The 926,710-nt window shown below is 49.6% G+C and overlaps 24 protein-coding genes, 7 long non-coding RNA genes, 5 other non-coding genes and 10 pseudogenes across 141 annotated transcripts, besides 181 other annotated features; 26 read left to right on the top strand and 20 right to left on the bottom strand.

Moving 5' to 3' along the window:
- Positions 1-10,053: 10,053 nt before the first annotated feature.
- On the bottom strand, positions 10,054-22,044 carry SMIM45 (small integral membrane protein 45). Of its 14 annotated transcripts, none has more exons than NM_001395952.1 (4): positions 21,035-21,303; positions 16,572-16,708; positions 15,615-15,754; positions 10,054-11,321 (listed from the first exon to the last, which is right to left on the bottom strand). In NM_001395952.1, the coding sequence occupies exon 4, from the start codon at positions 11,305-11,307 to the stop codon at positions 11,101-11,103; it is 207 nt and encodes a 68-aa protein (NP_001382881.1). In that variant the 5' UTR covers positions 11,308-11,321; positions 15,615-15,754; positions 16,572-16,708; positions 21,035-21,303; the 3' UTR covers positions 10,054-11,100. The 14 variants fall into 14 exon arrangements, 13 of the variants coding, with proteins under 13 accessions (NP_001382881.1, NP_001382873.1, NP_001382877.1 ...); NM_001395944.1 differs by lacking the exon at positions 21,035-21,303 and adding an exon at positions 12,841-12,888 and having other exon boundaries at positions 16,572-16,843; NM_001395948.1 differs by lacking the exons at positions 15,615-15,754; positions 21,035-21,303 and adding an exon at positions 21,687-22,044.
- Positions 10,909-11,138: a silencer, noted in NCBI's record as "silent region_13815". NCBI's record gives its function as "represses an Ori minimal core promoter by ATAC-STARR-seq in GM12878 lymphoblastoid cells {active_cell/tissue: GM12878}" and the evidence as "EXISTENCE:reporter gene assay evidence [ECO:0000049][PMID:35858748]".
- Positions 13,277-13,788: an enhancer, noted in NCBI's record as "NANOG hESC enhancer chr22:42351209-42351720 (GRCh37/hg19 assembly coordinates)". NCBI's record gives its function as "activates a minimal SCP1, AML or CMV promoter by ChIP-STARR-seq in naive H9 embryonic stem cells {active_cell/tissue: H9 hESC(naive)}" and the evidence as "EXISTENCE:reporter gene assay evidence [ECO:0000049][PMID:30033119]".
- Positions 17,387-18,014: an enhancer, noted in NCBI's record as "H3K4me1 hESC enhancer chr22:42346983-42347610 (GRCh37/hg19 assembly coordinates)". NCBI's record gives its function as "activates a minimal SCP1, AML or CMV promoter by ChIP-STARR-seq in primed H9 embryonic stem cells {active_cell/tissue: H9 hESC(primed)}" and the evidence as "EXISTENCE:reporter gene assay evidence [ECO:0000049][PMID:30033119]".
- Positions 17,859-17,918: a silencer, noted in NCBI's record as "silent region_13814". NCBI's record gives its function as "represses an Ori minimal core promoter by ATAC-STARR-seq in GM12878 lymphoblastoid cells {active_cell/tissue: GM12878}" and the evidence as "EXISTENCE:reporter gene assay evidence [ECO:0000049][PMID:35858748]".
- Positions 21,828-22,037: an enhancer, noted in NCBI's record as "active region_19151". NCBI's record gives its function as "activates an Ori minimal core promoter by ATAC-STARR-seq in GM12878 lymphoblastoid cells {active_cell/tissue: GM12878}" and the evidence as "EXISTENCE:reporter gene assay evidence [ECO:0000049][PMID:35858748]".
- On the top strand, positions 21,841-41,797 carry CENPM (centromere protein M). 8 transcript variants are annotated; one of them, XM_011530368.3, is made up of 7 exons: positions 21,841-21,973; positions 22,497-22,576; positions 22,988-23,080; positions 23,689-23,768; positions 25,292-25,383; positions 40,059-40,189; positions 41,011-41,797. In XM_011530368.3, exons 1-7 carry the CDS (start codon positions 21,917-21,919, stop codon positions 41,186-41,188), a joined length of 711 nt encoding a protein of 236 aa, XP_011528670.1. In that variant the 5' UTR covers positions 21,841-21,916; the 3' UTR covers positions 41,189-41,797. The 8 variants fall into 8 exon arrangements, with proteins under 8 accessions (XP_011528670.1, NP_076958.1, NP_001002876.1 ...); NM_024053.5 differs by lacking the exons at positions 40,059-40,189; positions 41,011-41,797 and adding an exon at positions 29,797-30,256; NM_001002876.3 differs by lacking the exons at positions 25,292-25,383; positions 40,059-40,189; positions 41,011-41,797 and adding an exon at positions 29,797-30,256.
- Positions 27,618-27,817: an enhancer, noted in NCBI's record as "active region_19150". NCBI's record gives its function as "activates an Ori minimal core promoter by ATAC-STARR-seq in GM12878 lymphoblastoid cells {active_cell/tissue: GM12878}" and the evidence as "EXISTENCE:reporter gene assay evidence [ECO:0000049][PMID:35858748]".
- Positions 28,418-29,385: an enhancer, noted in NCBI's record as "H3K27ac-H3K4me1 hESC enhancer chr22:42335612-42336579 (GRCh37/hg19 assembly coordinates)". NCBI's record gives its function as "activates a minimal SCP1, AML or CMV promoter by ChIP-STARR-seq in naive H9 embryonic stem cells {active_cell/tissue: H9 hESC(naive)}" and the evidence as "EXISTENCE:reporter gene assay evidence [ECO:0000049][PMID:30033119]".
- Positions 28,568-28,927: an enhancer, noted in NCBI's record as "active region_19149". NCBI's record gives its function as "activates an Ori minimal core promoter by ATAC-STARR-seq in GM12878 lymphoblastoid cells {active_cell/tissue: GM12878}" and the evidence as "EXISTENCE:reporter gene assay evidence [ECO:0000049][PMID:35858748]".
- Positions 32,103-33,175: an enhancer, noted in NCBI's record as "amplified fragment containing the chr22:42331822-42332894 (GRCh37) CAGE-defined region". NCBI's record gives its function as "transcribed enhancer in B cells {active_cell/tissue: B cell}" and the evidence as "EXISTENCE:reporter gene assay evidence [ECO:0000049][PMID:24670763]".
- Positions 32,202-32,261: an enhancer, noted in NCBI's record as "active region_19148". NCBI's record gives its function as "activates an Ori minimal core promoter by ATAC-STARR-seq in GM12878 lymphoblastoid cells {active_cell/tissue: GM12878}" and the evidence as "EXISTENCE:reporter gene assay evidence [ECO:0000049][PMID:35858748]".
- Positions 32,302-32,441: an enhancer, noted in NCBI's record as "active region_19147". NCBI's record gives its function as "activates an Ori minimal core promoter by ATAC-STARR-seq in GM12878 lymphoblastoid cells {active_cell/tissue: GM12878}" and the evidence as "EXISTENCE:reporter gene assay evidence [ECO:0000049][PMID:35858748]".
- Positions 32,482-32,741: an enhancer, noted in NCBI's record as "active region_19146". NCBI's record gives its function as "activates an Ori minimal core promoter by ATAC-STARR-seq in GM12878 lymphoblastoid cells {active_cell/tissue: GM12878}" and the evidence as "EXISTENCE:reporter gene assay evidence [ECO:0000049][PMID:35858748]".
- Positions 32,792-32,871: an enhancer, noted in NCBI's record as "active region_19145". NCBI's record gives its function as "activates an Ori minimal core promoter by ATAC-STARR-seq in GM12878 lymphoblastoid cells {active_cell/tissue: GM12878}" and the evidence as "EXISTENCE:reporter gene assay evidence [ECO:0000049][PMID:35858748]".
- Positions 33,192-33,301: an enhancer, noted in NCBI's record as "active region_19144". NCBI's record gives its function as "activates an Ori minimal core promoter by ATAC-STARR-seq in GM12878 lymphoblastoid cells {active_cell/tissue: GM12878}" and the evidence as "EXISTENCE:reporter gene assay evidence [ECO:0000049][PMID:35858748]".
- Positions 35,917-36,424: an enhancer, noted in NCBI's record as "H3K4me1 hESC enhancer chr22:42328573-42329080 (GRCh37/hg19 assembly coordinates)". NCBI's record gives its function as "activates a minimal SCP1, AML or CMV promoter by ChIP-STARR-seq in naive H9 embryonic stem cells {active_cell/tissue: H9 hESC(naive)}" and the evidence as "EXISTENCE:reporter gene assay evidence [ECO:0000049][PMID:30033119]".
- Positions 38,968-39,577: an enhancer, noted in NCBI's record as "H3K4me1 hESC enhancer chr22:42325420-42326029 (GRCh37/hg19 assembly coordinates)". NCBI's record gives its function as "activates a minimal SCP1, AML or CMV promoter by ChIP-STARR-seq in primed H9 embryonic stem cells {active_cell/tissue: H9 hESC(primed)}" and the evidence as "EXISTENCE:reporter gene assay evidence [ECO:0000049][PMID:30033119]".
- Positions 39,578-40,188: an enhancer, noted in NCBI's record as "H3K4me1 hESC enhancer chr22:42324809-42325419 (GRCh37/hg19 assembly coordinates)". NCBI's record gives its function as "activates a minimal SCP1, AML or CMV promoter by ChIP-STARR-seq in primed H9 embryonic stem cells {active_cell/tissue: H9 hESC(primed)}" and the evidence as "EXISTENCE:reporter gene assay evidence [ECO:0000049][PMID:30033119]".
- Positions 40,332-40,401: an enhancer, noted in NCBI's record as "active region_19143". NCBI's record gives its function as "activates an Ori minimal core promoter by ATAC-STARR-seq in GM12878 lymphoblastoid cells {active_cell/tissue: GM12878}" and the evidence as "EXISTENCE:reporter gene assay evidence [ECO:0000049][PMID:35858748]".
- Positions 42,127-42,866: a silencer, noted in NCBI's record as "silent region_13813". NCBI's record gives its function as "represses an Ori minimal core promoter by ATAC-STARR-seq in GM12878 lymphoblastoid cells {active_cell/tissue: GM12878}" and the evidence as "EXISTENCE:reporter gene assay evidence [ECO:0000049][PMID:35858748]".
- TNFRSF13C (TNF receptor superfamily member 13C) lies at positions 42,187-46,961 on the top strand. The gene is made up of 3 exons (NM_052945.4): positions 42,187-42,355; positions 42,662-42,892; positions 43,439-46,961. Exons 1-3 carry the CDS (start codon positions 42,220-42,222, stop codon positions 43,624-43,626), a joined length of 555 nt encoding a protein of 184 aa, NP_443177.1. The 5' UTR covers positions 42,187-42,219; the 3' UTR covers positions 43,627-46,961.
- Positions 42,959-43,458: an enhancer, noted in NCBI's record as "H3K4me1 hESC enhancer chr22:42321539-42322038 (GRCh37/hg19 assembly coordinates)". NCBI's record gives its function as "activates a minimal SCP1, AML or CMV promoter by ChIP-STARR-seq in naive H9 embryonic stem cells {active_cell/tissue: H9 hESC(naive)}" and the evidence as "EXISTENCE:reporter gene assay evidence [ECO:0000049][PMID:30033119]".
- Positions 43,459-43,960: an enhancer, noted in NCBI's record as "H3K4me1 hESC enhancer chr22:42321037-42321538 (GRCh37/hg19 assembly coordinates)". NCBI's record gives its function as "activates a minimal SCP1, AML or CMV promoter by ChIP-STARR-seq in naive H9 embryonic stem cells {active_cell/tissue: H9 hESC(naive)}" and the evidence as "EXISTENCE:reporter gene assay evidence [ECO:0000049][PMID:30033119]".
- On the top strand, positions 45,696-45,771 carry MIR378I (microRNA 378i). Its single transcript, NR_039760.1, has one exon. It is a non-coding gene; the product is annotated as a microRNA 378i (primary transcript).
- Positions 46,674-46,723: an enhancer, noted in NCBI's record as "active region_19142". NCBI's record gives its function as "activates an Ori minimal core promoter by ATAC-STARR-seq in GM12878 lymphoblastoid cells {active_cell/tissue: GM12878}" and the evidence as "EXISTENCE:reporter gene assay evidence [ECO:0000049][PMID:35858748]".
- Positions 47,194-47,243: a silencer, noted in NCBI's record as "silent region_13812". NCBI's record gives its function as "represses an Ori minimal core promoter by ATAC-STARR-seq in GM12878 lymphoblastoid cells {active_cell/tissue: GM12878}" and the evidence as "EXISTENCE:reporter gene assay evidence [ECO:0000049][PMID:35858748]".
- Positions 48,254-48,323: an enhancer, noted in NCBI's record as "active region_19141". NCBI's record gives its function as "activates an Ori minimal core promoter by ATAC-STARR-seq in GM12878 lymphoblastoid cells {active_cell/tissue: GM12878}" and the evidence as "EXISTENCE:reporter gene assay evidence [ECO:0000049][PMID:35858748]".
- Positions 48,404-48,483: an enhancer, noted in NCBI's record as "active region_19140". NCBI's record gives its function as "activates an Ori minimal core promoter by ATAC-STARR-seq in GM12878 lymphoblastoid cells {active_cell/tissue: GM12878}" and the evidence as "EXISTENCE:reporter gene assay evidence [ECO:0000049][PMID:35858748]".
- Positions 48,924-49,393: a silencer, noted in NCBI's record as "silent region_13811". NCBI's record gives its function as "represses an Ori minimal core promoter by ATAC-STARR-seq in GM12878 lymphoblastoid cells {active_cell/tissue: GM12878}" and the evidence as "EXISTENCE:reporter gene assay evidence [ECO:0000049][PMID:35858748]".
- Positions 49,436-49,939: an enhancer, noted in NCBI's record as "H3K4me1 hESC enhancer chr22:42315058-42315561 (GRCh37/hg19 assembly coordinates)". NCBI's record gives its function as "activates a minimal SCP1, AML or CMV promoter by ChIP-STARR-seq in primed H9 embryonic stem cells {active_cell/tissue: H9 hESC(primed)}" and the evidence as "EXISTENCE:reporter gene assay evidence [ECO:0000049][PMID:30033119]".
- LOC124905125 (uncharacterized) lies at positions 50,331-52,482 on the top strand. Its single transcript, XR_007068113.1, has 2 exons — positions 50,331-51,543; positions 51,957-52,482. It is a non-coding gene; the product is annotated as an uncharacterized LOC124905125 (long non-coding RNA).
- Positions 51,054-51,143: an enhancer, noted in NCBI's record as "active region_19139". NCBI's record gives its function as "activates an Ori minimal core promoter by ATAC-STARR-seq in GM12878 lymphoblastoid cells {active_cell/tissue: GM12878}" and the evidence as "EXISTENCE:reporter gene assay evidence [ECO:0000049][PMID:35858748]".
- Positions 51,154-51,313: an enhancer, noted in NCBI's record as "active region_19138". NCBI's record gives its function as "activates an Ori minimal core promoter by ATAC-STARR-seq in GM12878 lymphoblastoid cells {active_cell/tissue: GM12878}" and the evidence as "EXISTENCE:reporter gene assay evidence [ECO:0000049][PMID:35858748]".
- Positions 51,544-51,603: a silencer, noted in NCBI's record as "silent region_13810". NCBI's record gives its function as "represses an Ori minimal core promoter by ATAC-STARR-seq in GM12878 lymphoblastoid cells {active_cell/tissue: GM12878}" and the evidence as "EXISTENCE:reporter gene assay evidence [ECO:0000049][PMID:35858748]".
- Positions 53,693-54,618: an enhancer, noted in NCBI's record as "H3K27ac-H3K4me1 hESC enhancer chr22:42310379-42311304 (GRCh37/hg19 assembly coordinates)". NCBI's record gives its function as "activates a minimal SCP1, AML or CMV promoter by ChIP-STARR-seq in primed H9 embryonic stem cells {active_cell/tissue: H9 hESC(primed)}" and the evidence as "EXISTENCE:reporter gene assay evidence [ECO:0000049][PMID:30033119]".
- Positions 53,801-53,960: a silencer, noted in NCBI's record as "silent region_13809". NCBI's record gives its function as "represses an Ori minimal core promoter by ATAC-STARR-seq in GM12878 lymphoblastoid cells {active_cell/tissue: GM12878}" and the evidence as "EXISTENCE:reporter gene assay evidence [ECO:0000049][PMID:35858748]".
- On the top strand, positions 53,919-59,450 carry SHISA8 (shisa family member 8). 4 transcript variants are annotated; one of them, NM_001207020.3, is made up of 4 exons: positions 53,919-54,855; positions 57,644-57,777; positions 58,439-58,585; positions 58,846-59,450. In NM_001207020.3, exons 1-4 carry the CDS (start codon positions 54,326-54,328, stop codon positions 59,226-59,228), a joined length of 1,194 nt encoding a protein of 397 aa, NP_001193949.1. In that variant the 5' UTR covers positions 53,919-54,325; the 3' UTR covers positions 59,229-59,450. The 4 variants fall into 4 exon arrangements, with proteins under 4 accessions (NP_001193949.1, XP_006724319.1, NP_001340368.1 ...); XM_006724256.5 differs by having other exon boundaries at positions 58,274-58,585; NM_001353439.2 differs by having other exon boundaries at positions 58,262-58,585.
- Positions 53,981-54,060: a silencer, noted in NCBI's record as "silent region_13808". NCBI's record gives its function as "represses an Ori minimal core promoter by ATAC-STARR-seq in GM12878 lymphoblastoid cells {active_cell/tissue: GM12878}" and the evidence as "EXISTENCE:reporter gene assay evidence [ECO:0000049][PMID:35858748]".
- Positions 54,131-54,200: a silencer, noted in NCBI's record as "silent region_13807". NCBI's record gives its function as "represses an Ori minimal core promoter by ATAC-STARR-seq in GM12878 lymphoblastoid cells {active_cell/tissue: GM12878}" and the evidence as "EXISTENCE:reporter gene assay evidence [ECO:0000049][PMID:35858748]".
- Positions 54,241-54,320: a silencer, noted in NCBI's record as "silent region_13806". NCBI's record gives its function as "represses an Ori minimal core promoter by ATAC-STARR-seq in GM12878 lymphoblastoid cells {active_cell/tissue: GM12878}" and the evidence as "EXISTENCE:reporter gene assay evidence [ECO:0000049][PMID:35858748]".
- Positions 54,461-54,540: a silencer, noted in NCBI's record as "silent region_13805". NCBI's record gives its function as "represses an Ori minimal core promoter by ATAC-STARR-seq in GM12878 lymphoblastoid cells {active_cell/tissue: GM12878}" and the evidence as "EXISTENCE:reporter gene assay evidence [ECO:0000049][PMID:35858748]".
- Positions 54,611-54,720: a silencer, noted in NCBI's record as "silent region_13804". NCBI's record gives its function as "represses an Ori minimal core promoter by ATAC-STARR-seq in GM12878 lymphoblastoid cells {active_cell/tissue: GM12878}" and the evidence as "EXISTENCE:reporter gene assay evidence [ECO:0000049][PMID:35858748]".
- Positions 57,721-57,810: a silencer, noted in NCBI's record as "silent region_13803". NCBI's record gives its function as "represses an Ori minimal core promoter by ATAC-STARR-seq in GM12878 lymphoblastoid cells {active_cell/tissue: GM12878}" and the evidence as "EXISTENCE:reporter gene assay evidence [ECO:0000049][PMID:35858748]".
- Positions 58,841-58,890: a silencer, noted in NCBI's record as "silent region_13802". NCBI's record gives its function as "represses an Ori minimal core promoter by ATAC-STARR-seq in GM12878 lymphoblastoid cells {active_cell/tissue: GM12878}" and the evidence as "EXISTENCE:reporter gene assay evidence [ECO:0000049][PMID:35858748]".
- Positions 60,703-61,370: an enhancer, noted in NCBI's record as "H3K4me1 hESC enhancer chr22:42303627-42304294 (GRCh37/hg19 assembly coordinates)". NCBI's record gives its function as "activates a minimal SCP1, AML or CMV promoter by ChIP-STARR-seq in naive H9 embryonic stem cells {active_cell/tissue: H9 hESC(naive)}" and the evidence as "EXISTENCE:reporter gene assay evidence [ECO:0000049][PMID:30033119]".
- Positions 61,688-135,888, bottom strand: SREBF2 (sterol regulatory element binding transcription factor 2). 7 transcript variants are annotated; one of them, NR_103834.2, is made up of 22 exons: positions 135,635-135,888; positions 101,713-102,162; positions 100,201-100,382; positions 97,958-98,104; positions 94,974-95,195; positions 93,542-93,656; positions 93,269-93,450; positions 91,572-91,764; positions 90,870-91,051; positions 90,235-90,334; positions 88,001-88,277; positions 83,982-84,151; positions 75,708-75,876; positions 74,056-74,173; positions 71,832-71,941; positions 70,212-70,344; positions 69,440-69,756; positions 68,871-68,973; positions 68,495-68,663; positions 65,838-66,023; positions 64,019-64,130; positions 61,688-63,553 (listed from the first exon to the last, which is right to left on the bottom strand). NR_103834.2 is itself a non-coding variant. In NM_004599.4 (19 exons), exons 1-19 carry the CDS (start codon positions 135,720-135,722, stop codon positions 63,333-63,335), a joined length of 3,426 nt encoding a protein of 1,141 aa, NP_004590.2. In that variant the 5' UTR covers positions 135,723-135,888; the 3' UTR covers positions 61,688-63,332. The 7 variants fall into 7 exon arrangements, 4 of the variants coding, with proteins under 4 accessions (NP_004590.2, XP_011528649.1, XP_016884410.1 ...); NM_004599.4 differs by lacking the exons at positions 68,871-68,973; positions 69,440-69,756; positions 90,235-90,334; XM_011530347.3 differs by lacking the exons at positions 68,871-68,973; positions 69,440-69,756; positions 90,235-90,334; positions 90,870-91,051; positions 91,572-91,764.
- On the bottom strand, positions 67,981-68,049 carry MIR33A (microRNA 33a). The gene has a single exon (NR_029507.1). It is a non-coding gene; the product is annotated as a microRNA 33a (primary transcript).
- Positions 96,950-97,029: a silencer, noted in NCBI's record as "silent region_13801". NCBI's record gives its function as "represses an Ori minimal core promoter by ATAC-STARR-seq in GM12878 lymphoblastoid cells {active_cell/tissue: GM12878}" and the evidence as "EXISTENCE:reporter gene assay evidence [ECO:0000049][PMID:35858748]".
- Positions 105,842-106,342: an enhancer, noted in NCBI's record as "H3K27ac hESC enhancer chr22:42258655-42259155 (GRCh37/hg19 assembly coordinates)". NCBI's record gives its function as "activates a minimal SCP1, AML or CMV promoter by ChIP-STARR-seq in primed H9 embryonic stem cells {active_cell/tissue: H9 hESC(primed)}" and the evidence as "EXISTENCE:reporter gene assay evidence [ECO:0000049][PMID:30033119]".
- Positions 121,729-122,529: an enhancer, noted in NCBI's record as "H3K4me1 hESC enhancer chr22:42242468-42243268 (GRCh37/hg19 assembly coordinates)". NCBI's record gives its function as "activates a minimal SCP1, AML or CMV promoter by ChIP-STARR-seq in primed H9 embryonic stem cells {active_cell/tissue: H9 hESC(primed)}" and the evidence as "EXISTENCE:reporter gene assay evidence [ECO:0000049][PMID:30033119]".
- Positions 132,971-133,470: an enhancer, noted in NCBI's record as "H3K4me1 hESC enhancer chr22:42231527-42232026 (GRCh37/hg19 assembly coordinates)". NCBI's record gives its function as "activates a minimal SCP1, AML or CMV promoter by ChIP-STARR-seq in primed H9 embryonic stem cells {active_cell/tissue: H9 hESC(primed)}" and the evidence as "EXISTENCE:reporter gene assay evidence [ECO:0000049][PMID:30033119]".
- Positions 133,471-133,972: an enhancer, noted in NCBI's record as "H3K4me1 hESC enhancer chr22:42231025-42231526 (GRCh37/hg19 assembly coordinates)". NCBI's record gives its function as "activates a minimal SCP1, AML or CMV promoter by ChIP-STARR-seq in primed H9 embryonic stem cells {active_cell/tissue: H9 hESC(primed)}" and the evidence as "EXISTENCE:reporter gene assay evidence [ECO:0000049][PMID:30033119]".
- SREBF2-AS1 (SREBF2 antisense RNA 1) lies at positions 134,328-141,512 on the top strand. Its single transcript, NR_157279.2, has 2 exons — positions 134,328-134,550; positions 135,013-141,512. It is a non-coding gene; the product is annotated as an SREBF2 antisense RNA 1 (long non-coding RNA).
- Positions 135,195-135,584: a silencer, noted in NCBI's record as "silent region_13800". NCBI's record gives its function as "represses an Ori minimal core promoter by ATAC-STARR-seq in GM12878 lymphoblastoid cells {active_cell/tissue: GM12878}" and the evidence as "EXISTENCE:reporter gene assay evidence [ECO:0000049][PMID:35858748]".
- Positions 135,645-135,984: a silencer, noted in NCBI's record as "silent region_13799". NCBI's record gives its function as "represses an Ori minimal core promoter by ATAC-STARR-seq in GM12878 lymphoblastoid cells {active_cell/tissue: GM12878}" and the evidence as "EXISTENCE:reporter gene assay evidence [ECO:0000049][PMID:35858748]".
- Positions 135,645-136,534: a biological region, named in NCBI's record as "NANOG-H3K27ac-H3K4me1 hESC enhancer GRCh37_chr22:42228578-42229234".
- Positions 135,763-136,419: an enhancer, noted in NCBI's record as "NANOG-H3K27ac-H3K4me1 hESC enhancer chr22:42228578-42229234 (GRCh37/hg19 assembly coordinates)". NCBI's record gives its function as "activates a minimal SCP1, AML or CMV promoter by ChIP-STARR-seq in naive H9 embryonic stem cells {active_cell/tissue: H9 hESC(naive)}" and the evidence as "EXISTENCE:reporter gene assay evidence [ECO:0000049][PMID:30033119]".
- Positions 136,025-136,534: an enhancer, noted in NCBI's record as "active region_19137". NCBI's record gives its function as "activates an Ori minimal core promoter by ATAC-STARR-seq in GM12878 lymphoblastoid cells {active_cell/tissue: GM12878}" and the evidence as "EXISTENCE:reporter gene assay evidence [ECO:0000049][PMID:35858748]".
- Positions 136,829-168,314, bottom strand: CCDC134 (coiled-coil domain containing 134). 3 transcript variants are annotated; one of them, NM_001382346.1, is made up of 8 exons: positions 168,227-168,314; positions 167,917-167,994; positions 160,000-160,118; positions 158,993-159,114; positions 158,702-158,786; positions 155,548-155,729; positions 155,171-155,242; positions 136,829-143,295 (listed from the first exon to the last, which is right to left on the bottom strand). In NM_001382346.1, exons 3-8 carry the CDS (start codon positions 160,100-160,102, stop codon positions 143,170-143,172), a joined length of 690 nt encoding a protein of 229 aa, NP_001369275.1. In that variant the 5' UTR covers positions 160,103-160,118; positions 167,917-167,994; positions 168,227-168,314; the 3' UTR covers positions 136,829-143,169. The 3 variants fall into 3 exon arrangements, with proteins under 3 accessions (NP_001369275.1, NP_079097.1, NP_001291726.1); NM_024821.5 differs by lacking the exon at positions 167,917-167,994; NM_001304797.2 differs by lacking the exons at positions 155,171-155,242; positions 155,548-155,729; positions 158,702-158,786; positions 167,917-167,994.
- Positions 137,361-137,900: an enhancer, noted in NCBI's record as "H3K27ac-H3K4me1 hESC enhancer chr22:42227097-42227636 (GRCh37/hg19 assembly coordinates)". NCBI's record gives its function as "activates a minimal SCP1, AML or CMV promoter by ChIP-STARR-seq in primed H9 embryonic stem cells {active_cell/tissue: H9 hESC(primed)}" and the evidence as "EXISTENCE:reporter gene assay evidence [ECO:0000049][PMID:30033119]".
- Positions 137,901-138,441: an enhancer, noted in NCBI's record as "H3K27ac-H3K4me1 hESC enhancer chr22:42226556-42227096 (GRCh37/hg19 assembly coordinates)". NCBI's record gives its function as "activates a minimal SCP1, AML or CMV promoter by ChIP-STARR-seq in primed H9 embryonic stem cells {active_cell/tissue: H9 hESC(primed)}" and the evidence as "EXISTENCE:reporter gene assay evidence [ECO:0000049][PMID:30033119]".
- Positions 142,358-142,864: an enhancer, noted in NCBI's record as "H3K27ac-H3K4me1 hESC enhancer chr22:42222133-42222639 (GRCh37/hg19 assembly coordinates)". NCBI's record gives its function as "activates a minimal SCP1, AML or CMV promoter by ChIP-STARR-seq in primed H9 embryonic stem cells {active_cell/tissue: H9 hESC(primed)}" and the evidence as "EXISTENCE:reporter gene assay evidence [ECO:0000049][PMID:30033119]".
- Positions 144,710-145,211: an enhancer, noted in NCBI's record as "NANOG hESC enhancer chr22:42219786-42220287 (GRCh37/hg19 assembly coordinates)". NCBI's record gives its function as "activates a minimal SCP1, AML or CMV promoter by ChIP-STARR-seq in naive and primed H9 embryonic stem cells {active_cell/tissue: H9 hESC(naive and primed)}" and the evidence as "EXISTENCE:reporter gene assay evidence [ECO:0000049][PMID:30033119]".
- Positions 145,923-145,992: an enhancer, noted in NCBI's record as "active region_19136". NCBI's record gives its function as "activates an Ori minimal core promoter by ATAC-STARR-seq in GM12878 lymphoblastoid cells {active_cell/tissue: GM12878}" and the evidence as "EXISTENCE:reporter gene assay evidence [ECO:0000049][PMID:35858748]".
- Positions 168,292-168,351: a silencer, noted in NCBI's record as "silent region_13798". NCBI's record gives its function as "represses an Ori minimal core promoter by ATAC-STARR-seq in GM12878 lymphoblastoid cells {active_cell/tissue: GM12878}" and the evidence as "EXISTENCE:reporter gene assay evidence [ECO:0000049][PMID:35858748]".
- Positions 168,502-168,581: an enhancer, noted in NCBI's record as "active region_19135". NCBI's record gives its function as "activates an Ori minimal core promoter by ATAC-STARR-seq in GM12878 lymphoblastoid cells {active_cell/tissue: GM12878}" and the evidence as "EXISTENCE:reporter gene assay evidence [ECO:0000049][PMID:35858748]".
- Positions 168,502-169,493: a biological region, named in NCBI's record as "H3K27ac-H3K4me1 hESC enhancer GRCh37_chr22:42195504-42196490".
- Positions 168,507-169,493: an enhancer, noted in NCBI's record as "H3K27ac-H3K4me1 hESC enhancer chr22:42195504-42196490 (GRCh37/hg19 assembly coordinates)". NCBI's record gives its function as "activates a minimal SCP1, AML or CMV promoter by ChIP-STARR-seq in naive H9 embryonic stem cells {active_cell/tissue: H9 hESC(naive)}" and the evidence as "EXISTENCE:reporter gene assay evidence [ECO:0000049][PMID:30033119]".
- Positions 168,652-168,731: an enhancer, noted in NCBI's record as "active region_19134". NCBI's record gives its function as "activates an Ori minimal core promoter by ATAC-STARR-seq in GM12878 lymphoblastoid cells {active_cell/tissue: GM12878}" and the evidence as "EXISTENCE:reporter gene assay evidence [ECO:0000049][PMID:35858748]".
- Positions 168,942-169,031: a silencer, noted in NCBI's record as "silent region_13797". NCBI's record gives its function as "represses an Ori minimal core promoter by ATAC-STARR-seq in GM12878 lymphoblastoid cells {active_cell/tissue: GM12878}" and the evidence as "EXISTENCE:reporter gene assay evidence [ECO:0000049][PMID:35858748]".
- Positions 169,539-269,490, bottom strand: MEI1 (meiotic double-stranded break formation protein 1). Of its 30 annotated transcripts, XM_011529935.3 has the most exons (32): positions 269,281-269,490; positions 265,539-265,662; positions 263,439-263,489; positions 254,918-254,991; positions 252,847-252,952; positions 250,719-250,922; positions 244,920-245,050; positions 239,214-239,328; positions 238,356-238,472; positions 236,649-236,748; positions 236,390-236,524; positions 225,799-225,913; positions 223,929-224,020; positions 222,967-223,108; positions 220,775-220,886; positions 216,342-216,402; positions 214,947-214,979; positions 213,607-213,635; positions 210,460-210,628; positions 205,672-205,819; positions 198,032-198,307; positions 192,726-192,891; positions 190,181-190,285; positions 187,599-187,709; positions 187,148-187,308; positions 184,573-184,699; positions 184,210-184,385; positions 175,083-175,164; positions 174,516-174,622; positions 173,451-173,582; positions 173,146-173,258; positions 169,539-169,739 (listed from the first exon to the last, which is right to left on the bottom strand). In XM_011529935.3, the coding sequence occupies exons 1-32, from the start codon at positions 269,452-269,454 to the stop codon at positions 169,694-169,696; spliced, it is 3,834 nt and encodes a 1,277-aa protein (XP_011528237.1). In that variant the 5' UTR covers positions 269,455-269,490; the 3' UTR covers positions 169,539-169,693. The 30 variants fall into 30 exon arrangements, 27 of the variants coding, with proteins under 27 accessions (XP_011528237.1, XP_011528247.1, XP_011528238.1 ...); XM_011529945.4 differs by lacking the exon at positions 213,607-213,635 and having other exon boundaries at positions 214,947-215,044; XM_011529936.3 differs by lacking the exon at positions 213,607-213,635 and having other exon boundaries at positions 184,210-184,325; positions 214,947-215,044.
- Positions 187,318-187,367: an enhancer, noted in NCBI's record as "active region_19133". NCBI's record gives its function as "activates an Ori minimal core promoter by ATAC-STARR-seq in GM12878 lymphoblastoid cells {active_cell/tissue: GM12878}" and the evidence as "EXISTENCE:reporter gene assay evidence [ECO:0000049][PMID:35858748]".
- Positions 187,518-187,617: an enhancer, noted in NCBI's record as "active region_19132". NCBI's record gives its function as "activates an Ori minimal core promoter by ATAC-STARR-seq in GM12878 lymphoblastoid cells {active_cell/tissue: GM12878}" and the evidence as "EXISTENCE:reporter gene assay evidence [ECO:0000049][PMID:35858748]".
- Positions 187,628-187,677: an enhancer, noted in NCBI's record as "active region_19131". NCBI's record gives its function as "activates an Ori minimal core promoter by ATAC-STARR-seq in GM12878 lymphoblastoid cells {active_cell/tissue: GM12878}" and the evidence as "EXISTENCE:reporter gene assay evidence [ECO:0000049][PMID:35858748]".
- Positions 216,170-216,379: an enhancer, noted in NCBI's record as "active region_19130". NCBI's record gives its function as "activates an Ori minimal core promoter by ATAC-STARR-seq in GM12878 lymphoblastoid cells {active_cell/tissue: GM12878}" and the evidence as "EXISTENCE:reporter gene assay evidence [ECO:0000049][PMID:35858748]".
- Positions 221,708-221,757: an enhancer, noted in NCBI's record as "active region_19129". NCBI's record gives its function as "activates an Ori minimal core promoter by ATAC-STARR-seq in GM12878 lymphoblastoid cells {active_cell/tissue: GM12878}" and the evidence as "EXISTENCE:reporter gene assay evidence [ECO:0000049][PMID:35858748]".
- RNU6ATAC22P (RNA, U6atac small nuclear 22, pseudogene) lies at positions 246,862-246,950 on the top strand (annotated as a pseudogene).
- Positions 259,408-259,968, top strand: HMGN2P10 (high mobility group nucleosomal binding domain 2 pseudogene 10; annotated as a pseudogene).
- Positions 269,418-269,517: a silencer, noted in NCBI's record as "silent region_13796". NCBI's record gives its function as "represses an Ori minimal core promoter by ATAC-STARR-seq in GM12878 lymphoblastoid cells {active_cell/tissue: GM12878}" and the evidence as "EXISTENCE:reporter gene assay evidence [ECO:0000049][PMID:35858748]".
- On the bottom strand, positions 270,857-280,056 carry C22orf46P (chromosome 22 open reading frame 46, pseudogene; annotated as a pseudogene). The gene is made up of 4 exons (NR_160905.1): positions 279,689-280,056; positions 278,150-278,209; positions 275,142-275,530; positions 270,857-275,055 (listed from the first exon to the last, which is right to left on the bottom strand). The product of NR_160905.1 is annotated as a chromosome 22 open reading frame 46, pseudogene (transcript).
- Positions 271,731-272,110: an enhancer, noted in NCBI's record as "active region_19128". NCBI's record gives its function as "activates an Ori minimal core promoter by ATAC-STARR-seq in GM12878 lymphoblastoid cells {active_cell/tissue: GM12878}" and the evidence as "EXISTENCE:reporter gene assay evidence [ECO:0000049][PMID:35858748]".
- Positions 272,121-272,200: an enhancer, noted in NCBI's record as "active region_19127". NCBI's record gives its function as "activates an Ori minimal core promoter by ATAC-STARR-seq in GM12878 lymphoblastoid cells {active_cell/tissue: GM12878}" and the evidence as "EXISTENCE:reporter gene assay evidence [ECO:0000049][PMID:35858748]".
- On the top strand, positions 278,513-295,060 carry SNU13 (small nuclear ribonucleoprotein 13). Of its 3 annotated transcripts, NM_005008.4 has the most exons (4): positions 280,126-280,199; positions 286,406-286,637; positions 288,629-288,749; positions 293,798-295,060. In NM_005008.4, the coding sequence occupies exons 2-4, from the start codon at positions 286,635-286,637 to the stop codon at positions 294,058-294,060; spliced, it is 387 nt and encodes a 128-aa protein (NP_004999.1). In that variant the 5' UTR covers positions 280,126-280,199; positions 286,406-286,634; the 3' UTR covers positions 294,061-295,060. The 3 variants fall into 3 exon arrangements, with proteins under 3 accessions (XP_016884300.1, NP_004999.1, NP_001003796.1); XM_017028811.2 differs by lacking the exons at positions 286,406-286,637; positions 288,629-288,749; positions 293,798-295,060 and adding exons at positions 278,513-278,558; positions 280,666-281,275 and having other exon boundaries at positions 280,012-280,199; NM_001003796.2 differs by lacking the exon at positions 286,406-286,637.
- Positions 280,027-280,206: an enhancer, noted in NCBI's record as "active region_19126". NCBI's record gives its function as "activates an Ori minimal core promoter by ATAC-STARR-seq in GM12878 lymphoblastoid cells {active_cell/tissue: GM12878}" and the evidence as "EXISTENCE:reporter gene assay evidence [ECO:0000049][PMID:35858748]".
- Positions 280,446-280,645: a silencer, noted in NCBI's record as "fragment chr22:42084352-42084551 (GRCh37/hg19 assembly coordinates)". NCBI's record gives its function as "represses an EF-1alpha promoter that drives an FKBP-Casp9 reporter gene in an ReSE screen in K562 erythroleukemia cells {active_cell/tissue: K562}" and the evidence as "EXISTENCE:reporter gene assay evidence [ECO:0000049][PMID:32094911]".
- Positions 280,757-280,926: an enhancer, noted in NCBI's record as "active region_19125". NCBI's record gives its function as "activates an Ori minimal core promoter by ATAC-STARR-seq in GM12878 lymphoblastoid cells {active_cell/tissue: GM12878}" and the evidence as "EXISTENCE:reporter gene assay evidence [ECO:0000049][PMID:35858748]".
- On the bottom strand, positions 289,176-289,282 carry RNU6-476P (RNA, U6 small nuclear 476, pseudogene; annotated as a pseudogene).
- On the top strand, positions 291,833-293,791 carry LOC107985567 (protein LLP homolog). Its single transcript, XM_047441692.1, has one exon. The coding sequence runs from the start codon at positions 291,868-291,870 to the stop codon at positions 292,249-292,251; it is 384 nt and encodes a 127-aa protein (XP_047297648.1). The 5' UTR covers positions 291,833-291,867; the 3' UTR covers positions 292,252-293,791.
- XRCC6 (X-ray repair cross complementing 6) lies at positions 304,952-347,698 on the bottom strand. Of its 5 annotated transcripts, none has more exons than NM_001288976.2 (13): positions 347,583-347,698; positions 346,907-347,003; positions 340,763-340,875; positions 332,742-332,880; positions 332,223-332,477; positions 331,202-331,385; positions 321,911-322,097; positions 318,102-318,270; positions 315,303-315,464; positions 311,961-312,090; positions 310,641-310,741; positions 307,549-307,662; positions 304,952-305,371 (listed from the first exon to the last, which is right to left on the bottom strand). In NM_001288976.2, the coding sequence occupies exons 2-13, from the start codon at positions 346,986-346,988 to the stop codon at positions 305,178-305,180; spliced, it is 1,830 nt and encodes a 609-aa protein (NP_001275905.1). In that variant the 5' UTR covers positions 346,989-347,003; positions 347,583-347,698; the 3' UTR covers positions 304,952-305,177. The 5 variants fall into 5 exon arrangements, with proteins under 5 accessions (NP_001275905.1, NP_001460.1, NP_001275906.1 ...); NM_001469.5 differs by having other exon boundaries at positions 347,648-347,698; NM_001288977.2 differs by having other exon boundaries at positions 332,742-332,757; positions 347,648-347,698.
- Positions 337,935-338,588: an enhancer, noted in NCBI's record as "NANOG-H3K27ac-H3K4me1 hESC enhancer chr22:42026409-42027062 (GRCh37/hg19 assembly coordinates)". NCBI's record gives its function as "activates a minimal SCP1, AML or CMV promoter by ChIP-STARR-seq in primed H9 embryonic stem cells {active_cell/tissue: H9 hESC(primed)}" and the evidence as "EXISTENCE:reporter gene assay evidence [ECO:0000049][PMID:30033119]".
- Positions 347,930-348,199: a silencer, noted in NCBI's record as "silent region_13795". NCBI's record gives its function as "represses an Ori minimal core promoter by ATAC-STARR-seq in GM12878 lymphoblastoid cells {active_cell/tissue: GM12878}" and the evidence as "EXISTENCE:reporter gene assay evidence [ECO:0000049][PMID:35858748]".
- Positions 347,930-348,532: a biological region, named in NCBI's record as "NANOG-H3K27ac-H3K4me1 hESC enhancer GRCh37_chr22:42016465-42017066".
- Positions 347,931-348,532: an enhancer, noted in NCBI's record as "NANOG-H3K27ac-H3K4me1 hESC enhancer chr22:42016465-42017066 (GRCh37/hg19 assembly coordinates)". NCBI's record gives its function as "activates a minimal SCP1, AML or CMV promoter by ChIP-STARR-seq in naive H9 embryonic stem cells {active_cell/tissue: H9 hESC(naive)}" and the evidence as "EXISTENCE:reporter gene assay evidence [ECO:0000049][PMID:30033119]".
- On the top strand, positions 347,950-370,965 carry DESI1 (desumoylating isopeptidase 1). Of its 2 annotated transcripts, XM_047441335.1 has the most exons (7): positions 347,950-348,241; positions 361,132-361,153; positions 361,364-361,505; positions 361,662-361,731; positions 364,840-364,949; positions 365,612-365,734; positions 367,803-370,965. In XM_047441335.1, the coding sequence occupies exons 3-7, from the start codon at positions 361,468-361,470 to the stop codon at positions 367,894-367,896; spliced, it is 435 nt and encodes a 144-aa protein (XP_047297291.1). In that variant the 5' UTR covers positions 347,950-348,241; positions 361,132-361,153; positions 361,364-361,467; the 3' UTR covers positions 367,897-370,965. The 2 variants fall into 2 exon arrangements, with proteins under 2 accessions (XP_047297291.1, NP_056519.1); NM_015704.3 differs by lacking the exon at positions 361,364-361,505.
- Positions 349,805-349,864: an enhancer, noted in NCBI's record as "active region_19124". NCBI's record gives its function as "activates an Ori minimal core promoter by ATAC-STARR-seq in GM12878 lymphoblastoid cells {active_cell/tissue: GM12878}" and the evidence as "EXISTENCE:reporter gene assay evidence [ECO:0000049][PMID:35858748]".
- Positions 349,875-349,944: an enhancer, noted in NCBI's record as "active region_19123". NCBI's record gives its function as "activates an Ori minimal core promoter by ATAC-STARR-seq in GM12878 lymphoblastoid cells {active_cell/tissue: GM12878}" and the evidence as "EXISTENCE:reporter gene assay evidence [ECO:0000049][PMID:35858748]".
- Positions 371,575-371,624: an enhancer, noted in NCBI's record as "active region_19122". NCBI's record gives its function as "activates an Ori minimal core promoter by ATAC-STARR-seq in GM12878 lymphoblastoid cells {active_cell/tissue: GM12878}" and the evidence as "EXISTENCE:reporter gene assay evidence [ECO:0000049][PMID:35858748]".
- Positions 378,805-378,954: a silencer, noted in NCBI's record as "silent region_13794". NCBI's record gives its function as "represses an Ori minimal core promoter by ATAC-STARR-seq in GM12878 lymphoblastoid cells {active_cell/tissue: GM12878}" and the evidence as "EXISTENCE:reporter gene assay evidence [ECO:0000049][PMID:35858748]".
- PMM1 (phosphomannomutase 1) lies at positions 379,153-392,093 on the top strand. Of its 7 annotated transcripts, none has more exons than XM_011530230.3 (9): positions 379,153-379,274; positions 380,226-380,334; positions 382,800-382,917; positions 384,390-384,466; positions 384,621-384,712; positions 384,935-385,034; positions 390,112-390,187; positions 391,070-391,185; positions 391,553-392,093. In XM_011530230.3, the coding sequence occupies exons 2-9, from the start codon at positions 380,233-380,235 to the stop codon at positions 391,673-391,675; spliced, it is 804 nt and encodes a 267-aa protein (XP_011528532.1). In that variant the 5' UTR covers positions 379,153-379,274; positions 380,226-380,232; the 3' UTR covers positions 391,676-392,093. The 7 variants fall into 7 exon arrangements, with proteins under 7 accessions (XP_011528532.1, XP_011528531.1, NP_002667.2 ...); XM_011530229.3 differs by lacking the exon at positions 384,621-384,712 and adding an exon at positions 379,830-379,941; NM_002676.3 differs by lacking the exon at positions 380,226-380,334.
- Positions 379,349-380,028: an enhancer, noted in NCBI's record as "H3K27ac-H3K4me1 hESC enhancer chr22:41984969-41985648 (GRCh37/hg19 assembly coordinates)". NCBI's record gives its function as "activates a minimal SCP1, AML or CMV promoter by ChIP-STARR-seq in naive H9 embryonic stem cells {active_cell/tissue: H9 hESC(naive)}" and the evidence as "EXISTENCE:reporter gene assay evidence [ECO:0000049][PMID:30033119]".
- A 233-nt stretch (positions 392,094-392,326) lies between the features above and the next one.
- On the bottom strand, positions 392,327-407,983 carry CSDC2 (cold shock domain containing C2). The gene is made up of 4 exons (NM_014460.4): positions 407,810-407,983; positions 396,852-397,150; positions 395,216-395,338; positions 392,327-394,260 (listed from the first exon to the last, which is right to left on the bottom strand). Exons 2-4 carry the CDS (start codon positions 397,025-397,027, stop codon positions 394,098-394,100), a joined length of 462 nt encoding a protein of 153 aa, NP_055275.1. The 5' UTR covers positions 397,028-397,150; positions 407,810-407,983; the 3' UTR covers positions 392,327-394,097.
- Positions 402,502-403,324: an enhancer, noted in NCBI's record as "H3K27ac-H3K4me1 hESC enhancer chr22:41961673-41962495 (GRCh37/hg19 assembly coordinates)". NCBI's record gives its function as "activates a minimal SCP1, AML or CMV promoter by ChIP-STARR-seq in naive H9 embryonic stem cells {active_cell/tissue: H9 hESC(naive)}" and the evidence as "EXISTENCE:reporter gene assay evidence [ECO:0000049][PMID:30033119]".
- Positions 402,502-403,368: a biological region, named in NCBI's record as "Sharpr-MPRA regulatory region 3167".
- Positions 403,074-403,368: an enhancer, noted in NCBI's record as "tiled region #3167; K562 Activating DNase unmatched - State 5:Enh". NCBI's record gives its function as "activates a minimal TATA promoter and a strong SV40 promoter by Sharpr-MPRA in K562 cells {active_cell/tissue: K562}" and the evidence as "EXISTENCE:reporter gene assay evidence [ECO:0000049][PMID:27701403]".
- A 126-nt stretch (positions 407,984-408,109) lies between the features above and the next one.
- LOC105373044 (uncharacterized) lies at positions 408,110-417,284 on the top strand. Its single transcript, NR_134631.1, has 2 exons — positions 408,110-408,273; positions 417,105-417,284. It is a non-coding gene; the product is annotated as an uncharacterized LOC105373044 (long non-coding RNA).
- Positions 412,121-412,368: a silencer, noted in NCBI's record as "fragment chr22:41952629-41952876 (GRCh37/hg19 assembly coordinates)". NCBI's record gives its function as "represses an EF-1alpha promoter that drives an FKBP-Casp9 reporter gene in an ReSE screen in phorbol 12-myristate 13-acetate-treated (for megakaryocytic differentiation) K562 erythroleukemia cells {active_cell/tissue: K562(+PMA)}" and the evidence as "EXISTENCE:reporter gene assay evidence [ECO:0000049][PMID:32094911]".
- Positions 412,899-413,398: an enhancer, noted in NCBI's record as "H3K4me1 hESC enhancer chr22:41951599-41952098 (GRCh37/hg19 assembly coordinates)". NCBI's record gives its function as "activates a minimal SCP1, AML or CMV promoter by ChIP-STARR-seq in primed H9 embryonic stem cells {active_cell/tissue: H9 hESC(primed)}" and the evidence as "EXISTENCE:reporter gene assay evidence [ECO:0000049][PMID:30033119]".
- Positions 424,325-425,162: an enhancer, noted in NCBI's record as "H3K27ac-H3K4me1 hESC enhancer chr22:41939835-41940672 (GRCh37/hg19 assembly coordinates)". NCBI's record gives its function as "activates a minimal SCP1, AML or CMV promoter by ChIP-STARR-seq in primed H9 embryonic stem cells {active_cell/tissue: H9 hESC(primed)}" and the evidence as "EXISTENCE:reporter gene assay evidence [ECO:0000049][PMID:30033119]".
- Positions 424,333-424,432: a silencer, noted in NCBI's record as "silent region_13793". NCBI's record gives its function as "represses an Ori minimal core promoter by ATAC-STARR-seq in GM12878 lymphoblastoid cells {active_cell/tissue: GM12878}" and the evidence as "EXISTENCE:reporter gene assay evidence [ECO:0000049][PMID:35858748]".
- POLR3H (RNA polymerase III subunit H) lies at positions 424,387-443,194 on the top strand. Of its 9 annotated transcripts, none has more exons than NM_001282884.2 (7): positions 424,387-424,482; positions 424,872-425,002; positions 428,198-428,294; positions 436,248-436,334; positions 436,836-436,899; positions 438,105-438,306; positions 439,657-443,194. In NM_001282884.2, the coding sequence occupies exons 2-7, from the start codon at positions 424,892-424,894 to the stop codon at positions 439,708-439,710; spliced, it is 615 nt and encodes a 204-aa protein (NP_001269813.1). In that variant the 5' UTR covers positions 424,387-424,482; positions 424,872-424,891; the 3' UTR covers positions 439,711-443,194. The 9 variants fall into 9 exon arrangements, with proteins under 9 accessions (NP_001269813.1, NP_001269814.1, NP_612211.1 ...); NM_001282885.2 differs by lacking the exon at positions 424,387-424,482 and adding an exon at positions 424,523-424,558; NM_138338.5 differs by lacking the exon at positions 424,387-424,482 and adding an exon at positions 424,523-424,565.
- Positions 424,623-424,752: a silencer, noted in NCBI's record as "silent region_13792". NCBI's record gives its function as "represses an Ori minimal core promoter by ATAC-STARR-seq in GM12878 lymphoblastoid cells {active_cell/tissue: GM12878}" and the evidence as "EXISTENCE:reporter gene assay evidence [ECO:0000049][PMID:35858748]".
- Positions 424,803-424,892: an enhancer, noted in NCBI's record as "active region_19121". NCBI's record gives its function as "activates an Ori minimal core promoter by ATAC-STARR-seq in GM12878 lymphoblastoid cells {active_cell/tissue: GM12878}" and the evidence as "EXISTENCE:reporter gene assay evidence [ECO:0000049][PMID:35858748]".
- Positions 424,903-425,002: an enhancer, noted in NCBI's record as "active region_19120". NCBI's record gives its function as "activates an Ori minimal core promoter by ATAC-STARR-seq in GM12878 lymphoblastoid cells {active_cell/tissue: GM12878}" and the evidence as "EXISTENCE:reporter gene assay evidence [ECO:0000049][PMID:35858748]".
- Positions 434,294-434,588: a silencer, noted in NCBI's record as "tiled region #5669; K562 Repressive DNase matched - State 14:Gen5'". NCBI's record gives its function as "represses a minimal TATA promoter and a strong SV40 promoter by Sharpr-MPRA in K562 cells {active_cell/tissue: K562}" and the evidence as "EXISTENCE:reporter gene assay evidence [ECO:0000049][PMID:27701403]".
- Positions 435,475-436,283: an enhancer, noted in NCBI's record as "H3K27ac-H3K4me1 hESC enhancer chr22:41928714-41929522 (GRCh37/hg19 assembly coordinates)". NCBI's record gives its function as "activates a minimal SCP1, AML or CMV promoter by ChIP-STARR-seq in naive H9 embryonic stem cells {active_cell/tissue: H9 hESC(naive)}" and the evidence as "EXISTENCE:reporter gene assay evidence [ECO:0000049][PMID:30033119]".
- Positions 435,633-435,682: an enhancer, noted in NCBI's record as "active region_19119". NCBI's record gives its function as "activates an Ori minimal core promoter by ATAC-STARR-seq in GM12878 lymphoblastoid cells {active_cell/tissue: GM12878}" and the evidence as "EXISTENCE:reporter gene assay evidence [ECO:0000049][PMID:35858748]".
- Positions 436,284-437,092: an enhancer, noted in NCBI's record as "H3K27ac-H3K4me1 hESC enhancer chr22:41927905-41928713 (GRCh37/hg19 assembly coordinates)". NCBI's record gives its function as "activates a minimal SCP1, AML or CMV promoter by ChIP-STARR-seq in naive H9 embryonic stem cells {active_cell/tissue: H9 hESC(naive)}" and the evidence as "EXISTENCE:reporter gene assay evidence [ECO:0000049][PMID:30033119]".
- Positions 440,019-499,876, bottom strand: ACO2 (aconitase 2). Its single transcript, NM_001098.3, has 18 exons — positions 499,811-499,876; positions 469,131-469,267; positions 460,944-461,202; positions 457,025-457,117; positions 453,458-453,616; positions 453,076-453,226; positions 451,362-451,466; positions 450,421-450,512; positions 448,717-448,822; positions 446,006-446,163; positions 445,715-445,788; positions 445,052-445,163; positions 444,025-444,147; positions 443,645-443,800; positions 442,540-442,731; positions 441,573-441,705; positions 440,971-441,092; positions 440,019-440,514 (listed from the first exon to the last, which is right to left on the bottom strand). The coding sequence occupies exons 1-18, from the start codon at positions 499,844-499,846 to the stop codon at positions 440,380-440,382; spliced, it is 2,343 nt and encodes a 780-aa protein (NP_001089.1). The 5' UTR covers positions 499,847-499,876; the 3' UTR covers positions 440,019-440,379.
- Positions 442,492-442,706: a silencer, noted in NCBI's record as "fragment chr22:41922291-41922505 (GRCh37/hg19 assembly coordinates)". NCBI's record gives its function as "represses an EF-1alpha promoter that drives an FKBP-Casp9 reporter gene in an ReSE screen in HepG2 liver carcinoma cells {active_cell/tissue: HepG2}" and the evidence as "EXISTENCE:reporter gene assay evidence [ECO:0000049][PMID:32094911]".
- Positions 443,679-443,848: an enhancer, noted in NCBI's record as "active region_19118". NCBI's record gives its function as "activates an Ori minimal core promoter by ATAC-STARR-seq in GM12878 lymphoblastoid cells {active_cell/tissue: GM12878}" and the evidence as "EXISTENCE:reporter gene assay evidence [ECO:0000049][PMID:35858748]".
- Positions 443,859-443,908: an enhancer, noted in NCBI's record as "active region_19117". NCBI's record gives its function as "activates an Ori minimal core promoter by ATAC-STARR-seq in GM12878 lymphoblastoid cells {active_cell/tissue: GM12878}" and the evidence as "EXISTENCE:reporter gene assay evidence [ECO:0000049][PMID:35858748]".
- Positions 453,788-454,394: an enhancer, noted in NCBI's record as "H3K4me1 hESC enhancer chr22:41910603-41911209 (GRCh37/hg19 assembly coordinates)". NCBI's record gives its function as "activates a minimal SCP1, AML or CMV promoter by ChIP-STARR-seq in naive H9 embryonic stem cells {active_cell/tissue: H9 hESC(naive)}" and the evidence as "EXISTENCE:reporter gene assay evidence [ECO:0000049][PMID:30033119]".
- Positions 454,395-455,001: an enhancer, noted in NCBI's record as "H3K27ac-H3K4me1 hESC enhancer chr22:41909996-41910602 (GRCh37/hg19 assembly coordinates)". NCBI's record gives its function as "activates a minimal SCP1, AML or CMV promoter by ChIP-STARR-seq in naive H9 embryonic stem cells {active_cell/tissue: H9 hESC(naive)}" and the evidence as "EXISTENCE:reporter gene assay evidence [ECO:0000049][PMID:30033119]".
- Positions 455,609-456,216: an enhancer, noted in NCBI's record as "NANOG-H3K27ac-H3K4me1 hESC enhancer chr22:41908781-41909388 (GRCh37/hg19 assembly coordinates)". NCBI's record gives its function as "activates a minimal SCP1, AML or CMV promoter by ChIP-STARR-seq in primed H9 embryonic stem cells {active_cell/tissue: H9 hESC(primed)}" and the evidence as "EXISTENCE:reporter gene assay evidence [ECO:0000049][PMID:30033119]".
- Positions 455,854-456,148: an enhancer, noted in NCBI's record as "tiled region #731; HepG2 Activating DNase unmatched - State 14:Gen5', and K562 Activating DNase unmatched - State 5:Enh". NCBI's record gives its function as "activates a minimal TATA promoter and a strong SV40 promoter by Sharpr-MPRA in HepG2 and K562 cells {active_cell/tissue: HepG2 | K562}" and the evidence as "EXISTENCE:reporter gene assay evidence [ECO:0000049][PMID:27701403]".
- Positions 458,107-458,269: a silencer, noted in NCBI's record as "fragment chr22:41906728-41906890 (GRCh37/hg19 assembly coordinates)". NCBI's record gives its function as "represses an EF-1alpha promoter that drives an FKBP-Casp9 reporter gene in an ReSE screen in HepG2 liver carcinoma cells {active_cell/tissue: HepG2}" and the evidence as "EXISTENCE:reporter gene assay evidence [ECO:0000049][PMID:32094911]".
- Positions 492,602-492,711: a silencer, noted in NCBI's record as "silent region_13791". NCBI's record gives its function as "represses an Ori minimal core promoter by ATAC-STARR-seq in GM12878 lymphoblastoid cells {active_cell/tissue: GM12878}" and the evidence as "EXISTENCE:reporter gene assay evidence [ECO:0000049][PMID:35858748]".
- Positions 499,209-499,770: an enhancer, noted in NCBI's record as "H3K27ac hESC enhancer chr22:41865227-41865788 (GRCh37/hg19 assembly coordinates)". NCBI's record gives its function as "activates a minimal SCP1, AML or CMV promoter by ChIP-STARR-seq in naive H9 embryonic stem cells {active_cell/tissue: H9 hESC(naive)}" and the evidence as "EXISTENCE:reporter gene assay evidence [ECO:0000049][PMID:30033119]".
- Positions 499,771-500,332: an enhancer, noted in NCBI's record as "NANOG-H3K27ac-H3K4me1 hESC enhancer chr22:41864665-41865226 (GRCh37/hg19 assembly coordinates)". NCBI's record gives its function as "activates a minimal SCP1, AML or CMV promoter by ChIP-STARR-seq in primed H9 embryonic stem cells {active_cell/tissue: H9 hESC(primed)}" and the evidence as "EXISTENCE:reporter gene assay evidence [ECO:0000049][PMID:30033119]".
- Positions 499,771-500,571: a biological region, named in NCBI's record as "NANOG-H3K27ac-H3K4me1 hESC enhancer GRCh37_chr22:41864665-41865226".
- Positions 499,902-500,571: an enhancer, noted in NCBI's record as "active region_19116". NCBI's record gives its function as "activates an Ori minimal core promoter by ATAC-STARR-seq in GM12878 lymphoblastoid cells {active_cell/tissue: GM12878}" and the evidence as "EXISTENCE:reporter gene assay evidence [ECO:0000049][PMID:35858748]".
- On the top strand, positions 500,301-509,276 carry PHF5A (PHD finger protein 5A). The gene is made up of 4 exons (NM_032758.4): positions 500,301-500,391; positions 500,846-500,869; positions 501,379-501,545; positions 508,506-509,276. The coding sequence occupies exons 1-4, from the start codon at positions 500,340-500,342 to the stop codon at positions 508,593-508,595; spliced, it is 333 nt and encodes a 110-aa protein (NP_116147.1). The 5' UTR covers positions 500,301-500,339; the 3' UTR covers positions 508,596-509,276.
- Positions 509,277-520,099: 10,823 nt separating this feature from the next.
- Positions 520,100-522,048, bottom strand: LOC105373043 (uncharacterized). Its single transcript, XR_938274.2, has 2 exons — positions 520,961-522,048; positions 520,100-520,874 (listed from the first exon to the last, which is right to left on the bottom strand). It is a non-coding gene; the product is annotated as an uncharacterized LOC105373043 (long non-coding RNA).
- Positions 521,031-521,726: an enhancer, noted in NCBI's record as "NANOG-H3K27ac-H3K4me1 hESC enhancer chr22:41843271-41843966 (GRCh37/hg19 assembly coordinates)". NCBI's record gives its function as "activates a minimal SCP1, AML or CMV promoter by ChIP-STARR-seq in primed H9 embryonic stem cells {active_cell/tissue: H9 hESC(primed)}" and the evidence as "EXISTENCE:reporter gene assay evidence [ECO:0000049][PMID:30033119]".
- Positions 521,061-521,160: a silencer, noted in NCBI's record as "silent region_13790". NCBI's record gives its function as "represses an Ori minimal core promoter by ATAC-STARR-seq in GM12878 lymphoblastoid cells {active_cell/tissue: GM12878}" and the evidence as "EXISTENCE:reporter gene assay evidence [ECO:0000049][PMID:35858748]".
- Positions 521,727-522,422: an enhancer, noted in NCBI's record as "H3K27ac hESC enhancer chr22:41842575-41843270 (GRCh37/hg19 assembly coordinates)". NCBI's record gives its function as "activates a minimal SCP1, AML or CMV promoter by ChIP-STARR-seq in primed H9 embryonic stem cells {active_cell/tissue: H9 hESC(primed)}" and the evidence as "EXISTENCE:reporter gene assay evidence [ECO:0000049][PMID:30033119]".
- Positions 521,731-521,980: an enhancer, noted in NCBI's record as "active region_19115". NCBI's record gives its function as "activates an Ori minimal core promoter by ATAC-STARR-seq in GM12878 lymphoblastoid cells {active_cell/tissue: GM12878}" and the evidence as "EXISTENCE:reporter gene assay evidence [ECO:0000049][PMID:35858748]".
- Positions 522,192-535,499, top strand: TOB2 (transducer of ERBB2, 2). Of its 4 annotated transcripts, none has more exons than NM_016272.4 (2): positions 522,192-522,614; positions 531,586-535,499. In NM_016272.4, exon 2 carries the CDS (start codon positions 531,648-531,650, stop codon positions 532,680-532,682), a length of 1,035 nt encoding a protein of 344 aa, NP_057356.1. In that variant the 5' UTR covers positions 522,192-522,614; positions 531,586-531,647; the 3' UTR covers positions 532,683-535,499. The 4 variants fall into 4 exon arrangements, with proteins under 4 accessions (NP_057356.1, XP_005261372.1, XP_016884028.1 ...); XM_005261315.3 differs by having other exon boundaries at positions 522,192-522,618; XM_017028539.2 differs by having other exon boundaries at positions 522,192-523,700.
- Positions 524,528-524,647: an enhancer, noted in NCBI's record as "active region_19114". NCBI's record gives its function as "activates an Ori minimal core promoter by ATAC-STARR-seq in GM12878 lymphoblastoid cells {active_cell/tissue: GM12878}" and the evidence as "EXISTENCE:reporter gene assay evidence [ECO:0000049][PMID:35858748]".
- Positions 531,594-532,097: an enhancer, noted in NCBI's record as "H3K4me1 hESC enhancer chr22:41832900-41833403 (GRCh37/hg19 assembly coordinates)". NCBI's record gives its function as "activates a minimal SCP1, AML or CMV promoter by ChIP-STARR-seq in naive H9 embryonic stem cells {active_cell/tissue: H9 hESC(naive)}" and the evidence as "EXISTENCE:reporter gene assay evidence [ECO:0000049][PMID:30033119]".
- Positions 553,848-554,561: an enhancer, noted in NCBI's record as "H3K4me1 hESC enhancer chr22:41810436-41811149 (GRCh37/hg19 assembly coordinates)". NCBI's record gives its function as "activates a minimal SCP1, AML or CMV promoter by ChIP-STARR-seq in primed H9 embryonic stem cells {active_cell/tissue: H9 hESC(primed)}" and the evidence as "EXISTENCE:reporter gene assay evidence [ECO:0000049][PMID:30033119]".
- Positions 554,562-555,276: an enhancer, noted in NCBI's record as "NANOG-H3K27ac-H3K4me1 hESC enhancer chr22:41809721-41810435 (GRCh37/hg19 assembly coordinates)". NCBI's record gives its function as "activates a minimal SCP1, AML or CMV promoter by ChIP-STARR-seq in naive H9 embryonic stem cells {active_cell/tissue: H9 hESC(naive)}" and the evidence as "EXISTENCE:reporter gene assay evidence [ECO:0000049][PMID:30033119]".
- Positions 554,562-555,347: a biological region, named in NCBI's record as "NANOG-H3K27ac-H3K4me1 hESC enhancer GRCh37_chr22:41809721-41810435".
- Positions 554,898-555,347: a silencer, noted in NCBI's record as "silent region_13789". NCBI's record gives its function as "represses an Ori minimal core promoter by ATAC-STARR-seq in GM12878 lymphoblastoid cells {active_cell/tissue: GM12878}" and the evidence as "EXISTENCE:reporter gene assay evidence [ECO:0000049][PMID:35858748]".
- Positions 555,277-555,991: an enhancer, noted in NCBI's record as "NANOG-H3K27ac-H3K4me1 hESC enhancer chr22:41809006-41809720 (GRCh37/hg19 assembly coordinates)". NCBI's record gives its function as "activates a minimal SCP1, AML or CMV promoter by ChIP-STARR-seq in naive H9 embryonic stem cells {active_cell/tissue: H9 hESC(naive)}" and the evidence as "EXISTENCE:reporter gene assay evidence [ECO:0000049][PMID:30033119]".
- Positions 560,592-560,641: a silencer, noted in NCBI's record as "silent region_13788". NCBI's record gives its function as "represses an Ori minimal core promoter by ATAC-STARR-seq in GM12878 lymphoblastoid cells {active_cell/tissue: GM12878}" and the evidence as "EXISTENCE:reporter gene assay evidence [ECO:0000049][PMID:35858748]".
- Positions 566,381-566,525: an enhancer, noted in NCBI's record as "145 bp enhancer 178 fragment used in the MPRA reporter construct; PK_construct_2035". NCBI's record gives its function as "activates an SV40 promoter by MPRA in HepG2 cells {active_cell/tissue: HepG2}" and the evidence as "EXISTENCE:reporter gene assay evidence [ECO:0000049][PMID:23512712]".
- Positions 566,446-566,459: a transcriptional cis regulatory region, noted in NCBI's record as "HNF4 motif; enhancer activity is reduced when this motif is scrambled". NCBI's record gives its function as "necessary for full MPRA enhancer 178 activity {active_cell/tissue: HepG2}" and the evidence as "EXISTENCE:site-directed mutagenesis evidence [ECO:0005528][PMID:23512712]".
- Positions 569,667-601,538, bottom strand: TEF (TEF transcription factor, PAR bZIP family member). 2 transcript variants are annotated; one of them, NM_001145398.3, is made up of 4 exons: positions 601,394-601,538; positions 581,325-581,642; positions 574,677-574,897; positions 569,667-573,248 (listed from the first exon to the last, which is right to left on the bottom strand). In NM_001145398.3, exons 1-4 carry the CDS (start codon positions 601,458-601,460, stop codon positions 573,033-573,035), a joined length of 822 nt encoding a protein of 273 aa, NP_001138870.1. In that variant the 5' UTR covers positions 601,461-601,538; the 3' UTR covers positions 569,667-573,032. The 2 variants fall into 2 exon arrangements, with proteins under 2 accessions (NP_001138870.1, NP_003207.1); NM_003216.4 differs by lacking the exon at positions 601,394-601,538 and adding an exon at positions 586,792-587,051.
- Positions 586,213-586,292: an enhancer, noted in NCBI's record as "active region_19113". NCBI's record gives its function as "activates an Ori minimal core promoter by ATAC-STARR-seq in GM12878 lymphoblastoid cells {active_cell/tissue: GM12878}" and the evidence as "EXISTENCE:reporter gene assay evidence [ECO:0000049][PMID:35858748]".
- Positions 586,503-587,202: a silencer, noted in NCBI's record as "silent region_13787". NCBI's record gives its function as "represses an Ori minimal core promoter by ATAC-STARR-seq in GM12878 lymphoblastoid cells {active_cell/tissue: GM12878}" and the evidence as "EXISTENCE:reporter gene assay evidence [ECO:0000049][PMID:35858748]".
- Positions 586,503-587,832: a biological region, named in NCBI's record as "Sharpr-MPRA regulatory region 9842".
- Positions 587,074-587,368: an enhancer, noted in NCBI's record as "tiled region #9842; HepG2 Activating DNase matched - State 1:Tss, and K562 Activating DNase unmatched - State 1:Tss". NCBI's record gives its function as "activates a minimal TATA promoter and a strong SV40 promoter by Sharpr-MPRA in HepG2 and K562 cells {active_cell/tissue: HepG2 | K562}" and the evidence as "EXISTENCE:reporter gene assay evidence [ECO:0000049][PMID:27701403]".
- On the top strand, positions 587,082-598,345 carry LOC105373042 (uncharacterized). 3 transcript variants are annotated; one of them, XR_938271.3, is made up of 3 exons: positions 587,082-587,253; positions 593,819-593,959; positions 596,260-598,345. It is a non-coding gene; the product is annotated as an uncharacterized LOC105373042 (long non-coding RNA). The 3 variants fall into 3 exon arrangements; XR_938272.3 differs by lacking the exon at positions 587,082-587,253 and adding an exon at positions 588,624-588,657; XR_007068112.1 differs by lacking the exon at positions 587,082-587,253 and having other exon boundaries at positions 593,472-593,959; positions 596,260-596,683; positions 596,969-598,345.
- Positions 587,233-587,832: a silencer, noted in NCBI's record as "silent region_13786". NCBI's record gives its function as "represses an Ori minimal core promoter by ATAC-STARR-seq in GM12878 lymphoblastoid cells {active_cell/tissue: GM12878}" and the evidence as "EXISTENCE:reporter gene assay evidence [ECO:0000049][PMID:35858748]".
- RNU6-495P (RNA, U6 small nuclear 495, pseudogene) lies at positions 591,710-591,816 on the top strand (annotated as a pseudogene).
- Positions 598,597-599,911, bottom strand: LOC100996598 (uncharacterized). Its single transcript, XM_017029163.1, has 2 exons — positions 599,768-599,911; positions 598,597-599,079 (listed from the first exon to the last, which is right to left on the bottom strand). The coding sequence occupies exons 1-2, from the start codon at positions 599,909-599,911 to the stop codon at positions 598,597-598,599; spliced, it is 627 nt and encodes a 208-aa protein (XP_016884652.1).
- Positions 601,550-601,609: a silencer, noted in NCBI's record as "silent region_13785". NCBI's record gives its function as "represses an Ori minimal core promoter by ATAC-STARR-seq in GM12878 lymphoblastoid cells {active_cell/tissue: GM12878}" and the evidence as "EXISTENCE:reporter gene assay evidence [ECO:0000049][PMID:35858748]".
- Positions 604,428-604,988: an enhancer, noted in NCBI's record as "H3K27ac-H3K4me1 hESC enhancer chr22:41760009-41760569 (GRCh37/hg19 assembly coordinates)". NCBI's record gives its function as "activates a minimal SCP1, AML or CMV promoter by ChIP-STARR-seq in naive H9 embryonic stem cells {active_cell/tissue: H9 hESC(naive)}" and the evidence as "EXISTENCE:reporter gene assay evidence [ECO:0000049][PMID:30033119]".
- Positions 607,952-608,474: an enhancer, noted in NCBI's record as "H3K27ac-H3K4me1 hESC enhancer chr22:41756523-41757045 (GRCh37/hg19 assembly coordinates)". NCBI's record gives its function as "activates a minimal SCP1, AML or CMV promoter by ChIP-STARR-seq in naive H9 embryonic stem cells {active_cell/tissue: H9 hESC(naive)}" and the evidence as "EXISTENCE:reporter gene assay evidence [ECO:0000049][PMID:30033119]".
- Positions 608,475-608,997: an enhancer, noted in NCBI's record as "H3K27ac-H3K4me1 hESC enhancer chr22:41756000-41756522 (GRCh37/hg19 assembly coordinates)". NCBI's record gives its function as "activates a minimal SCP1, AML or CMV promoter by ChIP-STARR-seq in naive H9 embryonic stem cells {active_cell/tissue: H9 hESC(naive)}" and the evidence as "EXISTENCE:reporter gene assay evidence [ECO:0000049][PMID:30033119]".
- ZC3H7B (zinc finger CCCH-type containing 7B) lies at positions 608,846-667,468 on the bottom strand. 2 transcript variants are annotated; one of them, NM_017590.6, is made up of 23 exons: positions 667,221-667,468; positions 648,280-648,338; positions 643,396-643,429; positions 643,075-643,272; positions 641,629-641,787; positions 638,890-638,970; positions 636,766-636,822; positions 630,638-630,680; positions 629,802-629,992; positions 628,856-629,177; positions 627,847-627,905; positions 626,365-626,464; positions 625,417-625,578; positions 622,785-622,990; positions 620,826-620,926; positions 619,692-619,873; positions 617,347-617,432; positions 613,391-613,524; positions 613,131-613,236; positions 612,931-613,039; positions 612,517-612,650; positions 612,185-612,348; positions 608,846-611,816 (listed from the first exon to the last, which is right to left on the bottom strand). In NM_017590.6, the coding sequence occupies exons 2-23, from the start codon at positions 648,330-648,332 to the stop codon at positions 611,564-611,566; spliced, it is 2,934 nt and encodes a 977-aa protein (NP_060060.3). In that variant the 5' UTR covers positions 648,333-648,338; positions 667,221-667,468; the 3' UTR covers positions 608,846-611,563. The 2 variants fall into 2 exon arrangements, 1 of the variants encoding a protein (NP_060060.3); XR_007067960.1 differs by lacking the exons at positions 608,846-611,816; positions 612,185-612,348; positions 612,517-612,650; ... (3 more) ...; positions 617,347-617,432; positions 619,692-619,873 and having other exon boundaries at positions 620,838-620,926; positions 622,785-622,931.
- Positions 644,347-644,847: an enhancer, noted in NCBI's record as "H3K27ac hESC enhancer chr22:41720150-41720650 (GRCh37/hg19 assembly coordinates)". NCBI's record gives its function as "activates a minimal SCP1, AML or CMV promoter by ChIP-STARR-seq in naive H9 embryonic stem cells {active_cell/tissue: H9 hESC(naive)}" and the evidence as "EXISTENCE:reporter gene assay evidence [ECO:0000049][PMID:30033119]".
- Positions 659,635-660,134: an enhancer, noted in NCBI's record as "H3K4me1 hESC enhancer chr22:41704863-41705362 (GRCh37/hg19 assembly coordinates)". NCBI's record gives its function as "activates a minimal SCP1, AML or CMV promoter by ChIP-STARR-seq in primed H9 embryonic stem cells {active_cell/tissue: H9 hESC(primed)}" and the evidence as "EXISTENCE:reporter gene assay evidence [ECO:0000049][PMID:30033119]".
- Positions 660,135-660,636: an enhancer, noted in NCBI's record as "H3K4me1 hESC enhancer chr22:41704361-41704862 (GRCh37/hg19 assembly coordinates)". NCBI's record gives its function as "activates a minimal SCP1, AML or CMV promoter by ChIP-STARR-seq in naive and primed H9 embryonic stem cells {active_cell/tissue: H9 hESC(naive and primed)}" and the evidence as "EXISTENCE:reporter gene assay evidence [ECO:0000049][PMID:30033119]".
- RANGAP1 (Ran GTPase activating protein 1) lies at positions 666,624-724,214 on the top strand. 12 transcript variants are annotated; one of them, XM_017028893.3, is made up of 17 exons: positions 682,806-683,007; positions 683,840-684,092; positions 687,911-688,060; positions 694,266-694,393; positions 700,837-700,896; positions 704,150-704,329; positions 707,413-707,547; positions 710,887-711,045; positions 712,169-712,282; positions 712,703-712,802; positions 712,888-712,972; positions 714,499-714,685; positions 716,002-716,121; positions 717,884-717,986; positions 719,176-719,264; positions 719,542-719,663; positions 722,321-724,214. In XM_017028893.3, exons 3-17 carry the CDS (start codon positions 687,949-687,951, stop codon positions 722,388-722,390), a joined length of 1,764 nt encoding a protein of 587 aa, XP_016884382.1. In that variant the 5' UTR covers positions 682,806-683,007; positions 683,840-684,092; positions 687,911-687,948; the 3' UTR covers positions 722,391-724,214. The 12 variants fall into 12 exon arrangements, with proteins under 12 accessions (NP_001304859.1, XP_016884382.1, NP_001265580.1 ...); NM_001278651.2 differs by having other exon boundaries at positions 682,806-683,449; NM_001317930.2 differs by lacking the exons at positions 682,806-683,007; positions 683,840-684,092 and adding an exon at positions 666,624-666,960.
- Positions 666,859-667,360: an enhancer, noted in NCBI's record as "H3K27ac hESC enhancer chr22:41697637-41698138 (GRCh37/hg19 assembly coordinates)". NCBI's record gives its function as "activates a minimal SCP1, AML or CMV promoter by ChIP-STARR-seq in naive H9 embryonic stem cells {active_cell/tissue: H9 hESC(naive)}" and the evidence as "EXISTENCE:reporter gene assay evidence [ECO:0000049][PMID:30033119]".
- Positions 667,092-667,161: a silencer, noted in NCBI's record as "silent region_13784". NCBI's record gives its function as "represses an Ori minimal core promoter by ATAC-STARR-seq in GM12878 lymphoblastoid cells {active_cell/tissue: GM12878}" and the evidence as "EXISTENCE:reporter gene assay evidence [ECO:0000049][PMID:35858748]".
- Positions 667,442-667,781: a silencer, noted in NCBI's record as "silent region_13783". NCBI's record gives its function as "represses an Ori minimal core promoter by ATAC-STARR-seq in GM12878 lymphoblastoid cells {active_cell/tissue: GM12878}" and the evidence as "EXISTENCE:reporter gene assay evidence [ECO:0000049][PMID:35858748]".
- Positions 671,894-672,188: a silencer, noted in NCBI's record as "tiled region #10804; K562 Repressive non-DNase unmatched - State 23:Low". NCBI's record gives its function as "represses a minimal TATA promoter and a strong SV40 promoter by Sharpr-MPRA in K562 cells {active_cell/tissue: K562}" and the evidence as "EXISTENCE:reporter gene assay evidence [ECO:0000049][PMID:27701403]".
- Positions 677,606-678,204: an enhancer, noted in NCBI's record as "H3K27ac hESC enhancer chr22:41686793-41687391 (GRCh37/hg19 assembly coordinates)". NCBI's record gives its function as "activates a minimal SCP1, AML or CMV promoter by ChIP-STARR-seq in naive and primed H9 embryonic stem cells {active_cell/tissue: H9 hESC(naive and primed)}" and the evidence as "EXISTENCE:reporter gene assay evidence [ECO:0000049][PMID:30033119]".
- Positions 677,606-678,348: a biological region, named in NCBI's record as "Sharpr-MPRA regulatory region 14092".
- Positions 678,054-678,348: an enhancer, noted in NCBI's record as "tiled region #14092; HepG2 Activating non-DNase unmatched - State 6:EnhF". NCBI's record gives its function as "activates a minimal TATA promoter and a strong SV40 promoter by Sharpr-MPRA in HepG2 cells {active_cell/tissue: HepG2}" and the evidence as "EXISTENCE:reporter gene assay evidence [ECO:0000049][PMID:27701403]".
- Positions 678,804-679,403: an enhancer, noted in NCBI's record as "H3K27ac hESC enhancer chr22:41685594-41686193 (GRCh37/hg19 assembly coordinates)". NCBI's record gives its function as "activates a minimal SCP1, AML or CMV promoter by ChIP-STARR-seq in primed H9 embryonic stem cells {active_cell/tissue: H9 hESC(primed)}" and the evidence as "EXISTENCE:reporter gene assay evidence [ECO:0000049][PMID:30033119]".
- Positions 681,914-681,963: an enhancer, noted in NCBI's record as "active region_19112". NCBI's record gives its function as "activates an Ori minimal core promoter by ATAC-STARR-seq in GM12878 lymphoblastoid cells {active_cell/tissue: GM12878}" and the evidence as "EXISTENCE:reporter gene assay evidence [ECO:0000049][PMID:35858748]".
- Positions 682,284-682,353: an enhancer, noted in NCBI's record as "active region_19111". NCBI's record gives its function as "activates an Ori minimal core promoter by ATAC-STARR-seq in GM12878 lymphoblastoid cells {active_cell/tissue: GM12878}" and the evidence as "EXISTENCE:reporter gene assay evidence [ECO:0000049][PMID:35858748]".
- Positions 682,384-682,603: an enhancer, noted in NCBI's record as "active region_19110". NCBI's record gives its function as "activates an Ori minimal core promoter by ATAC-STARR-seq in GM12878 lymphoblastoid cells {active_cell/tissue: GM12878}" and the evidence as "EXISTENCE:reporter gene assay evidence [ECO:0000049][PMID:35858748]".
- Positions 683,034-683,103: an enhancer, noted in NCBI's record as "active region_19109". NCBI's record gives its function as "activates an Ori minimal core promoter by ATAC-STARR-seq in GM12878 lymphoblastoid cells {active_cell/tissue: GM12878}" and the evidence as "EXISTENCE:reporter gene assay evidence [ECO:0000049][PMID:35858748]".
- Positions 696,506-697,006: an enhancer, noted in NCBI's record as "H3K4me1 hESC enhancer chr22:41667991-41668491 (GRCh37/hg19 assembly coordinates)". NCBI's record gives its function as "activates a minimal SCP1, AML or CMV promoter by ChIP-STARR-seq in naive H9 embryonic stem cells {active_cell/tissue: H9 hESC(naive)}" and the evidence as "EXISTENCE:reporter gene assay evidence [ECO:0000049][PMID:30033119]".
- Positions 703,998-704,873: an enhancer, noted in NCBI's record as "H3K27ac-H3K4me1 hESC enhancer chr22:41660124-41660999 (GRCh37/hg19 assembly coordinates)". NCBI's record gives its function as "activates a minimal SCP1, AML or CMV promoter by ChIP-STARR-seq in primed H9 embryonic stem cells {active_cell/tissue: H9 hESC(primed)}" and the evidence as "EXISTENCE:reporter gene assay evidence [ECO:0000049][PMID:30033119]".
- Positions 710,442-710,984: an enhancer, noted in NCBI's record as "H3K4me1 hESC enhancer chr22:41654013-41654555 (GRCh37/hg19 assembly coordinates)". NCBI's record gives its function as "activates a minimal SCP1, AML or CMV promoter by ChIP-STARR-seq in naive H9 embryonic stem cells {active_cell/tissue: H9 hESC(naive)}" and the evidence as "EXISTENCE:reporter gene assay evidence [ECO:0000049][PMID:30033119]".
- Positions 711,529-712,072: an enhancer, noted in NCBI's record as "H3K4me1 hESC enhancer chr22:41652925-41653468 (GRCh37/hg19 assembly coordinates)". NCBI's record gives its function as "activates a minimal SCP1, AML or CMV promoter by ChIP-STARR-seq in naive H9 embryonic stem cells {active_cell/tissue: H9 hESC(naive)}" and the evidence as "EXISTENCE:reporter gene assay evidence [ECO:0000049][PMID:30033119]".
- Positions 712,073-712,616: an enhancer, noted in NCBI's record as "H3K4me1 hESC enhancer chr22:41652381-41652924 (GRCh37/hg19 assembly coordinates)". NCBI's record gives its function as "activates a minimal SCP1, AML or CMV promoter by ChIP-STARR-seq in naive H9 embryonic stem cells {active_cell/tissue: H9 hESC(naive)}" and the evidence as "EXISTENCE:reporter gene assay evidence [ECO:0000049][PMID:30033119]".
- On the top strand, positions 715,943-716,001 carry MIR6889 (microRNA 6889). The gene has a single exon (NR_106949.1). It is a non-coding gene; the product is annotated as a microRNA 6889 (primary transcript).
- Positions 727,458-727,958: an enhancer, noted in NCBI's record as "H3K4me1 hESC enhancer chr22:41637039-41637539 (GRCh37/hg19 assembly coordinates)". NCBI's record gives its function as "activates a minimal SCP1, AML or CMV promoter by ChIP-STARR-seq in naive H9 embryonic stem cells {active_cell/tissue: H9 hESC(naive)}" and the evidence as "EXISTENCE:reporter gene assay evidence [ECO:0000049][PMID:30033119]".
- Positions 727,959-728,459: an enhancer, noted in NCBI's record as "H3K4me1 hESC enhancer chr22:41636538-41637038 (GRCh37/hg19 assembly coordinates)". NCBI's record gives its function as "activates a minimal SCP1, AML or CMV promoter by ChIP-STARR-seq in naive H9 embryonic stem cells {active_cell/tissue: H9 hESC(naive)}" and the evidence as "EXISTENCE:reporter gene assay evidence [ECO:0000049][PMID:30033119]".
- On the top strand, positions 728,062-739,480 carry CHADL (chondroadherin like). The gene is made up of 6 exons (NM_138481.2): positions 728,062-728,119; positions 729,373-729,550; positions 730,108-731,817; positions 732,343-732,509; positions 733,650-733,848; positions 739,263-739,480. Exons 1-6 carry the CDS (start codon positions 728,112-728,114, stop codon positions 739,287-739,289), a joined length of 2,289 nt encoding a protein of 762 aa, NP_612490.1. The 5' UTR covers positions 728,062-728,111; the 3' UTR covers positions 739,290-739,480.
- Positions 729,909-730,496: an enhancer, noted in NCBI's record as "H3K27ac-H3K4me1 hESC enhancer chr22:41634501-41635088 (GRCh37/hg19 assembly coordinates)". NCBI's record gives its function as "activates a minimal SCP1, AML or CMV promoter by ChIP-STARR-seq in naive H9 embryonic stem cells {active_cell/tissue: H9 hESC(naive)}" and the evidence as "EXISTENCE:reporter gene assay evidence [ECO:0000049][PMID:30033119]".
- Positions 730,497-731,085: an enhancer, noted in NCBI's record as "H3K27ac-H3K4me1 hESC enhancer chr22:41633912-41634500 (GRCh37/hg19 assembly coordinates)". NCBI's record gives its function as "activates a minimal SCP1, AML or CMV promoter by ChIP-STARR-seq in naive H9 embryonic stem cells {active_cell/tissue: H9 hESC(naive)}" and the evidence as "EXISTENCE:reporter gene assay evidence [ECO:0000049][PMID:30033119]".
- Positions 730,497-731,151: a biological region, named in NCBI's record as "H3K27ac-H3K4me1 hESC enhancer GRCh37_chr22:41633912-41634500".
- Positions 730,772-731,151: a silencer, noted in NCBI's record as "silent region_13782". NCBI's record gives its function as "represses an Ori minimal core promoter by ATAC-STARR-seq in GM12878 lymphoblastoid cells {active_cell/tissue: GM12878}" and the evidence as "EXISTENCE:reporter gene assay evidence [ECO:0000049][PMID:35858748]".
- Positions 731,086-731,674: an enhancer, noted in NCBI's record as "H3K27ac-H3K4me1 hESC enhancer chr22:41633323-41633911 (GRCh37/hg19 assembly coordinates)". NCBI's record gives its function as "activates a minimal SCP1, AML or CMV promoter by ChIP-STARR-seq in naive H9 embryonic stem cells {active_cell/tissue: H9 hESC(naive)}" and the evidence as "EXISTENCE:reporter gene assay evidence [ECO:0000049][PMID:30033119]".
- Positions 731,212-731,311: a silencer, noted in NCBI's record as "silent region_13781". NCBI's record gives its function as "represses an Ori minimal core promoter by ATAC-STARR-seq in GM12878 lymphoblastoid cells {active_cell/tissue: GM12878}" and the evidence as "EXISTENCE:reporter gene assay evidence [ECO:0000049][PMID:35858748]".
- Positions 731,675-732,263: an enhancer, noted in NCBI's record as "H3K27ac-H3K4me1 hESC enhancer chr22:41632734-41633322 (GRCh37/hg19 assembly coordinates)". NCBI's record gives its function as "activates a minimal SCP1, AML or CMV promoter by ChIP-STARR-seq in naive H9 embryonic stem cells {active_cell/tissue: H9 hESC(naive)}" and the evidence as "EXISTENCE:reporter gene assay evidence [ECO:0000049][PMID:30033119]".
- Positions 737,722-763,681, bottom strand: L3MBTL2 (L3MBTL histone methyl-lysine binding protein 2). 5 transcript variants are annotated; one of them, NM_031488.5, is made up of 17 exons: positions 763,607-763,681; positions 759,060-759,297; positions 754,967-755,100; positions 752,731-752,854; positions 751,791-751,870; positions 749,457-749,574; positions 748,125-748,259; positions 747,706-747,794; positions 744,742-744,973; positions 744,192-744,268; positions 743,922-744,026; positions 743,052-743,199; positions 742,249-742,331; positions 741,670-741,904; positions 741,124-741,189; positions 739,337-739,453; positions 737,722-738,854 (listed from the first exon to the last, which is right to left on the bottom strand). In NM_031488.5, the coding sequence occupies exons 1-17, from the start codon at positions 763,628-763,630 to the stop codon at positions 738,742-738,744; spliced, it is 2,118 nt and encodes a 705-aa protein (NP_113676.2). In that variant the 5' UTR covers positions 763,631-763,681; the 3' UTR covers positions 737,722-738,741. The 5 variants fall into 5 exon arrangements, with proteins under 5 accessions (NP_113676.2, XP_016884465.1, XP_047297493.1 ...); XM_047441536.1 differs by lacking the exons at positions 737,722-738,854; positions 739,337-739,453 and adding an exon at positions 741,419-741,474 and having other exon boundaries at positions 741,150-741,189; XM_017028976.2 differs by lacking the exons at positions 749,457-749,574; positions 754,967-755,100.
- Positions 749,798-750,494: an enhancer, noted in NCBI's record as "H3K27ac hESC enhancer chr22:41614503-41615199 (GRCh37/hg19 assembly coordinates)". NCBI's record gives its function as "activates a minimal SCP1, AML or CMV promoter by ChIP-STARR-seq in primed H9 embryonic stem cells {active_cell/tissue: H9 hESC(primed)}" and the evidence as "EXISTENCE:reporter gene assay evidence [ECO:0000049][PMID:30033119]".
- Positions 750,495-751,192: an enhancer, noted in NCBI's record as "H3K27ac-H3K4me1 hESC enhancer chr22:41613805-41614502 (GRCh37/hg19 assembly coordinates)". NCBI's record gives its function as "activates a minimal SCP1, AML or CMV promoter by ChIP-STARR-seq in naive H9 embryonic stem cells {active_cell/tissue: H9 hESC(naive)}" and the evidence as "EXISTENCE:reporter gene assay evidence [ECO:0000049][PMID:30033119]".
- L3MBTL2-AS1 (L3MBTL2 antisense RNA 1) lies at positions 751,366-759,871 on the top strand. Its single transcript, NR_148200.1, has 3 exons — positions 751,366-751,961; positions 754,290-755,363; positions 759,042-759,871. It is a non-coding gene; the product is annotated as a L3MBTL2 antisense RNA 1 (long non-coding RNA).
- Positions 762,337-762,837: an enhancer, noted in NCBI's record as "H3K4me1 hESC enhancer chr22:41602160-41602660 (GRCh37/hg19 assembly coordinates)". NCBI's record gives its function as "activates a minimal SCP1, AML or CMV promoter by ChIP-STARR-seq in primed H9 embryonic stem cells {active_cell/tissue: H9 hESC(primed)}" and the evidence as "EXISTENCE:reporter gene assay evidence [ECO:0000049][PMID:30033119]".
- Positions 770,969-771,038: an enhancer, noted in NCBI's record as "active region_19108". NCBI's record gives its function as "activates an Ori minimal core promoter by ATAC-STARR-seq in GM12878 lymphoblastoid cells {active_cell/tissue: GM12878}" and the evidence as "EXISTENCE:reporter gene assay evidence [ECO:0000049][PMID:35858748]".
- Positions 771,049-771,178: an enhancer, noted in NCBI's record as "active region_19107". NCBI's record gives its function as "activates an Ori minimal core promoter by ATAC-STARR-seq in GM12878 lymphoblastoid cells {active_cell/tissue: GM12878}" and the evidence as "EXISTENCE:reporter gene assay evidence [ECO:0000049][PMID:35858748]".
- Positions 771,333-771,832: an enhancer, noted in NCBI's record as "H3K4me1 hESC enhancer chr22:41593165-41593664 (GRCh37/hg19 assembly coordinates)". NCBI's record gives its function as "activates a minimal SCP1, AML or CMV promoter by ChIP-STARR-seq in primed H9 embryonic stem cells {active_cell/tissue: H9 hESC(primed)}" and the evidence as "EXISTENCE:reporter gene assay evidence [ECO:0000049][PMID:30033119]".
- Positions 771,369-771,638: a silencer, noted in NCBI's record as "silent region_13780". NCBI's record gives its function as "represses an Ori minimal core promoter by ATAC-STARR-seq in GM12878 lymphoblastoid cells {active_cell/tissue: GM12878}" and the evidence as "EXISTENCE:reporter gene assay evidence [ECO:0000049][PMID:35858748]".
- Positions 771,492-783,779, top strand: EP300-AS1 (EP300 antisense RNA 1). Its single transcript, NR_110514.1, has 3 exons — positions 771,492-771,719; positions 773,472-773,511; positions 782,670-783,779. It is a non-coding gene; the product is annotated as an EP300 antisense RNA 1 (long non-coding RNA).
- LOC646927 (uncharacterized) lies at positions 778,787-779,242 on the bottom strand (annotated as a pseudogene).
- On the top strand, positions 778,805-779,266 carry LRRC37A14P (leucine rich repeat containing 37 member A14, pseudogene; annotated as a pseudogene).
- Positions 783,695-784,494: an enhancer, noted in NCBI's record as "OCT4-NANOG-H3K27ac-H3K4me1 hESC enhancer chr22:41580503-41581302 (GRCh37/hg19 assembly coordinates)". NCBI's record gives its function as "activates a minimal SCP1, AML or CMV promoter by ChIP-STARR-seq in naive H9 embryonic stem cells {active_cell/tissue: H9 hESC(naive)}" and the evidence as "EXISTENCE:reporter gene assay evidence [ECO:0000049][PMID:30033119]".
- Positions 788,916-876,401, bottom strand: EP300 (EP300 lysine acetyltransferase). Of its 2 annotated transcripts, NM_001429.4 has the most exons (31): positions 875,895-876,401; positions 851,172-851,806; positions 842,953-843,129; positions 841,245-841,506; positions 838,990-839,103; positions 837,360-837,605; positions 833,087-833,180; positions 831,203-831,340; positions 828,736-828,853; positions 827,771-827,945; positions 822,177-822,254; positions 821,047-821,156; positions 819,818-819,955; positions 818,795-819,232; positions 816,981-817,160; positions 816,643-816,787; positions 813,880-813,998; positions 811,585-811,824; positions 810,493-810,581; positions 808,271-808,351; positions 806,214-806,270; positions 804,863-804,940; positions 802,327-802,394; positions 800,394-800,544; positions 800,126-800,272; positions 799,377-799,490; positions 798,422-798,587; positions 796,330-796,494; positions 795,209-795,370; positions 792,465-792,746; positions 788,916-792,220 (listed from the first exon to the last, which is right to left on the bottom strand). In NM_001429.4, exons 1-31 carry the CDS (start codon positions 875,986-875,988, stop codon positions 790,037-790,039), a joined length of 7,245 nt encoding a protein of 2,414 aa, NP_001420.2. In that variant the 5' UTR covers positions 875,989-876,401; the 3' UTR covers positions 788,916-790,036. The 2 variants fall into 2 exon arrangements, with proteins under 2 accessions (NP_001420.2, NP_001349772.1); NM_001362843.2 differs by lacking the exon at positions 822,177-822,254.
- On the bottom strand, positions 800,677-800,776 carry RNU6-375P (RNA, U6 small nuclear 375, pseudogene; annotated as a pseudogene).
- Positions 816,415-817,614: an enhancer, noted in NCBI's record as "BRD4-independent group 4 enhancer chr22:41547383-41548582 (GRCh37/hg19 assembly coordinates)". NCBI's record gives its function as "activates an origin of replication core promoter dependent on BRD2, P300/CBP, MED14 and CDK7 cofactors, and independent of BRD4, by STARR-seq in HCT116 cells {active_cell/tissue: HCT116}" and the evidence as "EXISTENCE:reporter gene assay evidence [ECO:0000049][PMID:35650434]".
- Positions 861,579-862,569: an enhancer, noted in NCBI's record as "H3K27ac-H3K4me1 hESC enhancer chr22:41502428-41503418 (GRCh37/hg19 assembly coordinates)". NCBI's record gives its function as "activates a minimal SCP1, AML or CMV promoter by ChIP-STARR-seq in naive H9 embryonic stem cells {active_cell/tissue: H9 hESC(naive)}" and the evidence as "EXISTENCE:reporter gene assay evidence [ECO:0000049][PMID:30033119]".
- Positions 863,289-863,933: an enhancer, noted in NCBI's record as "H3K4me1 hESC enhancer chr22:41501064-41501708 (GRCh37/hg19 assembly coordinates)". NCBI's record gives its function as "activates a minimal SCP1, AML or CMV promoter by ChIP-STARR-seq in primed H9 embryonic stem cells {active_cell/tissue: H9 hESC(primed)}" and the evidence as "EXISTENCE:reporter gene assay evidence [ECO:0000049][PMID:30033119]".
- Positions 875,711-875,950: an enhancer, noted in NCBI's record as "active region_19106". NCBI's record gives its function as "activates an Ori minimal core promoter by ATAC-STARR-seq in GM12878 lymphoblastoid cells {active_cell/tissue: GM12878}" and the evidence as "EXISTENCE:reporter gene assay evidence [ECO:0000049][PMID:35858748]".
- Positions 876,061-876,160: a silencer, noted in NCBI's record as "silent region_13779". NCBI's record gives its function as "represses an Ori minimal core promoter by ATAC-STARR-seq in GM12878 lymphoblastoid cells {active_cell/tissue: GM12878}" and the evidence as "EXISTENCE:reporter gene assay evidence [ECO:0000049][PMID:35858748]".
- Positions 876,341-877,110: a silencer, noted in NCBI's record as "silent region_13778". NCBI's record gives its function as "represses an Ori minimal core promoter by ATAC-STARR-seq in GM12878 lymphoblastoid cells {active_cell/tissue: GM12878}" and the evidence as "EXISTENCE:reporter gene assay evidence [ECO:0000049][PMID:35858748]".
- MIR1281 (microRNA 1281) lies at positions 876,427-876,480 on the bottom strand. Its single transcript, NR_031694.1, has one exon. It is a non-coding gene; the product is annotated as a microRNA 1281 (primary transcript).
- Positions 877,211-877,500: a silencer, noted in NCBI's record as "silent region_13777". NCBI's record gives its function as "represses an Ori minimal core promoter by ATAC-STARR-seq in GM12878 lymphoblastoid cells {active_cell/tissue: GM12878}" and the evidence as "EXISTENCE:reporter gene assay evidence [ECO:0000049][PMID:35858748]".
- Positions 894,021-894,522: an enhancer, noted in NCBI's record as "H3K4me1 hESC enhancer chr22:41470475-41470976 (GRCh37/hg19 assembly coordinates)". NCBI's record gives its function as "activates a minimal SCP1, AML or CMV promoter by ChIP-STARR-seq in naive H9 embryonic stem cells {active_cell/tissue: H9 hESC(naive)}" and the evidence as "EXISTENCE:reporter gene assay evidence [ECO:0000049][PMID:30033119]".
- On the top strand, positions 894,198-894,828 carry ACTBP15 (ACTB pseudogene 15; annotated as a pseudogene).
- On the top strand, positions 895,272-895,391 carry SNORD140 (small nucleolar RNA, C/D box 140). The gene has a single exon (NR_132979.2). It is a non-coding gene; the product is annotated as a small nucleolar RNA, C/D box 140 (small nucleolar RNA).
- Positions 899,554-899,843: an enhancer, noted in NCBI's record as "active region_19105". NCBI's record gives its function as "activates an Ori minimal core promoter by ATAC-STARR-seq in GM12878 lymphoblastoid cells {active_cell/tissue: GM12878}" and the evidence as "EXISTENCE:reporter gene assay evidence [ECO:0000049][PMID:35858748]".
- Positions 900,034-900,143: an enhancer, noted in NCBI's record as "active region_19104". NCBI's record gives its function as "activates an Ori minimal core promoter by ATAC-STARR-seq in GM12878 lymphoblastoid cells {active_cell/tissue: GM12878}" and the evidence as "EXISTENCE:reporter gene assay evidence [ECO:0000049][PMID:35858748]".
- Positions 904,146-904,646: an enhancer, noted in NCBI's record as "H3K4me1 hESC enhancer chr22:41460351-41460851 (GRCh37/hg19 assembly coordinates)". NCBI's record gives its function as "activates a minimal SCP1, AML or CMV promoter by ChIP-STARR-seq in naive H9 embryonic stem cells {active_cell/tissue: H9 hESC(naive)}" and the evidence as "EXISTENCE:reporter gene assay evidence [ECO:0000049][PMID:30033119]".
- Positions 904,285-904,997, bottom strand: RPS9P2 (ribosomal protein S9 pseudogene 2; annotated as a pseudogene).
- Positions 918,842-919,650: an enhancer, noted in NCBI's record as "H3K27ac-H3K4me1 hESC enhancer chr22:41445347-41446155 (GRCh37/hg19 assembly coordinates)". NCBI's record gives its function as "activates a minimal SCP1, AML or CMV promoter by ChIP-STARR-seq in naive H9 embryonic stem cells {active_cell/tissue: H9 hESC(naive)}" and the evidence as "EXISTENCE:reporter gene assay evidence [ECO:0000049][PMID:30033119]".
- Positions 919,651-920,461: an enhancer, noted in NCBI's record as "H3K27ac-H3K4me1 hESC enhancer chr22:41444536-41445346 (GRCh37/hg19 assembly coordinates)". NCBI's record gives its function as "activates a minimal SCP1, AML or CMV promoter by ChIP-STARR-seq in naive H9 embryonic stem cells {active_cell/tissue: H9 hESC(naive)}" and the evidence as "EXISTENCE:reporter gene assay evidence [ECO:0000049][PMID:30033119]".

The raw sequence follows: 926,710 nt of genomic DNA, 5'->3' as shown, positions 1-926,710 counted from the left end.
CCCTAGGCCTGCCCCTGAGGGGACCACAAAGCCACCCAGCCTGGCTCTGGCAATGCCGACTCTCAGCAGCCCCTGGCCCTGGGGCTGGGATGGGAGCCCTCTTCTGTGTTCCCACAGCCCTCGGCTGCCTCTGTCATAGCAGTGGTGATAATAACAATGGTGCTGATAACAGCTACTATTTCCTGAGCACTTGCTCTGTGCCCGGCACCATGCCAGGGCTGGGCGGAGCTCACAGTCTGCTAGGAAGATAGGTATGTAAACAGATCCTATAGTACTGTCCTGTACGGTGATGGCAGATGTCCTCCGAGCACTCACCCTGAGTCAGGAACTAGGCTAAGCATTCTCCTGGCATCTCCTTTAATCTCCGCCTCATCACCTGCTTTTTACCGAGGAGGACATTGCAGCCCACACAACACTGTGTTGTCTGGTCTGCTCTCCTGTGTGTCTCTCTCTTTAGCGAGTGAGCTTCTGGAGCTGCGCTGGGCAATACAACTTTCAGTGATAATGGAAATGTTCTATGTCTGTGCTGTCCAGTACAGTAGCCACTAGCCACAGATGGCTACCGATCACTTAAAATGTGTCTACAGTGACCAAGGAACTGGATTTTTTAGTTTATTTTAATCTGTGGCTACCATATTAGCTCAGCTCTGTTTCGTTTGTTGTTGCTGTTGTTGTTATTAGTTTTTTTGAACAGGGTTTCACTCTGTCGCCCAGGCTGGAAGACAGTGGCGCCATCATGGCTCACTGCAGCCTCTTGGGCACAAGTGATCCTCCCACTTCTGCCTCCAGAGTAGCTGGGACCACAGGCATGCACCACCACGCCCAGCTAAGTTTTTATTTTTTGTAGAGACGGGGGTCTCCCTATGTAGCTCAGGCTGGTCTCGAACTTCTGAGCTCAAGCAATACTCCTACCTCCACCTCCCAAAGTGCTGGGATTACGGTCGTGAGCCACCATGCCTGGGTGGAAAGCTCAGTTATGAAGGTCCTGGATCTTCTTCTCTGGGCCCCAGGGTCTGGCAAAAATTGGCTTCAGTAAGTTTCTTTTTCTTGAGAGTCTCACTCTGTCACCCAGGCTGGACTGCAGTGGCGGGATCTCAGCTCACTGCAACTCCGCCTCCCGGGTTCAAGCCTCAGGATTCTCCTGCCTCAGCCTCCCAAGTAGCTGGGATTACAGGTGTGTGCCACCACGCCTGGCTAATTTTTGTATTTTTAGTAGAGACGGGGTTTCACCATGTTGGCCAGGCTGGTCTCAAACTTCTGACCTCAAGTAATGCATCTGCCTCAGCCTCCCAAAGTGCTGAGATTACATGCATGAGCCACCGTGCCCAACCGGTAAATTTCTTTAGAAAGAAATAATGAATGAATGAATGATTGAATGGTGATTGTGTGGGCCTAGCACCCATCCCTCTTCTTTTTTTTTTTTTTTTTTTGAGACAGAGTCTCGCTCTGTCACCCAGGCTGGAGTGCAGTGACGCCATCTCGACTCACTGCAAGCTCCGCCTCTCGGGTTCACACCATCACACCATTCTCCTGCCTCAGCCTCCCGAGTAGCTGGGACTACAAGCACCCGCCACCACGCCCACCTAAATTTTTTGTATTTTTAGTAGAGATGGGGTTTCGCAGTGTTAGCCAGGATGGTCTTGATCTCCTGTCCTTGTGATCCGCCTGCCTCGGCCTCCCAAAGTGCTGGGATTACAGGCATGAGCCACCGTGCCCAGCCCCTATCCCTCTTCTTATCCTTTCTCTCCCCTTACAGCTTTAGGTTCTCAAACTTGGCTGGGCTCTGGTTACCAGGGCAACGTGCTGGGATCCCAGTGGATGGGGGAGGGCAGCTATCTGGCGCTTCCATGCTTTGAGGCCCTGAGAACTGGCCTGACTTAAGGAAGAACAGAGGGTGCTGGGAAGGAGAGGCACAGCTCTGCCTGGACGGATTGGAGCAAGGGAGACTTTCCTGGGCCCAGCCCCATTGGATTACATGATCTCTGTGAGATAAGCAGCCTTGGGCTGAAATCAGTGGCCCTGGGTTCTCTCCCCACTTTGGCCAACGATTCACCAGGCAACGTCTATCAGATTAACTTGTGCTTCTGGGACTCAGTTGCCTTTTAAAATAGGGATCAGATGCCCTCATGTGGTCGGTCTCTTCTACTTCAAGATCTACAATTCCTCCATCTCGCTCCCTGCCAGGCTGTTAGGGCCTTGAGAGCAAGGCCTGAGTCATGTTCATCTCCGCATCCTCCTGCCCATCTGCCCTGCTTAGAGGCTTAGAGGACACTTCCTGCCCAGTAATTACAGGCCAAGTTTCAGCTGCCCTCTAGGGGCCCAAAGTGACAATGGCCCTCTCCTATCTATACATATGGTGCTTTCCCATCAAAGGAAAGATCCATAGGCCTGGAAGTGGCCTCAGAGAACAGAGGCCTCCACTCAACCACAAAACCATTGTGGTGGCCTCCCAGACAAGTGTCATAGGCTCTGGAGTCCTTCAAGCCTGGGTTTGTTACAACTATGTGATTTTCAAACAAGTCAATCCCCCTGAGCTCCCCTCTCATCTGTAAAATGGAGATTATATCAGTCAGAATGAGTTAAATTATGCTGCAGTAACAACCATTCCCAAATCCCAGTGGCTGATAACAACATGCTGATTTTTTTTTTTTTTTTTTTTTTTGAGACAGGGTCTCACTCTGTTGCCCAAGCTGGAGCGCAGTGGCACTATCACAGCTCACTGTAGCCTCGACCTACCCAGGCTCAGGTGATCCTCCCACCTCAGCCTCCTGAGTAGCTGGGACTACAGGCATGTGCCACCACGCCCAGCTAATATTTCTTCTTTTTTTTTTTCTTGAGATGGAGTTTTGCTCTTATTGCCCAGGATGGAGTGCAATGGCATGATCTCAGCTCACTGCAAACTCTGCCTCCCAGTTTCAAGCAATTCTCCTGCCTTAGCGTCCTAAGTAGCTGGGATTACAGGTGTGTGCCACCACACCCAACTAATTTTGTATTTTTAGTAGAGGCAGGGTTTCACCATGTTGATTAGGCTGGTCTCAAACTTCTGACCTCAAGTGATCCACCCTTCTCAGCCTCCCAAAGTGCTGGGATTACAGGCGTGAGCTGCGTCCAGCCTAATTTTTCTAATTTTTGTAGAGACAGGGTTTTGCCATGTTGCCCAGGCTGGTCTAAAACCCCTGGCCTCAAGCGATCCTCCTACTTCAGCCTCCCAAAGTACTGGGATTATAGGCCTGAGCCACCACACCTGGCCGCAATGATACATTGATTTCTCATCCATGTCTCATGTCCACAGTAATTTGGGTCCACTAAGGCTCTGCTCTGTGCCCTCTTCCCTCTGGGACCCAGGCTGCCTTCTAGTGCATTGCTAGTCATGTGGCAGAGGGAAGGAGGGAGTGACAAATTGTGGACTAGCCATTAGTCCATCAGCCATTCGGCCTGTACTCACTTCTAATTACAACTAATTGGCCAGAACTAGTCTTATGGCCCCACCCATCACAAGGAGGCAGGGAAGTTTAATCCTACCGTGTGCTGATAGCTGGAGAGTCAGAAACCTTTGGTGAACAGCAGTGAGGACCCACTTGCATGGTTGCCATAAGAATGCAATGGGGGGCCGGGCGCGGTGGCTCAAGCCTATAATCCCAGCACTTTGGGAGGCCTAGGCGGACGGATCACGAGGTCAGGAGTTCAAGACAAGCCTGGCCAACATGGTGAAACCCTGTCTCTACTAAAAATACAAAAAACTTAGCTGGGTGTGGTGGCGCGTGCCTGTAATCCCAGCTACTTTGGGAGGCTGAGGCAGGAGAATCGTTCAAACCCGGGAGGCAAAGGTTGCAGTGAGCCGAGATCACACCATTGCACTCCAGCTGGGCAACAAGAGCGAAACTCTGTCTCACAAAAAAAAAAAAAAAAAAAAAGCAATGGGGGCCAGGCGCGGTGGCTCACACCTGTAATCCCAGGACTTTGGGAGGCTGAGGCAGGCAGATCACCTGAGGTCAGGAGTTCAAGACCAGCCTAGCCAACATGGCAAAACCCCATCTCAACTAAAAATACAAAAATTAGCTGGGCCTGGTGGCGGGCGCCTATGATCGCAGCTACTTGGGAGGCTGAGGCAGGAGAATCACTTGAACCCAAGGAGCAGAGGTTGCAATGAGCCGAGATCACACCACTTCACTCCAGTCCAGGCGAAAGAGCAAAACTCTGCCTCAAAACAAACAAACAAACAAATGCAATGGGCAATTGCTAGTCCATGAGCTCAGTCCATGTTAGCCATTCAAATTGTTGCCTTGGCACTCTGATTTCCTTTTTTATGTATCTTCCATGATTTCCTCTGACTTTCTCATCAGTTCCAGCTGTTTACAGCTGCAGAAATAGAGGGAAATGGACCTGCCAAGGTTCACACAGTGAATCAGTAGCTGGACACCTAGGTCTCCAGGCTCCAAATACTGAGCCCGTCATACCTTATGAGGGAGGGAGAAAAAAGCTCTGCCTGCCAGGGGTTCTCTGTAAGGGTGGTTGACTGAGACTGTGATAGTCTTTTGAGGGAGCCTGCAGTCTTTGCCCTTCTCCCAAAGCTGGTCTCTCAGCCTTCCCGAGCCCTTCCTTCTCAGCCAGTGTGAAGAACTGAGGGGGCGGAACAATGAGGAGCCTGTGCCACCCTCCAGGGCTGGAATCCGAACATTGCAGCCATTCTTACTCAGGGACCCTGTACATTCCCGCCTCCTGTCCTCCTGTTCTGGGCCGAACCCTGACACACCTGCCCTTCCCCATCCTGACAGCTCTCAGATGTTGGGAAAGCTCCCAGGACTCTGCAAAACCTCTCAAAGCATTTTAAAAATCTGCACACAGCTTGATGCCCAGGAAACCTCCAAGCCTTTCTGAAATCTTGGTTTCTAAGCAAACAGGCAACTCCTGGCAGGACTTCCAAAGAAACTAGCCCCATTCTTGCAACAAGCAAGCTTTTAAGGAGGCCCTGACCAGTGCCAGTAAGGCTGCAAGCCAAGATGAGAAGATGTGGTCACTGCTCCCCACTGACGTGAACAAAATCGCAACACAAGATTAGCATTGTAATGGGGAAAGCTGCTGGGGGGGCCAGGGAAGGCTTCCTCGAGTAGGTGGTAATAGGAAGGTCATCGGGTTCTCAGTCTGGGTCTAAGCCTTCCTTGAAAAGCCACTTTCTGGTTGCTTAATCCGCCTGCCCTCCTGCCACTGGCTCACTTGCATTCTGTCTTTTGGCCACACCACTCACAGTCCTCAAAAAGGACTAGGTTCTCTCCAGAGTCCATGGCTTAACACTTGCAGCCTTCTTTCCCTTTGCAGGGAAAACTCTTATTCCACCTCCAGAACCCAGATTAATAGTCATGTCCTCCGGGAAGCCTTCCTTGACAACCCCCTTCCCCAAAAACTAGGCACTTCTTCGGTTCCGTTTCCAGTTCTGCACACATACTTCTCTTGCTGCAGGTACAGTTTTATAATTTGTCTGTTGGCCAGGCACAATGTAATCCCACTACTTTGGGAGGCCAAGGTGGGCGGATCACTTGAGGTCAGGAGTTCGAGACCAGCCTGACCAACATGACAAAACCCAGTCTCTACTAAAAATACAAAAATTACCCTGGCATGGTGACGCGCACCTGTAGTCCCAGACACGGGAGGCTGAGGCAGGAGGATCGCTTGAACCTGGGAGGCGGAGGTTGCAGTAAGCTGAGATCACACCACTGCACTCCAGCCTGGGCAACAGAGTAACACTCCCTCTCAAAAAATACTACTACTAATAATAATAGTTTGTCTGTTTATACTTCTGTAACCCCAGTTTGTGAGCTCTTCTGATGCAGGGACATCCTCTTTTCCATTACATTCTTGGTGCCAGGCCTAGGTATGTGACATGCCTCTGTAGAGTTCAAGAGGATAGCTGTGGGCCGGGCGCAGTGGCTCATGCCTGTAATCCCAGCACGTTGGGAGGCCGAGGCGGGCAGATCACGAGGTCAAGGGTTCAAGACCAGCCTGGCCAACATGGTGAAACCCCCATCTCCACTAAAAATACAAAATTAGCTGGGCATGGTGGCGCATGCCCATAATCCCAGCTATTTGGGAGGCTGAGGCAGGAGAATCGCTTGAACCCAGGAGGCAGAGGTTGCAGTGAGCCAAGACTGTGCCACTGCACTCCAGCCTGGTGACAGAGCAAGACTCCATCTCAAAAAAAAAAAAAAAAGAGGATAGCTATGTGATACATGGCGTTTATACAGTGCTTTCTTCCCCACTATCTCTGACATTTGCCATCACCCGGTGAGGGAGGTAGGGCAGGAGTGATATGAAAATGAACAGGGCTTGGATGGGCACAGTGGCTCATGCCTGTAATCCCAGCACTTTAGGAAGCCGAGGTGGGCAGATCACGAGGTCAAGAGATCGAGACCATCCTGGCCAACATGGTGAAACCCTCTCTCTACTAAAAATGCAAAAATTAGCTGGGTGTGGTGGTGCGTAGTCCCAGCTACTCGGGAGGCTGAGGCAGGAAAATTGCTCCAACCTGGGAGGCGGAGGTTGCAGTGAGCCAAGATCGCACCACTGCACTCCAGCCTGGCGACAGAGCGAGACTCTGTCTCAAAAAAAAAAAAAAAAAAAAAAGGAAAAGAAAAAAGAAAAAAAAAAAAAAGAAATGAACAGGGCTATACGGAGAACCTGACAGGAGCTGAGCACAATGCCAGACACTGGCAGGGGACATTTTTTTGAGCTTTAATCATCTGTGATTCTCAGTGCCTGACACAAAAATGTTTGGTTGTGTTTCTGAGAGCTCAGGAAACTTGCCCAAGGATGTGCAATTTAAATCAATGGTTTTATAGGATTAACTATTATCAGGTCTTGACCTCGAATCGCTCCTAGTCCAGTCCTCTGGCATCCCCTCGCAGATGGAAAAAACATCCTGCCTCCACGGGCAATGGCCTGTTTCTGTAGGCTCTGCCATCTGGGTCAAACCTTCCCTCCCCTCCACTGTGTTGCTTTTACTATACCATCTGAGGCATTTCTTTTTCATATTTAGAACCAGAAAAAGGTCAGGTGCCATGGCTCACTCCTGGAATCCCAGCAGTTTGGGAAGCCAAGGCGGGCGGACCACTTGAGGTCACGAATTCAAGACCAGCCTGACTAACATGGCGAAACACCATCTCTACTAAAAATACAAAATTAGCTGAGCATGGTGGCGCATGCCTGTAATCCCAGCTACTGGCAGGAGAATCACTTGAACCTGGGAGGCGGAGGTTGCAGTGAGCCAAGCCTGGGCAACAAGAGCGAAACTCTGTCTCAAAAAAAAAAAAAAAAACAAAAAACAGAAAAAAAATTGTCTTTCATGAAGAGTGAATCTCTCCCTTCTATCACATAACAATAAAAAGATGGGCCAGGTGTGGTGGCTCACGCCTGTAATCCCAACACTTTGGGAGGTGGGAGGATTGCTTGAGCCCAGGAGTTCAAGACCAGCCTGGGCAACATAGCAAGACCCCATTTCTAAAAAAGAAAAAAAAAAAAAAGCCGGGCGCAGTGGCTCACGCCTGTAATCCCAGCACTTTGGGAGCCTGAGGCTGGTGGATTGCCTGAGGTCAGGCGTTCGAGACCAGCCCGACCAACATAGAGAAACCCTGTCTCTACTAAAAATACAAAATTAGCTGGGCGTGGTGGTGCATGCCTGTAATCCCAGCTACTTGGGAGGCTGAGGCAGGAGAATTGCTTGAACCCGGGAGGCGGAGGTTGCAGTGAGCACCATTGCATTCCAGCCTGGGCAACAAGAGCAAAAACTCTGTCTCAAAAATAAATAAATAAATAAATAAATAAATAAATAAATAAAATAAAGCCCTCTTTGTGTTTCTCCTTTCCCTCTGGCTGCCAGGAGGCTTAGAGACAAGTAATAATAACAGCATTACAGTAGCAGTCAGAATTAAAATATTTCCTCCTTACACCCATGTTATGTGGCTCCTTCAACTGAAACCTTCTTGAATCTTTTAGGGGAAGAACAGGTGTAAATAAACATTTATGCAATGAGCCCAGGGGAGAAGTCTGGGAAAGGATCCAGGTTGAAGAGCAGAGGGCTTGGATGAATCTCTCAGCCTTCCTTTGATGGCAGCCTAGGATGAGAAATCTTGCTACAGCCGTTGAATGGAGGCAGCCCTCCTGAGAGGAGGACTGGCCACCTTAAGGCCTCCGGCAGGGTCACAGTCAGCACCCTCCCTGCCCAGGCTGTGAAGCTCGTGACCATGAACACATTTACACTTCAGACTCTATGTGGCTAGAATTTTTATTTTTAAGGAGGAGTCAGAAAAAGATTCTAGTGTGAAATCTCCTGACTGGTGAATGTTGGCAACTAATTTGCATTTTTTCAAAACACTATGTGGGACAAATCAAACTTGGCTGCAGGCCAGATCATGCCTGGAGGCCCTCCCTCGCTCAGCCAGTCAAGCCTAATCTACCTCCAAAAGAGTCTGTTGTGGTCGAGGTGGGGATGGGGGAGTTTACATCATTTTTCCTGAAACCTGCCTTTTCCTCTCCCTACATCCCAAGGGATCTGCCTTGTTCTGAGATGACCCACGCTGAACCACCCACAGGACACTGCCCCAGCCTTGGGTGACTGGCTTAACATGGACACTTGACCTAAAATGAGGCAACGAATCCCACCCCAGAGATATTTGCACTGGGGGCAGAGCAAGGACTGGTAGCTCCAGGGGCTGGAGCTGTGAGATACAGAAATTGCCAGCAGCTGACTGCTGTGTTTTCCATGCTGAGGGTGTGAGAGTGGCGACTAACAAGAAAAAGAATCCTAAGGGGGTCTGCATGCCTGGCTCTAGTTGTCCTAAGCCCACTACTTTCCTGTCCTAAAGGGACAGAATACCGCAGTGTCCTCATGGTATCTGGCCGTCTTGGCCAAGCTAGGACAGTCAAGTTTCTGTCCCTTGCAATGATCACTCCTAACTGGATTGGCCTGGGCCCTTTTCAGTCCTGCCTCTGACCATGGCTGGGAAAGAGTTTTCTGGATGAACAGGGGCTGCACTGAGCTTCTAATCCCAGCCTCACACCCCTAACTCTCTGAGAAACTAAGGCAGTTTGGCTGGGCGCAGTGGCTCTTATCTATAATCCCAGCACTTTGGGAGGCTGAAGTGGGTGGATCACTTGAGGTCAGGAGTTCGAGACCAGCCTGGCCAATATATTGAAACCCTGTCTCTACTAAAAATACAAAAATTAGCTGGGCGTGGTGACGGCCGCCTGTAATCCCAGCTACTCAGGAAGCTGAGGCAGGAGAATCGCTTGAACCTGGGAGGCAGAGGTTGCAGTGGGCTGAGATCGTGCCACTGTGCTCCAGCCGAAAAGAGTTGGACTCTTTTTGTTGACAGTGTAAGGCTCTGTTGTTTTGCATCTTGGTTGTGTCTGAATTTGTATCCTAACTGGTAATCTACCCCAGGAGTTCCAGTTAACATTTTTGGGGTGTTTTGTTTTGTTTTGTTTTGTTTGAGACAGAGTTTCACTCTTTTTGCCCAGGCTGGAGTACAATGGCAGGATCTTGGCTCACTGCCACCTCCACCTCCCAGATTCAAGCAATTCTCCCACTTTGGCCTCCGCAGTAGCTGGGATTACAGGCATGTGCCACCACACCTGGCTAATTTTTGTATTTTTAGTAGAGACGAGGTTTCACCATGTTGGCCAGGCTGGTCTCAAACTCCTGACCTCAGGTGATCCGCCCACCTCAGCCTCCCAAAGTGCTGGGATTACAGGCATGAGCCACTGAGCCCAGCCCAGTTAACATTTTTGATTGTCCTAACAGGAGAGGGGGCAATTGCAACTGGCATCTACTGGGGAGAAACCAGGGTTGCTAAACATCCTACAATGGGCAGGACAACCCCCTACAACCAAGAGTGATCGAGTCCAAAATGTCAGTACTGCAGCTCTTGGGAAGCCCTGGCCTACCTTCCCTGAGATTTAGTGTTCCCATCCCTAAAATGGGGACTATGGAGCTGTCATATTTTTCATGAGGACCCAGTGAGTTGACAGACATGATCCTCATTTCAGGAAAAGACAGGGTCCTGCAGAGATCATCATGAAGTCTTTATTATTGAGAATAAATTAAGATGGAAGCCCCAGCGAAGGGGGGCGGGGTGAGGCAGGTTGCCAATCTGTGTCCAAAGTGGGGCAACAGAGTCTCCACACAGGAGGAGGGTTCTAGGGTGGGCTTGGAGTCTGGCAGGGCCTGGCTCAAGGGGGCTGGGTTTGGCCCCAGAAGTGTGGCACAGGACAGGGAGGGAGGGCAGGGGCTCCTGCCTGCTGCCACAGTCTTGGGGAGGGGGAAGGGCTAGGAAACTCCAGCAGAGGGAGGGGGTTGGGACCCACTATGGACAGTCCTCACACAGCCCACGGAGTTCACCCCGTTTCCACCACCTCCTGCCCTGCCTGGGGCCCCCACACTCTCTCTCACATATACACATCTCATCTCCCCATGCTTGCCCGCTCCCCCCAGACTCTCTCTCTCTCTCTCTCTCTCTCCTCACCAACCCTCTCCTCTACCACGGTCTTATCCCTCTGCATACCCCCACCACACACCCTCACCAGTTCCAAGCCTGAGCCCCGCGGGGTGCGGCTGGTCTGGCCCAAGCTGACATCCCTCCAAACGAGGTTCTTAGGTTCTTTCCTTGGGTTGGCTTCGACCTGCCTAAAGTTGCAGGGCCGGTGCCATTGAGTGGAGGCAGGGGAGCTGGGGACTTCACGAAGAAATGAGGGCTCCGGAGCCTCAGGACAGGCAGCCATAGACATGCCTGAGTCCAGTGGAGGGCAGAGTGCTGCGCAGCGCAAAGGCACTGGGGCCCAGCGGAGGATGCCCCTGAGCTTGGGAGGGTGGGCTCTGGGTGAGTCGGCTTGACACGGAGAGCAAGCCCTGGGCCAGCCAGGCACCTAAGTGCCCCACCTCCACTGCCAGCGCACCTGGGGCCTCTGTCGGGAGGGCCCAGGCTGCAGAGGGATAGCGTGGAGGGCCAACAGGCCGGCCTCCCTCTGCCTTGGGGGTCTCCGGGCTGGGCGGGCGGGGCGGGCTGGGGGAGGGCGCCCGGTGCCGCCCGCCTATCCCCTTTGCAAGTCGGCTCAGACCTCCGGGCCGCCGAAGGCCAGGTTGTCGCGCACCATTAGCGTCTTGCGGAGGTCGCGGTCCACCAGGGGGCGCTGCATGCGCCACTTGTGCGCCTCCTGCAGGCCCGGCTCGAAGTAGTAGATGCAGGCGCCGAAGCCCACCAGAATGAGGACCGAGATGACCAAGTAGACCGGCACGAACCAGTCCAGGAAGTGCGGCATCGCGGCGGCCTTGGCTGCGGAGACACAGCGTGGTGAGGGCCAGCAGAGGTGCTCCCTGTCCCGCCCACCCAGAGGGAGACCTTCAGGCTTCACAGAGCCCGAGGCCCAAGCATCACTTTACAAATGGGGAGACTGAGGTCCAGGAGAGCAAGGGCGGGGAAGCGGCTGATCAAGACCACGTGGTAGGCCGGGCGCGGTGGCTCACGCCTGTAATCCCAGCACTTTGGAGGCCGAAGTGGGCGGATCACGAGGTCAGGAGATCAAGACCATCCTGGCTAACATGGTGAAACCCCGTCTCCATTAAAAATACAAAAAAAAAAAAAAATTAGCCGGGCGTGGTGGCGCATGCCTGTAGTCCCAGCTACTCCGGAGGCTGACGCAGGAGAATGTCGTGAACCTGGGAAGCAGAGCTTGCAGTGGGCCAAGATCGTGCCACTGCACTCCAGCCTGGGTGACAGAGCGATACTCCGTCTCAGGAAAAAAAAAAAAAAAAAAAAAAAAAAAGACCACGTGGTGACTCAGCCGCCCAGGCCTCGTGGGCAAGCACAGAGCTATCCCCACGCCATGGGGACACCCAGCTCCTATTCACCCTTTAAGGAGTCTTAGGCTGGGCACAGTGGCTCACACCTGTAATCCCAGCACTTTGGGAGGCCGAGGTGGGCAGATCACCTGAGGTCAGGAGTTCAAGACCAGCCTGGCCAATATGGTGAAACCCCATCTCTACTAAAAATACAAAAATTAGCCGGGCATGATGGCACGCACCTGTAATCCTAGCTACTTGAGACAGGAGAATCGTTTGAACCTGGGAGGTGGAGGTTGCAGTGAGCCAAGATCGCGCCACTGTGCTCCAGCCTGGGCAACAGAGCGACTTAACCATGAGCAGTTCTGGTTCAGTCTCTTGCCAGGATGTGTGCCCTTGGGCAAGTTGCCTAACCTCGCAGGGCCTCAGCTTCCTCCCCTATGGAAGGGGAAAGGGGCAACACCTCTACACTGGTCCTAGTGAGGATTCAGTGGGGTGACTGATCCCTGGATGGGGCCTGTGCAGGGCACTCGGTAAAGGACAGGTTGGGCGATGCCTCCTCTGGTCTCCTTGTGCCCCTGAGCCCCGGGGCCCAGCCCTGACTGCAGCTGCCATGGCTGCCAGTTGCCAGCACCTGCCCCTGAGATGAGTAGGTCTCCCAGCCACCTGCACGCCCTAGCCAAGTGTGGCCTGGTGAAAGTGTAGTGAACAAACACCCATTGAAGGAGACCTGGTTGATATCAATGGAGTCTACACAAGCCCAGTTTCATAGTTGTAAGGACAAGGCCCCTAGCACCAAAACACTTGGGCAAGATATTCAGACCTTTGGTTTCTACATCTATAAAATGGGAATGGGGCTGGACGTGGTGGCTCATGCCTGTAATCCAAGCATTTTGGGAGGCCAAAGCGGGTGGATTGCTTGAGCCCAGGACTTCGAGACCAGCCTGGGCAACATGGCAAAACCCCGTCTCTACTAAAAACTCAAAAAATTAGCTGGGCATGGTGGCACATACCTGTAATCCCAGTTACCCGGGAGGCTGAGGTGGAAGGATCACCTAAGTCTGGGAGATGGAGGCTGCAGTGAGCTGTGATCCCGCCACTGCACTCCAGCCTGGAGCAAGATCCAGTCTCAAAAAAAAAAAAAAGGGAATGGTAACAAGTACCCAGGTGATAGAGCTTTTGTGTCTGCTGAATGAGTTAATTTATGTAAAATATTCAGAACCAGTGCCTGGCACATAACAAGTGCTACATAGTAAGTTTGTTCTTATTCTCTGAGCCTCAGTTTCCTTATCTGTAAAATGGGGATAGAAATAGCACCCACGTCCTAAGGGTACTTTGAATTTTTTTTTTTTTTTTTTTTGAGACGGAGTCTTGCTCTGTCACCCAGGCTGGAATGCAGTGGCGCCATCTCGGCTCACTGCAAGCTCCGCCTCCCAGGTTCACACCATTCTCCTGCCTCAGCCTCCTGAGTAGCTGGGACTGCAGGTGACCGCCACTGCACCCAGCTAATTTTTTGTATTTTTAGTAGAGACGGGGTTTCACCGTGTTAGCCAGGATGGTCTTGATCTCCTGACCTCGTGATCCGCCCACCTCGGCCTCCCAAAGTGCTGGGATTACAGGCGTGAGCCACCGCATGCAGCCTGGGTACTTTGCAGTTTTAACAAGACAATGCCTAAAGAGCATTTTGCAACCAGGCCAATGGCTCATGCCTATGATCCCAGCACTTTGGGAGGCCAAGGAGGATGGGTCACCTGAGGTCAGGAATTCAAGACCAGCCTGACCAACATGGTGAAACCCTGTCTCTACTAAAAGTACAAAATTAGCCAGGTGTGGTGGCACATGCTTGTAATCCCAACTACTCGGCAGGCTGAGGCAGGAGAGTTGCTTGAACCCAGGAGGTGGAGTTCCAGTGAGCCACGACTGTGCCACTGCACTCCAGCCTGGGCAACAAGAGTGAAACTCTGTCTCAAAAAAAAAAAAATTAAAATAAAAAAGCATTTTGCACCATTCTGCCTGGCACAGAATCAGCACTTGGTCAATATCAGCTATTGTTATTTCCACTGAGCGAGAGGCGGAGAAGGCAGGAAAGTGGAAGGTAGCAGGTGTAAGGTGCGTCACAAACCTTATATACACCCAGACTCTTTTTTATTGTTTTTGTTTTTGAGACAGAGTCTCATTCTGTTGCCCAGGCTGGAGTGCAATGGCATGATCTCGGCTCACCGCAAGCTCCACCTTCAAGCGATTCTCCTGCCTCAGCCTCCCTTGTGAGTAGCTGGGATTACAGGCATCTGCCACCATGCCCAGGTAGTTTTTGTATTTTTTAGTAGAGACGGGGTTTTGCCATGTTGGCCAGGCTGGTCTCAAACTCCTGACCTCAAGTGATCCTAACCTCGGACTCCCAAAGTGCTGGGATTACAGGCATGAGCCACCGTGCTCGGCCCACCCAGACTCTTTAGAATGGCCCAAAGGTGCCCATCTGCTCCCTGCCAACCTCCCCCTCCTCACATGGCACACTATGTGCGGTCACATGGAACTGCCTGTCCGTCACCTACATGCGCCTGCACATTATGCAGTCCTCATCTTTGCATATGCTTTCATTTTGCATATGCATTCTTGTTCACTTGGCAAATTCCTACTCATACTTCAAAAGCCAGATCACTGTCTGGCTGTGGTGGGTCACGCCTGTAATTCCAGCATTTTGGGAGGCCAAGGCAGTGGATCACTTGAGGCCAGGAGTTCAAGACCAGCCTGGCCAACATGGAGAAACCCCGTCTCTTCTAAAAGTACAAAAATTAGCCAGGGGTGGTGGCAGGCACCTGTAATCCCAGCTACTCAACAGGCTGAGGCAGGAAAATCGCTTGAGCCTGGGAGGCGGAGTTTGCAGTGAGCCGAGATGGTGCCACTGCACTCCAGCCTGGGTGACAGAGCAAGACTCCATCTCAAAAAAAAAAAAAAAAAAAAAATTCAAAGTACCCTTAGGACGTGGGTGCTATTCCTATCCCCATTTTACAGATAAGGAAACTGAGGCTCAGAGAATAAGAACAAACTTACTATGTAGCACTTGTTATGTGCCAGGCACTGGTTCTGAATATTTTACATAAATTAACTCATTCAGCAGACACAAAAGCTCTATCACCTGGGTACTTGTTACCATTCTCTATTTTTTTTTTTTTTTGAGACTTGATCAGGAGATCAAGACCATCCTGGCTAACACGGTGAAACCCCGTCTCTATTAAAAATACAAAAAATTAGCCAGGCGTGGTGGCAGGTGCCTGTAGTCCCAGCTACTTGGGAGGCTGAGGCAGGAGAATGGCGTGAACCCCGGAGGCAGAGCTTGCAGTGAGCCGAGACGGCGCCACTGCACTCCAGCCTGGGCAACAGAGCGAGACTCCATCTCAAAAAAAAAAAAAAAAAAAAAAAAAAAACAGATCACAGATCACAGATCATCTCCTCCAGGGACAGGATGATGCAGGGCCTATTGAACCCACCCCCAACCTTCCCTAGTTATAAGAAAGGGGTGACGTGAGGAGCCCACCTCTGCCTGCCCGGCAGGTAGAGCACTGTTTTGACTTCCTCCACAAACTTCACAACAGGCCTATGGGGCAAGTGTCACTATCCACATTTTACAGATGAAGAAACTGAGGCCCAGACAGGCTCACTAACTTGCCTTGGCTTACCCAACTGGAAAGTGGCAGAGCTAGACGCCAAACCCCAGCGATGCCCTGAGGCTTGCGTCCTCCAGGGGAGGGAAAGGCACCTGAGCAGGATGAAATGAGCAGATGCCCACCTTGCTTCTGGGGAGGAAAGCAGGGGGATGGATGGAAAGAACTCCAGGTAGGTCGGAGAGAAGCCCTCACTCTTCTGACCTCCGTCTCCAAACTCCAGCTCCTCTTGTCTCTCTACTCCCAGGTGGGCCTGTGAGGGAAGCTGTGGCCCCAGGGGAGGGAAAGATGCTGTTTCCTGGTCCTGCATCCATCCGGAGCCCCTCTCCTACCCCAAAGGTCCTCACTGGCTGTTCTGAGGCACCGACATTGTATTAAAGTGCCCTATTTGTGAAGGAATAAAATGAAGAGTGCACTGATTATCCAAAGTGACTAGTGCAGCCAGGGCAGGGGAGCGTGTAGGACCCAGCACCTTTTAACCAGCTGCCTTTCTGGGGAGCTGGAGAGAGTGCAGGATTGTCTGGTGCTGCCAGGGTTGGTGAAGGTAGGGAAGGAGCACCTCAGGCAGGGAGGCTGCTCCCTGTGTGACTTAACTGTGTCCAAGGTGACTCATGCCCCCTATCCAGGCCCAGCCAGGCCCCCAGTTTCCTTCCAGCTTAAACATGCGAATGGAGGGCTGGGGCAGAACAGAAGCCATTTCAGCTGCAATGCTGGGGGATGTGGAATAGAGATCAAGGTCCCCCAACCTCTCCAGCCCTGTGCACAAAATCCCAGGCATTCTGAGGCTGACTGAGGACCCCGTGGTCTCTTCCTGATTTCTCAGGGAACTGACCTAGGTGGAAAAGCAACACACTCACTGGCCTCCTGTGTTATCTTGGCCCCTTCTTCACCCTCTCTGGGCCTCACGGTCCCCTGTGCACGGTGACAGGGTGGGGATGGGGTTACCAGATGATCTATATGGAATTTTCCAGCCTCATTTCAGCCAATGTGCTGCCTGAGACAGTGTGAGTTTGCAGAGCCCCTCTCCCTACCTCCCAAGCCATTGGCACCACTCGGTGCCCTCCGTGTGCCCAAAGACCCACCTCACGCCCTGCAGATGCCAGTTCCGGGGGCTCTGTGCTGAGCACACCGCCTCAGCCTGAGCAGCTCAGCATTGGCCCGTGGACTCATTCGCAGCTGCTGTCCCCAGAGACACTGCCATCTGCGGCCGCCCTGGGTGCTGGAGGCAGAGATAGGGCAGAGCCAATGCAACCCACGGGAGACGAGCTTCTCACACCCAGGGGCTCTGAGTGGGCCAGGAGGGGGCAGTCCTGGACTGGCTCAGCACCCTGGTATCTCTCCCTGCCCATCAGAGACCCTTCCCCCTAGCCCCCACTCTCAGGATGGCAGGAGGTGGGACCTGTCTCAGCCAATCAGCAGCCTGGCAGAGCAAGGGCTTTATCTTCCGTTGCCCTGGCAACCAGCCTTCTCTTCTGGATCCCTGGTACTGTGCACGTGGTACAGCAGATGACAGAGCGGCAGGATTGGGGGAGTGCGGGGAGGGGGAATCACCCAGCAGGCTGCAGGACCCCAAGCCTGGTGGGCCTAGAGAGGAGAGGACCGTGGCTGATAACTCTAAGGTTTGATGGTCTGCCATTTGGGGAGCAGGGAGATGCTGGGGTAAATGGCAAGCGGGTGGGGACAGAGAATCAGTGACCAGTAGAGCTCAAGGGGGTCATATGTTATACAAGGAAAAACCAAGACTGAGTCTGAGAGTTCAGACACATTGGCTCAATGTAACATTTCCTATGCACCAGACACTGTTTTCAACGCTTTGATTATATTAACTCAATTAATTCTTATTCATGGTCACACAGCAAGAAAGTAGCAATGCCAGGGTCAGAGCCCTAGCCTGGCTTTCAGGACCCTTGCAAATGGCTCCCCCTCCCCATTCTGCCTCATCTACCCCACAGCACCCCTGGCTGGTGTACAGCCAGCACAGGCATTGAGCACTCCCATCTTCCAGCTGGCCCCAACATCACTTCCTGCAGTCCTCCCAGCTGGATTGGTGTTGAGACCCCATTTTGGGATGAGGCAGAGAGGTGATGCTGCTGGCCTTCTCCTTCTCCCAGAGCCCTCAGCTTCTCAGTGACTGAGCTGGAATTCAAAGCCAAGAGCTGACGTTGGGGGTGGGGTCCACCTTCCCAAGCATGGATCCTCCCCCTCCCCCTATGCCATAGACAAGGTATCTGCCACGTGTTGAGGGCTATTCTCAGGAGGGAGAGAGCAGCCCCCTAGGGCCCACGGGGCGTGGCTGGGAAAAGGCTTCCAGGAACCACCTCCCTAGGGAATCCGTTCCCAGAAACCTGGGGATGGGCAGGGGGAAAGCCTCTGGGTGAGGTGGCTTCAGGACCTAGGTCCCCCACCACAGACACCTCTGCGCCATCTAGGGGCTCTTCAGGTATGACAGGTCCTTTCCAGCATATGTGGGACTGGGGGGTGACTGTGAGTTCACAGAGGGTTTGTTTTTTTTGAGACGGAGTCTCGCTGTGTTCGCCAGGCTGGAGTGCAGTGGCGCAATCTCGGCTCACTGCAACCTCTACCTCCCGGGTTCAAGCGATTCCCCTGCCTCAGCCTTCCGAGGAGCTGGGACTACAGGTGGGCACCACCATGCCCGGCTAATTTTTTGTATTTTAGTAGAGGCGGGTTTACGATATTGGCCAGGATGGTCTCGATCTACTGACCTCATGATCTGCCCACCTCGGCCTCCCAAAGTGCTGGGATTACAGGCGTGAGCCACTGCGCCTGGCCTTTTGCTTTGTTTTTTAAGACAAGGTCTTGCTCTTTCACTCAGGCTGGAGCACAGTGGTGTGATCATGGCTCACTGCAACCTCTGCCTCCTGGGCTCAGGTGATCCTCCCACCTCAGCCTCCCGAGTAGCTTGGACCACAAATGCATGCCACTATGCCCAGCTGATTTTTGTACTTTTTGTAGAGACAAGATTTTGCCATATTGCCCAAGCCGGTCTTGAACTTCTGGCCTCAAGCTATCCTCCTGCCTCAGCCTCCCAAAGTACTGGGATTACAGGCGTGAGCCACCACCTGGCCAAAGTGCTTTTTAACATTTTGGGGTGGGAGAGCAGAGGAGTTGGGGGAAGAATCACAAAGGGGCAGGAGTAAACTTTTTGGGGTGAAGGTATGTTCAGGCTCTTAATGGTGATGGTGGCTTCTTAAGTATATACATATGTCAAACTTATCAAATTGTACCCTTGAAATAAGTGTAGTTGATTATACGTGTCCCTTATGCCTCAATAAATCTGTAAAGTATGTGATCCATGGCCTGTCGGCATTGTTTTAGCCACTGATTCCTTATTCATACAAAAGCTTATGGGAAGCTCAATACATAACAGAGATAAAGTGGAGGTTGCTTCGGTTCAATGGTTGGGTGGGGGTGGGGGTTCTGGACCCCACCCACTCGGAATCCCCCGTCTCTCACAGGACCCCAAGTCATCTCCCCAGGGCTCCACAGAAGCCGATTTGAAAAATGCTGGCCCAGAGGACTCTGATGACCCTGCCAGCTTGGGTGTTCAGGATGTAAGAACCTCCAGGCCTCTATCTGGCCTCCTCCCCATCCCTACCCTTCATCATGTATGGATCTTAAACACAACTACTTTCTGTTCAGCCAATGATCACCGCCCCGGTGAAGTGGAGTGCAGGCTCCCCAGGGACACAGAGCAGCTTCCCCTGGGTTCCTGCTGCTCCTGGCTGCTCCCCGATGGCCTCCCCAACTGCAGTGCCTTGTCTCTTGTTACAAGTGGTAACTCCCTGAAGCAGTTTGGCCCCTCTGGGACCAGGGTCCCCAGGGCAGGCACTCAGCACATGCTGACCCAATGGGTCTCAGCCCGGCCCCTCCTGGAAAGTCCCCACCAGAGTCCAAAGTCTTTTCCCAGCCCACCACTCTCTAAGGGCCTCAGTCTCTGGGAGCTCAATCACCTCCGTGGCCTCACCTCCTCCCCTGTTCTTCTTACTCCATCTGCCACAGCCACTGGCCTCCTTGCTACGCCTCGGAAGTGCCAGGAGTGCTTCCCACTCAGGGGCTTTCCACTTGCACTGCCTTCTGCCTGAGGCCTCTTCTTCATCATACTTAAGGGGCCCCTCTCTCACTGAATTCAAGCATCTGCTCAAATGTCACCTTAGGGAGGCCTCCCTGCTCTAAAGTAGCCTCCTCCCATCCATCTCTTCTGCCAGACAGCTTTAGTTTATCTTTCATTTTTTTTTTTTTGAGATGGAGTCTCACATGTCACCCAGGCTGGAGTGCAGTGGTGCGATCTCAGCTCACTGCAACCTCCGCCTCCCAGGTTCAAGTGATTCTCCTGCCTCAGCCTCCCGAGTAGGTGGTATTACAGGCGCCCGCCACCGCCACCATACCTGGCTAATTTGTTTGTTTGTTTTTTGTTTTTGTGATGGAGTTTCGCTCTTGTTGCCCAGGCCAGAGTACACTGGCATAATCTCAGCTCACTGCAACCTCTGCCTCCCAAGTTCAAGCGATTCTCCTACCACAGCCTCCCAAGTAGCTGGGATTACAGGCATGCACCACCACGCCCAGCTAATTTTGTATTTTTAGTAGTACAGACAGGGTTTCTCCATGCTGGTCAGGCTGGTCTCAAACTCCTGATGTCAGGTGATCCGCCCGCCTCGGCCTCCCAAAATGCTGGGATTACATGCGTGAACCACCATGCCCACCCTGCTCAGCTAATTTAAAAATTTTTTTGTAGAGATGAGGTCTCACTATATTGCCTAGGCTGGCCTCAAACTCCCGGCCTCAAGTGATTCACCCGCCTCGGTCTCCCAAAGTGCTGGGTTATAGGCATGAGCCACGGCGTTCAGCTTACTTTATTTTCTTGTCATAGTGCCTACTACTGCTTGACTTTCAGGAAGTCCTCTCCACACCCCATGCCATGAGGAATGAAAGCCGTATCTGTGCTGAGGGCAGTGGCTCTATGGGGCCATTTACGTCCTGATCTTTCTGAGCAAGACACAGTTAGTTTAGTCTGCAGTAAGAAGGATTTAGGCTAGACAGTGTCTCTGCTCTCCCAGTTATTACAACAATGAACACACTGTTATCATTGTCTATCCCACCCCCATCAAACTAAGTTAATCAATAATGTCTGATTCAACTGACTTCCTAGGGTAGGGCATTGGGTCTGGGCATAGGAAATGATGAATGAATGACTGCTGAGAATGAATGGATGAATGTAATCCATCCATTCACTCAACAAATATTTATTAACTACGATGTACCAGGGACTTTTAGAGTGCTGGACATACAAAGTGACAAAGTCTCTAACCTCTTGTTTCTTACATTTTAGATGTAGAGACAGTGAACAAGTTATTATATAACTGTTGGCAGAACCAGTTTGCTATGGGCCCTGAGCGTCCCTGCATGTTCTTGCTGGGTATGTCAAGAAAGCAAGACCCTGACAGCTCTGTACTCAGGCTGTGTTTGCAGCAAGGAACCTTGAAAGATGAGGTAAAGTCTCCCATTGGACAAAGAACAGCATGCTTACCACTCACTGTAAAAGCAGTCAATTGGCAGGGCCTGCTGGTGTGCAGCGGTAGTCCCAGCTACTCAGGAGGCTGAAGCAGGAGGGCTGCTTGAGGCCAGGAGTTTACGACCCACCTGGGCAACATGGCCAGATCCCCATGGTGGCACTTGCCTGTAGTTCCAGCTACTCAGGAGGCTAAGCCAGGAAGATGACTTGAGCCCAGGAGTTTGAAGCTGTAGTGAGCTATGATCGTGTCACTATAGTCCAGCCTGGGCAACAAAGTGACGCTCCAAAAAAAAAAAAAAAAAAAGGGCCAGGCACGGTGGCTCACGTCTGTAATCTCAGCACTCACTTTGGGAGGCCGAGGCGGGATCACTTGAGGCCAGGAGTTTGAGACCGGCCTGGGCAACTTGGAGAAACCCCGTCTCTACTAAAAATAAAAAAATAAGTCGGGCGTGGTGACGCGCGCCCGTAGTCCCAGCTCCTTGGGAGGCTGAGGCAGGAGAATCGCTTAAACTCGGGAGGCAGAAGTTGCAGTGAGCCGAGATTGCGCGCATTGCACTCCAGCCTGGGCCACAAAGCGAGACTCTGTCTCAAAAAAAAAAAAAAAAAGTACTGTGTATGAGCATGAATGAATGAAAGTGAACAAAGGAATCACTAAAAACCTGCTTACTGTGGAGCGTGGAACCAAAGGCCTGTCCACCACGTGTTCCACGGGTAGCGCTGGAACGCCCCTCAGAAAAGGAGATAAAGGTTCGGTTCCTTTAAGAGGCCCCGTCCCGTCCCGCGAAGCCCCGCCTATAAGGAGGCACGTGCCCCCAGGCCGCGCTCTAGGGGCTGGACTCAGGGCGGTTTGAAAGATCGGCGCGCACCGCAGGAGCAACGGTTGGTCCTGCGGCTGTGATGTCGGTGTTGAGGCCCCTGGACAAGCTGCCCGGCCTGAACACGGCCACCATCTTGGTAGGTGCAGGCGGCCCTGCTTCCCCCGCCGGTTTTTCCTCCTGGGCGGTGCTTCAGCCACTAGGTCAACTGAGCTCTCTGAGGCGCCAAGCCAGCGCGCGCTACCGTGGCGGGGGCGGGGAATAGGCGGAGAGCCATGCTCTGAACCAATTGGAGTAGCCGCTCTCTGAGGTTGAGGGACGCACCCACCAATAGGTGCTCGGCGGACCCTTTCCCAGCTTCTGATTGGCGAGTTCCCGCGCCTGGAATTGGTTTTCCCGCGTCTGGGGGTCTGGCCTCCTGGAGAGGCCGGCGGTGGGAGCGAGGGTCGGGTAGTAGAGAGTGCGGTGCCCACAGGCCTGCAGCGGGTCCAAACCTCAGGCCCCCAGCCCGTGCCGCTTCGCGGGGTCCACTTCTCGGGAAATGTCCTCCGAGCCGCCTGCTGGCGGTGTCCCGATCCCCCCGGGAGTGGGTCGAAGGGCCAGGCCCTCCCCAGGGGGTGCTGTGCCTAGGGCTCGACTGTCCGCTCTCTCTCCCTGCGCAGCTGGTGGGCACGGAGGATGCTCTTCTGCAGCAGCTGGCGGACTCGATGCTCAAAGAGGACTGCGCCTCCGAGCTGAAGGTGTAAGTAGCCGCGGCTGTGGCCTGGGCCCACGTGTCTCTCACTCCAGAGGGATTCGGTCCTAGCTGCTAAACTCCGAAGCCCAGCGCCCCCTCCTCTGAGGCTGGTCCTTCTCCCAGCATGCAGCGTAGCTGGCTAGTCCCATGCCGTCTTATATCCCAACCTCCCCTTGCCGAGGTGGTGACTAAACAGAGCCCGTTTCTGGCAGAGGGAATCAGACAGGAGTAATCTGAATAGGACCGGACCTGTCCTGCCTCTGTGCTGGCCCAAGGAGTCGTGGCCACAAGAGCCTCGGGTGGCTAGGATGAGGTGGGGAGCCCTTGACGGCCTCTTTCCACATGAAGGGCAGCATTTAAACGGTCGCTATGAGGGGGGTACGGATATCTTGAGTCCTGCAATTTCCTGTTTTTCAGCCACTTGGCAAAGTCCCTCCCTTTGCCCTCCAGTGTGAATCGGCCCCGAATTGACCTGATCGTGTTTGTGGTTAATCTTCACAGCAAATACAGGTGAGAGCCAGAGGAAGGGGCAGTCAGGGCTCAGGCAGGCCTGGCTCAGGACTGTGCTGAGACGGTGACCTAACTTGTGATGGGAAGTGGTGAGGATGGGAGAGGCTGGCTGAGGTCAATCTGTAAGGTGAGGAGAGAGGAGCCAGTGGTCAGTGCACAATGTTTAAAATACACAACGGCCGGGCACAATGGCTCACACCTGTAATCCCAGCACTTTGGGAGGCCAAGGTGGGCAGATTGCCCGAGACCAGCCTGGGCAACATGGTGAAACCCCGTCTCTACTAAAATACAAAAATTAGCCAGGCGTGGTGGCATGTACCTGTAGTCCCAGCTACTCGGGAGGCTGAGGCAGGAGAATCATTTGAACCCAGGAGGCAGAGGTTGCAGTGAGCCAAGATCGCGCTACTGCACTCCAGCCTGGGCAACAAAGTGAAACTCCATCTAAAAAAAAAAAAAAAAAAAAAATTAAAGGACAAATATTTCTCCAGAGAAAGTCACCCTCTTGTCATTCTCTGGCCTCTAGGATCAGAGAAGCAAGGACTTCTGCTTTCTCCGTTGTAAAGTTTTGTTCTCTGGTTTGTTTTCTCACCCTGGCCTGGCCACCCCAGTCTCCAGAACACAGAGGAGTCCCTGCGCCATGTGGATGCCAGCTTCTTCTTGGGGAAGGTGTGTTTCCTCGCCACAGGTGGTAAGTACGTTCCTCGCCTGTTACTGCCCACCCCCAGCCAAGGGAAAGCTGGGGCGGCCGTAGGCTTCTTGCTGAGGCACCCTGGGTGATGGAAAGAGCATGTATTTTACACACACTGGGGCCTATCGGAGGGTGGAGGGCAGGAAGAAGGAGAAGATCTGGAAAAATAACTAATGGGTACTAGGCTTAATACCTGGGTGACAATGATCTGTACAACAAACCCCATGACACAAGTTTTAACTACATAACAAATCTGCACATGTACCCCTGAACTTAAAATAAAAGTTAAATTTAAAAACCGAAAGAACACATATACACATACTTTGGAATCTGACCTGTTGTCAGCCTTTCTAAGAGTGAATATGAGCAGATAACTCTGCCATTACTTGGAGTTGCCTAGTGGTTGCCTGTGGCTTTCGGTAAAATCCAAACTCTAAAGACATAAAACACTTTGCAGTTTGGCCTCTGCCTTCTGAGCTAGTCTCATCTCCGGTGACTCTCCTTCTCTGGGTCAGCTTATCGTTCTCTGAAAAAGTCCTGCTGTTCCTGAGACTTTGTAATATTAACAGTGAAAATAATAATGGCTGACATCTTTTGAGCTGTCACTGTGAGGCAGACACGGTAATTGCTTTGTTTTCATATTCCTATTGGAGGTAGGTGTTATTACCTCTGTTTTACAGTCATGAGGTTAAGTTGCCCCAGGCCCCTAGATGAAAAGTGGTAGAGCCAAGGTTTACACCTAGGTAAGTCCTGTTACAGGGCCCGTCCCTTTTTTTTTTTTTTTTTTTTGAGACGGAGTCTCGCTCAGCCGCCCAGGCTGGAGTGCTATGGCGTGATCTCAGCTCACCGCAACCACCGTCTCCCTGGTTCAAGCAATTCTCCCATCTCAGCCTCCCGAGTAGCTGGGATTACAGGCACCCGCCATCATGCCCAGCTAATTTTTGTATTTTAGTAGAGATGGGGTTTCACCATGTTGGCCAGGCTGGTCTTGAACTCCTGACCTCAGGTATCCGCCTGCCTCAGATAGTGCTGGGATTACAGGCCTGAGCCACCGCACCCGGCCGTCCTCTTTTTGTTTACTCTAGGCTTCTGTCAAATACATTTCCTCTTCTTTGTCTTGCTAACCCCTACAAATACCTCAAAACTCAGCCCCAGTGTCACTCCGGCATGCATGAGGTGTCTGACCTGTCTGCCTTCCCAGCTGAACTGTTAGCTCCTTGAGCAGAGTGCCTGGCACAGATAATTCTCAAGAAGCATTGGTGAGCAAATGCAGGCCAAGTAATTTCTAGATGTCAACTCACTGACTCTAGAGTGACTCAGTGGGGTAGGAGCTATTATTATCTTCATTGTCTAATTTGATATTCTTGACTACCTAGAAAAGAAAGTAGAATAGGACTGTCACCCTCGCGACTAGAAAGAAACTGAGCCCCAGAGTGGGGAAGTGAGTGACTCTGCCCAGCACTTCCTGAATTCCAGCCAGGAAGGTAGAGATTGCAGCTATAGCACTCATGGCTTCTTTCCAGCTGGGCGGGAGAGCCACTGCAGCATTCACCGGCACACCGTGGTGAAGCTGGCCCACACCTATCAAAGCCCCCTGCTCTACTGTGACCTGGAGGTGAGCATGCTGATCACAGAGACCAACACTATACTCGGGTGCGGGGAAAGGGTGGTCAGCACACAGTGGGCACATTGGGAATGCTTATCGAAGGACTTAGTATCCGAGCGAGGCAGCTCCTGAAGGGGAGGGAGACACAGGATCCTGGTTTGAGTGGCTTTTCTACTCACTGGCTATGACCTGGGCAGGTCACCCTGAGCCTTGGGGTACACAGGTGTGAAGTGAGGATGATGTGCTTTCATCTGGAGTGCATCTTATATGCCAGGCTCTAGCACGTGCTGCCCTGCTTTTGCTTTTGCTGAGTTTCTGCATACTCAGTTATAACTAAGTCTTATGTGTATGTATTTGTGAGTCCACTCTCCTGCTGGGGTGTAAGTGATTGTGAGGCCAAGCGTATGTCCGTCTCTTTAACTGGTGCATCCTTGTGTCCTCTGGGAGTCAGAATGCCTGATTTCCCCTTAACTCTCTGATTTCAGATCTTGTCTCGTCCCACCCCAAGCTAGGGTACCCAGCAGGCAATAGGGATGTTTGTTGGGTAGGTGGGTAGATGGTTGGATGCATATGTAGGGAATTCTGCCCCAACTGGATCCTGTTGGTGTTTCTCACAAGGTGAAACTAACCACGAGGGGTAGGAAAGTAGCCTTTTTGTTGTTGTTGTTGTTGTCGTTATTGTTTTAGATAAGGTCTTGCTCTGTTGCCCAGGCTGGATTGCAGTGGTGTACTCATGGCTCACTGCAGACTTGAGCTCCTGGGCTCAAGTGAACCTCCCACCTCAGCCTACTGAGTAACTAGGACTACAAGCATGCACCACCGCACCTAGCTAAGTATTTATTTATTTATTTACTTTTTTTTTTTTTTTGAGATGGAGTCTTGCTCTGTTGTCCAGGCTGGAATGCAGTGGCGCGATCTCGGCTCACTGCAAGCTCTGCCTCCCGAGTTCACGCCATTCTCCTGCCTCAGCCTCCCAAGTAGCTGGGACTACCGGCACCCACCACCACGCCCAGCTAATTTTTTGTATTTTTTAGTAGAGACGGGGTTTCACCGTGTTAGCCAGGATGGTCTCAATCTCCTGACCTCGTGATCCGCCCGCCTCGGCTTCCCAAAGTGCTGGGATTACAGGCATGAGCCACTGCACCCGGCCACTGTTTATTTACTTTTTAATATAGCGATGAGGTCTTGCTGTGTTCCCCACACTGGTTTTGAACTCCTGGCCTCAAGCGATCCTCCCACTTTAGCCTCCCAAAGTGCTGGGATTACAGGAGCGAGCCACGGAGCCTGGCCTTTAGCCGCTTTTTATGCAGGATAAATCCTGATGACTTTTTGCTAAAGAGGCCTCAGCAGGAGTTGATGTGCTCCCCGCGATGGGTCTACTGAGGGGTCCCAGGGCCCGCACTGCCACACCCATGTGCCAGGCCTGCTCCATTCCTTTGGAAACCTGTTTATTGGTTTTGAGATACATTTCGAAGAGTTGTGTTTCTGCTCTGTTCTGGGTCTTGTGCCTGTTACCGAAAGCAAAGTGATGAAATGCAGGGAGAACCGAGTCAGCACATGATCTGTGACCACCAATCCATCACCACTGTCTAGACCAGGGTCCCTTATCCTGGTGTCAGGGCACTCCTCTGGTCTAAGGGCAGAATTCAGAGGATAGCAGTCTGTGGCTGTCGCCAGTAGAAATGGGGATGTTTTCATATCACATTAGGATTGGGCAGGTCTCATCACTGTCTCATGTGGCAGCAGCCATTAGGCCTGCCCCTTGCTCGATGCATCGATCATGATACACACTTGACTCTATCACGCATTTGATTTCCTAGTTGATGACTACTTTTTGAGCCCCTGACCAGATCAGCACTCTGATCTCACAGATGGGACCCTGAGGCCTGGGCACACCTGAAGTGCCTGCCCCGCCAGGCTTTCCTCCCAGAGAGAACAGGCGACTTGCTCAGGGTCAGACAGCTCGTGAGTGAGGGGTAGAGCCAGCTGTTCTGCTGTCCTAGCCTGCTGACCGTGTGACTTTGAATAGGTCACTTTGTCTGCCACGAAGCATCTCTAAAGGGGAGTCACGATCTTTGCTCCATAGTTCAGGTGCTGGTGGGGGACAGTGGTGCCTACTCACCCTGTGACAAGTGGTGTAATTCTGTCTGTGGCCATGAGGTGGCAGGCCAGGCCAGGTCCTGGGTTCTCTCTTGGCCTGGGCAGGAAGCAGGAGGTCCCAGCCTGGTTCCCGCCGCAGCAGGAGCTGCAGAAATGCCTGCTCAGGACATAGGCCTGCATCCCTCAGATGGAGCACCCAGGGTTTGAACTGGCCTCCTTCTTCATGCTGGTGTTGTCCTCTTCAGAACACTCTTCTGCATAATTGAGTTTAAGCCCCACCATATATCTTGAGGCCTTTGCGTGGCAGGAATTACCGGCCCCGTTCCATTGATGAGGAAACACAGGAAGGTATGTGATTGGCCCAGTGAAATAATTGCCTAGGTCTGCTGGTAGGGCTCTGTGCTGGGCCCTGGGAACACAAATGAGTCAGATATTGGCCCTGCCCTCTCAGAATCTCATGAAATAAGCAGACATGTAACATAAGCAACAGCAGAAGGATTTGCTGAGCTCTGGGAGCCTGGTGGTAGAATTAGGTCATTTCTTCTTGGATGTCATGAGCAAAGTCATGATTGTGGTCAGACCTGGGCATTTGGGTCACGTCTCTGGAGTGATGTGGATTGGAGGAAGCCTGGCCAGAGGCAGGAGGCTGGGTCGAGGCTGCTGCAGGAGGCAGGTTGTGGAACCCAAGCCTCAGCAGCCTAGAGATAGATTTCAGGAACAAAGGCCACCAAACTTAGAGGACTTATTAAAAAAATACTTCCTGAGTTTCTGTGGTACCGACCACTGTTCTAGGCTCCAGGGACACAGCACAGAACAAAAGAGTCAAAAACCCCAGCTTCCTGCTGGGCACGGTAGCTCACACCTGTAATCCTAGGGAGGCCGAGGTGGAAGGATCACCTGAGGTCAGGAGTTTGAGACCAGCCTGGCCAACATGGTGAAACCCAGTCTTTACTAAAAATACAGAAATTAGCTGGGCATGGTGGCACACACCTGTAATCCCAGCTACTCAGGGGGCTGAAGCACAAGAATCGCTTGAACCTGGGAGGCAGAGATTGCAGTGAGCCAAGATGGTGCCACTGCACTCCAGCCTGGGTGACAAAGCGAGACTCTGTCTCAAAACAAAACAAAAAAAGCCCCAGCTTTGTTCTAGTCAAGGAAACAAATGGGGTAAATGACGTGCTGGAAAGTGGAGGCGTGGCGTGTCAGGTGGTGGTAAACAGGCAAGAGTTAGGCAGGGTAACCAGGGAACGCCCCTGCAAACAGGACTTCTAAATAAATAAAGACCTGAAGGAAGTAGGCAGGCAGGCCACGGAGATACCTCGTGGAAGGAGGAACAGCAAGTGCATGGGCCGAGTGTGGGACTTGCCTGGTGTGCTCAAGGTCTGGCAGGCAGGCCTGGGTGGCTGCAGCACAATAGCAAAGGGCGGGTTGGGGTGGAGAAATCAGGAATGGTGGGGCTGGATCAGTGGAGCCTGGTGGGGAGCTGCTGGAGGGCTTGGGGCCAGGGAGGGATGTGGCCTGACTTGGGTTTTAAATGGACCCCTCTGGCTGCCGGGAGGAGAGTGGACTGAAGGGAAACTAGGGCAGAAATAGAGAGACAGGTCTGGAGGCTCTTTCTTTCTTTCTTTCTTTCTTTCTTTTTCTTTCTTTCTTTCTTTCTTTCTTTCTTTCTTTCTTTTTCTTTCTTTCTTTCTTTCTTTTTCTTTCTTTTTCTTTCTTTTTCTTTCTTTTTCTTTCTTTTTTGAGACAGACACTGGGCAGCATCGTGTTCTTCCAGCGGACGTGTCTAGAACATCTGTGCCCGGGCCTAGAGCAGTCTTGTCCCTCTCTGGCCCCACAGCTCCCCTGGGCCCATTCCTTTTTGATGGCACCTTCTTATCTGTGGTGAGGGCCACCCGCTGCCCCTCCCTCCTTCCTATCCCTGTATCTTCTGCTCCCTGGTCTTGAGCATCTGGGGCCCGAGCTGCCTGGGCATTGGTTGGAAGTAGCCCTGATTCAGAGCTCAGCTCTGGAGTCACTAGCTGGGTGACCCTAGACAGTTTGTTCGACCTAGCCAGCCTTGTTAAGCCTTCATTTCCTCTTGAGCAGGAGGTCAGGCTCTGGATGTCTCCGGAGGTTGTTTGAAGGATTGGGCAAGCTGAGGCAGTTGGAAGCTACTCTGAGGTGTGGCATGAATGAGGGCGTGGCTGTGGTGGGCAGTGGTGACCTGAGCTACCCCCAAGTATCCGCCCCCAGCCCTGCTCTGGCAGCCCCTGCAGCTGCTCTGGGTAAGGGAGCAGGGCCAGCATTCTATCTCACTGCTGTTCTCTGCTCTCCCCGCAGGTGGAAGGCTTTAGGGCCACCATGGCGCAGCGCCTGGTGCGCGTGCTGCAGATCTGTGCTGGCCACGTGCCCGGTGTCTCAGCTCTGAACCTGCTGTCCCTGCTGAGAAGCTCTGAGGGCCCCTCCCTGGAGGACCTGTGAGGGTGGCTGGCCCCTGGGCTGCCCCTTCTCATGGCTTCGTGCTGACTCCATAAACATTCTCTGTTGAGGATGTCCAGTCAGGGCTTGACAGGCCCAGGCTCAGCCCGCCGTGGCTGGGAAGGTTCCCTGCAGTGCCAGTGCTGCAGCAGGGAGAGCTGGGCAGAAGCAGCGAGGGGGCCCAGCTGGCGAGACTGTAGCCCCCTCCCACTCCCACACTCACTCTTGCAGAGCCTGTGTCTTTAAGCAGCTGGCGTGTTACATCTCCATTTAAGGTTTCCTTTGAACAAAAGGTCTGTGGCTAAAAAAAGTTTAAAAATCACTGGTCTCATTCACCACTTTGACTTTGTAGATGAGGAAACTGACTCAGAACAATTAAGAGTAGGGCAGGGTGGGCCAGGTGCAGAGGCTCACGCCTGTAATCCCAGCACTTTGGGAGGCCGAGGTGGGTGGATCACTTGAAGTCAGGAATTCGAGACCATCCTGGCCAACATGGTGTATCCCTGTCTCTACAAAAATACAAAAATTAGCCAGATGTGGTGGTGGGCGCCTGTAGTCCCAGCTACTCAGGAGGCTGAGGCAGGAGAATCACTTGAACCCGGGAGGCGGAGGTTGCAGTGAGCTGAGACTGTGCCACTGCACTCCAGCCTGGGCAACACAGTGAGACTCCACCTCAAAAAAAAAAAAAAAAAAAAGCGAGACCAGCCTGGCCAACATAGTGAAACCCTGTCTCTACTAAAAATACAAAAATTAGCCAGGCATGGTGATGCAGGCCTGTAGTCTCAACTACTCGGGAGGCTGAAGCAGGAGAATCACTTGAACCTGGGAGGCGGAGGTGGTGTTGAACCGAGATTACACCACTGCACTCCAGCCTGGGCAACAGAGCGAGACTCCGTCTCAAAAAAAAAAAAAAAAAATGCTGGGCGCGGTGGTTCCCACCTATAATTCCAGCACTTTGGGAGGCCGAGGCGGGCAGATCACAAGGTCAGGAGATCGAGACCATCCTGGCTAACAGTGAAACTCTGCCTCTACTAAAAATACAAACAAATTAGCCAGGCATGGTGGCGGGCATCTGTAGTCCTAGCTACTTGGGAGGCTGAGGCAGAAGACCGGCATGAACCTGGGAGGCGGAGCTTGCAGTAAGCTGAGATCGCGCCACTGCACTCCAGCCTGGGCGACAGAGCGAGACTCTGTCTCAAAGAAAAAAAAAGGAGTGGGGCGGGGTAAGGGGAGCTTGGACTCGTTATGCCAGTCAGACTCCACATCCTGGCCCTGCTATTATAGAACCTGGTTGTTGCCTCTTGGAGCTTGTTTTCTCAGATGTGAATGGAGATGAGGTTCTGCTCACCTTGTCACGTTGGGAGGATTGAATGAGACGATGGACATGCCTGGGACTGTGTGACCCCCCATGCCTGCGAGTAGGTTGCTGTGTTCATAACATGTGTTAATGCCTTGCACCTTGCTAGGTAGGCACTCAGTGAACAGTAACTATTTGAAATCACATGGAAAGCCGAGGCGGGCGGATTGCCTGAGCTCAGGAGTTTGTGGCTGGCCTGGCAACACGGTGAAACCCCGTCTCCACTAAAATACAGAAAATTAGCCGGGCATGGCAGTCTGTGCCTATAGTCCCAGCTACTTGGGAGGCTGAGGCAGGAAAATTGCTTGAACCCAGGAGGCGGAGGTTGCAGTGAGCTGAGATCGTACCACTGCACTTCAGCCCAGGCAGCGGAGCGAGACTCTATCTCCAAAAAAGAAATCACACAGCGGAGTTCAAAAACTGGTGCAAATTAGGAATTACACCACTGTCAGAAGTTTGCAAGAAGTGAGAAAAGCTGGCTGGAGGTCTCATTTTGGGGTTGATGGCGAGAGATTGTACAGTGCCAGTTGCTTTCCTTCTCCCTTGGGTCTAATTGGAGATTGTAGAGGCATCAGAAGTGGACTCTAGAAATCCCATAGAGAGCCAGGTCCTGACTCCCTTGGAACATGACAGTGCCCTCCCCACATTCACCCTGCATGTGCCAGGGCATGCCCACCAGCCTCAGGCCTCAGGATGGACCCCAGTTGAAGCCCTGGGCAGCACTGCACCAGCACCTCGGGGCCTGTCTGCTTTTTTCTTTTTTTTTGGTTGGTGGGGTGTGGAGTCTTGCTCTGTCGCCCAGGCTGGAGTGCAGTGGCGTGATCTCAACTCACTGCAGCCTCTGCTCCCTGGTTCAAGTGATTCTCCTGCCTCAGCCTCCCGAGCAGCTGAGATTACAGGTGCACGCCACCATGCCCAGCTAATTTTTGTATTTTTAGTAGACACAGGTTTCGCCATGTTGGCCAGGCTGGTCTCAAACTCCTGACCTCACGTGATCTGCCACCCTTGGCCTCCCAAAGTGCTGGGATTACAGGTGTGAGAGTCACCGCGGCCGGCCTAAGGCCTCTCTGCTTTGATGTCACCATCGCAGCTGGGCCCATGCCCTTCACTGAGGGGTGGGCCGCCTTCTAACTCCTTGTAGGTGTCGGGGATGCGGCCCTATCTGCCCCTTTCTGTAGGTTCCTTCTGGAACTTAGCTCAGGCCCCACCCCTAGTGCTCAGTAAGGGTTTGTAGACACCTGGCTGACTTCCTGGCAGTCCCTTGGGCTCCGCTGAGGACTTCAGCCACGTAGATTCCGGTCGAGGCCCCACATGTCACCCGACATTTGCAGGCACGTCATGCTTCACAGAGCTCTTCTCACACAGCAGACCTGTGAGGTAGATGATGTTTCCCCAATTCACAGTTCATGAAACAGACCGTTGTCATGGGAGGTGTGTCACAGTCACACAGCTAACTGGCAGCAGAGCCAGCCCCACTCTGCTTCTCTCCAGTTTTTCTGTGTGCCTGCCTAATCCTTGAAGAAAGGTTTGGAGGCCAGGCGCAGTGGCTCACGCCTGTAATCCCAACACTTTGGGAGGCCACGGTGGGCAGATCACTTGAGGTCAGGAGTTCGAGACCAGCCTGAGTAACACGGTGAAACCCCGCCTTTACTAAAAATACAAAATTAGCCGAGCATGGTGCCATGCGCCTGTAATCCCAGCTACTTGGGAGGCTGAGGCAGGAGAATCACTTGAAACCAGGAGGCAGAGGTTGCAGTGAGCTGAGATTGCACCACTGCACTCCAGCCTGGGTGACAGAGAGACTCCATCTCAAAAAAAAAAAAAAAAGATTTGGGCATCTCCACTGGCCAGGCCCTGAGCTGGAATACAGAAGGTGGAGACAGCCCGTGTGCTCCAGAAAGCAGCAGTCTGCAAGCCATGGTTCCTGCCTCAGGATGGGACCACTAGAACACAGCATCGCGAGAGGGCAGGGGGTGGCAGGATAGGCCCGAGGGCAGAGGCCCTTAGCGTGGGAGCAGAGTGGTGCAGGCTCTGGGCCTGAGCAGGCCTTCGCCCGCAGCAAAAAGCCCCTCGGGCACTTGGTCGGGGAAGCCAGCCTCTGCTTGAGGAGGGGAGGCTCCAGGGCAGAAGGAAGAGGCTGGAGGTGAACCTTCACTTTGGTCCCTGAAGGGATGGGCAGTAGCAGCAGAGCCCGGAAGGCCAGCCTTCCCAGAGAGTGACCTTGTCTTTGGCCCTTCTGTCCTTGGCCAGAATGCGTGTCTTTGCAGGGTAACTGGAGGGTAGAGTAGGTCTTTGGCGGGGCTGATGGAATGGGTGTCCAAGCAGGGGAGGAAGGCGGTGTGGATGCAGCCTGCCTGATCTGGGATGTCACTTTTTGCTGGCGACCAGGAGGAGAGGCCTTCCCCCACACCCCCTCCCCCCCATGCCCGCATGGGGCACCTCTCTCAGGTCCCTGTGCCACATTTTCCTTGCCACCTGGTACCATTTAACAAGAGAAGTGGCATCGCATTCTCCAGCCAAGAGTCTGGGAACCTTCCAAGCACTGGGGAACACAGTGCTGTCACTGCCGCCAGCTCCCAGCTGAGCTTGGCAGGGGCCCTGGAACCAGGAGGCCTCCCCTCTAGAGTTGGGGGCTGGCCTGCCCCTGCCTCACAGCAGAGCTGAGCCACACTTAAATGGCAGGCAGGTGCCCTCAGACCTGCTGTCCCTGGAAGGCGGGGGATGGGTGGCCAGAGAGTGGGGTTGCTTCACGCCATCTGGAGACCCAGTGACATTGTCCAGGAGACAGTTTGGCTGAGGGAAGTAATGGAAGATCAGTGTGTGCCGGAATTGGGGCTTGGTACTGAGGTAAGGTGGAGGGAGATGGGAGAGGCTGGGCTTGGCTGCTTGCTTGGTGGCGTGACCTCAGGCAGGTCACTCACCCTCGGCAAGCCTCAGTTCCTCAGCTGTAGCGTGGCGCCAGGCTAACCGATGCCTTTCTTCCTAGCTAGTTGAGGACTGGCAATGAAGAAGCCACTATTTTATGTATTTATTTAGAGATGGGGTCTTGCTATGCTGCCCAGGCTGGTCTCAAATTGCTGGCCTCAAGCCCATTATTTTGAACATAAAGCTTTAAACAAATGTCAGATGCCTCAGGGTGGCCATGGTCATGACGTGGTCATTGCAGGATGTTGAAGGCGGGCAAGAACCCCCTAGGCCTACAGGCTGGGAATGGGGGGGCGAAGGCTACTGGAAGCGGCGCCTCTTCAGCTGGGCCTGGAAGCTGCCCCGTCCGTGCTCTTATAAGCTGGAAGGAAGGTGGTGTTTGGGCCCCACTCTTAGAGGAGTAGAGCTTACTCGGAGTCACACACTCATTTGTCCCCCTCATTCCACCTGGCTGTGAGCAGTCCTTGGGACCCCAGGGAGTTCACGTTCTCCATGGCCAGTGGTCCAGGCCCGAGTGTCCTGGCCTCAATCTGATGGTGTTTCCCATCCCTACCAAGGAGGCAGGACCTTCCTAGCAAGGAGGGGCTCTGCAGCCTGGGCCCCGTGTCTCCTGCACCCCCGGTGAGCAGAGGCAGGAGCAGCCCAGCTGCAGAGGGGAAGTGGTGCAGTGGGAACAGGAGCAGCCTCCGAGTCCCACCGACTTGGGGTCTGTGGCTGATCTGCAGTGTGACTTGGGGCAGCCCACTTCCCTCTCCAAGCCCCACTGCCTGCCCCCCTTTTCAGGTCTTGTGAGGCTTGGAGAGAAACTGAAGAGCCTGACTCCATGCCAGCCCTTCCACCCTCTACAGACAGTGGCTCGGTACGGGCTGGCAGGCTGGTGGGCGAGGAGAGCCGTGGGGTTCTTGAGACAAGGCCCTGTTACAGTTGCCCCCAACCCACACGCATCAGGGGTGCTGGGCCAGGCCTGCTGGCAGGGCTCGAGCACAAAGGGACGTTTTCTGGAAGGTTCTGTTGGCTTAGCCCCTCCCCTCCAGTGTACCCTGGGGTCAGAAGGACACAGGCAGAGAGTCTCTGTGAAAGAATGTCTCACACTTGGGGGCTGAGGGAGACAGTGGGGTGGGCTGCCAGGCTGTGTACCCTAAGTCTGCGGGTCCCACCTGAGTATGGGATGCTGTGGACTGGGGGCTGCTGAGGGCAGCTCCCTGGGGAGAGTGGGTAGGTACTTCCCAGAGCCCCGGACCTGCACAGGAGGCAGCCTTCCCTGGACCGCCCTCTTCCATCAAAGGGTATGCCAGCCGAACTTGGGGCCCCTGCGAGCTGGCCAGGCCCAAGGGGTCCCCCAGCCCTCCTCCTCCAATATGCTTGGCCAGCCTCCCTGTGAGGACACAGACCCCTGGGCCTCACCCCCACCCCCACCCCCTCTCCCTGCCGCTGTCCGCACACGGGAAGAGGACCCCACTGATGTGTGTAGTGTGGCAGGCTCAGGGGCTGCCTGGCGGGCCCCTTTACTCTAGCCTGCTTTCCCTCTTTGTAAAGTGGGACCAGTCGTGCTAGCCCCACACAGGGCTGAGGGAGGAGACGGCCGGGTAGGGAGATGCTTTGCGCACAGCCCTTTTCCTGGTCACTGGGCCTTCTCTGCTTCCCCCAGACATCCTTGGGGATCGCTCCACCCTGTCCTCTGTTCCGAGGTCACCATCCACCAGGCCTTCTCTGACTCCCCTGTTTGAAATTGCACCCATAACCCTCGAGCACCCTGCCCTTCTGACTTTTTCTCCCCAGCACTCCTTACCTCCCCACCCACTACGTTGTGTCCCATTTGGGTTTCCTCTCTGCTTCCCTGCTATTTCCCCAGAACCCAAAACAGCTCCTGGTGCCTGGTAGGTGCTAAGTGAGTGAGTGGCGAGTGACGGGGAGGCATCCGCGCAGGGGTCGGCCTCTGCGTTCACAAGGGCCTTCCTGCGTGGTACCCTGAATAAGGCCTGGGAGGTTGGCCCTGGGGGCCCCCGTTCCTCTCCCCCTTGCCTACCCTGGCCTTACAGCCTCCCTCTACTTCACACACCTGGCCCCCAAGAGGTGGGGGCTTTGCTCCCTGTGGCTAAAGGGCTGTGGTCTGCCCTCTAGTCTCACATGGAGGGCCCATGTCCTCTATCCCGGGGCCATGCTGAGAGTGGCTGGGGTGCCCTGGCCAGACCCTGTGGAGTGCAGGAGCGCGCGTGTGTGCGCACGTGTGCATGGAGTGGCGGGCTGGATGACAGGCAGCTCCAGCCCATGAAGACCCAGGCAAGGATTTGTGACTGCTTCATGGAAGGGCGTGACCTGCCCTCCCCTGGTGTGGGTTCGGGGAGGAACGGGATCTGGGGACTCCCAGGCCTCTGCCTCTGGGTCACACTGCTCTGGACTCGCCAGGACTTTGTGCTGATTCCGTGGCCACTCTGCCCTCTCCCAATGAACCGAGGCCCACGGCACTGCATCCTTTCCCCTGGCCCCAGCAAGAGGTACTCTGTAGCATTGTACTTGTTTGTGGGGGCTTTTAAATACAGGAGAAGGGAAAGGAAATAACCACAAGGGGTGGTCCTGGCGCTGTCATGAGACAAAATGGAGCCAAGAGAGCTGACTCGAAGCCCTGCAGGCCCAACCCAGCCAGCAGAGCCATCTCCACTGCTGACCCCATTCCTGGAACACGGGAAAAGCTGTTTGTGTGTACACCTACACGAGGGGGCAAAGGCACAGAACCAGGCAGTGAAGAAAGGCTCCCAAGGGAAAACAGAGACTCCCTCTGGGGACCGTGGGGAAACGCCCTTTGTCACTCATAGACTTCTGTATTGTTTGCAGGTTTTTCCTGAGCACGTGTTCAGGTACTACTGCATAATTACAACGAAAACTGATTTTGAAGTACAGAGTGCATCCCAGGCCCCAGAGCAGTTTCACATCCAGATCTGGGGGACTGGGCCTCTCTGTCCCCAAGGACTGCTCCCCATGACACTGTGCTTGTCCCATCCCCAGAGTGCTCTCACTTTCCCCAACCCCGTCCCTGAAGCATGTAGGGCCCAGGCCACGCTTCACAGTCAGGTGGACACAGACCCCCTGCAGGCCCCTCCCATCTGCTGGCTCATCTTGAGAGGGCCCTTGCCCCTTAAAGCCTCTGTTTTCTCATCTGGAAAATGTCCTAATAGTACCTGCATCAGATCCTTGTGAGGGTGTCTTCAGGAGAATTGGGGCACAAAAATCGACAGAAACCCCCTTCTCTCTGAAGACCCCAAACTATCTTGTTATTTTATTATTATTTTTTTTTTTTCTGAGATGGGGTCTCGCTCTGTCAGCCAGGCTGGAGTGCAGTGGCACGACCTCAGCTCACTGTAACCTCTGGCTTCCGGGTTCAAACAATTCTTCCTGCCTCAGCCTCCCAAGTAGCTGGGATTACAGGCGCCAGCTACGACACCCGGCTAATTTTTTTTTTTTTTTAAATTTCTTATAGAGAGAGGGTTTCACCATGTTGGCCAGGCTGGTCTCAAACTCCTGACTTCTGGTGATCCACCCGCCTCGGTCTCCCAAAGTGTTGGGATTACAGGCATGAGCCACCACACCAGGCCCAAATTATCTTTTTAAAAAGAGTATTCAGTGAATTAAAAGTAGAGCATGGTGGCCGGGTGCAGTGGCTCACGCCTGTAATCCCAGCACTTTGGGAGGCCGAGGCGCGCAGGTCGCTTGAGACCAGGAGTTCGAGACCAGCCTGGCCAACATGGTGAAGCCCCGTCTCTACTAAAATGCAAAAGTTAGCTGGGCATGGTGGCACGTGCCTGTTATCCGAGCTACTGGGGTGGCTGAGGCACGAGAATCGCTTGAACCCAGGAGGTGGAGGTTGCAGTGAGCCAAGATCGTGCCATTGCATTCCAGCCTGGGCAACAGAGCGAGACTCCATCTCAAAAAAAAAAAAAAAAGACTTGAATAAAGAAATTAGGCCAGGAGTGGTGGCTCATGCCTGTAATCCCAGCACTTTGGGAGGCCAAAGTGGGCAGATCACCTGAGGTCAGGAGTTTGAGACTAGCCTCCCCAACATGGCGAAACCCCACCTCTCCTAAAAATACAAAAAATTAGCCGGGCCTGGTGGCAGGTGCCTGTAATCCCACGTACTCAGGAGGCTGAGGCAGGAGAATCGCTTGAACCTGGGAGTTGGGTGTTGCAGTGAGCTGAGTTGGGTGTTGCTTATCGCACTGCTGTATTCCAGCCTGGGCGATAAGAGTGAAACTCCATCTCAAAAAAAAAGAAAAGAAATTAGGCCAGGCGTGTTGGCCAAGGTGGGTGGATCACTTGAGGTCAGGAGTTCAAGACCAGCCTGGCTAGCATGGTGAAACCCCATTTCTACTAAAAATACAAAAAAATTTAGCCAGGCATGGTGGCCCGTGCCTGTAGTCCCAGCTACGTGGGAGGCTGAGGCAGGAGAATGGCTTGAACCCAGGAGGCAGAGGCTGCAGTGAGCCGAGATCACGCCACTGCACTCCAGCCTGGGTGACAGAGCCAGACTCCGTCTCAAAAAAAAAAGGGACGCGGTGGCTCACGTCTGTAATCCCATCACTTTGGGAGGGCGAGGCGGGCAGATCTCGAGGTGAGGAGATCAAGACCATCCTGGCTAACGGTGAAACCCCGTCTCTACTAAAAATACAAAAAATTTGCCGGGCATGGTGGCGGGCGCCTGTAGTCCCAGCTACTCGGGAGGCTGAGGCAGGAGAATGGCGTGAACCTGGGAGGCGGAGCTTGCAGTGAGCGGAGATTGCGCCACTGCACTCCAGCCTGGGCGACAGAGAGAGACTCCGTCTCAAAAAAAAAAAAAAAAAAAAAAAAAAGCCACGGGGAAATAAGAATACATTGAGGAGTAAACTAACATTCCCCACATTGGTCTGATTGTGAATTCTTCTTAACTGTTTTGTCATCCAAGTAGCGACACAGGGCCTGCTGCAGCCCCCCACCCCCACCCCATTTAGGAGGCCCAAGTGGAAAGGTTCATGTGAGGCCAGGCACCTGCACACAACACAGACACGAATCCCGCAGGCCTTTTGTCCCGGCACCTGGCCCAGCACATAGGGAGCGCCCAGCAAACATTTGTGTCACATGAGTGGGTGTCTCATTTGTGTCTGCTGCTCTTAGCAGCTGGCCTCCCTCTCTGGCCAAGGTAAGGGACCCTGGAACTCTGACAGTGGGCTCCAGCCCTCCCACTCTCTCTGGCCTTGAGAGCAGTCTCCTCGAGTCTCTGCTGGGGGTCAGAGCAGCCAGTGCTTCTGCTGTGAAACGCAGACCTGGGGCAGGCGGACCCCCTCCTCCTAACTCCTGTAAATTCTCCCGACTCTGGCCTCACTGGGCCACCCTCTCCAGGGACAGGTTCCCCGTTCCTGGGTTCCCACAAGCCTCAGTCTGCCCACATGGCTGGCACAAGGGCTAAATGAGCTGCCTGGTACTCAGTCAGGCCTCTGCAGCCCTCACTAATGGGTAATACCAGCACCAACATGGATGGACGTGTATGTGGGTGGCAGGGTTATGGCTCAGTCTTCTGGCTTTGTCCCCACCTCTCTGCCTCACAGAGAGGCCTTCCCTGCCCTGGCTCCCCTCCAGGGTCCTGTCCCCCATCCCTGTACCGTACACCCACGCTCACCCACACCTGCCCCCACCCCCACATCACCATACACCCACGCTCACCCACACCTGCCCCCAGCCCCACTTCTCCTTTGCAGCTCCCCTCCGCCCACACCTTCCTGCCTGGGAGCTGCTGGCCCATGTACAGGGGATGGAGAGGGTGGGCCAGCGCCCACCAGTCAGGGCTGGCTGACTGGGGTTCTTTGTGAACCTTCAGGGTCTCCCAAGCTGGAAACCTGGGGGTCGGCCTTGCTCCCCTCACTCCATGGCCAGCCGCTGCATCATCCCCTGCCCTGGGCCACCTGCCCTGGACGTGGGCCACAGTGCCAGAGAGAGGGACCCTTGCAGGTACAGCTCAGAATCTCCCTCCTACCCAGACACCCCCAGGTTCTGTACTGCCCCGGGACTGGTGCCCTGCCCATCCGCAGCCCGGATGCTCCCTCCTCCCTCCCAGCATCCCCTGTGGCAGTGGCCATGCCTGCCCCCAGAGCAGCTCAGGCTCCCCTTTCATCTCTCCAAGCCTTAGCCCCTGCAGCCCTCCGCCTGGAGTGTTTGCCTCCCCCTCGCTGCTGCTCAGGGTCTCCCTCTGCCCCCAGGCTCCCTCCCCAGCCCCTGAGTTTCTCCTCTCACTGTGCTTCCCCAGCCCTGAGTGCTTAGGGGTCTGGGTGGCATGTGTGGCATTTAACCCCATGCTCTCTGCTGAGCCCTGAGCTCCCAGAGTTCCCTCCAGCCCTGGCCCTGGGGAGGGGGTAGCATGTGACCAGGAGGGCGGAGGGGCTTGTGTGTGTTTCTGAGACGCAGTCTGAGAGAGACACGGGTGACAGACAGTTGGGGACCCCAAACACTGGGGAGCAGAGATAGACAGGAGGGGCCCGCAGTGAGACACAGAGGTGAGCAGGAGAGGACACATAGCCCTGGAGAAAAGGAGCAGGTGTGGGCGGGCTTCCCTCCACTGCAGTCACAGTTCCCTCACTCATAGGCAGATCTTCCTGGGTCCTCCCTGCACAAAGCCCCAGTGGCTCCCTCGTGTCCCCCAGCCACAGTCCAAGCTCCCTAATGTGCTAGATAAGGCCCCAGTCCAGCCTTTCGGTCCCAGCACTCCCTGGACTTCCTGTTTGGGCCTCCAAGCCTTTGCTCCCCTTTGGCCTTCACCCCCATCTGCTCCCTAGACCTCAGTCCATCTGGCAAACACTTCACCATCGCCCTCTCCATGAAGCCTTCCGGCCCACCTTCCAGGATGACGTGAGCTGGTGCCCTTGCTGCGAGGCTGTCTTCCCCCATCAGCACAAGTGTGAGATTCCCTCAGGGCAGACCCACATGCTACTTGGGCCTGGTACAAGTGTCTGATGTCAGGCTGGGCACTGTGGCTTCACACCTATAATCCCAGCACTTTGGGAGGCCGAGGAGGGCGGATCACCTGAGGTCAGGAGTTCGAGACCAGCCTGGCCAAATGGTGAAACCCCACCTCTACTAAAAATACAAAAATTAGCCGGGCATGGTGGTGCATGCCTGTAATCCCAGTTACTCGGGAGGCTGAGGCAGGAGAATCGCTTGAATCTGGGAGGCAGAGGTTGCAGTGAGCCGAGATTGCACCACTGCACAGAGCCAGACTCTTTTTCAAAAAAAAAAAAAAAAAAAGCAGGTGTCTGATATCCCCAACCAGCTCTGTCCAGGAAGGGCAGGAAGAGAGGAGGAGACAGGTGGGTTGGGGGAGATGGCAGGGGAGCACTCGGGGTCATGGAGAGGCTTTGGCTAGACGGAGCAGAGGAACCACTCAGGGTCTGTGTCCTGGCTGCGGGGTCCATCCCCCTCCCTACCCAAGAGGAGGCTCTGGTCTGCCCCCAGACACCTCCCAGCACCCAGCAGAGGGCCCACCCAGGCGGTGCTGGTTGAGGGGCTGAATTGGGGAACCACAGGTAGAAAGAGAGGCCAGGCCGGGTGCGGTGGCTCACGCCTGTAATCCTAGCACTTTGGGAGGCCGAGGCAGGTGGATCACGAGGTCAGGAGTTCAAAACCAGTCTGACCAAGATGGTGAAACCCCGTCTCTACTAAAAATACAAAAATTAGCCGGGCGTGGCAGTGGGCGCCTACAATCTCAGCTACTCGGGAGGCTGAGGCAGAGAATTGTTTGAACCCGGGAGGCAGAGCTTGCAGTGAGCCGAGATAGCGCCATTGCACTCCAGCCTGGGCGACAGAGCGAGACTCCGTCTCAAAAAAAAAAAAAGAAAAGAAAGGGGGGCCCCAGGCGAGCTCGGTCCCACCCAGCAGGCGGGGGCGGGGCAGGGCAGAGTGCTCCCCCCGCCCCCCGCTTCCTCCCCGAGGGCCCCGGAGCCCAGCTCAGCCTCAGTCCCCGCAGCTTGTGCGGCGGCGTCGGCACCATGAGGCGAGGGCCCCGGAGCCTGCGGGGCAGGGACGCGCCAGCCCCCACGCCCTGCGTCCCGGCCGAGTGCTTCGACCTGCTGGTCCGCCACTGCGTGGCCTGCGGGCTCCTGCGCACGCCGCGGCCGAAACCGGGTAAGGGGGACCCACGGGGCGCGCGGCGCCGGCAGCTGCGGGGAGAACGGGGCCCCGATCGCCAGGGCGCAGGCAGAGCCCCGACCCCCGGGGGCGCCGAGGGCTGAAAGGACCCTGTGGGCAGGGCCTGGAGGGGCCCGCGATCACCGCGTGGCCCTCACCGCCGCCTCTCTCCCTCCCCTTGTCCACCGCCCCCCGGCTGTCCCTCCCCTCCCCGGCCAGCCTCGCCCCCCTCCGCCCCTCCCCGTCCCCGCTCCTCCCTCCCCTCGGCCCCCTGGCCTCCCTCCCTGTCCCCTCCCGAAGCAGCCGGGGCCAGCAGCCCTGCGCCCAGGACGGCGCTGCAGCCGCAGGAGTCGGTGGGCGCGGGGGCCGGCGAGGCGGCGCTGCCCCTGCCCGGGCTGCTCTTTGGCGCCCCCGCGCTGCTGGGCCTGGCACTGGTCCTGGCGCTGGTCCTGGTGGGTCTGGTGAGCTGGAGGCGGCGACAGCGGCGGCTTCGCGGCGCGTCCTCCGCAGAGGCCCCCGACGGAGACAAGGACGGTGAGTTCCGTGTGTAGGGGAACCAGTCTGAGCGGGGCGCAGGGGCTGGGGTGTCGGGACGGTCTAGGGGGAGATGCATGGCCCCTGAGGGGGAGAGAAGGGCTTTAAGGGGAAACGGAGACAGAGTGGAAAAGAGTTTGCGCTGAGGAGCTCAGGCTGGGGAGGGAGACATAGTCCTGCCCCTGAGACCCTGGTCGGAGCCAGGAACAGCTCTGCCCTGACAGACCCCAGTGTGAGGAAGAGACAGGTTGCAGGAAGGGGGCCCCGTCTGAGGGAGGAGTCTGTCCTGCCCTTTGGGAGTCTAACGGAGCTTGGTTCCCCCATAAATCCCTGAAGAGTTTGCCAGACTGAGCCCCAGCTCCCCAACTCCCTGCCCTGCCAGCTCCCCACTGGCCAGGCCTCTGGACTCAGGGTCAGCCAGGTGCCACCCCTCCCCACCCTGCATTGGGCTTCATTTGACGGAGGACTGCCCCTCCAGAGGAGTCTTCTAGGGGAGGGAGGGAAGGCTGTGACTGAGTACGGAGCCTCTACCCCCTCTGCCTGCAGCCCCAGAGCCCCTGGACAAGGTCATCATTCTGTCTCCGGGAATCTCTGATGCCACAGCTCCTGCCTGGCCTCCTCCTGGGGAAGACCCAGGAACCACCCCACCTGGCCACAGTGTCCCTGTGCCAGCCACAGAGCTGGGCTCCACTGAACTGGTGACCACCAAGACGGCCGGCCCTGAGCAACAATAGCAGGGAGCCGGCAGGAGGTGGCCCCTGCCCTCCCTCTGGACCCCCAGCCAGGGGCTTGGAAATCAAATTCAGCTCTTCACTCCAGCATGCACATGCCCTCTTTCTGGGACCAGGCTAACTCTGCAGAAGCACAGACACTACAGACCACAGCATTCAGCCCCCATGGAGTTTGGTGTGCTTGCCTTTGGCTTCAGACCTCACCATCTTTGACAGCCCTTGAAGGTGGTAGCCCAGCTCCTGTTCCTGTGCCTTCAAAAGGCTGGGGCACTATGAGTAAAAGACCGCTTTTAAAATGGGGAAGGCACCATTAAGCCAAAATGAATCTGAAAAAAGACCAAGTGGGAGGATGCCTAATTTGTAGTTGGGTGGTTTTTTGTGTTTGTTTGATTTTTTTTTTTTTTTTTTTTTTTTTTTTTTGAGACGAGTCTTGCTCTGTCGCCAGGCTGGAGTACAGTGGCGCGATCTCGCCTCACTGTAACCTCCGACTCCTTGGTTCAAGTGATTCTCCTGCCTCAGCCTCCCGAATAGCTGGGATTACAGGCACGCACCACCACAGCCAGCTAATTTTTGTATTTTTAGTAGAGACGGGATTTCACCATGTTGGCCAGGATGGTCTCGATCTCCTGACCTCGTGATCCGCCCTGCTCGGCCTCCCAAAGTGCTGGGATTACAGGCATGAGCCACCATGCCCGGCCTTGTTTTGTGTTTTGGTTTTTTTTGAGACAGGGTCTTGCTGTATCACGCAGGCTGGAGTGCAACGATGGGTCCCCAGCTAATTGCAGCCTGGGCTCAAGCAATCTTTCTGCTTCAGCCTCCTGAGTAGGTGGGACTACAGGTGCTCCACCTTGCCCAGCTAATTTTTTTTTTTTTTTTTTTTTTGAGACAGAGTCTCGCTCTGTCGCCTAGGCTGGAGTGCAGTGACGCAATTTCGGCTCACTTCAAGCTCCGCCTCCTGGGTTCACACCATTCTCCTGCCTGAGCCTCCTGAGTAGCTGGGACTATAGGCGCCCGCCATCACGCCCGGCTAATTTTTTTTGTATTTTTAGTAGAGACGGGGTGTCACCGTATTAGCCAGGATGGTCTCGATCTCCTGACCTCGTGATCCGCCCGCCTCAGCCTCCCAAAGTGCTAGGATTACAGGCGTGAGCCACCGTGGCTGGCCTTTTTTTTTTTTTAAAGACAGGGTCTCGGTATGTTGCCCAGGCCAGTCTCAAACTCCTGGCCTCAGGCAGTCCTCCCCGAAGGGCTGGGATTATAGGCAGGAGGCGCCGGGCCTGGCCTCTATTTCTTTAATACCTGCCCTCAGAGCCGTCCTGCTTTTAAACTGATGCAAATGGCAGCAGTGAATAATCAATTCATGGGTTCGCTTGCTTTGGGATTTAGTACAAGATTATTTTAAGAAATAACAAAGGAGAAAAGATTGAGCTGGATTTTGCTGATTCTCAGGTATCTGTACCCCAGGGTCAACCCTGAGATTGGCCCAATCTGCCAGAACCTAAGATGCCATTTTGACCCCAGTGGCAGCTTCCAGAGCCACAAGCCTGCATTTGGGAGGAGGTGCGCAGCCTCCAGGGCTGGACTCCAAACTCGAGCTGAAGGAACATGCTGGCAGGTAGCTCTCTCAGGGTCCACCTGGGGTTCCAGCTGCTCCAAGACACAGCACATTTAGCCATAAACATGGAAGGGCTGGGACCTACAGGAGGCTCCTTTGTGTAGAGGCCAGGGCAGGCGTGTGACCTTGAACCAGGTGGACATGAGGTCCCTTGAACTCCCTTCTCTCTCTGGCTTGTTCCCCTGAAGCACTGGCCCCCCAGTGCTGGGCTTATTTGGCCATCCTGTGCCAGCCCCCTGGTCACCCACCGTCACAGTGGAAGCTGCTCCCTCCTCTTACAATGGTGTTCCTTGCTCTGGGGTCTGGGGACAAGACCATCTCTTTCCACTCCTGGACGACACTGTGCACTCAGTCAGCCGCCTCCTACCTGCCCTCCTGCACAGGGTCAGAACCTCCTGACCTGGACTTCGCCCTGGGCAGCTTCCTTGGAACTTGTTGCAGCTTAGCATCTTTGGAAGGGAGCACTGGACTAGGAGTCAGAAGGTGGAGTTCTGGGTGCTGTTTTCCCACTCTTGGGCCCTGGGCATGTTCTGTTCTGTGCATCAGATGTTTTCTGCCTGCCTCCCCCTGAGCTGCCACCAGAGCCACCTGTAGACCCCTGCTTCTCCTGCCCCTCCTGTCCCTTGCCAGGCCTCTGGACTCAGTGCTTCCTGTCCCAAGGACCTGTTGTGTGCCCAGCTTGGAAGACAGTGGCCACTCACATCCAGGTCTCTGCCTGGCTATTTGCTCCATGAACCCATCTCAGATGCCCCTGCCCCCAGGGAGCCAGGTGACAGGGTGAGGTCAAGTGACAAGCAGTAGGTGTGGGAGAGGTTTGGTGGGGTCAGGCCCACATGGGCCCAGCCATCCACTCCCCTTCCATCTGGAGTTGGGGGAGTCTGAGCTGCTCCTGGCCACCCCATCTGCCCCACCCCATCTTTTCCTGGCCACCCCAGCTCCCACCCCATCTTCTCCTGGCCACCCCATCTCCCACCCCATCTTCTCTTGACACCCCATCTCCCACCCCATCTTCTCCTGGCCACCCCATCTCCCACCCCATCTTCTCCTGGCCACCCCATCTTCTCCTGGCCACCCCATCTCCCCCACCCCATCTTCTCCTGGACACCCCCATCTCCCACCCCATCTTTTGCTACAGCCAGGGTTAGCTCAGCAGGTGAAAACCCCGAGGGTGGGTGAAACCCCTCTGGGGCTCAGACATGCAAACCTTGGGCATCTCTCTGTCCCAGCTGGCCCCGCCAGCCGGTAGGAAGTTTCCCCTGAGTTCTCAGTTTTTTCTTCTGAAAAATGAGGGGTTGTATGCAAGGTTCTCCTCCTGGCCTGTGGTCCCCAGAGAAGGGCAGGAAGGAACCTTAGATAATTCTCATATGCATTTAACAGACGAGGAAACTGAGACCCAGAGCCGTCACATCAATACCTCATTTGATCTTCATAAGAGCACCTGGAGGAGGGGGGTGGGGTGTTTGTGTTTGTTTAAATTTTTTTTTGTGAAAAAAATGAAGATAGGCATTTTGTAGACAATCTGGAAGTTCTGGACCGGAATCCATGATGTAGTCAGGGAAGAAATGACCCGTGTCCAGTAACCCCAGGCCTCGAGTGTGTGGTGTATTTTTCTACATAATTGTAATCATTCTATACATACAAATTCATGTCTTGACCATCATATTAATATTTGGTAAGTTTCTCTCTCTTTAGAGACTCCACAATAAAGTTTTCAACATGGTAAGGTTTTCCACCTGGGCATTTGGATACTTTGGTTTTTGCTGTTGTGGCCAAGACGGCACAGGCCACATGCGCCTGTGCAGGAGTCTCTGTTTCCCAGCACAGTTGTTGCGCCAAAGGCCTTGACTTTTTTTTTTTTTTTTTGAGATGGAGTTTCACTCTTGTTGCCCAGGCTGGAGTGCAATGGTGCAATCTCGGCTCACCGTAGGCTCCTCCTCCCAGGTTCAAGCGATTCTCCTGCCTCAGCCTCCCGAGTAGCTGGGATTACAGGCATGCACTACCACACTCAGCTAATTTTGTACTTTTAGTAGAGATGAGGTTTCTCCATGTTGGCCAGGCTGGTCTCAAACTCCCGACCTCAGGTGATCTGCCCGCCTTGGCCTCCCAAAGTGCTGGGATTACAGGCATGAGCCACCGCGCCCAGCCAGCCTTGACCTTTTTGTTTTGTTTTTTTTTTTGAGACGGAGTCTCGCTCTGTCGCCCAGGTTGGGGTGCAGTGGTGCAATCTCGGCTCACTGCAAACTCTGCCTCCCGGGTTCACGCCATTCTCCTGCCTCAGCCTCCTGAGTAGCTGGGACTACAGGCGCCCGCCACCACGCCTGGCTAATTTTTTTGTATTTTTAGTAGAGACAGGGTTTCACCATATTAGCCAGGATGGTCTCGATCTCCTGACCTCATGATCCGTCCACCTCGGCCTCCCAAAGTGCTGGGATTACAGGCGTGAGCCATCGTGCCCGGCCCAGCCTTGACCTTTTTAAAGGTCCCTGTTGGTCCAAATTTTCTCCTGAAAATCTAGACCATTTCACATCCATGAGGAGGGATTATATGGTCCAGTTTGCAGATAGGAAAAGAGAGGCCCTGTGAGGTAATGGGATCCGGCCCAAGATACAACAGGTGGGTGGTGGAGCTGGGCGAACCCTGGGCTCCTGCGCTTGGCGGCCATGCCTGCCCAGCAGAATGTCATTGGCCCGGACCCCCTCCTTGGGAGCGGAGAACTCGGGGACTGATGCCAGGCCCCACTCCCTGGTTTCATCACTACTCAGATTTTCTCCCCAACTGTTCTCTCATTTTGATAAGAGGGATCCCAGACAGACTCTGGAAGCGCCGTTTTGCGGGTGGGAACTGAAGGGAAAAGGCCTCTCTCTGAGCCTGTGTTTCGGGCCAGCTTTTCCTGAAGGAGGGTCTGATTCCCACCAGGTCCCCAGGGCCCTGGCCGGTGGGGGCAGGCCTGGCTGAAGTCTCGCTTCCTCCTGGGGCTTCCTGCAGGCCCCTTTCACTTCCTGCCTGGTAGCCAGAGGCTGGGGGCTCCAGGAGGGGTTGTGGAGGCCCAGCTGGTGAGGCCAGGGAGGAAGGCCTGACCCCCCACTTTCGTTTCAGCAGGGATGGCTCAACACAGCACTATCCCTGCAAGCTGGTAGCATCTCACTGGGCCTCAACTCTCTGGGCCCCTCTTCCCATCTGCAAAATGGGGCTCTTGAGGCCCACCTAGCTGTCCTTGGAGATTGAAGAGGTCCTGTGGCATGTAGGGACAGAGGGACCCCTGCTAGAGCCAGGGAACGCCCCCAGCAGGGAGGTGTGAGCAGGCCTGGTCCTGCCCTCATGACCCGAGGGTGGGGAGAGAATGGGGGTGCGGTAGAAACGACTGCCCCAAATAGCGGAATAGCGGGGCAGAGTCGGGGAGCAACCGGGAGGAGAGAGATGCCAGAGTTCCCCGCCCCTACGCTTTCCTCCCGGGACTCCGAAGGGCGCTCAGTGGTTGGCGTGGGGGACGGGGGGAGGGACGCTACTGGGGTCCCGGGACCCAGAGGAACCTTGGGCATCTCTCCACTCCCCTAGGCTGCGGATAATCTGGGATCCAGGCCCGAATCCAGCGACTTCGGGGCAAGCGAGTCTCTGCGCGGCTTCCGCCGTCAGCCCCGGCCACCACCGGCCCCGGGAGATTTGGACGTGGGGCGGGGGTAGGGGGTGCTGCCAAGGGGCGGGGTCAAGAAGAGAGGCGGGGCTGAGGGACCCCCAAGCCTCAAGGTGGCCGGAAAGGGGCGGGGCCAGCGGCATGCCTAAGGGGTGGAGTCAAGGCCAAGGGGCGAGGAAAAAGCTTGGGACCGGATAAGGGGCGGGACCAAGGCCAAGGGCGCCTGCTTCGGGCTCCCGACCTCTGCGCCCTCGGGAGTCCGGGTCCTCACGCGCATCCCGAGCCCTGGGGGCCTGGATGCGGCCCACGGCCCCGACTCAAGGGCGAGGCTCAGGGGGGAGGGCGCAAGACGCCTCCGCACAGAACTGTGACCGAGGAGCAGGGGGGCTGCCGGGGAGGGCGCACCTGTCCCCGTGCACGCGCTGTGGCCTCCGTGGAGCTCTGTCCTCTCTTGGTTCCCGCGCTAAGGTCTCGGTGTCCGCTCCGGATTCGCACGTACACTGAGGGCTTTGGAGCCTCCCAGTCCCGCCGCTCCCTGGCGACCTCAGGAGCCCGGGCGCCCCCTCCCTCCCACGGGCAGCTGGAGCCTGAGTCAGAGTTGCCTCGCGGGAGACAAAGACAGCCGTGGGCCCTCCCTCCAGAACCCCTCCTGGTATCGGCATTTGCACCAGCAGGGAGCCCAGAGTCCCCAAGAGCCTCTGCTTCTTGGGTAACTGCATCATTGAGGAAATGGAAGTGAAATTAGCTTAGGAATGAGGCCTTGGAGGCTTGTGGGTGGCATCCGCGGTCACGGTCTTCTCAGCCTGGCTTCAGTGTCTCTGGGGCCCACTGCTTCTCCCTGTAACCCTGCCGAAATGCTGGTAGCCCATCTTGCAGATGACAAAACTGAGGCCTAGAAAGGTTGAATGGCCCTGAAGAGCAGGAATTCCAACCCGGTCAGCCTGGCTCCAAAATAAAGGATAAAGGCTGGGCGCAGTGGCTCGCACCTGTAATCCCAGCACTTTGGGAAGCCAAAGCGGGCCGATAACTTGAAGTCAGGAGTTCGAGACCAGCCCTGCCAACATGGTGAAACCCCCGTCTCTACTAAAAATACAAAAATTAGGCCGGGCCCCGTGGCTCACGCCTGTAATCCCAGAATTTTGGGAGGCCGAGGCGGGCGGATCACCTGAGGTCAGGAGTTCGCGACCCGCCTGATCAATACGGTGAAACCCTGTCTCTACTAAAAATTACAAAAATTAGCCAGGCGTGGTGGCGTGCACCTGTAATCTCAGCAACTCCGGAGGCTGAGGCAGGAGAATCGCTTGAACCTGGGAGGCGGAGGTTGGAGTGAGCCAAGATCGCGCCACTGGACTCCAGCTGGGCGACAGTGTGAGACTCCGTCTCAAAACAAAACAAAACAAAAATTAGCCAGGCATGGTGGCGGGTCCTTATAAATCCCAGCTACTCGGGAGGCTGAGGCAGGAGAATTGGTTGAATCCAGGAGGCAGAGGTTGCAGTGAGCCGAGATCACACCACTGCACTCCAGCCTGGGCAACACAGAGAGACTCCGTTTCATAAATAAATAAATAAAACCTAGAAACTCTGGGCATGTGGGGCTGGAAAGGGGTTCCAGGAAGAGAGGGCAGCCTGCGTGACCAGACAGGGGGCAAATGAGCCTGGGTCAGGTGTTGGCAAGGGCCCTGTCGTGGGGTAGGAGTGCCTCCCGGGTGTGCTGAACTGGCCAGAATGTGGATTCGGGACTCATAGTGCAGGTTCCAGGCCAGACCCTGCCCTTCCTGGCTGTGTGCCAGTCACAGCAAGTCACTTCCTCTCTCTGAGTCTTGAGTTTCTCTCTAGGAAATCCCAAACCTTTCCCAGGGCTCAGCAGAGCTGGCAGACTGGTCACCCACCACCTAAAATGGGGACACTGAGGCCCAGCACAGGCTGTTTGTCATGTCCACACCTCTCAGGGCCCCCAGCCTTCCCCAGCCAGAACTGAGCACCAGGTGAGGGCTGGACATGGAGGAAGGCCGTTCGTGCACAGGAGCATGTATGCTGACAAACACGTGTGCACACACATGCCCACCGTGCAGGGAAGGCCCTCATAGTCATGCTAGCCCCAGACATGCACACTCTTGCTGTCACCCAAACACGCGCAGACACCCGCACACTCGAGCTGCCAGCATTGGGAGCTGGGGGCGGGGCGGGTGCCCTTCAGGAGCAGGGACTCGGCTCCTCTGCCCGCCCCGCGGGGCTTGCTGCAGATGCCAGGGGTTATTTTAAGCCTGGATCAATGGATGAGTTTTGGTGACACAGGCTTAGTGGTAGTGGAGGGGGGCAGGCAGAAGAGATAAGGGGTGGCTGCCCTGGAGCCTTGATGGGGTGAGAGACCCCGGGGTCCAGGGCAAAGGGGTCACTCCTCGGCCGGGCTGCTCTATCTCCAGATCCCCTCACCCGGCACATGGCCAGGCACCTGGGGCAGTGTCAGCTGAATGGGCGATCAGATCCCAGGACTCAGCCAGTCAGGGTCAGCTGGGCTCTGTGTTCACAGCTGCCCTCTCCTGCTCCACTCACTCCCCGCGGCCAGGTGTTCCCATGGAGAGAAGAGGGTATCCAGTGCCTGGCACAGACCCAGTAGTTATGGTTACCTATGGCTGCTGGCTGACCACTGAATCAGATTGAGACGGGGAGGAAGGTGTGTGTGTGGTGGGGGGTGGGGGGTGGTGTTGGGGGTTGGACATCAGTCCCTGGGAGGGGCTGGAATCCACTTCCTTCATTGGACAAATGGCTGTCACTATGTATATGTATGTGAAGGCCTGATGGGGTCAACATGAGGAAAGCACCCAGTGCCAGGACGGTGGGGGCAGGAGGGTGTCCAGGAAGGGGGAGCACTGGGAGACTTGCTCTGACCCCTCACTCTAACTTGGAAGAGGCCCCAGTTCCAAGGGGGCAGAGACAAGCCTCTTTCAACCCAGTGCCCGGCAACGGGTGGGAAAGGTGGGAGAAGAGGCCCCCCTCAGAGCTCCTGCAGCCTCCAGGGCAGTGGGCAGAGGGCGGTGGGGACTTCAATACCAGTGATACGGGTTGTGCCACGGATTCCATTTCTAGGAATGGCCCTAAGGAAAGGAAGCAGGAAAGGACGCTCCAGAAAGTAGAGCTCAGAAGCTCTGAGAAGAATCACAAATGAGAAGGTTTTTTTTTGTTTTTTTTTTTTTGTTTGTTTGTTTGTTTTTTTAAGACGGAGTCTCAATCTGTTTCCCAGGCTGGAGGGCAATGGTGTGATCTCAGCTCACTGCAAACTCTGCCTCCCAGGTTCAAGCGATTCTCTGGCCTCAGCCTTCCGAGTAGCTGGGATTACAGGCATATGCCACCATGCCCAGCTAATTTTTGTATTTTTAGTAGAGGTGGGGTTTCACCATGTTGGTCAGCCTAGTCTCCAACTCCTGACCTTGTGATCCACCTGCCTCAGCCTCCCAAAGTGTTGGGATTACAGGCGTGAGCCACTGCCCCCAGCCAAACGAAAAGTTTAAGGATGGCAAAAAGTAAACCACAAACTAGTTACAATCCAGCATGTAAATGTGGCATATTTTAGTGTGGTTGTCTCTGGACATGGGATTAAAGCAATTTCATTTAATTCCTTTGTTCATCTGTGTTTTTTCTTCTAAACTGGTAATAAGGGGTCCTTTAATGAGGGTGGGTTTTCGGGGCTGGATGGGAAGTGTGTGTACATGTGTGTGCACATGTGTGTGTGTAGGTGGAGGGAGCAGGCTGTCTTTGGCCAGGGCACAAGGAGAAGCTCTGAGTGGGGAGGTCACCTCCTCTTCCTGTCTGAACCCATTAATACCTGAAATTAGTCTGTCAGCCCCTCATGTCAGGCAACAGACTTGATCCTCCTTAAAATGTAAATCCTTCCTCTTCTTCTCCCCCACCTTCTCCACTTTCATAAGCTGGTCCCAGTTGCTGAGAGAAGGACGGATGGAAAGGGGACCAGGAGGGACCCTAGGGAGCCCCAAATGTTTCATCTCACAGAAACTAGGCGCTGGAGTCCTTTCATTCATTTATTCATTCAGCAAATGCCGACAGAGGCCTGAGCTGCACACTGGGTGAATTGCACGCCCAGTCCTTGCCCTCCTGCTGTTTCCGTCTGGACAGAGGGAGGTTCCATATCGACCCCTATCTCCTGGAAGGGGCAGATTATGAGTCTGCCCTCCAGGAAGAGTCTTTGATGTTAAGATGAGATACTGAGGCAGGGAGAAGCCAAGCACCAGGACCTTCTCCAGTTCAACTCAACCCCGAAAACACCACTGGGCCGTGCTGGGACCGGGTCCGGGCTCCTTAGGGCCCCCACACCCTACCCCTCGGTTTGTGAAAGGACCTGCGGGTGGGCGCAGGGCGGAGGTCTTCCTTTTCCAGGCTTTCCTTTTCCAGGGCAGGGGCGAGCCCAGTCCCCCTCTCCTCACACCTGGGGAGGGAGCAGATCGCGGAAGTGCGTCAGCCAAGCCGTGCCCATCGACGCAGGGATGGGGACATCCCTGGACCCCAGCCCAGCGTTCGAGGGGTTCTGGAACTGGGCTCGCGCCGTGGGGTAAATCCTTGGCCCTCTGAAGCGGCGCTGCCAGGGGAAGTCCTTCCCATTTGACAGGTGGGAAAATCGAGGCGCCGAGAGGGGAAGGGGCCCTCCTTATGTTATGATCAGAACGGACAGAGGGGACGGGAAGGAGGTGAGAGGGTGGCCCTGCCCGTCCCGGGGCAATTCCGGGCTGCTTTGACCTCCGCGCCTGTAAGGTACAGGTCCCCGCACCTGTAAGACAGGGACGCTCTAGTCGCGGGCCCTAGAACTGATCCCCTTCGAGCGCCCAGTTCCGATGAATGTTTCGGGGCAGTCTTTGTGGAGGGGGGTTCCCTGTGGGGCCTCCCGGCTCCGCGGGGCCTGCTGCCTCCTCTCGCCCCTCGCGGCAGCCGCGCTCCTCCCCCGGCTCTGCCTCCCTTCCGCCCTCCCTCCTCTCTCCCTCCCCCGCCCGCCCGAGCCCGCGCCGAGCCCGAGCGGGAGCCGGAGCCGGAGCCGGAGCCAGAGCGCGGGCTGTACTGAGAGCGCGGCGGGAAGGTAGCGCAGTCGGGCGGCCCGCGGCCCCGGCGCGGCCTCCGCTAGGGCCAAGACCCGCACACCTGCCGGGCCGGGGAGAAGCCGGGGGCCGCGCGCAGGCGAGGACCCGCCGCCCGGCCCGGGGAAGATCTCAGGACGCGGACCGGGCAGCTCGGGTCCGAGGTGAGCCCGGGCGGAGGACGCGCCCACCGGAGGTGCGGCCTCGGAGCTCCAGACCCAGCCCACTCGGGGCTGGGGTCCCCAGAGGAGGCCGACGGCCGAGGCGGCGTGCGCCGGGAGCCAGCGCGATCCCTGCGGGAGCGGAGGAGCCGAGCCGGAGGGAGCCGCGGCGCCCGGCCATGCACCGGGCGCAGTAGCGGGAGGCGCGGGCCCGATGGCGCGGGCCGGGGCGCGGGGACTGCTCGGCGGCCGCCGTCCTCCCGGCCTCCGGCTCGCGCTCGCGCTTCGGCTCGCGTTGCTGCTGGCGCGGCCGCCGTCGGGCCGCGCGGGAGCCCCCGAGGCGCAGGGTCCCGCGGCGCCCGGCACGACAGCCCCGGAGGGGGGCGACCGCTGCCGCGGCTACTACGACGTGATGGGCCAGTGGGACCCGCCCTTCAACTGCAGCTCCGGAGCCTACAGCTTCTGCTGCGGCACGTGCGGCTACCGCTTCTGCTGCCACGACGGGCCGCGGCGCCTCGACCAGAGCCGCTGTTCCAACTACGACACGCCGGCCTGGGTCCAGACAGGCCGGCCGCCCGCCCGCGCCCGCGACACCGCAGCGCCCCGGGACCCCGGCCGCGAGCGCAGCCATACGGCCGTCTACGCTGTGTGCGGCGTCGCAGCGCTGCTGGTGCTGGCCGGCATCGGGGCGCGCCTGGGACTGGAGAGGGCGCACAGCCCGCGCGCGCGGCGCACAGTGACCAGGTGAGCACGCGCCGCCCAGGGACCCCCGCCTGCTCCTCGGACTGCTCTCCCTGCCCGCTGATCCTTCCCGCCGCTCTCGAAGCGCTGGTTCTCCCAGCAGGCCCCTTCTCTGGGTTTTCCTGTCTCCTTCTCCCCCCGCCGCCCCCCCAACACTTCATCAGGGAGACACCTGACACCGCCCTGACTCCCTTTGACCTTCTGCCCGTGCTGGGCGCCGCACCGCCTTTCCCTGCTCGAGTCTCCTCTGGAGGGCAGGGGGGTGGGGGCGGGCTGGGAGGGGGACAGGTAGCCTTGCACAGAGGGCACCGGGTCACTGTCCAGGGTAAGGGGCGCCGCTGGCCAGGGAGGTGACCGGGCGTCTTGGGCACGGGAAAGGAAGGGGCGCTTGGTTCTCTGGGTGCCCATCTCCTGCTTCTCCCCACTCCTCCCTCCCCTCTTCCACCTCCTGCCTCTCCCCTGCCCCCACAGCTGTGACTCAAGGCTGCCCTTCCCTCCTTGGGTTTCAAAGGCCTCCCCCCACTCACCCCATGCCACAGCTCCCAGGTGAAGGTCAGGGCTCCCTCTGCGTAGAAAGGGGACTCTGGAACACAGTCGTGTGTTGCTGAGGCCAGGACAGGTGCTTGTTGCATTCTGAGCTTGGTGTGAAGTGGGCACTACAGGGTCCAGGTCCCCTTCCTCGGTTGGAACGAGGACTCTAGGACTCTATGTGTCCTGACCCTGGAACTCCCACCCACATGCCACACGTGGCACTCACATGCCCCCAGCAACCCCCATGCCCTGGGGCCTGTGCCCTCCTCATCCACCCGGTCCCAGCACCCTTTGGGCCTGTGGGCTGCTGACACCGAATGTGACAGGCTGGTATTTAAAAGTGACCATAGAGAAGCCTTCATACCCTGGCAGGCCAGATGTGGACACTTCCCCCTCCTGGGCCTCAGAGGCAGGGGGTGAGGGCTTCCTTGGCACTTCAGCACCCCTCGCTCCCGAAACCACGTAGCCCACTTTCTCCCAGGGAGCTCTAAGGGAAGCCCGGGCTGGCACCCTGGCCTCCACCCTCAGCTTCTGCACTGCCTTCAGGAGGTGGAGCCTCCTGGCCTGGCTTCTGGATGCTGCAGGGGTAGGGGCTGGGCTGCCCAAATTTGGGGGTCCCCCATGATGGGTGAGGGTAGCTTGGAAGAGGCCTGGATATGTCTTTGACAGGGGCGGGGAAAAAGGAACTTAGGGCTGCGATGGTGAGGGGTGGCTGCAGCAGCCCAGCTGACATGTTCATCCTGAACTCCCTGCACCTGCTGGGGATGGGGCAGCAGGTTTGGTGATGCCGCAGGAAAGCCATGCCCACCCTTGCTGTGCTGTGTGGTGTAGGCCAGTCCCTTCTCCTTTCTGGGCTTCAGGCTCCCATGGCCCCAACTCCCTTTTCTCTGCTGGGGAGACCTGGAATGGGACGTAGGCTTGTGTGTGGGTGTGTCCTGAGTCCCTGTCCTCCCCTCGAGTCTCACCCTTCATTCTGCTGTGTTGGGGTTGAAGGCCAGGGAAGGCTTCTCAGAGGGCTTGGGCGGGGCATCTGGAAAGAGTTTGTGCAAAGGCCCAGAGGCGTGGTGGTTACTCAGCTGTCAGGGAGACAGGAGCTTGAGGTGCTTGCCCAGAGATGAGGCCACAGAGGTGAGCCTCTGGGGAGAGGGCAGGGCAGGAAGGTCAGCCCAGGCAGGTACTAGGATGGTTTCAGACCCTGCCACCAAACCTGAAGCCAAACCTCGGCCATCCCTGGTGTCCTGCCTCCTGAATGACCTTCACGAATCAGCCATTTGAGGCTCTAGCCCCGGAAGGAGGGTCAGGCTGAGTGGGAGAAAATCATGGGTTCCGGGTTCTGAAGGCAGCTGGGCTGCAGACACTGTCACATCACAGCTGGGTGGGGGCTGGGTGTTGGGTCCAAGGAGGTGGCTGTCCAAGGTCACACAGCCTGTGGGTCCTGGGCTGCCACCAGGGGGTCTCCCAACATCCCCATTCCGTCACCCATCTGTCCTTCATGCCCGTGATGGCAGCTTTATCCCAGGTCCCAGCAGAAGCCGCGGCTGCAGGGGCAGTTAGGCAGGCAGGTAAATAAGGCATCCTGGGCCGGGCGCGGTGGCTCACACCTGTCATCTCAGCACTTTGGGAGGCCGAGACCGGCGGAGTTGGAGACCAGCCTGGCCAACATGGTGAAACCCCGTCTCTACTAAAAATACAAAAATTAGCTAGGTGTGGTGGCAGGCACCTTATAATCCCAGCTACTAGGGAAGCTGAGGCTGGAGAATCACTTGAACCGGGGAGGTGGAGGTTGCAGTGAGCCAAGATTGCGCCATTGCACTCCAGCCTGGACAACAGAGCGAGACTCTGCTTCAAAAGATAAAAAAATTAAAAAAAAGGATTCCTGGAGGAGGCCGCTGATGGGGTCTGAAGAATGAGTAGCAGTTTTTTGGGAGAAGAGGCAGGAAAGCAGAGAAAGCTCGCATTGGGAGGGGAGGCTCACCTGGGGAAGGTCCCTGAGAGTGGGCTCCAGGGAGGGGAGGGGAGGGAAGGGGAGCCTCATTAGAGTTTCCTGACCTGCTCTGGGAAGCAGCTGTCTTGGGGCCACAGGTGAGGCTGGCAGATACTGCCTGGGAGGGGAAACTCGTGCGTGATTTCGAGCACCGGAGAGGACGGCCTGGAGAGGCCGAAAGAACTGCCCAGGGCCACACGGTGAGACGGTGGTGGCCGGGGCTGGCTTTTGATGAGGTGGGAGACAGAGGGCCACCCCTGACTGCTGTCCCCGCAGGGCGCTGACAGAGCTTCTGAAGCAGCCGGGCCCCCAGGAGCCACTGCCTCCCACCCTGGGCCCACCCCTGGGTGGCTGTGTCCAGGTGCAGATGGGGGACGGCCTCCCCCGGGGCTCCCCCCACAACAGCGCAGGTGAGTCGGTGGCGGGCGGGGCTGAGCGGCGGCGGAGCACGCGGAGGGGCGTGAGAGGCCGAGAGGCGGTCCCTCGGCTGGGGCATAGAGGCTTCCCCGGTGGAAATGAGCCGCGGCCTCTGCGGGTGAGGGGCCCGACCGGCCAGCCAGCTCGCCAGGGTGGAAAGGGACCCCCCACGGGTCCTGCGGCCTCGAGTCTGGGGGGCTGTGATGTGTGAGGAAGGTTCCAGATGCAGGATTTGCTGGCCGGGGCTGTGATCTGAGGCTCGGGCTCCAGAGCCTCCCCCTGGGTCTCTCGAGAGGCAGGCAGGCTTGGCAGCCCCCACGCCCCGTCTGGGTTCTGTTCCTCAGACATCCCCCGTCTCGGCGGGAGCAGGTCCCAGGACTCCGCGCCTGGCTCGAGCGTCGCCTCCGGGCGAGCCGTTCATGAGGGTGGCACCCCCCGGGCTGGCTGCCGCCGCCGCTGCGCGTGACTCGGAGCCAGGCCCTGTTCCAGGCGCTGGAGGCTGCGGCGAAGACAGGCTTGGCTCGCAGCCTCGCCCGGAGAACGGTCCCCCAGGTTCTCACCGAACGGCCTCGGGGAGAGGACTACGGAGAGGTGACAGCGAGGGCGGAGTGAACCGGGGCATCGGACCGAGCCGCGTCTCACTCCTCGCTCCAGACAAGAAGCGCCTCAACAACGCGCCCCGGGGGTCGGCCGCCCCGGGGCCCCCGCGCGGCCCGCGGCTGCAGGGCGGCGGCAGCCTGACGCTGCAGCCAGACTACGCCAAGTACGCCACGTTCAAGGCCGCCGCGCTCAAGGCCGCAGGTGAGTGGCGGGTGCGGGCAGCGTCAGGGCACCTGGGCGCACGAGCTCCCGGACTGCGAAGCGCGGGGCCGCAGCTCCAAGCGCCAAATTCCCAGTTCCGCGCGCCCGCCGCTCGGCCAATCGGCTCCCTCGCCCCAGCGGGCCCCGCCCCCGGCCCGCCCCGGCCCGGTCCCCGTCCCAGTCCCCGGCCGGGACCCCTTGTCCAGTCCTGAGCTTGGGTGCTCGGCGCGGCGTCACTCTTCCCTGCCCTGTCCCCGCAGAGGCCGCCCCGCGGGACTTCTGTCAGCGTTTCCCCGCCCTCGAGCCGTCCCCGCGGCAACCCCCGGCGCGGGCTCCGCGACCATCCCCGGACTTGCCTGCGCCGCTGGACGCCTGCCCCTGGGCCCCGCCGGTCTACGCGCCCCCTGCCGCGCCGGGCCCCTATGCCGCCTGGACCTCCAGTCGCCCGGCCCGGCCCGCCCCGCTCAGCCACCCGACGGCTCGGGCCTTCCAGGTACCCCGGCGACCCGGGCACGCGGCCCGGCGCCAGTTCAGTGTGAAGATGCCTGAGACCTTCAACCCGCAGCTCCCCGGCCTTTACGGCAGCGCGGGCCGCGGGTCCCGGTACCTAAGGACCAATAGCAAGACCGAGGTCACCGTGTGAAGCGGGGCCGCGGTGCCCTCGAGGCATGGGCTGGGGTCCTGTCTGCCCGTCGGAGCCTCAGGCCACAGGGAGAGGAGCGCCTGCCGTAAGGCCAGCTCTTCTGTCTGCCTCAACGGCAGTGGTGTCTTGGAGCCTGCAGGCCGCGGGTTCGTCTTGTAAATAAGCCCTTTTATGTGGTTCCTGCCCCTGAGAATAAAGAAGCCCCAGCGTGGCTGCGAGGCACCATTGGTCACTGACTGTACAGATGGCAGTGCAGGCAGAGGGCACGGCGAGTGCAAGGTTGGAGGACTGCTCCAGTGCACCGGCCAGAGCCAGGGGGAAGTGGCTGGAGAGGGGGGCCAGGGTTGAATGTCAGGGTTAATGCCCACCCCCGTGGGAGCCCTGGGAGAGAGGGAACAGTTAGACTTCAGCCATAGAAAGGCCCGGGCACAGGAGAGAGGGCTGTTGGGTCCAAGGCCCAGTGGGGGGTCCATGCCCTGTACTGAAGGTGAGCCCCCTCCAGCCGCCACTCTGCAGCTTGAGTTGGCTGAACCTGGCTGATGCTCACTGACCACTGGCTGTGGGCCAGCCCCTGGCCTGCAGGTCGCTTGGCCAGATTGGCCCCGGGCTACCCCCCTTAATGGGTGTGGGCCGTGTGGACATCTGGTGCTCCGGATGGGGGCGCCTCCTCCCAGGAGCTTCTCTGAAGGAAATGGGGGAAAAGCTGGAGCAGGGTCCCTGGCAGTGTCCCTCCGGGAGGGCTTCCTGCACCTGGCTGTGGTCCAGAGCACTGCTAGCAGTCTGCGTGCATCTTCCACAGAGTTCCTCTCCGCCAGGTAACACTGGGGAGGCTAGGGGTCAGGGCTGTGGCTGGTTGAGGTGTGTGATGTGGGGAGGCTAGGGGCCAGGGCTGTGGCTGGTTGAGGTGTGTGATGTGGGGAGGCTAGGGGCCAGGGCTGTGGCTGGTTGAGGTGTGTGACCTCAGCAAAGCCACCCAGGTGGGTCTGTTTCCCTCCTGAGTACCTGAAGTGTGGTGTACTGTTTTAAGAACAATGGCCACCATTTGTTGGCCTTTCTCAGGAAATCCACAAGCGCCTCAAGTGGGTGTGTCTTTACAGAGGAGGAAATTTGGGTTTTGAAACCTAAGTAGCTTGCCCAAGGTCACCCAGCAGACTCCCAGGTTAGGACTCTCCCGAATTGCTGTGAATCGGCTGGAATGGCAAGCAACAGGCAGTTTGGCTGGGAGGGAGGGTTCTGAGGGTTGGTAGGGAGGGGTCCCTGTTCCCAGGGTATATATAAACAGTCTGGAGCTTTCCTTCTGCTGGTTGGGCTGCCCTGAGGCCCCAGAACCCACCAGGCCCGGTCTCCGCTCCTGCCACAAAGGGTCCACCTCCCTGTCCCTTTAGGCTGTTAAGGAAACCAAGGCCTAGAAGCACCAGGACAGAGCTCTGGGCCCACGGTCCTGCCCCTGTCCCACAGCTGTGCAGAGCTGGAGGAGGGTGGGGGCTGAGGCATGGAGCCTACACAGACTCACAAAGGAATCTGGTTGCTTCTCACCCCACCTCCCACCCCCTGCTGGGCTGTGCCAAGAGTGGGCAATTCCCCCTGCTCATTCTCAGTTCCAAGGGCCCTGGATCTCCATCCCAGTGGAGCCAGGCTGAGGCTGTGGGCAGTGGCCATCCCTGAAAATGATGGAGCTGTGCACGGGACCAGCTGCAATTGGGCCTCACCGGGCTGCTCTGGTCTCAGGGTAGCCTGCTGTGACTACCCTTCAGAGAAGGATGTGGCTCATAGCTGAGGGATTCAGCCACATGCTCAGTCACATCCTGACTCCTCTTGCGACGAGGCCCAGCACTCCCATCCCAGTCTGTGGTCCTGTCCCCTGGTGTGTCTTACGCCAAGCCTGGCCTCACCAGCCACACAAGGCACTCGCTGTAAACTTGCATCCCATCACTCAGTCCTGGCAGACAAGCCTTTGGAGCTGCAGTTCATGGCTGAGCTTAGCTTCCCAATTCTGCACACGTGGAAGTGGAGACTGAGGCCAGGTCCCACCCCAGGTGACCCAGCTGGGAAGCACAGGACCTGGACTTGGATCTGACTTGTGGGCCAGTGAGCCTCCTGGCTCAGAGGATCACTGACTTCAGGGAGGGAGAAACTAAGGAGCAGTTTACCCAGTGGGGGAGAGGGTCAGCACCCCAAATCTGTCAGCCAGCCTGCATTACATCCAGGGAACAAGCTGGAACCTGGATACAGTGACCTCTGACCCCCAAAGTGCCACCCACAGCCCTTTTATCCCAGGCTGGAGGGTGCGCCAGGCACCGGAAGGAAGGTGGACAAGGGAGGCCCATTAGACTGAAGCCAGGGGCCCTCTCAGCAGTTGGGGGGCTGCCCTCAGTCCCTGGCCCATTGCCTGCCAAGTCACGCAGCCCCTTGGCTGGGCACCACAGCAGTCGCACTACAGACCCTCACACACCTCGTGCTGGGTGGTACCAATCTGTGTTTATTGAATATGTCTGGGACACAGTGACTGATTGATTGAACATCAAGAAAGCTATAGGTGTACCCCCCTTTTCAGTGAAAAACCACCCCCTCCCACACCCAAACAATAGTGAGAAAAGGCACAGGACATACACACAACACGCAGGCGGGCAGGGTCCATAAATTACAGTGAGAGTAGGGGAGGGGCAGGAGAGAAAGAAAGCAGGTGGGGTCCAAGCACACCCCAGGGATAACATTCCAGCCTGCATCAAGGTGGCCCTGCTGTGAGCACCCCCCAGTCTGTGCTGGGGCTCCTGCCCACCCTCTGCTCCAACCAGCCTGAGGATGAGGCACAGGGAGGCAGGGCCCATCACTCAGGAGGCCATGGGAGAAACAGTCTCCGGGAGGTGCTGCACCTGGGGACCCAGAAAAGTAGGACTTTTTCTCCTAGGACCCGCATCGAGGCAGGGGACCTCATTCCTAGTGCCCACCATAGGCAACCCTCTGCCCACTCTGAAAAGAGGGGCTTGCCGCTGGGGAGGGATTAGGGGTTGGTCCCTGCCATCCTGGTTTATTTATTTTCAGCTCAAGAATTAATTAGGTTTAAATATATACAGATATGCCTCAACTTACCATGGGGTTACTTCCTGATAAACCCATCATAAATGAAAATATCCTAAGTCACAAATTCATTTAATACCCCAACAGACCAATTGTAAAGTTGAAACATGGTTTAAGTTGAACCACTGTTAAGTTGGGGACAGTCTGTACTGTGGAGGTAGGAGATGGGGTAGGGGGAGGAGGGAACCTAGAAGCCATGCTGAAGGCCCCTGGTCCCCAGTCCCCATGGGTGGCTTCATTTCTCCCAGCCCCCTGGGCCTACCCTGAGCTTGGGCTAACATCCTAGGAGGCGGGGAGTGGGAAGGAACAGGACAATTAAATAAGATACCATTTATTTTTTAAAAAATTAAAAAATAATGCCAACATTATTTCATGCATCCGCAGGCCTGCCCCCTGCCTCCCACCAGCCTCCCAGGGCTGGGCCCCCCTCCTCCCCTGGCTGTCCTGTGTAATAAAGGGAAAAACAATGAGCAGGCTCAGTCAGGCCCAGGGGAGGGAACGCAGACCCAGGGAGAGAATCAAGACGCTACAGCAACTCAGCCTCGCATCATGGCAAACCCAAGCACACTGGTAGAAAACATTCGTATAAAAAGGGGAGGGCATGCTGGGCACAGGCCTGAGGGCAACTGCTCCCTGGTGCTCAGAGACTGCTGTCCCCCAGAGAAAGCCTGATAAAAACTGAGGAAGCAAAAAGGAGAGAGTAGGGTTCAGGAGAGAGAAACTCAGGAAGGCTGGAGGCAGGGGCTTGGCAGCTTGGGAGCTCCCCCTGCTGCTATCAAGTCAGGGCTGCCCAGTTTCTGCCCTGCCACCTATCCTCTCACGCCCACCAGGCCCTGGACCATGGGCATCTAGTGACAGCAGCTTTAAGGGGCTCTGCCCAGGGGTGCACTGGCCTGAGTGGCCCAGAAGCCTCGGCAGGTGACAGCTAAGAAGACAAGGCTCTTCCCCACCACTCTCAGCGGGAAGATGCTGAGGGGGAGAGAGAGAAATCGAGAGAGAGGTGGAGGGGTGGGCTGAGCCTGGTGGTCAGGAGGCGGCAATGGCAGTGCCACCACCCAGCTTAACAATCATCTGCTGGCAGTCGTTGCAGGAGCGCCGGTCGCCCACCTTCTCCAGGGTGCGGGCAGCTTCGGCCAGCAGCACTGCCCGCTGGCCCGGGGAGGAGAGGAAGGAGAGGGGCAGGTGGCGGCAGGCCAGCAGGATGGCGGTGGCCCGCTCTCGCTGGCCGGGCCAGGCATCCACCTCTCCTGTGGGAAGGAGATGTGTGTCACAACCGAGAATCTACCATGAAGTTGGTGCAGTTCCTTGGCGTTACCTGGACTCATTCACTGAACGCTCACATCCATCCTGGGAGGTGGGGTCTGCTGCCCCACCCAATCCACGGAAAAGAAGTGAACTTGTCCAGCCTCTCACGGCCAGCCCGTGGTGGGGCTGAGATGGGCCCACATGACCTGGCTCGAGCTTCTGCTTCTATGCCTGCACCTGTGCTGGGACGCCACCCCAACCCTCCTTCCCTGATCACAGCATGACCCATGACCACCCCAACCCCTGCAACCCACCAAGGGCGGCCTCGGGCTTCTTTCATTCTCAGAGAGGCGAGAGGTGTGCTGGGCACCAATGCCAGATGTGGGAGCTGGGCTGGCCCCTCTTCTCCTCTCTTCCTAGGGCGCAGGGCCTGGCCCAGCCTGTGAGCTGGGGAGGGGTGGACTCACCGTGCTTGGTGCTCTGCGTGGTGCGCCGCCGCAGGCTGTGTTCCAGCAGCTGGTGGGTGCGGGTGGGGCTGGCTCCTGCCATCAGGCGCACGGTGGCTTCATGCAGGAACACCTGGGGAGGTGCCGGGGTGACATCCATCACACCCCTGGTCCCCACCCATCTATGCCCAGGGTAGCTCTCCCTGAGCCATCTCGCCTGCCACCTCATGACATCCCTTCCCACACCACCCTGCCTTGCTCACCCCTGAAAAGCAACCTCTGTTGTCCCGTACTCTGACCCTGAGCCAGGCAGGAAACCTGGCTGAACAGCAGGAGCAGGATGAGAGGAGAGAGAGGCAAAAGGCCTGCTTTTCCCAACTGGTGACAAGAAAGCCCTGGACGCACCTCGTGGGGCTGGTAGACAAGTGCCCTGGGTGAAGCCCCAAGGCCCTGGAGGCTGCCTGCAGTTTGACAAAAGGACAGGTGTGACAGGGACAGAGGGGTGAGGAGGGACAGTTGGGCTGGTACCAGAGAGGTTTGGTATCCTCTTTCCGTATCTTTAGAAAGGAAGAGAGTCTAGAGGTGTGCGGGTAAAGTCTGCAGCGCTTAGGTATGAGCCACTGGTGGGTGAAGGGCAAGGCTGAGGTCTGTCATTTCTTAAAATCTCAAGCTCTTTTTGATGCCTTTATATCTCAGTCTTCAGGGAGGGTCTTCAGTGCTGCCAAGTGGATTCTGGTCCTGGTAGGCAATGGGGAGCCGCTGATGGGCTCTCAGCAGGGAGCAGCAGAATGGAAATGGTATTTAAGAGGAGGCCTTTGGACCAGGCGAGGTGGCTCACACCTGTAATCCCAGCACTTTGGGAGGCCGAGGCAGGAGGACAGCTTGAGGCTAGGGGTTTGAGACCAGCCTGGGCCACATAGCAAGACCCCATCTATTATGAAAAAAAGGCCACTGATGCCAGCCATGCTGTGAGCAGACCAGAGAGCTGACCAGAGTGGGCTCCAGGAGGCAGGGGTGCCGCTCCAGGCCTGGGGTACATGCCCTCTTCTCCACAGTAAGGAATGGCTCTCCGATGATACTGTCTGTTGTGTCTGTCTTGGCTTGCTGCACACAGTGGCCACAGTGCAACCCTGGGTGGGCCCCGCAGCACCTCAGGGTGATGGGTGTGGGGGCTGAATCCCAAGCTCCACGGCAGCAGCCTCGCTCTGAGGCCTTCTTCCAGCCCAGCCCGTGCCCCCTCAATGACACTTGAGTCATCTCACTCAAATTTTTAGAAAAAAATACAGGTACAAATATGTTGAATACATTATATAGCAATACAAATAAACAAAAAAGGAAATAGCTGGAGCCTGGCAAGCCCAGTCATAGAACTTTCCTCCGTGACTTAGTTCAGATCACGTGGCCACTGCCAAGGGGATGTTACCCAGCAGCAGAACCGAAGCCTCTAGCTACTGTGAAAAAGAATGAAAGTCAACGTGGAGCTCGGGACCAGGCCAGGAGCCCTGACTTGCCACCATTGCCCTCAGAGCCCTCCCACCCAGCATGTGCCTGGGGAGGCACAGCTCCCTGCTGGCCCCTGTCTGTGGCAGCAAAGTGTGGCCTGCTCCCTGCTGAGCTCCAGGGCCAGGCATACAGCAGGCACTCAACCAATGTGTGCTGAACACAGGGACACATGGCGCCTAGCCCAGTGTTGGGCACGAGCCAAGCAGGTGCTCGACAGGTCACCAGGCTGACCTCAGAGGGCCAACTCCACAACCACATGCTGGTGCCCATGCTGGGTTCTGGGCTCAGGCCCCACAGGCTCCAATCTGCCCTGCCCCACCAGCCAGCTGGGCCTCACCTTGCGGTATGCTGGGCGGAAGCTGTGTGCCAGCCTGCGCAGGCTGCCCAGGTCCCGTTGGAAGCCCGCCAGTTCAGCGCCTGACGCGTGGTAGGTCTCCCCCACAGCCTGGCTGGCACTGGCCTGTTTTTGCCAGAGCGCTGTCCGTAGCGACAGTAGCAGGTCACAGGTGAGCAGCTGGACCACCTGTGGGGTCAGCCACGAGAGAGGGGAGACAGGTGACTGGCCCATCCCTGAGGCAAGGATCCTAGCACCTACCAGGCCTCTCCCCAGACCAACACTCAGCAGCTCTGGGAGGAAGTGGAGAGCCCCAGAGTCTGGTGAACTCCGCAGGACGTGAGGGAACAGCTCAGGGGAGAACCAGTTCCTTCCATGGCCCCAGGAGGTGGGAGACAAGCCCTCCCCATTCTGCAGGTGAGAAAGCAAGGCTCTGACAGGGACAGCAGCTTGTATAGGGAATACAGCACAGGCAGGTGGCAGGGGCAGAAATAAAACCCTTGTGGGTTGAAGGCGCAGGTTCTTCCACCCCATGGGAGTCCCACCATGGCTGGCTAGGAGGCTGAGATACCCACAAGGTACCAAGGAAAAGCCTGAAGTGGCAGCAGAGCCTGTCGATGGGGCTGGGGGAAGGAGGAGGAGGAGTGGGAGAGGGAGACAGGTGTCTCAGAAGACAGAACCACAGAGTGCCTTAGTGCTTGGGGACTAGGCCTACTGACCCGGCTTTGCCACTTACTAGCTACATGACCCTGGCATAGGACTTAGTCTCTCTGAGCCTCAGTTTCTTCATTCAAAAAAATGTAAATGGCACCATCACAGGGCTGTTGTATCATATGAGAAGGTACTGCATGTGGGCCATGCATACTCTCTGCCTACGACCTATGGGGCTGGGCTGCCCACCCGGCTCGCAGTGGCACACCTGCACGACACCGAGCAGTGAGGAGTCCTTGTTGAGATGGGCCGCAAGCAGCCCTCCGGTCCTGATGAACTCCCTCAGGCTGAGCCTCATCTCACCCAGCCCTGGCTTTCCTCCTTCCCAGGACACTGGGCCTGAGGAAGACCCTGCCCTGTCCCTGCACAAGGCCTTGATCCTTGCCTACACTGTTTTCTGGCTGTTGTGTGCTTCAAGGGGATGTGGAAAAGGATCCCTCTCCTCAAAACCTGGCACTTCTAAGCTGTGCATGCTGCAGAAGCACCTGTGGGCATGGAGGCAGCAGGCCTATGTCTGGATTCTGCCCTCCGAGGGCCATCAGGCTGCATGGCGTTGTCTTCTAGGCTCACTTTCCTACCACAGAGCTGCTACCAAGGAACCCCAGTCCAAAGGGTGGCTGCAAGCCTCTCATTCCCCAAACTGAGCCTGTACTGTTTGGTTCTCTCATGAAGACAAATACGGAAGAGACTAATGGAAAGCCCAAAAGAGAAGGTGAAATGTGGCTCACCATCTGCCTTTGGTCTTGGCAGCCCAGGGCATTTGGGCACCCCCACCAGCTTTTTTTTAAAGATGGAGTCTCGCTCTGTTGCCCAGGCTGGAGTGCAGTGGTGCAATCTCGACTCACTGCAACCTCTACCTCCTGGGTTCAAGTGATTCTTCTGCCTCAGCCTCCTGAGTAGCTGGGATTACAGATACATGCCACCACACCTGGCTTATTTTTGTATTTTTAGTACAAACGGGGTTTCACCATGTTGGTCAGGCTGGTCTCGAACTCCTGACCTCAGGTGATCTGCCCACCTCAGCTTCCCAAAGTGCTGGGATTACAGGTGTGAGCCACCGCGTCCAGCCAGTTTGGGCCTTTTCTGCACATTGCCTGTCCCTGTAGGGGCTGCCACGCTGTCCTGGGTTCATCCCAGTGCCCAGGTCCACTGACAATATCTAGCTTGAAGTACTAGCCTAGCCAGCTAAGACCAAGCCCCAGGGAGTGGCTGAGAATCTGAATCTCCAGGACTCTCCCGGTCCCTCCCACTCTGGAGCTAAGGACATGTTCCCCGTAGACCAGGTGATGCTCCACTTTCAGCTGGGTGCCCTCCTGTTTCCTGGGATGGCTGTGACTTGGGCCCCAACAGTGGCAGCAGTGCCCTCTATCAGGATCCCCTCCCCCACCTGATAGGGCCTTCAGTCAGGGCAGTCTCTCGAGGGCCAGGCAGGCCTCTGTGATGCACTGTGGAAACATTGCATGGGTACCACCAGAACATGCAATGCAACTACAATGCACCACAGCTGCCCGCCAGGAGGTATGCGGCCAGCCAAGGAGGTGCCCAGGGTGGTCTTCAGCTCTGTTTGTGTGCCCGAGGGGGCAGGAACCCACTCCAAGGCTGCCTGCAGAGGCCTGGGAAGTCACGCAAACCGCTGGAGCAAATGCAGGTGAACCCCTGGCCAGCTGGGGTGCACCTGGGCTTACAGAGGCTATGGGCCAGCAGGACCTGGGACTCTGGGAGCCTAAGAAAGGTGCAGGTAGAAACACACTTGCCTCAGAGGCTGAAAAGGGATGAAAAAGGAGTCCACCTAGGCCAATAAGCCGTAACTTTTTTGAAAGGGGGCTGCTGTCCTGGTTTCTCTGTCTTTCGGATGGCCCCACCCGCAGGGTCAGCATGAGGTGAGTGGGAGTGTTCTCGTAAACCAGTGCAGAGCACCTCCCCCAGGGGCCAACTCAGCTCCCACTCACGTGGTTGAGGGCAGGGTCAGAGGTGGCCCCACTGACGTTGAGGCTGCTCCATAGGTGGCCACTGGCCCTCTCGCAATGGCAGAAGGAACTCTGCTGCCCATCTGCTTTCCCAGGGAGTGAGGCATGCATGGCTCTGCAGGCATGGAAGATGGCCTTCACCAGGGGGCTCCTGCAGCAGTGACAGGGAGTCGAGAGGCAGGTCACTATGTGTCACCTGCGTGACAGGCAGAGGGGCCCAAGCCAGTGACTGCCACGCCCCACACTGATATGACATGTGCATCTGTTGACTCCAATGCTGCCACTATGGCACCATGCCACCAGCTCCAGATCTGAAATGCCAGCCCTGAGCTAGGGTTAGCGCCCCACCCTTTAGCACCTTCATTCAATGCTGGAAGTCAGAGACACAGGCTTCACCATCACGTCTGCTGCTAAGAAGCCACCCAAGATAGTCATTCCAACGTGTGCCTCAGTTTCCTTACCTATAAAGTGGCCACAATAAGGTGTTGTACCCGTTCTTTAAGGGACCACCCCCCCAGAGATGTGGTATTAAACTCTCTGGAGATACTTAGTTAGCTTCTTTCTGTAGAGGAGACTGGGAGTGGAAGGGGAGGCTAGGGATGGGGGAGGGTTCTCATAGCATCCTAGTCCCTGAAAAGCAGAGGGACCCAGGGGTAAGTGAATCCAGCAGGCAGCAGTGCCTGCAGGGGTGTCTTGGCTGTCCATGGAAGCTCTGCTGCTCTGGAGCGAGGTGACTTTGGACAACTTACCTGCTGAGTCTCAGTGTCCTCAGGCACATCGACTGGGGGAGACACACATACAGGTGGAATGCTATACCGGGCTGGGTGCTTACCTAGTCAGAGTGCTTACAAATGGGGCTACTTCAATGAAATTAGGGTGTCACATCTACTTCAGGGAACAAAGGACTTCAAGCCTGTGTATACTCACTCTTCTCAGCTCCTTCCTGTGCGCCGGTTAAGGGTCTGCTTGATAGGAAATGCTACAGCCTTGGCTCTAAGGATAGGACCTCGTGGGGCCTTTCTGTCTTGGAGCATTTTACAGTTTCTCTTAGAATACTCAGATCCAATTAGAAACAGCCGGGGAGTCAGCAGGCAGGGCTGCCCATCACTAGTGCCGAATGCCCCCAAGACGCAGACATGAATCTCCAAAGAGGAATGTCAAAAGCTCTCCGGTTATGCCATGTGCTAAAGGCTATTTTAGTTACAGGACAAAGTTGCCAGGGTTGATGGTGGGGGTGGAGGTGGCTGGAAGGAAAGTGGATAAAATGCTAGCACACAGGGGCAAGATGCTCCAGTGCACATGAGTTTTGGGGGCAACAGTGGCCTCTCTGCACTGATTGTGAACCACCAGTGCCTGCCTCCACCACAAAGCTTCTGAAGATGCTGGGGGCCACACTGCTCTCGTCTCTTCTTTTCAGCCTGTGGCGCCATGAAGGCTGCAGGGAGGAGGACCCGGACACAGTGCTGACAGCTGCTGGGACAACTGTCGTGTTGTGCAGAGCAGGACACTTGCACAGAGGACCTGCTGGCCCAACTTGAGTTCTCCATGGTGCCCTCACCCCCGACTTTTCTAGCCGCCCACCTGTCATGCAGTCCTGACCCTTCACCCCAACACGCCCACCCAGTCCAGTTTGCTCCTGCTAACTCAAACAAGATTCCCCTGGAGAGAAGCAAGTGAGTGGCCAAGGAGGGTTACGCACTCTGTCACTTCCAGGGCCTTGGGGATGCGTTCCACTTTGGTAAAATGAGAGCGCACAGCTGCATCGTCTCCCTGGAGCCAGCTGATGGCCACAGTGATTGCAGACGTCCACCACCGACAGATGATGTCTGGACCTAGAGGAGAACAGCACCAAACGCACTCCAGCACCCACAGAAACGAGACCTGTGGCGCTCAGAGGCTGCTACACTTCCTTCCTAGGAGATGGGTAACATCTTTGCCTGCTGGGAACGGGCCAGCAGCCTCTGGGCTCCCACACCCAGGATTCTGGGGGAGGGGAATAGACCAGCACAATCTTGGAAAGTGTTTGGCAATATATATCAAGAGCCTTAAAAATGTTCATTCCTGGTTGGCCGCGGTGGCTCACGCCTGTAATCCCAGCATTTTGGGAGGCTGAGGCAGGTGGATCACCTGAGGTCAGGAGTTTGAGACCAGCCTGGCCAACATGGTGAAACCCCCTCTCTACTAAAAATACACAAAAAAATTAGCTGGGCATGGTGGCGGGTGACTGTAATCCCAGCTACTAGGGAGGCTGAGGCAAGAGAATCGCTTGAACCTCGGTGCGGGCGGAGGTTGCAGTGAGCCGAGATCGTGCCATTGCACTCCAGCCTGGGCAACAAGAGTAAGACTCCGTCTCAAAAAAAATAAAAAAGTTCACTCCCGTTAAGCTAGTAATCCCATTTTTGGCAGTCTGTCATAATGAAACTGGCTTAGAGAGAAAAAAGTTTAACACATATTTGACTGCAGTGTTGTTTTTAAATAAAAAGATGGATACAACCTAAGCTTTCAATAGCCATAAAGAATGGTATCTTCAAAGTATCTGGAACAGGCTCCTGTTAGAATATTTTAAGTCTTCTCCTCTCTCAGCCTTAGTTTTCTCAACTGCAAAATGATGACAGTAGTGATCCCACAAAACCAGCGGGGATGGTCATGCTTCCCTAAACTTGAAAACAGAGGCCACAGGTCAGGGATCATGATAGGGTGGCTGATTTTCTGGGATCCCTCCCTCCCTAGGGAGAGTGACCAGCGGTAGCTTGGTACCCCCATCTTCCAGGGTGGCCACAGAAGCCCAAGAGTTGGCAGCTGATGTGCTATCATCCTGATGGCAGTTTAGGGACAGAAGCAAAGAAATGTCATGATGTCAATCCAGTCAGTGGGCTGTGCTGTGACACTGATGTGATGAGGGGCTGAGGAGTGGTAGAGAGGCCCAGATGAAAAGTCTCTTCAGCAAAGAGCATAAGGCCCAAGAGCTGCCTCAGGGGCCACTGTGCATCTGAAAGGTGACTCCCCACCATCCCTGGTGCCTGGGCCACTCATTGCTTGTTCTTCTGGGCATTAAGAAGGGTCCTCACCTGGGTCACACAGCTAGGGCTTGAGGAAGACATTCAATTACTCATTGCCCTACTTCTCTGAAAACCATAGTTTCCTGCCTCTGAGTGCTGTTTGGGAGGGGGTGACTGTGAACTGGAGCCACAGGTATGAACCTGGGATCCAGAGAAGATGCTGGCATCTACACTCCTAACGCCCTGGACCCCTGGGGCAAAAGCACTGTGAAGACCTGAACTGAGCACCCTGAGACTGTGGGCCACCCGCAGGTGCTTACCCAGGGCGGACTTGAGCACGGAGCTCCTGGAGAGTGGGGGGCTCATAACCCCCACAGAGTCCACAAAAGAATGAAGTAATTTCAAGTACTCCAGAGCACTGGAGAATTCACTAGGAAGAAAAGAAAGGGTCCCATGTACATCAAAACATATACACAAGGCCCACCTCATGGCCTAGCTGTTCAGCTCTCCAGCTCTAAGACCCAATGGCCATTTCTGTCCCTTTCCTGTCATCCCAGGCACACGCAAGCGCTGTCTATGTGTACCCTTTGTATTCCTCAGGCATCCTTCCTCCGTGTCTCTGGGCTGTCACTGACACTCTTCCCTCTACTGGGGGCCTTTCCCTAGCATCCCCCACAGCCTACCCTCACTCCTCTCCTTAAGCCCCAAGTCCAGTGTCATCTCCTCCCAAAAGTTTTCTTATCTCCCAGGCAGAACTGCCCCCTCCCCCTCTCCTCAGGTGCACCCTAATCAGGATCTGGGCCTTGTAGGAAAGTGACTTTGGGGCCGGGCACGGTGGCTCACGCCTGTAATCCCAGCACTTTGGGAGGCCAAGGCAGGCAGATCACTTGAGGTCAGGAGTTCCAGACCAGCCTGACCAATGGTGAAACTCTGCCTCTACCAAGAAATACAAAAATGAGTCGGGCATGGTGGCGCGTGCCTGTAATTCCAGCTACTTGGGAGGCTGAGGCAGGAGAACCGCTTGAACCCAGGAGGCAGAGGTTGCAGTGAGCCAAGACTGTACCACTACATTCCAGCCTGGGTGACAGAGTGAGACACTGTCTCAAAAAACCCCCCAAAAAACAAACAAAAATAACAAAAAACAAAAGTGACTTTGGCACCTATCTGCCTCTCAGGTCTTACTCTGTGAAAGAAGGACTGTGCTCAGTAAGTATGTCAGAGAGAAAAATTGCCCGGCACATTCCATGAGGGGCTGGGTCCCCAAGATGTCCAGGCCAGATGTGTCTGCCTTCTGCTGAGCTCGTCACATTTCATTCCCATCCCCTTTCTTTTTTTTTTTTTGAGACAGAGTCTAGCTCTGTCACCCAGGCTGGAGTGCAGTGGCGCAATCTTGGCTCACTGCAAGCTCCGCCTCCCGGATTCATGCCATTCTCCTGCCTCAGCCTCCGGAATAGCTGGGACCACAGGCGCCCGCCACCACGCCTGGCTAATTTTTTGTATTTTTAGTAGACGGGGTTTCACCGTGTTAGCCAGGATGGTCTCGATCTCCTGACCTCGTGATCTGCCCACCTTGGCCTCCCACCCAAAGTGCTGGGATTACAGACGTGAGCCACTGCACCCAGCCCCCATCCCCTTTCAACAGGCCCCTGCTCCCTACCCCAAAAAGCAGAGCAAGCTAATGAAATCCCTGACTTGGTCCAAGTACTGACTCCGCTTGGTAAAGGGATACATAAAAATGGGTGCACCTGCCAGGCGTGGTGGCTCATGCCTGTAATCCCAGCACTTTGGGAGGCCGAGGCAGGCGGATTGCCCGAGATCAGGAGTTCAAGACCAGCCTGAATGACATGGTGAAACCTCATCTCTACTAAAAGTACAAAAATTAGCCAGGCATGGTGGTGGGCGCCTGTAATCCCAGCTACTTGGGAGGCTAAGGCAGAAGAATCACTTGAACCCGGGAGGCAGAGGTTGCAGTGAGCTGAGACTGGTCCATTGCACTCCAGCCTGGGCAACAAGAGCGAAACTCCATCTCAAAAAAAAAAAAAAAAAAAAAGGCCTGGGCATGGTGGCTCACGCCTGTAATCCCAGCACTTTGGGAGGCTGAGGCAGGCGGATCACGAGGTCGAGACCATCCTGGCTAACATGGTGAAACCTCGTCTCTACTAAAAATACAAAAAATTAGCCGGGCATGGTGGCAGGCGCCTGTAGTCCCAGCTACTCAGGAGGCTGACACAGAAGAATGGCGTGAACCCAGGAGGCAGAGCTTGCAGTGTGCCAAGATTGCGCCACTGCACTCCAACCTGAGTGACAGAGCGAGACTCCGTCTCCAAAAAAAAAAAAAAAACGCACTTGGTCTAGGAGGAAAGGCCAGGTCAGAGTTAACATAGGGCTCTCATTTTTGAGAAATTAAATACAAAGGAACCATTTGATTGCCCTGCCAACCCGATGCCAGGCTTGTTTCCCTCCAGGAGTGCAGGCCTTCAGGCTGTCCTGGAGTTGCCTGCGTGGACAGGTCCTAAGGCAGGGGGACTGGTCTGGGGACTTTACCAGCTCTCTTCTTCCTGGTCTCCAGCCTTCTTCTTGGCCTGAGGTTTCACCAAGGACTCTATAGCTCGCTCCAGCAGGTTCTTGCAGAAGGCCTGGTGGACCTGCGCAATGGGGTCAGCTGGAAAAGAGACAGGCAAGGGGGGTTAAATGGAGCTCATTTATGAGCCCACTTTGTCTTTACGGAGAGAAACTCCAAACACAGCCATGCCTTGTGAATGGGGATCAGATGCCCCTTCTCCACCAAAGCCCAGAACTACTGTGCTAAACAGTTGGAGGATGGGGGAGAGTGTTCACTCCCAGCCTGAAGAGCTCAAGACTAGTTCTGGATGAGCTCCGGTGGGGAGGGGGTGTGGGGGAGGGTGCTGTGTCTCCTGGCACAGTGCTCAGTACTCTAAGGTTGGGAGCTGTCAGGTGGAGTTGGATCAGAAAACAGAAAATGGAATGTCTCAGAGGATTTCTCTTCTCCATGTGGCTAAGGAGAACCACCAGGCAAGGAAAAAAAGGTGGTAGCTGCTGCCACGCTCATGACAACGAAGAACATGCTCCGGTTTTTCCAGAGCCTTGTCATGGAACGTGCCATCAGCAGTGACCTGTCTGAACTGGCTAGACACGGGGCCTTGCAATGCTTGGATAGCTGACTGTCACCAGCAAGTTTCTTTACTGGCAGGCCTCAAATCACCAGCCCCTTCTCTCTCCTCACATGTGGCAGATATGTGGGCCTCGATCTAATGACCAGGAGGAGGGACACTTATGAACACATTCCAAGTAACAAGGCCTGGAGCCAGAGACTGCCAGAGATGACAAAGCCACTGAGAAGTCCATGTTTAGCCAGCAGGGGTGGGGTAGAAAGATTTAGGATTGCTTTTGCTTTCATCCTTTATATTTTGGTGTTGCACACAATTCTCACGTTGAGCAATACAGTTATTATTTAAAAAAGAAAAGGACAGTGAACTCCCCCAATGTGTGACACACACCCCTATACCTGTAGAACCTTACTCTCCCCACAGACTCCAATTCTGAGAGGGGAGGAAAAGTACAGCAGAAAGCAGACAGCCACTGAGCACTCAAGGTCTAAGTCAATCCTGACCAGCCTCTACTGCTCCAAGGCCGGGCGAGTCAACTCCAATCACTATCAAATGCCAGGGACAGAAAGCCAGCACCTCCTTCCAATGCCTGAAGCCTCGTCCCTGTCACCACTCTGAGCAGTTGATGACTGCCTGCCACCTATTGTTCCCAAACTCTCCATTTATGTCTGTCTGCTCTCCCAATGGGAGAGACCTGGAGGCCAGGGAAAGCAAGCCTCACACATCCTTTGTGTCTCCAAAGTGCCCAAAACAAGGGCTAAGAGTACCCTTGGAGCTTAATCACAATTTATTGCTGTGTGATGTAAGGACCATGGGCTCTGAATGTTAGAGAGAGCAGAGCTGCACACCCAGCTTAGCCACTGACAATTTCTGATCAGGCTTGTGACCTTAAGCAAGTTACTCAACCTCCCTGAGCTTTGGTTCAAACAAACAAACAAACAAACAAACAAACGGACTCAACAAGATTAAGAGACAACCCGTGTCTCCGCGTGTCTGGTGCAGTGACTCTGTAGTACCGGCGGTTTGCATGGCTTTCTCCAATTCTGAATGGCTCCAAGGTATTCTCACCTGGGTTCCTCTGGGCACAGTATAGACTCTCCTTGGCAGCTGACTTCACAGACCAGCTCCGCTCCATGAAAAACTTCTGGCCCAGGGGGTGGCAGAGCCAGCGCAGGGAGTCAGGAACAGCACTGTGCTCGGGGCCACACAGGCTCTGGGCTCGGCTGAGGAAGTAGCTCTGTGGAAGGACAAGGACCAGGGGTAACACCAAGGTGGCAGAATGCTGGCTGCAGCCACTGTGGGGTGCAGAAAGCACCATGGTGGAGGTGGGCTTTGGGGGAGACTGGGAAAGATCAGCACAGGGATAGGACTCCCACAGGTACCTGAAAGTAAAGCCCACCATGGAAACTAGGGCAAGCCCACCAGTAGAGTGTGCTGGACTTGCTGACTAGGTCCACATCCCAGCAGGAGGGCAGGGAGCAGCCACAAGGCACGCGTGGGGCCCCTGCTGCATCCTGTCCTGCTGGGGCTGCCTGATCCTACTGGCATTCAACCTGCAGGGTAAACTAGGAAGGCGGTTTCCCAAGGAGGGGTCTCAGGGGCCCCCTGGCTGCTGTACTTTCCCCTCGGCCCCGAGAGTGCCAAGCCAGGCAGCCCCTTCTATCCTGGGACTTTTTATCATGTCATTTTTTTTTTTTTTTTTTTTTGAGACGGAGTTTCGCTCTGTCGCCCAGGCTGGAGTGCAGTGGCGCGATCTCGACTCACTGCAAGCTCTGCCTCCCGGGTTCACGCCATTCTCCTGCCTCAGCCTCCCGTGTAGCTGGGACTACAGGCGCGCGCCACCATGCCCGGCTAATTTTTGTATTTTTAGTAGAGACGGGGTTTCACCGTGTTAGCCAGGATGGTCTCGATCTCTTGACCTCGTGATCCGCCCGTCTCGGCCTCCCAAAGTGCTGGGATTACAGGCGTGAGCCACCGTGCCTGGCCCATCATGTCATTTTAATTACATATCTTTTAGACTATTTTAGGCAAAATTATTCTGCTTTGACTAATTTTTCTTTTACTTTTACTTTGCGTGTAAAGTTTAGAACAGTGCTCGGCACATGGCCAGCCGTCAGGGTCACATCAGATGGCACTGGAGTGAAGGGGCAGCTGGGAGGACAGCCCAGGCCCTGTACAGGCAAGTATCTGTGTGCAGGTGGTTGAGAGACTCCCCCCACAAAGCTGGCCCTGCAAGGGCGGCCCCCTACAGAAACCCCATGGCACCCCTGCATGAGCCCCTGATGTGAACACCAGCCTGCGAGAAAGAACAGAGGGGGAACCTGGAAAGCCTCTTTGTGGGACAATTCAAAGAGCCAGGGCCCCGGTCACTGGGCCCCTCCTCCACTTGCCGGGATAACATCATTCCAGGACCCCACTGACAAGAACTGCAGGGACAATACCATCTACCACGTTTTCAGTTCTGTCACTTTTTGAGTGAGGGTATTTTCACACTAACACCCATGACTTCCAACCCATAACCACTCCCCGAAACAGGCCAGGGTGAGTGAGGAACTGAGGACAGAAGACAGGAGGGAGGGAGAAGCATAAGATAGAAAGCCCAGGGAGCCCAGGGGCGGGGCTGCCAGGCCGAGGCCCGCAGACATCGCTTCCACACCCCAGCCCTCGCCCCCACAGGAGCAGCGCTGTTTCATGGTCTGGTTCAGTCTGATGGTTCTGACCTTTACTGGGCTCTAAGTAGCCATCAGCGAATGTAACGGCTTCAGAAGACTTGAATGCCAGGGTCAGAAATAGCACTGTCAGAGTGCCACTCGAGGACACAGACAGAGAAGACTATCTCTCTCCAGGGGGAACCTGGAGACACTGCCTGAGTCTGAGAGAAAACAACCTGTTCTATAGACACATACTCATAATCTCAAAGCAGCTTATGAGATGAGGTGGGGTGTTTCACTTACATTTCTAATCACTGGGACCAGGGGCACCAATAGTCCGTCCTTCCTCTTTGGTAACCAGTGTTGATACTGGATACTGGAGAACAAATGTAGAGGACCCTCGCGACCCTCTGCCAACCTTCCACAAAGCACTCACTGAATCTGAGCTGATAACTGCAATGGTGGGAGAATAGCAGTTGAGGAGCTGAGCAGGGAGGGAGATTGGGGGGTGGTGGCGTGATTCCTGGGCTTCGGAGGTCCCAGAACATTTGAACGGTTGACTCCAACTCTCTTTCCAAGAACAGCCAATTCCACATGTCCAATCAGCAAGGGAGCCTGGTGGCTGCTCCAGGAGAAACTGAGGACCAACTGGTCCCTCACGAGGGCCCAAATGTTACAAGTAGAAGCAAAGCCTAGTCCAGGTCATACGGCAAGAGGAACCAGAAAGGCAAATGTGGAAATCACTAAGTAAAAATGTATTTTAAGCTTAATTCTTTTCTTTTCTTTTTTTTTTTAAAGACAGAGTCTTGCTCTGTCACCCAGGCTGGAGTGCAGTGGTGTGATCTTGGCTCACTGCAACCTCCGCCTCCTGGGTTCTAGCAATTCTCCTGCCTCAGCCTCCCAAGTAGCTGGGATTATAGGCACCCGCCACCGCACCCAGCTAATTTTTATATTTTTAGTAGAGACAGGGTTTCACCATCTTGGCCACGCTGGTGGCTTGGCTTGTAATCCCAAGCCAAAAAAAAAAAAATTTTTTTTTAAGTTTTCCTAAATTTTATAGACACCAGAATCTTCCCCAACTGGGGCCTAGGAGCCTCCCCCTGTAACTCATCTGCTAATTGCCTGATGTGAAAGAGGCTGTGGCAAGAACCCCACAACTGTTTAGATCCTGAGAGCCACTCAGTATCCCTGGGCCAGTCCCAACCCCAGGTTGTGTCCCCTAACATCGGTCTAACCCCATGGCTCTCAAATCGTGTGCCAAGGCAGTCTGAGGTGCCACAGCAAGTGATCAAGGGAGCCACTGGCTATTTTAAACTTTCGAGGAAAACAGTGATGCTCAACATCAGCTGGGCACTGTAAGTGACTAGATGGGGAGAGCATGCAGCCTCAGCATTGAGACCACACTAGCTTCCTTTGGAGATGTGATATCTGTCATAGTACTGTGTGAAAATCAATGTGGAAAAGAGAGAGAGTGATGGTTGCTAGTCTGATTCCAAAGCTTGAGGTGTGCAGTGCTTGACAGGTTCATGTATTGGTAAGAAACAGTGACACCATGCTTGTGAAGAGCCATTCCACTCCAGCCTGGGCAACAGAGTGAGGCTGTATCTCAAAAAATAAATAAATAAATAAAAGAATATTTTGGATTCTTAATAACCATGATTTCTAAGAAATTATTAAGAATCCAAAATATTCTCTCTCTTTCTTTCTTTTGAGACAGAGTCTTGCTCTGTCACCCAGAGTGCAGTGGCACAATCTCGGCTCACGGCAACCTCTGACTCCTGGGTTCAAGTGATTCTGTCTCAGCCTTCCGAGTAGCTGGGATTACAGGTGCGTGCTACGATCCCTGGCTAATTTTTGTATTTTTAGTAGACACGGAGTTTCATCATGTTGGCCAGGCTGGTCTCAAACTCCTGACCTTAGGTGATCCACCCGCCTCAGCCTCCTTAAGTGCTGGGATTACAGGTATGAGCCACCGTGCCCAACCTCTTTTTTTTTTTTTTTAATAGAGACATGGTCTCACTATGTTGTCCAGGCTGGAGTGGAGTGGCTCTATTCACAGGTGTGACCATAGCTAACTGCAGCCTCAAACTCGTGGTTTCAGGAGATTCTCCTACCTCAGTCTCCTGAGGAGCTGGGACCACAGGTGTGTGCTACCACTCCTAGCAAAAAATATTATTTCTTCTTTCAACTTGACATATGATTTTTTCAAATGACCACTAAGCTGTTAAGACAATTTAAATACCTATTAGGATGTTCAAACTTAACTACTTAACAGAGGCCAGGCGCGGTGGTGCATGCCTATAATCCCAGCACTTTGAGAGGCTGAGGTGGGCAGATCGCTTAAGCCCAGGAGTTCGAGACCAGCCTGAGCAACATAGCAAAACCCTGACTTTACAAAAAATACAAAAATAAGCTCGGTGTGGTGGTGTATACCTGCAGTCCCAGCTACTCGGGAGGGTGAGGTGGGATGATCACTTGAGCCCAGAGAGGTTGAGGCTAGAGTGTGCCGTGATTGCACCACTGCACTCCAGCCTGGGCAACAGAGCAAGACACTGTTTCAAAAAACGAAAACCAGAACCGTTAGGTATTTCTTTTGGCTAAGGGATGCCATGAAAAATTTACTGAGACATAGTGAGTAGAGAATGTTTGGGAATCTTGAGTCATGAGTTGAGCAAGTTTGGGAACCTCTAGTCTAAACCATTTTCACAGAGGCCAGCCCTCCACTTGCCCCCAACAACTGGCTCATTTGTAGCTAAATATATCTCACCAAATTCAAAGCTTCTTCCTTTATAAGAAAGTACTGTCTGAGTCTCTTTATCCTCTCTCAAGAGAAGTAAACAGAGAAGAGCAGTTACTTTAAAGATGACAGTTCTCCTTTTTCCATCTTACTGAATATGCAAATTTGGTAATACTATTAAGTTTCAAATATTTATATCCTTTGACACAGCATCACCATCTCTACAGATTTGGTCTGAGGAAACTCTTATGGAGGTGCATGAAGACAATGGACAAAAATGTTCCCTAAAGCACTGTTTATAACGGCAAATACTGGAAACAACCCAAATGTCCATCAGCAGCATCAAGTACCTCTGTAGAATGAAGAGGCTACAAAGAAACACCCAAGATTCATCGTTAGTCACTAAATCTGGAAGACCAACACTTCCAGACATCAAGACGTAAGAGAAAACTCAGCCGTTAGGGTTGGGTGGTGATGGTGCAGTGGAACAGACTAGATCTGGAGGCAGACCCACGGTACACGGATCCTTGATTTATGAAAAAAAGGTGCCACTTGGTGCAGCAGGGGAAGGATAGTTTTTAAAATAACAGGTTCTGCGTCAGGTAGATATCCTTATGGAGAAAAACAGATCTTGCACTCCTACCTCCAACTCTTATAAAAATTAATTCCAGGTGGATTAGGTACATATGTGTAAAGAGTAAAAAATAAAGCGTCTAGCAGACAACATAGGAGAATATCTTCATGACTTTGAGGTAGGACAAAGATTTATTGAACAGGACTTAAAATGTCTAACTGTAAAGGAAAAGACTAATAATCTGGATTTCACTGAAATTAAGAGCTTGTGCTCTCACTAGACACCATTAAGACAGAACAGGCAAGCCCCAGAGTGGGAGAAGGTATCTGAAAAGCATATATCCAATAAAGGGGTAATCTCCAGAATAAAGAATTCCTCTAATCAATGAGACGACAGATAGTCCAAATGAAAAAGAGGTAAGACTTGAATTGAATGTAACGAAACAGACTATCCAAATTGCCAATAAATGTAAGAAGAGGTGCTCAATCTCATTAATCACCTGGGAAGTACAAATGAAAACTACAATGAGATACACTAGAAGGGCTTAAAAAAATTGACATTATATGTGTTCGGTAAGGATGTAGAACTAGAAGTCTTGTTCACTGCTGATGGAGTGGAGAATGGCCAACAATTTGGAAATACGCACAACCTCTGACCCAGCGATGCCATTCCTAAAAATGCAGTCACGTTTCCTGAAAGATGTGTGTACAAGGAGGTTCACAGCAGCACCCTTCATAATAACCAAAGCCAGAAAACAACTAAAAAGTTCATCTGCAATAATCTAGTCATACAATGGAACACTATAAATATGAGAACGAACAATCTATAATTCTACATAACAACATAATGATTCTTACACATGATATTGAGCAAAATAAGTCAGACACAAAACAGTGTATACTGCAAGACTCTCCTTATATTAATATAGTTTAAACAGAGGCAAAGCATCTGAGGTGACTAGGATGGTGGTTACCCTTGGAAGGCTGGAAGGCTTGGGGGAAGGGGCAGGTTAGTGATTGCAAAGGGCCCAAGAGAAGTTTCTGGGGTCTTGGTTCTGTACTTTGATCTGTCTGCTGGCTATAAGGGTGTGTTTACTCTGTGGAGTCACTGAACTGTGTATTTATGATTTGTATACTTTTTGACATGCATATTGTAATCTTTTTTTTTTTTCTTGAGACGGAGTCTCACTCACTCTGTCACCCAGGCTGGAGTGCAGTGGTGCAATCTTGGCTCATTACAACCTCCACTTCCCAGGTTCAGGCGATTCTCCTGCCTCAGCCTCCCAAGTAGCTGGGATTACAGGTGTGCACCACCACATCCAGCTAATTTTTGTTTGTATGTACGTATGTATTTATTTTGAGATGGAGTCTTGCTCTGTTGCCCAGGCTGGAGTGCAATGGCGTGATCTCCGCTCAATGCACCCTCCACCTCCTGGGTTCAAGTGATTCTCCTGTCTCAGCCTCCCAAGTAGCTGAGATTATAGGCACATGCCACCACGCCTGGCTAATTTTTGTATTTTTAGTAGAGACAGGGTTTCATCATATTGGTCAGGCTGGTCTTGAACTCCTGACCTCAGGTGATCTGCTCGCCTTGGCCTCCCAAAGTGCCGGGATTACAGGGGTAAGCCACCGTGCCCGGCCCTCCCAGCCAGACTTCTAAGCATGTACTTTGATAAGTTTACTGAAATGATGAACAATAGACAGATTAAACTCCAGTGACAGAATTCAGAAGAGTGGTTACCTTGGTTGGGGCAGGAAGAGCAGGGAGGGCCTCAAGAAGGCTTCTGGGGGTGCTGGGAATGTTCTACTTCTTGATGTGGGTGGGTGTTGCATGGGTAACTTCACTTCAAGCCGTAAGTTAAAATGTGGGCATTTTTCTGCATGTATGTTGTATTTTGATAAAATGAATGTCTTCAAAACATTTTTGGGGGGCATGGAAGTTACAAATGTAATGACATCAGCCCAGAGCACTTCAATAAACTGAAAAGGAGAGAGATCTCATCAATGCCTCCTGCTGTCAGCCTAGATTCACCTTCCCCAGAAAGCCCACCCTGACTTCCCCCAAGACCAGCTCAGGAGCTCACCCTAGCTCACACTGTCCTGAAGACCTGGTCCCAGGAAGATCTGTCGAGGGAAGGTTGAAATGAATAGGAAGAATGATGTGTCTTCAGTGTCTGTGGACTCCCAGGTCGTCTAGCCCACAAGTGAGGATGGGGTTCTTTCCCCACCTGGAGCCCAGTCCTCCTCATGAGAAGATCAATGTCAAGCTCAAGAAGGGCTGCTGTCTAGATTCCTTGCCAACTATGCTCCCTGAGGACAAGGCAAATGTCCTGCTTAGAGACGGTGCTCAGTCATATTTGCTGAATGAGTGAATCAAGGGATGAGTCTCTTATCTGTAGTCACCAGAAACAGAGGTAAGACATAAAAAGTATCACTTCTCAGCCTTCTGGCTAAGATCAAGTGTAGACATAAAGAGTACACTGGGCTTCCCTGCGCCCTTTGTCCCCTAGACTATCGTGATGTACCTCAGGAAATATATCAATGTCACTACAGGGCACGTTCTGATTCATTCTCAGCTCATCTCTGCTGTTACTGAGATACGGAAACAAATAGAGATGTGGTAATGCTTGAACATACCTGATGTATTCAGCAGTCTATCCATAGTGGGACACAAAGTAAAACATACCTGTTTCTGCTAGAGTAAGAGAAAGCCTGAGGTCAGCATGTTGTGAGCTAGCTGATAACAAGGACCGGGAATTACCCATTTGAGAGTTCCCAAGCCTGGCTCCTAGCTAGGCATATGGGAGGTGCTTGATAGCCACAATCCCTGCCCTCGTCTGACCTGAGCTCCTTGTAGACAGGCACAGGTTTTCTTTTACTTTTATTCATTTCATTTTTCTTTTCTTTAACTCTGTAGCTTGGCAAAGGCACTGGCTTTTATTTCTGGATTCACAGTGCTGTGATCAATACAAGATGCCCAATAAATACCTTCTGAGTAAATGAAAGAACCATGAGACATAACCAGGGGATTCTAAGAATTTTTATGACCACTTGAAGAACAGAAAAGTTGCATATTAACCCCCAAGTACAGTAGCTCTGCTATTGCTGAACCAATCTTCATATTACCTCATATTACCTCAGGGGACCAAAATGTCCTGCCTACAAGGCTTATGGTATTAAGGCCACAAGGGGAGGAATTTTGGTCTGTTTTATCGGTTGCTGGGAGTCCTGGTGAAATGAGCGACTGAATGAATGCCTGCCTACCCCTCCAGGTGGGCAGCACCTGATGGGGAAGGGGGTTCATAACTGCTTCTGCATCTTAACTCCTGGCTAGGTAAGTGCTCAGGGGAGGTTTACAGAAGGGAACCGAAGGGTACTCACGGCCAGGAAGCCCAGCTTGCCTCCACACCGGGTCTTGAGCCCCATGGCAGCAGTCAGATGGATCTCAACCAGTGTGCTCGGTGGGATCTTCTCCTCTGCACATTCAGCCAGGTTCACGGCACACAACGCCATGTGTACATCGGAACAGGCGGATCCTGCAGGAAGCTTCCCTAGGGTGGGCAGAAACAGACACTATTGTTGATGGAGCCCCAAAACCAAACTTTTTCCTGCTCTCTCCAGCACGATCAAAGTAAGAGAGGAACCAGGGGAGAAGCGAGGTGAACTTTGTGATCAGACAGGCCTGATCACAGGATGGGATGCCAGGCTCTGTGATATACTGGCTGTGTGTTCCTGTCTACCTCACAGGGTAGCTGGGAACATGGCACCCATTTCTGTCACACCCAGAGCTGTCACAATTGCAGGTTGTTGTATAGGACTCAGAGGCGCACAGTGCAACATAACAATGTCAGCAGCACAGCCACACTGTGTGTTTCCAAACATTCAACAGAGGTAATGAAATTTTTTTTAGATGAACTGATTTGAATTTATTTTCATTAAAAAACCTTCACAATGTGGCTGGGTGCCAGTGGCTCACACCTGTAATCCCAGCACTTTGGGAGGCCAAGGCCGGCGGATCACTTAAGATCAGGAGTTCGAGACCAGCCTGGCAAACACAGTGAAACCCCATCTCTACTAAAAATAGAAAAAATTAGCTGGACGTGGTGGCACACGCCTGTAATTGCAGCTACTTGGAAGGCTGAGGCAGAAGAATTGCTTGAGCCTGCGATGCGGAGGTTGCAGTGAGCTGAGATCGCACCACTGCACTCCAGCCTGGGCAACAGAGCGAGACTCTGTCCCCCAAAAAAGCCAAAAAAAAACCCGCCTTCACAATACACAAACACATACCCGTTTGAGGGGGAAGTGACGTAAACTGAGCAAGGACAGCTGAACACATGTTGGGTTAGTGGGTGGGAGGCCAGGAAGGCTTACCACACCCTCCCCTATGAGAGGTGCACAGTGGCCCATCTGGGGCTGATCCCCTAATCAGGGAACAAAGTATCCTTGCACAGGCACAAGGGCCCATCACAGCTCTCGTGAGGCTTTCATACTGTTGCTGGCTTTGGTCCTCACTACAAGGGCAAGCAGTCTCCTTGCCTCAGGGGAGGAAGTGCCCATGTCAAGGTGCAGACAGTGGCAAAGCCAGGCTTCCCGTGCTCATCCAGCCCTGTGTTCCCCCTCCTGGGCTGCCTTGCCTCCCTGTCTTTTTATCAGCCTAGGGAGATCTCAGCCTCCACACTCCATTCTGTACTGGCCTCAGGTGTTCCTCCTGCAGGAGACACAGGAAGGGAGGTGAGAGGGCAGTGTGGCAACCATACTGTAGTTACCTCTGTCCCCTCAGTGCCTCACACAGGGAATGCCAGTGAGTATGGAAGGAATGAGTGACGTAAAGCTTCTCAGCTGGAATTCTCCAGAATTTGGCAGCAAGGAGGACACAGCCTGATCAGAGACCTGAGTATGGGCTTATTCTGTCCCAAGGGCACACTGAGGAACAGACAAGATAACAGCGGGGCAAATTTGCAGATAGGGACCTTCTGCTAAAATTCTACCATGAGCCCACATATTAAAGCTGCACAATGGCCCCACTGTCTCATCTCCTGGTCACTCCTACATCACTTGCCTGGCTCTGTTCCACTTTTGGCTGAAGCTCCTTACTGCCATCAAGGTATCTAACACCTTCCAGTTACCACATCCTACTGTTATTCCTGGCCCTCATCTTACTGGGTGTCCCAGCAACAATCTCCCCTCCTCAACTCTCTGACCTTGCTCCTCCAACACTTAGCATCTCAGTGTCTCCTCAGACCTCTCCAACTGCTCCTCTCAGGCAGCCTCTGCCCCTGACTCCCCATCCTCTATCTGTTCATCTCTGCATGCATGTGCAGTGGCACAATCACAGCTCGCTGCAGCCTCGATCTACCTCCCAGGCTCAAGTGATCCTCCCACCTTGGCCTCTCAAGTAGCTGGAACCACAGACACACACCACAAAAACCAGCTAATTTTTTGAATTTTTTTTGGAGAGATGGAGTCTCCCCGTGTTTCCCAGGCTGATGGGAAACTCCTGGGCTCAAGCGACCTTCCTTCCTTGACCTCCCAAAGTTCTGAGATTACAGATGTGAACTGCTGTGCCAGCCTTTATCCTTTCTTTTTGAGATGGAGTTTTGCTCTTGTTGCCCAGGCTGGAATGCAGTGGTGCCATCTTGGCTCACTGCAACCTCCACCTCCTGGGTTCAAGTGATTCTCCTGCCTTAGCCTCTCGAGTAACTGGGATTATAGGCACGTGCCACCACACCCGGCTAATTTTTGTATTTTTAGTAGAGACAGGGTTTTGCCATGTTGGCCAGGCAGGTCTCGAACTCCTGACCTCAGGTGATCCACCTGCCTTGGCCTCCCAAAGTGCTGGGATTACAGGTGTGAGCCACCGCGATGGCCTATCTGTTCTTTAGATGAGGGTGTTCTTCTGAATGGCCCTGAGGGTCTCCTTTTCACCTATCCACTCTCATAGGCTCCCTTGCTTTTCACTCTCACCTGTAGTCTTCTTTGGGCTGTAGATCCTGCATGTCCAGCTCACCTCCACATCTCACAGGCAAGTGTCCAAAAGGGAACTCACCACCCTTTTCCTGGAAAGTTGCTCTTCCTTCTATTTTCTTTACCTTTGTTGGTGGCACCATCGCTCACCCAAACTCCCAAGGAAGAACCAGGGAACCGTCTTAGCTGACTACTGTCCCCATCCATCAGTCCAATGAGTCCCCAGTCCAGTCAATTCCACCTTCTAATTTCCTCTCATCTGTCCTTTCAGCAACTCTCATCTTTAATCTGCATCAGCTTCTATTTGGCCTCTCTAGCTCTAGCCTTGATCCTCTGGGATCCACTCCTTATCTGCCATCAGAGTGAATCTTCTAAACTTTTTTTTTTGGAGTGCTATGGTGCAATCTTGGCTCACTGGAGCCTTGATCTCCCAGGCTCCAGTGATTCTCCCACATCAGCCTCCTGGGTAGCTGGGATTACAGGTGTGCATCACCAAGCCTGGCTAATTTTTGTATTTTTTGTAGAAATGGGGTTTTGCCACGTTGTCCAGGCTGGTCTCGAACTCCTGAGTGCAAGTGATCCTCCTGCCTCAGTCTCCCAAAGTGCTGGGACTACAGGTGTGAGCCAGCTACCATGCCCAGCCTGACTCTTCTAAACTTGAGAAGCACAAACCTGATCATATCACTATTTTCCTAATGCTCTTCACTGAATCCTACTGATACACTACAAGATCCTCAGCCTGGCATCCAAATCCTTCATGGTCTGAGTACTGCCTTTGTGCCCTGGCTCCCTCTAGGACCACTGAAGGCTTATTCTCAAGAGCCACCCCAGGTGGGGCTCCTCCTTGGGAACATCCCTCTGCCCAGAGGCTCATCTCCTGCAGAGCTGGTGACCTCTATGCATCCTTCCATGCAAAGCCAAGACTCTACTTCCCCAGAAAACCTTTCTTGAAACCCTCCAAACGGGTACCCACTCCCTCCCAACGAAAACATGTTCCTTCTGCTAAGTCTAACATACTCACGCTGAACTGTCATTCATTTGTTGACCTCTCTGCCTATTATAGCAGGAGCTTACTGAATGAAACAGATGATCATATTTCATTGACTCTAAGATGTCAGCAATTTTAAGTCTCACCATTAATTTAAGTATCACTAAAGAAAAACACTGCCAACTTATCTACAATGTGCCACTGTTTATAGGACACATCCTGAGTATAGTGATGTTATTGTGAAAACATGTGCATCTGAGAACTGATGAGCTAAAGCAAAGAGCCAACCTTACAGCTGTGAAAACAGGTAGAAGCTTGGTCTAGCCACTCTAAAAGAGTAGCGTTAAAGGGACTTCAGCTAGGGTGCAGAACTGGCAAATCAAGCTAAGGAGGAGAGGTAGCATGAGATGCCTTGCAGCAAGCCAGGCAGCAGCAGCTGCCCCCTCACCTGTGATGTGCAGCTGGTGCAGCCGGTGATAGGCCAGAGCCGCATCCCGGGCGCTGGTCTTAGCTTCGTCTTCAAAGCCTGCCTCAGTGGCTGGCGTGGCCCGCCGGCACTGGAAGACTTTCTTGAGCAGCCAGCGCACCAGGCGTAGCTTCTGCAGGCTGTAGCGGATCACGTTCCAGGAGAGGCTGCAGGCCAGGTCCAGGCGGGAGGTGGGCAGTGCCCGGCCCAAAACTGCCAGGCAGGTTTGTAGGTTGCCGGCAGCAGCTGCAAAATCTCCCTACAAAGTATCAAAAGGTGTTAATGGTCACTGGCCTTGCTCCGGCTTTTTGTTTTGATATAGACTTCTACTCCCCCTGCCCCCAATTATCAGAGGAATTAGTGCACACTCATAAAAACGAGGGAAACTTCAGAAAGCTACAAGAAAGTAAAACAAAACCACCTATAATCTCATCCCCCAGGAAGAATCCCTGCTGACATTCTGAGGTATTTCCTTACAGACTTTTTACTCGATTGAGATTGTACTGCGTGCGTTTGTTCTATGAGCAAATGCTGGTCAGAGTTCCCTCAGAGTAGCACTTTTTTTTTTTTTTTTTTTGTATTTTTAGTAGAGACAGGGTTTCACCATGTTGGTCAGGCTGGTCTCGAACTCCTGACCTCAAGTGATCTACCTGCCTCGGCCTTCCAAAGTGTTGGGATTACAGGCGTGAGCCACCATGCCCGGCCAGCAGTAGCTTTTAGACATAAGGTGGTGACACAGATTTAGATGAACTGCATGATCCTTTAGGCTTTCAGGGTCTCAAAGTGTGGCCCCCAGAGGCCAGTAGCATCAGCTCTTAGGAGCTTGTTAGAAATGCAAGCACTTGGACCTTACCCCAGGGCTACTGAATCAGAATCTCTGGTATTGCAGCCCTCTAGGTGATTCTCATGCCATGTCTGCTAAAGCGTTTCTTTTCATTTTTAGAGATGGGGGTTTTGCTATGTTGCCCAGGCTGGTCTTGAACTCCTGGGCTCAAGCAATCCCCCCACCTCAGTGTGAGCCACAGCACCCGGCTTCATGCCTGCTGAAGTTTGAGAACCATGGTTTTAGGCAAACTCACAGCTAAACTACCCTACTCTAGGATTCAGATGAACTAATCTTTGTCAACCTGAGAGGGTCTAATGGAGAGTCTACGGCACTGTACTGGAGACCGCTCGCTTTCTCTCTCTCACTGCTGGAAACTAGAGGACAGGCTATATAGTCTTGGGAAATGAAAGTAAATTCTCCTATTTTCCTCTATTGGGCAGCTGGTACACTATCTGTGCTTTGTTTCCCACATCATTACAGGACTGGACAAGGGAAAAGAAAAGATGTCCTCACAGCAACAGTCTCTAAGGTGCCTCTATCTTTCCAGCCAGAAGGACCTGCATTTGCAGATTCCAAAGGAGGCAGGTGTTCCCTGGCTCCTCCCCTGCCTTTCCCTCAAAGATGGGCTATTCCCAAGTCCCAGTCTTTGGCTCTTACCCCTCCTGACTCCCCAGTCCAATTCTCCCTAAGAACCCTCTGCTGACAGACATGCTTCCCAAACACTCTGGCCCCGCCCCTGCTCAGTCCCCATGGCCTGCCTCTCAATCACTGCTCACTCTACAGGGGCCTCTTCCAGCTTTTCCAGGCAACATGGCCTAGATGGAGTCCACTCCATCTTGGAGCCTCTCTTATCCTTGAGTCAACGTCACTAATCACTTCCCTTCCAAATATTACATTTCAAATACTTATTCAGTTCAAACCTTTCCTTTTAATTCCAGGTCCTTGCCATCATCTCTTACTCAGTCTATTTCATAGAGCCCCCTGACTCAGCCAGGCGTGGTGGCTCATGCCTGTAATCCTAACACTTTGGGACGTCAAGGTGAGAGGATCACTTGAGCCTAGGAGTTCAGGACCAGCCAGGCAACACAGTGAGACCTTGTCTTTACTTAAAAAAGAGCACCCTAACTTGTTGCCATGTTCCATGCATTTCACATCTCCCTCCTACCTATCCTTCACAGCCACCATAATGATGCTTGTAAAACACACACCTGAACCTGCCTCTAGGATATACATCTTGGGATGTTATACTCAAGGAACAGGCCTCTCAAAATCACATCTATATTCTGAGACCCATAGCCCCAGCAAGGCTGACAGATCCAGGATGGCCAATCAGATTCTCACTAATGGCCCTGCAGCTTGCAGAGGTGGGGAGGGCAGGCCCATGGCTCACTGCTGCTGAGGAGTGTTCTGGTTCTTGTTCCTCTTGAAATGTGGATGTTTAACTCTTCCTCAATGCTGTGAGTTGCCCCAGATTTTTTTCCGTAAACTCCCTGTTGATTTCAAATGAAAACTTTCAGCTAGTTTTCCTGCTCAAAAACCTTTCCTGGTTCTATAGAGAATTGGGAATAAAGCCCCAAATCAGTTCCTAGTGAAAGCCCTCTCCAATTTGGGCCTAGACACACTACCAGCCTTTGCCTTCAACTCTCTCTGACATAACCTACACTCAACACACCCTGGAACCTGCCAGTCTCCAAACAGCCTGTCCATTCATGTGTTCGGGTTGGAAGGTCCTTCTGCCACCTCTGCCCTTCCTTCCTACTCTTGGCAGCCCCGCTCAAGCCCTAGAACCCCTCCCTCAGAACTCAACTTCATTATTCCTGTCATACCGGAGACATAGATCATCTCATGTCCCTGGAATTAATTATCTATGCAGAGGCGCCCACTCCACTGCCCTGTGACTATTCAGCAGCAGGGTCCCTTTTTCCTCTCACCACAAGCATCTATCATAGGACTTTCTTTGACACGAGTTGCTGAATTATTTGTCAAGTCTGGGGGAGGATGGGGAAGGGCGGACACAGAACTCACTCTGGCGAGATCCAGATCTGCCTGTTTCCGGTGCCTCCAGAAGGTGACCGAGGAGCGCGAGTGTGGCCGGATCACTGGCTCCCCATGAACCAGCAGCTTCACAAAGACGCTCAGGACAATCACACCATTTACCAGCCATAAGAGAAGAGTAGGCATCATCCAGTCAAACCAGCCCCCAGAACCTAAGAAGGAGCGTCTCAGCAGAGTCTGCTAGGAAAGGCCTTGCGGAGCAGCCAGGCACCTGACAGACCCCAGCACTATCACAGGAAAGAGTCTTCTACCTCATTTTCAGAAGAAAGGGCAAATAATTCTATAATCTAAACAGGGCTAATGACTGTAGCCCTTCTCATTATGGAGCTGAGTGCCATAAAAATCTTTGTTTTGAAAGGGTTGAGGCATTGGTTTTGCAACCTCAGATAAAAAACACGATATCCTCCTTCAAATAGGTACCACCCCTCCACCCCAGGGTATTTAGAGTAGTGTGGGTCCCTGATTTGTTTTGCTCATTCTGACTGAACTTGGGCTTGCCTTGTTACTTCTAAAATGGAACTTATGCCAGTCCCTATCAGAAGCAAGCAGGTGGGGGCCCACTATAAAAGCCCTTTGGGACCTGGTAGCCAAGCCAAGAAGTTTGTACACAGGGTCCTTCTCCTGCCATAGTGGTCCAGCCATGCCCAGGTGGGGCAAGGGGCCTCCACCTACCTGACTCGAATGACAGGACACTGCGGCCAGAGCCTGAGTGTGGGTGCTGGTCAGAGTCGTGGGCCCCTCCCCACTGCAGCAGGGAAGTCAGGGGGTTAAAGGAGAGGCACAGGAAGGTGAGGACACACAGAAGAATCCGTGAGCGGTCTACCATGCCCAGCGCCACAGGAGGAGAGTCTGGCTCATCTTTGACCTTCAAAACAAGGCCTCGAGGTTGGAATAAATACTGCATAGGTTTTTACAGCACTTTATAAATACATATATATATATTGAGAAATGGTTATGAGGTTTAAATTCAAGTCGATTAACTCAGGACTAAGGCCAGATGGGAACTGAGAAGCCTATAATTCACTAACTGCTGCTCAAACATTGGCACATTCACCTGCTTGCTAACTGAGAAAAGTACATGTTCCAAAGAACAAAGGTAGAAGAGATTTTCTTTTAAAATAGAAATCTACCACAAAAGAGAACACACTGTATGATTCTGTTTCTGTATAATTCCAGAACAGGCAAAATGAATCTAAAGTAACAGGAAACCAATGAATCAGTCATTGTCTGAGGCTGGAGAGGGGTGTGGGAAACTACCTGCAAAGGTGTACAAAAGAGCTTTTTGGGGTGATGGAAATGTTCTATATCTTGATTACAGTGACAGTTACATAGCACTGTACATTATGTTAAAACTCTTGGTACTGTACTTTTAAAGTAGGTATATTTTATTGCATTTAAATTACACCTCAATGAAGTTGATCAAAGACCGTATTTAGTGTGAATCTATCTAAAGGATTTTACCTGTTCTAAAACTGTATCATTGTCTACACCCACCCCACTCTCCATTTTACAGCAGGAGGGCTGAAGCCAGATCTCCCCTGCGCCCCAATGTGTATATAGCATGTCATTTCTTTTCAATATTTTAAAACCATTTAAGATTTTCTTCTGATGACTCAGAAGCCCAGCTAATTCAATTTATATGTCAAACAGCCTGTTGTTGCCAAACAGAACCACATTTATAAGAATATTTCAAAAATGGAGCTTCCTTAGTAAAATTAAGTATATGATACAATAAACAGCTTAGTCAAAAACAAACACTAGGAGGGAACTTTGTGCTTTCAGAGTCAGAAACTGCCGAAGTCAAAATACAGTACAAAACCCAGTGGTCTCTACAGGTTCCCAGGAAGATCATTAGGCTCAGAGCGTCTCTTAAGTAATTCCATTAAACTACCATTGCCAGGGGCTTTGACGATTAAAGGCCCATAGGTAAAATGTTATCTGTTAGACTGCAAATTGTAATCATTTCTGAAAAGAGGACCCAGAGGCAGCCTCATCCTAAACCAACTGATCAGCCTCCCAAAGTGGTCTTGCCAGGCCCATTAAAGGCAGAGTGAAGCAATGAGGTGCCTCCAGCAGCTCCCAACGCCCCCACAACAGCTACTCTGCATTCTCGTTCTGGATCTGGCACTCATTCCTCTCTGACGGGGCCTATCGGCAAGGACCAGTTAAACCTGAGGGACTGTTTCCCCCCGGAGTCAGTTTTTTCTTTCTTTATTCTCCAGGACCTGGCTAATTTCACAGAATTCCTGTTTTTCTCCAGGCTAGGCCCTCTTAACATGCGGCCTGGCCTCATAACTGTGACCTCCCAGCTATCTTCTTAGGGGAAATGGGAAAGATTCCAGGGATCAGGAGATTTCAAAAGTCTGTACCTTTGCATCATCCAATAGAGGGCTTCCTGGCTCAGAGTCAATGGAGTAGGGAGAGAAGCCAGCCTGGGACCCTGAGTCAGAGGCTGGGGGGGACATCAGAAGGACATTCTGATTAAAGTCCTCGATCTTCAGGTCCACCTCATTGTCCACCAGACTGCCTAGGTCGATGCCCTTTAGAAGCTCTGCAAAGAAAACCCCACCTGGTGAAAATGATCTGCTTTTACAAAGCCCCACCTGGGCCAGGGCTGACAAGCCTTTTCTCAGCACACTTACTGTTCTTTTGATTTGCCAGCTTCAGCACCATGTTCTCCTGGCGCAGTTTATGATTGACCTGCTGCAAGTATTTGATGTAATCAATGGCCTTCCTCAGAACGCCAGACTTGTGCATCTGGGTAGGAAGATGAGTGAAAACACAGTGAGACCAGTGCAGGCTACAGTGTGAAAAGAGCAGAGCCCTAGCACTTGGGATGACAGCATGGCTCTGTGAGAGGAGAAACCAAGTTCAGATGCTGGTCCTCCCAATGATTAGCTGTGCCACTCGGGAGAAGTTATTCCATACCTCAGAACCTCACTTTCCTCCTCATTAGCACAGAGATAATGAAAGCGCGTGAATCACAGGCTTGCAGCAGGGCTAAATGAGATAATGAGTGTAAAGGGCTTAGCCCTGAGCCTGGCAAATAGTTGACACTCAATAAATATTAGCTATTGTTCCCACTTCTTATAATAATCCTAGCACCATAACAAACTTTAACGAAAACAAATGAAAAAAACAACCACAGCATTGTTGGACAGTTATCTTTTTTTTTTTCTTTTTTCCAAGACAGAGTTTCACTCTTGTTGCCCAGGATGGAGTGCAATGGCGCGATCTCAGATCACTGCAACCTCTGCCTCCCAGGTTCAAACAATTCTCCTGCCTCAGCCTTCCAAGTAGCTGGGATTACAGGCACCTGCCAGCACGCCCGGCTAATTTTTTGTATTTTTAGTAGAGACGGGGTTTCACCATGTTGGCCAGGCTGGTCTTGAACTCCTGGCCTCGTGATCCACCCGCCTCAGCCTCCCAAAGTGCTGGGATTACAGGCGTAAGCCACAGTGCCTAGCCTGGACAGTTATCTTAAGGCATAGATTTTTACTTAGGATGTACAGCTTTCAGATTTGTAGGCAAGGAAAATGAAATTTTCTTTCAAAATAGGGTTTAAACATAGATAGGTTTTAAAAATAAAATCTCCTACTTTCTAGAAGACACATACACTGAAACACCAGAAACATTTGGAACATCAGTTTCCTCTATGTGTTGCTGGTCAAAGACTCAACCTCTTTTTTCTTTCTTTTCCTTAAAAGGTAACCCCTAAACACAGCTAAAACTATGCCATCAGCTGACTCCAAGGTACACACAGTCCTGTATCTGGAACTACTGAGTGGCAGGCATCTTTCTCTGCCTCTGACAGTGGAGTCCCCATCACTGCAGAGCATAGCCAAAGGAGTCAAAGGTCTCAGCGGGTCACTGCCTTATCAACCCTCACCAGTCCCTTATGTTTTTTAATATTTTATAATCTTGACATGACACCAAGATGCTTTAATAAAAAAGCACCTCTAACTCGGTCTTGTATTCACTTACCTTGAGCCTGGGACTTCTCTAGGCTCCTGAGGCAAAAACAGGTAGAGGGGAGATGGTGGAACATAAAACACAATTTTGCTTGGCACCCACCTTGGCGTCTGTCCCCATGACCAGGTCTTTCAATTCGATGATTTTGTCATTGATGGAGGAGCGATATCGTTTCTCAATGATATTATGGGTTGTCCGCCTTTCTCCTTCTTTGGGGGGCTCAAGCTGCTTGACTCCCCCAGGTACCTGCTTAATGGGCACTTTCTCTTGCCCCATCATTACAGGCATTGTGGTCAGAATGGTCCCACTGCTGCCCACCAGGGTCTAGAATAGGGACAGGTACACAGCAGAATGATCCCTTTGTTAGTCTGCATAAAGCAACCTCAACACAGACCTGCCCGCTTTGGCCAAGTGCTGCCAGACCTGGCAGTACTTCATGAGGTCTGAGACTCTTCCTGGGTTAATCAAATCAGGCCCCAAGAAGTCTCAGGAGCCACGGAACCTTGGTTACTACCTCCCTTCAAGAATCACTGCTGATAAACTACACCACAAGAGGATTAACATGGCTAAATATGTTTTAAGTTTTGATCTACGTATGCCAGAAACAAGTCATATGATTTCTGCTTTGCTGTCAAACTGTTAACCACTTCTAAAGTTGTACACGGTGAACCACGAGTTGGCACCAGAGAAAACTTTCTCCTAGTGTATGACACATTTTTTCCTCTCAAATGACAATTAAGCAAATTACTGCATTTCTTTATACAATTTTGCCATCAAAAAGCTCAAGGGCAGAAGTGACACTCTCAATAAGAGCCATTTGATTAAGTAAATAGGCCAACCATGGAGGTCTCCCCTTTTTATTCTTCATCTCTGTTTTCTCCTCTTATTTTTTCTAACTTTATTTTATTTTATTTTATTTTTTTTGAGACGGAGTTTCGCTCTTGTTGCCCAGGCTGGAATGCAATGGTGTGATCTCGGCTCACCACAAACTCTGCCTCCCAGCTTCAAGTGATTCTGCTGCCTCAGCCTCCCGAGTAGCTTGGATTACAGGCATGCGCCACCATGCCTGGCTAATTTTGTATTTTTAGTAGAGACGGGGTTTCTCCATGTTGGTCAGGCTGGTCTCAAACTGCTGACCTCAGGTGATCCACCCGCCTTGGCCTCCCAAAGTGCTGGGATTACAGGCGTGAGCCACCACGTCCTGTTTTTTTGTTTTTGTTTTTTTTTTTGAGACAAAGTCTCACTCTGTTGCCCAAAAGCTGGAGTGCAGTGGCGTGATCACAGCTTACTACAACCTGCACCCCCCTGGTTCAAGTGATTCTCCTGCCTCAGCCTCCTGAGTAGCTGGGAATACAGGCACCCACCACCACACCTGGCTCATTTTTGTATTTTTAGTAGAGATGGGATTTCATCATGTTGGCCAGGCTGATCTCAAACTACTGACCTCAGGTGATCTGCCCACCTCAGCCTCCCAAAATGCTGGGAATACAGGCGTGAGCCACTGGGCCTGGACCAATTTTAGTTTAATTTCTTAAATAATGGCCTCAATATCTAATCAGCCAATAAATAAATAAAAAGGTGCCCAATTTCATTAGTTGCCAATAAGTACGTCATGCACAATAAAAACCACAAATCTTAAGTTTATAGCTTGATGAATTTTACATATGTACACAATGTATATAACCACCCAGACCAAGATATAGCCCATTTCTACCAGCTCAGAAAGTCCCCGCATGCCCCTCCCCTCCTTGTCACCACCGCTCTGAATTCCAGCACCATAGCTTCATTTTGCCTCTTTTTAAACTTCATATAAATGGACTCATTAGCATGAACTCCTTTGGCTTGACACACTATTTCTTTTTTTTTTTTTTTGAGACGGAGATTTGCTCTGTCGCCCGGGCTGGAGTGCAGTGGCGCAATCTTGGCTCACTGCAAGCTCCACCTCCCAGGTTCACGACATTCTCCTACCTCGGCCTCCCGAGTAGCTAGGACTACAGGTGCCCGCCACCATGCCCGGCTAATTTTTTGTATTTTTAGCAGAGACGGGGTTTCACCATGGTAGCCAGGATGGTCTCGATCTCCTGACCTCATGATCTACCCACCTCGGCCTCCCAAAGTGCTGGGATTACAGGTGTGAGCCACTGCGCCCGGTGGCTTGACACACTATTTCTGAGGGACAGCCCCATGTTGTTTCATGCATCAGTAGCTTTTTTTTTTTTTTTTGAGAGTCAGTCTCGTTCTGTCATCCAGGCTGGAGTGCAGTGGTGCGATCTCGGCTCACTGCAGCTTCCACCTCTCAGGTTCAAGCAATTCTCCTGCCTCAGCCTCCTGAGTAGCTGGGATTACAGGCATGCACCATGCACCACCATACCCAGCTAATTTTTGTATTTTTAGTAGAAATGGGGTTTCACCGTGTTGGCCAGGCTGGTCTCAAACTCCTGACCTCAGGTGATCCACCCCTCTTGGCCTCCCAAAGTGCTGAGATTACAGGCGTGAGCCACCGTGCCTGTCAGCAGTTCTGTTTTTTAATTGCTAGGCATAATTTCATTGTATGAATATATCACAATGTGCTTATTTTCCTGTGGATGGACATTTGAGTTGCTTCCAGTTCTTGGATTTTATGAATAAAGCTAGTGCTTCTAAATTTTAATCACCATTTACTCTATCAGATTCTCATGCTATAGGATGCTGAAAGTGGCTAAGAACCTACAACTGAAGGATGGGGTACCTTCCATGTTCTTCACCTTGGAGCCCTTCCCTGCCTGGTGGCCCTAGGGTCCTTCAGAAGTCATCAGCAGGATCTAAGAGGTGAATGGTCTTGTGTGGAGCTATTAGCCAAGAATAGAGGGTCCTTCTGCTATTCTTTTCTACCTCCTTGTAGACTCCAGTACTCCCACATCGAACACACATTGCTAATACTTTTTCGAGCGAAAAACAACTAAGAGGGGTGACATTTACAATTTGACTGATTTGTGCTATAGACCCTCCCATACCTACTCAGCATATAGAGATTTAACATCTCTGAAGACTAACACCTCCAGGAATAAAGGGGGAGGGAGGAGGGTGGGGGAGAAGGCAGCTCTTACTGGTACTTGAAGGGCAGCCGTCTGGATAGGGGTGGTGAGGGCGGTGAGGGCCGGGTTCTGGACCGCAGCCATAACAGGGCTGCCATCTGTCTTCAGTGTGGTCAAAACAAGGGAATCTGTCTTGATGATCTGAGGCTGGACCAGGACCTGGATGAAGAAGGAAGAAAAGTAAAAGGATGATAGCATTATCCTTCTGTTATGCATTCCTTTCTTACTGCATAGACCTTCCAAGAAAGAATGAGAAATGATATAATTTTTATGAAATTGAGAATAAAAAAATGAACAGGAAATTTCATAGAGGCCATTTCAAAAGCCGGCTATTTTGTACAGCCTGAATACCGGGTTCAGGTGGAGAAAGAGGGGCTAGCTAATGAGGGTCCTGGCTTTTTTTTTTTTTTTTTTTTTTTGCTGAGACAGGGTTGCTCTCTGTTGCCCAGGCTGGAGTGCAGTGGTGCAATCTCAGCTCACTGCAGCCTTGACCTCCCGGGCTCAAGTGATCCTGCTGCCTCAGCCTCCTGAGTAGCTGGGACTACAGGTGTGTGCCACCATGCCTGGCTAATTGTTTGTATTTTTTTGTAGAGACAGGGTTTCACCATGTTGCCCAGGCTGGTCCTGAACTTTTGGGTTCAAGAAATCCACCTGCCTCAGCCTCCCAAAGTGCTGAGATTACAGGCGTGAGCCATGGTGCTCAGCCAGGTCATGGGTTTTTAGGTTGAAAGACTTTCAAGAGGGTGGTGCCAGTGGCCCAGCAGGAGCAGAGCAGAGATGGGTAGGGTGGATGGCAGAGAGGAGAGAAAAGACTCAGGAAAGCCAGACACATGGCTGAGAAGCAAAAATAATAAACCTGATTTTTTTAAGATAAATTGTTAGTAAGAAAATATAGGCCAGATGTGGTGGCTCATGCTTGTAATCCCAGCACTTTGGGAGACCAAGGCAGGTGGATCATGAGGTCAGGAGTTTGAGACCAGCCTAACCAACATGGTGAAACCCTGTCTCTACTAAAAATACAAAAATTAGCTGGGCGTGATGGCGCGTGCCTGGAATCCCAGCTACTCGGGAGGCCGAGGCAGGAGAATTGCTTGAACCCAGGAGGCTGAGGTTGCACAGTGAGCCGAGATCGTGCCACTGCACTCCAGCCTGGGCGACAGAGCAAGACTCTCAAAAAAAAAAAAAGAAAAAAGAGGATATAGTCCACGATGATATATAACATAAAGACGTTTTTTGTGATTATAAAAATAATACACGTCCCCCAGCTGGGCACAGTGGCTCCCACCTGTAGTCTCAGCACTTTGGGAGGCCGAGATCGATGCACTGTTTGAGGCCAGGAGTTCAAAACCAGCCTGGCCAACCTGGAGAAACCCCATCTCTACTAAAAATACAAAAAACTAGCCAGGTGCAGTGGCAGGTGCTTGTAATCCCAGCTACTTGGGAGGCTGAGGCAGGAGAATCGCTTGAACCTGGTAGGCGGGGGTTGCAGGGAGCCAAGATCACGCCACTGCACTCCAACCTGGGCAACAAGAGCAAAACTGTCTCCAAAAAAAAAAAATTAAAAAAAAGATTAATAATACATGCCCCCCCTCCCCCCAACCCAATATATGTTCAGGATCCACAGCAGAAAATATGGAGAACAGAAAACTATGAAAGCCAAGGGCAGTGGCTCACGTCTGTAATCCCAGCACTTTGGGAGGCCGAGGCGGGTGGATCACAAGGTCAGAAGTTCAAGCCAGCCTGGCCAACATCCCGTCTCTACTAAAAATATAAAAATTAGCCGGGTGTGGTGGCACATGCCTGTAGTCCCAGCTACTCGGGAGGCTGAAGCAGCAGAACTGCTTGAACCCGGGAGGCGGAGGTTATAGTGAGCTGAGACCACACCACTCCACTCCAGCTTGGGCAACAGAATGAGACTCCGTCTCAAAACAACAACAACAACAAAAAAACACAACACAAAACTATGAAAAAGAAAATTATCTGGGAAATACCAATTTAGCACATTTCTTTCCAGTTTTATGCCCATTACATGTGTACGTAAGTGACTGCACCAGCCTTTCCTGAGTGCCAGTGTCTATCTACAGATATGGACTCAGCCAGGTCACTATACGCTGCTCACAGGTGCATCCTGGCGCCCTACAAGCTGCTTTGTGTACACTCTGGTTGGTCCTTCTTAGTATGTAGACCACATCTTCAACCAAGGACCAGTTAACAGCCCCAACCAGTGCCTCCCTGAATCCTTTCCAGCCACTTACCGGGACCTGCTGCACCTGTGGCGCAGCAACTGTCTGCACCGTAGCCGGGGCAAGGGTCTGCAGCGTGCCATTGGCCGTTTGTGTCAGCACCCGCTGGGCCTGTACTGTCTGCACCTGCTGCTGAATGGTGACCGGCTGTACCTGGGAGGATGTCACCAGGCTTTGGACTTGAGGCTGAAGGACTTGGGAGAAGAGGAGAAAGAAGGCACAGAGATGAGGAATGCATTCTGTCACTGCAGCTGCAGCAGAAACCTGAGGATGGAGTATCTCATAATGATTCCAACTCCCCACCTACTGCTGAAGATGATGTGCACAGCCATTTACAAGGTGGCTTAGACAACAAGAACATCCCATAAGGGCTGCATCAATTTCTGAGGGAACGAGTACAAATTGTTTTATTACTCTGGGTGCCAGGGTGGGGGAAAGGGAAGCTAATCAGCAAATGACTGCACCCAGCAAGGGAGTTAACAGATGTTGAGAATCAACAACTCCCTGGGGCTTCATTTTCTTCCATCCTTTCTGGACGGCAAGTGCACTTTGGGAGGACTGTCTCAGCTTTTTGCCTTTACATTCCCCCACCTGTCCCAATTCTTGAACTCCATTGAAGAACTATAAGATTCTTTGAAATTCAAAGCAATACTAATCTTACCCTGGGCTCCCCACAGAGTCAGAGGGAAATATGATGAAAAGGCACTGGGATGCAGCACATCACAGAAAGAACAGGCCCCTTTCAGTCATCCATTCCCTCAACACATACTAAGGGCCCAGCATGAGGCTTGCTACTTGAAGCTGCTGCACCTATATTAAAAGTCATATTCATCACCATAGTGGATGCTCAGATGTTTGCTGAATGAATAGTTCTCAACTGTGGCAGCTGAGATCTGGCTGCCGCCTAGCCAATTTCAAGCCTTATTCAAGTCTCCACCACTAGTTATCAGAATGGCCCTGTGTCTACTATGCTTGCTGGATTTTTTTTTTTCTTTTTAAGATGGGAGTCTCGCTCTGTTGCCTAGGCTGGAGTGCAGTGGCACGATCTCTGCTCACTGCAAGCTCTGCCTCCCGGGTTCACGCCATTCTCCTGCCTCAGCCTCCCGAGTAGCTGGGACTACAGGCGCCCGCCACCATGCCCGGCTAATTTTTTCTATTTTTTAGTAGAGATGGGGTTTCACTGAGTTAGCCAGGATGGTCTCAATCTCCTGACCTCGTGATCCGCCCGCCTTGGCCTCCCAAAGTGCTGGGATTACAGGCGTGAGCCACCGCGCCCGGCCGCTTGCTGGATTTTTTAACCAAGTATTTTTGAATTAGGCGCAATAGATATTAAGGTATTTGAAGCTGCAGAATGTGACATGCTCCTGTACCAGTTCTTATTGCCAGTTACCAGAACCTCATTCAGACAGGACCATATTGATATACCTGCCATTCCTGAAGACGACAGAAATATTTACAGTGTCTGCAAACTGGCACATAAACATTGGAACCAACCAACCACTACCATTCTAACTTCTGAATCACCTTGAAAGCTAGTAGCTGCATTCTGGTATATCAAAGGCTGCTGGATGATCCTCGTCTGCGGAGTGGTGCTGAATGTTGGCGTGATCATTACCGTCTGTTGTTGCAGCTGAGTTTGAGGTTGAGGCTGGGGCTGGGGGCGGGGCTGAAGAATAGGAGTTGCCCTGGGTGTGGTGGGAACTGAGGTGGGAGAAACCTTGACTTGCAGAGTTGGAGCCTGTGGGGAGGCCGCCGAGGGAGAGAAGGAAGGTAATGTGACCTGGGTGAATGACCGTTGCACTGAAGGGTCCACAGCTCCGCTGCTGCTGCCCCTGCCATTGCTGCTGCTGCTGCTGCTGCCACTGCTGCCGCTGCTGCTACCACTACCACCACTGCCAGGAAAGGAGCTACACAGCTGTTCTGAAAACAAGTCAGGGAACTCTCCCACTTGATTACTGACAAATTGCAGCATCTCTGTGAACAAAAGAAAAGGAGTAATTTTATTGCTATCCAAAAAGTGAACTTTCAAACTTGCTTAAGAAACTAAGGCATGAAAACTCAATGACTTTCCTAAGACCATGGCAGAAATGGGTCAGGAAACCCTTACCTCTTTCTTGTGGGGATCATCTGGGCCAAGATGGCTGCCCAAGGTCCCAGGACAACAGGACAGGACTTTATCTGTTTGATGTTCTTTTCCCTCCTCACACTCACCTCCAGGCCCTTTCTCTCATTTTCTTTCTTTTTTCTTTTTGAGACGGAGTCTTCCTCTATCGCCCACGCTGGATGGAGTGCAGTGGCGCGAACTTGTCTTACTTCAACCTCTGCCTCCTGGGTTCAAGCGATTCTCCCGCCTCAGCCTCCTGAGTAGCTGGGACTATAGGTGCACGGCACCATGCCCGGCTAATTTTTGTAATTTTAGTAGAGACAGGGTTTCACCATATTGATAGGTGGGTCTCGAACTCCTGACCTTAGGTGATCCACCCACCTCAGCCTCCCAAAGTGCTGGGATTACAGGTGTGAGCCACCGCACCCAGCCTCTCTCTTTTTCCTGATTGTTTTGATCATAAAAGGAACTACCTTTGTACTAGATGGGTGCTGTTCTGTCGAAGGTACCAAGGGTCCTTTTTTACAGCTGGAAACACTGAGGCAGCGAGTAGGGAGTCACTGTCCTAAGGCTGTGAGTATAGCGGTTTTGGCTTGTGAGGCCACCTCTAATCCTAGCACTGCAGACCCAAACTTGCTCTAACCTCTTTCCTCCTCACCACAGGGAGGCTCTAGGCCTCCTCTCCAAGCTGAGTAAAACCCTGGGCACTGTTGGTATTCTTGGAAACACTCAGGGACAACCAAGTTGATGGCCCCTAAGTCATGGAGCTTCAGGGATGCAAAGAATGGAAAAACCATATATGAAGTCCAGGAGAGGAAAGTAACTTGGCCAAGGTCACACAGCTTGTCAGGGTACAGCTAGGATTAGAACCAGTTCTCTGCCTCCCAGCTTTGTGTTCTTCTACCACAACACAGTGCAGGTATGTTGCCAGGCCAGGACACAGCAAGCCTGCCCCACCCTGAACTCCGTGCTTCCCAGGGCCCATGCTAGCCCTTGTCTGGTTGTGCCCCTTTTCTCTGGGCAAGGAGTCTTGGGTCCAAAGGGATTTGTCCACCTGGAGACCTCGCTTCCCTTTCTAGATCATGTTCCAAGTAGCTGGGACCCTTAAATTCCCAGCCCAAAGGGTCTCAAGCCTACTTCCAGGGCCTCTTCCCTGGTCAATCTTCCCAAAGGCTTTCCAAAACCCAACTTAACCCACAACTACCCCATCATCTCTCACGACTCCCTTCTTTTTCATATGACTGGTCCCTATAGAAGTCAGGAGCCTCAGCTTTGTCCCAGATAGTTTCAGACCTACAATTCTCTACATTGTCCATATTCTTTTCTCTTTTCTCTCTCCAATACGTTCCCAAGAAGCTACTGCTTGTTCTTGAACTATGGCCCCTCCTTTCCAAACCTTCAAGGCCATGTGATGCTCTGATTTAGACACCAAAACAACAAAAACCACCACACCACCACTATAAAAAAATAAAAGGAACCATCTCCATTCCCCCAAACCTCCACCAAGATGTCCTTCTCAGGTCTCTGATGCTGTGTGTGTGTGTGTGTGTGTGTTTTTTGGGGGATGTGGGGGCCTGGAGCCTGGGGTATATTTGTATATCTGACAAACAGAAAGCTGCTGAGACCGGTTGTGGTGGCTCATGCCTGTAATCCCAGTGCATTGTGAGGCCAAGGTGGGAGGGTCACTTGAGGTCAGGAGTTTGAGAACAGCCTGGGCAACACAGCGAGACTCTGTCTCTCTTTTTTTTGAGATAGGGTATTGCTCTGTCACCCAGGTTGGAGTGCAGTGTTGCAATTTCAGCTCACTGCAGCCTCCACCTCCCAGGCTCAAGCGATCCTTCCACATCAGCCTCCTGAGTAGCTGGGACCACAGGTGTGCGCCAACCATGCCCGGCTAATTTTTGTATTTTCTGTAGAGACGAGATTTCACCATGTTGCCCAGGCTGGTCTCAAACTCCTGAAAAGCAACCTCTCGGTTTGGCCTCCCAAAGTGCTGGGACTACAGGCATGAGCCAGGGCACCTAGCCAGATCCCTTCTCTGAACACAAAACAAACAAACAAAAAAACACAAAGATTTTTTGGGCCGGGCGCGGTGACTCACGCCTATAATCCCAGCACTTTGGGAGGCCAAGGCGTGCGGATCACAAGGTCAGGAGATCGAGACCATCCTGGCTAACACGGTGAAACCCCGTCTCTACTAAAAATACAAAAAATTAGCTGGGCGTGGTGGTGGGCGCCTGTAGTCCAAGCTACTCGGGAGGCTGAGTCAGGAGAATGGAGTGAACCCGGGAGGCAGAGCTTGCAGTGAGCAGAGATCGTGCCACTGCACTCCAGCCTGGGCAACAGAGCGAGACTCAGTCTCAAAAAAAAAAAAAAATATATATATATATACATATATATATATATTTTGATATTTTGTGTGTGTGTGTGTGTGTGTGTATATATATATATATATATATATATATATATATATATATGCTTGCAGAAGGATAGGAAAAATAAATCATAATTAAATGTAAATAGGCCAGGGGTGGTGGCTTATGCTTGTAATCCCAGCACTTTGGGAGGCCAAGGCAGGTGGATCACCTGAAGTCAGGAGTTCGAGACCAGCCTGACAAACATGGTGAAAACCCCTGTCTACTACAAAAATTAGCCAGGCATGGTGGTGGGTGCCTGTAATCCCAGCTACTCGGGAGGCTGAGGCAGGAGAATCGCTTGAACCCAGGAGGCAGAGGTTGCAGTAAGCCGAGATGACTGCGTCACTGTACTCCAGCCTAGGGAACAGAGCAAGACTCCGTCCCAAAAAATAAATAAATAAATAGATAGATAAATAAATAAATGTAAATAAATAAAGCTGCTGGGGCTTTCTAGTGTAGTCTCCATATGGGATAACTGGAGCTTTGCATTTCAATCTGGGCACCTTAAGTATTCAGTCAGTTAAACCTGCTGGGAAAAACAGCATCTCACCAGACTACATTCCTACATAGTGGTATTATTTACCAACATCTTGACACTAAGCTCTGTCCTCACTCAGCCTTGTGCGAGGGAGAAATGGGCAGATTGCTACAGATATTGCAGCTTGTACTAACCAATTCCAATTCCGTGACATGATTAAACTGAGAAATGTCCTCAAATTCAGTACATTTAAACAAAACATAATTTAGTGCTGACACACTCCAAGTACAAGATTATAAAATGCTTTAAGAAAATGACTAAGAGAAATCTAAGAATTTGTTGAACCTTTTAGAATTCCCCCAAAATCCCAACTCTGTAAGAAATCAATACAGAGGGCTGTAACACAGAGCCAGAAGAATATCACACACTGGCCGACAGTTTCCATCCATGGAAAGCTAAGGAGGGCAGAAGGCCAGGGTGGCCTCATAGATGCGCACAGGCTTTGGTGGTAGTCAGGCCTAGGTGTGAGTCTCTGGAGGCCCACCTAATCAGTGGTGTGAGCGTGGGCAAGATACTTCTCTTTAAGCCTTGGTTTCCTCACTACAAAAGGCTGCTTTGAAAATACACACTTGGCCTCTTTGCCCTGAGGATTAATAAGATAATTTATCCGAAGTGCTTGGTGAAGGGTAGACCCTTATGCAGGTCAATGTTGGCGGTACTTCCAGAGCACCCACTACACAGGCATGTGGGTGCACTGATCTCATTTTGTCAAGTACTCTTGAAACCCTTTTGTGGGAAAGATATGGGCTGGTGTGGTGAAGTAACCTACACAGGTCAGAAAGCTTAGTTCACGAAGCGTAAGAGTGTGTAGGCAGATGGAATGAGACTACTTAAATTAAAATAAAAAAGTCCCTTTCAACCCACACACAAAAAGCTCCAGTGGAGCCATCTCCAGTCAGCCGGGCAGCCGGGTACTGGGCTGAGTGGCACAGAGGGGCTGTTAAGATGAACATCTGCAGAAAGGAGTGATGGGAAGCTCCAGAAGGGCACGCAGAGCCTCTCCAGGACCCCATCTGGTCTGCGGTGCCAGGAAAGAGGAGGCCTGGAGAACCAGGGTGTAGTTGTGCTTTGTAACTGTGAGCTACACCCATGGGAATGTCCTAATGGCTCCTCACTGTTCCCTGCTCTGATCATTCACATTCTGTGATTACACAGGCTGTCATTTCCACAGAGAGCCATGAAACTCAGAAAAGGGAGGCCCGGGAGAAGGCGAGTTTTATGGAGCTTTGAAAATGAAGCTCCAGTTCCTACGGCAGGCCACAAAGCTCAGGGCCAGAGACAGGCCTCCCACGAGCTAGGCTGGCACGCTCAAGCTCATCTCACTCCCCTGCTCCTGTTTTTAGCTGCTTTGTAAACTTATAGCTAAGTTGCTTAACAAAGTAGGTGAGGCCCCAGGAAACTGTATCTGGGTTCTGGTCTCTAAAAGCAAATAACCAAAATTAGAGGTTCCTGTTATCATCCGTGCATTGCAAGCAGCCCCATGACTCACAAAGAGACCCTGAGTTCACATGAACTTTATGGAGCTTGTGGCTTGGAGGTAACATAAATATCACTTTGCTCAGCTCAGCCTTCAGCATCTACCTGAGAATGAGGTAACCTGAAATCTGGTTAAATTAATTCTGGTCAAGAATAAAGAATGTGAAGCCTCCAAATAGGGTTACAGTTTCTCCAAATTACAGATTCAGTCAATAATCCTTTAACAGGTATTTGTTACCCAGCCCTATTAGGGGCTGGGAAACCTAGTTTACAAAGGTCATTTATTCTTATATTTTGTATTTATTATGCACCTTGTGTTAGACAATGTTTTTAATAATTTTTTTTTTTTTTGAGACAAAGTCTCGCTCTGTTGCCCAGGCGTGCAGTGGTGCAATCTCGGCTCACTGCAACCTCCACCTCCTGGGTTCAAGTGATTCTTCTGCCTCAGCCTCCCAAGTAGCTGGGGCTACAGGCACACACCACCACGCCCTGCTAATTTTTGTATTTTTAGTAGAGACAGGGTTTCACCATGTTGGCCAGGCTGGTCTCGAACTCCTGACCTCAGATGATCCGCCTACCTCGGCCTCTCAAAGTGCTAGGATTACAGGTGTGAGCCACTGCGCCTGGCCCTGTTTTTAATAATTTGTTAAAATCATAAAAGTAATATATTCACTAAAGAAAAATTTAGAAAGCATATAAATGAAAAGAACAAAAATAAAAATCATCCAGCAGTTCCACTATTCTTGAGTCATCCATTGTCAATTTTTTTTTTTTTAAATGGAGTCTTACTCAGTTGCCCAGGCTAGAGTGCAGTGGCATGATCTTGGCTCACCACAACCTCCACATCCCAGGTTCAAGCAATTCTCCTGCCTCAGCCTCCCGGTGTAATCCCACTGAGTAGGTGGGATTACAGGTGCGTGCCACCATGCCCAGCTAATTTTTGTATTTTTAGTAGAGAGGGGGTTTCACCACAATGGACAGGCTCGTCTCGAACTGCTGACCTTGTGATCCACCTGCCTCGGCCTCCCAAAGTGCTGGGATTACAGGCGTGAGCCACAGCGCCCGGCCCATTGTCAATGTTTTAATGTGTGCCCTTCCAGATTTCTTCCTCTACAAGGCTTGCTTGCACACTTAAGCATGCACATGCATGCAAATTGTTTTACAAAAATGAGATCACACTGAACATGCTACTTTGCACCCTGTTCCCTTTGGTTAATAAATATGAAGAACATTCAGTGTCAACCATTACAGACGTAACATCATCCTTTTCAGAGTCCCACGGTATCATTCTGTGTGCCATTGTACTGTACCAGTGTATTAAAATTTGTTTAACTTAATGATGAAAAATTGCTTTAAATTTTTCAGCCTTATCTTTTTTTTTTATTTTTTTGAGACAGGGTCTTGCTCTCTTGCCCAGGCTGGAAGGCAGTGGTGGGGCTCAATGCAGCCTCTACCTCCTGTGCTTAAGCAATCCTCCCACCTCAGACTCCTGAGTAGCTGGGACTACAAGCATGCATCACCAAACCTGGCTAACTTTAAAGAAATCTTTTTTTTGTGGAGACAGAGTCTCCCTATGTTGTCTAAGCTGGTCTCAAACTCCTGGGCTCAAGCGATCCTCTTGACTTGGCCTCCCAAAGTGCTGGGATTACAGGCGTGTGCCACCACACCCAGCAAGTTATTCGGCATTATTAACAACTCTTTTGTTCCCCCACTTCTCTATTTTCTTAGGATAAATTCCTAGAAGTTAGATGGCTGGGTCAAAGGACCACTATACATGCTTTGGAAAGGTTTCAAAAATCTATGCTCCTGCTAGTGTTTCCTCACAGCCATTTCTGTCAATCTGATAGTGGAAAAAACCAACATGGAATTGTTTTGTCTTGCATGACTGAGTACTAACTGAGGCTGAAAGTCTTTTTTTTTTCTAAAGTCCCAATTTTATTGAGCATTTGCATTTCTTCCTTTGTAAACCGCCTGCTCTTGACCTTCGTCCATTTTTGCTATCAGGCTATTTTGTCTTTTTTTTTTTTTCACTGATTTAAAAAACTTCCAGATATTATAGATACTTATTCTTCTTAAATGTCTGCAAGTACTTCCCCCACTTTGTTATTTCTCTTTTAATATGTTCAGAAAAAAAGAATGACATAGCAATTAAGAATCACCATGTCGGCCTGGCGCGGTGGCTCACACCTGTAATCCCAGCACTTTGGGAGGCCGAGGCGGGCGGATCATGAGGTCAGGAGATCGAGACCATCCTGGCTAACACGGTGAAACCCCGTCTCTACTAAAAATATAAAAAATTAGCTGGGCGTGGTGGCGGGCGCCTGTAGTCCCAGCTACTTGGGCGGTTGAGGCAGGAGAATGGCGAGAACCTGGGAGGCGGAGCTTGCACCGAGATTGCGCCACTGCACTCCAGCCTGGGTGACAGAGCGAGACTCCGTCTCAAAAAAAAAAAAAAAAAAAAAAAAAAAAAGAATCACCATATCCTAGCCTTGGAACCTGGGGCAAGTTTTACCTCTTTCAGCTGCAGTTTTTCTCAACTGTACATTGTGGCTAACAATTACAGCTAACTCACGGATTGATGAGATAACTCATGTGGAATCTATGGCACCATGCCTGGCACTTAGTATTAGCTAGTACACATTATTCATAGTGGGTTTTTTTTTTTTGACACTTTTGCTTTAACTCTTACTTTGAAAATGTGAATTTGTTCAAATGCATCAGATACATCCAGAAACAATCTGAGCATAATATAAATTTTGCATTTGCTTATGCATGAGAAAAACACTAGGAAGTGCAGAAAACCATATTCGGCTGAAATGAGCCATGCAGGAATGCACAAAATGTGCACACACATACACAGGCACCTTAAACATCTACCAGCTTCATCAGGTCACTGCATGTGTTATGAATCACATTCATCACATTGATGTCAGAACTTTCCATTGGACTTCAGACAGCCCTCCTTCCACCACTTCCTGATAACTCCCAAGCTGTAACCTAATGACACTTACTTCCCACAAGCAAACCTCAGGTGTTTTTCAAGCCAAAGTGCCTTTTCATTGTGGTATTTATATATTTCTTAGTTTTTCTGGTCTATAAAACTGTGTGACTGTTTTATTAGGTCCCCCCACTTTTTTTTTTTTTTTTGAGACGGAGTCTTGCTCTGTCGCCCAGGCTGGAGTGCAGTGGCGGGATCTCGGCTCACTGCAACCTCCACCTCCTGGGTTCAAGCACTTCTCCTGCCTCAGCCTCCTGAGTAGCTGGGATTACAGGCGCCCGCCACCACGCCCAGTAGAGACGGGGTTTCACCATGTTGGTCAGGCTGGTCTCGAACCCCTGACCTCGTGATCCACCCGCCTCAGCCTTCCAAAGTGCTGGGATTACAGGTGTGAGCCACTGTGCCCGGCAGGTCCCTATCTTTTTTAAAAAATAAATCTTTTCCTTTTTTTGGTCACCTATGAGATTTTTTATTGTTGTGATCCTTAACCCTCCATTTCACAGTAAGTTCTGGGTTTCTGTTTTAGAGACAGGGTCTTACTCTGTCACCCAGGCTGGAGTGCAGTGATGTGATCATAGCTCACTGTGGCCTCTACCTCCTGGGCTTAAGGGATCCTCCACTGCAGCCTCTTGGGTAGCTGGGAGTACAGGCACACACCACCATGTCCAGATAATTTTTATTTTTTATTTGTAAGAGAGACTGGGTCTTGCTTTGTTGCCCAGGCTGGTCTTGAACTCCCTGCCTCATGCGATCCTCCCACCTTAGCCTCCTGATTACAAGCATGAGCCAACATGCCCACTCCGTGTTTTTTACTGCATGATTTCGCATGGCATGATTTTTAGAAATGCACATGATGAACTATAGCAGAACTGACTATACACCATTTTTACATTGTATAGTGAAATTACATGGCTTCTGTGTAACGCTTAAGAAAAACCCTCATCCTCAAGATCAGAGGAATAGTCACCTAAACTTTCTTCATTTGTACTTTTCGTTCATTTTATCTTTCATATTAGAGCTGCCCAACAAGTACAAGAACATGGAAATAATAATGGTGTGTGATGTGTGTAGGCCACTGAAAATGAGATGGACCACACCAGTGAGGGAGGTAAATGCAAAATCTAATTCCCAACAAGTATCCTGATTGAATGTACAGAACTGTTTCATCATAATGATCCTATCTCCCCACCCACAATGTTTTTTTCTAATAATTATTTAAAAAACCAAATGTAGACTAGTAACAAACCTGAAGATCAATATGAGATAACCATTTCTCCATTCTACTATTTGTGATCATCACTGCTTTCTCCAGGACCTAAAACATCAGTTACCCACACTCTAGTCACCCAGAGGAGCAGCTGAGGAACTGGGCTCTTTCAACCACATCCTTCAACTGAGAAGCCCTAAAATGCAAGCAATAATATAGGGAACAAAGGGAAGGTTTTAACAGGCAAACCGCTATCTAAAAATCACTCCACTCAAACACCAGGGGGCACATCAGAGCACAGGGACGGTATCATGTCCTTCAAGGGGTTTCTGGGTCACCTTCCTGCGAAGAGTCTGGAGGAGGTGTTGAATGACACAGGATGGCAAGCTGGTGACTCAAGCATCCTATATTTTAAGCAACAGATGAGTGAACTCTTTTACTGGCAAAGAAACCACAAAGAAAAATTGGGTGGAGAGGTGCGGATTCTCAAATGCTTGTTTTGTAATACACACAAAGGTGTCATATATTCCTTTGCATATACCGAATATTACATAATAAAATAAAACAATTCAGAATGAGAAGAAAAAGGAATCATGAAGGAAACCCAAAGGAATTCTCAAATGGTCTTCTGGTCTTCTCTGTCTAGTGCTCTCTCTCCCCGCCTCTCATGGCAGCCCTGGAGGGACTCAGCTCTGCAGGAAAAAGCAGTGGAAGTCCAGGCTTTTCTGGCCCACTATAGCAGGGGACCTGAGCCAGCTCTCATAGTTTGAACAGGAGAGGGATCTGCAGCTCCACTTTCCATTGCTCTTTCTTTTTCCTCCTGCCTTAAGTTCACTCAAGTCTCCTTCCTTAGCATCATGGATTTACCTCTTCACTCCCGTCCACACTCTGCCTTAATTTCAACCATAGCCTCCTACCCAGTGACGAACATCTTCTTTGAGTATCTTGTTCATCCAACAGCCTTTTAAATCAAATCAAATTCTTTTTTTTTTTTTTTTGAGACAGAGTCTTGCTCTGTTGCCCAGGCTGGAGTGCAGTGGCATGATCTCAGCTCACTGCAACTTCTGTCTCCCAGGTTCAAGCAACTCTCCTGTCTCAGCCTCCCATGTAGCCGGGATTACAGCCGCCTGCCACCACGCCCAGCTAATTTTTGTATTTTTAGTAGAGACTTCGTGTTGGCCAGGCTGGTCTTGAACTCCTGACCTTAGGTGATCCACCTGCCTCAGCCTCCCAAAGTGCTGGGATTATAGGCATAAGCCACCGTGCCCGGCCCTTAATCAAATCAAATTCTTTAACACAAGCTTCCAAGCTTCCTATGAACTGCTCCCTTCTGTTCCAAAGGTTTTCACTTCCCACCCACTTTAGTTCATCATCCACCCTGGAAAAGTACTCACTCCCTCTTCTGCACATGCCTTTGAGGGGTGGGGTAGGGCAATCTTTCTTTGAATGTAAGTGCCATGTCTTCTCTTTTCTACTTGTGACCACCCTCTTCCTTTCTCCAAACTCTGAATTTCACAATTCTACTTCAAAACTATTTAAAATTACTTTTACCAGGGACTCTTTTCCACCTCAGATGATCTAGTCATCTTTTAGTTCTTGAACTCAATTGTGATTTATTTTGTTAAAGAAAATTATTGGCCAGGTGTGGTGGCACATGCCTGTAATCCCAGCACTTTGAGAGGCTGAGGTGGCCAGATCGCTCAAGTTCAGGAGTTTGAGACCAGCTTGGGCAACATAGCGAGACTCCATCTCTACAAAAAATACAAACTTTAGCAGGGGGCATGGTGGCACGCACCTGTAGGCCCAGCTACTCGGCAGGCTGAGGTGGGAGGATTGCTTAAGCCTGGGAGGTGAAGGTTGCAGTGAGCAGAGTTTGTGCCACTGTACTCCAACCTGGGTGACAGACCAAGACCATGTCTCAAGAAAACAGGAAAGAAAAATTAACTAAAACTTGGAAATAAGACCAAAAAAAAACGTTATATGCCTCTTTAAAGTTATACTAAAATTCCAGTTACTCAGGAGGCTAAGGCAGGAGGATCACTTAAGGCCAGGAGTTTGAGGCTGCAGTGAGGCATGATCATGCTACTGCATTCCAGCCTGGACAAAATAGTGAGACCCCATCTCTCTAAAAAATAAAAAAACTTGGTCAGGCCTCGTGGCACATGCCTGTAGTCCCAGCTACTTGGGAGGCTGAGGTGGGAGGATCACTTGAGGCCAGAGTTCAAGGCTGCAGTGAGCCACGACTGTACCACTGTACTCAAGCCTGGAACAACAGAGCAAGACCCCTGACTCAAAAAAAAAAAAAAAAAGTTATACTACAGCACTGTCTAAGCTGCCTGCCTAAAAGTTATCTGATGCTCTATGGAACCATCACCTTGTTTGACTTTCTATTTACTACCGATTAAGGCTCCCATTCTGTAAAGTTAGATGTTAGCCTGCAGAAAATTGTTAAGTTAAAATCATTTCTGTCTGGTAGAAAAGAAAACCTTTAAGCTTTTGTTTTCATTGCACTGTAGGACATTAACTAGTTTTGCGTTTTTTTTGAGCCAGAGTCTCGCTCTGTCACCCAGGCTGGAGTGCAGTGGCACAATCTTGGCTCACTGCAACCTCCACTTCCCAGTTTCAATTCTCCCGCCTCAGTCTCCCAAGTAGCTGGGACTACAGGTGCCCGCCACCACACCCAGCTAATTTTTGTATTTTTAGTAGACGAAGTTTAATTTAACCATGTTGGCTAGGCTGGTCTTCAGCTCCTGACCTCAAGTGATCCACTCGCCTCAGTCTCCCAAAGTCCTGAGATTACAGGCATGAACCACGGAATCTGGCCCTAGTTTTGTATTTAAATTTGCAATCTTATTCCTGCATTCTTTTTTCTATGTAAATATCAGTTTCTTGCAGTCTCCTTTGATCCATTTGTCATCCTGTTATCTTCATTAACAATGTTAATAAATTTCTGACATGTGCTCATGATGTTTTAGTTCAAGGCTATGTTTTTAACTTTTAAAAAACTTTGCTATATTACACATAGTAAGTTTTTTTTTTTTTTTTAATGCTGCACATGCCTGTTGGTCCAGCTACACGGGAGGCTAAGATGGGAGGATCGCTTGAACCTAGGAATTCAAGGTCGGCCTAGGCAACAAAGTGAGACAAGGTCACTAAATAAATAAATTTTATTTTATTATTTTTTGAGACAGAGTCTCACTCTGTCGCCCAGGCTGGAGTGCAGTGGTGTGATCTCAGCTCACTGCAGCCTCTGGCTCCACCTCCGCCTCCCACGTTCAAGCAATTCTCAAGCCTCAGGCTCCTGAGTAGCTGGCATTACAGGCACGTACCACCAAACCCGGCTAATTTTTGTATTTTCAGTTGAGACCGGGTTTCACCATGTTGGCCAGGCTGGTCTTGAACTCCTGGCCTCAAGTGATCTGCCCGCCTCAGCCTCCCAAAGTGCTGGGATTATAGGAATGAGCCACCACCCCCGGATTCTAAATAAATAAATCTTAAAGATGTTTTTCTTATGTCTTGTGTTCTATGAGTGCATGGAGAAAATGTTCCTTTCCCTGTACCGCTTCAAGCACCAAGCATACTGGTATTAAAAAACAAAAGCCAGGCCGGGCATGGTGGTTCACCCCTGCAATCTCAGCACTTTGGGAGGCCGAGGCGGGTGGATCACCTGAGGTCAGGAGTTCGAGACTAGCCTGGCCAACATGGTGAAACCCCATCTCTACTAAAAATATAAAAATTATCTGAGTGTGGGGGTGGGTGCCTGTAATCCCAGCTACTCGGAAGGCTGAGGCAGTTATCACTTGAACCTGGGAGGCAGGGGTTGCAGTGAGTCGAGATCGCGCCACTGCACTCCAGCCTGGGTGGCAAGAGTGAAACGCCATCTCAAAACAAAAACAAAAACAAAAAAACACAAAACACAAAACAACAACAACAAAAAAACTGGCACTGACTCACTGAAATGCTCTCAATAGCAACTTTCATGCAACTTATAAAAATGGTGATCATGCTTTCTTCTTTTTTTTTTTTTTTTGAGATGGAGTCTCGCTCTGTCGCCCAGGATGGAGTGCAGTGGCGTGATCTCAGCTCACTGCAAGCTCCGCCTCCCGGGTTCACGCCATTCTCCTGCCTCAGCCTCCCGAGTAGCTGGGACTACAGGCGCCCGCCACCACGCCCAGCTAATTTTTTGTATTTTTAGTAGAGACGGGGTTTCACCGTGTTAGCCAGGATGGTCTTGATCTCCTGACCTTGTGATCCACCTGCCGCGGCCTCCCAAAGTGCTGGGATTACAGGCGTGAGCCACTGCACCTGACCGATCATGCTTTCTGAACCAGAAACTAGAAGGGATGTTTCACCTCATAATGGAATAAGATATTTTTAAAAGTTAGACTAGCCTGGAAAATCTGGACAGATCTATGTAATTTCTGCAAAGCTTTCACTTTTAGGGAGGTAAGTATGTAAATACAGAAGGATTTCAACGGGTTAAGCATCCACTGTGTACCAGGCACAGAGATAATAAATTAGTCCTTGACCTCAAAGAGTTAGTGAAAGGATCACAATATGGTTTGTGAAGATTGTCACAGCAGAGATGTGCATCTGCAAGACACCAAAGAGACACAGGGAACATGACAAAATCACAGAATCCAGCAAGTCAATAGTTCCCTGAAGGAGTTGGATTGAAGGCTGATCAGGATGCAAAGTACAGTCTAGGCCAGGGAACCTCAAGAGCCAAGGCAGGGAGACATGGAGCTGCATGATAGGTTGTTGAAGACAATGGGTGATGGGCAGGGCACCATACTGGGCAAGTTGTTAGGGGCCAAAGCACAAAGGGCCCTACAACTCATGGTGGTGAAATGAAAAAATGAAGGAGAACTCATAGCAAGTTGTCCCACAATGCTCTAAGAAGGAGAGCTCCTCCAGCCCAGCAGTTGCTCATTCTGGTTTACATGGGGTTGAGGAGGCAGAGGCTGCTGTCCTGCCTAGAACTCCAAAATATCATGAACTAATTAAGAATCACTGGCCGGGCACAGTGGCTCATGCCTGTAATCCCAGCACTTTGGGACGCCAAGGCGGGTGGATCACTTGAGGTCAGGAGTTCGAGACAAGCCTGGCCAACATGGTGAAACCCCGTCTCTACTAAAAATAAAAAAATTAGCTGGGCATGGTGGCACATGCCTGCAGCTACTTGGGAGGCTGAGGCAGAAGAATCACCTGAACCCAGGAGGTGGAGGGTGCAGTGAGCTGAGACTGTGCCACTGCACTCCAGCCTAGGCAAAAAGAGCAAAAAGAGCAAAACTCCATCTACCACAAAAAAAAAAAAAAAAAAAAAAAAAAAAAAATCATTCTGAGAGTATGAGAATGGCTGGAATAAAAAGTCAGTCAGATAACTTCATCAATTGATGAAGAAGCTGAGAATTTTCTGAAAACTGGTTAAATAAGAGTTTTGGTTATAAATATGGCCCAAAAAGTGACCAAAACTGGGAAACAGGTCATCTCCCATGGCCTGTAGGGTTCAGGGTTTCAGATGAAAGTCAGGAGAGGAAAAAACAAAAAAATAAAAAAAGAGTGACAAGGGATCAGATTTAAGGAGAAAGGCAAGATGTCAAAAAGCTAAACCAAGGCCCGTTTTGCAAGGCCAAACTGAATGGAGATGTCACGATTAAATTCAAAGAGAAGTGGCTGTGACTCCAATAATGTAATCACTGTGCTATCTTTGAAAAATTAATTAATTTCCTTGAGACTCAGTTACTTAATTGTAAATATGGGAATAATCCAAACTGATGGATATATATCAATACACAGAAAAATACATCAAGCACATAATAAAATGTATTTAATTTTTTCACTTTTTTTTTCTGGTTTTTTCCTTCCTCCCTCCCTGCCTCCCTCCCTCCTTCACTCCCAGGCCAGGTCCCCATAGGTTTGCCTTTTGTTTGTTTGTTTGTTTGAGATGGAGTCTCTCTCTATCGCCCAGGCTGGAGTGCAGTGGCACAATCTCTGCTCACTGCAAGCTCCACCTCCCGGGTTCACACCATTCTCCTGCCTCAGCCTCCCAAGTAGCTGAGACTACAGGCATCCGCTACCATGCCCGGCTAATTTTTCGTATTTTTTAGTAGAGACGGGGTTTCACCGTGTTAGCCAGGATGGTCTTGATCTCCTGACCTTGTGATCCACCCCCCTTGGCCCCACAAAGTGCTGGGATTACAGGCGTGAGCCACCGCGCCCGGCCGCTTTGTTTTTTTTTTAAAGTGTCTTTAGAAGCAAGGCCTTATTGGCTGGGTGCGGTGGCTCATGCCTGTAATACCAGCACTTTGGGAGGCCGAGGCGGGTGGATCACCTGCAGTCAGGAGTTCAAGATCAGCCTGGCCAACAGGGTGAAACCCTCTCTCTACTTAAAATACAAAAAATCAGCTGGGCGTGGTGGTACGCACCTGTAATCCCAGCTACTTGGAAGGCTGAGGCAGGAGAATCGCTTGAACCCGGGAGGTGGAGGTTGCAGTGAGGCGAGATCGCGCCATTGCACTCCAGACTGGGGGACAAGAGCAAGACTTCATCTCAAAAAAACAAACAAACAAACAAAAAGACTAAAAGAAGCAGGGCCTTACTATGTTGCCCAGGAGAGTCTCAAATTCCTGGACTCAAGTGATCCTCCTGCCTCAGGCTCCCAAGCAGCCCAGACCATGCCGACTTTCCATAGTTTTTTTTTTTAAACATAAATTTAAAAAGGGGAAAATCCCCAGGTTAGATTCCAATTAAACCTTTGAATAAAAGCCAGTGGTTGCACTATTGATATTTAAGAACAAAACCAATGAAGTGACAAAGCTAATAAACTTATTTTCTGGGTAGAAAGCATATTTATATTTTATTTACAGAATAAATATTACCAGTACAGAAGGTAATATTACTGAAATTAAATTCATTCATGTCCTCCATGAGGACAACATAAAAGTAGCTACCACTGATACCCACTTAGTACGTTATATCAACCCTGAGACCAATATTATTATGTTTTAAAAGTGAGGAAACTGGCCGGGCTTGGTGGCTCACGCCTGTAATCCCAGCACTTTGGGAGGCCGAGGTGGGCGGATCACTTGAGGTCAGGAGTTCAAGACCAGCCTGGCCAACATGGTGAAACCCCATCTCTACCAAAAATACAAAAATTAGCTGGGCGTGGTGGTGGGCACCTGTAATCCGAGCTACTCGGGAGGCTGAGGCAGGAGAATCACTTGAACCCTGGAGGCAGAGGTTGCAGTGAGCCAAGATCTCTCCACTGTACTCCAGCCCAGGGGACAGAGGCTATCTCAAAAAAAACAAAAAGAAAGAAAAAAGTGAGGAATCTAAGATTCAAAGAAATTAGATAATTTGCCAAAGCCCCCTACATAAGCTACAAAGTGGCTGAACTGAGATTTGAATTTATATCTATATTTAGGTTTGTCTGAGTCTCTCCTCTACCCACACTTTTTTCCCCTTACAAAATAAACATTTCTTGGATTTTACATTTATGCTCATCACAACTTGGGGAAAAGCTGTAAGACAGACTCGGAGTGACAACAAAGGAGATTTGGGGCTGTGTGGAGGGGCACTTAGGTAATCATGTCATTACTTTTTTTTTTTTTTTGAGATGGAGTCTCGCTCTGTTGCCAGGCTGGAGTGCAGTGGCACCATCTCGGCTCACTGCAGCCTCCGCCTCCCTGGTTCTGAAGTGATTCTCCTGCCTCACCCTCCTGAGTAGCTGGGACTACAGGTGCCCGCCACCACACCTGGCTAATTTTTGGTATTTTTAGTAGAGACAGGGTTTCACCATGTTAGCCAGGATGGTCTTGATCTCCTGCCCTTGTGATCCACCTGCCTCGGCCTCCCAAAGTGCTGGGATTACAGGCGTAAGCCACGGCGCCCAGCCCCATCTCATTACTTTCTTTTTTTCTTTTGAGACGGAGTCTCACTCTGTCACCCAGGCTAGAGTGCAGTGGGGTAATCTCGGCTCACTGCAAACTCCGCCTCCCAGGTTAAAGCGATTCTCTCGCCTCAGCCTCCCGAGTAGCTGGGACTACAGGTGTGTGCCACTACGCCCGGCTAATTTTTTGTATTTTTTTAACAGAGATGGGGTTTCACCATGTTAGTCAGGATGGTCTCGATCTCCTGACCTCGTGATCCACCCACCTCCGCCTCCCAAAGTGCTGGGATTACAGGCGTGAGTCACCAAGCCCGGCCCATCTTATTACTTTCAATGTTCATTTCAATGCTGATGGAAGATCAATCTCAGGGTGAACATGTATGTAATGGACGCATCAAGGGGAATGGGGAAAAGGTATTTTTGACTGGCTGTATTTTACAAGTATACCTTCCTATCCAAATTATTAAATTATTCTTCAAATGAGACCATATGCCTTGACAAGATGCTGTTTTCTAGAACAATCTCTCTCTTTTTAAGTATACATTTTAATAAAAGATACATCCCTTAAGACACGCATTCAAGAAACATTAACTGAGATCCTACTATGTGCCAGATACAAAAATAAATGCCTTCAAGAGGCACATGTTATGGTAGAAAACCTCTGTAAAAACATCTGTTGGGGCGGGTGCGGTGGCTCACACCTGTAATCCCAGCACTTTGGGAGGCTAAGGCGGGAGGATCACCTGAAGTCAGGAGTTCAAGACCAGCCTGGCCTGGTAACATGGTGAAACCCCATTTCTCTAAAAATACAAAAGTTAGCCGGGCGTGGCGGCAAGCACCTGTAATCCCAGCTACTTGGGAGGCTGAGGCAGGAGAATCGCTTGAATCTGGAAGGCAGAGTTTGCAGTAGCTGAGATCGCGCCATTGCACTCCAGCCTGGGCAACACAGTGAGACCCCATCTCCAAAAAATAAATAAATAAATAAATAAATAATAAATCTGCCAGGACTGCATGCAAAGTGTTAGGATAAAAAGGGATACATGGTACAAGAGGAACCTGCTGGAATGTTGCTTAAAAAGCTGTTGTTGCTGTTTTCAGTACTATTTACTTCAGTGTATATATACGTATGTATATATTCATATACAAAGTTTAAACATGATTTTTTTTACTGGAAAATAACTTCATTAACACTGTGGCTCCCTTATTTTTCCTTTTAACACTTCTACTTTCACACACTGTGTTATATAATCTTCAAAATCACCCTGTGAGGTAGCCATTTCAAGCACTGTTTTAAGTGAGTTAATATATGTAAATCACCTGGGATAGTGAGTGCCTGGCAGTAAGTGCTTGAAAAGCGGTCTTGGTGGTGGTTTTTACACAGGAAGAAAAGTCCAAGTCCAAAGAGGGGGTGACCTGCACACCATCTCAGGCAGGTGGGGAGCGAGTAGCAGACAGAGATAGGAGCCTTACTCCTTCCTCTAAGCCCTGTGCTCTTTTCTCAAGCACCCTGCTCCACAAGTTGCCCCAACCACCACAGGGAGGTGCTTCCTCCTAGGAGTTTCTCGCTGGGGTTGCCCCACCTCCCAGCAGTTAGGCTCTACGATGCTGCAATCAACCAGAGTCCCGACCCATGCAAGAGCCCCACCCTTGCTGCAGCCAGGGACTCCAATCCTTGCCTAATGCTAAAACACAGACATCAGATTCTTGTCATCCCATGTTTGAAAGGCTGTCTCTCTTATCCCACTTATTATTTTTAAATGACTGCTCTATTAAAAACAGACTTTGAAGGCCAGGCGCGGTGGCTCACGCCTGTAATCCCAGCACTTTGGGAGGCCACGGTGGGCGGATCATGAGGTCAGGAGATTGAGATCATCCTGGCTAACACGGTGAAACTCCGTCTCTACTAAAAAAATACAGGGGGAGGAGGGAGGGATAGCATTGGGAGATATACCTAATGCTAGATGACGAGTTAGTGGGTACAGCGCACCAGCACTGCACATGTATACATATGTAACTAACCTGCACATTGTGCACATGTACCCTAAAACTCAAAGTATAATAATAATAAATAAATAAAAATACAAAAAAAAATTAGCTGGGCGTGGTGGCGGGCGCCTGTAGTCCCAGCTACTCGGGAAGCTGAGGCAGGAGAATGCCATGAACCCGGGAGGCGGAGCTTGCACTGAGCCGAGTTTGCGCCACTGCACTCCAGCCTGGGCGACAGAGCGAGACTCCGTCTCAAAAAAAAAAAAATAATAATAATAATGAAAATAAATAAAAGAAACAGACTTTGAGAACAACAATCAAGAAGAAAAACTGAGCAAATTAGTAGTAATAATTTTTAAAAAGTACAGGAATTAACATTTGCTGAGCTCTTACTATGTATCAGCAATTAAACACTTTACACAAATTTCGTTTAATCTCAATGACACTTTGAGGTAGATGCCATTATCATCTCCACTTTACAGGTAAGGAAAATGAGGCACTCAGAGGCTAAGTAACTTGTCTAATGTCACCCAGTCAGCAGGTGGTGGAGCTGGGATTTAAAGTCAAGCTCTTAGCTACCACATAATGCAGATGCTTTGGTTCTATCATCATACGGATATCACCAAAGACAGCCTGACACTGGACAGGTGCTCAGTAAGTGCTTCATTCACGAATGAGTAGAGTGAATGCCCCAAGCTCAGACAGAGAAGGATGTGTCATCCCAGGTCTTTCCTGTATCTCCCAGCTCTTCACCTGCTGCTGCCCTGGCATCATACTGTTCCCTCTTTCACTCTCTTTTAGCAGGAGACTACAAAATTGAGTGAGATGCAGAGTGAGACTCCAAGGAACTGATCCTGCATGACCCTGTTCTGCAAAAGGAGGCCCTCACATTTCACATTTCAGGTGACCCACTGCCAACAAAATCAGGCACAAGCCACTTCACCTGAACTGTCCTCCTCCTGGGGGCAGAGTCTACAAAGCAAGAGATCTCAACCTTTTTCAGCCCTTAAACCATTCAGGCAAAAATGAAAGACCCCAACATCCCACCATCTTACCCTTCCATCCATTACCATGCCCCCAAATCTCCCTAAAACTAAAGAGAAAAAGAATACTTGCAAAGCAGGTTATCAAATCACGCTACAAATACAAACATCCACTCAAATTTGCATACACTATGTACTCTGGGCTGGGAGCTGGAGGATCCTATGTGCCTTGTGTGGAACTCCGCACAGGGCAAAGACTGAAAAGTATTCGTTTTCTTCCCATCTCCCATGCTCACAGAGAAGAAAGAGAAACCTAACCAACTCCATAAACTGCGACAAGGGCAAGAACAGACAAGTGCCTCACAAAGAAAGGGCTGTCAGAGAGCAGAGAAAGGACTGATCCATCCTGGCAGGCAGTGAAAACCGAGCTTAACGGATGAAAAGGGTTTATAAATTAGAGAGAGGGAAGGGTATTCCAGGCAAAGGAAATAGTTTGAGCAAAACCACAGTATCAGGAAATGTCCTGCCAGCTGCTGAAGTAGAGACAGCACGGTGCAAAATGGAGAGATGGAGCTGCCTGTGAAAGGCCTGACTTAATGCTACCATGTATATTTGGCGGCAGAAACTGCTTTTATTTCAGAGGCAAGGAAAGGCACAGAATACATGGTGGGCATTTGCCACTTTTGTTCCATTTGTCCATCATCAGACCCGACCCTCCCATTAGCACCCTGATCTTCCTTTGGAGAATCCCCATTGGGCAGTCCTCATGTGAGGGAAGGTTTCCTGCCAGTCAGCTCTGATTAATGCATCCTCCCACCAGGAGTGCGACCCTTGAGGGAATGACCCAGGAAAGCAGAGACAATATACAGATCATGAAGGCGGAGGAGTACTAAGCAGGAGCCTCCTTGGTTCTGGCCCATTTTCCAAATTGGCTCTCCAGCTTTTCTAGTCACTCCAAGAACCACCCTTCTAACAAATCCTTTTCTGTTCAAGCTAGATAGAAGCGGTTTCTGCTGCTTATCACCAAGAATCCTGACTGATAAAGAACACACTGAAGCAAGGAGGCACCTGACCAAAACCCTGTTTGTGGAAGATAACGAACAGCACAGTTATCAAGAGTGTGGTCTACACAAAACCCAGACACTCGAGCACCAGCACTGGTCAAGCCCTTCAAAATGGCTGTTCACTCAGCCTGGAACACAGCTGCTCTCTCCTTCCACCCCTTTAAGACCTCAGCTTATCCCTGAGAAGGCTCCTCTGATCCTGCCCCCTCCACTAGTTAGGTGTTCCTGTTGGACAACATCCCAGACCTTCCACATTCAGATCTTTGGGGGTATACCCTGGGAGTTCATAGACACATTCAAGTTTGAGAACCTCTGTCCTATGCAGTACTCTGACACACATATTCCTAGAGCATGCCAAATTATTCCCAACTTTGTCTAAATCTATCTAAATAAACACCATGCCTGCTCCTTTACCTTCTAAAATCCTATTTACTCACCCTTCACAATTCAGCCCAAATGCCAAAGTCCTTGTGAAGATTTTTCTAATTCCCTTCCTCAGTCCTCCAAAGATTTAGAGTTGTTCCTCTGTTATAGCCTCTGTTGTATTTTCCCATGTATTATGACTGGATGTTTACATGTTAGCTCCCTGAAAGCAGAGGCCATTTCATTCAACTCTAACAGCTTCTAGCACTGTGCTATGAATACAGTGGATACTCATTCACGTTGAAATGCAGCAAGGATTTTTTAAAAACAACTTTTGACCAGAGAAGGGGCTCCTAGACAGACAGGCTTCCTGAATCAAGGCATCTCCCACCTCATTTTCATAGGACAGCGAAGAATATGGAATCCCACATCAGAAAATCCAAGTTCATTCCCCGTCATCAGCATAGGAAGCATTGGCAAATCATCTAATTTCTCTGTCTCAGTGCCTTCATCTATGTCCATGGAAAATGGGCATAAAAATCAAGCCATGGGCAGGCGCAGTGGCTCACACCTGTAATCGCAGCACTTTGGGAGGCCAAGGCAGGTGGATCACGAGGTAAGGAGTTCAAGACCAGCATGGCCAACATGTTGAAACCTCATCTTTACTAAAAATACAAAAATTAGCCTGGCATAGTGGCACACACCTGTAATCCCAGCTACTCGGGATTACAGGAGACAGGAGAATTGCTTGAACCCAGGAGGCAGAGGTCGCAGTGAGCAGAGATCGTGCCACTGCACCCTAGCCTGGGCGACAGAGCAGGACTCTTGTGGGGGTGGGGGGTGGGGGTGGAAATCAAGCCTCAATTTTATAGCACTTATTAGGAAGACAAATGTATCAGGAGGACTTGGGTAAAGTGTAAGGCCTCACAGGAATGTTAGCACTTGGGAAGAAGCATGATTTCCTTTCACAGCTGTGGGATGGAGGGGGCTTAAGCTGGGCAGACACCAGGTTAGCAAAGCAGTTCCATATCTGGTTCAGCAGCTCGAAATTTCATCACTGTTCCAAACTAGATCCTGAACCCAACAGACCTGTTCCACAGGGCCACGTGGAGGAGCAAGCTTGTAAGGGACATTTAGATACATATCCATTAGCAATTCTCAAGGCCTGAGATATGCAGAAATTTTCTAGTTTGCAAGCCCTTCGATAGTTTAGGATTCATTTCTAAACAAAGTTCCCCAGGGAGCCTTACCTTAAGGCACAGGCTCTGGGATTCTGCTACTCTAAAAAATTCCATCATGTCAACAAAGTTTAACCCTTAATTTTGTGGTCACTTGCACCACACTCTGTGACTGCTCCTCTGTGTCCCACTACCACACCTACAAAAGCCATTTCAAAAGGAAAAAATAAACATTTCCAAACATATTCTAAAAACAGGTCCCCTAGTCCTACATCAATGTGCAAACTGAAGTTCATTCAGTTCCTCATTCATTTTTAAATAGAGCCAAAAGAGGTTAGGTCCTGTCCTCTTCCTTTTTTGTACCTTAGCTACATCATAGGTGCTGCAAGAACTAAGTGAGCTAAGGTACCCAACCCCCACCTTACAGAGGAAATTAAGGCTCAGAAAGTACCCTAGGACCCAGGGGAAGTCACTTTAAGTGTCCAGCATAGAGCAGACATTTTTTCTTAATTTAAAAAATATATATACATATACGTGTGTGTGTGTGTGTGTGTGTGTGTGTGTGTATGTATTTTTTTTTTTTTGAGACAGGGTCTCGCTCTGTTGACGAGGCTGAAGTGCAGTGGTGTGATCTTGACTCACTGTATCTTCAGCCTCTTAGGCTCAAGTGATCCTCCCACCTCAGCCTCCCAAGTAGTTGGGACTACAGGCTGGTGCCACCAAGCCTGGCTAATTTTTGTATTTTTTTTTTTTTTACAGAAATGGGGTCTCACTATGTTGTCCAGGTATGTTGCCCAGGCTAGTCTCAAACTCCTGGGCTCAAGGGATCCTCTCATCTTGGCCTCCCAAAGTGCTAGGATTACAGGTATGAGCTACTGCGCCTGGACAGACACTTCTTGATAAACACATGTTGAATAAATAGCTTCAAAGCACACCACACCACCTGGTATTTGCAACTTAGAAGCCTGCTTACATCAGACAGGGCATGGGACAGAGGAAAAATACATGGGTTCTAAAGTTGCACATGTTGGATTTAGGCCACTGTTCCATCACTTACAAGCTACGTGATCTATGCCTCAGTTTCTTCACCTGCAGCATACCACAGAATTGAAGAAAAGATTGCATGCAAAAACGTATTATGAGACGAATGTAGGTTAAGGCATGGAACGGTGCCTGGCACCCAAGGCCATACACATTCTGTGAGAACAAGGAACTTGTTTATTTGCCAGCACTGAACCTGGAGCCCAGTACAAAACAGGCCTACATAAAGTTTTGAACTGCATAGTGGGTGCTGCCTACACAGTGATTTCAAAACCTGGTGAACGATCAAAAAGTAGAGGTGACTACGGAAACAGTCAATAACTAATAAAGAACAGGATGAGTCACGTTCACTTAGAGAACATCAATGCATCTCAATGTATCTATCTGGGATCAAGATGAAATGGTCTTGTATTCATTATCAAATAAAGTCATGTGTCACTTGACAACAGGATTCATTCTGAGAAATGTGTCATTAGGCAACTGCTTCATTGTGCAAACATCACAGAGTATACTTACACACACCTAGATGGTATGGCAATAGCTCCATTATAATCTTTTTTTTTTTTTTGAGACGGACGTCTCGCTCTGGTGTCCCAGCTAGAATACAGTGGTGCGATTTCAGCTCACTGCAACCTCCACCTCCTGGATTCAAGCGATTCTCCTGCCTCAGCCTCCCACGTAGCTGGGATTACAGGCTCATGCCACCACGCCCGGCTAATTTTTTGTATTTTTTAGTCGAGACAGGGTTTCACCATGTTAGCCAGGATGGTCTTGATCTCCTGACCCCATGATTCACCCGGCTCGGCCTCCCCAAGTGCTGGGATTATAGGCATGAGCCACTGTGACCAGCCCCTCTTATGTTTTACCTAACTGGATTCTTGCGACAACTATGTCGGAGACAGCACCACCCTGGCTTTGATCCAACAATCCCACTTCTGGTAACCGCTCCTGCCTCTAGACTTGCACATGTGTGAAAGGAAGAATTTACAAAGCTATTCGCAGCATTGTTTTTAATAGCAGAAGACTGAAAATACCTTCAGATGTCCATCAAAAAAGGACTGGATGAATAAATTACAGGGCATCATCAAATGGAAAACCATGCAGCAGTGAAAAAGTCTGGGATGATCTATAAGATACATTGGTAAGCAGAAAGGAAAAGGCAAGGCACAGAAGAACAGGGCTTATAGCATGCTAACTTTTTCAGTCAAAAAGGAAAGCAAAGCAAAAACTAAAATCAATATTTGTTATTAGCTTCTTTTGTAATAACAAATACATTTTGAAGCAGGTAAAAGAAACTAAAAATTTAATTACTTGTGAGGGAGCGGTGGGACTACGCAGATAGTGGGTAGGGCCGGGAGCAAGACTTTTCATAGTACCTTTTTATGTATTTTATTTTGATTCATATGAATGTACTATCTTTTAAAAAAATAAAAATATTTCCAAGTTGTAATTCCCAATCACCATAGTAATTTGCAGCACTGGAAATGTTTTTAAAATGAAAGGGCTACAGCTGATAGTGTGTTACCCAGCTGAACTTGAAGACTCCTCTTTGGAAGATACACGCCCATGAACAAACTCCCAAGTGACTTGTTCACAAGTATTCAGAACAGTGCTTATGTTAAGAAAAAACTGCAAATGATGAAAATGTTCAACAGGTACACAGGTGTGCAAGGGTTTGCCTATTCAGATGGATCACATTAGATTATATGGCTATTACACCTCAACTACTTCAACATACAGCAATCCCTATGTGAAAACACTGTGATATGTACGCAGATAAGCAATGTTCAGACGAGAATCCAGAAGGATACGGACAATTTGATATTTGCAAAGTTCTAATTGAATAAAACTGCTTGAGAATTTCCTTTTTTTAATTACAAATTTGAGGAGTGAAATGATCTAGTTGAGAAAGAAGCAAAAATATATATTTTTTAAAATGCCAAAATATGAACTGAATATGAGAGCTACATAAAAGCCTATTCAATGAGAGGCAAGCAGCATTCAAGAACATTAGGCCAAAGGCCTGGGTGTGAATGTGGGGAATGTTTGTCAAGGGCGAGGCCAAATAGACAGAGGAGGGAGGAGAAACCCAAAGGGACTCTAGTGCCGTGATCTGAGCAACCTCCAAAAACATATCCCAGGAAATGTAACTGGATGAGACCAGGAGACAAAAATGGGTGGAAAATAAATAAGCTGTGGACAACAGCAGCTCTTTCAACCCAAACGTTAGCAACCCTCATATATACTCCAGTGTCAAAACATACCTTATGTCTTTAAAAAGGTACAAAAGGGATGAAAAGCAGATCTGTGCTTCATCTCACTGAGCAGTTTTTCCAAAGCATCCCTCCCTGGAGAAATGTGAAGTCAGTTTCCACTCTTCTCCCACCTCCACCTCCTAGGGGTGTGCTGACCACAACCATCCCCAACACTCACTCCTAGCTCAGCCAGTTGGCCACTCCAACTTTCCCAATGGTGTGAACACCCAGACTGAACTTGAGGTGCTTTCCTTCCCTCATTAGACACACCTTTACAGAGTGCCTATTCAGTGCCAGGTACTGCATGCAGGATACTCTGCCAAAGATGAAACTGGGTGTCTGCAGAGAGAAGCAAGCAGAGGCCCAAATCAGTGCCATGGAAAGGCTCAGGTACTGGAAGTTCCTCTGCAGGCTCAGGTGACAAGGAGGCTGATGGCAGGGGGACTGCATGAATTCAGGTATCAGACACAGCTCTCCAGAGCCCCAACAAGTTGGGACAGTGACTGTCGGCCCAGTCACATCAAGGCACGTTGTCATGGAATTCAGAACATAAAGACAGGATCCCAAAAGCTTCCAGAGAAGAAAACAGGTCACACAAAGGATCAAGAATGGAAATGGCATCAGATTTCTCTACTAGAAGCAAGAAGATAATCAGACAATGCCTTCAAAATTCTGACATAAAACTCTGTCCAACCTAAAATTCTAAACTCAGCCAAACTACCAAAGTGGAATGAGGTTGGTAGAAAGATGTTTTTAGACAGGCAAGGCCTCGAAGAGTTACCTAAATGTACTCTTTCTCAGGAAGCCACTGGAGGATGTGCTCCACTAAAATAAGTGAGTAAAAATCAAGAACTGGGAAAGAAGAGCTTCAACATTGCCCCCAAGGGTGATGGTTAGGGGTTGTCCCAAGATAAGTGAAGGGAGAGCAGACCTAAACCATAGCCATCAGATGGGACAGGAAAGAAAGGAACTGACCACCACATTGCAAGTTTCTGTCACAAGATTTAGGGCAAATTAGTTACAGGAACATAGAAACTAAGCATGTGGGCCGGGCGCGGTGGCTCACGTCTGTAATCCCAGCACTTTGGGAGACCGAGTCGGGTGGATCACAAGGACAGGAGTTCAAGACCAGCCTGGCCAAGATGGTGAAACCCCGTCTCTACTAAAAATACAAAAAATTAGCTGGGTGTGGAGGTGGGTGCCTATAATCCCAGCTACTTGGGAGGCTGAGGCAGAGAACTGCCTGAACCCAGGAGGCAGAGGCTGCAGTGAGCTGAGACCGCGCCACTGCACTTCAGCCTGGGCGACAGAGTGAGACTCCGTCTCAAAAAAAAAAAAAAAAAAAAAGAAACTAAGCATGTGAATAAATGGGACTATTTATTATAAGCTCTTGGAAAACATAAACAACAAAAAATGTAGAAGATCTACCCAAGAGAAATGAACATATATGTCCACACAGCAACTTGTACACAAGTTTGTAGCAGCTTCATTCATAATGTAGCCAGAGTGGAAACGGCCCAAATGTCCACCAACTGAAGAGTAGATAAAACAGAATGCGGTGTGTCCATGCAATGGAACACTACACTGCAACATGATGAACCTAAGCAATATTATGCTACCTGTCTGATTCCATTTATGAGTTGTCCAGAACAGGCAAACTCATCAAGACAGAAAGTAGATCAGCTCATTGAAAAAATTATTCTACTTTCTCCAAAGAGAACTACTTGCTTCCACCTGCCCATCTCCCACTCACCCCTGCTTCCTTTCTGCCTTGGATTCCCTCATCTGACTGTTCTGGCAAGGTTTGGCCTCCTAATACCAAGTCCCACGACTCCTTGCATGGCCTTGTCATCCTTGTTGTTCTCTGTGGCATTGTCTCCACCATCTACAGACTACTCCTTGAAAAGCTAACACTTTCCTAACCTCTAATCTCCCAGTTCTCTCCTCTTGACTCAGCAGTGACTCTCTTCAATCTCCATCCCAGTTTTACCTTCTCCTAAGTATCTACATCTCATTTCCTAATGGATGACCCCCAGGCACCCCAATTTCAGCACAATTAAGATAAATTTTCATCATTTCCCCTAACCAGCTCTTTCTGCTGACTCCTAACTCCCCCAGTGCTCCAGGCTCAAAGTCTTAATGGGATCTTAGAATTCTCCCTCTGCTCTGCCTTCAGGGACAAGCCTTCAGTGAGGACATGTCCTGTCACATCCCCAACACTCACTCCTTGCTCACCCAGTTGGCCACTCCAACCTTCCCAATGGTGTGAACACTCAGACTGAACTTGAGGTGCTTTCCTTTCCTCATCAGACACACCTTTACAGAACACCTAGTCAGTGCCAGGTACTGCAGGGTACTCTGTCAAACTGGGTTTCTGCAGGGAGAAGCAAGCAGAGGCCCAAGTCAGTGCCATGGAAAGGTATTTGAATGAGGGCCACTTCCCATCCAAATTTGTCACCCTTCATCACCTCACACCTGGATGGCTACAGTTTCCTAATTGGCCTCCCTGCCTCCAATCTTCCTTGCCTATCACCACCGTTCAATTTTCTTTTCTTTCTCTTTTATTTTTTTGAGACAAGGTCTTGCTCTGTCACCTAGGCTGGAGTACAGTGGCACAATCTGGGTTCACTGCAACCTCCGCCTCCCAGGTTCAAGCGATTCTCCTGCCTCAGCTTCCCAGGTAGCTGGGGTTACAGGTGCCCACCATCATGCCCGGCTAATTTTTGCATCTTTAGTAGAAATGGGGTTTCACCATGTTGGCCAAGCTGGTCTCGAACTCCTGACCTCGGGTGATCCACCCTCCTCGGCCTACCAAAATGCTAGGATTACAGGCATGAGCCACTGAGCCCAGCCCACAATTCAATTTTCTTAAAAACCCATGATTAATATGTCACCCCCTACTTGAAAATCTTCAACAATTCCCTATCTTCCATAAAACACCTTGCATCTACAGTACAATTTAGCTCCACCTCACCTCTCAGACCTCATCTTCTACTGTTTCCTCACACACACTATATTCCAAGAAATCTCTAGTAAACTTTCATTTCCAAAGGCAGCTTGTTCTAACTCCTCCCACATACTTGTCAGGCTGCTCCTGCCACCCATCTATTTGGACCCAGCAAAAAGGTCACCTCCATGACTGTTTCTTTCCTGATCCCAGTGGAAGAGGATCCCACCTTGCTGCCCTTCCAGAAGACCTGGTGTGTAATGGCACATGAGGCCCTTTCTCAAAATAGAGATATATAACACAAAATGAAATGGTAGACTTACTCTATTATGGGAAACCTGGGGGCCTGGGACAACAGGACGTTCTGCAGTAGTACAAGACCCCAGAGATCAACTAGCACACATGCTTTATTGGGTGCCTATAGTACTTTTTTTTTAAATGAGCCAACATATAAAAATCTGGGTATTTCTTTCTTTCTTTCTTTTTTTTTTTTTTTTTGAGACAGAGTCTTGCTCTTGTTGCCCAGGCTGGAGTGCAATGGCGCGATCTCGGCTCACTGCAACCTCTGCCTCCCGGGTTCAAGCAATTCTCCTGCCTTAGCCTCCTGAGTAGCTGGGATTACAGGCATGTGCCACGACGCCCGGCTAATTTTGTATTTTTAGTAGAGACGGGGTTTCTCCATGTTGGTCAGGCTGGTCTCAAACTCCCAACCTCAGGTGATCCACCCGCCTCGGCCTCCCAAAGTGCTGGGATTATAGGTGTGAGCCACCGTGTCCAGCATTTTTTTTTTTTTTTTTTTTAGACAGAGTCTCATTCTGTTGCCTAGGCTGGAGTGCAGTGGCATGATCTCAGCTTACTGCAACCTCTGCCTCCCAGGTTCAAGTGATTCTCCTGTCTCTGCCTCCTGGGTTGCTGGGACTATAGGCGTGTACCACCATGCCCGGCTAATTTTTGTATTTTTAGTAGAGATGGGGTTTCACCATATTGGCTAGGCTGGTCTTGAACTCCTGACCTCAGGTGATCCGCCCACCTCGGCCTCCCAAAGTGCTGGGATTACAGGCATGAGCCACTGTGCCCGGCCAAAAATCTGGGTATTTCAAATAAAAATCCAGACTTCGGCATCTCTTGAAAAACAGACACTGATACCTCTCTTCCAAGAAGCCTCCCTGGACTTCCGAATCTAAGTAGGCTAGCCCAGTCACACTCTATAATATGGCCCAATTTTATTTTGCTCACAGTGCCCTGCCTAAACTGTTCATTTATTTTACTCAACTTGTATTTCCTCCATCAAGAATGTAAGCTTCGTGAGAGAGAAGACACATGATCTGTCGCGCTCAAGTTATCCTTTGTCCATCATGAATACTTAGAAGCCATTCAATGAGTAAATGAATGTGGCCTCCCTGAGCCCATATCCTTGAAGGGTACCAATGGACTGGAACACAGCAGACATTGTGGAATGAATGGATCCTTGCCTGCCTGCACCTCCTGGAGGCTCTCTAGGTTGCATCCACCCCTTATCCCCACCATACACATACAAAGGAAGTAAATGTACTCACCCTGCCTGCCTCTCCCCTTCCTCACCTGACCGGCTCCTAGAAGCATCCAGGCTGGCTATTTCCTTGATCTAATCCAACTCCAAACCATGTCCAAGACAATTAGTATCCTGCCCAGCCCAAGATCACTGGATCACTCAGGCATTCCACAAATATTTAATGGGCACTCTCACTGTGCCAGGCACTGTTCTAGGTTCAAAGAATTTAGTGGGAATGAAACGAAGGTCTCTGCCTCAAGGAGCTAACATTCAGTAATGGGAACACAGGGGTGAGAATCAAGGGATAATTTTATCTTCAGACCACTGACCTTCAGCATGCCCAACTCTTTTTGTCCTCCAAGGCCCAGGTCAAGAGCCACCTCTTTGGTGTGGTCTTCCTGCTAAGCCAGCCTTTACCAAGCTACCCTCACTGCTGACTTTTACTTGTTGTGCTGTGCAATTTTAAGCTGTTCCATACTGGCACTAGAGTTTCTCATCTCAAGCTCCATGAAGCCATAAAATTCTATGCTATCTTTCACGATTCCTTACAGCTCAGAAACCACAGCCAGCACTTGAATACTTGTTGATCAACTGAAGACATGGAACCACTTTTCCCAAACCTGGCCCCTAGGTCTCCTGTGACACAACAGCCACACCTCTTCCTTGTGCGGTATATAACTATTTTGAGAAAAAGCCTTATGCACTGTTATAAACCAGGTCTTCTGGAAGGACAGAGAAATGGAATCTTCTTCCACTGGGATCAAACCTAATGGACCTATGAAGCCACTGAACCACTGTGGTAGTTTCCAGAGGGTGGTAGTTTCCATTTTATTCAGAAATCTGTGGGGATAAAGACAGTATTAACCACTAGGTAATTTAAACTCATTACAAATTAAGACAGGGTCGGGTACAGTGGCTCATGCCAGTAATCCCAGCACTTTGGGAGGCCAAGACAGGAGGACTGCATGTGCCTGGAAGTTGAAGACTAGCCTGGGCAACACAGTGAGACTGGCTCTACCATATATATATAAATTAGCTAGGTGTGGTGGCACATGCCTTAGTCCTAACTACTCGGGAAGCTGAGCTGGGAGGATTGCTTAAGCCCAAGAGTTCAAGGCTGCAGTGAGCTATGATTGTGCCACTGCACTCCAGCCTGGGCAACAGCCAGACACTGTCTCTAAAAAAAATTAGGTGGCTCGGCCAGGCACGGTGGCTCGGCCAGGTACAGTGGCTCATGCCTGTAATCTCAGCACTTTAGGAGGCCAAGGTGGGCGGATCACCTGAGGTTGGGAGTTGGAGACCAGCCCGACCAACATGGAGAAACCCTGTCTCTACTAAAAATACAAAATTAGCCGGGCGTGGTGGCGCATGCCTGTAATCCCAGCTACTCGGGAGGCTGAGACAGGAGAATCGCCTGAACTCGGGAGGTGGAGGTTGCGGTGAGCCGAGATCGCGCCATTGCACTCCAGCCTGGGCAACAATAGCGAAACTCCATCTCAAAAAAAAAAAAAAAAAATTTAGGTGGCTCACACCTGTAATCCTAGCACTTTGGGAGGCCAAGGCAGGAGGATCATTTGAGCCTAAGAGTTTGTGCTATGATTGTGCCACTGCATTCCAGCCTGGGTGACAGAATGAGACCCTGTCTCAAAAAATAACTAAATAAATAAAAATTTAAATTTAAAAATCAGATAAACAAAATAAGACAAATAGGAATTGATCATGGAATAGGAATGCAAAATGCACATGAATTTCTTTCTGTGCCCTTGCAGGTAGGCAGCTATAGACATACAGTACTTTCTACTGGCTGTGTAATCTTCAGTAAATTAATGAACCACCCTGGGCCTCACTTTCAGGATCAGTGAGAGGGAGATGACAAGTATAACAGTTCTCTCTACCTGACAGGGTTGTTAGGAAGATTGAGAACATTAACGTGTATAACTGTTTAACACCGTCTGGCACAGAAGTTCTCAAAACATGTTAGCTGCCCTTGCTATGTTCCCAACCCCCACCTACCCCATCCCCCATTTGTTAACCCATTTCTGTATTTAGAAGCACTTAGCAAAGAGTCTGTGGTTAGAACTGGGGCTTCAATTAAGGGTCTTATCACACTGCCCACATGACCAAAATGGAAATCAAGGACAAACCAAGGGGAGAAATATTACAAAAGCAAAATGGGAAAATGGCAAACAGATCCTTTTCAATTAGCTGCTGCATTTATCTCTTCCCCCAAAAGAGAATCTTCTGCTGCTTCTGCTTCTTCATCTGCACAACGGGGATGTAGCCATCATACATGCCTGCAAGGCTGTAGTGAGATCCTGGACATGAAAGCATTCTGAAAACTGAAAAGTACAATGCACCTGTGTTTCTGCCTAAGCTCTCTAAGGTGAGTGGCCTTAGATAAGTCAACATCTCCTGGCCTCGGCTTCTTTAATTACCGTATTAAAATAGAGGTAATAAGAGTATCTCACAGGATTGTTGTGAGGAAGAAGTGAAATAATACAAAGCATTTTGGGGCCTAAACATAAGAGTGCAACTATCCAGTTAATAAGATTACTAGCCTAGTCAACTGGACTCTTTCTTGAAAGGAGGGGTATAAAAAAACCAATACTGGCCAAGGAACTGCAAGAACTAGGCTCTAACCAGCTGGGTGACCTTGAGCAAGCCGCTGACCCTCTCCAAATCGTTGTTCCCGTGGTCGCAAAATTAGTATTTTAAGAGTGGATCCCTGGGCTCCTACCAGCTCTTCCACTCCGCTGTTAAGGCGCTGGAACAAAGGCCACCCGCTCCCCAGCCCGTACCCGAGGGGCCACAACTCAAAATTTCTTCTGCTCAATTCCCCTTGCAGCGTGACAGCAGGAGCGCCCGGGTCTCCATCCCGGAGAGATGTGTCCACACTCCGCCGCCACTGCTCTCTTCATCAGCAACTTGCTTCTGCAGTCGCTGCCCAAAGTTTCGCGGAGCACCCGGCGACCTGGCCGTCGGTCAATCCTGAGAAGCCCAGGGATTCGGGGCGCGGAGACTGGGGGCTGGGCCCCGGGAATCCCAAAGACGTCCCCGCGGCCAGGAAGGGAGTGACAGGTGCGACGCGCGGTCGCGGGCGGCGGGAGAGCGGACCACGGAAACCGCGTGTGGGCGCGCGAGGGAGGCGGCGGCCACGCGCTCTCCTTAGGCCGCTCCCTGAGACGCCCCCGCGACGTCCCTAGCCCCGCGCTCTGGAACCCGCGACCCTCGCGCCGCTTTCGGCCCCGCGGCGCCCCAGATCCCACGGCCTCCCGGAGCGGCGCAGCTGGGTCGGGCTCACGCTCGCAGCGCCGGAAGGGTTGAGGACCGCCGGGGGCACCGTGCGCACGGGGTTCTTCCCGCGCGAACCGGGGCTGTCGGGGGGTGGGCGCACGCGCACCCGGGCGCGCCGCCGTAACCCCTTCCTCCCCGCGCGGCCCCCGCACTCCCACCCACCCACCACTCACCGTCGATGTCTCCCAGGGTCAGCTCGTCGCCCAGCTCCGTGAGGGTCTCCATGGTCTCCAGACCACCCAGCTCGCCGCTGTCGTCCATCGCCCGGCTCAGCGCAGAAGCCCCCCCTGCCGTCCCGCTCAGGGAGACGCGGGGGCGGTGCCGTCGCCACCGCCCATGACACCCGACAACCCCCGCCCGGCACCGCCTCACCGACGGGTGCCACCCGCCGCCATGTTTGCGTTGCGCCCGGGCGCCGCACAGAAAGGGCGGGGCGGGATTCCCCCGCCCCAGCCCGCGCCCCCTGCGGCCCCGCCTCCAGGCCGCGCGCCCCCCTGTTTGTTGTCAATGGGACCAGGCTCATCTCAGCCAATGGGCGAGCGAAGCGGTGCGTGGGGTGATGGCGCGTCATCGATCAGCAGCTCAGATTTGCATAGTGAGGTCCCTCCCCCCGCGGCCTCGGAGCGAATGCCTGGAGTAGCCGTCCGGTCATCATCTTAACCTTCTCCGCCTTGTTTAAAGGAGCCGCTGCCTTCTCCGTTGGATCTGCGCCACACGCAAGTCCGTCCACTGGCCTGGGAGTGAAGGGTTAACAGGCCACCCTCCACCTGCGACCGCTGGCCGCCTCCAGGCCTGGCTGGGAGCACATTACGTCATCTTCCCAGCTGCCTACCCCCGCCCTGCCCGCCTGAGAAAGCCAGCGGAGTCAAACCTGGACCCCAGCGCTCGGGACGGGAGTCCGGGTCATCCAAGTCCCGCTTCTCCCAGCCTCCTTACAAAGGCGGGCACGGAGGCTTGACAAGGTTGCAGATTGTCCCAGGGCGGTCAGGATTTTACGTCTTCTGCTTTGCACCCGCCGTGACCTCGCGCTTACTCCAGTGGTCCTCAATCTCTGGCACCTCGGAACCACTGAGGACCTGAAAACCACGCCAGTGCCCAGGCCCACCGACGGCCTCCTGAGAGGGGGGCCCCGGGCACGAGTTTTTTGAAAAAGTTCCACCGGGATTCTGAAGTGCAGCCCACCCACTCCTTCAAGCACCTCACTGCCCCATCTTGCAGCTGGTCGTGTTGTAAACTTCTAGGAATTTATCCAAAGGAATAAAAATTACAAGTGCTTAAAGAAGTGCTGTAACTAGGAAGAAGTGAGAATAAGGAAATGAATATGTAAATTACATCCACACGATGGAATACCATGGGATCATTAAAAATTACGCACACAAATGTATATTTATTAGCAAGAAAAGGCGTTCACAATATATTGATAAAAGGGAAAAGTTGAAGTTTCCTGCCAGTTTGTGAGAGGCAGCTGTTGCTTAGTGATCAATAATTAAGAACACACAGGCTGTGTGGAGGCAGACACATGGATCCACTAATTCACTGTGACCTTGGGTTAATTGTTCTAAGCCTCAGTTTAGTCATCTCTAAAATGGGGATAAAATAGCATCCCTCATAGCTGTGGTTAAGTGAGATTATTTGCACATTCAATTGACAATATTTATTGAACATCTCTGTGGCAGGGAAACAAATGGTTCCTGCCCTCTGAGAGCTTCCAGTCTAGCAAAAAAAAAAATCAGAAATCCCACACCCGTATTAAACATAAAAATAAATTACAGATGATGGTACAAGTGATCAAGGAAAGGTAATGGATGTGATGAAACTAACAAGGGCCCTGACTTGTGCTGTCAAGAAGCCTCTGAAGAAGTGACATTTAAGATGAAACCTAAAATTATGAGAGAACTGCAGCTGTTACAGCCAAAGGGGAAATGATGACATGGACAAAGGCCTCGAGGCAGGAGGAGCTGCTGGCAGCCAGCTCTCGGCATAAGCTTTGGCATACAGTAAGTGCCTTGCATACTGCTGTATTGCAATTGAAAAAATAAGGATCTGGCCAGGCGCGGTGGCTCACACCGGTAATTCCAGCACTTTAGGAGGCCGAGGTGTGCAGATCATTTGAGGTCAGGAGTTGGAGACCAGCCTGACCAACATGGTGAAACCCCGTCTCTACTAAAAATACAAAAATTAGCCGGGTGTGGTGGCGCATGCCTGTAATCCCAGCTAACCGGTAGGAGAACTGCCGGAACCTGGGAGATAGAGGCTGCAGTGAGCTGAGATCATGTCGCTGCACTCCAGCCTGGGAGACAGAGCAAGACTCTGTCTCAAAAAAAAGAAAGAAAAAATACAAAGAGAGTCCGGGCAAGGTGGCTCACGCCTGTAATCCCAGCACTTTGGGAGGCTGAGGTGGGCGGATTGCCTGAGGTCGGGAGTTCGAGACCAGCTTGGCCAGCTTGGTGAAACCCCGTCTCTACTAAAAATACAAAAATTAGCCAGGCGTGATGGTGCATGCCTGTAATCCCAGCTACTCAGGAAGCTGAGGCAGGAGACTTGCTTGAACCCGGGAGGCAGAAGTTACGGTGAGCAGAGATCGCGCCATTGCACTCCAGCCTGGGCAACAGGAGACTGCGTCTCAAAAAAAAAAAAAAAAAAAAAAGAAAAGAAAAGAAAAAATAAGGATCTGTGTGCTCACCTGAAGGTTAAAAACGATGGAAGACCCAACAGCTGGCTGTCAGACATAGTTACAGGAGTAGTGAGATTTGGGGTGAATTTTACTTTTGGAGTGAATTTTACTTTCTTTTTGGCATTTCAGTATTGCTTAAATTACGTTTTATAATGAACGTGTATAACTAATGAGAAATAGATAGTGTCTTATTTTTTGGGAAAGCAAGACAACATTGTTCTCGTCATTGTTCACACACAGGGAGGCTGGTATAGAATACACCAGTCTCACCCTGAAAGACACAGAAAACTAAACCCTGCTCTGGACACAGCACTGAGCAGGAAGGTGCCACCTTCAACTGTGCTGCCCAGTGGCTCTTGCAAGGCCCCTCACACTGGTGTGTGACTGGTACTCTGGGGGGATTCAGCAACAACTCCCATACAACTCACTCTGGCCCAGGGCACCCCCCACAACCCAGAACCTCAGTGACCCCCTCCAGAGGTGGCACACAGCACCTGCTCCCATAGTTCCCCACTGAGCCTGCCCAGAGGGCGTGATGCCTCGCCAAGTGGACTGAAGGGGTACAACTGAAGGCTCAGTAGAAATGGTGGAAGAAGGGTGGCTGGACCCGAACCTCAGGAAGCACTGATATTTTCCCTCTGGCCCTGGATCCCATGTAACTGAACATCTCTTCCAGGTGGTACCTTGCTCTGGCTAGCAGGAGGACAAGGGCTGGCTCTGAGAGGTAGAACAGCTTTTGACAAGTCACTCCTCAGAACCTGAGCTCTTCATCTGAAAAGAGATGGACAGCCGGGCACGGTTGCTTACGCCTGTAATCCCAGCACTTTAGGAGGCCGAGGCAGGCAGATCACGAAGTCAAGAGATCGAGACCATCCTGGCCAATATGGTGAAACCCATCTCTACTGAAAATACAAAAATTAGCTGGTCATGGTGGCAAGCACCTGTAGTCCTAGCTACTCAGGAGGCTGAGGCAGAAGAATCACTTGAACCCGGGAGGCGGGGGTTGCAGTGAGCCGAGATCGCACCACTGCACTCCAGGCAGGCAACAAAGTGAGACTTGTCTCAAAAAAAAAGAAAAAAAAGAAAGAAAGAAAGAAAAGGGATGGATTAGACTGGGTAACCACTATGTTTCGATATCTACCATGGATTGGGCATGTGCTACGGGTCACAGAAGATAATTTTGTATATGGTTTTTCATTTACTTCCTCTGACACTTTCCCCTTTTTCCCACAGCACCTGTCCTTTTCTTCCTCTTCCCCTAATCTTTCAGGATTCAGTTCAGATATTACTTCCTCTAGGAAGCCTTCCAATTGGATTAACCAAAAGCATGTACTCCACTGTTTGACACAGAGATGGGGTTAGAGAGGGAAATAACCAGTTTGGTTTTGGAAACATAAGCGATGAGAATTATCAGGTAGTAACCGGGCGAGTATTCAGCTTTTAGGTCTTAGAGAGTATGGCTGCCCAAAAAGAAAATAGAAACAGCTCCATAAAAAACTTCATGCAAACGGGGGCAGGTGAGGAAAGAAGAATCCGGAAGAGAGAGTCAGCTCAGACTTGACAGCAGAGAACTACAACAACAAGCCTGAGAGAATCACCTCAAGGAGCTGTCAACAGCATCTCTCTGAGGACAGTGATGGGGAAGGGGAGGAAGATGTGGGACTGGAATAAGGAGAAGGGCTGTGGACCAGAGAGGTTTTCCCTCCCAGTGGACATCTGGCAATGTCTGGACACATTTTTGGTTGTCGTAACTGGGGGACTGCTACAGGCACCTGGCAGGGAGAGGCCGGGATGCTGCTAAAATAGCCTACAACACACAGGACAGCCCTCTTCACACTCACACACCCAACGATTACCTAGCCCCAAACGTTAATAGTGCCGCTGCTGGAAAACGCTGTCTTAAAGGATATCAGGGAGCTCACAGACTAGCAGCTGAGTAGACAGGAGCAATGTCCAAGATCACACTGAAAACACCACTGTTGCCACCACTGGGCACCCTGGCACTGGTCACTGGACTTGGCATTAGAGCCACCCCTTCACTGCTGCCCCTGGTACCTGTGACCACTACCGCCACCAGCACGACTCCCACAGTGGTATATGCAGTTGGTAGCGCTATAGTGACCTAACAATCCCAGCTGCAAGAGGCAGCTGGACAAACATGTGCCCTAGGGCCTTTACAGCTCAGGGGGTGGGCTCTGTCTGCAGTAAGACTCAGCAAGTGGACTTCCTGGAGCAAGTGACTATAACAATCAATAGTGGCAGTAAAGGGAGGGAGAGAGGGAGCGAGTGGAGTAGTTCTATTTGTTTCTTTGAAGGTGCCCATTTGAGGGCAGAAAGGACAGGATTAACCAGGTTGGAGAGAGGATGACGGTATTAGAGGAAAGAGCCCAGGAGGAAGGAGGTGCCAGAAGGGGCAGATGAGGAGATAGTTCAAGACCAGGCCCCACTCTTTGGCTCTGCATATATAGCAGGCAGTCAGTAAATACATGGGATGAACAAGGAACCGTCAGAGAAGGGCACACATCACTGAGAAGTCACTTAAATTCCAGGTTTCATCCTTTCAACCACTGGGCATTCTGAGATGGGGGGCCCAAGGATCTGAGTGTGAAGAGCCTGGTTCTGATAACAACAGCTGGCAAGAGACAGCCCAGGCTGGTCCCAAGTTGCCCAGGTCTTGCCACCACACTGGGCTGGCTTCCCCATTGCTCTGCAGTTGCCCAGCTCTGCTTCAAATTATACAAATCCTGCTAATGACAGAGCCCGTAGAAGTTATTCAGTAGAAAGAACCTCCAGCCGAAGCTGGACCCACCACTGACTGTCCTGAGGTATGCTTTAGCCTCCCTGCCACCCCAAGAAAGCTAGGTCTGCTGCCAACCAGGCCTGGTTCTTAGAAAGTTTTTTCTCCAGTTAAGGGGAAAGCCAAGCACCTTCTCTGCTAAGTCAGCAACCACAACCACTCTCTAGCATGAAAAGGACAGCGACTGGCCTGGTCCTTCCGGCAGGGAAGAGCTTGCGGGCTGGTCCTGACACCCAGCTCCAGCTGCTGGCACCAGGACAGGTTAAACAGCTGAGCCAGTGAATCTGACCCTTTCCCGTTGATGCAGGAAAATAGGGTCTGGAGGCAGGGAACATAAGGCCAATTCACGCTTCAGCTATAACAGGGAATATCCTCCCCATAGGGTATATGCTGTAAATGAATTTGTAAATTTACTTCATCCTTTCCATTTACATAGGGTGTACCTCAAGTAACCAATGGAATCCTCTAGTGGGTATTTACTCCCAAAAATTCTGTAACGGGCCCCTTGAGTCCCTATGCTCAGGCCCTCTCCCATGCTGTGGAGTATACTTTCATTCTCAGTAAAACCCTTCATTCCTTCCTTGCTTTGTGCATTTTGCCCAATTCTTTGTTCAAGACATCAAGAACCTGGACACCCTCCACTGTTAATGCCATGGACCAGCCCTTTAGTTCACAGACTCGGGTGTCCATGTGGCTGGGGTCACACAACCTGAGAAGGGCAGGGTGGAGATGAAACTATGTCTGTTGAGTCAGTCCCACCACACTGCCCTGCCTCCACTGCCCAGTGAGGGGCCTTCTGATGGGGAAATTTCTCCAGCACTCCTCCCAGCCCCCACACCCAGCTCTCTTCCAGCTGCTTCTTGTCCCCTTACTTCCGAGTAACTGATGGGTGCAGGATGTTCTGGGCCCTTCCATGAGGCTTCTCTAAGGCTTGGCTTCCCTTTGCTGCTGCAGCCCCGTAGGGAGGCCAGCCTCAGAGAAACAGGTTAGGGCTGGGCAGGGGATACAGATACCATCAAATTCATTTTGCCAATGAAGCTGCAGCACAGGGAGGGGTGGGCCAAGGCCAGTCAGCAAATCTGAAGGGCTAACACTCAGATCTCACTTGTGCTCTGTCAGTGGTAGGGGGCTGGGTGTCGAGGGGATCTGGGATGGTTTTCTCTGCTCCTTTAAGAGGCAGATCCTGACTTGGCAAGGTCAAAGAGGCAGAGCTAGAATTCTCACTAAAGCCCTTCCCTCCTCTGCTTGGGAGGGGCATGAGTGAAGGGCAGCTGCCCTACCCAGGGCCACATGCCCTCTGCAGCTTCCCTGCCCTGTGGCCTCCCGAGACGGGAAGCTGTCTGACCCATGCAGCTTAGGGCAGCCATTGCGGAGCACGGCCTCCTGCAGGGCTGCGGCCTGTCCCCCTGCAGCCCCCCACCCACAGGTTGACTGTCTTCCAGCGCTGCCAGAGAGAACAAGCTGACTTCCCTGTGCTTGCTCAATGACTGTCCCCAGACATCTGAGGACAGGGATCATGTTGCTCCAAGGTCTTCTTGAGCTAAATGTTTCCCAGGTCCCAGGGCACTTCCAGGTCCTTTCCCAACACCAATCATTTGTCAAGGGCAGTGATGGCGTAGGACCAGGAGGCCCAAGCCAAGCCCCTTCCTTCTCTGCCCTGCCAGGGCCTGGGGCCCCTCCTGGTGGGGCAGAGGCATCCTCCAAGCTGTTTCTACATCCCTGAGGGGCCCTGGTCCCCTCACAGTGTCCCCACCAGCCTTGGTCGGTCCAAAGGGTCTGCTGGCTTTTATTGTGTCTCTGCAGAGGGGCTGGGACCTGTGCCAGGCAGCTCTGTGACACAGTGGGGCCAGCAGCAGGGTGGCACCCTGACCCGTGGCTCAGAACCTAGTTCTGCTGCTTCCCCACCAAGGGCGGAAGCCAGCTGGCCAGAGGTCTTCAGCCACCAACAGGGTCCAGGCAGGCATCCTCCTGCCTCCCCCAGCAGTCTGCACAGGGTCATATTTCCAGCATAAAATCCTCTGAAGGCCCCTTCAGCAGGAGGCCCCTGAGAGAAAATCCAGCCATCTGAGGCTCAGTCCCTTCAGCTGGGGCTCAGACCCAGCTCCAGGGGGCCGGGCAAATGTGGCCTCCCCTTCTGGAAGGGGCTAGCTGGTGCTCTCCACCACAACCACACCTCCACCTCTTCTTCCTCCCGACCTGCCTCCTTGTGGCCCCCTGAGCCCTGAGCTGCTCCAGGGCTATAACTCAGACTGGGATCTGGAGATCCTTGGGCCTTTTCGGATCTCCTTCCGCTTCTCCTCTTTCTTTCGGCGTTTCTCTTCTTCTCTCAGGGCCTTCTGGAAAGGGTCAGTGCTGGGAATGAACTGAAGGGAAGAGAAGAGCAGTCTGATTTAGTCTGTGGCAGCAAAGAGCCTGCTCTGAGCTAGGCCACCAGCGGGGTGTGGGAATAGGAAGGTTCCCTGGACACAGGCCCTGCCCCAGACACGGAGACAGGAAATGGGTTTGGGAGAACTGCTGAGTGGGTGTTGGAAGATAAGCAGGAGTTTGCCAAACCAACGGCATGAGGAAAGGGAAGGGTATTCTAGGTGGAGGGACGGATGCTGAGGTGGGAACCTACATGGGGCATCTGAGAAACAACACACAGACTCCTCCAGGGTGAGGGAGTAGAGTGGCTGAGACCACCACAGACCCGGGAGCCCCACACCTGCTGCACCCTTCAGGAGGAGAGGAGGGAGGTCAGCCAGAGTCACAGATGACAAGGCAAGTGGGGGGGTGGAGGATGAGGACTTCATTGGCGGTAGGGGGTGGCGTGGGGGCATTCTTCAACTGCAACCCAGGCCCTTGGCTGTCCTCCCTCCTCTCTCTCCAGATTGTCTCGTCTAACTCATAGCTTCTGTTGGCCTGTGTGGTTAGTTACCCCTCAAACTTGCATCTCCATTTCCAAATGCCTGTCTGAGACCTCCTTTAGGATGTCCCAAATGCACCCTAGACTCAGTATGGTTCCCTCTCCCCAGAGTCCCTGTTCTGATGAGCAGCAGGGCAGAAACCGAGGAGCCCCACCTGCACCCGGCATTCCCTCTCCCTCCTCGGGTCCATCACCAAGGCCTGGCTACTTTCAAGCCCTAAATCTCTCTCAAACCCATCCACTTCTCTGTCTCTACTATTGCTGCCCCCATCACCACCCCCATCTCTCTGCTGGATGACTCTAGGGGCCTCCCAAGGGCTTTCCACATCCCCTTTGGTCCCTCTCAAGTCATTCTCCTCACTGCAGTTGGATCTTTTCTTTTCTTTTCTTCTTTTTAGACAGAGGTCTTGCTCTGTCGCTCAGGCTGGAGTGCAGTGGTGAAATCTTGGCTCACTGCCACCTCCACCTCCCGGGTTCAACCGATTCTCCTGCCTCAGCCTCCCAAGTAGCTGGGATTACAAGCGCCCACCACCACACCTGGCTAATTTTTGTATTTTTAGTAGAGCCAGGGTTGCGCTATGTTGGCCAGGCTAGTCTCAAACCTTGACTTCACGTGATCCATCCGCCTCAGCCTCCCAAAGTGTTGGGATTACAGGCATGAGCCACTGCGCCGGATGGATCTTTTCAAAATGTAAATCTGTGCATGTCACATTCCAGCTTCCATGGCTCTCCATGACTCTCAAGACAAAGTTCCACATGGTGTATCTGCAGGTCCACCCCGCCCGCCTCTCTGTTCCTACCCTCATATCCCCCACCTTTATGTTCTTGGATTCCCTGTACCCTCTCACTTCCAGGCCTTTGCATGTGCTGTGGCTGAGGCCCAGAACGCTCTTTCCAACACCCACCCCTCTGCCACATTAGCTCGGGCTCAGCTGACTCACTGCCCTCTAGACCTGCCCTGACTCCCTGAGGGGCTGCTCCTGGTGGTGTGCTCCCTTCAACTTTGTGCTGATTCCTTCTTTCTTGTGCCCATCGCCCTCCCAGACAGCACATTCCATGAGGGTAGGAGGATAGTGTCCTCTGCCACAAGGCCTTAGCACAGAGTCTTCCTGGCTTTTCAAGAGCATTCAATATGTGTTTTTTCAATGAATGAGCAAGCCACGTTAGAATAGGAAATACAATAGCACAGCAGGTCCTCGAATAAAGTGGTTTAGTTCAAGGTCGTGTCATTATAATGTGGATGAGAAAAAAAACAATCGATTCCTGGCCAGGGCCACTGTCTGTGTGGAGTCCACACATTCTCCCCGTGTTCTGGTGGGTTTTCTCTGGGTACTCCAATTTCTTCCCACATCCCAAAGATGTGCATGTTGGGTTCACTGGTATGTCTACACTGTCTCAGTCTGACTGTGGAGGCATGTGTGAGTGTGCCCTGTGATGGGAGGGCGTCCTGTCCAGGGTTGGTTCCTCCCTTATGCTCTGAGTTGCTGGGAGAGGCTGGACCCTGAACGGGACTAAATGGATAAATAATTATTTTACTTGTTTTGATGAATCTTTCTTAAATGTATGTATAGTTCACATTTATTTCAATGTTTCATATTAAGAGTGTTTTGGTTTTTATTTTGAAGACTGGAGTTGGGCGCCGTGGCTCATGCCTATAATCCCAGCATTTTGGGAAACTGAGGTGGGCAGATCACTTGAGGTCAGGAGTTCAAGACCAGCCTGGTCAACATAGCGAAACCTTGTCTCTACTGAAAAATACAAAAATTAGTCAGGTGTGGTGATGGGCGCCTGTATTCCCGGCTACTTTGGAGGCTGAGACAGGAGAATCACCTGAACCCAGGAGGCGGGGGTTGCAGTGAGCTGAGATTGTACCACTGCACTCCAGTCTGGGCAACAGAGCGAGACTTTGTCTCAAAAAAAAAAAAAAAAAAAAAATTCTGGTAATGGTTTTTTGACCAGAAATATGCTGTAGTAACTTAACTCTTATTTATATCTATTACCCTATGGTAAATTGGTTTGTAATACATAGATTCACTTAAAGTCACAGTTTCCAAGAACCTATGGATGATGTTAGGTGAAGATTTACTATGCCTACAACTCAGGTAGCTGTGCTGTAAAACACACCCTTTTATTTGTTCCTAGGGCAATTGTGACAAATGTTTGATCTGATCAAAGTAGATACTAAAAACAAACAAATGGCTCCACCTTGTGGAATAATCTGCCTACCAGGTTAGATTGAGTCATGACTTTGGAAGATGGGGGGATTCACAGAAGTGTAGCCCAGAGAAGGTAAGTGAGTCACATAGCATGTGGTAGGCCCAACTAGGACTAGCCTTGCAGGCTGCACACTTCCCTGCCTAGTACTTCCCTACCACACTCTGCTCCTGTCTCTGTGAGTGAATCCTGATCCACTTAAGACGGGGAGCTGGGAGACCCCTTAGGCCACAGAGACCCCATTCCTCTCTGACTCTGGCTGGGCAAGGGCAAGTCAAGAGATCTTAGCCCCTTCAGCCTCAGCAGGCTCAGCCTAACCTAGCCGGGTCAGAAGAGAAACACACCCATCCTTTCCCTGTTCCCTTCCCCACCTAGGCCTGGCAGTGCCTAGTCATCTTTTGAATCTATCTTTAGATGTCTCCCCAGGAATCTTCCCTGGCCACCCCTGATTGTACCTGACCAGCCTGGGTCAGGTCAGCAGGCTGATGGCCAACACAGCACTGTGGTTAAGAGCATGGTTCAAGAGGCAGACCACATGTATTTGAACCTTCACTCCATCACTTACTGGCTGTGAGACCTCAGGTTGATTACTGTACCTCCCTGTGCCTCCGCTGTCTTCACTGTTAGGTTAGTCATCAATTTATTTCCTCTCTATTCCAAATTCACTCTTCATTGCCTGCTCTGCAAAAATGCATCTGGCTCCAGGATAGAGCCCCAAACTCCTAAGCTTGTTGTTCAAAGGCCCGGACCCCATGCTACGTCTCCAGCCTTATCTCCTCCTGTCTTCAAGCTACCCTGCTCTGCCTGTCCCTGACAACAACCACATCCTCCATAGCCTCAAGCATGCCACTCTGGCCACCGCCTTCTACCTTCTCTAACTCCTTAGCCCTACAATAACCACGAGCAGGCCCTCCGTGCTGCCGGCAATCCAGCCTCATTCCCTGGTCCGCTCATCCTCCTGCTCTCCTGCACATACCTTCTCCTCAAGCCTCCGTGCTCCCCTCACTCCCAGACCATGACCTTGCTTTCTATCTCACAGAGAGGATGAAAGTAGCAGGAGACAACCCCCACAGCTCGACCACCACACCCACCAACCCATTTGCTTCTGTGCCCACATGCTCTGCCCGCCCTCCTGTTCAAGGTTAAGGACCTGCTCTTCTGTACAAGGCCAAGCCTTCCCCCAGCACTACAACTCACCCCTCCTCACCTCCTCCAGATGAGGCTCCAGCAACCTAGCCCCTGGCCTCATCACGTCCTCCCTCTCTAATGGATCAGTCCCATCCACATAGTGCAAGCCTGCTGTGGTCTCTCCCAAGGGACTAACATTGGAAACCACATTGTCCTCCAGCTATTCTCCCATTAAGGACAAAAAACCAAACACCGCATGTTCTCACTCATAGATGGGAATTGAACAATGAGAACACATGGACACAGGAAGGGGAACATCACACTCTGGGGACTGGTGGGGGGAGGGGGGAGGGATAGCATTAGGAGATATGCCTAATGCTAAATGACAAGTTAATGGGTGCAGCACACCAGCATGGCACATGTATACATATGTAACTAACCTGCACATTGTGCACATGTACCCTAAAACTTAAAGTATAATAATAATAAAAAAAAAAAGAAAGGAAAACTTTTCGAAAGGGCTGTCTATACTTGCCACATCCACTTCCTTTCCTCTCATTCTCTGGAAATCCAATCTTTTGTTCCCAGGACCCCCTCAAAGCAGCTTTTATCAAGACCACCAGCGGCCTCAACATTACTCAGTCCAGCAGTCGATTCTCAGTCCTCGCCTTCCTTACCTCCCAGCAGCGTCTGACACACCGATCGCTCCCTCCCTACTTCTAACGCTTTCCTCATGTGGCCTCTGGGAAACTCTTGGGTCGGCCACCATCATGCTGACTGCTCCTTCTGCGGGTTCTCGCTGCTTCCTCCTCAGTCCTTCAACCTCTATCTCCAGCCCCATCCCAGGCCTCAGTCCTCAGACTGCTTCTCTACCTGCCCGATGCCCCAGATGACTGTGTCCTGTCTCACGGCTTTTGGTGCCTTCTACATAGGCATGGCTCTCACATTTATAAGTCCAGCTTCTCCTTCCTCCCTGAAGTCTCGAGTCAAATATCCAGCTACCTCCTTGACATCTTTACTCCGATGTTCACCAGGTGCAGAAAAAAACTCTTACTACCCTCCCTCTCCAAGCATTTGAAAAAATGAGTCCCATTCTTCCAGACACTCAGGCCAAAAGTCTTCTAGTCATGCTTAACGCTCCTCTCTCTCTCACCACATATGCTTCCTCAGCAAATCCCACTGGCTCTACTTCCAAAAGAGAAGCAGAACCTGACCATTTCTCAGCAGCTCCACTGTCATCGTCTGGTTCAAGCCACTATCAACTGCCACACAGATGAGCACAGCAGCCTCCACACCTGTGTCCCTGCTTCTGGTCCCCGACCATGCTCCACACAGCAGCCAGATGACCTCTTTAAAGTGGTAAGTCTGCGCCTGTAATCCTAGCTACTCAGGAGGCTGAGGCAGGAGAATCGCTTGAATCTGGGAGGCGGAGGTTGTGGTGAGCCAAGATCGCACCATTGCACTCCAGCCTGGGCAACAAGAGCAAAAATCTGTCTTAAAAATATATATATAAATAACGGCTGGGAGCGGTGGCTCACACCTGTAATCCCAGCACTTTGGGAGGCCGAGGTGGGCGGATCACGAGGTCAGAAGATCGAGACGATCCTGGCTAATATGGTGAAACCCCGTCTATATTAAAAATACAAAAAAATTAGCCGGGCGTGGTGGTGGGTGCCTGTAGTCCCAGCTACTGAGGAGGCTGAGGCAGGAGAATGGCGTGAACCTGGGAGGCAGAGCTTGCAGTGAGCCAAGATCGCGCCACTGCACTCCAGCCTGCGTGGACAGAGTGAGACTCCGTCTCAAAAAAAAAAAATTATATATATATATATATATATATATATATATATATAAAGTGGTAAGTCACAGCCTGCTCTCCAGGTCCCTCAGGGTAGGTGCCAAAGCCCTTGTGAAGACCTCTGAGGGTCTCAGGATCAGGCCTACAACTCTGACCCCATCTCCTGACACTCCCCAGCCCCAAAATATGCTTCCAACTCACAGCCTTTGCACTTGCTGCTCCTTCAGCCTGGAATGTTCTTCCTTGGGATACACAGATGACTCCTCATCTCCTTCAGATAATTCAGTAAGACAGTACCCAGGCCATGTGAAATAGCAACTGCACCCCCACCTTACCCCGGGCATTCCTTAACCACATTCCCCTGCCTTTTTTCTCCACAGCCCTTGTCACCACCTACCACATTATATATTTTTAAGTTGACTGCCTGTCTTCCCCAACTAGAATGCCACTCCCAGGAGAACAGGGCTAGCCTGCTTCCCCAAGGGGCAGGATGCAATAGATACTCACTTGATGCTGAATGAATGAATGTGGGATGCATCTGAGCCTTTGCATAAGTTCGTCCCTCTGCCCTGAAGGCCCTGCCTCAGCTGGTCCACCCAGCAAATAACTCATCCCACCTCCCTGCCAAGGCTGGGTCAGGCTCGCCTCAGAGAATTATGCTTCTTACCAGTATAACAGTTACACCGGATTAGAACTATTTCCCTGCTGCCTTCCCCATCAGACTGTGAGCATCTGAGGAGCTGCGACAGGGCCAGCCCCCTGGACAGGGACAGTGGCTGGCACACAGCCTGATACGAGTTGACTCTAGTGATGGGTACATAAGAAGCAGGAGAACTCAGAACTCTCACCAGCATGGAGGGAGTATGTGAGGGGAGCCAAGCAAATCTGGGGCTCCTGCGAGAGACAAGTCCACGCAGGATATCAAAAAGTGAGGAAAATCTCAGAACTGTCCCCATCCAGCATGTAAGGAAAGTATGTTGCTGCTGTGGTTATGTCCAAGTAGAATACGTTATGATAAAGCTGGACTCAACTTATCCTGGCACCCATTCTCTCTGTGGCCTATGCTGTCACCCTCCTCCTGCGTTTAAGTGAGGCATCTATGACCTGCATAGCAAGAAGAACTGGCATCACAGCAATAAAGCATCTCCATGGGTAACCCCTTGCTGGGAAAGGCAATCTGCCATGGCCTTGAGTGTCCACACATGTTTTCTTGCTGCATAAACCAAGAACGGAAGGCCGTGGCTGTTCTTGATCTGGGCCATTTATCAGGGTAATGATTGCAGCATGCAACCTTGGGGTATGCGTCATTTCAGCTGGGCATGCAGGGGTGGCAGCTACCCCACTGAGGAAACAGCATCCCCGACTCTGCCACATAAAGCAAAGCCACTGGCTCAACAGGACCCTCGATTCACAGGTTCCCCCAAGTACTCAGGCCTAGCCCACTGTAATTCAGCTAATATAAAAGCTAATAGTGTTGTACAGAAAAGAGTCAACACAGCTGGCCTGACTCCTAACCTTTGAAAGGCCTGCTTCCAAGGTTAGCCCTTAGCAGACATCTGGGAACTTGCATTTCAGGAGGGTCCCCACCACCTTAACTGCTAACTGTGGTTCGCTGTGCCTAAACTGTTTGTGCAAACAATATGGTTTCTGCTGAATACATACTTTGCTCCGGGGAGTTTGCCATTTTGATATGTTAGGCAAAAAGTACCCACATGACTAGCTCCCAGTAAAAACCCAGGCACTAGGTCCCTCATTAAGTTTCCTGGTAGAAAACATTTTAAACACGTTGTTACAACTAATTGCGGGAGGAATGAAGCACATCCTGTTTGACTCTACTTGGAGGGGACTCTGGAAGCTGAGCCTATTTCCCCTGGACTTTGCCTGATGCACCTTTTCCCTTTGCTGATTTTGCTTTGTATCTTTTCTCTGTAGTAAATCGTGGCCATGAATATGACCATATGCTGAGTCCTGTGAATCCTCCTATTGAACCATCAAGCCTGGGAGTGGTTCTGGGAACCTGACACAGGTGTCCATGGGCAGCAACAGTCAGCCAGCCCCAGTAACAATGCTGGCTGATTAACTGCCATAAAGGCCAGTCAGACAATGGCCTGAATTAAAAGGTATCACCCTTGCTTGGATGACACTCCTTCCTAACAGCCATGCATGTTATATTCTTACTGACTATTGTCAGTGTCCTGGTCATCTGGAGATTACAAACTGGCAGATCAAAGATACCTACCCCTCTCTTTTTATTTATTTATTTATTTATTTATTTATTTATTTATTTAAGACAGAGTCTTGCTCTGTTGCCCAGGCTGGAGTGCAGTGGTGCAATCTCACCTCACTGCAACCTCTGCCTCCCGGGTTCAAGCGATTCTCCTGCCTCAGCCTCCCGAGTAGCTGGGACTACAGGCATGCGTCACCTCGCCCGGCTAATTTTTGTATTTTTAGTAGAGACAGGGTTTCACCATGTTGGCCAGGATGGTCTCAAATTTCTGACCTCAGGCAATCCGCCTGCCTCGGTCCCTAAGTGCTGGGATTACAGGTGTGAGCCACCATGCCTGGCGATACCTACCCCTCACCCCTCTTTAGGGCCACAGACTATGGAAACAAATTGTGGTGACAAACTAGACAGCCTGGCTCACTCGTTTAGATGCCCATCATAAAGCTCAATCTCTGAAAAGACCAAATGGAGTCAAACTGCTGATCAAGCCTACTTCATCCAGATCACTGCCACTGCCACCTAAACATATCATTCTACTTGGCATGGTAACATACCCACTACCAAGGAGTGGCACAAAACAGAGGACTGTATATTTCTGGTTCAACTACCTGAGTCTCTGGTTGGAATGGTACAGCCTGAGATTGTTAGGATTGTGACCACTTGGCTGAGTATCCTGCTTGCTGATTTCCCTGCAGTGGCCCATGTGGGTAAAGAGAAGAGATATAACAGGTCTCTATACATCTGTAAAAATGCCCTGGTCCCATTCATACCTGACATTTCTGAATGAAAGATCTAAGTGATAGTAGGCAACAACTGGAGAAAAAGTGAAACTATAGATGCTGGCATAGGACATATGCTTTTTGTTTTGTTTTGTTTTTGTGAGACAGTCTCACTCAGTCGCCAGGCTGGAGTGCAGTGGTGCGATCTTGGCTCACTGCAGTCTCCGCCTCCTGGGTTCAAGCAATTCTCCTGCCTCAGCCTCCTGAGTAGCCAGGACTCCAGGCATGCGCCACCACACCCGGATAATTTTTGTATTTTTAGTAGAGACGGGGTTTCACCATGTTGGCCAGGATAGTCTTGATTTTCCTGACCTCATGATCCGCCCACCTCGGTCTCCCAAGGACACATGGATTTTATAGCAATAATCCTGCCACCTGGGGAGGATATACCTTAGATCCCAGAAAGTGCAGGGAACAATTAATGTTCTCTTTATCCCTTAGATCCATCACTGCCACCTGGCAAAACAATCCTAGGGTCTGCCCAAGCCCAGTGGCAGCTGCAGCTGTCAATATGGCCAACTGTTGGGTGTCTCATTTCCATCCACATGATAGGAAAACTCACATGGACACGTCAGTACTGAGCTATTCTGCTGTGTCTAATGCCATCAAAGGTAGTTCTCAACAGTGACCTTGTGCAGACACACCAGCCAGCACAATTTTGTTTCAACCTGACAGATACAAATTCATCTGCTTTTCCTGATGTCTGAGTAGCCTTGGATTATACCATGTAGGCAACTGAGGCTGAAGCTCCACAGTGACACTGCCCTCAGGCTCAACTAAACATTGTTCTGGTGACTCAAATCAAGCGTAACATGTGGGAGAGAATGGGTCATGGAATGTCTCCTTATGGGGGCATGAGGGTTGCTTGGGTCCATCTATTGCCCCCTGTACTTATTGGCAGTAACATCAAAGATTGGCAGGTCAATCTAAACTCTCTTATGTGGGTGGTCGTGGATAACAGATTGGTCTTAGACAATATCCTGATTATCCAAAATGAGACTTACTGGTCCTCCAGGACCTTCACAGCTGGTTGAGTCCAGGACCCTGTTCAATATTGCAGGTTAGGGGCCAGACACAGTGACTCACACCTATAATCCCAACACTTTGGGAGGCTGAGACAGGAAGATGGCTTGAGCCCAGGAGTTTGAGATCACCCTAGGCAGCACAGCAAGAACCTGTCTCTGAAAAAAATAATAAATTAATTAGCCAGGAATGGTGTCGCACAGGCCTGTCGTCCCAGCTACTCAGGAGGCTGAGGTGGGAGGTCTGTTTGAGCCCAGGAGTTCAAGGTTACAGTAAGCTAGGTGGGTGACAGAGCTTGGGTGACAGAGCAAGACCCTGTCTATAAAAAAAATAATAATAATGTAGGTTGGCCTTACCCTGCTATTCAGAATATAGTTGATAGTAATCTTAATTAAATGAAGTATGAGACTAATTGACAGATTTGGTCCTAGCCTCTATCAGTCAGATCAATCAGACTGAATAGCACATTCGTGTGAAAATTTGAGTTAGGCCGGGTGCGGTGGCTCACGCTTGTAATCCAAGCACTTTGGGAGGCCGAGGCGGGTGGATCACGCGGTCAGGAGATCAAGACCATCCTGGCTAACATGGTGAAACCCCGTCTCTACTAAAAATACAAAAAATTAGCCAGGTGTGGTGGCGGGCGCCTGTAGTCCCAGCTACTGGGGAGGCTGAGGCAGGAGAATGGCGTGAACCCAGGAGGCAGAACTTGCAGTGAGCCGAGATCGCGCCACTGTACTCCAGCCTGGGCGACAGAACGAGACTACATCTCAAAAAAAAAAAAAAAAAAAGAAAAGAAAAGAAAATTTGAGTTAAACCAAGCCATGGAGGGCTTGGGCTTGGGGCAGACTGTTGGGGTGGCAATCCATCATGGCCCTGAGCATCCCTGCATATTCTTGCAGGGCACACCAAAGATACAAAGCCCTAACCACTCTTTACCTGGGCCATGTCTTAGGATTGTGTTTGCAGAGAGCAACCTCGAACGGTGTGGTGATGTCTCTTCCCAAAGAGCACATTTGCTGCGGTTCACTATAAAAATCATGAATTTCTCCAGCTTGGCAGTTCTCAGCTATGATGCACACCCCCTGCATGCACAGCGCCCACCTGGCCCCTCTGTGTCACCTCCGTGGGAGTTAGGGAACAAGATGAACCAACACAACCAGGCCAACAGTCTAGCTAGTGCCTTTGCTGTAATACAGTCCAATGTCTCTGACCTATCAGTGTCCATGAAACAGTAGCAGGCTAGCTTGTTGGCCTGGAGGCAGAATTAAATCCTAGACCCTTGAGACACCCAACACCCCTCCCGACACCAGGGTTTGACAAGTCCAGTCCTCCAGCCACCACAGCCCTTCCTTCCTGCCCCTCCTAGCCCTGTCACTTCCAATCCCTTCCTCCATCTATCGTATCTGTCCCCCCTTTTTTTTTTTTGATACGGAGTTTCACTCATGTTGCCCAGGCTGGAGTGCAATGGCACGATCTCAGCTCACTGCAACCTCCACTTTCCGGGTTCAAGCGATTCTCCTGCCTCAGTCTCCTGAATAGCTAGGATTACAGGCATGCACCACCACGCCTGGCCAGTTTTTTGTATTTTTAGTAAAGACAGAGTTTCACCATATTGGCCAGGCTAGTCTCGAACTCCTGACCTCAGGTGATCCACCCGCCTCGGCCTCCCAAAGTGCTGGAATTACAGATGTGAGCCACCGTGCCCGGCCTGTCCTCATCTTTTATCCCAAACTTGGTCTCCAGCTCTCAAAGCCCACCTCAGCCCCCTGGAACCCCTGGAATGAGAGCATGTACAGGAGTGCGGGATGGAAGCCCAGTTGGTGCTCAGAGGTTCAAAGGCAGGGAAGAGCATGGCCTGATCTCCCTAGCTACCCTGATATCCACCTGAAGTGGGATGCCTATTTTGTGCTGGGATGGGTTTGTTCATAGCCTCCTAACTACCCCCCATAACTGGAGTTCACATGCTGTGAACAGACAGGGAGCCTGAGGCTAAGAGGGGAGCAATGACTTGCCCACAGGCTCCAATGAGTCAGTGATATCTTCTGGACCCAGGCCCAGGCTGCCTGGCTCCAAGTCCAAAGCCACCCAAGGTCCCCAGCCCCTGCAGGCCTCGGTGTCCTATGGCCCAGCAGAGGCAAAGCAGACACAGGCATAGGCCCTGGCAGCTCACCTCTGTGCGGTCGATTTTAAATGGGTTCTGGAAGTTGGAGTCTTTCTCACTGATCCCCAGCTCCTGGGCCATCTGCAGATGAAGAAACACTAGTCATCATCTGCCTTCTCCTGAGTCCTGCTCACCAGAGAGTCATTCCTTCCATGCTGGGACCCAGACTCCTGACTTGGGCAGATGTGGGCCACATGATGATCCCATGGGAACTGGGTCAGCACAGAATCCCTTGAAATGGGGCCTCTGTGGCCCAAGATACCCTGAAGCTCCACAAAGAAAATGTAACCAAGCACTGACGTTCAGGCCCAACTGAAGGCAGATGTGAGGATCCTAGTCCACTACCCGACAGAGGGCTCCCGGGCCACCTCCACCCCAGTCCTTACCAGGCTGAGGATGGGCGAGTGGGGCCCCTGGTTGAAGACGCCTGTCTGGTTGCAGAAACTGATACCCCAGCGGATGAGGAGGTTCCAGTTGGAGTTGTGGTCAAAGTAATAGTGCACAATCCTCGGGAAGCGCAGCACCACATCGCCGAAGAAGGCCGTGTTCTCCACCACGTGGGAGAAAGCTGGCGAGAGGACCCTGATGAGTGGCCAGGGCAGATGCTCTCCTGGCTGCCTCACTGGCCCCTGGCATCCTCTAGAGAACAGAGACATCCACCAAACCCACCAAGCAAGGAAGGAACAGTGCCTACTGACCACAGGCTGCCAATCACATGTACAGTGCGAACTAGGGCCTTACATCCACCAGCTCACTGAGTCCTCATAACCACTTTTAGAGGGAGATGTGGCTGCTGTTCCCATTTTACAGATGGGAAACTGAGGCTCAGCAGCTAGTGAGTAGCAAATCTGGGCTGCAAACCCAGGTCCGTCAGCCCAAAGGCACATCTTGCTGCTTAGAAGACACATTTGCTGTGGGGACCAGAGAAGTGAGTGTTGTTCTGCACACAGATGCTGATGTATCACATGAGACTTTACTGGGCTTGACCCCCCCACCGACATGTTATCCAAATGTCCAGTGCTGGCCCTGGTGTTAACACAACTAGAGTGTCTGTGAGACCTCAGGTATCTTAGGATGGCCACACAACAGGCCAGCATTTTTCTTTTTTAATATTCTTTCCATTTTATTTCATTTTAAGTGCTTAAGTTCTTATTTTGAATGAATGAATGAATATATTTAATTAATTAATTAATTACTTTAGAGGTGAGGTCTCACTTTGTTGCCCAGGCTGATCTCAAACTCCTGGCCTCAAGTGATCCTCCTACCTCGGCCTTCTAAAGCTCTGGGATTATAGGCATGAGCCACTGCACTCGGCCTGAAATTATCTTGGACTTAACATAACATAACATAAAATTCATTCACTTGGCTTCCTCTAATGTTACCATCCTTTTTTTTTTTTTTTTTTTTTTGGAGACGGAGTCTCGCTTTCTTGTCCAGGCTGGAGTGCAGTGGCATGATTTTGGCTCACTGCAACCTCCGCCTCGCGGGTTCAAGTGATTCTCCTGCCTCAGCCTCCCGAGTAGCTGGGATTACAGGTGCATGCCACCACACCCGGCTACTTTTTTATATTTTTGGTAGAGATGGGGTTTCACCGTGTTTGGCCAGGCTGGTCTCAAACTCGAACTCAAGTAATCCGCCTGCCTCGGCTTCCCAAAGTGCTGGGATTACAGGAGTAAGCCACCTGCTTGGCCTAGTGTTGTCATCTTATATAACCAACATACAACTATCTAAACCAGGAAATTAACAGCAATACAATACTACCAACTAACCTAACAGACTTAATTTGAATTTTCTGTTTTCCTACTAATGTGCTTCTACTGGTCAACAGGTCAATTTAGACTGAGCTTTGTTAGTGTGCTGTAGGAAAACAGCCTGCTGCAAGACAAGCGTGGCACCATCTTGAAGCCATAATGGCTGAGGTTTGACCCGTGCACACCAAGGTATTCTGCAGCAAGGTCTTTAAACAATGCCGGTAGCATAGATAACCCCTCAAAAAGATGATTATTTAACTTCCCCAGTGGTCACAAGTTTCACACGAAAGCCTGAGATGTCACCAGCTGCATGTTTTAACCTAAAAGCTTGCTGTATAAACAATACTTTTGGCCGGGTGTGGTAACTCACCCCTGTAATCCCAGCACTTTGGGAGTCCACATGGCGGGTAGATCACTTGACATCAAAAGTTCGAGACCAGCCCGGCCAACATGGCAAAACCCCATCTCTACTAAAAATACAAAAATTAGCCGGGCCTGGGGGCGCATGTCTCTAATTCCAGCTACTCGGGAGGCTGAGGCACAAGAATCACTTGAACCTGGGAGGCAGAGGTTGCAGTGAACTGAGATTGTGTCACTGCACTCCAGCCTGGGTGATGGAGTAAGACTGTCTCAAAAGAAAAAAAAGAAAAGAATAGTTTCTGTACAAGCATTGTCGTCTGCAAAACAACAAGTAAAGAATACTTTCTGGAGGTTGGGTGTAGAGACCACCATCTCATTTCTGCCTGAGACATGGTTCTGTTCAGAAGTCCCTAATAAATGTTTCTTTCTGAGAAACTGGCGCTCTCAGCTCCCTTGGCCTTGGAGGGTAGGTTTGCACAGACCTGCTCACCAAGGAACATGTGTCCATCATGGTAGCAAGTCCCCCAGATCCAGGTTAGCCAAAAGTGTAACTGTGTAAACAGGTCTAAGCAGTCCCTATTGGAGCCAGCCTGTCAGAAAGGGCCCAGGCAGCCCTCACCAGCACTAAGAGGCCACGCAGAAAGATAAGTAGACTCCAAAGATATGCCAGGGTGGGTCTGAGACATGTCAGGCAGGGACCCCGGGGCTTCAGAATAATCTTGAACCTCAAAGAACTCAGGAAGTCAGCCTGATTCAGAGGGAAGAGCCAAGGCAAATCACTTGTCCTCTTTCATATAGAAAGTAGAGAGAACAGTGTCTTCCCCCAGAGTTATGGTGGAGATTTGAGTTCATGGTTGTAAAGTATCTACTATTTAATATATAAGAGCTGTCCGCATCCTCTCAGTGTAATCTAAGAAATGCTATTGTGGCCGGGTGCAGTGGCTCTCGCCTGTAATCCCAGCGCTTTGGGAGGCCGAGGTGGGCGGATCATGAGGTCAAGAGATCGAGACCATCCTGGCCAACATGGTGAAACCTCGTCTCTATTAAGAATACAAAAACTAGCTGGGTGTGGCGGCATGTGCCTGTAGTCCCAGCTACTTGGGAGGCTGAGGCAGGAGAATCACTTGTACGCGGGAAGTGGAGGTTGCAGTGAGCCGAGATCACACCACTGTACTCCAGCCTGGCGACAGAGTGAGACTCTGTCTCAAAAAAAAAAAAAAAAAAAAAAAAAGAAATGCTATTGCTAAAAAGTAGCCAGTTAATTAGGGAGGCCACTCACGAAACGCCCATCTGCCCAAGGGGACCACTTAGAAGGTGCCACAAGAGGGCACTTCCGGGGAGAAAAAAAGAGTGACAAGAACAGGAGAGAAGGAGCAGCTAGAGAAGATCGGGTGGTGCGGAGGACAGGGCGGGGCAGGGCAGACCATACCATCCTTCAGCTTCTCGTCCTGGGGGAAGGGCCCATCTGGGAGCACATCAGCAGCGGTGAGCACTGTCCGGGAGTCCTCCAGCACCTGAGGGAATCCCGCCAGGGCTGAGTGGCTTCGCAGTGCCCATCACAGACTGCTCCCATCCCCATTTATTTAAACCCCACTTCAAGTCTTACGTGTGCGCAGTTCCCCTGTCCCTGAACACCAACCCGTTAGGGAACTCCTGTTTACCCATCAGTGCCTAGATCAAAGACTGGACCTGCCATGAGCTGCCCCCTGCCTGCACACACCTTAAAGAGCCCCTTGAGCATGACATCAAGGATCTTGTACTGCTGGTGGATGTCGTTCAGCTGTGCCAGGTTCTTCAGTGCCAACAGCTGCTCCCGCCGCTTCACCTCAAACATCTTCTTGTCTGGGCAGAATTAAGTTAAGGGGCTGGCATCAATAGCCCTGCCTGGACAATCCAGCAGTCTTGCCTCAGAAGGCTCATTCCTGACCAGCAAGTATCTGCAAGGGCCATGGACACCCAGGGCTAGAAGCCTCCAGGAAATGAACAAACTGACAAGTGCATGGACCTGCAACGCACTATTCATCCAGTTCCCATGGCGCTCCACACCCAGAAGCCTGAAACCAAGCCTCCAGACCTGGCTCCTGCCTTCCCTTTGCTGTGGTCTTCCTGCCGTCTCCACAAGCATTCTACTGTTCCAGAGCCTCCACCTCTCTGCTCGCGCTGCACCCTCTCTGCCCAGGATGCCCCTCACCCTCCTCTAGGAGTTTCTTTCCTTTCAAGGCCTGGCTCAAAAACCATCACACAGTGTTTCTCCCTGACCCCTCCTGTGCCCATCAGAGCACTGGTCACAGAGTAACATGATCATTTGTTTGGATACTTTCTCCCCCTGGGCTTATGGACACCTCAAAGCCAGGGGACTTGTTGTAATTCATCTTCGTGTCCTTGAGGCCTGGCCTGGAGCAGGTGGCCCAGTTCACCAGGGTCCAGATGGGCCAGTAATCCAGAATTCCTGAGTCTCCACCCAGGATCTTGCCCACAAGGTGCCAGGCCATGCACAGTCCTCACTGAGCCTTTGCAGTCTAGAGATGGGCCTTGTCATCTCCATTTACCATACGCGGAAGCTGAAGCTCCGGAGAGACCTGACTTGCTCAAGGTCTGGCTAGAGCACCTCACCTTTTCTCCCTGTTCCCGCCAGCTGGGCCTGCTTATCCCTGGAATCCCTGAGTAGAAGAACCTCATTTATAGACCTCTCAAAGACAGCTCATTAACTACAACCCCAAAGGATACAGATCTCCAGGCTTGGGTCCAGGGAGGTCCTCAAGGTGCCTGTGGCTCCCATCCCAGACAAAAGCAGGACAAAGAGGAAGGCCAGGAATTGAAGAAGGTCCATATCCAAACCTCTTGAGCTGGAAGAATAACCCAAAGAAAGAGAGTGAGACTCAGAGATCGGTGTTACATAAAATAGAGTGCACAGGTGAACAGCAGCTTCCCCCGACATAGTGCAGCCTCTGTATACCAAGAACCCAGCTTTGGGGAGCCCTGAAGCTGCAGCTCTTATCCCAGGGCCAGCAGGCACACAATACAGAGCCGTGGGATGCTAGGAGGTGGGGAGAAAGATAAGTGTGTGTAACACAGGAACACTTAGAGCACAGGGTCAGTGGCTAGAGCTCTAGGCTGGAGCCCTGCCCCCGCCCGTCTCTGGGACCTCGAGCAGCTTGCCCAGCCTTTCTGAGCCTCAGCCTTCTCAGCTGTAGAACAGGGATAAGGAGGTCACCTCCCTGCTGCAGGGAGGGAGGTCTGGGTGAGGCACTGTGCCTGGGGAGGAGGGGCTCGTCAACAGTATTCCTTCCACATCCCCTATCCTGGTCTCCCAGGAAAGCATCTGGTCAAGGAAGCCCAGGCAGAGAAGATATGAAACTTCTGGAGTTTTCCTCCTTCCTTGACTTTTGTCATCAGAAAGTAAGAAGGGACAAAGGGCAGGGAGGAAGGCAGGGCAGTCTCGGGGTAAGGGGGCTTGCTACTCACTCACTTTGGAACCATAGGTACTACATAGAATACCTGTTCATATTCAGGCAACATGCAACAATTATTTATTTATTTTAATTTAATTTTTTTTTTTTAAGATGGAGTTTCACTCTTGTTGCTCAGGCTGGAGTGGAATGGCGCAATCTCGGCTCACTGCAACCTCCACCTCCCGGGTTCAAGCGATTCTCCTGCCTCGGCCTCCTGAGTAGCTGGGATTACACGCATGCGCCACCATGCCCAGCTAATTCTGTATTTTCAGTAGAGACGGGGTTTCTCCATATTGGCCAGGCTGGTCTCGAACTCCCAACCTCAGGTGATCCGCCTGCCTTGTCCTCCCAAAGTGCTGGGATTCAGATGTGAGCCACCGCGCCCGGCCCTTTTTATTTATTTTTTCCTTAGTAGAGATGAGGTCTTGCTATATTGCCCAGGCTGGTCTCCAACTCCTGAGCTCAAGAGATCCTCTCGCCCCAGCCTCCCAAATACTGGGATTACAGGCGTGAGCCACTATGCCCAGCCAACACAATTATTTATTGAGCACTGTGAAGTTCACTTTCCTGGTGATTCCCAGGACATACATTGCTGCCTTCCACCCTTCCTCTTTCTCCCCTTGAAAGGATGCATCTTTTCACTTGGCTGGGGTGGTAATTCTCTTAAATGTTTTTTGTTAGTTCCTGTAATTTTTTTTTTTTTTTTTGAGACAGGGTCCTGCTCTGCTGCCCAGGCTGGAGTGCAGTGGCACAGTCATGGCTCATTGCAGCCTCCACTTCCCAGGCTCAAGCCATCCTCCCACCTCAGCCTCCTGAATAGCTGGCACTACAGGTGCATGCCGCCATGCACGGCTATTTTTTGTATTTTTCTTAGACGTGGGTTTTGCTACATTGCCCAGGCTAGTCTTGAACTCCTGGGCTCAAGTGATCCACCCATCTTGGCCTCCCAAAGTACTGGGATACAGGTGTGAGTCACTGCACCCGGCTACTATAGCTTTTTTCTCTGGTTCTAACTCTGCTGTTACGGCCTGACACTCAAATATTCTGTCTTGAGGGCCTAGAAAAACAATGTTTTCCTCTAGTATAACTTGATTCTGTACTTCGGGCTTTTCTTGATGTGTCTGAATTGTTCCATTTAACCAGGAAATTTCTCATGCTTTTAACTAAGAGCCAGGTATTCCCCAGTTGAAGGCACTAGTTTTTGTTTTGTTTTGTTTTTTTGAGACGGAGTCTTGCTCTGTTGCCCAGTCTGGAGAGCAATGGCACGATCTCGGCTCACTGCAACCTCCGCTTCCTGGGTTCAAGCGATTCTCCCTGCCTCAGCCTCCCGAGTAGCTGGGATTACAGTTGCCTGCCACCACACACAGCTAATTTTTGTATTTTTAGTAGCAACGGGGTTTTGCCATGTTGGCCAGGCTGGTCTTGAACTACTGACCTTAGGTGATCCACCGCCTCAGCCTCCCAAAGTGCTGGGATTACAGTCGTGAGCCACCGTGCCTGGCTGGTACTAGTTTTCTTGTTTACATTCCACTATAATATGATGGAAACTCATAACCTTGGACACACTCTGCCTGTGTCTGATGAAATTCACAACTTTTTCATAAAACCTGAGCTATGAAAGGGTTAAGATTTTTTTGTTTTTACACCCTGGTAACCTTCTGTATTGCTTGCGACACATAAATAACAAATTGACAAATTTCCTTGTCCACTGCTGATTATAATGAACTTCCATTAGATTTTTAACCATGGGGACAGGCATGGTGGCTCATGCCTGTAATCCCAGCACTTTGGGAGGCCGAGGTGGGCGGATCACAAGGTCAGGAGATCAAGACCATCCTGGCTAACACAGTGAAACCCCGTCTCTACTAAAAATACAAAAAAAATTAGCCGGGCGTGGAGGCATGTGCCTGTAATCTCAGCTACTTGGGAGGCTGAGGCAGGAGAATCGCTTGTACCCAGGAGGCAGAGGTTGCAGTGAGCCGAGATCGCACCACTGCACTCCAGCCTGGGCAACAGAGCGAGACTGCGAATCAAAAAAAAAAAAAAAAAAAAAATTAGTCGCCTAAAAAAAAAAGATTTTCAACCATGGTTGTTCCAAGTCTTTGTCATCTGTGGTTCTGATTCTTCTCTAAGAGCATTTGCAATCAGATTCATAAGAAGACTCTAACAAGTAATCTTAAATACAAGTTTCTAAAAACTTAAAAACTTTAAGATCTATGGACTAAATAAAGAATTTTCAGAACTCTAATGAAGAAACTGATGAATTCCTGAAATCTCTAATCAAAATCAAACAGAACTCAATTAAAAACTGATGAAGATAATTTTCTTTTCTTTTCTGTATTTATTTATTTATTTTTGAGACAGGGTCTCACTCTGTCATCCAGGCTCACTGCAGCCTCAACCTCTTGGGCTTAAACAAGCCTCCTACCTCAACATCCTGTGTAGCTGAGACTACCAGCACATGTCACCATGCCCAGCTATTATAATTTTTAAAATCTTTTTGTAGAGGTAGGATCTTGCTATATTGCCTAGGCTGGTCTCAAACTCCTGAGCTCAAGCAATCCTCCTGCCTTGGCCTCCCAAAGTGCTGAGATTACAGGCATGAGCCACCCTGCCAGAGTAATGTGTTTATGACATATATTTGGAATATTATTGGTTCTTTACTTGTTTTGTTTTCTAAATTTAAGGAAACTTTTTCTCTTAAGCTATCTATAGTTTACAGCAATTCCATAAGAAATACTTTTGTAAAGAGAGGTGGAAACATTTACTTTTTCTCCCTATTTAACCCATCTAAAATTTGAAAACTATTCAAGAAAAGTATTCTTTTTTTTATTTTATTTTTTATTTTTTAGACAGGGTCTCCCTCTGGAGTACAGTGGTATAATCATGGCTCACTGTAGCCTTGACCTCCCAGGCTCAATCAATTCTCCTTCCTCAGTCTCCCAAGGGCCTGGGAGTACAGGCATGCACCACCACACCCAGCTAATTTTTGTATTTTTTAGTAGAGATGGGGTTTGGGCATGTTTCCCAGGTTGATCTTGAACTCCTGGGTTCAAGTGATCAGGCTGCCATGGCCTCCCACAGTGAAAGGATTACAGGCGTGAGCCACCATGCTGGTCTATTCATGAGTATTCTTACGGCAATGTGGTTATTTGCAAAAGTCCAGTAAGACTTTGCTCTCTCTCTTTTTTTTTTATTTTGAGACAGAGTCTCACTCTGTTGCTCAGGCTGGAGTGCAGTGGCACGATCTCAGATCTTGCAACCTCCACCTCCCAGGTTCAAGTGATTCTTGCGCCTCAGCCTCCCCAGTAACTGGGATCACAGGCGAGCACTACCATGTCTGACTAATTTTTGTATTTTTAGTAGAGACAGCGTTTCACCATGTTGGCCAGGCTGGTCTCGAACTCCTGGCCTTAAGCGATCTGCCCACTTTGGGCTCCCAATGTACTGAGATTACAGGCGTGAGCCACTGTGCCCAGCCTGTTCTCTCTTATAACAGAATACAACAAATATTGCTTATATTACCAGGGCTTTAACTAGAATATCATACTTGAGAATGTACATAGAAAGCCTGCCTTCAAAGATTCCCAGCCTTACAGTGAATGAGTAAAATCTGTCACTTCCTGGCAGGCCCAGGAACCTTAAGACTGTTAAGTAAAATCTAAAGTCTGCCTTGGTTTTGCTTCCTAGCCTTAAATGGTTTTTAAATCTGTTATTCCTATGTGATCACTGTAAAGAGAAAATTTTGTTTCTAAAAAAAGCTATAGTACATCTGTTATTAGACTGCAGCCCTGTGCATTGTTTTTGAGTTCTCATTATCTACTTGTATACTGGACTAGCTCCTGAATTCTAGATTCCTCCAATCTAACTTTCTTTCATGAAATTATTAAAAATTGGCACTGCTCTGTTCCTGAAGCCCTGTAAGTTGAAACTAGATGAACTTTAAGGTACAAGCCTTGTGCCTAATGTATGGGTCACACAGGAAGTTCACCAAACATCCCAATGCCATAACCAGAGACATTCAAACTGCAAACCAGGATAAGAAGTTGATGGTTTCATACTGTAGATAGCTTTTCCGAAGACACTGGAACAAGATTCCATATCATTTTGAGACTCTTACTCGTTTCTTTTTTTTTGAGTAGGAGTCTGGCTCTGTCGTCCAGGCTGGAGTGCAGTGGTGCAATCTCGGCTCAATGAAAGCTCCACCTTCCAGGTTCACGCCATTTTCCTGCCTCAGCCTCCCGAGTAACTAGGACTACAGGTGCCCGCCACCACGCCCGGGTAATTTTTTTTGTATTTTTTGTAGAGACGGGGTTTCACCATGTTAGCCAGGATGGTCTCCATCTCCTGCCCTCGTGATCCGCCCGTCTCAGCCTCCCAAAGTGCTGGGATTACAGGCGTGAGCCACCACGGTGGGCCTCTCAGAACTATTATGCAAACTGAGATTATCACATTGCTATTACTTCCTATTTTCCTATTTATTTATTTTACATTATTTTTGGAGACAGAGTCTCACTCTGTAGCCCGAGCTGGAGTGCAGTGGCACCATCTTGGCTCACTGTAACCTCTGCCTCCCGGGTTCAAGTGATTCTCCTGCCTCAGCCTCCCGAGTAGCTGGGATTACAGGTGTGCATCACCATGCCTGGCTAATTTTTGTATTTTTTGTAGAGACGAGGTTTCATGATCTTGGCCAGGCTGGTCTCGAACTCCTGGGTTCAAGCAATCTGGCCATCTTGGCCTCCCAAAGTGCCAGGATTACAGGGGTGAGCTATCGTGCCCAGCCCTATTTTCTTTTTAAACTTTATACCTATTACTTTTTAAATTTTTGTTGAAGTATCACTCCTGACAGAATAATGCTGGCCCAGAAGTTTGCAATGACAGCAAATGCCTATGGAACAGCCAAAATTGAACTTAACAATGAACTCCAGGTAGACATACCTTGAGAGCCACTCCTTCCAAACCTCCCTTGCTGCTCAAATGTGGCTAAAAGGTATTTGGGGTTTTTTGAGGCAGGGTCTCGCTCTGTCACCCACGCTGGAGTGCAGCGGTACAATCATAGCTCCCTATAACCTGAAACTCCTGGGCTTAAGTGATCCTCTACCCAACTGACTCCCGCACACTCCCCAACCAATGCCCAGATAACTTTTTTTTTTTGAGACGGAGTTTCGCTCTTGTTGCCCAGGCTGGAGTGCAATGGTGCGATCTCGGCTCACCGCAACCTCCACTTCCCAGGTTCAAGCGATTCTCCTGCCTCAGCCTCCCTAGTAGCTGGGATTACAGGCATGTGCCACCACGCCCGGCTAATTTTTGTATTTTATTTTATTTATTTTTTATTTTTTTATTTTTTATTTTTTTGAGACAGAGTCTTGCTCTGTCGCCCAGGCTGGAGTGCAGTGGTGCGATCTCGGTTCACTGCAAGCTCTGCCTCCTGGGTTCACGCCATTCTCCTGCCTCAGCCTCCCAAGTAGCTGGGACTACAGGCACCTGCCACCACGCCCGGCTAATTTTTTGTATTTTTAGTTGAGATGGGGTTTCACCGTGTTAGCCAGGATGGTCTCGATCTCCTCACCTCATGATCCGCCTGCCTCGGCCTCCCAAAGCGCTGGGATTACAGGTGTGAGCCACCGCGCCCGGATGTTATTTATATATATTTTTGTATTTTAGTAGAGACGGGTTTCTTCATGTTGGTCAGGCTGGTCTCGAACTCTCAACCTCAGGTGATCCGCCCGCCTTGGCGGTTGCCCAGGCTGGTCTTGAACTTCTGGACTCAAGTGATACTCCCTCCTTGACCTCCCAAAGTACTGGGATTACAGACGTGAGCCCCTGCTCCCAACCACTACAAGGGTTTTGACACTGACTCCTAGTCACCAGTCTCCAACTGGAGACTCCTAGTCTCCAACATGGCAAGAGACCAACAACCCAAGATAGGTCCGTCCCAGCACTGAGGGACCTAACTACAGGATGACTGATCAGTAAAGTTTTTGGAGAAAGATCTTGACCAAAAGGGGGAAATATGAAAGTTGTTAGAATCAAAACAGAGTCGTTTGTGTTAAAAACTCTGACAAATTTAAAGCATGATTCTCCAATGGGAAAAAACAAGAACAACAACTCTGACAAATAAAACCGAGGAAGGTTGTGAAAAGAGGGTTCTTATGCACAAATGACTGATAACAAGATCACAAAAAATGCAAAAACCACAACCCTGCACAAAGGCCACTGCAAACTTACACAGAAAAATCTTTCTGTGAGGACATCTGCCCTGCAACTGCCTGTCCAACCTCAGACTAGCACCACTCTTGCTATTCATCCTTGTAGCCAAGGATAACTATCTCAAAATAATCATGTAATCCTCATTTTTCCTTTTCAAAACCTTTGTCTTCCTTTACCTCCCCAAATACGTACACAGGTTACTATGGCACACATATTGTCACTACAATGTCTATTCCCAAGTAAACATCATTTTTTTAGAGTCTCTCACTCTGCTATTTAGGTTGACAGTACCTACCACACTCTAGGCACTGTTCTAGAGGCGGGAATACAGCAATAAATAAGCAAAAATCTCTGCACTCATGGTACTTGTCTCTAGTAGGGATAAGAGTTGATCAATAAACTTGTAAAATAAGCACAGAGGGATGAGAGGGTGTCGGTCAGGTACAAGATTACATAAAGTGGTCAGGAGAGGTCTCACACTCAGATTACAACTCCCCAATGTTACCAATGTGAAATCAAGGCACAGAAAAATGAGGTGACTGCCCAAAGTCACACAGCTATTCCCAGGCTGAACCAAGTGTCTGTTTGGCTCTAAGTCCAGTGCTCTGTCTTCTGACTCTTTGTAAATGAGCACAGGCTACCTGAGATCAGAGCTGGCTACTGAACTACCAGGACACCTGCCCCAGGGGAGAGATGCTCAGTTACAGACAGTGAGGGGCTGCAGAGATCATCCGGAGAACCCCCTACCCCCAAGCAGACGAGATAAGTGAAACCTAGAGAAGGAATAGTCCAAGTTCACCCAGGACCCTCCACATTCCACCTCCTGCTCCAAACTCAAGGGAACCAGAACCAGGCTAGGGCAAAACTTTAGGGGCCAAGGAGAATACCAGACAGCTGGCAATGACTGAAGCAGGTAGTGGGAAAGAAAAGCCAGAACAGCAGCCTGCGGGACAGGTCCTGCTTTCTCTACTGTTAAACTCACTTTTTCAGCCTCTCAATCCCGATCCTGCCGTATGCGTCACCCGGAGCTCCTCCTGGCTCAGCATGAGGCTCTGAACTCCTGCAGAGGTACCAGGTAGTGGCGGGCCTTGAGCCAGCTACCGGGGTCGGGGGCCCAGGTGGTTGACCCCGAGCCTTCGGAGCTCCCGGAGGAGGGAGCGAGCCTTCTCAAGGAACAGAGGCGTCCAGGTCCACGAAACTCCCTCCCCACCACCTGCAGCCGGTTCGAGGCCCTCGGTTCTCTCATTATCCTTCCCGGGAACCTGCAGCCCGCGGCCCCTACAGCCACCTACCTGGCCAGTCGGTGCAGGAAGGGCAGGTGGCCGAGTCCTGTGCGAGCAGCTAGGCTCGAAGGTCCAACAGGCTAACAGCAAAGCAACTGAAAGCGGGAGCAAACGGCTAGCAACCGAGCGCAGACCGCCGAGCTCCGTCCCGCCCACCGCGCTGCTCCCGGCCAATGAGCGCGAGCCGCCACTGCGGGGCTCCGCTAGCCTCACTTCCGGCCCCGCTCCACCGCCCCTGCCTGCCCCTCCAGGCTCTGGCGTGCCTCCAGCGCGCTGTGGGCACCATCCTCGTCCTGTCCCTCCTGCGGGCCCTGGGTACGTGGCCCTGGATTTAGCTTGTGTTGGAGGAAGTTAAATCTGTGGGTGGGGTCTGTGCCCAATTTAAGGCGTGAATCAGCAAACTGGGGTCCCAGCTCCTGTCGGCCGGGCGACCTTCTGCGCGCCCTCCCTGAAACTGTGTCGTCGTCTGTGGCCGAGTTTTTAAACTTTAGATCGCAACGTGAGTTTAGTGGGCGGTGACTAGCACTTTTGTTCTTCTTTAAGGACCTCAGAGACTCAGTGCAGGATTCGGGCATCCCCTCCTTGCCCCTCCGGTCCACCAACTAATAAGCCAAGTGCGGCGGGGGCTTCCTCGTCCGTTCGTTAGGCCGAGTGCAGCCCCACTTTTGCGCAGGATCAGGACAGTCAGACCCGAGAAGGCAGCGTGGCGTGGCCATCTCCGGGCCCGGGGCCCCTGCCGGGCGGGAAGGGAGCTGGAGGCCCGGTCTGGGCTGAGCTCCCCAGAACAGGCGCAGGGCAGGCACTGTCGAGCGCAGACCTCATGCCGGGGACCAAGCTGGACATGCATTCCCAGGATCTACCCACGAGGGTGCATAAACACCAGTTCTGATGACGGCTGTACGGGAAGGGACAGAGGTGACCTACTTTAGCCAGACAAGGGCTGAGGCTGGGACAGTTTCGTTCTGATAGGAAAGCTGAGAATTTGACCCTCCTTGCCTGGAAAGTTTACCTCTATCCACCTCCACGTGAGGCGAGGGAGCAGGTCAAGTGCCTCTGGGAGCTGTTGAATCGCAGCAGCCCCAACCCCTAGGCCTTTCTCTGCCCTGCCAGCCCCAGGATGGCCTGACTGGTGTTCTCTGAGTACAGCTGAGGCACCCAGCTGACTCCTTGAATGCTGTTACAAGAACAAATCCTGTCCCGTCCCTCCTTCCCTGAGGAGGCCATCAGTCTCCTTGCTGAAACAATCCCTTATCCAACTGGCTGAGAAACCAGCTCCTGGTAGACAAGGTAGTACAGTGTTTTTGGAGAGCTCGCGCAGGTATGTGAGTGTATCATTTTATTTCCTTATTCTATTTCAACAATAGAGTATATGGCTCCATATGAATAGCTTCAGCTGTCATCCATTTCCCCAACAATTATGCCCTTTGTCTCCAGGTCTCATTCTCTCTCCACTTCTGGGCCTTCAAGTCCTGAGGATCAGTTTCTGATGTGGGACAGGGATACAGCCACCCCTCCCAGGCAGCTGGCAGCAAAACATGAGAGGAAAACAGCAGAGAAGTGGGGCCAACCATGGGGGCATCACACTTCCAGAGCCCAAAACAGTCAAGAATGGTCAGGCAAGAACAGAAGTGCTCCTGAGAATAGTGGGATGGATTCTGAAATTGGGTCCTGAACACCTGGGCTAGGTAGTTGCTATTCAACAGGGAACTATTGCACGGAAGGGGCAAGGAAGAGAGCCAGGGAGGCAGCCAGAGGGGTGCAGAGGAAGCAAACTACCCTCACACACACCTCTGGACTGCAGTATCTCTGGACTGCAGTGTCTCTGGGTGCAACCAGCCACCTACCAGAGGGTCTCTGACCACTGCCACAGCCCCAAGCTTGCTTTTTTTTTTTTTTTTTGAGACATAGTCTCACTCTGCCACCCAGGCTGGAGTGTGCAGTGGCACAATCTCGGCTCTCTGGTCACTGCAATCTCCACCTCCCAGGTTCAAGTGATTGTCCTGCCTCATCCTCCCAAGTAGCTTGGATTACAGGCATGCACCACCATGCCCGGCTAATTTTTGTATTTTTAGTAGAGATGGGGTTTTACCATGTAGGCCAGGCTCGTCTCAGAACTCCTGACCTCAAGTGATCCACTCACCTTGGCTGGGATTACAGTGTGAGCCACTGCGCCCGGCCCCCAAGCTTTCTTTTTTTTTGAGACGGAGTCTTGGTCTGTTGCCCAGGCTGGAGTACAGTGGCGCGATCTTGGCTCACTGCAGCCTCTGCCTCCCAGGTTCCAGTGATTCTCCTGCCTCAGCCTCCTGGGTAGCTGGGATTACAGGCTCATGCTACCACGCCCAGCTAATTTTTGTATTTTTTAGTAGAGATGGGGTTTCACCATGTTGGCCAGGCTGGTCTCAAACTCCTGAGCTCAGGTGATCTGCCCACCTTGGCCTCCCAAAGTGCTGGGATTACAGGCGTGAGCCACTGCACCCGGCCATCCAAGCTTTCTTAAGAACATGGAAGTCACACAGACACACACACATTGTGTGTGTGTGTGTGTGTGTGCACCTGGCCATCCAAGCTTTCTTAAGAACATGGCAGTCACAGAGACACACACTATGTGTGTGTGTGTGTGTGTGTGTGTGTGTGTGTGTGTGTGTGTGTGTGTGTGTGTTGGGCTGAGGATCACTTGAACCAACTGCGCTTGGACAACTGTCTCCAAAGCTCATGGGGGAAGGACTAGCTCCTTTCTGAGTTCGGTGATGTAGCTTTGGAGACAGGCAAATCTGAGGTCAAATCCTGATTGTATCACTAGCTCTGTGATTCTGGGCACGACTGAATGTCTCTGGCCTCAGTTTCGTTATTTGGAAAGGGAGTAGGAATAATAACAGACACCAATATAACATTCACACCAAGCCAGGAGCTGTTTTTGGTGCTTTACATATATTAACTCATTTAAGTCCTTGCTACAACCCTAGGAGGTAGGTACAGGTTGAGTATCCCTTATCCAAAATTCTTGGGACCAGAAGTGTTTTGTATTTCAGATTTTTTTTCGAATTTTGTAATATTTGCCTATAATAATGAGATATGTTGGGGATGGGACCCAAGTCTAAACACAAAATTCATTTGTTTTATATACACCTTGTACACATAGCCAGAAGGTAATTTTTTATTTTTTTGAGACGGAGTCTTGCTCTGTCGCCCTGGCTGGAGTGCAGTGGTGCAATCTTAGCTGACTGCAACCTCTGCCGCCCAAGTTCAAGCAGTTCTCCTGTCTCAACCTCCTAAGTAGCTGGGATCACAGACGTGTGCCACCACAGCCGACTAATTTTTGTATTTTTAGTAGAGACAGGGTTTCACCATGTTGGCCAGGCTGGTCTTGAACTCCTGACCTCAGATGATCCACCCACCTTGGCCTCCCAAAGTGCTAGGATTACAGGCGTGAGCCACGCGTCTGGCCACCTGAAGGTAATTTTATGCAGTTTTAAATAATTTTGTTCATGGGCCAGGCACAGTGGCTCATGCCTGTAATCCCAGCACTTGGGAGGCCAAGGCAGGCAGATCACCTGAGCTCAGGAGTTTGAGACAAGCCTGGGCAACATGGTGAAACCCTGTATCTACAAAAATTAGCCAGGCATGCTGGTGTGCACCTGTAGTCTCAGCTACTCGGAGGGCTGAGGCGGGAGGATCCCTTGGGCCCAGGAGGTGAAGGCTACAGTGAGCTATGTTCACACCAGTGCACTCCAGCCTGGGTGACAAAGCAAGACACTGTCTTAAAAAAAATAAATAAAAAGAATGTAAAAAATATAATTTTATTCATGAAACAAAATTTTTTGTTTTTTTTCTGGGACAGAGTCATGTTTTGTCGCCCAGGGTGCAGTACAGTGGTGTGATCTTGGCTCACTGCCCTCCGCATCCCCGATTCAAGCGATTCTTGTGCCTCAGCCTCCCGAGTAGCTAGGACTACAGGCACATGCCACCACACCCAGCTAATTTTGGTATTTTTCATAGAGATGAGGTTTCACCATGTTGGCCAGACTGGTCTCAAACTCCTGGCCTCAGGCGTGAGCCACCGCACTTGGCCTATTCATGAAACAAAGTTTTGGCTACATTTTGACTGCAACTCATCATGTGAAGTCAGGTATGGAATTTTCCACCTGTAGCATCACATCAGCACTCAAAAAGTTTCAGATTTTGGAGCACTTTGGATTTCTAATTTTTGTATTAGGGATGCTCAACCTGTACTACAAGTACCTTAACACTCCTAGCTGATGTGAGGATTAAATATAATGCATGTAGCCGGGCATGGTGGCTCATGCCTGTAATCCCAGCACTTTGGGAGGCCGAGGGGGGCAGATCGCAAGGTCAGGAGTTCGAGACCAGCCTGTCCAATATGGTGAAACCCTGTCTCTACTAAAAATAGAAAAAAAAAAAAAAAACCTGGGCGTGGTGGCAGGCACCTGTAGTCCCAGCTACTCGGGAGGCTGAGGCAGGAGAATCGCTTGAGCCTGGGAGGCGGAGGTTACAGTGAGCCAAGATCGTGCCACTGCACTCCAGCCTGGGCGACGGAGCAAGACTCCATCTCAAAAATGAATAAATAAATATATATATATGTAAAATGCATGTAATGTGCCTGCTTTCTGTAGGAACTTAATATTAACAGGACACGGCATTGTTGTTGTCAACACTGTTAATTGACCCCTGCTTACTTTAGAAGACTAGTGCACCTAGGTCCTGAAGCATGATGCCACAGCTTCTTATGGCCTGGGAGAGCTTGCCCAGGCCAAGACAGGTCAGCCAAAGCCACACCTTGCAGAACATCACCCACCTCTTCATGAGAGAGGACACTGCTACTCCGGTACCGCATAAACTGGCCCAGGAAGAGAAGCCCCAAACACCCAGTGATTTGGCATCTCCTTCATCATAGATGCAAGAAAGGATACAGCATGTCCTGCAGGGGTGGCTGGCCTGAGGAGGTGCTAGGGGGAAGGCCCTCCAAGGAGGCCTGCAGGGTCTGGGCCATGCTGTGGTCAGCCAGGTGTCCCATGCTCTGGAGCTGCAGGGAGAAGAGGGCAGGGAAGACAGGCCTCCTCAGTGCCCATTCCACACAGGCCCTAACTGCCTCCATCCTCTGTACTTCCCTCCTCCCATTCCTTGGTTGCTGTGGCCAGAGCTCCCACCCTCCAAGAGAAGATGGTGTTGAGGGTCTAGCTTTACAGTGGCTGCATGGCCTCCCCTTCCCACCCACCTGCTGGAAGAAGCCATGCAGGGCCTGGAGTGTGGTGTTCGAGAGGGTAGACAGGTCAGCCAAAGCCACACCTTGCAGAACATCACCCACCTCTTCATGAGAGAGGACACTGCTACTCCGGTACCGCATAAACTGGCCCAGGAAGAGAAACCCCCAAACACCCAGTGATTTGGCATCTCCTTCATCATAGACAACTGCTGTGCCCCAACTTTAGGAGACACTGTCCTGAAGCCCACAGAACCTGCCTGCCTTCAAGGAGCTCAGAGTTAGTGGGCAGAGGTGGGACTGTGTCATGGGGAAGTGGGGTAAGTAAGGCAACCTGTGAGATCCTGAGAGAGCTGGCCCTCCTGACCCCTTTGGCCTTGGCTCCCTCCTACCCAACCTTGCACTGAACACTCATGGCCAAAATGAACTACGTGTGGCTCCCCTGACATACCACCATGTGCTCTTGTACCTGTTGTTTGTACTTCACTACCTGGAATACCTTTCCTCCTCTCTGCCTATTAATCTCTCAAGCCACAGCTAAAATGTTACCTTCACTGCTGAGAAGCAATTACTCTTTCCTCTTTGTTCCTACACCAACCACTGATGTACTTGTTGATGATCCACTTCGCTGTCATTCTTAGGCCTGCTGCTTTGTTATTTATTCAAGGGGCACTTACTGTGTGCCCCACAGTTAGCATCTCCTCTACTCTACCACTTGTAGCATCATATTTACATTACTAGTTTACTTGTCTGTCGTCCTCTTTAGACTGAGGGACCCTAAAGGCAGAGTATCTGGTTCATTGATATCCTTAGTATCTAGCAGACCTGGCATGTGGTAGACAGGCCCTGGTCAACATGTCATGAGAGAAATAGGGGAAAGGGTGTCGGAGTCCCCTGGAGTGAGGAGATATGGGCATTCAGAGGAATTCTTTCAGCAAGTCTCTTGTAGGGTGAAGGCCTGCCGAGCCCTTCCACCTTCTTTAAGGATTAGGGTTACCTAAAGTAAGGAGACCCTGGCCTCTTCAGCACCACCCAGCTCATGACACTCCTCAGACCACAAGATATCCTTTCTGCACTTACCAGGGTCATGAGCCTCAAAATCTCAGGTCTGAGGAAGGAATTCTCTCCAGCATCCAAGAGGGTAAACAGCAAAAACCGATTCCAAGGCTGGGAGGCCACGTGGAGAGCTTCAAGAAACACTGGGTTGTTAATGCTTCCAAGACCTTGCCTTGGGACATTGCTCAAGAGGACCTTCTCCTATTGGCTTAAAAAGGGGCTACCCAGTTAGAGACAGGGCACTGAACAAGCTGACCCAAGGAGGGTTCTTTCTTCCCTGGGCTTCTAATCCACTTATGTTGACTGGCTCGGTGAAACTATATACGCCATGATTGTGGAAGGCAGGCAGTAAGAAGGGCTCTGCCACTTAAGAGCATTGTGACCTTGGTTGGGCACATCATTTGACCTATCTGAACCTTATTGATCCCATCTGTATAATGGGCATGACTGCCCTTGCAGTGCTGCTAAAAGAATTAAACAAAACAAGTATGAGTCACACAAGGGAATGGAAGGCTGGAGCAGGAGGGTGGAAGGGTGTTGCTCCCTCTAATCTCTCTCATGGGAACATCAGATAATGTGGAGAGTTTCTACCAATGTCTGGGCTCCGGGCATCCAGGTAGTCAAGCAAGGCCTCCAGGCAGCCAACACAGGCCTGGGACAATAGAGGGTCCTTCTGCAGAAAAAAAAAAAAAAAATCAGGTCAGGTTTTGCTACCAATGGCTTTTGGTGCCAACCAAGAAAAAACATTTGGTTTTCAGAGTTACTTGGATTTCAGAATTTCAGATTTGGGATTATAGCCCTGTAGATAATCAAGAAATGTTTATTGGCTTCATCTCTCACCCTCATACAGAGCACAGTGCTTATACTGTGTGATTTACCTACATTCAGGAGAGTGCTTTGGGCTAGGCACAGTGGCTCACGCCTGTAATCCCAGCACTTTGGGAGGCCAAAGCGTCTGGATCACCTGAGGTCGGGAGTTTGAGACCAGCCTGGTCAACATGGTGAAACCCCATCTCTACTAAATATACAAAAATTAGCTAGGTGTGTTGGTGCACACCTGTAGTCCCAGCTACTGAGGAGGTTGAGGCAGGAGAATCGATTGAACCCGGGAGGCGGAGGTTGCGGTGAGCTGAGATTGCACCACTTGCACTCCAGCCTGAGCGACAGAGCGAAACTCCATCGTGGTGGCTCACACCTGTAATCCCAGCACTTTGGGAGGCTGAGCGGGTGGATCACGAGGTCAGGAGTTCAGCCTGGCCAAGATGATGAAACCCCATCTCTACTAAAAATACAAAAAATTAGCTGGGCGTGGTGGTGGGCGCCTGTAATCCCAGCTACTTGGGCGGCTGAGGCAGATAATTGCTTGAACCCGGGAGCAGAATGAGCCACGATCATGCCACTGCACTCCAGCCTGGGCAACAGAGCAAGACTCTATCTGAAAAAAAAAAAAAAAAAAAAAAAAAAAAAAAGAATGCTTTGTTTCAGAAAAGAAGATGGACCCTGGGCCACACTAAAAGATTTATAGATTACAGAGCCTCACAGTTTACTTAAGCCAGTGGGTTTCAACCTTTTTTTTTTTTTTTAAAGCAACAGGATCTTTCATCAAAATTGTATGCTCTAATAAGCACATGAAAATATTTATCATTAGTCATTAGGGAAATGCAAATTAAAACTACTAGGTACCCCTGTACATCTACCAATAGCTAAAGTTAAAAAGACTGACAACACCAAGTGTTGAGGAGAATGTGGAGAAGCTGGCACTCATACATTGCTGGTGGGAAGATAAAATGGTGCAGCCACTTTGGGAAACAATTTGATGGCTTCTTATAAAGTTAAACATACACTTATCACCCCCATAACCACCCTTATCACTCCAGTGCCCACAGCCCTTCTTCACAGCCCTCTGCTGCCACTGACCTGCCCCTTCACCCCATGTGACCCAGGATGGTGGACCCTGGACACTCTCTCTACTCTTATTTCAACTAACACTTTCCTCCACCGTGCTCCATTCCTGGGGGAATAGAGGCTGTTCTCATGTCAGCCTTTTATTTTGCAGATGGAGAACATAAAGATTAGTAAAAAGTGACTTGCTAAACATTTTCAAGTCAGAGGCTGGGCAGGGGCTTTGACACAGATTCCTGTGACTCTAGATACTGTACCTTCCACTGCACTGCACTGGGCCACCCAACTGCTGAAGATTCTGCATAGCTGATCAGCACTCAGTTTGTAGTGCTGGTGCCACCAGGCTGCTTTGGCCCAGAGGTGTCAAGGAGGACCAGCACCCAGAGCCCTAGCTTAGGCTTCACTGTCATTTTTCTCCCTTGACACCAGTTTTTAAAAGTATAGTTTTATCGAGATATAATTCACAAACCATAATACTCATCCTTTAAAGGATATAATTCAGTAGTTTTTTAAAATTATATCCATAGAGTTGCACAGCAATGTAATTCAAGAATATTTTCATCACCCCTAAAAAGAAACCCCATACTCAGCAGTCACTCTTCATTCCCCCATCTCTCCACTCAGCCCTAGGCAACTACTAATCTACTTTCTGTCTCCATGAATTTGCCTTTTCCAGACATTTCTCATAAGCAGAATCATAATATGTGCTCTTTTGTATCTGACTTCTTTCACTTAATGTTCTCAAGGTTCATCCATGTTGTAGCATGTGTCAGTACTTCATTCCTTTGTATGGTCAAATAGTATTTCATTGTATGGATATACAATTTGTCCATTCATCAGTTGATGGACATTGGGGTTGTTTCCACTTTTTCATCATTATGAATAGTGCTGCTATGGACATTCAGATACAAGGTTTTGTGTGGACATTCTCCACCTCCTGTCAACACTTGCTATTATCTGTGTTCTTATTTTAGCCACCCTCATGGGTATGAGGATGGCCTAGCTGTCATCTGCATGTACAGCCTCTTGTTCACCAGTTGCCTTACCTCCAGGCACTCTCCTTGCCCCCATCTTTCCCACTGTGGCTGAGAGGGAACTTGCTTTTTTTCTTTTGAGACAGGTCTCACTCTGTCACCCAGGCTGCAGCTCAGTGGCATCATGACAGCTCACTTTGGCTTCAACCTCCTGGGCTTAGGTGATCCTCCCATCTCAGCCTCCTGAGTAGATGGAACTACAGGCATGTGCCACCACGTCCAGCTAATTTTTTGTATTTTTTATAGAGATAGGGTTGTGCTGTGTTGCCCAGGCTGGTCTGGAACTCGTAGACTCAAGCAATCCACCCACCTTGGCCTCCCTGAGTGCTAGGATTACAAGCATGAGCCATAGTACCCAGCCCGAGAGAGAGCTTTCAAACACACAGTCTGATAGATGTCCTTCCACAGTTCGCACAGTGATTCTTAGCCTAATGTATGAGGCATGGCTCAGTTTGGCTCTGCCCAGCTTTTTGTCTCATTTTCTGCTTCATCACACCCCACACCCCAGCATGCACTTTCAGAATATGTGATTTTATACATGCTGTTGTCCTGCCGGAATGCCCTTCCCTCTATACCTCTGCCTAGACACCCTTCAAGGCTGAGTTCAAATGTCACCTTCTCTGTGAAGCCTCCTCTGACTTCCCACACGGGGCATTTTTGCCTAAAAGAAGTTTTCAGACCAGGTGTGGTGGCTCACGCCTGTAATCCCAGCACTTCGGGGCTGAGGTGGGCGGATCACAAGGTCAGGAGTTCGAGACCAACCTGGCCAATATGGTGAAACCTTGTCTCTACTAAAAATACAAAATTAGCCAGACATGGTGGCGGGAGCCTGTAGTCCCAGCTGCTCAGGAGGGTGAGGCAGGAGAATCACTTGAACCCAGGAGGCAGAGGTTGTAAGTGAGCCGAGATCGCGCCATTGCACTCCAGCCTGGGTGACAGAGTGAGACTCTGTCTCAGAAAAAAAAAAGAAAAAAAGAAGTTCAGTGGAAGAAGATAATGTAAACCACTATCATATAATAAAATATGATAATGTGATACTCAATTCACAGCTGAATGAACCATTCTGGGAGCTCAAGGGAGAGGGATTTCCTCTATTGCTGGGTTACTGTGGAATAAATATTTGCTGAATGTATGAATCATTGAACAAATGAATGAAGAAATGAATAAAAAGCGAGTTTTAAGACCGGGTGCGGTGGCTCACACCTGTAATCCCAGAACTTTGGGATGCCAAGGCAGGCAGATCACTTGAGGCCAGGAGTTTTGAGACCAACCTGGCCAACATGGCGAAACCCTGTCTCTACTAAACATACAAAAAATTAGCCAGGTATGGTGGCAAGTGCCTGTAATCCCAGCTACTTGGTAGGCTGAGGCACGAGAATCTCTTGCAACTGGAAGGCAGAGGTTGCAGTGAGCCAAGATCACGCCACTGCACTCCAGCCTGGACAACAGAATGAGAGTCTGTCTCAAAAAACAAAACAAAAAAACAAACAAACTAGTTTTAAACAACAAACTGGTTGAAGGGAATGAAGGAGGCTTAGCTATAGCCATGAGGTCCTGGGCAGTGACAGAGGGGACATTGTGGCTGAACAAAGAAGGCCAGGAAATTTCTCGAGAGTGTGACAGTGAGAGAAAAGAGGAAAAGCCTACTTGGTCCTGTTCACTAGGCAATTATAGGGCAGTCACTGTGAGGCTAAGACAGGCTCCTCAGCAATACCCTCCCATAAGCAGGGTAGGCCCAGCACCTTCTACAGGGGGAGTCATGAGCTTCTCAGGTTGGGTTCCCCTTCCCAGGGACTGTTGAGGACAGACAGTCAAAAACTACCAGAGAGACAAATACAGGATTCCACTTACATGAGGTCCCTACAGTAGTCAAATTCATAGAGATAGCAAGTAAAATGGTAGATGCCAGGGGCTGGGGGAGGGGACTGGGGAATTGTTTAATGGGTACAGAGTTTCAGTTTGGGAAGATGAAAAGATCTAGAGATGGATGATGGTGAAAGTTGCACAACAATGTGAATGTACTTAATGCCACTGACCCATATACTTAAAATGATTAAAATACTAAATTGTATGTTATATATAGTTTACTACAATTAAAACAAGGCCAGGTGCAGTGACTCACACCTGTAATCCTAGCACTTTGTGAGGCCAAAGCCAGAGGATTGCTTGAGCCCAGGAGGTCAAGACCAGCCTGGACAACATAGTGAGATATCATCTCTACGAAAGTATTTTATTTTTTATTTATTTATTTTTTGAGATGGAGTCTTGCTCTGTCACCCAGGCTGGAGTGCACTGGCATGATCTTGGCTCACTGCAACCTCCACCTCCCGGGTTCAAGTGATTCTCCTGCCTTGGCCTCCCAAGTAGCTGGGATTACAGGTGCGCGCCACCACGCCCGGCTAATTTTTTTGTATTTTTAGTAGAGATGAGGTTTCACCCTGTTGGCCAGGCTGGCCTCAAATTCCTGACAAGTGATCCGCCCGTCTTGGCTCCCAAAGTGCTGAGATTACAGGCATGAGCCACTGCGCCTGGCCTTACTACCAATACAAAAGTATTTTAAAATTAGCTGGGCATGGTGGTGTATACCCGTAGTCCCAGCTATTCAGGAGGTTGAGATGGGAGGATCACTTAAGCTCAGCAGGTTAAGGTGGCAGTGAGCCATGATCATGCCACTGTACTCTAGCTTGGGCGACAGCAAGACCCTATCTCAAAAATAAAAATAAACAGTTGCCAGAGGCAGAGTTGAATGTCACAGGCCAGGGAGACACCTAGGCTCTTGGGCATGAGAGGCGAATGGTGAAAGTGCTATACAATACTTCACTGGTGGCTGGGCACGTTGGCTCACACCTGTAATCCCAGCACTTTGGGAGGCCGAGGTGGGCAGATCACCTAAGGTTGGGAGTTTGAGACCAGCCTGGCCAACATGGTGAAACCCTGTCTCTACTAAAAATACAAAAATTAGCCAGGCATGGTGGCACACACCTGTAATCCCAACTACTCAGGAAGCTGAGGCAGAAGAATCGCTTAAACCCAGGAGGTGGAGGTTGCAGTGAGCTGGGATCATACCACTGCACTGCAGCCTGGGTGACAGAGCAAGACTATGTCTCAAAAAAAACAAAACAAAACCCACAAACCTCACTGGCACCCCACCCTAGTGTTTAGGCTATTGGTTTGAAGAAGGCTTTTTCATCACTCAAGGCCCAGTTCAAATGCTACCTCTCCTGTGCAGCCTTCCAATACAGGTTGAGGCTGGGCACGCCTGTAATCCCAGCACTTTGGGATGCCGAGGCAGGTGGATCACTTGAGGTCACGAGTTCGAGACCAGCCTGGCCAACATGGTGAAACCTCATGTCTACTAAAAATACAAAATTAGCCAGGCATTGTGGTGCGTACCTGTAGTCCCAGGTACTTGGGAGGCTGAGGCAGGAGAATCACTTAACTCAGGAGGCAGAGGTTGCAGTGAGCTGGGATTGCACCACTGCACTCCAGCCTGGGTGACAGAGCGAGACTCCATCTCAAAAACAAACAAAAAAACAAATACTGGTTGAGTATCTGTAATTAAAAATTTGAAATCTGAAATATCCCCATATCCAAAACTTTTGAGCACCAACATGATGCTCAAAGCAGATGCTCATTGGGCATTTCGGATTTTGGACTTTTGTATTAGGAATGCTCAACTGCTAATAGGTCATTTTGGTATTAGATGTAGTTATTTGTGTTTCCTATAATCTGTGAGTGCCTAAATGGCTGGGATCATGTAATGTTAATTTCTGTGGTTTTCATCCATTCAACAAACATTCCCAGATGCCAACTTTGTGCCAAGCTCTGTGCTGGGTATTGGGAAATCATTCCCCCCACACCTCCTGTTCTGAATCTTAAAACAGGAACATCAGCGCTTTTAGAAACATTAGGGAGAAAGCATTTCCCTAACTGGCCCTCCTCACCCAAGGAAGGTTTTATCTAGCAGGCAAGATACTAGCTTAAGATCTACTGTGCCATCAGGGCAGGATTAAGGTATTAAAGATTATGCTCCCATGAACTTAAACTCTTAAGATCCTGGCCAGCTGGCTAAGTGTCCATAATGCAAACACAGTTTTTCCCGCCTGTGGACCCCTGGTCTGGCAAGAAGGAGGGTGTTTTAAAAAGCTCATTTTGGACAGATATGATTAAGCAAGTATAATAAAATGTTATTAGTAGAATCTAGGTGTTGGGTGTATGAATGTTCACTGTAAAACTCTCTCATTGCTGTATGTTTGAAAAACTGCAGGAAAAAAAAAGCCCATTCTGTTCCAGAGTCCCAGCCAATATTCTACTATGATGTTTACCAGCAATAAAGCTTATGTTTTGGTTCTCATCTGATTCCTGCATTCTAAATTAGCTTTAAACCCACAAGGGGAAGGACACACAAAGATTAACCAGACCCAGACTCTGCCCTTGAGTATATCACAGCCTGGTTGGGGGAATAGTGATATGAAAATGGAAACTTGAAACAGAGAGCTAAGTGCTATAATAGGATAGATGTTTGATCCCTAAAGAGCACAGAGCCTTGTGCAAGGATGTGCCACAGGACAAGACTCAACAACCGCTAACTCAGCATAGGGCCCACTCCTGGGACATCTTCCTGGGGCCCCCAGTATCCTTCATAGGCCATGACATTGGGTCAGGGCTCGGGATATGATGGCTACATAAACACTGATCTACAAGTGTCTCCTAAGCCATAAAACACAAACCCCTTGGAGGTAGACATGCTTTTGCTTGCTCTGGATCCCCTCCTTCTTCTGGTAGCAGTTTTCCCATGGGGAACCATCCCTCTCTTAGGACCAGTCCACCTGGGCTATGGAGAGTTGACCACATGCTCTGGCCTCCAGGAGAGGGCACTGACCCAAGCCAGGCCAATCAGGGCATCCCATGCCCCAGCCATGGTGACTGGCATATTACCCAAGCCAGCCTAATGAGACTCAATTCTGGGAACTATGAGGAAAGAGAAATCTTTTTTCCATAGAGGATATAAGCTAGGAGCTACTGCTGGTCATCCTACTATCTCATAAAAATAAAGCTGACAGTGAGGAATGCAAAGCCAATAGATGGAAAGAGTCTGATGACCTTCTCTGAGCTTCTGGGATCCAGCTGTGCCTGAAGCCAGTATTGACCCCAGGACTTCTCAGTTATAAGCCAAATTGAGTTTTGTTTCTGTCACTGTAGCTTTAAAAGTCTCACCCAGGCAGGGAATAGTGGCTTATGCCTGTAATCCTAGCACTTCTGGAGGCCAAGGTAAGAGGATCACTTGAGGCCAGGAGTTCGAGACCAGCCTGGAAATATAGCAAGACCCCATCTGTATTTAAAAAATAAAAATAGGGGCCGGGCGCGGTGGCTCACGCCTGTAATCCCAGCACTTTGGGAGGCCGAGGCGGGCGGATCACGAGGTCAGGAGATCGAGACCATCCTGGCTAACACGGTGAAACCCCGTCTCTACTAAAAATACAAAAAATTAGCCGGGCGTGGTAGCGGGCGCCTGTAGTCCCAGCTACTCGGGAGGCTGAGGCAGGAGAATGGCGTGAACCCGGGAGGCGGAGCTTGCAGTGAGCCGAGATCGCGCCACTGCACTCCAGCCTGGGCGACAGAGCGAGACTCCGTCTCAAAAAAAAAAAAATAAAATAAAAAATAAAAAAATAAAAAAATAAAAAAATAAAAAAATAAAAATAGGCCGGGTGTGGTGGCTCATTCCTGTAATCCCAGCACTTTGAGAGGCTGAAGCGGGTGGATCACCTGAGGTCAGGAGTTCGAGACCAGCCTGACCAATATGCGGAAACCCCGTCTCTACTAAAAATACAAAAATTAGCCGGGCATGGTGGCATGCACCTGTAATCCCAGCTACTCGGGAGGCTGAGACAGGAGAATCACTTGAACCTGGGAGGCGGAGGTTGCAGTGAGCCAAGATTGCACCATTGCACTCCAGCCTGGGCAACAAGAGCCAAACTCTGTCTCAAAAACAAATAAATAAATAGGCCAGGTGCAGTGGCTCACACCTGTAATCCCAGCACTTTGGGAGGCCGAGGCGGGAGGATCATGAAATCAGGAGATCAAGACCATCCTGGCTAACACAGTGAAAACCTTTCTCTACTAAAAATACAAAAAATTAGCCGGGCGTGGTGGTGGCTGCCTGTAGTCCCAGCTACTCGGGAGGCTGAGGCAGGAGAATGGCGTGAACCCGGGAGGCAGAGCTTGCAGTGAGTCGAGATCACGCCACCACACACCAGCCTGGGCGACAGAGCTAGACTCCGTCTAAAAAAATAATAAAAATAAATAAATAAATAAATAAATAAAATAAAAATGCCAGGCGCGGTGGCTCACGTCTGTAATCCCAGCACTTTGGGAGGCGGAGGCAGGCGGATCACGAGGTCAAGAGATTCAGACCATCCTGGCCAACATGGTGAAACCCCGTCTCTACTAAAAATACAAAAATTAGCCAGGTGTGGTGGCAGGCACCTGTAGTCCCAGCTACCCGGGAGGCTAAGGCAGGAGAATTGCTTGAACCCGGGAGGCGGAGGTTGCAGTGAGCCAAGATTGCGCCACTGCACTCCAGCCTGGGCAACAAGAGCGAAACTCTGTCTCTAAATAAATAAATAAATAAATAAATAAAATAAAAATAATAGAAATAATTTTTTTAAAAAAGTCTTAATCCACCCTCCAAGCCCTGGTAGGAGTATCAGGCTCTCGACAGGCAGCCACCCCTTCCTGCTGTTGTCCTGGGAGAAGCAAGCCCCACTCAGCAAGGGCCTTACCTGCACCAGGAGGTTCTGCAGCCCAATGACCAGGGACCGGACTTGCGACATTCGCAGTGGAGCTAGGACAGTGTCCTTGGTGGCTGGCAGTGGCTGGGCCCCTGAGGGCACCAGGGCTACCAGGGCAGAGGAAAAGCTTTGTCGCAGGGCTGTCCGCAGGAAGCATAAGATGGCAGCTGGAAGCAGGAGATTCCTTACACCCAATTCCTGTCTCCTTCCCACCTCCCACCCAGCTCTGTCACAGGATGGGAGACAATGAAGATGAGACAATTATGGAGTGACCATTGGCTGGTCAGGGTGCTGGTCTTATCTGAAAACCTAGGGAAAAAGCTTTTCTTCTGCTGGAGACTTGTGGACCCATACCTGAGAGTAGTGCAGCCTTTTTCTTTGGAAAGCTGAGAGCCTTCAATACTTGGTCCATTTCCACAGAGAGTGTCTGGTGAACCTGGCAGGGCACAGGGTAAAGGGCTAACCCCCATGTTCTGGAAGCCTGGGCAGAAAATAACCTGCCTGAAAATCTCTTCTATCACCTCCCCCCACATATCCACTGCATCAAAAGGGGACGGAGGAGGCCACACAGAGTCCTCCAAGCTGCACCAGCCCTGGCTTCAGGAGCATGCGGAGAATCAAGTCCGAACCTGGAGAACTCTTTTTCTTCCAAATCTCCCCCATCCTCACTGGCCTCCTCCATCAGACAGCCTTCTCTGGCCTCATCTGTGGTTCAGTCTCTGGCTCTGTTCACTATACACCTAACTCAGAAGATCTGGAGTCAGACAGGCCAAATCAAAATCCTGGCTCTCAAGTCAGGTACAGTGGCTTACACCTGTAATCCCAGCACTTTGGGTGGCTGAGGTGAGAGGATTCGTTGAGCCCAGGAGTTCAAGACCAGCCTGGACAACATGGCGAAGACCCATCTCTACAAGAAAATACAAAAACATTATCTGGGCATGGTAGCATGTGTCTGTAGTTCTTGCTACTCAGGAGGCTGAGGTGAGATAATCACTTGAGCTGGGAGGCCAAGGCTGCAGTGAGCTGGGATACTGCCACTGCACTCCAGCCTGGACGACAGATTCCATTTCTTTAAAAAATAAAATAAAATCCTGGCTTTGCTACCTGTCAGCTGTATGGCCTTGGGCAAGTTACTGCACCTCTCTCAGCATGCCTGACTTTCTTCATCTATGAAATTAAGACAAGCCGGGCACAGTGGCTCACGCCTATAATCCCAGCACTTCGGGATGCTGAGGTGGGTGGATCACCTGAGGTGAGGAGTTCAAGACCAGCCTGACCAACTTGGAGAAACCCCGTCTCTACTAAAAATACAAAATTAGCTGGGTGTGGTGGCAGATGCCTGTAATCCCAGCTACTAGGGAGGCTGAGGCAAGAGAATCGCTTGAACCCAGGAGGCAGAGGTTGCGGTGAGCCGAGATCACACCATTGCACTCCAGCCTGGGCAACTAGAGCAAAACTTTGTCTGAAAAAATAAAATAACAGGGAACTCTGTGTATGTGTGTCGGGGGTGAGGGGGGGTGTTATATGGGAACTCTCTGTACTACCTGCACCATTTTTCTATAAATCTAAAACTGTCCTAAAAATGAAGTCTATTAATAATAAACAAAACAGACAAAAAAAAGGTATGGCAATGTGAAGGAGCATAGCTGACTGGGAGAAGCACAAATGCCTGGCCAGAGGACAGGGAAGGTGGGTGGGAATGGCAGAAAGTAAGGCTGCAGAGGGCCAGGCCTAGAGGAGGACAAAAAGGCTGCTGAAGGAGCTTGGGCAGAAGGGGTGTGAGGACAGACTGTGGCTGCAATGATAGGACATGCAGAGGAGGGAAGAGGCGGGTGGCCAGGAGACTGTAACTAGGTCACATTAGTGGGGAGGACGAATGATCAGGCCTGAGTTAGGGCACTGGAGGTAGCTAGGAGCAGGTAATTGCCTAGGTGTGAGCTGAGGGCCAGGGCAGAGCCAAGGACAAAATGCAAGTTTTCTCCTAGGCAGGTGACTGCAGACAGCTGGATGAGCCCAGCAGCCTCACACGGAAAATTAGGAAAGGTTTCTGTCCTAAACCAACCACAGGCAACAACCTGCAGGATTTGCCAGAGCATAGATTTGCCACAGCTTGTTGCCCCTCTAGAGGCCAAAGTTTAAAACTCATGTCACTTCTGTGTGCCCATCACTAGATTGGCACAGTATTGGGCGCAGTGTGAGGATACCACAGAGGCTAGCAGATGGTTTCCATGAGAAGTAGCCCACAGAGGAGCTCACGCAGGGCACTGTGATGACAAGGCCCTACAAGAGGGAGGGGCTGAGGGGAAGGAGGTGCTCTGTGGATAAGTCCACTGCTCTCCTCTTCCCTGCATCACCTTCTCGAACAGTAATAATGACAGTTAACCATGTGTGGCATTCCACGGCTTGCCATGCTGCACTTTAAGGTCGCAGGCTGGCTTCTGCCTCCCCGTCTGGTCTTTTCTGCTCCATTCATTCCCCACCTTCTCATCACACAGAGCACCTCACCACTCCCCAAATATACAGAGCATGTCCTGAATTTGTGCAGCTTCATGCCTTTGCTCATATTGTTCTCTCTACTTGGAATGCCTTCTCCCACTATCTTTGCTGAGTACAATCTTATCCTTAAAGACTACAAGTTCCCTAAGGGTAGGACACATGCTATATTCATTTTTTATTCCTCTGTGCCAAGAATAGAGCCTGGAGTGTAGGTAAACCTTATGTGTTAAGTGGATTAATATGAAACAACCTCACAACAATCCTGAGATGTTTTCCCCATTTTGTAGGAAAGGAAACTGAGCTCAGAAAGGGTAAATACCTTGCCAAGGTCACACAGCTAATAAGCCCCCAGAGCTGGGACCAGAACTCAGGATCTTCAACACTCCTTTGAGTGCCACCCCATGCCTCAAAGCCACAGGAGTTAAAGACTAACCTGCAAACTGCCCTTGTGCTGCTGGGCAGAGAAGGAGGCAGTGAGCAGCCAGGCAGAGCAGAGGAGTGCAGTCCTGGGAGAATCTGCCTTTGCCAAGGTGAGGGCCAGCATCTTCTCCAGAAGCTCCATCAGGCCTGTGCTGCTCAGGAGCACTGCAGCAGCTGTCGGGGGTGGGCAAGGCAGGGCCCACAGGAGTTACAGAGGAGCTTCAGCTAAGTGCCACTATGGTGCTTAGCACCTGATTGGGGCTTCACAAACAAACAGAGGATCATCCTGAGGCTCTAAGGGTCCCAGCTTCATAACAGAAGCTCAGGTTATTAGAGCCAGAAAGGACCTTATGACCACCAGCCACACACACAACCCTATTTGTTTTTTTAAGATGAAAAAGTTGAGATACAGAGGACCACAGACTGCCCAGCACTCTTCACTGTCCCAGCCCGGGCCCCTGCACCTCTTTTCTGACTGCTGGGTGTGGTCTGATGAAGGCTCCAATACAGGAAGTTGAAGGAGGGCTGCAGGATGTCCACGTCAGTGGGGCTGCACTTCCCACACAGCTTGCTTACTGCAAGAGATGAAAGTCCCCAGTCGGCCTGTCGCAAAACACTCACACTTGTCATAGGTGGTAGCCTGCGACTGGCTATTTCAGATGTCAGTCTTGGGGAGCAAGCACAAACTAAGTATCCCTGATATTACAACCAATGGAAAGAAACACAGTGACAAACCTTAAGGCACATTCACACCCTCCATCTAGACAAACATCAGGCAAGCAGCCTACAGCTGCACATCACAGAAAGACTTTAGGATTTCAAAGGGATCCATCCTGTGAACATCGTCACCACCTTCCCAAGGGAACTTTAACAGTCGAATGAAGTGCAGTTCCCTGCACTTGCCACATCCCCTCTCTCACATCACTTCATTTAGCTAACTCCTCTTGTCCCCGTCAGCAATCAAGATTCAGCTCAGGCCTCCGCAGTGGCTTACGCCTGTAATCCCAACACTTTGGGAGGCAGAGGCAGGCAGATTGCTTGAGCCCAGGAGTTCAAGACCAACCTGGGCAATGTGGTGAGACCCCGTCTCTCCACAAAAAAATACAAAAAATTAGCTGGGCATGGTGGCACACACTGGTAGTCCCAGCTACTCGAGAGGCTGAGGTGGAAGGATCGCCTGAGCCCGAGAGGTAGAGGCTGCAGTGAGCAGTTATCATGCTATTATACTTCAACCTGGGTGACAGAGTGAGACCCTGTCTCAAAAAAAAAAAAAAAAAGAAAAGAAAAAAATTCAGCTCAAAGTTCATCTCCCCCTTGAAGCCTTCCTTAACCTCTCAAGGCAAGATTAGATGTGCTTCTGCATTCTCCCAGGCCTCATCAGTGCAACATTACACTGTAGATATCTATAGAACATATCCCTTTACTCTTGGGAACTCCCACTTCCCATCTCCCTATCCCCATCCTAATATGAAACCTACCTACAGCTCCATTCACTTTTTGGCAGCCACATCACACCCTGACTTCGGTGCTCACCCAGACAAGCAGGTCTCAGCTCCCTCCCACACCAGTACCTCCACCCCGAACCACAGTCCTCTACTCTCTGCTGTCATATAGAAGTGCTCAAGGATTATATGTAAATGTCCTATTACATTTCATGTGTGGGTTTCAGCCTGTTACTCCCTGTCAGAGGCTCTTCTGAAGGCTGAGTTTGTCACACACAGATCCCCCTCCTAGCTTAGTGTCAGCCTTGATCTCACAGACAGGCTGGTGATGACTGGCACCAGGCTGAGGCCATCTGCAATGCGTCCCCAGTGGCCTTTTTTTGAATCTGACACTGATGTTCTCATGAGGTGGACTGGGCTCCAGGCAGGGAAGATGCCCCATCTTCACCTGTGGCTACAGGAGCTGGGGGGTCCACAAACACTGAAGACATGTCATTTTTCCTATTCATTTCAACCTTCCCTCAGCAAATCTTCCTGCAGGTGCTGCCTGTGAAGTGATGGCAGCATCATGAGTTGAGAAACCGAGGAGGTTTGGGGTGTGGGTAAGAAAAAAGCCTGGAGAACTGTGAACTGGATCATCAGATCTGAGTCAATTGTAGGATGAGCTGGAGAGCTGACCTTGTGCCAGGAAAAAAGGAATCTGCATGAATAGGATCTGTTGAAGGTCTACTGTGTGTCAAGCACTGTGTGACATTCTCTATCTAACTAGATAAGTATTCCTTATCTTAACAACTAGATAAGTATTCCGTATCTTAACCCTAGTTTAGGAAAGTACTACTACTTTACCTATGAGGAACCTAAGACTCACAGAGACTAGATGATTGCTAGTGACTAAGCTGAGATTCAAACCCAGGCCTTCCTGACTCTAGAGCTTGTGCCTGTCATACAGATTTGTTTGTTTTAGGGACGAGGTCTCACTCCATTGCCCAGGCTGGGTGCAGTGGTGAGATCATAGCTCACTGCAGCCTTGACGTCCTGGGCTCAAGCAATCCTCCCGCCTCGGCCTTCCCAAGTTGCTGGGACTATATATAGGTCTGCATCACGACACACAGCTAATTATTTGTATTTTTTTTGTAGAGACAGGGTTTCACCATGTTGCCAAGGCTGGTCTTGAACTCCTGAGCTCAAACGACATGCTGCCTCAGCCTCCCAAAGTGCTAGGATTATAGGCGTGAGCCACTAGGCCTGGCAGTTTGTAGAGGCAGGATCTTGCTATGTTGCCCAGGCTGGTCTTGAACTCCTGGCTTCAAACAATCCTCCGGCCTCAAACACCCAAAGTGCTGGGATTACAGGCATGAGCACCCCCCTGGCCTCATAATGCTGATTTTTTGCAGAGGTAGGGTGTCTCCCAAACATTCCCAGAGAACAAGCAGAGAAAGCCCTGAGAGGTCCTTTAGCAAGAAAACCCTAGGGACAGACTGACCTACTAGCTTCTTCCAAAGGGATGAAAGAGTAGAAGAAAGAAGAACACCAGCCTACTTAGTGAGCACCCACTGCACGTCCAGCCCTGGGCCCTTGGGCGCTATCCCAAGCAGCCAGGGCACCTTGGTGAAGGAGCTTCATGGCCACGCTGTCCAGTTCTTGCTCTGACACATTCCTGAGCTGCATCAGGGAGAGGAGGCTCAGCAGCAATGGTAGGTTCCCCGAGGCTGTGAAGAACAAGGAGGACTGGGCAAGAAGCCTGATGCTCAGATCACCTGAAGGTCAGACACCCTGCCCTGCTTCAATGGCCCTTAATAACAGGTTCAAAGTTTTTTGTTTCCTAAGGGGTGAGGTGTTTTGTTGGGATTTACTCCTATTTCTTTCTTCATTTAGAACAGGCGTAACTGATATACTAAGTGCCAGACATAGGTTGGTACCAGGAATTCATTATTTCATTTAATCCCACTAAACAAAATGTGAAGCATGGATTGTTATTCCTATTTTGCACTTACAAAATTGAGGCTCAGAGAGGCTGAGTGACTTCTCCAAGGTCCCACAGCCAGAAAGTGGCAGGATGCTGTGGTCTGAATGTTTGTGTTCCTCCAAAATTCATGTTGAAATCTTAACCCCCAATGTAATAGTATTAGGAAGTGAGGCCTTTGGTAGATGACTGAATCATGAGGGTAGAATCTTCATGAATGGGATGAGTGGCCTTTTGAAAGAAACTGCGAGGAGCTCCCTCCCTCACCCCTTCTGTCATGTGAGGACACAGTAAGAAGACAAGTCATCATGCTGGCACATGCCTATAACCCCAGCTACTCAGGAGTCTGAGGTTGGGGGATTGCTTGAGCCTAGGAGGTCAAGGCTGTGGGGGGCAGGGGAGAAGGAGGAGGAAGAAAGGAGGAGAAGGAAGAAAGGAGGAGAAGGAAGGAAGGAGGAGGAGGGAGGGGAGAAGGAGGGGAAAGAGGAGGAAAAGAGGAAGAAGAACAAGAGGAGAAGAAGAAAAGAAGAAGAAGAAAGAAGAAGATGAAGGAGAAAGAAGGATGGATGGAAGGAAGGAACGAAGGAAGGAAGGAAGGAAGCAGGGAAGGAATGAAGGAAGGAAGGAGGGAAGGAAGGAAAGAAGACAGCCATTTATGAACCAGGAAGTAGGCCTTCACCAGACACTGAATCTTTCAGTACCTTGATTTTGGATTTCCCAGCCCCCAAAACTGGGAGAAATAAATTCCTGTTGTTTATAAGTCACCCAGTCTATGGCCCAAATAGACCCAAATCTGAATCCAATGCCCATGGCCTTCCCACTATGTTTCCACTACATCTTAAGGTTCTTAACCAGTATTATCAGCTAAACATGGCTTGTCCTTCCCTGAAAAGAAATAACTCATCTCCTCTTGACACCTTTAAATCTACTTCCAAACCCTCAGTCCTCTGTCAGGTAGCCACAGATTGCCTTTCGCTTTGCTTAGAAATATAATTTTAGGCCGAGTGTGGTAGCTCACACCTGTAATCCAAGCACTTTGGGAGGCTGAGGCGGGCGGATCACTTGAGGTCAGGAGTTCGAGACCAGCCTGGCCAATATAGTGAAACCCACCTCTAATAAAAATACAAAAAATTAGCCAGGTGCAGTGGCGCATGCCTGTAATTCCAGCTACTATGGAGGCTGAGGCAGAAGAATCACTTGAACCCAGGACGTGAAGGTTGCAGTGAGCCGAGATCACGCCACTGCACACCAGCCTGAACGACAGAGTGAGACCCTCTCTCAAAAAAAAAAAAAAATTATTTTTAAAATTCAGCTTCTCTAAAAATAGAAAAAAACTAAGCTGGGCGCAGTGGCTCACCCCTGTAATCCAACCACTTTGGGAGGCTGAGGTGGGCGGATCACTTGAGCTCAGGGGTTTGAGACCACCCTGGGCAACATGGTGAAACCCCGTCTCTCCTGAAAATACAAAAAAATTAGCTGGGTGTCGTGGCACACACCTGTAAGTCCCAGCTACTTGGGAGGCTGAGGCACAAGAATTGCTTGAACCTGGAAAGTAGAGGTTGCAGTGAGCAGAGATCTTGCCACTGCACTCCAGCGTGGGTGACAGAGTGAGACTGTCTCAAAAATAAAATAATAATAAAATAAATACATAAAATATAAAATAAATAAATACAATAAAATAAACCAATCCAAATTTTCAGTGTCTCCATACTGTACCAAACATCAAGCTTCCTTGACTCCAGTGAGTACCATTCCAGATTTGGAAACTAATCCCCCGGATCTCACTAGGAGCTTCCAACACATCACAGATCCACCTCCCTCCCCAGCCCCTGCGGACTGCTGCTGCCTCCATCCTCCTCCAGATTTCTCACTTTCTTCTTCCCACAGGGGGCTGCCATGCTTGTGACAAACAACACTGAGCACATGCTGCACAGGGTGGGGATATGCATGCACACATCAAACACATCCACTCATGTTAAACACACACACAGCAAACCAAGCATGTTGTACGCCCACTCTGCAGTGAGAGAAAGGAGGTGAAGTTTAGCTTGATGCCACAATGGCCTGGCTTTCTTTTTCAGATAAAACCCTGATTCTCTCTCCTGGAGCAGACCTAACAAGGGTAGAGATGCCCATTCTCGACTGGCTTTCAGGTCAAAGTGTGCCCACAGCACCTGCAGACTGACCTCCTGATGGGGATGCCCCATGCTCCACTAGCAGACGCTGCAGGATCAGCAGGAAGTGGCCTCGGATAAGACCGCCCACTTGGATATCCTCATTCCTCCTCAGGAAGGTCCTCAGGCTAATCAGTACCTTGTGAGCTGTGTCCACTGGGCTGGAATAGATGAGGTCCTGAGCAGGAGAGAAGAAAGCCAGAGATCAGAGGGTACTGCAGTTGGGGAAAAGTGACAATGAGGAATAGAGGGGCAGGAAAAGGGCCCATAATTATGATGTCACAAAAACTGGGTAATCTGTCACTTACTCAGCACCTATTATGTACCAAAGGCTCTTCTAGGTGCACTGACGCCTCAAAACCATCCCTTAGAATAGGTCCATCCTAGGCCGTGCATGGTGGCTCACGCATGTAATCCCAGCACTTTGGGAGGCCAAGGCGGGTGGATCACGAGGTCAGGAGATTGAGACCATCCTGGCTAACACGGTGAAACCCCGTCTTTACTAAAAATACAAAAAAATTAGCTGGGCGTGGTGGCAAGTGCCTGTAGTCCCAGCTACTCCGGAGGCTGAGACAGGAGGATGGCATGAACCCGGGAGGCGGGGCTTGCAGTGAGCCGAGATCGCACTACTGCACTCTAGACTGGGTGACAGAGCAAAACTCTGTCTCAAAAAAAAAAAAAAAAAGAATAGGTCCATCCTATTAAATCCATCCTAAACAGGAGAAAACAGGCTCAGAGAGATTACATGACTTGCTAAAGGTCATATAAGCCAGTGGCACAGACAGAATTTGAATGCAAGTCTCCTAACTCCAAGCCCAAAGCTCTATTTTCCAGGATGCCTCCCTCCTGCAAATGGTAGGATTAGGGTCAAGAGGTTGTTTTCAAGACAGGGAACCTGAGTGTGCCTTAAAGAAGAGAAGAAGGAAAGAGAAATGATGTCACTGGGCAGGCAGAGGATAAATTAGGACAGATTCAGTGCACAGAAAGGCAAGTGAGGACCAGGTCAGGCCCGTTCTCTACCAAGGCATCTGGTTATCTCTGCCCCAAGCTATAAAGGTCTTAGGCTCGGAAGATGGGAAGATGCTTTTTATTTTGCTTTCAGAGTTATTTTAGTGAGTATATGTTAAAGACAAAGCCAGTCAGAAAGCTGCACCAGAGGCTACCCTACTGATAGCTCCTGGCACCTGCTAGCTCAAAGAAGCCAATTCCTTTGGACAGGCTAATGCGCTGGGCCAGTTAGGACTGAGGGTTATGAATCCAAGGTCACACAGACTCCCTCTCCAGGGAGGACAGCTACTGACACACAGAGAGATATGGCTACAATGCATCTGGCCAGACAAACCCAGGTGTGCTGATCACTGGGCAGAAGGAGAGGGATGGGGTCACAGGGATGTCTAAGTTTGGCTCTCAGAAACCTCCGCAGTTGCTGGAAAAACAACTATATATCAATAACAACCACTCAGGGCCTAATAATGTCAGGTACTATGTTGTGTTTATACAGTAGCTGTATATTTGTTTATACATTATTTATACCTCTACAATAACTCTTCCATATAGGTGTCACCCCAATTTTTCAAATGAGAAAACTGGGGCAGGTTAATCAGTTTGCATATCAAGAAAGTAATAAAGTTGTAAATTAAACTGCACTGTGAGTTAATGAAGGGAAGGGATGAGGTCTACTTCATCTTTGTCACCTTGTAGAGACTCAGAAAACATCTCTGAAAAGAAAAAGGTCACAGAATGGGAGGGCTAGAGAGAATCTAGATAATTTTTTCCAATACCTTTACTTTACAGAGTATGAGGCTGAAGCCCGACGGGAAGGGAGGGGCATGATTTGCCCAAGGTCATAGATCCCAGAGTCAAACCAGTTTCCTGGTCTTGTGCCTTCACCAACACATCACTGCCCCACTGCCACAGAGGTGGTCCCTCAGAAGTCTGAGTTAATGAATGTTAAAGGTATAAAAGGAAGGGGCTACTCAGCTTTGTGTGGCTATGGTGAATGCTGGAGGAAGAGGAACGTGAGGACCCCACCATATGGATCAGTGGGAAGGCTCTGGGCAAAACTATGACCCAATCTGTAGTCTCTGCTGTCCAGAACTCTCTGGGTCTTGACAGACCAGCGTAACTTGGCCAAAGAGGAAACAAACAGAGTTTCTGTGATGTCATTGTCCCTTCACATCTAAAAAACCTACATGAAAGACCACCCATTGATAAGAGTGGCAATTAACAGCTTTGTTTTCAGCTGTTAATTACCCATATAAAAAACAGAAATTGGTATCAACACAAAATTTTTAGACTCTTTTTCCTTCCTCTGGCTAGAAGCTGGGGAGAAATGGTAAGAATTATATATATGAACAGACAATAAAGTTGTTCCTTGCTGTTCTTTTGTTTTGTTTTGTGTTTTTGAGACGAAGTCTAGCTCTGTCGCCCAGGCTGGAGTGCAGTGGCTCGATCTTGGCTCACTGCAACCTCCGCCTCCTGGGTTCAAGCGATTCTTCTGTCTCAGCCTCCTGAGTGGCTGGGACTACAGGCACGTGCCACCATGCCCGGCTAATTTTTTGTATTTTTAGTAGAGACAGGGTTTCACCATGTTGACCAGGCTGGTCTCGAACTCCTGACCTTGTGACCCACCCGCCTCAGCCTCCCAAAGCGCTGGGATTACAGGCGTGAGCCACCGCGCCCGGCCTCCTTGCTGTTCTTTTTTTTTTTTTTTTTTTTTACCATTGATGTCTCTAGGATCTAAGTTAGTGAAAAACTTACTCACTTTGGGCTCTAGTCATAGCCATGACCCTTATTAACTATATGACCTTGGGCAATTCAATTAGCTTCTCTGAGATGAACTTTATCTGGTTCAGAGGCAGTCAATGATTAGTGAATGACAGCCCACTATGTGAAGCAAACCAAGAGTGTTCCTACATACTATCTCATCTACCCTCATGTTTTCTCCATTTTCTGTGGGAGAAAACTGAAGTTCAGATTAGCCTCTATCTTCCTAGTCCTCTATGCAACAACTCATCTTGAAGGCAGCTCCTTTCTGTTAAGCTCTATGCCAAGTGAAACACAAGACTCCTCTCTGCCCTGACCTCCACCACCTCCAGAAAGGAGAGGTGATAAGGATGGTGCACATTCAAGGACAAGGACTGGGTCACCAGGATAAATGGTGGGGCATCCACTCCAGCTTCCCTGGGATGTAGACTCTAAGTATTTGGTCTCCTGAGATTCAATTTCTGTTTGGTTTGCTTCTTTTAATATTTACATCCTGTGAAGTTAGTGGCCTAGCACAGCCTTCAGTTAGTGAGGGACCTCTCCATTCTAGGAAGACCCAGGCTGAGAAAGGGAATTTGGGAGAGGAGATAATGAGCTCCATTTTAGGCAGAAATGTCAAATAGATGGTTGACTTCATGGGTATGAGCTCAGGAGAGAGGTCAGGGGTGGTGCAGGGATTTGAGTCATCACCATACAGCCAGGAGGCAAACAAAGCCATGGGTGTGAATGAGATAACCCAGGAAGAATAAACAGACTGAGTAAAAAGAGAGCCTCAGACAGAACAACTGATAGATAGGGAGTCAAATCTGGGTTTTAATATTTTGATTTCCAACTCTTGTGACCATGGGCAAATCTCTCTAAGCCTATGTTTCATGTATTTAAAAAGAAAAAATGGCAGGTACAGTCGTTTATGCCTATAATCCCAACACTTTGGGAGGCCATGGTGGGAGGATCGCTGGAGCCCAGGAATTTGAGACCAGCTTGGGCAACATGATAAAACACTGTCTCTACAAAAAATATAAAAATTAGCCAGACACAGTAGCACATGCTTGTAGTTCCAGCTACTTGGTCTTGAACTCCTGACCTCAGGTGATTCACCTGGCTCGGCCTCCCAAAGTACTGGGATTATAGGCATGAGCTGCCACGCCCAGCCAATTCTAGTTACTTGGGAGGCTAAGGCAGGAGGATCACTTGAGCCCAGAAGATTGACGCTGCAGTGAGCCATGATCCTGCCACTGCACTCTAGCCTGGGCAACAGAGCAAGAAAAAAGAAAAAAAATAAAAATAAATAAGATATAGTCATGCTGTATCTTTTCTATGTTTAGATATACAAATGTCACTGTGTTACATTTGTCTACAATATTCAGTACAGTAACATGCTGTACAGGTTTGTAGCCTAGGAGTAACAGGTCATCCCATATACCTAGGTGTGTAGTAGGCTAGACCATCTAGATGTCTGTAAGTATACTCCATGATGTTGGTATGACAAAATCACCTAACACTGTGTTTCTAAAAATGTATCCCCATCATTAAGCAATGCATGACTGTATTGTCACTACTATCCCTGGACAGACTTAGATTGGTCTAGACCCATAATTCAATGGGTCATAATTTATAAGTACCTACTATGTGTGAAGAACTGACCCCGAATATTTCATCTGGTGAAGAAAACCTAGTATCTTAGTTCTGTCCCCTGCTACTCTCCTTGGTATCTAATTTGTTGTTCAATTTGCCTTCTTGAGTGGAAGGAAAAAAAGTGGAGTTAAAGCCAGCCACTAGGCAGTTTACCTTATCTAATCTAATTAGCCCATCTAATTCCTGATGGGAATTTCAGTAACGTACTTCACCAAAAAGTATTGACAGCCTGGGCAACCTGGTGAAACCCCATCTCTTAAAAAAAAAAGTAAAAAATTAGTTGGGTGTGGTGGCGTGCACCTGTAGTCCCAGCTACTCGGGAGGCTGAGGCAGGAGAATTGCGTGAACCCGGGAGGTGGAGGTTGCAGTGAGCCCAGATCATGCCACGGCACTGCACCCTGGGCAACAGTGTGAGACTGTGTCTCCAGAAAAAAAAGTACTGGGGCATCTGACAATTCTAGGTATGCCTGAGCAAGTAATGTACATATAATATTATCATGTAAGTCATGGCAAAAAAGAGGAGGAGTCCCTCTGCCATCAGAAATGTCCATCTACATGCCCCATGGGCTTCCTTTAACATTAAACCTGTGTCAGCAGAATCTGCTTGAGAGATGACAGGGAGGTGAGAGGGGATGGTGACTAAGATCTGCATTTCATAGTGTCATCCCCTGGGGGGAAGAGAGGCACACATCTCTCAGTTGGTAGACTTCCATTAGACTTAGGAAAGAGTATGGATTTACAGAAACTAGGCACCTACAAGTAGAAGAGACCACCACCCCTCCAACTCACATGCAGACAGTGATAAGTCTGGAGGTGGGCTGAAGCAGATGTGGGTGCCTCCTGACCTCAGTAAACCGGCTCTCAGAGAGAGAAGGCCCACGATTTCTGAATGTAGAAATGAATGAGTGGTTGCCTACCAGCAAGATGAGCAGGATGCTGGGGATGCTTCTGAGCAACTGGAACAGGACTACTAAGCTGGCAGGAAGGGCGGGCTGCCCAGCAGAGGTGACATCATCCAGTTCCTCATAGCTGCTCTCTTCCCAGAAGAACCAAAGTTCCAGGACACGGTGCCCATACCTACTCATGAGCTCTGGATACAACAGAAAGAACCTGAGCAGGAGCGGATGGTGAGTATAGACTAGCTGCAGGTCTGGGATGCCTTCTAGGAATTTTCTGATTGCACTGACCATAGTCTGGAGGCAAAACAAAGAAAGGAGGTAAATACACCTTGCAGAGGACCCAAGAGACCCCAACATGGCCAAGAGATGACTAGGAAAAATGTACTGTCATCTCAGTATTCCAGGACACCTTGGCTAGCTCATCCCAAGGCACTTTAGTGAGAAAATACCACTGTACTTACCTTATAACAGAAGTTATCAACTAGGGGTGATTTTGTCCCCATGGGACATTTGGTAAAGTCTGGAGACATTTTTTACTATCTTGATTGGGGGAATGCTATTGGGATCTAGTAGGGAGAGAGTGGGGATGCTGCTAAATATCCTACAAAGCTTATCACACAAGAATGATCTGGTGCAAAATATTAATAGTGCCGAGGTCAAGAAACCCAGCTTGATGATGGTACCACAGTGGGTTGTAATTGTCAGTGTGCATGTCTACTTCCCACACTAGACTGAAAGCTGCTTGAGGGTAGGGACTGTGGCAGATTAATCTGTGCACTTAGCATAGGGCCTGGCACAGAAGGGGTGAAGGGGAGATATGTTGAATAATTTCTTTTTTTTTTTCTGAGACAGAGTTTCGCTCCTGTTGCCCAGGCTGGAGTGCAATGGCATGATCTCGGCTCACCGCAACCTCTGCCTCCCGGGTTCAAGTGATTCTCCTGCCTCAGCCTCCTGAGTAGCTGGGATTACAGGCATGTGCCACCATGCCCGGCTAATTTTGTATTTTTAGTAGAGACGGAGTTCCTCCATGTTGGTCAGGCTGGTTTCAAACCCCTGACCTCAGGTGATCTGCCCGCCTTGGCCTCCTAAAGTGCTGGGATTACAGGTGTGAGCCACCGTGCCCGGCCTTGTTGAATAATTTCTTACTCCTCACAAACCTACCTCTTCCCATTGCATTCCCATAACAATGTTCAAATTTCTTAGTATGAGGCTGGGCGTGGGGGCTCATGCCTGTAATCCCAGCACTTTGGGAGGCTGAGGTGGGCGGATCACCTGAGGTCGGGAGTTTGAGACCAGCCTGGCCAACATGGAGAAACTCCGTCTCTACTAAAAATAAAAAATTTGCCGGGCATAATGGCACATGCCTGTAATCCCAGCTACTTGGGAGGCTGAGGCAGGAGACTCACTTGAACCCGGGAGGCAGAGGTTGTGGTGAGCCAAGATCACGCCATTGCACTCTAGCCTGGGTAACAAGAGTGAAACTCCATCTCAAAAAAAAAAAAATTCCTTAATATGCTATTATATGGGTTTTACAGTTTTGGCTCATTTAGGTCTTTCACTCATTGTGAGTTCATTTTTGTGTATGATATGAGTTAAGAGTCCAACTTCATTCTTTTGCATGTGTATATCTAGTTGTTCCTGAAAATTTTCTGAAAAGACAAATCTTCCCCCATTGAATTATCTTGGCATCCTCATCAAAAATTGACCATAAATGTATGGGTTTACTTCTGGACTCTCAATTCTATTTCATTGATCTATATGTCTACTCCTATGTCAGTACCACACTATCCTGATTACTATAGTTTTTTGCTAAGTTCCAAAATAAAAAAGGTATGAGTCTTCCAACTTTGTTCTTTTTTTTCAAGATTGTTTTGACTATTTTGCATTTCCATATGAATTTTAGGTTCAGCTTATTCATTTTTGCAAAAAAGTACAATTGGGATTTTGATACAGATTGCATTGAATCTACCGATCAATTTGGAGAGCACTGCCATCTTAAACTATTAAGTCTTCCAATTCATGAATGCAGTCTGTTAATTTAGATTTTTAATTAAGAAAAAAACTAGAGAAAAACAGTAATGTTTTGAAATTTTCACTATATAAGTTGATATGATTTGGATTTGTGTCCCCGCCCAAATCTCATGTCCAAATTATAATCCTCAGTGTTGGAGGAGGAGCCTGGTGGGAGGTGACTGGATCATGGGGGTGGACCTCCCCGTTGCTGTTCTTGTGATACTGAGTGAATTCTCATGAGCTCTGGTTGTTTTAAAGTTTGTAGCACCTCCCTTTTCACTCTCTTCCTCCTTCTCCAGCCATATAAGATATGCCAGCTTCCCCTTTGCTTTCTGCCATGACTGTAAGATTCCTGAGACCTCCTCAGCCATGCTTCCTGTATAGCCTGTGAAACTGTGAGTCACATAAATCTCTTGTCTTTATAAATTACTCAGTCTCTGGTAGTTCTTTATAAGAATGCGAGAACTGACTAACACAAAGTCCTTATACTTTGTTAAGTTATATTCCCAAGTATTTAATTTCTTGATGCTATTGTAAATGGAATTGTTCCCTTAATTTCATTTTTTTTTTTTTTTTGGGAGACAGGGTCTCACTATGTCACCCAGACTGGAATGCAGTGGCGCAATCTCAGCTCACAGCTCACTGCAACCTCCGCCTCCAGGATTCAAGCAATTCTCCTGCCTCAGCCTCCCGAGTAGCTGGGACTACAGGCGCATGCCGCCACGCCCAGCTAATTTTTTGTATTTTAGTAGAGACAGGGTTTCACCATGTTGCCCAGGCTGCTCTCAAACTCCTGAGCTCAGTCAATCCGCCCGCCTCGGCCTCCCAAAGTGCTAGGATTACAGGCGTGAGCAACTGCGCCCGGCCTAATTTCATTTTCAAGCATGTTAATAAAGACTTAAGTCTACCTTTTCAGCTCCTCTCTATTCTACCTCCCATATGACTTAGCTAAGGCACATTAAGCTAGGCTTCCTTCCTTGAATGGATAGATTGGGCATCTTCCCACTTCTGTACATTAAATCATACTCTGCTCTCAGCTTCAAAGTTCTCCCTTCACCTCCTCCATCTCCTCCACAAAGCCTCTCCTGATGCTATATAATGCTTTGCTGGTTCTTGACCAGTCCCCCAGCTCCAGGAGAGCACTCATTACTGTAGCTGCCTGACCCATAGGAGATCTTTTTGTCTCTCCTGACAAACTTGTGTTCTCTGAGGGCAAGGAACTTGTTTGATTCATTTCAGACCTGACAGGGCCCCACATGGTACCTAGCTCATGTCAAGTGGTCAATCCACATTGGTTGAGTAGCTGAAATGTTGAGAAGCAAATAAAAAATCATCGGCATAGAGTTGTGTTCAACAGCTTAGGAAATGCTGATCAAACTGCAATGAAGTTGCTGAAAAGGAAGAGTTTCCAGGCATAAGTAAGGCCTGACACTCTGAAATATCCATCCCCACAGAGACACCCACACTCTGGCTATTGGGGATCCTCAGACACATACCTTAACACACATCAGTGTGTATCTCCTCCACTGCTTCCACAAAGGCTCAAAGACCATGAGAATCAGAAAGGATCTCAGAGATAACTCTGCCCAAGGCCCAGAAAGGGAAGGAGATCTCGCCAGGAAGGCCCAGAACATTAGCAACAGAACGAGAATGTGGACCCAGGAGTCCTGCCTTTCTGCACAATGCATGTATACAAGGTTACCCTGCTTCTACATAAAGGGCATTCACAGGTAAATGGTACCAAGGAAGCCTTTTCATAAAGATACCACATAAAGAAGGTGACATCAGAGACAGAAGCCAAGGAAAGGCCTGGGAGCTAGCAGGCAAATTTTATGGGGAAGACGTCCACGAGCCTCCTGAAGGTGCCCCTTGCAGCACTACCTCATCTAGGCAGTCCCATTGCTCACCAAGGACCTCAGTGACCATGGAGGGTGCTCCTCTACCCACACCTCTTTAGCCCAACCAGCTGCCCAGAACAAAGAGCTTCCCTGCCTCCAGTAGCTTGATGGTCCCTGTTCTGCCTTCTAAACTCTTTCACCTCCCTTCTAACCTTTCTTTTCACTCTAATCAGAACAACTTCCTGATAAACTAGGGCAACGTGAATCTACACGAGTAATTCTCAAAAATAATACTGGAGACAGGAGCAGTGGCTCACACCTGTAATCCTAGCACTTTGGGAGGCTAAGGCAGGGGGATTGCCTGAGCCCAGGAGTTTGAGACCAGTCCGTCTCTACAGGAAATAAAAATAATTAGCCAGGCATATGCAGTGGTGCATGCCTGTGGTACCAGCTACTCAGGAAGCTGAGGTGGGAATATTGCTTGAGCTCAGGAGGTCAAGCCTGCAGGGAGTTGTGATCACACCACTGCACTCCAGTCTGGGTGACAGAGCAAGACCCTGTCTCGAAAAATAATAATAATATTGAGTAAAATGAATAATAAAAAGAAAGAAAACGTCCATACAGTAGAATTCCAACTAAAAAATATAGAAGGAATTGTAAGCCAGGCACGGTGGCTCACACCTGTAATCCCAGCACTTTGGAAGGCTGAGGCGGGTGGATCAGAAGGTCAGGAGTTCGAGACCAGCCTGGCCAACATGGTGAAACCCTGTCTCTACTAAGAACACAAAAATTAGCCAGGCATGGTGGCACGCACCTGTAATCCCAGCTACTTGGGGCACTGAGGCAGGATAATTGCTTGAACCCGAGGCAGAGGTTGCAGTGAGCAGAGATCGCGCCACTGCACTCCAGCTTGGGCGACAGAGCAAAACTCTGTCTCAAAAAACAAAAACCGTATGGCCGGCACGGTGGCTCATGCCTGTAATCCCAGCACTTTGGGAGGCCGAGGCGGGCAGATCAAGACCATCCTGGCTAATACGGTGAAACCCCGTCTCTACTAAGAAATACAAAAAATTAGTCAGGCATGGTGGCGGGTGCCTGTAATCCCAGCTACTCAGGAGGCTGAGGCAGGAGAATGGTATGAACCCGGGAGGCGGAGGTTGCAGTGAGCCGAGATCACGCCACTGCACTCTCTAGCCTGGCGACAGAGCAAGACTCCGTCTAAAAAAAAAAAAAAAAAAAAAAAAAGAACATTTTGGTATAGTGAAATTTGACTATTGATGACTAAGGATTACACAATATTATATACAATGTTAAATTTCTTGATTTTGATCACTGTACACTGATTATGTAACAGAGAAAGTCCTAATTCTTAGGAAATACAAATTGAAGTATTTATGAATAAAATGACTCTCTGAAAATTATTTTCAAGTGGTTCAGAAAAAAAGAATAAGGGGGTGGGGATGGGAAGAGAGAGAATGCAAATGAGATAAAAATAAAAATTGGTGAATCTGGCTAATCGGTGTCTTTGAACTGTTCTTGAAATTTTTTTGTAAGATGAAATAATATCAAAATAAAATTGAGTAGAAAAATCAAGTTGTGATTGTATGTTGCCCTTTATATATTTATACTAAATTTTATCTTATTTTTTGAGACAACGTCTTACTCTGTCACCCAGGCTGGAGTGCGGTGGCATGAACATGGCTCACTGCAGCCTCGACCTCTTGCGCTCAAGTAATCCTCCCACCTCAGCCTTCCCAGTAGCTGGGACCACAGGTGCGCACCACCATACCTGGCCAATTTTTAAAAATTTTCTGGCTGGGCACGGTGGCTCATGCCTGTAATCCCAGCACTTTGAAAGGCTGAGGTGGGTGGATCGCCTGAGGTCAGGAGTTAGAGACCAGCCTGACCAACATGTTGAAAACCCGTCTCTACTAAAAATACAATAATTAGCTGGGCGTGGTGGCACATGCCTATAATCCCACTGTAATCCCAGCTACTCGGGAGGCTGAGGCAGGAGAATTGCTTGAACCTGGGAAGCGGAGGTTACAGTGAGCCAAGATGGCGCCATTGCACTCCAGCCTGGGAAACAAGAGCAAGACTCTTGGTTGTTCAATTATTAGAACTTTTCATTTTGAAGCAAAGGCTTCTCAGGTCATGAACATTATTAGTATTCTGAAAAAAAAAATCAAGACTGAAGTTCAAGTAACTTTCTCTAGGTCACACAGTTAACTGATGCGGGAGTCGGACTCCAGCTCAGACTTGACTGACTCCTAAGGCTCATTCCTTAGTACCACCTCTGGTTGGTACAGGAGCAAAGAGCTCTAAGGTATTGGTATCTTCTTCTGGTAACAGTTTATTAAAGAAAGTGGATTGCTGGGACTCAGATCATTGTTAATTAGGCTATTGGATCACTTTCGTGGTGGTTGTGTGTGGACAAGTTTTCTCTCTCCAGCTTCCTTATAAACTCCTGGAATCAAGGACCACGTCTGATTCATCACTGAACCTCTCACCTATTTCATAGAATATTGCTTCTGTTCCTTAGTGTGGACCCTTCAGTCTAAAGCTAAAGGCACTCTTCCTCCATTGACTATTAATTTTGCCTCTTTTTGATTACTGTTGAGGCAAATGTGATGAGAGTAGACCTGGTTTAATTTGAGTGGAAACAGAAAGGCATAGTGGAAGTGAATGGGTTTTCAAGTAAGACACACCTGGGCACACAATGTCCTGTTGTCTCTCTCTTTGTGCTAGTAGCAGCCACTGGTGATCATTGCCTAGATCCACTAATTAATTAGGGATTACAAAACAATAATATTCTAGTTCTGTCATTATCTGTTTATTAACTTAAATACTTGTATAAAAGGAAACTTCCAGCCGGGCACGGTGGCTCACGCCTGTAATCCCAGCACTTTGGGAGGCCGAGGCGGGCAGATCACGAGGTCAGGAGATTGAGACCATCCTGGCTAACAGGATGAAACCCCGTCTCTACTAAAAATACAAAAAATTAGCCGGGTGTGGTGGCGGGCGCCAGTAGTCCCAGCTATTCAGGAGGCTGAGGCAGGAGAATGGCGTGAACCCAGGAGGTGGAGGTTGTGGTCAGCAGCGATCCTGCCACAGCGATCCTGCCACTGCACTCCAGCCTGGGTGACAGAGCGAGACTCCGTCTCAAAAAAAAAAAAAAAAAAAAAGGAAACTTCCCCTCATTAACTATTCAGTTACTCTGAAGGGTTAGATTAGATTACATAGGAAACATAGGTTAAGTGCTTGATTCTTTTCCTGTGGTTACCAGTTTTCAAAAACATGAGTTTGTTGCATAGCATCCTCCAAAGGTGACCAAAGAGTTGTTGTTTTTTTTTAATTTTTAATATTTTGTAGAGACAAGGTCTTACTATGTTGCCCAGGCTGGTCTTGAACTCCTGGCTGAGGCAGGAGAATCGCTTGAACCCAGAAGGTGGAGGTTGCAGTGAGCCGAAATCACACCATTGCACTCCCGAACTCAAGTGATCCGCCCACCTCAGCCTCCCAAAGTGCTGGGATTATAGACGTGAGCCACCGTGCCCAGCCTCAGTCCCGATTTTCTTATCTGTAGAATGCAAATAATCTCTTCCTCCCAGGAAGGCTGAGATAATTAGGTAAATTATACAGGCTCTGTATGAGTCTGCATCCTACTCCTCTCCACACTCCTAACACCTCCGCTTTGTCTCTCTCTACCACCCGCTTGTCTATACACTATCATCATCATGGTCTCCCAGGGAACACTAATGTAAAGAGGTACAGAAGGACAAGGAGCCCAGGCATTGTGGTCCATACCTCACGTAGTGTATTGTCTTTGTCCTGGCAGATTGCAAGCAGATAGATGGAGGCTTTGAAGACCACCAGTGGGGGGCGCTCGCCCTGGTCCTGCAGCGACAGGAGGAAGCTTTGCACAGCCTCAAATAACTCTGCCTCTGAGACAAACCTGTCAACCAAGAAAAGCCTGAGTGAGAAAGGCAGAGTTGGCAGGCCACTGGGCTCTTCTATTCTGCCTGGCCGCATCCTTCCTCAGCCCACTGTCCTGCCCCAATATGCCCACAGCCTAATGACATCTTAGACAAACAGTGTGCTATACATACTTACAAAGCACTGCCATATATATACATCACATTGTTCTGTGCCTTGTGCAAGGCTCAGTTAGGGGCCAAATACTCCTCATTCACACTTGGGAGGTGAGCTATCTGCCAGCTGGACCAGCAGTGTTAAAGAGAAGGGTGCTACTGCTGGGGTTCAGAAGGCCCTGCTCTGGCAGCTGCTCCACCCCTCTCTTCTTGTATTTATCATTAAACAGTGGTGTATTTAACAGATATAACACCAAAAGCATAAATGACAAAAGAAAAAAATGGATAAATTAGAGGTCATCAAAATTAAAAACATTTGTGCTTAAAAGATACCACTAAGAAAGTGAAAACGGCCAGGTGTGATGGCTCATGCCTAGAGTCCCAGCACTCTGGGAGGCTGTGGTGGGAGAACTGCTTGAGGCCAGGAGTTCGAGACCAGCCTAGGCAACATAGTCAGACCTCTTCTCTACAAAAAAAAAAAAAAAAATCAGTTAAATTAGCTGGTTGTGTAGACGCATGCCTATAGTCCCAGCTACATGGGAGGCTGAGATGGGAGGATCGCTGGAGCCCAGGAGGTTGAGGCTGCAGCGAGCCATGATTGTGCTACTGCAATTCAGCCTGGGTAAGAGAGCAAGATACAAAAGGAAAGGAGAGGAAGGGGGAAGGGGAAGGTAAGGAAAAAGGGAGGGTAGAGTAGGGGAGGGGAAGTAAGAGGAAGGGAGGTGAAGGGAGGGGAGGGAAAAGAGGAAAGGACAGGATAGGACAGGACAGGAATGGAAAGGAAAGGAAGAAAGAAAGAAAAGAAAGCGAAAAGACAGCAAACAGGAGGCCAGGTGCAGTGGCTCACGCCTGTAATGGTAGCATTTGAGGAGGCCAAGGTGAGAGGATTGAGAATATACCCAAAAAGAATTAAAAACACTACTCAAACAAATACATGTACACACATGTTTACAACAGCACTATTCACAATAGCCAAAAGGTGGATAGGCCCAAATGTCCACCAATAGGTGAATAAAAGCAAATTATGGTGTATACATACAAAGGTATATTAATCAGCCATAAAAGGAATGAAGTACTGATACACGGTACAAACATTATGCTCACTGGATGGACTTCTAAAATGATATGCTAAGTGGAAGAAGCCAGACACAAAAAGTCACACACTGTATGATTCCATCTATGTGAAATATTCAGAATAGGTAACTCCAAAGAGACAGAACAGATTGTTGATTGCCAGGAGCTGGGGAGGAGGAACGGAAGTGACAGCTTTGCAGTGATGGAAATGTTCTAGAACTAGATGAAGGTGGTGGTTGTGCATTTTAAAGGTACTATTAAATACCACTGAATTGTTCACTTTAAAATGGTCAAGCTTATGTTGTGTAAATTTTACCTTAATAATTTTTTTTTTCTTTTAAGACTGAGTCGGCCGGGCGCAGTGGCTCACGCCTGTAATCCCAGCACTTTGGGAGGCCGAGGCGGGCAGATCACGAGGTCAGGAGATCCAGACCATCCTGGCTAACACAGTGAAACTCCGTCTATACTAAAAATACAAAAAATTAGCCGGGCGTGGTAGCGGGCACCTGAATTTCCAGCTACTCAGGAGGCTGAGGCAGGAGAATGGCGTGAACCCGGGAGGCAGAGCTTGCAGTGAGCCGAGATTGGGCCACTGCACTCCAGCCTGGGCGACAGAGTGAGTCTCCGTCTCAAAAAAAAAAAAACAAAAAAAAAACACTGAGTCTCACTCTGTCGCCCAAGCTGGAGTGCAATGGCACAATATCAGCTCATTGCAACCTCTGCCTTCCAAGTTCAAGTGATTCTCCTGCCTCAGCCTCCCCAGTAGCTGGGATTACAGACGCTCGCCACCACACTCAGCTAATTTTGTATTTTTAGTAGAGACTGGGTTTCACCATGTTGGTCATGTTGGTCTTGAACTCCTGAACTCAGGTGATCCACCTACCTCAGCCTTCCAAAGTGCTGAGATTACAGGTGTAAGCCACCGCACCCGTGAGGGAAGAGACAGACCCTCTCATATTGTTTTATATTGTTTTCTACTCAGTACCTGTTTTAAGAAAAAAAACAAAGAAGTGAAATCAAAGCCAGGCAGCCCGGCGCCAGGCCCAAAACCAGGCCTGGGCCTGCCTGGCTTAAACCTAGCGGTTAAAAATCAACTCATGACTTAGAACCCGATGTTACACATATATTTCAGGCATTGTATGGAAGAACACTGTGAAACTCCCTGCTCTGTTCTGTTTCACTCTGACCGCCGGTGCATGCAGCCCCTGCCACGTACCCCTTGCTTGCTCAAATCAATCACGACCCTTTCATGTGAAATCTTTAGTGCTGTGAGCCCTTGAAAGGGACAGAAATTGTGCACTTGGAGAGCTCAGATTTTAAGGCAGTAGCTTGCCAATGCTCCCAGCTGAATAAAGCCCTTCCTTCTACAATTCGGTGTCTGAGAGGTTCTGTCTACGGCTCGTCCTACTACACCCAGCCAATAAATTATTATTATTAATTAATTATTTATTTTTTGAGACAGAGTATCACTCCGTCACCGAGGCTGGAGTGCAGTGGCACGATCTCAGCTCACTGCAACCTCCGCCTCCCGGGTTCAAGCAATTCTCCTGTCTAAGCCTCCCCAGTAGCTGGGACTACAGGCGCCTGCCACCACGCCCGGATGATTTTTGTATTTTCATTTTTATTTTTTTTATTCTTTTTTTTATTTTTTTTTGAGACAGAGTCTCTCTCTGTCGCCCAGGCTGGAGTGCAGTGGCGCGATCTCAGCTCACTGCAAGCTCTGCCTCCCAGGTTCACGCCATTCTCCTGCCTCAGCCTCCCGAGTAGCTGGGACTACAGGCACCCACCACCACGCCCGGCTAATTTTTTTGTATTTTTAGTAGAGACGGGGTTTCACCGTGTTAGCCATGATGGTCTCGATCTCCTGACCTCGTAATCCACCCATCTCGGCCTCCCAAAGAGCTGGGATTACAGGAGTGAGCCACTGCACCCGGCCTGATTTTTGTATTTTTAGTAGAGATGGGGTTTCACCTTGTTGGTCAGGCTGGTCTCAAACTCCTGACCTCAGGTGATCCACCCGCCTCGGCCTCCCAAAGTGCTGGGATTACAGATGTGAGCCACCGTACCCGGCCCAATAAATTATTTCTTACGGCTTAAGAAAGAACAGTCCTTTTATTTTTATATCCTTTTTGAGATGGAGTCTCACTCACTCTGACACCCAGGCTGGAGTGCAGTGGCATGAGCTTGGCTCACTCCAACCTCCACCTCCTGGGTTCAAGCAATTCTCCTGTCTCAGCCTCCCGAGTAGCTGGGACTACAGGCGCCTGCCACCATGCCCGGCTGATTTTTGTATTTTTATTTTTATTTATTTATTTATTTATTTATTTATTTTTTGAGACGGAGTCTCGCTCTGTCGCCCAGGCTGGAGTGCAGTGGCACGATCTCGGCTCACTGAGAGCTCTGCCTCCCGGGTTCACACCATTCTCCTGCCTCAGCCTCCCGAGTAGCTGGGACTACAGGCACCCACCACCATGCCCAGCTAATTTTTTTGTATTTTTAGTAGAGACGGGGTTTTACCTTGTTAGCCATGATGGTCTCGATCTCCTGACCTCGTGATCTGCCCATCTCGGCCTCCCAAAGAGCTGGGATTACAGGAGTAAGCCACCGCGCCCGGCCTGATTTTTGTATTTTTAGTAGAGACAGGGTTTCACCTTGTTGGTCAGGCTGGTCTCAAACTCCTGACCTCAGGTGATCCACCCGCCTCGGCCTCCCAAAGTGCTGGGATTACAGGTGTGAGCCACTGCACCCGGCCCAACAAATTATTTCTTACAGCTTAAGAAAGAACAGCCCTTTTATTTTTATTTTTATATCCTTTTTGAAATGGAGTCTCACTCACTCTGTCACCCAGGCTGGAGTGCAGTGGCACAATCTTGGCTCACTGCAACCTCTGTCTCCTGGGTTCAAGCAATTCTCCTGTCTCAGCCTCCAGAGTAGCTGGGATTACAGGTGTGCAACACCATGCCCGGCTAATTTTTGTATGTTTTGTGGAGACAGGGTTTCGCCATGTTGGCCAGGCTGGTCTCGAACTCCTGACCTCAACTGATCAGCCCACCTTGGCCTCCCAAAGCATTGGGATTACAGGCGTGAGCCACCATGCCCAGCCATGATTTTAAAAATGTAATAAATTGAACAGTAATGATTAAAACCAAAGTAACCTACTGAAGTTTTTTTCTGTGGACAAACAACACCCTCAAGGATAGCAAGGAATACTCACTGGCTTTCTAGGCCTCTGTCTCTCAGCACAGTGTCTACCCACCTGTTCTAACCCACTTCTAAGATATGAGCCTCTCAGGGACACAACCCATTTCTTACTTATCCCCGTGTCCCCAGTGCCCAGCATCAGGCTTGGAGAGATGCCCTTATTTATTGAACTGAACTGCTGATGAAGGTCCCAAGACCCACCACCAGCCACCCACCTCTGTGCACTGACCTGTCTTCATGGATGTAGGCCAAGTAGAAGAGGAGCAGGATGCAGTACTGTCTCTGGCGAGCAGCTCCCTCCATGTACTGGCGATCAGACAGGAAGGCAAGGCTTTCAGGGCTCCTGCTGCTTATCTGGGGCAGCCCATGCTGCAGGAGCTCAGACACTGCAGAGAGTTCTAGGGAGGGAATAAGTAGAGGAAAGCCACACAGAGAACATAGAAGAACAGGTAATCAGCACATTAGTACCTACTACATGCAGAGTACTGCACAGGGCAGCAAGGGTAAATGCAGTATAGTGGGAAATAAGGAAATCAGAGGCTCCTCTTCCTTTGAGCAAGGTTCAACCTACCGGGAAAGACTAAACTTCACAAGCAGAAGGACATGGATATGTCTCAAAAATTAACGTTCATTCCTTTTTTGTTTTGTTTTTCTTTTGACAGAGTCTCGCTCTGTTGCCCATGCTGGAGTGCAATGGCATGATCTCGGCTCACTGCAACCTCCCCGTTCTGGGTTCAAGCAATTCTCCTGCCTCAGCCTCCCAAGTAGCTGTGATTACAGGCACCCACCACCACGCCCAGCTAATTTTTTGTATTTTTAGTAGAGGCAGGGTTTTGCCATGTTGGCCAGGCTGGTCTCAAACTCCTGACCTCAGGTGATTCACCCACCTTGGCCTCCCAAAAACATTCATTCTTTCATTCATTTGACATATGTTCATTGAGTGGCTACTACTCAGGACAGGCTGTGAGACCCAGGCCCTACCTCCAGGAACTGGCAGCTGATGGGAAGAGACACATAATGAGACAGGCAATTGCAGGACATGTGATCAGCGCTATATTGAGGAGGGAGTGACTCAGGCTGCCTGGCATGGGGAAGGAAAGGTCAAAGAGGAAGAAACTGTGGGCCAGGCTGTAATCCCAGCACTTTGGGAGGCTGAGGAGGGTATATCACCTGAGGTCAGGAGTTCAAGACCAGCTTGGCCAACATAGTGAAACCCCGTCCCTACAAAAATACAAAAATTAGCCGGCTATGATGGCGGGCGCCTGTAATCCCAGCTACTTGGGAGGCTGAGGTGGGAGAATCGCTTGAACCTGGGAGGCAGAGGTTGCAGTGAGCTGAGATGGCACCATTGCACTCCAGCCTGAATGACAAGCGCGAAACTCCATCTCAGAAAAAAGAAAGCAAGCTTTGGGAGGCCGAGGCTGGCGGATCACGAGGTCACGAGATCAAGACCATCCTGGCTAACACGGTGAAAACCCGTCTCTACTAAAAATACAAAAAAATAGCCAGGCGAGGTGGCGGGCCCCTGTAGTCCCAGCTACTTGGGAGGCTGAGGCAGGAGAATGGCGTGAACCCAGAAGGCGGAGCCTGCAGTGAGCCGAGATCATGTCACTGCACTCCAGCATGGGCGACAGAGCGAGACTCCGTCTCAAAAAAAGAAAGAAAGAAAGAAACAAACTGTGGAGGGTGAGGAGAAAAGAGGCAGCGACAGGAGAAAAGAGAAAAGGAAGCAAGGTGTTCAGAGGCCTGAAGGCATGAGAAGACATGCCATGTTTCCATTCAGTGTCACTGGATAGTCAGTGAATAGATGTGGGGTGTCAGAAGCTGGGGAACTATGTGATGTAATCTGCAGTTGGACTGTGAAAGACCTTTAAGCAAATGCCACTTAAGGAATTGGGACTTCATCCTGAGGGCAGAGACTTCTAGATTTCTTACGAAAACGGTTTCATAAAAGAAAGAATATTTTAATACCAAAAGAACAGGAAAGAAGGATAGGCGTGGTGGCTCAAGCCGGTAATGCCAGCACTTTGGGAAACCAAGGCAGGTGGATCACCTGAGGTCAGGAGTTCGAGACCAGCCTGGCCAACATGGCAAAACCCTGTCTCTATTAAAAATACAAAAATTAGACAAGCGTGGTGGCAAGTGCCTGTAGTCCTAGCTACTCAGGAAGCTGACGCAGGAGAATTGCTTGAACCCGGGAGGTGGAGGTTGCAATGAGCCGAGATCACGCCACTGCACTCCAGCCTGGGCAACAGAACAAGACGCTGTCCCAAAACAAAAAAAAAGGAAAGAAAAAGACTGACTTCAGAGTTTAAAATTTGAATAAAGGCCAGGTGCGGTGGCTCACACCTGTAATCCTAGCACTTTGGAGTCCAAGGCAGGTAGATTGTTTGAGGCCAGGAGTTCAAGACCAGCCTGGCCAACATGGCAAAACCCCATCTCTACTAAAAATACAAAAAAATCACCTGGGCATGGTGACATATGCTTGTAGTCCCAGCTATTCGTGAGGCTGAGACACAAGAATCACTTGAATCTGGGAGGTGGAGGTTGCAGTGAGCTGACATCACTCAACTCCAGCCTGGGCAACAGACTGAGACTCTGCCTCAAAAAACAAAACAAACAAAAAAACCTAAATAAAGTCAACTTTATCCTTATGTTCCACATTTCACCATGGACCAGAGAAAACTTCATCACTATTTGACACTACTCCACAGACTGATGTGTGGAGACCACAGCTGAAAGCCAGGGGAGTTAAGATGTTAAGACTTTGTTTTCAGATAATCCTTCCAGCAGTGAGTGGATGAGAGATTGAAAGACAGGACCTCAGTTGAAGGTCAACCGAAAGAATCCATCCTGCCAGGGCCAAGTCCTGGGCAAGCAGAGGGTGAGGATAGCGCATGTCCCACAGCAATTTGGTAGCAGAGCCAGGTCAGCTCTCCTAATTCCAAGTTCAGTGCTTGTCCACCAAAGCATGCTCTCATCAATATAATAATAATGAAACAAATATCCTTCAGCCACACACATCCACCTGCCTTTCTCCTGATATATAAAAGAAAGCAGTCTGAATGTTATGAGAGATGTGCTGCATTTCCTGGCACAATGAGATTTAAGAAGCCCCAGTGTTTAAGGCAGGAGATGTGTGGGGCTCCCCTTGGTTTGACAAGCAAGGGAACTGCCAGAAGCAGTGGAGCAGGCACTTATGAGCATGAGAGGTGATGGTGATGTGACTGCCAATAGTCTTAGGCTACATGGCAGAAATCATGCTATTCTCTCTGCAGGCCAGATCATGCCTTAACAGGGAGATTGCAGAAAGGAGTAGCCAGCATAGTGAGAGAACCAGTAGCCAAGCTATGTTGGAAGCAATAAAAATGCTCACCTGGGCTTTGCTCCCTCTCAGCATGATGTCTGGGAAAGATAAAAGAGAGCAGCAGGTGTAGAGAGTGGGGGAGAGGACACAGAATCTTCACAAATATAATAAGGGGGAAAAGAGCCAGAACTAGGTCTTACCCACAGAGGTATATTTGTTGAATGAATGATGAAACAATTATTAAACTGTTTTCTATTATATCAGGAGACAGGTCTAAGATAGAGGAACCCCTCAGGGCAAATAACATACTGTTATAATCGCTCTATCCACAGCAGTACCTAGGCCTCCCCTGGCAGGTAGCAGAAGCTCAATGAATGTTCAACAAGAGGAAAAACTTCCAGCTCTCAGCCCTGCAGCTGCTGTTCCTCCTGCCTAGATTCTGCATGGCTTTCCTTTACTTGACTCAGACCTCTGCTCACATACCACTTCCACATGGAGGCCTTCCCTGACCACCCTATCTAACATGTCTCTCTCCTCCTTCTATCACTCTCTATCCTTTTGCCCAGTTTTATTTTCTTCATAGTGCCTATGGATCTCTGACATAGTATGCATTTGCTTATTGCCTGCCTGTTTCAATTTATGACAGCAGGGCTTTGTATCCCTGGCTCTTTCACCAGCACCTGGAATGGAGTCTGACACACAACAGGTGCTCAAGAAACACCTCTTGGCTGGGCACGGTAGCTCACATCTGTAATCTCAGCACTTTGGGAGGCCGAGGCAGATTACCTGAGGTCAGGAGTTTGAAACCAGCATGGCCAACATGGTGAAGGCCCGTCTCTACTAAAAATGCAAAAATTAGCCAGGCGTGGTGGCAGGAGCCTGTAATCCCAGCTACTTGGGAGGCTGAGGCAGGAGACTCACTTGAACCTGGAAGGCAGAGGTTGCAGTGAGCTGAGATCATGCCACTGCACTCCAGCCTGGGCAACAGAGCGAGACTGTCTTAAAATAAAAGAAAAACAAAAAGAAAAAGAAAAAGAAAAAAGAAACACTACTTGAATGAATGAAGAAATAGAACACACTATTAATGCTATAGTGAACACTGGACTCCTGAGGCCTATGGTATGGGGATGTTGCAGAGGAGACTGTCAGGAAGAAGGAACTGGACTTGATGAACATTAGGATCCTTCTCAACTCTAAGGTGCCAGGAGCCTTGGGTTCCATCATTTTCCAGTTCTATTACTTCATATCCCTAGGAATCAACCTATAATTGCATCACTCCGATTCCTCTGGGCAGCCTCAGGCAAAGAAATCTCGTGGCTGTACTAACTCACTATCTAGTCAATCAGCAAGGCACCCAGACTCTAAAGACCAGCACAGGCCACATGAGTGGTCAAATTGTAGCATCTTACCTTCTTTGGAAGGTGGTCCTGTCTTCTCTGGAGCTGAGAGAAGGTTGAGGCACATATAGTAGAGGAAATTGGAACACACCTGGTTTAGGGCTGAGTGACTTAGAGGGAGAAGAAGAAAGAATAGAAGAGATGACATTGCTACTTTGGCTGGGAGAGCATTATCCCTGCCATATGCCTGGGCACCACTGCTTTGTGCCAGAGGCTAGTGAAATTCTAGCCATGGCCGTGGCAGAGGAGGTCTTAAGGTGGCTATGAAAAGTAAATATGGGGCTGGGCACAGTGGCTTATGCCTGTAATTCTAGCACTTTGGGAGGCTGAGGCTGGTGGATCACCTGAGGTCAGGAGTTCTAGACCAGCCTGACCAACATGGTGAAACCCTGTCTCTACTAAAAATACAAAATTAGCCTGGCGTGGTGGCACACACCTGTAATCCTAGCTACTCAGGAAGCTGAGGCAGGAGAATCACTTGAACTCAGAAGGCGGAGGAAACCCGGCCAGTTTCCTCATTTAAATAAGAGGTTAAACAAATGATCTCTGAAAGCGTTTTTTGGGGCTTTTTGTGTTTTTTTAGAAACAAGGTCTCACTCTGTCGTCCAGGCTAGAGTGGGATGCGATCATAGCTCACTGCTGCTTTGACCTCATAAGCTCAAGGATCCTCTCGCCTCAGCCTCCTGAGTATCTGGGACTAAAGGTGTGTTACCACCAGGTCTGGCTAATTAAAAAAAAAACAACACAAAACTTTTGTGGCCAGCCACGGTGGCTCACGCCTGTAATCCCAGCACTCTGGGAGGCCAAGGCGGGCGGATCACCTCAAGTCAGGAGTTTGAGACCAGTCTGGCCATCTCTACTAAAAACACAAAAATTAGCCAGGAATGGTGGCAAGCACCTGTAATCCCAGCTATTCAGGTGCTGAGGCAGGAGAATTGCTTGAACCCAGGAGGCGGTTGTTGCAGTGAGCCAAGATTGTACCACTGCACTCCAGCCTGGGTGACAGAGCAAGACTCCATCTCAAAAAAAAAAAAAAAATTGTAGAGACCAGGGTCTTGCTATGCTGCCCAAGTTGATCTTGAACTGCTGGCTTCAAGCAATCCTCCCATCTTGGCCTCCCAAAGTGCTGGGATTACAGCCATGAGCCACTGCACCAGGCCTCTCCCAGTTTTGATGTGACAGGTACCCATCCAAGTATCACCAGGAATAAGATCCTTACCACGTTAGATTCAATACAACCTACAGAAGCATGACCAGCTTATTGCACCAGATGCTGAGCAATGCTGACACTATGTCAACACCACCATGAGCCCATGACTAAAACACACCAGCCAACAATTCCCACTTGTCCCATCAAGAGGGACATTGGCCCCTTGGCCACTCAATCTTGCCTGGGACCACACATACCTCAGACCACTGCAAAACCTGGCCTTCAGCTCCAGGGTCAGTCGTATGAAGGATGAGGAAGCTTCAGAGAAGTGGGAATAAAGCAGAGAGCAGTTTAAACCAGACTTGTCACAGAGAGTCCCAAGCCTGGGTGGTATCAAAAAGCTCTGGTTTCAGAGTTACACAGACTTGGTTCAAAATGTACTCCACCACTGTCTAGTAGTTTCACTCCGGAAAAGTTTTTTAACTTCTCTGAGACTCAGTTTTGATATTTGTACCTCACAGGGTGTTGTAAAGCTAAGTAAGATAAATGTATGGAGAACATCTAACAAATACTTGGCTCAAAGTAAGTGCTGCAATAAGTGTTCATTTTCTTCCATTCTGAATGATCCTCCACTACAATTTGGTACATTTGACAAGGACCTAGGAAGGGCACATCTGCTCCTTCTATCCCTTCTTTCAGTTTTATAGAAAACAATCCAGTTTCAGATGCAGAAAGAACAGTAGTTACTATTTTATTCTCATCTCTGAATTGTCTGTTGAAAGCAATTGATTCTCAGAACAGAGGTCCAATAACAGTTTCTTTTCTTTTTTTTTTTTTCCTGAGACGGAGCCTCACTCTGTCGCCAGGCTGGAGTGCAGTGGCATGATCTCAGCTCACTGCAACCTCCACCTCCCGGGTTCAAGTGATTCTCCTGCCTCAGCCTCCTGAGTAACTGGGACTACAGGTACGCACCACCATACCCAGCTAATTTTTGTATTTTTAGTAGAGATGGGGTTTCACCATGTTGGCCAGGATGGTCTTGATCTCTTGACCTCATGATCCACCCACCTCGGCCTCCCAAAGTGCTGGGATTACAGGTGTGACCCACTGCGCCTGGCCTTTTTTTTTTTTTTTTTAAGATGGAGTTTCACGCTTGTTGCCCAGACTAGAGTGCAATGGCACGATCTTGGCTCACTGTAACCTCCGCCTCGCAGGTTCAAGCGAGTCTCCTGCCTCAGCCTCCTGAGTAGCTGGGATTACAGCCACGCGCCACCACGCCCAGCTAATTTTGTATTTTTAGTAGAGACAGGGTTTCTATATGTTGGTCAGGCTGGTATCGGACCTCAGGTGATCCGCCCACCTTGGCCTCCCAAAGTGCTGGGATTACAGGCGTGAGCCACTGCACCCAGCCAGCAGTTTCTGCCTTAGCTGTTGACCCTGGCCCAGGCCTTTGTGCTGCTGGCTCCTCCCAGTCTCCCCAGTAAGGCTTTCAGTCAATACTAACCTCTGTTCTGCCTTCCCTGGGCCACTGTAAAAGCAGAATCCTAGATAAAGACGACATCAGAAGCTCCCACTTCACCAGCCCCTGGGTTGGGAATAATCTGTATTTTATCCTGGGGCTAAAGCAGCTGACAGGGAATCCCTCAGGGTTTCACAGCAACTCTCTGGGGCAACAATTTAACCCATGACTTTCCCAGGAAGGGGCACCAAGCTTCCCTTCCAGATGGGCTCCTCTTGGCCCAATCTCTCAGGGATCCAGAGTTTCTCCACCCTCCTACTCCAAGTCTCCATACCATTCCTGGCTGGCAGTGCCTGCTTCCCTCCTCCCTCTTGCAGGTTGAGCCTCTGATCCTGTGCTACCTGGCTTCATGCTACACAGATCTCCCTACAGATCTCACAGCCTTTTTCTACATCCCCTATTCCCCACCACTGCCCCCAAGAGATCTACACTTGCCTCCCATCCAGCGCCCCAAGACTAGATCCTCTTGGGTCCGGAAGTATGGCAGGCAGGAAGAATGTTAGAAGGAAGGAAAGAAGTGTGTATCAGTTATCACAATGGCTGAGGGATGCAGTCTTCAGGAAATCTATATGCATCATCTTGTTTAATTCTCACTATTATCACCATGTTCTAGCTAAGGACACTGGAGATAAGAAAATTAATTTGTACAATCTCAATAAACAAGTAAGAGAGGTGAGAAGAATTCCAACTCACATGGGCTAACAACCAGTCTCTCTACTGCTCCTTCCTATCAGCAGCTAATCAGGTAAGTGTTTCCAATCTTAGGGGGTAGAAAAAATCCTTCCTGATTCCATGTTCCCCTCTACTCACACCCCCATTTCTCACCTTCCCCACACACCAAACTTGTTAAAATAGTTGTGTATCCTGTCTCTACTGCCTCATCTTGCACTCATTCCTTAACTCACTCTGGTCTGGCTTCCATTCCAACCACTCCCACAGAAGCTGCTCCGGCCAATGTGGCCAAAAGCTGCCATGAAGCCAAGTCCAATGGACATTTTTCAATCTTCATCTTACTTGACTTCTGGGATGCCTTTCACACTCCTGACTACTCCCCAATCCACAAAACTCTCTTCATTTGGCTTCCTTAATATCGTACCCTTCTGGTTTCCTTCCTACCTCTCCAAATGCTCGTACCTCTCCTCCTCCTGACCATTAAATGCTCAATTTTGTCTTGGCTTCTTTCATCATTTCATTTTACACCCTCAACTTTGAAGAATCTCACCTGATCCCCACTGAGGAGTCAGCCTCACAAGGACAGGGGTCTGTTTTGTTCACTGCTAGATCTCCAGCCCTAGCCTATATCTTGCATGCAGTAGGTGCCCAATATTTGTTGAATGAATGAAAGGCTGGATGCTGAAGATTTCTATACCTATATCTAAATCCCAGATCTCTCCCTTGTCTTCAGACACAGTCAATTACCCACCTAACATCTTCACTGGAACATCTCACTTTCACCCTGACCCAAACTGACCATACCCTCTACTGACCCCCCCAAACCAGATCCTCCCCCAGTGAGCCTTCTCTCAGTTAAACACACCACCATCCACATAGAAGCCAGCCAGAAGCCAGGCATTACCTTGAACTGTTCCCTCTCTTTCAAGCCCTACATCCAGCTATTCCATGCCCCAACACTACCTTAGTTCCTACCACCAACCTGAGTTAATGCAAGAGGCTGAGATACATGCCTCCAATCTGCCTCCCTCTAACTCATAGTCCACACTGCTCCAAGAAAGATCTTTCTGAAACAGAAATCTGAACATGTTACTCCACTTCTTTAAAACTCAACAAAACTCCTAGGATAAAATCCAAATTCCAGGCCAGGCGTGGTGGCTCACGTCTGTAACCCCAGCACTTTGGGAGGTCAAGGTGGCCAGATCACCTGAAGTGGGGAGTTTGAGACCAGCCTGGCCAACATGGAGAAACCCCATCTCTACTAAAAATACAAAATTAGCCGGGCATGGTGGCACATGCCTGTAATCTCAGCTACTTGGAAGGCTGACTCAGGAGAATCACTTGAACCCGGGAGGCGGAGGTTGCGGTGAGCCGAGATCGTGCCATTGCACTCTAGCCCGGGCAACAAGAGCTAAACTCTGTCTCAAAAAAAAAAAAAGAAAAAAATCCAAATTCCTCACATGGCCAACAAGGGCCTACATGGCTGAGCCCTGGCTGCCTCTCCACAGTAGACTTGTTGCACAACATTTGTTGCATGCCATGTGACAAGAATAAAAGAAAAAACATTAAATTATAATGATAAGAGCCAAATATAGCACAGAGATTAAGAAAGCATGTTCTGGGCGGTCGCTCACGCCTGTAATCCCAGCACTTTGGGAGGCCGAGGCGGGCAGATCACGAGGTCAGGAGATCGAGACCATCCTGGCTAACACGGTGAAACCCCGTCTCTACTAAAAAATACAAAAAAATTAGCCGGGCGTGGTGGCGGGCGCCTGTAGTCCCAGCTAATCAGGACGCTGAAACAGGAGAATGGCATGACCTGGGAGGCGAAGCTGGCAGTGAGCCAAGTTCGTACCACTGCACTCCAGCCTGGGCAACAGGGCGAGACTCAATCTCAGACAAAAAAAAAAAAGCATGTTCTACAGTCAGATTCCCTGGATTTGAATCCTGGGCATACCACTTATAGTGTGACCTTAGGCAAGTTACTTAACCTCTCTGAGATTCAGTTTGCTCATCAGTGGAATGAGTACAATCATAATAGACAATTCCTAGGGTTTTTCTGAGGACTAAATGAGTCCATACATGCAAAGCACTTAAAACAGTCTCACACACTGTAAGAACTTAAATGTTAGTTATTATTAATAATTAGTCGCTAATGTTACTGAAAACTCTCAGCTAATTTTTCTTTAATCTTTTTTTAGAGATGGGGTCTCACTGTATTGTCCAAGCTGGTCTCAAACTCCTAGCCTCAGGTGATCCTCCCATCTTGGTCTCCCAAAGCACTAGGATTACAGGCATGAGCTACCACGCCCAGCCCCTTTAATGACTTTTGATTGCTGCCTGACACTTCCTTTCACTCATCACTGGACAAAGAATAGATACAGATTCTGAATGAATTAGTAAATGTGCACCCACAACTTATCCTCTCTTTGAATACTCTCTGAGCATTGCCTAAGGTGCTTGCCTCCCTCCCAACCTCCACATTTGCCTGCTGCCTACCAAGCTTCTTGGAAAACTTCTCCTTCATGTGGGGAACGATGACAAAGAGGTTATGTAGAATTGAGAGGAAAACTTCCATCAAAGCTGGGTGGGTGGTCTGCTCCAAGTGTCTCTGCAAAGAACCAGGAGAGAGAACACAGCCCACGGGGACTGAGCCTCTGAAGAAAAGGCATCAGAGAAAACTCACATCAAATCTAGCAACTCCTTTCACTTGAAAGACACAACAAAAGCTAGGGAACTTAAAGTCCAAACCTACATCTAAGGCTTGGATCACCTGATAGATTGTACTAGATACTTTATCTCTTTGGGCTTCTGTTCCCAAGACTAAAGTGGGAATAACAAGATATCCCTTCCAGAAACAAATGTGGTCTGGTGTGTAAAAACTGCTTTCTAAACCATAATGCAGAGTGACTCTCATGTTTCTATTACGATAGTAATAATAATAATATAGTTTATAAACTGCCTTCATATTTGTTTTTTTTGGGGGGGTGGGGGTGGGGTTTTTTTTATTCTTTGAGACGGAGTCTTGCTCTGTCACCCAGGCTGGCGATCAGTGGTGCGATCTCGGCTCATTGAAACCTCTGCCTCTCGGGTTCAAGCGATACTCCTGCCTCATCCTCCCAGGTAGCTGGGATTACAGTCATGCGCCATCACGCCCGGCTAATTTTTGTATTTTTAGTAGAGACGGGGTTTCGCCATGTTGGCCAGGCTGGTCTTAAACTCCTGATCTCAAGTGATCCACCTGCCTCAGCCTCCCAAAGTGCTGGAATTACAGGTGTGAGCCACCGCACCCGGCCCGTTATTATTAAGGCTGGTCAAGTAAAGCAGGGGGAATGGAGAAGAAACAAATAAATCTGTAACTGGTTGTGATCAATTAGTTGTAAATACCATTGCACTCAGACCAGCCTTCAGGTAATTCTTCAAGAGTCATGAGGCAGTCTTATGTGGTAAACACAGCTCTGAATTAAAAAAAAAAAAAAAGAAACAGGGTTCTAGTTCAGGCTCTGTACATAGCCACCACAGTGTGCCCTTGGGTAGTCACCTTCTCCCTTCCCTGAGTCTCAGTTCCCTTTCTGTAAACAGCTGGGTCCTCAGAGGCACTGTTCTTGTTGACACCTTTCCTTTCATTTTTAGAGCAAGTTTGGTTGTTTTATTATTATTATTATTATAAAAGTAATATATGCTCATTAAAGAAAATGTGTAAAATACAGAAAAGTAGAAAGAAGGACTAATACAATAATTCTATGATCTACTTCTAGATTTAGCTCTAACACTTCAAAAATCTAGGAGGAAGGCAGGGCAGGTGAGTAAACTGCGATGAGTTGCCCAAGTCTTACTGTTAGTGGGTTAAGTCAGGGCCACAGTCCAGGGTTCCTGACCACTACCTCCTGCAGACTCCAGCTCAATGGCTTCTTCAAGGAAGAGAGCCTCGCTGGTGCAGAGCCAGAGGTGCCTCCCTGCTGCCACCTACTGTTCCCAGTAAATGGTTAGGAGTTGCCCTTTCCCGACTAACAGGGACTCCTCACAGGCTCATAGGATGCCCAAACCTCAAGCAGGAGGTTACTCATCCAAGGTTACCCAGAGTCAGCAGCTCTTGGCCCTGCTCTTCCCACCATCTCAACCTCAAGTCAGCTCAAAATGAAGCTCTTCAGGATCAAGGATCAAGTCTCTCTTCAGAGTGGCCATCTCTCATTTTACAGAACACACATACATGTTCCTTGTTAACACCTGGATCACAGACATTCACTGCTGCTCATTATTAAAGACACAAGAAAAGCTAGGGGACCTGAAGTCATAGGTTCAATCTCAGCACGTTATGGGCTTGCTTTATAACTACAGAAATATGACAAACTTATCTGTAAATTAGGGCAAATTATAGCATCCATCTCCCAGGGTCATTGGGAGAACTAAATCAGATAGTGAATATTAGGCACTTTCCACTCCATAAACTTACCCACTTATTATTTTATTATTACTGCTTTCTATTTTTTCTTAAGATGAACCTGTTAGTTTCATAATCAAACACTACATTTTATTTTTAGAACAAAGGAAAGGTAGCAGCAAGAATTGCACTGCTGAGGCCCCCAGAGAGTTCCTTTGAGCAGTCACTGCCTTATGCCTCTGAGCCTGGCTCGCCTGCACATTCTTCTCTTCCCCAAGCTTCATGTTGCCCGTGGCTCAGGAGAACCCACCATCACCATGGGGATACACAGCGAGTCACAGGCACTGAGAAGAAATTCTGAGAAGGCCTCCAAGGTGTCTTCCTTCTTGGCGCTGGGAGCTGTGAATGGATTCTCCTGGGCTGAAGGCTCACTCTGGAATTCTATAGCCAACCTAAGAAATCAATGTGTGAGTATATCCACTACCACCTATGCAACCTAAAGGTTACAAACAGCTTCCTGGGGGGTGGCGGGGAGTGCCTGTGCTCAGGGTCCAGGGAAAGTATCTCTATTATCAGACTGGGAGAAAATTCAATAGACCACAATGAGGAGAGGACTTGATCCCTGGCTATCTCTCCAGATTCTTGCTCCCTACCCCCTCCCCCAACTATGTGTACTTCTACCCCATTGTGTGTATTTCCCCGAATATGCCATGCTATTTGCTATTTCCCATTCATTTGCCTTTAAATATGCTGCTCTCTCTATCTGGAATACCTTCCCCGGATTCTTGAAAACCCAACAAATCCCACATATATACCAAAAAGCATCTCTTCCCCAAGAGACTGTGAGCTCCTTGAGGGCAGGAGCCATTCTGACTTTTCTTTCTAGCCTCACTGTCTAGCATCAGGCATGGCACACAGTAGATACAACAAACATTTGTTAATGTAAACTGAATTAATTTAGCAACCATTCAGTGAATACCTGTAGTGCTAGGCTAGTTGGGGGGTGGTGGGGAACGAAGGTGAATAAGACACAACCTCATGGCACAGTAGCAAAAACTCCATGAGGAAGGAATCTTTAGAAAGGTCCTACCCCTAGCTGCCTGTCCTCAAGCCTCCTCCACACACCCCCAACCCCTACCCCAGCCAAAGTCCTCTTTGCCATACAGCAGAGTATCAGAAATCAAGTGTTGCCTCTAGAACTTCACCCATTGTCTGAATCCCTTCCACCCCTACCTTCCATGCTATTACTTCATACCTCAGAGGGCCCCTCACCTGCAGGCACTTCTAAATCCCTCCAGAGTGCTGAGGAGGAACTTTCCCCTTTGAAGAATGGCCTTCTCTGAATCTCTACTGGAGGCATGGCCCTGAGGTGGGAAGGAGAGACAGGAACCTAGTGATCAAGTATATGCTGTGTCTCAGTCTATGCTTGGATGACTGTAGACCTCTTCTTCTCACACTGCAGTCTGACATTCCCATACACCTAACTTTCCAAGAGATCTTGGCTATATCCTTGCAAATAGCTCCTTTAAAAAAATCATAGGCCGGGCGCGGTGGCTCACGCCTGTAATCCCAGCACTTTGGGAGGCCGAGGCGGGCGGATCACGAGGTCAAGAGATCGAGACCATCCCGGCTAAAACGGTGAAACCCCGTCTCTACTAAAAATACAAAAAAATTAGCCGGGCGTAGAGGCGGGCGCCTGTAGTCCCAGCTACTTGGGAGGCTGAGGCAGGAGAATGGCGTGAACCCGGGAGGCGGAGCTTGCAGTGAGCCGAGATCCCGCCACTGCACTCCAGCCTGGGCGACAGAGCGAGACTCCGTCTCAAAAAAAAAAAAAAAAAAAAAAAAAAAAAAAAAAATCATAGCAAAGCTGGGCATGGTGGCTCACGCTTGTAATCCCAGCACTTTGGGAGGCCAAGGCAGGCAGATCACAAGGTCAGGAGATCGTAGCCATCCTGGCTAACATAGTGAAACCCCGTCTCTACTAAAAATACAAAAAAAATTAGCCAGGCATGGTGGCGGGCACCTGTAGTCCCAGCTACTAGGGAGGCTGAGGCAGGAGAATTGCTTGAACCCCGGAGGCGAAGGTTGCAGTGAGCCAAAATCGCACCACTGCACTCCAGCCTGGGCAACAGAGCAAGACTCCGTCTCAGAATAAAAAAAAATGGTAGCAGGGGCCCAGCGCAGTGGATCATGCCTGTAATCCCAGAACTTTAGGAGGCCGAGGTGGAGGTCAGGAGTTCGAGACCAGCCTGGCCAACACAGTGAAACCCTGTCTCTACTAAAATTACAAAAATTAGCCAGGTGTGGTGGTGCATGCCTGTAATCCCAGCTACTCGGGAGGCTGAGGCAGGAGAATCACTGGAACCCGGGAGGCGGAGGTTGCAGTGAGTCGAGATCGTGCCACTGCACTCCAGACTGGGGCCACAGAGTAAGACTCCATCTCGGGAAAAAAAAAAATGGTAGCAGTGTTGGAGGGACCCTAACCTACAGTCTCTCTGAACCACAGGAATGACTATTGGTCTATTATATGCAGAAAGCTGTCACAGGCTAGTGGGCATTAGCTTGACTATAATGGCCCTATTAGTTGCTCTAAAACACAAGAAAATCCCCACTCCATCAGGTGTAAAGAGCTTAGTTTCCAAAGTTAATCCTGAAAGACATAATCAACATTCACACTGACAGTGTCTTTCCTGATATCTTAAGTCTACAGGCTATTAAAAGCCAGCAGCTACAACACATGGCACATTGGTCAGATTCTAAGATTCTAGTGAATTCAGACTTAAATAATTTTGTGAGCATGTTTACCCTATCTGCTTATATGATATAAACAGAGAATGTGTGTAATAGACTGGGGTAAAAACACCCTGGAATTTACTGTTCTAGGCTTAGGTACTTTATAGTTTTGGACCTTAGAGAAAAATTATTTAACCCTCGTGGCTTTAGTTTCCCCATCTGTAAAAATGACAATAGTAATCCTTAAGCTTCATAGTTCTGCTATTAGGGAAAAAGCATCTCATTGTAGCCATGTGTGCATGAGAAAAAGTCATGAAATAGCATACAAAAGTAAGGGAATATACTAATTATCTTTCTAAAAACACACTGCAGCATGATCTTCGGAAGCAGCAGGCTGCAGTACACTGACCAGGGGCCTCCTGCTCAGCAAGGTCTGGGAAAACTCCGCACATCGGTTTAGCATGGCTTCTAGCAAAGCCTGCAGTTCCCCATACTGCACAGGTGGAGTGCTCTGATGGTCCTTCCTGCATCCAGAGAGACAAAAGCAGGTTCACGGTAAGGCAACGGTATTCCCAAGATAACCCCAGGTTCTCAGGCAATGAGAGGCAGTGCAGTTGGATCAGAACATGGAATCTAATCTGATAAAAATCCTTACTCCAGGCCAGGAATGGTGGCTCACGCCTGTTAATTCCAGCACTTTGGGAGACTGAGATGAGTAGATGTCTTGAGTCCAGGAGATGGAGACCAGCCTGGGCAACATGGTGAAACCCAGTCTCCACAAAAATTAGCCAAGTGTGGTGGCATACACCTGTGATTTCAGTTACTCAAGAGGCAGAGGTGGGAGGATCACCTGAGCCCAAGAAGGTAGAAGCTGCAGTGAGCCGTGATCATACTACTGCAATCCAGCCTGGGTGACAGAACAAGACTTTGTCTCAAAAAAATCCTTACTTCAATGCTTATCTAACTGCACAACTTCTTGTACATTCCTTGCCCTCTCTAACCATCAATTTCCTCATCTATTAAATGAGGCTAATAGTACTCTCCTCATAGACTTATTATGGGGATCAAATTCGATAATGTATGCCAAACACTTAGCATGATGCTTAATACGTAATAAGTCCTTATAAATGTCAGCTGTGTCTATTATTACTATTAAGGATACAAGGTTTTCTCGCAGAGGAGAGCCTGCTGGTAAAAGAAGCACTACCTAGAATTGAACGTGCATCAAGAGAGTGACAGCTACTGTTTTCCAATAAGTAATAAGCTCTTCTGGGGAAGAGGGATCAAACTTTGTTAACTCAACGAGGAAAACCAGGATCAACAGGTAAATGTTACTAAGATCCAGAGATGGAGTCTCACTCTGTCACCCAGGCTGGAGTGCAGTGGTGTGATCTTGGCTCCCTGCAACCTCCATCTCCCAGATCCAAGCAATTCTCCTGCCTCAGCCACCTGAGTAACTGGGACTACAGGCGCACACCACTACACCCAGCTAAGTTTTGTACTTTTAGTAGAGATGAGATTTCACCATGTTGGCCAGGCTGGTTTCAAACTCCTGACCTCAAGTTATCCACCCACCACAGCTTCCCAAAGTGTGGGATTACAGGCATGAGCCACTGCACCCAGCCTGAGAACTTTCTTTTCTCTTTTTTTTTTTTTTTTTTGAGATGGAGTCTCGCTCTGTCACCAGGCTGGGGTACAGTGGCGCAATCTAAGCTCACTGCAACCTCTGCCTCCCGGGTTTAAGTGATTCTCCTGCCTCAGCCTCCCAAGTAGCTGGGACTACAGGCGCACGCCACCACACCCAGTTAATTTTTGTATTTTTAGTAGAGACGGGGTTTCTTGACCTCATGATCTGCCGCCTCAGCCTCTCAAAGTGCTGGAATTACAAGCGTGAGCCACCACGCCCAGCATCAGCCTGAGAATTTTCTGAGTCAAAGTCTATAGAAGTATTGGGGACCATCTCTAGGGAGAAGTGATTCCCCATTCTATGAGACTATACGCAGAGACTGGAAAAGTACTTTTGGAGATTCAATCATTATGAGTGTGGGGTAAATGTAGACAGGTAACACCTAAGGCCCATTTGAACCCTCAGATTCTATAGACTCAGAAGAGCCAACAGTCATTGACTAGTTTAATTGTGAGTTTCCAAGAGGAAAGGGACCAGTTCCATCTTTTCACTTTACCTAAACAGAGACAGATGCATTGTAAGTTGATGATTAATAGAACAGATGTCAAATGAATGAATGACTATTTCACAGGGTATTGGTTTCTTAGGGCTGCTATAATAAATTACCACAAACTGTGTGGCTTAAAACAACAGAAGTTTATCCTCTCACAGTTCTGGAGGCTAGAAATCTGAAATTGAGGTGTCGTCAGGGCCATGTCCCCTCTAAAGCAAGCTTGTCCCACCCACAGCCCACAGGCCGCATGCAGCCCAGGACAACTTTGAATGCAGCCTGACACAAATTTGTAAACTTTCTTAAAACATTATGATATGAAACCCTGTCTCTACTAAAAATACAAAATTTAGCTGGGCATGGTGGCGCGTGCCTGTAATCCCAGCTACTCGGCAGGCTGAGGCAGGAGAATCGCTTGAACCAGGGAGTTGGAGGTTGCAGCGAGCCAAGATCACATCACAGCACTCCAGCCTGGTGACAGAGCAAGACCCTCATCCCTGAGCCTTTGTTGAGCACTGAGAGCCATCTGTTGGGCCTTCTAACAGGTTCTCAGTCAACTGCATATGGTTACGGCTTGATTTCCCCTTTCCTTCTTCATCTCTGGAAGCTCCAAGTTTGACGATCCTACACGATCATCAAGCCCTAGTTCCACCACCTTTAAATTCTTGGGTTTGTTTTTGTTTTTGTTTTTGTTTTTGAGACAGGGTCTCGCTCTGCTGCCCAGGCTGGAGTGCAGTGGCACAAACACAACTCACAGCAGCCTCAATCTCCTGGGCTCAAGCAATCTTCCTGCCTCAGCCTCTTGAGTAGCCGGGACTACAGGCATACACCAAGCTTGGATAATTTTTGTAGAGATAGCGTTTCCTCAGGTTATCCAGGCTAGTCTCAAATTCCTGAGCTGAAGCGATCCTCCAGCCTCAGCCTCCCAAAGTGCTGGGATTACAGGTGTGAGCCACTATACCCGGCCTCTTTAAATTCTTTTTAGCAGCTCTCACTCTTCATTCTTCCTTCTAGTTGTGCTTTCCAAAGACACTCTGAACCACCCCACCTCAGAGGGACCACGTCAGTAAACATTCTGGGAAGTTAAAGTCAAAAGTAAAATCATCTTTGGCCGGGCGCGGTGGATCACGCCTATAATCCCAGCACTTTGGGAGGCTGAGGCAGGCAGATCACAAGGTCAGGAATTCGATACCAGCCTGGCCAATATGGTGAAAACGCATCTCTACTAAAAATACAAGAAGTATCCAGGCGTGGTGGCGGGCACCTGTAGTCCCAGCTACTCGCGAGGCTAAGGCAGGAGAATCGTTTGAACCTGGGAGGTGGAGGTTGTGGTGAACCGAGATCGAGCCACTGAACTCCAGCCTGAGCAACAGAGCGAGACTCCACCCCCCCCACCAAAAAAAAAGTAAAATAATCCAAGGCTTAATAACCTGCCCCCTATCCATCTCTCTCCACAATTCTGACCCAACAGCTTTCCTGCTTCTCCAGGCAACACCCGCTTCATGTAACCTGCTGGTCAACTGGCTACTGCACCCTGAGCAATCTCTATACTCTCGAACCCAAATGTTTTGCTAATCCAGGTCCTTCCACAAATCTAACTCTCACCCTTCATAGTACAACTGAAATACCACTTCCTGCCCAAAAGGCACTACTGGTCCCCTCTAGCAGTGTCCTGCTGGAAGACTTCCAGCTCAGCATAGATGCCTCTGATTGACATTGCTCTTACTTATGCTTTTGTTACCTTGTTGGTTTACTCATCCCTCCCACTCTAGAATTCATGTCCTAGATTTAGAGATTCAAATTCAGGGAAGGACAAAGGAGGAAAGAAGACAGACTGAAGTCACTGTCACGTAAATGCTATTTTTTGTTTCAATTTTTAGAACCAACCTAGAGTCAAATCACAAAGACTTAAATATAGTTACAGAAGAGACTATAAATATTAACAACTTTCACAATGTAAAATTAAAGGTATAGCTGACTGGCCTTGAGAAGTAGAAGTAGGGAAGAGAGGGGAAAAGAAGAGTTGGGGTGCTGCTAACCACGTAGGAACTCAGGAGACACTGCTTCAAGTTGAGGGAACAAGAAATACCAGTTTTAGGTACATTATTTAAAGGTTAAAAACAAAATATTAAATAGCAAAAATGCCAAGGACATGTAGAGAAGACAAAAAATGTGAGCTAATTAAATATTGATCTTTCTAACTGGCAAGTCAATGAATAATGTCTTAAATTTAAGACGGGAATTACAGGCACTCGCCACCACGCCCAGCTAATTTTTTTTTTTTTTGTATTTTTAGTAGAGACAGGGTTTTGCCATGTTGGCCAGGCTGGTCTTGAACTCCTGACCTCAGGTGATGCACCTGCCTCGGCCTCCCAAAGTGCTGGAATTACAGGCGTGAGCCACCATGCCCAGCCTATTCCTTTTCATGATAAATCCTCTATAATTTATTTATTTATTTTCAAGAGAGGATCTCACTCTGTCACCCAGGCTGGAGTGCAGCGGTGTGATCATAGCTCACTGTAACCTCAAACTCCCAGGCTCAAGTGATCCTCCCGCCTTACCTCCCAAGTAGTTGGGACCATAGGTGCATGCCACCACACCCAGCTAATTTTATTTATTTATTTTATTACTTATTTATTTATTTATTTTTTTTTTTGAGACAGAGTCTTGCTCTGTCACCAAGCTGTAGTGCAGTGGCGTGATCTTGGCTTACTGCAACCTCCAACTCCCTGGTTCAAGTGACTCTCCTGCCTCAGCCTCGCAAGTAACTGGGATTACAGGTATGTGCCACCACGCCCAGCTAATTTTTGTATTTTGGTGTTTTGTTTTGTTTTGTTTTTGAGACAGAGTCTCGCTCTGTTGCCCAGGCTGAAGTGCAGTGGCATGATCTCGGCTCACTGCAACCTCCGCCTCCCAGGTTCAAGCGATTCTCCTGCCTCAGCCTCCTGTGTAGCTGGAATTACAGGCACCCGCCACTGTGCTCAGCTAATTTTTATATTTTTAGTAGAAACGGGGATGAACCACGTTGGTCAGGCTGTTCTCGAACTCCTGACCTCGTGATCCGCCCGCCTCGGCCTCCCAAAGTGCTGGGATTACAGGCATGAGCCACCACACCCAGCCTAATTTTTGTATTTTTAGTAAAGATGGGGTTTCACCATGTTGGCCAGGATGGTCTCAATCTCCTGACATTGTGATCCACCCACCTCGGACTCCCAAAGTGCTGGGATTACAGGCATGAGCCACTGTGCCTGGCCTATTTTATTTTATATTGTTTTGTAGGGATGGGGTGGCGCTATGTTGTCCAGGCTAGTCTCAAACGCTTAGCCTCAAGCGATCCTCCTACCTTGACTTCCCAAAGTGCTGGGATTACAGGCGTGAGCCACCGTGCCCAGCCAATATTTTGTTTTGTATTATTTGAATACATTACTGTGTTAGAAAATTAAAAGAGAAAATATGGTAACAAAATAAAAGTTACTCTATAAATATGGGTTTCCTCGGTTATTATTATTATTTTTTAAGATTTCAAGCACCTTGCTAAGGAATAATTTCCCATTGTGGTGCTAGGATCCCTTAGTCTCACTGTCCATTTTAACATCCTACATTCGCATATTGACTACCTATGAGGAGCCAGAGACAGAGCAGTGAAAAAACTGACAAGGTCCTTTAGCTCCTGGAGCTTATATTTTAGTGGGGGGAGGCGGGGTACAAAACAAATGAATAGGCCAGGTTCAGTGGCTCACGCCTGTAATTCCAGCTATTTGGGAGGCTGAGGCAGAAAAATTGCTTGAACCCAGAAGGCAGAGGTTTCAGTTAGCTAAGATCGCATGACTGCACTCCAGCCTGGGTGACGGAGTGAGACTCTGACCCCTCACCCCCCAGAAAAAAAGAGGCCGGGCGCGGTGGCTCACGCCTGTAATCCCAGCACTTTGGAAGGCCGAGGCAGGCAGATCATGAGGTCAGGAGATCGAGATCATCCTGGCTAACACACTGAAACCCCTTCTCTACTAAAAATATTTTTAAAAATTAGCTGGGCGTGGTGGTGGGCGCCTGTAGTCCCAGCTACTCAGGAGACTGAGGCAGGAGAATGGCGTGAATCCAGGAGGCGGAGCTTGCAGTGAGCCGAGATCGCGCCACTGCACTCCAGCCTGGGCGACAGAGCAAGACTCCGTCTCAAAAAAAAAAAAGAATAAACAATAACTTTCAAATGTTTGATAGGTGCTATAGCAGTCTGATAAGGTCAATTAGGAAAGGAAATTCTGAATGAGACTTGAATGATAAGAAAAACGCAGTCACACAATGATTTAAGGGAATATTATTTTGGGCAGAGTTGGAATAATTAGTGGCAGGAATAAGTTTGATGTGTTCAAGAAACAGAAAGCAGATCAGAGGAATGAACAAGAAGTGACTGAGTACTGTTTGTGGAGCCAGGGACCCAAATCTAATTCTTTAGATCCCAAATTGGGTGTTTTTCTCTATATGCTAGTAGCATGGACAAATTGAGATTGAAGGTTCTGGAATAAAGCACCAGGCAGTTGGAAATGTGGTCTGGAGTTCAGGAAAACACTATAGTGGGCTGAATGGTGGTACCCAAAGATGTCAGGTCCTAATCCCAGGAACCTATGTTATTTTCTACAGTAAAGTTTTCACAGAGAATCCTGAGATAAAGCCATTATCCTGGATTATTCAGGTGGTCCCCTACATCCCATCATAAGTAGCCTTATGAGAGAGAGGCAGCCAGGCATAATGACTCATGCCTGTAATCCCAGTACTTTGAGAGGTCAAAGTGGGAGGATCACTTGAAGCCTGAAGCTCAAGACCAGCCTGGGGAATATAGCAAGATCCCTATCTCTACAAAAAATAAAAAAAAATTTTTTGGCCAGGCGCGGTAGCTCACGCCTGTAATCCCAGCCCTTTGAGAGGCAGAGGCACGCAGATCACAAGGTCAGGAGATCGAGACCATCCTGGCTAACACGGTGAAACCCTGTCTCTACTAAAAATACAAAAACAAAATTAGCCAGGGATGGTGGCAGGCACCTGTAGTCCCAGCCACTCGGGAGGCTGAGGCGGGAGAATGGCGTGAACCCGGGAGGCACAACTTGCAGTGAGCTGAGATCACGCCACTGCACTCCAGCGTGGGAGACAAAGCAAGACTCCGTTTCAAAAAAAAAAAAAGAAAAAGAAAAAAGAAAAAAATTTAAGAAAAGAAAGAGAAAAGGCAGAGGGAGATTATACACATAGAGAAGAGAAGACAATGTAGTCACAGAGGCAGTGATTACAGTGATATGACCTTAAGTCATGGAATGCCCGGAGCCACCAGAAGCTGGAAGAGGCAGGGAAGTGTTCCGTATTAGAAGCTCCAAAGGGAGTGTGGCCCTGCTGACACCTTGATTTCATTTCAGTGATACTGATTTTGGACTTCTGGCCCCCTAGAACCATGAGAAGGTAAATACCTGTTGTTTTCAAGTTTGTGGTAATCTGGTCCTGTAGCAATAGGAAACTAACACAGGCATTTTAGGCAAGAACTATAGATTTGAGCATTATCAACATATAGCTAGTAGCTGAAGCTCTGTGAGTGGCTGAGAGCATTCAAAGAGGAACTACAGTAAGAGAACCAGGGCTAGAGGCTGGAGTTCATAGGTGTTAAAGAGCTGCCAGCTTCTGATTAAAGGTGATGGAGTCAACAGATACAGTTACCTCTGCTACTCCTTACCAAAATGAAAGAGAATTTTCTTTCAAGATATAAATTCAAAACAACAGAGAAAATACAAAAGACATGATAACATAACACTTTGGAAGTATAATTTGGCCCTCTGTATTGTGGATTCTACATCTATGGATTCAATCAACTGTGGACCAAAAATATTTTTTAAAATCTATAAAAAAAATAACAATATGGCTGGGCACGGTGGCTCACGCCTGTAATCCCAGCACTTTGGAAGGCCAAGGTGGGGGATCACCTGAGGTCGGCAGTTCGAGACCAGCCCGCCCAACATGGAGAAACCCCGTCTCTACTAAAAATACAAAATTAGCCGGGTGTAGTGGTGCATGCCTGTAATCCCAGCTACTCGGGAGGCTGTGGCAGGAGGAGAATCACTTGAACCCGGGAGGCAGAGGTTGTGGTGAGCCGAGATCATGCCTTTGCACTCCAGCCTGGGCAACAAGAGCAAAACTCCATCTCAAAAAAAAAAAAAAAAAAAAACACTTTGGGAGGCCGAAGCGGGCGGATCACGAGGTCAGGAGATCGAGACCATCCTGGCTAACACAGTGAAACCCCGTCTCTACTAAAAATACAAAAAAATTAGCCAGGTGTGGTGGCGCGCGCCTGTAGTCCCAGCTACTAGAAAGGCTGAGGCAGGAGAATGGCGTGAACCTGGGAGGCGGAGGTTGCAGTGAGCCAAGATCACGCCACTGCACCCCAGCCTGGGTGAAAGAGGGAGACTCCATCTCAAAAAAAAGAAAAAAATACAATAAAAAAATATATAAAATGTAGGCCAGGTGCAAGTGGCTCATACCTGTAATCCTAACACTTTGGGAAGCCGACACAGGTGGATCACCTGAGGTCAGGAGTTCGAGACCACCCTGGCCAACGTGGCGAAACCCCATCTCTACTAAAAATACAAAATTAGCTGGGCATGGTGGCACGCACCTGTAGTCCCAGCTACTCGGGAGGCTGAGGCAGGAGAATTGCTTGAGCCTGGGAGGCAGCAGTTGCAATGAGCCAAGATCACACCATTGCACTCCAGCCTGGGCGACAGAGCGAAACTTCATCTCAAAAAAAATTTTAAATACAGCATGACAACTATTTACATTCCATTGTTTGTTTGTTTGTTTTTGAGATGGAGTCTCACTCTGTGGCCTCAGTCTGGAGTACAGTGGCAAGATCTCAGATCACTGCAACCTCCGCCTCCCAGGCTCAGATAATTCTCCTTCCTCAGCCTCCTGAGTAACTGGGATTACAGGCAAGCGCCATCATGCCCAACTAATTTTTGTATTTTTAGTAGAGACAGGGTTTCACCATCTTGGCCAGGCTGGTCTTGAACTCCTGACTTCAGGTAATTGGCCCGCCTCAGCCTCCCAAAGTGCTGGGATTATAGGCGTGAGCCACCGCGCCCCGTCTACATTGCATTGACATTGCATAGTCGTCCCTCAGTATCTGTGGGGAATTGGTTCCAGGACCCCTGAAGATACCAAAACCAGGATGCTCAAGCTCCTTACATAAAATGGTATAGTATTTGCATATAACCTATGCACATCCTCCAGCATACTTTATTTATTTTATTTTATTTTATTTTATTTTTTGAGACAGAATTTCACTCTGTTACCCAGGCTGGAGTATAATGGTGTGATCTCCACTCACTGCAACCTCCGCCTCCCAGGTTCAAGCAATTGTCCTATCTCAGCCTCCTGAGTAGCTGGGATTACAGGTGTGTGACACCACATCCGGCTAATTTTTTATATTTTTAGTAAAGACAGGGTTTCTACATGTTGGCCAGGCTGGTCTCAAACTCCCGACTTCAGGTGGTCCGCCGACCTTGGCCTCCCAAAGTGCTGGGATTATAGGCATGAGCCACCGCACGTGGTCCTCCAGTATACTTTAAATCATCTCTAGATTACATATAATACCTAATACAATGCAAATGCTATATAAATAGTTATTATACTGTTTGGGTGTTTTGTTTTGTTTTGTTTTTGAGACAGAGCCTTGCTCTGTCACCCAGGCTGGAGTGCAGTGGCGCAATCTTGGCTTACTACAACCTCTGCAGCAATTCTCGTGCCTCAGCCTCCTGAGTAGCTGGGACTACAGGCATGCGCCATCATGCCCAGTTAAGTTTTTGTAGAGATGGGATTTTACTACATTGGCCAGGCTGGTCTCGAACTCCTGACTCAAGTGATCCACCTGCCTTGGTCTCCCAAAGTGCTGGGTTTACAGGGATAAGCCACTGTGCCTGGCCTGGTTTCTTTTTTTCTTTTTTCTTTTGAGACAAGGTCTCACTCTGTCACCCAGGCTGGAGTGCAGTGGTGTGATCTCAGCTCACCGCAACCTCTGCTTCCCAGGTTCAAGCAATCCTCCCACCTCAGCCTTCAAGCAGCCGGAACTATAGGTGTGCACCAACATGCCTGGCTAATTTTTGGATTTTTAGTAGAGACAGGTTCTGTTGTGTTGCCCAGGCTGGTCTTGAACTCCTGGGCTCAGGTGATCCAACCCACCTTGGCCTCCCAAAGTGCTGGGATTACAGGTGTGAGCCACCATGTCCAACGTATACTGTATTGTTTAGGGAATAATAACAAGAAAAAAAGTCTGTACGTGTTCAATACAGACACAACCATCCATTCTTTAAAATTTTCAGCTGGATGCGGTGGCTCACGCCTGTAATCCCAGCACTTTGGGAGGTTGAGACAGGTGAATCACCTGAGGTCAGGCGTTCGAGACCAGCCTGGCCAACATGGTGAAACCTCGCCTCTAATAATAATACAAAAATTAGCTGGGCATGGTGGTACACACCTGTAATCCCAGCTACTTGGGAGGCTGAGGCAGGAGAATCACTTGAACCCAGGAGGCAGAGATTGTAGTGAGCTGAGATCACACCATTGCACTCCAGCCTAGGCAACAAGAACAAAACTCCATCTCCAAAAAAAAAAAAAAAAAAAATTTTTCAATCCATGGTTGGTTGAATCCATGGATGTGGAATCCACAATTATGAAGGGCCAACTATATTAGGTATTATAAGTAATCTAGGGATACTTAAATATCCGCTACCCTGGCCTCAACAGGCCCTTAGGTATATGCAGGGATGGAAAGTTCAGCCTGCCTGGGTCTCTCACCTCAGAAAAGCAGAAGTGGCCTTCAAGGCCTCAGCAGCCACCTCCAGCACAGGGCTGCTAACTGCTTCTTGGAGGGCACGGCCAGCATCTCTGCACATGGCTGAGCTTGTGAACAGCTTGATCTCCTCTGGCTGCCTGAGAAATGGAAGATGAGAAACGAGTAGGTGAACTCTTCTCACTGACCCCACCAGGAGTGAAAGCCCACTTTTCCTTCTGCAGTCTGGCCCCTACAAGCCTCATGTTCCACCACTTTGCTCACCGGGTCAGGATTTCAGCGAAAAGCAGCAGGCCCTGCTTGTGCAGCTCTATGTTGTTCATCTTCAGGCTTCCCTGCAGGCTCCTCACCACTGCCTCGATCCCTACCACAGGATGACATGACAGAGGCCAGGGATCAGTGCTCTCTTGTTCCTTCACTGCCCACCCAGAAGAGGTGACAGGCTCTGGACAGCATGTATGAGTTGGAGGCCACTCGTGGAGGGACCCTGACAAGATTGAGCTAATGGGACCAGACTGTGAGATCTTTGAGGCCGGGCCCTCATCTGATTCATCTCCCCAACACCCAGTACAAGCCATAGCACAGTCCCTGGCACTTGAGGTTTTCAGTGAACACCTACTGACCAAGCCATATTTTCTCCACTTGGCATACTCCTGTTCCTCCTTGGAGAATCAGGTCAAAACCCCACTCCTCCAAAAAGCCTTCCCTGATCCATTCAGAGCTGTGAACCTCCCCTGAGCCCCCACAGCTCCTGTGCTTCCCTCTAGCAGAGCTCTAATCAGCTCATAATGAAATTTCCCTTTGCATCTCTCTCCCTTTTCTGAGGGCAAGAACCAATGTTATTTGTTATCTCTAAATCTCCAGGTCCCAGCCTGGTGCCTGGCATAAACTAGGAATATAAAATGAATGACTGAATGTGCCTACTCTAAAAATCTAGATGTGGTATAATAAGTCCCAGACAGTGCACTCACGCCTGTAATCCCAGCACTTTGGGAGGCCGAGGCAGGCAGATCACCTGAGGTCAGGAGTTCAAGACCAGCCTGGCCAACATGGAGAGACCCCCGTCTCTACTAAAAATACAAAAAAATTAGCCAGGTGTGCTGGCAGTCGCCTCTAATCCCAGCTACCTGGGAGGCTGAGGCAAGAGAAGTGCTTGAACCTGGGAGGCAGAGGCAGAGGTTGCCGTGATCCAAGATTGTGCCATTGCACTCCAGCCTGGGTGACAGAGCAGGACTCCGTCTCAAAAAAAGAAAAAGTCGCCTGGCGTGGTGGCTCATGCCTGTAATCCAGCACTTTGGGAGGCCAAGGTGGGTGGATCACAAGGTCAGGAGTTTGAGACCAGCTTGGACAACATGGTAAAACCCCATCTCTACTAAAGATACAAAAAATTAGCTGGGCGTGGTGGCACATGCCTGTAATCCCAGTTACTCGGGAGGCTGAGGCAGGAGAATTGCTTGAACCTGGGAGGCAGAGGTGGCAGTGAGCCGAGATCACGCCATTGTACTCCAGCCTGGGTGACAGGGTGAGATTCCATCTCAAAAAAAAAAAAAAAAAAAAGTCCCAGACAAGGAAGGACAGTTTCAAGAAACTTTGAAAGAATAAATTAGCAAAACTTAGAGACTACCTGGATGGTTAGATATCTGCGGCATGGGAAAGAACTAAATCTAAGGTTGAGTAACACTGTTTAGAGTTGTTGTTAACATGCAACAGGAATTCATTTAGTGGCTAAAAGAAGTGTCCTTCCCTTGCTGAAGCGTCTAAACATATATACTTCCGATAATCAGCGAACAGCAGAACATTTGGATATCAATACTTGCATATGAAATCTGGTAATGAGTTTGGGCTGATGAAATGTCTAGACTCAGTGCTCCCCTCCAAGGTGGAGGCTAGCCCCCCATCACTGCGGCTGCTACCCAAGTGCAAACTGCCGTCCACCCAACCCAAAGCTAGTACAGGACCCTTACTACCAACCATACACCGTGTGGCACTTGGAAAAAAAGAGTGGCTCTTCTACCAGGAGTGTCAAGCAGTTACAGCTGGACCAGACGAGCACTTCACTGGAAGAAGAAAGATGCTCAAAGAGGAACTCTAACAAGGGAGAGGATGAGAAAACAATAAATGACAGCCATGTGATCACGATCCCTTAACTGATGCTAAGGCCTTGGATTTATTCAGCACCTTACTCTTGCTACTTCATCTGTTCACATATCCTCTCCATGAGTCATGATCATCAATCCACTAATAAACCTGGAAAGTGCCCTTGGTTATGGTTTAACCTCTTCTTTTTAACAGGTGGGGAAACTGAGTCCCAGAGAAGAGGCACTATTAGTGGCGGAAGTAGAGTTGGAACTTAAGTCTCCTAATTCTCAGAATGGGCAGTGGCGTGGATGAAGGAAAAAGAGTTTTTAGAGTCAGAGAGACTTGACTTTTTATCCCATCTCTGCCAATGACTAGGCCTGCCAATTATTTCATTCTCTGAGCCTCAATTTCCTTATCTATAAAATAGTGAAGATGAAGACCTAAATGTGGTAACATTTGCAATGCATCTCATAACAGTCCCTGCTCATAATAGTCCCTTGAAAAATATTGTTTCCTGTTGCCTACCTGGTCCACAGGTCTTTTCACCACCCCACATTAGGTTTTTATTCATAGATGACCAAATAAATGACAAAAATCGGTAACAAATTGCTCAAGGTCATACAAGAAATCTGTAGCAATAGGATTCAGATGTTATGAGACATAGTTCATAGGGTCTGTCATACACAATTGAACCTGTCACCACCCCATCCTTCTAGTATAGGGAGGAGAAGGTTAGAAGTGTTCCCCTACCTGGGATGTCAGCGTGGATGAAGGCTGACGCATGCTTTGCTGGGGAGTGGACAAGCACCGCAGTTATACAGTGAGCACTGGCCACCTGCAGGGTTTCATCTCTAGAGAGGAGAAGCTGGAGAAACAGGCAGCAAAAAGTACCCCAGTCACACCACGAATAGGACCAGAAAAACTGGCCTAGGTGCCTCAGGGCAATAGCCTAATTCATTTTCGATCCTTCCTGTCCCACATGGCACCAGGCACAAGGATGGTGGTCAGGAGAGCAGTTATGGATTATGGGAAGGGGTCTCCGTGAACAGCAGCAGGTGAGAAAAATAAGGAAAGAACACAATGTAAAACTCACCAGGGGCACTCAAAGAACACTGTAACTGTTATCACCAATAAGTGCTCAAGCCTTCATTAACAAAAGTACTTTCAAAGTCATCTGGTTTATTTATTTATGAAACAGGTCTCACTCTGTTGCCCAGGCTGGAGTGCAGTGGCATGATCATGGCTCATGGCTCACTGCAACCTCTGCCTCCAGGTATCCAGCGATCTTCTCATTTCAGCCTCCTGAGTAGCGGGGACTACAGGCACATGCTACCATGCCTGGTACCTTTTTTTTTTTTTTTTTTTGAGACGGAGTCTCACTCTGTCGCCCAGGCTGGAGTACAGTGGCATGATCTTGGCTCACTGCAACCTCCGCCTCCCTGGGTTCAAGCGATTCTTCTGCCTCAGCCTCCTGAGTAGCTGGGACTACAGGCGTGCACCACCACGCTCAGCTAATTTTTGTATTTTTAGTAGAAACAGGGTTTCACCATATTGGCCAGGCTGGTCTCGAACTCCTGACCTCGTGATCCACTTGCCTTGGCCTCCCAAAGTGCTGGGAATATAGGCATGAGCCACTACGCCTTGCCTTATTACTATTTTGTTTTTTTTTGACACAGGGTCTCACTTTATCACCCAGGCTGTAGTGCAGCCGTGTGAACATGACTCACTGCAGCCTCAACTTCTCCAACGTAAGCAATCCTCCTGCCTCAGCCCCTCAAGTAGCTGGGACTACAGGCATGCACCACCACCCTGGCTAATTTTTATTTTTATAGAGACAGGGTTTCACCATGTTGCCCAGACTGGTCTCAAATTCCTGAGCTTAAGCCATCCACCTGCCTTGGCCTCCCCAAATGCTGGGATTACAGCATGAGCCACCATGCTCAGCCCCAGCTCATTTTAAAATTTTTTATAGAGACAAGGTCTCAGTATATGGCCCATTCTGGGCTCAAGTGATCCTCCCACCTTGGCCTCCCTAAATGCTGGGATTACAGGCATGAGCCACTGTGCCCAGCTGGCCCTCATCTGGCTTTGATGTTTGCAACAATTCTGTGACATAACAAGGGAAGGTTCTACTATAAACCTCAATTTATTGAGTGCACAGAAAAGATTTAACACAGTAGGCCTGAGGCTATTATACTTAGAAAACCCTCTCTGCAAGGCTGGCTCTTGGCTGGGTTTGGGAACTTGGATTTCAGGAGGGTTCCTAACGGAACTGAGAGAGTGGCTCACTGTGACTAAACTATGTGTACAATGAACAGTTGACCCTTGAACAACACAGGCTTGAACTGTGTGGTTCTACTTATATGTGGCCTTTTTTCAACTGAACGCTGATGGAAAATGCAGTATTCACTAGATGTGAAACTGGCATATGAACAGGGCCAACTTACTGGAGTTTGCCAGGGCTGACTGTAGGACTTGAGTATATGTGGGTCTGGGTATATGCCGGCGGTCCTGGAACCAATCTCCCGTGTATACAAGGGACAACTGTAGTTTATGCTGAATACCTGTTTTCCTTCTGGGAGTCTGGAATTTTGGTACATGCTCAGCAGAGGATACCTACGTGAACGGCCAGTCCCCCATAAAAACCTGGGGTACTGACACTCCGATGAGCTTCCTCAGTAGGTAAGGTTTCACATGTCACAGTTCATTCCTGGGGAAATTAAGAAGTGCATCCCATGTGACTCCACTGAGACAGGACTCTGGAAGCTTGTGTTGGTTCCACCAGACTTCGCCCCATGCACCTTTCCTTTTGCTGATACTGCTTTCCTTACACTGCCGTAAATCGTAGCTATGAGTATGACTATACGTTGAGTCCTATGAGTCCTCCTAGCAAATCATCAAACCTAGGGGTAGTCTTTGGGAACCTTTAGCAAGGTTAGGTTACTTACTCTAGGCTACACAGCTGATAAGTGGCAAAGCTAAGGCACAAACTCAGGTCAGCCAAGTCCAAATCTAGGAGTCTACCCACAACTGTGATGCCTCCCCCATCAGAATTTTTAGATCAGGCATATTTGCTACTCCAAACATCTCAGTGAATTTCCATTGCACTCTGAATAATATCCAAACTCCTACTCGTCACCATAGCTATTAGGGATGCCTCTAACACTTTCAGAAATCAAGAAAAGCGTTAACTGCAACCACAGATTTTAAGTATCATAGAAGCTGATTTTGGGGGAGAAAAATGCCAAACAGAATATACATCACCAGAAGAATGGAGGGCATACCTGGTTTTACAGCTTTTAAGAAAAAGGACCAAGTAGACATGAGACTACTAATGTCTGGTAAAGATACATCTGAGGACTGCAAGCTTAACCCCATCTCAGCCATATTGGACTTACAAGTGGACACATAAACAGCCTTCCTACTTGTCAGACTTATCAGGAAAAGAAAAAAAAAAGCCAGATTTTCTGATAGTATATAAAGGAGTTTAGAAATTAGGGAGGCTGAGGCGGGTGGATCACGAGGTCAGGAGATCGAGACCATGCTGGCTAACACGGTGAAACTCCATCTCTACTAAAAATACAAAAAATTAGCTGGGTGTGGTGGCGGGCGCCTGTAGTCCCAGCTACTCGGGAGGCTGAGGCAGGGGAATGGCATGAATCCGGGAGGTGGAGCTTGCAGTGAGCCAAGATATCGCCACTGCACTCCAGCCTGGGCGACAGAGCGAGACTCCATCTCAAAAAAAAAAAAAGAAATTAATCTTTATCTTGTTCTCTTTTATAAAAGAAATGACATATTGTATCTTAAGATGCTATTGATGTAACGCAAGCCATTATTTTATGTACCACTAAGAAAGAAAAAGTGCTCCCAATTAAACTATGATGCACCATTGATGGTAAAATGTCTCCCAATTTCAGAGCTGTTAAAATGTGAAAAAATGTATCTCAGAATCAAAGAAATATGATATGTATCCATTAAAACAATGATTCTTGGTTTAAAATAAATATTCTTTTTTGAAGTTTAATTGGTTAAATTTCATTACACTTCAGTTTTGTGATTTGATAACACATTTTTAGTTTCCCTGTTGTTGTTTAAGTACATATGTTTGAAAATGGCAACAGTAACTGCTTTTAAGTTACTGCTTTTAAGTTAAGTTTTAAGCTTAAAACTACACTAAAACTTATGGAATACGTGTATGATTCCTAAGTCAGAAACCTGATCCTAGCTCATTACACTTGATGACCGACATTTAAACTCTGAAATGGACTAAACTATTTTCTTTAGAAGTCAGTTCTTTTCTTTTCTTGCTGTAGTCTCAGGACAAACTTTTCTTGCTATATTCTCCTGCCTCAGCCTCCCAAATAGCTGGGATTACAGGTGTGTGCCACCACGCCTGGCTAATTTTTGTATTTTTAGTAGAGATAGAGTTTCACCATGTTGACCAGGCTGGTCTCGAACTCCTGACCTCGTGATCCACCCGTCCCGGTCTCCCAAAGTGCTGGGATTACAGGCATGAGCCACTGCACCCGGCCTCCCTTCTCACTTCTAACCAGAGCTCCTCCTCCTCTTCCTTGCTGCAGAAAGAGCCCCAGAGTTTGGGCAATCAACCCCTGCTATCACATCAGGGTTTGCAGCTCTGCCAGCCCCCGTGCCGAGCACTGGGGAAAGATGCCAGACTCAGGTTTTGCCCTGAAAGAGCTCCCAGCCAGTCAACCACAATATGGTATGAGGTAAGCACGGTGACAGTGGGTCACATTCCGCCTAAAGGAGCCAGGGTGACAGGGGAGCCCTATAGGCTTGAAGGCTGACTCATATCAGCAGATAAAGAGAGGAGAAATGCCCTATAGGCAGAGGAAGAGCAACTGCACAGGCAGTGAGACAGGATGACCTAGCATATGCAGGACCAGGGAAAGACTGCATGTGGCTGGAGCACTGGGTTGTGGGGTGGAAGAGACAGGAAAGTGAGGCTGAAGGATATCCAGATAAAGAAGGTTCTCAGTACCAAGCTCAGAATCTGATCCCTAAAGCAACTGAGGTGACTTTGTTTCTATTGCTGTAAGTATTCTCCATTTTCAGGCAGCCCAAATGTGAAGGGGAAGTGCAGAGGTAAGAATTTACGGCTGGGCCTGGGGGCTCATGCCTGTAATCCCAGCATTTTGGGAGGCCGAGGCAGGCGGATCACAAGGTCAGCAGTTTGAGACCAGCCTGGCCAGCATGGTGAAGCCCCGTCTCTTCTAAAAATGCAAAAAATTAGCCGGGCATGGTGGCTTGGCGCCTGTAATCCCAACTACTCAGGAGGCTGAGGCAGGAGAATTGCTTGAGCCTGGGGGGCGGAGGTTGTAGTGAGCCAAGATCACGCCACTGCACACCAGCCTGGGCAACAGCGAGACTACATCTCAAAAAAAAAATAATAATAATTTACAACTGAGGCTAGGTGCAGTGGCTCACACCTGTAATCCCAGCACTTTGGAGGCCAAGGTGGGAGAATCACTTGAGCCCAGGAGTTGAGACCAGCCCAAGCAACATAGAAAGATCCCTGTCTCTACGAAAAGTTAAAAATTAGCCATGCCTCATGGTGAACACCTGTAGTCTCAGCTACTCAGGAAGCTGAGACAAGAGGATCGCTTGAGCCCAGGAGGTTGAGGCTGCAGTGAGCCGTGATTGTGCCACTACATTCCAGCCTGAGTGGAGAGAGCAAGACCTCGGCACTTAAAAAAAAAAAAAAAGAATTTACAAATGAAAGGAAATCTACTTTCTATCACCCAGGCTGGAGTGTAGTGGCATGATCATGGCTCAATGCAACCTCCGCCTCCTGGGTTCGAGCAATCCTCCCACCTCAGCCTCCTGAGTAGCTGGGATTACAGGTGCATACCACCACGCCCACGCCCAGCTAATTTTTTTTTTTTTTTTTTTGAGACAGAGTCTCGTTCTGTCACCAGGCTGGAGTGCAGTGGCGCGGTCTTGGCTCACTGCAACCTCCGCCTCCCAGATTCAAGGCATTCTCCTGCCTCAGCATCCCGAGTAGCTGGGACTACAGGTGTGTGCCACCACGCCCAGCTAATGTTTGTATTTTTAGTAGAGATGGGGTTTCACTGTGCTGGCCAGGATGGTCTCAATCTCTTGACCTCATGATCCGCCAGCCTTGGCCTCCCAAAACGCTGGGATTACAGGCGTGAGCCACCACGCCCAACTTTTTTGTATTTTTTATAGAGACAGGGTTTTGCCATATTGCCCAAGCTGGTCTTGCACTCCTGGGCTCAAGCAATCCACCAACCTAGGCCTCCGAAAGTGCTGGGACTACAGACATGAGCCACCGCCCCCAGCCAGTATATTATTTTGCCCAGTAAGAAAACACTTGGAAATCTGAGATAGGAGTGGTAGATGAAGACAAGGCCCAAGAAGCACTTGGGTCCCCTTGTTATTGAACCTAGAGACCAGGAATCACAAGACAACTACCTTTTTGAGCACCAAAGGCAGTGAGGTATTTCCTGATGACCCTTCGATATTCTTAGCACTTTCTCCCAGTCCATCCTGGTTCATGATCATGGACACAAAGAGATCATACTTCAACAGCTGCCTCAGCAAACCTAGGAAACAAAGGGATTGGGAAGTAAGGCAAGAGGAACACAGGCACCAGAGTACTCCCAAGATAGCCCCTCAGACATCCCCAGAGAAACTTCTTCATCCCTCTACAAATATGAAGAATGGTTAGAATCCTTAAGCACCAATTTGCTTTTTGCACCCGACTCTCTTCCACACAGATCTAGTGAGAGCCCACTAAGTGCTAGGCCTAAGGGTCTAGGGATTCAAGAGTAAGCAAGATAAACATAGCCCGACTGCCTCACTCAACTATAAGTTTCATGAGGGCAGGAATAATGTGAGTTTTTTCAACATAACATCATCCATCACCTGGCACAGTTCCTGACACATAGCAGGAACTCAAAAAATATTTTTTGACTAACAAAGGGAGCATACACTCCTGTAGGAGAAACAAACACAAAAACAAGTAAGACAAGACCAGGCGTGGTGGCTCACACCTGTAATCCCAGCACTTTGGGAGGCCAAGGTGGGTGTATCACTTGAGGTCAGGAGTTCAAGACCAGCCTGGCCAACATGGTGAAACCCCCTCTCTAGTAAAAAAATACAAAAAGTAGCCTGGCATGGAGGCATGTGCCTGTAGTCCCAACTACTCAGGAGGTTGAGGCAGGAGAATCGCTTGAACCCAGCAGACACAGGTTGCAGTGAACTGAGATGGCGTCACTGTACTCCACCCTGGGTGACAGAGTGAAACTCCATCTCAAAAAAAAAAAACCAAGTCAGACAAATGACCCTTATAATTGTGATAAATGATGTAAATGAGAAATACCCAAATACATGAAAATGTATATGAGGATTTAACCCAGTGTGGGGGATCAGTAAAGCCTTCCATCAGCAAGTACCATTTAAGCTGAATCTGAAAAATAAGTACGTAAAAGTAGGTGAAGTGGGGAGAAGTATTCCAGATACAGAGAACAACATTCTAGAAAGTGAAAGAAAGCCAGAATGGCTGGGGGAAAAAAAAGTCCAGAAATTACATTTGAGAAGTAGTCACAAAAGACCACATAAGCTATGTTAAGGATTCTGGTACTTATGCTGGGATTCATGGTAAGTCACCAAAGTGTTCCAAATAATACATACTTTAACAAACAAGTAAAGAAATGCATGTCAGAATATTAAATATTAAAATTAAATAATGTGGAAAAAAGCCCAGAGGACCGCAGGAAATCAAATGAATCATCTAATCTAGCCTGGGGGCCCAGGGAAGGCTTCTATAAGAAGATATTTGAACCAAATCTTGAAGGATGAGAAGTTGGATGTGAGCCAACTTCTGGGCAGAGGAATATATAAAGGCAGGAGAGTATGGTGTGTTCCTGGAGATGGATTTGGTTCAGTAAGGCTGAGTTAGGGTGGGGACAGATAGAGAAGTGAGAGATGAGGCTTGAGAGGTTAATAAGGATTAGACCATAAACAGCTTATGAGCATAGTGGGACCCCATCTCTACAAAAAAAAAAAAAAAAAAAAATTAAAATGCTGGCAAGGTGGCGTGCACCTGTAATACCAGCTACTTGGGAGATCAAGGTGAGAGGATCACTTGAGGCCAGGAGTTCGAGGCTGCAGTGAGCTATGAACATGCTACTGTACTTCAGCCTGGGCAATAGAACAGGTCCCATCTTTAAAAATAAGTAAATTAAATAAAATAAGAACTTATGAGGATCTTGGGTTGTAAAGTAAGTGAATAAGATGACATAAGACAGAATATAAGACCCTTGGTGCTTCAAGGGTCCAAAGGATGTGACTACATCCCTGGCTGAGGGGAGAGGGTGGGAAGGAAAGGCTCCAGAGAAGAGGTGACCTTTAAGTGTTGTCTGAAAGAAGGTTAGCACTCCCGTTGACCAGGATAAAAGAGGCCCTCGGGTCTGACAAACATGCATAGGGTTAATTTTTTTTATTATTTAAAAAAAAAAAAAAAGAGGCTGGCCGCGGTGGCTCACGCCTGTAATCCCAACACTTTGGGAGGCCGAGGCAGGCAGATCACGAGGTCAAGAGATTGACACCATCCTGGCCAACACGGTGAAACCCCGTCTCTACTAAAAATACAAAAATTAGTCGGGCATGGTAGCACGCGCCTGTAGTCCCAGCTACTCGGGAGGCTGTGGCAGGAGAATCACTTGAACCCGGGAGGCAGAGGTTGCAGTGAGCTGAGATCGTGCGACTGCACTCCAGCATGGTGAAAGAGCGAGACTCCATCTCAAAAAAAAAAAAAAAAAAAAGGGGTAGCATTTAAAAACGGGAATTCTGGCTGGGTGTGGTGGTTCATGCCTGTAATCCCAGCACTTCGGAAGTCCAAGGCACGTGGATCTCTTGAGCCCAGCAGTTCAAGACCAGCCTGGGCAATATAATGAGACCCAGACTCTACAAAAAAAAATTTTTTAATTAGCCAGGCACGGGCTGGGCACGGTGACTCATACCTGTAATCCCAGCACTTTGGGAGGCCAAGGCAGGCGAATCACGAGGTCAGGAGATGGAGACTGTCCTGGCTAACACGGTGAAACCCCGTCTCTACTAAAAATACAAAAAAATAGCCAGATGTGGTGGCATGCGCCTGTAGTCCCAGCTACTCAGGAGGCTGAGGCAAGAGAATTGCTTGAACCTGGGAGGCGGAGGTTGCAGCGAGCCGAGATTGTGCCATTGCACTCCAGCCTGGGTGACAGAGCGAGACTCCGTCTCAAAAAAAAAAAAAAAAAAAAAAAAAGAACGGGCGTGGTGGCTAACACCTGTAATCCCAGCACTTTGGGAGGCCGAGGCGGACATATCCTGGGGAGGCCGAGATGGGCGGATCATGAAGTCAAGAGATCGAGACCATCCTGGCTAACATGGTGAAACCCCATCTCTACTAAAAATACAAAAAAAAGGCTGGGCGCAGTGGCTTAAGCCTGTAATCCCAGCACTTTGGGAGGCCGAGGTGGGTGGATCACGAGGTCAGGAGATCGAGACCATCCTGGCTAACATGGTGAAACCCCGTCTCTACTTAAAAAAAAAAAATTCAAAAAATTAGCCGGGCGTGGTGGCAAGCACCTGTAGTCCCAGCTATTCGGGAGGCTGAGGCAGGAGAATGGCGTGAACCTGGGAGGCGGAGCTTGCAGTGAGCAGAGATCACGCCACTCCACTCCAGCCTGGCCAGCAGAGCGAGACTCTGTCTCAAAAAAAATAAAAAATAAAAAATAAATTAGCCGGGCATGGTGGCAGGCGCCTGTAATCTCAGCTACTCGGGAGACTGAGGCAGGAGAATGGCGTGAACCCGGGAGGTGGAGCTTGCAGTGAGCTGAGATCACGCCCACTGCACTCCAGCCTGGGCAACTGTGCCAGACTCCGTCAAAAAAAAAAAAAAAAAATTGAGCCAGGCATAGTAGTGCAGGCTGTGGTCCCAGCTACTCGGTAGGCTGAGGTGGGAAGATCATTTAAGCCCTGGAGGTCAAGGATGCAGTGAGCTGTGATCCTACCACTGCACTCCAGCCTGGGTGACAGAACAAGACCCTGTCTCAAAATAAATAAGTAAATAAAAATTTTAAAAAATAAAAGTGGGAATTCCCAGTATAACCAGTTGAGATTTCCCTCTGCTGTGGTTAGGTGAGCTGTAGGACTGCCAAGGGCCTCACCCTAGGGCCTGTATTTGCACCCTTTTGTTCTATATGCACTAACTCCAACACTGCCCTGCTGCAAGTTACCGCAGATACAGGCTGCTTCATACCTCGTGCTCTGGCCCGTGTTTCTGCCTTCCTCCTCTCCCCCCCAATTTAGGACTCAGTCCAGGCATCCTTTCCTTTAGGAAGCTTCTCCTGTCCCCTGCTCCTACCCTCTGCTGTGCACCTCCAAGATGGCACTCATCACACTAGACTCTAGTTGTCCATGTGTGTCTTCTACACTGGCCTGTGAGCTCCCCTAAGATAAAGCTTGGATTTGATCATCTCTGTGACCTCAGAGCCCAGCACAGGGCCAGCTATAGAACGAATGCTCACTATGTATGGCTAGGTCATTCATAACAGAGCTCCTGATCCAAATTTTGAAAAGAAGCTGCTGTCACCAATAGACTATGCTTTTCTCTACAGCTTCTACCTGAGAACAGGCCCTCAACCAGGCACCAATTACAGTGCCCATCTGTTCTGCCCAAAATAAGAAATCTCCCTGCTTAGAACAGTTGATAGACCTTATGTATTTATGTAAAAAAATAGCAGGAGAGGACGTTAAAAGGGTATGTTGGGGCTTCTAAAGAGCCTCAAGTAACAAGCAGAGAAACCTAGTGCCATGGTTTGAATGTGTTCCCCAAAGTTCATGTGTTGGAAACTGAATCCCCAATGCAGCGGTATCAGGAGCTGGGACCTACGGGTGGTGTTTGGGTCATGAGTTTGGGGTTTGGGTTTGGACCCTCATGAATGAATTAATGCCATCACCATGGGAGTGGGTTTGTTATCATGAGAGTAGGCTCCTCATAAAAGGACAAGTTCAGGCCAGGCACAGTGGCTTGCGCCTTTAATCCCAGCACTTGGGGAGGGCAAGGTGGGCAGATCACCTGAAATCAGGAGTTCGAGACCAGCCTGGGCAACATGGTGAAACCCCGTTTCCACTAAAAATATAAAACTTGGCCGGATGTGATGGTGGGTGCCTGTAATGCCAGCTACTCAGGAGGCTGAGGCATAAGAATCACTTGAACCGGCCGGGCGCGGTGGCTCACGCCTGTAATCCCAGCACTTTGGGAGCCAAGGCGGGTGGATCACGAGGTCAGGAGATCGAGACCATCCTGTCTAACACGGTGAAACCCCGTCTCTCCTAAAAATACAAAAAATTAGCTGGGCATGGTGGCAGGCGCCTGTAGTCCCAGCTACTCGGGAGGCTGAGGCAGGAGAATGGTGTGAACCCGGGAGGCGGAGCTTGCAGTGAGCCAAGATTGCGCCACTGCAGTCCGGCCTGGGCAACAGTGTGAGACTCTGTCTCAAAAAAAAAAAAAAAAAAAAAGAATCACTTGAACCGGGGAGGTAGAGGTTGCAGTGAGCTGAGAAAGCACCACTGGACTCAAGCTGGGCAACAGAGCAAGGCTCTGTCTCAAAAAAAAAGAAAAAAGAAAAAAAAGGACAAGTTCAGTCCCCTCTAGCTTTTTCTCTTGCCCTCTCTTTGCCCTTCCACCATGGGATGACAGAGCAAGAGGGGTTTCACCAACTGCCAGCCTCTTGATCTTGGACTTCCTAGGCTCCAGAACTACAAACCAATAAATTTCTGAACCAATAAGTTTTTCATTATAAATCACCTAGTCTGTGGTATCCTGTTATAGCAGCATAAAATGCACTAAGACACCTAGGCTTTACCCTGGAGGCCAGAGGGAACCATGGAAGAATTTCTGACTTAAGAAAGTGACAGGACGTGAGCTATACAATGTAAAGATTAACTTGCCAGCAAATACAGGATGCACCAGGGCAGGCAGTAAAGGCAGAAAAAATTGCTGTCCCACTTTCCTTCCTATTTTCCTCCAAAGGCAACATTCTTAAGATGTCATACCAACTCTAGGCATCTTTCACACAGTGTGTCTCTTATCTCTCAAGCCTTGTGGCTTCTACCTTTTGCAAAACAGCAAACTTCCCCACTACTAGAGAACCCAATATCTCAAGTCTTCTAGCAAAATGTCAAAAACTTATTCTCCCTTTTTTCTCCAGCCTCATGTCTTACCCAAGCAGTTAATCTGCAGCTCCTTTGTCTGGGCACCATCCAGGATGGAAAGGAAGAGGGGAAAAAGCTTCTCACGGAAGTGTCCTGAAAGCATCTCAGCTGCCACTGGTGAGGAGTATAGCTTCCCATAAAGGTAACAGACAGAAGCTTGTATGCCCTCACTGGGGTATACTAAGCCTCTCAACAGATGCTCCATCAGGTTGCCTGTCCAGAAAACAACCAAGGAGCCAAGGGAAATTTCACAATGTCAACTGCTATATGAAACTCCAATCTATTATTCCTAACGGGGTAGTAATGGTAAGTCCCTATAATCCCCCACAAAAAATGCTTTCTGCATGCTTAATCTAAAGGCAAAACCAAACTGGGCACAGTAACTCACACCTGTAATCCCAGCACTTGGGAAGGCCAAGGCAGAAGGATCACCTAAGGTCAGGAGTTCGAGACCAGCCTGGCCAACAAGACGAGACCCAGCATCTACTAAAAATACAAAAATTAGCCGGGCATGCTGGCACACGCCTGTAATCCCAGCTACTTGAGAAGCTGAGGCAGGAGAATCGCTGAAACCCACGAGGCAGAGGTTGCAGTGAGCCGAGATCATGCCACCACACTCCAGCCTAGGCAACAGAGCGAGACTCCAACTCAAAAAAAAAAAAAAAGAAAAGAAAAAAGAAAAAGAAAGCCAGGTGCAGTGGCTCATTCCTGAAATCTCAGCACTTTGGGAGGCCAAGGTGGGAGGATCACTTGAGACCAGCAGGTTGAGACCAACCTGCTCTACATAGTGAGATCTGGTCTCTAAAAAATAATAATAATTAGGCTGGGCATGGTGCCTCATGGCTGTAATCCCACCACTTTGGGAGGCCGAGGTGGGCAGATCACTTGAAGTCAGGAGTTCAAGACCAGTCTGGCCAACATGGCGAAACCCCACCTCTACTAAAAATACAAAAATTAGCCTGGTGTTGTGGCGGACGCCTATAATCCCAGCTACTCAGGAGGCTGAAGCAGGAAAATCACTTGAACCTGGGAGGCAGAGATTTCAGTAAGCCAAGATCATGCCACTGCGCTGTAGCCCGGTTCTGTCTCAAAAAATTATTATTATTATTATTAATTTTTTTAAAAAGGGGAAACCAACTTAAAGAAGTTATTTACCCTTTGGTAAATCCTCTGGGAGATATTTATTTGCATTTCACTGACAGAAAAAAGTGCTTCTATATTCCAGAATTCCTCCTTCCATCCAAAAGGAAGGTTCATAGTAGGTACTTAATTAATTTGTGTTAAAGAATGAATGGAGCCGGGCGTGGTGGCTCACACCTGTAATCCCAGCACTTTGGGAGACTGAGGCGGGTCCAACAGCAGGTCAGGAGATCGAGACCATCCTGGCTAACATGGTGAAACTCCGTCTCTACTAAAAATACAAAAAATTAGCCAGGCATGGTGGCAGGCGCCTGTAGTCCAAGCTACTCGGGAGGCTGAGGCAGTAGAATGGCGTGAACCCGGGAGGCAGAGCTTGCAGTGAGCCGAGATCGCGCCACTGCACTCCAGCCTGGGCAACAGAGCAAGACTCGTCTCAGGGAAAAAAAAAAAAAAAAAAGAATGAATGGAAGGCCAGCGTGGTGGCTCACGCCTGTAATCCCAGCACTTTGGGAGGCTGAGGCAGGCGGATCACCTGAGGTTGGGAGGTCAAGACCAGCCTGACCAACATGGAGAAACCCCGTCTCTACCAAAAATACAAAATTAGTCCAGCGTGGTGGCACATGCCTGTAATCCCAGCTACTCGGGAGGCTGAGGTAGGAGAATCGCTTGAACCCGGGAGGTGGAGGTTGCAGTGAGTCGAGATTGCGCCATTGCACTCCAGCCTGGGCAACAAGAGCAAGACTCCGTCTCAAAAAAAAAAAAAAAAAAAAAAAAAAAAAAAAAAAAAAGAATGAATGGAAATAGTCCAAGAATAGAGTCAAAAAACTGACCTTTTTCAAATTGACCGACATACAGTACATTTTGCAGACGGGGAAACTGAAGGCTAAAGCAGGAAAGTAATGACTTCCCAGGTGTACAGAGTGAATGGGACACCCAAATGGCAGTATGATAAAAGCAGGTAAAAGGGTAGTGGCAGCTCCTCCCACAGGTCACTCACCATGCTCCATTACAAGCTCGTCTGCCAGAGCAGGGATGGCATCCACCAACTTGCCAAGAAGGGTCAGGGTGGCCAGGCTGCCTCGCATGGAGGGCATGTTACACAGCTACAGAAAGTGAATATGCTCCATTCTGTCAATTAGGATCAGGACAGATCTTCCACCAAAACTGATCTTTCCCTACCCACACCAATGCCTGTATTGCATGTGTCTCTCACCACAGTCAGCAATCAGCTTTTTTAGCTTAGTGTCCAGCTCCCCCACTGGACTGGGAACTCCCAGAGGAAAGGGACTGAGTCCTCTCAGAGTCCTCAGTACCTAGCTCAGTGCATGTTTGTTAAACTGAATTAAAATCTACATATTTTGCCTCCATAGAACCAGAAGTTGGGGGACAAAAGTTTGAAATGTCATAAAGACAGAACACTGACTCGATGCAAAAAAAAAAAATTATTGTTGGCCAGGCGTGGTGGCTCACGCTGTAATCCCAGCATTTTGGGAGGCCGAGGCGGGCGGATCACGAGGTCAGGAGATCGAGACCATCCTGGCTAACACAGTGAAACCCCGTCTCTACTAAAAGTACAAAAAATTAGCCGGGTGTGGTGGGAGGCGCCTGTAGTCCCAGCTACTCGGGAGGCTGAGGCAGGAGAATGGCGTGAACCCGGGAGGCGGAGCTTGCAGTGAGCCAAGATTGCGCCACTGCACTCCAGCCTGGGAAACAGTGAAAGACTCCGTCTCAAAAAAAAAAAAAAAATTATTGTTATCATAGTTATTATAGCTCCTATTACTGAACATTCTCTGTATACCAGGCACTATGCTTCATGCTTTACAGGGAGAGTCAATAGTCCATATTTTACCTTTTCTATTGACTAGCTAGTCATACCACTTTTGGCAAGATTCTTAACTCTGGTGGGAAATAATAATAGTAACAGCTTTATAGGGTTGTTGATAGGGCTGAATGAGATATTACATATAAACCACCTCATACAATCCCTAGCCCATAGAAAGTGCTCAATAAATGTTAAGTGGCATCATCTCATCATAATCATAAGCACTGATATATATAATTATAAATTCAATCTGACATATTAATCATATGTAAAATAACTATGATATAATTGAAATATAATTTATAATGAAATGTTCTTGATGGTTTTAACAAGATAAACATTTGTTTTCCTTCTGCAAATTAAATAAAAAGTTATTCTGATATTATTCCTCAGTCTTAAATACAACACAAAAGCTGCTCTTTAACTGATATTTTTTTTTTTTAGATGGAGTCTTGCTTTGTCACCCAGGCTGGGGTGCAGTGGTGCGATCTCAGCTCACTGCAAACTCCACCTCCTGGGTTCATGCAATTCCCCTGCCTCAGCCTCCCCAGTAGCTGGGATTACTTGCATGCACCACCACGCCCAGCTAATTTTTTTTTTTTTTTGTATTTTTAGTAGAGACGGGGTTTCACCATAATGGCCAGGCTGATCTCGAACTCCTGACCTCAAGTGATCCACCCACCTCAGCCTCCCAAAGTGCTGGGATTACAGGTGTGAGCCATTGTGCCTGGCTAACTAATTTCTTTGACTACACTGAAGAAAGCAGATTAAACATACCATATCCACTCAATGCTTACCTCAGATAGAAGCAAACGCCTTCAGTACAAAGTAAGCTGATAGAACCAAACACCTTCAGTACTAAGTAATGTATACAATTCAAAATTAAATAAAACCACCAAAACAAGACATAGAGAACATATTTCCTTGACAACTTCATCAAGGAAATCTGTATTATAATTAGGAAGTCACGGAAAATGAACCATGGGATGATTATGCCAGAAAGATGGCACTTCATTGCATGGAGGTAACATTTGGGAGATTGAAAGGGGAAAGAAGAAAGCTGTAAAGAACACTGGAGCATGATCAGTGGACCCAGGCCTTAGCTCTGACTCTGCCACCAACTCAGTGACCTCAGGAAAGCTCCTTTTCCTCCCTGGACTTCAATCTCTCATTTGTTCAAAGGGTTGACCCAGCTCTGACATCTGAGGATTCTGAGAGACTCAAGAACCCATAGCTATTTTCTGACCTCTTTGTGGCACTCATCCAGCAGGCAACGGATAGTCTGCTCCAGCTTCAGCTGCGTTGTGATCTGAATAAGGACTGAACAGACACAACAGTATTACTAACCAGGAGGCACCCCCAACCCAGAGTCCACCTTCCATGGCCCTTCTACTCAATCAGTGCAGGATAGTGATTTGCCTGGGCTAATTGGTATTATACTTTTCTATTTCTTCCATTTAACTATGTGTGCACAGGCCAGGCACAGTGGCTCACATCTGTAATCCCAGCACTTTGGGAGGCCGAGGCAGGCGGATCACCTGAGGTGAGGAATTTGAGACCAGCCTGACCAACATGGAGAAACCTCGTCTCTATTAGAAAAACAAAATTAGCCGGACATGGAGGTGCAGGCCTGTAATCCCAGCTACTCGGGAGGTTGAGGCAGGAGAATTGCTTGAACCCGGCAGGCGGAGGTTGTAGTGAGCCAAGATCGTGCCATTGCACTCCAGCATGGGCAACGAGAGCAAAAACTCTGTCTCAAAAACAAAACAAAACAAAACAAAAAAACAACTATGTGTGCACATCTAAACTAAAGGAGTTCTGGCTTCTTTTTTTTTTTTCTTTTGATTTTGCTTTTGCTTTGTTTAGAGACAGGGTCATCCAGGCTAAAGTGCAGTGGTGTGATCATAGCTCACTGCAGCCTTGAACTCCTGGGCTCAAGCAATCCTCCCACTCAGGCTCTCAAGCAGCTGGGACTACAGGTACATGCCACTATGCCTGGCTAATTTTTTAATTTTTTTGTAGGGACAGGGTCTGTACTGCCCAGGGTAATCTCAAATGCCTGGGCTTCAGCAGTCCTCCTGCCTGTCTCCCAAAGTGCTGGGATAATAGGTGTGAGTCACCATGCCTGGCCTTCTTTGATTTATTATCAGTGGTTCTCAACTCAGGCTGCACATTAGACTCACCTAGGAAGCTTTAAAAAAATTCTAATGCCCAGCCGGGCGCGGTGGCTCACGCATGTAATCCCAGCGCTTTGGGAGGCCGAGATGGGCGGATCACGAGGTCAGGAGATGGAGACCATCCTGGCTAACACGGTGAAACCCCGTCTCTGCTAAAAATACAAAAAAATTAGCCAGGTATGGTGGCAGGCATCTGTGGTCCCAGCTACTCAGGAGGCTGAGGCAGGAGAATGGCATGAATCTGGGAGGTGGAGTTTGTAGTGAGCCGAGATCACGCCACTGCACTCCAGCCTGGGCAACAGAGCGAGACTCCATCTCTAAAAAAAAAAAAAAAACAAACAAACAAAACTAATACCCAAGTCCCACCCCAGACCAATTGAATGTCTAAGGGAAAAGCCCAATATATTGTTTTGTTTAATGTGAATATATATATATATTGCTCCACACACACACACACACACACACACACACATCTATTTCTATTTAAATATACTTAAATATATTTAAATGTTTTATACTTTAAAATATTTTTCTAAATATAAAATTCTAGTGTATTTCTAAAGTTCTCCAGGTAAGTCTATTGTGAAGCCAGGTTTGAAAACTGCTTTTGAGCCGGGCGCAGTGGCTCACGCCTGTAATCCCAGCACTTTGGGAGGCCAAGGCGGGTGGATCACGAGGTCAGGAGATCAAGACCATCCTGGCTAACACGGTGAAACCCCATCTCTACTAAAAATACAAAAAAATTAGCCGGGCGTGGTGGTGGGCGCCTGTAGTCCCAGCTACTCGGGAGACCGAGGCAGGAGAATGGCGTGAACCCAGGAGGTGGAGCTTGCAGTGAGCCAAGATCGCGCCACTGCACTCCAGCCTGGGCAACAGAGCGAGACTCCGTATCAAAGAAACAAACAAACAAACAAAAAAAACACAATGCTTTTTTTTTTTTGAGCCGGAGTTTTACTCTTGTTGCCCAGGCTGGAGTGCACTGGCATGATCTCGCCTCACTGCAACTTCTGCCTCCTGGGTTCAAGTGATTCTCCTGCCTCAGCCTCCCGAGTAGTTGGGATTACAGGCACCCGCCCCCCACGCCTGGCTAATTTTTTATACTTTTAGTAGAGATGGGGCTTCTACATGTTGGCCAGGCTGGTCTCGAACTCCTAACCTCAGGTGATCCGCCCGCCTTGGCCTCCCAGGGACTATAGGTGTGAGCCACTGTGCCTGGCCAAAAACTGCTATTTTATATTATCTCTACTATTTCTTTCCTCAGTTTGCTCCTTTATATATACTAAAAAAAAAGAATTATAGGCAAGTTCCTATAGCCAATTATTACAACATTATCTCTTAGCTCCAAACCCACCCTTCTCTACAATCATTTGTGGTACTTCTGCTGGTGGCTTTGAGGAGAGATTTGGTAAGGTTGGAAAAGCTGCAAACTAAATTCAGCAGCTGCTGTGGGAAGGTTCTGTCACTGGAGGTTCAAGAAGCATTCTAGGCGAACACGCACAGAAACAAGAAGCAGGAAGAAAGCAAACAGGAACCATGAGGAAGGAGCAAGTCCTTCACCCCTCACCCTTAGTCTTCCTCTAGTGCTTTCCACCTAGGTGAAGTTCCTGAGGTCTGATGGTTCTGCAAGCCATGCTGATACCAACCAGAAGTGGATGGCTGCAGGATTGTAGCCCCACTCAAGGGTGGCCTAGAAGGAAAATGATGAAGGAAAATCCCCCGGGGGGTCAGAACGGATCATGAGGTCAAGAAATCGAGACCATCCTGGCTAACACGGTGAAATCGTCTCTACTAAAAATACAAAAAAATTAGCCGGGCGCAATGGCGGGCGCCTATAGTCCCAGCTACTCGGGAGGCTGAGGCAGGAGAATGGCGTGAACCCAGGAGGCAGAGCTTGCAGTGAGCCGAGATCGCGCCACTGCACTCCAGCCTGGGCAACAGAGTGAGATTGTCTCAAAAAAAAAGAAAAAAAAAGAAATACTGGTGACAATGAGGCCTGGAGAAGAAGATGGACCTTTCAGAGGGAGCATAAAGTGGGAAGACACTTGTCTCTTGTGTGAATGCTCCCTAAAGAACATCTATTAAAGAAGAGATTCTCAGTAACCAGGTAGTCAAAATGGCACATTTTGTGAATGCTAATCCACCTGTTTCCCTCACCATCAAGTGCTTATTCAATGGATCCATGTACAAGTTGGCTATGGTGGCAGAGCTGGAGGCTATGCGCTGGGCTCAACAACACGGACTTTCCCTTGTCAAGGCTAAATTGATTACTGCTATGACTGAGTGCCTAACCTGCCAACAGCAAATGGAGAGGCAGAGATTTGTCCTCACTGGAATAAACATGTATTCTGAATACAGACTTGCCTTCCCAAACCATGATACTTCTGCCAAAAACACATTTGTAAGCTTACAGAATGGCTTATTCAATATCATGGTATTCTGCACAACATCACTTGGATTAAGGAACTCATTTCACAAAAGAAGTGAGGCAATGGGATCACACCCATAAAATTCACTGCCCTTATCCCATACTCTATCAGCTGGAACCACCTGACCTAAAAGAATGTGGAATGGCCTCTGAAGACTCAGTTATTCCACCATCTGAAAGACACCACTCTGAAAGGATAGGGTTCTATCTTCCATGTGGTATATATTTTGATGCGGTGATCAACATTCGGTGCTGTCTTACCCACAGTAGAATACATGGGTCAGAGAATCAAGGGGTAAAGTGGGAGTCATTTCCCTATTACACTTACTAACCCACTTGCAGAATTTTTGTATCCTATAATAGCTCACTAGGGCTTCCATAATAAAATACCACAGACTGGATGGCTTAAACAACAGAAATTTTCTCACAGTTCTTGAGGTTGAAAGCCCAAGATCAAAGTGTCAGCAGATTTGGTTTCTTCTGAGGCCTCTCTTCCTGGCTTGCAGACGGCTACCTTCTCACTTGCCCTCACATGGTCTTTGCTTGGTGCACACACACCCCTGGTGTCTCTGTGTGTGTGTTCAAATTTGCTCTTCTTATAAGGATACTAGTCAGATTGGATTAGGGTCCATCCTAATTGCCTCATTTTAGCTTAATCAACTTTTTAAAGGCCCTATCCCCAAAGACACTCACATTCAGAGGTTCTGAGAGTTAGGGCTTCCACATATAAATTTGCCGGGGGTGGGGGGTACATATAAATTTAGCCCACAACATATCCTATCCTGCAACTTTGGGCTCTGCTAAAGATCTTAGTTCCTAAGGAAAGAATGCTTCCATGAGAGGTCACACAATGGTTTCATTGAATTAGAAGTTGTGACTATCATCTGGCCATTTTGAGGCCTCATGTCATTCAACCAATAGGCAAATAAGGGATTATTCTACTACCTGGAATGACTGATCCCAATATCCAGGGGAAACTCAGTTGCCACTAACAATAATGGCAAGGAGGACTATGTCTGGAACCAGGTATTCTCTGGGGCTCTTCTTACTAGTCTCATATTCAATAGTAAAAGTTAATGAAAAACATCAGCAACCAAAAAAAAAGGAAGAGCCACTGAAGATTCAGACCTTTCAGAAGAAGAGGCGAGAACAACCCCTGGACCGACCAAAGCCCGTGTGCCGCTGCATCCCGCGCACAGCACCTACATCCCGCTGCCGTCGCTGCTGCCACCATGCCCAAGACAAAGGCTGAAGGTGATGCTAAAGGAGATAAAGCCAAGGTGAAGGACGAACCACAGAGAAGATCCACAAGGTTGTCTGCAAAATCTGCTCCTCCAAAGCCAGAGCCCAAGCCTAAAAAGGCCCCTGCAAAGAAGAGAAGGTACCCAAAGGGAAAAAGGGAAAAGTGGATGCTGGCAAGGAAGGGAATAACCCTGCAGAAAATGGAGATGCCAAGACAGACCAGGCACAGAAAGCTGAAGGTGCTGGAGATGCCAAGTGAAGTGTGTACATTTTTGGTAACTGTGTACTTCTGGTGACTGTACAGTTTGAAATACTATTTTTTATCAAGTTTTATAAAAATGCAGAATTTTTTTAAGCTATGTTGTTAGCACACAGAACACTTCACTGTTATATTTTGGGGAAGGGGCATATGTCACTAATAGAATGTCTTCACAGCTGGACTGATGTGGGGAAACATCTTTCCCTTCTAGTTGTGAGAGACTTCCTCTTGGCTCCCAGGAGGAGGGATTCCCTGACTTTGACACACGTGGCCACTTTGGCACAAAAGCCTTGTGGTATGGAAAAACAAATTCGTTTTTATGTCCTCTTCTCCCTCTCTACCTTTCAGCATAGACTTAACTCCCTTAAGACCCAGACATCTGTTGGGACCTGACCCCTAATCATTGGTTACCAGTGTGTCAGGCAATCTAGACTTTCCAGTGATGCCACTGAGATGGCATCTGTCGAAAGAACAGTGCCTCCATTTTTAGATTGTGGATCTTCAGATAAATTCTGCCATTTTCATTTCACTTCCTGAAAGTCAGGGTCGGCTTGTTTAAAGTTGTTAAACAACATGCTAAATGTGAAATGTCAACCCTCACTCTAAACTTTTCCTGTTCAGAGCATCAGATGAAGACTTCATTGGGTTTTATAGTGGCTTTCCGATTTTTGGTATCCACTGAAGACGGGAGTTTGAAAGTTGTTGTATACTGTTAACGACTGTCTGCCCATGTCCTGCCTGAAATACCATGACTGTTTATGGAAAGTATCTTTAATAAAGCTGGATACAGTTTGGCTTGGAAAAAAAAAAAAAAGATTCAGACCTTTCAGGAATGAAGGTGTGAGTCACCCTACCATGTAAAAACCCTGACCAGTTGAGACCCTCGTTGAAGGCAAAGGATACATAGAACAAACACCATTAAGAAGGAAATTATAAATATTAACTATATCGTTTTGACCAGTTATGAAAATGAAGATTGTAATATATTTCTGTAACTGTTTTCTTCTCTCTCCTTTTTTCCTTATTGTTTGTACAAGTTTTGGTGGAGGTTAGCTTTAAAATTTAGTCTTTCGGTAACAGAATATTCATATAGGACTGTGATTGAATTTAAAAATAAATTATTAACCTCCTTATGTTGGGGACAAATTGACAATGGCTTAGTCTGTATGAAGTATATGAATGAAGGATAGTTACATCTTGTTAGGTAAACAAAAAGTTGTTTTTGTTCTATGGGAGTTCAAATATGTGGAGAAGGGTGTTTGGACACCAAGTAGCCAAAGGAATGGATCAAACCAGTTATTACACTATTGTCTTTGAGCTCCAGAACCCACCCTGTAATCTGCCTTGGAAGACTAAGACTGGACTCTGCAAATCACATTTTTGCTTTGCTAGCTGAACCTCATTAAGCTCTGCCAATAATGAGCACTAGAAAGAGATGGCAAGGCTATAGGAAGAAGGGATTTGCTCCTTCCTTTTTGTTTCCTATGGGTTTCCTGTCTGCTTCCCATTCATGTAAGTCTTCCCATTCATATAAGTCTTCCCATTCATGTAAGTATCCCCTTAACACTTTTTTTTTAAGAGACAGTCTTGCTATGTTGCCCATGTTGGACTTGAACTCCTGAGCTCAAGTGATCCTCTCACCTCAATCTCCTGAGTAGCTAGGACCACAGACCCACACAATTAAGATGCCTGGCACCTTAGCACTTCTTTATCCTGGCAGTGGCAGTGCCATTCTATGACAGCAGCCGAATCCAGCCTGCAGTTTTTCCAGAACCACCTTCATTGCATCTCTCCTCCTCCAGAGACAACGGTATTATCTAGTCAGTGCCACTCAGAGGTCTGAGTTTCATAACTAGGCCCTTCCTCCAAACTTCTAAGTTTTAACAATTCCAGCCTCTTTCCTTTGTTCCCCCAGCCCCAGTGAGGGAGTTGTTTTCTATAATTGCTATCTCCATGAAAATTTGGTTGTTCTCTTTTTCTTCAGTTACCTACTTAACCAACATTATTTTTTTAATTGAGACAGGGTCTCACTGTATCACCCAAGTTGAAGTGCAGTGGCGCGATCTCAGCTCACTGCAACCTCCACCTCCCGGGTTCAAGTGATTCTCCTGCCTCTGCCTCCCAAGTAGCTGGGATTACAGGTGCCCGCCACCGCGCCCGGCTAATTTTTTTTTTTTTTTTTTTTTTTTTGGTAGAGATGGGGTTTCACCATGTTGGCCAGGCTGGTCTCGAACTCATGACTTCAAGTGATCCACAGGCCTAAGCCTCCCAAAGTGCTGGGATTACAGGCGTGAGCCACTGCGCCCGGCCTACTTAACCATTCTTTAAAGTTTTTTTCTATTCAAATAATTGGTGTGGTTTCTATTTCCTGACTGGATCCTAACTAGTACAATTCTCACTCTCTCTGCAAGAATCGTCACATACCAGGGCTCTTACCTTCTTTCTCTACAAACCCTTTATAGGTAAACCCATGCGCTTCGACAATTTTTGTTTTTTTTTTTTAAGAGAAAGGGGTCTCACTTTGTCATCCACGCTAGAGTGCAGTGGGATGATCATAGCTCACTGTCACCTCAAACTCCTGGACTCAAGGGATCCTCCCACCTCAGCCTCCCGAGTAGCTAGGACTACAGGCATGTTGTACCATGCTCAGTCCACTTCAACAGTTTTAACCACCATCTGTGTGCAGACAACTTTCAATGAACCAATACGAGATGTACTAAAAAAGAGTTTTGTATGTGCCTTTGTAACAGCACTCATCAAATCTAGTTATTTGCCTGTCAGTCAATCTCTTCTCCAGATTGTAAGCTCCTAGAGGACAGGGACCATGTCTTATCTATCTATGTATCCGTAGTGCCTGATCCAGTATCTAGCACAGAGTAAATACCCAAGGAAAAAATGTAAGGCCAGGAATGGTGACTCACGCCTATAATCCCAGCACTTTGGGAAGCCAAGCAGGAGGATTGCTTGAGAATAGCCGTTTGAGACCAGCCTAGTCAATATGGTAAGTCCCTGTCTCAACGAAAAGAAATTTTTTTAGCCAGTCATGGTAGTGCACACCTGTAGTCCCAGATACTCGGGAGGCTGAGGCGGGAAGATTGCTTGAACCCAGGAGTTCAAGGCTGCAGTGAGCTATGATTGTACCACTGCACTCCAGCCTGGGTGACAGAATGAGCCCATGTCTCAACAAAAAGAAGAGAGAGAGAAAAAGAAAGACTGGGTGCAGTGGCTCATGCCTGTAATCCCAGCACTTTGGGAGGCTGAGGCAGGCAGATCGCCTGAGGTCAGGAGCTCGAGACCAGCTTAGCCAGCATGATGAAACCCTGTCTCTACTCAAAATACAAAAATTAGCTGGGTGTGGTGGCAGATGCCTGTAATCCCAGCTACTCGGGAAGCTGAGGCAGGAGAATCGCTTGAACCCGCGAGGCAGAGGTTGCAGTGAGCTGAGATTGCACCACCGCACTCCAGCCTGGGCAACAGAGCAAGATTCCGTCTCAAAAAAAAAAAAAAAAAGTAAAAAACAAATGTTGAATTAGTGATTGAAAACTAATGGGGTTCCTCTTATCTGTGTCTAAACAGACAATTTCGCCAAGGTCTCAAGTAACCAGAGCTGCAATTCAGACTAATACTTTCATCTTCAAGTGCTAGATACAAGGTTTCAACTTACCTTCAATACAGAGGTCTGTCACACTCCCATCTTCCATGCTGCATAATAGTCCTTGGAGCAGAGGGAGGTAAGAAAGGGGTGGTTAGGCAGGGCGCGGTGGCACACATCTGTACCCCAGCAATTTGGGAGGCCGAGGTGGCAGATTACCTGAGGTCAGGAATTCAAGAAAAGCCTGACCAATATGGCGAAACCCTCTCTCTACTAAAAACACAAAAATTAGCCGGGAGTAGTGGCCTGTGCCTGTAGTCCCAGCTACTCAGGAGGCTGAGGCAGGAGAATCACTTGAACCCAGGAGGCAGAGATTACAAGGAGCTGAGACTGCACCACTGCACTCCAGCCTGGGCAACACAGACTGTCTCAAGAAAAAAAAAAAAAAAAGGAGTGGTTAAGAGTTCTCTTCAAAGAGAAATAGACCCACACAGGCACATTGTAAATTCTAAGTCTAAAAGCAGCTATAAACAATGTTCCAGCTAAATTCTACTCTCAGCACCAAATACTTTGACTTTCGATGACCTGCCCAGGCTTTAAAAAGATAACAATTGGCCGGGCGCGGTGGCTCACGCCTGTAATTCCAGCACTTTGGGAGGCTGAGGCAGGTGGATCACGAGGTCAGGAGATCGAGACCATCCTGGCTAACACAGTGAAATCCCACCTCTACTAAAAATTCAAAAAATTAGCCAGGCGTGGTGACGGGCACCTGTAGTCCCAGCTACTCGGGAAGCTGAGTCAGGAGAATGGCGTGAACCTGGGAGGCGGAGCTTGAAGTGAGCCAAGATCATGCCACCGCACTCCAGTCTGGGTGACAGAGCAAGACTCCATCTCAAAAAAAGATAAGAATTGTGGCAGGGTGCAGTGGCTCATGCCTGTAATCCTAGCATTTTGGGAGGCCAAGGCAGGCAGATCACCTGAGGTTGGGAGTTCGAGACCAGCCTGGCCAACATGGCAAAACCCCATCTCTACTAAAAATGCAAAAATTGGCCGGGCATGGTGGCACATGCCTGTAATCCCAGCTACTCGGGAGGCTGAGACAGGAGAATTGCTTGAACTCAGGAGGTGGAGGTTGCAGTGAGCTGAGATCACGCCACTGGACTCCGGCCTGGGCGAAAGAGCGAGACACCATCTCAAAAAAAAAAAAAAAAAGGGTAAGAATTGTCAATGCGGTACAGCAAAAAAAAACCCCATGTGCTCTGGTGTCTATGACAGACCTGGGATAAAATTCTAGTTCTGTCACTTGTTAGCATAAATTCCCTGAAGCTTGGAGATCATCCTAGCTCCCTTAAAAATTGTCTTGGCAGTTAAAAGCCTGAAAAGTCTCTGGCACAGAAAAGCAGTAAATACAAGTTAGCTGCCTTCCTCCCTGAAAGGGCTCATTCCACTGGACATTACCGTCACATTAAAAGAAAGAACATCAGATAAAATTTAATCTATCATACTTCACACATGAAGATATTAAGGCACAGGAGAGGGAAAGTAAGTTGAGCAGGGTCATACCTAGGTCAGCAGACTCCATTCTGGTCCTGTACAAAGACCGTGTATACTGGACTCTTTGAAGAATTTTTATTTTTGTTGAGACGGGACTCTTGCTCTGTCACCCAGGCTGGAGTGTGGTGGCACGAACTGGTCTCACTGCAACCTCCACCTCCAGGGTTCAAGCAATTCTCATGCCTCGGCCTCCCAAGTAGCTGGGACTACAGGCACGCGCCACCACACTGAGCTAATTTTTGTTATTTTTAGTAGAGATGGGGGTTTTACCATGTTGACCAGGCTAGTCTCTAACTCTTGACCTCAAGTGATCTACCCACTTCAGCCTCCCAAAGTGCTGGGACTACAGGCATGAGCCACCACGCCCGGCCAACATTTCCCATTTTCATCTTCTTACTTTTACTAACTTCTTGGCTCTAGTAAAGTCAGTTACTGTAAAATGCATCTTGGATCTTAGAAAAAGGGCCATTTCTACATCATTATGACAAAACAATTTGCTGATAAAGTATTACAATACAAAAAACCTAAATCATCTAAGATCATTTTTCCAAGAGCCCCAAAAGCAGATATACATACTATACATTCAAAACTCATGTCAAATTTCCCTCTTAATCTTACCAAAAAGCACACTTATGAAGTGGATGCAGACTCTCTGATCCTGAGACACCAGTTGCGTGACCAGGGAGGTATGCCTCACAAGGGCATCTTGGAAGCAGGACAACATGTGCTTCTTGCGCACTAACTTGAAGCAAATGAAGAAAAACATTCAATAGCAACCAAATTTTGGCTATTCTGAATCCAACAACCGTAATTTCCAAATACAATTACAAGATGATACAAGGGATCATTTAAACTACGGTGAGATCCATACTCCTTCAAGGGAGGTTGGAAAAGGATATCATTTACGCAGAGGAATCCATGTATTCATACAGAAGATTATACATGAGCTAAGGTTCCTAATGCCCTATATTTACATAGCAATTTATTTTTCACAAATCATTTTTGTCCACCAGCTCATTTAAGCCTAACAAGTTGGTGAGGAAAGCAAAAACAGAGGCCGGGCCCGGTGATTCACACCTGTAATTCCAGCACTTTGGGAGGCCAAGGCGGGCGTATCACGAGCTCAAGAGTTCCAGACCAGCATGGCCAACATGGTGCAACTCTATCTCAACTAAAAATAAAAAAATTACTCGGGCATGGTGGCAGGTGCCTGTAAACCCAGGGAGGCGGAGGTTGCAGTGAGCCGAGATAGCGCCACTGCATTCCAGCCTGGGGGACAAGAGCAAGATTTTGTCTCAAAAAAAAAAGAAAAGAAAAGTGTGTTCAGAGGCCGGGCATGGTGGCTCACGCCTGTAATCCCAACATTTTGGGAGGCCGAAGCAGGCAGATCACCTGAGGTTGGGAGTTCGAGACTGGCCTGACCAACATGGAGAAACCCGGTTTCTACTAAGAATACAAAATTAGCTAGGCGTGGTGGCGCATGCCTATATCCCCAGCTAATTGGGAGGCTGAGGCAGGAGAATCACTTGAATCTGGGAGGGGAGGTTGCGGTGAGCCAAGATCGCGCCATTGCACTACAGCCTGGACAAGAGGAAAACTGTCTCAAAAAAAAAAAAAGAAAAAAAGTGTGTTCAAGCCGGGTGCAGTGGCTCACACCTGTAATCCCAACTTTGGGAGGCCAATGTGGGTGGCTCACCTGAGGTCAGGCATTCGAGACCAGCCTGGCCAACATGGTGAAACCTCTTCTCTACTAAAAATACAAAAATTAGCCGTGCATGGTGGCAGGCGCCTGTAATCCCAGCTACTCAGAAGGCTGAGGCAGAAGAATCGCTTGAACCTGGGAGGCAGAGGTTGCAGTGAGCCAAGATTGCGCCATTGCACTCCAGCCTGGGCAACGAGAGCGAAACCATCTCAAAAGAAAAGTGTGCTCAATAAAAGGTAGAAGTTGCATCTCTTATTGCTTCTCATCTGTGCTACTGTAAGGCTCCTGTTTTTCCTTCACCAATTCATCCTACGTAATAGATTAAGGTAGTGATCTATATGAGCTACTCAAAAAATCCTAGTAACTCTCCTTCATCTGACAGATTATGTTCAAGCTCCTTAGCTGGGTTTCAAACTCTTCAAGTAACTGTCCTCAACCTGTCTCTCCAATCTCATCTCTTTCACTTTCCCTTCAAACACTCTGATTATCCCCAAAACCCATCCTTATAATACCTACCTCCTGGGATAATCAGCCTCCCACTTCCTCTGGTCCAAATCTCACCCATCTTCTTAAACCTAATTTGAATGCTTCCTCCTCTAAGAAACCTTTCCTAATTCCTCTCCTTACCCTGAACAGCACTTGACTACAAACATGTTCATTCTTCTAAGTTCTAACATGTTCTCTTATTTCTCCCCGCTGCACTGTCTTATTCATCTCTGATTTACTGTCCAAGAAAAGCAGCCTCAGAATTTCCATCCTTAATGAAAATTCAGAGGTTATTAGCTAGTTTACGAGTTCCCAGAGCACAGTGTGGGAATTCCTAAGGGTGCCTAAAACACTTCCCAGAGGTCCACAAGAACAAAAATATTTTCATATAATATTAAAATGTTCTTAGTCTTCCTCATTTTTTTTTAAATTTTTTCCATGTTGGCCAGGCTGGTCTTGAACTTCTGGCCTCGTGATCCAACCACCTCGGCCTCCCAAAGTGCTGGGATTACAGGTGTGAGCCACCGGACCCGGCCCAGTCTTTCTCATTCTTATTCTCCCACAAGTGTACAGTGGAGTTTTTGAGACTATATGACATGATAGCACAACAGACTGAATGCAGAAATAGATAAAAATCCAGCTGTTTGGCCGGGTGTGGTGGCTCACGTCTTTAATCCCAACACTTTGGGAGGCTGAGGCAGGCAGATCACCTGAGGTTGGGAGTTCAACACCAACCTGACCAACATGGAGAAACCCCGTCTATACTAAAAATACAAAATTAGCTGGGCGTAGTGACGCATGCATGTAATCCCAGCTACTCGGAAGGCTGAGGCAGGAGAATCGCTTGAACCCGGGAGGCGGAGGTTGCGGTGAGCTGAGATTGCGCCATTGCACTCCAGCCTGGGCAACAAGAGTGAAACTCCATCTCAAAAAAAAAAAAAAAAAGAAAGAAAGAAATCAAAATATTTGAGAACGCAGCCAGGCACGGTGGCTCACAGATGCAATCCCAACACTTTGGACTTTGGGAGGTCAAGGCAGGAGAATTGCTTGAGACTAGGAGTTCAAGACCAGCCTGGGCAACACAGGGAGACCCCCGGGACCGTTTCTACAAAAAAAAAAAAAAAAAAAAAAAAAATTGAGAACTGCTGATCTAGCCAATCCACCCACTCACGAATTCCCCTCCCATGAATTGGAGAGAAACTTGACCTCCCAAAGTCTTCTTGGATGCCTCCATGGACAAGAAAACTCACTGCAGGTCGGGCACCGTGGCTCACGCCTATAATCCCAGCACTATGGGAAGCCGAGGCGGGTGGATCACCTGAGGTCAAGAGTTCGAGACCAGCCTGGCCAACATGATGAAACTCCGTCTCTACTAAAAATAGAGAAATTAGCCGAGCGTGGTGGCGGGAGCCTGTAATCCCAGCTACTGGGTAGGTTGAGGCAGGAGAATCGCTTGAACCCAGGAAACAGAGGTTGCAGTGAGCGGAGATGGCGCCATTGCACTCCGGCCTGGGTGTCAGAGCGAGACTCCGTCTCGAAACAAACAAAACCACTTCATTGCAAACGCGGTAGGCAATGAGGACCCAGGCAGCCCGCTTTGGCCAGCTCTGCCCAAGGAACAGTCTTCCCGTTCACCCCCACTTCTGCCCGGCTGTAACCTGTCACTCCTGTCCCCTCGGAGCCCAGACTGCCCCTCCTCCGATTCACACCCCGACAGCTGAAGGGAATGAGGAGCGGCCGCCGCATGCGCCCCTGGCCCGCAGGTGAGTGGAGGCTGAAATGGCGGGAGGCTGAAATGGCGGGAGCCTGAGCTAAGGCCGAATCCCCGGGAAATGGAGGCAGGGGCAGCAAAGGGAAGGAGCCAGAAGGCGGAAGGCGGGAAGGTGTGTCCCTGAGACTGGGTGAGGTCCCGGGGGATCCGGATTTCCGTCCTTTCAGGCGCAGAGCCAGTGGACCGGGCTCCACGGAGGCCCGCAGGCCGGCCTGGGGCTGAGGGGCCCGAGAGGCCGCTGCGGCCGGGTCCGGGACGGGCTGACAGGGAGGAGAGTGAACACAGCGCGGGGGCCCGGTTTCGCGTCGGGTTCACCGGAGCGGGTCTGGCAAGGGCCTGGCCGCGTTTGCTGAGGGAAATGGCCAAACCCAGGTCTTCTGAAGAAAAGGTTCCGCCCGCACCGACACGCCGGGGTCCGGCAGCAGCTCCAGCGCGCAGGCCAGGCACAGGCGGGGGGTCACGGGCAGCAGCCAGCGCGGGTCGTGCCGGTAATGGGCCCTCTCGAATAGAAGCGCCGCCTCTTCCTCTCTCCTGGGCCCGGGAGTGCCCGCCGTCGCCGCCTGCCTCACAGCCATCTCCTCGCTTGCCCTCAGCTGAGGCGGCACTCTTTCCCGCGCAGACTGCACGCATGCGCACTTGGAGGACGGACCTGCGTCGGTGTGGAATGCGCCTGCGCGGACCCAGGGCGCTGCAGTCTCAGACGAGCAGCAGCCACTGAGGGCAAGTGGTGGACGCAAGTGCTCTGGATCGTGTCTAGCTAAGCCAAAAGCGGTTTGTGCTTAGAACCCTGCAGGAATGTCTTTACCACATCCAAAGTTGAAAAGCAATTATAAAGTAGGGGGCATTTGCCTTGAAAAAGGAAGGAAAGGAAGCTATTTCTACTGTTTTTTAAAAATGAAGGCCGGGCATGGTGGCTCACGCCTGTAATCCCAGCACTTTGGGAAGCCGAGGTGGGCGGATCACGAGATCTGGAGATCAAGACCATCTTACCCAACATGGTGAAACCCCGTCTCTACTAAAATACAAAAAATTAGCTGGGTGTGGTGGCAAGTGCCTGTAATCCCAGCTACTTGGGAGGCTTGAGGCAGGGGAATCACTTGAACCTGGGAGGCGGAGGTTGCAGTGAGCTGAGATTGTGCCACTGCACTCCAGCCTGGCGACAGAGCAAGACTCTATCTCAAAAAAAAAAAAAAAAAGGAAAATAAGCGATCCCAAGGATTCGCATCTAAAAGCAATTAGAGGCTGGGTGAGTTGGCTCATGCCTGTAATCACAGCACTTTGGGAGGGAGGCTGAGGCAGGAGAATCACTTGAACCTGGGAGGTGGAGGTTGCAGTGAGCCAAGATCGCACCACTGCACTCCAGCCTGGGTGACAGAGGAAGACTCCATCTTAAAAATAAATAAATAAATCAGAAGCTTAAGACCAAAAAATAAAAGTAAAAAAACAAAACAAAACACCAAAGACAGAGAGAAAGAAGTTCAAGACCAGCCTGAGCAACAGGGCGAAACCCCTCCTCTACTAAAAATACAAAAATTAGCTGGGTGTGGTGGCTCATGACTGTAATCCCAGCTACTCGGGAGGCTGAGGCAGCAGAATCGCTTGAACCCAGGAGGCGGAGGTTACAGTGAGCGGAGATCAAGCCACTGAACTCCAGCTTGGGCCACAGACCTACACTCCATCTCAAAAAAAAAAAAAAAAGCGTCCCATGCAGAGGACCACCCCTCCCCATAAGCAGCTGAGGCTTTTGGAGTGTCCTGCCTCAATCAGGATTAGCTTGGAGACAGAGCAGGATAGAACCTCAGTGGACTCCACTGTGAGGAGCTGGGGGGCAGGTGTTTCGGAGAGGACACTGGGTTGACCCACATTCCCTAAACCACAACCACAGAGTGGAAGGGGCTTCTACCCCACCCACAAAGTATCCCAAACCCCGAAAGGGGGCACTTGGAAAATGTGCCAGAGAAATCAGAACACCACAGGGCCCAAATGACCAATTTATTAGAGGCTTTGCAGGGATCAGGACACTCTCAAAGCTTTTCTGATATGTCCTGAGGACTCTGGGCCTGAGTCTACTTTTTAAAGCCATTCTGGAAGAGAAAAAAATTCAGATGCTTCATAATACTAAACTTTTTGGAGGCTCGTGTATTCTGTGGAGCCCCATTTGGGTTCCCAGGTGCCTCCTGGCCCTGGGGACTCTCTGTCTTAGGAAGGGTGGCCCCAGTACAGCAGTGACCTTGCAGCTGAAGATCCCTCTGTGAAGCAGTGTGATCTCCGATGCTGTCCTCCCCTGCACGAGGATCACCCACTTTGGGAGGCAGAGTAGAATCAGGTTCCCTCAGGCTCAGGTTAGGGGCCAAGTGCTTGCGCTTGGCGAGCTGTGGGGACCAGGACATCTTGGCCAGAAGGGTCAGGCCCAGCTTTGCCACCGCAGAGTGGAGCCTCCCTTTGAAGCTGACAGGTTCTGCAGAATGGCAGGAAGGCTGCTGCCCAGCCCCTCTGCACCCTGTAGATTCCAGGCTTCCTCTTCTCCAGTATGTGAGCTGCTGGCATTTGAGTCTGGGGAGCTTAGAGGCCTCCCAGGATGTACATTCCTTCCTCCAGTGGGCGTGGTCTGCCCTAGAGAATGAAGTCCTCACTCTGCTGGGAGCCCTCTCTGCCAGCTGGGAGACCCTTGACCTGATCATTTTCCTGCCCCTACTGTTCTCACTGGGAGGCTCTCCGACCCTTTGTGGGCCACACCAGCTCCTGGACTCCGCTGCCGGCCTGGGGGTCCTGGGAGCTGGGAGCTTGGTCCTAGCAAGCGCTTCCTGGATCTCCTGTGGTTCTCTGGCGCCCCCTGGTGGCCTGACTCTCCTGGCCTTTTCAGGCTGGATGGAAATGCTTAATGGGCTCTGACATGTGCGGTCTGTTCCTCTCCAGAGCTCTGGCTTGTATAGGAAGTTTCGAGCTTTTTCTGTCTGGGCGCTGAACCCTCTGGAACCTCTCTGGGGACTTAAGGCCTGGTGGGGAGCCTTGGGCCTCACAATACCTTTCCTGCTGGGCTTGGAGCTCCTGGCCTGTGTTCAGTCCAGAGAGCCTCGCCCCAGCAAGGGTCAATGAGCAAGATCCTAAGAAGTTAAACAGGAAATAGGACTCCAGGATCCGCCGGGGAAGACCCCACTTCAGGTGTGCAATCCTCCTCCGCATGAGGGACTCCAGGAGCAGTCGTTTGCTCTTCTTGAGGCCTGTCCCCTTGGGCAGGACAGTGAGGGCGGTGGGAGGACCCGCTAGAATGATGGCAGCTTCCGGGGCTGGGCCACACGGGAGACAGGAGCAGGCAGAGGGCATGCCCAAGGGAGCTGTCAGAGACGGAGGGTTTTGGGACTGCCGAGTCAGGCTGGGGGCCTTCTCTGGATCCACCCCTTTGTCCCTTTGTCGTCTTCTCCAGGATTCAGGTTGGGCCTGCTGGGAGGCTGGACTGATCCCCACTCTATGATCCCTGGCAGGGGTTGTGCCCTGGCTGGCCAGATGCTCTCCCTCCCCACCCACCAGCAGGAAGACTTCACCCCAGTGGGGGACAGGATTCATCTCAGGACAGGGGGCAGAGATGAAACCATTCACAGCCACTGCCTGTTCCTGTTCCCGGGTCCCACATCCATAGCCAGTGAAGGCTGGAGGCCATGGTAGGCTGTGCTTCCTGCCTGTGGGCCTCTCACTCCCAGAACAGTCGACTTGGAGACTGTCCCTCACAGCATCCTCTCCTCTGACCAGATCCTTGTTTCCTCCCCTTGGTGCTCGAGGCTCTCCAACATCCTCATCTGTGCACTTTCTCTGGCTTCCTATATCCTGGAGTTCTGCAACATCCTCAACTCCACCGTCATTCTTATTTCCTTGCCCTTGTACCTGGATCTCTTCAGCAATTTCAACTCTTAACTGTCCCTGGTCATCTCCTGCAGGAGCCTGGGTCTCTGTACCATCATCAGCTGTGGTCCCTCTCAGGTTTCTCTTCCCCTGTATTTGAATTTCTTCATCATTCCCACCTCCACCCTGTTCCTGGTTCTTCCACTCTGATAAACGGGTCTTTCCATTATCTTTACTTTTTAACAGTCTGTTTCTTCGCTCTAAGCCTCCAGTTTTTTCCCCTAAGCCTCCAGATCATTCTACCGTCCTCGTTTCCAACCTCTCTCTGGTTTCTCTTCTCTGATGCCTGATTTTCTGCAACATCCTTTCCAATCAGCTCCCAGTTCCTCCTCCCTGGTGAATGGCTCCCTCCAATTTCACTATCTAACTGGTCCTCGTTCTCTCTCTTAGGTCTCTGAGTCTTTACACCGTCCTCACCTCCAGGTTCTCTCTGGTTTCTCTCCACTGGAGCCTGAATTTCTGTTCCATTCTCACTTCCCATCTGCTTCTGGCTCTTCCACTCTGATAAAAGGATCTTTCTACCAAGATCACTTCTAAACTGACTCTGGGTTTCTTTCCCAGGTGCCCAGGTCTTTACACCGTCCTCACCTCCAACTTCTCTCAGGTTTCTCTTCCCTTGTATCTGAATTTCTGCCCCATTCTCACCTCCAATCTGCTGATCTTTCTTCCATTCTGCTGAATGCATTTCTCCATCAATTTGACTTGTTAATTTGCCCCAGTTCCCTGACTCAGATATCTGGGTATGTGCACCATCTTCGCCTCTAATATGTTCCTGATTCTTCCCCTTTGGTATGTGAATCTTTCCACTAAATTCATTTCCTAACTGACCCTGATTTTTCCTCCCAAGTTCCTGGGTGTCTTTATCATCCTCACCTTTAACCTCTCTCCTCCCTAGTGACTGAATGTCTGTACCATCCTCTTCTCTAAGTGGCTCATTGCTCTGAGTCTCCACATCAGTTTCACCTTTTAATTGTTCCTGGATCTCAGCCTCGGGTGCCAGGATATTTGTGCCATCCTCACATCCATCCTTTCTTTGGTCTCTCTTCTCTGATGCCTGAATTTCTGCTCTATGTTCACCTCCAATCCAGTTCTGATTCTCCCAACATAGTATCTCAAATTCTCTATAAATTTCACTTGCTACTTGTCTCCGGTTTCCCCACCATAGTGCCTGGATCACCACCCAATCCTTCTCTTATCTCCCTGAGCTTCTTCTTGGTAGCTATCTGGGTTTCCTTAGCATCTTCATCTCTTCTCAGGCCCTTATTTCCCCACCCCACTTGAATTTCATGACTTAATTGTTTCTGGTTCTCTCCCCCAGATGCTTGGGTCTTCTTAGCTTTCTTACTTCCACCTTGATCATGCTTCTCCCACCTTGGTGTCTGGATCTCTGTAACATTCCCATTTCCAACACATTCCTGTTTTCCCCAATCCAAGGCCTGGGTCTCTACACTATTCTCTTTTTTTACTTCTCCCACGTTCTCCCTCCCACATGATTGGGTTTGTGCAGCATCCTGACCTCCAACCTGATCCTTGTTTCTCCCCTCTTCCATCTGAATTTCCACATCCGCATCACCTTTCATCTGATCTTGTTTCTCCCACTGTGGTGTCTGGGTCTCCTCACCATTCTCATCTCCAGTCTGGCCTTGCTTCCCCAATCCTTGAGCCTGGATCTCTTCCCCATCCTCCTCTCCAGCCTCTTTCTTGTCCTTCTTCTCAAATGTCTGGGTCTCCACAGCATCCTCACTTCCATTCTTATCCTGGTTCTCCCACTCAGGTGTTTGGGTCTCTGCATCAATTTTACATCTTAACTGTTCTTGGTTCTCTCCCATATGTGCCTGGGTTTCAGGGAGATTCTCACCTCCAGCCTCCCTCTGGTTTCTATTCCCTAGTTCCTGAATGTTGGTTCTACTCTCAACTCCCATCCGGTCCTGGGTGTCCCACCCTGGTGTCAAGATCTCGCCATCAGTTTCACTTATTACTAGTCTCTGGTTTGCACACTCCAACACGTTAGTCTCTGCATCACCCTCCATTCCAAAGTCTACTGGGAACTACTCCCCAGATGCCTGGATTTCTGAAGCATCCTCCCGTCTGCTCCCTGTCTGGTTCACCCACCTTGGAGCCTGGGTCTCTCTACTATCCTCTCTGCCTGCTTTCTGGTTTTTACCCCCTGGTTCCCAGGCCTCTGGTCGACAGTGCCAAGACTTCCAAGTGCACATTCTCAGTGTTTGGTGGGAAGGATCAGGCAGGAGCTCTCTGGGGGCAGAACTGCAGCCTCTCAGCTGAAAGTAAGTTTGGAAGAGAGGTGGTTAAGGTCATGGAGGTGGGGCGAGACCTCACACTGATGACAGGCTCCAGTGACACCAACCTTTCCTGTGAGTGAAGCAGCAGCTGCTCCATCTCTTGACACATGTCCAAGGCAGGGCGAGTCTGACCATCATGGAGACACCAAGGCACCTGCCATGCTTTCCAGGAACTGTTCTGAGGCAGTAAACAGGTGTTTGAAATGGAGGTGGTACAAAAGATGGGCTCAGAGTGGGTGTGGACACCCGAAGGTGGGCCTGGACATGGGTGCTGTGGAGAGAGCAGGTTCTGGGCCCATGATTCCTGGAGGCTCCTCCGGTATCCCCATCTCTGCCTTTGTGCGCATTGTTGAGAATCTAGGCCCCTGGACTTTCCAGGACTGAAGAATTCAGGAGTCAGCTTGAAGACAGTTTCGCACCTCATGGAGGGCACTGCCCGCTTCTGCAGTGGCACCTGTAGATGAGAACAGAGAAGCAAAATCCTTGCACACATAATAACTTGCATAATCCGCACAGACAGAATAGTCAGGAAAGGCTTCTTGGAGGAAGTGACATTTGACTGGAGCCTGAATGAAGTAAGGGGCAAACCAAGTGACATCTGAGGAAAGAGCGTTGTAGGCAGAAGAGACATTAAGTACAAAGGCTTGAGGATGGAACAAAATTACATGTACAGGAACAGCAAAGAAGACTGTGTGGCCAGAATGGAACCAGTAATGAGGAGAGCACTGGGAGATAAGATCGGAGACAAACATGGGACAGATTATGCTGGTCCTTAGAGTCGTGATTAGGAGCGAGAATTTTATTCTGAGTTTGCCAGATAATGTAAGTATAGGAGCCATTGCAGGGTTTTGAGCAGCTAAGTGCTATGTTCTGTTTCTAAAAGTTTGTTCTGATGGCAGGGCATGGTGGCTCATGTCTGTAATCCCAGCACTTTGGGAGGCCAAGATGGGTGGATCACTTGAGGTCAGGAGTTCCAGACCAGCCTGGCCAACATGGCAAAACCCCTTCTCTACTAAAAATACAAAAATTAGCCAGCCATCATGGCGCATGCCTGTAATCCCAGCTACTCAGGAGGCTGAGGCACAAGAATTGCTTGAACCCAGGAGGCGGAGGTTGCAGTGAGCCAAGATCACGCCACTGCAGTCCAGCCTGGGTGACAGAGCGTGACTCCATCTGAAAAAAAAAAAAAAAGAAGAGGCTGGGTGCACTGGCTCACGCCTGTAATCCCAGCACTTTGGGAGGTCGAGGTGGGCGGATCACAAGGTCAGGAGATTGAGACCATCCTGGCTAACACGATGAAACCCCGTCTCTACTAAAAATACAAAAAAAAAAAAAAAATTGGCCAGGCATGGTGGCGGGCACCTGTAGTCCCAGCTACTCAGGAGGCTTAGGCAGGAGAATGGCATGAACCCGGGAGGTGGAGCTTTCAGTGGGCCGAGATCGCGCCACTGCACTCCAGTCTGGGTGACAGAGCAAGACTCCGTCTCAAAGAAAGAAAGAAAGAAAGAAAGAAATCCAGAGTCGACCAGGCGTGGTGGCTCACACCTGTAATCCCAACGCTTTGGGAGGCCAAGGTGGGTGGATCACTTGAGGTCAGGAGTTCGAGACCAGCCAGACCAACATGGTGAAACCCTGTGTCTACTAAAAATACAAAAATTAGCTGTGCGTGGTGGCACATGCCTGTAATCCCAGCTACTAGGGAGGCAGAGTCAAGAGAATCACTTGAACCTGGGAGGCAGAGGTTGCTGTGAGCCGAGATCGCACCACTGGACTTTAGCCTGGGCCACACAGCAAGACTCCATCTCAAAAAAAAAAAAAAAAGAAAAGAAAAAAAAGAAAAACAAGAAAGAAATCTGCAGAGTTGGCTAGGAGTGGTGGCTCATTCCTGTAATCCCAGCACTTTGGGAGGCCAAGGCAGGCGGATCACATAAGGACGGGAGTTCGAGACCAGCATGACTAACACGGAGAAACCTCGCCTCTACTAAAAATACAAAATTAACGGGTGTGGTAGTGCATGCCCATAATCCCAGCTACTCAGGAGGCTGAGGCAGGAGAATTGCTTGAACTTGGGAGGCAGAGGTTGAGGTAAGCCGAGATCACACCATTGCACTCCAGCCTGGGCAACAAGAGCAAAACTGCATCTCAAAAAAAAAAAAAGGAAAAGAAAAGGAAATCCGCAGAGTTGTGACTAAAACTTCTGGGCTGCTGGTAATCATTTGTTTCTTAATCTGCATGCTACAAACTGATGTATTCAATTATGAAAATTTACTGATCTACACACTTGTAATTGTGTGTGTGTATTATCCTTGGACCAATTTTTTTTTTTAAAAGAGAGAAAAAAGAGGCCAGGCACAGTGGCTCACACCTGTAATCCCAGCACTTTGGGAGGCCGAGGCAGGCAGATCACAAGGTCAGGAGCTCGAGACCAGCCTGGCCAACAAAGTGAAACCCCATCTCTACTAAAAGTACAAAAAAAAAAAAAAATTTGCCAGGCGTGGTGGCGGGCGCCTGTAATCCTAGCTACTCGGGAGGCTGAGGCAGGAGAATCGCTTGAACCAGGGAGGCGGAGGTTGCAGCAAACCAAGATCACACCACTGCACACCAGCCCAGGCAACAGTGTGAGACTCTGTCTCAGAAAAAAAAAGAGAGAGAGAGAGAGAGAGAGAGAGAGAAAGAAGAAGGCCATTCTGGTGACTGTATGGAGGATAGGCTGTGGTTGGATAAGAGAAGCAGCAAGAACCAGGCAGAAGGCTGTTGCTATGGTCCAGTTGAGACATGATGGTGTCTCTGCCCAGGAGGGTGTGGTGTGGTTAGAAGTGATCAGATTTGAGATACAATTTGCAAGTATAGCCCCTGGGACCTGCAGATGGATTGAATGTGTGGAGTGAGGGAAAGAGAGGAGCTCAGGGTGACTCCTGGGTTTGGGGCTTGGCCGATGCTCTCCCTGAGCAGCCTGAGTTTCCCTCTGATTCATTTCTGGTACACCAGGCATAAAACAAGGTCCTTGTAACAAGTGACAGAGACAATCATGGTGCTGAGGGAAGAAGGGTGAAGGTGTATGGGGCCCACTCACCTTGATGACATTCCTTGTGCTGAAGCGGGTCCTGGTGACCTGGTGCCAACAGTGCCGGACCTGCCAGACCAGAAAGAGGCAGAGGACAAGCAGGTTGCCACAGCACTGAGGGTCCCTGCAGCTGTGATTCTGGGAGAGCAGGCCCTGCACTGGCTCCCACTCAGGGCCATGGAATGGCCCCACCACAGCACAGGCACCCAGCAGTGACAACAACATGGCAAAGCTTAGATCAGGCAGATGGTGTTGGGAGCTAGAGGGCAGGCCTGGCACATCTGATGCAGCCAGCTGCAGTAGGATAGCCGCCACCTCATAGCACCCCTGTCACTGAGGCCACCTCACAAAGGGGGCTGATGCCCCAGCCTCAACTCTGACCCTGGTGCCAGGCCTGGTTAGCATGCTCTTGGTGCAGGTAAGGACAGTATTGGGGAATTGTTCAAAAGTAATTAGGAGGAAGAACTTGTTTTAAACAAACCCATCCTCTGGAATGAAAAGATTAAGTTCCCTGAATGTGTGATGGGGTGATATAACCTGCGGTCTGCTTGATTTCTTTCTTCCTATGAAATACTTGGATCTGCCTGTCCTTCTATTATCAAACATTTAATGAACACTGTATTGAATACATGTATTCTTGTTTAACCACTCAACATGCCTTTCTCGTTGCTTGCAGTATCCTGATTTCCTGTGGGGGAATTACTTTTCCCATCTTAGGATCAGTGTTGGTGGGAAAATAAATGTTACCCTGAAGACTCTTTTACCCAAAAGTTCTATTCAAAATATTAAATATCTGAGCAGGCAGGGACGTCAGCCAATTATAATGAGCCAGGCCTTAACTGTTTAGTGGCTGGAATTTTTTTTTTTTTTTTTGAGACCGAGTTTCCACTCTTGTTGCCCAGGCTGGAGTGCAATGGCGCGATCTCGGCTCACTGCAACTTCCACCTCCCAAGTTCAAGCGATTCTCCTGCCTCAACCTCCCGAGTAGCTGGGATTACAGGCATGCGCCACCACGCCCGGCTAATTTTGTATTTTTAGTAGAGACGGGGGTTTCTCCATATTGGTCAGGCTGGTATCGAACTCCCAACCTCAGGTGATCCGCCCGCCTCAGCTTCCCAAAGTGCTGGGATTACAGGCGTGAGCCACCGCACCCGGCCCTCTTTTTTTTCTTCTTTTTTTTGAGACGGAGTCTCACTCTGTTGCCCAGGCTGGAGTGCAGTGTGCAGTGGTGCGATCTCGGCTCACTGCAAGCTCCGCCTCCGGGGTTCACGGCATTCTCCTGCCTCGGCCTCCCGAGTAGCTGGGACTACAGGCGCCCGCCACCATGCCCGGCTAATTTTTTGTATTTTTAGTAGAGACGGTTCACTGTGTTAGCCAGGATGGTCTCGATCTCCTGACCTAGTGATCCGCCTGCCTCAGCCTCCCAAAGTGCTGCGATTACAGGCGGGAGCCACCGCACCCGGCCGGCCTTTTTTTTTTTTTTTTTGAGAGTCTCGCTCTGTCGCCTCAGCTGGAGTGCTAGAGTGCAGTGGCATGATCTCAACTTACTGTAGCCTCCACCTCCGGGGTTCAAGCGATTCTCCTGCTTCAGCCTCCTAAGTAGCTGGGGTTACAGGCGCCCGCCACCACGCCTGGCTAATTTTTGTATTTTTTAGTAGGGACGAGGTTTCGCCATGTTGGCCAGGCTGGTCTCGAACTCCTGTCCTCAGGTGATGCGCCCGCCTCGGCCTCCCAAAGTGCCGGGATTACAGCCATAAGCCGCTGCGGCCGGCCGGTGGGTTACTTTTTGAATGTTTAATTCATTGTTTCTGCCAATAATTTGTACTAGGCAGCTCATAAGAACGCCAAAGTACGTTCCTTCTTCGACACAGGGCCAGTTTCCGCGCCAGTGCCCCCGTAGAGGGCGGGGCCCACTCGCTCGCGTAGCGTCACCTTCGCTTCCTGCCGCGCGGGGCCATTTCCGCTGCTGCTTCTGTGAGTTTTTCCGGTGCACGCGAGTGCTTCTGAAACGTCAGCTGCGCTCCCCTAGGAGTGCTGAGCCCGCGGAACCGCAGCCATGGTGAGTGCGTGCGCCGGCCGAGGGACCGGGAAGCGGGAGACTCAGGGTTGCGTTCACTCCCTAGCCTGTTAGATGGAGGCTTAGAGCCTGCGCCGTCTCATCCGCCGGCGTTGGGTCTTAACCGCCGGGCCCTTAGTTAGAACCCCAGCAGCGGCGGGGTCCCAGCAGCCTGGCCCGAGGTTAGAACTCAGGAAACCTTAGGATCCCCGCAGCTGTGTTGCTTTGCCGCACGGTCTGTTTGCTTGGCAAAAGGCCTGCAGCGAGCGGAGGGGGCATGGCCCAGCCTGGGAGAAAGAGACCAACCCACGTGGGAGAGGGCAAAAAGTTGGGTGAAGAAAACTTGGCTCCAACTTTTTTTTTTCCTTGTTTCTTTTCATACGAAATCTACGATGGCGTGGGACCCTGGGATTCGGATCAACCTCTCCTACCCACCCTACCTCACCCCACCCCCGTTGCTGGGGTTCAGGAGGAGATCTCCCATGGGTCTGCGCTTAGTGCCCGCCGCGAGTCACACGCGCCAGGGACCTAGAGGAGCCTTTGGCATTTGGGGGCTGTGGGGAACATGAAGTGAGCGCGACTCACGGCCTGGAGTGCAGGAAAGGCTTCTCCTGCAAGGCGGTGGCTTCAAAAACCAGAAGTCTGGTAGCACCACGTGCGGCGTCTCTAAACTCTTGGTCGTCTCTGACTTTTAAACATCTAGGGAAAGTTCTAAAACGTGTGTCCTGGCGTAGTAGTTTTGGTTGGCACTTGGTGAGGAGGGAAGAATTTGTAAAGCACTGTAACTTCTATAGTTAATCCTTCCAGTGGAGCTTGGATCCCGGCGGTAGCACTCCCCACAAACCTCCTCCCATGCATTTTGAAGCTTAGTACGTGGCTGAGCCTAGAACTTGAAGCTTCCAAACTCAGTGCTCGCTTTAACGCAGCTCCCTGAAACGTTTTGGAATCGGATGGTCTCAGGTTGAACTTTGCAGTTTTCCTCAACTGTAAAATGGGGATGACAGTGCATGAGGGTGTTGTGAGGATCAAATGAAATAAAGCATGGTAAACATCTAGTCCTGATGCTTGGTACAGAGTAAGCACGCAGTATTTGTTGTTCAATCAAAACCTTGCAAGTTTTGGCTGTCTGGTGTACAGCGAAACCAAACTGATCATGCTAGGTAGGGATTTAGGTTGGCTGGTGGTATGATATCATTCGTTAATTTATTTAACCCCTGAAGAAATTGAAAGGCAAATAAATACACCCTAAGCAAGTTTCAATTAGTGTTTATAAGCTAGTTTGGTTTTAAAATTGAGTTTAACTTTTTTGTTGACTAATAGTGAAACATTTAGGTATTTAATGATTGTTCAGATTCCTGAAGTCTTCCTCTTTTATGAATTTGATGTTTATTGAGATTTGAGAATCCTGATTTCCAGAGAATGGGTTGTTGGAAACAATGGCAATTTTTAAAGTTTTTTTAAATTGACATATCATAGTTGTACATACTTTGGGGGTTCCATGTAATATTTCTAAGTATATCTATTTTAAAACATGCAACAGGGCCAGGCGCGGTGGCTCATGCTTGTAATCCCAGCACTTTGGGAGGCTGAGGCGGGTGGATCATGGGGTCCGGAGTTTGAGACCAGCCTGGCCAACATAGTGAAACCCTGTTTCTACTAAAAATTCAAAAAAATTAGCCAGGCGTGGTGGTGGGCACCTGTAATCCCAGCTACTTGGGAGGCTGAGGCAAGGAGAATCGCTTGAACCTGGGAGGCGGGGGTTGCAGTGAGCCAAGATCACACCACTGCACTCCAGCCCGTGTGACAGTTTGAGACTCCGTCTCAAAAAAATAAATAAATAAAACTTGTGATAAATTATTAACCAAAATTTCCAGCTGGGCACGGTGGCTCACGCCTGTAATCCCAGCACTTTGGGAGGCTGAGGCGGGTGGATCATGAGGTCAGGAGTTCAAGACCAGCCTGACCAACATGGTGAAACCCCATCTCTACTAAAAATACAAAAATTAGCCAGGCGTGGTGGTGCGTGCCTGTAATCCCAGCTACTTAGGAGGCTGAGGCAGGAGAATCACTATAACCGGGGAGGCGGTGTTTGCAGTGAGCCGAGATCATGCCACTGCACTACAGCCTGGGTGACAAAGCAAGACTGTGTCAAAGAAAAAAAAAATCCCTACTGTAGTATCAAATAAAACATTTGTATGGCCGGACGTGGTAGCTCACACCTGTAATCCCAGCACTTTGGGAGGCCGAGGCGGGTGGATCACCTTAGGTCAGGAGTTCAACCTGGCCAACATGGTGAAACCCCCATCTCTACTAAAAATACAAAAATTAGCTGGGCGTGGTGGTGCATGCCTGTAGTCCCAGTTACTCGGGAGGCTGAGGCAGGAGAATTCCTTGAATATGGAAGGCAGAGGTTTCGGTGAGCCGAGATTGCGCCACTGCACTCCAGCCTGGGCGACAGAGGGAGATGCCGTCTCTTAAAAAAAAAAAAAAAAGATAAAAGAATAAACTCCAAATCAGTAGAGGGGAAAATAGTGCAAATGCAATGATAAATCCAGAGAAAGGAAAGAAAGAAAAAGAAACAGAACAAGTGGAACAAATAGAAGGCACAAAAGAAGGAAAATTTGAAACCATTATACCAATACTTAAATATGTAAAGGGACTGAGTGCTCCAGTTAAAAGACGGGATGTGGCCAAGCACTGTGGCTCAAGCCTGCAATCCCAGAAATTGGGAGGCTGAGGCGAGAGAATCTCTTTAGCCCAGGAATTGGAGACCACCCAGGGCAAAATAGTGAGATCCTGTCTCTACAAATTTTTTTTTTTTTTTTTTTGAGACAGAGTCTCGCTCTGTCACCCAGGCTGGGTGTGCAGTGGCACGATCTTGACTCACTGAAACCTCTGTCTCCTTGGTTCAAGCGATTCTCCTGTTTCAGCCTCCCGAGTAGCTGGGATTACAAGCATGTGCCACCATGCCCGGCTATTTTTTGTATTTTTTTAGTAGAGACGGGGTTTTGCCGTGTTGGTCAGGCTGGTCTCCAACTCCTGACCTCAAGTGATCTGCCTGCCTCAGCCTCCCAAAGAGGTGGGATTACAGGCGTGAGCCACCACACCCAGCCTAAACAATTTTTTTTTTAATTAGCCAGGAGTTGGCCGGGTGCAGTGGCTCATGCCTGTAAACCCAGCGCTTTGGGAGGCTGAGGTGGGCGGATCACAAGGTCAGGAGTTCAAGACCAGCCTGGCCAACATGGTGAAACCCCGTCTTTACTAATAATACAAAAATTAGCCGGGCATGGTGGCGCATGCCTGTAATCCCAGCTACTCAGGACGCTGAGGCAGGAGAATTGCTTGAACCTCGGAGGCAGAAGTTGCGGTGAGCCGAGATTGTGCCACTGCACTCCAGCCTGGGCAACAAGAGCAAAACTCCGTCTCAAAAAATAAAAAATAAAATAAAATAAAATTAGCCAGGAGTGGTGGCCCACACTTGTAGTTCCAGTTACTGAGGAGGCTGAGGCAGGAGGATCGCTTGAGCCCTGGAGGTCGAGGCTGCAGTGAGCTATTGTCATGCCACTGCACTCTGGTCTCAGTGATAGAGTGAGACCCTGTCTCAACAACAAAAAGGGTGTAATTCTTTTTTTTTTTTTTTTTGAGATGGAGTTTCACTCTTTCGCCCAGGCTGGAGTGAAGTGGCATCATCTCAACCTACTGCAATCTCCGCTTCCCGGGTTCAAGCCATTCTCCTGCCTCAACCTCCAAGTAGCTGGGATTACAGGTGCCTGCCACCACACCCAGATAATTTTTGTATTCTTAGTAGAGACGGGGGTTTCACCATGTCATCCAGGCTGGTCTTGAACTCCTGACCTCAAGAGAGCCACCCACCTTGGCCTCCCAAAGTGCTGGGATTATAGGTGTGAGCCACTGTGCCTGGACTGCCCCAGCTAAGTTTTTAAATATTTTTAGAGATGGGGGTCTCACTGTGTGGCCCAGGCTGGTCTCAAACTTCAGGCCTCAATCAGTCCCCAGCCTCAGTTTCCCAAGTTGGTGGGATTATAGGCCTGAGCCACTGCAGCCAGTTCAGAATACACTCTTCAAACATGGAACGTTTTTGAAAATTGGCCATAAAGCAAGCCCTGCAAATTTTAACATTGGTAATATTACATACCATTTTTGCCTAACCCAAAAGGAAATAAGTTAAAAATTAGTAACAAAGTAGTTTGAAATGAAAAATATAAACTATCAGAGAGATTTAAAAATTGTAGTAGGAATTCAAAAATAGAACAGAACAATAATGAAAATACCACATACCAGAGCATAAGTGACAAGGGCAGAGGGGGGAAGAAACAAATGAAAGGATATAATGAAAGTATTACTTGGAGCCTAAGATGCTAATGCTAGGGAGAAACGGGATAAAAAGGTAGAAAAAAACACTAGCACAAAATAACCCCAAAGAAAGTAGAAGGAAAGAAAAAAAACAAAAGGAGAAATTGCTGAAATAGAAAGTAGAGCATACTGCTGGGTCTTTTCCTTTCCGAAGCCCCTCTTTCTCACCAGAGAGAGCTGTTCTTTCTCTTTCTTTTGCCTATTAAACCTCTGCTCCCGGCCAGGCGCAGTGGCTCACACCTGTAATCCCAGCACTTTGGGAGGTCGAGGCAGGTAGATCACCTGAGGTCAGGAGTTCGAGACCAGCCTGGCCAACATGGCAAAACCCAGTCTCTACTAAAAAATACAAAAATTAGCCCGGTGTGGTGACGCGCACCTGTAATCCCAGCTACTGGTGGGGGCTGAGGTAGGAGAATTGCTTGAACCCAGGAGGCAGAGGTTGCAGTAAGCCAAGATCGCACTACTACACTCCAGCCTGGGCAACAGAGCAAAACTCCATCTCAAAAAAAACAACAAAAAAAAACCCTGCTCCTAAACTCCTGTGTGTCCATGTCCTAAATTTTCTTGGCATGAGACAACAAACCCTGGATATTTACCCCAGGCAACGAAGCTAGTTCAGTTTGACACTGTTGTCAAAGTTTTGGGGAATTAGTCACTGTCATGCATTGCTGGTGGGTGTGCAAGTTGTTAAACCCTATATAGGGTCAATTTAGAATAGATATAAAAGTTACAAATGCATATTATATCTTTTGACTCGTTAATCCCACTTCTAGGAGTTTATCTTACAGATATACTGAATGAAACATAATATAGATTAGGTATAGATGAGATTAGACATTATAGCATTTACATAATAGTGAAAGATTAAAAAATATATAAATGGGCTGGGCACAGTGGCTCACACCTGTAATCCCAGTACTTTGGGATGCCCAGGCAGGAAGATTGCTTGAGGCCAGGAGTTCACGACCAGCCTGGACAACATAATAAGACAGTGCCTCTAAAATTAAAAAATTAGCCAGACGTGGTGGTGCATGCATGTAGTCCCAGCTACTTGGGAGTCTGAGGCAGGAGGACCACTTGAGCCCAGGAAAGTCCCCCTCAGAAAGATTAATCGAAAAAATAAGGCCAGGCACGGTGGCTCACGCCTGTAATCCCAACACTTTGGGAGGCTAAGGCAAGCGGATCACTTGAGGTCAGCAATTGGGAGACCAGACTGGCCAACATGGTGAAAGACCTTCTCTACTAAAAATACAGAAAAATTAGCCGGGCGTGGTTGTGCATGCCTGTAGTACCAGCTGCTCTGGAGGCTGAGGCTGGAGAATCGCTTGAACCCCGGAGGAGGTTGCAGTGAGCCAAGATGCCACCACTACACTCCAGCCTGGGTGACAGAGCGAGACCCTGTCTCAAAAAAGAAAATGTTTAAGTAGGTAACATGTGAAGGAGACATACTCTATAGACATTAAAAAGAAAGGATGGCCAGGTGCGGTGGCTCATGCCTGTAATCCCAGCACTTTGGGAGGCTGAGGCAGGCAGATGACCTGAGATCAGGAGTTCGAGACCAGCCTGGCCAAAGTGGTGAAACCCCGTCTCTACTAAAAATACAAAAATCAGCCGGCCGTGATGGCGGTCACCTGTAATCCTAGGTACTCAGGAGGCTGAGGCTGCAGTGAGCCGAGATCGCGCCACTGCACTCCAACCTAGGCGACAGAGGGAGACTCCGTCTCTAAATAAATAAATGTATGAGGAAGAGAAAAATAATATGGAGGTCTTCCCTTGACCTCCCCCAACCCCCTTCCTTTAGAGAACTCCTCCATCCTTCACCTAATTCTTCCTAGTTGTCCTGGGACCAAGACAAATTCGCCTAAGATAAGGAGTTACGTAGAAGACAGGGCGTCCTGGTGTACGGGCTGGCCCTGGACGTCACTTCCGCTGGCGGCAGTGGCGTCACTTCCTGCTCTTGGGGGCGGGGCATCCGTGTCCTTGCGGTGCTGGGCAGCAGACCGTCCAAACCGACACGCGTGGTATCCTCGCGGTGTCCGGCAAGAGACTACCAAGACAGACGCTATGGTGAGTGTTCCTACTGGGCCATTATCTCCGGGTCACCTCCCGAGAGCTGTGGTGCCGCGAGCGTGGTCCCGCTGTGTCAGAAAAGCTGTAAAAAAACGGAAGGAGGAAAAGGCAGGTGCGCGGTGTCGGGCAGGAGACCACCGAGGCAGGCGCTATAGATGAGTGGTCCCACCAGGCCATCTCCGTCTCCAGCGACTGCCGTCCACCCTATGTCCAGCCTCCAAGGCCGAGGTTAGGTGGTAGCCGCAGTGAATCACTCGCGATTCGCACGTTACACACGATGGCGACATGTGGGGCCGCACCTGGGTTATAATATGAATATATCCTTGTATATAAATATGTGTTTGTAAAAACAAAAAAAAAAAGAGAAAAATTAATGAAAATGATTTACTGGAGCAGTGGGAATGAGATGGAAGGAGCGGAATAGGCAGGCCACTCACCCAATATGCTCCCTACATGGGTGTGTATTTATTTATTTATTGAGACGGAGTCTCGCTCTGTCGCCCACGCTGGAGTGCAGTGGCGCCATCTCCGCTCATTGCATCCTCCGCCTCCTGGGTTCAAGCTATTCTGCGTCAGCCTCTCGAGTAGCTAGGACTACAGGCGTGAGACACCGCGCTCGTCCCCTACATGGGTTATTTTGACACAGATCTGAATGACATCATTTTATCCATAAGTATTACAGTATATATCTATAAAGTAAGAATTTTTAACATAACTGCAAATGCCATTAATTAGTTAATAAGGGTTGCAAGTTGGTGATATTTAACTGTACCATTCCCTCTTTATTTATTAGGCGGAAGAGTGATACAAGAGGTACTTCTCATCTTCTACCTGGTTACCGCCTAATACAGCATTTAGGAAAGGCACAGAAGATGATTGTTTCCCTTTCCCAGTTTTCAAAATATTGAGTTGCTATCACTTGCATAGTTTTGACTTTTAAACCATGAAGATATTTTACATATTTGAAAAATAAAATTTAAAGCAAGCTGACTACAAAATAAATCTACTTGTATACCAAATTGCTAACCACAAGGAAAATTTTAATTTGAATAACTTTTGAACAAAGTCCTGCCACTGGATGGCTTTGATAGGATATATCCTAAGAACAAAAATAAATTTTGACTTTGGTGAGTTTGTTGGTAGAGGTGGTATATTGGTGTAGCAATTTTGGAACCATTTTGTGTGTATTGTAGAGGAGGTGAGGAAATACTTTAATGTGTTGGAAACCATGGGTTTGAACAGAAGATACGCATATGGAGTGGGGAATGGAAAGAAAACTTTGTGCTACATTTACTGTAAATTATATCTTATTGATTCAGTAAATTCAGGTGGAATACGGAAGTTCAAATTTAAAGATTACCCATGGACTCCTGACCTCAGGTGATCCACCCGCCTCGGCCGCCCAAAGTGCTGTGATTACAGGCGTGAGCCAGGAGTTTGAGACCAGCCTGGCCAACACGGTGAAACCCTGTCTCCACAAAAAATACAAAATTAGCCTGGCATGGTGGTGCACGCTTATAGTCCCAGCTACTTGGGAGGCTGAGGCACAAGAATCATTTGAACTCGGGAGGCAGAGATTGCAGTAAGCTGAAATCGCACCACTGCACTCCAGCGTGGGCAACAGAGCAAGACTCCATCTAAAAAATAAAAACAGAAATGGATTAGCCATGGACTCAAATGGATGCGGAGCCATGGGAACCCGTTTGTAATCCATTTGCTGTAATATTATCAAACATTCGGCTGAAGAAAGACAAAAGTACATGAGCTTTAGTATACTTTACTGAACTGTGTAATTCCTAATAGTGTATTTCCTTTTTTTCGAAGGTAGGAGTGGAAAGTCCATTGTTAACTACCTGGTGTTTTGTGTGTTTGAGGGTTAGGGAGCAGGGCAGCTGCCCCCTGTGTCTCAATTGTTGATTAGTATTTTGTGACTCAGGTAGGAAAACTTCTGGCTCAATTTGTCTGATATTTTTATGTCCCCCCCATAGACTGAGGCTGATGTGAATCCAAAGGCCTATCCCCTTGCCGATGCCCACCTCACCAAGAAGCTACTGGACCTCGTTCAGCAGTCATGTAACTATAAGCAGCTTCGGAAAGGAGCCAATGAGGGTAAGGCAGCCACAGGATGCTCTGGGGGAATGTTAAAGGCACCTGTTTCCATCTGGGGCCTCTGATCTGATTTCCAGTTTGGGAGGAGGGCTAGCTGCTCTCGACTACAACCAGTGGGAGGACTTTGGCATTAGATGCTAAAGCTGATGGGCTAAGAATTTTTTTTAGACCCACCAATTGTTAACATTTTGCCACATTTACCTTCTTTTTCACTCTATAAGTGAATTTTATTTTTGCTGAGCCATTTGAAAGCAGTTGTGGAGACTGTATAGTGGCTGTATGACCTCACCAGAGCCATCAGAAGGAAAGGGATATTAATGCTTTTTAGCATCCCTTATACGGTGGATACTTAACATTCATGAATTTCATTTGGTTCCCAGAAACATTCCCTACCCCTCTCCCTTTTTTTTTTGGATGCAATTATTCAAAAACATGGAACGTTTCACGAATTTGCATGTCATCCTTGTGCAGGGGTCATGCTAATCTTCTCTGTATTGTTCCAATTTTAGTATATGTACTGCTGAAGCGAGCACTACCTCCCTTTGTAAAAAAGGAAAAAAAAAAAGCTGTTTTTCAGTAGAATAATTATGTATGCATGATGCTTCTGCCCAGAGGTGATATAGGATACTCTCACTTTATTCATTATTATTTTTTTAATTTTATTTTATTTATTTATTTATTTTTTTATTTGGAGAGTTTTGCTCTTGTTGCCCAAGCTGGAGTGCCATGGCAGGATCTCAGCTTACTGCAACCTCCGCTTCCCGGGTTCAAATGATTCTCCTGCCTCAACCTCCCAAGTAGCTGGGATTACAGGCATGCACCACCACGTCCAGCTAATTTTGTATTTTTAGTAAAGATGGGGTTTCACTATGTTGGTCAGTCTGGTCTCGAACTCCTGATCTCAGGTGATCTACCTGCCTTGGCCTCCCAAAGTGCTGCTGGGATTACAGGCGTGAGACACTGTGCCCAGCCTTATTTTTATTTTTATTTTTTTTCAAGTAGAGACGAGGTTTCACCATGTTGGCCAGGCTGGTCTCGAACTCCTGACCTGAAGTGATCCGCCTGCCTTGGCCTCCCAAAATTCTGGGATTACAGGCGTGAGCCACTGTGCCCGGCTGCCCAGCCTTATTTTTATTTTATTTTATTTTTTTGGAGACAGAATCTCGCTCTGTCGCCCAGGCTGGTCTTAAACTCCTGAGCTCAGGCAATCTGCCTGCCTTGGCCTCCCAAAGTGTTAGGATAACAGCAGGCGTGAGCTACCATGCCCAGCCAGAATACTCTCATTTTAATAGATGCTGGGTAGTTTGATGTGGTAGAGCTCTTTTGTCGTTGAAGATTTTTAATGGAAACATCAGAGATTTTGTCAACTGTGTTTGAGATTTAGGAGAACTATTACAATCGCTTTTACCTGTGTTGCTGAAGGAAGATAAAGTAGACTCTGTGGGTCTCGTCGTAGTGCTCTTTCCTCCCTGCTCGTCACACTGCAGTAACTGCAGTGCCTGGTATAGCAGTGGCCAGTGGGGCATTGTAGGGTGACCCACCAGCTCTCCTGGGAGGTCTCTCTTCTCACTTGATGCACTCAGGTCAGCTTGGCTGGGCAGGGATGTGACTTCTTACACTTCAGGTAGATGAGGACTCATGGACACAGAGCAACCTTATTTCCTCTTGCCATACTTTGCACGGTGATAAGCACACAGGTCCTTGAATGGAGATGCTCAGTCTCAGCGACTTAATTCAGAATATGCTTACTGGGAGTTCAGGGAGGGAGATGCAACAATTTTCCGTACTTCTGCCTCAGTGTCAGGTATTCTTTCTTGCCATATTTATTGATTGCCTGCTATGTGCCAGGCGCATGTATATATGCTGATGATGCACTGGTGAACAAAATGAAGTCTCTGCCTTCTTGGAGTATACATTCCAGTGGAGAAAGACATAGGTTTTATGCCTGGTGGTAAAGAATGCTGTAAGAGGCCGGGCGCGGTGGCTCACACCTGTAATCCCAGCACTTTGGGAGGCCGAGGTGGGCAGATCATGAGGTCAGGAGATCGAGACCATCCTGGCTAACACGGTGAAACCTCATCTCTACCAAAAATACAAAAAATTAGCCGGGCGTGGTGGCGGGCGCCTATAGTCCCAGCTGCTCAGGAGGCTGAGGCAGGAAAATGGTGTGAACCCGGGAGGCGGAGCTTGCAGTGAGCCGAGATCTCACCACTGCACTCTAGCCTGGGCGACAGAGTGAGACTCCGTCTCAAAAAAAAAAAAAAGAATGCTGTAAAACAGAATAAAGTAGAGAAGGGGGATAGGAATGGCAGTGGTGGGTCTTTTTAGATGGAGTATTCAGAGAAGGTCTGTCTGAGGAGTTTGAGCAGAGAACTGAATAGATGAGGGTGTTGGAAAGAAACGTTTTTGGGCATGGTGTAAAGGCATGCTTGAGGGATTCTAAGGAGGCTGGTGTGTGGCTGGAACTAAGTGTGGGGATGAGAGGTACTAGGAGATCACATGAGACCATGTAGGCCACTGTTAGCAGTGAGTACAATGGTAAATGAGTAGAAGGATTTTGAACAGCAAGATTGCTATGATCTTACTTAACACTTATAAAAGAGTCACTCCTATGACTTTTGTAGGGTGAGTAAGCTATAGTAATATCAATAGAAATGAACATGCTTTGCATTTGCCATGTGTCAGGTATTATTATTATTATTTATTTTACTTTTTTTTGAGATAGGGTCTTACTCTGCAGCCCAGGCTGGAGTGCATTGGCATTGATCATGGCTCACTGCAGCCACGACCTCCTGGGCTTAGGTGATCCTCCCACCTCAGCGTCCCAGGTAGCTGGAACTACAGGTGTACGCCACCACACCTGGCTAATTTTTTATATTTTTAGTAGAGATGGGGTTTTGCCATGTTGCCCAGGCTGGTCTCAAACTCTGAGTTCAAACAATCTACCTGCCTCAGCCTCCCAGTGGGCTGGGATTACAGGTGTGAGCCACCATGCCCAGCCTCATCATTCTTATTAACTGGTTTAATCCTTTCAATAATCCTATTAAGTAGAATTATTAGGTAATTAGAATTAGGTTAAAAAGAGCTGAGGTGTGGGTGTTCGTTTCTCAGGTGAAACATGGCTAAAAGCTTACGGAGTAAGTGGAAAAGAAAGATGCGTGCTGAAAAGAGAAAAAAGAATGCCCCAAAGGAGGCCAGCAGGCTTAAAAGTATTCTCAAACTAGACGGTGATGTTTTAATGAAAGATGTTCAAGAGATAGCAACTGTGGTGGTACCCAAACATTGCCAAGAGAAAATGCAATGTGAGGTAAAAGATGAAAAAGATGACATGAAAAGGGAGACTGATACTAAGAGAAACAAAAAGACTCTTCTAGACCAGCATGGACAGTACCCAATATGGATGAACCAAAGGCAAAGAAAAAGGCTGACGGCAAAGCGAGAGAAAAGAAAGGGGAAAAGCAAAGCAAAAGCAGTGAAAGTGGCAAAGGGTTTGGCGTGGTAGACTCTTAAAACCTTGGAAAATGCCACATGGGATAGATGATGGATTAGAATGTATATACATGTATACTTTGATTTCAGCTGCCACCAAATGAAAACCATTTGTTTTCCTATTTTAACTTGGCCTTTTTTCTTCAATTCAAACCCAGCATAACTCCTGAAGTTTGTTTTGGGAACTTGAATAAAATATTTTCTTTGATACAAAAAAAAAAAAGAATTAGGTTAAAAAGAATTAGGTAATTCTTTTTTTATTAGGTAGAATCCTGTTAGGTAGAATTATTTTATAGATGATAAAAGTAAGGGAAGTTAAACACCTTGCTCAAGGTCATTTGTGTAACAAGAATGAGTGCCAGCATTTGCACTCAGACAGTGTAGCTCTAGAGTGTGTGCCCTTCTCAAGTACTCCAGCATGAATGCAGAGTATTCGCACTGAGCCACAGAGGCAAGCAGTCAGGAGAGTACGCATCTGAAACGGTGCTGTGGGGTGTTGAACTTGCATGGTGAGTCGCATGTGGGATCAGCTTTCTAGAAGTATTGATTATGGCAGATTGAGATGGTAAAACTCTGACTCTCAGTCACAGATACCTTGAGAAATACTATATTATTAATATACTACTACTTGCTGGTGGGGGTTTGTGGAAGCTGTTGCAGTTGACAAGGTAAGAGATGATGGTGACTTGGACGAGTATAGCAGAGGAGTAGAAAGAAGTGGTCAGGGCCAGGCGTGGTGGCTCATGCCTGTAATCACAGCACTTTGGGAGGCCAAGGTGGGTGGATCACAAGGTTAGGAGTTTGAGACCAGCCTGGCCAACATAGTGAAACAAAAAATTAGCTGGGCATGGTGGCAGGCACCTGTAATCCCAGCTACTTGGGAGGCTGAGGCAGGAGAATCACTTGAACCTGGGAGGCAGAGGTTGCAATGAGCCAAGATTGCGCCATTGCACTCCAGCCCGGGCGACAGTGTGAGACTCCATCTCAAAAAAAGAAAAAAAAAAAAAAAAGAAAGAAAAAAGTTGTCAGATTAGGACAGGCACAGTGGCTCATACCTGTAATTTCAGCACTTTGGGAGGCCGAGGTGGGTGGATCACTTGAGGTCAGGAGTTTGAGACCAGCCTGGACAACATGGTGAAGCCCTCTCTCTACTAAAAATACAAAAATTAGCTAAACACAGTGGCACGTGCCTGTAATCCCAGCTGCTTGGGAGACTGAGGCAGGAGAATCACTTAAACCCGGGAAGCGGAGGTTGAAGTGAGCCAAGATCGCACCACTGCACTCCAGCTGTGTGACAGAGCAAGACTCCATCTCAAAAAAAAAAAAGAAGAAGAAGAAGTGGTCAGATTCAGGACGTGTTTTGAGGATAAGTGGTGGATTTAATGTAGGGCTTGAGAAAATGCCATTGTGTATGACTGACTGGTGTTTGAATCCTTTATCATATCCCAGGGCCGGTCTAGGACACATAATTGTGTGTGCCTAGGCATTCTTCCCAGTTTGTTGTGGCTGCCCTGCCCAAGCCCACATCACCTATTAGCTTCACGTCCTTCTCTCCGCAGCCACCAAAACCCTCAACAGGGGCATCTCTGAGTTCATCGTGATGGCTGCAGACGCCGAGCCACTGGAGATCATTCTGCACCTGCCGCTGCTGTGTGAAGACAAGAATGTGCCCTACGTGTTTGTGCGCTCCAAGCAGGCCCTGGGGAGAGCCTGTGGGGTCTCCAGGCCTGTCATCGCCTGTTCTGTCACCATCAAAGAAGGCTCGCAGCTGAAACAGCAGATCCAATCCATTCAGCAGTCCATTGAAAGGCTCTTAGTCTAAACCTGTGGCCTCTGCCACGTGCTCCCTGCCAGCTTCCCCCCTGAGGTTGTGTATCATATTATCTGTGTTAGCATGTAGTATTTTCAGCTACTCTCTATTGTTATAAAATGTAGTACTAAATCTGGTTTCTGGATTTTTGTGTTGTTTTTGTTCTGTTTTACAGGGTTGCTATCCCCCTTCCTTTCCTCCCTCCCTCTGCCATCCTTCATCCTTTTATCCTCCCTTTTTGGAACAAGTGTTCAGAGCAGACAGAAGCAGGGTGGTGGCACCGTTGAAAGGCAGAAAGAGCCAGGAGAAAGCTGATGGAGCCAGGACAGAGATCTGGTTCCAGCTTTCAGCCACTAGCTTCCTGTTGTGTGCGGGGTGTGGTGGAATTAAACAGCATTCATTGTGTGTCCCTGTGCCTGGCACACAGAATCATTCATACGTGTTCAAGTGATCAAGGGGTTTCATTTGCTCTTGGGGGATTAGGTATCATTTGGGGAGGAAGCATGTGTTCTGTGAGGTTGTTCGGCTATGTCCAAGTGTCGTTTACTAATGTACCCCTGCTGTTTGCTTTTGGTAATGTGATGTTGATGTTCTCCCCCTACCCACAACCATGCCCTTGAGGGTAGCAGGGCAGCAGCATACCAAAGAGATGTGCTGCAGGACTCCGGAGGCAGCCTGGGTGGGTGAGCCATGGGGCAGTTGACCTGGGTCTTGAAAGAGTCGGGAGTGACAAGCTCAGAGAGCATGAACTGATGCTGGCATGAAGGATTCCAGGAAGATCATGGAGACCTGGCTGGTAGCTGTAACAGAGATGGTGGAGTCCAAGGAAACAGCCTGTCTCTGGTGAATGGGACTTTCTTTGGTGGACACTTGGCACCAGCTCTGAGAGCCCTTCCCCTGTGTCCTGCCACCATGTGGGTCAGATGTACTCTCTGTCACATGAGGAGAGTGCTAGTTCATGTGTTCTCCATTCTTGTGAGCATCCTAATAAATCTGTTCCATTTTGATGACAGAATGGCAGTGCCTGATTCTTAGTAAGTATCCGGCTAAAATTGGAATGAAGACATACTTAGCTTTACTAGAGTGGTGATAGCTGCTTAAGACTTTTTTTTTCTTCTTTGTGAAAGAGTTTCACTCTTGTTGCCTAGGCTGGAGTGCAATGGCACGATCTCGGCTCACTGCAGCCTCTGCCTCCTGGGTTCAAGTGATGCTCCTGCCTCAGCCCCCAAAGTAGCTGGGATTACAGGCGTGCGTCACCACGCCCAGCTAATTTTGTATTTTTAGTAGAGACAGGGTTTCACCATGTTGGCCAGGCTGGTCTTGAACTCCTGACCTCAGGTAATCTGCCTGTCTCAGCCTCGCAAAGCGCTGGGATTACAGGTGTGAGCCACCACGCCTGGCCACTTGCTTAGACTTTTTTTTACCAGAAGGCTATGGAAGAGCTGTCTCCTCCTACCAGGTAGTTTCTACCTTGGCAGTTCAAAATGTCGTCTTATACACACTCAACTGGAGCATTGCTATCACTGGAACTGGCTTTCTCAACCTCCGTGCTGTTGACATTTGGGGCTGGTTAATTTGTTGTGAGGACTGCCCTGTGTGTTGTATGTTTAGTAGCATCACTGGCTTCTACCCGCTAGGTGGCAATAGCAGCACCCCCCCACAACCAAAAAATGTTTCCGGACATTGTTAAATGCCCCCGGCAGTAAAATCACCCCCAATTGAGAATCACTGTTGGAGAATCAGGGTTTCTAGTAACCCTTGGCACATGCAGGATTGGTATTGGTGACTAAAGCCACTGCCCCCTCACTTGCCTCTTCTACTTATTATCTTAAGGATAAGTTCCTTGAGAGCCTAATAACTCAGCTTGAGAAATCTTCCAAGGTGCAAGTAACTGGGTACCATAGTGATCCCCTCTTTGCCAGCTTGGGCCAATATACCCCTGCTCTAGCAAGAAGCACACCTGGGGGAACCTGGCAGCCACCTTAGCCAGTCGGACCTGTTCTGTGCATCCTGGGCTGGTCATTTCTCCCAGCTTACTCCAGTGTTCTCATCACCACCCCTGAAGCAGTTTTATATTTTTGGATGGTGGAATTTTACACAGTGCTTACTTTTTCACAGTCATGCATTCAGTGTTTTTGGTCAATGACAGACCACATATATGACAGTGGTCCCCTAAGATTGTAATACTGTGTTTTTACTGTACCTTTCCTACGTTAAGATGCACAAATGCCATTGTGTTACAATTGCCTACGGTATTCAGTAACATGCAGTACAGGTTTGTAGCCTAGGTGTATGTATAGTAGGCTGTTCCATCTAGGGTTTTGTTTGTTTGTTTGAGACAGTCTCACTCTGTCGCCCAGGCTGGAGTGCAGTGGTATAATCTCAGCTCACTGCAACCTCCGCCTCCTGGGTTCAAGCGATTCTTTTGCCTCAGCCTCCTGAGTAGCTGGGATTACAGGAGCACGCCACCACACCCGGCTAATTTTTGTATTTTTAGTAGAGACAGGGTTTCCCCATGTTGGTCAGGCTGGTCTTGAACTCCTGATCTCTTGATCTGCCCACCTCGGCCTCCCAAAGTGCTGGGATTACAAGCGTGAGCCACCGCACCCAGCCGGTTTTTGTAAGTATACTCTATGGTGTTTACACAGTGACGAAATTGCCTAACAATGCATTTTTCAGAACTTACCTCTGTCATTAAATGACACATTACTTTTTTTTTTTTTTGAGACAGTCTCGCTCTGTCACCAAGGTTGGAGTGCAGTGGAGCAATCTCAGCTCACTGCAACCTCCGCCTCCTGGGTTTAAGCGATGCTCCTTCCTCAGCCTCCTGAATAGCTGGGATTACAGACACACGCCACCACGCCCAGCTAACTTTTGTGTTTTTAGTAGAGACGGGGTTTTACCATGTTGGCCAGGCTGGTCGGGAACTCCTAACCTCAAGTGATCCAACCTGCCTCAGCCTCCCAAAGTGCTGGGATTACAGGCGTGAGCCATCCCGCCCAGCCAACGTAATGACTTTTTTCTTTCTTTTTTTTTTTTCTGAGACAGAGTCTGGCTCTTGTAGCCCAGGCTGGAGTGCAATAGCGCGATCTCAGCTCACTGCAACCTCCGCTTTCCAGGTTCAAGTGATTGTCCTGCCTCAGCCTTCCAAGTAGCTGGGATGACAGGTGCCCACCACCATGCCTGGCTAATTTTTTGTATTTTAGTAGAGACGGGGTTTCACCACGTTGGCCAGGCTAGTCTCAAACTCCTGACCTCATGGCCCACACCCCGCCTCCCCCCGCCACCTTGGTCTCTCAAAGTGTTGGGATTACAGGCGTGAGCCACCGTTCCCGGCTCCAAACATCCTTTCTTTAGGGCCTTTCCTAGCTACCCCACCTCATAATTTCCTTTTCCCCCAGCTCTGTAACATTCTACTTTTTTTTTTTAACTTAAACATAACTAATGTCTGAGATTGCTTTCTTTTTTTTTTTTTTTTTTTTTTTTTTTTGAGACATAGTCTCTGTTGCCCAGGCTGGAGTGCAGTGGCATGATCTCAGCTCACTGCAACCTCCACCTCCCCGGTTCGAGCAATTTCTCTGCCTCAGCCTCCCAAGTAGGTAGGATTACAGAAGTGTGCCACCACGCCCAGCTAATTTTTGTATTTTTTAGTAGAGATGGGGTTTCACCACGTTGGCCAGACTGGTCTCAAACTTCTGACCTCAAGTGATCCGCCTGCTTTTGCCTCCCACAGTGCTGGGATTACAGGCGTGAGCCACTGGGCCCAGCCTGAGATTGCCTTCTGATTTTTGTTTCTAAACATTTTATTTTTGAGAGAGAATCCGTTGCTTTCATCAGGTCTCAAAGGTTCCCCTGACCCCAAACACAACTGGTTAGGAATTTCAGATTTTCAGTGTTTCCTGAAACTCTTTCCCAAGAGAACCTGCAATTAAATAGTTTTACATTTACAGTATTGACCTAAAGAGATTATTTATTTGTTGTATTTGAACGTTTTCATTATCTTTGATCTCAAACTGATGGATGGAAAGGCAGCTTGTTCTTGGAAATGAGTGTCCCCCATTCCCCTGGCATCAGGTTACTTTTTTTTTTTTTTTTTTTTTTTGAGACAGTCTTACTCTGTCACCCAGGCTGGAGTGCATTGGTGCAGACTCGGCTCACTGCAACCTCTGCCTCCCGGGTTCAAGAGATTCTCCTGCCTCAGCCTCCCGAGTAGCTAGGATTACAGGTGCATACCACCATGCCCGGCTAATTTTTGCATTTTTAGTACAGATGAGATTTCACCATGTTGTCAAGGCTGGTCTCAAACTCCTGGCCTCAGGTGATCTGCCCGCCTTGGTCCCCCAGAGTGCTGGGATTACAGGCATGAGCCACCATGTCTAGCCCAGGTTACATTTGGAAAAATCAAGTATGGCCTCTGGCTTGAGCTGATGTATCTACTTGGGGGTAGGGTCATGGGGATGGAAGATAACTATACTCTTGTGAAGGAAGGAAATAATTTAAAGTAGCAAGTCAATATTCACAATGACCTGTGGCAGCCAGCCTCCAAGATGGCTCCAGTGCTCCTCACCTGCGATTCACGCCCTCGTATAGTCTACCACACCAACTCAGAGTCTGGCAGAATCGATGTGACATTGCAGTTTCTGCCTTCATTTCTTCAGATAACTGGCTATAAGGGAAGTCAGCTGCCATGGACTTAAGGACATGGAGGTCCTAAGGCCTCTAGCCAACAGCTGGCATCACCTTTGCCAGCCATGGGAATGAGCCTCTGTTTCATTTGTACCTGTGGAATTTTTTTTTTTTTTTTTTTTGAGACGGAGTCTCGCTCTGTCACCCAGGCTGGAGTGCAGTGGCGCAATCTTGGCTCACTGCAAGCCCCGCCTCCCAGGTTCACGCCATTCTCCTGCCTCAGCCTCCCAAGTAGCTGGGACTACAGGCACCTGCCACCACGCCCGGCTAATTTTTTGTATTTTTTTTGTAGAGACGGGGTTTCACCATGTTAGCCAGAATGGTCTCGAACTCCTGACCTCGTGATCCGCCCGCCTCAGCCTCCCAAAGTGCTGAGATTACAGGCGTGAGCCATCGCGCCCGGCCTCCTGTGGGATTTTAATTAACAGATTGAGTGATGACACTAAGTCAATGCCATTGAAAGAATGTACGTTTCCTACGAGAAGGGGCATTCCACACAGCACAGGGCCATGGGAGAAACATCGCGCTTTGTTTACGAGTCAGAATTAGAGCAAGGGGAATCATAGGCCACATCCTTTATCAGAGTTTCCTCAGGAAAGGCAGGACAGAATAAACGGTTTAGGATTGATTGGCTAGTTTGAATCGTTCCAGTGGGCTTTGGGCTATGGGGTGGTCTCTAGTTGCCTGGCATCTGGTCCTGGGATGAGTTAGTACAGGAGGAATAATGCTTTGGTATGTGAAAGATAAAGGAGGTGACTGGCATGCATGAGAGGCATTCTCACAAATATGTGGTAACTGTCTCTATGAGTAAGCTAGCCCTGAGAGGAGCAGTTTATTCCTGGGTCTGGAAGGCCCCCCAAGATGTCAAAACATAAGACAGAGATAATTGGAAACATGCTCATTACGGCCTCCCAGCAAATAGATCCTCCAGCCTCACTCTAGCTTTCAGGTAGGAGAGGAATGCTTATTGTTTTAAGCCAATAGTTCCTGGGTGTAATTTGTTACACAGCAATAGATAACTAAGGTGGGAGGAGGGTGCGGGGTAGTGATGAAGGGATGGGGACGCCTTGTCAAACCACAGCAATAAAAATGGTCATGTTGGCTGGGCGCGGTGGCTCACACCTATAATCTGAGCACTTTGGGAGACCGAGGCAGGTGGATCACTTGAGGTTGGAGTTCGAGACCACCCTGACCAACATGGTGAAACCCTGTCTCTACTAAAAAAATACAAAATTAGCTAGGCATGGTGGCACACACCTGTAATTGCAGCTACTCGGGAGGCTGAGGCAGGAGAATTGCTTGAACCCAGGAGGCGGAGGTTGCAGTGAGCTGAGATCACGCCATTATTGCACTCCAGCCTGCGCAACAAGAGTGAAACTCCGTCTCAAAAACAAAAAAAAAAAAAAAAAAAGGTCATGTTTCCACCAGACGCGGTGGCTAATGCCTGTAATCCCACCCAGCACTTTGGGAAGCCAAGGCAGGTGGATCACCTGAGGTTAGGAGTTTGAGACCAGCCTGGCCAACATGGTGAAACCCCATCTCTACTAAATACAAAATTACTACTACTACTACTAAATACAAAATCTCTACTAAAATACAAAAATTAGCCGGGCGTGGTGGCTCACGCCTGTAATCCCAGTACTTTGGGAGGCCAAGGCGGGTGGATCACGAGGTCAGGAGTTCGAGACCAGCCTGGCCAACAAAGGGAAACTCCGTCTTTACTAAAAATACAAAAATTAGGCATGGTGGGGGGCACCTGTAATCCCAGCTACTTGGGAGGCTGAGGCGGGAGAATCACTTGAACCCAGGAGGCAGAGGTTGCAGTGAGTCGAGATCATGCCACTGCACTCCAGCCTGGGCAAGAGAGCAAGACTCAGTCTCAAAAAACAAAAACAAAAATTAGCTGGGCGTGGTGATGCCTGTAACCCAGCTACTCGGGAGGCTGAGGCAGGAGAATTGCTTGAACCCGGGAGACAGAGTTTGCAGTGAGCCAAGATTGTGCCACTGCACTCCAGCCTGGGCGACAGAGCGAGACTGAGTCTCAAAAAAAATAAAAATAAATAAAAATAAAAGGACCAGGTGCGGTGGCTCACGCCTTTGATCCCAGCACTTTGGGAGGCCAAGGCAGGCAGATCATGAGGTCCAGAGTTGGAGATCAGCCTGGCCAACATGGTGAAACCCCTTCTCTACTAGGAATACAAAAATTGGCTGGGCATGGTGGCACATGCCTGTAATCCCAGCTACGTAGGAGACTGAGGCAGGAGAATCACTTGAACCCGGGAGGTGGAGGTTGCAGTGAGCTGAGATGGTGCCACTGCACTCCAGCCTGGGCGACAGAGCAAGACTCCATCTCAGAAAAAAAAAAAAAAAGAAAGAAATGGTCATGTTTGTCTTCTGGATCTTTGTAGTCATAAATAAATAAATAAACAAACAAACAAATAAATAAATAAATGGTCATGCTAAAATTGCAGGGTAGCGAGGAACACTAGAAGTGCTGGCATGGCCCACGAGCCGCCTGAGTCCTCAGAAGATAGAAGTCCACGTAGGATTTGCTTCCATACATGATGCAGAGAAGGTTGCATCAGGGTCCTTACAGTCAGGGGCAGTGTGGCTTAAACAAGAAAGGCTGAATACATAGCTCCCGTTCCAGTAAAACCTGGGTGTGTTTCCTCTCCTAATACGGATGCTAATGAGGATGGAATTTCTGGATAGTCGGCAGGGAGAGGAAGTGGATGACTAATCTCCCTCAGAGCTCGTGGTCCTGCCCTGCCTTTCTTCTGTTTTTTTTGTTTACTTTTTTGTTTTGTTTTGTTTTGAGGTTGGAGTGCATTGGCGCGATCTCTGCTCACTGCAACTTCCGCCGCCCGGGTTCAAGCGATTTTCCTGCCTCACCCTCCCGAGTAGCTGGTATGATAGGCGCCTGCCACCACGCCCGGCTAATTTTTGTATTTTTGGTAGAGACGGGGTTTCACCGTGTTAGCCAGGATGGTCTCGAACTCCTGACCTCAGGTGATCACCCCCACCTCAGCTTCCCAAACTGCTAAGATTACAGGCGTGAGCCACCGCGCCCGGCCTCTTCTGGTTTTCAACAAGACATTAAAACAAGACATTACAGAAGGGGAAAGGCTGAGAGGTAAAAGGCTCATCTTCCCAAGTAACCGCAGTTTTCGTTGAGTGTCATTCCAGACGTTCCCTCTGCACCTGGCCTAGAAGTAAACAGACATATGTGCATCCGTGTGTTTGTTTCAGTTTTGGCCAAACGGATTCGTGTTCTCGAGCTGCTGCGGCGGCCACAAGGAACCCGGATGCCGCTGAGCTTAGCCCGCCAGACTCTCCGGCTTATGGCTCCCAGGCCCAGGCACCCGGCCTGCCTCGTCCGTGGCGCGCATGCGCAGGCCCAGATCGGCGCTCCGCGCCGGCTGTGTCGCCACCTGGCGGATGGAAGCGCGATGGCCGCGGTAGAAGTCAAGCGCCAGAGGGCACTCCATGCGGATACCCAAATCTGAGGTTGCCCAAGTCCCTGATGTAACATGGCGCAGTATTTGCATATGAACTACGCACGGCCTCCCGGATACTTTAAATTATACTCTAGATAATTTACGATACCTAATAAAATGTAAATGCTATGTCAATAATTGTCATACTGTATTATTTATGGAATAATGACAATTTTGTTGTTGTTGAGACAGAGTCTCGCTCTGTCGCCCAGGCTGAAGTGCAGTGGCGTGATCTCGGCTCACTGCAACCTCCTTCTTCCGGGTTCAAGTGATTCTCCTGCCTCAGCCTCTCGAGTAGCTGGGATTACAGGTTCCCACCACCACACCCGGCTAATTTTTTTATTTTTAGTAGTAGAGATGGGGTTTCACCACGTTGGCCAGGCTGCTCTCGAACTCCTGACCTCAGGTGATCCGCCCTCCTCGGCCTCCCAAAGTGCTGGAATTACAGGCGTGAGCCACCGCGCCCGGCGGGCTAATGACAAAATTTAAAGTCTGGCCCGGCGCGGTGGCTCACACCTGTAATCCCAGCATTGTGGGAGGCCTGGCCGGGTGGATCACCTAAGGTCAGGAGTTTGAGAGCAGCCTGGCCAACATGGTGAAACCTCGTCTCTACTAAAAGTAAAAAATTAGCCAGGTGCGGTGTTGTGCGCCTGTAATCCCAGCTACTCGGGAGGCTGAGGCAGGAGAATCGCATGAACCCAGGAGGCAGATGTTGCAGGGAGCCAAGATCGCGCCACTGCACTCCAGCCTGGGCGACAAGAGCAAGAGTACAGACGCAGCCATCGATTTTTTCCCCAAGTTTTATTTATTTATTTATTTATTTATTTTGAGGCAGAGTCTCGCTCTGTTGCCCAGGCTGGAGTGCAGTGGCGCGATCTCGGCTCACTACAACCTCTGCTTCCCAGATTCAAGCGAGTCTCCTGCCTCAGCCTTCCGAGTAGCTGGGATTACAGGTGCACGCCATCATGCCCGGCTAATTTTTTGTATTTTTAGTAGAGATGGGGTTTCACCATGCTGGCCAGGCTGGTCTCGAACTCCTGACCTCGTTATCCGCCTGCCTGGGCCTCCTAGTGTTAGGATTTCAGGCGTGAGCCAGCACGCCTGGCCCCCAAATATTTTTGATCCATGTAGGTTGAATCCATCGATGTGGAGCCTGCGGATGCAGAGGGCCAACTGTATCTATTGAGTGCCATGTTCTTTTACGTATTTTCTCATTTTCACCATGTGACGTTATTATAAGAATGTGGAAGCTAAGGCTCAAAATGCCTCATAAACTGCCCAAGGTCACTTGTATATATGATGGCACTAAGATGTAAATTTGCTAAATCAGCCTCGTGAGCTTCCAAAGGCCTAACCAATTCCACTGGAACATGGTATTTCTTCTCTCCTGGGTGGGGGACTCAGCAGGCAGAGAAGGCATCATTGATTTACAGAGAAATATCACTCTGTTGCTGTTTATCACAGACCTCGGGTGATTTGTCTAACATTCACATACCTGCCTGGCTCTGGTAGGTGTTTGACCTCTGAACTCTCATTCTCTCCATTTTGGAAGTAGGAGGCAAAGGAGCGTAGGCTTGGGCATAGTGTGCACAGCAAAGCCAGCCTGGAGCTCACCCCAGGGCTGCTCTTCACTAGCTCCAGCATCCAGGGTCGGATACCAAGGGCTCAGTGGGGCTACTCCTTGCCCTCCTATTGCAGGTGACTGGCTGTGACTAGTGTAATTTCAATCTACCTTGGTAGATTAACCCCCTATAGAATCCAGTTTCCAAACTTGCTCCATTTAAGGGGAATGGTCCAATTTCTCAACAATTTCTAAGCATCTAATGGGAGAATTATCTTCCCCTCTTGCCCAGACACGTAAGGAAATACAAAAAAATACAGTATCTCCTTTCAAACAGAAACAAAAGCAATAACAGGTTAAAAAAAAAACCTATAAAGCTTAGAGCCAAGAATCCAAAGCTGAAAGGAGTAATTTGGCCCCTCCTACACTCTTCCTCATGAGGTGCTGCTCATTCTAGTCCTGAAGGACACAGGACCTGCAAACCCTTACTCACATCCTCAGAGGAGACCAACAATTCCAGATGCTCTCCTTCCTTCCCTCAGGCTAATTCTTCAAAAGCAGTGGCAGTAGAATGAGCAGGAAAGGGACAGGGAGGACAGAGCAGGGATGTAGAAGAAGAAAAGGTAAAAGACACTCCTGTCCTCTTCCCCTTCTTTAAATACTAGGACATTTTCTCATCTTGAATTTCCTACAGCTCCCCTGAAACACAAGAGGAGTAACTCTTCATTTCACTTATTCTGGAACCCAAATTCTCAGGGCAACAGAAAATGGGTATATTTTTGCATGACTTAATGTTGCATTAAGAGGAATGCAATGAGAAGGAGTTGCTGTTTACTCACGAAGCAAATGGCCCCAGAACTAAGTGTTACCTTCTTACTGCTTCAGAAATCTGATTTTTATACCTTAACATGACACATTTAAAGGAAAACAGGCTAGAGGACAGAGGATAAGGATAATATAATCCTGCTAGGGCTTCTTACTCCCAAAATGCCTTCGCCTGCCCTGACCCGTCACACTCTCACCCGCCCCTCTGATACTTGTTTTGTTTCCATTGTGGTGATGAGTGTTCCCAATGAAAGAGAAAATTAAGCTAAGTGATGGCTAGCAAGTTTTGGATGCAAGGCATACACACCTTTCTCCTTCACACAAAAGAACAGTATATAGTACAAACTTAGGGCTCTTTATTCAGGCAGTAAAGTAAGGAACAGCAAAGTGGGAGGGCTACACCATCACCATGGCAACAGAAAGCCTCAAAAACATAAAGTCCCTCGACTTATGTCGGGTAGACTCTTCCTAGCTCAGGAGAAACACATTTTAACTGGCTGAGGACAAGGCCAGGCAGCCTGGCCACACTGCGGAAGGGCAGCTGGACGCGCGGCCTCTGGTCAGTCCTGGAAGTGCTTGGTGAGGGCTTCCAGCAGCTCCTGCTTCTTCAGCCCACTCTTCAGCCCGTAAGCCCGGCAGGCCTCTTTCAGCATGGGCACAGTGAACTTGCCCAGCGTACCCTTGCTGATGTGGGTCTTCAGCTCCTCTTCTGAATACTCCACCTTGGGCCTTTTGCTTCCAGAACCTTCATTATCTGGGGGGAAAGGTCAGGAGAGAGTGACTGGAAATGCTACATACAAGTGGCATCCCAGCTACATGGCATGGGGGACCTCGTATAATCTGGGCTGCAATTAACCATAAAGCTGTGATGCCAGCCTAGGACACCATGGGGAAGACTTATCTCGATAAGGTAGCTTCATTTAAAGTGCAAAATAAAACACAGATCACACCTAGGAGGAAATTACAAGTAGTGTGAATGCCATCAGTTTACCCAAAACTGTTGCTCACTCTGGGTAAGTCATTCCTTCCTTCCTTTGAAAATCTTTTACAGGTTCATGACCAGCCTTGGTAATACAGTGAGACCCTGGCTCTAAAGTAATAAAATCAACCGGCCATGGTGGTGTGCACCTGCAGTCTCAGCTACTCAGCAGGCTGAGGCTGCAGGATCACTCGAGCCCAGGAGGTTGAGGCTACAGTGAGCCAGTGAACTGTGATTGAGCCACTGGACTCCAGCCTGGGTGACAGAGCAAGACTGTCTAAAAACAAAAAAAGGATATAACTTCTGTATCATTTTTGAGATGGAGTCTCACTCTATCACCGAGGCTGGAGTGCAATGGTGTGGTCTCGGCTCACTGCAACCTCTGCCTCCCGGGTTCAAGGGATTCTCCTACCTCAGTCTCCCAGGTAGTTGGGACTACAGGCGCCCACTACCACATCTGGCTAATTTTTGTATTTTTAGTACAGACGAGGTTTCACTGTGTTGGCCAGGCTGGTCTTGAACTCCTGACCTCATGATCCGCCCACCTCAGGCTCCCAAAGTGCTGGGATTACAGGTGTGAGCCACCGCACCTGGCCAACTTCTGTATCATTTTAAATAGAAATTAAAAAAATTAAGTCCTGGAAGGGTGAGAGTGCAGGAAAACATTCACTCCTTCTTGGATAGAGGGTAAATCACTGTTTTGGAAGCAATTCACTGCAAGAATGCATCCTGTGGATCTATTCACACAAGAACACGATGGAAATGCATGTTCACTGCAGCATATCCACCTGTCAATACAGGTCTGGTTAAATAACCTGGTATATCTATCCAATGAACTACTCTGCAGCCTCATTTTTTAAAAAATGAGATAGGTAAGTGTGGATATAAATAACTGTCCAACATATATAGCTGAGTAACAAAAATAGCAAACTAGAAAACAATGTATTATTCCATTTGTGCTGAAATATGTATGTTGGTATGTGTAAATATGTATGGTTGTATAGACAGTTCTTTTCTAAAATTTTTTCATTTTTAATTTTTGTGGGTACATACTAGGTATATATATTTGTGGGGTACCTGAGGTATTTTGATACAGGCATGCAATGTGAAATAATCACATCAGCATAAATGGGGTATCCATCCCCTCAAGCATTTATCTTTTGTGTTACAAACATTCCAATTGTATTCCTTTAGTTATTTTTAAATGTACAATTAAATTAGACTATAGTCACTCTGTTGTATTATCGAATAGATCTTAATCATTCTATTTTTTTTTTGTACCCATTAACCATCCCCACCAACCCCACAATGCCTCACTACCCTTCTCAGCCTCTGGTAACCATCCTTCTATGCTCTCTCTCCATGAGTTCAATTGTTTTGATTTTTAGATTCCACAAATAAGTGAGAACATGTAAATGTCTGTCTTTCTGAGCCTGGCTTACTTCACTTAACATATTATTGCAAATGACAGGATCTCATTCTTTTTTATGGCCGAATAGTACTCCATTGTGTACGTGTACCACATTTTCTTTACCAGGCATCTGTTGATGGACACAAGTTGCTTCCAGATCTTGGCTATTGTGAATGGTGCTGCAATAAACATGGGAGTGCACATATCTCTTTGATATATTGATCTCCTTTCTTTTGGGTATATACTGACTGGATCATATGGTATGCTGGATCATATGGTAGCTCTAGTTTTCACTTTTTGAGGAAACTCCCAACTATTCTCCATAATAGTGGCTGTACTAATTTACATTCCCACCAACAGTGTATGAGGGTTCCCTTTTCTCCACATCTTTGCCAGCATTTGTTATTGTCTGTTTTTTGGATAAAAGCCATTTTAACTAGACTGTGAATAGATATTTCTGAAAGGATATTGCCCACTGTGATAAGACTATCATAAAAGCAATTTTTAAAAATAGCCCACATGTCCACATTCAGCTTCTCACCGTGTTTTCTCTTGGTAACTTTCCCTTCAGGATTGTAATCTGGTGGGTAAACAAGCTCCTTAAACTCATCCACCAAGGAGCCCAGTCTTTTATTCATTGCTTCAACCTTGGGCACTAGAAAATCAAAACACAGAAGAGTGGCCTGGTGAGTCACGAGCCCCAGCTTGCTGTCCACTTCCAGAACTCTCTGAGAACCAGAAGAGAGAGCACCTAACTGCTAAGGTGGGAGGGGTCTAGGGAAATGTCTTTCCAGCATTTACCAAGTACCTTCCAACACCTGCATTTACTGTAATTACACATACTACCGCCAGGCACTGTTGTAAATGCTTTAAACTTACTCTATTTACTCCTTCTAACAACCTATAGGATAGGTAAATTTGTCCCCAGTTTTTTTTTTTTTAGATTTTTTTTTGAGATGGAGTCTTGCTCTGTTGCCAGGCTGGAGTGCAGTGGCGCGATCTTGGCTCACTGCAACCTCCGACTCCCTGGTTCAAGCGATTCTCCTGCCTCAGCCTCTTGATTTGTCCCCAGTTTTACAGAGGAGAAAAGGAGAGAGATTACATGACTTTCCCAAAGGGCAGTGGTACAGTGGAGATACTAAGCTAGATTCTGGGAATTCAAACAAGTGCTCATGCCTGCGGTGAGCTTACAGCCCAGTGAGAGAGAGGAGGTGGATAAAAACGATGCAGTGGAGTTGGGCAACACCATGCAAGAAGCGACTGTACAGGCACACTGGAACACAGGAGGGGTGGTGAAAGATAAGAAGCAGAAGGCACTGGGAGAGAAATAGCAGGTGACATATAGCTGGAAGGTAGGGTGTTAAGGAGGACAGGGCCAGCAGAGAGGTGAGAAAGATGGGTATGATGAGGTCATGGAAGCTGGGATGCCTGCCAAGGAATTAGGCCTTATCCAAAGAATCCCCTGATAGCTGCATGGAGGGTGAACTGAAAGAGGGTAAGATAAGACAGGTGAAGTGGGGTGTGGGTGGGAGGACCCATAAACATGAGAAGTGACAGAACTGGCAGGACTTACTGATAGAATAGGATTTATTATTTAACTGAAATCACAGAGCTGGAAACCAGAATGTAAGAAGAATAGGAGTGGGATGGGGAGATGACTGGCTGAAACAGGGGGAGCAAGTATGACAGGAAAAGGCAACTTTGGAGGAAAGATCATACTTTTGTTTCCTTTTTTGTTAGCTTACAACTATATTGTTAAATCAAGCTTCTGACATGAGCTGTGTCACATCAAGGGCAAGGGTGATGAGATGGGCAGCTCACATGCCCGTATTTGCCAAGCATGGAGGGGAGCTCTTGCTGGTGTACCTAGATGGCACAATGCTGGAGCCAAACTGTGCTCCTGCTGCATCAGAAGTCCCCTGGTCCACATCATGGGAACCTCTGCAAGAGCACTGGCTCCCAATCTGGGAATCATCTGTAGAGTTTTAAAAGTACAGAGAAGCTGGGTGCAGTGGCTCTTGCCTGTAATCCCAGCACTTTGGGAGGCCGAGGCGGGTGGATCACCTAAGGTCAGGAGTTCAAGATGAGCCTGGCCAATATGGTGAACCCCCATCTCTACCAAAAAATACAAAAATCAGCCAGGCATGGTGGCGGGTGCCTGTAATCCCAGCTACTCGGAAGGCTGAGGCAGGAGAACTGCTTGAGCCTGGGAGCCAAAGGTTTCAGTGAGCCGAGATCCCACCACTGCACTTCAGTCTGGGTGACAAGAGTGAGAACCTGTCTCAAATGAATGAATGAATGTACTGAGGTCCAGCCTATGCTCAGTACTAAAAATAAAAATAAAAGTAGTGAGCATGGTGGCTTATGCCTATAATCCCAGAACTTTGGGAGGCCGAGACAGGTGGATCACTTGAGGTCAGGAATTTGACACCAGCCTGGCCAACATGGTGAAACCCAATCACTAATAAAAACACAAAATAGGCCGTGCGCAGCGCCTCCTGCTTGTAATCCCAGCACTTTGGGAGGCCAAGGCGGGCGGATCACAAGGTCAGGAGATCGAGACCATCCTAACCCAGTGAAACCCCGTCTCTACTAAAAATACAAAAAAATTAACCGGGCTTGGTGGCAGGCACCTGTGTCCTAAACTACCTTGCTAGGCACTAGGCCACCGACTTCTGAATTTGCCTAAGGCCTGAAAGGAGGAGATGGGCTGTTTAGCTCAAAACGTTTCTCTTTCGCCAGACACAGCTAAGCAGGCACCACAGTAACAATGGTCCAATAACTCTTCTGCTTTTAACACTGGGGCTATTTTGTCTAAAATAGATCATTCTGAGACCAGCCGGGCCATCATGGCGAAATCCCGTCTCTACTAAAAATACAAAAATTAGCCGGGCGGGGACCAACTGCTCGGGAGTCTGAGACACGAGAATAGCTTGAACCTAGGAGGCAGACGTAAGCCACTACGCCCGGCTGCGAGTCGCTGGATTCTAAACCCAAATCCACCACTTATTTCCTCTTAAATTATTTATTGATTTTTTGTTTTTGTTTTGTTTTTTGAGACAGCGTCTCGCTCTGTCACCAGGCTGGAGTGCAGTGGTGCAATCTCGGCTCATTGCAGCCTCTGCCTCCTGAGTTCAACCGATCTTCCTGCCTCAGCCTCCCGAGTAGCTGGGACTACAGGCACACGCCACCACACCCAGCTAATTTTTTGTATTTTTAGTAGAGACAGAGTTTAGTAGAGACAGAGTAGAGACATGTTGGCCAGGATGGTCTCAATCTCTTGACCTCGTGATCCACCCGCCTCGGCCTCCCAAAGTGCTGGGATTACAGGCATGAGCCACCGTGCCCAGCCTCTTATATTATTTTTTAAATTTCACCAGCATGTAGTCACAGGGCGGCCTAGTGCAGAGGCAGGTCTCAGAAGCCTGACACTCTCCTCCTCTCACTATGGAACCAGCCAAATCTGTTCCCTGGCTGTTTAAGCTGGTCTGGAAAAGCTTCCAAACAGAGGGGGTCTGGGGAATGAGGTTAAGTGTTTAGAGAGGACTGGGAAATGCACCCAAATTACTGGTGCAGAGTGGAACCAGTAAGAAAGCCTCCCATGAAAAGAACTACTCTATTCAACCTCCTTACATGTCAGGTCCACTGCTTGTTCCGGCTCCATCAAATCCAAGGCCAAGGCCTCCAGGTTCCTGAAGTGCTGCTGCAGCACGGGGTTCTCAAAGCTGTCACTTCTGTTAAAACAATAATGTAACTCAACTGAAACATGACAATTTAAACATTGAAAAAATTAGAATAAAACCACCTGAGATACTACAGGTCCGGGGTGAGCTGAGAAAAACACCCCAAGTAAAACAGTTGAGGTCAGGTGCAGTAGCCCATGCCTGTAATCCCAGCACTTTGGTAGGCCAAGGTAGGCGGAATGCTTGAGTCTAGCAGTTCAAGACCAGCTTGGACAACATGGTGAGACCCTGTCTCTACAAAAAATTTAAAAATCAGCCAGGCATGTTGGTGCACGCCTGTGGTCCCAGCTACTCAGGAGGCATAGGCAGGAAGACTGCTTGAGTCCAGGAGATCGAGGCTGCAGTGAGCCATGATCGTGCCACGGTACTCCAGCCTGGATGGCAGAGCAAGACTTTGTCTCAAGTCAACTTAGAAAGCAAACCAGCCTGGGCACCCTGGCTCATGCCTGTAATCCAGCACTTTGAGAAGCTGAGGCAGGCGGATGGCTTGAGCTCAGGAGTTCCAGACCAGCCTGGGCAACATGGTGAAACTCCGTCCCTACAAAAAATACAAAAATTAGCCAGGTGTGGTGGTGCAAGGGTATGGTCCCAGCTACTCAGGAGTCTGAGGTGGGAGAATCACCTGAGCCCAGGGAGGTCAAGGCTGCAGTGAACTACAGTAACACCACTGCAATCAAACCTGGGTGACAAGAGACCCTGTCTCAAAATAATAATAATAATAATAATAATAATAATAATAATAATAATAATAAATTTTTAAAAATGACATGTGAAAAAAATTACGTTTAGTGTCCCATTATGCAGGCTCTGAGAGTTGGTCTATTATATATGTGAGAGGGAATGACTTGAATTACTTAATCATTCTTTTAAGCCTTTAACAATTTACACTAGATTTATTTACTTTTGCTCATTGTGGAATAACAAACACAATCAAGGAGAAGGGCGAATAAGAATCCTGCTATTTTTTCAAATTTGTTCAACCAACTAATCTGGCTAAGTACAGCACAACAGAGAAACCACAAAATCCCAGAGTCTCCAACATAATAAAAGGTTCCATTCTCTATATGGCTTTCAAAAAACTATTAATAACAAGTAGTAATCTGTCAGTTTGCTGAAAAGAGTAGTGCCATTCTCTTGGCCTATGCCCAAGCTGTTTCTAATAAGATTTTCAACTCAGGAGGCAGTTCCAGAAAGCCTGAGATTGACTCACCTGTATGTGAAGCGAAGCTTCTCAACGATAGCCTTCATCTTGCCCACCTGCTCTGGAGTTGCCATGATTTTTTCAGTAAAGGGCATCTTCCTTTTATCATCAGCAAAGGGTAAAAAGACCAGCTGGAAGCCTGAAGAAAGGAGATAAATTTTCTTTGATTTGACTTCAAGTGTTGCAGTCACTTGTTTCTCAGCTCCAAATTCTTCCTTTTATGTCCTGTGGTGCTGGGGCTGGGGCCCCGTAGGCCCCATTTCTTGAACTCCACCAGCTGGTTTTTGTTATCATCTGCCTAACAGACTCCCTCTGCAGTTTCCAGAAGACTGCAAGGGAGGAGGGGTGCCCCTTCCTGTATACAGTAGATCCCTTATCCCTGGGGAATATGTTTGAAGAACCCGGGAGGATACCTGAAACCTCGGACAGCACCAAACCTGACTGCCGTCAATTGAAACATGTTTGTCCATGTCATACGTTCATAAATTTAATATTTAATGTTTTTTTCCATCTTTTTTTTTTTTTGAGATGGAGTTTCACTCTTGTCGCCCAGGCTGGAGTACAGTGGGCAATCTCGGCTCGCTGCAACCTCCGCCTCCCAGGTTCAAGCGGTTCTCCTGCCTCAGCCTCCTGAATAGCTGGGATTACAGGCGCCACCACGCCCGGCTAATTTTTGTACTTTCGGTAAAGATGGGGTTTCGCCATGTTGGCCAGGCTGGTCTCAAACTCCTGACCTCAGGGGATCTGCCCACCTCGGCTTCCCAAAGTGCTGGGATTACAGACGTGAGGTACCGCGCCCAGCCTTCATCTTTTTTTTTTTTTTTTTGAGACAGGATCTTGCTATCACCCAGGCTGGAATGCAGTGGTGTGATCACAGCTTACTGTAGCCTCTACCTCTCCGGCTCAAGTAGCCTATCAAGTAGCTGGGACTACAAGTGAATGCCACCACACTTGGCTACTTTTTTTTATTTTTTTGCAGAGACAGAGTTTCACCATGTTGCTCAGGCTGGTCTCAAAACTCCTGGGCTCAGGCGATCCACCTGCCACAGCCTCCCAAAGTGCTAAGATTACAGGCATTAGCCACAGTGCCTGGCCTCCTTTTCTATTTTAACTAAGCACTTCTCATGTACTGTGGCAGTAACTTTTACAGTTTGAGGTGCAACAGGAAAACTAGCTTGGGCCGGACATGGTGGCTCACGTCGGTAAGCACAGCACTTTGGGAGGCTGAAGCAGGAGGATCACTTGAGCTCAGGAGTTCGAGACCAGCCTGGGCAACATAGTGAGACCTTGTCTCAATTTATGTAAAAAAAGAAGGGGGGGAAAAAACTATTTTTTTTTTTTTTGAGACAGAGTCTCGCTCTGTCACCCAGGCTGGAGTGCAGTGGCGCAATCTCAGCTCACTAACTCCACCTCCCGGGTTCACACCATTCTCCTGCCTCAGCCTCCCAAGTAGCTGGGACTACAGGAGCCTGCCACCACACCTGGCTAATTTTGTATTTTTAGTAGAGACGGTTTCACCGTGTTAGCCAGGATGGTCTCAATCTCCTGACATCGTGATCCGCCACCTTGGCATCCCAAAGTGCTGGGATTACAGGCGTGAGCCACCACGCCTGGCCACTAAGATGAATTTCTTTTTCCTTCTTAACAATTTTGTGGATAGAAGATTCCTTCTTACCATGTATCTTAGCAACCTCAGCATAAAAAAAAAAAAAAACTAAAATGAATTTTTTCCCTTAACAATTTTGTGGTTCGAAGATTCCTTCTTACCATATATCTTAGCAACCTTAGCATATATTTTTTTCCTCCTTAAAGTCAAGAACTCTCACCTTTTCATTTAAAGGAAGCACTTTATGACTTTCTCTTTAGTATATCCAAACTGCCAGCACCACTACACTTGTGCTTTGGGGCCGTTATTAAATAAGGGTGACCTGAACACAAGCACCGCAATACTGATTACCTTGACAGTCAATCTGATAACCAAGACAGCTACTAAGTGACTAACTGGTGGGTAGCATTTACAGTGTGGAGATGCTGAACAAACAGATGATTCCTGCCCCAGGTGGGATTGTGCTTTTAAGTTATTTCTAGAATTTTCCACTTAAAATTTTTGGACCATGGTTGACTATGGGTAACTGAAACTGCAGAAAGCAAAACTGTGGTTGCGGCCCTCCTGTATTTACTGTTCCTACCTGTATTGCCCCAGCAAAGACCCTTTACCTGGCGGCAGTTGGTTCCAGTCTCCAGCTTTTTTGATACATCCAGAGCTAGCCGGACAGTGCCTCCTCCCTGGAGGGCTAAGTCCCAGCTCCATGGGGGCCTTCTCTGAGCTTCACCCTCGCCCCTTTTTTCCTTACCCTCTACCACGTGATAAATAAAAGGAAACAGGTAAGAGTTATCAGGCTGATTTTAGTTCAGTTACTGGCTGGTTCTGGAAGGACTAAAAAATCTACGCCCTGTAACTAACTGCTGCTACCAGGTGAAAGCCTTTGCTGACAATGCTGACCACACTGAGCAAACAGGAAGAAGCAAATCCCTCACCTCTCCTCTGCCCTTTGGTCTCCCTCTAGCACCCACTATAGACACAGCCTGAGAGCCAGCTGTGAAAGATGAAATTAGGTTTGGATCATTTCAGCCTCAGTAGTGCAGAGCATAAAAGGGTGAATTTGGAGCTGAGATACAATAGCTTAGTAACTGAGCACTCCTGAGCATGCTGAGGATCAAAGTTAAAACTACAGTAACTCATCTCAAATGTAAAACCACCCCGAGGGAAAGGTGCTCCAGAACGCCCATCTTTGTAGCTAAGGAATATTAAACAGAAAGGTTAAATTACTTGCCCACGTTGACCAGCTAACAAGCAGCAGAGATGGGCCCAAAACAAAAGCAAGCAAGCTTCCAGACACATAAGCACAAGATAAAGTCAAATCTGACTTTAAAATCCATGGTCTTTCCGCTATACCTCACTATCTTGGCAAACCCCATGGTTGGTTTGTATAGGAACTAAACCAAACATTAGACATTACAAGGGTGCCAAACAATGGCTTTGGAAAGAAAGGTGTCGGCAGTGAGGTCCCAAGAACTTGTGTCAGTAATCTGCAAACAGTCCCCTAGGCAGACATTTCTCTATCCTAGCTGCAGATCAGCCTTGTACGGCTGCGCATGCTGTGCACCCCATCACCATATTTAGTGGCCTTACCTGGCTGTGCACTAAATTCACCCAAGAAAGCTTAAAAATAGACATTTTTAAGCCCCATTCCCAGAGACTATGATTCAGTAGGTCTGCATTAGGAGTCCATGGATGATTCCAAAGTATGGGCAAGGTTCAGAAGCCCTGGAAATATCTCTGCCACATACCTGGAGGAGTCACCTGAATTTTCTGGTCATCCAACTCTTCTTCCTGTGGCACCAAAGCCACAAAATAAGGAGGGATGTTCCTGCGGGGTGTGTATCTGCACAATGCTGCAACCTCCTTCTCCAGACACTTGATGAGCAGAGCACTGAACAGGGTTGAGCTCCCTAGAAAACAAAAAGCCCAGTGACTAGCCTCCTAAAAAGGTTTCCTCCTTTCTTCTCTTTTAGCCCTAAAGTTTCTCTTCCATTTTCTTTAAAGGGCTTATTTTAATTTTATTATTTATTTATTTGAGACGGGGTCTCGCTCTGTCACCCAGGATAGAGTGCAGTGCTGCAATCAGAACTCACTGCAGCCTTGACCTCCCAAGCTCAAGCAATCTTCCCACTTCTGCTTCCTGAATAGCTGGGACTACAGTCACACACCACCACACCCAGCTAGTTTTAAGATTTTTTGTAGAGACAAAGTATCTCTAAGTCACCCACGCTGGTCTCCAACTCCTAGGCTCAAGTGATCCTCCAGCCTCAGCCTCCCAAAGTGTTGGGATTACAGGCATGAGCCACCACACCAAGCCTTTAAAGGGCTTATAATATCTCAACAGGTAAGGGTTGGAGGACCCCACAGCTGAGGGGAAAATGGGGACAGCAGAGACACAGAAAGGAAAATTTAAAAAGGAATAAGAGGTTTAGAAGCCCCAAACATTCCACTTAAGAAAGTGAATTATGGCCGGGCATGGTGGCTCACGCCTGTAATCCCAGCACTTTGGGAGGCACAGGCGGGTGGATCACAAGGTCAGGAGTTCGAGACCAACCTGGCCAGTATGGTAAAACCCCATCTCTACTAAAAATACAAAAATTAGCTGGGCATGGTAGTGCACGCCTGTAGTCCCAGCTACTTGGGAGGCTGAGGCAGAAGAATCGCTTGAATTCAGGAGGCGGAGCTTGCAGAGAGCAGAGACATTGCCACTGCATTCCAGCCTGGGCGACAGAGTGAGACTGTTTCAAAACAAACAAACAGAAAGTGAATTATTGGCCAGGTGAGGTGGCTCACGCTTACAGTCCTAGCACTCTGGGAGGCCAAGACAGGTAGATTGCTTAAGCCCAGGAGTTTGAGACCAGCCTGCCCAACATAGCAAAACCCTGTCTCTACTAACATTACAAAAGATTAGCTGGACGTGGTGGTGTGGACCTGTAGTCCCAGTTGCTCGAGAGGGTGAGGTGGGAAATCACCTGAGCCTGGGAGCTTGAGACTGCAGTGAGCCAAGATGGTGCCACTGGACTCTAGCCTGGGTGACAGAGTGAGACACTGTCTCCAGAAAAAAAAAAAAAAAGCAAATTATTAATGTCAGTTCACTTTTACTGACACTAGGTTAATGACATGACCCCAGTTACTAATGAAAACCAATCGAGTCAAATCTGGGGTGTTCATGAGCCATAGCACAAAAGAAGATAGGGTCTAGACTGCACAAATAAACACAACGGCAAGGTTCACATCCTCTTTAATTTCCAACACTGGAGAAAAAGCTGTGGACTTATTTTGGTTTTGTTTGCTTTTTGCTATCTGATGCTTCAAAGAATTACATGGGAAATTGTTTTTAAAAAGCTAAATTCCAGGCTGGACGTGGTGGCTCACGCCTGTAATCTCAGCACTTTGGGAGGCCGAGGCGGGTGAATCACCTAAGGTCAGGAGTTCGAGACAAGCCTGGCCAACATGGTGAAACCCCATCTCTACTAAAAATACAGAATTTAGCCGGGCGTGGTGGCGTGCACCTGTAATCCCAGCTACTTGGGAGGCTCAGGCAGGAGACTCGCTTGAACCCAGGGGACGGAGATTGCAGTGAGCCGAGATTGCGCCACTTCACTCCAGCCTAGGCGACAACAACAAAAAAATGAATAAAAATATAAATATAAATAAGGCCAGGTGCAGTGGCTCACGAGGTCAGGAGTTCGAGACCAGACTGGCCAAAATGGTGAAACCTCGTCTCTACTAAAAATACAAAAATTAGCTAGACGTGGTAGCAGGTGCCTGTAATCCCAGCTACTCCAGAGGCTGAGGAAGGAGAATCGTTTGAACCAGGGAGGTGGAGGTTGCAGTGAGCCGAGATTGCACCATTACACTCCAGCCTGGGTGACAGGGTGAGACACTGTCTCAAAAAAAAAATTAAATTAAAAAAATATATATATATAAAGCTAAATTCCACAGTCCTCACCCGGGAGGCAGATGTTGCAGTGAGCTGAAACTGCACCACTGCACTCCAGCCTGGGTGACAAGAGTAAAACTCCATCTCCAAAAAAAAAAAAAAAAAAAAAAAAAAAAAAAAAAAAAAAAAAAAAATCTGTTTAACTTTCTTCATTCCCACATTTCCAAAATTTGAGCTTGAAACACTTTTGGTTTTTTTGAGACAGAGTCTCACTCTATGGCCCAGGCTGGAGTGCAGTGGTGTGATCTCAGCTCACTGCAACCTCTGTCTCCCAGGTTCAAGCGATTTTCATGCGTCAGCCTCCCAGGTAGCTGGGATCACAGGCGCAAGCCACCAGGCCTGGCTAAATTTTGTATTTTTAGTAGAGACGAGGTTTCACCATGTTGGCCAGGCTCGTCCTGACCTCAGGTGACCCATCCGCCTCAGCCTCCCAAAGTGCTAGGATTACAGGTGTGAGCCACTGCACCAGGCAGAGCTTGAAACACTTTCAACATACTCCATTAACATTTCCTGTACAGTGTCCAAGCAGTGCCCATTTACAAAGCGCTGCTCCGTAAACTGCACTGTGTGTTAGAGTCACTCATCCATGGTCCACGCTACTTACCAATCACCAGCGACTCCTCTGGGTACACGAACAGGGAGGGCCTCAGGTAATGGTGTTTCTTCAGCAGTACCAACGGCTTGAAACCCATGAGCATCAAACCTGGATCATCAAACCGTTTTAGCTCTTCTGTTTCCTCTTTCTCCAGTATAATCTGACGACTCCCATAGATCTGAAGGAGAAGAACGACAAGGATCAAATGGGAAGGCTACGAGGAGATGCAAAATAACTCGAAGATGATGACACTAGCAAGTTAAAATCAGCTCTCTTCTAAGGAGCAGGAAGATGGCTCACCTGGGGCATCCTCCTTCTCCAACAGGGAATTAACATTTATTGAGTGACTGCAGGTACTTTACACCAACTACTTTATCTTCTGTAACAATCCCAAGAGGTAGATGTTCAAACTGTTTTAGAGTGGGACTGTGCTTATGAATAGCCACTGCACTCCAACCTGGGCAACACAGTGAGATCCTCTTTGCAAAAACAATAAAATAGGCTAGGTGCAGTGCCTCATGCCTGTAATCCCAGCACTTTGAGAGCTGAGGCAAGACTGCTTGAGCCCAGGAGTTCAAGACCAGCCTGGACAACATGGCAAGACCCTATCTGTATAAAAAAATTAAAAATTAGCTCGGTATAGTGGTACACACCTGTGGTCCCAGCTACTTGGGAGGCTGAGACTGGAGGATCGCTTGAGCCCAGGAGTTCGAGGATGCAGTGTGCCAAGATGGCGCCACTGCACTGCAACCTGGGTACCAGAGCAACTCTATCCCCCCAACACAAAAAAAGAAAAAAAAAAATGTACTGACCTGTCAGCACCATCCCTGACACACAAAGCATGCTTAAACCATATCTATTTATTATTATTTATTATTTGAGATGCAGTCTGTCACACTGTCACTGGCGTGCAGTGGCGCAATCTCGACTCACGGCAACCTCCCAGGTTCAAGTGATTCTCCTGCATCAGCCTCCTGACTAGCTGGGATTACAGGTGTGAGCCACTGTGCCCAGCCCAAACCATATCTATTTATTTATTTATTTATTATTATTTTTTTTTTTGAGACAGTCTCGCTGTCACCCAGGCAGCGATCTCGGCTCACTGCAGGCTCCACCCACCGGGGTTCACGCCATTCTCCTGCCTCAGCCCCACGAGTAGCTGGGACTATAGGTGCCCGCCACCACACCTGGCTAATTTTTTTGTATTTTTAGTAGAGATGGGGTTTCACTGTGTTAGCCGGGATGGTCTCGATCTCCTGACCTCGTGATCCGCCCGCCTCAGCCTCCCAAAGTGCTGGGATTACAGGCGTGAGCCACCGCACCCGGCCACCACATCTATTTATTAAATGAGAGGACCTATGTCAGGTACTGTGCTAGGTCTCAATGTGGAAGGCAGAGACACACACATATAAGTACTACTTCCAAGGCAGGGCACGTTGACTCATGCCTGTAATCCCAATACTTTGTGAGGCCAAGGCAGCTGGATCGTTTGAGCCCAGGAATTCGAGACCAGCCTGGGTAACATAGTGAGATCCTGTCTCTATGAAAAAAAAAAAAATACAAAAAATTAGCCAGGCGTGGTGGCATGAGCCTGTAGTCCCAGCTACCCAGGTGGCTGAGGTGGGAGGATCAACTGAACCCAAGAGGTTGAAGCTACAGTCAACCATGATGGCGCTACTGCAAAGATTATTTGTATTGTTTGGAGAGAGATATATATATACACACACACATACATACATATATATATATATATATATATATTTTTTTTTTTTTTGTACTCTCTTCCCCAGGCTGTGCACCACCACGCCTGGCTAATTTTTAGTTTTTTAGTAGAGACAGGGTCTCGCTATGATGCCCAGGCTGATCTCAAACTCCTGGGTTCAAGTGATCCTCCTTCAGCCTCCAAAAGTGCATGAGCCACCATACCCAATGATGTTTGTATTTTATCCTGGATATGTGACTAATAACAGCTTAGTAGCAGATTCAAATTTGGGTTTTATGAACAAAAGAACTCTCAAGGTTTTTTCAAACATACTGGACCAAGAAAGAAACTCAGTGACCAGAGAGCTTACTGCCTATGAATAAATCAATATAAAAAATTAGTTACTTCCAAAATGGAAAAGAAAATTCCTTATCTTTTTCTCCTTCAAAGAGTAGGGCAAAACTCTCTGGCTTGAATCAAAATAATATTTTAGTCATCCTTATAGGCCCTAAACTTATGTAAAATCTCAGATTCTTCCACATTTTGCATACAGGAAGCATGACTCATTCAATTTTAATTTTTGATGTTAAATCCCTCTATAGACTGAGCAAAGGTAAGAGGATGAGAAAAGACAATGTTCTGCGTCCTGCATCTGTCTTTCAGATGCAGAAAGGGAGATGTATGTCATCCCAAGGCACAGGAAAAATATCACTAGCAAAAATAAATTCTCTCCCTAAAAAAAATGAGTTCACTTCACACTTCATACTTTTCCTAACTCCTTATCTCCCTAATTAACTATAAAGTATTTTCTGCTATTGTACCTGAGCAAGACTGTTAGACTGACAGCAGCATGTACTGAGTGATGAAGGGGTGAGGTTTTCACTGACATCTCTTTCAGACACTGGCCCAGTTTAACTTTCTAGCTATCAAAATATCACTGATCCAGATACCACAGTCCCAAAGAGTTAAGTCTTTGTGGTTTAACAGGTTAGCAAGAAAGGTGCACATGGCTCGTCCAAGTGCGGTGGTGTTTACAACTAATTGATCACAACCAGTTACAGATTTCTTTGTTCCTTTTCCATTCCCACTGCTTCACTTGACTAGCGGAAAGAAAAGAAACAGAAGAGAGGAGGGGAGAGGAGGGGAGGGGAGGGGAGGGGAGGGGAGGGGAGGGGAGGGAGTCGGAGAGAGAAAAAAGAAAAGGAAAGGGAAGGAGAAGGAAAGGAAAGATGCACATATGAAAGTTATTTAACTGGTCAGCCTGATCAATGTCTCTCCTCCTAGTTAACTCTTCAGTTGGAGAAAATTCAGTAAGAAAGCATCTTGGGTTAGGTGTGGTGGTTCACACCTATAATCCCAGCACTTTAGGAGGCTGAAGCAGGAGTACTGCTTGAGCCTAGGAGTTCGAGGCCAGCCTGAGCAACATAGTGAGACCTCATCTCTATTAAACAAAACAAAACAAAACGAAACAAAAAAACGCTGGGCACAGTGGCCAATGTCTGTAATCCCAGCACCCCAGCACTTCGGGAAGCCAAAGCAGGAGGATTACTTAAGACCAGGAGTTTGACACCAGCCCAGGCAACATAGCGAGACACCGTCTCTTTTTTTTTTTTTTTTGAGACGGAGTTACGCTTTTGTTGCCCAGGCTGGAGCGCAATGGCGTGATCTCGGCTCACCGCAACCTCTGCCTCCCGGGTTCAAGTGATTCTCCTGCCTCAGCCTCCTGAGTAGCTGGGATTACAGGCATGCACCACCATGCCCAGCTCATTTTGTATTTTTAGTAGAGATGGGGTTTCTCCATGTTGGTCAGGCTGGTCTTGAACTCCTGACCTCGGTAATCCACCTGCCTCGGCCTCCCAAAGTGCTGGGATTACAGGCATGAGCCACTGTGCCCAGTCGATCCAGTCTCTTAAAAAATAAATAAATAAATAAATTAGCTGGGTGTGATGTCACATGCCTGTGATCCCAGCTACTTGGGAGGCTGAGACAGAAGGATCGCTTGAGTCCAGGAGGTCAAGGCTGTAGCGAGTCATGTTCGCCCCACTGCACTCCAGCCTGGGCGACACAATGAGACCCTGTCTCAAAAACAACAACAACAAAAGGCATCTCTACCTACCTGAGACCTCTTGGTATCGCTAGGCAGAAGCAAACCGCCTGTACTTGTATTAAAGGTCCGGGTCTTGGTTTTCACTGGTTCATTTGTTTCCCGATAGAGCTTTATTGGAGGAGGCTTGAGAGCCTTCTGGACCAGATTATAAATGCCCACAGAGATCACTATATCTTTGTTGAGCTTCAGCTTTAACCTGAGGGAGTAAAAAATGAAAGAGCATGAACTGAAAAACTGCACTTTTCTATCTAAAATTCCCTCATAACACCAAAGCTTCACTGTTTTATTCTCTCCAATAATCCTAAGCAAGCTCTCAAAATATAAATATGCTTTTTAATAATACAATCGAATTTGCTATACCACCTCAGAATCTGTACCACAATATATTAACTACTTAAAACAATGATAAAGAACGTACTACAGGTTGCGTATCCCTTTGCAAAATGCTTGCTTAGGACCAGAAATGTTTCAGATTTCAGATTTTTTTTGGAATATTTGCATTTTATAGTACTTACTGGTTGAATATTCCCAACCCAAAAATCTAACAACCCATAATGCTCCAATAAGCACTTCCTTTGAACATTAGGTCGGTGCTCAAAAAAGTTTCAGACTGTAGAGCATTTCTAATTTTGGATTTTCAGATTAGAAACACTCAACCCGTATAATAAAATGATAGTTTGTATTAAGCACAGCACTATATCAATCACCTCACAGCTATTCTCTCATTTAATCATCATAATAACCCTGTAAGTACTGTACTAGTTGTCTTGTCTCTGCTTTTTTTTTTTCGAGACAGAGTCTCACACTATTGGTTGGGCTGGAGTGCAGTCGCGTGATCTCGGCTCACTGCAACCTCCACCTCCCGGGTTCAAGCGATTCTCCTGCCTCAGCTTCCCAAGTGGCTGGGATTACAGGCACCTGCCACGACACCCAGCTAATTTCTTTTTATTTTAGTAGAGACGGTGTTTCACCATGTTGGCCAGGCTGGTCTTGAACTCCTGACCTCGTGATTCACCCGCACTGGCCTCCCAAAGTGCTGGGATTACAGGTGTGAGCTACCATGTTTGGCCTTGTCTCTGTTTTTCTAGGATCCCTTCCTCCTGCTTTGAAGAATAAAGACCCATCATGCCGGGTGCGGTGGCTTAGGCCTGTAATCCTAGGTCAGGAGCTCGAGACCAGCTTGGCCAACATGGTGAAACCCCATCCCTACTAAAAATACAAAAATTAGCCAGGCATGGTGGCGCACGCACAGTCTATAATCCCAGCTACTCGGGAGGCTGAGGCAGGAGAATCGCTTGAACCAGGGAGTTGGAGGTTGCAGTGAGCCAAGATCGTGCCACCGCACTCCAGCCTAGCGACAGAGCGAGACTCTATCTCAAAAAAAAAAAAAAAAGAAGAAAGAATAAAGCCCCATCAAAATAAGGGTTACTTAACAAAACAAAACAAAAAAACACCCCAATTTTTCTTTGGGAATTACCCTTCCCCGACTACAGTTTTGGGAGAATGTTAGTCAAACTCAAGTTGCTGTGCCTTCTTCTGGCCAAGTGGTGGGCATATCTGACCCTGGAGAAGGCCATAGGACGTTCTCATCTGAGAGTCGGGGTCTCTGAGCAGTGGCCATGAAAGGATGTGATTCCAGAGGATACTTTCTTCTCATAATGGCACCCTAAAGACACTGTCATTAGTTCCTGCTACGTAGATTCCTAGAACTAATTATTTGACTCATACGCTGAAATTAGTCAAGGTCAGCCTTTTTTGTTTGTTTTTTTTTGTTTTTTGTTTTTTTTTTTTAAAGATGGAGTTTCGCTCTTGTTGCCCAGGCTGGAGTGCAATGGCACGATCTCCACACTGCAACCTCCACCTCCCGGGTTCAAGTGATTCTCCTGCCTCAGCCTCCCGAGTAGCTGGGATTACAGGCACCCACCACCACACCAGGCTAATTTTGTATTTTTTAGTAGAGACAGGCTTTCTCCATATTGGTCAGGCTGGTCTCAAACTCCTGACCTCAGGTGATCCGCCCGCCTCGGCCTCCCAAAGTGCTGGGATTACAGGTGTGAGCCACAGCCCCCAGCTCAAGGTCAGTTTTTATTGCTTGCCACTCAAGAACCTTATTATTGACCTTCTATAAGTGAGGGCTCAGAGAAGTTACATGACTTGCCCAAGGACACACAATAAAAATCCATATTCAAACTCAAGTATCCCTGTTTCAAAGCTCATGTACTTTTCCATCATGACATATTACTCCAGAGCACTTATACCAACAGCTTAAGCAGCAACAGGACCTCTTGAAAATGTGTTCTGCAGGCCGGGTGCAGTGGCTCATGCCTGTAATCCTAGCACTTTGGGAGGCTGAGGCGGGCGGATTGCCTGAGCTCAGGAGTTTGAGACCAGCCTGGGCAACACGGTGAAACCCCATCTCTACTAAAATACAAAAAAATATTAGCCAGGCGTGGCGGTGTGCATCTGCAGTCCCAGTTACTATGGAGGCTGAGGCAGGAGAATTGCTTGAACCCAGGAGGCAGAGGTTGCAGTGAGGCAAGATCGTGCCACTGCACTCCAGCCTGGGACGACAGACCAAGACTCCATCTCCAAAAAAAGAAAATGTGTTCTGCAATAATAACAATGTACACATATATTTACAATATGCAAAAAATTCTTATATTATGGGGGAAAAAAAGAACGTAAAATAACCCATGATACACATTCTTCTCAAGCACATAGAACATTCTCTAGGAGAGATCATATGTTGGGCCACAAAACAAGTCTCAGTACATGGAAAAAGGTTGAAATCCCATAAAGTATGTTCCTTAACCACAATGGAGCTAAGTTAGAGGTCCACAACAGAAAGAAATGTGGGAAAACCTGAAATTTTTGAAAATTAAACAATACACTTATAAAAAACCCAAGAAGAAATCACGAGGAAAACATTTTTCTTTTTTTTTTTGGAGACAGGGTCTTGCTCTGTCACCCAGGCTGGAGTGCAGTGGCGCCATCTCGGCTCACTGCAACCTCCGCCTCCCGGGTTCAAGAGATTCTCCTGCCTCAGCCTCCCAAGTAGCTGGGACTACAAGCACATGCCACTGCGCCCAGCTAATTTTTTTTTTTTTGAGATGGAGTCTCACTCTGTCGCCTAGGGTGGAGTGCAGTGGCGCAATCTCAGCTCACTGCAACCTCCGCCTCCCGGGTTCAAGAGATTCTCCTGCCTCAGCCTCCCAAGTAGCTGGGACTACAAGCACATGCCACTGCGCCCAGCTAATTTTTTTTTTTTTTTGAGATGGAGTCTCACTCTGTCGCCTAGGGTGGAGTGCAGTGGCGCAATCTCAGCTCACTGCAACCTCCGCCTCCCGAGTTCAAGTGATTCTCCTGCCTCAGCCTCCTGAGTAGCTGGGATTACAGGTGCCCACCACCACGCCCAGCTAATTTTTGTATTTTTAGTAGAGACGGTGCTTCGCCATGTTGGCCAGGCTGGTCTGGCACTACTGACCTCAGGTGATCCACCCGTCTCGGCCTCCCAAAGTGCTGGGATTACAGGCATGAGCCAGCGCGCCCGGCCAGAAAATTTAAAATTATTTTGAACTGCATGAAAGTAAAAACACAATATATCAAAATGTATACGATGCAGCTAAAGCCATGCTCAGAGACAAATTTACAGCTTTAACACTTTTTTGTTTTCTTTTGTTTTTGAGATGGAGTCTCGCTCTGTCGCCTAAGCTGGAGTGCAGTGGTGTGATCTCGGCTCACTGCAACCTCCGCCAACCGGGTTCAAGTGATTCTCCTGCCTCAGTCACCTGAGTAGCTGGGACTACAGGCGCCCACCACCAAGCCTGGCTAATTTTTGTATTTTTAGTAGAGACGGGGTTTCACCATGTTGGTGTGGCTGGTCTCGAACTCCTGACCTCATGATCCGCCCCCTTGGCCTCCCAAAGTGCTGGGATTACAGGCGTGAGCCACCGCACCCGGCCAGCTATAACACTTTTATCAGAAAAGAACAGTCTCCAATAACCAAATCTTCACTGTTGTGGAACACCTAGCAGTATTTAAAGAAAAGAACATGTTTAGACAAGTGTCTGTATAGTTCGAAGATATACAGGTTCACACCGTGGAGACAACACTGGTTTTGAGCAGAGCCACAAATAGAAATTTTGGTTCCTGGGGCAAGCACCTAATATACCTTCAGATCAACTTGGAAATGCATGATGTGACTCACAGATGAGTGTTGGTAACAGATGCATTACTAACAACATCAACCATTTGGTGGCTTCTTAGATGTGAAAATCAGTGTCTAAAGGCTGCTTGAAGGAGAGTTGACGATAAATGCAACCAATTACAAAACTGCACAATCTTCAAAAGTAACTATTTTTTTTTGTAGACAGGGTCTCACTCTATAGATTGCTACAGTAAGTTTAAATATTGTTAAAATGCCCAGACTACCCAAAGCAATCTACAGATTCAATGTAATCCCTATCAAAATACCAATGACATTCTTCACAGAAATAGACAAAACAATCCTAAAATGTATGTGGAACCACAAAATCATACCGGGAAATTCTCCAGCACATTGAGCTTGGCAAAGATTTCTTAAGTAATACTCCAGAAGCATAGGCAACCAAAGCAAAAACGGACAAATAGGATCACATCAAGTTAAAAAGCTTCTGCACAACAAAGGAAATGATCGACAAAGAGAAGAGAAAATATCTGGAAACTATCCATCTGACAAGGGATTAAGAACCAGAATATATAAGGAACCCAAACAACTCTACAGGAAAAAACTCTAACATAATCTGAGATATCATCTCACCTCAGTTAAAATGGTTGGAGGTTCCTGAAAATACTAAAAAGAAAACTACTGTATGATCCAGCAATCCCACTGCTAGGTATACACCCCAAAGAAAGGAAATCTGTATATCAGAGATATCTGCACTCCCATGTTTATTGCAGCCCTATTCACAACAGCCAAGATTTGGAAGCGACCTAAGTGTCCATCAAAAGAAGAATGGATAAAGAAAGTGTAGTACAATGGAGTACTATTCAGCCATAAAAAATGAGATCCTGAGGCAGGTGGATCACCTGAGGTCCAGAGTTCGAGACTAGCCTGGTCAACATGGTGAAACTGTGTCGCTACTAAAAATACAAAATTAGTCGGGCGTGGTGGTGCATGCCTGTAATCCTAGCTACTTGGGAGGCTGCAGGAGAACTGCTTGAATCCAGAAGGCAGAGGTTGCAGTGAGCCGAGATCGCGCCATTGCAGTCTAACCTGGGCAACAAGAGCAAGACTCAGGCTCAAAAAAAAAGGAGATCCTGTCATTGGTAACAACATAAATGTTGTTGCATTCACTATGCAATGTTGTTTCACTATGTTAAGTGAAATAAGCCAGGCACAGAAAGACAAACTTTGAATGTTCTTATTTCTGGGAGATAAAAAGTAAAGCAATTGAACTCATGGACACAGAAAAGGATGGTTACCAGAGGCTGTGAAGGGTAAGGGGGTAGTGATGGGGCAGTGGGGATGGTTAATGAGTACAAAAAATAGAAAGAATGAATAAGATCTAATACTTTAGAGCAGATCAGGGTGACTATAGTCAATAATAACAGTACATTTTAAAATAACTAAAGGAGTATAATCAGATTGCTTATAATACAAAGGATTAGTGCTTAAGGTGATAGATAACCCATCTATGCTGATGTAATTATTACGCATTGCATGCCTATACCAAAATATCTCATGGATCCTATAAGTATATACACCTACCATGTACCCACAAAAATTAAAAATTTTTTAAAAAGCGTAAGTTTAATATTTTTCTAGGCCTTAGCCCTAAGGCATTGTTAGTTCTCAATATCTCCAATTTATTATTATTTATATCAAGTATCCATCCTACAATGACTGTTCCACAAAATAAGAACAGCTAACATTTATAAATAATTACCACGGGCCAAGCACTATGCCTAGGTTATCTCATTTAATGCTCACGGCAATCCTATGTGAAAGTACAGTTTTTTAATTTTTTTAATAAAGAGAGACAGGGTCTCCCTGGGTTGCCCAGGCTGGTCTTGCTTCTGGACTCAAGCAATCCTCCTGCCTCGGCCTACTAACATGCTGGGATTACAGACGTGAGCCACTGCACCTACCCAAGGAGGTACCATTTTTTGCTCCCATTTTACTAAGGCTCAGAGAAGTCAGGTCGCATAGCAAAGGGACCAGGACTAGAATCCAAACAATCTGACAACAAGGCCTACATTTACCCACTATTCTATCCTCCCCATCCATCTCCACCAAAATGTGTAGTAGACTTCCAAACTGTAGTATAAACAACATCGCATCATTTCAAGACAGGTGAAGAGGTGACAAGATACTTGTCTGAGGAAAGAAAAATAGTTTCCAAGAGGAAAAGGAGAACAATGACAAAACTACAACTGTGGCAATGAGTGATTCAAGGTCTCCTCAAAAAAATTTCTTGGGTTTTCTGGTAGAATTGTCAGTAAACTCTTAAAAACTGCTTAAAAGTTACCAAAGGTCATGGACCCCTATACTGAGGAAACCACTCCAGAATGAAAGCTTGAGGAGGAACGTTTGAGGCCAGGAGTCTCAGACCAGCCTGGTTAACATACCAAGAGCCCCAAGTCTACAAAAAAAGCTACTTGGGGCAGGGTGTGGTGGCTCACGCCCTTAATCCCAGCACTTTGGGAGGCTGAGGCGGGTGGATCACAAGGTCAGGAGATCAAGACCATCCTAGCTAACACGGTGAAACCCCGTCTCTACTAAAAATACAAAAAAATCAGCTCGGCGTGGTGGCGGGTGCCTGTAGTCCCAGCTACTCGGGAGGCTGAGGCAGGAGAATGGCATGAACCCGGGAGGCGGAGCTTGTAGTGAGCTGAGATCACGCCACTGCACTCCAGCCTGGGCGACAGAGCAAGACTCTGTCTCAAAAAAAAGCTACTTGGGAGGCTGAGACAGGAAGACCACAGAAGACTGCCTGAGCCCAGGAGTTGTAGGCTGTGGTGCCATTGTACTCCAGCCTGGGCAAGAGTGAGACACCGTCTCTTAATAAATAAAAGGCTGTAGGTCTTTAGGAAGAAACAATGAGTAACCTTTAGGATTCTAATATCAAGGCTCTCTAAAAAAAACAGAATCTAGGCCGGACGCAGAGGCTCAAGCCTGTAATCCCAGCACTTTGGGAGGCCGAGGCGGGCGGATCACGAGGTCAGGAGATCGAGACCATCCTGGCTAACACGGTGAAACCGTCTCTACTAAAAATACAAAATTAGCCGGGTGTGGTGGCAGGCGCCTGTAGTCCCAGCTACTCAGGAGGCTGAGGCAGGAGAATGGCATGAACCCGGGAGGCGGAGCTTGCAGTGACCTGAGACCGCACCACTGCACTCCAGCCCGGCCAAAAGAGCAAGACTCCATCTCAAAAAAAAAAAAAGAGAGAGAATCTAGGCTACACATGGACACATGGTAGCTCACGCCTGTAATCCCAGCACATTGGGAGGCCTAAATGGGAGGATTTCTTGAGCCCAGGAGTTTGCAACCAGCCTGTGCAAAGCAGTGAGACCCCATCTCACAAAAAATAAAAATAAAAATAAAAAATAATCAGCAGAGCATGGTGGCACACGCCTGTGGTCCCAGTTACTCAGAACACTGATATGGGGCGATCACTGGAGCTCAGGAGGTCGAGGCTAAGGTGAGCTGTGATCATACTGCACTCTGGCCTGGGCAACAGGGTGAGACTTTGTCTCAAAAAAAAAAAAAAAAAAAAAAAAAGAAAAAGAATCTAGCAATCTGGTTCCCATTGGTCTCAGGTTTATAAGAAATCAGAATGACACAATTTTAACAATGATCATAACTAACATTTATGAGTTTTTGCTCCCTAACAGGCTCTGTTTTGTGCTCTTCACTAACTCTTCACAGTAACCTAATGAGGCAGGTATTGTTGTCACCAATTTACAGAGAAGAATAAAGCAAATAATGCACACTCATGCACCACTAACATTTTGGTCAACAATAGGGCGCACATACAATGATGGTCTGTTAAGATGATAATGAAGCTCAAAATTTCCTGTCACCTACTGACATCATAGCTGTCGTAAGTTTGTCGCACAAGGCATCACTCATGCATCTGTAGTGATGCTGTGTAAACAAACCTACTGTGCTGCCAGTTATATAAAAGTATGCAGTCATGTCCTAGGCCTTCACTTTCACTCACTACTCACTCAGAGCCACTTCTAGTCTTGTAAGTTCCATTCGTGGTAAGTGCCCTATGCAGGTATACCATTTATCTTTATACCATATTTCTTTTTTTTTTTTTTTTTTTTTTGAGGCGGAGTCTCACTTTGTCACCAGGCTGGAGTGCAGTGGCATGATCTTGGCTCACTGCCACCTCTGACTCCTGGGTTCAAGCGATTCTCAGCCTCCTGAGTAGCTGGGACTACAGGCGCGCGCCATCACGTCCAGCTAATTTTTGTATCTTTAGTAGAGAACAAGGTTTCACCATGTAGGCCAGGATGGTCTCAATCTCTTGAACTTGTGATCCACCCGCCTCGGCATCCCAAAGTGGTGGGATTACAAGGCGTGAGCCACCGTGTCTGGCCTATATCATATTTTTATTGTACCTTTTCTATACCTTTAGATACATTTAGATACACAAATACTTACCATTGCCTACAGTAAACAGTATGGTAATATGCTATACAGGTTTGTAGCCTAAGAGCAACAGGCTAACCACACAGCCCAGGTGTGTAGTCAAGCTGTACTCTCTGGGTGTGTGAAGTACCCTCTATGTTTGCACAATGACAAAATCGCCTAATGACGCAATTCTAAGAAGGTATCCCTATCATTAATTAACACATGACTGTACTAGTGAGTACAGCTAAGGATACTCTTAGACCATAACTGTCTACCCCCACGAAATGGAGGGCTGTGTTACTTTAGAGAAATATCATGCCAGCTCTTGCCAGAGATAAAGCAGCAAATAGCTTCTGCTATCCTGAAATAAACTATTTTAGAGGAAGACAGTGAGGCAGTGGCATAGTCGAGTTAAGTAGCCAGTCAGGTCAGAGCAATGTATTGCTTCTGGTTTGTTAAGCAATGTGTAGCAGTGCATTGCTTCTGATTTTTTTTTTTTTTTTTTTAGGTAGAGAGAGGGTCTTGCCATGTTGCCCAAGCTGGTCTCAACTCCTAGGCTCAAGCAATCCGCCTGCCTTGGCCTCCCAAACTGTTGGGATTACAGGTGTGAGCCACCGCGCCCAGCCTGCTTCTGATTTAAGGGCAGTGTAGGCAGCTGACCCGGGCTGAGTGCACACCTGCTGAGTGCTCGCTTCCTGGTCTCCTTGGCGCGAACCTTCCGCAACAGGTCTTCTAGCTTGCTGGATTCCTCAAAGTGAACCCTGAGGTCCTCATCCTCTGCTATGCTGATGATATCTCTGTAGAACAAGGATATGTCAAAGCCCCCAGGTTTCTTCAGGTGCATCAAGTCAAGGAAGATGCCTGTTGCAAGGGTAAACAAAAGTGAGGGAGGAAAAAACAATTTTCAGCAAGTGAGAAGTTCTTTCAGTTAAAACTGAAACATGCTTTTAAAAGCTCCCTGAAAACTAGACTATTAACATTTTCAGGACTTAGAAAAAGTGACTAAGGAAACCAACTGCTATAATGACTTCAGACAACTTTTCAAATAATCACCATTCGTGGTAATATTAAAGTCAAGACAACTGGCCAGGCACAGTGGCTCACATCTGTCATCCCCAGCACTTTGGGAGGGCGAGGTGGTGGATCATCTGAGGTCCAGAGTTCGAGACCAGCCTGGTCAACGTGGTGAAACCCCCATCTCTACTAAAAATACAAAAATTAGCTAGGCACAGTGGTTCATGCCTGTAATTCCAGCTATTTGGGAGGCTGAGGCAGGTGAATCGCTTGAATCTGGAAGGCGGAGGTTGCAGTGAGCCAAGATTGTGCCACTGCACTCTAGCCTGGGGGACAGAGTGAGACTCCGTCTCAAAAAAAAAAAAAAAAAAAAAAATCAAGACAATCTTGTTCTGACAGAGTCCTTTAGACAGCTAATGGCATGGCCATCTGCAGTGTTAATGTTACACAGGCATCTTCTGGCTTCACTTTATTTTTTTATTTTATTCTAAATGGTAAAAAGCACATGCCTGAAGTCAGGTACACAGAAAGCAATAAAACTGCACTGGGCACAACAGCACATGCTTATAGTCCCAGCTACTTGGGAGGCTGAGGCTGAGCCAAGACTCCTGAACTCCTAAAAAAATAAAAAATAAAAAAACAATAATTAAGTGCCAATTTAAGAGAACGGGGAAATATGCCCACCTGTATCTCGGAGATCACCGGCTTTGGTCCTGGCCCGGCTGGCTTTGGCACTGTCATTGCCATGGGGGTTGTCTTCATTGGTGAACAGCATGATCCTCTTATGACTCATCTTGAATTGGACATCACTAAAGAGGTTGGCACAGACCCACAGCACTTCACTGAGTGAGTAGTCAGATCCGTGGCCCATCATGTCTTGGAAACGTTTTTGTCCCTGCTGCCCCTTAAACTGGTCAAGCTCTAGAATTCGTTTTGCACCTGATCAGAGGCAGGGAGTCAAATGGAAAGAAAAATCAGAAGAATGTCAGTGGCTGCCTTTACCACAAGACTAACAGAAGGACCCTTTTTCACCCCAGAGCTGTTTAACCCATTTAACAAAGTCCACATCGAGCAAGGTCCCCTTATGGAGGAAAGCATACTCCTAGACAAGATGTAACTTGCTTCCTTCTCCACAGTCCTCTTTGATCAGAGTACTGATATTCTCATATATAAGGGAAAAGCTGATCTTAAAATATTACTGACCTGGATTATCCAGCTCCTGTAAGACGTAAATATTTTTAAAATTCACTGAATTTTTGTCTTTCTCGGTACCATAGAACACCACAGCCAAGAGATCTCGATCACTGCTTATGATCTTACTGATGTACACACTTTGGATACACTGAAAAAAAAAATTCAATTAATATTTACTTACCACTAAATGGAAGCTCCATAAGTGCTCAGTACCTATTAGTTGCTCAAAATATGTGCACTGAATTTGTATATGGCACTAAAATAAGGCAAGATCCCTACCTTCAGGGGTAATGAATCAGTGAAAGTAATGGGCATAAATATCAAATTTTAACAAAAACCAGAATGCAGTAAGTATACATTAGAAGTATAAGCAGTCCCTGCCATTGAAATCAGAGAATTAACAATACGTATATTCAGGCCAGGCACAGTGGCTCACATCTGTAGCAATCCCAGCACTTTGGGAGGCTGAGGTGGGAGAATCACTTGACCCTAGGAGATCGAGACCAGCCTGGGCAACATAGTGAGACTCCATCTCTACCAAACAAAAAAAAACAAAAAAATTAGCTGGGCATGGCAGCACAGGGTCCCAGTTACTTGGGAAGCAGAGGTGAAAGATCGCTTGACCCCAGGAGGTGAAGGCTGCAGTGAGCAGAGACTGCACCACTACAGTCCAGCCTGGGCAACAGAGTGAGACCTTATCTCAAGAAAAAAGGAAAAGAAGTATCAGAGGGAGGAAATTGTGCTATGGGAGTTGGGGCGAAGCAAAGCATTGGAATCAGAAAACCTGGAGTTGAGTCCTACTGATGTCACTTACTTAACTGGCTGAATTTGGACAGGTCATGTGATCTTTCAAGTACCTTGGTATCAGGAAACAGAGTTTATATACACAGTTGGCCCTCCATATCTGCTGGTTCTGCATCTATGTATTCAACCAACCTCAAATCTCAAATATTCAGGAAAAACAAAGAAATTCCCGTTTCAAAAAGCAAAACCTGAATTTGCCATGTGCCAAGTACTACATTGAAGCCATGTGAATGAAGTGATGCATAGGCATTGTATTAGGTACTATGAGTAACCTATAGATGACTTAAAGTATAGGGGAGGATGTGTGTAGGTTATATGCAAATACTATGCCATTTTATTTAAGGGACTTGGGCATCCTCGGATTTTGGAATCCACGGGGAGTCCTGCAACCAATTCCCTCAATAACAAGGGATGACTATATAAAATAATTACAATGCTTAAGTACATGTGACCTGAAAATAAGTCAATAACTACCAGTAAGCGCATCCTTGAAATAAAACTGTTTAACTACCCAGTTAAAGACATCAGTATTCCAGTAACAGGAAAGGTCTACCCCTCTATATAAACTAATGTCAGCATCTGGTACATCAGGTCTTGTAAGAGCTCATCAGTTCACCCAGGCGCGGTGGCTCATGCCTATAATCCCAGCACTTTGGGAGGCCAAGGCGAGCAGATGACGAGGTCAGGAGTTCGAGACCATTCTGACCAACATGGTGAAACCCCAACTCTACTAAAAATACAAAAATTAGTTGGATGTGGTAGCACGTGCCTGTAATCCTAGCTACTCAGGAGGTTGAGGCAGGAGAATCGCTTGAACCCAAGAGGTGGAGGTTGCAGTGGGCTGAGATTGCGCCACTGCACTCCAGCCTGGGCAACAGAGCGAGACTCCATCTCAAAAAAAAAAAAAAAAGAGAGTTCATCAGTTCTAGGGGCCTACCTAATTCTGGAGCACTAACAAAATTAAGTCTTCGGGCCAGGTACAGTGGCTCATGCCTATAATCCCAGCACTTTGGGAGGCCAACACAGGAGGATTGCTACAGAAGTTTGAAACTAGCCTGGGCAACATGGCAAAACAATGTCTCTACAAAAAACAAAAAAATTAGCTGGGCATGCACATGCTTGTAGTCCCCACTACTCAGCTACTCAGGGGTGCTGAGGCAGGAGGATCACCTGAGCACAGGAGGTCAAGGCTGCAGTGGGCAGAGATCATGCCACTGCACTCCAGCCTAGATGACAGAGCGAGACCCTGTCTCAAAAAAAAAAAAAAAAATTAAGTTTTGGAACCTGCAAAGCTGAGGAATAAACCAACCATGGTGATCCCCTCCATGTCCTGCCTGAGCTCTAGCTGGCCTTCGTCCACAGCTATTCTCTCCTTAAATGCAGAACATGTACTATAGCTAGTCACTGACAACAATCCACATGGCAAGTAGTCATTTCCATAAATATTTTAATCTACTCTGAGGAGTCTACAAACTTTTAAAAGAATCTGGTAAGGGCTCCTTTTAGGTTCTAAAAATTAAAAACAAAAACTAAAACAGAATTTTAGAAAATGTTTTCTATTGCTTATCAACTACTGAATACTTATTATCGGTTATCAAATTGTGCTCATCTATGAATGTCTCATTTCCTTCCTACCTAACACTACATTTTCTTCTGAGGTCTTTAGGCATCAAGGGTTCCATTAACTCTCTGAAATTACAGGTAGAATTGTGAGTACTATCTTTTTTGAGGGGAAGGTATGTAGCTGTCATCATATCCTCAAAGAGGTCCACGGTTGGCCAGGTGCGGTGGCTCATGCCTGTAATCCCAGCACTTTGGGAGGCCGAAGTGGGCAGATCACGAGGTCAGGAGATGGAGACCATCCTGGCTAACATGGTGAAACCCCATCTCTACTAAAAAACAAGAACAAAAAATTAGCCGGGTGTGGTGGTGGGTGCCTGTAGTCCCAGCTACTCAGGAGGCTGAGGCAGGAGAATGGTGTGAACCCAGGAGGCAGAGCTTGCAGTGAGCCAAGAGCCAGGGCAGCAAAGCGAGACTCCGTCTCAAAAAAAAAAAAAAATAGGTCCACGGTCTAAAAAAGGTTAAAGCACTGCTCTTCAAAGTAATGGTCTCCAAATCAGTAACATCAGCATCACCTGACAATTTACTAGAAATGCAAATTCTTGGTCCCCATTCTAGACATAGAGAATCAGAAATTTTGATTGTGGGGCAAGGTTCTGTAGTCTGTGTTTTAATGTCCTGCAAGTAATTCTGTTTGAGAACCACTTTAAATTAACGATTGTTTTTATTCATAGTTCTATTATTTTATTTTACATACACTTTTTTTTTTTGAGACAGAGTCTGGCTCTATTGCCCAGGCTGGACTGCAATAGTGCCATCTCGGCTCACTGCAACCTCTGCCTCCCAGGTGCAAGCGATTCTCCTGCCTCAGCCTCTGGAGTAGCTGAGACTACAGGCGCACGCCACCACACCCAGCTAATTTTTGTATTTTTAGTAGAGACGAGGTTTCACCATTTTGGCCAGGATGGTTTTGATCTCTTGACCTCGTGATCCGCCCACCTCGGCCTCCCAAAGTGCTGGGATTACAGGCATGAGCCACCGCGCCCAGCCTTTTCTTTTTTTTTTTTTTTCCAAGAGACAGGGTCTTACTCTGTTGCCCAGGCTAGAGTTCACTGGCACAATCATAGCTCAGTGCAGCCTCAAACTCCTGGGCTCAAGCAATCCTCTCACCCCGGCCTCCTGAGTAGCTGGGACTACAAGTGCACACCACCACACCCAGCTTATTCTTTTTTTTTGGTGCAAGATATTCTGGTGTGCCAACTACAAGAACTATTTCTTGTTTTCTTGAGATGGAGTCTCTCTCTGTCACCCAGGATGGAGTGCAGTGGCGTGATCCTGGCTCACTGCAACGTCCACCTCCCCAGTTCAAGCAATTCTCCTGCCTCAGCCTCCTGAATAGCTGCAACTACAGGCCTGCACTACCATGCCCGGCTAATTTTTGTATTTTGAGTAGAGACAGAATTTCACCATGTTGGCCAGGCTGGTCTCGAACTCCTGACCTCAAGTGATTCACTCACCTCAGCCTCCCAAAGTGCTGGGATTACAGGCGTGAGCCACCACACCCTGCCTACCAAGAACTATTTGTACACAAATTAGAACATGAAAAGTTTCTGTTCAGTTCCAAATTCTAAAATTATGAGACATGAGATATATAATAAATCTGTGAAAATTCTTCTCTACGAAGTACACAAAAGAAACAGTAATCCCTCTCCCTCTCCCTCTCCCTATCCCTCTCCCCACGGTCTCCCTCTCCCCACGGTCTCCCTCTCCCTCTCTTTCCACGGTCTCCCTCTGATGCCGAGCCGAAGCTGGACTGTACTGCTGCCATCTCGGCTCACTGCAACCTCCCTGCCTGATTCTCCTGCCTCAGCCTGCCGAGCACCTGCGATTGCAGGCGCGTGCCGCCACGCCTGACTGGTTTTCGTATTTTTTTGGTGGAGACGGGGTTTCGCTGTGTTGGCCAGGCTGGTCTCCAGCTCCTAACCGCGAGTGATCCGCCAGCCTCGGCCTCCGGAGGTGCCGGGATTGCAGACGGTGTCTGGTTCACTCAGTGCTCAATGGTGCCCAGGCTGGAGTACAGTGGTGTGATCTCGGCTTGCTACAACCTCCACCTCCCAGCCGCCTGCCTTGGCCTCCCAAAGTGCCCAGAGTGCAGCCTCTGCCCGGCCGCCACCCCGTCTGGGAAGTGAGGAGTGTCTCTGCCTGGCCGCCCATCGTCTGGGATGTGAGGAGCCCCTCTGCCTGGCTGCCCAGTCTGGAAAGTGAGGAGCGTCTCTGCCCAGCCGCCATCCCATCTAGGAAGTGAGGAGCGTCTCTGCCCGGCCGCCCATCGTCTGAGATGTGGGGAGCGCCTTTGCCCCGCCGCCCCGTCTGGGATGTGAGGAGCGCCTCTGCCCAGCCGTGACCCCGTCTGGGAGGTGAGGAGCGTCTCTGCCCAGCCGCCCCATCTGAGAAGGGAGGAGACCCTCCACCCGGCAACCGCCCCGTCGGAGAAGTGAGGAGCCCCTCTGTCCGGGAGCCGCCCCGTCTGAGAAGTGAGGAGCCCCTCCGCCCGGCAGCCACCCCATCTGGGAAGTGAGGAGCCTCTCCGCCCAGCAGCCGACCCGTCCGGGAGGGAGGTGGGGGGTCAGCCCCAGCCAGGCCAGCCGCCCCATCCGGGAGGTGAGGGGCGCCTCTGCCCAGCCGCCCCTACTGGGAAGTGAGGAGCCCCTCTGCCTGGCCAGCCGCCCCGTCCGGGAGGGAGGTGGGGGGGTCAGCCCCCCGCCCTGCCAGCCGCCCCGTCCAGGAGGGAGGTGGGGGGGTCATCCCCCCACCCGGCCAGCAGCCCTGTCCGGGAGGTGAGGGGCGCCTCTGCCCGGCCGCCCCTACTGGGAAGTGAGGAGCCCCTCTGCCCAGCCACCACCCCGTCTGGGAGGTGTGCCCAACAGCTCATTGAGAACGGGCCATGATGACAATGGTGGTTTTGTGGAATAGAAAGCGGGGAAAGGTGGGGAAAAGATTGAGAAATCGGATGGTTGCCGTGTCTGTGTGGAAAAAAGTAGACATGGGAGACTTTTCATTTTGTTCTGTACTAAGAAAAATTCTTCTGCCTTGGGATCCTGTTGATCTGTGACCTTACCCCACAACCCTGTGCTCTCTGAAACATGTGCTGTGTCCACTCAGGGTTAAATGGATTGAAGGCAGCATGCTCGTTAAGAGTCATCACCACTCCCTAATCTCAAGTACCCAGGGACACAAACACTGCGGAAGGCCTCAGGGTCCTCTGCCTAGGAAAACCAGAGACCTTTGTTCACTTGTTTATCTGCTGACCTTCCCTCCACTATTGTCCTATGACCCTGCCAAATCCCCCTCTGTGAGAAACACCCAAGAATGATCAATAAAAAAAATAAATTAAAAAAAAAAAAAAAGAAACACTAATCTTTTTAATTAAGCTGAAATTTAGATTTTCTAAGTGAACAATTAAGAGGTATTTAATACATTCACAATGTGCCAGGCATAGTGGCACATGCCTTAACCCCAGCCACACAGGAGGCTGAGGTGGGTGGATTGCTTGAGCCCAGGAGTTCCAAACCAGCCTGAGCAATAGTGAGACACCATCTCAAAAAAAAAAAGCAAGGCCGGGTGCCATGGCTCACGCCTGCAATCCCAGCACTTTGGAAGGCCGAGGCGAGCAGATCACGAGGTCAGGGGTCCAAGACCATCCTGGCCAATATGGTGAAACCCCATCTCTACTAAAAATACAAAAATTAGCTGGGCATGGTGACACGTGCCTGTAATCTCACCTACTCGGGAGGCTGAGGCAGGAGAATCGCTTGAACCAGGGAGTCAGAGGTTGTAGTGAGCCAAGATTGTGCCACTGCACTCCAGCCTGGTGACAGAGCGAGACTCCAACTCAAAAAAAAAAAAAAAAAAAGCATAAATGCACACACAAGGCTGGGCGCAGTGGCTCACACCTGTAATCCCAGCACTTTGGGAGGCCGAGGCAGGCGGATCACTTCAGGAGATTGAGACCATCCTGGCTAACACGGTGAAACCCCGTCTCTACTAAAAACACAAAAAATTAGCCAGGCATGGTGGCAGGTGCCTGTAGTCCCAGCTACTCTGGAGGCTAAGGTAGGAGAATGGCATGAACCCGGGAGGCGGAGCTTGCAGTGAGCCAAGATCACGCCACTGCACTACAGCCCGGGTGACAGAGCGAGACTCCGTCTCAAAAATAATAATAAAAATAAATAAATAAATAAATACACACACAAACATTCACAATGTTGTGCAACTACCAACTCTAGTTCCAAAAAATTTTCATCACCCCAAAAGCAAACCCCATACCCATTGAGCAGTTGCTCCCTGTTCCTCTCTTCCCTGTGCCTCAGGTAACCAACCACCCCTCTGCGTTAAGAACTTACCTATTCTGGATATTTCATGTAAATGAAATCATACAATATTTGACTTTTTGTATCTGGCTTCTTTCACTTAGCATAATACTTTCAAGATTCATCTACTTTGTAGTATGTATCAATTATTCATTCCTTTTCATGGAATGTATATCTATATGCCACTGTTTAGCCATTCAAAATGTTTTGGAATAAGATAGAGGTGGTGGCTGCATAACATTGTGAATGTGTTAAGTGTCACTGAATTGTATACTTTCAAATAGTTAATTTTATGTTACATGAAACACAACCTCAATTTAAAGAAACAAGAACAGGTCAGGTACAGTCAATCACGCCAATTTCTCCACAGCCTTGCCAACACTTATTTTCTGCTGGTGTTTTTTAAATTTTAGTTTGTTTATATAGTGGGTGTGAGTGGTAGCTCATTATGGTTTTCATTTGCCTTTCTCTAATGACTAAACATGCTGAGTATCTTTTCCTGTGCTTGTTGGACATCTGCATATCTTTGGAGAATTGTTTTTTTTTTTTTTTTTTTTTTTTGAGACAGAGTCTCACTCTGTTGCCCAAGCTGGAGTGCAGTGGCACAATCTCGGCTCACTGTAACCTCCGCCTCCTGGGTTTAAGAGATTCTCCTGACTCAGCCTCCCGAGTACCTGGGACTACAGAAGCGCACCACCATGCCTGGCTAATTATTTTTGCATTGTTAGTAGAGACAGGGTTTCACCATGTTGGCCAAGCTGGTCTCCTGACCTCATGATCCGCCTGCCTCAGCCTCCCAAAGTGCTGGGATTATAGACATGAGCCACCACGCCCAGCTGGAGAAATGTCTTTTCAAGTCCTGTGCCTGTTTTAAAATTGAAGTTGCCTTTTTATTGTAGCCATCTTCCCCAACCACAGGCAGTAGTCAACTCCCAAGTATCACTCACTCTTTTCCACACTATAACTGTGGGAACTTCCCTTCTTCCTTTATACTTCCATCTCTGCAAGAGGAGGAGCCTACTTCTTTTTTCTGTTTGACCTCCTGGGCTCAAGCAAGCCTCTCGCCTCGGCCTCCTGAGTAGCTAGGACTACAGGTTTGCACCACCACACCTGGATGATTTGTGTATTTTTTGTAGAGACGGGGTTTCTCCATGTTACCAGGTTGGTCTCAAACTCCTAGGCTCAAGTGATCTGCCCGTCTCGGCCTCCCAATGTCCTGAGATTACAGGCATGAGCCGCCACCATGCCCAGCCAATACTGTTTTTAAATTTGTCTTAAATTAAAAGGTAGTCTTACCTGGATGCTCATGTCAAAAGGTGTCAACTCATCTTCACTCTGAGATTCAAACATAGCCTTGGAGGCATCAACCAAAAAAATCAAACTATCTCTTCCTGAATATTTATAGTCTCCTATGGGGAAAAAAATGGAAGAAAATGTTTGTCCTTGTTTTCGTATTTGTTTACCATATAAGATAAATAAAGGCCATAAAGGAAAGTATAACCTAATAAATTATTATAAGGTGAACAACCATAAAATCTCCACCTATGTCAGGAAATTGAGTCTTGCCAGACACCCCAGAAATCCCTCTTACATTCCCTCCCAATTACAACACCCACCTCCCCAAAAAAGTCAATATCCTGACTTTTTTTTCTGAGATAGGGTCACACTCCCATCACCCAGGCTGGAGTGCAGTGACGCGATGATAGCTCACTGCAACCTCGAACTCCTGGGCTCAAGCCATCATCCTGACTCAGCCTCCTGAGCAACTGGGACTACAGGTGTGTGCCACCATGACCAGCTAATTTTTTAAGTTTACTGTAGAGATGGTATTGTGCTACACTGCCCAGGCTGATCTAAAACTTCTGAGCTCAGGCAATCCTCCCCACCAGGCCTCTATTTTTTTTTTTTTTTTTTTTTGAGACGGAGTCTCGCTCTGTTGCCAGGGTGGAGTACAGTGGCACAATCTCGGCTTACTACGACCTCCGTCTCCCAGGTTCAAGCGATTCTCCTGCCTCAGCCTCCCAACTAGCTGGGATTATAGACGCCCGCCACCACTCCCAGCTAATTTTGTATTTTTAGTAGAGACGCAGTTTTACCATGTTGGCCCAGGTTGGTCTTGAACTCCCGGCCTCAGGTGATCCACCCACCTCAGACTCCCAAAGTGCTAGGATTATAGACGTGAGCCACCGCACCCCACCCCGCCCTGGCCTAAGAGCTGGGATTATAGGCATGATCTACCACACACCCACCCCTTACGTTTCTTTATAATTTTATCACCCAAACCTACATTTCTAAACATTAGCTTTGACTTAATTTTCTAAAGCCTCTTCATCTACAGATACCCTCTCTTTTTTCCCTTGTAATTTATCTTCTGAAGAGCCAAGATGCTTTGTGTTATACACTTTTCCACATTCTGAATTTTGCTGATTGCCTTTTTAAAAAAATTAATTAGGCGGGGCACAGTGGCTCATGCCTGTAATCCCAACACTTTGGGAGACCAAGGCGGGAGGATCACTTGAGATCAGGAGTTCGAGACCAGCCTAGCCAACATGGTTAAACCCTGTGTCTACTGAAAATACAAACATTAGGCTGGGCGCAGTGGCTCACACCTGTAATCCCAGCACTTTGGGAGGCCGAGGCGCGCGGATCACGAGGTCAGGAGGTCGAGACCATCCTAGCTAATACGGTGAAACCCTGTCTCTGCTAAAAATACAAAAAAAAATTAGCTGGGCGTGGTGGTGGACACCTGCAGTCCCAGCTACTCGGGAGGCTGAGGCAGGGGAATGGCATGAACCCGGGAGGGGGAGCTTCCAGTGAGCCGAGATCACGCCACTGCACTCCAGCCTAGGTGACAGAGTGAGACTCGGTCTCAAAAAAAAAAAACAAAAAAAAAAACAAACAAACATTAGCCAGGTGTGGTGGTGCCCACCTGTAATCCCAGCTAATCAGGAGGCTGAGGCAGGAGAATCACTTGAACCTGGGAGGCAGAGGTTGCAGGGAGCAGAGATCACACCACTACTCTCCAGCCTGGGCCACAGAGCAAGACTCTGTCTCAAAAAAATAAATAAAAAATAAAAAATTATTTTGGCTGGGCACAGTGGCTCACGCCTGTAATCCCAGCACTTTGGGAGGCCGAGGCATGTGGATCACGAGGACAAGAGATTGAGACCATCCTGGACAACATGGTGAAACCCCATCTCTACTAAAAATACAAAAATTAGCTGCGTGTAGTGGCGCATGCCTGTAATCCCAGCTACTATGGAGGCTGAGGTGGGAGAATCGCTTGAATCTGGGACGCAGAGGCTGCAGTGAGCCAAGATCGCGCCACTGCACTCCAGCCTGCGTGACAGAGCGAGAACCCGTCTCAAAAAAAATAAAAATAAATAAATGGCCAAGCACGGTGGCTCATGCCTGTAATCCCAGCACCTTCAGAGGCCGAGACATGTGGATCACAAGGTCAAGAGATTGAGACCATCCTGGACAACATGGTGAAACGCCATCTCTACTAAAAATACAAAAAATTAGCTGTGTGTGGTGGCGCATGCCTATAATTCCAGCTACTAGGGAGGCTGAGGCAGGAGAATCACTTGAACTTGGGAGGCAGAGATTGCAGCGAGCCGAGATTAGTCACTGCACTCCAGCCTGGCGACAGAGATTCCATCTCAAATAAAAAAATAAAATTATTGAATTAATTATTTTAGAAACAGTCTTGTTCTCTCACACAGGCTGGAATGCAGTGGCGCAATCATAGCTCACTGCAGCCTTGAACTTCTGGGCTTGAGCGATCCTCTGCCGTGGCCTCCCAAAGTATTGGGATTACAGGCATGAGCCACCTTGCCTGGCCTGCCGATTGACCTCTTTTGGTGTAGATTAACAGAGTCCTCTGTCCTTCCTACTAAGGACCTAGAGAGGCTTAATCTGATTCAGGTTTTCTTTCTTCAGCATGACTTTATCATAAGTAACATATTTTTTCCTAAAAAGGTATATAATGTCTGGTCATCTCCAAGTAGCTGGGATTACGGGCATGTGCCACTATGCCCAGCAAATTTTCTGTATTTAGTAGACATGGGGTTTCATCATGTTGGTCAGGCTGGTCTCAAACTCCCGACCTCAGGTGATAGCCTGCCTCAGCCTCCTACTCCCAAAGTGCTGAGATTACAGCCGTGAGCCACTGTGCATGGCCTGCTGCTTCTTAATAAGTTTAATTAGCTGTCTCCTGGAGAACAAAATGGCAATGTGTGTCAAGAACCTTAAACATGCGATGACGCGATCTTGGCTCACCGCAACCTCCACCTCCCGTGTTCAAGCGATTCTCCCGCCTCAGCCTCCTGAGTAGCAGGATTACAGGCATGCGCTACCACGCCTGGCTTATTTTGTATTTTTAGTAGAGACAGGATCTCACCATGTTGGCCAGGCTGGTCTTGAACTCCTGACCTCAGGTGATCTGCCCACCTTGGCCTCCAAAAATGCTGGGATTACAGGCATGAGCCACCGTGCCTGACCTATTTTATTTTATTTTATTTTATTTTTGAGACGGAGTCTCGCTCTGTCGCCCAGGCTGGAGAGCAGTGGCGCAATCTCGGCTCACTACAAGCTCCGCCTCCCGGGTTCACGCCATTCTCCTGCCTCAGCCTCCCGAGTAGCTGGGACTACAAGCGCCTGCCACCACGCCTGGCTATTTTTTTGTATTTTTAGTAGACACAGGGTTTCACCGTGTTTGCCAGGATGGTCTCGATGTCCTGACCTCGTGAGCCACCCGCCTCGGCCTCTCAAAGTGCTGGGATTACAGGTGTGAGCCACCGCGCCCGGCCTTATTTTTTATTTTATTATTATTTTTTTGAGACAGAGTCTCACTCTGTCGCCCAGGCTGGAGTGCAGTGATGCAATCTCAGCTCACTGCAAGCTCTGCCTCCCGGGTTCACGCCATTCTCCTGCCTCAGCCTCCAGAGTAGCTGGGACTACAGGCGCCTGCCACCACGCCTGGCTAATTTTTTGTATTTTTTTAGTAGAGACGGGGTTTCACCATGTTAGTCAGGATGGTCTCTATCTCCCGACCTTGTGATCCACCTGCCTCGGCCTCCCAAAGTACTGGGATTATAGAGGTGAGCCACCGCGCCCGGCCCCTATTTTATTTTTTTTGAGATAGAGTTTCACTCTGTTGCCCAGACTGGAGTGCAGTGTTGCAATCTCAGCTCACTGTAGCCTCTGCCTCCCCGGTTCAAGCAATTCTCGTGCCTCAGCCTCCCAAGCAGCTGAGACTACAAGTGCATGCCACCACAGACTCAGCTAACTTTTGTATTTTTTAGTAGAGATGGGGTTTTGCCATGTTGGCCAGGGTGGTCTCGAACTCCTGACCTCAAGTGATCTGCCCGCCTCAGCCTCCCAAAGTGTTGGGATTACAGGCGTGAGCCACCACACCCAGACAAATTACAGTATATTTATTGAGATTACAAGTGTGAGCCACCACACCCGGCCAAATTATGGTATATTTAAAATGAGCTATAGGCCACGCACAGTGGCTCACACCTGTAATTCCAGCACTTTGGGAGGCCGAGGTGGGTGAATCACCTAAGGCCAGGAGTTCAAGACCAGCCTGGCCAACATGGTGAAACACTGCCTCTACTAAAAATACAAAAATTAGCCGAGTGTGGTGGCGCACACGCCTGTCATCCCAGCTGCTTGGGAGGCTGAGATGGGAGAATAGCCTGAACTGGGGTGGCGGAGGTTGCAGTGAACCGAGATTGAGTCAGTGCACTCCAGCCTGGGCGACAGAGCAAGACTCTGTCTCAATAAATAAATAAATGTATATGCACTATCGTTACAATACAAGAAATCAGATAGGCCAGGCGCAGTGGCTCACACTTGTAATCCCAGCACTTTGGGATGCTGAGTAGGGCGGATCACAAGGTCAGGAGATCAAGACCATCCTGGCTAACACAGTGAAACCCCGTCTCTACTAAAAATACAAAAAACTGGCCGGGCGTGGTGGTGGGCGCCTATGGTCCCAGCTACTCGGGAGGCTGAGGCAGGAGAATGGCATGAACCCGGGAGGCGGAGCTTGCAGTGAGCCAAGATCGCGCCACTGCACTCCAGCCTGGGCGACAGAGCAAGACTGTCTCCAAAAAAAAAGAAAAAGAAATCAGATACAGTCTGGGCATGGAGGCTCATGACTATAAACCTAGAACTTTGGGAGGCCAAGGCTTGGGGGTATCGCTTGAGGCCAAGAGTTTGAGACCAGCCTGATCAACATAGCAAGATCCTGTCTCTACAAAAAATTAAGAAATTATTGGGAGTTGGCGGCACTTGTAGTCCCAGCTACTGAGGTAGCTGAAGCAGGAGGATCACTTGAGCCCGGGAGTTTGAGGTTACAGTGAGCTACGATGATCTCACCACTGCACTCCAGCCTGTCTCTATTAAAAAATTAAAAAATATATATATTTCATTAGGAAATAAATATTGAAAGATACTTGAAAGAAAAATACAAAAATGTCAAAATGCTGGTAGTGGTTGTGTTAGAGTGGTAGATTATAGCAAATTTTTTTCTTTTTTGTATTTCCTATGTTTCTCACTTTTTTTTTTTTCCTGAGAGAGTCTCATTCTGTCACCCAGGCTGGAATGCAGTGGCGCCATCTCGGCTCACTGCAAGCTCCACCTCCCAGGTTCGCACCATTCTCCTGCCTCAGCCTCCCGAGCAGCTGGGACTACAGGCGACCGCCACCACGCCCGGCTAATTTTTTGTATTTTTTTTTTAGTACAGACGGGGTTTCACCGTGTTAACCAGGATGGTCTTGATCTCCTGACATCGTGATCCGCCCGCCTCGGCCTCCCAAAGTGCTGGGATTACAGGCTTGAGACACCGCGCCTGGCCGTTTCTCATTTTTAATAAAAATATTCAAAATTTTTCTGCTCAGGAGTTAAATTAACCAGTATGAAGATTACATGTACCCCTATTTCTCTTCCTTTGTTTTATGTGTTACTGTGTTGCCTGCACATACACTCCCAAACGTGGAGGCTATAGTGAGGGAATCAATCACTTTCCTGTAACTGTGTTGCTTGCGTTTATTCTTTGGTTGGTGTAGTTATTGCAGGGTGGGGGCATTTTTACACTGAGGTCCTGGAATGGTAACACTACTTTCCTGGATGAGAAGGGTCTCACCTGAACCACTTAAGATGACAAAAAATACCTATGGTCATGGCCATTTATCAGGGACCAAAAGATGTCAAACTACCAGTGTCCAAAAAAAACTTAGGGCACACTAGAGTAAGATCTGCATATAAGAGCCTAGGGTAGCTCTGCGAAGTTCAAAGGAAGAAAAGAATTTCAGAATTATCTGGGAGGAGAAGGGCAGGCCATCAAACAGCAAAGTCCATCCAGCAGAGATAGGCAGGGAAGGTCTTTCTTCCACACACCGAATGGCACTACATGCTGAAGTCACTTACCACTTGCTTCAAGGTTCTCTTCTTGTTCTTCCTCTGCTTCTTCATCGCCCTCGGTTTTGTAATATGACTCCCACCCTGACATGTTGGCTACTGCTCACTAGGCGAAAGACGTTAACGTCAGTAACAGGCAAATTTAAATCGAAAAAATACCGACCTCTAGGTTCTTGTGAGATCTGTTCTAAAAGCTTGGTTAGTAGTGAGGAATGTGGACGGTAAATCCTGCTGCCTCGAAAGCTCGGCAGTCGGACTGCATGTAAATGCGCATGGGGGCCATCCCAGTAGCTGCCTCATCTCAGCTATCCCTCACGTTTCAGGGCCGGCGGCGGCCCGCGGAAGCCAGATCCCGGAGGTCCCGCCCCCGACGCCATTTAGACGGTGAGGGATTCCCGCTCCAGGATTCTATGCTGACTAACGGACCCCCTCGTCCTCAATACCGCCCAAAAACCTCCCCAAATTCCTCAATCACGCCCAATGAGATCTCAAACGCAGACAGGCCTCAAGCGCAGGCGGGCCGCAAGCGCAGGCGGGCCTCAAACGCAGGCGGGCCTCAAACGCGAGGTGCCGCCTCCTTCCCGAGGAAGGAGCGTGGTCTCGAGTCTGTCGCTGCTCCTCGGATTCGCACACTTAAGGCTAACGCTAACCCTCTAGCAAGGCTATGGGGGCGCGCGAGACCGACCGAGCGAAGCGGGACGAGGCCAGGCCTAGCTGGCGAACAACACAAATGGATAACGGCCCGCTTACCTTTGGCGCAGGGAAGCGACCAACTTGGACAGAAGACGACAATCCACGCATGCGCGGGCCCTGTACTCGGTCCCAATCAACGCCCTCTACGTCATCACGCATGTGCGCACTATATCGCGTCAGGCTGGCACGCACACTCCCCAACCAGCTTCTACCTATGTCCCTGACGAAAGCCAACCCATCAGCGAGAGCCCCGCCCCCTTCGGCAAAGCCCCGCCCCTTCCTACGTCAGGACTGTAAGCACATGCGCAAAAGTGCATCCCTGCCCCCGCCCCCTCTTCCGTGTGGGCCCTCCCTGTCCCCTCTCTGTCACCTCACAGTAGTCGTTGCCGGTAGCGGGTGTGGGGGCGCGAGCAGCGCAGGGCGGCCTCTCCCCCACCCCTCAGCCCGGGCCCGGGCTCGGTCCCCCCCTCTCCCTCCGCTTCGCACTCCCGTCGGGTACGGGAAGGTCCAAGCCGCTGCCGGGTGCCCGAGGGCCGTCGTGGCCGCCGTCGCCACGGGTCCCAATGGAGCCGCCGAATCTCTATCCGGTGAAGCTCTACGTGTACGACCTGTCCAAAGGCCTGGCCCGGCGGCTCAGCCCCATCATGCTGGGTGAGGGGGAAGGGGCCAGGTGGGCAGGAGGGCGGGAGCCAGGCCAGAGGGTGGCGGCTGGCCGAGGTGGGGAGACTTGGGCCACGACTCACGGGGAGACACATGGCCAGGAGGATGGAAGAAAAGCCGAGTGGAGAAGAGAGTGGTCTGAAGTTTGGGCCATCTGAGCCCCGCTTTAGCCTCGCAGATACCATCCTCACGTTTGAATTCAAGGGGAAGGGATGGAGGAGTCATGCCTCCACCTTGCAGGGGGCTTGGGCAGAAACCGAGCCCTCGAGAGCCCCTTCGACGAGGGTGTGGGGTAAACCAGCGCTGGATCCCGGCGGGTTCTCTGCCTCGCTCGGGTAGCCCAGTGCACTCCTGCCTCCTTGGCGCGGTGTAGGAAAGGTGAGGATGCCTGCCGCGCGGTGCCCCTCGTGGTGACAGAGACACTGCGGAGGTCGGGTGGCTCTCGGAGAACCTTGTCTCAGTGCCAAAAGGAAGCTCCCTTTGCAGTCCCAGGGATAGGTGGGATGGGGGAGATAGAGCTGCCTAGGGACCCAGCCATCGCCCCCAGGTAGGTCAAGTCAGGATAAGAGGAGCCCCGAACTCCAGAATTCACCAAGCAGTCTTCTCCCCACAGTTTCTAAGTTAATTGCTTTTGCTCAAATGGCAAGAAAGCAGTTTTGGGGGAAGTTTGGATGAGGCTGTGTGAATAAGGATTAGTAAAGAAAGTATTTCGGTTGTGCTCCATTAAACTACTTAACTGGCAGGAGAAAAACCAGCCCTCATTCAGTGACGATCACACCTTATTTCAACTTAAATACAGGAATGTCTTGTGTAACACAGGAATTGTCAGGTTTGTAATTTCGGGTAACAATGAGCAGGAAAGAATTCCAATTATTGAAAATTGAAGCTTTGACAGCATCCATTTGAATGGCTAGTTTTTCCTGGCTTCTGTGGAGACACTGGCGAATGATTTAGTTCATCTCTGTGAGACGAGGGGGCAGAGATCAAGTAAGGGAGGCTACTTTTGAGGGCATCCTTCAATGTCCTTGAGTTTCTAATATGTCGTAGTGAATTGAACTTAATCTCACAACCGTGGGTCCATGAGTTGTTTCTATATTTGGCTTCACATCAAAATCATCTAGGGTGCTTGTTAAAAATGCAGATACCCTCATTTCCAACATATATTGTAAATGAGATTAGAAAAAACAAGGTTAGAATAGCTCTTTAAATATGCAAATCAAAGGATATATATGTGCTTGCTTAGGCAAATAATTATCCGTAAGGATACACAAGAAATTGATAACAGCAGTAGCTTATGGAAAGGGGAACTTGATGCCAGGGGAACAGGGGTAGAAGAGAAACTTTGCTGTAAACTGTTTCTTACCTCTGGACCTGTGTATTACATACACATAATATCTATTTAAAATGAGAAAATTTTAATTATATGGATTCTAAGGCTTCACAAATACTAAATCAGAATCTCCTGGAGTTTTGGTCCAAAAATCTGTATTTTTAATGAGCTTATCAGCTAATTCTTATGTAGCCAACCCATTATTTGACAGGGATTTGGGCCTAGATAACCAGTTGTTAAAATGATTGAGGCACATCTGAAAGCAAAACTTACAAAGTCACTGAGGAAGCTGTTACTCATTAATAGATTACATCAGTCAAGTGTTTTTTTTTTGTTGGTTTTTTTTTTTGAGACGGAGTCTCGCTCTGTCACCCATGCTGGAGTGCAGTGGCACGATCTAGGCTCACTGCAAGCTCCGCCTCCCGGGTTCACGCCATTCTCCTGCCTCAGCCTCCCGAGTAGCTGGGACTACAGGCGCCCGCCACCACAGCCGGCTAATTTTTTGTATTTTTAGTATAGACGGGGTTTCACTGTGTTAGCCAGGATGGTCTCGATCTCCTCACCTTGTGATCCGCCTGCCTTGGCCTCCCAACGTGCTGGGATTACAGGCGTCAGCCACCATGCCCAGCCCACATCAGTCAAGTTTTAACTAAACTTCTTGGAATGGAGCCATTTAGTTGTTTGTTTTTTTATCATAGTGAGGAATCAGATATTTCCTATACCCCACGTAAAACCTCCCCCTTTACACTGGGTATTTTTTATCCTATTACCTAATAATTATTGGGCAGCTGAAAGGAGCCTTAGGAGTCATTATTTCATTCATTCAGCAGATGTTTATTGAGCGTCTGCTCTATGCTAGTCAACGTGTTAAGGTAAATGAGGTTGATATAATGAACAAAGATGTTCTTTGCCATCATGGAGCTATCTAATGGGGGAGACATTAAAAATAAATACATAAATAATTAGTTACAAATTGCATAAGTGCCTTCTGCACAGGAAGCACACTGGGTGCTGTGATAGAAAATAACAAGAGAGACCTTTTTTTTTTTTTTAGACGAGTCTTGCTCTGTTGCCCAGGCTGGAGTGCAGTGGGGTGATCTCAGCTCACTGCAACCTCTGCCTCCCAGGTTCAAGTGATTCTCCTGCCTCAGCCTCCAGAGTAGCTGGGATTACAGGCGCATGCCACCACACCTGGCTGATTTTTATATTTTTAGTAGAGACAGGGTTTCACCATGTTTGCCAGGCTGGTCTTGAACTCCTGACCTCAAGTGATCCGCCCGCCTCAGCCTCCCAAAGTGCTAGGATTACAGGCATGAGCCACTGCACCCAGTGAAGAGACCTATTTTAAATAAGGGTATCAAGGGTAGTGACTTTGAAAGTGGGAATTTAGGATGAGGAAGAAGTAGCCACAGGAGGGTAGTAAGGGAGTAACAGTGTTCCAGGTAGGAGAAAGATCAACCTGCCAAAGCCCTGAGACAGGAAAGAGTCTGGCCTGATACTGGAACTGAAAGAAGGCTTTTGTGGAGTGTAGTGGGTGAAGGGGAAAGTGCTGTAACTGAAGATGGAGTAATAGACCTGCCCCCTTCCCACTCCCCGCCCTTTTATATAGATGTAAAGTCCTGGAATGCCTCAGCCAAACATGGGAACATCACCCATTCATTGGGCACATCAGATTCTGATCTGAGGAAATCACCTTGTGTGCTAATCTACTTCTGTCTTCTCTACCTCTTTTTTCCATATTGCTTTTATACCTTTTGCAAAATTAATGAAGAAAGAATTAGCAAAGCTAGTAGTCATTACTTTCTAGAGTTGAACACTTAAGGAAAATAGGCATGGTCTTACTGATTCATCCCATTCAGACAACACAAATCTTGAAGTTGGGTATGTCCCAGTGCTATAAGTAGCCATATATTGATTTCCCATTCCTAAATACATTTGAACCTTTAAAAAATCAATTTGTTTCCTGATTTTTATGATGAATTCTAGAAGTATATTAATAGCCACTATTTATTGAGAGCTTACCATGTGTCAGACCCTTTTTTTCTGAGTACTTTGCGTGCATTATAATCCTCACCACAACTTTGTGAGATAAGTCCTGTTATTGCCTCCATTTTCTTGATTGAAGAACCTGAGAAGTAGAGTGTTAAGGAATTTGCCCCAGGTCCCAGAGCTACTAGGTGGTAGAGCTGGGTTATGAACACAGGCAGTCTGACTTCCAGAGCTCGCGTTCTCTGTCATTTTGAGATACCACCTCTGTGTAATACGTTCCTTTAAAATTGAAGTAAAGTAGATGCCTTCCTGAAGTTTGTAAAGGCATCCTTTGCCAAATGTTTCAAGTTTGGATGAGAAAAAAAGCTGGGTTCAATGTGTATGTGCCACTTACAATCTAGATTTATGATCATGCCTCTTAGTCTCCATTTTCCCAAATTAAATCCATGTGATCTCATCTGCAGTACCCTCTCAGGCTTCAGTTATGTCAGTTCTCCAATGGGAGACCTCATCTAGCTCTGTCGCAGTTCAGGATTAGACTAGATAAAGCCCAAGGTAATTCCCCTTTCCTGAAGCAATGTAAATTCCGTAGTTTTAGCCTGTCCTGTTTTCAGCCTCCTGGAATTGCCTCAAGTGAAGGCATTACTGTTCTATAGCTTTTCATTCACTATGAAAAATGGTCCCAAAATTATCTTCAGCATTCTAATTGAGCAGATAGCCTCATTGCACCTTTTTTCATAGTCACCAATTGCCTAAAATAATTAGCTATTATAAGTGTCCTTCAGTTCCTCCTCTTAATAATTTTGGCTGCTCTTTAAGTTTCTTGACCTCTTTTTGTGCCACAGTACATGCAGAAGTGTGTGTGTGTGTGTGTGTGTGTGTGTGTGTGTGTGTGTGTTTTAATTGTGGTAAGAAGTACTTCATATTTGTTTATTATTTTCTGATCAGAAGTTTCGTGTACATGCATCACGTTTATTTTTCTTTACAAGCCCATTTCAAAACTGTTTTCAGACTTAAAGATTTGGAGACATAGAATATATAAATTGCTTGGCAGAATGAATTCTAATGAATATTAGAGATTTTACACTATACTCAATTCTTTACTTCATTTTGTAGTACAAATAGTAATGAAATAAAAGATATGACGTGAACTCTGTCCTCCAGGAATTTTTCTTTTTTTGAGGCAGAGTTTCACTCTTGTTGCCCAGGCTGGAGTGTAATGACACGATCTCGGCTCACTGCAACCTCCGCCTCCTGGGTTCAGGCAGTTCTCCTGCCTCAGCCTCCCAAGGAGCTGGGATTACAGACATGTGCCACCATGTCCAGCTAATTTTTCTATTTTTAATAGAGACTGGGTTCCACCATGTTGGTCAGGCTGGTCTCAAACTCCTGATCTCAGGCGATCCACCCACCTTAGCTTCCCAAAATGCTGAACAAACCCCCCTCCCAAAGTAAGGCATGAGTCACCATGCCCAGCCCAGGAGTTTTTCTTAAAATATTATTTTCCTTTAAATAATGAATGTACACATATAACATTTGATAACAATATAAAACAGATTATGATTAGGTGCCAAAGTGAGTGAGTGGTGCATGAACTATGTTAGGCTTTGAAATAAGAGAGGCCATGGTGAGCTGAGCATGTCAGAGAGGCTTTGGCAAGAGCCTGGAGCTCCTGGAGGGCAAGGACTCTGTCCCCTTCCTATATGTCCCCAGTGGCCTGTTGGAGCAGGTGTTCAGTAAGTATTGATTATAGAAATGATTGAGACTTGAACTTAAGCTTGAAGATTAAGTAAAATTTATTCAAATCTGAGAGAGGTTTTTTCTGTTTTAATGCCATCTATTGTGCTTTGTTTTTGATTTTTGTTCACTGTGTGAACTGTTTTATACTCATCTAATGAATTAATTTAATAATCATTCAATTTCTTTAAGGCAAAATGGAAAGGAATATGGCTTACAAGGCCCTGCGTGATTCTGCTTTTTTAAATTTTCTTTTTTTTTTTGAGACAGAGTCTTGTTGTGTGCCCAGGCTGGAGTGCAGTGGCGCGTGCCTCCCAGGTTCATGCCATTCTCCTGCCTCAGCCTGCTGAGTAGCTGGGATTACAGGCGCCCGCCACCGTGCCTGGCTAATTTTTTTTTTTTTTTTTTTTTTTTAATTTTTAGTAGAGACGGGGTTTCACCGTGTTAGCCGGGATGGTCTCGATCTCCTGACCTCGTGATCCTCCCGCCTCGGCCTCCCGAAGTGCTGGGATTACAGGCTTGAGCCACCGCGCCCGGCCTGTATTTTTTTTTAGAAGAGACGGGGTTTCACCATGTTAGCCAGGATGGACTTGATCTCCTGACCTCGTGATCCGCCCGCCTCAGCCTCCAAAAGTGCTGGGATTACAGGCGTGAGCCACTGCATGTGGCCTGACCAGTGGTTTTCAAATGCTCTTTAGCTGTGAAACTCTTCCTTGAAATGAAATCTTCTGCAGATATGCATGTGGAAAACAGGTGAAAAGGAACTTTTTTGTTAAAAAAAAAAAAAAGAAGAAGAAAACAAGGTGGGGTGAGGTGGCTTATGCCTGTAATCCCAGCACTCTGGGAGGCCAAGGCGGGTGGATCACCTGAGGTCAGGAGTTTAAGACCAGCCTGGCCAAGATAGTGAAACCCCATCTCTACTAAAAATACAAAAATTAACTGGGCACGGTGGCGCATGCCTGTAATCCCAGCTACTCGGGAAGCTGAGGCAGGAGAATCGCTTGAACTCGGAGGGCAGAGGTTGCAGTGAGCCGAGATCATGCCACTGCACTTCAGCCTGGGTGATAGAGTGAGACTCCATCTCAAAAAAAAAAAAGGATGTAGGCCGGGCACAGTAGCTCACACCTATAATCCCAGCTACTTGGGAGGCTGAGGCAGAAGAATCACTTGAACCCCGGAGACGGAGGTTGCAGTGAGCCGAGATCACGCCACTGCACTCCAGCCTGGGAAACAAAGTGAGACTCTGTCTCAAAAGGAAAAAAGAAAGGATGTAAATTCACTCAATTCATTTTTAATGTTATTGTTGGCTCCAAGTGTTTGGTGGATGAATGAATAAGTGAAAGAATGAACAGGCTGGGTGCAGTGGTTAACCCCTGTAATCCCTGCACTTTGGGAGACCGAGGCGGGTAGATCACAAGGTCAGGAGTTTGAGACCAGCCTGGCCAGCATGGAGAAACCCCGTCTCTACTAAAAATACAAAAAATTAGCCGGGCATGGTGGCGAGCTCCTGTAATCCCAGCTACTCGGGAGGCTGAGGCAGGAGAATTGCTTGAACCCGGGAGGCGGGGGTTGTAGTGAGCCATGATTGCACCGCTGCACCCCAGCCTGGACAACAGAGCGAGACTCCGTCTTAAAAAAAAAAAGAAAGAATGAATAAATAAGGGGATCTTTTTTCTATAGTCCCTATCTCCACTCTATGAATGGATGAGATCCTAAGTGTACCTTGATGCAGTTGAATAGGAAGTGTGGCGTGTAGCTTACAGGCAAATTCAGTGATGATACAAAGGATATAAAGGAGAATAAAGTAGGGTTTGTATCCTGCAACTTTTGAGTTGTTTTTCAGGTGTGAAATAACTGAGGCCCCTCTTCAAAAATCTGTTTAGTAGGAATGGGTTTGAGCTGATGATACATCCATACCTGCCAGCTGTACTCCTGAGTCAGTGAGCATGCGCATCTGAGAAGACAGCAGTAGACTGGGAGTGCAGTATGCCAGGGTGGCAGAGTCATTGCAATAACAAGCCAGGCAGCCCAGATTGGGGTTAGGAACTTTGTCCTCAATAGCACTGTGTGTCAACCAACAAAGCTAACTAAACAGAACAGCTCATCTCAACAGATGTTCATGTCACATCTCAGGACCAGGTCCTTTGCTAGGTGCTGGAGTTATAAAGATACATAAGAAACTGTCCTGGTTACTGAGGCAACTGTAGTCTAACTGGGGAGAAGGACACGTGAATAGTTTCAATACCAGGGTACTATGAGAACAACTATAAAACTTTCAAATTATAAACCCTAGAAGAAATGAGTTAGCCTTTATTGGGCATGTATTATGTCCCAGACCCTGTGCTACGCATGTGTCATGTATCGTCTCTTTTAATCCTGGAAATGTTATGAGGCAGGCAGTGTTATTATGCTTTTTTTTACAGAATAGGAAACTATAGTTTAAACAGTGCGTCCAATAGAACTTTCTGCAGTGATGGAAATGTTCTAGATCTGCACTGTCCAGTAAGTAAACACTAGTCACATGTGGCTATTGAATACCTAAAATGTGGTTAGTGGAACTGAGGGACTGAATTTGTGCATTTATTTAACTTAAATAGCCACATGTGGTCAGTGGTCACCATATTGGACAGCTCAGGCTTAGTGTTCTCAGCCTCTGCAGTGTTCTCTGTGATCTGGTCCTCCATTACCTCTGGTCATCTTCTACTTCCCCTCCTCACCCATTCTAACTTCACTGGCCTCCTTACAGGCCTTCAGATAAACCTGGCATGTCATTGCCCCTGCATCCCTCTTTCCCTTGCCTCCTTTAAATCTTGGCTCAAAGCTGGGCCTGGTGGCTCACGCCTGGAGGTGGGAGGATCACTTGAGCCCAGTAGTTCAAGTCCAGGCTTGACAACATAGGGAGACGCCGTCTCAAAAAAAAAAAAAAAAAAGTAGGCCTGGGTGGTACACATATAGTCTCAGCAACTGGGAAGCTGAAGTGGGAGGATCACTTGAGCCTGGGAGGTCAAGGCTGCAGTGAGCTTTGATCGCGTTACTGCACTCCACCCTGAGTAGCAGAGCAAGACCCTGTCTCAAAAAAAAAAAAAAAATCTTCACTCAAATATCACATTCTCAAAGAGGCCCACCCTGATCATCCCTGAAACTCCCTTAACCTACTCTTTTTTTTTTTTTTCTTTTTTTGAGACAAGAGTTTTGTTCTTGTCGCCCAGGCTGGAGTGCAGTGGTGCAATCGCAGCTCACTGCAACACCTCCCGGGTTCAAGTGATTCTTCTGTCTCAGCCTCCCGAGTAGCTAGAATTACAGGTGTGTGCCACCATGCCTGGCTAATTTTTGTACTTTTAGTAGAGATGGGGTTTCACCATGTTGGCCAGGCTGGTCTCGAACTCCTGACCTCAGGTGATCCGCCCGCCTCTGCCTCCCAAAGCGCTCGGATTACAGGCGTGAGCCACTACGCCCAGACCCCCTTAACCTACTCTTGTTCGTTCTATACCATTCACTATTGCTAACATGTTATGACTTATTATCATCATTATTATTATTGACTGTCCCCTCCCCCCACCTAGTAAGTGTCATGAAGGAGGTTTTTGTTTACTGATGTATCCTTAGTGCCAAGGATAGTGCCTGGAAGGTAGTAGTCACTCAATAAACCATTAGTTCACCGTTTAAGCCAGTAGGATTCACACCCAACCTGTCTACACCAGAACCTGTGTTCTTATTCACTATATTGTACTTCCTCCTTGTAAGCGTAGCATTCCTCACAAAGTAAATGAGAAAAGCTTCATTTGAAAGGAACAGGGGCCAGGCGCGGTAGCTCACGCCTGTAATCCCAGCACTTTGGGAGGCCGAGGCGGGCGGATCACGAGGTCAGGAGTTTAAGACCAGCCTGGCCAACATGGTGAAACCCCATATCTACTAAAAATAGAAAAATTAGCCAGGCGTGGTGGTGAGCGCCTGTAGTCCCAGCTACTTAGGAGGCTGAGGCAGGAGAATCACTTGAACCTGGGAGGCGGAGGTTACAGTCAGCCAAGATCACACCATCGTACTCCAGCCTGGGCAACAGAGTGAGACTGTCTCAAAAAAAAAAAAAAAAAAAAAGAAGGAACAGGTAAGAGAAAGCAGGTATCCTTAATTTCTCCAGTTTCACTGAACTATTAAATGTCTTCACGTAAATAAACAAATTGCAGCCATTTAAACAGCTGATTTATAAATGACAGTTCAGAAGGGCACATCAGCTCTATTTAAAATGCAGTGTTAGGCCACATAGAGTGGCTCACACCTGTAATCCCAGTACTTTGGGAGGCTGAGGAGGGCAGATCTCCTGAGGTCAGGAGTTCGAGACCAGCCTGGGCAACATGGTGAAACCCAATCTCTACTAAAAATACAGAAATTAGCTGGGCATGGTGGCGCACACCTGTAATCCCAGCCTGTACTTGGGAGTCTGAGGCACCAGAATTGCTTGAGCCCAGGAGGCGGAGGTTGCAGTGAGCCAAGATCGTGCCACTGCACTCCAACCTAGGCAATAGAGTGAGACTCTGTCTCAAAAAAAGGAATGTTAGTCTCCCCATTTTACATATAGTAAACAGGAAAGAGGAGATTTAGTATCTTATAGCCCAGTGGAACCCAGGGTTTGAAGATGCTCGTCCTAAATGGATTACCACTCCCCTTTGGCATCCAGTCTGGTTCTCATCAACCACTGTGAAATTTCACCTCAGTTTGGATAAGGTCAGAACCTGCCTCACATTCTTTAGGGTGCTATCCCCAGAAACCCCTGGCTAGGATCCCTCTATCCACTTGTGGTCTTTTTTTTTTTTTTGAGACAGAGTTTCGCTCTTTTCACCCAGGCTGGAGTACAATGGCGCCATCTCAGCTCGTCGCAACCTCCGCCTCCTGGGTTCAAGTGATTCTTCTGCCTCAGCCTCCCAAGTAGCTGGGATTACAGGCGCCTGCCACCACGCCCAGCTAATTTTTGTATTTTTAGTAGAGACGGGGTTTCATCATGTTGGCCAGGCTGATCTCAAACTCCTGACCTCAGGTGATCCACCACGCCCGGCCCACTTGTGGTCTTCCGGGCCAGAGCAGCAGATCTCTTGGTGAAAAGCAGACTGATCTCTGGAATTGGAACAGAGGCAGAAGTACTCCGCTACATTTCATTTTCTTGTTATTCCATTTAGCCTGGGAACACTAACAGCAAAGAATGGAATTTTACATGTAAAATAGATATAGCATTTCATATTAATTTGCTGGATGTTGAAATCTGTTCTTAGATTTTACTTACCAATACTGAAGTAGAATTTTTTTTTTTTTTGAGACAGAGTCTCACCCTGTTGCCCAGGCTGGAGTACAGTAGTGGCACGATCTCGGCTCACTGCAACCTCCACCTCCCAGGTTCAAACGATTTTCCTGCCTCAGCTTCCCGAGTAGCTGGGATTACAGGTGCCTGCCACCATGCCCAGCTAATTTTTGTATTTTTAGTAGAGACAGGGTTTCACCATGTTGGTCAGGCTAATCTTGAACTCCTGACCTGTGATCCGCCTGCCTCGGCCTCCCAAAGTGCTGGGATTACAGGCGTGAGCCACCGTACCTTGTCTTTTTTTTTTTTTTTTTTTAAGATAGAGTTTTGCTCTTGTTGCCCAGGCTGGAGTGCAATGGCGCAATCTCGGCTCACTGCAACCTCTGCCTCCTGGGTTCAGGCGATTCTCCTGCCTCAGCCTCCCGAGTAGCTGGGACTATAGGCATGCACTACCATGCCCGGCTAATTTTGTGTTTTTAGTAGAAACGGGGTTGTTGACCAGGCTGGTCTCGAACTCCTGACCTCATGTGATCTGCCCGCCTCGGCCTCCCAAAGTGCTGGGATTACAGGTGTGAGCCACCACACCTGGCCTATTTTTTGTTTTATTTGAGACAGGGTCTCACTCTGTTGCCCAGGCTAGAGTACAGTGGCGCAATCTCGGCTCACTGCCTCCCAAGTTCAAGCAATTCTCGTGCCTCAGCCTCCTGAGTAGCTGGGACTACAGGTGCATGCCACCACACCCAGAGAGTTTTTTTATTTTTATTTTTAGTAAAGACTGGGTTTCTCTGTTGGCCAGGCTGGTCTTGAACTCCTGGCTTCAAGTAATCTGCCTGCCTCGGCCTCCCAAAGTGCTGGGATTACAGGGGTGGGCCACTGTGACATGTCTGAAGTAGAATTTATTTTTATCTTCTGGAAGTCTTTACCCTTTTCCCCAAGGAGGTCATTGTACCTAATAAGAGCCTCCATTTATCAGACATCTGTATATCACATACTGTGAAGCTTTCTATACATTAACATTACCAGTCACAGCAACTCTGAACTGGAGAAACAGACTTAAACAGGCTGGGTAAACTTGCCCAAGATCCACCACTAGGAAGTGGAAAATCCAGGATCTGAACCCATATGGTCCCCTTAACTATCTCTGAGGATGCTATGCCAAGTGTGTGGTGGCTCATGCCTGTAATCCTAGCACTTTGGGAGGCTGAGGCAGGTGGATCACTTGAGGCGAGGAGTTCGAGACCAGCCTGGCCGACATGGCAAAATCCTGTCTCTACTAAAAATACAAAAATCAGCCGGGCTTGGTGGTGCATGCCTGTAATCCCAGCTACTTGGGAGGCTGAGGCATGAGAATCACTTGAACCCGGGGGGCAGAGGTTGCAATGAGCCGAGATCACGTCACTTCACTCCAGCCTGGGCAACAGAGAGACTCTGCCTCTAAAAAAAAGAAAGGCACAGGGCAAACAGCGAAGGTAGCAGTTAGCAATCAGTAATCTGCCATGTCGCCGTGTGAAGTGATAAGCAGGAGTGAGTGGGTGATGTTTGCTGACACTCCACGTCTTTCAATGCCCTTCCTCTGCCTCCTGAGCACTGCTGTAGAGTATCTCTCATGGACTCTTGTGATGGTCTGCTTGGTCTGCTCTCTTCCCTCCAATTCATCTGCTATCCCACAACTACAGTTATCTTTTCCGAACATGGATCTGATCAAGGCACTCTCCAGCCTCACAGCCTCTTTGAGTCCAGGCCTGCCCGCTTTGCTGGCCATCCTGTTGGCCGCTCCTCCCCTTGGCACCATCACTGCCCCCTTCACTCTGCCCTGCAGGCTTTAGACTTCACAGCCATGCATGTGCACATCTTGTTCTCTCCCACAGAAATGTCCATCCCTGCCCTTACTTGTCATTGGTAATGGAAGCTCACAAAAGTAGTTTATTATATTTAGTACCTTATTTTTACCACTATGATACAGCATATTAACATTGTGTTTTAGTTAATTATTTGTGTGTCTCAGTCCATTTGACTTTGAGCTTCTCAAGGGCAGGAAAGTGATACGTTCCTGTTTGCATTTCCACACCTAACATTGTTTCTGGCACATAGAGGTAGAATAACGTGCTTTAACTATTTAAATGGATAGCATTTGCAAAGTTTTATCCTATCAGTTTCTGAAGGATTTCACCTCAATGAAGAAATGAGTAATAACATTCATTGTATTACTATAGTCTTACTGTACGTGAGACAGAGAAGTTAAAAAGGCATAGCTGAATTGACCCCAAAGAGGAAAGAATAGCAGACATAAAACTGGGGTACCTTTATACTAGTGTTTTTAATCTTGCATTCTGATAAAAGACTCTCATTACTTTTCAACTTACTTACACTCTGTCACAACCTAAAGACCTTACTGGAGGGGACTTGCATTCCTAGAAAGTCCCTCAAGAGGTTTATGACAGGTTACCCTGGGTTTGAGTGATGTCATGAATTTACCAAGGCTGAGGGGCCACTTATTCTAGTCCCAAGTGGCTAAATCTCTTCTTCTCTCCACAGGGAAACAACTGGAAGGCATCTGGTAAGTTGGGTGGGTCTCCTTACTTTGACTAGTTTTGAAACAAGGCAGCACTCTATGCATTTCAGGTTCTAGTCTGTGGCTTCCAGCATGAAACCTAGCTCTCCATGCTATAAATCTTCAAGCCCTAAAGCAGTGCTTCTCATCAGTTCTTTTGCTCTCTCACCCTGGGACATTTGGCCATGTCCAGAGATATTTTTGGTTGTCATACAGGGAGGAGGATGCTACTGGCATCTTGTGGATAGAGGCAGGGACGCTGCTCAACAGACTAGAATGCACAGGACAGCCCCACACAACAAAGAAGTATCCAGCCTCAAATGTCAATAGTGCCAAGATTGAGAAGCCCTGATCTGTGGTATTTATCATATTCATACCTTTGGTTTGTTGGTTTTATAAGACTGGTCCCCACAGTCCTATCCTTGGGCAGAAATTACTCTCATTGCATTATGGTGTTTGCTTTTTCTCAAAAGTTTAAGTTTTCTGGCTTACTGTGTCTCTCTCTGTGTGACAGGCACACATCCATAGTTGTGCACAAGGATGAGTTCTTCTTCGGCAGTGGTGGTATCTCCAGCTGCCCCCCGGTGAGTGTCTTCCCCTACACTCTGTCCTGCAGTCTCAGGTTCCTGGGGGCTCCTGTAGACCAGGAGCTTTGCTTCTACTATGGACTTCTGGCATTGTTCCTCAAAGCCACCTGAAGACTTGGCTCAATAAAACCTTTCCCAGACACCCCAGCCAGTTCCTCTCCTCTCTGTTCCCATGGCACGTGTGGGTCCTTCTGTCTCACAGAGAGCATGTTATGGTGAAATGAGCTGTTTCTGGTTCTCCACAGGGAACTGTGTAAGCTCCTTGCGAGCTGAGACCTTCCATCTCCATCCCCTGCACAGTGTCCGGCTCATCCTAGGAACGCAACTGATGTTAAGCTGAATGATGAGGGCTCTGAGAAGCATCAAGACTTGCCCAAACTTAAACAGCCAATAAGGGACACCAGTCCTAGAACCCAGGATTATCACACTAAAGCCCACACCCTTTTCCGAAAATTTCTTTTTTTTTTTTTTTTTTTTTTTTTTTTGAGATGGAGTCTCGCTCCGTCGCCCAGACTGAAGTGCAGTGGTGCGATCTCGGCTCACTGCAAGCTCCGCCTCCCGGGTTCGCGCCATTCTCCTGCCTCAGCCTCCCGAGTAGCTGGGATTACAGGTGCCTGCCACTACACCCAGCTAATTTTTTGTATATTTTAGTAGATACGGTGTTTCAGCATGTTGGCCAGGCTGATCTCAAACTTCTGACCTCGTGATTAGCCCACCTCGGCCTCCCAAAGTGCTGGGATTACAGGCGTGAGCCACAGCGCCCAGCCTTTTCCAAAAATTTCTATCAGCTATCCAAGTGTTGTCACAGTAGGTGCTCAAGCAATGGCCAAGCAGCCATTCATTTTGGTTGTGTGTTTGTTTGTTTTTGCTACATCCTACAGGAAGGATTTTTTTTTTTTTTTTGAGACGGGGTCTTGCTCTGTCACCCAGGCCAGAAATGCAGTGGCACAGTCTTGCTTACTGCAGCCTCCACCTCCCAGGCTCAATGAATCCTCCCACTTGAGCCACCTGAGTGGCTAGGACTCAGCACCACCACGCCCTGCTATTTTTTTCTATTTTTTTAGAGATAGGATCTCCCTATGTTGCCCAGACTGATCTCAAACTCCTGGGCTCAAGCAATCTACTGCATAAGCCAGAATTCTCCCATTGCTTTTGGAATAAAAGCCAGAAAACTCAGCATGGCCTCCCAGGACCTACCTGATCTGGTCTCTGACTCTGACTCTGGCCAGCCTCTTTTAGGTTGTTCCCTCCCAACCCTCACTCTCTTCTCATTCTTTGAACACACCGTAGACATTGAAACCTGCACTCTGACATCAGTACACCTTCTTGATCCTTCACCTGGTTACGCCTCTCCATCCTTCAGATTTGAGTTGTGTCACTTTCTCAGGCAAGTCTTCCCTGATCCCTCAGACCGGGAAGGTCTCCTGTCATACGTACTGTTGGCATTCTGTACTTTTCCAGCCTCCCCTTAATTGCAGCTCATAATTATATACTGGTTAAGGGGATTTTTCAGTTTCCCTTCCCTGCTACACTAAGCTTCTTAACGGCAAGAATCTCATCTATTTTGTCCACACCACAGCCCCAGTGCCTAGCATAAGGCCTGACACATAATAAGTTCTCAATCCATAGTTGTTATATGAGTGAATAAGAGGGGTCAAAGAGTGACCTTTTAGTTTCTTACAACTCTGAGATAATTGTTCTCTGCCTACCATGGTTATCTTGCTCACCATGCTTTCCTCAGTGCCCAGAACAATGTCAGCTATGTAGGAGGTGCTCAGTGGCTATGAATGAATGATCTTTTCAGGGAGCTCTGTTCTGGAGTGTTATCCCTTCCCAGATTTGTTCTCCTGCTGATCCCGTTGCTTCCCCAGTGGCTGGTTTCCCCACTCAACCTCAGTCTCTCCTTCAGTTTTCTCTGGCAGTCTGTTAACCACATGGCTGAGGGTTTTCTGTAGGCCTTTCGGGAGCCATTAACTCCCTTGCCCTATGATGGTGATAGGGCAAGGATTAGGCTCACAGATCCAAAAAGAACTGAATTATGGAAATATCTGCCAGCCTGCCAGATTTCTCACCGTCCTCGTTTTTCCATTATTACACGGGATATCAAGTATATCATAAGAAAAACTGGCTGCATACTTTATGCAAATAGGCATGGAGAGATGGCCTGTGAAGTGTGAGCCATTTCTGTTGTCCTGTTCTGTCCTCATGATGAGACATACTGGGGACAAAAGTAGACTTCAGATTCTGGGTTTCTCTTTCTCAGCTGAGTAAGTGGACAGCATCAGGAGTCAGAGCTGCAAGAGAATCAGCTTCCCAGGGCCCCCCCTCCCCTCTAGAAACAAGAAGTCCGACTCCTAACTATGCTGCCAGCACATGGCAATGAAAAGTGACCAGAAAGCTCTAAGCCAAGCTTGTCCAACCTGCAGCCTGTGGGCCATACGCAGCCCAGGACAGCTTTGAAAGTGGCCTGACGTGAATTTGTAAAGTTTCTTAAAACATGAGATTTTTTTATCTTTTTTTTTTTTTAAGCTCATCAGCTATCATTAGTGTTAGTGTATTTTGTGTGTGGCCCAAGACCATTCTTCTTCCAGTGTGCCTCAGGGAAGCCAAAGGATTGGACACCAATGCTTCTAAGCTATTGCATCCTTGATACAAATAGCAAATCACATTCTTCATCTGCCCAGGGTGCTCTGCAAGTTAAATATGAAGTCAGGCTGGGCGCAGTAGCTCACACCTGTGATCTCAGCACTTTGGAAGGCCGAGGTGGGTGGATCACTTAAGGTCAGGAGTTTGAGACCAGCCTGACCAACATGGTGAAACCCTGTATCTACTAAAAATACAAAAAATTATCTGGGCATGGTGGCAGGCACCTGTAATCTCAGCTACTTGGGAGGCTGAGGCAGGAGGATCACTTGAACCCGGGAGGCGGAGGTTGCAGTGAGCTGAGATTATACTCCAGCCTGGGTGACGAGAGAAACTCCGTCTAAAAAAAAAAAAAAAAAAAAAAAGTCAGAACAGAGTGTTTGTGGTCTACTGTGGGAAGCCACATTAAAACATTCAGTGGAGATGGTAACTTAATGACTTCCTTTGGGTTGGCTCTTTTAGGGAGGGACATTGCTTGGGCCTCCAGACTCTGTGGTTGATGTGGGGAGTACAGAAGTCACAGAAGAAATCTTTCTGGAGTACCTCTCCTCCCTGGGGGAGTCCCTGTTCCGGTGAGTGGAGACAGGGGTGGTGGTTAGTTGTGTCTGTCTCCCCAGCTAGATAATAACCCCTGGAGGCAGCTGCCATGTCATATCATCCTTATCACTCAGCACAAGGCCTGGCCCAGTTTTTTGCTGAATTAACATGAAGAAAAGGCAGTTATGCTACAAAAAGCTCTAAGTTGTTCTGATACAGATATTCCTTCAAACATACTTTCTGCCGAAATTTTTAGAGGAAATAAGGGCTTTTCATTCCTTCTGATTAAAATCGGCAAGCGCTGTTCTCAACCTGTATTGGCCAAGTTTGCAGAAGGAAAAACAGGGTTTGCAGAAGGGTTGGGATGAAATACAAACTTGAGCAGATTTTCTCTGAAAGAGGCTTTAGTCAGTTTCAGTAAGGGGGTAAACTCTTAACACCAGAGTTCTGCTTTCGTGAATGTAAAGATTCTCCTGAAACTGTGTAGGAGCCATGTCTTTTCAGTTTCTCCTTCCCTTAAAAATCAGTTATTAATGGCCAGAATGGCAAATAAGCAGTGCTTTTCTGGTGTATGAGACGGGGGAAATCGCAATCCTCACATTGAGCTGTGCTCACCATTCCACTGCCTAGCTTGAGTTATTCCACATAGACGCTTGCTGGTTTCTCATATATGTTCTGCAAACCTTTCAATGTACAGAGGTGAGGCCTACAACCTCTTTGAACACAATTGTAACACCTTCAGCAACGAAGTGGCACAGTTCCTGACTGGGCGGAAGATTCCTTCTTACATCACAGACCTGCCCTCTGAAGTTCTCTCCACGTAAGTGTGGCCTCTGTCCCTGCCCCTGCCTTGGCCAACCTTGAAAATCCCCATTCACGGTCAGTGCCCTTCCTCTGGCCCCCATCTGCCCTCCCAACCAGGTGGGCCTGCCCTGATGGCAGATTCTAACACAGAAGGCTGCCATTCTCTCCACCCACTGATGCGCACCTGTATTACCTCCACCTTCAGAGCTAGACCAGCTCTGCCCTGGCCTAAGTGCAACCACAGAACTTAGACACCCACTTGACACTGGCTTCAGTACTTGCACAAAATTCTGGCGTCTGTCCTTCCCATTGTGCTCGAAGCATGCCACTCCCCAGAAGCACCCAGTTAAAATGCAATGTTAGACAAGCAGAGAGGGGGTCAGAAAAATAGTAGGGGGGCTTGTTTTGTAGCTGTTGATTTGCCTTACACTGCACCATGAACTCTTTGACTCCCTCAACGACTATGTTCTACTTGCCCTCATGTATTACAGCACAGTCTTCAACAGATGTTTTCTTCAAGAACACTCTGCAGCCCGTTCTGTCCTGATGTGCCCCAAGCCTTGGAAGAGCCTTGCAGGCCATCATCCAGGCAGTATACCCCGAAAGGACACAACACCCCCAAAGCCATCTCACCTCCTCCCTCTTGTCGTTGATTGCATTCAGGCAGCCTCTGCTCATTCCAGGACCATGTCTATTTGCTTATTCTGACTCAGTTTCTCCTGAACTATGGCCTTATTTAACAGAGATCCTGGCAGGTTTCGCAGGCCCAGCAAGGTGGGCTGTTTTTTATATCTGAGGAAGCACCTCCCAGGAAGAGCTTGCATAGGAAACAAGACTGCTGTGGCAGGCTGGTGAGGAGCCCCAGTCCGCCAGCCCTGGCCCTGCCTTCCTATCATTCGATGAGTTTGCAGTCCCACAGCTCTGCTGAGGGATCTAGGTTATGGGGCCCTGAGCAAACTGGAGTAGCCAGAATGTGCTTGCTGTTATTATTTTATGGGTGGAGTTCCTGGAATTGTCTGAATTAGGTTTGATATTTCTAGGTTTCATCTGTCTATACTTTGGAGTACTTCATTCCTTTAAACTTGGAGATGATTTTCAAAAATGGCAGTATCCACTGAAGAAAAAGCCAGTGACTTAAAAGTTTCTGGGCAACCTTATTTATGGTTGTCGTAATCATGGAAAATCTCCAAACTCCAGTATTTGTAGTTTTTTTTCCATCTGTTACTATGAGAGCAACCTAGGAGCCCTTTAGAAAGGCATTAATGGCTGGGCCCAGTGGCTTATGCCTGTAATCCCAGCACTTTGGGAGGCCGAGGCAGGCAAATCACTAGGTCAGGAGTTCGAGACCAGCCTGGCCAACATGGTGAAACCCCATCTCTACTGAAAATAAAAAATTAGCCAGGCGCAGTGGCACACGCCTGTAATCCCAGCTACTTGGGAGGCTGAGGCAGGAGAATTGCTTGAACCTGGGAGGCAGAGGTTGCAGTGAGCCGAGATCACGCCATTGCACTCCAGCTCTAGGCTAGAGGTAGACTCTGTCTCGGGGTGAAAGAAAGGCATTAATACTGGCAACCTAGCATTTGTCATTTTTCCAGAATATTCCCTGTACTCCCTGGCAGACCTCTGTTCCTGAAAAAAATCCAGTTGTTTGCTGTCCTCACCCCTTTGTCTTCTTTTTCATATCCTTCTTCTTTTGCCTCAGTTTCCCTGCTTAAATTTGATCTTTTCCTTGCTCACAAGAATTAAAGACACAAGCACATAGAGCACAGAAAGTTCTAGTTCTCTGTATGTAGCCAGCCTACTCAAACCACAGCTAACCAGGCTCTAGAGGTGAGGCCCTGAGGAGGGAACCCCAGGAATAAAAATACAGAGCAGGCTATTTCGGAGATGCCCTCCAAGAACACTGGTGTGTGAGGCAGGTGGGAAACTTAAGTGAGGTGACGAGGTGCTCTTTCCTTCTCTGCTGGTGCTGCTTCTGCTGCCACCAGCGCCCACTCCTCCTCCCTACCCGTGGGCAGCACAGGGTGTGTGACAGCAGGCCACATCCCAGAGCCCACCCCTCTCATGTCTCTGTTTCCTTGCAGGCCCTTTGGACAGGCACTTCGGCCCCTCCTGGACTCCATTCAGATCCAGCCTCCAGGAGGGAGCTCCGTGGGCAGACCCAACGGCCAGAGCTAACAGGACTGCCTGGGACCGCCCTGCCTCACCAGGGCTTTTCCTTTTTAAACAAAACAAACCCTACCAGATTTCTATTTTATAATTTTACATCAGAGCTAACAACCAGGGGACGGCTTTTTAAATTTCCCAGGGAAGGAGACCGTCAGGCCGCATGTAGACAATGCTGCTAAGAAACAGAACAAAATGCCACCCCTTCTAATAGTATTATACTAATTTATTAAGGCTGTCTTGTCTGTGCGTTCACTTCGGATGCTGTTTCCTAAGCGTCCTCCACACTGGAGAAAGGGAGGGGCTTTGTTTAAACAGAAAGCGAGTCACAGTTTGCGGGAGCCCCAACCTAGAACTCTTTCCAGAGAACACTCACGCTCTACCCAAGTTGCCAACACCTGTGGGACCCAGGTGAGTTTTAGAACATCCGTGACCCAGAAAGTTACTCTAGTGTTAAATGAACCAAAGGATTTGGTGTACATGGGACCGGTTTCAGGATGACTAACCTAACCTAAGTGAACTCTTTAGCCACAACCCTCACCTTCCCTCCCTTACCCCAAGCAAGGCCAGTGCTGGAGCAGCCATTGCCTCCGGATCAAGGGAGTAACAGCAAGTATCAGGCCGGAGAAAACAGGATAAAGCCATTCCTCCTTCCACCTAGATGGATTGCCAATCTTCTGCCATCAATTTTGGGAAACCTGCCTTTGTGCCCCCGAGGCTGCCTTTCCTCAGCATAGCTGACTTGTCATAGTGGATGAGGTCTGGGCTGGAGCAGTAGAAGCCAAGGCCTTTTTTCTGCAAGTAATGATGTAGGTTATTTGCAGTCTCTGTAACCACCATCCAGGCCAGTACGCAGTATTTAGCTGGGGACCAAGGGATGGGATTCCCTACTCTAAGAAAATACCTTTATTTTAATTATTATTATTTTTTGAGACGGAGTCTCGCTCTACCACCCAGGCTGGTGTGCAGTGGCATGATCTCGGCTCACAGAAACCTCTGCCTCCCGGGTTCAAGTGGTTCTCCTGCCTCAGCCTCCTGAGTAGCTGGGATTACAGGTGCGTGCCACCACGCCAGGCTAATTTTTGTATTTTCAGTAGAGACAGGGTTTTGCCATGTTGGCCAGGCTGGTCTGGAACTCCTGACCTCGGGTGATCCACCTCCCTTGGCCTCCCAAAGTGCTGGGATTACAGGCGTGAGCCACCGCTGCCTGGCCAGAAAATACCTTTGATATGGAAAGAATAATGATGTGAGGCCTGGCGCGGTGGCTCACGCCTGTAATCCCAGCACTTTGGGAGGCCGAGGCAGGCAGATCACTTGAGGTCAGGACTTCAAGACCAGCCTGGCCAACATGGTGAAACCCCGTCTCTACTAAAAATACAAAATTAGCCGGGCATGGTGGCGCATGCCTGTAGTCCCAGCTACTCGGGAGGCTGAGGCAGGAGAATCGCTTGAACCCGGGAGGCAGAGATTGCGATGAGCCGAGATCGTACCAGTGCACTCCAGCCTGGGCGACAGAGTGAGACTCCATCTCAAAAAAATAAAATAATGAAGTGGAATCAAGGTGGCAAGAAAATTTAGAATCGTTTCTGATAGGGACTTTCCCTTATCCTAAATGTGTTTTGAAGGCACACGTTATTTCCATTGTCATTCTGACTTTAGAAAGGCAGGTTGGGGCATGAGTGGGCATTTTCCTAATGACTTGCTGCTAGGAGGTTATAGGCAGGGAACAGTCTGGGAGTCTCTAATCCAGAGAGACTTTCAGATTCCCTCTCTTCACATGAACCTCCATTAGTTAGATTTTGGGAAAGTGAGCATGAAGAAGGGACTCAGAGCTGCCAGGTACCCGAGTCTCAGGTCTGACATCCTTGGGCCCCTTCTGCCACAACTTCTTGCCACTTCACGGACTTGAATTATGTTGCTTCTTCCTGGAAGTCTGGCCTGCAGCACAGGCCTTTCCTCTCCAAAAAGCTGCTGCTCATTTCTGGCCCCATCTGCTGCTATCTTTGCCATCAGCCATCACAGTTTGGCATCATCAGAGTCTCAGCTAGAGGAGCTGTCATTCTGCCTTAGTGTTTGCCTGCGACCTGACCAGGGGCATGACCAGCTGGGATGTCAAGTGACATTTGGGAACTTGTAGAGGCCAAATGATTGAAAGTTTAATTCTTCTCAAGACCCACTGATTTGCCAGTGTGCATGGAAATAATAGATTAGAGCAGAAACTAGCAGGGACTGTTGTATAATCGTGATCTACTAGCAGAATTGGGCCCAAAGAGAAAGAATTTCTGAGGCTGGGTTTCTTCTGGGAGGGTAGCAGGTTGGTCTTGGCCAGTGCTCTGTTTCCCACCAGTGTTGTTCCCTTTTCCAGCTTGCCTGGCCCGGCTCTGTCTTCCAGGGTCCTGCTCCAGACCCCTCTGCCTGGGGTCTCCCCTCCATCCAGGGGGTTCTGGGCATCACAGCTCCTTTTTTTCCTTTCTCCTCTTCCAGATCCAGTTTCAGCTGGTTTGCTTCTTCCAGCAGGCACCCTTAGGCCCAGGAGCAGCTCCCCTGAGAGAATTTGAGTCACTCATTTCCTTGAACAGCACCCCCCTTTATACTAGCAGCCATTTGTGCCATTGCCTGTGCCCTAGGGTTTGTGGGGAGAGAGCGAGGGATCACTGAGCAGTTTTCCCAGAGCTCCATGGGAAGGCAAGCTCTCCCTCCCAATGGGAGCCCCACTGTCACTAACTGTAAACTCAGGCTCAGGCTTCAACTGCCTACCCCCATCCTCATATTTCTGTCTGTCCCAGCACCTCAGGAGCATTCTCATTGTGGCCGGCTAACTCCGCCTGGATGTGAACAGGCAAGCACAGTGGGAAATGAGTCACGTACTTGTATTGCACAGTGGACACCTCTAGAGGTCCATTGGTTTAAAGGGATAGGGAAGGAGGAGGGATGAGACCATCACCCCCTCCCAGAAGTAAATCTAGTATCTGAGTTTTCTTTATGCCCTTGAGTCAAACTAATAACTGTCTAGTACGGAGGTGTTTGCTGGTTTTCTTCGGTGTTTTTTCTAATGCAATAAACTCATTTCTGCCTGCTGCATTTGTGTGGTGCCTGAATCAGGTCTGCACATGCATCCAACATGAAGCGACCCCAGGCTTTTGGGTCCCTTGGAGCTTAAGTCTGCGGGGTCTGGATGTGTCTCCTTTGCATGGTTGTGAGCCTGTAGATAAGAAGTGATAACAGGGAAGGATGTCTGAATTTCACCACTGGTTTATAAAGATGGGGGAAGGGCCCAGAGAGAATATCACTTGCCCAAGGTCACCTTGCAGCTGGTGCAGCTCAATGCTTTGTCTGATAACTTCAAATTCTGTAGTCTTCCTCTAGCTATCAGGAGTGTCTGACCTCACCGAAAAGTGTTCACTTCTACTTTCAACTTGGCTCTAGGTTGGGTCTGTGGCTCCTCATGCCCAGACAGGCTGTAGCTGAGAGGGCACGCAAGGAGCCTAGTGGGGGCCTGGCACACCACTGAATGTGAGCCCTTGACCACAGGGCCTGGCTGCTCTTGAAAGAGGCAGAGTGTGTCTGGGACGAGGCTGCCCCACTGGTTCCCAGGTTGGAGAGCCAGGCAAGGTCACGCTGCAGTGAGAGTGATGGATACCAGGTGGCGCTGTGGCCCTGCACACCAGGCCCAGCCTACTGCCCAACGCCCAATGCCAGGCTGGTCTTGGGTACCCTCGGCCACCTCAGTAAGCTCGTCCAGCTCCCCTCAGCCCGTGTGGACCCCTACGAGCCCATGGGGTAAGAGCCAAGCTCCTTGTCCTCATTTATCAAGGCCCTTCTCAATCTTGTCCTTGAACACCCTGGTCCTACCCCACACCCTGCTGCAAGTGCCAGTCCCAGTCCCTGTCACTTCTGGTGGTTTCACACCTCCAAGCCTCGGTTCACCCTTTGCTCCACCTGGATCCCCTTTCCCCACCCCTTGTTCAGTGCTAAAGGCCCAGTTCCAGCATGTCCTCTGACCTGTCCCCACCCAGAGCTGACTCCTTGCTCCCATGGGTACCTCCAACGCACTCCCACCAGCCCAGTACCTCCCAGGGCAGGGCCTGGCATGGGGTGAGCCCCAGATTTTGAGACCATGACAAAGGCCTTGGATCCTTTCTAAGTCCCTCCCAGTATGACTCCGCTCCCCACCCCTGGCTTGCAAGGTCAGGAGAGAGACTTGCCCAAGTTCTCACAGTTCTGGGCTGAGCTCTGACCTGCAGAGCCCACTGACCCCAGCTGTCAGGCTGCCGCTCCTGTTCCACACCCCCAGGTGGAACAGTGTTGTGGCCTGGGCCATATCTGTCCCCATTGACTTTGTCTGAGAGAGCCCCAGAGGGCCTGAGCCAACCCAGCAACAGCCTCCACCTCCTCCTACAAAGCCATCTGAGCATGCGCCCTTCAGCTTGTTTAGACTCAATGGACTTGCTTATTATGAAGACAATGTAAGCACTGCAGGCATTTTGAAAGTTAAAAAACAAAACAAAACAAAAAAACAGGCTAGGCGAGGTGGCTCACGCCTGTAATCCCAGCACTTTGGGAGGCCGAGGCAGGTGGATCACCTGAGGTCAAGAGTTCAAGACCAGCCTGGCCAACATGGTGAAACCCCATCTCTACTAAAAATACAAAAATCAGCTGGGTGTGGTGGTATGCACCTGTAATCCCAGCTACTTGGGAGGCTGAGGCAGGAGAATCACTTGAACCCACGAGGGAGAGGTTGGATTGAGCCAAGATTGTGAGATGGTGCCACTGCACTCCAGCCTGGGCAACAGATCTAAAAAAAAAAAAGAATTCCACAGTCTCCCCCAACCTCAGCACACAGCACACCTCCCCTGCTGCCCCTAGGCTTCTTAACTACACAGCCTTTAGGAGGGTGTTGACCCCATTTGTAAATGAACAACCACCTCACAGAGTGGGACGGACCTGCCCAAAGTCACTAGTGGGAGGAGAACTCCAGGAATTGTCAGCCTGCCTGTAAACCCCACTACACAGAGGCTGCCCCTTGGGCCTGGACCACCCATACACAACAAGTCACATACCAGGTACAGAAAAAGAGCATTGACAGCCCCGGTACTTGGACATACTGACACATGGCCTCCTACCAATAGCCAGGAGCCAGGGAAAAGCCTGGGTTTTGGCAAGACGGGATTGAGGAGGAATCTCGACTGTGCTGTGTGACCCTAGAAAAGCCGTTGCACCTCTCTGATGTCAGTACCTACCTCTGGAAATTGAGTATAAGGGTACTGTCTTCAGAGATGTGTTGGGAAAAATAAGTGAAATACCCAAACCAAACATGAAAGTCACTAACCTCCAAACTTCAGCCACACGTCTGGCCCAGAAGAGCCCAGGGTCTTCCCTTCATAGCAGAATCCTGCCAGGCTCAGGTCTCAGGCCCTCCACTTTCAGTCCTGGCTGCTTCTGGGTCCCTCCAAGTCACCTTTCTGTCCAGTCTTCCCTCCCACCAGTCCTGCTCTTTTCTCCCCAAGGCCTCCCCTGGTCCCCATCTGAGCACCAGTTGCCAGGGATAAGCCTTCCTCTTAAAGGGACATAGTGGTGGCCACAGGTACCCCCCTACCTGGTCCTCCTGGGTCTGTACCTCAGGGCAAATAACTCTCCCTCTCTGGGTTTCAGTGGCCTCATCATGTGGAAAGGGTTGTTATGAGAATTTACGGAGAGACTGTAGGAAAGGGATTTGTAAGCAGCAGCCCATTTGTTAAGGGGCCAAGGGTGCTTATCTCTGTTTTTAGAAAAGTAGATCCAGTCCATAGGAGACAAACACCCCTCCTGCCCAGTGGGCCACCTTCCAGATGTTCTGGATCCAAGCACTACGGGTAGGGCCCAGGAATTCGCACTTCATCTGTTTCTAGGAATTCTTCAGTCATGGAACAGGAAAATGAAGATACCTGGTCAAGTGTCCTGTGTGGTGGTCAGCCCATAGTAAAGGAATAAGCATCAGTTTGGTTTTTTTGTTTTGTTTTGTTTTGGTTTTTTTGACACAGAGTCTTGCTCTGTCACCCAGGCTGGAGGGCCGTGGTGCGATCTCGGCTCACTGCAACCTCTGGGTTCATGCGATGCTCCTGCCTCAGTCACCTGAGTAGCTGGGATTACAGGCATGCGCCACCACGCCCGGCTCATTTTTGTATTTTTAGTAGAGACGGGGTTTCACCATGTTGGTCAGGCTGGTCTCGGACTCCTGACCTCGTGATCCACCGCCTCGGCCTCCCAAAGTGCTGGGATTACAGGCGTGAGCCACCGCGCCGGCCGTGTTACAGTTCTTAAAGGTGGCGTGTCCGGAGTTTGTTCCTTCTGACGTTCGGATGTGTTCGGAGTTTCTTCCTTCCGGTGGCTTCGTGGTCGCGCTGGATCAGGAGTGAAGCTGCAGACCTTCGCGGTGAGTGTTACAGCTCTTAAGGCTGCCAGTCTGGAGTTATTCGTTCCTGCTGGTTGTGTTCGTGGTCTCACTGGCTTCAGGAGTGAAGCTGCAGACCTTCGCAGTGAGTGTTGCAGTTTATAAAGGCAGTGTGGACCCAAAGAGCGAAAGAACAAACCTTCCACGTTGCGGAAGGGGACCCCAGAGGGTTGCTACTGCTGGCTCCTGGCAGCCTGCTTTTATTCTCTTATCTGGCCCCCCACCCCCACCCCCGCCACCCCCCGCCCCCACCGCCCCCCCCACCCCCGCCACCACCCCCGCCCCCACCCCCACCCCCCCACCGCCTCCCCCACCCCCCCACCGCCTCCCCCACCCCCCCACCCACATCCTGCTGATTGGTCCATTTTACAGAGAGCCAATTGGTCTGTTTTACAGAGAGCTGATTGGTCCGTTTTGACAGGGTGCTGATTGGTGCCTTTACAATCCCTGAGCTAGACACAAAAGTTCTCCACGTCCCAACTAGATTAGCTAGTTACAGAGTGTGGACACAAAGGTTCTCCAAGTCCCCACCAGAGTAGCTAGACACAGAGTGTCGACTGGTGCATTCACAAACCCTGAGCTAGACAGGCTGCTGATTGGTGTGTTTACAAACCTTGAGCTAGATACAGAGTGCCGATTGGTGTATTTACAATCCCTTAGCTAGACATAAAGGTTCTCCAAGTCCCCACCAGACTCAGGAGCCCAGTTGGCTTCACCCAGTGCATCTTGTACCGGGGCTGCAGGTGGAGCTGCCTGCCAGTCCCGCGCCGTGCGCCCGTACTCCTCAACCCTTGGGTGGTCGATGGGACTGGGCGCCATGGAGCAGGGGGCGGCGCTCGCCGGGGAGGCTCTGTCTGCGCAGGAGCCCACGGCAGAGGGTAGGCTCAGGCATGGCGGGCTGCAGGTCCGATCCCTGCCCAGCGGGGAGGCAGCTAAGGCCCTGTGAGAAATCGAGCGCAGCGCCGGTGGGCCGGCACTGCTGGGGGACCCGGCGCACCCTCCACAGCTGCTGGCCCGGCTGCTAAGCCCTTCACTGCTCGGGCCGGCACGGCCTGCCGCTCTGAGTGCGGGGCCCGCCAAGCCCACGCCCACCCAGAACTCTAGCTGGCCCGCAAGCGCCGCTTGCAGCCCCGGTTCCCGCCCGTGCCTCTCCCTCCACACCTCCCCGCAAGCCGAGGGAGCCGGCGCCGGCCTCGGCCAGCCCAGAGAAGGGCTCCCACAGTGCAGCGGCGGGCTGAAGGGCTCCTCAAGCACGGCCAGAATGGGCGCCGAGGCTGAGGAGGCACCAAGAGTGAGCGAGGGCTGCTAGTACGCTGTCACCTCTCATCACCTTTCATAGTTCTATCACGTGGGGTTTATATCCTCATTACATATAAAGAAACTGAAGCCCAGTGAGGAAAGGTGACCTGTCCAAGTCCTTGTAGTTAGCCAGGACCAAACTGCAGTTCTCCTGATTCCAACTCCAATGATCTCTCCAGGACACCATAGCTACCCAGTCAGAAAAACAAGAATTGTGCCTGGGGATCTGGTGCGGTGGGTCAGGCCTGTAATCCCAACACTTTGGTCACGCCTGTAATCCCAACACTTTGGGAGGCTGAGTCGTGAGGACCATTTGAGGCCAGGAGTTTGAGAGCAGCCTGGACAAAATAGTGAGACCCTATTCTACACACACACGTGCACACGCACACAAACACAATGCAGATTTTCATGGCTTCGTAGCATTTCATCTTCTAGATGGGTCTTAGTTCATTTAAACAATTCCATATATTTTTCCTTTTTTCTATTTTCTTTTCTTTCTTTTTTTTTTGAGACGGAGTCTGCTCTGTTGCCCAGGCTGGAGTGCAGTGGCGTGATCTCGGTTCACTGCAAGCTCCGCCTCCCAGGTTCACACCATTCTCCTGCCTCAGCCTCCCAAGTAACTGGGACTATAGGCACCCGCCACCACGCCCAGCTAATTTTTTGTATTGTTAGTAGAGATGGGGTTTCACCGTGTTAGCCAGGATGGTCTCGATCTCCTGACCTCGTGATCCGCCCACCTCAGCCTTCCAAAGTGCTGGATTACAGGTGTGAACCACCGCGCTTGGCCTTTTTTTTTTTTTTTCCGAGTCAGAGTCTCGCTCTATGGCCCAGGCTGGAGTGCAGTGGTGTGATCTCGGCTCACTGCAAGCTCCGCCTCCCGGGTTCAAGGGATTCTCCTGCCTCAGCCTCCCGAGTCGCTGGGACTACAGGTGCCGCCACTACGCCTGGCTAATTTTTTGTATTTTTAGTAGAGACGGGGTTTCACCACGTTAGCCAGGATGGTCTCGATCTCTTGACCTTGTGGTCTGCCTGCCTTGGCCTCCCAAAGTGCTGGGATTACAGGCGTGAGCTACCGCGCTCAGCCTCTTTTCCTATTTTCTAAAAGTTGAATTGCTGACTCATATGATCTGCATCTTTTTTTTTTTTTTTCTTGAGACAGGGTCTCACTACTGTTACCCAGGCTGGAGTGCAGTGGGAAGATCTGGTTCGTTGCAGCCTCAGCTTCCTGGTGATTCTCCTACTTTAGCCTCCTGAGGGACCACAGGTGCCTGCCACCATGCCTGGCTAATGTTTTGTATTTTTAGTAGAGACAGCATTTTGCCATGTTGCCCAGGCTGATCTTGACCTCCTGGGTTCAAACAATCCACCCACCTTGGCCTCCCAAAGTGCTGGAATTACAGGTGTGAGCCACCGCATCCAGCTCTACAGTTATTTTTTATTTATTTAGTTAGTTAGTTAGTTAGTTAGTTTGTTTGTTTGAGGTGTAGTCTCCCTCTGTCTCCCAGGCTGGAGCGCAGTGGCATCATCTCGGCTCACTGCAACCACCGCCTTCCAGGTTCAAGTGATTCTTCCGCCTCAGCCTCCCAAGTAGCTGGGATTACAGGCTCCTGCCACCATGCCCGGCTAATTTTTGTATTTTTAGTAGAGACGGACTTTCCCCATGTTGGCCAGGCTGGTCTCAAACTCATGACCTCAGGTGATCTGCCCATCCCGGCCTCCCAAAGTGTTGGGATTACAGGCGTGAGCCACCGCGCCCAGCCTGTTACTTATTTTCATGTGAAAAGCAAACCTACAAAGCAGGTGGTGTTCATCCCATTTTATAGGTGAAGACACAAAGCCTCTGAGAGGTGAAGTGACTTGTCCAAGGTCCCATAGTGGTGGAGCTGGGAAGGCAACCTGGAAGTGACTCCAAAGTCAACGCAATGGTTAAATAATTGTGAATCGAATCTGGGAAGGTTGGCTGGGAACGGTGGCTCATGCCTGTATTCCCAGCACTTTGGGAGGCTGAGGCAGGCAGATCACCTGAGGCCAGGAGTTCGAGACCAGCCTGGCTAACATGGTGAAAATACAAAATTACTACTAAAAATAAAAAATTAGCCGAGCGTGGTAGTGGGTACAAAATAATCCCAGCTACTCGGGAGGCAGAGGTTGTGGTGAGCTGAAATCGTGCCATTGCACTCCAGCCTGGGCAACAAGAGCAAAACTCCGTCTCAGAAAAAAAAAAAAAATTAGCCGGGCGTGGTGGCGCACTTCTGTAGTTTCAGCTACTCAGGAGGCTGAGGCAGGAGAATCACTTGAACCTGGGAGGCGGAGGTTGCAGTGAGCCGAGATCATGCCACTGCACTCCAACCTGAGTAACAGAGTGAGACCCAGTCTCAAAAAATAAATAAATAAATAAATAAATCGCCCTGTGTCAAAAATAAAATAAAATAAACATAAAAGTAAGTAAAAATACAAAAATTAGGTGGGCATGGTGGCACACGCCTGCAGTCCCAGCTACTCGGGAGGCTGAGGCATGAGAACCGCTTGAACCTGGGAGGTGGAGGTTGCAGTGGGCAGAGATCCCGCCACTGCACTCCAGCCTGGGCAGAGCGAGACTCTGTCTCAAAAAAAAAAAAAAAAAAGAAGAATCTGGGAAGGTCTCCAAGCAGGTAGACCCTGAGAGCTGGGTCTTATGTGTGGACAGAAGGAATAAGGCTCGGGGAAGGCAATTTGGCAAAGTCCAAAGCCTGAACAAAGGCCTTCAGGAGATTTCTTTTCTTTTCTTTTCTTTCCTTTTTTTTTTTTTTTTTTTTTTTTGAGGCTGGAGTGCAATGGCGCGATCTCGGCTCACCGCAACCTCTGGCTTCTTTGGAATCAAGCGATTCTCCTGCCTCAGCCTCCTGAGTAGCTGAGATTACAGGCATGCGCCACCACGCCTGGCTAATTTTGTATTTTTAGTAGAGACGAGGTTTCTCCATGTTGGTCAGGCTGGTCTCGAACTCCCGACCTCCGGTGATCCGCCCGCCTCGACGTCCCAAACTGCTGGGATTACAGGCGTGAACCACCGCGCCCGGCTCAGGAGATTTCCTACAGCTCAAAATTTGTAAGGCAAAGAGATGGCCACAAACCTTGTGAGAGTGGATGGGGAGCGACCTCGGCTCTCTTAGTCCCGCCTGGCCCACTAGACACTGCACTGCATGGTAGAGGCCCCGCCCGACCCAGCCCCTTAATCGGCCTGTTGCAATCACTATCAACCCGCCAATTCTGGCCCCGCCCCTGTCTTCCGGGTTCACCCTCTCACTTCCTGCGGGTCCCAGGCTCAGGCCCCTCCTCCGCCTTGTTTGGAGCAATCCAATCGAACCTGGAGGGCTCCGCTCCGCCCTATGCCGCGCTCCCCTCCTCCACGAGCAATGAGAATCAGCTCAGGCCCCGCCCCCGCTTCCGCCCGCCTAGACCACGCCCCTTCTTCATTTGGCCAATCAGGCAGTCCACTGGCCCCCGCCCCCTAATGCCCCGCCCCGTCAGCACTTATCCCTGAGCTGCTTCTGCCGTTGCATCTTCGGGACTCCGCCCCGCGCGCGGACCTGCAGCCATGGCAGTCACCGCCCAGGCAGCCCGCAGGAAGGAGCGCGTCCTCTGCCTGTTTGACGTGGACGGGACCCTCACGCCGGCTCGCCAGGTAGGACCCTGAAGATTGGAAGCTCCCACCGGGAGTGTCACGCGGACACCCCCGAGGCTGAGTGTGGGGTCTGCAGCAGCGTGACCGTGGACACCCGGGGACCGAGTGTGGGATGCGGCGGTACCCGGCCCCCTGACATCCGGGGCCACCCACCGGGAGTGAGGGGACCTGGCCCTCACGTCACTGACCCCGCAGCGTCCTTGCCTGTGTTCTGCTTGGGAGTGCTGGGGTTGGATCCAGTACTGGAGGGAGGAGGCTGCGAGCAGGGGCCTAGCTCCCTCCCTCCCCGGAGGCTGTCACACGCCGCTAAGGCCTGGCTCACGGACGCCCCCGCCTCCTGAGCTGGGGATCCCACCCTAGTTCAGCCCTACGACACACCAGTGGTCGGAGCTGGCTTCTGAACCGGGGTTCCAGGCACACAAGCACACAGCCAAGCGTCAGTCATCATCTGGTGGGAGACAGGGCGTCTCGGAGTCTTCCCACCCCGACCTTTGCAGGCCTGGGACTGGGTCTAGTTTCTGAAGCCCCATCACCCACTTTACCTTCCACCCCCAGTCGTGGAGCAGAGAGGGCTTCTTTTCAAATTCGTTTATGAGCTCTACCCACCCGGATGTGAGAGGCTCCAGGCCTAGCCTGTTTGCTGTGAGGACACTGAGGAATAGTGAGGGTAAGAGTCTAGTTTTCTTCTAAAGACTCTCGCTGTGTTGAGCCTCTTACCTCTGCTCAGTTTTTCTCCCATTGGGTCTCATTGTGAGTGAGTCCCCAAAAGCCCCCTCACCAGCTGGATGCATCAGTAAGCAGGCTTCATTCATGCCCTCCCTGTGGGTAACCCACCCTCCAGTCTGGGGGCCTCAAGGACCAACCAACAGGTCTCCTAGCGTGGGGGAGCAGTGGGATGGGCTTTACTGGGCAGTGGCTGATGGGAACCCAGGTCTTAGCCTCCTCTCTTAGGTCCCGAATGCCCCTCCCCATCCTCTGTGGTGAAGTTGCCCTGGCTTGGGCCCTGGAGGCCTTCCTGCAGGGGTGGATCCGGGAGGAAGATAGCAGGACTGGAGCAAAGGTGGGCCATTTGCTTGTGGGTCACGCCTGTAATCCCAGCACTTTGGGAGGCCATGGTGGGCAGATCACCTGAGGTCAGGAATTCTAGATCAGTCTGGCTAACATGGTGAAACCCCGTCTCTACTAAAAATACAAAAATTAGGCTGGGTTCAGTGGCTCACGCCTGTAATCCCAGCACTTTGGGAGGCCGAGGCAGACAGATCACGATGTCAGGAGTTTAAGACCAGCCTGACCAATATCGTGAAACCCTATCTCTACTAAAAATACAAAAAATTAGCCAGGCGTGGTGGCATGCACCTGTAATCCTAGCTAGTCGGGAGGCTGAGGCAGGAGAATCACTTGAACCCGAGAGGCAGAAGTTGCAGTGAGCCGAGAATGTGCCATTGCACTACAGCCTGGGCGACAGAGGGAGACTCAGTCTCAAAACAAAACAAAACAAAAAGTAGATGGGCGTGGTGTCGTGTGCCTGTAGTCCCAGCTACTGGGGAGGCAGAGGCAGGAGAATCGATTGAACCCAGGAGGTGGAGGTTGCAGTGAGCCAAGATTGTGCCATTGCACTCCAGCCTGGGCAACAAGAGTGAAACTCCGTCTCAAACAAACAAATAAATGAATAAAAGAACTGGAACAAAAGTGGCAGGGCCTAGGCACAGTTCTGACTCCTCCCTCTGACCTTTTGCTCCACAAACATAACAACCTGAATAAGAACAGCCTATTAATTTGTCTACGGGCCAGCCTCTGTGCTTAGTGCCTTTTGAAAGTTAATTTTTAATCGTACACATTTTCATGAGCACACTCTCCTGGTAAAGAATGGAAACGTAACAGAGAAGGGTAAAGTCCACTCTGACCGCACTTGGGGAGCCTGGCCGGCTCCCCAAGTTAATGTGGTTACTGTGGTGTGGCTTCCCTCCAGGCCTTTATCTGGATCTATTTGCCCAGAGCAAATATTAAGCATTGTTTTGTGAGGCTATTTTTGTTATTGTTCTTTGGCTCCTCAAAAATCAACTTGATTGTGATGCTATTTTGTTGTTGTTGTTGTTAGAGACCGGGGTCTCACTCTGTCACTCAGTCTGGAGTGCAGTGGCGCTATCACAGCTCACTGCAGCCTCGAACTCCTGGGCTCAAGTGATTCTCCCGCCTCAGCTTCTGGAGTAGCTGGTAGCTGGGACTACAGGCAAGTGCCACCATGCCTGGCTAATATCTTTTTTTTTTTTTTTTTTTGGAGATGAAATCTCATTCTTGTCCCCCAGGCTGGAGTGCGATGGCATGATCTCGGTTCACTGCAACCTCCACCTCCCGGGTTCAAGGGATTCTCCTGCCTCAGCCTCCTGAGTAGCTGGGATTACAGGCGCTTGCCACCACGCCCAGCTAATTTTTTTTTCTTTTTTTTTTTGAGACGGAGTCTCGCTCTGTCGCCCAGGCTGGAGTGCAGTGGCGTGATCTCAGCTCACTGCAAGCTCTGCCTCCCAAGTTCACGCCATTCTCCTGCCTCAGCCCTCCCGAGTAGCTGGGACTACAGGCGCGTGCCACCACGCCCGGCTAATTTTTTTGTATTTTTTAGTAGAGACAGGGTTTCACCATGTTAGCCAGGATGGTCTCAATCCCCTGACCTTGTGATCCACCCGCCTCGGCCTCCCAAAGTGCTGGGATTACAGGCGTGAGCCACCGCGCATGGCCAATTTTTTTTTTTTTTTTTTTTTAATTTTTAGTAGAAACAGAGTTTCACCATGTTGGCCAGGCTGGTCTCGAACTCCTGACATCAAGTGATCCACCCTCCTGGGCCTCCCAAAGTGCTGGGATTACTGGTGTGAACCACCGTGCCAGCCCATGCCTGGCTAATTTTTAAAAACTTTCGGCCAGGCACGGTGGCTCACGCCTATAATCCCAGCACTTTGGGAGGCCCAGGCGGATGGATCACCTGAAGTCAGGAGTTCAAGACCAGCCTGGCCAACATGGCGAAACCCTGTCTCTACTAAAAATTTAAAACTTAGCTGGGCATGGTGGCAGGCGCCTGTAATCCCAGCTACTCGGGAGGCTGAGGCAGAAGAATCGCTTGAACCCGGGAGGCAGAGGTTGCAGTGAGCTGAGATCACGCCATCGCACTCCAGCCTGGGCAGAGGTTTCAGTGAGCCAGAATCACACCACTGCACTCCAGCCTGGATGACAGAACAAAAATTCGTCTCCAAAAAAATTTTTTTTTTCATAGAGACAATGTCTTCCTTTGCTGCCTAGGCTCTAGTCTCAAACTCCTGGGTCAAGTGATCTTTCTGCCTTGGCCTCGCAAAGTGTTGGGATTGCAGACCTGAGCCACAGTGTCCAACCTGTCTAATTTTTGGTGTCTAAGCTTTGTACTGCTTCAGATCCAGGTAGAATGTGGGCTTCCTGGGTTCTCAGCACTAAGTGAGGGCTAAGTGGAGGTCCCAGACATGTTGAAAGCCAGAATGCTATGCTTCCCCTCTCCCCCCATAGAAAATTGACCCTGAGGTGGCCGCCTTCCTGCAGAAGCTACGAAGTAGAGTGCAGATCGGTGTGGTGGGCGGCTCTGACTACTGTAAGATCGCTGAGCAGCTGGGTGACGGGGATGAAGGTAGGAGTGAGGCTGGGGGTAGAGGGAGTGGGGAGTTTGAGAGATTCCTGGGCGTCTTCAAAGATCCAGTCCTGCTTCTGTGGGGCAGAAGAAATAGAGAGAGAGCAGCCAGATAGTTCCCTTACTGATTTGACAAACACTTGAGCACTTCCTATTGCCAGGGATTGTGCCAGGCCCTTGAGAAATGGCTGGGGCAAAGCAAGCAGAACCTGCCCTTATGCAGTTTACATTCTCATTTCTCCCTGCTGAGTCTTGATTTCCTCATCTTTAAAATGGGCTGAACCAGCCGGCACAGTGGCTTACGCCTGTAATCCCAGCACTTTGGGAGGCCGAGGCGGATGGATCACTTGAGATGAGGAGTTCAAGACCAGCCTGGCCAACATGGTGAAACCCCGTCTCTACTAAAAATACAAAAAATTAGCTGGGTGTGTTGGCACGTGCCTGTAATCCCAGCTACTCGGGAGGCTGAGGCAGGAGAATCGCTTGAACCTGGGAGGCGGAGGTTGCAGTGAGCCAAGATCAGGCCACTGCACTCCAGCCTGGGTGACAGAGTGAGGCTACACATCCAAAAATAAATAAATAAATAAATAAATAAATAAATAAATAAATAAAAGGGCAGAACCAATGATGGCTACCATTTGTCAAAAATGATCATGTGTTAATGTCATTGCATTTGATCCCCACAATCACACTTTAGAGTAGGCGTGATCATCCCATTTAACAGAGGATGACTCTGAAGTTATCCAGGAAATCGACTGGACCTCAGAGCCCCTGGTCTCAGCCCAGTCAAAGTGGGTGCCTCCAGTTCCTCAAGCCAGAAACTTCCTCGAATTTTTCCTTTTCCCCACCTCTTGTTTATTCCATCAGCAAACCCCAAAATATCTCCCTGTCCCCTCTGTCTCCATCTCCACCACGCCATCATAGTCCAGGTAACCACGTGCCACCCAGACCCCGCAACAGCCTCTGGGCTGTGCTCCCTGTGCCTCCCACCTCCCACCCACTCCAACTGCTTCGCCTGGCAGTCAGAGCTGAAACCTCCAACTCTCCCATGCAGCCAGCCTTGAGAACCCAGTGCGATGGCAGCTATAGAACAGAAGGGAGCCCCTCTGCAGAGGGGCAGGGGAGCACAGAGTGGAAATGATGCCCTCTGCCAGAGAGTACTGCATGGCTTCCAGAGGAGGAAGCTGAATCTTGGAGGATGAGTGGCAGGGAAGCCAGGGAAGGGCGGTTCTGACAGAAGGACCTGCATGGATGCCTGTGTGCAGAGGCCCACAGGTGTGACTGGCTTCTTTGGAAGAAAACCAAGCTGCAGAGGGAGAAAGGCTGGAGAAGCAGGTTGTAGCCTCAGATTGAACAAATGGCCTTTGAATGTGAAACCAAGGGTGTAGGCTTCCTCTCTCTTTACTTGCCCGTGGGGTCACAGACGTGGTCTCACACTCTTTCTTCCTCCTGTCCTCTATGTGACCCTGAAGTCATTGAGAAGTTTGATTATGTGTTTGCCGAGAACGGGACGGTGCAGTATAAGCACGGACGACTGCTCTCCAAGCAGGTCAGTGTCCCCCAGGGCTTAGCCAGGGGCACCCCACTTTTCCATAGTGGAGCAGTCCAAGGGGGCTTCTGTCCTGGGCTGGGGGAGAGACACTGTGCCTGTCTCAGGGTCAGGCAGCCCAGGCCACGCTCAGAGCCCTGTGTTCCTTGGCCAGACCATCCAGAACCACCTGGGGGAGGAGCTGCTGCAGGACTTGATCAACTTCTGCCTCAGCTACATGGCCCTGCTCAGGCTGCCCAAGAAGCGGTGAGGTCCCACCAGCCTGGTCTCCAGAACCTGGGGCCTGAGGGAGGAGAAGTGTGGGTCCCTCAGAGGGAACCTGGAGATACTTGGGCCCCTGATTTTTTGCGGGGAGTGTGGATTCTTGTCCCCTTTGAAGTCCTAGGAGGCTGGGGTCCCAGGTGGGGCTAGATTTGAATTCAGGGCCGTTCTGGTTCTCTCTGGCTCCCCGCCCTCCCTCACCACCAGTGGAACCTTCATCGAGTTCCGGAATGGCATGCTGAACATCTCGCCCATCGGCCGGAGCTGCACCCTGGAGGAGAGGATCGAGTTCTCCGAACTGGACAAGGTACCACTAGCTATGCAATCTTAGGCCTGTAGGGCCTCAGTCACTCAATTTATCTGAGCCTTTATTTTCTCATCAGTAAAATAGACTGGGGGATGTGTTCTGATTTAACTGATACCCTTTCAGGCACCTACTGTGTGCCATTGTTGTAGACACACCTGCATCTTTACAATGCTGCTGGTCCCCCTTCCTAGGTGACCAGCACCAGGCAGCCACCCACTGAGCCAGGCCAACACCTGGGAACATCATTTCCACCTTCCCACCCACATCGGGTCCAACAACTCTTATTTCATCAGCCTCTCGAGTCAGTGTCAAATCTGTTCATCTGCAGAACTGAGACCCCACTTTCTAGATTACCCCTTTCCCCAGCCCCAGGCTGCCCCAACTTTCCTCTCTGTCCCTCCCTACCCCTTGCATAGCCCTGCCAGCCTGCTCTCCAGCAATGCCACTGAGAACCTTTCTTTCTTTTTCTTTTTGGAGATAGAGTCTCCAAAAAAATAGATAGAGGCTGGAGTGCAGTGGCATGATCTCAGCTCACTGCAACTCCCACCTCCCGTGTTCAAGCGATTCTCCTGCCTCAGCCTCCCAAGTAGCTGGAATTACAGGCATGCACCACTACACCCAGCTAATTTTTGTACTTTTTTAGTAGAGGCAGGGTTTCACCACGTTGGCCAGGCTGGTCTCGAACTCCTGACCTAAGGTGATCCGCCTGCCTCGGCCTCCCAAAGTTCTGGGATTACAGGCATGAGCCACCACGCACAGCCCATTAGAACCTTTCAAACATGTCAGCCGCATTCACCCCCCAGCCCCACCCCCTCATTTACAATCCTTCCTTGGCTCCTCGTTGCCAACTGGATGATGTCCTAGCCCCCTGCTATGGTGCCTCAAGCCCTGAGGGCTCTGTCTGGCTCTGGCTCTCCGCGTCTCCTTTCTATGCCCTTCAAGTTCCACTTTCTATTCCTGGAACACACCAAGGTCCTCTCACCTCTGCCTGTACTGCCCCTGCTAAACCTTGATGTGCATTTTGCTTTTCTCCCCACCGCCTCCCTCCCTCTCGGGGATGGAGCAATCCACCCATCCAGACCTTTCCATGCTGGCCCGTCCACGTCATTCTGTCATTCTCTCTGACCTGTTCGGTGGCTCTCCCTGCCCTCTGCTCCAGCTATGGCCTCTTGGCTGATTCTAGAGTGCTGTGCCTCTGTCAGAGCACACTTCTCTCAGGCCCAGCTCGTCCCTCCCCTCCTTCAAATCCCCTTTCACATCCTTTTCCCAGTGGGGCCTCCGAGAGTATCACATCCACTGCTGCACTTCCTCCTCCTTCCCCTACCTTATTTCTCCCCAAGTAGCCTTGGACAACTTTCATCATCTACTTTTAAAATCCGAATTACTGTCTGTCCCTGTCCCAGAACTGTAAGCTCCATGAGGGATTTCTGCGGCTTGTTCTCCTCTGGATCCCCTATGCTTGGCACATGGCATACTTTTTGTTGTTATTGTTTTTGAGACAGGGTCTTACTCTGTTGCCCAGTCTGGAGTGCAGTGCAGTGATCCAGTCCTAGCTCACTGCAGCCTCGATCTCTCAGGCTCAAGCGATCCTCACACCTCAGCCTCCTGAGTAGCTGGGACCACAGGTGCATTACACCATGCCAGGCTAATTTTTAAAATATTTTGTAGGGATGGGATCTCGCTGTGTCTCCCAGGCCAGTTTTGAACTCCTAGCCTCAAGTGGGCCTTCTCCCTCAGCCTTCCAAAGCACCAAGACTGTAGGTGTGAGCCACCGCACCTCGCAAAGAAATACCCTTTTTTGTTTTTTTTTTTTTGGAGACTGAGTTTCGCTCTGTCACCCAGGCTGGAGTGCTGTGGCACAATCTCGGCTCACTGCAACCTCCACCTCCCGGGTTCAAACAATTCTTCTGCCCCAGCCTCCCAAGTATCTGGGACTACAGGCACATGCTGCCACGCCCGGCTAATTTTTTTTTTTTAGACAGAGTCTTGCTCTGTCACCAGGCTGGAGTGCAGTGGCACAATCTCGGCTCACTGGAACCCCTGACTCGCTGGTTCAAGCGATTCTTCTGCCTCAGCCTTCCCAAGTAGCTAGGATTACATGCACCACAATGCCCAGCTAATTTTTTGTATTTTTAGTAGAGACGGGGTTTCACCATGTTGGCCAGGATGGTCTCGATCTTCTGACCTCGTGATCCGCCTGCCTCAGCCTGCCAAAGTGCTGGGATTACAGGCGTGGCCACTGTGCCCGGCCTAATATTTTGTATTTTAGTAGAGATGGGGTTTCACCGTGTTGCCCAGGCTGGTCTCGAACTCCTGAGCTCAGGCAATCCACCCACCTCAACCTTCCAAAGTGATTATAGGTGTGAGCCACTGTGCCCGGCAAGAAATACCTTTTGAATGAATGAAATGAGCTGTATTATCTCCATTTTATAAATGAGGAAACCAAGGCTCGATGAGAAGGGCCCTGCCCGAGGTCACATAGGGAGTTGGTTGCAGAGCAAAGATTTGATTTTGCCATTGGCCCTCTGGTGCCTCCCTGAGGGTGCCTCTCAGCTCAGTGACTCCTGACTCCCACCTGTGCCCTGAGGCTTAGGGGAGGCAGTGCCCACAGGCACAGGGACTTTTTTTTTTTTTCTTGATAGAGTCTTGCTCTGTCACCCAGGCTGGAGTGCAGTAGCATGATCTCAGCTCACTGCAACCTTCGCTGCCTAGGCTCAAGCAATTCTCCTGCCTCAGCCTCCTGAGTAGCTGGGATTACAGGCCCATGCCACCACACCTGGCTAAGTTTTTTGGTTTTGGTTTTGGTTTTGGTTTGGTTTTGGGTTTTTTTTTTTTTTTTTTTTTTGAGATGGAGTCTCACTCTGTCGCCAGGCTGGAGTGCAGTGGTGAGATCTCGGCTCGCTGCAACCTCTGCCTCCCGGGTTCAAGCGATTCTCCTGCCTCAGCCTCCCAAGTAGCTGGGACTACAAGCGCCTGCCACCACGCCCAGCTAATTTTTGTATTTTTAGTAGAGACAGGGTTTCACCATGCTGGCTAGGATGGTCTCGATCTCTTAACCTTGTGATCCGCCCTCCTTGGCCTTCCAAAGTGCTGGAATTACGGGCATGAGCCACCGCGCCCGGCCTAATTTTTGTATTTTTTAGTAGGGACAGGGTTTTGCCATGTTCAGGCTGGTCTCAAATCCCTGGCCTCAAGTGATCTGCCTACCTTGGCCTCCCAAAGTGCTGGGATTATAGATGTGAGCCGCTGCGCCCGGCCACGGGGACTTTTTTTTTGGGGTAGTTAGGATTGGTCTTAGGCAAAGAACCCTTCCCCCCCAATACACGTGCTGAGAAGTTATCCCTTCCTGTCCACCCAGGTTCCCAGTCCCAGCTCTACCCATTTGCCTTGTAACCTGGAAAAGCATCTTTACTAACGTGTGCCTCAGTTTCCTTATGTGTAAGGTGGGGGTAATAGCAGTTCCCATCCCATGGGCTGTCATGAGCACTGGATGAGGTGGCACATGGACCCCACCTGGCATGGAGTTGGGGAGCCACACCCTAACTCCCCACCCCAGAGCCTTCTCAAGTATTTTTGGCTCTTGTTTGCTCCCTTCTGGCACTGGAGGAGCATGAACCTTCCTGATCTGTGCGCCCTGCCCTGGCCCAGAGCTGGTGTAAATAAATGCTTAACCCAGCTCATCTTCCAGAACCCTGAAGCGGGGATGAGTACTTCCCTTCCTTAGATGAGGACACTGAGGCCAGAGGGTGAGTAACCAGCTCGAGGTCACAGTGCCGGTCCCTGCTGAGGCTGGCCTTGCACATGGGGCTGTCTAGTGACCAGCCTTGTTCTCCAGAGAAGGGAGGTGCAGCCAGCCTCGGCCATGTGGAAACATTTCTTCAGAGCCTGGGGCAGTCTTAGTGGTAGCCCTGGGCCTACAGAGTGGACGCTGGTGGGGACTCTGGCCTCCCTGGGGCCCACCTACCTGCTGGAAAGCCAGGCCAAGGCTGGCAGGGGGCTCACATCCCTTATCTCTGCTTTTCCATGAGAGGGAAGCAGGCAGGGGTCATTCATTACTTCTCTGTCCTTTAGTCCAGGAAATAGGCTCAGAGAGGTCAGGTGACTTGCCCATGGTCACACAGCTGAGGAGTACAGTAGCCAAGCCTGGCTACTTGCCTTCAGATCTCAGGCTAGGGGGTGTCTGGCTTTATATCTGACATCCTCCCTGGGCCACTTCTCCAAGCTCCATGCTGCTGACCACTGCCTGCCTTTCCGCCCCAGTCCTACCCGGCTCTGACTACAGGGCCATACCAGCCACCCCACTCCTGTGCTCCAGAATCCTCAGCGCCTCTTGGTCCCCCAGGATGTGGTCAGACTTCCCAGCCCGGTCTCGAGACCCTCTGTCAGCTGAATGTCCTGCTGGCTGGTTTAGATGTTCAGCTGCCCCTCAGACTGGGCATAGCTGCTCCCCTTTGTGGCCCTCTGAGATGGAGATCCTGGGGGCTGGCGGGGAGAATGTCCCCCTGCTCCACGTTTGCGGAGCTGCTGCCAGAGTTCCTGCTCAGAGGGACGGGGCCGGCCTGGGCACTACCTAGTCCCCAGCCCAGCCGCGTCTTTGCATGCTGGGTGCTCTGCCATGCCTGGCATCCTGCTGCCCTCTGTGAATGCCCACAGCCACCTCCTCACAGGTCTCCTGCTCTCAGCTCCCATGCTCATTTCTGAGTATTTGCTTTGTTGAGCTGGTTACAGATAACAGGATCGAGCCCTGCCCTGAGGTGGACACTGATGTGGGATCCAGATTGCCCCGTCTCCTCGCCCTTCCTACTCGTGTCTCTCCTCTGAGGTCTCCTTCAGAAGACCCAGCCCACAGCCCCATTGGCAGCCCCATCCCTTCTGGATTTAGGCCCTGGCTCTGCCACCAGGGCTAGGTGACCTTGACCAAGGCACAACCCCTCTCTGAGCCTTAGTTTGCGCATCTGCACAGTTGGGGGTCCTACCCACCTAGAATGCTCAGCACGCTCACGTGGACTGTGTGCCCAGCCAGGGCCTGGCACACAGCAGGTCCTCTGAGCTGCCATCCGCTCCCTCCCCTCTGCAGAAAGAGAAGATCCGGGAGAAGTTCGTGGAAGCCCTGAAAACAGAGTTTGCTGGCAAAGGGCTGAGGTTCTCTCGAGGTACGTCCACCCTGCAGAGGACCTGGGAGGCCTGGTACAGGGCCCCTCCTCAAACCATCTGCCCCTGCCAAGACCAGGCTGTGGCCCCCAGTAGCTTTAGTAGCCCCTCCCCGGCTCAGGGCAGAGAGGGTGGCTGAGCCCGATGCAGAAAGGGGTTCAGTGTTTACTGGCCCCCAGTTTTCCCCACCTCATACCTCAGAGGTAAACGCCCCATGCCCACCCAGTTTCTCAGGCCAAAAAACCAGAGCCTCTCCCTTGAATGCTCTCCCCCACCCCTTCCCAAGTCCAAACTCCTAGAAGTCACAGGGCCCCCTGTCTGGAATCCCACCGGTGCTCACACTTCCACTGCCAGCAGCTTGTCCCAGGCTCCAACTGACCCTGACACAACTGGGCTCCCCTCTGCCACCTCACCCATTCCCCAGTGGCCAGAGAGGCTGGAGCTGGAGTCATGACATGCCTCTGCCCAAAGTCCTCCCCAGGCTCTTCCTCCCTCTCCATGTGATGCCCAGGGCCTGCCCGTCCTCCCCCTACCTCTCCTGGCCTCCTCCGTTGCTGGGACGCTCGTTCTCTTCCCTGCCTCAGGGGCTGTACTTTGCGCCCCAGCCATCCCCACTCGGCTCAGGTCCCAGCTCATTGCCACCTCCTCAGAGGTCTCCCCTGATCACCCTGGCCGGATGAGCTTCCCCCACCCACTTCATGGTCTTGTTCATTCTCCAACCTGTGTCATAACTTCCTTGAGGATCCTAAGTCTGTCCCGTGTCCTATTCCTGGCCCTCAGTAGGCACTCAAGGGTTGTTGAATGAATGAATGAACAAGCAGCCCTTCTGTTAGCCTTGTCTGCCCCTCCCAGCAGGGAATAACAGTCCCCACCCCTGCCCACAGGAGGCATGATCAGCTTTGACGTCTTCCCCGAGGGCTGGGACAAGCGCTACTGCCTGGATAGCCTGGACCAGGACAGCTTCGACACCATCCACTTCTTTGGGAACGAGACTAGCCCTGTGAGTGTGGCCCACCCCAGGTTTCCCCTAACGCAGTGGACAGTGAGAAGCCAGGTCTGGTGGCTTCTCCAATGCAAATCACCTGAGGTCAAGGCCAGAACATGGGGCAACACAACAGACCTCTTAGGGGGCTCCTGGAGAACAACCATTGCTCACCAGCCCCGTTACACAGATTGGAAAGCTGGGGCCCCAAGAGGCTGGGCACTTGTTCTACATCACACAGCAAGTCAGGGCAGGTCTGACAAGGGGTGAGAAGGTGGGCTTCCTGGCAGTTCTGAAGGGGCAGGAGGAGGGGCAGGTCCGTAGCAGCCAATGTGGAGAGGGACTCCACCTAAATATCCCTCCTCTGCCCATCCTCTGTGTGCAGGGTGGGAACGACTTTGAGATCTTTGCCGACCCCCGGACTGTTGGCCACAGCGTGGTGTCTCCTCAGGACACGGTGCAGCGATGCCGGGAGATTTTCTTCCCAGAGACAGCTCATGAGGCGTGACCGGGGCCCACATCTGTGTGTCGTGACTTCTGAAGAGTTTGGCCTAGGCCTAAAGAGAGGTCCTGGTGTTGGATAGATGCCAGGGCCCCTCCTCTGGCCCAGGACGCCTGCTGCAAGCCCACCCAGATGGGGCCAGAGTCTGTGTGGACAACCGTCCCCAGCCAGTCTGCTCCTAGTGGCACTGGCTTCGTCCTCCCAGGGCCCAGAGTGTTCCCCATGCTCCACCTGGTGGCCCAGGCCACAGCTGCTGCTTGTATTTCGGTACAGAAGAGGTTTCTTTCTGCACCAGGAGGAGGCGTGCTCAAGTATCGGTACGAGATCTAGCCTGCCCTGCCTGCCTGCCCTGGGCGATGAGGTACGGTGGGGAAGGTGCCTATTTTAGAGAACTTTGTCACAGTATTAAAGTTCCCAGAACAAAGTAGGTGTCAGCTGTGTCTGAATGGATAATTGGCCCCAGTCACATGCTGTCACAGCCACTACTTTGCCGACAAGTAAACAGCACAGAGAGGGCAGGGACTTGGCCCAGGTCACAAAGGAAGTCTGATGCAGTCGAGGAGGGGGCCATTGAATCCCCAAAGAAGAGCTGGTTTGGTGTGTCCACCCCCAGCCCCTTCCTTGGGGACCCTGACACAGAGGCAGCTTCAGGCCACGGTGGGTCACAGTTGAGGGTTTATTGCCAGTGTTAGGAAGAATGGGGGGTCTGGGTGGCCAGGGGTCTTGGGAGGAATTCCAAATGAGCACTGCAGGGCCTGTGAGTGGGGAGGAGAGCTGCTGCCCCCCTGCCACCCAGGAGGCCCCAGGGCTGATGCCACCATATCCTGACTGCTAGTGGTGCCTTAAAAGGTGGCCTCCCCACAGGAGGGGAGCCTTGGGGGCCCCCAGGAGTCAGCCCTCACCAACAAGCCCTCTCTCAAGGGGGCCAGGGGCCTTTATTCCTCATGGGACAGGCTGGGCCGTGCCCATTTTAGGGGAGCTGACCACACCTCAGCAGCTCTGGGCTCCCAGATTTTATGTGGTGGGCCCTGGGGCCGGGGGTGGGATGCAGGCATCCCGGCTGATTTCTACCCTGCGGTCTTGGGGCACCTACAAGGCAAGGGATCCTCCTAGACAGTCACTGATCCCCTCATCCTGGGCATTTGAGCCCCCAGTTTTACTCACAGACTGAGTCTCATAAGGGTCCCACCCCTGGCCAGCCCTCCCTCGAACCACGGCCCCACTTCTCCCCGGTCAGGCGATGTGCTCTCTAGAAGGGAGGGTGGTAGGCAGGGGGTGCACCCAGAGGTGGAGGCAGACAGGGCCCTCCTTCCTGGCCTCCTGGGCCAGGCCACCCTCACCCCTGCCTGGGAGTGAATGGCCACGACCCCGGGTGCACACACATCTTGGCCCCAAAAGGACTCCAGGTGACAGCAACAGCCACACATCTTCAGGGATGGATGCAATAAGAGCCACACCTCGGCCACTGGTCTGTTAGGGCTTTGGGAAGAGAGTTTGACGTGGAGGCCGCAGGGCCAGTCTCCCAGGCTGGGGGCCCTCCTCGTGGGTGCCCCGGACGTGTGTCCGTCCCTCGCGGCATCCACAGCAGCCGTCAGCCGGGCATGGCCCAGAGCATCAGTGGGGCTTGTGAGTCAGGGTAAAGGAGGTCTGCAGCCAAGCTGGAGAGATGGACCCCCACCCTCTGCAAACCCCTGGGCTCGGCTCAGTACAGCCCAGGGGAAGGAGCCCAGCGCCACTGCCAGGCTGAGGAGGAGGGACTGGCCGGCGAAATGGGAGCCCCAAACCCCTTCCGCCCTCAGGCCCCTCTTCCTGCCTCTCCATGGCACTGAGAGAGCAGAGCAGGAAGGAAGGCTGGCCTCGGCAGTGAGAGGCCTGTGTGCCTCCGTGTCAGTCCTCCTCCCCTGCCAGAGGCTGAGAGGCTCCCCAAAAGCACCCATCGGCCAGGCTTCTGAGGGAAGGGTCCAGGCTGTGGCGGGGGACCTCAGCCAAGGGAGGGAGATGTAAGTAGCACAGAGAGCCTGGCTCCGGGCCAGGGACTGACACGGGACAGCTCAGGGGCGGAGGCCAGGGAGTGAGCCCAGCGCAGGCTCTCGCAGCTCAGTCACCGTGGGGACGGGTAAGCAGGAGGGCGAGCGGGTCCTGCGTGTCTGCGGCAGGGAGGGGAGGAGAGAGGCAGTGGACAGCGCGAAGCCAGGTCTGGTGGCCTTGCCCTCCACCTACCTCCTGGCCAGCTTGCACAGTAGTCACGGGTCGTGGGGTGGGTGGAGGCACACGCTCATAGCCACAAGCACAGACGGACAGACAGACGTGCACACTGAGGCCACCGAAGGACTCATCAGCCAGGGCAGTGGGGCATGGAGCCGGCTGCTGCCCGTTCACCCTGTGTGGCTCCCCAACCCCCGGCCAGCTGGCCTGTGAACCACTCAGCCTAGGAGCCCACGACCTGGCCAGACCACGTCTCGTGGGGAGTGTGGGGGGCCAGCTGAGTGAGCACCACCTCCACGGCCTGGAACTTCTGGTTCTTGGGAGGGATAGGGCACATCTTGTAGGTCACCTCGTCGCCCTCCACTGGCACGTACTCCCCCTCGATGCTGGCGGGCAGGAAGAGGGGTATTAGCCCAGCAGCAGGCCCTGTGCCCCAGACAATCCTGTGGCCTGGCCTTGGGGGCAGCCTGGCCCTAAGCCTCCCTAGGCCAGGAGGCCTGGCCAGGCCTTGCTTCTCAGAACCTCAGCTCTCGAATCTGTAAAACGGGACTCATGGCTGGGCACAGTGGCTCACGCCTGTAATCCCAGCACTTTGGGAGTCTGAGGCGGGCGGATCACCTGAGTCAGGAGTTTGACACCAACCTGGCCAACATGGCGAAACCCTGGCTCTACTAAAAGTACAAAAATTAGCCAGGCATGGTGGCTGGCACCTGTAATTCCAGCTACTTGGGAGGCTGAGGTGGGAGAATCGCTTGAACCCAGGAAGTGGAGGTTGCACTGAGCCGAGATTGTGCCATTGCACTCCAGCCTGGGCGACAGAGCGAGACTCCCTCTCAAAAAATAAATAAAATAAAATAAAATGGGACTCATAAACTGTACCTCCCTTTCTGGGTCCCTTGGGGACCGAGATGTGAAAGGGCACGGGGAGGTCCCTAAAGCTCTGAGAAGCTCAGTGACCTCCCCCGGTCCTCCTGGCATTAGAAGTGGGTGGGGCCAGGCCTAGACATGATATCCATCTCTACCTCCTGGCCCACCCACATGAAGGCCCTTTCCAGGCCAAGAGGCTCAGGAGCTGGCCTAGCCCTCTCAGACCTCCACGATGCTGTAACAGGATCCAGGGCCCAGCCGCTGGCTCCCAGGCTTCTGGGGTCTGCGTGCCCACTCCCTCCCTGGCCCCAGCCCTCCTCTCCCAACGCACCCTCAGCCCCTACTCAGAGGACAGAAAAGGCACCATGAATACAGACCTCAGCCAGTGAGAGGAGAGGCCTGGAGAGCCATTTTTGAGGCACCATTGGGGACACTAGGGCAGGGGCCAAGAACAGGGAGGTGGAGGGGACTCACTCAGACACATGTACGAAGATGTCCTCGGACCCGTTCTCGGGGGTGATGAAGCCATGGCCCTGTGAGCGTGAGAACTGCTTACAGACGCCCTTGAACACGGGGCCAGCTGAGGCCCGGGCTGTCCTGGAGATAGGGTAGTGGGATTGGAGCTGTGGCCTGAGGAACTCCTCCCCGGATCCCTACAGCCATTCTGGGCCCTTTCTGCTGAGCGTGCCTCAGGGCTGTGAGAAACTTGACCCAGGCCAGAAACCACACAGTCATCCCCATTCAACGATAATGAGGCCAGGCACGGTGGCTCACACCTGTAATCCCAGCACTTTGGGAGGCTGAGGCGGGAGGATCACTTGGGCCTAGGAGTTTGAGACCAGCCTGGACAACATAGGGAGACTCCCATCTCTACAAAAAAAATTTTTTTTTTTTTTTGAGACAGGGTCTTTCTCTGTCACCCAGGCTGGAGTGCAGGGGTGCAATCTCAGCTCACTGCAACCTACACCTCCCAGGTTCAAGCAATTCTCATGCCTCAGCCTCCTGAGTAGCTGGGATTACAGGCACCCACCACCACACCCAGCTAAGTTTTGGCATTTTTAGTAGAGACAGGGTTTTGCAGTGTTTGGCCATGTTGGCCATACTGGCTTGATCTCCTGTCCTTAACTGATCCACCTGTCTCGACCTCCCAAAGTGCTGGGATTACAGGCATGAGCCACCATGTCTGGCCCAAACATTTTTTTAAAAAAATGAGCTGGGGGTGGTGGCACGCACCAGTCGTCCCAGCTACTCAGGAGGCTGAGGTGGGAGGATTGCTGAAGGCCAGGAAGTTGAGGCTGCAGTGAGCCATGACTGCACCACTGCACTCCAGCCTGGGCAACAGAGCGAGACCCTGTCCTTCCCAAAAGATCCTTTGGCCTCCCCCATATGGACCCGTATTACTCCCCTATGCCACCTCATCGGTGACCTACCCCAAAGGCCCAGGCCTAGTCTTTGTCCCGCCTACCTACCCCTCTCCAAAGGTTAACTCCGTGTCTTGGGTTTTGCCCATGCTGTACCATCTGCCCAGAATCGCCAGCTCCCTTCTTCACCTGATACATCTTCCATACCCAACCAGGACATCATCTCCTCTGGTACCCCATGCTGGGTCCTCACCCCTAACCCTGCTGGGTGGTAATGGATGGTGAACAAGTTCCCTCTGGATTGTAAGCAGCTTATGGATCCTGACTGGTCAGGAGCTCAGTAAATCTTTGTGGAATAGATGGATAGATGAATGGATGGGTGGATGGATGGACGGACAGACGGATGGATGGACGGATGGATGGGTGGGTGGATGGATGGATGGATGGATGGACAGGTGGATGGATGGATGGATGGATGGATGGATGGATGGATGGATGGATGGGTGGGTGGGTGGGTGGGTGGGTGGGTGGGTGGGTGGGTGGGTGGATGGATGGATGGATGGATGGATGGATGGGTGGATGGGTGGATGGATGAATGGATGTATGGGACAAACATCCATCCAGTTACTGGAAGGTCCACACACAGTTCCCCTGTCCCAGGTGAGGACAACAGGAGTTGGAAGAGGATGGGGATGGTCAGCCCCTGTCCTGACAAGGGTCAGGGGCCTGGGCAAGGGGCAGGTACTCACGCTGAATAGGTCCTGGTCCGCTTGGTGGGCAGAGGGCTGGGTAGGTCCCGAGGTGGGACACCACCCCGCTCCCAGACCCTGCTGCCCTCCCTGTGGAAGGGGAAGGTGGGCCAGACTGGGGACTTGGGGGAGTGGAGCGGGGGCACAACTGGGGGTGACGTCGACTCTGAAGTCATGGTGGGGCCAGCAGGAGAGCCTGGTGGGCTCTGGGGCCCAGGGGCCGGTGAGGGGTTTGGTCGTCCTTGCGGGCAGGGCCCGGCCTGGCCCTGCTCTGCGGCCTCACCAGCCACGGGCTCCGTCTGGAAGAGGAAGAAAGAGGCACAGGTGAGCCTAGTCCAGGGGAGCAGCTCCTGAACCCTGGCCACAGTGAGGAGGGCTGGTCCCACCTGCTATCCTCACGGCGTTACTTCAAGTCACAAACGACCCCATCGTGGTTCAGAGTCCTCACCAGAAAAACAAAACTAGGGGTCATATGACCCCTAAGTCCTTCCAGTTTGCAGTTCAATTCTCTTAACTCCAGGGGCCTGGGAGGTGGCTGGGTAGGGTGGCCAGTGATGGTCTAGAATATGGTTCGGCATAAGGGTCAGTTGTTTCAGAGTCACACATCTGGGTTCAAACCTTAGCTTTGTCACCTACAACTTGGTGACTTCAAGCAAGCCAAGCCACACATCAGCTCCAACATGGCAGGTGGGAGTATGGGCTCCACACCCAGGCCTGGGTTTGAATCCTGCATCCTCCACCTTCTGGCTACATAGCCTTGGCTCTGGTCAAATTTTTTTTTTTGTTTTAGACAGAGTCTCACTCTTGTTGCCCAGGCTGGAGTGCATTGGCACGATCTCGGCTCACTGCAGCCTCTGCCTCCTGGGTATAAGCGATTCTCCTGCCTCAGCCTCCTGAGTAGCTGGGATTACAGGCGCCTGCCACCACACCTGGCTGATTTTTTGTATTTTTAGTAGAGATGGGGTCTCACCATGTTGGCCAGGCAGGTCTCGAACTCCTGACCTCAGGTGATCTGCCCACCTTGGTCTCCCAAAGTGCTGGGATTACAGGCATGAGCCAACTCGTCCAGCGCATTGGTCAACACTCTTAACTTCTGACTCTTATTTTCTGTTCTGTAAAATGGGGCTAGCATTGATCCTTTGTTTTTTTTTTTTTTTTTGAGACATGGTCTCATCCAGTCTGGGGAACACTGACATGGTCATGACTCACTGCAGCCTCCATCTCCTGGGCTGAAGCGATCCTCCCACCTCAGCCTCCCAAGTAGCTGGAATTTACAAGCATGCACCCTCACACCTAGCTAATTTTTTTTTTTTTTTTTTTGAGACAGAGTCTCACTCTGTCACCCAGGCTGGAGTACAGTGGTGTGATCTCGGCTCACTGTCACTTCTGCCTCCCAGGTTCAAGTGATTCTCCTGCCTCAACCTCCCAAGTAGCTGGGATTACAGGTGCCTGCCAACACGCCTGGCTAATTTGTGTATTTTTAGTAGAGACGGGGTTTCACCATGTTGGCCAGGCTGATCTCGAACTCCTGACCTCAGTTGATCTACCTCCCTCGGCCTCCCAAAATGCTGGGGTTACAGGCCTGTGGCCTCCAATTTATACCCCTCCCACCCCAGAGCTTGGAGTTCCCAGGGAAGGAAAATCACCCACAAGGTTCCTGTAAGGTTCCTTGGAGTCCAGAGCTCAGAAAGCCTGAACACCCTGCATGGCAGGCCTGGATGAGTCCAGGAGTCCACTGGAGCAGGTCTTCTGGCCTCTGCTCAAGATTATACAGCAAGTGGAATTTTTCTGAACCAAGATGCTGAGCTGGCTCTGCCATGCCTAGGGGTGGAGGTGGAGTAGTATCCTCCCTCCTCCCAAAACCCTCCCCCTCCAGTCAGGAAGGCACTGGAGCCCCGGGCTTGGCTTGCCTCACAGACCCTCAACCCTGAAAAGGCTGAAGTGGGGCTTTTCTGTCTAAGCTCATGCCAGGTTGGCAGGGCAAACCAGGTTTGGCCTTTTCACCCATTATCCTCATTTTAGAGAGAAGAATACGGAAGCTTCAAGAAGCAACCACACAAACAGCCGGGTGTGGTGGCGCACACCTGTAATCCCAGCACTTTGGGAGGCCAAGGTGGGCAGATCACTTGAGGTCAGGAGTTCGAGACCAGCCTGGCCAACATGGTGAAACCCCGTCTCTCCTAAAAATACAAAAATTAATCGGGTGTGATGGCATCCACCTGTAGTCCCAGCTACTCAGAAGGCTGAGGCATGAGAATTGCTTCAACCCGGGAGGCAGAGGTTGCAGCAAGCCAAGACCACACCATTGCACTCCAGGGTGGGTGACTGACCCAGACTCTGTCAAAAAAAAAAAAAAAAAAAAAAGCAACCACACAAACACTTGGACATAAATGTTCATGAATGGTCACACCAGTGCTCATTCACAACAGCCAACAAGTGAAAACAGCCCGAGCCCATCAGCAGATGAATGGATAATAAATTATGGTCTAGACACATGGTAGACTAGCACTTGGCCATAAGAAAAAGAAAAGAAGAAATACTGATTCACGCTACACCCTAGATGAACCCTGCACACATTATGCGAGAATGTTTGCAAGGTCACAGAGAAGAAGCCAGTCCCAAAAACACAGAGGGCATGATTCCATCTCTGAGGCAAATCCTCATAGACAGGGAGTCCACTGGTGGTCACCAGGGCTGGGAAGGAGGGAGAGGGGAGGGCTGCCAATGGGTAGAACGTTTCTTTTTGGGGAATGGAAATGTTCTATAATTGGCTGTGGTGATGGCTGCACAACTCTGTGAATGTACTAAAAACAACTGAACTGAACGCCTTAAGCAGGTGAATTTTATGGTATATGAACGATATCTCAGTAAAGCTGTTACCAAAAAAAAGAAGACGGGGCAGCAAAGTTACCCAAGATGACACAGCTGGGAAGCACCAGACGCCCTGCAGTGCACTCCTTGAGTGCCACCTGCCCCACCTGGGTGAGGGTTGGCAGGCGATGGGGACAGAGGCCCTGCCTCCCTCTCTCTAGGGAGCAGGGCGGTCCTGGCCTCCCAACTGCAGTTTTCCCAGGCCTGGTATTGTGCTTGGCAGTGACAGCCAGTGCTGGGAGGCCATGGAGGGGCAGGGAGGGAAGAGGAGGATGGAGAGGGGGAGATGCAGCTCATGGTGGTTACCAGGGAGACGCGGCTGAGCTGGGGCCTGCTCTGGCCAGCCAGACCTCCCACCCAAGTGACTGTGCGGCTCCAGGGCCTCATGCTAAGTGGGCTGCAGGGATGGGGGAAGAACCCACTGATGATTCTGGGCCAGGGTCGAGGGCAGCCTCCCCATGATGGGCTCTCAGGTGGCAGAGAGACCAGAGAGCAGAAGGGAGGCAGAAGAGCCACAGCAAAGACAGGACCAAGAGGAGGCAGCGAGTTGGCCTCAGGGCAAGAGCTCAGGCAGGGGCAGGAGACAGGCAGCTTCCACAAGGCAGAGAGAACAGGCTTCTCCCCTGTCGCCCATTGCAGCCTCAGTTTCCTTATCTGGGAAATGGGGATCACAAGAATTCCTCCTCCAACAGGCAAGGTGGCTTACGCCAATAATCCCAGCACTTTGGGAGGCCAAGGCAGGAGGATCTTTTAAGCCCAGGAGCTTAAGACCAGCTGGGGCAACATGGTGAAAGCTTGTGTCTATAAAAATTACAAAAATTAGCTAGGCATGGCGGTGGCGCACCTGTAGTCCCAGCTACTTGGGCATCTGAGGCAGCAGGATTGCTTGAACCCAGGAGGTCGAGGCTGCAGAGAGCGGAGATCACGCCTCTGCAGTGCAGCCTGGGGGACAAAGTTAGACACTGTCTTAAAAAAAAAATTAGCTGGGTGTAGTGGTGCATGCCTGTGGTCCCAGCTACTCAGGAGGCTAAGGTGGGAGGACTGCTTGAGCCCAGGAGGTCAAGGCTGCAGTGAGTGGTAATCAAGCTACTGCACTACAGCCTGGGCGACAGAGCAAGACCCAGTCTCAAAAAAAAGAGAGGGAGAGAGAAAAAAAAGACTCTCTCCTCCAAGGGCTCTTTTGAGGATGAAATGAGAATTGAGGTGGGATGTGGGAAGCACTGAGTAGGCGCTGGGCGCTGGGCGAGAGCCTGCCCCTCCTAGACAAGGCTGTGGAATTGGGTGTTGAGGGAAGAGGGAGTGGGGGAAGGAGAGACCCAGCCGAGCTGGGCCAAGCCCACCATTCACTTTCATCCTCTCTTCTTCCCTAAGGATCGCCCACCCCTCAAAGCTCCACAGTCTCTTGTTTTATTTAATTCCTGCAACTGCTCTTCAAGGCTGGTGCTATTATTACCCCACTTTGTAGACAAGAAAATCGAGGCTCAAAGAGGTTAAATCACTCACTCAAGGACACACACCAATCAAAGTCTGAGCCAGAATTTGAATCAGTATGATCTGGAGCCTTCCAGTGGGAAGGCAGGAGTCCTGTGTCCAGGCTCTGTATTGCTATTGACCTACTGTGTGAGCTGGTACAGGGCCTTTCCCTCTCTGGGCCCTGCCAGGGCGTGGGCTTGGAGGAGCTGTACAATGCCCAGCAGCCCGAGAGACCAGAGAGAAGGGAAGATGGAGATACGGAGCAACCCTCCAGTTCAGACCCCCTCTCCAGAGCATTGCTGCCAAAGAGGGCAAGTGAAAATGAGGCTTTCATTGGCTGAATGCCATGTACTGTGCAAAAGTCTTTACAGAAATTATTTTCTACGTTTCAACCTCCCAGTTACCCTATAGAGTTGAAATTACAATTTTTCCATTTTACAGATGAGATAGCTGAGGCTCAGAGAGGTTGAGTGACTTGCCCAAAGTCACACAGCAGGTGACAGAGTCCCAGATCTGTCTAACAGTAAACCAGTGCTCTTCCTGTGAATATAAATTCTGTTCCTGGTTCAGCCAAGATGAGGCTGGAGTTTTTCCAAAAGAACTTTCCCTGAGAAACTAAATGGGAAAATAAACTCCCCCAAGAGCAGAGAAACTGATATGTTTCTAGAACATTTGTTTCCACTCAAACAGAGCTAAAGGCCAGCTCCAGGGGGATTTCGTGTGTCCTTCTGGGGCCATCTCCTGCCAGGAATAATGCCCTTCAGAACGAGCAGTCAGGTAAGAGGGCAGCCTGAGACCCAGACTGCCTGAGTTTAAATCCTTGTTCCACTGCAACCCAGTTTTGTGACCCTCCCTTTTTTTTTTTTTTTTTGAGACGGAGGATCGCTCTGTCGCCCAGGCTGGAGTGCAGTGGCGCGATCTTGGCTCACTGCAAGCTCCGCCTCCCGGGTTCACGCCTTTCTCCTGCCTCAGCCTCCCGAGTAGCTGGGATTACAGGCGCCTGCCACCACGCACGGCTAATTTTTTGTATTTTTAGTAGAGACGGGGTTTCACTGTGGTCTCGATCTCCTGACCTCGTGATCTGCCCGCCTCGGCCTCCCAAAGTGCTGGGATTACAGGCGTGAGCCACTGAGTCCGGTGACCCTCCCCCTTTTTTTTTTTTTTTTTGAGACAGAGTCTCACTCTGTCCCTCAGGCTGGAGTGCAGTGGCGTGATCTCGGCTCACTGCAACCTCTGCCTCCCAGGTTCAAGTGATTCTCCTGCCTCAAACTCCCAAGTAGCTGGCTGGGATTACAGACGCCCACCACCACACCCAGCTAATTTTTGTGTGTTTTTTTTTTTTTTTTTTTTTTTTTTAGATGGAGTCTTGCTCTGTGAACAGGCTGGAGTGCAGTGGCGTGATCTTGGCTCACTGCAACCTCTGCCTGTGGGGTTCAAGCGATTCTTCTGCCTCAGCCTCCTGAGTAGCTGGGACTACAGGCGTGTGCCACCACGCCCAGCTAATTTTTTGTATTTTAGTACAGACAAGGTTTCACCATGTTGGCCAGGATGGTCTTGATCTCCCAACCTCATGATCCGCCCACCTCAGCTTCCCAAAGTGCTGGGATTACAGGCGTGAGCCACTGCGCCCAGCCTTTTTTTTTTTTTTTTTTTTAATCAGAGATGGGGTTTCACCATGTTGGCCAGGCTGGTCTCGAACTCCTGACTGCAGGTGATCCACCCGCCTTGGCCTCCCAAAGTGCTGGGATTTCAGGCATGAGCCACTGCGCCCGGCCAACTCTCCCTTTTTGTGCCTCAGATCCCTCATCTGTCAAATGGGGCTGATCATAACATCCTACCCAGGTTGTCGGGAGGAGCCACAGAGCTGTGTCAAAGGCCCCCCGGCGAGTGTGCATCCCCCTGTCCCCCGGCCCTGAGTTTGGGCTCTGAGCCAAGCTCATCTTCATTTCCCTGCAGAAGGCCAGACCCCAAATGACTGACTCTGCAGACAAAGGGGCCTAGAAGTAAACACAAATGTCAGGCTGTTTGGAGATAACCTGAGGCTGGATGCAGTGTCATGGGGCACTCTGGGTGGTGACTCAGCCTTCTTGGCAGATGAACCACAGCCCATGCTGGGACTCTGCTCCAATTCTCAGCTCCCCTAAAAGGATGCAGAATGGGGCAGGAAATGGTTGTCATGGTTCTCTCTTACTTTTTAATTTTTTGAGACAGGGTATCACTTTGTCACCCAGGCCGGAGTGCAGTGGCACCATCATGGCTCACTGCAGCCTCAGTCTCCCTAAGTGCTAGGATTACAGTGTGAGTCACTGTGCCTGGCCATAGTCCTCTTTTTTTTTTTTTTTTTTTTTGAGATGGAATCTTACTCCGTCACCCAGGCTGGAGTGCAGTGGCATGATCTCGGCTCACTGCAACATCTGCCTCCCGGGTTCAAGCAATTCTCCTTCCTTAGCCTCCTGAGTAGCTGGGATTACAGGCGTGCACCACCACACCCGATTAATTTTTGTATTTTTAGTAGAGATGGGGTTTCACCATGTTGGCCAGGCTGGTCTCAAACTCCTGATCTTGTGATCCACCTGCCTCAGCCTCCCAAAGTGCTGGGATTAAAGGCGTAAACCACCGCACCCATCCTTTTTTTTTTGAGTCTCACTCTGTCTCCCAGGCTGGAGTCCAGTGGCGCGATCTCGGCTCACTGAAACCTCTGCCTCCCGGGTTCAAGTGATTCTCCTGCCTCAGCCTCTCGAGTAGCTGGGATCACAGACGCTCACCACCATGCCCAGCTAATTTTTGTATTTTTAGTAGAGACAGAGTTTCACCATGTTGGCCAGCTGATCTTGAACTCCTGACATCAGGTGATCAACCCCCTTGGCCTCCCAAAGTGCTGGGATTACAAGTGTGAGCCACCGCGCCTGACTGTATGGTCTTCTCTTGACCATGAGTCCTCTCAGTCTGAGCGGATTAGGGAAAGGCAGCCTGGTCAGCCACCCAGTGCTGTGTGACCTGGGGCAGGCACCTGCTCCTCTCTGGACCTCACCTTTCTCTTCAGCTACGTGAATCATCGTTGGTCCAGATGACTAATGAAGGTCAGGCCAATTCTCCTCCGAGGTTTTCAAAAACACATATGTAAATGAAATCAAACTGAGTGCAGGCACCAGAACAACAAACGTGGGGCAACAGCTGTCCTTAGAGCACCCCAGTCCAGCGGGGGGAACAGAAACAGATTATTAAAATGCAGCTTGGGGGCCAAGAGTGGTGGCTCACACCTGTAATCCCAGCACTTTGGGAGGCTAAGGCGGGTGGATCACGAGGTCAGGAGATTGAGACCATCCTGGCTAACACGGTGAAACCCCGTCTCTGCTAAAAATACAAAAAATTAACTGGGCGTGGTGGCAGGCACCTGTAGTCCCAGTCACTGGGGAGGCCTGAGGCCGGAGGATGGTGTGAACCCGGGAGACGGAGCTTGCAGTGAGCCGAGATCGCGCCACTGCACTCCAGCCTGGGCGACACAGCAAGACTCTGTCTCAAAAACAATAATAATTTTAAAAAAGCAGCATTGGAAGTCCTGATGTGAGCCTCAGCCACCATCTAGTGATCTATTGATACTGACCATGTGCCAAGCCCTTTGCCCCATTTTTTCATTTCGTACTCATAAGAACCCGATGCAGTAACTACCATTAGTACACCCATTCTTCTTCTTCTTTTTTTTTTTTTTTAATTGAGATGGAGTCTTGCTGTGTCGCCCAGGCTGGAGTGCAGTGGTGCGATCTCGGCTCACTGCAAGCTCCGCCTCCCAGGTTCCCGCCATTCTCCTGGCTCAGCCTCCCGAGTAGCTGGGAATACAGGTGCCCGCCACCACGCTCGGTTAATTTTTCTTTTTTTTTTTTTGTATTTTTAGTAGAGACGGGGTTTCACCGTGTTAGCCAGGATGGTCTCGATCTCCCGACCTCGTGATCCGCCCGCCTCAGCCTCCCAAAGTGCTGGGATTACAGGCATGAGCCACTGCGCCTGGCTTAGTACACCCATCTTCTAAAGAGTAAACTGAGGCTCAGAGAGGTGAAGAGCCTCGCTGAGCTCTCACAGCAGGTCAGGTGCAGCATATCTGCCCTCTGGAGATGTCTGGGGAGGTGAAGACCAGCCATTCCTTGAGGGTGGCGCCCACCCTCCCCTGGAGAAGGAGGAGTCGGGTGTGGAATTCCTGGGGAGCCAGGACTGGGGCTTTTATTTCTGGCTTTGCGCTGACTCAGACCATGACCTTGGGTGAGTCACTCACCAACTCTGCTAAGCTTAAAAACAACTCCCCCAATAAAAATGTCCCAGCCCCAAGCCCCCATCACAGGGGAGCAGATGGGAGGAATGGGTACGGTGGTTTAAAAATAGAAAGGACGGGGAACACAAGGATGACGCTGGAAGGGCTTCCCGAACATCGGGAGCTTGTGCATGGTGGGCCCTGGGAGAGTGAGAAAACAAACTCAGGACCCCCGGGCAGGAGCTGACACTTCCCTGGCTCCTCCCCCTCCCCCAGCCTCCCAGATGCTCCTTAAAATACATCAGTGCCTGAACTGCTCTTGCAGCCTGAGGTGACCTGATTAAACCTGGTCCTTCCCCCACACAGCCTGTGTGCCTGCGTCTGTGCATGAGGGCTGCCCCAGCCAATACTTGAGCTTAATTATTTAAGAGACCCTGTAGTCCTCCTTGTCACATGCCCAGGCTGCCCTGGGGAACTGCTGTGGTTAAGGCCTTTGGGCTTCTGTGGCTTGGGTGGTGGTGGGGAAACCAGGACGGCACTGGGAGAGCCAAATACGCACCCCAGTCCCACCTGTGCTTGGCTGTGCGACCCTAGGCAAGTCACTTTCCCATTTTGAGACCCCCTAGAGAGAGGAATAGACTGGTCAAAGTCATACATACATACAGCATCTGAACTTGAACTCCAATCAGTGTGACCCCACAGCTTTCTGGTGTGCCATGCCAGCCCCCCAGCCCAGGAGTGTCATTTTGCTGGCTGTGGGGCAGAAGAGCTCCCTACTACTTTTAGCCTCCCATTTTGCTGCTCAGCATGGACAAAGGTCTGAACTGCCCCAAGCCCCATTCCTACAAGGCTCTGGGTCCTGGCTGCCCCAGTTGTGACCGTGGACATGACTGGCTCAGCCAGGTCCTGAGCGCCCTCTACCCCCTAGGGGGCTCTACTCCAGACTGGCTGGCAGGTGTCCCCTCCCCACCAGCCATCTGAGAGTGTCCCCAAGTCCCCCTCAGGGAATCCCCCTGCGCATCCGTGAACATTGCCTAGCCATGTCTCTCCAAGCCTGGGAGAGCCATCTGTGGCCAAAACTGTCCTCTGGCCTTTCCCAGGACACGGGCAGGCAGTTCCTGTCTATACCTGTCTTTTTTTTTTTTTTTGAAGGGGGTGAGGATGGGTCAAGATGGGCAGACACAGAAAACAGACATTTTTGGAGAAGACTTCAAGGAAATGGGGGGCGGCAGGGCAAAGCTGGGAGGAGGAAACATTCAGAATTTGGAGGGTCCAGAGGACTCTGGGATGGAGTCAGGTTTGGGAAACCAGTTCCCCATCCCCCAGAAAGCTGGAGACCCCCTTTCCCAGGGAGAGGCCCCTGCCGGATCACAGCCAGGCAGCATGATGCCAGGCTCTCAGAGAGGTTGCCCACCCCCCACTGGGCATACTTCCTCCTCTCCTACCCCAGCCCCAGTGGATGCAGCAGTTCACACTCTGTATTTATTATTGTTCTCGCTCTGTGTCCCCCTCCCCTCTCCCTGGGAAGAGCCTGCAGGCTGGCAGCTTGGCAGGAACCTGCTGTCTCCTTGTGGGTGCCAGCGTCGCCCCTTATCTCCGCCTGGACTCCTTGTGCCAGGGTCAGGCCATTCATGGGCTTGGCACCAGCCAAGGCCACCCTAAGTCCCTGTATCCCAAGATAGAGGCCTGGCAGGCCCTGACTTATCACCCCTGCCCTCCGGGGGCTGTGCCCTGGCAAGGGTGGAGGTCAGAGCAGACCAGCAGGCAGGCAAGAAGCAAGGGCTCGGGGTGGGGTGGTACCTGGGGGAAGAGAATAACCACACGGAGCCACCTCTCTAAGCCAACTAACACAATTATCCCCATCACACTGGGGAAAAAATAGAGTCAGGATAAGACAGCTGCTCCAGGTCCAACTGTCTGCCTTTCCCAGCCGGTCCCTTCCCAGCCCAACATTCCAGGGGAAGGACCAGCAAGGGTCCCTGCTGCACTCTGCTTTCAGCAACTGGAAGCGGCACTGGGGTTTCTCTGGTCAAGGCGGTCCTCTCTCCCGCTGCTTCCCAGACAGGAGGCTGCGGCTTGGCAGGTATCTGCTGCTCTCTGCCTCCTGAGCCAGACGCAGGTCCCAGACACAGACACAGACACAGACACAGACATGCTCCCACGGGAGCCACACGGCCTCACCTCATTTGGGGGTCACGGGGAGAGAATGAGGGAGGGAGAGACAGGTGGTATCCTCTATACCCCCAACACCCTATCTGTAAGCTGAACTGGGCTGATCCAGCCCCCACCTTCACGTTGTACCTCTCTCCTTCGGCCTGGCCAAAGCCACAGTTTCTGGCACAGTGTCCTCAGGCCCCATCTAGCCCCTCACCTCTCCTGGGCAGCTGGGGTCCAGGCACTGCCTCCTGCGGCGTCCGCGCTCTGTCTCTCTCTGGCTCGTGGAGCTGGCAGGCAGGGGATGGGTCTGGAAGATGTGTGTGTGTGTGTGTGTGTGTGTGTGTGTGTGTGTCTGTGTGTGCTCGCGCGGGCGGTACCTCAGCCCCTCACTCACTCACACGCCTTCCAGCTGACGTCAGGGAGAGCAGGAGGGAGGGATGAGAATTTGTACTCCCTGCTTAAAGGGACACCAGGCTCTGTGGCTCATGGCCCAGACATCACCTCCTGAGTCAGGCACTGCCAGGTGAGAGGCTCAGCTGCGTCTCTCGGGGGCCTTAAAGCTTCTTTTTTTGGAAAGTGGCTTTTATGGTCGGGCCACGGTATAATTTGCCCTGCCCAGTGAGGGCAGCTGCTGAGGAATGCAGGGGAGGAAGAACCTGAGACAGCGCCACGTTCCTGGTAATTAGAGAGCAAGTGGGGTGGTGAGTTTGAGTGTGAGTGTGTGAGTGCACACTGGGGGGCCCCTCGGGGTGGGTGGGCATGAGTGGGGGTGAGTCTGGGAGAATGGAGGTCAGAGCCAAGAGGAGCCCCCCAGAGGGGTCGAGACAAGCCAGGTTCCCAGGGACACCCAGACACTCGTCTCCCCTCCGGACGCTCAGTGGTCCTGCCCTCTGCTAGTACAGACACTGACACGGCTCATCTCTGTCTACCCCTTGTAATATTTCCATGGAATTGAATTGACGAGGACCCCAAGGAAGTGATCGGCTTGAAGGTGCACAGGTGAACACCCCACAGCCTGGGAGGCTCTGAGTAGAGAAGTAGAGAGGGCTGATTGAATTCAGGCACCCAGCCTGTTCTACACCACACGCCCTGGCTTCGAAGTGCTCCGCACTGTCAAGCTGTGTGACCTTGGGCCAGCCCCTGAGGGCCTTTGGAGGTTGAGTGTGTGATGTTCCTAAACCCAGGGCCAGCTGGAGGAGGCCTCCACAAAGGTGCTTCTCTTCGTTCTTCCCATTCCTTCTCAGCCTCAGCTTGGAAAGAAGGAAGCCTTTCCCTGGTGTCTCCTGGTACTACTGAGGCAGGCTGGCATTTTCAAAAGGAGTCTTTTTAAAATAAAAAGGAGGTGGGAGTTAAAAGGGAAACCGCAGAGAAAAATACAAGTAACTAATACAAATAGCTAAGACGCCACAAGAGCTTGCTCTGTTTCAGGCAGCAAGCTTTGCCCTCATTGAAACCTCACAACAATTTAATAATTTATTTTTATCATCCCTACTTTACCGGTGAGGAATTAGAGGCTCAGGGAGGAGGAAGGACTTGACTTGCCTATATTCTTCCAACTGGCTAGAGAGGTACTGGAACCCAGGAGCACCCAGTGTCACCACACGCCCCTGCCCTTCCAGAACCTCTCAGGACAATCAGGCTCAGACAGTCTGGGTTTCTGGTTCTGCAGGAGAGACTGTTGAGAAATGCTGCCTGTGGTTACCTGGGGATGTTCTGAATTATTATTATTTTTTTTAGAGAGTATTGCTGTGTCGCCCAGGCTGGAGGGCAGTGGCTTGATCTCAGCTCGCTGCAACCTCCGCTTCCCGGGTTCAAGCGATTCTCCTGCCTCAGCCTCCTGAGTAGCTGGGACTACAGACACACACCACCACACCCAGCTAATTTTTTTGTATTTTTAGTAGAGACAGGGTTTCACTATGTTGGCCAGAATGGTCTCGATCTCCCGACCTCGTGATCCACCCACCTCAGCCTCCCAAAGTGCTGGGATTACAGACGTGAGCCACCGCGCCCAGCCAGGGTTCTGATTTTATTTCACAGCCCCACCTGAGAACTCTACCCAGAGGAGCCTCCCTTCCCCTTTAAATTCTCCTCTCTCTTTCCTCCTTTTTATTTATTTATTTTTTCTTTTTTGAAACAGGGTCTTGCTTTGTTACCCAGGCTAGAATGCAGTGGCTCAATCACAGTTCACTGCAGCTTCCAACTCCTGGGCTCAAATGATCCTCCCGCCTCAGCCTCATGAGTAGCTGGGACTACAGGGGTGCACCACCATGCCTGGCTAAGTTTTCAAAAAATTTTTATAGAGATGGGGTCTCATTATGTTGCCCAGGCTAGTCTCAAACTCCTGGCCTCAAGCGATCCTCCTACCTTGGCCTCCCAAAGTGCTGGGATAACATCGTCTCTTCTTTCTTCTTTGCCTTCCTCTCCTCCAGCAATAATATCTTTCTTTTTTTTTTTTTTTTTTGAGACGGAGTCTCACTCTGTCGCCCAGGCTGGAGTGCAGTGGTGTGATCTCAGCTTACTGCAACCTCTGCCTCCCGGGTTCAAGCAATTCCCGTGCCTCAGCCTGCTGAGTAGCTGAGACTACAGGCATGTGCCACCACATCTGGCTAATTTTTGTATTTTTAGTAGAGATGAGGTTTCGCCATGTTGGCCAGGCTGGTCTTGTACTCCTGACCTCAGGTGATCCACCTGCCTCGGCCTCTCAAAGTGCTGGAATTACAGGCATGAGCCACTGCGCCTAGCCCCTTGCCTGCTTCTTCTGACAGCTCTATCGGGTTCGGTGGGATGAGGAAACAGCTCAGAGAGCTCGTGGGGCTCCACTGAGTCACGCGGCTCCGAAGTGGAGGAGTGCTGGAGCAGAGGCCCCAAGCCTGATCTCTGGACCTATGTTTTTTTTTTCTTTTTTTTCTTTTTTTTAGACGGAGTCTTGCTCTGTTGCCCAGGCTGGAGTGTAGTGGTGCGATCTTGGCTCACTGCAACCTCCACACCCCTGGTTCAAGCAATTCCCCTGCTTCAGCCTCCTGAATAGCTGGGATTACAGGAGGACGCCACCACGTCCGGCTACTTTTTTTGTATTTTTAGTAGAGACAGGGTTTCACCATGTTGGCCAGACTGATCTCGAACTCCTGACCTCAGGCAATCCGCCCACCTTGGCCTCCCACAGTGCTGGGATTACAGGCATGAGCCACTGCGCCCGGTGGACCTATGTTTTTCAAACACACCAACCTGCCCTCCCAGCAGAAGCGCTGGAGCCATGGTGGACGCTGGCAGTTTTCCCTGGCCACCCTTACTATCCTGTTTGCTGGGAACTGCCTTGATGTTGTCACCTGGGGAATCACCTCTCCCCTCTCTTGGTCTGTAGGACCTCTGGCCCAGGCTTGGCCAACCAGAACTGGCATCAGGACTTGAGCTGGAATGTGGATGCCCAGGCTGGCCCTTCTCCCGGGGGCCCCCATGTTGTTTGAGTGATGGGTTATAAGCTGATTGGCCAGCAGAGGGGGAGTGGCTGGGCGGACATTTCTGCACTCCAGGTGACCTCGGGACCCAGCTTGTCAGGACCTAGAGAGAAGACATCGAGAGGGAAGAAGCTCGGGAGGTTGGAAGGCCCTTGGCTGTATATGAGCTTGGGGTGGCGGAGGAACAGAAAGGAGGCAGTGTCAGGGTACAGGGTGAGGGAAGGGAATGCGGAACATGAGGCAGGGTCCCGGAGGCCAGCTCTCAGGAGGCTGAGGCCCGGCTGCTGTGGCCAAGGCCCTGACCCCTCCCTTCACGTCCAGTCTCCTTTCTCTTGGCCCCTCCCATGGGCTGTTGAACATGTGCCCAGAGCTGCCAGGCAGCCAGAGAGCAGTGAATGAAGGAGGCTGGGCCGAGCATTGAAGCAGTGTTATGATTATTCCTGAGCCGGCGATGAGAGGGCACAGCTGTTCATTCAGGAAGAGAGCAGCCGCAGCCCCACCCACCCACCCACCAGCAGCTGAGTAACAAAGAAATCGTCTGGCTGAAACCAGGGGCTCCGGCGTGGAGGCTATTTTTGTGAAAAGCTGAGAATTCAAAAGCTCATCTCCTCGAAAGCCTCCCTTGCCTTGGAGAAGCCGAAGAGGTGGGTTAGAGCCAAATAGCCCCTGCGACTACTGATTCCACCTGAATTACAATTCTCACTCCTGTTATCGACGGTCAGCCCACCTGTGGTGGCCAGGCCTGGACCTATGTGGCATTGAATCCACATCCCTTTGAGATACATACACCTCTAAGGTGTTGGTGCCGTGTGACAAGATGATGAGGATGCTCAGGCACAGAGCATCACAGCTGGTGATGGAGCTGGTATTAAAACACAGAGGTTCAGCCAGGCGCGGTGGCTCATGCCTGTAATCTCAGCACTTTGAGAGGCTGAGGCGGGAGGATCACGAGGTCAAGAGATCGAGACCATCCTGGACAACATGGTGAAACCCTGTCTCTATTAAAAGTACAAAACTAGCTGGGCATTGTGACAAGTGCCTATAGTCTTAGCTATTCGGGAGGCTGAGGCAGGAGAATCGCTTGAACCCGGGAGGCGGAGGTTGCAGCGAGCCAAGATCGCGGCACTGCACTCTTAGCCTGGCGACAGAGCAAGAGTCCGTTTCAAACACACACACACACACACACACACAGAGATTCTGGCTTCATTACATTCCTATTCTTCCTGCCATGCCACACTGTCTTTGAAATGTCTTTTCAATCCCCTAGATGCCCATCTCCCCTACAGTGGGACTCACCTCCAACCTGGACTCAGTAAATCAGAGTGGTCCTTCCTTCCTCTCTCCTTGTCTCCCACTTGTCTCCTCCAATCCGACTACCACCCTTCTGCCAGGGAAGATCTTTTCCTGCAGATCTGACCACATCATTTGTGCATTCATTCATACGTTCAGCAAATATTTATTGCCTGCCTACCATGTACCAGATGGCCAAGGCTCCAGGAAGACAGCGGCAGACAACGCAGGTGAGCTCCTTGAGTTCATGGAGCTCGCATCTCATCTACAAATGATACAGATGATACAAAATCCACAGACAAATGTAGAATCACAAGTTACAAAAATAAAAAATAAGGGGGTTGGGTGTGGTGGCTCACACCTGTAATCCCAGCACTTTGGAAGGCCGAGGTGGGTGGATCACAAGGTCAAGAGATCAAGACCATCCTGGCGAACATGGTGAAACCTCGTCTCTACTAAAAGTACAAAAATTAGCTGGGTGTGGTGGCGTGTCCCTGTAGTATCAGCTACTCGGGAAGCTGAGGCAGGAGAATCGCTTGAACCCGGGAGGCAGAGGTTGCGGTGAGCCAAGATCACCCCACTGTACTCCCGCCTGGCAACAGAGCGAGACTCCCTCTCAAAAAAAAAAAAAAAAAAGGCAGGGAAGGGAACACCCAGAGGGGAGAAACAACTCTGCACATTCAAGCAACTTACGATTGCAGATGTGGCTGGAACAGCATGTAGGAGAAGGGCAGCAGCCACATCGTATGGGATTTGGGGGACCTGATGAGAGGTCTGCTCCTCATCTGAAATGAGAGGGGAAAGAATGACATGCTTCTGCCAACAAACAGCATAGCTGGCAACCTGGCAGAGCCTCTTTGTGGCCAGCAGGCTTCAGAGCTTGGCACCCTTGTCTGGGGTAGCAATCACTGCAGGCAGAAGAATGGGGGAGGTGAGGGGGTTCCCCCAGCTGAGGTCCCTGGGCCGTGGGGCAGGGTCTCCTTCTGCAGCTGCTGCTCAGACTCCTTCCAGAATTCCTCCCAGGTCCGTGGGAGTAGCTCTCTGTGATGGGTAGCGGGCTCTGGCCCAGTCAACCTCCCCCGCACCCTGCCCTGAGATCCTGAGGCTGGGGTAGCAGTCTGTCTCCTGGCTGCTCCAGGGCTGGTCTGGGCTGTGAGCCAAGTCTCCCTCAGCCATCCATCCATTCACACACACTCCTGGGCCCTCTGGGCCATAGGCCTCCAGCCTTCTCAATGCTGAGGGTTCCCCTTCGTCCTCACCTTCTGAACAAAGCTATAGCTGGTGCCCTGGTGAGGGCAGTGGTCTCTAGTTATGCCCCATCATGTTATCCATGTGACCCTCTCAATGGCACCACCTGGAATGATCTCCCTACGTGTCTATTTCCATTTCCTGTCAGTCCCCCCAGAGCACAGGACCCTATAGGAGGGCCTCTGAGGCCCTCACCAAATACCTGGTGACTCTCTGCATTTCACTTTTGGCCCAAGCCAAACCAGGGAGCAGCATCCTGGGTGACATCTGGATGTCTAGTGGTTTTTATTTTTATTTTTATTTTTTGAGATGGAGTTGCTGCGACACCCAGGCTGGAGTACAACGGTGCAATCCCAGCTCACTGCAACCTCCACCTCCTGGGTTCAAGCGATTCTCCTGCCTCAGCCTCCTGAGCAGCTGGGATTACAGGCACCTGCCACCACACCTGGCTAATTTTTGTATTTTTAGCAGAGATGGAGTTTCACCATATTGGCCAGCCTGGTTTGAACTCCTGACCTCAAGTCATTTGCCAGCCTCGGCCTCCCAAAGTGCTGGGATTACAGGTGTGAGCCACCGCACCTGGCCCAGGATGTCTAGTGTTTAGGCCTTTTCTAGAATCTCCTTTCCCAGTGGCACTTCTGCCTGTGCCTTGGCCTCCATGCAGGGACTTTTGTTGTTGTTGTTGTTGTTGTTTTGAGATGGAGTCTCGCTCTGTCACCCAGGCTGGAGTAGTGCAGTGGCGCAATATCGGTTCACTACAAGCTCCGCCTCCCGGGTTCAGGCAATTCTCCTGTCTCAGCCTCCCGAGTAGCTGGGACTACAGGCGCCCACCACCATGCCCGGCTAATTTTTTGTATTTTTTAGTAGAGACGGGGTTTCACCGTGTTAGCCAGGATGGTCTCGATCTCCTGACCTTGTGATCCGCCCACCTCGGCCTCCCAAAGCGCTGGGATTATAGGTGTGTGAGAGAGGTTTTAAAAGTACCCAAATAAATAAGGCCAGGCACGGTGGCTCACGCCTGTAATCCCAGCACTTTGGGAGGCTGAGGCGAGTGGATCACCCGAGGTCAGGAGTTCAAGACCAGGCTGGCCAACATGGCAAAACCCTGTCTCTACTAAAAATACAAAAATTAGCCAGGAGTGGTGGCACGTGCCTGTAATCCCAGCTACTCAGGAGGCTGAGGCAGGAGAATGGCGTGAATCCAGGAGGCGGAGCTTGCAGTAAGCAGAGATCGTGCCACTGCACTCCAGCCTTGGTGACAGAGCGAGACTCCATCTCAAAAAGAAAAAAAAAAAGTTGGACATGGTGACAAGTGCCTATAGTTCCATCTACTGGAGAGGTTGAGACAGGAGGATTCCTTGAGCCCAGGAATTCACTGCACTCTGCTGGGCAACAGAGCAAGACCTGTCGAAAAAAGAAAAAAAAGCCTAACAAACAAAAATAGCTTAATAAATAAATAATGTCATGTTGGAAGACTAGGAATGCTAGCCTAGGCAATGCCAGGGAAAATTAAACAGGGAAGTGTGGGGATGGTGGTGAGTGGTTAAACCAGGGGGTCAAGGCTGGGCTTGGTAGCTCACACCTGTAATCCTGGCACTTTGGGAGGCTGAGGCAAGAGGATCGCTTGAGCTCAGGAGTTTAAGACCAGCCTGGGCAACATAATGAGACTTTGTCTCTACAAAATAAATAAACAAAAATAAAACAGGGGGCCAGGGCAAGCCTCACCAAGGTGACGTTACAGCAAGGAGCTGGAGGAGGTGACTGGAAGGGTGTTCAGCGAGAGGAAACGGCACAGGTGGAGGACCTGAGTGGGGGTGGGTCTGGGGTGTCTGAAAAACAGCCGCCAGGCGGAGGAGTGGGGCATGAGGTTGGAGGAGTCCTGGGGCAGGGGGACCCCAAGGGCTGTGAAGGCCATCCTGAGGCCTGGGCTTTTTCCTCTAGGGAGATGGGGTGTTGCACAGTCTGCAGGGGAAGAGAGAAAATTCCTGACTGACACTGAAACAGCAATTCTCTGGCTTCTGTGTTGCCTGTAGGCGGCAGGGCGTGAGGACAGGAACCTGGAAACCTGTACTGGGGCTGCTGCGATGGCCCGGGGAGGATTGAGGGTGGCTGGGACCCAAAAATGGCAGTGGAGTTGATGGAGAAAGGTTGGATTCTGGATGCATTTTGGAGACAGCAACAACAGGATTTGCTCAGGGATTCACAAAGAGTGTGAGAGACAAAGAGTGGAGAATGATTCTGAAGCCTGGACCTGAGCAACGAAGAGTGGAGAAGTCATTTTCTAAGACAGGGAAGAGGCTGGGCGCAGTGGGTCACGCCTATAATCCCAACACTTTGGGAGGCTGAGGCAGGAGGATTGCTTGAGCTCAGTTCAAGACCAGCTTGGGCAACACGGCAAGACCTCATCTCTAAAAAAAATACAAAAATGAGGCTGGGCGCAGTGGCTGATGCCTGTAATCCCTGCACTCTGGGGGGCCAAGGCGGGCGGATCACCTGAGGTCAGGGATTCGAGACCAGCCTGACCAACATGGTGAAACCCTGTCTCTACTAAAAAAATTCAAAAAATTAGCCAGGCGTGGTGGCACATGCCTGTAATCCCAGCTACTTGGGATGCTGAGCCAGGAGAATCACTTGAACCCTGGAGGCGGAAGTTGCAGTGAGCCGAGATCACACTATTATACTCCAGCCTGGGCAACAAGAGTGAAACTCTGTCTCAAAAATAAATAAATAAATAAATAATAAATAAATATAAAAAATACAAAAATTAGCTGAGTATGGTGGTGCACGCCTGTAGTCTCAGCTACTGGAGAGGCTGAAGTGGGAGGATCTCAATACTACATTCCAGCCTTGGCGACAGACCTTGTCTCAAAAAAAAAAAAAAAAAAAAAGAGACAGGGAAGATGAATAAGAGCAGGTTTGTTGGGAGGGCCAGCCAGGAGTCCCACTGTGACGCATGTTAAACTCGAGTGACCAGATGGAGCTGTGGAGTCCGTGCTCAGGGAGAGAGGCTAGGCTGGCAGGAAGGGGTGGAGACATGAGCGGCAGGTGCTGTGTGGAGGCATGGTACCCGCAGGAGTGTACCCAGAACCGAAAGTGAGCCCAAGGCCCACCATTGTTGTGAGGCCGAGAGAGGAGTCTGTGAGGTGGGTGGAGAACATGGCTGGGCCACAGGGGAAAGGGTGTCTGACCTTCTGGGACAAAAACTGCCACTGAGGACAGAATTACCACTGATTTGGCAACACGGAGTCCATTAATGACCCTCAGGAAGCATATTCCCTGGAGCAGCAGGGGCAGAACCCTGGCTGAAGCAGGTCGGAGAGAGAAGAGAGGTTTGGAAGGGACCCAACAAGTACAGACGACTGTTTCAAGCAGTTTTGCTAGTAAAGGGAGCAGAAAAATGGAGCATTCACTGGAGGAAAAGGGAGCCAGGAAAGGGGGCCAAGAGAAGCTTTTTTTTTAAGATGTGAAAAAAAATCTTAATTGCTTTTTAAATTTTGTTTTATTCATTTTGAACAGGTAATATAGTCCCATGATCCCACACAAAGAAGATTCCTGGCCGGGCACAATGGCTCACACCTCTAATGCCAGCACTTTGGGAGGCCGAGGAGGGAAGATCACTTGAGCTCAAGAGTTCGAGACCAGCGTGGGCAACATAGTGAGACACCATTCCTACAAAAATAAAAAATAAAAAAATTAGCCGGGTGGAGTGGTACGTGCCTATAGTACACAGCTACAGCCATGCAGGAGGCTAAGACTGGGGGATTGCTTGAGCCCAGGAGTTTGAGGCTGCAGTGAGCTATGATCACACTGCTGCACTCCAACCTGGATGACAGAGTGAGACCTTGTCTCTCTCTCTCTCTGTTTTTTGTTTGTTTGTTTGTTTGTTTGTTTGTTTTTTAGACAGAGTTTCGCTCTTGTTGCCCAGGCTGGAGTGCAATGGCATGACCTCGGCTTGCTGCAACTTTTGCCTCCTGGGTTCAAGTGATTCTCCTGCCTCAGCCTCCCGAGTAGCTGGAATTAGAGGCGCCCGCCACCATGCCCGGCTTATTTTTTGTAATTTTAGTAGAGATGGGGTATGTTGGCCAGGCTGGTCTCGAAATCCTGACATCAGATGATCTAGCCGCCTCGGCCTCCCAAAGTGCTGGGATTACAAGTGTGAGCCACTGCGCCGGGCCAAGACCTTGTCTCTTTAAAAAAAAAAAAAAAAAAAAAAAAAGATTCCAAAGTGCATTTAGGAAAAAATTCTCTCCCCTCCCACTGCCCCTCACCCCGCTTCAGCTGTTCATTCCTTACTCCGGAGACAACCAGTGTAATCCACTTCTTATGAACCCTTCAGAGCTATTTTCTGCATAAAATAATATTAGATAATTATTTTTCTCCCTTTTTTACACAAATGGTAACATCCCATTACACCATTACACAGTGCTCTGCACCTTGTATTTTTGGATTTAACAATATATCCTAAATATCATTCTATATCAATACACAAAGGACATTCTCATTCTTTTTCATGGCTTCACATTTTTCTGGTATGTGATGTACCATGTTTTTTTTTTCAGCCAGCACTCTGCTGATGGACAGTCATTTGAGATGGGATCTATTGCTGCTTCCCTTTTACAGAGAGGCCGTGGGGCACTGAGAGGGTCATGGGCATCCCTGCAGGTGCTCAACTCGTGTGCTGTGGCATGGAAATGCTATGCTCCTAGTCATCCTGAGTGACTCTCTTTCTCCTGCCTTGGTGAGTTTCCAGCCCTATTTCTCCCTCACTCCTATACTTTCAGCAATTCTTTTTTTTTTTTTTTTTTAGACAGAGTCTCACTCTGTCGCCCAGGCTGGAGTGCAGTGGCATGATCTCAGCTCACTGCAACCTCTGCCCTCCAAGTTCAAGCGATTCTCCTGCCTCAGCCTCCTGAGTAGCTGGGATTATAGGCACATGCCACCGTGCCTGGCTAATTTTTTGTATTTTTAGTAGAGATGGGGTTTCACCATCTTGGCCAGGATGTTCTTGAACTCCTGGCCTTGTGATCCACCTGCCTTGGCCTCCCAAAGTGCTGGGATTACAGGCGTGAGCCACTGCGCCCGGCCAATTCTTTTATTATTATTTTGTTCATTCAAATAACATGTATCAGACACTGGGTTAGGCCAGAGCACATGCAGGGACGCAATAGGTAGAGAAGCTCTGTGGTCACGGAGCTTGAAAATGAAGCCACTTGTGGTGGTTTTTTTTTTGTTGGTTTTTTTTTTTTTTGAGACGGAGTCTCGCTCTGTCACCCAGGCTGGAGTGTGGTGGCACGATCTCGGCTCACTGCAAGCTCTGCCTCCCGGGTTCACGCCATTCTCCTGCCTCAGCCTCCTGAGTAGCTGGGACTACAGGCTCCCGCCACCACGCCCGGCTAATTTTTTGTATTTTTGGTAGAGACGGGGTTTTACCATGTTAGCCAGGATGGTCTTGATCTCCTGACCTTGTGATCTACCTGTTTTGGCCTCCCAAAGTGCTGGGATTAGAGGCGTGAGCCACTGCGCCCGGCCCGCTTGTGTGTTTTTGTACCTCAAACCTTCCATGGAGCAACATGGAGAATTCATAAAGAGGCCTGATCTCTGGTTTTACCAATGAGTAAACCAAACGTGCCAACACATCACTGTTGCAATCCTGTGAGCGGAATACTGTAACAGTAGCCTGGTAACCCACACACTGACCGCTTCAGCTCTGGCCCCTTGCCCCCAGCCTGGCCCCGCTGCAGTTTCCCATCTCAGAGGTGAAGGCTAAAGCCCACAGGCGTCGGCTCCTCCCACTTCTGTCCTCCAGGTCATCCCACCCATTCCACCCCCTGAAGACCTCTGGACTCTGACCAGCGTTACTCTCCATGGCTACCAGCCTTGCTCTGACCATCTCTTGCTGCGGCCACACAATAACCTCCTTCCTGGTCCTGCCTCCGCTCCAGCCCCTTCCCATTTGCTGTCTACCCAGGTGATATGTCCCTGTGTTATTTTCCTATCCTAGCCTTCTTTTTTTTTTTTTCTTTTGAGACAGTGCTTCACTCTTGTCACCCAGGCTGGAGTGCAATGGCGCAATCTCGGCTCACTGCAACCTCTGCCTCCCAGGCTCAAGTGATTCTGCCTCAGCCTCCTGAGTAGCTGGAATTACAGGCATGCGCCACCATGCCCAGTTAATTTTGTATTTTTAGTAGAGACAGGGTTTCACCAGGTTGGCCAGGCTGGTCTCGAACTCCTGACTTCTAACGTCATGGCGGGGCACAGCCTGGTGGTCGTGATTAGGGACTCTGGGGCCTGGGTCCCAGGTTTGCCACTTACTGGCTGTATGACCTTGAATGACCTACTTAACCTCTGTTTACCTTAGATGAGGCAAAATGAGACAATTGGGCAAGTGAGATAACGATGATAGCTCCTACTGTATACAGCTGTTCTGAGGATCAAACTTAATGCATATAAAGCACCTAAGTAGTACTTGACATATAGTAAGTGCTCATGAATGTTAGCTGTTAATATAATCATAAGGCCCTCTGATCTGGATGCTGCTTAGGTCTCTAACCTCTTAGCTTACCAGTTGTCATCTCCCATGTAAATCAGCCCGAATATTATTATTTATTTCAGAGACAGAGTCTTGCTCTGTCACCCAGGCTGGAGGGCAGTGGCATGATCAAAGCTCACTGAAGCCTCAAATTCCTGGGCTCAAGCAATCCTCCCAACTAAGCCTCCCAAGTAGCTAGGACTACAGGCAAGTGCCATCACACCCAGCTAATTATTTTATTTTTTTAGTAGAGACAGTATCTCACTTTGTTACCCAGGCTGGTCTCAAACTGACCTTAAGCAATCCTCCTGCCTCGGCCTCCCAAAATGTTGGGATTATAGGCATGAGCCACTGTGCCTGGCTCCAAATACTTTTAATTACCTGAGAGTACAAACTCGCTCTTTCTCTCAGTGCCCACCCTGCTGCCCCCCAACTCCAGCACCAAGTGCTCTGAGTTGAAGCTCGGTTTGAGGCCCAGTTTTTCTTCTGCATTGCATCTCCAACAACTGTACACAACAGTATGTTGAATGAATGCACGAATGAATGAGAACAGCATCACATGTGGGTTCTGTTTTGGGCTGTTCTCACGTTGCTATAAAGAAATACCTGGGCCTGGCGTGGTGGCTCACGCCTGTAATCCCAGCACTTTGGGAGGCCGAGGCAGGCAGATCACCTGAGGTCATGAGTTTGAGACAAGCCTGGTCAACATGGTGAAACCCCGTGTCTACTAAAACTACAAAAATTAGCCAGTCGTGGTGGCATGTGCCTATACTCTCAGCCACTCAGGAGGCTGAGGCAGGAGAATCGCTTGAACTCAGGAGGCGGAGGTTGCGGTGAGCTGAGATGGCACCTCTGCACTCCAACCTGGGTGACACGCACAAAAAAAAAAAGAAAGAAAAAAGAAATACCTGGCTGGTAGTGGTGGCTCATGCCTGTAATCCCAGCACTTTGGGAGGCCGAAGCTGAGGATCACTTGAGGTCAAGAGTTTCAGACCAGCCTGGCCAACATGGCAAAACCTTGTCTCTACTGAAAGTACCAAAATTATCCAGGTGTGGTGGTGCACGCCTGTAATCCCAGCTAGTCTGGAGGCTGAGGCAGAAGAATCGCTTGAAATGGGGAGGTGGAGGTTGCAGTGAGCCCTGATAGCGCCACTGCACTCCAGCCTGGGCAACAGAGCTGGTTAATTTATAAAGAAAATAGGCTGGCTGGGCACGGTGGCTCACGCCTGTAATCCCAGCACTTTGGGAGCCCAAGGCGGGTGGATCATGAGGTGAGGAGATCGAGGCCATCCTGACTAACACGGTGAAACCTCATCTCTACTAAAAATACAAAAAACTAGCTGGGCGTGGTAGCGGGTGCCTGTAGTCCTAGCTACTTGGGAGGCTGAGGCAGGAGAATGGCATGAACCCGGGAGGTGGAGCTTGCAGTGAGCCGAGATCATGCCACTGCACTCCAGCCTGGGCGACAGAGCAAGAATCCGTCTCAAAAAAAAAAAAATAGGTTTAGTTGGCTCATGGTTCCACAGGCTTTACAGCAAGCATGGTACTGGCATAGGCTCAGCTTCCAGGGATGCCTCGGGAAGCTTCCCATGATATCGGAAATCAAAGGAGGAGCAGGCACATCACATGGGGAAAAGAGGAGCAAGAGAGAGAGTGGGAGGAGGGAGGTGCTACACACTTTTTTTTTCAAGATGGAGTTTTGCTCTTGTTGCCGAAGCTGGAGTACAATAGCGCGATCTCTGCTCACCAGAACCGCCACCTCCTGGGTTCAAGCGATTCTTCTGCCTCAGCCTTCCTGAGTAGCTGGGATTACAGGCATGCGCCACCACGCCCGGCTAATTTTGTATTTAGTAGAGACGGGGTTTCTCCATGTTGGTCAGGCTGGTCTTGAACTCCTGACCTCAGGTGATCCGCCCACCTTGGCCTCCCAAAGTGCTGGGATTACAGGCATGAGCCACACGCCTGGCCACCACACACTTTTTTTTTTTGAGACGGAGTCTCACTTTGTCGCCAGGCTGGAGTGCAGTGGTGTGATCTCAGCTCACTGCAACCTCTGCCTCCCGGGTTCAAGTGATTCTTCTGCCTCAGCCTCCCAAGTAGCTGGGACCACAGGCGCGTGCCACCACGCCCGGCTACTTTTTTTTTTTTTTTTTTTTTTTTGTATTTTTAGTAGAGACAGAGTTTCACCGTGTTAGCCAGGATAGTCTCAATCTCCTGACCTTGTGATCCACCCACCTCGGCCTCCCAAAGTGATGGGATTACAGGTGTGAACCACCACGCCTGGCCCCGCCACATACTTTTAAATGACCAGATATTGGCTAGTCACGGTGGCTCATGCCTGTAATCTCAGCACTTTGAGAGGCCAAGATGGGGGGGATCACCTGAGGTCAGGAGTTCGAAACCAGCCTGGCCAACATGGTGAAATCTTATCTAAAAATACAAAAGTTAGCTAAGTGTGGTGGTGGGCACCTGTAATTCCAGCTATTTGGGAAGCTGAGGCAGGAGAATCGCTTGAACCCAGGAGGTGGAGGTTGCATTGAGCTGAGATCATGCCACTGCACTCCAGTCTGGGCGACAGAGCAAGATTCCGTCTCAAAAGAAAAAAAAAAGAAAAGGCCTGAACCGAAGCAATAGCAGTGGGAGTGGAATGAAGAGGAAACATTTGAGAGGAAGAATTAATGGTAATCCCTAAACACCTTTACTCAATGCTTCCTAGGAATGTGTTAGGGGATTGTGGGAATAAAGAGCTGAAGTAGCATTTGCTGCTGTCCTCAAGTACCTCAAATCCTATAGAAGCACACCTAAAAATAAAATCATAGATGCAGGGAAGGCCACATTTAGCATCACTGCAGCCAGTGTCACTGAGAGATCACTATGCTTGTGAAATCAGCAAATTAAGGCACCATACATTTCCAAGTGCCTCTGTCATTTACCCCAAGTATCTTTTGTAAGTACCTAAATTGTTATTTTGGTTAAAACACACTACAAGCCCGGGCGCGGTGGCTCACACCTGTAATCCCAGCACTTTGGAAGGCTGAGGTGGGCAGATCATGAGGTCAGGAGATCGAGACCATCCTGGCTAACACGGTGAAACCTCGTCTCTACTAAAAAAAAATACGAAAAATTAGCCAGGCGTGATGGTGGGCGCCTGTAGTCTCAGCTACTCGGGAGGCTAAGGCAGGAGAATGGCGTGAACCCGAGAGGCGGAGCTTGCAGTGAGCCAAGATCGCGCCACTGCACTCCAGCCTGGGCGACAGAGCGATCCTCCGTCTCAAACAAACAAACAAACAAAAAAACCCACTACAGTATACATCTACACCCCACCAATTTTTAGAGGCAGGGTAGTGAGGTTCAGACTGGGCCCACCTCTACCACTTGTCAACACGTGATCTTGGGTAAGCTACCAAATTCTCTTAGCCCATGCTATCACGTGAAGATGAATGAGACTGGAATGTCAGCGAGACAGAGCATGATGGGGCTATAGGAGGGGGGTATGGTCAGATCTTGCAGGGCCGTGTGAACTACCATAAAGGTTTTGGACTTTTCTTCTTTCTTTCTTCTTTTCTTTCTTCTTTCCCTTTTCTTTCTTCTTTCTTCTTCTTCTTCTCCTTCTTCTTTCTTCTTCTTCCGCCTCTCCTTCTTCTTCTTTTTCGTTTAGACATGAGGTGTCACTGTCACCCATGCTAGAGTGCAGCATGCAACCTCAAACTGCAACCTCAAACTCCTGGACTCAAGCGATGCTGCTGTCTCAGGCTTCTGAGTAGGTGGGACTACGGGTGTACACCACCACGCCCGGCTTGGATCTAGTATTCTAAGTTCAATGGGTTGTGTTTTTTGTTCCAATTTATTATAACTTTTCAATTGGAACATAATGTCTACAAATAAATGCAAAAATCTTGCCGAGTTCAATTAGTTTGGACAATTATATACGTCAATGTTATACCACCGAAAACAAAATACAGAACATTTCCATCATCTCAGAACAGTCCCAAGTGCCCCTTTCCTGCTAATTCTCCTTGTCTCCGGAACACTTAAGGGTGCTAAGCATGTTATGTTTGCGGTGGGTTTTTTTTTTAACTTAGATGTGGTAATATATGTTTGCGTTTCCAAAGGATCACTCTGGCTGCCGAGCAGAGGACAGCAATGCGGGTAAAGCACAGGCCAGGCGAGGGATAATCAGGCGGGATTGCACGGAGGTCGCCTAGCAACAGAAAGCGCTGTCGGGGGCGGGGGAACCGCTCTGCTCCTGTGAAAGGAGGAGGCCCCGCCCTCTCCTCGCCCTCTCTCTGCCCCACGCTGTGCGCGAGCACACAGGCAGCCCCGCCCCGCCTCGGCGGGGTGGGGGTGGACAGAGGTTTCTTATTGGTGAGTTTTCCGGAAGCGATGGATTCGGAATCTCGCCCGCAGTCGCGCAAGCGCGAGCGGCTGTGCGCGGTGCGTGGTGCGTGGTGCGTGATACGAGCGGCGGCACGTGGCGCGGGTGCGGGGCGTGGAGTGGCGTGGCGTGGAGTGGCGTGGCGTGGCGGGGTCTCGCGGCGCGGGCGCGCACCCGGAGCTGTGGACGGAGAGTGCCTCCCTCTGGCCTCAGTTTCCTCATGTTGTAGTAGCGGAGCATGGCCCGGACCGGGCCCCCGAGACCGCCCCGTGCAACCTCACCGCCAGCCTGGGGGCCTCAGCGACTGGGACGGGACCAAGGGGCTCGGGGATTCTCCCTGCCCCCGGCCCTGGTGCGTGACTGACCCTCCTGTTCCCAGAGCCCCCAGCGCAGGCCGGGATGTTCGTCCTGGTGGAAATGGTGGACACCGTCCGGATCCCCCCTTGGCAGTTTGAGAGGAAGCTCAACGACTCCATTGCCGAGGAGCTGAACAAGAAGTTGGCCAACAAGGTACTGGGCCCACGGCTCGCGGGCAGGCCTTGGCGTGGGAGAGCGAGCGCCGCCCACTGGCCGCAGGCCCGGCCTCGGTCATGCCAAGCCCTGGCCGTGGGCAAGCAGCTTAATGTCTCAGAACTTTTCTTCACCGTGAAAGGAGATATTGAAGGGGATCAAAAGAAAATGGGCTTGAAAAAGGGAGTTGTAACTGGAAGTGTTAGATTCCACAATTCTAAATTACTTTGCAATTGCAGGCAAGTTACTGACCCCTTCTGGGCCTCAGTTTCCATTTTTAAAATGGGGATAAAATATTGCTGTCCTTCCAGCCATGCATTGTTTTTGTTGTTGTTGTTGTTTGTTTTGTTTTGTTTTGTTTTTTGTTTTTGAGACGGAGTCTTGCTCTTTCGTCCAGGCTGGAGTGCAGTGGCGCGATCTCGGCTCACTGCAACCTCCGCCTCCCGGGTTCAAGCGATTCTCCTGCCCCAGCCTCCCGAGTAGCTGGGACAACTACAGGCGCGCGCCACCACCCCCAGCTAATTTTTGTATTTTTCGTAGAGACGGGGTTTCACCATTTTGGCCAGGATGGTCTCGATCTCTTGATCCCCCCGCCTCGGCCTCCCAAAGTGCTGGGATTACAGGTGTGCGCCATCGCCTCGGGTCAATGCATTGTTTTCGTGAAGATGGAGAGTTCTAGTAGTACAGAATTAACTGTCAGGAGGTTCATCCCTTCATTCCAGCAGCCAATATTTGTGCGCCTTCTCTGTGCTGTGCCTGTGTGCCTTAGTACCAGCTGAGAGGTCTTCCCACTGCCGTTTCTTTGACAGTCCTCCCTTTCCAGGTATTCTGTGTCACATCACTCTCTTTCCTTCTTAGACTTTTTCCTTTCCCTCTCCTTGAGAGCAGGGACCTTATCTGCCTTCTTCCCTGAAGTATCCCCTCATTTAGCCAAAGCCTGGCGGGAGTAGATGTCCCATAATTTTCTGTTTTGTGTTTGTGTGTGTGAGACAAGAGTGCCGCTCTTGTCGCCCAGGCTGGGGTGCAATGAAGCGATCTTGGCTCACTGCAACCTCCACCTCCCAGGTTCAAGCTATTCTTCTGCTTCAGCCTCCTGAGTAGCTGGGATTACAGGCACCTGCCACCACACCTGGCTAATTTTTGTACTTTTAGTAGAGACGGGGTTTCACCATGTTGGCCAGGCTGGTCTCAAACTTCTGACCTCAGGTGATCTGCCTGCCTCAGCCTCCCAAAGTGCTGGAATTACAGGTGTGAGCCACCGTGCCCGGCCATTTGTTGACTGAATGAATGAAACAGAGACAAGGCTCTGTGCTATAGTGTGGTGGGAAAGCAGATATGAATGAGAAGGGTCCACAGTTGAGTGTTTGGTGACAAATTGAGGTAAATGTTATGAGGGACAGGTGTTCACACACCTGTGGAACAAAGGAACGTCCCCTGGAATGAGGGGACCTGCAGCTTTGTTGAGGAGGTGGGGTTGAAGGTGAGATCTGATGGTGAAGTGGAGCCAACCAGAGGATTCCTTTCTAGGGTGGGAGGGGGCTGGGTGGAGAGAAGAGCCCTGAAGGCAGGAACTGGCATGTGCAAAGGCCCTGTGAAGAAGGAATACAGGCCGGGCGTGGGGGCTCACACCTGTAATCCCACCACTTTGGGAGGCTGAGGCGGGTGGATCACCCAAGGTCAGGAGTTTGAGACCAGCCTGTCCAACATGGTGAAGCCCCATGTCTACTAAAAATACAAAAAATAGCTGGGCATGGTGGCAGGCACCTGTAATCCCGGCTACTTGGGAGGCAGAGGGAGAAGAATCACTTGAACCCAGGAGGCAGAGGTTGCAGTGAGCTGAAATCGCACCACTGCCTTCCAGCCTGGGTGACAAGAGTGAAACTTCGCTTCAAAAAAAAAAGAAGAAGGGGTAAAATACCCACCATGGTGTGGAAGAGGCTGGTGTGGCTTGGGCAGAGGGGAGGGTGGGCTGGACAGGTGGGTGGGGGCCAGGCCACACAGCCCTGTAGGATGTCGGAGTTGAGGTATTGGTCTTTATCCGTGGAGCATCAGAAGGTGATGGGCTGAGAAGGAGCCAGAAAGAGGATGCTTAGCTGGCTTTACGCATGAGACAGGTCCCTTCAGAAGAGGTGAGGTTGATTTGGGGGTTGCTAGATAGTGAAGGGAACTCATGGAGTCTTTAAGTGGATGGCTTCTGGTTACTTTGTGAGGTTGAAGATGAGGGTCTGTTGGGGGATGGAGGTGTGGACCTTGAGAGAGAAGGTGTGGAAAGTCCAAGAAGGGAATATAGTCCCTTTGGGGTAGAGGTCCTGTTGGGACAAGTCTTCTAGTATTTGATTAGATGAATCGTTTGAGAGGGGGCCCACACAGAAATCCATGGTCTGACAAAGGGCACAGATCTTGTGGCATTATCTTGGTGAGGTCTGGCCACGACTCTGAGTTCTCTGAGCTTCTTGCTAATTCTTGGACAGTTCTTGCAAGGGTTCTAAGTGGGGGTGATGACACGGTGGCAGATAAGGAGACACTGAGTAGCCAGTCGTTTGAACCACAGTGGTGTGGGGTGAGGGCATGGGATTTCTGCACATTCTTGGGGCCTAGGTCTTGTGTCCCTCTGCCAGCTGCAGTCCCTGTGGCTGCGTCTGTGTGTCTGAGATGTTGTGAGCACAGTGGGGTTTAGCTGTGGCTGTGACGCTCACTAAACTGTGAGCTCTGGCATTGGCTTTGGGATGTCGGAGAGTGCACGTTTAGGCAGCATTCCTGTCACTGGTCCTCACTAGTAATAACAAAGATCCTTGATGATGATGGTTTCCAATACACGAGCCAGGTACAAGGCTAGGGGCTTCACATCTGTTATCTCTCTTTATTTTATAACTCTGCAGCCTGGTATTTCACATTTGCAGATGGGGAGACCGAGGCTCAGAGAGGTGAAGTGACCCTCTTGGCAGTCACACAGTGGGTGGTGGAGCTGGCCTTGGAACCTGGACCTGTTTTGTCACCCGAGGCCCTGCTCCTTCCAGAGCTCTGCATCCTTCTGAGGTTCCTTACCCTGGTCCCCTCCACAAACTCATTTTCACCTAAAAAAGGAGATAATCATGGCTTGCTTGTGGTTGTGAGGGGCTCAGATTGCCTGGGAGCTGGGCCTGTGGTCACTCTGTATCCATGTGTACTTGTGTGTCTGTGTTTGTATGCATGCAGGTCGTGTACAACGTGGGACTCTGCATTTGTCTGTTTGATATCACCAAACTGGAGGATGCCTATGTATTCCCTGGGGATGGCGCATCACACACCAAAGGTGGGTATCTTCTGTCCCTGGGGCATTGGGCTTCTTGGGGCTCAGTTTTCTGTAGCCAAAGGTCAAGCCAAATCCAGGTTCAGTGGTGCGTGCCTGTAAGGCTGAGGGCGGAAGGATCTCTTGAGCCACAGAGTTCAAGGCCAGCCTGGGCAACATAGCAAGACCCTGTCTTTAAATACATAAATAAAATATGAAAAAATTTTAAAAGGCTAAAGTCAAAGAGATGGCCAGAGGGTGGTGGGAGTCCTGGAGGCTGGGAGACGTGGGGCCTCATCCTGAATCGGCCAGGAATTGACCCGGTGACAGCGGCAGACTTCTCTTCTCTGGGCCTCTGTTCCCTCATCTGTGAGGCCTGGGATGTGGACTAGTTGGTTTTCAAGGCCTCTTCAGCTCTGACTTCATAGCTCTGTGTCTGTGCCCTTTTGGTCTCATTGCTACTGAGCCCTGCACCTTGTCCATTCCTCGGGCTTCCCGCTGCCTGTGGAGAGCAGACGGAAGGGGGATCAGCAGGCTGGCTGGGGGTGGGGGACTTGGATAGTAGGACACAGTAGGTAAGAGTGTGGCCTCAAGATTAAAAGCTGAGCTCTGCTTCTTACTAGCTGTGTGTCCTGGCTGAATATGTCATTGCTCTGTGCCTCTGCTTCCTTATCTGTCAGTTGCAGTTCAGGATGTCAACTGCAGTTTAGGATAGATTTTATATTCTAAGACCATTGTGAGGATTAAGGAGTTAATACATGAAAGCTCTTAGGACAGAGCCTTGGCACCTAACGAGCACTCAGTGACTTATCAGCGTGGATTGTTTCTCCCTATTCTGTCGGTCAGTTGGGTGGTTTTCCTCTCATCTGGCTGGCCTGGGGCTGGACAATCTAGGACGGTCTCACATTCTGAAGGTTGGCAGACTGGTTGGTTACTGGGGGCCTGGGCTGGGCTGGCCCATCTCTGCCCCACATGGTCTCATCTTTCAGTAGGCCAGGCTGGGCTTGGCGGTTTTAAGGTTCCAAAGTTCAGTGCGTAAGTACTTCTCAAGCCTCTGCTTCCATCCCGTTGGCTAGGGTGAGGGGATGGAGAAATAGACTTCACCTCTGGGTGGGAGAAACTGCAGTCACATTGCAAAAGGGTGTGCATCCAGGAATGGAAGGTGATCACCAGATCCTGGAAGGAGGGAGGAGTAGAGAGAGGACCACCCTGAGAGGAGCCAGGACCACCAGTCAAGGGAGGTGATGAGCCCCAGGAGAGGGGCATTCTTCATTCTCATGTCTGGACCAAACCAGTGTATAGGAGATGGTGAGAGGCCCATTGAGACGGTTCAGGCTCCCAGAGCGCAGGCGCCAAGCCTGCCATCCCTTGGGCACTCAGAGCGCAATTCTCAGCCTGCCCCAGGCCTCCCTCCGCCTGAGTCAGAATCTTGGGGGATGGGTCCAAATACTTTTTTTTTTTTTTAAGACAGAGTCTTGCTCTGTTGCCCAGGTTGGAGTGCAGAAGTGTGATCTTGGCTCACTGCAACCTCCACCTCCCAGCATCAAGCAATTCTCCTGCCTCAGCCTCCCGAGTAGCTGGGATTATAGGCACGTGCCACCACGCCTGGCTAATTTTTGTATTTTTAGTAGAGGGGGTTTCACCATGTTGGTCAGAATGGTCTCGAACGCCTGACCTCGTGATCCGCCCACCTCGGCCTCCCAAAGTGCTGGGATTACAGGCGTGAGCCACTGCCCCCAGCCCCAAAGACTGTTTTAACAAGGTACCAGGTGGTTGTCACACGAGCTCATGTTGGATAAGCCCTGCTGTAGTCCATACTGGTCAGCCTCTCAGCACAGAGATGCCAGAACATTCCAGAGTATGCTGTGAGACTGCCTAGTGTCTGTGTCCAGCCATTCAGGGAATTAATTAGTTCGCATGGATGTTACCATGGTACGCCGAGAGGCCGAAGAAACAGGCTGTCTTTGTACAGACTAGGAGCATTTTCATTAGCAGAGAAATAAGATTGCAGTGTGAAAACAACCACGAGGGCCTCTGTTTACAGAGAAGGATGCCGAGCTGAGCCCAGTCTCCGCATTTGGACAGGGGCCTTGGTTGTCCAGGAGACAAGTGGTAATAGGTACTAGAACTTCCAGAAAAACTTGGAGAAAAAAGTCAAGTTGCGGCCGGGTGTGGTGGCTCACGCTTGTAATCCCAGAACTTTGGGAGGTAAAGGCGGGTGCATCACCTGAGGTCAGGAGTTCTAGACCAGCCTGGCCAACATGGCAAAACCTCATCTCTACTAAAACTACAAAAAAAGCCAGGCACGATGGCTCACTTCTGTAATCCCAGCACTTTGGGAGGCCGAGGCGGGCAGATCATGAGGTCAGGAGATCTCCTGGCTAACACGGTGAAACCCTGTCTCTACTAAAAATACAAAACATTAGCCAGGTGTGGCGGCAGGCACCTGTAGTCCCAGCTACTCAGGAGGCTGAGGCAGGAGAATGGAGTGAACCCAGGAGGCGGAGCTTGCAGTGAACCGAGATCGCACCACTGCACTCCAGCCTGGGCAACAGAGTGAAACTCCGTCTCAAAAAAAAAAAAAAAAAAATTATTTGGGTGTGGTGGCACATGTCTGTAATCCCAGCTACTCCGGAGGCTGAGGCAGGAGAATCGCTTGAACCCAGGAGGCAGAGGTTGCAGTGAGCTGAGATTGTGCCACTGCACTCCACCCTAGGCGACAGGGTGAGACTGTATCTCAAAAAAAAAAAAAAAAAATTAGCCAGGTCTGGTGGTGTACACACCTGTAATCTCAGCTCCCTGGGAGGTGGAGGTGGAGGCAGGAGAATCGCTTGAACCCAGGAGGCCAAGAACACGCCGCTGCACTCCAGCTGGGTGACAGAGAGAGACCCCGTCTCAAAAAAAAAAAGTTGGAGGAAATTCTGTCTATTCAATTGGAAGATTTCTACTGCTGGCTTTTATTAGCCCCCACCCTCATCTGTCCTGAGTCTCTGTTTTCTTGGGAACCAGGTGGGAGGCATGGAGTGATCACAAGGACCTAGATTTGAATTAATTCTGGCTCTGGTCTCCTGGATGGGGACCTTGGGCGGGTACCTCTGCTTCTCTCGGCCTTGGTTTCCTCCTCTGTACAATGGGGTTAACCCTGCAGCTATAAAAGTCCTGTTGAGCACCATGCAGGGTGAACTGTGATTTTGTGGTGGGAACCAATTGCCATGCTTTGAGGCTGATGCCTGACCCCAGGCCCTGTTCCCACTGCTCCCTCTCCTGCAACCCCACAGCCTCACTCAGGGCTGTCACTGAGCCAGTGCTGAAGGGCTCAGCACCAGGTCATGCTGTGCCTTCACCTTTGCTCAGAGGAATATTTATTTGCCTGGGCCTTGGGAGCAGTTGCTTGACCTCTCTGAAACTCGGTTTCCCTATCTGTGCACACAGTATAATAACAGTAATAGAGCCTTCCTCCTTCATCAAATATCTGTGAGGAGTCAACGAGCAAGTCTGAGTGAAGCTGTGGTCTAGCGCCCCGCACGTGGGGAGTGCTCACAGATGATGGCCTTTGTGGCATGGGACCCTGACCCCCACTGGCCAAGTTTATCCCTCGACATTTGGTGCCAGCCCGTGTTCCCCACATCCTCCAAGCCTGGGACCTGCTGTACCCTGCCCCCGCCTGCCCCATACTGATCGGGGGCCCTGCTCTCAGTCTAGAGCAGCGCTCCTTTGTGACCACCTTTAGTTATTTATTTTTTAACATTTTTAAATGTTATATTGATTTGCAAATCGGGCAGCCTCCTCAGCTAGAGTTGGTGCAGAGACACCCCCCACCTTTTTTTTTTTAAAGCCTTTTTTTTTTTTTTTTTTTGAGACAGAGTCTTCTCTGTCACCCAGGCTGGAGTGCAGTGGCACCATCTTGGCTCACTGCAACCTCTCTGCCTCCCGGGTTGAAGCCATTCTCCTGTCTCAGCTTCCCGAGTAGCTGAGATTACAGGTGCCCACCACCACGCCTGGCTAATTTTTGTATTTTTAGTAGAAATGGGGTTTTGCCATGTTGGCCAGAATAGTCTTGAACTCCTGACCTCAGGCGATCCGCCCGCCTTGGCCTCCCAAAGTGCTGGGATTATAGGCATGAGCCACTGCGCCTGGCCTTTTTTTTTTTTTTAAACCTTTTTTGACATGTTTATCATTTATTTCATTTTTTTCTATTGTGGTAAAATATACATAACATGAAATTTACCAATTTAAACATTTTAAGTGTGTAAGTCAGTGGCATTAGGCACATTCATATTCTTATGCAACCTTCACCGCCATCCACCTCCAGAACTTTCATTTTTTTTAAGATGGAGTCTCGCTCTGTCGCCCAGGCTGGAGTGCAGTGGCGTGATCTCGGCTCACTGCAAGCTCCGCCGCCCGGGTTCACGCCATTCTCCTGCCTCAGCCTCCCGAGTAGCTGGGACTACAGGTGCCCGCCACCACGCCCGGCTAATTTTTTTTTGTATCTTTAGTTGAGACGGGGTTTCATCATGTTAGCCAGGATGGTCTCGATCTCCTGACCTCGTGATCCGCCCGCCTTGGGCTCCCAAAGTGCTGGGATTACAGGCGTGAGCCACCGCGCCCGGCCCACCTCCAGAACTTTTTCACGGGGCAGATATGGTGGCTCATGCCTGTAGTCCCAGCACTTTGGGAGTCTGAGGCGGGCGGATCACGAGGTCAGGAGTTCGAGACCAGCCTGGGCAACATGCTAAAACCCTGTCTCTAAAAAATGCAAGAGTTTTACTCTGTCGCCCACGCTGCAGTGCAGTGGTGCAGTCTCGGCTCACTGCAACCTCTGCCTCCCGGGTTCAAGCAATTCTGCCTCAGCCTCCCGAGTAGCTGGGATTACAGGCATGCACCACCATGCTCGGCTAATTTTGTATTTTTAGTAGAGATGGGGTTTCTCCATGTTGATCAGGCTTGTCCTGAACTCCCGACCTCAGGGGATCATCCTGCCTTGGCCTCCCAAAGTGCTGGGATTACAGGCGTGAGCCACAGCGCCCGGCCTGCTCAGCTAATAATTTTTGTATTTTTAGTAGAGACTGGGTTTTGCCATGTTGGCCAGGCTGGTCTCAAACTCCTGGCTTCAAGTGATCCGCCCGCCTCGGCCTCCCAAAGTTCTGGGATTACAGGCGTGAGCCACTGCGCCCAGCTTCCTTCCTCTTCTTGATGGTCCTTTAGACTCATCCTTTCTGACTTTCCAGGCATCCCCTCTGCAGGCTACACATCCCTAGACCTCCAGGTGGGGCTCTTGTGAGATGAACTGCAGATCCAGCACTCTCCTGGCTGACCAGCCTGTTGCTCTGTGTCCTTCTGTTTTTTCACTGAGATATAATTCACATACCACAAAATTCACCCTTTCAAAGCATACAATTTAGTGGCTTTGTATATTAAGAGTTGTGCAACCATCACCACTATCTTTTTTTTTTAATTACATTATCACCATTTTGCAACTCCTTATGAAGACAGATCTCATCAATGATCATTAACTTTTTAGCTTCCCCCAAAGAGAGACAAACAAGCATTATATAGTTCCTGGTGGAAGAACTCAACACCGATTATGAGGCAGTTCTGTTGCTAAACGCTAGGAGTTGAATCTGTTAAAAATTCTAGATGCAAGTTCCAGTTTGGAGGAACTATAGGAATGGAGGAATACAGTGACTGGCACCACAGGCCTCCAGGGGTTATGGTAAGTAGGCAGATATGAGCAGGGCAGGAGAGGGCCCCCTCCCACCAGGAACAACACCCTCATCAGCTAAGCCATCACCACTATCTAATTCCACAATTTTTTTTTTTTTTTTTTTTTGACAGAGTTTCACTCTTGTTGCCCAGGCTGGAGTGCAATGGCGCAGTCTCAGCTCACTGTAACCTCTGCCTCCTGGTTTCAAGCAATTCTCATGCCTCAGCCTCCCAAGTAGCTGGGATTATAGGCACCCAATACCACGCCTGGCTAATTTTTGTATTTTTTTAGTAGAGACGGGGTTTCACTATGTCGGCCAGGATGGTCTTGAACTGCTGACCTCAGGTGATCCGCCCGCCTCGACCTCCCAAAGTGCTGGGATTACAGACTTGAGCCACCGTGCGCGGGGCCATTCCACAGCGTTTTTATCACCCTACAAAGAAACCCCGCCCAGTAGCAGTCACTGCTAATCCTGTCCTTCACCCAGCCTCTGGCAGCCACTTAACTGCTTTCTGTCTCTATGGATGTGGTTCTGGACACTGTACATGAATGGAGTCGCACACTGTGTGGCTTTTGTGTCTGGCTGCTTTCACTTGGCCCCATGTGAAGGTTCAGCCCGAGGTTGAGCCACACTGTAGTGCATGTCAGAATTCCTTCCTTTGTAAGGCTGCATAATATTCCATTGTGTGTCTCCAGCATGTTTTGTTTACTCATCCATCCATGGGGGACTCCGGGTGCCCAGCATTTGCTTTTGGATGTGGTTGTTCCAGCCTGGGGCTCCCTGGGCGCAGGATCATGTGCTGTCCCACCCCCGTGAGCCCAGTGCCCAGACTGGGCCTGGCACAAACCTGGTGCAGGCTCTGTGAAGTTTTTTTTTTTTTTGAGACGGAGTCTTGCTCTGTTGCCCAGGCTGGAGCGCAGTGGCATGATCTTGGCGTACTGCAACCTCCACCTCCTGGTTCAAGTGATTCTCCTGCCTCAGCCTCCTGAGTGGCTGGGATCATAGGCACCTGGTACCACACCCGGCTAATTTTTGTATTTTGGTAGAGACGGTGTTTTATCATGTTGGCCAGGCTGGTCTCAAACTCCTGACCTCAGGTGATCTGCCCACCTCGGCCTCCCAAAGTGCCGAGATTACAGACTTGAGCCACCCCGCCCGGCCTCTGTGAGGATTTATTAAACCAAACTGAATGTTGGGCCATGTGGGGGACAGGGTTTTTCCATCTGTGCGTAAGTGGCCCTTGGCCGCCCTCATCTGCTCTCTGGGAGGTCAGCACAAGGCCCAGTCATCTTCATGGTGGCTGTGATGGCTCACGTTTGTGTCTTCCCAGGGTGAGAGGTCCATCGGCTGCCTCTCCTCATGCCCTGCTGATGCCAGGGTCCCTGCCGTCCTGGGGGGCATGTTGGCCGACTAAATGGTTGACGGCATCGTGGAAGCCTGTGTTTGGGATTAAACCTGTCTGAGGAAGGCAAGATTCGACCCGGTGGCCCTGTCTGGTGGGTACAGAAAGACCAGGTGTCTCCCCATGGCTATGTGGCTGTGAGTGGGTCACCCTGGCTCTGAGCCACTGCCTTATCCTCACGGTGGGAACTCTGTTGGTAACCAGCAGGGGGCAGCCGCGTGCTGATTCTCAGGTCAGCGTTGGACTCCTACTTTGGGGCTTCGAGCAAGGGCCTGAGTGACAAGGTGACATACAGCTAATGCCAGGGCCTGGGGTCAGAGTGTGCGATGTGGGCACAGACCCCACCTGGTGTTTTCCTTGCAGTCAGGTGAGTGGGGACCACCTGCAGCATGGCCTGAGAACCCACAGAGGCATTTTTGCTGGGCTGCTGGCCTGCGCCTCACAACACCAGGGCATTTTTAGCCTCCTCTCCAGGTCAGAGCTGTGCCTGGGGCCGACTTTGCTGCTCAGCAGGAGGTGGGAGTTTCCAAACCCTGCGTTCTTTACCAGTTGCTTCTGCCCTTTTTAGGAGCTGAAGGAGAGCCTGGAGGGAGGTTGAAATTGACTTTGGAGCCACTGATGGCTCAGAATCTGGGCTCAGGTGTGAGTAACCTGGCAGTTTTGGGAGTGCCCAGTTACAGGACAGCTGCTGCTGCCCCCCTGTGGGGGCCATGCTGTGAACTTGCAGGAGACAAAGGGAGGGTCTAGGCTTGCAGGGGGATGTGGCATGGAGCAGCCACACAGGCCCCCAGGTGTGCTGGCACCTGAGGGTGACATGGGAGCGCACTGGGGCCCCGGTCAGCATCACTGATGGGCTGTCTTCATTTCCAGTCCATTTTCGCTGCGTGGTGTTTCATCCATTCCTAGATGAGATTCTCATTGGGAAGATCAAAGGCTGCAGCCCAGAAGGAGTGCACGGTAACAGTGGCCCTGACGCCTCAGACAAGACTTGGGAACACTGTGGGGGCAGGAGGTCTGTGTCCACCCACATGGTCAGGGGAGGGCTCAGGTGTCGAGGCCGAACCTTCCCCGTGGTGTCAGAGAAGCTTGCCCACCCTCCCTTTTATGTGTTGTGTGAGGACCTCCATCAGCAGTGCGGTTTCACTGTGAGGCCGTCACTCAGGACTTCAGGGTGGGCACTGAAGCTGGCGGAAGTGACTGGGAGTCTTTAGCGCCCACTGGCCCCTGTTGTGTGCAGAGGTTTTGGGGACTAGGTGCTCCGGGCTTTGCCCAGGGCTGCTCCGCTATGTGGGTGGTGTACGCAGAGGCATTAGGTGGGGAAGGGGCCTAGGTTTCCACAGCGACATCCGCCTCGTGGGCAGCCCCAGGCAGGGCTTGCCTGTCAAGCATAAGACCCCGCAGTGTTTGGCGTCCACTGGGACCCCCATCTCAGGCCGTCACCTGCTTCCTTCCTTCCAGTCTCTCTAGGCTTCTTCGATGACATTCTCATCCCCCCAGAGTCACTGCAGCAGCCAGCCAAGTTGTATCCTCCAAGGGTTAAAGTGGTTTGTCACAGGGAGCTCAGGCCTCTCCAAAGGAAGGTCCCCACTCCTTAGGGTGGCCTTTGGGGCCTGTAACCTGATGTCACTGGCCTCTGTGCCTGCCCCTCGCCTGTGCTTTTGCTCCAGAGGCACCAGCCTGTCTGTGCCTCCCATGCAGGGAGTCATGTGATGCCCACATGCCTGTCTTTGTCGGGGCCATCAGGCTTGGCTGTCTGGGTTGTACACTGCACACCATTAGAGCTGTGGTGTCCTGGGGGACACCATTCACTTCCGGTTCACTTCACTTAGGTTGTCCCTGCAGGAATCATCTTAAAGATCACTTGCCCTGGAGGCATGCACTGGTCCCTGGGACGTGAGGCCTTGCCTGTGTGCCGGGTCGTGGGCTAAGATGTGTTCCTCCTGGGCCTCCGTTGTCCCTGTCCCACCCCTCACCTTGCTGTACTGGGGTTGTCTGTTTCTGTGGGGCTATCCACAAATCTGAGGCTCCTCACTGGGAAGGACTCTGACATGTCACAGCTGTACCCACGGTGCACAGCACGGGACCTGGCACAGAGGCAGGACCCAACAGTGGGACTGCCACCAGAGAACCCATGGCTCCCCTGTGTGGGCTCTGCCAGGGACGATGGAGAGCCAAGGGGGACTGCCCTGGCTGGGTGGCAGCACGGCTCTGGGTCTGCATGTGACTCCAGGATGTGTTAGAAAACCTGGCGCAGCCCGGCTGGTTCTCTCACCACCTGTCATCCAAGTGGGCAGGTGACCTCCCATCCCACTATGTCCTCTTGAAAACGGCAAGTCCTTGGGTGCCCATCAGCCTGTCACAAGGCTTTGATGAAAAGGGTGTGTGGGGCTCCGTGGCAGGAGGCCCAGGTTGCTCTTGTCTTGAGAGGTGGGACTCGGACCCTGTCTCGTCCCCTCCTGCTCTGGTGCTCTGAGATCCATGTGCGTCTGGCCGTGGTGCCTGGCTGGGGACCCCATGTTCCCCTTCCTGGGTCCTGGCCTCCAAGAGCGCTTGTTCCTCTCTGTTTGGCCCAGGCCTTGTGCATGGGGCTGGGACCTGCTTTTCCTGTGACTTCCCAGCCACAGTGATCTCACCCTGAGATTGGTTTTTCCTGCGGGGTCGGGGAGTGGGTGCTGAGGGAAGCCCCTCCCACTATCTGGTTGCTGCCTTGACCCTGGACCCCCTCAGCGACGAAGCGGAGCAGGTGTGGGTGTGGGAGTACGAGACGGAGGAAGGAGCACACGACCTCTACATGGACACCGGCGAGGAGATCCGCTTCCGGGTGGTGGACGAGAGCTTTGTTGACACGTCCCCCACAGGGCCCAGCTCAGCAGATGCCACCACTTCCAGTGAGGAGCTGCCAAAGAAGGAGGCTCCGTACACGCTTGTGGTGAGTGGCTCTGATGGTGCTGAAGCCCCCATGAGGCGGGAGAGCCGGAGTGCAGGGCTGGAAGCTGTGTCCTGGGGCTTCTGCTCTGGGATCTCCCCCAGCAGGTCAGGGATCCTGTTTGGGGGGTCTTGGCTGGTCACTTCTCCCTGGAGAGCCTGAGTTTCTGTAGGCCAGGGCTGTGAGGCAGTAAAGGTACATGGCTGCTGGTGGGGTGGGCGAGTCAGCTTGCAAAGGGGACAGAGCTCACGGTGGACAAGACCACTGATAAAGCGGCTTTGAGGCCAAGTGCAGTGGCTCACATCTATAATCCCAGCACTTTGGGAGGCCAAAGTGGGAGGATCGTGTGAGGCCAGGAGTTTGAGACCAGCCTGGCTAAAAAAGTGAGAAGTTGTCTCTATAAAAAACAATTAGCAGGGCATGGTGGCGTGCCCTGTGGTCCCAGCTACTTGGGAGGCTGAGATGGGAGTATCCCTTAAGCCCAGGAGTTCAAGGTTGTGCCACTGCATTACAGCTTGGGCAACACAATGAAATGCTATCTTTAAAAAATTGGGGGGTAGGGAGGGGTTTGAGGGAGAAAGAAATCAAGGAAGGGGCTTGGGAGAGATCAAAGCCCTGAGATTAAGGGTAGGGCTGCTGGGGCACAGTGGCTCACGCCTGTAATCCCAGCACTTTGGGAGGCCAAGGTGGGCGGATCACGAGGTCAGGAGATTGAGACCATCCTGGCTAACACGGTGAAACCCCATCTCTACTAAAAATACAAAAAATTAGCCGGGTGTGGTGGCGGGCGCCTGTAGTCCCAGCTACTTGGGAGGCTGAGGCAGGAGAATGGTGTGAACCCGGGAGGTGGAGGTTGCAGTGAGCCAAGATCGTGCCACTCCACTCCAGCCCGGGTGACAGTGCGAGACTGTCTCAAAAAAAAAAAACAACAAAAAAAAGGTAGGGCTCCCTGTAGGAGCAGCATTGCAGCAGTGAAATAAAAGGGAGGGCTCCGGGGAAGAGTGGCTTTCAAGGCTGCTCCCTGTTGGATGCGTCTGGAGCATGGGCCTTGTGTTTGCTCAGCCTTCCTGCCACGATTAGAACCTAGGTGGCCCTGGAGGGCAGGCCTAAGGGTGAGGAAGGGTCCCTGACCCTATCAGGGCCTGGAGTCCCTGGAGAAGGGTCTGCGCCCTGCGTGCTGCGTGCCCGTTGGGAGCACTGCTGTGGCTCCCACATCTCTCCAGAGCCTCTTGGCTGCCGTGTGCCCCGCCTCTTCTTTGCCTGTGCTGGGCCTGCTGGGCTCCCTTCACCTCCTGTCCAGGTTGGTTCAAGCCAGCATGTCAGTGAAATGTGCGTGTTCTTTATCCCTGGCAGGGATCCATCAGTGAGCCAGGCCTGGGCCTTCTCTCCTGGTGGACCAGCAACTAGCCCTGGGGCTGGACAGTGGACCCTACCAGCCTGCGGGAAGGTGGTATGGCCGGCTGTGAAGACAACAGCAGCTGAGGCCGATGCTAAGGAGATAGTGTCTCGAGCTGGACAGTGAGGCAAGGCCAGGAGTGCCCACCAGCTTGCCCCGCTCCTCCACCATCTAGGCCCTGCTCCTCCTTCACTGCAGTGATGGATCCATCTGTGGCTGTGGCTGTTGGGCCTCCACTGACCTTGACTGAAAAGACCCTTCCTGGACCCTGGACTTGACAACAAACGGCACAGACACCAATCACTCACAGAACAGTCACTGGTTTTGGATTCTTGTTTTCCTTGCAAGAACAAAAGGTTCTCTAGAATCCTTCAGCCACCAATGAAATGATCAGGCAGGAGAAAAACTTTAGATGGGAGTCTTGTCATCAAAAATAAATACAGTTGCATGGAGCTGCTTAAGATCTGAACCAAACTCAAAATAGGAAGACGGGGGCTAAAAAGTTATTTTAAGAACCCCCCCACCACAACCACAGTCACTCCGTGGGCTAAGCGGGGAGCAGGAAGCATGTCTGGTCACACCATCTTGGAATAGGAAGCCATGGCTGGACGGATCGGATCCACTGATGGCACACGTGGAGCTGAACTTGACGCCAGCGGCGGGGCGGGGAGGCACTGCCCTCACTGTTGCAGTTCCTTCATTCTGTTGAGGGCACTGCCAGCGCGGAACCACTCAATCTGCGTCTCGTTGAAGGTGTGGTTCAGGAGGATGGTCTCCTGGGTCCCGTTGGGGTGCTTGATGATGCACTTCAGGGGCTGCAAGGAGAAGGTGGGTGTGGGTGGAAGTGGTGGGTACTGTGTGCCCTTGGCCCCGCAGGGGGGTCAGGGAGACAGGGCACTGCCTGGGGACCTAAGAGGTCAGCAGGCAAACCAAATCCTAGGCCAGTCTGTGCCTGATGGCCCAGGTCAGACCCAGGTGGCACCTACAGGGGATTCCTGGGGCCCAGAGGGTCCTGCAGTGGGTGGGCTGTCCCCTGAGTGCCAGGTCCTGGTGAGTAAAGGGAGGTTGGGGAGGTGTGAGGGCCCCGGGTTGACTCCAACCCCCAACTCTGAGAAGCCACTTTGCTTTCTCTGTGGGGCCACCTGGAGAACTGGGGGCCTTTCCAGCTGGAATGAAGCCTCCTGGGAGAAGCTACCCTGGGGCCAGTGCAGGAGGGGAAACAAGGTGGCTGCCCCTCACCCCACCACCTCAGGGGGACCCGGGCCCCTAACCTTGCCAGGGGTGAAGTCCTTCAGGCCCTGAATGGTCAGCTTGTCCACAGGGTGAATCTTGTTGTAGTCAGCCGGGTCAGCGAAGGTCAGAGGCAGCAGGCCCTGTTTCTTCAGGTTGGTCTCTGGAAAGCAGGCGGCATTCGGTCATCGGGGGCCTGACTAGCCTGGAGAGCTTCATTTTCTGAACCCATCTGGGGCTCTGGGAGATGCCCCTAATCCTGCTGCCTGGGACAATGCCCGGGCAGTGACTATGGGGCCCTGGTCTGCTCCCTTTCACTAGGGGTGCCCCTAGCAAGTGTGCGCTGGTGCTGAGGTCTGCGAGGCCTTCCTGCTGCACATTCATGATCAGAAAGAACCCCCTGGCACATGTCCTAGATCTCAGCGGCTCAGATCTACAAGCCTGGAAGCAGGGCCTGCGGGAAGCCGGGAAGCTGAGCGTCGGATGTGCACTGTGTGAGCCTAAGAAGGGGCAAGAGGCTGACGGGCCTGTGGGCTGCAGTGGACACAGCCTAGAACCAGGCCCAACTCAGCCACGGGCAGGGAGAGTGACCTTGATCACTAGGGATGGGATGAGGATGGCCTGGGTACAGACTCCAGCTCACCGTGGATCCTGGCAAAGCTCTTGGTGATGATGGCCCGGCCCCCAAGGTGGCGAGGCTCCAGAGCTGCATGCTCCCGGCTCGAGCCCTCGCCGTAGTTCTCGTCTCCGATCACCACCCACCTGATGCCATGTTTCTGTCAGGCAAGCGGGGGTAAGGTTATAAGGCAGAGGAGGGCACCGTCCTCACCTGTCTGGCCCTACCTGCCTGGCCTCACCCACCTGGCGCCTGGGCATCCTGAGGCTCCCGGTAAAGGGGCTGGAGGGGCCCTTCCTCGCCTGCTGCCTAAGGGCAAGTGAAGCCTGCGTGAATGAGACCCAAACGAGGCCCCGAGGGGACAGAGGCACGTGGTTGTTTGCAGTGGCAAAGAAGACAGAAGCCACCCATTGGTGCTTGGCAGAGGCAGGTGTGTGTGGAGGGAGGTTGGGTGAGACAGGGACGGCCTCCGGGCCCCACACAAGATGCATCTGTGAAGCTCAAGGCGCCCCCTTCCTGGGAGCACCCTCTGCCCCACCCAGCCACCAGGGGGTGCCAGAGTCCTTTCACCCGGCTGGGCCAGGACTTGGGTTCAGCCCTGGTTCTGTTTGTTTCTCAAAGCAGAAAAAGTCCAATCACCTCAGACCCTCTCTGCCTGCTCACTGTGAGGCCCCGTGTAGCCCCCTCTCTGAGCTTTTGGCCTCTGACTTCCTGAGTCGGCCCCCTTCCTTGTCTTTGTCTAGGGCCAGATATCCTAAGATATCTCTCACTAACTCCTCCTGGTGCAGGGACCCGGCTGTACCACCGGACCTGGGCCTCATGCCTTCTCAGCCACAGGGAGGGGCTGCAGGCCTCTCCTCCCTTCCACAGCAGTCCCCTTTGGGCTTGGTCGGCCTCCTTCCCAGTTTCCACTCCCCTAATGTCCTCCCTGCACCTGCCTTGCAGGCCCCTTCAGGAGTGACCACTGGCATTGCCCCTATCAACTCTGACCCACCTTGTAGTAGCGGGCAGTGTCAGGGACGGGGCCAAACTCCTGAGTGACGGCATTGCGCACGGAGTTGGCCTTGCCGTTTTCAATGTTGATGGCACCAATGAGCAGGTTGTTGGAGATGTTATCCAAGTGCCCACGGAACTTGAGCCAGGGGCCAGCAGCTGAGATGTGGTCAGTGGTACACTTCCCTTTGACCTTGGGTGGTAAGTAGAGAGGACAGAGGTCAGGGCATGGCCCTGGAGGGGTGGATGACAAGCCCTCCAGAGGCAGGCAGCAGGCCCCGGGGCCCAGGAGGGGTGACAGAGGGGTGAGAGGCAGGCAAGTCTTCAGACACGTGTTCTGTGGTCCTGGTGCTTCCACCCTAAGGCCACATGGGCTCAGGCCAGGCCTTCATCCCCTCAAAGGCCTCTGGCTGCTCAGTCTCCCTTATGGGGCAGAGGCCGCCCAAAGTTGGGACAGGTCAATGTTCGCTCACCCTTCAGGCCTCAGCTGCAAGATCAGCCACAGACCTCATGCTGGACACAGGAGCCCAGGACATGCCTGGGTCCTGGCTGATGACTGATTAGTCTCTTCTGTCACAGGGGTGCCTGGAGACCCCTTAATAAGCAGCATAAATAAATATCTGACACAGATTGGAGGCCTCTGGCCACACCAAAAAGGCTTGTTTTTGGTCGGTGCCAAACACAAGCCATCCCATATCCACGGGTGCCCAACTGTGGGGGCAGGAGTTGTCCATGGCTTCCAGAGCCTGTGTGGACGTGCCAGGTGTGGAGCCTGCTGTGCAATCACACACACTGTCCCAGCCCAGCCTGAGCTGTACTCACCTGCCCACACCCACTGGAGGTGGCTCTGATCAGCTGCTGCTGGATGGCTGAGGGCCCCAGACGGAGGCTGGCCAGATCTAGCTCTGCCCAGTTCGGGGCCACAGAGAAGGGGGACGCTGGACTGCGTTGCGATACCCTCTCTGCTCTGCAGCCAAACCTCCCTTCCATCTCCCACCTGCGTCTTGACTGTGCTCACTTCCTCCAGGTTCATGGCCCTTCCCGATGCTCAGGGGACGGGGGGCCCTGGCAGGGTGGGGCTGTCCTGCCGTCCCCATGCTGCTGACCTTGATGAGGATCTGCAGGTCCTCCAGGTCCTTGCCATCCCACTTGTCAAAAGGCTCCAGGAGCTGCAGGCGCTGGCTGGTGGGGCTCACGTCCACATGCTGCCCGCTGCTGTCCTTGGGTGGGTGCTGGTAGGTGTCCTGCCCTGGGTCAAACTCCTGCAGCAGGGAATGGGGATGCGTGGGGTGCTGAGTCCTCAGTTCCCACAAGGACAGACTCTCAGAAGGCAAGTTTCCTCGGGCCCCACCTCCCCTCCCAGGGAACAGAGCTGCTTCCTTCTCACTAGCAGCGCCCTCCCTGCCTGCACAGGAGGTGCTGTGAGGTTGAGAAGGAAGTGACGTGGCCACACAGCAACCAGCAAGCAGGGGGCGTGGGCGCTCACCCCTTTGGGAAGCTCATCTGCATCCGGAGCCTCCAGCCTGAACTTCTTGCCATCCGTGCCCGTCAGGTAGTCGGTCTCTGGGTTGAACTTGAGGGTTCCCGCAATGGCCAGGGCTGTGACAATCTGAAATGGAGGTGGCCAGTTTGTTGGTCAGCACCAATTGCCACTCCTGTCTCCTGCACCTACCAAAAGCCTAGGCCAAAACTGAGAAAGGAACCCAGGAAATTTCCATGTTCTTCCCAGACCCCTGTGTTCCTCAGAGGCCAGAGCTGCAGGACGATCTTTGGGACCACGGGGCCTTGGGCCTGCAGAGGACTCAGGAAGCCAAGGGCAGTGCGGCCTCTCCCATCCCTGCAGGGCCGGGCCGGCAGTGCTGTTCTCTCTCCTCACAGCTATCCTGGAGGGAGTGGGGGCCCTGGCGCAGAAATGCTGGTATGATGCAAACCTGCTCAGTGCGCAGGACACTAAAAACATGGAAGGAGCCATTCCTTCACCCATTTAGCAAGACATATTTGTAGAACACGCAGATAAACAACCAAGTCAAGAGAGCCTGGCCATGTGCCAGTCACGGCCAGGGCTGAATACCGCCAAGGGCAAGGCTCACTCTGGCCACGGGAACAATGGCAAAGGCCTCGCTTTTGTGGAACTCCTACCTGGGGTTGGAAACTGCATGTGTCCCACGCACTTTCCCAGGTAATCCCGAGGATTACGGGGACACAGAGAAGGTAAGTGACTTGGCCACACTCATACAGCGAGTTAGAGGCAGGGCTGGGATGTGTCCTAGGCAGTGAGTGAGATTCCAAATTCCATGCTCATAAGCACAAACCACTGTATAAATATCTCATAATCCCATGACCCAGGGAGCCCCAGGCAGGAAGCACCAAGCATGCGCCTGAGGCTGGGAAGGCCTGTAGCTCCTGGCTACCACTTGGATGACCCCAGTCCCCATCTCCTTCTGCCTCCTCCTCTGACCCGCCAGGGACCCCCAGAGGCCATCCCAGGCTTGTGCGCAGCTGGGCAGTCTCACCTCTGGGGACGTGACAAAGGCATGGGTCTCGGGGTTTGCGTCGTTGCGGCCCGTGAAGTTCCTGTTGTAGGAGGTGACGATTGTGTTCTTCTCCCCCTTCTTGATGTCCTTCCTGCCAGGTCAGAGGGATCAGGGTTAGGGATATCTGGCCTTGTCACCTGGCCTGTCCCGAGGACAGATAAGCTGGGTTCCTGTGGCGCAGCCCAGCCTAGCTCCTACCGAGGGAAAATGAAGAGGCCCTGCCAGGGTTGCCTCCTCCTGGGGCCACGCGCAGAGCAGAAGGGAACCTCAGGATCACTGGGCCCAGCCTGCAACCACACGTAAGCCAGAGGCAAGGCCTTGGTCAAGGCCTGAGTTTCCTGACCTGGGGCACTGCCTCCTCCCAAACGGCTCCTGCTGTGTCCGTCAGGGTGAGGCCGCGCTGGCTTCCTCCTGCCAGCCCAGGCTTCAGCCAAGTTGCCCCCCAGTGCCTCTGCAGGGCCCTTCCTCACCCAGCCCCTCTTCCCAGGCATGTCTGCCAGAGGCTTCTAATGGGCAAGAGTCCCTGGAGCTAGAGACCTTGGCTGGAGTCTCTTCTCTCCACCCCAATAATTCCCCCTCCAACTTCTGGGGCTCTGTACCCTGTGCACAAGGGGCTGTCTTGTCAAAAGATACGCCTCTTACCTGTCCCACTGGCCAATGCAGGGGCCACAAGCATTGGCCAGGACAATGCCACCCAGATCCCTCAAGATCTGTGCCTGCCAGGGAGAGAGGAAGACAGAATGTCAAGGGTGGGTGAGAGTCTGATGGGAAGGGGTGATGTGGTGGCTGCAGGACGAAGTGCTGTACTGGAACCCCAGGGCAGCCACTGGGACCTGCCCCAGCCCCGGCCCAACAGGCCTCTGGGCTTGTGCCGCCTGGAGGCATTACTCAGCATGGGGTGGGGGAGATGGGCAGGGGGATATGGGCACTCACATAGCCGTCCCGCTCAATGGTGGCGCGGATCTGCTCGGAACCTGGAGTGATGGTGAACTGGGACTTGCACTTGAGGCCATGGGCCAGTGCCTGCTTGGCCACAGCTGCTGAGCGCCCCATATCTTCATAGCTTGAATTGGTGCAGCTACCAATTAGACCTGGTGCATTGTGGGTGGTGGGGTTAAGGGTCAGGAGGAGACAGTGAGCAGAGGTCTCCACCTGACTTCAAATTATCCAGACTTGGCCAAAAGAGTTCACCATCTGGGCTGGGCCAGAGACTTTTTTAACAGAGACCAGTTGCAAGCAACCGAAATATCCAACAATAAAGGACAGGCTAACTCATGACGTGGCGTCATTTGAAGAAAGATGCTGTAGCCATTGGCCATGATGCTGAACACATTAGGACTATGACCCCTTTTACAGCAATATCATGTACACGTGTAGGCACGTCAGAGGGCTCATACGAACAGCCATCCTTGATGGGCTGGGGCTGACAGGAGATGCTAATTTTCTTCTTTTATACTTTCTAGTATTTTCTGGGTTTTAAAGATTGTTTTATAATCAGGGCAATAAGAGTTCTTTTTAAAAAGTCTATAAAACCTGAATAACATCGCACTTTCTGTCTAGACAGTCTCTTTTTGTTGTTGTTGAGATGGGGTCTTGCTCTGTCGCCCAGGCTGGAGTGCAAGGGCACAGTCGAGGCTTGCTCACTGCAGTCTCTAACTCCTGGGGCTCAAGCAACTCCTCCTGCCTCAACTTCCTGAGTAGCTGGGACCCACAGGTGAGTACCACCACACCTGGCTAATTCAATAAATTGTTTTTGTAGAGACAAAGTCTCACCATGTTGCCCAGGCTGCTCTTGAACTCCTGGGATCAAATGATCCTCCTGCCTCAGCCTCTCAAAGTGTTGGGACTGGCCAGGCGCGGTGGCTCACACCTGTAATCCCACAACTTTGAGAGGCCGAGGCAGGCAGATCACTTGAGGTCAGGAGTTCCAGACTAGCCTGGCTAACACAGTGAAACCCCCATCTCTACTAAAAATACAAAAATTAGCCAGGCATGGTGGCGGGCGCCTGTAGTCCCAGCTACTCGGGAGGCTGAGGCAGAACTGCTTGAACCTGGGAGGCGGAGGCTGCAGTGAGCCGAGATTGTGCCACTGCACTCCAGCCTGGGTGACAGAGCAAGACTCTGTCTCAAAAAAAAAAAAAAGGGTTGGGATTACTGGCAAAAGCCCATATAACCAGCCAAGATAGTTTCTTTTATTAATTTAGTAATTTACTTTCTAATTATTAAACCACCAAATATTTTTTTTCTTAAAATTACTTCAATGAATAAGGGCGAACACATTATATTGCCCTTATTTTCGGCCAGACGGTATAGAAATCTCTTTTCACATATTGTCACTTCTCCAGACAACTTTATTTTTTATTTATTTTTCTCATTGGTGATAGCAGCAGTAGGCCCAACACCACCTTCAAAGGTGTCAGTACGATCATGACTCCTGTTTTACAGATGGGGAACCCACACATAGACAGTGAAGTAGTTTGCTCAGGGTCACTCAGCTGTTAGTGGCTGTTAGGTGGCAGAGCCAGGATTCAAGCCCAGGCCATCTGGCTCCAGGCTCCATGCTCTTCACAGCCACACTGTACCCAGCAGCAGCAGATGCCAGTGACTGGCATGCCAGGGCGTCTGCATGTGTAAAGCATGAAAAGTCACATAAAGCAGCATGGGTGATATAAAATGTAAAACGGGAAAATCTATGCACACAATACACAGAAACACAGCACACCTCTCCAAGAGCTCTAAGAGCTTGCTCCTGGCTGGGGGTTGAGATTAGGAGTTTTAAAAATTCTTCTTGATTGTGAATATTCTCTACAATAAACATATTTTTCTTTTCTGCCAAGAAAAAGTAATTTTTCTTTTCTTTCTTTTTTTTTTTTTTTTTTTTTTTTGGAGGCAGGCTCTGTTGCTTGAGTCTGCAGTTTTGAGTCTGCCTTTGTTGCCCAGGCTGGAATGCAGTGGTACCATCTCGGCTCACTGTAGCCTTGACCTCCAGGACTCAAGTGATCCTCCCACCTTAGCCTCCTGAGTAGCTAGGACTATAGGCATGCGCCTCCACACCTGGCCAATTTTTTTTTTTTTTTCTGAGACGGAGCCTCGCTCTGTCACCCAGGCTGGAGTGCAGTGACACAATCTCGGTTCATTGCAACCTCCGCCTCCTGGGTTCAAGCGATTCTCCTGCCTCAGCCTCCCAAGTAGCTGGGGCTACAGGTGCCTGCCACCACCCCTGGCTAATTTTTTGTATTTTTAGTAGAGATGGGGTTTCACCGTGTTAGCCAGGATGGTCTCGATCTCCTGACCTCATGATCCACCCATCTCGGCCTCCCAAAGTGCTGGGATTACAGGTGTGAGCCACTGCCCCTGGCCAATTTTTGCATTTTCTTTTAAGAGACGGGGTTTTTCCATGTTGCCCAGGCTGGTCTTGAACCCCTAGACTCAAGTAATCCACCTGCATTGGCCTCCTGAAATGCTGGGATTTCAAGCATGAGCCACCACTTCTGGCCGAAAAAGTAATTTTTCAATAATAAACCCATTTCAGAAACTGCCCACCTTAGAAAGTGCCACACAGTAGGCATAGGTGATTGTCTACAGCCCTGGGCAGAGCCACTGGCCCTGAGACCTGCTAAACAGATGGGGTGGAAGGTGCTCACCCACTCGGATGTCCAGAGGCCATCCTTCCTTCTCTGCCACCTTGCCCACTTCTGCCACAGGGTGAGCCAGGTCAGGGGTGAAGGGCCCATTGATGTGTGGCTTCAGCTGAAGAAACAAACATGCAAGGAGAAGAAAGAGAGGAGGGAAGAAACCTTGAAGCGGGGACAGCCTCTTTCACTGCCTCACCACGTCCCCACAGAGAGGCCAACGACTTTCTCTTGACTGAAACCTCATCACAGGGAAGAACTGAGCAGTTGGCTCTGCACACACCCGCTCCCGGGCTCCCTCCAGCCCTGCAAGGCTGGGCTCAGCTCTGCAGATGAAGGAACTGAAGCTCAGAAGTGACATGCTGTGCTTGAAGTCACATAGCTAGGAGACAGCAGAGGCATGGAATGGATCAAGGCTGTCAGCTTCCTAAGTTCATTATCTCCCATTCGATGTTGCTTTTGGAATCTTTTTTTTTTTTTTGAGATGGAGTCTCGCTCTGCTGCCCAGGCTGGAGTGCAGTGGCACGATCTTGGCTCACGGCAGCCTCCGCCTCTCGGGTTCACACCATTCTTCTGCCTCAGCCTCCCGAGTAGCTGGGACTACAGGCGCCCGCCACCACGTCTGGCTAATTTTTTTGTATTTTTTTAGTAGAGACGGGGTTTCATCACATTAGCCAGGATGGTCTCAATCTCCTGACCTCATGATCTGCCCGCCTCGGCCTCCCAAAGTGCTGGGATTACAGGTGTCAGCCACCATGCCCGGCCGCTTTTGGAATCATGACAAAAATGGACTTAAGGCCAGACGCTTTACATATCATAATCATCAGTAAATGCGAGGCACTCAGCTATGTGCGCAGCATGCAGTAAACCTCCGTCAGTGTTAGTTACATGAATTCATTCAATCCTCACGACTGCTGTAGGTTCCACACGTGATGGAGCAAGGGGCCTACAGAGGCTAAGTGCGTGACCAAGGCCACACAACTTAAGTGGCAGAGCCGAGGTGTGAACTCCTGCAGACGGGATCCTCTAGCCTGCCCTTCCTCTGGCTCTGCAAACACCTGCTCTGATCTGTGCGTCTCAGGGTGCCTAACCCTGCTGGGATTTGCCCTCTGAACTCAGATAACAAAAACCCTTCAGGGTGAAACCTTGGCTTCTCCTAAAGCTGAGCTGGTGGCAAACTGACATCCACTTCTGGTTCAGCAGCCAGAGCTACCTCTGCTCTCCCCGTGGCTGTGTCTCCCCCCTCCCCACCCACTGCTCCAGGCTGCTTCAGGAAGCAGTTTGCAGGAACACTGGGGACCCAGGGGCCCACGAGTCACCCTGAGGTTTTTCTTGTTTTGTTTTTGAGACAGTGTCGCTCTGTCGCCCAGGCTGGAGTGCAGTGGTGCGATCTCGGCTGACTGCAACCTCTGCGTCCCGGGTTCAAGCGATTATCTTGCCTCAGCCTCCTGAATAGCTGGGATTATAGGCACATGGCACTATGCCGAGCTAATTTTTGTATTTTTTTTTTTTTTTTTAGTAGAGACGGGGTTTCACTATGTTGGACAGGCTGGTCTTGAACTGCTGACCTCAACTGACCCACCTGCCTTGGCCTCCCAAAGTGCTGGGATTACAGCTGTGAGCCACCACCCGGCCCTCAGTGAGTATTTAGGCAGGACCCGCCCTGCTCCCCACTACTCTCAGAAACTTCTTGAACCCAGTTAATTGTCTCCTCACCTCACTGAGGTTAATTTCAATTAGTTGGTCATAATGGCAGCCAGGGTCAGGCACCAAGTGATCCTTGAATTCATCAGCTAGATTGGCAATGTCTGAAATCAACAAGGGACGGGGATGGAGCACGTGAAACATAAACTGTTCTTGAGAGTTCACTCACCACCCACCTGAGCACCTGCCAAACACCAGGCCCACCCTGGGCACTGACTAGGCCAATGAAGAAACCAAGGCTGCTGTCTCTGCCCTTACAGAGCTCACACCCTAGTGCAGGAGCTGTCAGGGACACGGAGACACAGAGGAGGAGCGCCAGCTAAGGTTCAGAGCCGGGGAGGGTGTCCTGGAAGTGAAGAGCTGGGTTTTGAAGAAGCAGTCACTCAATAAGGAAAGGGAGGAGCCTTCCAAGGATTCCACGTGCTTACGGCTCTCCCCATGGCCCCTGGTCTCTGGCTCCTCGTTCACTCCCACAACGCACCACCCTTCACAGGTGCCAATGCCCTCTGAGCTCCAAAGAAGCCAGGCTAGAGCCTCAGGGAAGTTGTCAGGGGAGGCTGGGAAAGTGGTTCTCCTTCCAAATGTTCCCCTGCTAGGTCAGGAATTATCAACAGAAGCGATCCATGTCATTTCCGGAGTTTCCTGTAGGGGGCAGCAGGGACCAGGCCGAGAAGGGCGGGCATTCAGCCACCTTCCAGGGAAAATGAAATGCCCATCCTGAGGTGGGGCTATCTTGAACTCAGATGCCAGGCCCTTTGAGAAGCTGGAGAGAGCTCCAGACAATCTACTCAGAAACATATTGCACCTCTTCAGGGCTTTCTCAGAGCCTCGGACGCCTGTCTGGAGACAATGGGTTAAGAACCCCTGCCCTACAGGGAAAGGCATAGCTCTGTCTTGGGGAGGAGCGGGCATGTGACTGTTCCACCCACACGGGCCTGCCCCTGCCAGCTCACCTTCCCGGCCGGTCTTGCTCAGGTACTTCTTCATCCTGTGGTTGTAAGGGAACACGGAAGTGGTGGCCCCAATTTCTGCACCCATGTTGCAGATTGTCGCCATGCCTGTGGAGCAACAGAGCCCCGGGCATTGGCTGGTGGCCGGGCCAGGGTCCCACACACCTGCTACGCGGCCACCTGCATCTTCACACCAGGGAGCTGCATTGCTTCTCCTCCCACTCAGAGAGATGTGGTGACAGCGGGCCGACTCATCCCTTGAGGCCCTGGGTAAAAACCTGGGCCGGTGAGGGGAGGCCATGGGGATCAGAGCTCAGGGCCCCAGCTCAGGGTGGCTGCTGGGTAGAATGAAGAGGACTCAGGTGAAGATTCAGCCCCCACACACTGAGCTGCGAGCTTGGGGCCTGACTGTCGCCCAAGAGATTGAACAGGCACCACGTACTGTAGGCTGACCTGACCAGACACTGCCCAGTTGCTATTCTTTTTGGCAGGGGAGGAACTGGCTCAGAGAGATTCAAGGTCATGCCATAAAGCACATAAAGGTAGATGCTGACATTCGGATCTTGGTCTGTCTGCCTGGTGGCCTGCCCTCCTTCAGCCATACCATGGTGGAGACACTTTTCTGTGTCTCAAGTTTTCCAGTGATGGAGGCCGAGGTGGGTGGATCACCTGAGGTCAGGAGTTTGAGACCAGCCTGGCCAACATGGTGAAAACCCATCTCTACTAAAAAAAAATACAAAAAAAATTAGCCAGGCATCATGGTGCACACCTGTAATCCCAGCTACTCAGGAGGCTGAGACCGGAGAATTGCTTGAACCCAGGAGGCGGAGGTTGTAGTGAGCCGAGATTGCACCACTGCATTCCAGCCTGGGCGACAGAGTTAGACTCTGTCTCAAAAAACAAGAACAAAAACAAAAACTGAAATGATACACACTGTCTGGACCACAAAGCGTCACAGAACTGGTGGGGCTCACAGGTACTGCAGCTGCTACCAGGCCACCTGCCTCAGGAGCCACTAGGACGGAGGTATGGGCCTGTTACCAACGTCCTGACTGAGCAGTCCCGTGGCAGGAGTGAGCCCCCATCACTGCAGGGGAACCAGAGTTCTGCAGGGCTGCCAGGGAGCCCAGGCAGGCACCTGGGAAGTCTAGACTGTTACAAATCTCCCTGGATTTCTGAGGACCAGGCATCCAGGCCAGGTCACCAGGAGTGACAGGCAGGGAGCAGCTGGCTCCTACCTGGTCTTGGAGGCGGACAGGCACCGATCTCTAATCCAAGGGAAGTGAGTGAGGCTCGAACTTCAGCGAAGGGAGGATGTGGGCCTGCAGCTGCTTCATGAATGAAGCCCTGGCTCTGCCCATTCCCACCACTGCCTCTGTCCTCTCTGGATTCGTCTAGATCACCCAAGGTGGCCTAGTGCTATGGCCTGGGCCCAGCAGCAGAAGCTGACTTGGCTCCTAACCGTGTGTGGCCACACAGTTAGGAAGTCACCGGCAGCCTCGACAGGTATCTCAATCTCTTCATCTGTTTAATGAGGATGTGGACTAGACAATCTCTAATGCTGTCTCCAATTTTCCTTCTACCTCTGTCTATCCCAAGTCCCCAAATGGAACAGACAGATTCTCAAGTGAAGGCCATTCACCGCTTCTACTCCCAACTGGAGACCCATCAGGCCCAGCACAGGGTAGGGGCCACGTCGCCTGGCCGCCTTCCTCACCAGTGCAGGAGATGGAGTCTACACCAGGCCCGTGGTATTCCACGATTGCACCTGTGCCACCTTTCACCGTGAGGATGCCTGCCACCTTCAGGATCACATCTTTGGGTGAGGACCAACCGGAGAGAGAGCCCGTCAGCTTCACGCCAATCACCTGGACAGGAGGGGGCGAGGCGGCTGTGAGAGGCCGTGTGTGCCTGTGCCAGCCACGAAGTCAGGATGGCCCTGCTGCCATTCACATTGCTGCTTATTGGTCTCTACCTCCCTCCCAGAAGATTCGAGTCTAACTTGTTCCCTTTTCCCTCCTGGGTCCCACCGTCTCCCGTTCATCCCCACCAACCACCACCCCACAGCCAGCCCAGAATGAGTCCCTCCCCACCCTCACCTTGGGGCACTTCAGCTCCCAGGGGATCCCAGCCATGACATCCACAGCATCGGCACCCCCAACTCCAATGCAGATGCCCCCAAGGCCGCCACCATTGGGGGTGTGGGAGTCAGTGCCAATCAGAAGAACACCAGGGTACGCATAGTTTTCCAGAATAATCTGAAAAATAATCCAAGATGTTATATTTAGAAGCCCTCAGCCGAGAATACCAAAAAATGGCCCCACTGACCCGGGGCCTCCCAACCACGTCCAGCCACTCTCCCAGGATGGAACTGGTAGGAGCAGCCCCATTTAATCCAGGCCGTCTCCAGGGTGGCCAAGAAGAGCCAGAGCCTTGGGAGACAGGTGGCCTGGGCTCTTGAATAGCTCTGATATTTCCTGCTATATGTCTTGGGCCTTTGAATGCTGCCCCATGCCTCAGTTTCCTCATTTGTAGCACAGTAACCAAACACCCATACCACCATGACCCCAGGATGTGACAAGAACCAGAGAAACTGTCCTGTGATGGGCCCAGGCCCGGCCTCATCCTGGGTGTGGAGCATCCCCACCTGGCTTCTCATCGGGGTTGGTGGTTCTTCCAGGAGCTGGCTCCAGCCCCACAAGGCCCCTGAGGAAGAAGTCCTGGGAGGCCCCAGTGGGTACACAAAGCTATGAACTTTTCCTCAACTGCAAAGAATAGGTGATGCCTCGTCCACTTCAGCATCTGGAGGTGGCTCTGAGAACCCATGTGACTTGCTCAAGGCGCGATGCCACCCTGCCTCATCACCTGTCCCATTTCACAGTACTCCCTTCACTGAGGCGCTCCTCCCAGCCGTGGGGAGCACTTCCCCCAAAACATTTGGTAAGAAAGGCAGCAACACCTCAACACCCAAGTGCTCAACACCTTGGGTGCTGTATAGGCTCAACACCCAAGTGTGGCCCAGGCACCAGGCACCTCTGAGGCACTGGCCCCCTGAAGCTGCAGGACACTGCTTGGCAAGCCCTGAGCCAGGCGTCCTGTATCGGGGGGTCTGAGGTCTGGCCCCACCATCTACTAGTTGTTGTGGGACCATGGACAAGTCACTTCTCTCGGAGCTCAGTTTCCCTATCAAGAAATAGCTAACAATCGTGCTCACATCATTGGTTCACTGATGACTGGATGAGATCCTGTCCATGAGGCACAGAATAGTGCCTGCGGGAAGCAACATTTTTATTTATTGTTTTGCAGCAAGAGCCTTCACCTGAGGTTCTGCCGCTCATCAGTCAGATGGAGTTAGTGCCCCACCCGGGGATGTGGGGAAGAACACATGAGAGGTGTGACAGGCTCTGTGAACTCTCAGGACCCACCAGTGCTCCCAGAAATCTTACAGAAACCCCAGGGCCTCTGCCTCAGGACAAGCATCTGCCTAGCAGACTCTAAGGTCCAAAGGTCTCATCTCTTGGGGATGCAGAGGGAAGACCTGGCTGCGAAGAACTGGCCAATGCTGCCACGTACAAGGATTTAAGACTAGTGCATCCCTAAAGAGCCTCAAGCTTGTAAAAGTTGGATCCACGAAGGCTGGGCACACAGAATTCGGGGTGGTCTACACGGTGTAGACACTTGTGGTCCACACGGTGTAGACACTTGTGGTCCACATCCAGGGGGAGAGGTCAGGCAGACATGAGGACTGCAGAAGATGTCACGATGACGCTGGCCGTGACAGTGAGCTCCCCGGTCTGTGGGTGTGGCTGGACAGATGGGGGTGAGGGCTGGGAAGAAGGACTAATGCCTAGAACTACACCTGGAAATTCAGCCATCCATCCACACAACACACACATACATTAAGGACCTGCTCTGTACTGACCTGGTCCCAAACCCAGAGCTAGAGAGGAATAAATAAGCCACAGTCCCTGTCCCCACAGAGCACATGATCCAGTGCAGAAAGCACTTGGCAGATGCTGGAACATAATGTGAAGAGATCCCACAGAGGATCCACTGGAAGCCACTGTGCCAGGCACGGGGAGGGCCGGGGAGGCTCCACAGAGGAACCAGAAAGCTGTGATGTGGAGGAAGGTCTGCGGGCCAAGTGGGGCCAGGGCACTTCCCAGAGGGAAAGGGGTTCAGGTTTGGGTTGGACCTAATGGACTGAGGCTGCTGAAGACGTGACATCAAGGCGGGAAGAAAGTAAAGCTGCAAAGTACTCCCATGGCCCCTGGGCATTTTCTTTTTAAAGAAACAAACACACGAGCTGCTGTATGCTTAGCAGCTAGCCGGTGGCAGATGTGAGCTGCCATCACTCACGGCTCCAAACTTTGGCCCAGGAGCTGCCATAAAGGCCTGGGCATTTGTACTGAGGTAGAAAGGGAGACACCTGCATTGCAGTGCCCTTTGTAACAGAAGGCCAAGACTGGGTCCACCTGACTCCCTAACCCTGCTGCAGAGAGGGGCTTTCTAGTCCCCACAGGCCGCTGCAAACGGCCATTCCACGCAGCCCCTTCCTGGCAAGAGTGATGGTTGGGCAGGGCAGAGGAGTGATCCCCTGCTGGCTCTGGTTTCAGAGCGGGGCGGTGCTGGGAGCCCATGCGGCGTCAGATTACAGCCTGACTCAGCACATCCTGAGGAGGCCAGGACAGTGAGGTCTGGGATGGAGGTGGGGGGAAGGGCCACCTTGCAAAGGTGCGAAGAGGCAGGTTTCATACATACAGGGTGGATGTAAATGGACACAAACTAGGTCAGTGGTCCCTAACAGTGCCCTTGGAAGAAAGGGAAGCACCCACCTCCCCAGGATATACACGTTCACACTTGCACTTCCAGAGACAAAACTGTCCAACTGTCCACCAAAAGAAGATCCATCCTTGGGACACCTCAGAGGAGCCCCCGGCTGACATGGCCACATGACCTATGGTACCTTCACCCTACAGAACACCATGAAGGAGCCAAAAAGAAATCCGAGGAGCGCCACGTGCAGAAGCAGAAAGAGCTCTGGGGGCGAGGGAGGCGGCAGAGCAGCACGGTGGCATGGGGCACTCGCTCCAGACCAGCCCTCCTGCCCACAGGCCTGGCTCCACAGTAAGCCAGCTAGGTGTCCCTGGGCAAGAAGGTTAACATCTCTGTGCCTCAGCTGCCTCCTCTGTAGGGTGTGGATAGTAAAAGCACCTACCTCACAGGGCATGGCAAATATCTTTCAAGTGCTCAGCCTAGTACCTGAGACACAGTATGGGCTCATCAAATGTCAGTGATGCATGCCACAAGGGGTGACACTTGTGAAAAAAAACAAAATAATACCATGTTCTGTATGAGAGTTTATGGGAATAGAGATGCTTGAGTACACACCCAGAAGACAATGTGGAAAGAAACATGTCGCACTTAAAATGCTGGTTACCTGGGTGGTTAGGAGGTATTATTTTAACTTCTCACCCAGAAAATGAGCACGTATAATGACATAATGAAAATCAGTTTCAAAACAAAGGAGGAAGAGCATAAGAGCTGATGGATATGTCATCCAGTTCCCCTCAGCCCCCCTGGGCCTCAAACCCCCTCCCCCCATAGGCCTGGAACATACTTCTCTGGCTTGGGCCCTTGGGACGGCAGACTGAGCCCAGCTTTACCTGGTGAATGATTCCAGATCCAGGCTTCCAGAAGCCCACGCCATATTTGGCACCTGCAGTTGCCAGGAAATTATAAACTTCCTGGTTGATGTCCTATTGAGACAAATCAATAATTGGGCGTTAGCAACATGGTTTGTGTCCAGGTGACCCTCACCAAGCCCTCCCCACCCCATCAGCCTCCCTTCTGACTCTGAAATACTGGCACTGGAGACAGGCCCTCTCTTAGAGACCTTCTAAAAATAATTCCAAAGAGCTTGGATGTTGGCCCAGTCTCCACTAGCAGTGTCAGAGAGAAGGACAGGGGAGCAGAGATGGAGCCCCAGTTCTGTGACACCTGGCCAGGGTGGTGGGTCTGGAACAAGTCCCTGCCCTGGTCTGGGTCTCAGTTTCCTTATCTGGAGAAGGGACTGGTCTAAATAATTGCCAAGAGTGCCTGTGGCACTCAAGTCCCCAGATGAGGCCAGCAGTGCAGAGGCAGGCCCTGGCCTAGGCGCAGTGGCTGGGTGCAGTGGCTCACGCCTGTAATCCCAACACTTTGGGAGGCTGAGGCAGGCAGATCACTTGAGGTCAGGAGTTCAAGACCAGCCTGGCCAACATGGCGAAACCCTGTCTCTACTAAAAATACAAAAATTAGCCAGGCATGGTAGTGCACACCTGTAATTCCAGTTACTCGGGAGGCTGAGGCACAAGAATTGGTTGAACCTGGGAGACAAGGATGCAATGAGCCGAGATCGTGCCACTGCACTCCAGCCTACAAGACAGAGCGAGACTGTCTCAAAAAATAAAAATAAGAATAAAATAAATAAAAATTAGCTGTGCACCTGCGGTCCCAGCTACTTGCAGGCCGAGGCAGGAAGATCACTTGAGCCCAGGAGTTCAAGGCTGCAATGAGCCGAGATCGCACCACTACACTCCAGCCTGAGTGACAGGGCAAGACCCTGCCTCAAAACAAAACAAAAACCCCAGAGGCTTTTTTTGAAATAACTTGCTGGAGATCCCAGGCTTAGACGACACCTGAGAGAGCCCCCTGGACTGGTGTCTGACTGTCGGAAGTGCTGAATTCTTGGTAATGTGTTTGATGGGCCCAAATGGAAGGCTGTCGAAGGGACCACTGTTCTGAAAAGGAGGTTTCAGCCAAACGAAATGATGACACGGGCTGTAGCCATCCTGCCTATAATCTGAAGGAAGCTTCCTTGAGGGACAGGGAAGGGCCCACTGCACAGCAGATGTGAGGCCAGGGTTTATCTGGAAGACATGGGAGGTCCCTGTGTGGGGTCAGTGAGACTGACCCCAGTAACAAAACGGTGGGATTCTAGTGGACTCTACTGAGTCTCAAAGGAGGAACTAGGAAATGGGACCTGCCAGCCTCCGGCATGGGAGAGCGATGCTTCAGAGAAGGGACCTCAGCCAGTGCCCTCGGACCCTTGATGAGATACACTCAAACCACACACCCCTTCACTGAAACTCCAGACCAGTGTGTGCCCTCTGAAGGCCCACTGGGTTCCCCCAGGTAAGAGAATGGCAAAGAACGTGGGTTTCCAGAGCAGTCTCTTTCCAATTAATAATTAATACATCAGCTTTTTCATTTACAAATCGGTCACTTATGAAATTGGTATCCAGGACAGGAGGCTGTGGTCGTGTCTGGGCGCATGTGACTACACGTCTGTGTTAAGTGTGAGGAAGGGGTGTGGGAGGACCCCAGACTGGTGCCAGAGTCTCGGCCTGGACTCAGCCTGGATCCATCTCTGGTTCTGTGACCCTAGACAGGTCACTGCCTCTGAGCCCTAGCCAGAGGGACACTTTACAAATACACGTAATAATGACCACATTCTAGGCCGGGCGTGGTGGCTCACACCTATAATCCCAGCACTTTGGGAGGCCGAGGTGGGTGGATCACCTGAGGTCAGGAGTTTGAAACCAGCCTGGCCAACGTGGTGAAACCCTGTCTCTAGTAAAAATACAAAAATTAGCCAGGTATGGTGGTGGGTGCCTGTAATCCCAGCTACTCGGGAGGCTGAGGCATGAGAATCGCTTGAACCCAGGAGGCGGAGGTTGCAGTGAGCCGAGATTGCAGTGAGCCGAGATTGTGTGTCACTGCACTCCAGCCTGGGGGATAGAGCAAGACTCTGTCTCAAAAAAAAAAAAAAAAAAAAGACCATATTCTTTCTCCGCTTAAACTGTTCTAGGACTCTGAGGATGGTGACCATAGCGTTCCCACAGCCCTCGCGTTCCTGGCTGCCCCTGCCCACCTCATACCACCCGCTCTTCCAAACACAGAGAACTCCAGCAGTACAGGCCCCCTCTCACTTCCACAAAAGCATCAAGTTTCTTCCTGGCTCAGGGTCTTTGCAAATGCTGTTCTTTCTAGCATGTTCTTCCTCCAGTCAATGCAACTCATATGTTCAGTCCTCAGGTTATCTGTCACATCCTCAAAGAAGCTCTCTCTTTCCCCCAGCATCTAAATTAGACCTCTTTTTTATACTGACCAAGTCCCGCACTTTCCCTTCCTAACACATACCCAGATCTGCAGTTACCTACCTCGGCCATTGTTTAGTGTCCACACCCACAAGCAGATCCCTGAAGGCAGGGCCCCTGCCTGACTTGTTCACACTGAACCTCAGTACCTAGCCCAGTGCCTGGCACATAAAGAATGTTCAATTTGTTGAACGCATGAGGGAATGAGCTCTGAATGCTATGAGTGTGCATCTCATCTCCAGAAGATTCACTCTGAGCCCATAAAGCAAGCAGAAAGCCAGCCCCAGAAGGTAGCAGCCCTGTTGTGGGCAGCTGTCCCCAGGGCTGCAGAGGACCCACGTTCCCGGCCATGTGCAGTTCCCGGCACTGTGGGAGCTCCTGTAACATTATTACCCCCACCAGTGTTGTTGCTAATGTGGAAACCGCCGGCCGGCAGGCAGGACTGTCCTTTCAGCTGAGGGGAAAGAGCCACTGTGGAGCCAGGATACCACCAGGGGGCCAGGGTGGAAGAGAGGGTCTGAGTGAGAGCGCCGCCCCGAGTGTTTCCCATGGGGCTGGGAGGCTTTGAGCCATGCTGACCCTGGGAGCTGGAGCACTTTCAATCACATGCCCACAGGCCGCAGCCCTGCCAGCATTCAGCTCCTGCCAACGCCCCTCCCCGTGAGGGGGACCCACTCCCACTGCAGGGGCTGGAGAGTGGGGAGGCCCAGAGCTGGGAGAGAGAGGCCCGCTGTTGCCAAGAGCAGGCTGACACAAAGGTCCCACAAGCCGAGCCTGGGAGAAGGAGCAGGAACTCGATTTCATAGAAGGGTGGGGGAAAAGCCTTCAGCATGGCATACAGCCACCCCCATGTAGTTAAGCAAAACTCACAGAAGAATGGCCCCCAAAGGAGGCTCCTCAGTGACAGAGCACCAGAGTGGGAGCCAGGATCAGCATTGAGCCCTAATCGTGCCCTCATGTAGTTACAGAACTCAAGTATGATGCCACTGCCGCCTCAAATTTACAAATAGTGACCCTAGCACGCCTACCTCCCGGAGAGGGTCCTTGGAGGGTCAGAGGAGAGCGGGAGTGGGTGCAAATGGGATGCTGGCAAACTATGCTAAGATGCACCCCTCACTGCTCAGGCAGACAGGGAGGCCTGCATGGCCCCTTCCAGAGCACCTGGCAGGATCCACATCATCCTCCAACAGGACAGAAAAAGGACCTGCAGTGTGGTAAGGTCAAGGATGATTTTTTCTTTCTTTAGGCTTCCTCTGTATTTTTTAACATAATGAGCAAGTGCTATTTTTAGAAAGAGAAACAAGTAAAATCAAGTTTTAAAAGCAGACCAATCCAAAGAGGTGTGAGAATTTGGAGGCAATGCCCTGGTTTGCTCCAGTGTGAGGGTGAGGCCTCTCGCCCAGTCTTGCCCACTTGCCCACCCCCAAAGCCACCTTCTGCTCACCTTGGCCCGGCGCAGGTCTTTCTCGCCCCCAACCTGGGCTTCAATCAGATGGTCACAGTGGATGGTGGATGGCACAGCCACCTTGGACAGCCCGCTGCTGATGAACTGGAGCATGGCCATCTGGGCCGTCGCATCCTGCATGGCCACACGGTCCGGCCGCAGCCGCAGGTACGACTTGCCTCGCTCAATTTCCTGGCTGGCGGGGTCATCCAGGTGTCCATACACAATCTTCTCCGAGAGTGTCAGCGGCCGGTTCAGTCTGTGGGGAGAAGAGCAGAAGGGTGGCCTGGTGCTAGCTGCACGGCCTCCTCCCGCCCTGCCTCTCCCTCTCAGTCCATGTGGCAACCTCAACAGTGGCCAGGGACAGGGAGTCTGAACTCAGGACCTCAACGTTCCACTTGGGTGGGGACTGCTGGGTCCTGTTCACTGCACCACCTCCTCACCTCCTGCAGCACCTGGCACTTGTTAGGTGCTCCACAATTACTTGATGAGTAAGTGAATGACAACATCACAAGAGGGCAGCGCTGGTTCTTTTCAAAGGATCCTGGCTTTCCCAGCATCGTAATTCCTACTAAGTCCCCGCAACATGCATATCTCATCATTCCTGCCATTTAACAACAACAACAACCAAGAAAGCCATTTAACAACAACCAAGAAACAGGCTCAGGAGAGTGACCAAGTTCACAGCTAGATTTCGCTACTTCCCTCTGTGCCCTCAGCCCCACTAAGGCACAGGGAATCAGGACCAGCATCCCCTTCACCTGTCCACCCTGTCCGCCATCTACAACCCTCCACACCTCAGGCCTGGGATGCCTGGCTACCCAACTATGACACTAAGACTTTGCCCATTAGCTCCAGACATAGACAGGAGTATCTGTCAGTTTTCAAGAACAGAGACCGGGTCACTGCCACTGGCCTCTCACAGCTCCTCCTCCTCCTAGACCCCATTTCCCCGGAGGCCCCACCCCTCCCTTCCTCATCAGAGCCAAAATGGCAGTCCAAACCTGCCCTGGGGTCCGGCCCTGTCAGGACTCAACCGTCTTCTCCCCACAAGCCTCCCAGCCATCTAGACTGAGCTCTGCGCGGGTCCACTCTCCCTGCCAGGCTCAACGTTCCGGCTGACTCCCGGCTGCACCCACACAACAGAGCAAAGGGGCTGTTGTGGCCGCCCTGCCTGCCACAACAGCCCCTTTCAGACCTCACGCTCTGCCCCCCAGAATTCTCAAAGCTTAGGCCAAGCTTGAGACTTCCTTCCTAAGGAGGAGCAGAGTTCAACCCACACCTGACAGGCTCTGTCCTATTGTTTGAGGCCAAGAAAAAAGTTTCAGACTGGGAGTCAGAAGCTCTGAGTTTAACCCTGACCTGGGGGCCTGGTGTGGTGGCTCACGCCTGTAATCCTAGCATTTTGGGAGACCAAAGCAGGAGGATCGCTTGAGGCCAGTTCAAGATCAGCCTGGACAACAGAGTGAGACCTTGTCTCTATAAAAAACAGAATGAGGCCGGGTGCGGTGGCTCATGCCTGTAATCTCAGCACTTTGGGAGGCCGAGACAGGCGGATCATGAGGTCAGGAGATGGAGACCATCCTGGCTAACATGGTGAAACACTGTCTCTACTAAAAATACAAAAAAATTAGCCAGGCGTGGTGGCGGGCGCCTGTAGTCCCAGCTACTCGGGAGGCTGAGGCAGGAGAATGGCGTGAACCCGGGAGGCGGAGCTTGCAGTGAGCTGAGATAGCGCCACTGCACTCCAGCCTGGGCAATAGAGCAAGACTCTATCTCAAAAAAAAAAAAAGAATGAGCCAGACAGGGTGATGCGTGCCTGTAGTCCCAACTACGCAGGAGGCTGAGGCGGGAGGATCACTTAAGCCCAGGAGATCAAGGCTGCAGTGAGCCCTGATCACATCACTGCACTCCAGCTTGAGCAACAGAGTGACATGCTGTCTCTAATAAAAACAAACAAACAAAAAAAAAACAAAAAAGCCCAAACCTGACCTATTACTGAAACCACTATTTAACAAGATAAGCAACTGCTCTCCTCAGCTCAGCCAGCCCATCTCTAAATACCAGGGCTTGCACTGGGATGAGATAACAGCTTCCACTTCTATAGCCTTTCATTTTTAAACAGCTTTAAACAGAGGTATAATTGGCATACAATAAACTGCATATTTAAGGTACACAATTTGCTAAGTTTTGACACTGTATACACCTGTGAAACCAGCACCACAATCAAGATACTGACCATCTCTCCTTCAAGTTTCCCCACCCCTTGGTTAACTCCCTCCCGCCCCTTTGCCACTACTGATTGGCTTTCTGTCACTAGAGACCAGCGTTATCGTAGCATTTACTTTCAGCTCAGCATTATCTTAAGTATTTTCATGTATAAAACTCATTTTATCCTCACAGCACAGATGAGGAAGCTGCAGCACAGAGGGACAGAGTAGCTTTGCTCCAGACCACGAAGCCAGTGAGGGGTACAGCTGGACCACGAAGAGGCAGCAGTGTGGCCCTACGGCTGTGCTCCTGACGCTAATCTACCCGGTCTCTCCACACCTGGAATCTGGAATAGGGCCAGCACATGGTGAATGTTCCATTTTCATTATTATTATTATTATTATTATTATTGTTATTATTTTGAGACAGGGTCTTGCTCTGTCACCCAGGCTGGAGTGTAGTGGCACAATTGTAGCTCACTGCAGCCTCAACCTTTCAGGCTCAAGCGATCCTCCCACCTCAGCCTCTGAGTAACTGGGATTATAGGCACGCACCACCACATTGGCTAATTTTATTTATTTATTTATTTTATTTTTGTAGAAATGGGTTTTCACTGTATTGACCAGGCTGGTCTTGAACTCCTAGGCTCACATGATCTTCCCGAAGAGCTGGGATTACAGGTGTGAGCCACCTCATCCTTTCTCAGTTATCATTACTGTTATCATCAATATGCATAGTGAGATGGCAGAGAAACTTCCTTCTGCAAGCTGGGTTCCAGTCCCTCACCCCCAAGTTTACCCAACCTCTTCAAAGTAAGAGTTCCCAGCTGGGTGTGGTGGCTCACGATTGTCATCCTAGCACTTTAGGAGGCCGAGGCAGACAGATCACTTGAGTCCAGGCGTTTTGAGACTAGCCTGGGCAACTCCACCTGTACAAAAAACATAAAAAGAAGCCAGGCATGGTGGCATGTGCCTATAGTCCCAGATACTGGGAAGGCTGAGGTGGGAGGATGGATTGACCCCAGAAGGTCAAGGCTGCAGTAAGCCATGATCGAACCACTGCACTCCAGCCTGGGTAACAGAGCAAGACCCTACCTCAAAAAAAAAAAAAAAAAAAAAAAAAAAAAAGTCCCTAAGGTGCTGGATCTGCTGGCAACAGCAGACCAACTGGCAACTCTGAGCATCTCTATGAATAAAAACAGCACTAGCCTGAGGTACAGCCTGCGCCGATTGCGGCAGCACCGCCAAGGCTGGTGTACGGGCAATGACTCACAGCCCCTCCTTCTGGGCCCCGAGGGAGACAAAAAATAGCACATGGGCTTAAAAACCCAAGACCTTGGAAGCAAATGATTGAAGCTATATAAAAAAGCTCAGCAATGCTGAAGCTTTAGGATGGGTTCATCATTGAATGTCCCTGAGGATTAACTGAGGATGACAAAATGGGTCTTCATATCCATCTGTCCCTCTGCTCTCCAGATGACACAGATCCAGTTCTCAAGAACAGACTTAGACCCCTTCTGTTGGAGACACAAGGTGGAAGAGAAGTCGCCCAGCAAGTCCCCTGGCCTTCTAAAAAATTCTTAGAATAGAACGCTTTATTTTTATTTTTTGAGCCAGAGTCTCTTCCTCTGTCACCAGAGACACCACTCTGGCTGGAGTGCTGTGGTGTGGTCTCAGCTCACTGCAACATCCACCTCCTGGGTTCAAGCGGCTCTCCTGCCTCAGCCTCCCGAGTGGCCGGGATTACAGGCGCTCGCCACCATGCCTGACTAATTTTTTTGTATTTTTAGTAGACACAGTGTTTCACCATGTTGGCCAGGCTGGTCTCAAACTCCTGGCCTTAAGTGATCCGCCTGCCTCGGCCTCCCAAAGTGCCGGGATTACAGGCGTGGGCTACCATACCCGGCTAGAATATAATTCTTTTTAGCATAACCTCACCTCTGCCCTCTTTCTCCGTGTCAGGGTTTCTCAGCCAGGGCACTATGAACCTATTTGGGCCGCAGAATTCTTTTGTTGTGGGGCTGCCCTGTGCGCTGTAGGATGCTTGGTAGTATTCCTGGTTACCCATTGGGTAACAGTAAGCCCCAACCCCAGCCAAGTTATGACAACCAAAAATATCTCTAGACATCACCAAATGGGCCCTAGGGACAAAACTGACCACCCCCCACCTTGTTGAGACCTGCTCTGTGGCAACAATGAAAACAGAGAACAGACCAGGTGTGGTGGCTCACACCTGTCACCTCAGCACTTTGGGAGACTGAGGCGGGTGGATCACAAGGTCAGGAGATTGAGACCATCCCGGCTAACATGGTGAAACCCCTTCTCTACTAAAAATACAAAAATTAGCTGGGCGTGGTGGCAGGCGCCTGTAATCCCAGCTACTCGGGAGGCTGAGGCAGGAGAATCACTTGAACTTGGGAGGCAGAGGTTGCAGTGAGCCGAGATCGTTCCACTGTACTCCAGCCAGCCTGGGCGACAGAGCGAGACTCCGTTTCAAAAAAAAAGAAAACAGAGAACAATCCCCTCGTCTGTACTAATCTGGAAAATGTTCAAAGTTATTGGACTTTAAAAAAAAAAAGAAAAAAATTTATTGGACTTTTCTGGTTGCAAAGCAAGGTTGGAATAAAAGTAAGCAAGGAAAAATATTGTTGTAGTTGTCAATTTTAATGATAAAATTAAAACTAAAAAACTCCCAGTGCCTTAAAGGGTATTTTGTTGTTGTTATTAATTGTTTAATGCAAAAACTAAATAGTGAATAATACTCTGTTGTCAAGTTATCTCAAAGCGAACCTCTTGCTGGGCACAGTGGCTCAGGCCTGTAATCCCAACACTTTGGGAGGCCAAAGGCAGGGGGATCACTTGAGCCTAGGAGTTCAAGACCAGCTTGGGCAGCCCATCTTTAAAATTTTTTTATTAATTAAAAAAAAAAAGGCCAGGCGCAGTGGCTCACACCTGTAATCCCAGCACTTTGGGAGGCTGAGACAGGTGGATCACTTGAGGTCAGGAGTTCGAGACCAGCCTGGCCAACATGGTGAAACCCCCATCTTTACTAAAAATACAAAAATTACCTGGGCATGGTGATGCACGCCTGTAATCCCAGCTACTCAGGAGGCTGAGGCAGGACAATCGCTTGAGCCTGGGAGGTGGAGGTTGCAGTGAGCCGAGATTGCACAACTGCACTCCAGCCTGGGTGACAGAGTGAGGCTCAGTCTAAAACAGAAACAAACACAAACAACAACAAAACAAATCTCTATGACAGCTCTCCTTCATACCTGATGAAAGCAAGGTGGAAGTGTTTTACAGAGTAAAGAAAAATCTATCACTTTTCCACTGAGCAGCGGTGTGAGAGCTCCAAGAATAAATACAACGTCCTATATTGACAGGGACAGTGGTTCTTCGTCCTGACTGCACTATGGGACCTGCTGGGGAACGGGCCAGTGCTTCTCACATTTTGACAGGCACGTAAGTCCCTTGGGGATCCTGTTAAATGGCCGGTTCTGACTCAGTGGGTCTGGAGTGGGGTCTAAGATGCTGGAATTCTAACAAGCTCCTAGGTGATGCCAATGCTGCTGGCCCATGGACCACATTTTGAATAGCAATGCCTAGATCACTTGAATCAGAATTGCTGGGAGTGGGGCCCAGGTGTCCGTCATTTTTAAAGCTTCCCAGGTGATTCTAACATGGAGCCCAGAAGAAACCCACAAGAACAAGCCCTGGAGTCACAGAGACCCAGGCTTGAGTGTGGGGTCAGTCACTCAATACATGTATGGCCTTAGGGTATTTCCCCAACCTGACTTTCAATTTTGTTACCTGCAGAATGGTGGGGGGCAGAGATGGAAAGCAACAACCTACAGGGGTTGTTGAGAACAGAAATAATGTGTGTCAAGTACCCAGGCCAGACTGGACAACAAGGTGGGTACTCCTGTCACAGCCGTCCTTGACAAACAATAGGTCCTTTACTATAATTAGATGATGCTGTGCTGGAGGCTGGAGATCCAGATTAAGGAAGTCCCTACCCTTAAAACCGAAGTGGGGATACCAGTAGATAGAAAGCAAAGTGGCATGAGAAAGGGAGTATGGGGTAGTGGTTAGAGTACTAGAGGGTACAAAGACGAGACACCACCACTCATGCACTGCATGGTTGTGGGCAGGTTCCTTCTCCAGCTGAGCCTCAGCTACCCAGCGGGTAGACTCAGATTTGTTCTCTCCCAGGATCACCACTGTCAGTATCAAAGAAGCCACCAGGCAGGCAAGGGCACAGCCCCATCTGCAGTTGTTCAGGTTCCAATCAATCAAAGCAAACTTCTATGACAGCTCTCCTTCATGCCTGATGAAGAGCAAGGTGGAAGTGTGGCAGTGCAGGCTGGTGTGCATTGCCAGCCCCGACTCCTCATCCTCTGTGGTACCTTATTCATCCTTTTGGTGGCAGCATCTAACCCAGGACCTGGCACACAGGACAGCAGGGCAGAGCTGACTGCCATTTTACCAAGTGAGGAAAATGAGGTCCAGAAAAAAGACATGCTCAAGATCCCACCTTAGGCCAGGCACCATGGCTCGCGCCTGTAATCCCAGCACTTTGGGAGACCACGGTGGGAGAACAGTTTTGAGCCCAGGAGTTCGAGATCAGTGGCAATGTGGCGATACCCCATCTCTACAAAAAATAAAAAAAGTAGGTGAGCATGGTGGCTCACGCCTGTGGTCCCAGGTACTCAGGAGGCTGAGGTGGGAGGATCACTCAAACCCAAGAGATTGAGGTTGCAGTGAGCTGTGATCGTGCCACTACACTCCAGTGTGGGCAAGAGAGTGAGACCCTGTCTCAAAAAAAAAAATAGTCCCAGCTGGGCACAGTGGCTCACACTTGTAATCCCAGCACTTTGGGAAGCTGAGGCAGGTGGATCACCTGAGGTCAGGAGTTTGAGGCCAGCCTGGCCAACATGATGAAACCCCATCTCCACAAAAATACAAAAAATTAGCCAGGCATCGTGGTGCGTCCCTGTAGTCCCAGCTACTCGGGAGGCTGAGGCATGAGAATTGCTGGAACCTGGGGGGCGGAGGTTGCAGTGAGCCGAGACTGCACCACTGTACTCCAGCCTGGACCAGAGTGAGACTGTCTCAAAAAATAAAATAACATAACATAAAATCATAAAATAAAATAGGCCAGGCGCAGTGGCTTACGTCTATAATCCCAGGACTTTGGGAAGCCGAGGCAAGCTGATTGCTTGAGCTCAGGAATTCGAGACCAGCCTGGGCAACATGGCAAAACCCCATCTCTACTAAAACTACAAAAATCAGCCGGGTGTGGTGGCAGGTGCCTGTAATTGCAGCTACTCAGGAAGCTGAGGCACAAGAATCGTTCCAACTGGGGAGACAGAGGTTGCAGTGAGCCAAGATTGCACCACTGCAATCCAGTCTGGGCAACAGGGCGAGACTATGCCTCAAATATATATATATTTATATATATTTTTATTTTATATATATAAATATATATATACTCTGCCTCAAATATATATAAATAAAATAAAATAAAATAAAATAAAATTAAATTAAAAAGGTCCCATCTTAGTTTATCTTCTGGGTCTCAGACCTGAGCTCTCCTCTGTGCCTGTGCACTGAAGAGGAAATAGAAGATGATTCTCCAGGCACTGGGCCTGGTGGCTTCCAGAGGGCAGGCCGAGGGTCAGCAGCCTGCCCTGAAAAGGTTGGGAGGTTCAGGTTATAGTGCCAAAGTGTCTCAGAGACCTGGCTGTGGTTCACATCTAGAGGCTTCTTGATAACACAGATTCTCCCTTGGCAGAGAGGACAGAAGTTACACCACTGATCTGGAATGCCTTTCCTCAGCAGAAACCTTTGTACCTTGAATACCTTGACCCTGCCACTATCACCAAGCATCCTTCACAAAACACCTCCTTCTCTGCCTGACGGGCAGGCAGCAGACGCAATGCCCTTGACAGTCACAGCCTCCCATCTGCAGCCTTACCGTTTGCGAACAATGTTAATGTTCTTCTCTAGCAGGTCATAATGGATGTACTCGTTGGGCTCAAAGTGGCTCATCGCCACCTTGGCCCGTTGGCACAGGACTGAGGCCACATGGTACTGCCGCACACCCAGAGCTTTCTGCAAGAAGAAACATGACAGCCACTGTCAATGGAGCACTTAGGAGAGTCCATCCCCGAGGGCAGCTCAGTATGGTGAAAAAAATCCAGGAATTAAAGTGTCAAGAGCTGTTCAGTAACTGCAGCCTCAGCTTCCTCATCTGCAGGACAGGGATGACAAAGCAGCCACAAGGAACACAGCCTGGGGTAGGAAAAAAGTGCAAGGGATTTATAGACAAAAATCGCTGGGATCAAAGTCAAGTTCTATCATGTAAGGTGTATCAATGTAAGAAAAGCCCTCATTGACTAAAACCCAGAGGAGATAGAAAATAGGGATATAACCAGCTCTGGTGATCACACGGGGTACTGGGAAGGTTAAATAAGACCATAAGTGAAAGTGCTCATTAAGCTGTAAAACACTATCCAAACCATAGCTATTAGTCTACCTGCACTATAAGCTTCTTGAGGGTTGAGATCAAGCCTTATTTATCTTACTCATCTCTATGTCTGGACTACCTGGCACATACTGGAGATTCAACAAATATCCATGGGTCAGAGGGAAGAATGAATGAGGAAAACCCTGTGCGTGAGCTTTGGATGTTTCCTCATCCCTTCAAAAGGTGGTGCCTAATTCCCTTCCTTTTTTTTTTTTTTTTGAGACGGAGTCTTGCCGCCCAGGTGGGAGTGCAGTGGTGGGATCTCGGCTCACTGATACCGCCGCCTCCTGGGTTCAAGCTTCAATTTCTCCTGCCTCAGCTTCCCAGTAGCTGGGATTACAGGCACGCACCACCATGCCTGTCTAATTTTTGTATTTTTAGTAGAGACGGGGTTTCACCACGTTGGCCAGGCTGGTCTCAAACTCCTGACCTCAAGTGATCCATCTGCCTCGGCCTCCCAAAGTGCTGGGATTACAGGCATGAGCCACCGTGCCCAGCCATTACCCTCCCTTTGAATGTGTGGCGGACTTACTTCTACTTTATAGAATGTGACAAGGGATGCTATTGGACTTTGAGACTAGGTCATAAGAAGAACAGCTTCTGCCTGGCTTGCTCTCTCTCTTGGATTGCTCTGGGGGAAGACAGTCCCCATATTGTTAAGCAATCCTGGGAGAGGCCCACCTAGACAGGAACAGGGGCCTCTTGCCAATAACCAGCACCACCTTGCCAGGTGTGAGTGAGCCATCTTGCAAGCGAATGCTCCAGCCCCGGTTCAACCCGTCAGATGGCTAGCCCCGGCTGACATCTTCACTGCAACTTCTGGAGAGGCCCCAAGCCAGAACCACCCAGCCAAGCCACTCCCAAATTCCTGGCCCACAAAAATATGAGATAAATGCTTGTTGTTGTTTTAAGCCTTTAAGTTTGGGGGCAATTTGTTACACAGCAATAAATAAATGATTGTTATGGTGGGATCTGTATTAGTTAATTTTTTTTTTTTAAGAGATAGTGTCTTGTTCTGTTGTCCAGGCTGGAGTGCAGGGGCAAGATCATACTTCCCTGCAGTCTGAAACTCCTGACTTCAAATGATCCTCCCATCTTAGCCTCCTCGGTAGCTGGGACTACAGGCGCACACTACTACACCCAATTATTTGTTTATTTACTTATTTTTGAGATGGATTCTTGCTCTGTCGCCAGGCTAGAATGCAGTGGAGCGATCTCAGCTCACTGCAACCTCCGCCTCCCGGGTTCAAGCACTTCTCCTGCCTCAGCCTCCCGCGTAGCTGGGACTACAGGCACCCACCACCATGCCCAGCTAATTTTTGTATTTTTAATAGAGACAGGGTTTCACCATGTTGGCCAGGATGTTCTCGATCTCTTGAACTCGTGATCCGCCTGCCTCGGCCTCCCAATATTTTTTTTATTTTTTTTTAAAGGGAGTCTTGCTCTGTTGCCCAGGTTGAAGTGCAGTGGCATGATCTTGGCTCACTGCAACCTCCACCTCACGGGTTCAAGTAACTCTCCTGTCTCAGCCTCCCAAGTAGCTGGGACTACAGGCACACGCCGCCACACTTTGCTAATTTTTGTATTTTTAGTAGAGATGCAGTTTCTACATATTGGTCAGGCTAGTCTTGAACTCCTGACCTCAGGTGATCCACCTGCCTCGGCCTCCCAAAGTGCTAGGATTACAGGCGTGAGCCACTGCGCCCACCCTAATTCTTTTAGGTTTATTTTTTGTAGTGATAGGGTCTCACTACATTGCCCAGGCTGATTTCAAACTCCTGGCCTCAAGCAATCCTCCCGCCTCAGCCTCCCAAAGCAGAGATTACAGGCATGAGCCGCTGTACCGGGCCTGTATTAGTTAATCTTAAACTATGAATAACAACCTTCAAGGGTACCTTGTTACCAGAGAAGAATAAATGAATCCAAAGAAATGACAGCAAGAGGCCGGGTGCAGTGGTTCACACCTGTAATCCCAGCACTTTGGGAGGCTGAGGCAGGTGGATCGCCTGAGGTCAGCAATTTGAAACCAGCCTGGCCAACGTGGTGAAACCCTGTCTCTACTAAAAACACAAAAATTAGCTGGGCATGGTGGCGGGCACCTATAATCCCAGCTACTCAGGAGGCTGAGGCAGGAGAATTGCTTGAACCCAGGGGGCAGAGGTTGCAGTGAGCCAAGATCACCCCACTTCACTCCAGCCTGGGTGACAGAGCGAAACTCCGTCTCGAAAAAAAAAAGAAAAAAGAAATGACAGCAAGAAGGGAAGAGCTGCTTCCCTTCTAGGTGGTTGGTGTTCCTCGTCATACCTTGGGTAAGGGAAGAGGCAAAGCTGAAGCCACTGCCCCAGGCTCCCTTCTGTATGTCACCTGGATATATAATCCAAACGCTGTCAATCTCAGCACCTGAACCCAGTATGTACCCAGAGCAGCCATTCCCTGTTCGAGTCACCCAGCAGTAAGAACAGGCCACATTCTGAAACAGCACCCCTGACCATCACCCATTCTAACCTATGGCAGGGGCAACATCCCCAGTCCAGACTTCACATCCATTTGCCCTCAAGCTCAAACCTGACTGATGGCTCCTCACTGCCTGCCTCACTGGGTAGGTGCAAAGAACCCACCAATGACATGACATCAAAGGACCTTCCACAGTGCGTGTGCATAGGAAGAAGGTAGTGTATTTCTGCTGCAGTGATAAACGCTATCCCTGTGACGGGTGGAGGAGCCCAGTGCATGGGGTAGATGGAGTAGCAGAGCCCTGGGTTTAAGGATGGCCCCACAACTTACTGATCCTGGACAATTTAACCTCTCCAAGCAATCATTTCTTCACAGAGCTATTGTGAGGATCTGGAGGGATTATATAAAGTACTGAGTACGTTTCCATGATTATTACCCTGTGCGTTCCTAAGTGTACACACAGCTACCCCCACCATGTTCTACACACAAATGAGAAACCATACAAGTTGTTCTGCAACTCTTCTTCTTTTACTTTTTTTTTGAGACAGGGTCTTGCTCTCATCGCCCAGGCTGGAGTGTAGTGGCACGATCTCAGCTCACGGCAACTTCTGCCTCCCAGGTTCAAGCAATTCTCCTGCCTCAGTCCCCCAAGTAGCTGGGCACTACAGGCGTGCACTACCACACCTGGTTAATTTTTGTACTTTCTTGGTGGAGATGGGGTTTCACCACGTTGCCCAGGCTGGTCTCAAACTCCTGACCTCAAGTGATCCACCCACCTTGGCCTCCCAGAGTGCTGGGATTACAGGTGTGAGCCACCACACCTGGCCTGCAACTCATCTTTTTCACTTACTAACAAATCTCAGACAGCTTTCCAATGTGAAATTACCAACCTGTTTCTTTATTTTTACAAATTAATTGCCCTAAGTTTCAGTTTCCTTAGAAATAAAAACAACTGTGGCTGAGCGCGGTGGCTCACGCCTGTAATCCCAGCACTTTGGGAGGCCGAGGTGGGTGGATCACGAGGTCAGGAGATGGAGACAGTCCTGGCTAACACGGTGAAACCCCGTCTCTACTACGGCGTGGTGGCGGGCGCCTGTAGCCCCAGCTACTCGGGAGGCTGAGGCAGGAGAACGGCATGAACCCAGGAGGTGGAGCTTGCAGTGAGCCGAGATCACATCACTGCACTCCAGCCTGGACGACAGAGCAAGACTCAGTCTCAAAAAAAAAAAAGAAATAAAAATAACTGTAACAATACCTATTGCCTGGTCAGTAGGCAAGACAATACATTGTAATCTTATCTATAGTACCGGGAAAAGGCAAAGCCCCAATTCCCAACAGCCAGGGCACGGTTAAGCAAACTACAGACTACTTATCAATACGTAGATGGGCTTAAGAAATAATGCTGGGCCAGGAGCGGTGGCTCATGCCTGTAATCCTAGCACTTTCGGACACAGGAAGATTGCTTGAGACCGGGAATTCAAGACCAACCCGGCCAACATAGCAAGACCTGTCAAGGACAAAACAGGCCAGGCACAGTGGCTCACACCTGTAATCCCAACACTTTGGGAGGCTGAGGCAGGAGGATCAATTGAGCCCAGGAGTTCAAGACCAGCCTGGGCAAGACAGCAAGGCCTTGTTTCTACAAAATAAAATAAAACATAAATTAGCTGAGCATGGTGGCATACACCTATAGTCCCAGCTGCTCAAGAGGCTGAGGCAGGAGGGTCACTTGAGCCCATGAGTTCCAGACTGCAGTGAGCTATGAACTCACCACTGCACTCCAGCCTGGGCAACAGAGCAAGACCTTGCCTCAAAACAAAACAGGCTGGGCGTGGAGACTCACGCCTATAATTCCAGCACTTTGAGAGGCTGAGGCGAGTGGATCACCTGAGGTCAGGAGTTCGAGACCAGCCTGGCCAACATGGTAAAACCCCATCTCTATTAAAAATACAAAAATTAGCAGGGTGTGGTGGCAGACGCCTGTAATCCCAGCTACTCGGGAGGCTGAGGCAGGAGAATTGCTTGAACCCAGGAGGCAGAGGTTGCAGTGAGCCGAGATCCCGCCATTGCACTCCAGCCTGGGTGACAGAGTGAGACTCTGTCTCAAAAAACAAAAAGGACAAAATCATATGTTGATACAGAATACAGCCTGGCGCAGTGGCTCACGCCTGTAATCCCAGTACTTTGGGAGGCCGAGGTAGGCGGATCACTTGAGGTCAGGAGTTCAAGACCAGCCTGACCAACGTGGTGAAACCCCATCTCCACTAAATATACAATATTAGCCGGACATGGTGGCGTACGACTGTAATCCCAGCTACTCAGGAGGCTGAGGCAGGAGAATCGCTTGAACCCGGGAAGTGGAGGTTGCAGTGAGCCGACATCACGCCATTGCACTCCAGCCTAGGCAACAAGAGCGAAACTCTGACTCAAAAAAAAAAAAAAAAAGATACAGAATACAACTTATGGGTAAAGAAAGACTATGATGTCTCTAATATGAGACAAGCACAGTGTGACGCACCTGGAATATATTACATGGCCTAATCTTCACAGCCACCCAGTGAAGCGGCTCCTATGATTATCTCAGGCGGGATCCAAATCCAGCCTGAGTGACCCACGTGCCTGCTGTTGCCCCAGACAAGTCATTTAACTCCTTAAACCTCCGTGCTTAATGGAGATACACTTCACAGTGTTAAACACAAATGAAATCAGCTACACATTTCACCCTTAATCACTGTGCCGTTCTGCTTTCCAACTATGTGAAAGTGTCTGTTCCCAACATCCAGTGCTGTCCAAGAGGACTTCCTGTCCTGATGAACATGTTCTAGATCTGTGCTGTCTGGTGTGATCTCAGCTCACTGCAACCTCTGTCTCCAGGGTTCAAGCAATTCTCCTGTCTCCACCTCCCAAGTAGCTGGGATTACAGGCATGTGCCACCACACCTGGCTAATTTTTGTACTTTTAGTAGAGAGGAGGTTTTGCCATATTGGTCAGACTGGTCTCGAACTCCTGACCTCAGATGATCTGCCTGCCTCAGCCTCCCAAAGTGCTGGGATTACAGGTGTGAGCCACCGCGCCTGGCCTTTTTATTTTTTACAACATGTTGCCCAGGATGGTCTCGAACTCCTGGACTCAAGAGATCCTCACATCTCGGCCTCCCAAAGTGCTAGGATTACAGGGATGAGCCACCGCACCCAGCCAAGGAATGGAATTTCTTATGTCACTGAATTTTAAATTGCCAGATTGAACAGCTTAGGTTTATAAATTAGTAAGGATGAAACACTCATTCTCACTAGTCTATCTGCTCATTGCAACAAAAAAGTAAAAGACAGCTAGACTTTCAGTCTTTGCCAGTTCACCTATCTTCTCCAGTCCTCAGGGGAAATCTCAGCTTGACTCCTGGCTTCAGAGCAGTGAGAGGCTGTAGTGCATGAAATGTCACATGGAAACTGTTAAAAGAGGGGGCCATATCAACATGCTTACCCTGTATTTTTTTTTTTTAATTTCATTCTCTACACATGGGCAAGAAATATGCTTACCCTGTAGACTAACTTCAAGGGCAAGGCCACCATGTGTTGTGGTTTGAATGTGTCCCCCAAAGTTTATGTGTTGGCAACTCAATGCCCAATGTCAGTGTTGAGAGGTGGGGCCTTTAAGAGGCGATTAGGTCAGAAGGGCGCTACCCTCATGACCGGATTAATGCTGTTATTACAGAAGTGGGTTAGTTGTCATGCGAGTCGGTTCCTGATAAAGGGATAAATCCGGCCCCCTTCCTCCCCTCTCTCTTGCCCTTACGCCTTCTGCTAAGTGATGACACAGCATGATGGCCCTCACCAGATGCAGCCCCTCAATCTCGGACTTCCCATCCTCCAGAACTGTAAGAAATAAATTCCTTTTCTTTTCTTTTCTTTTTTTGAGACGGAGTTTCACATTTGTTGCCCAGGTTGGAGTACAGTGGCGCTATCTCGTCTCACTGCAACCTCCGCCTCCCAGGTTCAAGATATTCTTCCGCCTCAGCCTCCTGAGTAGCTGGGATTACAGGCGCCTGCCATGACGCCTGGCTAATTTTCTTTTTTTATTTTTTTTGAGATGGAGTTTAGCTCTTGTTGCCCAGGCTGGAGTGCAATGGCGTGATCTCGGCTCACGGTAACCTCTGCCTCCCAGGTTCAAGCGAGTCTCCTGCCTCAGCCTCCCGAGTAACTGGGATTACAGGCATGCACCAGCACACCCAGCTAATTTTGTATTTTTAGTAAAGACGGGGTTTCACCATGTTGGTCAGGCTGGTCTTTAACTCCCAAACTCAGGTGATCTGCCTGCCTCTGCCTCTCAAAGTATTCGGATTATATGCATAAGCCACTGCGCCTGGCCTAATTTTTTGTATTTTTAGTAGAGACGGGGTTTCATCATGTTGGCCAGGCTGGTCTCAAACTCCTGACCTCAGGTGATCCGCCTGCCTCGGCCTCCCAAAGTGCAGGGATTACAGGCATGAGCCACTACGCCCGGCCTAAATTCCTTTATAAATTACCCAGTATGTGATATTCTGTTATAGCAACACAAAATGGACTAAGACACCACATATCATTCATTCATGGACCACATATCTCTCATATGTTAAATAAATAAATAAAAGACTAGCTTTGGGTATTTACCCTGCTTTTAGAATAAAAATTAAAAATTACTAATTAAGCATCTGTTCCATGCCAAGCACTTTCTGTGCCTATTTTGAATTCCCAATATAACAGTGCAAGTAACTTATTCCCATCTCACAGATGTGGAAACTGGAGATCAGGGAGGTAAGTCAGAATTCGATAGCTGGTATGCAGTTGACTCCAGGATGCAAGCTCAGGTCTCTCCTTCTGTGATGGATCACTTCTTCTAGATCCTGCTACCTCTAGAATCTCGGCCAGTCCCTCTCACCTCATATGGCCCCTCCTTTCCCAGAACAGTGTGGTAGTTCGGATTGAAGAACTATAGTCAGATTGCCCAACCCAGCTCCACCACTTAACTGCTGTGACCCTGGGGAAGTTATTTAAGCTCCCCACATCTTAGTTTTGCCATAAATAAAATGAAGATAAACTTCACAGCATTGATAAAAATGAAATCATCTACATAAAGTGCTTGGCATATGGCCTATTCATAATAAAAGCACTCCACATGTGTTATACTATATTGTTTCCTCCATAAAGGAGATGAACGTAAAACTAGAAGTGGTGACATTGTGTTCGTTCTCTGGATGTTGCCAGAAACAGCATGCCTCTTCTTATTTTTCTTACTGCAGACAGTTTTAAAGGCCCTTGTGGCTGATTAGCATTTTCCAGAAGCCTTAGCTCATCAGGTCCTTTGGCATTCCTGACCCCCTTCTGATGTATTCCAGCTGCTCTGCACTGTTCCTCCTTGGTTACCTGACCCCCTTCCAACTTTGGACAAGTCATTCTAAAACTCTAAACTGATTTATTTAGGTGCCTCTCTTTCTCCTCTCCAGATTATTTGTAATTTGTTAGAATTTGCCTTGGAAAGTCTCCCATCCCTCTCAAACCCCTTCTGCTCATGGGCCCCTGGCAGTGGGATCTCATCTATCTGGTATCTGGGAAATTCAGAACCCGCCTTCCTCAAGGGCACTGAACATGATGAACCTCCTTGGCCAGAACACATTCTAAAGGGACCTGCCACAGGTCTTTACAGATGCAGTTTTTCTTCTGCTTGGAATGTTTGCTGTCCACCTCCATTCCCAGTCTGCCCTTTGCCTAGGGAACATCCAGTTGATCCATCAAACTCCAAATACATTTCACTTTCTCAGGGAATCCTTCTCCGAATCCCCAGCCCTATGAGAGCCTCCTATTATATATGCCCTTTACCTCTCCTTGACTTCATTCATGAGATGATGTCTGTCTCCAAATATTTTAGTCTGTAAGCTCCACTAGGGAGAGATTGTCTCTGTTTATTCATAACTAAAATCCCCCGGCCTGAAAAGCAAGCCCGATACACAGGAGGTGTTACATAAATACCAATTAGTTAAAAAAAGGGATGTTGCTTCTACTTTCCCAACCAGCTCTTCCTTACTAAGCAGGATTAAAATACAGAGCAGGTTGAGTTAGTCTTGTGAGAGCCAACAGTTATCAAGGCAAATCAATACTTTATCAGTCTTAGATGCTTTTAGTTAGACTGTAAAGAGGTTCAACATTTTGAAAGACAATTAGGTAATACATATTAAAATGTAAAGTGTTTGCACTCTTTGACTAGCTTTCCCTCTTCCAGGAAACTATCTAATTAAAATATATAAAAGAGCAGAGAGACAGGCAAAGGTACTGTCCGCGGCGCTGTTTTTAAGAGAACAACCCAATTGTCCATACACAGGGCACTGATTGAATAAATTCTGGCTCATGCACCATGGAATGCCACTCTACAGCTGTTTACAAAGAAGATAATGGTGATGGTTGCACAACATTATGAACATAATTAGTACTAATGAATTGAACACTGAAAGTGGTTAAAATGTCAAATTTTCTGTTAGATTTGACCACAATTTTTTTTTTTGACACAGAGTCTTGCTCTGTCGCCCAGGCTGGAGTGCAGTGGCGCAGTCTCGGCTGGCTGCAACCTCCGCCTCCCGGGTTTAAGCGATTCTCCTGCCTTAGCCCCCCACTGAGTAGCTGGGACTACAGGCACGTGCTACCACGCCCAGCTAATTTTTGTATTTTTAGTAAAGACAGGGTTTCACCATGTTTGCCAGGCTGGTCTTGAACTCCTGACCTCAGGTGATCCATCCGCCTGGGCCTCCCAAAGTGCTAGGATTACAGGTGTAAGACACCGTGCCCGGCCTGTAACTTTTAAATGTTGCATGATATATACATTTCTTTTGTAATCAGAAAAAGAAAAAATAAACCAGGCAAATAGTGAAGAAAAGCATACTCCTTAAAATATAGAATAGCAGAATTGTTTAGCGGCAATTTGACAATAATCAAAAGCGTTTTGGTTTTTTGAAATGTGCAAACCCTTTGTTTCAGCAAGTTTACTTACAGGAAGTTATCACTATGAAGGAAAAGGAAAAAAAAAATGTACCTTTACAATAGCAGGATCTGATTACCACCATTTTAACCCAGAGATCAAACACGGCACCACCGACAGCAGGACCACCCGACACCGGTGCCTCCTGGTGACACGGCCTCACCTATAAAGAAGTCTTGCCCAGAATGTTTAACCTGCATCTAAGCAAGCTTTGGAACCTTACCTCCAGAGTAAGGGAAATGCAGGAGGAAAAAAGAACAATGAAACCCAGAAGGTGGACATTCTACAGGAAAACTGGCCTGGTCTCTTCAAAGAGTCAATGTCATGGGGAAGAAAGTGCTGGGGCAGGGAGCGGGGGTGCTGCTGTAGATTAAGACAGGCAGAAATGGAAAAACAAATGCAATGTATGTTTTTTATTAGATCTCGATTTGGAAACAGATAGCTATCAAAGACATTTTGGAAGAAATTAAGAATGTGGTCTGGGTATTACTATTAAGAGTATTATTATTTGGCCAGTGCAGGGCTCACAACACCTGTAATCCCAGCACTTTGGGAGGCCAAGGCAGAAGGATGGTTTGAGCCCAGGAGTTTGAGACCAGCCTGGACAACACAGTGAGACCCTGTCTCCACAAAGGATAAACAAAATTAGCCGAGCAAGGTGGCACACGCCTGTAGTCCCAGCTCCCTGAGATGCTGAGATGGAAGGACAGCTTTAGTCCAGAAGGTCAAGGCTGCAGTGGGCTGTGATCATGTGTGCCACTGCACTCCAGCCTGGACCACAGAGCAAGATCTTATCTCAAAAAAAAAAGGGGAGGAGGAGGAACTGGATTATTCCAGCTGTATCAAAATCACCTGGAAGGTTTTGTAAAAACTCAGCTTCTAAGCCCTATCACTCCCAGAGCTCTGAACCAGATCACCTGCAGTAGGGCCTAAGCATCAGTAAAAGATTACCAGGTTACTCTGAGATAGCCACATCTGGTAACCACTGAACCTGATGTTCTCCAAAGTTCCTTCCAGCTCACAGTCTATAAATATTCCTCCCCAGCAAGCAGGCTCTCCAGTAAACCCCCTTAATCCCCAAAGGCCTGGAGGAAAGCACAGCAATGTCAGAATGGATTTATCTGTATCAAGGAAGAAACCCCCAGAACCCAGGCCCTTCTGGCTTAGCCACAGCCTTCACCTTCATGTACATGCAGGTAAGGAAGCAACGAGCTACATGTGTGCACATGTGAAATGCAACCCAGTGTGTTGCCCCAGAACGCACATGAGACTCAGAACAGCACTCGATTATGATCAGGCCACTGGCTGGTCACACAGCTTACTCTTTCTTCTATAAAACAGGGAGAATGATCCCTGTAGTCTACCTCACTTAACAAAGAATTCATTTAACAATGAATACCTTCCTAGGTGCCAAATGCTGTTACCATGAGGCTTCCAAGCTTTTCCAAGTTAAGGCACATTAACAAAATAATACATTTGGACACCACAGAGCAGTAAGCAGACTAAACTGCTGCCAGGAGGCAACCGGCAGGCTCAGCATGTCACCCTGCTAGGGTAGGGTAAAGCCAGGGCTCACTATCTTGACATGCCCACGTCCCATCTGCTATAGCGCACCTGAGGGATGCCTAGTTGTACCACATTGGACACTGGGAACACCACCATGGGGCCCCTACCGTCAGGATTACCATCTGGTAGAATAAGGAAGACACCAAAACAGAAAGTGCTGTAGTATTATAGTTGCTATTGTGCACATTAGGTGCAAGATTCAGTGAGGCCACAGAAATATGAGCAATCAAGCGCAAAAGTAGGCAAGATTTTATCAGGCTCAAACCAGATCATGTTTGAGTTCAAGTTCAAAAAAACTGGCTAGAGATGCATATATTTTGAAGGTAATAATAGTAGGATTTGCTGAAAAGTTGGCCAAGGGGTGTGAGAGAAGGAATCAAGAATATAACTTAGGTTTTGGACCTAAGTAACTGGGAAAATGGGTTGCTATAAACGAAATGGGGAAGGCAACGGGAAGAGCAGGCATGCACGGTGAGATCAGGAGTTTGGTTCTGGACATTGGACTATCTGATACCCAAGTGGAGAGGCCAAGCAGGCAGGTGGATTCTCATCCTAGATAAGCAGCCCTCTAGAGCTGTGTTAATTTGATGATTCATCTAGAAGTATAGATTATCACAACTCAAGATGACCCCAGATCACCAAGAATTTTTTCTTTGTTTGACAGATGAGGATATGAATGCCAAGGTCACATACCTAGTTAACAGAAGTTAGGGGCAGAATTCAAGCCCTCCAATTATCAAGTCAATGCTTTCCCTCCCATACTACCTCCCCAATTTAAACTAACGTCTTCCTGATTCATTAAATGTTTCTCCAGTCCCAGACTATGTGTTGTGGTGCCTGAATTTTAGGTGAGAAAACATGTCAAGTCATCACTCAAGGGACTGTGTAAGTGACTATGTGAGAGAAGTGCTGTGATAAAAAGTTAAGCTGCTGTAACAGCATAAAGCTGGACAGCTTAATCCAGAATGGGGGAAGGGCTTCTCCAAGAAAGTGATGTTTGATCTGAGGCTAAACAAATGGGCTTTAGGGGAAGGAGTCCAGGGAATTTGGCACAGAGAGAACAGCATGTGCAAGAAAGCACTTGCAACTGAAAGAAAAGAAAAGCAGCCAAGCACGGTGGCTCATGCCTGTCATCTCAGCACTCTGGGAGGCTGAGGTGGGTGAATCACCTGAGGACAGGAGTTCGAGACCAGCCTGGTCAACATGGTGAAACCCTGTCTCTATCAAAAATACAAAAATTAGCCGGACGTAGTGGTGGGCGCCTGTAATCCCAGCTACTCGGGAGGCTGAGGCAGGAGAATCACTGGAACCTGGGAGGCGGAAGCTACAGTGAGCCGAGATGGCGCCACTGCACTCCAGCCTGGGCGACAGAGACAGACTGTCTCAAAAAAAAGAAAACAAAAGAAAAGCAGCTTGGTTGTGGCAAAGTGAAGAAGAAATGGCAGAAAATAAGACTGAGGAGACAAAAAGGAACCAGGTATCACGAGGGACCTTGAAGGTGTAGAAATGCTACACAATGGGCCGGGAGCAATGGCTCACGCCTGTAATCCCAGCACTTTGGGAGGCCGAGGCGAGCGGATCACAACGTCAGGAGATCGAGACCATCCTGGCTAACATGGTGAAACCCCGTCTCTACTAAAAATACAAAAAATTGGCCGGGCACGGTGGCGGGTGCCTGTACTCCCAGCTACTTGGGAGGCTGAGGTAGGAGAATGGCATGAACCTGGGAGGTGGAGCTTGCAGTGAGCAGAGATCGCGCCACTGCACTCCAGCCTGGGCGACAGAGTAAGACTCCGTCTCAAAAAAAAAAAAAAAAAAATACAAAAAGTTAGCCGGGCGTGGTGGCACACACCTGTAGTCCCAGCTACTTGGGAGGCTGAGGCAGGAGAATCGCTTGAACCTGGGAGGCAGAGGTTGCAGTGAGCCAAGATTACACCACTGCACTCCAGCCTGGGTGACAGAGCGAGACTCCGTCTCAAAAAAAAAAGAAGAGGTTGACAGTAGCTTATCGTGTACCCTCTTTCCTAGCAGCACATTTGCACTCTATTATGTGCCAAGCAATAGGACTCAGATACCAAGAAGAGTGAGACAGTCACTAGACTAATATGCCTCAGTCTAGCCAAGATCAGGAAGTAAATGCAAAACCTCACTGTAACCTTTGAAAGAAGGACACACACACACACAAGGGGCAGGAGTGGAGCACAGAGAATGAGAAGCTCTGCCTGGGATGTTTCCACAAGGCTTCACAGAGAGAGCAGCGCCTGAGCAGGGTCGCAGAGGGCAACCAGGCATTTGCAGGGCAGGTGAAGAGAACACACAGCATGCACACAGAGACTCACCAAGTGAAGCATGCAGAAGCTGCCAATCACTCAAAATGCTGGGGTGTAAAAGACAAAGCAGGAGGCCAGGCACGGTGGCTCGAGCCTGTAATCCCAGCACTTTGGGAGGCCAAGAAAGGCGGATCACCTGAGGTCGGGAGTTTGAGACCAGCCTGACCAACATGGAGAAACCCGGTCTGTACTAATAATACAAAAATTAGCCGGGCGGGCCGAGCGCCGTGGCTCACACCTGTAATCCCAGCACTTTGGGAGGCCAAGGCGGGTGGATCACAAGGTCAGGAGATCGAGACCATCCTGGCTAACACAGTGAAACCCCATCTCTACTAAAAATACAAAAAAAAATTTGCCGGGCGTGGTGGTGGGCGCCTGTAGTCCCAGCTACTCGAGAGGCTGAGGCAGGAGAATGGCGTGAACCTGAGAGGTGGAGCCTGCAGTGAGCCGAGATCGTGCCACTGCACTCCAGACTGGGCGACAGAGCGAGACTCCGTCTCAAAAAAAAAAAAAAAAAAAAAAAATTAGCCGGGCATGGTAGCGCATGCTGTAATCCCAGCTACTCGGGAGGCAGAGGTTGTGGTGAGCTAAGATTGTGCCATTGCACTCCAGCCTGGGCAACAAGAGTGAAACTCCATCTCGAAAAAAAAGACAAAGCAGGAAATAGTGGAAGATCAGGGTGGAAACCCAGCCAGGCAGGGGAGGGTGTGGCTCGCTGTCCTAAAAACCTGAACTATAACCTGCTGTTTACAAGGGGCAATGTGGCACAGTGAAGATAACTTAACCTGACCAGGAGCAGTGGCTCACGGATCCCAGCACTTTGGGAGGCTGAGGTGGGTGGATTACCTGAGGTTGGCAGTTTGAGACTAGCCTGACCAACATGGAGAAACCTCGTCTCTAATAAAAATACAAAAAAATTAGCAGAGTGTGGTCGCACACGCCTATAATCCCAGCTACTCAGGAGGCTGAGGCAGGAGAATCACTTGAACCCGGGAAGTGGAGGTTGCAGTGAGCTGAGACTGCACCATTGCACTCCAGCCTGGGCAACAAGAGTGAAACTCCATCTCAAAAAAAAAAAAAAAAAAAAGAGCTGACTCCAAAGCCCAGCTCTGTCACTTACTACCTACATGACAAGCACATTTCACCCCAATTTCCTCACTTGGAAAAAAAGAATAATATCTGCAGTATTATGTGAGGAATGAAATGATATGAATGTTATTCTGAGTTACTGTGAGGCATGAAATAATATGAATGGGTTCCCAAAGAATAGCAAGTATGTAATTATGTAATATGTAAAATACTAAAAGTAATTCCAGCACTTTGAGAGGCTGAGGCAGGAGGATCACTTGAGCTCAGGAGTTCAAGACCAGCCTGGGCAACATAGTGAGACCTAGTCTCTATTTAAAAAAAAAATTACCAGAATTTTTCCTCCGTTATAAAAAGCAAGATATATTTCATGGAGAAAATATAGAAAAATCATAAAACACACAATTTTACAGACTCCCTGAAGCCCATCCAGGGACATCTATCATCATTACCCATCCACCAGCTCCCTGGCCTGGTACAGGATATCTTGTGGGTCTCTAATACTCAATGACTCCAAGCAAGGCACCAAGCACTAGTCCATGCTGCATCTCTCCCTCCCCACAATCCCTGGTACCATGGAATCCATTGTACCCACACTGAACAGGTGTCAGGGCTGAAGTTTCTGAGCAAATACAACCCTGATAATACTAATCTTTATTAGTAGTATTTGATACTTTTGTTTTTAATGTAATTTTCTATTTTGATCAGAGTAACATCTTTACGCATTATTAAAATTTAAAAACTATCATTATAAAGGAAACCAGGACTCAAGTCCCAACCCCCCATTTCCCTGCCCCAAAGACAACAAACTTCAACACTTGGTGTACTTATCACAAATTCATTCTCAAACTCTCCATCGGCTACGACACTCGATATTATGAATGCGTCAGGAGATCCACCAGCCTCGTCATCTCCTGGAGCCTCTGTCTCCTTCCCCATAAGGTCTAATACCTCTCTGGAACTCACATCCATTAGTATCCTTAGAATATCCTGTCCTCCTCTTGAGTTGGATTCTTGTTTCCTGGATTCAATGGATTTTTCTTAGATTACTGTCGTTTTGAGAGAACACATCCTCAAGTATCTGCCATCCTCCCACTGCAGCCTCCTAAAGTGCTGGGATTAAAGGTGTAAGCCACCATGCCCAGCCCAGTATTATTTAAGGAAGGATGATGATGATGCCTTGGGCATATTTTTAATTTTCTTTTTTTTTTTTTTTAAGACGGAGTCTCACTCTGTCGCCCATGCTGGAATACGGTGGCGCAACCTTGGCTCACTACAACCTCTGCCTCCTGGGTTCAAGCGATTCTCCTGCCTCAGCCTGCTGAGTAGCTGGGATTACAGGCATGCACCACCACGCCCAGCTAATTTTTGTATTTTTAGTAAAGACAGGGTTTTGCCATGTTGGCTAGGCTGGTCTCGAACTCCTGACCTCAAGTGATCCGCCCGCCTTGGCCTCCCAAAGTGCTGGGATTACAGGCATAAGCCACTGCACCCAGCCATATTTTTTAAAAATAACTTTACAGAGTTCTGTTTTTATTTCCTGATTCCAAAAGTAAAACACACTCAATGCTCAGTTCAACCTCAGGCCACAGAGACATTCCTGAGGTCACCCATAAGGCCATCCAACACAGTTTTCCCAAAACTGGGAAACGGGAAAATTTTTTCCCATACTTGGAGCCTACGTCTCAGGCCTTGTAAAATCCTCACTGGTAAATCCCAGGCCCTCATCTAGAAGAAATACTTTCACTGCGCCCTCGCCCTCCACTTTCCCCCACTTTCTGGGGAACAAAGGGGCTGAGGGCAGGACTGAGGTGGCCTCGAGGCAGAAAATCTCCCCTCATCAACTCCCATAAGCCCCCTGGTTCAACATGACTAGGTCTGGAAGCTCACTCTCTTCCCAAAAGCCTATTCTACTACTGGTCAGTTCTAAGATTTTAAACTAATGCTTCTTAAATCAAATGAAAATGTGCCCCCATTACATCATTCCAGCTTTGGAGATCTGGGCTCAAATCCCAGCTCTGCCCCTTACAAGCTGTATAACCTTCTGTGGTTTTATTTAATCCCTCTAAACATCAATTTTTCCCATCTGTAAATGGGGATAATGCTTCACAGGCTGCAGTGAGGATGAAAGGAGAGAACCTAGACCAGTGCCTGGCACATGACAGGCCTAACTTCCTAGTCCTATCCTTTGGAACCAGATCAAATGAGGCTAGTCAGTCTTCCACAACCAGCCCTTCAAATCACTGAAAACCACAATTATGTCTTCTCCATCCTAAGCATCGTTATAGCACTTCCTCAGCCACAAAACAACTTCCTAATTTTACACCTAAGTGGGAGTCTCCCATCAGGGTGACCAGTAGCCAGATGCCCACAGATCTGTTTTGGAGTAACTATCACCTCCCACACATCTCTGTGTGACTCTTGTGAACCTTGCTGTGCATAGCTCAGCCTCCCTAACTGCCTGAAGCTGCAGAGGCTCAGAGACAGGAAGGGGCCTGCCTAAGGTCAAACAGCTGGGAACTTGCAGAGGCCGAGACTTTCTCCCTGTGCTACCGACAGTGTCTCCCAACCTCTGCTTCAGGCCCAGCGGCCAGGTGGGCTGAGTCCTCCAGGGGGTTGTTGGTCCCAACTGCTGACCCTAAGTGCCTTTGCTGAGTCTAGCTGGATGAGCCACAAATCTCCAGGGCTTCCAGGGAGTAAGGGAGGCTCTGCTGATCCTGCATCTACCAACACAGAACAGTGGGCAAACGCTGAGGGAAGGGGCATCCCCACAGCAGACCCCCACCGGGGAGCCAGGCACCACACGGCTAGGCAAGACAAGGGAAGAAAGGATGCTGCTGGCGAGATGACAACAGCTCTCTTACCCTAACAATTGTGCCAAGTGGGATTACTACAGGTCATTCTGTCCCTTGTTTACATGAGAAGACAGAGACTTGGACCAGATGGGAAAGTAAAGTCCACTAAAATATAAGCTCCATGGGGACAAAAAATGGTCTATTCTGGTCACAATATATTCAGAACCTAGGACAATGTCCAACACATAGAAGAAGTTCAAGAAAGACTTACTGATGAAACAGATGAAGGCAGAGCCGTGACACGACCACCGGCCTTCTGGATTGTGCTTTCAAACTCAAGTTAAGTGCCTCTGGCAGAAGCCGTGATGAGCAACAGCACGGGTTCAGAGCTGTGGCAGATGGGAAAAGGGCCCACCCCACGGCACATCACATGTACACCCACTCAGAACTCCCCACAACCCCACTCGGCCAAAGTCAGACATGCTGCCCTCTCTTCCCAAAGGACGGAGGTCGGAGGTCTTCCCTTGGGACCAGTTGTATTCAGAGAATACTACAATCGAAACGGACTGACCTATTCTCGGGCAGGCTTCTGCCCACCTTGTCCAGCATGGTGCATACAGCACTGCTTGTTGGGGAGCCATGTACCAGTGAGCCCCAGCATACAGAGCAAGCTACAGAGCTGAGGGTGCCGAGCCACCCAAACAGGCCAGGGTCCGGGAGAGGCCAGGTCTCTTGAGACAGTTGCTTTAACAACTGACAGAGAAGTCACCAAGCACTTGTCAGAGTGCCATCATGGAAACACTCCAAGACAAGTGCCGAGTCACAGAAATGGCATCCACTCTAGGGCTGGAGGGATCTGGCTTGGAATCTCAGCTTCCCTAGCTGTGGGACCTCAGGTAAGATTCTTTACCTCTCTGAGCCTTAATTTCCTCTTCTGTAACATGGGGGTAAAAGAGCAGAGATTTTGGCCGAGGGTAATGGCTCATGCCTGTAATCCCAGCACTTTAGGAAGCCGAGACAGGTGGATCACCACCACTCCTGAGCCCAGAGTTCAAGACCAGCTTAGGCAACAAAGCGAGACCCCCATCTCTACAAAAAAATACAAAAATTAGCCTGTGTCTATAGTCTGAGCTACTCAGGAGACTGAGGTGGGAGAATTGCTTGAGCCCAGGAGTTTGAGGCTGCTGTGAGCCAAGATCGAGCCACTGTACTGCAGCCTGGGTGACAGAGCAAGACTCCATCTCGGAAGAACAACAACAACAACAAAAATGGCAGAGATTTTGTGAGGATTAGAAAGACTTGTAAATACAGAGGAAAAGTCTAGAATGATAAACACAAAATTGCCCTGGGGACTGGGACGGGGAGAAGAGAGCTTTTATGAATATACTGCATTCTATTACAAAAAATATATACGAAAGGCATAGAGCTTGGTAGCTGGGCTTCTGGCAGGCATTCAATAAACGTAAGCTGCTATTACTCAGTTCGCCTGGGAGAATGAGATGCTGCTACTAAAACGTGGCCTGCCTGTGTACTGGGGAGAGGATTACGGGCAGATGTTTTTCCACTATGCCGCCTACTTCTCCCTCCCCAGCCACCAAAGACCAGAGCCCCAGAGCAGGTCCCAAGCACCAGGACAGCACATCTTGGAATTGAAATGGAACTGAAAAGGCCTCATCTATCCACTCCTTCTGTATTTGAATGCCTAACACACTCACCCAACCTAGCCAAGCTGTCTCCAGCAGTGGGGAACTCATACATTACACGGCAGCCCATTTCACAGAAGGATGACTTCGGGCTCACATCTCTTAGCAACTAACTGCCTAGCCCTTCCTGGCAGAGAAGTCTCAGGTGGACTCTGTCTAAGTGGGCAACACAGGAATGCACATCAGTCCACACCCTCCTAAGGAGAAGCATCTTCCCACACCTCCATTGCAGGGCTTCTAACAATTTTCTCCCCCTCCTGGTAGGCGATGCCTGGCTCCTCTCCTAAGAAATCAAAGCTAAACAATTCCCTCCTGCCAGCAGGCAGTCAGCTAGCTTGGTTGCTATGCAACTGGCAGGAACAAAAGTGATGCAGTCCTTTTCAGAGGCTTGGAAAGGGAGCAAGGAGCCATGTCTCTCCAAGTCAAAGCCTCTAAATGGGTACCAAAGGCAGCAGGGGGTTCCTTTAAGGAATAGGCTGATGACAGATTCGCTCATCTGACTAATTCTCTTTTGCTGCCTACATCAGTCGTACACTATGAACTGCATACAAATCCCAAGCCCTGCTCTGGCCCCACAGGCAGCAGCTCTGCACCTACACACTTGAGACGGGCATTCTCTGCAAGCTCAACAGGCAGCCTGTGAGGCTGAGCTGAAGCTCAGTCAAGGAATAAAGCTGCCTCTGTGCAACCCACCCCTCTAGCCTCTCCCCCACCAGCCTCACTGGTGTTTAGGGCAGGAGACAATCACAGTCTCAAAGACATAACCCAAACAGGCACAGAGCCGACTGAACTGTATCCCCTATATCCAGCCCACTCCACAGAGATCAGTTTCTACTCCCTCTGGGGAAACGGTTTGGCTGACTGGTAAAAAGCCTGGGTTCTGCAGTCAAATCTGCATCCATGTGCTAGCTGTGACCTCAGAGGAGCTATTTAACCTCTCTGGGACTCAGTTTCATCACTGTGAAACAGGCTACTCATATGTACTTCTTAGGGTTGTTGTGAAGGACAAATGAGGCAATATTTGTAAAACAAGACCTAGTTCTGTGACTGGCACAGAGGGCCTGATTGCTCAACAGATGGTGGGTAATGCGTTTCTCCGCTCCTCCAGGCCTGGATGGGCATCTGTCATTGTCTGTGGGCGGACCAAACACACCACCACTACATCCATGTTCCAGGACGGGTGGCTGAGGCTGTACTTAGTCCCACCCAGCAAATTCCCCCACCTACTCCTTGCTTCAGTACCGTGTATTATAGCTATTTAGATGACTTCTCCCTCACCACCCTAAAAGCTCTTCCACAGACAGGGCCCTTGTCTTAGAGCTCTGTGAACACACTCATGACACAGTGAGTGCTTATAAATACCACAACCACAGATGCCCTGCAGAAGGTCAAGGAGCCCGGCTACAAGGAACTAAAGAAGTGTGGCATACAAGAAAATTAACCAGGTGTGGTGGCGCATGCCTCTGGTCCCAGCTACTTGGGAGGCTGAGGCAGGAGAATTGCTTGAGCCCCAGAGGCAAAGGTTGCAGTGAGCAGAGATCGTGTCACTCACTGCACTCCAGCTTGGGCTACAGAGTGAGACTCCTTCTCAAAAAAAAAAAAAAAAAAAAGAAGATATGTGGCAGGGACAGGGCGGGGGTTTTAAAGGAACTCTAGATACCTCTTTGGTAAGTCCCACAAATGCCCACAGAATTAAAGCTCCCAATCAGAAACCATCTCAATCTCTCCAGGGGGAAAGCAGAAATACTCACCAGGCCTCAATTCACCAAGGGCCTAGACTTGAATATTTCATGATAAAAATAAATACTGCAAATATAACTCTAAAGCTCACTTCCCCAATGTTGTCCTTAGAGAATTAAAAAACTAAACCAAAAGATTCATTTCTACCTCTTCCCCCAACTCTTTTAAAACAGTATTGAAAGGGTTTTCTTGGCCAGGCGCAGTGGCTCACGCCTGTAATCTCAATATTTTGGGAAGCTGGGGCAGCTGGACCACTTGAGGTCAGGAGTTGGAGACCAGCTTTGCCAACAGGGTGAGACCCTGTCTCTACTAAAACAAAAAATACAAAAATTAGCTGGGCATGGTGGTGCGTGCCTGTGATCCCAGCTACTTGGGAGGCTGGGGCAAAAGAACTGCTTGAACCCAGGAGGTGGAGGTTGCAGTGAGATCATGCCACTGCATCCAGACTGAGCAACAGAGCGAGACTCTATCTTGAAAAAAAGGTTTCCTTGAACAACTACCACTTACCTGCTATCTGGGGAGATGATGGGAGGAACAAGCAATTTTCACAACTGGTTTGGTTTTTTTTTTGAGACAGAGTCTCGCTCTGTTGCCCAGGCTGGAGTGCAGCAGCGTGATCTCGGCTCACTGCATCCTCTGCTTCCTGAGTTCAAGCGATTCTTCTGCCTCAGCCTCCCAAGTAGCTGGGACTACAGGCGCACACCACCATGCCCGGCTCATATCTGTATTTTTAGTAGAGACGGGGTTTCACTACATTGGCCACACTGTTCTCAAACTCCTGACCTCGTGATCCACCCATCTCGGCCTCCCAAAGTGCTGGGATTACAGGCGTGAGCCACTGTGCCCGGCCACAACTGGTCTTTTTTAAACGTATGAGCTAAGGATAAAGGCTGGGGTGATGGATGCCGCGGGCCATCTGCAGGGGCTGGAGACAGAAATGAATATTCACCAAGTGCCTCTACCCTGCACTGGATTTGCCCCAAGTACTTTATCCACACAATCCCACGACTACCCTGTGAGGCAGAAGGCATTGTGCCCATTTAATGGATGAGGAAACTGAAGCTCTGGAATGCTAACTGTTTTGCCCAGGGTCACGCAGCAAGGTGGAATTCCAGGCCTGGCTCCAAAGCTGGTGCCCCTTCCTCTGGCCCAGGTGCTGCAGAATAAAACTAAAGAGGTCGGGTGCGGTGGCTCACGCCTGTAATCCCAGCACTTTGGGAGGCCGAGGCAGGTGGATCACAAGGTCAGGAGATTGAGACCATCCTGGCTAACACCGTGAAACCCCATCTCTACTAAAAAAAAAAATACAAAAAATTAGCTGGGCGTGGTGGCGGGTGCCTGTAGTCCCAGCTACGCAGGAGGCTGAGGCAGGAGAATGGCGTGAACCCGGGAGGCGGAGCTTGAACTGAGTGGAGATCGCGCCACTGCACTCCAGCCTGGGAGACAGAGCCAGACTCCGTCTCAAAAAAATAAATAAATAAATAAATAAATAAATAAATAAATAATATGGAAACCATTCTCCCTACCTTTAATTTACTTGGGAGGCTGAGGCAGGAGACTCGCTTGAACCTGATTCTCCTGCCTCAGTCTCCCAAGTAAATGGGATTACAGGTACACGCCACCATGCCCAGTTAATTTTTTGTATTTTAGTAGAGACAGAGTTTCACCATGTTGGCCAGGCTGGTCTTGAACTCCTGACCCCAAGTGATCCACCCACCTCGGCCTCCCAAAGTCCTGGGATTACAGCCGTGAGCTACCATGCCTGGCCCATTCTCCCTACCTTTCAAGACTTCCAAAATGAAGATATTCTACAAGGGGAAAATCTGTCCCTACTCTCAATCTTAGAAATGGCCTATTCCTAAAATAATATCAGAAACTATTTGCAGTGTGTGTGTTTTTTTGTTTTTTTGTTTTGTTTTGTTTTTGAGACAGAGTCTCGCTCTGTTGCCCAAGCTGGAGTACAGTGGCGCAATCTCGGCTCATTGCAAGCTCTGCCTCCCAGGTTCAAGCGATTCTCGTACCTCAGCCTCCCGAGTAGCTGGGTCTACAGGCGACCACCCACACACCCAGCTAATTTTTTTCTATTTTTAGTAGAGATGGAGTTTCACCATGTTGGTCAGGCTGGTCTCAAACTCCTGACCTCAGGTGATCTGCCTGCCTTGGCCTCCCAAAATGCTGGGATTACAGGTGTGAGCCACTGCGTCTGGCCTTTTTTTTTTTTTTTTTTAAGACAGAGTTTCATTCTTGTTGCCCAGGCTGGAGTGCAATGGCACAATCTTAACTCAGTACAACCTCCGCCTCCCAGGTTCAAACGATTCTCCTGTCTTAGCCCACAAAGTAACTGAGATTACAGGCATGCGCCACCACACCTGACTAATTTTGTATTTTAAGTACAGACGGGGTTTCACCATGTTGGTCAGGCTGGTCTTGAGCTCCTGACCTCAGGTGATCCACCTGCCTTGGGCTCCCAAAGTGCTGGGATTACAGGCATGAGGCACCACACCCGGCTCACAATGCTTTATAACACATCAAACAGAGTCAAAACAACTTTTCAAATATTAGGCCTTCAGAACCCTTCTTAACTGAAGGGTAGTTATTAATTACACTGTTTTGCAGATGTGTAACTAACTGCAGGACCACAGAGAGTTGAGACTTTGCCCGAAGCTACCCAGTAAGCCAGTGGCAGAAGTCTCCTAAGGCTCCTGAGGGTCCATCTGCTGCTTTTTTTTTTTTTTTTGAGACAGAGTTTCACCCTGTTGCCCAGGCTGGAGTGCAGTGGCGCGATCTCGGCTCACTGCAACCTCCACCTCCTGGGTTCAGCTGATTCTCCTGCCTCAGCCTCCTGAGTAGCTGGGATCACAGGCATGCGCCACCACGACTGGCTAATTTTTTTTTTGTATTTTTAGTAAAGATGGGGTTTCACCATATTGGCCAGGCTGGTCTCGAACTCCTGAGCTTGTGATCCACCCACCTCAGCCTCCCAAAGTGCTGGGATTACAGGCGTGAGCCACCACGTCCGGCCCATTTGCTGCTTTTTAAAGGCTACAAGAAGTCTCTCTACAATACCTTCCTTCCTTCATGCTGAGAGGCCCAGAGCCCACCACTGCCTTCCAAACCAGGTGCTGGGAAAACGAGGCAAGTCAAAGAAAGCTGGAGCCAAGGAAGACTCAACACTCTCTTCCCACTAGCCAGGCACAGTGGCTCGCGCCTATAATCCCAGCACTTTGGGAGCTCAGGAGTTCAAGACCAGCTTGGGTGACATGGCAAGATCCCCATCTCCACAAAAAATAAAAAATTAGTTGGGCATGGTGCCACATGCCTCTAGTCCCAGCTACTAGGGAGGCTGGGGTGGGAGGACTGCTTGAGCCCAGGAGGTCAAGGCTGCAGTGAGCTATAATTACACCACTGCACTCCAGCCTGGCTGACAGAATGAGGCCCTATCTCAAAAAAAAAAAAAAAAAAAAAGGAAAAAACAATTTTTTTTTTTTTATAAAAAAGGTAAGCATTTACAAGATGGCCCTCTTGGACACACACCAGGTTTCACAATAAGACCAGATAGGACAGAGTCCACATGAGACAATATGCTCATACTCGACTCAAGTGAGGGCCCCTGGGTAAGACACTTGACGTCATCTGGCTTTCTCACCTGTGAAATAAAGTACTTGAGAACTGATGAAAGAATCAAAAATTTATCAATGAGATTCTGCCCTTAGCTAATTTTTATAAGTACTGTGCAGGCCGGGTGCAGTGGCTCACGCCTGTAATCCCAGCACTTTGGGAGGCCGAGGCAGGCAGATCATGAGGTCAGGAGATCGAGACCATCCCGGCTAATAGTGAAACCCTGTCTCTACTAAAAATACAAAAAAAAATTAGCCAGGCATGGTAGCGGGCGCCTGTAGTTCCAGCTACTCAGGAGGCTGAGGCAGGAGAATGGCGTGAACCTGGGAGGCGGAGCTTGCAGTGAGCCAAGATCGCGCCACTGCACTCCAGCCTGGGTGACAGAGTGAGACTCCGTCTCAAAAAAAAAAAAAAAAAAAAAAAAGGCTAGGCGCAGTGGCTCACGCCTGTAATCCCAGCACTTTGGGAGGCAGAGGCGGGCGGATCATGAGGTCAGGAGATTGAGACCATCCTGGCTAACACGTGAAACCCGTCTCTACTAAAAACACACAAAAAATTAGCCAGACGTGGTGGCAGGCGCCTGTAGTCCCAGCAACTCGGGAGGCTGAGGCAGGAGAATGGCATGAACCCAGGAAGCAGAGCTTGCAGTGAGCCGAGATCGCGCCACTGCACCCCAGCCTGGGTGACAGAGCGAGACCCTGTCTCAAAAAAAAAAAAAAAAAAAAAATGACTGCAAACACACGACCACTGAATTCAATCAAGCTCACCCATCCCTCAGTTACTAAGACCCCAAACCCAGGAGTCACCCTTATTCTCTATCCCTCCCATGCGCCAACCCATCTGCCTCCAAATATATCCCAATTTTGAATACATCTCATTATCTCCACCCCCCAGATCCCTAGTCCCAGACTCCTCTGCCATTCCTGGGATGACTCCAACAGTCCCCCACTGGTCTCCCTGCCTCCTCCTTTTGACCCTCTATGGTCCATCATGCACGCAGCAGCCCAGATGATCAGATCACATCACTCCCTGGCTTAAAATCTCCCAGTTTTCACTACACTTGGATTTCCTTACCGAAGCCTGCCTGACCCTAGCCCCAGCCTCTTGTTCAGACCTTTCGCTCCTCAGGACACTGTAGCAACACTGGCCTTAGCTCTTATCCTCAACACACTCAGCTCATACCTAGGTGGGTGCTCTGCACATGCTCCTTCTATTTGAAGTCTCCTCCAAAAATGGTAAACAGCTGCGTTCGTATCATTTAAGTCCCAGTTCAGATGTCACCTCTTCTACGAGGTCTTCCCCAAACACCCCAGTTAAAAATGCCATGTTCCCACCCCTATTCTCTCTACCTTATCTTCCCCACAACACTCAGTAATACAATATTCTTATTTTTCTACGTAATTTCCCCAGGACAACAATTTAAGCCCCACTATTCTTGTTCACTACTGCACCCCCAGTGTCTAGAACAATGCTAGGCAGTGCTAGACATTAAGCTTTTTCTTTCTTTTTCTTGAGACAGAGTTTCACTCTTGTTGCCCAGGCTGGAGTGTAATGGCGTGATCTCGGTTCACTGCAACCTCCACCTCCTGGGTTCAAGTGATTCTCCTGCCTCAGCCTCCCGAGTGGCTGGGATTACAGGCATGTGCCACCACACCCGGCTTATTTTGTGTTTTTATTAGCTATTGGGTTTCACCATGTTGGCCAGGCTGGTCTTGAATTTCTGATCTCAGGTGATGCATCTGCCTTGGCCTCCCAATGTGCTGGAATTACAGGCGTGAGCCACCGAGCCCAGCCAAAGCTTTCAAAGAACACTGTGAAGCAGTTGGTTTGAAAGGTAATGCTGTGCTCCCTTAATCCTCAGGATGGTGTGTCTGTTCCCTCTGTCCACATCTAAGATGGAAGCTTATTTACCAATTCATTCACTCAATTCTAATAACAACTGATATCTGCGAAGGTTATCACAGTGACCATACAACCAGAATCATCTGTTTCACAATTCAAACCAAGATTTTATTTTAACATGGCACAGAGTTTCTGCCAAATATTTTTGTAGTTAACTGCCATCACAAATTTATATGCAAGAGGTTACATGACTTCCCCCAAGGTCACATGAAACCTCAGCACCCCAGTTATCTCAAGGCAAAACCAAACACCTAATAAACATACTTGCAACTGCTCAGCCCCTCTTGTGTACTACTCAGTCATATGCACAAAAATAAATGCTAAAAACCAGAGAATAAATGTGGTTTTTCAAAAATCTCACCTCCTTAGCTGGTTGCAGTGGCTCACGCTTGTAATCTCAGCACTTTGGGAAGCCAAGCCAGGATTGCTTGAGCCCAGGAATTTGAGACTAGCCTGGGCAACATAGCGAGACCCCCATTTCTTTAAAAAAACAAAACAAAATAAAACAAAACCCACGTTCTATTTTCTTATTTCTAATCTTACTACCTGGTAGCAGGTACTGTCAAACGAGAGTACACATTCAACTTGGCACTGTTCTGAGGTTATGGTGCCCTGATCCACAGGCTGAGCTCGATGCCAAAGGGAAGCAGCATAGTGCCAGTTGCTAAGCCCTCAGGCTTCGGAATCAGACATGTCCAGATTCAAACCATACCTACTAACAACTACTGATAAAGCCCCAGGCAATTTTTTTTTTTTTTTTTTGAGACGGAGTCTCACTCTGTCACCCAGGCTGTAGTGCAGTGGCGCGATCTCGGCTTACTGCAACTTCCGCCTCCTGGGTTCAAGGGATTCTTCTGCCTCAGCCTCCCGAGTAGCTGGGACTACAGGCGCCTGCCACCACACCCAGCTAATTTTTGTGTTTTTAGTAGAGATGGGGTTTCACCATATTGGCCAGGCTGGTCTCGAACTCCTGACCTTGTGATCCACCTGCCTTGGCCTCCCAAAGTGCTGGGATTACAGGCGTGAGACACTGCACCCTGCCACAAATTTATTTAGCAATTATATAGCCCTTATTAAGTACCAGGCAGGGTTCTAAATACTTTACAACTATTACATGATTGAAACAGACATACTATTATTATTGTATCTAAAGGCAAGGAAACAGGTGCAGAGAGGTTGAGTAACTTACCCAAAACACAGCTACATGAGTGTTAGAGTCATTACGGTATTCAAATCTAGGCTGCCTGATGCCAGAGTCCATGCTCTCAACCATAACACTATGTTTGCTCTCTAATCCTGTTTCTTCATCTATAAATCAGGCTAATAGGCCTGCCTCATCTCACAGAGTCATGTGAAATTAGTCATACACAGTAAGATAAATGTTAGGTACTCTTAGTGCTGGGAGTAACACCCATCATTCTATTATCTACCTTCACCTTTGGTCCAGCCAAGGAAAGAAAAATACTATATTTGGCTGAGAAAGATCTCCAAGGCCCTCTGCAGTCAGGTACATTAGAATACAGTGGAAGCTCCACGAGAACAGGGACTGTCTTTGCTTACCACGGTATCCAGAACAAGCATTGGGCGCTCAGTAAATATATGGTGAATGAGGTAGGAATGAATTGACTACAGGCATAGGGTTTTGCATACATGACTATTAAGGTAGTAACCATCACTTCTCAAATGTATCTAAGCACAAAAGGGGTAAATATACAAGCTTCTCAGAGAAACCGTGTTAGTTGGTTATTTGAGACAGCCTGGTTATTGGGAGGCAGTGTGCAAACTGCATAATATTGTTCATTCATCTTAGCTGAAGGAACAAACAAGGAGACCAGGATTTTAATCCTGACTCTGCTACTGGAAGTCACCCAGGCTCTCAAGGTCTTAGATTTTTCCACCTGTATAAGAGGTTAGTCTACGTGATGGTTGTAAACTCATTCTACTTGCTCATCACTTTCTAACATCCACTTGCTGAATATACATTTGTTCAATGAAGATCATCTCCAATGGACAATGGATTCAGGAAGTAACTTACTCAAGGTCACAGGATCAGGAAAGAGAGCCCAGATCTCCTTCTACACCAGTCTAATACTCATACTTTCCAAGATCCTTTTCGGTTCAAAATGGTGTGATACTATTCTTCTCTTCCAAGTTCAAGAACTCTATAATCATTTATCTTATCAAATAATCTTGCCTGACTCCCTTAAATCATGAGACAGGAAGAAACAACTATTTCCACATCATTAACCTAGAGAATCAAAAGACGTGAAGAGGCCAGGTGTGGTGGCTCACACCTGTAATCCCAGGACTTTGGGAGGCCAAGGCAGGCCGATTACTTGAGGTCAGGAGTTTGTGACCAGCCTGGTCAACAGGGTGAAACCCCGTCTCTACTAAAAATACAAAAATTAGCCAAGCATGGTGGTGCACACCTGTAATCCCAGCTACTCGGGAAGCTGAGGGCAGGAGAGTCACTTGAACCCAGGAGGCAGAGTTGCAGTCAGCCAAGATTGCGCCATTGCACTCCAGCCTGGGTGACAGAGCAAGACTGTCTCAAAAAAAAAAAAAAAAAAAAAAAAAAAAAAAAAAGATGTAAAGAGATAATTAGGTGCAAATCCTTTCCCTTAGCCCGGAATTGAGATCAGAAATATTTTCTTTCAGATAAATGATGATTTTACTTTAAACCATATGGTTTCAATTTAAGCAATGTGATGAAAAATAAGTTCAAGTTTAAATTTAAGCAATGTGATGAAAAATAAGTTCAAGTACCACAAGCTTCCTGAGAGTACAACGCATAACAACTCGTAAAATTCTATTATCAAAGTTGCGCCACTTGATCCAAAAGGAATTCACAAAGTTAAATGTGAAAGGTTGACAGAGAATGTCTACAGATGCTTGCTTGATTTTTATTAACAAAGTACACATTTGACATTGAACCTCTGAGTATAACACCTTCCCAGGGCTGTCAAGTTAGAAGTGAAAAAATCATCTGGCAGTCAGTCAGCTTTCTAGATAGCTCCTAACAGGGGAGTCAAGGTCAAACTGGAGTCTCCTTATCCTCCCATATTTGACAAGCAACTTATTGTGAGGCTCAAAATATTCGTACTGCATTCTGACAAACAGAAATAATTGCACCGTGGTTCATAAAGTTCTGTGAGGGCAGGCTGACATAAACAAGAACTGAGTGGTGGTAGGGCCCATGCTTCTGCCACAGCACTTCGGTGACACTCTTGAGAATCAGAACTTTCACCTACTTTCTACCAGCTTTATCATCTATCAAATGAGAAAAACCACCTCATTCCTACGATTACAGGAATCAAATAATATTATGAAGAATTAAAACAGGCCTCAAATCTTGTGCAAAGGTGAGAGACTATTATTATATTATTTACTACGTATGGGCCCAGAAGACCGCCCCCCTCCCCGACATTCCACGTTCCGCAGGGTCCTCAAAAGGTGGTACAGGGTCCTAGTTTCTTCTCCAGACTCCAGGCCTGGCAACCGTAGATGCTGTCATGCCTCTGTTGCTAAGAGATGGGAAGTGAGGCCTCAGGAACTGGGCCTAGAAGACTCAACAACGACCGCGCCCCCTAGTCACCTTGTCCTCACCTTGAGGAATGGAAACACACCCCACGGGAGCAGGCAATGCTGTCCTCAAAAAGAAGAAAGAGGTGCCTCCGCTCTTCACCCGGCCGCCGCTGCTTGGGCCCACGCTTCTTGCGAGGCAGGGACAGGGCCAGGAAAGCTGACTGTGCCGGGGACGCCTTGACCTAGGGCACCAGAGAAGCGGGCACGGGTGCCGGGCCCACAACCGGGACAGGTACACGAGAAGTTGGCCCCAGGTTGGGCCCGCCTCGCCCTGCCTCGCCCACAGCCGCCGGCACAGTAGGAGGCACCCCGCCCCCGTGAACCCAGAGGTCCCTGAGCTCGCTCACCTGCAGCCGAGTCACCAGTAGGCTGTAGGGCGCCATTTTGTGCACTGACAAAGATGAGGTCGCATTAAAGTGACGTCCCACACGGCGCCTTTAAAGCCTTTGGGCAGGGGCGTGCCCGGAAGAGTGGGGCGTCACGGTGAAGGCGAGGCCTCCCTAGAGGCGCCAGAACCCTGTGAACGCAATGGGCGGAGCTCACGTGCAACGAACAGACACGCAAGAGGAAATCGGACTGCCCAAAGACACTTGCAGAAATAGATACCAAGCACAAAGATGTTTTACCCAAGAACAAATTTTAGTTATCTCCGCCATCCAAATCTGGGAGAGTTTTTAAGAGTTTCATGCACCTGCCAGGACCTGGCCGCCCAGCAGCGACAAAAACTCGCGCGAGAGCAAGACGGGCCTGGTGCAAGGATTGTAAACTGACGGAAGCTTAGAGAACCAATCACAGCGACGTGGAGGCAGGAACAATGGGGGTTAAAGGTCGGACGGAAGTTCCCGAAGCTTCCGGTGGCCGGCTTAGTTAGGAGCTATGGCTAAACATCATCCTGATTTGATCTTTTGCCGCAAGCAGGCTGGTGTTGGTGAGACTGCGCCCTACCCCTGGCTGTCTGGGCAGGGGTGGTATTAGGAGCTGGGGGGTCGGGGGTTCCCGTCTCTTCCTTAGGGGCTTGCCTCGCAGGCGCCACGTTTCCCGCCTCTCAGGCGCGGGGTGTTGTAGGAGCGCGCAGGTTTGTGGCCTCTGATGAGAAGAGGGCGGGGGTGCGCGTGCTGGGAGCCCCAGGCAGGTATCGGGGGGTGGGGTCTGAACCAGGTCCAGAGAAACTCTGAGCTTGCCCAGGGCGTTGGAGGAGATTCAGGAGGGTGCTTGGATGTAGGTTTGGTTCATATGGAAATTTGTAATGATAAAATGGCTATCCGCAGGTCTCACTCACTGCAGTCCTTACTCATGTCCCTACCCCCAGCTCGAGGATGTACTTCTCCTCTTTCTCAAAACCTTTATTCTAATTGTACTTTTTACCATCTTTCATCTTGCAGCCATCGGAAGACTGTGTGAAAAATGTGAGTGGAACACACCGTCCCAACAACCCACCCTTCCCACTCCCAGTTTTCTGTGGAACCAGCAAAAGTGCCACAAAGAGGGCTTTGAGTAGATGTGCCTGGAAGTATGTGAACACTGAATGCTGCACTTTAGCCAAAGGCCCCTCTAACTCCCCACTGCCGCTTGCACATTTAACGCTGTATCTCTCTAGTTTTCAACGGGAAGAATCGCCAGAGTAGCATGACCCCTCCCCAACACACAGCACTTTGCCAGCAATTATACAGGCTTATCATCTCCGAGGTGCTTTTCTAAGCTCTTCACATATGTTAATTGGTAAACTTTTGTATGTGTTGAGGGGCTTGAGATGGACACTGGGGAAACCAAGTTTTGTGATGCCAAGAGGAGGGCCCTAAAGTCACTGTCAAAAGGAGACTAGTGTATTTCCCAGGAGACTAGTATATTTCCCCATGGCAGGAGATAGCAGAGGACTGAAGAACTTGTGAGCATGACTCCATTCTCTTCCTTACAGGTGATGGCAAGTGTGTGATTTGTGACTCCTATGTGCGTCCCTGCACTCTGGTGCGCATATGTGATGAGTGTAACTATGGATCTTACCAGGGGCGCTGTGTGATCTGTGGAGGACCTGGGGTCTCTGATGCCTATTATTGTAAGGAGTGCACCATCCAGGAGAAGGACGTAAGTGTACAGCTTTCCATCTGACCTTTCCTCCTTTTGTTTAGTAACACTTTGCCATCCACTGCAATCTCCTATGGTCTATGGAGATTACTGTGTTCATCTAGTCATCTAGGTTATAATTTCTTCAAGTTCTGTGAGTCAAACTGGGTGTAGTCCAATAAAAGGCAGTTATTTTGCATCAAGGGGAAGAATGCAAGGGAAGCAAATCTTTGTCAAGACCAGCAATTTGGAGAGCCCTCTCATTCATGTCTCTGTGGTTATTCTTATTCAGAAATGACATCCGGCTGGGCGTGGTGGCCCACACCTGTAATCTCAGCACTTTGGGAGTCCAAGTTAGGAGGATCACTTTAGTCCAGGAGTTAAAGACCAGCCTGGGCCACAGAGCAAGATCCCATCTCAAAAAAAAAAAAAGTGTTTTGTTTTTTGTTTTTTGCTTCTTGTTTTTTGTTTTTTTGAGATGGGGTCTCTTGCTCTGTGGCCCAGGCTGGGGTGCAGTGGCATGATCATGTGCAAGGCTCACTGCAGCCTTGACCCCCTGGGCTCAAACGATCCTCCCATCTCATCCTCCCAAGTAGCTGGGACTACAGGCATGCGCCACCATACCTGGCTAAATTTTTTTTGTAGAGACAGGGTCTTGTTTTGTTACCTAGGTTGGTCTCGAACTCCTGGGCTCAAGTGATCCTCCTGCCTTAGCCTCACCAAGTGCTGGGATTACAGGCATGAACCATCACGCCTGGCCAAAAAAACATATTTTTCATTAGTCAGGTGTGCTGGTGTGTACCTGTGGTCGCAGCTACTTGGGAAACTGAGGCGGATGGATCACTTGGGACCAAGAGGTCAAGGCTGCAGTGAGCCATTTTCACGCCACTGCACTCCAGCCTGGGTGACAGAGACCCTGTCTGTTTATAAGTCCTGTACAGCCCATGTTGTGTCATAGCCACTTAAATCTATCATTAAGCACTATTTGGGTGTATATCGTGACAAAGTTGAATTTGGGACAATTCAAGTTGACTTCAGCTTTAAGCAGGTAACAGATGCCTTTGGTTTAATATTGCAGAAATGATTGTGGACCTGCATCGTGATTTTTTTTGTCCCTTGACACTGTGTAGTGGCAGTGGCTACTTTCTATTCAACTCTGAGCCAAATGCCAGGAGAGAGAGCTTATAGACTAGTGCTACAGGCAAGATTTACCCCATTTTTTTCGGTTAGTATTGGCAGCAGGGTTCTTTGTGGGAGAAAACTATGAATCAGCTTGTTTTCTTCAAAAAACAAAAGGAAGTATGATACAGTCTCACTAGGTTAATGATGGTACCTAGTTATCTAATTTAATTCTAATTCAGAATAAGGCAAAAGATGCGTAATTCTTCATATTCCCATGAGCGAAGAATAGGTCTTTTATAGATGTTATCACACCTTGTTCCTCACAATAAGTTTGTGAAATAGGGATTATTATTATGATGCCCATTTTGTAGTTCCTCTGACAAGCCCAGGCTGTTCAACTAAACCTTGTAGTGTCCTTATTTCACTATGTTGTCCTTTTATTTATTTATTTATTTATTTATTTTTTGAGATGGAGTTTCACTCTTGTTGTCCAGGCTGGAGTGCAGTGGCGCCATCTCGGCTCACCACAGCCTCCGCCTCCTGGGTTCAAGCGATTCTCCTGCCTCAGCCTCCCGAGTAGCTGGGACTACAGGTGCATGCCACTATGCCCAGCTAGTTTTTGTATTTTTAGTAGAGATGGGGTTTCACTATGCTGGCCAGGTTGGACTCAAACTCCTGACCTTGCGATCCACCCATCTGGGCCTCCCGAAGTGCTGGGATTACAGGCGTGAGCCATCACGCCTGGCCTTATGTTGTCCTTTTACAAGTGTTTCTGGGATGTGCCCATGGTGAAGGCAGTAACGCCAGTACCTCATTTCACGCACTTGGATCCTGCCTACCCCCAGTAAGTGGGAGAGATTGGGCCAGATAAGACCACACCATTGGGCCAGGCACAGTGGCTCATGCCTGCAATCCCAGCACTTTGGGAGGTTGAGGCAGGTGGATCACCTGAGGTCAGGAGTTTGAGAGCAGCCTGGCCAACATGGTGAAACCCCGTCTCTACTAAAAATACGTGGTGGCACACATCTGTAATCCCAGCTACTTGGGAGGCTGAGGCAGGAGAATCGCTTGAACCCAGGAGGCAGAGGTTGCAGTCAGCTGAGCCGAGATCACACCATTGCACTCCAATCTGGGCAACAAGAGCGAAATTCCTTCTCAAAAAAAAAAAGTGAGTACACCATTGAATCTTCTGTTGTTTAGGGAGATGAGAAAGGTCCTGAAGTACCAAAAACATAATGATTTGGACCTTTCTCTTGTCCTCAACTCTGATTTGCATTTACCTTCAACTATCAAGTCACATTCTGCTGTCCGAAAATCCAAATCTAGTCTACTAGCTAGATTACACTTCATTAGAGGCAGGACTTTGGTTTGTCTATTTGCCTCTCCTTTTCTTTAGGTCATGATACAGTGCCTGACATGCGGTGCAAGCATGGTACTTGTATTTTGGTGCTGTCCCTGTAAGTCATCCAGAGGTATCCCCTGTAGGGTGTCTAGCACATAGTAGGTGTTTGTTAATTACTTCTGGTCTATAAGCAGTGAAAGCATGATAAGGTAACAGCAGTGAAGAAAAGTAACAAACAGTTCCTAAACTAGATACAGGATATCTGTTTAAGCCATTTAAGACAGCATTTTCTTGAATTTTTGCATGGGTCTAGCTAGAGTTCTTATGTAGCGTAAGCTTGCAACCAGAGAATGCTTAATAAATGTTAATTGCTGTCTGACTCCTCTGAATGTGGTGTGTGAACTGATACCTTTGGATCCTCATGCCTCATTCTGTCCCTGAGACTTATTCTAGATGTCACTTCCCCTACTTCACATTATACACGAATGTTCTGAGGACATTTGAGATGGAATCTAGCTCACATTTTCAGCACTAGTTTCCAAGGAACACAAAGAAGTCCAGTGACATGATCCAGGCTCTCAGCCTTACAGATCATCATGTAGATTAAGTGGCCGAGGCTCTTTCCTATGCAGAAACCTTCCTACAACCAAGGTACCCCTTGTTATTATTGTCTTCCTGCAACTTTCATAATTGATAAGGGAATTAGACAGGTAAGCTAAGCTAGGTATTCTCATTTATAATTTTTCAAAGCCACAAGAATAACCAGGAGACAGGGATGATGTCTATGGACATTGCTACCAGAGGACTGATTTGTAGGTTCTTATGGTGCCACATCATGTAATCCCCTTAATCTTGATTCCTTTATTCCTTTTGTTTACCATTTTCCTCAGTTCGCCCAACCAGAAAATAAGAAAAATAGCACTAACATTTATGAAGCTCTTAATATATGCAAGGTACTTAGCTGAACATTGTTTTCCAAAAGTTCTGTGTGATACAGATGAGGATGCTAAGGCTTAGAGATGTTAAGCAACTTGGTTAGCCCAAGGTCACGTGGCTAATAAGTGACAGACCCAGGACTAGGGCCTAGGTGGTCTGACTCTTTTTTTTTTTGAGACGCAGTTTCTTTCTTGTCACTCAGACTGGAGTGCAATGGCACGATCTCGGCTCATTACAATCTCCGCCTCCCAGGTTCAAGCGATTCTCCTGCCTAAGCTTCCCAAGTAGCTGGGATTACAGGCACATGCCACCATGCCTGGCTTTTTTTTTTTTTTTTTTTTTTTGAGACAGAGTCTTACTGTGTCTCCCAGGATGGAGTGCAGTGGTGTGATCTTGGCTCACTGCAACCTATGCCTCCTGGGTTCAAGCAATTCTTCCGTCTCAGCCCCCTGAGTAGCTGGGATTACAGGCGTGCACCACCACGCCTGGCTAATTTTTTGTTTTTAGTAGAGACAGAGTTTCACCATGTTGGCTAGGCTGATCTTGAACTCCTGACCTTGTGATCCACCCACCTTGGCCTCCCAAAGTTGCTGGGATTACAGTCATGGACCACCGTGTCCAGCCTAATTTTTGTATCTTCAGTAGAAATGGGGTTTCACCATATTGGTCAGCCTGGTCTCAAGCTCCTGGCCTCAGGTGATCTGCCTGCCTCGGCTTTCCAAAGTGCTGGGATTACAGGCGTGAGCCACCACGCCCGTCGTGACTCAGTGTTTCTTAACCTTTTATTTTTTTTTTCTCATCATTGCACCCCTAAGGAGAAAGGTTAAAAGTTAATGTAAATTAATTAAATTTTGGGGCTGGGCAGGAGCCTACCATCTTAAAGCTAAGCTGTAAGTAGGCCAGGGGCAGTGGCTCACGCCTGTAATCCCAGCGCTTTGGGAGGCCCAGGTAGGCGAATCATGAGGTCAGGAGTTCGAGACCAGACTGACCAACATGGTGAAACCCCATCTCTACTAAAAATACGAAAACCAGCTGGGTGCGGTGGTGGGTGCCTGTAATCCCAGCTACTCAGGAGTCTGAGGCAGGAGAATTGCTTGAACCCAGGAGGCAGAGGTTGCAGTGAGCCCAGATAGCGCCACTGCACTCCAGCCTGAGCGACAGATGAGACTTCACCTCAGAAAAAAAAAAAAAAAGCTAACCCGTAAGTAAAGAACAGAGCTGTGCAGATTGGAGGATTGGGTCATACCATTACTTGGTACCTTCCAGGAATATTTGGGTATCTATAAGGATAGTTTGTAAACCTTGACCTGATCCAGTCTTCTTCTTTTGCAGCTGAGGAGTAATATAAGTCCCAAGAGAAGCAACTTGCCCACATTTGCACAAGTCAGTAAGGCACAGTTTAAGCTATCATCATATCATGAGTTTCATAGCCTCTCTAAAGAGTTGAGAGTCCTGTTATTATGTCTAATATCAGGCCTTTGTCCAGGAGAGGCAGCTAGTGCCTCATTTTTACGAGGACATGAAATATAGATTACGTTGCTTACTTGGGTTCACCTAGCAAGCTATTGGTAGGCGGCTTCCTTGGTACACCAGGCTTCAGAGATGGAAGTGCTCAATGTAATGACTCGATACTTCTTTTCTAGGAGATCCTAAAATGTTAGTGTTAGTTGCAGAGATTTTTGTAGTTGTTGATGTCTGCCCCCAAAGAAGGATATTAGTTGAGTTAGAAATGAGATGGCTAAGGACTTGATTAATTCATACTATCACCTAATATCACAGGACTCAAACTCTGACATGGGTGTTTAATAAAATCAACAGACCTGTAAGGGTTTTCCAGTTACAGCTTCCCCGGTTTTTCTCCCATCATCCCTAATCAACTGATGGAGTCATCATTTCTATATAACACAGCTTCCCAGGGGCTTCACTGAAAGCACTCAAGCTCATCAAATGGCCAGGGCAGCCTGTCATGACAAATTAGTGCATGGTCTGTCAACAGCCATCTATCTCTAGCCAGTAGTGCTCTGTACCCCCAAGACCATGTGTCAAATTAAGTGAATTAATGAAGACACATAAAACCCATTAGTCTCCTATGGTATTTAAAATGTAAGGGCCAGGCACGGTGGCTCACGCCTGAAATCCCATCACTTTAGGAGGCCGAGGTGAGTGGATCAGGAGGTCAAGAGATCAAGACCATCCTGGCCAACATGGTGAAACCCCATCTTTACTAAAAATACAAAAATTAGCTGGGCATGGTCGCGGGTGCATGTACTCCCCACTACTCGGGAGGCTGAGGCAGGAGAATTGCTTGAACCCGGAAGGCGGAGGTTGCAGTGAGCCGAGATCATGTCACTGCTCTCCAGCTTGGCAACAGAGCAAGACTCCGTCTCAAAAAAAAATAAAATATAAGGTATGGCCGAGCACTGTGACTCACGCCTGTAATCCTAGCACTTTGGGAGGCTGAGGCAGGCGGGTTGCCTGAGCTCAGGAGTTTGAGACCAGCCTGAGCAGCATGGTGAAACCCTGTCTCTACTAAAATACAAAAGAAATTAGCCGGGCATGGCGGCGTGTACCTGTAGTCCCAGCTACTCGGGTGGCGGAGGTTGCAGTGAGCCGAGATCGCGCCACTGCACTCCAGCCTGGCGACAGAGCGAGATTCCTTCTCAAAAAAAAAAAAAGAGTTTCATAGTCTACCTCAACTGTGTCATAGCAGCAGACATGGCTGAGAATCCAGCATTCTACATGAATTGCAAGTCATTGGATAGAGGGTAGGCAGGCCCTGAGCACATTCTTAGGTGTTTAGTAAATTATTGATGATAGATCAAATAGGATAATTGGTAAGATAAATGGCTAAACCATTAATCCAAAGGTTATAAAATGGTCTTTTTTTCTTTTTTTGAGATGGAGTTTCTCTCTTGTTACCCAGGCTGGAGTGCTGTGGCGTGATCTCAGCTCACTGCTACCTCCGCCTCCTGGGTTCAAACGATTCTCCTGCCTCAGCCTCCTGAGTAGCTGGGACTACAGGCACGCACCACCACGTCTGGCTAATTTTTGTATTTTTAGTAGAGACGGGGTTTTACCATGTTGGCCAGGCTGGTCTCGAACTTCTGACCTCAGGTGATCCACCTGCCTCGGCCTCCCAAAGTGCTGGGATTACAGGCATGAGCCACCGTGCCCGGCCTATAAATGATCTTTCATAAGTGCTAAGAGATAGGGAAGAAACAGTGCTGATCTGGGCCTCCCAATTAAGGAGATAACTGGTGTTTGGACACATTTACAAACCCATTTATTGAGTTCTTCAAATACTAAGATGAGAATTTGAACTCTGTGACCAATTTTTTTTTTTTCAAGAGATGGGGGTCTCGCTATGTTGCCTACAGTGGGGTACAGTAGCTGGCTATTCACAGGCATCATCATAGCCCACTAGTCTCGAACTCCTGGGCTTCAGCAATCCTCCTGCCTCGGCCTTCGAGTAGTAGCTGGGACTAAAGGCACATGCTACCACACTGGGCTTAAATTTTTTATCTTAAGTCACTCTTGGTTCAGGCTCAAAGACTTAACAACTTCTCTGTTCTGTTTTCCAGAGAGATGGCTGCCCAAAGATTGTCAATCTGGGGAGCTCTAAGACAGACCTCTTCTATGAACGCAAAAAATACGGCTTCAAGAAGAGGTGATTGGTGGGTGGCCCCTTCCTCCCCCCAACATCAGTCTGCTGCAGCTGCCAGAAAACATGCCTACTACTACCAGCAGAAAGGGAGCAGAGCCCAGAGCATCACCAGGAGTGCCTGCTAGTGTACTGGCAGCTTGCCACCCCCTCCTCTCCCTTCACCCAGACACGTGGTAGGGATGGAAAAGGATTCTTCACAGAGCACTCTGGCACACCATATCGGAGAAAACTTGATAGATTAGTTAATGGTTTTTCTTGAATTCGAGAAGCAAAGATCTGTTCTCCATATTGGTATGTTCTCCCTCAACCAAGATCTTCTAAAAAGAAATAATATTTTAGTCTTCTGCTTGAGGAACTGACTGTGAAGCGACGCCCAGTGAAAAACATGTTCTTGCAGCAGCTCTGGTGGCAGCTGTCCTTGAGGAACCTTTGGTGTGTGGTGGGAAGCTATCAGAACAAGAAATGTAGGCATTTCCCGTTTTTTTTGGGGGGGGGGTGGGGGGGCAGGGCTCTGCCCTCTTGAAAGGCATTTACTTGTTTAACACTTGTCCAGCTACAGTGGGGTACAGTAGCTGGCTATTCACAGGCATCATCATAGCCCACTAGTCTCATATTATTTTCCTTTTGAGAAATTGGAAACTCTTTCTGTTGCTATTATATTAATAAAGTTGGTGTTTATTTTCTGGTAGTCACCTTCCCCATTTAACTTTAACTCTAGGAATTTATTTTAGTCACCCAGGAATTTGTGATTCAAAACAGAGGTAGTGGGATTGGTTAAGTACTTTGTCCTCTTATTACCACTGGAAGGAATTCAAAACCACCCATACCTTTCATTATAGATAGATCAAAGTCATCTTTAGAAACGTACTATTTTTTCCTTCCTGTCCAACTTTAATTTTGAACTGAAGAGATAGCTTCCAGTTATGGTGGAGGCTGGGCACAGTAGCCCATGCCTGTAATCCCAGCACTTTGGGAGGCTCAGGCAGGCGGATCTTGAGCCCAGGAGTTCAAGACCGGCCTGGGCAACATGGCAAAAACCCATCTCTATGAAAAATATGAAAACTAGTCAGGTATAGTGGCATGCACCTGTAGTTTAGTCCCAGCTACTCAGAAGGCTGAGATGGGAGGATCCCTTGAGCCTTGGAGATTGAGGCTGCAGTGAACAGTGATCCCGCCACTGCACACCAGCCTGGGTGACAGAGCAAGACTGCCTCAAAAAAAAAAAAAAAAGATGGGCTGGGCGCGGTGGCTCACACCTGTAATCCTAGCACTTTGGGAGGCCAAGGCAGGCGGATCACTTGAGCCCAGGAGTTCGAGATCAGGCTGGCCAACATGGCAAAACTCCGTCACTGCTAAAAATACAAAAATTAACCAGGCATGGTGGCACTGTGCGCCTGTAGTCCCAGCTACTCGGGACGCTGAGACAGGAGAATTGCTTGAACCTAGGAGGCAGAGGTTGCAGTGAGCCGAGATCGTGCCATTGCACTCCAGCCTGGGCAGCAAGAGTGAAACTCCATCTCACACACACACAAAAAAAGGTTCCAGTATAACCCAGAGGATGCACAAAGGAAGGGTTCTAGGCCTAGCTTGGAGGTACCACAGGAAGGCAGGGGAAGGCCATGGCCATAGGACTACAGCACTTTCCGGGCGCTTTTGGCCACCCCTTTCTCTGCACTGCAGCCATAGGCTCCTTTTCAGTTCCACAACTGCTGCTTTCCTTTTGGCTTCTGCTTTGGGTTTATTTTTAACATGTTGATCCCTCTAGAATGCTTGTGCCCCCCTCCCTTTTACTCAGCTAACCCCTACTCCCTTCTGACCTTAGCCAAATATTTCCTCAAAGATGCCTCTCCGGACCCTTAATCTAAGTTCCCCTTGTACTCCCACTTAGCATCCTATGTGGTTTTTTGGTTTGGTTGGTTGGTTTTGAGACGGCATCTCTGTCACCCAGGCTGGAGTGCAGTGGCACGATCTCAGCTCACTGCAACCTCTACTTCCCAGACTCAGCAATCCTCCCACCTCAGGCTCTGGAATAGCTGGGACTACAGGCATGCACCACCCTGCCCAGCTAGTTTTTTGTTTTTGTTTTCGAGATGGAATTTTGCACTGTTGCCCTGGCTGGAGTGCAGTGGCGCAATCTCCGCTCACTGCAACCTCCACCTCCCAGATTCAAGTGATTCTCCTGCCTCAGCCTCCCTAGTAGCTGGGATTACAGATGCACGCCACCACACCCAGCTAATTTTTTGTATTTTTAGTAGAGATGGGGTTTCACTGTGTTGGCCAGGCTGGTCTTGAACTGACCTCGTGATCCGCCCACCTTGGCCTCCCAAAGTACTGGGATTACAGGCGTGAGCCACCAAGCCTGGCCTGTTTTTTGTATTTTTTATAGAGACAAGGTCTCGCTGTGTTGCCCAGACTGGTCTCAAGCTCCTGGATTCAAGTTACCCTCCTGCCTCAGCCTCCCAAAGTGCTGTGAATACAGGTGTGAGCCACCACACCCAACCCTATGTGTTTTCTTAAAGCATTTGGTGATTAGTGAAAGTAACCTACGACCGTGTCTACAAGAGCAGGAAGCAAGTTTGTTTTGCCCAGTAGGTAGCAGGTAGGTGTTCAGTATTGAATGAATGCTTGAAGTCAAGGAAACTGGATAATAAACTGGACTTTGATATGTCAGAACCTACAGGCAAAGGGTGCAGTAGGCAAATAAGGGCATTTGTTGGGGGGGGCATCAACTTGAGCAAAGACAGTCGTGAACAGGGTGATATGTATTGATTCGGATATGGTCTCACTTTGTCCCCCAACCTGGAGTGCAGTGTCATGAACACGGCTCATTGCAGCCTCGACCCCCTGGGCTCAAACAATCCTCCCAACTCAGCCTCCTGAGTAGCTGGGAGGTGTGAACCAGCATGCCCAGCTTTTTTTTTTTTTTTTTTTTTTTTTTTTTTTTTTTTTTTGTAGAGACAGGGTTTCACCATATTGGCCAGACTGGTCTTGAACTCCTGAGGTCAAGCGATCTGCCTGCCTTGGCTTCCAAAGTTAGGATAATAGGCATGAGCCACCACCCCCAGCCTAGGGCGATGTGTGTAGGGAGCTCTGAGCAATTCTAATGCATCAGTGAGGTGATTGCTATGGTTTGAATGTTTGTCCCCTCTAAAACTCATGTTGAAACTTGATTCCCAATGTGGCAGTATTCAGAAGTGGGACCTTCAAGAAATGATTGGGTCATGAAGGCTCTGCCCGCATGAGGGGATTCATCCTTTCACTTTTTTTTTTTTTTTTTTTTTTTTGAGCCGGCGTCTCTGTCACCCATGCTGGAGTGCAGTGGCATGATCTCAGCTCACTGCAACCTCCACCTCCCAGGTTCAAGCAATTCCCCTGCCTCAGCCTCTTGAGTAGCTGGAACTACAGGCACGTGCCACCATGCCCAGCTAATTTTTGTGTTCACCACCATGCCTGGTTAATTTTTGTAATTTTATTAGTGACAGGGTTTCACCATATTAGCCAGGCTGGTCTTGAACTCCTGACCTCAAACGATCCACTCACTTCGGCCTCCCAAAGAGCTGGGATTGCAGGCATGAGCCAACGCACCCAGCCCATCCTTTCACTGTTAATGGATTAATGGGTTATCATATAAATGGGACCGATAGCCCAAAAATAGCTGTTTGGTGGTGGTGGTGGTTGTTTTTGAGACAGACTCTCACTCCATCGCCCAGGCTGGAGTGCAGTGGCGCGAACTCAGCTCACTGCAAGCTCCACCTCCCGGGTTCACGCCATTCTCCTGCCTCAGCCTCCTGAGTAGCTGGGACTACAGGCGCTCGCCATCACGCCCGGCTAAATTTTTGTGTATTTTTTTAGTAGAGATGGGGTTGCACCGTGTTAGCCAGGATGGTCTCAATCTCCTGACCTCATGATCCACCCGCCTCGGCCTCCCAAAGTGCTGGGATTACAGGCGTGAGCCCCCGCGCCCGGCCGGGACCGATAGCTTTGTAAGAGGAGAGACTGAGCCAGCACTCTCAGCCCCTTTGCCATGTGATGCCCTGTGCCACCTCCCAGCAAGAATGCTCTCACTAAATGTACCCCCTCAACCTGGGACTTCCCAGCCTCCAGAATTATAAGAAATAAATTTCTCTTTTTATAAATAACATAGTTTTAGGTATTACAAGCAAAAGAAAACTGACTAAGGTGTGGTAGCTCAAAAGAGGTAGAGAGACCAGATCATTTTCAGACTGTAATTAGAATGTGCAAAAAAGCAAAAAAGCCCTAGTTAAGAATAAAAAATAGTCCGGGCTCATGCTTGTAATCCCAGCACTTTAGGAGGCCGAGGCAGACAGATCACCTGAGGTCGGGAGTTGAAGACGAGCCTGACCAACATGGAGAAACCCTGTCTCTACTAAAAATACAAAAATTAGCCGGGCATGGTGGCGCATGCCTGTTAATTCCAGTACTTTGGGAGGCCAGGAGTTTATGACTAGCCTTGGCAACATAGTGAGGCCCCTGTCCCTACAAAAAAAAAAAAATTTTTTTTTTTGAGATGGAGTCTCACTCTGTCACCCAGGCTGGAGTGCAATGGCATGGTCTCAGCTCACTGCAACCCCTGCCTCCCGGGTTCAAGTGGTTCTCCCACCTCAGCCTCGCGAGTAGCTGGGACTACAGGCATGTGCCACCACACCCGGCTAATTTTTGTTGTTTTTTTTTTGAGACGAAGTCTTGCTCTTGTCGCCCAGTCTGGAGTACAATGGCGCAATCTTGGCTCACTGCAACCTCTGCCTCCCGGGTTCAAGCGATTCTCCTTCCTCAGCCTCCCGAGTAGCTGGGATTACAGGCGCCTGCCACCACACCCAGCTAACTTTTGTATTTTTAGTAGAGACCGGGTTTCACCATGTTGGTCAGGCTGGTCTCGAAGTCCTGACCTCAGGCAATCCACCCGCCTCAGCCTCCCAAAGTGCTGGGATTACAGGCGTGAGCCACTGTCCCCAGCCTAATTTTTGTATTTTTAGTAGAGACAGGGTTTCACTATGTTGGCCAGGCTGACCTCGTGATCCGCCTGCCTCAGCCTCCCAAAGTGCTGGGATTACAAGCGTGAGCCACCGCGCCCGGCCTAAAAAAATTTTTTTTTAATTAGCCAGGTGTGGTGGCACGTGCATATAGCCCTAGCTACTTGGGAAGCTGAGGTGGATCACTTGAGTCCAGGAGATCGAGGTTACGGTGAGCTACAATGGCACCACTACACTCTAGCCTGAGTGACAAAATGAAACCCTGTCTCTTAAAAAATGAAACCTTGTCTATAACAACAACAACAAAAAAAAATTAACAAAAATTTTTGGCCAGGCGCTGTGGCTCACGCCTGTAATCCCAGCACTTTGGGAGGCCGAGGTTGGTGGATCACCTGAGGTCAGGAGACATTCCAGACCAGCCTGACCAACATGGTGAAACCCCATTTCTATTAAAAATACAAAAATTAGCCAGGTGTAGTGGCGAATGAATGCCTGTAATCCCAGCCACTCCGGAGGCTGAGGCAGGCGAATCACTTGAACCCAACCGAGAGGCTGAGGTTGTGGTGAGCCAAGATCGTGCCACTGCACTCCAGCCTGGGCAACAGAGCAAGACTCCGTCTCAAAATAAATAAATAAATAAAAATTAGCCATGTGTGGTGGTGAAAGCCTGTAATCCCAGCTATTCCGGAGGCTGAGGCAGGAGGATCACTTGAACACGGGAGGCAGAGGTTGCAGTGAGCAGAGATCATGCCACTACACTCCAGCCTAGGCAACAAGAGCGACTCCGTAAAAAAAAAAATTTAAGTTACTTATTAACTGCTTTGGTCCACATGACATCTTGTAACTACAGATGTTTCAAAAACTATTCCTTAGTTTCATCAAAACATCACCTTAACTGCACTCCATCAGCCTCTGTATGTATAAGATTAATGCCCTGTAGCATCTCAAATCAGCAGTTCAACCTCAGTCAAGTGAATTCCACTGAAACCTGCTCCTCTGTCAATTTCATAATCCCATTCTTGGCTTTTTTTTTTTTTTTTTTTTTTTGGAGATGAAGTCTTGCTCCGTCACCCAGGCTGGACTGCAGTGGTGCAATCTCAGCTCACTGCAATTTCTGCCTCCCAGATTCAACCGATTTTCCTGTTTTGGCCTCCCGAGTAGCTGGGACTACAGGCATGGGCCACCACGCCCGGCCAATTTTTCATATTTTAGTGGAGACAGGGTTTCACCATGTTGCCCAGGCTGGTCTCAAACTCCTGAGCCATGGCCTCCCAAAGTGCTAGGATCACAGGCTTTTTTGTTTTTGTTTTTTTTTGAGACGGAGTTTTGCTCTGTCACCCAGGCTAGAGTGCAGTAACAGGATCCGGGCTCACTGCAACCTCCACGTCCTGAATTCAAGCGATTCACCTGCCTCAGCCTCCCAAGTAGCTGGAATTACAGGCGCGTGCCACCATGCCCAGCCAATTTTTGTGTTTTTAGTAGAGACAGCAGTCAGCCTCCCAAAGTGCTGGGATTGCAGGCGTGAGCCACCTCGCCCAGCTTTTTTTTTTTTTTTTTTACAGAATCTTGCTCTGTCACCCAGGCTGGAATGCAGTGGCTCAATCTCGGCTCACTGCAACCTCCATCTCCTGAGTTGAAGCAATTCTCCTGCCTCAGCCTCCCGAGTAGCTGGAATTACAGGCATGTGCCACCACGCCCAGCTAATTTTTGTATTTTTAGTGGAGATGGGGTTTCCCCATGTTGGCAAGGCTGGTCTCAAACCCCTGACCTCAGGTGATCCCCCGGCCTTGGCCTCCCAAAGTGCTGGGATTACAGGCATGAGCCACCACGCCCGGCCTCCTTACTTGACTTCTATCTGTGCTCCTCACTCCATCAGGCAGTTGAAGGGACATCCCTTGAATACTCGCTGCCTTTTCCATGGCTGTCTGTTTCCTTTGTTTGAAATACCCTTCTACCTTCCTATCTACTGGCCAAATGGATACCTCTTCCTTTCAAGCCCCTGACATCTCATGAAAGCTTCCAGAAGCACCATACCCCACAACAATTTCTATCATTTGCATTATTTTCATGTCTAGTACCTACATACAACCGAAACAAAAGTTTCATGAAACAATATTACTGTGCATGCTATAATCTGATATTTTCATTTTCTTCTTTTTTTTTTTGAGACAGAGTCTCACTCTGTCACCCAGGCTGGAGTGCAGTGGTGTGATCTCAGCTTACTGCAAACTCCACTTCCCGGGTTCAAGCGATTCTCCTGCCTCAGCCTCCTGTGTAGCTGGGACTACAGGCGCCCGCCACCATGCTCGGCTAATTTTTGTATGTTTAGTAGAGACAGGGTTTTACCATATTGGCCAGGCTGGTCTCGAACTCCTGACCTTATGATCCGCCTGCCTCGGCTTCCCAAAGTGCTGAAATTATAGGCATGAGCCACTATGCCTGGCCTGATATTTTCATTTTCTTTCATTCTATTCTAAAATTCCTGACTGAAATCCATTCAACTGGATTTTGTTTCTTTGTTTTTTGAGATGGAGTTTCGTTCTTTTGCCCAGGCTGGAGTGCAGTGCCGTGATCTTGGCTCACTGGAACCTTTGCCTTCAGGTTTCAAGCGATTCTCCTGCTTCAGCCTCCTGAGTAGCTGGAATTACAGGTGCCTGCCACCACGCCCTGCTAATTTTTGTATTTTTAGTAGAGATGGTGTTTCACCACGTTGGCCAGGCTGGTCTCCAACTCCTGACCTCGTGATCTGCCCGCCTTGGCCTCTCAAACTGCTGAGATTACAGGCATGAGCCACGGTGCCCGGCCTAAACTGGGTAATTTTATGACCCCCACTAATGGACGACAACCTCAAGTTTTAAAACAATTAACTAGAAGAGGGGCTGCTTGGGGATGGAGTTGGCGGGACAGGGGATAAAAATAAAATCAACTAGGCCAGGCACAGTGGCTTACACCTGTAATCCTAGCAATTTGGGAGGTTGGAGGATTGCTTGAGGCCAAGAGTTCAAGACCAACCTGGCCAACAAACCTAGCAAGACCCTGTGTCTATTAAAAAACAACAACACTCACAACTAACTAGATCATAAATAAGATCCTTGAGTTCCCTTTGCCTCTCCTTCCACGCAGGGCATACAATAGGCAACCACTCCAACAATTATTTGCTAAATTAAACTGAAAAAGGGGTCACAAACTCAGGAGTCTGGGTGAGTAATATCATTGATTGAAAAGGGAGGGGTAAAAGAAGAATAGCCCAAGTGTGATGATAAATGGTATGTGACCCTCAGCCTCGTTGTGTGGGACACAATAGGGGAGTAGTGGGGACCTTAGGCAACCAGAGAACACAAGCCCTGTCTAAAGGAGACAGCTGCTATTCAACTCCAGACAATTCCTGCCAGTTTGAATGCCCAGTGTTGCCAGATATTTTGAATTTAGGACAAGTGGCAACTTAGGATATTTTTGTACAATATCCCAAATTTTCAACATTGGCAACTCACTTTTAAAACTGTAATATGTCAGTATATGCCAAGAAAATAAATCTGCCAGATGTGGACCTTGGCCTGCCAATTAGCAGCTTCTAAATTAAAATTAACTTCCCAGGGAATGAAACTGAACTGACTAAATTTCAGAGAGACTATGTGTCACTCTATTCTGACCTGTAGTTTTTTTTGTGTGTTTTTTTTTTTTTTTTTTTTTTTTTGAGATGGAGTCTTGCTCTGTCACCAGGCTGGAGTGCAGTGGCACAATCTCCGCTCACTGCAACCTCCACCTCCCGGGTTCAAGCAATTCCCCTGCCTCAGCCTCCCTAGTAGCTGGGACTACAGGCGCGTGCCACCATGCCCGGCTAATTGTTTGTATTTTAGTAGAGACAGGGTTTCTTTTTCTTTTTTTTTTTTTTTTGAGACAAGAGTCCCACTCTGTCGCCCAGGCTGGAGTGCAATGGCGCAGTCTCAGCTCACTGCAACCTCCGACTCCTGGGTTCAAGTAATTATCTTCCCTCAGCCTCCTGAGTAGCTGGGATTACAGGCAACCACCACCAAGCCCGGCTAGTTTTTTTTTTTATTTTATTTTTTTTATTTTTAATAGAGACAGTGTTTCACCATTTTGGCCAGGCTGGTCTCAAACTCCTGACTTCAGGTGATCCGCCCGCCTTGGCCTCCCAAAGTGCTGGGATTACAGGTGTGAGCCACCACGCCCAGCCCTGACCTGTAGCATTTTTTTTTGTTTTGTGGGGTTTTTTTAAAATATTTTTTTTGAGATGGAGTTTCACTCTTGTTGCTCAGGCTGGAGTGCAATGGTGCAATCTCGGCTCACTGCAACCTCTGCCTCCCAGGTTCAAGCAATTCTCCTGCCTCAGCCTCCCTAGTAGCTGGGATTACAAGCATGTGCCACCACGCCCGGCTAATTTTGTATTTTTAGTAGAGATGGGCTTTCTCCATGTTGGTCAGGCTGGTCTCAAACTCCCGACCTCAGGTGATCTGCCCGCCTTGGCCTCCCAAAGTACTGGGATTACAGGCGTGAGCCACCGTGCCCAGCCAGACCTGGAGCTTTTTTATTGTAGTTTGAAGCAAGGACATAGAAGGAAAAGATTCTTTGCCTTGCTTGGAATTTTCCTGTCTTAAAAGACTCTGATTATTTCCATCTGTTCCCAGTCACTCAATTCCTTATCAGCTCTGTCCCGAGTGGCCTGTTGACACCACCAAAGCTAAAATGTTACTTTCTTTGAACACTGCATTTTAGCATCTTAGCAAGACAGGTTTGTTTACTTACCTTGTTTACTAGACTTCACAGTATTGGTGAATATATAAAAAATCATTTGTCGGCTGGGCATGGTGGCTTATGCCTGTAATCCCAGCACTTCGGGAGGCCAAGGCAGGTGGATCACGAGGTCAGGAGATGGAGACCAGCCTGGCTAACACGGTAAAACCCTGTCTCTACTAAAAATACAAAAAAATTAGCCGGGCGCGGTGGCTCACGCCTGTAATCCCAGCACTTTGGGAGGCCGAGACGGGCGGATCACGAGGTCAGGAGATCGAGACCATCCTGGCTAACACGGTGAAACCCCGTCTCTACTAAAAATACAAAAATTAGCAGGGCGTGGTGGCGGGCGCCTGTAGTCCCAGCTACCCGGGAGACTGAGGCAGGAGAATGGCGTGAACCCCGGGAGACGGAGCTTGCAGTGAGCTGAGATCGTGCCACTGCACTCCAGCCTGGGCAACAGAGCGAGACTCCGTCTCAAAAAAAAAAAATTAGCCGGGCGTGGTAGCGGGCGCCTGTAGTCCCAGCTACTCCGGAGGCTGAGGCAGGAGAATGGTGTGAATCCGGGAGGCGGAGCTGGCAGTGAGCCGACATCGCACCACTGCACTCCAGCCTGGGCGACAGAGCGAGACTCCGTCTCAAAACACACACACACACACACACACACACACAAATTAGCCGGGTGTGGTGGTACATACCTCTAATCCCAGCTACTCGGGAGGCTGAGGCAGGGCAATCACTTGAAACCAGGATGTGGAGGTTGCAGTGAGCCGAGATCATGCCACTGCACTCCAGCCTGGGCAACAGAGCAAGACTCCGTCTCAAAATAAATAATAAATAAAAATTTTTTAAAAATAATTTTTCTTAAGTAGGCAACCACGCTTCCCCAAAGCCAGTTTCTTCCTTTGCACCTGCTGAAGAGATCAAATTGAGGAAGTATTTTCTTGGATAACTTCAAAGAAACAATACAAAATTTCTTGCCCTGGAGTGTGTATGAAAGGGTGACGCATCTATGCGAGTTAACTGGGGCCAATTATGACCAGCCTGACTTGTCATGGCGTCACATCTTGCTTACTCTCAGACAGGTGATGTGCCCCCACCTTCTCCCTGCCTCACTTGCTTGCTCATGGAGCTCACTATTTTGCAAGCACGGTGCATGCCGTTCAACATATGATTATTCAAAATGGGAGGGGAATCTGGAATGCCTGAGTAGGCATTCAGCTCACAATTAAGCCCTGGCAAGATGTAATCACACACTGGGAAGGAAAAAAAAACTTCATCACCACATGATAAATGGAGACATCAGCAGTTGAGAAGGGCGGTTACGTTTTTTCCCCTCGATTTTATCTTTTCCTACTTATATGCTAACCTTTTACCCAGAGCTCCCACCAAGGAGGCTGGATTTCTCATTTCATTCTAATGATGCTACTCAGGGCTGATGTCTTTCCAGCGTTGCAGAAGAGATTCTATTAAACGCACAAACATGCAGAAACTCATGGCCTTCCTTCCAAGGATTCAGTCCGCCCTCCCTCAACCTGTCCGGAATGGTAGAAGACGTCTACCCTCTAACTGCTTATATGTACTCCAGCTGTTCCTCCTAAGATGCCGTAGGACAACTCGCTTCAGCTCACCTTCACCTTTACCATTGTCAGAAGTTTCACATTGGAGAGTGGACACCATACTCAGCCCAGGATATGCAGGATGTGCAGAGGCAATTTGGCCCAAACACTAATCTTTAAATTAAGAATAGCAACGATTTGAGCCAGGCTTTACATACAGCATCATATTTAATCCCCGACACGAGCTCCATTTTATAGATGGGGAAACTGAGGTTTGGTGATGTCAAGCGTTTTGCTGCATTAAATCAAGATCACACAGTCGGTAGCCGAACTGGGATGTAAACCCACCTATTTACATGGCTGCCTTAATCAATGACTACAAATACCAGCATCCCTTGCCGTGCCCGCTGGCGCAAACGCACACTCCCAAGGGCCCAGTCTTAGCGGCTGGATCCTAAACCCAATCAGACACCGCTTCTCCCTTTCCCCCGACCAATGGGAAGGCTGTTGCTAACACACCGGCTATATTTTTAGCTTTCAGTGCTCTGGGAGCGTGTGGGTCGGCTGAGCCTCTCTGCCTGGTGGGAAGAGCTAGGGGAAAAGAGAGAAGGGAAGGGGAGGGGGAAAGGGAGGGTGCAGCGGGCATGTGCGGGAGGGGGCGTGTGTGTGACGCTGTCACTCGCTGACGCACAAGGCAAGTAGTCCCTGGAGGTGCCCCCGGGGTTGCGACGCTCAGAGTGTGGGGGATGGGGGGGCGCTCAGGCTATCTCCCGCCTCCCTGTCCCGGTGGAGTTTGCCCTCCAGCCCGGCATTTCTCTGTTGCATTCAGGGAAAGTGCATTTAAACCCCCCACGCTACTGGTGCTCTCCGCCCTTGCCAAAAAAAGCGATCAAGGAAAAAAAAAAAGCAAACTGTTCGTAGCTGGAAACTTTCGGATCTCGCCACCCAACGTGGGGATGGCGGCTGCTGCTGGGCCGGAACCGTCTGGAATGACAAAAAAGGTGTGGGCGGGAGGGGAGAACTGGGAAATGGGAGATCTAAGGAGGGACCGGGGAGAAGACCTCACTCACAGTCCCCCGGGGGCTCCAGACTGCATCTTCCGGCACTCCTGTCTGCCTGTGACCGCAGAACACGGCCCTCCCTCCCCCTGGCTCTGTGTCCCGCACACTCACAGAGGCAGAGCAGCCCGCGTGGCCAGAGCCGGGGGAGGGGGCCTCAGCGCGCGGGCCTGGCGCGCCCAGTCCCGGGTTCGCGGAGCCTCGCTCCGCCGCCCGAGGGGCCGTAGTGGGTGCGAGCCTTGCGCCCGTTGCACGGTCAGGGGCCACCCCACGCCGGCGGGACTGCGACTAGAAGAAATGTGGGGCTCTCCCGCGTGCCCCACACTGGGGTCGCTGGCCAGAAAGAGCAAACAAGAGTTGGGAGAGGGGCTGCGCCCGCGCGCCTGCGCAGAGCCAGAGCCGGCCCTCCAGGCTGCAAGGAAAGGAGCGCCAGAGGCGGTGAGGGGAAGGTCCTTTGTGGCACTCGGCTAGTTTCACGGCCGTCAGCCTCGTCCTCGGCTCCTCTTACTCCCGCACAGCGTGGCCCAGGCCCCAGAGTCTCCCTCGCCTTTCTTTCGACGTTGAGCCCCCCGAGGAATCACAAGGCGCTCGGAAGACTCATGCCTGCCCGAAACGGGTCCGAAATGTTTCCAGAGCCCGCGTCGTCCCCTCAGTTCCCCCTCCCGCAGAGGCCGTAACGGGGCGATGCTATCGCCGCGGACACGGCCAGACGCTCGGAGCTGGAGGGAAGGCCCCGGGAAACGGCTCGGGCAAACGTCCGAACCATGGGCTCCGAGGCAGGTGCAGGGCGGACGACTCAGCGGGGGGTTTCCGGCGGGCATGGTGACTCCCTCCCCTCCCCCGCGATACTCGTCCCCCAAACACAACTAAAGGGAGAGTGCACTGTGCCCGGCTCGTGAGCAACCCGGCCCCAGGTGGTCCCCGGCCCTCACGGAGCGCCCCTGGGAGAACACCTCACACGACGCGCACAAGTTCAGAGTGGTATGGGAATGAAGGAAAGGAGTGCGGCGCGGCGCTGTGACAGGGAGGGGAAGACGGGGAGCCGGACGCACGACCGGCGAGCACAGAAGGGCACAGGAGCTGCTCCGCGAGATACCAGCGAGCTGAGGCGCGGGGCTGGCTGGGAAGTAGTCCCGGCCGGGCCCTGGCCCCGCCCCTGCAGGGCGGAGGGACGCATCACGCAGGGGTGGGGAAGCCGGATCCGTGCGCAGGGTTGCTAAGGGTGAAACTTTTCATTGACTTTGCTCACTTCGGGCCGGGGCGCGGGAAGGTGCGGGTTGTTGGCTGAGGCAAGCCGTGGCTCGGGCGACGCGGGGCCAGGAGGGCAGGACCGTCTGCCGGCGACAGCCCATACCGTCTGCCGTTGCGCGACACGAACCACCCTCCGATCCGCCATCCCCGCGTCGTCGCCGCTAGTCCGCCCGCCCGCCCTCGGGCCCCCCGCTGCCGAGCCCGACCTCCTAAGAGCTGAAAGAAATTATTGAGAGTCATAGTCCATAGCCCCCTGCTTCGTCCCCCAACCCTCAACGACGAAAAGGACTTCGGTCCCCTGGCCCGGCGACGCCCGGGAAGGAAAGGAGAGCGACCTCCGCCCCGCGCTCAGGCCACCCTGGAGGGAGAAGCCGCCCCGCGGCCGGTAGAGCGCCCCGCCGCCGCGGAGACCCGAGTGAGTGAGTTGGGGGGCGTGCGGGCGGGGGGCCCGCCCCGAGACCCAGCCGGCCGGACTACCTCTTCCACCCCGCCCCACTCCCGCTTTGCTGGACTCTCCACGTTGCTGCCGCTCCCTCCCCGCCTGGCCAGCATTTTCTTTCCCCATCCAGCTTCCCTCCAGACCCCACTTTCCCCAGCTCCTCTTCTCACGCCATCTGTGCTCCTGGGGTGCCCAAGAGCTCCTTTTTCTCCCAGTTCCAAGAGTGGCCCTCTCCTGGGTGGGGTGCATTTCCTCCCTTCCCCGCCTCCCCCGGTTCTTTATATCCTAGCTACTCGCTAGATCTTCCTTGTTCTCCAAAGAAACATAACTCCCCCCACCGTTAAATAAATCCGAGGAAGGAAGGGGATCCAGGCCTTGTTTTTCTGCTTCTTTTCCCGTGTGCAGGGAAGGGGGGTGGTAATTGTTAATAGACTCTATTTCTGGCTCTGTGGAGCCTGAAGGGTGGAGGGTGGACACCCCCTTTGGCGACGGGACAGGTCAGTGGAGATTGTCCTTGGGCCACTGAGCCAGAGTTCACCGTTTCGGCTGAGCTCTTTATACTCTTAAGTGTTTTAATGGAAAATTGGGCAGAAAAAAGTACCCTTAGAGCAGTGCCAGTGAGTGGATTCTGCTTATCTTGGTAAGGTGCCTGCGAGGTGGGGCCCTACCCCCAAACTCCTTCCCCTCCTGTCCGGAGGATGAACTGTGCCCTTGACCACCAGAAATCTGGGAGGGGAAGGAGGGTGCAGAGAGGAGGCACAGCCGGCAGGCCCTCTCCCTCCCCCAGGAGAAACCAGAACCCCGCACAGCAAGCTTCAGCTTGGGGACGGGTGGAGGCCAGTCTCTGGTGCTACTCCGTATCTAAACGGTCTTTTTCTCCTTCTTACCCACCGTACCCTGGGAATGGGTCCTTCATCTCTGATTTTCCGGCAGAAAAACAATCCTATTGCTTTCTTGGGCTTCTACCCCCATCCCTCCGTGAAGCATAGGGGGAAAGAAGCTTGTGTGGGAGGAAGGATTAAGGAGGTTTAACACCCAGCGGGGGAGCTTGCCGAGGATCTGGTAAGTCTGGTCGTAAAGCAGACCTTGCAATGGGAGGAGACACACAGAATTTTAGTATGAGAAGATGCTCAGGTGTCAGGTGTACAGTTTTTTTCTTCTCTGCCTGGGAACCTTTTCCTATTTCCCTCTCCCGGATCTGGTTACTCAGTCTTCGATTAGAAATGGGGTGAGGCTTGGGCCCTGCTGGCCTTGGCCTGGCGCCTCCCCACAGCTTGACTGGAAATTTCTTTGGCCGAGAGGACGGGAGAACTGGGTTTGATTCCTGCCTTTCCTTTCCTGGCTGTTTGGGGTGCTGGAGCCGAGTCCGCTAGGCATTAAGTGAAAAAGATCCGTTTCCCTTTGAATCCACCGTCCATCCAGCAACCCCACACGGACCGCCCAGGCCCTGGAATTCAGATTGGGTGGGGGGAAGGGGGTCGTGACCTTATCTAAGCCAGCCCACCCCCTTCACCCAGAAAAAACTCATTAGAAGCAGATCCTAGTTTCATCAGTAATGGGAGGCGATGAAGGGAAAGGTGGGAAAGTTAGGCTCTCGTAAAGCCTAGAGGATGTGGTGGGGCCATACAATACGGGGAGTAGGCCTTTTGGGTAGAATCTACATGAAATGTATTAGGCGATGGGAGGGGGGCGCCGACCCGCCTCAGCGCGCATGTGCATCGGAAACTTTTCCTGGGCTCTTCGACCCTCGGTCGGCTCCCCTTACCGGGCATGCGTATTGCGGCCAGTTGGGCCTTCGCAAAGTGCTCAGGGAAGTGTAGTGTGCAGGGAAAGTAGGTCACTCCTGCTATCGCCTGGTCCGGAGGTGTTTGAGGACTACAATTCCCAGAGTGCAGAGCGGGCCCTCACCGCCCGCCTCTCCGCCTACGTTTGGGTTGAGTCGAGTTTTCCTAGCTCCTGAGGAACATGGAGTGCCCTAGAAAGGGTCTTCATAGCCGAAAGGGGCCTTGTTGTCAGACCTAAGGTTGACCGGTCTGTGTCTAGGGGGAGATGATGAGAGACTGGGCGCGGTGTTGCAGTCAGTCAGCACCAGTCCTGGAAGCCTTTCAATACACACCCGCCTGTCTGGGCCGCTGCCTCTGGGACCAGCGAGTTGGGGCGGATCCCGTGTCTCACCAAGGAGAGGAGCTGCCTGCGTTTGGCTCTCACTCCCCGGACAGCGGCAGGGCACTCGCATCCACCCGGTCTGTGACACCTGCTGGCCCCTCCACACTTAGTTGAGTCCTGTAGTCCGTCATTGTAGGACAGTTTGCACATTTAAGGCTTAGAGGTGTCTGAGTATCTTTTTGGGTTTGGGGCTCAGTGGATTCCATCACCATTATCCCTCCTTTTCCTCTTTGAAACAGAATTTTCTTTCTGAAAAACCTTCCGGCCGGGTGCGGTGGCTCACGCCTGTAATCCCAGCACTTTGGGAGGCTGAGGCGGGCAGCGGATAACCTGAGGTCGGGAGTTCGAGACTAGCCTGACCAACTTGGAGAAACCCCGTCTCTGCTAAAAATACAAAATTAGCCGGGCGTGGTGGCGCATTCCTGTAATCCCAGTTACTCGGGAGGCTGAGGCAGGAGAATCGCTTGAACCTGGGAGGCGGAGGTTGCGGTGAGCCGAGATCGCGCCATTGCACTCCAGCCTGGGCAACAAAACCGAAACTCCATCTCAAAAAAAAAAAAAAAAAAATCTTCTGGCTAGGCAGTGACTCACGCCTGTAATCCCAACACTTTGGGAGGCGGAGGCGAGCGGATCACGAGGTCAAGATTTCGAGACCAGCCTGGCCAACATGGTGAAGCCCCGTCTCTACTAAAAATACAAAAATTAGCCGGGCGTGGTCCCGCGTGCCTATAATCCCAGCTACTCGGGAGGCTGAGGCGGGAGAATTGGTTGAACCCAGGAGGCGGAGGTTGCAGTGAGCCAAGATGGCGCCATTGCACTCCAGCTCTGGGCTACAGAGCAAGACTGTCTCGAGGGGGGGAAAAAAATCTTCCTTCGCTTCTGACATTAGAGCAGGCAGACACATGCGCGCGCGTGTGACACACACACACACCTTCCTCACATTTTTATCAGAAGTTCTCTCTGGAATCTGCACTGACTGAGGCTTCTTTTGAGCTTCACGCCCCACTTCTTCCCCCGTCGTCTTTCTCCTAGGCACCTGCTCTTTAAAACACAAGTCAGCACAAGGGATCAGAATCCAGGTTTAACTTTGCTGCTGGAAGTAAACAAGTGAGGATAAAATTCTTAGTGAAATTGGACAGAATTTTGCTCTCATATTTGCCCTTTTTAATAGGTTGACAAAAGGGAGATTTTGCTATTGTTAAACACCTCACCATTTTTATTCTTCTTGCTCCCTTTTTCGCCGTTTGTGCCTACACTGGGGTTAGAAAAGATCTTAGTGTCCTCTGCAGCCACTTAAGCGAATCCCTTTACTTGTTCCCTTTATTGACAGGTAGTTATTTCTAAGCTTTCTAATCTTACCATACTTCCATAAATATTTTATATATAAGCTCTAGAATTTGTTCATAGCTTTTTAAAAAATGAACAAACTCCTCTGAATGGCCACTCCTATCTTTAGCTAAAGACAAGCCAGCACCAGTGCTTTAATCCTCTGCTCCATAAGCTTCTTGCAGTCAAAATTAGAGCCTGAGCTGATAGAGCAGAAAATCTCATTCTGGTTGTCCATCATTTTTGTAAGGTTCCACCCCACAGCCATCTGGTCCAGCCTGTTCTCTAATTAAAGAGGCAAAGGTGGCATTATATGCTTCCTTATTTGTGCGGCAACATCACTGAGGTATAAATTGGTGTGCAGCTTTAGTTGCTTATGCTGCAGAAAATGGTTAGCTAGGCAGGGCTGATGACAGTGGTTCTATTGTATTTTGGGGTGGGAGGCTTATTTCCCAATGACTTTGGCCTGCATTTAAAATGCTCTCATTTTGAGGCCGAACTGTTCAGGAGTAGTTAACTTGGAAGGCAATTATGCAGCCAGGTTTGAGGAGGCTTAGAAAGGTGTAGAAACCCTTTGCTCTCAGTGGAAATACCAAGAGGTGCATTTTAAGAGGCCATGCAGTACCTTGGGAGAAGTATCATATGTTGACTTCAGTCTGTTTTAGATTTCAAAAATACTTTGGAAACACTGTCTTTAACAACAGGTTCCATTCTAGGGAACCAGTATCAACTTTCCTCACAACTTTTTTTTCTTTTTTTTTTTTTTTTGAGGCAGAATTTCTCTCACTTTGTCATTCAGACTGGAGTCCAGTGGCATGATCTCGGCTTACTGCAAACTCTGCCTCCCAGGTTCAAGCGATTCTCTTGCCTCAGCCTACGGAGTAGTGGGATTATAGGCACCCGCAATCATGCTGGGCTAATTTTTATGGGGTTTTTTCTTTTCTTTTTTTTTTTTTTGAGAAAAATCACTCTTGCCCAGGCTGGAGTGCAGTGGCGCAATCTTGGCTCACTGCAACCTCCGCCTCCTGGGTTCAAGCAATTCTCCTGCCTCAGCCTCCTGAGTAGCTGAGGTTACAGGCGTGTGCCACCACACCCGGCTAATTTTTTATTTTTAGTAGAGACGGGGTTTCACCATGTTGGTCAGGCTGGTCTCGGACTCCTGACCTTGTGATCCACCCGCCTCAGCCTCGCAAAGTGCTGGGATTACAGGCATGAGCCACAATGCCCGGCTAATTTTTGTGTTTTTAGTAGAGATGGGGTTTCGCCACGTTGGCCAGGCTGGTCTTGAATTCCTGGCCTCAAGTGATCCACCTGCCTTGGCCTCCCGAAGTGCTGGGATTACAGGTGTGAGCCACCACACCTGGCTCTTCACAACTTTTTAGTCTGCTCCTTGTTGGACACCTCTATGGACTATGTGGCCCTTCAGACCTCTGTTCCTGAGAGAAGGCTCATGGTTCTGGTGGGTAGTTTTGTATCTGCTGATGAGCCTGATCCTCATAAACAGAAAGCCCTTTATTCTTTCTACTATTCTTACTTTTTTTTTTTTTTGAGGTAGAGTCTTGCTCTGTCACCCAGGCTAGAGTGCAATGGCACGATCTCAGCTCATTGCAACCTCCGCCTCCTGGGTTCAAGCGATTCTCCTGCCTCAGCCTCCCGAGTAGCTGGGACTACAGCTGCGTGCCACCACGCCTGGATAATTTTTGTATTTTTATAGAGATGGGGTTTCACCGTGTTAGCCAGGATGGTCTCAATCTCCTGACCTTGTGATCCACTCGCCACGGCCTCCCAAAGTGCTGGGATTACAGGCGTGAGTCACCGTGCCCGGCCTCTACTATCCTTACTTTTTATACCCAAAAAAGCCCTGAAATTGGTCTGTATTGATCATTAATAGACATTTGAGGCTGAGGCACGTGGATCACTTGAGCGTAGGAGTTCAAGAACAGCCTGGGTGACATGGCAAAACCCCATCTCTACATAAAAATACAAAAAAAAATGAGGCTGGACATGGTGGCTCAGGCCTGTAAACCTACCACTTTGGGAGGTTGAAGCAGGTGGATCACTTGAGGCCAGGAGTTCAAGAGCAGCCTGGCCAACGTGATGAAACCCCGTGTGTACTAAAAATACAAAAATTAGCCAGGTGTGGTGGTGCATGCCTGTAATTCCAGCTACTCAGTAGGCTGAGGTGGGAGAATTGTTTGAACGTAGGAGGCAGAGGTTGCAGTGAGTCGAGATCACGCCACTGCATTCCAGCCTGGGTGACAGAGACTTCATGTCAAAAAAAAAAAAAAAAAGCCAGGTGTGGTGGTACATGCCTGTAGTCCCAGCTACTTGGAGGCTGAAGTGGGAGGATCACCTGAGCCCAGGGAGGTGGAGGCTGCAGTGAGCTGTGATCCTGCACCCTAGCTTGGGTGACAGAGTGAGACCCTGTCTCAAAAAAAGAAAAAGAGGCCAGGCGCGGTGGCTCATGCCTGTAATCCCAGCACTTTGGGAGGCTGAGGTGGGTGGATCACGAAGTCAGCAGTTCGAGACCATCCTGGCCAACATGGGGAAACCCCGTCTCTACTGAAAAAAAAAAAAATTAGCCAGGAGTGGTGGTGCACGCCTGTAATCCCAGCTACTTGGGAGACTGAGGCAGGAGAATCGCTTGAACCGGGGAGGCAGAGGTTGCAGTGAGCCGAGACCGTGCCATTGCACTCCAGCCTGGGCGACAGAGCAAGACTCCGTCTCAAAAAAAAAAAAAAAAAGAAAGAAAAAGAAAAAAATAGACATTTGAAGAAACTTAGAGATGAAGTCTGTGTTGGAGGCTGGGAAAAGAGGGAAACCAGGGTATTCTGAGTCCTGAGTGTTCTTGTGGAGGGTTTGGGAGAGGCATAGTTGTGGTACCTCTGCTGACTCCCATGTGACCTTCTCTGTTCCTCAGAACTGAAATGAGGGTTAACTAGATTCAGCCACTGTCATGCTGCTCCAGATTGACCCAGTGAGTCTTCTCTGATACATTCACCCCAGAAATCTTTTTCTGAGGATTTAGTCCCAAAAATGCCCCTTAAGGCCGTGTGTGTTGGCTCATGCCTGTAATCCCAGCACTTTGGGAGACCAAGGCAGGCGGAACACTTTAGGTTAGGAGTTTGAGACCAGCCTGGCCAACATGGTGAAACCCCATCTCCACTAAAAATACAAAAACTAGCCAGGCGTGGTGACGGGCACCTATAGTCCCAGCCATTCAGGAGGCCAAGGCACGAGAATCACTTGAACCTGGGAGGTGGAGGTTGCAGTGAGCCAAGATCACGCCACTGCAGTCCAGCCTGGGCGATAGAACGAGACTCAGTCTCCACATACATACATACATACATACATACATACATACATACATACATACATACGTAAAATTAAATTAAATTAAATGCCCCTTAAGAGCCATGGGCCCAGGCCTGAGAATTACAGGGAAATGTGTTGGGGCAGGTGTTTAGAAAACTCAAAATCCCCAAGCCTGAAATTAGCACCTGGATACTTCAAGCTGGATCCAGAAAGGATTTGAATCAAAATCCAGCCCCAAGTCTTTCATAGGACAGAAGATGCCCTTGACAGTTCATGGAGCAGTCATGTCTCTTTGCTTAGCTCAGCAGCACAGCCTTGCCCAGAGGTCTGGCTAGGAACATGTTCTGGCTCTGCCTCCTCTCAGAGATGGCTCTTTCAGTTCAGTTTCTCCCCCAGCATGAGCCCCGGAGCTGCCCTTTTGGAGAAAATGAGATTAGGATCACTGGCTCTCAGGACCTCACAGATCATCTTCCTGAGACATGAGGCTGGCCCAGGCCAAGGGAATAAACCTTTTTGACCTCAGTGGGATCTGGCTGTGAGAGAATCCCAAAATAACAATCTGGTGTTTATCTTGGGCTGCCTTCTCTCCGGGGATCTCAAAACACTTGATAAATCTGATCTGCTGCCGAGGACAGGTGGTCAGACAGTCCCTGGGAGACTGAGTGATGATGGGTCCCTACCGGAGGCTGCAGGGTGATGGAAAATTTCTTTCCTCTGCCACCCTCATCACTTACATTCTCACCAGAAACTACAGAGATTCCCCCTCCTTTTCTCTGCTTCCCTGTGGCAGCCCCGAGTCAGCAGTTCCCTTGTTGGTCCACATCTCTGATTGTGACAGGTCTTGCCTTTTTCCTGGGGCTCATGCTCTTGTCTTATGTCTTATTCCTTTTTTTTTTTTTTTTTTTTTTTTTTTTTTTGAGACAGAGTTTCGCTCTTGTTGCCCAGGCTGGAGTACAATGGTGCGATCTCGGCTCACCACAACCTCCGCCTCCTGGGTTCAAGCGATTCTCCTACCTCAACCTCCCGGGTAGCTGGGATTACAGGCATGCACCACCATGCTCGGCTAATTTTTTGTATTTTTAGTAGAGACAGGGTTTCTCCATGTTGGTCAGGCTGGTCTCGAACTCCCGACCTCAGGTGATCCACCCGCCTCAGCCTCCCAAAGTGCTGGGATTACAGGCATGAGCCACTGCACCTGGCCGGAGTTCTTAAATCAGTTCTGCAAACCTGGACTGAACCAGACAGCATACACACCCATGGGGCCCATGATGACAGATGGATGTGACTGGAGTCCAGGCCCCCAGTGAAGAATTGGCAGTGCTCTTTCCTGTTCAGTGACCTGTATCCCTTTTCATTTAAGGAGGACAACCAAATATTTTAAACTTACATCTTAGTCTGTGACAGTTTGGGGGCACGACTTCACCAAGATATTGCAGAGACAGCAAGAGACTTCTTCTTCACCTGATTTAGGGACTTGATTTTTTTAGTGTCATTCATACAGTGACCTGAATTCTCAAGATGGTGGAAAACACAGCTTCCCTATTTCTTTAGAATTACTTTAAAATAGTAGCTTTTTTTTTTTTTTTTTTTTTTTTTTTTGAGATGGAGTCTCACTCTGTCGCCAGGCTGGAGTACAGTGGCATGATCTCGGCTCACTGCAACCTCTGCCTCCTGGGTTGAAGCAATTCTCCTGCCTCAGCCTCCCAAGTAGCTGAGACTACAGGCATGCGCCACTATGCCCAGCTAATTTTTGTATTTTTAGTAGAGATGGGGCTTCATCATGTTGGCCAGGATGGTCTTGATTTCTTGACCTCGTGATCTACCTGCCTCAGCCTCCCAAAGTGCTGGGCTTACAGGCATCAGCCACCGCGCCCGGCCAATAGTAGCTAACTTTATCAATTACCTTTTAATTGCCAGGTACACTGTGAGGCAGTTTATATCCTTGAACTACCTTAACTTCATGATGGCCTCATGTTACTAATGAGGAAACTGGGGCCCACAGTCAGACATGAGCCACTGGTGGGGCAGAAATAGGCTCCTGGTTCTGTGTGATCCAAAGTTGGTGCTTTTCTGTCTATCCCTAGCTGTTGGTCACCACCAGCTTTCTGCATATTTTCTCACGGTGCCTCTCATTTCCCAGAGCCGCCTGGAGCCCAAGGCTGTACACGTGCCCTGTGCTGATTCTCTGCCTAGGAAAGGACCATGCAGCTAGAGATCAAAGTGGCCCTGAACTTCATCATCTCCTACTTGTACAACAAGCTGCCCCGGCGCCGGGCAGACCTGTTTGGGGAGGAGCTAGAGCGGCTTTTGAAAAAGAAATATGAAGGCCACTGGTACCCTGAGAAGCCACTGAAAGGCTCTGGCTTCCGCTGTGTTCACATTGGGGAGATGGTGGACCCCGTGGTGGAGCTGGCCGCCAAGCGGAGTGGCCTGGCGGTGGAAGATGTGCGGGCCAATGTGCCTGAGGAGCTGAGTGTCTGGATTGATCCCTTTGAGGTGTCCTACCAGATTGGTGAGAAGGGAGCTGTGAAAGTGCTGTACCTGGATGACAGTGAGGGTTGCGGTGCCCCAGAGCTGGACAAGGAGATCAAGAGCAGCTTCAACCCTGACGCCCAGGTGTTCGTGCCCATTGGCAGCCAGGACAGCTCCCTGTCCAACTCCCCATCGCCATCCTTTGGCCAGTCACCCAGCCCTACCTTCATTCCCCGCTCCGCTCAGCCCATCACCTTCACCACCGCCTCCTTCGCTGCCACCAAATTTGGCTCCACTAAGATGAAGAAGGGGGGCGGGGCAGCAAGTGGTGGGGGTGTAGCCAGCAGTGGGGCGGGTGGCCAGCAGCCACCACAGCAGCCTCGCATGGCCCGCTCACCCACCAACAGCCTGCTGAAGCACAAGAGCCTCTCTCTGTCTATGCATTCACTGAACTTCATCACGGCCAACCCGGCCCCTCAGTCCCAGCTCTCACCCAATGCCAAGGAGTTCGTGTACAACGGTGGTGGCTCACCCAGCCTCTTCTTTGATGCGGCCGATGGCCAGGGCAGCGGCACCCCAGGCCCGTTTGGAGGCAGTGGGGCTGGCACCTGCAACAGCAGCAGCTTTGACATGGCCCAGGTATTTGGAGGTGGTGCCAACAGCCTCTTCCTGGAGAAGACACCCTTTGTGGAAGGCCTCAGCTACAACCTGAACACCATGCAGTATCCCAGCCAGCAGTTCCAGCCCGTGGTGCTGGCCAACTGACCATCTACCTGCCCGTGGGGCCAGGAGCACCCAAGACCACAGAAAAGAGAAAGGAAAGGCCAAAAAAAAGAGGAAAAGAAAAATGTACAAAAAGATTTTCGATCTTCTCACTCTTACTTCTAGAAAAAAGATCCAGCCCAGGCACGGAATGGGAGGGCCCTGCAAAGCACCCAAGTGTGTTTCACTCACCCCTTACCGCTCGCCCACCGGCCTGTGATTTATTTGGTTGGTTTGGGTTTTATATTTCTTTTTCTTTTTTTTTTTTCTTACATGTAGTTTTCTATATAACATCTTTAATGAGTGGCTTCCTGTGCTAAGAATGGTCCAGATGTGAACTGCTGCTCCCTGCTCCTCCCTTCCTCCTTCACACTCCTAGTTTAGGATTGATGTGTCCAAGCTCATAGGGAAGAAAGAGCTGCAGCTGGAGCCTGACCCTCCCTGGAACAGGGAGAGGCTGGCCCGTGTCACTGCCTCTGTCACCCAGCTATCCTCGCACTCAAAGCCATCCAACCTCAGCAGGCCTTCTCGGGCCCTGCCACCTGAATAGGTCTGACCCCAGTCCCCACTCCCTTTCAGGCTGGGCCACAGGGAGTTGCTGGCTGGCCACTTGACACCCTCCCCCTGGAGCTGATGTCTGTGACTACAGGGAGATTAGCACTTCGTCTAGTGAAACTCCTTTCATCTCTGTCCTATGGCCCCACCCCACCATTCCCTCTAGGCCCAGACCATCATCATGGCCCTGGCCATTGATGTGTATGGGCTTTCTTTCCCTCATGCAGCCCCTTCTTCCCCAGGCTGGATGTTGTGGGTAGGGAGGGGTGTGTGTGTGTGTATTTGGTTTGCTGTCCTTTTTTAAAGGATTCCAAGCCATGTGAAACTTCCCTTCTGGATGTGATTCTGGGTCGCAAGTCCTTATTTATATGTGAGGCTGGGGAATGGGCTGGGGGTATTGGCAGTCCTTTTGCAGGGCAGTGTGTGTGGTGGGGTGACACCGCTGTGGCTTAGCCCAAGACACTCCCAGAGGAAAACACTGCAGAAGGAACTGGTTTGCAGACTGTGGAAGGATCTGCAGTTTTGTTTTTGACCAAAAAAATAATAATAAGTTAGCTCTGAAGGGCAGAGGGAATACCCAAGCCCCTGATGCCTATGAGAAGTCCCTGGACTTCAACCCTCCTGTTGTTTGGCCTTAGCCCAGAGGGAGCTGCTCACCTGAGCACCCTTGGGGGTGGGCAGAGAGGCAGGGTGGGATTTTAGAGTTAGTGTCTGTGCGGGGGCAGCCCTGAGCCTGGAGTTGAGACTTTGGGGTCTCTTAGTTTGGAGGTGTTGAGTGCATTTGTGCCCCTGCCTGGTTGAGAGCTTCTTGGTACCTCTTGCCACCCCTTCTCACTGCCCTGACCCAACCCCACTGGACCTTGATGCTGCGAGGAGTGGTGTCCTGACGGACTCAGCACTCCCGCCTGATGTATTGGATCATAGGAGAGCACTTGCTCTCCTGCCTCTGCCAGGAGAGGGCTTGTTCCTCCAACTCTAGGAGGCCAGGCAAGCATGGACAGGAGCCAAGGGAGCAGGGTCATTAACTTTTTCTTCTTTGCAAAGTGGGCACTTGGCATCAGGGTCCCAATCACCAGAAAGCACCAAAGCCCCTGGCACCCCACCCACTCCATCCTACCCAGGGACCCCAAGTAGGCAACTGTTATGGCAGTGGGTCCAGCCCAGGCCAGCACTGCCAGCCTCCTCTCCCTGCAGTAGGCACCAGCTCTACCTCCCCCGGCAGGCAATGTCCTGGCTTCTCAGCCCAGCACCATCTGTTCCCCTAGACTTCTCAGGGGCCAGCCCAGTCTGGGCCACCCTTTGTTTCCCTCATCCTCGGCTCCCACACAGGTGACAGACCCAGCAGATAGCTTCTCTCTGGGAAAGGTTGGATGCTGCCTTACATCCCCTTCTAGCCCTCCTCCCATCCACACACACAGGCACCCACCCACACCAGGTCGGCTTGTTTCTCACATGTAGGGAGAGAGGGGAGACCAACCCCTTTGTGTCTTTTGAAATACGAAGAAAAATGTGTGTTCAGGAGCATGACTCCAGTGCTGCGCTCTTGGGCCCAGTTCAGTCTGTCTTGTCTCAAATCTAGGCATTTTTGCTTCAATTTTATTTTTTTTAAGAATACAAAAACAGAAATCTGCACTAATTTACCTGGTTTCGTAGGAAAACTTTTTTTTATTTTTTACATTTTTTGGTGTCCGTTTGTATTGAATAATTTGCTACATTTGTAAAATGTAAGAGGTATATAATATATGTATATTTCTAACGTAAAAAACATAATTTTTTTCTTTTCAAGATTTTTTCTTAAAAAGATGAGAGAAACATATTTTTTCAGGAAAAACAAACTTTAAAAAAAAAAGAGGAGAAATAAAACCTTTTCTCCCCTTTCCCCATCCTCTATCTATCCCTCTTTCCCAGGAACAAATCAAAAGGTGGATTATCTTCTGAAGAATGGAAACTGTTAGTCCAGAATGATGTGTTTTTCTCAATGCAGTGAGTTATAGATTCTCTAGTTTTCTCCCTAGGGATGGGAAGGGGGCATTGAGGCAAGCCTGGAGAGGAGCCCGGGGAGCAGGGTCATGAACTTTTTTCTTTAGTGAAGGAGGAATACAATCAAGGGTTTTGTATTCAGAATGTTGTGCAATATTTTGGAATGGGACATTGGTGTGTTTAGAGATTTTAGTTTAAAAACAAAACAAAAAGATTGATCAAATCTGTACAGTTTCTATTGTTCCAGATTTTTTTAAGTTTGTATTAAAAGCATGATACATAATAGCCTTCTGCCTGCTCCTGGCTTGCTTGGTTTCTGGGGTCCCTTTTGGGATGGAGAGAATGGGAGTGGCCCAGCCCTTACAGACTCCAAGAAACGATTGGTCCTCCTTACAGTGACAGCCTCGGATGGACATAACTGTCCTGGTGCCCCTTCTTGACCACCTATCCATCCCATCAACACAGGATACATCATTGTGCTTGCTACCGCAGATGCTTTTCTACACTGGAAACAGGTTCCACAAAGTTAGAAACCGCTCCAGTTCCCTTAGCCAGTTGGTGGTGGCAGCAGAGCCTGGAGAACGGGGTACTTCATGGCTCTTTAGGAATTGTCTATTCCTGGGGGGAGGAGAGCGGGGACAGCCTCCAGCCTACTCTAGATCTAGTACTTGATCCTTAGTACTAGATCCTTAGATGTGGGCAAGGATGAGAACAGCTTGCCTAAGCCAGGTTCCATCCAAAAGCCCGGTGCTTGGATTCTCAACCCTTTTCTTGGGCTGGACAATTTCGGAGCTGCCTTAAGAGTGAGACAGCCCAGCCCAGAGAAAGCCACCCTTCTGCCAGTGGCCGATTTCCTTAGGAGCTCTGCTATCTCCCAGTGGCCCGGGCCATATTTTCCCCTTCCCAGGGCCTGTGCCTATCAATGCTGCCCATCTAGGAGAGAAACCTCCCACCTTGGCCTCCCTCTCAAAGTGCTGGGATTATGGACGTGAGCCACCATTCCTCATCCTGTTGAATTTTCACAGGGATTGTTCATCCTCACAGGGATTGTCTCCATTTTGCAGTTAAGAAATAGGCTGGGTGCAGTGGTTCACATCTGTAATCCCAGCACTTTGGGAGGCCGAGGCAGACGGATCACTCGAGGTCAGGAGTTTGAGAACAGCCTGGCCAACATGATGAAACCCCGTCTCTACTAAAAAAAAAAAAAAAACAAAACAAAAAACACAAAAATTATCTGGGTGTGGTGGCGAGCGCCTATAATACCAGCTACTTGGGAGGCTGAGGCACTAGAATCTCTTGAACCCGGGAGGCGGAGGTTGCAGTGAGCTGAGATCGCGCCATTGCACGCCACTTGCTCTGGGTGACAGAGCAAGACTCCGTCTCAAAGAAACAAACAAAAAAGAAATAGGCTCCAACTTAGATTACCCTAGACTCATAAAACTAGTAAATGGTAAAGATTCTGACTCGTGTCTGATTTTTTCATTTATTGATCCAAGTGATACTGGGCAGCGTCAGTTCTTGTCCACTGGAGAATAAATCAGACAGTGTCTGCCTTCCCAGAGTTGACATCTCACATGCATTTGATACAATTATAACTGCTATAGAAGAGTGATACAGGTTAAGGGTGGCAGGGGATGACCTTGCCACCTCTACTGCCACCACTGGGCTGGGGTAGGGGGCAAACAGTTCTGGGGCATCAGTGGGGTAAGGGGCCTCCTCAGGCCCCTCATTCCCCAAACAGGCAACGCTGAGCACTCCCCAACCAAGTTTGCGAACTGGAAGGCCCCAGGGCAAACATCCAACTTCTGGACAGGTTGCAGGAGGCCTGATGTCCAGCCCCTCCATGGGCCACTTCCCCTCTGCAGGGCCTGTTGAGCGGAGGGAGGCCCCCATCCAGGATAACGAGGCCCTGGCCTGCCAGACACAGGGCCATTTGCAGGGGTTTCACTTTCTTCCGTCCTGCCAGGGAGAAGCCCACCTTGTCCCTGCATCCCTGTGTGTGGGCTGACCACCCAACCTTGGGCACCACAGCAGGGGCAGGATGGCCTTCACCTGCTCATTCCTATTTCATGTAGACAAAGGTCCTGACACGGCAGGTGCCTGCTCCCACTCCCTGTCATGCTGTCAGCGGAGGGTCCTGGGCGAGACCCAGCTCAGAAGCTGAGACTCACCTTCCTGGCCTGGCCCATCCCTCTGAAGGTATAGACACTACAGATTTGAAAAAAAAAAAAAAAATTCTCCATGGCATAGACAGAAATCACTCATTCAGACATTCATGCCTCTATTTATTCAGCAAACGCTCACTGGTTCTGAAGAGGTGGACGGGAGACTTAGAGGGGTAAAGGGATGCTGGGGCCCCAGCCCTGCAGCAGGGGAAGAAAGAATATTTTAGTAGACAGTTCCTCCAAAAAAGGCTAATTTATTCCTTTGACAAACCATCCATGGGCATCCACTCTCTGCCCTGGGAACACAGGTGGGAAAGCAGTTTCAGGACAGGTATGCACGGGCGACCTGAGAGCCAGAGACTGAGGAAGGCTTCCCAGAGGAGGTGAAGACAGAGTACGGGCCGGGTGCGGTAGTTCATGCCTGTAATCCCAACATGCTGGGAGGCCAAGGCAAGAGGATCGCTTGAGCCCAGGAGTCCAACATTAGCCCTAGGCAATAGAAGAAGACCCCATCTCTACAAAAAATTAAAAAATTCGCCGAGTGTGGTGGCGCATACCTGTGTCCCAGCTACTCTGGAGGCTGAGGTAGGAGGATCGCTAAATGAATAAATAAATACATACATAATAAAAAGAGTACCAGTCAGTCAAGAAGAAGCAAAGCAAGGCCCCTCCACTCCCCAGGGAGCCCCATCAGGAGGGCACCCGTCAGGGTCAGGGAAGAGGCTGGACTCTGCTCCCTTAGAAGTGCAGGTTCTACCATCCTGGTTAACACAGTGAAACCCCCTCTCTACTAAAAATACAAAAAATTAGCCAGGCGTGGTGGCAGGCGCCTGTAGTCCCACCTACTCGGGAGGCTGGAGCAGGAGAATGGCCTGAACCCGGGAGGTGGAGTTTGCAGTGAGCCGATATGGCGCCACTGCACTCCACCCTGGGCGACAGAGCGAGACTCCATCTCAAAAAAAGAAAAGAAGTGCAGGTTCTAATTCCAACCCTGCCACTCTCTTGCTAGGTGACCTCGGACAAATCACTCCACCTACCCTGGCACCTCAGTTCCCTCACCTTGAAAATGGAGATTAAAAACAAAACATAAAAGAGAAAAGAAGCCAGGCGTGGTGGCTCATGCCTGCAATCCCAACACTTTGGTAGACTGAGGTGGGTGGATCACCTGAGGTGAGCAATTCGAGACCAGCCTGGCCAATATGGAGAAACCCCATCTCTACTAAAAATACAAAAATTAGCTGGGTGTGGTGGTGCACACCTGTAATCTCAGCTACTTGGGAGGCTGAGGCAGGACAATTGCTTGAACCTGGGAGGTGGAGGTAGCAGTGAGCCGATATCACGCCACTGCACTCCAGCCTGGGTGACAGAGCAAGGGTACATCTCAAAAAAAACCAAACCAAAACAAAACAAAAAAAACAAAGACACAAAAAAATTAGCCAGGCACGGTGCCGCACACCTGTAATCCCAGCTACTTGGAAGGCTGAAGCCAGAAGGCAGAGGCTGCAGCGAGCTGAGCCGAGATCGCGCCACTGCACTCCAGCCTAGGTGGCAAGTGAAATTCCATCTCCAAAAAAAAAAAAAAAAAGGAAAAAAAATAAGAAGACCAAAAAAAGAGGAAGAAAATAGGGATGATAATTGTACCTACTTGTGAAAATTAAAAGAAATGATGGGTGGAAAATACGGAGCACGGTGGCTGGCCTGCAGTAAACAACTTGGTGAACGGCGAGTATCATTTTAATCATCATGGCCATTATTGTCCATCCTTAAATGCCACCAGACAATCCAGGCCAGTATGCTCCTTGCATCAGCATACAGACTGAAACCCAAGCTGCTGGCAGGACCAGGCTGGGGAAGAAAAGAAAACTGTCCTTTGAGCAGAGCCTGGGCTGCCCCAGCCCTGCCCTCTGCCAAGGTGGGAGGCTGCTTGTCTCCTAGCAAGACAGTGTCGCGCGAAGCACACTGAATCCCACTCCTTCTCTCCAGGGGCCTAGCCTTCTGTCTGGGGATGAAACGTGACCCTCAATGTCCGTCCCAAAACCCGGGAATTTCTCCCTGGAGAGGCAGACAGGTGGGTGGTGGGAGGGTGAGTCATGGCAGCAGGAGAACCCCTCATCATTGCCTGACTCAGTGCCCCTAGGCCAAGGGGATGCCATTTTCTGGTCCTCACCACCGCCACCTCCCCATGAGTGAGTCGGGGTAGAGGGGCATGCCTTTCTCCTTTCTCTAGGCCTGGCCAGCTTGCCCAAGTTTTGCCTGGACAGGGCCTATGGTCAGAATGGAACCAGTCAGAGGTCTCCAAGCCTCTAGGCAAATAAGCCAGCTCATGTTCTGATTTTTTTTTTTTTTTTTTTTTTGATGGAGTCTCGCTCTGTCATCCAGGCTGGAGTGCAGTGGCACGATCTCAGCTCACTGCAGCCTCCGCCTCCTGGACTCAAGCAATTCTCCTGCCTCACCCTCTCAAGTAGCTGGGATTACAGGTGTGTGCCACCACACCAGGCTAATTTTTGTACTTTTTTTTTTTTTGAGACGGAGTCTTGCACTGTTGCCCGGGCTGGAGTGCAGTGGCGCGATCTTGGCTCACTGCAACCTCTGCCTCCCGAGTTCAAGTGATTCTCTTGCCTCAGCCTCCCGAGTAGCTGGGATTACAGGTGCGTGCCATCACACCCAACTAATGTTTTGTGTTTTTAGTAGAGACAGGGGTTCACTGTGTTAGCCAAGATGGTCTCGACCTCCTGACGGCGTGATTCACCCGCCTCAGCCTCCCAAAGTGCTGGGGTTACAAGCATGAGCCACCATGCCTGGCCAATTTTTGTACTTTTAGTAGAGACAGAGTTTCGCCATGTTGGCCAGGCTGGTCTCAAACTCCTGACCTCAGGTGATCCGCCCACCTCAGCCTCCCAAAGAGCTGGGATTACAAGTGTGAGATACCGCGCCCGGCCAATTCTCTGAATTTTTAATTTGGGGAATTTCACTATCAGAGAGAAGTAGGTTCTAGGTCCTTGAAGCTGCCAATTCACTGTGTAACTTTGAACCCCTCTTGACATCTGTCCCATTTGTACAACAGGGGACAGTCAGGCTAGGCCCCTGTCCAGCTAGGCCATTCAAGATGGTCCCTGTGCCTGCACCTCTTCTTGCCCCACTGGCTCCTGAGCCCTGTGGAGGGCCCTAGGAGGACCCTGTATGGTGGCACTTTTCCCAAAGATGTGAGGAAATAATGATAGGTTGAGCCCTGGGCAGAACCATATGCCATCAGGTGGGACCCCCCCAACCCAAGACACAAAAACCTAGTCAAACTATTGCCGCGCTGTGGCAGGGCTGGGAAGTCCAGACAGGAGAAGAGTCTTGGCCCAGAGGCCCAGACACCTGGGTTGTTTTTCTAGCTCTGCCCTGATTCACTATATTATTATTATTATTATTATTTTTTGAGACAGGTTCTTCCTTCCTCTGTCACTCAGGCTGGAGTGCAGTGACATGATCATGGCTCACTGCAGTTGTGACCTCCCAGGCTCAAGCAATCCTCCTGCCTCAGTCTCCCGAGTAGCTAGGATTACAGGTTCAAGCCATGACACCCAGTTAATTTTTTACTTTTAATTTTTTGTAGAGTCAGGGTCTTACTATGTTGCCCAGGCTCGTCTCAAATTCCTGGGCTCAAGTGATCCTCATGCCTCCTAAAGTGCTGGGATTACAGGTATAAGCCACCTCACCCAGCCTGATTCACTATACTATTTTTATTTTTATATGAGATGGAGTCTCGCTCTGTCACCCAGGCTAGAGTGCAGTGGTGTGATCTTGGCTCACTGCAACCTCTGCCTCCCAGGTTCAAGCGATTCTCCTGCCTCCGCCTCCCGAGTAGCTGGGATTATAGGTGCATGCCACCATGTCCGGCTAATTTTTATATTTTCAGTAGAGAAGGATTTTCACCATATTGGCCAGGCCAGTCTAGAACTCCTGACCACAAATGATCCGCCTGCCTCAGTCTCCCAAAGTATTGAGATTACAGTCATGAGCCACCGCGCCCGGCCTGATTCATTATATTAAACATTCAATATTCAGCTGAGGCAATGGCTCATGCTTGTAATCCTAGAACTTTGAGAGGCAAAGGCAGAAAGATTGCTTGAGCCCAGGAGTTCGAGACCATCCTGGGGAACATGGTGAGACTCCCATGTCTCTACAAAAAATAAAAAAATTAGCCAGCCATGGTGGCATATGCCTGCAGTCCCAGCTACTCAGGAGGCTGAGGTGGGAGGATCACTTGAGCCCAAGAGGTCAAGGAAGAAGTGAGATGTGGTCATGCCACTGCACTCCAGCCTGGGCAACAGAGTGAAACCCTGTCTCAAAAAAAAAACAAAATTCCACATTCAATATGGGGCCCCCATAAACACTGGACACTGTGCTAGGCATGAGGAAATAAGGGGCAACTGCAGACAAATTCCTTGCTCTCCTGAAGCAATGTTCTATTAACTGAAAACAAACAAATAAATGAGAAAATGGCAGATGGTAAGATAATCACGACCAGTGACAGTGGCTAGTGACCAAGTAGACACTTATATTGGGTGGACAAGACAAGGCAGGTCTTCCCGAGAAGGGGGCTTTCAACCTGTGACCTGAAGCATACGATTCCTTGTCACATGCTTAACAGGGAGAAGAGCAGCAGGACCAGACACTTCCAAGGGCGAGAGGCAGGAACAGGACGGTGGGTTCAGGGAAGAAAAGACCAGCAGCAAGCAAGAGGCAAGTGGAGCAGATGAGGTCAAAGGGGGCTCCAGGCCATAGCATGGGCCCTGCCTGAAGCCTGGATAGGAAGCTGGGATTTTCTCTTCAATACGCAGTAAGTTTCTTGCCCCGTGGTTGCCTTATCTGTAGCTAGGGGCAAAGACAATAAGAGAGCTTTCTCGGCCGGGTGCAGTGGCTCATGCCTGTAATCCCAGCACTTTGGGAGGCTCAGGTGCATGGATCACCTGAGGTCAGGAGTTCAAGACCAGCCTGTCCAACATGATGAAACCTCGTCTCTACTAAAAATACAAAAAATTAGCTGGGTATGGTGGCATGCCCCTGTAGTCTCAGCTACTTGGGAGGCTGAGGCAGAAGAATCACTTGAACCCGGGAGGTGGAGGTTGCAGTGAGCCGAGATCACACCATTGCACTCTAGCCTGGTGACAGAGTGAGACTCCGTCTCAAAAAAAAAAAAAAAAAAAGAGACAGAGAGCTTTCTCTCACATATTCAACTGCAAACCCTCCTGGAGCCCTCCTTTATGCCAGGTCCAGAGCAAGGACCACTGCAGGAGCAGACCCAGGCCTTGCCCTTGGAGGGGACTTCTACTGGTGGAAGAGCTGGGAGAAGACAAACCCAGGTCTCATACTTCAACACCACATCAGATCCACAGCAGGAGGCGGCCGAGGAGCTATATGCACCCAGACGAGGCTCCCACGTGGCCCTGGAAGGCTTTTCAGAGGGTTGACAACCTAGTAGGTGAAGAATTTGAAGGGGAACAGCACTTATGCCAAGTGCTTCAGGGTGAGTTGCAGGGTAACATGACACCTGGATTTGTTACCCCTGGATTTGAGGGGGCCTTAGGGAGTCTGTGGAGAGGGGAAAGAGGAGTGAGACTAAGGGGCACAGGAGTGAAGGGTGAAGCCAAGGGCACAGCAAGTGTAAGTGACTCTTTCAACAAACCACAGAGGTTTCCAGAAGGCAGAAACGTAAAACCCCTCGCAAAGTGCTGAGATTACAGGCTTGAGCCACCGCACCCCGCCTAAAACCACAATGAACATACCTATTAAAACAGCTAAAATGAAAGAGACTGTACACACCAAATGCTGGTGAAGATGTGCAGGAATTAGTAACTTTATATACTGCTGATGAGAATGTAAAATGGTACAACCATTTTGGAAAATAATGTGGAAGGGAAGTTTCTTCTTTTTTTTTTTTCTTCACAGAGTCTCGCTCTGTTGCCCAGGCTGGAGTGTAGTAGCTCGATATCGGCTCACTGCAACCTCTGCCTCTCGGGTTCAAGCAATTCTCCCTGTCTCAGCCTCCCAGGTAGCTGGGATTACAGGCGCCTGCCACCACATCACTTAATTTTTTTGTATTTTTAGTAGAGACGGGGTTTCGCCATGTTGGCTAGGCTAGTCTTGAACTCCTGACCTCAGGGGATCCACCTGCCTCGGCCTCCCAAAATGTTGGGGTTACAGGCGTGAGCCACCGCGCCCGGCCAGAAGGGAAGTTTCTTCTTTTTTTTTTGTTTTTGTTTTCTTTTTGAGATGGAGTCTTGCTCTGTTGCCCAGGTTGGAGTGCAGTGGCGCAATCTCGGCTCACTGCAAGCTCCGCCTCCCGGGTTCACGCCATTCTCCTGCCTCAGTGTCCCGAATAGCTGGGACTACAGGCACCCGCCACCACGCCCAGCTAATTTTTTATATTTTTAGTAGAGATGGGGTTTCACCGTTTAGCCAGGAAAGTCTCGATCTCCTGACCTTGTGATCCGCCCGCCTCGGCCTCACAAAGTGCTCGGATTACAGGCGTGAGCGACTGCGCCTGGCCGGGAAGTTTCTTAAAAAGTTAAACATACAGCCAGACATGGTGGCTCATGCCGGTGATCCCCGTACTTTGGGAGGCCAAGGTGGGAGGATTGTTTGAGCCCAAGGAGTTCAAGACCAGCCTGTGCAACACAGTGAGAAGACCTTGTCTCTACAAAAAATGGTCAAGCGTGGTGGCTTACACCTGTAATCCTACCACTTTGAGAGGCTGAGGTGGGAGGATCACTTAAGCCCAGGAGTTCAAGACCAGCCTGGGCAACATGGCAAGACCCCATCTCTACAAAAACTTAAAAAATTAGTGGGCTGGGCGTGGTGGCTCATGCCTGTAATCCCAGCACTTTGGGAGGCCAAGGCAGGCAGATCACTAGGTCAGGAGTTTGAGACCAGCCTGGCCAAAATGGTGAAACTTCATCTCTACTAAAAATACAAAAATTAGCCAAGCATGGTGGTGTGTGCCTGTAGTCCCAGCTACTTGGGAGGCTGAGGCAGGAGAATCGCTTGAGCCTGGGAGGCAGAGGTTGAAGTGAGCTGAGATTCCCCCATAGCACTACAGCCCAGGCAACATAACAAGACTCTGTCTCAAAAAAAAAAAAAAAAAAATTAGTGAGGTGTTATGGCTGGCACCTGTGGTCCCAGCTACTCAGGAGGCTGAGGTGAGAGGATTGCTTGAGACTGGGATGTTAAGGCTGCAGTGGGCCACTGAACTCCAGCCTGAATGACAGAGTGAGACCTGGGCTCAAAAAGAAGTTATACATTTACCATGTGATACAGCCATTCTATTCCTATCTCCTCACAAGAAAAGGAAATAGGCTGGGCACAGTGTCTCACGACTGTAATCCCAGTACTTTGGGAGGCTGAGGTGTGTGGATCATGAGGTCAAGAGATCGAGACCATCCTGGCCAACACGGTGAAACCCTATCTCCACTAAAAATACAAAAATTAGCTGGGCGTGATGGTACGCACCTGTAGTCCCAGCTACTCGGGAGGCTGAGGCAGGAGAATCACTTGAACCCCGGTGGCGGAGGTTACAGTGAGCCGCTATCGTGCCACTGCACTCCAGCCTGGCGACAGAGTGAGACTCCATCTCAAAAAAAAAAAAAAAATTAGCCGGACGTAGGAGTACACGCCTGGAGTCCCAGCCACTCAGGAGGCTGAGGCAGGAGAATTGCTTGAACCAAGGAGGTGGAGGTTGCAGTGAGCAGAGAACTTGCTACTGTATTACCGCCTGAGCGACAGAGCGAGATGCAAGACTCCGTCTCAAAAAACAAAAAAAGGAAAAAGAAATAAGGCCTAGTGAGGTGGCTCACGCCTATAATCTCAACACTTTGGGAGGCCAAGGTGGGCCAATCACCTGAGGTCAGGAGTTCAAGACCAGCCTGGCCAACATGGTGAAATCCCATCTCTACTAAAAATACAAAAATTAGCCGGGCGTGGTGGCTGGCGCCTGTAATCCCAGCTACTTGGGAGGCTGAGGCAGGAGAATCACTTGAACCCAGGAGGCAGAGATTGCAGTGAGCCGAGATAGCACCACTGCACTCTAGCCTGAGCAATGAGAGCGAGACTCCGTCTCAAAAAAAAAAAAAAAGGGGGAAGGAAATAAACGTTATGTCCTTATAAAGACTTGCATGCAAGGCCAAGTGCATGCAAGTCTTTGTGAGGTGCAGTGGCTCATGCCTATAATCCCAAGTATTTGGCAGGCCAAGGTGGGAGGATCACTTGGGTCCAGGAGTTTGAGACCAGCCTGGGCAACATAGCAAGATCCTATCTCTACAGAATTTTCTTTTTTTTTGAGATGTAATTTTGCTCTGTCGCCCAGGCTGGAGTGCAATGGTGCCATCTTGGCTTACTGCAATCTCTGTCGCCCAGGTTCAAGTGATTCTCTTGCCTCAGCCTCCCAAATAGCTGAGATTACAGGCACACACCACCAAGCCCAGCTAAACCACAAAAACCTTTTTAAAAATTAAGCCAGGTATGGTGCCTACCTGTAGTCCCAGATACTTCAGAGGCTGAGCGGGGAGGATCACCTGAGCCCAGAAGATCGAGGGTGCAGTGAACCATGATCGTACCGCTGCACTCCACCCTGGGGAATCGAGTGAGTCCCTGTCTCAAAGAAAAATAAAATACTTATATGCAAATGTTCATACCAGCGTTATTTGTTATGGCCCCAAACTGGAAACACCCAAATGTCCTTCAATGGGTGAATGGTTGAACCAATGGTGGCACATTTATACTATGGACTACTATTCGTGATGAAAATAAATGAACTACTGACACACACAACATGGCTGAATCTCAAAATAATAATGCTGAGTAAAAGCCACACCAATAAAAAATTTGTTTTTTAAGACGGAGTCTCACTCTGTTACCCAGGCTGGAATGCAGTGGCGTAATCTCAGCTCACTCACTGCAACCTCCACCTCCCAGGTTCAAGTGACTCTCCTGCCTCAGCTTCCTGAGTAGCTGTGACTACAGGCACACAACACCATGCATGGCTAATTTTTGTATTTTTAGTACAGATGGGGTTTCAACATGTTGGCCAGGCTGGTCTCGAACTCCTGACCTCAGGTGAACTGCCTGCCTTGGCCTCCCAAAGTGCTGGAATTACAGGTGTGTGTTACCATGCTCTGCCAAAAAAAAAATTTTTTTTTTGAGACGGTGTCTTGTTCTTGTTGCCCAGGCTGGAGTGCAATGGCTCAATCTCAGCTCACTGCAACCTCCGCCTCCCAGGTACAAGTGATTCTCCTGCCTCAACCTCCCAAGTAGCTCAGATTACAGGCATGTGCCACCATGCCTGGCTAATTTTTTTGTATTTAGTAGAGACTGGGTTTCACCATGTTAGTCAGGCTGGTTGTGAACTCCTGACTTCAGGTGATCCACCTGCCTCATCCTCCCAAAGTGCTGGGATTACAGGTGTGTGCCACCGCGCCTGGCCCAAAAAAAAAATTTTTTTTTTTTTTGAGATGGAGTCTCTCTCTGTCATCCAGGCTGGAGTGCAGTGGCGCTATCTTGGCTCACTGGAAGCTCTGCCTCCCGGGTTCATGCCATTCTCCTGCCTCAGCCTCCTGATTAGCTGGGACTACAGGCGCCCGCCACCATGCCCGGCTTATTTTTTGTATTTTTTAGTAGAGACGGAGTTTTACCGTGTTAGCCAGGATGGTCTTGATCTCCTGACCTCGTGATCCACCCTCCTCAGCCTCCTAAAGTGTTGGGATCACAGGTGTGAGCTACCATGCCTGGCTGAAAGCCACACCTTAAAAGAAAAATAAGTAGGTACTATCTGATTCCATTTATAGAAAATGCAAATTCACCTGTAGCGAAGGAAAGCAGATTAGTGGTTGCCTGGGGACACAAGGATGGCGGGGTCAAGCAGGAGGAATTTAAAAAGGGGAATATGTAATCCTAGCACTTTAGGAAGCCAAAGTGCTCAGGAGTTCAAGACCAGCCTGGGCAAGACAGTAAAACACCATTTCTACAAAAAATATAAAAATTAGGTGGGCGTGGTGGCACGTGCCTGTAGTCCCAGCTACTTGGGGGCTGAGGTGAAAGGATCACTTGCACCCGGGAGGTAAAGGCTGCAGTGAACTGAGATCAAGCCACTGCACTTCAGCCTGGGCAACAGAGTGAGACCCTGTCTCAAAAAATAATAATAAAATTTTTTTAAAATGGCAGGGAATAACGAAACTTGGAGGTGAGAGATATAGTCATTACCTTGATCGTAGTGATGCTTTCATGGGTATACAAAATTTATCAAATTATAATTTTATTTATTTTATTTTTGAGACTTTCACTCTTGTTGTCCAGGCTGGAGTGCAATGGTGTGATCTCGGCTCACTGCAACCTCCGCCTCCCAAGTTCAAGCAATTCTACTGCCTTAACCTCCCAAGCACCTGGGATTACAGACATGTGCCACCACACCCAACTAATTTTGTATTTTTAGAAGATTTTCAGGGTTTCACCATGTTGGTCAGGCTAGTCTTTTAACTCCTGACCTCAGTTGATCCGCCCATCTTAGTCTCCCAAAGTGCTGGCATTACAGCATGAGCCACCGCGCCCAGCCAATTTTATTTATTTTAAAATATTTAAGGCCGGGCGTGGTGGCTCACACCTGTAACCCCAGCCCTTTGGGAGGCTGAGGTGGGAGGATCACGAAGTCAGGAGATCGAGACCATCCTGGCTAACACGGTGAAACCCCGTGTCTACTAAAAATACAAAAAATTAGCTGGAAGCGATGGCGGGCGCCTGTAGTCACAGCTACTCGGGAGGCCGAGGCAGGAGAATGGCGTGAACCTGGGAGGCGGAGCTTGCAGTGAGCCAAGATAGCGCCACTGCACTCCAGCCTGGGCAAAAGAGCGAGACTCTGTCTCAAAAAAAAAAAAAAAATTAAAATATTTTAAAATATTTAAAATGTACATATATATAATATATATATATTTTTTTTGAGACAGAGTCTCACACTGTTGCCCAGGCTGGAGTGCAGTGGCGCGATCTTGGCTCACTGCAAGCTTCGCCCACCACCACGCCCAGCTAGTTTTTGAATTTTTAGTAGAGACAGGGTTTCACTATGTTAGCCAGGATGCTCTTGATCTCCTGACCTTGTGATCCACCCGCCTTGGCCTCCCAAAGTGCTGGGATTACAGGTGTGAGCCACCACGCCCAGCCTATACCTATATATTTTAATTTAAGATGGGGGTCTTGCTCTATCACCCAGGCTGGAGTGCAGTGGCATAATTATACCTCACTGCAGCCTGGAACTCCCAGGCTCAGGAGATCCTCTCACCTCAGCCTCCCAAGTAACTGGCACTACATACAGGTCAGGTGTGCACCACAGCGCCTGGCTCAAATCATAATTTTTTTTTTTGAGACAGACTTTTGCTCTTGTTGCCCAGGCTGGAGTGCAATGATGCCATCTCGGCTCACTGCAACCTCTGCCTCCTGGGTTCAAGCGATTCTCCAGCGTTAGCCTCCCTAGTAGCTGGGATTACAGGCATGTGCCATCAGTCCTGGCTAATTTTTTTGTATTTTTAGTAGAGACAGGGTTTCACCATGTTGGTCAGGCTGGTCTCGAACTCCTGACCTCAGATGATCTGTCTACCTTGGCCTCCCAAAGTGCTGGGATTACAGGCGTGAGCCACTGCACGCAGCCCCGAATTACAATTTTTGAGTATGTATAGTATATTGTATGTCAATCATTCCTCAAGCTATTAAAAAAGAAAAACAAAGCAGCCGCTCAGACTTACTGGAACGACGGAAACGCCCAACCAACATTCATGGTTCACTCAATTAATATTTACTGAGCCCCTACTATGTGCTAGAGTCTGTTCTCAGCACTGGAGTCGCAGCAGAATCAAAAGTCCCTGCCCTTGCCAGCCTTACTAATTCTGGTGGGCAAGATAAACAATAAATATAAGGAAACGAGAAATCCATGTGGAGATTTGTCCTCAGGGAAACAAACCAGCTGTCCTCTACAAGGGTGGAGGTCAGGGAGGCTGTTTCTGAGTAGGCAGTAAACTGAGACCTGGAACATACAAAGGAACCCTTTTTTTCTTTTTTTTTCTTTTTTTTTGAGACGGAGTCTCACTCTGTCGCCCAGGCTCCCGAGTAGTTGGGACTACAGGTGCCCACCACCATGCCCAACTAATTTTTTATATTTTTTAGTAAAGACAGGGTTTCACTGTGTTAGCCAGGATGGTCTTGATCTCCTGACCTCATGATCCACCCGCCTTGGCCTCCCAAAGTGCTGGGGTTACAGGCGTGAGCCAACGCGCCTGGCCTTTTTTTTCTTTTTTTTTTTTTGAGATGGAATTTCATTCTTGTTGCCCAGGCTGGAGTGCAATGGCGTGATCTCGGCTCACCGCAAGCTCTGCCTCCTGGGTTCAAGCGATTCTCCTGCCTCAGCCTCCTGAGTAGCTGGGATTAGAGGCATGCACCACCATGCCCGGCTAATTTTATATTTTTTAGTAGACATTTGGTTTCTCCACATTGGTTGGGCTGGTCTCAAACTGCCGACCTCAGGTGATCCACCCACCTCGACCTCCCAAAGTACTGGGATTACAGGTGTGAGCCACCGCGCCCGGCCGAGGCGCTCTTTATTTATTTATACAGAGATAGGATCTGGCTCTGTTGCCCAGGCTGGAGTGCAGTGGCGGGATGATGGCTCACTGCAACCTCAACTTCCCAGGCTCAGGTGATCCTTCCACCTCAGCCCTCTGAGTAGCTGGGATTACAGGTATGTGCCACCACGCCACCCTAATTTTTGTAGAGATGAGGTTTCACCATGGTGCCCAGGCTGGTCTCAAACTCCTGGGTTCAAGGGATCTTGCCACCTTGGTCTCCCAAAGTACTGGGATCACAGGCATGAACCACCACCCCTTTCCCTGAGACTGTTCCCCCACCCTTACTTTTCTCCGCTCCTCAGCCCCTTCCCGCAGAGTCTCAGCTCATGGCTGTGTGGTTTTGTGTGAATCCCACTCTCTCTATGCAGTTCAGTTTTCTTATCCATAAAGATGGGAGACAAGGCTGTGTCCAGCTCACCTGGGCACTGGGCTCCCACACAGCTGACTCTCTGTGTAAGGGGGCCTCTCCCCTTGGCTCAGCTGGCATTTTGGGACACGCAGAGCAAACATGCCAAGGGCAGAAAAACAGGCATCTCAGGAGCCCAGCTGGCTTGTCCTGAGGAGCATCCTGGGGAGTCTGTCCCCTGGGACTAGTGGTATCTCTGCAGAGACAGCAGGGCTTGGAGTGGGGCACCCCTCCTAACTAGGGATCAAAGTAAGGCGGGAGGAGCTGAGGCACTGCCCTCAGAGCTGCTTCCGTGAGGGCAGCTCTGTCCCGCTCATACCAGGGCTGGGGATAGGCCAAGTTGGCCCGAGGCCCAGAGGGACAGGGAGGGAGGTCAGCGCCACAGTTGGGGATGGGCCTGCTTGGCCCTCTCTCTGGACACAATGTCCTGGACTGCTCCACAGCTTGGCTGGCCAACAGGGAACAGTGGCTGGCAGAGGGCACGGGCAGCCAGCCGACTGGAGGCAGGCGGCCCAGCCTGAGCAAAGGGCTTGTTCTTACAACCTGTCCTGCCACCTTGGGCAAGGAGAGGGCCAGCTTTCTGGAGGCAGGGAACCTCAGCAGTCACTCGCTTCCTCTTGCCTCAGTTTCCCCAGATCATGAACAACTGCCATCATTTGAGCTAAGTTCTACAAGAATGCCGAATCTTACAAATGCTGGCTTAGCACCTTGCTGGCTGTGTGACCTTGGCCAGGACACCATTCTGAAACCCAGATCTTCACTGGGCGTGAATGCATGCGCAGCATTTAGGACAGTAACCCTCACACAGAAAGTGCTTAATGGGTAAAGTATGCTAGTACTGCCACATTAATAAGCAATAATAACATTTATTTATTAAGAGCATCCTGTGTGCCAAGAATTTCATCTGTATTGTCCCAAATACTGGCGGCAACCTGGTAGACATGTCTTAATACCCTCGCTTTATTTTTTATTTATTTATTTTATTATTGACTTGAGACAGGGTCTTTCTCTGTCACCCAGGCTAGAGTGCAGTGGCACAATCATGACTCACTGCAGCCTTGACTTCCTGAGTTCAAGCGATCCTCCTACCTCAGCCTCCCAAGTAGCTGGGACCACAGGTCTGCACTACCACGCCTGGCTGATTTTTTTATTTTTGATAGAGAAGGGGTTTCCCTATGTTGTCCAGGATGGTCTCAAAACTCCTGAGCTCAAGCCATCTGCCTGCCTCGGTCTCCCAGAGTGCTGGGATTACAGGCGTGAGCTACCGTGCCCGGCCAACACTGTGATTTTTTATTTTTATTATTTATTTATTTATTATTTTACTTCATTTTATTTATTTATTTTGAGACGAAGTCTAGCTCTGTCACCCAGGGTGGAGTGCAATGGCGTCATCTCGGCTCACTGCAACCTCCGCCTCCCAACTTCAAGTGATTCTCCTGCTTCAGCCTCCTGAGTAGCTGGGACTACAGGCAAACACCACCACACCTGGCTAATTTTTGTATTTTTAGTAGAGATGGGGTTTCACCATGTTGGCCAGGATGGTCTCAATCCCTTGATCTCGTGATCCACCCACCTCAGCCTTCCAAAGTGCTGGGATTACAGGCGTGAGGCGCTGTGCCCGACTATTTTATTTTTTCGAGATGGAGTCTCACTCTGTCACCCAGGCTGGAGGGCAATGGCATGATCTCCGCTCACTGCAAACTCTACCTCCCGGGTTCAAGCGATTCTCGTGCCTCAGCCTCCTGAATTACAGGCATGCATCACCATGCCCGGCTAATTTTTGTATTTTTATTTATTTATTTTTGAGACGGAGTTTCGCTCTTGTTGCCCAGGCTGGAGTGCAATGGCCCAGTCTCGGCTCACCGCAACCTCTGCCTCCCGGGTTCAAGCAATTCTCCTGCCTCAGCCTCCCAAGTAGCTGGGATTACAGGTACCCGCCACCACCCCCGGCTATTTTTGTATTTTTAGTAGAGACAGGGTTTCTCCATGTTGGTCAGGGTGGTCTTGAACTTCTGACCTCAGGTGATCCGCCCGCCTCGGCCTCCCAAAGGGCTGAGATTACAGGCATGAGCCACTGTGCCCGGCCTAATTTTTGCATTTTTAGTAAAGATAGGGTTTCACCATGTTGGCCAGGCTGGTCTCGAACTCCTGACCTTGGGTGATCCACCCACCTTGACCTCCTAAAGTGCTGGGATTACAGGTGTGAGCCACTGCGCCCAACCAACACTGTGATTTTTTTTTTTTTTTTTGGAGACAGAATCGCTCTGTCACCCAGGCTGGACTGCAATGGTGCAATCTCGGCTCACTGCAAGCTCCGCCTCCCGGGTTCACGCCATTCTCCTGCCTCAGCCTCCTGAGTAGCTGGGACTACAGGTGCCCGCCACCACTCCCGGCTAATTTTTTGCATTTTTAGTAGAGACGAGGTTTCACCGTGTTAGCCAGGATGGTCTCAATCTCCTGACCTCATGATCTGCCCGCCTCGGCCTCCCAAAGTGCTGGGATTACAGGTGTCAGCCACCGCGCCCAGCCCCCAGTACTGTGATTTTATAGGTGAGGAAACTGAGCTCCAAGAAGCAAAGTGACAAGTCTGAAGCCAAACCGCTAATACTACGGGGCTGAGTGGCTCACCAGGTGGGAACCCAGCCTCCTCCCTAGGCACACGGTACAAGCCTGTTGGGTGGACCCTGGGGGGTTCCTGAAGGCTGAGGCTGAACCAAGCAGGGGCCAAGGGGTTTCTTGGAACTCAGCAGCGGAACCAGCCATCTGGCCTCCCACAGGATGCTGCTGGCACAGTCTAGACTCAGACCAAGGCACATGAGCCAAGGTGCCCAAGGAGGACTGAGAAGGGCAGTGAGAGGGAAGGATTCATTCATTCATTTGCATTTATTAATTCAGCAAACAAAAAATTGAAGGCAATAGTTTGGTGCCACACACAGGCTCGGCAACCAGACTTTGAACATAAGACACTGTCACTTGCCAGGTGTGTATCCTGGAGATAGGGTAACTCCCAGTTTTCCCAGTAAAGCCTGAGTCCCCTCAGTTTCCAGCAAACCAGGATGACTGGTTACCCTGCCTGGAAGAGCGACTCCCCCTCTTGGTTTCCTCAATTGTCAAAGGCGAGGCTGGTGCCGTGTGGCCTGGACACTAATTCTCCTCTCATATGTTTGCTCAAAGGTAAAATGAGGCCGGGTATGGTGGCTCACGCCTGTAATCCCACCACTTTGGGAGGCTGAGGCGGGTGGATCACTTGAGGTCAAGAGTTAAAGACCAGCCTGGCCAACATGGCAAAACCCCATGTCTACTAAAAATACAAAAATTAGCCGGGTGTGGTGGTACATACCTATAGTCCCAGCTACTAGAGAGGCCGAGGCAGGAGAATCGCTTGAACCCGGGAGGTGGCGGTTGCAGTGAACCGAGGTCGCACCACTGCACTCCAGCCTGGGTGACAGAGCAAGACTCTGTCCTCAAAAAAAAAAAAAAAAAAAAAAAAAAAGGTAAAATGAGCATAAAGCCCTGGGCTTATGTCCAAGCCAATTTGTGGGAGTAGGGAAAGTGACATTTCATCTCATGCTGGCAGGGGCCAAGCAGGAGGGAAGGGAAGGAGGTATGATATCTATGCCCAAGGAAGAGATGAAGAGACTGAGGTTCCCAGTGTCTGAGGAGCTCAGAGAAGGCCTGGGCAGATACCTTCCTCATCTCACAGCTTGCTCTTCCTAGATGCTCAAAACAGGTTCTGGGTGAGCTACCTTAGTAAGACCATGAATGGGACCGCAAGGGACCCTCAGGTGCTCCCAGGGTCTTGTAAGGAAGGTGACAGGGAAGCACCCACTCCCCACCATCACCAGGCCACAGAACACCAGCCATTCTGCAGCTGCTGAGCCACAGGGCAGGCCTGCACCGCATGCTCCCAGGGCAAAGGCCAAGGTCCACAGGGAGCTGACTGGCCCAGCTGGGCACCACCTAACCAGGCCCAGGTCTGGCGCTGTGGCAGGCCCCTGGCAGGGAGGGTTAGATAAGGAGAGTTCACAGCTACCTGGCTAAGTACTCACCGGGTGTCGACATGCTGCTGTTCTTCCCCACCACACTAGAAGGAAGGGGCCATTTTAGACAGGTGGGGACACTGAGGTTCGGAGAGGCAAAATCTGCCTAAGGTCACCCAGAGGAAGGTGGAGAAACCAACCCCTACTGAGCGTCACTGCCCGACTTTATAATTTAAGGCACATGGTGGCCCAGGCACAAATGTGGGTGGAGCGGCCACAGAAGACTCCAGAGCCCCCAGAGTCCAGGCCAGGAAGGAAGAACGCGGTAGACAGGAGGAAGCCGAGTCCCCCAGGCGGAGCTGGGGCTCCCTTCGCAGTCTGGGCTCCCCTAGGGACCCAAGAATCCTAACGAGGACGGTCACAGCCACTCCCGCGGGCACTACCCGCCGTGCTCTGCTGGAGAAGGGCCTCAGTTTCCCTTTGGGCGCAAAGCGGAACGCGGAGGCGCTGCGGCAGGCGAGGCGGCGCTGGAGGAGGAGGCCGGGCCCGCGAGGAAAGGCGGGGAGGGGGGTTACGTAACGGGCTGCGCGGCGACGTCAGCGCGGGTCGCGGAGGGCAGCGGGGGGCGCCCCCTCCCTGAATAGCTGGGCTGTTCACTCCTGGTGACACCAGCGCGGCCCCCTCCGCGCCCGCCGTGCCGGCCGCCGCGCCAACCGGGACCGGGGGAGGGTAGGACACCTGCCGGGAGCGAGTCCCGGGCTGACTCCCCAAGGCCGCGCGGGGTGTGGAGAGGAGCCGGGGTGGGGCCTCTCGCCTCCGGCGTCCGCCGGGTGGGCGGCCCCGACCGCTCTGCTGTCCCTTACGGCCCGCACGCCCTTTGCCCTCCCCGGGGACCTGGCATCTTCACATCTCCTGCCCCGCCTGGGCCGCAGCTTCGAGACCGCTGAGCCCTCCTCCTCCTTTTTCTCCTCCTCCTCTTCCTCCTCCTCGGACTTCACCTCCACCAGGGACTTCCGCCCTGGGGCCCGGCCGCGCGCTCTTCCCCACTGAGTGCGTCTTCCGCCCCCGAGGCCCCGCGGCTGCCCCCGCCGATTCTCGCGCCGACCTCACGCGGCGAGGCTGAGTGTTATTTTTATTGTTTTTATTTTTGCGATGGAGTTTCGCTTTTGTTGCCCAGGCTGGAGGGAAGTGGCGCGATCTCGGCTCACTGCAACCTCTCCCTCCCGAGTTCAAGCGATTCTCTTGCCTCAGCCTGCCGAGTAGCTGGGAATTACAGGCATGCGCCACCACGCCCGGCTAATTTTGTATTTTTAGTAGAAACGGGGTTTCTCCATATTGGTCAGGCTGGTCTCGAACTCCTCACCTCAGGTGATCTGCCCACCTCGGCCTCCCAAAGTGCTGGGATTACAGGCGTGAGCCACCGTGCCTGGCCGAGGCTGGGTGTTATTTATGTCCCCGTCTGTGTCTCCGCAGACAGAGCTCGGCCTAGAGGAGGCCGCGGCCCAGCGGCACACAGCCGGCGCGCAAGTGCGAGGCCAAGGCAGGAAGCCGCCGGCCCAGCCGCCTGCTTCCCAGGACCGAGGAGGCCCCTGGTCGAGGCTGGCTCACCTCACCCTTGGGAAAGCAACAGAGGACAGGAGGCAGCTGCCACCTAAGGTCATGGCCACCCACATCCCACCACACCGCGTTTGCTCTCCCTGTTTCCCCAGGTTAGGACATCATCGGGCGCTTCCATGTCGCCCCGGGAGGCTCCCCTAAAGCAAGGGCATGGCCACGGGGAGGCTGCTGAGCAAAGCTAATTCCGGAGTTCCACACCAGGCCTCTTGAGAGTGGGGCCTGGGCCTCTGCATTTGAAATGTGCTCTACCTTCAAGGCTTTGAGATGATTTGAGAACAGGGAGGGTTTTAGGGAAGAGAGCTAGCTGACAGCAGGCGATGGCAGGTGCAGGTGGGGACTGCGGCAGACTGGATTTGATGGGGCAGGCTGGAAAGACAGGGCAGACGAGGATGGACTGGGAGCCTTGGTCAGAGAATGGCCGGATCATGACCTTGGAGCACCATGCCCACCCGTACAGGTATCCCTTACTGCCTGCTAAGGGATACATTGGACCCTGTCCTCCAGCAACCCTGCAAAATGGGCCTTATTGTCCCTATTTTAAAGGCTCAGAGAGTGAGGCCGGGCGCAGTGGCTCACACCTGTAATCCCAGCACTCTGGAGGCCGAGGCAGGCAGATTGTTTTGAGTCCAGGAGCTCAAGACCAGCCTGGCCAACATAACAAAACCCCGCCTCTACTAAAAATACAAAAAATTAGCCGGGCATGGTGGCACGTGCCTGTAGTCCCAGCTACTCGGGAGGCTGAGGCAGGAGAATCACCTGAACCCAGGAGGTGGAGGCTGCAGTAAGCCGAGATTGCACCACTGCACTCCAGCCTGGACAACCAGAGTGAGACCCTGCCTCAAAATAATAATAATAAATAAATAAAAATCAAGGCTCAGAGAGGGGATGTGACTTGGACAAAGTCCCTGGTGAGGAGGGTACAGAAGAATCAGGACTCAGTTTAATTCCTCCATCCAGGCCCTAGCTAGACACTAGGCATGGAAAGATGAATAAAGTACACTTCCTGCCCTAAAAGAGTTGTTGGTACAGGAAGAGGGGCAGGCAGCAAACATATCACAATCGCAATCACAATCCTCATGGAGGTCTGATGGAGCAGTGAGGGCTCAGAGCTGAATTTTGAAGGATGAAGAGGAGTTACCCCGGAAGATTCGGGAGGGGCATCCCCGGCAGAGGGAACAGCTTGTTCCGCTGCTCAGAGGCCTGAAATAGCAATCGCTTGTAGGGATCTGTGAGCTCTTTGGTGAGACTGAGCTTAGAGTGTGTTGGTTTGGTGGGAGATGAGGCTTGATGTGCCCAGAGAGCGTTGGCCAGGCAAGGAGGCTGGATTTTGTCCACAGTGCAGTAAGAGTGTGAGCCCTGTGGAGGAGGGGTGAGCAGTAGGAGGGACCTGAAGGAGAAGAGCAGAGGCACAGGGCTCCCTCCTGCCCCTTCCCTGTATCTCCATGGCAACCCCTCTTTCCCCCACCCTGACTCTACCTTAGCTGTGGACCTGGCTCTCTATCAGCAGCTAAACTGGGGACTGTCAGGAGAGACCAGACCCCATTCTAGCTGGGCATGATGTGCTTGCTGTGTGGCCTGCAGCAGGCCACTTTGTCCCCTTGGGTCTTGGTTTTCTCTTCTGTAAAATGGGAGCAGCACTAATCCCTGCCCAGTCCCTCTGCGGGGTGAGTGAGGCGCAGAGGTGATGGCCAGGTGGGAGGGGCTTGTCTGCTGCACAGCCCCTGTCAGCACCTTGCTAGGCATTGGCTCAATTGGTGCATCCCCCAACCCCCATCCGGTCAAGCCTTCTCCCCAGTGATCCTCCCGACCATGCCCACCAGACTTTAGGAGAGGCTGGCACTTCTGGCTGGAGTCCTGAAGCTGCCATTTCTCTCAAAGCGGAGCCTCAGGCAAGTCCCTCTCTGGGCCTCAGTTTTCACAGATGCAATATAAATGATCCCAAGTGTCTAGTGGGGAGGAGGCCCTGGCAGCCTCTCTGCCCCAGGACAACCCAGGCCTGGTCCCTCTAAACACAAAGGAGGCCAGGCGTGGTGGCTCACACCTGTAATCCCAGCCCTTTCGGAGGCCAAGGCTTGCAGATCAGTTGAGGCCAGGAGTTCGAGATCAGCCTGGCCAACACAGTGAAACCCCATTTCTACTAAAAATACAAAAATTTAGCCGGGCGTGGTGGCACGCACCTGTAATCCCAGCTACTCGAAGGCTGAGGCATGAGAATGGCTTGAATCCAGGAGGCAGAGGTTGCAGTGAGCCAAGTTTGTGTCACCGCACTCCAGCCTGGACAACAGGGCAAGGCTCTGTCTCAAACACAGACACGCGCGCACACACACACACACACACACACACACAGCTCCCAGAGACAGAACAGGCAGATCAGGACCCTCTCTGCCCTACCCCCTGCCATGTCCCCTCTGCCACTCCCAGCCCCTGCCAGGGACATCCTGTGCTCCAATGATGTCACCAGGCCAACAGGATTTATTTTTATACTCCCAGGCCTTGGCCAGCTCCCTACCCCTCACGCATCCTACCCCATCTCACCCTACCTGCCCTGCTTCCCACATCCCGGCTGAGCCCCAGGCCGGTCCTTCAAAGCCTCTCCACACACACTCTGTTGCCCAACCTGCAGCACTCAGGCTTCTGAGAGGTTGTGGGGAGCCAGGTCACTGGCCAAGTGATCTTGGCCATTGGATTTGGACCTGCAGAAGTAAACAGATGGGCCCCTGGAGGTGGACCCCAGCTTCCCTGTGCCCCCAAGTGGGAGTCTGAAGCCCAGATGGCAGGAGGGCAAGGATCATCAGATGGGCTGTGTGAACACTTGGAGCCCCTGTCTGGGCCTTAGAGTTGTCACGAAAGCTTGCTTTGAATTCATTTTTTAAAAGCAGCTTTTTGTCTGGAAGCTTCAAGTCTTTCTTCATATCAATGCAACACAGACAACTTCAGAGATAGACTGGGTGCTGGGGTAGCTCAGCATCCTGGCCTTCACCCACACCCTGGGCAGGGTGTGTGTCCATCACAGATGTTACACACTTACCCTCTGGAGTGACTTTAGACTAATGATCTGTCCCCATCTTCAGCTTAGAAATTTATGCTGATGAAACACCCATTTTATGTGTTTCATATGTTGGCCTTCTGGATAAGATTATGGGTGAAAATGATGTTCTACTTCAAAAAACCATTTGAAAATGGCAACCTTGGCTCTTCTATCCTCATAGCTGCCCTGGAAAGCTGGGCAAGGACGAGAGGACCAGAATCCTCTTTTCTTTTTTTTTTTCTTTTTTTTTTTTTGCTCTTGTTGCCCAGGCTGGAGTGCAATGGCACGATCTCAGCTCACTGCAACCTCCACCTCCCGGTTCAAGTGATTCTCCTGCCTCAGCCTCCCAAATAGCTGGGATTAGCCACTATGCCCAGCTAATTTTTGTATTTTTAATAGAGATGGGGTTTCACCATGTTGGCCAGGCTGGTCTCGAACTCCTGACCTCAGGTGATCCGCCCAACTCGGCCTCCAACAGTGCTGGGATTACAGGCATGAGCCACCACTTCCAGCCCTGAATCCTTTTTTTTTTTTTTTTTTTTTTTTTTTTCAGATGGAGTCTTGCTCTGTCGCCCAAGCTGGAGTGCAGTGGTGCAATCTTGGCTCACTGCAAGCTCCACTTCCCGAGTTCACACCATTCTCCTGCCTCAGCCTCCCAAGTAGCTGGGACTACAGGCTCCTGACACCACGCCCGGCTTATTTTTTGTATTTTTCGTAGAGATGGGGTTTCACCGTGTTAGCCAGGATGGTCTCGATCTCCTGACCTCATGATCCGCCCACCTCGGCCTCCCAAAGTGCTGGGGTTACAGGCGTGAGCCACCGTGCCTGGCCCTGCACTGCACTCCAGCCTGAGCGACAGAGTGAGACTCCATCTCAAAAACAAAACAAAACAAAAAATGGGAAACTAAGGCTCAAAGGGGAGGAGTGACCCAGAGAGTGGCCGTGGCTAGAATGCGGGGTGTGTCTATCCTCCAGCCCCACGAGAGGTGAGATTGACTTACCTTGCCCAGCCCAGCCCAGCCCAGCCCAGCCAGCCAGAGTTGGCAGTCCTTTTTCTTTTTTCTTTTTTGAGACGGAGTCTCGCTCTGCTGCCCAGGCTGCCCAGGTTGGAGTGCAGTGACACGATCTCAGCTGAGCTCACTGCAACATCCACCTCTCAGGCCCAAGCAATTCTCGTGCCGCAGCATCCTGAGTAGCTGGGACTACAGGTACCCACCACCACACCTGGCTAAGTTTTTGTGTTTTAGCAGAGAAGAGATTTCACTATGTTGTCCAGCATGATCTTGAACTCCTGAGCTCAGGCAATTCACATGCCTCAGCCTCCCAAAGTGCTAGGATTATAAGCGTGAGCCACTGTGCCCGGCTAGAATTTCCATTTCTTGATAGTTCAGTTCAGTGCAACACAGAGAATAAAAGCACAGACTCTGGACCCAGATAGATCTCAGTTTGAGTCTGCCTGTAACATTTCTTAGCTATGTGATCTTGGGCTACTCACTTCACCTCTCTGTGCCCTAGTTTTCTTTTCTTTTTTTTTTTTTTTTTTTTTTGAGACAGGGTCTCGCTCTGTCGCCCAGGCTGGAGTGCAGTGGCACCATCTCGTCACTGCAAGCTCCGCCTCCTGGGTTCACGCCATTCTCCTGCCTCAGCCTCCCGAGTAGCTGGGACTACAGACACCTGCCACCACGCCCGGCTAATTTTTTTGTATTTTTAGTAGACATGGGGTTTTACTGTGTTAGACAGGATGGTCTCGATCTCCTGACCTCGTGATCAACGCGCCTCGGCCTCCCAAAGTGCTGGGATTACAGGTGTGAGCCACCGCACCTGGCCGCTGTGCCCTAGTTTTCTCACCTGTGAAATGCGATTTATAATAAGATGTAACTCACAAAGGGTTGTGGGAAAGACAGTTTGAGAAAATGCTTGAAAAGCACTTAGCAGACTGGGCGTGGTGGCTCACGCCTGTAATCCCAGCGCTTTGGGAGGCTGAGGCAGGTGGATCACAAGGTCAGGAGTTCGAGACCAGCCTGGCGAACGTGGTGAAACCCCACCTCTACTAAAAATACAAAAATAGTCTGCTACCACCACCACCACTACCGCTCCTCTTATCTCCCCAGGGGACATAGTGACCCTTGAGTCAAAAGAGCAAGAGCCAGGTTTGTTACTCAAGGGCAGGAGCCAAGAAAGAAAGTGCCTAGGCCCCCTTACTAAGCCCACACTCCAGCCGTGTCAACAGAAAGTTCACCAGAGCTGGGTTCAAATCCTACTTACTGGGTGGTCTCAACCAAGTCACTTAATTGTTCTGAACCTGTTTTCCTATCTATAAAATGGATGTAAAGATACCGTAAAGGGCTGTTGTGAGGTTGAAATGAATGGGCATAGAAAGCATCTGCTGTCCTGGCACGGTATAGTTCATGCCTGTAATTCCAGCACTTTGGGAGGCTGAGGTGGGAGGATCACTTGAGCCCAGGAGTTTGAGACCAGCCTGGGCAACACAGGGAGACCCTCATCTCAATTAAAAAAAAAAATCTGGCCGGGTGTGGTGGCTCACGCCTATAATCCCAGCACTTTGGGAGGCGGAGGAAGGTGGATAGCTTTAGATCAGGAGTTCAAGACCAGCCCGACCAACATGATGAAACCCCGTCTCTATTAAAAATACAAAACTTGGTCAGGGGTGATGTCGGGCACCTGTAATCCCAGCTATCCAGGAGGCTGAGGGAGGAGAATCACTTGAACTCGGGAGGCGGAGATTGCAGTGAGCTGAGAGCTGAGATTGTGCCACTGCACTCCAGCCTGGACAACAGAGCAAGACTCTGTCTCAAAAAAACAAAAACTGACACAGTAAGTGCTCAATAATTACATGACCAGGCACGGTGGCTCACACCTGTTATCCCAGCACTTTGGGAGGCTGAGGCGGGCAGATCACTTGAGGTCAGGAGTTCGAGACCAGCCTGGCCGACATGGTGAAACCCCATCTCCACTAAAAATACAAAAAGTAGCTGTGTGTGGTGGCATGCGCCTGTAATCCCAGGTACTTGAGAGGCTAAGGCAGGAGAATCACTTGAACCCAGGAGGCAGAGGTTGCAGTGAGCCAAGATCACACCACTGCACTCCAGCCTGGGTGACAGAGTGAAACAGTCTCAAAAAATAAATTAATTAATTAAATAATCACATATCTTGAGCAGGAAAAGAGCCAGGCTGACTCTGTATGGGGAAGAGGGGAGGTGTTGGGCCCCTCCAGCTTAATCCCTGGACTCCCTTATGCTAAGGAAGTCCACAGCCTCCTTGACTACTCTGGCAGGAGTGAGAATAATGCTGTATGCCTCAGGGAAGCAGGGATCTAAATTCAAATGTATGTAAATATCATGCAAATCAGGAAGCACTGGGTCCTTCCAGGGGAGAGATGGAGAGAGAAGATCCAGTTACTAGGGACTGGGGATGGGGGTAGGGGGCTGGAACAGAAGCAGGGTACCCCAGAGCCTTCACAGGGCACTGCCCCAGCTGCCAATTGAGCAGCTGCCCCAGGCCCTGTGGGCCCCTCCTGGCATGGATATGAAACCTCCTGGGCCGGGTGCAATGGCTCACGCCTGTACTCCCAGCACTTTGTGAGGCCGAGGCGGGCGGATCACGAGGTCAGGAGATCGACACCATCCTGGCTAACATGGTGAAATCCCGTCTCTACCAAAAATACAAAAAAAAAAAAAAAAAAATTAGCCAGGTGTGGTGGTGGGTGCCTGTAGTCCCAGCTACTCGGGAGGCTGAGGCAGGAGAATGGCATGAACCCGGAAGGCAGAGCTTGCAGTGAGCCGAGATAGCACCACTGCACTCCAGCCTGGGCGACAGAGCAAGACTCCATCTCAAAAAAAAAAAAGAAAGAAAGAAACCTCCTGGTGCCCTGGGATCCGCGGACTCCTCGGTCAAGGTGAGAGAGTCCCTGGTGAGGACACACACAGACCCATTTGTGTACACATATGCTAACCCTGCCAGACGCAGTTGGACGCACACACATATACCCAGGAACAGTCACAGACACACATAGACACAATTGTACACACACTGAGACACAGGCACTCGGGCAACTCAGGCTCTGGGCCTCAGGGCAGGGGAGGCCCCAGAGATCTTGCCCCACTTGAAAAGGCAGTGCTGAGGCCCCAGGGGCCCCTGGTTTCCTGTCCACCCACCTTTTCCCCAACCCACACACACGGTACCTGCACACACCACCCCCACTCGAGGAGGCCCCTGAAAAAGCTCCCTCCTTGGCCTCATCCTGATATGGCAGGCCTGCTCCGTGCACCCCATGGGGTTCCAGTTCTTGCCCACATTTATTCTTTTTTTTTTTTTTTTGAGACGGCGTCTCGCTCTGTCGCCCAGTCTGGAGTGTAGTGGTGCAATCTCGGCTCACTGCAAGCTCTGCCTCCCAGGTTCACGCCATTCTCCTGCCTCAGCCTCCCGAGTAGCTGGGACTACAGGTGCCCGCCACCACGCCCAGCTAATTTTTTGTATTTTTTAGTAGAGATGGGGTTTCACCGTGTTAGCCAGGATGGTCTCGATCTCCTGACCTCATGATCCGCCCGCCTCAGCCTCCCAAAGTGCTGGGATTACAGGTATGAGCCACTGCACCCGGCCCATTTATTCTTTATTTATTTTAAAAAAAAATTTAACATTTATTTATTTATTTAGACAGTCTCGCTCTCGCCCAGGCTGGAGTGCAGTGGCACAATCTCGGATCACTGCAAGCTCTGCCTCCTGGGTTCACACCATTCTCCTGCCTCAGCATCCCGAGTAGTTGGGACTACAAGTGCTAATTTTTTGTTTTGTATTTTTAGTAGAAACGGGGTTTCACCGTGTTAGCCAGGATGGTCTCGATCTCCTGACCTTGTGATCTGCCCGCCTCAGCCTCCCAAAGTGCTGGGATTACAGGCACGAGCCACCGTGCCCGGCCCACTTTTTTTTATTTTTGAGCCAGAGTCTCTCTCTGTTGCCCAGGCTGGAGTGCAGTGGTGCAATCTCAGCTCACTGCAGCCTCTGACTCCCAGGTTCAGGTGATTCTGCTGCCTCAGCCTCCCGAGTAGCTGGGACTACAGGTGCCTGCCACCACACCTGGCTAATTTTTTTGTTATTGTTTTTGTTTTTGAGATGGAGTCTCACTCTTTGTCGCCCAGGCTGGAGTGCAGTGGTGCGATCTTGGCTCACTGAAACCTCTGCCTCACAGGTTTAAGCAATTCTCTGCTTCCCGAGTAGATGGAATTACAGGTGCGCACCACCACGCCCGGCTAATTTTTGCATTTTTAGTAGAGATGGGGTTTCACCATCTTGGCCAGGCTGGTCTTGAACTCCTAACCTCGTGATCCACCTGCCTCAGCCTCCCAAAGTGCTGGGATTACAGGCATGAGCCACCAGGCCTGGCCCCAATTTTTTTGTATTTTTAGTAGAGATGGGGTTTCACCATATTGGCCAGGATGGTCTTGAATTCCTGAGCTCAAGTGATCCGCTCATCTTGGCCTCTGAAAGTGCCACTGTGCCCAGTCTATTCTCTCTTTTTGACAGATGGGGAAACTGAGGCTCAGAGCCAGGCTTGTCAAAGGCATATGGAGGACTGGGGGTGGTGGGATACAAATTCAGGCAGCAGATAGACTCCAAGTCCGACGCCTCTGCAGAACCCCTCATCCCAGATGCCTGGCTGAGCTACCATCCCCACCCAACTCCCTCCACGTCCCCTCCCTCCCCAGAAAGAGCCTAGAAGCACAGGCCTTGGGCGGCAGCCAGCCCTCCCTTCCTCCCAGGCTTCTGTGCAAGCCCTTGGACCACGTATGCCAGTAGCCATTGGAGGGCAGGAGGGGCGGCGGCTGAGTCAGCTGGTGCCCACAGCACTGCCTGGCACGGAGGGCCCTGGAGGCTTTGCTGAGAGGACAGATCTGGAGGCTGGACCCGAGGTCACCGCCCAGGACGTGTCTACAGCTCCACCTGGTGGTGATACAACACCGCTGTCACACCCAGCTCTGGTGTTATCCTCCCCACAGCCAGGTCAGCAGATATTTGGGGAGCAGCTACTGCTGCTGCGCATGGGCAGGCCAGGCACTGAGAACAGAGCGAGGCTGAGGAGATGTGGGGGCACGCACTCCAGGCAGAAGGAACAGCAAGTGCAATGGCTCTGAAACAGGAAGGAGTTGGGAAGACCCAGGAGGAGCAAATGGGTTAAAGAACTAGACTTGGGTGCCAAGGATGGAGAGGAAGAAAGGCAAGGCTCGGTGGTTCACATCTGTAATCTCAGCACTTTGGGAGGCCAAGGTGAAAGGATCACTTGAGGCCAAGAGTTTGAGGCCAGCCTGGGCAATACAGTTAAGACCCTGTCTCTACAGGAAATTTTTTTTTTTTTTGAGACAGAGTTTCGCTCGTCACCCAGGCTGGAGTGCAATGGCATGATCTTGGCTCACTGCAACTTCCGCCTCCTGGGATCAAGCAATTCTTCAGCCTCAGCCTCCTGTGTAGCTGGGATTACAGGTGCCCGCCACCATGCCCAGCTAATTTTTGTATTTTTGTAGAGACAGGGTTTCACCATGTTGGCAAGGCTGGTCTCGAACTCCTTAACTCAGATGATCTGCCTGCCTTGGCCTCCCAAAGTGCTGGGATTACAGGCATGAGCCACTGCATCCAGCCCCATTTTGTGCTGGTATGAATAGAGATTTATTTCTGACAGCTCGGGAAGCCGGGAAGCCCAAGATCGAGGGCTGCATCTGGTGAGGGCCCTCTTGCTGTGTCATAACGTGGCAGAAGGCATCCCATGGTGAGAGGGAGCAAGAGCTCCAACGTGCAGCTTCAAGCTCTTTGTTTTTAAGATGGAGTTTCGCTCTTCTTGGCCAGGCTGAAGTGCAATGGCCCGATCTCGGCTCACCACAACCTCTGCCTCTCGGGTTTAAGCAATTCTCCTGCCTCAGCCTCCCAAGCAGCTGGGATTACAGGCGTGCGCCACCACGCTCAGCTAATTTTTGTCTTTTTAGTAGAGACGGGCTTTCTCCATGTTGGTCAGGCTGGTCTTGAACTCCCAACCTCAGGTGATCTGCCCGCCTTAGCCTCCCAAAGTGCTGGGATGACAGGCATGAGCCACCGCACCCAGCCACCTCAAGCTCTTTTATATCCATTCGTGAGGGTGGAGGCCTTACGATGTAAACACCTTCCATTAAGACCCACCTCCCAACACTATTGCATTAGGGATTAAGTTTCCAACCCATATATTCTGGGGAGACATTCAAACCATAGCACCGTCCTGCGTGCTGTACGCTGGGAAGACATAAGAACAGTGAGGAATGGTGCACCGGGCCTTGTGCCTTAAGAGGGAGGGCCAGCTGGAGGCAACACACTGAGGCCCTTGTCCTGTCCCCTCTACCTCTGATCCTTGACCTTTGCCCCGTCCCCTCTACCTCCCTGTAGTCTGGACTTCCTGGAGTCAGCCTGAAATCCAGACCTGAGTGGACGCCCACTACTCTGTTTGGAGAAACCTATGGGACAGCTAGGCAGTGGCTTGCTGTGTGCCTAGCTCCTGATGACAGAGCTGCAGCTTAAAATAAAAGCCTCCTGCTCAGCACTTACTTAATCCTGAGGGGACCGGGCATCAGGACGCATGGTTGCGAGGATTTGCTTAAGTGAGAGGCTGATGAAAGCTCCCTGAGGGCTGGCTGGGGGGTTGGGGCACCCATCTTAAAACCTGTTTCTGATTTCCTTTGCTGCTCACCCCTATCTCTGGCTGGCAGCTTTCCCGGATTAGCTGCTGACGTCAGGAGCTGCCAGCTGGGCCAGCCTGGCACAGCCACGGGGCAGTGTGTGAAGGGCTGTCTGGTAATAGGGTGCAGTAAAGGAAGGGGGCATGTGTCCAGCTTCGGAATTTGTCCTTGAAGGAGCTGGGGTGGAGGGGAAGGAGAAGGGTCGAGATGTGCTGTCAGGCACGCACATGTGACCTGTGTAGCGCATCCTTGTTGGACAGAGAGAGAAACAGCTCAGGGAAATGGATAAGTTGTCCAAGACCACACAGCTGGTCTGACCCTGGCTGCATCCCACACCAGCTGGTAGACAACCCGCGATGGGCAGCAGCTGCTGGGACTGGAGGTGATGGTCTCCATGTAGGTCCGTACCTTCCTCTCTGTCACCATAATGGCAGCTGCTGAGTGGTGTTTGCCCTGCTCCAGGTGTCTTCGTGGGACAACTGTCTTATGAAGCTGGTGTTCGTTTTTGCTTTTGTTTTTTTTTTTTTGAGATGGAGTTTCGCCTTGTTGCCCAAGCTGGAGTGCAATGGCACTATCTCGGCTCACCGCAACCTCTGCCTCCTGGGTTCAAGTGATTCTCCTGCCTCAGCCTCCTGAGTAGCTGGGATTACAGGCATGTGCCACCATGCCTGGCTAATTTTGTATTTTTAGTAGACAGGGTTTCTCCATGTTGGTCAGGCTGGTCTCGAACTCCTGACTTCATGATCCACCTGCCTCGGCCTCCCAAAGTGCTGGGATTACAGGCGTAAGCCACCGCCCGGCCGCTGGTGTTCCATTCTACAGGTGAGAAACTGGAAGCCCAGAGAAGGGAAGTGACTTGCCCACGATCATACCCCAAATTGGTGATGGAGGCAGGGTTTGATCCTAGGACCGTCGGAGTCCAAAGCCAGTGCTCTGCCATACATACAGAGATTTCACAGCTTTGACATGTTTCAAGCCCATGCCCCTGTGCTTGCCGTGGCTGCACAGATCTCCGCTTTGAGAGAGCGCATTTGCATGCAGAGTAGAAAATACAGAGGGGGCCAGGCGCGGTGGCTCACACCTGTAATCCCAGCACTTTGGGAGGCCAAGGTGGGTGGATCACTTGAGGTCAGGAGTTCAAGACCAGCCTGGCCAGGCTGGGCACGCTGGCTCACGCCTGTAATCCCAGCACTTTGGGAGGCCGAGGTGGGACGATCACAAGGTCAGGAGATTGAGATCATCCTGGATGATACGGTGAAACCCCGTCTCTACTAAAAAATCAAAAAAAAAAAAAGTTAACTGGGCTTGGTGGCAGGCACCTGTAGTCCCAGCTACTTGGGGGAGGCTGAGGCAGGAGAATGGCGTGAACCCGGGAGGTGGAGCTTGCAGTGAGCCGAGATCACACCACTGCACTCCAGCCTGGGTGACTGAGCGATAGTCTCAAAAATAAATAAATAAAAATAAAAATATATATATAAAAGAAATATTTGCAGGCTGGGCGTGGTAGCTCATGCCAGTAATCCCAACACTTTGGGAGGCCGGAGGTAGGCGGATTGCCTGAGTTCGGGAGGCCGAGGCGGGCAGATTGCCTGAGCTCAGGAGTTCGAGACCAGCCTGGCCAACATGGTGAAACCCTGTCTCTACTAAAAATACAAAAAATTGGCCGGGTGTAGCAGCATGCGCCTCTAGTCCCAGCTACTTGGGAGGCTGAGGTGGAGAATCGCTTGAACCCGGGAGGCGGAGGTGCAGTAAGCCGAGATCCCACCACTGCACTCAAGCCTGGTGACAGAGCAAGACTCTGTCCCCCCCCCCAAAAAAAATTATAAATGTTTTATAGCCAAAGAACAGGAGAAAAGGAAAACCCTCAAGAGTCCCACCAAGAGGATCCAACTCTTTAGTCCTCTCGGTTTTTTTTGTTTTGTTTTGTTTTGTTTTGTTTTTGAGACAAGTGTCGCTCTATCGCCCAGGCTGGAGTGCAGTGGCGCAACCTTGGCTCATTGCAACCTCCACCTCCCAGGTTCAAGCAGCTCTCCAGCCTCTGCCTCCCAAGTGGCTGGGATTACAGGCCTGCACCACCATGCCCAGCTAATTTTTGTATTTTTAGTAGAGACAGGGTTTCACCATGTTGGCCAGGCTGGACTCAAACGGACTCAAACTCCTGACCTCAAGTGATCTGCCTGCCTCGGCCTCCCAAAGCACTTGGATTACAGGCGTGAGCCACCGTGCCTGTCCTTTCCTTTTTTTTTTTTTTTTTTTAGATGGAGTCTCGCTCTGCTGCCCAAGCTGGAGTGCAGTGGCATGGTCTCAGCTCACTGCAACCTCTGCATCCCAGGTTCAAGCGATTCTCATGCCTCAGCCTCCTGAGTAGCTGGGATTACAGGTGTCCGCCACCACGCTCGGCTAATTTTTTGTATTTTTAGTAGAGATGGGGTTTCACCATATTGGTCAGGCTGGTCTCGAACTCCTGACTTTGTGATTTGCCTGCCTTGGCCTCCCAAAGTGCTGGGATTACAGGCGTGAGCCACCGCGCCCAGCCCTTTCTTTTCTTTACAGAGCTGCCATCACGCATTCTCTATTCGAGAACACTTGTCATAAGCAGTTCCCTGTCTTCTAGTTGTGTAGCACCTTTACCTGTTCAAACTGCTTTTGGTCTAATATTTGTCCCTCCTCAATATAAGCAAGGCGAGAATCACTTCCATCTGATAGATGAGGAAACTGAGGCAGAGTGGTTGGGGTCAGATGCTAAGAGTGTCTGGACTGTGATGAAGGGGGTGTCTGGGGTGGATTCTAATGAGATAAAAGTTTTCCAGCTTGACTCTCCAGCTCCTAGGCCAACACTCAAGAGAGGAAACTCAGGGTTGGGGGTGGGGAGAAGGACAGAAAAGACAATCCCAACATTCTCATTTCAAAATATTTAATTTTGTCTGAAAAGGATACATTCCCGGCTTCCCTCCCACCACATCACTCCGGCCCACCAGCAGTGACACACTCGCACGCACACACGCACATAAGGCCAATGGGCTACGGTCTGCTTCTGCCCTCTCTGGCTGGGAAGAAGGAATTTCTCTCTTGCCTCCTTCCCCCAACAAAGGTAAAGAGAGGGGCCCGCTGGAATGCCAGCTCCCAGGGAAGGACACAGAGCCCCACACACTCTATCACATCACATGCACTTAGAAAAATAAAACCAAGTGGTGTTCTGGCATCCCCAACACCGTAAGAGAGCAATATCCACCTGGAAGTCATCTTTGCCATTTTCTAGAAAAATTTATTGCACTTAATTAGCAGATGTTAAAGGAGCTCTGGAGTAGAGCTTTGCCATGAAAACCAGATGCTCCTCGGCCCTTTGCGTTCCAAGGAGCACGGCTCCCGGGGCCCAGGTAGAGGGCTGCCCAGCTTCAGAGGGGTTTTCCCCCACTGGCTTGCATGCCTCCCGCCCTGCCTCAGGCCAAAGGACCGTAGGAGCGGCCTGCACAGCCCCTCAGCAGGGTTACATGTACCCAGACTTAAGGTTCACTGCTAAGTGCCCCCTCCAACCTCAGAAGCCAGACAGGAAAACCTCTTCCTTTGGCCAAGGGTAAGAGTTACCCAGGTCCTCCACAAAGTTGCCATAAACCTTGAAAACTCTCCCTCTCTCTAAATGCACACGTTCCTCCATCAGATGAGACATTTATAATATGAATATTCTTGCAAAGTTCCAGCTCATTCATGATTTGTCTGTTCTGAGGTTGCACTGAGGGTGCCACAAAGCTTTAGACAGGATGCTTAGGAAGTAGACGGCACTTCCAAGCCCATCGGGAACCCACAGAAAGCCAAGGTAAAGTCAACTTCTCTAGCCTCCAGTGACTGACAGATGTCAAAGATCCAAGCACAGGAGCCGCAGTCTCCAGCGGTCGGCCTCCAAGAAGCAGAGGGCCCAGGAGGGAGCCGAGGAGACTCCCATTCCCTCGACAGAAACTGAGCAGGCACCAACCCTCTCCTGCAAGCATGGATTTTTTTAGGACAGGAGAGGAGACAACCTTACCTGAGCACTTCTTTTCCCCCACAGGTCAGCCTCTGTGGACATCCTCCATCTTGTCCCCACCAGGCTCCTGACTCAGAGGGGCATTTCGAAAAGAGTCCAGCAGCCACACTCTTTCCAAGTAAGCACTTTGGGAAAGAACCCGATACCCACTGCCTGGGGGAAAGAAGGGAGGGCACCAAACAGGCAGAGGGCGGGATAAAGAGGAGACACATCGAGCCACCATCCCAGCCACCGGGCTCGGAACATGGACACCAGAGATTTAGTGTCCATCCTTAAAAAAATAAAACTGCAAAAACACAAACCATATACTTTCCGGCAAAGAAAATGAAGAGCTTTTAAGCTCAAGGCTCTTCCACTAATAACAAAATGAGAACCGCCCTCTTGGTGATCCACCAGGCCAGAGGGAGCGTGCCCGGGAGGGAGAGCTGCCCGGGGCAGGACACTGACATGCTGGATGCGCCTGCCCTGTGTGGTTACAATAGAGTGAAAGTGTGTACATGGTTTTTAGAGAACCACAAAGTAAAAGTCAGGGGCCTGGAGGGAGGAGTGACCTCCCTTGGCCTCAGGGCCCCTTGTCAAGTCCCCCGGAGAGGTGGGTGTGCAGGTCCCCAAAGGGCCGTGGCATTCCCCTGGGGTGAGGTCCACGGCTTGGTCTTAACGTCTGTTATGAAAAGTCTTTAGAGGTCAGGGCCTGGGACTCTGAACCACCACGGTAAATAAAGCCAGTGTTACGGAGGACGAAGCACGCCCATCGCCTCTGTCTCCTCTTCACCATAGGCTGCCCGCCCTGAGCAAATAAACACACCCATCTCAGGGGTGTCCCAGTGACCCAAATGAGCAGAGGCTTCCATGAGTTTCCTCAGTGAATCTTCTGAGCACAGCAAAAGGGCGAGTCCCGCCACACAAGAGAAAGGAGTCGTTGTGAGGCAGGGGAGACCACAGCTGTGAGAAGCCACAGCATGGCCAGCCTCACGAGTGGCCCCCATCTCCTGGGACCAAGACTGAGGGGACCCTAGGCCTGTGTAAAAGTCCCAAGAGCCTGCTATCCCGTGAAAGTGGCACTGTGACCTTGGTGACTCTAGACTAGGTGTCTTGCCCTGCTGACACCCTCCGGGCAGCTCGCATGGGAGAGATCCTGAAGCAAGAATTGCGAGGCCCCAGCTGCCCCCAGGGAGAGTGCACTCCAGCCCAGGCCACACCGGTGAGCAGAGCAAGAAAAAAGGGAGCTTCTCAAGAAACACACCCCAGCTCTCATGCCCATGGTGGAAGGGGGCTGTGGAGGCATTTTCTAAACACCACTAGGAAGGTGAATCCTGGGGTCCAGGAAGTTAAAGCCTCCTAGATAAGAGGGGTTTTCCTTTTAAATCTATGATCCAAGACTGGACATTGGGTGGAAAGAAAGAGCAGGCCCAGAGGCCTGGTCTAGTGGGACAAACGAGCTTCACATGGCCTCTGAGTAGCCTGGAGAGGAAATGAAGAGGCCTCTCTCAGCCCTGGCACTCATGGCTCAGACAGCAGCCATCCTAGGAGTCTCTCCTCCACAGCCAATGAAATGCAGAGACAGCCGATGGCCTCAGAGCCATAAGGGAAAAGGGGTGCGGGAGCCGAGAAACGCTGGGCACACTTCTGCTGCAGGCCCCAGCCCCAAGCCCCATCCCAGGCTGTGCAGAGACCCCACTCCTGCAGCCTGCTACCCATGCAGACACTGACGGAGGAGCTGGTGTGTCCTGCTTCCAAGGAAGATGGGAACAGATGTTACTCAAAGACTGTCTGGGGAGAATGAGGTGCGTGACAGACACACCTTAAGTGGAAACGCGCCCTGCTACCTGAGAAGACATAGGGTGACAATGATCACAACTCATTCTGCAGAGATAGCCCTCGGCAGCCCAGGCTGGAGACTGAGGGAGAGTCCAGGGACCCTGAGCGCCCAGGAGAGAGGTGTGTACTCCAGAGGTCCCCTTCTGATTCAACTGGGACATCCAAGAATAGAAACTAAGGCTGAGTCACCCATCTACGCAGATTCTCTTGCGTTCCCCACCAGTGAGGAGACTGGCCCCTCAGGGACGTCGCCACGTGCGCAGGCCATGGTATAATGAAGCTGAGACGTGGCCGCTCCTGCAGCAGGTGCGCCGCCATGCGCCCACGACGAGTCATAAGTCTCCACGCGTGTGAGGGGTTACAGGGAGCCCCCAGGCAGAGGTCTGAGGTGCAGGCAGTACCCCGCCCGGGCGGGGGGCACGGGTTACAAGGGCCCGTATTTGGTCTCATACTTGGACACGATGGTCTTGCACTTGCCCACCTCCTTGCGTAGCTCGGCCACCTCCGTCCGCAGGGCTGTGTTCTCCTTCTCCAGGAAGGCTGCCCGGATGGTGATCTGATTCTCTTTCAGGCGCCGGGCATCCCGTGACCGTTTAGCTGCCACGTTGTTCTTCTTGCGTCTTGTCCAGTACTTTTCATCCTGTGGGGAAGTGCCCTCTGTGAGTCTCTCGTCTTTCCCCACGAGAGAACCCAATTTTTCCACTCCCACCACCTGGATTCCCCTAACTCATCTGGTGTGGCCAGAGCTAAAGCAGGGATACCAGGGAGGGAGCAGCACAAACCAGGGCACATTGAGGGCACTGCCCTTTCCTCGGGGGCAGGACGAGAAACAAAAGTTATTTGGTACGTTACATGGTGAAGAGAAGGAGACTCATCTCCTGGAGGCCTGGTACCTGCTGCTCCAGCACAAAGCATTGCACTGTCCACACCCTTGCCTTACTTAGGCATGTTGGTTGTGGGTAAGGGCCTAGATCCCCGAGTTCAGATCTTGGCTCTCCAAGATTACTAGCAGTGAAACTGTGCAAGTACTTTAACCCCTCAATATCACAGGTCCCTTATCTTTACACTGAGAAATAACAGGCCAGGCATGGTGGCTCACACCTGTAATCCCAGCATTTTGGGAGGCTGAGGCAGGTGGATCACTTGAGGTGAGGAGTTTAAGACCAGCCTGGCCAATATGATGAAACCCCATCTCTACTAAGAATACAAAAATTAGCCGGCGTGGTGGTGCACATCTGTAATCTCAGCTACTCAGGAGGGTGAGGCACAAGAATCGGTTGAACCTGGGAGGCGGAAGTTGCAGTGAGCCGAGATCACGCCACTGCACTCCAGCCTGGGTGACAAAGTGAGACTCTGTCTCAAAAACAAAACAAAACAAAAACAAACAAAACAAAAATCAGTGCCTGGCCTACAGTGAGTACCATCTAAATATTCACCATGATCATCACATCATTATTAAAGTCTCACAAACCTCCCCGGGAGGGAGGTTCAGTTGCTCCCGTTTTACAGATGAGGAACTTGAGGCACAGCTAGGCCACAAGTGGCAACATGGAGTTTGGACCCAGGTGTGCCTGACTCCAAAGATTTGGATGAAAAATCCTTGCTGTAAGTTTTTCATAGGAAAGGATGGAAAACTGCAAAATTCTCTCTTCCCACCAGTTCCTAACAGCACCACCAGCTTGAAAGCTGCTTGCTCATCCCTGGGGATGGCAACATACAAGAAACCCTTTGTCCTTCAAAGCAAGGACTTTTTCAACCCCAGTTCCTGTGGCCTAGTGAGCTCTTGCCCAGTGGCTGGGCTACAGCCAGGGAGGCAGGAACATCAACACAGCCGATGGCCCGGGGAAGGAGAGAAACTACAGGGAGTCACACTGGGGCCAAATGCCACATGACTCCCTTTCTTTCTACCAAACTGCTGAAGGATATGGCTTTAAGCACTAAACTCATGTCTTTCCAAATGGTGTCACAAGGAGGGAAGGCTCTCCAGATAAAATCAAATGCGAGGAGCCATATCCCCTAGGCCCTTGAACCAACGCTGCATCTTTATTTATAAGGAATACCAGGTTACCTTCTGCTCGTCGGGGACAAAGACCTTCTTGGCCTTTTTGATCATAGGCTGGGGCTTCAGGTCCTCCTCAGCAAACTTGTGCTTCCGAGGGTTGAAGAGCTCCCCGCCTGGCACACTGGAGAGCACCAGGTCGGCGGGGTCCGGATTGAAGTTCACATCCACTTCCACACAATTGGGGTCGATGGGACTGGGAGTCTCCCTCTCCTTCTCCAGGGAAGATTCTAAAAGACACAGAGACAGGTGGTCCCGAAGCAGCCCACTGGACAGAGAAGACCCACGCCACACACCCAGACACCTGGTTGAACCTCAAGGCTGCATAAGCCACTGCCGCCTGGGGAGAAGAAAACCCCAACAGTACCAGCCCCTAAGCCAGACTGGCACACGGTTCAATTCCACAACACAAACATTCAAAGAATTCTTTCCTTCAGGAACAGAATGCTCAAAAGGAAACAGAAGCCCTAGAAAAAGACAGGGTTTTCCAATTGTTTCCACCCCCTCCAGAAATGTTAAGCAAAACATTAATTTTTTTTTTTTTTTTTTTTTGAGATGGGAGTCTTGCTCTGTCGCCCAGGCTGGAGTGCAGTGGCGCAATCTCGGCTCATTGCAAGCTCCGCCTCCCGGGTTCATGCCACTCTCCTGCCTCAGCCTCCTGAGTAGCTGGGACTACAGGCGCCTGCCACCGCAGGTGCCCGCCACCAAGCCTGGCTAATTTTTTTGTATTTTTAGTAGAGATGAGGTTTTACTGTGTTAGCCAGGATGGTCTTGATCTCCTGACCTTGTGATCCGCCTGCCTTGGCCTCCCAAAGTGCTGGGATTACAGGCATGAGCCACTGCGCCCAGCCTAAAACATTAAATTTTTATATTCCCTTAACTTCCTGTGATTTCAAGATCTCCAGTAATGAGAAACAGCTGTGTCTCTCCAGGCAGACACAGACTGAAGAATGGAAATGGGTTCCAATTTTTTTTTTTTTTTTTTGAGACAGGGTCTTGCTCTGTCACCTAGGCTGGAGTATAGTGGTATGATCATGGCTCACTGCACCCTCGACCTTCTGGGCTGGAGTGATCCTCTTGCCTCAGCCTCCTGAGTAGCTGGGACCGCGGATGCACACCAACACGCCTGGCTAATTTTTTTTTATTTTTTAGAGACAGGGTTTCATTATGTTGCCAGGGCTGGTCTCAAACTCCTAGGCTCAAGTGATCTTCCTGCTTCAGCCTCTGAAAGTGCTGGGATTACAGGTGTGAGCCACTGCACCTGGCCAGGCTCCACTTTTCTTTTTCTTTTGAGACTGAGTCTTGCTCTGTCACTCAGGGTAGAGTGCACTGGTGCAATCTTGGCTCACTGCAGCCTCCACTTCCCGGGTTCAACCGATTCCCGACTCAGCCTCCCGAGTAGTGGAGACAACAGGCATAAGCCACCACGCCTGGCTAGTTTTTGTATTTTTAGTAGAGACAGGGTTTCACCATGTTGGCCAGGCTGGTCTTGAACTGCTGAGCTCAAGTGATCCACCCGCCTCGGCCTCCCAAAATGCTGGGATTACAGGTGTGAGCCACCACGTCCAGCCCGGGTTCCACTTTTGAGTCCCTGAGACATGTCTGTTACTGTGCCATCTAGTCACTTAGTCTTTTTTTTTTTTTTTTTTTTTTTTGAAGAGTCTCACTCTGTTTCCCAGGGTGGAGTGTAGTGGCGTGATCTCAGCTCACTGCAACCTTGACCTCCTGGGTTCAAGCTATTCTCCTGCCTCAGCCTCCCAAGTAGCTGGGACTACTGGCGCCCACTACCATGCTCGGCTAATTTTTGTATTTTTAGTAGAGACGGGGTTTCACTATGTTGGCCAGGATGGTCTCAATCTCCTGACTTGGTGATCCACCTGCCTCGGCCTCCCAAAGTGCTGGGATTACAGGTGTGAGCCACTGCGCCCGGCCCCATTTAGTCTTATGACAACTAGTTTACAGATGAAGAAACTAACGCTCAGAGAAATAAAATGGTTTTCCCAGAGTCACACAGATGATAAGCAATTGAACTAAAATTTGAAACTTAGTCTGGCTGGCTGATTCCTTGTTCTTCCCTGCCCCACCTGGCTGCCATTTAATAGTGGACACCGATTGGGTTAAAACCACCTCTAGAATTCTAAGGTTGTGTGTTATTAGAGATAAGAGTTATATTAAGAAAAACTATACCTTTGGCCAGCTCATTCAATGCTACTGATAGGAGTATACAAAATAATTATTCAGTCAACAGATACTTATTGAATACCTGTTATATGCCAGGTTCTGTCCTGGCAAAGACAAAACAGTTAACAAACAGCTAAAAATCCCTGCCTGCATGAAATGTTATTCTAGTGGGGAAAGCTGCATTACACAAGATAAATACAAACGATATATAAAAATGTCAGATGGGCCAGGCGTGGTGGTGCACACCTGTAATCTCAGCACTCTGGGAGGCCGAGGCGTGTGGATCACGAGGTCAAGAGATCGAGACCATCCTGGCCAACATGGTGAAACCCCGTCTCTACTAAAAATACGAAAATTAGCTGGGCGTGATGGCATGCGCCTGTAGTCCCAGCTACTCAGGAGACTGAGGCAGGAGAATTGCTTAAACCCAGTAGGCAGAGATTGCAGTGAGCCAAGATGGTGCCACTGCACTCCAGCCTGGCGACAGAGTGAGACTCCCTCTCAAAAAAAAAAAAAAAAGTCAGATGCCGGCCTGGTGTGGTGGCTCATGCCTGTAATCCCGGCACTTTGAGAGGCTGAGGTGGGTGGATCACCTGAGGTCAGGAGTTCGAGACCAGCCTGACCAATACGATGAAACCCCGTCTCTACTAAAAATACAAAAAGTAGCCGGCCGTGCCTGTTATCCCAGCTACTCAGGGGGCTGAGGCAGGAGACTCGCTTGAACCCGGGAGGCAGAGGTCGCAGCGAGCTGAGATCACACCACTGCACTCCAGCCTGGGTGACAGAATAAGACTGTCTTAAAAAAAAAAAAAAGAAAAGAAGATCCTGCAATGCATAGGTCAGTCACGCCTCCAACCCCAACAAAAAATCATCTGGTCTAAATGTCAATGGTGCTGCTGATTCTGACTTTTATCCTGAGATAGAACACCTGGAGGGCTCTGGGCAGAGGTGTGGCATGATCAGACTTAGGCTTTAATTGGATTATGCACATAAATTCATTGTATCCTATTAGACAGGGGTTAATTACAGAGACATCTGAGTGTCAGAGGAGTGAATGACCAGGGACCCACATGGTAACTGTAGGCAGTTTCGGGCATGCCAAACCTAGTACCTGCAAGACAAGCAGCTCAGGTACCTACCACATGAGAATGTTGTTCAAAGTGACGCCATGCCTGGGTGCCCTTCAGCAACAACCAAGTGGCAAGATGTGGTTAAGTTTCAGGGACAGGATAAGAGAAAGCCGCAGGAAACAAAAGGGGAAAATTTGCAAAGAGGCCTGGGGACAAGATTTTGAGGAATTCTCATTTCCCCATGGATACCTCTATGAACAAATTCTAGAAAATGACAATGAGGGCTGAGCGCAGTGGCTCACGCCTGTAATCCCAGCACTTTCCGAGGCAGGTGGATCACCTGAGGTGAGGAGTTCAAGACCAGCCTGGCCAACACGGTGAAACCCTGTCTCTACTGAAAATACAAAAATTAGCCAGGTGTGGTGGTGGGCGCCTGTATTCCCAGCTACTCAGGAGGCTGAGGCAGGAGAACTTGAACCTGCGAGGCGGAGGTTGCGGGAGCCGAGATCGCACCACTGCACTCCAGTCTGGGTGACAGAGTGAGACTCCATCTCAAAAAAAAAAAAAAAAAAAAAAAAAGATGACAATGAGACCTTAAAATGACTTTGCTGGAAGAAGAGGGAAAGGGAATAGATCTGTTGGTAACTTGCCTGAAATATAATTCTCTCATAGGTCCACCATTACAAAAGATGTCAAAATCAAAGGCTGACAATGGAACTCCAATGCCCTGCTGGTGTGAGTACAAATGGATATAACAACTTTGTACGCTATTTGGCAGGGTCTACACAAACTGAACATATGCATGTCCAATGACCTAGCCATTCTCTTCCTAAGCAAATGCCCAAAAGAAACGCATATATATATTTACCAAAAAACATGTAGATGGGCCAGGCACAGTGGCTCACACTTGTAATCCCAGAACTTTGGAAGGTGAGGCAGGTGGATCACCTGAGGTCAGGAGTTTGAGACCAACCTGGCCAACATGGCAAAACCCCATCTCTACAAAAATAAGCCAGGAGTGGTGGCGCACACCTGTAATACCAGCTACCTGGGAGGCTGAGGCAGGAGAATCGCTTAAACCCAGGAGGCGGAGGTTGCAGTGAGCTGAGACCCCGCCACTGCACTCCAGCCTGGGCGACAAAAGCAAGACTCCGTCTCAAAAAAAAAAAAAGACATGCACATGAATGTTCATGGCAGCATTATTCATAACCAAAATCAGAATGTCCTTCAACGGTTAAATGGATAAGCTGTGGTACGTTAGTACAATTGACTACTATTCAGCAATGAAACTTAACAAAGCGGCTGGGTGTAGTGGCTCATGCCTGTAATTTCAACCAACACTTCGGGAGGCCCAGGTGGGAGGACTGTTTGAGGCCATGAATTTGAAACCAGCCAGGGCAACACAGTGATACCCTGACTCTACAGAAAAAAAAAAAAAACTTTTATTTATTTATTTTGAGATGGAGTCTTGCTCTGTCACCAGGCTGGAGTGCAGTGGCGCCATCTCGGCTCACTGCAACCTCCGCCTCCCGGGTTCAAGCGATTTTCCTGCCTCAGCCTCCAAGTAGCTGGGATTACAGACACGCACCACCATGCCCAGCTAATTTTTGTATTTTTAGTAGAGTCGAGGTTTCACCATGTTGGCCAGGATGGTCTCGATCTTTTTTTTTCTTTGAGATGGAGTCTTGCTCTGTCGCCCAGGCTGGAGTGCAGTGGTGCAATCTCGGTTCACTGCAAGCTCTGCCTCCTGGGTTCACGCCATTCTCCTGCCTCAGCCTCCCGAGTAGTTGGCACTATAGGCACCCGCCACCACACCCGGCTAATTTTTTGTACTTTTTAGTAGAGATGGGGTTTCACCGTGTTAACCAGGATGGTCTCAATCTCCTGACCTCGTGATCCACCCACCTCGGCCTCCCAAAGTGCTGGGATTACAGACGTGAGCCACTGCGCCCGGCCTGTAAAATACCATTTATGAGACAACTTTGGAAATCTGAATGTTGATGGATTTATTGTCAACTTTAGATGTAAAACTAGTATTTTCGTTATGTTTTTTTTAAAAGAACCCTTATATTTTAGATACATATTGAAATACTTATAATTTGATTGAAAATAACTGCTTCTGAGTTGAGAATTGTTGAAGCTGGGTGACGGTTACATAGAGGTTCATTATAGTCGTCTCTTACTTTTGTATTTTGTTTGAAAAAATTTCCACAATAAAAAGAAAAAAAAATAGAGTATGAGAACTTATTGGGTGTGGATTCCTGGGGTGACATACCGACTGGCAGGAGCTATCAGCCTGTATGCCTCAGAGACTGCAGAAAGCTTTGCAGAACCCCTGCAACAGGAGCCATGTCTCCTTTGGTAGGTTCGTGTCCAAGGAGCATGAAAACAAACCCCCAGAGATAAAATGTAAAAGGAGGAGGAATAAGGACAGACTCTGAAGATGATGTTTGTCCTGGCCAGGTGGTGGGAATGCTTTCTTTTTTTTTTTTTTTTGAGATGGCGTCTCACTCTGTTGCCCAGGCTAGTAGGTAATGGAGGTAGCACTTGAATAGTGCTTATGCCCTGGCACAAAGAAAGCATTCCCCACTTTGGGAGGCCAACGTAGGTCGATCACCTGAGGTCAGGAGTTCAAGACCAGCCTGACAAATATGGCAAAACCCCATCTCTACTAAAAATAAAAATCGCTTCAATCCGGGAGATGGAGGTTGCAGTGAGCCAAGACCAGCCTGACAAATATGGCAAAACCCCGTCTCTACTAAAAATACAAAAATTAAGGCTGTGCGTGGTAGCTTACGCCTGTAATCCCAGCACTTTGGGAGGCTGAGGCGGGCAGATCACCAGAGGTTAGGAGTTCGAGACCAGCCTGGCCAACATGATGAAACTCTGTCTCTACTAAAAAATAAAAAAATTAGCCAGGCGTGGTGGCTGGTGCCTGTAATCCCAGCTACTCAGGAGGCTGAGGCAGAGAATTGATTGAACCCAGGAGGTGGAGGTGGCAGTGAGCCGAGATTGCTCCACTGCACTCCAGCCTGGGCAACAGAGCGAGACTCCTTCTCAAAAAAAAAAAAAAAAAAAAAAAAAAAAAAAAGAGCAGCATTGAGGAAATGCAGAATGGGATTTCTATCCTGTAATGCCGTGGCCTGGAAGGTCCTGTCCTGACTGTTTGCAGCACAGCAACCAACAGAAGGGTTCCAACTGCCAGTGACATGACCACTATTTTTATCTCCAGCCTCGGGGAACTGTGTGGAAGGGTGGGGAGTGAAGAGTTTCTCCACACTGCAGCCCCACCAGGACCTCCCCTCAGAGAAGGGACTCACTGGGTACATGGACACAAGCAGCCCTCAGTGGGAAATGGACTTCCCTGGATGGGACAGGTGGCCCTCCTCGATGGCCTTTCACCAACCTGTGCTGGACACGGTTTCAGAGGGCTGAAAGATGGCAGTGGAGGAGGATGGTGGGGATGCTGTGGAAGAGCTGGCAGACTCCTTCCCTTCTAGCTCTGCTACAGGCAGCAGCAGGTTGTGGGCCAGGTGGGTGGGGCTGGCGGGGATGCCATTCTCCAGCAGGAACTCATCCAGGTCCATGTACTCCAGGTGGAAAGATTCGCCATCATATGGGATGGTCTTGTCCCAGATGGGTGGCATGAGGGAGGCTGAGACAGCCATGGTGCTGGCGGCTGCGGCCTCGTCCTCCTCCAGCTTTTCCTTCCCCTTTTCCTTATCTGCAGAAACAAAATCTGCGATGAAATACCACACAGGAGAGTAACTCAATCCCAGGAAGTGGGCAGTGAGCCTCACAGGCCTGGCCCATCTTTCTCAGAGCCCCGATTCCAACCCATGCATTTCAAGAACCTACTCTATTCTCCAGTTCGAATCTCGCACTTGAACCAGGCCGGCTGTTTTCCTTTAGACACGGCATCCCATCCTCATCCATGCCTGGCCTTCCCAGAAGGCTTACCACATACTCTGAGACCTTAAGCGGTCATAGGGTTAATTCATTATTTAATTTTATTTTAGTTTTTATTATTTTGAGACAGTATTTTGCTCGTCGCCCAGGCTGGAGTGCAGTGACCCAATTTCGGCTCGCTGCAACCTCCACCTCCTGGGTTCAAGCGATTCTTGTGCCTCAGACTCCCGAGTAGCTGGGATTACAGGTACGCACCACCATGCCCAGCTATTTTTTGTATTTTTAGTAGAGATGGGGTTTTACTATGTTGGCCAGGCTGGTCTCGAACTCCTGAGCTCAGGTGATCCACCCACCAAAGTGCTGGGATTACAGGCATGAGCCACTATGCCTGGCCTGTTTTATTTTATTTTATTTATTTATTTGAGACAGAGTTTCACTTTTGTTGCTTCGGCTGGCTTACAATGGCGCAATCTTGGCTCACTGCAACCTCTGCCTCCTGGGTTCAAGCAATTCTCCTGTCTCAGTCTCCCCAGTAAACTGGGATTACAGGAGCCTGCCACCATGACCAGCTAATTTTTTGTATTTTTAGTAGAGACGGAGTTTCACCATGTTGGCCAGACTGGTCTCAAACTCCTGACCTCAGGTGATCCACCCGCCTCAGCCTCCCAAAGTACTGGGATTACAGGCATGAGCCACCACGCCCAGCCTGTTTTATTTTTTTTTTTGAGATGGAGCTTCGCTCTGTTGCCCAGGCTGGAGTGCAATGGCACAATCTAGGCTCACTGCAACCTCCGCCTCCCTGGTTCAAGCGATTCTCCTGCCTCAGCCTCCCAAGTAGCTGGGATTATAGGCATGCGGCACCACGCCTGATTAATTTTTTTTGTATTTAGTAGAGACTGGGGTTTCAACATGTTGGCCAGACTGGTTTCGAACTTCTGACCTCAGGTGATCCACCTGCCTTGGCCTCCCAAAGTGATGGGATTACAGGCGTGAGCCACTGCACCTGGCCACAGGGTTAATTCAGAATAGCCTGTAGCACTGGCCAGGTGCGGGGGGGTCAGGATTGCAATCCCAGTACTTTGAGAGGCCCAGGCGAGTGGATCCCGAGGTCAGGAGTTTGAGACCAGCCAGGCCAACATGATGAAACCCTGTCTCTCCTAAAAATACAAAAATTAGCCAGGTACCGGGGGCGGTGGCTCACACCTGTAATCCCAGCACTTTGGGAGGCTGAGGCGGGTGGATCACCTGAGGTCAGGAGTTTGAGACCAGCCTGGCCAACATGGTGAAACCCTGTCTTTACTAAAAATACAAAAATTAGTTGGGTGTGGTGGTGGGCGCCTGTAATCCCAGCTACTCAGGAGGCTGAGACAGGAGAATCACTTGAACCTGACAGGCAGAGGTTGCAGTGAGCCAAGATCATGCCACTGTACCCCAAGTCTGGGCCACAAAGAGTGAAACTCCGTCACAAAAAAACAAAAACAAAAACAGAATAGGCTGTAGGATTAGCATCTGCAGGAGAGAGACTACAAGGAGGGAAATGGAGTCTCTGACCTTTCCTGATACCTTAGCTTAGAAAGGGCTGAGATCTTCAGGCCAAGAACTTCTGTGTTCCCCTGTCCTGTTCCCTCCAGTTATGCTTCTCCACAGCAACCCAGCCCAGGGAGGAGTCCCATTTTTGCCACTTGCTGTTTGATGTGTGACCTTAGCCATGTTACTTAACCTCTCTGAGCCTTGGTATCCTCCACTGTACATAAGGATAAAGATGTTTCTTTGGTGAAGATTAGAAATAACTTTTTTTTTTTTATGAGAAGGAGTTTCGCTCTTGTTGCCCAGACTGGAGTGCAATGGCGCGGTCTCAGCTCACCACAACCTTCGCCTCCCGTGTTCAAGCGATTCTCCTGCCTCAGCCTCCCAAGTAGCTGGGATTACAGGCATGCGCTACCATGCCCGGCTAATTTTGTTTTAGTAGAGACAGGGTTTCTCCATGTTGGTCAGGCTTGTCTTGAACTCCCGACCTCAGGTGATCCATCCACCTTGGCCTCCCAAAGTGCTGGGATTACAGGCATAAGCCACAGGGCCTGGCCAGAGATAACATTTGAAAGTGTCTTTACAGCCATGCGCAGTGGGATCACGCCTGTATCCTAGCACTTTGGGAGTCCGAGGCGGGCAAATCACCTGAGGTCAGGAGTTTGAGACCAGTCTGACCAACATGGTGAAACCCCGTCTCTACTAAAAATACAAAAAATCAGTCAGGAATAGTGGTGCATGCCTGTAATCCCAGCTACTTGGGAGGCTGAGGCAGGAGAATTGCTTGAACCTTGGAGGCGGAGGTTTGTAATGAGACGAGACTGTACCACTACACTCCAGCCTGGACAACGAGGGCGAAAGTCTGTCTCGAAAGAAAAAAAAAGTGTCTTTACAGTGTTCCTGGCACACTGTAGGCATCATTGTTACTGTGGGCTCACTGAAAGTATGAACTGATTTATTTCCAGATCTCAAGGGCCCAACAAGGGGTAGGCAGACGGTGGACTATGGGAAAATATATATACTAACTGTAGAATATTGGATTTGCAAACAGATTCAGGTTAGGTTTATTAGAAAGGGCCTGGAGCTGTCTTTTCAGGACCCTTTTCAGAGCAACCATTTCAAGAGACCTTTATTCCTGAATAAGCAGAAAAGACTGAAGGCAGGTTTTCTGGGAGGAAGGAGAGGGGTGGAGTTGAAGAAGAAAGACTGCTCCTATTCAAAGGAAAACTAATCAATTAGTGGGGACTGGATCTACCCAATTGTCTCAGTCACAAAGTTACACATGTGGATATCCAAGAGAGGGCAATTAAAAAAAGAGAAGAGAGCAATGTGACAAGGTTGGAAGGAAATCAAAGTGACAGGGAGGCTAATCAGGGAAGTGGGAGATAAAATCATGACAAGCTCATGATGGGTTTTCAAAATTGAGGGAGACAATTTTGAACTCTGGATTTATAAGTGAAAAGGAGAAATCAAATATGATTAAGTTGGAAATAAACCAGCCACACATGGACTCCCAGACCAAATAGCAGCTTGTTGGTCCAATAAAAATGAACACACCCAGTGAGTTAAGAAGGTGGAGGTTTTGACAAACAACTTGGTCATGGCTTTCTAATACAAATTAATCTGAATTCCTGCAACTGCTTTCTATACCAGGCTTTGGTTTAAAACCAACTGAGAAGTAAGAAAGTCAAGCCTTGGTGGGCTGGGTGGGCCAGATGGCCTTCCTGCTCTCCTCCCTTGAGATCTGGACTCCTCACTCTGTTCAGAAATGACTGTGACCCATGTCGGGTGGGGTCATTTGGGATCAAAGGAGGCAGGAGAAGGCAGGAGATAGAAAAGCAGCCATAGTGAAAGACAGGCAACAATAAGTTCCAGGTTTTGCCTGGCCTAAGCAATAAAGGATACTTTAAATCAGTGTTTTTGTAAGGTGGAATTTTAAATTGTAAGAGATAAAGGACTAGTCCATCACTCAGGTCATGCAACAGTGGCTGCCAGCATGATACAGTAGAAAGAGCACCAAACTGAGGGTCAAAAGTTATAGCTGTGTGACCTTGAGGAAGCACCCTCACCTCCCTGAGCCTCAATTTTCCTCATCTGGGAAGAGGGGAGAATACCCTCTAGGACTGTTAATGAAATAAGATGATGTCAGCGTGCTTTGCGAGCACTCTACGAATATCGGGTAGAATTCTTGTTATGGATGGTTATTACCTGGTAATTTCAAACAAGAAACTGTCAGATGTGTACACCTGTCCCTGCAGCTTGTCTCAGCCCCAGATTTGGAACAAAGCACCGTCTCAAAAACAAACAAAAGGGTTTGTGCACATGAGGTCCCAAAGCAGGAGGAGAGAGGCTGGCCTCACCTGATGTGCTGAAGCTATTTATAACTCAACAGTGACAGCCACAGGGATGGGAGCCTCAGCATACACCCAGGAAAGGAAGAGAAATGGCATTTTAAAAAGGAAAATCCATTCCCCAGGCCAGACAACTCTCGAAGGCCTATCCCTTTCCCAAACCCTGAATAACTGATGGCTCTTGGAAATGCAAAGGTCTCACACTCAAAGTATACCTCAGTGCACCCACAACCCCACCACAGGCGGCCCTCCTGCTGCTCCCTGCACCCCATCTCCCAGGGCGAAAAACAAGGCCAGACCTGCTTTCCGTATACGCCCCAGTGACGTTCCTGGCCTAGGCAAAAAGATGAAGCTCAGTCCTGCCGCCGTGGCCCCAGAATCTAAGGGTCAGCCCCAACCAACCAGGCGAAGGGCCTCAGTGGACTCATCTGACCCTCATCGTTTCTCTGCTTGGCCCAAAACTCCCCTCCCAAGGCGCCTCACACTACTCGCCCACACCCCCCCCACCCGCTCAGCAGAAGCCCCGCAACAGAAAGGCTCCCGTTGGACCTAGTAGCTGGCGCTACTCACACCCAGGGAGGAAGCCAGGTCCCTCCGGGAGGGGTAAGGCCACGTACGATGACAGTTCGCTACCCTAGGCCTGCGCTTCCTAAACTTTGGTGTACTTGGAAAATAATGGGGGTGCGGTGGGGTGCTCCTTAAAATGCAAGACCCCTGTCCCAGTGACCGCAGATTGGGTGGGGCGCAGGAACCAGCAATTTAAACAGGCATCCCGAGTGACTCCGATGCAGGTGGCCCCGGGGGAGGGGCCCTGGAGCGTCATTTAAGTGACTGCTCCCGATCCCCTTCCGCCTCCTCAAAACCTCTCCCCACCCTCTCCCGCCAGACCCACCGTCTCAGCCCGCCCCTGACCCTCTGTCCTCAGCCCCCCGGCCTCGTCCTCCAGGCTCCTGGTCATCCAGGCCCCATCCCCCTCCGCTGGACCACTGCTCCCTGACCCACTGCCTCCCCGGCCCCGCCCTCACGAGGCCCCGCCCCTGTATAAGCCCCGCCCCCAGCCCGCGCGGACCACCCCCCCGCCCTCACCGAGGCGCGCCTCGCGCGGGGGGTTCTCCATCAGCTTCTTCAGGACCAGGGGGAAGGACCCCGACAGGCCCCTTTCCCCAGCTGCGCGCCCCGGCCCCGGACCGGGTCCTGCCTGCGGGTCCACAGGCGGCTTCTTTCCGCCGCCCGCGTCGGACATCGTGCCCCGGACTCGGCTCGCGCACCTCGCCTCCCCCGCCCGCCCCCCGAGATGGGCCGGAGCCGTGCGACCCGCTGCAGCTGCCGACACGGGCAGCTACTGCGCAGGCGCCCAATGGCGCCCCCGCCTCCTTCCATCGCTACCCCGCCTGCGGACCGGCTCTGGCACATTAATTATTCATGAGGCCAGGCCAGCTTCCCCGGATCGTTGCTCTGGATTGGTCCAGCCTGCGAGAGGGGCAGGCGCAGATCCTCGGGCCGTGATTGGTCGGGCAGCCGGGATAAGATAGACACGTGCGGGGCCAGGTGAGGACCCTCGCGGAGGCCCCGCCCCGCCGCCCCTGTGTCCCCTGATTGGCGCCTGCTGGAGTCTTTGTGGTGGGCCTTCCTCGGCGCGGTCCCTTCCCTCCTACCAGTGTTCCCCCTTCACCGCCCTCTTCATAACCCCCGCCCTCCCCAACCACCGCAGCCTCTCCCTCTTGTCCCCGACTTGCAACCTTCCCGACGCGCCACCGAAGAGGGGCGGAGCTCGGAGCGGCCAGGCCGGCCAAAGCGACCTATCCGAGCTCCTGCTCGCGCGGCGTGTCCACCCCCCGCGGGTCACGTGGAGCCGCAGCCGAGTCTGGTCGCGGGGGGAGGGGGCAGAGGAGGAAGGCGCGGGAACAGCCAATGGAGGGCGGGGGCGGGGCCCGGGGCGGTGCACGAGGCGCCGCACGTGCGGGGCTGTGGCGGGGCGGGAGGGGAAGGGAGGGACGGGTCTTTTTGTTCTGGGGACTCTGCCCAGGGTCGCGGGGCAGGGACGCTGAGCTTAGCCCGCACTTCTGCTCCCACGCGACCCAGAGGTCGCCTGAGGGCAGGGCCGGGGACCGCGACCTGCCAAGTCGTAGGGATGGCCTGAGCAGGCTTGGCCGCCCTAGAGCGGGGTGTCGGGTTGCCCACGCATCCAGATCAACACTAGCGTGGAGGGAGCATTCCTGAAGCTCTGACCTGAGCCAGGGCCCGAGTACATGTTTCCGCCCTCCCACTTACTAGCTTATGACCTTGGGAAAGTCCGGTTGCTTCACTGGAGCTTGTTTCCTCGGCCATAAAATTAAGAGGTTGGGCTAGAGAATCTCCACAGTCCCAAACAGATGTGAAATTCTTTTCCTTTCTAGAACTCTCCCTTCTTTTACCTAGAAAACAAAAACCTCCTTGACACCAGGTACCGATGCCACGTTTTGTGGGAGAACCACCTCCTCTCTTAAAATATAAAGCCTCCCCGGGAGTTCCGCAGAAATCCGTAAAAATGTAATATGTGGCGCGGTACACAAATGGAAAGCTGCTCCTAAACAGCGCTCAGAACTTTGTACCTCTTTATAGTACAGATCAGACTCCGCTGCAAACCCAGGCAACATTAGACTCCCCGCTTAACTCCCGGAAGGCAGAGAGCTTGGCTTGTTTATCCAGCATCCCTACAGTGGCCCAGCCCTTCTAGCAGGAGGGGTTGGGGGGGTGGTATAGTGATAGTCCTTGGTTCAGGGGGTAGATGCATGATCCAGACACCCACAGCCAGCTAAAAGTTATCAAGCTGATGCAATCAGAATTTTGCTGGGGCTGGGCTTGGTGACTCACGCCTGTAATCCCGGCACTTTGGGAGGCAGAGGTGGCGGATCACCTGAGGTCAGGAGTTCGAGACCAGCCTGGCCAACAGGGCGAAACTCCGACACTACTGTAAGTACAGAAATAATTAGACGGGCATGGTGGCTGGCGCCTGTAATCCCAGGTACTGGGGAAGCTGAGGCACGAGAATCGGTTTGAACCTGGGAGGTGGAGGTTTCAGGGAGCCGAGATCGCGCCACTGCAGTCAAGCCTGGGCGACAGAGGGAGACTCCATGTCAAAAAAATAAATAAATAAAAATAATTTTGCGGCGGGGTAAGGAGGAAAAAGAAGTTGGGTAGCTGACCAGGCCTGGAAAGCAAGAGATTTGAAGGACTTTGGGTGGTGGTAGAGACAGGATGATAGGTCTGATTCCAAAATTCAAGCTCTCACTGCCACTGTAATTGAACCTCAGTCATTTTCTGAATCTGATGCCTCGATTGCTTTACCTTTTCAGGCCTCCTTTTCTTTTTATTTTCTTTTCTTTTCTTTTCTTTTTTTCTTTTTTTTTTTTTTGAGACGGAGTTTTGCTGTTGTTGCCCAGGCTGGAGTGCAATGGCGCGATCTCGGCTCACCGCAACCTCCGCCTCCCAGGTTCAAGCGATTCTCCTGCCTCAGCTTCCCGAATAGCTGGGATTACAGGCATGCGTCACCACGCCCGGCTAATTTTGTATTTTTAGTAGAGACGGGGTTAATTTTGTATTTTTGGTAGAGACGGGGTTTCTCCATGTTGGTCAGGCTGGTCTCGAACTCCTGACCTCCGGTGATCCACCCGCCTCGGCATCCCAAAGTGCTGGGATTACAGGCGTGAGCCACCGCACCCAGCGTTTTTTCCTTTTATGCCAAATGGAGTTAGGGCAGGCTCTACCTTATGGTGTTTTTGTTTTTTGTTTTTTGTTTTTGAGACGGAGTTTTGCCCTTGTTGCCCAGGCTGGAGTGCAATGGCGGGATCTCGGCTCACTGCAACCTCTGCCTCCTGAGTTCAAGCGATTCTCCTGCCTCAGCCTCCTGAGTAGCTGGGATTGCAGGCGTGCACCACCACGTACGGCTAATTTTTTTTTTCTTTTTTCCGAGACAGAGTCTCACTCTGTAGCCCAGGCTGGAGTGCAAATGGCGGGATCTCGGTTCACTGCAAGCGCTGCCTCCCGGCTTCCCGCCATTCTCCTGCCTCAGCCTCCGGAGTAGCTGGGACTACAGGAGCCCGCCACCGTGCCCGCCTAATTTTTTGTATTTTCTATAGAGACGGGGTTTTACCACATTGGCCAGGCTGGTCTCGAACTCCTGACCTCAGGTGATCCACCCGCGTCTCCCAAAGTGCTGGGATTACAGGCGTGAGCCACCGCGCCTGGCCTACCTTACGGGGTTTCTGTGAGCCAATTTGCGTAGGCGCACAGTTGCAAACCTTCAACAAATTTAGTTTTCATAATTTTACTAAAACTGGTTGGCATATCCATTATCCCAGAGGTTAGTGTGGTGCCTGTGTCACTCTCTGTAGTGAAAATAGTTAATTGTGTACAGAAAATTTGTTGTGTTGTAGAATTGTTAGTGAGAATTCTGTGTGTGGCGAAACTTAAACACCTTTAGGGGAAGCTAACCTAGACAAAGGACATTCCAAGGAAACTGATTAAACCAATACAGGGCTGGGCGTGGTGGCTCACCCATGTAATCCCAGCACTTTGGGAGGCTGAGGCAGGCGGATCACCTGAGGTCAGGAGTTCGAGACCAGCCTGGCCAACGTGGTGAAACCCTGTCTCTATTAAGAATATAGCCGGGCACAGTGGCTCACGCCTGTAATCCCAGCACTTTGGGAGGCCGAGCCGGGAGGATCACAAGATCAGGAGATCGAGACCATACTGGCTGACAGTGAAACCCTGTCTCTACTAAAAAATACAAAAAATTAGCTGGGTGTGGTGGCGGGCACCTGTAGTCCCAGCAACTCGGGAGGTTGAAGCAGGAGAATGGCGTGAACCCGGGAGGCGGAGCTTGCAGTGAGCCGAGATCACGCCACTGCACTCCAGCCTGAGCGACAGAGCGAGACTCCCTCTCAAAAAAAAAAAAAAAAAAAAGGCAAAAGTTAGCTGGGCGTGGTGGCGAGTGCCTGTAATCCCAGCTACTCGGGAGGCTGAGGCAGGAGAATTGCTTGAACGTGGGAGGCGGAGGTTGCAGTGAGCCGAGATCGTGCCACTGCACTCCAGCCTGTGGGACAGAATGAGACTCTGTCTCAAAAAAAAAAAAAAAAAAAAAGGAAGCTAAGGAAGCTTTTTAAAAAACCTGCTAGTTTGGCCATGAGGAGACTTGATGGCTTAGAATCATACCTATATAGTCTCATGGCTAATACGACATTATTGCTGGGAAGAAAAACCCATTCTCAAAGTATTAGACAATGATTAATGATAACAGTGGAAGGTTCTAACACGTGTTTATGAGAAAGATGGGATGTAGTAAGAGGAAGTAAAGATTTAGATTTTCTTTTTTTAGCTGTAGTTATCCAAAACGAATAATGCCTACTCCACTCATCTCCCAGCCTGGAGCAGCTACCCTAACAGGCAAGTGACGCTGGTGAGAAGTGAGACCAGCGGGTTAAGCCTCCAGAACTTGGTGTTCATGTACTGACACTCCCCAGAGAGAGTTTTTTCCCCTGGATAACCAGAGGGTAGATGATGTGTCACAAATACTGCAGGAGCGTTGCAAACACGTTCTCTATCGTGCTTAATTGCCAGCTGTGAGGGGTTAGCTACATCAGTTTACAGCATTAAACAGTGCCATCCTGGAGGTGGGAGCTATTATGTTCTCCTCTTCATTCTCCACCACAGCAGCCTCTCTCTACCTCTGTCTCCTATCACTAAAGTGGGAATATTGGTGTGACCTTGCCCCGTCTTAGTGGAGGAATAAACGTTGGGAGAACTAGTTAGCTAATTTCCATAGTTTGTGAGCCCGACAAAGAAATAAACCCCATAAGAAGAACATGTTATTACACGATTAAGACTTTAAAGGCTGAGAGATTAGAGAGGCTTTTCAGGGGGAAAAAAGAGAAAGAGAAAAATAAAGGTATGGTGTGGAACAGTAGCCCAGCCTGGGCAACATAGTGAGACCTCATCTCTACAAACAGTAAACAATTAGCCTGATGTGCTTGCCTCAGCAGCGCAAATACTAAAATTGGAATGATACAGAGAAGATTCGCATGTCCCCTGTGCAAGGATGACATGCAGATTCGTGAAGCGTTCTGTTTTTTCAAAGAAAAAAAAATTAGCTGAGTGTGGTGGTGCGCCTGTACCCTAGCTACTCAGGAGGCTGAGGTGGGAGGATTGCTTGAGCCCAGGAGATCAAGGCTGCAGTGAGCTGTGATTGTACCACACTGCTCTCCAGCCCAGGTGACAGAGAGAGACCCTGTCTCCAAAAAACCAAAAACAAGAAACAAGACCACACTGGTTTCTTTAGGGAAGCATGGGTCCTGGGGCAGCAGTGACTTTGTGGGGAGGCCTTCCTCAGTTTCTGACCCAGCCACATGGCCATGGGCAAGCGACTTCTCCTGTCTAAACCTCAGTTATTTTCGCCTTGGAAACAGAGATGGATACGCCCGCCTCACAGGATGGTTGTGAGGATGACCTGTGATGTGCAATGCCAAGTGCCCGCCTGGCACGGTGTGCAGTGTGGAGTGGGTGGGTACCCACCCTTCCCCTTCCGTTCAAGCTGTGTTGGGTCAGGAGTAGTTATTTTGTGTGTGAGGACAAGGCTGTGGGCCTGAGGGTGGGTTTAGAGTCTAAGCTACAGACAAGATTGGATGTGAAATGTCCATTTTCCAAAGCTGGACGACTGGCTGTAAATTCTAGTCACGACTGTTCCAGAAACCTGCTAACTAGCCCAAGTTAAAAACTTTGTTCAGGCCTGGCACGATGGCTCAAGCCTGTAATCCCACCACTTTGGGAGGCCGAGGCGGATGGCTCACTTAAGGCCAGCAGTTCAAGACCAGCCTGGCCAACATGGCAAAACCCCATCTCTGTGAAAACTAGCCGGGCATGGTGGCAGGCACCTGTAATCCCAGCTACTCTGGAGGCTGAGACAGGAGAATCACTTGAACCCAGGAGGCGGAAGTTGCGGTGAGCCGAGATTGCGCCACTGCACTTTAGCCTGGGCCACAAAGCGAGACTCCATCTCAACAACAACAAAAAAACAAAAACAGAACAAAAACTTCGTTCAGTAGAGCATAAGCAGAACAAGTGATTTTCATTAAGCCATTTTGCCAATTTGGATTATTTTTACTTAAACTTGAAGTTTAGAGGAGCTAAAACTCCAACACAGGAGCCTTTGGCCAGATACCCTATAATGATCTCTTTGGCCATATATTCCGCACCTAGTAGAACAGTCCCACTCTGTTTTCTGGCTTACTGAAAATGGGACATGGGCCTGGGACGTGTGAGAGCAGGAGGGTGATAAGGCTTCTTCCATTGAGCTCTAAGAAAGCCCGGTTATCTGTGTCTTTTGCGCAAATCAAATGCAGGAGGGCACGATGCTTTGTTCAGGGTAATAACCCAGTAAAAATATACTTTTTTCTCTTTTTTGAAAAAATCCCCACCCTATCAGTAAATATTTGTTGGCTTGCTTTGTTCTTGGTACTAGTAGGACAGTTAACCAAACCTTTCAGAGCTAAATGATATGCATTTGGAGCAATTTTTTTTTTTTTTTTTTGAGACAGAGTCTTGCTCTGTTGCCCAGGCTGGAGTGCAGTGGCGCAATCTCGGCTCACTGCAAGGTCTGCCTCCTGGGTTCACACCATTCTCCTGTCTCAGCCTCCCAAGTAGCCCGGCTAATTTTTTTGTATTTATAGTAGAGACGGGGTTTCACTGTGTTAGCCAGCATGGCCTCGATCTCCTGACCTCGCGATCCGCCCGCCTCGGCCTCCCAAAGTGCTGGGATTACAGGCGTGTGCCACCACGCCCGGCCGCATTTGGAGCATTAATAACATCAAATAACAGGCATTGTGTTTGATTCACAATTGAACCTGGAACAGCAAACATGAGCCATCCTTTGGCAAGTCTGCCCGCACAAGCCTTGCCAGCAGCTCTCCTTTTTAGCCCACATACCTGTGCCTGGGCTCTGTGGTTTGTACCCTCCTTGGTCTCAGTGTGTTCCAGGGGAGAAGTGGTGGGTGGAGGCTCTTTACTGATTCTTGCCCTCCTCGTCAGTACTCTCAAAAGTGCTAGTTTCCTGTTTGTCTTGCATTCTGTCCGCTACCAGGGCTTGGTCTGCAAATGGAGAGCTCCCTCAAGAGTGCCCTTTCCAGAGAGAAGCCCTCACCTCTGCCCTGTGTGATGTCTCAGAAGCCACTACCAGATAGCCACGGTTTCTGCAGTCAAAGACGTGCTGGAGGGGACAGAGGTGGGCCTCTGGAGCCAGACCCCCTGGGGCTGACTCCTGCTTCCACTTTAGTCGGCCCTTGAACAACAGGGGTTTGGACTGCATGAGTCTACTTACATGTGGATTTTTTTCAACAAAAGTTACACTAAATTTGCCTGCCTCTCCTGCCTCCCCTTCAACTTCTGCTACCCTTGAAACAACAAGATCAACCCCTCTTCTTCCTCCACCTCCTCCTCTTCCTCAGCCTACTCAATATGGAGACAAGGCTGAAGACCTTTACAATGATCCACTTCAACTTAGTTAAGATTCTGTTATGATTTTCTTTTCTTTTTTTTTTTTTTGAGACAGTTTTGCTCTGTCCCCCAGGCTGGAGTGCAGTGATGCTGTCATAGCTCACTGCAGCCTTGAACTGCTGGTCTCAAGCAATCCTCCTGCCCCAGCCTCCAGAGTAGCTCGGATTTCAGGTGTGCACTGCCTTGCCTGGCTAATTTTTTTTTTTTTTTGAGACAGAGTCTTGCTCAGTTGTCCAGGCTGGAGTGCAGTGGCGCGATCTCGGCTCACTGCAAGTTCTGCCTCCTGGGTTCACGCCATTCTCCTGCCTCAGCCTACCGAGTAGCTGGGACTACAGGTGCCCGCCACCACGCCCGGCTAATTTTTTTTGTATTTTCAGTAGAGACAGGGTTGCACCATGTTAGCCAGGATGGTCTCGATCTCCTGACCTTGTGATCCACTTGCCTCGGCCTCCCAAAGTGCTGGGATTACAGGCGTGAGCCACCATGCCTGGCTTGCCTAGCTAATTTTTAATTTTTTTGGTAGAGACAGGGTCTCACTATGTTGCTCAGGCTGGTCTCAAACTCCTGGGCTCAAGCACTCCTCCCACTTCAGCCTCCCGAAGTGCTGGGATTACAGACGTGAGCCACTGCGCCCGGCCATGATTTTCTTAATAACATTTTATTTTCTGTAGCTTACTTTGTTGTAAGAATACAGTATATAGGCTGGGCGCGGTGGCTCATGCCTGCAATCCCAGCTCTTTGGGAGGCTGAGACAGGCAGATCATGAGGTCTGGAGTTCCAGACCAGCCTGGACAACATAGTGAAACCCTGTCTGTACTAAAAATACAAAAATTAGCCGGGTGTGGTAGCATGCGCCTGTAGTCTCAGCTACTCGGGAGACTGAGACGGGAGAATCGCTTGAACCCTGGAGGCAGAGGTTGCAGTGAGCCGAGGCCACACCATTGCACTCCAGCCTGGGTGACGGAGACTCCGTCTCCAAAAAAAAAAAAAAAAAGTCCGGGCGTGGTGACTTACGACTGTAATCCCAGCACTTTGGGAGGCCAAGGCAGGTGGATCATGAGGTCAGGAGTTCAAGACCAGCCTGGCCAAGATGGTGACACCTCGTCTCTACTAAAAATACAAAAATTATCTGGGCGTGGTGGTGGGCGCCCATAATCCCAGCTACTCAGGAGGTTGAGGCAGGAGAATTGCTTGAACCTGGGAGGCGGAGGTTGCAATGAGCCTAGATCACGCCACCACACTCCAGCCTGGGCGACAGAGTGAGACTCCGTCTAAAAAAAAAAGAAAAATATACTATCTAATACATATAGCATACAAAATATATGTTCATGGACTGTTGATGTTATCTGTAAGGCTTCCCATCAACAATAAGCTATTAGTGGTTAAGCTTTTGGGGAGTCAAAAATTATATGCAGATTTTCTACTGCATGGCGGGGCAGCATTCCTAATCCCTGTGGTATTCAAGGGTTAACTGTATTTCTTGGTGACCTTGGACAAATTGTTGAACTTCTCTGTACCGTGGTGTCCGAAGTAAAGTAGTCCATTCAGGCACAGTGCTAGGACACCACCTGGCCTATAGCATGTGCTCGGTCAAAGTTAACTCTACTGTAATTCCTGCTTGGGTTGTTCTGGGGATACCTAATTTCTCCCCACCAGCCACTTCCCCAAGAATAGTGAGTGTGAGGGTCCTTACAGACAGGGAGATGAGAGCGTCACTCCTCTTTATGACCGTCAAAGCTCTGCAGGTGCTCGCCCTTCGGGTCTCTCCAGCCTCACCTGGTACCCCTCTCCCCCTTGCTTGCTTTCTGCAGCCATGGTGGCCTTTTATTCCTCAGACCCGTTTTCTTTCCTGTCCCAGGAAGGGCCTTTGCAGGTGCTCTTCCCACAGCCTGAAAGTTCCTCGGGTAGCTGGCTCTTCCTCACCCTCCAGGCCTCCAGGCCTCAGTTCAAATGCCTCTCCCTGGGAGAGGCTGGTCCTGACCACCACCGCCTCCTGCCTAAACACAGCAGATTCTCTCTCCCCTCTAGAATCCAAACACCAGGGGAGCAAGAGTAGAGTTGGTTTCATTCACCCCGGGCTCTCCAAGCATAGCAAACGCTCTGGAAGCACGTGATGAGTGGCTGGGTGACGAAGAGCTACGACCCGAGACATGGTACCCACATGGGTACCCACCCTATGGGTAGACACGAGCCTGGTGTCAGGAGGAACTGGGTTTGAATCCTTCAACAACTGTGTGGCCTTTCCTCTCTCTGAGCGTCGATGTCCTTATTCGTAGAGTGGATGATCATACCTTCCTTGCAGAGCCATTGCACAGATAGTGACATAGGCACACACAATACAGTCCTGGCTCACGCTCAGGAGACAGTGGCTGTCAAGTCAGGAGCCCGTCCTGCAGCAGCCTAGCCATCTGGAAGGATCACTCCTCGACATGCCGTCAATGCCTGGCACTTGGTAAGAATGAGTTTCTCACATTTCTCTGAAGGGATGGGGTGGGGGGCAGGTAGAGAAGAAGGCTCTGGGCACCTAGGGTGGGAAGGAAGAAGAGAGAGACTGGCCCTGAGGGTAGCCAGTGCCTCTTTGTTCATTTTCTCACCAGAATAACAGGGGAAATATACCATTTAGAAAGAGGCAGTGAGGATTAAATGAGCTAGCATATCCAGCACATAGAAGGCCCTCTCCCCATCCTCGTCCCTGAAAGCAAACTCCTCGATTTCTCAGTTTTGCTCTGGTTCCCAGGCTGTGCATGGAGGCAAACACAGGGCCCTTCACTCAGGCCAAGCTCAGGAGAGCCCAGGCTGCACCGAGTCCACACTCTCGGCTCATTTCCCTCAGTCCACCAAGAGGATGACACCAAGGCCCCCTCCTGTACCCCTGCCTCTGCCCCAGCAAGTCCTACTGAGATCCTGCCTGTTATGAAATGGGGCTGTCCCATTGGGTGCAGGGCAGATGGCACCATGCCTCTAGGAGCCTCAGCATGTGTTTCCAAGGAGACAGCCGTGTGTGTGTGTGTACACACCAACTTGTACCATCCAGTTCTTCAAAGGAAGGTGGAAAGAAGGGAATGAGGGTCAGGTTGCAAATGGGATGTAGGTGGAAGACGCACGACGCCAGGCCATGCTGCTGTTTGCCTTTCACAGAAAAAACCAGCACAGCATCTCACGGTTTGCAGACACTTTCACATGGGATAACTCACTTAATCTTGGCAACAAGCTCATGGCACAGATATTCTTTTCCGCTTTTTAAAGTCTGGAGATGGAGAGAGAGGGGGGCAAGTCCCAACCAGTGGGTTGTAGAATTAGGATTTGTGGCCTGACTCTGATCATAAGCCCCCTGCTCTCTTCCCAGGGCCACACTGCCTTGCCTAGAAAGGATTCTAGATCAGGAGTGCCCCTACGTGGGGATGCCGCCTGCCCAGCCCAAAGCAAAGGCCTTGTTCAGCCTTTGAGGTGTATGTTCCGGCTTCACAACTCCCTGAAACGGAGGCCTGAGTGACCGGAGATGGCAAGAAAATGGGAGGAGGTGTCTCTAAGCATGGCCAGGGCCCCATGGGAGAGGGAAGTATAGGGTATAAAATGCTAATCATATGATTTAGAGACACAGTGTCTTTCCAGAAGCTGGAAGAGAAAGACGTTAAGAGCTGGAGTGAGCAGTCTGGAACAGAATCAACTCTTGGAAAAGTATCCTTGGGAGACAGGTTGGGAGTGAAGACAGGAAGAGTGGTTTTCAGGATTTAGGGCCCAGGGACATAGAGGGGAAACTGAGTCAGGGCTTGGCTACAGACCCACCCTTTTGCTGGAAATGGATTTCTCTGCCAAAAGAGAAATTGTTTGAACTCATGGCCTAGAGTGAAGGCCACCAAGAAGCCATTGTCGTTGGAAGCCAAGGGAGTCTGGGAGCTGGTCAGCTCTGGTGGAGAAAGTCTGTTTATCCAGGGACAGGAAAGAGGCAAGGTCTACACGGGCTGGGCTGGGAGGCCCAGGGGCAGCACGAGGGAGAGGGACCCCAAGTCTGGGTTTCAAGGGGCATCAATGAACTAGAAAACGGAATGAGGCTGGGTGCAGTGGCTCACGCCTGTAATCCCAGCACTTTGGGAGGCTGAGGCAGCTGGATCACTGGAGGTCAGGAGTTTGAGACCAGCCTGGCCAACATGGTGAAACCTGTCTCTACTAAAAATACAAAAATTAGCCGGGCGTGGTGGCGGGTGCCTGTAATCCTAGCTACTCAGGAGACTGAGGCAGGAGAATTGCTTGAACACGGGAGGTGGAGGTTACAGTGAGCTGACGTTGCACCACTGCACTCCAGCCTGGGCAACAGAGTGAGACACTGGCTCAAAAAAAAAAAAAAAAAATGCCAGGCGCAGTGGTTTACACCTGTAATCCCAGCACTTCGGGAGGCTGAGGCGGGCGGATCATGAGGTCAAGAGATAAAGACCATCTTGGCCAACATGGTGAAACCCCATCTGTACTAAAAATACAAAAATTAGCCTGGCGTGGTGGCGGGCGCCTGTAGTCCCAGCTACTCGGGTAGCTGAGGCAGGAGAATTGCTTGAACCCAGGAGGCAGAGGTTGCAGTGAGCCGAGATAGCACCACTGCACTCCAGCCTGGCGATAGAGCAAGACTCTTATCTCAAAAAAAAAAAAGGGGGAAAGAGAAAATAAAAGAAAGTGGAGTGAGAGGCTGCACGGAGCGGAGAGCATGGGGAGAGCACACCTGGAGTTTCTCACACTCCGCAGACTTTCCTGTACACTTCCCTCCCACTGGAGGTGAGATACGCTCTGCACATGACCTAAATGTGTGCCGAAGCACAGCCATTGGGCAGGAGAAAGAAGAGAAAATGGGGAGTTTGTAAACAGTCATCCAAAGAGATAACTGCCCCCTTCCACTGGACGGGAGCAGCAGGAAGTCCACCAAAGCAAGGGCACGCGGACCTGAGGGCATCCCTGTTTTCTGGAGCACCTGGCCTCTGTTGTCTTTCTCCAATTCACACCCAGAGTCAGAGCAGTGGCAGATGGAAGAGAAGCCACTTCAACAACTACTTAAGTACATGGTCCCTGATGGCAAGTAATTCTGTAATCATTCTGTGTGGTGGCTATACCCTCTTTTCAACAAGGTCTATTGCTTTTCAGGTAGACGTTTCTGTTTATAAATGGTCTGGAGATTCGGGCAGCTTTGGGAAACTGATTGCAGATTAGGGGGCAGTAATGTGCTGCAGTCATTGTGAGTCCTGTGGCTCTTCAGCCCTCTTCCCCTCATTTTATCTAGCAGTTGGCTGCTGGCATCTGTCGGTCCTGTGGGACCTCATGCTTCTCACTCTCAGTGAGATGCCACATGAAGTGACAGGAGGTGACCCAAGACTGGCCCACACCCCTTGGACCTGCCCAGCCATGCTGGACTAACTAATTCTCGGCCACAGCTTGCCAGTGCTCGGCAAAGCTCTGCCTGAAACCTTGGGCGGTCCCCTATGTGCCAGGCCCTGACTTTGCTCATCCACAGTGAGGGAGGGGGACTTTTCGGCTATTGCAGGGCCCCACAGACCAGCTGGGAGCCAGAGACCGGCAGCTGCTGCCACACTTCAAAGGCCTTGTTATCCTCATCTGAGGAGCAGTGCCCCGAGTCGCCCCTGAGAATCCTCCCTGCCCCACTGGCAGCCTCGCCCTTCATGTGTGTGCTGGGGGGCATCCTGGGACACCTTGGGGGAGCCAGGAGGGACTGTACCACCCTTCCTGGGTTCCTGGACCAAGGAGGGGACCCTCTACCTTAGCTTTTGGAAATGTGTTCAGCTCTGCCCACCCACACAGGCCACTCAGAGATGCCAAAAAAGTCAGCTGTGGCTTGTTTGTGGGTGTGGACTCCAAATGGGGGCAGATCCCTCCGGCTGAGTTGCAGAGGGCTTCGCTGAGGAGGTGGGCTTCTCATGGTGAGCAACTGGTGTCCCCAGTGCTAGGAGGCCACAGGAGCGCCTTCTGTGACACTCTTCTCAGAGGGTGGCCTGGACTGTCCCACCATTTGACAGCATGGAGTGTGGTCGGAGGGGCCTGAGCCCAGAGCTGCGTGCGAGAGCTCCGGAGCCCCTGCCCTAAGCTCCCAGTACGTCCTTCCCCGTTCGGGCAATGTCTCCCTGGGGCTAGAACCTGCTGACCCTCCTTTCCTGGCTTAGCCCAAGCAAACCCACACCCAGTTCCAGAGGGGTGAAGGGAGGCCGGGGGCTGTGGGATCTGTCTCCTGGCTCTGGTTTGGGAGTGGGCTGAGAGCGTCCTGTGGAAGGAAGGAGTCCTGCGGGGACAACCAGGGCCACCTGGTGATGCTAGGTAGCAGGTGCTGGCACAGCAGGATGAGAGGGAGGCCTGAGAAAGGTCCCCTGAGAGGACACCCCAGGTGCTCAAGTCAGACTCAGGCAGCAAAAGCCAGCTGGGCCCCTCTAAAGGCAAGGAGGAGTTGGAGCCCTGGGGACCTGGGGGTGACCTCTGACTTCTGGGAACAGAAGAGATTTGGAGAGAGATTTATCAGTATTCTCCGCCAAACTAATCTGGCCATGGGGTTCCCAGGCAGGACTTGGGAGACACCTGGTGCTGGCCACCAGGTCTGCCCCTCAGTCCACGCCCTCCTCTCTCCTCCCTCGCGCGTTTTGCCTGTGGTATCCTAGGAACGCAGGGCTTCGAGCCTTGTGGTCCTGTTACATAACAGTTTCCATCCCATCCATGAGTTCAGCCCTCCGGCAAGCGGGAGCTGCAGCAGGCGCACCAAGGAAAGCCTCTGCTTCAGACCCAGGCTCCTGCTGCCCAAATCCACAGTCCCTGCCGCTCCTCTGCCACCCCCAGCGTACAGGGGGAGGGAGCTTCAAAAGCAGTCAGCATCCAGCCAGATTCTTTCAATAGGACCCCCTGTCCTGTCCTGGTCCCACATGAGCACAGCACCTGTCAGTGGCCACACACTGGCCATGGCTTCCCCAAATCCAGCAGGCCTAGGAGAGAGTCCCAGAGCCGGTGTGACACATGCCTCCTCGAACCCCTCTCCGCACTCTGCACCCTGAGACCAAGGGCGCACCACTGCTGAGACCCTCCCTGGCTTGGAGATGCCTGTCCTGCCACTGTGCCTGTGGCTGCCCCCTCGCCCCCTCGAGTACCTGGGCAGCCAATCAATGCAGGTCACCTGTGCTCCTACCTGTTCTCTTCTCTGGCCAAGGCAGAGAGTGCTCCAGCAGGGACTTGAGGACCTCAGGCATGTCCATGGCAGGGGCCACTGAGAACCAGTCGCAGCTCACACAGCCCAGCAGGAGGTGCTTGCTCCAGGGAGTTCAGAGGCAGCTGGAGAGGCAGGGGCCGCCAGCCGCAGGCTAGGGAGGCAGGCGGGGTGGGAGCCTTGAGGCAGCCAATGGCCAGCACCAGTCCCAGCCCGCCCGTCCACCCCCGGCTCGGCCACCTGCCAGCTCCGGCTGCAGCCAGGCCTTCCCTTCCCGCTGCTTGGCAGGGCGGGCCTGGCCCTGCGCCAGCTGCAGCACGTGGAGCTGTCGCGCCAATCCTCTGACAGAGAGCCCAGCCTGTTATCTAACTTTGGAAAGGGAAGTTCTCCCCCAGGCTGGGAGCCATAACTGGGGCTGCCAGGTGAGAATGGTAAGCTCCACGCCCACAGCAAGCACGCATCAGCATGGAGGTGCCCTGGAGGCCCAGGCACGCAGTGGAAACCATCCCGGGCTGGGACCTGAGGCTCCAAGAGAAAAGGAGGATGACAGGCAAGGACAGCACCTCAGGCAGCCGAGCACAAGACACCCTGTGTTGGCAGATGCAGGGATGCGGTCGGACATCATGCCTTCACCTGTGCGCTTCTGAGCCTCAAGGGCTTGTGGCATGTTTTGATGCTGTGTTTATGCCATGCACACGTACCCTACAAGGCACGCCAGTGTACATATGGCATGCATAATTGGAGCTTTATACCATCTGCACAGCCTGAAGCCTGTTCCCCAAAAGGAAGTGATAAAACCTACCGCCTCAGGTTCTTTGGTCTTCAGGGGAGAGGGGAAAAGGGGCAGGTGCCAGGAGACCAGGCACCACTGAAAGGGGGGCAGCTCTGCCAGCCTGCTTCAGGCTTGTCCTGGATGAGGAATCCCTGCTTCCCAGTCATTGTGGGGACTTAAAGTGCCAATTGGCTATTTGCTGTAGTTCCCTCTCATACCCTCCCACCAGGACGCTGGCCCCTGTGGTCCTTGGGTTACTTGAATGGGTGAAGCAAAGGTTCTGGATGTCAACCTCTACGTCAGACCAACATCACGTCAAAGCCAGACTTGCCGGGGGATGCCAGGTTCTCGATTCTGCCGTACATTGCTGTGGGATCTTGAGCAAGCGTGGCAGCAACTCTGGGTCTCAGTTCCCGAACCACCGAATGCAGTGACCTCTAAGGTGCCGTTCAGCTCTAGTTCTATGGCTCTGAAGCTCCAGATGGGCTGCAATAAACATTTGGTTTTCTGCGTGGTAGCTGATTTTTTTTTTTTTTTTTGAAACAGGGTCTTTGTTGCTCAGGCTGAAGTGCAGTGGTGGGATCACGGCTCACTGCCTCATCCTTACAAGTAGCTGGGACCATAGGTGCATGCCGCCACACTGGACTTTTTTTTTATAAAGACACTGTTGCCCAAGCTGGTCTCAAGTCCTGTGTTCAAGCCATCCCCCGGTCTTGGCCTCCCCAAAGTCTTGGGATTATGGGTGTGAACACTGCCCCTGGCCTGTAGCTGGTTTCTAAGCAGTGCTTTGTTGTTTTCCAAAATTCCATTTTGTACAGAATCAAAAATACTCCAAGAGCCCCTTCTGGCTTCTTCCTTTCCCAATGACCTCAGCTTATACTCTTAATTACCCTCCTTCCCTCCCTAATGACCCTCCCCAAATTATGCTCTTTCCCAAATTAATTAAAAATTAATTTTAACTTTTGAATACAAAAAACAATACGTGGCTCACAGCTCAAAACCTCCGATAAGGTTTGTTTATTTATTTGTTTATTTAGAGACATAGTTTCATTCTGTTGCCCGGGCTGCAGTACAGTAGCAGGATCTCAGCTCACTGCAACCTCTGCCTACCAGGCTCCTGCCTCAGCCTCCTAAGTAGCTGGAATTACAGGCACACACCATTACGCCCAGCTGATTTTTGTATTATTAGTAGAGGCAGGGTTTCGCATCATTGGCCAGGCTGGTCTCAAACTCCTGACCTCAGGTGATCCGCCCTCCTCACCCTCCCAAAGTGCTGGGATTACAGGTGTGAGGCACTGTGCCCAGCCTCAAGGAAGTATACTTTAGAAATGTCCTTTCTATCCCTGTCCCTCTTTCCCATTCCCCAATGTTTCTTTTTGCAAAAGTAAACATATATATGTATATATTTATGACACACACACACACACACAAACATTTAATTTTGCAGAGTTGTATGTTTTGACCAGCAGAGAGTGTTTTGTAACTACAAAGGAGAGACCCCCTTACTGCTGTTTCCAGCCAGAACCCTGGCCAGTGCCCTTTGCTCTGCAACCCCGGGGGTGAGGGTAAGGGTGAGAGTGAGCCTGGTGCGCAGGCCCCCAGCTGACCTGTGATTTGCAGTCAGGGGTGGACTCAGGCTGGGCTGCCGCATTCACCATTCCTCGGTCCAAGAATTCTCTTGAGTGCAAGACCGCTTATCACAAAGGTGGAGTGGGCAGGTGTCCATCGGTATGATCTCAAAAGGAACAGGAAGCACCCTGTGTTTCTCAAACATACCCACCTGCTGCAAGACGTTTTTCTCTTGGAAATTCATTCCGGTGAGCTCTCTGCAGGCTCCTTTTTTTTTTTTTTTTTTTTTTTTTTGAGGCGGAGTTTTGCTCTTGTTGCCCAGGCTAGAGCACAATGGCGTGATCTCGGTTCACCGCAACCTCTGCCTCCCAGGTTCAAGCAATTCTCCTGCCTCAGCCTCCCGAGTAGCTGGGATTACAGGCATGCACCACTGTGCCCAGCTAATTTTGTATTTTTAATAGGGACGGGGTTTCTCCGTGTTGGTCAGGCTGGTCTCAAACTCCTGACTTCAGGTGATCCACCTGCCTCAGCCTCCGAAAGTACTGGGATTACAGGTGTGAGCCACCGTGCCTGGCCTCTGCAGGTTCATTTTAATGTGCGAATGTCCTAAGCCTCTGAGACTATGAATGAGTGCTTATCACATACCTGGCACCAGCCTAAACCCTGTGAGGAATTCAAAGTTAACATACCCAGCCAGGCAACTCCCTATCCTTAGAGAACTTTCACACCACCAGGAGTCCATGTTGGCAGCCCCCAGTCGGCACTCAGTGTCCAGCTGGCAGCATCCCCTAGGTCAGACAGGGACCACACCAGTGGGTTGCTGGGCCAGGCAGCCAGGGAGGCCAGAGGTAGTGGGAAGGGAAGGCCGTATACATACCTAGAGACCTTCGGACGGGGGCCGTATGCTGGGAGTGCTGGAATTGTCTGCACTTCTTGGACTTCGTAGCTCAGGGATCTGATGTCCACTGCAGATGGTCTGAGGTCTGTTGGTGTCCTTATCAATGCCACTGAGCCCATTCCTATGCCCTGCGCTTGAGTTTTCATCAACTGTATTTACCCCCAGTTCACTAGGAACATGGTTTTTTTTTTTTTTTTTTTTTTTTTGAGATGGAGTCTCGCTTTGTCACCCAGGCTGGATGGAGTGCAGTGGCGTGATCTTGGCTCACTGCAAGCTCCGCCTCCCAGGTTCACGCCATTCTCCTGCCTCAGCCTCCCGAGTAGCTGGGACTACAGGTGCCCGCCACCAGGCCCGGCTAATTTTTTGTATTTTTAGTAGAGACGGGGTCTTCACTATGTTAACCAGGATGGTCTCAATCTCCTGACCTCATGATCCACCCGCCTCGGCCTCCCGGAGTGCTGGGATTACAGGCGTGAGCCACCGTGCCCAGCCGGAACATGGTGTTCTTTGTGCCTACAGCTATGTCTCCTTGCAGGGGAGCTGTAATCCCAGACAGAAGTCTGGAGTCAGAGTCACAGTGGCTCCCTAAGAACATCTAACGCCTTGTGCAGCTGAGAGGCCGGGCTGAGGGAGAACTTTATCAAGAATACGTTCTCAGCCAGGCACGGTGGCTCACTCCTGTAATCCCAGCACTTTGGGAGGCCAAGGTGGGTGGGTCACCTGAGGTCAGGAATTCTTGACCAGCCTGGCCAACATGGTGAAACCCTGTCTCTACCAAAAACACAAAAATTAGCTTAGTATGGTGGCATGCACCTGTAATCCCAGCTATTTGGGAGGCTGAGGCAGGAGAATGGCGTGAACCCGGGAGGCAGAGCTTGCAGCGAGCTGAGATCACGCCACTGCACTCTAGCCTGGGCACAAGAGCAAGACTCCGTCTCAAAAAAAAAAAAACAAAAAACAAAACAAAACAACAAAACACGTTCCCTGTGCCTCGTCCTCTCCTTGAGCAGCAGCGCATATATATTTACTTCTAGGCCCGAAACGAAGGTGCCAGAAGAGGCTGGCATAATCTTACTGATCATCAATTGAGCAGGTCCAGTGGCTCCAGCTGCGTTTTTCTGAGGACTGGGGGTTGTTTCCCAGGGAGGTTGCAAAGGGCTCCCAGGTGTGGGGATAGACGGATGCAATTATTTGCAGAACTGTCAAGGGCTTTCTCTAGAGGTGTAGAGCTGAGGCAGCTGGTGCGCTGTGTTGGTCGTGCTCACTGAGGCCCCTACTCACAGGGCTGAAGACCAGACACAGGGCTGCGTTCAGTAACTGGAAGCTGCTTAAGCGAGCTCTGACTCATCAATAGGATGAATATCAGCTACTGACCATAAATATCCAGGTGACACGGGTACATGGAACTGCACATGTGAAATAAAAATTAAGAGAGAAAGATGCAGAACAGTAAGTGACATGGATTACAATGATGAATCTTTTTGAAGCTTCAATTCCAGTTTCACCTCCTCCAGGAAGTCCTCCCTGGCTGCTGAGCCTGGATGAGGTACCTCCCCTGGTTCCCTGAGTGTCTCCCCCCGTCACCCCCATCACATCATTCTACAATCTTCTATTACGTCGGTCTCCTTTAGCACTGACTGAACTGAAGGGGAAGCAGTTTCTTAAGTAATCCTGTATCCCTGGATCTGGGATAGAGTGGGTGCTCAGTTGATGTTTACCAATCTGAGCCACGTGAGGACCAGAAGAGAATTTAAGGGAATTGATGAGAATGTACAAGTTTATTCCACTAGGTTGATTGAAGTCCTGCTTGTATTTTTTTTTTTTTTTTTGAGACAGAATCTCACTCTGTCACCCAGGCTGGAGTGCAATGGCATGGTCTCAGCTCACTGCAACCTCTGCCTCCCGGGTTCAAGTGGTTCTTGCACCTCAGCCTCCCAAGTAGCTGGGACTACAGGCGTGTGCCACCACACCCGGCTAATTTTTGTATTTTTAGTAGAGACGGGGGTTTCACTATGTTGGCCAAGCTGGTCTCGAACTCCTGACCTCGTGATCCACCCTCCTCTGCCTCCCAAAGTGCTGGGATTACAGGAGTGAGCCACTGAGCCCGGCCTCTGCTTGTCTTACTCTTTAATTGTTCCTTTATTATTTATTTTTATTTTTTTGAGACAGGATCTTGCTCTGTCTCCCAGGCTGGAGTGCGGTGGTGTGATCATGACTCACTGCAGCCTCAACCTCCTGGGCTCAAGCCAACCTTCCACCTCAGCCTCCCAAGTAGCTAGGACCACAGGTGTGGACCACCATACCCAGCTAATTTTACTTTTTTTTTTTTTTTTTGTAGAGATACGGCTTTACTGTTGCTCAGGCTAGTCTCAAGCTCCTGGCCTCAAGTGATCCTCCTGCCTTGATCTCCCAAGGCAGGATTACAGGAGTAATCCTGTAAGGTCTTGATGCAGGCACGCGATCTCTCCAGCCTAAGCATGAGTCTGTATTTTTCTTCCGGGAACTCTGCCTTGCCACGCCACTTCGGTTTTTCACAGTGCATCCAGAGGTGCTGTGAATTCCAGAATGTCAGGGCGGAAGGGACGTTTGCCGATACCCAGTTCCCAGTGGTTCTCGATCTTTTTTCTGCCTCCTTCCTGAGGGTCCTTGGAACCTTCACTGAAACTCTCTGGGCTATAAATGTGGACAGTGAACTTCCACGGTTGCTGTGAGGGACGGATGTACTAGCTGCACAGTACCTGCTGCAACCAAGATGCTCAATAAAGCTGGCTGCTTTTGTTCCTCGTGCCATCATTTATCAAGCATCTGAGCGTCTACTGCACACCTGGCCCAAATGACTCCGTCTTCAGGCAATTCTCTGGTCCTGAACCGCTGTCCTGGTCCACTCCACACTGCAGTTTAAAGCTGTCTGGGAAGCCGGGCATGGTGGTGGCTCATGCCTGTAATCCCAGCACTTTGGGAGGCCAAGGCGGCGGGTGGATCACTTGAGGTCAGGAGTTCGAGACCAGCCTGGCCAACATGGTGAAACCCTGGCTCTACCAAAAATACAAAAATTAGCCAGGCATGGTGGTGGGTGCCTGTAGTCCCAGCTACTGAAGAGGCTGACGCAGGAGAATCAGTTTAGCCTGGGAGGTGAAGGTTTCAGTGAACCGAGATCGTGCCACTGCACTCCAGCCTGGGTGACAGAGTGAGACTCTGTCTCAAAAAAAAAAAGGAGAAAAAGAAAAAAAAGCTGTCTGGTGAGAGCTTGCTCTTGGACATGAGCAGTCCCTCCCTATGGGACCCCCTCTATCACCTGCAGCCATGCACAATCCAAAAGATTTGACAAAGTACCTCCCACCCCAGCAGACTGAGTCCCTGAGAACTCCAGATCTAATATATCAGCTCCTTTTATTTATTTATTTTTGAGACAGAGTCTCGCTCTGTCACTCAGGCTGGAGTGCAGTGGACCGATCTCAGCTCACTGCAACCTCCGCCTCCCGAGTTCAAGCGATTCTCCTGCCTCAACCTCCCAAGTAGCTGGGATTACAGGCATGTGCCACCATGCCCAGTTAATTTTTGTATTTTTAGTAGAGACGGGTTTTCACCATGTTGGCCAGGCTGGTCTCAAACTCCTGACTTCAGCTGATCCGCCCACCTCGGCCTCCCAAAGTGCTGGGATTACAGGTGTGAGCCACTGTGCCCAGCCCCCCCGCCAGCTCCTTTTAAAGATGAGGAAACTGGACCCATGTGACTTCAGTCTCCCTTGGGTTCACAGAAGCCAGGGTTGCAGTCGGGATCACACTGGGCATCATAGGCGAGGCATGGTCCCTGCCTTCCTGCAAGAGCCACCTCCAGAAAGGGCAGAGGTGGGTCCTGGAACCCAGCTGGGCACACACTGCAGCGTAAATGTAGGGAAGTGTGGGCACCGCTGGCAGCCCCACGTGGAAGGCTGAGAGCAGGCAAGCTGCAGATGAGCCAGGGAAGGGTGGCAAGTGGCAGCGTGTCGCTGCCAGTGAGATGCTGCCGGAGCCAGGGTCGGCTGGCCTCCGTGTGTACACAGGGACACAGACCTGCCCCTCACCCCTCGGAATGCTTAGCATTCCTCAGAGTAGCTAGTACCGGCCAGGTCTGTCCCATGAGGACAGAGCAGCTAAGGCCCCTGGATATAAGTACCAGGTGGGGAGGAACAGGAGTGACATCTCGGGGACAGAGGTCAAAGTGCACAAGTTTATTTTCTAGAACAAAGGCTAAGGGAAGCAAGTTTCTTTCATTTTATTTTAAGAAGGACAAAAATTGTTATTAAAACATCTACATTATTATCAAGATACTAGACCTTATGAATATTTAATATTAAAGTGTGGTATTCTTAAATTTTTAATACACAGACATTTTAAAGGACCATTAAATTGATTACTGCCCAGCTGAGAAATGCAGCATCCCTCCCCACCCACCCCGCCCCCATGCTTGCCATGCCATCTTGTCCCTGCCTGCCGGGGGGAACACAGGTCCCAGATTCAGTCCTCTGAGCCTCCCAGCCTGGGGCCCTAGAAGGCTCACAACTGAAATAGTTACCCTCATCATTAAAAGGGTCTTCCTGTCCCTCCTCCCCATCACACTCTGCCTCCCACTCTCTCTTCCTTACCCTGTGGGGGCTCCAGCTCTGGCCAGGCCAGGAAGCCCCAGATCCCAAGGGTCCCTGGACAGATCACAGGCTGAAGATGAAAACTCTGGACTTGAATCCTGTTCTTTTCAGCGGGGAGACAAATACAAATCACCTTCTTTCCCTGAGCACTCCCACTCTCTCCGCACTCGATGGGGGTGGTCTGGGAAGCTAGCAGAGTTGGGCCTGGGGAGGGTGGCTCCTGTCCCTGGCTGCCCGAATCACCTCTGAGCCATGGCTCCAGTCCCTGTCACCTTGCAAATAGTCCAGTGGCCCCTGAAACCCTCCTAATCACACAAGGATGGCTGCATTTTCTGGCCAAATTCTTTATCTTTAGCCCTCATAAAAGTGATTCCTTGGATACCACACACATATATAATATTATATAGAGCGATATATTTAATACCTGTGTATATATGCATCACGGGGGCGACATATATACACACTAGAAACAAGGCTGGTGACAACGGACTGCAACACCACGGATCAGGGAAAACGAGTATCATCGACATCACGGCCACACATGGCCACAGCCCCCACCTTGGGTGTGGTCTCCCCTCCCCTACAGCCACACCACCAGCACCCAAACTCTGCAGTGCTGGCCTGCTGCGGCCAGGGGGTGGGGCAGGGAAGAGGAAAGGGCGCATGCCACGATTATCAGGAAAGGTTGGGCAGTGGCGGCGGGAGGAACAGCGTCCCCTCCAGCCCTGGGCAGCCCATCACTGTGTCAGCGCGCGCTGGCAATCCTTGCTTGAGAAGAATGGGGTGGTCCCTTCTCTCCTTCTCACCCCCCTACAGCCTAATCCCTGGTTCCTTCCGGGGCTGCCCCACTCCTGTGCCAATGATGTGGGGCATTCTGGAATGTCTGGGGAACCAGGGCACGGTGGATCTGCCCTGGTTGATGGAAGGTAGGGTGGAGAGGAGGGGGGTGCACACAGACATGTCAGACGAGAGGGACGAGCGAGGCCTTGGTGAGTGGGGGCAGGGGCTGGGGGTCCACTGAAGTCCCAGACAGCTGGGAGGGCCAGGGATTAGGGAGGGGCTAGGACAGACGGTTATAACTGTATGTCTGGGTCTAGAGGAGAGGACATACTGGGTCCCCAAGAAAGAGGGGCCGTGTCCCATCCTGGAGTGGCCCATGGTGCCCGGGGTCAAGCCTCCCTTTTCTCCGCATTCCCCCAGACCCTCACCCTTCCCACCTCCCACACCTCACACAGATCCTGAGCTCATGGTGTCCTGCCCTCTGCCACCTTTCCCAGAGCGCATGTCAGGAGGTGACCTCTGCTGCTGCACCCAAAGGGACCATCCTTGGGAGGGGGCGGTCCCTTCATGGGGTGCTCACATGGCCAGCCCTCCTCTGGGCCTCCCCTCCCCAGCCCCCAGGCAGCGCTGCCTGGGACCCCAGCTGCACACTGATTCAGAGACCATCGCATCCCTGCTGAGGGGACCGTGGGCTCAGCCAATAATTGGCCCTGAGTCTTTTCAGCCCTGTTTTCATCCCAGCTCTGCCTTGTGCTGGGACCGTGGGTGGACCACTCCTCCCTTCTAGGCCTCAGTTTTCCTCTCTGCAAAATGGGGTTTGGGCTGGATCATCTCTGAAGGCTCTGAGGACCTACAGTCTATTTTCACTGGCCCACGAGGGAGCAGGGTTCAGGTGGTGGCATCAGAGAAAGGGCTGGGACTCCTTAAGCTCCAAAGATCATCTAGCCCACCTCCTCCCAGCCTTCCGGAGGGAAAGCTGAGGCCCCAGAGGGTAAGTGGCCAGTACAGTGTTCCCAGCTCCAACCTGGGGCTACATTTTAAAGCTAATGGGGCCTCTGCCCTCTGTTGTGTCCTGATTTGCCCCCAGGGGGAGGGGGTGGGAGGAGGACGGGCCAGGGAGAGAAGGACCCTCCTGCTGGAGATTCAAGTGGGGACCCCAGGCTCCCCAGCCCTGAGCTTTGGGCCCCCATTAGGAGCAGACAGAAGTTAAAGCTGGAGGCTGAAGCTGGAGGGGTCAGCCAGGCCCCTCCCTCCTCAACCAGGAGAGCCGTGGGGGTGGGGGAAGGGCAGCCCAGGTTTCAGCGGGGCCTCCGGGGGCTGCAGCACGTGCGCCTGGGTACGCACACCGGGGCGGTGGTGGGGAGAAGATGGACAGGGCCTCAGGGGGCTGGGGGCTGCCTGATGAGGGCGGCCCCCCACCCCCCTGGCCTGCCCTGACCCTTCTATCAGGCCTTCTGGCCCCACCCCACCCCCTGACCCCAGGACTTCACCCACGGCCAACACCTGGCCCTACTCCCCAGTGGTGGCGGTGGCAGCAGCAGCAGGGGCTTCTGGGGTGGCACCGGCAAGGTCCCCGTCCTCTTGCAGCAGGAAGTTGTATTTGCCAAAGTCGTCGTCCCGTGGGCACAGCAGCATGTCCTTGCGAGCCTTGGCCAACTTCTGCTTCAGCACCTCGCGCCGGTCCAGCCACTCGTTGAGCTCCTCCTGTCCATGGGCGCAGCGGCACTTGTCCCCATCTGGGCAGGCTTTGCCCTTCTGGAGCCTGTGGGTGGCAGGAGGCTCACTGCCCGAGCTCTGTGCCCTTCCCACCCCAGGCTGTCCATCTGGGGCCGGCCGCTTGACCTCCCCGAAGACAAGCCTCTCCCTGGGCAGCTGGGTCCCAGCTCAGGGAAAACCTGGGTGTCCTGACCCTCTCTGGGATCTGCCCCACAGCTGCAAATTAAAGGTCTAGATAGGTCTGAGCCCAGCCCTCCCATCCACCCTTCCCCACCACCCCCATGGCTGCAGTCACAGCCAAGCCTCACCACTCCCTGCACACCACCTCCAGGCCAAGAGGAGCCAGAGCTGGCCACGGACTCCATCTCCTCGGGCCACCCCATGTCCCGCCAGGCCCTGCCCTCCCAGGAGCACCTGTCGCAGAGCCGGAACTCGCCCATGGGGAAGCGGAAGGCCCAGCCGCTGGCGTCACTGTCGGACGTGAAGACCTTCTCCTTGTGCTTCTCGGACTGGATGTGCTGCTGCCACTGCTTCTTGCTGTTGCTGTTCTTGCCGCAGAGCCAGCAGTGGTAGCCCATCTGGGAGCACAGCCATCATGGGTGCCTGCTCCCCCACACCTCTGCCCGGACCACCCACCTCGGAGAGGCTGAGCGCTGGCCGGCTGGGCCCTCCAGGCTGCCCCTCCCAGGTGAGGCTCAGACCACAGCCCCGACCGCAGCCCCGAGCATGCAGGGCGGAGGCGTTACCATGATGTCCGCGTAGTCCGTGGGCATCTGGATCTGCTTCTCCCCTTCCCGAGAACTGATGGGGGTCCCTTCTCCAGGCTTTCCTGGGTTGTGTTTTTTCAGCCACATGTCATAGGTCTGCTGCATGTCCAGGACTGGGCAGGGGACAGGGACAGGGCACCTGCTGAGGGGCTTCTCCATCCATTCTGCCCCATGGTCCCCACTTGATTTGGGAGCCGTGGGCGTCCCAAGTCCTGCTGATAGGCCGCTCAGCCTCAGGGCCTGGCCTCAGAGAGGGCCCGGCATGGGGCAGGTGGAGAAGGGCCCAGGTAGCAAAGGGGTGCAGTGGACGCTCTTGGGCCCGCTGGTGAATTGAGACATTCAGCACTGAAGAGACACCGGGGGAGGGCCCGCCCGCCCCGTCTGCCCACTCACTCTTGTTCTCCTTCATGAAGGTCCACATGTCCCTCTCCTCCGGGCTGTGTGCGAAGGAGCAGTTCCCCACATATTGGCACTTGCGGCCGTTCTGTGCATGGATGCAGAGCTGTGGGGTGGGCGTGGGGAGATCCTCTGAGTCCCGCTGGAAAGCATCGCTGCCTCCTGGGGGACCCCCAGCCCCCCATCCCAGCGCTCACATCGTATTGCTGTGGGAAGTTACGAATGGATGGCAGTGGCCTCACTGACACCCATTTCCTCTTGGCCTTGGACATCACCAGAAGGACCCGCCGCTCCTTGGTCCAGCTGCAGGACAGAGCAGGGTTGGGGAGAGGTCAGGGCACAGCCTGTGTGCTGTGTGACCTCTGTGGAGAGCCCTGGCCTCTCTCAGTTGGCCTCCACACCTGTGGTGGTAGGGTGGCCCCATCCCACCTGAGCCCCCACCTGGCATCCCACTCACCAGTGCCGGGCCTTGGCACTACAGTACTTGAGGTCCTTGTCAGGCTCCACCACCTGCCCGTTTCTCCAGCACTGGCCACATACAAACTTCATCTGCAGGTCAAAGGTGCTGGGCCCATGTGTCCTCGGAGCACCCTGTGGGGGGATGGGGAGGGGGGTTGGTGAAGCTGCAGGCACCAGGCCTGAGGCCCTGGAGTCTCCACACAGGTGTCCTCTGGGAGAGCCTTGGAATAAGCTGGTCTGCTCCCAGGTCTTCCTGGCAGGCAGTGACCTCCCAACTGCAGGCCCAAGGGCTTCCCAGGAGAGCCAGGCCTGGAACGGGGCTCCTCTTTCCACCCTCTGTGGCTGGTCCCTGCCTCGCCCAACTCCCTGGGAGGCCTGCTTTGTGGATGCTGCATTTCCCATGGCAAAGCTCCGTTCCGCCACACCTCCCTGCGTTTGTACAGGCTGTTCCCGCTGCCCTTCCTCCACTCTTCATCCAGCCTGTTCTAGAAACTATCCTTCAAAACTCAGCTCAAGCGCATCTCCTGTGGGAAGCCTGCCCCGGAGCTCTCCTAAGCTGCAGCTGTCCATTCAGTGAGCTCCCACAGTCTCTAAACTGCTCCTGTTGACCGACTCACCCGTCTATGAGTGCCGAACCTGTAGAGCGGGGGGTCCAGGAGATGGGAAGCCACCCCGGCAGGGGTAGGGTGGTGGTGGCAGGAGTCAGCCTTGGGCGGTGGGACAGGCGTCTGAGTGGCCCTGGTCTCTGGCCCTCCCTCCAGGGCAAGGCCTTGCTGGTCTCTAAGGCCCCACCCACCACGTTCCTTCTCTGTCCTACGCCCCAGCCTTTGGCCTGCTCTTCTGTACCCCGGGACAGGGTTGGGGGCCAGAGGTAGGAAAAATGCTCACTCTGCCTTGTCTCCTGCCACCTTGAACCCCCTCAGCTGGCTACATTGGCCAGCCTGCTGTTCTGTGAATGCACCAGCTGTCCCCTCTCCCTCATATAACCTCAAGCCTCCCCGTCTTCCCAGGAGCCTCGAGTGCAGGGTCACCCCTTGCTCTTCCAGGCTGCTGGGCATGATCCTCCTGCCATAGGAACTCCCCCACAGAAGCTGTGGCCTACTCCCCACCGTGTCCCCAGCATTGCCCTGCCCAGGGCCTGCCCTGGAGCAGGAAGGAGCTGTCCTCATTGCTGACTGACCCCTGGCCTGGTGCTGGACAACTCGTGGGCTGCTCAGCCCCAGAATAACACACGTGTGACCCTGATGATAAGGTGAGGTCATGCCTTTACGCGTGGGACGGCCTGCACTGGAGCAGGCAACAAGTGGACCCATGTGGCTACTGACTTCTGGGTGTTCCCCTCCATTCTCACAAGAAGCGTGAGAGGAAGGCATTATTACCATTTCTTGGGCGAGATAAAGGGGGCACCGAGGGTATGGTGGCTTAGCCACTGCACTAATGACAGCCACTGCAGTCCTGAGCTCCTCCCTTAGAGCCAGACCCCATGCCCACGTTGATGACTGCATAGTCTCACCAGCTCCTTGCCATAGCAGGTGGCAAGAGGGGTCTCACTATGTTGCCCAGGCTGATCTCAAACTCCTGGCCTCAAGGGATCCTTCTGCCACAGCCTCCTGAGTAGCTGGGCTACAGGTGAGCTACCACACCCAGCTAGTGTTCTCTCTTTCAAAGGTCCCATAAGCCCCTCACTCCTTCCCTGCCAGGCTCCTGGCCAGAAGGAAAAAGAAACAGATGGGGAGGGGAAAAGAGGACTGCACAGGAGACTGATGGAGGGCAGCAGGGACCAGGAAGAGGGGAGAAAAAGAGAAGAGGACCAGGAACAAAGAAGTCAGGGAGCAAGGGAATGCTCGAGGTGGTGGGCAGCCCTGCCAGCCAGCCTGGCCCAGGGACCCCCCGGCAGCCTGCCCTGCTCCCTGCCACACCCTGGTCAGCCTCTTGAAGGGTCCAGGGGCCCAGCCTTCCCCCAAGTTAATCAGCAGGTGGCCTCATGTGGATGAAAGGGTCAGTGCTCATGCCTGGATGGCACAGAGGCCTCATCTCACACTTACTGTCTCCTGGGCGCTGTGCCCACCCCTCTGAGCCCGAGGGTCCTCCACTGTCATCTACAGTTACAGTGATCCCACCACCTGGGGACGATGTGAGCACAGGGCAGCTTAGGTTGGCTCCTGTGAGCCTCACACCCACCCCAGGAGATACGAGGGCCAGGGTTCTGATCCCCGCCTGGGGGTGATGGACAGGAATGCCGCAGGTGGGGAGGGAGAAGAGCGAGCCCCGGACAGGACGTCAGAGAACCTGGGAATTGCCCCACTCAGTGTGCCCCTGGGCAAGTCACTAACAATCTCTCAGCCTCAGCTTCCCCATCTGCAAATGCCACAATCCCATGCTCTCTTCAGGACCATGGCGAAGATCAGGAGGGATGGGAGGGGATACCACAATCAGTGGTGTCAGTCCGAGCAGTACTGGGATATTTACAAGGTCTCAACGTATTTCTCCTGAAGACCTTTTTTTCTTCTTTTTTTTTTTTGAGATGGAGTCTCACTCTGTCACCCAGGCTGGAGGTCAATGGCACAATCTCAACTCACTGCAACCTCTGCCTCCTGGGTTCAAGTAATTCTCCTGCCTCAGCTTCTCAAGTAGCTGGAATTGCAGGTGCCCGCCACCATGCCCGGCTAATTTTTTTGTATTTTTAGTAGAGACGGGGTTTCGTCATGTTTGCCAGGCTGGTCTCAAACTCCTGACCTCAGGTGATCCGCTCACCTCAGCCTCCCAAAGTGCTGGGATTACAGGCGTCAGCCACCACGCCAGGCCTCCTGAAGACTTTTTATTTATTTATTTATTTTTTGAGACGGAGTCTCACACTGTCGCCCTAGCTGGAGTGCAACAGCGTGATCTCAGCTCACTGCAACCTCCACCTCCCGGGTTCACACGATTCTCCTGCCTCAGCCTCCCGAGTAGCTGGGACTACAGGCGCCCGCCACCACGCCCAGCTAATTTTTTGTATTTTTAGTACAGATGGGGTTTCACTATGTTGGACACGCTGGTCTCGAACTCCTGACCTCGTGACCCGCCCGCCTCAGTCTCCCAAAGGCTGGTGGGATTACAGGGGTGAGCCACTGCGCCGGGCCTCTGAAGACCTTTATTAATTACAAACTATAGAAATGATCCCTGAAAGTATAGTCTTAATTACAAAGAGGAAAGCTCTAATTTTACAATAGAGAAATGTTTACAATGGAGGCACCTTGAATCAAGTTATGAAAGTTTAATTAGATTGTCACCAGTGAAGGGACACACTGAGATGACGCATCCCCTGATGTGTGAGCTGAGAACACGACATCACCTCTGTGGAATGAGGAAACTCACACGAGCCCAGAGGGATGGACCTTTTACAAAACATCTGGCTCTTCAAAAACCTCAATGCAACACAAGGCAAAGACTAAAGAACCGTTTCTTCATCAAGGGAGATGAAAAAGAGACACGACAAGGCTCATGCCTGTAATCGCTGCACTTTGGGAGGCCAAGGTGGGAGGATTGCTTGAGCCCAGGAGTTTCAGATAAGCCTGGGCAAGATGGCAAGCCCCACATCCCCAGACCCACGGTCTTAAAAAATAGACAAATCAGCCAGGTGTGGTGGTGCATGCCTGTAATCCCAGCTACTCAGGAGGCTGAGGCAGGAGGATCACCTGAGACCAGGAGGTGGAAGCTGCAGTGGGCCATGATCATACCACTGCACTCCAGGCTGGGTGACAGAGCAAGACCCTGTCTCAAAATAAAATAAAATAAAATAAAATAAAATGAGACACAACAGCTGAATGTGTACATTATCCAAGTTACTTTCATAACTTATTCGAGGTGCCTCCATTGTAAACATTTCTCTATTGTAAAATTAGAGCCTTCCTGTTTGTAATTTGGGGACAATTCACAAAATCTGAATAATGGCATAGTATCAGAAGGCCTTACCATGCTGCTGCTGGCCTTCCCCGCATGCGCCTCCATCTGCTGCCAGTACTTCTTAGACTCCTGAACGATGTCTTCGTGGGTCATGCCTGGGGAGGGTGGGGGCAGACACAGGCATCTTTCAAGGTGCTCAGCAAGGAGGGAGGCAGGGGGTCCACGAGGTGCCAGGGACCCCCGAGGCCCAGCTGGAGGAGCCCTATTCTCAGCCCAGCCACAGTAAGACATGGGGTACAAGGGAACCACTTTGTCCATCTGCAAAATGGGAACAAAGACCTGCTCCGAGCCTCACTGGAAGTGAAAGAATTAAATGCAGCCAAGAGTGGGAAAATGCAGTAGAAAGATATTGGCTCTGTACTGTGGTAGGGAGTCCTCTGCTCCCATGCCAGTGACCCTGTCTCTTGGGCCGGTGACTCAGCACCCTTCCCTGACCCCCATCTCCCTCAACAGGGCTGCAAGCCTAGTGCCTGCTTGGCAGCCCCTGGCCTCACTGGCACTTAGGGCTCCATGCCTGCCCAGCCTGGCTCACCGGTTCACTGTGGTACCACGGCTCTTTACTGCCAGTCCCCAAAGGGCAAATACCCCAGCCTGGTGGCATGGACTCTCCAGTCTGTCTCCCCGCCAGCCTCAGACTGTTGCCACTGAGCCCGACCTTGGAGATCCAGCTCACAACTCTTCCATGAAGCCTGCCCTCTTTTCAGCGCTCTCCATCTTTCTCACGTCTTTCCCACAACAGATGTGGCCTTCCACCTTGACCTATGGCCCCTGCTCCACGACAGCTAATCATCATCGGTGCTTACTTGGGGCAAGACACTGCACTTGACATCCAGTTTCTTGCTGATGATCTGCAAGTATGTATCTACAGGCCAGACCTTTCCTGTGAACCTCCAGATCCCCACATCTGCTGCTTCCAACATCTCCATGTGAAGTCCACCAGGCAGCTCAGACTTCCCACGTCCCACACTGAGCCTGAGCTGCTCCTCTTACAGCCTGCCCCCTCTTAGAACATGGTAGCCCCATTCTTCCTGTTGCTCTGATCTTAGAGTCCACCTTGACGCTCTCCTTTGTCTCATACTTCATATCTGATCCATCAACACATCTTGTTGGCTCCACCCTCAAAATACACCTAGAATCTAACCACTTCTCCCACCTCCAGCATCACCACCCTGGCCCGAGCCACCCTCCCTGATCTCCCGGCTTCTGCCCTTGCTCCTCGATCTCCACCCAGCAGCCAGAGTGACTTTTGCAAAGTACTGATCAGATCATATAACTCCACCCACTTAAAACCCTCCTCCAGACACTGTAAATCATATTTAGAACAACCCCAGTTGTTCCTGTTTAAGGCCTAGAGACTCTTACATGCTCAGTCCCCTCCAACCTCTCAGGCCTCATTCCCCTTCTACTGACTAAGCTGCTCTACCCCCAGGGACCATCCTTTCTGTGCAGAGCTTGCTCCTGCCTCAGAGACTTCAGTCTGGTCCCTCTTCTGGAATGCACTCCCCGCCCTTCCCTGGTCAAAAGTCACTTCCTCAGAGAGGCCTTCCCAGCCATCTTACCTAAAATGCTCCCATCCCCGAGTCTGTCTCTGTCCCATTGCTCGGCTTTATCTTCCTCATAACACTGAGGCACGCCTGAAATGCTACCACTGCATTTCACCAACTCTAAGCAGACACTGAATGTTATATGTACCATATTTTAAATCCCCGCCCCACAAAATGCTGCTAATTAAATGATGACAGGCAGTAGGGGTAAATGTGCATCCTAGAATGGATGGAATACAGGATTTATTCACCTGTTGATATATTATCTGTCTGGCCCCCACTTATAAATGTAGGTTCTCTGAAAGTAAGGGCCTCGACTAGACCATGGCTGAATGCCCTGACAAGAGAAGGTGCTCAGTAAATCCCTGGTGGGTGAGTGGAGAACACCTTCCAATCCCCGCAGCAGCTCTGTGAGGAAGAGATGGGGCTCCCCATTTCCCAGATGAGCACTGGAGGCTCAGTGAGGAGCGGGGACTTGCTGCCGACCACCCAGGGAGCAAGCAGAGGTCCTGCTGCAGGAGCCCAGGTGCTCCTCTCCCCTCTCCGTGCTCCCTGGACGGTGCCTACGAAGGGAAAAACCCAGATCTCCGAGCCTGGAAGCGCCCTGAGAGCAGAGCTTCTCTCCTCTGTGGTGCCTGGGACACACAGAGAGCCCACCCCGCAGCCACCTCTCCTGAACTCTCCCGAAGCCCCCTCCAGCGACCATGGGGCCCTGGCCTGTCACCCCAGTCAGTCCTGCGCTCCCTTCACCTGCGCCGCCTACCCCTCACCTGAGTCACCTGCCCTCCACCTGCACCGCCTGCCCCTCACCTGAGTACTGCTGCAGCAGCCAGACCTTGAGCTCGATGAAGCTGTGGGCGAAGTGGCAGCTGTCCTCCCGCAGGCAGCCGTAGCGCACCTCATGGCGGCACACGTCGAACTGGAAGTGCTCCTGGAACTGGCGGATCTTGGAGTACTTGAGGGAGGTGGAGCGGACGATGTGCACCAGGCACCTGGCGGGCGGGCAGGCAGGAGGGGCACGATGCAGTCCGCAGCCCCTCTGACCTTCTCTCCTGGTAGGGCCACCTTCCCAGTGCCAGGCTCTCCCTGGGCACCCCCTGATCTATGTACCAAATCCAGGCCATGGATGACACAGGAGGGCAGAAACAGGGCTCCTATGCTCAGGCACCCCTGGGCCTGGGTCCCAGCGCTGCTTTACTCCTGTCCCTCCCCCAGGGTTCAAAGATGGAGCTGCCAACAAGCAAAGGGCACCGCCCTCAGGTTTCCAGCTTGATTCTGCAGAGCCGGTCCTGCATCCTGAGGAACACTAACCAAGCATGTCCTCTGGGCCAGGAGTCTTAATTACCCTCACTGCAGCCCCAGGAGCCTAGAGCATCATCAGCTTTACAGACGAGGAAACCCAGGCTTGGACGTAAGACAGGACTGGCCCAGGAATTGGACCCAGGTCTGTCTGACTGCAGGCCCTGGGCTCCATATGCACACCATGGCAGAACCAAGGGGAACAAGAGGGAGAAAGGGGTGGTGCCAGACCTGACCCAGGCCTCCCCTCACTGCCTGACACTGATGTCATGACATTGGAGGGTGCTGGGCTACAGTCAGAGACGAGGCCCCCCGCTTGCTGTCTGCTGAGTAAGCTGAGTAAGCTAAGTAAGCTACTTCCAAGCCTCAGCTTTTTGTTCTGTACAACAGGGCCAGTAACTCCTCCCTCACAGGATTGCTAAGATAATTAACATACCCAAGATGACGCTTGGAATATAGTAGATGTTCGACAAATGTGATTCTCATCCTTTCCAGGTGGAGGCTGGATTTGATTCCCAAATTCTGCCCCTTTCCTTGCACCCTACATCCACCCTTTCAGTTCAGCCTTTCCTCAGCCATCTGAGCTGCCTGAGGGGACTCTCCACTGGCCCCTAGGCCTCAGCCTGGGCTGAGGGTCCCACTCACTTGTTGTTGTAGAAGCTGTGCTTGGCAGCCAGGTTGGAGCAGACAGACGGAGAGTCCTTGGTGCCTTTGCTGATGATCCGGGGTTTACTGTCAAAGCAGATCTGCCCAGGGAGGGGAAGGGCTGGGACCTGGCATGGCCACCTGGGAAGGGGGTGAGCTGGGACCCCACACAGCTAGCTGGGGAAGGACAGCTGGGTCCCTGCAAGCCCTGCCCTGGGTCAGAGGAGTGAGGAAGGGAATCCCAGGGTCTGTGGTCTTGCCTCTCTGCTTCCAGCTCACAGGTGACCTGGGCTTTGGCTCCCTTCCTCACCCTCCTCCCTCCCTCTGATCCCACCACTCCCAATGCCTGAGGCAGGGGGTTACTTCATGTCAAAAAAAAGATAAAAAGGAATGGCAAGTTCTTTATGAACTACAGGCTGTCACCTGGCTATGAACTATGATTCCCAGGCCAATGCTCCCTGTGGGGGGTTGGCACAAGTCCCGACCTGGAAGAGCTAGGGGAAGGGCTGGTGGTGCCAGGGATGAGGGTTGGACTGAGCGGCACCAAACCCTGCCAGCAACCCGGACCTGGAGCCCTTGCTCTACGGACACAGACGTGCCACTGCCCCTGCCCTCAACATGCTATGACTGGGTGGGGAGACAGGGGCCAAGTTCACTCCGGAGGCCAAGCGGGGTCTTCAGGGACAGCTTTGGGGAGGGAATTAACAGCTCAGTGGGGCTGCTGGGATCAGAGTCCAGCTGAGAGGTTCCAAGCCCAGAAACACAGGACAGCGCCCTGTGGGGAGGGCAAACCCAGGCAGGGAAGCGCAATGGCCACTGAAGCCAGGAGGGCCGAGGAAAGGCATGTGGAGGAGGCCTGAGACGTGGGGCCGTGGACACGGCGCTTGGGACGGCTAAGCAGTGCCAAATACATCATACCCACAACAAGGGATGCGGGGGAAGCCCCGGACAGGCCCTCAATCTGCCTGTGTCCTGGGGGTTTGGCTGTGGGGACCACCAGCAGCAGCTGGTGCTGGGAGGTGGGCATGACTCCAGGGACAGGCTGCCTGGGTTTGAAGCTCAGTTCTGCACGGCACTGTCTGTGTGGCTGAGGGCAGTTCCTCGCTACCCTGAATCTCAGCCTCAACATCTGTAAAATGGGGATATCTGCCTGCCAGCACTGCCGTGACGATGGAAATGACATTTTTTTTTTTTTTTTTTTGGAATAGGGTCTCACTCTGTCACCCAGGCTGGAGTGCAGTGGTTCGATCTTGGCTCACTGCAGCCTCTACCTCCTGGACGCAAGCAATCAATCCTCCCACCTTAGCCTCCTGAGTAACTGGGACGGGAGGCGCATGCCACCAAGCCCAGCTAATTTTTAATTTTTTTTTGAGATGGAGTCTCTAGTGCAGTTGCGCGATCTCGGCTCACTGCAACCTTTGCCTCCCCAGTTCAAGTGATTCTCCTGCCTCAGCCTCCCAACTAGCTGGGACTACAGGCGTGCACCACAACGCCCAGCTAATTTTTGTATTTTTAGTAGAGACAGGGTTTCACCGTGTTGGCCAGGCTGGTCTCAAACTCCTGACCTCAATTGATTTGCCCGCCTCAGCCTCCCAAAGTGCTGGGATTACAGGCGTGAGCCACTGCATCAGGCTAGGAATGAGAAACGAAAACAACCACGTGCCAAGCCCTGCCTATGACTGGCTGTCAGAAAAGAGCAGGTGTGAGGGTTATGATTTTTCTTTCCAGCCTCAGTTTCTGCCTCTGCAAAATGAGGGGGCTGGATCAGATCTGGCCTCTAGCAAGATAGGATCCTAGGGCCCAGACTTACTGACCCTCCAGGACCTACTGGTTCTAAGACCAGGCCTCCACAGCCCACGGGTTCCAGGGCTGACTTCCTATGGTGGTCCGTGCCAGGGAGCATCCCCAGCCCTGTCTGTGCCATGGCCTATGGGGTGGCAGTGGGTGGGTGGGCAGTACCTCGCAGAGGAAGGTGAAGATGCCCTGGTGCTCCTTCAGGAGCTTGGCGATGGTGAGGCTGCCGCGCTTAACACCCCCCAGCGGGTCGAAGAGCAGGTCGCGGTTGAGGGTGCCCTTCCGCTCCTCGGTCCACACGTCGATCTCCTCCTGATGGTAGGCGAAGGTGCAGTTATCCCCGTACTTACAGTCCTGCTTGTTAATCATGTCTGCAAAGAGGCAACAGGACACACGTTCCGCCAGGCGGGGATAGCAGCCCGCAGCACCCTCGCCACCCCGCTGCGGCCTGTGGGGCTCTGGCCCCATGAGCCAGGCAGGGCTTCGCTCCACCCCAACACAGCTAGGTGAGCCAGGGGCTGCTGCACCCCCTGCCAGGACTTGGCAGAGCTGGGAAGTCCTTTCCAAATACCAGGCCCCCTTCTGCACCCCAACGCAGGTGAGGCAGGGTCTGCTGCACCCCCTGCTGCCAGGACTTGGCAGGGCTGAAAATTCCTTTCCAAATACAAGGCCCGCTTCTGCACTCCACACCTGCAGAGTACAGTAATCACTCCTACCCCACTCACCCCACAGGATTGCTTTTGTAGAAGTATACAAGTCTCTAAATAAATAGAAGGGATTTTTTTTTTGAGATGGAGTTTTGCTCTTGTTGCCCATGCTGGAGTGCAATGGCACGATTTCAGCTCACTGCAACCTCCGCCTCCTGGATTCAAGTGATTCTCCTGCCTCAGCCTCCCGAGTAGCTGGGATTACAGGCACCCGCCACCACGCCCGGCTAATTTTGTATTTTTAGTAAAGACAGGGTTTCTCCATGTTGGTCAGGCTGGTCTCAAACTCCCGACCTCAGGTGATCCACCCCCCTCGGCCTCCCAAAGTGCTGGGATTACAGGCATGAGCCACTGTGACTGGCAAATATAAGGGATTTAAAAATAATTATTCACCAGGAAAAGAACACTGCATGGTTAAGAGCATGTAATTTGGCGTCAGACAGAATTGGGCTAGGATTCCTCATTACTCCCCGAGCCTCAGCTGTCTTTGCTATGAATGGAGGAGACTGGGTTGTTGGAATCAAGTGAGATAATACATAAAGCTGGCGGGGGCGCTGGACATGGTGGCTCATGCCTGTAATCCTAGGACTTTGGGAGGCTGAGGCAGGAGAATTGCTTGAGGCAAGGACTTCAAGACCAGGCTGGGCAACAAATTAAGAACCCTATCTCTACAAAAAAGTTAAAAATTAAAGAATAAGCTGGGTGTGGTGGCATGTGCCTGTAGTCTCAGCTACTCAAGAGGCTGAGGCAAGAAGATGGCTTAAGCCCAGGAGGTTGAAGCTGCAGTGAGCTATAACAGCACCACTCACTCTGGCCTGGGCAACAGAGCAAGACCCTGTCTCATAAAACAAAAACAAACCAAAACAAAATTTCTGGGGGCTGGGCCATCTGGAGAGAGGAAAGGTGGCTCAGAACCTGGAGCTCTGCTGTTTCCTGGGGGTGGGACCTGTTTTTCTTTCTCCTCCTCCCACTCTAAGTCTGCCTTGTCCCATCTCTCTGCCAGGCTCTTGGCGCACAAGGACAAACAGGCCACAGACCTGGAGGAGTGGGGCAGATCCCTGGGTGGGAGTGGGGGTGATTGCAAGGGGAAGCACCGCAGAGAAGGGCTTCCCAAGATTCAGGCGGTGCTTGAAGGAGGAGCAGAGGGTGACTAGGCTCAAAGGGCACAGCGTGTGTGACGGAATCAGGGAGGGTCAGTGCATTTGGGGAATGGTTAGGGCAGAGGGGTGAGGGGGTGGATACGGGCACGTGTAGGTCTTGTTGCAGAATGTGGACTTCATCCCACTGGCCACGGGCAGTGGCTGATGGAGGCCTTTGACCCAAGAGTGACATGTCCTTAGACCAGCCTGGCTGCTGGGAGGACAAGGAGCAAGTTCAGGAGGCCTGGGCGGGCCACTGCTAGGGGCCAGGTTGGGGGAGAGGCAGAGCCGTGGGTGCACTCTCAAAGCCTCCGTTTCCTCCTCCAGAGCTGTGAGGCTGCATGCTGGTGAAATGAAAGGGCTACACTGGGAAGGCCTTAGCAATTCGTGACTATTCACATATCGCCGTACAGCGGGACCAAGGCGCTTGGCTGGGACCAGAAAGAAGCTAGTCAGGGACATGATGGATGTCCATTAAATACCAACCAGGCTGATGTGAGCCAGAAATGAGGACAGTGACAACAGAAGAGTGACAGAGAGCTCAAGTGGATGGAGCCCTCACCATGCGCCAGTCCTAAATGCTTCATGTGGCTGCTGGGCACACTGCCCCGCGGCCCCTCAGGGCCCTACAGTGGTAAGAGAAGCCAGCCCCCTATGAGTCATGTAGGCTCCTGACACTCCAGAGCACAGGCCAGTGACGGGCTCGGTCTCCAGCTGAATGTCCCAAATGTGTCCCACCTGCCTCTGGAAGCTGCTAAGGGAAGAAGACGCTCATTCTGATGTGGAATTCATCCTGCACGGGCCCCAGGAGCCTAGGCCGTGGCTTTCTCCTCCCGTGCAGCTGTGAGGCCCACCCCTGTTCTGTCTACCTGTGATGGGGAGTAGAGCAGCGGCTGGGGGTGGAGGGGCTGGGCCCCAGCTGTGCTGCCTGCCCCGCTGCAGCCCACCCACCTTTGCACAGGTAGTAGGAGCCCACGAAGCTGGTCTTAGTGGGCCGGGGCCGGATCCGCTTCCAGGTCTGGTCCTCCGAGCTCCGGAGCCGGCCGAGCAGGATGTCCCGCTTGCACTTGTGCTCAAGGCCCTCACGGTAGGTGTAGTCGCCAGCCCGGGGGCCTATGGGCAGGGTGGACACACATGATAATTCCGGAAGCAGAATTGAAGAGTGATGGCTGGCAGGCCCATGCGGTGGGTAGGAATCGGCCCCCTCCTTATATACCTACCTCCCCTCTGAGGGCCTCCTGCCAGCTCCCACCACACCCTTCCTGGCTACTTGCTCCCTGGAGACCGGGGGACTGTGCTGGGGGAAGCCCCTCGAAGGAGCCCATTCTTGGCACCCATCCCCCCTCCTTTTTTTTGAGACAGAGTCTCACTCAGTCACCCAGGCTGGAGTGCAGTAGTGTGATCCCAACTCACTGCAACCTCTGCCTTCCGGGTTCAAGCAATTCTCCTGCCTCAGCCTCCCGAGTAGCTGGGACTATAAGCGAGCACCACCAAGCCTGGCTACTTTTTGTATTTTTAGTAGAGACAGGATTTCACCATGTTGGCCAGGCTGATCTCAAACTCCTGACCTCAAGTGATCTGCCTGCCTCAGCCTCACAAAATGCTGGGATTACAGGTGTGAGCCACCGCATCCGGCCTACCCATCCTTTTTCTACCACCGTCCTCACTCTCTAGTGAGTCTGACCATGTTAGTGTTTCTCTAGAAAGGACTGTGAAGGTGGTGCCTGGCAGGGACAGACCCCAAACTCCTGCCCCTTTCCTTTTCTGCCCCAGAGGGGCTTCTGATTTCTGGCACTTATCTCCAACTGAGACACTGGGATTCTTTTGATCTGGGATCCCATGTTCCTGAGATTCCCAGTTCTCTGGGCAGAGGGGTGGAGTCTACAGGTGAAAGTTTACCTGTCTTGGGGTAGCAGAGCTGGCAGGCCTGCTTGAACTCGTGGGTGGCAGCCAAGGGGTTCTTGATGAGCAAGGCAGTGTTGGGCATGCAGGGCTCTGGCTGTGACAGGAGGAAGGAGGCCATTGTGGGCACTGGATGATGGCTGAGGCCACTGGGGCCAGCCAGGGCACCAGAAGTGGGGAGTGCTCTATGACCCCCCTATCCTACCCAAGAGCAAAACCACAGCCCAGGACCCTTCCTCTTCCTCCACCCTCCCAGCCAGGGGAGTTCTTTGTAATGTGGTCCAAGAGTCTAAAATATCAGGACCACCTTGGTCCCAGCATATGGTCCCAGGCTAGTGGGTGACCTGGGTCTTGGCTCTGAGCCTTTCTTTGAAGGCAAGTTGAATGTGAAAGCATAGAAATGGGAGGGGCCGTGATTGCAGCCTGTGCTCATGCCCTCCCCCAATCCCCCAAGTCATCAGCAGATGGGGAGGAAGGCAAGACTCAGAGAGGTTAGGGAAATTCCCCAGGACCACACAGCTAGTGTAGGTCAGAGTGTAGCAAGCTCTTTTTTTTTTTTTTTTGAGATGGAGTTTTGCTCTTGTTGCCCAGGCTAGAGTGCAATGGCGTGCTCTCAGCTCACCGCAACCTCCACCTCCCAGGTTCAAGCGATTCTCCTGCCTCAGCCTCCTGAGTACCTGGGATTACAGGTGTCCGCCACTACACCCAGCTAATTTTTGTATTTTTAATAGAGACGGGGTATCACCATGTTGGCCAGGCTGGTCTCGAACTCCTGACCTTGTGATCTGCACACCTCGGCCTCCCAAAGTGCTGGGATTATAGGCATGAGCCACCACGCCTGGCCCCTCATCAGATGTTCTTTTATTATTATTTTCTTTTTTTTGAGACGGAGTCTCGCTCTGTCGCCCAGGCTGGAATGCAGTGGCGCGATCTCGGCTCACTGCAAACTCTGCCTCCCGGGTTCATGCCATTCTTCTGCCTCAGCCTCGCGAGTAGCTGGGACTACAGGTGCCCACCACCACACCCGGCTAATTTTTTGTATTTTTAGTAGAGACGGGGTTTCACTGTGTTAGCCAGGATGGTCTCAATCTCCTGACCTTGTGATCCGCCCAACTCGGCCTCCCAAAGTGCTGGGATTACAGGCATGAGCCACCGCGCCCGGCCCAGATGCTCTTTTAAACTCAGGACCGGACTGAGTCTGGAGACCAGGGATGCTACTAACACTGGGGAAGTCACTTCACTCTCTGAGACTTGAATTCTTCCATCAGACAAGGGCAGTGGTGCCCTCTGTGTGCCCGCCCAGCATATGGCTTGGTGAGGAAGGGCACGAGGTGATCATCTTTGATCCATCCACTCTGGGAGTGCCCCGCCGTGGGGAATGCAGTGCCTTACCCCATGCAGAGGGCTCATTCCCCAACTCTAGAACCCACAACCCCCAGCAGGGAATGAGAGGCCTGGATCCCCACTCAAGTCACTCACCGAGGGGGCTGGTTTCTGAGCACCGCTAGGGGGACGGTGGTCCTGTGAGTTGGTCTCCTCTGGGCAGGGAGAAGACACAGGGGTCAGTGGCTCTGGCTCTGAGGCGTGAGGGGCCTTCCTAGGGCTTCCCCTTATGTATTGCTGACTCGGAGAAGCCCCCAGGCCACACATCCTCTCCTACTCCTGCTGAACCCCTGACTCTATCCTCTCCTCTCCACTCCCCAGGGGCAAAGACGCCTCCCAGCCTGAGTGTGTCCACTCTTTGCTTAAACTTGCCAGGGCTTCCCGCTGCCCGTAGGAGAAAGCCCAAGTTCCTTAGCTTGCTCCCAGGTCCTCGGAGACCAAGGCCCCCACCCCAGCTGCTCCGCTCATCAGCCAGCCCCGCGCCATGCCATGCCAGGCTAGTGCCCCTGCTTCCTCTGCCTGGCAGGTGAACTTTTCCTTCAAGACCCTGCCTAGTCATCACTTCCTCCAGGAAGCCTCCTTTGGCCCTGAGGCTGAGTGAAGTCCCCTCCGTGCCCCGACAGTCCCGTTAAGCCCTCTCAGTCGAGTGCCCTGGGCTGTGTCCGACTGCCGAAAGCTAGCCCCACCAGCGCCCAGACAAGACGGCTTCCTCCCTGGGTCCCTGGCACCCAGCCCAGAGTGGTGCAGTGGGAGGCCATGACCTTGTGCTCCGCCCCCAGCCTCAGGATCATCCCATGGGATCTCACCAGCCTGGTGACCCAGGGTCCCGGGAGGCTGGGCAGGGAGCACCAGACTGGGAGTCTAGAGGCCTGGACTGTCGCAGCTCTCCTCTGCTTGATCTTGAACAAGACACCCACCCCTCAGGCCCAGCCCCACACTGTGCTGAGCACTGCAGAGACGGCAACACACAGACATGGCCTGGGATTGCTAAGGAGTGATGGGGACAAACAGATCTGTAACTCAACTCCACTCTCCAGGCACCAAAGAGGCCACAGCACTGTGCAACCTGTCCAGGGAGGTTGAACGGGCCCACCCATGGCCTTACCCATGAAGGAGTCAGGTTTGTCCAGGGAGCCTCGTGTCGACCCAAAGCTGTCGAGTGCATCCAGCCGGGTCTCCGAGTACGGCAGCAGGTCCAGGGGGTCCAGCGTGGGGCCCGGGGGATCGAGGGCATCCAGCACAGAGGCGGCCAGCTTCTTGGAGGGGTCCATGACCAAGCCGAAGGAGGCGGGGGGCAGTGGGCTGGAGACAGGGATGGAGCCACCCACCACAGGTGGTAGCAGTGGGGTCCCGCCGGGGAACACGGGTATCAGCTGGGGCAACTCACTAGGCACGCCGCTGCCAGACAGGCCACCCTGGACCAGAGACTATGAGGCAGGGACAGAGGGAGGGGTCAGAGGAAAACAGGACTGCCCAGGCCTGGGCAGCATCAGGACTTGGGGAAGCAAGGAGACCTGCACCCTGTCGCCTGGCTTCATCCTGTCCCATGTGGGAGCAGGGCTCACTATGGTCCCTTCTGGCCAGACATTGTGCAGCTTCATTTCTTTTTTTTTTTTTGAGACGGAGTCTTGCTCCACTGCCCAGGCTGGAGTGCAGTGGTGTGATCTCGGCTCACTGCAACCTCCGCCTCCCGGGTTCAAGCGATTCTCCGGCCTCAGCCTCCTGAGGAGCTGAGACCACAGGCATGTGCCACCATGCCCGGCTAATTTTTGTATTTTTAGTAGAGAGGGGGTTTCACCACGTTGGCCAGGCTGGTCTCGAATTCCTGACCTCAAGTAATCCGCTGCCTTGGCCTCCCAAAGTATTGGGATTACAGGCGTGAGCCACCGTGCCCAGTGTGCAGCTTCATTTCTGTACCAAACAAGTCCCTACTGAGGCCTCCTCCTGAGACACATGACATGAGCATTGGGGCCTTCCCTCCACCCCTGGGACAATGGGGACACAGCGGGGAGAGGGGATCAGGGGAGCACAAGGAGGGTGGTGTGGCTCACCAGCGAGTCCAGGAGGGTGTCCAGCTCTGGGCCAAAGACATCCCCGTCTGAGAAGTCATCCAGGCTGTCGGTGCTGGGGAGGGTCCTGCTGCTGTCCAGGGGGGCCAGCAGGTCCAGAACGTGAGGGAACAGGGGCATCGTGGGCGTGGAGGGGAGAAGGGCTGGGGAGCCTCGAGGGTCCACGTAGCAGTCTGCGGATGGGGTGGGCAAGAGCCGAAGGGGAGCACTGCTTGGTGAGGGTGGAGGAGGCGTCCCGGGCCCCGTGATGCTCATCCAACACTTTCCCTTCTTCTTTCAGCTCTTGCCAGGAGCCCTGCCTTCCCCATCGGCTGATCCCACTGGCAGATGCTCAGGGGGTGGTCAAGGAAGGCCACAGCCCCAGAGCAGGGAGGGGCCCTCAGTCCTATGATGTCAATCCTTGGCCCAGGCTCAATGCCTAAATGTCCACCACTGCTGCCTCCTTCTTCTGGGGTAAGCAATGCCCTCTCCAGGGGACACTCTTAAAAGGCAACCTTTTCTGGAAGCCAATGAGGAAGAGGAGGGGAAAGGGCTTTGGAAGAGGTGGGGGTGTGCAGGCAGCCAGGAGTGAAGGCCATGGGACTGTTGCACCTAGCTAAGAGGCAGCACCCCTCTCTGCCAGACTAGAGATGCCCTCCCCTCCTTGAGTGGGTCTGTAGCTCTCAACCCACTGTTTTCTCCCATGCCTCAGGGAGTACCAGGGTGGGGAACCCCTCGGAGGCCCTCCCATCTACAGGGCTGGGATGGGGAGGGGGCTCGACTCCCCTGACCTCTCGGGGCCCCAATTTCCACTTGTTCCCTCGTATCGGGGACATTACCTGTTTCGATGTCATCTATGGACCCCAATCCATTAGAAGTTCCCTGTGGGGAGAGGGCCACAGTGGCGCTGTGGCTGGGAAGGCCCCGATCCCAGCACCCAGCACCAGCCCCTCCCCACGTGACTATGCTGTTGACCCAGCACCGAGGAGCACTTAGAGTGCCAGGGGAGATTAAAGCCCTCACATGCGGCCAGGCGTGGTGGCTTATGCCTATAATCCCAGCACTTGGGGAGGCTGAGGTGGGTGGATCACCTGAGGTCAGAAATTCAAGACCAGCATGGCCAACATGGTGAAACCTCATCTCTACTAAAAATACAAAAATTAGTCGGGCATGGTGGCAGGAGCCTGTAACCCCAGCTACTTGGGAGGCTGAGGCAGGAGAATGGTTTGAACCCAGGAGGTGGATGTTGCAGTGAGCCGAGATCATGCCACTATACTCCAGCCTGGGCAACAGAGCGAGACTCTACCTCAAAAAAAAAAAAAAAAAGCCCTCACACGTGCTGGGTCCTCACCCCTGTGGTGCCCAGCAAGGGGCTGGATGGGCCAGCAGGTGGGGGCATGGGCTCAGTGGATCCCCACAGCTGTCCCTCTAGGGAGGGGTGGTTGAGGGCAGGGAGAGAACCTCTGAGTCTTGGTTCCACCCACCACAGGGCAGGGTCCTCACCCCGGTGAAGGTGGCAAGGGTCTTAGCAAGCCTCCCCCCACAGCACCACAGATGGCCTGCAGTTCAAAGACAAAAGTGCCCCCTCCCTGAGTCCCCAGGCTCTCCTCTCCCACGGTAGCCCCAGGCCCCCCAGGAAGCAGAGAAGGGCATAAACCCAGGTGGGATCCCACTGCCTTCCTGCTGGAGGAAAGCTGGGCCTGAGCAGGCTGTACAACCTGGGCAAAGTTCCCCATCCACTCTGGGCCTGCTTCACTCACCGCTGGGGAAGGCTATCAGGATGAAATGACTTGCTATGTGTGAAGTGCTTAGAACGGGGCCTGGCACACAGGAAGTGCTTTGTGTTTTGGGTTTGTTTTTTTTTTTTGAGACAGAGTCTCACTCTGTTCCCTAAGCTGGAGTGCAGTGGCATGATCTTGGCTCACTGCAACCTCTACCTCCCGGGTTCAAGCAATTCTCCTGCCTCAGCCTCCCGAGTAGCTGGAATTACAGGCACCCGTCACCACGCCTGACTAACTTTTTTGTATTTTTATTTTGTATTTTTATTTATTCTTTTTTGAGATGGAGATTTGCTCTTGTTGCCCAGGCTGGAGTGCAATGGTGCGATCTTGGCTTACCGAAACCTCTGCCTCCCAGGTTCAAGCGATTCTCCTGCCTCAGCCTCCCAAGTAGCTGGGATTACAGGCATGCGCCACCATGCCTGGCTAATTTTTGTATTTTTAGTAGAGATGGGGTTTCTCCATGTTGGTCAGGCTGGTCTTGAATTCCGGACCTTAGGTGATCCACCTCCCTCAACCGCCCAAAGTGCTGGGATTACAGGCCTGAGCCACCACACCCAACTTTTTTTTTTTGAGATGGAGTCTCGTTTGGTCACCCAGGCTGCAGTGCAATGGTGTGATCTCAGCTCACTACAACCTCCGACTCCCACATTCAAGTGATTCTCTAATCTCGGCCTCCTGAGTAGCTGGGATTACAGAAGCATGCCACCATGCCCAGCTAATTTTTGAATATATATATATATTTTTTTTCTTTGAGATGGAGTCTCACTCTGTAGCCCAGGCTGGAGTGCAGTGGCACGATCTCAGCTCACTGTAAGCTCCGCCTCCTGGGTTCATGCCATTCTCCTGCCTCAGCCTCCAGACTAGCTGGGACTACAGGCACCCGCCACCACGCCTGGCTAATTTTTTGTATTTTTAGTAGAGATGGGGTTTCACCGTGTTAGCCAGGATGGTCTCGATATCCTGACCTCGTGATCCACCCGCCTCGGCCTCCCAGAGTGCTGGGATTATAGGTGTGAGCCACCGCGCCCAGCTAATTTTTGAATTTTTTAGTAGAGATGGGGTTTCACCATGTTAGCCAGGTTGATCTCAAACTCCTGACTTCAAATGATCCACCCGCCTTGGCCTCCCAATGTGCTGGGATTACTGGCGTGAGCCACCGTGCCCGGCCTGTGTTGATTAGATGCACAGTTTCTGGAAGTTGGGCTGGGAGAGCTGCTGTTTCGTTCAACAGTTCCCACACTCCAACCTCCAGGCTGTGGTGCATCCTTCCCTGTCCTGAACACCCTCCCCTTTTTCTCTGAGTCCTTCACAGTCCAGCTCAAGTCCTGCTTCCCTGGTGAGGCCCTGGGTGGCCCCACCCTTTCTGTGTCCCCACGGAGAGCCGGATGGAGGACCAGACTCCACCACTAGCCTTCCTTTCCCAGGACCAGCAGCCACAGGACCAGCAGCTAGACTCATCCAGCATCCTGCCTCACGCCAGCCCAGGCCAGCATCTCACACCCACTGTGGGGTTTAGCCCTCGGTCCAGGCGCCCTGCGAGGTATCATCCCACGGCATGGAAATGTCAGCCCAGAAAGCTGCTATGCACAGATCAGAGCAGGGCTGTCTGACCCAAGAGCCTGTCCTGACTCTGTCCCCTGGAACTGTACACTCCCCCATCCATACCTGCACCAACACCCTGCACCTCCTTCCCACACCTGAGCCTGCCATAGAGCACATGGCAAATGTGTGCACTTCAGTCTCCGGAGTGTCTGCCCACCATAGATTGGCTGCCAAACCAAGGCCGCCACGCTGGATCACAGAGCTGCTATCCTCATGGTAAGTACATAAAGTCTTTGAGGGAAAGAGAGGTACCAGATGAACATCTCTAGGGAAAGCGGTGATTCTCCCTGCTAGATCCTGCCCATGGCTCCCAGGCCACGCAGGACAAAGTCACCTTCTCAGCCCTCCTGCCCATGCCATCACCCCAGCCTGCCAGGCTCACTGTTCCTGCCCTTCTGCATGGCACTCCTTCTGGTGACATCTGTTTGGCAACAAAGGTCTATGGAGCTCTATCTCTTCTGCAGACGCCCTGCTGGGAGCTTTCACATTGACCCATTGTAATTCTATAACCCCCACAAAATGGCAGGTACCGGACCCCTGCAAAAGAGAAGGAAGCCAAGGCTCTGAGGGGTGGAGTGGCCTGCGTAGATAAGGAGCGTGCTCAGGATCTGATCCAAAGCACGTTCCACTGCAGAGCCCAGGCTATTCCGAGCCCCATAGGAGGAACTGGTCTTGTGATCTGGGGTGTCTGTCTCTTTTGCTGCTTAGCCTTTGTGCAGGCTGTGCTCCTGGTCATGAGTGCCATTTCCCCCTCTCCAGCTCTCCCTTCCTCTTAGTCTTGCTTCCCTGGCTCGCTGAAGCCCTTTCCAACCAAGGCTGCCTTGGGCTCTCTGTTCCTGGAACTCACAGCCCTCCTTGCATCTTGTTCCCCACGATGCCAGGGACAGCTCTTGCACAGACACTGTCTTGCAGGGCCTCTGCCTGGCTCCTAGGTCATAAGAAGCTCCCTGTGGGCACAGCCTGGTCCATCCCCACTTCCAGGTGCACATGTGAAATGACCAGCCGGCTGAATGAATATGGTGCTCATGGTGGAGAACCTACAGGGACCCCTGCAGCCTGCATTTACTTGTGTCTGTGCACAACTCACGGAAGGCCAGGGGCTCTGGCTGGGACACCACCCTGCCCTCATGTGTCCTAGGGCACTCCGTTTGTGCATGTGCACATGTGTGTGCTCACATGTGTGCTGTACCATGTTGGGCAAACTGAGTTCATGAGGCAGGGTCTGAACTGGTCCTCTCCACTGTGGGCTTCTTAGAGCCCTCCCTAACCATGCCCTCCTGACCTCTATGAATGTGCAGGAGGAGCCCAGCAAGATTGCAGGGATGGGTGAACAGCCTGGCAGGGACTGGGGGGGGCCTGGTGCCAGGTATGGCACCATCTGTGGTCATCTGGCTGCAGACTAAGCAAGGCTTTGCGGCCTTGGCCCTGGAGAGCTGGGCATTCAGCCCATATTTGCTGTGGCCCCCTGGCCGCAGTCATTCAATCATTCAACAAATATTTTTTGAGCATCTGCTGTGCCTGCCCAGCCCAGCTCCACTTGCTGTGATGAGACGCTACCTTGGTGCTCTATTCCCAGTGTCTGAACTGACACTGGGTACAAAGCAGTGCTCAATAAATACCTTCCGAATAAATGAATAGAATTAATGCTGCCTCCCCTCAATGCCTTCCCAATGCTAAGACTGAGCTTCTTATCAGGGGTCAAGCGGTCTGGCTTCTATCTCCTGTTCCAGGACCCCCAGCTCTGCCTTGGTGTTGGTTCCTCCCACACTCTGAGCTCCTCCAGGCCTCAGGGCCTTTGCACATACCTTCCACCTGGTCTGGAATGCTGTTTCACCTGCACACCCTGCCCCTAACTCTTCAACCTTCCGGTCTCAGCTTAAATGTCACTGAATCCTGTCTAAATCAGGGCTCCCAGTCTCAATGGCCCAGGTCTCCCCATACTCTGCCTTCACAGCCCTCATCACAGTTTGAAACCAGAAATGATCTGCCTAATGTCCTAATGTCCATCCTAGACTGTGAGCTCTTTGAGGGCAGGAAACAGATTTGTTTTGTTTATCACATACCCAACCCCAAGCTCAGTGCTTGGCCCATACTGGGTAAACTTAGACAAATCACCTTTCATTCATTTAATGTTTTCTCGTTGGAGCACCTGGTATGTGCCAGGCCTAATAATTTCTTTTATTTTTCAGATGGAGTCTCATTCTGTCTCTCAGGCTGGAGTGTAATGGCGCGATCTCGGCTCACTGCAAACTGTGCCTCCTGGGTTCAAGTGATTCTCCTGCCTCAGCCTCCCAAGTAGCTGGAACTACAGGCACATGCCACCATGCCCGGCTAATTTTTGTATTTTTGGCAGGGATGGGGTTTCATTATGTTGGCCAGGCTGGTCTTTAACTCCCGAAATTAAGTGATCACCCACCTCGGCCTCCCAAATTGCTGGGATTACAGGCATGAGCCACCATGCCTGACCTATAATTTCTGATTATAAACCATGAGTGCTACAAAGGCAGATCATCAACTGCCTACTTTGCAGGCTGGGAGGTCCCTGAGGGCAAGGACGCAGCTCTCTCAGGCCCAGGGCCGAGAGTGTTTTGTGGGCCTCCTTATGGAATGAATGAAAGAAAGTGCTGCAAAGCTCTGGAGGAGGGAGGCCTGCTGCTGCCTCGCTGTGTGACACTGGCCCCGTCCCCTCCCCACTCTGTGCCTCAGTTTCCCTTAATGTACAAGGTGGCAGGACCCCAGGCTCCATCAGTGCTCTTATAGCCCATCTCTCACTTTCCAGAAAGCCTCAAAGTCTACCTGAGCAGCGGGCAGGGGTCTCAGTCGTGTGCCAGGCCCTGCCTCACCCCCCTGGGATGAGCCAGGCCTGACTGGGGTGCACAAGTGTCTTGGCCCTTGGGAGGAGTCCCCAACTCAGGACAGCACAGCAGCTATCCACAGTGACTGCCCACTGCATTTCCTGCTGGGTCGTGTGTGCCAGGTTATCAAGCACTTTCCTCCCTTGTTCCCGTTGAGGGATGGTCCGCATTTCAGAATGCAGAAACTGAAGGACCTGCCCAAGGCTGCAGGGCCCAGTTGGGCTCTTCCTTGTCAGAGTCCTCAGTCTCGGCTGCCCCTCCCAAGCAGAGTCACTGAGCCAGGGAGAGCAGGATGGGTTTCGGCAGGGGCATGCCCTTGAGCTGGGCTTTGAAAAGCGAAAAGACAGAGAAAGGCAGGGTGGGGAAGAGGAAGACATTTGAGGCCCAGGGGCCTGAACCTGCAGAAAGGCTGGTGAGAAAAAAGGCAACACAGCAGGAAATGTGGGGCAGGAGGCAGAAGGAAGGCGTGTGGGACCAGGCTGCCCAGACTGTGTCCTGGCCAGGGTTCAAGAGTGAGGCTGCCCCCGGCGGCTCCCCGGCAATGACCACTCCCTGCCAACAGCAGCCATGGCCTGTCCCCACATCCTGCCCCCGTGGACACGGGAGGTACCTCCTAGGGAGGCGGAGGCCCCTGGACCCACTGCCTGAGGTCATTTATACCCGGAGAGAGTGAATCCAAACCTCTCATAATGGATAAACTGAGACAGGTTGGTTCAGCCCCGATCCTACCTGATCTGCCACGCCAGCCGCAGTGCCGTTACTGAGCAGAGAAAAGGTTTCCAATTCCTGCCAGAGATTGGAGAGAGGTGGGCAGAGGTAAAGATTCTGAAAAGATGCTCAAGGTCCCCTTAGCTGGGGCAGCAAAGAGGCCCTGACACAAGCAGCTGGGGTCTGCAGCGCCCCCGAGAGTCCCTGTCCCCAGGCCTGCCGGAAATCAACTGCTCTGTCTCTCTGGGTCAGATTCTGGGGTTTTCTTCTTCCAACCTTGACCTGGGCAGAGGACCTCCCTGCACACCTCTACTGTGTGTCAGGCACCATGCTAGGCACCATCTCAAACATTCTATTTTTTTATTTGTTAATTTTTAAATTTTTTCTGAGACAGAGTCTCACTTTGTCCCCTAGGCTGGATGCAATCTCGGCTCTCTGCAGCCTTGACCTCTGGGGTTCATGTGATCCTCCCACCTCAGCCTCCCAAGTAGCTGAGACTACAGGCATGCACCACCACACCAGGCTAATTTTTGTACTTTTTGTAGAGATACGGTTTCGCCATGTTGCCCAGGCTGGTCTTGAACTCCTGAGCTCAAGCAACCTGCCCACCTCGGCCTCCCAAAGTACTACGATTATAGGCATGAACCACTGCACCCGGCCCATTTGCTCTCTCTTTTTTTTTTTTTTTTTTTTTGAGGCAGAGTCTCGCTCTGTTGCCCAGGCTGGAGTGCAGTGGCACGATCTCTGCTCACTGCAAGTCCCGCCTCCTGGGTTCACACCATTCTCCTGCCTCAGCCTTCAGAGTAGCTGGGACTACAGGCGCTCGCTACCACCCCCGCTAATTTTTTCGTATTTTTAGTAGAGACAGGCTTTCACTGCGTTAGCCAGGATGGTCTGGTCTCGATCTCCTGACCTCGTGATCCTCCCACCGCGGCCTCCCAAAGTGCTGGGATTACAGGCATGAGCCACCGCGCCCGGCCTTTTATTTATTTATTTTTTTTGAGACAGAGTTTCGCTCGTTGCCCAGGCTGGAGTGCAATGGTGCGATCTTGGCTCACCGCAACCTCCGCCTCCCGGGTTCAAGTGATTCTCAGCTGGGCGCGGTGGCTCACGCTTGTAATCCCAGCACTTTGGGAGGCTGAGGCGGGCGGATCACGAGGTCAGGAGATCGAGACCACGGTGAAACCCCATCTCTACTAAAAATATAAAAAATTAGCCGGGCGTGGTGGCGGGCGCCTGTAATCCCAGCTACTCGGAGAGGCCGAGGCAGAAGAATGGCGTGAACCCGGGAGGCGGAGCTTGCAGTGAGCTGAGATCGCGCCACTGCACTCCAGCACTACAGCCTGGGTGACAGAGCGAGAGTCCGTCTCAAAAAAAAAAAAAAAAAAAAGTGATTCTCCTGCCTCAGCCTCCCGAGTAGCTGGGATTACAGGCATGTGCCACCACCCCAAGCTAATTTTTGTATTTTTAGTAGAGATGGGGTTTCTACATGTTGATCAGGCTGGTCTCAAACTCCTGACCTCAGGTGATCTGCCCGCCTTGGCCTCCCAACGTGCTGGGATTACAGGCATGAGGCACTGCGTCCAGCCCATCCATTCTCTCTTTTTAATCCTCCCATGAGCCCTCTGGGGTGGGCATAAATTATCTCCATCGTCCAGATGAGGAAACCAAGGTGGAAAGAGATGAACTAACTTGCTCAAGGTCACAGCAGAGACTCGAGTCACGAGTTTCCCTTGTGCAGCCTCCTGGCCCTCGGCAGGTACCAAATGAATCTATGTGGAACTGAACCAGCCAAACAGATACCAACACTTCAAATTTGCACCATATGGGTGTTGAGAACATAATGCTGAAGGACGCCAGTGTCAACTCAGGCCACCTCCAGGTGACTAAAGTCAGCCAGCACAGGGGAGGGAGTGGTTTTCAACAGTTGGAGTCTAAAGTGAGCTAGAAGCGGTGGCTGCTCTCTCCTTTTCCGAAAGGTTCCAGGGCTTTCAGCCAACAGACAAGGAAGATCACCTGCTGTCACTCCCCTCTGTCCTAACCCAGCCCTGGCCACCCTCACCCACCTTCCCCACGGAGCCTGGTCCCTCCCTTCAGACCTCCTCACGTCCACACCGACCCTCCCAGGGTCCCGAACCCACCTACCTGGGGCCTCTTATACGCCTTGCGAACTCGCAGCCCCAGTTTCTGGGCCAGCTCCTGACCAAGCTGAGTCACGCTTTCATCCTGCAGAGGACAAGACACAGGGCGGTGGGTCAGTCTGCCCGGGCTCACAAAGCTGTGCTCCTGGACACCTGTGCAGCCCTACGGAGGGAGGTCATAGTCACCCCATGTTATAGATGAGAAAGTGAGGCCCCAGGAGGTGTCCCTGGCTTGTCCAAGTCACACAGCTAGTGAGTGGTGGCACCAGGACCACCATCCCATGCTTCTGTTTTTCCTTTTATTTGGGGATGGAAAATGAATCATTTTGTTTTTATTTTAATATAATCTTTTTATTTCTAAAATTCAGCAAAAGTGACAATGTCACTGTAGAAGGGAAGAATGTTACAGGGACAGCAAGTGCTCCCTGGATCTCCCCCTTCACCCTAGGCTTCTCCAGGAGGGAATCACACTCTGCTGGGCTGATGTGTTTCCTTAGGGCTCTTTTCTAGGAATGCATGCATGCAGACCTATAAAGAATGCTTACTTCTGGCTGGGCACAGTGGCTCATGCCTGTAATCCCAGCACTTTGGGAGGCAGAGGTGGGCGGATCACCTGAGGTCAGGAGTTCAAGACCAGCCTGGCCAACATGGTGAAACCCCATCTCTACCAAAAATAGAAAAATTAGCCGGGCATGGTGGTGGGTGCCTGTAATCCCAGCTACCTGGGAGGCTGAGGCAGGAGAATCGCTTGAACTCAGGAGGCAGTGGTTGCAGTGAGCCAAGACTGCGCCGCTGCACTCCAGCCTGGACGACAGAGCAAGACCCTGTCTCAAAAAAAAAAAAAAAAAAGCTTAGTTTTGTTTTGTGGGGATTTGGGGATTGTCTCTTTCTTTTTGATTTTTTGAGATGGAGTCTTGCTCAGTCACCCAGGGTGGAGTGCAGTGGCGCGATCTCAGCTCACTACAACCTTTGCCTCCTGAGTTCAAGAGATTCTCCTGCCTCAGCCTTCGCGTAGCTGGGATTACAGGCATGTGCCACCATGCCCAGCTAATTTTTTTTTTTTTTTTTTTTTTTTTGTATTTTAGTAGAGACAGGGTTTCACCATGTTGGCCAGGCTGGTCTTGAACTCCTGACCTCAAGTGATCCACCCGCCTCGGCCTCCCAAAGTGTTGGGATTACAGGCGTGAGCCACTGTGCCCGGCCATCTCTTTCTTTTTTTAAACAGGAATGAGGTCACATTATATAGTTCTACAACTTGTTTCTATCGCCAAACAATCTCCTGCAACCCCCAGCAAGTGACGATACATACATGAGGCACAGGGTTGTAAGGCTCCAAGGAGGCAGGGCATAGAAAGCTTGTAACAGTGCCTGGACCACACTTAGTGATCACTAAACAGCAACCATCCTTCCTTCCCTTCCAAGGCTGTAATACAGAACATACACTACGTGCCAAGCAAGAGTGAGGGGCTAAGGATACCCCAGCGAACAGGGCAGATGGGCCCAGGCCTCATGGAGATTCCAATCTAAAGGGGGAGAACAGTCAGTGAACAAAGAAACAGGTGGCTACAAACTGGGGTCCAGGCACAAAAGGGCAAGGAAGACACTGTGACATCTGTGCACGTGTCTACCTCCTACCTCACTGACAATCTCCTAGAGGCCAGGGCCTGGGTCGGAGTCATCTCTGGTCCCCAGTGCCCAGCATGGAGCAGGAGCTCGGTCAGTATTTGCCCAACAAAGATTGGGAAAAGAGAGAGTTCCCTAAAGCAGAGCCAGGAGCCCTTAGTTACTTTCCCTGGCCATTTACTAACCCTAACTGGGTCCCAGCTCCTTTCTATCCGCTGTGGTGCGGATGAAACCTGCCCTGTCCTCCTCATGAGTAAGTACCAGTGAGACCTAGGTGTGGATCTGTTGTGGACACTCTAAAATGCTATATGGGTCAGGGGACCATGGTCATAAAGAAAGGCTTTTTTTTTTTTTAATAGACAAGCTCTTGCTTTGTCAAACTCAGGCTGAAGTGCAATGGTGCAATCACAGCTCACTGCAACCTCCACCTCCTGGGCTCAAGTGATCCTCCCACCTCAGCCTCCTGAGTAGCTGGGATCTCAGGTGCGTGCCATCATGCCCAGCTAATTTTTTTTTAATTTTTTGTTGAAACAGGGTCTTGCTATGTTGCTCAGGCTAGTTGCAAACTCCTGAGCTCAAGTGATCCTCCCGCCTTGGCCTCCCACAGTGCTGGGATTACAGGCATGAGCCACTGTGTCTGGCCAAGAAAGGGTCTTAATTGTGAACTAAACAGAATTAGCAAAACAGGCACACGCCATCATGCCCGGCTAAATTTTGTATTTTTTGTAGAGATGGGGTTTTGCCATGTTGGCCAGGCTGGTCTCAAACTCCTGACCTCAGGTGATCCGCCTGCCTCAGCCTCCGAAAGTGCTGAGATTACAGGCGTGAGCCACTGTGTCTGGCCTCATCATCTTTAAAATGAGAATAATCACAGTATCTGCCTCTTAGGGTTATTGCCAGTATTAGGTGAGTTAATACACACAATGCATCCTAGCAGTGCCTGGCACCCAGTCAGCGCTCAGAGAATGGGAGCTAGTGTTAACATCAGGATCTGCATGGCCATGTCACAGGGGAGGAAGTGAGACACAGAAGGATGTGGTGGCTGGGCCCAAGTGAGGGCCGGAAGGTCAGAAGCCTGGCCTCTGAGCAGGCACCGGCGTGGCTGCAGAGCCACACTCACGTGGGGCAGGGCGAGGGAACACCGGCTGCTGCACTCGTAGGCCTCCTTGTGGCGTCCCAGTTCATTGAGAGCGCGTGCCTTGCGGAACAACGCCCGGATACTCTCACTGTCCAGGCCCAGCGCCTTCTCGCTGTCCTCCAGCGCCTTCTCATACAGGCCCTGCCAGAGAGGAGCATGTGGTCACTGGTCAACACCTGTTACCCTCCCTCCCCCAGGCCTCCTGCCCCTGCCTAGGAAGGAACACCAGCTTCCCTTCCTGGCAGAGACAGAGGAGCTGAAGTCTTGGGTCAGGGACAGGGCTCGAGGCTCCAGGAGAGAAGGAAGCACTCTGGTGTCCAGACTCTGATCAAGGGTGTCTGTGTGTCCAGCTGATGGGGCTGCAGTGGGCACGGGCAGGATATTGCAGGGAAGGGCCTGAAGATCTACAACCATGAGCCCGGCCACTCAAGCACGTCTATTTCCATCTCTGCCTTTGGTTGGGAACATGATGAGCTGAGAGTAACAATGGCATCTCTAAGAGGCAGTGAGACCATGAAGGCAGCTCTGTGTGCAGAGTGTACAAGGGTTAACCCTGAGGCATCCAGGAGCCATTTATCCAGAAGAGTTCGCTGGATGGCAGAGGTGTCATGGGGTCCTCTAGAGAGCCTGCAGCAGAGCCTCCCACAGGATCTCATGAACCTGAGTCAGTGGGTGCACAGGACAGGGAAGAGGAGGAGGCTGCAGCTCTAAGGAGGAGAGGAGGAGGAGGAGGAAGGCACTGAAGTCCGCAAAGAAACAGGAGGCTGAGGCTATGGGAGAAACAGTGAGGAGGCTGAGGCTATGGGAGGAACAGTGAGGAGGCTGAGGCTATGGGAGGAACAGTGAGGAGGCTGAGACTATGGGAGGAACAGTGAGGAGGCTATGGAAGAAACAGTGAGGAGGCTATGGAAGAAACAGTGAGGAGGCTGAGGCTATGGGAGGAACAGTGAGGAGGCTACGGAAGAAACAGTGAGGAGGCTGAGGCTATGGGAGGAACAGTGAGGAGGCTGAGGCTATGGGAGGAACAGTGAGGAGGCTGAGGCTATGGAAGGAACAGTGAGGAGGCTGAGGCTATGGAAGAAACAGTGGGGCCGGGAGGGAGGAGCAGGAGAAGTCAGACTCCCACCAAGGCCCAGGGTCACCCCAAGATTCTAACTTACTTCATCTAGGGCAGGGCTAGGGCTAGGGCATCAGTATCATTTTTTTTAAAAACTTTTTATTATGCATCCGTACTTTTAAAAGCTCTCCAGCTGAGCATGTTGTACAGTTGAGATTAAGAGCCACGAGAACAGACAATGAAATTCTGAAAGCAGGCTGGGAGGAGGCTGGCCCTGGTCTACAGGCTCACTGGGGTATGGGCCTGGCTCGACTGGGCATCCAGGGGATCAGGGCAGCAGAGGAGGAGAGAAAAGAGGGTGCCAGGCTCACCATGGTGAAGTAGCAGGCGGCCCTATTGACATGCAGCTTGCACAGCAGCTCCCGGGGCAGGGCCACCTGGTCAGAGGCAGCGTAGTCGGCCACGTTCAGCCCTTCCATGTACTGCACCAGAGCCTGCTTATAGTCCTTCTCCCGGAACAGATCATTGCCCTCAGCAAACAGATTCTGCACCAGCTTGAGCAGAAAGGCCTGTTGGGGGCAAGGTGTGTAGGGGGCTCATGACCTCTGGCCCCAGCTCTGGCACCCGGCCCACGCCTCTCCCCTGCACATCTCCGCCCTTCACCTTTGCTCAGCCTGGCAGCTGACACTCACCTCATATTCTTCTTGCTTTAGGGGTAGTGTCGACCTATCAGGAAAAGAAAACACGAGGCCTGGGTGAGCCCGGCGGTCCCAGCTTCATGGAGGTCCAGAGCTACTCCTCCAACTCAGACCTCAGCCATCACCTTGTGGACTAGGGTGAACAGACTGCGGTTTTCTTCTCCTAAATCATTGCCATGCAGGCCTTCCAGTTCTGATGGAAGGACCTGCATGTTCCTTGGGGCCAGACAGCCAGGTTTTGCCAGGTACAGGTGTTGAGAAAGAGCAGACTGACCCCAGCCCCACCTCCAGCCTGGCCCCAGTTCCAGCCCCACTTCCAGCCACAGCCCCAGCTCCAGCCCCAACCCAGACAGCCCCAGCCCCAAGCCAGTCCTAGCCCAGCTCAGTTCCAGCTCTACCTCTGGCCCTGGACCTAGCCCCAGTCCCTGCTGCTGAAAAAAACAGCCATCCTCTGCTGAAAAAACCAGCCCTCTCCTAAAGGAAAGCAGGCATTCCAAGCCCTTTCTCAGTTACATGAGGGGAAGGAGGGAGGAGCCACACTTGGGCCTAGGAGGCCCCCAGGACTGGAAAAGGACAAGAGGAAAATCAGACTCTGGCCAAGGCAGAGCGGGGGAAGGCTCCAGCTGCAGCTGAAGGCCAGGAGGAGAGGATGGTGCAGGGGCTGCTGCAGCAGGAGTGCCAGGGACAGGAGCAGGCAGGAAAAGGCAGGAAGTATGAGTGTTGTCAGGGAATTAACACCTAGAACAGGCCTTGGGAAGGACCACGCCCCATCAAACCAAATCCGAGACCACAGGTCCACAGACACTGAGGCACCGGGAGTCCACCTCAGGCCCCTCCCCTGCCCAATCCCACATAACACACGCCCCACCCAATGCCAGGTCTTCACTGAGCCTGTCAGTCCCTCATGCTGGACTCAACAAATCATTCTAGGTGGGGTCTGGGCACCTGCTCCCTCCTGTGGCTAATGCTCCCTCAGTATGAAAGAGGGCATCAGCCCAGGAGAACTGAGGTTCATCTCTCCAATGGGCTCAATGGCCAGGCTGGAAGGGAAGCTGGGCTTTGTCTCCCAGTCCTTCATTCCACAGAGGGAAAAACAGACGCTCAGAGTGGCGCAAGGACTCGCCCAAGGCTGCTTGGCAGGAAGGCATCGGATGCAGGGCTGGGGAGATCTTTCCGTTGCCTGGAGATGCTGCCAGCACCTGGGCAGGAAAGAGTGGCCTAGGCTAGTGCGTGAGAGGTGGGCAGAGGCGCAACGCCAGGAGGGCTGTGTATGCACATGCGTGTGGAAGGTGTCCCCAGTTGTGACATCGGGGCTCACCAGCCCACCTCTCACTTGCCTCCCCACTGTCTGGGCCCCAGACCTGCCCTCCCTCCCCATACTGCTGCAGTGTCTGTCTCCTCTGTTGCCCCCACTAAAGACCCCATCACTACCTTCCTGGCCTCCTGCCTCCAGCCTACCCTCTTCCAGCATCAACTCTACCTTTCATAGGTCATGCGGTCCTAAGACATCTTTTTTTTTTTCCAGACAGAGTCTCGCTGTGTCGCCCAGGCTGGAGTGCAGTGGCCCAATCTCGGCTCACTGCAACCTCCACCTCCCGGGTTCACGCCATTCTCCTGCCTCAGCCTCCAGAGTAGCTGGGACTACAAGCGCCCGCCACCACGCCTGGCTAATTTTTTGTATTTTTAGTAGAGACAGGGTTTCACCATGTTAGCCGGGATGGTCGGGATCTCCTGACCTCATGATCCGCCTGCCTTGGCCTCCCAAAGTGCTGGGATTACAGGCATGAGCCACCGCGCCCGGCCGTAGACATCTTAAGGTCCTCTGCAAGCTGGGGCCAACCCACCTGTCCCAATTCACTTAGGGCTCTCAGGACGTGCTAAGCACATGAAGCACACGTGCACCAACACAGCGTAGGAGGAGTGGGGCAAAAATAGCGGGACTGATGTGAAAAGCAGTGAGTCCCACTGTGCTTCCTGCAAAGCCTTAGGAGGCCAACAGACGGCTTCGGGGAGGCTGCCTTGTAGCTGGGCCTTCCTAGAACGCCCCTTTGGAAAGGAGAAGGAGGGGACGAGAGTGAACATTTACCCCAAGCACCACCTGGTCCCTTAACCTTCACAATGACCCCGTAGGGGAAATGGGAGAACTGGGCTGGGAATCCAGCTCTACAGACATCAGTGACTGAGGCTGGGGACACAGAACTCTTCTTATGGAAGACAGCAGTGGCCGGAGTCACCTTGTTCACCAGACTGGCCTCTGAATAAATTGGAACACTTCCCCAAAATCAAACCCTCACTCCCCAAAATGGGAGAGGACCTGCCGCCCATGAAGAGAGATGAGCTAGCAACCGCTCTGATGAACAAGTCTGAGGAGGGTTTGCAAACTCCCAGCCATGGCAGCAAGGTGGGGTTGGACAACAGCCCAGGGAAGGGGTGCTGAACTTGGGGCCATGCTCTAGGTGCACCCAAAACCCCTAATCAAATCAGCCCAGCGCAGGACACCCTCCAGAAGCGGCCAGGAAAAGTGACTGCGTTGTGCGCTGAGGAAGGAGAATGTGTTGTGTCAATATGAACACTCGCTCTGTGAGAGCAGCATGGATACCGAGGGCGTGTGAAAAGGGACCCAGTCTGCGGTGACATGGGTGAGAAAAGGCAAGGGAGTACGCTGGGCACAGCAGCACGCGCCTGCAATCCCAGCTACGTGGGAGGCTGAGGTAGGAAAACTGCTTGAGCCCGGGAGATTGAGACCTGCCTGGGCAACACAGGGAGACCCCATCACAAAGAAAAGAAAAGGCAAAGAGTGTTTTACTGGTCTGTGTGAGAGAACAAAAGTGGGGAGTATATAAGGGAACATAGAGGCGAATTCCAGTTTTATGGGGAGCCCTATTTAAGAAAAAGAACACAAAATGATGAACGCAGGATTGCAAGGGTGCATGCCTTCCAGGGCCTCGGAAGGGGCTCGTGCAAGTGAGAGGCCACGATGCCCACGCTTCATTAGTGTTGTGATAATTATGCCTCTGAGGATCTATTTAAGAGCAATAAGAGAAAAAGGTTACTCAAAATATTTTGTGTGTAAAAAAAAAGAGAAATAAAACAAAAACAAATGTCGGGCTGGATGCGGTGGCTCACACCTATAATCCCAGCACTTTGGGAGGCCGAGGAGGGCAGATCACGAGGTCAGGAGTTCAAGACCAACCTGACCAACATGGTGAAACCCCGTCTCTACTAAAAATACGAAAATTAGCTAGGTGTGGTGGCAGGCGCCTGTAATCCCAGCTACTCAGGAGGCTGAGGCAGGAGAATTGCTTGAATCTGGGAGGTGGAGGTTGCAGTGAGCCGAGATCGCACCACTGCGTTCCAGCCTGGACAAGAGTGAGACTCCATCTCAAAAACAAACAAAAAAAAAGTGTGGCATGTGGGTGCTCAGAGGCATACAATAGAAAGAATGTGAGTTTTGGCCGGGCGCGGTGGCTCACGCCTGTAATCCCAGCACTTTGGGAGGCCGAGGCGGGCGGATCACGAGGTCAGGAGATCGAGACCATCCCAGCTAAAACGGTGAAACCCCGTCTCTACTAAAAATACAAAAAATTAGCCGGGCGTAGTGGCGGGCGCCTGTAGTCCCAGCTACTTGGGAGGCTGAGGCAGGAGAATGGCGTGAACCCGGGAGGCGGAGCTTGCAGTGAGCCGAGATCCCGCCACTGCACTCCAGCCTGGGCGACAGAGCGAGACTCCGTCTCAAAAAAAAAAAAAAAAAAAAAAAAAAAAGAATGTGAGTTTTGAGTTTTGTGGTCAACCAGGCTTGGGCTAGAATGCTATTCCTCAATAGCTCCATGACCTTAAACAAGTTGCTTAACCTCTGTGAGTCTCAACTTTCTCATCTGCAAAATGGAAATAAGGCTACCTACTTTACTGGGCTGTTGAGAAGATTAAAAAGATGATGGATTGGCCAGGCACAGTGACTCATGTCTGTAATCCCAGCACTTTGGGAGGCTGAGGCAGGAGGATCACTTGAGCCCAGGAGTTTGAGACCAGCCTGGGCAACATAGCAAGACCTCGTCTCTACAAAAAAATTTTTTAAATGGCCTAGTGCGGTGGCTCACGCCTGTAATCCCAGCACTTTGGGAGGCCGAGGTGGGTGGATCACCTGAGGCCAGGAGTTCAAGGCAGCCTGGCCAACATGGCAAAACCCCATCTCTACTAAAAATACAAAAATTAGCCAGGCATGGTGGCACACACCTGAAATCCCAGCTACTCGAGAGGCTGAGGCAGGAGAATCGCTTGAACCCAGGAGGCAGAAGTTGCAGTAAGCCGAGATCATGTCACTGCACTCCAGCCTGGGCAACAGGGCAAGACTCTGTCTCAAAAAAAAAAAAAAAAAAAATTAGCTGGGTATGGTGGTGTGCACCTATGCTCCCAGCTACATGGGAGGTGGAGGCAGGATTGCTTGAGTCCAGGAGGTCAGGAGCACCATTCACTCCAGCCAGGGCAACAAGGAGAGATTCTGTCTCAAAGAAGACACAGATGTGAAGGTCCCAGCACGGAGACTGAGATTGTAACAGAGGGACCATTGATTTATCAGAAAACTCGTGCAGTCATGCAAGAGAATTAACAGGGAGTGCAAATGTGAAGGGTGAGGGCAGAATTACCTACTGGACAAGATTGAAGGGTAACCTGGGCCAGGGAGCATGTGTGCATGTGGAGTTCACGCACAGCCACACCAGCCCCTTCCTGGCTCCTCCCACCTGCCCGCACCCCAGCGCACACAGGAGCCTTGGCAGCAAAGGCTCAGCAGCAAGAAAAGGGAGCGCTGGGAGGGCATGGCTCTCAGAGAACCCACCCTTGCCCACCCAGCCGTCCAGCCCCTGCCGCATGCAGGCTTACTGAATGAACTGCAGCCCTTTCTCGATGTCCGCCTTCCGTTTCTGCCTCTCCATCAGTCTCTGGGGAAGAGAGCACAGTCCATCAGTCAGTCAGCAAGAGCCAGGCTGCCGTCAGCCACCACCACTTCGTGGGTCCTGTGATTGGGTGCTCTCACTCCCACTCTCATTCCCTTCCCCATGTCGGGAGGCGTGTCCCTGAGGGCGATGACCACCCTCAGGCCAGTGTCCTCCACCCCCATGGCCCCCTGGACTCCTAGATTGTGTGGTACCCTCAAGGGACAAGGGGGCATAGAGGGCACCTGCCCTTTCCCACACAGGCTTGAGCTACAATACCGTATGGACACCCTCAAGTTCAAGGGAAAACTCTTTTTTTTTTTTTTTTTGGATACAGAGTCTCCCCTGTTACCCAGGCTGAGTGCAATGGCGCCATCTCGGCTCACTGCAACCTCCGTTTCCTGGGTTCAAGTGATCCTCTTGCCTCAGCCTCCCGAGTAGCTGGGATTACAGGAGCCCACCATCATGCCCAGCTAATTTTTGTATTTTTAGTAGAGACGAGGTTTCGCCATGTTGACCAGGCTGGTCTCGAACACCTGACCTCAGGTAATTCATCTGCCTCAGCCTCCCAAGGTGCGGGGATGACAGGCATGAGTCACTATGCCCGGCCCCCCATTTTTTTTTTTTTTTGAGATGGAGTCTCGCTCTATTGCCCAGACTGGAGTGCAGTGATGCAATCTCAGCTCACTGCAACCTCCACCTCCTGGGTTCAAGCGATTCTCCTGCCTCAGCCTCTGGAGTAGCTGGGAATCCAGGCATGCACTACCACGCACCCAGATAATTTTCATATTTTTAGTAGAGACAGGGTTTCATTATGTTGGCCAGGCTGGTTTCAAACTCCTGACCTCAGGTGATCCGCCTGCTTTGGCCCCCCAGAGTGCTAGGATTACAGGCGTTAGCCACTGTGCTCAGCCAACAAAGGCTTTCTTTTAGAGCATATGTTCTAGTGGAGAGGCACACGACAATAAATATATCACATAATATAGGAAGGATACACGCAATTAAGAAAAAATAATAAGATAGAGTGACAGGGTGCTATAATTCTGAGCAGTCTGAGAGGCCACTTTGACCTTTTTTTTTTTTTTTTTTTTTAGCCGGAGACTCACTCTGTTGCCCAGGCTGGAGTGCAGTGGTGTGATCTCAGCCCACTCCAACCTCCACCTCCCGGTTTCAAGTGATTCTTGTGCTTCAGCCTCCCAAGTAGCTGGGACTATAAGCACTTGCCACTATGCCCGGCTACTTTTTGCTTTGTTTTTTTTTGAGAGGGAGTTCTGCTCTGTCGCCCAGGCTGGAGTGCAGTGGCGCGATCTTGGCTCACTGCAACCTCCACCTCCCGGGTTCAAGCGATTCTTCTGCCTCAGCCTCCTGAGTAGCTAGGACTACAGGCACGTGCCACCATGCCTAGCTAATTTTTTGTATTTTTAGTAGAGAGGGGGTTTCACCGTGTTAGCCAGGATGGTCTCGATCGCCTGACCTCGTGATCTGCCCACCTTGGCCTCCCAAAGTGCTGGGATTACAGGCGTGAGCCACTGTGCCCAGCCTTTTTGTATTTTTAGTACAGATGGGGTTTCACCATGTTGGCCAGGCTAGTCTCAAACGCCTGACCTCAAGTGATCCACCCATCTCAGCCTCCCAAAGTGCTGGAATTATAGGCATCAGCCACTGCGCCTGGCTCACTTTGACATTTGAATGGAGATCTACGTGTATGATGTGAGGGAGCCAGCCCTGTGGATACCTGGTGGGAAAGGGCTCCGGGCAGAGGGAACAGTGAGTGCAAAGGTCCTGAGGGAGATGCCTTGTTGGTGTATCTGAGAATGTGCAAGGAGGCTGGTGAGGATGGAGCAGAGTGGGCAGTGGGGAGGGTGGTGAATAGGAAGGTCAGAGAGATTAGCAGGAAGACCACATGTAGAGGTATTTTCATTTTCTTTTCTGAGACGGTTTCACTCTGTTGCCCAGAATGGCATGATCACTGCAGCCTCAAACTCCTGGGCTCAAGGGATCCTCCCACTTCAGCCTCCCAAGCAGCTGAGATCACAGGCGCGCGCCACCATGCCTCGCTAACCTTTAAAATTTTTTGTAGAGACAAGGTCTCACTATGTTGCCCAGGCTGGTCTTTTTTTTTTTTTTTTTTTGAGGCGGAGTCTTGCTCTGTTGCCCAGGCTGGAGTGCAGTGGCACAATCTTGGCTCACTGCACGCTCCGCCTCCCAGGTTCACGCCATTCTCCTGCCTCAGCCTCCCGAGTAGTTGGGACTACAGGCGCCTGCCACCACACCCGGCTAATTTTTTGTATTTTTAGTAGAGATGGGGTTTCATCATGTTAGCCAGGATGGTCTTGATCTCCTGAGCTCGTGATCTGCCCGCCTCGGCCTCCCAAAGTGCTGGGATTACAGGCGTGAGCCACCGCGCCCAGCCTCTCAGGCTGGTCTTAAACTCCTGGTCTCAAGTGATCCTCCCACCTCAGCCTCCTAAAGTGATGGGATGACAGGCATGAGCCACGTGTGTCACCCAGCCCATAGAGGTTTTGTAGACGGGGCAGACTGTGGATTCCACCCTAAGGTAGAGGAGTCACAGGAGCTTTTAAACAAAAGGGCCACTCTATGTCTAGCTTTGCTCTACAAAAAAATGTGTTGTCACTAAATAACTGAGATTTATTTAAATCTCACAACATCCCCATCAGGCAGGAAAATAGTACTCCAAGAGGCTAGGAAAGTTATTCAAAGCCATGCAGTCAGCCTGGATCCTGGGTTCAGTGACACCGCAGAGATGGGCATCAGGCAGCCTGATTAACAATGCGTCAGGAGACCAAAGGCCCCAGCCCTACAGGCACCTAACAGCCCACACCCTTCCCTCCTCTGGGAAAAAAATTTCTTTGTTTTGAGATAGGGTCTCGCTCTGTTGCCCAGGATGGAGTGCAGTGGTGTGATCTTGGCTCACTGCAGCCTCCATCTCCTGGGCTCAACTGATCTTCCCCCCTCAGCCTCCTGAGTAGCTGGGACCACCACACATGGCTAATTTTTGTATTTTATTTTTTTTTTAGAGATGGGGTTTTGCCATGTTGCCCAGGCTGGTCTCGAACTCCTGGGCTCAAGAAATCCTCCCACCTGAGTCTCCCACAGTGCTGGGAATATAGGCATGAGCCACTGCGCCCAGCCAGAAAATTCTTATAGGGAGGGTGTTACGGCCTGGACGTTTGTGCCCCCTCTCCCATTCATATGTTGAAGCCCTAAACCCTATATTTGGAGACAGGGCCCATAAGGAGCTAATTAAGGTTAAATCAGGTTATGATTCAATATTTTGTTGGATGAATTCTCTCTCTGCACCACATGGCTGTTGCCCAGGAATGGGGGAAGGATGGTATTGGCAATTCAAGACTGTCTTTCTGGCCGGGCACGGTGGCTCATGCCTATAATCTCAGCATTTGGGAGGCCGAGGTGGGTGGATCACCTGAGGTCAGGAGTTCGAGACCAGCCTGGCCAACATGGTGAAACCCCATCTCTACCAAAAATATAAAAATTAGCTGGGGGCCAGGCACGGTGGCTCACGCCTGTAATCCCAGCACTTTGGGAGGCTGAGGCAGGCGGATAACGAGGTCAAGACCAGCCTGGCCAACATGGTGAAACACTGTCTCTACTAAGAATACAAAAATTAAGTCAGTTGGGCGTGATGGTACATGCCTGTAATCCCAGCTACTCGGGAGGCTGAGACAGGAAAATCGCTTGAATCCAGGAGGCAGAGGTTGTAGTGAGCGAAGATTGTGCCACTGCACCCCAGCCTGGGCGACAGAGCAAGACTCTTCTCAAAAAAGAAAAGAAAAAAAATTAGCTGGGCATGGTGGCACACGCCTGTAATCCTAGCTACTCAGGAGGCTAAGGCAGGAGAATCGCTTGAACCTGGGAGGCAGAGGTTGCAGTGAGCCAAGATTGCGCCGTTGCACTACAGCCTGGGCAACAGAGCAACTAACTGAGCCCAGGAAGTTAAGGCTGCAGTGAACCGTGATCGTGCCACTGCACTCCAGCTTGGGCAACAGAGTGAGACCCTGTCTCAAAAAAAAAAAAAAAAAAAAGGCCAGGTGTGGTGGCTTACAGCTGTTAAGTCCAGCACTTTCGGAGGCCAAGGTGCGTGGATCACCTGAGGTCAGGAGTTTGAGACCAGCCCAGCCAACATGGTGAAACCCTGTCTCTACTAAAAATACAAAAATTAGCTGGGTGCGATGGCATGCGCCTGTAATCCCAGCTTCTCCGGACGGTGATGCTGGAGAATTGCTTGAACCTGGGAGGCGGAGGTTGCAGTGAGCCAAGATCACGCCGCTGCACTCCAGCCTGGGCAACAGAGCGAGACCCTGTTCAAAAAAAGAAAAAAAAAAAAATGGCCAGGCATGGTGGCTTACTCCTATAATCCCAGCACTTTGGGAGGCCAAGGTTGGCGGATAACCTGAGGTTGGAAGTTTGAGACCAGCCTGACCAACATGGAGAAACCCCATCTCTACTAAAAATACAAAATTAGCTGGACATGGTGGCGCATTCCTATAATCCCAGTTACTCAGGAGGCTGAGGCAGGAGAATCACTTGAACCTGGGAGGTGGAGGTTGTGGTGAGCCGAGATAGCGCCATTGCACTCCAGCCTGGGCAACAAGAAACAAGGGAGAAACTCCGTCTCAAAAAAAAAAAAAAACTATTTGGATAGAATGAATGTATTTTGTATGTGATAAGGTCGTGAATTTGGGGGGATGAAGGGTAGAATGTTATAGACTGAATGTCTGTGTCCTCCCCAAATTCATATGCTGAAGCTCTAATCTCTAATGTGACTATATCTGAAGATAGGGCCTATACAGAAGTACCTGTAATTAAGGTTAAATGAGGGCATAAGGGTAGGGCCCTGATCCAACAGGATTACTGTCCTTATAAGAGACACTAGCAAGCTTGCTCTTCCTCTGTTTCCTCCCTTGCATGCACCAAAGAAAGGCCATGTGAGGACACAGTGAGGTCTGTAAGCCAGGAAGAGAGCCCTCACCAAAAATCAAACAGGCCAGCACACTGACTAGGACTCCCAGTCTCCAAAACTGTAAAGAAATAAATTTCTGTTGTTTAAGCCACTCAGTCTATGGTATTTTGATATGGCAACCTATGCAGACTAACACAGTGGTTAAAAGGTCATTTATTCTCAGTTAAAGAGGGAGGTACGGCTGGGCTTAGTGGCTCATACCTGTAATTGGGAGGCTGAGGTGGGAGGATCGCTTGAGCCCAGGAGTTCAAAACCAGCCCAGGCAACATAGCAAGACTCCATTTCTACAAAAAAAAAAAAAAAAAACACTAGAAATTAGCTGGATATAGTGGTACATGCCTGTAGTCCCATCTACTCAGGAAGCTGTGCTGGAAGGATTGCTTGTGCCCAGGAGGTCAAGGATGCACTGAGCCGAGATCGTGCCACTTGTACTCTAGCACTCTAGCACGTGCGTGTGGAAGGTGTCCCCAGTTGTGACATCGGGGCTCACCAGCCCACCTCTCACTTGCCTCCCTGCTGTCTGGGCCAGCCTGGGCAACTGAGTGAGACCCTGTCTCAAAGAACAAAAAGAGAGGGAGGTGAGCATCTTGAAAGCGTGTGTCAGGCATGACTCAGAGAAGGCACCTGGTGGAGGAGCAAGAAGCATATAGGCCAAACAAACCTCCAGGATCAGATTTTTTAAATTTTTATTATTTATTTATTTTTTTTGGAGACAGGGTCTTGCCTGTATTTTTAAGTAATAATAATGATTGGCCGGGCATGGTGACTCATGCCTGTAAACCCAGCACTTTGGGAGGCCGATGCGGGCAGATCACGAGGTCAGGAGTTTGAGACCAGCCTAGCCAATATAGTGAAACCCTGTCTCTACTAAAAATACAAAAATTAGCCAGGTGTGGTGGCACACGCCTGTAGTCCCAGCTACTTGGGAGGCTGAGGCAGAAGAATCACTTGAACCCATGAGGCAGCGGTTGCAGTGAGCCGAGATCGTGCCACTGCACTCCAGCCTGGGTGACAAAGCAAGACTCCGTCTCAAAAAATAAAATAAAATAAAAAAATAATAATGATGATTATGGGCCGCACATGGTGACTCATGCCTGTAATCCCAGCACTTTGGGAGGCGAAGTGGGAGCATCACTTGATCCCAGGAGTTCAAGACCAGCCTGGGCAACACAGTGAGACCCTTATCCCAAAAATAAAAAATAGGTTGGGCGCAGTGGCTCACACCTGTAATCCCAGCACTTTGGGAGGCTGAGGCAGGTGGATCACTTGAGGTCAGGAGTTCGAGACCAGCCTGGCCAACATGGCGAAACCCCATCTCTACTAAAAATACAAAAAGTAGCCAGGCTTGGTGGCACTCGCCTATAGTCCCAACTACTCGGGAGGCTGAGGCAGGAGAATTGCTTGAACCCGGGAGGCAGAGGTTGCAGTGAGCTGAGATCGCAACACTGCACTCCAGCCTGGGTGACAGAGCAAGACTCCATCTCAAAAAAATAAATAAATAAATAAATAAAATAAAAATTAAAAAGGGCAAAAAACATAAAAAGGAAATTCACAGGAAAATAAATTATTAAGATACTCAAACTCACTGATTAAAAAAAGATGCCGGACAGGCGCGGTAGCTGACGCCTATAATCCGAGCACTTTGGGAGGCTGAGGCGGGCAGATCTCCTGAGGTCAGGAGTTCAACACCAGCCTGGCCAACATAGTGAAAACCCGTCCCTACAAAAATACGAAAAAAAAAAAAATTAGCCAGGCATGATGGCGGGTGCCTGTAGTCCCAGCTACTTGGGAGGCTGAAGCGGGAGAATCGCTTGAACCCGAAAGACCGAAGGAAGTTGCTGTGAGCCGAGATGGCACCACTGCACTCCAGCCTGAGCGACAGAGAGAGACTCTGTCTCAAAAACAAAATCAAAAACACAAAAAAACACAAGATGCCAATTTTCACCCATGAGACTAAGGTGAAAAGAAAGCCTGGTTGACGAGGATGGAGAAACTGGCACTCCCAAGCCCTCCCTGTACGTATACTGACAGTGTAAACTGGAATCATCTTTGAGAAGCAATTTAGCAACATGTACTAAAATGAGCAAGGCAGGCCCTGCTGGCTGCACCCAGCAGCCAGTTTCCCCTCTTGCTCCTTCAAGGTTGTCCATTTCCCAGGCACTCAGGTGAACCTTCACTGGGCTAAGCCAATCAGAATGGCCTTTTTCCCTTGCCAGTGATTGGCTTTGGTAAGGGCATGTGACATCTGGCCGGGTACGGTGGCTCACGCCTGTAATTCCAACACTTTGGGAGGCCAAGGTGGGCGGATCACGAGGTCAGGAGATCCAGACCTCGTCACGGTGAAACCCCATCTCTACTAAAAATACAAAAAAATTAGCCTGGCGTGGTGGCGGGCGCCTGTAGTCCCAGCTACTAGGGAGGCTGAGGCAGGAGAATTGCTTGAACCCGGGAGGCGGAGGTTGTAGTGAGCTGATATCGCGCCACTGCACTCCAGCCTGGGCGACACAGCGAGACTCCGTCTCAAAAAAAAAAAAAGTCTGACCCAAAACATTACCTGCTTCTGGAACTGCCCCACCTCATTTTTTATGTGAGAAAACAAACCCCCATTTTGAGCTAGGAATTCTGTTACTTGCAGCAAAAATTCCTCCAAATGGTAAAATGTCCTTTCACTTTGACACAGAAATTTCACTTCCAAGAATTTAATCTATGAAAATCCCTACACATGTACTCAATTATATTTGCATAGGATGTATTATAATTGTTTTGTTTTTGAGACAGGATCTCTGCCGCCTAAGCTGGAGGTCACTTCAAACTCGACCTCCCAGGCTCAAGCGATCCTCCCACCTCAGCCTCCCAAGTAGCTGGGACCACAGGCACGCACCATCACGCTTGGCTAATTTTTTTTGTATTTTTTGTAGAGACAGGGTTTCACCACATTGCTCAGGCTGGTCTCGAATTCCTGGCCTCAAGCAATCTACCCACCTCAGCCTCCCAGAGTGCTGGGAGTACAGGCGTGAGCCACCATGACCAGCCAGGGATGTATTATTATTATTTATTATTATTATTTTAGAGGCAGGGTCTCACTGTATCACCCAGGCTGGAGTGCAGTGGCACCATCGTGGCTCACTTCAGCCTTGACCTCCTCAGCTAAAGTAATCCTCCCCAAGTAGCTGGGACTACAGGTGTAGGACGTATTATTATTATTATTATTATTATTATCATTAAGACAGGGTCTCACTCTGTTGCCCAGGCTGTAGTGCAGTGGCATAATCTCAGCTCATTGCAGCCTCAGCCTCCCAAAAAGCTGGGACTACAGGAATGTGCCATCATGCCCAGCTAATTTTTTGTATTTTTTGTAGAGACAGGGTATCACCATGTTGTCCAGGCTGGTCTTGAACACCTGGACTCAGGTGATCTGCCCGCCTCAGCCTCCCAAAGTACTGGGATTACGGGCATGAGCCACCACGCCGAGCTAGGATGTATTTTTTTTTTTTTTTTTTTTGAGACGGAGTCTCGCTCTGTCACCCAAGCTGGAGTGCAGTGGCACGAACTTGGCTCACTGCAAGCTCCGCCTCCCGGGTTCACGCCATTCTCCTGCCTCAGCCTCCCGAGGATGTATTATTTTTAAGAGTAAGTGGAAAACTAGAAGCAACCTTAATGTCTACCAGTAAAGGATTAATTTAATTAACTAATTTAATTAAAATGAATTAAATTAGTTAATTAAATTCCATACCATGGAATACAATGCAGCTATTGAATCTATATGTATTGTCATGGAGATGCCTCCATGCATGGTTGAGGAACAAAAAACGAAGCAGATTTCTCTGTTGGGGGCTCGTCTTATTCTGCCCAGGTCTCAAGACCAACATCCCCGAGCTTCCATTTAAGGGACAGTGCTCCTGCTCTCTTCACTACCTGCTCCCCAGATGAGCTCTTGCATTTCATGATAACATGAGTCATGTTAACGACTCGCCTATCTCTTCCTCCTGCCAGGCCCACCCCCTTCCCCAGTATTTCAGACTCATATCTCTTATCTTCTGGGTAGTGGTACCTGGAAGTCCAACACCCAGGCTGCCTATGACTTCCATCCCTTTCTTAATCTTGGGCCCTCTACCTGGAATGCCCTCTGCCACACACACCTTCCCAACTCCTACTCATCCTTTAAGACCCAGCTTAGATGCCTCTGTGTCCAAAGTCCTCTTTGGTGCCATCTCAGCTGGATTGGGTGTTTCTCCAACTGAACACATTCCAAACTGAACTCAGCATCTTCTCCCCTAATCCTACTCCTCTTCCATTATTCCCTGACTCTATTCATAGCTCTGAGCATCATCCTGTTCTCAGCCACCTTTACCTCATAAATATTTCCCCACCCTGCAACCCCTCATATCCTCTCCACAAGCACGGCCACCTCTCGGACCCTCAACATCTCTTGCCAAGTTTCCAATGCACCCCCTCCAATATGCTCCCATTCAGTGGTCAGGGATATCTGTGTAACGCATATGCCAATGTCACTCCCCCACTCAAAACCGATGTGCACACATGCACATATACACGCGAATGAATGCAGGCTAAAAAAAAAAAAAAAAAAAAGTGAGGCTGGGCGCGGTGGCTCACACCTGTAATCCCAGCACTTTGGGAGGCCGAGGCGGGCAGATCACGAGGTCAGGAGATCGAGACCATCCTGGCTAACACGGTGAAACCCCCTCTCTACTAAAAACACAAAAAAATTAGCCGGGGGTGGTGGCGGGCACCTGTAGTCCCAGCTACTCGGGAGGCTGAGGCAGGAGAATGGCGTGAACCCAGGAGGCGGAGGCTGCAGTGAGCCGAGATAGTGCCACTGCACTCCAGCCTGGGTGACAGAGCAAGACTCCATTAAAACAAACAAACAAAAAACTCCCTTTTTAAAACAGTAACAGAAGGTCATTGTAAAAGCTTTGGAAATTATAAATTTGGAAATTATAAAATTAAAAAATAAAATTTGGAAATTATAAAATTAAAAAATAAGCCAGAATCACCCAGAGCTTAGAGTGACTGTCTAACACTGTGGCATACCCTGTTCCTCTTGAGCAGTTAAGTAGTCACTGCTCCTGCTCCCAGGGAGCTTGGAAATCCTTGTGGTGCATCATTGGGCATCAAGAGAGTTTCCAGTGCTGCTCTGCTTGCTTTCGTGCCTTGTGCTGACAGGGAGGCAGGCTAGGCCATGCAATCCACCAGCCCTGGGTTCAGATCCCAGCACTGTCCCACACTGGCTTTCAGGGCACCTCCCTGAGCCTCAGTTTTGTCATCTGGGAGACAGGGATGATGATACACACCTGACAAGACAATTTTGCAGCTCCACCTGGTGTGCCTCCCCCTGAAGGGGTCAGAAATTCATGTTTCTGCTAAACTGGGTGCTGTAGAGAGCACTCACAACAGACATAATTATCCTGTAAGTTTTCAATCACTCAATGTTGATTTACGGAGTCTCGCTCTGTCGCCCAGGCTGGACTGCAGTGGCGCCATCTCTGCTCACTGTAAGCTCCGCCTCCCGGGTTCACACCATTCTCCTGCCTCAGCCTCCCGAGTAGCTGGGACTACAGGTGCCCGCCACCACGCCTGGCTAATTTTTTGTATTTTTAGTAGAGACGGGGTTTCACTGTGTTAGCCAGGATGGTCTCGATCTCCTGAACTTGTGATCCGCTCACCTCGGCCTCCCAAAGTGCTGGGATTATAGGCATGAGCCACCGTGCTCAGCCATCAATGTTGATTTCTTTGCAGTTTCCCTGCCCAGTCGTGGGCTGTTTGGCAAGGGCTATTCTGTGGCCAACCTCCTACTATTATTCATTTATTCAACAAATAACCATGAAGCACTTTTAGTGCAAGGGGCCCTACCAGGTGCTAGGGGAACACAGTTAATAAAGTCCTTTCCCTGGTGCAGCTTGTCATCCATGGGCAGGAAGACAAATAAACCAGCGTGAAATGCACACGACAAGTAAAAATAGAGATCAGAGTCACAAGGAAGCTGAAGCAGGAAGCGTGGCATGGAGTGATGGAAAGTACATTAGGGCCGGATGCGGTGGTTCACGCCTGTAATCCCAGCACTTTGGGAGGCTGAGGTGGGCAGATCACTTGAGGCCAGGAGTTCAAGACCAGCCTGGCCAACATGGTGAAACCCCATCTCTAATAAAAATACAAAAATTAGGCCGGGCCTAGTGGTGGGCACCTGTAATCCCAGCTACTCAGGAGGCTAAGGCAGGAGAATCACTTGAACCCAGGAGGTCAAGATTGCAGTGAGCCGAGATCACACCACTGCACTCCAGCCTGGACGACAGAGCGAGACTCTGTCTCAAAAAAAGAAAAAAAGAAAGCAGGCCGGGCGCGGTGGCTCACGCCTGTAATCCCAGCACTTTGGGAGGCCGAGATGGGCGGATCACGAGGTCAGGAGATCGAGACCATCCTGGCTAACACGGTGAAACCCCGTCTCTACTAAAAATACAAAAATTAGCCGGGCATGGTGGCGCACGCCTGTAGTCCCAGCTACACGGGAGGCTGAGGCAGGAGAATGGCATGAACCCGGGAGGCGGAGCTTGCAGTGAGTCGAGATCGCGCCACTGCACTCCAGCCTGGGCGACAGAGCGAAACTCCGTCTCAAAAAAAAAAAAAAAAAAAAAGCAGACTGGGAGTTTAGGGAAGGCCCTTAGGAGGAAGCTGACATTTAAGAGAGATAGGTAGCCAGCCATGGAAGATAGGAGGTGGGGTAAGAGGGCACCTACCTAGCAGGGGACAGGGCACAGGCAATGGCCCTGAGGTGGGAACAAGCTGATAATGTTCCAGGAAAACTCAGAAGGCCACCGTGGCTGCAACACCCAAGCAAGGGCAAGCCACGTGGGAGGCAAAGTGCAAGGGGCAGGCGAGGCTGGTCTCAGAACCACTCACAGGCCATGCCGGGAGCCAGGGCTGTGTTTTGCGTGTGTCAGGAAACTGCAGGAGAGTTTTCAGCAGAAGAGTGACAGGAGCTTATTTATTTCGCAAGAAGATCCTTTTGGCTACTGCAGGGAGGACGTATGACAAGAGAGGATACTGGGAGATTGGTTAGGAGGCTACTGCAGTGGTTCAGGCCTGGATCAAGGCAGACAGTGAAGAAGATTCAGGAATATTCTGAAGGCTATTAAATGATCATAACTACAACCCCTGATGCAGATTCGACAGGATCAGTACGGCCGTTTCACAGAAAAGGAGACAGAAGCCAAGAATGACAAAATAATAATGCCTCCATCATACAGCCAGCATGAACAGGAGTTGGGAATGAAACTCAGGACTTTGGGCTCCCTGCCCTGCGTTCCTCAGCCTGTGGAGGGAGAGGGATGACACAGAGATGCTCCAGGGAACAAGAGCATAGCTGAACCAGGGCGACCTCTAAAAACCCCAGGAGGGCCAGAGCCCCCACCTTCCCTGCAGCCCTCACAGGAAGTGCTCAAGGAATGATCATCAGCTGACTCCAGCACTTCAGTAACACAAACCAATCAGAAGACATGGTTCTCGGTCTCAGGGAATCCAATACCCTGTTCCCCTCCCAAGTCACATTGTGGACTGGGTAGGAAGAGCAGTGGGTGGGTGATGATGCCTCAGTCTTTTTCTTCTGAAAAACAGGGACACCTCTTACCTTACCTCAAAAGACTGTCATGACAATTAATGAGAGACTGTGGACACAGCAGGACACAAATGTTGGTGGTAGTTAGGATTTCCAGATTGATAAGAAAAGAGCTTCGAGGAAACTGGAAGTAACCTGAAGACTGTCTCCTGCATGGCAGCTAAGACCTCGGATGCCAGGTGGCTTCATCTGACTCCCTTCTCTACCTCAGCTGTGTGATCTCAGAAGTGTTAACTTAGTCTTTCTGAGCCTCAGGCTCCTCATCTACAAGATGGGGCTGCCAATGATTGCTCTGGTCTTGAAGAGCTGTTAAGTGGATTCAATAAGAGAAGGCATAGGAAATGTCAAGCACGATGCTGGTATACAGTGGTGTTAACCATATGGGGGCTGCTGTTATATGGGTGTTATGTGCTGCTATATGGGTGATCGTATCCCCACGATCCCCACCAAGCTTGTGTCTCAGCCTCTGACGCTGAGGAGCTGTGATGCTGCAGAACTGAAGTTACCAGATGTTTCTGAAGGGAACAAGCGCTCTGAATGCAGGAATGTCCCTCCCTCTGGGCCTCCATAGCCCGGTGGGGAGACAGCACCAACACAACCAACACGGCACCAACACAACCAACATGCCTGCAAAGAAACAGTCTCCCTGGGGGGAATGAATTTGGTGAGAAGGAATCTGTAGCTGGTGCTGACAGAGGAAGGAAAATGAGCTTGTTTTCCAGGGGCCATGAAATGTGATGAAAGGAGCCGACTTCAGGCCCAGCACGGGCTCATGCCTATAATCCCAGCAGTAGGGAGGCCAAGGCGGGTGGATCACGAGGTCAGGAGTTCAAGACCAGTCTGACCAACATGGTGAAACACCATCTCTACTAAAAATACAAAAAAAAATTAGCCAGGTGTGGTGGTGCGTGCCTGTAATCCCAGCTACTCAGGAGGCTGAGGCAGGAGAATTGCTTGAACCCGGGAGGCAGAGGTTGCAGTGAGCCAAGATCGCACCACTGCACTCCAGCCTGGGTGACAGAATGAGACTCTGTCTCAAAAAAAAAAAAAAAAAAGAAAGGAGCTGACCTCTGTGGAGGCTCCTGGGGGCTGACGCACAGCCCATCATCAGCCCAGGCTGAGCCTCCAGCCTGGGGCTACAGCACCTCCACCCGCTGCTGTCTGAATAACCTCAGGTCTCCCCTGAGGCTCCTTCCCAGGCCCACACCAGGCCAGCTCCAGAGCCAGACATCCTGGGTTGGCTCTGCAGCTCTGCCCCTTCTGCACTTCACTGAACCTCTCTATGCCACAGTTTCTTCACCTGTAAAATGGGGATAATTACAGTGCCTCCCTCTAGGGCTGTTGAAAGAATTAAATAAAGGCTGGGTGCAGTGGCTCACGCCTGTAATCCCAGCACTTTGAGAGGCCCAGGCGGGTGGACCACTTGAGATCAGGAGTTCAAGACCAGCCTGGCCAACATGGCAAAACCCCGTCTCTACTAAAAATACAAAAATTAGGTGTGGTGGCGGACACCTGTAATCCCAGCTACTTGAGAGGCTGAGGCAGGAGGATCACTTGAACCCGGGAGGCGGAGGTTGCAGTGAGCCAAGATCGTGCCATCCCACTCCAGCCTGGGCGACAAGAGTGGAACTCCGTCTCAAAAAAAAAAAAAAAAAGAATTAAATAAGCTAATTTAGGAAAAAGCACTTGCAACAGGGCCTAGAGAATTGCTGGTTCAGTGATTACTAAATTAATAAAAATTTTTAAACACTTCTAGCTCCTTTCATCTGAGTTTCTTATCCTGATCCCCAAGCATGGGTTATCATTAAATATCATCAAATCTCAGGGCTCCTTTTCAGAAGGGGAAACTGAGGCCCAGAGAATCGAAAGGATCATGACGGCAGAGCCTGACTTGAACCCAATGTCATGTATCTGCCCACTAGACTGTGGCTGTACCAGGTGACCTGTTCTTCTTTATACATCCCTGCCTTTGTCCATCTCAATGCCTCTGCTTAGAACACCCTTTCTCTGGCTTTTCAACCTATCTTTCAGATGTTCAAATGGCACTTCTAGGAAGATCTTCTACTCTTGGGCAAAATAAACCTTCCTCCTCTACATTGGGGCATAATTCAATTTGACAACACAATGGCTGAGTGTGTCATCCTGGCACCGCCTCTGGGGCTGGAGGCACAGAGGGTGAATCAGACCCAGTTCCTGTCCTTGGGAAGCTCAGATTAATGGTCCATATCTATCTCATCCCAAGCTCTAAGCTCCTCCAGGGTGCTGGGCCGGCACCCAGCAGGCACTAAGGAACCAAACTTGCTCAGATCCCCACGCTCAGGGACCGGTCCTCCTTCTACTGCCATTCTGCTTTCTGCAGTTAGAAACCTACTGAGAGTGCTTTCACTGGTCCAGCCCCTCGGGGCCCTGGGATACAGAGCCAGTTTAGGAGAACTCCTTGGTCTTGGGGAGCCTGTTGACAATGCTACCCCAGTTTCATTTGCTAATTCAGACCATCCAGTCTCCATTTTTGTTTTTTTGAGACAGAGTTTCACTCTGTTGCCCAGGCTGGAGTGCAGTGGCGTGATCTTGGCTCATTGCAACCTCCACCCCCCAGGTTCAAGAGATTCTCCTGCCTCAGCCTCCTGAGTAGCTAGGATTACAGGCACCCACCAGCATGCCCAGCTAATTTTTTTTTTTTTTTTTTGAGACAGAGTCTTGCTCTGTCGCCCAGGCTGGAGTGCAGTGGAGCGCTCGGCTCACTGCAAGCTCCGCCTCCTGGGTTCAAGCAATTCTCCTGCCTCAGCCTCCCAAGTAGCTGCGATTACAGGTATGCACCGCCACATCCAGCTAAGTTTTGTACTTTTAGTAGAGGTGGGGTTTCACCATGTTGGCCAGGATGGTCTCAATCTCTTGACCTCGTGATCCACCCGCCCCGGCGTCCCAAAGTGCTGGGATTACAGGCGTGAGCCACCGCAGCCGGCCAATTTTTGTGTTTTTAGTGGAGACTGGGTTTCACCATGTTGCCAGGTCTGGTCTCGAACTCGTGACCTCAAGTGATCAGCTCGCCTTGGCTTCCCAAAGTGCTGGGATTATAGGACAGTCCCTGTTCTTGCTTACGTATCTGAGAGGAAGGTGGTGCAGAGGGCAGGAGCACACTCAAGAGTCAAGAAGGCCTGGATTCAAATCCTGCAGATTGACCTTGGGCTGGGCACACAAATCCCGTGTTCCTCAATTTCTTCATCTGTGAAATGGAGATTATAATGCCCACCCCTCACGGAGCTACTATAACAATTCGAGAGAATGTAAGTCAACTTCCCAGCACAGAAGCAATTGTGGCTAACCCAGAAATTCCCTTCTTCTCCACCCTGGCAAGCCTCCCCATTCTTTGAAGTTCAAATTCTACTTCCTAGAAGAAGCCTTCTCTAACTTTTCCAGGTAGCCTTGAGCTGTCTTCTCTCCACTCCCACTGCACTGACCCCAGAATTCTTGTGTTCTCATTGGTTCACTAGAATCAACTTTCTCTTTCCAGCCAGATAATAAATGACAAAGTCAATTGCAAACCTGCCCCACAGCATCTCACAAGAGGCACTTGAAAAGTAACTTGCAGACAGGCATGAGGTGGCTCACGCCTGTAATCCCAGCACTTTGGGAGGCCGAGGTGGGTAGATATGTTGAGCCCAGGAGTTCACTTGAATTCAGATATGTTGAGCCCAGGAATCACTTGAACCCGGGAGGCAGAGGTTGCAGTGACCTAAGATCATGCCACTGCACTCCAGCCTGGGTAACAGAGTGAGACTCTGTCAAAAAAAAAGAAAGAAAGAAAGAAAGAAACTTGCAGCAGCCAGGTGTGGTGGCTCATGCCTGTAACCCTATCCCTTTGGGAGGCCAAGGCAGGAGGATTGCCTGAGCCTGGCAGACTGAGCTACAATTGTGCTACTGTACTCCAGCCTGGGTGACAGAGTGAGACCTTGTCTCAAAAAATAAAAAGAAGGCTGGGCATGGTGGCTCACGCCTGTAATCCCAGCACTTTGGGAGGCCGAAGTGGCTGGATCACGAGGTCAGGAGATCAAGACCATCCTGGCTAACACGGTGAAACCCCGTCTCTACTAAAAATACAAAAAATTAGCTGGGCGTAGTGGCGGGAGCCTGTAGTCCCAGCTACTCAGGAGGCTGAGGCAGGAGAATGGCGTGAACCCGGGAGGCGGAGCTTGCAGTGAGCCAAGATCGCGCCACTGCACTCCAGCCTGGGCGACAGAGCGAGACTCCGTCTCAAAAAAGTAAAATAAAATAAAATAAAATAAATGAAAAGTAACTTGCTAAGGTGGCCCAGGACTCTGGGAAAGGGTGACGATTTGGAGCCAGAAAACTGGGTGGGAATCCTACCTCTGCTGTCTGACTTTCCAGCAAGACACACAATTCGGCCTAAGGTTTCTTATCTAGAAAATGTCTACCTGACACAGTTGCTATGGAGGACAGATGAGCCAACACATGTGAAAGCCCTTTTGTTATAAACTAAAAAGTGATATTTGAGGGATTATTATTTTCAGATTGAGGGATTATTTTCAGATTCTCTATCCATGTCTCAACCGACATCTCAGCTTTCCTACTAAGACTCGAGAGATCAGCACATCCCACCAAGCTTCTAAGCCCCACAATAATCTACCAAAACCCCCATTCCTGTCTAACCTATACAAAAGCCAGCAGCTAAGAACACACAGCATCTACAGAACAGAAACTTTATCCCAGCTCAGGGACAACAAAGTCTCTCTCCCATCCTCAGATCTCATCCCTCCTGGACAGGTTCTTTCTTCCCACCTTAAGTCTCCCCACTTCTCAAACATGCTCCATCCAACTGTTGACCAGGTGTCATTTCCACCTTGCAGTCCAACTTCTGTGGGAGGTGGACACGGGGAAAGAAGACCACCACGGAGGGGATGGCTGTATGTGTGTAGAGGAAGTATTGGTAGTAGAACTAAAGATTCTGCCAGCATTTTGTGTCCAACACAGTTGCTACATGTACTATAATTATCTCATTTGTGTGAAAATTCAAGGATCTGCATTCTGCTATTTTCATCAGGCTGAACTGCAGATGCTGAGGAATATGGCAAGAAGTTGGGGTTCAAAGTCTGATGCCAAAGCTAGCAACCCGAGAAATAAAACCGCTGATCACCAGCTCCCCACTCAGGCCCAGCCCCCTTTTAGAGCCCCCAGACTCCCCACGCAGGGCCCTAGCCCCCTAGTCTTCCCCGTCAATGCCCTGTTGGCAATACAGCCATCAGGTTCTATCAGAGTGAGCTGTTTTTATATGATTATTTTCCCCCCTGGGAAGACGGCTTTGTCTGTGAAAGTCCCCCCAACCAGGCGCCTTATAAACGCCTAAAACAGACAGAGTTGAGGAGAAAGGAGGGGAAAGGAGGAGGGAGCAAACCCGGAGGGGGGCCCTGAGGTTCGCAGCGGGCAGGATGGGGGTATGAGGCCGGAGTCGGCGGCTCCCAGGCCCCCAGCCCCGTCAGGGCGCCCCCGTCCCCAGGCGCCAGAGCCGGGGTCCGCAGCCCCCTAGCACTCCCTGGACGGCCGCGGGCCTCCCACAGGCCTCGAAGTCCAGAGACTGATCCTGCGACCGGAAACGCCCCCCTGCCCAGCAGGCCCAGACCGCGCCCCCCTTTCCTGCCGCCCCCTTCCCGCGGGCCCGGCTGCAGGCCCCGGATCCCCGGGCTCGCGTGGCCGCCGCAGCCGAAAGGGGCGGCCCGTCGGGCGGCCCCGCTCCCCGGCCCTCGCCGCGGCCCCTCCAACTCCGGGTGCTGCGGGGCCAAGGACAACACAAAAGGAAGGGGGGCCCTGCCAGCGACGCCCCTGCCAGCCCCCGAGACCCCCTGCGCGGGGTCGGCAAAGCATCTGGACACCCCAGAAGCTCCGGACGCCGAAGAGAGAGGCCCCACGAAAATTTCAAGACACCTCCTGGGGGCTGCAGGGGCGGCCAAGTCTCCCCAGCGCCAGGTGCCCCCGGCCACACGGTAACTTTTAAACTTTGGGGCAGGGCACGGGGACCGGGATCCCCAAAAAGGAGCAAATGGGGTTTTAGAGACGATTTATTTTTTGCAAAATCCCACTTTCCAGGTGGCCCGGCGCGCGGCCCCGGCCTGGAAAGGGCTCTCTTCGCCTCTTCCCCAGCCCTGCCCGGCCCGGGCGTCCCCGAACCCTCGCGCGCGGGCGGCTCCGGACGCAGTGTCCCCGGCCTCTGCCCCGCGGGGCTCGGGCCGCGCCAAGCACTCACCTCCGCCGGGCTGCGCTCCCCGCGGGCCTGCGCCGAGCCCGATAAATGGTATGCTATGACTAGAGGTATGATTACGTTATTATTATTAGTAATAATAAGAGTAAATGCTATTTAATTACGGGCGGCCGCATCCTGCTCCCGGCGCCGCCGCCCCGGCAGCTCCGTCCATGTGGCTCTGGAGCGCTTTACTTTCATTTCCAGCCCCTCGGCTGGCCGCTCGCGGCAGCACCCGCTGGAGGCACTGTCTCCCTGCAGCTCTTCCTCCTCGGGTCCTAGAGAGCTCGGCTCCCGTCGCCTCGCCGCGCCCGGGGTGGGCGGCGCGGGCTGCGCACCTGGGGAGAAGGGCGGGGGGCGTGGGGGCGAGTCGGGGAAGCCCCATTCCCCGTCGAAAGCTCATGCCTGGAATTCACCTTTATTTTCTTTAAAAGTGTCCTGCCTTTTAGGGGGGTTTCTTTTGGCAGTTCTGCATTTCTGGGCTGATGCTGCTCAAACCCAGCGCCTCCGCCCTTCCCCATCTGTGTCAAAAGTCCCCCCGCCCCCCTTCTCCGGCTTCCAGGTGCTTTCATGGAAGGCTGCCCAAAACCCTGGTTGCGTTGTGCCCTTCTCATAGATGGGAACCGGAGACACATAGAAGAATCAGGACCTCACTTGGCTGGAGTTTTATGTATAGGATGTTAAAAAAAATATTGAATGACACTTGTTAAAGACTACAAGGCCGACTTTATTGGCATCATGATGGGTGTAGGGACCACTGCAGTGGGTTTTGCGGTCAGGGAGAGTATTTGGGCTCAATTCAGAAATCAGCATGGGCAACTGGGAATTTATGAGGAAGGAGAAAGGATCCACTGATTGAGCGCCAGTGCATAGGAAACTGCATCAGAGATGAGAGGATTCTCGCTTAAACCCATCTAACAAGATTCTTGCTGAAGGCAGGGCAAGGTGATCAGACATCACCTGGGGAATGGTGGAAAATGAGGAACCTGATTAGATATTGACAATCAGGGCTGGGTGCAGTGGCTCACGCCTGTAATCTCAGCACTTTGGGAGGCCAAGACGGGTGGATCACCTGAGGTCAGGAGTTCAAGACCAGACTAGCCAACGTGGTGAAACCCCATCTCTACAAAAATACAAAAATTAGCCAGGCGTGGTGGTGGGTGCCTGTAATCCCAGCTACTCAGGAGGCTGAGGCAGGAGAATCACTTGAACCCCAGAGGTGGAGGTTGCAGTGAGCCAAGATCATGCCATTGCACTCCAGCCTGGGCAACAAGAGCAAAACTGTCTCCAGAAATATATGTGTGTGTGTGTGTGTGTGTGTGTGTGTGTGTGTGTGTGTGTGTGTGTGTGAGTTCCCAATACCCCCTAGGCAATTTACAATGAAACACCCTTGACAACTTATCACATTTACCACCATGGTTATTATCACTCTCATTTCATCGATGAGGATGCTGAGGCCAGTTGGATTGCTGCATTTTGCCTCAAGTGAACTAGATGGCAAATGGTCTGGTGATTCCACCACCCCAGGTTGCTGGTGAAATAATGAACACATATTCTTGAAGAGGACTGTCCATCATTCAAGGGGGATTCAGCAGGACACCAGCCTCTTATCTCTTCAAGTTGGTACCAACTTGTTCAATTGTTTGGGCTGCCTAAGATGGTAAAGGGGTCTTTATTACAAGACCCCAACCAGAGGTGAGGATGCTTTGGAGAAAAGGGCCAGGAGGAGGCCGGGCGCGGTAGCTCACGCCTATAATCCCAGCACTTTGGGAGGTTGAGGCGGGCGGATCATGAGGTCAGGAGATCGAGACCATCCTGGCTAACACGGTGAAACCCCATCTCTACTAAAAATACAAAAAATAAGCTGGGCGTGGTGTCGGGAGCCTGTAGTCCCAGCTACACAGGAGGCTGAGACAGGAGAATGGCGTGAATCCGGGAGGCGTAGCTTGCAGTGAGCCGGGATCATGCCACTGCACTCCAGCCTGGGCGACAGAGTGAGACTCTGTCTCAAAAAAAGAAAGAAAAAGAAAAGGGCCAGGAGGCTGGCATCGGTAGGCTTTCTGGGAAGCCCCATGTTGTCAGTCCCATGTTGTCACAGTGTGCTCTATGTCCCCATGTTAAAGCTGAAATAGCAGTAACAGCCACCGCTTCTTTACTATGAGCCAAACACTTTGCATATGTTGATTCTTTTACCCTCTCAAAAACCCTGTAGCTCGGCACGGTGGCTCACATCTGAAATCCTAGCACTTTGGGACGCCAAGGTAGGTGGATCACCTAAGGTTAGGAGTTCGAGACCAGCACGGCTAACGTAGTGAAACCCTGTCTCTACAAAAAAATACAAAAATTAGGCCGGGCGCGGTGGCTCAGGCCTGTAATCCTAGCACTTTGGGAGGCCGAGGCGGGTGGATCACAAGGTCAGGAGATCGAGACCATCCCAGCTAACACGGTGAAACCCCATCTCTACTAAAAATACAAAAAATTAGCCAGGCATGGTGGCGGGCGCCTGTAGTCCCAGCTACTCGGGAGGCTGAGGCAGGAGAATGGCTTGAACCTGGGAAGTAGAGGTTACAGTGAGCCGAGATCGTGCCACTGCATTCCAGCCTGGGCGACAGAGCGAGACTCCATCTCAAAAAAAAAAAAATTCATATGTTGAATCTCTAATCCCTGATTTGATGGTATTAGGAGGTGGGGCCTTTGGGAGATAATTAGGTCATGAAAATGAAGCCCTGATGAATGGAATTAGTGCTCTTATAAGAGACACTGGGGAGATTATCTCTCTCTGCCAGGTGAGGATACAGCAAGAAAGCAGCCATCTATAAACCAGGAAGGCGGCCCTCACCAACAACCTGACCATGCTGGGACCCTGGTCGTGGACTTCCAGCCCCCAGATCAGTGAGAAATAAATTTCTACTGCTTAAGCCATCCAGTCCATGGTATCTGTCATAGCAGCCTGAGGTGACTAAGATGGGGGTAATGTGAGTACTGTACTCGATGGGGTACACCCAAAATCCCAACACTAGGAGGCCGAGGTGGGCAGATCGCTTGAGCCCAGGAGTTTGAGACCAGCCTGGGCAACATGACAAAACCCTAACTCTGCAAAAAATACAAAAAATTGGCCGGGCGTGGTGGCTAATGCCCGTAATCCCAGCACTTTGGGAGGCCGAGGCCGGGCGTGGTGGCTCACCCCTGTAATCCCAGAATTTTGGGAGGCCAAGGTGGGCGGATCACCTGAGGTCAGGAGCTTGAGACCAGCCTGACCAACATGTTGAAACCCCATCTCTACGAAAAATACAAAAATGAGCCAGGTGTGGTGGCACGCACCTGTAATCCCAGCTCCTCAGGAGGCTAAGGCAGGAGAATCGCTTGAACCTGGGAGGTGGAGGTTGCAGTGAGCCGAGATCGCGCCATTGCACTCCAGCCTGGGCAACAGAGTGAGACTCAGTCTCAAAACAACAACAACAACAAATTAGCCAGGTGTGGCCAGGCGCTGTGGCTCACGCCTGTAATCCCAGCACTTTGGGAGGCCAAGGCGGGTGGGTCACGAGGTCAGGAGTTCAAGACCAGCCTAGCCAATATGGTGAAACCCTGTCTCTACTAAAAATACAAAAATTAGCTGGGCGTGGCCAGGCACGGTGGCTCATGCCTGTAATCCCAGCACTTTGGGAGGCAGAGGCGGGTGGATCACCTGAGGTAGGGAGTTCGAGACCAGCCTGGCCAACATGGGGAAACCTTGTCTCTACTAAAAATACAAATATCAGCCAGGCGTGGTCACGGGCGCCTGTGATCCCAGCTACTTGAGGCTGAGTAACAAGAAACGCTTGAACCCAGGAGGCGGACGTTGTAGTGAGCCGAGATCGTTCCACTGCACTCCTGCCTGGGTGACAAGAGCGAGACTCCATCTCAAAAAAAGAAAAAAAAAAATTAGCTGGGCGTGGTGGTGTGCACCTGTAGTCCCAGCTGCTCTGGAGGCTGAACCAGGAGGATGGCTTGAACCTGGGAGGCAGAGGTTGGAGTGAGCCAAGATCACACAACTGCACTCCAGCTTGGGCGATAGAGCAAGACTCGGTCTCAAAAAAAAAAAAAAAAAAAAAAGCCAGGTGTGGTGATGTGTGTGTAGTCCCCAGCTATTCAGGAGGGTGAGCCCAGAATCCTCAAAGCGGAGGATCCTTGAGCCAAGAAGGTGGAGGCAGCAGTGAGCCATGGCTTCATCACTGCACTCCAGCCTGGGTGACAGAGCAAGAGGTTGTCTTGAAAAAAAAAAAAAAAGTACTGTACCCAACTGAAAGGGTCTGTGATGGCTCATGATGTGTCCACTTGCCTGGGCCACAGGGTGCCCAGATATTTGGTCAAACATTCTGGGTGCTTTTGTGGGGGTGTTTCCAGATGAGTTTAATATTTAAATCTATAAACTGAGTAAAGCTGATTGTCCTCCCTAAGGTGGATGGGCCTCATCCAACCAGTTGATGACCTGAATAGAACAAAAAAGCTGACTCTCCTGCAAAGAAGAGAGAATTCCTCCTCCATGATGGCCTTCAAGCTGGGACATTGACTTTTGCTTTCTTTTTTTGAGAGGGAGTCTTGCTCTGTTGTCCAGGCAGGAGTGTAGTGGTGCTATCTCAGCTCACTGCAACCTCCACCTCCCAGGAGTTCAAGTGATTCTCCTGCCTCAGCTTTCCAAGTAGCTGGGGCTACAGATATGCGCCACCACACCCGGCTAATGTTTGTATTTTTGGTAGTAACGGTTTTCACCGTATTTACCAGGTTGGCCTTGAACTCCTGATCTCAAGTGATCTGTCCGCCTCGGCCTCCCAAAGTGCTAGGATTATAGGCCTGAGCCACTGCGCCCAGTCGGGACATTAATTTTTTCCCTGCCTTTGGATTTGACCTGAACCATCAGCTCTTCCTGGCTCTCTAGCCTGCTGACTGTAGATCTTAGGACTTCTCAGTCTTCATACTTACATGAGCCAATTCCTTAAAATAAATCACTTTGTGTGTGTGTCTCTCTCTCATACGTACATATATCTCCTGCTGATTCTATTTATCTGGAGAACTCTAATATAGGGTCACTGCAAGGACTGAGTTATTATATGCATAGCATTGATATATGTGTGTGTGTTTTTTTTTTTTTTTTGGAGATGGAGTCTCACTCTGTCACCCAGGCTAGAGTGTAGTGGCACAATCTCGGCTCACTTCAACATCCATCTCCTGGGTTTAAGAGATTCTCCTGCCTCACCCTCCTGAGTTGCTGGGATTATAGGCATGTGCCACCACACCCGGCTAATTTTTATATTTTTAGTAGAGATGGGGTTTCACCATGTTGGCCAGACTGGTCTTGAACTCCTGACCTCAGGTGATCCACTCACCTCGGCCTCCCAGAGTGCTGGGATTACAGGCATGAGCCACCTCACCCAGCCTTGTTTGTTTGTTTGTTTGTTTTTAAATTCATAATCAGTGTTTTTATTATTTTCGATGGTGGCTCATTTCTAAGTTAAGTGATGTATACTGTCTACATTTCCCATCTATAAGCTTTTGTTTTTCCTGGACTTTTGTTACCTAATTTTGATTTGCTTAGGTTATTATTTTTTTAATCTATGGCATGTCTTCCTATCACTATGTACAATGGCTTTCAGTAGAACTTTTTACATCTTCAAACTCATCAGATAACTGTGTTTTAATATCTTTTTCTGAGGACATTCCTCCCAAATCCCTCTGTTCTGCTCCACTTGGGGCTGATAGGTCCTTTTCTGTTTTGAGACAGGGTCTCACTCTGTTGCCCAGGCTTCAGTGTAGTGGCACGACCTTGGCTCACCGCAGCCTTGACCTCTGGGCTCAAGAGGTCCTCTGATTGTTCTTTATTCTTGTTGCACAGCTGTTGTTTGGGGACTTCCCTTTGCCATCATCCTGGGATTTCCCTTTACCTCCTTCCTGTGTGATCTCCGGTTTCCTAAAATCCCTGTCTTCCTCTCTGTTAGGTTATTCCCTGTTTTGGTCAGTACATCATCCAAGAGTTTCCTGACAAAAGAGATGGGAAGGTAATTTGTTTCTCCAGAAGTAGATTTTTCTTTCTTTTTTTTTTTTTTTTAATTGATCATTCTTGGGTGTTTCTCGCAGAGGGGGATTTGGCAGGGTCACAGGACAATAGTGGAGGGAAGGTCAGCAGATAAACAAGTGAACAAAGGTCTCTGGTTTTCCTAGGCAGAGGACCCTGCGGCCTTCCGCAGTGTTTGTGTCCCTGGGTACTTGAGATTAGGGAGTGGTGATGACTCTTAAGGAGCATGCTGCCTTCAAGCATCTGTTTAACAAAGCACATCTTGCACTGCCCTTAATCCATTCAGCCCTGAGTGGATACAGCACATGTTTCAGAGAGCACAGGGTTGGGGGTAAGGTCACAGATCAACAGGATCCCAAGGCAGAAGAATTTTTCTTAGTACAGAACAAAATGAAAAGTCTCCCATGTCTACCTCTTTCTACACAGACACGGCAACCATCCGATTTCTCAATCTTTTCCCCACCTTTCCCCCCTTTCTATTCCACAAAGCCGCCATTGTCATCCTGGCCTGTTCTCAATGAGCTGCTGGGCACACCTCCCAGACGGGGTGGTGGCCGGGCAGAGGGGCTCCTCACTTCCCAGTAGGGGCGGCCGGGCAGAGGCGCCCCTCACCTCCCGGACGGGGAGGCTGGCCGGGCGGGGGGCTGACCCCCCCACCTCCCTCCCGGATAGGGCGGCTGGCCGGGCGGGGGACTGACCCCCCCACCTCCCTCCTGGACGGGTTGGCTGGCCGGGCTGGGGGCTGATCCCCCACCTCCCTCCCAGATGGGGCGGCTGGCCGGGCGGGGGGCTGATCCCCCACCTCCCTCCCGGATGGGGCGGCTGGCCGGGCGGGGGGCTCACCCCCCCACCTCCCTCCCGGACGAGGTGGCTGCCGGGCGGAGACGCTCCTCACTTCCCAGACGGGGTGGCTGCTGGGCGGAGGGGCTCCTCACTTCTCAGACGGGGCGGCTGCCGGGCGGAGGGGCTCCTCACTTCTCAGATGGGGCGGCCGGGCAGAGACGCTCCTCACATCCCGGACGGGGTGGCAGGGCAGAGGTGCTCCCCACATCTCAGACGATGGGCGGCCGGGCAGAGATGCTCCTCACTTCCCAGATGGGATGGCGGCCGGGAAGAGGCGCTCCTCACTTCCTAGATGGGATGGCGGCTGGGCAGAGACGCTCCTCACTTTCCAGACTGGGCAGCCAGGCAGAGGGGCTCCTCACATCCCAGACGATGGGCGGCCAGGCAGAGAGGCTCCTCACTTCCCAGACGGGGTGGCGGCCGGGCAGAGGCTGCAATCTCGGCACTTTGGGAGGCCAAGGCAGGCTGCTGGGAGGTGGAGGTTGTAGCGAGCCGAGATCACGCCACTGCACTCCAGCCTTGGCACCATTGAGCACTGAGTGAACGAGACTCCGTCTGCAATCCCGGCACCTCGGGAGGCCGAGGCTGGTGCATCACTCGCGGTTAGGAGCTGGAGACCAGCCCGGCCAACACAGCGAAACCCCGTCTCCACCAAAAAAATACGAAAACCAGTCAGGCGTGGCGGCGCACGCCTTCAATCGCAGGCACTCGGCAGGCTGAGGCAGGAGAATCAGGCAGGGAGGTTGCAGTGAGCCGAGATGGCAGCAGTACCGTCCAGCTTCGGCTCGGCATCAGAGGGAGACCTTGGAAAGAGAGGGAGAGGGAGACCGTGGGGAGAGGGAGAGGGAGAAGGAGAGGGAGAGGAGTAGATTTTTCTAACTGCAGGATGGGCTGTTTGTTTGTTTTTAACGAAAAAGTTAGGTGGGCCAGGCACGGTGGCTCATGCCTATAATCCCGGCACTTTGGGAAGCTGAGGCAGGAGCATTGCTTGATCCCAGGAGTTTGAGACTAACTAGCCTGGGCAACATAGTGAGACCCCATATCCACCAAAAGAGAAAAAGGAATTTTTTTAAAAAACCAAGTATTTTAAAAATTATTTCTTTTCTTTTTTTTTTTTTTTTTTTTTGAGACAGAGTCTGGAGTGCAGTGGCGCGATCTCGGCTTACTGCAAGCTCTGCCTCCCGGGTTCTCGCCATTCTCCTGCCTCAGCCTCCCAAGTAGCTGGGACTACAGGCGCCCGCCACCACATTCAACTAATTTTTTTGTAGTTTTAGTAGAGATGGGGTTTCACCGTGTGAGCCAGGATGGTTTCGATCTCCTGACCTGTGATCCGCCCACCTCGGCCTCCCAAAGTGCTGGGATTACAGGCGTGAGGCACTGCACCCAGCCTAAAAATTATTTCTTAATGCTCTTTTGCATTTATACTAAACAGATTATTGACAGTTTTCATTTTATTTATTTATTTATTTACTTTTGAGACAGGTTCTCCCTCCGTTGCCTAGGCTGAAGCACAGTGGTGAGATCACAGCTCGCTTCAGCCTTCAACTCCTGGGCTCAAGCAATCCTACCCCGTCAGTCTCCTGAGTAGCTGGGATTACAGATGTGCATCACCGTGCTGGTTAACTTTTTGTATAATTTTTTTTTTTTTTTTTTGAGAGGAGTCTCCCTCTGTCACCCAGGCTGGAGTGCAGTGGCGCGATCTCGGCTCACTACAAGCTCTGCCTCCCGGGTTCACGCCATTCTCCTGCCTCAGCCTCCCAAGTAGCTGGGACTACAGGCGCCCGCCAACACGCCTGGCTAATTTTTTGTATTTTTAGTAGAGACGGGGTTTCACCATGTTAGCCAGGATGGTCTCAATCTCCTGACCTCGTGATCCGCCCGCCTCGGCCTCCCAAAGTGCTGGGATTACAGGCGTGAGCCACCGCGCCCGGCTAGACAATTTTTTTGTAGAGACAGAGTTTTGCTGTGTTGCCCAGGATGGTCTGGAACTCCTGGGCTCAAGCAATCCTCACACCTCAGCCTCCCAAGGTGTTGGGAATACAGGCGTGAGCCACTGTGCCCAGCTCAGTTTTCATTAAAAAAGAAAAAAAAAATTGTTTCCATTTTGGAACAAGAGGATTATTTATTTATTTATTTATTTTGAGACGGAGTCTCACTCTGTTGACCAGGCTGGAGCGCAATGGCATGATTTCGGCTCATGCAACCTCCGCCTCCCGGGTTCAAGCGATTCTCCTGTCTCAGCCTCCCGAGTAGCTGGGATTACAGGGGCCCAGCTACTTTTTGTATTTTTAGTAGAGACGGGGTTTCACCATGTTGGTCAGGCGGGTCTCAAAATCCTGAGCTCGTGATCCACCCACCTCGGCCTCCCAAAGTCCTGGGATTACAGGCATGAGACATTGCACCCGGCCACAAGAGGATTATTAAAAGAGAAGATGAAGGCCAGGTGCAGTGACTCACGCCTGTAATCCCAGCACTTTAGGAGGCAGAGGCGGGCAGATCATCTGAGGTTGGGAGTTTGAGATCAGCCTGGCCAACAGGGTGAAACCCCGATCTCTACTAAAAATACCAAAAATTAACCAGGCGTGGTGTTGGGCGCCTGTAATCCCAGCTACTCGGGAGGCTGAGGCAGGAGAATCTCTTGAACCAAGGAGGCAGAGGTTGCAGTGAGCCGAGATCGCACCATTACACTCCAGCCTAGGCAATGAGAGCGAAACTCCGTCTCAAAAAAAATGTTTTAATATTAAAAAATAAATTGAAAGTAAAATACAATGAAAATACAAAAATTAGCCAGGCATGGTGGCACGTGTCAGTAATCCCAGCTACTCAGGAGGCTGAAGCAGGAGACTCTCTTGGACCCAGGAGGCAGAGGTTCAAGAGAACCTCCTTTCAGGAAGCCGAGATTGCACCACTGCACCCCAGCCTGGGGGACAGAGTGAGACTCCACCAAAAAAAGAAAAAAGGAATTATTATTATTATTATTATTTTTGAGACAGAGTCTCGCTCTGTCGCCCAGGCTGGAGTGCAGTGGCGCGATCTCGGCTCACTGCAAGCTCCGCCTCCCAGGTTCACGCCATTCTCCTGCCTCAGCCTCCCGAGTAGCTGGGACTACAGATGCCCGCCATCACGCCCGGCTAATTTTTTTGTATTTTTTTAGTAGAGACGGGGTTTCACCGTGTTAGCCAGGATGGTCTCGATCTCCTGACCTCGTGATCCACCCGCCTCGGCCCCCCAAAGTGCTGGGATTACAGGCGTGAGCCACTGCGCCCGGCCTATTTTTTTTTTTTTTTTTTAAGATGGATCTCACTCTGTTGATCCGGCTGGAGTGCAGTGGCGTGATCTCGGCTCACTGCAACCTCCACCTCCTAGGTTCAAGTGATTCTCCTGCCTAGGCCTCCCAAGTAGCTGGGACCACAGGCACGTGCCACAGTGCCTGGCTAATTTTTTTGTATTTTTAGTAGAGACAGGGTTTCACCATATTGGTCAGGCTGGTCTTGAACTCCTGACCTCGTGATCTGCCCACCTCGGCCTCCCAAAGTGCTGGGATTACAGGCGGGAGCCACCGCACCCAGCCGATGAAGGAATTATTAAAAGAGAAGATAATCTGCCAGAAACCATTTGGTACCGGGAAATCCTCCATAAACATTAGAGCAGAATTTAAAACTCCTCCATAGACACCATCCTTTTCAATCTCTTTCATCACTGGATTTTTCAGGAGCTGGAACAGTGCCTATTGGAACATAGATGTTTGATAACTATTTGTAGAACAAATGAATTATTGTAATGATGGTTATTTATCAAGGTTAAATAGTTGCTCTAGTGGGATGCCCTTGGTTTGAGTCCTGAGAAAGATGTGGTTCGACTGTCCTTCATAGATGATGCAGCCAACCCACTCCCACCAGTGGAGGGGACCCTGGGGGAGGCTGCCTTGCCCTGCAGGTGGGCTGACCCATCTCTCTCCAGGGGCTGCAGGCGAGCACCCAGTTGGGTGTTGGGAATTTCCCTCCACATTCCTCACATGTCTGGCATACTTTAGCCATTTGTTTTTGATCTGACTAAATGGCAAGTCAGCAGCCTTGGTCTGTTTTCAGGAATCCAACATAAATATTATTATTTATTCCATTTACAATTGGCAATTAAGTTCGTTTTCAGGCACCAGAATGGAATTTAAAACACTCAGTTAAGTAAACCAGACTAATCAGAGGCAGCCTGCTTTTGTCTTTGAAACATTCTTTACAAAAACAACAAAAAAAGGCTGCACAACAGAGAAAGGCCTGGAACACTCTCTGCTTCTCCTGATTCCCCCTTAAACTCACCTCGCACTCACAAGTGAAGTGTATATGTTGAAAACAACCCTAGAAGGCCGGAAATGGTGGCTCACACCTGTAATCCCAGCACTTTGGGAAGCCAAGGTGGGTGGATCACCTGAGTCAGGAGTTTGAGACTAGCCTGGACAACACAGTGAAACCCCATCTCTACTAAAAATGCAAAAATAAGCTGGGCATGGTGGTGGGAACCTGTAATCCCAGCTACTCGGGAGTCTTAGGCAGGAGAATCGTTTGAACCCGGGAGGCAGAGGTTACAGTGAGCCTTGATTGTGCCATTGCACTCCAGCCTGGGTGACAGAGTGAGACTCCATCTCAAAAAAAAAAAAAAAAAAGTAATAATAATAATAGAAAAGGACCCTAGAGACCTGTCTTCTATTCTCTTTCTCTCTCTCTCTCTCTCTCTTTTTTTTTTTTCTTTGAGACAGGGTCTTGTTCTATCATTCAGGCTGGAGTGCAGTGGCCTGACCATGGCTCACTGCAACCAACCTCCACGTTCTGGGCTCAAGGATCCTCCTGCATCAGCCTCCCTAGTAGCTGGGACTCCAAGTATGTACCACCATGCCTGGCTAATTGTTTTTAGTAGAGACAGAGTCTCACTATATTGCCCAGACTGGTCTCAAATCCTGGGCTTTAGCAATCTTCCTGCCTTGGCCTCCCACAGTGCTGGCATTACAGTTGGTTGTGAGCCACCATGCTCAGCCTTGTCTCATGTGTAAGTCACACTGTAACTTGGGCCTTAGTTCTTCATTTGTTGAAATAAGGAACAAGATAGTCTTGGATGACACTATCCATCTGTCAAAGGCCATGATTACACTTCTTGGGCCAGGCAGACTAGCTCTCAGGTGATAACTTGAAAGAGAGAAAGCTGGAGAAAGGGCTGGAAGGAGAAAGAGAGAAGATAAGTGTGTTGCTTGGAAACAGTGATGATTCTTTTTTTTGAGGCAGAATTTTGCTCTTGTTGCCTAGGCTGGAGTGCAATGGCGTGATCTCAGCTCACTGCAACCTCCGCCTCTTGGGTTCAAGAGATTCTCCTGCCCCAGCCTCCCGAGTAGCTGGGATTACAGGTGTCTGCCACCATGCCCAGCTAATTTTTTGTATTTTTAGTAGAGACAGGGTTTCACCATGTTGGCCAGGCTGGTCTCGAATTCCTGACGTCAGATGATCCACCTGCCTCGCCCTCCCGAAGTGCTGGGATTACAGGCATGAGCCACTGTGCCCGGCCAGAAACAGTGATGATTCTTGATTCTTCTGATTCACTGGGCACCCTTGGGCAAACCCCCTGTTCCTTTTCAAACCCCAGTCTCCCCATTTGTAAAGAGGTTTAAGATAGATTCAGGAGGCCGGCCACAGTGGCTCACGCCTGTACTGTACTCCCAGCACTTTGGGAGGCCGAGGTAAGTGGATCACCAGGTCAGGAGTTTGAGACCATCCTGGCCAATATGGTGAAACCGTCTCTACTAAAAATACAAAAATTAGCCGGGCGTGGTGGCGTGCACCTGTAGTCCCAGCTACTCGGGAGGCTGAGGCAGAAGAATCACTTGAACCTGGGAGGCGGAGGTTGCAGTGAGCTGAGATCGCACCACTGCACTCCAGCCTGAGCAACAGAGTGAAACTCCATCTCAAAAAAAAAAAAAAAAAAAATCAGGATATAGGAGTGACAGAATCCAGATTGCTAGGGGGTGCTGTCAGGCTGAGTTTGTGATTTTTAGCTTCGAATGTGAACACCTTCAGGCAGAACATCCACTCTCTAACTCCCCCCAAGCCCCACCAAGCCCCGACAAGCCCCATGACTTCCTGTTACCTCCCAGGTCCTTGAAGGCCACTGAATTTCTGTTGTCTAAGAATTCCCTTCCAGTTCCGAAAACCCAATGTCCTATCAGCTGGATGAGGACGGGATCAGCTAAGATGTTCCCCTGCCCACCTTCCTCTTCCCTTTGGGAGGTCTCTGTGTGAGGGCCAAGGAAAGTCTCAAGAAGTAAAATTGGAAAAGGGAGCCTGCGGATCACCCCAAGGAAAATCCAGACTGATTCGATCAGTCCTAGCTGGAAGCAGCACAGGAATAGCAGGAAGCCTATGACTCATTTTAAGCAAACATCCGGTAACCCGACTGGTATCTGGTTCAAATGGGGAAACCTGAAGCACCTATGACAGGCCAGGCCCAGAGAAGATACTGCCCAGATGGATACAGCGTCTGCTCTGGAGACCCTCCCAGGCTGAGGAGGAAACTGCCAAGAACAGTGTTAACTCTGTCAAAGAGCCCCAGAGTCCCAGGCCAACTGCTGTGGGGCTTTGCATCTTGCTGTGGGCACCTGCAGGAGGGAGAGACTCATGAAGTAGCATTTGACATGGGCCTTGTAGGTAAAAAGGAGAGGGAAGGTGGAAAGAGGATCCACATCTCAGGAACTTTGAGAACTGGGAGAGTTACACTCTGTCTAGAGCTTCAGTTTTCTCATCTCTGTGCTGGGAAGGGTGGTAATGATGCCCACTTCCCTTGTGGTGGTGAAGATTAAATGAGCTGTGTGTAAAAGGATATGGCATGATCTGTTAATTAATTAATTAATTTATTTATTTATTTAGAGACGGAGTTTCGCTCTTGTTGCCCAGGCTGGAGTGCAATGGTGCGTCTCGGCTCACTGCAACCTCCGCCTCCCGGGTTCAAGCGATTCTTCTGCCTCAGCCTCCCGAGTAGCTGGGATTCCAGGCATGCGTCACCATGCCCAGCTAATTTTATATTTTTAGTAGAGACGGGGTTTCTCCATTTTGGTCAGGCTGGTCTCAAACTCCTGACCTCAGGTGATCCGCCCGCCTCGGCCTCCCAAAGTGCTGGGATTACAGGTGTGAGCCACTGCGCCCAGCCTGCATGATCTGTTTAACTTTTTTTTTTTTTCTTTTTTCAGTTTTTGAGACAAGGTCTTGCTCTGTCGCCAGGGCTGAAATGCAGTGGTGCAATCACGGCTCACTGCAGCCTCAAGCTCCCAGGCTCCAGATCCTCCTGCCTCAGGCCCTTAGCTGAGACTACAGGCTTGCACCATCACGTCCAACTAATTTTTGTATTTTTTGTCGAGACAGGGTTTGACCATGTTGCCCAGGCTGGTCTCACACTCTCTCGCCTATAATCCCAACACTTTGGGAGGCCAAGATGGGCAACAAGAGTGAAACTCCATCTCAAAAAAAAAAAACAAAAAAAAAACGCTGTTTGTGTTTTTATGCTTAAATTCACACCTACAGAAAAGTTGCAAAAATGTTCAAAGAACTCCCATATTCTTCAACCAGATTAACTGATTAACATTTTGCCACATTTGTGTCTCTGCTTTCTCTATGTATATGTATAGGTATATTTCTTTTAACCATAAAGGTTGCAGACATCATGTCCTTTTTGTCCCTAATTATTTCAGCATTTTTTTCCAAGAACAAGGGCAGTCTCTTACATAACCCTGTACCATAATCAAAATTAATAAATTTAACATTGATACAATACTATTATCTAATATAGTCAAGTTTTGCTGTTTCAGTATTGTCCTTTATAGCAATCCCCACCCAGGATCCGATCCAGGACCATGTCTTGCATTCAGTTGTCTTTTTCGTTTCCTGTAATCGGCAACAGTTCCTCAGTTTTTCTTTGTCTTACATAATACAGACATTTCCGGAAGGGTACAGATCAGTTATTCTGTACCATGTCCCTCAGCTTGGGTTTCTCATGATTAGACTAAGGTCATGCATTATAGACCGGACGGTGACGCCGTGTTTTTCTCAGTGCATCACACAGAAAGCGTGCGATGAATGTCAGCTTGTCCTGCTGTTGATGTTAACGTGGCCGTTCAAGTGGTGTCTGCGGAGCTTCTCTACGATAGTTACTATTTCCCCTTTTTAATTATCAGGTAATTTGTGCATATTTATGTGGAAGCCTTCGAATGCCCTTTCAGTTTCATGGGACGGAAAAGAGTCTTTTCTTTCGGGAAATGGATACCTGTGTCTTGCCCAAGAGACCCAGCAGCCAGCAGTACCTGTTATCAACAAAGTTACGCGAACAAAACCTTTCCGGAAGAGCTGAGGGACCTGGGTGCAACGCATTCTGGGAATTGTAGTCTCTGGGCGCTCCCGGCTGAACACCTCCCTGCGGTCTCTGCGAGAAAGAGCCAGAAGCCACCAGGGGAGGGCGAAGAGGAGGGCGGTGGAGGACGCTCTGCGCGCGGTGCGCCATGGGACGGGTAGTTCGCGGTGCGCGCCCCATCGCGCTCCCAGATGGGGAACCGGACTACTCTACCCGAGAGGCCGCGCGAGCGGGGCGAGGGCAAGCCGGCCGGGGCCTCGAACAAATCAAATCGAAGCAAAGAAACTGCCGGCTTTCAAAATCCTCCTCCTCCGCCATCATCCGCCGCGGTGCGGAGAGCAGGTGGTGCTGGAAGCGCGTGAGGCCGGGAGCTCGAGAGAGCTAACAGACTAGCCGGCTGGACATCTGGACCGCTGGATCCGGAGGTGGCGACCCCGGCCTGACCCGGACCCTAAATCCGTCCCCGCCCCAGAGGGCGGAGGCGCGCGCTCGATTCCCCCCACGCGGCGGCGCCGCCTGTTTACGGTAGAGTCAGGGTCCCTTTCCTTTCCCCGTCACCTGCCTGGAACAGGGGTGCGGGGCGAGGAGGGCGTGGCGCCCGTGTGCGCCTTCTGCCTGCCCCCTCGGCCTTCTTCACTTAGCCTTCGACGGCCGAGCGCCCCAGGGGTGGCGGTGGGAGTGGGGTTGTTGAGCGGCGCTGGCTCCTTTCACAAATGGGGAAACTGAGGCTTAAAGGGCGTCTGACTCGCCAGAGCAGCTCAGCCTGCAGCTGCTAGCAGTGGCGTCTCATATTAGCATTGTTGTCAACCGGAGGCGGTGCGAGTCCGCCGGGGATTCCAGATGGGGCTCCTGCGCCGCCCGCCTATCATTTGCGGCCTGTATTCGCGCGTCGCTCCCGCAGAGCCACCTCCCAGCAGGCCCACGCCCGCGGGGGCCCCGGGCTGGCGCCGCTGTCCCTGGAATCGATGTGAGTCACTGCTGACGCTTTGCAGGAGCATGCATCTCACCTCAGAAAGTCTCTGACGTTGCTGCGGAGCGGGGAGAGGATGTTTCTCTATTAGCCCTTTGCTTTTGCTCTGGCGCTGATCCTTTGCTGACCTTGGACAAATCAATTTACGTTTCTGTGCTCCAGTTTCTTGGTTTATAAAGTGAGTGTGGAGGGGTGCATCTCTGTCTCGCTCTCTCTTGGACTGAGGAATGGGCCCCCGTTCAGCTGAGAAGTTCTGTCCCTATTCTATCTGGAGGCTTCACCACCACCTTTTACCCTCAAATTGTCCCATCTCAGAACTGCAAGAGATGCTGGGGTTTCAGGTTAATTTTTTTGTTGGTTTTTCTTTAAATTTTTTTATCTTTTTAGAGACGGTCTCCTTCTGTCACCCAGGCTGGAGTGTAGTGGAACGATCACCGCTGAACTGCAGCGTCGGCTTCCTGGGCTCAAGCGATCCTCCCACCTCAACCTCCCAAGTCATGGGGACTACAGATGCCATCACACCTGGCTAATTTTTAAATTTTTCTGTGGAGACAGGGTCTCATTCTGTTGCCCAGGCTTGTCTCGAACCCTGGTCTAAAGTGATCTTCCCGCCTAGCCTCCCAAAATGTTGGAATTACAGGTGTGAGTTATTGCACTGGGCTGGTTTCTGGTTAATTTATTTTTTGAAACAGGGTCTCCAGAAGTACAGCAGCAAGATCTCAGCTCACTGTAGCCTCCACCTACGGGGCTCAAGTGATCCTCCCACCTTACATCCCAGGTAGCTGGGACTGCAGGCACCTGCCACCACACCCAGCTAGTTTTTGTATTTTTAGTGGAGACAGGGTTTCGGCATACTGCCCAGGCTGGTTTCTAACTCCTGTGCTCAATCGATCCGCCCACCTCAGCCTCCGGAAATGCTGGGATTGCAGGAGTGAACCATTACACCCGACTCTGGTTAATTTTTTTTTTTTTTGAGACGGAGTTTCACTCTTGTTGCCCACGTTGGAGTGCAATGCCACGATCTCAGCTCACCCCAACATCTGCCTCCCAGATTCAAGCGATTCTCCTGCCTCAGCCTCCTGAGTAGCTGGGATTACAGGCATGTGCCACCACGCCCGGTTAATTTTGTATTTTTGGTAGAGACAGGGTTTCTCCATGTTGGCCAGGGTGGTCTCGAACTCCCGACCTCAGGTAATCCACCCACCTCAGCCTCCCAAAGTGCTGAGATTATAGGCGTGAGCTACCGCACCCGGCCTGGTTAATTTTTATTTTATTTTATTTTATTTTATTTTTTTGAGGTGAGTCTCGCTCTGTTGCCCAGGCTGGAGTGCAGTGGCGCAATCTCAGCTCACTGCAAGCTCCACCTACCGGGTTCATGCCATTCTCTTGCCTCAGCCTCCCGAGTAGCTGGGACTACAGGCCCCCGCCACCAGGCCCGGCTAATTTTTTGTATTTTTAGTGGAGACGGGTTTCACCGTGTTAGCCAGGATGGTCTCGATCTCCTGACCTCGTGATCCGCCCACCTCAGCCTCCCAAAGTACTAGGATTATAGGTGTGAGCCTTTGCGCCCGGCCCTGGCCTGGTTAATTTTTATGCAATTTCAACTGGTCGTTTCTTGAGCACCTTCTAAATGCCAGGCTCTATGTGGCAAGTAGAGTGATCCTGTCAAAATGTACGTCAGATGACATCTGCTTTCTGCTAAAAACTTCAGTGGTTTTCCTTGTCACTTATAGCGAAAGCCACTGTTCTTCAAATGGGCTTTATGACTTGGGCCCCTTGTTAACTGTCTCTTCTCTTACCTTGTTTTTTTCCTCTCTCTCTGTGCTTCAGCCCCACTGGCCCTGTTGCAGTTTCTCCAACCCTCTGCCCCTACAAGAGCCATTGCATTTGCTATTCCCTTTGCAGGAATCATGTTCCCCCAGATGTGTGCATGGCCCAATCCCTGATATCTTTATTTAACTATTTCCTAATAATGCCTTTTTGTTGTTGTTGTTAATGCCTTTTTGTTGTTGTTGTTGTTATTTGTTTGTTTTGAGTTGGAGTCTTGCTCTGTCGCCAGGCTGGAATGCAATGGCGCGATCTTGGCTCACTGCAACCTCCGCCTCCCGGGTTCAAGCAATTCTCCTGCCTCAACCTCCCGAGTAGCTGGGACTAAAGGCGTGTGCCACCACGCCCAGCTAATTTTTGTATTTTTAGTAGAGACGGGGTTTCACCATGTTGGCCTGGCTGGTCTTGAACTCCTGACCTCGTGATCCACCTGCCTCGGTCTCCCAAAGTGCTGAGATTACAGCCGTGAACCACCACTCCCGGCCCCCCAACCCCCCCCTTTTTTTTTTAAATCACATACTAAATGTGTCATTTAGAACATATGCTTCAAGAGGTCAGGGTTTATGCTTCCTTTACTGCTATACTGCTGACCTGGAACAACATCCAGCACACAGTAGTAATCAATGTGTTTTTGAATGAATGAGTGGACACCTTACCCAGGATAATAATTCATGCTTATTGATAAAGGCAGACAAACCAGGGTTATAAGTTAGAACCCAGAGGAAGCCTAGGGGTGGGAGGATTCAGGGTATCACAACTGTATCTGAGAATGAGGAGGTTGTAGGAGGAGGCCTTTCGGATAGCACCCCCTAGTTCTGCCCCTCATATCTGCTTCCTTGGTCTCTCCTGATTACTTGCTGTTTCTTTTCTTTTTTTGGAGCATCTCACAGATACGTTTATTCATACCACAAAGTAAACACTATTCAGGTATGTAGTGATGTTCCACGTTCCTGTCTAATATAGCTGGCTTCAATTTATAGGCAGTACACATTGAGACATTTAATCTCACATGTACTCCAAGTAAAGCTGGAGTACCATGAGCAGGCGCAGGAGTTCTCAAAGCTTTACTTGTTTTAAAAATTTTCATTTATTGGCCAAGCGTGGTGGCTCATGCGTGTAATCCCAGCACTTTGGGAGGCTGAGGCGAGTGGATCACGAGGTCAGGAGATCGAGACCATCCTGGCTAACACACGGTGAAACCCTGTCTCTACTAAAAATACAAAAAAATTAGCTGGACATGGTGGTGGGTGCCTGTAATCCCAGCTACTCAGGAGGCTGAGGCAGGAGAATGACATGAACCTTGGAGGCGGAGCTTGCAGTGAGCCCAGATGGCGCCACTGTGCTCCAGCCTGGGCGACTGAGCGAGACTCCGTCTCAAAAAAAAAAAATTCTTTCATTTATTTAGTTACTTTTAGAGATAGAGCCTCCCGCTGTTGCCCAGGCTGGAGTGCAGTGGCAGTCATAGCTTACTGCAGCTTTGAACTCCTGGGCTCAAATGATCCTCCTGCCTCAGCCTCTCCAGTAGCTGGGACTGACTACAGGCACGTGCCACCACACCCAGCTAATTTTTATTTTTATTTTTATTTTTTTGAGACAGGGTTTTACTCTGTCACCCAGGCTAGAGTGCAGTGGTGAGATCATGGCTCACTGTAGCCTCTGTCTCCGGGGCTCAATCAATCCTCCCACCTCAGCCTCCCCAGTGGCTGGGATTACTGGTGCACACCACCATACCCTGCTAATTGTATTTATTTTTAGTAGAGATGGGATTTTGCCATGTTGCCCAGACTGGTCTTGAGCTGCTGGGCTCAAGCGATCTTCCCATCACAGCTTCCCAATGTGCTGGGATTACAGGTGTGAGCCACTGTACCTGGCCAGCTTTACTTCTTTTACCAGCACTCCTGATTTTATAAATAGTGAGGCTTATCAACCCCATTTCTACCCAAATCTTCTGGTAGACTTGAGTATAGTAGGGCTTCATAGGTAGCAGCCCTGTCCCTGTCCTATTATGATGGTAGCTGTTGTGATGTGGCGATCTCTGATCTAGAAACCCCTGAGGGGCCATTGTGGCCTGCCCAGTCTCCCGGCCACGGTTGAAACCAGACGTGCAGTGGGGCTGACCCCTGTGCCCCACCCCAGAGTCATGCCAGCGTGGGTGGTGGGGCATTCTCTGGGATGAATGATCTGGATCCCATAGCCATCTGTGTCCTGTTTGAGGAATGGGACCCTCAAACAGAGAACAGCCAAGATGCTCAAGCAGGTGTGTGCTTGGGCCAGACTCTGCAGCCTTTGGTTTGGGACTTGACTGCCATTCACTGAAGGGGCCCAGGAAATGGGCAGCTCACATGGTGTTGCTGGGTGTCCAGCTGCGGCAGTTTAGCAGAGGAGGACTTGTAATGAGATGGTAGCTTCTTATAGGCTAAGACATGATTTTTCTGTTCTTTTACTACCTCCTGCACCTTCTAGAACTGTTCCTTCTCTGATGCTGTTTTCCTTTCTTCCAGTGATTTATCTCTAGGGTCTCCATAGCAGGGGAGGTAGGGTCAGACTCCTGAGATGGCTGATGTCCTACCCTGCCCCCAACCAGGGGCCCCAGGAGACTCCTTTTTCTTACTGCAACTTTGGCCTCCTCAGTCTGCAGATCTCCAGGGGAGCCCACCAGCCTAGTCAACATGGCCTCGGAAGACATTGCCAAGCTGGCAGAGACACTTGCCAAGACTCAGGTGGCCGGGGGACAGCTGAGTTTCAAAGGCAAGAGCCTCAAACTCAACACTGCAGAAGATGGTGAGTTTCTGGAAGTTGTGCACTGGTGTGTCCAGGGGAGGAGAGGGAGTGTACTGAACTCTTACTGGTTGTCAGGCTCTTTCTGCTACATTGTCTCCATTATTTGTCCCAGCAGCTCTGTGAGGTATCATTGGGCCTATTCTAACAATGAGGCTCAGAGATCATTTGCCCAGGAGCAAGCTCCCCTGCACTTTCCATGTTTGTATTGGGCATCCCTTTGTGCCCTGCCCTTTCTTTCTCAGGAGGGGATGATAGGTAATGAGGGGCCACAGTTAGTGCCAGTCCCAAGATACAGCCTCTGACTCTGACTTAATATCCGGTGTTGTCCCCACCCTTGCCCTTAACCCCCATGATCCCAGGCAGGCCTGGGAATAGCTGCAGCTTTCCCCAGAGCTGAGGCTCTGGTGGAGCTGCATTAAAACAACCTGGGCCCTCTTGGGAGATGCTGGTTCATGCAACCAGATGTACCTGGGAGAGGGATGGCTGTCTGTGTGTATACAGGTATTGCAACCACAGAAAACTAGGAACCAGAGAGCAGACCCTGTCTTTTCATCCCTTGTCAAGGCTTGGCTGCCACTGACCAACCCTGAATCACCTGGCACCTGCAAGTGAAGGCACCTGCATCAAGTGAGGCCTCCTGGGATTCTGGCCCAACCAGGGGAACTGGTCTGGACATGCCTGGTTGTCATGTTGTGTAGGCAGCCTTGTTCTCCTCTCCAGGTCGGAGGCTGCTTGAGTCCTTGGGTAGCTGGGAGCGTGCTGATGCATGTTCCTAACATCTCCATAAGGTCTAACGTTTATAGACTTCCTCCCTGTGCATTTATCACTTTTTTTTTTTGAGATGGAGTCTCTGTCACCCAGGCTAGAGTGCAGTGGCACGATCTCAGCTCACTGCAAACCTCTGCCTCACGGGTTCGAGCAGTTCTCCTGCCTCAGCCTCCTGAGTAGCTGGGATTACAGGCGCCCACCACCACACCCGGCTAATTTTTGTATTTTTAGTAGAGATAGGGTTTTGCCATATTGGTCAGGATGCTCTCGAACTCCTCATCTCAGGTGATCTGCCCACCTTGGCCTCCCAAAGTGTTCGGATTACAGGCGTGAGCCACTGTGCCCGGCTTTTTTTTTTTTTTTTGAGATGAGTCTCACTCTGCCACCCAGGCTGGAGTGTAGTGGTGCGATGTTGGCTCATTGCAACTTCTGTCTCCCAGGTTCAAGCGATTCTCCTGCCTCAGCCTCCCAAATAGCTGGGACTGCAGGCTCACACCATCACGCCTGGCTAATTTTTTTTTTTGAGACATAGTCTTGCTCTGTTGCCCAGGCTGGAGTGTGGTGGTGCAATCTCAGCTCACTTTAACCTCTGCCTGGGTTCAGGCAATTCTCATGCCTCAGCCTCCTGGGTAGCTGGGACTACAGGTGTGTACAACCATGCCCAGCTAATTTTCTTTTCTTTTTGTTTTTTTTTTGAGATGGAGTCGTGCTCTGTCACCCAGGCTGGAGTGCAGTGGTGCAATCTCGGCTCACTGTAAGCTCTGCCTCCCTGGTTCACGCCATTCTCCTGCCTCAGCCTCCTGAGTAGCTAGGACTATAAGCACCCACCACCATGCTCCGCTAATTTTTTGTATTTTAGTAGGGATGGGGTTTTACCATGTTGGACAGGCTGGTCTAGAACTCCTGACCTCAGGTGATTCGCCCGCCTCAGCCCCCAAAGTACTGGGATAACAGGCGTGAGCCACTGTGTCTGGCCTTCAGCCTATTTTTGTGTTTGTATTTTTATTATTATTATTTTTTTTGAGACGGAGTCTCGCTCTGTTACCCAGGCTGGAGTGCACTGGCATGATGTTGGCTCACTGCAGGCTCCGCCTCCTGGGTTCATGTCATTCTCCCACCTCATCCTCCTGAGTAGCTGGGACTACAGGCGCCCGCCACCACGCCCGGCTAATTTTTTTGTATTTTTAGTAGAGACGGGGTTTCACCGTGTTAGTTAGCCAAGATGGTCTCGATCTCCTGACCTCATGATCCTCTCACCTCGGCCTCCCAAAGTGTTGGGATTACAGGCGTGAGCCACCGTGCCCGGCCCCTTATTTTTGTATTTTTAGTAGAGACGGGGTTTTGCCATGTTGGCCAGGCTGGTTTTGAATTCTTGACCTCAGGTGATCCGCCCACTTTGACCTCGTTTATCACTTTTGATGCTTGCGTCACCCTTGTGGGAGATAGATTGGAATGTTGCTGTTTTATAAATGAGAAAAAGGAATTTAGGAGACTTTAAGTAACTTGACCAAGGTCACACATTTGATAAATAGCAGAGCTAGGATTTTCACAGAGGTTCAGTGAAATCCCTATTCCTGTGCTTCTAATTAGACATTGAGCTCCGTTTAGGAAACAGAGATTTGATGGCAAATGCCATTTATTGAACACCGTGTCAGATAAGGGTATTAAGTGCCAGATAAATAGTATCTCAGTTTATCTTCACAAAATCCTTTGAGATAGATTGCATTTCCATTTTGCAGATTGGAAAACTGAGGTTTAGGGAGGTGGTATGACATGCCTAAGGGCACAGCTTTAATGAGTAGAGCTGGGATTAGAACTCAAGTTTGGGCCAGGTGCGGTGGCTCACGCCTGTAATCCCAGCACTTTGGGAGGCCGAGGTGGGCAGATCACCTGAGGTCAGGAATTCCAGACCAGCCTGGCCAACATGGAGAAACCCTGTCTTTACTACAAATACAAAAATTAGCCGGGCGTGGTGGTGGACACCTGTAATCCCAGCTACTCTCCGGAGGCTGAGGCAGGAGAATCGCTTGAACCCGGGAGGCGGAGGTTGCAGTGAGCCGAGATGGCACCACTGTACTCCAGCCTCGGTGACAGAACGAGACTATCTCAAAAAAAAAAAAAAAAAACTCAAGTTTGGCTGGCTCTGAAATCCATCCAGTTAACTTCTTTACTCTCCCAGCACAGGCTGAATGTGGTGTCTCCCATTTTGTAAGTCCCCAGGGGTGCCCAGCTTACCCAGCTCCTAAGAAGCAGCAAATCTGGAATAGGAATGATATACCCAGGTAACTAAGTGAAGGCAAAATGTGAATATACTCTATGAAAACAAGTGAAAAGGCTCTGGGAAGTAAGGCAGGGAGAGGTCTCACTTTTACTTTAAGAGCACCCAGGAAGTCTTTTCATCCCTTGCCAAGGCTTGGCTGGCACTGACCAACCCTGAATCCCCTGGCATCTGGAAGTGAAGGTACCCGCATCAGTGAGCCATCCTTGGGTTCTGGCCCAACCAGGGAAACTTGGACCCACCTTGGACAACTTCTTAGGGAGCCCCTGCTAGGTTATAAGTCCTTTCTCAAGACCCTTCTTGACCAGAAGGTCAAGTTCAAACTTTATCTCCCATACCCATCTCTATCTCTTCCCTCCCACATGTCACCCTACTCCATCCTGTACCAGCCAGACTCAACTTTTTGTTTCATGTAAGTTTTGGTTTTGTTCAGATTATACAATTAATGCAGGTTTATTATAGAATACAGAAACATTCAAAGAACAGGGAAAAAATATATCCTCACTTTCGGCCGGGCGCGGTGGCTCACGCCTGTAATCCCAGCAGTTTGGGAGGCCGAGGCGGGCGGATCACGAGGTCAGGAGATCGAGACCATCCTGGCTAAAACGGTGAAACCCCGTCTCTACTAAAAACTACAAAAAATTAGCCGGGCGTAGTGGCGGGCGCCTGTAGTCCCAGCTACTTGGGAGGCTGAGGCAGGAGAATGGCGTGAACCCGGGAGGCGGAGCTTGCAGTGAGCCGAGATCCCGCCACTGCACTCCAGCCTGGGCAACAGAGCGAGACTCCGTCTCAAAAAAAAAAAAAAAAAAAAAAAATCCTCACTTTCATATAACCCCAGGGATATAACTACTATTACTTTCAGGGCATTTTATTTCTAACACAGTCTTTTTTTTTTTTTTTCTGAGAAACAGTCTCGCTCTGTAGCCCAGGCTGGAGTGCAGTGGCAAGATCTCGCTCACTGCTACCTCCGCCTCCTGGGTCCCAGTTCAAGCAATTATGCCTCAGCCTTCCGAGCAGCTGGGATTACAGGCATGCGCTACCATGCCCAACTAATTTTTGTATTTTTAGTAGAGACGGGGTTTACCATGTTGGCCAGGCTGTTCTTGAACTCCTGAACTCCTGACCTCACGATCCGCCCGCCTTGGCCTCCCAAAGTGCTGGGATTACAGGCGTGAGCCACCGCGCCCAGCCTAGTCTTTTTTTTTTTCCTGAACATAGCTGAGTTCATTTTGTTTTGTTTGTTTTTTGAAACGGAGTTTCGCTCTTGTTGCCCAGGGATTAGTGCAATGCCACGATCTCGGCTCACTGCAACCTCTGCCTCCCAGGTTCAAGCAATTCTCCTGTCTCAGCCTCCCTAATAGCTGGGATTACAGGCATCCACCACCACACCCGGCTAATTTTTGTATTTTTAGTTAGAGACAGGGTTTCATCATATTGGACAGGCTGGTCTCAAACTCTTGACCTCAGGTGATCCTCAGGCCTCAGCCTCCCAAAGTGCTGGGATTACAGGTGTGAGCCACTACTCCCAGCCCATTTTGTTTTTAATTGGGATTATATTATAGATCTTTTAAAAGCTGCTATATAACCTGATATATTGAGAACATTTTACTTCAAATAGTTAAAAACACACAATCACCCATTATCCTACCAGCTAGAGAGAACTGCTATAGCATTTGGTTTCTATGTTTCTAGACCTTGTTTTATGCACATGTGTGCATGTGTGTTTGTGTGTGAATACATATGTTTTTAAAGAGTGATCAGCCCAAATGCTTGAGTAACCTAATTTTTCACTTATTGCTATAACAGATTTTTCCAAGTCAGAAACACCTGTGTCATCTTTCATAGCAGTGCTGGTATAACTATTTGTGTAACGTGCCACAGTGAACCTCTGTCCTCCTCTCTGTCTTCCTGTCTCTCTTTTTTTGTTTGTTTTGTTTTGAGAAGGCAGGGTCTTGCTCTGTCCCCCTGGCTGGAGTGCTATGGCATGATCATGGCTCATTGCAGCCTCAACTTCTCAGGCTCAGCTGATCCTCCCAGCTCAGCCTCCCAAGTAGCTGAGACTACAGGTGCACGCCACCACACCAGCCTAATTTTTTTTTTTTTTTCTTGAGACAGAGTCTCACTGTGTCGCCCAGGCTAGAGTGTAGTGGTGTGATCTCGGCTCACTACAACTTCCGCCTCCCAGGTTCAGGTGATTCTCCTGCCTCAGCTTCCTGAGTAGCTGGGATTACAGGCATGTGCCATCACGCCCAGCTAATTTTTGTATTTTTAGTGAAGATGGGGTTTCACTATATTGGTCAGGCTGGTCTTGAACTCCTGACCTTGTGATCCGCCTGCCTTGGCCTCCCAAAATGCTGGGATTACAGGCGTATGCCACCATGCCTGACTTTTTTTTAAGATGGAGTCTTGCTGTGTCTCCCAGGCTGGAGTGCAGTGACATGATCTCGGCTCACTGCACCCTCCTCCTCCCAGGTTCAAGACATTCTCCTGCCTCAGCCTCCCGAGTAGCTGGGATTACAAACACCCACCACCACGCCCAGCTAATTTTTGTATTTTTAGTAAGACAGAGTTTCACCATGTTGCCCAGGCTGGTCTTAAACTCCTGGGCTCAAGCAATCCACCTGCCTTAGCCTCCCAAAGTACTGGGATTACAGGCGTGAGCCACTGCACTGGGTCTTCTGTCTTCTCTTGATGGACATTTAGGTGGTTTGGAATGTTTCATCAAAATAAAATAGTACAGTAGTGGACAAACACCCCACACATGAATCACTTAACAATGAAAGCCTTTGTGCCATCGTGCCTGCTGGCCCTCTGGCTTGGGTGCCGTTTCTCTGCTTGGCCTGGTACACTGCCCATCTTTGGAGGCTCCACACACACCACCTACTTGGCAAAGTCTTCTTTGCTGTGAGCATCCAGTTGCTCTTTTCCCTCGGCTCCCAAGCCTCTCTACATGCCTGGTTTTAACACTCATTACAGAGAAATCATCTGCATAGCTCTGTACTCTGGACCATGAGCCTGTCTGATTCTCTGTAAGCCAAGGCTCATTGCATGGTAGGTGCACCATAGACTGTTGAGTGGCAAGGTGGTTGCCAACCTCTCTCCTATCTTAGCTGTTTGTGATTCCAAAAGCCTAAGGTTCTGCTCTTTGGTCCCTGGCAGCTAAAGATGTGATTAAAGAGATTGAAGACTTTGACAGCTTGGAGGCTCTGCGTCTGGAAGGCAACACAGTGGGCGTGGAAGCAGCCAGGGTCATCGCCAAGGCCTTAGAGAAGAAGTCGGAGTTGAAGGTGAGCAGAGTGGGGCGAGTAGGCCCAGGCTGGTTTGAACAAGCTTCTGTTCACACTTCCACAACCCCTGCCTGTGTCCAGTCTCTTCCAGGCCCCTGCCTGTGTGGCTGTACCCCAAGCAGCTCCTCTTCCTCTGGCCTCCCCAGGGCACACAGCATTGGCTAGGGACCCTCTCCCTGTAGTCAGCAGACCTTGAGAGGGTGTTGGGGTGCAGGAGGATTATTGGCATGACACCTGTGAAAGACAAAGTAGGGAGAGCCTTCTCATAATGCAGAGCTGTCACATGTGAGGTGGGAAGGTTGCAGAAATAACCAGCAGGAGCCTCTGACTGTGAGGCTGCTCTGACAGACCCACCCTCTGGGAGTTTCAGAGCAAAGATTGCCCATTTAAAGGAATCTCATGTTGGGCAGAAGTGGCCAGGCCTCAGCTCAAATGCCGCAGCAATAGGAAGGTGCTGTAGCTGGAGACTGCCAGCTCCCTACACTCCTCGCAGCAGAGGCAAGTTCTCTTTTTTTGTTTTTTGAGACGGAGTCTCACTCTGTCGTCCAGGCTGGAGTTCAGTGGCGCAATCTCAGCTCACTGCAATCTCCGCCTCCTGGGTTCAAGCGATTCTCCTGCCTCAGCCTCCTGAGTAGCTGGGATTACAGGCTCCCACCACCACTCCCGGCTAATTTTTTTTTGTATTTTTAGTAGAGATGGGGTTTCACTGTGTTAGCCAGGATGGTCTCGAATTCCTGACCTTGTGATCTGCCCGCCTCGGCCTCCCAAAGTGCTGGGATTACAGGCATGAGCCACTGCTCCCGGCCTTTTTTTTTTTTTTTTTTTTTTTTTTTGAGATGGAGTCTCACACTGTCACCCGGGCTGGTGTGCAGTGGTGCGATCTTGGCTTGCTGCAACCTCCACCTCCCAGGTTCAAGTGATTCTTCTGCCTCAGCCTGCCAAGTAGCTAGGATTATGTGCACTCACCACCTTGCCCAGCTAATTTTTTGTATTTTTAGTAGAGACGGGGTTTCACTATGTTGGCCAGGCTGGTGTCGAACTCCTGACCTTGTGATTTGTCTGCCTTGGCCTCCCAATGTGCTGGGATTACAGGCGTGAGCCACTGCGTGCGGCTGGCAAGTTCTCCTGAAGGTTAGATCCAAGTGGTGCCCTTTTTGGCCAACGCAAAGGGCAAGTCAGGTTATTCTAGCCCCGTGTTCCCCAAACAGGTTCTCCTAAACACCAGTCTTCTGATACGCTCTGTGAGAAAAGCAAGAGTGTCATGTTCAAAGCGTTGGGAGATGTCACTGGGTATTCCCCTCTCTTTGAAATTCCAAAGTCATGAGGGAGAGAGACCAGAGTTCCAGAATGGCATTGTCTCTTCATATGTGCATGGCTGGGGTTGGGCTGGGCTCTTCTGCATGTCATTGCCTGCTCACAGCAACCAGGGAAGAGACTGGGTTGAGTCTCCATTTATAAGTCAAGGGAACTGAGGCTCAGAGGGGCTCATTAAATAGCCACGATCAGTCGGGCACGATGGCTCACAGCTATAATCCCAGCACTTTGGAAGGCCAAGGCCCAGAAGTTCGAGACCAGCTTGGACAACATGGTGAAACCCCGTCTCTACAAAAAGTACAAAAATTAGCCCGGCATGGTGGTGTGCACCTATGGTCCCAGCTCCTTGGGAGGCTAAGATGAGAGGATCGCTTGAGCCTGGGAGGCAGTGGTTTCAGTGAGCCAAGATTGCACCACTACACTCCAGCCTGAGCGACAGAGCAAGACCCTGTCTCAAAAAAAGAAAAAAAAAAGCCGGGCCTGGTGGGTCACGCCTGTAATCCTAGCACTTTGGGAGGCCAAGGCGGGCAGATCACAAGGTCAAGAGATCAAGACCATCCTGGCCAACATGGTGAAATCCCATCTCAAAATACAAAAATTTGCTGGGTGTGGTGGCGTGTGCCTGTAGTCCCAGCTACTCAGGAGGCTGAGGCAGGAGAATCACTTGAAACCAGGAGGCAGAGGTTGCAGTGAGCCAAGATCACGCCACTGCCCTCCAGCCTAGCAACAGAGCGAGACTCCATCTCAAAAAAAAGAAAAAAAAATAGCAGAGATGTGGCCAAGCCACACATCACACTCCTGAGATCAGTGTTCTCTCTGTGGTGCCAGTTTCTGCAGGAGGAGGAATATGGGACTGGGGGCCATGAGAGGATTCACGCCGGAAGGGCCTGCAAACTAGTTTACAAAGTGGCACTACATATTTGTTTCCTTAGGAAGGTCATGGTCAAGTTAACCACCAAGACAGTGATTGTTTCTGCTCTCCTGCCTGGGGCCTGTACTTTCCCTGAGCATAAGCTGGGATGTTTTCCAACCAAAGAACTCAGAACTCAGCCCTCCCCGAGACCTGTGAAGAACAGGAATGAAGGAGCCATGGGCCTGAAGGCTACAGGACTCAGCAGGAGCTGAGCTTGCTTTCGGCACATGGGATCAAGCCCTAACAGCACCACCTTGTTTGCCGTACGTGGCCTTGCCCTGCGTGCAGCTCTGAGGCTGGGCTCTTATATGAAATAGGAGATAGAGCCCTTCCTTCTTCCTCAGAGGTTGTCCTGGGAGAGCCTGGCCGGTAGGAGTGCTGCATGCACCTTCCCGCCTGCTACAGATGCAGTGGCTCGAGTGAATCACTGCACACCACCTCCTAGGCCCTCCTCTGTGCAGGAAGCAGCCCAGGGCAGGGGCAGGGTGGGATCTGCCCTTGATGGCCCAGTGTTCCGGGCGTAGTGCTGATGCCAGAGGGGTTCTCTCTGCTGCTGCAGCAGTGTGCAAGTGAGGAGTGAGGTCTTGACGGGCGAGAGAAGTGTAGCCCAGAGTCACACAACTAGGAGTAGGCTGAGGTGGAGTCCAGGTGTCAGCCCAAGCTCTTTTTTTTTTTTTTTTGAGACGGAGTCTCGCTCTGTCCCCAGGCTGGAGTGCAGTGGCGTGATCTCAGCTCACTGCAAGCTCCGCCTCCCGGGTTCATGCCATTCTCCTGCCTCAGCCTCCCAAGTGGCTGGGACTACGGGTGCCTGCCACCATGCCGGCTAATTTTTTGTATTTTTAGTAGAGACGGGTTTCACCATGTTAGCCAGGATGGTCTCAATCTCCTGACCTTGTGATCCGCCCGCCTCGGCCTCCCAAAGTGCTGGGATTACAGGCGTGAGCCTCTGCACCCGGCGTTTTTGTTTTTTTTTTTTGTTTTTTTTTAGAGACAGTTTCACGCCATTGCCCAGGCTGTAGTGCAGTGGCATGATCATAGCTTGCTGCAGCCTTGCACTCCCAGGCTCAAGTGATCCTTCCATCTCAGCCCCCCAGGTAGCTGGGACCATGTGTGTGCCACAATGCCCAGCTAATTTTTTTTTTTTTTTTAATGATGGGGTCTTGCTTTGTTGCCCAGTCTGATCTTGATCTCCTAGGCTCAAGCAGTCTTCCCACTTTGGCCTTCCAAAGTGCTGGAATTATCGGCGTGAGCCAATGTGCCCAACCCAAGCAAGCTCTTAACTGCTTTGCTGTTCTCGTGGGAGATCATTAGGACCTAAAACCTCATTTCAGAGATAGGATACCAGAGGCTGGAGAGGGGGAGTGATGGCTGGAGTCAGCTAAATCAGGATTGGAAGCCAGGCGGTGTGCCCTAGAGTCCTATGCTGACTGTTCAGCTCATTAGAGTTAGGTTTGGGGAGCTTTGTTCCGAATGACCTGCCGGTATCTGTTGTGAGGGACTGTGGCGCTCCGGCTCCGGCTGCCTGTTCCTGGCCCTGTGGACCCACGTGCAGGTGGAACTACTAAGCAGATCTGGTGTAGAGCAGACAGCTGAGGCCCCAGGTGTGTTCATGGTCTGCTTTATTGGTGGATATGCGGATTTTTCTGCAAAAACCAGCTTCCTTAGTATGTACGGTGGGAGCAGATCACGTGATCCCAGGAGTTTGAGACAAGCCTGGACAACATAGGGAGATTCCCAACTCTACAAAAGATACAAAAATTAGCTGGGTGTGTTGGTACACACATGTAGTCCCAGCTACTTGGGAGGTTGAGGTGGGAGGATGGCTTGAGCCTGGGAGGTCGAGGCTGCAGTGAGCCGTGTTTGCATGGCTACGCCCCGGCCTGGGCGACAGAGTGAGACCCTGTCTCAAAATAAAAAATAAGGGAGGGCTGGGCATGGTGGCTCTCATGCCTATAATCCCAGCACTTTGGGAGGCTGAGGCAGGTGGATCACCTGAGGTCAGGAGTTCAAGACCAGCCTGGCCAACATGGTGAAACCCCATCTCTACTTAAAAAATATATAAAAATTAGCTGGGCGCGGTGGCGGGTGCCTGTAATCCCATCTACTCTGGAGACTGAGACAGGAGAATCACTTGAACTTGGGAGGTGGAGGTTGCAGGGAGCCCACATCAGGCCATTGCACTCTAGCCTGGGCGATGAGTGAAACTCCGTCTTAAAAAATAAATAAATAGATAAAATAGGCCGGGCACGGTGGCTCACGCCTGTAATCCCAGCACTTTTGGAGGCTGAGGTGGGTGGATCACCTGAGGTCGAGAGTTCAAGACCAGCTTGGCCAATATGGCGAAACCCCATCTCCACTAAAAATACAAAAAATTAGCTGGGCGTGGTAGCGGGCACCTGTAATCCCAGCTACTTGGGAGACTGAGGCAGGAGACTCACTTGAACCTGGGAGGCGGAGATTGCAGTGAGCCGAGATTGCTCCACTGCACTCCAGCCTGGGTGCGACAGGGTGAGACTCTGTCTCAAAAATAAATAAATTAAATAAGGGTAATTGAGGTATCCATCACCTTAAATATTTATCTTTATGCTAGGAACATTCAAATTTTTCTCTTCCAGCTTTTTTTTTTTTTTTTTGAGAGAGTCTTTCTGTGTCGCCCAGGCTGCTGTGTAGTGGCGCAATTTCAGCTCAGCACAACCTCTGCCTCCCGGTTTTCAGCGATTCTCTTGCTGAAATGAGTGGCCTCTAGAGTGGCTGGGACTACAGGCGTGCACCACCATGCCCGGCTAATTTTTATACTTTTAGTAGAGATGGGGTTTTGACATGTTGGCCAGGCTACTCTCAAACTCCTGACCTCAGGTGATCTGCCTGTCTCCGCCTCCCAAGGTGCTGGGATTACAGGTGTGAGCCACCATGCCCGGCATCTTCTAGGTATTTTGAAATATATAATAGATTAATGTAAACAATAGTTACCCTGTTGACCTATTGAACACTAGGTCTTATTTCTTCCAACTTTATACTTGTCTCCATTAATTAACCTTTCTTCAGCCTCCCCTCCCTCTAACCTTCCAGGCCTCTGGTAACTACCAATCTACTATCTTTATGAATTGCCTAATACTTTCTTTGAATCATACCAGGAGTGGTGTCACATGCCTGTAATAGCAGGTACTGTGGAGGCTAAGGTGGGAGGATCACTTGAGGCCAGGAGGTCAAGGTTACAGTGAGCTATGATTCTGCCACTGCACTCCAGCCTAGGCGACAGAGTGAGAACCTATCTCTTAAAAAAAACGAAGAAAACAGCAAACTTTCATGTAATTTCAAAGCACTTCTATGAATGGAAAGCTGACATTCCTTACAATAAAGGAAATAAAATAGTGTTACTGAATTATTATTTGATGCTGTTGCTGTTTAATGGCTCTGAGCCTGAGGCTTGCTCTCCCTTTGTTAAAAAGTCCCCGTCACTATGCTAATTTTTGTATTTTTTGTAGAGAAGGGGTTTTACCATGTTGGCCAGACTGGTCTGGAACTCCTGACCTCAAGTGATCTGCCCGCCTCGGCCTCCCAAAGTGCTGGGATTACAGGCGTGAGCCACTGGCCCTCAACGTAGAATTCTGTGTTGTTTATGTTCATGTTTCTCTGTCATCCATAACCACGTCACACGTCCACCTAGAGGGTTGTACAAGTCAGGGATTTTCCTGACACTTGTGAGCCCCCAATAACTCTTGGAGGCCTCTTGATTTGAGGACTGGCCTCCAGGTCCCACCAACTACAGCCAGAATGGGTCCAGCTTTTTACAAACAAAGCTCAAGTTAAGTCTTGGGGGCCAGGTGCGGTGGCTCATGCCTGTAATCCCAGCACTTTGGGAGACCAAGGTGGGCAGATCACCTGAGGTCGGGAGTTCAAGTCCAGCCTGACCAAAATGGAGAAACCCTGTCTCTACTAAAAATACAAAATTTGCCAGGCATAGTGGTGGACGTCTGTAATCCCAGCTACTCCGGAGGCTTAGGCAGGAGAATTGCTTGAACCCGGGAGGTGGAGATTGTGATCAGCTGAGATCGCGCCACTGCACTCCAGCCTGGGCAACAAGAGCGAAACTCCGTCTCAAAAAAAAGAAAAAAGTCTTGTGATGCTCTGGTAGTTCAAATCCACCAGGATGAGGCTTCACTATGGGCCTCCAGGGGTCTCTCTCCCGCTAACTCTTCTCTTCTTTCCGTTGCAGCGCTGCCACTGGAGTGACATGTTCACGGGAAGGCTGCGGACCGAGATCCCACCAGCCCTGGTAAGCGAACTAGCCGCTCTTCCCCTCCACGCGCAAGGCCCTCTTTGGCAATTCCCAGGGCTTTTCTCATGCTTTATTCTTTCTGGAGCCTAAGATTAGCCCTGTGGGTGACTGAGCTGCTGGAATGGAAGCCCGGCAAGTCCAGCACGTGCCCTGTGTCCTGACAGGAGGGGAGGGTGGGAGCACAGAGACTGACAGGGGAGGAACCCTAAGGGTGGGGACTTCAGGGAGGTGGGAGAGCTGAGACCATGCACTCCTGGGTCCTCCTGAGCTGCTTGGCTTGGTTGACTGTGGATTTCACCCCAATATGATTGCCCCGCCTTTCCTGGCAACCCCTTCCTGCACCTCGCAGTCCTGCTCCTTCATGACTTCTCTGCACACAGCCCATGTAGCCGTCCCCATCTTTCTCTGGCTCCTCCCTTTCTCCGTACCACTGTCTGCTTTGGTTTGTGCCCGTCATGGGTGGCTTCCCATTTCTTCATTCCCAGGGCTCAGACTGGCTTGGGTCGAGTTCCCAGTCTCTGAGTGCATATGTGTGGAAGGAAATAGAAAGAGGCAACACAGAACACAGAAAGGCATGCCTGGCCAAGGGAAGAGGGCAGGGCTGGTGGTCGGCAGCCTCTCAGTGTGTCCTCCTGGCACGGGGCTGCACACGGCAGGCCCTGAGGGTGCAGGTTTCTGGTCAGTGATGAGTGTGCACATTGATGTTACTGAGCCCCTCACCCTGGTTGCGCCCAACCTCCTTTTATTTTTTTTTAAAGACAGGGTCTTGCTCTGTTGCCCAGGCTGGTCTTGAACTCCTGGGCTCAAACAGTCCTCCCGCATCAGCCTCCCAAGTAGCTGGGATTACAGGTGCGTGCCACTGCACCTGGCTTGTGAGGCTAGGATTTGGAATGTAGGTTAAGAAAATTCATTTCTGGCCAGGCGTGGTGGCTCACGCCTATAATCCCAGCACTTTGGGAGGCCGAGGCGGGCAGATCGCTTGAGGTCAGGAGTTCAAGTCCAGCCTGGCCAACATGGCAAAACCCCGTCTTACTAAAAATACAAAAATTAGCTGGCATGGTGGCACCTGCCTGTAGTCCCAGCTACTTGGGAGGCTGAGGCAGGAGAATTGCGTGAACCCAGGAGGTGGAGGTTGCAGTGAGCCAAGATCATGCCACTGCACTCCAACCTGGGTGACAAAGCAAGACTCCGTCTCAAAAAAAAAAGGAAATTCATTTCAGTGATTGCATGTTAAAGAATTTCAAGTTAGGCCAGGCGCAGTGGCTCACGCCTGTAATCCCAGCATTTTGGGAGGCCAAGGTGGGGGGCGGTGCACGTGGATCACCTGAGGTCAGGAGTTGGAGACCAGCCTGGCCAACATGCTGAAACCCTGTGTCTACAAAAGTACAAAAATTAGCTGGGCGTGATGGCAGGGGCCTTGTAATCCCAGCTACTCAGGATGCTGAGGCGGAAGAATCACTTGAACCTGGGAGGTGAAGGTTGCAGTGAGCTGAGATTGTGCCATTGCATTGCAACCTTGGGTGAGAGAAAGCGAGACTCCATCTCAAAAAAAAAGAATTTCAAGTCAGAAAAGATGGTGAAGAGAACTCTCTTTTGCATACTCACTGTGGAATTCTCACTGTGCAAGTTTTGCCTAAATTTTAGCATTTCATTTCCCTGAGCTTTCAGAAGGTATTCTTTTGGTTTTTGTTTTCTTTTACTTGACTCTGTAGGAATGGGGAAGAGAAAGTATTCTTATCTCTATGTTCCCAATCGTGAGAATAAATCTTAAGAGGGGGATAAGAGAATTTGGGGTTAGAAGATGGCATGTGGTGGAGTAGGCACAGGGTGTTTGAGCAGCTAGAGGTCAGTTGAGGCCAGATCGCCAGGGGCTAGGCTTTTTTTTTTTTTTTGAGGCGGAGTCTCACTCTGTTTCCCAGGCTGGAGTGCAGTGGCACGATCTCGGCTCACTGCAAGCTCCGCCTCCCGGGTTCATGCCATTCTCCTGCCTCAGCCTCCCAAGTAGCTGGGACTACAGGCGCCCGCCACCATGCCCGGCTAATTTTTTGTATTTTTAGTAGAGATGGGGTTTCACTGTGTTAGCCAGGATGGTCTCGATCTCCCGACCTCGTGATCCGCCCACCTTGGCCTCCCAAAGTGCTGGGATTACAGGCGTGAGCCACCGCACCCAGCCACCAGGGGCTAGGCTTTCTGTGGGTAGGGCAACGAGAGGACACATTGCCTTTTGCTTACTGAGTGGTGGGAGGATGGTAGAAACTGCCTCATCTGCCATATCTGTGGCCAGGGTGAGGGCAGAAAGTCTCCCTTCCACATTCCTGCCCCCATGGACCACCTGCTCAGCCCCATTTCTGACCCAGTCTCTGGCAGAGCCTCCTCTCTGACCATTTCTCCTGGTGGGGTGAGGGAATGTAGCTCTCCCCAGCCCAGGAGGTTTCCAGGAGAGCTTCAAATCACCCTGTCAAAGCTGATCCTGGCCGTGGCTTAGAGATGGCCACCTCCATCTGCCAGTCACCACCAGAAACCCTGGAGGCATTTGTGGTTCCTCCCTCCCTCCTCCTGCACGAACAGGGAACCAACAGCTTCTGCATGTCCCCTGCTCCATGAACAGGCAGCTCCTCTCCCACACTTGTCACACCGGCTGGCAGGTCCCCTCTGTTGCCAGTGTCGCTGCCTCACACTCCTGGGTGGGCACTCCAGCCCCCCTTTCTGTGCATCTGCTCACCTCAGGTCTGGGGATATTAATTCCATATCCCTCAGCCACCTCAAAGCCCACTGCTCTCAGGCTGAGGCTCACAGTCCTTGGCCTGGCATTCAAGGCTCTTGCCTGATCTGACCCCTCACTTCCCTTCCACCCAAAGCCCATGCCACGGCTTCTTCTGGAGCCTACCCACAGCTTTCCTCCAGGCTCACAGCCTGCTGCTTCATGCTTATGTCTCTCTGCTCCTGTTTTTTCAGCTGCCTGGAGTCTTTTCATGTTGACTAGCTGATTCTCATCCAGACTAAGTCCAAATGCCACCTCTTACAAGGAGCCTTCCCGGGCCACTCCAGGCATACGCATCCCCCACTCTCCAGCTGTTAGGAGCCCTTTGCAGGGTTTCCAGTCTTAAGAATACTGAAATGGTTTGTGTCTGTGTTGGTTCTGCACCAGCCGGGGTGTCCTTGGAAGGCAGAGCTGGGCCTGGCACAGAAGCAGCACCCAGCACAGAAGCTGGGTGTCTATGAAACTGACACGAGCTTCCTCTGTGCCCAGATCTCACTAGGGGAAGGACTCATCACAGCTGGGGCTCAGCTGGTGGAGCTGGACTTAAGCGACAACGCATTCGGGCCCGACGGTGTGCAAGGCTTCGAGGCCCTGCTCAAGAGCTCAGCCTGCTTCACCCTGCAGGAACTCAAGCTCAACAACTGTGGCATGGGCATTGGCGGCGGCAAGGTGGGTGTGGCAGCCCCCTCCCCGCAGAGTCCCCTGGTCCATCCACATCCGTCTGACATATGTGCCCTGGCCCTTGGCCACCACCATCTGGGATGGTCAGCCGTTGTTTTCAAAAGAGAAAGGCCTCAAAGGCAACAGCCTGTGGCCGGAGGGTAGAGGCGTCCATGAGGGTGGGGTTGCCAAGCAACCATCCCCAGTTCTTGGGTTGGCTTGGCAACGCAGAGGGAGTGCCACTGCATACCTGCTCCAGCCTGCTGGCTCTGCAAAACTCAGGGCTTGGGGCATCCCTATACTCACTGTACCCGCAGAGCAGCTGGTAGAGCCTGGCACATAGGCAGAGGGAGTCTGAAAAGAGGAGCATATGCTCAGGGGGGGCACCGTCACAGCTCACCTTTATTCCTAGACAGGGCCTTGCCCAGGGAGGTGTCCTCAGGCAAGGTCAGTGTAGAGCTTCACGTTGGGCTGGTCAGTGTAGAGTGGAGCTTCTTTGCTTCCCAGAACCTGCATCAAGGGCGGCCTGCCGTATTATTCTCTTCCAACTCCATCCCAGTGCCTTTAGACCCAGGGTTGGAGGACACTGAGTGCCAGGCTGCAACCCCTACACACACTTTCTAACCAAAGGGAGAAAAGGGCTGGGGACACAGAAGTAACAGCAGTTGGGGATATCTTATTTGAATATGCAATACCTTAACTTTTCCCACCCACACTGAAAGGTGGCTGATGCCATCCCAGTTTTTCCACATGACTCAGCATAGGCTTAGAGAGATGGGGTGGAGTGGATCACATAGCTAGTGCTGTGAGGCCCATGGAGCCCCAGGCTGAGGAGCTGGAGTGGCCTCCCCTGCAGAGGGTGCCTGTGTCCCTCGGCCTGACGTGAGGGTGAGCAGGGGCAGGCTCTGTGCCTGCCTTAGCCAGCCCTCCCCCAAGTCCACTTGGGCAATAAGCTATCCCTGTGTTAAGATGTAAAAATGGGCCGGGCACGGTGGTGCAGTGGCTCATGCCTGTAATCCCAGCACTTTGGGAGGCCGAGTCGGGCAGATCACCTGAGGTCAGGCGTTCGAGACCAGCCTGGCCAACATGGTGAAACCCCATCTCTACTAAAAATACAAAAATTAGCTGGGTGTGGTGGCAGGTGCCTGTAGTCCCAGCTATTCGGGAGGCTGAGGCAGGAGAATTGCTCGAACCCGGGAGGTGGAGGTTGCAGTGAGCCGAGATGGCGCCACTGCACTCCAGCCTGGGCAACAAGAGCAAAACTCCGTCTCAAAAAAACAAACAAACAAACAAACAAACAGAAACATATAAAAACGTTTGCGTCAGCACAGAAAGCAGGCGTGGCCCAACCTAGAGTGAGTGGCATACGCTGGGAGAGCCAGAGACTCTATTCTAGCAAAATGCTTCGGTTTTCCTTCCATTACTTCCCTTCTCCTGCCCAGCAGTGCCTGGAAACTGAGGCTCAGGGAGCTTTCCTACTGGCCAGGAGTTGTCTGGCCTGTCCTATACTTGTAATGGGGTGAGTTGGGGAATGAGTTTTGGACCCAGGACCAGAGGGCCTCCTGGGCAGACAGGCCTACCCTGGAGTTTGATTGATGGTTCTCTGTGCCTCCCTGACCACTGATTTGATTAGGTCTCTGGGTCTCGGCCTTGCTGACCTATGCCTCTTGGGAGCTCAGACGCCATGGTCTGGGTGTCTAACCAAGGCCTGCAGGTCCTTTGGAATCTTTTTCTTCTGGGCAGTGTGTTTAGTGTGGTTTCTGTGCCATGCACCATGAGAATAGAAGGGCCCAGAGGAGTTGGTGGGGCAAGAGGCATGGCCCTGTGCTTGAGAACTCTCCATACCCAAGTTGGACTCCTGCAGGAGCTAAGGCCATCACCACGTGGCCTCCAGGGAATCTGGGAGAATGGGGGTGACCTAGCAGTCGGCTGCTGCTGCTGAGTAGCTTCCTCAGAGGCTGGTCTTTGGCAGAAGTTTGATGTCTCTACCCTGAGTGTGTGCGTGATCGTGTGTGCGTGATCCACCATCACCACCGTGGAGTCAGGCAGGTGCTGGCTCTTCTGTTCCTCAAGGATGGCTGTGTGCAGTCTCATGCCAGGAGTTAGGCCAACCCACCCGCCATGTGCGGCTTTGCTAAATACTTACCGGGTGACCTTGGCCAATTCACTCATCTCTCAGAGCCTCAGCTTCCTCATCTGTAAAGTACGGCCAATCCTGCCTGCCTCCCAGGCTGGTGTTGAGGTTGAAACAAGAAAATATGCCAAGGATGCCCAGGCCCTAGCAGGTGCTCTGCAAACATCAGGTGTTCTGCAAATATCACTTCTCTCGGTGCACTCGCTCGTGATTCTTTTATGTCGCATTTACCATGGGCTCTGATTCCCATCGGTCAGTCTCCGTTTTTCAGTGCTTTTCCTAATGGTGTAACCAGGGTAGAAGCTACTTCCTGGCACCACACCAGGGACAGGGCAAGCTGGGTGTTAGGTTTTTACCACCAGCAGGCAAGCTCCTGCTGTGCCTGGCCAGCTTTTAGGCACAGGCAGGTGTCAGACAGGTTCGTCTGGACCGTGGACTTGGCAGCTGGCTCCCTTGGACATTGTGGAACGTGGAAGAGAAGCTGGAAGATTTGGGCTTTGGTCCAGAGTCCACCACTTGTTTATTGACCATAAGAAAGTTTCCGTTCCTCTTACCCTGAGTTTCTTCAGCTGGAAAATGGGAGCCATGATTTTCCCACCTAGCAGAGGGCCTTAGACAGTGAAGTGAGCTGACTAGGAAGTCCTTCCCCTGGACCTGGCTAAAAGTTCATCCACTCCATGTGGTCTCTCCCTTTCCTGAGTAGGGCTTGGTCTCCCCGTCTCGAAAGTGAAGCTAAACCTCTCAGGCTGGTGTGACACAGCATTAGAGATAAAAACCTTGTGTAACTGAAGTGCTGGACATATTTAAGGTGTGACTGTTGAGCTGTTAGCAGTCCTGCGTCCCCTGACCTGCACCGATGGGTGGCGTGGGATGTTGAAGAGCAGTTCAGCAGCAGTGGCCACCCCGCTGGGAGAAGGGGCTCCTGCCCATGACCAGGGCCCCTTGCCTTTCCCCACAGATCCTGGCTGCAGCTCTGACCGAATGTCACCGGAAATCCAGTGCCCAAGGCAAGCCTCTGGCCCTGAAGGTCTTTGTGGCTGGCAGAAACCGTCTGGAGAATGATGGCGCCACTGCCTTGGCAGAAGCTTTTAGGGTGAGTGGTTTCTGTCCATCCTGCCCCTGCAGCCTTGAGGTGCACTCGGCATAGTAGGCTGACAGTTCTGGATGCTAATCCCAGGGCTGGCACTCAACCAAGAGACCTGGGGCGTCACGTGCCCTCTCCAAGCCTGTTAACCCATCCGAAAATGAGCCAGAATTCCTGTCGTGCATTTCTGGAAAGGTGTGTGACTTTCCGGAAAGGTGTGTGACTGGCTCCCACTGGTGAGCCAGCCCCTATGGGGCTTCAGGCCAGGCAGGCCACTCTGACCAAGGAGTGTCATCTGCCAGGCTCAGAAGTGGTGAAGTGAGATGGTGCGAGTGCTGACAGTAGCCTGGCCCAGCCACTGGTGTGGGGCACAGAGAAGGAACATACCAGACCTCCAAGACAGGGAGATAGGCAGGGGCAGCCGCAGGGCTCAGGTGCCAAATGACGTGCTCTCAGGTGACCTTATCCCCACTCCTCTTCCACTCTCCTCTCCCCATCCCCGCAGGACATTGCTGAGTCCCCGATCGTGAGTGCCAGCAGAAGGCTACACTTGCCCCTAACAGGACTGAAAACTTTGGGGTCTGTCTCCCTCCTCTCTTTCCTGTTTTTTTTGAGGCAGAGTCTCATTCTGTCACCCATGCTGGAGTGCAGTGCGTGATCTTGGCTCACTGCAGTCTCCGCCTCCCAGGTTCAAGCAGTTCTGCCTCAGCCTCCCGAGTAGCTGGAATTACGGGCACCCGCCACCACACCCGGCTAATTTTTGTATTTTTATTAGAGACGGGGTTTTACCATGTTGGCCAGGTGGTCTCGAACTCCTGACCTCAAGTGATCTGCCCGCCTGGGCCTCCCAAAGTGCTGGGATTACAGGCGTGAGCCACCACGTCCGGCCCCTCTTCTCTTAATTTAAATGTTTTCTTCAGCAAACAGTATCCTAGGAGCATTGCTCATACGGGCCGGAATGTCCTGGCTGCCCATCGAGGCTGTCTGTAGATACCCTTTGCCTGCTTCAGTGCCAAGTGAACATCGCAGAGATCTGCCTTGTGTCTCCCTGCACCCCTGGCTGCAGGGGAGCTCCTGCTGCCTCCTCTGGAGCTGGTGGGGGCCTCACTGCCATCCTTGGATCCCTCCCTGCCGTCAGCCTGCTGTCCTCAGTGCACTGGGAGGAGGGGGTGCGCTGTGGTTGTGTTGAGCCTTCATAGGTGTCCTCTGGTGGGCTTAGAATGGGGGTTCTTAATCCCCCCCAGTATGTGGATAGAATTCAGGGGTCTGTGAACATGGATGAGGAAAAAATAACATTATTATTTATTACTAATGTAGCTAAAATATGTAGTGTGACCTTTGATTATAAATGTAGACAATAAACCTCACAGCATTAGAAAGGCCTGTGACTACCCACATAACAAACAAGCACATGTAGTCCCTGAACCCAAAAAAAAAAAAAATTTTATTGAGGCAGGGTCTCGCTCTGTTGCCCAGGCTGGAGTACAACGGTGCAATCTCAGCCCACTGCAGTTGAAGCTTCCCAGGCTCAAGTGATCCTCCCACCTCAGCCTCCCGATTAGCTGGGACTACAGGTGTGCACCACCATGCCCACCCAGTTAATTTTTGTATTTTAGTAGAGATGGGGTTTCACCATGTTAGCCAGGCTGGTCTCAAACTCCTGACCTCAGGTAATCCACTCGCCTTGGCCTCCTAAAGTGCTGGGATTATAGGCATAAGCCACTGCGCCCAGCTTAAAATTTTTAAAAAAATAAAAAGAAAATCTTGTGACTTTATCCCCAGTGGAAATCACAGGTATTTCATATGAAGTTATAGTTACTGCTGATATATAGAAATATTTCTCACTACATCAAAATTACAGTAATAGTGGACCCACCCCTAGATCTTGTTATTTGGTGCATTAACAAGAAGTTTGTATATCACTACAGCATGCGTTTGGAGTTTTTTCCTAAATGTTTTGATAACTGTTCCAACTGAGTTGATTTCCTTTGTAATTCTGTGTAATTTATCTTAAAATTTTAAAAAAACATTTTTTGAGGAGGGGACCCAGGGGCTTCACCAGACTGCCTGAAGGGTTCATGGCACAGAAAATACTAAGAAGGCCTGACCTGGAGTGTGCCCAGGTTGGCCTTCCTGTATTTATTTGTGGACCACCCGCTCCCCCCATTGCCCTGTGCTGCACTGAGCACCTGAAGACAGCAGAAGATTCCTTGGCACAGTTAAGCCAGGCCAACCCTCAGTCCTGGGTCACAGTGGAGACTGGGACATGGCCCTCTCCTCCAAAGCTCAGGGGCCGATGGGATGCAGACGGAATATAGGCTTTGAATGTAGGCAGGATGAGGACCACCGTGATAGAGGAGGGACCAGGTGCTCCGGGAGCACAGAGGAACGCACACTGGATCGTGGCTGGGGGAATCCAGGAAGCCTTCCTGGGAGAGGAGGTGACCAAAACAAGAGCCCTAGAACTCATATGAGTTAGCCTGTCAAGAAAATGCTGAATGGCTGGGTGTGGTATCTCACGTCTGTAATCCCAGCACTTTGAGAGGCCGAGGAAGCTGGATCGCCTGAGGTCAGGAGTTCAAGACCAGCCTGGCCAACATGGTGAAACCTCCATCTCTACTAAAAATACAAAATTAGTCGGGTGTGGTGGCGCACGCCTGTAATCTCAGCTACTCAGGAGGCTGAGGCAGGAGAATCACTTGAACCTGGGAGGCAGAGGTTGCGATGAGCCAAGATCATGCCATCACACTCCAGCCTGGGCGACGGAACGAGACTCCGTCTCAAAAAAGGAAAAAAAAAGAAAAAAGAAAAAGAAAATAAGGAGGCAGAGAGAATGGGTATCAAAAGGCCAGGCTGTGATAGGGCTGCATGGGCCAGGGAACACCCTCCTCATCCCTAGAGAAGGACGCCATGTCGAAGGGGTTATGTTGTGTAGGTGGGTGGGCTAGGAGGGCCCCTAAGAAAGAAAGGTCACATGGAGCTATGTCATCCAGAGAAGGGGCATGAGTGCCTGCCCACCACAGCCAGGGTCCCCACTGTGCTGAGGACACCAGACTGAGAACAAGAAATCGACCTGCTGGATCTAGAGCTCTGTGACCCTGGGCAAGTCACTTCGCCTCTTTGATCCCTAGTCTTTTCTCTGGTGGGGATCCTATCCCAGGCAGTAGGCCTCCCTCAGGAGGTTGTGGAAAGAGTTAGATGCAGCCATGCCCCAAAATCCCACAGACAGGCCCCTGCCCTGTGCTGGCGGCAGCCCATTCCTGTGCCTGCTGTGTGGAATTGCTCTCCTGCCTGCTGGATGTCACCTGGCACTCGGGGCCCCCTCCACTCTCTGCCTCCTCTTCACAGGTCATCGGGACCCTGGAGGAGGTCCACATGCCACAGAATGGGATCAACCACCCTGGCATCACTGCCCTGGCCCAGGCTTTCGCTGTCAACCCCCTGCTGCGGGTCATCAACCTGAATGACAACACCTTCACTGAGAAGGGCGCCGTGGCCATGGCCGAGGTGAGGCGAGTGTGGCAGAGCCAGTTGGGCCCCGCCAGATAGAGGCTGGCTGCTGTCTTTCCAGGGAAGCTGGGGCTCCGTTTAGCAGGGACTCCTCTACCCCCTGCCTGCCCCCTGGGTGTGTGCCCCATGGCTCCAGCTCTTTGAACATGTCCTGAACAGGGTTGCAGGTCCCAAGGTAACCCACGCCCTCCTCGGGCAGCTCTGATTCTTCATGCCACCTTCTCCTGAGCCGCCTCTGCAGCCCCCAGCGGCTGCCGCTGGTTTGTTCTCAGGCTGCACAGGAGCAGACTGCTCCCCACATCTGTTTTCCTGGTTGATTTGTTCAGCAGCTGTTGTTTGTTTTGTTATTTATTATCACTTTTTGAGACGGAATCTTACTGTTGCCCAAGCTGGTCTTGAACTTCTGGGATCAAGTGATCCTCCCACCTCAGCCTTCTGAGTAGCTGGGATTACAGGTGCAGGCCACTGTGCCTGGCCCAGCAGCTGTTTTTTGAGTCCCCATTTAGTGCTTGGCTTTGTACCAAGTGCAGGCCACATGGGGTTGAGCCAAAGACCCCGCCTTCAGGGAGACCCTAGCTCAAGGAGGGAAGGAAGCTGCCAGTGGTAACAGTGCTGGGCTCTGAACGCAGTGGCTTCTTGGCTGCCAGGGTCCCGTGGCCCCACAGAAGGCTAGTCCGGCTGCCTGTGTGTTAGCAGAGATGTGTGCAGGTGTTGGGGAACACGCCAGAAGGAAGTTCAAATCAGACTTAGGGCAGGCTTCCTGGAAGAGATCACATTTTGGCTAAGTTGTATAGGGCAAGTGGTCTTTCTCTGGACAGAGGGTGGGGGATGGGTGTTTCAGGCAGAGGGATCAGCTTACGTGTGGAAGACCCGGATGCTCAGCAGGAACCTTGCTTGGTTGGTCTCAGGAAGAGTTCTGGCCGTAACATGGGGAGGGGTGGAGGAGGTTTGGCCAGGGGCCCAGAGGCCAACAAGTAGAAGACGGCAAAGCTGGTGACTTGCAGAGGAGGACAGTGTGTGGTGGCTGGCTTGGGATGTGACCGTGTGGGGCCCCCGGGGCTTGCTGAGGGCTGGGGTGTGGTCTGCACCCTCACTCTGGACCCTTGCTTCCCCCTCACAGACCTTGAAGACCTTGCGGCAGGTGGAGGTGATTAATTTTGGGGACTGCCTGGTGCGCTCCAAGGGTGCAGTTGCCATTGCAGATGCCATCCGCGGCGGCCTGCCCAAGCTAAAGGTGCCAGCCTGGACGCCTGACGTCCTCCCTCTGGGGTCTGTGGGTGGTGGGGCGGCTGGGGGCACAGGGGTCTGGTCTGAAGGCAGGTGGGCCTGTGTCCATATCCCAGCTCCTCCACTTCGGGCCCTGTGATGCTGTGTGAGCCTCCACACCCCTCTGAGCCATGGTTTCTTCATTTCTAAAGCGGGAGGCAGGGAGTGGTGTACATCACTGTCTTGTGATTTAAGTAAACACAGTACGTGACTCATCGTTGGCTGCAGGGCATTATTTTTGTTGTTGGTGTTATTCTTCCTGCCCACTTTGCCCCACCTGGAGGACAGAGCCTGCCATATCCTCACTTGGGGAAACTGAGGCTTAGAGTAGAACCTGGTGTCCTGGCCCGGGTTTCTGCCTGCCTCCAACCCTTCCTCTTATTTTCAGGAGCTGAACTTGTCATTCTGTGAAATCAAGAGGGATGCTGCCCTGGCTGTTGCTGAGGCCATGGCAGACAAAGCTGAGCTGGAGAAGCTGGACCTGAATGGTAGTCGGATGGGGGAGGCCTCTGCACAGGTCTGCTAGGCTGGCCCTGGCACCCCGGCTGACTGCTCTTCCCTCCCCTTGAGCAGGCAACACCCTGGGAGAAGAAGGCTGTGAACAGCTTCAGGAGGTGCTGGAGGGCTTCAACATGGCCAAGGTGCTGGCGTCCCTCAGGTAGGGAACTCGGGGTGGCCCCAGAGGTCGGGGTCAGGCCATTCCTTTCTTTCTTTCTTTTGTTCTTGAGATGGAGTCTTGCTCTGTTCCCCAGGCTAAAGTACAGTGGCGTGATCTCGGCTCACTGCAGCTTCCACCTCCTGGGTTCAAGTGATTCCCCTGCCTCAGCCTCCCAAGTAGCTGGGATTACAGGCACCCACCACCACACCTGGCCCCTTTATTTGTTTCTACTTGTATTTATTCAGAAACGTTGGGTGCACTCCTGTTACGTACTAGGTCATACACTAGGCATCAGGGCTATAAGGATGGGACAGTCAGGGCTTCTGTCTCGTGGGGTGGAGACAGAATGAGTTGTCCGTTCAACAGAGGAGCTCGTACGGGCTGAGCGGGGCCACCCTGTAGAGTGGTGGAGTTGGGGAGGCCTCTGAAGGGGTGAGGCCAGATCTCATCCTGATGTGGTGGGGCCTGGGGAGTGATGGGGGTGGGAGGTGGGGGCAGCCAGAAGGGGCTGCACTCGGGATTGTTCTTAAGACGCTGACTCTAGAAAGGAAGAGACCATGGGGCCTGGGGAGTCTACCTGGAGGTGAAGGTGGGTGGCCGGGGAGTGGCCATCTCCTGGATCCAAGTCCGGTTGGGCCATCAGCATCGGGCTCCCTGTGCCCCTCGCATCTCCAAGTCGGCCTCATTCGTGTGTCAGATACTCAGTCGTGTCTCCTCGGTGCTAGGCCCTGAGCTGAGGCTAGGAACTGGGGACTCCGAGGTGGGCTGAACCTCACAGGTCCCACTGTCCCTGGGAAATGGTCCAGCCTTCCTATGGGGCAAGGACACCCCTACTCTTCTTCCTCCCCCACACCTGTAGCTTCCTGAGGTCATGTGGATGTGGGCGCCCCTGCCCTGGCATCTCAACCTGGGCAGTGTTCCTGCCAAGCCCTGGGCTCTAGGTGTGACAAAGCTGTCTTCGTTTTCTGTCTCTCCATGAAACCTGGGGCTCCTTGAGGACAGGGACAAGATCTGATTTTTTTTTGTTTTTTTTTTTTGTTTTTTTGTGGGGGATGGAGTCTCGCTCTGTTGCCCAGGCTAGAGTGCAGTGGCACAATTTCGGCTCACTGCCAGCTCCGCCTCCAGGGTTCACGCCATTCTCCTGCCTCAGCCTCCTGAGTAGCTGGGACCACAGGCGCCCGCCACCACACCCGGCTAATTTTTTGTATTTTTAGTAGAGACGGGGTTTCACCACGTTAGCCAGGATGGTCTCGATCTCCTGACCTCATGATCCACCCACCTCGGCCTCCCAAAGTGCTGGGATTACAGGCATGAGCCACCGCGCCGGGCCGATCTTATTTTTTTGTGTCCACAGCATGGATTTCCCTGGTGATCCACCTGCCCCTGCCCTGGGAGCAGGTGCTCCCACCCCACCAGGCTCTCTCCCTCCTGGCTGAGGTGAGGTCTCTGGGCTCATGGAGCCAGGCCTTAGAGCCAACCTGGGCTGCTGGGTAGAGAGGATCTGCTTCAGCCAGCTCTTTCTGCAGTGATGACGAGGACGAGGAGGAGGAGGAGGAAGGAGAAGAGGAAGAAGAGGAAGCAGAAGAAGAGGAGGAGGAAGATGAGGAAGAGGAGGAAGAAGAGGAGGAGGAGGAGGAAGAAGAGCCTCAGCAGCGAGGGCAGGGAGAGAAGTCAGCCACGCCCTCACGGAAGATTCTGGACCCTAACACTGGGGTGAGTTTCTATCATCTGCCACAATCAGAGCCCTGGTCCTGAGAACGTGAAATCCCGAGGCACTTTCACAATGGGGTAGGGGGTGTCTCCTTAAGCACAGTAGCCACAAACATTTTTTTTTGATTGCATGATATTGAGTAAAAAAAGGAAAATGGTCCCAGTGTAATGATAGTTACCTATATTTCTTTTTTTTTTTTTTGAGATGGAGTCTCACTCTTGTCACCCAGGCTGGAGTGCAGTGGTGTGATCTCGGCTCACTGCAACCTCTGCCTCCCGGGTTCAAGTGATTCTTATGCCTCAGCCTCCCAAACAGCTGGGATTACAGATGCTTGCCACCACGCCTGGCTAATTTTTGTATCTTTAGTAGAGCCGGGGTTTCGCCATATTGGCCAGGCTGGTCTTGAACTTCTGACCTCAGGTGATCCACCCTCCTCGACCTCCCAAAGTGCTGGGATTACAGGCATTGAGCCACCGGGCCCAGCCATAGTTACCTATATTTCTATTTACCCCAATATAAATGTCTATTTACAGGTAGCAGTGCTGCTGCATTATGTATATTATAAGATATGCATAAGGGTTTCTGAAAGAATAAACAAATAAGCATAAATAGAAATTCTGATTTTTTTTTTCCCCACCCACCAGAGGATTGTCTTGGTGACCCTTAGGAACCACTCCCCCATTCCTGGGATGGTGGCTGGGCCATGACCTGGCTTGGGCACTTGGTGTCCCTTGTCTGGCCCGGGGCTGCATCAGGGCTGCCACACCTCCAGTTCATTCATTTGCATTCCCTGTCAGGTTCCTAAGTAAAGCTCCTGGAGAACTTGGCTCTGGACAAGGACTCCCCATGCTTACGCTGAATTGGGCTGCTTCTCTGGTTTATGGAATCAATTAAACAAATGGCTAGGTTCGCCTCAATTCAGTTTTTCCTCTGGGCACCTCTGGTGCTAGCAGGGCTTACCCAGGCTGGACTGTAGTTCTACGGGGACCCACTTTAGCCCCCATGTGCCTCCGTAGTCATTTCTGGGGCACTGCATGTCATGACGAGGATCCACTTGGCCGTAGCAGGTTTTTTGAGTCCCAGGGAGGTAGCTTCCCCCTCACCCCAAAGGCTCCTGGACCAAGAGCCATCCAGGGCCAGCATCTCTGGGTGATATTGATAGATGGGAAATGCAGCTGAGTGGGAGGAAGAATTCTAGACTTTGAGCCTAGATGGGCTGGAGTGAAGGGTGGATGTGCTGGGTGTGGGGATGGGCACAGCTGTGTCGGGGAGTCTGGGGTCCGGAATTCTCCAGAGCCTCTGTGCCCCTACTTCCCAGGAGCCAGCTCCCGTGCTGTCCTCCCCACCTCCTGCAGACGTCTCCACCTTCCTGGCTTTTCCCTCTCCAGAGAAGCTGCTGCGCCTAGGGCCCAAGAGCTCCGTGCTGATAGCCCAGCAGGTAATAACCACCCCTCGACCCCCACGCTGTACGTGCTGTGGCTTCTGGAGCTGTTAGAGAAAAGGGACGAACAGCTCAGAGACCTGGGGGTGCGACGCTGTCAGCTGGGGGCAGGGAGGCTTGGCCTGCCACTGTTACAACACGCGCAAATGTCCAGGGTATTTATAAGCCTCCAGGGGTTGCAAATGTTCCCTCCCCACTCAGCCTACAGAAAGTACAGCCCGCCAGTTCCCATGCTGACTGGGGTTAGGGAATTTCCTTAAGAGCCTTGCATGTGCCCACCCCCTCCTTGGCTTCTCTCTGCGTGTTCCGTCAGCCCAGCTGCTTCGAGAACAACTCTGTTGCCCAGGGCTCCTTTGGAAGTGACGTGCCTATTGCAGGATGGGTGCCCTCACTCCAGCCTCACTTGTTGGTTGGCTCATTCATTCATTCATAGATGATCTTCGGGGCATCCATTTTCTGCCAGGCACTGCATTTGGGCATGATTTTATTTAACCCTCTTGGCAACATGAAATGTAGACTCTGCTGCCCTTACTTTATTTTATTATTTATTTATTTATTTATTTTTTTGAGATGGAGTCTCACTCTGTCGCCCAGGCTGGAGTGCAGTGGCACGATCTCGGCTCACTGCAGACTCTGCCTCCTGGGTTCAAGCAATTCTCCTGCCTCAGCCTCCCGCGCCCAGCTAATTTTTGTATTTTTTAGTAGAGACGAGGTTTCACCACGTTGGCCAGGCTGGTCTCAAACTCCTGACCTCATGATCCACCCACCTCGGCCTCCCAAAGTGCTAGGGTTACAGGCATGAGCCACCGTGCCCGGCCAGCCCTTATTTTGTAGATAAGAAAGCGGAGGCTCGGAGGTTACAGAGAAATAAAATGGGCCCACTCTCAGAGTTGGCTTAACATTTCGGCCAATTGCTTTGTTAGGTTTTGCCTGTATTCTTTGTTTCTTTTAACATGATAAATCAGATGTTGTAAGCCTTTCTGTGGCCTATCACTTTGGTGTAGCACCATTCATCACTTTCTTGTGCCCATAAAACTCTTCTCAGGATTTTTATTGCAATGTGTGGATGTAGCACTTAAAAGCCAGGCACTGTTTCTGACGTTTTTTCCACTTTTCCCTGTTGTGAGGTTGAGGTAAACGTTTCTGCATGTGAGTATTGTCTACATGCTAGATTATTTCTTCAAGTTCAATTACAAGATGGGGACCACTGGATCCCTGAAATGATTTTTTTTTTTTTTTTTCTGAGACAATGTTTTGCTTTGTGACTCCGGCTGGAGTGCAGTGGTGCAATCATGGCTCAGTGCAACCTCGACCTCCTGGGCTCAAGCAGTCCTCCTGCCTCAGCCTCCCAAGTAGCTGAGACTATAGGCACACACCACCAACCTTGGCTAATTTTTTTCCTTTTTGTTGACATGGGGTCTTGCTATGTTGCCTAGGCTGGTCTCAGACTTTTCGCCTCAAGCCATCCTCCCACCTCAGCCTCCCAAAGTGCTGGGGTTACAGGCATGAGCCGCCACACCCGGCTGGGATGATTTTTCATCCTTGTTCATTCACTCATTCATTCCCTCTCTATGCTGCATATGTGCTTGCTGCAGGCCAAATCCAAGCCAGACTCTGAAGGGACAGCATGGGGTAAGGCAGGACCTGTTCTTGCCCGCCAGGGGCCTTTGTACTGCCCAGGCCTCTCCTAGCTAGCGTCAGAGCCCAGGTACCTCTCCACCACGTGCCACAGGCCAACCATTGTCTCTTTTGTCCTCAGACTGACACGTCTGACCCCGAGAAGGTGGTCTCTGCCTTCCTAAAGGTGTCATCTGTGTTCAAGGACGAAGCTACTGTGAGGATGGCAGTGCAGGATGCAGTAGGTAATGTGGGCTGGGTGAGACCTGGGTGCCCTCTGTCCCTTGATGCTCGTGGGCCCCAGGTATCCTTCGTGGTTGCCGTAACTCGTCAGCCCCAGCGCTCTCATGGGAACTGCTCTTTGGCCACCTGAGTTTTTCCTCCGTCAGGGTCCTGCCGTGGAGCCAGCTGGCTGCTCTTCTCCCTGTTTTTCACCACTGAGAAACTGAGGCCTTTCCCAAATCCACACAGCCATGTACAGTTAGAACCCATAGCCCGCTCTAGGAAGTCCAGATAGTCACATCTGCAAGCCCAATGGACGCAGGTCTATCGGGAGGAGGGATGGTGAGAGCCAAGCCCTTGTCCACACCTTGGAGCTTCTGTGCTCACGTCCACTCTACCTGGAGGTTCCTTGCACAGAGGACACCTTTCCCCATAACATTATGGGGGCTTCCTTGGAGCACCAGCCCATATCCCTCCAGCCCTATCACAACCCTCTCCCCACCCTGTCTGTTTCCTCCATTCCAGCACCTGTCACCTTCCACCCTGTTTCCATGTGCTTGACTGAGCCTCCACATCTAACGAAACCTGAGCCAGTTCCGGTTAGGCAGAGGGGAGGAAGGGCCCTGAGGCGAGGGGGACGGTTCCTGGAAAAGATAGAAAGGGGTGGAAGGACATGTGGTGCCTCTTCCCGGCGTGGCGTCGAAGCGGGGAGGGCGGCTCAGTGGGAAATGAGGCTCGGAAGGAGGTGGGGGCCAGACACAAGCCTGCTCCCTGAGGGCCCGCCTGTGGGCATTTTTGGGAACAAGTTGCCCTAGTTCTGTTTCCCAGGAAGCCTAGCACAGTCCCTGCACATCCCCTCACCCTGCCAAAATAACCTGAATCCTCCCCAGTGGTAGCCTGCCTCAGGAAATCTCCATTCCCACGGTGTGAGGTGGGCACAGTGGGTGTCATCCCCATGCCCATTTTATACCTGAGGCCAGGATGGGCAAGGGCCAGAGTGTCACAGCTGGCAGATGGACTGAGCCCATCCCCTGATGCCAACTGCCACTCCCTCTGGTTCCTGTGTCTCTGCCGTCCCTCTCGTGTTCGCCTCTTCGTCAGGGCGAGGAGGCAGGCGAGCCTGTGTCTGCGCGGTGTTGGGGGAACCCTGGGTGCCTTGGCCCAGCCCTCTGCCATAGCCAGCAGCCTGCCCCTGCTGCTTCTGCCCTACAGATGCCCTGATGCAGAAGGCTTTCAACTCCTCGTCCTTCAACTCCAACACCTTCCTCACCAGGCTGCTCGTGCACATGGGTCTGCTCAAGGTGAGGCCGGAAGGAACAGCAGGCCCGGGAGGGAGGTGGGTGGGGTCTGCACAGAAGCTGCCCCAGCCATGCCCGCCAACCTCCCTCACCTCGAGTCCTGAGCCGGCTCGCCCACGGGGCCCCGAGGCCTGGGTCTGCCCCAGCAGCCTTGGTCTTCACGATGAGATTCCGGCTAGACTCAGTTGTGGGCACTATCAGCAGAGTCTGGATGGTGGAGTCCAGGGGCCCCCCCAGGTGACTTTGAAGCTCACCCCGCTTTTCGCTGTGTTCCTCTCAGAGTGAAGACAAGGTCAAGGCCATTGCCAACCTGTACGGCCCCCTGATGGCGCTGAACCACATGGTGCAGCAGGACTATTTCCCCAAGGCCCTTGCACCCCTGCTGCTGGCGTTCGTGACCAAGTGAGTGTGGCCTTGTCCTTCTGCCGGTGCCTGCCCTCTCGGGCTTCTCTGGCCAGGTCTGAAGGCGCCCGGTTCCGGGAGGCCCAGCCCCAGCCCAGCCAGCCTGCTGGCCCCACTCAGGTGCATGAGAGGCCCTCATGCCTCCTGGGCTCTCAGCATCTGCATTGGAGTCTCACCACCCTTGGGAGGCCCACTCCCCTCTGCCCAGCTGAGGACAGTGGGGCTCAGGGACAGTGAGAGAGGAGACATGCGGCGCCCCCATTGTGCAGATGAGGAGCACTGGGTTGGTTAAGGAGTTTCCCTTGGTCACACGCTAGCAAGAGGCTGGGCCAGTGTCCAGACCCATGTCTGCTGAGCGAGGTGCTGCGGTTGGTGACATCTCCGGAGTGGCTTTTTGTCCACATTCACAGCAGCGCAGGCCAAAGGGGCCTGGTCACACCAGGCTCTGCAGCCCCGGGCCCTCTCCTGGGGACACACATTGCCACGGGAGCTGCCAAATGCCCAGCAATGTGTGAACCTTGGCCTTGTTCTGGAGGGTCCTGGGGTGTCCCGGGGCATTGATGGGGTGATGGGCACAGTCAAGTAAGAGAGGCAAGGCCCCACCAGGGAGGGGTCGGGAGGCTTGCCCTCTGAAGGCCCTGTGTGGCCCCTGGCCAACCTGTGGCCTTCATCAGGCCTCAGTCTCCCCATTTGTCCAACCGGGGGGTTAGGTGAGATTGTCTCCAAGCGCCCTGACCAGCCACACTTCCAGTCAGTCGGCGCCATCCGGGGACATGGGGCAGGCAGAGGAGCAAGGAAGTCCCTTTGCTGGGGGAGCCCAGAGCCCACCAGCTGAGGCAGGATACTTGGTGCATGTGGGGAGGCGGGGCTGGCGGAGCGTGAGCGGCCCCCGCTGGCCTCCAGCACCCAGCTGGTGCCGCGGCAGCCCTGTCCACTCCAGTGTCTGCATGGCGCCGCCTCCTTAGCCAGGCCTTACCTTCTGGCCGCATTTCCCCCACACCAGACCACCCCTTGGGCTGCAGCTGGACTGGCCTTGGTGAATGGCAGATCTCACTGTTCCCCTCCTCTGCCAGGTGCTAGGTAGAGCCTCACTGTGAATCTCATGGCTGGCCACAGCCTCACCCCGACCCCACCCCACCCCACCCCAGCACAGTGTGCTCTCCCTGAGCCCCTTTCCATAGCAGTGCTGTTGCTGCAGTGCCGAGCTTTGCCCATGCTGTCCAGAGCTTGTTTGGCCAGTGGCCCCAGCCCCCGTCTGCGCCTGAGCCCTTTGTGTCCTTCCTGCCCCCTGGTCAGAGTAGTTCCCTCTGTATCCCTGGCAGCCCCTGTGCTATCCTAAGCCTGGGCATGTGCCTCTTGCCCTTGTTGGTCAGAGCAAAATGCCTTTTCCCAGCTTGTTGCCCAACCTCCAGCACAGGCCTCAGTCTGCCCCCTGGGTCTTGTCCAAGGTGACTGATTAACTATGTAGTGACATGCACGGACCCTCTTCCCTCAGCTCCCAGCCAAATGGTCTGGGATGCCCGGCCTGGCGCAGATCCTGGCCTGTTCACTGGCTTCAGGCCAGAGGTGTTGTCAGGCCTGGTCCTGGCTGCGTCCCGCACTTGCCCAGTCCCCCAGAGTCTTGCCTCAGTTTCTTCCTTTGCAGTGAAACTAATGATATTGAGGGCAACAACAGCCAGCTCAGGCGCAGTGGCTCCCATCTGTAATCCCAGCACTTTGGGAAGCTGAGGCAACTGGATCACTTGAGCCCGGGAGTTCAAGGCCAGCCTGGGCAACATTCGTGAAACCCCATCTCTACAAAAAATACAAAGTTAGCCGGGTGTGGTGGTGTGTACCTGTGGTCCCAGCTACTTGGGAGGATGAGGTAGGAGGACCACCTGAGCCTGGGAAGTCGAGGATGCAGGGAGCCATGATTCCAGGACTGTACTCCAGCCTGGGCAACAAAGAGAGGCCCTGTCTCAAGAAAAAAACAACCAGCCTGGCGCGGTGGCTCACGCCTATAATCCCAGCACTTTGGGAGGCCGAGGTGGGAGGATCACGAGGTCAGGAGATCAAGACCATCCTGGCTAACATGGTGAAACCCTGTCTCTACTAAAAATACAAAAAATTAGCTGGGCATGGTGGTGGGCGTCTGTAGTCCCAGCTACTCGGGAGGCTGAGGCAGGAGAATGGCGTGAACTCGGGAGGCGGAGCTTGCAGTGAGCCGAGATCGCACCACTGCACTCCAGCCTGGGTGACAGAGCGAGACTCCGTCTCAAAAAAAAAAGAAAAAGAAAAAGAAAAAAAGCAACCAAAAAAACAATGGCTAGCCATTTACTTATGATCCAGATTGGACTCTAGTGGGCCAGTCCTATGTGGCCACTGGCAGCCAGTAAGGATTCCCTGGCCTATGTCTGCTGGAAGGGCCCTTGGAGAGCCTGGCTGAGGGGGCCTTCATTCTGGCCAGCTCTGGGCTGTGTGGCGTTGGGTGCCTGGCTCTCTGAGCCTCTCGCACCTCCCATCCCCACCCACGGTGTGCAGAAGGCAGAGGGCTAATGTCTCTCTTGCTGAGTCGTTGTGCAAATTAACAAAAATGAGTCTGGCACCAAAATGGCCCCCACACTTGGAAAACAGGCCAAGAGGCATCCACCGACCTGCTGACCCCTCTTTCCCCGCAGGCCCAACAGCGCCCTGGAATCCTGCTCCTTCGCCCGCCACAGTCTGCTGCAGACGCTGTACAAGGTCTAGACTCAAAGCCTCTCCCATCCCTTGGCCTGGACCAGTGAGCTGGGGAGGGACTCGGATGAACTGAGGCGCAGCCTACGCCATTGCCTTGGACAGGACTCTGGCCACAGGCAGGGCGGGTCTGTGTCCCATGTGTCCTGTCAGTCCCCTGAGTATGTGTGTGGGTGTGGCGCATGTGCAGGTCTGTGCCTCCTGTCGGGATTTGGGTTTTAACGTCTTCTGCTGGCCCAGCCCTGCTCTGTTGTGGGGAGTTGGCCCCCAGGGGAAAGGGCTGTGAGCTGCTCCGCCATTAAACTCACCTCCACCTGAGGGCGCTCTGCTGATCTCCGCCTGGGCCCTGATGGCCGTCCCCACCCACCTGCCTTCCGGCCCGGCTCCCTGGCGGAGCCAGAACCCAGGGAGTTGCCCGCGTGCTGTCCTTCCCCTCTGTGTTGTGATTGGGTTGTTTCCTGCCCTGCCTGGGGCTGCTTCTCGTCACCAAGCCCTGGTCCTGCGGCAGCTGTCACCCCTACCATCCATACCACTGTGCTGACCGCTCAGCCTGAAGAGCAGAGAATGCCATGGGTGGGACTGTGGGGGTCGGATCGTGGGGTTGTTGGCAGAGGGCAACCCTGGGCCCCACACCGTGTGGACAGGCAGACACCAGATTGTCCAGGAGCAGGAGCTGCTGGGACTGCGCTGGCCCCGGACCTAGTGGGCCTTCTCCTGGCTGCTGAGATGTCGTCTGTGACTGGCCTGGCTGGAGGGGGAGTGTTGACAACCCAAAGCTGTTCTCCAGTCTGGGGAGGGAGAGGCAGGGTCCCCAATGTCCGAGCTGCATCTGGACGCTGCTCTTAAAGGACCTCCTGGGGCAGGGGAGCGGTAGGGTCTGGACTGGGCAGATGCTGTATGACCTCCCTGAGCACCCGTGACTGCCCCATGCTTTCCCCTTTGTGCTCTGTGTGTGTCTGGGCTGTGCCCGGGGGCTTCACAAATAAAGTCGTGTGGCAGCTTCAGAGACTCAGAAACTCTCACTGAAAGCGGGATAGTCTCGGGGGCCGTTGTACGTGGAGTCCCACCTCGGCAGAGCATGCGGCCCCGCAGCAGTCTGTGGGGCAGTCAGCCCTGCAGAAGGGCCCGGCCTCGGCCTCAGGCCACTACCTGGGAAGTGGCAGTCCTGAGTGGGGGCCCATTTTCCTGCCTGGCCACACCTCACCCAGCACCCTGCCTTTGGGCTGCAGCTCGCTTGGCTTCTGCGTTGCTCCTTCACTATGGAAGCCACCTCCCTTGGGATCCTTTGCTCCACTGCCACATATGTGAGGACAGCCCAGCCAACCTTCCTTACCTCCTACCCTACACCATGTATGTGCTTTGGGAGCCCATGTCCCCCACAAACGGCCTCCAAGAAGTCCCTCCAAGGTTTCTTAGAGGGCAATATTTTCTCATTGGCAGTCGGCCACGTAGGTGACCAGGTGGCAGAGGATACTGCTGGCCCTGTCCCCTGTCTTCTGTGTGAGTTGATACGGTAGGGGGTGGGTGTGGGGCTGGCATTAAGTTCTGATGCCAGCTACAACGTGGATGAACTTTGAAAACATGTTAAATGAAATAAGCCAGACACAAAAGGACAAATATGATTCCATTTAGATGAGGCATCTAGAATAAGCAAATTCAGAGACAAGAAGGTAGAGGTTGCCAGGGCTAGGGGAAGGGTGGAATAGGGAGTGAGGCTGCAAACAGATTCTCTGGGATGATGAAGATGTTCTGGAAATGGAGAGTGGTGATGGTTGCATAACATTGTGAATGTACTTAATGCACTGAATTGTACACATAAAAATGGTTAAAATGATAGATTTCATGTATTAATATATTTTACCTCAGTTAATGTTTTAAAAATTAAGCAAAACTATAGAGCTTCACCCGGGTGTGGTGGCTCACGCCTGTAGTAATCCTAGCACTTTGGGAGGACGAGGCGGGCAGATCACTTGAGCCCAGGAATTCAAGACTGGCCTGGCCAACATGGCAAAACCCTGTCTCTACTAAAAATACAAAAATGAGCTGGGTGTGGTGATGCATGCCTGTAGTCTCAGCTACTTGGGAACCTGAGGTGGGAGGATCACCTGAGCCCAAGAAGTGGATGCTGCAGCAAGCCGTGATCGTGCCACTGCACTCCAGCATGACTGACAGCGAGACCCTGTCTCAAAAAAGAGAGAGAGAGCTTGTAGGAGATAGTGTAAGTGAGTATCTTCAAGGCCTTAGGAGTGAGGAAAAGATGAATAAATTAAGCTGTATTTAACCTCCTTTGCCATTATCGTGGGATGTTCACACAATGGAAATGATGTAGCAGTGAGAACAGGTTTCTGTTTATCAAAATACTCATTAAGGAGTACAAAGGCAACTTACAGACAGGGAGAAAATAATTGCCTAAACTCTCTCTGTATATATATATGGGTGGGGGGGATAACTTTAATTTTTTTCAAACAGGGTCTCATGTTGCCCAGCTTCTATCTCGGCTCACTGCAGCCTCTACCCCCCGGGCTCAGGTGATCCTCCCAGAGAAACATAATCACAGTGTGACACTCTTATGCCCTCACTAGAATGGCTAAAATACAAAATACAGTACCAAGTTTGGTGAGGATTTGGGGCAACTGGAGTGGCTGGCAGATGTGTAAATTGGTACAACCTTTTTTTTTTTTTTTTTTTTTTTTGAGACAGGGTCTTGCCATGTCACCCAGGCTGGGGTGCAGTGGTGTGATCACAGCTCACTGCAGCCTCGACCTCCTGGGCTCACTTAGTCTTCGTGCCTCAGCCTCCCAAGTAGCTGGGACCATGTCACAAGCCACCACGTTCAGCTTTTTTTTGTAAAGACAGGGTCTCATTGTGTTGTCCAGGCTGGTCTTGAATTATTGGGCTCAAGTGATCCTCCCGCCTCAGCTCACTTAACAGGCATGAACCACCATGCCCGGCTACAGTGCTCTTTCTAATAAACCCATGCTGGAAACAACCCAAATGTCTATCACTAGAGGAATGGGTAAGCTACTTGTGGTACGGTGTGGTACCGAGAAGGTAGGAATGGTCTGCCCAAGAAGAAATATTTTAGCATTGACATTGTTTAGACTTGTCAGCACATGATAATAAAAAGCAGAGACCAACTTTAAGTCAGTTCCATTGTGTCTCACTTCTCCACTGACAGCACACCCGCTTACTGCCTGCATTGTGGGCAGACTGCCTCCCGCCCCTGCCCCATGCCACTGTTGTCATATATTTATAGAATGGAAGGCTGGAATGCTGAATTTAAAAAAAAAATTAAAATAGATGAAGCCGGGTGCGGGCTCACACCTGTAAATCCTAGGACTTTGGGAGGTTGAGGCGGGCGGATCACTTGAGGTCAGGAGTTTGTGACCTGCCTGGCCAATATGGTGAGACCCGTCTCTACTAAAAATACAAAAATTAGCTGGGTGTGGTGGCGGGTGCCTGTAATCCCAGCTACTCGGGAAGCTGAAGCAGAATTCCTTGAACCTGGGAGGCGGAGGTTGCAGTGAGCTGAGATCACGCCACTGTACTCTAGCCTGGGCAACGAGAGCTAGACTCCGTCTCAAAAAAAAAATAAAAAGATGATTCTCACTAACATAATATTGAGTGGAAAACGCCAGACACAGCCAGGTGCAGTGGCTCATGCCTGTAATCCTAACGCTTTGGGAGGCCGAGGTGGGAGGATCACTTGTGCCCCGGAGTTCAAGACCAGCCTGGACAACATAGCAAGACCCCAACTCTACAACAAATTTTAAAACCAGCTGGAGGTGGCGGTGCATATCTGGAGGTCCCAGCTGCTTGGGAGGCTGGTATGTCAAGGCCGCAGTGAGCCATGATCACACTTCACTCACACCTGGGCAACAGTGAGACCCTGTCTCAAAAAAAGGACGAAAGAGCACACTGAAGTTCCATTGATTGGAATTTGCCAAGCAAAAAAAGCACAAAGCAGATGGCTGTGTGGCATGGCACTATTTCTTTTTTTAAAATGTTACTGCAGGGCTGGGCGTGGTGACTCATGCCTGTAATCCCAGCACTTTGGGAGATCAAGGCGGGCAGATCACTTGAGGTCAGGAGTTCGGGACCGGCCTGGCCAACATGGCGAAACCCCGTCTCTACTAAAAATGCAAAAATTAACCAGATGTGGTGGTACACATCTGTCATCCCAGCTACTTGGGAAGCTGAGGCAGGAGAATCGCATGAACCAGGGAGGTGGAGGTTGCAGTGAGCTCCAGCCTGGGCGATAAAGTGAGACTCTGTCTCAAAAAACAAAAAACTCCTGCAGTCTAGGAAAAGTACACACAGATGTTCATTGTTTAACATATATAAATATATATAAACATATACATTTATATTTTTATTATATATAAATATATACACACATAAGTGTATACACACACACATACATATATATATATATATATATATATATATATATATATATATATATATATATGTATATATTTTTTTTCTTTTTTGAGACAGTTTCACTCTGTTGCCCAGGCTAGAGTGCAGTGGCGCCATCTCGGCTCTCGCGTTCATGCCATTTGCCTGCCTCAGCCTCCCAAGTAGCTGGGACTACAGGCGCCTGCCACCACACCCGGCTAATTTTTTGTACTTTTAGTAGAGATAGGGTTTCACTGTGTTAGCCAGGATGGTCTTGATCTCGACCTCGTGATCCACCCGCCTCCGCCTCCCAAAGTGCTGGGATTACAGGCGTGAGCCACCGCGCCCGGCCTTTTTTTTTTCTCTTGAGACAGAGTCTGTGTTGCCCAGGCTGGTCTCAAACTCCTGGGCTCAAGTGATCCTCCCACCTCAGCCTCCCAAAGTGCTGGGATTACAGGCATGAGCCACTGTGCCTGACCCCTGTTTCCAATTAAAGGAACAAACAGTAGAAGATGCAATTCCATCAGAAGCAGGAATCTGAAAAATCAAGATACATGAACATTGGCCATGGTCTGGATGTATTATTTAAAAAACAAACACGAGCTTGGGAAGATGCGTATTTGGATATTCTTTGCAATATTGTTTGTAAATAGCAAAAAATTGGAGGTAGCCAATGTCCAAGATGAATGGCTAAGTCAATGTGATACATTTACACAATGGAATACTATATACCACAGAATAATGAGATTCGGAAGAGTCAATTTGGATAACTCCCAGTAATCTGAGGTTAAGTGAAAAAAATGAGTGTCTAGAATCCTGTGTGTCCAGTATTAAACTATTTATGTCAATGTGTAAGCACAAACGGAAGGAAAGGGTCACCTGTTCTGAAGCACCCACTGTGTGCCAGGTGCGGGCCTGAACCCCCACTGTGACCTCAGAGCTACTTATTAATGGGATGTGTTTTTCAGAGACTAGGAAGCAGCCTCTGGGAGGGCAGCCCACATGGCAGGAGGGAGCCCAGGACTGCTGACTCCCGGGCCAGCTGCTGGTGCCCCCTCCCTGTCGGGCTGGCCCAAGGATTCAGGCCGGGGCCTCAGTCCTCGGCTGGGGCAGGCAGGAGGCCCTGTAACTCCAGCCGCTGCTCCCGCCCGCCGCCCGCCCCTTCTTCACCTCAGCCTGGGGAAGCCTGGCTTGCCTGGTCTGCCGACAATGCCTCCCATTCAGCCCTGTCCCAGCTGCCAGGCCTGCGGGCCGTGGAGGGGGGCTCCTGCCAGGCGGGGACAGCCTGTCCCTGCGCTGCGCCTCCAGGCTGGACCAGCAGTTCCAGGCGGCATGGAGGGGTGAGTCTTTGGGCCCGATGGTGCAAGGGGGGATTCAGAGCAGCTCAGTGGCCTCAGGTAAGTCTCTGCCCCCTCTGGGCCTCTCAGAGGCTGGCGGGCAGGGGCTCTGGGGACTTCCTGGGGTTCTCCAGGAAGGGGGTCTCCCAAGGTGGGCTCTGAGACACGTGGCAATGTGGCCACTGCCAGGAACTGGTCCTCTGGGGCTTGTCTGAGAGCCCAGCAGTGGTCCCTGCATTATGAATGCTTGTCGCTTCAGCGATCTGTCCCCATGGGTCCCCTCCCTGGCCTGCCCTGAGGCACAGCCTTCACCACAGGCTCTGGAGAAGCCACCAACTCCAACGCAGGGGCTGGAGCCTGGGACCCAAAGGAGACTCCAAAACAGACGATAGTCCAGTGAGCAGCGAGGGGGAGGCTCCTGGGGGCCGGGGAACAGCCCAGCGATGGGGGAGAGGCCATGCCTGACACAGGCTGAGAACAGAGGGGCCAGCTGGGCAGGGGAGGTGATCTATCATCCTAGCGCTTTGGGAGGCCAAGGTGGGACAATCACTTGAGGCCAGGAGTTCAAGACCAGCCCGGGCAACATAGCGAGACCCTGTCTCTACCAGAAGTAATTAAAAAATTAGCCAGGCGTGGTGGTGTGTGCCTGTAGTCCCAGCTACTCAAGAGGCTGAGGTGAGAGGATCACTTTAGCCCAGGAGGTGAAGGCTGCAGTAAGCCATAGTCATTCCACTGCACTCCAGACTCCAGCCTGGGCAACAGAGCAAGGCTTGTCTCTATTTAAACAAACAAACAAAAAAAGACTCAAGGACCCGGACTGGATGCCTCCCTCCTTTCTGGGGGGTACCATTATGCTCCTGCCACCTGGGAGCTGGCATCATATCAGTCTGAGGACAGGCTGCTTCCGAGCCTACCCTGGACCAGAGCCTCACCACAGCCTGAGAACATGCTCTGAACTGGAGTCATTCTCACAGTCAGCAAGTCCTCACTGAGCCATTGGGCAGAGGCAAAGGGACTAACCAGGTCACTTTTCTGAGCCTCGGTTTCCTCCCATGTAAAACAGGACTAATCATAGGACCTCCACTGCGTGGGGGGTGGGGGGCAGGGAGGCTCAGGGTGATTGGCACTTTCCTGGGCCCAAAGGAGGAGGCTCTGAGGGGTTTTTGGGGCAGGAGCTGCACCATGGCTGGGACTAAGTGAGGGACAGCATGTGGCCTCGGCCCTTGTGCACAACAGACTCTCCCTCCCCGTCCCAGGCCCCGGAGCTCCACCCATGTCCCCTTGGTGCTGCCGCTTCTTGTACTTCTGCTGCTGGCCCCGGCTAGGCAGGCCGCCGCCCAGCGCTGCCCACAGGCCTGCATCTGTGACAACTCCAGGCGACACGTTGCCTGCCGGTACCAGAACCTCACTGAGGTGCCAGACGCCATCCCTGAGGTCAGCAGGGCAGGAGCACAGGCACAGAGTGGCAGTGGGGCAAGGTGGGGACCCAGAGGGAGGAGCCTGGGCTGGGCACCAGTTGATCTGCCACCGCCTGCCCGGGAGACCTTGGCAAATTACTTCTCTTTGAGCCTCAGTTTACACTTCTGTAAAATGGGAATAATAAAAACCAGTAACAGGGAGATGATCTATTTAAAATCCTTACTGTGTGAATGGAATAAGTAGGTGACCCATAGATCGATACTGAATTCACTGCAGACCCTGTGGTGGAGAGGCGGGCTGTGGCAGGGTGAGGTGTGGTCTCTGCTCTGCAGAGTCATCAGCTAGTGGAGGAGAGAGAGCGAGGAGGCAGGGACAGCACAGTGTGAAAAATGCCACAGTGGGTGATGCCCAGGGCACTGGAGAGGAAGGCTTCCTGGAGGAGGTGTCAGGGGTCGGATGAAGAGAAATATGGGAAAGGTGACAGGAGAAAAGAGTGTTCCGGGGAAGAAGCAGCACTTGCAAAGGCGGGGTCCCTGCCTGGCTCAGCCCCACTTTCTCCTCGCTGTCCCCAGCTGACCCAGCGGCTGGACCTGCAGGGCAATTTGCTGAAGGTGATCCCCGCAGCCGCCTTCCAGGGCGTGCCTCACCTCACACACCTGGACCTGCGCCACTGCGAGGTGGAGCTGGTGGCCGAGGGCGCCTTCCGTGGCCTGGGCCGCCTGCTCCTGCTCAACCTGGCCTCCAACCACCTGCGTGAGCTGCCCCAGGAGGCGCTGGACGGGCTGGGCTCGTTGCGGCGGCTGGAGCTGGAGGGGAACGCACTGGAGGAGCTGCGGCCGGGGACGTTCGGGGCACTGGGTGCGCTGGCCACGCTAAACCTGGCCCACAACGCCCTGGTTTACCTGCCCGCCATGGCCTTCCAGGGGCTACTGCGCGTCCGCTGGCTGCGGCTGTCGCACAACGCGCTCAGCGTGCTGGCCCCCGAGGCCCTGGCTGGCCTGCCCGCCCTGAGACGGCTCAGCCTACACCACAACGAGCTCCAGGCTCTGCCCGGGCCTGTCTTGTCCCAGGCCCGCGGCCTGGCCCGTCTGGAGCTGGGCCACAACCCGCTCACCTACGCGGGCGAGGAGGACGGGCTGGCGCTGCCCGGCCTGCGGGAGCTGCTGCTGGACGGCGGGGCCCTGCAGGCCCTGGGTCCCAGGGCCTTCGCACACTGTCCGCGCCTGCACACCCTCGACCTCCGCGGGAACCAGCTAGACACCCTGCCCCCGCTGCAGGGCCCGGGCCAGCTGCGCCGGCTGCGGCTGCAGGGGAATCCGCTGTGGTGCGGCTGCCAGGCGCGGCCCCTACTCGAGTGGCTGGCGCGGGCGCGCGTGCGCTCGGACGGCGCGTGCCAGGGGCCGCGGCGCCTGCGGGGCGAGGCTCTGGACGCCCTGCGGCCCTGGGACCTGCGCTGCCCTGGGGACGCGGCGCAGGAAGAGGAAGAGCTGGAAGAGCGGGCTGTGGCCGGGCCCCGCGCCCCTCCGCGCGGCCCTCCGCGCGGCCCCGGGGAGGAGCGGGCAGTCGCGCCTTGCCCTCGCGCCTGCGTGTGCGTCCCCGAGTCCCGGCACAGCAGCTGCGAGGGCTGCGGCCTGCAGGCGGTGCCCCGCGGCTTCCCCAGCGACACCCAGCTCCTGGACCTGAGGCGGAACCACTTCCCCTCGGTGCCCCGAGCGGCCTTCCCCGGCCTGGGCCACCTGGTGTCGCTGCACCTGCAGCACTGCGGCATCGCGGAGCTGGAAGCGGGCGCCCTGGCCGGGCTGGGCCGCCTGATCTACCTGTACCTCTCCGACAACCAGCTCGCAGGCCTCAGCGCTGCTGCCCTTGAAGGGGCTCCCCGCCTCGGCTACCTGTACCTAGAACGCAACCGTTTCCTGCAGGTGCCAGGGGCTGCCCTGCGCGCCCTGCCCAGCCTCTTCTCCCTGCACCTGCAGGACAACGCTGTGGACCGCCTGGCACCTGGGGACCTGGGGAGAACACGGGCCTTGCGCTGGGTCTACCTGAGTGGAAACCGCATCACCGAAGTGTCCCTTGGGGCGCTGGGCCCAGCTCGGGAGCTGGAGAAGCTGCACCTGGACAGGAATCAGCTGCGAGAGGTGCCCACTGGGGCCTTGGAGGGGCTGCCTGCCCTCCTGGAGCTGCAGCTCTCGGGCAACCCACTCAGGGCCTTGCGTGACGGAGCCTTCCAGCCTGTGGGCAGGTCGCTGCAGCACCTCTTCCTGAACAGCAGTGGCCTGGAGCAGGTGGGCACTGGGCATCTGGCGGGGTTGGTGCAGGAGGCGGCACAAGGCCACAGGCAGCGTGCATTCACTCAACAAGCATTTGCCAGCCCCTTGGTGCCAGGTCTCAGCCTGGGCACGGGGACCCTGAGATAAACCAGGACTGCCCCTACCGGTGTGAGTGACAGTCCGGGCAGAACCCAGGCCACACACGGTGCCTGCACAGGACGGTATTGCTGGAGCATAGAGGAGGGAGGAATTTGGGACCATGCAGTCATCTACTGTTTGTACATATTGAGAGCCCCCAAGAGGTTTTGCCATTATTGGGTGGTGGGGTGGACCATGAACTGGGCATCTGGGTGACTTGGACGGAGCAAGTGTTTTGACATCAGACCAGCCTGGGTTTTGACCCAGCGCTGCACTTCCTGGCTGGACCAGCTTGGGCTCTCCAGCTTCTCTTCTGCTGAGGGAAGATGGGGCTCCCTTCCAGACTTGGGGGTGGGACAGCTCTGCCAGGAGCTCACATTGGGGCCTGGCAACTCCTTGCAGATTTGTCCTGGGGCCTTTTCAGGCCTGGGGCCCGGGCTCCAGAGCCTGCACCTGCAGAAGAACCAGCTTCGGGCCCTGCCTGCCCTGCCCAGTCTCAGCCAGCTGGAGCTCATCGACCTCAGCAGCAATCCCTTCCACTGTGACTGCCAGCTGCTTCCGCTGCACAGGTGGGCACCCCCACCTAGACCTCCAGCCAAAGACCACCCAGCCACTCTCAGTCAAGCCCCTGTCATCTCCCCAGGCACACCATGTCCATGCCCATCCGAGCAGCTTGTGGGGAGGGGCGGGTCCTGTGAGAGCCAGGCATGTATAAGCCCTTTCCAGGGTTAGTTACCCTTCCTGGGGATGTTGAGGGTGGACTTCTCTGAGCCTTGATTTCATCATCCATAAAGTGGGCATGGTATCTGCTCTGCCTAGCGGGCTGGGACCTAATAGGTAGGCGAGACCACTTTACATAATTACATGAGAAAGTCACAAGAGGTCGGGGATGGTGGCTCGCGCCTATAATCCCAGCACTTTGGGAGGCCAATGCAGGCTGATCACCTGAGGTCAGGAGTTTGAGAGTAGCCTGGCCAGCATGGTGAAACTCTGCCTCTACTAAAAATACAAAAATTAGCTGGGCGTGGTAGTGGGTGCCTGTAATCCCAGCTACTTGGGAGGCTGAGGCAGGAGAATTGCTTGAACCTGGGAGGCAGAGGTTGCTGTGAGCTGAGATCGCGCCACTTCACTCCAGCCTGGGCGACAGAGTGAGACTCCATCTCAAAAAAAAATAAAAAGTCACAAGAAGCCTGGAGTCCTGCAGACCTGGGCTCCAGTCCTGGCTCTGGTATTTTACCAACTAACTCTGCAAGCCGCGTAACCTTTCCTGCCCATCTGTAAAAAGGGGGGATGTAGTATCTAACCTCATGATGGTTGTTGTAAGAATGAAATTAGCATAGATAAGTTGATTTGAACAGTGTCTGCTACGTTGTAAGCCCTCTAACTGTTTATTATTACTATTATTATCCCCTTTTTACAAAGAAGGGATCAGAGGCTTGAAGTGGCTTGTAGGTCACATAATTGGTGAGCCGCCAAGATTCTCAGCAGAGCCTGCTGTCACCTATAGGCTCCACCGCTCCCAAATTCCTGGTGGCCTCCTTGACCTCCTCAGGAAAGCTGGCAAATGCTTGTTGAGCGAATGAATGCATGCTGCCTGTGGCCTTGTGCTGCCTTCTGCACCAACCCTGCCCCACACCCAGTGCCCACCTGCTCCAGGCCACTGGAGCAGAATCAGCACAGCTAGCTCCCCAGCTCTCTTTTCTCTTCAGGTGGCTTACTGGGCTGAACCTGCGGGTGGGGGCCACCTGCGCCACCCCTCCCAATGCCCGTGGCCAGAGGGTGAAGGCTGCAGCTGCTGTCTTTGAAGACTGCCCGGGCTGGGCTGCCAGAAAGGCCAAGCGGACACCAGCCTCCAGGCCCAGTGCCAGGAGAACCCCCATCAAAGGAAGACAGTGTGGAGCAGATAAGGTTGGCCATGGGGCAGGAGGGGTGAGACCTTGGTGGGTGGTGGGCCAGGTTCCAAAGTCCCCAGGAAGCAGGAGCCTGACTTGGCTTGGTCCTGATTCATGTGGTTCCAGAGCTGGGCAATGACCCAGTTGCGTCAGTTCAATAATGTCCATCCGAGGCTGGGCGCGGTGGCTCACGCCTGTAATCCCAGCACTTCAGGAGGCCGAGGTGGGCGGATCACGAGGTCAAGAGGTCAAGACCATCTTGGCCAACATGGTGAAACCCCATCTCTACTAAAAAATACAAAAACTATGGCTGGGTGCGTTGGCTCACGCCTGTAATCCCAGCACTTTGGGAGGCCGAGGCGTGCAGATCACGAGGTCAGGAGATAGAGACCATCTGGCTAACACGGTGAAACCCTGTCTCTACTAAAAATACAAAAAAATTATCCGGCTGTGGTGGTGGGCGCTTGTAGTCCCAGCTACTTGGGAGGCTGAGGCAGGAGAATGGCGTGAGCCCAGGAGGTGGACCTTGCAGTGAGCGGAGATCTCACCACTGCACTCCAGCCTGGGCGACAGAGCAAGACTCAAAAACACTCTGTCTCAAAAAAAAAAAAATTAGCTGGGCGTGGTGGCGGGCGCCTGTAATCCCAGCTACTTGGGAGGCTGAGGTGGGAGAATCGCTTGAACCCGGGAGGCAGAGGTTGCAGTGAGCAGAGATCACGCCACTGCACCCCAGCCTGGCGACAGGGTGAGACTCCGTCTCAATAATAATAATAATAATAATAATAATAATAATAATGTCCATCCTCCCGTTCTTCCCTCCTCCCTGCCCCCACCTCTGGGCTAGACCCAGGGTGGGTTTGCAAGGAGTGACCATTTGCTCCTGCTGTGGGACAGTGGCCTTTCCTATAAGCCACACTGTGCTGGTCCAGATGTATCCCTAAAATCGGTCCTGCTGTTTCTATATTTGCTGGATCACTGTTGACTCAACCATGTCCCAGCCTGACCTAAGGGGTCTCCCTCATCCCAGGATCCCAGGGATGGGGAGAGTGGAAGTGCAGGTGCATCATTGGCTCTGCCTCCCACCACCTACTAGCCATAGGTTGGACCCCACTTGATAGTACATTCACCATCCTGACATATCTAGTCCCAGCTTGACCCCTCAGTTGTAGCAAACTCACAGCATATCAGAGAAGGGTGCACAAGATACAGGCACCCCCGTATGTAGGAACCACTGCCTGTAAGGCCACGGAGGTGTCCAAAAGGGAGAGGAAGTTCTTCCAGGGAAAGTGAGAATAGAGTGGGGCCTGGGAAGGTGGGGAGAGGGCTCTATCTCCCCTGGACCTGCATTTTGAACATCTGGGATTCCTGGGGCCATTAGTTGGTGTTTGTATTCATCCCCTAGGACTGCCACAACAAAATGCTAGGAGCTGGGTGGCTTAGAACAGCAGAGCTTCTGTAGGCTAGGGGTCAGCCGTTGAGGTGTTGGCAGGGGCGTGCTCTCTGGAACCGGTAGTGCTCTCTGGAACAGGTAGTGGAAGGGTCCCCCTTGCCTCTTCCAGCTTCTGGTGGCCCCAGGTGCTCCCTGATCTGTGGCAGCATAATCTCCATCTCTGTCCCAACCTTCACGTGATGTTGTGTATCATCATCTTCCCTCTATAATCTGTCTCTGCCCAAATTCCACCCCCCCTTTTTTTTTCTGAGATGGAGTTTTGCTCTTGTTGCCCAGGCTGGAGTGCAATGGCACAGTCTTGGCTCACTGCACCCTCTGCCTCCTGGGTTCAAGCGACTCTCCTGCCTCAGCCTCCCAAGTAGCTGAGATTACAGGTGCGTGCCACCACGCATGGCTAACTTTTGTATTTTTAGTAGAGAAGGGGTTTTACCATGTTGGTCAGGCTGGTCTCGAACTCCTGACCTCAGGTGATCCACCTGCCTCAGCCTCCCAAAGTGCTGGGATTACAGGTGTGAGCCACTGCGCCCAGCCAAATTTCCCCTTTTTATAAATATAACAGCCTATTAGATTAGGGCCCAACCTAAGGATGTCATTTTAACTTCATTACTTCTGTAAGGAATCTATTTCCAAGTAAGGTCATACTCTGAGGTACTGGGGTTAGGGATCCAGCCTTTTGGGATGGGCACAAGTCAGTCTATAAAGTGTTCCTAATTTCTGGCTGGGAGCCGGGAAGGAACTCCTGAAAAGACCCCAAGCTGAAGGTAAGCAAGTTCTGCCTTGGAAGCCAGACCCGGAACTATCGTTGATGAGAGCAATACTAATCTCAGTTGGCAGTCACGTGCGCGACTGGGAAATGGCAGCAGTGCTTTCTCCCTGCGTCAGCCCCGGGAGGCTCATGTAGAAGCGGAGCTGGGTTCAGGAGTGGAAGCTCTGATGAGTCCACTTCCAGGTCAGGGCTTTAGTTAAAAGGGAAAGACACCCCGGGTCCCCACCCCTACACACAGTATGATGGCTTTGGAATCAGGACGTCTCAGGCCATTTGACCTAGCCATCCCTTCTGATACTCCTTTCAGTATTGTGGGTTATTTTGATGAAAGTAGCAGTTTCCTCCCAGGAATACAAAGGAATTCAAGGCAGAGGGCTCTTATCTTGAGGCTCAGGCACTGGCATTGTTCCCGGCTGGAGATGCTCGCCTGCTGAAGGCACCAGGATGGACGTCTGCCAGTCTCCCTTGATGCCCGTGTCTAGTTTGGTGTCTGGCACCCAGAAGATGCTCGGGAAGGCTGAATGACTGACTCACGACTAGGTCATCTGGCAGACAAACCTGGGTTCAACCCCACTGCCATCCTTTACAGGTGTAAATTTTTTTTTTTTTTTTTGAGACAGAGTCTCGCTCTGTTGCTCAGGCTGGAGTGCAGTGGTGCAATCTCGGCTCATTGCCACCTCCGCCCCCCAGGTTCAAGTGATTCTCCTGCCTCAGCCTCCCGAGTAGCTGGGATTACAGGTGACTGCCACCACGCCCGGCTAATTTTTTGTATTTTTAGTAGAGACAGGGTTTCATCGTGTTAGCCAGGATGGTCTCGATCTCCTGACCTTGTGATCCGCCCGCCGTGGCCTCCCAAAGTGCTGGGATTACAGGCGTGAGCCACCGCGCCCGGCAACAGGTGTAAATTTAAGCAGCCAAACGACTAAACTGTACTGAGGCTTCTTTTTTCCCATCAGTACTGCACAGGGTTACTGTGAAGGTGAAATGAGCCATTTAGATACCTATTTAACCTGGCACCTGGGTAGGGGCTCTTGATACTATGGAGTTCCCTTGCATCCCTTTCCCTGCAGCAGAGGGGCTAGACTGGATGGCCATAAAGGACAAGGGAGGCAGGGCAGGTTCCTGAAGGGTCTGGATTTGGTCTCACCTGTACCAGGAGCCCCTGTGGGTCCTGAGGCAGAAGCAGGGATGAGGGGTTTGCAAATGCCTCCCTGCCAGCAGCCCCACTGCTCAGACTCCAAGAACTTGAGTTCCCTCCAAGGGCAAACTGAGGCACAAGGTTACTGCATGGATTGAGCAAAAACTCCCAAGAGATCAATACTTCTATCTCCAACAAATCAAGCTGACCTCTAGGCACCAGCAACACGTGGTCATGCGCACATTCCCATTTCACACACACAAGCCAACTTTATGCCAGCCTATGCCAGGTGCTACGCACAGGCGGACACAGGCTCCATCTCTGGGGAACTCACAGTCTTTGGGGAGAATGGCACAACCGTAAAGAATGACAGCATGTGGCTAAGACAGGGAACTTGAGCTGATGACAGGCGACATTTCTTTACGGCCCTGCACACTCGTGTCTTGACTCACGTGGCCTTCATGATCGATACCACGAGGTGGGGGGGTGGGGTCAGAACACAATCTGCAAGGAATAGAGATCTAACAAACGGGACTCAAGCAAGCAGGGGGTTTAATTTCTCACACACAGAGTCTGGGGAGCCCAGTGAGGTTGCAATGGCAGCTAGATGTGTCCTCCAGCTCTGTCATCCTTGTCTTGAGGGTTCTGTGTTCACGGCCCCTCCAGGCATGGTTTCTTCATTTAGGTAGGAACAAAAGGCCAAAAGAACATACAAGCCCAGCTCTCTAGAGGCTCCAGTCAGAACTGGACCCTTTAACTACAAAGGAATCTTGGATGAATTATTTTTAGCGGGGCTTCAGGAGCAGGTAGCAGAGCCAAAGTGCACACTCAGGCCATCTTCCTCCCAATGTCCTCCCCGGGGGCATTTCCTTTAGGAAATGGGAGTCAGTCCTCACAAACACAGAAAGCAGCTCAAGGCCACCACACAGGTCGCCAAAATCCACATCCTGGTCACTGCTTCTTAGCTGCCGAGACAAGCTGGGTCCCCAACATCCCTGGGGAGCTAGGAGGAGCAGAGGACCAACACATGAGGCTGAGAGGCATTCTGCTTGGTGAATTTTTGAGGCAGAGGCTGCCCCCACCACACAACTCACTGTCAGGGGACCTTATCCTGCTCAGAGAGCTGCTCTAGAACTTAATTTACATGGCTCGTTCAGGCAGACAGAGTTCACTGTCTTGTATTCCACAGTGTGACAGTGGTGGCCCCATCCCTGGCAACTGAGGGCCGTGGCGGGTCGGGGGGAGGCCATCTTAAGGAAGAGCAGGCAGCTAGCGTTCCAGCTTTGGGAACTCTGGCTGGAAAAGGTGGTTCACAGACGAGTTCTGGGGCCTCAGGCGGCCCGTCATATAGACCTTTCCACAGGGGAGGGCAGAAGCAACAGGCGGGTCCCAGGAGACCCCAGCAGGTCCTCCACCGTCCAGCCTTCACAGCACCGGGCAGAATTTACACAGAGAGGATCAGTCTCCAAGCCAAAGTCAGGTGGAGGCATGGTGGTGGTGGTAGAGAAACGCTGGGCTGGCTTCCAGCTAGAAGCCAGGCTGGAGGCAGGAAGGCTCAGTCGTCTGTTTCCTGCTTGATGTTCTCGACGGAGACAGGCAGCTCTGGACTTGAAGCCTTGTCGGGCGAGGCCACGTCTAGATGCTCTTCCTTCACACGCACAGCAATGACTGAAGAGGGAGGGGAGGCGGGTGGGTGGGCGAGTAAATAACTCTGGGAGGGGTGGGGGCGGAGGAGCTGGGAAAGGGACCTGGCTCCCTACAGATGGGGGCCTAGGATGCACCTTCACCCTCCAGCTTCCCTTCTGGGAGGGCAGTGGCAGCAGCAAAGGGCCAAGGCCCCAAGCCAGGCAGGCTATGCCAACGACACTGCCATGTGCCAATCTGTCACCACCCTGCCAAGCACTAGAGGTAGGGGTAGAGATGGAGGAGGAGGAGGGGCCGGGGCCGGGCTAGAGGGGGACTCAGCTCCATTCACAGTTGGGGGCGTGTCTGGGAAACACCCTGGGTCCAGTGGTACAGGACTGCTTGGTGCCCAGAAAATGCCAAAGAAACCTGACTCTACTCTTCTGTGCCCAGGTGGGGAAGGAGAAGGGTCGTCTCTGAGCACGGAGCAGGCTGGTCCTGCCTTGACCCAGCCCGGTGGCTCTTACTCTCGCCAGGAACAGGCTCCGACGAGATCTTCCTGGCACCCTGAGGGTCGTCCTCCAGCAGGGGCTTCTTGGACCCCTGTCTGAGGGGTCGCGTCTTAGTGGGCGGGATTCTTTTCCCTTTGAATAAAAATGGATTCAAACCCAGCATTAGGGTTGTATTTAGGTAAGGCTTTATGGGATAGGTCTCACCCAGTGGTCAGGCAGCGTGGCAGAGGGAAAAGTGCCAGTTTGGGGACAGAAAGCCTGGACTCCAACTCTGACAACACATCTTATTGGCTATGTGCCCTGAGCTCAGATTCTCTCCAATGGGAAGTAATACCACCACCTCCCTCAAACCAAGCCCCAGGCAGTCGTGGTTGTAACTGCTTTTTAAAATCTTTTTTTAAATAAAAAGATTTTTTGAAGAGGGTCTCACTCTGTCACCCAGGTTTGAGTACAGTGGGGTGATCACAGTTCACTGCAGCCTTGACCTCCCAGGCTCAGGTGATCCTCCTACCTTAGCCTCCTGAGTAGCTGGGACTACAGGCCTGTGCCACCATACCCAGCTAATTAAAAATTTTTTTTAAATTAGGGGTCTCGCTATGTTGCCCAGGCTGGTCTCAAACTCTTGGGCTCAAGAGATCCTCCCACCTCAGCCTCTCAAAGTGCTGGGATCACAGGTGTGAACCATCACACTCAGCCCCCGTTTTTGATTGTTGATTTCTTCCCACAACATGCACCATTCCCGGTCCTACCGTTTGAATGGTACAGAGCCTCTGCCTGCTGGATAAATGCCACACCCTCACTCAATTTTTTTTTTTTTTTTGTGCGATGGAGTTTCCCTCTTCCGCCCAGGCTGGAGTGAAGTGGAGCGATCTGGGCTCACTGCCACCTCCGGCCCCCAGGTTCAAGTGATTCTCCTGCCTCAGCCTCCCAAGTAGCTGGGATTACAGGCGCCTGCCACCACACCTGGCTAATTTTTGTATTTTTAGTAGAGACGGGGTTTCGCCATGTTGGTCAGGCTGGTCTTGGAACTTCTGACCTCATGATCCGCCCACCTCGGCCTCCCAAAGTGATGGGATTACAGGTGTGAGCCACCGCGCCTGGCCGCCTCACTCAATCTTAACCCTGCCCAAGGGACCTTGTTTCTGTTTCAGAACATCCTCTTCCCCACATGGTACCACACTGTGGAGCCCACCTCGCTGTCATAGGCCTGCGGCTCTGAAGGATGGCTTTGCCCGCTCCCGCTCTGCCCCTCAAGTGGAACCCAAGCTGGGCTCAGAATCTGTAGAGTGAGGCCCCACCAAGGGAAACGACACCCACGGCCTGAGAGCCAGGTGGAGTCCTGCCACTCAGCTGCCTGCCTTTGCTCCCACCCTCTCCCACCCTCAAAGAGGTCTCGAGGTAAGAATGACAGCCTTGGAGAGACAGCTTCTATTTCTTCCTGTGGCTTTTCCTTTAGAACCTAGCAGCTGCGGCTTGCCCAGGCCAGGCTGTTTTTTTCTGAACATGGGGCATCAGGGATGGGATCCCCCAACCTCAATCTCTTACCTCTTTTCCTCAGCACCCTGACCATGGCCAGAGACTGAACACTCCCTATTTATGGTCTGGGTCCCCAGAGACAGGGTGAAAGGCCCGTAGGCCAAAGGGCAAGGGGAAAGAGACAGGACAGGAACACGAAGAGAGCTACGTCAGTAGGACAGCACCTGGGAACCAGTGCCTGGGGGCTGACCCCCGCCTGCTCCCAGGGACGCAGGCCCACTGCTCCCAGGCCCACACCAGCCTGGCTGCACCGGTGCAGCACTTACTTTTCTTCCCAAACTGTTTCTTTTTCTTCTTTGTGGCCTCTTTGGCCTTCAGCGGTGTGGCCGGTTCTGTTGTTGAAAGACAAGGGTGAAAGAGATGAGAAGAGGGTCCCTGGGAGGACACAGGGCACAGGCGCATCCCGAGACCCCATCCACCCTCCCACACGAGACACCCCAAGACAGGAAGCCAAACCTGGGCAATGAGGAGAGGGCGGGGCTGGAGGAGGGGCCGGAGAACAGCTGTCCCTTCTTCCCACCCTTGTTACCAGGGCTGCTCAGAGGGACCTGGGTAGTTTACCTGGGTGCACAAGGGCACGAACATATGACAGAGTGGGCAAGATGAAGGAAGGAGCTCTGCAGGCCAGAGGGAAAGGGAGACAGAGAAGTCAGGAGCAGGGGCTGGGTGACGGGGCTCACTCTCTACTTAAAGTGGTCCATGAGACATCTCCACCTCATGCCAAAGAACGGAGATGGGCACAGGGGCGGGGGAAGAAGGAAAAAAGAAGAGGAAAGAAAGTCAGAGCCTCTTAGGGCCACGAGAGCCCACACCTGCGGCCACAGGAGGCTGGAGCTGGTAGCCGGTGAGCTCACACCAGCCGACGGGGTAGATGTCTGGGGACTCGCAGTCCACCCACTGGTCGTACTCGCTGTCCCAGCCGTCAAAGTGGATGCTGAGGAGCCGATGCACCACTCGTTTCACCGTGGCCACACAGATGAGCCGGGGCTCCATCAGGTCCACGGCCTCCAGCTTCATGCCCACCTTGAAGCCATGGTTTGGGCAATCCTGGGGCAGAAAAAGGAGGCAGTGGCCAAGCCAGTCAGCTCCCTACCCCAGCAGGCTTGCCCCGGCCCGGAGGCACTTGAAGAACTGGCAGGGAGGGGCGGGGACTGGAATGGCTGCTGGGGCAGCTTCCTCTAGACAATAACCCACTGCACCTCTCCCAGTACCGCCCTCCATGGAAGAGGGACTGGAGTGCCCAGGCCATAGCTGGGGACTTCCCCCTGAAAGTGGCTGATGTCAGCAGTAGAGATTCGAGAGAAAGAGTAGGAACTGCCACCACTGACAGCAGCAGGCAGGGCCTGTCCTGAGGCCACCGCAGGCCCCTTGCTCCACTTCAGTCTCCTCACCATGTTAAAGAGTCTCGATGGAGCGGCTTTCGACTTGGTCTTCTCCAAGTAGTTCTCCCAGTTGAAAGTCTGTGCCTCATAACCTGGAGGAGCAGAAAGCTCAGATGCAGAGGGAGAGGGGGAAGCAGGAAGTGGGCAGGAGGAAAGGACACATGGCTGAAGAAGCTCTGCAGCTTGGTCAGGACCCAGCATGGAGTCTCCCCAGCAGCCTTCTTCTCATCCCCTCAGGGTAGTACCTGCTCTAGCACCACAGTCCTGTTGTATAGGTTGTTCACTGACCAATGGGATAAGTGGGAGCTCTGTTCATCAACCATACACTGGCCATGGGGTAGGGTCAGCCCAGCAGTTAAGGGCTGGTGGTGGGCTCTGTCACCTTTCCCATACACCCTGAAATGCTACACTTCTGGGGCCTGACTTGACCAGGAATCTGGGCTTGTGGCCACACCCTGCCCCTTCTGTTTTGTTTTGAAGACAGAGTCTTGCTCTGTCGCCCAGGCTGGAGTGCAATGGCATGATCTCGGCTCACTGTAACCTCCACCTCCTGGGTTCAAGCAATTCTCCTGCCTCAGACTCCCGAGTGGCTGGGATTATAGGCACCTGTCACCATGCCTGGCTAATTTTTGTATTTTTAGTAGAGACGAGGTTTTGTCATGTTGGCCAGGCTGGTCTCAAACTCCTGACCTCAGGTCATCCACCTGCCTCGGCCTCCCAAAGTGCTAGGATTACAGGCGGGAGCCACCGCGCCTGGACACCCTGCCCCTTCTGATGGCAAGGACAGCAGGTGGTGGCCTCTCTAGTCTTACCTTTTGGCGGTGTGAGCTCAATGTCATTCTTCTGACAGAAGGTGGCCGGGAAGATGGCGTGGGAAGAGGCATGGTAGCAGAACCAGTCCAAGCCATCTGTGGAGGGCCCCCCGTCCACACAGATCATCAGGTATCCATCCAGGAGAACCTGGGGGGTGGGGGGAGCAGGCAGACAGATCATATCATGAACTGCACCCCATCCTGGGTTGGTACCGCACCCCAATAGGGACACGAGGCAAATGGATCCAAACGGATCTAGGGCATGGCCCTCCTGGAGGACACCTGAGCCTCTCTGGGGCACACAGTACTTCTGTGATGCATACGCGTGGGATTCTTTCTCTTCCCCACTAGACAGCAAACACCACGCCAGCAGGGGCCGCGTCCATCCTGTTGGACCGTGTTCTTGGGTGAGCACACGCGCCCGGCATGGAGCGGATCCGCGGCGAGGACGAGTCAGCAGCCTCCTCCAGGAGGGCCAAGGAGGGGTGGGGGTGCTGCTCAGGAGGAGGCGATGAGGTTTGGAGCAAGGTGACCCCAGCTGTGGCTCTTGCCTAGGCCAGCGCTCAAAGGAGATGGCACACAGCAAGAAGGCCCCAGTGAGGTGACAGGGAGGGGCCTACTCTGACACAGGACCAGGCTCAGGTGTTGAATAAGCACTCGTCCAGGGAGCCTTGGACCCTGACACGAAAGCAGATTCTGAGCAAGGGGCAGGCCAGGCCCCACTCACAAAAGTCAGGGACTCTGGGTGCAGCCAGTGATGAGAGGCTGGGACACAGACCCCCTGACGGTGGCGAGTGGGGTTAGAGCTCTGGGCCACATGGGTCCCCCCGCTCAGAAATCTGGAGGCTGGAGAGCCGGCCCCTGGCTCACCTTACAGACAGTTGCCACGCAGATGTTGCCCAGATTCAGGGGGTCAATGGCCTCCAGCTTCATCCCTTCCTCAAACCAACCGCCTTCTGTGTAGACTGCTCGTACCTTAAAGGAATGGGACAGCTGGGGACTCCCTGGGCAGGCCAGGAGGAAGGGTGAGGGAAGCAGGCCTCAGGAGGGAAAGGGATGGTCCCAGGGGAAGAGCCAGGTCCCTCAGGCCCGGAATGGACCCATGGCTGAGGGGAAAAGCGCCCAAGAGCTGAACCTCACCTTCTTGAAGAGGTAAGGAACGGCATCACAGTAGATCTTCCGGAAGGTGGGGTGATGGGCCATGTCACTTCGCCTCTCTTTGGAGGAGATGGATAGGGAATGAGGGAGAGAAGGGAGTTGGAGGCGGCTCCTGGGCCATCTCCACACGCCTCCCCTGGGAATGTGGGGCTGCTCTGCACGTGTTCTCAGCTGTATCTCTGTATCTCAGGACCCCCCACCCCAGAGTAGCAGACAGAAAGGTTGAGTCCAGAAAACATCAAGAGCTCTCTGTAGGGACTCTTCAGCCCTCGAAACCCAGACTGCTCCCGCATTGACAGGGGAGAGGATCGGGGCTGGTAGCATCTGGGTTCAAATCTTGATTTTACCACTCACAAGTTGAGTGGAGTGACTTTTGTCAAGTTACTCAAGCTCTCTGGAGCTCAGTATCATCACTGCAGGGGGGCCATGCCAACCTCCACCTGCTGACCTGCTGTGACGAGTAGGAAGGTGCTCCCACTCCGTCCCTGGGGAAGCACAGCATGCAGTCCCTCTGGCCTGGGGCTCTGCTAACCTGACATCTTGATGCCGTGGCCCACACGTCGTGACCAACCCACTGGGTGGATCAGGGGGCTCCACATGTGGCACCAGAAGTCGTCGTCACTGTCACCATCCTCGTAGAGGAGCCGTAGGCGACCCCCGATTACTGTGTCCACCACAGCCATGCGAGTGCGTGACACCTGGGACTTGTCCACCACTTCCAGCCGCATGCCCTGCCTAAAGGGGTACTTCATGCTCTCCACCATCTGAAACGACGTCAGAACACAGGCCTGCTATGGCTCAGGGCTCTTCCCACCCACCCTCCTGCTCTGGTGAGTGGAGGACAGGGAAGGTGTGGTGTTATCCCCCACACTCAGTCAGTCGGGAGGTGGCAGATGAGACTGCCTGCGCTGCCAGGCTCACCTTGGCCCTGACTCCCTAGGAGGACACAGAGGGAGGCAACAGCTCTCCCTAGGAGGACACAGAGGGAAGGCACACGGCTTGCAGTGGGCATGCCACTTCTTGCCACCAAAACGCCAATGAGTTGATGCAAATCACAAAACGCACTTTAGACTAAGGAAAAGTGACCCAGAGGTCACGCCTGCCCAGAATTACACAGACTCATTTGTGCCAGAGCTGGGCCTGGAAGCTGGTGTGCAGCCTGTGCTCCTCATGGGCTCTGCACTCTGATCCCCAGGCATCCTGCCCTCCCCGCCCCCTCCCAGCCCTCTGCCTGTGGCACATACAAGACTCATGTCCAGAGAACTGAGTCTTCCTGTGTCCCTTTCTGACCCTGATGGGCTGCAGCTCTGCAGTGCTTTCACAGTGCCTTGGTAGCAACTGACCTAATGAGGGATGGTGACCAAGATGCCCTCGAGCTGCTCTACAGAGAGCCATGGTGCTGGGGTACAGAGGAGGAGGTTCTTTTTGTTCACTGTGACTTCAGTGCTGTCCTGCCTGGGGCAGGGAACAGGTAGGGTGTAGGGCTTTTCCAGCCCCAGGGCACTGCTGGGTCAGGAAGAACCAGCCTAGACTAGACTAAGCAGTGCTATTTCCAAACACACCAGGAAGGAAAGCGTCTCAGAGGTCACAAAGCAGCCAACAGGCAAAGCTGACACAGGGGTCCTAAACCAGACAGACCCTCTGGCCCAGCTCAAGGGCTTGGGATACGTCCTGACACCAATTGCCTGTCCCACATCCGGTATCCCAGCAGCTCACTCAGGAGAGTGAGAGAAAACACAGGGTAAGGCCTGGCTCGGGGCCCCTCTGGGCTGCCTTCCCTGCCATGTTCTCTTCATCTACAGCCAACACAGTGCAGCCCACAATCCAACGCCATTTTTGTTAGTTTTTGTTTTTTTTTTTGAAATGGAGTCTCCTCGCTCTGTGGCCCAGACTGAAGTGCAGTGGCACGATCTCAGCTCACTGCAACTTCGGCCTCCCGGTTTCAAGCGATTCTCTCACCTCAGCCTCCTGAGTTAGCTGGGATTACAGGCGCATGCCACCACACCCAGCTAATTTTTGTATTTCTAGTAAAGACAGGGTTTCATCATGTTGGCCAGGCTAGTCTGGAACTCCTGCCCTCAGGTGATCTTCTGACCTCGGCCTCCCAAAGTGCTGGGATTACAGGAGTAAGCCACTGTGCCGTGCCTAGCTAATGTTTTTTTTTTTTTTCAAGAGACGAAGTCTCACAGTGTTGCCCAAGCTGGTTTCAGACTCCTGGCCTCAAGTGATCCTCTTGCCTTGGCCTCCCAAAGTGCTGAGACACTGAGACAGGTATGAGTCACTTTTACCATGTATATATGTGACTTTTTAATTTTTACTAAATCATTTCTTAAAATTAAATGCCACAAAGATGATTCTGTGCCACACAGGAGTCCTACACCAGACAGAATCAGACAGCCCAGAGGCGCCCCAGACTGGGCTTTACCCTGTGCTGTGCCAGGCACATCCCTGGCTCAGAACCGAGGCTATATTACAATTACTTGTGTGCATGGCTTTTGTTTCCTCTGCCAGACTAGAGATTTCTGGATGGCAGGGTCTGTATTCTTTGTATTCCCACAGTGCCTTGTAAACAAGTATGTAAGGCTGGGCATGGTGGCTCATGCCTATAATCCCAGCACTTTGGGAGGCCGAGGCAGGTGGATCACTTGAGGTCAGGAGTTCGAGACCAGCCTGGCCAATATGGTGAAACCCCATCTCTACTAAAAATACAAAAATTAGCCAAGTATGGTGGTGTGTGCGCACCTGTAATCCCAACTACTCGGGAGGCTGAGGCAGAAGAATTGCTTGAACCCAGGAAGCGGAGGTTGCAATGAGCCAAGATTATGCCACTGCACTCCAGCCTGGGCAACAGAGCGAGACTCTATCTCAAAAAGAAAAAAAAGGCTGGGCGCGGTGGCTCATGCCTGTAATCCCAGCACTTTGGGAGGCCGAGGCAGATGGATCACGAGGTCAGGAGATTGAGACCATCCTGGCTACCACGGTGAAACTCCATCTCACTAAAAATACAAAAAAATGAGCTGGGCGTGGTGGGCGCCTGTAGTCCCAGCTACTTGGGAGGCTGAGGCAGGAGAATGGCGTGAACCCAGGAGTCAGAGCTTGCAGGGAGCCGAGATCGCGCCACTGCACTCCAGCCTGGGGGACAGAGCGAGACTCCGTCTCCCAAAAAACAAAAAAGTATGTTAATAAAATCTATTGAGTGAACACTTCTGAAAAATTCTATGAGCAAAGGTAAGGTTCCGGAAGAGCAAAAGGCAGACAAAGCAGCATGACTGGAGCAGTAGGAGCAGAGTCTGGGTGGGGCAGTGGCCGACGCCAGGCTAGAAAGGCAGATGGCAACCACGTAGCAGCAGCATTTGTCTCTAGCCTTGCAAAATGTGGAGCTGCTGAAGATCATCAGGCAAGGGGTCTTAGGTAACATGCTCCAGTGAGTGGCATGCAGGATGCAGAAAAATGGAAGAGCGGAAGGAGGCACATCAGTTAAGGGCTCACTGCCGACCTTGATGTGGAAATCCACGGGAAGCGTCCTGGAGCCCACCAGCCGTTTCATGAGGTAGCCCTTCCAGTCGGTGAACTTGGCATGGATGGCTGTGGAGGCACCAGCAGAATCCTGGTTACACAGACTGACAAACCTCCACTGACAGGGGCGCTAGCGCCGACCCAGAGTGGGGACCCCTCAGCAGTGGGGACTGAAAATAGCTGCCTCTTCAGGCCAGCAATGACTTCATCTGAGAACATCAGATTCCACACGTGGATCTGCCCCCAGGCCTCTGGGATGGGGAGGGCAGGAAGCCAGGGGGCAAGTGGATTCTGTTCTAACAAGACAGAGGACTCCCATTCTACCTAACACAAGCAGAGGACTCTCCCTCTACCAGGGGCCCTACGGGAACAAGAGAGGAAATGTTCTCATCAACTCACTCCGTGGGGGCACTAGGATCTTGCTGTTGATGGCACACCAGCCAATGGGGTGGACATCCACTGTTCCCAGGTTGCACCAGAAGTCATGGCTGGCGTCATTTTCAAAGCCTTCATACCGAAGCAGCACCCGATACCCTGAAAGGAAAGGAAAGGGCACCTGTGAGGGAGGGTGAGCTGGGGAAGGTATGTTCTGTTTTTTTTTTTTTTTTCTGAGACGAAGTCTTGCTCTGTCGCCCAGGCTGGAGTGCAGTGGCGCCATCTCAGCTCACTGCAAGCTCCACCTCCAGAGTAGCTGGAACTACAGGCGCCTGCCACCACGCCCGGCTGATTTTTTTTTGTATTTTAAATAGAGACGGGGTTTCACCGTGTTAGCCAGGATGGTCTCGATCTCCCGACCTCGTGATCTGCCCTCCTCGGCCTCCCAAAGTGCTGGGATTACAGGCGTGAGCCACCGGGCCTAGCTTGGGGAAGGTATGTTCTTAAGCCTTCTCTTTTCTCTAGCCTAAGCTGGACTTCTGGCACCTATACTTCCAGGCAAGTGGATTCCTGTTGTCCACAACAGTCCTAGCCAAACAAATTCATGCTCCTAGTTCGGAAAGCATTATGGAATGGTGCTGAGAGTTAATTCTCTATAACCTGATCATCCTTGGAATGAATTTTACTTTTTAAATTTTTTCATTTTTTATAGAGACAGTATCTCACTATATTGCCCCGTCTGGTCTCGAACTCCTGAGCTCAAACAATCCTCCTGCCTCTGCCTCCAAAGTGCTGGGATTAGAGGTGTGAGCCACGAAACCTGGCCCTGGAACAAACTTTAAAAATTGGGGTTTCCAGCCAGGCACGGTGGCTCACGCCTATAATCCCAGCACTTTGGGATGCAGAGGATCACCTGAGGTCAGGAGTTTGAGACCAGCCTGGCCAAGATAGTGAAACCCCGTCTCTACTAAAAATACAAACATTAGCCGTGTGTGGTGGCCAGGTGGCCTGTAGTCCCAGCTATTCGGGAGGCTGAGGCAGGAGAATCGCTTGAACCCAGGAGGTGGAGGTTGCAGTGAGCCGAGATCGTGCCACCGTACTCCAGCCTGGGTGACAGAGCAAGACACCATCTAAAAAAAACAAAATAACAAAAACAAACAAAAAAATTTGGGGTTTCCAAGCCTGCCAAGCTCTGTGTTCCCTTCTCCGGTAAAAGAATCCTTAGAAGTGGGGCAAAAATTCCAGTGGGTGGGATTTTTGTTTTATGAAGCCAACTCCTGCCTACAACACTGTTCACCCATCTAGAGATGTCACTCTGCAGACACATCCCTGGCCCTGCCCTGGCCAAACACTCACCTGCTGTCTGGATGACAGAGGCGATCCAGTACACCCGGCTGGGGAGCACAGCATCACTGTTGAGCACCTCCACCTTCATCCCTTTCATCACATCCTCCCACTGGTCATAGAGTGGGACCTGTGTGGCGATGAGAGTGTACCGAGAGAGTGAGCTAACTGTGCTAGCAGGGGAGACAGACTGCCTCACGGCCTCAGTCAAGTCCTCGTTTGCACCTCAACTTTTCACATCACCCACTGTGTGCAGAACCAGCTACTAGAGATAAAGAGATGAGGTCTCCTGTCCTTGAAGAGCTAAGCCGGGAGTAGAGGTGGAGGTGGTGGGATGCAGGGTGATGGCTAGAGACCCAGAGTCAGACAGAACCGAGTCCTAAAATCTTTATAGGACTGGTTTCTTACTGTATCATTTTGGGCACATGATGCCTTGGTGAGCCTCGATCCCTTCGTCCCTGTGCCAGCCCGAGCAATGGCAGGGCGCTGATATTAGCACAAATATACTTTCCTTCAATCATCATACAAACCTGGGCTGTGGGCATTATGACCCCCTTGTTTACACACAGCCATCCACCTGCAAGTTTACTCTCTACCTCCCCTCCTACTGAAATGCTCCAGGGGGCCAGGCATGGTGGCTCACGCCTGTAATCCCAGCACTTTGGGAGGCCGAGACGGGCGGATCACCTGAGGCTGGGAGTTCGAGACCAGCCTGACCAACATGGAGAATCCATGTCTCTACTAAAAATACAAAATTAGCCGGGCGTGGTGGTGGCACATGCCTGTAATCCCAGCTACTCCGGAGGCTGAGGCAGGAGAATCGCTTGAACCTGGGAGGGGGAGGCTGCTGTGAGCTGAGATAGTGCCATTGCACTCCAGCTCTGGGCAACAAGAGTGAAACTCCCATATCGAAAAAATAAATAAAATAAAATAAAGTGCCCCAGGACAGCACTGGACTGTTTCAGTTGCCTTCCCAGTACCTAATCCTCACTTTCCTGCCAATGGTACTTTTGATTCTCCTTTGGGAGAATCACTTTTTTTAGAGTCTTGCTCCGTCACCCAGGCTGGAGTGCAGTGGCGCAATCTCAGCTCATTACAACCTCCGCCTCTCAGGTTCAAGGGATTCTCCTGTCTCGGCCTCCCAAGTAGCTGGGATTACAGGTGCCTGCCACCACTTCCAGCTAATTTTTGTATTTTTAGTAGAGATGGGGTTTCACCATGTTGGCCAGGCTGGTCTCGAACTCCTCACCTCAGGTGATCCACCCGCCTCGGCCTCCCAAAGTGCTGGGATTATAGGGGTAAGCCACTGCGCCTGGCCAAATTCACCTTTTTTATTCTCAGCCCTGGCTTCAGCCAGTTGAGGTATCCCATTCCATCTCCCTGGTCACTTGAGTTTAGTTCATCACAGAACCCGGACACAGTTGCGCTAGCCCAGGCACGCAGGGGCAGGCTTTTTACAAAGCAAATTGGATTATATGTGTTAGACACAAGGATGATGCAACTCCCTGGAAATGAAAATGCTGAAACTATTAGAGAATTCAGGGCAAAAAAGAGGCTCCCCCTCCAGCAGGAAGGAGGTGCACCTTCATTAGCCATTCAGAGACGAGAGGAGTGAGTTAGCTGAGTCAAGAAGCAGCTGTCATTGTTCAGGGCACTCCCCAGAGTTCAGTGGCAGTTCTGAAAGGAGGAGAGGAAGTGGCTTACTCTGGGTAAAAGACTCCCTACTTCCTCAAGACTAAAGAGGCCTCCTCCTGGATTTCCCGGAGCTTAGGGACGTGGTGTGAAGACAAAACAAGAGTGCTGTTGTGGGCTCTGCTCTCCCGGCCTGCAGGCTCCACACGTCACAGCTGCTGGATATTCGGTTCTTGCGCTCAAGCCCCGCCCCTAAGGGCCTTGCCCTTCGTTCTGGCTTTTACATGATCCGCATCGAGGAGCCTTTTACAGAAGTGGCTCCAGGAGCATCCACATCTGCCTCTCGGGGCCCACGGGGCCCAGGCCAGCTACAGAAGCACCCTGCTTTCCATGGGAAAATGCTGCAAATGGGGGAGAAAGGAGAGAAGGGTTTCAGACTGCAAAGACCCTTCGACATCAGCTAGCACCAAGTTCCATCATGTAAATAAACTGAAGGGCTTCAGACCGGGAGTGAAGCCAAGCAGGTGATAGAAGTGTTTGTAGGAGGATTTTTTTGACATAAACATGAAATGGAGCGAGTGGTAACGCCATCCGTCTCCTGCCCAGACCTCCCCACTGTCACTGTCCAGCCTGAAGCCGCCCTGGTGAAGCAGGTGGAGGAGCAGCTCCAGGCCCGGCTCCCCGGCCTCCCTCCCTCAGCTCCAGGGCACTCACGTGCTTGAAACAGCTGACGGGAGCAGCCTTGTAACTGTGATCCTTCAGGAACTTCCCCCAGTCGAAGCCCAAGACCAGAGCTGCAGAGCAGAGAGGACGAGTCAGACTAGGAGCCTGCGCAGCAGCCACTCCAGGAGCCTGGACCCCAAGGGCCCTGTGGGACCTGCAGAGGTAGGTCCCCCACCCCCAGCAGCCCCTCTCACAGCGCTGCCCACGACACCCTCCTTCACTCCCATACCTGATCCACCAGTGGCCATGAGGGACCACTGTTGAGGACTGAATTGAAAGGTGGCAAGACTCTCAGGAGTAGAGGAACATTCAAAGGGAAATTTCTCGCCCTTCTTCCCCCAAAGGGGAAAACTGAAATATCCCTGGGCTTAAATTCCTCCCTCCGCCCTGAACCTGATTGGCCACACCCAATCTAAATGTGGGGGAGGGGGTGCGCACACACCAGGGCCCCTCCAACTGAGCTCCGGCCTGCTGAGCTCAATTTCAGTTAGAAACTCAGAACAATGATAGCAGAGTTGCTTTATGCATACATTTAACTTGCTTAGCAATTGCTACACACTCAGAGAGAGGCTCCTTTCCTTATCCCACCACCCCTCTCCAAACCTGCCTTCAAACCATATCTGGGCCTTCGTTGCCCCAGGGAAACAGAAACCAAAAGGATAAAAGCAAAGAGAAACAAAAACAGCCAATTCTTGGCTTTTGAATTATCATGGGTAGGAGTCCTGATAATTTAAGGGTGTTTGAAGGCATTTTTCTGGGTAATTTCCACAATACCCAACAGGTGAGGAAGATGCAATCCGCAGTGACCCTGACTTAGGGCACTTTCTACCTGGCCGGTTTGCCCAGTCTTCATTCCTAGGAAAGGCCACCCCAAACCCAGTCTCCTCCCCAGCCACGGCAGCTTCCTAAGCAGGGCCCTCTGCTATCTTACCGTCTTGTCCTGTTGGTGTCCCATCTGCCAGCTGTCCTGTCCCTTGAGAGTGGAGGAAGGCTCCAATTTTGGCAGACCAGGCAGCCTTGTGCAGGACTTTGGCTTTTTTGGTCGGTGGTTTTCCCTGGAGAGGAGGACAGAGGCTATGTGTAGCCTGGCGGCTGGGATCATGAGTCTGGATTTGGGCCGCCAAGTTGAAGTCCTGGGCTTGGGCCAGTGACTTAACCTCTTTTGGGCTTCAGTTTCTTCATGTGTGAAACAGTGATGACAATAACAATCCTGAGCTCAGGGGGTGGTTGTGGGGAAGCGTCGGGGGTGCTAGGGGGTGCTAGGCAGTGCTGCAGAGCAGGGAGAGACCCATGTTCTATCTTTTAAGCCTTTCTGTCCTCCCAGATTCAAGTCTCAGTCATCTCCTTCCTCCAGTGTCGCTACTGATAGATCCAAAGCAAAGAATGGGCCTCACAGGGGCCCAGAAACGCTCATGAACTGGGAGGCAACCTTCTGTACATACGCGAATGTTTGGGAGAGGGTCCACATAGGCGAATGTTCGGGAGAGGGTCCACATAGGCGAATGTTCGGGAGAGGGTCCACATAGGCGAATGTTCGGGAGAGGGTCCACATAGGCGAATGTTTGGGAGAGGACCCACAGCTTTCATTAGGTACTCAAAGGGGGTCCTCCCTTTCCAAAGGGAATGGCCACTGATCTGGTCTGTATTTTGTAACTTAAGTACTGAACAGGAAGGCCAGGAATTTACTAAAGAGATCAGTGAAGCAGAAATCTGGGTTTAAGTCCCAAACAAACCTACAGGGCAAATCCCAGTTCTACAGTTTTTAGTTGTATACCTTTAAGTAAGTTACTAAAATTTCTGAGCCTTTATAAAAAGGAATTTTTTTAAAAATCAAATTTTTTAAGATCGTTAATTGGACTGAGAATGTCAAGCCCTTAGCAAGTACTCCCAAACCATAGCTATTAATATTACCAATATTATTCTTAGCTCTCGGAAGAGAGGGATCTTTCGGTGCCTTAAGTAAAATCTACAAAATGGGGAAACAATGGTAATTGTCTCACAAAGGCGACAGTGTATGAAGCAGTAAGCAGAAGGATCTGGGACACAGCAATTTCTAATAAACATCGGTGGTGCTCAAACTTCGCTGCACATTAGGATCACCTGGGAGCTCTTCCAATCTCTGTCCAGGCTACACACCATCCCAGTTAAATCAGAACCTTTCGGAGTAGGACCCAAGCATCAATATATTTTACATAATATTTTCCCCCCAGGCTGGAGTGCAGTGGCACGATCTCGGCTCACTGCAACCTCCACCTCCCAAGTTCAAGCGATTCTCCTGCCTCAGCCTCCCGAGTAACTGGGACTACAGGCGTACAACACCACGCCTGGCTAATTTTTGTATTTTTAGTAGAGACGGGGTTTCATCATGTTGGCTGGGATGGTCTCGATCTCCTGACCTCGTGATCCGCCCGCCTCGGTCTCCCAAAGTGCTGGGATTACAGGCGTGAGCCACCGTGCCCGACCAGCATCAATAATTTTTAAACTTTCCAGGTGATCCCAACATGCAGGCAAATTTGGGAAGCAGTGTTGCAGATGCTGGTCCCAGCTACTGGGAAACAAGGTAAGATGAGGCCCCTGAGATGAGGTTCCAGCCTCAATTCCGCCATTCTCCTCCTACAGAGCCACACTAGGTATGTCATTCTACCTCCTTGGACCTCAGTATACTTATCAATAAATGTGTGGGTTCAACACCACATCCAAGAATCTTTCCATCTCTAAAGATTCTATAAATATCAGTAATTTAGAAAATTGGCAAGACTTTCTAGGTAGCTGCCTGTGACATGGAGTCCGAGGAGGCATGGTCTTCCTGAAGCCACCGTGGCTGGTGAACCTTGGGCCTGTTTCCCAACTTCCTTTGAAAGGATTTATAAAAGTGTGGGGTGAAGACCAAGGGTGTCAGACTCCCCCATAGTTCTTGTTTAAAATGTACTGAATACACCAGACTCTGGGGGATGATGGTAGGTAATGGAGCGTAGCTTCAGGAACCTATAATTTAAAAAGCTCCACAAATGGATTCTACTGTCCTCTGAAGTTTGAGAACATAATAAATACCAGCTGGCCACAAGCAAGGACCTTTTCAAACTTTCCTGGCCCTGGCCTTCAGTCACTTGGTGGTTCCTGTCTCAGCACCAAAGGCACCGGGAAGGATCCAAGTGATTGCCTCTCACCTGTAACCTAGCCAAGATACTGGCTTTCTTGGAGTTGGAGGAGTAGCTCCTGGAGCAGGAGACGCTGCAGAACCTCTTGGTCTTGGAGAAGAAGGCTTCCCTTGTACCCACGATACCACACATCTCACAGACAGCTGGGAAGAGAACTTAGCACATGACTCACCCGATATGACCACCTCAAAGCAAACAAAGTGATGGGCCCTTCAAAACCTGGGGCACTGCATTAACCAGGTGAGCCCCTGCCCCCACAAAGGCTAATGGAATAAGAGGAGGAATGGGAGGTACTGGTGTGTATATCCTGAATCTACCTGAATGAAGTGCTGCTGCTTGGCCTCCCTTGGCTACAGATGTCAACAGAGGGGCTAATGGAAATCCATGAGGACGACTGGGGGAACAGGTGAGTGTTGAAAAGTTTGTCAGAGGAAAGTGAGAAGAAACTAGGCATGGTAGCTCCTGTCTGTAATCCCGGCAGTTTGGGAGGCCAAGGAGGGAGGATTGCTTGAGGGCAAGAATTTGAGACCATCCTGGGCAACATAGCAAGACCTTGTTGCCCAAAAAAAAAAAAAAAAGGCCAGGTGTGATTTGGCGGGGGGAAACTGCCTGAGCCCAGGAGGCTGAGGCTGCAGTGAGCCATGACTGCACCACTGTACCTCTAGCCTGGGCAACAAAGTAAGACACTGTCTCAAAAAAAAGCGAAAAAATTTATAGGAAGAAAAAGTGCCAAAGTCACTTAACCTCTGTGGCTCTATTTTCTCATCTATATAGTAAAGGGACTGAACTAGATCAGTGTTTTATTTATTTATTTTTGAGACGGAGCCTTGCTCTGTCACCCAGCCTGGAGTAGTACACTGGCGCAATCTTGGCTCACTGCAAGCTCTGCCTCCCGGGTTCACGCCATTCTCCTGCATCAGCCTCCCGAGTAGCTGGGACTACAGGCACTGCCACCACACCCAGCTAATTTTTTTGTGTTTTTAGTAGAGACGGGGTTTCACCATGTTAGCCAGGATGGTCTCAATCTCCTGACCTTGTGATCCGCCGTGTCGGCCTCCCAAAGTGTTGGGATTACAGGCGTGAGCCAATGCGCCCAGCTAGATCAGTGTTTTAATCGTGACTTCACTTTTTTTTTTTTTTGAGATGGAGTTTTGCTCTTGTTGCCCAGGATGGAGTGCAGTGGCGCCATCTTGGCTCATTGCAACCTTCGACTCCCGGGTTCAAGGGATTCTCCTGCCTCAGCCTCTTGAGTAGCTGGGACTACAGGCATGTGCCACCACGCCTGGCTAATTTTTTATATCTTTAGTAGAGACGGGGTTTCGCCATGTTGAGCAGGCTGGTCTTGAACTCCTGACCTTGTGATCCTCCCGCCTCGGCCTCCCAAAGTGCTGGGATTACAGGCGTGAGCCACCATGCCTGGCCCGTGACTTCACTATTAGACCCACCTGGGGAGCTTTTAAAAATGCCTGAGATGGCCGGGCGCGGTGGTGGGCGTCTATAATCCCAGCTACTCCGGAGGCTGGGGCAGGAGAATCCCTTCAACCTGGGAGGCGGAGGTTGCAGTGAGCTGAGATGGCACCACTGCACTCCAGCCTGGGCAACAAGAGTGAAACGCTGTCTCAAAAAAAAAAAAAAAAAAGCCTGAACCTAAAATTCTAATGAATTGGTCTGTGACGGGATACTGGTACCTGTAGTTTGTTAAAAGCTCCCCTAGATGATTCTAATGTGCAGAACCCCTGGTCTAAGTGGTCTCTAATGGTTCCTTCTAGTTCTAAATCCTAAGATTCTAAGAGAAGGGCTGGAAGAGGATAGAAGGGAGAAAGATAAAAGGCAAGGGATGAAAAGAAGACAATATAAATAGAAAGGAAGTAAGGCCGGGAGCGGTGGCTCACGCCTGCAATCCCAGCACTTTGGGAGGCTGAGGCGGGCGGATCACGTAGTCAGGAGATTGAGACCATCCTGGCTAACACGGTGAAACCCCGTCTCTACTAAAAAATACAAAAAATTAGCCGGGCATGGCGGAGGGCGCCTGTAGTCCCAGCTACTTGGGAGGCTGAGGCAGGAGAATGGCGTGAACCCGGGAGGCGGAGCTTGCAGTGAGCCAAGATCGTGCCACTGCGTTCCGGCCTGGGTGACACAGCGAGACTCTGTTTCAAAAAAAAAAAAAAAAAAAAAAAAAGGCCGGGTGCGGTGGCTCACGCCTGTAATCCCAGCATTTTTGGAGGCCGAGGAGGGCAGATCACAAGGTCAGGAGATCGAGACCATCCTGGCTAACATGGTGAAACCCCGTCTCTACTAAAATACAAAAAAAATTAGCCGGGTGTGGTGGCAGGCGCCTGTAGTCCCAGCTGCTGGGGAGGCTGAGGCAGGAGAATGGCTTGAACCTGGGAGGCGGAACTTGCAGTGAGCCAAGATCATGTCACTGCATTCCAGCCTGGGTGACAGAGCAAGACTCCGTCTCAAAAAAAAAAAAAAAAAGGAAATAAGATTCAACTGCAAAGAGTATTAGATTACTCTTCTAACGAGTTTGGGGCTGGGTGCGGTGGCTCATGCCTGTAATCCTAGCACTTTGGGAGGCTGAGGTGGGGGATCACTTGAGCTTGGGAGTTCAAGACCAGCCTGGGTAACAGGGCAAAACCCCTGTCTCTACAAAAAAAAAATACAAAAATTAGCCAGGCATGGTGGCGTGCACCTGTAGTCTCAGCTACTCAGGAGGCTGAGGTGGAAGGATTGCCTGAGCCCAGGAGGTCGAGGCTGCAGTGAGCCATTTTCACACCACTGCACTGCAGCCAGGGTGACAGAGTGAGACCCTGCCTCAAAATAAAACAAAAAAAGTTTGGGATCTAAAGGATGGCAGTGTCCTCACAGACTATCCAGCCTGCCTCTCTTCACAGGCAGCCCACACATGGGAGGCCCTGACACAGGGGTTCAGCAGCTGTCCAAGCATCACATTTCCAAAGTCAACTGGCTTCCAGATGATCCATAGGGATTCTCATCTGCCCGCCCCCAACCCAGTCCTCCTACCCAGGGTCACTTTATCGTGTATTACCTTCCCACTCCCACCCTGACTTCCAAACCACAAGTTATTTGTCCCTTCTCAGAAAGTAACCAAAACACTTTAGGTTTCCTATCTTCTCAACATCCACGTTGGAAATCCATGGTATACTTATACAAAAAAGCAGCACCATGCTACTCAGTGGCATCTAATCTGTGCTGAATACACATTAGTTATATGAAAGAATGAGTGAAGTCACAATTTGAAATTAGACTAGGGCCGGGCACAGTGGCTCACTCCTGTAATCCCAGCACTTTGGGAAGCTGAGGTGGGTGGATCACCTGAGTTCAGGAGTTTGAGACCAGCCTGGCCGACATGGTGAAACCCCGCCTCTACTAAAAATACAAAAGTTAGGCTGGCGCGGTGGCACACGCCTGTAATCCCAGCACTTTGGGAGGCCGAGGCGGGTGGATCACGAGGTCAGGAGATCGAGACCATCCTGGCTAACGTGGTGAAACCCTGTCTCTCCTAAAAATACAAAAAATTAGCCGGGCGTCATGGCGGGCGCCTGTAGTCCCAGCTACTCAGGAGGCTGAGGCAGGAGAATGGTGTGAACCCGGGAGGCAGAGCTTGCAGTGAGCCGAGATCGCGCCACTGCACTCCAGCCTAGGCAACAGAGCGAGACTCCGTCTCAAACAAACAAACAAACAAAAAAATACAAAAGTTAGCTGGATGTGGTGGTGGGTGCCTGTAGTCCCAGCTACTTGGAAGGCTGAGGCATGAGAATCACTTGAACTCAGGAGGTGGAAGTTGCAGTGAGCCGAGATCATGCCACTGTACTCCATCCTGAGCAACAGGGCGACACTCAAGTCTCAAAAAAAAAAAAAAAAAAAAAAAGAAATTAGACTTCAGCAAAGGAAGTTAACACAGTGGCTACTTGGGGTGCTTCTGTCTCCCTTACAGGTCCTTACACATCTGATCCCTTAGAAATCAGAGTTAATAGCCTTTTACATCTGGATGGCTCTGCCCATATAGCCTATATCCACCCCCCTCTTCCTCTATAATCTTCTATCTCCTCTCCATCCTCAGGGGACACTCTGAAGGCACCTGGCTCAGAACCACTGCCATCCAAGGAGCGAGGAGTCCCAGGGCTGAGCAAATGCAGCGGGGAGGTCGGCAGTTCCCCTGCTTCCCGATCCTCATTTTCTGCTTCACTTGACTCCTCCAGATAGGAGCTGCTCTCACTGCCCACACTGCTGTTATAACTCCGGAAACTATCATAGCCACCAAACAGCTCCAAGTCGTCATCTTCCTCTTCCTCCATTGGTTCTGAAGATGGGGTCTCCTAATGGAGGATGACACAAACCAGGTAGAAAGAATTATGATTGGCTTTAGTGCACGGGGGGAGAAGCTGCAGATCTGCTATCAGCCCCCTCACACTTTCGGGAACCTTTCAAATACCCCTTTTACAAACACCAAGATCATTACTTCTATTTACACATTTCTCCACCATGATGCAATTCAACAGCTTAACAAGACAGAAAATATGTGTTAGGAATTCACCAGGCTCCTCTGTGGATTTACAAATGATGATATTTTAACATGGTTCAAATAGAATACTGTATAACAATGTGGGCCAGGTGCGGTGGCTCATGCCTGTAATCCTAGCACTTTGGGAGGCCGAGGCTGGCAGATCACCTGAGGTCAGGAGTTCGAGACCAGCCTGGCCAAGAGGGTGAAACCCTGTCTCTACAAAAAAATACAAGAAAAAATTAGCCAGGCGTGGTGGCGGGCACCTGTAGTCCAGCTACTTGGGAGGCTGGGGCAGAGAATTGCTTGAACCCAGGAGGCAAAGGTTGTAGTGGGCCAAGATCGTGCCACTGCACTCCAGTCTGCGTGACAGAGCAAGACTCCATCTCAAAAAAAAAAAAAAAGTGAAATATCCTAAGGTACTTCACAAAGACTTTCTGGGGTAGAAGATATATTAGAAATTAATTCTTAGCCAGGCACAGTGGCCCACACCTGTAATCCCAGCACTTTCCGAGGCCAAGGTGGGTGGATCACGAAGTCAGGAGTTCAAGACCAACCTGGCCAAGATGGTGAAACCCCGTCTCTACTAAAAATACAAAAATTGGCTGGGTGTGGTGGCGGGTGCCTGTAATCCCAGGTACTTGGGAAGCTGAGGCAGAGAATTGCTTGAACCCGGGAGGTGGAGGTTGCAGCGAGCTAAGATCGCGCCACTGCACTCCAGCCTGGTAATGGAGTGAGATGCTGTCTCAAAAAGAAAAACAAAAATTCTTCCCCGTTCAATATACATCAAAATGATCTCAACTCAGAAACAATTTAAGTCACAGAAAAGTTAATTTGGGACCTAGACTGCTCCAAAGAGGATGGGAGAGGCAGATGACACACAGATAACTGTGGCATCTTGGTGTGTACTACAGCGCTAGATTCAGCTCTGAGCCTAACTAGCTATAGGGCCTTGGGCAAGTCATTTAACTTCTGTGGGCTTCAACTTTCTCATCTATAAAATAAAAATATTTGACTCGTGAGATGCAAATGAGATAATGTATATGAATCTACCCAGCATGTAACAGAAAACGTGTGAAGAGCCTGGGTACGGTGGTTCACATCTGTAATCCCAGCACTTTGGGAGGCTGAGGCAGGTGGATTGCTTGAACCCAGGAGTTTGAGACCAGCCTTGGCAACACAGCCACACCCCATCTCTACAAAAGAAAAAAAAATTAGCCAGGTGTGGTGGCATGCGCCTGTAGTCCCAGCTTCTTGGAGCTGAGGTGGAAGGACTGCTTGAGCCTGGGAGGTCAAGGCTGTAGTGAGCCATAACCATGCCACTGCAATCCAGCCTGGGCAAGAGAATGACATCCTGTCTCCAAAGAAAAAGAAAAAAAAGCTGGGTGCGGTGGCTCACACCTATAATCCCAGCACTTTGGGTGACCGAGGCGGGCGGATCACTTAAGACCAGGAGTTCAAGACCATCCTGGCCAACATGGTGAAATCCCATCTCTAGTAAAAATACAAAAAATAGCTGGGCATGATGGTGGGTGCCTGAAATCCCAGCTACTCGGGAGGCTGAGGCAGGAGAATCACTTGAACCCAGGAGTTGGAGGTTGCAGTGAGCCGAGATTGCACCACTGCCCTCCAGCCTGGGCAACAGAGTGAGACTCCTTCTCAAAAAAAAAAAGCTGGGTGGTGGTGGCATGCACCTGTGGCTCTAGCTACTCAGAAGGCTGAGGTGGGAAGACAGCTTGAGCCTGGGAGGTCAAGGCTGCACTGAATCATGATCACACCATTGCACTCCAGCCTGGATGACAGAGGGAAGACACTGTCTCAAAGGAAAAAAAAGGTGTGAAGAAAGGAGAAAAGTTTGGCCTCTGGTCCAGAGCTCAAATATCTCTAGTGCTTACTCGCTGTATGACCTGCAGCAAGTCAATTTTGCAGTGCTTCAGTTTCCACATCTGTACAATGAGGATAGTACCACCTATTTCATAGGGTTTGGGGGCTGGCCATGGTGGCTCATGCCTGTAATCCCAGCACTTTGGGAGGCCGAGACAGGAGGATTGCTTGAGCCTAGGAGTTCAAGACCAGACTGGGCAACATAGGGAAACCCTGTCTCTATAAAAAATGGAAAAAATTAGCTGGGTGTTTTGGTTAGGGAGGCTGAGGTGGGAGGAACTCTTGAGCCAGGGAGGTCAAGGCTGCAGTTAGCTATGACTGCACCACTGCACTCCAGCCTGGGTGACAGAGAGCAACCCTGTTTCAAAAAAAAAAAAAAAAAAAAAAAAAGGATTTGGGGGAGAAGTAAGAGACGATACAGGCAAAGCTCTCAGAATAGTGACTTGCATATAGTAAGTGCTCAATAAAGGTTGCCAATTTTTACTGGTTGAAAGCATAGGCTCTGATTTGCCTGAGTTTGAATCCTGGCTCTAACATTTATTAACTGTGTGATTTTGTGCGTATTTTATCTTGCTGCTGTCATCATTACAAGAGAGGTAATAAGCTTTCTTTAGAGAATTCTTACGAAGATTGAGATAAGATATGTAAAACCTAGTTCTATTTCCAGCAGTCAGTAACAGCTCTAAAAGTGTGACTTGCTATTCTTATTCTCCACATGATTATTCTCGTTTACCCTTGCAGAAAGTTTGAGCTATTCCACCTTATATTTGCAACTACACATGCAAATATGCTAGAAAGGAAGCAATTTTTTTTTTTTTTTGAGACACAGTCTCGCTCTGTCGTCCAGGCTGGAGTGCAGTGGTGCAGTGGCCCGATCTCGGCTCACTGCAAGCTCCGCCTCCCACGTTCACGCCATTCTCCCGCCTCAGCCTCCCGAGTAGCTGGGACTACAGGTGCCTGCCACCACGCCCGGCTAATTTTTTTGTATTTTTAGTAGAGATGGGGTTTCACCATGTTAGCCAGGATGGTCTCGATCTCCTGACCTCGTGATCTGCCCGCCTCGGCCTCCCAAAGTGCTGGGATTACAGGCGTGAGCCACCGCACCCAGCAAGGAAACAATTCAAATATAGGTACCCTTGTCAGGCAGGGTGACAGAGACCACCTATAGTCCCAGCTACTTAGGAGGCTGAGGTGTAAGGATTGCTTGAGCCCAAGAGTTAGAGGCTGCAGTGCGTTGTCATCACGCCTGTGAGTAACCACTGCATTCCAGCCAGGGCAACATAGGAACACCCCGTCTCTTAAATATAAGGTGCCCAGAAACCAAATGATTAAAGGATGAGGCGGGGTGCAGTGGCTCATGCCTGTAATCCCAGCACTTTGGGAGGCCGAGGTGAAGCAGACAGATCACCTGAGGTCAGGAGTTCGAGACCAATCCGACCAACATGGCAAAACCTCGTCTCTACTAAAAATACAAAAATTAGCCGGGTGTGGTGACACATGCCTGTAATCCCAGGAACATGGGAGATGGAGACAGAATTGCTTGAACCCGGGAGACGGAGGTTGCAGTGAGCCGAGATCGCGCCACTGCACTCCAGCCTAGGTGACAGAGCAAGACTCCGTCTGAAAGAAAAAAAAAAAAGGATGAGTGGGTTCCAGGTTGCAGTACAGTGTGAAAAGCATAACAGGCAAAGTTTCAGAGGCGGACAGACTTAGTGCCAATCTCCTTCACTTTCCAGCCGGGGTAACTTCCTGGGGTGTCGCACCACCTCTAAGCCTCAGTGGCTTGAACGACAAAGACGAAAGAATAATACATGATTGCTGTGAGTGTACTGGAAGATAATGCACGTGAACGTTACAGACAAGGAGTGATGTTCACCCAACTTTAATCTCCCTTCACTTCCCACCTCATGTAACAGGCCTCACAAGCCCTAAACAACACAGCCACGAGACAAGCAGGATAAGGAAGATTCAGGAGCTCTCAGATCCTAAACCTAGTTCCCTTTCCCCCAGGCCAGGGACGGCTGTTCCTCCCTGAACTCCTCGCCGAACGTTGGCCCCAGCAGGAGAGGGGCAAAAAGTAACGTCAATTGCCTCTGCCCCTGGCTCAGTTTAACTACCTCAGTTTATCCATCCTCCCACCCTCCACCCTCCAGGCGTCGCTAAAAGCCCTAAAGAAGGGCCCACGGAGCGAGGCTCTCGGAGTTCCCTTTCCCAGTCACGCTAAGTCCTCGCCTTCTCACCTCAATACTCCGGGGCTTCTCCATGAGACCTCAGTTTCGCCAAGCGTCACCAGGTGCAGGAAGCCATATTGGCCTGCCCCGTCGCTCTCCGCGAGAGCACTCATTGGTCGCCTCCCTGAGCCGCGGGCCAATCACGCTGCAGGAAGGAGGAAAAGCCGGTTCCGTGCCTGCTCCCGCCATTCTCTCCCTGTGGGCGGGGAAGCCGCGGGCGGTTATGGGAATTGTAGTTCGCATGTGTGCAGGGTGAGTCGTTACCATAGCGACGTGGAAACCAGGGGCGCTGGAAACCTGGTGCGCCTCACGCCGAGTGTTCCAATTACGCCAACCTCTTGACTTCACTGGATGTTATTCTTCCCTAAACGGTTATTGAGCACCTATGATAGTCACTGTTCCAGACTCCAGGAATAACCTCGTACTCTCCCGGGTTAGATATTTAAGGTGCCCTTTTGCTGGGATGCATAGCAGAGGGACTCATTTCCAACTCAGGCAGAAACTGGACTACTCCAGATTAAAAAGAAAAAAAAAAGGAAGAAACTGGAATACTCTGTGTGTGTGTGTGTGTGTGTGTGTGTGTGTGTGTGTGTGTGTGTGTGTGTTTTCTTGAGACGAAGTCTTGCCCTGTCGCCCAGGCTGGAGTGCCGTGGCGCGATCTCGGTTCACTGCAACCTACGCCTGCCAGGTTCAAGCGATTCTCCTGCCTCAGCCTCCCAAGTAACTGGGACTACAGGCGCCCACCACCAAGCCCGGCTAATTTTTGTATTTTTTAGTAGAGACGGGGTTTCACCAGGCTGGTCTTGAACTCCTGACCTCGGGATCCACCCGCCTCGGCCTCCCAAAGTGCTGGGATTACAGGCGTGAACCACCGCGCCCGGCTGAAACTGGAATATTCTTTTTCTCAATACTGTAAATGTCCAGCCTGCTCAAAATCTTACAACATTCCTCCTTCACCACTCTCTCCTGGGTAAAAACCTCGAATCTGAGGCTCTCTGCCTCATCCCGTTAGGGTTTCCCACAACCTCCTTAGACACCCTGAGTTCTAGGTGCTGTTGTGGAGCTTTGCAAACATCTTTTCAAACCCTTAGACATCCTATCACCGTTTGAAAGAAGAGGAAGTGGTGGCTCTTCACCACTTCAGGTTTAGGCACTTTCCAAGATCACACAGGATTGGGATTCCAAATTTAGTACAGATTCCTTCCCTATGCCATGCCGTGTCCCAGTGAATTAATTGAGACTCTAAATGCAATATGTGGAGGCTGAATACATATAAAATATATGCCTAAATTTGAAGTCCGCCGTGGAGATGTCAAACTCTTCCTAGAGGTCTTTCTTTCCTTCAACCCCTTCCACCCTAAACCCCTGTATCCATGCTGTCAACGTGTTGGTTTTTCTACCTCCAAAATATATCCTGTATTTCCTCCACCACTACCACTCTAATACAAGCCACCGGCCCATTGCAGCAGCCCTTCAACTGGTCACCCTTTCTTTCTTTCTTTTATTGATTGATTGATTGATTGAGATGGAGTCTCCCCTGTCGCCCAGGCTGGAATGCAGTGGGATCTCCACTCACTGCAACCTCCACCTCCTGTGGTCACCCTTTTTAAATCTTCACCTTTAATACACACAGGTGATCTTTAAAACTCATTGACCTGGCCGGGTGCAGTGGATCACGCCTGTAATCCCAGCACTTTGGGAGGCCAAGATGGACAGATCACAAGGTCAGGAGATCGAGACCAGCCTGGCCAAGATGATGAAACCCTATCTCTACTAAAAATACAACTATTAGCTGGGTGTGATGACGGGTGCCTGTAATCCCAGCTACTTGGGAGGCTAAGGCAGGAGAATCGCTTGAACAAGGGAGTCAGAGGTTGCAGTGAGCCGAGATTGCACCACTACACTCCAGCCTGGGCAACAGAGCAAGACTCCATCTCAAAAAATAAAAATAAAAATAAATGTTCTGGAATAAGATAGTGGTGAAAAAAAAAGAAAAAGACAGGTTGGTTCAGCAAGTGCAAAGGCCACATTGGTGGAACAGCAAGTGCAAAGGTCCTGGGGCCAACTCAAGCTTGGTATGCAATAAACAGAAAGACAGAGAGAGTAGATGGATATAGCAAAACATGGAGAGGGTGATACAAGATGAGGTTTGAGAGAAAGCTGAGACCAGGTCATTCAGGGTCTTGTGGAGTGCTTGGATTTTATTCTGTGCAAGGGAACGGCATTAGAGTTTTTTTGTTTGTTTGTTTTTGAGACAGAGTTTCACTCTTGTTGCCCAGGCTTGAGTGCAATGGCGCGATCTCGGCTCATCACAACCTCTGCCTCCCAGGTTCAGGCAATTCTCCTGCCTCAGCCTCCCAAGTAGCTAGGATTACAGGCATGCACCACCACACCTGGCTAATTTTTTTTTTTTTTTTTTGTATTTTTAGTAGAGATGGGGTTTCTCCATGTTGGTCAGGCTGGTCTCGAACTCCCGACCTCAGGTGATTCGCCCACCTGGGCAAATGGTCTTGATCGCCTGACCTCGTGATCCGCCTGCCTTGGCCTCCCAAAGTGCTGGGATCACAGGCCTGAGCCACTGTGCCCAGCTAAAAATTTTTTAAAATTAGCTAAGTGTAGTGGCATGTACCTGTGGTCCCAGATACTCTGGAGGCTGAGGAGGGAGGATTGCTTGAGCCCAGGAGGTTGAGGCTACAGTGAACCATGTTCATGCCACTGCACTCTACCCTGGTGACAGAGAAAAAAAAAAGTTGTCTGGCTGGGCATGGTGGCTCACACCTGTAATCCCAGCACTTTGGGACGCTGAGGCAGGTGGATAACTTGATATCAGGAGTTCTGCCAGACGCGGTGGCTCACGCCTGTAATCCCAGGACTTTGGGAGGCCAAGGTGGGCGGATCACCTGAGGTCAGGAGTTCAAGACCAGCCTGGCCGACATGGTGAAACCCCATCTTTACTAAAAATACAAAAATTAGCCGGGCTTGGTGAGGCATGCCTGTAATCCCAGCAACTCCGGAGGCTGAGGCAGGAGAATCGCTTGAACCTAGGAGGCGGAAGTTGCAGTGAGCTGAGATCGCGCCATTGCACTCCAGCTTGGAAAAAAAACAAAAAAGGAATTCTAGACCACCCTGGCCAACATGGTGAAAACCCTGTGTCAATTAAAAAAAATTACAAAATATTAGCCTGGTGTGGTGGCACAAGCGTATAGTCCCAGCTACTTGGGAGGCTGAGGTGGGTGGATCACTTGAGGTCAGGAGTTTGAGACCAGCCTAGCTAACATGGTGAAACCCCATCTCTACTAAAAATAGAAAAATATTGGCCGGGCACAGTGGCTCATGCCTGTAATCCAAGGACTTTGGAAGGCTGAGGCAGGTGGATCACCTGAGGTCAGGAGTTCGAGACCAGCCTGACCAATATGGTGAAACCCCATCTGTGCTAAAACTACAAAAATTAGCCGGGTGTGGTGACATGCGCCTGTAGTCTCAGCTACTCGGGAGGCTGAGACCGGAGAATTGCTTGAATCAGGGCGGTGGAGGATGCAGTGAGCCGAGATTATGCCACTGTACTCCAGCCTGGGCGACAGAGCAAGATTTTCTCTCAAAAAACAAACAAACAAACAAAAACCAACAACAACAAAAAAGTTGTCTGGGTGGAATAGCACAATGGCAGGGCATAGAGCAGAAGAGGTGAGTTTAAGGGATTTATGTACATAGTTTGGAACAGAAGAGCACGTTTGTGTTGCTATTGGGAGTGATCTAGTAGAGAGAGACAGATCAATGATCCCAGACAGAGGGACAGTGATGCACAGAGGGAGGGCCTTAAAAGAGAGGAGCGTATTAGGTCCACATGTAGAGGGATGAATTAGTCCAGCCAAAAAGGGTACCTTTGCTGCAGGATGAAACCCCTGCCCAGGAGCTCCATAGCAGAAGGAACTGCCACACTGTTACTGTTCTGGGGCGGCCACTATTGCTTAGCAACCTGTGCTTAATAAGATGTTTCAACTGAATTCCTAATAAACGGCCATTTCAACTTACGCCAACGGTTCCTGTCACTGGTGTTCCTGCTCTGCTTATCTCATACGCTGAAACTGGATGCTCAGGTTTTTACTTCCTTGTACTGTTGATGTATGCATTTTTTGCTTTTGTTTTTTTTTTTTCTGGAGACGGAGTTTCGCTCTTGTTGCCCAAGCTAGAGTGCAATGGCGTGATCTCAGCTCACTGCAACGTCTGCTTCCTGGGTTCAAGCGATTCTCCTGCCTCAGCCTCCCGAGTAGCTGGGATTACAGGCATGCGCCACCATGCTAGGCTAATTTTTGTATTTAGTAGAGACGGGGTTTCACCATGTTGGTCAGGCTGGTCTCGAACTCCTGACCTCAGTTAATCCACCAACGTCAGTCTCCCTAAAGAGCTGGGATTACAGGTGTGAGCCACCGTGACTGGCCTAATTTTGTATTTTTAGTAGAGACAAGGTTTCTCCGTGTTGGTCAGGCTGGTCTCGAACTCCCAACCTCAGGTGATCTGCCCGCCTCGGCCTCCCAAAGTGCTGGGATTAGGATTACAGGCGTGAGCCACTGCGCCTGGCTTTTTTTTTTTTTTTTTAAAATAGAGTCTCAGCCCAGCACGGTGCCTCACGCCTGTAATCCCAGCACTTTGGGAGACCGAGGCAGGTGGGTCATGAGGTCAGGAGTTCAAGACCAGCCTGGCCAAGATGGTGAAACACCGTCTCTACTAAAAATACAAAAATTAGCTGGGTATGTTGGTGGGTGCCTGTAACCCCAGCTGCTCAGGAGGCTGAGGCAGAGAATTGCTTGAACCCAGGAGGTGGAGGTTGCAGTGAGCCGAGATCATGCCACTGCACTCCAGCTTGGACGACAGAGTGAGACTCCGTCTCAAAAAAAAAAAAAAAAAAGAAAGAAAGAAAGAAAAGAAACAGAGTCAAGCTCTGTCATCCAGGCTGGAGTGCAGTGACACAATCTCAGCTCACTGCAACCTCCGCCTCTGAGGTTCAAGCGATTCTCCTGCCTCAGTCTCCGGAGTAGCTGGGACTATGGGTACGTGCCACCATGCTGGGCTAATGTTTTGTACTTTTTTTAGTAGAGGCAGGGTTTCGCCATGTTGGACAGGGTGGTCTAGAACCCCTGACCTCAAGTGATCCACTTGTCTTGGCCTCCCAAAGTGCTGGGATTACAGGTGTGTCCACCACATCCAGCCACAAGAAACATCTTTTTTTCTTTTCCTTTTTTTTTTTTTTTTTTGAGGTAGGGTCTTGCTCTGTCACCACCCAGGCTGGAGTGCAGTGGTACAATCACAGCTCACTGCAGCCCCAACCTCCCAGGGTCAAGTAATCCTCCCATCTCAGCCTCCTGAGTAGTGGGGACCACAGGTGTGCGCCTCCAGGCATGGCTATTTTTTGTATTTTTTGTAGAGAGGGGGTTTCTCCATGTTGCCCAAGCTGGTCTTGAACTCCTGGACTCAAGCAATCCACCCACCTTGTCCTCCCAAAGTGCTGGGATTACAGGCACAAGTCACTGCACCTGGCCCCCTTGCTTCTTCTCTTGATCCACCTCCAGTTCATTCTTCGCACAGACACTAAATGTAATACAGACATCAAATCAATTTACTCGCCTGCTTAAAACCTTCAAAGGTTTTCCATTGTGCTCTCCTGCTAACTGGAACTTTTCTCCACCTCAGTCTCTATATTCTGGGTCTCTGCCTGAAATGCTCTTCCCCCACAATTCCCTTCCCAGAAATAGCTCCTTCTTATCCTGCAAGTAAAGGTATGTTCCCTACCTAGCAGGCCTTTCCCCCCTTGCCTAGGCTCCATCACAACACCTGCTAAATTCCTCCTCAGTTGGAATTAGATGTTTGATAAGTCTTCACTGTCTCCCTGCAGGAGGTAGGAAGCTCTGTGAGGACAGAAATTCACCTGTGTTTTCCCAGAGTCCAGCACCGGGCCTGGTGCACGGTAGGCACTAAATAAATATTTGATGAGGCCAGGCGCAGTGGCTCACACCTGTAATCCCAGCACTTTGGGAGGCCGAGGCGGGCAGATCACCTGAGGTCAGGAGTTCGAGACTTGCCTGGCTAACATGGTGAAACGCCGTCTCTACTAAAAATACAAAAATTAGCTGGGCGTGGCAGCAGGCACCTATAATTCCAGCTACTTGGGAGGCTGAGACAGGAGAATCGCTTGAACCCAGGAGGCACAGGTCGCAGTGAGCTGAGATTGCGCCACTGCACTCCAGCCTGGGCAAGAAAGAGCGAAACTCCGTCTCAAATAAATAAATAGATAAATATTTGATGAATAAGATGATTTGTCACTAGCAGATTCTCTGTGAAATGTATGGCTGTGCCCCTAAAGTATTAATAAAAGATTAAGCAACTAATAAAGGTTATTTTTCTCAACCGGTTGCTACCATCCCAGTGTCTAATAGGATGATCATAACTACCATATACTGTGCCCAGTACTGCACACTTATTATTTATTTTATTTATTTATTTTTGAAACTGACTGTCGCCCAAGCTAGAGTGCAGTGGCATGATCTTGGCTCACTGAAACCTCTGCTTCCCAAGTTCAAGCGATTCTCCTCCCTCAGCCTCCCGAGTAGCTGGGACTACAGACGTGCACCACCATGCCAGGCTAATTGCTGCATTTTTATTAGAGACAGGGTTTCACCATGTTGGCCAGGCTGGTCTTGAACTCCTGACCTAGTGATCCACCTGCCTCGACCTCCCAAAGTGCTGGGATTACAGGCGTGAGCCACCGCGCCCGGCAGTTTTTGCATTTTAATACATAGCACTACCAACCATTCAGTGATTTCCTCTTGATTTCTCCCTCTCCATCCCTTATTGTTCAATCCATCAGCAAATCCCGTTTATTCTCCAAAAGCTACCTCAAATATTTTTTACTTCTATTTATTTTTTTGAGACTGGGTCTCCCTCTGTCGCCCAGGCTAGAGTGCAGTGGCACGATCACGACTCACTGCAGCCTCCACCTCCTGGTGGAGCCTCACACGTCAGCCAACCCCCAAACCCCGCCCCAGTAGCTGGGACTACAGGAGTGACAATCACACGGATAATTAAAAAAAAAAAAAAAACTTTTTTTTTTTTTTTTTGTAGAGACAGGGTCTCATTATGTTGCCCAGGCTGGAATTTTTACTTCTTTTTATCCCTACTGCCATCACTTAAATCCAGACCACCATCATATCAACACCCTGGATCCCACTGAAGCTCCTAGCTGGGTTCTCCTCTTACCCTATCCTATTATTTTTCTACGTAGCAATCTTTTTAAAACTGTACATTGGATGGACTAACTCCCTTGTGTCACTGATTTGCAGGACGAGGGCTTTTACCCATATGAGCCACTTCTGTTTCCTCTTCCCCTGGTTGTTTTATAAGACTCCTGGGGAGGGGGCGGGTGACCCAAGTAGAAGTGAGAGAGTTAGAGAAAGGCCAGGATAAGAAAGTTATTCATTCAAATAATGTACCGCGTGCCCCTGTGCTCTGCGCACTGTGGGTACAGCAGTGAAATCAAGGACCGCACAGTTCGGGCGCTACGAGAGCTGCCGTTCCAATTCCATCCGAAGGAAGGGAGACAACGCTTTCCCGCGCGGACGAGCGGCCAGGCGCGGCGCTAACTGCTTGGACGCCCCGCCTGCCACCGTGCCTCAGCTCGCCTCTTCTGCACAACGGGACTCTGCCCCACAGGGACACCGGGAAGGTCCCGACCCGAGCGCTCAGTGGGACGGGGTCGCACCAAGAGTCCGCGCGGAACTCCCGATCTGGGCGGGGCCCAAAGGTCACGTGGCCGGGAAGGCGGGCGCGCGGGCTGCGAGCACCAACCGCCGGCCGCCCCGCGCTGCGTCGCCCCGCCTCCCCCGCCCCACCCCCGTCGCCCCCAGCGCGTGCCCGCCCGGCGCCCTCTAGGGTGGAAGGCTGCGGGCGTCCTACCAGTGCCAGGACTGCCAGAGCGGGAGGAGCGCGGCGCGGGCCAGCCGGGACTGCTGGACAGCGGGGTCCAGGCTAGAGGCGAGCGAGCGGTCAGTGACGGCTGTGGAGGAGGGAGGCGCTGGGCGTCAGCGCGGGACCCGAGCCTCTGGACCACTGAGCTGGGGGGCTGGCTGAGGTGGGTCTCCCGCCCTGAGGGCGCGCCTTAGGGAGGGGACAGGGGCCGGTGGGACCCTTGCTTTGTCTCAGTCGCACTGAGGTGAGGGGGCTGCACTCGGCCGAGCAGCGAGGACCGTGCCCAGCTCAGAGAGAGCCCTCAGAGTGTCCGGGCTGGATTGCGGCCGCGGTGCGGGAGAAGTCGGAGGAGGGAGTGACAGGTGACCGGGCTGGCAGGGCAACTGCCATTATTAAGCACTCGGCCGCCCGGGTGCGGTTGCCACCTCCTCCTTCCCGAGCTGGCAGCCCAGGCCACCAGGGACACGCACCTGTCCTAAGAGGGTGTAATCTTTGAGGCAGAGGTGGGACACGAACCCGGGACGGTTTGCCCTTGGGCCACTCCCTTAGGCTGAGGGAAAAGTGTACTTAAACCAGGCTTTGAGAATTGGGCAGAGTTTGAAGCGCAGAGATCACCGAGCCCTTCGTTGGCTGTCAGGACTTTAGAAAGACGTTTGGTCTCTAAAAGACCACACTTTCCTCCTCCCCAAAAGTGGCTGGACCTGTGAACACTAATTACTCATGTGTAAGGAGTGCTTTGCAATCTGTAAAGCACTTTCCATTCCGGTGTCGTAGATAATTCGTCACAATGAACTTGCCAAGTAAGCGTTTTTTTTATTTACCTTTTTTACAGATGAAGAAATTTTGTCCCAGAGACGTTTATTAAATCAGGGAGTAGCAATAGAGCCTTACTCTTTTTTTTTTTTTTTTTTTTTGAGACGGAGTCTCACTCTGTCGCCCAGGGCCGGAGTGCAATGGCGCCATCTCGGCTCAGTGAAACCTCTGCCTCCCAGGTTCAAGCAATTCTCCTTGCCTCAGCCTCCCAAGTAGCTGGGACTACAGGCGCCAGCCACCACACCCAGCTGCTTTTTGTGTTTTTAATAGAGACGGGGGTTTCACCATGTTGGCCAGGCTGGTCTTGAACTCCTGACCTCAAGTGATCTCCCCACCTCGGCCTCCCAAAGTGTTGGGATTACAGGTGTTAGCCACCGCACCCAGTGGAGCCTTACTCTTTTTTTTTTTTTTTGAGACAGAGTTATGCTCTTGTTGCCCAGGCTGGAGTGCAATGGTGCAATCTCAGCTCACTGCAACCTCCGCCTCCCGAGTTCAAACGATTCTCGTGCCTCAGCCTCTCAAGTAGCTGGGATTACAGGCATGAGCCACCACGCCCGGCCTTTTTTTTTTTTTTTTTTTTTTTAGTAGAGACGGGGTTTCTCCGTGTTGGTCAGGCTGGCCTTGAACTCCCAACCTCAGGTGATCCGCCTTCCACGGCCTCTCAAAGTGCTGGGATTACAGGCATGAGCCACCGCGCCTGGCTGAGCCTTACTCTTATACATCAAATGTTTTCCACGATAGGAAACCACCTGGGATGACCATCAAGCCCCAAACTCAAACATCCTGTGATTTCATCATCAGAGCTCCTGGCTTAGGGCACAATTCTTGGCTGGATCTGCCTGCCACTCCCCAGCTACCAACAACCGTATCTCGGCAACACAACCACCCTGGCACAGCACTTTTAATTATTTGTTAAATGTTTCTTACTGGGTTGGGCTAAACCAACTGTGAGGAGTCCTTTAGGCAGTGTCAAAACTTGGAGACAGTTGGATGGGCTTGATTGAATTCTGAAAATTCCCCGAGTGTACTGGGGTTTCTACCCAAAGTGACGATTACTTTGAGAGTATTGGTGATAATAATTTTTTGTCCTTCCTATTGACAGGTCCACCTCCTAACAAATTATTGGAAGGAATATGAGAAAAGTAAGTAGGGATTTTGAAGTATCAGTTAAAAGACCCAAAATTGTTTATGTTTAGAATAATGGTAGTTAATTTGGTGATGTTATTTCTGGATGTATAAGGTTAATTGGCAAGTGCTTATCAAATGCATGTGTGTGTGTGTGTGTGTGTGTGTGTGTGTGTGTGTGTGTGTGTGAGATACGGAGTCTCATTCACTCTGTCAGCCAGGCTGAAGTGTGGTGGCACAATCTCAGCTCACTGCAAACTGTGCCTCCCAGGTTCAAGTGATTCTCCTGTCTCAGCCTCCTGCGTAGCTGGAGTTACAGGCGCCCGCCACCACACCAGACTAATTTTTTGTATTTTAGTAGAGACAAGGTTTCACCATGTTGGCCAGGCTGGTCTTGAACTCCTGACCTCAGGTGATCTGCTCACCTCGGCCTCCTAAAGTGCTGGGATTACAGGCGTGAGCCACCATGCCCGGCTCCCAAATGTCCGTTTTTGAGGAATGTATTTATTAATACATGCTGAGAGGTCTACACAGGTGGTAGTCCATCACCACAAACACTGACAGTATACCAAGAGATGCTATTTTTTTAAAATCCCCATAGGACTGTGAAAGGGAAGAGAAGCCGGCTGTTACCCTTTTGCCTATGATATGTGTCAGGTGCTGGGGCTAAGTGTTTTTCACTTATCCTATAGCTTGTTTATCCTCCCAACAAACTTGAAAGACAGAAGTTATTTGTTTGTTTATTTATTTTGAGGGTTTCACTGTTGTCCAGGCTAGAGTGCAGTGGTGTGATCATGGCTCACTTCAGCCTTGACTTGGGCTCAAGTGAGCCTCCTGCCTCAGCCTCCTGAGTAACTGGGACCACAGGTGCATGCCACCACGTTCAGCTAATTTTTTTTTTTTTATTTTTAAGAAATGCAGAGTCTCACTGTGTTGCTCAGGCAGGTCTCTAGACTCCTGGACTCAAGCCATCCTCCTGCCTCTGCCTCTCAAAGTGCTGAGATTACAGGTGTGAGCCACTGCGCTCAGGTTAAAGTGTAAGTCTTGCCGATGCTATATCTAAGACACATCCCAGATCTGTCCATCGCCTACTACCCCAGATGAAGTCACTTGTCATTTCTTGCCTGCAGTCCTATAATAGCTTCCTAATTTTCTGCTTCCTTTCTTGCCACCCTAAAACCTATTCTCCACACAACAGCCTGACTGATTTATTTAAAATGTAAGACAAATCATGCCACCCTTCTCTTAAAGTGCTCCCCTAGCCCCTCATTGCGCTTAAAATAATACCTAAGGCCAGGCGCAGTGCCTCACGCCTGTAATCCTAGCACTTTGGGAGGCAGAGGCAGGAGGATCACTTGAGGTCAGGAGATCACTTGAGTTGCAGTGAGCTGAGATTGCGCCACTGCACTCCAGCCTGGGAGACACAGCGAGACTCCATCTACAAAATAATAATGATAATCATCATCATCATCATCATCATCATCACCATCATCATCATCATCATCTAATTCCTTGCCTTGACCTATCAGGACCTACTGATCTGTCAACTAGTTGCTTTACAACTTCATTTTGCATCGTTTTCTTCCTCTATCATTGAATTCCAGCCTTGTTTCCCTCCCTCCCTCCCTCCCTTCCTCCCTCCCTTTTTTGAGACAGGGTCTCACTCTGTTGCCCAGGCTGGAGTGCAGTGGTGCGATCTCAGCTCACTGCAACCTCCACCTCCTGGGTTCAACTGATTCTCATGCCTCAGCCTCCCGAGTAGCTGAGATTACAGGCGTGCACCACCATGCCCGGCTCATTTTTTTGTATTCTTAGTAGAGACAGGGTTTCACCATGTTGGCCAGGCTGGTCTCTAACTCCTGACCTCAAATGATCCACCCACCTTGACCTCCCAAAGTGCTGGGATTACAGGCATGAGCCACTGCGCCCGGCTGTTACCCTTTTTTCTGTCCCTGGGATGTGCTAAGCTTGTTCTCGCCCTGGGGAGTTTGCATTCATTGTTTCTTTCCAGAATGTTATTTTCCTAGATATTTTCATGTCTGGCCCCTTGCTATTTAGGTCTCAGATTAAATGTCATCTCCGGAGCACCTAAGTGAAGTAGTTCATGAAGTTCTCTATATCTCCTTTTTAAATGTTCTTCTTTGAACTTACCATAACCTAATATTTAGTGCTAGTTTATTTTCTGCTTCCCTTCACTAGAATGAAAGCTCCTTAAATTGTAATAGCTAAAACTTAATATGCTTTTTCTTTTTCTTTCTTTTTTTTTTGAGACAGGGTCTTGCTCTGTTGCCCAGGCTGGAATATGTCAACCCCCACTTCCCGGGCTCAAGTGATCCTCCCACCTCAGCCTCCCAAGTAGCTGGGACCAGAGGTGTGCACCACCATGCCTGGCTAGTTTTTTGTATTTTTTGTAGAGACAGGGCCTTGACATGTTGCCCAGGCTGGTCTCAAACTCCTAGGCTCAGGTAATGCTTTCGCCTTGGCCTCCTAAATTGTTGGGATTACAGGTGGGAGCCCGCACCTGGCTAATGTTTAATCTTGTTAGGCATTTAGAATCGGGCCTATTACTCTAGAAGGTGGCTACTTTTATTATGCCCATTTTACAGATGAGGAGACTGAGTCTTGGTAGGTTAAGTAACTTGCACATGGTCATACAGTTAGTTAGTGGCAGAGCTGGGATTTTTTATTTTTTATATTTTGAAACGGGGTCTCACTCTATTACCCAGGCTGGAGTGCAGTGGTAAGATCATTCATTGCTCACTACAGCCTTGACCTCCAGGGCTCAAGCCATCCTCCCACCTTAGCTTCCCCACTAGCTGGGACTATGGGCATGTGCCACCATGCCCAGTTAATTTTTCTTTTTCTTTTTCTTTTTTTTTTTTGTATAGACAGTCTCACTATGTTGCCCAGGTTGCTCTTGAACTCCTGGGCTCAAGTGATCCTCTCACCTTTACCTCCCATAGTGTTGGAATTATAGGCATTAGCCAGCATGTTCAGCCCAGAGCTGGGATTTGAATCCAAGCAGACTAGCTTCAGCATCCGTGCTCTTAATCAAGCGAGAGCAGGTCCTTATCTTCTCCACCTCTGTAATCAGGCACCGTGAATGTAACATGGCATTTAGCAGGCTCTCAATAAAAACTGTGAAGTGAAAGAATGTAATCACAAGAGAAAACCAAATTATAAACAAAAACCTAGGAACTATTAGCCTTGATTTCACTTTCTCCTACTTGCAAATCTGTGAGCAAGTTCTGAATCTGAACTACTTCTCACCACAAAACACATCTCCAGTATGTCCCCTTTCTGCATCCCCACTGCTACCACCCTTGTCCAGCTCCTGAGTGGCTTGCTCCTGTGTTCTGCTACCACCACAACTCCCAACAGTTTCCCAAATCGCTGGCGGAGGGGAACTCCTCTCACTGATTGGAAATCTGCTTTCCTTATTAGGCTAAAGCAAAGAATCAAGTGTGTTATTAGGGCTGTAATGTCTATCCTGAGAGAAAATTTTTTGGCTGTCTTATACCCTAACAGCATGTCCATTTATCCCTATTACTGGTTTCAGTGGGGTCCGATTCATGTGTCATTGCCTCTCATAAAGGTGCTTCAACTGAAGTTTACTTTGTTGTTACATCACAAGACCTTTTAAGCAACAGCCAAGTGGAATGTGTGTAGACTGAACTTGGTTGTCCACTACCTCAACTGTGGTGCAGTGTGGGAATTTCTCTCATATCTCAATTCCAAAATGTAAAAAATACTTGTTATTTTTGTTCTTTTTTTTTTTTTTTTTAAAGAGACAAGGTCTCACTCTGTTGCTCAGGTTGGAGTACAGTGGTGCAATAATAGCTCATGTAACCTTGACCTCCTGGTCTCAAGTGATCCTCCTGCTTCACCCTCCCGAGTAGCTGGGACTGCAGGCCTGCACCACCAGGCTGGGCTAATTAAAAAAAAAATTTTTTTGGCTGGGTGCAGTGGCTTATGCCTGTAATCCCAGCACTTTGTGAGGCTGAGGCAGGCGGATCACCTGAGGTCAGGAATTCCAGACCAGGCTGGCCAACATGGCGAAACCCTCTCTCTACCAAAAATACAAAAAATTAGCCGGACATGGCATGTGCTGATAATCCTAGCTACTCGGGAGGCTGAGGCAGGAAAATCGCTTGAACCTGGGAGGCAGAGGTTGCAGTGAGCCGAGATCGAGCCACTGCACTCCAGCCTGGGTGACAAGGGCGAAACTTCATCTCAAAAAATAAAGAAATAAAATAAATAATAAAAGAAAAAAAATTTGTTGTAGAGATGGGGTCTCGCTGTGTTGCTCAGGCTTGTCTTGAACTTCTGAGCTCAAGTGATCCTCCCACCTCGGCCTCCCAAAGTGCTGGGATTACAGGCATGAGCCACTGTGCCCGGCCAATAGCTGATTCCGCCCCCACACCCATCTTTTGGATACAATCATATAACTGATTGTTTTGAACGCTTTCCTTCCGTGGCTAAGAAGCTAAAAGTCAAATCTGTGACCCTGTCCTTGCAGGTGTACTGGATCTGATGGCATGTATTTTGAATACTAACTTAATCCCTGTTTCAGCTTAATTTTTAAAATATAGAAGTGTAAATTGTATTTAATATTTTTGCAACATATTTTACCATTATGATTTCTATAATCATAACTTAGTTCTATATGCTCTAGAACTTCATATAAATAGAATCATGCAGCATGTACTCTTTTGAGTTCTCCTTCACACAGCATAATGTCTTTCAGATTTAGTTATGTCGATGCACATATTATAATCATTCATTTTTGCTGCTGTGCAGTATTCCATTGTACCAATTTGTTTATCCATTCATCTGTTGATGGACATTTGAGCTGTTTCCAGTTTTAGCTACGGGGAATAATCCTGCTGTAAACATCCTTTTTGTGGACAAATATTTTTATTTTCTTGAATAAATACCAGAAGTAGAATTGCTGGGACATAGGGAAAATGAATGAGTAACTATATAAGAAATGGCCAGCAGGGCGCGGTGGCTCATGCCTGTAATCCCAGCACTTTGGGAGGCTGAGGTGGGCAGATCACCTGAGGTCAGGAGTTTGGGACTAACCTGGCCAACATGGCAAAACCCCATCTCTACTAAAAATATAAAAATTAGCCCAGCATGGTGGCAGGCACCTATAATCCCAGCTACTTGGGGGGCTGAGGCAGGAGAATCGCTTGAACCCGGGAGGCGGAGGTTGCAGTGAGCCGAGATCGCGCCATTGCACTCCAGCTTGGGCAACAAGAGCGAGACTCCATCTTTTTTTCTTTTTTCTTTTTTTTTTTTTTTTTTGCCTTTGAAGAAATCGTTTTTATGGAAAACATTATTATGCCAAAAGGCACCATCTCTGAAAACACAAACTACAATCATCCTCCTGAGGCAGATTCCACTGGGACTGCATTCAACTTAGAGCAAACTGTTAAACAAACTGAGACAAAATGGGAATACAACAGCATGGGCACTGACCTGTCCCCCAAGCCCAAAAGCTTCAATTACCCATTGCTCTCGTCCCCAGGTGATCAGTTTGAAATTCAGCTAACCCAGCAGCTATGGTCCCTCATCCCCAATGAGGATGTGAGAAGGTTCATGTCTCATGTTATCTGGACCTTGAAAATGGAATGTTCAGAAACACATGTGCAAGGGACCTGTGCCAAGCTCATGTCACGAACAGGCCTCCTGATGAAGCTTCTCAGCGAGCAGCAGGAAGCAAAGGCATCCAAGGCAGAATGGTCTGTAGACCAATGGAAAACTGATGAGACTCCATCTTAAAAAAAAAAGAAAAAAAAAATGGCCAGCAGGATGCAGTGGCTCATACCTATAATCCCAGCACTTTGGGAGGCTGAGGCAGGTGGATCACCTGAGGTCAGGAGTTCGAGCCCAGTCTGGCCAACATGGTGAAACCTCATCTCTACTAAAAATACAAAAATTAGCCAGGCATGGTGGCTTGTGCCTATAGTACCAGCTACTGGGGAGGCTGAGGCAGGAGAATTGCTTGAACCTGGGAGGCACAGGTTGCAGTGAGCCGAGATCACACCACTGCATACTTCAGCCTGGGCGACAGAGCAAGACTCCATCTCAAAAAAAAAAAAAAAAAAAAAAAAAAAGGCTGGGTGCCATGGCTCACGCCTGTAATCCCAGCAATTTGGGAGGCCGAGGCGGGCAGATCACCTGAGGTCAGGAGTTCGAGACTAGCCTGACCAACATGGAGAAACCCCATCTCTACTAAAAATACAAAATTAGCCAGGCATGGTGATGCATACCTGTAATCCCAGCTACTCGGGAGGCTGAAGCAGGAAAATCGCTTGAATCTGGGAGGTGGAGGTTGCAGTGAGCTGAAATCACGCCATTGCACTCCAGCCTGGGCAACAAAAGCAAAACTTTGCCTTAAAAAAAAAAAAAAGAAATGGCCAAACTTTTTTCCAAAATAGTTTCACTATTTTTACATTCTACCAGAATTAGATGAGAGTTTCCATTGCTTTATATCATTACTAACATTTGGTATTGTCCAACATTTTGTTTTAGCCTTTTTTGTGAGTATGACTGGTGTCTCATTGTGGCATTCAAATTTATTGAGATATAATTTATATACAATAAATCCATCTTTTTTAAATCAATGAGTTTTGACAGACGTACACAGTTGTGAAAGCACCACCATCACTTCCATCACCCCAAAAAGCTCCTTTGTGCCTCTTGCCCTTTCCCAACTACTTCCCCCTCGAAACCACTGCTTTCCTTTATTGTCTTTTCTCGAAATCCATATGGGATTTACTCTTTTGCATCTGGCTTTTTTTTTTCTTTTTTTTTTTTTTTTTTGGCTAGTTATGATTACTCATTTTATTTTATTTTATTTTTGTAGAGACAAGTGTCACTATGTTGCCCAGGCTGGAGTCAAACTCCTGGTCTCAAGCGATCCTCCTGGCTCGGCCTCCCACAGTGCTGGGATTACAGGTGTGAGGCACTGCACCCAGCAAATCTGGCTCTTTTCATTTAGCATAACGCTTTCAGATTCATTCATGTTGTTTATTTGCTCTTTGTTCCTTTTGATTGCTGGGTGATAATGCATTGTTTGAATGTATCACGATTGTTTACGCTGTTAGTAGCTGTTAGGTATTCCAGTGGTTCCTATCGTTTGGCTATTTTTAATAATGCTATCAAATGCTATCAACAGTCACATGAGGGTCTTTGTGTGGACATATGTTTTTATTTCTCTTGGGTAAATATCTAGACATGAGATTGCTAAGTGGTATGTTAAATGTATTTTATTTTTGATACATATCTATATTTATTTTAATTTTTTGAGAGGGAATCTCACTCTGTCATCCAGGCTGGAGTGCACTGCTGCGATCTCGGCTCACTGCAACCTCCCTCTCCCGGGTTCAAGCGATTCTTGTGCCTCAGCCTCCCGAGTAGCTGGGACTACAGGCGAGTGCCACCATGTTGGGCTAATTTTGTATTTATAGTGCAGACGGGGTTTCGCCATGTTGGCCAGGCTGGTCTTGAACTCCTGACCTCAAATGATCCGTCCGCCTCAGACTCCCAAAGTGCTGGGATTACAGGGGTGAGCCACCGCACCTGGCCTGAATTGCTTATACTTTTGATGAACATTTGTGTATGTGTTTTTGTGTGAACATATGTTTTCAGTTCTCTTGGGTGTATACTCAGGAGAATTGCTGGGTCCTATGGTAACTCTGTTGAACTTTTTTTTTTTCTTTTTTTTTTTGAGACGGAGTCTTGCTCTGTTGCCAGGCTGGAGTGGAGTGGCACAATCTCAGCTCACTGCAACCTCCGCCTCCCGGGTTCAAGCAATTCTCTGCCTAAGTCTCCCGAGTAGCTGGGACTATAGGCGTGTGCCACCGCACCCAGCTAAAATTTTTGTATTTTTAGTAGAGATGGGGTTTCACCATGTTGGTCGGGATGGTCTCGATCTCTTGACCTCGCGATCTGCCTGCCTCGGCCTCCCAAAGTGCTGGGATTACAGGCGTGAGCCACCGCGCCCGGCCAACTCTGTTGAACTTTTTAGAGGAACTGCTAGACTGTTTTCCATTTTCCATGATCACTAGCAGTGTATGAGGGTTCTAGTTTCTCCCTATTCTAGCCAATACTTGGTATTGTCCTTTGGACTACTGCCATCTGAGTGGGTGTGAAGCAGTATCTCATTTTGGTTTGACCTGCATTTCCCTAATGACTAACGGTTTTGAGCATCTTTTGGTGTGCTTATTGGCCATTTGTATATGTTCTTTGGAGAAATATCTACTAAAATCCTTTGCCCATTTAAAAAACTATATTACTCCTTTTTTAATTGTTGAGAGTAAGTTTGTTTTTCTTTTTTTTTTTTTTTTTTTTTTTTTTTGAGGTGGAGTCTTGCTCTGTCCCCCAGGCTGGAGTGCAGTGGCGAGATCTCTGCTCATGCAAGCTCCACCTCCCGGGTTCACACCATTTTCCTGCCTCAGCCTCCTGAGTAGCTGGGACTACAGGCGCCTGCCACCACGCCTGGCTAATTTTTTGTATTTTTAATACAGACGGGTTTTCACCATGTTAGCCAGGATGGTCTCGATCTCCTGACCTCGTGATCCCAAAGTGCTGGGATTACAGGCGTGAGCCACCGTGCCTGGCCTTTTTTTTTTTTTTTTTTTTGATACTGAGTCATGCTCTTGTCACCCAGGCTGGAGTACAATGGCGCGATATTGGCTCACTGCAACCTTTGCCTCCCGGGTTTAAGCAATTCTGCTGCCTCAGTTTCCTGAGTAGCTGGGATTACAGGCACCTGCCACTGTGCCTGGCTAATTTTTTTTTTTTTTTTAGTTGAGACAGGGGTTTCACCATGTTAGCCAGGCTGGTCTCAAACTCCTGACCTCAGGTGATCTGCCCGCCTCAGCTTCCCAAAATGCTGGGATTACAGGCATGAGCCACTGTGCCCGGCCGAAATTTTTAAGTATAGTCTAGATACAGAAATATGTGATCTGCAAATATATGCTCCCATTCTGTATATCTTTTTACTTCTTTGGTCATGTCCTCTGATGCATGAAAGTTTTGAGGTCTAATTTGTTTTTTCTTTGGTTGCTTGTGCTTTTTAGGTGTTATATCTAAGAAACCATTGCCTATTCCAAGATCATGAAAATTTATAACTATATTTTCTTTTTTTTTCTTTCTTTCTTAGATGGAGTTTCACTCTTGTCACCCAGGCTGGAGTGCAATAGAGCGATCATGGCTCACTGCAACCTCTGCCCCCCGGGTTCAAGCGATTCTCCTGCCTCAGCCTCTCAAGTAGCTGGGATTACAAGTGCCCACCACCACGCCCAGCTAATTTTTGTATTTTTAGTAAAGATGGGGTTTCACCACATTGGCCAGGCTGGTCTCTAACTCCTGACCTCACGTGATTCATCCATCTCAGCCTCCCAAAGTGCTGGGATTACAGGCATGAGCCACTGTGCCTGGCCTATACTTATATTTTCTTCTGTGATTTTAATATTTTAGTGTTTATGTTTTGGTCTATGATCCATTTTGAGTAAATTTTTATATTTGGTATAAGGTAGGGGTCCAACTTTATTTATTTTTGAGATGGAGGCTTACTCTATTGCCCAGGCAGGCATGCAATGGTGCGATCCAGCTCACTGCAACCTCTGTGTCCCAGGCTCAAGTGATTCTCCCACCTCAGCCATCTGAGTAGCTCGGATTACAGGCCCCATCACTATGGTAATTTTTAAATTTTTAGTAGAGACGGGGTTTCACCATGTTGGCCAGGCTGGTCTCGAACTCATGACCTCAAGTGATCTGCCCGCCTCTGCCCTACAAAGTGCTGGGATTACAGGCGTGAGCCACCGTGCCTGGCCTCCAGCTTTATTCTTTTTTTTTTTTTTTTTTTGAGACAGAGTCTTGTTCTGTCACCCAGGCTGGAGTGCTGGAGTGCAGTGGCGCGATCTCGGCTCACTGCAAGCTCCGCCTCCTGGGTTCACGCCATTCTCCTGCCTCAGCCTCCCGAGTAGCTGGGACTACAGGCGCCTGCCACCACGCCTGGCTAATTTTTTGTATTTTTAGTAGAGATGGGGTTTCTCCATGTTAGCCAGGATGGTCTCGATCTCCTGACCTCGTGGTCTGCCTGCCTCGGCCTCCCAAAAGTGCTGGGATTACAGGCGTGAGCGACCATGCCCGGCCAACTTTATTCTTTTAGATGTGGATGTCTAGTTGTTCCAGAAGTATCTGTTAAAAATGTTACTCTTTCTCCATTGGATTATTTTGGCAACCTTATAAACAATCAATTGACCATAAATGTATGGATTTATTTCTGGATTGTCAGATCTATTCCAGTGATCTAAATGTCTGTCCTTATGCCAGTACCATAGAGTCTTGATTACTATAGCTTCATGGTAAGTTTTCAAATCAAGAAGTGTGAGTGCTCCAAATTTGTTTTTATTTTTCAAGATTATTTTGGCTGTTCTGGCTTCTTTGGATTTTCATATGTATTTTAGGGTCAGCCTTTCAGCTGGGCATGGTGGCTCACGCTTGTAATCCCAGCACTTTGGGAGGAGTTCAAGATTAGCATGACAAAATCCCATCTCTACAAAACAAAAAACAAAACAAAAGAAACATTAGCCAGGCTTGGTGGCATGTGCCTGTGGTCCCAGCTACTCAGGAAGCTGAGTAGCTTCCCGAGGCAGGAAGATCACTTGAGACCAGGAGGTGGAGGTTTCAGTGAGCTGAGATCGTGCCACTGTACTCCAGCCTGGGTAATGGAGACAGACCCTGTCTGAAAACAAAAAAATTTTTTAAATAGGCTTTTGTTTTTTATTTTATTTAATTTTTGACACAGGGTCCACTCTGTAGCTCAGGCTGGAGTGCAGTCGTGTGATCTCAGCTCCCTGCATCCTCCGCCTTTTGGGTTCAAGCAGTCCTCCCGTCTCAGCCTCCCGAGTAGCTGGGACTTACAGGCGTGTGTCACCACACCCAGCTAATTTTTGTATTTTTAGTAGAGGTGACCATATTGGCCAGGCTGGTCTTGAACTGACTTCAGGTGATCTTCCTGCCTCAGCCTCCCAAACCCAAAGTGCTGGGATTACAGGTGTGAGCCACTGTGCTCAGCCTGTTAATTTTTTTTTTTTTTTTTTTTTTGAGACGGAGTCTCACTCTGTCACCTAGGTTGGAATGCAGTGGTGCCATCTTGGCCTCACTGCAACCTCCACCTCCCAGGTCCAAGGGATTCTCCTGCCTCAGCCTCCCAAGTAGCTGGGGTTACAGGCACGTGCCACCATGCCTGGCTAATCTTTTGTATTTTTAGTAGAGATGGGGTTTCACCGTGTTAGCCAGGACGATCTCGATCTCCTGACCTCATGATCTGCCTGCCTCGGCCTCCCAAAGTGCTGGAATTACAGGCATGAGCCACTGACCCTGGCCCAGGAGTATTGCTTTAACAATATAAGGTTTTCTGATTTATAAACAAGAATGTCTTTCCATTTATTTAGGTCCTTAATTTCTTCCAACAGTCTTTTCTAGTTTTCAATGTACAAGTTTTTTGCGCTTCTGTTACATTTATTCCTGGCCGGGCACGGTGGCTCCGCCTGTAATCCCAACACTTTGGGAGGCCAAGGCAGGCGGATCACCTGAGGTCAGGAGTTTGAAACCAGACTGAACAACATGCAGAAACCCCATCTCTACTAAAAATGCAAAATTAGCTGGGCGTGGTGGTGCATGCCTGTAATTCCAGCTACTTGGGAGGCTGAGGCAAGAGAATTGCTTGAACCCGGGTGGCAGAGGTTGAGGTGAGCTGAGATCACGCCATTGCACTCCAGCGTGGGTAACGAGTGAAACGTCTCAAAAAAAAAATTATTCCTAACATTTTATTCTTCCTTTTTTTTTTTTTGAGACAGAGTCTCGCTCTGTCACCAGGCTGGAGTGCAGTGGCAAGATCTCGGTTCAAGCCATTCTCCTGCCTCAGCCTCTTGTGTAGCTGCGACTACAGGTGCATACCACCATGCCCAGCTAATTTTTGTATTTTTAGTAGAGACAGGGTTTCATCATGTTGGCCAGGATGGTCTCGATGTCTTGACCTCGTGATCTGCCTGCCTTGGCCTCCCAAAGTGCTGGGATTACAGGCATGAGCCACTGTGCCCGGCCAATTTTTTTCTTTTTGATGCCAGCCTTTGTCCTCTGTCTTTAAGTAGGATGACCTCATCATGAACATAATACTGTCTGGAGATGTTTCCTTGGTTGTAAAATGAGAAGCCTAGGGAGATTATTTTTATGCTTCCTTAGTTGTCCCCTTCCCCTCCACTTTTCAGTGTTTAGTCTGTATTTTGAGTCTGCTTGAGTGTCCCTATGACACATCTGCTGGTTAATTTGCAGCCACCAGTGGGGCTTCTCTGCTGTAAAGGAGATAAAGGACATGGAAAGGAATGGCTTTGGAGTCCAACAGGCCATTGTCCTGGTAAGCCTTTTACTGGCTATGTGATCTTGAGGACCTTATTTCACCTGAGCTTGTTTTTCATTTGTTGAGTGGGGCTGTTATTGAGGAGTCAGTAAGCGAAGTGAATGACAGCACCTGGGGCACTGCTAGCACACTGGACCCATTTCATAGATTGATGTGCTGTAACAGCCCAGGAGGGTCTCACTCGGCCACCCTAGCAGAAATGCAGTGCCACAATCATGGCTTATAGCAGCCTCGACCTCCTGGGCTCAAGCAATTCTCCCCCCTCAGCCTCCCAAGTACCTGAGACTACAGGTGTGTGCCACCATGTTTTTTTTTTTTTTTTTTAATTATTTTTTGTAGAGATGAGGGTCTCACTCTGTTACCCAGGCTGGTCTCCCCACTCCTGGCCTCAAGTAATCCTTCCTCCCTCAGTCTCCCACAGTGCTGGGATTACAGGTGGAAACCTGCACCTGGCCTCTTCCTAACTTTTCATTGTGAACATCCAAAAAACTACAAACGTTGAAATCATCTTATTATATTGCTGACTCTGGATTAATCCGTATCTTCTACCTCCATAACACTATTTCTGATCTGGGAAAGGGCAGCTTTTCCCCCCGCCCTTCTTTTTTTTTTTTTTTTTTTTTTTGAGACGGAGTTTTGCTTGTCTCCCAGGCTGGAGTGCAAGGGCGTGATCTCGGCTCACTGTAATCTCCGCCTCCTGGGTTCAAGCTATTCTCCTGCCTCAGCCTCCTGAGTAGCTGGGATTACCAGTGCCCGCCACCACGCCCAGCTGTTTTTTTTAGTAGAGATGGGGTTTCTCCATGTTAGCCAAGCTGGTATCGAACTCCTGAACTCAGGTCATCTACCCGCCTCAGCCTCCCAAAGTGCTAGGATTACAGGTGTGGGCCACCGTGCCCGGGGCCTAGTTTTGTATTTTTAGCAGAGACGGGGTTTCACCATGTTGGCCAGGCTCGTCTTGATCCACCCATCTTGGCTTCCCAAAGTGTTGCGATTACAGGTGTTAGTCACCGTGCCCAGCCTCCTTCCTATTTAATGACTTCTGCCCCTACTTCCTGCTTTCATCATTGCAGTAAGAATGCACTGGTCTAACACTTCAACCCGGCTGTCTTTAGCCAGAGGCAGAGCTTTGAAACCTGGGAATTTACTGCTTGGAAATGGGATGGAATTCTAAACATTTCCCTTTTGAGGGTTTATTCACATGAATCCTGGGCCCCTAGTCTTAGGGAGCTGGAAGGCCGTATTTCTGGAACAGGTGTTCACTACTTCCGTTTATCGGGTCTCAGCCAAGTAGACCTGGAGCTGCTCCCTAGCAGAATGTGGTGCACTCTTCTGGGCGCCGCCTCCTCTCCTCCTCTTCCTATCTCTCCTCCAACATCCAGCTTCCATGCTACCCTTTCCAGAAACATTTCCAATTCCCATCAGCTAGGTTTTCTTTCATGGATTCCCTCTTGCATTCCTTGCATAGATCACTTGGTGCTTTGTACTTTGTCATGCTGTCTTCTAGACCTTAAGCTGGTTAGGTTGAGGGCAGGGCTGCATGCTGTTCATGTGTGCTCTGCCTGGCCTGGCACAGATGTAGCTGCTCCATGGATATCTGCGGGGTCACTGAGCTGAAGCAGGTGGATGCTGGATGCTTGATACTAGATACATTTTCTGGGGCTGGCTCTGATTAATGCTGAGTGAGTTCACCTCACATTAAGATGCTGGTAAGGTGGCTCATGCCTGTAATCCCAGCAATTTGGGAGGCCAAGGTGGAGGATCACTTGAGTCCAGGAGTTCGAGACCAGACTGGGTAACATAGCAAGACCCTGTCTCTATAAAAATTTTAAAAAGTCAGCCAGGCATGATGGTACACACCTTTGAGTCCCAGCTACTAGGGAGGCTGAGGTAAGAGGACTGCTTCAGCCCATGAGTTTGAGGCTACAGTGAACTACAATTGTGCCACTGCATTCCAGCCTGGGTGACGAGACTGTCTTAAAAAAAAAAGATGCTGGTTGTTTTCAGACTAAAATAGTAGCAACAGGTCAACGTATCTGAAATCCTTTAGCAGTCATATATGGTTAGTGTAAATCTCTGTGATAAAAGAAAGATCTGGAATTGATACCAAAGCAGCTCAGTACTTTTTAGTGTACTAACACATTTGTTTTAACAACTTGTTCACAGCTACTGCAATGTTCAGATGGAGGATCAATAATCTCTCCATTCTTTGAGCATCTAGCATATTACTGGACTCATGTGTAATCTCTCTCAGCCTTCTAGGTTTTATTTCCACACATTTTCCTTCCCTTCAACCCGATTCCAACTGACTTCTTTGTATTCAGTTAGCAAACAGGAGTGTTCCCCTAGCTTCATCTTCTCTGTTTTTAAAAGACGGAGTCTTTGGAGTGCAGTGGTGAGATCCTGGCTAACTGCAACCTCCACCAGGATCTGATTCTCCTGCCTCAGCCTCCCAAGTAGCTGGGACGGCAGGTGCCCACCACCACGCCCTGCTGATTTTTAGTAGAGATGGGGGTTTCACCATATTGGCCAGGCTGGTCTTGAACTCCTGACCTCGTGATCTGCCTGCCTTGGCCTCCCAAAATGTTGGGATTATAGGCGTGAGCCACCATGCCTGGCAAGTCTTGTTTTTTCCAAGAAGTTACTTGGGACTTAGGCAGATATGATCCGTCTTCTTAGGTCCTCCTTCTCATCCCTGTAAGATGAAGGTGATTGGAAGACCATGAGGTCATCCTTAAGGGGTCCTGTATCAAGGTGTTAAGTAGGTTATCACTTCCACCTTGACTGTTAGCTGGTACCTGCAGTACTTTTTCCCAGAACTTTGGATAAATTCACCAAGATCTACTTGTGAATACATTATACGTAGTAGATTAAAGAGGCTATAAGCTAATGCTTTCACTTTTTCCTCTGAATCCTAAGCATTAGGCACTTAAAACGGGTGTACTCCAAGACAAAGATGTGTTATCAAGTGAAACAAAGTCAGGGTGTCTGTCTCACACAGTTTATTTAACAATAGGTAATAAGAAATCAAATTTAACAGTCTATACAGTGATCCAAAGTTCATATTTATAAGTAATCAACTTTAATTGCATGATTTACAACAGTTGAGGGTTTTTGCTATTTTCAAGTTTTATAGAAAGTGTGTGTGTGTGTGTGTGTGTGTGTGTGTGTGTGTGTGTGTGAGTGGGGGGTAGGGTAAGGAGGAAGAAAGCAAGCAAAGAAGAAACCCCCAGGGACATTTTGCATGTTAAAATCATCCCACCGGAATCGTTTCTTACCCTCTTTTTAATTTTTTTACTTTGTTAGATGTAAAAATAACGAAAAAAATTCTTTCAAGAAACAGAAACCACAATATATAATACATCAATTTGGCAGCTGCCCCTGTATATTTTTGAAAAAGTCATTTTTCTCTCTACATGTACAAATTATTTTAATACTTGAAGTTTTACGCTCAGACTTACAGAATAGAAAATTTTCTGGAGCACAAAAGTTGACTTGAGGGGAAGAAAGGCAGTTTTTTTTTTTTTTTAAACATTTTTTAAAAGAATGAACATCTTTGCACCCAGAGAAAAAAAACTGGTATTTTAATATATATTTATATATATTTATATATATATAGAATGTAATTTTAAAGTAACATTAACCCCTTTTGTCCTCTGGTTTAGAAATGTTTTAACTCTTCCATAAAGTGAGGAAAATAGGGAAAAATGTCAACCATCTGCACCAGTAAATAATAACTATTAATATTACATATGTTCATTAATTTAAAAAAAATAATAAAACCTATTGGAGGTGCAAGGCAGGAGCATATTGTTTGGCTTCACAGGCCTCAGCCTCCTCCCAGTGCACACTTGAACCACACACACAAAGGGGAAGAAAGGCTGGTGGTAACCAGCCATAACAAAAATATATTCTTTGTATTCTATCATCCCTCAGGTTCATCTTGCATGTTTGCTTTAAACCACAAACGGCTACTGCACAGTTCTTATGTGTTCCAAGGAAAATTGTCTTTTAGGCTACGAAAGATTCAAAAAAATTGTTTTCAGTACAAAAAGTCTTGTTAAGAGAAAATAATTTTTTTGCTCCCAAAATACTACAAGGTGTCTCTAGTGTATGTCTAGTGTACTCTGTGAGAGGTTTGAATTCAAGTCTGAGTTATCGGTGCTGAGTCCCAGGTCCGTGGCGCTTGCACCATGGAGGTTTGCCATGCCTGGATTGCTAGCAAGCTGAGAAAGCATTGAATTCTGGTCCGGGCTGGCAAAATGCCCTTGTTCCATGGGGTTGGCCTGGGCAGCTACCAGTCCAGGATGTGGGGAACTTGTCTGTGGGGAAACGTGGTGTGGAGAAGGCTGAGGCTGCATCCTTGGGGAAGGACTGGAGTGGGGGGGCTGGGACTGTGGCCGTGGAGAAGGGACAGGCTGGGGAGAGCGCACTTGATTGGAGAGAGAATTAGGGATCTGCTGGCCTTGTAGGTGTGGGGACTGGGCCTGATTTGGGAGCATATGCTGCTGGGGGCTCATGGGGTTGGGCTGAACAGGGGACCCCATCTGTTGCTGAAGGAGTCGCTGCTGATAGGCCTGTAGACTGGCACCTGCCTCTGCTCCCAAGGCCTGGGGAAGCTGGCCTATCTGTCCCATATTTCCTTGTTGCATCTGTTGCATGTGATGCTGCATCCGCTGCTGCTGCTGTGGTGGGTAGCCAACTCCTTGGGGTTGCTGGAACTGGTTATGGTTGGCCATTCCAGGGCCTATTCCTGGCCCTGCTCCCTGTTGCTGCTGCTGTTGCATCATTTGCTGTCGTCTCAAGATGTCTCGGAATTGTGAAGGCATGGTGTTGTGGTTCATGTTCATCTGCTGAGCCTGGGGGCTCATCCCTCCCATGGGTGGCTGGAGTTGCTGCTGTGGTTGCTGCTGGGGCAGGCCAGCCCTCTGAACGCCCGCCTGCATTGGATTCATGTTCTGCATGGCTGGATTGGAGTGGACCCCCTGCTGACCTGGCATGGTAGGTGGCTGTAGCCCTGGCTGCCCCTGGGGCATGCCAGGCTGCCCAGGGATGGGTTGTGGATTAGAGTTGGCATACTTGGCAGCCCGCTGCTTGATGAATGCAGCCAACAGCTGGGGGTTGGCGTGAAGGATACTAAGCACCTGTTGCTGCTGCAGGGGAGAGCTGGGAGACCTGAGAGTCCGCAAAAGGTTTTGTAAGGCTTGTTGAGACACAGTGCCTGGTTTGAGTGGGCTGATACCTACCTGGCCCAATCCTGGTTGTGGAGCCATGTTCAAAGGTTGACCATGCTGGGCCACTGACATCATGGCTGGCCTTGGCATCCCAGACTGTAGTTGCTGGGGCTGAGGCAATCCTCCTTGGCTCCAGGGTGGCTGTTGCTGCATCCCTGTCGGTCCCATCCCTGGCTCCAAATGCCCACTGGGACCTCTGGTCATGGGAGGTGGGTTCATACCCATGGGGGCCATGGGAGTCATCGGGGGCATCTGGTGTTGGATTGGCCTTTGAAAAATTTGCACGTGGGCCATCTGGCGCTGCGTCTCCGCTGCTCTCTGAATCTGCATTGCCATTTCCACTGCTGCAGGTGGGGGCCCTGGAAGGGGTGGCTGAGCAGTCTGAGGAGGGGTTGGAGGGGTCACCTGGCCTGCTGCCTTACCCTGGGACACAGGGCCAGCAGCTTGAGTCCTGGGCAAGTAGGGTGGCATGCTATTGGGAGGGGTAGGCTGAGGCTGAGAAGTGGGCTGGGGCGTCTGCGGGGTGGTTGGCTGTTGGCCAGTTGGTGTCGTTGGAGTGGCAGGAGTGGGGGAAGGGAGGCCCTGTTGCTGCCCAACCACACCAGTCCGCTGCATGCTGGCCATCCTCCTGCGAAGCATTTGGGCCTGCTGTAGTCGGTGCTGCAGCTGTTGCTGCCGGAGCTTCTGCTTGATGTTTAGGCAGAACGGCACCGGGCATTTGTTCTCCTGGCAGTGCTTGGCATGGTAGCAGCAGAGGGCAATGAGCTGCTTGCAGATGGGGCACCCGCCATTGGTTTTCCGTTTGCAACCCTTGGTATGCTGCACAACCCGCTTCATCTTCTGGCAGGATGGCAGTGAGCAATTGGCATTCCGACACTGGCAAGCATGGACCAGAGACTGGATGCAGCGCTGGATACTCAGGCGGCGAGAATCGCCTGGGCTCTGGGTGGCTGCAGCCTGCTGGTTGTTGCTCTCATCATCTAAGCCAAGGCCTAGTTTCTCCATTTTGTGGTCATGGTTTTTAGTGTTATAGCAGGTGATACACAAGTCATAATCCTAGGGAAAAAACAGGAGGTGCACGTAAACTCTCCAAGATTTAAGTCATTCAAAAGTATTTTAGATATTGTTTGGGCTAGAAAAGCCCCTTTCGTAGAACAAAAACTAGCCTCTTCAGCTCTGCCCCTCAAACACGAGGCCAAGCCCCTAGCATCCCACAGGCCTCTATAAAATACGTGGCTGCATGGCCCCTCAGAACAACCCTGCGGAGCTCACCTCCTCCTTCCCACAACCCGGTGCCTACCTCACAGACAGTACAGTGCCAGCGTGTCTCCACATGGTGCTTGCATTCATTGCAGGTGTAGACAAAGCGGTCCTGGCTCTGCGTGTGCAGCTCCACCAGCATGCACATGGTGGACCACTGGGCTCTTCGGAGTGAAGAGAACTCCAGGTGCTTGTCCCTTGCCAGCGTGAGAAACGCATCCCGACCATCCATCAGATCGCAGGGGATGAGAGGATCAGGATCAACAATGGGAGGCAGGGAGTTGGCAGCAGGGCCAGCAATGAGGCGGATCACAAAGAAGACCTGAAAAACAGACAGTCTCTTTTTTTTGAGACAGGGCCTCGCTCTGTCATCCAGGCTGGAATGCAGTGGCGTGATCTTGGCTCACTACAACCTCTGCCTCCTGGGCTCAAGCAATTATCCCACCATGGCCTCCTGAATAGCTGAGACCACAGGCCCACACCACCACACCTGGCTAATTTCTGCATTTTTTGTAGAGACGAGGCTTCGCCATGTTGCCCAGGCTGGTCTCAAACTCCTAAGCTCAAGTGATCTGCCTGCCTCAGCCTCCCAGAGTGCTGGGATTACAGGTGTGAGCAGGTACAGCAGGCTGAGCACCAATGAGACTGGCGAATGCTGAGTTAGTTTCACCACCATACGCCTCCTGTTCCTTTTCCTGCTTTACCTCTTTGGTCTCTTGAGACTGACTATAAATAGAACTGAAATGCACATCCTGTGATTTTTTTCTCCTTCATTCAGTAACTCCTTCAGAGTAACAATGGTCTGGGTGAGGTATAGCACCATGCACAGTGGACATTTTGCCTCAAGGCAGTCTACTTTAAGATGCAATCCATGGTTTAACCTCAATCTAATTACAACAAACCAGACAAATCCAAATATGGAGACAGTATGAAAAACAACTGGCCTGGACTCATGAAGGTCCCCTATGCAACTTTCCTGTGTAACTTTTCCTACAGGTTTGGAAGGGAATGGAATGGATAAAAAATCTTAGTCTTTGTTGACAAAGCAATAAAATTCTTGTTCATTGAAGTTTGAAAAAACTTGTAACAACCATCAATTCTCATAACCATTAGTGTAAAAGGTATAAAAAGCTGGTATTACATATGTATTTGACATTAATTAGTATATAACTATAAACACCTATTAAAGTAATAAAATGTAAAACATCCCCTTAAGAAATTAGGAACTTGTGAGAAACTGCTGTACTGATAACAGATTATTCAACATCTGTGCACACTGGCAGCCACACTCACAGTCTCTGGCCAGCAATGTTCGCTGCTTCTGTCACCCTACAACCAGGCCAATACTTGGATTTACAACCTAAATTTAAACAGCCATGGAATGTGTCCACAATTTAAGTCAAACCTATTACAATATATTCTAAGGGCTTTTCCCAACTGCCTAGGATTCTGTGGCATTACTTACTGCTTGAAATAGCTAGTAACTATTAATTGTTAATAATCATTACCTAACGTATTAGAACTCAGGAATCCTTCCATTTCACTAGCATGGCTGAGATAATGGTTATTACCATTATTACATCGTAGCCCATTATTCTAGGCTAACAAAAAAGGGGTGGTGATGGGGGGAGCAGTGGGGGAAAAGATACTTTGAACACCTATGTATATAGGTGTTCACCATGATAACATCATTATAACAAATTCCTCTCTAAAAAAGATTTTGTTAACTATTTCTCTCCCAAAGAGACTGTTTAACCAATTTTTAGGTACGGAATTACAACCTGAAATCAAGCCTTCATTTCCCTCTCAACTTAATTACCACTTCCTATAAGAACTTGATTATATGTCTGAGAACCGAGATAGTAAAATGAGGAGTCTGACTGAACAATCGAGATTACTACCATTGGACAAACCCTGAGAGGAATTACTCTTCAATTCTCCTGGCTTTCGTTATCAATTATATGATATTAAAGAGAGAAAAAAAAAACCTTACCCAGTTATTTTCCCAAATGACTGCAAGAACAACTAAACAATGTAAATGATGAAATAACTCAAAAAGTTTTGAGAAGGGGGTTGTAAGTCCATATGTGGAAGTTTAACTTTTCTCCAATTCTATTTACTAATTCACTTTCAGAAAGGTTAAATCTTTTTATTTTTTGAAACAGAGTCTCGTTCTGTCACCCAGGCTGTAAGTGCACTGCAACCTCTGCCTCCCAGGTTCAAGTGATCCTCCCACCCCAGCATCCCAAGGATTACAGGTGTGTGCCACCACGCCAGGCTAATTTTTGTATTTTTAGTAGAGACGGGGTTTCGGTTCGCCATGTTGGCCAGGCTGGTCTCCAACTCCTGACCTCAAGTGATCCGCCTGCCTCAACCTCCAAAGTGCTGGGATTACAGGCATGAGCCACCACGCCCAGCGAACAGTCAGTGTTTTTATTCATTTCTTATTTCTTTTTCTGAGGTGGAGTTTCGCTCTTGTTGCCCAGGCTGGAGTGCAATGGAGTGACCTCGGCTCACTGCAATCTCCGCTTCTCAGGTTCAAGCAATTCTCCTGCCTCAGCCTCCTGAGTAGCTGGGATTACAGGCATGTGCCACCATGCCCAGCTAATTTTGTATTTTTAGTAGAGCAAGGTTTCACCGTGTTGGTCAGGCTGGTCTTGAACTCCTGACCTCAGGTGATCCACCCGCCTTGGCCTCCCAAAGTGCTGGGATTACAGGTGTGAGCCACCATGCCTGGCCAGAAATCTTGCCGTTTTTCCCCAACTCTGGGTGGCTGCATCTTACCTCTTTATGCTTCTCCATGGTGGCATATAGTTTCTGTGAGAGGTCGTTAGATACATTGGGCATCCCGGGTTTCTTCTTGTTGCCCCTACTCAGGCTGCTCTTATTTTTGCTGGTTTTCTTATTATTCTTCTTTTTAGCATTTTTGCTGTCTCCCTTGGTCACCTGCAGAGTAGCACAAAGGAGACAAGAAAATAAGGTTTTTGTTAAGTAATTTGGGAATAGCACAGAATATCTCCCTTCTTTGAAACTAGATATCATAATCTTATGCCTGTAACTTATTTTACTAGCTGTTCTCTTCACTTATTCTTTCTCCTTAAAGTTGTTATTTGACCTAATTTTCTCCCAGTGATCTTTAAGGCAATGGCAGCCCTTTAGCTTTTTGCCTAGAAGAGGCCACAGAATGTGCAGACCCTGTAGATTGATTGAATGTATCCCAGATTGGGGCTAGGGAACAAGGAAGGGGTGGCACTTTGGGGTAGTGAAGAGTGTATCAAAGTGGGGAGCCAGAAGACCTTGGTTTTATTTCCTTCCACTCATATTCTAAAATGTTATGAGCCTACAAATACTAAATGACAAGGCTGTAAGAGTTTGTTAACAGACTATTTAAGGGTGCCTTTTGTTAAGTTAAATTCAATGGAGGTAATTCGAGATATGCTATGGGGAAATAACTGGTGAGGTTACTAAGCCAGGCTTAGTAACTTAAATTCTGGCTCAGGCCTATTTTGTATAGCTAAGAATGGTTTTTTACATTTAAAAAGAGTGTGTTTTTAAAAGACAGAAAATATGCCAGAGATATGTGACCCACAAGGCCTATAATATTCATAACCTAGTCCTTCAGATAAGTAATCTTCTATCAGTTTTTCAGGATTTCCTTCAGTTTCTTTTATCATTTCACATTACTCAAAGTCTGAGATGCCATTTTAAAAGGGGCTCTGATGCTTTAAAAGTTTAATACCACTGAAACAGAACCCTAATAACCTCTCTAAGCCAATATTTCTTGTCCAACTTAAAGAGCTCTTTTACACCTGAAAGCTTTAAAACCCAATTGAAAGTTTAAGTGCACTTCTGGATTAAATATTAGAATCATGATAGAAGTTTCAAAGGAAACTCAATGCCCTTACATCTGTGCTTTCATTGCTGGTGTTTTCCTCTCGTTTTCTCTCTTCTTCCTCCTGTTCCAGTTCCTTAATGCTTTCTTCCAGAACATTGGGCCAGAAATCACCCTCGAAATAAGGCAATTCCTTTGCACTTGTTAATCTATCTTCAGTAGCTTGTTTAAAAATATCCTGTGAAAACATGCATGTACATATAGGAATTTCTATGTTCTTTTAAAGCATTGATTATACAGAATAATCATGGCTGACAAGAAACATGAAAGCTTAAAATGTCTTGAAAGCTGGCAGAGACTTTATACCTAAGCCGTAAGCCAGGGAGTATTTAGAAAAATAAATAGTGAAAAGGCCTGGCCTAAAGTCAATATTTCCGGTTTTCTATTTCTTCTACCCACAAAAACAGGGAGCTTATCTGCCTTTATATAACCAAGTGGCAATTATCCTGCCAGGATCAACGTCAGGGTGGTAGCACCATCATGCATGCCATGGCCCCTACCACTCCTTATCACAGAATATGTGGTATGAAGCATGCCCTCCTCACACCCATCCTTGGAATTTCAGCAGCTTTTACTGACAGCTTTGTTCAAAATGACCAAAACTACAAATACTGGAAATAGTATCTGCTGCAGAATGATTTGCTGGGCTGCTTAGGAAAACTTCTTTATTTAGTTGAACTACTAAATTGAGGAAGACAAGTCTGTATCATGAGACAACCTATATTTATGAATAACATAATACTGTTAATTAAGAATATATTTTTGGCCAGGTGCAGTGACTCACACCTGTAATCCCAGCACTTTGGGAGGCCGAGGCAGGTGGATCACCTGAGGTCAGGAGTTCGAGACCAGCCTGACCAATGTGGAGAAACCCCGTCTCTACTAAAAATAGAAAAAATTAGCCTGGCTTGGTGGTGCATGCCTGTAATCCCAGCTACTCGGGAGGCTGAGGTAGGACCATCACTTGAACCCAGGAGACTGCACCATTGCACTCCAGCCTGAAACTCCGTCCAAAAAAAAAAAAGGGAGAATATATTTTTGGCTGGGTGATGTGGCTCATGCCTATAATCCTAGCACTTTGGGAGGCTGAGGTGGGCAGATCACTTGAGCTCAGGAGTTTGAGACCAGCCTGGGCAACATGGTGACATCCTGTCTCTACAAAAAATATACAAAAATCAGCTAGCTCTCGTAGTGTGCACCTAGTCCCAGCAACTCAGGAAGCTGAGATGGGAGGATGGCTTGAGCCTGGGAGGCACAGGTTGCAATGAGCGGGTATCATGCCACTGCACCCTAGCCTGGGTGACAGAGAGTGACCCTTTCTGAAAACAAAACACCCACACCCCTAAAACCCTAACCAACCCAAACCAAACCAACAAAAAACCAAAACAAAAAGATATATTTTAAGGCCGGGCACAGTGGCTCATGCCTGTAATCCCAGCACTTTGGAATGCTTGAGGCCAAGAGTTCAAGTCCAGCCTGGGCAGCATGGCGATACCCCAACTCTATCCCCACCCTCCCCCCAAAAATAAATAAAATAAAATTTTGGTTACATGTTTAAAACAGGGATTTCTTGATCTACCGCTCTTCAAAACCTGGTTTTTCTTATATTGAAAAATTTTGAATATACAAAATAAAAGCAATCAAATTAGCATTTTTAGGAATTACATGCAAGAGGTAGAACAAGCAAGACTTTTGTTTAAAAAAAAAAAAAAAAGGCTGGGCACGGTGGCTCATGCCTGTAATCCCAGCACTTTGGGAGGCCAAGGCGGGCGGATCACAAGGTCAGGAGATCGAGACCATCCTGGCTAACACGGTGAAACCCCGTCTCTACTAAAAATACAAAAAAATTTAGCCGGGTGTGATGGCAGGAGCCTGTAGTCCCAGCTACTCAGGAGGCTGAGGCAGGAGAATGGCATGAACCCAGGAGGCGGAGCTTGAAGTGAGCCAAAATCGTGTCACTGCACTCCAGCCTGCGTGACAGAGCGAGACTCCGTCTCAAAAAAAAAAAAAAAAAAAAAAAAAAGTTAAATGACAGAACAAAGAGCAGCAACATTAGTGCATTTCCAGATCTATTGTCAGCACCTGGCCCCTATGTCCCAACTGACCTTGTAGTCATGGACAATACGCTCTGATACAGCCTTGTCAAGCATTTTTTTGTACCATTCCTGCAGTCGCTTGGGCTTGGGTATCTTCTGGTCAGGAGGATGGCAATGGAAGATATAATCATCTCCCTCACTTGGTGGACATGCCCAAATATGCCCTGTTGTGTAACTAACAATACAAAGAGAAAGAACATTAAGGAAAAGAGATAATCTATTCTAGAAGGCTACATTTTAAACCACAAGTTGGAGTTGATATAGATACCAATAATTTTTCCCAAGATAACACAGTGTATATATAACCCAGAATGAGATTAACATTGTGAGGCCAAAATTAGGCATAACTCACAGTAGTAACAATGGATCTCATATTGCCTACTTATTTTTGGAGGCCATGGTGGGATGTTGCGAATCTCAGCCACGAAGTGGGTGACTTAGCCCTGGATCCAAAAACCCTAAGTCTGCATGTTAAGACCAAATGAAGATTACACTGCAAAGGAAAATGGACCCATTTAACAAGAGCTAAATTAAAAGGCACACTGTTCAGAGAAACAGACTTCAAGATGAGGGAGTGAATGTTTCCAATGACATACATACTCTAAAGGTAAGAAGTATCTCCAGAACTGTTTTTGGTCTTCATACCCAGGTTGTAAAAGGATCAAATGCAGTTAAAATTCTGCCCTCAAATGAGGGGCACAAATCAAACTTCAAAGCAAAGTGGACCCAATGGCTTAGCTTACAAACAAAACTAATGTTGGATGGGTGAAACTAGGGCCAACATATCCATTTCTCTCTACTGACATTAACTTCAAAGGGGCTCCAACAAAGTTAAGAGAATTGTTACGTAAGAACTAAAATGAGGAAAAAAAGGCCAAGAGTTATATATTTGCATATTTAACCTATATCTCACCAGAATGCCATGCTAGTTAAAGAAAAAAAGCCATTATCAAAATATGCTTACCCTAATTTCTTGACATATTCTAAATATCCAATTAGGATTTCATGATAGACTGCAGTCCTCAAGCATTTAGGACGGAAGAAATGAACACTATCGAGGTAAGATATGTATACTCTCCTATACAAAATGAAGAGAAATGAAGAGGAAAAAAAAAGTCAGGTCACATAATGAGTTCTTTACTCCATGTGCCTAATAACACCCTCTCACTCTCCCAGGCTCTTTGCTCACATCGTTATTTGTGAAGCTCATCACAGGCAGGTAGGCGACTCCGCCGTGAACCCTTCAGGGAAGTTCAGTGAGCCTGTGGTTTCCTTCTATTTGTAGTAACTAGCAGTGCCTGGCACATACACATCAATCAGTATTTGGTGATCCCTATACGTTTTTATTATTGCCTTTATACTATTTTTGGAGAAAAGAAATTCCCACCCGATTTGTATGATATATTTTCACATAGCTACTTAATCCAGATTTAAGCTCATTTTCTGAAGAGTAGTACGTTTGTTTTCAAATTCCAATTTCAGGTTGCTATTCATATCCTTTATTACTATGACCACAGAAGAGCAGTATTGAGCGGTTATTTTGTTTGGGGGTTTGCTTTTTAATCTGTTTCACTTTAAAATTACTGGACACTTGAGATTTTGCATTTCCAAACCAAACACACTAAACATTTTCTTGCCTGTTATGCTTTTCCACCTATTATAAGTTGGAACTCCCACACAAATCCGGAGCTAGCCACTGTGAGCTAGTCATACCTCTGGTTGGGTGGAGGGCAGTCAGAGCCATACTCTTGAACATGCATGCCAAAGAAGCACAGGTCAACACCATCAATTTCTTCAAAGGCAAAGAGGGCTTTGGTTCGGTATGGAAAGGATTCTGCCATCTCTCCACTGTCCACAAACCTATACAATTGAGATGGTGGGGGAACCACAACATAACTCATTCAGACTGGAATCACCAATAGTAACCATGTATGAGCAATTTTGGATCCACGAGGAGAAGAAAAGTGAAATGACTAGATACCTTGCTTTCATGCCTGGTTTTACTTCCACGGTTTTGTCAGAAGCATGAACTACTCTAACAGTGACCTCTCCTGACTCAGGGTGATTCTGTCGCCTCAGAAAGTCATTCACACGATTCTCTAGAAAGGTGCCAAGTCTGGTAGATGGCAACCCTAGGAATGTAAAAGTTAAAAGTTACTGAGGTGCAAATTTACTGTTGTTAGTCTTAAGGTTCAACCTCAAATCTCATTTGTACTTTTTTCAATACAAACAGGATAACTTGGTGAAATTTTAAAAAATCATAGCAAAGTAGTCACTACTTTGCAGATTTACATGTCATATGAGTGCAGGGAACATGCTAATCTTCATATCATTCTAATTTTAATACATGTGCTATTAAAGCAGACACAGTACTCAATAATTTCTAAATATCATTTTCCCCAACTTCTCATTTTGAAAAATTTCCAATTTTGGAAGAGTTTATAAAAATACAGAACAGGGGCCGGGTGCGGTAGCTCATGCCTGTAATCCCAGCACTTTGGGAGGCTGAGGTGGGCGCATCACCTGAGGTCAGGAGTTCGAGACCAGCCTGGCCAACATGCTGAAACCCCGTCTCTACTAAAAATACAAAAATTAGCCAGGCATGGTGGTGCACGCCTGTAATTCCAGCTACTTGGGAGGCTGAGGCACGAGAATCGCTTGAACCCGGGAGGCAGAGGCTGCAGTGAGCTGAGACTGCGCCACTATGGGCGACAGCGAGACTCTGTCTCAAAAAAAAAAAAAAAAAAAAAAAAACAAAAAAAAAAACAAAAACAAACAGAAATAGAACAATGGCCAGGAGACAAGGCTCACACCCATAATCCTAATCCTTGTACTTTGGGAGGCTGAGGTGGGAGGATTGCTTGAATCCAGGAGTTCAAGATCAGCCTGGACAACACAGTGAAACCTTGTTTCCAAAAAACAAAAAACCCAACCAACCAAACATTATATATATATATATATATATATATATATATATATATATATATATATATATACACACACACACACACACACACACAAATATATAAACAATGAACATCTCTATGTACTTTGCCTAGATTGCAGTAATATTTTAAAGTAACGAAGGTTGAGCATTTTGAGAAACCTTACAAGAATCAAAATAATCTGTAGATCAGTAAAACACCCCAAAACTAAATCAAATACTACATTTAGATTATTAGTGTTAATTACTTACATGATAAAATTTTTGACATCCTCCTGGCACAGTAGAAAACAATCACATAAGGCCAAAAGGTAGCCCATATAAATGGTGTGAACTGAGGGGTTGGGCATGGTGGTTCACGCCTGTAATCCCAGTACTTTGGGAGGCCAAGGTGGGTGGATCACCTGTGATCAGGAGTTTGAGATCAGCCTGGCCAACATGGCAAAACGCCATCTCTAATAAATTACAAAAATTAGCTGGGTGTGGAGGCACATGCCTGTAGTCCCAGCTACACTGGAGGCTAAGACAGAAAAATCACATGAACCTGGGAGGCGGAGGTTGCAGTGAGCTGAGATCGTGCCACTGCACTGTGCAGCCTGGGGGACAGAGTGAGACTCTCAAAAAATAAAATAAAAAATAATAAATAAACAAACTGAGAGATGGCAATTCCGGCCAATCATTTCCACACCTTATTCCTCCTTTATGAAATGCCCCAAATAGGGAAAAATATAGGAACAGGAAAAACACGTATCTTGTGCATTCTACAAATCCGTTCCTTGGAAATTTTTTTCTTTGGTCTAATAAATTTCACACCAAAAAATATATTACAGATCAACTATAAGGAGATTATAGAATTATTTTATTTTTACTCTATTACTGTGATTAAAAACAAAGTAATTCACTTTGGATGGTTTCTTATCTAGGCTTCAGATAAGTTTTGCCAAAATTTACCTTTAAGAATAAAACTTACTTTTAGCAGAAAACTTATTTTCTTTCCTAGTTCGTGCACTTTTCTTTAAACAGCCATCACAGACGAATCTAAATGTAAACCAAAACTTTGCTTACACAACTTAGATAAACCGTTGAATTTATACTAACAAAAAGTTAAAATTCAAAAGACAATCTAGCAGAAGTATTTCTAAATTTCTAATGAAGAGTTAATAAAACTAATACACAAAGAGCTTTTAGAAATCAGTAAGAATAAAAAAGATAATTGAAAATCAAGCAACAGACATGAAGAAACATGAAGGGCATATAAATTGGTTTACACAGGAAAAGATGATCAAGGATTACAAATCAAGATAGGTTTTGCTAATGTGATAGGGGAGAAAAATCCTAAGAGGTGACATTTCCTATATGCTACTAGTTGGAAAGTACATTTTGAGAGTAGAACCAATAGATTCAGCTACTGCAAATGCACATGATATTTGTCTCCTAAGTAGTTTCTTGTATAAACTTGTTCATCAACCAAGTAAATAAATGGATTATAGTATGTTACAGAATACTATGCATCCATTAAAAATGCAGCAGACATAAATGAGTGTCTATGACCAGCCAGGCGTGGTGGCTCCCGCCTGTAATCCCAGTACTTTGGGAGGTCGAGGTGGGTGGATCTTTTGAGGTCAGGAGTTCAAGACCACCCTGACCAACATAATGAAACCCTGTCTCTAGTAAAAATACAAGAATTGGTCAGACATGGTGGTATGTGCCTGTAATCCCAGCTACTCGAGAGGCTGAGGCAGGAGAGGCTGAGGCAGGAGAATTGCCTGAACCCAGGAGGTGGAGGTTGCAGTGAGCTGAGATCACACCATTGCACTCCAGCCTGGGTGATGAAAGTGAGACTCAATTAAAAAAGTCTATGACTTATAACAAAATACAAAAATTAAAAATTAAATACACATAAATCAAGAAAATGTGCCAGGTGCAGTGGCTCATGCTGTAATCCCAGCACTTCGGGAGGCCGAGGTGGGTGGATCACCTGAGGTCGGGAGTTCAAGACCAGCCTGACCAATATGATGAAACCCTGTCTCTACCAAAATACAAAAATTAGCCGGGCATGGTGGCACACACCTATAATCCCAGCTACTAGGGAGGCTGAGGCAGGAGAATCACTTGAACCTGGGAGGCAGAGGTTGCAGTGAGCCGAGATCGCGCCACTGCACTCCAGCCTGGGCAACAAGAGCGAAACTCTGTCTCAAAAAAAGAAAAAAAGAAAATGTATGATTGTATGTACAAAAGAGTGTTATTCCTGTAGTGAGGAATCTGGGTGGGAAGAGAGAAGCTGAGACCGTCGCTTTTTACTTCATAAACTGTCATACTATTCAAATTTTATAATGAACATAAATTACTTTTAAGAAAAAGCAAGCTTAACACAGTAATAACAGATTATTTTCATTCAGTTGACTGATCCTAAATTAGAAGAACCACAAGAAGTCTCTTAATCATTCTTACGAAATCTGTTAAGGAAAGCACTAAAAAGGCACACTTAAAAGACAAGTCACACTGAAAATAAAGTATCCACTAAACCATCACCTATTTTCCTTAGTGTTATTTTCTATGTGAAAATAACGGTGAAAAAAAGAAAAGTGAAATCTGTCAATTAGCCTGCCCTTTCTTGTAACCTCCAAATCAGGAACAACAATCAGCCCAAGAACAGAGCAGAAGAGATGGAGATCCCATCTTAATGAGAGGCACTGGATGTCCCATATACCCGCTTCCTTTGGAACATGGCTGGGATTAGTTCCTCTTGTACAGAGCGATGGCCCCTCCCTTTTACTAGGCAATTACACTATGACTGCAGCCTTATAACTTGCTGTTCCTGCCCTAACCAAATGGTGACCCTTACCAGGGCCAGACCTATTCATGCCAGCAGCATGATCCTAGTTTCTAGATGCCGGAACAAAAGCATTTACTTTTTTCTTTGAGACAGAGTCTCACTCTGTCACCCAGGCTGGAGTGCAGTGGCGTGATCTCAGCTCACTGCAACCTCCCCCTCACAGGTTCAAGTGATTCTCTTCCCTCAGCCTCCCTCCTGAGTAGCTGGATTACAGGCGTGCACCACCACGCCAGGCTAATTTTTGTATTTTCAGTAGACACGAGGTTTTGCCATGTTGGTCAGGCTGGTCTGGAACCCCTGTCCTCAGGTGATCCGCCCGCCTCGGCCTCCCAAAGTGCTGGGATTACAGGCGTGAGCCACCTCGCCTGGCCATAAATATTTACTTTTGATGTGTAATAACTACAATATAATTTTAATAAACAATCCAGCAGAATAAAATATATTTATATGGCTAAGAAGAATGCATAAAAATAAGATAAAAATCTATTTTTGGATACTAGGTTACTTAATTTTTAAAAAGCGAACTATAATTATCGTGGCCAAACCCAAAGAAAACAATTTAAAGATAGTAACTTTGAAGATATAATACAGTCAATTGCATAGAATAAAAAACTTGTTAATATTCACGATAAAGAAAAATTCCAGAGAAAGTAACAACGTTAAGACTTACCCAGCAGGCCAGATGATCTCATGGTGAAGGACACAGATCTGATGCATCTTTCTTCCGCACTCTGTACATTCAACAAACCTGGAAGAGCAGAGCCAATTCCAAAATTAACCCCAAACCTTAACCAAATGAAAACTTGCAATATTTCCCATGACTTCTGACAAAGACAGCCAAGGTCATGACCAAAGAACTGAAAATAGTTTTAATAAAGTTTCTATTTTTTTAGAGATAGGGTCTCTGTTGTACAGGCTGGAGTGGGTGGCATGATCACAGCTCACTACAACCTTAAACTCCTGGGCTCAAGCCATTTTCCTGCCTTGGCCTCTCAGCTACCTGGCTAGGATAGGCACATACTATCATGCCTGGCTGTTTTTTGTTTTGTTTTCTGAGATGGAGTCTCTCTGTGTCGCCCAGGCTGGAGTGCAGTGGCGTCATATCAGCTCACTTCAACCCCTGCCTCCCGGGTTCCAGCGATTCTCCTGCCTCAGCCTCCCGAGTAGCTGGGATTACAGGCGCGCACCACCACGCACAGCTAATTTATATATTTGTAGTAGAGACGGGATTTTGCCATGTTGGCCAGGCTGGTCTCGAACTCTTGACCTTGGGTGATCCTGCCTTGGCCTCCCAAAGTGCTGGGATTACAGATGTGGGCCACTGTGCCCGGCCAAACCTGGCTAATTTTTTTTTTTTTTTTTTTTTGAGACGGAGTCTCGCTCTGTCGCCCAGGCTGGAGTGCAGTGGCGGGATCTCGGCTCACTGCAAGCTCCGCCTCCCAGGTTCACGCCATTCTCCTGCCTCAGCCTCCCAAGTAGCTGGGACTACAGGCGCCCGCCACTACGCCCGGCTAATTTTTTGTATTTTTAGTAGAGACGGGGTTTCACCGTTTTAGCCGGGATGGTCTCGATCTCCTGACCTCGTGATCTGCCCGCCTCGGCCTCCCAAAGTGCTGGGATTACAGGCGTGAGCCACCGTGCCCGGCCAAAACCTGGCTAATTTTTAAGACAGATTCCTGGTGCTGAAAATTCCAAATAAATCCAAATACCATCCCATCCATTTTAGGAACATCTAGAAGACATACATGTCAGTCCTCCATGATCTAAAAGGCCTCACTGCAAACTAGAAGTTTAGATCTTTAATGTTTCACATTCAACATTAAGAACATTAAAATTAACATTAAGAAATAATGTTCCTTAGTACTTCAGTGTTTTCCATGGTTTTACTATCCATTAGATGTATGTTATGTAGATTTAGCCCAAGAATATAGGATCATCTGATTGGTCATGCAAACTTCAAGAGAATGAAAGGGAAAAAGAAAAGCCAAAGCGTACTGACTATTCAAGGGGATCGTACTTACAGTTCAGGATCCAGTGTGTCATTTTTTCTCTTGGAAAATTGTTCTTTATTTATTGTACTAAGGAGAGAAAAGGGACACAATGAGAAAAAGTGATAGAGATGAGCAATCTGACTGCTGTTCTAACCAAAGGAACAAACTTCACCCTATATAGAGATTCAGGTTTTTTAAGAATACACATTTAAATAGGTGTATTCTTGGCTCACACAAAATGCATGTTTATGTAAAGGAATATTCTATAGGACTTCATAGTAAATAAATTTCCTCTTATCAGAAATGGAGAACCCAGGAAGAACTAGAAATACTGTTTCTTCTTTTCCTTTTAAAATCTTGTCTGTTACTATTCTTGGTGTTAGGTATCATGGCTTCCCATCCTGAAACCCAGCATAACACACTGCTCATAGCCTCACTACATACAAAAGCTAACAGTCTTACCATTCTCCAACTAGGATCCACATTCTCCAACTAGAATCAACATTAGGGGGACCAACTTGGACTTCTGTTATACTTCCTTACAAAAATGAGGACATGTCCACATTGAAAACCGTTTCTTATACTAGTTATGGCCTAGAGATTCATTCATCTCTGTTAATAGCATTTTCCTGAATGGCCTGTCTTGCTACTCCAAGTGCAATCTGAAGATGAGCAGCACCAGAACAATCTGGGAGTTAGAAATAGACACTTGGATCCACTACAGGCCTGCAGAATTGGGAAGGGTCTTGTTCCTACTCTTTTCAAAGTTAGAGATGTACTGCCTTAAGGTTTAGACTATTTGGTAAGCCACCTGAGAGTTCAATGACAAGGCTTACGTCTCTTCCTGCATCAAGGAAACTTACCCTAGAGCTAACCTTCCTGGCTTAACCAAATGTCAAAATGTTTCAAGGATCAAAGGCTCCTAGTATCTACTCTCCTAGCTAGCACCCAGACACTGCTATCTTTAGAACGCAATTTAGAAAAATTAACCAGCTTTTCTCAGAAGCCCCATTTTTACTAGGAACAAGAGAATTCCAAATTTTTGTGCAACGTCCTGAACAGAAGTAAATATGAACTTTCAATAATATTAAAATTACACTGAACAGTTTTTCCTTCTTAGACAGTCCCAGTTTGAATTCTAATGACTGCCTACATCTTAAGTTACTTTTTTCTTTTTTTCTTTTATTTATTTTGAGACAGACTCTCGCTCTGTCGCCCAGGCTGGAATGCAGTGGCCCAATCTCAGCTCACTGCAAGCTCCACCTCCCGGGTTCACGCCGTTCTCCTGCCTCAGCCTCCCGAGTAGCTGGGACTACAGGCGCCCACCACCATGCCCGGCTAATTTTTTGTATTTTTAGTAGAGACAGGGCTTCACCGTGTTAGCCAGGATGGTCTCGATCTCCTGACCTCGTGATCCGCCCGCCTTGGCCTCCCAAAGTGCTGAGATGACAGGCATGAGCCACCACGCCTGGCCAGAGATTAAACTATTAGACTATATGTTTGAAATTTTTTTCTTGGCCATTTACCAAATGGTAAGAGCTTGTGAGACTGCAAAGCACAAGCAAATCTCTTAAACCCCGGCATGCTGTTAAAGTCTATTATTCACTACAATAGTGACTTGGGTCTTCTGTTAACCTACAAGAGAAGGGTGTAAGGTGGTCATCAGTTCAATCACCCTCAAACTCAGAACAGTTAATAATGATGTTTTCTTGTACTAACCTCCAATTTTTCGAAGAGAAGCTGATTGCTTCCTATACAGAATACTTTTACTAGAACTAAGATGATTGCCCATTGCTGACATATTCCCTAATTCATTGATGTCTCAAAGAGCTTTCTACTATGATGGATATGTTCTCTGTGTTGACCAATATGGTAGCCACCAGACACAGATAGCTACTGAACAGTTGAAATGTGAGTATTCCATGTGATAAACAATTTTTATTTAAATTAATATGCATTTAAATAGCAACATGTGGCTAATGGCTACCATATTCAACAGCATAGCTTAAGTTCATTTAGAAATAAGCTGTGCATAATCACTGGACAACAAACTAATTAGCACTTTTCAAAATAATGCAGTTACTTACGTTTGAGGCTGGGAAGGGTCATCCCCCAAAGAAACGCTCTCCCCTTGGATCTCATTGAAACACTTCTCACAGAAATGATACCTGTCGGCAAGAAGGCCATACTGGGGTGAACTGTTCCGTTCACACAACACAGCCCAAGCCAAGCAACGAAGCCACCAATCACAGCAGGCCAAGGAGGGGGACGGGAGCAGAGAGCAGGTCATCAACGGCGACAAGGACATTCAATGATGCAGATATATGGGCCCCACAGTTTGGGTTTTGGTTTTTTTGTTTGTTTTTTTGTTTTTTTTTGTTTTTTTTTTTGCAATCAAAGCCAAGTGCAGACAACGACAAGCATGAGGGAGAAAAAAAAACACAAAACAAACGAAGAAATGAGGGATTGCAAGACAACAAAAAACATAAAAGCAAGACAGAACAACACAAAGCAGAAAGCCAAGGCAAAGCACAGATTAGCATTAAATATCTCAAATGGGATCACAAGTAGCAAATGATTACTGCAAATAAAAGCAAATGTTTCAATTACACAGACCCATATCCTTTCATTTCAGCAATTAACGCTATGTGATGTAAATAATCAAAAGGAGGAAGAAGGATAAATATACCAGGGAGAGAAGAACTGCTACTCATTACCTAAATACAGGAATCACACCTCTTCCCACTTACAAAACAAAAAACCACAGACCCCCACCCCCCACCCCAAAAGCCCACTATAGATACAACTGCAGAAAACAATAATCTAAAACAACCATTGCCAGGCGTGGTGGCTCATACCTATAATCCTAGCACTTTGGAAGGCTGAGAGGGTGGATCATCTGAGGTCAGGAGATCGAGACCAGCCTGGCCAACATGCTGAAACCCTGTCTCTACTAAAAATACAAAAATAAGCAAGGCATGGTGGCACACACCTGTAATCCCAACTATTTGGAAGGCTGAGGCAGGAGAATCGCTTGAACCCGGGAGGCAGAGGTTGCAGTGAGCTAAGATTGCGCCACTGCACTCCAGCCTGAGTGACAGAGTGAGACCCTGTCTCAACAAAGAAAGAAAAAAAACTGTTTATTGAAAAGCCTGCACAAGCAGTTAAATACTGACTACAGCCATCAAGTGATACATTTCAAAAGGAAATGATGTGTGCAGGTACCTGATTAAAGATGGCTTGGTGCAAAGATAAACACTTTAGACTACTGTTTTAGTAAACATGAGAAAAGTTTCATGTCCAGTTACTTGCTTTTTTAAACATAAGGTACTTATAACAACTTGAGTCCCACCTTTTCTAGGTTTCAAATGAGTAAAGAGCTAGATTTTTACTCACTGCAAAATCAAAGCATTAGGTCTACAAAGCATTAGAAGCACGCCTAACTTTTTGTAAATAAAAGAAAAAGTTTAAGTGACTTTTCAAAGCTAGAAATGCATCTGCAACACACAAGTTCAGCAAAAACCAACACCATGGATTTGGTATTAACAAACAAATAAAGGGTATTAATATCATCCAGCCTTGTTATTATTGTATCAGAGCCCCAAATAAACACCCAATGCAAGCTATACTTGTAGCTGATCACTGAAAACAGGAGACAAATTGTGGTTAAGATAGATTAGTGAATGAGATTTATGTGATTACAGCCATTGATTGGGCAGGAGAAAATTAGGCAGAGGTGCCTCGTTTATTAGACTCAAATCATCCTCTGTCACATACAAGGCTGGGTTGGGAAAAGTAAGGTACAGAGAGCTATGTGAGGTTTTCCTTTTAATTTGCTTAATATGAGGCAAAGAAAAGACTCCAGAATCCTGTTTTCATATATTCTAATAACAACTACTTAGGGATAGGCCTCATCTAAAAAGGAAATATTTCCAAAAAGCTGTCTAGCGAGTTTCAGTTAAAAGTTTAAAAATCTTCTCAGTTTTGCCTCAGGCTGTGGTGATCAACAAACACACAGTAGAAAGAGAAGTGGGGCCTGGGATATAGACCCATCTAGGCCAACAACTCACAAAGTTGCTTAACTTCTCAAGCTCTTGGGAGGAACCCAGGTAACTGATGCAAGGCTACTCTGATAGAAAATTTTATTGTTCTGCAAACAAAGGCAGAAGGCAAAAAACAGAACTTGTGCTATACAGCTGTCTTCAAGCAAGATACACATGAACCATGACTGTATGTGTGCTGGCCCATCCGCATGCACTCCCTGGACATGTGGACACATGGACCATGGTCCACACCTGGCCAAGCTTACCTGTTCTGGTAACTGTAATAAGTGGCATCACGAGGTATTGTGCACAACTGTTTGCCGTAGCAACACAGTGTCTGTGGAGAGAACTCCAACTGCAAAAGAAACCATTTGTTAAAAAGCACAGAGGCCTTAAGGACAAGCTAGAACAGTAAGAATGGCAAGTCAGAAACAGAAGTCAGTGGTGTCTTAGTTCTCATTTATGTTAATAATGATGGGCTAATTCAGTTCCTGAAAATCATTCTCAGTTTACTACCACATTATTTCAAAACGCTGAGGTAGGCTTAGCAGTCATATCCTTCCATCACTTTACCAAAGAACCTAACAGGAATAGCTGGGCAGGGTGGCACATGCCTGCAGTGCTCAGAAGCTGAGGTGGGAAGACTGCGTGAGCCCAAGAGTTCCAGACCAGCTTAGGCAACACAGCAAGACCATAGTCTTATTTTAAAAACAAAAAACCAATAATGTGAATTGGTATGTACAGGAAAGCCAGCACATGCTGAGGAATCTGCACCCACAGGTGAATATAAGAATGCCCCTACTCCAGATGAGTTAACAGTCTGTTGATTATTTAATTAGTCAACTTTTCCATACAATTGCCACTCTGAAAAAATGCCTTTAAAGAAAGCCCATTTCATATTAAGAGATATTACTACTGTGGCACACAGTAAGAGAAAGACTGTGTTGGCTGGGAGAGGTGGCTCATGACTGTAATTCCAGCACTTTGGGAGGCCGAGGCAGGAGGACTGCTTGAGCCCAGGAGTTCAAGACTAGCCTGAGCAACATCATGAGACCCTGTTTCTACAAAACAAATTTAAAAAATCAGCCAGGCATGGTGGCGTACGGCTGTAGTCCCAGCTGCTCAGGAGGCTGAGGTGGGAGAATTGCTTGAGCCCAGGAGGTTGAAGCTGCAGTGAGCTATGACCTCACCACTGCACTCCAGCCTGGGAGAATAAGACCCTGTCAAAAAGGAAAAAAAAAAAAAAAAAAAAAAGCCATGTCAAAGCCAGAAGCAGGATATTCTCTTATCCCAGTCACCACTATATTATTCTAGGTATCCCAGAAAAGTTAAAGTCAAATCTGAAACACATTTCTTACCTTTCTGCCACAACAGTATCCAAGGCTTTGCATCACTGGGTCAATTTCTTGTTCAAAGACCTCAGAGAGCTTGGAGCAGTATTTGTATACCCGTGATGTTTTCCGGTTATATAACCAGGCATTATTGAACATAAGCCAAATATCATCGACATACTGCCAGGGCTCCTGATACTGTCCAGTGTCTAACTTCCTCTTAATGGTAGAAAGATCCATGGGGCTCTTCACAATATCAAAGTAATCCTAGAAAGACAAGTGACATCAAACATTACTCAAGTCTCACTATTTTTACGGGAGATGGAGTATCATCCATTATCATTGTTAATTTTCCAGGCAGTGTTTTAGTTTCTGGCCTGTCTATATTCCCCAAGAGGTGACTGATGTCCATCACTTCTTTAAATATTAGTTTACAGAGATATTAAACTACTCAAAGGGCAGAGAAACAGAACTACTATGGACTTTCTAGACATCAGGCTGATATTCTACTGAAGCAACTTCAGGTTCTTTATGAAAGTACATGTGAGATCAGTAAAGTCAAAGACATTTAAAATTTTAGTACTAGAAGGGGTGTACAATGAGGAAACTAAGCCCACAGAACTTAAAATGTTCCATCTGAAATCACAGCAAGATACAAGAGAGGAAAAGTCCTAAAAGGCTTTTGCCCCTGGAAGCACTTGACCTTTGAGATGGAGTCTCTGTCAACATGTTGCCCAGGCTGGAGTGCAGTGGTGCAATCTTGGCTCAGTGCAACCTCTGCCTCCCAGGGTCGTTCAAACTATTCACCTGCCTCAGCCTCCCAAGTAGCCAGGATTACAGGCGTGCACCACCACGCCCAGTTACTTTTTATATTTTTAGTAGAGATGGGGTTTCACCATGTTGGTGAGGCTGGTCTCCAACTCCTGAACTCAAGTGATCTGCCTGCCTTGGCCTCCAAAAGTGTTGGGATTACAGGCGTTAGCCACCGTGCCCGGCCAAGTAACAGTTTAAAACCACCAAATGAAATCTGCCAGCAGCCTAGTATATGGAGGCAACTTTAAAAACAAAGCTAACCACGGTCCTTTTTTCTGCTATGACCTATTGCTCTTGAAACAACGAAAGTGGCCGGGTGCGGTGGCTCACGCCTGTAATCTGGGCATTCTGGGAGGCCGAGGTGGGTGGATCATCTGAGGTTGGGAGTTTGAGACCAGCCTGACCAACATACAGAAACCCCATCTCTACTAAAAATACAAAATTAGCCGGGCATGGTGGCACATGCCTGTAATCCCAGCTACTCGGGAGGCTGAGAGGTAGGAGAACTGCTTGAACCCGGGAGGGGGAGGTTGAGGTGAACTGAGATTGCGCCATTGCACTCTAGCCTGGGCAACAAGAGTGAAACTCCATCTCAAAAAAACAAAAAACAAATAACAACAACAAAAAAGTAAACAAACTATATAACCCAGGAATTCCACTCCTAGGTAAATACCAAGGAGAAATAAAAACTTAAATCCACACAATGTTCACTACAGTCCTATCTTAATAGTCAAAACGTGTAAACAACCTAAATGTCTATCAACTCATCAACAGGTAAAGAAAAATAATGGAATATTATTGGGCTATAAATAGGTATGTGCTACTGATTCATGCTACAACATGGATGAACCTTGAAAACATTATGCTAAGGAACGTCCTGGCACAAAGAATCACATACTGTATGTTCCAATTTAATGAAACATGTAGAACAGACAAATCCAGAGACAGAATGCAGTCTGGTGATGTCTAGGATTGGGGTGCTATGGGAGAAAATAGTGAGTGACTGTTAATGGTAAAGGATTTTTTTCAGATGATGAAAATGAAAGTGTCATGCACAACTCTGTGAATATACTAAAACTCCCTGAATTAGGCCAGGCCCAGTGGCTCACACCTGTAATTCCAGCACTCTGGGAGGCTGAGATGGGCCTATTGCTTGAGTCCAGGCGTTCAAGACCAGCCTGGGCAACATGGCGAAACCCCGTCTCTACTAAAAAATACAAAAAACTAGCCAGGTGAGGTGGCACATGAATGTAGTTATCCCAGCTACTCAGGATGCTGAGGTGGGAGAATCACCTGAGCCCGGGAGGTGGAGACAGTAGTGAGCCACGATCGTGCCACTGCACTCCAGCCTAGGCAACCAGAATAAGACCCTGTCTCAGGGGGAAAAAAAAAAAATCACTGAATTACAAATTTGAAATGAGTGGCTATACTGTTTGGAATGTGAATTATCTCTCAATAAAGCTGTTATCAAATTAAAAAATAAAATCAAAAGTACCACCAAATACTTACAGGGATTCCTAAAAGCTGAGGGTCCACAGGTTGACGAAAGGGAAGGGATTCTGGATCCTGACGGTAAAGTGCCTCCAAAGTTGGCATCAGTGCCTGTCGTAGTTCTTCTGGTTTGAAAACTTAAAAAAAAAAAGTGCATTTGAAATTAGTTACCAATTAAGCAGAAGAACTTTAAAAAATCATTCAGCCTGAAGCTCTAAAAGCATCTCAAGAATCAATAACAAAATTAACCACTCTGTCCCCATGGAAATATCACTACAGGCTCAATCACTGATTCTAGATTCTAAGCCCCGCTTTGTTTCAGACAGCTCCTAAAAAACATTGTGTCTTATCACCTTAAAACACTCTTCACCCTCAGCTTAACTTTTCAGTCACAAAGTCAGTGAAGACAGACTCGGTCAATTAGAAGCAGAATCCAAAGGCTTCTAAAAATTTATGAAGAGACTTTGCCAAATAAGAGTCCATGGGACCAGGCACGGTGGAGGCTGAGGTGGGCAGATCACTTTGAGGTCAGAAGTTTCAGCCTGGCCAACATGGTGAAACCTCGTCTCTACTAAAAATATAAAAAATTAGTCGGACATGGTGGCATGCTAGTCTCAGCTACTCAGGAGGCTTGAGGCAAGAGAACTGCTTGAACTCGGGAGGCAGATGTTGCAGTGAGCCGAGATGGCGCCACTGCACTCCAGCCTAGGCAACAGAATGAGGCCCCATCTCAAAAAAAAAAAAAAAAAAAAAAAGAGTGCACAAGATACTCGTGTTAAGAGGGAGATGCAGTCAAGCAAGAACAGAAAAGTCTTTCTTCATGACATCAGTATTTAACAAGTCAGAAACTAGACTAGATCAGGTATTGTCTTATACTACAAGGAGTCAGGGGCACAGAAGAGAAGACTCCTTCGTTCAAATGCTTGGTATTTTAGAGCCAAAGAAAAAGAGACATGTACTATTTTAATGACAAATGTTAGGTTTAAGTTTAAAAGAAGAGAGAACAAAAATGGTATTGCTAAAATAATAGACTTAGTTGATCAAATTAAGTTCAAATGTGTTCTCAATGATATTTCCCAAAAAGTCCGGAAAAATTTGTTGGTGTGTCCCAAATGGAATCAAACAGTTCTTTGAGAAGCCAGTGATTTAAAAAGCTTTCAATTTCAGCAAGGGCCTTATTTTTTCTTAATTGGCAAAAAAAATTTCATCATCGGTAGAGTATATTTGTTACTTCAGATAATTTTCACCTCTGGGGGGTTGCCATGGAGTGGGGGGAAACCAGACTACGAAGATGCTTGTCACTCATATTTAGCTGTGCTAAAAATAAGGACTATTTGAATAAACTTGTGAAATTAGACATTTTATTTTATTTATTTGTTTGAGACAATTACTCTCTGTCACTCAGGCTGGAGTGCAGTGGCGCCATCTTGGCTCACTGCAACCTCCTTCCATCTCCCGGGTTCAAGTGATTCTTCTGCCTCAGCCTCCCAAGTAGATGGGACTACGGGTGAGAGCCACCACACCCGGCTAACTTTTGTACTTTTAGTAGAGACAGAGTTTCACCATATTGGCCAGGCTGGTCTTGAACTCCTGACCTCAAGTGATCTGCCCGCTCGGCCTCCCAAAGCGGTGGGATTACAGGCATGAGGGAACACACATTTTAAAGAGAGATTGCCAATAGTAAGACTGGGTTTGTTACAGCCCATATTAAAACACCTCAATATATACAAGTCTTATTTTTAAAATGAAAATAATTTTTTAATCCCAACATTTTACAACACATTGTATTAATGGAACACTTTTCAATATATATCATCTGTAAGAGCCAGCAGACTCACTCCTCAGGTATGTCCTACCTGGTGCCTTTTGCAGATCACTAGAGCCACAAAAGTTCTAGTCCTAAAATAGTCAATTAACACTTGTTGGAATGGCTGGATTTGAGCACTCTGCCTCAGACTGCCTGGGTCTGCTTCCTGGCCCAGGCAGTAGGGTCAGCTGAGTAACCTGTGGAAAGTTACTTAACTTTGCTAAGCTTCAGGCCAATAACCTCAGAGCTGTTGTGAAATTATTAAATGAGGCCGGGTGTGGTAGCTCATGCCTGTAATCCCAGCACTTTGGGAGCTCGAAGCGGGTGGATCACCAGGTCAAGAGATCGAGACCATCCTGGCCAACACGGTGAAATCCTGTCTCTACTAAAAATACAAAAATTAGACGGGCATGGTGGCATGCGCATGCAGTCCCAGATACTCGGGAGGCTGAGGCAGGAGAATCGCTTGAACCTGGGAGGTGGAGGTTGCAGTGAGCTCAGATCCCGCCACTGCACTCCAGCCTGAACAACAAAAGTGAGAATCCGATTCCAAACAAAAAAGAAAAGAAAAAGAAAGAAAGAAATTATTAAATGAGACAATGTGGATACTTAGCACACAGCAGGTGAATGACAAATGCTATTACTATTGCTATTCTTTCCTGCATTTTAGTCAAGGCTATTTACAAACATTTCTCTCTCCTGAAAAATGAGACAATTTTTAGGGTGTACTAACACAGGGAACCCTGAAGAAATGAGGGGAATGACTTAACTCATTGGTTGCTGCAAGTGAATATTAAAAAAAAAAAAAAGAAAGAAAAATTATTAGTAACAATGAAGAGACCAGGCCCAGGGCTTCCAGGTTAATGAAATCACAATAATGGCAACTTCTGAGGCCCAAGAGGCATGACCGCAATTCTGCCCTGGGTCTTTGGTTTCTTCAGCTACCTCCAGAACGAATGGCTTCAGAGACTCACTCTTTTTCTTTGACTGTCCTGGAGCCGGAGATGACTGGGTAGCTGAAGTACTTGGCTGGTCTTCCTCCTCTTTTATTTCAGTTTTTAACTCAGTGCTTCTCTCTTCTGTTTCGGTAGATTCCATTTTACAGTCTTCCACTTTAGACTAAAAGAAAACGTAAGAATTTTTAGTATTCCAAAGATATCTAGTTGGGAATCAGTAATCTGAACACCCTTTCTCATGCAAAATCTATGCCATGAGATCTAATTATCAAAATATTTTTCTGCAATATTTTTTAAAACTTGGGTTCCTATACTGAGGTCCTAACCAAATCAAACAGTAATTGCCCTACTCTCACCTCTGAAATATCCTCCGGCTGAGTATCTGCTGGTTCTGGTTGATCCACTTCCATTTTGGCCTCCATCTTCACTTCCTGGGAAGGCTGCTTCTCAGCAATGGCCTGAGAATTCACTTCTGTGCTACTAGTAGATGGAGGATTTGATACCTGTCCTTCAATGCTTACAGCTGGCTGGGAAAGCTGGGCAGAAAAAAAAGGGAAGTAGGTGAGACACACGCAGAGTCTGCCAACGATACAATCAGAATGTAAGGTAAGCAACAGGATAGCAGAATTAGCCACCTATTTCTTGGCTTATATTTATTCATGGTGCTTTCATTTGCTCTGCCCATTTCACCTCCCTTAATTATGCTTAAGAACAGGAGAATTAAGACTTGTAAATACTGGTTGGCTGATTGTACATCAAAGAACCAGCAACTATTTCATTGATAACTATCATTATCTGGCAGTGTGTGGGGATTTCAAAGATGTCTGCTTCAGAGGAGCTCACATTTATACAGAAATGAGTGAAAGAAAATAAGAAAGACTGGCTTGTTTTTACCTTCTCACCAGAGAAAGTTTCAAAGGTACAGAAAAGGAGACAATAAATATAATGATGTCCCAGAGAGTGGCTGTTTTGAATCGCTAGATTCTAATGAGATAAACTGGCATTCCCTATCTTTATCCTAAGGCTTGTCATAAGAAATCTCTTAATGAGAAGTCAGTATTTTCTGGAAGTATCCTTGATTTTATAAAGAATAAAATCAAGCAGATCCACTGGTTCCTCTCTCATTCTGTCCTTCCTTGTCTATCAGAGGCCACGATGAACCAGCCATCCGTCAAGTACAGTACTTTATAAAACGGCTGTGACTCATGGAACTTCTCAGTTCATCAACATGGCTGAGAACTATTGGATACCGATATATATTAATATCGGTATCAAAGTAGAAGCTTCTAAACCCTTAAAAAAAGTTCTATTAATAAGGATTCAACTATTAGATGAGAATTTGGATTTTTATTATATACATAACCAACCTCTCACAAGGAAGCTACAGGTTGTTCTGGGTCTATAATTCTCTCATCTTATTTTTAAACTTTGGTTTGGGCCACAAGGACTCATAAATCTGCAATTTTTTTTTTTTTTTTTAGACGGAGTTTCACTCTGTCGCCTAGGCTAGAGTGCAGTGGCGCAATCTCGGATCACTGCAACCTCCACCTCCCAGGTTCAAGCCATTCTCCTGCCTCAGTCTCCCGAGTAGCTGGGATTACAGGCACCCGCTACCATGTCTGGCTAATTTTTGTTATTTTTTTGTAGAGACAGGGTTTCACCATGTTGGCCAGGCTGGTCTTGAACTCCTGACCTCAAGTGATCTGCCTGCCACAGCCTCCCAAAGTGCTAGGATGAAAAGTGTACACCACCGCGCCCGTCCAAATCTGCAATTTTTAAATTCAATCTCTAGGTTTTATGGCTCAAACTGTTTGAAAAAGATTCCTTAAATATATGTAAAATTTATGTGCTGCACTAAATAATATACTAAATAAGGAGAAGGATTGTGTCCCCTTGTCGTACCCCTTTACGTACCTTCAGACCTCAGGGTACAACATGAAACATAATGGTCAAAGTCAGAGCTAAATAAAATCTTTATGCTCCTGCTACGATAGGTACTATCACAGGAAGGCAAAACAGGATACAAAAGTCCCTAATGAAAAATAGATTACATTCTACTTGTGGAGAAAACAGTAAGAGATAAAGCAAAAGAGAATGGAAATGGCCCAGAAGTAATATAATACTACAGTATAGCTCTAATGATTCTGCCTAAATCCAAATCTCTACTTACTGGAGTTGCAGGCTGCGGAGGAAGCAGCGGTGCTGTTGGGGTAGGAACAGACGCTGCTGTGCTCTGCTGTGAGCGAGGCTGCTGCTGGGGCTGGTCAGCAGAAGGTGCAGCAGGAAGTGAAGGCTGCACTTGTTGGGGAAGTTGTGTTGTTGGTGGTGTAGGTGTCTGCCTTGGAGGGGGATGTAGAGCCTGGGACTGTGGCCCAGGTGGCATGGCAGGAGGTGTAGGAACAGGGGCTGGAATTGTTGTTGCTGGTGGCTGCTGAGCCCCTATGCTTGGGGGAGTATGGTGAGGGGTGGGGGTACGACTAGGTACAGGCGAGGGTGAATTCTGATGAAGAGCTGGTTGAGGAAGCTGGGGACAGTGAATGTGGCTCCCCTGAGACCCTGGAGGCATTATAGGAGAGTTCACCGGGCAGGAAGAACTAGACATTTGTGCCTGTTAAAATAAAAAACATAACAAGACAGCAATTCAGAACAGAATTAAGGAAATACTTACATAGGCATGATATATAAATTTAGGACACAAACTGATTAAACAAAGAGTAGCAATGTGTCTATTTCAAAATGTGTAAAATACCCTATTACTGGGCATGTATCTTTGGACAGCACCATCAAGATAGTACTTAACTAAAGAGACTTCAAACCATTCAGCAGAATGGCCTCAGCCACCGCAGAAAAATGGCAGAATTGAGTGCAGAGTGCTCTAGGGCCTGCCTATGCTCTTTTCAGCCAGATTTCCTTCTACATTGTGTTTAATTCTAAGATTTATTTTAAAGTGTTCACTAGTAAAAACAATTAAAACTATCCATTTAAATTATTTCCTACTTTGTAACAATTAACACCATTGCTATGTCACAGAATAATCTCTTCATGTTCAGAATACCCTAAGTCCAAAATTGTTATTTTTTAAAAAATCATCTGTTTTCACCCACTATTTGCTGCCACTCTCTCCTATAAAAACCTACATCAAGAGAAGTTTCAAGAATCAAAAATAAGTGAAAAATCCACTTATGAGACATACTTGAGACACTGGAGCTTGACCGCTGGACGGAGCCAAAGGGATATTTGTTACATTCATTCCCTGTGATGGGAACTGAGTCTGAGGAAGGAACTGGCCCTGGTTGGAAGGCTGTTGCATACGAGGCCCATAGCCCATAGGCTGAAAAAAAAAAAAAACACAAATCACCAAACTGCTTCATTATAGTTATTCTACTATAACTAAAATCATCAAATGCTCCTAACGTCAGGCTTATTAAGTAGAGAAAAGCCAAAGACAGGAGTATAGGTGAAGAGGGCTGAAGAGGAGAAGGAAGAAAGTTGTAGAACAACTGACTCTTGTGCCAAGATAAAGAGAAATAGCCTCACAGTTTACCTAGGCCTACTCCAAGAAATAGTAAGAGGATGGAACACACATTCTCTTGGTACACAAATATGCCTAGCACAAGGATAGCAGGTAATTTTCTTTGCATGCTCTGTTAAGTGAGGAGAGTTAATCACAATTTCATGAGGTCATGTCAGTGATGTAATAACACAAATTCTAAGACCCATAATATGTAAAAACAAGAAAATCTTACAAGTTGTAGCAGAATCTGGTAGCATTCATGGTCCACAAATGCTCTAGCACTGTTACATGTCATTTCCAAAATTACCCTACACAAATTCAGGCCTTAAAGAAAGAAATCTCGAGTACCAAAGGCCAAAAACTTCATAAGCTAAGACCATCTGTCTTATAGGTTAAAATGAAGGACAGAACTCCCTGTTGAAAATGGCAGATTAGTGAGAAGTAGTAATGCTCAGGAACCCCCAAAAGGGTCAAGAATCAGAGGCACCAGCTAACTCTAAAGGGCAGCAGGAGGGTTAGGGTCAAGGTAGAGAGATGGACTGGTTAAGAGTTCGCATAAGGAGCAGGAGAAGCCTAGTCTCTCTTCTCCGAGTTCAAGAACCAGGCAAAAACGCACCATCAACCTTGCAAGACAGTTCTCTGCCTGGAGGAGGGAAGACAGACATCAGGGAAGAGAAGTGACCGTGAAAACGCATGCAGGCCACTAAACACTGACACTCCAGGGACAAGGGACTGGCTGTTTTCGTTTTTTGGTCAGCTTTCTAGTAGAGTTAAATACAGAAGAATTACAGAAGAACTAGGAGTTATGGTCTGTTTAAATGACTGTGAGAATTTATAAAGTAGGAACAAACAGGATTTTCAAAATACCAGGTAAAGGCCAAAGAGATTACCAAAGACGTCAAACTAACCGGGTTGAGAGCTCCAGGTTGAGCCAACTGTCCATGGTGCTGAAGAGGAGGGGTTTGCCGGGGTACAATAGGGGGCTGGGCCATGCTCATCTGGCCAAATTGATTCAAACCTGTGAATATGAGCAAAATGTTAGATCTGAATGCCTTTGTGAAATTGAATAATAAAAGATAGAATTCTTATGTCTGATTCTGTATCTTTTTTTTTTTTTGAGACGGAGTCTTGCTCTGTCGCCCAGGCTGGAGTGCAGTGGCGCAATCTCCGCTCACTGCAAGCTCTGCCACCTGGGTTCACACCATTCTCCTGCCTCAGCCTCCTGAGTAGCTGGGACTACAGGCGTCCGCCACCACACCCAGCTAATTTTTTGTATTTTTAGTAGAGACGGGGGTTTCACTGTGTTAGCCAGGATGGTCTCTATCTCCTGACCTTGTGATCTGCCCGCCTCAGCCTCCCAAAGTGCTGGGATTACAGGCGTGAGCCACCGCACCTGGCCCTGATTCTATCAGGACTAATAAACTGGCTTTCAACCTTCTAAGTATAAATAAATCTGTCTCATTCACAGTAGCAGTAAACAGACATTATCAACTAACAGGATCTCCAAACTGAATTTTACAAATTTTACAATCTGCTTTTTTTTTTTTTTTTGAGACGAAGTCTTGCTGTCACTCAGGCTGGGGTCCAGTGGCGCGATCTCGCCTCACTGCAAACTCCGCCTCCTGGGTTCAAGTGATTCTCCAGCCTCAGCCTCCAGAGTAAATGGGATTACAGGCCCGTGCCACTACAACCGGCTAATTTTTTTGTATTTTTAGTAGAGACAGGGTTTCACCACATTGGCCAGGCTGGTCTCGTACTTTGACCTCAGGTGGTACACCAGCCTCGGCCTCCCAAAGTGCTGGGATTACAAGCGTGAGCCACCATGCCCAGCCTGCAGTTGTTTTTTAATGGATACTTGATCATTTAATGTCACCTGCCCTGTGATCTGCCAGCCAACCTGCTCTTCACCCCCTCTTCCTCTATGGGCAGGTAATCATGACACTTGCTGTTGGCATAAAGCGGGTGTTCAGGTAGCAAGTATTATCTTGCAGTACACCGGGGATTCTTTTAAAATAAAAAAATTTTTTTCACTATTTACCAGATTGTGGAGTTATTCGAGGCATCATCTGGTTTGGCACACTGCCACGGATCATACTTGGGTCAGGTAGAGGGCCATCTAGAGTAAAAAAGAGAAATAAGTATCTTTGCACCATCTTCCCTTAACCAAACAAAAACTCACTGCACACACAAACCCCACAAAATATTTTTAATAATACCTTTGAAAATTGAGTATGAATCACAAAATAAAGCTCTGAACTAGACAGAAGCTTGAAGAAAATGTTATTTCTGGAATACAGAAAAATGCCTCCAAGTGGATTTGTTGGTATTCCTTTATGAGCCCGGGTGCTTTCAATGTTGATAGAAAAATAAGCTATTGAAGCCATTATAGGCCAGGCACAGTGGCTCACGCCTGTAATCCTGGCACTTTGGGAGGCTGAGGTGGGTGGATCACTTGAGGTCAGGAGTTCAAAACCAGCCTAGCCAACATGGCGAAACCCTGTCTCTACTAAAAATACAAAAAAATTAGCCAGGCGTGGTGGCAGGCACCTGTAATCCCAGCTACTCAGGAGGCTGAGGCAGGAGAATCGCATGAACCTGGAAGGCGGAGGTTGCAGTGAGCCAAGATCACACGACTGCACTCCAGCCTGGGCGATGGAGCAAGACTCTGTCTCAAAAAAAAAAAAAAAAATTGAGGCCATCATAGCATTTAATATGTTATTGTTTAACAAAGTCTGAGTCTGGTTGGCATGCAACAGAGTATCTCCATGGATAATAGCTATGAATCATGTCTAATGGTGGCCGAATTTGATCATGTAGCACAACGTTTTTATGCACATAAACTGTGAACATTGATTTTAAATAATATGCATATTATACCACACTACATATCATGTACCTCTTAAATACAAAAACAGAAATAATTCTTAAAAAAATAAAATATCCTGTAATCCCAGCACTTTGGGAGGCCGAGGCGGGCGGATCACGAGGTCAGGAGATCGAGACCATCCTAGATAGCACGGTGAAACCCGTCTCTACTAAAAATACAAAAAAATAGCCGGGCGTGGTGGCAGGCGCCTGTAGTCCCAGCTACTCGGGAGGCTGAGGCAGGAGAATGGCGTGAACCCGGGGCATGACCCCGGGAGGTGGAGCTTGCAGTAAGCTGAGATCGTGCCACTGCACTCCAGCCTGGGCGACAGAGCGAGACTCCGTCTCAAAAAAAACCTAAAATATAAATACATAAATTCTAAGGTCTTTTTCCTGGATTATCTGCACATGCTCTAGTGTAGTACTTTCAACATAGTGCACAGAGAAAATATTTTTACAGCACCCTCGGAAAGGACAGATGTCTGTAGTGACCTGGCTCCACCCTGGCCATACCCTCCATCAAGGGCTGTACATTCAAGCCTCAGGCATAGGAGAGGAAGACCTGCTGCTCTTCTAAGGAGATGTCCATCCCTTCAGACAAATTTCAACCTTTAGTAAATGAGCAAAACTGAGAGAGGAAATGCTCAACATTTATTCATATAAACTTTTATCTGTAACTCTGCAAGCTTTATAAGAAGTATATGCATAATCCATGCTCATTACATAAAAATTAAAAATCAATAGAAAAATGAATCAGGATCCAACAAATGACCTTGAGATAAACCTTTCCTCTTCCTCCCCACACATATCTGTATTCACGCACACTATCTACAAAACAATGTTTTCACCTAAGATATGAGTAACTTTTTTTTCAAGTCAACAATATGGATAGGTGTTCCAAGCTAAATGGCAAGTGCCAAGCAGCTAATACCAAGTAAAACTGTTTTAAGTACCCAAAACAATAGAGAATGGTGAGGACTGAAGTGGAGAGAAAACACAGCTCTTCTAGAGTCAGCCATGAGTGCAGCTATAGACAGGTGTCACTGTAGGAGAAAGGGGGTCAAGTCTGCCAGACATGTCCTTTTTTTTTTAAAGCAGCCAGAAATTCAGACTTTTTAAATGCAAAATCTTCTGATTTTTAAGTATTTGAGACTAATCAAATGAAAATGGTTTAAAAATAAAACCGCAATCCTACTGCCCACATTTGCCCCATATGATGCAGATACGAATGTATCTATTATTGCTCCATGAGGCAGCTCTTGTCATTTTAAGGAAACTTGATGAATTATTTAAAGGAACATCTTGATACTATTTTTTAAGATAAATATTTAAAGGCTGGGCGCAGTGGGTCACACCTGTAATTTCAGCATTTTGGGAGGCCGAGGTGGGTGGATATCTTGAGCTCAGGAGTTCGAGACTAGTCTGGGCAACATACAGAAACCCTGTTTCTACTAAAAAATAAAAAAAAATTAGCCAGGCATGGTGGCGTGTGCCTGTGGTCCCAGCTACTTGGGGGGCTGAAGTGGGAGGATTGCTTGAGCTTGGGAGGCATGGAGGATGCAGTGAGCCGAGATCACACCACTGCACTCCAGGCTGGGCGAAACAGACCCCATCTCAAAAATGTATATATATAAATATTTAGAGGTAAAGAAAATATACACAAACAAAAATGTCCATCTTTCACATTTCAATATATATGCCCTTAATGCAAACTATATGCATTAAGTCAAATAATCAAAAACCCTTTATCACACAACACAAGTATCCTGGAATTCCACTGCCCCCATCAGAAGCCCATGTTCAGAGATTAGTATTTACTTCTTCCAGAACTTTTTCTAGGGCATATGCCACACTTAAAAAAACTCAGACTATAACATGCATACTTCTGTCATCAGCTTTTCCTGAAACTTCGTATCTTTGCAAAAAATTAATAAGGAAAGAGTTACCTACCTTCAACTCCATTAACAACCGGGATTATTTTTTCAAGATGGTACACGTTACATAAGTTTACTATGGGCATATTTTTAGGCCAATACACATAGTCCTGCCATTGCCACTCTCTGATTCTATAATAACTGTATTCTTTGTATTAAAACAAAAAAATCAAACGTGGCCAGGTGTGATGGCTCAAGCCTGTAATCCCAGCACTTTGCAAGACCAAGGTACGCGGATCACTTGAGGCCGGGAGTTCGAGACTAGGTTGGCCAACATGGTGTGAAACCCTGTCTCTACTGAAAATACAAAACATTAGTTAGGTGTGGTGATGCATGCCTGTAATTCCAGCTGCTGGGGATGCTGAGGTACAAGAATCAACTGAATCTGGGAGGCAGAGGTTGCAGTGAGCTTAGATGGTGCCACTGCACTTCAGCCTGAGTGACAAAGAGAGACTGTTTCAAAAAAAAAACAAAAACAAAACCAACAACAAAAAAACAAATGTTAAAGAAACATGAAGATGAGAATGTTATGTTTTCTTCAACATTCTACGTAGTTCTTTCAATTTTGTTTTTTCAAAGTTTACAAACCTTATTTATTTATTTAAAGACAGGATCTCACTCTGTTGTCCAGGCTTAAGTGCAGTGGCACAATCACAGCTCACTGCAGCCTTGACCTCCTGGGCTCAAGTGATGTTCCTGCCTCATCCTCCTGAGTAGCTGGGACTACAGGCACACACCTCCATGCCTGGCTAATTTTTGTATTTTTTATAGAGACAGAGTTTCACCATGTTGCCCAGGCTGGTTCTGAACTCCTAAGCTCAAGTGATCTGCAGCCTCAGCCTCCCAAAGAGCTGGGATTACAGGCGTGAGCCACCACCATGCCCGACCACTTTTATGCTTCTATTATTTTCTGTGTATCAGGTTAAGGTAAGAATCTCATTCTACAAAATGTCAGATTTAGTACGAGCTAAAGGTCAACATATACTTAAGGCTGATACTCAGTTCCACTACCACTTATTCCTGCTTACATCAGTACCATACTGTTTATACTGACATTAGAATACAATTTAATATCTCACAGACTTTAAACTTGGCTCAGAACTTCACCCAGAACTTGAGTAAATTCTACCAAAACCAAGTATCTCAGGTATGTCCACTTGTTTTTTTTTTGAGACAGAGTCTCGCTCTGTTGCCCAGGCTGGAGTGCAGAGGCACAATCTCGGCTCACTGCAAGCTCCGCCTCCCGGGTTCACACTGTTCTCCTGCCTCAGCCTCTTGAGTAGCTGGGACTACAGGTGCCCGCCACCATGCCCGGCTAATTGTTTTGTATTTTTAGTAGAGATGGGGTTTCACCGTGTTAGCCAGGATGGTCTCCATCTCCTGACGTCATGATCTACCCGCCTCGGCCTCCCAAAGTGCTGGGAGTACAGGCATGAACCACCGCACCCAGCCTGTCTACTTTTTTTAATCTTTAGTTACTACTCAAGTCCAAATCATGTACTGAAGCAGTCTCAACTCTAATCTTGACTTTTTCATTCCTGAAAATTTGTTCTAACTACTCAAAAAATCTGTGTTTTTCCTTACTATTGGGCAGCCTCCATGTATACTATTTCCTCAGCAATGTTGCTCCTCCCAACTTTTTACACATTACAAAACAGTACCTGGCACACTTCAGTTAGCAAATGAGGCTGCTAAAGGCCAGTGGTAACCAATGGTTCTCTACTTTACTACTTCAATGAATGAAAGAGATGAACTTCTCAGCCCACCTATAATCTACTGATCGTATGAGGTTTACTGCCCGCTGGCTCAGTTGGCACTTCTTAGAGGTCATTAGCATTTCCTAACTCAGTAAATGCAGGTTTTTCCTATCACAGCCTTGCTCACAGCACTTACAGCCTGTGCCATTCCTGAAAATGGTGTGCCTGCTCCATATTTCACTACTTTGATCGTACCAATAAGTCAACGATTGAGTAAGACTATTTATCATAGTCTTGGCTATCTGGTTAATTCATCAGGTCAACAATGATGCTATAATCAGAAACTGAAGCTGTCAAAATGTAATTTTAAATGATGCTTCTAGGCAGGGAGTGGTGGCTCATGCCTGTAATCCTAGTACTTTGGGATGCCAAGGTGGGCGGATCATTTGAGGCCAGGAGTTTGAGATCAGCTAGGCCAACATGGCAAAACCCTGTCTCTACGAAAAATACAAAAATTAGACAGGCGTGGTGGCATGTGCCTGTAATCCCAGCTACTCGGAAGGCTGAGGTGGGAGAATTGCTTGAACCTGGGAGGCGGAGGCTGCAGTGATCCAAGATCATGCCACCGTACTCCAGCCTGGGTGACGGAGTGAGACTCTGCCTCAAAAAAAAAGAAAAAGAAAAAAAAAAAAAGAGTTCCTAGACTTAGAATATTTTATGTCAAGTAGAAAGTGTGACAGTGTAATATGATATTATGTGTGTTACAGGGCTCCTGAACCTGGTCAGCCTACAAACATTTACTGGCTACTTACCACACAAGCCAGTCTCAGAGAAATCTGTGAACATCTGTATGTAGGCTATTGCTTTCTAGATGTCACTATTAGAGAAGTTTACACCTTGGGCTCTAAAAACAATTCCAGATTATCAAGGTATGTTAAGTACCATGCCCAGACATCTTAAATATACTTGTTCTGCTTCTGTTTTTACTAGTAGATGAGTTATTTTCTTTGCAAAGGCAAATGGTTATTTAAAAAACTCTAGAATAGTTACACAAGCTTACAGAAATTAATGACTTTAGATAGAAACTATTTTATTATCAATTTCTCTCAAACAGAAATATAACAAAAACCACTTACTAGAAGTCATTCCTGGTTGCGGCTGTCCCATGTTAGGCCCTGGATTCATGGAAACTGGAACCATGCCTGCAGCATTTGGTAGCATGTTCTGCTTCTGTAGTCTGGTCCTTCGTTTTTCTTCTAGTTCTTTCTGGATCTTATAGATTTTCTCAGCTAGAAGGTGGTAGTATTCCGCCTTTTGAATTGTTGAAGTAAAATAAGGGAGATGAGGAAAAAAGGAACTACCACCAGGTAACAGAAAAAATAAACTGAGAATAGATATTAGTTTCATTTTATATGCTGCATTAAGAACTGGTGCCAATTTAGAAAGGAAAGTTCAACTTATGTAGAGAATCTGAACTACCGTGAACAACAGTTAAGTCGCTACTTCATTATATTCTAGTGAAAAGAGAACACAGCTGGTAACAGCTCAGCACCACCCCACTCCTGTTTTTGAGAGAGACAAGGTCTCCCTCTGTCACCAGCAGCGCAATCCCGAATCACTGCAGCTTGACTTCCAAGGCTCTGGTGATTCCCCCACCTCAGCCTTTTGAGCAGCTGGGACAACAGGCACGTGCCACCATGCCTGGCTAATTTTTTGTAGAGATGGGGTTTTGCTATGTTGCCCGGGCTGGTCTCCAACTCCTAGGCTCAAGTGATCCGCCCACCTCAGACTTTCAAACTGCTGGGATTACAGGCACCGAGCCACTGCACTCGGCCAGCTCAGCCACTTTTTAGGTTGACAGGACAACCAGATAAAGTGCCACATGAGTGCACTGTATTAGGAGGAAAAACATAAGATTCTTGATGACATACACTTAAGAAACTGCTTTGGTATCCTAACTATGCTTGGGGACAATAAGACGGGATAGCTACAGCGTGTCCCCCGTCTGAAGCATATGTACTACTTGTACATGCTAAAGAGGAATAAAATAACCACAACAGGTTCAATCTTGGCTATTAATAGAAAAAAACCAGACACTCACTCGATTGTTTGCAGATTCATACATGTCCCCTTCAACTTTCCGAGCATATGCAACTAGGTTTTCCATCCGTCTGTCTTTTAAAGCAGCAGGATCCGGCGTAGGAAATATGGCTTGGACGCTGGAAAAAGAAAATCCTACCACTGTAATATCATGTCAGCATTTAATTAGTATTTTTCTGATTTTTATACACTGAACACATAGAGGAAAAGAAAAAATAATGGCAAGGTGATATATATTACTTACTGAAATGAAATTATCTTTTTGTGATAAACAAAAGAATTTTTGTCTATATTTCCGTTCACAATATAAGAAATGACTCTATAAAAAATACTCTTTGGTCCCTGTTACTCTAGACATAAAGCAAAATATTACTTTGGGTTACATACTAAAGACAGTGAGGAAAACAGGCCTTGTCATAGTATCAAGTAGCCTTCAGAGTTCCATCTGCTCTTCTAAATTTATTATTTAGCTTACTGAAATAAAATTCAGTAACCACTCTAAAATGTTAAAACATCAAAAACTTGAACTGTTCTGACAAAGGCTTATAAAAAACAAACAAAAAACCAAAAACCTGAAGTGGACAGACCAGAAATGCGTAATGATTCTGTTAGATTCAGTTTTTCACTTTCATGCAATTCCCTAACAAAATGTTTTGCACTAGTATCTCTTATGACTGACAAATGTGATCTTTAGGCACTAATTTTATTTGGACATCCCGTACTCAGTTGCATAGGACTTGAAGGAACCAGATCAAGAAGATATAAATGGAAGTCCAGAATAATACCAAGTTGGTAGAAAACTCGAGCATATATAATAAACTTTTAACGTAAAGTCAAATGATCAACCCCAAATAATCATCTCTGTCCATTAAATAAAAGTTCCTGAATAGTCTGTCACAAAATAAGAGATCGGTTATTCTTTATTAAAGGAATAATTTCATTAAACTTGTGAAGTTCTTTCCTTGTCAAATTCCGTTACTTAGTGCTACCACTGAAGAATTCCTGGCTGGACACAGTGGCTCAACGCCTATAATCCCAGCCCTTTGGGAGGCCAAGGCAGGTGGATCACCTGAGGTCAGGAGTTCGAGACCAGCCTGGCCAACACGGCGAAACCCCATCTCTACTAAAAATACAAATATCAGCCAGGTGTGGTGGCAAACACCTGTAACCCCAGCTACTTGGGAGGATGAGACAGGAGAAACGCTTGAACCCAGGAGACGGGAGGTTGCAGTAGCCAGCCGAGATCACGACACTGCACTCCAGCCTGGGCGACAGAGAAAGACTCAGTCTCAAAAACAAAAACAAAAACAAACAAACAAAGAATCCTAAATGATTAGCAAGCATGGGTTCGTGGGAGGAAAAAAAAATTCCTAAATGAAACGTATATAATTGGTAGTTTGACATAACATAAAAATAAATTAAGACAAAATGATAAATAGTTCCTCAGTCAATTAAAAAATATGGATACAGTAAAGACGACCCTGCTATTAACTGAAAGTGAAATGAAAAGACTTCTCCAAGAAAAAATACTGCATGGTGTTTGAAGGGTAAACTCTGTAATTGGCAAGGTCCAAGCTCTACCTTTTTATGATGCTGAGCACATTTCATTACCTTGCTCTATATGCCTCCCCCTCCTTCATCTGACAAAAACTCTTTAGATTAAGATGGAGTTCGTAAGGGGAGAGTGCCTGAAATATATCAACTTCTCAAAAATAAACTGCCATGTGCACATCTGGAGGACGAGAAGACCAGAGAGTCCACCCTACCAGATTTTTACATAATAAAAGCTCTACCAGGACAGGCGTGGTGGCTCACACCTGTAATCCTAGCACTTTGGGAAGCTGAGGCAGGCGGATCACTTGATGTCAGGAATTTGAAGTCAGCGTGACCAACACAGTGAAACCCCGTCTCTACTAAAAATACAAAAATTAGCCAGGTGAGGTGGCACGTGCCTGTAGTCCCAGCTACCTGGGCGGCTGAGACAGGAGAATCACTGGCACCTGGGAGGCGAAGTCTGCAGTGAACCAAGATCGTGCCACTGCACTCCAGCCTGGGCAACAGAGTGAGACTCCATCTCAAACAAACAAAAAACCCCTGCTCTACCAGGAGTAACAGAAAAGGATGTTATCAATGCAATATTTTAATGAGCTGAGGCCTAGTTTTTCTTAGATATATAAGTTTTGCAAAGGCAATAGCTAAAAACAATGTTTAATATATTATTTACTGTCACTAGACAGAATAGTTCACATACCATTAAAGCTGAAAGACTACCATAGATGATGGTGGGAAAGGTTGAGAAGGAAAAAAGCAGCAGCAGCAAGAAATCCACAAGAGTAGAAGTATCAACATCAACCTCCATGCTACAGAAAAATTGCTAATATTCCTTTAGTAATTAAATGCCCAGGAGATTGAAAACATGTTGACGTAACATCTCTTTACGAATGAGACGTGTCCACAATCTTACTTACAGTTTGTGAACAAGATGATTTCGAAGATCCTGAGTAATATCTTCGTGCCACTGTTTCCGAATTCCAGTAGTGGATGGTTGAGCTGCTGTTGGCATAGGACCCAGGGAGGGCACACTGGCATTTTCACTCATCATTGGGCTTCAAAAAGGGGTCACCAAATAGTTTTAGTGAAGAAAGGTAGGAGAAGACCTCATTTAATTCAAGCTGACACTGATTATTGTAATGGAATCAATATGCTATGTCACTTCTATTCGCATTAAGGAGCTAGGCAGGGAGAAGTGTGTGACTAGACTGATTTTAAACTGTGCATGTTCATACCTGTGTGAGGGTAAGTTGTATTTCTTTGGAGGGCAGGATGATGTCCTAACACAAGATATCATAAGACTTCATTTTCTGGGTTTTGTCTGTAATGCCTTTTTTTTTTTTTTTTTTTTGAGACAAAGTCTTGCTCTGTTGCCCAGGCTGGACTGTAGTGGTGCAATCCCAGATCACTGCAATCTCTGCCTTCTGGGTTCAAGCGATTCTCCTGCCTCAGCCTCTTGAGTTGGTGGGATTACAGGCACCCGCCACCACGTCCGGCTAATTTTGTATTTTAGTAGAGATGGGGTTTCATCATGTTGGCTAGGCTGGTCTCAAACTCCTGACCTCAAGTGATCCACCCACCTGGGCCTCCCAAAGTGCTGAGATTACAGGCGTGAGCCACTGAGCCCAGCCATTTTTTTTTCCTTCTTGAGATGGCGTGTCGCTCTGTCACCCAGGCTGGAGTGCAGTGGCATGATCTCAGCTCACTGCAACCTCTGCCTCCGGGGTTCAAGCGATTCTCCTGCCTCAGCCTCCTGAGTAGCTGGGATTACAGGTGGATGCCACCATGCCCGGCTAATTTTCTTATTTCTAGCAGAGACAGGATTTCGCCATGTTGCCCAGGCTGGTCTTGAGCTTCTAAGATCAAGCAATCTGCCTGCCTCGGCCTCCCAAAGTGCTGGGATTACAGGGGAGCTGCCATGCTCGGCCCATACTTAGTTTTCTAAGGCTTGTGTTATCAGACTAAGCTGTCATTTTAACACAGCTCACCTCAGGGAATGCTTTGGATGATGGACTACCTCTCTTTTTAAAATAATAATTTTTATCTTTTGAGACACAGTCTCGCTGTCACCCAGACTAGGGTGCAGTGGTGTAATCACGGCTCACCAGAGCCTCGACCTCCCAGCCTCAAGTGCTCCTCCCACCTCAGCCTCATCAGTAGCTGGGACTACAGGTGCACGCCACCATGCCCCGTTAACTTTTTTGTATTTTCTTGTAGAGAAGACGTCTTGACATATTGCCCAGGCTGGTGGACTAATTCTTAACATCAGGATAAGGCTATTATGGAGCTGTAACCTTGCAACATCCTACTGTATTAGGGAAGGTGTAGGCTACACTAGAAAATCAATACAATTTCGATTAAGGCTGTAGAAAGAAGAAAGAGTGGGCTAGGCGTGGTGGCTCACGCCTGCAATCCCAGCACTTCGGGAGACTGAGGCAGACGGATCGCGAGGTCAGGAGTTCAAGAACAGCCTGGCCAACACAGTGAAACCCTGTCTCTACCAAAAGTACAAAAATTAGCTGGGCATGGTGGTGTGTTCCTGTAATCCCAGCTACTCAGGAGGCTGAGGCAGGAGAATTGCTTTAACCAGAACCAGGAGGCAGAGGTTGCAGTGAGCTGAGATCATGCCACTGCACTCTAGCCTGGGCTACAGAGCGAAAAAAGAAAGAATGGACTCAAACATCTATCTGTATTCAAAGACATCCTCAAACCGAGGAAACTAAGTTCAAAAGTCAAACAATGAATTGTTAACCAGTAGTATTTGTAATGTGACCCAGGGTATAAATCACGTTAAGACTTACTTTTGAGAATTTATGGCTGAATGCAACATTGAGTCAGAAAGAAGACTCGGCGTTTGAACTCCTACACCTCCATTTACTCCCATAGGACTAGCACCTAAGTCAAAATGAAATAACAGGAGACAGAAATAAATACAACAGCCACCATACAATAAATACTATAAAGTTAAGAAACAAATGACAAATCAGAAAAAAAATTTGCAGCATATACAATAAATAATTGACAATATAACTGGCAACACATATGTAAAGGCTGATTTGAAGCACCCTTACAAACAGGTAAGAAAAAGATGAAGCACCCAACAGTAAATCATAGAAAACGAAACATAACTTAAAAAAAAAAAGCAAATGTGACCAGGCGCAGAGGCTCACGCCTGTAATCTCAGCACTTCAGGAGACCAGAAGAAATAAAAACAAAGGGAACTTGAGTAATCTTAAATCTAATTCTAAATAAAAAGACACGAAGAAATGGGGGCAAAAATCCCCCAAAATTATCATTCAAATAATTGTGCATATATATAAAAGTACATAGGCAAGATAATATAATGAGAGGAAAAGAGCTATAATAGGAACTATAAACATAACTTTGAAAAACAAAAGGGAACTACCCAATTACAGTAATGAAATTCCAGGCCAGGGGAAGACAACAACCTACTAAAACTTAAGGAAAAAGGTAAGTGCATTCTGCGTAACATGGAATGGGAGATAAAAAAGCAATGCTGGCTGGGCGTCCTGTAATCCCAGCACTTTGGGAGGCCGAGGTGGGCGGATCACGAAGTCAGCAGTTCAAGACCAGCCTGGCCAATGTGGTGAAACCCTGTCTCTACTAAAAGAAAACACAAAAAGGTGGTGGTGTGCGCCTAGTCCCAGCTACTCTTGGAGGCTGAGGCAGGAGCATCGCTTGAACCCAGGAGGCGGAGGTTGCAGTGAGCCGAGATGGCGCCACTACACTCCAGCCTGGGCGACAGAGTGAGATGTTGTCTCAAAAAGAAAAAGAAAGAAAGAAAGAAAAAAGCAATGCTCATTCCAAGACAGAAGATATAAAACAAGAGGGGAAAATATGCTAGTGTCCAGGTCCAACTTTCCATTACCGCTGTACATGTTATTTTCAATACAGAAGAGGTAAAAGGAAGCCTGAAAAGGCAAGATTGCTCCTCATCCCTTTTCCTAGTCCTGCTTAAAAACTCGTCACTCAATAATTATTTAACTAGTTAGTACTGGTTGTCATGGAAGTAACGAAAAACACAAACTGCTTTGGGAGGTCGAGGCAGGCGATCACTTGAGCTCAGGAGTTCAAGACCAGCCTGGGCCACATGGCGAAACCCTGTCTCTACAAAACATACAAAAATTAGCCAGGCGTGGTGGTGCACGTATGTGGTCCCAGCTACTTGGGAGGCTGAGGTGGGAGTACCGCTTGAGCCCAGGAGGCAGAGGATGCAGGCCAAGATCGCACTACTGCACTCCAGCCTGGGTGACACAGCGAGACCCAGTCTCAAACACACACATACACACACAGTGAGACCAATCTCACACACACACACACGTACGTTTCCAGTTATCAGACCCAGTCTCAAAAACACACATGCACACAGCGAGACCAAACTCAAACACACACGTACGTTTCTAGTTATCCATAATTTATCTAAGAAAACTTATCTAAGTCCCTGATTAGGTAAAACTCAAGAAAAACATCCTCCTTGAAAATACTACTTTCAAGAATGAAATCAGAAAAAAAAAAAAAAAAAAGAAAAGAATGAAATCAACAGACCAAGTAATAAACAATAACAACAGGGCAGGAATGAAGAATCTAAAGAATATTAAAATAGAAATGGTCTGGTACAATGAGCATTAGCACAACTGTCTAAAATAGTCATGCCAGTGACTGCAAAATCTGACTTACAAACTTGAATACAAGAAGCTCCATGTCACTATCTAGCATTTTAGATCTTAAATTATTAAAAGTCAAAATCAAAATTGATGGGTCTAAAAATGTTTGCATTTCACTCTCATAACTTTCAGTTTCTGACAAAACAGTTGTTCAACAGTTTTGAAAACAGGAGCATTAAACTTTACTGCACAGTGGCTCAACATGTGCTTAAAAGCAGATCACTGGTTTGAAAATACTGTTATTATATAGTAAAGAAAAACAGAAAGAAAAAAATGTCCTGAAGATTAATTCAAAAACCAAAAATGGGAGCAACAGAACACAGCAGTGGAAAATAGGAAGAAAGTAAAAAATAGCAGTATGGGTTGGTTGGCATCCCAAATACAGAAATCCAAAACTTTGTGAATGATATTCAAGGGAAATGCTCAATGCAGCATTTTGATTTTTGGATTTGGGATTCTCAACTCAACCAGCAAATATAAACATTCCAAACTCCGAAAAAAATCTAAAGTACTCTGCTTTCAAGCATTTAGGAAAAGGGATACTCAATCTGTATTAAAAAATAATCTTAGAGGGTCAGGCACAGTGGTTCATGTCTGTAATCACAGCACTTTGGGAGGTTGAGGCAGGCAGATCACCTGAGGTCAGGAGTTCAAGACCAGCCTGGCCAACATGGCAAAACTTCGTTCCAAAAAAAAAATTAGCTGGGTGTGGTGGCAGGTGCCTCTAATCCCAGCTATTTGGGAGGCTGAGGCAGGAAGAACTGCTTGAACCCAGGAGGCGGAAGTTGCAGTGAGCCAAGATCGTGCCACTGTACTCCAGCCTCGGTGACACAGCGAGACTCTGTTTCCGGGGTGGGGGTGGGGGGGGGGATAATCTTAGGCCAGGTGCGGTGGCTCATGCCTGTAATCCCAGCACTCTGGGAGGCCAAGGCAGGAGGATTGCTTAAGACCAGGAGTTCAAGACCAACCTGGACAAGACCTGGTCTCTACAATGCTGGATGTCTAACTACTCAAACAAAATAGCTTAGATATTTGAACTGCTTGACAGCAGAGGGATAGACACAGAAAAAAGCTGTTTGATTTTATCATATGCAATTAGAGAAACATACATATCCCAAAATTAAGATATTAGAACAATTCTTCCAATGTTATCATATGCAATCAGAGAAACATATATATCCCCAAATTAGGATACTGGAACACTTCTCCCTCTTCCCTCTCAGTCATAAAACAGGAAGTGAGGCAAACAAGTCACAAAAAAACTATTTGAAAAGGCACACTATTCCTCCTGCCAGACATGAGGAAATCATTACCAACTACACTCATTTCTATATGTTTCAGCCCAAAATGCCTCAAGTCAAAACACAATTTCTGTTGTATAGTTTAAAGCAGCAGAATAATTGGAGATCTCAATGTCCATCTGTAAGAGATTGTTGGGCCGGGTGCAGTAGCTCACGCCTGTAATCCCAGCATTTTGGGAGGCCCAGGTGGGTGGATCACGAGGTCAAGAGATTGAGATCATCATGGCCAACATGGTGAAAACCCCACCTCTACTAAAAATACAAAAATTAGCTGGGCATGGTGGCACGCGCCTGTAGTCCCAGCTACTCAGGAGGCTAAGGCAGGAGATTCGCTTGAACCCGGGAGGCAGAGGTTGCAGTGAGCCGAGATCGTGCCACTGCATTCCAGCCTGACAACAGAGCGAGACTCCATCTCAAAAAAAAAAAAAAAAAAAAGAATGAAAGAATGACATACTATACAACCATTTAAAATGATACATGGAATACTGACTATGAAAGATGTCTACATAGTATTTTTTTTTTTTTTGAGATGGAGTCTTGCTCTGTCACCCAGGCTGGAGTGCAATGGCTCAATCTCAGCTCACTGCAACCTCTGCCTCCCAGGTTCAAGCCATTCTCCTGTCTCAGCCTCTCGTGTAGCTAGGATTACAGGCACGCACCACCACACCCTACTAATTTTTGTATTTTTAGTAGAGACGGGGTTTCACTATGTTGGTCAGGCTGGTCTCAAACTCCTGACCTTGTGATCCACCCACCTTGGCCTCCCAATGTGCTGGGATTACAGGTGTTAGCCACCATGCCCGGCCCGTCTACACAGTATTAATCAAAGTTTGTTGTGGAATAACATATGGGATCTCATTTCTGCAAATCTGAACTCATATAATGCAAAAAAGGATCAAGGAAGATACAAACCAGTGGCAGTTACCTCTCGTAGATGAACTGTAAGGGACCTTTTACACTGTAATCTTTAAAAAATTACTTAAAAAATCATGTAGCAGAAAAAATAAAAAGGAGCTAACAACACTGTGTTTATAGATGTCATTTACTGACACAACCAATACCATGTTATTAGGATGACACAAACTTACTCATGTTGCTCATGGGCCGCATGCCTTGGGGAGACTGCCCAGGCTGCTGATTCTGCTGGTTCTTTGCTTGCACCTGGGGTTGTGTCGGCATCTGATTTACTTGATAGGGTAGTCCAAGAGCTGCATAGGCTCTTTCTATGGAGCTGGGATCAATCTGACTAACAGTGCTTAGGTTGGGGGCAGACTGTTGACCCACCCCTAGAGAGCTAGGATTTCCAAGTCCAACGGGTGCTCCAGTCAAAATTGCTAGAGAAGACAAAAGATATAGTATTACAAATTAATGCTGGTGAGAAAAAAAAGACTAACATGTCTAATAAAAAACCCCACAAAATTATTGTTACGTGATTATGAAACATCTGAGTATGTGGATCTTGTCTTCCATTATTTCCTGGAAGAAATTTCTAGATGCAGAACTGATTGGTAAAGGGGACCACTGGTATAAAAGGCTTTTGATTCTGAATGCCCAATAGCCTTCCCAAAGGGCTTTATTAATGTTCCGACCAACACTGTATGAATGCTTTGGAGCCATTCAACTGCCAACACCCGGCAGCATCATTTCTGCCTACACTACAGGAGAGAAACGATACCTTATTTCTCTTCTTAATAGTGAATTATATTGGGAGTTCCCCTCTCTCCTCCCGTCTCTGGTGAATTGTCTATTTTCTATTCCCAATTCTTGTTATAAAATTTAATTCCATTTTCAAATGCTGTACAATACTTCCCAAATTTGTCCTTTAACCCTAAAAGCTTAAATTTTTGTTGCTATAGAGATGTGGTAGTTACAATTTTAAAGTGTTAATCTCGTCTTTTCTCTTAAAAAAAAAAAGCTCTTCTATATCCCAATATTATAAAAATAATCTCATATTTTTTCTTTTTAAAATAATTTCCAAGTACCTGGAACGTTTAGATCACAAGTATAGTATAAAAGAATAACTTGCCCAATGCCAAAGCAACGGTCTTTAAATTTTCATAGGTTCAAAGCAGAACATAAATTTACCTATTGCTGTTTGTATAAATAATAAGTATTGAGAGTTCCTGGATCTTATTTTGGATGTTAAGCAGTGTTCAGTTGTTTTTTTTGTTTTGTTTTGTTTTGTTTTTTTTAAAGACAGGGTATCCTTGTGTCACCCAGGCTGGACTGCTGTGCCACAATCATAGCTCACTACAGCCTCCACCTCCTGGATTCAAGCAATCCTCTCATCTCAGCCAGGCACACCACACACAACTAATTTTTAAAGTTTTTGGAAGATACAAGGTCTTGCTAAGTTGCCTAGGCTGGTCTTGAACTCCTGGGAATCCTCTTGCCTTGGCTTCCAAAACTGTTGGGATGACAGGCATGAGCCACTGCACTGTTTTTTCTTTCTTTTTTTTTTTTTTTTAATTGAGGCAGGTTCTCACTCCATCACTCAGGCTGGAGCGCAGTAACATGACCATAGCTCACTGCAGCCTCAAACTCCCTAAGCAGTTCAATTCTATGCACTAGGGAAGCAGAAAAATTAAAAGGGAAAAAAACATTTATTCAACATAGTACAACACCACAGGTCCCTCACATAATCAAGTAGTACTATAAATGGCACTGGTGAGACTTTAAAACTTTTCATATAAACCTTCAAAAGATTTCATCACTTACGCTGTTGATTTCTCTTATCACCAGCATTTTTGAGGGGGAGACACACAGGACAATCATGTCTTGTACAATTCTTCCAGTGTGAAATGATTTGTCGAGAAGATGCACAGTGTGCCACTAAAGAGAAGAAAACATATTTTTTCAAGAGCAGGTTAATGTTTTTACATTAATAATAGCTAACTTGTTGACCACTTAATAAGTAACATAAATGCATTAACTTATTTCATCTTCCTAACAGCCCTATAAGGTAGCTCCTATTAATACTCAGAATTCACAGTCAAGAAAGGCAAAAAGAATGGGTAAGCAATTTGCACAAAGTCACAGAGTACTCAAAGTGAGATTCAACCTCAAGCAGTCTGGCTTAAGAGCCCTCATTTTTCACCATGCTATACACAACCTACTTTATTCTAAGCAAATGTACTCTAAACCAATGTTATGACACACATGCCTATAAGAACACTTTTTAATGACTTCATACAAATTGTATTAGATCGGGTAAAAATGACTGCAGTAAATTGTATTAAATTGAACACTTGCCTACATGACAGTTAGCAAACCCTCAATAACATTTAAAGTATGCTATGCTAGGGCAAATAAAAATCAAAGTCTATGAGGATCACCACATGGGAAGACCTTTAAAATTTATTCTCTTCTCACATCCTTAGATACTTGCTCACAAAAACGATAGTGTGTTTTGGCCGGGCGCGGTGGCTCACGCCTGTAATTCCAGCACTTTGGGAGGCCGAGGCGGGCGGATCACGAGGTCAGGAGATAGAGACCATCCTGGCTAACACAGTGAAACCCCGTCTCTACCAAAAATACAAAAAAAATTAGCCGCCATGGTGGCGGGCGCCTGTAGTCCCATCTACTCGGGAGGCTGAGGCAGGAGAATGGCATGAACCCAGGAGGCGGAGCTTGCGGTGAGCTGAGATCACACCACTGCACTCCAGCCTGGGCGACAGAGCGAGACTCCATCTCAAAAAAAAAACTGTGTTTTTATCATTTCCTAAAATAACGTCACTATCAGTAAAGGAGTCTCAAAATTGATTTTGTTTATGGCAGCTTTATTCGTAATTGCCACAGAATGGACGCAGCCAAGACGACCTTTACCGAGTGAGTTAACTGTGATGATGCATTTAGACAATGGAATTTTCTAAATGCTTTGGGGTATAAATATTTTTTAAATTGCACATATTGGCCAAGCGTGGTGGCTCACGCCTGTAATCCTAACACTTTGGGAGGCCAAGGCGGGTGGACCACAAGGTCAGGAGATTGAGACGATCCTGGCCAACACGGTAAAACCCCGTCTCCACTAAAAATACAAAAAATTAGCCGGGCATGGTGGTAGGCGCCTGCCTGTAGTCCCAGTTACTTGGGAGGCTGAGGCGGGAGAATGGCATGAACCTGGAAGGTGGAGTTTGCAGTGAGCCGAGATTGTGCCACCACACTCCAGCCTGGGAAACAGAGCGAGACTCTGTCTCAAAAAACAAATAAATAAAATAAAATAATTTTAAAAAATTACACATATGTACACTGTTTTTTTTTTGAAACAGGGTTTGGTTCTATCGTCCAGGCTGGAGTGCAGTGGTATGATGTCGAATCACACCAACCCCTGCCCTCTTGGGCTCAAGCCATCCTCCCACCTCAATCTCCCAAGTAGCTGGGACTACAGGAACACACCCAGACATCTGGCTGATTTTCTTTAGTATTTTTTTGTAGAGACGAGGTTTCACCATATTGCCCAGGCTGGTCTTGAACTCCTGACCTCAAGTGATCTGCCCACCTCAGTCTCCCAAAGTGCTGGGATGACAGGCATGAGCCACTGCGCCCAACCTTTTTTAAAGACATGGTCTCACATTGTCACCCAGGCTGGAGTACAGTGGCGCAATCATAGCCCCCTGCAGCCTTGACTTCCTGGGCTCAAGCAATCCTCCTTCCTCAGCCTTCTTAGTCCCTCAGCTAGGACTACAGGTGCATCATCATGCCCGGCGAGGTCTTGCTATGTTGTCCAGGCTGGTCTCAAACTCCTGGCCTCAAGCAATCCTCCCCATTTGGCCTACCAAAGTGCTGGGATTGTAAGTGTGAGACACCACACCTGGTCTAATGTATACATTTTGGTGACTTTGTACATACAGACACCATCACCACAATTAAGGTATTAAACATATCCATCACCACAAAATAGACTTGATCACATTTTCCTTCTTCTCCCTGGCTGTAAAAATTGCTAAGTACAGTAACCCTGTGGGTCCACTTACCTTGGCAAGACTTGCCTGACTGGCAGTGTGTCATGTGGTTTAGGACATTCTTCATTGTGCGACAGTGGGGAAGGTTGCACTGCCTCACTTCCCCATTGGCCTGTTCCCGGCGCTGGCACTTGTGAGCATGCAAAAGGAGAACAAGCTGCTGCTGGATGAGCTTGCGCTTCTCTGGATCAGCTGTATGTGCTCCAGAACCCATCCCTTGGGCAACTGGAGTCACCAGGCCTGGCTGCTGGACCTGCGGGGCTGGCTGTTGACCCTGAGAGATATAACAATATATTTAATGGTAGGAGTCATAATGTGCTATTTCTTAATAAATAGAGATGTGGATATTTTCAATGAAAACCTTTATGGTTAGTCTACTATAAGCCAGACTCCATTTTTTGACACAGGGAATGCATAAACCATGGCTCCTACCTTTAAGAAGCTCAATTTAATAAGAAAAAAAATGACATTACGAAGTGATATAAGTATGTATAATACACAGAGAGCAAAAGCAGAGAGAAGGACATGGTAAACTCCAGCGGGAGAGGGAAGGGTGAGAGGGTGTCTGTAGTTAAAAGCACACCCAAATTAGGTTTTAAAGAGCAATGAAGAACTCCTCAAGAGACTCAGCAGAGGGGTCTTTCGGGTTGGTGAAAAACTAGTTTTTCTAAACTCTGGGATAAATTTAGTTTTTTAAATTAAAAAGTGAAGATTTCAGGCCGGGCGCGGTGGCTCACGCCTGTAACCCTAGCACGTTGGGAGGCCGAGGCAGGCGGATCACCTGAGGTCGGGAGTTCGAGATCAGCCTGACCAACATGGAGAAACCCTGTCTCTACTAAAAATACAAAGTTAGCCGGGCATGATGGCACATGCCTGTAATCCCAGCTACTCAGAAGGCTGAGGCAGGAGAGTTGCTTGAAACCAGGAGGGAGAAGTTGCAGTGAGCCGAGATCGTACCACTGCACTCCAGCCTGGGCAACAAGAGCTAAACTCCGTCTCAAAAAAAAAAAAAAAAAAAAAAAAAAAAAAAAGTGAACATTTCTCGGGACAGAGATGACATGTTTCATTCATCTGTATAACTCCAGTACTTGGCAGAGTATCTCAAATATAGGCAGTCCATAAACATAATGACACAAAGGACAAAACTAAAACATCTGAAAGAGGATTTTTTCAGACAATGTTTTTCCAAAGTTGAATGCAGACACATTTACTACTAGTAGTTTGACTGTACAAAAATAACACTAGAAGTTCCTGAAAATTTTATTTAACAAAAATTGCTGTTTAAAACAATACATTACTTTTGAGAGGGAATTTACTTGGGTGTAGTAGAATCAAATAATATTGGTAAATATGGTCACTGAGAGTTCGGATCCTTTGCCAGAGATTCCTTCCCCCAAAAGTGAAAGGTTCCGCTTTCGTATCGTATGGAAACGCTCACAAGACCAAGTTGCTGAATGGCAGGCCCCTAAAACTTCATTGTAGCAGTTCACTTACTCCTGTTTGGATCAACATGCTCACTGATCAATAACCACATGGAACAAAAAAAACAGAGAAATGGAAAGGAAGCACAAGCCTCCTCACAGGGATCATCAAGTACATATCAATTTAGGCTCCTAGTGGGTACAAATCCCAGCATATATAACAGAAGGGTGAAAGTTTAACACAATTCTTTTGTCAAAATGCCAGTTTGAAAACAAGTCTGTAATGGATTAGTACTCACCATGTTGGGCATTCCTCCACCAGGAACTGCCTTTTTGTCCATAGCAAATGGAGATAAGTTATTTGATAGTACAGTTTTTGTCTGAATCTGGAGACCAAGGCCACTGGCTCCAATCTGCTGTCCAGGATTCTGAGTATATGGTGAACCATAAGGATTGGGGTTGTTCATCATTCCCATCTAAGAGTAAGAAACAAAAGAAAACAAAATAAGCAATAAAATTTAAGACATTATTATTCCTTTTCTGATTTCACTTCCAAGTTCACAAAGACAGTTTCAAAGGAAATTCTCAGCTTCTATTAGAAAAGACACTACAGCTTGGGCAACGTGACAAAACCCCATCTCTACTAAAAAATACAAAAATCTGGACATGGTGGCGCAAGCCTATAGTCCCAGCTAATTGGAAGGCTAAAGTGGGATTATCAGTGAAGCCTGGGAGGTAGAGGTTGTAGGGAGCCATGATGGCAAAAAACCAAGTGGCCGGGCCTGGCGACTCATACCTGTAATCCCACCACTTTGCGAGGCCAAGGCAGGAGGGTTTCTTGAGGTCAGGAGTTTGACAACAGCCTGGGGAACATGGTGAAAACCCATCGGTACCAAAATACAAAAAAAAAACCCCAAAAAACAGCCGGGCGCAGTGGCTCACACCTGTAATCTCAGCACTTTGGGAGGCCGAAGCGGGAGGATCATGAGGTCAGGAGATAGAGACTATCCTGGCTAACATGGTGAAACCCCGTCTCTACTAAAAATACAAAAAATTAGCCGGGTGTGGTGGCGGGCGCCTGTAGTCCCAGCTAGTCGGGAGGCTGAGGCAGGAGAATGGAGTGAACCCGGGAGGCGGAGCTTGCAGTGAGCCGAGATCACGCCGCTGCACTCCAGCCTGGGCGACAGAGTGAGACTCCATCTCAAAAAAAAAAAAAAAAAAAAAAAAGGAAAGAAAAGCTGGATGTGGTGGCATGTGCCTGTGGTCCCAGCTACTCAGGAGGCTGAGGTAGGAGGATCACCTGAGCCTGGGAGGTTGAGGCTGCAAGTAAGCCATGATCAGGCCACTGCACTCCAGCCTCGGCAACAGAGTGAGACCCTGTCTCAAAAACAAACAAACAAAAAAAACCCACTATACAAAGTATGCTAACAACAATACATTTTCAAGATTAAGATCAAAATTAAGATTTAGGGGCCTTGGGTATGGTAAATGTACAGAGTTATTTTCATAAATATTTGAAATAAAGATGTTTTAGAAATACTTTTAATCATCTTCATTTAATTCTGTTAAACAAGGTTTGCCATTCATTTCCATTACGTCACACATGATGCTACATGGCGAATTCAACTTAATAAGCCATCTAACCCCTTTGTCATGTTCAAGCATTTGAATGTTTTCTTCTTCTTCTTTTTTTTGACTATTAAAAAATAGAGACAGGGTCTTGCCATGTTGCCCAGGCTGGTCTCAAATTCCCGGGCTCTAGCAATCCTCCCACCACAGCTTCCCAAAGTGCTGCGATTATAGGCGTGAACCACCATGCTTGGCCTCATTTGAATAATTATTCCTGTATTTTGTTTGTATAAAAAGTAGAAAACTGATGGTTTGGGAATATGTCCTTTTTTGTGTAGGGACACTGATGACAGTGTTTTTTAAAACTTCTGATTCTGACTCCTTTACATAGAGCATGCGGAAGTCCAGACTCCACACTATTCCTTGCTGTTTTAAACCTAGCTGCTCTATTAAGTCACCTGCTAAGTCACCTGCTTGGCCCTTCAAGTCATTTGACTTTGCAACCCTTATGTACTTCTCTGTTTTTGAGACAAAGTCTCGCTCTGTCGCCCAGGCTGGGGCGCAGTGGTGCAATTTCGGCTCACTGCAACCTCTGCCTCCTGGGTTCAAGCGGTTATCCTGCCTCAGCCTGAGTAGCTGGGACTACAGGCGTGCGCCGCCATACTCAGCTAATTTTTTTACTTTCAGTCGAGACGGGGTTTCGCCATGTTGGCAAGGCTGGCCTTGAACTCCTGACCTCAAGTGATCTGCCCACCTCGGCCTCCCAAAGTGCTGGGATTACAGGCGTTAGCCACTGTGCCGGCTCCCTCTGTACTTTAAAAAGTAGTTTATGTTCTATATTTATGTTAAGTTCACCTGGAGCCATTATACTATAATAATAATTAATTGAAAAACAGCATTATTCTAAAGTCAAACGTTTTACTAATAATGAAAGTTATAAAAATGCATTTTCATTAATCTTTCAAATTATTTTAAAATAATTCAAAATGGGGTCAACTTTATATCCCAAACAAAGTTTGAAGCCACCGTCCTCTTCTGCCAAATTACACATAGGATCCCAACTACAAGTCATCATCACTACTAGAAACATTGAGCAAACACTCAGAATAACTCAAGATACTATAGCTACTGCCCAATTAAAGGATTCATACCAGATTTCTGTCTGCTAAGACCAATCAAAGGGTCCTTCAATTCTACCTCTAAAAGCACACATAGACACTAAAACCCTTCCCATGTATTCCTACCTACTGTGACTGTCTTAACTCAAACCTATCACAGTGCTTGTACAGACTGTGGACAACAGGTTTGCCTGTCTTCTGTTTTCACCTGCCTCTATAAAAGAAAAAAATCAACCCCACAGTACGTATACCAAAGCCTTTATGAAGTCTGACTACCTATCTATGGTATCTTATATATTTCCTGTACTGATTTCTTAAAGTCTGAAAGTATCACGCTCCTTGAGCCTCCAGCATTTGCCTCAAGCTTTTCCCTTTCCCTACAACTGAACAGTAGCACATTTTCTTTCCTATTTGACTCCTTAATGCCAACCTGGAAATAAACACCAAGTTCACAGAGAGGCATTTTCTGTTGGTTCCTTAGATAGTACAACCTAACTAAGAAACACCTGCAGATTCTACTCATCCTTGTAATTTCAAATGTTACTACCTCTGTGAAGCATCTGTTTTGGACAGGTACAAAGCTCTTAATAAAATTTTTCTTTTACTTTTTATATAAAAAGACAGGGTCTCACTCTGTTGCCTAGGTTGGAGTGCAGTTGCATTATCATAGCTCATTATAATTCCCAACCTCTGGGCTCAAGCAATTCTCCCATCTCAGCCTCCCAAGCAGATGGGACTACAAGCTTGCACCACCATGCCCAGCTAATTTTTGTTTTTATTTTTGTAGAGATGTTGCCCAGGAGTTGACTGAACTCCTAGCCTCAAGCAATCCTTCTGCCTAAGTGCTGGGATTACAGGCATCTCCCACCATGCCTGGCCTAAAATTCGTTCTTTAAATCATATGCAATATCTATACTCTGCAAATCTATGAATATGACATCTTTTTTGGTTCAGCAGTTTGCCTCTATTAAAAAAAACAAAAAAATGTAAATTAATCTTCTTTATACTATTACCAAAAAATGAAAAAAAAAAGTTAAAGAACATTTTCATTTTCCAGATGAAATTCAGAGACTAAGGTAAGTAATTTACAAGAATGATTTACAAGTAATTTACAAGTGGCAGTTTGATGGAAGCATAAAAGAATGAGGTGGCCTGAAATGAGAAGCATTCAGAGAAGATAATTTCTTGGTCGGGCACGGTGGCTCACGCCTGTAATCCCAGCACTTTGAGAGGTGGCGGTGGATGGATCACCTGAGGTCAGGAGTTTGAAACCAGCCTGGCCAACATGGTAAAACCCTGTCTCTACTAATAATACAAAAATTATCTGGGCGTGGTAGCACACACCTGCAATCCCACCTACTCGGGAGACTGAGGCAGGAGAATCACTTAAACCTGGGAGGCAGAGGTTGCAATGAGCCAAGATTGGGCCATTGCACTCCTGCCTGGGCGACAAGAACGAAACTCTGTCTCCAAAAAAAAAAAAAAAAAAAAAAAAGAAGAAGAAGAAAGAAAAAAACCTTCTTGATTCTATGTAAATATGGCCAAAAGATTGCAGGGGCAATAGAATGCAGAAACAGGTTTAAATCAAGTCCAGGCTACTTTTGGTAGTTACAAATCTGACTGCAAGTGCTGCTGCTACCTATGTTTTTTTTAAACTACTAGTATTTATCCTATGTGGCTCCAATAATATCCATACCTATACATGGGGGAGTTGTTTAACCTGTTTCTTATTAGCATGAAAATTCATGATAGATATAGTATGAAAGTCATTCTATCACAGAACCCGCATGACAAACAATAAAAGACTAAGACAATAAATTATGCCCTCAAGAGTCCTATTATCTGAATCAACAAAATGTTGGAATTTCTAAGCTGTGTTGTTGTCTCTTGTTAATAAATGTAATGTCTTTATCCAAATATTTCCCCAAACAATCTGGTCCTTCATGATTGCATGCCTTGCCTGCCTAGACCAACTGAATTTCAACCAATTCCTGACACTGCTTGTTCCCTTGATCACGATGCATTACCTGGAAACTCCAAGCTCCTCTATGGCAGACTATGGGTTTAAATACACAGACTACACTGATTGCTGATCAGCTGGCAGTAATTTCTTCCTGACACTTTTGGTCACTGTGACCAAAAAAGATTCTCTAGCTTTTGTTTTTCCATCTCCCACACAGATCTGCTGAGGAATTAGAAAATAAAATACCAACCAACCTCCAGATCACTGCCCCTTCTATCTCCTGAGCCCTGCTTCTTTACTCCCCACACTAAATGTAATAAGGAAGATTTTGTACTTAATTTCTGCTACACTATAGTTATTTGATCTTGTTTCTTTCTCCATAGCTAATATGCTCCAGATGTCCAATTACCCACCACCATACAAATAGCTACCTAAACTAAAAAGGAGAGGGTGAGGAAGCCACACAAAGTTCTAGGCAGCTACAAGAAATGCGTCCTGCAGACAACTATTCTTTCTTTTTTGAAAAAAAAGAAAAAAGAAAAAAGAAAAGTAGAGATGGGGTCTCATTATGTTGCCCAGGCACATCTCGAACTTCTGGCTTCAAGAGATCCTCCTGCCTCAGCCTCCCAAAGCGGTAGGAATACAGATGTGAACTACTGAGCCATGCCTATTTTTTCTTCTTGAAAAAAATGTGGCCAGGCTTAGTGGCCCCTGTCTGTAATCTGAGCACTTTGGAAGACCAAGGCAGGTGGATTGCTTGATGCCAAGACAACATAGTGAGACCCTGTCTCAACAAAAATAAAAATAACTGGCAGGGCATGACAGTCCTTGTAGTACTAGCTACTTAGGAGTCTGAGGTAGGAGGATCGCGTAAGCCTGGGAGATCAAGGCTGCAAGTGAGCTGTGATGGTGCCACTGTACTCCAGCCTGGGTGATAGGAAGAGATCCTGTCTCAAAAACAAAAGTAACTTAAAACATTCTGGCTTTGATTAGTTTATGCTGAATCTAAAGATTGGGGTAAAAGGCAGTATGATCCAAGTTTCTTCCTATAAATCACCATAGGTCAGACTTTTGGAAGACAGCTGTAGTAGTAATGTCACCACCTGCCTGCACCTCCTGAACCACAGATTCATCCATGACAAGAACGGTGTGCAAAAGCTGATGTCATTTGCCAACAGGGTTACAGTCATCAAATCTTACTGAAAACTTTCTTACACCTTAAATCCTAATTCTTAAATATCACAAGTCTTAGGAGTTTAAGAAATGTAATGAGTATAATTCGCTCTACAAGATAATTTTAGGACTTGGTACAGTGGAAGGGCAACTGCTGGCGTGGGTGTGCCACGACACAAGGATAATTTTTTGTTTTTGGTAGAGATGGGGGTCTCACTATGTTGCTGGGGCTGGTCTGGAATGATTCTAGGTGTGAACCGCTGCATCCAGCCTTAAGTGGTTATCTTATCCTAAACCTACATAACTTAAAACATTTGTTAAATTTATTAAACATTTAAAGCTCCCTCATTTGTCAAACACTGATATAAGTACTCTACAAAATATCAATATAGGTGGATTCATTTAAAATAAGAAAATAGGCCTAGGTGCGGTGGCAACACTTTGGGAGGCCGAGGTGGGCAGATCACTTGAGGTCAGGAGTTCACAACGAGCCTGGGCAACATGGTGAAACTCCTTCTCTACTAAAAATACAAAAATTAGCCAGGCTTGGTGGCGCATGCCTGTGGTCCCAGCTACTTGGAGCCTGAGGCAGGAGAACTGCCTGAACCCGGGAGGCAGAGGTTGCAGTGATCCAAGATCACGCCACTGCACTCCAGCATGGGCAACAGCAAGACTCGGTCTCAAAATAAAAATCAAATAAGGAAATAAAATATCGTTTAACAGAAGTTTAAAATTTGAATTCCTCCTTCTCATCAAAATACAAGCTCCACAAGGACAGGGATTTTTGTTTTGCTCACTTCTATATAAACCCAGTTTCTGAAAGAAATTAAGATTATAACCATAATAGTCCCACACCCCCAAGCAGATGTCAATGAGCCTTTCCTTATTTTTCTCCATAGCACTTACCTGGCATACTCTAAAATTTATATCTTATGTGCACAGTAGAAAGTAGGTTACATAAAATAAGTTCATTCACTACTTTAACCCTAAAGTATTTTGTCCACCAGTGAGGGTTTATTGTAAGTCATCCCTCCTCTCCGTAACAGAATATAAACATCGGTGGCAAGGACTTTCTCTCTTCATAGCTATGTTCCTAGATCCTAGAAGAGGTACTTAATAATTTACCTTGTTTTTGGTTCTCACTCCAAATATTCTAAGTAAACTACACTGACACGGCAATCTAAAAGTGTCAGAGGATGGGTGCAGTGGCTCACACCTGTAATCCTGGCACTTTGGGAGGCTGAGACAAGAGGATCACTTGAGCCCAAGAGGAGTTTGAGATTAGCCTGAGCAACATAGTGAGACCCCATCTCTTAAAAAAAAAAAAAAAAAAAAAAAAAATAATAATAAGCCAGGCATGGTGGTATGTGCCTTCAGTTCCAGCTACTCAGGAGGCTGAGGCGAGAAGACTGTTTAAGCCTGGTAGGTTGAGGCTGCAGTAAGCCATGATTAGGCCAGTGCACTCCAGCCTGGGTGACAGAGTAAGACCCTGTCTCAAAAAAAAAAAAAAAAGGTGGCGGGGGTGAGGGGCAGAAAGGGAGAATCTACAAAGGAATGCTAAAACAGAATCCTAACTTGTCAATATTCTCGCAGCAAAAAAAAATTTAAGGTTTTTGAATTCCTACATGTCACCTCAGTTCCCCCCAACACAAGTTTGTCCATCTGTCTTCAATTCACACTTGCATTCTCTGTCACCATCAAGGTTCTTTTTTTTTTTTTCCCCTTAAATAGAAGATGGGGTCAATGCTACCTGGTTGGTCTCTTAACTCCTGGGCTCAAGCGATCCTCTAGCCTTGGCCTCCCAAAGTGCTGGGATTACAGGCATGAGCCACTGCACCCAAGATTCTCAGGAACACAGAAGTCCTGATGTCTGCTCAAATTATTCCTGTTACAGAGAAAGCTTGCTCTTGACTCCTTGTGAAAATCGTACCTATCTCCAATTTCATCTTCGAAGTGAAGCCATCTCTCATTCAACAAAAACGAACTACATGCCAGGCACTGGCAACCATAGTGTGATCCCATTTTAAGAAAAACAGATAAAATATGTAAAGAAAAATATGAAGAAATAAGCACTAAAGTATGTGTGATTATGCCTTATTTATGTATACAGGATCCACATTTAAAAGTTTAAAATATTTTTAATATACTTAGCATTCTCTAGTTAATAAAGCTAACAGAAGTCTTTGGCCAAGTTCTGGTTCACTGAAACATCTACACTGTTGAGGTTTCACATGAACAAATGCACCTTAATTTCCATCAACCAATAAAGAAAAATAACAGTTAATACATTTCTCAGAATAAATGTATCTCTTGAAAACCAGGGACATTCAAAGCAATAGGAACAAATGGAGTATCCATCTGAAGACAGTGTAATGCCAGCCATCTCAAAACTGTAATTTTATAAGGAGGCTACAAGGCTAAACTGGACTTGGAAATGAGATAAAAACATTCCAATACTTGTGCCAGAGAGAACCAGCATTAGCCAGCAATCATTTGGAAGTATGAAGTTATAGAATACCAGCTGTAAAATAAACGTTTTACTTAAATACAGGCACTTCTTAAAACTTATGACAGCACAGTAAATTCCTGGCGTGTAATAGTGGAAACTGCTATACAATGTAAGGCAAACCCTCCATCCATCATGACAATACTCACATGCATGCCGATTGTGCACACAAACCAAAACTGTACTTACCTTAAGAGGCTGGGGGCCTCTCAATCCTGTTTGTCCTCCCATCTGGGGAGAGCCCTGCTGAAGAGGCTCAGTCAGTAAGTTGCCAGCACTTCCCATGCCTGGGTTTGGGTACTGCATATTCTGTCGCCCTCGGCCTGCTCCAATTGAACCGTTCATGACTTGATTAGGCATTATCCCTTGTCCATTGCCTGCAGCCAACATTCCAGGATTCATGCCCGCATTCATCCCTGTGTTCATTCCCATGGCAGGCTGATTTACTGGACTGTTCATCATACCTGTTGACTGCGTAGGACCCTGATTTGGTCCACTAGTGCCCATCCCCATGTTGGGAGAAGTCAAGCCTGCCTGTGTCATTGGGCTTTTGACCATGCTATTTATCAAACCTAATCCAGGACTGCTCTGTTGGGCCTGGCTGGCCATGACTTGACCTGGGCCACCAACTCCCATATTGAGGTTAGGGGAACTACCAGATCGCAGCAATTCTGACAGCTGTTTATGTTTAGAAGCTGCATCTTGTACCATGCCAAGACTTGTCTGAAGCTGATTAATATCACCACCATTGGTTAGTCCCAATTCTGTAGAGTTGATTAATTCATCTGGTAAGTCGTGCTCCAAGTCAAATAGAGAGCCAAAATCTAAAAGCAAAGGGAAAAGACAAAGGTCAAAGTATGACAAAACCAAAATAAAAAACTGCTCTATATTGTTCTCAATAAGCATTAAATGTCATTTCCCAACCTCACTCCATGTTTTTCTATTTATTTGAGACAGGGTCTTACTCTGTTGCACAGGCTGGAGTGCAGTGGTGCGCGATCTTGGCTTACTGTAACCTCTATCCACAGGTTCAAGTGATTCTACCATCTCAGCCTCCCAAGTAGCTGTGACTACAAGTGCGCACCACCACACCGAGCTAAATTTTGTATTTTTAGTAGAGGCGGAGCTTGCCATGTTGACCTGGCTGGTCTTACACTCCTGAGCTGAAGCTATCTGTCTGCATTGGCCTTCCAAAGTGCTGGGATTACAGGTGTGAGCCACCACACACAGCCCTATATATATACTATTTGTATGGTAGTTTTTTAGGTCATACTAAAACCATTTTATAGATTTTTTAAATTGAGGGGATATTTGGTTATATCAACAAACTTAAACACTTAAGAACTATACCTAAAATAAGACCAAGGAAAAAAGGGATTGAAAGTACAACACCCCCCATCAATGACAGACTGGATAAAGAAAATGTGGCACATATACACCATGGAATACTATGCAGCCATAAAAAAGGATGAGTTCATGTCCTTTGCAGGGACAAGGATGAAGCCTGGAAACCATCATTCTCAGAAAACATAGGAAAAGAAAACTAAACACCGCATGTTCTCACTCATAAGTGGGAGTTAAATACGAACACATGGACACAGAGAGGGGAACATCAGACACCAGGGCCTGCTGGGGGATGGGGGGCTAGGAGAGGATAGCATTAGGACAAATACCTAATGTAGATGACGGATTGATGGGTGCGGCAAACCACCATGGCACATGTATACCTATGTAACAAACCTGCACGTTCTGCACATGTATCCCAAAACTTAAAGGATAATTAAAAAAAGAAAAACATTCTAAATAATGTTATAGAATTAGCATAATAGTTGAAATAAAATTTTATTTTTTGTTAAAAAAAAAGTGCAACACCCATTATTACATGAGTTGCTAGCTAAAGGTTTGTATCCACAGTCATGGAAAAAAGAAATGCAATTAAGCTGTATTAATATTCCCAAGTTCCTTAGAAGAACAGTTAAAATATCTACACACAAACTAAACTCAGGATGGAAAGAAAACATTTTAAATATTGTAATACATAAAGACACACAACTGATACAAAAGACCTGTCATTTGTGGAACACTCAGTGTGTGCTCCAGTTAAGCAGAGGGCTATCCACCATTTTTTACCAAGTTCCTATATAGTACCTGCCTCAAAGTAGGCCTTTAACAGGCGGAGTTTTTGACCTGTAGCCTACAGAATAGCTTTCCTTAACCAAAGTCTAGCCAGAATAGGGTACAACACCATGCCTCTGGCTCCTTCACCATACAAACCACCCCTACCAAAAACAGGGTGCAAGACCAGCCCTGGTAGCTCACACCTGTAATCTCAGTACTTTAGAAGGCCAAGGCAGGAGGAATTCTTCAGCCCAGGTCAACACAGCAAGACCCTGTCTCTACAAACAATAAAGTCGGCTGGGTGTGGTGGCACTAGGCTATACTCCTAGCCACTCAGGAGGCTAAGGTGGGAGGATTACTTGAGTCCAGGAATTTGAGGTTGTAGTGAGCTTTAACTGCACAACTGCACTCCAGCCTGGGTGACAGAGCAAGATCCTGTCTCAAAAAAGAACAAACAAAACTGGGTGCTAAGTATAGATTAATGCAGGGTTTCTCAACCCTGGCACTATTAACATTTTGAGCTATGTGATAATTCTTTGTTGTGGGTGGAGGGTGATTGTCTTGTGCCCTCTATTATCATTAGGAGACTCCTGGTCTTTCTACTTATGCCAGTAGCACCCATATCCCAATTGTGACAATCAAAACTGTCTCCAGACATCACCAAACATCCCCTGGGGGAAGAAAATTACTCCTGATTGACCTATTGACAGTATTAACCTACTATAAAAATTATTTGAGTTTTCTTTCCTTTCAATTCTCTAAAGTAGTTTTCACATTAAAAAGGCATTACTGGGTGTTGGGCATAGTGGTACACATCTATAGTCCAAGCTACTCAGGAGGCTGAGGCAAGAGGATAGCTTGAGCCCAGGAATTCACATCAAGTCTGGGCACTGTGAGACCTTGTCTACTAACAACAACAAAAATTCCACAGCTATTATCCTCTTAAAAAATGGACCATCCCTTGAAGACAAAATATTGCCTTAATGGTCTACTTGATCCAATTAATCTTAGTTCCTAAGTATAACTCTTCCTGTATGTGCCCTTCCTCTTCTTGTAGTTTTTTTTTTTCTTCCCAATCCTGCTCCTTCTGTATCTTTTAGCATTTTATCATGTCACTGAAATTATCTCTGGGTTTGCCTCCTCTCCTCCCCTTGCCATCCCTTGTGACCACCCCTCACTCCAACCATGCATTCTTCGCGAAGGACATGTTTTACCACTTATATACCAGCTCCTTGCCTACTGGCAACATAGTAAGCACATGGTCATATATTAACTAAACCAACATGTGGTCATATATGAACTAAGTCAAATTGTATCCCAAGATCTCAGGGCATAATTTAGAGTCCAGAGTTTTACAGAATTACTCTTTCCTTTTGAAATATCATATGGGCTCCTCCATCAAAAATGTGCCACAAGGCTGAGCACTTTGGCTCACAACCTGTAATCCCAACACTTTGTGAGGCCAAGGAGGGCAGACGGCTCGAGCTCAGCAGACCAGCCTGGGCAACATGGAGAAAACCAAACTGCACAAAAAAATACAAAACTTAGCCAGGCCTAGTGGCCTGTACCTGTGGTCTCAGCTACTAGGGAGGCTGAGGAAGGAGGATAGCGGCAGCTTGGGAAGTTGAGGCTGCAGTGAGCCGTGAATGTACCACTGCACTCTAGCCTGGGTGACAGAGCGAGATCCTATCTCAAACAACAACAACAACAACAACAACAAATACCCAAATGTGTAACAAAACTGACCTAAAACCACTATTCAAAAATGCCTGCTTAATATACTGATATAGTTCCTTCATTATTTCCTTATACTTACGTGATTTACAAAACTGAGATCATACTTTATTTGCAATTTTTACTTTTCCCCTGGAGTATCCAAGAAAATATTTTATCATTAGCATACTGAACATAGAGGGCAAAAAAATCTCCACTTTAGAAATTTTAAAAACAGGCAGTGATAAATTACAAAAGAAATCACAAAGGAAATTGAGTAATAAAAAATATATTTCAAAACCTAAAGGCCTATGTTAGAAAATAAAGTTAAAAAGGCCGGGCGCAGTGGCTCACGCCTGTTATCCCAGCACTTTGGGAGGCCGAGGTGGGCGGATCACGAGGTCAGGAGATCGAGACCATCCTGGATAACACGGTGAAACCCCATCTCTACTAAAAATACAAAAAATTAGCAGGGCGTGGTGGCGGGCGCCTATAGTCCCAGCTACTCAGGAGGCTGAGGCAGGAGAATGGCATGAACCCGGGAGACAGAGTTTGCAGTGAGCCGAGATCACGCCACTTCACTCCAGCCTGGGCGACAGAGCGAGACTCCGTCTCAAAAAAATAATAATAATAAATAAAGTTACAAATTAATGAACTCTCCAGTGAGTCTCCTGAGGTTGCTAATAATGAATTAAGTATCCAAATTATATTAGAAAAATAGTATTAATATGAAGAAGACAATCAAAGACAAAAGCATAAACGAAACAGGAAATAGGAATGTAACAGCATTACCAAAACTAGAAGTTAGTTTTTTGGAGTAACAAAAGACGAACTTCAAGAAGGTTAAGAAAAAAAGAAAATTAAAAGATAAAGCAATACTATCAACTTTATACAAATGAAGAAAACATACAAAATAAATAAATTCCGGAGAAAATACTCAAACCTTAATAAAAAAGAAATCATATAGGATATGGAATGTCCCAGTTTCTCCAACAAATCCATAGCATAAGTTGGGGGGGGGGTGGAATCCTGATTCAAACAAGCCAACTATAAACACACATTTTGAAATGAGAGTAAGACATATTTAGGTACAGACTGAGAAATGGGTGATATTAAGAAATCATTAACTTTATTGACTATAACAATGGCATTATTTTAAAATAAATCCTTTTTACTGAAAGATATACATTGAAATATTTCTGGTGAAATGACATGGCTAGGATTTGCTTTAAAATACTCCAGCAAAAAAGGGGGGAAGGGTAGTATAATATACTAGTAAACCTGAAGCTGGGTAATAGGCACATGGGAAGCCAGACCACTGTAATCCTACTGCTACTAGAGAAAATAAGCCCTTGGTTAATCTTTCCATAAAGAAAGCACCATATCCGAATTGTTTACAGGCATGCCCTACACCAAACTTTCAAGGAAAATACAATTCAAGCTAACACAAATACTTCTAAAAAAAAAAAACAATATAAAAATTACACATGGCCAATATAAGAAAAACACAGGCCAATCTTCTTCATGGACACAGAAACAAGACTCTTTAAAAAGAGCAAACCAAAGGCTCAAAAATCATCATCAAGTTGGGATAATCCCAGGAATCCAGGGGACACCAGAACATCTATAAACTGTCATTCGCCATAGTAACAAAGGATAAAGAAAATATAAGATTCATCTTGGCCAGGCACAGTGGCTCACGCCTGTAATCCCAGCACTTTGGGAGGCCAAGGTGGGCAGATCACTTGAGGTCAGGAGCTTGAGACCAGCCTGGCCAATATAGCGAAACCACATCTCTACTAAAAACAAAACAAAACAAAAAATTAGCTGGGTGTGGTGGCAGGCGCCTGTAGTCCCAGCTACTTGGGAGGCTGAAGCAAGGAATCGCTTGAACCCAGGGGAGCAGAGGTTGCAGTGAGCAGAGACAGTGCCACTGCACTCCAGGCTGGGTGACAGAGCGAGACTGTCTCACACACACATAAAAAAATAGGTGGCCAGGCATGGTGGCTCACGCTTGTAATCCCAGCACTTTGGGAGGCCAAGGCGGGCGGATCACGAGTTCAGGAGATTGAGACCATCCTGGCTAACACAGTGAAACCCCGTCTCTACTAAAAAATACAAAAAATTAGCTGGGCGCGGTGGCGGATGCCTGTAGTCCCAGCTACTCGGGAGGCTGAGGCAGGAGGATGGCGTGAACCCGGGAGGCGGAGCTTGCAGTGAGTGGACATCGCGCCACTGCACTCCAGCCTGGGCGACAGAGTGAGACTCTGTCTCAAAAAAAAAAAAAAAAAAAAAAAAAAAAAGGTTACAAGTTCTAAAAAAGAAAAAAAAAGAGAAAAAAGTCCGGGCATGGTGGTTCTCACCTGTAATCCCAGCACTTTAGCAGGCCAAGGCAGGCGTTCACCTGAGGTCGGGTGTTCGAGACCAGCCTGAGCAACATGGAGAAACCCCGTCTCTACCAAAAATACAAAATTAGCGGTACGTGGTGGTGCAGGCCGTAACCTCAGCTACTCAGGAGGCTGAGGCAGGAGAATCGCTTGACTTGGGAGGCAGAGGTTGTGGTGAGCCCAGATAGTGCCATTGCACTCTACCCTGGGTGACAAAAGCAAAACTCCGTCTCAAAACAAAAAAGAAGGAAAGAAAGAAAAAGGAAAAAGGAAGAAACAAAACTTATTGTCTGTAGATAATATAACTGTTGACATAGAAAGTTCAAAGCAAATACATATATCATCACACTATAACCCATGAATATACACAACTGTTGTCAATTTTAAAGAAATACATACAACTGGAAATTGTGAGAGGTTAGCAAGATGACTGGTTATACCATAAATATAAACGTATCAAAGTGAATTTCTGTATGCCAGCAACAAATGGTTACAAATAATTTTTTAAATAATGTAGAGCCGGGCACAGTGGCTCACGCCTGTAATCCTAGCACTTTGGGAGGCTGAGACAGGTGGACTGCTGGAGGTCAGGAGTTTAAGACCAGCCAAGACCAGCCTGGCCAACGTGGTGAAACCCGGTCTCCACTAAAAATACCAAAATTAGCTGCGCGTGGTGGCACATGCCTGTAGTCCCAGCTACTCAGAAGGCTGAGGCACGAGAATCGCTTGCATCCAGGAGGCAGAGTTTGCAGTGAGCAGAGATTGTACCACTGCATTCCGGCCTGGGTGACAAGAGTGAGACTCTATCTCAAATTTAAAAAAAAAAAAAAAAAGATTTATAACATAGGGAAAAACTGACAATGTATATAAAACAGGTGTAAACTCAAAAGTAAAGGCTGACTAAACAGAATATCTCAAACACTTAGAAATCCTCAGTATTAAAAACATCATTCCCCAGTACTGATCTATAGATTCAATGCAGTATCAATCAAACTTCTAGAAGTTTGTCAAGAAACTGGACAAGATGATTCTAAAGTATACACAGATCCCAAGGACCACTGGAAGTGTGAAAAAATAAAAAGGAAAAGACAGCCAGAAGGGTGGCTCACGCCTGTAATCCTAGTACGTTGGAAGGCCGAGGGGAGAAAGACCACCTCTCTACAAAAATATTATTTTTAAAAATTAGCTGGATATAGGCCGGATGTGGTAGCTCACATCTGCAATCCCAGCACTTTACTTTGGGAGGCCGAGGCGGGTGGATCACTTGAGGCCAGGTGTTCAAGACCAGCCTGGCCAACATAGTGAAATCCCATCTCTACTAAAAATAAAAAAATCAGCCGGGAATGGTGGAGCATGCCTGTAGTCCCAGCTAGTCGGGAGGCTGAGGCAGGAGAATCAGTTGAACCCGAGAGGTGGAGGTTGCAATGACACCACTGCACTCCAGCTTGGGCAACAGAGTGAGACTTTGTCTCAAAAAAAAAAAAAAAAAAAAAAAAAAAAAAAAAAAAAATTAGCTGGATATGCTGGCATGCACCTACAGGTCCCAGTTACTCAAAGGGCCTGCTTGAGCCCAGGAGGTTGAGGCTGCAGTGCGCTATGATCCTGCCACTGCACTCCAGCCTGGGTGACCAAGTGAGGCTCTGTCTCAATAACTTAAAAAAAAAGGGGGGGGGGGCAGGGAACAGGATGGGCACAGTGGGTCACACCTGTAATCCCAGCACTTTGGGAGGCCGAGGCGAGCAGATCACCTGAGGTCAAGAGTTCGAGCCTGGCCAAGATGGTGAAACCCCATCTCTACTAAAAATACAAAAATTAGCTGGGCGTGGTGGCAGGCGCCTGTAATCCCAGCTACTCAGGAGGCCGGGGCAGGAGAATTGCTTGAGCCCGGGAGGCAGAAGTTCCGTTTAGCTGAGATCACGCCATTGCACTCCAGCCTGGGAAACAGAGCAAGACTACATCTTGGGGGGTGGTGGTGGGGAGGTGCTTGGGGGAGCATGGCCTGAAGCTTGGGTCTCAGAAGCTCCAAAAAAAAAAACCAACTCCATCCGTTCCCGTCCTCCTCCCCCTGCCAAAAAAAAAAGATGCAGGGATAACCTTGTTTCCATCTCTGCATAACAGCAAAGTGCCTACTTCATGTTATTTGTGATTAAATGAGTGAATAAATGTAAAGTGTTTAGAACAGTACCTGGCACACACTAAGCACTATAAACATGTTACCTATTGTTATTCAATGGACTCATTACACTATTAGGAGATAGCCCAGCTTACAATGATGACAGCATACATTTATCCAGCACTTTCAATGTGTCAGGCATTTTTCTTGGCACCTCACGTTTATTCTCATTCATCTCAACAACCTCAGAAGTTCATACTAGTCACATCACATGTACAGAGTTCATCAAGCAGTAATCAGCTTTAGTAATATAGAAGTCTTGTTATTCTAGGGCCTACAGTGAGGGTTTTCATTTACTGAAGCCAAATCTATTGTATTTGATTGCTGTCTTATGTTTTCCGTTTTTTTTTGTTTTTTTTTTTTTTTGAGACAGGGTCTTGCTCTGTCGCCCAGCCTGGAGTGGAGCGACGGGATCACAGCACACTGCAGCTTCACCTCCTGGCTCAAGCAATCCTCCTTAGTAGCTGCCACCAAAGGCACACATCACCACACCTAATTTTTTATTTTGTTGAGATGGGGGTCTCACCATGTTACCCAGACTGGTCTGAATCTCCTGGGCTCAGGCAAGCCTCCCACCTTGGCCTCCCAAAGTGCTGGGATTACTTACATATGTGTGCCACGGCGCTGGGCCAGCAAGTATTTTTTCTAGACAGTAAGGTGAGCTCTTAAGATATTTATCTACTTTTGCCCCCTTTATATTTAATTAAAAACTTATAAATCTGAAGTTTGTTCCATTACCTTTTAACTATCCTATGGCAAATATTAAAAAACAGTATCACAAATGACTGTTGAAATGAAGGAACTATCTCCAGTAAGACATTTCCCGCTTCCTAAAGTATCAACCAATCAACATCACCAGGCTGCTTCTACCAAGTAGTTTGTTCACAAGTTCCTTTATGCCTTTAATGATGCTCCAATACAAACATCACTTTCAGTAAAATCTTTCTTCTGCTTCACAAGGAGCAGTATTTTTTTTTTGAAGTTTCTTCATCTGAGTGTACACTGAGTCCAATCATGGTGAAGTAAAACGGGACAGGACACATATAAATCTGATGTGAAAAGTTTAGCATAGGTTGGGCACCGTGGCTCACGCCTATAATCCTACCACTTTGGAAGGCCAAGGCTGGAGGGTTGCTTGAACGCAGGAGTTCAAGGCCAGCCTGGAATGTAGAAGGACACCAGTGTCAACAAAAAAATACGAAAATTAGCCAGGCATGGTGGTGCACATCTGTAGTCCCAGCTACTTGGGAGGCTGAGATGGGAGGATTGCTTGAGCCCAGGAGGTTGAGGTTGCAGCGAGCCATGATCACGCCACTGCACTCCAGACTGGGCGACAGAATGAGACCCTGTCTCAAAAAAAAAAAAAAAAAAAAAAGAAAAAGAAAAAGAAAAGTTTAGCCTAATACATGGTTTACCCAGTGGACCGTGTATTAGAAATTTAACAATTTAAACAACAACTGAGTTTGGATTAAACACGTGGAAACTAGTGTTGAGTCAAAACATCCTTTCATTATCACATACTGATTCTGTAGATCACCCTTGTTGTCTTCTATATTGCTTGTGGTTTGCTCCTTGCAACAGATGTAACCATATAATCCCTTATAAAATAAACTCGGTGGCCGGGCGTGGTGGCTCACGCCTGTAATCCCAGCACTTTGGGAGGCCGAGGCAAGCTATCACCTGAGGTCGGGAGTTCAAGACCAGCCTGACTAACACGGAAAAACTCTGTCTCTACAAAAAAAAAATACAAAATTAGCTGGGTGTGGTGGCACATGCCTGTAATCCCAGCTACTTGGGAGGCTGAGGCAGGAGAATCGCTTGAACCCAGGAGGCAGAGGTTGCAGTGAGCCGAGACTGCACCAATGCACTCCAGTTTGGGCAACAAAAGCCAAACTCCAAATAAATAAATAAAAAATAATCTCGGTTCATTTAGCCTTTCCAAAAATCAAAGGATCAAAATAATTCAATGATACGTGAGAAATTGAACAAATGAAGTATTATATATAAATGAAGCATAACCTTCAAAATTAGAACCATTAAAAATATAATCCCAAACACTGTACTATGAACATAAATCAGACAATTTTCTAGTTACTTAACTATGACACAAAATGTAATTTAAAATTAAAACAATTTTGGCTCAAAATCTAATTCTACTATATTAGTATCTCTCACAGTTACACTTTTTTTTTTTTTTACTTAAAAGGCTCACATATTATTTGAGTAAACACACTTACCTTTGTACTTTAGGTAAAATGAAGTAAAATCAACTCAGTTCTCTTAAACTGTGTTCATTAAGTAAAACACCTTTATTAATTATTTAAAATCCAGTCAATTCTCAAATCCCACTTAGAAGACAGAATCCATCTACTGCTCCTCCTCCCTTTAGCTGGCTTTCTCTGTGGCATTAAAATGCTTTTAGGTCAGGCACCGTGGCTCATGCCTGTAATCTCAGCACTTTGGAAGGCCGAGGCTGGCGGAGATCAGGAGTTTGAGACCAGCCTGGCCAACATGGTGAAACCCCATCGCTACTAAAAATACAAAAATGAGCCGGGGGTGATGGTGCACGCCTGTAATCCCAGCTACTCAGGAGGCTGAGGCTTGAGAATCACCCGAACCTTGGAGGCGGAGGTTGCAGTAAGCCGAGATCACGCTACTGCACTCCAGCCTGGGTGACAGTGCGAGATCCCACCTCAAAAAATAAAAATAAAAAAATGCTTTTAGGCCAGACCTGGTAGGTGGCTCACAACTGTAATCATGGCACTTTGGGAGGCCAAGGCAGGCTGCTTGAGCCCAGGAGTTTTAGACAAGCCTGAGCAACATAGCAAGACCCTGCCTCTACAAAAAAATTTAAAAATTAGCCAGGCATGGTGGTGCAGCTACAGGCTGAGGTGGGAGGATCATTTAGCCCAGGAGGTCGAGGCTGCCGTGAGCCAAGATTGCGCCACTGCACTACAGCCTGGACGACAGTCTCAAACAAACAACAAAAAACACTTAATGTTTTTAAAGAGTGGACACGTCAAACTTTTCTTTCATCTAACCCAGTGGTTGAGTCCACAGGATGAGTAGGAGCTTGACAGATGAAGAGTGGAACAACCTAAGGTGGGGAGAGTAAAAGCTCAGCCAGTTCAGCAATTGAAATAAACAAAATGGGGAGAACAAAGTGAGTGATGAGGTGGGCAGAGATCAGAAGACTCAGAGCGCCAAGGCCAGGTTAGAGATTTGGAATTTTTTAAAAAATGAAACAAAAAAAGAATGGAGTTGAAAACCAAACCTACATAACATTAGTCATTCTAATTCTGATAATGGTTTGGCTAAACACTGAAACTACCAATCTTACAAAGATTTCTTGTTCTTATTGCTTTTGGACACTCCTACTCTTACAATGGATGCTTAAAAAGCATGAAATTTTAAAACTGTAGCTTTTAAAATGAGAAATTTTGTAAATTTTACAAATTTATCAGGTTCCAACAACTTTCCTAACCTCTATTCAGTACTTCATTTAAAAAAAGTTACTTTAACCCTCTGTAAATGAAGAATTATCTAATCATATAAACAACCCATCTAGCAAGGAAATAAAGATGTACAAACATTTCAAACTACGTAATTTGAAGGAACATTAAGAAAATTAAAATAAAATATCCATGCTGGAAAGACAGGCAAGATCTCTAATACTCCAAAAAAATTAGGAAAACTTGTAAGTTTTATACAAATTTGGATAAAAGATGATAATTATACAGGATTACACAGCTACAAATGCTGACAGCTGTTGAATTTTGAAATCCAATAGAGTGAAAGGGCAAAAGTGCAAGCAAATTTCAAAATATGTACTCTTCACATGGTCCTGCTATCATGACATCAAAAGGTATACTTATACTTTGGGAAGAGATTAACTTGAAGTTTATTCTTTTTAAACCCCAACACGCCAGGGGTGGTGGCTCACGCCTGTAATCCCAACACTTTGGGAGGCCGAGGTGGGTGGATCATGAGGTCAGGAGTTCAAGACCAGCCTGGCCAACATAGTGAAACCCCATCTCTACTAAAAATACAAAAATTAGCCGGCTGTGGTGGCATGTGCCTATAGTCCCAGCTACTCAGGAGGCTGAAGCAGGAGAATCGCTTGAACCCGGGAGGCGGAGGCTGCAGTGAGTGGAGACTGCACCACTGCACTCCAGCCTGGATGACAGAGTGAGACTCCATCTCAAAAAAAGAAACAAACAAACAAAAAAACCCAAAACATTTCAATATTGAATTTTTTTTTTTTTGAGATGCAGTTTCACTCTCGTGGCCCAGGTGCAATCTCAGCTCATGGCAACCTCCGCCTCCCGGGTTCAAGAGATTCCCTTGCCTCAGCCTCCCGAGTAGCTGGGACTACAGGCGCCTGCCACCACGCCCGGCTTTTTTTTTTTTTTTTTTTTTTTCTGAGATGGAGTCTCGCTCTGTCACCTAGGCTGGAGTGCAGTGGCACGATCTCGGCTCACTGCTAGCTCCGCCTCCTGGGTTCACGCCATTCTCCTGCCTCAGCCTCCTGAGTAGCTGGGACTACAGGCGCCCGCCACTACGCCCGGCTAATTTTTCTGTATTTTTAGTAGAGACGGGGTTAATTTTTTTGTATTTTTAGTAGAGACGGGGTTACACCGTGTTACCCAGGATGGTTTCAATCTCCTGACCTCGTGATCTGCCCGTCTTGGCCTCCCAAAGTGCTGGGATTACAGGCGTAAGCCACCGTGCCCGGCCATGCCCAGCTAATTTTTGTATTTTTAGTAGAGATGGGGTTTCACCATGTTGGCCAGGCTGGTCTTGAATTCCTGACCTCAAGTAATCCACCTGCCTCAGCCTCCCAAAGTGCTGGGATTACAGGTGTAGGCCACTGCGCCCAGCCTTAAGTCTTGAATTTTAAAGAGGTGAAGTGCTTTAATTGATCAAGAATGTGACCTGGGGCCATGTTTAGAAAATTCACATTGACAATTCACCTTGCTCTTTTTCAATGTATTAATATAGTGACACTTCTTGTGAAAATAACTACATGAGGCCGGACATGGTGGCTCACGCCTGTAACCCCAGCACTTTGGGAGGCCGAGGCGGGCGGATCGCCTGAGGTCAGGAGTTCGAGGTCAGCCTGGCCAACATGGCAAAACCCTGTGTCTACTAAAAATACAAAAATTAGCTGGGTGTGGTGGCGGGCGCCTGTAATCCCAGCTACTTGGGAGGCTGAGGCAGGAAAATCACTTGAACCGGGGAGGCAGAGGTTGCAGTGAGCCAAGATTACACCACTGCACTCCAGCCTGGGCAACAGAGCAAGACTCTGTATGAAAAAAAAAAACCAAAAAAACTACATGATGAAGACACTATTATTTATTAAAATCCCACCTTAAGAATCAACTCAAGGACATGTTTTATAGTAAGCCTAAATTGTGTGCTAACTTAACTGTCACTGAACATTTCTTGATTTTGAGCAAACCTTGAGATTTGTTACAAGGGAAGGCCTACAGGGAATCCTAGATGGAGAAACATACCCTTTAAAAACAAAACAAAACAAAAACAACAACAAAAAAACCTTGCATATCTGTAAATAACAAGGAGAGTGAATGGTTTCTAAGTTGGTATCTGGTATATTTTCTACATTTATAACAACTGGCAAACCAAGCATGGATCTTGAACAAAATAAACAATTCACTTTGTTAATTACAATGTACCAAAAACTTCCAAGGCAAATGACAAACTCATTTCAAAAGAGGTAAATAATGTACTCCTAGTCTTCCTGCCATAGGTTCTACCTACTGCTGCTCTGTACGGTGTTACCAGAATTAGTCTTTCCCCAACCATGTCACTCCCCTGCTCATACAATTCTTATCCTGATGCTAAGATAAATGGCAAATTCCTTAGCATATTTCTCTTTCCACAATAGAACCCCAACATCCTTTCCCATCTCTCTCCCATGAAAAACCCTATCACACAGCGTATATTCTAGCCACATCAGAAACATGTTAGCTTCATCTGAAAAACCCTTCCAACTTTCCCTACTTCTAAGGTATGTTAATTTCCACCAACCCTGTTCAAATATACATTTTCTCCATGAAGTTTTCCATCAACGCTCCAAACCTACTCTGTCAAAAGCAACCCATCCCCTGCCTTTATATATAACATTTAAAAAACCTTTTAAAGCATAACTTACGGGAAAACTGTGTGGACATGTATACCAACCCCACTGTATCTCTGAAGTCTCTGACAGCAGAAGGCACCTTAATTTGTCTTTACATTGCAAATACCTAAGACTTGGTAGGTATTCAATGTCTGTTGGCTAAAATGAGATAAAGGTGCAGCAAATGAAGAGTGACTGACTGCTCAACTCAGAAGAACCACCAACTTCAAAATGCCCCAAATGTAACATCACTACCCCCATCACACCTGCCTACCCACTTCACAAATACTATGCTTCCTATGCTCCCCAATTTATTAAATAATTATCCAGCTGGGCACAGCTGCTCATGCCTGTAATCCCAGCACTTTTGGGAGGCCAAGGCGAGCAGATCACTTGAGGCCAGAGTTCGAGACCAGCCTGATCAACATGGTGAAACCCCATCTCTACTAAAAATACAAAAATTAGCCAGGCGTGGTGGTGGATACCTTTAGTCCCAGCTACTTGGGAGGCTGAGGCATGAGAATCGCTTGAACCCGGAAGGCGGAGGTTGCAGTGAGCTGAGATCACACCACTGCACTCCAACCTGGGTCAGAGATTGTCTCAAAATAAATAAATAAATAATAAATAAATCATCACCCAACAAGTTGCTCAAACTTTAAACTGGGGAATTATCCTTGATTTGTCCATCTTACTACCTAACTTCTAATCAGTCACCAAGTTCTGCTGATCATCCATCTTCCCTCAAATCTTTCCACTTCTTTCCATCTTCTGTGGTAAGGGTGGCTGGAACCCTAAAACAGCTGTTTCACTGGTCTCCCTGCCTCCTGTTTTTCCCTGTTCTTCCCAAACTATTCCTCCTTTTACTTAACTGCCTAAAGCACAATTCTGCCCCATCCATTAAATGGGTAAAATGGAAAGTCTAAATTCCTGTATTATAAGCCCTCCATGATTGGCCCCCTTGCTCACCTCTACAGTCAAGTTTTTGGCTATTCTACCAGTCAGACAGCACTCACAGGTTCCCAGAACAGGATATACCTGGCCTCACACAGTCTCCTTTCTAGCCTGGGCTCATTTTTACTAATCCTATCTCTATCTGTGAGATCCCAAAATCAGACACAATTCCTCAAAGACAGCCACCAGGATAACTACTGGGTTAGGTTCTCCTGTTCCTCCCACTATATACGTACTTCCCAAATACAATGCTGATCACACCAGACTCCGTGAATGCCAGTCTTCTTCCCTTATCTATAAACTCCAGGAAGGAAAGAAGGAACAATGTACAGAGGATAAGTTCCTGGCATACAGAAAATGTTGGCCTAATACAGAATAACTGCCATCTTGTCAACTCTTCTACGCCAGTATTCTTCAAATTATGGCTCAAAAGCCAACAGTGGGTCATAAAAATCAATATAGTAGGCTGCAACCAGTACTAAAAAAAAAAAAAAAAAGAAAAGAAAAAAAAGCAACAGAAAATATGAGAGTATATTACAAGTAATAAGGGTAAGTATTCTTGTGCATTCTTTGAAACAGAGTCTCTAGTGCTACAAGTTAAAGGTAGTTCTTCCTTAAGTGTTGTAAAAAAATTCTTTGGAGCACTGCACTGCTACTTTTCTTCTTCCTCCTTTATAAGAAAGTTTCTTAGAGGCAGGCATAGTGGCTCACATCTGCAATCCCAGCTACTCAGGAGGCCGAAGCAGGAGGATAACTTCAGCCTGGGCAACACAGCAAGACTCCATCTCAAGAAAATTTATTCTTTAAGACCCAGGTGGCTGGGCACGGTGGCTTACCCCTGTAATCCCAGCACTTTGGGAGGCCGAGAAGGGTAGATTATGAAGTCAGCAGATCGAGACCATCCTGCCTAACATGGTGAAACCCCATCTCTACTAAAAATACAAAAAATTAGCCGGGCATGGTGGCGGGTGCCTGTAGTCCCAGCCACTAGGGAGGCTGAGGCAGGAGAATGGCATGAACCCAGGAGGCGGAGCTGGCAGTGAGCCGAGATCGTGTCACTGCACTCTAGCCTGGGTGACAGAGCTAGACTCCGTCTCAAAAAAAAAAAAAAAGATCCATGTAAGAAAATGAAAAATAGAAAAAATTATGCTTAATTGGCCAGGCACTGTGGCTCTCGCCTCTAATACCAGCACTTTGGGAGGCCGAGGTGGGCAGACTGAGGTCAGGAGTTCGAGACCAGCCTGGCCAACACGGTGAAACCCTATCTCTACTAAAAATACAAACATTAGCCAGGCATGGTAGCAGGTGCCTGTAATCCCAGCTACTTGGGAGGTTGAGGCAGGAGAATAGCTTGAACCCAGGAGATGGAGGCTACAGTGAGCCAGGATTGCACCACTGCACTCCTGTCTAGGAAACAGAGTGAGACTCTGTGTCTAAAAAGAAGAAAGAATATGCTTAACACAGTTCTTTATCAAGAAGCCATTCTTAAACATTTCTAACAAGAACAATGTTTTCCATTTTCTCATTATGCCTTAACTATCTGCTGATTTTCATTTCTATTACTTACGTATACAAGACATCTTACATGATAGGATATATAAGATGTCTTGTATACGTGACATGATAATATATATGATATATATATACGTGACATGATACAAGATGTCATGATACTATATATATATGGTTGTCCCTTGGTATCTGCTGGGAATTGGTTCCAGAATCCACTCCCTCCACTGCAGATACCAAAATCTGAGGATGCTCCAGTCCCTGATATAAAGGGGACATGTAGTATTTGCATATAACCTACACACACCCACCCATATACTTTGAATTCTTTCTGGATTATTTACAATACCTAATGCAGTGTAAATGCAACATAAATAGTTGGTGCACTGTATTGTTTAGGGAATAATGACAAGAAAATAAAGTCTGTACATGTCCAGTACAGATGCAACCATGGATTTTTTTCCCCTAAATATTTTCAATCTGTGGCTGACTCCACAAACACGGAACCCTCAGATACGGAAGGCTAACTGTACAGTATTTTTCCATTTTAAGCTCTGTTCCTATATTCTTATACTCCTAGAAAACAACATTTGGATAGATGACATAAGGCTTACTCTTAAGACTCCTCTATGAACATCATGCACTTGGCTTTCTCTTTATCCAGTCTATCTATACAGGAGTTCATCCTTACCCCGTTTCATTTTCTGCCATTTCAAACACCTGTGGTACAAAAATATTACAAAGAAAACTGCAGAAATAAACACTAATTTTTGTTGTTTTAGAAACAGAGTCTTGCTATGTCACCTAGGCTGGAGTGTACAGTGGTGTCATCATAGCTCACTGTAACCTCAAAACTCCTGGGCTCAAGAGATCCTCACACCTTAAGCCTCCCAAGAAGCTAGGACTACAGATGCATGCCACCATGCCTTGCTGACTTTTTAAATTTTTTTTCTAGAGATGGTGGGGGGATGGGGGGTCCCACTACATTGCCCAGGCTGGTCTTGAATGCCTGGCCTCAAGCAATCCTCCTGCCTCAATCTCCCAAAGTGCCAGGATTACAGGCGTGAGCCACAACAATGTTTTAAACTGTGCGCCATTCTGAGTAGCCTGATGAAATCTCACCTGACCGGGTAGTGAATCTCCCCTCCGTCTAATGTATTCACCTGTATAAACTACCAGCCATTTGTCACTTAGTAGCCATCTCAGTTATCAGATTGTCAGACTGACTATGGGGCAGGGCAATGCTTGAGTTTTAAGTAACCCTTATTTTACTTAATGACAGTCCCTAAGTCCAAAAGTAGCAATGACAGCTATATGGATATGCCAAAGAGAAGCTGTAAATTGCTTGAAGGTGAAAGTTCTTGACTTAATAAGGAATGAAAAAAAATTGTATGCGGAGGTTACAAAGATCAAATCTATACATGAAATTGTGAAGGAAAAAAATTCGTGATAGTTTTGCTGTTGTACCTCAAACTGCAAACATCACAGCCACAGTGCATGACAAGTGATTAGTTAAGATGGAAAAGGCATTAAATTTGTGTGTGGAAGACACGGACAGAAACGTGTTCTGACTGATGACAATTATATTCACTACTATACAGGGTTTCAGGTATCCACTGGAGATCTTGGAATGTATCCCGCAAGGATAAGGGGGGACTACTGTATATCCACGAAAAACAAAAACAGGCCGGGCGCGGTGGCTCATGCCTGTAATCCCAACATTTTGGGAGGCCGAGGTGGGTGGATCACGAGGTCAGGACTCCCTGTCTCTACTAAAAATACAAAAATTAGCCGGGCATGGTGCTGCGCAGCTGTAGTCCTAGCTACTCCGGAGGCTGAGCAGGAGAATCGCTTGAAGCCGGGAGACGGAGGTTGTCATAGGCCGAGATCACGCCACTGTACTCCAGCTTGGGCAACAGAGCAAGACTTCGTTGCAAATCAAAAAAACAAAAACAACCCCCAAACCATCTACCACTGCTTTCCTTCTGATATATTTAGCAGTAAAGTTAAAAACAGTTAACAATGAACACATACTACACAGAAGCAAGCATAGTCCTAAGCATCTGATAAAGAGAATTCTCATTTATTCCTAACCACAATCCTGTAAGGTGGGTAAGTAAGGTGGATTCCTATAAGGTGCGCACCCACCTTACAGGGCTGTGGTTAGGAATAAATGTGAGGAGGTTGAGCCAGGTTAAGTATTTGGCCCAAAGTTCACAGTTAATAAATACAAGCCTGGGCTATGAACTCTAGCAGTCTGACTCCAATACTCATTCTCTTAGCTACTCTCTTACTCTTTTCAGTACTTTTAGTTTTACTCTCTCTCTCTCAACAAAATTACTTCTAGGGCCAGGTGCTATGGCTCACGCCTGTAATCCCAGCACTTTGGGAGGCTGAGGTGGGCGGATCACGAGGTCAGTGTATGGAGACCATCCTTGCTAACACGGTGAAACCCCGTCTCTACTAAAAATACAAAAAATTAGCCGGGTGTGGTGGCGGGCGCCTGTAGTCCCAGCTACTCGGGAGGCTGAGGCAGGAGAATGGCTTGAACCCGGGAGGCGGAGCTTGCAGTGACCCGAGATCGCGCCACTGCACTCCAGCCTGGGCGACAGAGCGAGACTCCGTCTCAAAAAAAACAATCACTTCTAATTGCTTTGGGACATTTATAAAAAAGAATCTAGATCTAAAAACAAATTATATCCAAATTGCTCAGAAGAGGCTTAACACCTCAATTATTATTTATCCTCTTAAGCGCTTCTGGGAAAGTGAGCAGTAATTTCCCATGAAAATTTCAAAATGAAACTACCGTCTATTAAGCGAAAAAAAATCACCTGCGAAGTTCAATGTTAAAAAATTTTTTAGCAGGGAGGGGAGAGGGATAGCATTAGGAGATATACCTAATGCTAAATGACGAGTTAATGGGTGCAGCACACCAACATGGCACATGTATACATATGTGACAAACCTGCACGTTGTGCACATGTATCCTAAAACTTAAAAGTATTAAAAAAAAAAAAAATTTTTAGCTGGGCGCGGTGGCTCACGCCTGTAATCCCAGCACTTTGGGAGGCAGAGATGGGAGGTTCACAAGGTCAGGAGATCGAGACCATCATGGCCAACATGGTGAAACCCCGTCTCTACTAAAAATACAAAAAATTAGCTGGGCATGGTGGCAGGCGCCTGTAGTCCCAGCTACAAAGCGAGACTCTGCCTCAAAAAAAAAAGAAAAATTTTAGACTTGGTATAATTGGTTTCATTTGCCCATTAATTTTACTGCTTGCCTCACTTAAAAAAATATTCAACTTTAGAAATCTTCAAAGAAGGAAACCCTAAAATCTGGACAAACATAAAACTAGCATCTTTTACTTTTCCATTAATTGCTGGGTATATGAATTGGCAGAATAACTCTCAAATTGTTTTTGTAAATATACCAGGAAAAAGTATTTTACACTCCCACTTGTATCTGCAACACTCTTCCTACTCTTTTTCTCTTTCCTATTTACCACTTAATGTCCCTACAAATACCACTTTGCATTAATTTTCAACTGTTTCCATTTTTTTGTTTTTATTAAATAAAGAAGAGAGAGAAAAGCAAAGAAAAACACAAAATAATGCCAAAAGGCCACCAAGGCAGAAACCCTTTCCTCCCTCCTCCCTATTATCCATTCACTGGACATGCCAATACAATTCCAACCTCTGCTATAGAAGATGAACTCCTGCTGGAATAAGACCCCCATATTGTAACGCATTCAAGATTTACAACTTAAAAGTCACTTTATCTCACTATCAACCAGAGACAACCTTCTTGAAGTCCTATAAATGAACTTACAAGGCCTTGAGAATAATTGCCAGAAAAACTTAAAGCACTTTAGTAAAATGTTTTGCAATTTAATACTGAGGAGAGAAATGCCTCACTAAATCAGGAGCTATATCTGCAAGACTCCAGAAGCAAACTCTTATGTAAACATTCAAGCCAAAATAAAATAAAACATAGCATATCACAAGTTACAGAGCTGGAAAATAAATGGTCTTGATCAAAATGTTTTGGTTAGGATGACGAACCACTAACACAATGGCATTTTAAGAAAATAGAGCTGACAGCCGGGCATGGTGGCTCACGCCTGTATTCCCAGCACTTTGGGAGGCTGAGGCGGGTGGATCACCTGAGGTCAGGAGTTCGAGACCAGCCTGGCCAAAATGGTGAAATACTGTCTCCACTAAAAAATACAAAACTTAGCTGGGCATGGTTGTGGACACCTGCAATCCCAGCTACTGAGGAGGGTGAAGCAGAGAATCGCTTGAACCTGGGAGGTTGAGATTGCAGTGAGCCAAGATCGAGCTACTGCACTCCAGCCTGGGCAACGAGAGCAAACCTCTGTCTCAAAAAAAAAAAAAAAAAAAAAAAGTAGAGCTGACATTTTAAAAAGCCTTACCACTTCTCCACTGTGTACATTAATCTACTGGTCAAAAAGCAGGTATACTTTACACACTATCTGCCCTGTGTCTTTGAAATGGGGGAAAAACTCAAAAAACAAAAAAGCACAAAACCCAGGGCCACAAAACTGTACCAAGACCAGAAGGATCTTTACCCTACTTAATTATATGCCAGATCCTAAAATCCTATCTTTCCAGGTGCTTTTTAAGTGCATACGGCATTAAGCGTTTACCAAGCAGTGACAAAACGTGTTCACTGAGTAATGAAGACAACAGATGACCCTCATCATTTCCATCACTCAAGATGATCAGAAACAGCTCCAAAAGATATTTCCAGGATTTGCCTAACATTAACTTTTCCAGTCTTTTGGTCATTTTTACAAAAAAAGTTTACAAGTGGCTTTCATAATCTTTTTTTTTTGGAGGGAGAGGGAGAACAAAATGTCATTTCTCAAATGATTTGTTTTACCCTAACCATACCAAATGAAATAAAAATTTCAATGGATCAAATGCAAATACTGAAACAGGAACATAAAGGTGTGAAGGCTACAAATAAGTCTTCTCTTCCCCATCCCAACACGTAAAAGTTGAGTTTAACCTAAGTTATTTGAATCAACCTGGAAATTTTTTAGGAGAATATCTGAGTATTAAACAGCAATTCAGAGGTTGAGATTTAAGTAATAATTTGATTTGTAACACTTTAGCATGTCATCCCATTGGATTCCAGTTTTCTTTCCTTTAAAGCTGACATTAGAACGCTCTTGGTGGATATATTTACATCACGAAATTTGCAAGCCTAAATCACTTTTTTTAAAAAAGTTTTAGGTGCTAGAATTTCGGGCTTATTTCAACCAGTTCTAGACAAAAACCATAATATCAAGAAATAATTTTCTTTCACATTTATAAAATACCCAAGTGACAACTCAAAAATCAAAAGTTACAAGTTTGAAACTTAAAAGTTTTAAGAGGTGATGTGCCTCCAATAAAAGTTACCTGCAAACATATTACAAACTGCAGAATGTCAAAAAAAAAAAATTCAAGATATAATGGTACCTCTGGCCGGGCGGCTCATACCTGTAACCCCAGCACTTCGGGAGGCCAAGGTGGGTGGATCACTTGAGGGCAGGAGATCGAGACCAGCCTGACCAATATGGTGAAATCCTGTCTCAACTAAAAATACAAAAATCAGCCAGGCGTGGTGGTCTGCGCCTGTAGTCCTAGCTACTAGGGAGGCTGAGACAGAACTGCTTTAACCCAGGAGGCAGAGGTTGTAGTGAGATCGCACCACTGCACTCCAGCCTGGGTGACAGAATGAGACTCCATCTCAAAAAAAAAAAAAAAAAAAAAAAAATTACAATGGTACCCAACTTGAAGTAAGTTAACAGAGGGACAGTATTTTCTTTATACTCACTTCTCCCCTCCCCCAAACCCAGACTGGTTACAATTAAAAACCGTACACCAAAGAATTCCTGGAGTAGAATCTTGATTTGGGGAGGGGGGTAAAGTTAACCCTCATTACAAAATTTAGAAAAGTAACTAAGATAAACTCTTAGCATTATGAGTGAATGAATTAATCTCAATGTTGAGTTTTTTTTTAAACTATAAAAGCCCACTTAACACATTTAAAACTCTTGTAATTATTCAAAGATATTTCAAGTAGCAAAACAGACCGACATGGAGAAAGTAGTAGCACACCTGAACAGAAGTATTTAAACAATACAGCTCCAAGACGAAACTGCTCAAATCAGGACTACTCAAAGTACACAAAAAAGTTTCCCCTACGTTCCAAGTCACTGGCTAACTCCAATGTAAAATCGACTACCACGTTACACCAAAACTAAAAAGCAAAAACTACCACATTACACAAATACGAAAGAAACACCACAAAAATCTACAGGTGATTAAGTCTCTAAAGATGATCTAAAAAATGTTTCTGAATGGCACTTTAGTAGGTGCAAAGGAATACAACGACGTTTGTGTATGTGTATGAATTCTGAAGGAAAAAACCAGCTAAAAAAATCCCTGGAGACTACAGTACCTTCATAGAATAGGTACAGATCAAAGTTCATGCATAATCAATGTTACAAGCCTTAGGTAGAGGAACTCGCAAGATTCCTACTTCTCAATTTTTGCAGGTTAACTTAAATTCATTTCACATCTTTCTTATAAAAGCAACGAATTCAAAGCATTAGCTCTGTCTTCCCATTTTCACCCTCTGAAATGAAGCCTATTTAGAAACATGCTCTCGAAGTTCTCTACAAACTCAAAGGGTACATTTAACTCCATTATGCACTCTCACTGGCAGATGGAGGGATGACGCTGAGCCTGCTCTCAGGGAGTTAAAGAGATGCTCCGTAGTAAAGGGGAACATCTTGTGGACTGTCAGATGGCCAGCCATTCTTCATCTTCATTATCCCAGCAAAGAAAAGGTCCTTACCCATCAGGATAACACCATTAAACTAACTGTAAGAAAAGAATGAAGGGATGATGGAAGAAGTCTCCCTGAACTTCTCCTGACAAAGGAGCTAGTCCACAACTGAATGAACTGGTCGTAAAGCTTTTAAACGAAAATCTTGATCTCCAAGTATGTTTAAAAGTGTAAAAAGACAAAGACACACACAAACACCAAACCTAATGCACATTTTAAACTTTTGTACAATCAGTTCACGTTTGTAGTTCATGATTGGAACTCTTTCAACTTCTAACCTTGATTTCCAGGTACGTAACTCCACAAAATTGTTTATCTTATTTCCCCTAAAATGAGAAAGTGACTGCAAACTGCAAAGAACATGCCCCTGTTCTCCCAACCTAAAAACCCAGAGTTTCAGACATTTTGGTCTCACACCAAAGAACTGGGAGATGTGAAATGAACTGCGCTCCATATTGATTCTTAAAGCAAATAAGAAGAAAAAGGAAAAAAAAGCTAAGAATGGTAGGTAAGATAAAAGAATTGTTAAACTTCACCTCTAACCTGAAATCTTGGACCTCGCACACACAAAATCAAGATTTTTTTACACCCTATTCCTCAACAGAAAATATTCTGCAAAGGAGAGAAAATTTCGAAGAGTGGAAAGTAGAGGAAACACAGTAAGTACAGTAAAGAGAAAGGATTCGAAATTCATTTGCCAAGAACAAAAAAAATGAAACTTAAATTGCATAGGAGCTCTTACACACAAATGCATTGGCATTTCCCAAATTAAATTGCATGAGAGCAACAATACAGGCCATTTCTATATAGCACCCACTTACGAGCTCTAATTCCAGAACACACACCGATATGACATAGTGTTGCAATCAATGTATTAGGAGGCAAAGAAAATGGTTGGGCTACTGGACGTCTTCGACCAGCTCATTCAAATACCTTTAAAATTAATTAAGGGGCAGGGAACTAGAGAGAGAGGAAGAAAAAAAAAATGGAAGAATAAAGGCGCACCGAGTAGAAAAGATTAAAGGGAACGTGGAAGGCCGGGGCTGCCGAAACTAACCTGTGCCATCGCTGGCGGACGCCGAGAGGGCCGGAGATGAGAGTTTAGGCCGCTTGGCTGAAGGCGGCCCCGGTTCCACCACATTCTCGGCCATTTTTAATTCTTTCGGAGATACAAGCGAGGAAAACCAGAATCCTCAGGAAATCTCTTCTTCGGCCCGGGGTCCCCGCGCCGCACCCAGGGGTGGGCTGGGGGGCTCCGACGGCACCCGAGGGGGTGGGGGAAGTTCCTTTTTCTCTTCGCCGGGTCGCAGTGGCTGGAGAGGGATGCGGACTCGATAGAAAAGGTAAGGGCAAGTGCGAGGGGCCGGGCCTGGGCCCAAGCCCGGAGGAGGGCACAAGAGCACAAATTCGCCGAGCGCGTCCGCTGCGGCGAATTCCCGAGAACTCGCGGCTCTAGAGGCGCAGTCCCCGGCCCGCCACGGCCGGCCCCTGCCCAGCCGAGGTCTCTCGGAGCTCCGCCGCCGCCATCAACCTCTTCCTCCTCGGCGCTGTCCTCCTCCTTCTCATCGCCACAAGGAGGCGGGGGCGAAAAGGGGGGAGAGGAGGAGGCGACAAGAGACACTCACCTCCTCCCGGTGCCCCCTCCCGGGCCTGCGCCCCCACCCTCCGAACCCTCCTCCTGCCGCCGCGCTCCGCGCCGCCGCCGCCGCACCGGCCCCTAATGGCCGCAGAGAACTCGCCCGAGCCGAGAGCCAGGCTGGCGCCGCCGCCTCACATCGCGCGGCGGCCGGCGGAGGCGCGGCAAGGACGCCGGGAGCGGAGCTGGCCGGACCAGAGGGCCGAGGGGGCCGGGCCGAGCAGCGCCGCCCGCACGCCCGCGCCGACGCGGAGCCCACCGAGGAGGCCCCGCTCCGGCGGCGGCGCAGGCGGCCCCTCCTCGCGCCGCGCTCCCCTCCTTCGCCTTCCTTTCCCGCGGAAAATAAATAAATACGGCCGCTGCTACGGCCCCCACCGCCGGCGGCCAGGTGCTGGGAGCGCCCGCCCCCCGGGGCTCCGTTCGGGGCCGCCCGCGGCGGCGGGAGAAGACGCCGCGGGGCGCGGGGTTATGTAATGGTCCCCCCTAGGCGTCGACGCCGGCCCGGCTGCTGGACCGCGGTGGGGGTGTGTGCGGACGGGAGGGGGCTGGGGGTCGCCTCAGCCCGTGCGCCCCGGGCCCCCTGCCACTGTCTCGGCCCCTGCCGCCTCTCTCCGACCCGACTCCCCTCCGCACTCTCTGGCTCCCGCAGTTAGCACTCAGCCCGGCGTCCTGCTTGCCCACTCTCGCCCGCTCTCTCTCGCCCTCTCTCCCCCCCAGCCTAGCACACAAACAAGATGGCGGCTGTTGTTTCTTCCCTCTGCCGAATCCTCCTTACAGGCTAGCGGTAGCGGCGGCGGCCGGAAATGAGCCAAGGGGGGGTGGAAAAGGGGAGTGGCCGGGCCTCCGGAGGGGGGCGGGGCCTAGGCCCGAGCCGCTCACACAATGGGGGAAGTGGAGCCGGGGGCGGGGCCTGTCCCAATCACGGGATCCGCCCTAGGCCCCAACGCGGTTAGCGCTTCCGCAAACTCCCCCGGCGTCACCCTGTGGCTCCCTTTAAAGGGGAGGATTTTAAGAGTGGGGAGGATTTTAAGGGGGGAGGGGCGGGGGCGGACTCAGAATCTATTTTCAGTCGGTGGATAGTTACGAGGGAAGGTTCCTGCCTTTGGTCTCTGCGTAAGGGACCAGTGGGAACCGGGACGACGGAACCCCGGAGCTGCTCCGAGGAAGGCGCCAAGTCGCCACTCAGGTGGCCAAATGGGAGCGCCCGTAGGGCGGCCCTGCTCTTCGGCCCTTGGGTGGCGGGTCCCCCAAAACCCCGGTCGAATTCACCAGGCAGGGTGTACCCACTGCCGGCTGTTCCGGGCCAGATACCCAGTGCGTCCTCACTTCTCCATTGCCCTCCCAAAGGGAGCAGTTCACATCCAAAAAGCACGTTGATTACGAGTTGTTTTCATTTTCTCTGAATTTTCCTTTTCCTTTTTATGTATTATTTATTTATTTATTTTACAACGAGCATTATTACTCTGACCAGAAAACAAAATCACAGCAGTGGAAAGATGTTTCGGCACCAGACCCAAATTCATTTCTTGCCCTCCACGTGTGTCCATACGCCCTTACCAGGTAGCACTCTCACCGCAGAAGCCTTCAAGTATTTTCCTAAACATGGCTGGGACCTGAAGACATTTCTAGGGTTTGTCTTTTTTTTTTTTCTCGTCCGCTCCCAATAGAACAAGTTAGTAAAAGACCACGTCTAGCCATTGCCTTATCTAATGTAATTATGGGAAAAACAAAAATGTGGTAAAGGTAATGTAAGGATGGAAAAAAGCAAAAATGTAATGGTGAGAGGAAATGCTGGAATATAAAGTCTAGTGTGTGGGACTCCACAGTTTTGCAGCTGAGGTCGGAGACGTGCTTTCAGGTTCCTACACATCACCCTGTGTTTGGCCATGGGTAAATTGGTACTGGAGGAGGTGGCAGGGGTGTAAGTGACCCCGAAAGAAACCCCGAAACCAGTATCTACTGATACGGTTAAAAGCTTTTTCTCGGCCAGGCACGGTGGCTCACGCCTGTAATCCCAGCACTTTGTGAGGCCGAGGCCAGTGGATCACCTGAGGTCAGGAGTTCGAGACAAGCCTGGCCAACATGGTGAAACCCCGTTTCTACTAAAAATACAAAACTTGTCCGGGTGTGGTGGTGCACGCCTGTAATCCTAGCTACTTGGGAGGCTGAGGTAGGAGAATCTCTTAAACCCGGGAAGCGGAGGTTGCAGTGAGCTGAGATTGTGCCATTGCACTCCAGCCTGGGCGACAAGAGCAAAACTCTGTCCCAAAGAAAAAAAAATTTTTTTTCTTTTATTTCATATCTCATGCTCCGTAGCTGGTATTTGCAAATTGTTGGATTTTCTTTGTTTTTTTTTTTATATTGTTTCTGTTTGTTTTTTAAATTAATGTTGGGATGAATAAATAAGAACATAAGAGTGAAGATCCTAATGGAGCAATTGAAGTTGCTGACAGGGATGGAATCTGTCCTCTAATGATCAGGCCTAGATCACCCAAACTGCAGTAGAAAAGCAGGCAAATTGAACCGGGCGTGGTGGCTCACGCTTGTAATCCCAGCACTTTGGGAGGCCGAGGAGGGCGGATCAGGAGGTCAGGAGATTGAGACCATCCTGGCCAACACGGTGAAACCCCGTCTCTACTAAAAACACACACAAAAAAATTAGCTGGGCGTGGTGGCGGGCACCTGTAGTCCTAGCTACTCGGGAGGCTGAGGCAGGAGAATGGCGTGAACCTGGGAGGCAGAGCCTGCAGTGAGCAGAGATCGCCCACTGCACTCCAGCCTGTGCGACAGAGCGAGACTCTGTCTCAAAAAAAAAAAAAAAGGCCAGGTGCGGTGGCTCACGCCTGTAATCCCAGCACTTTGGGAGGCCAAGGCGGGCGGATCACGAGGTCAGGAGATCGAGACCATCCTGGTTAACACGGTGAAACCCCGTCTCTACTAAAAATACAAAAAATTAGCCGGGCACGGTGGCGGGCACCTGTAGTCCCAGCTACTCGGGAGGCTGAGGCAGGAGAATGGCGTGAACCCGGGAGGTGGAGCTTGCAGTGAGCCGAGATCGCGCCACTGCACTCTGGCCTGGGCGAAAGAGCGAGACTCCGTCTCAAAAAAAAAAAAAAAGCAGGCAAATTGAAAAGGACAGAACTTCTTTATCTTAAAGTTGTTACAGGATGAATTCAATGTGTAGGAGTGAGATCAAGATTGGCCTTCAGGGATAATTTTGTTATTTTTAATAGTTTATACCCATATTCAGACTAAGGAGTACAAAGGAAAGAATGTTGGTCGGGCACAGTGTCTCATGCCTGTAATCCCAACGTTTCAGGAGACGAGGGTGGGAGGATCGCTTGAGCCCAGCAAACATAAAGAGACCCCCCTATTCCCCATCTCTACAAAAGTTAAAAAAAAAAAATTACTTAGGCGCGGTGGTGTACACAGCACCTGTAGTCCAGCTACTCCAGATACTGAAATGGGAGAATCACTTCAGCCTGGGAAGTCGAGGCTGCAGTGAGGTGTAATCATGCCACTGCACTACAGCCTGGGCAATAGAGTGAGAGATCCTGTCTCTTAAAATAAATAAATAAATATTTTAAAAAACAAAGCAAAGAAATGAGAAATGTGGAGGACACCTGGAAACTTGCTCTGTCATTTCCTGGTGGGAGATTGCTTGCCCAGTTTTTTTTTTTTGTTTTTTTTTTTGAGACGGAGTCTGGCTCTGTTGCCAGGTTGGAGTGCAATGGCGCCATCTCAGCTCACTGCAACCTCTGCCTCCTGGGTTCAAGTGATTCTCCTGCCTCAGCCTCCCGAGTAGCTGGGACTACAGGTGTGCGCCACCACATCCAGCTAATTTTTGTATTTTTAGTAGAGATGGGGTTTCACCATTTTGGTCAGGATGGTTTAGATCTGTTGACCTCGTGATCTGCCCGCCTTGGCCTCCCAAAGTGCTGGGATGACAGGCGTGAGCCACTGCACCCGGCCTGTTTTTGTTTGTTTGTTTTCTTGTTTTTTTGAGACAGAGCCTTGCTCTGTCACCCAAGCTGTAGTGCAGTGGCATGATCTCCGCTCACTGCAACCTCTGCCTCCCAGGTTTAAGTGATTCTTCCGCCTCAGCCTCCCTGGTAGCTGGGATTACAGGCATGCACCACCACGGACCCAGCTAATTTTGTGTATTTTTAGTAGAGACGGGGTTTCACCATGCCAGGCTGGTCTCAAACTCCTCACCTCAGTTGATCCACACACCTTGGCCTCCCAAAGTGCTGTTACAGGAATGAGCCACTGTACCTGGCCCCAGCTGGTTTTTTTTTTTTTAAGAGTTTCTTTTTTTTCTTATGAGACAGAGTCTCACTCTGTTGCCCAGGCTGGAGTGCAGTGGCATGATCTTGGCTCACTGCAGCCTCTGCTTCCCAGGTTCAAGCAATTCTCCTGACTCAGCCTCCCTAGTATCCCTAGTAGCAGGGATTACAGACATGAGCCACCGAGCCTGGCCTCTTTTTCTTTTCTTTTCTTTTCTTTTCTTTTTTTTTTTGAGACAGAGTCTCGCCCTGTCACCCAGGCTGGAGTGCAGTGGTGCGATCTCGGGTCACTGCAACCTCCGCCTACCAGGTTTAAGCAATTCTGCTGTCTCAGCCTCCCGAATAGCTTGGATTACAGGCTTGCGCCACCACGCTGGCTAATTTTTTGTATCTTTAGTAGAGATGGGGTTTCACCATGTTGACTGGGCTGGTCTCGAACTCCTGACCTCGTGATCCGCCTGCCTTGGACTCTCAAAGTGCTGGGATTATAGGCGTGAGCCACCGCACCCAGCTTTTTTTTTTTTCTTTTTAAAGAGTTTCTGTAAACTTTAGGAAAAAGATTTGCTTAGTTTTACACAGGATCCAGCTTGAATCAAAGCAGCATTCAAACATACCTTGCCCACCTGGCCAAAAATACTGTAGGACTAGATATAAGAAGTGGATTGAAGGAGATCTGAGGAACATCCCATGAGAAAATTCAACCAAAAGAAATCAGAGGCCATGGCCCCCGGCTCTGCTGTACATGCAGAACTCTGATGCTTGGGGCATCTTCTTGAGATGTGCTCCTCTGGCCTTTCCCCAGGACCCTGAACCTGAAATTGGCCATGTTGGAAGTGGCTGATGGCAAGAAAATATGGATCACACAAAGACAATCAAGGTGACTCTTAAGATGGCTTCAGAACAGCAGAATTGAAGCTGGGTATGGTGGCTCACGCATGTAATGCCAGCATTTTGGAAGCTGAGGCGGGCAGATCACTAGAGGTCAGGAGTTTGAGACCAGCCTGGCCCACATAGCAAAACTCCGTCTCTACTAAAAATACAAAAAAGTTAGCTGGACATGGTGGCACACACCTGTAATCCCAGCTACTCCGGAGGCCAAGGTACAAGAATTGCTTGAACCCAGGAGGTGGAGGTTGTAGTGAGCTGAGAGATCATACCACTGCACTCCAACCTGGGCGACAGAGTAAGACCCTGTTTCAAAAAAAAGAAAAGAAAAATAGATCACGCCTGTAATCCCAGCACTGTGGGAAGCCAAGGCAGGTGGATCACCTGAGGTCAGGAGTTCAAGACAAGCCTGGCCAAGATGGTGAAACCCTGTCTCTATTAAAAATACAAAAATTAGGCCCGGAGCGGTGGCTCACACCTGTAATCCCAGCACTTTGGGAGGCCGCGGTGGGCGGATCACGAGGTCAGGAGATCGAGACCATCCTGGCTAACACGGTGAAACCCCGTCCCTGATAAAAACACAAAAAAATTAGCCGGGCCTGGTGGCAGGCGCCTGTAGTCCCAGCTACTCTGGAGGCTGAGGCAGGAGAATGGCGTGAACCCGGGAGGCGGAGCTTGCAGTGAGCTGAGACGGCGCCACTGCACTCCAGCCTGGGCCACAGAGCAAGACTCCGTCTCAAAAAATAAAAATACAAAAATTAGCCGGGTGTGGTGGTGGGCGCCTGTAATCCTAGGTACTCGGGAGGGAGGCTGAGGCAGAGAATTGCTTGAACCCAGGAGGTGGAGGTTGCAGTGAGCCACAATTGTGCCACTGCACTCCAGCGTAGGCAACACAGTGAGACTCTGTCTCAAAAAAAAAAAAAAGAAAAATAGAAAAAGAAAAATATTTTAATAGCCAATATTGGCAAGGAAGTGGAGAATTTGGGCTTTCATACACTGTTAGTGGAAATAGAGCGTGGTACAAACTTTTAGGTTCATACTGAATGTTTATAGCCTTTGAAAATCCCAGAATCTAGGACACATTCTACAAGTGTACAAAGATGTGAGAATGTTCCCTGCAGCAGTGTAATAGTCCCTCCTCTTCACCTTCCCCAACAAAGGGAAACAAACTAACAGCCTGTATGTAGGCGAATGGTTAAAAAACAAACAAACAATGGATATGATTCTCCTTATATGAGGTGTCTACAGTAGCCAAATTCATAGAGACAGAAAGTAGAACAGTGGTTGCCAGGGGCTGGGGACAGAAGGGAATGGGAAGATCTATTTAATAAGTACAAAGTTTCCCTTTGAGCAGATGAGAAAGTTTTGCAGATGCATGCTGGTGTTGGCTGTACAACAGTTTCGTGTACTTAATGCCACTGAACTGTGCACTAAAAAATGGTTAAGAGGAAGCAGGTATGGTGGCTCATGCCTGTAATCCCAACACTTTAGGAGGCCAATGCTGGAGGATCCCTTGAGTCTAGGAGTTCGAGACCAGCCTGAGCAACGGGGTGAGACGCCCCCCACCCTGTCTCTACAAACATTTAAAAAAAAAAGTTAGTCAGGCATGATGGTGTACACCTGTGGTCCCAGCTACTCAGGAGGCTGAGATGAGAGGATCACCTGAGCCTGGGAGGTCAAGGCTGCAGTGAGCCGTGATCATGCCTCCACTATATTCCAGCCTGGGTGACAGAGAGAGGCTCTGTCTCAAAAAAAAAAAAAAAAAAAAAACGAAAAAAAGGTTAAGACCATAAATTTTATATATGTGTATTTCATGAGAACTTACTAAAGTTTTTTTAAATGGTAAAAATGATAAATTTTATGTTCTTTCTTTCTCTCTATACATGTTATGTATATATATATAAAACATATATATAAAATATATAAAAATCCCAAAGGGCTGGGATTACAGGGATTATATATATATATATATATATATATATATATATATATATATATTACTAAAAATACAAAAAAGTTAGCTGGCCATGGTGGCACATGCCTGTAATCCCAGCTACTCTGGAGGCCAAGGTACAAGAATTGCTTGAACCCAGGAGGTGGAGGTTGCAATGAGCTGAGAGATCATACCACTGCACTCCAGCCTGGGCGACAGAGTGAGACCCTGTTTCAAAAAAAAAGAAAAGAAAAATAGATCACTCCTGTAATCCCAGCACTGTGGGAATAATATATGTATATATTCTTTTTGACACAGAGTCTCACTCTGTTGCCCAGCTGGAGTGCAGTGGTGCAGTCTCCGCTCACTGCAACATCCACCTCCTGGGTTCAAGTGATTCTTGTGCCTCAGCCTCCCAAGTACCTGGCACTGCAAGTGTGCACCACCATGCCCAGCTAATTTTTGTATTTTTTATAGAGATGGGATTTCACCATGTTTGCCAGGCTGGTCTTGAACTCCTGACCTCAGGTGATCCACCCGCCTCAGCCTGCCAAAGTGCGGGGATTACAGGCGTGAGCCACCGCGCATGGCCTACGTACCATAGATTTTATCACAGCTAGACAACAACAACAAAAACTATGGAACAGTCTTACAATGATGGGATATTATGCAGTCAATTGAAAATGAGTAGGCAGATATATACTACCATAGAAAGATGTCTATGTATTACTAAGGACAAAAAGCATATTGGTAAATAGTAGGTATAGAATGTCTCTATTTTTACAAATATAATTATTAATAATAATGGGTTAGACCGGGCATGGTGGCTAATGCCTGTAATCCCAGCACTTTGGGAGGCTGAGGCCGGAGGATCATGAGGTCAGGAGTTTGAGACCAGCCTGGCCAACATAGTGAAACCCCGTCTCCACTAAAATACAAAAATTAGCCCTGCATGGTGGTGCGTGCCTGTAGTCCCAGCTACTCGGGAGGCTGATGAAGGAGAATCACTTGGACCCGAGAGGCAGAGGTTGTGGTGACCTGAGATTGTGCCACTGCACTCCAACCTGGGCAACACGGCGAGACTCTGTCTCAAAAAATAATAATAAAAATCAAAAAAAAATTAAATAAATAAATAAATAAATAAATAAATAAATAAATAAAGGGTTAGGGCCAGGCACGGTGGCTCACATCTGTAATCCCAGCACTTTGGGAGGCTGAGGCAGGAGGATCACGAGGTCAGGAGATCGAGACCATCCTGGCTAACACAGGTGAAACCCCATCTCTACTAAAAATACAAAAAATTATCTGGGCATGGTGGCATGTGCCTATAGTACCAGCTACTTGGGAGGCTGAGGCAGGAGAATGGCGTGAACCCGGGAGGCGGAGCGTGCAGTGAGCCGAGATCGCGCCACTGCACTCCAGCCTGGGCAACAAAGCAAGACTCTGTCTCAAAAAAATAAAATAAAATAAAAATAAATAAATAAATAAATAAAGGGTTAGAAGCTGATGGAATATGCACCAAACTGTTAGCAGTACTGGGGTGAGAGAAGTGTTATGGGGAGTGTTCATTGTACGTTACAAATTTTTATGATGTTTGAAGTCAAAACTAGAAAGTATTTTTTCTAAAATAACATTCAGGCCGGGTGCAGTGGATCATGCCTGTAATCCTAGCACTTTGGGAGGCCGAGGTGGGTGGATTGCTTGAGCTCAGGAGTTCGAGACCAGCCTGGGCAACACAGTGAAACCCCGTCTCTACTACAATACAAAAAAAAAAAAAAAGTTAGTCAGCATGGTGCCGTGCACCTGTAGTCCTAGCTACTCAGGAGGCTGAGACAGGAGAATTGCTTGAACCTGGGAGACAGAGGTTGCAGTGAGCTGAGATCATACCACTGAACTCCAGCCTGGGTAACAGAGCGATACTCCGTCTCAAAAAACAAAAACAAAAACACCTTCAATGGTTCCTCTTTGCTGTTAGGATAAAGTTTCAATTGCAGGGAATGGTACATGCTTACCTACCTTATTTCTCTGAACTTCCCTCCCGGCAGCCAAGTGGAATTATTTCTATTCTTCTGGTGCCATGCTCTCTCTGTTGTTGGGACATTCACACACATATACTCCTGTCTGAAACACCACTGCAATCCTTTCTTTACCCACAAATTCCTGATCACCCTGCAGGTCTCGACTAACATATTCCTTTTTCTATAAAGCACCCCCCCACCCCGATCCCTCTGAGCCCTAGTTACACACTCCTCTTGTGCCCTCTCTGGCAAATACCCTGTACTTATTTTATTATTTATTTATTTTTAATTATTTAATTATTTTTTAATTTTTTAAATTAATTAATTTCTTTATTTTTTGAGACGGAGTCTCACTCTGTTGCCCAGGCTGGAGTACAGTGGCGCAATCTCAGCTCACTACAACCTCTGACTCCCTGGTTCAAGTGATTCTCCTGCCTCAGCCTCCCAAGTAGCTGGGACTACAGGTGCATGCCACCATGCCCAGCTAATTTTTTTGTATTTTCAGTAGAGATGGGGTTTCACCATATTAGCCATGATGCTCTTGATCTCCTGACCTCATGATCCATCCCCCTCGGCCTCCCAAAGTGCTGGGATTACAGGCTAGAGCCACCGTGCCCAGCCTTTTTTATTTTTATTTTTTGAGACAGAGTCTCACTCTGTCACCCAGGCTGGAGTGCAGTGGCACGATCTCAGCTCACTACAACCTCTGCTTACCGGGTTCAAGCAATTCTCCTGCCTCAGCCTCCCGAGTAGCTGGGATTACAGGGGCCCACCACCATGCCCAGCTAATTTTTGTATTTTTAGTAGAGATGGGGTTTCACCATGTTGGCCAGTCTGGTCTCCAACTCCTGACCTCAGGAGATCCTCCTGCCTCAGCCTCCCAGAGTGCTTGGATTACAGGCATGACCACTGTGCCTGGCCTTCTTTTGTTATTATTATTTTTTATTTGTTCATTTATTTATTTATTTATTTATTGAGATGGAGTCTCCCTCTGTCGCCCAGGCTGGAATGCAGTGGCACGATCTTGGCTCACTGCAAGCTCCGCCTCCCGGGTTCACACCATTCTCCTGCCTCAGCCTCCCCAGTAGCTGAGACAACAGGCGCCTGCCACCATGCCTGGCTATTTTTTTTGTATTTTTATTAGAGACAGGGTTTCACCATGTTAGCCAGGATGGTCTAGATCTCCTGACCTCATGATCCACCTGCCTCAGCCTCCCAAAGTGCTGGGATTACAGGCATGAGCCACCGTGCCTGGCTATTATTATTATTTTAATAGAGACAGCTCTCAGTATGTTGTCCAGGCTGGTCTCGAACTCCTGGCCTCAAGCGATCCTCCTGCCTCAGCCTCCCAAAGTGCTGGGATTATAGGTGTGAGCCACCATTCCCAGCCTATCCTGTACTTTTGAATCACCTACATTACACACCATATTATAGTTGCCTGGGTCCTTGTCAGCCTTTCCTGCACAGCAGGGAAGGCGACCATGTCGTCCATCTCTCTTTCCCAGCTCCTAATTTAAGACCTGATGAAGAGGGACTCAACCCAAACTTATCGTTCAGATGAATACATACCATCGATTTGTGAATCTGGTCAGGGTTAGTGGATCCCCACCTGCCCCAACCTCATCTATGCTACTACAGCCACAAGGGCTTTCTGGCCCTGAAAAGGACTTGATCTAGCTTACTTGTCCATCAGGGTGCCAGTCAACCTCTCTGTCTTCTGGAATCTCAGATAGCTTGACTGGATTCTTTATAATTACACCAGAAATAGAGTAAGTGTTTACTCTGGGAAACGAGCTCTAAAGGAAATGAAATGTCCTTCATGAGGCCCCAAACTGAAGCAAAAGGAAGGTTGGAATGGAGGTCTTCCAGCATGATATCCAGGACTCTTTCTACAGAACCCTTACTACTTTCTTTGGGCAGGAGGCAGGTCTTATGCTTCCTCAAGACCTTAGCACCTAGGACAGGAACTGGGTTAGAATACATAGCCAATGAGTGTTTATTGAATGAATAAAGAAAGAGGGAAGTTCTATACATAAACATGCTCACAAACACACACTCACATGCACACAATATCTTTTCCATAGAATTTAAAAACAGAGTGGCAAACCCACAAAAACAGCCACAGAACTTGTGACTTTCCATATCATTAGGCATGATTGTGCCACCATCAGGAATGAAATGCACCAGCGGAACCAGAGGTAACCAAGGATCTTGCACTCTTTAAAAAAAGAAATTGTTTTTATAGAGACAGGATCTCACTCTGTTGCCCAGACTAGAGTGCAGTGGTGCGATCCTGCCTCACTGCAGCCTCCAATTCCTGGGCTCAAGTGATCCTTCCCACTCAGCCTCACTGCAGATGTGCAGTGCCATACCCAGCTAATTTTTTTTTTTTTGAGACAGTGTTTCATTCTGTGGCTCAGGCTGGAGTGCAGTGGCACGATGCTGGTTCATTGCAACCTCCAAGTCCCCGGCTCAGCTGATCTTCCCACCTCAGCCTCCCGAGTAGCTAGGATTACAGGTCTGCACCACCATGCCCAGCTTATTTTTCTGTTTTTAGCAGAGACTTTAAACCAGAGGGAGAGTAAGTCTTTGTACTCATTAATGAAGGACATTTCACTTGCTTTAGACCTCCATGTTGCCCAGGCTGGTCTTGAGCTCCTGGGTTCAAGCGATCTGCCCACCTCAGCCTCCCAAAGTGCTGGGATTACAGGCGTGAGCCACTGCACCCAGCAAAATTTTTGTATTTTTTGTAGTGACGGGGTCTCGCTGTGTTACCCAGGCTGGTCTCGAACTTCTGGCCTCAAGCCATCCTTCTGCCTCAGCCTCCCAAAGTGCTGGAATTACAGGCATGGGCCCCTATGCCTGGCCAGAACTTGCACTCTTTATACCCCAACCCAACCCTTATGAAGCCTCTTCTCTGCGCCCAGCACTGTGCTGGGTACTAGGAATTCAAAGATGGAGTACACACTGTTCCTGTCCTGGTGACACACCATCTACTTGGAGAGAAGCTTGTAGAAATAAATAGTTACTGGCCAGAGTGGTGGGGCTCCCTCAAGGCAAACATAGATGGATAATGCATGAGCATAAGCACCTGTCACATTGGTGCCTGAATGCTGCTCACCATGGGTAAAGCATCATGTGCCCAGGCAGGAGAGGACACTGAAAAGGTGGGCCCAGCCAGACAACAGAGGGCCATGGGTATGATGCTGGGAAGTTTGGGCTGACACCTGGGTCCTGCCTTTTGGAATATAGGACACCTGGGTCCTATTTTGGAATATGTGGTCATTTTTTTTTTTTTGAGACAGAGTCTCACTCTGTCACCCAGGCTGGAGTGCAGTGGTGCGATCTCAGTTCACTGCTACCTCTGCCTCCCGGGTTTAAGCGATTCTTCTGCCTCAGCCTCCTGAGCAGCTAGGACTACAGGCATGCACCACCATGCCCAGCTAATTTTTGTATTTTTAGTAGAGACAGGGTTTCACCACGTTGGCCAGGCTGATCTTGAGCTCCTGACCTCAGGTTATCCACCCGCCTTGGGCTCCCAAAGTGCTGGGATTACAGGTGTGAGCCACCACGCCCGGCCCTAGAATATGTGGTCATCTTATCTATCAATTAGCACATCTGTACAGTAATTCAGTGGAATATTAAAATGTTAACAGTATTATAAACAAAAGCCCAATTGACTTCATAATTAGAAAATTATAAAAAAATACCTAAAATTTGGTCCTTTATATTCTTTTTTTTTTCCTTTTTTTTTTTTTTTTTTTTTTGAGACATGGTTTCACTCTTGTTGCCCAGTCTGGAGTGCAATGGCATGATCTCGGCTCACCGCAACCTCCGCCTCCCAGGCTCAAGCAATTTTCCTGCCTCAGCCTCCCAAGTAGCTGGGATTACAGGCATGTGCCACGATACCTAGCTAATTTTTTTGTATTTTTAGTAGAGACAGGGTTTCTCCATGTTGGTCAGGCTGGTCTCAAACTCCCGACCTCAGTTGATCTGCCTGCCTCTGCCTCCCAAAGTGCGCGGATTACAGGCATGAGCCACCGTACCCGGCCTAGTCCTTTATATTCTAAAAGGATTCTCCAAAGGATGGCAAAAGAAACTGATATGCAAATAAGATTTTTTTGATGCCTTGTACCCCCTAAGCTGATGCCATGTGTGGTAACTGTAGCCACAATGGGTGGACCTATCAGACTGTGACTCTACCTAAAGGATCTCAAAATAGCTCTGCTCTGCTCTCTGGAGCAGGCAAGCATCTGCTCTATTCGGCAGTAGCTCATTCTTTACTATTGTTGCTATGTGACAAACTATTGGCTCTCAGTGTTAATCCAAGCCTGCCAGAGAAGGAGGGTGGGCAGAAGGCTTTGGGAGAAGCATCTTTTCTAGAATGTAATGTAACAAACAGGTCTTGAGCATTTCTTAGGTAACTGGCCCTGAAGATACAAATATCTGGTTCAGTTCAATGAACATGAATTAACCTCTATGTGGCAGGCACTGTGTTGGGCAGCAGGGATAGAAGAACAAATGAAACTCACCTGGTTTCTGTCTTCAGTTGTTCACTACCTAGTAGGAGAGTCAGACTCATAAATAGGAAACAGCAAGCTCATGTGGGAGACGCAATGATAGAGGCTTGGGTGATGTATGGACATTCAGAGAGTGCTTCAGATGAGTTCAGCAGTGGGCATGGTGATGTGCCTGTGGGATGCCCATATGGAGATCATGCATGGACAGCTGGACAAACAAGACCACAGGAAAATCAGACTCAGTCCATGTCCTTGAGGGTCTTACTATCTAGTGAAACAGAAATGTAAACACAATAAAACAATAGATCAATGACAGTATTTTTTTTTTCAGACAGAGTATTCCTCTGTCACCAGGCTGGAGTGCAGTGGCATGATCTCGGCTCCCTGCAACCACTGCCTCCTGGGTTCAAACGATTCTCCTGCCTCAGCCTCCCGAGTAGCTGGGATTACAGGCATGCGCCACCACACCCAGATAATTTTTGTGTTTTTAGTAGAGACGGGGTTTCACCATGTTGGCCAGGCTGGTCTCGATCTCCTAACCTCGTGATCCGCCCGCCTCAGCCTCCCAAAGTGCTGGGATTACAGGCGTGAGCCACCGCACCTGGCCCAATGACAGAATTTTGTAGTGGAAGTTAACACAGAGGTTCACACAAAGGTGATGGTGTAACTACCATGCCCTGGAAATGTTGATGTTCCTCTAGGAGACAGCCTAGGAGCTGAATTATTTTATTTATTTATTTATTTATTTATTTTTGAGACAGAGTCTTGCTTTGTTGCCCAGGCTGGAGTGCAGTGGCTTGATCTCGGCTCACTGCAACCTCCGCCTCCCAGGTTCAAGCGATTCTCCTGCCTCACCCTCCTGAGTAGCTGGGATTATAGGTGCCTGCCACCATGCCTGGCTAATTTTTTGTATTTTTAGTAGAGACGGGGGTTTCACCATGTGAACCAGGATGGTCTTGATCTCCTGACCTCGTGATCCACCCGCTTGGCCTCCCAAAGTGCTGGGATTACAGGCATGAGCCACCACACCCCACCAGGAGTTGAGTCTTGAATGATTCCAAGTGGTTTTCCTGGGCAAAAGGAAGAAGCCTGTGTGAAATAATTGGACAACTGCTTGGCTCTGCAGTCCAGGCACAAGTAAGGGGGACATGGCCAGGGCTGGCACAGCAAATCCGTAAAGCCCAGCACCTGGACAATGGGCACTGGTGACGTGGCTTACAAGAGAGGGGAATGTATGGCACTGCCTAGTGATGTAAGACTTTGGGGGTATCAAGGTTGCTAGAGGCATACAAGACAGCAAGCCTTGGCCAAGCATGGTGGCTCATGCCTGTAGTCCCAGCACTTTGGGAGGCCAAGGTGGGAGGATCATTTAAGCCAGCGGTTTGAGACCAGTCTGGGCAACACAGCAGGACCTCATCTCTGCAGAAAATTAGAAAATTAGCCAGGCTTGGTGGCACATGCATACCTGTAGTCCCAGCTACTCGGGAGACTAAGGAGAGAGGATCACTAGAGCCCAAGATTTCAAGGCTGCAATGAGCTGTGATTGTGCCACTGCACGATAGCCTAGATGACATAGTGAGACCTCTGTCTCATAAAAAGAAAAAAAAAAGAAAAAAGACAGCAAGCCTTCACCGTTCCATGCTCCTCCAACCTGACAAACATCATATTCCATATGGGATGCCAAGACCACAGGGCTTCAGGTGCATCTCCATGAGACACAAGAGGAATGCCTGCCTTGTCTTCCTCCTTGCAGCCTCACTGAAGGTTGATCTTTTGTACTATTTTGATTCATTTTGCATAAATCAAAGTAAATGCAATTTTAAATCAAATCCAAATCAGTACCTCAGTTTAAATTCTTGAACCTCAGTAAAATTCTGTGCTTTGACCTAGCTCAGCTTTCTTGGTAAGAGAAATAGACTCTTGATAAGGCTGATGAAATCATTGTTGCTGCTGCCAAATGTGTAGAAAAACCAGTAGAGATATTCATTAAGTGATTTATTTATTTATCAAAAATGTATTGAGGCCAGGCACGGTGGCTCACACTTGTAAAGCCAGCACTTTGGGAGGCTGAGGCAGGAGGATTGCGTGAGCCCAGGAGTTTGAGACCAGCCTGGGCAACATAGTGAGACCCTATCTCCACTAAAAATAAAAATAATTATCCAAGTGTGGTGGTGCTTGTAGTCCCAGCTACTCAGGAGGCTGAGGTGGGAGGATCGCTTGAGCCCAGGAGGTCGAGGCTGCAATGAGCCATGATTGCACCACTGCACTCCAGACTGGACAACAGAGTGAGACTTTGTCTCAAAAACAAAAACAAAAAAAGTATTGAAGCGGCACCTTATGTGGCAAACAAAGGGTGTGTTTATTTAATCTATAGAGGTCTTGTAAATTGATAAGAAAAAAAAAGGGAAAAAAATAGGCAACACCTTCCAAAACAATAAGCAGTTGTAGCTGATTAACCCTAAGGAGAATCCTAATAATTCCCACCTCCTAGTGTCCACATCCTTGTGTGATCCCCTCACTTTGCATGTGGGCAGAACCTATGACCCACTTCTAAGGAATATGGCAAAGGTGGTGGGCTGTCACTTCCAGATTATATCATGTTATATAAGACTCTATGTTAGCAGATTGAATCAGTAGATTCTCCTTGCTGGCTTGATGAAATAACCCACATGTTGAGGAAGCCTACATGGCAAGGAACTCTGGGTGGCCTCTAGAATCTGCCAGAGGCCTCCTGCCAACAATAAAAAGCCAGGGCCCTCAGCCACACAGCCACAGGGAAATGAATTCTGCCAACAATCTGCATGAGCTTGGAAGCAGATTCTTCCCCATTGGAGCCTCCAGATGACAATGTAGCCCAGGCCATACCTTGATTGCAGCCCTGGAAGACCCTGGGCAGAGGACCTGGCTAAGTTATGCCTGGACTCCTGATCCACAGAAATTGTGAGATAAGGCCCCAGCGCAGTGGCTTACACCTGTAATCCCAGCACTTTGGGATGCCTGAGCCTGGGAGTTTGAGACCAGCCTGGGCAACAAAGTTGAACTCCCCACCCACCCCACCTCTTTTTTTTTTTTTTTTTTTTTTGAGACAGGGTCTTACTCTGTCACCCAGGCTTGAGTGCAGTGGCATGATTATAGCTCACTGCAACCTCCGCCTCCCAGGTTCAAGCAATTCTTTAACCTCAGCCTCCCATGTAGCTGTGTCTACAGGCTCGAGCCACAAACACTTAGCTAATTTTTGTGTTTTCTGTAGAAACGAGGTTTTGCCATGTCGGCCAGGCTTGTCTTAACTCCTGAGCTCAAAGCAATCTGCCTGCCTCGGCCTCCCAAAGTGCTGGGTTTTGCCATGTTGGCCAGGCTTGTCTTGAACTCCTGAGCTGAAAGCGATCCACCTGCCTCAGCCTCCAAAAGTGCTGGGATTACAGGCGTGAACCACCATACCTGGCTGGGCATGGTGGCGTGTATATGTGGTCCCAGGGAGCTTGAGGATCGCTTGAACCCAGGAGGTTGAGCCCTGCACTCCAGTGTGGGCAACAGAGTAAACTCTGCCTCAAAAAAAAAAAGGAGACTGCGTCTGCTCCGCAGCACAGAGCCTCACCCTCGCCGCTTGGCTGCCTGTCCACACCCCCAGCCAGCTCACCATGGATGATGATATTGCTGCGCTCGTTGTTGACAACAGCTCTGGCATGTGCAAGGCCGGCTTCGCGGGTGACGATGTCCCCTGGGCCATCTTCCCTTCCATCGTGGGGTGCACCAGGCACCAGGTCATGATGGTGGGCATGGGTCAGAAGGACTCCTATGTGGGCAACGAGGCCCAGAGCAAGAGAGGCATCCTGACCCTGAAGTACCCCATCGAGCATGGCATCATCGCCAACGGGGACGACATGGAGAAGATACGGCACCACATCTTCTACACAAGCTGCATGTGGCTCCCGAGGAGCACCCTGTGCTGCTGACCGAGGCCCCCCTGAACCCCAAAGCCAACTGTGAGAAGATGACCCAGATCATGTTTGAGACCTTCAACACCCCAGCCATGTATGTGGCCATCCAGGCCATGCTGTCCCTGTACGCCTCCGTCCGTACCGCCCATGTACAAGGGGTATGCTCTCCCCCACGCCATCCTGCCTCTGGACCTGGCTGGCCGGGACCTGACTGACTACCTCATGGAGATCCTCACTGAGCACGGCTACAGCTTCACACCACGGCCGAGCGGGAAATCGTGCGTGACATCAAGAAGCTGTGCTACGTCGCCCTGGACTTCGAGCGGGAGATGGCCATGGTGGCCTCCAGCTCCTCCCTGGAGAAGAGCTACAAGCTGCTCGATGGCCAGGTCATCACCATCGGCAACGAGCGGTTCCACTGCCCCGAGGCGCTCTTCCAGCCTTCCTTCCTGGGCATGGAATCCTGTGGCATCCACAAAACTACCTTCAACTACATCATGAAGTGTGACGTGGACATCTGCAAAGACCTGTACACCAACACAGTGCTGTCTGGCGGCACCACCATGTACCCTGGCATCACCAACAGGATGCAGAAGAAGATCACCGCCCTAGCACCCAGCATGATGAAGATCAAGATCATTGCTCCTCCCGAGCGCAAGTACTCCGTGTGGATCAGCGGCTCCATCCTGGCCTCGCTGTCTACCTTCCAGCAGATGTGGATCAGCAAGCAGAAGTATGACCAGTCCGGCCCCTCCATCGTCCACGAATGCTTCTAGGTGGACTGTGACTTAGTTGCATTACACACTTTCTTGACAAAACCTAATGCATAGAAAACAAGATAAGATTGGCATGGCTTTATTTTTGTTGTTGTTTTGTTTTGTTTTGGGCTTTTTTTTGGCTTGACTCAGGATTTAAAAACTGGAACAGTGAAGGAGACAGCAGTTGGTTGCAGCGAGCATCCCCCAAAGTTCTACAATGTGGCCGAGGACTTTGACTGTACATTGCTCTTTTTTTAATAGTCATTCCAAATATCGTGAGATGCATTGTTACAGGAAGCCCCTTGCCCTCCTAAAAGCCACCCCACTTCTCTCTAAGGAGAATGGCCCGGTCCTTTCCCTAGTCCACACAGGGGAGATCATAGCATTGCTTTCATGTAAATTATGTAATGCAAAATTTTTTAAATCTTCGCCTTAATATTTTTTTATTTTGTTTTATTTTGAATGATCAGCCTTCACGCCCCGCCTTTTTTGTCCCCTAACTTGAGATGTATGAAGGCTTTTGGTCTCCCTGGGAGTGGGTGGAGGCAGCCAGGGCTTACCTGTACACTGACTTGAGACCAAGTTAAATAAAAGTGCACACCTTAAAAAAAAAAAAAAGGCAGAGGCTCTGCCCTCATGACCTAATCAACCTGACCACCTCCCAGAGCCCTACCTCCTAACATCATCACCTTGGTGACTAGATTTCAACATGATTTTTTGGAGGAACATATACATTCAAACCCTGGCAATCATACGCACAGGGCATATATGAAATATAATAAGTACAATTTAAAGATAAAGCCAACATTTGTGTAATCATTACCCAGGCCATGAAATAAAATATAGCCAGTCTTAGCAGATCAACTCCCGACTGTGTGGCCTTCCAATATACCCTTTGCTTCCCTGAAGATATAATCACTACACCGACTCCCGTCACCATTATTCCCTTTCCTTTTGGCAATCCAGCCACATTGATGTGTAAAGCTGTGATTTGTTCATTTCATTGCTGTGTGATTTCCACTGTATTAATGAAACACAATTTAGTTTGCCACTTTACTATGAACAAACATTTGAGGCTCCCCCCCGCTTTCTTATTTTTAGAGACAGGGTCTCACTGTGTTTGTTGCTCAGGCTGGAATGCAGTGGTGAGATCATAGCTCACTGCAGCCTCGAACTCCTGGGCTCAAGTGGTCCTCCCACCTCAGCTTCCTGAGTAGCTGGGACCACAGGTGCATGCCACCAAGCCTAGCTAGGTTTTCCATTTTTGTTCTATTAGAAACACTTCTGCTCTAAACGATAATTTATAAGACTCCTGGAACACATAGGGAAGGCTTCGTCAAGGAGTACGTATACTAGGGATGGAATTGCTGAGATAAAGGGTGTGTATATCTTCAGTTTTTCTAAATAATGCTAAACCACTTGTCTGTACAGTTCACCAATTTATACTCCTGCCCCAGTGTGTGAGAGTTCCCTCTACTCTCAGTGTGTGAGAGTTCCCACTGCTCCACTTCACTGGCAATATTTGGTTTTCACAGACTTCTTAATTTTAAACACTCAGATGAGCATGCAATGGTGCTTTATTGTGATTTTAGTTTAGTTTAGTTTAGTTTTGTTTTGGGGACAGTGTCTCACTCTGTTGCCAAGACTGGAGTGCAATGGCGCGATATCGGCTCACTGCAACATCTGCCTCCCGGGTTCAAGTGATTCTGGTGCCTCAGCCTCCCAAGTAGCTGGGATTACAGGCGTACGCCACAACACCGGCTAATTTTTGTATTTTTACTAGAGACAGGGTTTCACCATTTTGGCCAGGCTGGTCTTGAACTCCCAACCTCAGATGATCCGCCCACCTCAGCCTCCCAAAGTGCTGGGATTACAGGCGTGAGCCACCATGCCTGGCTGATTCTAATTTTCAGTTGGTAGTTCCTTTATTGCCCATTTGGATTTCTTCTTTTGTAACATTCCAGTTCAAGTTTTTTTTTCAATTTCTTGTTTGTCTTTGTCTCATTGATATGATTTGTAATTTCCACTTTATTATTTGCCCTTTAAGTTTGCAAATGGACCTTAAGTATATGATAAGATGTTCAACTTCAACTATAAAAAGAGATATGACAAAACCACAATGATATTCTTTTTGTCACTATCAGATAGGCCAAAAACCAAAGCATTTAATAATACCATGTTGACAGTCATGTGAAGAATGTATGGATCACAGTGTAAATTGGTGAACTTCAGTGGAAAGCAGTCTGGCATATCTAACGCACTATTAAAATTGTGTGAGGCTGGGCCTATAATGCCAGCACTTTGGGAGGCCAAGGCAGGCGGATCACGAGGTCAAGAGTTCAAGACCAGCCTGGCCAATATGGTGAAACCCCATCTCTACTAAAAATGCAAAAATTAGCCAGGCATGGTGGCGTGCACCTGTAGTCCCAGCTACTCGGGAGGCTGAGGCAGAAGAATGGCTTGAACCCAGGAGGCAGAAGTTGCACTGAGTTGAGATCACACCACTGCACTCTAGCCTGGCCGACAGAACAAGACTTTGTCTCAAAAAAAAAAAAAGTGTGTGGGCCGGGCCTATAATCTCAGCACTTTGGGAGGCTGAGGCTGGTGGATCACTTGAGGCCAGGAGTTCAAGACCAGCTTGGCCAATATGGTGAAACCCTGTCTCTATTAAAAATACAAAAATTAGGCTGGGTGTGGTGGCTCACATCTGTAATCCCAGCACTTTGGGAGGCTGAGGCAGGTGGATCACCTGAGTTCGGGAGTTTGAGACCAGCCTGACCAACATGGAGAAACCCCATCTCTACTAAAAATACAAACATTAGCCGGGTATGTTGGTGGGCACCTGTAGTCCCAGCTACTAAGGAGGCTGAGGCAGGAGAATCGCTTGAACCCGGGAGGCGGAGTTTGCGGTGAGCCAAGATCGCACCATTGCATTCCAGCCTGGGCAACAAGAGCGAAACCAAAAAAAAAAAAAAGCCAGGCATAGTGGCACTTGCTACTTGTGAGGCTGAGGCATGAGAACCACTTGAACCTGGGAGACGGAGATTGCAGTGAGCCAAGATTGCGCCACTGCCCTCCAGCCTGGGCAACAGAGCGAGACTGTCTCAAAACAAAAAAGAAAAAGTGTGTGTACAGTTTCACTCAACCACTTTACTTTTCAGAATTTGTCCTATGGATATACTCACGTGTGAAATGACACGTTCAAGGATATTCAGGGTAACATTGTTTATAATAGCAAAATTTTGAAAAGAACTTGACCAGGCGAGGTGGCTCAGGCCTGTAATCCCAGCACTTTGAGAGGCCAAGGTGGCTGGATCTCTTGGGCTCATGAGTTGGAGACCAGCCTAGGCAACATGATGAAACCTCATCTCTACAAAAAAAAAAATACAGAAATTAGCCAGACACGGTGGTGTGTGCCCGTAGTCCCAGCTACTCAGAGGCTGAGGCAGAAAGATCAATTGAGCCCAGGAGATTGAGGCTGTAGTGAGTCCTCATCATGACACTGCATTCCAGCCTGGGGGACAGAATGAGACCCTGTCTCAAAAAACAAACAAGCAAACAAACAAACAAACAAAAAATGCTAAAAAAAACCCAGCCTGGACAACCTGATGAAACCTTGTCTCTACCAAAAAAAAAAAAAAAAAAAAAAAATTAGCTAGGCGTGATAGCACGCATCTGTAGTTCCAGCTTCTCAGGAGGCTGAGGAGGGAGGATTGCTTGAGCACAGTAGGTTGAAGCTGCAGTGAGCCGTGATTGCACCACCGCACTCCAGCCTGTGTGACGGAGTGGTAATTTATTATTTATTTGAACTTAAATAAAGAACTTAAATGCCCAGTGATGAAGACTGATTAAACAATTTATGATACATCTTTACAAAGGTACAGTATACTGAGTTTTAAAAATCCATTTTATATACACTGAAAATGCATATTTTCCAAGACACAATATTAAGTAAGGAAGTAATCAGGTGCAGAATATGTGTAAAATATACGATAATCCCCAGAGTGTATATGCATATATGCTTGTTTTCACATAGAATATCTTGGAGAAGGCCGGGCGCGGTGGCTCACGCCTGTAATCCCAGGACTTTCGGAGGCCAAGGTGGACAGATCACCTGAGGTCAGGAGTTCAAGACCAGCCTGGCCAACATGATGAAACCCTGTCTCTACTAAAAATACAAAAAAATTAGCTGGGCATGGTGGCGGGCGCCTGTAATCCCAGCTATTTCGGAGGCTGAGGCAGAAAAATCACTTGAACCCGTGAGGTGGAGCTTGCAGAGAGCCAAGATTGCTCCATTGCACTCCAGCCTGGGCAACAAGAGAGAAATGCCATCTCAGAAAAATTAATTAATTAATTAATTAAAAAGGTATAGAGCTATAGTCAGTGGGTGATTGGGGAATCAGGGTGAAAAGATATAATTTTTTTTTTTTTACTGTACATCAATTTGCACCTTTCAGATTTTCTATGATATGCATGTATTCCCTATGAAAAGTAAGTCAAACGGCCAGGCGCAGTGGCTCATGCCTGTAATCCCAGCACTTTGGGAGGCTGAGGTGGGTGGGTCACCTAAGATTAGGAGTTCGAGACCAGCCTGGCCAACATGAGGAAACCCTGTCTCTGGGCGACAGTGTGAGACTCTGTCTCAAAATAAAATAAAATAATAAAATAAAATAAAAGTAAGTCGAGTGATTTTAACATGTCAGGCCTGTACTAAATTCTAGAGGTACAGTGGTGAACAAAACAGAAACCTTGCCTTAGGGAGCTGCCAGTCTGGTGCTGGGAGACACTCCCTGAACTCAGCACTGCAGGGATGTGTGATGAGCACTGTGACGGGGCACACCAACACCAAGGCACTTCGGAGGAGGGTGACACACAGCAGGGACACCCAGCAGTCTTGGAGGTGGGCAGGCAGCCTGAAATTTACATGGGGGGCAGAAAGAAGAAGGAGCCAGTCCATGGAGGTGGCTTAAGGGACAGGAGGCCCCAGCAGAGAAAACAGCATTTGTGGAGGAGGGCAAAGCTCTGTTAATTTGAGGAACTGAAAGAAGTTCAGCTCAACCGGAAGCTGACATGAGTCAAATTGGTTTTCAGAAAAAGCCATGCTAGAAATGTGGAGAAAGGATTGAAAGGGGCAAGAGTGGAGTCAAGAAGATGGGTTACGCCAGGTGTGGTGGCTCATGCCTGTAATCCCAACACTTTGGGAGGCCAAGGTGGGCAGATCACCTGAGGTCAGGAGTTCGAGACCAGCCTGGCCAACATGGTGAAACCCCATCTCTACTAAAAATACAAAAAAAATTAGCTGGGCGTGGTGGTGTGTGCCTGTAATCTTGGCTACTCGGGAGGCTGAGGCAGGAGAATCACTTGAACCCCAGAAGCAGAGGTTGTGGTGAGCCGAGACTAAGCCACTACACCCCAGCCTGGATGACAGAGCGAGATTCCGTCTCAAAAAAAAAAGAAAAGAGAAAAAAAGAAAAAGAAAAAAGAAAAGAAAAGAAGAAGATGGGTTAGGAAGCTTCTGTAGTCATCAGACAAGAGGAGACAGGAGGCTGGATTAAGGAGGTGGTGGTGGGGGACAGAAAGGACAGGACGGTTTCAATAGACACTGAGAACTTAGAATCTACAGACATGGTGATTGGATGACTGAATGAAGGAAATGGAGGATCATTATAATAATAAAAGCTAATATTTTGTAAGAATTTCCTTGGGAGGCCGAGGCACGCGGATGTCTTGAGGTCAGGAGTTCGAGACCAGCCTGGCCAACATGGTGAAACCCCCGTCTCTACTAAAAATACCAAAAAAAATAGCCGGGCACGGTGGCGGGCACCTGTAATCCCAGCTACTCGGGAGGCTGAGGTTCGAAAATCACTTGAACCCGGGAGGCAGAGGTTGCAGTGAACTGAGATCGCACCATGGCACTCCAGCCTGGGTAACAGAGAGAGACTGTCTCAAAAAAAAAAAAAAAAAAAAAGAATTTCCTGTGGGGGCAGCACCTGTCCAGGACTTGGTGTGATTCCGTCGCTCAGTCTTCTCAGCAACCAGGGACGTAGGTACTGCCGTAATGAGAGTTTACAGATTAAAAGTTGAAGGAGGTTAAGAAACTTCATTGAGGCCAGGCATGGTGGCTCGTCCCTGTAATCCCAGCACTTTGGGAGGCCAAGGTGGGTGGATTGCTTGAGCTCAGGTGTTTGAGACCACCCTGGGCAACACCACAAAACCCCATCTCTACCAAAAATACAAAAATTTGCCGGTTGTGCTAGTGTGCACCTGTCGTCCCAGCTACTTGAGAGACTGAGGTGGAGGATCTCTTGAGCCCAGGAGGCGAGGCTGCAATGAGAGACCACCAAGTCTAGGGAACATAGAGACAAACCCAACCCTGTCTGTGTCCTCATGGAACTTCAGGGCCAGGAATGGTGACGTTAGTGACCTTTATGCTAAGAGAGGGGTAGGTGGGCACCAGGAGCTGTAGGAGCACAGAGCAGGGAGAGGAGATCTAATCTGACTTGGGGAGAAGGTTCCTTAATACAAGATGTGGCTGGAGGTAAATCTTATTTTAAAAAAAATTTTTTTTTGAGACAGTCTGGCTCTGTCACCCAGGCTGGAGTGCAGTGGCACGATCTCTGCTCACTGCAACCTCCACCTCCCAGGTTCAAGTGATTCTCCTGCCTCAGCTTCCCAAGTAGCTGGGATTACAGGCATACACCACCCATGCCTGGCTAATTTTTATTTATTTATTTATTTTTGAGACCGAGTCTCTCTCCATCACGCAGGCTGGAGTGCAGTGGCACAATCTCGGCTCACAGCAATCTCTGCCTCCCGGGTTCAAGCGATTCTCCTGCCTCAGCCTCCCGAGTAGGTGGGATTACAGGCATGTGCCACCATGCCCGACTAATTTTTTTTTTTTTTTGTATTTTTAGTAGAGAGGGGGTTTTGCCATATTGGTCAGGCTGGTCTTGAACTTTTGAACTCAGGTGATCCACTGGCCTCGGCCTCCCAAAGTGCTGGGATTACAGGTATGAGCTACCGCGCCCGGCCAATTTTTGTTTGTTTGTTTGTTTGTTTTTGTATTTTTTTAGTAGAGACAGGGCTTCACCATGTTGGCCAGGCTGGTCTCGAACTCCTGACCTCAGGTGATCCACCTGCCTCGGCCTCCCAAACTGCTGGCATTACAGGCATGAACCACTGTGCCCAGCCTGGGTAAATCTTGAAGGACAAGTAGTGACAGACAAGTAAAGGGCAGAGCCTCAGGCAGAGACAGTAGTGTGGATGAAGGTGCCTGCCATTAAGTGAAGGTGTCTCATTACAGGGTGAGACACCGTGCCCGATCAGCACACATCTTCTTATTCTGGAACCCATGCTGAACAATAGCCACTATCTGGGGCACATTGTTCTCACAGAGGAGGACTAACCAAAAGTACCCCAGCCAAGCTGCACAATTGCATTTCAAGCTCTGCTCAAGTGTGACAAAGTTCAGGCTGGGTGCAGTGGTTCACATCTGTAATCCCAGCACCTTGGGAGACCAAGGTGGGAGGATCACTTGAGCCCAGGAGTTCCAGACCAGCCTGCGCAACATGGTGACACCCCTTCTCTTAAAAACAAAAACAGAAAAAAGGCCGGGCGTGGTTGCTCATGCCTGTAATCCAGCACTTTGGGAGGCTGAGGCAGGCGGATCACCCGAGGTCAGGAGTTTAAGACCAGCCTGGCCAACATGTCGAAACTCCATTTCTACTCAAAATACAAAGATTAGCTAGGCATGGCGGTGCACACCTGTAATCTCAGCTACTCGGGAGCCTGAGGCACAAGAATTGCTTGAACCCAGGAGGTGGAGGTTGCAGTGAACCAAGATCGCGCCACTGCACTCCAGCTTGGGCAACAGAGTGAGACTCTGTCTAAAAAAAAAAAAAGGGACAAGGCCAGGCGCGGTGGCTCATGCCTGTAATCCCAGCACTTTGGGAGGCCAAGGCGGGCAGATCACGAGGTCAGGAGATCGAAACCATCCTGGCTAACATGGTGAAACCCCGTCTCTACTAAAAATAAAAAAAATTAGCCAGGCGTGGTGGCCGGCTCCTGTAGTCCCAGCTACTCGGGAGGCTGAGGCAGGAGAATGGCGTGAACCCGGGAGGCGGAGCTTGCAGTGAGCCAAGATGGCGCCACTGCACTCCAACCTGGGCAACAGAGAGAGACTGTGTCTCAAAAAAAAAAAAAAAAAAAAAGGGACAAAATTCATGTCCACTCATATCCCTTTGTTCAAAACATGTCATATGGCCAACTCCAAAGTCGGTAGGGCAGGCAAACATGGTAAGGGTTGGAGGGTCATTGTGAAATTGTAAGATAGCGTGTGGCAACCTGTCATTGGGGATAGAGAGGAGAAATAGATTAGAATCTTGAGATTTGGTGGCTGATTTGATGTAGGGGATCTGACAAGGATTGCCTCAGGTGATTAAATTGAAGATATTACCATTAAACAAGAAAAGGGGTGCAGGAAGAGGAACCTTGTCATAGATGTTTGTTGATGCCCAACATCAAATCTGGCTTCTTGGCTGGTCCGATGGTAGTGGGTTGTCAGAGCTTACTAACATTAGTGTCACTACATTTGGTATACGACCTCCCAGTGCTAAATTTGGCTAAAAAAAATCTTGTCATAACAGTACCCTGTTTTTTGTTTTTTTTTTTTGAGACAGGGCCTCGCTTTGTCACTCAGGTTTGAGTCCAGTGGCACAAACACGGCTCACTGCAGCCTCAACCTCCTGGGCTCAAGCAATCCCCCCGCCTCAGCCTCCTGAGTATGTGGGGCTACAGGTGGCTACCACCAGGCTTGGGAATTTTTTTTTTTTTTTTTTGAGATGGAGTCTTGCTCTGTGGCCCAGGCTGGAGTGCTGTGGCTTGATATCGGCTCACTGCAAACTCTGCCTCCCAGGTTCACACCATTCTCCTGCCTCAGCCTCCCAAGTAGCTGGGACTACAGGCGCCTGCCACCATGCCTGGCTAAGTTTTTTTATTTTTAGTAGAGACGGGATTTCACCATGTTAGCCAGGATGGTCTCGATCTCCTGACCTCGTGATCCGCCTGCCTTGCCCTCCCAAAGTGCTGGGATTACAGGCGTGAGCCACCGCACCCGGTCAACGGTTGGCTAATTTTTAAATTTTTTTTTTTTTGGCCAGGCACGGTGGCTCAAGCCTGTAATCCCAGCACTTTGGGAGGCCGAGGCGGGCGGATCATGAGGTCGGGAGATGGGAGATCGAGACCATCCTGGCTAATCCGGTGAAACCTCGTCTCTACTAAAAATACAAAAAAATTAGTCGGGCGTGGTGGCGGGCACCTGTAGTCCCAGCTACTCGGGAGGCTGAGGCAGGAGAATGGCGTGAACCCCGGAGGTGGAGCTTGCAGTGAGCCGAGATCGCGCCACTGCACTCCAGCCTGGGCGACAGAGCAAGACTCCGTCTCAAAAAAAAAAAAAAAAAAAAAAATTTTTTTTTTTTTAAAGCGCTGATCCTGTTTATTTGGCAGGAAAACTAGACAATGCAGCAGCCCAGGAGGGACAGGTGGGCTTAATCCTCCTCCTTGTGGTCTCCAGCCCCAGCCCCACCCTGGCCCTTCTTGGCATTCTTCCTCTTCACGCGGCCCGGGCGGCCACCCCCATAGGGAGAGCACAGAGAGAAGTCGATGTGCTTCTGGGAATCCAGGCGGACAATGAAGGACGGGATGTTCACCACCTGCTTGCGGACCCTGAAATGGCGCTGGCGGATCAGCACGCGAGCGTGGTGGATGGACTTGGCCAAGCCCAGCTTGAAGACCTGGGTCTGTAGGCGTCTCTCTAAGAAATCCTCTATCTTCAGGCCCAGGATGTAATCCAGCTTCATCTTGCCCTCATCCAGCACCCCAATGCAGACCAGCCGCCACAGCAGGGCATTGCCTTCGAACAGACGCCGTGGGTCCTTCTGATCAAGCGTCAGCAGTTCCCGGGCGGCCTTGCGGATCTTGGCCAGGGTAAATTTGACCCTCCAGACCTCACGTTTATTCCGGAGCCCATACTCTTCGATCAGCTTCAGCTCTTGGTCGAGACGAGATTTCTCAAAGGATCTCCGCGGGGTCACGTAAGTTTTGCGACAAACCCAGCTCCGGGCCACTGGCATGTTGGCTCCCCTAACCCGTCTGCGCCTAAGCCTAGAACCCGGTCACTGAGAAAGAGCAATTTTTAAATTTTTTATAGTTACAGGGTCTTACTTGGTTGCCCAGGCTGATTTCAAACTCCTGGGCTCAAGTGATCCTTCTGCCTCGGCCCCGCAAAGTGCTGGGATTACAAGCATGAGCCACTGAGCCGGGCCCATGTTTTGATATATGCATACATTGTGGAATGGCTAAATCAAGCTCGTTAAGCTAATTAACATATCCATTAACTCACACACATCTTTTTTGTGAAAAGAACATTTAAAATCTACTCTTCACAATTTTCAAGTATACAACATATTGTTATTAACTATAGTTACATGTTTTACAATAGATCTCTTGTACTGTGTGCTGCTGTCTAACTGAAATTTTATATCCTTTAACCAAAATCTTTCTAACCCTATTATTCACTAAGCAGGTAGAAATACTGATATGAAACATGATAAATTGGTTGCAAACGGAGATTAGCCTTTGAAAGTATCAGCATATAATTAAGACTTGATGCTAAGGGGTGAATGAGCTTTCCCAGGGAGACCGGAGAAAGCTAAAACAGAAGAGGGTCCTGGACCTTGGAGAAACGCATCATCTAAGGAGCTGGCTGTATGTGGAACAGCACAGTGTCGACTCAGAAGGCATGGTCATGGAGGAAGGAGAGGAGAAGTGCTGCAGAGGCCAAGGGATTCAGGGGTCTCCAAAAGTAGGAAATCTTTCGTTTTTCTTTCTTTCTTTTTTTTTTTTTTTTTTGAGACAGTCTCACTCTGTCACCCAGGCTGGAGTGCAGCGGCACAATCTTGGCTCACTGCAACCTCCACCTCCTGAGTTCAAGTGATTCTTCCACCACCACGCCAGGCTAATTTTTGTATTTTTAATAGAGACCGGGTTTCTCCATGTTGGCCAGGCCGGTCTCGAGCTCCTGAACTCAAGTGATCTGCCTGCTTTGGCCTCCCAAAGAGCTGGGATTACAGATGTGAGCCACCATGCCCGGCCTACATTTAATCTTTTTCAGGTAATCTTCTTTTTTTTTTTTTTTTTTTTTTTGAGATGGAGTTTTGCTCTTGTTGCCTAGGCTGGAGTGCAGTGTCTTGATTTCAGCTCACTGCAACCTCGGCCTCCCGGGTTCAAGCGATTCTCCTGCCTCAGCCTCCCAAGTAGCTGGGATTACAGGTGCCTGCCACCATGCGTGGCTAATTTTTTGTATTTTTAGTAGAGACGGGGTTTTTATCATTTTGGCCATGCTGGTCTTGAACTCCGCACCTCAGGTGATCCACCTGCCTCGGCCTCCCAAAGTGCTGGGATTACAGGCGTGCAGCACCACACCCGGCCGTCATTTAATCATTTTTATGAAAAAAAGGCTTAGGGGAAAAGCAAATGAATTGTTGGAACAAAAAGGCCAGGGAATCTTTATCATTTTGAAGTGAACAAGGCAAAATCCTACCAATAGGAATAAATTATATTTTTCGTGTGACTACCCGGTGTGAGGTTGGGAGAAAATGAATTCTATGGTGATGAGGTGACTTTGCCCTTTGGTAACTGAGGAGCAAAACACCTCCAGCCACTGCTGATAGAGACTGAACCGAAGAGGAAATGCCAAAGATTTTACAGGTCCCTAGGAGGTCTAGACTCCCTCTCTGCCCCATCTTCCTTGGAGACCAAGTAGACCTCCAAGCGGAGGAAGCCTCCACTGGAATGCAACATCAGAAGCGAATGAACTGGGACTGCTGTCACACCAGAGGGATGGGGAGAGAGGGGAACAAGGGAGCATTCACGTGCTGGCAATGGGGAGGTTTCACTGCTCTTCAATCTCATTTTCTGGGCTCTCCTCCCCCGCTTTTAAAATGCTGAGCTTGGCCTGGTGTGGTGGCTCACGTCTGTAATCCCAGCACTTTGGGAATCCAAGGCAGTCAAATTACTTGAGCCCAGGAGCTTGAGACCAGCCTGGGCAACGTGGCAAAACCCCGTTTCTAAAAAATACAAAACCTAGCTGGGTGTGGTGGTACCTGCCCTGTAGTCCTTGGCTACTTGGGAAACTGAGATGGGAGGATTGTTTGAGCCCAGCAAGTTGAGACTGCAGTGAGCCTTGATCGAGCCACTGCATTCCAGCCTGGGCGACAAAGTGAGACCCTATTTCAAAACGAAACAAAACAAATAAAATGCAGCACTAAGGGCCAGGCTCAGTGGCTCATGCCTGTAATCCCAGCATTTTGAGAGGCCAAGGCAGGAGGATCACTTGAGCTCAGGAGTTCAAGACCAACCTGGGCAACATAGCAAAACCCTGTCTCTAAAAAATAAAATAAAATAAAGTAAGATAAAATAGGCCAGGCGTGGTGGCTCATGCCTGTAATCCCAGCACTTTGGGAGGCCAAGGCGAGTGGATCACCTGGGGTCAGGAGTTTGAGACCATCCTGGCCAACATGGCGAAACCCCATCTCTAGTAAAAATGCAAAAATTATCCGGGCATGGTGATGGGCACCTATAATCCCAGATACACGGGAGGCTGAGGCAGGAGAATCACTTGAACCCCGGGGGGGCGGAGGTTGCGGTGAGCTGAGATTGCACCATTGCACTCCAGCCTGGGCAACAAGAGCGACATTCCATCTCAAAAATAAATAAATAAAATAAAAAAAGAAAAGAAAATACTGAGCTCAGGCTGGGCACATTGATTCACGCCTGTAATCCCAACACTTTGAGAGGCTGAGGTAGGAGGATGGCTTGAGCCCAGGAGTTGGAGACCAGCCTGGGCAACACAGGACGACCCCACGTCTACCCCTCCACCCCCCCAAAAAAAAGAAAGAAAAAGAGGCTGAGTTCCCTAGGGCACTATTCTTAGCCTTTTATGACCACAACCTATCCCTGGACAGCCTCATCCACAAACATGGCATTAAGTGCCATTCTACATGTTTAGTAAACGTGTATTGAATGACTCAGTGAAAAATGAAGGCAAAATTTCTGGGAAAGATGATATATGGGACTGAATCGTGCTCCCCCGCCAATTCATATGTTGAAGTCCAAACCCCTAGTACCTCAGAATGTAACCATATTTGGAGAAAAGGGCCTTCAAGAGCTGATTAAATTAAAATGAGGTCATTAGAGTGGGGTCCTAATCCGGTATGACTAGTGTTATAACTAGTGTTCTTTTTTTTTTTTTTTTCTGAGACGGAGTTTCGCTTTTGTTGCCCAGGCTGGAGTGCAGTGGCGCAGTCACAGCTCACTGCAACTTCTGCCTCCTGGGTTTAATCGATTCTCCTGCCTCAGCCTCCCAAGTAGCTGGGATTACAGGCATGCACCACCATGCCCAGCTAATTTTGTATTTTTTTTTAGTAGAGATGGGGTTTCACCATGTTGGTCAGGCTGGTCTCAAACTCCTGACCTCAGGTGATCCACCCACCTCAGCCTCCCAAAGTGCTGGGATTACAGGTGTGAGCCACCACGCCCAGCTGTGTTCTTTTTTTTAATTAAAAAAAATTTTTTTAAAAGAAATAGACATGGGGTCTCACTATGTTACTCAGGCTGGTCTTCAACTCCTGGGCTCAAGTGATCCTCCTGCCTCAGCCTCCCAAAGTCCTGGGATGACAGGTGTAAGCCACTGAGCTCAGCCTATAACTGGTATTCTAACAAGAAGAGGAAGGGACACCAGGGATGTGTACATACAGAAAAAAGGCCACACGAGGACACAGTAGGAAGGTAGCCATCTGAAGCCAAGGAGAGAGGCACCAGGAGAAACTAACACCTTGATCTTGGACTTCTAACCTCCAGAACTGTGAGAAAATAAAGTTGTGTTGTTTAAGCTACTTGTCTGTGGTATTATGTTATAGCAGTCCTAGCAAATTACAGATGATGAAGCCATCAAGACAGATGGGCCTGTGAAAGGACCATGCACTAGTGACAGCAGGCAGCTGGATACCTGTGTGTCAGCCTCAGGGTGTGGTCTAAGCTGGATAAAAAGATTCTGCAGGGCCATCAGGGTGGCTCATGCCTCTAATCTCAGCACTTTGGGAGGCCGAGGCAGGCGAATCACCTGAGGTCAGGAGTTTGAAACCGGCCTGGCCAATGTCGTGAAACCCTGTCTCTACTAAAAATACAAAAATTAGCTGGGCGTGCTGGCATGTGCCTGTAGTCCCAGCTACGTGGGAGGCTGAGGCAGGACAATTGCTTGAACCTGGGAGGCAGAGGTTGCCATGAGCTGAGATTGTGCCACTGTACTCCATCCTGGGCGACAGAGCGAGATTCCATCTCAAAAAAAAAAAAAAAAAGAAAAGAAAAGAAAGGAAAACAGTTGGCAGTTGGTGGTTCTTCAAAAAGTTAAACACAGAATTACCTTATAATCCAGCAATTCCCCGGTATATATCCAAAAGAGTTGAGAGTAGATGTAGGCTGGACGTGGTGGCTCACACCTGTAATCTCAGCACTTTGGGAGGCTGAAAGTGGGAGGATCACCTAAACACAGGAGTTCAAGGCTAGCCTGGGCAACATGGCGAAACCCTATCTCTACAAAAACTACAAAAGCTAGCTGGGCACGATGGCTTGCACCTGTAGTCTCAGCTACCTGGGACTGTGAGGTAGGGGGATTGCTTTGGCCCAGGAGTTTGAAGTTGTAGTGAGCTATGACTGCGCCACTGCACTCCAGCCTGGGCAACAGAGTGAGACCCTGTCTCAAAAAAAAAAAAAAATGCTGGGCATGGTGGCTTAGGCTTGTAATCCCAGCACTTTGGGAGGCCGAGGCAGGCAGATCACCTGAGGTAAGGAGCTTGAGACCAGCCCGACCAACGTGGTGAAACCCCGTCTCTACTAAAAATACAAAAATTAGCCAGGCATGGTGGCGGGCACCTGTAATCCCAGCTACTCGGGAGGCTGAGGGAGGAGAATTGCTTGAACCTGGGAGACAGAGGTTGCAGTGACTTGAGATCACGCCAGTGCACCCCACCTTGGGCAACAGAGCGAGACTCCATCTCAAACACACACACACACACACACACACACAAAAATTAGCTGGGCATGATGGTGCATGCCTGTGTTCTCAGCTACTGGGGAGGCTGAGGTGGAAGGATCGCTTGAGCCGGGGAGGTGGAGGTTGCAGTGAGCCTAGATCTTGCCACTGCACTTCAACATGGGCGACAGAGCCAGCCCCTGTCTCGAAATAAATAAATAGATAAAAATAACAATAGAGATGTTTTAAAGTGTCATAGACTGAATGATAAATTATATCGTCAGTATATATATATACATCTATATCAATATATAGAGGTGTATATATATATTTTTATATATATGTGGAAAAATATATATCTTTTCACACGTAAAGTACTCACTTGCTCCGCAGCAGAGAAAACAGGGTTGGAAAGGCAACATCTTTACTCCCAGTGTGTTCAGCTCACAGTCCATAACTATTCATTAGGTCTGGATATAGGTACTACCTATAAACTGAAAGACAAACTATCTTTCAATATACAGTTGTGGAATAGGAAAAAAATAATCACAATAAAAATGACCACTGGGCTGGGTGTGGTGGCTCGCTCCTGTAACCCCTGCACTTTGTGAGGCTGAGGCAGGAGAATCGTTTGAGCCCAGGAGTTTGAGACCAGCCTGGGCAACATAGAAAGACCCCATCTCTACAAAAAAAATTAAAATAAAAAAATTAGCCTGGCATGGTGGCACATGAACACCTGTAATCCCAGCTCCTTGGAGGTGGAGGTGGGAGGATCCCCTGAGCTCAGGAGGTTGAGGCTGCAGTGAGCCCTGACTGTACTACTGCACTCTTGCATAGGCAACAAGAGCTAGACCCTGTCTCAAAAGAAAAAAAAAAAAAAGCACTCCAAAAATGCGGGGATATGAAACACGCTGCAGATGCTTGTCCCTTGCAGTCGGTAAAGGTATCTGGGCAGGAAGAGGGAGGATTCTCTTGTATGGCAGTAGAATTAGTTGTTGGGTACAACTGTCTGATAGCCCCTAGCTCTGCCTTCTGGGAGGTTCTTCCTTTGGCATTATCCCCCATGGACACGGGAGAGGTGGGCCCTGGAGAGATTGGCCTGTTGTAAGCTGCCCAGTTTTCAGAGCCTGCATCCTGCTAGTGCAGGTTTTGGAGCCTGGGAATGGCTTCAGGGGTTGAGTAGCTATAATTTTTGTGAGCCAGCTAGTGGTTTCTTTGGTAATATAATTCCTTCAAACATTTAGCAGGTTTCTGGCTGTTGGCTTAATTGTGCTAATGACTACAGCCAAAGATCTCATCTAAACACATCTTTTTTGTTTTTTGGGTTTTTTTCTGGAGACAGAGTCTCGCTTCTATCCCCCAGGCTGGAGTGCAGTGGCGCCATCTTGGCTCACGGCAACCTTTGTCTCTCAGGTTCAAGCAATTCTTATGCTTCAGCCTCCTGAGTAGCTGGGATTACAGGCACCTGACACCACAGTGGCTAATTTTTGTATTTTTAGTAGTGACAGGGTTTCACCATGTTGGCCAGGCTGGTCTTAAACTCCTGACCTCAGGTGATCTGCCTGTCTTGGCCTCCGAAAGTGTTGGGATTACATGCGTGAGCCACCACGCTCGGCCTAGACATACCTTTTAAGCCTCAATACTGTTCTTTGGTCTTCTACAAATGAGCCTGTGCTGAGCTTGAAGGTGGTAGCCACCTTCAATCCTTCTGAAACAGGGTTGAGAAGCCAACATCTTTACTCCCAGTTTTGCCTTTCAGCTCATAGCCCCTGGGGGAAGTTAAGTCTTACCTCTTGCTAAGGCTACTGCTCCCAAGCCACTCCTTATAAGTACTTAGATCTGAAATACCAAAGCAGATGGCTTTTTTTTTCAGCCCTGAAAATCTCTGCATTATAGAACTCTTGGGCCATTGTAATTGGGGATTACCAGCAGAGTACATACTTTTATATAGGTAAATACAAAAGACAAGTATAAATACATTTTGTTTATCTTTTTTCTCCTGTGTGATTTAAAAGACAACTGCATAAATCAAGAATTATAAATCTGTTGATGAGCACACAGCGTATAAAAATGTAATTTGTTTCAAGGACATGTTATCTAAGAAAAAAATGTAATTTGTGACAATAACAGCACAAAGGAGGTGGAAAACAGCCACAGAGAAGTAAAGTTGTAGTTTATTAATTGGAATTAAATTGCTATTAATCCCAGCCAGAGTGTTATACTACACTAGATCCCCCCCCATTTATCAGCAATTTTGATTTCTGTGGTTACCTGCCGTTAACGCCCTCTGAAAATATTAAACGGAAAATTCCAGAAATAAGCAATTCATGTTTTAAATTTCGAGCAGTTCTGAGTAATATGATGAAATCTCGCACCATCTCACTCCGTCCTGCCCAGGATGAGAATGATCCCTTTGTCCAGCTTGTCCAGGCTCTAGATGCTACTGGCCGTAACTTAGTAGCTTTCTCAGTTATCAGATTGTCTTGGGATTGCAGTGCCTGTGTCCAAGTTATCCTTATTCGGTTTAATAATGGTCCCAAAGCACGAGCGTGGTATATTGTTATAATTGTTCTATTTTATTGTTATTTTTGTTAATCTCTTACTGTGCCTAATTTATACATTTATAAATTAAACTTTATCATAGGTATGTATGTATATGAAAAAACATAGTATATATAGGGTTCAGTACTATCTGAGGATTCAGGCATCCACTGGGCCTCTTAGAACATATCCACGTTGGTGGTGAAACCCCGTCTCTACTAAAAATACAAAAAATTATCCGGGAGTGGTGGTGGGCGCCTGTAATCCCAGGCACCCGCTGAGGCAGGAGAATTGCTTGCATCCGGGAGGCAGAGGTTTCAGTGAGCTGAGATGGCACCACTGCACTCCAGCCTGGGCAACAGAGTAAGGCCCTGTATCAAAAAAAAAAAAAAAAAAAAAAAAGATTATACTGGGCGCAGTCGCTAACGCCTGTAATCCCAGCACTTTGGGAGGCCAAGGCGGGTGGATCACGAGGTCAGGAGTTCGAGACCAGCCTGACCAACATGGTCTCTACTAAAAATACAAAAATCACCCAGGTGTGGTGGCACACACCTGTAATCCCAGCTACTCAGGAGGCTGAGGCAGGAGAATCGCTTGAACACAAGAGGCAGAGGTTGCAGTGAGCCAAGATCACACCTCTGCATACCAGCCTGGCGACAGAGCGAGACTCTGTTTCAAAAAAAAAAAAAAAAAAAAAGATTGCAAGGGAATACTATGAACAGCTGTAGTCCAACAAATTAGGTAACTTAGATGAAATGGACAAATTCTAGGAAAAAAGTTACCAGAACTGATTCAAAAAGATACCAAAAATCTGAGTAGGCCTATAACAAGTAAAGACATCAAATTAATAATAAAAACTTGTTGGGTGCAGTGGCTCATTCCTGTAATCCCAGCACTTTGGAAGGCTGAAGTGGTTGAATTGCTTGAGCTCAGGAGTTTGAGACCAGCCTGGGCAACATGGCAGAAACCCGTTTCTACAAAAAATACAAAATTTAGCTGGACATGGTGGTGCACGCCTATAGTCCCAGCTACTTGGGAGGCTGAAGTGGGAGGACGGCGAGAGTCCAGGAGGCAGAGGTTGTAGTGAGTTGGGATTGTGCCACCTTACTCCAGCCTGGGAGATACAGCCAGAGCTTGTCTCAAAATAATAATAATAATAATAATAATAATAATAAACTCTCCATAAAGAAAAATCCAGGCCTAGATAGCTTCACTGGTGAATTCTACCAAATAGTCAAAGAAAAATTAATACCAATTATGGAATACTGAATAATGGCCCTCCCAAAATATCTATGCCCTAATCTGCAGAACCTATGAGTGTTCCTTTATATGGCAAAAGGGATTTTGCAAATGTAATTAAGAATCTCAAAGTGGGGAGATTATTTTGGAGTACATGGGTGGACCAGATGTGATTACAAGGGAAATTATAAGAGGGATGCAGAAAGAGTCAAGGTTCCAAAGCCATAGGAAGAAGGAAGCGGAGGTACGTAGAGTCTAAAAGAGAAGCTGCCACTTAGCTGGCTTTGAGGATGGAAGAAAAAGCCATGAGCAGCCTCTAGAAATTGGAAGAAGCAAGAAGCGGATTCCTCTCCTGCAGCTTCCAGGAGGAACCAGCCCTGCTGACACCTGGCTGCAGTTCTGTAAGACCCATTTTGAACTTTCAATCTCCAAAATTGTAAAAGAATAAATCTGTGGCTGGGCGTGGTGGCTCACACCTGTAATCCTAGCACCTTGGGAGGCCAAGGCAGGTGGATTGCCTGAGCTCAGGAGTTAAAAACACCAGCCTGGGCAACATGGGGAAACCCGGTCTCTACTAAAATACAAAAAATTAGCCAGGCGTGGGGGTGTGGGCCTGCTGGCCTGCAATCCCAGCTACTTGGGAGACTGAGACAGGAGAATCGCTTGAACCCGGGAGGTGGAGGTTGCAGTGAGTCGAGATTGTGCCATTGTACTCCAGCCTGCGTGACAGAGAGAGACTCCGTCTCAAAAAAAAAAAAAAGAATTAATTTGTGCTTTTTTAAGTCATTAAGTTTGTAGTAATTTGTTATAGCAGTAATAGGAAACTTCTACCAATTTACTTAATTTTATTTATTTATTTATTTATTATTTATTTTTTTTTGAGAGAAGTCTCGCTCTTATTTCCCAGGTTTGAGTGCAATGGCTCGATCTCGGCTCACTGCAACCTCCGCCTCCCAGGTTCAAATGATTCTGCTGCCTCTGCCTCCCACATAGCTGGGATTAAGTCACCTGCCACCACGCCTGGCTAATTTTTGTATTTTTTAGTAGAGACTGCGTTTCAATATGTTGGCCAGGCTGGTCTCAAATTCCTGACTTCAGGTGATCCGCCCGCCTCAGCCTCCCAAAGTGCTGTGATTACAGGCGTGAACCACTGCGCCCGGCCTATTTATTTATTTTTATTTATTTATTTTTTTGAGACAGAGTCTTGCTCTATCAACCAGGCTGGAGTGCCATGGTGCCATCTCAGTTCACTGCAACCTCCACCTCCTGGGTTCAAATGATTCTCCTGCCTCAGCCTCCCGAGTAGCTGGGATTACAGGCATGCACCACCACGCCCAGCTAATTTTGTATTTTTAGCAGAGACAGGGTTTCTCCATGTTGGTCAGGCTGGTCTCGAACTCCCGACCTCAGGTGATCTGCCCGCCTTGCCCTCCCAAAGTGCTGGAATTACAGGCGTGAGCCACCGCGCCTGGCCTTATTTTTTTTTTAATTAAAAAAATTTTTTTTGAAGAGATCAGGTCTTGCTTTGTTGCCCAGGTTGGTCTTGAACTCCTGCTAAAGCAGTCCTCCCACCTCGATATCCCGAAGTGCTGGAATTACAGGCATTAGCTACTGCAACAGGCCAATCAATATGCTTAAACCAATCTTTCACAAACTGTTACAAAAAACAGAGGAGGAGGGAACACTTTCCAATCATTGTATGATGCCGGTATTACTCTGATACTGAAACCACAAAAAGATATCACAAGAAAAGGAAACCACAGATCATTATCCCTTGTTCATTTAGACACAAAAATCCTGAATAAAATACATACTAGGAAACTGAATCCCACAATATATAAAAAGGGTTACAGGCCGGGCGCAGTAGCTCATCTCAGCACTTTGGGAGGCTCAGGCAGGTGGTTGCTTTAGCCCAGGAATTTGAGACCAGCCTGGGCAACATAGAGAGACCTTGTCTCTACAGAAAATACCAAAAAAATGAGCTAGATATGGTGGTGTGTGACTGTAATCCCAGCTACTCAGGAGCCTGAGGTGGGAGAATCATATGAGCCCAGGAGGTCAAGGCTGCAGTGAGCTATGATCTTGCCACTGCACTCTAGTCTGGTTGATAGAATGAAACCCTGTCTGTAAAAACAAAACAAAACAAAACAAAACCAGTTACACACCATGATCAAAGGAATTTATCCCTATGATGCAAAACTGGTTTAACATCTTGTGTAGAAAAGACTTAACGTGGTGGGCGTGAGACTGCTATCCTTAGAAATTCATGCTTTCAAGGTTGACCCTTGGTTAATGTCTGGAGAAATGGATTTCAGGACTCCTAAGAGTGGCTCACTGTGCCTAAACTATACAAACAATGTGGTTTATGCTAAATACTTGCTTTCCTTCTGTGAGTCTGCAACTTTGGTATGTGCTAGGCAGAGAGTGCATACGTGACCAGCCCCAATTTAACAACTTGGGCACTGAATCTCAAGTGAGCTTCTCCGGTAGACAACATTTCACGCATGTTATCACAACTTGCGGCTGGAGGAATTAGATATGTAATATGTTGACTCCACTAGAAGAGCACTCTGGAAGCTTGTGTCTGGTTTTCTCTGGACTTTGTCCCATGAGCTGTTTCCCTTTGCTGATTTTGCTTTGTATCTTTTCACTATAATAAATCTTAGCTGTGAAAATGACTACATGCTAAGTCCTCTGAGTCCTCCTTATAAATCATCCATCCTGAGAGCAGTCTTGGGGACCACTGACACATATTTAAAATCATTAGGCCGGGCATGGTGGCTCATGCTTGTAATTGCAGAACTTTGGGAGGTGGAGGTGGGCAGATCACTTGAGGTCAGGAGTTCAAGACCAGCCTGGCCAACATGGTGAAACCTTGTCTCTACTAAAAATACAAAAATTAGCTAGGTGTGATGGTGGGTGCCTATAATCCCAGCTACTAGAGAGGCAGAGACAGGAGAATCACTTGAATTCAAGAGGGGGAGGCTGCAGTGAGCCAAGATGGTGCTGCTGCACTCCAGCCTGGGTGACAGAGTCAGACCCTGTCTAAAAAAAAAATGAAAACTTTTGTATTTCAAGGGACATTACCAAGAAGCAAAAAGACAGCTGGGCGCGGTGGCTCATGCCTGTAATCCCAGCACTTTGGGAGGCCAAGGCGGGTGAATCATGAGGTCAGGAGATCGAGACCCTCCTGGATAACACGGTGAAACCCCGTCTCTACTAAAAATACAAAAAATTAGCAGGGCGCGATGGCAGGCGCCTGTAGTCCCAGCTACTCGGGAGGCTGAGGCAGGAGAATGGCGTGAACCCGGGAGGCGGAGCTTGCATTGAGCAGAGATCATGCCACTGCACTCCAGCCTGGGTGGCAGAGCAAGACTCCATCTCAAAAAAATAAAAAAGTGGAGAAAAAAAGAAAGCAAAAAGACAGCACACAGAATGGTAGAAAATCTTTGCAAATCATGTATCCAGAGTATTAGAAAGAATATTTATAATTCAATGATAAAAAGATAGGCTGGGTGCAGCGTGGTAGCTCACGCCTGTAATTCCAGCACTTTGGGAGACTGAGGCAAGAGGATTGCTTGAGCCCAGGAGTTCAAGACCATCCTGGGCAACACAGTGAGACCCTGACTCTATTAAAAAAAAATTTTTTTAAGACAATAACTTAATTTTTTTTTTTTGAGATGAAGTTTCACTCTTGTTGCCCAGGCTGAAATGCAGTGGCACGATCTTGGCTCACTGCAACCTCCGTTTCCTAGGTTCAAGAGATTCTCCTGCCTCAGCCTCCTGAATAGCTGGGATTACAGACATCTGCCACCACGCCTAGCTAATTTTTTGTATTTTTAGTAGAGACAGGGTTTCATCAAGTTGGCCAGGGTGGTCTCAAACTCCTGATCTCAGGTAATATGCCTGCCTTGGCCTCCCAAAGTGTTGGGATTACAGACGTGAGACACCGAGCCCGACCACAGTAACTTAATTTTTAAAATAGTTTTTAAACTATTTTTAGAGAAAGATTTTTTAAAGGATTTAATTTTTAAGATTTAAAACTTTTTAGAGAAAGATATCTCTAAAAAAAAAGATACATGAATGGACAATAAGTACATGAAAATAGTCTCAATGTCATTAGCCATTAGACCAAGTATTAATCAAAACCACAGTGAGATACCACTTCATACACATTAGGATGGCTATAATCAAAGACAGACAAATGCTGGTGAACATGTGGAGAAATTGCAACCCTCATACATTAGTGGTAGGAATGTGAAATGGTACATCACTGGGGAAAACAGTTTGGTGGTTTCTCAAAAAGTTTGTCCCGTGCTGATCAGTAGTGGGATCATACCTGTGAACAGCCAGCCACGGCACTCCAGCCTGGGCAACATGGCAATACCCTGCCTTTTAAAAAAAGAAGCCAAGTGCAGTGGTTCACTCCAGTAATCCCAGCACTTCGGGAGGCCAAGGCGGGTGATCACTTGAGGCCAGGAGTTTGAGACCAGCCTGGACAACATGGTGAAACCCCGTCTCTACTAAAAATACAAAAATGAGCCAGCGTGGCGGTGCCCATCTGTAGTCCCAGCTACTTGGGAGGCTCAGGCAGGAGAATCGCTTGAACCCGGGAGGCAGAGGTTGCAGTGAGCTGAGATCGCACCACCGCACTCCAGCCTGGGTGACAGAGCGAGACTGTCTTGAAAAAAAAAAAAAAAGAAAAAAGAAAGTTTGGTGGTTCTTCAAAAAGTTAAGCAGTTACCATATGACCCAGCAATTCCATTCCTAGGTATATATCCAAGAGAAATGAAAACATATGTCCACACAAAATTGTTTACATAAATATTAATAGCAGCATTATTTATAATAGTGAAAAACTGGAAACAGCATGAATGTCCATCACTAGAGTGGCTAAGGAAAATGTGGGATACCCATACAATGGAATATTATTTGGCTATTAAAAAGAGTGAAGTGGCCTGGTGTGGTGGCTCATGCCTGTAATCCCAGCACTTTGGGAGGCCAAGGTGGGTGGATCACGAGGTCAGGAGTTCAAGACAACCCTGGCCAAGGTGGTGAAACCCTGTCTGTACTGAAAAAAAAATACAAAAATTAGCCGGGCGTGGTGGCAGGTGCCTGTAGTCCCAGCTACTCGGGAGGCTGAGGCAGGGAATTGCTTGAATCCGGGAGGTGGAGGTTGCAGTGAGCTTAGATTGCGCCACTGCACTCCAGCCTGGGTGACACAGTGAGACTCCATCTCAGAAAAAAAAAAAAAAAAATTCTGGCCCCAGAGACAGGCACTAGCCTAGCTGTGTGACCTTGGTCAGTTTCCTCACCCTCTCTGAACTCCCATTTTCAGGAGGTTTAGGGAAATATTAGTAAAGTCTACCCCACTGACTTGTTGCAAGGGTTAGATGTGAAAACCCAAGGAAAGCATTTGGACAGGGCCTGGCCCATGGTGAGGGTTCCATAAAGAGCTGGCTGTTCCCTTCCTCTCTCAGCCCTTACTCCAAGGCACGTTCCTTCTTGGGTGACAATCAGGTAATGCCATGGGACAACAGGGCAGCAGCTCTGACAACCCACATGTTCCTGCAGGGCTGCACAAGGCCTCCTGAACAGCCTCTCAGCTCAGCCTGGCACCAACAGCCACGCAGCGGATTCAGACTTAGAGCAGAGCTTTGGGCCTTAGCTGGAGGGGGCAAGTGCATGTGTGTTGCAGGGAACAGCCCTCCTTAGCTTGCGTTGGTTTTCAGACTGGCAACATGATCGCCCCCTTGACCCCAAGAGGGAACAACTGCACTGGGTCCATCCTGTGACTTGCATCCCTCACACAGGGCCTGCTTAACCTTGAGCAGCTGCTGTGTCCACGGCCAACAGCTGGGCCCCACTGGGCCATAAATCACTGGCGACACTAAACAGGTCGGCATAGTCAGCGGCTGCTCCTCGCCATGGTGGGTGGGCTGCGGGAGCAGGCAGGGACTCAGAACTCACTCCCCTATAAACCCCATCCATGGTACTCAAGCCAGTGGTGGCTTTGTGTCTGGCTTTGAATCCTCGCTGGACAAATGCTTCCCTCGATAACCAGATGTCTGTAGACTCCACAGCGGAAGCAGCGTGGACTTGCAGGGGACGGACACATGGATAAGCCAAGTTGGAAACCGGCAGACAAAGTCTGAAATAAAGCCATTGTACCCACACTACAGGACCGCGGGGACACGCCTGTGCCTCCCGCATCCATCTTGCCTCTGCTCTCTCTGTGAAACCAGCATGAGCAGGAAGCACTAATCCGACAGATTCCACTAATGCTCAAAACACATGCTCCGCGCCTGGGCCCGCCCCCTGGCCAGCCATAGCCCGCAGCTCTCAGGCCACCAGGCAGAGGCCGGGAAAGTAGAGCCAAGAGGAATCGGAAACACAGCCCCAGGGAAAGGGAGCTGTGGTGCAGCAAGAGGCAGCTGGATTCTTCTCTTATCTGATGAGAGTGGATTCCGGGCTGTTCATCCACGTGTTTACTGCTCCAGTGCGATTCGCCTAGAAATGTCTATAATGGCATTTTCCCTTTAATATCGTAATAGGCACCAGAAAGGAGAATAGCATTAATGATTATGTTGTCTTAGGTACATAAAGGTAAAAAAACTGATGGGAGTGTGTGGGTGTGAAAACAAAAGTGCATGTCAACTAGTTACAACTGTCAGCACCTGTTTACATCTTTTTTTTTTTTTTGAGACAGAGTCTCACTCTGTTGCCCAGGCTGGAGTGCAGTGGCGCAATCTCGGCTCCATGCAGCCTCCGCCTCCCAGGTTCAAGCAATTATCTTGCCTCAGCCTCCCGAGTAGCTGGGATTATAGGAGTGCGCCACCACATCCGGCTAATTTTTTACTTTTAGTAGACACGCGGTTTCACCATGTTGGCCAGGATGGTCTCGAACTCCTGAGCTCAAGCGATCTGCCTGTCTCGGCCTCCCAATGTGCTAGATTTATAGGCGTGAGCCACCGTGTGCGCCTATGTTTACATCTTGAAAAGACTGGAAAGAAAAGCGCAAATGTGAATGTAGTTGTTTTAGGATGCTGGAATGATTTGCTTTTAATTGTCCTTGGCAAATCTAATCTATGGGGTCAGGATAATAGCGGCCCTGGGGGTGGTAGTGACTGGAAGGGTTTTTGGAGATTCAGATGGATCCACATGTGAGTTACAGGAGTCTGTTCACTTGATTACCAAGTTGAACACTTGTGATTTGTGTGCTCTTCTGTGTTATGCTGCAATAAAACATTTACTTTAACAGATGTTTGTGAGTGATATCTTTTTTGTAAACAACTTAAAATATTTCCAAAGAAACTCAAAAAGTGAAAGGAACATTAGGATTACCCAATCCAATTCCATTGCTATACTGAAAAAGAAAGGAAGGGTCAAAGAGAAACCAGTTACTACATTGTATATTTCAAAATTGCTAAAAGAGGACAGCCGTGTTGGCTCACGCCTGCAATCCCAGCACTTTGGGTGGCTGAGGAGGGAGGATGACTTGAGCCCAGGAGTTCGAGACCAGCCTGGGCAACGTTGTGAGTCTCTGTCTCTACAAAAAAATTAAAAAATTAGCTGAGTGTGGTGACACTTGCCTGTGGTTCCAGCTACGTGGGAGGCTGAGGTAGGAGGATCACTTGAGTGGGGCGGCAGAGGTTGTAGTGAGCTGAGATTGAGGCACTGCACTCCAGCATGGGGGACAGAGTGAGACCCTGTCTAAAAAAATAAAAATAGGCCGGACGCGGTGGCTGACACCTGTAATCCCAGCACTTTGGGAGGCTGAGGAGGGCGGATCACCTGAGTCAGGAGTTCGAGACCAGCCTGGCCAACATGGTGAAATCCCGTCTCTACTAAAAATACAAAAATTAGCCATACATGGTGGCAGGCACTTGTAATCCCAGCTGCTTGGGAGGCTGAGGCAGGAGAATAGCTTGAACCTGGGAGGCAGAGGTTGCAGTGAGCCGAGATCACGCCACTGCACTCCAGCCTGGATGACAAGAGTGAGACTCTGTCTCAAAAAAAATAGTAAAAATTAAAATTAAAATAAAAAAAAATGCTAAGAGTAAATTTCAAATGTTCTTACCACAAAAAATAAATATTTGAGGTGATGGATATGTTAAGCAGCTTGATTTAGTCATTTGACATTGCATACATATAACATCACATAGTACCACATAAATATATACAAATATAACTTGCCAATTTATGAAATAAAGGAAGGAAGTAGGAAAGAAAGAAAAAGAAGAGCAGGAAATGAAGAAAGGAAGAAGAAAAGAGAGAAGGCAGTCACTATTGCCCACTGATTCAGAGACAGAATCAGGACTGAGATTTCGAACTCTCCCTGCTGCCATCCCATTGAACCAGGTGATTTCTGCAAAAAATTAAGAAACCTTTTAAAGGACCATGATTTTATTAATTTTTAAAATAATAGTGGCTGGGTGCGATGGCTCACGCCTGTAATCCCAACACTTTGGGAGGCCTAGGTGGGCGGATAACCTGAGGTCAGGAGTTCAAGACCAGTCTGACCAACATGGAGAAACCCCGTCCCTACTAAAAATACAAAATTAGCCAAGTGTGGTGGTGCATGCCTGTAATCCCAGCTACCCGGGAGTCTGAGGCAGGACAATTGCTTGAACCTGGGAGGTGAAGGCTGCGGTGAGCCAAGATTGCGCCATTGCACTCCAGCCTGGGCAACAAGAGCGAAACTCCGTCTCAAAAATAAAAAAATAAATAAAACAAAATAATAGTGATTACTTTTTTGCATCTTTTTAAATTAAAAGAGATGTTATTTTATTCAGTTAGTTTTTGAATTGGTAACATGCAAAAGCTACAAAATTTGAAAGTTACAAAAAAGGAATATAAGGCTGGGTGAAGTGGCTCACGCCTGTAATCCTGGCACTTTGGGAGGCCGAGGTGGGCTGATCACTTGAGGCCAGGAGTTTCTAGCCAATATGGAGAAAGGTGTCTCTACTAAACCTGTTTCTCCAACATGGAGAAACCTATCTCTACTAAATGTACAAAAAATTACCTGGGTGTAGTGGCATGCGCCTGTAGTCCCAGCTACTTGGGAGGCTAAAGCAGGAGGATCGCTTGAACCTGGGAGGCAGAGGTTGCAGTGAGCTGAGATCCCACCACTACAGTCCAGTCTGGGTGACAGAGCAAGACTCTCTCTCTCAAAAACAAACAAAAAGAAGGTATATAAGAAGAAGCCCTGAGGCGGGCTTGGTGGCACATACCTGTAGTCCCAGGAGGCTGAGGCGGGAGGATCACTTGAGCCCAGGAGTTTGAGGTTACAGTGAGTTATAATTGTGCCACTGCACTCCAGTACAGATGACAGAGCAAGATCCTGTCTCAAAAAAAAAAAAGCCACCTTACCATTGTTCTTTTGTGTCTCTGCCCCAAGAACCACCACAGAGACTTCTGTGCAACCTGCCAGAGATAGTAAATGTGCTTTTTTTTTTTTTGAGGTGGAGTTTTGCTCTTGTTGCCCAGGCTGGAGTGCAATGGCGCAATCTCGGCTCACCGCAACCTCCGCTTCCCAGGTTCAAGTGATTCTCCCGCCTCAGCCTCCTGAGTAGCTGGGAGTACAGGCATGCGCCACCACGCCCGGCTAATTTTGTATTTTTAGTAGAGGCGGGGTTTCTCCATGTTGGTCAAGCTGGTCTCGAACTCCTGACCTCATGTGATCCACCTGCCTCGGCAAACATGTTTTGTTTTGTTTCGTTTTTTGCCAGTTAAATTTAGCAGTGGGAAGCTGTATACCAACTTTAGTGACAGTGATGTTAATAAGTTCCGATAATCCACTATGCTTACACCAGCCTTTTTTGTTTGTTTCTTATTCACACAAAGGGAAACAGGCTTTACACACCTTGCTTCTAATCACTTATACCACACGGAAGACTCTTCGTTTCAATGCACTTAGCTCCCGTCCCCATCCTTTTTAAAGGCTATAGAATGCTCCTTTGTGTGGACTATTAAAACAAACCCGTATTAGGGGACATTTATAATAGATCATTTCCAATCATTTGGTATTACATCAATGCCTCCATAGATAAGTGTTTTTATGTTATTTTGTATACATTTAAGTAGATCGTACAGTAATTTCTCAGAAGTGGAATTAGAGGGACAGAGACAGATCTATTTTATATTTAGTAAATATTGACAAATTGCTAGCCACAAATAGTACCATTTTACAGACTCATAAGCAAAGTATGAGAGCACGTGTTTACCTACACTATTGTAACATAGTGTTATCAAATGCTTTGGACTCTGCCAATCCGATAGATTTAAAATGACATGTCAGGGCCAGGCGTGGTGGCTCACTTCTGTAATCCCAGCACTTTGGGAGGCTGAGGAAGGTGGATCACTTGAGGTCAGGAGTTCGAGACCAGCCTTGCCAACATGGGGAACCCCCATCTCTACTAAAAAAAAATACAAAAATTAGCTGGGTGTGGTGGTGTGCGCCTGTAATCCCAGCTACTCGGGAGACTGAGGTAGGAGAATCACTTGAACCCGGGAGGCGGAGGTTGCAGTGAGCTGAGGTTGTGCCACTGCACTCCAGCCTGGGCAACAGAGGGAGACTCTGTCTCGACAAAAAAATTAAAAAATAATAAAATAAAATAAAATAAATAAATAAAATAAAGTGACATGTCAGGCCAATTATAACTTACCTTTCTCCTATTATGAGGGAGGCTGAATTTTTTTCATTTGTTTGACTCATTTGTATTTCCACTAATGAGAGCTCCTTTGTTCATTTTTTGATTCCATTTTTGTATTGGGTTGTTTGTTTTGCATCATTATTAAATTTTAAAATAAAATTCCAAATATTATTGCTATTTGAGATAGGGTCTCACTCTGTCACTCAGGCTGGGGGTGCAGTGACATGATCAAGGCTTACGGCAGCCTTCACCTCCTAGGCTCAAGTGGTCCTCCTACCTTAGTCTCCCGAGTAGCTGGGACTACAGGCACGCACCACCACACCCAGCTAATTTTTTTTTTTTTTGTATTTTTTTTTAGGGTTTTGTGTGTTGCCTAGGATGGTCTCGAAGTCCTGGGCTCAGGCAGTCTGCCTACCTCAGTCTCCCAAAGTTTTGGGATTACAGGGGTGAGGCACTGTGTCCAGTCCAAAATATAATTTTAAACATTTATCAAAAATAGGCCAGGTGTGGTTGCTCATGCCTGTAATCCTAGCACTTTGGGAGGCCAAGGCGGGTGGATTGCCTGAGCTCAGGAGTTATATATGTATATATAATTAATTTAAAAAGTATTTGCACAACTAATTAATAATAGTATAATAGTATCTATTATTTATTGAATACTTCCTGGGTCCTAGGCATCAGGCTAAATAATCTTAGAGCATATGAAATTTCTAGTTCTGCTTTTGCATGTACAGGAGCGGTTTTTCATGTTGCGACATTTTCTTTACGATTCTCATTCGCAATGGCTGCTCAGCAGTCTGTTGAGATACTGCATACAGTATCATGTAATTAGCTGTTTGCTAACTGTTAGCTTTCAGTTGCTCCTATTGCCTTATAATTTCTGATTAGTAACCTCTTCAAATCGTTTTTTAAAAATTAAATTCTTACTTGTAAGTTTTTTTTGTTTTGTTTTTTGGGGTTTTTTTTTTTTTTTTGAGACAGAGTCTCACTCTGTCGCCCAGGCTGGAGTGCAATGGCACCATCTTGGCTCACTGCAACCTCTGCCTCCTGGGTTCAAATGATTCTCCTGCCTCAGCCTCCCAAGTAGCTGGGTCTACAGGCGCCTGCCACCATGCCCGGCTAATTTTTGTATTTTTAGTATGGACGGAGATTTGTCATGTTGGCCAGTCTGGTCTCGAACTCCTGACCTCAAGTGATTTGCCCATCTCGGCCTCCCAATGTGCTGGGATTACAGGCATGAGCCACTGTGCCCGGCCTGCATCTTACTTTTAGGTGAAATAAATATCCTTTAAATACTTTAAATATTTATAAATATTCAATCATTGTAATTAAAACATTTGTCTTACAAAATGGGAGAATAGCTGGGCGTGGTGGGTCACGTCTGTAATTCCAGCACTTAGGGAGGGTGAGGCAGGAGGATCACCTGAGGTCAGGAGTTCGAGACCACCCTAGCCAACATGGCAAAACCCCATCTCTACGAAAAATACAAAAAATTAGTCAGGTGTGGTGGCAGGTACCTATAATCCCAGCTACTTGGGAGGCTGAGGCAGGAGAATTGCTTGAACCCAGGAGGTGGAGGTTGCAGTGAGCCAAGATTTTGCCATTGCACTCCAGCCTAGGAGACAGAGCAAGACTCTGTCTCAAAAAAAAAAAAAAAAAGGCAAAGTAAATAGTGGCTACGATGGGTCTATATGCACCCACATATATATACACACACATATATATACACATATACACACATATATACACACATATACACACACATACACACCTATGCACACACATATATAAACATGCATATACATATACACACATACATACACACACATATGCACACACATACATATATATATATACACACACACATATTAAACATGCATTACCTACCAAATCTGCCATTCCATTTGGTGTTTTGTAAATTGTGTACCATTGAATTCCCTTCCCCCACAAAAAGTACATAGAAATGGTCATTCAGTGGCTGTGGAAAGAAACACTTCTTCCTTCTAGGTCCAATTCTTTCCCTCTCTTTAAATCTTTCCCATGTGATTTAAAATTGTGGGCAGAAAATTATATCTGGGAGCTAAATGATAAGAAGCTATGAACACAAAGAAGGAAACAATAGACAGTGTGGTCTACTTGAGGGGGGAGGTTGGGAGCGGGGAGAGGAGCAGGAAAGATAACTATTGGGCATTGGGGTAATACCTGTGTGATGAAATTATATGTACAACAAAGCCCCATGACATGTGTTTACCTATGTAACAAATCTTCACATGTACCCTCAAACCTAAAATAAAAACTAAAAAAAAGAAAGTTATATCAACCTATTTGCTGCAAAACGGTTTTATTTAGCACACACTATTTGTAAACTCTTAAAAA

Source organism: Homo sapiens, chromosome 22 (assembly GCF_000001405.40).
Source record: "Homo sapiens chromosome 22, GRCh38.p14 Primary Assembly".
NCBI lineage: Eukaryota > Metazoa > Chordata > Mammalia > Primates > Hominidae > Homo > Homo sapiens.
This window is presented reverse-complemented; position numbering and strand designations above follow the sequence as displayed.

Coding starts and splice junctions, on each gene's coding strand:
- PHF5A (NM_032758.4), top strand. CDS start 500,340: ATGGCTAAACATCATCCTGATTTGATCTTTTGCCGCAAGCAGGCTGGT. Junction 500,392..500,845: donor CCGCAAGCAGGCTGGTGTTG/GTGAGACTGCGC, acceptor TTCATCTTGCAG/CCATCGGAAGACTGTGTGAA. Junction 500,870..501,378: donor CGGAAGACTGTGTGAAAAAT/GTGAGTGGAACA, acceptor TCTTCCTTACAG/GTGATGGCAAGTGTGTGATT.
- RANGAP1 (XM_005261695.2), top strand. CDS start 683,323: ATGGGGCTCCTGCGCCGCCCGCCTATCATTTGCGGCCTGTATTCGCGC. Junction 704,330..707,412: donor TGGGCATTGGCGGCGGCAAG/GTGGGTGTGGCA, acceptor CTTTCCCCACAG/ATCCTGGCTGCAGCTCTGAC. Junction 716,122..717,883: donor CCGTGCTGATAGCCCAGCAG/GTAATAACCACC, acceptor TTTTGTCCTCAG/ACTGACACGTCTGACCCCGA.
- POLR3H (NM_001282884.2), top strand. CDS start 424,892: ATGTTCGTCCTGGTGGAAATGGTGGACACCGTCCGGATCCCCCCTTGG. Junction 428,295..436,247: donor TGGCGCATCACACACCAAAG/GTGGGTATCTTC, acceptor CTTCATTTCCAG/TCCATTTTCGCTGCGTGGTG. Junction 438,307..439,656: donor AGGCTCCGTACACGCTTGTG/GTGAGTGGCTCT, acceptor TATCCCTGGCAG/GGATCCATCAGTGAGCCAGG.
- TNFRSF13C (NM_052945.4), top strand. CDS start 42,220: ATGAGGCGAGGGCCCCGGAGCCTGCGGGGCAGGGACGCGCCAGCCCCC. Junction 42,356..42,661: donor CACGCCGCGGCCGAAACCGG/GTAAGGGGGACC, acceptor CTCCCGAAGCAG/CCGGGGCCAGCAGCCCTGCG. Junction 42,893..43,438: donor CCCCGACGGAGACAAGGACG/GTGAGTTCCGTG, acceptor CTCTGCCTGCAG/CCCCAGAGCCCCTGGACAAG.
- PMM1 (XM_011530229.3), top strand. CDS start 379,188: ATGGCAGTCACCGCCCAGGCAGCCCGCAGGAAGGAGCGCGTCCTCTGC. Junction 380,335..382,799: donor ATAGCAGGACTGGAGCAAAG/GTGGGCCATTTG, acceptor CTCCCCCCATAG/AAAATTGACCCTGAGGTGGC. Junction 385,035..390,111: donor AGTTCTCCGAACTGGACAAG/GTACCACTAGCT, acceptor TCCCCTCTGCAG/AAAGAGAAGATCCGGGAGAA.
- CENPM (XM_011530368.3), top strand. CDS start 21,917: ATGTCGGTGTTGAGGCCCCTGGACAAGCTGCCCGGCCTGAACACGGCC. Junction 23,081..23,688: donor AATCTTCACAGCAAATACAG/GTGAGAGCCAGA, acceptor TGGCCACCCCAG/TCTCCAGAACACAGAGGAGT. Junction 23,769..25,291: donor GTGTTTCCTCGCCACAGGTG/GTAAGTACGTTC, acceptor GCTTCTTTCCAG/CTGGGCGGGAGAGCCACTGC.
- EP300 (NM_001429.4), bottom strand. CDS start 875,988: ATGGCCGAGAATGTGGTGGAACCGGGGCCGCCTTCAGCCAAGCGGCCT. Junction 839,104..841,244: donor GTCAGGCAAGTCTTGCCAAG/GTAAGTGGACCC, acceptor TCTTCTCTTTAG/TGGCACACTGTGCATCTTCT. Junction 828,854..831,202: donor AATCATCTTGTTCACAAACT/GTAAGTAAGATT, acceptor TTCTTTTTCCAG/CGTCCAAGCCATATTTCCTA.
- SREBF2 (NM_004599.4), bottom strand. CDS start 135,722: ATGGACGACAGCGGCGAGCTGGGTGGTCTGGAGACCATGGAGACCCTC. Junction 74,174..75,707: donor CTGTGCCCAGAGGAACCCAG/GTGAGAATACCT, acceptor TCTCTTTTCCAG/CTGACCCCATTGCGCAGGTC. Junction 71,942..74,055: donor GACCAGGAAGAAGAGAGCTG/GTAAAGTCCCCA, acceptor TTTTCTTCCTAG/TGAATTCTCCAGTGCTCTGG.
- CSDC2 (NM_014460.4), bottom strand. CDS start 397,027: ATGACTTCAGAGTCGACGTCACCCCCAGTTGTGCCCCCGCTCCACTCC. Junction 395,339..396,851: donor CGGACCAGGACCTATTCAGC/GTGAGTACCTGC, acceptor CCCTATCTCCAG/GACAGCCCGGGCCTCAGCTG. Junction 394,261..395,215: donor ATCTTCGTACATGTGTCTGA/GTGAGTCCCCTC, acceptor CCTGCCCGCCAG/CATCGAGGGGGAGTACGTGC.
- ZC3H7B (NM_017590.6), bottom strand. CDS start 648,332: ATGGAGAGGCAGAAACGGAAGGCGGACATCGAGAAAGGGCTGCAGTTC. Junction 630,681..636,765: donor CGGCTGGCGTGGCAGATCAG/GTAGGATCGGGG, acceptor CTCTCCCCACAG/GGAACTTCTAATGGATTGGG. Junction 613,237..613,390: donor AGTGCCAAGGCCCGGCACTG/GTGAGTGGGATG, acceptor TCTGTCCTGCAG/CTGGACCAAGGAGCGGCGGG.
- CCDC134 (NM_001382346.1), bottom strand. CDS start 160,102: ATGGACCTTCTTCAATTCCTGGCCTTCCTCTTTGTCCTGCTTTTGTCT. Junction 159,115..159,999: donor GGACCCAAGCCTGGAGATCT/GTATCCTTTGGG, acceptor AATTCTGCCCAG/ACAAGAAGATGTTTGAGGTG. Junction 155,243..155,547: donor ACTCGCCCATCCTCAGCCTG/GTAAGGACTGGG, acceptor CTTCATCTGCAG/ATGGCCCAGGAGCTGGGGAT.
- SNU13 (NM_001003796.2), top strand. Junction 288,750..293,797: donor TCGGAAAGGAGCCAATGAGG/GTAAGGCAGCCA, acceptor TTCTCTCCGCAG/CCACCAAAACCCTCAACAGG.
- LOC107985567 (XM_047441692.1), top strand. CDS start 291,868: ATGGCTAAAAGCTTACGGAGTAAGTGGAAAAGAAAGATGCGTGCTGAA.
- MEI1 (XM_011529945.4), bottom strand. CDS start 269,454: ATGGCTGTGAGGCAGGCGGCGACGGCGGGCACTCCCGGGCCCAGGAGA. Junction 245,051..250,718: donor GCTGCAGATTAACTGCTTGG/GTAAGACATGAG, acceptor TTTGTTTCCTAG/GTTTGCTGAGGCAGCTGTTG. Junction 239,329..244,919: donor TGCCTTTGGTGCTCAAAAAG/GTAGTTGTCTTG, acceptor CTGTTTCTCCAG/CTTCTCCTCTCTAGAGATGA.
- TOB2 (NM_016272.4), top strand. CDS start 531,648: ATGCAGCTAGAGATCAAAGTGGCCCTGAACTTCATCATCTCCTACTTG.
- TEF (NM_003216.4), bottom strand. CDS start 586,948: ATGTCCGACGCGGGCGGCGGAAAGAAGCCGCCTGTGGACCCGCAGGCA. Junction 581,643..586,791: donor CCCGCGCGAGGCGCGCCTCG/GTGAGGGCGGGG, acceptor TTGTTTCTGCAG/ATAAGGAAAAGGGGAAGGAA. Junction 573,249..574,676: donor TTGTCCCCGACGAGCAGAAG/GTAACCTGGTAT, acceptor ACTTCCCCACAG/GATGAAAAGTACTGGACAAG.
- CHADL (NM_138481.2), top strand. Junction 731,818..732,342: donor ACAGCAGTGGCCTGGAGCAG/GTGGGCACTGGG, acceptor AACTCCTTGCAG/ATTTGTCCTGGGGCCTTTTC. Junction 733,849..739,262: donor GACAGTGTGGAGCAGATAAG/GTTGGCCATGGG, acceptor TTCTGTGCCCAG/GTGGGGAAGGAGAAGGGTCG.
- XRCC6 (NM_001288976.2), bottom strand. CDS start 346,988: ATGTCAGGGTGGGAGTCATATTACAAAACCGAGGGCGATGAAGAAGCA. Junction 332,881..340,762: donor CTTTTGACATGAGCATCCAG/GTAAGACTACCT, acceptor TTTTTTTTTCAG/TGTATCCAAAGTGTGTACAT. Junction 322,098..331,201: donor AGGAAGCGAGCACTCAGCAG/GTGTGCACTCAG, acceptor TTACTCCCTCAG/GTTAAAGCTGAAGCTCAACA.
- ACO2 (NM_001098.3), bottom strand. CDS start 499,846: ATGGCGCCCTACAGCCTACTGGTGACTCGGCTGCAG. Junction 461,203..469,130: donor ATTAACATTGTTCGCAAACG/GTAAGGCTGCAG, acceptor TTCTCCCCACAG/ACTGAACCGGCCGCTGACAC. Junction 457,118..460,943: donor AAGACCTGCGCCGGGCCAAG/GTGAGCAGAAGG, acceptor TTGTCTCAATAG/GACATCAACCAGGAAGTTTA.
- LOC100996598 (XM_017029163.1), bottom strand. CDS start 599,911: ATGCCCCCCAGCACACACATGAAGGGCGAGGCTGCCAGTGGGGCAGGG. Junction 599,080..599,767: donor CGGTCTCTGGCTCCCAGCTG/GTCTGTGGGGCC, acceptor GGATGACTGTTT/ACAAACTCCCCATTTTCTCT.
- DESI1 (NM_015704.3), top strand. CDS start 348,154: ATGGAGCCGCCGAATCTCTATCCGGTGAAGCTCTACGTGTACGACCTG. Junction 361,154..361,661: donor AAACAACTGGAAGGCATCTG/GTAAGTTGGGTG, acceptor TCTGTGTGACAG/GCACACATCCATAGTTGTGC. Junction 361,732..364,839: donor GTATCTCCAGCTGCCCCCCG/GTGAGTGTCTTC, acceptor TGGCTCTTTTAG/GGAGGGACATTGCTTGGGCC.
- SMIM45 (NM_001395947.1), bottom strand. CDS start 11,307: ATGCCGCACTTCCTGGACTGGTTCGTGCCGGTCTACTTGGTCATCTCG.
- SHISA8 (NM_001353438.2), top strand. CDS start 54,326: ATGGCGCGGGCCGGGGCGCGGGGACTGCTCGGCGGCCGCCGTCCTCCC. Junction 54,856..57,643: donor GCGCGGCGCACAGTGACCAG/GTGAGCACGCGC, acceptor CTGTCCCCGCAG/GGCGCTGACAGAGCTTCTGA. Junction 58,586..58,845: donor CGCCGCGCTCAAGGCCGCAG/GTGAGTGGCGGG, acceptor CTGTCCCCGCAG/AGGCCGCCCCGCGGGACTTC.
- L3MBTL2 (NM_031488.5), bottom strand. CDS start 763,630: ATGGAGAAGCCCCGGAGTATTGAG. Junction 747,795..748,124: donor GATCCTAGTGCCCCCACGGA/GTGAGTTGATGA, acceptor GTGCCTCCACAG/CCATCCATGCCAAGTTCACC. Junction 744,269..744,741: donor CCACGGCATCAAGATGTCAG/GTTAGCAGAGCC, acceptor TCTCCTCCAAAG/AGAGGCGAAGTGACATGGCC.